Source organism: Sciurus vulgaris, assembly GCF_902686455.1.
Source record: "Sciurus vulgaris genome assembly, chromosome: 19".
Lineage (NCBI taxonomy): Eukaryota > Metazoa > Chordata > Mammalia > Rodentia > Sciuridae > Sciurus > Sciurus vulgaris.
In genome coordinates this window covers 10856795-12010227 of record NC_136480.1, presented here as the reverse complement: position 1 = coordinate 12010227, position 1153433 = coordinate 10856795, and the positions used below count along the sequence as shown (strand labels likewise).

At 38.5% G+C, this 1153433-nt stretch overlaps 2 protein-coding genes and 2 pseudogenes across 10 annotated transcripts; 3 read left to right on the top strand and 1 right to left on the bottom strand.

Annotated features, from left to right (window-relative positions):
* The first annotated feature begins 105036 nt into the window (after window positions 1-105036).
* Window positions 105037-105935, top strand: LOC306650496 (proteasome subunit beta type-5-like; annotated as a pseudogene). Its single transcript has one exon. The product of its transcript is annotated as a proteasome subunit beta type-5-like (transcript).
* Window positions 105936-217461: 111526 nt separating this feature from the next.
* On the top strand, window positions 217462-1108538 carry GRM7 (glutamate metabotropic receptor 7). 7 transcript variants are annotated; one of them, XR_013760830.1, is made up of 11 exons: window positions 217462-218284; window positions 501792-502008; window positions 670011-670152; window positions 678045-678199; window positions 792820-792960; window positions 831169-831369; window positions 840484-840623; window positions 946851-947786; window positions 1045839-1046085; window positions 1055574-1055669; window positions 1057377-1057441. XR_013760830.1 is itself a non-coding variant. In XM_079122076.1 (11 exons), exons 1-10 carry the CDS (start codon window positions 217766-217768, stop codon window positions 1051027-1051029), a joined length of 2769 nt encoding a protein of 922 aa, XP_078978202.1. In that variant the 5' UTR covers window positions 217462-217765; the 3' UTR covers window positions 1051030-1051050; window positions 1098076-1099189. The 7 variants fall into 7 exon arrangements, 5 of the variants coding, with proteins under 5 accessions (XP_078978202.1, XP_078978204.1, XP_078978203.1 ...); XR_013760831.1 differs by having other exon boundaries at window positions 1055534-1055669; XM_079122076.1 differs by lacking the exons at window positions 1055574-1055669; window positions 1057377-1057441 and adding exons at window positions 1050959-1051050; window positions 1098076-1099189.
* Window positions 575133-577813, top strand: LOC306650239 (syntaxin-3-like). The gene has a single exon (XM_079122092.1). The coding sequence runs from the start codon at window positions 575270-575272 to the stop codon at window positions 576107-576109; it is 840 nt and encodes a 279-aa protein (XP_078978218.1). The 5' UTR covers window positions 575133-575269; the 3' UTR covers window positions 576110-577813.
* LOC306650436 (small ribosomal subunit protein eS6-like) lies at window positions 914442-915186 on the bottom strand (annotated as a pseudogene). The gene has a single exon. The product of its transcript is annotated as a small ribosomal subunit protein eS6-like (transcript).
* Window positions 1108539-1153433: the final 44895 nt, after the last annotated feature.

The following is a 1153433-nucleotide window of genomic DNA, read 5'->3' as shown; positions in this document are numbered from 1 at the left end:
CCAGGAGAGATAAGTAGAAAAATTAGTTCCCAAGATATCCTTGTTTTAATCCCTGGAATCTATGAATATGTTCTCTTACGTGGCAGAAGGAGCTTTGTTATGTTTGGTTAAGTTTAGGATCTTTAGACGGGGAGAATTTGTTATGTTTGGTTAAGTTTAGGATCTTTAGACGGGAGAGAATGTCCTCCTGCCTTATACAGGTGGACCCAGTGCAATTGCCCAAGGTATTTTTAAGGGAAAGAGAGGGCAGTGAATGGAAATAGTGAGTGGAGCAATGCAATTACTGTCAGGATTCCCCAAGCCAAGGCATGTAGGCAGCTTCTAACAGCTAGAAAAAGCAAGAAAACAGATTCTCTTAAAGCCTCTGCAATGGCATGCGCATTATGCCTTCACTGTGACTTCAGTGGATTGCAGCTTATTTTGGACAGCTGACCTTTGGAATGTACTTCTTTTGTTTTTAAGTCACTAAGTATGTGGTCAGTATTATAGCTACAACAGGTAGCAAATGTAATAGGGAATATATATATATATATATATAAATATATATATATATATTTTGTATTATTCCTTTCCACTTTATGTAAATCTACAGTTATATTAGTAATTTTTTCAATTAAAATGTATGAATCTGGTCCATGATAGAAGCAATGCTAAATGATGTTGACTTGAAGCATGAAACAGAAAGGGAGAAGCAGTGAAAGAGGAGAAAAGAAGTAACTTTCCTTTTGGTCAATGAAATTGACGATAATTATATAACTGAGAGAATTATTTATCACTGACCTTTTTATACTCCTTTTCTGCAACACTTCCTACTTTTCTCCTTCTATACACTAGTGAAATATGAGACCTAGGATTATAATGTCTTGATCCATACTCTGACATTACTGGGGAGGGATGTGAATCATTGAGCAGATTCCTGAATCTTCTGTTGTAAATTACAGATAAGAATGAATCAAACAACATTACTCTATGTAAATTTATGATTACACAAATGGTATGCCTTTACGCCATGTACAAACAGAGAAACAACATGTATCCCATTTGTTTATAATAAAAAAAAAAAAAAAAAAAAAAAAGAATGTCTCTTTCAAGGCCAATTGTACACAGTTAATTTTAGGAATGTGGGTAAAGTATCTTGGACCTAGGTTTTCATAGTTTCCTACTGTCTCCACCAATACCCCTCAACCGCTCATTTTCTTCCTTCTCCAAACTTTATCTATCACCATAGCATATAGTTTTTGAAATGGTTTCCAGTGATTCATGCCTCCATGTTCTGCACTAGAGCATGGACCAAGCTAATGACTTACTTTTAATGAATATGATATGGTAAAAATGATGGAATGTCACTTCCAGCATTGGATTATAAAACAAAGCAAAAACAAAAACAAAAAAATACAGTGATTCAATTCTTAGGAGTTCTCTGATTCTTGCTTGCTCTGATAAATTAAGTTGCCATCACATTTATAGAAAAGGCAGAGCATATAGAACTAAGGATGATCTCTAGCTATCTGAAGGTCTCAGTTCACAAGACTTCAAGGACCTGAATCCTGCTAAAATCCTGTAATGGAACTTAGATGGAGATATTTTCCCACTGGAAACTTGACATGATACCATAGTCCTGTTGAACTCCTTGACTGTACCCCTGTTAGAGAATTTGGGCTAGGAGCCCTTGCTAGATCACATTCAGATTTCAGACCTAGAGATAATACATGTCGTTGGTTTAGGTCATTACATTTTGGGATAATTTGTTATGCAACAATAGATAACTAATACAATCCCATTTTTGTATTATCCAGTAGGCATTAAAAAACAAGTCATGGCAAAACACATCAATTATTTCTTTCATACAGTAGGTAGAGGAAAAGTCCTCTGAATCAATTTCATTTTGTCCTCTCTAGAAGTTGGCATCTAGAGAGTATTTATGGCAGGTGGCATGAATCTTTGAATAAATGCCTAATAAATCTGCCAGAAATGTCTTTATAAGATTAATATGTCTTTAGTGAAGCTTCATTCAGAGTAACAAAATAAAATGATATATTTTAAGCAAAGTTGATGGAAAGAGATTTGGGAAGTAAATAGGAAAAGTGCTACAATGTTAGCAGATCTACCTGGGTAAACCTTTTAAGTAAGCTGTCTTCATATTCCTTCCTGGTTTTTGGTTTTGGTTTTGGTTAAGTTCTGAAATCACATCTTCTTCCAGACTATAAATTATTTGACCTTGTATCACTCCTAAGACTATAAAACCCTGAGTGCTTCTCCTTGAATGGTATGTGTGTGTCTGGTTTCTGTGTTGGTGTGTAAGCATGAAAAGTTACTGAGGCAAAAACAATAGCTACTGTATTAGTCAGGGTTCTCTAGAGGAACAGAATCAACAGGCTGTATGATTATAAAAGGGGATTTATTAGACTGGCTTACATGACCAGACGCTGGATAGTCCACAATATGACTATCTGCTGCTGGAGAGCTAGAAGAACCAGCAGCTGCACAGTCCAAGATGCAGAAGGCCCGACCATAAAAACAGAGATGGAGATTTTGAAGCAGGCTTCAATGCTAATCATAATGTGGATCTATGCTAAGGGGAATATTCATGTAATCAAAGGAAACCATTTGGCTATCCTCTTCCCTCACCTATTCTGTGTATTTCTCTATCACTCAAGCAAATACTCAATCTGTCTCATTTCTTATATGTTTTTGCAGTGCACATGTGGGCTTATATCACAGGATGCCATCATAAATTTTTGTGACTGAAAAATGTCTAAGAGGAGACATTAGCATTTTTAAGACTACCCAAAGGAGATATTGCACAACAGTATGAAACAGAAGATTGGGCAGTTGCTAAGTGAGTTTAGTAATAAAAACTCAATCCATCAAAGATCTCTTGGAGCTGAGTCTTGGAACTGTTATCTGTGTTTGGTTCAAGTGAATCAGGGGTGGCATCCTACCCAAACACTGGATCTGGAGAAGAGAAACTAGAACCTGTTTTTTTCTCCATGTGTGATGGTTGGGTTTATGGGAGTCTGAAGTATTTGTATAATTGTGTATATTCACTGCCTGCTTTCAGGAACTGTAGGAAAAGAAAAAATTGACAGTAGCATCCAAAATGACATTTGAAATTACCTACCAATTTTATTTATATCGTGTCATAGATTAGAATATTTCTTCAAATTCTCAAATCTGGTAGCAGCCTACAAGTGCAGAGAAAAATTTCTAAGTTGCCTTATTTATTTTCAGTGCAGTCTATACACAGGAGAATGTGAGGCCTAGTTTAAACAGCATTTTCATGAAAGGTGTTGTATCACACAAATAAAAATAGTGTAGGTTAATGGCATTATGAAATTCACTTCAACTTATATCCAGTTAAATTTGTGTAGGCATTTTGTTAATAAAATTAAACTAATGAAAATGAAACAAGATAAAATAGAAGTTGATTGAAAATTGTTTTAAAAACAGTTCATGTTAGTTTCCTCCAAATTAGTGTTACTGTTTTCATCATGTTCATCTAAATGGCACTGTTGTATGTAAATTGTTTGCAGAATACTGCAGTCTTAGCAATATATATTAAGAGGCAGTAGAAGTATTCCTCCACTGGTCTGGTGACTCATTTCCAAATTCATAGTCTCTATAAAATATTTTATAAATTGACTTTTTTATCACATCTCAATACTCTATTACTGTATTAACCCCATGCACCATATTCATACATAATGTGTGAAAGAGAATCTGTCACTAATGCAAATGCATAGCTTCATCTTAGAACGATCCAATTGCTCTCATTTCAACCAGTCGGAGTACACACTGATCCCTTTCAGATAACAATGAATAAAAACAAAAAACAAACAAACACAAAAACACCATTCCTGTCATCAAGGCAGGAAGAAGAAGAAAGAAATCTTATCCAATATCTTTCTCAATTCTTTCTACAACCAGCCTCATTTTGTAAACTTGAACGAAAGTCACCACTGCATCCTTGGGCTGGAGAGTTATGCAAAGCTTGTTATTCCAAGTTGCTTTCTGTGTTTCCAAAGGCATGGATCTTCTTTTTCCCATACATTTTTCTCACACTCTCCTTCAGACATAAAATACCCATCCAAATGTTAAAGTTTATCTGTCTGTTATTAAAAGCAAAGCCACCTACAACCACTTCCCTAGGTGGGCATAGCTGCCTTTTAAGTTTCTGTGTGCGCTTTCTATTGGTTAAATTTTGTAGAAATAATGCTGCAGAGCAAACCTCTTAATAACCAGCTAATTAGAACAAAAGTTTATTATTGCTTATGTGTGTACAAGTTGGCTGGGTTTCATCTGGTCCACATAATTGCTATGGTTTGGATATTCGTTGTCCCCTAAAAACTCATACGTGAGACACTGCAAGAAGGCTTAGAGGTGAAATGATTGGGTTATGAGAACCTTAACTTAATCAGTGTATTAATCCACTGATGGATTAACTGGGTGGCAACTGTATGTGCATAGGGTGTGGCTGTAGGTGTGGGTCATTGGGGGCATGCCTTTGGGGTATATATTTTACCTAGCAGTGGAATCTCTCTTCTCTGTGTGCTTCCTGGTGCTATGTTCCCAGATACTTTCTTCAGCCACACACTTCTGCCATGATACTCTACTTCACCTTGAGCTCCAAGGAATGGAGCCAGTTGTCTATAAACTGAGATCTCTGAAACCATGAGCCCCCAAATAAACTTTTTTCCTCCTCCAAAATTGTTCTCTTCAGATCTTTTACTCACAGCTGCAAAAAAGATGAGTAAAACAACAACACTAGTCTTGCTGCAGGTCCACAGGTCGGCCAATGTGGCTCTTCTTCCCCTACTAAGATTAGTGGATTAATTAATCACATGTACTTCTCATAATGATGACTGAGGTACAAAAGGGCAAACAGAATCACAGAAGACCTCCTAAGGTCTGTTATTAGAATTTGCACACTGTAATTTCTGTCCATAAACCTCTGGCCAAAGCAAATTGCAAGCTACATGCAAAGTCAAGAGCCCTAAAATGCAAGATGGGATGATGCTATTGATTCGGGAACAAGTGAAGTTTAGGGGCCAGTAGTAGAGTACAATCTACCATTTGCCTCTAAGTGTTAACTTGTATGATTGTTATCTGGAGGCCAGTTTTCCTCTGCTCTGTTAATATATATTTGTGTTGAGTATTGTATGTGAACATTGCCTTTGAAGTGGGAGGCACTAATCACTGGAGAGAGATGCACACACCCTGACTTTAATCCCTGTACGCGTTGCTAATTACATATAAACTTGTACGACCTGTTCTCTCTGTAAAGGTAGTCACGGACGACATGCCTAGTGTTGTTCTTCTATTCCACTTCACTCCTGAGAATCATCCAGCAGAATTAAAATGAAGGCAAGCCCATGTAAATATTTATCCTCTGAATTAATGAATTCACAGCCCGGGGCTTCTGAATTTCTCCTTATTAAAACTTTCAACTTAGTTATGGCCAGTGCCCTCCTATTACATATACTTCAAATTAGTCCCTGAATGTTCATGAATTTTGGTGACAAAGAGCAACAGAACACCTGCCACCCTAAACTCCTTACCTGAACCAGTAATGACCATTCTGACTTGATTCTCATTGAGGCTCACCAGCCCGCTTACAAAGATGAAAATGACTATTCCACTCACCAACACCTGCCTTTTGCTCTTTCTCCCTTGAGAGGCTAGTTGTCCATAGTAATTGGTAATTTCTTACATGGCTAAGTACAACAATGCTTGGGTGAAATCTCTGCTCACAGAAGTTGTAATTAGTCTTCTAGGTACTCTTCCAATAAAACAGGAAAAATAGTATTTTTGGATCCTGCAGTCAGTATTTTTCTTATTTTTCTCCAGAAGAACCCAACATTTTATTTCACTTGCCTGATATTTTAGGTTATACACAATTAGAACCGTTCATAAGTTTTGGTGACAATACTTGTGTATTGGGAAGCTTTAAAATAAGCAAGGAATTTGAAAAACATTAAGTTTTTAGGATTAAACAATTATTTCCTTCTGTGTTACATGATTTGAGATGATTGTATCATTTTTAATCATTCTTTTTTTATTTTATAAAAATCATAAATTTACATAGGGCAATATTGTTTGATTCATTCTGTTATTTTTTTCCCTTCCCCCCCACCCCTCCCACCCCTCTTTTCCCTCTATACATTCCTTCCTTCCTCCATTCTTACCACCTTCCTTATCCCTAACCCTAAACCTAACCCTAACTCTAATGCTAACCCCTCCTACCCCCCCTTATATGTCCTCATCCGCTTATCAGCAAGATCATTTGTCCTTTGGTTTTTTGAGATTGGCTTATCTCACTTAGCATGATATCCTCCAATTTCATCCATTTGCCTGCAAATGCCATAATTTTATCATTCTTCATGGCGGAGTAATATTCCATTGTATATATATGCCACAGTTTCTTTATCCATTCATCAATTGAAGAACATCTAGGTTGGTTCCACAATCTGGCTATGGTGAATTGAGCAACTATGAACATTGATGTGGCTGTATCTCTGAAGTATGCTGATTTTAAGTCCTTTGGGTATAGGCCAAGGAGTGGGATAGCTGGGTCAAATGGTGATTCCATTATAAGCTTTCTGAGCAATCTCCATACTGCTTTCCAGAGTGGCTGCACTAATTTGCAACCCCACCAGCAATGTATGAGTGTACCTTTTTCCCCACATCCTCGCCAACACCTATTGTTGCTTGTGTTCTTGATAATCGCCATTCTAATTGGGGTGAGATGGAATCTTAGGGTAGTTTTGATTTGCATTTCTCTTATTACTAGAGATGTTGAACATTTTTTCATATATCTGTTGATTGCTTGTACATCTTCTGTGAAGTGTCTGTTCATTTCCTTAGCCCATTTGTTGATTGGATTATTTGTATTCTTGGTGCAGAGTTTTTTGAGTTCTTTATAGATTCTGGAGATTAGCACTCTATCTGAAGTATGAGTGGCAAAGATATTCTCCCACTCTGTAGGCTCTCTCTTCACATTACTGATAGTTTCCTTTGCTGAGAAAAAGCTTTTTAGTTTGAATCTATCCCAGTTGTTGATTCTTGCTTTTATTTCTTGTGCTATGGGAGTCCTGTTAAGGAAATCTGCTCCTAAGCCAACAAGTTGAAGATTTGGACCTACTTTTTCTTCTATAACATGCAGGGTCTCTGGTCCGATTCCGAGGTCCTTGATCCATTGTGAGTTGAGTTTTGTGCAGGGTGAGAGATAGGGGTTTAGTTTCATTCTGTTGCATATGTTTTTCCAGTTTTCCCAGCACCATTTGTTGAAGAGGCTATCTTTTCTCCATTGCATATTTTTGGCACCTTTGTCTAGTATGAGAAAATTGTATTTATTTGGGTTTGTGTCTGTGTCCTCTATTCTGTACCATTGATTTACCTGTCTATTTTGGTACCAATACCATGCCATTTTTGTTACTATTACTTTGTAGTAGAGTTGAAGATCTGGTATTGTGATACCCCCTGTTTCGCTCTTTCTACTGAGGATTGCTTTAGCTATTCTGGGTTTTTTATTCTTCCAGATGAATTTCGTAATTGCTTGCTCTATTTCTGTAAGGTACATCATTGGGATTTTAGTTGGAATTGCATTGAATCTGTATAGCACTTTTGGTAGTATGACCATTTTGACAATATTAATTCTGCCTATCCAAGAACATGGGAGATCTTTCCATCTTCTAAGGTGTTTAATTTCTTTCTTTAGTGTTCTGTAGTTCTCATTGTAGAGGTCTTTCACCTCTTTTGTGAGATTGATTCCCAAGTATTTTATTTTTTTTGTTGCTATTGTGAATGGGGTAGTTTTCCTAATTTCTCTTTCTGAAGATTCATCACTTATGTATAAAAATGCATTGGATTTATGAGCATTGATCTTGTAACCTGCTACTTTACTGAATTCATTTATGAGTTCTAAGAGTTTTCTGGTGGAATTTCCAGGTTCCTCTAAATATATAATCATGTCATCAGTGAACAGGGATAGTTTGAGTTCTTCTTTTCCAATTCAAATCCCTTTAATTTCTTTGGTTTGTCTAATTGCTCTGGCTAGAGTCTCAAGAATGATGTTGAATAGAAGTGGTGAAAGAGGGCATCCCTGTCTTGTTCCAGTTTTTAGGGGGAATGCTTTCAGTTTTTCACCATTTAGAATGATATTGGCCATGGGCTTAGTGTAGATGGCCTTTACAATGTTAAGGAATTTTCTCACTACCCCAATTTTTTCTAGTGTTTTGAGCATGGAGGGGTGCTGTATTTTATCAAATGCTTTTTCTGCATCTATTGAAATAATCATGTGATTCTTAACTTTTAGTATGTTGATATGGTGTATGACATTTATTGATTTCCGGATGTTGAACCAACCTTGCATCCCTGGGATAAAACCCACTTGATCGTGGTGCACTATCTTTTTTATATGTTTTTGTATGTGTTTGCTAAAACGAGAACAAAGACACATCATATCAAAATCTCTGGGACACTATGAAAGCAGTACTTAGAGGAAGATTTATTTCATGGGGCACATTCAACAAAAGAAGTAGAAATCAACAAATAAACGACTTAACACTACAGCCCAAAGCCCTAGAAAAAGAAGAGCAGACCAACACCAAAAGTAGTAGAAGACAGGAAATAGTTAAAATCAGAGCCGAAATCAATGAAATTGAAACAAAAGAAACAATCAGAAAAATTAACAAAATAAATAGTTGGTTCTTTGAAAAAATAAACAAAATTGATAAACCCTTAAGCCACACTAACAAAGAGGGAGAAAACTCAAATTACTAAAATTCAGAATGAACAAGGAAATATCACAACAGACACGAGTGAAATACAAAACATAATTAGAAGCTATTTTGAAAATCTATACTCCAACAAAATAGAAAACCTCGAAGACATCAACAAGTTTCTAGAGACATATGAATTACCTAAACTGAATGAAGAGGACATACACAACTTAAATAAATCAATTTCAAGCAATGAAATAGAAGAGGTCATCAAAAGCCTACCAACAAAGAAAAGTTCTGGACCAGATGGGTTCTCAGCCGAGTTCTACAAAACCTTTAAAGAAGCGCTCATTCCCAAACTCCTCAAAGTATTCCATGAAATAGAAGAGGAGGGAACCCTCCCGAACTCATTCTATGAAGCCAATATCACCCTGATACCTAAACCAGACAGAGACACATCGAGGAAAGAAAATTTCAGAGCAATATCCTTAATGAACAATGACGCAAAAATTCTCAACAAATTTTTAGCAAATCGCAATGTATCATTTTTAAATTAATAGACATTATTAAAAATTAACTTCTGTCAGGAAAGGGGTTGGTAGTTTAATGGCCAAACAACATAGGTTTTACATAACTAAATCATCAACATTGGAGACTATACCTAGTTTTGAATTTTAATTCTGCTTTTTAAAAATTTTAGGGCCATAGGGATCTTTCAATTCAAAATAGATGTCAAGTACTTGAGCAACTTAACGGATTGCACGGTTGTTTAAATTCTTTCTTATTTCTCCCCTATAATCCTACTTCAGAAAACATATTACTGTTTCCTAAACTGCCATAAGATCAGACCTAGTATCATGAAGAAAAATTTAAAAATAATTAAAAAAAAAGAAAAGAAAAAGAACTGTGATGCCATGCAAAAAAAAGTGCTCAAATAATTACACTACACCATATAATAAAAAAATCCATAACAATAAAAAAGAAAAGCAGTTTGTTGGATTGAAGTGAACTTTTTAGAAATTGCAGTTGTAGTCCTTCAAATTGAGGAACCTCTGTCAACAAATGCTGTACCTAGAACGCAAGATAATAAATGAAAAATTTTCATCTTATTTTTCTTTCTTCCAAATCAAAAGCATCGAGATATATATCCTCAATATTTTCAGACCAGAAGAATAAATACAGTAAAGGTTGGCTTGCTGGGAAATATAATGTTCCCAAATAGAGTTTTGTACTATCTTTGAGCAATCTTGTTTCTTTGGAAATTTGTTGTGGTATGATACTTTTGATAAAACAAACAGGTGTAAATTGTCTATTTGGTTTTCAGACCCACAATTTTACAACAGAATTTCTCTCTCTAAACCTTTGTTACTTCAGTGGCAGGGGCTGTACCTTGCCCATCTTTATATTTAAGACATTTCACATTTGTTACTTAAAGGAACCTAAGTAACATGAGTCTAAAGGTCAAGTCCAATGATGTCTTTTCATTTTCCAACTTACTTGACTCCTAAGTATCATTTGAACCCAACTGGCCATTTTAGAAAAATTCTCATTTTCTTCCTGAAAGCTTCCCTTGTCCCCAACTTGTTTTTTGGCAGAATCTGAATTTGGTTCATTCTTGCTCATGTGCCAGGGAAAGATGGTAGATTGCATTAGTTTATGTGAAGCATAGGTAGTCTGTTCTTCTTATCATTGATTGATTTGGCAATAGAAATTTAATGATGAAACATCAGAGACAGTGGAAGGATATTATCTAAGAAAAGTTTTCTATGATGGGAAAAAGGATAACAAGTTCCTTCTTTTTTTTTTGCTAAGCCTTGTCACACCTGGATGTTACACCAAGACCTTGGGCAGTTAAACACACTCTCCCACATGCTGAAGATGTCAGGGTGGAAATTTTGCAGAATTTGTCTGTTTTGTCATTTTTAAGACATTGAAGCAGTCACAAAGATGGTCCATTTGTAAATTCTATAAAACTTTGTGTGATTTACTCTATTTAAGGTTGAGTTTCCTCTTTCTTGTAGACTGATATTCACTCATACCAACTCTTCATTTTTCAGGCTTGTACAACCCTGGGCTGCCCTGATTCTTCCAACTCTTGAGTGACAGCTTCCTTCTGTGCACCTAATGGTTCTTTCCCCGTGGTTTTCTTGATCCCCTTCTTCTCTGCTTGTTCTGTTGGTGATTTCATTCATCTCACAACTCTGCTTCCCAATTCTCTTTTGATATCTTCTAAGCCTTTTCTAAAGTTTTGGCTTCTTACTTTAATTCCACTTCAACTTTTTACTCTTTTGTAAGATTTTTTGTTTGTTGTTTGTTTGCAATGGTGGGGATTAAACCCAAGGCATTGCACATGCTAGGCAAGCACTGTACCACTGAGCTATATCCACAGCCACATAAGGCACTATTTTTTTCTGCACATGTTTTATTGGTGCATTATAGTTGTACATAATGGTGGAATTTTTTTGTTAATTGTATGAATATTAGTACATGCACATGATATAACAATAATTTGGCCAATAGCATTCCATAATATTTCCCCTTCCCTCTCCTGCCTCTCCCTGATCCCTTTCCTCTACTCCACTGATCTCCATTTGATTTTCAGGAGACCCACTCCGACCTTTCATTTTCTTTCTCCTCTCTATTTTCCGCATATGAAAGAAAACAGTTTGAGTTACTTCACTTAACACAAAATGGTGTCAAATCCCATCCATTTTCCTACAAATGACATAATTTCATTATTCCTTATGGCTGAATAAAACTCCATTGTGTGTATATACCACATTTTCTTTATTCATTTATTTATTCATGGACATCTAGACTGGTTCAGCCATTAAATCGTGCTACCACAAACATGGGTGTGTACGTATCACTAAGGTATGATGACGTTAGCTCTTTAGCATAAATACCAAGGAGTGGAATAGCTGGGTCATAAGGTAGTTCCATGCCTAGTCTTATAAAGCACTTTTGCTTGGAGTTTCATAGATTTCCTCAAACTCATAAGTTTATGCAAAAATTTAGTCTTCCCAACTCCTCCCTGTCTCTTCTTCTTCTAGAGAACAACATTCTTAGTATATTCATTCAAAAATTCATAGTCATCTTGATTCCTTCCCCTTTCTCTACTCCCTCCAGATAATGAACCACCAAATCCTGATGTTTTTACCTCTTAACTGTTTTCTTTGAGTATGTATGAGTGTTTTGGGGGAGGGTAAGGTTACCAGGGATTGAACCCAGGGGCACTCAACCACTGAGCCACTATTTTATATTTGATTTAGAGACAGGGTCTCACTGAATTGCTTAACACCTCACCATTGCTGAGACTGGCTTTGAACTTGAGATCCTCCTGTCTCAGCCTCTTGAACTGCTGGCGCGCACACTGTGCCTGACTGGACTGTTTTCTTATTAGGTTTTTTCACTTTCCTTGAAGTAAATGGCCATTACAGATTTACAAAGTCTGTGAAGAAGTGTAATAGTGACTAAGATGAATGTAACTCTCTCACCTTTGAAATTTATCCAGGTATTATTCTTAAATTTTATTTTAAGATCCATGAGATATTCTAAAATTTTTATGTAATATTCTAGGATTTGAATTACATTTTGTTTTCTAGACTCAGAATCAGTCATATATCCTGAATCATAGAATATATATCTTACATTAATTCCACATTATTCTTAACATTTGCTTTTCGAATTTTGCCTTACCTTCATTCTTTGTAAGATATATATATACACACACACACATATATATGTGTGTGTGTAAAATAGCATATTTTGAATGTATGAATTATAAAGCTGCAACTAATCTATATATATAATATTACATATATTACATATAATTATATATTATATTGTATTATATACATATAGTGTTATGGTTCCTCAGATATTGATATATAGAGTAGAAAACGTATCAAGTGTTATATAATATGCATGTTATACAATATTGTTATACAATATATGTTATACATATATTGTATAATTTATACATTTTGCACTTTTACACATATATTGTATAATTATTACATTTTACACATTTTAATATAACACTTAATACATGTTTTCTTTTCTACATAGCAATATCTGAGGACCCACTTAACATTATTTTTATAATTGCATTTTATTTATCCAAAGTGAATATATTAAAACCTACCACAAATGGAAATGTGGTATCAAGAGCCTAAATAACAATAACCATCCTAGGTACTGTTGTGAACATTTACATATATTAAAACATTTTATCCTTATAACAATTCTCTGCCCCACTAGTATTATCATATCTATTTTACAAATAAAGGAAATGAAGCAGAAACAGGAGAAATAGCTTATCTGTCATCGTGCAGCCAGTAAGTAATAGAGTAAGAAATAAGAAACAGGTTTTGGAGTTACTTATTCTTAATCATGGCACTCGGTGGTCTTACATTGGACTATTCCATGTGTTTTTCTTTCAGGGTTCTCAGATGCGTCATTATAAACTAAAAGAAATAATCTAACACTAGAATTCAGTGATATTCACTTCAAACATATAAATAGAATGCTATCAGCTATCAGCTTTGAAGAGAGATAGGTTCAATAAAAAAAAAAAAACTTAAGTGTACCTCTAAAATGAAAAACCAAAATACCTCTACTTAATGCATATTTTTGTCTTTGATGATGTTTTGCAAACATCAAATAATGCATATTTTTGTCTTTGATGTTTTTGTGCTGTGGTGTTATAAGCACCCAAGAACACAGAAAAACAAATGCAGACTAGCTCCCAGTTACATGATGCAATTCAATCAAATATGTAACACATTTAGTAGATAAATGACATTTAAATTTAAAATGCAAGCATCACAGTGCAGCACAATGTAAGTGTGTTTTTAAATTTATTAAAAGCCATGGGCATCAGTGAATTTGTTAAGAGATGTTTACATGATCCTACATCCTTCTCTGAAAATGGAAAACCATTTTACTCCATGGAGAATGGAAGTCTCTGTTGACCTTTTTAGAATTTTTAGAAGATCGGGCACTTCACCTTCTCCCATTCACAGTAAGAGAGGTGGTAAACTGACAGAAACAATTTCTTTTTATTTACTGGCCATTACAGTTGTAAAATACAGCAGACATGAGCCTCACATAAATCAGTTCCCTTCCCATAAATGTGCCCGAAGAGAGACTTTCTGCCAAGGTTTCCTCACCTCAGCCCTATCTCTCTAGAGTACTCTTGCTCTGTCTTTGGCAGCCCTTTGGAATTTATTTTGTTTTTAATTCTGAATAATCCTCCATCAGAAGACATAAATAGAGGTTCAGAGCTTTAGAGACAGAAGGTACTTTGGAGGTTATATCAGTTGTGTCATTTGTATCAGGATTCTTTCTGCTGTAAGCAACAGAAAACTGCTGGAGTTCACTTAAGCAAGAGAGGAATTAATGGTCTCTGTAAACAAATAGTCTAAGTACATGTCAAGCTTCAGGTAAGGCTTGATCAAGTGGTTCAAAAATGTCCCAAGGGTATCATCACTTTTGATTACTTTACAGTCCTGTTTCCAATACATGCTTCCTTCACGAGTTCTTTATGGTCCCCACCGCTGTAAGAATGTATGCCTGGATTTATTTTACTCCATCAGAGTCCGCTCCTTTATTTGAGATTACAGATAACACTACTCAAATTATGACTTCCCTACAGATAGAAATACAGTTCTGAAAGAAGAGGAAAACTGGGTCCCGGGAAAGAAGCCAAAAGATATCCATATCTTCTACCCCTTTTTGTACAGAAAGAAACAAATATAAGAAAAACAGCTGTTGACAGAAAAAGAATGTTATTCCACAACTACATTTACGTGCGTAGAAAGACATGTTAATTTTATTAAGCTGGTGAGAGATCAAGGTATGTCCCTAACAGTGGGGAAGTGGAGAGTTTGCCCATCTCATCTGCTTTCCAGTGGTCATTTTGAGTTTCAGTCATGTTTGAACACAGCCCTCATATCTGGCTCTTAGAGAACTCACACTTTGACTCTTCATGTCTTTGGCTTTTAGTTTCCTAATAATTGGAGATTTTTGGTCAGCAAGGTAGACACAGTGAGGAATGTGTACAATAATGAGAGAAATCATTGTACTGGTCAATTAGCACATGCAGAGAGCAAGTCAAAGTCACATCACTACTTACCTAGGTGTTGAGGTAGTACAGGTTGATTTTATTAATTTATTTATTTTAATGGGGCCTCAGTGGAATGACACTCCCTTTGAGACAGTGAGCTCACCCTCACAGGAGATGTTCAAGTACCATTTGAAGGGGTCAGCCCTGTCATTTGCAACTGATATATTCAACAGTATGTACTGAGATCCTACTATGTGTCAGATCATCTTCTGTGAGATGGAGATATGTTCTAATAGAATGGATGGAAATTCTTTCCATCATATTTATTTGACACTGGCACCAAAAGAAAATGAACAAATATAAAACATGGAATTTGTCCAATGGTGTGCATGCTCTGAAGGCAAGGTAGAAGAGGCATGAGATGGAATTTAGCTCCAGCTCAGGGTCTAAGTGTAATGCATTTTCAGATTGACATCTGTTTCAGTGTGCTGTTCTGTAATTCTTTGTGTGCCTTGTAGTGGGAATTTAGGCTCATGAAATTAGACCTTAGGATTCCTTTTTTTTGGTTTTTTTTTGGGGTACTGGGGATCGAACTCAGGGCCTTGTGCTTACAAGGCAAGCACTCTACCAGCTGAGCTATCTCCCCAGCCCCGAAATTAGACCTTAAGTGTAGGACTATCTCTAGGTAACCTCACTGTTCTTAAAGGATTTCTTCATGGCTTCCTTTCTCTTTCCAAATCTTTGTTCGATGTCACTATCTCATGCTGACTGATAGATTTGCAGTGGGAACATCTGCCCTCAAACTCCACCCTCCCCCCTGCTCCCCATGTATTTATTTTTAAAATATTTTTAATGATGATTTTTATTCTTTTAAGTTACAATCACAGTAGAATATATTTCGAGATCTGATATATACATGGAGTGTAACTTCCCATTTCTGAGTGATATGGAGTTATGTATTCATATATAAACAGAAAAGTTATGTCTGATTCATTCTAATGTCTTTCCCTTCTCCATCCCCCACCTTCCCACAACTCCACCCTGCCCAAGCTGGTGATATTCCCCTTCTCCCTCAACCCCTACTCCCCACCTATTGTGAACCAGCAACCACATATTAGAGAGACAATTCTGCCTTTGGTTTGTTGATATTGGCTTATTTCAGTTAGCATGATAGTCTCCAGTTCCATCCATTTACTGGCAAATACCATAATTTCAGTCTTCTTCATGGCTTAGTAATATTCCATTGTGTATATATACCTCATTTTCTTTTTTTTTTGGATATGTGTGTGTCTTACATATATTTTACATTACTTTCCAATATGTATTTTTCTTTTATTATTATTATTTTTTTTGATTCATTGTGCACAAATGGGGCACAACTCATTTCTCTGGTTGTACACAAAGTAGAGTCACACCATTTGTGTAATCATACATGTACATAGGATAATGATGTTTGTCTTATTCCATTGCCTTTCCTTCCCCCTGCCTCCTCCCCACCCCTTATTTCTCTTTACACAATTCATTCTTCCTCCATTCTTCCCTTATCCTCTCTGCCCTCATTATGTATCATCATCCACTTATCAGAGAAAACATTTGGCCTTTGATTTCTTGGGATTGGCTTATCTCACTTAGGATGATATTCTCCAACTCCATCCATTTACCTGAAAATGCCATAATTTTATTCTTCTTTATGGCTGAATAATATTCATTGTGTATATACCACAGTTTGAAGGGCATCTAGCTTGCTTCCACAATCTAACTATTATGAATTGAACTGCTATAAACATTGATGTGACTGTGTCACTGTAGTATGCTGATATTAAGTCCTTTGGGTGTTGACGGAGGAATGGGATAGCTGGGTCAAATGGTGGTTCCATTCCAAGTTTTCTTAATAATCTCCATCTTGCTTTCCAAAGTGTTTGCACCAATCTGCAGTCCCACCAACATTGTATAAGTCTACCTTTTTCCCCACATCCTCACCAATACTTATTATTGCTTGTATTTTTGATAATTGCATTCTGACTGGAGTAAGATGAACTCTTAGAGCAGTTTTGATTTGCATTTCTTTAATTGCAAGAGATGATAAACATTTTTCATATGTTTATTGATCGAATGCATTTCTTCTTCTGTGAAGTATCTGTTCAGTTTCTTAGCCCATTTATTGATTGGGTTATTGGTTTTTTGGTGTTAAGTTTTTTGAGTTCTTCATATATCTTGGAGATTAGTGCTCTATCTGAGGTTCATCTGGTAAAGATTTTTTCCTATTCTGAAGGTTCTCTCTTCAAATTGTTGATTGTTTCCTTTGCTGAGGAGAAGTTTTTAGTTTGAATCCATCCCATTTATTGATTCTTAATTTTACTTCTTGCACTTTAGGAGTCTCGTTGAGGAAGTCAGGTAATAAACTGACATGATGAAGATTTGGGCCTACTTTTTCTTCTGTTAGGTGCAGAGTCTGTTTTAGTGCATATGTCTTTTATCTACTTTGAGTTGATTTTTGTGCAGGGCAAGAGATAGAGGTTTAATTTAATTTTGTTACATATGGATTTCCAGTTTTCTCGCACCATTTTTTTAAGAGGCTCTCTTTTCTCCAATGTATATTTTTGACACCTTTGTCTAGTATGAGATAACAGTATTTATGTGGGTTGACTCTGTATTTTCTATTTTGTACCATTGGTCTACATGTCTGTTTTGGTGCCAATACCATGCTGTTTTTGTTACTGTTGCTCTGTAGTGTAATTTAAAGTCTGGTTGTGTGATGCCTCCTGATTCACTCCTGTAGCTAATAACTTTGGCTATTCTGGGTCTCTTATTTTTCCAAAATTTCATGATTGCTTTTTCTATTTCTATGAAGAATGTCATTGGGATTTTAATAGGAATTGCATTGAATCTGTATAACACTTTTGGTAGTATGGCCATTTTGACAATATTAATTCTGCCTGTCCAAGAGCATGAGAGATTTTTTTCATCATCTAAGGTCTTCTTCAGTTTCTTTCTTTAGTGTTCTATAGTTTTCATTGAAATTTTGTTTTCCAAAGTCATCCAACATTGTCTTTTACTTCCCTAGAATTTAATCTTTTCACACCTAAAACAGTTCACAAGTTTGGGTGTCTATCTATACTCATGTATTGGGAAGCTTTAAAATAAACAAGGAAGTAGATGTAACATTAAGTTTTAAGGAGAAAACAGTTTCTTCAGCACAAGATGATTTGAGGTATAGTTGTATTTTTAAATTAATAGGAAGAGATTCAAAATTAATTTTAGTGAGAAAAGTGTTTGGTATGTATTTTCAGAAGTTTATGAAACAATTTATCTTAAAAGTAAGTATATCTCTGGTACCTTAAAAAAAAAAAAGGCTATACTTTTTAAGGTAAAGTTTTAGGAAACACTACTCTGGAATACTAATTAGTGTTTGTTTAAACATGGTCCCAGTGAGATATACTTTACCCTGTTGTGAAACAACACAATTTTGAGGGTTTCTTTCCCCTCCTCTAAATTAAAAAGAATGTATGGAAAAGATTTTCTCCCACTCTGAAGGCTCTCACTTCATATTCTTGATTGTATCCTTTGCTGAGAAAAAACTTTTTAGTTGGAGTCCATCCCATTTATTGATTCTTGCTTTGATTTCTTGTGCTTTGGTAGTCTTGTTGAGGAAGTCTGATCCTAAGCCAAGGTGATGAAGATTCGAATGAGACAAACATCATTATCCTACGTTACATGTATGATTACACGAATGGTACGAATCTACATCATGTACAACCATGGAAACGAAATGATGTAGCCCATTTGTGTACAATGAATCAAAATGTAGTCTGTAAAAAATTTAAAAATAAATAAATAATTTCTAAAAAGAAAAAAAAATATGATACCTGTCTATCTTAGGCTAAAGATCTAGGCTGTTATAGCTTAGTAATCTCTCTTTTCAAAGAGGTATAAATTGATTATGTCCTTGAATTTTATATTATAGTTATATATTTTCTTAGTAAAAGGTTCATAAATGCAAAAAAAAAAGAATGTATTTCTAATCCCTGTGAAATTATGCAAAGAGTTTGAAAAGCAAACCTACCTGGTGTGCTAAGAGGTAATCTTTCATCCTGAGGCAGTTTGACACTTACAGCCCTCCTGGAAAGCTAGAGAGAGCACAAGAACGGAAAGCTGTTGTCTTTTCTTTTGGTTTCCTGTGCTTGGCACAGCTCAGCCTTGGGGCTAAACACATCTCAGTCAACTCAGAACTGTTGGCTCTAGCCTTGGTGTCTTCTGAAATTCAGAGTCCAAAGAGTCTCACAGGACATCATATAAGTTACAAACTTTATCAAGGGTATGCCAGCCCAGAATTGTTTTTTTTTTTTTTTTTTTTTTGGATACCAGGGATTAAACCCAGGGGCACTTAGCCACTGAACCACATCTTCAGTCGTTTTCTTTTTATTTTGAGACAGGGTCTCACTATGCTTCTTAGAACCTTGCTAAGTTGCTGAGGCTGGCTTTGAACTCACAATCCTTCTACCTGACACTCTGGATTACAGGCATACACTACCATGTGTTGGTTTTTGTTTCTTTTTAAAAGAATTTTCTTCCTTTCCTTTTCTTTTTCCTTCCTTCCTTCCTTCCCGCCTGCCTGCCTTCCTAACTTCCAGCCTTCTTGTCTATATATAATTGATTTTAAGATGTGTTATCACTCAGTGAGAGGAAACAAAAGGGGCCATTCAGCCTCCTGAGAAGCAGGAAAGAGATAATTTATTGACAGAACAAGTAGCTGTGAGTAGAAATAAATGGATATTGCAAATTTTTTTCACAGAGGAGAATGGGACAAAATACAAGAAACAGGCATTAAATTCCCAAGGGGGAAAAATAAAGAGGTAGAACTTCTAAAAGATGGTTGAAGGTGATCCAGGTGATGAGGAATGTGGAAGCAGGGTGGCCTGTAGTGGGATTACAAAAGGAAAAGAGGTCTTCTAATTGACAGAAGAGTCTGTGAGACGAGATCTGGCTAACATTTAGAAGAAAAACAAAATGCCAGAGAGGCAAAGGAAGAAAATCTAATCATCGTCATTGTGTGCAAAGGATTTAACAGTGATAAAGAAACTCGATGCCAACTTGGACACTGGCACATACACCAGGAGATTATTGAGCTGTGGAGTGCCAACAATAGCCCCAGACTGTATGTCCAGAGTTGTTATGACAGGCCCACCATCTGTTTTTCCAGTGGTAGGGATTCATTTGGACATTCTAGTTGATACAAATACCACACAGATTCTTGTGTGCATAACCCAAGACAAGTTATACATGAATTCAGAGCAGACCCGGGGCATTTGCACTGACCCAGCTCACCCATAAGAAATAAAGGGTTTAGCAAATAAGCACAACTGATGGGGCTTGGACCATAAAGCCACTGTCTTAGAAATGCTGATAAGTGTCCATGAAGAAAACTAGAACCAGAGACTTAATTATCTTATTTACTGCACGTGTATTTAGAACAATGGTTTTTCAGCTGATGAAAAACTCAGTGAAATATCTTTTCTCCAGAGAGGGTATTTGGCAATATATAGAAAGATTCTAGATATCTTGGAAGAGGGCTGGAGGCTATTATTAGTGCATAGTAGGTAAAGGGCAAGTGATGCTTCTAATAGTTCTACCGTGCACATGATGAGCCCTCAACAAAGAATGATATAGTTCAAATATCAATAGTGTCGAGGTTGAGGACTCTGGTTTAGACAAATATTTTCATTTGTCTGAAAATCTTTTCACTATCTGCTTTTAGAAGGATGATTTCTTACAGGAATGATGTAAAGAATTAATGAAATGATTCACATAGAAGTGCCTGAGTTTGGAATATGACTGTTCCAACTGAGCTAGTCAGTAAAAGAGTGATTCTGAAGCTTACAAAGTAGATTTGAATGGGGTGCTGTTGTTTCGTGCTGCTGTGGACTGAACCCAGAACCTAGCCCAGGCTGGAAAGTGTTCTGCCACTGAGCTCTGTCCTCAGCCCTAATTATTTTTATATATGTTGGTTGTTGTTGTTGTTTTAGTTTTGAGACAGGGTCTTGCTAAATTACCGAAGTTGGTCTTGAACTTGCCATCCTCATTCTTCTGCCTCGTTCTCCTGAGTAGTTGGAATTATGGGCATGATCCTGGCTTCAAATAGGCTTTTCTTTTCTTTTTCTTTTGTATTTCTTGGCATGAACAACAGACATTGATTTGGAATAGAGTTTTGAGTATAAAAATAGGTTTCATTGATGACACTGGATTGTATCATGAAAGAAAAGAGTAGACTTTATTTACTTATTTATTTATTCATTCATTCGTTTGTTTTTTAGATATTGAGGATTGAAGCCAGGGGTGCTTTACTACTGAGGCTACATCCCTAACCCTTTTTAGGGTCTCACTAAGTTGGTTAGGCCCTGGTAAAGTTGCTGAGGCTGAACTTCTTGGGATCCTCCTGCCTCAGCCTCCAGAGTTGCTGGGATCACAAGTGTGTACCACCATGTCTACACCCTTTTTTACATATGTACTAATTATTTCCCTACACTGTGCCACAGACTAGAGCTTTTCTTTAGAGTGTCCTATCACCCCCATAATGTTCCCCAAAAACTGTGTGTATAATTTAAACTAAATCAGTTTACATTATTTTAGGAAATCACTTTATCTTTAATAGGTTCATAAGTGTGTAGATGTTGGAAATAATATGAAGTATTTTCTAAAAGCTCTTGGACCAAAGCAACCATTTTTCAATATATTTCTTAACATATTACATTAAATAACTTATTCAAACATAATTTGGGACATGCCGAGGTAAAGGAAGAAGGAAGGAGAGAAGAAAAGAAAAAAAAACATATGTATTTGTATCACTACCCAAGCAGTTAGAATAATCTAGAGCAAATGAAATGCTGTAACAGTCATTGTTGAGTCAGAAACACATGTCATCAAGCAGAGGGAGCCACCACCTGGAATCGGAAATAGCAACAAGAAAGTCAGAAGTTTGAATGTGCAGACCTGAGGTAGGGGTGGCACTTCACCTTGCCCTCTCCTTGACTGTGCTGAGCTAATTAAGGGAAACATGGTCCTGAGAATTGGATTTGGAGACACAGGGGGAAATTACTCATCACAGCTCTGATACTATTTTTTGATGACTCATGTGCACATTCAGCAAGCTGCTCTTTCTAGTCATTCTGAAATCGTTCTCAAACCATTGAGTCAGAGAAATCTGGGAAAATTGGAGTAGAAGAACTATTTTGCTCTGCTTTGTGGTTCTCAAATTTGGCTGTTTATTGCTATGAACTAAATATTTATGTCCCCCCTAAAGTTCATACGTTCAGACTAATCCCCAACGTGATGGTATTTGGGGGTGTGCCCTTCAGAAGGTCATTAGGTCATGAGGGTGACACCCCTGTAAATGGGATTAGTGCCCCAGTAAAGGTGATGTGGAAGATCTTGCTTTCCTCTCTGCTGTCTATCATGTGAGCACAGGATAAGAAGACAAACCAGGCAGAAGCCCTCACCAAGCGGTTGGATTATCTGACACCTTGATCTGACACTTCTCAGACTCTACAACAGTGTAAAATAAATGTTGCTTAAGCCATCCAGTCTGTAGTCTATTTGCTACAGCAGCCTGAATTGACTAAGACAACATGAAATCACTTGGAGAGCTTTAAATGCTACTGAAGCTCTTTCTTCTACCCTTACCACCACCATCAAATATTCTAATTTAATGACTCTTGGGGTTAGACTGGGTATCATAATGTTATATATCCCCAAATGATCCTTTGGGGAACTAAATAGTTCATGCTTACCCTAGAAATCAAAGTTTAAAAAGCAGGAGGAAAGTCTTTTTTTTCTCACTTCTTTCTTTTTTTTTTTTTTTTTTTCCTTTTGAGACATGTTAAGAAGCTATTGGGACATTCAAATAGAAAAGTGACTAACGTTTAGTAATTACCTGCTCCTTTTCAGCACTTTAATTGGGGTTCACCTTCATTAATCCGTTTAATTTACCCAATAACTCTGAAGCAGGTATTGTGATATTCAATGGAAAGATGCACTACAGGATAATAAACAACTTCACCTATTCTACATGTATACTGACTTGAACACTCATGCAGTTTAATGATAGGCAAGGAGCCAGGTTTCTCACTGTTGGAATAGGTGATTATGGACAGTTCAAAGAGGAGAAGCTAGAATGAATCCAGTGGTGATGGATTTAAGTTGACCACATCAGAAGAGATTCATGTTATTTTAATGCAGATATGTATACATTCACTGGTTGATAGCACACACACACACACACTACGAACAATTTTTGCAATTTTGTCTATTGAGAAGACCTGAATCAACAACCTCTAGAAGCAAAAAGCATGTCCAATAGTATTAGTGGTTTTAACGGTTTCTAATACCATTCTCCAATAAAGGGAACTAGGGCTGCTTGGAGAAATAGCTGCTTTCTAAGGAAGGCTAGGGCAGGAAGTACACAAAGACGAGTTTAAAGCTCAAAAATCAATACCATAATTTATATAAGAGCCAACTAGAGGATTCTCATGTCCAAAACATGAACAGTTGCAAAGTGAATAAATATCATCCTATTTGAATTATAACCCAGAGTAAATGTAATATCCACCATCAATATTGGTATATCAAAGATGATTCTGAAAAAAAGGTGTGGGAAAAATAAATGAATCTCAAAGCAAAAGAATTCCAGATAATTTATACAGATATTCTCCCTTCACAGAAGTGGAACATGAGTCCCTTCCCTTCCCAAATGCAGTGTGAACTGCATTTGATGATTTCCTTCTGAACAGAGAAGTATGAAAAGGGAAAAGAAAATGTAATTTTACAGTGGTCAAGGTCAACACCAACAATAGTGTCATGTTGGTAGCATGTAGGATTGAAATGATGTGATGAGAACAGTACCTAACCTATGTGGTCTTTCTCCAAAAACCCTAACCTCAGTCTAGTCTTGAGGGAAAAACAGACAAATACAAACAGAGGGACATTCTCCTTGTACCTGACTAGTCCTTTTCAAGCTGCCAGGCCACTCAAAAGCAATAAAATTGGAGAAACTGTCATAGCCAAGAGGAACCTAAAGGAATATGACAAGGTGGTGAGAGCCTAGAACAGTTAAAAAAAAAAAGTGAAAACTAAATTTGAATTAAGCATGGACTTTAGTTAGAAATCATGTGCTATTTTTATTAAATAATTATATCAAGTATATCTTTAATATTAGATGATAATAATAGGGTGTTTGGGTCAACTTCTTCATCACTATGAACAAAAGAGCAGACAAGAACAACATAAAGGAAGAAGAGTTTATTTTGTCTCATGGTTTCAGAGGTCTCAGTCCATAGATGACCAACTCCATAGCCCTGGGCCTGAGGTGAGGCAGAACATCATGGTGGAAATGCATGGTTAAGGAAAGCAACTCAGCACATGATCACCAGGAAACAGAAAACTCTGCTCACAGGGACAAAGTATAAACCCCAAGGTCACATACCCAGGGCCTACTTCCTTAGTCAAACTACCTGCTAAGGCACCCTTAATCCATCAATACCCAGGGACCTACTTCCTAAGTTACAACTCCCATAACCATTTCACCTCTGAACCTTCCTGCATTGTCTCACACATGAGCTTTTGGGGGACACTTCATATCGAAATCATCACATTGGTGAAAGTTTCTCTGAATTATCTTTTTGTAAATGTGCAAGTATTCTATAATTAACACATGTAACAAACAAAATATTTATTTTCTTGAACACATCCAGAATCACTTATTTAATATGGAGTGAGACTTGAATGTTTTAAAAGAGTCCAGGGAATTAAGGATTAAAGTCGATTGAGGAAGACAATCCAATGGCATGACTTTTCCTTTCTGCCAGGTCCAAAAACATCCCTTTTCAGGTCACAGATATGTATTATTCCTACAGGTTATGGTGACAAACATTCAGCAAAGCCATTGCCAATTTGAACAAAGTTTGAGAGTATCTGAGCCAGAGTGCTTTGAGAAAACTTTTGTGAAACATTAGAACTGTATCAAAATATCCTGATATCAATTAACACTTAAATAATAATGCAATCCTTTAAATAATAAAAATCCTTCAGTTATTATCAGAAATTATATCCCAGAAGGATACTTCAGTCCCCAATATTAGGATGCTTCAAAAGAAGCAAATGAAATAAAAATGATTTCCCATTTTCTTATATGTTACCTGTGCAAACTTTGTTCTTCCTGTGCAGAAATTTTGTTCTGATTTCATAGCAGATACATATTATAGGCAAATTAGAGGAAGAGAGTCATAAACCTCTGATATTATACATTCTAGTCATTCTTCTGTGTGTCTCATATTTCTTGGGAGGTTTCCTTGGTATTCAGAGAAATGTAGACAGGAATGAGTTCCTTAACCACTTCTATTTTAGTAAATTTTTTCAATGCTGTGACCAAAAGACCTGACAAGAACAATGTAGAGGAGGAAAACTTCATTTTGGCTCATGGTTTCAGAGTTTCAGTCCATGGTTGGCTGATTCCACAGTTCTAGGCCCTAGGCAAGGCAGAACATCAAGGCAGGAGGCATATCAGAGAAAAGCAGCTCAGGATATAGCAATCAGGAAGCAGATAACTCTGTTTAACACAGGAATATAAACCACAAAGTCACATCCCCAGTGACCTCCTTTCTCCAGACATACCCTTTCTGACTATGGTTTCCACCTAGTTAAGCCATAGCGGTAGATTAATCCACTGATTTGGTTATAGCTCTCATAATCTAATCTTTTCACCTCTGCAAAAGCTTGTGGGGATACCCCATGTCTAAACCATAACAATGTCATGCTTAAAGTGTTAAGCCACCAAACTAGACCAAGTTCCTCAATTTTCTGATGAAGTATCCAAGACCCCCAAAATCATGCATGGGTACACTCTTTTGATACCTGGCTCTGCATCTTACATTCATGTGATGAGACCTAATCTTGATCTCAACATGAGTCTCAACAACATCTTCAAATCCAAACTTTTCAAGATCTTACATCTCTATAAAATGGGTAGGTATGCTCAGTTTATGAGCTCAAAACTATTCAAATGCTAGCACGAACTTCTGTTATGTATGTGCTTCTCCCTTCCTCTTTGGGTATCAGATCCTGTACCTGGGGATTCATTTAAGTGTACATTGTGATTTCTTTTTATCTTCTGCTGTGGGTGGTTGTTTCAACTGAATGTTGAGCCCCATTCAAATAAGACATACCTTCACAGGAACCCTGTGGATCAGATTGTGCTGATTCCCACAGCAAGATGTGCATTGAAGTCTTCATGACAGTGCTTGGGGATGGGTAGGGTTGGCTCAGAATGAGTTACATTCTTCTTTATAAAGGGAAGTCTTTTAACACTCATCTTCTTTAAGATACCAAATCAGGCATAAGTCAGTTGGTTTTCTCTTTGAGGTAGCAAAAATATGAGAATATATTACAGATTTTATACCTATGTATATTGTAGAAAAATAACCTATTAATACAAGAAAGTCTAAAGCAAATCAACTCCCTTGAGTTGAGTCAGCTCCTGTATTCAAGGGCCCTGGTAGTGACAAATAATTTCAGCACACAATGAATTTTGACCCATCAGGTGATTATTTCAAAAAGCTCTAGTTCCTAGGAAACTGAAAACTGCACAAACAAATACATGCTTTTATCATGACTAGTTTTGAATATGGCTAATGAGAGGAAATGTCCCTCTATTTACTTTTAAAAGCCTATAATAAGTTGGAATGAGCAGATAGGCTATGGCCCTGAGTGACTTAACCATGTGACATTCTGAGAATGTTAGCCTTTGACTCAGCATTTTACAAACTAATACCGCAACATCTTCTTAGACTATATTCAAAACCCTTGAGAGAACTATAATTGTGTTTTTTGAAATTTTTTGAAAAGAATTTTAAATGCCTGGGAAGAAAAATACTAGGTACTGTAAGTACATTTTGTTAAAAATCTTATTAAATGTTATTCAACATGAGTGGAATATTAACTTAGAAGTAAAAATTAGGGAGAAAGTAGAGTGAGGCAGCAATGTTTCATTGATTAGGGAAAGAATGCACACATATATGAATTTTCTTGAGAATCAAATCTTACACCATATGCATGAGGTTTTTTATCATCCAAATACTTTCGTAAGGATGTATGTGTACTTTCCTGCGCTGAAATTAGTAACTATAAAAACGTCATTAAGATGAACATCGATTCATTTGTTGAGGGGAGCCTTCCTTGTACAATGTTGGGATTCAAGTTCTAATTGTAACTCACTAAGTCTGTGACCTTGGGCAAGACTATTCTGAGCTTCTGTGTCCTTGTATATAGGAAGGAAATAATGAGTTTGCTGTGAGAATTTGATATTTAAAATCCATACAAATCATTTGGTTCCCAGTATCTAGCATAAAAAAAGCACTTAGGAAATATTAAATGTTATTGTTGTTGCTGTTTTTAAGGTGATGATTTAATACACAACCCCATGGGATCTTTTCCTGTTGTCACATGCCAACCATTACTTTTCTTGCATTTTCCAACATCCCCTGTCTCACGTTGCTTCCCAAATCCTTCTGTTCCCTACTTCTAATCCAACATGCATTGGAAAACTAGGGAAGGCTGAGGAGTTAATAATCTCTAAGTAGAAAAGAAGCTTTTGGCTTTAACATAAAGAGTTCAGACCAAGTCTTTTGGCTCAGAGTCTATTTTTATTTCAGGGTTTGGGAATTTGTTATTTATGGGAGTTGCTGGAAATTTGATTTGTTTTAAAGGTGATGGCATTAAACATATACAATGTAGCCCCACATTCTTTCCTGTTACACACAGCTGTATATATATTTTTTAGAAATAGAAAACCAGGTTCCTCATTTCCTTTCTATATAGTAATTAATTATAGTTCTAAGACAACTGCAATATACAGAATCATGATATTTATATTTTTGAGTAATATGACAAACAGAATTCATTTTTCTTACCAAATCAATATGCCAACAACTTTTAAAGGGTTTGAACAAAAGAGAAAACAACTTCTTACTAATTTTTCATTCTAATACATGACTTATTTCCAGTTTGTGCATTCCCTGCTAACTCTTATGCATAAACACACAAACCCTTATATCATTGTGATCAAAGAACACAAATTTCTAATGGGTTAGAACATCATGTTTTTCTTGCCATGAGTTTGAAATACTTGAGATATTATGGATATGAAAATAATGGATTCTTTTCAACTATGAACTCAACATTAGTCAACAAGAAAGCAAAATATGTTCTCTTTCCAATAGATTTATTAGTAGTTTCAAAGAAAAAAAGTAAGACGTATTAATTGACAGATGGGGATGATAAATATTTCAAATTAAAACCTTCCTAGAACCTTCTCCCCAATCATTCTCCTCCTTATTTATGCATACTTTAATCAGATACTGACATCTATTATCTGATTAAAGACCAGAACACCATTTTCCTTAAGCTTATCAGCATCATACACTATTCAAACAGTAAAATTAATTAAGGTTCTAGAAAATTATTATCATCACACCCACACACACATTTGAATGCTAAAAATTTAAATTATGTCAAGAATATTCTAATCCTAAGGGATTTTCTTATGACCTGCTAGAGTTTGTTGTTGTTGTTTTCAATATTCTTATTTTATTTGTCTTTATTTATCATAATTTATTTCCATTGAGTCAGGAAATAGACTTGACTTGAGTACTTGTGATTAATAATGTTTTTCTGAACTACTCTAGACTGACAGAATCCTGAGGTAGGAGTTCTCACATACATAGACAATGGAAAGAGACTGGTGTATATTACACTCTTAGAGTTGTAGGGATATAACACAGGGATGGAAGAAGATTAATTTAACTTCAAATCCTGTGGTTTGCGTAAGTCATTCTTTGTTACTAAATGGAAGAGGAATAAAATCACTCAATATGAAAACCTACTCATGATTTAGGAGGGCTTTTAACAATAAGGTGCATCATATTATAATCAGCCCTGTCTAAAAACCAAACCAAAAGTTTAAAAACCCTGAAAATTTTTACAAATTGTATAATCTGTATAAATCATATCATCTGTTTGAAATCTCATTTGTCTTGATTTAAATGCATAAGGGTAGCATTAGCCATGTTTGTGTGGCTGATTGAAATCATCCATATGATCTGTAATTTGACAAACTGCAGATATCTTTACCATTCAAGTTCAAGAGTTCAGGTGGACCACTTGTCTACCCTGACCATTAGTGACCATGCCTGCTTATGGGCTAGGGAGTCTGGGAGGCAGTTTTCCACTGGCCTTCCCACTAGGTGTTTTCATCCCCTCCATTCCTCTTGACCTCTGTCTTTTTGACGCTGGCCTGGCTACATGATCTTGACCATCCTGATTCCTGACTGGGTCTCTATTTGGTAGCTTCATGATTCTGACCATGATTCCAAGTCACCCAGTCGTCTGTTCACAGAGCTATGCTGCAACCCTCCCCTCTAGTCAATTTCTTCTTTCAACTGACCATAAATCTATTTTCTTCATTGGATGATAAATGACTTAAAATTCACTCGTATCCCAGAATTGAGAGATGCTATACAGTCTGCAAAGGAAATGCCTAGTATTTGATAGCATTTATTCTTTTGAGCTTTGACCATACAGACTCCATTAAGCTTCATATTTGGCTTGGTGCTTTCAAAGACTAATTTGACTCTTTGGTCCAGGTCCCTGTGCATCATCTCATGTCAATCTTGACTTGAGGTTTACTGAAACACTCAAACCACAGACTCTTCTTCCCCTCTATTTTATTGTGGAATTAGTGGTTGGCAGTAGGGATATCAGTCCAACTGGCACATGATTTACATCCCTCCTTGGGACTTTCTTATGCAGATTCTACTGAATTTTCCTTTGTTGCCACTATATAATCATTGTTTTTATTTTTCCTTTAAGTTCTCTGCTTCCTACCTGCCATCTTTTTTCATGATAAGATCAATTTATAATCATTTATTGCACATATAGTATTACTAGTGACAGGATAGAGAACCATCTGATGATAAAAGGGAAACAAAAGACATGACTAAAACCCAGAGAATAAATGAAATCACTATTGGAGAATACATTTGGACTGAGTTCATTCAGCCTTCATGATCGAGTGGGTATGAGGAACACAGGGTAGAATTCAGTGGGAAATAATCAGATAAAAAACTAACATCACAAGTGTGTAAGTGGTAAGAAGAACACTGGAATCTGGGTTTGGAGCATAGACTTGAATTTAAATTGAGTCATGATGACTTTGCAGGAGGAACTGGTCTCTTGGGGCTTAGTGTTGAAATAAGATTTCAGTCAAGAAATAAAATAAGAAATGTCATGTGGAAGATTGATTGTGAAGATAGCCATGGTTGTTTCTGTTTCCCTCTATCCATGCTGTCTTCACTGTGACTCCAATTCTGCCATCATGAAGTGGAGTCAGTTCCCCACCTCTTAGATCTGGACTTGCCTTCTAACTTGTTTTTGTGAATAAAATATGATGAATGTGACAACGGGATTCTTCCAAGTCTGAACATCAGAAGACCTTGCCTGTTTCCTCCTGAGCTCTTGGAACCCAGCCTGCTCTCAGGTGAACAAGCTCAGTGTAACTTTCTGGGCCTGATAACTCATTACAAATAGGAAGTAGTAGTTTGTATTTCTATTCAACTTATTATTTGAAAGATACTAACTATACTGGGTGGTGGGAATCCAACAGTAATTAAAAAAAATGCATTTATCATTTTGTTTACATTTTCAAGTAATGCTAATTTAACAATTTTTGCTTTGACATAGAGCACATAAAATGTATACATTGTTCAAGAAGGATTTTTAAGTACATGTTAATAAATAAGTTAAATTTATGTGTGTGCATGTTTTATATGCTAAGTGGGTATGTGATCAGTTTGCATGGGAAATTTTGCACTTAACTGGTGCACAAATTCTTTTGATCTAAAAAGCTCCTTTGTGTTACTAAACTAAATTTGTCCTGAGGAGGTCACCCTACCTAGGAACTTATATAACAAACTGCAACATAATTTAGCATGCAAAACTGAAAGGCTAACTAAAGAGTATACTCTTAACAATAGCTAAGTGTCAACCTATCATAACAACTAAGCTTTAGTCAATCACAGGTAGTCAGTTGTTTAAACTATGTTAAACTAAGACAAACATCAAGTCATTAACCAGTTGGGTTATCTATATCCATTTCTATATTCTGTCAATAAATGTTTTCCAGTTACATGGGAGATTGAATTTTCTCTGAACCTGTTCTGGTTGTGAGGGCTATTCAGACTGAAAACCAGCAAATCCTTCTTTGCTAATTAAACTCTGCTAAATTTATCTAAAATTTTCTTTTTTAACAGTGCTTTCGCAGGATTTTTGAAGCATGGTTCTTAATAAATGTGGCTTTAAAAACTAATGCCAGAAAATATTTTTCTTTCTTATTTGTCAAGTAGACAAAAAACAAAAACAAACAAACAAAAAATAGCAGGGTTATGGGAAAGAGGATGGGAAGGAAGATTTGCTGAAATTGTACAAGTGAACATAATTCAAGGAAAACTAACTTGAAGTTTTACCAGTTTCTTATTGCTGCAGTAACAAATCATCACAAAAAGAATAGCTTAAAATAAGAGAAATTTATTCCCTTATAGTTCTGGAATTAAGAAGGTATAAAATCAGATTGTCAGCAGGGCTTTGTTCCTTCTGTAGGCTCTGAGGGTTGTAGGGGGACCATTTCTTTGCCTTTCCAGCTTCTTGAGGGCCTCCTCCTGCATGCCTCAGCTCTTGGCCTTTTCCTCACATCACCCCAGTCTCTGACTTTGTGGTCATATCTCTTCCTCCAACTCTCCTCTTATGAGGACTCTTGTGGTTATGTCACACTCACCCAGGTAATCCAGGATAATCTCTCCACCTAATGATCTTCCTCTTAATTACATGTGCACAGCCCCTTTTATCATGTAAGTTAGCAAGCATAGGTTCTGGGAGCTTGGATATAGATACCTTTGGGAGCTAATTATTAAACTTAGCACAGATTAATGCATCCAATGAAATATTCAGGTTCCGAATTGCATATTTTATTTTACTTTTTGTGTGGTACAAGTTTATAGAGGTTGTAGATGCCACTTCTGGTGACTTAGACACATTAAACATTGTAAAGGCCTTCTTCAAGTAACCCTTTCCTTGCTCTGCTGCAGATGACCTTGACATCTGGAATACTTTTTCTTTTGTTTCATTCTGAGCAGGAAGATCACAGTATTCATCATTTAAAATCAACAGATTCATGGAACATCTTTATACTTGCCACTAGGAATCTCTCTCTTTTTTTTAAATAAATGTATACATTACATTTTTTTTTCCTTAAAAATCTTTTCTAAGTAGGGAGGAATGAGCACCCAGTCACCTATGTCCAGAATAAAATCTTGCTCTTCTGCTCAAAATGAAAAACAATATTCTCTAAGTAGCCCTTTTCCAGTAGTGTTTTCAAATGAAATTTGTTAGGTTGCTTGGATATGGTCATCTTTTAAAATCAATCAAAACTGCCAGCAAAATAGGAATTAGTTGCAGTATATTTTATATCACATTAAACTTGTTAAACAAGTTCATGTGCTTTTTGTCTTTTGTCTGAATTTATTGCCTCACTTGTTTGGGAGAATAAAATGCACACAGAGTTACATAGTTGACAAAGTTAAACTGCTTTTTGTAAAGCATTTTAAAATTCTTCATTGTGGATTTAATTATATGAGTGCCTCTTTGTCTTGACAACCCCAAAATATGATGGAATTGAGTGGAAAAAGATGAGGCTGTGTGACTTCCCCTACCCAATTTACATGTCACATTACTGACATTGAATTCAATACTCAGAAGAAGTTTCAGACTCAAGAAAGTATTTTTGAAAAAACATTTTATGGACTTTAGATTAGGACAAGGTAGTGTGAACTCATTCATTTTTACTCTTCCCTTAAATTAAAAAAAAATAGTTCAACCAAATATAATCTATAAACTCAGAAAATAGCACAAAAGTAGGTCTTACTCCATTGAGGCTATTATACAAAAAGACCAAAGACTGAGTATCTTATGAGCTTAATATATTTATTTTTTAACTGTTCTGGAGGAAATGAAATCCAAGATGAAGAACCTGGCAAAATTGGTGCCTAGTGGAGCCCACATTCCAGTTTGTAAATAGGTGTCTTCTCCCTGTGAACTTACATGGCGAAGGGGTAGAGAACTTTCCAGGACCTCTTTAATAAGGGCTCTAATTCCATTCATGAGATCTGCCACCCAAAAGACACCACTTCATAATATTATCTCTTTGGGAATTAGATTTAAACAAATTTGGGGGGAACACATTCAGACCATACATCTAGGCAATTGGGGAAATTTCAGAAAGTAAGATGGTGAACTGGTTAGGGATCTCAGGAGTGGAGAAACAGTGCAGCTCAAGAGTATTTTGTGAACTTTGTCCAAAAGATGCCCAGGGTAGCAACAATAAAGAGACTGGGTTGGCCCATGTTTCTTCTAGATGGAATCAAAGCCCCACAGGAAACACAAAACTGGCAGACCTGGTGAGGAAATCAATTTGGAGACCGCAAATAATAGTCAACCAGGGAAAGATTCTCTTTTCCAATGGACTTAAGACTTCCTCATCCACAGGAAGATACCAAAGCTGATGGTGACACTAGCAAGAGAGAGATCACAGGAAGAATGGTTTGAGAAGCCTTCTTGACACCATGGTCCTCAGACTCACCCTTTCAGGGACACTAGTGTATAAAAGGGCACAAATGTAGGTAGGGCTCCCATCACCACAAGTGACTGGTCCCAGAAGCACTCTCCAAGTCTCCTGAAAAAAAAAAAAAAAAAAAAAAAAAAAGGATCCTGCCACAGGATACTTTTGACTGGAATGACTAGCAGACTTGAGACTTCATGCTTACATTAGGAACCCCAGTGTGCCAGGCAGAACTGGTAGCAGGAACCCAGACATGAAAGGCTGACTGAGAAACCCTTCCAATCCTTATTGGTTTGAGAATTCCTTCCTCCATCTAGAATAGACATACTGTGACAGCTGGAGGTGGGGGATATTAATAAGGGGGTTCAATCATAAAGGAGCACCTAGAAGAAAATCCTTCTCCTTGCCAGTGCTCCATGGGAAACATCTGGAATTTCAGGGGCATTAGACCCTGAAGACAGACCAAACAGACCACAGTTACGCTATAGGCTCTGACAAACTATCAATAATCCCTAGCTCACAAAACAGACCAGAGCTAGCCTTTCATCTAAAAAGGGTGACTTCCTGCTAAAGTAAAATATTTAAATTTAAACAGAATCCGAGGCCTCCTGGTATAACAGACAGGATAAACAGAATCCAAGGCCTCCTGGTATAACAGACAGGATGTCCAGGATACAACTGAAAATCACTCATCACACCAAGAATGAAAAAATGTACAACTTGAATGAGAAAACACAATTGATTGACTGTCATCATTAACAAGTTGAAGTAGATGTTGAAATTTTCTGATGAGGATTTTAAATCAGCTATCATGAAAATCCTCAATAATAAACTATAAATTTTCTGGAAACAAATAGAAAGAAGGAAAGAAGAAGAGAAAATATTACCTTAAATATAGATGCTTCAAAAGAACCAAATGGATGTTACAATGAAAGTACAATATTAGAAATTTTTAAAAAATAATCACTACTTAGGTTCAAAATTAGAATACAGATGACAGAGACTAGAATAAGGGAACGTGGGAACAAATCAATGTAATTCATCTAACTTAAAAAACAAAGTGGACTAAAAGTAGAAGTGGAGGAAAATGAGAACAGACACTAAGAGACTGGTAGAAACATAATCAAAGTTTCAATATCGATATTGTCAAAGTCCTAGGAGGGGAGAAAAAGAATGACTAAAAGATAATTGAAAACTTCCCACTTCCCAACTTTGGCAAAAGATACAAACCTTCAAGAAAGAAATACCTAAGATGTCAAATGTATGGAAATTCATATTTTATGAAGACTAAAGGCAAAAGAAAGACCCTGAAAGCAAGTGGAGAGAAACGAACCATTATCTGCAGAGGAATATTAATGCTACTATCAATGGATTTCCCATCAGCAATCAAGGAAGCCAGGAAGAAGTAGTACAATATTTTTCAAATACAAAATGAAAAGTATTTTCAATCATGAGTTAGAACTTTGACCGTTTACTTTTAAATAACATTATCTAGTATAAGATGGTGTTATTTTTGTTTAATTATCAAATATAATGTATAAAATTTGTAAGTAAAATATTTTATTGCACGTGTCTACCTTTATGCTCTTTCTTGTTTTAATGTTTTTATTTTAGTTATAGATGGACAATTACTTTATTTTATTTATTTTTACGTGGTGCTAAGTGCCTCACACGTGCAAGGCAAGGACTCTATCACTGAACTACAACTCCAGTCCTACCTTTATGCTTTATCTTGACCCTCTTTTCTTCCCAAGGCTCTAAGATTCTTTGTTTTATCGTTTCTGATTGAAGAAGTTTTTTAAGATGATTTTTATAGCAGTAGGTATGTTGCAAAGAATTATTTTAGTTTTAGTCAAAGAGGAAGTTTAAGCAAAAAATTTAAAATATGCATATAATTAAGTGAAAACAAACATACAACATTTCAAAGTATGTAGGATGCTGCCGAAAGCATTTTAAGACAAATCTTAAAACTAAATGCTTATACTAAAAATGAAGAAAGATTTCAAATCAGTAATCAGAGCCTCTCCTTCAAGAAATAGTAAATGAAGAGCAAAATAAATTCAAAGCAAGCAGAAGAAAAGAGCAGATTTTTAAAAATTTTTTAAATGATAGAGAAAAATCAATAAAAAAGACTCCTAGAAAATTAATAAAGTTGATAGACCTATTGCCAATTGAATAAAATAAAGAAAGGAGAATGAATTTATAATACCAGAATGAAAGTAAGCATATCACTACAGATCCCATAGCAACTAAAAAAATATAAAAGGAATATTACCAATAACTTTAGCTCATAAACTTAGAAGAAATGGATTGATCACTGAAAAACTATAATCTGTCCAAACTCAACCAAGATGAAACAGATAATCTAAACAGTCCTTTGACTATTTAAAGATTAAATATGTTACTAGAATGCTACTAAAAAGATATATTCAGGTCCAGACGGTTAAGCTAGAAAATTCAACCAAAAGTTAAAAGGAGGGAAAAAAAATCATTCTACATAATCATTCAGAACATAGAAGAGAAGGAAACATGTTCCACTCACTGAATGAGACCACCTGAATAAGATTGGTAGATTGCTTCAAAATTAATATTGATATTGATTCATTTTAGTTATTATCATTGGAAACCCAGGAGAGATAAGTAGAAAAATTAGTTCCCAAGATATCCTTGTTTTAATCCCTGGAATCTATGAATATGTTCTCTTACGTGGCAGAAGGAGCTTTGTTATGTTTGGTTAAGTTTAGGATCTTTAGACGGGGAGAATTTGTTATGTTTGGTTAAGTTTAGGATCTTTAGACGGGAGAGAATGTCCTCCTGCCTTATACAGGTGGACCCAGTGCAATTGCCCAAGGTATTTTTAAGGGAAAGAGAGGGCAGTGAATGGAAATAGTGAGTGGAGCAATGCAATTACTGTCAGGATTCCCCAAGCCAAGGCATGTAGGCAGCTTCTAACAGCTAGAAAAAGCAAGAAAACAGATTCTCTTAAAGCCTCTGCAATGGCATGCGCATTATGCCTTCACTGTGACTTCAGTGGATTGCAACTTATTTTGGACAGCTGACCTTTGGAATGTACTTCTTTTGTTTTTAAGTCACTAAGTATGTGGTCAGTATTATAGCTACAAATGTAAAAGGGAATATATATATATATAAATATATATATATATTTGTATTATTCCTTTCCACTTTATGTAAATCTACAGTTATATTAGTAATTTTTTCAATTAAAATGTATGAATCTGGTCCATGATAGAAGCAATGCTAAATGATGTTGACTTGAAGCATGAAACAGAAAGGGAGAAGCAGTGAAAGAGGAGAAAAGAAGTAACTTTCCTTTTGGTCAATGAAATTGACGATAATTATATAACTGAGAGAATTATTTATCACTGACCTTTTTATACTCCTTTTCTGCAACACTTCCTACTTTTCTCCTTCTATACACTAGTGAAATATGAGACCTAGGATTATAATGTCTTGATCCATACTCTGACATTACTGGGGAGGGATGTGAATCATTGAGCAGATTCCTGTTGTAAATTACAGATAAGAATGAATCAAACAACATTACTCTATGTAAATTTATGATTACACAAATGGTATGCCTTTACGCCATGTACAAACAGAGAAACAACATGTATCCCATTTGTTTATAATAAAAAAAAAAAAAAAAAAAAAAAAGAATGTCTCTTTCAAGGCCAATTGTACACAGTTAATTTTGGAATGTGGGTAAAGTATCTTGGACCTAGGTTTTCATAGTTTCCTACTGTCTCCACCAATACCCCTCAACCGCTCATTTTCTTCCTTCTCCAAACTTTATCTATCACCATAGCATATAGTTTTTGAAATGGTTTCCAGTGATTCATGCCTCCATGTTCTGCACTAGAGCATGGACCAAGCTAATGACTTACTTTTAATGAATATGATATGGTAAAAATGATGGAATGTCACTTCCAGCATTGGATTATAAAACAAAGCAAAAAAAAACAAAAAAATACAGTGATTCAATTCTTAGGAGTTCTCTGATTCTTGCTTGCTCTGATAAATTAAGTTGCCATCACATTTATAGAAAAGGCAGAGCATATAGAACTAAGGATGATCTCTAGCTATCTGAAGGTCTCAGTTCACAAGACTTCAAGGACCTGAATCCTGCTAAAATCCTGTAATGGAACTTAGATGGAGATATTTTCCCACTGGAAACTTGACATGATACCTCCTGTTGAACTCCTTGACTGTACCCCTGTTAGAGAATTTGGGCTAGGAGCCCTTGCTAGATCACATTCAGATTTCAGACTAGAGATAATACATGTCGTTGGTTTAGGTCATTACATTTTGGGATAATTTGTTATGCAACAATAGATAACTAATACAATCCTATTTTTGTATTATCCAGTAGGCATTAAAAAACAAGTCATGGCAAAACACATCAATTATTTCTTTCATACAGTAGGTAGAGGAAAAGTCCTCTGAATCAATTTCATTTTGTCCTCTCTAGAAGTTGGCATCTAGAGAGTATTTATGGCAGGTGGCATGAATCTTTGAATAAATGCCTAATAAATCTGCCAGAAATGTCTTTATAAGATTAATATGTCTTTAGTGAAGCTTCATTCAGAGTAACAAAATAAAATATATTTTAAGCAAAGTTGATGGAAAGAGATTTGGGAAGTAAATAGGAAAAGTGCTACAATGTTAGCAGCTCTACCTGGGTAAACCTTTAAGTAAGCTGTCTTCATATTCCTTCCTGGTTTTTGGTTTTGGTTTTGGTTAAGTTCTGAAATCACATCTTCTTCCAGGACTATAAATTAGTTTGACCTTGTAATCACTCCTAAGACTATAAAACCCTGAGTGCTTCTCCTTGAATGGTATGTGTGTGTCTCGGTTTCTGTGTTGGTGTGTAAGCATGAAAAGTTACTGGAGGCAAAAACAATGCTACTGTATTAGTCAGGGTTCTCTAGAGGACAGAATCAACAGGCTGTATGATTATAAAAGGGGATTTATTAGACTGGCTTACTATGACCAGCAGCTTGGATAGTCCACAATATGACTATCTGCTGCTGGAGAGCTAGAAGAACCAGCAGCTGCACAGTCCAAGATGCAGAAGGCCCGAACCATAAAAACAGAGATGGAGATTTTGAAGCAGGCTTCAATGCTATCATAATGTGGATCTATGCTAAGGGGAATATTCATGTAATCAAAGGAAACCATTTGGCCTATCCTCTCCCTCACCTATTCTGTGTATTTCTCTATCACTACAAGCAAATACTCAATCTGTCTCATTTCTTATATGTTGTTTTGCAGTGCACATGGTGGGCTTATATCACAGGATGCCATCATAAATTTTTGTGACTGAAAAATGTCTAAGAGGAAGACATTAGCATTTTTAAGACTACCCAAAGGAGATATGTGCACAACAGTATGAAACAGAAGATTGGGCAGTTGCTAAGTGAGTTTAGTAATAAAAACTCAATCCATCAAAGATCTCTTGGAGCTGAGTCTTGGAACTGTTATCTGTGTTTGGTTCAAGTGAAATCAGGGGTGGCATCCTACCCAACACTGGATCTGGAGAAGAGAAACTAGAACCTGTTTTTTTCTCCATGTGTGATGGTTGGGTTTATGGGAGTCTGAAGTATTTGTATAATTGTGTATATTCACTGCCATGCTTTCAGGAACTGTAGGAAAAGAAAAAATTGACAGTAGCATCCAAAATGAATTTGAAATTACCTACCAATTTTATTTATATCGTGTCTAGATTAGAATATTTCTTCAAATTCTCAAATCTGGTAGCAGCCTACAAGTGCAGAGAAAATGTCTAAGTTGCCTTATTTATTTTCAGTGCAGTCTATACACAGGAGAATGTGAGGCCCTAGTTTAAACAGCATTTTCATGAAAGGTGTTGTAGTCACACAATAAAAATAGTGTAGGTTAATGGCATTATGAAATTCACTTCAACTTATATCCAGTTAAATTTGTGTAGTGCATTTGTGTAATAAAATAAACTAATGAAAATGAAACAAGATAAAATAGAAGTTGATTGAAAATTGTTTTAAAAACAGTTCATGTTAGTTTCCTCCAAAATTAGTGTTACTGTTTTCATCATGTTCATCTAAATGGCACTGTTGTATGTAAATTGTTTGCAGAATACTGCAGTCTTAGCAATATATATTAAAGAGCAGTAGAAGTATTCTCCACTGGGGTCTGGTGACTCATTCCAAATTCATAGTCTCTATAAAATATTTTATACATTGTGACTTTTTATCACATCTCAATACTCTATTACTGTATTAACCCCATGCACCATAGTCATACATAATGTGTGAAAGAGGAATCTGTCACTAATGCAAATGCATAGCTTCATCTTAGAACGATCCAATTGCTCTCATTTCAACCAGTCGGAGTACACACTGATCCCTTTCAGATAACAATGAATAAAACAAAAAACAAACAAACACAAAAACACCATTCCTGTCATCAAGGCAGGAAGAAGAAGAAAGAAATCTTATCCAATATCTTTCTCAATTCTTTCTACAAACCAGCCTCATTTTGTAAACTTGAACAGAAGTCACCACTGCATCCTTGGCTGGAGAGTTATGCAAAGCTTGTTATTCCAAGTTGCTTTCTGTGTTTCCAAAGGCATGGATCTTCTTTTTTCCCATACATTTTCTCACACTCTCCTTCAGACATAAAATACCCATCCAAATGTTAAAGTTTACTGTCTGTTATTAAAAGCAAAGCCACCTACAACCACTTCCCTAGTGGGCATAGCTGCCTTTTAAGTATTCTGTGTGCGCTTTCTATTGGTTAAATTTTGTAGAAATAATGCTGCAGAGCAAAACCTCTTAATACCAGCTAATTAGAACAAAAGTTTATTATTGCTTATTGTGTACAAGTTGGCTGGGTTTCATCTGGTCCACATAATTGCTATGGTTTGGATATTCGTTGTCCCCTAAAACTCATACGTGAGACACTGCAAGAAGCTTAGAGGTGAAAATGATTGGGTTATGAGAACCTTAAACTTAATCAGTGTATTAATCCACCTGATGGATAACTGGGTGGCAACTGTATGTGCATAGGGTGTGCTGTAGGTGTGGGTCATTGGGGGCATGCCTTTGGGGTATATATTTTACGCTAGCAGTGGAATCTCTCTTCTCTGTGTGCTTCCATGGTGCTATGTTCCCAGATACTTTCTTCGCAGCCACACAGCTTCTGCCATGATACTCTACGTTCACCTTGAGCTCCAAGGAATGGAGCCAGTTGTCTATAAACTGAGATCTCTGAAACCATGAGCCGCCAAATAAACTTTTTTCCTCCTCCAAAATTGTTCTCTTCAGATCTTTTACTCACAGCTGCAAAAAAAGATGAGTAAAAACAACAACACTAGTCTTGCTGCAGGTCCACAGGTCGGCCAATGTGGCTCTTCGTCCCCTACTAAGATTAGGTGGATTAATTAATCACATGTACTTCTCATAATGATGAATGAGGTACAAAAGGGCAAACAGAATCACAGAAGACCTCCTAAGGTCTGTTATTAGAATTTGCACACTGTAATTTCTGTCCATAAACCTCTGGCCAAAGCAAATTGCAAGCTACATGCAAAGTCAAGAGCCCTAAAATGCAAGATGGATGATTGCTATTGATTCGGGAAACAGTGAAGTTTAGGGGCCAGTAGTAGAGTACAATCTACCATTTGCCTCTAAGTGTTAACTTGTATGATTGTTATCTGGAGGCCAGTTTTCCTCTGCTCTGTTAATATATATTTGTGTTGAGTATTGTATGTGAACATGTGGCCTTTGAAGTGGGAGGCACTAATCACTGGAGAGAGATGCACACACCCTGACTTTAATCCCTGTACGCGTTGCTAATTACATATAAACTTGTACGACCTGTTCTCTCTGTAAAGGTAGTCACGGACGACATGCCTAGTGTTGTTCTTCTATTCCACTTCACTCCTGAGAATCATCCAGCAGAATTAAAATGAAGGCAAGCCCATGTAAATATTTATCCTCTGAATTAATGAATTCACAGCCCGGGGCTTCTGAATTTCTCCTTATTAAAACTTTCAACTTAGTTATGGCCAGTGCCCTCCTATTACATATACTTCAAATTAGTCCCTGAATGTTCATGAATTTTGGTGACAAAGAGCAACAGAACACCTGCCACCCTAAACTCCTTACCTGAACCAGTAATGACCATTCTGACTTGATTCTCATTGAGGCTCACCAGCCCGCTTACAAAGATGAAAATGACTATTCCACTCACTAACACCTGCCTTTTGCTCTTTCTCCCTTGAGAGGCTAGTTGTCCATAGTAATTGGTAATTTCTTACATGGCTAAGTACAACAATGCTTGGGTGAAATCTCTGCTCACAGAAGTTGTAATTAGTCTTCTAGGTACTCTTCCAATAAAACAGGAAAAATAGTATTTTTGGATCTGCAGTCAGTATTTTTCTTATTTTTCTCCAGAAGAACCCAACATTGATTTCACTTGCCTGATATTTTAGGTTATACACAATTAGAACCGTTCATAAGTTTTGGTGACAATACTTGTGTATTGGGAAGCTTTAAAATAAGCAAGGAATTTGAAAAGCATTAAGTTTTTAGGATTAAACAATCATTTCCTTCTGTGTTACATGATTTGAGATGATTGTATCATTTTTAATCATTTTTTTTATTTTATAAAAATCATAAATTTACATAGGGCAATATTGTTTGATTCATTCTGTTATTTTTTTCCCTTCCCCCCCACCCCTCCCACCCCTCTTTTCCCTCTATACATTCCTTCCTTCCTCCATTCTTACCACCTTCCTTATCCCTAACCCTAAACCTAACCCTAACCTAATGCTAACCCCTCCTACCCCCCCTTATATGTCCTCATCCGCTTATCAGCAAGATCATTCTTTGGTTTTTTGAGATTGGCTTATCCACTTAGCATGATATCCTCCAATTTCATCCATTTGCCTGCAAATGCCATAATTTTATCATTCTTCATTGGCGGAGTAATATTCCATTGTATATATATGCCACAGTTTCTTTATCCATTCATCAATTGAAGAACATCTAGGTTGGTTCCACAATCTGGCTATGGTGAATTGAGCAGCTATGAACATTGATGTGGCTGTATCTCTGTAGTATGCTGATTTTAAGTCCTTTGGGTATAGGCCAAGGAGTGGGATAGCTGGGTCAAATGGTGATTCCATTACAAGCTTTCTGAGCAATCTCCATACTGCTTTCCAGAGTGGCTGCACTAATTTGCAACCCCACCAGCAATGTGAGTGTACCTTTTTCCCCACATCCTCGCCAACACCTATTGTTGCTTGTGTTCTTGATAATCGCCATTCTAATTGGGGTGAGATGGAATCTTAGGGTAGTTTTGATTTGCATTTCTCTTATTACTAGAGATGTTGAACATTTTTTCATATATCTGTTGATTGCTTGTATATCTTCTTCTGTGAAGTGTCTGTTCATTTCCTTAGCCCATTTGTTGATTGGATTATTTGTATTCTTGGTGTAGAGTTTTTTGAGTTCTTTATAGATTCTGGAGATTAGCGCTCTATCTGAAGTATGAGTGGCAAAGATATTCTCCCACTCTGTAGGCTCTCTCTTCACATTACTGATAGTTTCCTTTGCTGAGAAAAAGCTTTTTAGTTTGAATCTATCCCAGTTGTTGATTCTTGCTTTTATTTCTTGGCTATGGGAGTCTGTTAAGGAAGTCTGTCCTAAGCCAACAAGTTGAAGGTTTGGACCTACTTTTTCTTCTATAACATGCAGGGTCTCTGGTCCGATTCCGAGGTCCTTGATCCATTGTGAGTTGAGTTTTGTGCAGGGTGAGAGATAGGGGTTTAGTTTCATTCTGTTGCATGTGGATTTCCAGTTTTCCCAGCACCATTTGTTGAAGAGGCTATCTTTTCTCCATTGCATATTTTTGGCACCTTTGTCTAGTATGAGAAAATTGTATTTATTTGGGTTTGTGTCTGTGTCCTCTATTCTGAACCATTGATTGACCTGTCTATTTTGGTGCCAATACCATGCTGTTTTTGTTACTATTGCTTTGTAGAGTTGAAGATCTGGTATTGTGATACCCCCTGCTTCGCTCTTTCTACTGAGGATTGCTTTAGCTATTCTGGGTTTTTTATTCTTCCAGATGAATTTGTAATTGCTTGCTCTATTTCTGTAAGGTACATCATTGGGATTTTAATTGGAATTGCATTGAATCTGTATAGCACTTTTGGTAGTATGACCATTTTGACAATATTAATTCTGCCTATCCAAGAACATGGGAGATCTATCCATCTTCTAAGGTTTTCTTTAGTTTCTTTCTTTAGTGTTCAGTAGTTCTCATTGTAGAAGTCTTTCACCTCTTTTGTGAGATTGATTCCCAAGTATTTTATTTTTTTGTTGCTCTTGTGAATGGGGTAGTTTTCCTAATTTCTCTTTCTGAAGATTCATTACTTATGTATAAAAAGGCATTATTTATGAGCATTGATTTTAACCTGCTACTTTACTGAATTCACTTATGAGTTCTAAGAGTTTTCTGGTGGAATTTCCAGGTTCCTCTAAATATATAATCATGTCATCAGCGAACAGGGATAGTTGAGTTCTTCTTTTCCAATTCGAATCCCTTTAATTTCTTTGGTTTGTCTAATTGCTCTGGCTAGAGTCTCAAGAATGATGTTGAATAGAAGTGGTGAAAGAGGGCATCCCTGCCTTGTTCCAGTTTTTAGGGGGAATGCTTTCAGTTTTTCACCATTTAGAATGATATTGGCCATGGGCTTAGCGTAGATGGCCTTTACAATGTTAAGGAATTTTCTCACTACCCCAATTTTTTCTAGTGTTTTGAGCATGAAGGGGTGCTGTATTTTATCAAATGCTTTTTCTGCATCTATTGAAATAATCATGTGATTCTTAACTTTTAGTATGTTGATATGGTGTATGACATTTATTGATTTCCGGATGTTGAACCAACCTTGCATCCCTGGGATAAAACCCACTTGATCGTGGTGCACTATCTTTTTTATATGTTTTTGTATGTGTTTGCTAAAACGAGAACAAAGACACATCATATCAAAATCTCTGGGACACTATGAAAGCAGTACTTAGAGGAAGATTTATTTCATGGGGCACATTCAACAAAAGAAGTAGAAATCAACAAATAAACGACTTAACACTACAGCTCAAAGCCCTAGAAAAAGAAGAGCAGACCAACACCAAAAGTAGTAGAAGACAGGAAATAGTTAAAATCAGAGCCGAAATCAATGAAATTGAAACAAAAGAAACAATCAGAAAAATTAACAAAATAAATAGTTGGTTCTTTGAAAAAATAAACAAAATTGATAAACCCTTAAGCCACACTAACAAAGAGGGAGAAAACTCAAATTACTAAAATTCAGAATGAACAAGGAAATATCACAACAGACACGAGTGAAATACAAAACATAATTAGAAGCTATTTTGAAAATCTATACTCCAACAAAATAGAAAACCTCGAAGACATCAACAAGTTTCTAGAGACATATGAATTACCTAAACTGAACGAGGAACATACACAACTTAAATAAATCAATTTCAAGCAATGAAATAGAAGAGGTCATCAAAAGCCTACCAACAAAGAAAAGTCCGGGACCAGATGGGTTCTCAGCCGAATTCTACAAAATCTTTAAAGAAGAGCTCATTCCAATAATACTCCTCAAAGTATTCCATGAAATAGAAGAGGAGGGAACCCTCCCGAACTCATTCTATGAATCCAATATCAACCGGATACCTAAACAAGACAGAGACACATCGAGGAAAAAAAATTTCAGACCAATATCTTTAATGAACATTGACGCAAAAATTCTCAACAAATTTTTAGCAAATCGCATGTATCATTTTTAAATTAATAGACCATTATTAAAAATTAACTTCTGTCAGGAAAGGGGTTGGTAGTTTAATGGCCAAACAACATAGGTTTTACATAACTAAATCATCAACATTGAGACTATACCTAGTTTTGAATTTTATTCTGCTTTTTAAAAATTTTAGGGCCATAGGGATCTTTCAATTCAAAATAGATGTCAGATACTTGAGCAACTTAACGGATTGCACGGTTGTTTAAATTCTTTCTTATTTCTCCCCTATATCCTACTTCAGAAAACATATTACTGTTTCCTAAACGGCCATAAGATCAGACCTAGTATCATGAAGAAAAATTTAAAAATAATTAAAAAAAAAGAAAAGAAAAAGAACTGTGATGCCATGCAAAAAAAAGTGCTCAAATAATTACACTACCACCATATAATAAAAAATCCATAACAATAAAAAAGAAAAGCATTTGTTGATTGAAGTGAACTTTTTAGAATTGCAGTTGTAGTCCTTCAAATTGAGGAACCTCTGTCAACAAATGCTTACCTAGAACGCAAGATAATAATGAAAATTTTCATCTTATTTTTCTTTCTTCTTCAAATCAAAAGCATCGAGATATATATCCTCATAGTTTTCAGACCAGAAGAATAAATACAGTAAAGGTTGGGCTTGCTGGGGAAAATATAATTGTCCCAAATAGAGTTTTGTACTATCTTGAGCAATCTTGTTTCTTTGGAAATTTGTTGTGGTATGATACTTTTGATAAAACAAACAGGTGTAAATTGTCTATTTGGTTTTCAGACCCACAAATTTTACAACAGAAGTTCTCTCTCTAACCTTTGTTACTTCAGTGGCAGGGCTGTACCTTGCCCATCTTTATATTTAGACATTTCACATTTGTTACTTAAAGGAACCTAAGTAACATGGAGTTCCTAAAGGTCAAGTCCAATGATGTCTTTTCATTTTCCAACTTACTTGACTCCTAGTATCATTTGAACCCAACTGGCCATTTTAGAAAAATTCTCATTTTCTTCCTGAAAGCTTCCCTTGTCCCCAACTTGTTTTTGGCAGAATCTGAATTTGGTTCATTCTGTGCTCATGTGCCAGGGAAAGATGGTAGATTGCATTAGTTTGATGTGAAGCATAGGTAGTCTGTTCTTCTTATCATTGATTGATTTGGCAATAGAAATTTAATGATGAACATCAGAGACAGTGGAAGGATATTATCTAAGAAAAGTTTTCTATGATGGAAAAAGGATACAGTTCCTTCTTTTTTTTTTGCTAAGCCTTGTCACACCCTGGATGTTACCCAAGACCTTGGGCAGTTAAACACCCTCTCCCACATGCTGAGATGTCAGGGTGGAAAATTTTGCAGAATTTGTCTGTTTTGGTCATTTTTAAGACATTGAAGCAGTCACAAAGATGGTCCATTTGAAATTCTATAAAAACTTTGTGTGATTTACCTCTTTAAGGTTGAGTTTCCCTCTTTCTTGTAGACTGATATTCACTCAATACCAACTCTTCATTTTCAGGCTGTACAACCCTGGGCTGCCCTGATTCTTCCAACTCTTGAGTGACAGCTTCCTTCTGTGGCACCTAATGGTTCTTTCCCCGTGGTTTTCTTTGATCCCATTCTTCTCTGCTTGTTCTGTTGGTGATTTTCATTCATCTCACAACTCTGCTTCCAATTCTCTTTGATATCTTCTAAGTACCTTTTCTAAAGTTTTGGCTTCTTACTTTAATTCCACTTCAACTTTTTACCTTTTGTAAGATTTTTTGTTTGTTGTTGTTTGCAATGGTGGGGATTAAACCCAAGGCATTGCACATGCTAGGCAAGCACTGTACCACTGAGCTATATCCACATCCACATAAGGCACTATTTTTTTCTTTGCACATGTTTTTATTGGTGCATTATAGTTGTACATAATGGTGGAATTTTTTTGTTAATTGTATGAATATTAGTACATGCACATGATATAACAATAATTTGGCCAAGAGCATTCCATAATATTTCCCCTTCCCTCTCCTGCCTCTCCCTGATCCCTTTCCTCTACTCCACTGATCTCCATTTGATTTTCAGGAGACCCACTCCGACCTTTCTTTTCTTTCTCCTCTCTATTTTCCGCATATGAAAGAAAACAGTTTGAGTTACTTCACTTAACACAAAATGGTGTCAAATCCCATCCATTTTCCTACAAATGACATAATTTCAATTATTCCTTATGGCCTGAATAAAACTACCATTGTGTGTATATACCACATTTCTTTATTCATTTATTTATTCATGGACATCTAGACTGGTTCAGCCATTAAAATCGTGCTACCACAAACATGGGTGTGTACGTATCACTAAGGTATGATGACGTTAGCTCTTTAGCATAAATACCAAGGAGTGAATAGCTGGGTCATAAGGTAGTTCCATGCCTAGTCTTATAAAGCACTTTTGCTTGGAGTTTCATAGATTTCCTCAAACTCATAAGTTTATGCAAAAATTTAGTCTTCCCAACTCCTCCCTGTCTCTTTCTTCTTCTAGAGAACAACATTCTTAGTATATTCATTCAAAAATTCATAGTCATCTTGATTCCTTCCCCTTCTCTACTCCCTCCAGATATGAACCACCAAATCCCTGATGTTTTTTACCTCTTAACTGTTTCTTTGAGGATGTATGAGTGTTTTTGGGGAGGGTAAGGTTACCAGGGATTGAACCCAGGGGCACTCACCACTGAGCCACTATTTTATATTTGATTTAGAGACAGGGTCTCACTGAATTGCTTACACCTCACCATTGCTTGAGACTGGCTTTGAACTTGAGATCCTCCTGTCTCAGCCTCTTGAACTGCTGGCGCGCACACTGTGCCTGACTGGACTGGTTTCTTATTAGGTTTTTTCACTTTCCTTGAAGTAAATGGGCCATTACAGATTTACAAAGTCTGTGAAGAAGTGTAATAGTGACTAAGATGAATGTAACTCTCTCACCTTTGAAATTTATCCAGGTATTATTCTTAAATTTATTTAAGATCCATGAGATATTCTAAAATTTTTATGTAATATTCTAGGATTTGAATTACATTTTGTTTTCTAGACTCAGAATCAGTCATATATCCTGAATCATAGATAATATATCTTACATTAATTCCACATTATTCTTAACATTTGCTTTTCGAATTTGCCTTACCTTCATTCTTTGTAAGATATATATATACACACACACACATATATATGTGTGTGTGTAAAATAGCATATTTTGAATGTATGAATTATAAAGCTGCAACTAATCTATATATATAAATATTACATATATTACATATAATTATATATTATATTGTATTATATACATATAGTGTTATGGTTCCTCAGATATTGATATATAGAGTAGAAAAACGTATCAAAGTGTTATATAATATGCATGTTATACAATATTGTTACAATATATGTTATACATATATTGTATAATTTATACATTTTTGCACTTTTACACATATATTGTATAATTATTACATTTTACACATTTTAATATAACACTTAATACATGTTTTCTTTTCTACATAGCAATATCTGAGGACCCACTTAACATTATTTTTATAATTGCATTTTATTTATCCAAAGTGAATATATTAAAACCTACCACAAATGGAAATGTGGTATCAAGAGCCTAAATAACAATAACCATCCTAGGTACTGTTGTGAACATTTACATATATTAAAACATTTTATCCTTATAACAATTCTCTGCCCCACTAGTATTATCATATCTATTTTACAAATAAAGGAAATGAAGCAGAAACAGGAGAAATAGCTTATCTGTCATCGTGCAGCCAGTAAGTAATAGAGTAAGAAATAAGAAACAGGTTTTGGAGTTACTTATTCTTAATCATGGCACTCGGGTGGTCTTACATTGGACTATTCCATGTGTTTTTCTTTCAGGGTTCTCAGATGCGTCATTATAAACTAAAAGAAATAATCTAACACTAGAATTCAGTGATATTCACTTCAAACATATAATAGAATGCTATCAGCTATCAGCTTTGAGAGAGATAGGTTCATAATAAAAAAAAAAAACTTAAGTGTACCTCTAAAATGAAAAACCAAAATACCTCTACTTAATGCATATTTTTGTCTTTGATGATGTTTTGCAAACATCAAATAATGCATATTTTTGTCTTTGATGTTTTTGTGCTGTGGTGTTATAAGCACCCAAGAACACAGAAAAACAAATGCAGACTAGCTCCAGTTACATGATGCAATTCAATCAAATATGTAACACATTTAGTAGATAAATGACATTTAAATTTAAATGCAAGCATCACAGTGCAGCACAATGTAAGTGTGTTTTTAAATTTATTAAAGCCATGGGCATCAGTGAATTTGTTAAGAGATGTTTACATGATCCTACATCCTTCTCTGAAAATGGAAAACCATTTTACTCCATGGAGAATGGAAGTCTCTGTTGACCTTTTTAGAATTTTTAGAAGATCGGGGCACTTCACCTTCTCCCATTCACAGTAAGAGAGGTGGTAAACTGACAGAAACAATTTCTTTTTATTTACTGCCATTACAGTTGTAAAATACAGCAGACATGAGCCTCACATAAATCAGTTCCCTTCCCATAAATGTGCCCGAAGAGAGACTTTCTGCCAAGGGTTTCCTCACCTCAGCCCTATCTCTCTAGAGTACTCTTGCTCGTCTTTGGCAGCCCTTTGAATTTATTTTTGTTTTTAATTCTGAATAATCCTCCATCAGAAGACATAAATAGAGGTTCAGAGCTTTAGAGACAGAAGGTACTTTGGAGGGGGGGGGGGGGGGGGGGGGGTGGATTATTCAGTTGTGTCATTTGTATCAGGATTCTTTCTGCTGTAAGCAACAGAAAACTGCTGGAGTTCCACTTAGCAGAGAGGAATTAATGGTCTCTGTAAACAAATAGTCTAAGTACATGTCAAGCTTCAGGTAAGGCTTGATCAAGTGGTTCAAAAATGTCCCAAGGGTATCATCACTTTTGATACTTTACAGTCCTGTTTCCAATACATGCTTCCTTCACGAAGTTCTTATGGTCCCCACCGCTGTAAGAAAGTATGCCTGGATTTATTTTACTCCATCAGAGTCCGCTCCTTTATTTGAGATTACAGATAACACTACTCAAATTATGACTTCCTACAGATAGAAATACAGTTCTGAAAGAAGAGGAAAACTGGGGTCCCGGGAAAGACGCCAAAAGATTATCCATATCTTCTACCCCTTTTTGTACAGAAAGAAACCAAATATAAGAAAAACAGCTGTTGACAGAAAAAGAATGTTATTCCACAACTACATTTACGTGCGTAGAAAGACATGTTAATTTTATTAAGCTGGTGAGAGATCAAGGTATGTCCCTAACAGTGGGGAAGTGGAGAGTTTGCCCATCTCATCTGCTTTCCAGTGGTCATTTTGAGTTTCAGTCATGTTTGAACACAGCCCTCATATCTGGCTCTTAGAGAACTCACACTTTGACTCTTCATGTCTTGGCTTTTAGTTTCCTAATAATTGGAGATTTTTGGTCAGCAAGGTAGACACAGTGAGGAATGTGTACAATAATGAGAGAAATCATTGTACTGGTCAATTAGCACATGCAGAGAGCAAGTCAAAGTCACATCACTACTTACCTAGGTGTTGAGGTAGTACAGGTTGATTTTATTAATTTATTTATTTTAATGGGGCCTCAGTGGAATGACACTCCCTTTGAGACAGTGAGCTCACCCTCACAGGAGATGTTCAAGTACCATTTGAAGGGGTCAGCCCTGTCATTTGCAACTGATATATTCAACAGTATGTACTGAGATCCTACTATGTGTCAGATCATCTTCTGTGAGATGGAGATATGTTCTAATAGAATGGATGGAAATTCTTTCCATCATATTTATTTGACACTGGCACCAAAAGAAAATGAACAAATATAAAACATGGAATTTGTCCAATGGTGGTGCATGCTCTGAAGGCAAGGTAGAAGAGGCATGAGATGGAATTTAGCTCCAGCTCAGGGTCTAAGTGTAATGCATTTTCAGATTGACATCTGTTTCAGTGTGCTGTTCTGTAATTCTTTGTGTGCCTTGTAGTGGGAATTTAGGCTCATGAAATTAGACCTTAGGATTCCTTTTTTTTTGGTTTTTTTTGGGGTACTTGGGATCGAACTCAGGGCCTTGTGCTTACAAGGCAAGCACTCTACCAGCTGAGCTATCTCCCCAGCCCCGAAATTAGACCTTAAGTGTAGGACTATCTCTAGGTAACCTCACTGTTCTTAAAGGATTTCTTCATGGCTTCCTTTCTCTTTCCAAATCTTTGTTCGATGTCACTATCTCATGCTGACTGATAGATTTGCAGTGGGAACATCTGCCCTCAAACTCCACCCTCCCCCCTGCTCCCCATGTATTTATTTTTAAAATATTTTTAATGATGATTTTTATTCTTTTAAGTTACAATCACAGTAGAATATATTTCGAGATCTGATATATACATGGAGTGTAACTTCCCATTTCTGAGTGATATGGAGTTATGTATTCATATATAAACAGAAAAGTTATGTCTGATTCATTCTAATGTCTTTCCCTTCTCCATCCCCCACCTTCCCACAACTCCACCCTGCCCAAGCTGGTGATATTCCCCTTTCTCCCTCAACCCCTACTCCCCACCTATTGTGAACCAGCAACCACATATTAGAGAGACAATTCTGCCTTTGGTTTGTTGATATTGGCTTATTTCAGTTAGCATGATAGTCTCCAGTTCCATCCATTTACTGGCAATACCATAATTTCAGTCTTCTTCATGGCTTAGTAATATTCCATTGTGTATATATACCTCATTTTCTTTTTTTTTGGATATGTGTGTGTCTTACATATATTTTACATTACTTTCCAATATGTATTTTTCTTTTATTATTATTATTTTTTTGATTCATTGTGCACAAATGGGGCACAACTCATTTCTCTGGTTGTACACAAAGTAGAGTCACACCATTTGTGTAATCATACATGTACATAGGATAATGATGTTTGTCTTATTCCATTGCCTTTCCTTCCCCCTGCCTCCTCCCCACCCCTTATTTCTCTTTACACAATTCATTCTTCCTCCATTCTTCCCTTATCCTCTCTGCCCTCATTATGTATCATCATCCACTTATCAGAGAAAACATTTGGCCTTTGATTTCTTGGGATTGGCTTATCTCACTTAGGATGATATTCTCCAACTCCATCCATTTACCTGAAAATGCCATAATTTTATTCTTCTTTATGGCTGAATAATATTCATTGTGTATATATACCACAGTTTGAAGGGCATCTAGCTTGCTTCCACAATCTAACTATTATGAATTGAACTGCTATAAACATTGATGTGACTGTGTCACTGTAGTATGCTGATATTAAGTCCTTTGGGTGTTGACGGAGGAATGGGATAGCTGGGTCAAATGGTGGTTCCATTCCAAGTTTTCTTAATAATCTCCATCTTGCTTTCCAAAGTGTTTGCACCAATCTGCAGTCCCACCAACATTGTATAAGTCTACCTTTTTCCCCACATCCTCACCAATACTTATTATTGCTTGTATTTTTGATAATTGCATTCTGACTGGAGTAAGATGAACTCTTAGAGCAGTTTTGATTTGCATTTCTTTAATTGCAAGAGATGATAAACATTTTTCATATGTTTATTGATCGAATGCATTTCTTCTTCTGTGAAGTATCTGTTCAGTTTCTTAGCCCATTTATTGATTGGGTTATTGGTTTTTTGGTGTTAAGTTTTTTGAGTTCTTCATATATCTTGGAGATTAGTGCTCTATCTGAGGTTCATCTGGTAAAGATTTTTTCCTATTCTGAAGGTTCTCTCTTCAAATTGTTGATTGTTTCCTTTGCTGAGGAGAAGTTTTTTAGTTTGAATCCATCCCATTTATTGATTCTTAATTTTACTTCTTGCACTTTAGGAGTCTCGTTGAGGAAGTCAGGTAATAAACTGACATGATGAAGATTTGGGCCTACTTTTTCTTCTGTTAGGTGCAGAGTCTGTTTTAGTGCATATGTCTTTTATCTACTTTGAGTTGATTTTTGTGCAGGGCAAGAGATAGAGGTTTAATTTAATTTTGTTACATATGGATTTCCAGTTTTTCTCGCACCATTTTTTTAAGAGGCTCTCTTTTCTCCAATGTATATTTTTGACACCTTTGTCTAGTATGAGATAACAGTATTTATGTGGGTTTGACTCTGTATTTTCTATTTTGTACCATTGGTCTACATGTCTGTTTTGGTGCCAATACCATGCTGTTTTTGTTACTGTTGCTCTGTAGTGTAATTTAAAGTCTGGTTGTGTGATGCCTCCTGATTCACTCCTGTAGCTAATAACTTTGGCTATTCTGGGTCTCTTATTTTTCCAAAATTTCATGATTGCTTTTTCTATTTCTATGAAGAATGTCATTGGGATTTTAATAGGAATTGCATTGAATCTGTATAACACTTTTGGTAGTATGGCCATTTTGACAATATTAATTCTGCCTGTCCAAGAGCATGAGAGATTTTTTTCATCATCTAAGGTCTTCTTCAGTTTCTTTCTTTAGTGTTCTATAGTTTTCATTGAAATTTTGTTTTCCAAAGTCATCCAACATTGTCTTTTACTTCCCTAGAATTTAATCTTTTCACACCTAAAACAGTTCACAAGTTTGGGTGTCTATCTATACTCATGTATTGGGAAGCTTTAAAATAAACAAGGAAGTAGATGTAACATTAAGTTTTAAGGAGAAAACAGTTTCTTCAGCACAAGATGATTTGAGGTATAGTTGTATTTTTAAATTAATAGGAAGAGATTCAAAATTAATTTTAGTGAGAAAAGTGTTTGGTATGTATTTTCAGAAGTTTATGAAACAATTTATCTTAAAAGTAAGTATATCTCTGGTACCTTAAAAAAAAAAAGGCTATACTTTTTAAGGTAAAGTTTTAGGAAACACTACTCTGGAATACTAATTAGTGTTTGTTTAAACATGGTCCCAGTGAGATATACTTTACCCTGTTGTGAAACAACACAATTTTGAGGGTTTCTTTCCCCTCCTCTAAATTAAAAAGAATGTATGGAAAAGATTTTCTCCCACTCTGAAGGCTCTCACTTCATATTCTTGATTGTATCCTTTGCTGAGAAAAAACTTTTTAGTTGGAGTCCATCCCATTTATTGATTCTTGCTTTGATTTCTTGTGCTTTGGTAGTCTTGTTGAGGAAGTCTGATCCTAAGCCAAGGTGATGAAGATTCGAATGAGACAAACATCATTATCCTACGTACATGTATGATTACACGAATGGTACGAATCTACATCATGTACAACCATGGAAACGAAATGATGTAGCCCATTTGTGTACAATGAATCAAAATGTAGTCTGTAAAAAATTTAAAAATAAATAAATAATTTCTAAAAAGAAAAAAAAAATATGATACCTGTCTATCTTAGGCTAAAGATCTAGGCTGTTATAGCTTAGTAATCTCTCTTTTCAAAGAGGTATAAATTGATTATGTCCTTGAAATTTTATATTATAGTTATATATTTTCTTAGTAAAAGGTTCATAAATGCAAAAAAAAAAAAGAATGTATTTCTAATCCCTGTGAAATTATGCAAAGAGTTTGAAAAGCAAACCTACCTGGTGTGCTAAGAGGTAATCTTTCATCCTGAGGCAGTTTGACACTTACAGCCCTCCTGGAAAGCTAGAGAGAGCACAAGAACGGAAAGCTGTTGTCTTTTCTTTTGGTTTCCTGTGCTTGGCACAGCTCAGCCTTGGGGCTAAACACATCTCAGTCAACTCAGAACTGTTGGCTCTAGCCTTGGTGTCTTCTGAAATTCAGAGTCCAAAGAGTCTCACAGGACATCATATAAGTTACAAACTTTATCAAGGGTATGCCAGCCCAGAATTGTTTTTTTTTTTTTTTTTTTTTTTGGATACCAGGGATTAAACCCAGGGGCACTTAGCCACTGAACCACATCTTCAGTCGTTTTCTTTTTTATTTTGAGACAGGGTCTCACTATGCTTCTTAGAACCTTGCTAAGTTGCTGAGGCTGGCTTTGAACTCACAATCCTTCTACCTGACACTCTGGATTACAGGCATACACTACCATGTGTTGGTTTTTGTTTCTTTTTAAAAGAATTTTCTTCCTTTCCTTTTCTTTTTCCTTCCTTCCTTCCTTCCCGCCTGCCTGCCTTCCTAACTTCCAGCCTTCTTGTCTATATATAATTGATTTTAAGATGTGTTATCACTCAGTGAGAGGAAACAAAAGGGGCCATTCAGCCTCCTGAGAAGCAGGAAAGAGATAATTTATTGACAGAACAAGTAGCTGTGAGTAGAAATAAATGGATATTGCAAATTTTTTCACAGAGGAGAATGGGACAAAATACAAGAAACAGGCATTAAATTCCCAAGGGGGAAAAATAAAGAGGTAGAACTTCTAAAAGATGGTTGAAGGTGATCCAGGTGATGAGGAATGTGGAAGCAGGGTGGCCTGTAGTGGGATTACAAAAGGAAAAGAGGTCTTCTAATTGACAGAAGAGTCTGTGAGACGAGATCTGGCTAACATTTAGAAGAAAACAAAATGCCAGAGAGGCAAAGGAAGAAAATCTAATCATCGTCATTGTGTGCAAAGGATTTAACAGTGATAAAGAAACTCGATGCCAACTTGGACACTGGCACATACACCAGGAGATTATTGAGCTGTGGAGTGCCAACAATAGCCCCAGACTGTATGTCCAGAGTTGTTATGACAGGCCCACCATCTGTTTTTCCAGTGGTAGGGATTCATTTGGACATTCTAGTTGATACAAATACCACACAGATTCTTGTGTGCATAACCCAAGACAAGTTATACATGAATTCAGAGCAGACCCGGGGCATTTGCACTGACCCAGCTCACCCATAAGAAATAAAGGGTTTAGCAAATAAGCACAACTGATGGGGCTTGGACCATAAAGCCACTGTCTTAGAAATGCTGATAAGTGTCCATGAAGAAAACTAGAACCAGAGACTTAATTATCTTATTTACTGCACGTGTATTTAGAACAATGGTTTTTCAGCTGATGAAAAACTCAGTGAAATATCTTTTCTCCAGAGAGGGTATTTGGCAATATATAGAAAGATTCTAGATATCTTGGAAGAGGGCTGGAGGCTATTATTAGTGCATAGTAGGTAAAGGGCAAGTGATGCTTCTAATAGTTCTACCGTGCACATGATGAGCCCTCAACAAAGAATGATATAGTTCAAAATATCAATAGTGTCGAGGTTGAGGACTCTGGTTTAGACAAATATTTTCATTTGTCTGAAAATCTTTTCACTATCTGCTTTTAGAAGGATGATTTCTTACAGGAATGATGTAAAGAATTAATGAAATGATTCACATAGAAGTGCCTGAGTTTGGAATATGACTGTTCCAACTGAGCTAGTCAGTAAAAGAGTGATTCTGAAGCTTACAAAGTAGATTTGAATGGGGTGCTGTTGTTTCGTGCTGCTGTGGACTGAACCCAGAACCTAGCCCAGGCTGGAAAAGTGTTCTGCCACTGAGCTCTGTCCTCAGCCCTAATTATTTTTATATATGTTGGTTGTTGTTGTTGTTTTAGTTTTGAGACAGGGTCTTGCTAAATTACCGAAGTTGGTCTTGAACTTGCCATCCTCATTCTTCTGCCTCGTTCTCCTGAGTAGTTGGAATTATGGGCATGATCCTGGCTTCAAATAGGCTTTTCTTTTCTTTTTCTTTTGTATTTCTTGGCATGAACAACAGACATTGATTTGGAATAGAGTTTTGAGTATAAAAATAGGTTTCATTGATGACACTGGATTGTATCATGAAAGAAAAGAGTAGACTTTATTTACTTATTTATTTATTCATTCATTCGTTTGTTTTTTAGATATTGAGGATTGAAGCCAGGGGTGCTTTACTACTGAGGCTACATCCCTAACCCTTTTTAGGGTCTCACTAAGTTGGTTAGGCCCTGGTAAAGTTGCTGAGGCTGAACTTCTTGGGATCCTCCTGCCTCAGCCTCCAGAGTTGCTGGGATCACAAGTGTGTACCACCATGTCTACACCCTTTTTTACATATGTACTAATTATTTCCCTACACTGTGCCACAGACTAGAGCTTTTCTTTAGAGTGTCCTATCACCCCCATAATGTTCCCCAAAAACTGTGTGTATAATTTAAACTAAATCAGTTTACATTATTTTAGGAAATCACTTTATCTTTAATAGGTTCATAAGTGTTGTAGATGTTGGAAATAATATGAAGTATTTTCTAAAAAGCTCTTGGACCAAAGCAACCATTTTTCAATATATTTCTTAACATATTACATTAAAATAACTTATTCAAACATAATTTGGGACATGCCGAGGTAAAGGAAGAAGGAAGGAGAGAAGAAAAGAAAAAAAAAACATATGTATTTGTATCACTACCCAAGCAGTTAGAATAATCTAGAGCAAATGAAATGCTGTAACAGTCATTGTTGAGTCAGAAACACATGTCATCAAAGCAGAGGGAGCCACCACCTGGAATCGGAAATAGCAACAAGAAAGTCAGAAGTTTGAATGTGCAGACCTGAGGTAGGGGTGGCACTTCACCTTGCCCTCTCCTTGACTGTGCTGAGCTAATTAAGGGAAACATGGTCCTGAGAATTGGATTTGGAGACACAGGGGAAATTACTCATCACAGCTCTGATACTATTTTTTGATGACTCATGTGCACATTCAGCCAAGCTGCTCTTTCTAGTCATTCTGAAATCGTTCTCAAACCATTGAGTCAGAGAAATCTGGGAAAATTGGAGTAGAAGAACTATTTTGCTCTGCTTTGTGGTTCTCAAATTTGGCTGTTTATTTGCTATGAACTAAATATTTATGTCCCCCTAAAGTTCATACGTTCAGACTAATCCCCAACGTGATGGTATTTGGGGGTGTGCCCTTCAGAAGGTCATTAGGTCATGAGGGTGAAACCCCTGTAAATGGGATTAGTGCCCCAGTAAAAGGTGATGTGGAAGATCTTGCTTTCCTCTCTGCTGTCTATCATGTGAGCACAGGATAAGAAGACAAACCAGGCAGAAGCCCTCACCAAGCGTTGGATTATCTGACACCTTGATCTGACACTTCTCAGACTCTACAACAGTGTAAAATAAATGTTGCTTAAGCCATCCAGTCTGTAGTCTATTTGCTACAGCAGCCTGAATTGACTAAGACAACATGAAATCACTTGGAGAGCTTTAAATGCTACTGAAGCTCTTTCTTCTACCCTTACCACCACCATCAAATATTCTAATTTAATGACTCTTGGGGTAGACTGGGTATCATAATGTTATATATCCCCAAATGATCCTTTGGGGAAACTAAATAGTTCATGCTTACCCTAGAAATCAAAGTTAAAAAGCAGGAGGAAATGTCTTTTTTTCTCACTTCTTTCTTTTTTTTTTTTTTTTTTCCTTTTGAGACATGTTAAGAAGCTATTGGGACATCAAATAGAAAAGTGACTAACGTTTAGTAATTACCTGCTCCTTTTCAGCACTTTAATTGGGGTTCACCTTCATTAATCCGTTTAATTTACCCAATAACTCTGAAGCAGGTATTGTGATATTCAATGGAAAGATGCACTACAGGAATAAACAACTTCACCTATTCTACCTGTATACTGGACTTGAACACTCATGCAGTTAAATGATAGGCAAGGAGCCAGGTTTCTCACTGTTGGAATAGGTGATTATGGACAGTCAAAGAGGAGAAGCTAGAATGATCCATGTGGTGATGGATTTAAGTTGACCACATCAGAAGAGATTCATGTTATTTTAATGCAGATATGTATACATTCACTGGTTGATAGCACACACACACACACACACGAACAAATTTTTGCAATTTTGTCTATTGAGAAGACCTGAATCAACAACACTCTAGAAGCAAAAAGCATGTCCAATAGTATTAGTGGTTTTAACGGTTTCTAATACCATTCTCCAATAAAGGGAACTAGGGCTGCTTGGAGAAATAGCTGCTTCTAAGGAAGGCTAGGGCAGGAAGTACACAAGAAGAGTTTAAAGCTCAAAAATCAATACCATAATTTATATAAGAGCCAACTAGAAGGATTCTCAATGTCCAAAACAGGAACAGTTTGCAAAGTGAAATAAATATCATCCTATTGAATTATAACCCAGAGTATAATGTAATATCCACCAGTCAATATTGGTATAAACAGATGATTCTGAAAAAAAAGGTGTGGGAAAAATAAATGAATCTCACAAGCAAAAGAATTCCAGATAATTTATACAGATATTCTCCCTTCACAGAAGTGGAACATGAGTCCCTTCCCTTCCCAAATGCAGTGTGAACTGCATTTGATGATTTCCTTCTGAACAGAGAAGTATGAAAAGGGAAAAGAAAATGTAATTTTACAGTGGTCAAGGTCAACACCAACAATAGTGTCATGTTGGTAGCATGTAGGATTGAAATGATGTGATGAGAACAGTACCTAACCTATGTGGTCTTTCTCCAAAAACCCTAACCTCAGTCTAGTCTTGAGGGAAAAACAGACAAATACAAACAGAGGGACATTCTCCTTGTACCTGACTAGTCCTTTTCAAGCTGCCAGGCCACTCAAAAGCAATAAAATTGGAGAAACTGTCATAGCCAAGAGGAACCTAAAGGAATATGACAAGGTGGTGAGAGCCTAGAACAGTTAAAAAAAAAAAAAGTGAAAACTAAATTTGAATTAAGCATGGACTTTAGTTAGAAATCATGTGCTATTTTTATTCAATAATTATATCAAGTATATCTTTAATATTAGATGATAATAATAGGGTGTTTGGGTCAACTTCTTCATCACTATGAACAAAAGAGCAGACAAGAACAACATAAAGGAAGAAGAGTTTATTTTGTCTCATGGTTTCAGAGGTCTCAGTCCATAGATGACCAACTCCATAGCCCTGGGCCTGAGGTGAGGCAGAACATCATGGTGGAAATGCATGGTTAAGGAAAGCAACTCAGCACATGATCACCAGGAAACAGAAAACTCTGCTCACCAGGGACAAAGTATAAACCCCAAGGTCACATACCCAGGGACCTACTTCCTCTAGTCATACCTTACCTGCCTACAGTTGGCACCCATTAATCCATCATTGGATTAATCTACTGGTTAAGTTACAACTCCCATAACCATTTCACCTCTGAACCTTCCTGCATTGTCTCACACATGAGCTTTTGGGGGACACTTCATATCGAAATCATCACATTGGTGAAAGTTTCTCTGAATTATCTTTTTGTAAATGTGCAAGTATTCTATAATTAACACATGTAACAAACAAAATATTTATTTTCTTGAACACATCCAGAATCACTTATTTAATATGGAGTGAGACTTGAATGTTTTAAAAGAGTCCAGGGAATTAAGGATTAAAGTCGATTGAGGAAGACAATCCAATGGCATGACTTTTCCTTTCTGCCAGGTCCAAAAACATCCCTTTTCAGGTCACAGATATGTATTATTTCCTACAGGTTATGGTGACAAACATTCAGCAAAGCCATTGCCAATTTGAACAAAGTTTGAGAGTATCTGAGCCAGAGTGCTTTGAGAAAACTTTTGTGAAACATTAGAACTGTATCAAAATATCCTGATATCAATTAACACTTAAATAATAATGCAATCCTTTAAATAATAAAAATCCTTCAGTTATTATCAGAAATTATATCCCAGAAGGATACTTCAGTCCCCAATATTAGGATGCTTCAAAAGAAGCAAATGAAATAAAAATGATTTCCCATTTTCTTATATGTTACCTGTGCAAACTTTGTTCTTCCTGTGCAGAAATTTTGTTCTGATTTCATAGCAGATACATATTATAGGCAAATTAGAGGAAGAGAGTCATAAACCTCTGATATTATACATTCTAGTCATTCTTCTGTGTGTCTCATATTTCTTGGGAGGTTTCCTTGGTATTCAGAGAAATGTAGACAGGAATGAGTTCCTTAACCACTTCTATTTTAGTAAATTTTTTCAATGCTGTGACCAAAAGACCTGACAAGAACAATGTAGAGGAGGAAAACTTCATTTTGGCTCATGGTTTCAGAGTTTCAGTCCATGGTTGGCTGATTCCACAGTTCTAGGCCCTAGGCAAGGCAGAACATCAAGGCAGGAGGCATATCAGAGAAAAGCAGCTCAGGATATAGCAATCAGGAAGCAGATAACTCTGTTTAACACAGGAATATAAACCACAAAGTCACATCCCCAGTGACCTCCTTTCTCCAGACATACCCTTTCTGACTATGGTTTCCACCTAGTTAAGCCATAGCGGTAGATTAATCCACTGATTTGGTTATAGCTCTCATAATCTAATCTTTTCACCTCTGCAAAAGCTTGTGGGGATACCCCATGTCTAAACCATAACAATGTCATGCTTAAAGTGTTAAGCCACCAAACTAGACCAAGTTCCTCAATTTTCTGATGAAGTATCCAAGACCCCCAAAATCATGCATGGGTACACTCTTTTGATACCTGGCTCTGCATCTTACATTCATGTGATGAGACCTAATCTTGATCTCAACATGAGTCTCAACAACATCTTCAAATCCAAACTTTTCAAGATCTTACATCTCTATAAAATGGGTAGGTATGCTCAGTTTATGAGCTCAAAACTATTCAAATGCTAGCACGAACTTCTGTTATGTATGTGCTTCTCCCTTCCTCTTTGGGTATCAGATCCTGTACCTGGGGATTCATTTAAGTGTACATTGTGATTTCTTTTTATCTTCTGCTGTGGGTGGTTGTTTCAACTGAATGTTGAGCCCCATTCAAATAAGACATACCTTCACAGGAACCCTGTGGATCAGATTGTGCTGATTCCCACAGCAAGATGTGCATTGAAGTCTTCATGACAGTGCTTGGGGATGGGTAGGGTTGGCTCAGAATGAGTTACATTCTTCTTTATAAAGGGAAGTCTTTTAACTACTCATCTTCTTTAAGATACCAAATCAGGCATAAGTCAGTTGGTTTTCTCTTTGAGGTAGCAAAAATATGAGAATATATTACAGATTTTATACCTATGTATATTGTAGAAAAATAACCTATTAATACAAGAAAGTCTAAAGCAAATCAACTCCCTTGAGTTGAGTCAGCTCCTGTATTCAAGGGCCCTGGTAGTGACAAATAATTTCAGCACACAATGAATTTTGACCCATCAGGTGATTATTTCAAAAAGCTCTAGTTCCTAGGAAACTGAAAACTGCACAAACAAATACATGCTTTTATCATGACTAGTTTCTGAATATGGCTAATGAGAGGAAATGTCCCTCTATTTACTTTTAAAAGCCTATAATAAGTTGGAATGAGCAGATAGGCTATGGCCCTGAGTGACTTAACCATGTGACATTCTGAGAATGTTAGCCTTTGACTCAGCATTTTACAAACTAATACCGCAACATCTTCTTAGACTATATTCAAAACCCTTGAGAGAACTATAATTGTGTTTTTTGAAATTTTTTGAAAAGAATTTTAAATGCCTGGGAAGAAAAATACTAGGTACTGTAAGTACATTTTGTTAAAAATCTTATTAAATGTTATTCAACATGAGTGGAATATTAACTTAGAAGTAAAAATTAGGGAGAAAGTAGAGTGAGGCAGCAATGTTTCATTGATTAGGGAAAGAATGCACACATATATGAATTTTCTTGAGAATCAAATCTTACACCATATGCATGAGGTTTTTTATCATCCAAATACTTTCGTAAGGATGTATGTGTACTTTCCTGCGCTGAAATTAGTAACTATAAAAACGTCATTAAGATGAACATCGATTCATTTGTTGAGGGGAGCCTTCCTTGTACAATGTTGGGATTCAAGTTCTAATTGTAACTCACTAAGTCTGTGACCTTGGGCAAGACTATTCTGAGCTTCTGTGTCCTTGTATATAGGAAGGAAATAATGAGTTTGCTGTGAGAATTTGATATTTAAAATCCATACAAATCATTTGGTTCCCAGTATCTAGCATAAAAAAAGCACTTAGGAAATATTAAATGTTATTGTTGTTGCTGTTTTTAAGGTGATGATTTAATACACAACCCCATGGGATCTTTTCCTGTTGTCACATGCCAACCATTACTTTTCTTGCATTTTCCAACATCCCCTGTCTCACGTTGCTTCCCCAAATCCTTCTGTTCCCTACTTCTAATCCAACATGCATTGGAAAACTAGGGAAGGCTGAGGAGTTAATAATCTCTAAGTAGAAAAGAAGCTTTTGGCTTTAACATAAAGAGTTCAGACCAAGTCTTTTGGCTCAGAGTCTATTTTTATTTCAGGGTTTGGGAATTTGTTATTTATGGGAGTTGCTGGAAATTTGATTTGTTTTAAAGGTGATGGCATTAAACATATACAATGTAGCCCCACATTCTTTCCTGTTACACACAGCTGTATATATATTTTTTTAGAAATAGAAAACCAGGTTCCTCATTTCCTTTCAATATATAGTAATTAATTATAGTTCTAAGACAACTGCAATATACAGAATCATGATATTTATATTTTTGAGTAATATGACAAACAGAATTCATTTTTCTTACCAAATCAATATGCCAACAACTTTTAAAGGGTTTGAACAAAAGAGAAAACAACTTCTTACTAATTTTTCATTCTAATACATGACTTATTTCCAGTTTTGTGCATTCCCTGCTAACTCTTATGCATAAACACACAAACCCTTATATCATTGTGATCAAAGAACACAAATTTCTAATGGGTTAGAACATCATGTTTTTCTTGCCATGAGTTTGAAATACTTGAGATATTATGGATATGAAAATAATGGATTCTTTTCAACTATGAACTCAACATTAGTCAACAAGAAAGCAAAATATGTTCTCTTTCCAATAGATTTATTAGTAGTTTCAAAGAAAAAAAGTAAGACGTATTAATTGACAGATGGGGATGATAAATATTTCAAATTAAAACCTTCCTAGAACCTTCTCCCCAATCATTCTCCTCCTTATTTATGCATACTTTAATCAGATACTGACATCTATTATCTGATTAAAGACCAGAACACCATTTTCCTTAAGCTTATCAGCATCATACACTATTCAAACAGTAAAATTAATTAAGGTTCTAGAAAATTATTATCATCACACCACACACACACATTTGAATGCTAAAAATTTAAATTATGTCAAGAATATTCTAATCCTAAGGGATTTTCTTATGACCTGCTAGAGTTTGTTGTTGTTGTTTTCAATATTCTTATTTTATTTGTCTTTATTTATCATAATTTATTTCCATTGAGTCAGGAAATAGACTTGACTTGAGTACTTGTGATTAATAATGTTTTTCTGAACTACTCTAGACTGACAGAATCCTGAGGTAGGAGTTCTCACATACATAGACAATGGAAAGAGACTGGTGTATATTACACTCTTAGAGTTGTAGGGATATAACACAGGGATGGAAGAAGATTAATTTAACTTCAAATCCTGTGGTTTGCGTAAGTCATTCTTTGTTACTAAATGGAAGAGGAATAAAATCACTCAATATGAAAACCTACTCATGATTTAGGAGGGCTTTTAACAATAAGGTGCATCATATTATAATCAGCCCTGTCTAAAAACCAAACCAAAAGTTTAAAAACCCTGAAAATTTTTACAAATTGTATAATCTGTATAAATCATATCATCTGTTTGAAATCTCATTTGTCTTGATTTAAATGCATAAGGGTAGCATTAGCCATGTTTGTGTGGCTGATTGAAATCATCCATATGATCTGTAATTTGACAAACTGCAGATATCTTTACCATTCAAGTTCAAGAGTTCAGGTGGACCACTTGTCTACCCTGACCATTAGTGACCATGCCTGCTTATGGGCTAGGGAGTCTGGGAGGCAGTTTTCCACTGGCCTTCCCACTAGGTGTTTTCATCCCCTCCATTCCTCTTGACCTCTGTCTTTTTGACGCTGGCCTGGCTACATGATCTTGACCATCCTGATTCCTGACTGGGTCTCTATTTGGTAGCTTCATGATTCTGACCATGATTCCAAGTCACCCAGTCGTCTGTTCACAGAGCTATGCTGCAACCCTCCCCTCTAGTCAATTTCTTCTTTCAACTGACCATAAATCTATTTTCTTCATTGGATGATAAATGACTTAAAATTCACTCGTATCCCAGAATTGAGAGATGCTATACAGTCTGCAAAGGAAATGCCTAGTATTTGATAGCATTTATTCTTTTGAGCTTTGACCATACAGACTCCATTAAGCTTCATATTTGGCTTGGTGCTTTCAAAGACTAATTTGACTCTTTGGTCCAGGTCCCTGTGCATCATCTCATGTCAATCTTGACTTGAGGTTTACTGAAACACTCAAACCACAGACTCTTCTTCCCCTCATATTTTATTGTGGAATTAGTGGTTGGCAGTAGGGATATCAGTCCAACTGGCACATGATTTACATCCCTCCTTGGGACTTTCTTATGCAGATTCTACTGAATTTTCCTTTGTTGCCACTATATAATCATTGTTTTTATTTTTCCTTTAAGTTCTCTGCTTCCTACCTGCCATCTTTTTTCATGATAAGATCAATTTATAATCATTTATTGCACATATAGTATTACTAGTGACAGGATAGAGAACCATCTGATGATAAAAAGGGAAACAAAAGACATGACTAAAACCCAGAGAATAAATGAAATCACTATTGGAGAATACATTTGGACTGAGTTCATTCAGCCTTCATGATCGAGTGGGTATGAGGAACACAGGGTAGAATTCAGTGGGAAATAATCAGATAAAAAACTAACATCACAAGTGTGTAAGTGGTAAGAAGAACACTGGAATCTGGGTTTGGAGCATAGACTTGAATTTAAATTGAGTCATGATGACTTTGCAGGAGGAACTGGTCTCTTGGGGCTTAGTGTTGAAATAAGATTTCAGTCAAGAAATAAAATAAGAAATGTCATGTGGAAGATTGATTGTGAAGATAGCCATGGTTGTTTCTGTTTCCCTCTATCCATGCTGTCTTCACTGTGACTCCAATTCTGCCATCATGAAGTGGAGTCAGTTCCCCACCTCTTAGATCTGGACTTGCCTTCTAACTTGTTTTTGTGAATAAAATATGATGAATGTGACAACGGGATTCTTCCAAGTCTGAACATCAGAAGACCTTGCCTGTTTCCTCCTGAGCTCTTGGAACCCAGCCTGCTCTCAGGTGAACAAGCTCAGTGTAACTTTCTGGGGGTGAAACACAGGTAGAACATGGGTAGTTGCATTTACTGAAGCCATCCAGTCAGTCCTTAGCTGATCTAGAAGTTAATCACATATACATGAGTTAATCTAACCCAGACCAGAAGAACAACATGATCCAAATTGCTAAACTGCAGAATCATATCCTTACTGAATGACACTGACCTCAGCCACTGTGTGGAGAAAGTTAACTATGCCTCAGTAGCTAATTGTACAATTCCATTTACTGAAATCATAGGTTGGAACATAGATTCTGTGCTAATGACAAGATCCTAATCTCTGGATGAAGAACTTATTCATTATCACCTACGACACTAAACTAATATTCACCAATCAAGATACTACTCCAGGAGTTCATTTCTCTTTCTAGAGGATCAGACTAATCCAGGCATTTAGAATGAGCTAAATCATCATCATTCTAGGCTCTAGAGTGTGGAAGAAATCATGAAGATTTTTACTGGAAGAAATATTTGAAGAGGGGGTTTTCAAGATGGCGGCCTAGAGGGTGGCTGCATTACGTGTTGCTCCAGAACTCAGGATTCAAGAGAGGAGATATTGAGACGCTTGGGACCAACTCAAAGTAGCCGGGTGACTCTCACCCCCTGGGGGGGCATCCCGGATGGGACGGGGGTCCCGGAACGCAGGAAACTTTGTGAAGTAGAACTGCCGGCGAGACGCCCCTCCCCCCGCTGGAGCGCCATAGAGGAGGCCGCTGGGCACAGCGCTGGGACTCGGAGCAGCCACTGGGGCTCCGGCGGCTGCCCGGGGGAGGAGTGGCGGGGAGAACTGTGTGGACTCAGGACACCGGGGCCTGCCCTGAGGAGGAGGAGAGGAGCGTGGCCACTTGGATTCGGAGAGACTGCGCCAGAGCTGCAGGCGGTTGCCAGAGGAGAAGCCGCGCGGCGAGCTGTTTGGAATCAGAACGACGCTTCTGAACGCCGGGGCCTGCCCTGAGGACGAGGAGGAAGAGGAGCAGCCGCTTGGATTCGGGTGACTATACGGGAACTACAGGCGGTTGCCAGAGAAGGGGCTGCGTGGCGAGCTGTTTGGACCCTGACCACTTCTGAACCCCGGGGCCTGCCCGGAGGAGTAGGAGAAGGAGGAGAAGGAGCGCGGCGGGTCCTTTGGACTCGCAGTGACTGCATTAGCGCTCCAGGCGGCTGCTCAGAGGAGAAGGCGAGTGGTGAGTTGTTTGGTCTTAAAGTGACAGCTCCTGAACACAGGGGGGCTGCCTGGAGGAGAAGCGTGGTGGGACGCTTGGTCTTGAGGGACCACACCAGAGCTCCGGGCGGTTGCCCAGAGGACCCGTGCAGCGGGTCACGTGGATTCAGAGCCACTCAGAGGGACTGCTCCTGAACACCCGGGGGGTTATCTGGAGAAGGAGGAGGAACGGGCAGGGTCACTTCGACTCGGAGTGATTGATTGCCCCGGGCTACGGGTGGTTGGTGGGAGGAGGAGGCACGAAGTGAGTTTCTTGGACTCCTAGTGACCGCACCGGCATACTGGGCGGCTGTCTGGAGGAAGAGACCTGTGGCGGGTCTCTGGGACTCAGAGCGATTGTTCGGGGCCACAGGTGGCTGCTCAGAGGAGGGGCCACGCAGCCAGGCGATTAGGTGCAGAACAGGGTCCCAGGATCTAGGAGGCTTCTGGGTGGAAGAGCCGCACAGAGACAGGCTTAGGGCGGAGCGAAGGTTCCAGGCCTATGGGCAAATTCTCTGAGGAGGGGCAGCCTAAGGAGATTCATCTGCGAAGGGTGAGGCTCCCAGGCCCAGGAGGTAGGGCCGGGCCCCTGGAAACTTTGCAGAGGAAGGCAGCCCAGCCCAGGCAGTAGCTGTAAATTGAGGGGAACCTCTAGGAGGAAACTGACCAGCGAGACCTCCCCACCGGGCGAGTCTTCCCTGCTGGGTGAGGTTTCCCACAAGGACGGTAAAACCAGAGGCTCGGGCCCAAACAGGCCTTGCCTCAGCCCACAGCCTAGGTCCCCTTTGGATGACCATAGGTCAACAAGTGGAGGCACCTCTGCCCACTAGCAGGGAATATACCCCACCTGAAGGCCACCACTCCTAGAGAGGCAGCTTCCTTGTGGAACACCGCATTATCAACCTCCTCCAAGACTTCAGCCTACTGAAGGCTAAGAGGGGATATATATAGAAATCTTCAGGGTCATTGTAAATCAACAGAGGAAATCTGCAATATCTCAGCGGTCCACTGATATCTGAACAACATGAGAAAACAAGGAAAGAAAATGCTGCAAACAAATCTAGATGTTACATCAATAAAACCCAATGACAGCATGGCAGAAGAAATGACAGAAAAGGAGTTCAGAATGTACATAATTAAAATGATCAGAGAAGCAAACGAGGAGATGAAAGAGCAAATGCAAGCATTGAATGATGAGATGAAAGAGCAAATGCAAGCATTGATTGATCGCACCAATCGACAGTTAGAAGAGCAAATACAGGAAGCAAAAGATCATTTCAATAAAGAGTTAGAGATATTGAAAAAAAACCAAACAGAAATCCTTGACATGAAGGAAACAATAAACCAAATTAAGAACTCCATAGAAAGCATATCCAATAGGATAGAACACCTGGAAGACAGAACCTCAGACATTGAAGACAAAATATTTAACCTTGAAAACAAAGCTGAACAAACAGAGAAGATGGTAAGAAATCATGAACAGAATCTACAAGAACTATGGGATATCATGAAAAGGCCAAATTTAAGAATTATTGGGATTGAGGAAGGCCTAGAGAAACAAGCCAAAGGAATGAACAACCTATTCAATGAAATAATATCAGAAAATTTCCCAAATCTGAAGAATGAAATGGAAAATCAAGTTCAAGAGGCTTACAGGACTCCAAATACACAAAATTACAACAGACCCACACCAAGGCACATTATAATGAAAATACCTAACATAAAAAATAAAGACAGAATTTTAAAGGCTGTGAGAGAAAAGAACCAAATTACATTCAGGGGGAAACCAATACGCATATCAGCAGATTTTTCAATCCAGACCCTAAAAGCTAGAAGGTCCTGGAACAACATTTTTCAAGCCCTGAAAGAAAATGGATGCCAACCAAGAATCTTATACCCAGCAAAACTTACCTTCAAATTTGACGATGAAATAAAATCCTTCCATGATAAACAAAAGCTAAAAGAATTTACAAAAAGAAAGCCAGCATTACAGAACATTCTCAACAAAATATTCCATGAGGAAGAGATGAAAAACAAAGAAGCAAATCAGCAAAGGGAGGAACTATCCTAAAGGAATTGTCAAATAAAGGAGGAAACAAGTTGTGTCAAACAAATAAATAAACAAAATTTTAAAAATGAACCAAATGACCGGGAAACCAAATCATTTCTCTATAATAACCCTGAACGTTAATGGCCTGAATTCATCAATCAAAAGACATAGACTGGCAGACTGGATTAAAAAGAAAGATCCAACAATATGTTGCCTGCAAGAGACTCACCTCATAGAAAAAGATACCCATAGATTAAAGGTGAAAGGATGGGGAAAAACATACCATGCACATGGACTCAGCAAAAAAGCTGGAGTATCCATCCTCATTTCCGATAATGTGGACTTCAAGCCAAAGTTAGTCAGAAGGGATAAAGAAGGTCATTTCATACTGCTTAAGGGAAGCATAAATCAGCAAGATATAACAATCATAAACATCTATGCCCCAAACAGTGGCTCATCTATGTATGTCAAACAAATCCTTCTCAATTTCAGAAACCAAATAGACCACAACACAATAATACTAGGTGATTTTAACACGCCGCTCTCACCACTGGACAGATCTTCCAGACAAAAATTGAGCAAAGAAACCATAGATCTCAACAACACAATCAATAATTTAGACTTAACGGACATTTATAGAATATTCCATCCAACCAAGAGTGAATACACTTTCTTCTCAGCAGCACATGGATCCTTCTCTAAAATAGACCATATATTATGCCACAAAGCTAATGTTAGCAAATACAAGAAGATAGAGACACTAGCATGTATTCTATCAGATCATAATGGATTGAAGTTAGAAATAAATGAAAGAGTAAAACACAGAAACTATTCCAACATCTGGAGATTAAACAATATGCTATTATATGATGAATGGATAACAGAAGATATTAGGAAGGAAATTAAAAAATTCTTAGAGGTAAATGAGAACAAAAAAACATCATATCAAAACCTCTGGGACACTATGAAAGCAGTACTTAGAGGGAAATTTATTTCATGGAGCGCATTTAATAAAAGAAGTAAAACTCAACAAATAAACAACCTAACACTACAGCTCAAAGCCTTAGAAAAAGAAGAACAGAACAGCACCAAAAGTAGTAGAAGACAGGAAATTGTTAAACTCAGAGCTGAAATCAATGAAATTGAAACAAAAGAAACAATACAAAAAATTGACAAAATAAATAGTTGGTTCTTCGAAAAAATAAACAAAATTGATAAACCTTTAGCCACACTAACAAAGAGAAGACGAGAGAAAACCCAAATCACTAAAATTCGGAATGAACAAGGAAATATCACTACAGACAGGATGGAAATACAAAACATAATTAGAAGCTATTTTGAAAATCTATACTCCAACAAAATAGAAAATTTCGAAGACATCAACAGGTTTCTAGAGACATATGAATTGCCTAAACTGAATGAGGAGGACATAAACAATTTAAATAGACCAATTTCAAGTACTGAAATAGAAGAAGTCGTCAAAAGCCTACCAACAAAGAAAAGTCCGGGACCAGATGGGTTCTCAGCCGAGTTCTACAAAACCTTTAAGGAAGAGCTCATTCCAATACTTCTCAAAGTATTCCATAAAATAGAAGAGGAGGGAACCCTCCCAAACTCATTCTATGAAGCCAATATCACACTGATACCTAAACCACACAGAGACTCATCAAGGAAAGAAAATTTCAGACCAATATCCTTAATGAACATCGACGCAAAAATTCTCAACAAAATTTTAGCAAATCGCATACAAAAACATATTAAAAAGATACTGCACCATGATCAAGTGGGTTTCATCCCAGGGATGCAAGGTTGGTTCAACATCAGGAAATCAATAAACGTAATTCACCATATTAATAGACTTAAAGTCAAGAATCACATGATTATTTCAATAGATGCAGAAAAAGCATTTGATAAAATACAGCACCCCTTCATGCTCAAAACACTAGAAAAAATAGGGATAGTGGGAACATTCCTTAATATTGTAAAGGCCATTTATGCTAAGCCCATGGCTAATATCATTCTAAATGGTGAAAAACTGAAAGCATTCCCCCTAAAAACTGGAACAAGGCAGGGATGCCCTCTTTCACCACTTCTATTCAACATCGTTCTTGAGACTCTGGCCAGAGCAATTAGACAAACCAAAGAAATTAAAGGGATACGAATTGGAAAAGAAGAACTCAAACTATCCCTGTTCGCTGATGACATGATTATATATTTAGAGGAACCTGGAAATTCCACCAGAAAACTCTTAGAACTCATAAGTGATTTCAGTAAAGTAGCAGGTTACAAGATCAATGCCCATAAATCCAACGCATTTTTATACATAAGTGATGAATCTTCAGAAAGAGAAATTAGGAAAACTACCCCATTCACAATAGCCTCGAAAAAAATAAAATACTTGGGAATCAATCTCACAAAAGAGGTGAAAGACCTCTACAATGAGAACTATACAACACTAAAGAAAGAAATTAAAGAACACCTTAGAAGATGGAAAGATCTTCCATGTTCTTGGATAGGAAGAATTAATATTGTCAAAATGGCCATACTACCTAAAGTGCTATACAAATTCAATGCAATTCCAATTAAAATCCCAATGACGTACCTTACAGAAATAGAGCAGGCAATTATGAAATTCATCTGGAAGAATAAGAAACCCAGAATAGCTAAAGCAATCCTTAGCAGGAAGAGTGAAACAGGGGGTATTGCAATACCAGATCTTCAACTCTACTACAAAGCAATAGTAACAAAAACGGCATGGTATTGGTACCAAAATAGAAAGGTAGATCAATGGTACAGAATAGAGGACACGGACACAAACCCAAATAAATACAATTTTCTCATACTAGACAAAGGGGCCAAAAATATGCAATGGAGAAAAGATAGCCTCTTCAACAAATGGTGCTGGGAGAATTGGAAATCCATATGCAACAGAATGAAACTAAACCCATATCTCTCACCATGCACGAAACTAAACTCAAAATGGATTAAGGACCTCGGAATCAGACCAGAGACCCTGCAGATTGTAGAAGAAAAAGTAGGTCCAAATCTTCATCTTGTTGGTCTAGGACCAGACTTCCTTAACAGGACTCCCATAGCACAAGAAATAAAAGCTAGAATCAACCACTGGGATAGATTCAAACTAAAAAGCTTTCTCTCAGCAAAGGAAACTATCAGCAACGCGAAGAAAGAGCCTACAGAGTGGGAGAATATCTTTGCCAATCATACTTCAGATAGAGCACTAATCTCCAGAATCTATAAAGAACTCAAAAAACTCTACTCCAAGAATTCAAACAGTCCAGTCAACAAATGGGCTAAGGAAATGAATAGACACTTCACAGAAGAAGAACTACAAGCAATCAACAAACATATGGAAAAATGTTCAACATCTCTAGTAATAAGAGAAATGCAAATCAAAACCACCCTAAGGTTCCATCTCACCCCAATTAGAATGGCGATTATCAAGAATACGAGCAACAACAGGTGTTGGCGAGGATGTGGGGAGAAAGGTACACTCATACACTGCTGGTGGGGCTGCAAATTAGTGCAGCCGCTATGGAAAGCAGTGTGGAGATTCCTTAGAAAACTTGGAATGGAACCACCATTTGACCCAGCTATCCCACTCCTTGGCCTATACCCAAAGGACTTAAAATCTGCATACTACAGAAATACAGCCACATCAATGTTCATAGCTGCTCAATTCACAATAGCCAGACTGTGGAACCAACCTAGATGCCCTTCAATTGATGAGTGGATAAAGAAACTGTGGTATATATATACTATGGAATATTACTCAGCCATAAAGAATGATAAAATTATGACATTTGCAGGCAAATGGATGAAATTGGAGAATATCATGCTAAGTGAGATAAGCCAATCTCAAAAAGCCAAAGGACGAATGATATCGCTAATAAGTGGAGGTTGACACACAATGGGGGGGAGGGAAGGGTTAGAGTTAGGGTTAGGGAGGGGGGCAAGTATGGAGGAAGAAAGTACTGTATAGAGGGTAAAGAGGGGTGGGAGGGGTGGGGGGAAGGGAAAAAAATAACAGAATGAATCAAACAACATTGCTCTATGTAAATTTATGATTACACAAATGGTATGCCTTTACGCCATGTACAAACAGAGAAACAACATGTATCCCATTTGTTTACAATAAAAAAAAAAAAAAGAAAATAAAAAATAAATAAATAAATAAAACAATGAAATTTTAGGAAAAGAAAAAAAAAAAGAAATATTTGAAGAAATCGAGTTAATTATACTACCTTCACTATGTAGTAATGAGGGAAAGTGGTCCACAAGAAGCCTAATGGTAGAACACTTTCCTTCAAAATTACTAATTAAGGATTGAGTATTCTAGTAAAACAAAAGGTAAAAAGTGTTAGTGGATAAGTTAGAACTCCTTGACACTTTTAGTAGGAATACAAAATGGTGTAGCTTCCATGAAGAATTTATGGCAACTCCGCAAAATATCAACAATAGTACTGCTATAAAATCCAGCAAAACCTCTTCTGGATATATATTCAAGAAATATCTAGACTAGATATCTTTATTTCTTATATTCACTGCAGCATTATTCACAATAGACAAAATGTGGAAACTACTAAAATGCCCATTAATGGATGAATGGATCAAGAAAATGTATTACATTTTTGCAATTGAATATAATCCAGCCTTTAAAACAATAATGAATCCTGCCATATGCAACATGGATGAAACTGGACAACTCAGTGCTAAGGAAAGTAAGCCAAGCACAGAAAGAAATACTATATGATTTCACTTATATGAGAAATATAAAATGGTAGAAATCATAGGGGCTAGAGGGAGGAGAAATGATAAGATTCTGTTCAATAGGCACAGGGCTTAAATTATGCAAGATGGGTAAATTCTAGTGATCTTCCATGTCTTGTGCCAATAGTTAACAAAGCTGCATTGTATACTTAAACATTTGCAAGAAGGTTTATTGCATGTAAGATGATACCACAATTAAAAAATTGTAAAACATGATTAGCATGAATACATATGATTTTCAGTTATTTTTTCCCACAGTGGCAAAGATAAATGAAATTTAACACTTGGACTTATTTCACTATAAAATTTCAAAAGAGAAAGAATTATGGAAGAGATTATGTAGCACATGTCTGTCCTTCGTAAATGTTAAAAAAGGTTCTAGTGAGGTGCTATGCATAGTAAATGCAGATCTTGTTCTAACATTCACTTGTTTCTTTTCATCTGTTGCTTTACCTGTGTAATCTAATGAGTTCTTTCAAAAGTTAAATTAGTAGAAAATATTTAATCCAGGTCAAAATAATAATTTTGCAAAAACCATTTATATTAGAATTTCTTCCCATTCTTCCTCAGGCACTGTAATCATTGCTATTCTAGTAGCATATTTCATTTCTAACACATTTTCCCCCCATGATATTTTCAAAAGCATCATGATCTATTTTCTACTAATTGGTAAGTAAGCTACAACTTAGATCAGTCTTGAGAAGAAAGAATTAAGAAGAAAAATCATTAGAAGTTTTATTTTCAACCTAAAGAAAGGTTGATGATTAACTTAATGGAAAAAAATTTCTAATATTCCTGCAGATCATGAAAAATTTAACTGGGTATGGTGGTATACACACCTGTAATCCCAGTGGCTCAGGAGGCTGAGGCAGGGGATTGAGAGTTCAGTCAGCCTCAGCAACTCACTGAGACCCTGTCTCTAAATAAAATACAAAATAGGATTGGGGATGTGGCACAGTGGTCAAGTGCCCTTGAGTTCAATCCCCAGTATCCCCCAACAAAAAAGAAGACAAATTTAGACCCTAGCAATGGGTCCCAGGCCCCAAAAGAAAGAATCAGTATAAAACTTGCTCTGTACTTTCTGGTTCCTTGTCAATCAATTAGTTATGGAAGAAAGACTTGAGCCCAGGGGAAAACAGGAATGTGATATAACCAGATTTATACATGAGACAGTTTAAAATGCTTTTGTACAAAAAAAAAAGTGCAGCAAGATTTCAGAAAACATGAGATTGATAACATTTAGAGTGACTTCAGAAGTTCTTTCAGAAAAAAGTAGAATTTGAGCTCTAAGAATGGATAGGAATTAGAAAGTAAGGAACAGAATCCTTTCCAGGATATGGGGAAAAAAATCATATGCAAAAGTTTGGTCTCTTACTGCTAAATATTGAGATAGTAGGGAGACATACTTGATTTGAAATTGAATGCATAGAAATAAAATTAAATTAGCAATGATAGGCAAGATGTGGGACTATGTCTATGCCAGCTATGAAAACTTTAGCATAAGCAAACTTAACCTGACCCAATAGACTCTGTAAATCAGAATAGTACAGTTATTATAATTAAACAATGTCCCACCACCTCTAACAGATCACTACATTTACTGGTATTTCATCCATTAACTGTGAAAGGTGGTGGTAGTTTTTCACTACTCTTATCAAACCTAATTAGCCTAGTATACTTCTGGTTTGGATCTTGATAATCCCCCAATGACTTATGTGTTAAAGCCTTAGTCTTTTGCCAGAGTTGCACTTTTACAAGGTAGAGGAAACCTTAAGGGGTGAGGTTTAGTGGGAGGTCTTTACATCATTGGTGGTGTGTTACTGAAGGGAACTGTACTTTCCTTTCTCTTTCACTTCTCAGCCATGAGGTAAGCAGCTTTACTCCTGCACATGTTCCTCACTGTGCCACAGGCCCAAAAGCAATAGGGCCAACTGATAATAGACTCAAACCTCCAAAACAGTGAATCAAAATAATTTGTTTTTGTATAAGTTGATTATCTCAGGTATCTTGTTATAGCAATGGAAAGCTGATTAACATACTAACCCAGTCAGAAAACTGTGACTCCATAGGTAACTGGCATATAACATGTATAGTCTAGCCGTAGTGACTCCCAACATGGACCATGCTACTTTCCCTCTGTTTCTAAAAGGCCCTTAGTAAAATCCCTTTAATTTGGCTAAATCCACATCTTTGATGACCTAGGAAGGCAGAAATTTTTTTGTAGACTTTCCAGATATTTCATTGGCATTTCCGAATATTTCATTGAACAGGTCAATTATTTGAACTTTGGTAGTTAGTGTTGCTTGTGCTGAAAAGGAGAGATTAACTCAATTGTTGAATAATGAATGAATAAATAAATTAGTTCTATAAGGAGTAGCATTGGGTTAGATGTAAACTTGATATGGGAAAGGCATTGATTATTACCTCTGTGTTGTCCAGATACTTAATACATTCAAACACGGATAGTAGGAACTGACCTTATCCTTATCTAATTGAATGTGTGCAGTAACTATGGAATGCTGACTTGGAAGGAAAATAAAATTCTGACCTTTTCTTAATGAGCTTGTAAATAATATTATATACTGGAGAATCAGTATATGCTTATCTGAGAAAATTCTTATTGTTAGGTTAGTATTGAAAAAAATTACCTGGATTTTGCTGGTATTTATCCTGTAAAAATGTTTGTGTTGCTGGGTACAGTGCAACACACCTGTAATCCCAGCGGCTAAGGAGGCTGAAGCAGGAGAATCACAAGTTCAAAGTCAGCCCCAGCAACTTATTGAGGTCCTAAGCAACTTAGCTAGACCCTGTCTTTAAATTTTAAAAAAGGACAGGGGAGGGGCTACTGGGGATGGAGCTCAGTGGTTAAGGTTCTACTGCCAAAATAAAAAAAAAAATCTTTGTCTGAACTCTTGGAGACTTTCTGCATTAGTTTATAATATCCTAGGACCAACTTACTGTAGAAATGCAGCATTCATTGTGGTAAAGCAAAGTCTGGAGAGTATTCAAATGACACAAACAAGGCATTCTCCAAAGGCCCTGTGTGGCTACTGTACTGATGATGTGATTATCACAACTGCATACTTCCTGTTGGACTTTCTTAAGGCCATATTACAACTGTGGTCACACCTGATATCTACACAGAATTGGTTCTAGGACCCAGTGTGGGTGCCACAATCTGATGAAGCTCAAATCCCTTATGACATAATTTTGCATATAATCTATGCTCATCTTCCCTTTGTACATTCAATAGAGATGCAATTTTCCCCCAATTTTCTGCCTCTGTTTGGTAGCACCTGAAATGTGGAAGACGGATTGATTTTATACTAGGGGAGGCAGGTAAGGTAAAAATGGTGGCTCAACAGACAGTCCAAAATATACAAGTTTGTGATGTTGGATGAGTTGTTTAAACTGTCAAATTCTTCATCTCAGTACTAATACCAATAAAGTATTAATACCAGTACTAATACCAATAAAGAGGATATTGTAAAGACTCAATAAAGTGTTTAGTATACATTAAGAACTCAGCCAGTGCTGTTTTTATAATCTAATCCTAATTAGAATTAATGTCAGAGAGACCCAAGTTTGAATCTGGTTGTTACTTTTGAGCTTTATGACCAATATTTTTGCACTGATCAGGAAAGGCAAAGGTACCAATTCAGGCTGATTGGCATAATGTTCCCAACTCTGAATTAGAGATGCATGCATCACATGATGTCAGTAGGGTGAATGTTTTAGTTAGGCCACTGGGTATGCAAATGGTGAATATTTTTACTCAGCATCTGTTCAGGCTGGTCACTGCCTGTGACTTACAGAATATGTAATACTTTAAAAATATCATGCCAGACTATTAATGACAAATAATTTTTGTTGCTATTGTTGATCTATGGTTTGAAACAGAGACATTCAAGATATTTTAAAGAAAGAAAAAAATATATCATGAAGTTCAAAAAATGGTGGTAATTCCAGAAACCAAATTTTTCCTGCACTCTCTATGCCGAGCACAGGGATCCTTTGCAGGGAGTTTCTATACCTTTGTGACCACTACCTACTTAGCACAGCTGCTCCAAAAATGTTCAGTCTTCTTCTTTTTTCCTTCTTTTTGGCCAGGATAATTTTCTGTTCTTTCTCTCTTCTTCTTTTATGCTCTTTCCTTACTATTAATTGTGTCAGTTTCTCTGTTTTTTCATGTTCCAGAGATGATGCTCAAATCAGCCAGCCTCTTTTTTTTTTTTTTTTTTTTAGAGCTGCTGTTCTATAGAGCTTGTCTTTTGTTAACTATTCACTTCAGCTCTGTAGCACACACCAAGAAATGACTGAATTACAAGGTATACAACATACTCCTGCCTCAAGTCATGAGGAGGGGCAGACCATTTCCCTTAAGGTGTGTGTGGCTAGGACAAGAATAATGACCTCTTTAGGTAAGTGATCAAGTCCAAGTATGCCTTGACCCACTTTTGTTTTTTCAATGTTTCAATAGCTTACTTATTGAATCAAGTCTGGTGGAGATTTTGATGGTTGATTATCACTGATGCTTGGATATTGAAATGCAGAAAATGAGTTGGGTACTGTATAAATAGACCAGTCCAAGGAAACATCAATTTTGGCTGCTTCATTTAAAATAGTTATATTTAATTAAAAGAAAGCATTGATCTAAGAATGTATACAAGATCAAAGACCAAACACATAAATAAATATTTGGATATACAAGTAGATGCCACCATTCTGACCGGCATGCATATATTTCCTGATAATCAAAGAGCACGTGCAACTGACCAGATGATTTAGCTGTAGTTTTTTAACCTATCAAGAAGATGATTTTTCTTTGGCCACAGAAAAAAAGTGCTGCTACAGTCATTCTAAAAAGCATAAAAAAAAAATAGTTTGAAGTACTTAATAATGGACACTAACAAATGTTTAAACCACAGAAGGTTTGAGAATCAGTTATTCCATTCCTTTGCAGTTCCTTGGGCAAGGCATACTAATTTGTTCATAGTTCATCTCTTTATCTCTCTAAGCTTTAAATAAATCAGAGTTACCAAGTAGTGCTGGGGAGCCCTGCAATGTATTGAACTTCCCTGTTTGACGTCCCAGATTTCATCAGTGCACCAAGACAGCCTCATGCTGTGAAGTTAATAAATGTATAACTCCATGTTTTTCAAATCGGCAAAATTATCAACATGTAGATTTTGTGAATGTTTTAAAAACTATAAAGCTTAATGCCTCCAAAGAGAATGGAAAAAAATAATAGGCTTCCATTTACTGAGTCAGATTCCTAGGTCTTGACCACTATCAGTCCTGCTGTGATGACTTTTTATGACTTCTTATATGATTTAATTTTCCATATTCTAATTATAGGACCCCATACTATCAGCATTTAAAATGAGCTTCTCTACCATCCAGAACTGATTTGCGTTCTATCAGCCTCCACAAACCTTGAGAACCATTTCCCTCTCTAGAACGCAGTGACTGTAGTTAACACCCATTTTTTAGTAGTGTCTGGGTTCCACGCAGTTACCAACAAAAACAAGATTTTTAAAATACTTATTAGTTGAGAAAAAATTAAAATTAAAACCAAAGTAACTTCAAACTGTCATTTTTTTATATGTTTTAAAAATAATGTTTTTATATACATCATAAATCACTTGCCTTATTCATATAGACTTGGAGTTCTGTTTTGTTTTATTTGAATTTTTGGAATGCTATTTAAATTTTTTCCACAAACAAAAAATAATATGTAAATTATTCTTAGCTTATGCATTTACTGGTTCAAATGATATATTTAAGTTGTTTAAGTGATTTTAAAATACTTTGAGTAAAGAAAATGCAGGGCTTGTGCCTTGAGGATTGCCTGAGATCACTGTATGGTGATAGTACCAGGGAGAAGTGAATGCAGGGTTTAGTGGAGTTAGCAAGGATTGAAAGTATAGTCCAGAGGGTTTTCTCAGACATGATCTGTTGGACATCAGAATTAAAGTGAGGCCTATAAATGGTTTAAAAAAAGAAAAAAAGGGGGTGATCCAAGATGGCAGACTAGAGGGTGACTGCATCTCCTGTCGCTCCAGAACCCAGGATTCAAGAAGGGGAGGCATTGAGAGACTCGGACTAAAATAGAGCCACAAGGTGAGTCTCCCCCACTGGGTGAAGCTCGGCCCAGGTGGCAGGCCCGGACAGGGGCAGCATCTCAGAGCAGGGCAGGGCACCTAGAGTCTTCCCCAGGTAGCCCTGCTCCCTCCGGCAGCGGGCTCCTTCCTCATGGCCACCTTCTCAGAGCAGGCCCCCCAGTGAGAGCCTTTATGCACAGAACCAGCAGCTCCAAGTCCCGGAGCCAGCGGCAAGCTCCAGCCTGCAGGCAGCTTCAGGGACCAGGACAGGGCAGCCAGGGACTTCCCCAAGCAGCCCTGCTCCCTCTGGTGCCAGGCTGCTTTCACAGCCACCTTTTCAAAGCAGACCGCCCAGTGAGAGCCTTTCCACACACAGCCAGCTCCAAGCCCTGGAACCAGTAGCAGGCTAGGGGCAGCTTTCTTTGGAAGCACTGCATTATCAATTTCATCCAAGACTTCAGGCTACTGAAGGCTGGGAGGTGATATACTGGAAATCTACAGGGACACTATAAGCAAATAGAGGAAATCTGCAATATCTCAGAGGCCCACTGACATCTGACCAATATGAGAAAACAAGGGAAGAAAATGTCCCAAACAAACCTAGATACTATATCAATAAAACCAAATGACACCACAGCAGAAGAAATGTCAGAAAGGGAGTTCAGAATGTACATAATTAAAATAATCAGGGAAGCAAACGAGGAGATGAAAGAGCAAATGCAGGCATTGAAAGAGGAGATGAAACAGCAAATGCAGGCATTAAATGATCGCACCAATCAACAGTTAAAAGAGCAAATACGGGAAGCAAGAGATCATTTCAATAAAGAGTTAGAGATACTGAAAAAAAAAACAAATAGAAATCCTTGAAATGAAGGAAACAATAAACCAAGTTAAAAACTCCAAAGAAAGCATAACCAATAGGATAGAACACCTGGAAGACAGAACCTCAGATATTGAAGACAACATATTTAATCTTGAAAACAAAGTTGAACAAACAGAGAAGATTGTAAGAAATCATGAACAGAATCTACAAGAATTATGGGATATCATGAAAAGGCCAAATTTAAGAATTATTGGGATTGAAGAAGGCTTAGAGAAACAAACCAAAGGAATGAACAATCTATTCAATGAAATAATATCAGAAAATTTCCCAAATCTGAAGAATGAAATGGAAAACCAAGTACATTTATACTTGTTATAGTATAGGATAGGACTTATTTATACTTGTTGTAGTATAGGATAGGACTCCGAATATACAAAATTACAACAGACTCATACCAAGGCACATTATTATGAAAATACCTAACATACAAAATAAAGACAGAATTTTAAAGGCCACGAGAGAAAAGAATCAAATTACATTCAGGGGGAAACCAATAAGAGTATCAGCAGATTATTAAATCCAGACCCTAAAAGCTAGAAGGGCCTGGAACAACATTTATCAAGCCCTGAAAGAAAACAGATGCCAACCAAGAATCTTATACCCAGCAAAACTTACTTTCAGATTTGACAACGAAATAAGATCCTTCCATGATACACAAAAGTAAAAGAATTTACAAAAAAGAAAGCCGGCATTGCAGAACATTCACAGCAAAATATTCCATGAGGAAGAGATGAAAAACAATGATGCAAATCAGCAATGGGAGGAACTACCCTAAAGGAATAGACAAATAAAGGAGAAACCAAATCATGTCAAAAATCAAAAATGAGTCAAATGACTGGGAATACAAATCATATCACAATAATAACCCTGAATGTTACTGGCCTGAACTCATCAATCAAAAGACATAGACAGGCAGAATGGATTAAAAAGAAAAATCCAACAATATGCTGCTTGCAAGAGACTCATCAAATAGAAAGAGATACCAACAGACTAAAGGTAAAAGGATGGGAAAAAACATACCATGCACATGGACACAGCAAAAAAGCTGGAGTATCCATCCTCATTTCAGATAATGTGGACTTCAAGCCAAAACTAGTCAGAAGGGATAAAGAAGGACATTACATACTGCTTAAGGGAAGCATAAATCAGCAAGACATAACAATCATAAACATCTATGCCCCAAACATTGGCTCATCCATGTATGTCAAACAGATCCTTCTCAATTCCAGAAATCAAATAGAGCACAACACAATAATACTAGGCGATTTTAACACACCTCTCTCACCACTGGATAGATCCTGCAAACAAAAATTGAATGAAGAAACCATAGATCTCAATAACACAATCAACAATTTAGACTTAACCGACTTATATAGAATACACCATCCAACAAAGAACGAATACACTTTCTTCTCAGCAGCAATGGATCTTTCTGTAAAACAGACCATGTTTTATGCCACAAAGCTACTGTTAGCAATTACAAAAAGATAGAGATACTACCTTGTACTCTATCAGATCATAATGGATTGAAATTAGAAATAAATGACAGAATAAAAAACAGAAACTTCTCCAATACCTGGAGATTAAATAACACGCTATTATATGATGAATGGATAACAGAAGACATCAGGAGGGAAATAAAAAAATTCTTAGAAGTAAACGAGAACAAAGACACATCATATCAAAATCTCTGGGACACTATGAAAGCAGTACTTAGAGGAAGTTTTATTTCATGGGGTGCATTCAACAAAAGAAGTAGAAATCAACAAATAAATGACTTAATACTACAGCTCAAAGCCCTAGAAAAAGAAGAGCAGACCAACATCAAAAGTAGTAGGAGACAGGAAATAGTTAAAATCAGAGCCAAAATCAATGAAATTAAAGCAAAAGAAACAATCAGAAAAATTAACAAAATAAATAGTTGGTTCTTTGAAAAAATAAACAAAATTGTTAAACCCTTAGCCACACTAACAGAGAGAAAGAGGGAGAAAACTCAAAATACTAAAATTCAGAATGAACAAGGAAATATCACAACAAACACGAGTGAAATACAAAACATAATTAGAAGCTATTTTGAAAATCTATACTCCAACAAAACAGAAAACCTCAGACATCAACAAGTTTCTAGAGACATATGAATTACCTAAACTGAAAGAGGAGGACATACACAACTTAAATAAATTAATTTCAAGCAATGAAATAGAAGAGGCCATCAAAAGCCAAACAACAAAGAAAAGTCCAGGACCAGATGGGTTCTCAGCCGAGTTCTACAAAACCTTTAAAGAAGAGCTCATTCCAATACTCCTCAAAGTGTTCCATGAAAAAGAAGAGGAGGGAACCTTCCCGAACTCATTCTATGAAGCCAATATCACCCTGATACCTAAACCAGACAGAGACACATCGAGGAAAGAAAATTTCAGACCAATATCCTTAATGAACATCGACGCAAAAATTCTCAACAAAATTTCAGCAAATCGCATACAAAAATATATTAAAAAGATAGTGCACCATGATCAAGTGGGTTTTATCCCAGGGATGCAAGATTGGTTCAACATCCGGAAATCAATAAATGTCATTCACCATATCAACAGACTTAAAGTTAAGAATCACATGATTATTTTGATAGATGCAGAAAAAACATTCGATAAAATAGAGCATCCCTTCATGTTCAAAACACTAGAAAAAATTGGGGTAGTGGGAACATTCCTTAACATTGTAAAGGCCATCTATGCTAAGCCCATGGCGAATACCATTCTAAGTGGTGAAAAACTGAAAGCATTCTCCCTAAAAACTGCAACAAGGCAGGGTGCCCTCTTTCACCACTTCGATTCAACATTGTTCTTGAGACTCTAGCCAGAGCAATTAGACAAACCAAAGAAATTAAACAGATATGAATTGGAAAAGAAGAACTCAAACTATCCCTGTTCACTGATGACATGATTATATATTTAGAGGAACCTGGAAATTCCACCAGAAAACTCTTAGAACTCATAAGTGAATTCAGTAAAGTAGCAAATTACAAGATCAATGCTCATAAATCCAATGCATTTTTATACATAAGTGATGAATCTTCAGAAAGAGAAGTTAGGAATACTACCCCATTCACAATAGCATCGAAAAAAATAAAACACTTGGGAATCAATCTCACAAAAGAGGTGAAAGACCTCTACAATGAGAACTACAGAACACTAAAGAAAGAAATTAAAGAAAACCTTAGAAGATGGAAAGATCTCCCATGTTTTTGGATAGGCAGAATTAATATTGTCAAAATGGCCATACTACCTAAAGTGCTATACAGATTCAATGCAATTCCAATTAAAATCCCAATGATGTACCTTACAGAAATAGAGCAAGCAATTACGAAATTCATCTGGAAGAATAAAAAACCCAGAATAGCTAAAGCAATCCTCAGTAGAAAGAGCGAAGCAGAGGGTATCGCAATACCAGTTCTTCAACTCTATTACAAAGCAATAGTAACAAAAACGGCATGGTATTGGTACCAAAATAGACAGGTAGATGAATGGTACAGAATAGAGGACATGGACACAAACCCAAATAAATACAATTTTCTCATACTAGACAAAGGTGCCAAAAATATGCAATGGAGAAAAGATAGCCTCTTCAACAAATGGTGCTGGGAAAACTGGAAAAACCATATGCAACAGAATGAAATTAAACCCCTATCTCTCACCCTGCACAAAACTCAACTCAAAATGGATCAAGGACCTTGGAATCAGACCAGAGACCCTGCATGTTATAGAAGAAAAAGTAGGTCCAAATCTTCAACTTGTTGGATTAGTATCAGACTTCCTTAACAGGACTCCCATAGCTCAAGAAATAAAAGCAAGAATCAACAACTAGGATAGATTCAAAGTAAAAAGCTTTCTCTCAGCAAAGGAAACCATCAGTAATGTGAAGAGAGAGCCTACAGAGTGGGAGAATATCTTTGCCACTCATACTTCAGATAGAGCGCTAATTTCCAGAATCTATAAAGAACTCAAAAAACTCTACACCAGGAATACAAATAATCCAATCAACAAATGGGCTAAGGAAATGAATAGACACTTCACAGAAGAAGATGTACAAGTAATCAACAGATATATGAAAAAATGTTCAACATCTCTAGTAATAAGAGAAATGCAAATCAAAACTACCCTAAGATTCCATCTCACCCCAATTAAAATGGCGATTATCAAGAACACAAGCAACAAGAGGTGTTGGCGAGGATGTGGGGAAAAAGGTACACTTATACATTGCTGGTGGGGTTGCAAATTAGTGCAGCCACTCTGGAAAGCAGTATGGAGATTGCTCAGAAAGCTTGGAATGGAAACATCATTTGACCCAGCTATCCCACTCCTTGGCCTATACCCAAAGGACTTAAAATCAGCATACTACAGAGATACAGCCACATCAATGTTCATAGCTGCTCAATTCACCATAGCCAGATTGTGGAACCAACCTAGATGTTCTTCAATTGATGAATGGATAAAGAAACTGTGGCATATATGTATACAATGGAGTATTACTCCACCATAAAGAATGATAAAATTATGGCATTTCCAGGCAAATGGATGAAATTGGAGAATGTCATGCTAAGTGAGATAAGCCAATCTCAAAAAACTAAAGAATGAATGATCTCGCTGATATGCGGATGAGGACATATAATGGGGGGGTGGTAGGAGTTAGTGTTAGGGTTAGGTTTTGGGTTAGGGTTAAGGAGGGTGACAAGAATGGAGGAAGGAAGGAATGTATAGAGGGAAAAGAGGGGTGGGTCGGGTGTGAGGAAGGAAAAAAAATAACAGAATGAATCAAACAACATTACCCTATGTAAATTTATGATTACACAAATGGTATGCCTTGACTCCATGTACAAACAGAGAAACGACATGTATCCCATTTGTTTACAACAAAAAAGAGTAAAAAAGAAAAAAAGAAAAAAAATGAGGATTCTAAGGGTCTGTGTACCAAATTTAGCATAACTTTTTATGGCTTGGATAGTGTGCCAAAAGACAGATAAAGATTGAAGATATTTCCAAGATTCCAGCTTTCAAGGAGCTCAAGCAATACCCTTTAAGGATTCAATCCTACGTGTGTGTATGTGTGTGTGTGTGTGTGTGTGTGTGTGTGTGTGTGTGTGTGTTATATGATATGACAAATGATTAAAAATACCATTCTAGACATATGCATATTTTGTTTTATCTGGAATCCAGTGATTGGAGATGAAAGGAGAATGCAGTGCCTTGAGCTTGCCTTTGAAGTCAATAGGGTATGTGAAGTGTAGCACAGGCACTGTGAAGGAGTGAGTCACAGTGCACCCAAGCAGTCACACTTGTGTGTGATCCCTTCCCTACAGTATGGGCAGAACCCATGCATTACTTCAACCCATAGAATAGGGCAGCCATCATGGGATGCCACTCTGTTGAGATGTAGATACATAGCCTAAGTACTAATGCAGCAGGTGGAGATTTAAATTGAGTTGATATACATCCTCTGCATGTTTATGAATGTAGGTTCTATTGGGTGTCTTCCAAAGAACCTGGTTTCATGACAATGGGAGACTTACTTTCGATGATAACCTTTATCAACTTCTTTTTTTTTTTTGTATGTATATATATTTATTTATTATTATTATTTTTTTAATTTATTTTTATTGTAAACAAATGGGATACATGTTGTTTCTCTGGTTGTACGTGGAGTAAAGGCATACCATTTGTGTAATCATACATTTACTTAGGGTAATGATGTTTGATTCATTCTGTTATTTTTTCCTCCCGCCACCCCTCCCACCCCTCTTTTCCCTCTATACAGTCCCTCCTTCCTCCATTCTTGCCCCCCGTCCCACCTCCCATTGTGTGTCATCATCTGCTTATCAGCGAGATCATTCGTCCTTTGGATTTTTGAGATTGGCTTATCTCACTTAGCATGATATTCTCCAATTTCATCCCTTTGCCTTTATCAACTTCTTAATCAACTTCTTGAAGGATGCCAGAAATGGGGCAGCACCTTCTTCATTGGCAGATGCAGCCTCCCAAAGTGATTTTTATTTTTCAGTTCAAACCTTTTCCTAAATCTATGTAACCATCCTGTACCTGCTGTCAAGGGCTTGGCATTGCTGATTTCGTGGTATCCATTGCTGAAGTCTTCCTGTGTTTCTGGCACAATATGTCAACATCATTCAGAACATTTTTTCTGTTCATGTGGGTACAAATTAACTTTTGTCATTGTGATTAAGAAATTATCATACACTGTGATCACAAATTTTGCAGTTGAAGGTGCAACAGCAAAGCTGGCGTACATTTCTTTTTCCTTCACAATCACACAGATAGAACAGTTTTTTTCTTACTGTATATTTTAGCAGCCTCAGCATGTAATTTTCCCCCCTTTAATTAGGAACTTTCACCTTTTCACTTATAAGAAATCCTTTATTATTATCCAAATTGCCAGTATCACTACTCTTGTGCTTCGGGGACCTTATTAAGTAAAATATGGGTTAATTGAACAGAAGCACTGTGATAGTGCACAGTTGATCTGATAACTGGGATCGCTATTGAGTGACTAATGCGTGTGTAGTGTATAGAGTGTGGATATGCTGTATGAAGGGGTTGCAGGACAGGGTGCGTTGGCACAGGAGTTGATCACACCACTCTGAATGGTGCTCAGTTAAAGCTTACAAATAGTGTATTTCTAAACATTTCCATTTAATATATTTGGATCCCAGTTGACCACAGGTAACAAATCACAGAAATCAAAACTGCAGATAAGGAGATACTATTATGGATATAGGTACATATACAGAGGATATAGATACATGATTTTAACAGACTGCAGTGAGATGAGGGGTGCTGCGTTGCTGGCTCTGCACAGCCAGTGAGTTACCATGTCATTAGTTGACCTGTGAAGGGGCCTTTTAGTAGAGGATTGCAAAGACCTGTAGGAGCTCAGAGTAGCCCCAGCTGACAGCAGCAGGAAAACAGAGATATCAGTTCTGCTGCGAAGCACTGAATCGCTGAATTTTACCAACAGCCATGTGAGCTTGAGAAAGGAGCCTGATCCCCAGAAAGGAATGCTGCCGAGTCGAGCTTTAGTATAGCCTTGTAGAGACCCTGAGCAGAGAACTGGAGCCGTGATAGGACTTCTGAACCATGGGAACTGTGAAGTGATAGATAGGCATTGTTTAAAACCCCTTCATTTATGGTAATTTGTTAGGTAGCAGGAGAAAATAATACTGATGGCCAGAGAAAAAGATGAGGGTATTCTAGATATTCTAAATGTGTGAAACCACATGAACCAAGGGGTGGAGGTCAATATGAACTCACATATTTGCATTGGTCCATGTATTGATCGAGTATTTCCTGACTGTGCTCTATATTCCAGAGCAGACCAGGAAACCAATGGGAAACTGAAATTAAGCGAGATTAAGAGCTTAAGGTATTTGCCCAAGGTTGCAGAGAATACAGGATTTTTTTTTTTTTTTTTTTTTGTTCTGGGGATTGAGCCCAGGGGTACTCAACCAGTGAGCCACATCCCCAGCCCTTTTTTATATTTTATTTAGAAACAGGATCTTGCCAAGTTACTTAGGGCCTCATTAAGTTTCTGAGGCTGACCTCAACCTTGTGATCCTCCTGCCTCAGCCTCCTCAATCACTGGGATTACAGGCATGCATCCCCATGCCCTACTAGAATATGGGAATTCAAAGGGAGCCAGGTTTATGTGAGATCTCAATTAGTAGGGTCTCTGAGTAACTAATGTATATCTTTTGATAAATCTTCTTTTATTTCCTTTGTTCTTGTGTAAAATAAGCCTGAAACTACTCTTTTTCTAGTGTCCAGGGATGCATTCAAATAATTTGGGAGTAAATAATTGGGATCATCACTATGAAATATGTGAAGTTTTCTAAAACAAACATGCTAGTCTTGCTTTTCTACTGTGTCTCCCAGTGTAGAAAAGAACAATAAAGGTTGAAAAAAGAAAGATTATTCCTGAAGAAAAATAGAAACAGAAGCTTGATCACCAGTTTGTTCTTAGAAAAGTCTTAAATCCGTAAAGTACTAAAAAGTTTGAACTTTGGTCTTACTAAATCTGCAATTGTTAAATCTTGCTTTACTATGAATTCTTAGAAACCTCTGTAGTTTTGTTCAAATGTGATTTTGCCTCCCCACCCCCCAAACATAGTGCTAGAACAGAAAAAGACATTTGTTCAGTTCAGTGTTTTACAAATGGAGCGTTTGCAAATTCATTCTAATCAGATCCTGTTTGGAGAGGTTGCCTTTGATGCTTTGCCCCCATCTCCTCCAGTCTTCTTTTTTTTCTCCAGGGCGCTTCCTTCTCCTGATTTGTGTTGAGTGTAGCTGCTGGTTTGCACCTGCATTTCCCTTGGGAATCCTGCCCTCTGGGTCCTGGAATCCCCTTACCCACCTGCTGCAGAGTTCCTGGAGTTTACTTCCTCCTGTGCCCAACCCCTTCCTCCAGCAGAAGTTCTCAGTCAACCAATAACTGAGTACAAACACCTTGCTTGAAGTTGGACATCTCTGAGGTTAATATATGCCCTTGAACTGCTCTGCAGGGTCAGACAAGTGGACTCTGGAGAGAAATTCCAGAAATCATGCCCTACTTGGGTTCCCTCCTTTCCTGCCCTGCCTCCCTTTCTCCTTAGTCCTTCCTGAGGCATTCCTGTAATAAATCTCTTGCATCCAAATCCTAATCTCACATTTTACTTCCAAGGCACCAACCTAAGATAGACAGCTTCTTTCCTGCCCATGAAACATAAACTTTGACATTAATTCAGAAAAGCCAAAGTAATAGGTACAGAGAGAGATATTTTAAAATGTCTAATTGCCCTATATTTTTGCGTTTTAATTGTAATTTTCTGGATAATAAGCATAGCCTGTATTAAAGGATTGATGGATTATTGATTGGTACTGGGGGTTGAACCCAGGGGTGCTTTACCATGAACCACATCCTCAGCCCTTTTTATTTTTTATTTTGATACAGGGTCTCACTAAGTTGCTTTGGGCCTCAATAAGTTGCTGAGACTGGCTTTGGATTTGAGATCCTTCTGCCTTAGCTTCCTGAGACACTGGGATTATAGGCATGTGCCACCATACCCAGCAGTTGATGGATTTAGGGAATACACAAATGAAACAAAGTAAATTACCTAAAGCCTCTTACTGTATTTTGGTAACTTTTCCCTAAAATTACCCCTAGTCCTACTCCTAAACAAAACCAAATCTTTGTATATTAACAGTTTTTTAATTAAAATTGTTTTTTTATTTTTACAGACTGAATTTTGATTCATTGTACACAAATGGGGTCCAACTTTTCATGTCTATGGTTGTAAACAACGTAGATTTATACCATTCATGTAATGTACATATACACAGGGTAATTCTGTCTGTTTCATTTTACTATCTTTCTGTCCCCACCCCCCACCCCATTTTCCTCTATACCATCCAAAGTTCCTTCATTCTTCTCTTCCCCCCCGCCACCCCACTCGTTATATATCATCATCCACTTATAGAGAAAACATTTAGCCTTTGGTTTTTTGGGCTTGGCCTATTTCATTTTGCATGATATTTTCCAACTTCATCTATTTACCGGCAAATGCCATAATTTTATTCTTCTTTATGGCTGAGTAATATTCCATTGTGTATAAATACCATAATTTCTTTATTCATTCATCACCTAAAGGGCATCTCAATTGATTCCACAACCTAGCTATTGTGAATTGAGGTGCTATGAACATTGATGTGGCTGCATCACTGTAGTATGCTGATTATAAGTCCTTTGGGTATAAATTGAGGAGTGGGATAGCTGGGTCAAATGGTGGGTTCATTCCAAGTTTTCTGAGGAATCTCCATACTGCTTTCCGGAGTGGCTGCACCGCACCAATTTGCAACTCCACCAGCAATATATGGGTGTGCCTTTTTCCCCACATCTATGCCAACACTTAAAATTAGGCCCAAATCTCTATCATGTTGGCTTAGGAACAGACTTCCTTAACAAGACCCACATAGCACAAGAAATAAAAGCAATAATCAATAAATGGGATATATCCAAACTAAAAAGCTTTTTCTCAGTAAAGGAAACAATAATGTGAAAAGAGAGCCTACAGAATGGGAGAAAATCTTTTCCACACACAACTCAGACAGAGCACTAATCTCCAAAGTTTATAAAGAACTTTAAAAACTTTACACCAAAAATACAAAGAACCCAATCAATAAATGGGCTAAGGAACTGGACAGATACTTCACAGAAGAAGATATACGGTGATCAACAAATATATGAAAAAGTGGTCATCATCCCTAGTAATTAGAGATATGCAAATTAAAACCACCCTAAGATTTCATCTAACGCCAAAGAGAATAGGTATTACCAAGAACATAAACAATAACAAGTGTTGGCATGGATGTGGGAAAAAGGAACACTCATATAAACAAATTTTTTACTAATTAAAATTGTGATTATAATCAATAAACAGAATTACATCCTGCTGTTGTACAAAGATGGTTTACTTTTAAAATAAGTAGTAATCACTTCTATATTTTAAATTATTTTTTTAAATATAAACAAAGGAAAGGAGTTAGGATTAAAGTAGAAATATCTCCTTTTCATTTTCACTCTCACAATAAAACCACTACTAAACGTTTGGTATAAATCATTCTAGGTTTTATATGCACATACACATATGCACATACAAATACTTTTAAATATGTACATATATAATATAGTTTTAAACTCTCATTTTTAATGAAACTTGCTTATACTACACATATCTTTTTATAATTAACATCTTTTAATCTAGTAACATGCTACTAAACTCCACATGAGAGTGGAGGTTTCTCTCAATTTTCATAAGTAATAGGTGAATGTTATTTTTTCCTATTAAACAATTCTTTACCTCATGTCCTTTACGCATCTCTGTATGCATGGAAAGTGATATTTGTTCCATATGCTGAAGTCCTAGAGTTACTAAGAAATGTTTAAATCAATACATAACCCAGTGCATTTAGAAAAATTTAGCTATAGATAAACAAATCCCTAGTTTCTTACATATATCCCCTCCCAAATATCTCTGTTTCTCTCTCAAAATATTGTCTTTGTATAAACAGGTATGGAGTAGCTTCTGCATTCTTGACTAACCCCATTAATAGTTACTACCAAATTACCCTATATTAGTGAGACAGAATAGATTAAAGATCCTTGTTTCAGCTCCCACCTACCTCAAGCAGCAGAGCTGCTGTGAGCCTACGGTCCTTCCGTTCAGCCTGCCCATTGCTGTTATCAGAGGAGCTAACTTCCACGAAGTATAAACAAGATATTGTTTTTCAGGAGATTGACAACCACCCCGGGGAGCATGCACAGAGAACCCCCAATCCCAAAGTTTGACCTATAGTAACCTAAGAAGGGAAATCCCCTGTTTAAGGCCTCATACGAATTCCTTGCATCTCATACATGTGATTTAAAATCTTGGAATGAGCCTTTGGTGTATGTATAATAAACGTTATGGGCAAGGCAAGAAAATCTGTCAATCACCTTTCACTTATCACTCCTAGCTAAAATCCTACCAAAGGCAAGAAAAGAACTCAGGAGCAAGACCCCACTGCGAGTCTGAAAGAGAAGGCTTTGACCTATTCCTGCTGCACCCTTATCCTCCAGTAAACGCTCTAACTGCTTCTCTTTGTAGTGGTGAATTCTTCCCACTACCTGCACACTGGCCGTCACCTAGGTCCCACAACAATTAGTATACGTTGTAGTAACAGATAGTCCAACTAACAGTGTATGAATTTTTATATTTATAAGGAATTTGCCAATTTATCTTTAAGTTGTTTATGATGCTATTTGCCCATATGAACTGAATTTTTTCATTAAAAAATTCTCGTATTCAATACCTCTATCACTTATGACTTACGTTTATTCTTGAAAAGTATGCTTTCTCTAAAGACTATAGCTTTTCACATAATATTTTAACTTTCGTTTTCTTTCTTCTGATCATGTGAGTTTTGGGAATTCATGTGTGTCAGGTGAATACATGTGTGTGAGGGAGAACCTTCAAGGGAGAAATCTAAAATTTTATTTCCTATACAATGGTGATCTCTTGTAGATACCAACTCTACTGAATCGTTCTATGATGTCTGAATACCTACCTATTGATTTTGAATTTAATTTTTTCCCATAGAAAATGCGTACTGTCTTATACTGTTAAGCCATGGGTATGAGGAGTACATGGATATCTATCTGTATCTTTCTACCTATCCATGTCCTTCCCTGATTTGTCACTTCCACTTGATTACCATGCTGATATAATTGCTGTATCTTCATGGCATGTTTCCATAGGCAGGAGGGCAAGATCTCATCATTATTCTGCACTTTCAAGATTGTGAAAACCAATCTTGTACATTCATCTTTCCTTCCTGCATCTGTTGCTTTCTGAGGTTCTAGACCTCTTGAAAAAAATCCACAGTTCCCAGCTTGATAATATGATTCTCAAACCAAAATGCATCTGGAAATCATTGAAATTTTAACTGTAGGATCTCTCATGTAATTCTTACCCAGGTATAAAAGAGAAAAATGTCACTTTCATACATTGTCTTAACTATTTACCTCCTATAACCTTATGTGCAGGTTATTTAATAAAAAGCATGATATCTAGTCCAGGACTCTTTCAAATTGTTTATATCAATATATTTCTCTACTCTTTCTTAGTCTGTTCTACCCCAAACATCCCATCTTCTCCTCTAATTATGTATCTGGGGAGAAGTGGAAGCAGTTTTTGCTTCTTCTTGCCATTCCTTTCTTACCCTGGTCTTCAGAGCAATGTACTTTGTCCATGTTGGTGCTGTTAACCCTTCTGGCAGCCAGCGCTCAAGTTTGCATCTTTTATCTGAGTATGGTCAGAGCCAAAAATACCCTGTGTCTGCCTCAGCATCCCTGGAGCTCTTGCTGATGCCATCCACCCTGATTGTCTGATTACAAGTGATTCCCACTTCTGCAGCCCTTGGAGCTGAATGCCAAAGGTGAGCTCCTGGGTCCAACATCCTAGTCAAATATTCACTTGCTCTGAATAAGTCTTTGCCTCATAAGACCAAATGGCAACCAGGAAACTTAACCTCCCCCAGACCTCAGCTTCAATGTGACTGCCTTCATGTGAATGTGGATGCAGCCTCCAAGGCAGCTCCCTCCAGACAAATCAATGGGTGACCAAGTGCGAATCCATCCAGGATTTCCTAAACTATGAAAGGTGCTTTGCCAACTGGGTCACCTACTTAGATTCTTTTCATGTGCTTCTCTTCCCTGGCCCTCTCTCATTTGTATTACCTTTAGTACCTTAATAGGCAACTAAAAGTACTTGTTCTCTCTTTTTTTTCCCTTCCATCATACCTCCTCCTACTTCAACCCAACCATGTTTAATGGGAGACAGAAATACCTCCTGGCATATTATCCAGATTGTGTTTTACATGAATAGATTCCTTGGAGAAAACCATTGAAGGCCAACGTTCATTGTACAGTCAGGAAACTTTGATCTGTTCTACACAATGGCACCTTTTACAGTGGGTCCAACTGGTTCAGTGCTGTGAAGTTAAAATAAGTTAGCAAATCTCCTATAAGAACAGCAGCCTGGTGTTTGTGACTTTTGTCCTATTGAATTCCAAATGTCGGTACAGGGTGTCTTCTTCATAGTGTCTTTTTCTATAGTAAATTCTGTCAGGCAAACAAGTACATAGAAAAGACCAGAGTAAGATGAAAACCAAGTACTGTAAAATGTGTTAAGATGAAAAATAAGGGTTTTGTTGTTGTTGTTGTTGTTTTTTTTTTTTTTTTTGGTACTAGGGGCTGAAACCAGGGGTCCTCTACCACTGAGCCATGTTCCCCAACCCTTTTTTTATTATTTATTTTGAGACATGGTCTCTCATTAAGTGATTTAGGGCCTCACTAGTTTGCAGAGGCTGGCCTCAAACTTGTGATCCTCTGTCATGAGCCTCTCAAGTGGCTGGTATTATATGCATGCATACCTGGCTCCTTCTCCCTGTTTTGCATTTCATCTCAGAGACAGATTTTAGCCACAAAGAAAGATAATAATCATCCACTTAAGATCAATTCATATTTCTACTCTCACTAGAGCTTAAGGAGTGGCAAGGAAATAGGAAGTAAATTTTCTTGAAAGTTGTGGAACAACAGACATTGTACTTACAAATCCCCGTATTTTAACTTAGTTAATCTTCACAAGAAAGCTGAAGCATTTCATAGATGAGGAGACTGAGACTCAGAAGAGTCTGGAAGTTATTCCAGGTCATGAACTAGCAAGCAGCAAAGACAGAGTCAAAATGCTCTGTCATGATGAATGTCATGATGAAGTACAGAGCTATTCCTTCTTCTAAAGGAACTGTACGCCATCAAGAAAGTGGACTTTGAAAAAAATAAAAAGGTCCTTACTTGTGAAAAGGTGATGTGTAGTAGTCAGAGGTGTGTGCAGGATAAATGACATGCTGCTCTGTGGTTCAATATCAGTATGCTTCTGCCAATTTGCATTCCTGTGAGCTTTGCATGATCAGCTAAGGCTGTGTTAAGAGTAAGTTGCACTGTGTTTTACAGGAATAAATTTCTGCTGGTTTCTTCTCTCTCTCTCTCTCTCTCTCTCTCTCTCTCTCTCTCTCTCTCTCTCTCTCTCTCCTCTCTCTCTCTCTGTCTCTGTCTCTTTGTACTGGGGCTTGAACTCAGGGGTACTTAACTACTGAGCCACCTCCTCAGTTCTTTTATTCTTTATTTTGAGGCAGCATCTCACCAAGTTGCTTAGGGTCTTACTAAGTTTCTGAGACTGACCTTGAACTTGGGATCTTCCTGCCTGCCTCAACCTTGGGAGCTGCTGGGTAACAGGTGTATACCATTGCACCTGGATTTCTGCTGGTTTCTTAACTGTATTTTACTCCTGCCTGATACCATACCCCCTCCTCATTTTCCTGTCATGTATTCACAATGGTCTTATTGAAATTCCATGATATCCATGTTCTCATTTTTTTTTTTTTTTAATTTAACCTTGGCCAAGATCTTGGTTACTTCTAGGAAACAAATGTGACCTGCTTTTTAGGAATACCTAGATTTATTTAGGGATGATGTATTACATGTTCAACCTCATTTAATATTCAGCTTTCCTTGAGATTTAATTCTCTCGTCACTGCCAAATACTTTGGGTGACTAGGACTAGGCAATTTTTGTGTTCATTTCCCATTTTATATCACTCCCCCTGACCTTATGTATCATACTTCATGTTTTTATTACAACTTATCAGTCCTGATCCTATCGTAGGATGCTTCATTTTCTCCTATAACTAAGATTTACTGTGCCCAATGGTTCTCAAGTTTTAGAGCCTATTTCATTTTAATTTTGTGTCATTTTTTGAAATGAGTGCTGTAATATATTTGTACCTTTGACTTGCCTCAAATTCAAGTTTGTCATTAATTTCCTTTTGAAACTGTGCCCAGCTTATCTGACACCAGGTAAATGGTTGCTTGAACAGTGAATTAGAATATTTTATTTGTGTCCTAAAAGCAAAATCTCTGTTGTCAAAGGGAAAGATAAATTTCAGGTGCCAGCTCCATTATAGTTTGATGTTAGCTGGGGGTCACTTTTCTCAAATGTAGTAGAAATTTGATTTTTTTTAAAAAATTCTTAAGTTTTGAGAGGTTTGTTTGTTTGGTTTTGTTTGTTTTGTAGGACAAACTTTCTCCTGGCTTCTCAGAACAGTGACTGCTGCAATGTGCAGAAGACACTGAAATGGGACTATTTATAGATTTAATGGATATATTTATAGATATACTTTTAAGTCCCTAGTGGAAATGATTGCCAGGGAAGATGCTGCTTTTTAACTAGCATAAAGAGTCATATGAGTCACCTACTTTATAAACAGCAATGGATTTTAAAAATAGAGAGATCTGGGGGAAATATGCATGACAAGCCTTTTCCTCTTTGACCTCAAAATCCTCTTTCTAGGGATTTAACCAAAGGGAATAATGACAGACACACTCAAAGGTATATTAATAAGTAAATTTATTGTGTTCTTATTTATATAGCAAACAAATTGGAAGCAACCAAAATATCCAGAACAGGAATCTGATAAAACATAGATTTGCCATAGTAAGCTCTTTAGTCCTGAAAAATTAGGAGTTTGATGATAGGAAATGATGTGTGAATAGGTGCTAATTTAGTAGCATTTATTAAACAACTAAGTGCCTGGTTCTTCAAGACATCTTGAAAAGATTATTTTTAACTGTATGTGTTGCATTAAGTGAATTTGAAGTATTTAAGCAAAGTGTGCACAATAATTTAAAAATTGTGTTTGATTGACATAATATGTGTAAAGCTATATGCTGTTCATTGTTAATATCATTTTTTGTATCCAAACTACCATCTGTCTCCTGTTCCTTCCACACCCTTTATTGGAAGTCACTGTCCATCATTGGCAAGTGTACCTGGTTCTCTATTTCAAACCCAAACTCTTGTTCTTCCCTTCTTTTGGGGCCAGGGGACTGGTATTATCCAGCCCCTGCTTCATCTCTTGGTGCCATAGATCTACCCTCCTCAGCATTTAATTAAGGATTTCTGCAGCTGGCTCTCAGGATCTTCTTCCCTCTTTTTTCCAGCACAGATTTTATCACCTTTTAGAATAAAGGTTTTTTCTTTTTGTCTTTTTTTTTTTTTGTTTGTGTATACAAGCCATTTTTTTCTCTTTCTCTATACAGTTTGGCTAGCAGTATTTGAACCATTTGTAACATCTAAATTGCTTCCTACTTTGTTTCTACATCTGACCAGTAAATGTGGCTGCATAGTTAACTGAAAGATGCCATTTATAGTGATACCTATTGACTGGGTCAACTGGGTCCTTTGTCTTGTTATCTCTTTCTGATGGCTTCCTGCTTCCTGAGATGAATTTATAGCTTCTCTCTTCACCTTCTCTGACTCATAGCAATAAAGAAATAGTCATCCCAACCTCTGCATCTCTTCCTCCTGTTCTTCCTTTACCAAATATGCTGTAGTGTCCAAAGTAAAATTACCAAAATGACAAGTGTTCCATCATACTGACAATTTATAGATGGAAATTTTTACATCTCAACTTTATGATTTCTGCAATCTATTTCCTTGTTGTTGAAATTGTTTAATTTTGAGTTTTAATAGAGCTTCATTTTGTAGAAGCTATATAGTACAAGTTAAGATTATTTTTACATTTTATTTTTGTTGTCGTAATTGTACAAAATAGTGAGATTCATTGTGACATGACATACATGCACATGACACATTTAAATTTTACCCAGATTAAATGATTTTATAAACCAAGAGATGTTCCTTCAACACATGGTTGCATATATGGCCTTCAGATTTAGTGTTTTGATGTTTAGTATTTTTATTTTTCTCTAAATCCTGTGAATATATTTTAAGTATTTTGATGAGTATTAGTATATAATTTACTACTTCAGGTGTTTTGTCATGAGCTTTTTCTGCTCCTCCTATGTGTGTCTCTCTCTCTCTCTCTCTCTCTCTCTCTCTCTTTTGGCAGCCAGGCTTAGAACACAGATAGCTTGGGTAGTTTAAGCTATAGCTTATGTATGTGGATTCCTATAGTCATTCCACACAAATTCACTGTGTTTACTAAATGATGGCCATGTATGGCCTTTATCCATACTTTATGCATCTACAGTATTCCGTCTTTATCCACAATCTTGAACTATGAAATTCAGTTATCCCCAGTTAACCTTGGTCCAAAAATATTAAAAGGAACATTCCAGAAATGAGCATGAGTTTGAAACTGTCATTTTGAGTAACGTGATGACATCTCATGCCATCCCACTGTTCAGACCAAGCATAAATTATTCCTTTTGCCGTTATATCCACCATATACTCTGTTCACCCATTAATCACTGAGTAGCCATGAATTATCTCTTTGACCAGAATATTCAAAGTGTTTATATAACCCACCAATCACTGAGTACCTTGAAATCATTCCTTTGGCCAGCATATCCATCTTATATGCTCTATCTGCCTGTTAGCCCTCTAGATTATCAGATCAACTATTGTGGTGTCACAATTTTTGTGTCCATGTGACTCTTAGTAGCCTAATGTTACATCACAAAACCTACATCATTCACCTCACTTCACTTCATGGTGAGGCACTGTGTCATCTCACATCATCACAGAAATATGAGTATTGAAGCAATATCCAGAAGCTGTGTGTATAATGTGTGTGTGTAATACTTATTCTGATAGTTTATTCCCCTGTTGCTTTTGATATTTCATTCTGACGTTCATGTTCACATGGATGGTTGTCCACCAGTTTCTAATCTTAATTTAAGATGACTCCATTTATGAGTATATAACAAATGTATAAATACATTTTTATTTATAATAGCTAAGGTTATGAGGTTTTAGTAACACTTTTATTACATTATTTATGGTTTCTTTTCAACATCTATAATCCATAGCCTAAGTTTTGACAAGAAACCTGACTGTAGAGCTAATTTAACTTGGTTGCAATTTAAGTGTGTAATATTGGAAACTTATGCATGAGTTCCACTTACAGCTATTCTCTCCTCTTGTGTATTATCATGAAAGCTTTTTATAGCTGTGCCTTATTCCAGTTGATTGTAATTATTATTTACCTATTTTTTTGCCTTGCTATCATTTGGAGAGTGAAAGCACTTTTGAAGTTCCTTATTGGTTCTTCAACCACTATTTCCTTACATTTTTAAAGTTACCTTTATTTGATGATCACTAATTTGACTTGTGAATTTTCCTGTGTCCTCAAAAATTCTCCAGAGCTCACTTGCTCTTATTGGTTGCTAATATACAGATTTTGGTCTCAGTATTCTCAGTATGTTCACTGAATTCTTTCCTATAAGCCCTGGGGGTAGACCTAGGTAATACAAAGATTTTTAACAAATTAAATGCCAGAATATAAAAGCACCTGCTGATGCTTTTAATTTTTTTGAACTTTTATGACTTATTTTATCTATTTCCCTTATTCTGAGCAGATTCTCTTTTTTATTATATATAATCTATTTCTCTTTTCTATTATATATAATCTGTTTATGCTCCACATTGTCATGTATATTATGCCACATAAAATCATATAAGTATTATACTGTTAAATATATAAGTATTGTATATTTATGTTAAATATACAGGTATTATACTGTTAATTAAAATTATAGAAACAATAATTTTCTACAACACTGACTTTTGCTTTTGTTAGGTGAATTAGTCACTAATAACTATCATATTCTGTAGTTCAGAAAAAAATACATTTATATAAGTCCTTAAGTGGAGTACACATGGGAATAATCTTCTAAATAAACTAGTCTTTTAAACATCTTATCTGTCCTAATGAATAGAATTTAATTTTATAATATATATAGCTGAATGATTCACTTTAAGCTGTTGAGAAAAGAAGTCAGTGATTTCAGGTATATGGTAAAAACAGTGCCTCCAGTGTTCATAGTAATGTAAATTAAATTGGTCAAATATTTTTTATAAACTATTAGAGATGTATCAGATCCTCAAAACTCATAAGTGCTTTGGTTTAAGAATTTCACTTCTGGCAAAATAAAATATAATTTTATTTTCATGTAAAAATAAAATTAAGCAGCATGTTCTCCTTCCTTCTTGTGTCTATGAGGAACTGTAATTATAACATGCCATCTCCTGGCCTCAGGAGTCGATCCAGGGTTTTGCCAGTCAGAAACCTTCACCCCTCTAGATTTGCCTGTTGGTCTAGAGGAGGAGCCCATGACTCAGAACAAAGGCCAAAAGTATTTTTCATAGTGGAATAAGAGCAGTTTATTTCTGCTCTTTGCAGTGAGCTATTTAGATGGGAAACTACAGTTTTTGCCACATGGGAATTAAAAGACAGCAAGAAGTAGAGAGAAAGCGAGTAGGCTGGGGATGGAGACATAATAAAACACAGAGAGAAAAGCATAATTGTGTTTCTCTCTGAATGTGGTTTCATTTCTTCTTTCTCCAGTGCTTTATATTGTCCCAGAAGTTCTTATTTTTACAAAAGAGCTGAGTTGATTTTCTTTTTCTTGAAACTTGGCTATTCTGACTCATGCAAGCTCTACAAGGACCAATCTTATAATATTAAATCTATGCATAATAGAACAGAGCCAGAAAAGCAAACAGAGACCAGACATTAGAAAAATGTCACAGATGAGAAAAAGGATGGCAAATATTGTGACCTTATGCATTGCCATGCACTCAAATAATTTAAAGAAACAAATCTAAATTTAAAAGAAATAAGAGTTTATTGTATAAATGTGAGTTTAGTGAAGAAATTATTACTGTTTTTACAGAAATCTATGAAACTAAGTTGACAGAGTTCAGGGGAAAAAAATGGAAGAGAAAAGCCAAATCATAATGCACATATATAGTGTTTAAAAAAAAGCAAAAGAGTCAAAGCACACAGAAACGGGTTGGGGTTGTGGCTCAGCAGAAGAGCACAGAAACAAATAACTTCAGGAATGTTTAGAGCACAGTTTAAATATGGAAGACAGATTGAAGAGATTGAAAACATATACTTGAAACTAATAATGAGTTAAATAGATTTAGTAAACAAAATGAAGAGATCCTGAACACTGAAAAAAAATGTTAATTTGTATCCTTGGACAGTTTAAAAAAAGTACCCAAAAAACCTCTACCAAAATGAAAACTGAAAACATATCCTAAAATTATATTCAAGAAAACATCCTAGGTGTAAAAAAAATTGTAAGTACATCATGTCTTAAGGAGAGTCTATAAGGTATGGCTAAAACCTTACCGAAACACAACCCAGTCAACTTATGAATTTTAAAGATAAGAATATAAGTTTTTATACATCCAGGCAAAAAGATCAAATAACTTACAAGAGAGAAATATCAGGCCAGCCTCAGAGTTCACAGTAATGCACATCATTAGAAAACAGCAAAGGGATAAATGTACAATCCTCCAGGAAATAAAGCAAGAGCAAAATGTTATAGCTGGAAAAATTGTGGAAAGAGGCAACAGCAAGCATTTCTGATCATGTGAGAAATAGCACAATGTATTTCCTACAAAACTACCTTGAAGAAAATGTAGAAAGATACACCTCAGTTGAACACGAGTTGAATAGAGATGGTGCAGCAAAGAGTTCAACCTAAAATCCAATGAACTTTTAACAGTTAAAGAGAAACAACTGTTAGAATCACATTTCAGTATATAATGTGGATGGAATGACAATGAAGAAGCAATGTAGATAAGAAGAGGTGGGAAAAAATTTAGAGAGTTGTGTAAGAATAGTCATTCTTTCATATTTTATAATCAGAAACCTGAAAGTCTTGCTTACAGCTGATCATTCAATCAGGTGAGTTTTGGGTATATTTTAAGGTGTGGAGTATCAGGACTAATGATTATAACAGTAAGTCCTTGGGGATATAACAATCTCCTTGGATTAGTATCTATGAAATGAGATTATGTATGCTAAATTATTTTACATATGTTAAATTAAACAGTATGATGACCCATAGCAGGAAAAAAAATTCTAATGCATAGTAAGGCAATACATTACTAACACATCATACAACGAAGCATAACACAGGAAAAAATACAGCAGTAAAAGAGAAAGCAGCATGTAATATGATGCTAGAATGAATATAAACCATAAATTTTAAAATATAAATCACATAGTGCTCACTTATCAGCAGAGGATACATTCCAAAATCCCCAGTGGGTACCTGAAATCACAGACACTGATCCTTACATATTCTTTGACTTTTCCTACACATTCAAACTATGGTAACTTTTAATTTATAAATTAGACATAGTAAGAGAATCACAACTAATAATAAAAAAGTTATAACAATATACAGTAATAAAATTATGTGAATGCCATCTCTCTCAACGTTTTGTGTCATACATGCTAATGGGTGGGTAGCTTATACAGTGTGGATATACTGGACAAAGACATGATTTATGTCCTCAGTAGAATCTAGCAAGGTCAGTGTGAGATTTTTACCATGCTAATCAGTATAGCACATAATTTAAAACTTGTGATTCATTATTTCTGGGATTTTCTATTTAACATTTTCAGAGTTGTCGACAGCTAACAGAACTACAGAATGTGAAATTGCAGACAAGATGGGACTGCTATACAACTGAAATAAAAGCATTTCAGATGTAGATCATATTTATTACAAAGTGAAAGCCAAGTGTTTCTGTATTTATGTGATAAATCCAAAGCAAAAATATTAAAATCAGAAGGATTTTAAAAAAGCATACTAAGCTCACACGTAAAAATTAAGGTTTGTGCTCTTAATGTAGACAAACAGGGCAAAAAGTATTGAAGGTGATAAATGAGCTGTGGATTGAACTATGTCCCCCAAGGACATACCTCCCAGTCCTAACCCCTGAACTTGTGAAATGACCTTATTTGGAAATAGTCTTACAAGATAGAATCAAGTTGAAATGAATTTGTGCTAGATTGGGGAGGACTCCAATACAAATATTAACATTCTTATAAGAGAAATTTGGACACAGTCACACACAGAAGAGAAAACAGATACATGAAGGAGAGACTGAAGTTACTATGCTGTTACACGAGAATACCAAGGGTGGCTGGCATCTGCCAGCAGATAGGAAGAGGTAGGAAAACAACATGGTCTCCAGAGTCTTCAGAGAAAAGCTTTTGTCTACAGTTTGGCACTGAATTCCCAGTTTCCAGAACTGACAGATAATAAATTCCAGTGGTGCTTAATAGCCAAGTGTGTGACCCTTTCTTGTGGCAGCTCTAAGATATTAATACAGAAGAGAAACAAATAGCAATTAATATTTTATTTAATATTTACATTTAATTAAAAATTAATGAAAATTAATATTTTTAAAATACATTTTTATTTAATTCCTATTCATTGAATATTCATTAACTTCATATTAATTAGATCGGAATTCATGTTTGCTCATAAACAAAAGAGTACAGTAAGCCAATTGAAAATTAGACACAAGACACTGACCATGGGAGGCATTCATTTATCTATCTCAGGCCATGGAAGATGTAGTGTACAGAAGACAAGCACACAGAAGACTACATGGCAAACAAATGAGTGGTTCTGAGTTAAGCTGTTCAACAATTATATTTGGGAAGAGAATATACATAACTTTCCTATGCCAGTGCAATATTTATTTAAAAGTGAATTTCATGATGTATAAATATTACAAACAATAGTATCTAATCCCAGTGTAGTAAAACAAAAAAAAAAATTAATGTCAAAAATCTGAAATCATGCCTTACCATCAGGAAAAATGAGCACACTTTGTAAATTTTAAGTCAGTAAATAAATAAATAAATTTCACGATATATTAAAAAATGAAAAAAATATTATGTAATGAAACTTAAGAGATACAACTTAAAGACAGTTCAGCGGAAAAATAAGCCTTATTTAGAGTGTAAGCAATAATAATGTGTTCAGGACACATGGCTCTGGCCAGTGTGTTGGAGAGGCTGCTACCAGTGAATTGGCATGGATTTTTCAGATTTGGGAGTCCTGCAGATTTTCTGGACCTGGGACCAGGGAGTTCCAGTGATGGGCTGAGCCTAGCCGTGCCCGGCCGGGGTGTCCCAGAAGAGGGGCATATTGAAATGCTTCATGGAACCATTCAGGCCTTCAAGTTTCAACATGAAGTCATTGTTGCCGCTGACTCTCAGGCCACAGTGGCTGCCTACATTGCCTCGTAGACAGTGAAGAAGGTGATAGAGACCAACCCCTACCATCTGGGACCCATGGCTTGGGGTGCAGCGAATTGCAACTTCTGGGAGCATCTATTGTCTTGGCAGTGTTGAATCTATGAGCTTCAAAATCAGGAACGCATCTCTGTAGCTACTGTCTCCAAGCTGCTTGCCAACAAGGTGTGTCAGTACAGAGGTGTGGTGCTGTCCATGAGCACCATGATCTGTGACTGGGATAAGAGGGGCCCTGGCCTCTACATGTGGACAGTGAAAGGAATCAGATCTCTGGGGCCATCTTCTCTGTAGGTTCTGGCTCAGTGTATGCTTATGGGCTCATGGATCAAGGCTACTCCTATAACCTGGACATGAAGCAGGCCTGTTATCATTCCCATTAAGCCATCTATCAAGACATCTACAGAGATGCCTATTCAGGAGGTGCCATCCACCTGTACCACGTTCTGGAGGGTGGTTGGATCCATGTCTCCAGTGACAGCATAGCTGATCTACATGACAAGTACAGTGATCTACCCACCGAAGGAGGATGGATGGGGCTGCTTGCATTTCTTGGGGTGACTGTCATTGTTAATGATACAGTACCCCATCATATAATGAAGGAGTCTTCAGTTCGTATCAGTACTTTTTTTTGAAGCTCTGGAACATTGACCTTTATGTGTTACTAGACGTTAATGAGCTGCAGCAGAGGGGACTACTTGTTTTACTCTTTTGGATGTTAACATTACACTACTCACTACTTGGGAAAAAAATGTATTTAGTCAATGATTTGAATCCTCAGTTCAAGAGGCAGAAAACTAACACGTGGGTTTAAAAGAGTGGATTTTCCCAAAGCTTATCTTTGGTCTGATGTAAAAATATTAAAACTTTCTATTGAAGTTAGGGAGAAAGCAAGAATATCTGTTATCATAAATGTAGTATAAAAATTGGAAAAAGAGGACAATTCTCTCATTATTTATACAAAGGTAGCATACCTGAAAAATGCAAGAAAATCTGCTGTGAATTTATCATACCAAATAAAAGAGTGCATCGAGATAACTGGGGATATAAACATTACACAAAATTCAACAACAGTGCTATATATGAATAACTATATTTACAAGTGTCAGAAAAGATTCCATTTCTAATAGAAATATGAAGATTAAATATCTATGAATAAACTAAAAAGATACTGAAGACACATTTATTGAATAAACTGTAAGAGGTTATCAAGACCCCTGAGAAGGCATTCAAATAGAGGAAAAGTCACACTGATCCTGGATAGGTGGACTCTATGCATTGAAGATTTCAATTTTCCCTAAATTAGCCTATGAATATATTTCAATTCCAATAAAAATGTCAATAGGAGATGTTTCTCTCTGAAATTGGAGAATAAGATTTTGAAGCTCATATGGTAAACTAGCCATGTGATAATAACCGGAAGAATATTCTTAAAGAAGTGTGAGAAGAGAACCAGGTCTTTAAATTGTACTTCAGGTAGTATCTAACTAAGGTACTGCCACTAAGTAGCAAATTATACCACAGCTGGTATCTAATTGAGGTACTTCAACTAAGTGCCAAATCATACTACAAGTGGTATTTAACTGAGGTACTTCCACTAAATGGCAAATCATACCTCAGGTAGTATATAACTAAGGTGATGCCAGTTAGTGTCAAATGCAGCATTGGAGCAGAACAGAGTCCAGAAATAGACCCTGATGCATAAGGGATTTTATATATATAAAATGGGAACTTGTATCAAGGCAGAGAATATAGATTATTGAATAAATGCCATGGAGAAAACTGGATATTTAAAAGATACAAATGAAAATACAAATATACTTGTTGAAAACGTGGCCGCATTTTATTATTTTGAAATGAGACAGAACTTTGTTAGTATCACTATAATAATAGAAGCCATAGCAAAAATAATTGTGGAAAAAAATACTATAAGCAATGTCCAAAAGACAGCAGAACCAACTAGATACTAAGAAATACTATAATTATGACTACTATTCATTTTTACTACATTAATATCTGTTTATGTATCAGAAAATGAACTGGTGGGGGAAAATAGGCATAGGATAAACGAAGTTTACAGAAAAATAAAAATAATCTAAATTTATCTTTTAAATAGTTGTAAGATGCTTAGCTCTACTTATGAAATATTTATGCATATATGTAGGAGAGATAAATTTTACATTTATAATTAAGAACAATATAAAAATCGTTTTCTTTCATTTTTATGACAGTTAATTGCAAATTGCAAAACTTCTGCAGAGATCAGCTGGATGAATTTGCCAGTGCGTGTCAGGTTTTTTTTTTTTATTATTATTGTAAACAAATGGGGTACATCTTGTTTCTCTGTTTGTATATGAAGTAGAGGCATACCATTTGTGTAATCATACATTTACATAAGGTAATAGTGTTTGCTTCATTCTGTTATTTTTTCCTTCCCCCCACCCCTCCCACTCCTCTTTTCCCTCTATACAGTTCCTCCTTCCTCCATTCTTGACCCACTCCCACCACCCATTATGTGTCATCCACTTATCAGCGAGATCATTCATCCTTTGGTTTTTGAGATTGGCTTATCTCACTTAGCATGACATTCTCCAGTTTCATCCATTTGCCTGTGAATGCCATAATTTTATTATTCTTTATGACTGAGTAACATTCCATTGTGTGTGTGTGTGTGTGTGTGTGTGTGTATATATATATATCACAGTTTCTTTATCCATTCATCAATTGAAGGGCATGTAGGTTGGTTCCTCAATCTGGCTATTGTGAATTGAGCAGCTATGAACATTGATGTGGCTGTATCTCTGTAGTATGCTGATTTTAAGTCCTTTGGGTATAGGCCAATGGTGGGATAGATGGGTCAAATGGTGGTTTCATTCCAAGTGTTCTAAGGAATCTCCACACTGTTTTCCAGAATGACTGCACTAATTTGCAACCCCACCTGCAATTTAGGAGTGTACCTTTTTCCCCACATCCTCTCCAACACCTATTGTTGCTTGTATTCTTGATAATCACCATTCTAATTGGGGTGAGATGGAATCTTAGGGTAGTTTTGATTTACATTTCTCTTATTATAGAGATGTTGAACATTTTTTCATATATCTGTTGATTGCTTGTACATCTTCTTCTGTGAAGTGTCTATTCATTTCTTTAGCCCATTTGTTGATTGGATTATTTGTATTCTTGGTGTAGAGTTTTTTGAGTTCTTTATAGATTCTGGAGATTAGTGCTGTAACTGAAGTATGAGTGGCAAAGATTTTCTCCCACTCTGTAGGCTCTCTCTTCACATTACTGATAGTTTCCTTTGCTGAGAGAAAGCTTTTTAGTTTGAATCTATCCCAGTTATTGATTCTTGCTTTTGTGTCTTGTGCTATGGGAGTCCTGTTAAGGAAGTCTGATCCTAAGCCGACATGTTGAAGATTTGGACTTGCTTTTTCTTCTGTAAGATGAAGGGTCTCTGGTCTGATTCCAAGGTCCTTGATCCATTTTGAGTTGAGTTTTGTGCAGGGTGAGAGATAGGGGTTTAATTTCATTCTGTTGCATATGGATTTCCAGTTTTCCCAGCACCATTTGTTGAAGAGAGGCTATCTTTTCTCCATTGCATATTTTTGACACCTTTGTCTAGTATGAGAAAATTGTATTTATTTGGGTTTGTGTCCATGTCCTCTATTCTGTACCATTGATCTACCTGTCTATTTTGGTACCAATACCATGCCATTTTTGTTACTATTGCTTTGTAGTATAGTTGAAGTTCTGGTATTGCGATACCCCCTGCTTCACTCATCCTGCTAAGGATTGCTTTAGCTATTCTGGGTTTCTTATTCTTCCAGATGAATTTCATGATTGCTTGCTCTATTTCTGTAAGGTACATCATTGGAATTTTAATTGGAATTGCATTGAATCTGTATAATACTTTTGGCAGTATAGCCATTTTGACAATATTAATTCTGCCTATCCAAGAACATGGGAGATCTTTCCATCTTCTAAGGTTTTCTTTAATTTCTTTCTTTAGTGTTCTGTAGTTCTCATTGTAGAGGTCTTTCACCTCTTTTGTGAGATTGATTCCCAAGTGTTTTATGTTTTTTGAGGCTATTGTGAATGGGGTAATTTTTCTAACTTCTCTTTCTGAAGATTCATGAGTTATGTATAAAAATGCATTAGATTTATGAGCATTGATCTTATATCCTGCTACATTACTGAATTCACTTAGGAGTTCTAAAAGTTTTCTGGTAGAATTTCCTGGTTTCTCTAAATATATAATCATATCACCGGCTAATAGGGATAGTTTGAGTTCTTCTTTTCCTATTTGTATCCCTTTAATATCTTTGGTCTGTCTAATTGCTCTGGCTAGAGTTTCAAGGACAGTGTTGAAGAGAAGTGGTGAAAGAGGGCATCCCTGCCTTTTTCCAGTTTTTAGGGGGAATGCTTTCAGTTTTTCACCATTTAAGATGATATTGGCCATGGGCTCAGCATAGATGGCCTTTACAATGTTAAGGAATGTTCCTACTATCCCTATTTTTTCTAGTGCTTTGAGCATGAAGGGATGCTGTATTTTATCAAATGTTTCCTCTGCATCTATCAAAATAATCATGTGATTCTTGACTTTAAATCTGTTGATACGGTGAATTACATTTATTGACTTCTGGATGTTGAACCAACCTTGCATACCTGGGATAAAACCCACTTGATCGTGGTGCACTATCTGTGTTAGGTTTTAAAAGCTGGTTGCATTTTCTGTTTGCAATTTTACTTCTAGGTATTTTCTGTCTTCATACATTCTGAGTTTAAAGGCTTACCCAAAGACAAATGTATGAGAATAGATACTGAAACGTTGGTTGCAATACTTAGAAATACTCTAAATGTTCATCAACAGAAAACTGAATATACTATTATGAACTAGCTTAGTTATGTCACCCTTTGTGAGCTGCTGTAGGTTTAGATGGTATCTGGAAGAATCCAGACAAAAATAGTATTAGGTCTTGCTTATAGAGAGAAATAGGAAAACAATCATGGGGAAGTTGAATTCCTGTGTGTGCATCAATAACTGGGTGGTGCACATATTACCCTTTTTAAAAATAGACAAAATGTCAATGTAGGTGAAAAGATTGGAGTAGGCAGTTCATGGATGCAGTTTAACCTAACAAACTTAGTAGAAAATTTTAGTTAAAAAACTTTGATTTCCCACATTAGAATGTTTTATTTAATTCTTTAGAGGTGAATATATGAATGTAATTGTTTGTCTATGCACAAACTTCCATAGTATTTTGTTAGAAAGTAATCAATTGTCCCACCATGAACTTGGTGGCCTGATGATGCTGATAATAAGATGAGGTCAAAATGAACTTTTTCTAACCACTGTTATCAAATCACCACTTCCTGAAGGCTTATCTATTTATATTTGAAGTGTAACTGTTGAACTCTTTCCATTTGCATAGGTCAGTTCATAAATCCTTCAGATGTTTAGTTTATACCCATAATGTTTCTCACCTAGAGGCTCTGATCTATATTGTTAATCTGATATAATATTTCTTTATTTTAGAACTATCTTAATGTTAACTACATAGATTGTTAAGTTTCCTTTAAAATTTAAGGGATATTTTCATTCATTCAGTGAATATTGACTTAAGTTCTCATGTTTGTGAGGCTGCAATATTTGTACAGAGAGAGTGGAAGAGGGAATTACCATAAATATCATGTTCTGTAGTGCCTTGTAAGGTCAGTATTTTTATACAATGCCAAATATATGTTTACATTCAAATTCACCTTAGATTTATTAAATGACCCACATCAGTAGGGAAAATAATTGGGTTATAATCACTGAGTCTAGCAAATTACAGGGATATATGAAGAATTAATTGTGTAGAGAGAAATATGAAGAATTAATTGGATATAGAGATATACAAAGAATCAAAATATAGAAAAATTTGAAGAATTAATATAGCACAGTGCCACTTACAAAGACTTACATGCTCAAAGAGTAAAGAACATATAACACATCTGGCCAGTGGAAGCAGCTTGCTGGAGATGGTGACTCTGGATCTGAAGAGATAGGTTGAACTTTAACCAGAACAAGTATAGAAAATGTGACACAGTGGGGTGCACTAACTTTAAATCTCAGAACTGAAACTTACTGGCTGTGTGACCACAGGCAAGTCACTTAACCTCCCTGGTAATAATAATAGTCCATACTTGTAAGATTGATTGAGAACAATCAATAAGTGAAATATTTAGAACAGTACTTGGAGTCTGGTAAGTACAGTACACATTTACGGTGTTATTATTTTTATTGTTAATTGGGAAGAGGGAAAGGGGAGGAAAAGAACCTTCCAGACAAGAGAGGGACATGGCAAGAGGACATAGACACAGGAGAGACAGCCCAGGACAGGACATGGTTCAGGATGGCAAGAGTTGAAGCTGAAGAGGTAGGTAGGGCCTAGGCCATGGTGTCCTTAAATGTCATCTTTAGGGTCTCGGCAGTCCTTCTGATGTGGGGATATTCTCTTCAGGGGGAATAGCAGGATCAGACTCAGCTTTCAGAACTATTATTTTGGGAGTCTGTGGCAGATAAAACTGGAGTTGCAAAATTGTGGACTGATTTAGGCAAGAAATTATGAAGGTCTGAGCTAGAGGAGTGTTACCAGAGGACAGAGAGGAAGGAAGAAATTCAGTCTAATAGGCAATATTTCCAAGTCAAAGTGGGCAATTTGTTGTATATTGTGGAGAGAAAATGGGAAGCCATGGGTCACATGGGCTCCAGCTTCAAATGGGATTTTTTTATGGTTATCAGCAAAGAAGAGAATGAACAGTCCCAATAACATTATTCATGACCCCACTCCCAATTTTTGGAGCTCCAGGCCCCTTCTTTAAACAGCTTTCAACTTGCTAAAATATCAGCCTGGTTGAACATTATGGAGAATAAGAAAGCATAAGAGTCTCTCTTGACAAATAATGCCTCTTCTCTGTCAATGTAAATGCTGCCTTAAATCACCCTCCAATTTCTCCTCTATTCCCGAGGAACTGGTTGGGAGCTGAAGCAGGCTGTAATAATTTAATCTCTACATAAATTCATAAAATGGAAGTGACAGGATGGAGTTTCACCCCACTATATTCTGAATGTTCACATCTCATTTCTGGATGCCATTGAACCTTTAGCCATTGAAAGAACATCAGATTCTTTAAAAATTTAGTCGTTTTCTCCTTATTTGATTTGCTGTGGCATTCTGAAGAGATTTGGGACATTTTCCATTCCTGCTTTTACACATTTGTATTCCATATAGACACTTTCAAGGTCTTAGTTGCTGAATCTGCATTGTTGAGATGAAATCATGAGCCTTTGATTTAATGTAAGAGCTTCATTATTCTCAGCTGTGTCGTTTGGTGCCTGTATCTCTGCTGCCTGAAAATGCCATCAGGATTCATCAAAATAAACAAAACTCTCTTAAAATTTACTTTCTGTCTGAGAACAATAGGAAAAGTATCTGGAAGGGTAAAAAGAGATGCAAAGAGAATGCACAATATAAGCTGGGTGAATAGAATGAGAACAGAGAAGGAAGTATCCACTTTTCTTCTAAAAACTTTCTCTCATGCCAACATTTAGGAAATTTCTAATAAATTCAGCAAACAAATCCCTATTTCCTCCCAATAGAAGTGTAGTTCATAAGTTAGTGTGTTTCGCAAAGTTGAAATGAGTGCTTATTCTTACAATATTTGTATCTTCATTTTCATCGACTCACTACAGATAGATCAAATTTAGTATGTTAAAGAAGGCGGACAAGCATTGTGTACAACTATACCAGAGAAACCAGACTTTGAAATAGAAAAATGTTAGCAGTCCTACATTCCCATAATATGATCTTATCTATTAAAACGTCTCAATGTAATACGATTTTTTAAAAACAGAAAAGAAGGTGGTGGTTTGGAAAGTGTATTAGTACATTTTCCATTATTATAATGAAATGCATGATGGTAGGTACTTTATAAAGTGAAAAGGTTTATTTAGCTCACAGTTATGGATGACAGGAAGCTGGGAGGGGACTATTTTACATATAACAACCCTCCCTGGGGCACTAATTTAGGGTCCCACAAATCCTACCTTAATCCCTTCTAGGTGTTGCTCCCAATGACCTAACCTCAGTCTAGGCTCCACCTCTTAAAAGTCCCACCACCTCTTAATCTGGCCACACTGGGGGTCAAAATTCCAACTTATGAGCCTTCAAGGGAAAAACCACATCCAAATCAGAGCAGAAGGTTAGCTAAGACATTTCCCAGAGCCACTAGTGATGAATTACGACTTTGAGTTTAATACAAAGGAGGAATTAAGTCATATGGAAACACACAGTAAGGGAAGTCTTTCTGTACTCACTGTCTTACTGTGATGCTGTGTTCAGTGAGGTGGGCTTGGTAGTTTGAAGTTGGCCAAGGAGGGAAGATTGACATCTCAGAATTTAGAGCTTGAGGTGAGTCCCTCTGTACTCTTTGGGGAGCTGTTCACCATTGGCCTTACATCACAGTTCACAGGGACGGTCTCGGTTTGGTCAGACTCTGTTGGTCTCCTGCATGTCTGTCATTCACACTAACTTCTGTTTTAACCATCAGACCTGGGGCTCCAAGCCTTCCCTGTGAGGCAGATCCCATAATTTTTCTTTCCTTGCCTTCATTTTTAGTGTTCTCTTTAATTTATGCCAGGTGTATCAGTTTTGCTTTTACATTGTTGATATGATGTTTTCTTTGAATATGTTTATTTAAATCAATTCAATAAAAAGGATCATCTCATTTAAAATTATAATACAAATAGTACATAAATAAAGCAAAAATGAAGAAAATGGTTTTGAGAAATCTAAAGATGGGGGTCGACTGTGCTGGGCAATTACAATATTTATTATTCTGAGGTGAATAAGTCTTAGTTCTCAGCCACAATTTCTTCACTGGCAAACCAGCCTGGGGAGTAAGTCCACAGTATCAAAAAATATTCTCGCGTTCTCTGTGTGTGATCTTTCATTCTCTCTTTTTTCCTTTACCCCAGTACAAGTTCATATGAAAACTAAAATGGGATTTCTCTGTGGCTGAGGCTGCCCTCTCATAAATGGTTCTGTGGTGATTGTGTAGTTGTCTACCTGAAATAAGAAACTCTCTACCTGTTTCCTTTGCTGTGTCTCTTGCTCCTGGGACTCATGTTGTGAAGGGTTGGGAGAAGCTGTGGGCAGAGGGGGCAGGGGAAAAATGTGAGAAACTATAACTTTGAAGCTGGGATTTTTTTTGCATTTTATTAGTTAAATTTAGTTATATATAACATTAGAGTTTGTTTTGACATAATTATAGAAGCATGGAATATAATTTGTTCCAATTCTCTCCCCAGTACTTCCCCTTTCCCTCTCCTCCTGCCTTTCCTCTGTTCCCCTTCCTCAACTGATCTTTATTCTATTTATTTGTAGTTTTTTTTTTAAAAATAGTGCCTTGTGGATTCACCTTGGGAACTTTTTGATGTGGTTGATTTTCTTGCATGGTTTTATGGGAAGGCAAGCAGATAGTATCAGGCTGGAGATGAGACCGTGGTGAGTACATTAGCCATCTGATGTTGAAATCACTTGCCTCCTTCTGACCATTTTATTAATATCTAAAATCTAGAACAAGAACACATCTTTCCCACAACTCACACCAACCACTGGTTTACCATGCTGTTGGTCTCCTACCTGAGCATCTATCATCCAAAAAAAATGTGGTGTTTAATTTCTTTCTGCCTGGTGTTATCTTCAAAGATATTATACCTGCATAAAAATGTGAAAGTGAAGATGGGGGAGGCAGGGACAGAGTTTTGAAATTTGCCAGTGTTCAATATTTATAAGTCAGGAATTAGTGACTCCTCCTTTCTGAAGACTTTTTTCCTTCCTCACTCTGGCTTCTAGACAGACCTAGACTGGGGACGTAACATAATTTCAGAATCTTTGAAATAGAGGATAAGATAAAACCATTGTTTGAATGATTTTTAGAAAGCAATAAGTTTTACTCAAATATTTCATCTTGGTTTCCATTCGTTCTTCATATAAAAATAAATCTAGATGACAGGAGCTGAGTCACCACTCAGGTGGGAGATGTTGCACTGTCTTTCAAATACTGTCGCTATTTCAGCGAAAATTACACATGTAGAAAATGCCTGTATTGCTGTTTGCTCTTGTTTAGCAGCTGACTGTGGTGCTTGTGAATGCAAGTTTATGTGTACCCTGCATGTATGCATTACAGCAATATAACAGGCATTTACTTTTCTATATCCTGCTTCCTACATCTTCTGTCTTTAAGGGGAAATACTAAGATTTCAAAATAAATATTTTATCATAAAATTTTTTAAAAACATGATTATAGAGAAATCCCTTGTAGTTGTACTTGTCAGCTCTGTAATACTTCTTCTCAGGTGATACTCCAAATTCATAAACTTGGAGGACTTTATTTAGGAAAGTAGGAATGGAATCGAAGAAGGAAAATAAATAAGAATAATAAATTCTGTGTGTTTATGGGATCATTCATCTGATTTGATTTCATACTTTTTGTCATGAGTAATAATATATTGCTGGAAAAGTGTTAAAAATTCATCAGTTTTTTTTAAAAACTGGGACTCCAAATAGGAAGTGACACAGGCTCACAAACTCATAGTTCTGTGTGTGTGTGTGTGTGTGTGTGTGTGTGTGTGTGATTGATGGGATTTCTTGACCACTGAGCCACATCCCCACCCCTTTTGATTTTTCATTTTGACACAGGGTCTTGCTAAGTTGCTCAGGCTGGTCTCAAACTTGCAATGTTCTTTATATACATTGGACAAGAGTCCAGTTTTCCCATATCCTTCTCCTGTGAGCCTTTTGATACTCTTATATGCAAAACAAAAATACAATGTGGCCATAACAAACTTCCTGTTATGTGTGTAACAATCATCAGTAAAACATAACCACTGTGAATATTGATTTACTAAGGGGGGATATTTATTCTATTTTGCCTTGCAAATTTTTGCACAGATGAATGCAAAATTAGAACATACATTGAAAGCTTCTGGTAAAGACTCAGACATATGTTAGATGCTCAAATGAATCCATATGCTAGGGTTGTTGGTTGACCTGCTAATTCATAGATGTTGTAATGAGGATGCACTTGAAGGGGCATATCCAGATTTTGTGGGGATTGAGTCCAATATTCCTTATCAGGGCATTTTTGAGAAATACTGAAGATGAGGAGGTCTGGACAGGATCTTTACCCAGCCCATGCAGCACTTCCTCAGCCTCATGGGTAATTACCTTGTAACATGTACTGGGACCAAATCAACAATTTCAGGCAGGCTTGACCCTTCCTTGTGTTTCCTTAGCATCCTATGCCAAAATCTGATGTGTTACATTGAACTAGACTATCAGTACCTCTGGGATGCTCTCTCTTGTATCTACATTTGTAGATACAAGACAAAGTTCCACCAATGTTGGTGAAATGACTATACTTTAACAACTCTTCCCCACATAAAACTTCCCTGCTGTCATTTTGTCATCAGCAAAGAGTGACACATGTACATTCTAGCTGGAGTGTAACACATCTACTTTTAAATTCAACAGTATAACCCTTGGCTGCCTAAGATCCAAATCATTGCTTGGAAAATGAAGGTATGCTTATACCTAGTCATATGGGTTTGAAGGAAAAATTCTAAGATAATAAGAGATCCACCTTTTGGCCACAAAAGAATCAGTTTTATCATCCAGGTCAGTGGTTTATTCTCTCAGAGCCTCAGTGGTGCTTTCCCATGTAAAATAGGACACTTCCATCATTTCCCTCATGGCATTGGGACATTGAGACATTGCCAGAACTCCCTGAGGAGAAAAGTCATTGCCATTAAAAGCTACCCATGTAACCTCTATAACTACAAAACATCATTTCCAAGAGGAATCCATACCGGGGCAAATTATTCCAGTGTTCATTTTGGAAAATACTTTTACTGTAACTCAGTGATTCTCAGTATTTTACTAATAGCAGTTGGCATGCACAGAGCTCTTAGCTATGTGCCAGTCACTGTCTAGTTTATTTATAGGGATTATCTTATTTGGTTGTCACCACAACCATATTCACAAGTTAAATTCGGCCATGAATCAAACCCAAGATGAATCTGATTTTGAATCCAGTCTGATGCTTCTAAACTGCTGTTCCATAGTTTACCCTCAAGATAAATAACATGCAAATACCTTGAAATATGCCATAATGATAGTGCAGAAATAGGTACATGGACTGAATCTTAAGTTAAAAAAGAGCTGACTTGGAGAAATTCAGAGAAATTGAGGAAATACATTCTTCCCACATTCAGAGTTACATGCACAGGGCTGGGTTTGGGAAGGTGAGGTAGGCTAACTAAGTTGGAATCACATTCCGGGCTCTTGCCTTGTTTTAGTGCAGGTGAGTTTCTCAATCTGGATTTCCAATCCCAAGTCCTGTTTTTTCCCACTCTCTCCATATCCACCACCTTCTTTAATCTGGTCAGAAATATTCTGGTCTTTAAAGGTTCATCTCAAATACTACCTCCCCTTGATTTCCTCTTTTCTGGAATTGCTTCCTTATGGATTAGTCACTTCTTTTCTGCTTCCAGAACTTCTTTTTCTTCTGTTTTTGTATTTCTTCACTTTGGTATTCTTGACATTTGGGAAAAGATACTTCTTTGTGTTTGGAGTCTGCACTGTGCATTGCAAGATGTTTAGCATCATTTTTAGTCTCTTCTTGGATGCAGTAGCCCTTGCTCCCCATAGTCACGACAATCAAAAATATCTTGAGACATTGCCAGAACTCCCTGAGGAGAAAAACCATTGCCATTGAAAGCTACCCATGTAACCTCTATAACTACAAAACATCATTTCCAAGAGGAGTCCTTACCTGAGCAAATTATTCTAGTGTTCACTTTGGAAAATATTTTTTACTATAACTCAGTGATTCTCAAACTTTTATGACTATTAGAGATACCCAGGGAGCTTATTAAAAGACAGCTTTCTGGTCCTTTCACTACTTTTTCCCAGACCTCTGATTTGGAGAGTCTGGGTTGCGGCCCAAGACTTCACCTTTCTAACATACTTCTTTTAAAATTTCAAGTGATAGTGATGCTCCTAGTCTGGAGATTTGTTGTCAATAGCAGTGTTGGGCAGTTCTGCCTCAGCTTTGTTGGTTAGAGGTCTGGAACAATTGTACTTTGTTGTTTCCCATACCCTTAGCTCTGTGCTTCACATAGTGTGCTACTGTTGAGATGAACAAATAAATCAAATAAACCACATGCAAGTATTTTGCAAGGGCTAAAGAGATTTACAGATACAGGACTGGGAATGTAGTTCGGTGACAGAGCACATGCCTAGCATGCACCAGGCCTTGAGTTCAATCTCCAGCACTGCAGAAAGAGAATTACAGATATAAAATGCCATTGGTAAGAAATGGGATTTGCAAAAATAGGGAGACTATGTTGAAACAGTTCTGTTTCCAGAAGCAATTTGAAAAGAGCACTAAATGAAATGCCTCCAGTACATCTCAAATTCATGTGATTCAAACAGAGAGCTGCTGTAAATTATTTTGTTGTCATGGCATATCAAGGAAGTTGATGGATAAAGGGACATACTAATGAGAGTCTAAGTGACAATGTGAAATGAAATCAACAGTCTCTAAGCAACTTCTTTAGCAGGGTGTGGAGAAGGCATTTCTTCTCATCACTGCTGATTATCAAGATCACTAAGCATTTTAGGGCCCACATTAACTTTACAAATCCTGCTTTTCCAGGCCATATGTAACTGATATCTTAAAGAAAAGTGTTGAGAGAATTTTGGGTACAAATTAAGAAGATTTTTCTTTTTCTTTTTTTTTTTTTTTAATACCAGGGGTTGAACCCAGGGATATTTAACCACTGAGCCATATCCCCAGCCCTTTTTACTTTGAGACAGGGTCTCACTAAGTTGCTGAGGCTGACTTTGAACTCGTGATCCTCCTGTCTCAGCCTCCTGAGCCTCTGGAATCATACCGAGCCCCACTGTGCCTGGTTTCTTCCTCTACTTCTAAGAACAGGTTCTGTGCTCTTCAGAACTTTGCTCACATGTCATCTCCAAAGGACATTTCTGATCCATACCCAGCTCTCTTAAATAGATCACTCCACCACACCCAGCCTTCTTAAATAGGTCACTCTGTCCATTTAATTCATGGAGCCAAACTCATTCTGCTATTCACTTGCATATTTTTCTTGATGTACTCTTAGTCTTGTACTTAATGTCAATGCCTCAAGGGTAGGGGCAGCATCTGGCCTTATCTACCCTCAAATTGATAGCATCTTAGCACAACACTTCAGTATAACAGGTAGTTGGTGCATCTTGGTTGGTTAAATGAATTCATCTTGCTTTCGTTGAGTTCCTGTTCATGGGCCAAGCACTAGTAAGAATATTTAAACACAGTTTTACTTCAGAGAAACTAATCCTTGAAAATGTGAGCAGAAGGTGGGACCAATCTTTATTTTTCTTTTGCTTGGTCCTAAATAAATAATTGTGCAACAACTGTAGAGATTTCAATAACTAATACAATCAATTAATTTAATAAGAGGCAGTATAGCATAATGAATGATAGAATGAACTAAGGAGTTAGACGAATTCATTTCCTGACTTTGTCACTTATTACCTGTATGGCTGTGGGTTAGCAACTTAACTTCTCTGAGCCTTAGTTTCCTCATCTGAAAATGCAGAGATCATCTATTCTGATGATTTAACAATACACATAAAATGCTTAAAATAGTATTCATGTATGTTGAGCACAGGATAAATATAACTAACAATTTTTACATAATGTCATAAGTAAGACTCAAAATCAAATTCCATATAAATCAGGTTGCTGAAATTCAGGAGAGCCCACAAAAACATCAGTTATCATCATTGAGAAATACAAGGGATGCAGACTGAAAATGTTTTAGATATAGGAATTTTAAACTGCTATGCTGTACCTTTATCTTACTCCCAAACCCATTTAGTTAAACATTGAGGGAATATTTCAATTTTAAGATAATCAGACTGAAAGTAGGGAAGTGATAGCTTCAATATGACATCACCTAAGAAAGTGCTAAACCACCTTTGGTCACCTGTACTGGAAAGGGTGAACTATGATTCCCTTCCTGTCAAACATACCTTCATATAAATGGTCTCAGATTTTTTTGGCACAACTCCAACAGCAAACGGGACTGAGGAGCCACATCCAAAAGGTTATAGGCATATTGTAAGTAGTACCTTAGCAGCTACCACATTTGGCTGAAAGGATTATATGAGAATCACCCAGTGTCACAGTTATACACAGATGAAATCAAGGTATAAACTCAGCATCTGAGCTTGAAGTCACTGGAAAGTTTAAAGACACTGTACAGCATCAAGACTGCTTAAGACAAACCACGAAGAACTCTTTGTACTCAAGAAACAGTTCTATACCACCATCAAAAAAAAAAAAAAAAAAAAAAAAAAAAAAAAAAAGAAAGAAAGAAAGAAAGAAAGGAAAAAGAAAAAAAAAAACAAGCAAAACTGAAGCAGCCTGGAATATAGATAACACTGGTAATAATAATTTACATTATAAAATGAAATAACATTGCATTTGAAATGCATATTTCCCGGTAACCAGAAAATAAGCTTTCTAACCTTAGTTTTGCACATACACTCTCTGTCTTTAAGTGATCCTCTCAAAACCTTTCCCAGATTGTTGTAGAAGTCATCACATGGCAGCTACTAGCTGTTCCTATTGTCTCATTTCCAGACCTTCCCCAGTTATTGCCAGAAAGCAAATCCATTTGACTGCTTGTGGCAATACTGAGACTTATTCCTTTATTATGCAGCTCCAGTTCATTCTCACTCTTGGGGAATCCAAACTGTTCATCTTCATCTTGTAGGGTGTCTGGTAACCTGCCGATGACATTGTTGACTGAGCGCCACCTAGACTTCAACACCTACCTATTCAGATTCCCAACTCTCATCTTCTCTGACCCACTGAAGATCCTACTCTGCTATAATGTCATCTAAAAATGTTAATTAGGAGATTCTTATTAATTAAGAGACTTTGGTATTTCTTCACATAGTTTTCAAATGCAAATTCTGAAATTTTAAATTCTTGGTATAGAAAGATACCATAGACCTCGTGTTCACTGAAAACAAAAAAGGCCACAAACTACTAAAACAATTGTGGGGAAATATGATCTGATTTTTATTAAAATTAAGTGGTAGAATATAATGCACAGGAAAAACACTAACAATATATCTATCTATTCACTGATTATCTCTTAGGCCCTAGGTTTTAGGGAATCTTTTGTTTTGTTTTGTTTTGTTTTGTTTGTTTGTTTGTTTGTTTTTTCCCATGCCAGGGATTGAACCCAGAAGTTGTTTAACCACTGAGTCACATCCCCAGCCCTTTTTATTTTTTATTTTGAGGCAGGGTCTCATGAAGTTGCTTAGGGCCTTACTTAGTTGCTGAGGCTGGTCTTGAACTTATGATCCTTTTGCCTTAGCCTCCTGAGCCACTGGGATTACAGGCATGTACCATAGCTTCTGGCTTCGGGAATCTTCAAGTTTTATGTATTTTATTTTTATGCCATATATTTTCCAGTGTGCATTTGGCTTTAGAAAAACAAAAACAGGGACTTGTTTTAAAACAAAAACTCTATTTATTGAAAGAAAAGAGATAATTTTGAGATATGTTATATGAATTTAATGGTTGCAAATATTTAGTACAGATTATGCATAAGAAAGAAGAGTAGAAGAACAGAAACGAGAGATAGGATTCAACTTTTAAGGTGCTTGGCATTAACCTAGACAATGAATCAAAATGACATGAACCCTATTTTACTTATGCAAAAAATATGAGAAGGCTTGATACTCAGTAAGAGGAACTCTTCTTGGCAAAGATTTGTCCTTCAAATCATCAGATTCTTCTAAGGAACAAATCTTGCAAATGAAATTACTCTCCATATCCAGCAATAATAGGTTTTATGGAAGAACCTAGAGCAGGGAGAGAGACGAGGCTGAGCAGTGCTGTCTCTGTTAGGGCATTAATAGGAGGCTTCTCTGAGACACACCCACATACCTACAGCCCTGATCCTTGACAAAGGTGCCAGAAATATGTGTTGGAGAAAATACAGTCTTTTTAAACAAATGATACTAAGAAAACTGGATATCCATATGTAGAAGAATGAAACTAGATCCCTCTCACCACACACTTGAAATGGATTAAAGACTTAGGAATTAGACCAGAAATTTTGCAACTGTTAGAAGAAAACATAGGGTCAACACTCTGTCCTTTTTGTGCAGGCACCAACTTCTTTAACAAGACCCTCAAAGCTCAAGAAACAAAACCATGAGTCTAAGTGGGATGCTATCAAATTAAGAAGATTTTGCATAGTAAAGGAAACTATTAATGAAGAAAGAACCTATAGAATGGGAGAAAAATATTTTCCAGTTGCTCCTCTGACAGGGGATTAAAATCCAGAATATATAAAGAACTCAAAAAACTTAATGCCAAAAAACAAATAGCTCGATCAATAACTAAGCAAAAGAACTAAAAAGAAACTTCTCAAAAGAAGAAACACAAATAGCCAACAAATATAGGAAGAAATGTTCAGCATCTCTAGCAATTAGGGAAATTCAAATCAAAACTAGGGAAGAATAGAATTACTTTATATTAGGTAGAGGGAAGTGAAGGGAGGGGAAGGGGTATGGGGCCAGGAAAGATAGTAGAGTGAAACAGACATCATGACCTCATGTACATGTATGACTCCATGACCCATGTGATCCCGCAATATGTGCAATCAGAAAAATAAGAGATTACACTTCATTTATGTATGATATATCAAAATGTATAAATTATTCTGCTGTCATGTACAAATTAGAACAAATTAAAATTTTTAAGAAATACACTGAGATTTCGTCTCTAGTCACAATGGCAATTATCAAGAATATAATGATATTAAGTGATAGGATATGGGAGGAAAGGTGCCCTCATACATTATTGATGGGGCTACTGCAAATTAGTACAACCACTCTGGAAAACAGTATGGAGAGTCCTCAAAAAACCTTAACAAGGGATTATTGAGTGCCTGATGTTGTCAGAAAGAGGTGATAAGACTAAGTCAAGACTTAAATGTACACCTTTCTAACTGCACACATGTGTTCAGCAGTACATTACAGTGGTGGTTCTCAGCCTGAGTACCAACACAGCGGTTGGTACTTTTTGCTAATTATGCACCTTGTAGTACAGGTTGGCCAGGTTCATGCTTGTGACTGACAGGTTCATTGCAGTCTTTAACTCAGCCTGTGTCTCAACTCCTTCAAGAGGGTATTGTTGTCTTGGGTGATTGATTCTACTGGCATCCAGAGGAAGAAGCTGGTAGATATCCAACAGTGCACAGGCCAGACCAAGAACAAAGGATCATCCAGCAATAAATATCAGTAGTGCAGCGATAGAGAACATGCTGAATTATACCAACCTAATTTCATAGACCTGGACAAAGAGTCAGAGCCCCAACTTGTAAACAAGTAATAGATGCCAGTCAGTCATTAAAGTAAAAAGAAATGCATAAGCTCATCTCAGTGTCTAAATAAGGAAGCAGTCACAAGAATTTTAATATGGATATATTTTCTCTTGTGTAAAAAAATCTAAAAATCGACAAAGCAAAGGACATTGGGAGCCAGAAAAAATAATAGTTTGGGCTAATTTTACATCAGTTGGCTTTCACAGAGCAAATACCATTTCAGCATTGCCTATAAAAATAATGTGTGTATGCATATATGTCTATGCAAAATATCTCTTAGGCATGAGATATTAAGGAAATATTTATATGCAGCTTCTCTCTTGGAAATAGGGCTTTTCAGGGTAGTCTAAAACTGCTGATAGGATCAACATAAAAATATATATATTATATACACACATACATATATACATGCAGATATATACACAAAATGTGTATGTGTGTGTGTATGTGAAATACATGCAGCATTTTATTTTTTAATTCATTTGATCTTTTTTTGTTGTTGAGATGGACAGTATACCTTTGTTTTATTAGCTTTATTTTTATATGGTGCTATGGATTGAACCTGTGCCTCACACATTGTTAGGCAGGCACTCTGCCACTAAGCTATAGCCCCAGCCTTGAATTCATTTTAAAGTTGAAAAATACCTAGATCTAAAAAATGGTTGAACTAGAGTAGAATATTGAGCCAGACCCTGGAGCTCTGTGCCCTATCACTCTATCCTAGAGTAATTATGAAGAATGTAAATGAGTGACTGGGTTGGTTAGAAGTCTCCACATTTTAAGAGTTGGTGCTGATAATGCCTTCACTATGGATTACTTTGGTTCCTCTGAATACCACCATTTTCTTCCATATTTTTGGCACATTATGCTAGGCACCTCTTGAACACAGATGCACTGTTTTATCAAAACAAATAGTAGCAACAAAAAATGAGAAACAAAAAAACCCAGCACTTTCCTTTGTTTTGACATATAAGGACCATATCATCTGCATTACATATGAATAATAATACCCTGTGGTTTGAGATATGGTGCTAAAAGGTGGGGAAAGTAATATTATGCTGATGGAATTTCCTTTCTTGTGAATCAAAGAGATGTTGTACCACATGCAGAATACAGAGTGGCAATTACTCTCATTTCCATTTGCAGATATCAAGTCAGTTAACAAACAGCTTCACATTGAATCTTTTGCTTTTATAGAGATATGCATATTATTGACTGAATCGATGCTTTAAGAATTTCACAAAAACATCATTTTCTGCAGAAATAGTCTCCCTGAAGTGTTCCACAATTGTACTTTTCAGAACAATAAACAGCGGTGTTGTCGTTTCTTGTTGGAGTGTTTGTATAGTATTTCCACAGTAGAGGAAACTTGGTAGTCATTAATACAGAAGTTCTCTAGGACTTTCCTAGAGAACACAGGGCCATGTGATAAAAATCAATATCAAACAGCGAGGGAAATATTTTGTTCATTTCTTTCTGGGTACATTTCCCTTGTTACATTAGATGCTTAATTCCCTTGCCTGGGTCTTATTGGATGTTGTACAATTAAATCTTTCCATTTTGGAGAAGAAAGAAAAAGAAATGAAGACCAGCAGGCTTAACAAAGGGCCAAAAATGGTCAGAAGACAGTTCTATCCACTTTTGGGCATGGGGATTGAACCCAGAGACTCTCAACCACTGAGCCACATCGCCAGACCTTTCTATATTTTTATTTAGAGACAGGATCTCACTAAGTTGCTTAGGGCCTCCCTAAGTTGCTGAGGATGGCTTTCAACTCATAATCCCCTGCCTCAGCCTTCTTAGCCCCTGGAATTACAGGTGTGAGTCACTGCACCCAGCTACTATTCACCTTTATTTATTGAGATAGAGACTGGATCTATGGTGATGATATAGTCATGATAGCTAAGATTTGTTGAGCACTCTGTGCTATGCATTTCTCTTCACTGAGTCCCTAAATAGTTGGTAGTGTGTTTCCCATCTTATAGGTAAGTGAACAGAAACACATGAGGTTGAGTATCTTTATCAGCCTGTAAATGGCAGAGCTAGGTTTCAATCCCAAGTAGTTTGTTTCCATTCCAAGTAGTTTAACTCCAGATTGGAAGATCTCAATGAGAAAAGTTGCAAATGAGCCTGTTCTTTGTCTGCTACACCTCTCACTGAAGGTTATACAGTGACTTTAATAAATAACTGGGCAAAATTATACCTATAATATAAATTATATTATATTAAATGTTCAGTAGACTGGACTAGAGTCCATGGGATTAGAAATTTGGGTGGAGCATAATTAGGCTGCCCTTTTGGGGCTGTAAGATTGAATTCAGGACTAGATTAGGTCATCTCTAAAAGTTCTTCCTCACCACCTCAGAAGTATTCCAGAGGACAGTGTCATGTTTGATCATTCTTCATATATGTTCTGAGTAAACAGACCTAAAGCTATTCTTTAATACAAGAATATAGAAATATAAAGTATAAAGAATTCCTCTTAGCCAGGCACATTGGCACCTGCCTGTAATCCTAGGGAGTCCCAGCTACTTGGGAGGCTGAAGCAGGAAGATCACAAGTTCAAAGCCAGCCTTAGCAACTTAGTGAGACCCTAAGCAACTTATCAACACCATGTCTCAAAATAAAACATAAAATGGGCTACAGATGTGACTTAGAGGTTGAGCACCCTGGGTTCAATCCCCAGTACTGGAAAATATTTAGAAAGTTGCTTTTCTAGATGGGTTCCTGTTCTGTGCTGTGCATTTAGAAGCAGAGGAATAAAACTAGGTGTCTGAGTCTCAGATGATTGACCTGATGCCAGATGGATAAATGAAATATGACTTCATAGATGGGGCGTCATTAAGTATTATTCTATAATAAAACATTTCTACTCCTTCATAAGGTGCACAAGGAGACAGGTGTCACAGAAACTGAGTGAGGATATCTATAGGGAAAATTCAATTTCCCCTGTGAGAAAAACTTTCATGGGCTGGGTACCACAATCTCAGTTATAGGGCCAGTCATATTTTTATAAATTGTACAATGCAAAATTGAAAAGTGATTTAAGTAGATCAAAATGCCTTCACTGTACATATAATATTTAAATACAGAAAAACCTCTCGAGAAAAAAAAATAAAGTCTTATCATTTGCAAACTGGTGGGCCAAATCTATTGGAAATTGTCTTTCCCCTAATGTGATATAGCTACTTTAGCTGGTAAAAAGAAATGCCCAGCAAAACTATGGAAAAATCAAAGTGATCGATGTTTGTCAAGGGTTGCTGGGAGTGAGAACATGGAACACAGAATTTTTAAGGCAGTAAAAATATTCCGTATGGTATTATACTGATAGATATAAGCTTTTATACTTTTGCACAAATCTAATTTTTCTGTGTACCTAAAATTACTCTTAAATATAGTCTTAAAAAACATGCATCTTGCTTTCTTCTGATTATTAGTCTTGACTTACCTGAAATTGTCCTAACCATATCCCTCTTACATAAAGTGATAGTCATGTATCTCATTTAACTATTACCCTTTCTGGGTCTAGTCTTTCCTTTACTTCCTTCCTTCCTTTTTTCCTCCCTCTCTCCTTCCCTTTTGTCCTCCATTTCTTCTTCAGAACTGCATTTGAACCCCCAGCCTTGCACAAGCTAGACAAACACTTTACCACTAGGCTACATCCTCAGCCCTTCCTTATTATTTTATCTTGAGACAGGGTCTTCCTAAATTTTCCAGGCTGGCCTCAAACTCGCAATCCTCTTGCATGAGCCTCCTGAGCAGTTGGGATTATGGGCATGTGCCACTATGCTCACTGCTTGTAATTTCTTTCTTTCTTTTTTTTTTTTGGAGGTTTCTGTAAGAATTTGTTTATCTTAGGGCTGGGGAGATAGCTCAGTTGGTAGAGTGCCTGCCCTGCAAGCACAAGGCCCTGGGTTCAATCCCCAGCACTGCAAAAAAAAAAAAGAAAGAAAAAAAAAGAAAAAAAGAACTTGTTTATCTTAAAAGCCAAAATCATACAGGTGAAAACTTAACTATAATATGGATTACTTTTTTAGGTATAGTGGTGAATAAGCATGCTTAAAAATCACATAAAAGAGTTTGGTAAGAAGATTCTTACACAGTTCAATCCGTATGGAATTATTCTTTGCAAGATGTGTGTTTATCCAAGTCTGTATGCTCCTATAAAAACTACATTGGCCTTTAAATATAACTAATTAAAAAGAAAGAGCTTTAACTTGCTATTTTTCAATACTACTAACATCAAAAAAATCATTCAGAATGCTCATAAAAATTGCTTTCCATGTTTCTTATGACTAAAAACAGTTTGGGGGAAATTGGATTAATCCTCATTCCCTGACACATTTGCCAGTACTCTGAGATGAAAAGAAAAAACATATTTATGCACCCTTCCTGAAAGAGCAGTAGAGGCAAGTTCTGAATCCAGAATTATTCATTTCTGCTTCAAATCCTTCTTGAAACCTTGCCCATGGCTGCAAAGTGCAAGAAATAGCTGGAGAATTTTTATCTCCACCCCCTCAAGCAACACAAATCATCTGTTCCCCACTTTTACAAATAGGAAAGAGGGAAACTGGTCATGATGATTTGTGCAGAGTAGGTGTGTGCGATCTGCTATTTCCACGGTCAGTTTGGAAGCTGATGTCACGATTCTTCCTACACAGCAATATGGGAAACCACATGAGCAGCAGGAATCCCAGTTGGCAGAATTTCTGGTTGTACCTGTTAAATAGACAGCTATTTGGGGAAGCGATCCTCAGGACACCTTAGAGGAGTCAGCCAGTATTCTCTTTGGAAATTAGAAGCTCCTTAAATGTGGGAGGATATGTTTCAAAGTCTTGAAGAAGTAGAATGTGCTACAAAAATCAATTATTAGTATTCCGTTTATCATTGTTTTTACATTATCCTGGCTGTATGCAGGTGTTTCAACAGACACAGAAATGTTGGTCAGAAAGCAAGGGCTTTGGTGACCAGGAACGAACATGAATATATAAAGTATTAAGTTAAATCAAGTTTTTCAGAAGTTGTCAAGAGGGAATTTGGGTAGGAAATGATGCCTGGAAGATGAGGCTCAGATTCTAAGGGGATCTGAGATGCTTATGAATATAGCTTTGGCAGAGGGTGATTTTAGCATTATAGTATTAAAATGGAAATGTCCATAATTGCTGCTAATGTGTACTCAGAAGTATTGGTGTTAGTGGGACCACAGCAGGATTCTTGAACAACTCCAAGGCTCACTGGCATTTATTCAGGCATTTATTCCACATAATGGTATGGAACACGAGGTACTAAGCAGAAGTGGCAATTTGAAAAGACCGTCTTGAGAGTGTCTTTATAAAGTCTCAGGGAATGCATTGAGATGGGTATTTTTTGGTCCTTTTTCTTGTATCAATTCTGTATAGAGGGGGTTTTTCAAGATGGCGGCCTAGAGGGTGGCTGCATTACGTGTTGCTCCAGAACTCAGGATTCAAGAGAGGAGATATTGAGACGCTTGGGACCAACTCAAAGTAGCCGGGTGACTCTCACCCCCTGGGGGGGCATCCCGGATGGGACGGGGGTCCCGGAACGCAGGAAACTTTGTGAAGTAGAACTGCCGGCGAGACGCCCCTCCCCCCGCTGGAGCGCCATAGAGGAGGCCGGTCGGCACAGCGCTGGGACTCGGAGCAGCCACTGGGGCTCCGGCGGCTGCCCGGGGGAGGAGAGGCGGGGAGAACTGTGTGGACTCAGGATACCAGGGCCTGCCCTGAGGAGGAGGAGAGGAGCGTGGCCACTTGGATTCGGAGAGACTGCGCCAGAGCTGCAGGCGGTTGCCAGAGGAGAAGCCGCACGGCGAGCTGTTTGGAATCAGAACGACGCTTCTGAACCCCGGGGCCTGCCCTGAGGACGAGGAGGAAGAGGAGCGGCCGCTTGGATTCGGGCGACTATACGGGAACTACAGGCGGTTGCCAGAGAAGGGGCTGCGTGGCGAGCTGTTTGGACCCTGACCACTTCTGAACCCCGGGGCCTGCCTGGAGGAGTAGGAGAAGGAGGAGAAGGAGCGCGGCGGGTCCTTTGGACTCGCAGTGACTGCATTAGCGCTCCAGGCGGCTGCTCAGAGGAGAAGGCGAGTGGTGAGTTATTTGGTCTTAAAGTGACAGCTCCTGAACACAGGGGGGCTGCCTGGAGGAGAAGCATGGTGGGACGCTTGGTCTTGAAGGACCACACCAGAGCTCCGGGCGGTGGCCCAGAGGACCCGTGCAGCGGGTCACGTGGATTCAGAGCCACTCAGAGGGACTGCTCCTGAACACCCGGGGGGTTATCTGGAGAAGGAGGAGGAACGGGCAGGGTCACTTCGACTCGGAGTGATTGATTGCCCCGGGCTACGGGTGGTTGGTGGGAGGAGGAGGCACGAAGTGAGTTTCTTGGACTCCTAGTGACCGCACCGGCATACTGGGCAGCTGTCTGGAGGAAGAGGCCTGTGGCGGGTCTCTGGGACTCAGAGCGATTGTTCGGGGCCACAGGTGGCTGCTCAGAGGAGGGGCCACGCAGCCAGGCGATTAGGTGCAGAACAGGGTCCCAGGATCTAGGAGGCTTCTGGGTGGAAGAGCCGCACAGAGACAGGCTTAGGGCGGAGCGAAGGTTCCAGGCCTATGGGCAAATTCTCTGAGGAGGGGCAGCCTAAGGAGATTCATCTGCGAAGGGTGAGGCTCCCAGGCCCAGGAGGTAGGGCCGGGCCCCTGGAAACTTTGCAGAGGAAGGCAGCCCAGCCCAGGCAGTAGATGTAAATTGAGGGGAACCTCTAGGAGGAAACTGACCAGCGAGACCTCCCCACCGGGTGAGTCTTCCCTGCTGGGTGAGGTTTCCCACAAGGACAGTAAAACCAGAGGCTCAGGCCCAAACAGGCCTTGCCTCAGCCCACAGCCTAGGTCCCCTTTGGATGACCATTGGTCAACAAGTGGAGGCACCTCTGCCCACTAGCAGGGAATATACCCCACCTGAAGGCCACCACTCCTAGAGAGGCAGCTTCCTTGTGGAGCACCGCATTATCAACCTCCTCCAAGACTTCAGCCTACTGAAGGCTAAGAGGGGATATATATAGAAATCTTCAGGGTCATTGTAAATCAACAGAGGAAATCTGCAATATCTCAGCGGTCCACTGATATCTGAACAACATGAGAAAACAAGGAAAGAAAATGCTGCAAACAAATCTAGATGTTACATCAATAAAACCCAATGACAGCATGGCAGAAGAAATGACAGAAAAGGAGTTCAGAATGTACATAATTAAAATGATCAGAGAAGCAAACGAGGAGATGAAAGAGCAAATGCAAGCATTGAATGATGAGATGAAAGAGCAAATGCAAGCATTGATTGATCGCACCAATCGACAGTTAAAAGAGCAAATACAGGAAGCAAAAGATCATTTCAATAAAGAGTTAGAGATATTGAAAAAAAACCAAACAGAAATCCTTGACATGAAGGAAACAATAAACCAAATTAAGAACTCCATAGAAAGCATATCCAATAGGATAGAACACCTGGAAGACAGAACCTCAGACATTGAAGACAAAATATTTAACCTTGAAAACAAAGCTGAACAAACAGAGAAGATGGTAAGAAATCATGAACAGAATCTACAAGAGCTATGGGATATCATGAAAAGGCCAAATTTAAGAATTATTGGGATTGAGGAAGGCCTAGAGAAACAAGCCAAAGGAATGAACAACCTATTCAATGAAATAATATCAGAAAATTTCCCAAATCTGAAGAATGAAATGGAAAATCAAGTTCAAGAGGCTTACAGGACTCCAAATACACAAAATTACAACAGACCCACACCAAGGCACATTATAATGAAAATACCTAACATACAAAATAAAGACAGAATTTTAAAGGCTGTGAGAGAAAAGAACCAAATTACATTCAGGGGGAAACCAATACGCATATCAGCAGATTTTTCAATCCAGACCCTAAAAGCTAGAAGGTCCTGGAACAACATTTTTCAAGCCCTAAAAGAAAATGGATGCCAACCAAGAATCTTATACCCAGCAAAACTTACCTTCAAATTTGACGATGAAATAAAATCCTTCCATGATAAACAAAAGCTAAAAGAATTTACAAAAAGAAAGCCAGCATTACAGAACATTCTCAACAAAATATTCCATGAGGAAGAGATGAAAAACAAAGAAGCAAATCAGCAAAGGGAGGAATTATCCTAAAGGAATTGTCAAATAAAGGAGGAAACAAGTTGTGTCAAACAAATAAATAAACAAAATTTTAAAAATGAACCAAATGACCGGGAAACCAAATCATTTCTCTATAATAACCCTGAACGTTAATGGCCTGAATTCATCAATCAAAAGACATAGACTGGCAGACTGGATTAAAAAGAAAGATCCAACAATATGTTGCCTGCAAGAGACTCACCTCATAGAAAAAGATACCCATAGATTAAAGGTGAAAGGATGGGGAAAAACATACCATGCACATGGACTCAGCAAAAAAGCTGGAGTATCCATCCTCATTTCCGATAATGTGGACTTCAAGCCAAAGTTAGTCAGAAGGGATAAAGAAGGTTATTTCATACTGCTTAAGGGAAGCATAAATCAGCAAGATATAACAATCATAAACATCTATGCCCCAAACAGTGGCTCATCTATGTATGTCAAACAAATCCTTCTCAATTTCAGAAACCAAATAGACCACAACACAATAATACTAGGTGATTTTAACACGCCGCTCTCACCACTGGACAGATCTTCCAGACAAAAATTGAGCAAAGAAACCATAGATCTCAACAACACAATCAATAATTTAGACTTAACGGACATTTATAGAATATTCCATCCAACCAAGAGTGAATACACTTTCTTCTCAGCAGCACATGGATCCTTCTCTAAAATAGACCATATATTATGCCACAAAGCTAATGTTAGCAAATACAAGAAGATAGAGACACTAGCATGTATTCTATCAGATCATAATGGATTGAAGTTAGAAATAAATGAAAGAGTAAAACACAGAAACTATTCCAACATCTGGAGGTTAAACAATATGCTATTATATGATGAATGGATAACAGAAGATATTAAGAAGGAAATTAAAAAATTCTTAGAGGTAAATGAGAACAAAGAAACATCATATCAAAACCTCTGGGACACTATGAAAGCAGTACTTAGAGGGAAATTTATTTCATGGAGCGCATTTAATAAAAGAAGTAAAACTCAACAAATAAATGACCTAACACTACAGCTCAAAGCCTTAGAAAAAGAAGAACAGAACAGCACCAAAAGTAGTAGAAGACAGGAAATTGTTAAACTCAGAGCTGAAATCAATGAAATTGAAACAAAAGAAACAATACAAAAAATTGACAAAATAAATAGTTGGTTCTTCGAAAAAATAAACAAAATTGATAACCTTTAGCCACACTAACAAAGAGAAGACGAGAGAAAACCCAAATCACTAAAATTCGGAATGAACAAGGAAATATCACTACAGACAGGATGGAAATACAAAACATAATTAGAAGCTATTTTGAAAATCTATACTCCAACAAAATAGAAAATTTCGAAGACATCAACAGGTTTCTAGAGACATATGAATTGCCTAAACTGAATGAGGAGGACATAAACAATTTAAATAGACCAATTTCAAGTACTGAAATAGAAGAAGTCATCAAAAGCCTACCAACAAAGAAAAGTCCGGGACCAGATGGGTTCTCAGCCGAGTTCTACAAAACCTTTAAGGAAGAGCTCATTCCAATACTTCTCAAAGTATTCCATAAAACAGAAGAGGAGGGAACCCTCCCAAACTCATTCTATGAAGCCAATATCACACTGATACCTAAACCAGACAGAGACTCATCAAGGAAAGAAAATTTCAGACCAATATCCTTAATGAACATCGACGCAAAAATTCTCAACAAAATTTTAGCAAATCGCATACAAAAACATATTAAAAAGATAGTGCACCATGATCAAGTGGGTTTCATCCCAGGGATGCAAGGTTGGTTCAACATCAGGAAATCAATAAACGTAATTCACCATATTAATAGACTTAAAGTCAAGAATCACATGATTATTTCAATAGACGCAGAAAAAGCATTTGATAAAATACAGCACCCCTTCATGCTCAAAACACTAGAACAAATAGGGATAGTGGGAACATTCCTTAATATTGTAAAGGCCATTTATGCTAAGCCCATGGCTAATATCATTCTAAATGGTGAAAAGCTGAAAGCATTCCCCCTAAAAACTGGAACAAGGCAGGGATGCCCTCTTTCACCACTTCTATTCAACATCGTTCTTGAGACTCTGGCCAGAGCAATTAGACAAACCAAAGAAATTAAAGGGATACGAATTGGAAAAGAAGAACTCAAACTATCCCTGTTCGCTGATGACATGATTATATATTTAGAGGAACCTGGAAATTCCACCAGAAAACTCTTAGAACTCATAAGTGATTTCAGTAAAGTAGCAGGTTACAAGATCAATGCCCATAAATCCAACGCATTTTTATACATAAGTGATGAATCTTCAGAAAGAGAAATTAGGAAAACTACCCCATTCACAATAGCCTCGAAAAAAATAAAATACTTGGGAATCAATCTCACAAAAGAGGTGAAAGACCTCTACAATGAGAACTATACAACACTAAAGAAAGAAATTAAAGAACACCTTAGAAGATGGAAAGATCTTCCATGTTCTTGGATAGGAAGAATTAATATTGTCAAAATGGCCATACTACCTAAAGTGCTATACAAATTCAATGCAATTCCAATTAAAATCCCAATGACGTACCTTACAGAAATAGAGCAGGCAATTATGAAATTCATCTGGAAGAATAAGAAACCCAGAATAGCTAAAGCAATCCTTAGCAGGAAGAGTGAAACAGGGGGTATTGCAATACCAGATCTTCAACTCTACTACAAAGCAATAGTAACAAAAACGGCATGGTATTGGTACCAAAATAGAAAGGTAGATCAATGGTACAGAATAGAGGACACGGACACAAACCCAAATAAATACAATTTTCTCATACTAGACAAAGGGGCCAAAAATATGCAATGGAGAAAAGATAGCCTCTTCAACAAATGGTGCTGGGAGAATTGGAAATCCATATGCAACAGAATGAAACTAAACCCATATCTCTCACCATGCACGAAACTAAACTCAAAATGGATTAAGGACCTCGGAATCAGACCAGAGACCCTGCAGATTATAGAAGAAAAAGTAGGTCCAAATCTTCATCTTGTTGGTCTAGGACCAGACTTCCTTAACAGGACTCCCATAGCACAAGAAATAAAAGCTAGAATCAACCACTGGGATAGATTCAAACTAAAAAGCTTTCTCTCAGCAAAGGAAACTATCAGCAATGCGAAGAAAGAGCCTACAGAGTGGGAGAATATCTTTGCCAATCATACTTCAGATAGAGCACTAATCTCCAGAATCTATAAAGAACTCAAAAAACTCTACTCCAAGAATTCAAACAGTCCAGTCAACAAATGGGCTAAGGAAATGAATAGACACTTCACAGAAGAAGATCTACAAGCAATCAACAAACATATGGAAAAATGTTCAACATCTCTAGTAATAAGAGAAATGCAAATCAAAACCACCCTAAGGTTCCATCTCACCCCAATTAGAATGGCGATTATCAAGAATACGAGCAACAACAGGTGTTGGCGAGGATGTGGGGAGAAAGGTACACTCATACACTGCTGGTGGGGCTGCAAATTAGTGCAGCCACTCTGGAAAGCAGTGTGGAGATTCCTTAGAAAACTTGGAATGGAACCACCATTTGACCCAGCTATCCCACTCCTTGGCCTATACCCAAAGGACTTAAAATCGGCATACTACAGAGATACAGCCACATCAATGTTCATAGCTGCTCAATTCACAATAGCCAGACTGTGGAACCAACCTAGATGCCCTTCAATTGATGAGTGGATAAAGAAACTGTGGTATATATATACTATGGAATATTACTCAGCCATAAAGAATGATAAAATTATGACATTTGCAGGCAAATGGATGAAATTGGAGAATATCATGCTAAGTGAGATAAGCCAATCTCAAAAAGCCAAAGGACGAATGATATCGCTAATAAGTGGAGGTTGACACATAATGGGGGGGAGGGAAGGGTTAGAGTTAGGGTTAGGGAGGGGGGCAAGTATAGAGGAAGGAACTACTGTATAGAGGGTAAAGAGGGGTGGGAGGGGTGGGGGGAAGGGAAAAAAATAACAGAATGAATCAAACAACATTGCTCTATGTAAATTTATGATTACACAAATGGTATGCCTTTACGCCATGTACAAAAAGAGAAACAACATGTATCCCATTTGTTTACAATAAAAAAAAAAAAAAAAAATTCTGTATAGATATGTTTTCTCCCTTCTTCTACCTTAGGATATCAAAATGGATCTGCCAAGATACCAGGCTCCTCCTACCCTATGGATGTGGGTTGTGTCTTCTGAGAAGTTGGCAGGTTATTCTGCTCCAGCTGGTTTATCTGTTCTAACAGTAAGTTCCCATTCAAGTCATTTCCAGGTTATCATTTACATGATGAAAATCCTGCCATATTCTATTGAAGACTTTCTCTAGAACTGAGCATAACCTGAACTTGAGAGCTACCCAAGTTCCAAAGGTTGTGGTTTTCAAACTTCATCTTGATTGAACATTCCTTTGTTCCAAGACACACTTACAAAGATATGTAGTGTGCTCAGTGGTAGAGCACTCGCTTATCACATATGAATCACTGGATTCAATCCTCAGCACCGCATAAAAACAAATAAATAAAATAAAGTTATTGTGTCCATCTATAACTTAAAAAAAAAAAAAAAACAACAGAAGAATTGTTGATGCAGAGCTTTGGAGCCTTGCCTGCTAATAACTATCCACAAGTACCTGTTGTCTCTGCTTACTCCACCACAGTCACTGTGGGAAGACTCTCTAGGGCTCTGCTTTGCCATACCCAGAGTTGGAAACACTACCTAAACTCCACTTGAATGTCCTTAATTGAATTTCTGGAAATCTATTATCAATGTAACTTAGAAATGTTCCCTTCTCTACTCTAACTCATATTCTACAACTAGCACAGCGTTATTGATCTGAGCCTGTAGAAATGTATTATTCTGGAATAGTAGAAAATCCAACTCAATCTGACCTCAAGGTGTTCTGTTGGTTATAGTTTAAAGGCTTGGTGGTAGCCCTGAGTTAAGCACAAATGACATCCTGGGGACTGATAAGTGCAAAATTCCATCTCTTTTTCTCTCTCTTCCTGCCATTCATCTCTATCTGATTTTGACTTTATTTATGAACAGGCTTTCTGTATGCCTTCATGTGCTAGATCCATGGGAATCTCTACTATGATTTTCTTTCAAAGTAATTTAAAGAGGATGTTATAGATAAGCCTATAAGTAGAATTCATTGTGATATATTTATACATACACATAGCATGATTTGGTCCATTTCATTCTGCAGTTTATCCCCTTTCTTATCACTTCACTTTTCCTCTCAGTCACTTTCCACTATTCCACTGTTCTTCCTTCTATTTTCATGGAATTCCCCACTTAAAAAAAATTCCATATATCTCTCTAGCTTACAGACATGAGAAAAAAACATTTTGAATTTTGCCTTTCTGAGTCTGGCTTATTTCACTTAGCAGGATGTTCTCAAGTGCTAGCCATTTACCAGGAAATGACAGAGTTTCATTCTTCTTTATGTTTAAGTAAAACTTCATTGTGTATATATATAAACCACATTTTCTTTATCTATTCCTCTTTTTTTTTCTTTATCCACATGGAATGGTTCCATAACTTGACTATTGTGAATTGCACTGCTATAAACATTGATATGTACTAATTTGCAGTTCCACTAACAATGCATGAGTGTGTCTTGTTCCCCATATTCTTGCCAGCATTGACTATTATTTGTATTTTGACAACTGTCATTCTAGCTGGATTACATAAAATCTTAATGTAGTTTTGGTTTGTATCTCCCTGATTGCTAGGGATATTGAACTTTTTTCACATATTCATCAGCCATTTGTGTTTCTTCTTTTGAGAAATGTCTGTTTAGTTAATTTGCCTGTTCACTGATTATGTTTGCTGTTGTTTGATATTAAGTTTTATGAGTTCTCTATATATTCTGGATATTAATCCCTTGTCAGAAAAGTAACTGGTAAGTAGAGCTGCCGGCGAGACGCCCCTCCCCCCGCTGGAGCAGTGAACACGGACAGCTGGGAGCTAGGCACAGCGCTGGGACTCGGAGCAACCACTGGGGCTCCGGCGGCTGCCCAGGGGAGGAGTGGCGAGGAGAGCTGTGTGGACTGAGGACACCGGGGCCTGCCCTGAGGAGGAGGAGGAGGAGGAACGTGGCCGCTTGGATTTGGAGTGACTGCACCAGAGCTACAGGCAGTTGCCAGAGGAGAAGCCGCGCGGCGAGCTGTTTGGACTCTGAACGACGCTTCTGAACCCCGGGGCCTGCCCTGAGGACGAGGAGGAAGAAGAGGAGCGCGGCCGCTTGGATTCAGAGTGACTACACCAGAGCTACAGGCGGTTGCCAGAGGAGGGGCTGCATGGCGAGCTGTTTGGACTCAGACCACTTCTGAACCCCGGGGCCTGCCCGGAGGACTAGGAGGAGGAGGAGGAGGAGCGCGGCGGGTCGTGTGGACTCGCAGTGACTGCATTAGCGCTCCAGGCGGCTGCTCAGAGGAGAGGGCGAGTGGTGAGTTGTTGGGGCTTAAAGTGACAGCGCCTGAACACAGGGGGGCTGCCTGGAGGAGAAGCGTGGTGGGTCGCTTGGTCTTGAGTGGCCGCACCAGAGCTCCGGGCGGTTGCCCAGAGGACCCGTGCAGCGGGTCACGTGGATTCAGAGCCACTCAGAGCGACCGCTCCTGAACACCCGGGGGGTTATCTAGAGAAGGAGGAGGAACAGGGAGGGTCACTTCGACTCTGAGTGATTGATTGCCCAGGGCTACGGGTGGTTGGTGGGAGGTGGAGGCACACAGTGAGTTTATTGGACTCCTAGTGACCGCACCGGAATACTGGGCGGCTGTCTGGAGGAAGAGGCGTGTGGCGGGTCTCTGGGACTCAGAGCGATTGTATGGGGCCCCAGGTGGCTGCTCAGAGGAGGGGCCGCATAGCCAGGCGATTAGATGCAGAGCAGGGTCCCAGGATCTAGGAGGCTTCTTGGTGGAAGAGCCGAACAGAGACAGGCTTAGGGCGGTGCGAAGGTTCCAGGCCTGCGGGCAGATTCTCTGAGGAGGGGCAGCCTAAGGAGACTTGTCTGCGAAGGGTGAGGCTACCAGGCCCAGGAGGTAGGGCTGGGCCCCTGGGAACTTTGCAGAGGAAGGCAGCCCAGCCCAGGCGGTAGCTATAAATTGAGGGGAACCTCTAGGAGGGAACTGACCAGCGAGACCTCCCACCGGGTGAGTCTTCCCTGCCGGGTGAGGTTTCCCCACAAGGACGGTAAAACCAGAGACTCAGGCCCAAACAGGCCTTGCCTCAGCCCGCAGCCTAGTTCCCCTTTGGATGACCATTGGTCAACAAGTGGAGGCACCTCTGCCCACTAGCAGGGATTATACCCCACCTGAAGGCCACCACTCCTAGAGAAGCAGCTTCCTTGTGGAGCACCGCATTATCGACTTCCTCCAAGACTTCAGCCTACTGAAGGCTAAGGGGGGATATATATAGAAATCGTCAGGGACATTGTAAGTCAATAGAGGAAATCTGCAATATCTCAGCGGTCCACTGATACCTGAACAATATGAGAAAACAAGGAAAGAAAATGCTGCAAACAAATCTAGATGTTACATCAATAAAACCCAATGACAGCATGGCAGAAGAAATGACAGAAAAGGAGTTCAGAATGTACATAATTAAAATGATCAGAGAAGCAAACGATGAGATGAAAGAGCAAATGCAAGCATTGAATGATCGCACCAATCGACAGTTAAAAGAGCAAATACAGGAAGCAAAAGATCATTTCAATAAAGAGTTAGAGATATTGAAAAAAAACCAAACAGAAATCCTTGACATGAAGGAAACAATAAACCAAATTAAGAACTCCATAGAAAGCATATCCAATAGGATAGAACACCTGGAAGACAGAACCTCAGACATTGAAGACAAAATATTTAACCTTGAAAACAAAGTTGAACAAACAGAGAAGATGGTAAGAAATCATGAACAGAATCTACAAGAACTATGGGATATCATGAAAAGGCCAAATTTAAGAATTATTGGGATTGAGGAAGGCCTAGAGAAACAAGCCAAAGGAATGGACAATTTATTCAATGAAATAATATCAGAAAATTTCCCAAATCTGAAGAATGAAATGGAAAATCAAGTTCAAGAGGCTTATAGGACTCCAGATACACAAAATTACAACAGACCCACACCAAGGCACATTATAATAAAAATACCTCACATACAAAATAAAGACAGAATTTTAAAGGTTGCAAGAGAAAAGAACCAAATTACATTCAGGGGGAAACCAATACGGATATCAGCAGATTTTTCAATCCAGACCCTAAAAGCTAGAAGGGCCTGGAACAACATTTTTCAAGCCCTGAAAGAAAATGGATGCCAACCAAGAATCTTATACCCAGCAAAACTTACCTTCAAATTTGATGATGAAATAAAATCCTTCCATGATAAACAAAAGCTGAAAGAATTTACAAAAAGAAAGCCAGCATTACAGAACATTCTCAGCAAAATATTCCATGAGGAAGAGATGAAAAACAAAGAGCAAATCAGCAAAGGGAGGAATTACCCTAAGGAATTGTCAAATAAAGGAGGAAACAAGTTGTGTCAAACAAATAAATAAATAAAATTTAAAAAATGAACCAAATGACCAGGAAACCAAATCATATCTCTATAATAACCCTGAATGTTAATGGCCTGAATTCATCAATCAAAAGACATAGACTGGCAGATTGGATTAAAAAGAAAGATCCAACAATATGTTGCCTGCAAGAGACTCACCTCATAGAAAAATATACCCATAGACTAAAGGTGAAAGGATGGGGAAAAACATACCATGTACATGGACTCAGCAAAAAAGCTGGAGTATCCATCCTCATTTCCGATAATGTGGACTTCAAGCCAAAGTTAGTCAGAAGGGATAAAGAAGGTCATTTCATACTGCTTAAGGGAAGCATAAATCAGCAAGATATAACAATCATAAACATCTATGCCCCAAACAGTGGCTCATCCATGTATGTCAAACAAATCCTTCTCAATTTCAGAAACCAAATAGACCATAACACAATAATACTAGGTGATTTTAACATGCCTCTCTCACCACTGGACAGATCTTCCAGACAAAAATTGAACAAAGATACCATAGATCTCAATAACACAATCAATAATTTAGACTTAACGGACATTTATAGAATATACCATCCAACCAAGAGTGAATACACTTTCTTCTCAGCAGCACATGGATCCTTCTCTAAAATAGACCATATATTATGTCACGAAGCTAATGTTAGCAAATACAAGAAGATAGAGACACTAGCATGTATTCTATCAGATCATAATGGATTGAAGTTAGAAATAAATGAAAGAGTAAAACACAGAAACTATTCCAACATCTGGAGATTAAACAATATGCTATTATATGATGAATGGATAACAGAAGATATTAGGAAGGAAATTAAAAAATTCTTAGAGGTAAATGAGAACAAAGAAACATCATATCAAAATCTCTGGGACAATATGAAAGCAGTACTTAGAGGGAAATTTATTTCATGGAGCGCATTTAATAAAAGAAGTAAAACTCAACAAATAAACGACCTAACACTACAGCTCAAAGCCCTAGAAAAAGAAGAACAGAACAGCACCAAAAGTAGTAGAAGACAGGAAATAGTTAAACTCAGAGCTGAAATCAATGAAATTGAAACAAAAGAAACAATACAAAAAATTGACAAAATAAATAGTTGGTTCTTTGAAAAAATAAACAAAATTGATAAACCTTTAGCCACACTAACAAAGAGAAGACGAGAGAAAACCCAAATCACTAAAATTCGGAATGAACAAGGAAATATCACAACAGACAGGATTGAAATACAAAACATAATTAGAAGCTATTTTGAAAGTCTATACTCCAACAAAACAGAAGACCTCGAAGACATCAACAGGTTTCTAGAGACATATGAATTGCCTAAACTGAACAAGGAGGACATACACAATTTAAATAGACCAATTTCAAGTACTGAAATTGAAGAAGTCATCAAAAGCCTACCAACAAAGAAAAGTCCGGGACCAGATGGGTTCTCAGCCGAGTTCTACAAAACCTTTAAAGAAGAGCTCATTCCAATACTTCTCAAAGTATTCCATAAAATAGAAGAGGAGGGAACCCTCCCAAACTCATTCGATGAAGCCAATATCACACTGATACCTAAACCACACAGAGACTCATCAAGGAAAGAAAATTTCAGACCAATATCCTCAATGAACATCGACGCAAAAATTCTCAACAAAATTTTAGCAAATCGCATACAAAAACATATTAAAAAGATAGTGCACCATGATCAAGTGGGTTTCATCCCAGGGATGCAAGGGTGGTTCAACATCAGGAAATCAATAAACGTAATTCACCATATCAATAGACTTAAAGTCAAGAATCACATGATTATTTCAATAGATGCAGAAAAAGCATTTGATAAAATACAGCACCCCTTCATGCTCAAAACACTAGAAAAAATAGGGATAGTGGGAACATTTCTTAACATTGTAAAGGCCATTTATGCTAAGCCCATGGCTAATATCATTCGAAATGGTGAAAAACTGAAAGCATTCCCCCTAAAAACTGGAACAAGGCAGGGATGCCCTCTTTCACCACTTCTATTCAACATCGTTCTTGAGACTCTGACCAGAGCAATTAGACAAACCAAAGAAATTAAAGGGATACGAATTGGAAAAGAAGAACTCAAACTATCCCTGTTCGCTGACGATATGATTATATATTTAGAGGAACCTGGAAATTCCACCAGAGAACTCTTAGAACTCATAAGTGACTTCAGTAAAGTAGTAGGTTACAAGATCAATGCCATAAATCCAACGCATTTTTATACATAAGTGATGAATCTTCAGAAAGAGAAATTAGGAAAACTACCCCATTCACAATAGCCTCGAAAAAAATAGAATACTTGGGAATCAATCTCACAAAAGAGGTGAAAGACCTCTACAATGAGAACTATACAGCACTAAAGAAAGAAATTAAAGAACACCTTAGAAGATGGAAAGATCTTCCATGTTCTTGGATAGGAAGAATTAATATTGTCAAAATGGACATACTACCTAAAGTGCTATACAAATTCAATGCAATTCCAATTAAAATCCCAATGACGTACCTTACAGAAATAGAGCAAGCAATTATGAAATTCATCTGGAAGAATAAGAAACCCAGAATAGCTAAAGCAATCCTTAGCAGGAAGAGTGAAACGGGGGTTATTGCAATACCAGATCTTCAACTCTACTACAAAGCAATAGTAACAAAAACGGCATGGTATTGGTACCAAAATAGACAGGTAGATCACTGGTACAGAATAGAGGACACGGACACAAACCCAAAGAAATACAATTTTCTCATACTAGACAAACGTGCCAAATATATGCAATGGAGAAAAGATAGCCTCTTCAACAAATGGTGCTGGGAGAATTGGAAATCCATATGCAACAGAATGAAATTAAACCCATATCTCTCACCATGCACAAAACTCAACTCAAAATGGATTAAGGACCTCGGAATCAGACCAGAGACCCTGCAGATTATAGAAGAAAAAGTAGGTCCAAATCTTCACCTTGTTGGTCTAGGATCAGACTTCCTTAACAGGACTCCCAAAGCACAAGAAATAAAAGCTAGAATCAACCACTGGGATAGATTCAAACTAAAAAGCTTTCTCTCAGCAAAGGAAACTATCAGCAATGCGAAGAAAGAGCCTACAGAGTGGGAGAATATCTTTGCCAATCATACTTCAGATAGAGCGCTAATCTCCAGAATCTATAAAGAACTCAAAAAACTCTACTCCAAGAATTCAAATAATCCAGTCCACAAATGGGCTAAGGAAATGAATAGACACTTCACAGAAGATCTACAAGCAATCAACAAACATATGGAAAAATGTTCAACATCTCTAGTAATAAGAGAAATGCAAATCAAAACTACCCTAAGATTCCATCTCACCCCAATTAGAATGGTGATTATTAAGAATACAAGCAACAGTAGGTGTGGAGAGGATGTGGGGAAAAAGGTACACTCATAAATTGCTGGTGGGGTTGCAAATTAGTGCAGTCATTCTGGAAAACAGTGTGGAGATTCCTTAGAAAACTTGGAATGAAACCACCATTTGACCCAGCTATCCCACTCCTTGGCCTATACCCAAAGGACTTAAAATCAGAATACTACAGAGATACAGCCACATCAATGTTCATAGCTGCTCAATTCACAATAGGCAGACTGTGGAACCAACCTAGATGCCCTTCAATTGATGAGTGGATAAAGAAACCGTGGTATATATATACAATGGAATATTACTCAGCCATAAAGAATGATAAAATAATGGCATTTGCAGGCAAATGGATGAAATTGGAGAATATCATGCTAAGTGAGATAAGCCAATCTCAAAAAGCCAAAGGAAGAATGATATCGCTAATAAGTGGAGGATGACACATAATGGGGGGATGGGAAGGGTTAGTGTTAGGGTTAGAGTTAGGGTTAGGAAGGGGGGCAAGTATGGAGGAAGGAAGTACTGTATAGAGAGTAAAGAGGGGTGGGAGGGGTGGGGGGAAGGGAAAAAATAACAGAATGAATCAAACAACATTACTCTATGTAAATTTATGATTACACAAATGGTATGCCTTTACGCCATGTACAGAGAAACAACATGTATCCCATTTGTTTACAATGAAAAAAAAAAAAAAGAAAAAAGAAAAGTAACTGGTAAAAGTTCTCCTATTCAGTAGGCCGTCTCTTCACACTCTCAATTGTTTCCTTTACTCTGCAGAATACTTTAAATTTGATGCAGAATCCTTTAATTTGATTCCTGGTTTTATTTCTTGAGCTTTAGGGTTCTTTTTTGGGGAAATTGGTACCTGGGCCAACATATTGAAGAATTGACCCTGTTTTCTTCTAGTAGTTAATTCCTAGGTCTTTAATTCACTTTGAGTTGTCTTATGTGCAAGGCGAGACTTTTTTTTTTTTTTGCAGTGTACTTTTAAGTTCACATAAAAATTGAACAAAAATACAGAGACCCCATATTAGTCTCTTCCCTTTAAGACAGTTGCCCCTATTAACATCTTGCATTAATGTAGTATATTTATTATAATTGGTGAACTAGTAATGATAAAAATTTATTAACTCAGTTCCATAACTTAACTCAGGGACTGTTCTCTATGTTATAGAGTCATATGATCTTCAGAAATGCATAATGTCATATATGGGTCATTACATTGCCGTAGCTTCCCTATCCTAAAAATCCTGTATGCCATCTACTCATGCTTCCACCCTTCCTGTCAAACCCCTGCCAGTTATGTTTGTAGTCTTCTCAGCTTTGTTTCTTTCCAAAATGTTACACAGTTGGAATAAAACTGTGTATAAAGCCTCTTCCAATTGTCTTCTTTCACTTAGCAATAGGCATTAAAAATTCTTCTTCATTGCTTAATAGCTCATTTCTTTCTGTCACTGAATAATGTGCTGCTGTATGGATATACCACTGTTTGTTTGTCCACTCATTTGTTGAAGAACATCTTGCAACTTGAATGCTTCCAACTTTGGGCAACTATGAAATGTTAGCATAAACATTTTTGTTCAGGTTCATGTACACTTACATTTTCAGATCCTATGGATAAATTCCAAGAATCCTATATCCAGACAGTGTTTAGCTTTCTGAGAACAGCAAAAATGTCTTCAGAAGTGGCTATGCCATTTTCATTCCCACCAAAATCAACAGGCTCCTATTGTTCCACATTCTGGCCAGCATTTGTTGTTGACATTATATAGGATTTTAGGTATTCCCTTAAATGGGGAGTACCATCTCCTTGTTTTAATTTGTAATATCCTAATGAAGTTAGTCTACTTTTAACTTGTGTCCACCCTTGAATCAATCTCTGTATTCAAGGGATGGACTATGTTGGTTCATCATCTACATCCCAGGCCTTTGTCTCAAGCAGGGACCACAAGAATTGTCAGATACTTGCAGATACTCAATTCACAGATGAAAACATATTTGCAGTTATATTATAAAGAGAAATGGAGGCCATAATGCCCGACACATCAATTAGCTACAAAATATGTAAACAAACCTCCTGATGAAATATAGTAATAAACATTAGAAGGAAACTTCATATTTAAATCATTCTCAGGTCAAAAGCTTGCAGTATATTTTAAGGATCAAGGAAAGAGATGGTGCACATATGGGGTGGAGGCTGGAGTAAGCAGCAATGGGAATACCAGTCTTAGTTGAAACTATGTGAAGACATGGAATAAAATACATCAATTTTCAATATAGATTCTTTATTGTCCACATGATTCATGAGTATCTGTAACTCCTTTCTGTGTGAAAAATATCACACAAAGGAAATGAAATAAATAATCCACTAGAGTTCTTTTACAATTTAAATTAAGCTATTATTCAATGTAATTACTAGTCTGAATGTTGTAAAGTTTCTCTAAATAAGAACTATGGAGGTTGTTTATTCTACAAGATGGTTCATTGCACAATTATGAATAATCAGCAAATGACTCTGGGTTGATGATCAGAGCATATATTTTAGTTGAGAACATTTTTTGGCGATGAATATACAATGCCCATTAATTCAATCAAAGAATTTTTTACATGCATTGATTCAATAAATGTTCTTTGAAAATGAATACATTGGCTAAGTAATAGGATGCTTCTTAAAATACATTGATGTGTTTGAATCTGCCAGTAGGGAAGAATAAGTACTGGTTAAAAGCTTATACTATTGGCACAAATTAGTGATGTAATGTGGGGCATATTAATGCAAATATTTCACAGTTGTGTAGTGATATTTGTGCAATGATTGATTTAATCTAGGATTGATCATTAGCAAAAGTTTAAACCATATGGTAACTGACATTTATGTATGTGTTTCACCAATGTTATCCACTGAAGAAAAGAATTTAAAGAATCAACACTTTGTAAGTTCTTGATGCAATAGTCTAAAGATTTTATTCAGCAATAAATATAGTGGTAGAAAGATTCTATGTAAAATCTTTATAAAATCATGGAAGAATAGTATCAAAAGAATTTAAACTAATGATAGATTGCATTTATCCAATTAAAAGCATGTGTTTGTTTTATCCAGAGTTCTCATATCATCAGTGGTTGGCATTTTCTGGAAATGTACTGAAAATTTTTGCATACATGGTATGCAAAAACACAATATGTATACAAATTTCATTAGTGTCTTTTTTTTTTTAATTTATTGAAATGACAGGATTTCGGATGGAAGGTAACTGATTAAGCTCCCCATCAACTAAACATGTTGTTTGTGTATTTGAAAAAGAGACAAGTTGTTTTTCCTTCTGTTAAGGGCAGGTGAAAGACAAAGGGCCATACATTCTGACCACAAATTGAGGAATGTAGTTGATGTAACTCATTCATTCAGGTGACTTAGGATATCACTTAACTATGATCAAATCTATCAGTTACCTCCAAGCTTTTAATAACATTATGGGTTAGATGGCACTGTGATTTTGTTATGGCTGTTGCTGAAGTCCTTGTCATTGATATCATCAACATTTCATTACCATGCTGCCTAAAAATAGCCAAGTGGCACACTACTCAAGAGCATCAAATCAAACATGGTGCCATATTTTGGTCCAAAAATGCTTTGGGTTCTGAATTTACAGGGAGAGATAAAAGTAGGATCTGGATTTAAATGAATGGTCTTAAATGCAGAACTTATTAGATACTAAACTACCAAGTTAATTTGGATCACAGCGTTTTATGATAGTTGGAACACTTGATTGAGGGTAAAAACGCATATCTCAGTTGTTAATTTTCCCAAATCCTCCTGATCCTTCTGCTTTCTATTTCTTCAGCTACAAAACAGAGAACAAAGTAGAGGTTGAAGTCAACACAAATACCAAGCTTTATGGAACTGCTATCTTTCAAAACATAATTAAACTGTCTTAGTGGAATGTGACTTCACATCCTGGTATCTTTTATACTATTCCAGTTTATAAAGCAGAAGCTACCAATACTCTAATAAACTCTCTTCACTTTATTTTGGTTTTTATAACTCCTGGCTTTTGATTCTCTGTCTAGTATGAGATCAAAATTCTTCTGGGCTACTGTAGCAGATTCCAGCTATGGAAAAAGATAAACAAATATGAAAAGATTTCATAGAGATTGTTTGAATTTGTTTAAAGTCTCCAAGAATAATGTTTCTAGAAAAGAGTAATTTGCCATTGGTATTTGCCCAAATTTGTCCATTCAGTTTGGTCCAGAAAAAAGGGAGGTTGTTATTCTAGGTGCAGATATAGGACTCAATATTTCATTTATTCAGAAGGGGGCACACTTGTGCTTTTAATAGCAGAGGTATTCAGATTAGCTAGTATGTGAAATTTATACATAAACTTTTAGCAGATGACAGAACTGTTCCTCATTATCAAGCTTTCTTAAAATACCAATATATACCAATTTAATATTTCTTAAATATGGAGAAAGCCAAACTTCAACATCAGATTTCTTTTTAGAGAAGGACTTCTTTTTAATTTTTTTCCAAAGTCCAGAACTCTGTTATTCTGAAAACTTGAAATTTGCTTTCATATTTATTCAAAGTGATTAGCTATGCTGTTCATAAGGACTTCTGTGACCATGGAAATAGCATGTTTTTGGCAACCTCTGATAAATTTTCAATTCATCTCCAATTTTGACAACCTGAAAATGTTAAAAATGTTTTCCCCAATGTTGTTCATTAAAAATGTGCCATTATTCATGTACCAAGATCCTGACCCACTTTGGGGAAGAAGCCTTAGGTCATGAGATATCAATATTTCTATCAGTGAGTTTAGGTCCTGACTCATAATCATCTTTCTTAGAAGTACAAGACTGATTCAACATGAGATTTGGAAAAGAGTAGAAGTTTATCCTAAAGCTTTTGAAAAATCATAGCTCCACCCAGAACATTGACTCAGTGTTGGTATGCTCAACCTCATTCAAGTATTTGGTCAAGAATGATAATATCCAAGGACTTTAAATCACACAGAAATACCTTAGATACAGAGGACACAGAAGATAGAATATAATTAATATTTAAAATGAGCTTTTGTTTAAATTTTTGAGAAAGTTGCAATCTATATAACTTTGTTTATACATATATAAATATACATGTTGTTTATATGTGTATATATGCATGTATATACACACATGCACATCCATATGTGCATACACATATGTGACAAAGGGAAATATCTTTGATATATAAAGTACTTTTACAAATATTTAAAATAGTCCAGGAGAAAACTGTACAAAGGTAAAAGATGGTCATGTGATGCAACTCACAATTAGGATGACTAGGTATTCAGTGCTTATTGAAGAAGAGAATTAGTCTTTCTCATAATCTAAATAAAATGCATGTTAAACAATGAGTTCGAGAGACCTATGCATGCAGTCCTGATTAGCATGAGCCTACATGTGCAGGCTCTCTCTGCTCTTCTTTTCCATGGCCTAGTTGCTTATTCACCTGCCTCCTTTCTTCAGCATATTCTGAGTCTTGTGCATTTCCATTCTTTTCTTCCTAAGATGGACTGTGTTGGTGCAGATATAAGTTGGTACAATAATATGACATGGTAATGTGATCACCAATTTCAATATCTATGACATTTCACTAGAGATACTCAACCTCTTTCTGGCAGAAATAATCTAGTCAATAACTGCAAGAAGATATTTTTTGCCATCATGCTTAAATCAGTGAGAAGTTGGTAACCAAATCAGTGTCTGTCAAGGAGAAATAGTTTAGGAGTGGTGGTAAAATGCTTCAAATGAATACTTCATAACAATACTGTGAAAAGAAGCTACAAATATTGATTTAAAAGACGTCCAAGTGTGTTGGTAAACAAAAAAAGGAAGCACATTGTGGAGTGAAACCTGTTATACAAGAACAAATATGCAATTAAGTACTTACAAAATAAATACCTGAATTGATTCCTCCAATTTACCCCAAAGAGTGATCGTCTTATCATTATGGGCTTATGTGAGTCCTTTGTAATCTATCTTATGACATCTAAGATTTTAAAATCATGTCTTTAACATATATTCAGAAAACATAACAAATTATTGTTGTTAAAACACTAGTTTTGAAATCAAATTGCTTGAAGTTTCATGGAGAGCAAACCAGACCAGAAAAGTTAAGTTTGTAATAGGAGATGTTACAGAAATAACAGTAAGAGAGGGGAGGGGAAAGCAAATAAGAATTTAAAATCATAGATATTAGGTATTTCTCTTCTAACATATCCCAGTTTCCTCTCAAATTCTTAAAAATGATCATGCTGGACTATATAATACCTTGGTTCCTGTTTTAGTCAGGAACTAATTGTGAATAAAAGTCCTGACAAGAACAGTGTAGAGAAGGAAAAGTTTATTTTGGCTTACAGTTTCAGAGGTTCAGTTCATAGATAGCCAACTCCATTGCTCTGGGCCCAAGATGAGGAGGAGGCACATCACAACAGAAGGGCATGGTGAAGGAAAGCAGCTCAGGACAGGACAGCCACTTTCATACTTTAATTGTTTTAACTCTGACCATTCTTGCATAGTCTCATACTTGAGCTTTTGGAGGACACCGCATAGCCAAACCTTAAGAGCTCCCTTCCTACTCTGACTTTCAATGATTCCATTGATAAGAGTTAGTCTAGCTTTTGCATCTAGACTGTAATGTGAAATTAATCTGTGAGAGCAGTAGCTGAAGATTTTGAGGAGAGCGTTGATATTTCCCACAGCCATAAAATAGAAGATCTGCATCACAATCATTTAAATTTCTTTATTAAGCCATGAGAGGTTTCATGTCTTTTCTCATTTCCTACATGAAGGCTCTGGCAACTGCCTCAGCTGAGGTTAATAAGAATTAGAAGAACTAACCAAAGGTGACATGATAGTAGTCTTCCAAGGTACTTTCTGAGGAGTCTGCCCATTAACTGGCAGGGAATTGAAAGTCTGAAGGTTGCAGCATGGGTTCAATATCTGATCTCAATCAAAGATTTTGATTATCTGCCTGCTTTACCTTTTCCAGGAAGGCCACCAACTACCTTCCTGGAAAGGTGTAATGGTGTAATGTGTGATGTGATGGTGTAATGTGTGTTATGCCAGGTCTTTCCCTCAGCCTCTAGCTCTTAGTACTTGGTGGACAAAGGAGATAACTGCTCAGCAAGGAAATAAAAAAGTGAATGATTGAATGAATAAGTGAGCAAATTATTGGATGAAGAGTCAGATGGGTAAGGACATGCAATAAATACATCTAGTCATTACATGTGACATGAAGCACTTGTACAGGACAAGGCCAAGTCCCTTTCTCCTCCTGAGCCTCAGCTTCTTCACCTGCAACATTAAGAGTCGAACTCCATATATTCTAAGTCTCCATCAGTCCTACTGTGACCAAATTCTATGCATTCATCTATCAGACACTTTTTCTGATTTATTTTCTCTCATCCTTTTCAATCAGTCCACTAGCTACTTTTATCTATAAATTGGATCTAAAGCTTTCTGATCACTGTCACTATCCAAGTCTGTGCCATCATCATCTTTGACCTAAACCTCAGCAGCTCACCTAATTGGTTTCTCTGCATGGTTGTGTTTGCCCCCATGTAGTCCATTCTTCTCATACAGAGCACACAGCATGGTAGGTTTGAGAAAATTTCTTAGATACTGTTACTCCAGGGCTTATTACCTTCCAGTCACTGTCCATGATGATTTGAATGAACTGTAGTTTCTTACACTGTTCTTTAAGGTTCTCTGTGATCTGGTTCCTCTCTACCTTCATCTTCCTATATCCCTCTTTCTGTTGCTGATCATGGCTCTTTCTGACCTCTGGTATAGCACAGTAACTTTCACCTTAGGTTTCTGTCACTGCTCTTTCTTTTGTCTGGAAGATGGCTGTCTTAGACCTGCGTATACCTTCTCTTACTAGAGAATCACAATGATTGACTCCTACTCACAAAGTCTTTTCCTGGTCATTCTAGATGTAGTATCTCCAGAACATCCCCATTCCCTTTATGTCCCATGTTTATATATATGTTCCCTTCGTAAGCCATGTTTTATATTCTTCATAGTCCCATTTCTGGACCTGAGTTATATTGTTTGCTATTTAATTTCTTAGAGTTATGGTCTTTCTCTACCCTCACTTGTGTATGAGCTGTTGTTTATTTCTCTGTCCCTATTGAGGAGAGCAGTAGTAGACACAAAGTAGGTGACAGATCCATAGTAGGTGCTCCAAAAAGATTGGTAGCACATTAATAAAGATTTTTCTGTCCAGACATAACGGGCCTTAACTGAGAGTTTTTGACCTGTGTAGTGATTTGTATTCCTTTCTGTGGATCTGTGTAATGCCGTAATGAAATGCTGCTGAGTGTGATAATATCTGCCTCAGTGGGTGTTGCAAGGATTAAAGAAGATAATGTATATTAAAGGTACTTTGTTAGAAGGAAAAATGGTGTTTATCATCCTGATCCTGATTCTACAGATGAGGAATCTGGTACTCCAGTGCTCGCCCCGTAGCTACTGAAGGTTACAGAGGTGGGCTCTGGTAATTGCTTCACAGAGGATCAAAAAAGTTCTTTTACATAGTTTTCCCACTTTTGGGGTTGAACATCCCTCACTAAGAGGTCATAAGGATCACATGGACATCTCCTGATATTTGGGGATGGGAACAAGGTTCGCTGTTTTATCAGAAAGTTTATAAAGAACACTTAAAAGAGCCAACAGGAATATAGGAATGAAAAATTCAAGGCAGAATTTGGCCCACTGGCCCAGATGGTAAGGGACTAAACTACTTGTGATGTTTAATGTGTGGCTATAGGAAAGTTAATAGGTTTGTGAATAAATGTATCACACTCTCAGCTCAGGATATGATTTCCCAGTTCAAAAAACTTTCCTACCCTGAAGGCAACAATTTTTACTCAGCTTTTGTCCAAAGAAATGCCACTATTTTATTTTTTTCTTTTTTTCCTTTTTCCTTAGTGAAATGTGTTCAGTATTACTTGGTGGAATTCTGCCTTATTATTTGATATTAAGACATTTTTTTTGTCAGTTGCAGCCACTGGGGATAACCAGAGCAGCAGATGACCTGAAAGATGTATTGGAATATTGAGTTGCGTGGCATATTTTTATATAATTCAAATGACGACCTATTTAAAACAAATTTGTCTCCTACAAATTTCATTTGTAATACACTTAAGCCGTAGTCCATTTTGAAATTTAGTATTTGCTCATTAAAACACACATTAACAATGAGTCACACACTGGGGGGAAAATTTTAAAATCATATGGAATAATCTTTGAACGAACTTAATGAGCAGAATGATCAGAGAGGGTTAATGATTTGGCAAGGTCTTCACAGCTTTCTACCAGTTGGGGTAAGAATGATGGCTTTCCTCATGTTGGTCCACAAAATCTGCATAATATAATATTTGCTTCATTATATTTAGACTGAAACTTTTGGGAACAACTGAAAGTATGTAAAATTGTTTTTCAAGCAGTAGTAAATACTGGAAAATGGAAATGAGAAAGGAAAATTTTGCACTGTAGTTTTATTAAAGTCAAATGTAATTTTATTTATTTATCTTTTGATGTAATGGGGAATCCATTGTAGAGCCTCATGCATGCTGGGCCAGCAGTCTACCACTGAGCTGCATCTCCAGCCCTGAATGCAATTTTAGAGCTGAAAGCACCCCATGCTTAGCAACTACACAGGTCTAGAGAAATATTAAGACTTGCCCAAGGTTATGCAGAACTAGAATCTACAATCTCAACCATATCTCCCTTAGTTTAGATTTCTTCACATCCTATTATTTCTTTTTTTAAAAAATGGACACAATACCTTTATTTTATTTCTTTACTTTTATGTGGTGCAAGGATGGAACCCAGTGCCTCACACATGCTAGGCAAGTGCTGTACCACTGAGCCATAACCCCAGCACCCCCATCCTATTATTTCTATTTTATTTCCTGGTTCATTAGTTTTTCCAGTGTGATTCACAGACAACTACAGTAGCACTAATAATATTCAAGTTAGGGATTTATCCTAGACCTTCATGATGCACCTGCAATATGAAAACTCTGTAAAGAACTTTTTAAAGTAATTTGGCTTTATCCTCACCACCAGCAACAAAGAACATAACCATAGGTATTAGCCACATTTGAAGAAGAAGGACATTTCTATTCATAGACATGTGCCCCCCATAGAAATAGGGGACTGGGTTGTGAATCTCATACCCATGTCTCAAGAACTTGAAAGCTGGGTGAGGTTTGTAGCTCAGTGGTAGAGTGTTTGACTAGTGTGTATGAGGCTCTGGGTTCAATTCTCAGCCCCACATGTAAATAAATAAAATGAAGGCATTTTGTCCATTTACAACAAAAATATTTTTTTTAAAAAAAGAGAACTTGAAAATTTAGTCTCTTGATGGTTCATGATGGTTAACCATTTCTTCTGTCTTGGAATCACAATTTGGGTCCTTTATTTTGTATGCTTTCTTAGAATTTACCTTTTCACTTGAGTAATAGCCTCCATAAGTGACCCCTGATCTCTTCTTCTCCATTTATTTTTTCAGTATATTGGTGTAGTGTTGTCCATGCAGGAGTAGAATCCCTCTGTGGACTGTTTCATCTAGAGTAGTCTTGTGACTTGCTTTGCTAGTATAATACAATAGCCTCAAGGCTACCCAGCTACTCATCCAGACCACATGGCCGCATAAATAAGATGGGTTCAGTAAAGGAGGAGCAGAGGCATAGGCCAATCATGTCCTAGCTGACAGTCGGTCAGCCCCAGAGGTAGAACCACACTGCTGATGAGTGGCTTACTACAGACATTTAAGAATACCTGCTCAAAACCAAAAAGCACCCCGCTGAGATCAGCACGATTGCTGACCCAGAGAATTCAGCTGAAAACTGGATGTGGATTTTGGGTAACTGTTTTAGTCAACTTTTTCTAGCTGTGACCAAAAGACCTGAAAAGAACAATTAGAGGAGGAATAGTTTATTTGGGCTCATGTTATCAGACGCCTCAGTCCATAGCTGGCTGACCCAATGCTTTGGTCCTGAGGTAAGACAGAACATCATGGCAGAAGGATGTGAATGAGGAAAGCAGTTCAGCGCATTATATCAGCAAGCAGAGAGAGCTCCACTCACCAAGGACGAATTATAAATCCCAAAGTCACTCCTGCTGTGATCTATCGCCTCCAAATACACCCTACTAGCCTCCACTTATGACCCAATTAATTCACATCAGTGGCTTAATCCACTGATTATGTTAGAACTTTCATAATCTAATCACTTCACTCTGAATCTTCTTGCCTTATCTCACATATAAAATTTGGGGGACATTTCATATCTAAACCATAACAATAGTAATAGAGAACTGACATAACTCATATTATTTTTTTTTAAGGAAGAGGAAATTGAGGCACTTAGAGTTGATCTTCCTTGACTCAAGTTCATATAACTAGGAAGAGGAGGAACTGGAAGTGGAGAAACTTCCAGATTCTTTTATAAGAGGTCAAAAATTATTTTTGCAACTATATTATCAATTCTATACTCAAGTGGGTATATGAGTGCATTTTGAAGTTGTATACTCTGTACTCTGATTTACCATGATGTTGTAGTGCACCCACAGGTAGATATATATTTTCTACTGGTTGTAATTAACCTCACGCTGGTCAATTTCAGAGGAAGCTGTTCAGAGCTGCATTTGCCATCTGTATGTCCACTAAGGCAGGAGGGATGAGAGTAGGTAGCTAGACTTTGCATTTGATATTTTTTCCCTATACAGACTAGGCTTCTAGTTAAAGAGGTCTCATGTAGATTCCTGGGAAAATTTGCTTTCTATACTCTAAATACAAAGGTTCAAATGACTTCATTCCATTCTAAAGTTTGCATGTGAAAGTACAAGAAGTACCTTGAAATTGGAAGTGACGAGGTCACTCCATCTGCAGAGTAGACCTACAGAGTAAAAAGCACAGACTTTAGAGGAGGCAAATGTGTTTTCAAAAAAGGAAATCTTCATTATAGCTTCTTAAATGCCATTCATTCAGAGAAGGCGAATCAACAGGAATAAAAGACCTTGAACGGGACTCTTCCATGTCTATTTAAATGTGAATTTTATTCAATTTGTGCTACTTTTAAAACAGTTTAAAATTTATAGTGGTACATCCTGTAACCAAATATGTGAAAATGTTTTTTATATAATTTATTATGGTTTCAATGAAGTAGCTCTGAAAATGTTAACACTTTCTATCTAATACTTTCCCCTAAAATACAGATGTGTATCTATTTATTCAATCTTAAATAAATATAATGTTAAAATAATCCTTAACAAATAAAATGTTAAAATGTCTTGGATATTATGTTAAAATAATATCAAGCCTATCATCCAGAAATTTAGCACATAATTTTTCAGTCTTCAGTAATTCTAATTGTATGGAAGTTTAAAATATTACATTGCAACTTTTTTTTTAAGATTGTGGATTACAAAAACATAAAAATTCCCTGTTGAATAATTCAATTGATATTGATTGGCACACTCCATCTCCAAGTTCTGGTCACTTGATTCCAAGCCTCCATTAAACCTATGGTTCTTTAGAAGAAAATTTTAGGAAACTGAGATTTAAATATATGTCATGGTTCTGTGATTTAATCAACACAGAGTATTATAAATGTGCATTGCAGGATTTTCTTATTTGAACTGGGGGGTTGGTTAGAGAGAGTTGCCAAGGATTCGAAGGAAGGTGATTTTTGACAGATTAGTAGAACTCAGCTAAATACTAGAGAAGAACATTTCCATCACAGTGAGTGTGATGTTAAAGGCAAAGATGATTTAGCATTTCTTAAAGAAGAGAAGTCCAGTGTGACTAGCAGTTAGTGTTCTTGGAAAGACAAAGCAGAAACTAGGTATAATAAGTAAGATCGATGTAGGAAGCTGGACTTGCATCATGGAAATCCCTTTTCATCATGATAAAGAATTTGACCTTCCTTCTAAGAGGACTGGAATTCTGTAAGGAAGCAAGCTGGTCAGGTTTGGATTTAGAAAAATCATTTTGACATGAAGAGATGCTCATGCATAGATGAGAGAGGGAAAAAGAGGCTGAGGGACCCATTTGGAACCTACTCTTGATTCTAGGTGAGAGATGCTGTTGGCCTCAACTAGAGTGTCATTAAGTGGGGGTGAAGAGAAGCAGGTGGTATCATCTGATTTTTTAGAACGTTAATTTGAGTGGAATTTCAGGTTGTTAGGATGTGGAAGAGTGTGAAGATGAAGGATACAAGAAGCTAATTAGATTTCTAGAACCAGCAACAGTGTTAGGTATTTCCACAGTCAAAGGTAGGAAACATAAGAAGTTTGCAAGTGAAGATAGTGAGATTATGTCAGGGATAATAAGTTTCATATCTACATAAGACTCCAAATGAGATGACTAGAAGAAACTTGGATTTCTAGAATTTGAAGCTCCTTAATAAGGTCTGAGATAAGTATTTAATCTTTGTATTTGTCAGTGGGAACAGTGTACTTCAAGAGAGGAGTAAGTGACATTACCCAGGGAAGACATGTGAAAGAGTGATTCTGAATCTTTGGGCTCAGATCAATTATCCAGGAAACCAGGTATGATTTAGAATCCTGGGAACCAAATCCAGAGTGTCTCATGGGATAGCTTAAGAACATAGCTTGCACGTCTGCATTTTTGGCAAGTAGAACCCTTTCTCATGGTCTGGATGGAGACAATACTCTGATCCCACTTTGAACCAAAAGAAGATGATCTTGCATAGAAGCCTGGCCAGTATCCATTACATAAGAGAGGGACAGAGAAAGAGGAACCCAGAAAGCAGACTGCAAATAAGTAATGAGACATGGAAGAAAACCCAGTAGAGTAGTAGTTTCTATGGAAATAAAGTTGGTGCAAGAGAAGGGGCAGTCCAGAGTCCAAGTGATGAGAGGTAAAGATGAAGGTTGAAAGACAACCGCTGTCTAGAACAGAAAAGGAGGTCAGAACAAAGTTAGCAAGCACAGTTCAGTAGAAAGACGTGGGCTGCAGCCAGATTGCAGTTGGTTGAGGTTTGACTATGTGATGAGGGTGAAGAGACAGGAAGCAGAGACAAATTCTTTTAATGGAAGTTAGGACGAGAAGGGAAGGAGGTTGCTGTGGTGTAATGTGGAGTGGAGGCTGAATTTTGTAGGATGTTCTCTATCCCTAATTTTATTTTAAATCTGTGTTTTTAACAGATTCATTGAAACCTAACTTACATATTATAAATTTAGTCACTTAAAGTATGCATACAATTCAGTGGATTTTTCATAAAATTACAAAGAGGTACAACCATCACCACAATCCAGTATGCAACCATTTCCATTGCTTCCGGGATACTCCTTACACCTAATTACAGTTAACCCCTAGTCTCATTCATGCTTACCTCTACACAAATGCATTTCTCCCCCTAGAGACTCACATGTTCTAGACATGTTGTATAAATCACACAAATGTGGTCTTTTGAGTCTGGTGGCTTTTGTTGTTCTTTAGTATATAATTGGTAAAGTTCATCCTTGTAGTATGTGTTGATACCCCATTCCTTTTTCATTGTTGATTCCTTTTTGTGGGTATACCAGATTTTGTGTATTCATTCATCAGCTAATGGACATTAAAATCATGTTAATCTTTTTAAATAGCACTCATCAGTGATGTTGCTATGAACATTCATGTGAAAATCTTTATGATAACATATGTTTTCGTTTCTCTAGGATAGTTGTCTAGTGGGGGTGGGATTACTGGATTGTCAGGTCAGCTCATGTTGAACTTTCTAAGGGAGTGCCAAAGTCCTTTCCAAAATGACTGTGACATTTTTATATTCACACTCCCCACATCCCTACCCTAATAAAGTTGTATGTATTTATCCACCTTTATAATTGCATTCATTTATCTTGAAGGTAATGGAACTGTGCTCCTTTGAATAGTGAAGATCAAATTAGAGTGCTCCTTGTGCTTTTGTGTATTGTGGTAAGGTCAAGAATGCCTGAAACTTGACGGAGCATCAGCTTGCCCTACAGAGTTGGCATATATTGTTGTATGGTCAACCTAGATTCAGGGGACCAAACTCTGGAGTAAACTTTTCTATTCTGTCCTTCATATACCCTGCCACTCCATCTCTATCCTTTCTTTCAGAGACCTAACAGAAGACAGATGGTTTAAATATGCCCACACTAATTTAGAAGATTTTAGGGAGGTCCAGTGGGAGAGGAATATCGACATCCCCAGGTTCCACCATCATGTCCATAGAGGCAGGGGTATTTATTATCACATGCTTAATTAAGCATTGCCAGTCAGGGGACTTGAGGAAAGTTATTGAACTCCCTCTAAGCTCAGTTTCCCCAACATTACAATGAAGAATATGGTAACGCAGATCTTAAAGGGACAGTGCAGTGACTAAGTGAGATTTGATATACAAGTCACAGTTCGATCCAGATTGCATTCAATAAATAGTATATGTTAACATTTTATAATGTAAAATACAACCAAGAGTGTCATAAAATAAAACAGTGCAGTTTTATTTGTGGAATTTGTGTATCTTCTCTGTCTTTCTTGCTTATATCTCGTGCTTATTTTCTGCATTTTAAATTGAAGCCTCTTGAAGTTTAGAACCACGCATTTTATTTCATACTGATAAAAATCACAATGATAGCACTACCTTCCTCCATTATCTTAGAGTAACAGTATATTAGGGAATTTACTAATATCATCTGTATACAAGATTTAATGTTGAGCCTGGCATGGTGGCACACATCTGTAATCCCACTGGCTTGGGAGACTAAGACAGGCGGATAGGGATTTCAAGATCAAACCTCAGCGATTTAATGAGACCATGTCTTAAAATAAAAAAGTAAAGGAGCTAGGGATGTGACTTAGTGGTTAAGCCCCCTTGGGTTCAATCCCCAGCACAAAAAAACCTCCTCACCTTCTTGCAAGGTTGTTGCTCTGTCCAAGAGAAGAGGCAAGATCAAAAATGGCCTAACTGTATTAGTACATTGAGCTAGTCTGCAATTCCCAATAGTTACTTTCTCCTTCCCAACCCAGCCAACACATGCTTACTTCCTGCTTTCACTTTAATACCTGAATGTTGCCCTGACATAGCCAAAGCTTACTTGAAAATGTTATTCCTATAGATTAAATACAAAGACTTTCTTCTCCATAGCCCCCACCCCTTATGCAGCTGTTTGGAATTCATTGTCTAATAGCAATCATTAAGTTGTATATTTTAATGAAGGTATTTTATAACTTTAAAAGGAAACTGCCCCCAGAACAGAGAATTCACCTCTAACATGGAAATCAGGTGTTCAGGGGGAAACTGTCTTATAAACCACTCTGGACAACTCTTCATAGAGTTCACATACACAGTTCTGGCAGATAATAAAGACACCTCTTTTTGGCCAAATGTGATAGGCACCTTCCAGGTTCCCAACTTCCCTCCTGCTGGTGACATGGGTTTTCTTTAGTATCCAATTATTTTGTCAGGGAGATTGTAAATTGAAGTTCCAATAGTCACGTTCACATGTATGTTAAGCAGCAGAATAGTTTGCACAGATGCAGTGTTACATTTTCAGCTCAGGGTCCATATGTGAAAAATGTTTCTACAATTTCCTTCAATGTCATCAATTTTTAAGGCCTTCCTAGTTCTTCTAATTTTGCAACTGAAAATATATACTAGTGTCTGAAAAGAAAATCTAACTGGTATTTCCTGCCAGAGGCTGGAACTAGTTTGATATGTCAGCAAAACTAGTCTTCAGTTTACATGCATTAAATGCTTGATGATAGACTGGTAAATCCACACATAATTTAACCTATAATTCTTAAATGAGCAGAGGCCAATGTGCAGATAGGCTTATCTATCTCATAGTTAGTGTGTGTGTGTGTGTATGTGTGTGTGTGTGTGAGTTTGTGTGTATGAGCAAGCATCTAATGTCAGGAGATTTCACATAAATATCTTCAACTTGGGAGTTTAGCTTGGAGTGTTTCACAGGTGTGAGACCCTGACTTCACACTGTCACACACACATACACACAATCTTCATTTGGGTTAAATGCTTTTTTTCGGTACCGGATATTAAACCCAGGGGTGTTTTACTACTGAGTTACATTCCCTATTCTTTTTATTTTTCATTTTGTGTCAGGGTTTTATGAAGTTGCTTAGGTCCTCACAAATTTGCTGAGGCTGAGTTATGCTCCTTCTGCCTCAGCCTCCTTACTTGCTGGGATTACAGGTATGTGCCACTGCACCTGGCTGAAATACTTTTCTTAGAGTAGGACAATAGAACAGTAATGTGTATTTTATACTGTACTTCCTGTTTGCCTGATTCCTCATAGACAGTCTTGGTTTTTGCTTGAGATCACTGGGTATTTCATATAGTGGAATATTTTAATCCACCATTTTTTTTCACTATAGAAAATTTAACCTAAATTTATCAGCACCTTTTAAATTCAATCTAGCCCAAACAGATAATTCAGTTTAGAGGTATTTTGGGGAAAACTTGTAAGTATAAAGGTAGTATGGCAAATATTTATTTAATTTCCTATGCTACATAGAAATGATAATAGCTAATTCATGTTACATATTTGGTTTCAAGCCCTGGGTTTATGCAGCATATTATCTCATGTGATTCTTATAACAGGCCATAAACTAGGTGCTAAATGCTGGTATTGGTTTAATAATAACAGTAAAAATCAAACTCTGAAACTTAGAGAGGTGATGTGCATTACCCAGGGTCACAAAGCTTGCAAGGGCAGAAGTGCAAAAATGCTTTTTCTAAACACCCATTTTCTTATCGTGTGCATGCAACAACAAATCCCACTATTACATATAATTATAATGTGACAATAAAAATATGGAAAAATTAATAAAACCCACATCCTTTACTACTCACTGTCTTCCTTTGATTTACCCTGGGATTATATTTTAAACTATTTTAAAAGTATCCTTAAATGTTTAAATATTTTAGATATGGATACTTAGAAACATAAATCAATATAAAATGTATATTTATATAAACCAGTGTTTGTCCTCATACTTGATAAAATGCTCCAGATACTCTCTGTCCCCCATTCCGTCTTTTAGGAAATAAAGAATTCTCTATGAATGGCCCATGCAAGGGGTCAGGGTTGAGTAGCATTCTTCTCAGTATTTTTTTTTTTTTTTTGCTATTGTAGATGAATTATGTATGCGCCCTGAAGTAATTAGCAAAGACGTTGTTGTTCAGCTGAATTTTAAACTAATTAATCTGACCTAATTCCTGTCAAAAATAATTAGGATAAAATATGTCCTCCCCAAGCAACTCTTTCAAGCCAAGATGCTAACACACAGTATCTCCTGGGGATGCACTATGCTAAAATGGAGAGGATCATTTTCTTAATAGTTTTAGAGAAATTGCTAAAATGTTACCTGGTGAATTGCCACCTAAGCATTATAACCTCCTCTTCTGAATAAAGACAAGAAACTGAATTAATAGTGGAGGTCTGATATAAGTGGAAAATCAGATCCTTTAATGTAATATGTTTTGCAATTAAAAACTAGTCCCTCCTCTTCCAAAAGGCTTTGGGAAGCCCATTCATTTTTGCTACTATAAGATTAATCAAAGGACCATCTGATTTTCATCTCCATAGCTGCCTAAGGTAGTCTTTTAAAAATATCCTTATTTTTAAAGATAGAAAGGGACTGGTGAACTGGCTCATGTGATAATTGAGTCCTAGGCTACATGTTTCTAGAAGATAATTAAGGAAAAGCAAATAATCAGGCTTTACTTGCAGAAGAGTTTGTCAACAAGTTGTAATGATCTGGAGTTGCAAAACTATAGGGTTTGAATGGGGATGGTATGTGCTGTGATTGCCTGAAGCCTGAACCTCTGCCCAGTTGTTCTGTAGCAGCCTCTGCTCTGTGCCCTCCGACCTTGCCCTCTGATAGAAAAAGGAGCTCCTGGGATAGGAGAGCACTGCAGGGCATATATGTCATATTCCTAAGCAGTTCAGAGTTAATAATTTCCTTATTAAACCTATGAACCCTTCATGTTTTTGAGTCCTCCCTTCCCCACCCGCTTGTAAGTTAGTTTCTAGGCAACCAATAAGCACTGAATTACATTAAGCTCTTTATTTCGAGTCTGTGGCTCAGGATTTTGCTGCATATTTGTTGGCTCATTTATAGAGACTACAGCATAAAATTCATTAATTCTGTTTAATCTTCAGGACTTCAGTGATTTGGTTCTAAACCACATTACCTGTCCCTATTTTTCATGTTTAAATTGCCCGGTGCTGTGATGCTGTTTTATATGTGGATTATGCCAAAGGTGCTGGGAGCTCTAATTTGGAATCACAGAAGCAAAATTCTATAATTTCCAGTTCTTGGTGATCATGCAGCACTTTGGAACAGCCTATTAGGATGCTGAAATTTTCAAGATCTTCTTTCCTGAATGGTCACTGTCTCTGCAGCTGACTTTAAATAAGATGGTACAGACAAGATATTTCAGGAATAGTCTGAAAATGCAGTCCCCATTTAATGATTACTTTCACAAATTAAGATTTCGATATGAAAAAGAGGGTCTCGGAAATATTCCTTTGTTGATGCATATGAAAGGAATCAAAAGTTGCGATTTCAAATTTCCACCCAGAATTGTGTGAGAATGACGATTCGTCTTCCAGCAGAGCTGCTTTTTGTTTTGAATGTTGAATGTTTTAAGACATTGTCTCAAAAACTCTGAGCAAGTGTTTCTCTCTCTCTCTCTTTCACCCTGTGTGTGTGTGTGTGTGTGTGTGTGTGTTTCATAAAGGGCTTTAGTAAATCTTTCCTAGTATACCATGCATTTAATTCCTCACAGCTGAGCAAAAAAACAAAAAAATGTTTGTTCATTCTCTAATTTCTTAAAACAATAAGCAACAACCTACAGTGATCACACTAAAGAGAATGGTTTGCAGGAGAGAAGTAAACTCTCTTCAAAGCTCAAACTCCAATCTAATCTCTTTTCTTTCACCTGTTTACCATCTTGCTGGCGGGAGTGGGGAGAGGTGCGAAGAGGGTATATGAATAAATAAGTTGAATGGTCTCCCAGTGGACGGAACCCCCTGTCCACCACAGTTTCATGGGAGACAAATCTTCTAGAAGGTCCTGATGCTACAAAGGAGGTCCCCAGGTCAGATAAGGACTAGATTGCTCAACACCCCCATCTGAGATGCCATAGTAACATGGGCAGAAGTGAGGTGTGCCATTCCCAGGCCTGACCTACACAATATTCCTGAGTGATTCTTCCTGTGTGACCTTTTTTGTCTCTCTGCCAATTGGATATCAGTGATATCTTTACCTGGGGAAAAAAGTGATGAATGGCAGAATCTTCATTGTTATCAACCACATGGAACACAACTTCTCCAGATCCCTGCTGCCAAAGCATGTCAATGACAATTTGAGTGTAATTCCAACAACCAATAGCACCCTAAATTATGAAGGTCATGCATGGGTCATTATGATAGTATGGCCGCAGTTGGTAGGACCATGACCACTCTCAACTGCCTACTGTGTGCCATATACTGTGTATGGCAAGGGGTCGTTGGTAGCCATGGTAAGAACAGACTTGTTAGACTTGTAGGAAAACAGACTTCATTCAAACTGTTGCAATTAGTGCATATGCTATATTCATAGAAAGAAGGGCAAAATAGAAATTCAGTTACTATGGAGTATGTCATATAGGAGGATTTAAACTGCTCTATGGTGGGCAAATTTTTTTATTTATTAATTAGTATTTTTTCCAAATTTTGTTTGGATGAATTTCATGTTAAACCCACAGAGGTTTAACTGAGTCCAGAGTAGACTAGTAGACTTAATAGTTAAACTTATTCTTAAAATATTTGTAGTCTTTCACCCTTTGAGTTATAAAAGGGCTTTTAGAAAAAAATTCATTTAGTTCTCCTGTTTATATATGAGGATGTCTTTTCAAAGGTAATAATATCCTCCTTTTCAATATGTGAAATATGTGGTATGGGCCAAAAATTATGCTAGTGCAAATTTTTTAACCATTTTTAATTATGAAATTTAATATTCATCTATACATCCCTGATAAAAGATATATAGATTAGTAGTTTATAACACACATACACACACACACACACACACACACACACACACACGGGGGCGGGGGAGAGAGAGAGAGAGAGAGAGAGAGAGAGAGAAACATACTTGTAATGCTACCCAGGTCAAGAAACTAGTAATTACTTGCTTCCTAAAATAGCTAACCAGCAGAGTCTGATGCCAGCTTTCTGTCCCACCTTCCTGCTGCTCTTCTTCTTATGGACATGGTTATCTCACTTTTCCTTATAGTTTTGCTACATTAGCATGCATCCAAACTTGCTGGATTTTAGTCTATTTTTTTAAGTTAAAATATGTTGACTCATAGCACTATAAATTCTTCTATATCTATCTTTCTTCACTCAACTCTTCATTTATAGTGTTCATTCATGTTCTTGTTTGTAGCATGCCTTGGGCCTGTGTGTGTGTGTGTGTGTGTGTGTGTATTGTGCTGGGTATTAAACCCAGGACCTCTTGAATGCTAGATAAGTGCTCTACCACTGAGCTACATTCTCAGCCCTGGTGACTTGGACCTTTCTCATATTATATAAATATGTCACAATTTATTTGTCTTATGACTATGAATCATTTTGTTCATTTTAGTAATATTACCAAGCAAAGCCCACCATAGTGCTGAGACAGTTACAACCGTTCTCAGGTACTAGTTCTTGTAATCACACTGGAACGATTTCAGACATGTTGCTCAGAGTAGAAAGCATGAGTCTATAAGAAGTGAGAGTGAAGGGGAAATGGGGACACACTCAAGGGAGACAGTAGGTCCTCTCAGAGAATAATCAGTGGGTCCCTCCTGCCCTGCAGTTTTACTGGGGGTCCTGAGAAGTTTTCAGAGTCCAGCCCAGGTCCACCTCTTGACTTTATAGCAGAATGACATCAGACTTTCAAGTCCCCATTACACTTGGTCTTAACCCATTTAGCGGAGATTTCTTTTTTTAAGTCCAAGGCAACTTTGGGTCACTTTGACCCATGTTGACTGGTTCTAATCAGAACTTATTCTTACAGATTTTTTTGGTGGGGGGCTTTGCTTCTGATTATCCTGTCTCCCTGAGTTCTGGAATCTGGTCTGTGTAAAGGTCACAGAAGTGCCCCCTTAACCTTAAGGGTAGCTTGTGTTTTTTATTGGCAGGGAGGAGTCTTTTGGACCTGTATTTTTGCTGTCTTTTGGACCTGTTTACTGAGAAATGTAACATTCTATTGACTTAAACCAGGCAGGGTTGCAGAAAATTCCTTTTAAAAAGAAAGCATTAGGGGTGGTCAGCACAGTGGGGGTCAAATCTATAGAATTATCCCCTTGGATTTATGCTCCCACTACTCACTTTTGTTTGTTAACTATCAGTATGAATGGCATTTGGTCATGAATACCATGTTGCTAAATAGTTTTATATCTGTGTCTTGGCCCATATATACCTGCATTTCCATTTCCTAATTCATATGTTTCAACATAGTTTTATATGTCAGATAACTATGCTTCTTTAGAATTATTTAAAAATATTTTCTTCTGAAAAATCATTGGAAAGGGTGGACTGGGATAACATAATAGAACCAGATATACTGCATTGATTACCTGATTACAGTCTTGTTGATGTTTAGTTGATAGTTAATGGGTTAAGCTGATTCCATCCTGTATCATTGATATGCAATGTATACAAATGTATACAGAAAGCACACCATTGCTATCCTCTTCGGAGCACCCTTATTCCTGCTTCATTTGTTTAACCATTGGTAACATGGGTGAAACACAGGTCATTATTCCTGCTCTCATATTGGCTTTGACTTTTTTTTCCCACATTCTTTCTGCCTTTTTATCAAGCCAGGTTTTCTGGACATCATTGTATATGCTGTTCCCTTTGTTTGAAATGTTCTTTTGAAGCCTTACACATATGGTTCACTTCTTATGATAGTTTTAGCTCAACTTAGAAGTCTCCTCTGACCATCCTACCTGCCACGCCCTTCATTACATTACTATTAGAGAAAGTACCACTATAAGTAAGTATACTGTTTATGCCTCATTCTTTTGAAAAAAATATTTTTGGGCCCATTCTTTCTGATTTTCCTGAAATGTAATAACCAGGAATCATCTCTCTCTCTTTTTAAAAGCTATTCCCAGTGTCTCAACATAACTAGTTCAGAAAAGTGGCTCAATCTATGTCTAACAAAAATAGAAGAAACAAAGGGAGGGAGGAAGAAGAGAGGGAGAAACTGAGGTAGGGAGGAAGAAAGGAAACAAGGCAGCAGAGTGTACAGACTATGCACATGATAGAAGAAATTTATAACAGTGCATGACAGGTAAAAATGTAAAAAGATTTTTATACTCAGATCTTATAAGAAGAATGCAAGCAATCCAAAATGCACCATTAAAGGTTAGAAATGAACAGGAAGCCCAGTGTTTCTTTCCGTTCATTGATGCAGACTGAAAGCAATCAGGGAAACCAAAGATCCCAGAGAGTGTATGACCATCATTCCAATTTTCTATATATCTCTGTGCCAAGCTGTATATACATGCATTCTAACTGTCTGACTAATATGCAACTCAAAGAAACAATCTGAGTCAAAAGCGACCTCAGGGTTACTAGCCATGGAAACAGACAGGGAGAGTGTGGTCATTAGATCCTGTTGTCAAAGAACAAAGGAGGGACAAAAAACAAAAACAAAAGCAGAAGGAGAAGGAGAAGAAATCCAGCAGGCAGTTGTTCAGTATTCTTTCATATTCATTTGGTAGAAACTGGATAACATCCAAAGTTTAATGTGAGTGAACAAGGTGATTGGATAACCCTGGGAGAATGAGTCATCTTGGAAGACTCTTCCAAACTGCTTGTTTACCACTATTGCATGACAGACAGAAAATGTCAATATTTACAAGAGTCCATAAAGATATGTAGTCAGATAAGACTAAGAGTAGTCCCAGGGAGTCACAAAGCAGAAAGTGTCATAAGTATAAATTCCAGGAGTGGACTAAAGTGTGAGTAATAACATAAATGTATATTTTATGCATAAAATTCAGTAGGAATGCAATCTAATACTTGTGGTTATGGACAGGGAAAATGTTTAAATATCTAAAGTCTTCAAATTCATTCTGTAACAATAGCAATTTCGATATATCACATCAATAACTGTTTCTATTTATTAAGGCTGTTTCTTTTCTCCAAAAGAAGAAAACTTTAATTTTATCATGTTGGGTAGTAAGGGAAATGACTCATTGTATGGATGACTTCGTGGGAATATAAAGTAAGAAAAGGAGGGCATGAACTGAGTCCTGCAGACACTAAATCCCTTCTCTAAAGTCATTGCTGGGGAAAGAGTAAAATAGAACAACCCAGGAAGTCCAGAAAAATTATAATGGAGAGTAGTCAGTAGATTGCAAAGGGGAGAAAATATGAGCGCTCCTGAGCACACACACAAAAGTGACTTTGATGTGATGACATCTAAATGGAGCAGAGAAACTGGGGCAGAGAGCTGCCTCTCATTTGTGAGAGAGAGCTCAGAGGAAAGGGTTGCGCTGAGTAATTTTGCTTGGCAATGAACTTCATACCTCCCTCCTTTTTCCTCCATTAAAAAAAAAAGTGCAAAATTAGACAGGGTAGCAGAGCTAGATCATTGTCCTCCTGTAGTTGACTCAGCATTCCTCTGTATATATGTATCGTATTCCAAGGACTAGGGTATAACTAGTAGGGTTCATTTTGCTATCTTGCAAAAGGACTTTCAGCTTCCTGTTTCTCTTACCTTGTGATTCACATGAAGAGGAGGTCATGGATGTGTTATCTCTGAGGGCCAGAAGGACCCAAAAGAGGGATTTTGGCATCCCAACCCTGCTCTGCATCTGCACTGACCACAAACTGCCATGCTCTTTGGACCTGGTACATCCTCATTATTGTTGTTGAAACTTAGAAGCTAAAAAAATACCTCCTAGCATGAAATGGTATCAAGGTTCTACAAGTGTGTTGAGATTATTCTCTGAGGTTCTGGTCCTTGTTTCCTTGGCTTTCTCTCTGGGTTTATGGGGCTTTTTGAATACAAAGTTTTTACCTTGGGTTAGAACTGCACATACAGTTTGTGGGGAAGCAGCAAGTTCACAACAATCCTAGACTCACCGCCACTGTGTTCTGGCAAGTGGTGGTGACCTTCATGAGGAAATGGCAGTTCTTCCTAATTCACAGAAAGGCATTATTTCATGTGGAAGTGGGACTTTCTGAAGTTTGTTTTTTCTCACCCACTAACTCAAACAAAATGGACTTAGGACAGCATTGCATTTATTGCAATATGTAATATAAGTACAAATACGTAACATTTTTCTACCTTCCACCCTAGGCTGTAGGTGCATTGAGATCTGGGCTGCATTGATTATCTATTTTTGATAAGAACCCCCTCTAAAACATAGTGACTAAAAACATAATAACCTGAATCTAAAAGTGAGGATCTTCTCTACCTCATACTTCAGGCTAGTGCATCTTGACTGGGTGCTGGGAATACACTTTCAAGATGCTCATTGGCATAGATGATGACTTGGTAGTATTGTCTCTTAGTAGTGAACTCAGTCAAAACTGGAGGTCTCATTTCCTGCTAGCATCTTATTTGGGCTTCTTATAGCATGGTGGCCTCAGGGCATGCAGACTACCTAATTAATAGCTTTTGACTCCTGAAAGAGTATCCCAAAAGACCAAGCAGGAACTATGAATTTTTGATCTAACTACATAGCATCAACCCTGTCATAGTTATAAATACATTTATAGTCAATAGAAAAGAATGTGGGCCATCATCTCCCTATAGATTAAATGTCAAAATGATGTTATGAGAAGAGCATAGCTGGTTGTGACCATTTTTGAAAAAATAATTTCCAAAAATGCCATTTCTCCTTTGCCCACCTATCTAGCATAATGTCCAATACAATCTTGCTACTTAATAAATACTTGCTCATTGAATGAATAAATTCATTGGATGAAAACAGACAAATTGGCATCATTACCCTAATGTCTGCCCTTCTTGACTGGCACTGATTTTTGGTATGGAACTTGTCTCTTGGCTTGAACTTGTACCCTTTCATCTGGGCATTTGCTTTTGTATGCCCACAGTTGGTATTGTAGTCTTAATCTCCTTTGGAGACTAAGGAAATGATCACACAACAGTTGGTCCTGCCCTTGAGAGTAGCAATTTGAAGAAATGAGCTAGGATTTGATTGTAAAGATTTATCAAGTCATCAAAGAATATTATAAGAGAGGGAAATAATTCTGAAAGAGGAAAATAATTGACGATGAACCAATATAGCAGGGATGAAGGAAATAATAGGGTAACAGCTTCTGGGGGGAACAGCAGCCAAAAGAAACATCAGCAGAACCATGTTTAATTAATGAACAGTAGCAGAAGAGGTGCTCTAAAAAGATTAGAGATAGCAATTGAGGCTGTGCCTCCTGGGAGATATTGGATGACTGAAGTACTTCTGCGTGTGATGTGATTAAAATAATCAACGAGAATGTTGAACATCGAATCATGAATTTGAAAGATTCAGTGTTCTTATCTAACACTGTAGCAAGAATCAAACTGTAATTTCTGATTCAGTTCACGGTATGGGAAAGACCACCAATATGACGTCTGATTTCAGAAGTCATTGTCTTTCTTCTTTGCCTATTACAATCTGATACGTTATTGCCCATCATGATTTTAGCTGTGTGCCCTTAATATCATAAAAAAGGTTCAGAGAAAAATTATGACTTGAACTTCATGACTTAGGATCAATTACAGATTGTAAATTTCTGTATTATCAATAATTATTTTTATTTTTAAGGGTAATGAAGAAAACAGTTGGTCCAATCTAGTTAGTATGTGAAAACTTATATCAAAGTTCAGAATAGAAACAAAATAGACTACTTACTCTTGACTCTTTCACTGATAGCAGGTATGTCTTGGATTCTTCTAGAGTGCAAGATATTTACCCAACTATGGTTTCAGTTAGAAGAAAATAAATTTTCCTACTCTGTTACTTTCTTACCATCATTTCCTAAGTTTTTTGTTAAAGAAAGTAGGGTCACATACACAGGGATTGAGCTCTTAGGCTTCTGAGTGCCAAAAATGACCACAAGGGTAATGTCATTCCCGGGTCATCTGACTGAACCCACCTACCTACTGTCTTGATGGGAATGATTAATAACTACACATCTCCCCTTAGCTCACTGGCTATAATAATTAAATAATAAGCAAAATGGGTTTGTGGTAAAATATACTTTTAGATTATGATGAAATTTACTCTTACTTGATTATTAATGATCTAGGATTGGGAAATAGTAGTGTTATCACTGCCTTTACAAATACTTAGAATATTCTTGATTTAGCTTCAGATTCTCTTTATAGAGATACAGAGATATAGGGTCTCAAATCTAACATCTGAATTCAGAATCTTAGCATTTAATGACCATGTGCATATGAAATCATTTTCAAATGAATTTTGCTTTATCGATAGTTAATTTGTTTTGTTATTTACAACTAGATTCAAATTAAAAAGTAAATATGTGATTTAATTGGCATCATTCTGACCCTCAGATTAAGATACCTGAAGCAGGCTGGACACAAGATTTTCAATATTGATGCAAGCGTTTGCAGATATAGCAAGCCCTTATAGTAGACCAACAGTATGACATAATAATGTACTCTTCAAAATGAATACTAGCTTGATGGTAATGACCAATAATTGTGTTGTTGCTATATGAAGGTGACTATATAAAAGCAAACCAAACAAACAAACAAACAAAAATTTCAGATAGAGCTGTGGCTACAATTGAAAGATTGAGCCAGGAAATTCAAGTAGTGTTTCCTCATTCTCACTACCATCTTTTCACAGTTCTAATCAGCACCTATAATTTGATTTTTCTGTTGTATATCCATACTTAGGTATGGAGCTCCTTGATGGAAAAACCATCAAGTAATTTGCTTTCTACTCTGAATCCTGCTCTGGCTATAGTCATTGGAGTTTAATTCAGGATTTCTTTTGCTCTTTATATTTTCTTGGTACATATCTCTGTCTTCTTCATTTTCCTTCACCAGCTATTCTTGGTGCATACTGTAAAACCCTCAAGAGAGTCTTTAATCATCTGGTAGAAACATATGACGACAATCTGGCAAAAATATAATAAAATCTAGAAAACTATCTTATATTTCAGTTGGTGGCCTGTCCCTCTAGGGTAAAGAATAAACATTTTGCCAGACTAGGTTGTCAGTCAAAAAGAAGAAAAATCACTTTCTGTTCACTTAATGTTTCTGTCTTTAGAGGCTTCTGACTAAGGAATACTACCTGCACCATTACTTGACTTGTGAGTTTTTTTTTTCATTCCCCTGTGTATGTACAACAGCATCTGGAATGGCAGTTTGCTTAGGAAAATAGCTTGGACACATTCACTCTATTTAATCATTTGGAGCCAAGGGACAGGAGAAGTAGAGAAGAAAAGGAATAACAGATTTGAAATGTTCCACTGTCTCACTTTTTGGATTTAGTGCTGGTAATAGCACTTATGAGCTGTGTAATCTTGGTCATGTTGCTTGAACTCTCAATATCTTTAGTTCCTTCAATTGATGTAACAATGCTATTGTGTTTGCTGAAGTGATATGGTTTTTGCAGAGCTCTTGGAAAAGTATTCATTAGTACATGAGCATATAGACAGACCCTCCCACAAACAATAAATGAATACTTGTTAACAAATGCAAAATGGAATTTAACCTATCAAAATAATCACCTAAGCCCTCACAAACTGCCCAAACCTACAGAATCATAGTCCACTAACCTTGTCCTTAACTTTAGCATAAAAAATAGATCATGAGTTGGTGGACACAATGGTGCCTGCCTGTAATTGCAGTGCTTTGGGAGGCTGAGGCATGAGGATCACAAGTTCAAAGCCAGTCTCAACAATTTAGCCAGGTGCTAAGTTTCAAGACCCTGTCTTAAAATCAAAAATTAAAATAAAATAAAAATGAGCAATGGCGCTCAGAGGTTAAGCACCTCTGGGTTCAATTGTTGGCACAAAAACAAAAATAGATCATGTCTGATCTATACAAAGCCACTGAAAGATTGCCAATAATATTGAGGGAAAGGTCCAAATCAGATCCCCTTGTTTCCCATAACATGGTCTTACTTATCCTAAGCAGCATTTGCCAGAAAGACACTAGCATATTTGGTACCTCACAGGGTGCTTTAAAAATATCTTTTTTGCAATATCCATAACACAAGGGAAGATGTGACTCTCACAAGCTTAACAGGAGAGATAGACCAGAAACTTTTTTTTCCCCTAAATAAAGAACTTATTTTCATGGTGCCTGGTCTCTCTGACCTAAATTGCAGTAATTCAGTATGTGTGAAATTACCTTTTCTAGGACAAGAAGATCGTAGCAAAAAAGGAGAAAAACAATGACGACAGAGAGGAGAAAAGAAAATACAGAATAGGTAAGAGTTCAGGCTACCTAAAAAAGAACCTATGACTAATAAGAAATTAAATAGTTATGCCAGTGAACTCAGAAGGAGAAACTACTAATAGGAAGGATTCACAATTATCTGCAGTGGGCAGCCATGTTTAGGAAGGTCAGAAGGTCTTTTAAGAACTAAAATAAAATGGTTTTGAGGACAAAGAAGTGGCATGTAATTGAGTTCTTCATTTCTAGGACTTTATTTTATTAAAGTTTTTTATCACTTTCAAGTTCATGGTGATGGCCTAGCAGATTTATTTCTATAATTAAATGGATTGTTATTTACCAGCAGAAATAAAGCTGGCATAAAAAGATACATGATCAGTAACATAGTTCAGACTTTATGAATTATTAGTAAGGGCTGATGAATGGGATCGTTATTTCTTTCTGTACAGGTTCACCAGTTATGTCTTGGGCCTGAATACTGGCATCAGATCAGAAAAAGCTTGTTCTTTATGACCATCTGTAGTTCTTTTTGTTCTACTCTTCCTTGGCTTCAGGATCCGACATTAAAATATCACAGAATACAGGCTTTTCATAGTGCTGGGGTCAGCCCTTGATCAATGTAAGCTCAGTCATAATATTATCACTGGCAGGTGTTACAGGGTGGGTTGGATTTTGTAAACTGGGATTTGATGTGTGGGAGCATCTAGCTTGGAGTTGGAGTTCCACATGTTCAGGGTAGGTGGTGTACACACAGGCAGGTTCTCCATGAGTCAGCCTGATATACACTTGGCATTTGAAGATGGTGAGGAAACTTTTGGAAGATAATCAAGCCAACTCTGAGACTGAGGGACCTTGGGATTATTAGATCTAGAAGGATCTCTACTTGGAATGAAAAATACTATAAAGAGGTTCTGCAGCCTTTTTGGCAGGAAAAGGAGATCAAAACACGATTGCTGGGTTGAGCATCCACAGTAAATCTCTGCTGAGCTTTTTCAAACGTGATACACCTTTTGAGTTTGTATGTTTAAATAATGCTGCTCATAAAGTTTACCAAAGTCAGTCAAATTCAGTTTGAGAATGAAAGATAAAAGAGCATATACTTTTCAGTTTAAGATGCTTGATAAATCTCTAACAAACTATAGACATTTGATCTTACAGAATTCAATATTTAATTTATTTATTTTTTCTTGCATTCTTCTTTTGTAATCACCATAGAGTAGTGGGAGTCAACCTTTTGAGCTTTACATATAAAGAAAAGATCAGAATAGTCTTATTGGTAATATAGTCAATTTGCTAATATAGCTTCTGTATCAGTCAGGATGGGTATGGTTCTGCTGTATTTAAAAAAAGAAAAGGTCTTCAACTCTCAGTGGCTCAAACTAACAAATGTCTTTCTCATGCTCTATGTCCATCTTGGGTTAGCAGGAATGCTTGCTTCCCATTACCAGGGACATAGGTTGATGGATGCTCTTTTCTTTTGAATATAATTATCACCTTGGCACACATAAGGAAAATTGAATTGTGATCCAGCTTATAAAGATACTTTTTTAAAAGTTTTCTTAGTTGTTGATGAACCTTTCTTTTATTTATTTATATGTGGTGCTGAGAATGAACCCAGTGCCTTACACATGATAGGCAAACACTCTACCACTGAGCCACAATCTCAGACCCATAAAGATTCTTGCTTGCATGTTATATATAGGTCTAAGCATGTCATTTGCAGGTACAAGATTCAAGGTAAGAATGAGTCTTAAAATATTATAAGAGCAATTTAGACTGAAGGTCCAAAATGACTAAAACTCGGAATACAGCCATAATGACTAACTCAGCCTAAGACCTATCTTTCCTTGATTAATAGTGTTCCTCCAAAAATATGCATTTTACTGGTGCACATGCCCCCAACCCTCACCTTTTTTTAACCACTTGCTGTTTAAAATTACCCAACAGATATCACTGAATTGAATGAAGGCTATCATTTCTAAAAATAGACTTTTGATGCTAGAGAGATCATAGAGAATATTTGGTCCACCCTTTTACTTGACAGATAAAAGAGATGAAGAAAATTTGACCTAGATAGGTTGCATTACTTACCTAAATGCACAAATAGAGTTAAGGTCAAAGATGAGATCTCATTCAGAATCTTTTCTGCTAAATTGCATGGCTACTATAGCAATAGTGGCAGTTTTTGAAGAATAATTTCTACACGGAGGCAAATTATTTTCAATTTTCATTTTTGGTGCCATGTTAAATATGTTTATATTCTAACACTTACAAACCCTTTTTGATGTAAGTTCACGGGAGTGGGATTTTCAGATTTTATTAATGATTATGTTCCCAATAGCAATAATATCTGGCACCCTGAAGGTGTTGAAGTAATATTTGTTAGATTTATCTATTTATTTGTTTGGTTTTTGCAAATCCATTTAGCCTGCTAGCTGGTGAGTTCAAGACAATTCTATTTTATTCATTCATGTAGACACAGAGCTTTAATAAAATGCCTGGCCAATAATACTTGGTTAAATATTTTGATGAATTAATAAATAAAGAATAGTGAAATATTATTAATTGAGCTAGTTATATTGCTGTGGACTGATTTGCTGGAAAGCTAAACTACATTTTATTTTTCAGAGAAATCTGACTTGATTGAAGCTCATATAAATGATAACAAAGCTAACAAGGTCAGTCAAAATATTCTTTTTCTTAAAATGTATAGCTTGCATGCAAAATTTACCTGTCCAGTTTTAAATAGAGTAAAGTTATCACTGGTTTTCAAATCTTTCTTATGCTTTATTAGTGCATTAGAGTTATACATAACAATTGGGTTCATTTTGACATAATCACATATGCATGGAATTTAAGTAAATCTGTTTATCCTGAAAAAATGCCATCATTCCCATTTTAGATGTGTTTAAATGAATTCTTAACTACATTTACTTTTGTCTAGCAAATATGCAAGTGGACTTGACTTGAATTTATTGTAATTATTTATATTTCAGCTGCTCTATGCATGCTTAAATGTAGTATTCTTAAATATTTATTACAATTCTCTTTTTAGTATAAGTCTGATTTTCAAAGTGTACCAACTGTTCATTCCTTTTTCAGAAAAGTATTCAGAGAGCTCAAATGTTGGGTTGACCCATACACAAAAGATTAAAATAGAGTATAATTGCAAAGCCCAATGCATGTTCGCCCTTTGGATGAGTTCCGTTCAACCCCCCACCTTGTTTTCCTTAGTGTTCCTTTCATATCCAGCAAATTTGATTTGGAACTTCTGCTTGTTTTCTCTGAGCAGCATCGCCCCTGAAGGGATGCTTTGGTTTAGTATTATGGTGTGTTGAAATTTGAGTGTATGTCGGTGGGGCTGGGGGAGGAAGATTATTTAATACTTTTTATTTCCCAGTTGAAGTGAGTTAAAAAGCAGAAGAACTGATATAAAAGGTAGAATGAGCTTGGCTTCCATGGGACTGCCTGGAGCAAATAGCACTGTTAGCTTCTACAACCAAGATGACAAACTCCTCTTTTTCCCTGTCGGAGAAACTAACTCCACATTCTATTAAAGAGAAATCGGTATTTCACTGACTAATTCATGGAGAGCTACTACATAAGACAGTCTCCCTAAGATAGCACATGACCAAACTTCATTCAACCCTCTACTTCTTTATTCCACTTCCACTAGCTTCACTTGCCTCCCCAGCAGTTCTGTTCTTTTCTTTTTTTTCTTTCTTTGCAACCTTTGCAGTGTGTCAAGCTGATTTTAGCTTTCTTTGCCCTCCCATTTCTCTTCTTCTCCAACACAGACATACACAGAGTCTGTTCCTCTCTCAACAGAAGTATCTCTCAGGGTTACTTCAGTAAGGGTTCTTGTCTTGACTGCATCCAGAAGTGAAAAATATATGTCCTTTTACAAAGCAAAAGAGACTGTTTGTTCCAGAAAAAGACTTTTTCCACTTTTACTCCCATTGGGATAGGTGCCTTGTTTGTTATGTGTTGAACTTTGTCCCATATTTGCGTGAACATATTCATTGATTTAGACAACAAATGTTTATTGAGTGACTACAATGTGCTGGACGTTTTCCAAAAAATAAACCTAATATTTAGTAATGGCTTTCACGTTGATAGTTTGTTTGACCAGAAACTGTTCATCTTATTCTCAGTAAATATTACTGCATGGCCACGGCCACAAGGGTTATCACTGTTGATATTGGAGGAGGAGCTACTGAAGTTGCTAAGAAAAGATGCCAGCTCCTCTGGACCTGTGTTGTTGATAGAAAGAAACCACCATAATAAAAACGAGGCTAAAGGGCCATGCCATTGGATACTTATTTCTAGCTTGAAAGTAAAATTGTAAAGATTCAAGGGTGTCCTAACTGTAAAGGAGCGAAAACATCAGACTCAAGAGGTTCAAGTTGGAATAGATCTCTAATTTATGACATACAGTCTTCATTTCATACATGAAAGAACTAAAGAACACAGAGAGAAAAAATATTGTCCTCCCCCAATCTTGGTAGGTCTCTTCAGTTTTGGAACATTTAATTATGGCAGTTTGTTGGTATAAGGAGTTGGCATTGAGGGTGAGGGCTTGGTGGATCAGGTATGGCATTTGAACACAGTCAAAGGATTTATCTAGAGTTGCACACTGCAACTCAAAATAGTAAAATGATGGTGGGAATATAAAAAAAAGTGGAATTAATGAACCAAAAATAGGGTAATTCTGTCCCATGCTTTATTAACATACAGAAAGATGTTTTTTATTCCTTTTAAATTGTCTAACCAAACTACTCTCTGAGGTGCCATGGGGGTGGGGGAATCAAAGCAGAATCTAGAAAATTGTAAGGTTAACCAGACTTTCTGACATCTCTCTTAAATTAATGTTACATTATTTGTTAATCAGATTTGAAAACTGCTTTCATCCAAACTATATAAATAATGAGGAAAGAGGTGAATTTTCCTAGCCCACATTATCTAAATGATCTACATGGATTAGATCCATCAGATAAAAAACAGTCCTGGACTTCCCTTTGTCTTAGTAGATATGGCCCCAGATAATCAAAATGAACACTTGCATATGAATGCCCCTCAGTGCAGAAGAACATGTTTATGTGTGGGGTTATTATTAGATCAGCTGGGGTAAATGAAGGATGAATTAAAGGCTAATAGCTGCACTGGATCATTTCAGAATTCCAATTGGGAATCAAGTTTCACAATATTAAATATCTTTGGCACATGTTTCAGTTTTCCCCAGGAGGCTGTTTGGCATGAGTGGCATTTCCTACTGGGGAACCTATCCTGTGTCTTGGTACATATTGGTTTACCTCCTTCAAGGGGAAATGTACATCCAGATCCCTCCTCTTGGAATTTGAGTTTTATATCTAAAAACTTTAACTCCTTTATTGCAGGGGGCAAGGTGTCAGTATTGAATTTACAAAATAAACACATAATCACATACATATATCCATGTACATGGATTTATATCCATGAATATATATATATATATATATATATATATATTCAGATATATATCAGAGTAATTTTGATGATGAACATGGTTTTTTAGAGTATGCAGTGGAAGCCAGGGGAGATGGTTTTAAAATTTTAAAATAGCCTTAGTTTGCCTTTTTCTACCACCTTGTCTTTAATTTAAGTATCAAAGGAAGTCAGAAAGAATGAGGGGTATGGCCAAACTGTAAAAGTAGCAACTTGAAAATCTACTAATAAAATTATCAATCTTCTTTCTCACAGAGGTATCCATTTTCTTTTTCTTTAAAGGTTTCCCTGATATTTCTCCATGCTCAAAAAGCATTTTTAGTATAATGGTACTTCAACTGTCCTACTAATGTATCATATCATATCATCTCATATCAATTACATCACCCAGAAAACACAAACATGTTGTCCTGGTTGGATTCATTCTTTTAAGCTGCCAAGTACTGAACACTTTATATCCTATGTATGGAAGAGTTATTGTTTTATCCTTATAACTACCTTTTAAAAAAAATTTTTTTTAGTTGTTGATTAACCTTTATTTTATTTATTATATATGGTCCTGAGAATCAAACCCAGTGCCTCACACATGCTAGGCAAGTGCTCCACCACTAAGCCACAACCCCAGACCCCTTATAACTACCTTTTGATGTGGGTGTTTGCATCTCTATTTTACAGATGAAGAAGCTGTTAGAACTGGTCCCCCAATAAGATCACTTAGTAAGAGGAATTATCTGTACCAAAACTCAAGTTCTTCTCACACCAGCATCTCTCTGCTTCATCAAAATCTGTATTATTTATTCAGTAGCTAGTAAATGACCAAACATTAATAGTTCATTTATATATACATACACATGCATGTATGGTTTGACTGTACACATACTTAAAATTAAGTGTATATAATTAGCTTCTCATATATTTATGTGGGAAGATAGTTTATTTGTATAAATGCCTCATATTAATTTGTTTTGTCTTTGCTCCTGCACTTGAGCTCCAAACAGGAAATAGGATGGATCTTTTCGTTTTTGTGGACATCCAGCATCCAATCTCCTTCCTAGACTTAGGGAAACTCCCTGCCTTCTGAGATAGAGACTTCCTGCTACCATCATAGTTAAAATGTCCAGATGTAAGGTTTCCCAGCTTACATGTCAACCAGGCGGGTGGTGAGCATCCTGACTTTGAGTGTCATTTCTAGTTTTATAGTCCCTGGCCCAATTGCCAACATATTAGAAGCTCTAGAAGACTACTAATGTGCTCTTAATAAATCATGCTCCACTTATATTAACCATAAAAAGTGTCTGTGGCATGGGTTTCAGAATCTAAGGTCCATGGTAGACTGGAAAGATCATGGACATTGGTGACAGATGTCATTTTGCTTCCCTGTATCTCTGTTTTATTAAGTATGGAAATGGGGATAATGATTATTCCTACACAAAGTTGTGGAGAGAATTGAGAGTGTGGTGCCTGAAATTTGAAGAGATGGTTCTGATGATCAAAATAGAATTGCATAGTGTGTGTATGCGTGTGTGTGTGTGTGTGTGTGTGTGTGTGTGTGTGTGTGTGTTTCTTTTTGGTAAAAAGGATTGAACCCAGGGGCACTTAACCACTGAGTCACATCCCCAGACCTTTTTTATATTTTTTTAGAGACAGAGTCTTGCTGAGTTGTTTAGTGCCTCACTAAGTTGCTGAGGCTGGGTTTGAACTCATGATCCTCGGCCTCAGTCTCCCTACTTGCTGGGATTATAGGCATGAACCAATGTGCCCAGCAGAGTTGCATGGTCTCTTAACACCTAATGCATTTTTCAGAAGAAACTGGAAGTCTAAGAGAATTCTACATAAATTTTCAGAGAAAAATAAAAACTAAAAAACAATTTCATTTCACAAGCAATGGGTTATAGCTCTACCTTCTCTTCTGCTCTACTTTCCACCTCCAAGGTTTCTCTACTCCTGGAATATTATTTGTTTGTCAAGAGCATCCCAGGGTAGAAATTGGAACTAAGAGTTTCTGAACATGAGCTCTGTTACTAGAAAATTAACACATGCTATTTCAAACAGTTTGTAAACCTAGCGTAAACTTGATTAAAACCCCCTCTTTATTAAGTGAGGAAAACAGAGGCTCAAGGAATTGTCTTGCTGAAATTTGTGAACCTAGCAAGTAAAGGTGTTTGCAGTCCTAACTTGTAAGTCCAAAGTATCCTCAGGCTTGGCATAGTTCCTCCCTTTACTGTAATGAAATAGACATTTCCTCCCTACCTTCTTCTGCTGTGAGATGTGAAGAGAACAGCCTTGTAGAATTCCTGATAAGTTAGAAATCATTTAGGATTGTCATGGTATCATCATTGTTATGAATATCATTTTACTCATCTTTGAAAGATGTTATATATTTATCAGTTTGCTGTTCTAATTTAGAAGTAAACTCGATATAAGTCAAAGAAGGAAAGGTTATTCCCTTTCCTTATTATAATACATAATCATGTATTATGTAATTGTATATGTATATGTGCATTTGTCCACATATGTATATTACATGTATTTATTTATCTAGGCCAGATGGATATCATACAAAGATACAAAGGGATCCCCCACACAGTGAAATAACCTGTAGAGGGTTTACATGGCATCCTTCTACGATCCACAATAAGTTAATAAGTTATCCTTCTGGCTTCATAATGATGACTTTGGCCATTTGTCTCTCAGAATGCAGTCACAGTCTGTAGCTCATCTGAAGCAATTGAGTCTTGTTAACGAACAGATTTCTAGACCCCAGTCAGATCTACTGACTTGGATTCACAGGGCATGATTATTAGAAATTTGCAGTTTTCATTAAAACTCAGTGATTGTTATGCACATTTAAGTTTGAAGTCTAAAGATTGCTTTCCCTTGTTCTTGTTCTGCCAGGTGTCTTGGATAAATCACATAGTTTTTCTGGGTCGTATGATTTGATGAAAAACACCTTTAGTCTTAAAGAGGAGACTTGCAGTCTGAATCTGAATCTGCCGTTTGCTAGTGGTATATGCCTATGACTAGAGCACATGTAGCTTTGTTTGCATCAAAGTAAAAAAGACATTCTATCACCTGTTCAGCTTCACACACAGGTGTCATAAAGATAAACTTAGTTAATAGAAGTGAGTAAAATTTGTAAACTTTAAGGGAAATGGAAATGAGAACATTTTTATCTTCTGTAAAATGAAAGGTAAGAATTTTGCAGGTGTGATATGAGGGCAAATAAGATCATTTAGAAAAGGTTTTGAATTTTTTCAAAGTCAGGTATTTCTAAAAGGAGAACACAACTTATAATCCTTTTAGGTTTTATTATTTTACATCTGAAAATAGTTATTTAAGTGGTTCCAACTTCTTGAATGAAGAATATTATAAATATTCCTATATATTTTCCTTATAATTGTATTGATAATTGATCAATGCCTAATAGAAAATATGATCTTAATATTTTAATGTAATCATCTGTTAGTGGTACTACACTTTTTGTTCAGACTAAAAGGAGGGACAACCTAATATTATGGTAATCAGTGATAGGCTGTGCCAATTAGATGATGAATCTCTGCACATATCATTCTTGCTAGAACCAGACACAGAGCTGAAGGATTGTGGGTTCATTTATCAGAATGAGGTCCAGCCCAGCAACTAATTCTAAGGTTCTCTAGAATTACAAAGATTTTCCATGTTAATACACTGGTGGTGATACCTGATTTTTAGATAAGCATTCTCTATGTGTGTCATTTATACCAAAAAGTCTTCTCTCTCAAAGTAGTCCATGCAACAGAATCCTAGAGATGTTTTAGGGAAGCTCACAGAATACAAAGCCCATATCTGCTGCTTTGACATATCTGCTGGGTCTTGAATCTCAAACCCATTGCTGTTGCAAATGGTGAAGGATCTCAGGGAATAAGCAAAACCAGGGCAAGGAAATCTCAGGTCATAATTCAGAATCCATTCCAGATGCCAGTGTGGTTGGAGAGCTAAATGGCAAAGGGAACCTGAAAGTTTTTAGCACTTCCATTTTCACTTGCTTTGTCCTCAAAAAAATATTTTTTGGTTGTGTTCTTTTATTCCCTTCCTCCAACCATCCCTACCCTATACTTTATTTCTATTTCTATTTATTTTTCTGGCTGTATTGAGGTATAATTAACAAATAAAAATTGTATATGTTCTAGGTGTACAGCATACGCATTGTGAAATGGTTACTGTAATCAAATTGATTAGCACATTCGTCACTATACTTAGTTACCGTGTGTGTGTGTGTGTGTGTGTGTGTGTGCAGCAAGAAGATTTAAGAGATATTCTTAGTCAAGTAAAAGTCATTATTTCATTTTTACACTCTGTTCCTTCTTTTCAATGTGCTATACTCTGTTCAGTAGGAGAAAAATTCATTTCTTCTCCTTCTCCTTTGTAATAAGGATTGAACATAGGGGTGCTTTTACCACTGAGCCACATACCCAGCCATTTTCATTTTTTTTATTTTGAGACAGGGTTCTCCCTAAGTTCCTTAGGCTGAGGATGGCCTTGAATTTGCAGTCGTCCTGCCTCATCCTCCCTAGTTGCTGGGATTACAGGCATATGCCACCATGCCAGCCTCTTCTTACAATCTTGTTACAAACTTATCTTCCCTTTGGAACCACAGTGACTGCTAGGAAATCCTTTTCAGAGGGAAGAACTCTCAGGGTATTTAGAAGGGGAAGGGGCATTAAAAAGTAATTAGGAAGGTGACAGGAAAAAATAAATCTTCCAGGCCCCTTTCCTGAAAACAGAGAATTTCTTTTGAAGGTTATATGTGGGTAATTGTGAGGTCTCCAACTCAAATGTACTTGGATTTGTATCTTTTGATCCACTGTTGTCATTGCCTTTGGCTCACCCTATGCAGAAGTTCCTATGATATTGTTCAAATTCGTTTATCTTATAAAAAATTTAGTATGTCTGCTCATTTCTGGTGAATAGTGAATATGCTAGCTCCTAATAAGAAACTACCCACAGAGAATTGGCTGCTACTCTTGAACAAATGAAAGGAAACACACTCATTTCTTAGCTCATCCCAAGATACATGATAGCACCACAAATCAAAGATGAGAATTTTTGCTTCATTCAGCCACCAAATGTCAATCTATTCTCAGTGTTATATAGCCATGACACCTGGATCTTTGCCCATCCGAACTCCAGCCAAGAGATAATTGCTCATCCTCAAGCCTAGGCATGCAGTTCACATTGGCTTCCTGCTGGGAACCCTAAGCAGAGAACAAGTTAATCTCTGGGCTTTGAGGTAGTTTTTTTTTTTTTTTTTTTTTTCTTTCAAGTTTTTCAATTGACACTGATAATTCCTCATTCCTTGTCATTTTTAGAATCAAAATTTGTCAGATAATTTATCAGAATCCATCTGTACAGACTCCTATAGACTGTGGGGCAGATAGACCAGTGCCCAATGCTGTGGTTCAGTATGCTGCTCACTCTATTTTAATTTCCATCACTGGAAATTTCAAAGTATGCTGTTCTTTGCATATCTACAATAAAATTACCATGACTGGACTCACTATAAGGAAAAATTTTAAAAACTTTACCTTATTTTGGAAAATAACATGAACCAAGCACTTGAAGGAAAATAGGGGAGAAAGAATATCTCTGAAAACTAAATGTCTTTTATTAACAGAAGTTACAACTACTTGACTTATTGTTTAGAATGCTGTAATCTGACCTTGCAAAATGGAAAATAAGCAGTCTATTGAGAGGTTACTAAGCTCAAGTGGTTATTAAATGTAAATGCAGTTAGTGGATACAAAGGACTTTCTAAGCACATTATGTTTTAAAATTGTTGATAATGGCAATAAAATAAATTCTTGGATGGTTGAACTTTTGTTAATTATAAGAGTTTATATAGTGCTTGGAGTTATTGCATTGTTCTTATTTTTCTCATGAATAGGTTAAAATATCTAATTTATTTCAATAAATGTCAAATTTTACAATAGGAGCTATAAACTGATCCTAGTCAACCCCCAACAAAATATCATGTTTCTTCTGAAATGAAATCCATGTAAAATTTTCTGATTATTAACATTATTATTTATGATTATTCTTGGATATAATTTAACTGTGCTTTAGAGAAGTGAGATTTGGAGAGAGAAAAGGGGGAAATTACTAATAGAATATAAAATAGAGCTTTGTGGAATGGTGGTGCATGCCTGTAATCCCAGCGGCTTTGGAGGAGGCTGAGGCAGGATGATTGTAAATTCAAGGCCAGCCTCAGCAACTTAGTAAGGCCCTAAGCAACTGAGAGAAACCTTGTCTCAAAAAAAGGATAGGGGATGTGGTTCAGTGGTTAAGCACCCCTGGGTTCAATATAAAATAGATAACAGGTTTCCTCATTTACCCACAAGTGGAAGGAAGATTGGACTATGACTTGAAGTTTATATCGAGTAAGGAAGGTAAATAGAGAAGCTACCATTACAATTACAGGGTAAAACACAATTGTTAAAACCCATGGCCGGTTGCTATTAAGGACCACAATTAGGAGAAGAGGAGAGTAGATCTGGTTAGCCAGGTATGTGTCCCAAAGTAGCTCTGTTGAACTGTGTGCTCTGTGTGCTCAGATGCTTGTGTCTCAGAATGTTCTTGATTCTGCAGGAGAAAAGAATAACATTAGCTAGAAAACAAAAAGATACACTGCAGTGTGCATTCAATGGGTATTCTTGCATTATGGTGAGGTTGATGGTAGGGATGGCATCAGAGGCAGACATAGGGAGTGGAGATGTGTCTGTGACAGGGAATGGAATTTTGTTACCATGAAAGATCAGGGAATAAAATGCAATTTGGGAAGAAAAATCAAACTTCACCTTGAGAATGTTGCATGTACTATTGTCTAGAAAGATGGATAAAGAAATGAAAGAAACAATTGAAAAAACTGACAAAACAATTCCTTGAAAAAATAAATAAACTTGAAAAATCCCTAGCCATGCTAACAAAGAGAAAAAGAGAGAAAAATCAAATTACGACAATACATGACGAAAAAGGAAATATCACAATGGGCACAATGAACAGAAGATAACCAAAAACTATTTTGAAAATGTATACTCAAAATAGAAAACCTTGAAAACATCAACAAATTTCTAGAGAATATGCCCTACCCAAAATGAATCAGGAGGACATACATGATTTAAACAGATCAATTACAAGTATTGAAATAGAAAACTTCATCAAAAGTTTCCCAAACAAGAAAAGCCCAGGACCAGATGGATTCTCAGCCAAGTTCTACAAGCCCTTCAAAGAAAAATTAACACCAATATTCTTCAAAGTATTCCAGGAAATAGAAAAGGAGGGAACCCTTCCAAACTCATTCTATGAGGCTAATATCACCCTGATACCAAAACCAGACAAAGACACATCAAAGAAAGAAAACACCAGACCATTATCCTTGATGAACATAGATGCAAAAATTCTCAATAAATTTCTGGCAAATCACATACAAAAACATATTAAAAAGATAGTACACCACAAACAAGTAGGGTTCATCCCATGGATGCAAGGTTGGTTCCATGGAAATCAATAAATGTAATTCATCACATCAATAGACTTCAAAACAAGAATCATCTGATCATCTCAATAGATGCAGAAAAAGTGTTTAACAAAATACAGCACTCCTTCATGTTCAAAACACTGGAAAAACTAGGGATAGTATGAACACACTGAACATCATAAAATCTACTTACACTAAACTCAAGGCCAACATCATTCTAAATGGAGAAAAATTGAAAACATTCCCTCCAAACCTGGAATAAGGATGCCCTCTTTCACCTTTTCTATTCAACATTGTCCTTGAAACTCTAGCCAGAGCAATTTGAGAGGAGAAAGAAATTAAAGGGATATGAATAGGAAAAGAAGAACTCAAACTATCACTTTTTGCTGATGACATGATTCTATATTTAGAAGAGCCAAAAAATTCCACCAGAAAACTTCTAGAACTCATAAATGAATTAGCAGATTATAAAATCATCACCCATAAATCAAACATGTTCCTATACATCAGTGACAAATCTATTGAAAGAGAAATTAGGAAAGCTACCCCATTCACAAGAACTTCAATAACATAACAATAAAAGACTTGGGGATCAATCTAACAAAAGAGGTAAAAGACCTCTTCAATGAAAATTAAAGAACACTAAAGGAAGAAATTGAAGAAGACCCTAGAAGATGGAAAGACCTCCCATGCTCCTAGATAGGCAAAATTAATATTGTCAAAATAGCCACACTACCAAAAGTGTTATACAGATTCAATGCAATTCCAATTAAAATTCCAACAACATTCTTCATAGAACTAGAAAAAGCAATCATAAAATTCATTTGGAAAAATAAAAAACCCAGAATAGCCAAAGCAATCCTAAACAAGAAGAGTAAAACATCACAATACCAGACTTTAAACTATACTACAAAGCAATAGTAACAAAAACAATGTGGTATTGGCACCAAAAAAGATACGTAGACCAATGATACAAAATAGAAGACACAGAGAGAAACCCACATACATACAGTTATTTCATGAGAGACAAAGATGCCAAACACATTCACAGGAGAAAAGAGAGCTTATTCAATAAATGGTGCTGGGAAAATTGGAAATCCACAGGTAACAAAATGAAATTAAAGGTCTATCTCTCACCCTGCATGAAACTCAACTCAAAGTGGATCAAAGACTTAGGTGCTAGACCAGAGACCTTGCGTCTAATAGAAGAAAAAGTAGACCCAAAATTTCGCATGTCAGCTTAGGATCTGACTTCCTTAAGATGACTCTTAAAGTGCAAGAAGTAAAATCAGGAATCAATAAATGGAATGAATTCAGACTATAAAGCTTCTCAGCCAAGGAAACCACCAATAACATGAAGAGAGAGCCTACAGAATGGGAGGAAATCTTTACCATATGCACCTCAGATAGAGCACTAATCTCCAGCATATATAAAGAACTCAAAAAACTTAACATCAGGGGTTGGGGTTGTGGCTTAGTAGTAGAGTACTTGCTTCGCATGTGTGAGGCACTGGGTTTGATTCTCAGCACCACATAAAAACAAATAAAAATAAAGATTCATCAACAACTAAAAAAATATTTTTAAAAAACCAACAACACCAAAAAAAAAAAAAACAAAAAAAAACAAATAGCCCAATCAATAAATGGGCTAAGGAACTGAACAAACACTTCACAGAAGAAGAAATATAATTGATCAACAAATCTATGAAAAAATGTTCAACATCTTTAGTAATTAGAGAAATGCAAATCAAAACTAAGATTTCATCTCACTCCAGTCATAATGGCAATTATCAAGAATACAAACAACAATAAATGTTGGTGAGGATGTGGGAGAAAACATACACTCATACATTGCTGGTGGAACTGTAAATTGGTGCAACCACTATGGAAAGCAGTATGGAGATTCCACAGAAAACTTGGAATGGAAACACCATTTGACCCAGCTATTCCACTTGTGGGTTTATATACAAAGGACATAAAAATCAGCATGTTACAGTGATGCAGTCACATCAATGTTTATAGCAGTTCAATTCAAAACAGCAAAATTATGAACCAACCTAGGTACCCTTCAGCAGATGAATGGATAAAAAAATGTGAAAAAAAAATATATATATATATATGGTGGAATATTACTCTGTCTTAAAGAAGAATGAAATTATGACATTTGCCAGTAAATGGGTTGAGCTGGAAAATATCATGCTAAGCTACATAAGCCAATCCCAAAAACCCAAAAACTGAATATTTTCTCTGATATATGGGTCCTAATTCACAATGGGGAGCACTAGGGAAGAACAGTTACTTTAGGTAGAGGTGACTGAAGGGAGGAGGGTGATATGTGGGTAAGAAGGATAGTAGAATGAATCAGACATTATTACCCCATGTACATATATAACTATATGACTGGTAGGATTCTGCATCACATATAACCAGAAGAATGAAAAATTATATTCCATTATATATGATATATCAAAGTGCATCCTTCTGACATGTTTAACTAATTAAAAAAAATTCTTTTAGCAAACTTTAAGGACTCTGTTAGAAGAACTTTACCTCCTGTGGATTTTTCTGGAATTAATATGTAATTTTCATTTATTCCATGTAATATATAACTGAGTCAGGGTTGCACATCATCTAGAAAATACTCAAGCACTCTTAAAATGACAGTTATGAGGAGAAACTGATTACAGCTAAGATGTTTGTCCTAAAAATAAAAAAAGAGAGAGAGAGAGAGTACCTGTAGATCTTCATCATTTCTAAATTGGATCCAACTCCACTGCTACATTTCTCTGATTGTATCATATGGGAGGTTTTTAAAATATATACATATATTTTTTTTAAGAAAAAAATAAAGATTGAAAGCATGAACATGAAAGATTCTATATATCACCAAAATATACAAATAGGATTTGCTCTGATAACATGTCATTGTAGTCAAATCATAATGACAGAATGTGTAATAAAGAAAAATAAATAAATTTGGGGGGAAGATCAAATTGATAACAGTTTAATGATAGAGCTCTTGATTTGCTAAAATATGTTCATTCATGCTCTCAGAAAGATGGAGTCTGATTTATTAGTAGCATGCTATATATGTTTAATCAAAACTAGAACTTTTCAATAAAATGCCTCCCTGTAACATTGTAACATGGCATTACTCTTATTATTGGTCTGATTCATTAAGCCATGAGCTTTAAAAAAAAATGAGAAAATGAGACAAAAATTAATCTTTTATACCAAGTAATTCTACAACTGTAGTATTGCCATTTGTTTTTATGCTATTGATATTTACATATATCAGAATAATTGATTTGGAGACATGAATTCTTAAGACTGTATGAAAAAACTTAGAAAAGTTTCTACTTTTCATAACTGCCTATGAATCTATTTAACAGGTGAAACAAAGACAAGAGGTATATATTTTCATTTATCATAATTGACATAGAACTGGAACAAATATGATTCTCTCTGTGAAAACATTAGATATGGGATTCCCCTCAGATTTTTTTCATTACTTTCCTATTCTTAGGTCAGATACTTTCATTACTTTCCTGTTCTTAGGGTTGTGTGTGTGTGTGTGTGTTTGTCTGTATATGTGTAAAAAAATAATGTATGCACTATCACTCAAATGTGGGAAGAATAAAATATGGATAACTTATTTCTTCTTAAGTGACCTTCAGAAAAACTCAAATTCCTTAAATGAAAGTAATTCCTTTAGTAATTCCTTAAGTGTTTAGTCAGATCAGAATTCATACCTACTGTCCAAAGATACTCATCTATCTCCATGGATGTGGGGAAAGTGTCCCTGGTCTCCATGCTCTCTCTTTCTAACCTCAGACAAATTCCAGACAACCCGTTACTCCTCTCAAATGAACTGTGAGTCATAGTTTTGAATCTTGTTCTAATTGCTTCTGAGTCTTGAGGCTCATGGGCTTATAGTTCAGAAACTGTTCAGGAACTCTTCCCTTTCCCATTAACTTGGCTTTACTGGTAGGTCAAATCTACTGTGTCTGAGAAGTGCCCACATTTCATGTTCTGGGGAAGACCATCCATACCAAGGTATCCATCCAGAACTACCTATTCTTTACTGTGGTGGCTCCAGCCTCTTGGCAAGCTTACCCCTCTGTGTTCAATCTTCCCTCCAGGGACGTACCAGAACTTCTGTATCCCTCTCCCACTCTGGATGGACTTGACTGTCTCTCATGACTCATACCAGTCTGTTCTCTCTCCTTTCTCAACTGCAAATGACTCAGTAAATCATTTTCAGAGGGAAGAAATTATATGGTGTTTATCAGGTAAAGCCCCATCGGAAACATGATTTTACATGGTACACCTCAGCACTAACACAGACAGTATTTCCTAGGTACCTTGTTTTGCAAGAACAGAACTTTTAAAAGCTTTATCCATAGGTGATGGTTGAAACCACTAATTAAGAAATGCATAGTTCATTATTTTTTGATCCCACACCAACTTTTAACTCATTAAACAAAAGATCCTTTGGAATACTGAGATTCTAATATCACTTTGAAGATAGAATATGAAGATTATTTTTCCCCCTGAGAAGTTCAAGATTTGAAGCTAAACAGGGACTGCAAATTCTGGGTTGAATTTGCCCTAATTTTACCCAAGATAACAAATCTCATGGCCAAGTCATAATGATACAGTGGGTACCAAGAAAGAAACTGACTTTCTAGGAATAAGTGGTACCTACAGAAATGTCTGTGAAATATACTTCTGGTATCACATATTGTACTTAGTTGGTTTAATTGGTCAATTAATGAGAAGAATCATTTAAGGGGAGAAATGATTTTTTAAAAATGTTTTACCTGTCATTCATTTTTTCAATAGTTTAAAGTAGGACTGCATTTATTTTCTTTTTTGTTTGGTTTTAGTTTTTAGCTCTTTGCTTGAAGACCTGTGTTGCTTTTTCTTCTATTAGCTATAACCATAATCTATTGTCTTTTATTTCTAAGTTGTTAATTTTTTAAGTGAACTGAGAGTTCATACATATTTTCGAGACAGTTCAAGACTGTTCAGTTATTTACATTTCCCCCTCCAATCTTTTTAATTTTTGTTCTTCTGCAGATAATTGAAGAGGATTCTTTTTGCAACTTGCCTTTATTACTGTTTTGAAACCAATAAATATAATTTTCATAGGAACAGATCTCTTCCAGGCTCATATTCCATTAGATTGTATGAATAATGAAAGAAGTAATAAAAAGTATATCTTAAAAAAAAAATAACAGCAGATTTAGGAAGAAGCACAAATGATTCCTGGTAAGCATACAACTTATCTAGTGGCAACAAAAGTGTTACAATACTAGACCATAATTAAGCAACCTTGAACAGTCCTTAGGTGATACATATAACTTACAAGTTTTATAATAGAAATTGTGATTCTCAGTTAATCTTATAAGTTAGTTAAGTGGAGGTCAGTAAAAAGAGATTCTATTGTATTTACACACTATTTTTGTTATTTGCTAATATCATCCATGCATATATTGCATAGTTCCCTCCCTTTTCTTTTAAACTTACTTGAATTCAATAGCCTTCTGCAGACCCTTCTCATGGGCACATGATTTGCTGAATATTAACATTATCCAGTTGAAGAAAGGCTTGTTTCTGAATGAAATAAGGATTTAAAAAATGGTATGAATCTACACAGTGCACAACCACTGAAGTGAAAAGTTGTACCCCATATGTGTACAATGAATCAAACTGCAGTCTATAAAAATAAAAATAATAAATTAAAAAAAGGAAATACCAATCACTCATCCATATTTTTAAATTTCATCACCCCCAAAAATAATAGTAATGATACTATATGATTTCAACTGGCTCCTCCTCATTTATTTTCATGCTAGCTTCTCTTCCAATGTTTTAAGTAATATATTGCTGCATAATTTCAAATGCATTTGAAAAATATTGTAAAAAGGTAGATAATAGTGTATGCCTTTATTATTATCAATCTACATTAGCTATTTATTTCCTTTTATGTCTTCAGTGGGAAGAAGGTTAAGTTTAAATCTCAGGCTTCTGAAGCCTCTGATTCATATATGTGGCTAGCACACCCTGAAGAATAATAGCCAAGTATCAGCCAATGCTTTTGCAGATAGTTTTTACTCATAAGTTGCTATGGGTCATATTCCCTATTTGTGACCTCTCAAGTAGCTCTGACAATGAATAAACAGTATTTGATCTTCTAGCATTTCTGGCCAGCTGGAAGCCCATATTATTTTTCTTTCATACTTCCCTTCATCTTTTCAAAATTTATGGAAAACAGAAAATGAAATAATCATTAAATGGTTAAAATGGATCTAATATTTATTAAGACTGTTTTCTAAATCCTTGCAGCTAACAACACTTTTATTGTAAGTTTCAAAATGAGGAAGAGATTTTACCGTTTTGCATTTCTTTGGTGCTTTCATTAATAGAGAATTTATGATGTTTTAGATCGCTTTCCAAGCTCTTTTTAGTTTCCTTTAAGATTCAGTGAAGGACTAAGGATTCAGCTTAGAGGTAGAGCATTTGCTTGATATGTGTGAAGCCCTGAGTTAAATTCTCAGTACTGCCAAAAAAAAAAAAAAAGATTTGATAGAGAAAATAAAGATAAAATAAAGATACATATATATCTATATATATGTAATTCATAAATTTTATATACATAAATAGACATGCATACAAATAATATATATTATATACAAATGATGTATTTTTTTTTAATTCATACATAGAACATATAAGACTTTAAATTAAAATGTAAATCACCTTCTTTAGAATTCTTTCTGTTTATCCTTAGCATGTTTTATTCATCTTAAAGTTTTTATCCCAATGTCTGGCACATAGTTAACACTCAAAAAAGATTTTTAAATGAAGGCATTTGAACTGATTAGCATAGATTAATTAACTCCCTTACCCTTTTTGTTTTGTTTTGTTTTAAAAGTTTTTTTTAAAAAACATGTTTTTCCATTTTTAAAGACAGAATATAAATTTTAAAATGATAGACTATCAATAAGGACCATAGCAAAATTATCTAGTCCACCTTCTTCAGTTTTTAGATAAAACTGACAACTGAAGAAATTGATTTACCAATGGCAAGATAACTCACTTCAAACTCTTAGATGTACTACTAATCTATGTAGTTTATTGGGTTCAAATATTTGATTTAACTAATATGTATTAGTAACATATAATAACAAAAACACTGTAATAAGGACTGGGCTTTAAAATAAAATGAATAAAAAAAAAATTTACCTGCAAGAAGTTCAGGAACTCTGGAGCGATATATGACAAACACTAGAATTTGTTTCTCAAGCTTAAGACCAGAGTCTGAGCTGGAGACAGGACTGGCTTGGACACTTATTGATTTGAAGGTCATTAGCATCCATTCATTACAACTGGAGACATGTAATACATGTGATCAGCCAAGAAAAAGAATAACACAAAAGAAATAGTAATTTACTGTGGTATATTTATATAGGCACATAACATAATACATTTCTTCCCCTCTTCCCATACCTTCTCCCTCTTCCCCAATTTCCTTCTACTGCACTGATTTTTTCCTCTATCTTTTTGATACAACCCTCCCATACTTTTCCCCCTTACTTTGCTTTAGCTTCTGCATATGAGATAAAACATTTGATCTAATGAGTGGAAGGTAGACAGCAGTCCAGAAAGGGGAAAGGAGAAGGGGAAGGAAGGTAGGGGCACTGGGCTTCAAATGGAGTAAATTAAATTCCATGTGTGTATAAGTATGTCAAAATGAACCCAAAATGTTCAACTATAATGCACAAATACAAGAAAAAATAATAATAAAGAAATAGTAGAACTAAAGATGAAATCTTGGTGGAAATTTATGCCTTGCTAAATCATGTAACATGAAAATTGAGAGATAATAGCACCTTGAAAATCAAGAGACACAGGAGAATCAAGTAGGAAGTGATGAGTGGTTTTATATATACAAATTCACAGTGAGGGTAAAACAACAATAACAACAACAACAACAACAACATTGAAATCAGAAATTCAGAATCAGTGGAGATTCTTGTAAAAGTACATTTGCTACCAAGGGAGGTGTGTATTATGGGGTCACAATGCAGATTGAGAAAGATTTTGAAAAAAAGACAAGTGGTAATATTTGAAACTGTAAAGTCCCCCCAAAAGTCAAGCATCAAAGGCTTGATTCGCATTGCAGCAGTGTTCAGAGGTAGGGCCTCAGAGGTGATTGGATCATAAGGACTCTAACTTCATCTGTGGATGGGTCCAATGCTGGATTCATAGCTAAATGGGCTAATGGGAATTAATGGAAACTTTAGAAGGGGGGCCTAGTTGGGGAAAACAGGTCACTGATCATGTGTACTTCTACCCCTGGATAAGTTTGATTGGATTTGAAGAATACATATCTTAGCTGTAATCAGTTTCTCCTTATAACTTTTTTCAGGATAGTGGAAACAAGTCTTTTTCTTCTGCTCTTCAAGTTGAGGTCTTTTATGAAAAACAGATTAATAAGCAAAACATACCAATTTATTTAGTGTAAGTTTTATGTGATGTGAGCACCTCTGTAAGGAAATGAAGAGCCAAAGAAGTTGACTAAACCTGAGTGTTTTGTTACAACTGTTTTGACAAAGAGTATAAAGTCATGGAAGACATGTTAGGAAGATGGAAAGCCCCTGAGCCTAGAGTGGTAAATTGGAGGAAACCTAGCAGGGTCTTTTCACTCAGCACTTCACGGCCACCCTCATCTTTGGACATGAGGATGCCTTTTCCTCTGGAAATAGAAAGGAAACTTCTCATGTGAGTTTCTCATGACTTGCTTCAAGAGAAGTTCAACAAGGCCTTCTTAGACCTGCCATTTCTCAATTCCTTCAGTTTTTTTTTTTCTTTTTTTAAATTTTTTTTATTGTAAACAAATGGGATACATGTTGTTTCTCTGTTTGTACATGGCACAAAGGCATACCATTTGTGTAATCATAAATTTACATAGAGTAATGTTGTTTGATTCATTCTGTTATTTTTTCCCTTCCCCCCACCCCTCCCACCCCTCTTTAACCTCTATACAGTCCTTCCTTCCTCCATACTTGCCCCCCTCCCTAACCCTAACTCTAACCCTAACACTAACCCTTCCCTCCCCCCCATTATGTGTCATCCTCCACTTATTAGCAATATCATTCGTCCTTTGGCTTTTTGAGATTGGCTTATCTCACTTAGCATGATATTCTCCAATTTCATCCATTTGCCTGCAAATGCCATTATTTTATCATTCTTTATGGCTGAGTAATATTCCATTGTATATATATACCACAGTTTCTTTATCCACTCATCAATTGAAGGGCATCTAGGTTGGTTCCACAGTCTGGCTATTGTGAATTGAGCAGCTATGAACATTGATGTGGCTGTATCTCTGTAGTATGCTGATTTTAAGTCCTTTGGGTATAGGCCAAGGAGTGGGATAGCTGGGTCAAATGGTGGTTCCATTCCAAGTTTTCTAAGGAATCTCCACACTGCTTTCCAGAGTGGCTGCACTAATTTGCAGCCCCACCAGCAATGTATGAGTGTACCTTTCTCCCCACATCCTCGCCAACACCTGTTGTTGCTCGTATTCTTGATAATCGCCATTCTACTTGGGGTGAGATGGAATCTTAGGGTAGTTTTGATTTGCATTTCTCTTATTACTAGAGATGTTGAACATTTTTCCATATGTTTGTTGATTGCCTGTAGATCTCCTTCTGTGAAGTGTCTATTCATTTCCTTAGCCCATTTGTTGATTGGGTTATTTGTATTCTTCGTGTAGAGTTTTTTGAGTTCTTTATAGATTCTGGAGATTAGTGCTCTATCTGAAGTATGATTGGCAAAGATATTCTCCCACTCTGTAGGCTCTTTCTTCGCATTGCTGATAGTTTCCTTTGCTGAGAGAAAGCTTTTTAGTTTGAATCTATCCCAGTGGTTGATTCTAGCTTTTATTTCTTGTGCTATGGGAGTCCTGTTAAGGAAGTCTGATCCTAGACCAACAAGGTGAAGATTTGGACCTACTTTTTCTTCTATAATCTGCAGGGTCTCTGGTCTGATTCCGAGGTCCTTAATCCATTTTGAGTTTAGTTTCGTGCATGGTGAGAGATATGGGTTTAGTTTCATTCTGTTGCATATGGATTTCCAATTCTCCCAGCACCATTTGTTGATGGAGAAAATTCCTTCAGTTTTAAAATACTCATTTTGAATCAAGGCATCAGATTTGGGGGTAGTGTGTTCTGAACTTGGTTATTCCCCCATTTGAAACTTTCTCCAAGAGGTTTCATTATGGAAAAACTGAGTTGTCATGTTGTCCCTAATCCCTTTGGACCAGTCTGTCTTGAGAATAGGTCAGTTTGAGATAGGGATTTAGAATAAAGAGAGAAATAGTGAATCCTAAAGGCAAAGTATGCAAGATGTTGAGATGCAGAAAGCCCAGTTGTAACTCTTAAGCAACAGGCCTTTGTCCCATGTCATTGTAAATTGAGGGAAATACAGAAGTGTAGGGAAAATAGGCACAAAATTGTGTGACTCCACCCTTGTTCCTCCTTCAGTCTGGCCCCTGACACAGCCATTCTATAAATATTGGACCCATAGCCATAGAGGGGACTTCTCACTCTTGAGATAGTCTACATTCTCCCTTGAATGTGTATCTACCTTCCTAAATAAACCTCTGTCTATGCCTTTGTCCAACTTGTGATGAAATTCTTTTCCATCGGTAGGCCAAGAACCCCACTGGTCCTGAGATGAATTCCCTCTCCCCTCTGGGAACTCTTGGGACCCTTCTCTGGAGACATCTCTTTTTCCCGTGACTTAAATATGTGTGTCTTATTTCTGGAACCAGTGGTGTAAGTGACAGTAGGGTGCCCACCTAAGTTAGGACTCTGTATGGTAAGAGAATAAGGCAGTTAAAAATAGGTATTTCCATGGGAACAAGAGAATCAAAAGTTTATTGGTCAGAGAAAACCCTTAACTCTACTTTCAAATGCAGAGTGTAGACCAAAAGATTTCTAGAAGGTGAGCTTGAAGTATCCTTAGATGGGGGAGTTTGAACAGCAATGACCCAGCAGTGAATTTCCTGGTTTGCCTCTAGTGATGTCACGGTTACAGAGTATGGCAGTGCCCAGCATTAGCTTGCAGGGCTTCTTGAGACATTTCTTTAAGGATTTGGGCAGTCAGATTGTAGCTCTCAATGGTGCCAAATCAGAAGAAGGAAATAGTAATGTAAATGTTCATTTTATTAACTAGATTTTGGAGATAGGAAGTAGGTGAATGAACTGAGCAGGACCCAGTCTCATTTAGAAGTGCATAACAAAACTTCAAATACAATGAACCAGGGAAATAGAAGCAATGGACCCACAGGGCATGCTATGATTTTCCCTAGAAACCTAAGTTTTCTCCCTCCAGTCACCCCATTTCTATCAAGTATAATCAAAGTAGGACTTATTTGCAAAGTAAGTCTAGCTTCACTCATTAAACTTGGCCTCCTTATTTACGTATGCACACTAGGGATGGTAATTGATCGCCTAGTCTCACTCTTTAGTTTGCTTTGTTGGAATTTATCTTAAGAAATTTCAGATAGGACTTTTAAGAGCCCTTGGAAGCTAGAAAACCGAGCTAGGAATGTGACAGTAGACTTTTCCTACAACACTTAGAGATTTAGGTAAATTCTTTTCAAAGTCTGCAACATACAAGAAAGTTGTTGAGCCTGTTGGGAAGTACCCTTACTCAGCTATAAGATTGGGGGATCTGTAAACCAGGTCATGGACCAATTGAAAGAAAGCAATGTTTTATTCAAAGAAGCCTCAAAAATCATAATTCTTCATTAGTTCCCTCAGGCTGGTGGAATTTATTTTCATTCCAATTGATCTTGAATTAGTAGTTCCATAAACTGATCAAATTCTCAGAGTTCTGGAAATTTCTGTAGGTGATTGAAAACACTTTCAGAGAATTATAGTAAAACAACAAAAGTCTTAAAAGTAGTCCTGGTTAAAGAGTTGATAATTCATTATATTTGGCATGCAACATTTTAAGATAACTGGAATTATAAGGGACCATAGGGACAAATTACAAGAGCAAGTGTATAGGAATTTCAGACAATTTCTGAACTACATATGGGTGACATATATCCTTACAAATATAACATAAAGGTTTATTATCACTACTTGTTTGATAATGCTTTCCAAGTAGTTTAACATATCAAAAATTTAGTTTAATATCTCTTTTTACAAGGTAGAAAAGAATTCTTTTGCAATTTTTCTAAGGGCCCTCAGGAAAATCTCAGTTAGTTTGAGTTTGGAAAAACTATTTGATTTGGGAAGTTTGTAAAACAATTAAAAGGTTTGAACACTTGATTAAATAGAATCACAACTGTTTATTTAACAATAATCATCTTTTAACCAAAGGGACAATTAAGTATTTTAAAGGCAAACAGAAAATAATTACATAGTCACAAAAACAAAACAAAAAATTTAGCCCTTTCAATATGGAAAAGATTGTGTTTTTCTTCCGTCATCAAAGATCTGATAAAGAGAACATGAAGGGCCAGGAAATACTCTGATACAACACAGAATCTTTGCTTCCTTGTAAATTATTTAATGGTAAATACAAAATCTTTGAAAATAGTAAAACCAAACTTGATCCTTTTAACAGAGAAACAAAATTAAGTTCTAGTTTTGTGCAGGTACACTATTGATATTAAAACTCATTTTAAAACTTTACAATAAATCCATTTATATTCTTAGCCAGTTAAACTACCTGAGATAAGATCTCTTTCTTGGCAAATCTTGTAGAACTTTGTATGCAAGATTTGTCCTTATTCTCATTCTAGAATAACTAATCATCCTACTTGAGGATAAAATTACTCTTGTTCCCCCTCTCCCTCTTAACAGAAATCTAATTTTTAGGTCTTGTTTATTTTTCCTTATCAAAAATACAGGTTATGAGTCTCACATACTTTGTATGCAGTTTTTCCCTTTACTCTTTAGTAGTTGTATTCCATATATTGATAACAATGTTTAACCCTGTTTAACCCTTAGTAACCTTTCTTTCACAGAGAAAATGAGGAAGGAGACAATTGTGAATTGTTGGCCATGTACCAGCATTCCATAGCAAAAGAGCAAATTTTATGAAGATGTTATCTCACATTTCTTACAGGCATATGCCTTCTTAGTGTATAATTTTTCCTGTTTATTAACAGAGCCAAATATATTTAGCTTCTCTATGCTGTATAAAAATAAGATGGCAAAAATATATAAACACATGCTTAGCAATTAATGTTCCAGTAGAACTTTAGAAATGACCCCAATATTTAGTGATTATCAATTTCTTAATTTCATGTAACTTCATTATTATTTATTTATTTTGGTACTGGGGATTGAACCCAGGGGAACTTTACTACTGAGCCATATCCCCAGTACTTTATTTTTTATTTTGAGACAGTATCTCACTAAGTTGCTTAGCATCTCACTAAATTGCTGAGTATGGCCTTGAACTTGTTGTGATCCTCCTGCCTTAACCTCCAAGTGGCTGAGATTGCCATGCTGCGCTCCCCCCAGCCCCGCCCCCACCAATAAGTAAATTTAGGAAGGTCGTGAATTGATTTTTTTGTGAAAGACCCCCTTCGAAATATAAAGAAGCAATTTGCTTCCCCAAACCCTCCTTTTTCTCCTCTTTGTTAGGAGACAAAGAAATTATCTCCTGCAAAGTTTGCATTTCAAAGAAGTGGTAAGCTTTACATCTACAAGTAAGAGACAGAGAATGTAAGTTTTCTCTCAAAGGAATTCAGGAAAATATTTGCTTATTACCAGACATATGGGATAATTATTATTTAACTTTTCCTTTTCTATAAGTATAGTGAATCTATAAGTCCAGTGAATCTTTTTGACTTGAGTCAATTCATCTGTAAAGTACCTTGCAAGTGAATGCCTAGAGCCTAAGGGGTTTGATTATAGTCTAAAGAAGTGAATTTTATAAGGGACATTAAAACGGTCTTCTGGGTGTTCCTGAAGCCATTGTCAAATAGTCCAGGAGTGCCTGGTGTGGTGGTGCATGCCTGTAATCCCAGAGGCTCAGGAGGCTAAAGTAGGAGGATCACAAGTTCAAGACTAGCCTCAGCAACTTAGTGAGACCCTGTCTCAAACTTTAAAAATAAAATAAAATAAATGAAAAAGACCTGGGGATGTGACTTGGTGTTAAAGCACCTCTAGGTTAAATCCCTGGTATCAAAACAAACAACTAATAATAATAACTCATGAATATTCCAAACCAAATTCACAAGTCACAACCCAAGGACTAAATTCTTACAAGTTTTCTTTTTCTCCTGCTAATCTAAATTTGGGAACAAAAGCGATAGACTTTTACCATTGGATCAGACCCTGTAGATAGAAACCCAAGAGGCTGATTTTGGTAAGAAAGTTCACCTCTGCAAAATGCCTCAGATTTCAGCTACAGCTTCAGGACTGAGCAAGATGTCTCCTGACCTAAGGAATCCCATTCTTGTCATTAGAAACTCTAGGGAGGAAAAAAATTGTCTTCCTTCCATCCCTCTAGATCATAACTGGTGCCTGAACAAAGGATAGAGTAAGAAGAAAAAAGCATGCAAATTTACTTAGCATCAGTTTTGTGTGAATGGGCACCTTCAAAAGGAAATGAAGCCTCAAGGAAATGGTTAACCCTGAATTAAAATCAGCCCGAGAAAGAGTAGAAAGTCAAGGGAAGATATAGTAGGACCAAGGGTTTTGAGTAGTAAAACTGGGAGAATCTTAGCAAGGCTTGTTCCTTTAGCTACCTCTTGGCCATCCTCCATCTTCAGACAAAGGTGCTCCTTTCCTCTGGTGTAGAAAGGACATCTCTCCCATTGTGACACAGGGTCCTATAAGTGCTGAAGAGTTCTTGTCCTGCACACCCAAAGAATGAATTACCCAAACAATGGAGAGTGAGAATCCAGTAGCAGATTTATTAGAAGCAGGTAAGGAAAGTTCCCACAGCATGGGAGGGGTCCCAAAGAGGGTGCCATTGATGGCTCTCTGTCTAGGGGTGTTCATAATGTTTTGATGAGGAACAAACCTCTTTCATTGGAGAGTCTTTCTTGATTGTTCTACTTTTCTGACTCAATTGAAAATGTACAATTTTAATTTCTTATTTCCATAATGGGATGGTGTAATGCATTTGTTAACCTGAGTTTGTCTTGTACTTGTTCCTTAAAATAAAAGAATTGCATGGATTCAAAACAACTCTCTGAGTTTGACTAATGCTTGGGGTAGTCAAGGAAACCTGGGGCAACAAGAGAATATATGGGCATCTGAGAATGAGTGGGGCCTTCCAGTCAGGCAGCCAAAACCGAACAAAACAGACTCTAGCCTAGGTTTTAATCTGGGGTGGTAGTCCTGCCTCAGCATGAAGTTCTCATGACAACTTCAGGGGAGGGTCTTTTCCTGCACCTGCAATTTTTCAAATTCATTCAACTTGAGTCAATACGACAAGGCTCCATATTCTAGAGGTATCATGTTTTAAACCCCATCAATTTTAAAGTTTGGATATAAATAAAGCATTTCTGAAGTCCAGCATATATACTCAAATCCTGCCAGAGCCAAGTCAGAGAATCTTCATTCATTTTTACTTTCCACACAAAGACATGGAAGCAGATGCTACAAAGGGAAAATATAATAGCTCTTAAACCAAGTATAGATGGAAAGGCTGATAGAGAAGAGGAAATTCGGAGGGCAAAAAATAAACTTAGGATTTTCTTTGGTTTTATATTCTTGCTCAGTTTCTGGCATTCCAAATTCTTATTTAAAGGTTCTAGCAAAAATATTGTTAGGGGGCTCCTAGGAAAATTCTGTTTTGTAGTTTTTGAACTGTTTTAAAATTTTAGAATTCAGAAGGGGTTTTTGTTTTGTTTTGTTTTGTTTTGTTTTGTCTTAATTTGCAATACATGTTTCTTCTTGCATCAAGGAAGAAACATGATATTCCATCACTTGTCCCTGTCTCAGGAACATGGGTTTCTCTGTGGCTTAGAATATTAGAGCTACCTCTTTTAAAAAAGTCTTAAATAAGTCATCTTCCCTATAATTTGCAAAAGCAAAATGTTACCCTTGATAGAGAATAGCCAGGCATGAAGGGTGGAAACATGGTTTAAGGGAATAATTCTGTAAAATGGGCTCTGCATTTTTTCCCTTTTAAAAAGTAATTTTCCTGCAACCCTTCCTAGCTTCAGTGGACAGGGTATGTTACATTCCACAGCAAATTATCTGTTATCTGCAGGGAAAATGCAGTCCCCGAAATGTCAATAAGAATACAAGTTACCCTGAAGGGGGTTGGGGGGATTTGGTAATACTCATACAGACCAGATCCCAGAACTCATAGACATAAGGATCATTCTCCATAACTATAAACTAGGCTCCAATTAGAATCGGTCAGCATGGACCAAAGCGACCTAGAGTTGTCACGTGCAGTGGGAACTTCAAAATCCTGCCATCAGTCAAAAATCAAGAGGTGGACCTGGGACTCTCTGGAAAGTTCCTTGGGACTCCCAATAAAACTAGAGGCTAGGAGAGATGTGCAATTCCTCTCTTTCCTGAGGTAACCCACTTTCTCCCTTGAAAGTGTCCCCTTTCCCCTTTCCTATCCCTTTTTAGTAAACTTATACCTATAACTCTGAGTGACATATTTGAAATCTTCCTGGCATGCTTACAAGAATTGCAATGTGAAGGGGGCCTTTTTGCTGCCTCAGTTTCTCAGATGGTCCCATCCCCGTAACACCCTCACCTAAAATGTCAGTTGCCCTACATTGCCATAGTGCTAGAGATAGTAGCTCCTAAAATGACTGCCAAAGAGGCCCCTGTGTGCTTTGTTAGAAATGTTTCCATATGTAGAAAAAAAACCACATATGTATTTGGATTTTTTACTAGTTCAGATTTCTTATTAAAGAACAAAATATTATAAAAACTGGACAAAGAATAGATAATGTTTTATTCATCTAACATGAAAACTGGAGGAGAAAACAGGTCATTGAGTTCAGCAATTATAAAAATGAATTTAGAAGAATCCCTTTCTTTGGGGCCATTTTGAAAAAAGGCACAAGATGAATCAGTAGAGTCCCTGGTTCTTCAATTTTCTTCTCGTGTAGAGCTTCCGCGTGTTTCTTTTTACATTCTGGTCTTCTTTATTACATGAAAAATAATAACAATGATTTAATCTAAATACTTCATATTCCACAGATAGAAAATGAGTTTCTATGGGAATAAAAGATCTTTCCAAATCATAACTCCAGGAAAAGACTTAAATGAAAGTCAAATTAGTGTTTCTTGAGTTTGAGTAAACAGTGCTTTTTATTTTCCATGTCGTTTGTGTTGCAGGTCTAAGAACCCAATTAGAAATGCCATCAGAGGACAGGAAGGATTGAAAAAAAAATAGAAAAAATGAAAGAAAAGGGGTATAGAAAGAACGAAATCATTATTAGATATCCCTGTATTGAATTTTGCCTTTAGATAATTCTCCACCCTTTTGAGTACATTGTGGATATTAGAGTGATAATGTAATTCTTTTTCCAGAATCTTTGAGGTTATTAATTTAGATTGGTGTTTCTCAAACTAAGCATTATAGAAATTCTGGGCTGAATCATTTTGGGTTGTTATTGTCCTGGGCACTGTAGAATGTTTAACAGAATCCTGGGCCTCAGCACACTAAATACGAGGAGAGATTCCCCGACTCATGACAATCAAGAACATCTCCAGACAATGCCCAGTATCCACTGGAGAGCACCACTGATGTAGGCGATGTGGAATCTGGATCAGAATTGAGAAACCTACAGGAAGATATCATACCATTGTTAGTTTTTGTGAACAGACAATTTTTACTAGGCTTTAGGTAAAATAATGAGATACTTGAGACATTCTAAGGAAAATAATTGGGACTGTAAGACATGAGGCAGGTGTGAGAGTCAAGGCTTAATGCAGAGAGATGAAACAATCTGCATGTGAGTTGGCAACCTGCCTTGTGAGTCAACAAGAATACTATTATAATTTAATGTAATTCAACACTTTGCTAACTTCTCTATGTGGCCCTAGAAATATTGGGCAGAAAATAATTAAATCTCTGTTCTTGACTTTTGGACAAAGCAGTCAATCTCTTTGATCTGAGCATGGTGATGATGATGGTAGCCTTCCTTTCATCTTAAAACTTTGATGCCCAAATACGTTTTATGGTGCGGGGTGGAAAATGTCATGATAAAGTGACTACTTTGAAGAATGAACCGCACCGTTCTATGTAACTTGTCTTGGACCCATTACTTTACTACTCAAAACCAGCGGGATATGTAAATTATCTCCCCATAGTTACCATAAAAGGAAGGTACTTGTTGGTTTATCCCATTATTATTGGATTTTTTTAATTTTTTTTATTTTTTATTTTTTTTTTACTTTATATTGAGTGCCTGTTATTTCCAAAATAGAATTATTTCTCCATCAGCTATATAGTTCTGGTGAGTCTATCAACTCACAGTGGCTATCACTTTCTGGAAGAAATAATGATGTAATTTTTCCCAGTCAGATTACTTTTGTGATTTATAAAAGTTGTGTTCTCTATATATTAGCATAGAGATTTCTATTATATTTGGATTTTGCCCTTTATAGATTCTGCATGGCAAATGATACTGTACTTGGCTATCTTGCTTGTCAGTGCCAAGAGTCTGGTCATAACAGGAGAAAATGAATCCAAGAAGTAGAAAATTGCAAAATCAAGTGGGTCCTGAAAGACAGGGTTTCATGACTTCTTTAAGCACCTGGATCCAGCCCTCTCTGAAGCTAGCTTGTTTCCCTTGGACATCCAACAACATGTGTCAGTAAAATAACAGCTTTGCTTCATCTAATTTGCGTTAGGTTTCTGTTATTCACAGTTGAATAGATCTGGTTAAAGAGAATATCTAATTGAGCAAAGGTGAGTAAGGAATTGAAGATGCAAATAGATTATAGAGTGGTAAAGAAACAGAGAGATAAAAACCCAATGGTTGTAAAAAGGAGTATAATGTCCCTTGAACCTTAATGCAGAAATAATGAGCATATGAGTTTTCTTGTGAGCCTCTTACCCAAGGACGAGTGAGGCACCAGAGAAAAATGACCTCACAGCAGATTGAAATAGAGACGATAATGGAGGAAGAAAATGTCCAGAATCTAAACCAAAGACTTTGTCCTTCTGTTCACCTACTATTTCCACTTTCTAATGATGACAGACCAATTATTCAACATGATTGTATAAAAGCTAATTTTTTTCAGTGAATATTTATAAATCATCACTCAAGAGTGAGAAATTCTAACTTGATAAAGATACATTTTCTGGACTTGAATAGACTCCATCCAATCTGGGGAGGAAAGAAACAGTTCAAGATTTTATGCTTGGTATGATAGATATTGAAATGTAGGAAATGCAGGAAAGAATGGGTAATTCACTCTATTACTCCATGGTTTCTTTAGTTGCAAGTGACAAGGCAAAAAAAAAAAAAAAATTCAAGTTAACTTCAGTTAAAAATAAATTAAAAACACTGTGTGGGAGCTGCATTCAGGCATGGTTAGATCTAGGGGTTTAAATTTAACACAACAATGTATCTGCCTCTCATCTTTCTATTTTATTTGGTTCTGCTTTGCCTTCCTTCTCAGGGTATCTCTCGGTGCAATGGGAAAGAAAAATATTGGCAACTGTTTCTGCCATTAGAGGTCTTGAATTAAGTGACAAGAGCTATTTCTCCTCCCCAAATGACTCTGATGAACTCTGCTCTACTTAGTCCTGTCCTGATCTTTGTCTCTAAGAGGCTGTGTTTCAGCTTGGTCCACATGCCACATCTGCAGCTGGGTGCTAGGGCTGTGAGATTGACCCGTGCACCAAGATCAGGAGAAGTAAGAGAGAGAAGGTTACCCAAAACAAAAGGGGGTTTGTAGTCAGTATCAATCATTATTACACATTATTAATTATTGTCTTCATTATCATTATTGTGAAGATGTTTTGTTCTTCTACATCTGGGGGAGACATGAACGTTGTTAGGTGGTGACAACTACATGTGGCAGTAAATGTGAAGAAGTGCTCACATACCACCATTGGGTTCAGAGGAAGTTCCAAAGGACACGGTAGTATAAGGGAAACCATGTGAGCACTAGGGAAAACTCTGCTAAGGTCTACATAGGGCATACATTTTATATCCACCACTCATCGAGTATTCCCTATAGTCTAGGCATTGTACTGAATAAACACTTTAATTCGGTTAACTTATGTAATCCTCCCAAACTTTGTAAGGTTCATGTGATTATCTTTCCCAAATTGCAAATACTGTTTCATGAAGTTAACTGGGCAATGGCTGAGATCGGACTGAAGCACCAGAAGTGTGAAACCAGTACTTGAATATTTAATATGTGGTTTACTTAGAGTGTCCATACATCATAGTTTAGGCCTCTTGTCCTAAGATGATCATTAATAACATCCCCTTCTACTCTAAAAAATGTCTAGTTCAGATCATAAATCATAGGATAACTTTAACATTGCCTTCCCCATACAAGTGTGAGTGTATGTATGTAGCACGTGTAGATAAAATGAACTTCCATATATTTTAGAGTCTTTTATAAATGACAAATATTTTTATTTATAGTTTTTTTTAAATTAGTGCATGATGAATATACATAAAGGTGAAATTCACTTTGGTGTATTCACGTGTGTACATAGGATGATTTGGCCACATCATTCCACCTTTCCTTCCTTTTCCTGTTCTTCCCCATGCCCCGTCAATGCACTTCCTCTATGCCACTGATTGATCCATGTGTCTGTTTTTATGCTATTACCATGCTGGTTTGGTTATGATGGTTGTGTCCTGGGTCTTGAAATCAGGTTTGTGATGCTTCCAGCTTTGCCACTTTTGCTCACAATTGCTTTAGCTATTTGGGGTCTTTCATTCCCACATAAATTTTAAGATTGCTTTTCTAGTTCTGTGGGAAATGTTATTAGTATTTTGATGGGGATTGCAATTAAAGTTCTAGATTGCTTTTGATAGTGTGGCCTGTTAATATTGTTAATTCTTTCAATCCATGAACATGGGAGATATTTTTCATCCTTTGCTTTTTGTCTTCAATTTCTTTCATCAGCATTTTGTAATTTTCATTGTAGAAATATTTCACTTCTTTAGATAAATATTTCACTTCTTTCTTATCTAAAGAAGTGAAATATTCTTTCTTTTCTTGTGGCTTTTGTGAATGGAAATGCTTTCATGATTTTTTTTTTCTTAGCAAATTCATTATATAGAAAAGGTATGTTCTTTGTATAGAAAAGCTACCAATTTCTGCATGTTGATTCTGTGTCCTGCTAGTTTGTTGAATTTATTAGTTCTGATCATCATTTTTTGGTGGAATTTTTAGCTTTTCTATGTATAGAATTATACCATCTGCAAACAAGGATAATTTGACTTCCTTCTTTCCTGTTTGAATGCCTTTTCTTTTCTTTCGCCTAATTGTTCTAGCTAAACTTTCTAGTACTATAATGAATAACAGAAGTGAGAATGAACTCCTCTTAATCCTAATAATAAGAAAATGCTTTGAGTTTTTCTCCCACGTAATTATATACATGTCTTTCATTTAAAGTAGTTTCAATAAACTTTTTTATTTTAAGGGAAAGGGATTAAGATTTATAGATAAGCCAGGCAGAAGAGCACATACCATTTAATCCCAAGACTTGGGAGGCTGAGGCAGGAGGACCGCAGGTTGGAGGCCAGTCTCAAACCTGAGGGTTAATGAAATCTGTCTCAAAATAAAAATTAAATAGGGTTAGGGATTTAGCTCAGTGGTAAACCACCCCTGGGTTTAATCCCCATTACCAAGAAAAAAAAATTATGCAGAACTCCCAAAGATAATACCAAGTTCCAGTATACCCTACATCCAGTTTTTCTTATTATAAACATCATATATGTATTTTTCAAACTTAAGGAACCAATATTCATACCTTGTCATTAAAGTATAGACTTTATTCATATGTTTCATTTTTCCCTAATTCCCTTTCTCTGATCCAGGGTCCCATCTGGAACCATGTTCTATGCAGTTGTCATGTCTCCTTGGGCTCATCTGGTCTGTGATAGTTCCTCAGCCTCCTGTTTTTGCTGACATTGACACTTTTAAGCTGTACTGATCAGGTATTTGGCAGAATATCCTTCAACTGGGATTTCTCTGATAGTGTTTCATAATTAAAATGAGGTTATGTGTTTTTGGAGGAAGACCACAGAAATAAAGTGCCAGTTGATTTTTTTCTGCAGTGGTGGAATTGAATGCAGGGCTTCCTTCATACATGGTAGGCAAGCACTGAGCTATACCTTTTTATGTATTTATTTTTATTTTGATAAAGGGTCTCTCTAAATTGCCAAGCCTGGCCTCAAACTTGTGATCCTTCTGCCTCACCCTCTGAAGTAGTAAAGTGTCAGTATCATCACATCACAAGGTATGTACCGTTTACCTGGCTTTTCACTGTTGATGCTAACCTTGGTCACTTGATGTGAGGTAATATTTGGCATGTTTGTCCACTGTAAAGTTACTCCCCTAAAAAGATTATTAATTTATTTGAGGTATAGTTCATACAAAGAAAAATGCACACACTTCAAACATGTGAAGCCATTACTTTTGACAGACAAAGCCACTTCCCCCGTCAAAATGTGGAACTCTTCTATCAGACTTCTAAAGTTGATAGAATCTTTAACTTAACTCAGTCTTTTTACTTTGTGAAGACCTACAGAAGCATCCCAGTTATTACAGGGTTAGAAGTGCTGCCAGCTATCTCAGGCACAAAAGTTAAGTTGCTCTGGAAATAAGCAGCTGGTTGATTCTACACGGTGCCTTTTACAAACTGGACAGACTAGGAAATGAACTTTAACATGACTTGAAACCTTGTCCCATACATAGAGACATGAGAATGAACAAAAGTTTAATGATCTACTCTCAGAAGAGATTTACAAAGGAAAAAAAAAATGAGAAAAGAAAGGAAAAAAAAAAGATATAAAATCCAGAGGAAGAAGAGACCTCCTTCATAACTGCTTAATGTGTGAGAATGGAGGGAGGAAGCAGCCTGACATGACTCTAGGGCCTCTAGCATGGAAGACTATTTGGGGTAAAATCAGGGGATATTTTCTTCTGAAGAGCAAGAATGAGAGGCAAGAGAATCAAATGGTAGTTTATATTCAAGGCTTTCTAAGTTCACTTTTTCGTCAGGTATAGAAGTAGATGTAAGATGGATATGATGCCATCTTCCTAAGTGAGACTTGATCAGCAGCAGTTTCTAAATCAGTTTTTACTAGTGTCTTGTGGAAAGCATCAGTTTCAACATTCATCACTGTTAGATTTATGGGAAAATAATGCTATTAACCAGAAGCAACACAAATATAAGTGTAAAAGTCGATGAAGAGATGTTATCCAAGTTTATATTTTTATCAATAGTTATAAGAACTGTGACATGTAATTAGAACTGAAAGAAATTTTAAAACTTAAGGGGGAAAAATATCCCTTCTTTTTATAGATGAGATAGATATATAAGAAAAAGTTCAATAATTTACCAAGATCATATGATATTATATTTAACCCTTTATATCATCTTTATTGAGATATAATTTTGATAAAAATGCACAAAGGATAAATACACAGGTGATGTTATAAATATATAAACCAAGCATAAAACTTTTTATAATAGCTTTACCTCATTCAAAATATGCAACATTTCCATCACCCCAAAAAAGTACCTTGTTACCTCTATTTAGTCAGTCCATCCACTATCCTCAGTCCTAGGCTGAGGAGTTATTGTTGTACATTGAGGCTTTTCTGGTTTCTCAAATGAAAGATATCATTTGGCACATAATCTTTTTTTTTTCTGTCTACTTTTACTTGCAATAACATGTTTTAGATTTGTGTGTGCTATATATGTGGTTTCTTCCTGTTCATAAATGGAAATTGTTCCTCTGTATGACTGTATCATGATGTGTTTACACTGTTGATAGACATTTGAGTTGCTTCTACTATATGGGCATTTGCAGCAACACTGCTATGAGCATTTACACAGAAATCTCCATAGACATATATTTTATTTCTCTGAGTAGAGGTAAAACTGTTAGTTTGCCTGGCAGATATATGCTTAACATTATAAGAAACTGATCAAGAGTTGTCTAAAGTGGTTGTACCATTTTACCTTCTGACCAGCAGTGTACTGGCTTCTCCCCATCCTTGCTGGTACTTGGAATGGTAGTTTCTTCATTAGAGATTCTAATAGGTAGTGACATTTCGTTGTGATTTTGATTATCCCTGATAACTAACAATGTTTAGCATTTTTTACATATCCATTGCCTTCTGTACATATTCTTTAGTGGACATTTAAATTCTTTATTCTTAATGCGTATGCATGTGAGCATGATAACCTGATTTATAAAATAAGTTCTTACCAAATTACATGTTTTATATATTTAATTACATGTTTCTCCCTTCCTGTTTGCCTCTCTTTTATTTTTTGAGTCTGTGAAAGACTGATTTTTTTTTCCTTAATTGTTTCAATAAATTCATCTAAATCTGAATTTTTCCTAATGGGAAGAATTTTAAATATATATATTATCTACATAATATATATATTATTTCATAGACCTTATTTTAAACAGCTTATTGAGAAACATTTTACTTATGAAATCCATCCATTTTGAGGGTGTAATTTAATAGCCTTTATTAACTTCTCCAATTTGTGCAACTGTCACCTTAAATCAGTTTTAGAACATTTCAACACCTCTAATAAGAACTCTCTTTATAGTTAAATCTCATTTCCAGCACAACTGTGGCCTAGGCAACAATAGGAAGGTTTATAAACAAAAAGTCAATTTAAGAGATTTTATACCTCTTCAGATTTTCTGTTTCCTTTTGAGTCAGTTTTGGTAAATTACATCTTTTAGTGAACCTGTTTCCTTTCATTATTATTTATTTTTTGAGCATAAATTTTTCATACCATTTATTTCCTTCTTCTTTTAATAAGTCAAGGGTCCAGAGTGATGTTCTCTCATACTGGTTGCTTCTCTCTTCCCTTTTTCTTTCATCTGTCCAGTGAAAGACAATTTTAGTTAACTTTTCAAAGAACAGCTTTTGGTATTATTGATTTTTCTCTATTTTTACTCTTTTTCTATTTCACTGAGTTCTGTTCTTTATTCTTTTTTCTTTCTACTTAGAGTTAACTTATTTTTAACTTATGGAGAGTTTTTTTTTTTTTTTTTTCTAATGTAAAAATTTAAGGTATCAATGTCTTCCTAACACCAGTGTTGGCCACACTCCACAAATGTACACAGGTTGCTTTTGTTATCAGTCATTTAAAATTATTTTCTTTTTTTTTTTCTGTGAATTTTTCTTTGTCTGCTTGAGTTATGGGTTATTTGGGCTTATGTTGTTTAATTTTCAAATATTTGAGGATTTTGAAGACACCATTTTGTTATTGACATTTAATTTAATGCCATTGTTATCAGAATGAATTCCATGATTTAATATGTATTAAGACCTGATTTAGGGAGCAACTAGGGTCTATTTTGATTAATGTTCCATGTGTCTTCAATTTCATTGATCATTTCTTTGCAGTGTGCAACTGCTGCTTCAGGCATTGAATTTCATATATTGAATTTCCTCTATTGTATTTTTCATTTCTAGACAATCCATTTGGTTCTTTTAAAAAAATATTTTCTAGTTCTTTCCTAATTATGTGTATTTCTTTCTCAAATTCTTCAACATTTTTACAGTGTCTGTTTGTATTATTTTTCTGTTGTCATGTCACAAGTTACCATTTATGGTGAGAAGTCTGGGCAGGTTCTACTGGGTTCTCTCCTGAGCCCTCAGGAGATGGAAATCAAGGTGTCAGGCTGAGATCTTATCTGGAGGCTCTGGGAAGAGTCCACTGCTACCTTCTCTGAGGTTATTAATAGAAATTGGCTCCTTGCAGAGATGGAGCTGATGTCCCTGCCTTCCTACTGGCTGTCTTCCAGGGGTCAACTGGTTACTAAGGCCACTCTTAGGTCTTTCCATGTGTTCTTCCTCTTAACAAAAGAGAATGTCCTTTGTTTCACATCCTCATCTTACCTCACATCTCCATTTTCCTATTTTGCAACCACACAAAGCAAAGTCATTGTGTTTGAAGAACTCTCTGCTATCAGATGGACTCCCTAGATAATCTCTTTACCTTTAGGCCAATTGATTGATTACCTCATTTACATCCACACGAGCACTTTTCCATGTAATGTAATAGACCATGTGGGTAATTCCAGTATTCTGTCTACCTTGCTGTTTGTGTTTAGGGGCTAATTCCAAAATCTTTCATTCCAGATTCTATTTTTATCAGTACTCTTTCTCCAGTATTTTCCATGCCTTATTTTCACTGGATTCTATACAATGTAAATGTAACATAGTTATGTGTCTTCATTTTATTGTCACCCTTTGAAAACAGTCCAATTTTGTTTTAGTAGGGATGAAGGTACTTGCAGATCAAAATGATCTTTTCCAGGCTTATTCTAAGCCTTATTTCTAAGATTGTTCTGGGTGAGTGTTTTAACTGTAACTTCCATTCAACTGTAACTTTTTGGGGCTCTCTTTTAAATGTTCCTGTCCTGAACAGGACAGAATCCAAAAGCTGATCTGTAAGTAACTTAATTTTAGCTTTAAAACCGTGCGATCTTTGTCTCTAAAACCCCATTCTCCTCCTATCACTCCTGGCTCTAGAACAATGACTGGCCCATTTCTACATGAACCAGTCTTACACAGAAATTTGCAATTCATATTCTCAAAAAAAGAAACAAAATGGATCCACCATGTCATCTATGAAGGGCCAGATTCTGTGTGCCCTGACTAACTGTGTAAAGATGAATGAAATATTGTAGGTACTCAATGTGTGATGATTTTTTGTTGTTGTTGTTGTCGTTGTTTTTCGTTGTTTTTTTTTTTTTTTTTTTTTTTTTTTTTTTTTGCATTGGTGCATTTGCAGGGGTGTTTAACCATTGAGCCACAACTCCAGCCCTTTTTAATATTTTTTTAGATACAGGGTCTTGCTGAGTTTCTTAGGGTCTCACTAAATTGCTAAGACTGGTTTTGAACTTACAATCCTCCTGCCTCAGTCTCCGAAGCTGCTGGGATTACAGATGTGTACTACCATGCCCAGTATGTGTGATGATTTTCCAAACTCAGTACTACTTTCTGGCTTCTCTAGTAACAGAACTTGCTTTCTTATACTTTTTTTTTTTTTTCCCAGTACTGGGATAGAACTCAAGGGTGCTCTACCACTGAGCTACACACCTTATTTTGAGACAGGGTCTGGCTAGGTTTCCCAGGTTGGCCTCAAACTTGCAATGCTTCTGCTTCAGCCTCCTGAACTGCTGGAATTACAGGCATGTGCCACACACTGGGATAGATTTCTCTTCCTAGGTAGACCAGGTGTGCATAGTTCCTGGGTATAAAAAGAAGATTGTGCTTGTAACCTCCTTAAGCAGCCTATGACAGTGGCCACAGTTAATGAACCAGGACTGAGCACTTGACTCCAGAAAGTTCTATTAAAGTTTTCATAAAAGGTTTATCAAGTTCCTTAAGGGTACTACATTTTAGGTTTACAAACTATTTTGAAAACAAAATCATTTCAACCAGGTGTGATGGCATGCACCTGTAATCCCAGCAACTCAGGAGACTGAGGAAGGAGGATTGCAAGTTGGAGGTCAGCCTCAGCAATTAAGGGAGGCCCTAAGTAACTTACTGAGAGTGTGTCTCAAAATTTAAAAAAAAAAAAAATTCACTTCAAAGTACACTAATTATCCTTTAAGTTCCAGAAATTGTGTATGACTAAAATTACTAAATGGTAGCAATTTATCTACCAGAGTTCCTGCTCTACCCAAATTAGGTTTCAGTTACTGTCAGGTAAAGGTGGTGTGGAGCGACAAAACCAGTTCTGATTCATTCAACACATGAGTGCATCTTAGGCACCAACACCATTCACAGCATTGTCCTGGATGTAAAGATAAATAATCCCCAGCCCTTATCCTTAAGGATCTTACAACTTGGCAGGGGAAATAAGACATGCACACAAATGGCTGCACTACAAGGAAGATAACGATGGCTGCCAGATGTTTGGGGAGAATGCACAGAGCAAAAGGGAACGCAGAATAAGGCAGGGTTCCACAGTCAGCCAGGAGATGTGCATTCAGCAATCACGGGATGCGAAATGAAAATGAAGGAGGACAGCACTACCAGGGACATGTGCAGATGGAAACTCAGGTGGCACTATTTGTTACTTACCTTTCTGTTTTTTGTTGTTTTGTTTTGTTTTGTTTTGTTTTGTTTTGGGCACTGGGTTCTAATAAATAGCCTGAAATTAAAAATTAAAAATGGATGTAGTCTTGGTCAAAGACTGCCTGAGGTGCTGGTGCTTAAAAACTAGCACTTGAGTGCCCAAATATGCCTATCTGGCTTCCTTTGCTTCTTGTGTCCTTTCCAAATTAGTTTGTGCTATCTTCACGAGATATCCATTTCCGGAAATTCCACCATTTTTCTTTGGTGTATGGAGATAGAAGAACTAGAAGGGGATCTTTGGGGCTTCGAACAACAGAAAGAAAATCCTATATAATTGAAAGAGTCCAGAGGCATTCCTTCAAACAGGCCTGGCTCCAGGAACACAAATGTTTTAATGAAGCTCCATTCTTTCTCACTCTTTCATTTGATGTGTCTGTGTTGCCTAACTGTCTCTGTCTCTATTTCTTTCTCTTATTTTGGGATTCAACTGTCTCCCTGTTCATGTGGAAACTGCTGGCACAAAATGTGACAGGGTTATATGCTCACAGCTGGGGGAATGAGAGGGAGAAGTAGGTGTCATCATTGCACACCGTTGTGCAAAGTGTGCATTGACATAGGAAGTCATCAAATGAAGGGTGATTGATAGTTACACTGTGTACCAGGGTGGGTTTATGTATGAATTATAGCATGGTTTTATGGGAGATCACAGTAAAACATCTTGTTCTTACAGAATCAGAATTGCATAACCATTTCCCAAAAGAGAATCATAAAGCATGTTGAGGAAGGGGACCGTTTTTATCTGATTTGAACAGAAATATGTCTGTGTAGTAGTTGGTAGCCCTGAGTCTCCACTCTCACTCCATCTGAGACTTAACTCTGAATGGCTCTGGTTGGTTTCTCTGCTCATCCTTGAACTCAGCACTTGGGCCAGAAGGATCTGATGCTCTGATTAGCCAGGCCTAGACTGCAGGAAATGGAGTGGATTCTCGAACCATAAGCATTGAAATGAGCAGGGGTCTGTCCAAAAAGAAATTGATGGACTGTTACACAGAAGGAGGAAAATGAATATTGAACAGAAGAAAACAAAACAAAAATCCTATACACCAGAAAATGTTGCTAATGATCTTCAGCTAGCTTTGTGCTGGTTTTCTACAAATAAAGGAACAGAGAACATTGGCCTAAAAAGAGCACCATGGCCAAAGGGACATGGCCTATTTTAACAGAGGATTTGAGAGTTAAAAGATAACTTGGAGAGCATCCAATTCAATCTCATCATTTTCCAGATGGGGAAACTAAAACCCAAGCAGGGGAATAGAAATGCCAAGGGCACACAGGTAGTTGGTGGCAGAGACAATATACTACCCATCTTTTGTCCCTCCCAACTCCTCTTAAATACAGTAATACCTTGCCATCATCAACAACAGACAGGCAGTCTGTGTCTGGTTTGCTTTCTGCCCTCAAATCTGTGTAATACGGTTTTGGTGTGCTCCAACAGAAAGCCTCAACAAGGGTTGAGTTAATCTCCTTGAGTCTACTCTGGTTCCTAAGGACAAAAATATTAAATGTCCTTACATAGGAATGAGAGTCACTTGTTGCTTTAATGGACCAACTTTTGCAGGAGGCAACACCTTTGATAAAGAGCTCCATAATTGCAGTTGCAACCTACTTTGGCATCCTGACTTTGCTCCCAAGATCCCCAGCAGAGAAAGAGAAAGGCATTCCTAATCAATGGGGAGACTTCCCTGTGTTCCTTTCTCCTACCAGCATCTCTTCCCTGCTGTTTCCCAACGGCTTAAGCCTGTCACCAGCCCATAAACGTCTCTGGAAATAGGTAAGAGGGAGCCTTACACCTGTCAGAGCTAGAGAAGAAAGTGTGCTCTGCAGAGTTCTCAGTTGTTCCATCTCTTGCGACAAAAGAAAGAAAAGCAATGAGTCCGAGGTTTTTCACACAGAGGTGCTGGAGACTGCGTTCACTTTAGCCAGCTGTGGCCCTAATAACCCCTGAAGACCAAAGATGCAATGCTATCTCTAACGTTTCCTCTTGACTTCTACTTCCCTACAGGCTAGTCCAGAGCCTAGCCCTATAGATGCCTCTAGGTAAATGTTCTTTAAACCATGAATCAGACTCCGTGGGTTATAGGTTTTTCTTGGTAAAAACTAGCACATGGGTGGATCAGGAGTAAAGACTAGGGTCTCCCAGTGCCACTCCTTCACTGGCTTCTCCTCCTCCTCCTCACCCCCTCGCATTCTCCCAGAGGGAAGAGCCAAGGCTCCGGACCTAGGGGCTGGGAGCAGTCGGCACCAGTCATCCTAGCCTCATCCGAAGACTGCTGCCACCGGTACCCAGAATGTGGGTGTGGGTGTAGGCAGGCAAGAGGCTTCCACGGTGAGTTGGGGGCAAGAGCTCAGCTTTCGCCTGCGACCTGAAATCCCTAGATTCCCCGGGGACCATGAAACTCCCATCTCGAGGCAACCTCCCTTCCTCCCCAGCCGCCCACCCATTCCCCCCTTACCTCAGCACGCAGCCCCTCCCTGCGTGATGATGCAAACCAGTGGGGAGGGCGGGCGCTGGAAGGGTGGGGAGAAAAGGAGAGCAGGCGAGGGAGGGAGGGAGAGAGTGGGAGGAGGAGGAGAGGGAGCCGAACGACCATTTAAAGCGATAGCAATCCCTGCCCTCTCCCCAGTGCTGGGCTGTTCGAGAGCACGAGCTGCAAGCCCGGGCGCGAGCGCGGCGCACTGGCTGGCGAACCCAAGAGCGCTAGGCGCCCCAGGCTGGCGGGCGCCCTGGGACCCCTCACCCTGTCTGGCTGCCCATCCTCGGGCGCCCCCACCTTCCGTGCCTGCAGAAGTCCCTGGGCTTCCCCAGAGGAGCTCACCTCTAGGGGCCCGGACCTTCCGGAGCCCACCACCATCCCCTCCAGCGCCGCCGCCGCCACCGCAGCAGCCCGAGCAGCATGGTCCAGCTGGGGAAGCTGCTCCGCGTCCTGACTTTGATGAAGTTCCCCTGCTGCGTGCTGGAGGTGCTCCTGTGCGCGCTGGCGGCGGCGGCGCGCGGCCAGGAGATGTACGCCCCGCACTCGATCCGGATTGAGGGGGACGTCACCCTCGGGGGGCTGTTCCCGGTGCACGCCAAGGGTCCCAGCGGAGTGCCCTGCGGCGACATCAAGAGGGAGAACGGGATCCACAGGCTGGAAGCTATGCTTTACGCCCTGGACCAGATCAACAGCGATCCCAACCTGCTGCCCAACGTGACGCTGGGCGCGCGGATCCTGGACACTTGTTCCAGGGACACTTATGCGCTCGAACAGTCACTCACTTTCGTCCAGGCGCTCATCCAGAAGGACACCTCCGACGTGCGCTGCACCAACGGCGAGCCCCCGGTTTTCGTCAAGCCAGAGAAAGTAGTTGGAGTGATTGGGGCTTCGGGGAGTTCGGTCTCCATCATGGTAGCCAACATCCTGAGGCTTTTTCAGGTAGGGGGGCGCTCCCTCGGGCTGGAGCGTGCTCCGGCTGCCGGCGCTCTTAGGCTTAATAGCTGGCTTGGACTCCAGGGTTGCGGGGTCAGGTCTGCATTCCCGCATTACCACTCTGGAAATCCCGCCGAATCCCTCCTTCTCCATCCTAGGAGGTACCTTCCCTGCTTGCGTTATTTCCCTTCCATCTCTCCCCTGTCCACGCTCCACTCCATCCGACTTGACATTCTGGATTTATGGCCCCATTTACAAGAAGCAATCTGCGAAAAACAAGGCGATGATTTAAATAGGTTTGCATTAGAATGAAATATGGTCCGAAAACAGGCTTGTAAAAGTGCCGGGCTCCTAGGAAAGGAGGTTAGGCGCATGGATATGAAAGATGAAAAGATGCCTCGAAACCCGGCATTTCCTAACTCCCTAGCGTCCCAGCCCGGAGCCACCCAGGAAACCGCAACTTCTTTGGAAATTTTTGAGACGACCTTAAGGAGGCATTTTTTTAAACTAAGGGCTCAGCTTTAACCTAGATGTGGATGTTAATAACCCTTTTCTCTGTGGCTGAATTTCCGACCTGTAGTCAGTCTTCATCAGAGCCTGGGGCAGGAGACGTGGGGTAACCTCCTCAAGTGAGGAGATGCCACCTGCAGACGTGAACCCCCAGTTGATTACCTCCGGGCATTTTTTTTTTTTTTTTTTTTGCACCTTCTAAATTACATTTGCAGTTCCGCCACTGGCAGGAGCTGGACGATCAGCTTTCTACTCTTGCCACTTAAGACCTCAGCCCAGAGATGAGCTCATGCTAACTGCGAAACAAAATCGCTTTCGCTGCCTACTCCCTCCGCCCCCTCGCTCTCTACCTCCCTAATTCAGACCCCAACTCCAATCCTGGACTCTGATCTCAAAGGAGGATTCTCAGAGCGAGGCAAGAATGCTCCTGGGGCGGTGGGGTGCGCGGAGCAGGGACCCGAGGTTCTCCTACTCTGGGTTCCGGAGAACCATGGCAAAAATAGGAGGAAGGCGGATGCTGAACTGATGAGCGGTGGGTTCTACCGCAGTGCTCTCTAGCCTCCTGTTCCCGCAGCCTCTGCCCCGTGGCTCCTGTGCTGCATTGGGTAAAAATGAATAGCTTTGAGGTTCAGAAAATGAGTTTCAGGGTCTCCGTGACAGAGGGTTCCATTCTCCGTGTTTCTTCCTGTATATGTATCTATCTCTGTCTCCTTGCTCTGTTTTTCCCTCCTTATTGTTTTTTCTTCTCTTCAACCTCCGCTTCCTTTCTCAAGAATTCTTTCTCTCTCCTAAGTTCTTGGTGCATCTTCGTCTTGAGATGGCCCTTTCTTAATGCAAGGCTCTTTTAATGGTACCCAAGCCCTGTTAATCCCTTCCCCAGTTGTGCCTGATGTTCCCTGCACCGTTAGCTGTCCAAATTTGAGGAATTATCTCTTAATTCTTTTCTCTAAGGGTGTGGGTTTCAGGAGGGGACTCCTTATCCGATTCAGCATGTCACTGCTCACCTCCAGGGGTGCAAAGTTTGTTTTCAAGAAGGAGGGGCATTCATCCAAAGGGGCAGAGTGGCATGGACCCTCTGATCCTTAGACCATCCCTGATGCCTCTTGAGTGTAACAGTATGGACAGTCTCTAGATGTTTAGAACCTTAAGTTCTTTGAGGGTAGATTAACTCTGGGTTGCTTGCTTTGGGGAATAACCTGGGGTTTTGTAATCAAAACCCAGAAGTACTTCTCTTCTCCTGAGCTCAATACTGGACAACTTGAGAGGGCAGTGCTGCATAAAGGAGAAGATCAGAGATGCACCTGAGGACCATGGGCAGGAACATGGGGGGTGGGTGATTATAGCATTTTCCTCTCATTTCTGGGGCTTGAAAGTACATTTTGTGTTTAGCATTTTCAAATGATTTTGCTGCCTGTTTCTGCCTTCACTCAGAGCATGGGCATTACTGCAGATAGGCCTGTGGGTCTAGAAAAAAGGGAAACATGTTGAAGTCAAGAAAACCTTTGCAGGTTGAGCTCAGAACTGTTTGCTGGAAAAGATTTCAGCAGGACTCAATTCTCATCTTAGTGTTGGAACCTGAAGCAACTTAGGGAAACAAACAACAGATTTTACAACGTTTCCCCATTTGATGAGCCAGAGAGGAGAGGAACTGAATGCCAGTGTGAGCAGTGTGGGTTGGGACTAAAACCATTCAGAGAAAACACTGTCATTTTCCTCTAATTTGCAAATTGCAGCTATTCATGTTGGATTGAACAGCTGAGGGGAAAAGAGCCCCCCATTTTCACCTGCATTTTATTGAGAAGAGGTTGTACCAACTTGTAGCTTGTGTTGCAAGCTAGATATAGCCATTGGTTAGCCATTGCCCAAGTTGATGTGTGTGATTGTGTGTGTGTGTGTTACTTTCCCAGTGGCTTTTTTTTTTTTTTTTTTTTTTTTTTTTGCATGTGATTTCAGAAGCTCCTGGCATGCAAGTCCAGCCCCTAGTTTTCCAGCTTCTGTCAGTCTGCAAAATGAGTAAGAAGAATAATGGTGCACAGACCCCTTTGTTTACAGACACAATCAGAGGAAAAGGAAAAAGAGAACAAGTGAATCTTCTCTGGGATTCCAGGGTTCAGCTCAATTAAAATTGTCCTTGTGGAAAATAAATTCCTCCAAATGATTGAATTCTTTACAGTGATTCTTTACAGTCTTTTTCCCTCTGGTGCCTTCAGGTTGCCAGGGTGGAGGTGATGCAAAGCTTATCAATTGAGGTATAAATTTATGGTGAGCAAGTCTTTAGCCTGGGAGAGGAAATTCTCAGAGACTAAACTGGGGGTGTTGGTGGGCAGGAGGGAGTAATGAGAAAGCAAAACATGTAACAGATGCTGTTGCTGCTGCCACTGGCAAAGCCTTGGGATGAAGTTCTTTGCTGAAAGTGAGGACCTGGTTGGGAATGACTACTCAGATGTAAATAGTGGCTTTGACTTGTAATTCTCATTTGCCTGTTCCTGCTCCTGGCCAAAGATAGGAGCTGAGCAACTGCCCTGTCTCTCTCTCTGTAGCCACACTGAATAGGTTAGTAAATGACGAGGCTGAGAACAGGAATCATGTCCAGTGGGTCTTCCAAATCCAGGAATTTGAGGCTAATGAAATTAGTGTGTGGCCAGGGCTCTGCCAAGTAGAATTAAATCAGTATGACTGCCTTGCAATGCATTTTCAGCCTTGAAGCATCAGGGAGGAATTTCTGGAGATTTGTTTTTGAGCCTGTGCAAAATAATACTCTCTTAATGCTAAGAAAGATTAAACATAAATTAATATTGACTATGAGTAACATATTTTGAGAAAATAATCACAGAGCAGGGATGGCTTAAAGTCAAGAGGTTATATAATTTGGTGACCAAAGAATAAATCTCCTCTGACCACTGTTTTATGGGCTATAAGTAAAATATATTATAGTGGGAAGTAATGGGAACATTTTTATTCAAGGCTTCTGTTAGTGTCTTGAGAGCAAAAACACTATGAGAGTATAAATAACTTTTGCTACATCCAGTTTTGGATGAACAGTATTTTACATGTAGTGACATGGATCAGGCTATAGACTTGGAGTTGAGTAGCATCTCTTCCACTTGTTACCCCCCACTCCCAGCTGCCCCAAACTAACTAGATGGAAATAATGGTCAACTCTACTCTTATTGGAGCATATGCCAGTGTAAGACTGTACCAAAAATGAAGTACATTTGAAAATGTGTTAATATTTTTCCATCTACTCATTGAAACTTGAATACAATGTCAAGACAGTATTTTATGCATAAGTGCTTATATTTTCCCTTCCTTTCTACCTGCCCCCCTGCCTCTTCTCTCTCCCACCCTGTTCTCTCTTTTACGTAATAGAACAGAACTCAGCTCTTAGGGTAATGTGATATTACTACAGTGGGGAAATGTTTTTTTTTTTTTTTTTTGAAAGGCAACTCTTTCCTACTCTTTTTTTTTTTTTTTTTAATTGCATAAATATAGGTGTCACTGCCATTTGGAATAATCTCTATAACAATCTCTGACTCCACATTTATGGTGTTTTAGGAAATTTACCTAACAGATGGTGAGTGGGAACTTTTTAAAGGGACAGTTTTTAAAAGAGCAGAGAAGGAAGGAATGAAGACATGCATCTTCTATATTTGTAGAGGCTTCCCTATGTGTTTTATGTATACACAACCCATATAATTAAGATGCCTTTGGGCATTTTTCTCCTTGGGAATAATTGAAGGAATGACCAAGTTTACCTCAGTTTCATAAACGTTTGAAGTTTTAACACATGACAACTACTCTATTTTGTACCTATATGCAGCTTATGTCTTCTTAGAATTAAAACACCATAGGTAGGTTATAGAGTGTTCTGTAATCTTTATTAATCCTGCCATCAACTGGCTAAGTTACCCTCAATAAGTCAATTACTCTACACCTCATTTACTTCATTTGACTTTTCTCTTTAAAAAATGTAGTTTCTAGGAGTGTCTCCTCTTTTTCTTTAGATTGGAGGAAACCTGCTCTTATCAAAACCTTATAACACATCCTTCCATTTCCCCCTTTGAACTTTCAGAGAATTTGGGAGAATTTTAAAGGGTATTTTCACACAGCTGCCTTGGTCATTATTCACTAATTTCCCATATTGAGACTTTTTTTTAATTCTTTTATCAGTCTGCTCCTCCATCATATAGATCAAGGGTGGTGGTAGAGAAAGTGACCTTGTGGGAGCTGACTGTGTGGTCAAGGTAGGGTGAAAGAACTTTGCAGTTTACAGTTTCTTCTATCCAGTGTCCCGTCCATCTCATCTCATCTTACAGTAGTACTAGGCTGCTCTTTGGGAAAACTACTAAATAATGACAGTCTGCCTGTGTTCCTGTCCTCAGGGATCAGTCTCTTGTCCCGGGCCACGCAAATCTGTTGATTGGTTCAGTTGTAGGTTTCTGACTGTCCAGACCAATCAGAATCCTCCCCAAGATGTATCTGTCAAAGAAAAGTGGGAAAATTATTTCTTCTCTCAGGAATTTCCAAACTGGGTTGATGGGATGCTGGGGTGGCCATTGACCATCCAACGCAGGAAAACACTTTCTGTAGGTTGATTCACAATGAAGTAAATGGGGCTCAATGGTAAAGAGAAAGCCGGAGCCCTGCTAACCTGGAACTTCTAAGTCCAATTAGCACTGAATCTAGATTAACCTCTGAATTCCTAGTATGTGTCTTTAAATTAAAAAAAAAAAAAAAAATCCTCTCACTATTTGAGCTTAATTTTTGACACATGCAATTGAAAACAACTGATTTCCTACATTAATGTAACTCTTCACTGACAGGCATTCAGCAAGTGAAGAATAACATACATTTTCTATACTTTAAACATAATCCTTCTAGCCCTGGTTTGGGATCTTCAAAAGTCTGCATCCTTTCTAACTCTTCCCAACATTTATTGTAATTGCTTTAAAGCATTCATTAATACATCCTTCCCATCTTGATGCAGTTCAGAGAGAGGGCAGATACGTTTGATGTAAACTGTAGCCTATGGGCCTCCTGTCTAGAAGCTTTGGAACTGTATTTCGTTCCTTTCATTAAAGCAAATCTTTTGTTGATATCCCCAGGGCACAGAAACATTTTCATGGCATAATGGAATACAAAGTATATTAAACTTGTGGGTCCCTATACAGTAGGCAACAAGGCTGACTCTACCCTGTCCCCCTTTTACTTTAAATAGGCAACTAAAAACAGTTGCAAACACATTTTCCCAATAACTAAATTGTATATATGGTTACTATCTAAGAGGACATTTATGCAATATATAGCCAGACTAATTAATTAATGGACGTTTTTTTAAGTGGTACAGTAAATATAAATGTTATATGCATATAAAAGAAAGCACTTTTTATAGAAAAATATGTATCTGCAAAGACTATCATAATTCTTAATATTATGACATGTTCATGTTTAAAAACTAGCCTCCTTTCAATTATGTTTACTACTAAATGTTTTCTGAATCAAGTTCTCAGATTATAGGATCAAAAATAAAATCTATAAAATTACAACAGTCTAGGCTACATATCAGATTTTATGCAAATAGGAGTTCTAATTTCTTTTTGATAATAGTAGTAGTGACCACAATGACAATTTGAGTCTTTAGTCCAAAGTGAGGCACTGTGCCATGTACTAAAAATAATTTCCTCCCATTTAGTTCTCACAATAGTCTTACAAATGTACATATTGTCATCTTCATTGTCCAGCTCAGGGAAAGTGATTTTTATAGCCCAAAGTCACCTACCTGGTGAGGAGCAAAGTCTGGGTTCCAACATTTTTTTTTCTGACAACACTCAGGCTGTTAAAGACTATGCATACTGCTCAGTCATTGCACAAATGCAGAAATGATTAACATAATTATAGATTTGCCTACCCTGAAAACATAGTGGTTAGAAGACTTCAAAGTTCCCAATTGCTACTATATCTATTTACGGAAGTATTGCATTTCACTTCTAAGACAAGATGAATTATGTAGACCCATAGAAACTTGAACCCACAAACTCATACCTCTAAACAAAAGATGCCTCTTCTCTTCTAGTCAACAAATAGCCCATTATGCGGACTCAAATCTACAGTAGAATTTTTATTCAAATAAATTGGAAAAAAAAATGTTTCTTACTGTCCTGATTCAGTGCTCATCATCATGGATGTTGATGGCTCTTCCTAAACTTTATTTCATTCACTCCACCCTTCTACAGACCTCAAGTGGGGAAATCCATCATTCAGCTACATATGCAAAAGTGAGAGGAATAGATTAGTACAATTGCTGAAAGTCAAGTTGACAGAGCACAGGAAGTACCTCCTAACAAATGAAGCACTAATGTTTGTGTGGGCCGTGGAGAAGGGTAGGAGAATTTTCATTTTAATGGATTATTTTGCCTCTTGCTATAAAAGTGCTGCAGCTTAATAGTTTTATAATTGGCCATTTACAAAAGTCTCCATCTCTGGGTATTGTGCGTTCTCCATTTCTAGCTGCTGACTCTTCCTCCGTATCTCGGTGGAAGGTAGCAACTCAGCTCACTCTTTCTGCATAATCATTTAGATGGAAATATTTCTGTTAAAGTAGTATTTAAACATTTTTATCACGTTTGAAATTTGAGTATGTTCTGAAGTTATCCAGTCAGGCAAACATCACCAGGGCCATGGCCCGTGAGAAAACATAGTATCAAAGGAATTATCAGAATTTCCTATAGGGGTTAACAGTAAAATTCTGGAATTAGACAGACCTGGATTGAAATCCCTAATCTCTACTTAATACGTATCTGACCTTGATGAAACAGATATCTCACATTTCATCAATTTCTTCATCTTTACAATGGGGACAATAAAAATATGCTTGTCTGACAGAGTAACTGTAGGAATTGAATGGAATATGCATGGGAATATTTTAGCACTGAAGTTAGCATAGTGTTCTGTAAATCTCAAAACTATTATTTTATTATTATGGTACTATCATTGAATGTCACTATTGCTTAAATAATCACTATTGCTAAATTTGCTGTAAAATGACCCTATCATCTATACTGGATTTCACTCTTTCCTGTTTTTTCTTTGAATGGAATGTCGGGTGCAGGGGCAGTGAGAGAAACACTTTACTGATGTTGTTCAATGAAATGAGAATTTTCATGCCCTGATTTAAACAAATCACAAATTCTGTGAATTTAAGGTAGCAGAGAAGCTAAGAGCAGTGGAAGTCAGCCAGACTCAAGTTTGGATTCCTTTGAAACACTTTAGCCGCAGAGTTTCTGGAAAATTCCTTAAACATTTTTTTCTCACTTCACTCCTATTTTCCTCATCTACAACTTTCCCCAGAAATATTTATTAAGCCCCTACCATGTACACTTCCATGGATACATCAATAAAAAGCACACGCTTTCTTTCTCTGTCTCTCTCCTCTTTTCTCTCTCTCAGCTTACACTGGCATGTGTGAAAACAGATGGGTGTTATAAATAAATCCTATGATATGTTGGAAATTGAGCATTGTGAGATAAAGGGAAGGAGAGAACGTGGAACGTGCTGAAGACTGCTGGGTCAGCCCTACTGCAGGGGTGTATGTGTAGCTCCAGTTTTAAATAGGGTGGTCAGGATGGCCTTGATAAGGGGACATGCACACAAAGACTTGAGGTCAGGGTTAGCAGAGTGGATTTAGAACATCACTCCCTGGGAGCAGGAACAACTGGTGTTGAAACTCTAAGGCTAAAGTGGACCTGGAAAGTTGGAGGAATATCCAGGAAGCCACTGTAACTGTGCAGTCAATGGAGAGGGAGAGGAAAAAAGAGGACAGAGGTCTCAGGCATGATGGATACAGGCCTTGGAGGTCATCACAAGCACTTTGTTTTTTACTGTAATGTAGTCAACCGGAGATAGGATCCAGATGTTTGACATGATCTCTTTTGTTTTAAAAGACTAACACTGTCTTCAGTATTGAGGATAAGGAGGAAAGGGTGGAATCAGGGAGAAAGAGAGCAGCTACTTCTAAGTGTTTCTGTGATAGATGGTGGTTTGGTGAGCTGGGATGTTGGCAGAAGACATTCCAAGCAGTGACTTAGTTGAGGTAGGATTCCCTGGTGAATTGAATGTAGGATGTGAAAGAAAGAAAGCCAGAAAGGGTAAATACAAGATTCATAACTTGGTTATCTGGAGCAATGCCAATACTCTCCTTTGAAATGCAAAAGGCTCTGGGTGGGGCAAGCTTAGGAGTTTAAAGATCAATTTTGAAGATAGAAGATTCTAGGTGGCTTCCTGACATTTGGTAGAGATGTCAGCTAGACAGTTGGGTATGCAATTGTGGAAGGAAGGTCTACACAAGACATGCATTTGAATAAAATGGAGATATAAAGGGCTGGGGTATATAGCTCAGTGGTAGAGCCCTTGCCTAGTATGTGTGAGGTCCTGGGTTCGATCCCCAGCAGCACCTCCACACACAAAAATAATAATCACATGAAAAGGAGTGAAAAAGATATGCAATTAGCACTGTGTTCTGAAAAATCCATATTAGCTAAAAATAATTATCACAAATGAAAAAGAAAGTGTGTAGTTTATTTTCACAGTACACAGAACACAATGGCTTCTCATTATTCTAGTAATATTTAATACGCAATTATTTTAGTCAGATGCCATTAGGACAAACATTTAGAAGAAGCATTTCAATTTCCTGCTTTCCCCCCTGAAATTGTAATTGTGAACATATTTTATAAGGTTTAAGTTAGTTGTGATTGGGTACTTCTTTAATGAGAAGCAATTTAGAACTTTTTAGTTGGTGCTCTAATATCTGTTATTATTATTTTTATTATCATTGTATGCCTAATTAAACTTGGTTGAGAATTAGTCATCTCTGATATATTTGCTAAAGTTTAGGCAATTACCCAGGTATTCAAGAAGAAAAGATGTGCCTGTTTTAATACTCCTTTGGATACTTAGAACAGTTCATACAACTCACAATTTTCATGAATTTCTTATTTTTTAAAAAAATTACTTATCTTTTGGTGCTAGGGATTGAACCCAGGGTGTGGTACCTGATAAGTTTGTACTCTACCACTGAACCATGCCTCTAACTCTTCATTCACCTTTTAAATGAAAACTGGAAAGGGAAATTTTATCTCCCCAATTTAAATTCCCTTTAGTTATTCATATACCCTTAAATAGCCTCTTTGACTTCACCAAAATTCTGTTCTTTAATTCATTTGGTTACCAGATATTGGTTTAAATATGTAGCTATATTCAGAATGCCTGACCATGTTGTCTCTACACATCTATAATTTTATTTTAACACTATCATTATGTAAGCTATATTTTAATTGTAATTATAACACATTTTATATCAACACACATCCATTTCTAGTGTTTAGGAGGAGAGCAGCATGTAGTAAATTTTATGAAAATATAGCATCTGAAGAACAGAACAGAGGGTAATTGTGTAATTCTGTATTCACTATAATTAAGTTCAGTGGAATTGGCATAATAGAATTAAGATTAAAAAAAAACCCCACATTGAGGCACCATGGCTCCCTCTCAGCCACCCTTTATATTCCTCATCACATAGACTTAGCATCTTTTTATATAGAAATAGTGAAACAGGCCAGTAGATGAATGATTGGCATAAGAGTGGTACTAGGAAAATGAAATGCTGCTTTTGGATTTGGAAGGAGCATAGTTACTAGTTTCTGTGCCTACTGGGACCACCATTTCTGGAAGAGTTAAACTCAATGCCAAATATACTGTCTTGCCATCCTCCTGAAATGGACATATTTATATTCTAAGCTTTGCTTCCTGTTTTTTGATAATTGATTGAGGAGATCATCACAAGACTGCATCACATAAGGCTGGTTACATGGTTATGAAATGACAGACACCAGGCATTCACTCACCTTCCATTCTTCAATCCACAACCCACCCCTCTCTGTTGTGGACTTGAATTTCGATTTTGGACAGCAAGAATGACTTCTGGGAAAAGTTTATTGCACTTTTTATATCTCAGGGTGCCAATATAGCTACGGTTAAGTGTATAGGTGGTTACACATATGGCTCAAATCTCTGTTTTCACTTGCTAACTGATTGGGTAGTTAAACTGATTCCATGGGCCTCACTATTCCCACCTGCAAAATGATGATAATAACAGTTCTATCCTCCTAGGACTGTTTCAGGCTTAAATAAGTTTATCCATGTCAAGTGCTTAATATAACACCTACAGTCCAGGGGGGTCCATTGCTTATTTATTAGTAGCGTTATTGTGAGTCTTTTCAGGTGTGATCAGTCTTACGCCTTTTTCCATTACCCCCTAACCCACATCCCTGTCGTGTCCCTGTGCAAGGGCAGGGTTGTCAGCATTTGCTTCCCCTGATATCTGACCCCTAGTCTTCACTCATCTTGGACCAGTCCACAGCATCTGTTGCTGCTCATTGAAACAGTCTTTTGTTTGAGAAGGCAAATTGGGTCTTAGGGTAAGTCAGAGTCAAGGAGAAAGACTTTTCTCTCCTTATCACCCAGAGAACCCCCAAGGAAAATATTCAAGCAAAAGGAGCATCAAGCAAAGGGAAAAAGACTTAATTATATAGTTTTGTAATCGAGGCCAAGTCAGACAGACAAAAGTTGAACTCATTTCCATCACGTACTAACAGTGGGTTTTTGGTACCTCATGTAATATCTGTAAGCCTGAGTCTATATCTAAAAGAAAAGAACGGTGATATTAGGACCTACTGCATGCTGTTATTGTGAAGAATAAAAGAATAGATCTTTGGAAAGCACTGGGTACTTGGGTTGAGCTCAATCAATGTTGGCTGCTGTGACTGCTTCCATGGCTAACATTATTGCCCAGTAAGTCCTTCCCTGTCTTGAATTGCATATGATCACTAGGGTAACCAACTTAGCATTTATTAAGCATTACTTACAAGTAATGCCTCAGGAACCTGCAAATCCTTCAGTTGTGCCCCAGTCAGGGTCAGCTCTGTGTGCAGTTCACATCAGTGCCACCACTTGCACATCACAGTTGTTACCATTGTCACCACATTGACCACACTAAGCACCTGCTGTATGTCAGACCTCAGGCTTGACCCTGTATATGCTTTATATCCTTCATTTTCACATGGGTAGGAGAAATCCTTTTTACAGGTAAAGACAATAAGGCATTGGAAGGTCATACATGACACACAGTACAAGAGATGGACCAGGATATTCAAACTCCTGTCTCTCTGACCTCAGTAATGCTCAAAATGTAGTTTTTCTACATCCTAGTGAGAAGATCCTCTTTCAGCCACTGCTGTAAAAGTAGAGAACATTTTTGATGCCCATTTCTGAAGAGCCCCTATGCCACCCTAGCCTCAGAGTTGACAGGTGGAGAAAAGGGGGGTCTCTTCAAAACCCAAAGGGAACGTTCTTCCTTCAGCCTTTCCTTCAACAACTAACTAACATTTTATTTCCTTCTTAAGAATCCCCACATGTTCATTTGGGGACTTACCTTGACCTTTCAGTATTTTTACATCCTGCTCATGACTCATCCACTCTATTTAAAGTTAATTTATTTGAGGTCAAGTGTGGGGTCTTACTCATCCTGGAGTACAATTATCTCCTGTAGCATCTAATTCTGTACTTTTCATCTTGTAGGACTTCTGCAAATATTTATTTAAGCTTTGCTGAATTGTGTTCAATTGTACGTTAAAAGTTAATATAGAAATTTTTTTCTTAGAAGAGCAGTATTCAAAACATATTTATAACCGTTTTACAGAAATATTATACAACTCATTGTTTTGCGGACTTTTTTTTCTATTTAGATTGAATTAAGGTTGAATTAAGGTTGAATATCCTTAATTCTAAAACCTGAAATCTAAAATGCTCCAAAGTCTGAAATTTTTTAAATACCATTATAGCACCACAAGTGGAAAATTCCACATGGCCTCATGAGACTAGTCATTGTCAAAACACAGACACGCTATAATATTATATAAATTTACCTTCAGGCTATGTGAATGGCTGTACATAAAGCATAAATAAATTTTGTGCTTAGACTTGGCTTCCATGCTCAGGGTATTTTCATCATATATATGTATATGCAAATATTCCAAAATTTGAAAACCAATCTCAAATTAAAATCCAAGCTAGTTCTTTCAAGCTACTTATTTTCAGAGAAGGCATACTCTACCTGTAATTCATATTACTTTATTTTAATATATACTGATAAACCATAAATTTTCTCTATCAACTTTATGAATTTTCAACCACTTTTAAGGTAACTTGTTTCTTGTGTTGTTGATTTATCCATTGAGGATGCCATCATTCGATCATGGCAGAGTTGCAACAGAGTGGGGAGGTGCATCTTAGATCCAGAAATTGGTTTTCTGAAGAAATAACATAAAGAACAAGAGTCCTTTTATATTTCTGCAGAACATCAATTTTTCATATATAATTCTGCTCACTTAGGAATATAAAACTGTCTAAAGAAGGTTTATTCTAATTTGTTCATCTTCCTTTCTCCAGTCTTAACAGTAAGAGATTAGGCTGAATGGAAGACTGTCATTATGGCAGATCAGGGACCGCTGGATATGAGTCAGTGTCTGGGTGTGTTTTCTTGTTTATTTGTTTCTACCCTATGAAGATCAGTTAATGCCCTAAGTACTTTCTGGGTGCAAGGAACTTTGCTGACCTCTGCAACTGGATTGTGTCATTTCATCCTCAGATAGTCATACAGTAAAAAAAAAAAAGATAGATGATCCTCACAGTGCACACATGGAAGCCTCAGAAACAGTTAAATGCTCACGTTGATCAATGGTGGAGGTGGATCTTGAACTCAGTCTGTGTGACTGACAACACAGAGGTTCTTACCACTGAATTAAAGTTGTGTGAATCTCTGAAGGTGGATTCATTTCTATAATTCTCTTCACTCTTTTTATAATTATATCTGTGTGGTTGCAAGTTCATATGGGGTAGGAGGAATTCTAGCCTATTCAATAGTTACTTTCCTTAGATAAAGATGAGGGTTATTTGATGACACCAATTCATTCGTTCATTCAAAATGTATTGAATACCTACATGTGCAAGGTCATGCATAATGGTAGTAAGCTCCCTTTCCTCAGATTATCCCTTAGGCGACCCAAAAGTCTTGAACTGGTTCACCTGAGGTACACAGGTTTTGTTGCTAAAAGCCTGGTGAGGGGATGTATCATACTAACAAAACCAAGACCGTTGCTGTTGTACCCCAACAGCACACTTGCCTTACTATTTTTGCCTGGGATCAATGATAAAATGGATTCAAATTTGAACATGGAACATGCATACCTTTATGGGTTGATGGTCCTACATGTTTATGGACATGATGTAACATCAACTGGCAACTACCTGCCATCCACCATGAGTACTTTCTACAACCCAGGCATGCTACTTTCTTATTTCTTCAAGTGAAGAGCACCTGAAAATGACACAGGGGTCCAGTATCCTAGTGAACAAACGTGTCATGTCTAAAATGATGAATTTTCAAACATGAACCTATGACCTGTATGAGGTAGACTGACATTATATTTTAAAGGTAGAAAACAAAATTCCTTTACAATTCATGGAGGAAAAAAATAGGCTACTTCATAATTTCCTGAGTTTAAAAATTTCATATGTATATATGAACAACTTAAAATTAGTTAACATATATATAATGTATATGTGTGTATTTGTCTCTGCTAGCAAGTAGTAAATGAAATTTTTAGCATCTATATACACACAGGAAAATAGCTGATTTGATTTAATTTAATGACTTGCTTTTTTGTAGATGTGTGGCTATGATTTTACATCTGAATAAAATATTTCTTCTACTTTCCACCATGAAATTACATTCAAGACCAATATAGCCTGTCCCAAATGTCTTAGTACAGTTTAAATTTTTAATAGCTTTCAGAAGGATGGGATTACAAACATAACCCCAAAAATCATTTGAAAGTTAATTATTGAAATTTTCTTTATACTTATTTACATTTGTGAATTTTGAAAAGTAAATATTAAATTGTATTTACTTGTTTCTGTCCTGATTGAAGATGGCAAACATTGAAAGACAAAAAATTAAAATTAAATATATGTATTATTCAAAATTATCAAAACTCAATAAATGCCAAACAGATTTAAGTAATTAAACTTTCAAAGGGCACTTTCTCATGAGTGTAGTATTTATTCCTCTGGAGGAATTCGCCCTGAAGCTCTGCTGAGACTTTTGGGACACCCAGTTTAATGAGCAACTACTCTTTGTGTGGGACAAAGAGCACTTAGAGGTTCCAGAGATGGACATAAAATGATAACGATATAAATAGCAAGAACAACAAATCCTGTCAAAGAGTAAACAGCAATAAACCATGCATTAGAAATAGCAGAGATGCTCAAGTGTTGATGTGCCAAAAAATCACATGGCAAGCACCCTTCCACAGGTGCACGGTCTTGGAGACTATTTTTGCTGAACATCCTCAGGAGGTTCTCAGACAGATGTCTCAGTTCACAGTTGCCCTCAAATCTACATGGAAGTCTTGTTCAAAAAAATATATCTGGGCTGTATCCTCAGGGCTTCCAGATCCCCAGGTTTGCACCTCTGAGCAGTTCCCAGGTATGGCTGGTGTTTCTGGTCCAGTGATCACAAATGGAGAACCACTTGTTTATGGAGAACATCTTCAGTGTGGGATTCAGTGTGCCATGAGTGTTGTTTACAGAGAGCCTTAGGAAGGCAAAGTGGCCATACCCTAAATTGGCCATTGATAACAATACCAGATAGAATTTGTTGATTCAAGCAAGATTATAGGAAATTTACCCGTATTAACCTTTAATTTTTTAAATTAAGCATGGAGATATTCCTCATTTTCCTACTTTATAGTGGAATTTCATTAATTTGTTTGAGTCATACAACTGGTAAGTAGTAGATTAAAAAGTTGAATCTCGGGAGTCTGATCCGGAGCTCACACTCTTTAAATAAAATTATTTTTAATTGACGAATCATGGTTGTATTACATTCATAGAGCACAATGTGGTTGATATATATCACCATCTCCTCGAAGATGCTGGGAGTTCTGCACATCAGGAGTGTGAGAGCAAGGATTAAGGAAAAAGTGGAATAAGTCTGCACAGGTTTCCTGCACAATCACTCTGAAGGATACTACCATCTCTATTTTATTTCATATATTTTGCTTTGAAGAGTAGAAGGGAAACATTCCTTATCTGTAAATAACCTCTTAGAAAGGGTACAATCATGTAATTATACAATCCCCTAGAGAGCCTTGTTCTTCTAAAACTCTTTGAAAAATGTTCAAGGTTAAGGACATTTTGCTCTTAATTTAGCAACTTGCAGTTGATTATCCTGGGATGACATTCTCTCCTTCTGCGGATGTTCTGTAGGGCTTTGGAAAGTTCTGGAAAAAGTGGACAGAGGATTTTTTTTTTTATTTTAATGGTTCACAACTAAACATTAAATCTTTTGTTAGTAAAATCCACTTAGGGACCAAGAGGCACTTCATGTCATTGTCTCCTCTCTACATTTTCATAAATTTTTCTTTCCCAAATGCCTTTGAACGAATCATCTCTATAGGACCCAGCCATTTCTCTAGTCAGACTTCATCATTAGTAAGAATCCTTCAGCATTCCATCTCTTGTTCTCCTTTGTCAGAAGCACTTCTGTGGGTCATCGCTGTCTCCTTTTCTCCATTATTTGGACTCATCTCACAAACTAAAGAAGCAGTCTGCTGTGGTTTCCCTGGAATCATGAAGAATGTCCCTCTGTGAGAAAGAGAGGACTATTGATGAACTTAAAATGTAAGCAAACATGGAGTGTGTCTGAGAATTTAAAAATAGGAAAAGTACAAAGAGTGGAAGATACTAGAAATGATTTCATCTAAGTGCATCATTTACAAATGAGCAACTTAGGCCTAAAAACAAAAATGCAGTAGTTAAGAAAGAGTAAGAGATGTGCCTGAAACATCTGTGAAGTGACACATTGCAAATTTATTTCTCATCCACTCGGTAGTTTAGTAAAGGCTTAGGTGGTTCGGAGGTGAGTTTTCTGCAAAATGGTTCAGGAGCCTCCCGTCTTCATCTTGTGCCTCTAGGTTTGTCTCAGAAGGGAAAGGAGAGAGAAAATTCCAAGCTCAATTGTGGACTCTTCATGTCCAATATAAATTCTGAACACATTTTTTTGGACTGGTGAACAGTGACATGGTCACACTCAGATGGAAGTGAGATGGAGAATACTGCGCCCGCTCTGTTGTTAGGATTGGGTCTCCAAACTCCAAGGAGTATAAACGTGCAGTCAACAGTTGGTCATTTCAGCCACAATTCACGATTAGCCTGTCAATGAGAGAAAGAGCAAGGGAGAGAGAAGAATGCATATAGTATAAATAGACATTTGGACATTTGGAAATAGACATTCAACTTTATCGAAAGTATAGATCTGCTTGACTCTTGTTTTTCTCCTACATCAAGATAATTACTGTTTTCCTTCATCTGCCACCTCACACCTACCTTAGTACCACTATGAGGAAAACTTTGAAAGAAATTACTCCAAATCTCCCATGCTTTGAAAGGTATAGCATAACCAAACCCTAACACTTTTTGTATGTACAGATTTTACCAACTTAAGTGATTAGTGGAAAATACATTTTACTTAATGCAGAAAAATGGCTGATTTTTCTTTCACACAAATACCCTCAGCTGTAGTGCAAAATAATTGGAAAATCAGAGAAATCTAAATCTGGATGACAATTAAAATGTTTTCACTTACCAAAGTAAAACAAACTAAAAAGATGCACTCATACATTGTTGGTTGGACTACAAGTTAGTGCAACCACTCTGGAAGGCAGTGTGGAGATTCCTCAAAAGACCAGAAATGGAACCACCACATGACCCAGCTAGCCTACTCCTAGGTATGTATCTAAAAGATGTAAAATCAGCATACTAAAGTGACACAGCCACATCAGTGTTGATAGCAGTACAATTCACAGCAGCCAAGCTATGGAATCTGCCTAGGTGCCCTTCAATAGATGAATGAACAAAGAAAATGTGGTATATATACACAATGGAGTTTTACTCCGTCAAAGGAAAAATGAAATTGTGGCATTTGCTATTAGTTGAATGAAACTGGAGAATACCATGCTAAGTGAAAAGAGGCAAACTGAGAAAGGCAAAAGTTGAATATTTTCTCTGATCTATGAAGCTAGTCCAAAATAAGGAGGAATGGTGGGGGGAGAAAATGAGAAGGAGGAGAAGAAATGAGACAGACTTTTATGAAAAAAGAAAAAAAAAAAAGATCAGTGGGATAGAGGAAGGGGATTGAGAGGGAGGGAGGAGGGATGGGATAGAGAAAGACAGTGGAATGAATCTGACCTAACATTCCTAAGTACATATATGACTAGACCACAGTGAATCTCACCATCATGTCCATCCACAAGACACTTAATTAAAAAAAAAAAAAAAAAAGACCATAAGTAAATAGCAGAAAAATCGGTGGAGTGGAGGGCAGGGAACAGGGGGAGGGAGGAAGAGAAGGAAAGGGGAAGTACTGTCCTGAGGACTGAGTTAGAGGAAATTATATTCCATACTTTTATAATTTTGTCAAAATGAATCCTAATGTTATATATAACTAAAAAGAACCAATTAAAAAATTGCAGAAAGCAAACTCATTGTGGAAACTTTAAAATTAAGTATGTATAAAGAAAAAAAATAAAAATAACTCAAAATACCACTTCCAGTAAATGACCTCTGTAATTTTTGAGATTTTTTAGTTGGGGTGGGGGGTGAACACAAACACAATGCACACACAATATCTTTAATTGCTGGCTCAAACTATAAAACTATTTTTGCAACTTACATATTTTACCCACTACTATTATATTACAACTGTGATTCTGTGTCATTTAATAAAACTCTATATCATAATTTGTAATGATTGAATGGCACTCCAATATTTGTTTAACCAATTGCCTACTGCTCAAAACTTGGGTTGCCTTCTCCTCCTGCAAAGAATGAGAGAAATATTCATAAGTCTTTGAGCATTTATTCATTTATTTACTTAGAATGAGGTTTTAGAAGTAGAGTAGCTGTTTGTCAGTTTTGACATATATTGACACGTGTTCCTGGAAGGTTACACTACCTCACTTTTCCCCCAGCAACTTAGCATCACCTGTGGCTTCTAACATTCTTTTTAGTACCAGTATTAGCCATTTGTTTCATCAATATCCCTCTGATAAATAAAACAAGACATCTGAATGATTTTACTTATATTTCTCTTTTTTTTTCTGTTCGTGTACATCTATTTTATTTCTTTTTTTAATCACTTTTTTTATTTTTACAGACTGCATTTTGATTCATTGTACACAAATGGGGTACATCTTTTCATTTATATGGTTGTGCATGATGTAGATTCATACCATTCGGGTAATCACATATGTACATAGGGTAATGATGTCTGTCTCATTCCACCATTTTTCATACCCCCTACTCCTAGATAAGAAGAGTGAGGTTGAATATATTTTCATATATTTTTGCTTTTCCTCTTTTGTGATTTTATGAACTTTACTTTTTTCCATATTTATTTGTAATAACTTTTTATATATTAGAGTATTCACTATATCGTCACATTGTTACCAATACAGTTTGCCTGCTTTCTTTTATCAATTACAATTTTATGCCTATAGAAGTTCTTTGATATTGTTCAGCGTACTAAAAAGCCCTTTATTGAATCTAGATCTGGGGAAAATCATTAGTCATTTATTATATTATTATGACTGTCTTATATATTATAATTTATTTCCTTTTGGGCATTATGGGACTTTAACTCTTTTTTCATGTTATAAATCATCTATCTGCTCTGAAAGGGATCATAAACCCCATGATTCAATAAAACAAGACTTTATGGGTTAGATGTGGTCTATATTTTTAAAAGGAGGAGGCTAGAGCAAAGTTCAGCACTGGAATATGTGCTTAGCACACACAAGAGCTGGGTTTGAGCCCCAGCACAACACACACAGAGACTTATATCACTGTGGTGGTGATTGCCTGATTTATAAAGATGACATTTATACTTGTTATAAATATAATTTTTTTGTATGAAATCATATTAGCAAGAATTGCATAGGATAGGCATAGCATCAAGAATAGAGCAGGTGCATATCCTCTGTCCTCCATCAAAACATCCAGGACTTTTAACTCTGGGGCAATTGTTCAAGGGCTCTCCATCCAATCACGTGTTGTCAGTTTGGGTGAGCAGATTGAAAAGTCCACGCAGTTATCCTTGGTCCCCTCTGGAAAGGAGCACATGTCACTCTGTAGAGCAGAGGTGGTAAATCCGTGGATTGGTGACATGGAGCTTCCCTATGACCCTTCAAGTCAATGAGTGACAAAATGCCAATATAAAATGTGTTGATGACAGTGTCAGTGAAGTGCCAGTCCTTTCAGTAACCCAGCACACGTTTTTCAGTACACCCATTGGCCAATTGGCAAAGCCATCTGACAGATCTATTTGATACAATGAATGAATCTGACACTCTCATTTTGAAAAACTGAAATTGTATCCATTTGTCAACACCAGCTGCCTGCTTGTGCTGTTCATTCCTGCAGGTAAAACTGGATGATGCTGCAGGCAGTAAGGTGTTATCACATTTGACCTCTGGAGTCAATAGGGAAGGAGTGGCTTGATCAGGTAGCTAGCTCCTTGCCACAAAATATTAAGTAGCAAATTAAAGATCCTAGGTATCATTTCCGCAATCTTGTGTACATTATGACATCTAGGCTGCAATAAAGAAATCCTGACAATATGTTAGGATAATTTTGACTTTTTAATTTTGTTAGCCATAATCTAATTATAACAACTATCACATTAAACTATTCCCTTATTGTCTCTTGTAGTCAAGCTGTGTGGTATTGAGTAAGTCATGAACCTGCCTCAGACAATTTTCTTTACATGAGATAGAAATAATGTGTGCTTTTAAAGACTACAGGAAGATGAATGGTGAAGTCTGGAGTCTTCCAATGCTCCGCTTGCATACCTTGCTTCTATCAGTAATGGAATAAAATGTTATTGATATAAGGAGTCTAAGTAGATGAGAATATAAATGAAAGTTTAATACATACCCAGAAAAACTGACAGGCACCCATGCCCAATGCAAATGCAGGAAAGATGTTATTTTGACACTCTAAAGGAGGTGGTGTGAAGGCCACCCACTAGAGGAGTTTTTGGATTGGAAGTTGAGAGATCTCATTCTCTCTTCTCTTTACGTCCCAAGTGCTGACAGGGGCTTTGAAGTTCTGTAGCAGGAACCTCCGCCTCAAACTTTTGCATTTAGAAATAAGTTACACCAAAAACATACATGGAATCACAGAATGATGTAGCTACAAGGGACCCCAGGTATCTTGTGTTTCATGGAATATTTATAGGCTTGATCTGTGTTTTAGAAAAGGACCCCATGGTAAAATATAATTCAGAAATGGTGGGCCAAAGTTAAGGAGGACATTATACAACTAATATGCAACTAATAGACAGTAATAGTTAAAATAAATACTACTTATTTAATTTTCCCAACCCATTAAGTATTTTATTATTATACCTGATTGACAGGCATTATATTGTGTTGTTTGAAGGTTATTTAGACGTTTTGCAAGTCAGTTTCATATTGGAGGAGCACATCATTACAGTTCTAGCTTTTCTGAAGTTTACATGACAAAATTGTTTATATTCAAGATTTACAGCATGATTATACAGTATGGAATGATTAACACAATTAAATTAATTAGCATATCCATCAGCACACAGTTATCATTGTGGTGTGTGTGTGTGTGTGTGTGTGTGTGTGTGTGTGTGTGTGTGTGTTGACACTCAGGATCTTCTCTCCTAAAACATTTCAAGCAAGCAATATGATACTACTAACTATAATCTCCATGGTATGCATTTGATGTGAGGGCTACTATTATCATTATGGCTAAGACTAGTTTCTCTAGCCAAATCGTCCTTGACTGGAATCTCCTCTCCATTACATTTTAACTGAGCAATTCGGGTCTGTTGTTTATGCTTCCTATTCCCCAATTTAAAAAAATGTGCTAATGGATTATTGTATGATATGTGGATTAATTATTGAATCGGCAAATGTTCAGCTAAGATAATTAATATACTTAGCATGGTATTAATATTTATCTTTACTCTCCCTGTTGATTCTTTCAATTATTTTAGTAGTCAGTAACAATAAAAATAATAAGAAGAATTTAACAAAATGCTTAGAATGTACCAGTACTACATATATCATCTCATTTAATCAGTACTACATTACTCTGTAGGTATTATCTTCCATATTATTTTCCTTTGAAGGAAATCAAATAGTTTGCTCATGATATGAACTTAGGTCTGGAACACCCAAGCATGTGTTTTTAACTTTAAGATGTTCATAATTCTACTTTTGAATTTGCTTGTTATTATTTTTTTGAACCTCCAAGAATCTGATTTGAAATTTCTTTATTTATTTGGGAAATTATTCACTTTACCATTCATTCACAAAACAAGTTGAAAATGTCAGATACATTCTTTACTGTCTGTTTCAGAGCTGGCCAATGGCATCCTGTCCTAGGCTTTGAAGTAGAAATGATGATATGAGGATGAAAGAATGCAGAGAAGAATCCTTTCATGGGGTAACCATGTAGCTGCAGTATGTGAATCAGTTTCCCATGTCCACTTTCCACTGGGTCAGCAGGGCATACTGGGACATTTGACTTCACTTTATCATGATTCTGTATCAGTAGTATAGCCTTGGCTTCTGGTTCTTTAGTCTGTTTCTAGTTTCTGAGACCTATAATCTTTTTTAAAAGAATCCTTTTCTGTCGAAGCCAGCCATATCTGGTTCGTGTTGTTTGCAAATAAGAACTTCCCTGATGTACTCAGGGACCTACATATCCAGGAAGGTGTAACATTTTAGGGGGCAAGAGCAGGAACACTTTGGGAGCATCTGTTAAGTGGAGAGAAGGAAAAACTGAAGCCTGTTCTTTTTGTGTTAGAATTCTCCCCGCAGCTTTCTTTGCTTGGCAGACCATGTGCTAAGGAGGCTGTCCCTTCCCCCAGTGATAGTAGGGGAGGTAAACTCAGGGCTGACAACTCAGAGGTCCTCTGTGCTGTGCCTCAGGCATCCCCAGGCATGAAGGACTTCACTGAATGCCTTTATCACTTGACACTACATTGCTCCTCTCCCTGGGGAGCGGCTTTTTCTGCATGTGACAGGAATACACTGAACTAAGACCTAAAGTGGACAGGAGTGAAAGATGCCAAAATTAGCTACATAAAAAGCAGAAAGGCTTACATTTTTCTGTCACTCCACAGTTTTAGGATCTGACATACAATGTGAATTCTTGAAGGAAAAGGGTATGTCTGGCCCAGGGAATGTTGGGCTTTCAGGTGCTGATGTTATCTGTATTGATGATGATCTTGATGATAGATATACCTACCTGAAGGGCACAAACCTCAATCACCTTTTATCTTGTCTACCACCCTCTGAGGTAGGCACTGTTATTATCCCCTTGTCCTCAAGGTTCAAAATTTTAGGTATTTTCCCTGGATCACAGATGGGTAGCAGAACAGCAGTTCTACCTGAATACCATTGCATGTCATGGAACCACTGAATTGTAGGCAGCGAAATGAACACGAACCTACTTCACACAAATTTTAGTTCAATCTCTGGGATCACTAAAAAGCAGTCAAGTGTGGTTGAATTACGATGTCTTTATAAATAATAAATACATTAAAGGAAATTGTTCTAAAATATGTAGGCTTGACTGAGCATGATGGCTCTTTTCTGTAATCCTATGAACTCTGGAGGCTGAGGCAGGAGGATTGCAAGTTTGAGACCAGCCTCAGCAACTTAACGAGACCCTGTCTCAAAATCAAAAATAAAAAAGGATGGGGACATAGCTCAGTGGTAGAATACCCCTGGGTTTAATTCCCAGTACCAAAAAATAGAATAAAATAAAATAAATATAGAGACTTATTGCATAACTCTCTGGTATCTGTGAATGGTGCTAGTGGTAACTGTTGTGTAACTCACAACATGAATCTTTATGTGATCTCTGATTCATTTCTTATATAACATTTGACCTAACTGAGGCAGTAATCTTTGTTCTTTCCCACTGTTACAAACTTAACATCCAAAACATCCCCACCATGTTGAAAATATGTGCCCTCGGTTGTACAGGGGCCAAGAGTGAGAGAAATAGGTCCCTTAGTATATGAAATATAGTCATCTTTCATACTCTCTCACCTTTTATATCAATCCCATTTAGCATTTAACACTCAGCAATTTGCATTACTTTAAATACAAGAATTTCTTTCCCAAGACAGTTTCATATATGGTTGTTATTTATATTCTTGTTTTTCTAACAATAATTATAGACAGTTGAACAAGTTATTCTGTACATTTTCATTAAAATTATGAAAATATGGAAGGACAAAAGGTGGAGGGGGAAATCTACACATAGCTTTCTGTGGGTCGGGTGAGGTACTCCCCTTACGTCTCTTGCTAAGCATTTCTTATTTCGTTGTGAATTCATTCTGAGATCATATGAGTGACTTTCATTAAGGTAGGTGACAATCTTGAGGTCAAACCTAGAAAAGGAAAGATGGAAAATTTTTAGTTAATGGTAAATCAAGTTGCATTTTTTTTTTTTTTTGGCAATGAAAAATGTTCTTGTAAAATTCAACCACTATAAATTCCATGGTGAAAAATCTTTCTATATACAGGTGTAACTTCCCCCTGTATTTGAGGAAATATTAGTAAAGTATCATTGAATATACTTATTTCATTTCTCTCTGCTTTCCCTCACCCCTGCTTGCTGTATGGAGATTAAAGTCTGTGGTGGCATCATATATTATGCAGTGTAGGAGAAATTGACATGAAATTTGATCTGAATCTTGCAGGTAAATTTCAGATGCAATGAAATTCACATAAGAAAAAAATCCTGCAATATTCTTATTTTATCAAATGCACTGTAATAATGAAAGCAAATCTTATTTCTACCTAATAAAATATAATTCCTTAGGTGATGTTATATTATGGCAAAAAGTACATTTAGATGATTGGCTCTTTTTATCCTAAAAATACTAGGGAGTCGGAACAAATGAACTGAATGGATTGTTTTGAATGAAAGTTGTAGTTTTTAATAGTGTGTTTTTCAAAGCTAATGTATTTTATTTGCCATCATAATAGTACTAAATATGCTATTGTGTAGACTTTTTAAAAATACTATATATACATATTACTTTAAAAATGGTTTTGTATTAATGTAATTATTCATATTTCCATCATAGTAGATAATTATATGCCCTAAACAAATAAAAATACATTATGTACTATGTTCTTTTATGACTTAAAAAGGAGGCTATATGTTCAAGCTCATTCAAGTATTCATTAGGTATCTACTGAGAGCCAGGTGCTACACAAGGCTTAAGTAGAGATTTTACATTAGAGATGGAAAATGTTCTTGCCTTCTGGAGCTGGTGTGTATGTACATGTCTCAAATACTAGATGAAGCAAAGACCAACTACTTCCTTGGCTACAGAGCCTATTGAATAGTCATAGTGAATTATGAGTCTCCAAGAAGGAAATGTGATAAGCATCAGGTCTTAGATTTGTTTGACAGTTAATTCTGTTCTTCATGCATTGTCTCCTGGGACTCATGATCCAGAGGACATGTGGATTAAGAAATATTACTTTTTCTATAACAAATACTTTTTGTTAAGTAACTAGATACTAAATATCTGACATTTTTCTGGACATTCTGTAAGATGTAGTGATGTACACGAGCACTGTGACTAACAGGAAATCAAGAAGAAAAGCTGTGTAGCTATAATTTAATGTGCCAAAGGAAAAAAACACACAAACCTGTATGTGTATGTAAAATATAATTTTTATAGTATGTATGTACACACACACCTATATACACATGTGTATATGCATATATAAGTGAGGTTGTTGTTTCTTTTTCTCTCTTTTTTGTTTTTTTTTGCAGTACTGGGGATCGAACTCAGGGCCTTGTGCTTGCAAGGCAAGCACTCTACCAGCTGAGCTATCTCCCTAGCCCGTGAGGTTGTTTTTTAACATGAGCACTCAGAGGTTTTTCAGAGAAGATAGGATGGTAGTCTGGGTAGCCTTTCAACAAATTTGCTTGGTTCTTCTGAATTTGGAATAATGTTTTAGTCAAGTTTTAATTGCTGTGACCAAAATACCTGACAAAAACAACATAGAGGAGGAAAAGTTTATTTGACAAGCACAATATCTAAAGTTCAGTTCATGGTCAGTCAACTTCATAACTCTGGGCCTGAGGTGAGGGATAACATCATGGAAGAATGGTGTGGTGAAGGAAAGTTGCTCAGGACTTGGCACCAGGAAATAGAGATCTTCACTAACCAGGGATAAAATATAAACCCCAAAGACATGCCCCCAGTGACCTGCCTCTTCCAGCTACTCCCCACCTGCCTACAATTACCACCCAGTTAATCCATCAATGGATTAAAGCACTGATTGAATTAAAACTTATAATCTAATAATTCCACATTTGAACCTTCTTGCATTGTCTTACCATGAGCTTTTAGGGAATACCTGGTATATAAACCATAACAGATAAAATCAGACATTTCAATTGGTCAGTCAGTCTAGCCCTGAGGGAACACTATTCTATCTGGAATGAAGAATATATGGATATGCCCAGATTGTTATATTCTGGTGCCTGCAGAGCATTGAAACATTTGCTTTCTCTTCTATCTTTCATCTATGAAAAGGTATCTCACATGAAATATAAGTATAAATATACTTACTAATGAAACAGGAACAAGACAAGGATGCCCTCTTTCACCACTTCTACTCAACATTGTCCTTGAAACTCTAGCCAGAGCAATAAAATGGGAGAAAGAAATTAAAGGGAAGGGATATGAATGGGAAAAGAAGAATTCAAACTATCACTATTTGCCGATGACATGATTCTATATTTAGAAGAGTCAAAAAATTCCACCAGAAAACTTCTAAAGCTCTTAAATGAATTTGGCAAAGTATCAGGTTATAAAATCAACACCTATAAATCAAAAGCATTCTATACATCAATGATTAATCTACTTGCTGAAAGAAAAATTAGGAAAACTATCCCATTCACAATAGATTAAAAAAAAAAAAAGGCTTGGTAATCAATCTAACAAAAGAGGTAAAAGATCTCTACAATGAAATTTATAGAACACTAAAGAAAGAAATTGAAGAAGAACTTAGAAGATGGAAAGATCACCCATGCTCCTGGATAGGCAGAATTAATATTGCCAAAATGGCCATACTACCAAAAGTGTTACACACTTGTAATGCAATTCCAATTAAAATCCCAACAACATTCTTCATAGAACCAGAAAAAGCAATCATGAAATTCTTTTGGAAAAATAAAAAATCCCAGAGTAGCCAAAGCAATCCTTAGCAAGAATGAAGCAGGAGGCATCACAATATCAGACCTTAAACTATACTACAGAGCAACAGTAACAAAACAGCATGGTATTGTCACCAAAACAGAAATGTAGACCAATGGGACAAAATAGAAGACAGAGACAAACCCACATATGTACGGTTATCTCATAAGAGACAAAGACGCCAAAAACATTCACTGGAGAAAAGATAGCCTATTCATTAAATGGTGCTGGGAAAATTGAAAATCCACATGTAACAAAATGAAATTAAAGGTCTACCTCTCACCCTGCATGAAACTCAACTCAAAGAGGGCCAAAGACTTAGTCAATAGACCTAAAATGCTGCACCTAATAGAAGAAAAAGTAGACCCAAATCTTCACCATGTCAGCTTAGGATCTGACTTCCTTAAGATGACTCCTAAAGTGCAAGAAGTAAAATCAAGGATCAATAAATGGGATAGATTCAGCCAAGGAGACAATCAAGAAGGTGAAGAGAAAGCCTAAAGAATGGGAGAAAATCTTTACCACATGCACCTCAGATAGAGCACTAATCTCCAGGATATAAAAAGAACTCAAAAAACTTAACACCAAAACCACAAATAACCCATTCAATAAATGGGCTAAGGCATTCAACGGACACTTCACAGAAGATATATTATCGATGAACAAATCTATGAAAAAATGTTCAACATCTCTAGCAATTAGAGAAATGAAAATCAAAACTAAGATTTCACCTCACCCCAGTCGAATGACAATTATCAAGAATACAAACAACAATAAATGTTGATGAGAATATGGGGGAAAACGTACACTCATACATTGCTGGTGGAACTGCAAATTGGTGCAACCACTATGGAAAGCAGTATGGAGATTCCTCAGAAAACTTCAAATGGAACCACCATTTGACCTAGCTATCCCACTTATTGGTTTATATGCAAAGGACTTAAAATCAGCATACTTCAGTGATGCAGCCACATCAATGTTTATAGTAGCACAGTTCACAATAGTTAAACTGTGTAATCAACACAGTTTTATCCTTCAACAGATGAATGGATAAAAAAAGTGATTATATATATATATGTATATATATGATGGAATATTTCTCAGCCTTAAGGAAGAATGAAATTATGGCATTTGTCAGTAAATGGATGGAGCTGGAGAATATTATGCTACGCTAAATAAGCCAATCCCAGAAAACCAAAAGCCGAATGCTCTCTCTGATATATGGATGTTAATTCACAATGGGGGGATTGCCTAGGGAAGAATACAGTTACTTTAGATTAGATAGAGGTGAGTGAAGGGATAGTAAGGGGTGTGGGGGTAGGAAGGATAGTAGAATGAATCAGACATTACCCTATGCAAATATATAACTATACAACTGGTGGGATTCTACATCATGTATAACCAGAGGAATGAGAAACTATACTCCATTATATGTGCTGTATCAAAGTGTATTCTACAGTCATGTATAACTAATAAAAACAAATAATTTTTTTTAAAAAATAGTAAATATAGGTATAAATATGTAGAAGTAAGTTTTCTCTTCTTTATGCATTGTTTTTGTCCTACCACAACTTATATTCTCATAGTCTTTATCCAAAAGATTGTCTTTATCCAAAAGGATTCTTATCAATAGGAATGGGAGAGAAAAGTCTCTCATCCAGAAGGTTCCAACAGACCATCAGGTACCTACAGGTTCCAATAGGCCACTGGTACCTACAAGAAGCAGTATTAAGACTCTAGAGAAAAGTAAATAGAGGCACAAAGAGGAACTTCAAAGATAGCCTTCAAATCATATATATATATATATATATATATATATATATATATATGTAACATATTTATAAGAACCTATAGTGACATATCCAAGTAATGTTGTAGGGCTCCTTCCCCAAAATGCCAGTGTGTTTGCCAGTATGTGGTAGAACCTTAGAGATGAAATTGGAAATAAGGTGAAAAAAAATTGCCTTAAAATTCTAGTTCCTTGAATAGGACACATGCAAAGGATTTTCAGTACTCTTAGTAACCACATTCATCATGTCATAATAGATTGCTACCTTCGTTTTTTTAAATTTGAACTTACAATTTGGGTGCTATTATTATTTCCATTTTATGAATTCAGAAAGTAATATTTAGAGATGCTAAATCCCTGGGTCAAGTTAGTAAGAGATAATCCTGAATCTTTCAATTGGGTCCCAAAGACCACAATTTAAGTCTTGGAAAATATCCCCCAGAGCATTTGAAGGGATTGAAAAATAAGTCCTCATGTCCAGACTGAGCAGGGCATTCTATGAGGTTCATATAGCAGGGAAATGCCATAATAATGGTTGGATAGTTAATATAAGAATTTATTACCTGCATATGAGCTATCCAAGGAATAATGTTTAGCTGAGAGCTTCATGATTACAACCACCAAATGGAAATGGTGTTTGGAATTATATCATGTGTTCAGCAAACTGTATTTTTTATTCCAAGACCAATATGACACTAGAAGCAGATGGCATGAAGGTGCCATCTGATAGTACCCCTGTGTAGTTTATCATGTCAACCCAGTCAATAATTTAAAACTGTCTTGAGCCTATAATGTATGCAGCCATAAAGCATATTACAAATCAATGCAAATAATATTTTGCTATGCTAAAGCTGGAGTTAAATCATAGCATGCAACCTAAGATTAATGGGCCATTTTTTTTTTTTTCATCACTTTGTTAAATTACTTAGTTTAGAAATCATTCATGAGACTGTGAGTTGAGCTGTGCTGAGCAGTTAGAATGAGATTCTGCTTTTGATGAAAATACTTTCACCCCTTCTCCCTACATCTAGGTTCTTGGGAAAGAAAGTTACTTCTAAAAAAAAGCCACATGTTTACAGCTGGCTGTTAAACTAAGAAGAAAGGAATATGCATCTTCCAAATGAAGCCTGTCTTGGCATAGAAAATAGTTTGATCCTCCTACTTCATAAAATGAGCATTTATTCTGAGATGACGTCTGATGCTTTTGGAGTCCTGGTTCACTTTCATGAATATATTTTGCTTGGGATTAAGTCTGAATTCAGTATATTTTCCATAATACAGTCTATCTAGTCACTGGATATTCTCTAAAATGCAAACTCTTTGAGAGCAGGCCCTGGACCTGCATTTCCAGTGTGGTCTTGACGTTGAGCCCAGTGTCTAAGCACTTAGGAAAAATTCAGTAAATATTTGTAGCAATTATGTGTGCAAACCAGTGAGCAAAGATTGGCCCATGTTGTATAGAGAATGGTAAAATATCCATTTACTCTTGTTTTCTACAAATATTGAATGCCAGAACTTGCTAAGTTGTTCTCTAGTTCCTTTTGTACACATGCTGAAAAGGCATGTTCTTCCCTTAGAATGTCCATGTCTTCTTGTTTCCCTGGAGGAAACTCCTCTTCCTTGAACACTTAGTCTCATTATTTGGTCTTCAATATAGAATTTATTGTCTTTGCACCAACATAATTATTTTGCCATATTACAGTAGTTTTATCATATCAGTTATTTGTTTACTTAAGTATTAGCATAATCAGAATGAATTCTTGAGTGTATCTCCCTTATGACATCTATCATCAGAAAATTACTCCAACATCTAATTGGTGCTTAGAGAATGTTGGCTGAATTGGATCATATCTGATTGCCACTTTATATACAGTAATATCCCTGTGTTCTTCTGACTTCCAAGTAGACAGTCAGATGGAGAGTCCTGCCATTTTGTAGTCTACACTATTGAACAAAGTGTATGAGAAGCAGTATTACATAAACTAGTGGTTTTTCACTTGTGGTGCCCAGACTAGCATATTAGCATCACTGGGTAATTTTTTAGAGATCCAAATGCATGGGTCTTGCTTCACACCTACAAAATCATATTCTCTGGAATTAGGCCCGAGGGTTTGTGTTTTAACAAGTCCTTGGGTGCTTTTGATGCACGCCCCAGTTAAGAACCCCTGACTTAGACCTAAAGAGTAAAGGTTAGATTTTGGACAGATCTGACTCCTAAGCTCCACTCAGCTACTAGAGTGAACTTGGTTAAGTTACTTCTAGGAACTTCTTACCATGTTTCTGCTTTACTTGGCTGATAATGATAATAATTACATTAGATTAACACATTCATCATACTCTGGAGAATGAAACAATACCAGTTCAACAAATGCTGGCTGTTACCATCATCATCTTTCAGAGTTTATTGACCTATCTCAAAGGCATGCTTCTAATAAATGTAATAATGTGTTTTATAAAATCAGCAGCTTAGAGGAAACATATTGAGAAGCTCACCAGGCAGGGTTCGAGCAGGAAATCAGTGGCACCCTATAAAGGGTATTTGGAACAATGGGTAGAGAAATGAGATGATGTCACATGATGGTAAAACTTTGACTACTTTTATCACTCTAGGTCTAGGAGAGGAAGGTGAAGGACAATATTAGGGAATGGAGGAACATTGCTTCAGAAGCTCTGACCTGAAGGCGAGAAAGGCAGCCAGGCTGTAGCAGCATTCTGGAAGAGACCACAGGAGGAGACATCCTGTCTAACTCTTTTGCCTTTCCAACAATCTCCCAAGGGGACTCTCCACTGGTTAACTCCAGGAGAAGCCAGAGGCCAAGGGTGCAATTTTATGTAGGACATCTAAGACACCATGGGCACAGGGAGAAATGATCTGGACAGGAAAAGCAGATATTTTTGCCATACTTGGTGAACAAGCTATAAAACCATTTTCCATTGTAATGTCACTACCACTGTAGACACGTACAGAAACAAGTGCTTAATTTTGACTTGAAAGATCCCAGTGGGTTTCAAGGGGAACTGGAATTTGATTTGGGCTTTAAAGGAAGTTTTGCATTTTAATGGAGAGTATGGACTAGAGATGGAGTAGAGAAGTTGAAAGTAAAGATCAAGTTGGTATTTAAATGACACCAGAGATTTCCACCTCTACTCTTTTCATCAAGGCTGGGAAGTAAAAGTGAATTTGACTTGGGGAGCTTGAATAACGTGTAAAGAAAAGTGTAGAAAATGTAGTAACATGGGGGGAAGCCAGCTAAGCAATGTGTTGGTATTATCACTACAAAGCACAGGCAAGTGGTTGTAGAAAAGTTCAGTCTGAGTTCTTGACTGTGACTTCAGATGAATCACTCGAACCCTCAAGAGGTCATTATCCCCATCTGTAAAATGGAGACAAAGTGCAGCTTCCTCGAGGGTTGTTTGGAAGACCCATTGAGTAATGGAGATAGAGTTAAATTCAGCAATAAGGTCTTAATTTGAAAACAACAATGATACTATCTATCGATAGGTAAAAATGCCTTTTTTAGTGCATTATAATTAGATACAATAGTGAGGTTCACTATGATATATCCATACATGCATGTAATTTAATTTGCTCCTTTTCAGTCCCCAGTGCTTCCTCTTTCCCTCCCTTCCACCTTCTCCATGTTCTCCTTCTGCTCTACTGGTCTACTTTCCATTTATTTATTGTTTCTTTTTAATTAATGTTTTGTAGATATACATGAAGACAGAATTCACTGTGCTATATTTACACATGTACATACCACAATTTTGTCAAATTGTTTCCACATCTCCTCTCTTCCTCATCCCTCCTCCTTCCCTCTCAATCTCTTCTTCTCCATTAATTTTCCCTCGATTTTTTTGAGCTCCAACCCCCACCCTCTTTCTTGCCTTACTTTTCTCTAGCTTCCTCCCCAAATGAGAGTCTGGCTTATTTGACTCGGCATTATTATTGAACACTTTTGATGTGCCTGATATGATCTCAATCAGTTTATGTCTTTTCTCACTTTGCTTTATCTGTGTCTGTCACCAACACAATTGATGATATAGTTGAGAGGAAAATATCAAAGAAAAATATATCAGAAAATTAATTCCTAATCAACTCATCAGCTGTATAACACACAGGACATGTGAAATATCTGACAGGGGAGCATTAAATATGCAGTTGGATACCTGTGGGTGAAATATTAATTGAATAAGTAGGCAGAGCGGGTCAGGATTTGGGGAGAATGTATGGTCATATTGATATTAATGTCATGTCTTTTTAAAATTCTAAGGTCCTTAGAAAGAAAAATAAACTATTTGGAAAGGATAAGAAGTTTCTGTGACAGTTATGGGAGAAGGCAATTTGATAAGACTAGAGGGCATATCGTAGGCATTCAAGTATAGACCTATGATAAATATTTACTGTGATTAGATTCCATTAAAAAAGAACAGTGGCTTCATAGATTATTATTATTTTTGTTTTTTAGCAAACTGGCTAGTGATATAAATAAGGACAATATGTAGACTTTGAGCTTCTCATTGGCAAAACTGTGATTAAAAACCTAAACACCAAGCTGTTCATATTTTTAATGAGCTCTCTTTGGAGGTGAGCAAAAAGAGACCTTCTGTAAATTTCAGGTTTTATTGGGAGTCATATCATTCATTAGTGGTGAATGCAGGGCATAAACCCATTCCTAAAATTCTCAGGTTAGTATACTTTCCAAAGTTCAGTATTTGCTTGTCAAAAAATATCATGAAGTTATTTCAGGAAAAAAATATAAAACAAAATAATTTGGGTAATAAAGGATACTGACAGCAGAATTTAAGAATTTTTAAAAAGAGGTAAAAATAAAGCAATTATTGTTGAAGAGTATGTATAAATTCAGCTACAAGGGGGATATGGTTAGAGATGGCAATTTGGAAACAATTCAAACATAGATCAAAATGAAAAAAAAGTAGAAGTTCAAATGAGAAGAAGTTTGAGGATCTTCAAGAGAGAGTTTATACCTTGAAAGGCAATAGTTTAAGAATAAAATATGTGGAGGAAAAAAGAGAATAAGATATGTGTGGAGAGCAGCCTAGATCAGAATGTTACAGAAAAGCTACACCAGTCTAAACTGATGTTTCTGAATATTTGAATTGATTGGAAGGCAGGATGGCAGTTGTTTTAAAAACACATGAGCTAATTCAATCAACTGGTACATAATAATTTTGCAAGATTGTAATTGATGTACATAGATGTCCCTTAAAACTAAAATTTAGGAAAAAATCCATAATCCCAATACTATTATAAAGAATGGGAGAAAAGTACCTTTTTCCTTAGTAGACAGAATAAAAAATGAGGGCATAGTAATTTAGAAAGAGTGCATCCTTGAAAAAATTATGCTAACATTTCTTAGCTACTACAGTTTTGAAATGTGATGATACAAAGAAAGAAATAAACTATTGATTTTTAAAAGGTGATGTGTTGGCCAAAAGAGAAGAGAATGTTGTGGAGCCCTGAAGTGTTCTTTTACAGATGTATCTGAATGTCATTTCAAAAAATAAACACATTTCCCATAACAATGCAGCAAGGTTAATGGAATAATGCAGGTGAAAGCTTTTTAGCTCAAAGAAGTTCCATCAGGACGAGGTATTATATTGTTTAACACACCATGACCCAGAGCTGGAAGTGCCGGGACTGTGGCTATTTTTACAGGATCCAAGGAAACATTCACAGTGTTCCTGGCACCAGAACCCAGCAAGGGTGGTTGTGTTTTTGCCTTAGTGATGCCTACTCTTCTCACATAGAATAATACTACATCTCTTAAACTGGAAAGTAGTTTTCTTCTTTCACTAAAACTAAAGTTTATTCTCCATACTTAGCATTCTTAACTATTAGAGTTCTGAAGTTAATGTTATAAAGCTTAGTATATTTGCATTTTTATTTAGATGTTGGCTAAAGATAAATTAGGTAATTAAATCTGAGCTAATGACAGATGCACCAATCAAACAAATTTTCCTTTTTTTTTTTTTTTTTTTTGGATAGTGGGGATTTAACCCAGGAGTCCTAAACACTGAACTATATTCCAAACCCTTTTTATTTTGAGACAGGGTCTCCCTAACTTGCTGAGGCAAGCCTTAAATTTGCAATCCACCTGCCTTAGCCTCCTAAATTGTTGTGATTACAGATGTGTGCCACCACAACTAAGTCGAACATGTTTCTTTTAAAATTTTATGCATATATATGTATATATATTTTAACAGAATCCATCTCAGAATTAAAACTATGAATAGGTATAATTCAGTTTTATTAAGAGAATCTTTCTTCCTACCAGATTAGCAATAAGCAGATGTAAGTAGAACGGTTTGAAAACATTTTGTTTTTGTGAGACTTTTGAAATAGTTTGTGTGATCTTTGGTCGTACACCAAAATTAATGGTGTTTTTAACTTTGTATTGACTAGTATTTTTGTTGTTCTTAATTTTTTCCTCCAGCTTTAATCTTACTGCCTCCTCTTGTCGATTCATTTAGAAATAATTGATTTTTCTTAATATTACAATCTCAGTGAATGCAGGGCATATACCCATTCCTAAAAATCTTTAAATTTCTATTGATTGGACTAAGCCTTAGACTAATTATAAGTTTTTGGACAATTCTAATTTTCTACACATTTGATAAGAACTTTTCTGTAATATGGAGAATATGTAAAGAACTCAAAACCTTATCACCAAAACAAACAAACAAAAAAATCAATAAATGGGCAAAAGAAGTAAACAGACATGTCTTAAAAGAAGAAATACAAATGACCAACAAATAAATGAAAAACTGTTCAACATCCCTAGCAATCAGGGAAATGCAAATCAAATTGCATTTAGATTTCATCTCCCTTCAGTCAGAATGACAGTAATCAAGAATACAAACAATAATAAATTCTGGAAAGGATGTGGAGAAAAATCAACACTTTTACGCTGTTGATGGGATTTTAAATTAGTGTAACCACTATGGAAATCAATGTGAAGGTTCCTGAAAAGACTAGGAATGGAATCACCATATAACTCAACTATACCACTCCTCATTATTTATCCTAAAAACTTATATACTACAGTTATATACATACATACCCATGTTTATAGCCGCACAATTCATAACATCTAAACTCTGGAGCCAGCCTGGGTGTCCATCAATGATGAGTGGATAAAAAAATGTGGTTTCTATACACAATGGAGTTTTACTCAGCCATAAAGAATGAAATTATGCCATTTGCTGGTGAAAGAATGGAATTGGAGAACATCATGCTGAGTCAAATAAGCCTGACTCAAAAGTTAAAAGTCAAATATTTTCTCTCATGTGGAAGCTAGAGAGAAATAAGGAATTTTTGAAAGAGAGGGGGATGGGAATCCCATTAAAATAGAAGGGAGGTCAGTGAATAGAGAAAGGAGCTTAAGGAGGCAGAAGGCTGGATGGGAAAATCAAGGAACTGATATTGACTCAATTCTACTACATGCATAGTTGAATTACTACAGTGAAAAGCTATAAAACAACAATTAAAAAACAATAAGTAAATCAATGAAAGACCAATGCAATATAGACAAGGGACAGAGTACTACAGATCAGGAGGGAAAGAAGTATTGGGGACTGAAATGAAACAAATTATATTCCATGTATGTATGATTATGTCAAAATGAACCCCACTAGATATAGCTATACTGCACTATATATTCATACATGGAAGCAAGATTTATGGGGATTTCCTTGGAGTTAAACTGGAAATAAAAACTAATTTTTATATGAAAAGGCAAAGATTTTCTTGCAAAGTGAATTAACATTATGCATGTTTGAAGTGGTTTATGTCCTTCAGTGAGGCCACCCTTCCTTCACTTCCAGATCCGTGCCTACCACAAACCACAGCTTCCAATACATGGAATTGCCTTATATTACTGTAAGTTCAGGGGAAATCGTTTCTTCTCTTGGTAAAAGACAGTAGCTTTTGCACAAATTTCTTCGGTGGCAACTATCCAAGAAAGAAAGCTGAGAAATTGTGCATGAATACAGAAGTGAAATCTTTTTTAAGGCCAATCTCAATGTCTTGGCTAAATCTGAGGTCATTTAGAGAGAAAGTTTAGACCCCAAAGCCCCAATTCATAAGTTTTTAGTGTTATCATTGCATATATGTCTGGTTTATAGATAAAATTTAGAACTGTAGAAAATTGTATAAAATCCAACCTAAATTAGTTCAATGATGAAAACCAGAATTTCAGTACATGAAGTACTCAGGCAATCTTGTTCTGTAAACTCCTGGCTTGCTCTTGTGGTATCTGTTCTAAAATACTGCTAAGAGTTATACTTTCAGTATATCTACTAGGAAGATAAAATATATCAAGTTTAAAGTGAAACCATGATTGTCTCAACAGACTTGTAGGCTGCCTAACAGTTTGCAGTGGCAACCAAGTGGTCCCTACCTGCTTACCACTGACCCTCAGTTCAACTCACTCTGGAACTATCAGAAGGTAGTAAGGTGCGTGGTATGCACTTGAGTCTATTGAACACACACACACACACACACACACACACACACACACACCATTACTCTGGAATCTAGAACTTACAGAGTTAAGCTTTATGTACTTTTGGATAAAAGTGGACCATTTTTAAAATTTCTTTCCTAATTTTTATTTGTGCATTACAGTTATACAGTTATAATGGAATATTTTGTTACGTATTCCTACATGCACACAATATAAGAGTATAATTTGGCCAGTGTCACTCCCAGCTCTCTCCTCCTTCCTCCCATTCATCCTTCCTTTCCCTGGTCCCTTTCCTAATCTGATCTCCTTTTGATTTTCATGTGATACCCCCCCACACACACACATTTCTTTTCCTTTTTCTGCTCTAGCTTCTATATAAAAGAGGAAACATACAACTATTAATCTGAGTTTGACTTAGTTCACTTAAAATAATGATCTTAAGTTCCATCCATTTTCCTGCAAATGTCATAATTTCATCCTTGTTTATGTCTGAATAAAACTTTATCATGTATATAGACCACATTTTCTTTATCCACTCATCCATTGACGGATACCTAGGCTGGTTCCATAGTTTGGCTATTATGAATTGTGCTGCTATATATAGGGGTATGTATGTATCACTATAGTACAATGACTTTAATTCTTTAGGATAAATAATGAGGAGTGGTATAGCTGAGTCATATAGTGGTTCCACGACTAGTCTTTTAAGGAACCGAACCTCCTTTGATTTCCATAGTGTTTGTACTAATTTATAATTCCACTGACAGTATAAAAGTTTTCATTTTTCTCTATATCCTCTCCAAAATTTATTATTGCTTGTATTTTTTATAACTACCATTCTGATATGTGAGAGAAAATCTCAGTGTTGTTTTGACTTGCATTTCCCTAATTGCTAATGATGTAAAGTGGACCATGTTAAAGTGGACCAAGTGAACATGGCATGATAACTGATAATTCTAAAACAATTAAATACCAGCTTCTTGAAATCATGTCCTAAGGAAATGATGTGACATCTTACCCTGAAGGTAGTCTACTGTGACTTTGAAAATTGACTTTTATCCTTTTGCAGATATGAACACTTCGGTGTTTGTGGTTTATCTCTCGTTGTAAATTTTCTACCTTAAAAACTGATTCTATTTGCTTCCTTTGCATAGGGAACAAGAATCAAGATAACAGGCATACCCAGCAGTTGCCAAAGTTTCCTTGATTTATTTTATAATCAATACTAATGAGAAGTGGACTAAACATGCTAACTCCTCATGATTTTTAAAATTAAAATATACTAAATTCTTGAAAAAATATACAGACAATGCAAGAAGGAAAAATTTCATCATCTCTACCTCCCGCTCTCACAAAGGAAGCTTTGTGGGATATGGGTCAATAGTAGAGTGTTTAGTGTGTGCAAGGCCCTGGGTTCAATCCCTAGTACTGCCAAAGGTAAATATATAAATGCTTATAAAGTGAAAATTGTTATGGAAAGCTCTGGGGACATTAGATCTCTGAAGGTTTATGTTGATAAGTAGCAGTTTGATCTCCAGTCCAAAAATAATAATTTTCAATGAGGAGTAACACTCTGACAATGTGGTCTCGCCCATCAAAGAACCATAGCTAGAACTAAAGAAATTGTTGGGTCCAATTTGACATTTTTCTTATGAGGAACCTGGAAATAATGAGTGGTTGAATGATCTTTAATTACTTATAAGTAATTCCAGAATGTTGTTTTCCCCTCATTTGACTATGATAGAGTGGCATTAGAGATAGGAATGAGTAGGAATAAGCCCATTTTGGTTTTAAGGAATCATGGAGAGAAAAATATTATTCCTTTGTCATTTCCTGGTAGAAATGGTCTCTCTTAGACCAAGTTTCTCATTAAAGCGGAGAAATACAGGGCATGATCCAGGAACCATAGAATCTTCTTCCAAGCTACTCTCTTTAGGGCAAGCACATTCTTTAATTTGTTTATGCACATACTAGACTATGAAATTACTTGGTGTTTTAGTCAACTTTCCATTGTTGTGACCAAAACACTTGACAAGAACTGTTTTAAAGGAGGATAGTTTATTTGGAGCTCACAGTTTCAGAGTTCTTGGTCCATAGGCAGCCAACTCCATTGCTCAGTCCAAGAGAACTAGAACATCATGGCACAAAGGCATGGAGGAGGAAAACTCACAACATGGCAATGACACAGAGAGAGAGAGAGAGAGAGAGAGAGAGACAGAGAGACAGAGGGAGACAGAGAGAGAGAAACTGCAGATGGGGGACAAAATATTAACCCCAAAGGCATGCCCCCAATGATCCACCTTCTCCAACTACACCCTCCAGTTACCACCTAGTTATGCCATTCAACTGGATTAGTGTACTGATTAGGTCAAGGCTCTCATGTCCCAATTGTTTCACCTCTAAACTTTTTTACATTGTCTCTCACATGAGTTTTTGGGGGGCACTTCATATCTAGACTATAATACTCTGGTTTTGTGGGTTTGTTCTTATTTCTGTCTTCTCTATTCCCTCCTTATTAGTGAACTGGAAACGTTTTATACATAACCGTTATATATATATATATCTTACCTGCATAATACTATGCACCCAGAAAACTCCAAAATACAACTAATATATCCTTAACAAAGATAATAACTAAGATAGTATTATAGTGGTAGAATCTCAAAAGAGTGGAAAGATCTTGATCTTTTCTCTCTCAAAATAGGTTCGTAAAGCATATTCGACCCTGGCAGCCCTCTTCTAATGCAGGTTGAGCTTCTGTTTTGTTTCCAAGAGAACAGTCAGCTTACACAATTCTTTTACAAGGTTATCTTTACCTTTGGAAATTAATAATAACGAAAATATAATGTACGTAGATGATGTCTTTTCTTGATTTTTTTCCCCCCATGGGCTCAATGTACTTCATCTGTCAGCCTTCATCTGTTTAATCCTCCAATAATCCTGAGAGGGAGAAAAGGGGCAGAAACTCTTCCCCTCATTTCACAGATGACAAAACTGAGGTTCAGGGAGGCTAAATGTCTCATTCAAGGCTATCCTTTGAAGTGATGCCAGCACCAGGAATAACACCCTGTCTGCTCACCCTCCCTCATGAGATTCTTGTTCACTGGTCCACTCTGACTGCTGAAATGCACTGTCCCTGTTTTTACACAGAATCCCTTAAATTTCCTTTGATTAGGATGCTCAGGCAATGACAGACAAAAAGAATGCTCTATAAAAGGATGAATCTTTCTGGTTAACTTTATCCCACAAAATTTGACAACCTCACACTATGAGAAACATGAGACATCTGTTACGATCATGTTCCCGTTCAAGCTAGCTAGAAGTAGGTTTTGCAGAAATTAAAGATACATCTTGTGGCCTGACTGCTCCAATGAGCACCCTGGGAGTTGGAGGTGCATTGCTGTGCATTAATTCAAGAACACTTTTTGCCAGTTGTCCCCCACCGCCCTGCAATTCTTAGAGACTTAAAATTCAGGATCAACACCGGTATTATAATTGAGTGCTATTCATCATTTGTCTTGCACATATTTGCAGGAAAGAAAGGTGCTCAAGTCATTAAGTCCTCCTCTGATTCAAGTCTTATGACCTTAGGTGGCAGCAAAGCAGGTGGCTTTCCAGGTGTAGTAAATCATCCCCATTGTGGACTCATAAGAACATGGCCTCTGACTTTCCAAGTTGTCTCTTCATGAAAAAGAAATGGAACTGATCAGTTAGAGAAAATTCTGAAGGCCCCAGTCTCCTGTAGTCATCTAGTGAAGCACTAATACCTAGAGTCTGCCCTTTTTTATTGGTGTTTACTCCTAAATCAATGATAATTTAAAAAACTGTCCAGAACTTCAGAGATAATTCTGTCTTTTCTTCCTATCCCTGAAGTGCACAATAAAGCAAACTGTCCCTTTGGTCCTCTTGTTATCTTGTGTCAATTACTATTTAGGGGTAAGTTGAGTCTTCCCCTAGGAGGTCCTGCAGGACACATCTGGGACCATGTTTTTCTCTGCTTTTCTAGAAAGTACATTCCTTGGTCCCAATTAAGTAGTTGAACATATTCATTAGAAGGGTATATGGATTGTTAGCATCTTGCCACCACTTGAATAACTAGTACTGATTTTTTTTTTCACTTTGTATAACAAATTGAGTTAGGTCAGGGATATAAATTTTTGGCATATATGCCACTGCTGTTCTTCCCACGTTCATTTCAGTGATTACTAATTTATCATGACATTCTTTCCCTCTGGGTCCAGACATGACCTTAGGATTCTTCTGCTCAGTATAAACCATCCATTACTCTCTGATTTGAGCTGGGATGCAAGAAAAGTTCTATTTTTTCATCTAAGACATAGACATTGGGAATAGTAAACAATTTTTATGTAACAATGTATATTTATACAATAAAGAAAGTAGCTTTTGAGAAGTGACCTGATAAGGAAGAAAATGTATATCTAATTGATTTTAGAAATTTTGTTAGTCATCCACCTTCCTCCTTCAAAAGTCATATTATTTTTATTTCAAACTCACAAATAAGTCTAAGATGTAAATCAACACAGGCTATGAATCCTGCAGAACAGCCTTTTAGCCATGATCTCTTTATGGCCCGTCTTCCAGGATTTTGTCTATCTAATGGACAATGTCCATTTTCTTATTGGGAAGTTGGACTGAAGGAAGAGAAAGATAAGTATGAAGGATAATATGGACAGAGTTAGTCATCAAGAAATCATATTTGAAAATTTCTAGTACGAAGAGTAAATGAACAATGAAAAATGGAGAGAGTTGATATTGAGGAGATGCATTACCAGTCTGTGATTATCACTAGTGTGGCAGTTAACAATGAATCAATCAGAGTGGTCACTGCTAGATGCTATAACAAGTACTCCTTAAATCCAAGTGGTATGACTCCATTAATGTTTATTAGATCCCAGTATGAATAAGATAATGGTTTCTTAGCAGATTGCCTCTAAGTGGTAAATCAGAACCCATATCCTTTCCTTCCTAGAATGCTGTTGTCTTACAAAAACATATGGCTTCTAAAATTTTGGTAGATGGGAACATGAACAGTAATGTATAAGTTCTCCAACTAGACCTGAAAGTGGTAGTAGACCCCTATCCTTTTGGCCATAATGCAAAATATGACTACCATCTAACTGCAGGGGAGCCTGTGTATGGATTGTTCTGTGTCTAGGAGGAGGAAAATATCATGCAATTCACCATCTGGACACTATTGAAGTTGATTAAACTGTGGCAGAGAAAGGCATTGTCCCATCTAAGTGAATTTCATGTTGAAATAAATTAAAGCATCACTTAAAACCATCAACCTAGTATGTGTGCTAGAGAGCAAGAAGTATAGTAATTTAATTTATTTAATAATTCAACAAATACTTGTATCTACCAAGCACTGTGCTAGCAATAGCAGCTTACCATTATTTTCTTCTGTGGCCCTGTTTCATTTCTAGTATTTTACATTGGGGGGGGGGGGTGGGATTGAATTGATGAGGACACCCACCCTCTCAAGGGACCATCTCATCATCCTTGACCAAAAATAAAATGAAAGGAGTCAGATGTATTACTCTACATTATCAGAATTGCCTCTTAAAATCTGGCATTTGTTTTTCTACGTTTGAATAATTTCTTCTTTCTCCATATTTCTTGGCCTGTGATCAAATTCTTCTGCACTCTGGACAAAGCATATAACCACACTTTTTTGGCCTCTCTCTTAAAAAGGTAACTTCTTTGTTGTTTTTGTTTGTTTGCTTGTTTTTTGTAATATCCATTTGGGTTACATATTCAAAAATCACATTGTATGAAAAGATAAACAATAAGTTCTTTATGGGATTTTTCTTCTGTCACCCAACCAGTTGTAAGAGCCTTGACAACTTAATAGCTGTTACTGATTCTCACTTGTCTATCTGAAGTTTTTTTGTGAATATATGCAAGTGTGCATGTATGTTTCAAAGGTTATCATATCATGAAATTATAGAAGAAGGAAACTGGAATAAGTTATTTAAGTAAATGTTTGCACTCCAATACAAGTGATAATCATCAGAGAAAGTAACATAATAACTAATCTTTGCTATTTATTTTTCAAATCAGATTTAAGAAGAGATTTTTCATCACTAATAAAAACTTCATTTTTACTTTACCTCTTGATAATTTCTAGTAATTTGCTTTGTAAACTTTCTGTTTAGATTTAAAAATTAATTTTAGTTTTATTTAGGACTAAATTTTCAAAAGTTAAGAAAAATGTCACTTAAAGTGAGTTTGTTCAAACTTAGTGAAACAGGTATGAAACTAGAAATATGTGACAGTTGTACTTATCTGAAATGACTGGCATCATGTCAGCTGATTCGAGTCCATCAGACATAAGCAAAACAATCTGATAATTAAAACAATTTTAAGCTGGGAGCAGTGGTGCATGCCTGTATCCCAGCAACTTGGGAGACTGAGGCAGGAGGATCTCATATTCAAGGCCAGCCTCAATTTAGTGAGACCCTGAGCAACTTAACAGGACCCTGTCTCAAAGTAAAAAATTAAAAGGGCTAAGGATATACCTTAGTGGTAAACAACCCCTGGGTGGGTTCAATCTCCAGTTCCAATAGAAAAAAAAAATCAAATTTGCAGTTCAGTAGCACTAGATTGTTAATACAGTCTTGGTTTAAAATCAGATTCCCTTTCCCCCAAATATGTTCCAAGAATAATCATTTCATGGTCATTCTAATTAGACATTGTCTGATTGTTTACTGCCTCACCTTTAACATTATTAAATATTTTGAACATATCACTTGCATTTCCATGGGACATCATTGATGTTAAGTAAAAAGGGGAAAAAATGAAGAATTTTGCATTTAAAAATGTATTCAGGCAGTGCTAGATTAGATAAAATTAAATGTTTCTTGACTTCTGGGCTTCTGGGATATAGAAAGAGCTATAATGGGCCCTGTGAACTTTCACATTAAGTAGGTTTAATTAGACTGTCTATCCTTCCTTGGTGGAACATTTTAAAGGGTTCTTGTTTCTAGCAACACTGGGAAATTCTGTTTGAGTCTCAGTTGTGTAGCTGAAATTTTGGCAGTTGGAGGGTGGCCCACAAATAAGCTCATCCATTTTCCAATACAGAAATCTCCATAATATCTGTTCTATAGGCTCATTTGACTGCAAATTAGTGCAATGATAGCACATGTTCAATGCCTTATGAATCAGCTGATTTTACAGTTGAAACATTCTCCCAAAAAGTTTAAACCTGAATTTTTTTTATAGTTAGGAAGTTTTCACTTTTGAAGTTTGCCTATTGGACCTAGATCTGCTCTCCAGATATGGATTAAGGAAAATGCTACACAGGTCAAATAATTCTTTTTATTCTAGGACAATTTGAATCCCAAGGAAAAAATATTTCTAAAATTAGTAATCAATCAAAGGTTAATTTAAATTTATGATGAAATCCATTGCTATTAAATAAATAAAACCTGCAAATCTTATCTTATGTCTGGTAAAAAAATAGGGTGAATTGTAATTTTGCATAATTGCTAGTATGAAAATAGAATTACATATTATCTTCAGTGATTATCCCAACAAAATTGGGTTACAGAACAGAACATGTCCTTCACCTAATAGTCAACATTAGCAGCTCAAATCAAACATAATAATTCTGACCAAAATAAATTCAAGGAGTTTATTAATTTTCCTAAGACCTTCTCTTAGTTATTTAATACCCAAATAAATTCCTTTTGTAGCCTCTATTTTGTCTCTTTATAAAGTTTTTGTTTACTATATATCTTTGCTATATCCTTACTTGGCAATAGCTTTACATGTTTTACCTACCTGTTCCTGATATCCTATCTGTGCAATTTAAGGTTTTGTTTTAAAATTGATTTGTATTTTATTTCTATTGTATAGTACATTCTTTAAGTTATGCAGTCATCAGTGAGTAATTGGCTTAACATGAGACAGATAAGTTATCATCTTGGAAGGACTGATTTTTTTATTATTTTTTTTTTTTTAGTTGTAGATGAACACAATACATTTTTATTTTATTTATTTGATTTTTATGTGGTGCTAAGAATTGAACCCAGTGTCTCACACATGCTAGGTGAATGCTCTACCACTGAGCCTCAACCCCAGCCCAGGACTGGATTTTTTGAGGCTGTGGATAACAAATATGTGAATGGCAAGAAACCCATTATGTGAATGTATATATGAGTCTATATATGAGTTGGACCCCACAAACTTCTTGTACTCTATTCTCATTTTTTCCCATCACTTAGTTACAGAATCCAGAAATTTATTTCATTTGACATTTAGAGTTTTAGTAGCATGAGTTGATATGGTTTGTCCTTGGCTATGTATAGTCTTCCACCTAATCCTACTTCTGATCAACTTCATGCAGTAGAAAGACAGAGAACCAAACTGAATGATAAAGTTCATAACTTTACTAGCAATTTGACTCTCAACCACGGCAGCCATTCTTCATCTGAGAAGAAGCCTGCTAGTGAAATTCCCAGTTGCTAAGCTTGGTATTCAAGGTCAATCTTTCCTTCCTCTCTCTATTCTGCAATGCATTCCTTCCTTCCTTCCTTTCATTAGAGCATTTATAATTATACATAGTGTCAGGGTTCATTTTAACAAAATCATGCATACCAGAAATTTTATTTCAACCACCCTCCTCCTCCCCTTTTGGGACCTTTATATATGCATATAAAATTCATTCCATTTATATTCCCCTTTTCCTTCCTTCCTCCCTCCCTCTTGTTCTCCTTCTACTCCACTGACCTTCCCTATGCCTTTATGATATCCACCCCCCACACTTTTTTTCCCTTATTTTACTCTAGCTTCCACATATGAGAGACAGCATTCAACCCTTGATTTTCTGAGTTTGGTTTATTTCACTTAACATGATTCTCTCCAGTTCCATTCATTTGTCAGCAAATGCCATTGTTTATTTATGACTGAGTAGAACTCCATTGTGTATAGATACCACATTTTCTTAATCCATTCATCTATTGATGGGCATTTGGGTCGATTCCATTATTTGGCTATTGTGAATTTTGCTGCTCTAAACATTGATGTGCCTATATCACTATAATGTGCTGATTTTATTTCTTCAGGATAAATATCGAGGAGTGGGATAGCTGAGTCATATGGTGATTCCATTCCTAATTTTTTGAGAAATCTCCTTACTGTTTTTTAGAGTGATTGCAGTTATTTGTTGTCCCACCAACAATTATGAGTGTACATTTCTCTCCGTATTCTTGCCGGCATTTATTATTATTTGTGTTCTTGACAATTGCCATTCTGCCTGGGAGACTGCACACTCTCATCTTCGAACATGTCCAGTCTTATTCTCTACTTCTTTTCTTTGTATACTGAACATTCATTCACTTGACTGCCCTCTGCTACCTGAAGAATAAGTGACTTTTCCTCTCTTGTATTCCAATGTATCTCTATTTCCTTTCCTTAGAAAGTTTCTTCAAATTATTCATAGGTCTAAATTCTACTTTTTTTTCCTGTTGTTTTTTGTTTTGTTTTGTTTTGTTTTCAGCAAAGGGGACTGAACCCAGGGCCTTGTACTTGTGAGGCAAGCACTCTACAAACTGAGCTACATCCCCAGGCCCTATTTGGTTTGTAAAGACTTCAAAAAATGCTATCCTTTGCAGGATCAACAAATCCTTTAATAAATAAACCACTAATAGGCTCATTTATTGTGTCAACAAAATTCTCTCCTCCACTCCTAACAAACTTGCCATTCTTCCCCAATTTTGCTTATGTTGCTTTCATAGTAACATATTGTAACTCAACCATTTGACTCAGTGCTACCTAAAATGATTAAAATGTTCTTTAGTATATTAGTTATTTTATTTGTTTTGATATTTCTAGAACTGTATCTGTTACTTGTAACTATTAAGCATAAATTGTTAGTTTTTTTTCGATCTTCTGGTATATTGCATTATTGATCATGTAGTAGGTGTTCAATAAATTTGCCCTTATTTTTTATTCCTATTTTCTTATCAATGCATTATAATTACACTTATAGTGGGATTTTTTGCTACATTCTCATACATGCCCAGTATGATTTCGTCAATTTTGTTCCCCAGTAACATTTGGAGAATGAAGGAAATGTCATCCAGTGTTCATCTCTATTAAAGACCAATGGGGATGCTATTTTTTTTGTGTGCAATATACTTTGATTATAGCAGCAGGGCAGATGTGTATGACAGGAATCCAAGAGGATAGAAACACTCTACATGTTTTCAGGCTGAAGCCAATGTGTGATTCCATACAGTCCTTCATTTCACATCATAAAGATATTCTTAAACATATGCATTGAACAGTTGCACCTTGATGATTTTGTGAATGAATCACATACAGCAAAGTCATCAGTATTTAAAAATATTCTTCAGAGTGCAATTCTTTTGAAAGTTTTATTTTTTATAACTCTGAATATAATTATTTCACAACTAAGGAGGTTAAATAGAACAGTTGGGGTTTTCCATTGTTACTGCTGTGTTTTGTTTGTTTCATGCTGTATTGCGCCCCAGAGAGAGCAGGCAACTTGTTCTAATATTCCATTGCAACATGTATACACAGTTTTTTAAGCATTATGTATGAAAATTGATTTTTATAGTCACCTGGATGGCAAATATGAAGAAATGTGATTCATTAAAATATTTCTAATTTCCCAATTTTAAAATTGGAAGCAATTTCTCAGTACAGGCATCAAGTTTTCAACTTTAACAATAGTCATTTGATTTGATGCATTCCAGTGAAACTGAGTGCTACATTTATAAGTTTATGCTAATATTTTTCTCTGCAAAATTTGGTAAATTTCTTTCTTTGCTTCAATTGATATTTCACTAGTCATTGACGTGGTATAAATGCTTGACTGAGCTTTTCCTATAGGCATTCAAATTCAAGGGAAAAGATGTGGAAACTGGACAAAGGCCTGATAATCCTATTTCAACTTTTACCCAAGCATATTAAAAATGTTTTACCCAGGGCTGTATTCTGTATATAGTTCAGTCATTGAAGAATTTTTCTTGATGCACTCTTTCTTTCAACTTAGATCAGAGTCAGAGCTTCATTGTTTATTGTCTGCACCAATTGGTGGTATAGACAGCACATTGGAACCCAGTTTAAGAAGATTTACTCTTACTCAGGGGTAGAACCTGAGTAATTTTTAACATGGCACTGTTGCTTATGTTACACTCAACCAAAATCATTTGGAAAGCAGAGTAGTTTTAGACATACCCATAGGAAAAGGGGGTTTGGATATTCAATAGTCATACCAATATATATGAAAAGCACAATAAATATGAAATGCTAAATAAGTAAGTCAAAGGAGGCCCAATGTCGTTAGGAATCTACGAAGGACTTCCCTACATACTATTTGAACTGAAGTGGGAGAAATGTATTACCTAAGCAAATGACATGATGTGGGTGGGGATCAGAGAAATGAGCAATGTAAGCAGTTTGTCTTAATTTTTTCTTGCTGCTAAGCAAAATACCTTTGCCCCGATAATTTGTAAATAACAAAAATTTACTTTTTATGGTTCTAGAGGCTTAGAAAGTCCAAGATCAAGGTACCAAAAGAATCAGTATCTGCAATGTAAATAGTGCCTACCATGTGTCCTACCACCTGTTAGTACTATTGCACTGAGTATGAATCTCCAAGATATCGGTGTTGGAGGGGACACAAAAGTTCAGACCATAACAAAGGTGGGATTTATTGTATTTATGTATTTTTCATTCAGAACTTACTACATATCTACGCTTTTCTCTGACCTGAGATGTAAGAAAAAAAGAAGACAGGGAAAAAAAAAAAAGAATGTTCTCGCATTGAAGTGAGGCTGGTAGGGACAGACAGGGATTATTGCAAGATGACACTGGTTCAAACTAATTATTCTAAGTCACCCTCAGTTGTTCACAAATTCAGATGCAGATGTCTTCCTTTTATTGGGTGCAGAGAGGGACTGCATTGCAGATTCCAAAGAATCTCAACCACACCAGTCACTAGTGTAGGGACTTCAGCAAGTCACTCAAGCTTGCTGTGCATCCGTGTTCTCATCTGTCCAGTGATCATATTAATAATACCTACTTTCTAGGATTTAGTGCAGATTTGATGAGACCCTAACCTTGTGCCCAGCATTTAGTCTCTATATAAATTTTAGATGTCATATAGCAGTCATATAGCATTTTTGCACATAGTTTGCTAAATTAGAAGTAGATTAAGGAAAATAAATCTGGTTTTAAAATGGTGAGTCCTGAAAAAAAGATTTGTTTGAAATAAATTGTTATTGATAAATGGAACTTTTTTATACAAGGTCACAATTCAGAAAGGGGGAGAAAATTGTTGAAAAAGGCAAAACATTATGATGTGAACTGATTTAAAATATGCATTATGCAATGACACCTAGGAAAACTGGAAATCAATGAAGTTTTGTTAATTGCTATTTTTTTTGGAAAGGGAAGATGAATGTTTGTAATAAACTTAAATGAAAGATTTTTAAAAATGGTTCCCTTGGAACACAGAGGCACAAACAAATGCTCATAATTTTGTGGTTTGGGCTGAAGTATTTCTCAAATGTCCTTGAAAAGTTCCCAAAGACAATCTTTCCTCAGGAAAGTATTTCTCCTGTGAGTAAATAATGTTCTTGCCTAGAAATGAAATGCAGTAATATATTACATTGCAACTCAACTGATAGCAAGACTGGCAGCAGAAGTTCAGAAAAAGAATGTCACATTGCAATCTAGGGCTGAAGTCTCTGTGTCTAAATTTCCATAACTTCTTAAGGGATGCCCTCCATATTAAATCAAAATTATTCAAAAGAGGTTTTGACTACTCTTTACTTATCCTTGGAGAGATTTATTTGAAATTATTATTGCACCAAGAATGTCCTGCCTTAAATTTTATATGATTTAGCTGCACAATTGATAAGCTAAGGTTTCTTTTACCATAAATAAGTCCCTCTTAAGAAGTCCTACGGTAATGACATTTAAAATATTTGCTTGCTTTTGAAGAGAGCTTTGTTTTGTTTTCCAAAGAGCTTTGTACGTACATCTCTATGAGGCAGGTAAAGCAAGACCTGCCAATAGTATTTTACAGAAAAGGAAATGGAAGCAGGATAGGTTAGCTGCTTGGTCAAGGTCATTCTCTGAATTAGACAAGGATTTCATCAGAGAGATGACTCAAAGTTAAATGTGAAAGCCAGCAGAGAGAACCCAAGCCTTCAGTTCATCTTTTCATAAGAAGTTTTACCATCAACTTGTTGGATGCATAGGAAATGAAGTGTATTAGTTACCTAGTACCTCCTTTTTGTTACTTAGGGACTGGTGAGGGATTTAGTCTGGGCATATCCCGCACTGATACAGATAACACTAACTATCTTGGTGGTTTTTCACATGCACTTTAAAATTTGAATTCTGACTCCTATCAGTTTCTACTTTCGTATACCTTCGGAGAAAGTTATTTAACCTCTCATAACCTATTTCTCTTTCCATTAAGTGTCAGTTTTAATAGTCCTTTATGTTTATTCACTTATTCATTAAAAAAATATTTGTTATGCATCTATTACATACTAAGCATTCCACTGAAAATGACCAAATTTCCTAGGAAGCCAGAAGGGTTTTCTGAATGGCTAGCAGAAGTCAGGAAAGATTAGAGGTAAGATGTGAACTGATCTAACTATAGAAGAAGGTGAAAGACTCAGATAAGAGAAAAAGAAAGACTCTCATATAGTTCCAAAGGCGTGGAGATTTAGATCCCCAATATGTATGGTTTGGGATGTACTATACGCCTAGTCTGTTTCCAAATCTGGAGGATGCAAGTAATGATCTGTGTTCATTTGGTAAGGATTAAAAGAGGGGTGTGCATAATGCAGCTTAGGAAGTTTTGGCAAATTATTACATAAGACTGTTTATAAATAAAGTTGACCGCCATGACCCCTCTCCATAGCAAGTTATCACGCACCCTATGATTTTCTAGCTGAGCCTAGACATAGACTTCTAATTGGGTTCACTATTTCCATTGGTGGAAAATTCTTGCCTTCCTGGTCTAATGAAATTTACTTTTGGTTCTTTAGGTATATCTGCCTAAATGAGGGAACTCTTAAAAGATTTTTAAACATTTCAAATTCAAAACGAAGGAAAGCATTATTTTGTTTTTTTGTCATTTTATCTTTGGATGTGCTCTGTAGTCAACAAAAGAGAGTGTAAAGGAGGCACCATAAAAATTTGATTCCAGATATAAGATAATGGGTGTGTGTCCCTGCTTAAGTTGGGTTTATGCTAATCATTGATTTTAGGGGGAGGTAATAGGGATAAAGATAATTGTTAGAAGATTCCCAAATAATATAATTCCTGATATTGTATTGAGCCATGATAGAAAACTAGGTTTGGAGTAAGATAGCCTTTCTTTGTTTTTTGGATTTTTTTTTTCTTTCTTATACCTTAATTTGTTTATATGTAACATATACCTTTTCCTCCTTGAGTTTCTCAACAGGTTAAGTTGCTAAACCCAAGAGTGAAGCTTACTTTTATGCTCAGTCAACTAAATGAGAGGGTGATTACTCAGCAAATACTTACAATGCTCCTTTTATAGAGTGGAGTATAACATATTGTTAAGAATCAGACACAGAAGTATTATATTCCTTGGTACTACCTATTAGGGAATATATATCATCTATCACCACTAAAAGCAATAAATATGATTTAAATATAACACATGGTTTTCTTATTTTTAAATGTATTTCTATCCCTCATTATTTCACATGTTTTGAGACTACTAAGCTGAAACCAAGAATAAAATATTTATCAATTCCTAAACCAAGAAAAATGGAGATTGATGACTTTTCTTGCAAATTCTTAAGGATAATATCTCTGCAGATCTAACCAAACTAGTTTGTTATAGCTTTCAAGGATCATCGGTTCTATGTTCAACATACTTTCATTTATTCAGTACTCACGTTATCATCGTTTGGGGTTGGCCCTACCTCTCCCTTCAGATTTTCAGCCTTAGTTGGGTTGGGTTTCCTATGCTGTTGATATATGAAAACTGGGTATCTGAGAAGTTATTTCTATATGAACTTATTATACTTGCAGGTATCATTTCATTTTGCTTGAGTGGACCCAAACATATTCTCAGAATCATATATTCCCCAAAATAGCATCAGCATATTCTAGCCAACAGGAAGAATATGATCTAAAGGTACTTCTTAGATGATGGAAACGTTAGGAAAGCCTAAAGAGATGATTTTAAAATAGCAGCAAATAACTCAAGCCTGGATGATATTCTCATGTGAACCTGTATGGAAGTTAATTCTAAAGGCATTTATCACATTGGCCTAGAGGCATCTGTTCCTGCAATAAATTTATGAGTACAAGTCCCATCCACATTTTGCTTATCTCTGTGATTTGGTTCTAGCCCCCAGCAGGAACAAAGACTGCTGAAAGGCAACTAGTTTGACTCAGGAGCATAACCAGTGTGAAAAGTTTGCAGGCAGAATCAGAAAGAACAGCTGCAGGAGGAGAGTTGGGGGTAGATGACAGCTAATGATTCAGAAAGCAATTTGCATGAAAGCCGTCTGCTGAACAGGAGGCAGCAGTGCCTGGGTGATGGCTTACCATCCACTGCCAGGCTGGTTTCAATACCCAAGTCCTTCAGTCAGTACCTGTGTCTCAAGGGAATGCCCAGCCAACAGCTTCTACCTACCTGAAATAGCACAGGGTGCTATTTAGAATTTCAAATAGCTTTGCGTCTATTAGAACACATGGATCTATTTTATGAAAAGGCCCAGGATGCCTAATATTATATAGACTAGTTTAGTTACAAAAGTACAGATAGAATTCCAAAACCATTCAGTTAATATTCCTTGAGAACTTACTATATACATATACCTAATTCTGCACTGTGTACTTTACATACTATGTCTTATATAATAACAGACCTCTGAAGTGCTTGTTGAAAGTTCCTACCATGGGCTGTGGATACAAGGAACAATAGCCAGAATACCAAATATTATCAAAATATGATATATTGATAGTGAGCTGGCCCCTGTCCTGCCATTTTGGAATTATGCATGAGGTCCTACACCCTCTCTATCTTTCTCTCTCTCCATCCCCCACGTCACATATAACTAGATCACAAGACAAGTCTAAACTCTCATGACTAATGCAAAACCTTGTGATACATTTGTCACCTTCCAGAGAAATAACTTCACTCACTGCCCCTTTCTAGTCATTGGCCACTAATATTAGCAAATACTTTCCTAGTAGCAGGATGGAGGGCAATGAGCTTGAATCTCTAATTCCTTCCCAAACATGTGAAGGCAGGAGCATGAGTCCAACACATTGTATCCCCTGTTTTATAGATATGCAAAGGTAGGAGAAGCTGAATTGAACACACCCATGTCACCTACCCCTGACTTTTATCCTCTATATTTACTACATGTCCTTCCTCACCTGCCGATTTGCTTTTATCCTAAAGTCAGAGAAACTGAATGCTGATCCGGATAGAAATAAACTATTATAAATAATCTTGAAACGCATTTATATTTCCATTACTTAAAAATGTTGCTTGTGTCTTTTCAATGAAAACTTTTACCTTTTTAATGGCCATGAGGAACTAATGATGTGTTTCAGTTGATTAAAATAGCTAAGAATTCTCTTAGTATACTATTCCATAGAAGAATCTTATATTACTTTAAGCCTCATGTATGGTCTGGAGTTTGGGTTCTAAGGCAAATTGTTTCCTGCTTTTCATAAAATAAATAAATACAAGACTTAATTGTATACATTTATCAACTCTTTGTTTTTCTTGCTATGAGCAGTTACTATTGTTGGATGGTTGGTCATGGTAGATACAAGCATGTCCACCAGCAAATCACAAATTTTAGGAACTCTAACATGTATGTAGCACAGAAATCATGAAGAGACCAGGGGAAAACTCACTTGCTATAAAATATATTATAAATCATGTTGAAATTTAACTGAATACATCATAATTCATTGGAATGAAGTTCAGTTTAGGATTGTCAGTTATTCCATGTTCTGTTCAAAAACTATGGAAGCACTGGTGGACTCTAGTATTTTGACTATCATGGGAATGTTCCAATGGAATGTTCTGATTTCAAATACCAGCACATTGGTGGTGCTTAAATAGATAAAGAATACTGAATGATTAAGTGATGAGGAAGCAGGAGGTCTGCATGCTAACCTTGCTTTGACCACTGACAGGAATCATGTTGATTTTTAGTCTATAATTCGATCATTTATTAATTCAGTTTTCTCACCTGTAAAATGAGTGACACTGGTTCTCTAATAAACCTTGATAATCTTTACTTGTAGGATTCTAGAAGCATCTGGATTTAATTTGGGCATGGACTCAAGTACAAAAAAAAAAAAAAAAAACGTTATTTGTGAAACAGCCTGGAGATTGGATTAACATCACAAATGAATTTTTTTGAGAAAAGAATCACCAATTTGAAATTCATCTCCACTGATGGTTTTTACTATTTGTTTAACTTTTACCAGATCTATAATAGTTTTATTTTTTCCCCCTGCACCTGGACTGGCAGACGGAAAGTTTGGAGAAACACATCAACACTTATTTTAGATACTTTGTTATCAGAGCCAACTCTGTGATCTTTGCTCTGTCTATGAATTATTTATTTCATCTGATGTGCTTTTTCCCTGGATTCATAAAATTTCCTTTTGTCATGATGTTTCTTCCCATTTATGGGACTGTAAATACAGCTGACTAAACCTTACTCATGGCCAACACACATTGAGTCTTGTGTAAAGGATTCCAGCGTTCTTTCTGTTCATAGGCTATTCTGTTTTTATTCATGTGCTTTTCTTTTGTTTACCCATGACAAAGTACCAGCAATGTAAATAAAAGAATGACACTTGAAACTTCTAAAAGTTGGAGAAAGGTGACTTGAGCGTCCTCTTTTTAAAAAATTTACTAGCTTCATGTCAAAGTGTACTTTGCTTATTTTCTCCGAATCTCAGTTACTTGTCTATACAATGGAAATAATTATGCCTACCACACAATGTCCTTAGGATGATAAACAAAAGAAATTCTACCCATCTGCTGCCATGTTGGAGAGCAATGATAGAATTGACTTCCAACAAATTTGGCGGTTCACTGTGCTCTGTTTGAAAATAGTGACTGGAGGGTGCACTGTGGGAACCCTCTAAGGTACCTCAAAGAGATAGACACATTCTCTAAGTCCATCAAAACTAGGATAAAATGAGAAACAGTCTGACTTCCCCTCAGGGCAGAGAATCAATGATGCCTTTGGTTCTTATCTTTGGCTATGAAATGAAATCTCTTGAGGAATTTTTTAAAGTCTTAAAACCCAGGCTGTAACTTACACCAATTAAGTTGGACCACTATATTTGTGTAGTTTGAGGCTTTCAGATGATTCCAATATGCAATGAAGATTGAGAACTACTAAATGTGATAAGGTAACTCTGACTAAAGTATCACAAAAGTGGATGCCATGTCAAGGTGGCTCTGCTTTGTACATGGAACTCAATGAGGATGAGTAGCAATTGTGTATATGTTGACTTTTTAATTGGTGACCAGTCATATATGAAAAACAAAGTCTGGGGGGCTATAGGACACTAATTAAACACACACTGATAGCATGAAAAACTCATGTTATCAGAGTGTATTTATTAATTCATAATATAATTTCCTGAGCTATGGGAATCCTATTGAGGAAGTTCTTGCCTGTGCTGTATGTTTCAAATTACAATGTTGACCCTGTCATTTTTTTCTAGCAATTTCAATGTTACTGGTGTAAATCCTAGATCTTTGATCCACCTTTCAGTTGCCTTTTGTATGGGATGAGAGAATGGGATCTAATTTTGTTACATATGGATATCCAGTTTCTCAAGCACCATTTATGAGTCTGTCTTTTCTCTAGTACATGTTTTTGGCACCTTTATCAGATGACTGTATCTATGTGGGTTTCTCTGTGTCTTCTATTCTGTTCCTTGGGTCTGTGAGTCTGTTTCAAGCCAGTGCCATGCTGATTTTATTATTATATCTCTGTAATATAATTTGAAATTAGGGATGGTCATACCTCCAGCATTACTGTTTTTGTTCATAATTGCTTTGGCTATTCTGGGTCTGTTGTTCTTCCATATTAATTTTAGAACTGTTTTTTCCAAGTTTTATGAAGCACATCCTTGGTGTTTTGATGGGGAGTACACTGGATCTGTAGATTGCTTTTGGTAATATGACTATTTTAATGATATTAATTTTGCCTATCCATGAACAAGGGAGGTCTTTCCACCTTCTATTGTCTTCTTCTATTTCTATTTTCAGGGTCCTGTAATTTTCCTTGTACACAAACTTTTGAGAAAATAAATACTATATTTTCTATTTTTTAATTTTCCCATTTTATATACATGTTCATATGCACAAATATATTTACTTGTACTCATATTTTCCCATTTTGTATGCATGTCCACATACACAAATACATTTACATATACTCATATTTTATACATGCATTTTTCAATAGCATTAGGATGCGCTATTTAGATACTTTTATCTATATCACATTCTCACCCAACATACACATGACCATAAGAGCTAACATTCTTCATCAGCCAACCTCCAAGATGCTTTCTATTCCAAAAATGGGATCACTTTTTAAATAATATCCTATTGTTGAACAACTAAGTTGTCTTGAAGTTTTTCCTTTTACAAATTGTCCAATCAATGCCACTGTGCACAGATTTCTTTGGCTTTTTCTAGTTACACACTTAGAAAGAATTTCTAAATATGTGGTCATCACTAGGTCTCATATTTGATTTGTACCTCATATCGACAATTTTTTAAAAATTTTAATTCAGAACTTCACCTCTACAACTGTTTCAATTATATTCCTTTATTTTTCTCCTTTGTCTCAATCAATAGGATCAATGAGAGATGAGTTTATATATACATACACACACACACACACACACATACCCATATATATATGAATATATATATATATATATATATATATATATATAATCTCATCTCTCATTGATCTTATTTCTTCACATCCCTTCCTTCCCCAAGTACTTGCACAATTTTGCAATTAGCTGGGCATTTTGTCAAAATGTCCCTAAGAATTCCTTCAAAAATAGCTCAGTATTGCTTCCATGTCCAGGTACTAAAAATGCAGCTGTAATGATTTGTTAATGTATAGATCCAATTAAGCTCTACAATTTTCCCATGAGAACTGTATTTGGGGCTAAATTCACAGGAATATCCCAAGGTTACTTGCACAGTGAAATTGCATTGATATTCCATATGTGCATCATGGCATATGAGGAAGAAAAATCTGTGAAAGGACTTAAATGCAAAAATAATTATGCAAATGATAAAATATTATTTATTATTAAGTGTAATTAGTAGCTGTCAAACAAATCTTTTTCTGACAGTCAAAGTGCCACATACCTTTCAAAATGATTGCTTATAATTAATAATATTTAGGTATGGAAAAATGAGTTTTTCTCAACTTTTTCATCATAACCCAGATATTTCCAGGCAAACAACTTGATAGAATCAATAGAAGCTTAGTTAAGCAGGTGATAATCTTCTCTTGCCCTTCAATTTATCATTCAAAGCTTTTCCATGGATTTCAATCATTGAAAGTTTGTAATTGTAGCTTTCTGGCTATATTTACTGTTAGAAAATTTCCTTTCAAATGGAGCTTGCAGTGCTAATAAGTAGTGGTTTTGTGAACACTTGTTTATAGCTCACAATGATTAGGTTCCCCTCTATTGGAACTGGCTCATAGTATGCAATTTTAGTATTTTAAGGTAATTTTTCACATCTGCTTTTCTGGTTAGATGCCTTGGGTAGGTACTCAGTTAAGGTCTTGTACCACTTGGTCTCTGTTGACAAATGAGAGAACTGCAGTCCCCACCGACAGCCTGCTCAGGAAGTTGAGAAAAATTGGAAAAGGACAGTGATATCTCTCGGACTATCAATCTGTTCCATTCAGTGTGATATTATTATAGCACATGCCATGTTGGTGATAAAACTCAGAGTCAAAGCAGTTCAGGGAGGTGAGAGAAAGACATCATTTAGGTTTCATAAAGATGGTGTATCTTGTTGGCAAGAGGGCCTATATTCATCTTTAATAATGAGCAGTGTCCATTCCCCTTCCTTCTCCCCATTATCAGTTAGTACTCCATGCTCCCTGTCCACCTCCCCCATCCTCCCAGCTGCCTATTTCAGGACCTGCTTTGGAATATCTACCAGATGAAGCTCTGAGAGTACAGGACCCATTTTCTGCAAAGATGAATCAGTCTTTTATGAGCTGCACAATATAACACGAGAATCAGGAAACTAATGAAAGGGAATATGAGCTAAAATTGAATAGTTATACAACAGTAGCCTATTTAGGAAGATGAAGCAGTAGATTACCTGCTGTATATCACCCAGTAGGTGTGCTTTCTTTCCTTTTTACTTTGTTCTTTTGCCCAGGGAAATGAGAGTGGATTTCATTCTATTCCTGCTTTGAACTAAAAGTGTATGTTGTTCATGATTGTGAGATAAAAGTGGGGAAGAGGATATACATGGAGTCTTGGCTATCGGTGAAGTTGTTGGGCCCTACATCTGGCTGTATTTATAAGGAGAGAATTGTTAACATAAGCATATGTCAGAAAATTAAAAGTTGATTAGAGTCATAAATGGCTTGAGGGTGTGCGGGGAAAGTGGAAGGTGCCAATCACACATTGCTCAGATGTTGTCAGAGGGATTTGGGAAGCTGTGAGAGTATATGAGCCCTGTCCCAAATCTTTTCAGTATCAGATGGGAATGGCTCTTTTTCTTATACACATCACCCCCTCTTATACTTTCTACAAGGGATGCCCCTATAAATGTGGTATCTACAGTGATCATCTGATTTCCCCCCACCCATATATTGTTGAGGGATACAATTAAGTTAATGTGCAGGCAGAGAAATGATAGGCGCTCTGGGGTGAGGTTGCCTGTGTTAGAATCCCAACCCTATCATTGACCTAGTTATGCAAATTGGAAAAGTTCTTTAAATTCTCTAACCTGCAGTTGCTTTGTTTATAAGGTAGCAATAGGGTCAGTCCTTCCTGGGTTATTGTGAGCATTAGAAATAATACATGTAAAAAGACCAGAACATTACTGACAAAAAAGACATTCAAAATGGTAGCTATTGCAAAAACTTGGGGAAAAAATTCTATCCATTATAGACCCTCCTAAAGTGAAACAATATAATAAAAACTTACCAGAAAATAAAAGAGTCAGCAAAGATTCATCTGGTCGTGTGACTTTATCCTGTGGATAGGTCTTAATGCATCCATTTACATCCAGAGAGATTCTCAGTATGTAGTGTATGTAACACATTTCTAACACATCATAAGAACTAAAGCTTTGAATTCTTTAATTTCTCACTATTTGATTTTTCAATCTTAATAATTCATTAGAGTGCATTTGAGTTTAGCCTTTAAATTACCAATACTGGCATTTTATGTCTAAAATGCATGGTTTGCCCAATGCAGGTGAGGTAAAGATTTAGAACTGGTTGACCATGGTTTCTCATCTGTGCTTCTAGTCTCAGTCCATAGACTAAAAGGTAGAATTAGCACAACTGGTAGGCTAATCATTTTGAGGCTGCTTGGATTAAATTAAGATGCTGATCTCCAATAGCTATATGCACTTTGGGATGGTCATCTTGTTCAAGTGTAAGGATACGTCTTACTCAAGTAAAATCCACAAAGTTGTTAAAGAGTGCTTAATACTTCCCATTTGGTCATTTTTCTTTCATTCAGGAATCTGAAATGCAAACTTCCTGGAGTTAGTGAGCTACCCCATCACTTTTCACCATTATTAGTTTCATTTCTACCATCTTTATAATCACTCTGACCAACTCAGTGCCTGTAATGAGCCAGGCTTCATATCCACTTACACTGTGCACTGCTGTGTGTGTGTGTGTGTGTGTGTGTGTGTGCGCGCGCGCGCGCGCATGCATGCTAAATTTGTGTTAGCTCTTGTCTCACTCAAACAGGTATCAATCTTTCATTCATTAGGTAAATATGACATTAACTACTTAGGGAAGGGCAAGATGGTATCATCCCAAGTGCCCTTTTTTGAATAATTTGTATTGGCTGCCAGAAGCACACTTACTGACAGAAGAGTTAAGAAAAATCTCAAGACTCTGTCTAGCTTCAGTGGAGAAGAATGTCATGATTGATAAGCAATGACTTCCTTAAGTGAAAGAAGACAGAATAGATTTAAGAAGAATGGCCTAGAGGACCCAAAGGACAGCAATGAGTCTCCCTTAATGTCCTTGGTCTGTATGACCTACTTGAAGACTGGGATAATGTCCCTAGCTTTTACCATGCTCCTATACAGTTCATTTCCAGACTATTGCGTGCATGGTCTTTGCTTCACTCTTCCCTTAGTTGCTACAGAATCTTCCTGACTGATTATCTCCATGTACTCTCTTCCCTTTGCCTGGATGCTTGGCTGGGCATCCCATCTTCCAAAGTGATCTCTACAAGGAAGCCCTGTTTACCTCAGAAATTGCTTCTGGTTGTTGTACATTGCATTTCCCTCCTCTTTTTTGCTATCAAAGTTGTATGAATTTGTAATTATTCCTTGTAGGTTTTCTTTTTCTTTTTGATACTAATAATTCAACCCAGGGTTGCTTAACCACTGAGTCACATCTCCATCCCTTTCTATTTTTTAATTTGAGACAAGGCCTTATTAAGTTGTTTAAGACCTTCCTAAATTGCTGAGGCTGACCTTGAACTTGTGGTCTTTCTGCCTCAGCCTCCTGAGCTGTTGGGATTATAGGCATGTGTTAGGTACAGTAGGTTTACTTTTATACCTACTATTCTCAAGGAGCTTCAGAACCTTCTCTTTCTTTTCAGTCAACTACATTGTACCCAGTACCTACACCCAGGGAGAGAGTAGATATTTGATACATATTCATGGGAAAAATGAATACATTAAACCTTGGAGATTCTAATAATGAAGCAGATTTCCTGGCTTCACAGAACTCATATTCCAGTGAAGGAGAAAGTTCATTACGTTAAAGGTTATGAGACAGTGGGGTAAAAGCAGTACAGGTGTGAGGGAATACTGCTGCTTGAATCAAGAGATAGGTATTGGGACAGCATGACAGGCGTGCTGGTCAGATTGAGTTTTAAGAATAAGTAAAAGTAGACTACAATAAAATTGCTTCTTAAAAAAAAATCAAACACTGCAACTTCTCTATTTGAATGTTGTTTCATCATTAGTTTTTCTTATTTCAAATCAAATCACATTACCCAGGTAAATTAATAGATATCTACAGTATTATCATAAAAGCATTTTTAAAGAACTTTAATGGATATTTTTGCCTCTGGACAGTGAATTAGGCTTTCACTTTGAGGCTTTTTTTTTTTTTTTTGGTACTGAGGATTGAACTCGGAGATGCTTTACCACTGAGCCACATCCCTAGCCCTTTTTATATTTTATATAGACATAGGGTCTTATAACCTTGCTAAGTTGCTGAGACTGGCTTTGAACTTGCAATCCTCCTGCCTTAGCCTCTTGAGCTGCTGAGATTACGGGTGTGCACCACCATGCCCACTGAGGCTATTCTTTGTTTGTTTCTTTGTTTTGGATTTTTTTGTTTGTCAATGGCCACTCTTTTTATTTGTTCTAATTAGTTATACATGACAGTAGAATGCATTTTGACATATCATACATAAATGGAGTACAACTCCTTGTTCTTCTGGTCATACATGATGCAGATTCATTCTACTGGCCTTCCTACCTCCATACCTGCTTCCCTCCATTCACGTCCCTCTGTCTAATCCAAAATATCTCTATTCTTCCCAACCCTCCCCCCACTTATTGTGAATTAGCATCTGCATATCAGAGAAAACATTCCACCTTTGGTTTTTTGGGACTGGTTTATTTCACTTAGCATGATATTCTACCATCCATTTACTGGCAAATGCCATAATTTTAAGGCTGAGTGATAGTCCATGGTGTGTAGGTACCATATTTTCTTTCCCTTCATACATCTTTTTGCTTGATACTTCCTCTAATTGTTCAGATCCAGGAGCATGAATGGGGTCTCTGGGTCCATTTGTCAAGGTCAATGGGGATTATGGAAACATAGATCTAGTATTTTAAGCAGAAAATGTAACAAACATCTCCTACAGTTTTGGGACACGAAATTATAGTGGAATACTTAAGAGGAGTAAAGTTATATATGTCTTTTCGATTTGAATATAAAACTTAGAGGTAAAGAATCATCATACTACAGTGATATATGCACACCCATGTTTACAACATATGATATGATAGAGTCTAGGTGAATGAACATGGGTCTTGGAAAATATGAGGGCCTATACCACATCTCTCTCAAGTGCAATAATATAAAGGTTTTTTGTTGTTGTTGTTGTTGTTGTTTTCCTTTTCAGTAACTACTGTCTTTCAGCCTGAAAAAAAAAAAAAAAAAAAACCCTGTTCATTCACCTTGCCTCTATCATATGCAAAAAAGAGAGTTTGTTCATTAGGTGGTAAAACAGGATTATATCCACATTTTCATTGTCCCCAACCTGAATGCACTCATGTGTGACCCTGCTAGTCAGTACAGATAGAAGCAGTAACCATGTTTAAGTTCTCTGGATACTGCTTACTTTAAGGCATCTGATGGATTTTCATGTCATCTTCCACCCTGTTTTGTTTGGAATATAGGAGGCCATTGATACAAAATGCATCTTATAGCCTGCTTAAAATCTATGATAGAAGCCAAGGTTATGGCAAACCATGGCTTGCAAGACCAAACTAGAAGATTTTTTTTTAATTTAGCCAATGTAAATGGCAGAAAATATTGACTTACTGTTTTTTTCAACCAAGTAGTTATATAGCCAGTAGCATTAGAATGAAAAGTGAAATGTGTAGTGTTCACATTGTCCTCGTGTTTATGCTTCATGCTGCAATTAAATGAGAAGTAAAATTTGTTGAATGAATATTAAATTTATTGTGTAGCTGATATCTATTTCCTTATTACTTCTTCATTGTCCATCATAATTAATAATTCTGTTTATTAAATTTTCCAATCTGAAGATATGTGATTTTTCTCTTGTTGGATCCAAAATAAGTAATAAATCCTCTAACCTAATATTTGTGTGATTATTATTGTTTTTGTTATTAAAAGAATCTTGGACCCTTTTTCATTAATGTCTTATGAGTTTCTACATCATTACTTTAATGGTCGCATAGTAGTTTATAAAAGTAATAGATCATCTTTTTTTCCTCCCATTTCTTATTAGACATACATTGTTTCATTTTTTATTATTAAAAATATACTGCCTTTATATTGCAGAAAGGACTTTGGTGAACAGCCTTGAACATAAAACCTCACTCACATATGTAATGCTTGCCCTCAATTAATGCTTAGTCATTGGACCTTTTAGTCAGAGGCAAATGATGCACGCAGCACATAAAATGCTTTATGTAATTCCAGGGGAATTTTGAACGTATTATTGAGTGGTTTAATAAGATGTCAGAACAAATATATAAGAAGAAAGAGAATCATGATGTTTATTGCCTCCTGCAAAACTTTCATAGCAAGAATTTGAAAAGTGTCTCATGCAACCCAAGAACTAAAGCAAGATTTGAGACTGAACCATTAAATATCAATTATCATAAGCCACTTCTATCTACTTCTTTGATTAAATGTTTTCCTCATGTTTTACATTTAGGGAATGCACCTCATCAAAAGAATGGTAAATGCAAAATGATTAAATGATTCAGAATAACTTGGTAGGTCTTGCAAGGGTGTTTTTTGAATAAGAAGCTGAATTGTTAACCTGAACATTTTAAACAAATGGAGTTTGGCTGATTTCCTGGGCTTACAGAAAAGACCCCTATAGGTGCAGCTGGAATCCTTCATCCACTGGCCCAGTTGCTTTCTTGACACAACTGCTTTCCAGGCATAGAAAATGCTGGATGTAGAGCTGAACATACCTGAACTGCTGGAGATCTTTCCATTTAATTTGAACCAATCAGGAAATGATACTGATTGAAAGCCACTGAAAATTCTCTCCCACCAGGATGGACATGAGGACAATCCCTTCTGGAACAGACTTGCTTCAGAGACTGCCTCTGAAAGCAGTCATCTTCATGCAATATTTATATTTCTAATTTGCTTATAGTTGTTTTCCAAATGAGATGGTGCATTTCTGAATACAAGCCATTTGGAAGTTTGCAAGAGGTGCTGTTGCTAGCCTCAGGATAGGGAGTTGTGACATATATTATGTATTGTCACAGTGTAATCATAAAAGTATCCAGGAATGTGGCATTGTTGTTGTGGTCATGATCATTAGCACCACTTACCACACACTGTCACTTATTGAGCACCTACTGTATAAACAACTGCGCCTCTTATTTGTGAATTAATTTAGTTAATCCCCACAAATTTCTCTATAAGTAAGTACTCCCCCCCCAAAGTTAAGTACCAGTAACATCCCCATTTTATATAAAATGATATTGAGGAGAAAAATATACAGAATTTGGCTATGATCACAGTTAACTACATATTTTGCCGGTGCAAAAATCAAACTGTCTCCAAAGGCAGCAGCCTGAGCACTATACTGACTTCCACATATACAAAAGCAAAAGGAAACAATCATGATGAGCTTTAGAAGTCTCTTCACCTTCATTCAACCTCATCCAGGCTTTATTTCAATGGAGTTACTAAGGAACAAAGGATCATGGATTATTTCAAATAATTGCATTACTCCCCACAATTGACCATTTTGAACTGAACTGCTTTTATTTATCAGATATCTTATACTGTTATGTGGTCTAGCATAGCTGTTATCAACCCCTTTTCCAGCATCACCATACTTAACAAATGAAATCCACATGTATGACATCCTATCATGTGCTTACCCATAAGTAATACACAAAGTCCAAGTCTGTGGTTTTCTGCAGTTTCTTCCAGGCCAGCTATCACTGTACTCCTGTGCCTCCTAATGATCCTACAGACTGCATGAGGACTTACAGTCTAGTAAAATTGAGAAGGTGTGCTGGCTTGACAAATCTTTCCTGAGCGCTTCCATCGTCAGAGGGCTAGATCACTGTGGTAGGTTTGAAGGGGATTTAAAAATAATAAGACTCCCCAGTACCGAAAAAAAAAATAATAATAATAATAATAAGACAGACTACAGGAGACAGGCATTGACACTATTGACAGCATCACCTTAATCACTAGGCAGGGAAGAAATGGGGGTAGTGGGCAGAGGGGCTCAAAATGGGGAAAGCTCTATGTGGCCCGTTCCCAAGCCAGATAATTGGAATTTTGTTCCCCAAAGGTGGGCACAGGAAATTCTGTACCGTGAAGGTTTTACTCAGTGTTTAAAAAGTCATACCAAAAACATGAAAGGGACTGAAGTTAATAGAATATCATAAAGTTGTATCTCATAAATAAGAAAATGTCACTCCTACCTCCTACTCCCAAAACTTAGGATATCTATTGATATATTGTGTATTATAGATTCTCTATTGGAACTTGCCTTTATTCATTAGTAGGCAACATGGTGTAAAATCATTGAAACTTGGTGTATAAAATAACCCTTCTCTAGTCCTTGTTTGAATGTGTAGTTAAACTACTGCTGAGATTCATGCTATTTTATTTCTTTTCTGCACAAGTGATACAGATCCCCAAATCACAAGGTGTTTAAGGGCACTCAATAAATATTTAATGCTAACCCTTTTGTAGACATGAGGAAACTCCAGCACCGTTAAGTGAGTTGATCCATACATGCCTAACCAGAAAGCTATCAAGGAATTGTAATCAGACATATCCACTCAGGCTAACTCCAAATTTTTTGATGCTTTCGTCTCGCCACCAAACAATAAAGTTGGTTCTTCAAATGCAGAATACTGTGACTTGACTCCATAGGATAATACCATAAAAAGAGAAAAAAAATGTGGGTTAAAGAAAAAATAATAACAAAAGTAGATCTGGGATTTAAAAAAAAAAAAAACAGTTATTCACTGTCATTTTGGGCTCAGAGCAATAGCTTGTTACTACATTAAAATGAGAACTCTACTCCATTTTAATAAATCTTTGGATTCTGCATGTGTCATAAAAAATGTAAGTAAGTTTTAGAACAGTGAGATGTATGAAATTAATTTCTACTCTGTGCCAAAAAACTCCATGGAAGACAATTAATGTATAATTGTTGCCCTAGTGTCTACATTGCCAGAGGAAACCACAGATCGCAAATCCCATTGTTATCCTGGTATTTATTGTTTGTGGGTCAGGGAAGATATAGTCTTATATTGAATATGAACCTCATCAGCAGGCTGAGGGTGTCTTCTGGCTTATGCCCCCTTCCAATCTGGAGCAAAGTATCTAGTTTTGAATATTGATGTTATTCCTGTACCAGGTCACTACTGATTGCTGTTTTCACTTCTCAGCATATTTAGAAAATGATATAATTTATACAACCACACTTTCAGTCTTAAACTAAAAGACATGTAAATGGAGCTTGATGAAAATGGTTTCATATTTTTTATATTAAACAACTGAAGTAAAAGTAAAGTATAAGGTATTGGGGAAAATCTTAAGTATTTAGTTTCTATAAAATTCTCAAAAAATATTTTAATTTTTTAATGAGAAATTTGTTCCTGTTTCTATCATATCATATGCTAAATTTGTATCCACAGTTATGCTTTAGAAAATGTTAACGATTTTTGCAGTTGGATGCAATAAGAAATTTCGAAATATTTTTACACATATTCAGAAATTTACAAAGTTCAAAGAATCTATGGTTTCTTATTTCTTTTTTGCATACTCAAGAAATTGAAATATCTTCTGATAATGTGCATAAAATTAAATGCAATCCAAGTTTGTTGTTTTTATGAGCATGTTACAAAAATGAACAGGCGTCCCTTGTTCACAGTGAGCAGGGGCATACATTGCAGTTGGCAGTGACAGAAGTTGATATCCAGGCAACTGAACATTGAGCCCATTGTGGTCGACCCATGGGTGTGAATGCTGCTTTTTGTGCTCACCATCTGTGATCATCTCAACTCCGTATCAGTCTCTGCCTGTCCTGGGTCACCTTCCTGGGACACGCTGGAGATGCTGCTTGTGACTACATATGATGATCTCCAGGATTCTAAGTAAGCTAGGCTCCACTGGGAGTCCCAAAGTTTGGGGGATCATTGTCTCACGTCCCACTTTTTATGTGTCACTTTCACAAATGCATATCTCTGTAGACTGGTTGGGATCATTTAAGCAAAGTCAGGATGGAGGCATGCTTAACTAATTAAGAAACTGCCCAACTTTTCCAAAGTGGTTGTACAATTTTACATTCCTAACAGCATCGAAGGAATTCCTTTATATCCCCACCAAACTAGATAATCAGCCTTTTAGAGTTTAGCCATTCTATATGCATGGAGTGATACCTCATTGTGTTTGGATTTGAATTTCCCTAATGATGAATTATTTTGATTATATCTTTGGATTTTTTTCCATGTATCTCTTAGATAAAGTGTTCAAATCCTTCCCAAATTTTTGGTTTCCTTATTGTTGAATTTTGAGAATACTGCATATATTTTAGAGACAGATATATGCTTTGCATTTTTTCATGCTGTCTTTTTATTAACTTATGGTCTTTCTAAAATAAGTTTTTAGTTTTGATAAAGTCTAATTTATATACTTTATGGATCATGTTTTTGGTGTGGTATTTAAGAAATCTTTGCCTAACCTGAAGCTTTTCTCCTGTTTTAGACTAGATGTTTTATAAATTTACAATTAGGTCTATGTTTACAATTACAATCTATGTTTTATAAATTTATAATTAGTCTGTTTTGCACATCTTTTATACATGGTGTATGTTATACAGTTCATTGTTTTGCATTTGGAAATTTTATTTTTCCAGTACCATTCTTGAAACAACTTTTCTCTCTCCATTTAATCATCTTAGATAAACATCTATTGCTAGTGTATGTGTGAGTCAATTTATAGGCTCTATTCTTCTTCATTTGTACTTCAGTTTCCCAGTACAACAATTCCACATCGATCAGTTACTATAGTTTTATAATAAATATTGAAGTCAGGTAATATAAATCGTCTAACTTTGTTCTTTAAGATTATTTTACCTCTTCTGGATATTTCACATGTCCTCCTGAATTTTAGAATCAATTTTTTATAAGTCATCTGCTGGCCTCTGTTTGGAATTGCCTTCAGTTTATTGATCCATTTGAGCAAAATTGTCTTTCTTTTTCCTAATATTGACCTACTAATGCATGCAAAAGACAATCTCTCTCTATTTAGGTCTTTTCAGATTTCCTCAACAATGTTTTATGGCCTTCAGCACATAGAGCTTGTGTATCTTTTTGTCACTTTAACCCCTAAATACTTCAAAATGTTAATGCTATAGGAAATGATATTTTAAAAAATATTTTTAATTTTAATGTTTTTTTTCCATTATGTGGAAATATATGATTTTGTGTATTGATTTCATATATTGCACTCTTCATTATCTCACTTTTTAGATTTATCAGCTTTTTGGCAGGTTCCATCCAGTTTTCTGTATATATGATCATGACACCTGTATATTAAGACAAATTAGTCTCTTGATTTTCTAGTTGAATGCTCCTTATTTCTTCTGCTTGTCACTGGAGAGAATTTCTTATCTTTTTCCTGATCTTAGGGGGAAAATATCTTTAATCTTTTATCTTTATGCATGATGATCTATCTCTAAGTTTTTCATAGATGTTCATTTTCAGGTTGCAGAAGTTATTTTCTATTGTTAATATTATAAGAATTTTTATGTGGATAAAAATATTCAGATAAAAAATATCAGATAAAAATATCCATATGTTGGTTTTCTTAACTGATTTTTCTGCATCTGTGGATGTGATCACAAGGTTTTCCTTTTTAGTTTATTATTACATTAGATATTATCAATTTCTTTTTGAATATTAAATCAGCTTTGCATTTGTAGGATAAACCCACTTAGTCATAATATAAGTACCCTTTTTATATATCATTGGATTTGATTTCCCAAATTTTGTCTAGAATTTTTTGAATCTATATTCATGAGAGATTGATCTGCAGTTTTCTTGTCTCATAATGCTTTTTTTCTTTTAAATTTGTTAACAGAATAATGTTGGTCTCATAGATCGAGCTGGGAAATTTTCCTTCCTCTTGACTTCTCTGAATCTTCTGTAGAATTGGTATTAATTATGTCTTAAACATTGAGTAGAAACTACTAGTGAAGACATCTGGTCTGAATTTTTTAAATTGTGATATTTTCCATTAGAGATTTGACTTTTTTTATTTCCTCATTTTTTTTATTGGTGAATTATGGTTGTAGATGTTGACGGGATTTGTTGTTACATATGCATACGTGAATATAACAGTATAATTTGACCAATATCACTCCCCAGCACTTCCCCCCTCCCTCCCTCTCTCCCACCCCTTGTATCTTCTTTTTTCTGCTATTTTGTGTTATTTTTTAATTAGTTGTACATGACAATACATTTATACATTTTGATAGATCATAAATGAAGAGTAATCTCTTATTTTTCTGATTATACATATTGCAGGATCACATCAGTCATGCAGGTCATACATGTACATGAGATAATTAATAGATAGAAGTATATTCCAGTTTCTGGTTTTTTGTTTTTTTTTTTTTTTTTTTTTGAGCTTTGGATATTTGTGTTTTTCATCTAAGCTATTAATTTAGTGGCACAAAATATTTTCAATATTCTTTTTTAAATAGCTGTACAATCTGTAGCTATGTCACATCTCATTTCTGATATTGGTAATTTATGTCTTCTTTCTTTCTGATCAATCTGTCTAAAAATTTGTCAATTTTTGGAAGAATCCACTTTTTGTCTGATTGATTTTTCTGGGCTTTTCTCTCTTTATTGTTGATTTTTTGGACTGACCTTTATTACTTTCTTTGAGAATGATTTTTGCTTCTTTTTTAGTCTTTTATTGTGAAAACTGAGGTTGTTGATGTAAAATTTTTCTTCTTTTTCTAATAATTGCATGTTATGGTTTAGGTGTGAGGTATTCGCCAAAAGCTTATGTGTGAGACAATGCAAGCATTTTAGAGGTGATATGATTAGATTATGAAGTATGTCCTAATCAGTGGATTAATCCACTGATATGAATTAAGTGGGTGGTAACATTAGGCAGATAGGGTGTGGCTGAGGGAGGTAGGTCCTGGGTTTATAGTTTGTCTGAGGTGAAAAGAGCTCTCTCTGCTTTCTGTTTGCCATGTCCTGAGCTACTTTCCTCTACCATACCCTTCTACAGTGATGTGCTTTCTGCCCTGGGTCCAGAGCTATGGAATCAGCAAGTCATGGACTGAACCTATGAAACCATAAGCCAAAATAAACTTTTCCTCCTCTATGTCATTCCCATCAGTTCTTTTGGTCACAGTGACAAAAAACTGATTAAAACAATGCATTTAGCACTGTATATTTCCCCTTTAAGTACTACTTTGGTGGCATTTCATAAATACTGATACATTTTGTTTTCGATAACACTTAGGTTATAATAGTTTTTAATTTCCCTCATGATTTCATCTTGGCCTCATGGGCTACTTAGAAATGTCTTACTTAGTTTAAAAATATTTGTTTTTTTTCGTAAGAGATTTTTCTGTTATGGTTTTCCAATTTCCAAACTTTCATCTCAAGTGGATGGACTTGTTTCATGGCTTAGAATATGTACTATCTTAGAAAATGTTCCAGATATAATTCCAAAAACAAAATATATGCGTTTCTCTATTGCTGGGTGAAGGCTTCTACAAATGTTCACTAGGTCAAGTTAATGGTATCGTAAAAGTCCAGCATGTCTTCTTATTGTATCCATTATTATGCTTCATGAATTTTATAGTTCTGTCATTTCTTTACATAGACATTTAAAACTATCATGTTCTCTTGATAAATTGACCCCTTTATCATTCCAAAAACATTTTTTCCCATGGCAATATTTTGTTCCAAAATCCACTTTGTCTGGTTTTAGTGTTACCACCCAGTTCTTATTTTACCAGTGATTATTGATATTGTCAGATTTATTATCTTGCTGTCTGTTTTCTACTTGTTCAGTCCATTTTATGTCTGAGATTGCACATATTTCTCAACTTTTTTCTGGCAGGCTGTGACGTTACTTAGAAACAGTTCTATTCTTTCTAAATTTGCTTATAAGAGTTGTTAGGAAGGACCAGAGTCAGAGTTAATCTGAGGCTTATCGCCACTCACAACTGAGGCCACAGTCCTCTTCCTAATATCTCAGGGATCATGAGGTTTTCCAGTCTGGGTAGAAGGAATAGGCACTTTCCCAGGACCTGTGGGCACCTGACTTTGTCACCTCAAAACCTTTTGAACTGTTCTTTTTCTGCTTTCTGGTGGTTTATCCCCATGCCTATACCTATCTCTACTCCGCTGGGTGCCTGAGAAAGCCCCTCTGTGGATCCCTGGAGCTCCACGTGCAGCTCTTCGTTTTCTGATATTCTGTTCTGTGAAGACTACTATCTTAGTTTCTCCAGTTCTCAGCTGTGACTCCTCCACTCAAGCAGTCTGAAGGGCTCTGCCTTATTTCTCCTCTCTGCCCTTGGCCTGAAAACTCCACATGTGCACTAAGGTGGGACAATCATGAAGGTCACATTTGTCTTCCATCTCTCAGTGGAAAATTGACCTTTATTGCTTAATTTCTTAAAATTTACTTATTATGCTTTTCTTTTCTTTTCCTTTTTTTTTTTTTTCAGTGTATCAAGAAAGAGGGTAAAGCCATAACTTATTATTCCATCTTACTTGGAGTGGGAAGTGTGTGAGCATGCAAAATTGAATTAATGGCACCATATGACTTTAGCTCTCATATTACTTTGTTACCAACATCCTCATGGTTAAAATGAAGTTTCATTTTTCCCTGTGGATTTCCCTAATGTAGTCATGATGTGAAATTCCAATGACAATGGATAATTGACTGCACAGTGCAACATCTGTTCTTAATGAAATCAAGAAGATTTTCATTTCTGCATTATATTAGCGAGGGTAATCTGAGCTAGTGGAGTGACAATTCTCTATATCTTAGTGACTTAACATGAAAAAACATAATAATCAAACATGTTGTTGCTAACTTGCTGTAGGCTTTTCTCTATGAAGTGACTCAGACTCCCAGGCTTCTTCCCTCTCCTGGTTCTGTCATTTCCTAAGGCTTCACAGGTTTTGCTTTTTGTTGTTTGTCTGTTTGGTTGGTTGTTTTTAATATAGCTGGAAGACAGAAGAGAAGAGGGTATAGAAGTCACACCATTCTTTACTCAACCCTGAAGGGATATTCATTTCCTCAGCTCACACATCCCATTGTCTAGATCTGGATGCGGGGGGTCTGGGAAATAAAGCCCAAGTCAACATCTGCCAACAGCTTTGCACAGAGGAAGGAAACACACTTTTCTGAATTACTCATCATCTTCTGAGCAGCAAAGTACTTTTCGATCTTTTAATCTTTTCTAAGACGATGCTTCAACTTTTATTTTCCATCCCTTCAACTCTGATTATGGACAGCAATCTGAAGGTTGCTTGGTGTTTCATTCACTCATGCTGTCAATGGATCCCACTTCTCTTGTACAACAAACAGAACTCACTGGGTTTCTTGTTACTGCTTGTTTCCTGCACTTGGATCAAAACCATGTCTTACATCCCACTAGGTGATTACTGAATCATCCTAAAACTGTGGCATCCTTACAAAAAGAAGAGATTGTTATCTTGGAAGGCATTTGTAGGACAGAACTGCTCAGCCTCCTTTTGAACCAAGTAGAATAGTACCTGTGGGAGTTCTTTGGGATTTCTGAACTGCTCTTTTGAAATGAAGAGTTCATCAATTGAATAGCGTGGTTGTGAGAATTAAGTGAGAGTTTGCGTAAGGTGCCAGCATCATCCCAGGCACATGTAGAAAGCAATACAAAATTGAAGGTCTTATGCCTAGTTATGGGTGGGATATTAAACAAAAACTGAAGTGTCCTTTCTGTGGAAGATGTTAATATATTAAAGAAATTTAAAGTTGGTTTGTTTTCTGCAGTTAAATTATATTAGGCCTGTACTGTGTGCTAGATGTCTGGTTCTTGAGAATGGATTTTCCTCCTTACTTATTATGTACATACCACATGAATAAGAAATGAACACTAGTAACTGAGTGGATTTCCCTACCCTGTTAGAGATAGCAAAACATACTAATAAAGAACTTTGTTTTTAAACTTTGAGTTCAAATCCTTGTCCCATTACCCATTTTCTGTATGAACCTGACCACCAGTATTTCCAACCTGTGAAGTTTAGCCAGAGATAGTGCTTCCTAAGGACATGTTTTGGTCAGTTTTTCATTGTTATGACCAATAGACCCAACCAGAATAATGTAGAAGATGAAAAGTTTATTTGTTATTCATGGTTTCAAAAAGTTCAATTGGTAGATGGCAAACTCCTTTGCTCTGGGCCCCAGATGAGGCAGAACATCATGGTGGAAGGTCGTGGGAGAGAAAGGCAGATCGTGGCATGATGACCAGGAAACAGAGAACTCTACTCTCCAGGGACAAAATATGGATTCAAACTAAAAAGCTTCTTTTTAGCAAAGGAAACAATCAATAACATGGAGAGCCTACAGATTGGAAGAAAATCTTTACCACCTCAGACAGAGCACTAATCTCCAGGTTATGTAAAGAACTCAAAAAACTTGGGACTGGGGTTGTAGCTCAGTGGTACAGCACTTGCATAGCACATGTGAGGCACTGGGTTCAATCCTCAGCACTACATAAAAATAAATAAAATAAAAGTATATGTCCATCTACAACTAAAAAATAATTTTAAAAGAAAGAACTCAAAAAACAACACCAAAAAACAAATAACCCAATCAATTAATGAGCTAAGGAATTGAACAGACACTTCACAGAAGAAGAAATGCAATCAACAAACATATGAAAAAATGTTCATCATCTCTTGCAATTAGAGAAATGCAAATCGAAACTATTCTAAGATTTCATCTCACTCCAATCAGAATAGCAATTATCAAGAATACAAGCAATAATAAGTGTTGGCAAGGATGTAGGGGAAAAGGTACACTCATACATTGCTGGTGGGACTGCAAATTGGTGCAACCACTCTGGAAAGCAGTATGGAGATTAGAAAACTTGGAATGGAACCACCTTGACCCAGCTATCCCACTTTTTGGTCTATACCCAAAGGACTTAAAATCAGCATATTACAGTGATGCAGCCACATCAGTGTTTATAGCAACTCAATTCACAATAGCTAAACTGTGTAACCAATCTAGATGCTCTTCAATAGATGAATGGATAAAGAAACTATGGTACATATACACAATGGAATATTACTCAGCCTTAAAGAAGAATGAAATTATGGCATTTGCAGGTAAATGGATGGAACCGGAGAATATCATGCTAAGTGAAATAAGCTGAATGTTTTCTCTGATAAGCAGAAGCTGATCCATAGTAGTGGGTGGGTAGGGAAGAATGAAAGAACTTTGGATTATGCAGAGGGGAGTGAGGGAAGGAGTGGGCATGGGGAAAAATAAATAAATAATTTTTTTTTCTTCTTTCTTTTTTTTTTTTCTTTGCAGTGTTGGGGATTGAACTCAGGGCCTTGGGTTTGCAAGGCAAGCGCTCTACCAACTAAGCTATATCCCCAGCCCTAACTAATTAATTTTAAAAAATTCATATGCAAAAAAAAGAAACCCTAAGGTACTCAGTGACCTATTTATGCTAACCACACTCTACCTGCCTACAGTTACTACCTAGTTAATTCCTATCAGTGGATTAATTCACTAATTAAGTTGCAACCCTCATAATCTAATCATTTCACTTATGAACATTGTTGCATCATCTCACATATGTGCTTTTGGGAGACACCTCATATCTAAACCAAACAGGATGCTGTGATGTGGGTGTGATAACATATATAAAGAACTTAACAGAGACCATATAAGATAGTGAGGTATTATAATCAGTAGCATGGCAACAAAGAAGAGACTGCAGAAGTATGGTGACTCAAACTCAGAGTCATGTGCATGTTTTGTTGCTTTTACTTGATTGTCAGTCTCCTAATCCATCAAAAGGGGCTATTGAGACCCTTCTTCCAGGATGGATACAGTAATCCTATTATAAGGTATAGAACCTTACCTAGAACTTATAAAATGCTAAATGCATGTGAAAGTTCCTTCTTTTATTTATAATTTTCTGTGGCTCTAGGCAACACACAAACTATGCCTTCTACTTTTAAATAAATTGAAATAAAACAAAGGTTTAATCAACTATAAAAAATACTAATATATATAACATCATTATGTAAGAATAGGATGACACTCTTTCCCTGAAGGATTTGACTTTTGAAATTACAAAGGAAAACTATTCCTGAATTTCTGTGATTATATTTCTGCAACACATGGAATAGCATGGATAGCTTTAATCAACACAAAAGAAACATTAATAATGTATGATCTTCTAAGCCCTACCTCAGGTTAAAGTTAAGATCATTATTAAAGACAGATTCAATTTGGAAATGTAGTACCTACCAGAGGTTCTCACAGTAGAAAAGTTAGAAAAGGCATAAAAGTAAATCAAAAGTGAACAAAAACGAACCTGTGCCATAGAGCACCAGGCGATTTAAAAAAAGAAAAAGAAAAGAAAATGACCCTTGAAGGCAGGGTGGCAAATAGGTTGTGCTTTATGGGCCAATTCTTATGCACTGCATTGTGTTAGGAAAGATTCTGAGGCCAAATCTGAGATCAACAATGAAAAGGGATTTTCATCTGTAAATAATGCCTACAGTGGGTCTTAATGAGAAGTAGAAATGCCTCTCCTGTTAACTTCCCTATACTCTAAAATAATTTCTCATTCAGATTAGAGGATTTTATTACTGCAGAGAAATCCTGCTGCTCTCAGATATCTCCCTCTAAAACTTTGGATAAACTTGGATACCAGAAGATTTTAAATTTCTTAATATTTTAAATTCTTTAACATTTTTGTATCAGGGGGAATTGTGAGAGATTTCTGTCGCATCTCTGATGTTGTGCTGTGTGGATTCCTCTCCCCTATCTTCTCTCACTTCCTCAATCCTGAGCATCCTTCAAGGGGTGCTTCTGTGCACATGTACCTGCTCAGTCCTGCTCTCGTGAATGTCTTTCTTCTCTGAATACCTGAAAAGTTTTTCAGCTGAACACCTGAAAAAAAAAATGTTCATTTCTCTCAGTTATGTGTTCAATTGCAGAAGGTTTTTCATAGTATTTTAATAGGTTACTATGTCTTGTTCAAGTAGCACAGAGGCCAGGGAATCAGTGCAATTTGAAGGGAGAGGCTAATCCTTGAAGGCACAGACATTGATTGTGTCTTAAATTTCCATTTGCAACTGCATGGTCATGGGCACATAGTCTAAAAAAGCATAAATTCAATTAAAACATCATGCAGTGATGCTTTACCAAAATTCTCCTGAGCAGAACATCAAGTTTGCATCTAACTAAACATCTAAAAATAGGTAGATAACTATAACTTTCTGTTTTATGTGGCTATGCAGTGTAAGAACTTGCTTCTTAGAATTTTATTTTCCACAGTAGGTCCCTTGAGTACCTTAAGAGACCCTAGGAACACTTTTTAAGATTACCTTTGGACCGTATTGTTAATTTTGGTATAGTTACTAAGTGCAATCCCAAAACATTTCAAAAAGACTTGCTCATGCTTTTATTGTCATGAGCTATTTCCATTAAGTTAAAATTAATCTCTCTCCTGCAGGAATTTCTCCCAGGACTCAGAGCTTTCCAGCCTCTATTAAGGTGTCTAATCTTCCAGCTTGCTGAGGGCATTGAGCTCAGAGTGTAGCTCAGTGGCAGCAACTCAGTGTGAGGAGTGATATCACTTCCTTCCAGAAAGAGTGTCCCCAGAGAGCTACCTCTAACATACATACACAAGTCTTCCTCTGTATGTCATTTCCATCAGTGATACAGAAATATTAGCCTTGTTCTTGTCCTATAGGCAGCACTTCTACATAAGAATTTTTAAATTATATTGCACTTCCATGTAAAGTTTTTGTTTTGTTAGTGTTTTATGGTTAGAACTGAGGATTGAAAGCAGGACCTTGTACGTGCTAGGTTGAGCATACACTAACACTGAGCTAAACCCCAGCCCCTACCACTTACAAGTTTTTAGCACTACTTGCATTTGTCTTACGTTAATACATTGTTGCAGACATATCTGATGCCTGCTCCTGCTTAGGCTTCCTTCTCTTTTGATACCCTGGCACACTAGTGGACAACTTGCCCAGTACCACCTAGTGATCTTTCCCCTACTGCCCTGTCCTCAGATGACCTGACTTGACAAGAAAGGAGATTCATTCTCACTTATTTACCAGTCCAGTGAAATCTTCAATATTTCATCCATGTATTTAGTGTGCTAATTGTTGAGGCAACACAGGGAACAAGAGGAACATAATCCCTGTTCACTTGGAGTCAAAAATAAGGGGGAAGGAAACATACACAAACAGGTTTGCTACTAATTATAAAACAGAGCTATACGTATCTTATAAAGATAAAGCATAGGCTGTTATGAGATGACATAAGATGAGTAGCAAGAACTCACCTGATTTGGAAGCAGGAAATCAGGGGATAACAGAAGTAATTTTTATAACTCTATTGAGGTAAAATTTACATACATTAAGCATATTTAAAATGTACATTTGATGGTTTTTTCATATGTACATAACCACAAAATTATCTCCATGATCCAAATATCAAGTATATTGTCACCCCCAAGGTTTTCTGGTGCCCCTATGCCATCCCTCCTACTTTCTATCTAGATATGTGAATTCTAGAAAATGTATGCATGCATGTTTTCTAGAAATTTATAAAAATATCATCCCACTTTGTTGCTGTTGTTTCTGAGGAGGGGGGAAGGTCTAGCTTGTTTTACTCAGGATAATGATTTTGGGATCTTCCCACATTATCATATATCGATAGTTTTCTTCTTTGATTGATTGATCACTTATTTATTTATTGCTGAATAGTGGTCCTCTGTGAGAGTATTCCACAACCTATCTGTTCACCTGCTGATGGGCATTTGGATTGCTTTTAAAGTTGGATACATTAAATTAAGCAGCCACAAACCTTTGTCTACAAGTCTTCAGGTGGGCATTATACTTTCATTTCCCAGGGGTAAGTATCTAGGAGTGAAATCATGAGCCCATAATTTCATTGCCTGAGACACTGGGTCATTGAATAAGTGGCAGGGACTGTCATCTGGGCCTTACATAACAGATGCCTGACACAGTTTGAGAAGTGAATCTGACTTAAACTACATTCAAGAAAGCTTTCTCAATAACCAATAGGGATGTCACCAATTTCATACTCTAAATCCATGACCTTGTTCATGAAAGAGTCCCTCAGGCTCTCATTCAAAGTCTATTTTATACTCACTTTATATAGTTCTAGTAAATCCAGGTGCCGAGTTTCCTTATATCACAGCATATCAGCGATAGTTGCTCCAGTTATTGAAGAGAATGAATGTAGATATGTGAGAACACACTCTACAACAAAAAGGGACAATGTTGAAATACACAAGACTATAATTCGAAACCTCAGTCATGTAGGGCCACTATGTCCAGAGGCCTAGGACCCTGATGGCATCATTTGATGAAAGTTGGAGAAATTTTTGATGGCATTAATTAAAATGCTGATCTGGTAAGGCTGCTGATTATAGCTCTCTGTGACTGGGTATTATGTACCAGAATTGAGGCCAAACTTTCTCTCTGTATTGTCTCATTTAATTCACATGATAAGCCTATATATTTTAAAGAGGAAGAAAGTAAACCTCAGGAAAGTTAAATATCTTGGTCTTACAGATATTGGTTTTGCAGCTCTTGGTCATCATGATCCTAGCCTGTCAAGTCACCAAGAAAAGTCTATCATACTATTTTAATTCGTGTAAGAAAACAATACATTTTGAAAGAATTCTATCAATTCTTTTTCTTCAAATTTTCTACTCTCTAGGGAGATAGTTAAAGTATCTAAAATAAGAGTTAAGGTAGAAACATTTATTTCCCAATCATGCCAAATAAATGAAGTGTTTCTCTAAATGCTTTCTGATGATTAAATTACCCTTTGTGATTATCTGAGAGACTATGAAAAGATCCTATCAAACCATGCATCCTAAAAAGTAGCAGCATAGTGCTAATACCAGACAATGTATTGCTCCATGTGGGCTCATTAAGGGGCCTGATTCTCATCTTTAATTGCAAAGAACATATATCCCTCAAATGAGTTCATAGTCTTTTTAAATAGGAAGTACTCAACGTATAAATAAGAACTATCACCAGATCTATTCAGAATCCATTTTTCTTTATAGCTACATTTGTTATACATCATCAGCCCATGATCACCCAGATCCCATCTGTACTCATCTTCCTTATGTTGAGTTTAAAATGTGGTGTCTCTACTGGGAGATTAATTTTCTTGTCGAACTTATGAGTGGTAGACTGCTGCAAACGACACATCCCTTGCTTGCAGTAATTAATTCCAGTGTTATATTGAACAAACATTGATTCCTCAGACCTCTCTTTTAAGGACTGCTCCCAGTCCCCATCTGTACCTCAGACTATATGACTCAGGTGAGGTGCCCCCAGGCCCATCCTCTGCTTTCCCTAACCTCTTCATCACTATTCTGAATTAATTTAAGAAAAGTCCAAAGAATTTTCCATAGTCCTGGTAAGAATTTCCTCTTCTTCATTTTGGAAGCCCACAGGCATTATGTAAAATACTCCTCACCAATCCAAAGCAGCGTCTCTCCGCACATCCTCTGCTTTCACTACTAATTCATCTTCCACCAGAACATCCCTTGAATGGATCCCATCCTGCCTTTTTTCTCCTTTTGCTCTGGAACCACCCAAAGTCCAAGCAACTCAAGGTCTTTACTCCAAATTTGTCCTCATAGCATCATGAATCTTTTCATCTGATATATACTTTCATCTCTTTTCAGTACCTCACCCTTCAAAAAATTTTCAATGTATCTTTTAGAACTTACAGTCTGTCCTTACCAAAATGCTCAATCTTCAGTATTTTTTCATACCGTTTCTGTCCTTTTTTATTCACAATGAATTAAAAACCGGCTTCCCCTGATGCCCTAGCTTCCTTTACTTCCCCTGAGAGGAACACTGCTGCATTGGGGACCAAGCTTTCAACACAAGAGTCTTGGGGGTACGTTCCATAGCCAAACTATCACAACAACCCACAGACAATAGGATAACTGGGAGTCAAGGAAAATGACATTGTGGTGTTGTCAAATACCAAGAAGTTGAGGACGAGCTGATAAGAAAAAACCAGACTGAGTTTGGTTTTGAGTGTAAGTGAAAGCAGGAATGACATGTGCAAACGGCTAAAATGACATCAGTCCCACATCAGAGAAGAACCGGACCTAAAACCCTGCAACAATTTCACCCCCTCTCTGCTTTCTCAACCTGTAAAAGCCACTTTTTGAATTTTAAAGATGCAAATAGGCTTGCTTTAAAAGTCTCAATATCTTTCTGGTTGCCAGAAACCTTTAAAGAAGTTTTGAGACAAATGTATGAAACCACTGTCATACTCTGCATTTGTAGTCATCTGGAGTTTTGCTTTCAGTCACTAGCTAGATTTTAATGTCATTTCAGCTGAATCTCATTTAATTCATTTTTACAATGGGCTTAATGAACACTACCTTGCCTGTTTTGTAAGACTGATGTAAATATCCCTTCAGTTAATGTATGTGAAATGTTAATCCGATTTCTAATTTAACTTTTTCCTTAACTCAGTGTCCTGTCCTTTGAGAATTGTGAGAGGGAAAGCTTAGTGTTCATTCTGGCACCTGCTCTGCAAAACCCACATGAAAGCAAATGATGTCTATGTATTGTCCTTTAATTAGCATCCCTCCCAATGATTGTAACCTTCTGTCCTCTTCTAGTTTCCAAAAAATTTTCCCATTTCTCTTGACCCTTGGTCTCATGAATACCCCAACTTAATTATGAACTAACTCTATCGAGATGGCATTTAATGAAGTAAGCTGATAAATTAATTCATAGCAAATGTCAGCAGGTGGCTGTCATCTTGATTCCCAAGAGATATATGCCCATGAATATTTATTTTTTATTTAAATTCAATATATTAAATGGTATGAATGATAAATTATATATGCCCAAATTTAAAAAATAGGGACATTTTTAATTATTGCATAGTGCTCCACTGCACAGATTAAATCCCATTTTATTAAACATGCTTGTCTAAAAAGGGAGGAAATTTTATTGCTGCATAATATTCCATTAGTTGAATAATTTAAAAATTCCATTTTTAAAATGTAAGAGTTCAAAGAAAATAAATTGGCTAAATTAATTGTTCATAATGGAATACTATTCCATTGTTACAAATGATAACAGCTCTATACTAACTTGGAAAGATATTTTTGAATATAATTTAATTCATAAAATATATAATTATATATGTGTGTCTGTGTATGTGTTTATTCAAAGAAGTATGCACAAATATTAATAATCATTTAAAGTGATCAAATGATTTTTAATTGTCATTCTTATTTCCTCTAGATTTTTAGATTTTCTTGAAATACTTTTTTATAAGATGTGTTTCTATGTTACTTTCATTGACATAATAATTTTACTTATTTACAGAGTACAGAGTACATACAATTATTTGCATAATGCATGTATACAATGTATAATGATCAAATTAAAGTAATTTGCATTTCAAGCTCCTTAAACATTTATCATTTCTTTGTGCTGGGAACCTCTTTTAGTGCCTTATAAAATTGATTACGTGTTGTCACATAACCATGCCAGGGATCAGGAGAACTTATTCATCCCATCTAACTACTTTCTGGTGTACCTATTGTTCAACCTCCATTCTCTCTCCTAACCTCCAGGGACAACTCAATTAAAGTCATAATGTTTAAATTAAACAAAATGTCATGGATCATGAGAAAGCATGCTCCTCTGAAGTGGGAGATGGCATGTGTTATGACAGTTTTAGAGAAACTACCTATTTTAACATACCCAACTGGTGTTTGAGTGCCTGCTATGGGCTGGGTCCTGGCTAGGAATTGGGGAAAAACTGATGGTAAACACACACTGTTCCTACTCTTGCATATCCATTGTTTGATGGAAGAGGCTGATGTAATCACAAACTGTACATGCTGTAAGGAAAATGTAAAAGAGCTTCTGTTTATAGCTCTAAAATATAGGAGACAGAAGCATGTGTTCAAAAAGGCTTCATTGACAAGTGGACATTTTTGCTGAAATCAAAGGGATGATGGAATTTGACTGGTGAAGAGATAGAATAACATCCCTAGAAATGTTAGAGATTCTAGGTAGGTTTGGGAGCAGGTTCCAGTGCCACTTGAGAGGAACGAATTGAAAACCAATTTGAGTTGGACATAATGGCACACACCTGTAATCCCAGCTGCTCAGGAGGCTGAGGCAGGAGGATCTAAAGTTCAAGGTCAGTCTCAGCAATATAGTGAGGCCCTAAGCAATTGGTGAGACCCTTTCTAGGAAGACAGAGAGGGAGAGGGAGAGGGAGAGGGAGGGAGAGACAGAGAGAGAGAGAGAGAGAGAGAGAGAGAGAGAGAGAGAGAGAGAGAGAGAGAGAGAGATGGGGCTATAGGGTTTTCCTTTTAAAATAAAAATGTTAGATTACTCTTAGTTGTCCCCAACTCAATTCTGCCTGTAACCAACCCCTTGCCAGTGCTTTCTGGGGAATAAAAGAGCAGAAGAGTGTGCTCAAGTCAGTCTGAGGGTGCTGTGCTATGAAGGGGTCTGCCAATTATTGATGTGCAAATAAGGAGGAGAAAGAAGGTATCCCCAGTGCTTACCCAGACAAGTCACACTTAAGAAACACAGCCACACTGATAAGAAGTAGTCTTTTGATTATCCCCTTTGGCCCATCCTATCATTTGCACCAAGGGATTCTGAGTGATTATCAAACCTGGGGTGCAGAATTATTTTGCAGGGAATGTCTGCAAATATCATCAGTGATTGTAATAAAAGGTCCTTTGGGTTCTTTTCCTATCTTCACTCTTGTGTTGTTAGTGAGAATTCACAGTGACTTCCCTCGAACTAGCTAGATTCAGGGAGTTTTTGTGTAGTCGTACAATTTGTTTTATATTTGGATGGCATCATTTAATCTCCTTCTCTATCAGACCACATAATTAGAGTAGGCAGGAGGTACAAGAGTTGTGACAATGTAATTCTCCTTCACATTTGATTGTTCTCCTTTGTAGATCACAATAGAAAAACTTGAGGAGAAAGACATAAGGATACAAGGTTGGACCAATAACACTGAGACCTTCTGACCTGGGGATTTTCTGGGGGCTTTTGCCAGAAAATGAAAGTGACTGTATTTCTGCCATTTGCATTTATTGCCATGGATATTCTTAGAGCATAGAGACAGATTTTCATCTCTTGGTGCATTTTCCAAGACTGTTCTGATAAACAATCTGCTCTGATGCAGACATGAATTTTATACCCATTTCTTTTTCTTCTATTTCTGCCCCTGCCCAGACACTTTTAAAAATGGAAACCCCTATCTAGATCCAATACAGATGATAAAATCAGCACATTTGTTGAAATTTTTTAAACTTTGCCCTGATAGAAAATGGGACAAGAAGGGCAACTTTAAGTCAGATATGGAAAGTGATGACAGTAACTGATCAGTAATATGAGAGAGTTTCTGTAATTGTCAATAAATCAAATGGATGGGGATGTATGTGGTGGTGAAAGCCAAGTGTTTTGTAGTAGAGCTGGGGCGATACAACTTTAACTCCTACCATTTATAATTTATGTGACCATTGGCCAAGAGGCTTAACCAGTATTTGATCCAAAAAGAGAAATAACAGTGATATTTTACAAAATTCTTATGAGCATTAGAGTTGGTTAAATGTTGAGTGTCGGTATGATGTAACACAATGCCTGGAACAATCTTTTGGCTTCCAATACTAGTGATCACTGTCAGCATTGCTCTGTGTTCTGTGCTCTAAAGAGACCTTAGTAATCCTCTCTTGATTGTCCTAATAGTGACTCTGTTGTTTCATGGACATGTCTTCTATCTTCTTCAACGTACATTGTAAGTGACCATGTTTTTCAGTCTTCATGGAGGGGATACAGTGTTTGGGGGGTATTTTAAATACATGATCAAAAGGGATAGAGTATTTTATATATTGGTATAGAACAAATGTAAAAGAAAAGCTCTCTTTCTCCTGTGTGAAATGAAGAATGTCAGAGCATTATCTCAATGTAGTTTGATGACAGGCACACCCAGGTTGGAATCCCCTTCCTGCCAATTCAAACCCAGCTGCATATCAGAAATCCAGGGGGTGTCCCAACCTAGGACCAGCTAAAGCACCCTCTGGATGGGAAAAGGAGGACAAGGGAAGAAAACAAGGGGATCTAGTTATGAGTATTTGTTAAAAAAGCAAAAAGGAAATAAACTTGTGGCAACCAAATTGAGAATTTAATAGAAGAGATAGTGTCATTCATTTATCCTCTCTGAAACTTAGTGTGTCCATTTCCTAGCGTTGCTGTAATAAAGAACTATAAACTGCGGTGACTTAGAACAAGAAAAATGTATTGTCTTATATTCCGGAAGCCACACATTAGAAATCAAGGGGCCACTAGGGGCAATATCTCTTTGACAGGTCTGGGGACCTATCCTATGTCTATCTCCTAGCCTCTGGTAGTTTCATGTGTGGTTTTGGCTTTTAGATGACTACCCCTTCCTCCTTTGTCTCTTCTCCATCTTCACCATCTCTTCTCTGTATATGTTCTCTGTGTCCATATTTCCCCTTTCTATAAGGACACCAGTCATATTGGATTAAGGCTTACCCTTACGAACTATTCTATTTTTATTTCCTTGAAAACACCTTATTTCTAAGTAAGGTTGCATTCTGAGGTACCGGAGGTATTATGGTTTATGTCCCCCAAAAGCTCGTGTTCAGAGTTGAAATGTTAGATTAGGAGAGTTGTAACCTAGTCGGTGGATTTGTCCACTGATATGAATTAAGTGGGCAGTAATTGTAGGCAAATAGGATTTGGCAGGACGAGGTAGGTCGTTGGTGGTGTGCCATTGGGGTTTCTATTTTGTCCTGAGTGCTTCCTGATTGCCATATCCTGAGCTGCTTTCTTTTGAAGCACCTTTCTACCATGACATTTTGCCTCACCTTGGGCCCAAAACTATGGAGATGGAAGAATGTGGACTGAACCTCTGAAGGCAAAATAAACTTTTCCTCCTTTTAAGTTATTCTTGTTAGCTCTTTTGGTCATCACAACTAAAAACTGACTAAAGCAGGGGGCTAGGACTTTAAATATCTCTTTGGAAGAACAGTTCAACCCATGACATGTAGTATGTCCATCTGGCTAGTGGAGTAATAATGATAGCCACTTCATTGTTGAGGGAATGAAGTGGGAAATTTAACTAAGAATGCTATTGCAATACTTAACCAGAAATAATAAATTTTAATATTAGCTATGTATCAGGATCACTTGTAAGAGAAATAGCCAAGACTTTTGTACTCCATTGACTCAGGGGAGGTTTTTATTTTAGAGCCAAGAAGTGGAGGGAGACCCAAGACAGTTTCCCTCTCTATCTTTTGAAGTTTTATGAACAGTATCTTCAAGCAGAAAACCTAATCTTTCCTATATATTCTACACATTCACCAGAAGACACTTGCTGTTATGTGGAATATGGGCCTCACATTGCCAAATTTCCTAATTCTTTACACCAAAAATTCAATTTTTATGTGAAATCTATTCAAAGCTAAATGTTCATACATCTCCATTTTGGTTTGCTTGATGGTTTTCAATGTCTGAAATTTGTAGTTTTAAAAGTTTATCCCATCAGGGCAAGATAAGCATTAGAACTTAATAATGTCATAAATGTTCAATATTTATGCCTGACTACTGTAGTTCATTACATATAAATAAGGTCCTTTGCAGTTCAGAGGTATGTTTTTAGCTATGTTATCTATTTTTCACCTTCAAATAGCTGTGCTAGGTAGTTGCCATTATCCCTAACGTGTAAATGAAGACACTAACTATTCACTAATTAAACTTTCTGAAGTCATATAGTGAAAAGTTATTGAATTAGTGAATTTGGACCACAGACTTGAATCCAGGTCTCCCAACTCTCAGTCCATGGTTCCTTCCCTCCATGGCCCATTTTATCTTTAGGGCATGTTAAAGAGCTCTGGGAACGTTATAGACTGTGGAATCTATGTTTACTAAACTAGCAGAGTAGGTTCTTTGTGAATAAAGAATGAGGGGGTCAGTATAACAAATCCTTCAGGTCTTGATATCTAAACAGCTATCTCTCTACCTTCACCCCATGGTTTTAAACTGACTTTTCTAGTCATGGAAGTTGACAATTCCACCCATATGCTATACTGAGCTCCTTAGTAATGGTGGTTTGATATTTTAGTAAGTTTTTTTGTGACTGTGACCTAAAGATCCAACAAGAACAAAATAGGAGAGTAAAAGTTATTTTGGCTCATGGTTTCAGAGGTTTCAGTTCATAGATGGCTGACTCCATTGCATTGGGCCAGAGGTGAGGGAGAACATTATGGTGGAAGGATGTGGAGGAGGAAACCGGTTCAGGACATGGTAACTGGGAAGCAGAGAGAACTCTGCTTACCAGAGAGAAAATATAAACCTCAAATCTACATCCCCAGTGACCCATGTCCTCCAGCTTAACCTTACCTGCCAATAGTTACTTCCCAATTACTTCATATCAGTGATTATAGTTCTCATAATTGGATCCTTTCACTTCTGAACATTCATGCATTGTCTCACACATGAGCTTTTGGTGGATACCTCATGGTAAACCATAACAGTTGGTTAGGGGCACAGGTGGATCCCCAGTCCCAGATGGAGTTGTCACACTATGTTTTCCTGGTTCACAAGGGAGTTATAGAAAAAGCAGAACACTATGTATAACTGGAATTGTCACTTGTTTTTCCTCACTGCCACCTTCAGAACTTGAAAAGCAGAGATCCAAGTGTTCTTTGCTAGAGTTAGAAGCATTTTTCTCATGCCTGAGGTGTGATGGAGGAAGATAAACACTTCCCTTTCATGTATCCCATGCCTGCTCCTTGTACTAAGTGGACTAGACCAGAGTATACCATTTTTTTTTTTTGGTACAATTATATTTCTCAATATATCTTTCTAAAGAGGAATATACTCAGGTCTACTTGGTTCCTAGTCAATGAGGATTCAGGACATCTTCAACTAAGAAATTCAGCCACTCTTCAAAAACATGTTCCAACACTTCCCCTTCTGATCCCCCGATTAGAACTAGTGTCTAAGTGACTACCGTATAATTAGGGTCTATTAACCTATCAAACCAAAGCATGCTAGGCCTCCCAGCTGAATCACTGTGTTCAAACTTACTATTTTATCTTCAAAGCTAATTGCTGTGTTTAAAACAAACATCAAAAATAACAATAAAACACTTGCTAATTGATACTAATAGGCTGCACGTTAAATAACCAGTTAGATTAAAAACCTTACATATCAACAAAAGAAAAGTCAATACTTCAGTAGATTTTTCTATCATCATTATCATTTTTATTATTTTGGAAAAAATTACACCCTTTCAGATAAATCGTAGACATACTCAGATGTTGCTTCTTAGAGTGGTTAAGTTCTGAAATTTATGTCAATTCACAATCTTATTGTGTGAACATCATAAAGTATACTTTTGCAAACTAAGATGGCAGCCAGGCAATCATGGATGATGCAGTCTTACTTGAGCAGCATCCTACATGTGGTACATTGTTGATCAATGCATCATTAGGATTGTATGACTGTGTAGTGCAAAGAACTCTTCTTCCTGAGCCATTTAAGAATGAATTGCCTACCTGGTGCTCATCACTCCCACACCTTGAATATTCTAGGGTACTATTCTTACAAACAAGGACATTCCTCCTGAAAACCTCAGAATAACCATAAAAATCAGGAGATGGGCATTGCTAGATGCCTACTATCTACATGTTAGACCCAATTCAGTCTTTGCCATTGATCTGAATCTCTCCTTTGCAATAAAAGTATCCAGTTTAGATCAGGAACTACTTCCTGGTTGACTAAACACTTTAGCCAGAGGAATGCCAGATGCTGTTCATGTTCACATGTGTGTAGATTCTTCATTCCCCCCGCTTCTACACATTTTATCATATCATTGTTCAATTCACTTTTTGAGGTAGAGATAATGTGCATTAAGAAAGACTTTACAAACTGGGTGCCATGGCACATGCCTGTAATCCCAGCAGCTCAGGAGGCAAGTTCAAGCCAGCATCAGCAATTAAGCAAGGCCCTAGGCAACTTAGAGAGACCCTGTCTCAAAATTAAAAATAAAAAGGGATTGGTATGTTCCTCAGTGATAGAGTGCCCCTTGGTTCAATTCCCAGAATCAAAAACACAAAAACAAAGGAAGACTTAGAAGTAAATATGTTTGTTTGTTTTTTTTAGTAAATATGATTTTTAAAGGTGATTTTTATTCCATTTCTTTTAGCATTGAAATAATTAATCAAATGATTGCAAGCAATATTGAGTGTTGCAATAAGCTCTTTATCATGTGTTATCTCATTTAATTCTCTTGCAGTCTAACAGGTAGGCCTTATTATGTCATTTCTACTTACAGTTGAGATGTCTGAGTGCCTGACTGCAGTTAATCTCAGCTAAATATATAAAATGGGAATGTGCATTATTATCACAGATTTCTGAGAGATACATGAGTTGTATGAAGTGGCACTTCTCACTTGAGTGATGTCAGAACATGTAGTAGCATTACCTTTAGATATGTGTCTGGCATTCAATTTATGCAAAGGGCTGTGACTTTTCTCTGAATTAGATTTTGAACACAGAAGTCCTTCCTTGAACCTTTGCAGGACGGGGATTTGCTATGTTCAGAGAGTTCTGATTTTCTACATTTCTAGGTTTCAGGTAGAAAGAAGGTGAAATTGAAGAAGTAAATAACTCCCCCATCAGTGTTGGCCAGAAATACATTACAAAGTACATGTAGGGAGGCCCCTTAGCTTCCCTTGGTTTTCATCCATTGTCACTCTTGATGTGCCTTGGGTGTCACCAGTCACTGGTTTGAGTTGTCTGGGAAGGGAAAGCTGAAATAAAGATAGTAATGCAAAAAGTTTACTGGAGAATAAACTGTCAAATGAAAAAAGGAGGATGCAGGAATAGGCCATAGGGGATATAAAACTTTAGCAAGATCTTAGAAAGTTTGCAAGACCAATGGAGAAGTCTAGGACAAAGACTATCCCTTAGAATCATCTTATGTCAGGCAGAAACTGCCTACCCTATCCCCTATTCCATCACTGGCCCCCTGAATAGATTGAACTCAACGCAAGAGCTGAGAGGGATCCTGTGAGAATGAAGAGCTGAGACTATCAATAAACCTCAAGTCATACAGCAGGACAATGTCATTTCTTGAGGGGAGTCTTAGGGGCACATTGATGTGTCCACCAGAAGATGCTAAACTTGTAGAACTTTTCAGGAGGAAACTGGAACTGGAATTAGAGTCAAATAAAATGAATGTCAGTTTTGGTTTCCTGGTTCAACATTGGTAGCCCTTAGGGCAATTTGAGCTTTACTTTCCTCCTCTGCAAAATGGGAACATAGGCTATATCAACCATGAAGACTCGTGGGAAGATAAAAAATGATGTGATGTATGTGCAGATGCTATTGTAGGATATACAGATGCTTTGAAACCTTTGGTAGTTGTTTTATTATCATCATCATCATTATTATTATGCCCAAACAGTACTCATTTATTCAAGCTTTTATTGAACAACTCTCAATTGAACACCTGCTATGTATCATGTTCCTTTTTACTACTGAGATTTCAGAAGTGAAACAATCAGTACCTATTCATGGGGAGCTTGTAAACCAATGGGATAAAATAATATAAATATACATACTTATAAAATGTAACAATTATATTTAAATACATAATATATATACCAGCAATTAATAAATATATAATATATCAGATACATGGTAATTAGTGCCTGGGAGAGAAAAGAAAGGCAGACAAGACAGCCAAAATAAAGGTTTTATGTTATATATAGTCATCAAGGCAGATCTTACTGCTGCGGTAATAACTGCACCAAATAGGAAGAGAGCAAGAACTGTCATGGAATATTGAAAAGGAACCATTAGACAGAGAGAATAGCAGGTCTAAATATCCTGAGTGGGAAGATGCCTAGAATGTTCAAGGAGCAGCAAGAGTTGACTGTGGTTGGAGTGAGTAAGCAAAGGGACCATGAGAGGTGAAAGTCAAGAGCTACAATGAAGGTGCCAATCATACAGAGTCTCAGCAACCATGGTAAAGACTTGGGTTTGATTGATAAGAGGGGAAGCCATTGCAGGAATCTGAGCAGGGTTGGACATGATCCAGGAGGCTGCTGTGTTACGAATAGATTATATGGGGTGGGGCACGCTGAGCAGAGTCACAGCGCCTATAGTAATCCGGAAGAGAGATGATGAAATCTCAACTGAAAGTGACTGGATTCTGGATATGAGTTTAATGCAAAGGTAACAGTATTTACCAGGGAAGAGGGTGTGGAATGTGAACTAAAGAGCAAGGATCATTCCATGAAATTTTGAGCTTGAACAACAGGAAGGACAGCTGTTTGCTGAGACAGGAAGGGGATGATATTTATAGCATGTTTGGGAGAATATTGAGGGTAGCATCTGGGAAAAGATCAGGATTTCAGTTTGGGAGGAAAAAAATTGTTCTGTCCTATTTGTGATTCTAATAGAGACTTGAATAGACAGTTGAGAGAAAGGGCTCTGTGAGTCCAATGGAGGATCCCACTTAGGGAGCTCTGAGCCTAAAGAAGGAATTGAACATCTAGAGAATGAGAGTATTGAACTTATTGAACAAATGAGTCTGGAATGGAAATAAATATATAGGAACTGAGTTCAGTAGTGCATCATTTAGCATTCTGTAGAATGAGAGGCTAACACCAAAGGCTACTGAGAAAGATCCTCTTGTGAGAACAAGAGGAAGTAGTGTCCTAGAGTCCAGGTGAGACATGAGCTCATGGCCTCAGATGTTCCAGATCATGATCAATTAGCCACATTGCTTTTGGGCCTGTAGCAAAGCAGCCCATCATGGTAGGGAGCTGCTTACTCATGATGGCCAGAAAGCAAAGGGGGAGGGGGGGAGTTCCACAATCCACTTACAGTGCACACCCCCAGTGACCTAAACACCTCCCACTAGGCCCCACCTGTTAGACTTTACCACCTCCCAATAGTGCCAAGCTGAAGACTAAGCCTTTAACACAGTCTTTGGAGAACATTCCAAATGTAAACTATAACACACAGTCATGCTCTGATTTTAGTTCCTTTTCAAAATAAGGATATATAAGAGATTTTTTAACAAGAGAAGTTCTAATTCTTCCTTTTTTTTTTTTTTTGGCTATGTAGATTTTGGAAAATCATTTCACCTATGTCTCCGTGTGCTTGTCTATAACTGTAGGATTAGACCAAGAATTCATTTGACCCTGATTCTCCTTAAGATATTTTACACTGCAACCCAATAAGCGTACATGCTGATCTACATAGACGTATATATTTGCAAATCCAAAATTTAAGGAACAATGCCTCCTTTTTTTTTTTTTTTTTTTTTTCTTTTTGTAGTGGGGATTGAACCCAGGGGCACTTAGTCACTGAGTCACATTCCAGCCCAGCCTTTTTTTTTTTTTTTTTGAGAGAAGTTCTTGCTAAGTTGCTGAGTTTCTTGCTAAGTTGATGAAGCTGGCCTTGGACTTGCCATCCTCCTGCCTCAGCCTCCCAAGTTGCTGGAATTACAGGTGTACAACACTGTGCCCTGCACAATGCTTACTTTTAATGTGCAAATAATCCCTAATATTTTCTTTTTATCGCCAATCTAATGTATTTTAGTTTCATTTTTACTTTGCTATTGGTGTGTGTGTGTGTGTGTGTGTGTGTGTGTGTATTTTAAGTCTGGCTAACTAGTTGTGAAGTAGGTACACAACCCCAATGAATCATGATCCAGAGTTTAAAAAGACACTCTCCTAACTGCCTCTCAGTCTTTAATTACACAGCTCGAGAGCTCTTCCATAGAAGATAAAGGGCCCATCTGAGCATATGCTCAGAAACTGATCAAAGACTGATTTTATTTTACTTTTTTTCCCATCTTCTATGTATTTTATTTATTTGTTTTTAAATTATTTATTTATTTTTTTATTTTTTACAGATGGTATTTTGATTCATTATACACAAACTGCATATATCATTTCGTTTCTATGGTCGTGCATGATGTAGGTTCATACCATTCATGTAATCATACATGTACATAGGGTAATGATGTGTTATGTAGAGGGAAATTAGAGGGAGGGGGTATGAAAAATGGTGAAATGAGACAGACATCATTACCCTACTTTTTTTTTTTTTTTAATGAGTGAGTTACCAAGATTTTAAAACAGAATGACACTAACCATTTGAATTTCTGCTGGCTACAGAGAAATCAGAATTTGTACACCTGACCTGGTCTCAACTTGAATTCTCCAGGCTATTTTCTTTCTTTTCTCTTGGCTACAACATTCCTTTAGGGCACCAGCTCTGCCCCTTGTATAGTTCAATATCAACTGAGATGTCTCCTTAAATACAACCTCAGCTATAGTAAGCATAATAACCAACTAAGTATGTTCTTAAATAAATATCAGTAAGTAAAAGCAGCACTGAAAAAAAACCTAACAATTTTACTAGAAGTGATAGAGAAATTTTAAGTTTATTCCTTCATGGAAATTAAAATCCACTTAAAATATTTTAATAGATTTCTTACAAATGATCAAGAAATCAGAGACCCACCTGAAAGTTGGATGTCAGAATCAAACTTGATTGTCAATGGGAGATCACAGGCCTCAATTTTCTGGAGACTTTCCCAGTGTACCTGCTGTTCAAAGATAGGGATAGCAGCACATCTTTCACTTTTACAAGTCCTGATTTCGACAACAATTTATGTGTTTCCCATATCTACAGATTAATTTATCTATTTATTTATTTTCTTTTTTGTGCACCAACTCTAAAATTAGTGGTCATGGGTTTGGTGTCTCTGTTGGACAGTTGGCCAAAGGAAATTCTCTCATTCTTTCTATTCATTTTCCAATTGTTGCCTGACTGCAAAAAATCTTGAGGTCCTTCTTTTATTTTTTCCAGCATTGTAGTCTTCATGTCCCATGGATTCATTTTCCTCTTACAAGTGCTCTGAAATGAAATCTGCTTGTCCCATTGCCATGTACTTTTAAGTAAGATGAGATATCAACAATATTCTAAAGGATATTGATGAGAGCAGTAATCAAGTCTAGTCTCAGAGTGGCAGGTCCTCTCCTTTTAACTCCTATTTTCTCCCCATTGTCACTTACAAAGGTGGATAATCCAACCCTTAGAATTACAGCCACGAGAGGCTGGGCAGAACCAGGGGCTGTGATATGAAGTGACTGGAATTTATTATGGTCACTGACTGGGCAACAGCTGCTCAGATTGACTCCTGGCTATTTATTCATTCATCTATCCAAGAAATACCATACATTTCCTCCTCCAGTTGTTGGCCTGCCAGGAAGGAGGGCTTATTATGGCTTAATATGAAGCTAAGAGGTAGACTAAGGGTTAAGTGCTACCATTTGCTGATTTAATTAACATCACAAACCAGCAAAGGAGACAAGAAGTTAACTCCACCAAAAACAAGAGTGGTTTTAGTTGGCATTTCATCCTTATTCTTTAATTTACACTACCCTTCTATCCCTAATGGCAGCTTCTAAGCTGCTGACTGTATTCAAGTGTTGTTTTGTATGAGATAAATTATTAAAATCGGTGTTTAAGTTTACTTTGTTCCCCAGTGAATTACTAGATTATCCTAGTCTGTCCTCATCTTAAGTGGGATCACAATATGGCGGTTATAGTAGATCCTATATTATTATATTGCATTAATAGGTTCAGCAATACCAACTAGCCATTAAATAAAGGGATCCTACCACACTCACTTATGAAAACACAACCTGTGCCTGGAGAAGCATGCCTGTAATCCCAGCAATTTGGGATGGTGAGGCAGAAAGAGTATGAGTTCAAAGTCAGCCTAGCAACTTAGTGAGGTCCTAAGCAATTTAATGAGACCTGTTTTAAAATGAAAAGTGTAAAGTGGCTCACTTTTTAAGTGCCCCTGGATTTAATCCCTGATTTAATTTTTTTTTTTTTTAAAGCACAAACAAGCAAGCCAACAAATCATCCACATATATTATTTAAAAGCAAGTTCTATTCATTCCATTGTGGAGGAGTACCCAAAGTGTACTTGGTAGATTTTACTAGAACGGGTTAAAATGTAGACTAATAGAGGAGATTTTAACAGCAGTGAACTATGTGGGCATTGCCAAATATTAGGCCTAAACACTCCTGTGAGTCAAGGAAATTTTGTAAATGCTTGAAAAGTGTGTTTTAAAGTAAGTCCTGCTATAAGTATTTTGGCCAATGGTGGAGTGACTGTGTTATGGTTTGAATGTGAGGTGTCCCCCAAAGCTCATGTGTGAGACAATGCAGGAAGGTTCAGAGGAGAAATTATTGGGTTTTAAGAGTCTTAACCCAATCAGTGACTAATCCCCTGGATTAATTAATTAATTAAGTTAATTGAGTGGTAACTGAAGTGGTGGGGTATGGCTGGAGGAGGTGGGAATTGTGGCGTGACTTTGGGTATATATTTGTATCTGGTGAGTGGACTCTCTCTATGTTTCCTGATCATGATGTGAGGTGCTTCTCTCTGCCACACTCTTTTGCCATGATGTCCTGCCTCACCTCAAGCCCCAAGGAATGGAGCTGGCCTATGGATGAAGACCTCTGAAACCATGAGCCCTCAAATAAACTTTTTCTCCTTTGAAATTGTTCTGGGCTGGGGTTGTGACTCAGTGGTAGAGCTCTTGCCTAGCACATGTGAGGCCCTGGGTTAAATCCTCAGAACCATATTAAAATATAAATATATAATATAAAGGTATTGTGTCCATCTACAACAAGAAGTATTTTTTTTTTTTTTAATTTCTGGTCAGATCCTATAGTCACAGCAGTGAAAAAGCTGACTAAAACAGACTCTGAGAAGATAAAACATATTTCTCTAAAAATGAACTGGAAAATAAGATTCTTGTCTCACCCTGTATTAGAAATATATTAGATTTTGTTTTAAAGGCCCCAGGCAAGCAAGAGTAGTGGCTTGATTGGCAGTCCCCTGAAAGAAACGTCCACGTTCTGACTTCTAGAGCCTGTGAATATGCACCTACTTGGAAAATTTGGGTCCTTGCAGAAATATATAAGGCTCTTAGGATGAGATCATCATAGATTATCTATGTGGATCCTAATTCCAATGACTGGTGTCCTGTTGAGAAAAAGGAGGAGAGAGATTTGACGAGGACAGCAGTAGAGACAAGACAAGGAAGGTCATGTGAAGACCAAGGCAGAGATGGAGTGATGCAGAAGCAACCCAAGAAACCCTTGGAGCCACGAGCGGCTCCAAGTGGAAGAAGGATCTCCCTTGGAAATTTGGGAGGGAGTGATGCTCTGGCAACAGCTTGATTTTGGACTTCCAGCCTTTAGAACTGTGAGATAATAAATTTCTGTTGTTCTAAAACACTGACTTTGTGTGTGGTTTTTGTTGTTATTGTTGTTTTAATGGTTGTAATACTAGGAACTTAATTCAGCAAGGGTATGGGAGATTAAAGGGATGGAGAATGAATGTTTCAGTACTTCCCTCCCGCGCATCCAAAAATTGCTTTGGGCACTGATTGAACACCAATCTTCTTTCTTTTCCAGAATGATTTCTATCAATGGAGAAGTTATTTGGTCAAATGAATGCTGGGTTAGGCAAAATTACACCAAAATATGAGAATTTTTTTTTCTTACCACTTTCCATTATGGGACTGCATAGGGGAAAGTACAACTTATCTGCAGTAGCTCCATTACAGAACCACATAGAGGCATGACAGGAAATTAAAAGATCTCTTAGAACACTTTTTTATTAAAAAATAATGGGAAAGACTTTGTTAACAAGTGGAAACAATAACCCGGGGTTCATGTGTCTGTTATGCATTCACTTAGTATTATTCTTCCAAGGTGGGAAGGCAGACTTCCAAACACTTCCAAAATAATCATTCATTCTTGTTAGTGACTTAAAACAAAGGAGGCCCTAGAAAGAAGTGGTATGGACATTTACACAATTCTTTTTACTCTACCTGAGTTACTATGGGAAGAATTCTCTGGAATAGTGTATTCACGTTTCAGAGCAGTCACTCGGTCAAATGATGAATAAGGAGATAAAAGAGAAACTCAGACCTTTTCAACATATTTATTGCATTCCTGAAAATTGCCTTTAGTTGATTAGCAATACTAAAATATCTCCATGTAAAATCAATCAAAATGGCCCAAGATTTAAGATTTTCTAACACATACCTCTAATCACAGCAACTCAGGAGGCTGAGACAGGAGGATTACAAGTTTGAGGCCAGTCATTGCAATTTAGTGAGGCTCTAAGCAACCAAACAAGACTTTGTCTGAAAACAAAAATAAATAAGTAAATAAAAAGTGGTTACAGTGGTCAAGTACTCCTGGATTAACCCTCAGAACAACAACAACAACAAATCATAACATAACCTAACTCACCCTTTTTATGTAACAAGGAGATAAATCTAAACTCAGCAAGGGAGTAATTTCTGCAGCAGGATGTTTCAGTAGTGATAATGTTAAGTCACACTATTTTTAGGGAAGAAGAATTGACCAGATCACCTTGTCAACCAAAACCTGTATCTCAATAGCTAAAAAAGGTCATTGGTATCTCGGATGTTCAGTGTGATCCTTACAAACTAGGCATAACTGTGGGTCAGCTTTCTGTCCCAGTGACCAAGTACATGCTATGAATCAATATAAATTAGGAAATATTTATTTTGTCTAATGGTTTCAAAAGGGTTTTCAACCCTTGATCTCTTTTCTCCATTGCTTTGGGCCTGTAGTGATGTAGAGCATCATGGCTGAGAGGTCATGGAAGAGTAAAGCTGCTCACCTCATGGCAGTTAGGAGGCAAAAGGAGAGAAGGGAGGGTCCAAGGTTCCAATTACCCCTTCAAGGACACGTCCCCAAAGACCTAACTACCTTCCCCTGGGCCCCAGCCCCTCAAGTTGCTACCACCTCCCCATAGCACAACAGGCTGGAAACCAAGCCTGTAACACAAGACTTAGGGAACACTCCAGATCCAAACTAAGACAACAACATACCTACAAGCATGCACTTTTTAGACTTTCTAACCCAATAACCACATTTCTAGGACTAACAACAATCACAGTAATGCACACAGAGTTATCTATAAGGATATTCTTTTAGGTGACATTTATTAATAGCTAAAAAAAAAACAACTAGACATCTCAAAATAGAAATTAGCTGAGGCCAGGTGCAGAGGCACATGCTTATAATCCCAGTGGCTTGGGAGACTGAGGTAGGAGGATCACCAGTTCAAAGCCAACCTGAGCAACTTAGCGAGGCCCTAAGCAACTCAGTGAGACCCTGTCTCTAAATAAAATATAAAAATGGGCAGTGGGCGGATGTGGCTCAGGGGTTGAGTGCCCCTGGATTCAAGCCCCAGGCGCCCCAGCCCCCCCCCCCAAAAAAGAAGAAGAAATTAGCTAAAAGAGTGCCCATGGAGATCACAGAATATCTGTGATTGAAACAACAACTGAACAGATTGAAACAACAACAACAATTGAAAGGATTACAAAGATCTATACTTACTGAAATATTGAAAGGGCAGACTGCAAATCATTATTTACCACATTATCTCATTTTAGTGAAATATTTATATGCAGAGAAAATAGACTAGAAAGTTACATACTAAGTTTTTATCTGTGATTACCACTCTGACCAGCTTTGAATGATTGGCACTCTTTTGTGCAATATATGTGTATGATTCTGTGAGAGGTACCACTCTGCACTCCATAAAGGTATAGGATAAAATTTGTGATTGTCAATTCTTAAACAACTCTGAATCTCAACGAGGATTTGTTTATTATCCAGCTACTAGTATTTCCATGTTAACACTCTTTGAGTTAAATATTAAAAAGGTGTGAATTTTTCTAACCACAGATTCATAATTCCCTTTCCTTCCCTCTCATACTTCCTTCCTTTACCATATCTTTTTCCCTCCCCCCCTTTCTCTCTCTCTGTTCTAAGTATAATAGAAGACTTGGGGTAGGGGAAGAAAATTAAACTTTTAAACTAAATAATCAGAGCATAGTATTAATGGTTAATTCAATTATACTTAATATTTTTGAGGCTACAGACCCTTACAGAATTTGATGAAAAAATGTGATATTCTCTCCAGATAATGCACATAGAAACAACTTGATATATTTGGGGGAGAAGGGTAGTGTTCATGGACTATCTGGGGCACGTCACACATCAATTTCAGGTTAGGACCTCCTGAATGAAATTATCTTTATATTCTCTGTAGCTGAATTCTTCTAGGCCAAGGGAAGGGTCAATGTTGTATTCCTATCACTTTCTTGCACTAAAAAAATTCTCCGTCTTAAAACAAATTCTTATAAATGAATGAAAATGTTGAAGGGCAATCTACTTATCTATTGCACCCAGGAAGGCTGGATCTGTACCCCTATATCTGTGGGGCCCAATTATCATGTTTATAAAGAGTTTACTTCTCTACATTTAAGAATGTCTATTGCTTGACAAAAGATTAATGTTTTGAATTCATTGTATATATGTATACATGATCAAATACTTTAAATATCTTATGTGGCAAGCAAATGTATATCCAGTATATAAGCAATATGATGTTCAAATTTTTCTTAGCCACTTCTGAGTGAGTTTCAATTAAACCTTATTCACTAGAACCTGAGTGAACTTCTCTGCTGGAAAAACAAAACAAGAACTTGCTTATTACCCCAAAAAGGAAATGAGAAAAGCTGGAGAGAAAAAATGAGATAAACAAACGATCTAGATTGGAAGAGATGTCCCCTCCCTAGGGGACAACCATGTAAACTGGTGAAATTATTTGAGTTACAAAATGCTAAAATGGGAGTATTTTTTTTCCCCATTGCAAAACCTTTTAAAAAACTAAACTTTGTTTTTAGGCTGCCTGGAAGGCAAATTAAGTTTGGGGGATGGATGCAGAGGTAAAAACGGTGGTTCCAGCAAGAATTTTAACAACTCTATGGATGGCCATGGAATGGAGTTCGGACAACATTGAACCAAAACTCTAAAGAATGTTGGGACTTACATTTTTCTGGATTCCATATTTCTGATATTTAAATTATAAATGTTTGATTCATTTATAATTCAGATGTGTTCTTTTAAAGAAAAAATCTTGGTTTTAAGAATTCTAATACATTTATCTTCATGGTCTAAATTTAGGCATATTATATAATTCACCACAACTTCTGGGCTTTCTTTGCTGTGAATGTTTTTCTGCAGAAGTTGAAGGTGAACAAGAAACTTAGAATAGTGGAATCTCTCCATTCCTGCTCAAAATTATTGAAATGATGCTCCAGAAATGTCTTTGGTTCTTTCATAAATAATTGTCTGTGTCCAGAGGCTGCTGTTGGCCTGGACTGTCCACCTTGTCCAGCTTCCATGGCAGGATAACCATTTAGAATCTCACCTTCACTTCTTTGGAGGAATTTCCTTTCCCTCATAGGAGATTTACTGGCTACCTGGTCACTATCAAGGTGATTAACTGATTCTCAGTTCACAGGACTGCTTGGTTTTTGGTGAAACAGTATTTTAATCTGTTAGAATGGATGTTACAAGGAAATTTGTGGGGAAAATATAGAAAATAAAGGTCAATTATGAAACACCTAGATTTTTTGCTCTAATTTTGCTTTTTCAATTGTCTTTGATGTACAATTCTATGACTGTTCTCATGTGGATAGATCCTGAGAAAACACCACCATAATCAGAATAGAGAGGAGTTCCATCAACTTCCAAAAAAAAAAAAAAAAAAAAATCCCTTATATTAAAACTTTATGGTGAGATTCTTTCCCACCAGATAACTTCTGGCAACCACTGATCTGCTCTCCATTACTGCAGCCTTGGCCTTTTGAGATCATCATGCAAATGAAACCAGACCTTTGCAAACTGACTATCTTTACTCAGCATATTGCCTTTGAGATTTACCCAAGCTGGAGGAACAAACATCTCATTCTTTATTTATTATTTAATAGTATTCCATTGTTACTTTATATCATTTTTATAAATTCAACCCAGCAAAGGCATTTAGATTTTTCCCCCGTTTTGGATGTTACACATAAAATCAACAGGAGCACTCATAAAGGATTTTGTATAAACATAAATTCCTATTTCTCTAGCAAACACACCAGGCATGGACTTACTCACATTGGTTTTCAGAGAAAAACAAAAAGGAACAGGTAATGGTACTCTCAGATTATTTAAAAACATCAAATTCTTTCCCCTTTTCCTTTAGAAATTCTACTTTTATTGATGTAGATCTTTGTAATTAGTATGGAAAAATGAAGGATTGCAAAAACAAGATGGGCTGGGAAACAGAACCACAAGCCACTAAGAAGCCACACACATCTTTGACTATCAAAGAATATTTAGCATGAAAATTGCCAGGTTAATTCCTACAGGGAATACTAAGTAAAAATAGAACAATGGTAATGGATAATTTTCATATAAAGGAAGAAATTAGATGTGATATTTCTGGCATGGATGTAGAGCTGACAGCTGGAACTATCATAAATCCATTGAGGAAAATTTTCAGAGTTTATATGTAGAAACCTTGAGGGATTGGGTATAGGAAGGGTTACTTTCCTTAATAGTTTCAGAAACATGATTTTTTTAAGGATCAAGAAGAGACACCTTGTTGACACTGAATTAGATGTTTACTGTGGATCTAGTTATTGTTCATCATGATTCTTGTACATAAAATGACCTCAAGTTTTATTAAAACAATATAAAGTTTCCCATTTTGTCAGAGCACCACAAAATTGTAAATTATCTTGGGGTATTTTCATTTTCTGGTTTGACATTGAAAAATGCAGTTCATCCTCAAATTAAACTTTATAGAAGAACCCTACTTTTACCAAATACCTATTTATAGACTTAAATGCATTAAGTGTTTTCTACCATCCTGCCCTTAGATGACCCTTCCTTTGAATTTTTTTCTTTCAGTTTTTAGTCTTCTGAGTGGTAATAAACTTGATAGATCTCACTAAAGAGTCCATCCTAATTTAATCCATTAAACAACCAACAAAATCCTTGCCTGGTTTAATTTTAGTCAACATTGCTTTACTGTAACCAAAAGACCTGAGAAGAACAACGTAGAGGAGTAAAAGTCTGTTTTGGTTCATGGTTTCAGACGTTCAGTTCATGGTCAGCTGATTCCACTGCTCTGGGCCCAAAGAAAAGCAGAATATCATGCAGAAGGACATAATGGAGGAAAGCAGCTCAGGACATGGCAACAAGGAAGCAGAGAGACCTCCCCTCACTAGGGGTAAAATATAAACCCCAGAGGCATGTAGCCAATGACCTCCTTCCTCCAGCCATACCCTGGCTACCTACAGTTAACACCCACTTAATCTTTATTAGTGGCTAAGCTATGTTAATCTAATCATTTTACCTCTGATCATTCTTGCCTTGTCTCACACATGAGCTTTTGGGGGATACCACATATGTAAAACTTAACATTTGCTTTCCTCTTTTATCATAAAACAAGGAGCTTATACCAGACGTAGAACAATGACAGGTGACCACATCCATGGAATAACATTATAGACAAATCAAAACTCATTACTCAAAATGTTTCTTCCACTTCCCTACTATATTTGATATTTGAGGACTTTTAGGCATTCTTTGAATAAAGATATTACCCGCACCCCCGTTTTGTCCCTAGTCCCTATTGAAATATTGAAACATATATATGTTTATTAGTACAGCTTCTTTGATGAAATAGTTAAAAGGTTAGCTCTAAAGTCACGGGTGCAGCAAATAAAATGTATTATTTTTATCCTTATTGCTTTACTAGTTAGTATACAATCATAAGGAAAAGCAGTTCACAAAAGAGTTAGGGACAAGGAATACTATATAGTCAGTACAATTAAAGTATCTTTAATTGATAATTTGCTATCTAATATGTATGCTTCAAATCTTTTGAAAGCTGATGCATTACTGTGACAACCTTTAGTAGCAATTACATAGAATTCATTCCATTAGTGTTTATGGACATCATGAATAATTAATGATTGATTGATAGGTGCTTAAAAGTAATCATGGCAACAGGTGCTATAGTTTTGATACAGAAATAAAATTTTTCCATAAGTCTTTTTTTTTCTACCCCATGAATATTATAAAAGAGTTTATCTTAACAAAACTTACATGTAAGAATGTCTTTTGGTGGAGCAAATTTTCTGGATATTGTAGTCACTATGCATGTCTACTTTAGCCTCTATGGGTTAAAGACATTTTGAGGCATTGAAGGAGCAGAGGGAAGGTGAGAAGAGGAATTTGAGGTAAAGTTTGAGAGCTAGTCTAGGTTAAATCTTACTAGTTACTCACAGGCTGCTATCTTTTAAGTGTAGTGGGAAGCTAGTAGAAATTTTGACAGGAAAATGGTGTGATCAGATTACCATATATAAAGCTGACAGTAACTGTTATATAGTGGAATATTAAGGCCCAGGATTGCTAGAGCAATAATACCAAGGAGCAGGCTATGCATGTGTCCCAGCAAAGGCTTGATAGCAGTCTGGGCCAGGATGGTAGCAATGAGGTGGAAATCATCTCTTTCATATGTTATTCTCATTCCAGAAGAGCCATAAATCCTTAAAGGAGAAACTGAGACTCTCCCGCTACATGAGCTGTCTCTCAGAATTAGTCTCAGATCTGGGGAAGCTCATCACCTATAGCTTTCATTGCTCCTTATGGACCACTCTTTTAGGACTTAGGAACTGGACTTTGGATGACCATCAAAAGTTCTATCAAGTACTACATAGGTCCATGTTCTTCAAGAATGCCTTTCAGTCCTGAATGAATTATTTTGTTTACGATCCTCTATTTATTTTCCTACTGACTGAGTCTCATAGTGCCAGGACTTAATGTTGTTCTTATCATTTCTTATGCTGAACATTTAGCAAATCTGTGCTTTTCAACTGAAGCTCAGGTATTCACTATGAAATATGCTTAGTGGTGGTTTTTGTTGTTTTCCTTTATACCAAAGTGTCATGATATTTCATATCACCTTTTTTCCCATTTCTCTTGATGGCAGTGGAGATTGAGGTCTTAAAATTTAATTTTCATTTGCAAATCTTTCAAAGAACATGTATTTTGCTAAAATTTTCATTTGGAACATAAGTTCCAAGTCATTTATATTTTATGTTTTTGAATCACAAACTGTCATCAAAGCTGGATATTTCTTCTTTCTATACACACAAAAAATAGAATTACTTATAGGCCATTACATAAACCAATGTTTCCCAAAGGGTCAATTTGATTCTTGAGGTAGTAAGAGATATTATTGCAAAGAAAAAAATAAAAGTTCCTGATTTCCTATTAGTTTTTAAATGAAAGGTATAAAAAATTAGTATTCTTTAGGATAGTATTTCTTAAATCCTACAGGATGAAAATGTGCTATGAGGCTCTTCAAGTGAGAGGGATTGGTGAAATCTACTACATTTCTCACAATAAATTGAGAGGAGAACCCCTTTGCACAAACCATTTACAAGTAGTGGTCGTTAAGGAAATTTCACTGGAAGGTATTTCTGTATTCAAATATCAGTCTGGAAAGTCATTGTTTGGCCCAAAATAAAGAAGGTACTGTTTCTTGCATATACTTCACATTCTTAGATAACCTGGCTAATGCTACAGGGCAAGACAGGGCAACAAAGAATATCAGATTCATGAAATTTGGAATTTTTTGGGATCTGACTTTCTGATGAGAAAACTCAAGAGTAAAGTCAGGTGAATTGCCTAAGGTCATACAACTGGGGTGGAAGGTAGAAGTGTAGTATTGAAATTCTTTCTTTTTAACTGTAGTGATCATGTCTACTCTCTGTGAGCCGAGAATCTATTTTTATCCCACCTCTCTGCTTCCCTTATACCTCCCTTTCTTTTTCCAAATTTTTACTCTAGACCATATAATTGCACTCCATCATGATGATAAATATATAAGACATTTGAATCTGTATTCAAAGAGTATTGTGAGAGAAACTGATCAAGCCCAGAAAGCCAAGACTGAATGTAGATACAGGAGGAAAAATCCAAACTTGGATGCAAAAAAGAAAAAGAAAAATACGCAAGAATTGGTGTTCCTTGATCAGTGTTAGAAGGAAGTGGTGTCTTCATTCATCACCCACTCAGTATCCATCATCAGTGTCACATTGCTATGAGAAGAGCTAAGGTCATCTTGGGATCCATAAAGGGCAATATCATATCCAGAGAAAGAGAAAGCAGCCTGTTTCTACCATGTGCTAATGAACCTTCTGGAACATTGGCTGAACATTCAGAAATGTGGACAGCAATTACATCCCCTTTTCTGCATGGCTCCTCTTCCCTCTGTTGTTCTGATTTGTGACTTCCAGTTACACAGAATGCTAGCTGGCTCACCATTTCCTGTCTCAATGACCTCCTCTCCTCCATTCCTGGAGGGCAGTGTCTAATGAAGATACTTACTCTTTACGCTACCTTGGGTTTCCTCTTGACTTGATGTTTGAGGCAGGAAGCCTTCCTGACTTCCCCCTTTTATCTTGAATTAAAATAAAAACTGAACAAATGTGGTGGGATTCTAAGTCTAATAGCTATTTTCCCAAATCTCTGAAAGATGTTGGTTCTCTCATCATGAATTTTAATCTATTGTTACCTTAATATTTGAAAGTGCTGTAGGAAAAAAACTTAAAACATTAAGAGTAAGCAAAAAAAGCAATTCTACTACTTCATGGACACTTTCAGGGTGATTAGGTTTTTATTTTTAAGCTTCCCAAGATGAATTCATACTGAATTGGAAGACTGTAATTATGAAATACATACAAATATAAAAATACAACTTTTTGTTCAGTTTTATTTTTCCTTAGTGAAACTCCAGTCACCCAGGCTTTTCAAGGTACTAACTATTATCAATATTATCCATGTTTTAAAAGTTGCTAGTTGGATCTAGAGATAGTGGCAAATGCCTACAATCTCAGTGACTTGGGAGGCTGAGGCAGGAGGATCGCAAGTTCAAGGCCAGCCTTAGCAAATTACTGAGGCCCTCAGCAACTTTGTGAGAACCTGTCAAAATAAAAAATAAAAAGGACTGGGGATATAGCTCAATGGTAAAACACCCCTTGATTCAATCTGCAGCACCAAAAAATTAAAAAAATAAAAAGTTGCTAGTTAGGAACATAGAAATATTAACGAACACTTGATTTCTACAATATTGCTACTTAAAGGAAAACTGAAGAGAAAGCTTCAGCAAGAATGAAATAAAGAGAACATTATAGTAACAGAAAGGTACAAGTGAGAAAACAGGGATGCAGCCATTGATTGAGGGGTGCAGCAGTTTCAAAGATAGGCCTTTGTTCAGGAAAATTGCTCTTAGTGTTCTTCATTGGCCCTACCTATTGTGCTTCATGCTCTTTGACATAATTTATTGCTATTTAATACACTCAATCGCACAAGCATTTTTTGAGTCTCTGTGTGAGGCTATGTACTTTGATTTTCTGGAGTCTTCAAAAATAAATATTTAACCTGAAATCACTTATAGTCAAGTAGAAGAGCTAATATGCACTTACAAATAACTGAAATGCAATGCAGAGTTGGACATAAGTTACAAATACAGGAGCAGATTGCCTTTGGGGACTGCTAAGTGGGTCATGTCACCCCTTCCTATCAACAAGGTTGTCAGCAGGGAACAGAATCCAATTCAGGTGGTTCTAAAAACTTTAATGAAAGAACTATTTACAGAGGTGTAGCTAGGTTCAGGGGAACTCACAAGGGATATTGAAGTTGCAAAGACTAGCAGCCACAGGAAGCTGTTAGAACTTTGGCCCTTAAGAGGCCAGGGGAGGAAATCATGTTATAGAAGCCCAATAAGGGTTGGAGGAGTGCAGGAGTTGTAACCACAGTTACAGCAAAGTAGCCACTGCCAGGAAAAAAAAAAAAAAAATAGGAAGGCAGGGGGCTGGAACACAGAATGAGAAATCAGTGCTTTCCACTTTTTTCCTGGTTTCTGATTTCTTGATGTAATGTTCCACTGGCCAAGACCAATAAAGTCCACTGATGTGGGAGGCTGAATAATGCAGTCAATAAGAAAATGTGGCTGCCTAGGACACTGATCCAGGTAGACAAGGACAGAAGAGGTCTGAAGATGAGAGAGGTTCTTGTTATAGGTATTAGGAGTATATCACACAGTGATACAAACCTTGGAGCCCAATAGCATGGCTAATATCAGGGGAGAACATTCCCAGGTGTGTGAACAGATGGGAACAAAGCAAAGGAGTGGAAAATGAAAGACATGAACTCAGAGTGGCTGAAAGATATGATGTGTGTCAGAGAAGTGGTCTTATCATGAAATGGGAAAAGGCATTAGGTACTCACCCAGGAGGCTTGTCCTGTGGGGGGTAGTCTAATGGTCTTGACTTAGAGAGCATGATGGAACAATCCACCTAGTGTCAGAAAGGATAGCTTGGAGGCACCAGAGACTCTTTTCAGAGAAACCAGGCAGGAGAGTAGTGTAGTCATTGAAATAAGTAAAGATGTTGGTCTGAAAGGAGTGGGTAGACCATAGGAAACCATGGTTCTACAACCAACGGGAAATTAGCAGTGGATTAGATATAGAAGATATAAGAATAGAGGTTTTGAACCTGGATGATCTATGTCATTGGATAGCACAGGGAAAGAAGTCAGCAAGAAGTGGAACGGAGCGAGGCAGAGATGAATTTATTTCAGTTACTTATGTTGGGAGGCGGAGGTTTGGGAGTGGACCATAGCCTAATTTGGGGAGGACTTAACTGCATAGAGATGGTAGTAGTTTCCTTAAAGTAAAGAGAGTTTCCAAAAATAGGAAATAATAATGGATTTATTAGAGGCAATTTGGCAAATCACATCTTAGTAATGTGATTATATAAAGGTGTCAATACAAGATGTAGAAAAGGGATATTTTGGGGTAGGAAAAGAAAAGAAGAAAATACCAGGCCATTAGAGGCCATGAAAGAGGTATTTTCAAGGTAAAACATTTCTAAAAAGAACCAGGACTGAGAAAGACTGTTGGAGTGGGCAATTATGTAAATTACTCTTTCAGAGACTTTGATGGGGAAGAAACTGTGTGAGGACAGACCATGTGCAGGGAGGTGGCAGGGAAGAAATGGGGCTTTGTTTCTGTGAGAGAGGAGACCCAACCACGTTAGCAGGGAGTGGGAAAGCAGTTCTCTTATTCTATTTTCTGCCTATTTTTGTGTAACTGAAATGTTATTAGTTGTCCTAAAAAAAAATTAATAACAATACACTAAGAGTCCACAGGAGGGAGACACTACTTTCTAAAGTGACCTGATGAATAATTAAATTACCATAATATTTCAATGCTTAAATTAGTAACTGAAGCTTTTACATATTTATTTTTCCTGTTGTAAATATTGAAGAAACATTTTTAAAACTTTACTTGGACATTTATCATGGATACGATGATTCTTCCCTTAACCTAGTATAGCTTTTTTGTTGTTGTTAAGAGAACTGCTTCTTAAGCATGAATTTTACTTTTATAGTCCTTGACTAGTGTTAAAAATATAAGTTCTCTTCCACTGTCTTCTTAGAAATTATATCCCATGTGCATGTGATAAGCGTTTAAAATTGTGTATGTGTGTGTGTGTGTGTGTGTATGTGTGTATTGTGTGTGAGTTTCTGAAGTCCTTCAAGGTGAAAATGAGCATTCAAATAGCTGGATTAAGTTGGTATTTCTGTGCTGAAAATGAGATTTTAATTAAGGATGTGATGTTACCATTTCTGGTTCAACATAGGCTACCCTTCCCCACCATCTTGGAATGAGTGAGTCACATGACTTGCTTTGCATAATTAAGAGTATGAAGGAGGGATGCATTTAAAGACAGAACACACCAAGCTTTCTTCTGCTCCATGGTGAGTCTCTCAGTTGGCATTGTGAAAAAGTAAACATTCATTCATACAAGACCACCTAGTGACTGCAAGCACATAGTCTGTCACAGCCAAACTGTGTGCATCATGAGATACAAGTAATAAATAAACTTTGTTCACATAAGCAGAGGCACCCAAACTTTTTCTTTAGAAGACATTATGGTATTTTAGGCTTCAGAGTTAACATCATCTGCATCACAACTCTTCAAATCTGCCATTGTAGCTATTTTAGTGCAAAAGCTAGCATAGATTAAAAAGTAAATAAGCAGGTATTACTAATTCCAATAAAACTTTCTTTGTGAAAATAGAGAACTGACAGATTCAGTCTATGGAATATAGTTTATTGAAATCTTCTTTAAGGCCCTGAGTTGTTGAGTTTCCTAAAGCAGCATAACACAGACCATACTGTCTGATATAACTACTACTACACTTTATCAGGGGGATTGCTTAAGAAGTGAAGAGATGCAATGGTAATTTTGCATTTCTCTGTGAGAGTATTCATTAAAATAGGACCATGTAAAAGTGACTTGTATTTAGATATTTAACTGAGTCACAGCTGGAATCAATGAAATAGCATCATAAACATCTACTTGGAATAGTTACTTAAGAAAAGGTGGGTCACCTAGAAATTTTCTTAAATATTGAACACACACACACACACACACACACACACATCTCTATATACATATACACACCAAAGAAATTCTCTCTGAAAAGTTGTAGCAATGGCCAGGAAAGTAGTAACTGGAGGACAAGTTATATCTAAGCAGAGGCTCATGGAAAGACATCTGATATTTTCCATACCATTTAAACCCTAACACAAATAGTAATTGGATTCAAATTATAATTACAGAGGTTTAGAAAGAGGTCAAAGGGGGGATTTAGGGATTCTAGTAATTTTCCACTTCTCAAATTTTGGGGTTGGTTGCATAGGTATGTTAGCTTTATAAAAATGTTTTCAGCTGTGTACCTGGGCATAGGGATTCTTTTCTGTAAAGATGTTATACTTCAAATAAAAAAGGCTTTCAAATATAGTCATTTAAAGAATTAGAGTAAAAGAAATCATTTCTGAAATGTTATATAATCAAAGCACATTTCAGGTTAAAGAGTGATTTGGAAAGTGTGATTGTTGGGTCAATAAATTTCAGCTTGCTGTAGTGTAGTCAATGACTCTCTAGGCAATGCTGTATTGGGACTTTGCTCCCACATTGCCTATTTCCTAAACAATGCTTCTTTGGGGGCTAAACTTCACAGTGTGTAGATATCTCTTTGATGAGAAAATGCCCTCATTTCGCTTCCGATCAGCAACAAGGGCCCTATCAGACAAACTTCTTATGTCCATCAGATTTTCTGAAAGCAAAGGTATCTTCCTTGCCCATAGCTTTTATTTCTTATCTCCCTTCTGTCATCCATGTTGCTGATTTCTTGCTTCATGCAATGGAAACCTAAGCCAGGATTTCTTAGGGGAACTGAGAGGATCTTATTCCCCAGAAGCAAAATCCCTGGCAAATCTTTGCATCTCTACCAAAAGGGGGTGACAGCGGGGGGGGGGGGGGGGGGGGCGGGAACAGAAGAAGAAAAGAAGAGGGGAAATTGGCAAGTGCAAGAGAGGTAATCTGTCAGGGAAATATCTATCCAATTCTCTGACCTACAAACAGACTGAATCCAGATGAAACACTGCAGAACAGAGAATTATCAGGTTCCTACAGTATTATTATTTTTTTTCACTGTGAAGGAGAGTTAAGATTTAATCTAGATATACTTAATTCATTATTTCAGAGCACTTTTGCCCTATTTATTTATTCATTCATTTATTTTTTTAAACTGATTTTCTTGACTGGAGAAACATGTTTAAGTAGCCCTAAGATGGCAGCTGGCATTGTGCCAAGAGGTGGTGCATGATTAGTGTTAACACTGCGTGATCTACCTTTTGCCTGATTGGTTAATGTCTCCTCTGCGCTAGTGGTCAACAGATGTTCCTATTCTTTATTGGTACCGTGGCACATGCTCCAACCGTGCTACTTAATCCTAAGATGATTGGCTGCCTTAGTGTATATAAGACATTCTCTTCACCTGGGAGAAGACCGCAGATCGCAGGACGGAGGACTAAAGCCACACCTCTAGGTCGTAGGTTGCAGGACGCAGGCTGTACGCCATACCCCACACCTCCAAGAAGCGACCCACCTCTAAGAAGCAGTAGACCTCTGAAAGCATAGCCTCTCTGAAAGCATAGCCTCTCTGAAAGCATAGCCTCTCTGAAACCGTAGCACCTCTAAAATTAAGCAAAGCCTCTCTTCCTCTAAGCAAAGCCTCTCTTCCTCTCAAAGCCTCTCTTCCTCTAAGTGAAGCCTCTCTTCCTCTAAGCAAGCCTTTCTTTCTCTATAAACTAGTGAATAAGTAAGCAAACAAGAAAGCAACCCACTACAATAGAAGTAGGTTCATTCCCAGTCCGTCTCCGATTCCTTGTTGCTGTGGGCGGAAACACTTGACCATAATGACAATTATGTTTTTTTGGGCAGGTTCCTTTACTGAGACTAACTTCCTAATGGGATAGTTGATTTTATCTCCTTTCAATAGAAATTTTGGCTTAAAATTTTAATAGTTTAAGAGAAGATGATTATATTTAAAATAAGAGGCATATTATTTTCTTATTAAACTTCAGAATATAATATGTATTTTTAATAACAAATTATGGACAATATGAACATAGCACAGGGGCTTATATAATATTTTTTAAATTTTTTTAATTAATTTATTTTTTATTGTAAACAAATGGGATACATGTTGTTTCTCTGTTTGTACATGGCATAAAGGCATACCATTTGTGTAATCAGAAAATTTACATAGAGTAATGTTGTTTGATTCATTCTGTTATTTTTTCTCTTCTCCCACCCCTCCCACCCCTCTTTTCCCTCCATACAGTCCTTCCTTCCTCCATTCTTGGCCCCCTCCCTAACCCTAACTCTAACCCAAACACTAACCCTTCCCTCCCCCCATTATGTGTCATCATCCACTTATTAGCAATATCATTTGTCCTTTGGCTTATTGAGATTGGCTTATCTCACTTAGCATGATATTCTCCAATTTCATCCATTTACCTGCAAATGCTATAATTTTATCATTCTTTATGGCTGAGTAATATTCCATTGTATATATACAAAAGGCTATCTTTTCTCCATTACATATTTTTGTCCCCTTTGTCTAGTATGAGAAAATTGTATTTATTTGAGTTTGTGTCCATGTCCTCTATTCTGTACCAGTGATCTACCTTTCTATTTTGGTACCAATACCATGCCGTTTTTGTTACTATTGCTTTGTAGTAGAGTTGAAGATCTGGTACTGCAATACCCCCTGTTTCACTCTTCCTGCTAAGGATTGCTTTAGCTATTCTGGGTTTCTTATTCTTCCAGATGAATTTCATAATTGCTTGCTCTATTTCTGTAAGGTACATCATTGGGATTTTAATTGGAATTGCATTGAATTTGTATAGCACTTTAGGTAGTATGGCCATTTTGACAATATTAATTCTTCCTATCCAAGAACATGGAAGATCTTTCCATCTTCTAAGGTGTTCTTTAATTTCTTTCTTTAGTGCTGTATAGTTCTCATTGTAGAGGTCTTTCACCTCTTTTGTGAGATTGATTCCCAAGTATTTTATTTTTTTCGAGGCTATTGTGAATGGGGTAGTTTTCCTAATTTCTCTTTCTGAAGATTCATCACTTATGTATAAAAATGCGTTGGATTTATGGGCATTGATCTTATAACCTGCTACTTTACTGAAGTCACTTATGAGTCATAAGAGTTTTCTGGTGGAATTTCCAGGTTCCTCTAATATATAATCATGTCATCAGCGAACAGGGATAGTTTGAGTTCTTCTTTTCCAATTCACATCCCTTTAATTTCTTTGGTTTGTCTAATTGCTCTGGCTAGAATCTCAAGAACAATGTTGACTAGAAGTGGTGAAAGAGGGCATCCCTGCCTTGTTCCAGTTTTTAGGGGGAATGCTTTCAGTTTTTCACCATTTAGAATGATATTAGCCATGGCTTAGCATAAATGGCCTTTACAATGTTAAGGAATGTTCCCACTATCCCTATTTTTTTTAGTGTTTTGAGCATGAAGGGGTGCTGTATTTTATCAAATGCTTTTTCTGCATCTATTGAAATAATCATGTGATTCTTGACTTTAAGTCTATTGATATGGTGAATTACGTTTATTGATTTCCAGATGTTGAACCAACCTTGCATCCCTGGGATGAAACCCACTTGATCATGGTGCACTATCTTTTTAATATGTTTTTGTATGCGATTTGCTAAACTTTTGTTGAGAATTTTTGCGTCGATGTTCATTAAGGATATTGGTCTGAAATTTTCTCTCCTTGATTAGTCTCTGTCTGGTTTCGGTATTAGGGTGATATTGGCTTCATAGAATGAGTTTGGGAGGGTTCCCTCCTCTTCTATTTCATGGAATACTTTGAGAAGTATTGGAATGAGCTCTTCTTTAAAGGTTTTGTAGAACTCGGCTGAGAACCCTTCTGGTCCCGGACTTTTCTTTGTTGGTAGGCTTTTGATGACTTCTTCTATTTCAGTACTTGAAATTGGTCTATTTAAATTGTGTATGTCCTCCTCGTTCAGTTTAGGCAATTCATATGTCTCTAGAAACCTGTTGATGTCTTCAAAATTTTCTATTTTGTTGGAGTATAGATTTTCAAAATAGCTTCTAATTATGTTTTGTATTTCAATCCTGTCTGTTGTGATATTTCCTTGTTCATTCCGAATTTTAGTGATTTGGGTTTTCTCTCGTCTTCTCTTTGTTAGTGTGGCTAAAGGTTTATCAATTTTGTTTATTTTTTCGAAGAACCAACTATTTATTTTGTCAATTTTTTGTATTGTTTCTTTTGTTTCAATTTCATTGATTTCAACTCTGAGTTTAACTATTTCCTGTCTTCTACTACTTTTAGTGTTGGTCTGCTCTTCTTTTTCTAGGGCTTTGAGCTGTAGTGTTAGGTCGTTTATTTGTTGAGTTTTACTTCTCTTATTAAATGCGCTCCATGAAATAAATTTCCCTCTAAGTACTGCTTTCATAGTGTCCCAGAGATTTTGATATGATGTTTCTTTGTTCTCATTTACCTCTAAGAATTTTTTAGTTTCCTTCCTAATATCTTTTGTTATCCATTCATCATATAACAGCATATTGTTTAATCTCCAGATGTTGGAATAGTTTCTGTTTTTTATTCTTTCATTTATTTCTAACTTCAATCCATTATGATCTGATAGAATACAAGGTAGTGTCTCTATCTTCTTGTATTTGCTAACATTAGCTTCGTGACATAATATATGGTCTATTTTAGAGAAGGATCCATGTGCTGCTGAGAAGAAAGTGTATTCGCTCTTGGTTGGATAGTATATTCTATAAATGTCCGTTAAGTCTAAATTATTGATTGTGTTATTGAGATCAATGGTTTCTTTGTTCAATTTTTGTCTGGAAGATCTGTCCAGTGGTGAGAGAGGCGTGTTAAAATCACCTAGTATTATTGTGTTATGGTCTATTTGGTTTCTGAAATTGAGAAGGATTTGTTTGACATACATGGATGAGCCACTGTTTGGGGCATAGATGTTTATGATTGTTATATCTTGCTGATTTATGCTTCCCTTAAGCAGTATGAAATGACCTTCTTTATCCCTTCTGACTAACTTTGGCTTGAAGTCCACATTATCGGAAATGAGGATGGATACTCCAGCTTTTTTGCTGAGTCCATGTACATGGTATGTTTTTCCCCATCCTTTCACCTTTAGTCTATGAGTATCTTTTTCTATGAGGTGAGTCTCTTGCAGGCAACATATTGTTGGATCTTTCTTTTTAATCCAATCTGCCAGTCTATGTCTTTTGATTGATGAATTCAGGCTGTTAACATTCAGGGTTATTATTGAGATATGATTTGGTTTCCTAGTCATTTGGTTCATTTTTTAAATTTTATTTATTTATTTATTTATTTGACATGACTTGGTTCCTCCTTTATTTGACAATTCCTTTAGGATAATTCCTCCCTTTGCTGATTTGCTCTTTGTTTTTCATCTCTTCCTTATGGAATATTTTGCTGAGAATGTTCTGTAGTGCTGGCTTTCTTTTTGTAAATTCTTTTAGCTTTTGTTTATCATGGAAGGATTTTATTTCATCGTCAAATTTGAAGGTAAGTTTTGGTGGGTATAAGATTCTTGGTTGGCATCCATTTTCTTTCAGGGCTTGAAAAATGTTGTTCCAGGCCCTTCTAGCTTTTAGGGTCTGGATTGAAAAATCTGCTGATATCCGTATTGGTTTCCCCCTGAATGTAATTTGGTTCTTTTCTCTCATAGCCTTTAAAATTCTGTCTTTATTTTGTATGTTAGGTATTTTCATTATAATGTGCCTTGGTGTGGGTCTGTTGTAATTTTGTGTATTTGGAGTCCTATAAGCCTCTTGAACTTGATTTTCCATTTCATTCTGCAGATTTGGGAAATTTTCTGATATTATTTCATTGAATAGATTGTTCATTCCTTTGGTTTGTTTCTCTAAGCCTTCCTCAATCCCAATAATTCTTAAATTTGGCCTTTTCATGATATCCCATAGTTCTTGTAGATTCTGTTCATGATTTCTTACCATCTTCTCTGTTTGTTCAGCTTTGTTTTCAAGGTTAAATATTTTGTCTTCAATGTCTGAGGTTCTGTCTTCCAGGTGTTCTATCCTACTGGATATGCTTTCTATGGAGTTCTTAATTTGGTTTATTGTTTCCTTCATGTCAAGGATTTCTGTTTGTTTTTTTTTTTTCAATATCTCTAACTCTTTATTGAAATGATCTTTTGCTTCCTGTATTTGCTCTTTTAACTGTCGATTGGTGCGATCATTCAATGCCTGCATTTGCTCTTTCATCTCATCATTCAGTGCGTGCATTTGCTCTTTCATCTCATCATTTGCTTCTCTGATCATTTTAATTATGTACATTCTGAACTCCTTTTCTGTCATTTCTTCTGCCATGCTGTCATTGGGTTTTATTGATGTAACATCTAGATTTGTTTGCAGCATTTTCTTTCCTTGTTTTCTCATATTGTTCAGGTATCAGAGGACCGCTGAGATATTGCAGATTTTCTCTATTGACTTACAATGTCCCTGAAGATTTCTATATATCCCCTCTTAGCCTTCAGTAGGCTGAAGTCTTGGAGGAAGTTGATAATGTGGTGCTCCACAAGGAAGCTGCCTCTCTAGGAGTGGTGGCCTTCAGGTGGGGTATGTTCCCTGCTAGTGGGCAGAGGTGCCTCCACTTGTTGACCAATGGTCATCCAAAGGGGATCTAGGCTGCGGGCTGAGGCAAGGCCTGTTTGGGCCTGTGTCTCTGGTTTTATCGTCCTTGTGGGGAAACCTCACCCGGCAGGGAAGATTCACCCGGTGGGGATGTCTCGCTGGTCAGTTCCCCTCCTAGAGGTTCCACTCAATTTACAGCTACTGCCTGGGCTGGGCTGCCTTCCTCTGCAAAGTTCCCAGGGGCCCGGCCCTACCTCCTGGGCCTGGGAGCCTCACCCTTCGCAGATGAATCTCCTTAGGCTGCCCTTTCTCAGAGAATCTGCCCGCAGTCCTGGAGCCTTCACTCTGCCCCTAAGTGTGTCTCTGTGCGGCTCTTCAACCAAGAAGCCTCCTAGGTCCTGGGACCCTGCTGTGCACCTAATCGCCTGGCTATAAAGCCCCTCCTCTGAGCAGCCACCTGGGGCCCCGTCAGTCGTTCCGAGTCCCAGAGACCTGCTGCACGCCTCTTCCTCCAGAGATCCGCCCGGTATTCCAGTGCGGTCACTAGGAGTCCAAGCAACTCACTGCGTGCCTCCTCCTCCCACCAATCACCTGTAGCCCTGGGCAGTCACTCCGAGTCCACGTGACCCACCCCGTTCCTCCTCCTCCTCCAGGTAGCCCCCTGGGTGTTCAGGAGCGGTCGCTCTGAGTCACTCTGAATCCAGGTGACCCACTGCACACCTCCTCCGGGCAGCCGCCCAGAGCTCTGGTGTGGCCACTCGAGACCAAGCGACCCACTGCACTTCTCCTCCAGTCAGCCCCCCTGTGTTCCGGAGCGGTCACTTTGAGCTCCTCCTCTGGCAACCGCCTGTAGCTCTGGTATAGTCACTCCGAATCCAAGCGGCCGCGTTCCTCCTCCTCCTCCTCCTTCTCAGGGCAGGCCCCGGTGTTCAGAAGTGGTCGCTCTGAGTCCAAACAGCTCGCCACACAGCTCCTCTTCTGGCAACCGCCTGCAGCTCTGGTATAGTCACTCCAAATCCAAGTGGCCACACTCCTCCTCCCCTTCCTCCGGGCAGGTCCCCGGTGTTCAGGAGTGTTCGCTCTGAGTCCAAACAGCTTTCCTCGCCGCTCCTCCTCTGGGCAGCCAGCCGGAGCCCCAGTGGTTGCTCCGAGTCCCAGCGCTGTGCTGAGCAGCCTCCTCTATGATGCTCCCAGTTGTCCGAGTTCACTGCTCCAGTGGGGGAGGGGTGTCTCGCCGGGCAGCTCTACTTCACAAAGTTCCCTGCATTCTGGGACTACCGCCCCATCCAGGATGCCTCCCCAACGGGAGAGACTCACCCAGCTGCTTTGAGTTGGTCCCAAGTCTCTCAATATCTCCTCTTTTGAATCCTGAGTCCTGGAGCAACATGAAATGCAGCCACCCTCTAGGCCGCCATCTTGAAACCCTCCTTTTTAAATGTTTTAAATCAAGTATTTTAAATCAAGAAATGCAACCACCATAGTAATGATATCAGGCTTGACATTTTAATGAGCAGTTTCAAAGTGTAAGAGAAAATTTTAGACTATAAGTAGGGTCCATTAGAATTGTTTAAGTTTGATCTCTACCACTTGTTTGCTTTGTGATGTGAACATTTTCTCTGTTTTTTTTTTTTTTTTTTTTTTTTTTTAATTTTTTTTCCTGGTAGTGGGGAGCAAACCCAGGGGCACTAAACCACTGAGTCACATTTGCAGCCCTTTTTTATTTTTCATTTTGAGACTGGGTCTCACTAGGTTGCTAAGTCTGACCTTGAACTTGCGATCCTCCTGCCTGAGCCTTCTGAGCTGCTGGGATTACAGAAGTACACCACCATGCCCAGAAAGCAATTTATTTTCTGTGAGCCTCAATTGCCTTATCTGTATCACAAGCATACAAATTCCTGCCTCACGTAGATTATTATCTAGATTAAATCAGACAATAGACAATCAATAAATGATAATTTCTCTTCTCTTTGGAAAGTGTCTAATTTAAATTGCACAGTCTATAAAAGATGACTGTATTTGTCAACTGCTTTAAGGAACAATCCTTGGATCCTAGGGACTTACAACCACAAGCTGCTGCCAAATATGTCAGTCATGTGGACTGACCTATGCAGTTCAGTGTTTTTTCTCTTTCTGGGACTTAGGCCCAAGGTGTGGCTACTACTTTAGACAGACATTGGAGAGGAGAGGGACGAACAAGACAAACTTCAGCATAAATGTGGCTTATGTAACATTTGCTCACATTCCTTTGACTAGAGTGAGTCACATGATGGAGACTGACAATAGCGCCCCACTGGTACCCTGCAGGGACCCTCTACAAGGTATGCATTCATGTAGGAAAAGGAAAACAAAGAAATGGGGGGAAATATAATATACTTCAATGATATTGCCCATCAGCGCATTACTCAGTGAAGTAATGGCATTTTGCCTGAGAATCTTAAAAAATGGTGATAATTTATACCCATTCATCGACATAAACCAAAAAGAAGAAAGAAAGCGATATGAGAATTTAAAGTTGTGCAAAGCCTTTGTAAAGGCTACATTTGTGTGCATGTGCATGCAGTGTAGTTAAAGAAACAGCTTTACATGTGTGTAATTTACAGATGAGCTGCTTAATTATGAACTTATTTCTGGACCTGTTAAGAGCAAATGAAAAATACACCTATTTGTAAACTGGTAAATAGGCTCTTCCCACATATGAGAAACAGCTTGTTTCAGAGTTCAAAATATAATACAATTAACTTTTAATTTGAGTTGGGAAAAAAAGAGTAAGTTGCCCATAAATTGAGTTACAAGAGTGGTTTCACTTTTAAAAACTGAATTAAGGGTTTTGAAATTAATTTAGTTTTGAACAGAATGTGCTTAGTGTAATTTTGTTTATTAGCTTGTCTTTGGACTAGCTCTTTTGAACAAAACACAAGGCCGTTCTACAATTTGAATGGCTCCTTATCTATGTATTGTTTTACTTTTGTAAAATTAGGAAGTAGGGAAAAGATAGATAATTCTCTTTAAAGAATGAATCATTAAGAATTTCAAAAGGAGGCTAGTACCTTAAAGGTATAATGCTTAGGAACCCAGCTTCTGAATCAAACAGCTGTTTCATTTCTAATCTTGCCCCATAACTGTTCAGATTTGTTTTGGGGAAATTTAGCACAGTCTTTACTACATTCAGATTCCTCCTCTGAAAAAACTAGAATAATCATAAGGTTGCTCAGATTATTAAATAAGAACCATATGCCCAGCAGATACTGTTACTTACTAAAGCACAGGTTTTTTTTTTTTTTACTATTCCCCATGTTTTAGAATATGTAATAAAAAATATGAATTACTGATAATCACTGATAAACACATGTGAGATATTTAAAAATAGTTTACATACATAAATGAAATGATATTATTAATATATGCTTTATCCTGAGCTTGTGGCTAGATATTTGGGATATGGAGATATGCAAAAACAGGGTGATACTTAGCCTAATGGTAGATGTACTAAGATTATAATGTGCAATGAGCACATGCAATAGACAATTGCAGTACAACCATTTAACATTTTTGGATGGTTCTCAGAGGATCCTACCATAGAAAACTCTGAGATGTTACTGGTCTACACATAAGTCTTTTGCTTACTCTGAGAATGATGAGTGGAAATGAGTCACTGAGATAGTAAGTGGGCCTATGTCTGTGTTAAGCATATGCTTCAATTTTGTTTGATTTTGCACTTTTAACTAAGAGCATGGTGACTGCTGCTACAGTTAGTAATTAATGCAGTGTTGTTCTGTAATAGTTATACCATCCAATGGTGCAGGTACCTGTTCCTGTGGAACAAGATCTCCTTAAATATAGTAGCTTAAAGCAACAGTAAACATTTATTTCATTGTTTCTGTGAGTTAGGGATAATTTGAGTAGTTTAATTCACTCAGTACCTCAAGAGGTTTTGGTCTATTTGCCAGAGCTGAAGTATCTTGAAGACTTGACAGGAACCAGAGGACCTAATTCCTAGATTGTGTTTGCATGTGCCCAGCAAGTTAGCTCTGGTTGTAGAAGTGGGACCTCTCTTCCTTGGCATGTGGACCTCTGATGTTATAGGGGAGGGCATGAGCTTGGGCATGGTGGTGCATGCCTATAACGGCAGCCACTCTGGGGCTAAGGCAGGAGGATCACAAGTTCAAGGCCAGCCTGGGCAACTTAGTGAGATCCTGTCTCAAAATAAAAAAAAAATTTTAAAAGCACTAGGGTCTGGGCATGGTGGCGCATGCCTGTAATCCCAGTGGCCCGTGATGGCAGGAGGATGGTGAGTTCAAAGCCAGCCTCAGCAAAAGCCAGGTGCTGAGCAACTCAGTGAGACCCTGTCTCTAAATAAAATACAAAATAGGACTAGGGATGTGATTCACTGGTCCAGTGCCCCTGAGTTCAATTCCTAGTACTCCCCAACCCAGAAAAAAAAAAAGTGCTAGAGGTGAGCTCAGTGGTAGGATGCCCTGGGTTCAATCCCCATTACCAAAATGAAAGAGAGAGAGAGAGAGAGAGAGAGAGAGAGAGAAAGAGAGAGAGGAAGGAAGGAAGGAAGGAAGGAAGGAAGGAAGGAAGGAAGGAAGGAAGGAAGGAAGGAAGGAAGGAAGGAAGGAAGGAAGGAAGGAAAAGAAAGAAAAAGTCAAAAAAGATTGTTAGCTCTTGGGAAGGTGATTGAATGGCTTCATGTCATGGCAACTGGCAAGATAAGTGATCTCAGCGGGCTCACAGAAGAAATCACATAGTGTTTTTTTTTTTTTTTTAACATTCATGTTTTAGTTGTTGATGGACCTTTTTTTATTATTAATTGATTTATAAGCAGTGCTGAGAAACAAACTCAGTGCCTTATACATGCTAGGCAAATGCTCTACCACAGAGCTTCAACCCCAGCCCCATATGGTCTTTTCTGACACAATCTCAGAAGTCATACTCCTTTATTTATGCAGTATCTCATGGTTAAACAGGTCAGTCATATACAATGTAAGAAGAAATAAATACAAAACTCAGGAACAGGAAGTGAGAACAATCTGGATCCATTTTAGGGACTGGGTAACATAGTAAAAAAATAAGAATTGCATGTATATATATGTACTATATGCATGTATATATATGTATATATATGTACTCAATTAAATAAAGGATTTGGAATTATACAATGATACTTAGTGAAAAATATCACTCTTATTTTTAGAAAAGAATATATAACTTTGAAATTGCATAACATATTAAGACAGATATGAAATATTTAGCTCGATAAAACTTTTAAATAAAATCTTTTTAGGCCATTAGTGAAAAATTTGTACTATCTGTTGAGCACAAAACTATTTTTCAGAATTCATTCTCTGCTAGGTTACATGAAATTCTTGATCAAGACTTTTACATGAGTCTCTTCAAATTCTTGATAAATATCTTCAGCATAAAACTTCATTTAAGTCCATAGATATTAAGATAATCAAAATCATTTTATAGCCATTTAAAATTTATATCAAATTCTATTTAAAATTATAACAGCTCTTTCTTTTCAACTTATTATGAAAATGTGAATAGATTTAAAACGCAATCAATTTTTTTCTTCTCAAGTATTTCAAACTAATGATAAAAGTATAATTTACAAAATGTGCTACCTTTTTGAATTAGGGACCCTACAATGAGTTTGGATGCCTCCAAAATAGCATATGAGACAAACACAAAAAAAATATATATCAGACATTGAACAGAAAAATCAATATATGAGAAGATTCAGATTTCAGACTCCTTGCTGGAATTGGACCTATCAGGAGGCCCTGCTTAGCATCTCCCTGCACAGACCCTTTTGCCATTTGTACTTTGGCTCTGTGAGAATTTGACAGTGTACCTTCTCTGTAACGGTAAAGACCAGAGTCTGCAACTGGTTCTTGAGATAGTTGGACATATATTAGTTCATGTCCTTGACCAAGTCAGCACATCAGGGTGTAACAGCAGATGTTGGATATTGTTTATTCTTTTTACTGCCAGTTAGGTCCATAGGCCTACTTAGTGGTTTCTCTCAGGGCTACCTTCTATGGAAGCCTGAAGACTCTACACACATTTTAGCACTGGGGACTCTGGGCAACTAGGCAATAGTTTGCCTTACTTCTACCCACAAGTGCACTGGTCCATATGTCTTGCAAACCTATAACTCATAGGCTACAGTAACAACAGTAGTCTGTTGCAAAGCAATTTTTCAAAGATAAACCCCACAGACCATGGCAGTTCCATAGTCTTATAATGGAGCTATAAAATTCCTGTTGCTGAGTGATGTGGCCCTGATTAACTCACAGCATAACTCATTACTCATGTGATTATGTGATACTGGAATACACCGTACTGTGCTGTTAGTTGTATTAAAGTACAGCACATACAATTTTATGCAAAACATAGCACCTGATAACGGTTATAAATGACTGTTATTAGTTTATATATTTACTGTACTTTTTAATTTTTTAAAATATTTTTAGTTATAGATGGACATAATATCTTTATTTTATTTATTTATTTTTATGTGGTACTGAGGAGTACCTCATACATCTAGTCAAGCACTCTATTACTGAGCCACAAGCCCAGCCCTACTGTACTTTACTTTTTATTGTTATTTCAGAGTGTATTCCTTGTATTTACGTGGAAAAAAAAAAAGTTGAGTATATATCTGGATACCATTTACCTTGGCAACAGTCTCATGCATTTCAAGTTTATCTGGTATCTTGACTGCATCAAAATGCTATGTAGAGTGACTAACCTGTCCATCTAGTTTATGTAAGTGCACTCTGTAATACTGAAACAAAGACAAAAATAAATTAATGATTCATTTATCAGAATATACCCATTTTTTTAGTGACACATGATTTTATTTTATTTTGAATCTGATGAAATTTCATCTCATAATCCTGGACTCTTTATAGTTCTGAAAGTATTTCAAAGTTTTCAGTAAAATTTATTATATTTTATGAATGAACATATGTTCATTATTTGGTATATGTCATTTTGGGTATTTGCAGATATATTTAAGCTGTATTTTATGAGAATATTACATGCAGTATTTTTCTAACTTGACTGATTATTGACCTCATTGGGGAAGGTTTATTAGAATGATTTTAAAATATTGATAATCAGATATTGTTCATTATGACTCTTGAGACAGGTGTTATCAATATTCTAATTTAAGCACAAGTAGGATTACTTCAGATACAAGAGAATCCAGAAGCAGCAAATATAACATCAAGTTATTTTCTAGTGCCCTGCATTTCTCTTGTGGCCTTTGTTTATAAGCAGACTCAGACTTACTTCCTACTCCACACGATATTTAGCTTGGTAAGGATAGCTCTTTCCTAATAAGCTCCTACACAGGCTCAATATTGAGTCTTATTGCCCTGTTCAAAGCATGGGTAATGAGTTGTGCTCTGAGTTAACTAGGGCTATGTCATTCAGCAACAGGAATTTTTCAGCTCCTTTATAATGCTATGGAACTTCCATGGTCTGTGGGGTCTACCTTTCAAACATCACTATGCAACATGTGGCTGATATTACTCTGGACTATGAGTCATAGTTTTGCAAGACATATGGATGCAGTGCACTTTATGGGTCGAAGTAAAGCAAACCATTGTCTACTTGTCCGGAGGCCCCAGTGGTCAAATGTATTCCGAGTTTTCAGGTTGCCCTGGAAGGTAGGTTGCCCTTAGAGAACTCAGGAGAGCCAAGCATGGTGGTCAGTGACAAGGGAGGTTCTGACTGGCCTGTGCCCTGTAACTGCTCATTCATTGAAGGGGATAGAACCAATCCCATACAAACCATGTGACTAAGATGTAGGAAAAGCATGATCCTCAAAGGAAATGACAAGCTATAATCAGAAAGATACTAGCCCTCCGTTTTCTCTCATCTCCAAATCCATTCTCTCTGCTCATGTTAATTTCAAATGAGCAAAGATTTGGATATATATATATTGAAAGAATTCCCCAGGAAATGAGAAAGTACTTGTCCAATATATATCATAGCCTTTATCATTTCTAAATAGATATGATAATGGATAGGAAACTAATTGGATCATAAATGCACATCGAATCTCTGTTAACATCCCAAGCTTCAAAGTTGGATGTGGATGTGGCTCAGTGGTTGAGTGCCCCTGAGTTCAATCCCTGGTACCCACCTCAGCAGAAAAAATCAAACTAATAATAAAATAATAATATTGGGAAGAAAAGTTAGAAATTTTTCATTAAATTAATTCTCATATTAGAAAAATAATTCTTATAAATATGGTAACATTATATATAGTCATGTGTGTGTTGTACATACGTAAATAGTAGATATAATATATGTGTATATATACATGTATATATACATGGCATGTATGTATATATACCCATGCATACATGGTAAAAGAATATTAATTTGTTTATAATTTTAAAGTATTTCTAATGAACTAAGTTAAAATGAACTTTTGCTGTGAGCACCTATTCTGTGTTAGGATCTGAAGGAACTGTAAGGATTAAAATATGACCCTACTTTGAAGGATTGACAAATAATGATGATAATTAAGACACAGTTGAGTGACTTCAAATGATACAGAGTATCTCAAGGAGTACAGATAGAAGAGAGTCTCTTTTTCTTATTCTTTATATTTTCTTTTTTCTTTTTTTCCATTTTTTTATTAAAAATCATAAATTTACATAGGGCAATGTTGTTTGATTCATTCTGTTATTTTTTCCCTTCCCCCCACCCCTCCCACCCCTCTTTTCCCTCTATACAGTCCTTCCTTCCTCCATTCTTACCACCTTCCTTATCCCTAACCCTAAACCTAACCCTAGCCCTAACAATAACCCCTCCTACCCCCCATTATTTGTCCTCATTCGCTTTTCAGCAAGATCATTTGTCCTTTAGTTTTTTGAGATTGGCTTATCTCACTTAGCATGATATCCTCCAATTTCATCCATTTGCCTGCAAATGCCATATTTTATCATTCTTCATGGCGGAGTAATATTCCATTGTATATATATGCCACAGTTTCTTTATCCATTCATCAACTGAAGGGCATCTAGGTTGGTTCCACAGTCTGGCTATTGTGAATTGAGCAGCTATGAACATTGATGTGGCTGTATCTCTGTAGTATGCTGATTTTAAGTCCTTTGGGTATAGGCCAAGGAGTGGGATAGCTGGGTCAAATGGAGGGTCCATTCCAGGTTTTCTAAGGAATCTCCACACTGCTTTCCAGAGTGGCTGCACTAATTTGCAGCCCCACCAGCAATGTATGAGTGTACCTTTTTCCCCACATCCTCACCAACACCTATTGTTGCTTATGTTCTTGATAATCGCCATTCTAATTGGGGTGAGACGGAATCTTAGGGTAGTTTTGATTTGCATTTCTCTTATTACTAGAGATGTTGAACATTTTTCCATGTGTTTGTTGATTGCTTGTAGATCTTCTTCTGTGAAGTGTCTGTTCATTTCCTTAGCCCATTTGTTGATTGGGTTATTTGTATTCTTGGTGTAGAGTTTTTTGAGTTCTTTATAGATTCTGGAAATTAGTGCTCTATCTGAAGTATGAGGGGCAAAGATATTCTCCCACTCTGTAGGCTCTCTCTTCACATTGCTGATAGTTTCCTTTGCTGAGAGAAAGCTTTTTAGTTTGAATCTATCCCAGTTGTTGATTCTTGCTTTTATTTCTTGTGCTATGGGAGTCCTGTTAAGGAAGCCTGATCCTAAGCCAACAAGTTGAAGGTTTGGACCTACTTTTTCTTCTATAAGATGCAGGGTCTCTGGTCTGATTCCAAGGTCCTTGATCCATTGTGAGTTGAGTTTTGTGCAGGGTGAGAGATAGGGGTTTAATTTCATTCTGTTGCATATGGTTTTCCAGTTTTCCCAGCACCATTTGTTGAAGAGGCTATCTTTTCTCCATTGCATATTTTTGGCACCTTTGTCTAGTATGAGAAAATTTTATTTATTTGGGTTTGTGTCCGTGTCCTCTATTCTGTACCATTGATCTACCTTTCTATTTTGGTACCAATACCATGCCGTTTTTGTTACTATTGCTTTGTAGTAGAGTTGAAGATCTGGTATTGCAATACCCCCTGCTTCTCTCTTCATACTGAGGATTGTTTTAGCTATTCTGGTTTTCTTATTCTTCCAGATGAATTTCATAATTGCTTGCTCTATTTCTGTAAGGTACATCATTGGGATTTTAATTGGAATTGCATTGAATCTATATAGCACTTTAGGTAGTATGGCCATTTTGACAATATTAATTCTTCCTATCCATGAACATGGGAGATCTTTCCATCTTCTAAGATTTTCTTTAATTTCTTTCTTTAGTGTTCTGTAGTTCTCATGGTAGAGGTCTTTCACCTCTTTTGTGAGATTGAAAAGTTAAGAATCACATGATTATTTCAATAGATGCAGAAAAAGCATTCGATAAAATACAGCATCCCTTCATGCTCAAAACACTAGAAAAAATTGGGGTAGTGGGATCATTCCTTAACATTGTAAAGGCCATCTACGCTAAGCCCATGGCCAATATCATTCTAAGTGGTGAAAAACTGAAAGCATTCCCCCTAAAAACTGGAACAAGGCAGGGATGCCCTCTTTTACCACTTCTAGTCAACATTGTTCTTGAGACTCTAGCCAGAGCAATTAGACAAACCAAAGAAATTAAAGGGATACGAATTGGAAAAGAGGAACTCAAACTATCCCTGTTCACTGATGACATGATTATATATTTAGAGGAACCTGGAAATTCCACCAGAAAACTCTTAGAACTCATAAGTGAATTCAGTAAAGTAGCAGGTTACAAGATCAATGCTCATAAATCCAATGCATTTTTATACGTAAGTGATGAATCTTCAGAAAGAGAAATTAGGAAAACTACCCCATTCACAATAGCATCAAAAAAAATAAAATACTTGGGAATCAATTTTCTTTTTCTTTTTTTTAATTTAAATTTTTGTTATTTTTACAGACTGCATTTTGATTCATTGTACACAAACGTGGTACAACTGTTCATTTCTATGGTCTACACAATGTAGATTCACACCATTCATGTAATCATACATATACATAGAGTAATACTGTCTGTGTCATTCTACTATATTTCCTTCCCCCACCCCCTCTTGCCCCGTTTATCTCTATACCATGCAAAGTTTCTTCATTCTTCTCTTCCCTCTGTCCCCCACCACCTCCCCTCATTATGTATCATCATCCACTTAGAGAAAACATTCGGCCTTTGGTTTCCTGGGCTTGGCCTATTTCACTTAGCATGATTAATTTCCAACTTCATTCATTTACCAGCAAATGCCATAACTTTATTCTTCTTTATGGATGAGTAATATTCCATTGTGTGTATATACCACAGTTATTTTATCCATTCATCAATCGAAGGACATCTAGATTGGTTCCCAAATCTAGTTCTCATGAATTGAGGTGCTATGAACAGTGATGTGACTGCATCGCTGTAGTATGCTGATTTTAAATCCTTTGGGTATAAACTGGGGAGTGTGAAAGCTAGGTCAAATGGTGGGTCCATTCCAAGTTTTCTGAGGAATCTCCATACTGCTTTCCAGAGTGGCTGCACCAATTTGCAACTCTACCAGCAACGTAGGAGAGTGCCTTTTTCCCCACATCCATGCCAACACTTAGTATTGCTTGTGTTCTTGATAATAGCCATTCTAGTTGGAGTAAGATGAAATCTTAGGGTGGTTTTAATTTGCATTTAAGGGAGTCTCTTTGTTAGAGGAAAACAACAAAACTTGATAGACAACTTAGGAGAGATAATTTAATAATTATTTCTAGATAGACTGCATATACTGGCTGGAAGTATTTCTACATGGATTTCCAGCTTAACCTAGATTTCTCAAATCACTAGTGACAGTGTGGGTAATGAGGACCTGAGGCAGGTGACCTGCTTCTGATTTTTGACTCTGCTGTTTAATAGTGACTTTGTGTCCCTCAGCATGTCCCTTCAGCCCTTGAATCTTCTATTTCCCAATCTTTAAAAGGAGACAATGGCACTACCTACCTTGTAGGACTATTGTAAAGATTAGCTGGAAAAGTTTACACAGAACAATATAACCATCAATAGAAGCCCAGCTATTGATAGGCTTGGGGGTTAGAGATGTTCCCTATAATCTTAACTCTTCTGTAGCAGATATTATATCCCCAAAGCAGAGATTGCATTGGTTACCTTATTAACTCAGAGATACAGAGAAGTCTCTGAGCATATATATCTCAGTATTTGAAATAGTTTAACATCTCTGAGCACAGATTGTCTCACACTCCCTTTTTTAATTCCCAGCCACTGCACCTGTGCTGGAAATATTCTCACGGTGTTAAAAGGAGAAGTTCTGAATTACCACCCGTCTCTGAGTTTGCTCTGCCCTGGAAAATCTAGCTTGTATTTTCTTCTTAATATAAAATTAGATACTATTAATGAAAGTGTTTTTAATAATCCAACCCCCACAAAATGTTCCACATTATCCATAGGTTGTTTCTTGAGCAAGAAAACACTAAGTTGGGATGGGGTTGTGGCTCAGTGGTATGTGTGAGGTACTGGGTTCGATTCTCAGCACCACTTAAAAAACAAATAAATAAAATAAAGGTATTGTGTCCATCTACAGCTAAAAAAAATTTTTTTAAAGAAAAAAATAAATACTAAGTATGGGACATAGAGTAGTTGGAGTAACTTCAACTTAAATCCAAACTCCGAAACTGTGTGAAGAACTAACAGGTTTCAGCATTAGAAAATTGATTGGTCCTTGACCCAATTGTGCCTGCAGAATTAGAAGCATGGGAATGTTCAAAATGCTCCTATCTAATCTGAAATTAAGGCAAATCATAATCTTTTCTAAGCCCAAAGTCCTAACATTTAACAAGGAGATAAAAGAGGGTCCATGGTACAGAATGGCAGCAGTGTACATTTGGATAATGTCTGCAAATCACAATGAACGTGCACATTTAAAAAAATATAAGTGTACTCATCTGCAATTGCCTTTGGAGTTTTGTTGTTGTTGGTGGTGGAGTTTTTCGTTTTTGTTTTTGTACGGTGGATTGAACCCAGGGGCGATTAACCACAGAGCCACATCCCCAGCTCTTTTTTTAAATTTTGAGACAGAGTCTCACTGAGTTGCTTAGGGCCTCCCTAAGTTGCTGAGGCTGGCCTCGAACTTATGATTCTCCTGTCCCAGCCTCCTGAGCCTCTGGGATTGCAGGCATGCACTACCATACTGGGCTTTAGGTCTTTTTAACTGGATCACTTACAGTGGATGGATTTTCTCACTCTGACAAGGTACCTCTCTGACCCAAAAGGAGGTATAGAGCCAAGTGGCTCTGAGCATCTCTGCAACAGCTTGGTGCATCAGCTGAAGTTGTATTTCCAATTGTCTATTACCTTTGTCAGGAGTGGCCTACTCAGACTGTTCTTGAAGATTCAATTTTCCTCCTTTGTTTGGGGCCTGAAAATCATTTGGTATTCTAAGCAAACACTCCTAACTAATGGGAACCTCTGATGACAGCTCACATCATCACCAGAGACCTTTAGGTACTTACTCTGCTGATTGGCCAAATGTGTTTACATTTAATTAAGAGAAGTCTCCTTAACCAGGAGAAAGTTGCTGAATGGGAAACTCAATTGTTTGGAAATTTGCATGTCCTTCTGCAGACAAATGGAAACTAAATTAAATGCCATCTTGTTAAAGGAAAATGGTTTACAAAGAATGAAGAACATGGCTGAAAGATGATTTCATATCTACTCTTAAATACAAGTTTATCATTGTGGATGAGATAGTTGTTTTTCTTAACTAGGATTAGCAGTGACTAGAATTTGATAGACTTAGCCCCCAGTCTCCTGTGAATTTTTTCCTCCATTACTCCCCTCTGCCTTTACTTTCTTCTTTTTTCCTTGGAATAAGCTTAGAGCCTATTAATAGGACTCCAATTCTCTCTGTGCTGTAATTAATAGCACAGATTTAACCAAAACACTTTACTGCTCTCAAACTGGGTTTTCTTATCTGAAAAATGCAGGTGATAATAAAGACTATCTCATAAAATTTATGTGAGGATTAGATAAAATAATGAGTGTGAAAAGACTTTCTCCAAACCTGTAAGTCTTTATTATTAGGAGCTAGTGACTTCTTTAAAGACATCATTTCAAAATTATTCATTCTTGCCTTCATGGAGGCCTTTGTTTATCTCACAACAAATAGACTCAGCTTTATTCATTTAAAGCCAGTTTCCCACTATTCTGTCCTCAGATACAAAATTGGTGCCTAAACTTTTTTCATTCTATCTTTGGTTTTATTAAGGGGGTTTTATTTTTCATGTAACAGGGATGGTATAATGTTTTTATCCCTATATCTTTACCATTTTGATAACACCTACTGACTATTTCCTGGGCACTAAGCATTGAACTATTTAATGTAATTAACTTGCCCAACAGCTATCATGTAGGAACTATAAATACACCCACTTTAGAAATGAAGAAGCTGGAGTTTGTATAAGAACTTGCCCAAGGTCACACAGCCGGTAAGTGGCAGAACTTCTGTCCACACCCAGCTCTGTCCAATCCTGTAAACACTGGGTCCCTTTAATTGTTAGAAATGATGTTTGTCACCTTGTGGACACTGTAAGTTTATTCCCAAGAAAATATCCTTGGGATTGGTTTTGGGAATCTATGAAATCCCTAAAATTAAGCACTGTAGGTTGTGGTAGGTGAAATTTTTTTTTTTTTTTTACAGAATCTCAAATTAGAAATGTTAAGAACCCTAGACTGCATCTTGAAACTTTGATCTTCATCAAAGACAACCCTTTTCCTAGACTCAGCATTAATGATTGGCTTTCTAGTCATACGTGCAAACCCAGACCTGTGGTGAAAAAAATATTTTTCATTGGTACTTGTCATAGGAACAATAATATTCAGCACCACTGTGACAGCTGTAGGGATCCCTGCAGTGGGATTTTCAGGAGGGGAGAGAATGGGCCCAACTCCAGTTACAGTAAGGGAACATGGGAATTTATACCCAGAGAGCAGTGGATAAAAAGTCACTAAAAGGAAACATCAGGGGCTGGGGAGATAGCTCAGTTGGTAGAGTGCTTGCCTTGCAAGCACAAGGCCCTGGGTTCGATACCCAGCACCCCCCCCCAAAAAAAAAAGGAAACATCAAGAAAGAGTGTTACAGGGCTGGAGCTTTCTGGGAAACTGAGGCAGTATGAAGGCTTCCCTTCAAACCCTGATTCTTGTAATCAAGACAGGAAGATTTAGGATATGTCATTCAGAGTAACAGGCAGGAATTTATTAGAAGGGATGGGAAAGGGGAAAGAGGACACTCTCAAGAGAGAGGGTAAGTCCTTTCAGAGATGAAAGGGATGGCATGTCTCTCCTGCCCTCCATTTTTACTGGGAGTCCAAAGGAACTCCCACCAGAGAGTCCCACCCAGGTCCACCTCGTGACTTTTGACTGACAGCAGGATGACCTCAGACTTTACAAGTTCCCAATGCTCTGGCAGCCTTAGGTCATTTTGACCCATATTGACCAGTTCTAATTAGAACCTGTTCTAACAGATTTTATGATTAGGGGGAATTATCTTTATCTCCCTGAGTTCCAGGATCTGGTCTGTGTAAGGGTCACAAAAGTGCCCTTCCTCAGGGTAACTTATATTCCTCTTATCAGTATTATTTCAGGCCTACATTTCTCCTACAGATAACAGGTAGTTTGCTAAGGAATGTTACATATCCTGTGGACTTAAACCAAGTAGGGCGGCAAGTAAATTGCTTTTTAAAAGTGAAGGCATGTGGACATCATCACAGAGGGCTCATTTTATAGAATTATTCCCTTAAACTCATGTTCTCACCATTCATGTCTGTTAGTCCCCTATGAAGATGTCCAGACTAAACTGGCCTAATGGGATTCTTGCTGAAAGTAGATCCAAGGTCATCAGACCCATGATGGAGGATGGGGAACCCAATTAGATATTGTGTTCATGTTTCTGAAAGCTCTTTCAATCTAATAATGAAGACAAGGTTTTGAGAAATAGGACAAAGAAGTTTTATTACTTTGCCAGTGAAGGAGAAACACAGGGGACTCCTGTCAGAATCTATGATTCTGCCCCTCAAGAGGAACACAGTGTTCCTAAAAAGGTGATTCAAAGGCTGCATTCCAGATATGCCCTGTTAGGGGTTATCATTCACTTGTTGATTTGAGAGACTTCTTAGATCTTCTGGAAACAACCCTGAAATCTGAATTATTTATTATTTCATTCTTGTGGTGGGTGTGTGCTCAAGGACAGAGGACTTGGCCTAGGATGGGGAAGAAAGATAATCCTGTTCTACCCCCAGAATAGGGAGGGAAGATTAGGAAAGGGAGATCAGAGAGCTGGAGAGATTAGGAAGGAGGAGGGGAAGAAAGAGAAATAATTGTCATTTTAAAAGTAAGTCTCAGTGGCAGAGCTGCAAGGGCTATATATTCAAAGCATGAAATGGACACTGTTTCATTCAGTTGCCAAGGATGGGGGATTCTTGCAGAGCTGACTTATTAGCAGAAATCTTGCTTAACCTGAGCAGTGCAGAGGCAAATAGGGAAGTCCAAAAGTTAGGATTTTCCTGAGAATTCAGAAGAAATTGGTTAGAGATTGTTGAAGGAGAGAATGTGGGGTGGGGAACAGGGGCAGCACCATCCTTCAAAGCTCAGTTCCCTGAGTAGAGAACCTTCTGGTGAGACCATGGAACTGCCAGGAAACGCACAGGCACATGCTCAAAATGGTTTTCCCCTGTGTCACTCACCAGTCAGGATAATGATTACAGAAGCAGTCGTGACAAGGAGAAAGATCTTCCAGATCCTTCAAATCTTGTGAGTTGGTACCTAGCTTAAGAAAAACTGTGCGGTGGGCAGTATGACACTGGGGTCAGGATACTTAACTTTGTGTCTGGCTTTCCTCCTGCCTTAATGTAAAACTTATGAAGGGTCATTATGCCAGACTCTTGCTTCTTTTACCTGACAAAAAGTTGAAGAGGGGCTTAAAATTGTAACTAATTTATGGAATTGTTACGTGAATTAAACAAGGTAATCCACACCTAGAGAAAAGTACCTGTGTTGCCGAAAGCTCGGTCCTTGTCCCCAGTGCCAATCCAATAATGAGGACATGGTTTTGAGAATAAGGAAAAAGAAGGTTTATTGCTTTGTTAGCAAAGGAGAAGCACAGGAGACTCCTGTCCCAAAGGCTATGATTCTGCCCATCCGCAGGAACAGGGGGCTTTTAAAGAAGTGACTCAAAGGCTCATGCCACATGTTCTCTGTCTGGCCTTGTAATTCACTTATTAATTTGGGAGATAGTCATTTCTGAGATCTTCTGGTACCATCCCCAAAGTCTGGATGACTTGGTTCCTCTGGTGGATATGTACTCTGGGACAGATAACTCTGCCTAGGATGGGGAAGAAAGGTAACCCTGTTTCCTCTGAGGTTAGGGAGTGGTAGAGATTAGGGAGGAGCAGGAGTGAGAGGAAGAGGAAAAAAATTCCATTTAAAAATCAGTTGCAATGGCAGAGCAGCCAGGGCTGTATTCAGAGCATAAAGTGGAGCACTGATACACCTGGCACATATACTAATGTTACTACCACTACTACTACTACTAATAATAATAATAAACAATAATAAGGTGGACATAATTTAAACTCAACATATAAAGGAACTTTCCATAAATGAAAGAGCCTGTATAACCGTTAGTTAATTGATAAATTTCTACCGTGATGTTCTTAGAGCCAAATTTTCTTTTTTAAAGCATTCATTAATTTGGTATGTTCATGTTCCACTAAATACATTAACTTTTAAATGAGCATTTTATGTCTCTGGTGGAATTTGAGCACTCTGGTGGAATTTGAGGTGCATTTTTGGTCATTTTAGTCATTGCATTCTTTTTTAACCCAGTTTAGTGCAGAGAACAGGGCCAGGGTAATTATCTCTATTTTTCATTTACGTAGATATCACTCAATGCCAGTAGTTTTAGCAGCGCAAAGTCTGTTTTATCTAAAATGGAATCCATTTAATAACACCAAGAACTGATTCCTTTAATTGACTAACAATTGAAGCAAACCTAGTAACAGAAAAAGACTGAGTTACCTTACTGAGACCATGTGCGTGATAATGGGCGTCTCTTTTCTTCAGTCCTCAGGATTAAAAAGAGATTTTAGAATGTTAAGTGAATTTCTAATAGAAACAGTGGGAAAGGTATCATTTTACATTTGAGCTTCCACAAAAGCCTTAGGAAATGGCAAATCAGCCATTTAGGTGTACTGGGCTCATTTTTATTCTGTCCTTTGTTTTGCAAATATGGGTTCTTTGGAACGGAGCTTTACTGTAAAATAAAACTTTTGAATTAACCTCAGAAGGAGGTTCAGCTGCTAAATCAGATTTCCCTTGTCTCTGAGTTCTTCTCCGACTGCATTTTCTTTTCCCACCACTAGAATCTTGAAGCCAGACTCTTCGTTTCCTCATTGGTGCTTCAGAGAGGCCTTGCTTCCCTGGAGATCACTGGCCTTCAGTTCTCTGCCAGATGATGTGCAGGAAGGAAACCTGTCAAGTAAGGACAAGAGGAAGCAGTAAGGACCAGGGTCCACTTAAGAAAGTACATTTTAGCTGGTGGTGCACACCTGTAATCCCAGTGCCTCAGGAGGCTGAAGCAAGAGGATCACAAGTTTGAGGCCAGCCTTAGCAACTTAGTGGGGCCCTAAACAACTTAGAGAGACCCTATCTCAAAAATAAATAAAAAATAAAAAGGGTTGATGTGGCTCAGTGTAAGCCCCCCTGGTTTCAATCCCCAGTACCAAACAACAACAACAACACAACATGTTTTATCTTAAACAGTCTCAGCTGTCAGTTCAATCCCCTTGTGTCTGTTGCTTGGATTTTTAAGCTGGAAATGTCCCTTAAAAATCTGAAAATGTCCCTTTCAATTATGTGCAATCTCCTAACTAAAGAAACAAAACAAAACAAAACAAAAAAGAACCTGTTTCTTAGAATTTCAAATAGATGATAAAGCAGAATAATAATAATTAATGAACCTCCAGGTACGCAAGATAGGGTTTAGGACACATACTACCCCCAAATCTTGTCACTTTGGCATATTGAGTATTTTAAGTTGAAGGCATTTAAGAAACTGGTAGATGCAGATCGTTCTCTGCCTTCCCCCTCTCCTTCCCTCCTGAAGAAGGTTCAAAAGCTGGGGAAGGATTTTGACTCCCTCTGAAGCAGGCCATATGGGATGCTCCTGTGAGAGATGGCCTCCTACATCCCAAGGAAAGATACATCACTACCTGTGATAATGCAGGCACACAGAAGAACCTGAACAGATTGGCCTCGCAGTCTCCCCATCATTTCTGTCCATCACACCTTTTGTGATATTCATATCACATACTTTTCCTAATTCTCCAGCACTACCTGCTCTTCATCAAACCTATTATTAATTTTTTTTTAAAAACTTAGAAAAAGAAACACTCAGAAATAGAAAATGTTTCCATTTCTTAGACTGTTCATTTCCCCAAATGTGTCCTGTCAAATAAGCATGTGTGGTTTTCTCTTGTTAATTTGTATTTTATTATAGGGACCTCAGTCATGAATCTAAAATAGGTTTAAAAACAAAACAAAACAAAAACCCAAAAAACTACATTTTCTTTCCTTCACTCATCATTCTTCTTCAAAACTTGTTAACTCATAGTTTTACTTGTCTCTCTTCTTCCTCTGCCTTTGTTATTTTGAAGCAAACTCTAGATTGTATACTATTTCATCTGTAATAATTTGAGTAGATTTCTCTAAATATCAAGGACTTTTAAAAGATAATCAAAATACAATCCCTAAAAATCAAAAAATTTATAGTTAATCTTCACAATTTTCTAATACTTTCATAACTTGTTTTAATATATATCTATTTCCCCCTTTTATCATTTTTTTCTGTTTGTTTAAATTAAAATCCAAATAAAAGCAAGGACTTTCAACTGTTTATATGTCCTTTAAGACATTTATTTTTAATCTATAATGCGCCCTTTCTTTTCTCATTTCATTTAATTTATTAAAGAAACAACATCATTTTTTTCTGTGTATTTTTGAACAATTTGTTTCTTATCATGTGTCTGACATATTTGTTCCTCCCTTGACTTTTCAGTGTATTGACAATTAGATAGAAAGGCTAATCTATTCTGATGGGTTTGGGGTTTTTGTTCATTTGTTTGTTTTTGAAACAAAATGCCTACAACATTTGTGATTTTGTGTACTTTCATCTGAATATCTATGATGTATGAATATCTTTTAGTGATGTTATATCTATTGATGATCAATTGCTTAAATCTATCAATTTACTAGGGGATAAAACAAAAACCTCTGGACAGCATCATCACAAGGTCATGACTCTGTCCTGGACTTCCTTCCTTGCATTGAAGGAAGCAGGCAGTTTGGTTGATGGGATTAAATAAGCATCTCAGGGAGGGGAATAACTGCCCAAGCAGAGTGGCTGCAGGGCAATAGGGGTGGAACTGCAAGGATTTATGCAGTAGATGCCCTACTCACCAGATAGTGCAGATTCTGTAGAAGTTAATCGTGTTGCTTAAAAATGAGTTCTGTGAATATAAACTTTGTGGGAATGTGTTATTTCTTTATTGTATGACTCCTTATGATTTTTTAAAGAATATGTTTTTTAGAGCAATTTTAGGTTCACACCAAAATTGAGAGGAAAGTGTAGAGAGGTCCCATATACTCCTTGGTCCCACATGTGTGCAAAAGCCCCTATTATCAATAGCCTGCGCCAGAGTGGTACATTTATTATAAGGGATGAACCAACAGTGATATGTCATTATCTCTTGAGGGTTCATTCTTGGTGTTGTGCATTCTATGGGAATAGATGAGTGTATGTTGACACATAGCCACCATTATAGCATCGTATGGTTTCATTGCCGTAACAATCCTGTGTGTATTACCTATTTATCTCTCCTTCTCCCTAAGCCTTGACAACCACTGGTCCTTTTATTGTCTCCATAGTTTGGCATTCTTCACAGTATCATGCAGTTGGAATCATATAGCAGACAGCTTTTTCAGATTGACTTCTTTCACTTAATAACATGCATTTTGGTTCCAACTTTTAATATATAATACCAGAGTGAACTGTAATACTTAAAAGAGTGAACTATAACACACAACAATGAAAATGTTTATTCATCCAAGGAATACCTGCAGTGAAATGTATCTTGTGGAGCTTGTCTATCATGCATCAGAATTTTGAAAGAGATGCAGGATATCATCACTATTCAATATATACCCATGACCAACAGCCTCAGCATCAGAATGCAGAATCCCAGACCAATACCAGATTCACAGAATGAGAAGCTGTATTTTAACAGGATCTACAGTGATGTATATGCATGTTAAAGTTTCCAAAGCACTGTATTGCAAGATGATTTATTCAATTAAATTGTTCCTTTATGATGCTCTGGTGATCTCTATAAAATGGCAAAATAGATGTAGCTCTAAATATAAAATAGATATATTTTAAAATAAAATATAAAATGTAGCAAGCTGCATACATTTAAATATATGTAATATATATGTAAATAAATATGTAAAATAATATATATGTAAATTCATGTAAACTACATAAATCTAAAGAGTGAATCCTAACCAGGATTTTCAATAATCTGCACCATGGGAAAGCCTACTATTTGGAGCAGTGTTTCTCAGATTGTTTATCAGGTACCGAACTTCATCATTCAAAGCAGATAGATTCCTGGAGCTCAGTCCATATTACCGGCATTATAATTTCTTAAGAGTCTGGGAGTCTGGATTTTATATAAGATGACGACACAATTGCTATACCTAACAAAATTTAAGAACCGCAGTATAAAGAAATATAATTGTGAAATCTATTGTATAAAGACTTCTTAGTGTGAATGTAACACTATAAATATCACCTCAATGAACTTGTATATAAATTTCTAAACTTTTTAATTTACTTTAAATTTTCGTGGTACTGGGGATTGAACTCCTGGTCACTTTTTGATTGAACTACATCCCCACCTAATCCCCCGTTTTTGAGACAGGGTCTTGGTAAATTACCCAGGCTGTCCTTGAACTTGTGATCTTCAGCCTCAGTCTCCTGATTTGCTAGGGTTATAAGCCAACACTACCACTCCCACCTAATTTTTAACTTTCCAGATTTATTCCTGGTTCATTAATGCATTTGTTTATCTGTCTAATCTCTTCTGAGTGCTGGTTATGTGCAAGACTCTGCTAAGGTACTTGGCAATTCATGATAAAATAAGATACTCTCACTTGTCTAAGATCTTTCAATTTGGTTGACAGAATGTAGATTATAATTGATACAGTTGAGATAGCTTGATGATGTCAATTTACATAATATAAAATACTTTCTGAGAGCCAAGAGGAGGGTATCCCTAGGGAGACCAGATCATTTAAATGACATAGGAAGCAATTAGATCACATCACCTTAACAAACTCTGCCAGATTGTTTTTCGGGACACTTAAAAAAAATGATCTGTCAATAGTTTGGTCGTTATTTTTTAAGCTATTAAAATACTTTATCTCTTTTCTTGCATAAATGATTGGCCCTTAGGTTGAGTAATCCTCTTTTCCTTGAATATTCCCTGTGGATTTCAAGTATGTACATAAATGCCTACATTGTCCAAATAGCTCATGAATATATTTCTATCAAATGCAGTTTATTATATTATACACTTTCATCTTAATGGAACATAAAACGTCAATATAAATGGATGTCCCCCACCCCTGGGTGGAAGATAGATACTACTTGATGGTTATGGTTATGGGTATGTGGTAACCCCAAAAACTCATGTGTGAGACAATGTAAGAAAGTTTAGAGGTGAAATGATTGGGTTTTGAGCACTTTAACCTAATCTGTGAATTATTTGCCTGATAGGGATTAACTGGGTGGTGATTGTAGGCAGCTAGGGTGTGGATTGAGATGGTGGGTCACTGAAGGCATGCTTCTGGAGTATATATGTTGTCCCTGGTGAGCAGAGCTCTCTCTCTGCTTTTTGGTGTTATGTCTTGAGCTGCCTTCCTCCACAACACCCGTCCACCATGATATTCAGCCTTACCTTGAGCCCTGAGGAATGGAGCTTGCTATCTATAGACTGAGACCTCTGAAACCATAAGCCCCAAAATGAACTTTTTCTCCTCTAATTGTTCTTATTGGGTCTTTTGGTTACAGAAATGGAAAAGCTAACTGAAATATTGCTCATGATTATCTACTCAATACATCAGAAGAAGGTTAAGTGAATGGAAGTCTCATCTACTGGACTTTGAATGGGGAAAGTTCTTTCCTCGCCTTAAAGTGTCACTTATGGCTAGTTGCTAAAGAATGGAGAAGTGGAACATCTATCTGCTTAATTGGGTGCAGGTCTTTCTTGCCAGGGATAATAGCTTTCTGATTAATGAAATAAGCAAACTTGCCCAGAATCCCTTAGAGTAAATATTGGCTTAAAGAATTTTAAAACAAAGCATGTTCTAATCTTATGGTTTCCTTTTTCATGTGGTTGGTTAATATTTGTTGAATGTCTACAATATACCACTTATTTCTATAGCACTCAGCATAGCTTGGCACTTGGTGTATCAGTATAGCCTGATGCATTAGTATATTAAGGGGCTTTTTCACACAGAACAAAAAAATCACACACAATACTAATCTCATAGACAACCAAATATATTAGTATCAAAGAAAACTGTAAAACAGACATATAAAAATAAGTATGGAAATATCATTGACTACTGGTCACAACTTAGAGAACTTCTGTCTTTCTACTTCTGCTGCAGCAGGATCAATTGACAGACTGGAGACAGGCAGGACCCTGTGAATAAACCCCAAAATTTCTAGGTGCCCAAGAAAATATTTTACTTTATTCTAAAATAAGAGGGGGGAAAAAATTGAACTTTGAAGGTGAAAAATGTGTTTGAATATGTAATATGAACACATTCATCTTTATATCAATGAAGGTGTGAATATTCTGCAAATGCATTTTGTAAAATGTACATTTTGCTTTTTTTTTTTTTTTTTTTTTTTTTGTTGGTTTTTGCAGGGCTGGGGATCAAACCCAGTGCCTCATGCATGCCAAAGAAGCTCTCTACCACTGAGCCACATCCCCAGCCCAATTATTAACTTTTTTTTTTTTTTTTTTGCCAAGGAAGTAGCACATGAAAGCAAAAGCGCCTTGCACCCATGTAGTAGGTCCCAGTGCAGCTATGATAACAGAAACAGGGACCCAAGTTAGGATCTTGGGGCCTCCTCTTCTTTTCTTAGCTAATAGGCTTCCTTCTGAGGCACTGCATATTAGGTTCCCAGGGTTGCTCTCACCAAGCACTACAAACTGGGTACAGTAAAACTATAGATGTTTATTCTCTTACAGTTCTAGGGATTAGAAGTCCAAAATAAAGGCATCAACAGTGTTGCCTTCTTCTAAGGGAGAATCAGATTCCGGCCAGAGATCCTTGGTGTTCCTGTAGCTGTGTCACTTCACTCTCTGACTCTTTCATCACATGGCCTTTTTCCTATGTGTCTTTGTCCAAACTTCCCTCTTCCTATAAGGACCAGACATATATTGGATTAGGGCACCATCCACTCAAGACCTCATCTCAAGTTGATATCCTCCATAAAGATGCTCATTCCCCAACAAAGTAATGATAACATTTCTTGGGGATTAGGATTTCATCTATTCTTGTTATTATTATTATTATCATTACTATTGGAGGGGACGTAATACAACCGTAGCAGAGTGTTAGCATGGGGTCATCAGAAGGGGATCAAAGGCCACAGTGGCCGAGATAGTATCATTCCTGGGGGCAGACACCCAGTGGTGCTCAAGTGATCTGCCGAGGAGTTGATGGTGATGGGGGCCCAAACTTCTTGCAGAAAGGCTATGGGACCTTCCAGCAATAAACACAGAAATCAGGGTAGCAGGTTCACTCCATTTTGGGATAACTTTTCAAGTGACTCTGGTAATTTATCCCTTCCTGTCTTTTCAATTCTAGAAAATTCTTACCTGCCCCTGATTTCATTCAGGGGTGGTCTCTCCTTAAATCCTCCTTTTGTCTTATTTAACACAGACCTATTTAACTCAAAGACTGGATCTTTAGTAATGGGAAAACTAGCATCCTCTTATCTAGGTCAGAGAAGTCTTAATGCTTAAACCTTCCCCAGGAGGGAGGGGTGATAAATGCTATCCTGCTGAGCAGCAAAGGAAGTCATACCAAACCAAACCAAATCAACCAACCAAATCTAACACAATCTCTGTTTCCAGAGTAAAGAAAACTGATCATGTATACCCAAACCTCAGCTTCATGCTGTAGAGGAGAGAAAACTTAATTTTTTCCTAAATGAAAGATGGTGAACATAAAAGGAAATGGTGTTTGAACTAGAATTTCAAGGACACATAAATGATTACTGGGCCCAAGGAGTTTTTCTATTGGAGCAGAGCATTCCAGGCAAAGATTTGACCATGAACAGAGATGCAGAGACATGTTCACAAAATCATAGTCTAGTGTGGCAATGAAAATAGTGTGTGGAACTGTAAGATAAGAGTTGAGCTTAGAAAAATCTGTCTGTTAGAGGTCAGTTTCCAGAACTTTAGAAGAGGGGTTATTAAAGATCATTCCCTAGAACTACCTCTGCTCCAGGAAACTCACTGCATGAAAATGACACTGTATTGCAGATGATTGTGGGGAGACAGGAGTGTGTTAGTTTTCTCTGTCTGCTGTAACAAATTACCACAACCTTAGGAGCTTAAAACAGTATAAATTTATTGACCTCCAGGTGACCTCATTAGCAACCTCAATTCCACCTATAAACTTAATTCACCCTTGCCAAGTAGTGGTGAATTCATAGATTCCGGGAATTAGTGTGTACACTTCACTGGAGAGGGGTGTTCTTACCATGAGGAGATAGTAAAATAGAGACAGTCCACATGTCTCTGCCATGTGAAGAAGTTAAGGAGTAGTTCATTACAGGATTTAATAGATAGCATGGGTGGATAACTACAAAAGTTCTCTGTTTATATATAGTTAGGGGAAGAAGTTGAGGTATATCTTCAGTGTTGGACATTCTAACCTCCCAGGTCCCTTATCAGTAATCTCTGTAAATGTTGGGACAACAAGTCCCCGAGTCATGCATATGGGCACGCACAGATATTTTCAAATTGAATTGTTGGTCACGCCTCTGCCCTGTCTTTTCCTCTATGTCTTCCCTGTATTTTCTCTTGATGGACTTCCTATATGTACATTTTGCTGTGCCTATATCTTATTTGAACATTGACTTCCTGCATTCTTTTAGAAGCCTCATTACCCAAACTTGTAGTTAGAGGGGTTTAGCTAGTGACCATATCTCCATGACTCAGAGAATGGCATTTGCTGCATCATCTACTTTTAAAAGGCAAATTCCACTGTACCCAGATATCTACCATTTAGTTAACAAGTAGTAGGAGTCTGCGGTATCAGAAGTAATGTGCTGATGTATTTATATCCTTTATATCTCATGACACCTACCTTACAAAGCCTTACATGGTTAAGAGAATGTAGCTAGGTGACTACTTGTGACTGTTTATCATCCCATACACCCCCTGACAATGACTAAATTGCAGCTTCTCAAAGCTGATTACCTGTTTCATACCCTAACAAAAGGGGGAGGAGGGAGAAAGCTCGGATTTTGTCAGTGTCCTGTCAGTCATATCAGAGAGCATGATGGGACCTGACATAACCCAGTGATTTGGGGACCATGACTCATGTAGCCTTGCTTTCTGAGAAGCACCATTGACAGCAGCTAAAATTGCTATCAATTCCAGCTATAAGTTGCTCTGTGTATTGCAGCCAGAAGTGATACTGAAAGTTTGGTCCTTGTCCCTAGTGCTGATCCAGTAATGAGGACAAAGTTTTGAGAAAAAGGATGAAGTTTTGTTTTGCTAGCAAAGGAGAAAGGCATGGATTCACATCATAGAGGCTGCTATTCTAATTGTTAGGGGGAGCAGAGCACTTTAAAAAGGGGGATACAAAGGTTCTTTTCCAACCATCATTATCAGTAAATCTAATTAAAGTTGAACTTGTATCTGAAACAACCTGTTTTTCCAGTTTCCAGGTACAGAGTGTCTTTACTCTTGTGGACAGTGAGTTGAAGGGCAGATAACTCAGTTTGGGACAGGAAGAATGTTAATCTGCTTCCCTTGCAATTTGAGAAGGAAACAGGGAGGGGAGAAAAGGTTAAAAAAAAAAAAAAGAAAAAAGTCAGTTTTAAAATGAACAACCAGTGATCAGTGATCAGGCATCAAGGTTTACAAGGTTGATATTCAAAGCAGAAAGTGGACCCCTGTTTCAGTAGGACCAGTTATAATGACTCTGCTCAGATGAATCCATGCTATTTACAGGGAATCCCATCATATGAATAACTTTAGTCATTACATGCAAAGGTGGATAACTGAATCCTGAATAAAATGCTTCTTTCAGGTCCCTGTTACCTACTCCTGCTTATAAATGCTCCTGGGACCAAAGAACTGCGGCGTTCACAATTCAAGGGCTTTTCTAACCCTGAGAGATTTTAAGAAGCAGATTAAATTGGCCTTTAATAAAGTACTTTGGAGGATTTATCATCCTGGCACCTGTATGAAAGAGAAGCATCCTCCTGGCACTCAGGAAAGGAGGTGAAATGCACACACATGAAGATGCATGCCCAGACTTGGCACCCACATTAGAATCATCACTGAAGATACTAACTCAATTTTTCTCCAATAAGTTGTCATTTGTCCTTCCCTCTGCTAGTGCATACACCTAGTGTAATGGCCAGTAATAAAGAATAATTATTAAGCCAAATCTCCCTGACTCTATCACACCAGAAAATATAAGGTTCATTGCAGTAATTCTAGATTGAATTCCAAAGCTACCCAAATTAATGCATTTGGTCCCAGTCTGCCTCTTCAGTTTGATTTACTTCTCTCTCACCACATTTCTGATGCTGGCCAATCCCAACTCATCTTTCCTCAACATTTCTTGAGTTTTCAAAATGCATTGCCTTAGCTCATATCATTCTTTCCCCTAAAATGCCCTCCCCAGTAAATTCATTCTCTATAGATCAGTACAAATTCCATCTCTTCCTTGAGGCTATTCCTATTTTAGTCAACACTGCATCACTGTGACCAGTATATCATACAAGAACAACTTAGAGGAGGAAAAGTTTATTTCAACTCATGGTTTCAGATGTTACTTCCATGATTGGAGACCCCATAGCTCTAGGCCTGAGATGAGGAAGAACATCATGGAGGAAAGATGTGGCAGAGGAAAGCAGCTCAGAACATCGCAACCAGGGAGTAGAGAGAGAGCTCTGCTTAGCAGGGACAAAGTGTAAACCCCGAAGGCATTCTCCTAGATTTCTCCAGCTGCACCCTACCTGCCTACAGTTAACACCCAGTTAATCCATACCAATGTATTCCAATTAATCTTAATGTGTTCATTTCACCTCTAAACGTTCTTGCATTGTCTCACACATGAGCTTTTGGGGGATGCCATGTTATCAACCCATAACAATTTCTAGCCCTCATTTTCTTATGAGAAGTTTTTTATCTGTGGAGGTCACAATACATAACATTCCATCTATCTTTTTCTTCCTGCCTTTTGTCTCTTAGGTATTTTTGTGCACTGATACTACAGACCACAATGTGTTGGCCTACACTGTTAGTATATCTCCTAGATGTTTTTCAGCATCACATATAGTATTTTAAAAAATTAGGCTATTTAAAAAATTTGGATGTCTGGATCTTTGAAAGATTATAATACTGCTAGCAGCATCGTGCCTGTATTTAAATTTGTAATAATTGACTAGAATTTGGGGACACCAATGCTTTTCATTATATCCAGCCACTTTTAACTCTCTCATGTTATTTCATTATTGCTTCTCAAGGGACACTGTGATAGCCTATAAATAAGCTTTTACCCTTTTTTCTGTTTTTCTTATGCTTATTAGTTTAGCCTCTCTACTACTCACTCTTTATATAGAAGGTAGGCCAATCTTTCAAAAGAAAAAAAACAAAGGTGATAGTCTATCAGAGATTATCACCACTCCATTGGTTCATGTTCTGATACCTCCCCTCACCTGAGACCCTCTCCCAGTTACTCATGGTGTTTGCATCAATCTCCTTTTTCTTCTGCTTTGAACATGCCAAGTTGTTCATTCCTTAGACATTTGTTTGTCTTAGCTATTTGTTTTACTTCCAGATTTTTATATGACTGGTACTTTCTATAGTTAGATCTGAAGATTTACTACATCTCCCTATATAAATTTACCCCATTCTTAGTCTCAAATCATTGTTTGCTCCTAAGTTATTTTCTCCTACTGCTTATGTAACATGATCCTATTACTGTATTTCAGTAGCACTATTTCCTTTTTTCTTGTAGTAGGCTCTAAGTGCCCAGTCAGCAGGAACCATGTCCATCTTTTTACTGCTGTTTCTCCAGAGCCTAGTAGAGTACAGAACAAATGTAGTGAATAACCACTACAAAATGAGCTTACTGACTCACCTGCCTGGTTCCTGGCTTAGAATGTCATACAATATAACAGATACATGTGCTTTCTCTACCCAGCAGACTAAGTGGACACTTGGCTTTGCACATTAAAAAAAGAAAGAAAAACAAGCAAAACAAAAACAAATCCACTAAGAGGACAAATCAGTGGGCTTTTTAGAGATGCTTCACATAGATTTGATAATGTTTGCAGAATGACTGAAAAATGCATTTAAAAGTCCATTATGAAGGAATCTATTAGTTACATTGGTTTTGGGACTATTAGATAATAATGTTGTTGGCTCAGTTGTCATCAGGGAAGTGCTAATTGCAACCACCATGAACTATTACTACACACCTGTCAGAATCACCAAAATGAAAAAGACTGACCATGTCAAGTGTCTACATTGATGCAAAGAAATAGGAAGTCCTAGTGGAAACCCATAGTCATGCAACCACTTTAGAAAACAGTGTGACAGTTTCTTAAAATGTTAGACATGGCGCTGGGGTTGTGGCTCAGTGGTAGAGTACTTGCCTAGCATGTGTGAGGCACTGGGTTTGATTCTCAGCACCACATATAAATAAATAAATAAAAGTAAAAATTTATCCACAACTAGGGGGTGGAGTTGTAGCTCCAGTGGTAGAGTGCTCGCCTAGCATATGTGAGGCACTGGGTTAGATTCTCAGTACCACACACAAATAAGTTAATAAAGTAAAGGTCAATCAACAATTAAAAATTTTTTTAAAAGGTTTATTCATAACTAAATACACACACACGTGTGCGTGTGTGTGTGTGTGTGTGTGTGTGTGTGTGTATAAATGTTAGACATTTAGGAGAAATCACTGCACTGGTGGCAGGGCTATAAAATGGTGTAGCTGCTATGCAAAACTATGGAAACTTCTTTGAAACCCAAAATTACTGCATGATTTAGCAGTTCCACTCGTGGGTATATATCAAAAAGACGAAAAATTCAGGTTCAAAAGTATTTTTACATAATGATGATAACAGTAGTATTCACATGAGTCCAATTGTGCAAGCAACCCAAATGTCTACTTATGGATGAGTAAACAAAATGTGGTATACATTTACAATGGGATATTAGTTAATCTTAAAAAGGAGTACAATTCTAACATATGCTAAAACTTGAAGCACTTAGTAAATTAAAATATGCCAAACACAAAAGGACAAATATTTTATGAATACCATTTTTACTGTACTAATTAGATGTGACAAATGCAGAGTGACATAAAGTGGAAAAACAGTTACCAGGGGCTGGGGGTTGGGAGAGAGGAATGGGGAATACTTTACTCAGCTTTTTTATTGCTGTGACCAAATACCTGACAAGAACAAGAGGAGGAAAAGTTTAGTTTAGCTCATGGTTTCAGAAGTTCAGTCCATGGTCAGCCAACACCATAGCTCTGGGCCCAAGTGAGGTAGAATATCATGGTGGAAGGTCATGGCACTGGAAAGCAGCTCAGGCAACAGGAAGCAGGACAAGTGATATACCAAAGACACACTTCCAGTATCCTACCTCCTCTAGCCACTCCCTACTTGTCCATAGTTACAGCCCTGTTAATTTATATCTGTGGATTAAGACACTATTAGTTTACACCTCTCAAACTCTGGTGATTTCACCTCTGAACATTCTTGCATTATCTCATGCATGAGATTTTGGGGGACAAGTCATCTCTAAACCACAACAAGGAATTGTTTTTCATAAGTACAGAGGTTTAGGTTGTGAAAATGAGAAAGTTCTGGAGATGATTGGTGGTGATGGTTGCATAGCAGTGTTGAACATACCTAATACCACTAAAACTGTACACTTAAAAAATGGTTAAAAAGATAACTTCATATTATGAATATTTTGCTACAATAAAAAAGTTAGGCATTTACATACTATAATATCTAGCCATTTCACTCCTAATCTTTTATCCAAAAGAAAATAAAGGATGCATTTATACAAAAACTCACACATAAATATTCATAGCAGTTTTACTTGTAATGATTAAATACGGGGGGCAATGGAAATATCCACCAATAAGCAAATAAGTGAACAAATTGTGGTATAGTTGTACAAAAAATAATGCTCATGGATGAAAAAGAATAAATTACTAGATACACCTCAACATTGAAGGATACTAAAATGTTCATTATTCTAAATGAATGAAGAGCAGTGAAAACAGAGTCCTTTCTATGATAACTTTTATGTAAAGCTTTAGAGAATGCAACCTAATCTTCAGCAGCAAAAAGCATATCAGTGGTGGCCTACACATTAGCATGTGCCTGTCAGGGTATTGGAAGGGGAGGTGGCAGCAACAGGTTGGGGCGGAAGTATCCCAAGGGGCCACAGAGAAACTTATGAAATACTGGATGTGTTTATCATCCTGATTTTGCTGATTTTATCACCAAATTTATGTCATGATTCATCAAACTGAACACTTTAAATATGTGAAGTTTACTGTATTATAAACCTCAATAAAAATGTTAACAAATAGTAATTCAATACTAACCCAACACCAATATCTACATACATCAGATGACCTCCTGATCTAAAGTCATTGTTACTTATGAAGGACATATGCCAAGACTTAGCTCATATTCATAGTAATTTGTTAAAATGGATCCTGGAAATCATGACTTTCGGAGATAGAATGTATGTGATGTCCAGGCATCTTAATGAAAATTAATGATAATGATTTGGAATTTAATGGATTTCTTACAGTCCTATTGAAACTTAATAGAAAATGATATAGTATAATATGAAATCAATTTAAATTATCCAAATGAATAATTAATATGTCAGTCATAAAATTGTCCAACATCTATTATTTAGAACCAAATGATTCAGAATCGGGTTTACTCAAAGCTCTGACTTTATGGGAGAACAATATGAAAGCACCCTCCTCCCATGGTTGTCTTTGGAAAATTCTTGGAAAAGAAGTAAAAAATAGACTCTATTCTGTATTTGTTGAAAAAATGTTTGCAGCAAGAAATAAATTATTTCGTTTGACATTTCTATAAGGCGCACACTCATAAACACTAATACATTATTCTTTAGGTAGAAAGAGTGTGAAATAAACACCACCGAGCCCATCTTACAGTTGTAAACATTGTACTGTTTTCCAATTAAACTTAGAATAAAATCAGGTTCCTTCATCCTATATCTCTGTCCTTCTTGCTTTACTGATATGTGTCTCTTCTTTAGCTTCCATTGAAACACCAATTTCCTTCTGACACAATATTTATTTTATTTTATTTTATTTTTCATACCAGAAATTGTTTGAGACAGATTCTTGCTAAGCTGTTGTAGGCATTGCAAGATTACTAAGGCTGTCCTCAAACTTGCTGTCCTCCTGCCTCAGCCTCCAGGGTTGCCAGGATTACAGGCACACGCCACTGTGCCTGACTCAATATTTCTTTTAAATGTTTCTTTTTCTGCCTAGAATGCATTTTCCTTGATTTAGTTTGGATATCACCATCACATCCTCACAGTGACCTTCCTTAAATCCCATAAAAATCTTGACTTTAAAGAGCATTTTATAAGGTTACTGTAATACTTCCCCTTTATTAGCACTTTGTTATTATTGAGTGTTGAGTTAATAGTAAGATGATGTATAGGAACATAAAATACATGATTTTATTTGTTTAATTTCTATCTCCCTCAGGTACCCTGTCCTGTGATTCCATTTTCTTTATTAATTTGTTCCTAGTAAGTAGCACAGAGCCTGGTGCAAACATGTATCTGGTGAATATATGTTGAAAATTAACCAAACTAAGAGAATTTGGTGTCATACACATCTAGTAAATATAAGATGAAAATGAGCCAGTCACACTCAGAATTTGGTGATATAGCCAAAGAAACTTGACTTAGAAAGCTAACACAGTCTTCTGACCTGTGTGCCCTCTCCATTCACCTACCTGTCCTCTGATATTGACCAGGCTTTAAGGGAAATGATAATCAATACTTCTATGTCTAAGGGAAGGATTTGTAATTGAGTATTACATTTGATGTGCCTGTTCTCCTCAAATATGTAAAAGATGTTTCACAGAGATGTTAGCAGCTCCTGTAGCTAATTTGGTAAGCCAGCTTGTGGAACAATATGTTCCCATGCTGTAAATGATGATTTTGCTGTCTAAACTGCACACAGGCCTTCTGCTAGAGAGGAGTATAGAATCTATACTTCATTCCCAAACACATCCCTGATTGAGTAGCTGTGGGGAAATGTGGCTTTCAGTCCAAGCTGTCAGTTTGTGCTCTAAAATTGATCCTATGAGTTATTTAGTTAGCTGTGAGGAGGACAGGTGGACACTCTATTTCACTGCAATTCCACAAGGTTGTGAGAAGATTAAAGGAGACAATAGATTAAAAGTACTTAGGAGGATAGCACCTACTAAGTGTTGATTAGTATTAATTATTAATAATAATAATTAATTATTATTATTACTCTTGTAGGGAAAATTTACCCCCTGCCCATTGAAGGATCATTGGAATAAATTGGCAAAGATTAAATAAGAGAAAAAGGCAGAAACTGATTTAATATGTAAATGGAGAAATATTTCCAGGGATAACCACAGGAGTATGATTACCTAAGAGTTATCATTGTTTAGAAACGTATATGCCCCTTTTTCTGTAATGGTGGGGAAGAATGGGGACTGGTAAATGATTTCTAGGGGAACGCAGGGGCTTAGAGAACACACAGTGACCTAGGACAGAGTCTTTTGGGCCTGAAGAACAGTTTTTCTAAATGATTCTCTTGGGGATGGAAGTAGAAGATAATAGTGTGTGATAAATGTCTGTCCGGGAAGGTTGACAGACTTCCCTCTTTTTTCCTGCAATTTGAGTATAGCTAATGAAAGCTCAGGAAAGGGATGGGAGTTACCGGCTTCTTCCTTGACAGGACCAGACTTTAGGCATATAAGGGAATTTTGTTGAAAGTTTCTCCCAGCACTGAGAAGGGAGAAAAAAGTGAAGATCAGAAGGACTTGCTTCTGGGCCTGTTTTAATGACCTTTTAATTTCAGTGTGATCTAATTTCTCAGAATACCAAATAATGCCAAATTTGGGAGTAATTATCCTCTGATCCCCCATTTAGGATCTTAGAAGATATTCAAACATATACTTGGGACAGGTATCTCTCCTCCATATCAAGTGTGAATTATTTTTAAAACCATGTTTTGGATGAAATTCTCCACGGTTTTTTTTTTTTTTTTTTTTTTAAATAGTGGTAATATACCATTAGGATCTCAAAGTATTTGCTTAAAGATACTATTGCTTAAGCTGTTAGTAGAAAGTGACTTTTAAAACCATATGCATGATAATAATACAGAATAGTTTTAAAGTTTCACTCATATTCTACTCATAGACCAAGGGGGCAGGGAGGGAATCTTTTGAACAACTTCTTGTTCTAGTTCATTCTGTCATTTTGCAGATGAGGAAGTTAGAACCCAGTAAGTAACACATTCAAAGAATCAGAGGCATAAGTTGGATTAAACTTTAGACTTATGCTTTTATCCAGAGGTCTATCCCACGTGTTTTAACTTACTGGCTTCTAGGGTGTATTAGTTTTGAAGGAGCACCACAGCACATCACCACTAAATGGTTGGAGCTATATTCCCTCACAGTTCTGGAGGCAAGAAGGTTGACATCAAGGTGTCAATAGGAGTACATCCTTTCAAAAGCCACAAAGGACAATCTGTCCCAGGCCTTGCTCCTACCTTTGCAAGGGTGAGCCCACACGCCGAGGATTGCTGATTGCTGGTAATTCTTGACTAGTGGATTTATCACTTCAGTCTCAGTCTTTATCTTCATATGGACTTCTCTCACATGTCTGTCTCTGTATTTCCTCCTTTTTTGGATGGGAGGTACTGTTGAACTCAGGGGTATTTGACCACTGAGCCACATCCCCATCCCTATTTTGTATTTTATTTGAGACAGGGTCTCACTGAGTTGCTTAGCCTCCTCGCTTTTGCTGAGGCTGGTTTTGAACTTGTGATGCTCCTGCCTCAGCCTCCTGAGCCACTGGGATTATCGGCATGCACCACTGCATCTGGCTTTGTATCTTTCCTCTTATGTCAGCCAGTAGACTTAAGGTCATCCCTGATCTAGTATGATCTCTTTTTAACTAATTATATTTCCAAAGACCCTACTTCCAAATAATTTCACATTCAGAGGTTCCAGGCGGGAATGAATGTAGGGGAATGATAATTCAATTTACAACATATGACAAAATTATTCTGAATTGTTCTGACATAAAATGAAGACTATAAAATCAGGTTTTCTCTGCTTTGTGTTGTTACTTAGGGACAAACATCAAAAGTCATTAATGTTCTTTGTTTTTGGTAAAGGGTCTTGCTATGTTTCTGAGGCTGGCTTTAAAGGCCTGGGCTCGAGCAATCCTTTCTTATCATCCTGAGGAGCAGGGAATCTAGGCATCAACCCCTATGCCTGACCTAAAAGTAACAAAAGTTATAAAATCACTTTCAAAATATAACTAAAATTGCATTCCCTCTCATGCTAGACACATATTCTTTCTTTCTTTCTTTCTTTCTTTCTTTCTTTCTTTCTTTCTTTCTTTCTTTCTTTCTTTCTTTCTTTCTTTCTTTCTTACTAGGGATTGAATACAGGAGTACTCTACCTCTGAACCACATCCCCATTCCTTTTTATTTTTTTTTACTTTGATACAGGGTCTTGCTAAGTTGCTTAGGGCCTCACTGATTTGCTGAGGCTGGCTTCAAATTTGCAATCCTCCTACCTCAGCCTTCTGAATTGCTGGGATTACAGGTATTTGCTACCATGCTTAACTGGCCACGTACATTCTTAATTTTGTTCTTTCTTGAAATCTTGCTTCCTTCCCAGACTAAGCCATATACAAAATATTTCTGAAAGACATTTTTTCCCCCAAAACTGTAGGTGCCCTTTCTTCTCATGGTCACCCTTACCCTTTTGTTACTCTTCCAAGCCTCTTCATTTCCTTTCTTTATGCCTAAGAAAAACAAGAGGAATAGCATGACCACGATCCCAGTTTGGCCAGAATGTCTCCAATTTAGCATTAGAAGCCTCCCATACCGGCAAACTCCTCCACCTCAGGCAAACTGGGACCGTTGGTCACCTTAGCAGAAGGTATCAAGGGAAGGTTACTCTAGAAGGTGGGAGTGATAAGGAGGACTGAGTAGTAATCATTTGCTAATTTATTATATTTCTAAAGTGTTACCCTTCTGGAAATTGACTTACTTTGTAGGTACTATAGAGCATTGATTAAAAACAAATGGCAATTATCTGCACTTTGCATAGGCACCATTTTCACATGGATTTGATTACACATACCTGTTCTCCCCTAAGCAGAAGAACCATACGTTTAAGGTATAGGCTCTGGTCAAGGTAGACTGGAGGAAAAATTTTCCTCTGGGTAAGACTATAGCAGATTCTTTGAATGATCTCATTGTTTGTTTCTAAATTGGTCTCATTACCCAAATCACTTGGGAATATTTGGGGGGAAATTGAATTTCTGATCCCATCTCTATATGCCTGATATGTCCCTGGTGAGACTAGAAATCCAAAGTTACTCTAGGTGTGATTCTGATGATCACCCAACTTTGGGAAAAACAAGTTTAAACTATTGAAATATTTGGCCTCCATTCTAATTATCTGAAAAGCCACCCCCAAAACATTGATCAGGTAAGTGGCTCCTATCAACAAGTGTTACATCTTGGTTTAACATTACCCTAGAATAAAACAACTTCACACATACAGATCTACATATAGACATGTCAATGTTTTCAAAATTATTACTTTCTTATAGTTTAAGAACTCTCTGTGTTACAAATCTTAATATAACTATATCTCACTCTTGTCATGTAAGAACTCAGGAGCCAAAAACATGTTTATGATGAAAATCAATTAAAAAAAAAGTCAGGTGAATTATTATGTGAAGTAGCCAGAACTGGAAGAAATTGAAAGTTGATTGGCTGCGTCCATTTCAGGTGGGAACAGTTGGAGATCACTTGGATATCCAGCCCTCCCGGGCTCCTGTAGCTCAGGAGGGGACATGACATGATGGTGGTTCAGCTACCCTATGGCAATGTGGAGAGAGGTCTTTCAGACTTTCAGAAAGGATAAGACCTTGGAGAAAAGAGGAGCCAGAGGATGAAGTTCTGGGTGAGTCAGGCTTGTGCAGAGGTGGTGGCTTCATGGGGGTTGACCTTCACTGGACTTTGGGGAGGCTTCTGGATGAGGAATGGGCTGAGCCTGGAGAACAGGGGAGGAATGTGTCTTATTGCTGGCTGTCTTTTTAGGATTGAGTGGCTACACCCTCTCCAGGATTGTGGGTGAGCCCTTGGTAGGACTAGGAGGGCAGGTTGTTGACAGAGGATTCCTCTTTGAGATCAGAGTTTAGCTTACTGAAATGGCCACAGCAGAAATGCAGGCAGAAAAACCAGGCAAGACTTTCTTCCTGCTCAATTAGAGAAAACTGCATTTCAGGCAATTTAGGCAGTACCGTAGGATGGCTATTGGAATAAAATATCTCCTGACAGTAGGGAAAGCATGAAAGGAACACACAGAAATATAGACTAGAAAAAGCTATTTCCAGGCCCATATGAAGAACTGCATAAGGAGGGAGATCTCTCGAAGAAACAACTCGAAGGACATAGTTCCTTTCAGTAGTTCCTTTTAGATGTAGCTTAATAGGAGGTACCAGACGATAGCCATGATCTGTTCCCTGAGAGCTTACACATATAAAATGAGGACATGTCAAGGATTTGGAGCATTCTAAACAAGACCCTGAGCCACATTGTCACCACGGCTTCAAAAAATACTCACAGGCTCTTGGTACCCAGCTAAGGTACAAATGCAGATTGTTTGAATGGTGTTTTCTGTTTACAGATATTTACTGAGCATATACTAAGTTGTGCTAAAGTGATGATATGTATCATTTTGTTCTTCCTGACAAATTTTGTTAGTTTTGTTATGCTATTTTATATATGAGGTGACTTGGTCTGAGAGAGAGGAAGTGTCTTGTTCAAGGTGAGAGAGTTAGAGAAGAACAGGGCTGGGACTTACATCCAGGCATGCCAAGCTCCAAATCAAGTGTTCTCATATCCCAGCCTTTGGAGGTTATTGCATTATGATCTATGAATTGGATCATAAATGTCTTTGAAAAGGGGAGATAAAGAAGAAGCCGATAACTGAATTGTGGCCAATGGTTTGGAACAGTGTTGAAGAGAAAAAGAAGAAATAAGAAACATACTCCAACACAATGAAATGGAAATGTAATTTCCACAACTTGCTTTCCATATGGGAGTTAATGTACTTGCTTTGCGGGGTGAGGACGTACCTCATGTCACCTAACTATAACATGAGTGATTTTGAAAATGGGAAAGGATCTTGAGGTCATCTTGTTCAAAATAGTATGTTCACAATCAGGATGTTAGATGGTTCTAGAATCTTGAACTCTCACATCTAATTCATGTAAAATACCATCTGGGAGGGGAGGGGATAGAATACAATCCAATTATAATTCAATGAAGAGCTAATTGAACGATAAAATAGACAGTTTACTTGAGTTTTTTTATATAATCTTATATACTTTAATTTCACTGGATGAATAGAGAGGGTTCCCAATTTAATTCAGAAATTATATAAAACTTCATTTTCATTATTAGTGCCCCACAGTTTTGCAGTGTTAAATCAACATTGTTTTAAAGACATGAGAAAGTCTTTATTACTTTTTATTACACTAAATAGCAGTTACAAACTCAGTCACAAACTTTGAATAAGATTCAGGAAAATAAGGAACTACTCTGTATTTCAAATTGCTCTGTCTGCAAAATGGGTTTGGGAACTGCAGTGGTCGTTGAAATTTATGAAATAAAGAGGGTGTGACAAAATAAGTGATGGATAAATGGGTGGTCTGTCATAACTTCCTAATTTGACATCTATGAAATAATCTGACATTGTGTCTTATTTCTGAAATAAGATTGACATGCCAGGAGATGTAATCAGTCAGTGACTTTCTTAGGGCATAGAAATGTTTATTTAATATTGGAAGTGATGCTTCACCAAGGTCTTAGGGATAAATTTGGCCTTGGATAAATCTTTAGAAATATTTAGACAGTCATATGTTTCTCAAGGTTTTGCTTGTAGTTGACCCAACTGCTAATGTTGTTGTTGTTTTTTTTTTTAACCTTCATTTAGAATTAGAGGCATGCTTACTATGTTAGAAGAAACATACTCTGTACATTACAAAGTTAAGGAAAGGATTAGAAGTCTACATTGCAGAGGCTCATGACCTAGCTTGGTCATTCATGAGTGCTGTTATCTTTGGACAAATTATTTAATCTGCTTGTGTCCCCTCATCTTAAAAATGGGATTAATGATATTGCATTCTGGGATGGTTTTAGGGATTCAGTTCATGTAAGCAAACGATTTAGAATAGTGCCTGGCACATCGTCATGCTTGGTAAGTCTTTCAGTCAGCTTTTTTCACCACTGTGATCAAAAGACTTGACAAGAATATTTTAATAGGAGGAAACTTTATTTGGGGGCTCAGATTTTCAGAAGTCTCAGTCCGTAGATGGCCGACTCCATTGATTTGTTCCACAGGAGATGCAGAGCATCATGGTGGAAGGGTGTGGCAGAGGAAAGCAGCTCAGGGTGTAGTAATTAGGAAGCAGAGAGAGCCAGCTCTTCTCACCAGGGACAAAATATAAACCCCAGATGCCGTCCCCAGTGACATACTTCCTCCAGTCACACCCACCCTGCCTACAGACACCACCTAGTTAATTCAGATAAGTCGATTAATGCACCGTTTACATTAAGGCTCTCGTAACCCAATCATTTCACCTCTGAAAATTCTTGCATCATCTCACACATGGGCTTTTGGGGGACATGCTGAATTCATACCATAACAATAAGCATTACTTATTATTTTTCTCACTTTAATTGGAACTAAGTTAATTTCCTACAGACACAAAATATTTTTCCAAACCTCTTGAGGAACTGAAAAGAACATTACACCTACCATGTCTGATTGAAGAAAGGAAACAACAGGCTGCCATGGATTTGATAGTTTGCTAAATGCCTGTAGGAACAGGGAAAATATATTTGGTACAAATATTTTAATTTCCTCAAGAAATAGAACCTGTTACTGCAGCAACAGCCACATAGCTGACTAAAATGTGTTCATAAAATAAAAGGGAGAGTAGTCATAGAAACCACAAAGGGGAAATTATACTCGGAGCAGATTTCCAAGTTTCTAGTTATTAAATAATAAACAGAGACCTCATAAACATGGAAATATATTCTAAGCATAAAGTACTCAAGCCCCACTATACTAATTTAAATAAAATCTAATTGCTTTCCATATTAAAGAGGCAACCACTTTTTCTTCTTGTGAATTATAACAAATAACATCATTTCAGTCAATAAAAAAAAGACACTAAAACTAATAAAAGTTTTCTCTTCGTGTGTAGACCCATCTCAGTTGACTAAAGATGAGTTGATTCGTGGCAGACACACCAAAGCTGCAATCTCGGCTAGAAAGCAGGCTGATGCACAGTGCCTGCACAATATGGTTGAGGATATTCTTTTTTAAAATTGGAGACTCTCTTGTATCACATTTAAGAAGGATCACTGTTCAGGCAGCTTCCACTCTGTAGTCAAGAAGGGAGGCTCCAAGGTATTCATTAACACACAGCCCTACAGTTGAGGCTCCTTAAGAATCTGGATCCTTCCTCTACACTCTAAATCCATACTCTCCTACAAACTTTCATTAGGTTCTCCCAATTCTCCTCTCCCTTTCCCTCGGCACTGAACTCAAATTTTATCAACAGATGAGAGACAGGAAAAACAAAACTCATTGACTTAGTTTTCTGCTGAAGAAGCTCCTTAGCTTCAGAATCAGAGCTCACAGGTAGGAAGGGGGAACTTTATAGATTGAGGAACTAGGAAATTGCTTGGTTCTGTGATCCTATCTGGGTATGGTGGTGCATGTCTGTAATCTCAGTGGCTTGGGAGGCTGAGGCAGGAGGATCTTGAGTTTGAGGCCAGCCTCAGCAGTTTAGTGAGGCTCTAAGCAACTTTCGGGAGACCCTGTCTTAATATAAGAAACAAAAAGGGCTAAGGATGTAGTGTAGTGGTTAAGTACCCCTGGGTTCAAATCCTGGTACCAAAAACAACCATATGATCCCTTTCCCAAAGGTTATCTTCCTACATGATTCTATCACTGTAACTACTTATCATGATCATGTGCTAGTTAGTGTTTCTGTGCCTATAACCTACTATGCAGTGAGTTTGTTACAAGCTTTGTTCTCATTCTCTCAATAGTAAAAAAAAAAAAGAAAAAAAAAAAAGCAATTATTATTTTGTCATAGTAGAGAATGTTGAGAATATTGAAGCTTAGAAATTTTTAATTTGCTCAAGGAAATTTTAGACAATATATAAGGTAGTGAATAAGGACCCTGTCTTAATGAATTTGGGTTGCTTTAACAAAATATCAGAGACAGATATTTTATAAAGAAAAGAGGTTTGGCTCACAGTTTTTGAGGCTGAAACTCCCACATCTCTTTGGCCTCTGTTAAGGGCCTTCTGACTGTGTCACAATGTGGCAGATGGCAGGGAGAGTCCCAATCAATCAGTTCACACACAAAGACCAAACATTTGAACCTTTGTATAACCCCACACTCAAGTTACTAATCTAGTCCTTCAGGAAAAAATCCTCTCCTGAGAAAAAGGCATTAACCCTCTGAATTAGGTTCCCATGACCTAATTCCTTTCTCTACTAGGCTCCACCTCTTAAAATTCTACCACCTGAGCACCCCCAAACCTCTAGCACTTGAACTTTTGGTGGGATAAACCACATCCAAATCTTGGTAAACCCCAACCCCAAATACTTTTTAAAAAATCTGCTTTGTTCATCCTAACAGGCATGTGGGTTTTTCAAAGTGCCCAAGGGCAGTGACATCATTCTCTCTTAGGAATTGGAAATGCATTCTCTCTTAGGAATTGGAAATGTGAAGCACACTTGGGCTTGGCTCAGAGGAGAACACCCACCTACTATGCCTGAGGCCTTGGATTCCATTCCCAGCAGGAGAGAGAAAAATAAATCTTTATTATTCCAGACATTGAATTTTAAAATCCAGGGTGGGCCCCAGCCATCTTTGGTTCAGTAGGTTTTCCAGGTCATTCTGCTCCATGGTAGAGTTTGAGGGCTACTGATTTATGCTACACTGTCTCTCACATGTGTGCATGTGCATCTGTGTGCGTGTGCATGTGTGTTTCACCTTAAAATATTCAAAAAGAAGCTCGTAAACCCAGCTAAGATTTCTGAGCTTATTATAAGCCTTTGATTATAAAGTTTGCATGGTACCTTTAACGAAAGAACAGGTTGTCAAGAAAAACTTGGAGAAAACCCAAGGCTTCTGAAATGCTGTCACATATAGTGAGAAACTTCCACTCCTAACCATACAGGAAGGTAGGTGACATGGAGAAAATTAGCTTAGTTTTAAATGAAAATGTGAGTTTTTTTTTATGTTTTGTGACATGTATTACATGGATTAAGAAATTCTATTTATGTCTTCATTTCTCTAATGAAGTGCACTGAGATAAAAAGTAACCTTCCTTTTCCTGAGTGTTTGTGACAGCTCAATCCCTTTCAAGGGATTAAAGCAATGTGTATGCTAATAAACTGAAAGTGGCATCATTCTGTTGTGAAGATGACAATGCAGCAAATACAAGCTGCATATATAATATCGGATGTGTCATGACAAGAGAAAGTGAAAGATACATAATTCCCACCTAGGAAGTTGTCAATCAGTACAAAATTGTAATTTGATTCTGATGAAATGTCGATCCTGTGATAATCTGGTGTAATCTGGGTTAGTCAGCTTTGCATCCCTGTGACAAAATACCTGAGCAAAATAAATTGGCAAGCAGAAAGGTTTATGCTGGTTCATGGTTTCAAGGTTTCTGTACAAGGTTGCTTACCATACTGCTTGAGCCTGTGGCAATGGCATGGTGAGGAGAATGTGGTGGATCAGTGCTACTCCCCTCATGGCAACCAGGAAACAGAAGGGTACATCTGCAGTGACCTCACTTCCTTTTGCTACTCTCCACCTCCTAAAGGTAGCACCCGCTCCCAATAGCCCCTTAAGCTAGCAACAAAGTCTTTAGCACTTGGACTTAGGGGGATATGTATCTGAAACAGAATCTAAAAGAAATGTCTAAAAATTCCTAGATAAACGAGACTCTGTTCTACAGACTGGATTTGGTCTGTGGTTGCTGATCTGTCTTTCATAACCACATGGCTCTTGTGAAGATATAGAATGGTTATTTCCTGTTTCATTCGATGTTTTGGAAGGTTTTGAAGAGAAGCACATACCTGGTTCTCTTGGTGATTTAAAAACAATGGCAATTTTAAATGATGGTTTGGCCAAGTTCAGAACTTTTTATCTTATAACAAGTACAGAGCAATTGCTTCGTAACATTTAGTGATAGATGGTTGATGCTTCCTTCATGAGCTAGGTCATTCCCTAACTCACTGCTCTTGCCTTGTTCTCACGGGAGCAGTACACTTTTGCAGGCCACATTCCAAGATTGCCAGTTTATAAAATGCATTGGCTTGAAATTTAAGTTTAATGAATTATCAAATTTTTGCATTGGAAGGATACCTGAAATATTCAATTCCCAACCTCTCTACAACACAGCTGAAAACGAATGGCTCTAAGTACTTCTTGTCGCAGAAAATTCACTCTTCCATGGTGAGGTATAGTTCTGTCTCCCTAAAATCTTGAACCATCACTTTGTTCTGTTGTCTCAGGTCCCAAGTATGAATCTGGTCCCTTGCTACTTAAAAAACAAACAAACAAACAACAACAACAAAAAAACTGTCTTGGGACCAGGCGCATGTGTCTCACTGGGTTGCATGTGGTTGAGTGTTAGAAGTGCAGGCACTCAGACCCCAATCCAAATTCCTGACTGGGGGTCATCATTTTTTAAAAGCCACTCCCCTCTTACCAAACATTTTCAAACTGCTTTATGTAACACACATAAAATTAGGTACACATAATATAAAGCAAAACATTTTATAAATATTTGTTGTTTCTTGAGTGCATAAATAGCAGTATAATCAAGATAATGAGCATATCATCACTGCCAAAATGTTCTTTGTAACTCTTTATAATTACTTCCTCTGATCCTTTCCACTCCTCGACCCCAGTCACTGGTCTCTTATCCCTCACCGAATTAATTTTCACTTTCTATAAAATAAGTGGACTCATACAACATACACTTTTGAAAAAATATTTCAATTCTTGACTCCTGAGAGTTCTCCTTGTTGTTGCATGTATGAATTGTTAATTCCTTGTTATTGTTCAGTAGTATTCCTTTGTATGAATATACCATGCTTTCAACTCTTGATGGACACTTTTATTGTTTCCATATTTCTACTGCTACAAATGAAGTTTCTATGAATATTTATGTGCAAGACCTCATAAAGACATGTGCTTTCCTTTCTTATGAGTAAATATCTGAAGTGAGATACCCAGGTCATATGGTGATTGCAGTTTCCTTAGAAACCGCCAGATCTTTGTCCTATACTTCACTGATTCTGTTTCTTACATACCCCCTCTCCAAACCCAGTTCTTCCCCGCCCCCCCTGCCCCTTTGGTGTGTGTGTTTCATTCTTTTATTTGGTTTGGATAGTTTCTCTAGTTATATCTTCATGTTCAAGTGTTTCCAGTATTCTCCTCTACACTGTGTAACCTTCTAATTCTATTCAAAATATTTTTTTCATCTTGGACATTTTGATTTTCATTTCTGTAAATTTGCATCTGTTCCCTTAATTTTACAAGTCTCTATTAAACATGTGCAGTTTTTCTTCTAGCTTCTTGATCATTTGAAATGCAGTTTTAATAACTGTTTTAATGTTTTTATCTACTAAATTCTATCATGTGATTCCTGGATTGACTCCAGTGATTGAGTTTTCCTACTCTATATTGGTCAAATTCTTCTTCTCTTTGCATGACTAGTATTTTTTTATTCAAACATTGTGAATTTTATATTGTTGAATGCTGAATATTTTCATATTTTTATAAATATTCTTGAGCCTTATTGTATGATGTATTAGGTTGCTTGAAGATAGTTTTGTCTTTTTTGACCTTTCTTTTAAGCTTGGACAGGTGATATCAGATTATCATTAATGAAAGAGATAATTTGTGTTCCACTATGGAGGAATATACTATTTGGAGTCCTCTCTCTGATGCTCTGTGAATTATGAGGTTTTCCCCCTTGGCTAGTAGGGACAGGAACTAGTTCCAGTTTTATGAGAACTAATGCTATTCTCTCAATATTTCAAGTGGCTTTTTCTAGGCCTCAGGCAGCTGGTCCCCTATCAGAGCTGAGCAGTACTTGGCTGTACATGGAGGCAGGGAGAATCCGAGGATAAATGCATGGGTCTCTCCCAAAGCTTCTCTTTTCAGTTTCCTTTGTTTCCCTGAACTCTTAGCAGTGTCTCCTCAGGTCAGTGCATCTTCTGGATTTCCCTTTTGTGTCACAGCCTGGAAACTCTTTCCATCTAGTAAACAGGGGTAATCATAAACTCATTTTATTCTCCATTGTGAGAGTTCAGAGGCCTTCATTGCCTGCAGTCTAAATCTTTAAGGAAGTTTTCTAACATATTTTTTTTCCAGCTTCTAATCATTTCCAGTGAAAGCAGAACTTGGATAACCTAGCTTCTTCTACTCTATCTTGGTCAGATATCTATCTGACCTACTCTATCTTGAAGCAGATCTCATGCATATTAAATTTTGAGAAGCATTGTTCTTCTATATGACATCTCTCATGACTTCTCTGAACCTTTTCATTTTGAGGCTGGACATCCTCAGGTAATGTCTGGCATGAGTCCTCTGCCTATCCACATCCACTTTTCTCTCTCTCTCTCTCTCTCTCTCTTTTTTTTTTTTTTTTTTTTCCTTTTCATTTCCTTTCTTTTAGAAGGTGTCTTGTTATGTTGCTCAGACTGGTCTGATACTGATAAGCTAAAGTATCCTCCTGCCTCATCCTCCTCAGTGATCAGCTTGGACTCCAGGGATACACCATACATGACTTATCCATTTTCTTTCTTTTTCTTTTCTTTTTTTTTTTTAATGTTTTTGTTTTAGTTGTAGTTGGACACAATACCTTTATTTTATTTTTATGTGATTCTGAGTATTGAACCCAGGGCCTCAGGCATGCTAGGCAAGTGCTCTACCACTGAACCACAACCCCAGCCCTATCCATTTTCTTAAATGCACAATTTCCTATCCACATAACCTCTTTCAGTAGGCCTCCAGTTGTTTTTAGGAATCTGAGCAAAAGTCTTTGCATTTCACATGTCGATTAACTGCCATCTCCTTTGCTTTCGACAATCACTCAAAGTAGTCAATACACGTTGGAAAAATATGCCATCGTCTTATTTCCAAAATTATTTCCAGCTCCATATTGTCTAAAAATATAAGTTGCCAATTCATATCATCATCCAAGTAAATAATAAAAATAATGACCTGAATAGTTCAGGAGACATCTCTAAGTTCTTCCAGATTCACATTGATCTGTTAACCAATATTTTTTATATACCAAATTAACCAAATCTAAAATTTACCTACTGATTACCTTTCAACTTATGTTTGTTTACAGAGGTATCTTAAGTTTTTACCAAAATCTGTACAGACACTAAGATGGGCTCTGTGTTTTTAATGTATAAATACATAGGGTGAATGAAAATGTTGATGGTGATTATCTCTTGGTGGTGGTGGGATTTACTTTTTTTTTTTGTACCAGGGATTGAATTCAGAGCCACATCCTGAGCCCTTTTTGTATTTTATTTAGAGACAGGGTCTCACTGAGTTGCTTAGGGCCTTGCTAAATTGGTGATGCTGGTTTTTAACTAGCGATCCTCCTGCCTCAGCCTCCAGAGCCGCTGGGATTACAGGCATGTGCCATCATGCTTGGCTTACTTTTTGTTGTTGTTGTTGTTGTTGTTTTGCTTTTGTTTTCATTTTAAGAAAAAGGAAAAAGAAGCTTTATTGCTTTGCTAGCAAAGGAGAAGCACAGGAAACTCCTGTCCCAAAGGCTGTGATTCTGCCTATTAGCAGGAACAGGGGTGTTTTAAAGAGGTGACTCAAAGGCTGCATTCCACACGTTCTCTGTCTGGAGTTGTAATTCACTTGTTAATTTGGGAGATAGTCTTTTCTGAGATCTTCTGGAACCATCCCCAAAGTCTGGATGACTTGGTTCCTCTGGTGGATGTGTACTCAGGAACAAATAACTCTGCCTAGGATGGGGAAGAACAGTAATCCTGTTTCCCCTGAGATTAGGGAGTGATAGAGATTAGGGAGGAGCAGGGGAAGAGGAAGAGAAAGAAACATGTCCATTTTAAAAATCAGTTGCAGTGGCAGAGCAGCAAGGGCTATATGCAAAGTGTAAGGTGAACCACTGTTACATTTCCCCACTGTTGATTTCTACATTCCATTTCTATGGAAAAATGAGTGACAACCTCTCCAAACTGCTTCTTGCTGAAAGGGGGCCATTTTGGGGGAAGTAATCCAAAGTCCTTGTTCTCTATCAGGTGGGGCATAGACAGTTAAGGGCATTCATCATCAGAGCAGTGTGGAGGTCCACAGTGGCAGATGGCAGGTGATGGACAAGACATGCATAGGGCAGGGTTCATGCTAAGACAGCAATAAAGACATCAAAGCATTACTTTTTTGTAATTAATGATCACAAATACAATTAGTATTTCAGCTAGGGTCTGAAAACCATGAGGACACTAACTCATAATGTTATCAGTGTAAAACAGATCAAGTTCATCAATATAGGAGATTAGGAAGATTTCTAGGTCTGTGAAATCAGACTTAACTCGGAACAAATTTGTGACTCTTGTGGTAATTAGTATTAGGCACTCTCACACAGGAACCCTTCCTTTGTAGCCTCCAGCTTTATAACTTTTGGTAGGGCTGACACAAGTGTACATTTTAAGGTACAGCAAAAACAACATTATTTTTCCTTTTAAAAGTCCATGTAGGACTATGCTTTTATGCTGTACTCTCCTACCAGGTGTTTAAGACTAAGTTGATCAAAACTGAGCTTCTTCCTATCTACTCTTAAGAGTCAGCTGAGATTCCTCAGACAGCACTCTTGGGAACATGTGCAAAGGCTCCTGACTCCTTTAGCTTTCCTCTACCAGTGGTTCCACTTGCCAGGATGGGTCAGGGTCTGGCTGACCATATGTGGCTTCTCTTGGAATCATCAGGGACATTTCCTTCTCCAATGGTTCTCCTCTTTGCAGAATGTGCACTGGTTGGCTTCCTGTTCTCCAGGATCCTCTTGAACTCCCTGATAAGCAACTTGGGTGACTGACCAGAGTTGCAGGGTTCAGAGAGGGGTCACATTGTTCTCTGAGTCCTGGCTGACCATAGAGGTCAAGGGTCAAAATGTTGACTGCTTTTTCTTTGGCTCTTTTACTTCCTTAACTTTGGTCTTCAGGTTTTGTGTTTTAAACACCCAGCAAGCCAGTTTCACCAGTCTTAAAGAGGGAGTAAAATGTTATAACTTCAGTATCTATAATTTTACAGATACCCCTTTCATTTAATTGGTGTTAGTTTTAGTACTGGAAGTCAGCATTATACACTATCTGTCCTATAGATTATGATTTATTATCTCAAATTAACCCCAGTTGATTCCTTTCTTAGAAGCAGTACCTCTGAAAAACACTAACAGGCAACAGTTATAAAGTTTATAAGGAAAATACAAAATGAAATTAACAGAGCAAAAACATATTCAGTTTGTGTAATAGTTATGAATCAAGAAAAATGACTTTTTTTTCCTTTTTTTATTGTAAACAAATGGGATACATGTTATTTCTCTGTTTGTACATGGTGTAAAGGCATACCATTTGTGCAATCATAAATTTACATAGGGTAATGTTGTTTGATTCATTCTGTTATTTTTCCCTTCCCCCCACCCTTCCCACCCCTCTTTTCCCTCTATACAGTCCTTCCTTCCTCCATTCTTGCCCCCCTGCCTAACCCTAACTCTAACCCTAACACTAACCCCTCGCACCCCCCATTATGTGTCATCATCCACTTATTAGCAAGATCATTCGTCCTTTGGTTTTTTGAGACTGGCCCATCCCACTTAGCATGATATTCTCCAATTTCATCCATTTGCCTGCAGATGCCATAATTTTATCATTCTTTATGGCTGAGTAATATTCCATTATATATATATACCACAGTTTCTTTATCCATTCATCAATTGAAGGACATCCAGGTTGGTTCTACAATCTGGCTATTGTGAATTGAACAGCTATGAACATTGATGTGGCTGTATCTCTGTAATATGCTGATTTTAAGTCCTTTGAGTATAGGCCAAGGAGTGGGATAGCTGGATCAAATGGAGGGTTCCATTCCAAGTTTTCTAAGGAATCTCCACACTGCTTTCCAGAGTGGCTGCACTAATTTGCAGCCCCACCAGCAATGTATGAGAGTACCTTTCTCCCCACATCCTTGCCAACACCTGTTGTTGCTTGTATTCTTGATAATCACCATTCTAATCGGGGTGAGATGGAATCTTAGGGTGGTTTTGATTTGCATTTCTCTTATTACTAGAGATGTTGAACATGTTTTCCATATGTTTGTTGATTGCTTGTAGATCTTCTTCTGTGAAGTGTCTGTTCATTTCCTTAGCCCATTTCACGATTGAATTATTTGCATTCTTGGTGTAAAGTTTTTTGAGTTCTTTATAAACTCTGGAGATTAGTGCTCTATCTGAAATATGATTGGCAAAGATTTTCTCTCACTCTGTAAGCTCTTTCTTCGCATTGCTGATAGTTTCCTTTGCTGAGAGAAAACTTTTTAGTTGGAATCTATCCCAGTTATTGATTCTTGCTTTTATTTCTTGTGCTATGGAGTCCTGTTGAGGAAGTCTGGTCCTAAACCGACATGTTGAAGATCTGGACCTACTTTTTCTTCTATAATCTGCAGGGTCTCCGGTCTGATTCCGAGGTCCTTTAATCCATTTTGAGTTTAGTTTCGTGCATGGTGAGAGATATGGGTTTAGTTTCATTCTGTTGCATATGGATTTCCAGTTTTCCCAGCACCATTTGTTGAAGAGGCTATCTTTTCTCCATTGCATATTTTTGGCACCTTTGTCTAGTTTGAGAAAATTGTATTTATTTTGGTTTGTGTCCGTGTCCTCTATTCTGTACCATTGATCTACCTTTCTATTTTGGTACCAATACCATGCTGTTTTTGTTACTATTGCTTTATAGTAGAGTTGAAGATCTGGTATTGCGATACCCCCTGTTTCACGCTTCCTGCTAAGGATTGCTTAGCTATTCTGGGTTTCTTATTCTTCCAGATGAATTTCACGATTGCTTGCTCTATTTCTGTAAGGTACGTCATTGGGATTTTAATTGGAATTGCATTGAATCTGTATAGCACTTTAGGTAGTATGGCCATTTTGACAATATTAATTCTTCCTATCCAAGAACATGGGAGATCTTTCCATATTCTAAGGTTTTCTTCAATTTCTTTCTTTAGTGTTCTGTAGTTCTCATTGTAGAGGTCTTTCACCTCTTTTGTGAGATTGATTCCCAAGTATTTTATTTATTTTTTTTTTGAGGCTATTGTGAATGGGGTAGTTTTCCTAATTATTCTTTCCAAAGATTCATCACTTATGTATAAAAATGCATTAGACTTATGTGCATTGATCTTGTAACCTGCTACCTTACTGAATTCACTTATGAGTTCTAAAAGTTTTCTGGTGGAATTTCCTGGTTCCTCTAAGTATATAATCATATCATCAGCAAATAGGGTTGTTTGAGTTCTTCTTTTCCTATTTGTATCCCTTTAATATCTTTGGTTTGTCTAATTTCTCTGGCTAGAGTCTCAAGAACGATGTTGAATAGAAGTGGTGAAAGAGGGTATCCCTGCCTTGTTCCAGTTTTTAGGGGGAATGCTTTCAGTTTTTCACCATTTTGAATGATATTAGCCATGGGCTTAGCATAAATGGCCTTTAAAATGTTAAGGAATGTTCCCACTATCCCTATTTTTTCTAGTGTTTTGATCATGAAGGGGTGGTGTATTTTATCAAATGCTTTAAGAAAAATGACTTTTATAATCATGAACCTTTACTTTGTTATATATTATATCCCCAATAATATATAAGATCACAATAATCTTTCCAACACAATCAATTTTTGAATACAACTTTAAATGAGCTAAAGTCTACCCTAGTTTGGAGCCATTTTAACATGGAATAAGGTGGGAGGCAGAACCTTATCTCAAGTAAAGCAGGGATATCCACAAATAACACACTACAACATTACATCTGAAACATGAATCAAAGCTAGGCGACGGGAACTTTTAACTCTCTTTTTGTGGGAAAAAAATGGCTGAATGCTTCCATGTTTTACAGTGTTGCCTTTAAACAGATCAGGATCTCTTAATTATTTTCCAAAAATGCATTTAAATTCCAATTTCAGTGTGAAGAGTAACACAAAATTGTATATGTAACTTATTGACATCATATGATATGAAAAAAACAATTTTGTTATTTCCATACAAATCTAAGACTTTTGCTACAGAAAATTTTAGTTTGGATAACACCAACTTGGCAAAGTGCTATCCTAAGCCTTACATTTAACTAAGTTTAACTTAAAGTACAATTTAGAATCCAGAGTGTATGGTAACAATAATCACAGGTCTGTATTGGTTAACAAAAATCAAAGGATAAATTTAAATCTCTTATATATTTAGGAAACAATGTTAATGATCAGGTATTGACTTAGTTTGACACAAATAGATATAAGACAGGTCTTCAAATGGTAGTATGTCAGATAGAATGTATAAAAGAGAGCACTTACTGGTTATCTTGCTGTAAACTTACATAAACTTTCATTTTATAATACTTAGAAAAGGCTTAGGCAGATATAGTTCTCAGATGCATTCATGTACGTAGTCACATATATTTTGGGTGTCAACAATATTGTTAAAACCTAAATAACTGTTGAACCAGTTACAAAGTAATCATCTAAGACTTTAAAACAGGTACCAATCCTAATTTGCTTAAGTCTTAGTTCCCCCAAGTAATAATTTTCCTGTATTTGTTAGGTTTTATCTCAATAGATAAGAGCAAATCAGTGTTTCAGATTTTGCTTCATATCAGTTAATTAAAGTTCAAATAACTTTAACTGCCAGGCAATGATGGCACAACTCAGGAAGGTCGCGAGTTCAATGCCAGCTTTAGCAATTTAGTGAGGTGCTAAGCAACTCATCAAGACCCTGTCTCTAATAAAATATAAAAAAAGGATAGTGGGGCTGGAGTTGTGGCTCAGTGGTAAAGCACTCACCTAGCACATGTGAGGCATTGAGTTCAATCCTCAGTATCACATAAAAATAAATAAAGATATTGTGTCCACCTATAACTAAAATTTTAAAAAGGGGGGTGGGTTGGTGATGTGGTTAAGTCCCCTGGGTTTATTCCCTGGTATCAAAAAATAAAAAATAACTTTGTACTAATTATAGCCGATTTAATCACAAGCACAAACTTTTTGAGTTTTACCTTCCACAAACCTACTGTGACTTAAACATTCACAAATTTATATCCTTAGTTTTGTCCTTTTTCATCTTGAACTTAGGCCCAAGAATATTACTTTACCAGAGAAAATACTTTCTTATACAGAAACATTTCTTTTACCTTCCAATTTTATGCACTAAAATATATTTCCATACCTATAACTCTTTTATCTTTTCTAGTTTTGGATTCTTTCTTAAATTAACGTTTGGAAACAGTCCTTATGAATTTTATCTATGCATTTAATATACACAAAAAATTTCATCCCAGAAGAGGGTCGGAAAGTCCAGCATATACAAAAACTATGCCTTCATCTTTTATCTTCCAGGTTGCATTCAAGGGTTTGGAGCCTGACCTTTCTCTGTTGTTATTATCACAATGCCATCAACTTTAAGAGAGTTCTCCACTGTCAATTGTACCCAGAGACTCCTTTTGGGTCTCTTTCTGATACTAGGTATGTTGATATACAATGGAGGAGGCCCATTCTATCCTTTTCTTTAGGTTTCTCTGAGATCCCTTTGCAGAGGCTGCCTACAAAACACAGGTTGGCCTTGGTTTCTGTCTTTTTCTTTTCTGGGGGCAGTTATTTATTCTTGCATTCTCCCTAGGCATTTAGTTGGATGGGATACTATTATAGCAAGAGTTTCTTTGCCCCAGTGATGAATATCCCCTGGCCAAATGGGGTCTCCTGTCAGATCTTAAAAGGGGAGACTATTCCTATCCCCAGATCACAAACTGACAGTGCTGGAACCTACTGCCACCTTCTTTGTGGCCAGCAGCCTCCATCCTCCATGGGCAAAAGGGGCTGGAAGGCAAGGCAGAGGCCAGGTTCTCTTTGGCCATTTTTCTACAGCCCAGGCAGCTTTTCTGGGATTTTCTCCTCTACTCCCACCCAAGTTTAGGACTGGGGTCCTTGACCACAGTGAGATGATCTGCAGCTACCTGGGGCTAGGCTGAGAAAGTAGAAGTGCCCCACTGGGTTTAAAAGACTTAAATCTGTTTAACCCTTTCTTATGGTGTCCTGCTATCATTGCACACTAGAGGCACTTCCTTCTGGCACCTAGAACTTAGTTCCTGATGGTTCAGATCCATTATCTTGAAACTGCATAAATGCCTGTACATACAGAATCTCTTTCATATACTTCACTCTGACAGACTAACTTCAATGTCAAGATTGTATAATAATCCAGAAAAACCATTTAAAGTGCAAATGGTGTTTTAATAAACTATTTTTTTCTTAGGCTTATCCCTATAGATGGCCCATGCAGCCAATATCTCTCTGCTGAAGAGACTTCTGGTAAGATCAATGCAGCATGGCCCATGTCAGTAATGGACCAAAAAAAAAAAAGACAAGAGAGGATCACAGAATCAGGGCTGACAGACAGGAACCTTTAAAACAGACAGACCTGAATGTACAAATTTCTTATACTTACTTTACCTTTGACAGACCAACCCCAACTGCAAGATTGTACAATAACCTAGAAAGCTATTTAAAAGCCAGATCTTTCCAGTAAAACATTATCTTAGACAGACTCATAGGTGGCCTTTTCTTCAACTCACTTTACCTCTGACAGACCAACTCCAATTTCAAGATTGTACAAAAAAGAAACAGAGACAACCAGAGAGGAGTCCCAAAATCATGGCCGAGAGATAGGAACCCTTAAATTGACCAGCCAAGATCTTTCCCAAGAGATTACCTATGGGATCAATGCAATATTGACCATGTCTTAAAAGGGACAGTAACAGATACAAATAAAACAGACAACCAGAGGGAATTCCCAAGCCCATGACCAACAAACAGTTGAGAACCTAAAACAGATCAGAAGTGGATACATATCCCTAGGTTCTCAAGTCCTGCTGAACTACAAATCCTACACCAGTGGCACCACAGATGTCCCCAGAAAGAGGGACCAGATATTCCCACAAAGAGGAACCAGGTGTGTGGAATCAAGGGTTAGGTTACCGCATGCACACCTGGGGACTTACCGAATGGCCTGAGTTCAGTTTCCTTTTCTCAAAGTGAACCATGATGGAGCAACCTGTTCTGTTCAGAGAAGGCAGGAGTTCCCCAAAGCAAAAGGTGCTTCAACAGCTGCTGGGATGATCCCTCAGTCCCTGCATTGACTCACAGGAACAGCTCCTCTGTTCCAACCTGAGGCCGCCTCACCTGTCTGCTAATTCTCTTGCAGCTGGTTCTCAACAAGTTCTCCAGCACCATGAATCCTCAGCATGGAAGTGGGGTCCCCTGGAGAGCCAGGTCTGCCCAAGAAAGCTGGAGTGGGAGCTGCTCTCAGGTCCCATCTGGGTGACCAAATTTGTTGCTGAAAGCCAATCCAATAATGAGGACATGGTTTTGAGAAAAAGGAAAAAGGTGGTTTATTATTTTGCTGGCAAAGGAGAAACACACGGGACTCCTATCCCAAAGTCTGTGATTCTCCCAGTTTACTTTTAAAAAAATAATTTTTTTATTGGGGTATTCTTTATGTTGTAATATATTTTTATGAGAAAACAAATTTTGAAAGTTGCTTTCTCTATTTTTAGCATTCTTCAATTATCAGTGGGGTGACTCAGAATAATAGAAAATAAAGTCTGCAGTGATTTTTTTATTAATTAATCCTTATTTGTTCCAAATGATCATATTTTCAATTTAAAAGGCTTACAATCTGTATCTTTAATCATCCATTTTAGAATGTTTGCCACAGATGTTTTTCTCCTTGAAAATGTGAGACAGTATTGCTCTCTCATCTCCCTGTTCAGTAGAATTTCTTACATTGCCCTGAGACTGACCAATTTCAGTTGGGAGTTTTCAAAAATTCCCAGAGCAACTTTATCTGATGGAAGTCATTCAAACAGATCCTGATTTCTTCCCATCTCTTTATAGAATTCCAACTGATGTTTATTTTACCTATCCTAATTTGCAGGTTTTTTTTTTTTAAAGAAAACTATTAACAGAAACTTTCAAGATGAAATTAAAGAATTCTATTTCCATTCTGATAATATTTACTGTTGAATGATTGACACCAAGGCCTATTTGTCTTACTCTTTCTTACTTTCAGCATAAAAGTCATCAGCATGAAGCTAGATAAAGTTTCCTGAAAGTGTAGTTGGGACCACAAATTGTGTGTGTTGGTGTGGGAAGAGGTGGTATGCTTTTGATCTGTAGCCTGATCTCATTTATGACCATAGCATGTTATTAGGTTGAATTTCATAAGTTGATTGCCAGGGTTATTAATATCAACTCTTACAAATTGCAAAATATCTGCCTGGTACAAAACCAGGGTATGCATTGCAACCAGATGTTTTATAGCCAGTCAGTCATGTGAGGTGCCTTCCATCTTGTGGCATGGTTATCTTATACGACCTCTTGCTGAATCCTCCGCATTTGTCTGGACAATAAGCTAAGAGAATCAAATTTCATAGTGCCATCTTGAGTGGAAGTGTCTTGTACTCCTTTTGTTAAGGGCACAAAGACAAAAAAGGGACCCATGAACAGAATCATTCACTGCAAGGGGATCTTTTTGATTGCCTTTACTGTTGTGTGTAAAATGCAGCATGCCAGTGAATTTATTCATCATGCAGTAAGGTTCCAGGATAGATGAGAATTAATAAAAGTCAAAGTCAAGCAGGTTTAACCAAATAATTAGAGGCATATTAGAAACTCTTGAAAACTTCTTCAGGGAGAGAAATGTGCCAAGAGACTTGTCATTTATTTCTTAGGATACAAAGAATCCTGGTAGCTCAGCCAAATTAACCCAAGTGATGGAAGAATGACGAAAAGGGTCGGGTAAATCCCTTTGTCCTTTTCTGCCGCCTCTTAAGAGTGACAGTGCTACAGGAGAGGTACCCATTAGAATTTGAGAGGATAGCCCTTTGCACAGCTATAAATATTTCTTTAATTTTTTCAGTTTTATTGAGGTATAATTAACAAATGTGAATTGTGCAAATTTAAGGTGGACAACTTATGTTCTGATTTATGTATATACTGTGAAATGAGCACCACAGACTAATTAGCATATGCATTACTTCACAGTGTTACTCTCTTTTTTCCTCTTTCTTTACGTATGAGTGGTAAGAACATTTAGGATTTACCCTCTTAGCATATTTATTTTCTTATCTCTCTTTGGTGCTGGGGATTGAACCAAAACTTTTTGAAAGCTAAGCATACACTAAAATACACCACCAGCCCCTTTGTTACCAAAATTCCAGTACACAGTATGGTATTGTCACTGGAGTATTAATGCTGTACATTAGACCTTCAGAGAGATGGATCTTGCAAAGCTGAAGCTTTGCACCCCTTGATCAGTGTCTGCCAATTCTCAGCCCCAGTATACAACAGGCACCACTCTATTCCGCTTCTATGAGTTTGACAATTTTAGATTTCACACGTGTGATTTTGTTTCTGACTTAATTCACTTAACATAATGTTCTCAGATTTATCCATGTTGTCACAAATGGCAGGATCTCCTTTTTTAAAGGTGAATAATATTCTAACATACGTACCACCTATTCTTTAGCTGCTCCATTATTGGTGAATTTTTAGGTTGTCTCCACAACTCTCTTATGAATAAGAGAGTTGCACCGGCCATGGTATCGTGGATATCTCCTTGAAATCCAGATTTTGCTTCCTATGAATATATAAAAAGTAGAATTGCTGGATCGATACGTTAGTTCTATTTTTTATTTTATTTTATTTTTTTAGGAACTTCACTGTTTTCCACAGTGGTTGTACCAATTTACATCCTCAACGACAATGTGCAAGGATTTACCCTACTTTATATCCTCACTGACTCTTACATTGAATTGATAATAGCCATCTAAAAGGTGTAAAGTAGTAAACACCTCATTGTGGTATTACTTGCATTTTCTTGTCAGTCAGTGATATTAGGTATCTTTTCTCATATCGATGGCATTTATATACCTTCTTTTGAAAAATATCCATTCAGGACATTTGTCCATTGTTTTTGAATCAGGTTATTTGTTTAATTTTTATTTTTATTTTTTATTTTTTACTGTTGAGTTCCATGTAAATTTCTTAGTAGGACTCTGGGGTGTAAAGGAGTAAGTGTGAGTGACAAGGAGTTAGGAGTTTGGTGAGATGGAGCTAGTTACCTTTGAACAGTCATCTTTGTTTTGTTTCTTTGTTCTGTGTGTGTGTGTGTGTGTGTGTGTAGCAATGGGGATCAAACTCGGGGGCACTGCAGCACTAAATTACATCCTTACATTCCCTAGTCCTTTTTTATTTATTTTTTAAAATTTTGAGACAGAGTCTTACTAAGTTGCAGAGGGTCTCACAAAGTTGCTGAGGCTGGCCTCCAATTTGCAATCCTCCTGCCTCAGCCTTCTGTGTTGCTGGCATTGTAGGCAATCACCACCAGGCTGGACTTTGGTTGCATTTTCTGATTTGAGTTTCTGTTATTCCCAGACTCTTCATACAAAGCTAGTGTTTCTCTCTCTCTCTCTCTCTCTTTATATATATATATATATATATATATATATATATATATATATAGTTAGGTTAGACAAGACAATAAGGCTAGAATTAGACACTTAATTGATGGCTTTGAGAAAAAATAATTTTCAAGGTTCTGGATGCAAAACCTGTCCTGACTGAAAACTTTAGTTTTTAGAAAAGAGAATCTGCCATGAAATCCTTCTTTTTTTACCGTTCCCAGATATTTCCAGAAATTTTTTTTTTTCCCCACAAACTGTGTGTTAAATAAATTCTGAGGAGTTGAAGCTATGGGCTCAGAGGAGCAGGTCTTGTTCAGAGAAAAGGTAGGGTAGTAGATGAATAAAGAATAATGAAGAAAAAGGAAGCACACTCAGACGACAGGGCATTTTTAATTAAATGTATCTGGGCTACATCCATAAGACTAGGGATACTTTGGGAATGTTTTTTATTCCAAATCTATAGTGATATTTACTGTGGTATACACTAGGGCATGGCAAAGCCCAGTCTATGGGTCAAATCTGGCTTCTCTCTGATTTTGTTTCAAGGCAATTTATTTTTTGTCTTAGGGATGACTTTTTTGCTCTGCAATGACAGAACTGAGTAGTTGTGACACACAGATCTGAATGGCCTCTAAAGCTGAAAATATGTATTTACAGTCTGATCATTCACAGAAAACCTTTGTCAACACTTGCTGTACGCCGCATCTGAGAACTGGAAAGGTTGTATTACCCAAATCCGCAGTGAAAGGATAGACTGCGAGATAAATGTGTGTCTGATTTTTAAACCAAGCTCCAGGGTCACTGGAGTCATCCAGTCCTACTTTCATCTCTCCCCATCAATAGGAAATCAAGAGCCAGAGAGGGAAAGTCACCTGTCTGGAGTCGCACAAAAAATTAATGCCCACATCAGAATATGCCTCCAGGCCTCTGCAGTTCTAGCCAGAACTACATAAGTTGATTAAACTTCCATTATGAATGGATAAGTGATCCTTTTATCTAGTATTTCCAAGAATTCCTCACGTTTGGGGTATCTGCTTCATAGTGGAACAGTATGTTTACATCTTTTGGATTGTACCCCCAAATAGTTAAGTCCCTGGTAGTAGCAAAAAGATCCTAATACAATATGGAGTCATTGTTTAACAGAGATCCTGGCAGGGACCTTTGCATTATCATAAAGTTGAGTGAGCTTTCAAAAAGGATCTTGATTGATTCCAAGGATGGTTTTGCCCTCAATTTTGAAAATGATTATGAGATCTCGACTTCTGAATCCTACCAGTGTCATTGAGGCCCTTTATTTCACCTCTGCTTAGCAGCACTCTCTTGTAATAAGTATTGGCAGTGTGAAGATTTTGATGTAAGTAATTTCCTCTGACATGAACATAATTAATCATCCTTATTCTGAGTCTAACATGGGGATGAAATAGAACACAGCTAAATCTGTGCATCAAGTTCTTAGAATACTAAAAGTCCTCCAGAGAAGTTTGATTTCCTATACTTTTAATTATTTCCGCCTTACATTGTCAAGCATGAGATAAGCAAAGTAACAGATTGCATTCAGAGTTTTCTCCCTCTTGATCAAGCATCACTGAGTCATTGTCTTTTTGTACATTGGAGCCCATAACTCAGAGTCCAGTTAGCATCTGACATTGGAATATTGAACATTGAGATTTTTCATTTTTATGATTTTTGTCTAGATGGAGGCATACACCTAAAATTAATGCTTTGTTATTAAAATAAACGTCTGAAGTGTTCATGTTAAATTAAAATGTATGCATAATTGACGCTTGTGTGTTTTATTGTCTAAGGCAGGTGTAGGTTTTGGTTTTTAAAGGGAGGGAAAAGTAGTAAGGAGATGTAATAACTTCACTAGAAGTAAATGAGTTTTATAGGCTTAGAAGACAAGCTTTCCTATCCCCATGTTTTGAAAATTAGTTTGTTTTTAATTAATGAAAATTGCACATATTTATCATGTATAGTGTAATACTCAGAAACATGTGCCTTGTGGAATGGCTTAATTGAGCTAATTAACATATGCATTCCTGTCTTACCTCATATACTTATTGTTCCTGGTAAAAACACTTAAATTGTACTCTTTTGGCAATTTTCAAAATTACAATATATTGTTATTATAAGCACATGATGTACAGATATCAAGGCGGGAGGGAGGCAGGAAGCAGACCTCGGATCAGTAAGCTAAGCTCTTCTTTATTCTGCAGCGAAGTCAATCAATCAGGCGAGGGAGGACTCATTTTCTGGTATGGAAATGGCTCCCGGGTTACAGGACTCTGGGTTTTATAGTTTACAATGAGGGTAAATTAATCATTGGAGACTGCAGACATGCAGTATGGACAGTCGGGGACCTAGTTGTGCAGGTTAAAATTTTAACTTGGGAAGGCAATTGTAAAAAGTTTGAAACTCACTGTCACTGGGAAAAGCTCAGAATTTGGTGTTCACTGCTTATCTTCTTCCTCTGGGCCCCATTGTTACCTAGAGCTTCACTATTTGCTCTTCTCCTTCCAGGCTTATCTGCAGTGGGGAAGGGTAAAAGTCCGGGGCCCATCTTTTCAGTATTTGCTGCCTCTCTTCAGGATCCATTGTAGTTAGGAAGGGGTGAATGTTTGCTTTTGGTGGAGATGCTGGGGATGAACCCAGGAAGGGATGAAAGGTTGCTTTTACCCTCAGGGCCCATTGTTATTGGGAAAGGAGGTCCTGGGAGAGGTTCATGTTTGGCTAATTTTCCTCCCTTCTCCTGAGGCACACTGCCCCTCCATTTTTCTCTAGGTGCTGTCTTATAGGAATATTATTTTCCATAACCCTTCAGTTATTAGCTTCAGTTACCATGTTGTATAATAGACATTGATTTTCTTTTTTTTTTCTTTTTTTTGTGCCTGGGTGAGCTACATGCCCTGCCTTTTTAATTTTTTTTACATTTTGAAACAGGGTCTCCCTAAATTGCTGAGTGAAAGCACCCAGAAACCACTCTGGACGCGGGAACTCACCCAAGAGATTTTATTAAGCGGACAGGCAGTGTCTCCCTGCAGGGGGAGAGAGAGAGAGAGAGAGAGAGAGAGAGAGAGAGAGAGAGAGAGAGAGAGAGAGAAAATGAGAGAGAGCAAGTGAGAGCCAGGGAGAGAGAGCGTGAAAGTGAGGAGGAGTGAGAGAGAATGTCGGGGGAGCTATTCTTAAGTAGTGGAATTTCGCAGGCTAATAACAACAGAGCAATGGCTGGTGAGGAGGTTCTTGGGCTAGCAATTGATCAATTACTGGCTAGGAAGTTTGCAGAATAACAATCTGGGTTGTAGAGTGGTGGGGCAAGGGAGAATAACGGTGGCAGCAAAATAGCAGATCTGATGCCAATAATGAGGCTAACCTTCAACTTGTGATCCTCTTGCCTCAGCTTCCCAAGTTGGTGGGATTACAGGTGTGTACACAATGTTTAGCTAATTCACTTATTGAATTTCTCCTATAGATTGAAATTTTTCAAATCATTTGACCAACATCTTTCCAGTCTTTGGAAACCACAATTCTATTTTGTGCATATATGAGTCCTGCTTCTACTTCCCCCATATTTTACACCATTTCTCCCCCTTAGGATTCTGCTCTTTGGTTACATGGAATGTATATTTCTAGAAATTAAATAAGGAGATGATCACAGTGTTATTACCCAGAAATTCAATAAATATTGAAATTTTGAGGTCAGACATTTCAGTAATGTCCATTTTTTTCTGCTCGTACTTGCTCATTAAACAAGTGTCTTTTGAGAGTTCACTACAATTCTGGCCTCTGCTTGAAATAAATGCTGAGGAAACCATATGCCTTCATTGTTCTCCTGTTGCATGTGGTACATGTACTGAGGGAGGCAGCCATTAAAGTAATCCTACATAAAGGTGGAATTATACCCTAGGAAAGTGTTATGGGGGAAGGAATCATTGTTCTAGAATTCTGTGAAAAATTACGCAAAGCAAACCTGACATCGAATAGGGGTTCAGTGTCAATTCCTGTTTTCAGAATGCCTTTGAGCAGAGAGCTTAGAGATGAACAGCAAAGCAATAACAAAGGATGGGTGGAGTAGAGGGTGGGAGCATGCTTACAGCAAAGTGGATTAGCTTCCTTACAAAAGTCGTATCTTAAAGGCTAGCTTAAAGAACCCAGGCCAACTCAAAGAACTGGAAGATCAATAGTTCAATGTAAGTGGAAGATGACAGTGAAAGTAGAGACACACCATACTGAGTGCGGCCTGGGAGCAGAAGACCACCTTTGAAGAGCATGAATTTGGAAAGGATCAAGAATTTGAAAATAACCTGTCCTGTAGCAAGGGCGGTAGTGAATTGGAACAGTGTTGAGAATGGAAGCCCAGGGCCTGGGAGGAGGCCTCTGGTAAGTGCTCCATGCAGTGGACTGGCTCTTCATGTGCTACTTTTCCATAACTGGGACTTCCCATGGACCTCACTCACATTAATTTGGCGAATTAAAAGACACCTCAATGCAATGAAGGAAGACGAAAATAGACGAAAATAACTAATAAAAGCTTCTGTTCTGACACAAAAGCTTTGCAAACATCAAATTGTTCAACATCAAGTTCATAAATACATAAAAGAATACTATTTACAGATGAAGAAATTGGGCATTGCAAAACCTCCATGAATCTCCTATAGCTTCCCAGCACAAAAACACAATTTAACTCCATGAATTTCACTTCTAAACCCATGTTTTATCCTTTTTTTTTTTTTTTGGTGGGTGGGGGTTACCTGGGTTTGAACTCAGGGGCACTGGACCACTAAGCCACATCCCCAGCCCTATTTTGTATTTTATGTAAAGACAGGGTCTCACTGAGGTGCTTAGCACCTAACTTTTGCTGAGGCTGGCTTTGAACTCTCAATCCTCTTGCCTCAGTCTCCCGCCTAGCCTCTGGGATTACAGGTGTGCGCCACTATGCTGACTCGGAATCCTCTCTTAATGTAAACATTTTAATAGGGATCAATAAATAAATAGATTATTAAATAAAATCTAAGGAACTGCTACAAAAATTAATTCAGGAGTTTCTTTTTAAGAGGTAATTGCTAAAAATCTCAGAGGCAAGTTAAATCACAACCCACACAAATACAAAAGGAAAATCACAAGAGTCCACTCCTATTCACTATTCTGGTTATTTTTACAGGAATGATTTTGTATTGAATGTTGCTATATAATGTGACCATCAGTTAGAATCTAGAAATTCTGAGAAGTACCCATGATGTCTCATTGTAATAGGAGGATAAACCTTCTAAGCCTTTTCCTTTCCCCATAGAATTTGATTTGATTATCAGCAATTAGATGCCAATTGAGTGACAATTTCTATTGTCTTGAAATCACAGCTCTATTTTTTTATATCTGGTTAAATCTGTTCACGTTGTGTAAGCTCTATAGGAATGTGGTAAAAGGATTTGAATTTTATTTTGTCCATTTATAATTTCCATTTAAAATATTCATTGTTCTATATTTATATATAATACACACACACACACACACACACACACACAACTGTTTTTTGGAGTTTAGAGACCTGCTTTAATTAAAGGTAAAAAAATCAGGATTTGTAACTGAGGAACAGGGTTTATAATACATGATATGCAGAATCAAAGGCATAAAGTTTTTTTCTTGTAAAGTTTCTTGCAAGTAGTACTTTAATTTTATAAAAATGCTCAAACTCCCTTTTTTTCATTTGATCCTCACCCCAACTTTATGAGATTGATTAGTTACTGAAAAATCATGGTTGGTCTGAACCAGAGGGTAGTTTGTATCCAATGAAGAGAAGAAATTCCTGCTCCACTGGACAGAACAGCAAAGTTCCTAACAAACTGTCAGAATAAATCATCTGGAAAACCAAATCCAAAAGGAAATCTATAGGAACCTTCTCTTCTGCCTTTATATGCCTCAGGTAGCATTTCTCCAGGCCTAAGGGTCCAGCTAAGGAAAGTAATTTAGCAACTGGGTCTTGAATAACATTTTTTTTAAGTGGAAATTATTGGTGAAGGAATCCTTAGAAAATGTTGATCCAATTTCATTTGATTACAAAGTGTCCAATGGAGTTAGGTCACCAGAAAACTCCCTCCTTTTCCCTACCTTTTCCAACCGTAATGTAAAAGATTGGTTTCCACTTCCTAAATGAAGTCAGTAGTTTGAAATGCCTTTTAAAGTGTGTGGGCATTTCTTGTACTCTGCAGTACTTCCTATTGATTTCACCCAGAGCAATATTTTTCGAAGGATTCCAAATAGATAATGAAAACAGGAACAGAGGAGGAGGTGGTAGATCAACCTGTAAACTCTTCATCAGTGGACAACTGTACTTAATAACTTAGAAACAACATAAATCTAATTAACTCTTTTATCCAGAGAAGATATTTATGTGAATTAATTTGTAATCTTCCATGCCAGGAGACAAGATGATACCCCCCACCCTTCACAGAACTACAGAGACTTAATCTAATAAAATAATAAATCATATTAGAGAAAACTCATGTCATTGCTTTAGAAATTCTCTTTTTTCTTATACTTTGCTCCAAGGGTTTAATTTTGGAGTTTCCAAATTACAGAGCAGAAACACTTGCTATTTTGACTGAAAGTATATTTATGAATGAAAGCTTATTTGCCTTTTAGCTTGATGGTCTTTATTTTTGAGCTGGGTATTTTGTTACTGACACATGCCTTTGCTGGTTAGAATCATTTACTCATTCTATTCTGTTCTCTGCCTCATAGTAGCACTAAAACAATACAGCAAATTATTCATTGGATTCTGGGAGAATTATCTAAAATAAAGCATTTAAGAACAATTAACTTTAAAGCATTAAATTTTTTTTTGTTTTTATTAGTTTAATTGAGGAATAATTTACAAACAACATTCTCTAATTTAAGCACACAAGTCTGTTTTGAAAATCTAAATAATCACTAAAAATCAATAAATAGAATTCTTCCATCATCCCCCAATTTTATTTGTGTTGTACTCTTTTGAATGTAATCTTAACCACTACGTGCACCCACATGCGCACACACACACACACACACACACACACACACACACATTCACACACATCTTTGAAATCACTGGGCAACCTTCTGTAGGTATGGTTTTGTCTTCTCTCTTTTGATAACATGAATTAAAGACTATGTAATTTTCACACATGGAGTTTTTGTTTTCTCTATTCAGTGTGTTGCTTTGCCACGCCACCTTATTGCAATATCAGTAGATTGTTTCTTCCTAGGGTGGCATAGTAGCACTTTATTTGGATACACCACCACAGTTTATGTGTTCCCTGGTTGGTGGACATTTGAGTTCTTTTCTAGTTTTGGGGTATTAAGAGTAAAGCTGTTACAAATACTTGTGAGTGAGTCTTCCAGTGACATATGTCTTAAATTCTCTTGAGTAAATACTTACTAGTGTATTGTGGGGTTTTGGTTCCCTGTATGTTTAACTTCATAAGAAACTGCTAAACTGATTTCCAGAGGGGCTGTTTTGTATTTCACCCCGCATCATCTAAGAGTACCAATTGGTCCAGATGTTCAGTGACGCTTGGCATTTTGTCTGTGTTAATTTTAGTCTTTCTAGTTGGTGTGTGTTGATATTTCATATTTCATTGTGGTGTTAGTTTATATTTTTTCTAAACTATAATGATGGTGAGAATCTTCTCATGCACTTACACACCATGTATGTATCTTCTGCAGTAAAATGTCTATTCAAATCTTTTACCCATTTGTTTAATTTAGCTGTTTCACTATTAGGGAATTATAAGAGAGTATTCTTATTATATCATTTATTGGAGAGATATATAATGAATATTTTCTTCCTGGGTATAGCTCTAAATTTTTATGTTTTCTTTTTGATATTTTTCTTTATACTTTTTAGTTAGATGTAGCATCATGATACATTTCGATACAATCACAAAAGCATGGAATGTAATTTGCTCTAATTCAGTTCCCAGCACTTCCCCCTCCCCTTCCGTCTACTCTACTGATCTTTCTGCAATTTATTTATAGTTTTTTTTTAAAAAGCATCTTTTTAAAATTAGTCTTTTGTGAATATACTTGATGCTGAGATGCACTGTGGTACATTCGTGCATGTATGTATATGAAAGTTTATATGAATTCAACTAAACAATATTGAATGTTACATTTAATTTCTTTAATTTTAACAGTTTTATAATCTACAATGTAGTACACACACACACAAATATATTCAACATATACTTATTTTATATTTTCTATTATTAACTGGTATTTTTATTTTATTTTGACTTTTAATTGCTGGCATATAAAAATACAATGAATTTTTTATACATTTGATCAAATATCTTGTAATGTAAATAAACTTATCTAATGTATTTTTTAAAGATTTTCTTAAAAGTTTTCCTAATTAGATGGTCTGCAAATCAAGATATTTTTATCTTGATATTTATGCCTTTTTTCCCTTGTCTTATTGTAATCAGTACATATCTAGTACTACAATATTAAGTAGAAATGGTGAGAGCAATCATTCTTGCCTTGGTCCCAATCCTATTAGGAAGAAAGGATTCATTCAGTCCTTTATCATTAACTAAAATTTTTGGTTAAAAACCCTAAGATTAATGAAATTCACTTCTATTCTTAGTTTCTAGAAAGTTTTTATTTTTAATCTTTATTGTGTATTTTGTGTATTTGATTTTTTTATCAAAAGTTTACATATAGTTAAGTGGTCAACTCTTTTATTATTATTATCCCTACCCTCTCTGCATCTCTCTTTTATCTTCAGTGTGGTAAATCACATTGATTGATGTCCATTTGTTACTTTCTCAGATAAATTTCCTTGATATACTGTCTTATTGCTAAAAACAAATATTTATAAAATATTATTAAATATCTTTGTGTTGATGATCATAAGGGATATTAGGCTGGAGTTATCTTTCCTCATATTAGTTTTTGATTTTAGTATCAGTATAGTACTAACCTCATAGTAGAAGACTAGATTTGTTTACTCCTTATCCACCTTTTGGAGGTTGAGGAGAAAAGGAAACTTTTGTGCACTGTTAGTGGATATGTCAATTGGTATAGCCATTTAAGAAAACACTGTGGAGGTGCTCAGTAAGTTACAAGTAGGACCATGTGATCCAGTAACCCCAATAACAGGGATACACACAAGCCTCTGAGGTCAGTATGTCAAAGAGTTATCTGTCCTTTAGTGCCTGAAGAAACATCCATCAATGGATGAATGCATAAAGAATATGCCATGTATATATAGCACTGTAATACAATTTAACTTTAAAAAGAGAAGATAATCCTAATATCTGCATAACATGGATAAACCTGGAGGATATCATGTTGAGATTAATAATTCAGAATCACAAACACAATTGTCTTATGATTTCACTTATATGTGACATATAAAACAAACTTCAGAGAGTAAAGCTATAGTCACCTGAGGCTGGAGGGGGAGAAGATTGGAGAGAAGTTGGTGAAAGGACATAAAATTTCAGTTACACAAAAGAAATGATTTACAGGATCTGTTGTAGGACATACTGACCACAGTTAATAGCAATATGTTATATATTTGAAAATTGCTGAAAGTAGACTTTTAAATTTTCTCATTGCAAAAAATTGAGATTTATATGGTAATGCATTATAAAATAGCTTGACTTAGCCATTAGACAATGTATATATTTATCATCATTGGCAGGTAAATTTGTAGTATTTCTTTTGATGAGGTAATATTTTCTTCTGTTGTTTAGTCACTTAGAAGCAGTTTGATTTCTTTTGAGATTTACTTTTAATCTTTGTTATGTCAGGTCCTGTGTAGCCTTTATTCCTGAACTCATCAGACTATGGCTCTAAGGCAGTACCTTTCTCTGGTTGCTTCTTCATGACCTATACATGTAGGAACAGAGATTGTCCTCAGTCCTTTGTCTTCAGTCATTGTGCCTCTTTCCACAGTCTTGCTGGTTTCACCACACACATGCCCAGATCATTAAAGTCTCAAATAGATGCTGTAATTTTCAGTATTGGTCTTCTCTTCTCTTCTCTTCTCTTCTCTTCTCTTCTCTTCTCTTCTCTTCTCTTCTCTTCTCTTCTCTTCTTTCTCTCTTTCCCTCTCTCTCCTCCCCCCCCCCCCTCTCTTCTTCTCTTACTTCAGCTCTCTCCTTTCCCAGAAATATCTTTCCTTATAATGCTAGGCATCTTGGGTCCCTCAACCTCAAATTCTGACTCTTCAATTCAGTAAGGTACAAGGTTCTACTCAGGATCTTCCTCCTATAATATGTCCTGTAATCTCTCTCCAAACAGTGGATTGGGCGGACTGTATTGCTCATGTAATTTGATTCCCTGGAACATATGTATTACAGTTTTCCTGTTATTTAAGGTGGATATATAAATCTGATCTCTTTATTCCCATCATGTCTTCATAGCAACTACTTAATTACTGATGTGTACAAAAACACAATTTTCCTCGACCCTTTTAAATTTGAACTTGAGACAGATGGCTATAACAAAAGACAGAATAACAAGAGAAAAATAAATTTATTAACCCATGCAGTACACATTGTGTGGGAGAATAGCAACTTGAGGAGATGACTTAGGGTCCTGACATGAGCCTACTGTGAAACTTAAGCACTGCCAAAGTCTGTCTTCACCCCAATTTTTGTAATCCATCTAGAAAGATTTCAGATATGTTGCTCAGAATAACAGGCACAAGTTTACTAGAATGAATAGGAAAGGGATTCTCTCAAGGGAGAGAGTGGGTCCTCTCAGTGGAGAGAGGGGGACAGTATGACCCTCCTTTTTTCCAGTTTTATGGGAAGTCCCAGGGAGTTTCCAGAGTCTGCCCAAGTCCATCTCTTGACTTTTGACTGAGAGCCTAGGAATTGCATAGGCCGCCTCCAATAAAGGGTGGTGTGGTGTTCACAGAGTTGTTGGTGTGTTTTTAGGAAATGGAGTTCCCTTATTTTTACCTGGATTTCCTACCCCCTTAGTCAGGTCATTACCCTTGGAATAAGCCCCATCAAGTTTTCTTCCTGAGGTCTTAATGATTTTGCTATCACATTGATGGGGGGTGTCATAGTTTGGGTGATAAAGGAAGGTCCTGGAGATTTGGTTACAAGAGATATTGATAAACATGTTCCCTGAGCAGTAGTTTTTCTTAATTACAGCAGGGGGAAGTTTTGACATACCAGGCCCCCATCTTCCAAGTGCTTGTTATTAGACAAGGCTCCCTGTGACTTTTAGTCACCCTTATTATCTTTTCCTAGTCCACCCTCTCATGGCTGAGTAGCTGCCTAACAGTATATCCTATAATCTCTCTCCATGCACTGGGTTGGACAGGTTGTAGGGTTTATCTAGTATGATTCCCTGATTCTGTGTGTGTTTGTATGTATGTGTGTGCATAAAATATATATTCCAGTTTTCCTTTTATTTAATGTGGGTGTATAAATCTGATCATTTTGTTCCCACCATAACTCCATAGTAGATGTTTAGTTACTGAAGGGCACAAAAACACAATTTTCCTCAACCCTTTTAAATTTGTAGCTGAGAAAGATGACTGTAACAAAAGAAAATAGCAAGAGAAAAACAGGTTTATCAACCCATGCAGTGCAAATCATATGGGGGAACAGCAACTCGAGGAGATGGCTTAGGGGACTGGCTTAAATATTATTTTAACAAAGAACAATATATTTTAGAGAAGTGACAGGACAAAAGAAAAGCAGTCCTAGGCTTCAGAGGTGGGAAAACTATAAAAAGGTAAATTAATGGGAAAAAAGTCTGCTCACAGATTCCGCTAGCCCTGTCACCTCTGAGCTGATAAGCAAGTATTGTGAAAAGATTTCTCTAGGTGGGAAAATGGGAGAGGAGGGTAAAAATTTTAGACCTATACTCTATAGATCTACATCCTATTTGGAAGCAAATGGAAAGAAGACAGAGGTTCCCCTGCATTTCCGTTATCTTCAGTTTAATAATAATTTATATTTTGGAAGAAATTTTTGATTTCTGTCAATATCAACCTTTTTAAAACACACACACACACATATAGATATATATAATATATATATATATATATATATATATATTTTTTTTTTTTTTTTGGCTAAGATCAAGTAAAAACATGTTGTCTTTAGGGAACATCTGAACTCACTCTTGCGGCTTCTATTTAATGTATCCAGAACTACTGCCCTTGGTTTCTGCTCCCCTCTCCTCCCTTCTCTTGTTACTTCATTTTTCTTCTCCCTTCCTCCCCTCAAGATGGAGAAGACTGTTTCTTGTCATTAGCTGTTTTGTTCAAGACCACTTTTGATGATAGTAACTACTCTTGAGTTTTCAAACATTCTGAGTGAGGAGAAGCAGGGGCAGGCTTTTTCCAATTTTTTGACTTTTAACTGACCACATAGGAACTGCATGGACCACCTCCAAGAGAGGATGCTGTGCTCACAGAGTTGAAGAGAGGCCCATTTTATTGAATACAAATTAACAATTCCCCTCTTGTGCATTCAGATCAAGAACTGAACTATTGTGTACAGTCTGCCTGCACAAGGATGTGTGGCCTTCCAGTGCTGATTGGGGCAATCACTAAACTTTTTAGAATACAGCCCCATCGAATAACTTCTTATTCAAGTGAGATGCAGCACAGAGGTTGATAGATTTACAGCTTCTCTGAAGGATGACTAATTTTTTTCCCCCCTTTTAGTTCTTTTCACCCTTCCACTCAAGATATTTGAATGGTCTCTAACAAAGTTTTGGGTAGGGTGACACATTATTGTAATTACTAGTAACAATATCCAATTTTGGTTAAACTCTTATTTCCATTTTCTAATAGTGGAATAACAGAAAAATCTCAAGGATTTTCCTCCTAAAAAATAGTATAGTATCATATTATTAACTTGAATACTTGTGTTAATGTTATAATTCGGTGCTTGATTTTGCTGTAGGTCTCATAGATGTCCTTATTAGTTTTAAGGGTTTTAAACTATCATTTTCTTTTTTAATTTAATGTCTGAATCATTCTGCAGTACAATTAAACATGCTAATTTGAACTTTGTCAGGGATATGTATATGTGTGTTGGGAATTAATGAAAATATTAAAAGAAATTCATTTAGGTTCATTTCAAGACCATTTGGTATGAAAAGTTATGCTAACAAAGTTAAGTGTCGTCTATGATAGATTCCTAGGAAACTTCTTGGGAATAGTAGATCAGATCAGAATGCCTTTCAATTAACATGTGGGTTGTTTCTATGCAAATAAATGTTTCTTAGGAGCTTAAATTCATTTAATTATAATAGTTGTATTACCTCTGAAATGTTTACTCCTGTATTTATACATATCTTTTGTTTTATAGATGATCCTTCATTTCAAGTAAACTTTTCTCAATTAGCAGAGTACAAAGTAACACAGGGGTTGTCTCTAGGTAGTTGGAATATGAGTGGCCAGAATTTTCTTGTCCATGTGTTATTTTACTACTATTATCCATTTAAGAACCTTCTCCCTAATGAAATGATTTTCATCCATATTACAGATAAAAATTCCAAGAACTGCCTTTCCATCCAATCCAATGATTTTGCTTTTATTTTTCCTTTGAAAAAAGTTGTGGTAAATCCCTGTATTTTGTAAGGAAAGAAAAATGATATTTCTGAATGATGAATAATCTACAGTATATCTACTTCATGTACCTTGAATTTGAGTTCAGTGAACTGATATCTAAGATATTTTCAAATTTGAATTTTCCAAGATTGGGGAATGGATGTCATAGTTTATAATCTTGTGATATGTCACTCTTCATGTATCAGTGTCACAGGAGAGTTGGGGGAAGTGAAACTCCAAACCTTGGTTCTTTTATTCAGATGAAAGAAAATTTAAAGTCAGACACAAGAAACCATGCACGAGAACCTTATTATAGGTGACACTCAAGTGAAAGTAAAGTGAGGCTCAAGCAAAGAGCACTCTCAGGAGAGCAAGTAGTTCATCTTCAAGCAAAGAATGACAGACAAAATAACGCTGCCTCCAAATTTATTATTGCTTGATGTTTGTCAGGAGAACTGGGAACCACCTTTTGCACTCTTTACCAATTAGGTATTCAACTCCTCCTTCCCATTGGGTAGTGGAGTTTTTGACTGTAATTGGCTCTTTCAGGAACTGTCATGGTGGCCATCCTAATCAGGTGTTAATGTGGGTGTTGGGGTAAGTGGTCCTCAGAAGTTACCTTACTGTGCCTGTGCTACTAAAGGAATCTTCCTTCCCAGACAAATGGAGACCTTTATAGCTGTAATTCCTAACTTCACATCCACCTCAATGAACCCTGTCAAGTGGGAGGCCTATTAACCATTCTTTTTTGGATATTTTCCCATTCAGTTCCTCTAGCTACTCTTTGCTTACTCTCAAGGTCTGGGTACTTATGTTTTTTCACAGGTTATCTGCTACGAGTTATTTACTCATCTGCCTTGGCAGTAACTTAAGGAAAACTCTAAGAGTATCTTTAAGTAAGTCCGGGACCTGCTATTCTACTGCTCATTACTAACTACTACCTTCCATCAGGATGACCTCATTTTCTTATATACACTCTATCTCTATTGCTTGATTTCTTATTAGTTGATTTATCTGCTTAGGTGGATAATACACAGTGAGACTATGAATTCTTCAAGTGTCTTGATAGGACAAGTTGGTTGTGTGGTTTTACTTCTTAGATACTCAGTTTCCGCTTTTCACTCTATGACCTAATTAAATTTCCTGGAGATATTTGATGACCTTGTAACAAGTGGTCCACCTCATGCTTTGAATATAGTCCTTGCTGCTCTGCCACTGAGACTTATTTTTGAACATTTTATTTTCCTCTTCTCCCTCTTCCCTCCCTAACCTTGGGGTGGTAGGAATGGGATTACCCTTCTTCTCCATCCTAGGAGGAAATATCTGTCCTCCAGCACACGCCCACCACAGGAAGGAAGTAATTCAGATTTAGGGAATGTGGCCAGAAATCTAAGAAATGGCTGTCTCCCAATTTAACAAGCGAATTCCCATTCTGTCAGGGCCCAACTGGAATGTAGCCTTTAAATCACCTTTTAAAAACCTTCTGTTCCCCCCGATGGGAGAATCACAATCACAGCCTATAGGACAGGAGTCCCCTGTGTTTCTCCCTTGCTAGTAAAGCTAGGAAGTTTTACAACTTCCTTGTCCTCAAAACTGTATTTTTGGATTAGCATGGGACAAGGACCCAGCTTTCAATGACAGCCTGGTATGAATTACAGTGAATTGCTCAGACCTTAACTTCCACATATGTAAGTTCATACTGTATTTATCCTTTTGGAAATTCAGATGCTTTTTAATCAAAGTGAAGATCATAGGCCTTTTGATCTTATTAAATTTTCTTTCTTTTAGCTACAGATAGTATTGGAAAACTAACTATATAAAGTTCTATTAACTAACTGGAAAAACTGAACCAAATGATTTTCTGTCTGTAGAATGGCATTTTGCAATTGCCAGTTTTGAAACAAACATACCAAATCTTTGTCTGCCTTGTTAATTGGCTATTAAAGACTATTAATTAATATATAATGTTTAGGTTTGGAAAGAGTAATTTCAATTTTGTTTCATGGAATGGAACAAATAAAATTTAAAAGTTTCTTCCATTTGCTATGATTCTTAAACTTGTATTTCCCCCTGCCACCTCCAAAATTCATGTGCTGAGTTCCTAACCATGTATCTAAAATACTTGAGATGATGGTTTTAGGAGGTGGGAACTTGGGGATGAGATTAGGTCAAGATGGGGCTCTCATGAGTGACTTTTTTAGAGGTCTTATAAAACAGACCCCTGAGTGCTAACAATCCCCTTTTGCCACGTGAGAACTCAGCAAAGAGTTGCCTTCTGTGAACCAGGAAATTAATCTTCACCAGATTCCTCATCTGCTACTGTCTTGGCCTTGGCCTTGCCCTTGCCCTTCCCAATCTCCAGAACTGGAAGAGATATGTTTCTGTTGTTTTTAAGCCACCTAGTCTATGGTATTTTCTTACAGCATCCTGGATAGAGTGACACCATCTTGAATGGGGGTAGAGTGTATGTATTCTACAAGGTCTAGCCCCAGTTTCCTCCCTGTATTCTATAATGATTTGGGGTTAGGGGGAGGACAAAAGAAGTTGGATCAAAGTTTCCCAGGAGGCCCCTTCTACTTGGACATTGTTCCTGTCCCTCAGAATTAATACATTTAAGCAACTGACAAGGCTCTTAGGTTCAGGCTGTAAGTATCTAAGTATCTCTTTCAATATAACTAGCTTATATAAATAAGAAAGAGCCCAAGATCCATGTTCCATTAGCAATGGTTTGGTGTAAAAGTACTGGACATGTCTTTCCAACAGAATATTAGATTTGTGGTTCCACTGCCACCACCTCCTTACTTTTGGGTGGGACTATGCAACTAATTTTCCCCAACTGGGTAGAAGCAGAACTATCATTATAGGGACAAGATGTTGAGAAAGAGACATGCCTTTTCTCTCCTTCTCTGTTCCCTTTATTTGCTCTGTTGAGTCTGCACAATAGTAGGAATTGCTTTGGGGAAGGGAGCTGCCCATGAATCAGGAACACACTAAATCAACTGCTACAAGAATGATAAATATGTGTTGGTTATGTTAAGCCACTCCACCTTGTGTATTTATTTGACATGCTGACTCAAATTGCTTTTTGGATTAATCATGCCTAATAAAAATAATATGCTTATTCCTTTTACTGCCTACATACATTTTCTTGTGCCTAGAAATGAAGAAAATAGCCTTATTTATGTTGAGAAAACTAAGAAAAAAATTATTATGGGAAAAGATAAAAACAGTGCCTTTGAAGCATATGTTGATATTTATATGGCACATCATTTTTTATCTCTGGAGCAATTTTCCCACCTCACATGAGATGAATCATCCCCTTTCATAGTGCCTACTGTCATACTGGATAACTGATTTATAAAACCCACTGCCTTGAATCCATGGCTTTTTCTCAAACTATTTCTGTGATTGTAATTTAATGCCCTCTTAACTTTATTTGGAATTCACTATCATGTTAGTATAGGTATTTTGTGATGTAATTTCATAAATCTATTGAGATTTACAAGTGGGCAAATTCCTGAAGAATGCAATTCTCAGGATTTAGGGTATGTAATAAATCTCAATAAGGCAGTGTATGAAAATTCAACATAATATTGAATGTATTCCTTTTATGATGGTGAATTGTTCTTAGGTAGTTGCAAAGTAGCTATTGGTTACAAACTTAGCTATAATAACACTATTAATGGTAATAGAGACTTTACTATAAGTCAGATAATGTCAAAAGTTCAGACTTCATTCCATCTCCATAGAAAACATGAGGTAGTATATGAACGTTACTTCCATTTGCAGATGAGTAAAAGAGGGACAGATAAGTAATATGCCTAATTTTCCACAGATAGCAAGCTGGTGTTCAAATCTGGAATTGACTCTAGTTAGCCATTACCCTACTGTGCTTCTGAATTAAGAAATTGTGATAGGAAAGAATTTCTTGGTAATTGTGATAGGAAAGAATTTATGTCTTGGCCTTCCTTAATTAAAATAACCAAGCCTACAAAAGAAATACACACCATAGCAAATAAAATGATAAAACAGAAACATAATGATAAATGCTCGTGGTTGCTGACTTATGACAATGCAAATTTTGAAGTTTTTGACTCGATAATGGTGTAAAAGTGATATGCATTCCATAGAAACCATACTGATGTTTTGAATTTTGTGTGCATTTGTGTGTGTGTGTGTGTGTGTGTGTGTGTGTGTGTGTGTATGTGTATGCATGCATGCATGTGTTTTGGGGATTGTACCCAGTGCTGTGTACATGTTAAGCATGTGCTCTACATCTGAACTTCACCCCCTATCTTTCTTAGGGCAGCAGTGTGCTGTAAAACAGCCTGTCATGGTGCTGGGCAGTGTCACTGAGCTGCAGCTTCTAGTTAGTTACTTGATCATAAGAATAAATAAGTGATATTCTACAGGGCGTTGTGACATTAAACTATGATCTTTGGTAGATTGAACATATTAAATGTATTTTCAACTTACGATATTTTAAACCTAGAGTGGGGTTATTGGAATGTAACCCCATTATAAGTCAAGGAACATCTGTAGTGATATTCAATCAGGGTACCAGAATAGATGAACAAGAACTCACAGAATGAGAAGAACAGGAACTACCCTATTGGTTACTTTGCATATACAACCTCATTTAAGTCCCCCTAAAAAGCAACCAATACAATAGTTTTTATCATTGAGGTTTAAAGCACAATAGATAAAGCACAAGGACATTAAGGAACTTTCTTAGAGCAAATGTAAGAGCTGGGATTTGAACCAGACCTTTTTAGTGCAAAATAGCAGAATTTACCCCCTCATTATCCATCTGGTATGCTCATCGAGGAGACAGAATAGCATGGAAACAACTGTAGAAAGTAATATGGTAAGAATCAACCATCTTGGATTGTTTAGAATACAGAGCTCTTAGAAGGTGAAAGAGGTCTGGCAATCATGAGGTGGGTTGTTCATGGAAGATGTAAAACATTATACAAAGGAATTTGATTCTGTTCAAAAGACAGTATGGAGATGCTGGACTATTTTAGAGGGTGGGACTAACAAACTTGGGAGCATCCTCCTGCAAATGAAGGAGAAAACAAGATATCAATGCAGAAGGGGAGTTTCATTCTAAGAAGAGAGAATCAGAATAAATTAAGAAATATGGTACCTATTATATGTTTACTATTAAGCCAAGAGTTAATAATAAATGCAAAGAGATATGAGATGTGTTCTCTGCAGTTTAGTACCTTTGATTAAGCTAGTCTACTTCAGAAGTTCAGAATTTTGGAGACCTACAGCATCACTGGATACTAATATTGAGCATCAGAAAACTCCATGTTAAAAGCTGACTTTTAGCATATCTGTCTCATTTTCTCCTACCACATCTAAACTCTACTACATTGCTAATCTGTGCAAAAGTGAAGACAACCCATAGCAACATTAGATGGTTGTCATCTACAAATTAAGACTCTGGATGATTTGGATAAAAAAAAATAACACATAGGATATTGAATTGCACAAAGTATTTGTCTTTGCTGTGCTTCTTCATAGTGATATAACCCTGTTACAGTAGGTTATTCTGGGTTATGTTCCTAAAAAAAAAAAAAAAAAAAAAAAAGTTACACTAAAACTTCCCCTTGAAAGAAATAATGATGGTTCAAGGTATCATCTTATTTCTACTGGAATTCTGGGGAGCCATGGAAGACACTGGAAAGTCACTTTGAGTATAAAAGCACTTAACAGCATTTATCTCCCAACTCTCCTTCCCTAAGCAGCACAAACATAAGTTCAGTCGAAGTGACTGCCTTTTAGTTCTGAACATTCCCACTGCTGCCTGTATTAAAGACACTCCCTGATATGTGGTTATGGATCTTGTGACCCAGGCTTCTCCAGCCAAGAGCAGTTGGTTTAAAGGAGAACACTTTAGTAATCCAAGGACAACCAAGATGCAATAAGGCTTGGCATACAAGGTTCCATTTAATCAGAGGTTATCTTAATTTTATCACATGCATTCATTTTTTTTTTTTTCTTGAACTTGAAAACAGAAATCGCTATTCCATGATAGTGATTATTGGGTGGGTGGTTCTGTGGGAGCATGAGCCTGGAGAGTGAGCAGATGAAGCTTGTAGTTAGAGAGACAAATGGCTGAACATGCAGAAAAAGCAGATACAAGAAACTAGCTACACCTCAGATGCAGTAGGTTTCTCAGTGGCTGACAGATCCTAATTTCTTTGCAAAACGTTCTTGCTGTTGCTCATGAATTCGATAAAAATCTATGTAGCTTAAAATAGTCTCTTTCATTGCATAAAATGCTTTGAGTAGGTTTATGATCCTTGAAGCCAAAAGTATCTTGGCTAAAGCACATATCAGCTGGGCAGGGGGGCAAAAAAAACTAGTTGGCAAGTAGGTGAAACTCAACATTGGGACAGATTCCAGATTATTCCCTATTGCATGTGGGTGCTGTTTTAACCTTCAAAGCAACACAAGAATAAACATAAACATAACCTTTATTTAGGTCTTCAATTTTTGAAATTAGAATCCACGTACTGCCCAACAGAAACTGTCCATGTTAGTTAAAGTAACACAAGCTGCTTTAATAGGTAAATCTGGAGATCTCTGTAGTTTAACACAAAAGAAATGTATTTCTAAGCCATGTAGAATAAAACTTGGGAGGCATGCAGAGTGGGACCCTGTGAACCACATAGTCATTCAGGGACCTAAGCTATCAGAGGATCTGCCATTTTTCATACATGACTCTGAATGTTGGTGGACAGGCAAGAGGAAGAGAGAAGTTGGAAACTAGAGAGAAGACTCTGGGAGTTAAATGTGAAAAGGCCATGCATCATTTGTGTCTAAAGTCTGGTGACAATATTTCAGTTGTAAGACCATGCATGCCTATAAGTAAGCCTGGGGAATAAGTCTTGCTGTGTCCCTAGCATGAATGGAAATTGTAAAGAATAACCAACTAGTTTGTACTGTGATGCCACTCAACTTCTAGTAGCATCTTACCTTAAAATGCCCTCCCTCATTGTTAAACTGCAATGTGATACTGAACACATATTATGCTTATATTATTATATATTATGCTTATATTATCTTTTACTATAAAAAAGACAAACACTGACTCCCCATTTCAGTGAACTATTCAAAACAACTATTCAGAGCAAGTGCCATCATAAGATGTAGTTATTATAAGAAATGGGAGATCATTTTAGATCATTCATGGTGTATCAAGATACTGCATCAACGATGCTGAGACAAGGAGTCTTCGTGACAAACCATCTGAGACCGGGAGATTGCATGGAAATGAAAAAGAGATTGAAATGTGTTTTTAGAATACTTAGAAGTAATTACTGATAGAATAAATGCAAGATGCATCCCTGTCAAATCCCCAGTGGAACAACTGAACAAAGGAAAAACCATAGCTATGTAGGACTGAGTCTATTCTGGCGCAGCACATGCTTCTACAGTGTGAATTAACTCATTTGTTACTTGCAAATGGGATAATGATGTCAGCATAATGTGGAAGTCTCACTGATGTATACACTCCCCGCCAGCCTGTTAAGGTTCTGTGCCGTCACGTAACATAGTTAAACACAAAGTACACTTCATGGCTGATTGCAAAGATAGTTATTCCTCTGTCCACAATGCCTATGCACAACATGATCTTCTACAAGAACCTGTTTGATCACAAGCTCTACCTTTACTGTGTTGTGTACAACATTTCTTACTGTGGCTAATTTATACTGGAAATGTCTCTTTTTTTGTTGGACCAAGACAATATTATATTAGGATTATTTTCACTAGTGGGTGAGATCCAGAGTTGTAGTTGTGTAGGTTTTGGATGGTCTGCCATCAATCCTATTTTTCTCATAAATCATATTATTTTTATTGATGTTGCAGAATTTGAAGTTCTCAGCACTGCATATATTTCATTACAGAAGCGGTGCCTTTGTTTGCAGTTCCAAGTGTCAAAAGCCCAATCCGAACTCCTCTGAAGAAAATGAAAATATATTAAATCATCTGACCAGAATGCCTAGGGATTTCATTGGCTTCAGGCATAGCATAGTCATGACTGAAAAAGAGTTTTGGGGGGTAACTACCTTTTTTTTTTTTCCTTTTAGCTGCATTTTTCTCAATGGACTTTAGATTAAATGTGTGGTTTCTCTACCAGGAGGATAAAATGGGTATTATCAGACTAAGGCTTGTTTTCATGGTGTTATGAAATGTATCAATCTGAAATGCTTGTAGGAAAGAAATTACACAGTTAAAAGGGATGATTAAGGAGCCTATAATATTGAAATTATTTCCAAGTTCAGGCAGATTGAGAGGAGGGAAGGGAAGGTACTGGAAGCTAGCAGAGAGGAAACCATATGTATTGGGGCTGAAGGAATAAGGGAAGTACTGGTTCCCCAGATCAGTGAATGAGTACTGCAGTGGAAATAAAGGACCATTAAACTAAGCTGCAACCTGTAGGAGAAAACACAGCCACTTTCAACCTGCAGCCCAGCAGAGAAAGAACTAACCGAACTTAAGAGATGGCAGTTGATGTACTCCATGGAGCACAAGGATACAGAGCAAGGTGAACTAGGTGTCTAGAGGAATGGAGAGTATCCTACAAGCCAGTTCATCCATTTGGGAAAACAGAGTCCTTTTTCTTCCAGTAGCCTCATGAGTTTTAGAGAAAGGTCTCCTTGGTCCCCCTAGGATCTTATATGTGCATATCATGAGGCCAGGGAAATTTGGTGATTGGGTTGTATAACCCTGGCTGTGTTGATGTCTGATAGTGTGATTAACAACCTGACCAAGAGCTCATGAATTGGGGAGGACTTTTCAAATAATAACTTTAATAGATTCATGAAACTGACAAGATCTGAAAGCAGAACCATGTATCCTGGGTGTGATTTTTAAGACACTAACTTTCCCCTATTGGTGACTTATTCCAGTAGATTCCAAGTACATTATACTCAAACCAAATAAATGAATCACTTTCCACAGAGGAGGAGGAATTATCAATACTGAGTGTTAAATACCGTATGTTTAATACAGTGTTTTCTTCAGAAAGAAGCTATCCTTTTCTAATATAAATACATAACAAATTGGGTTTTTATTTTTTGCATTGAGATCTGTTCCTTTGGTTTGATGGACACTGTCATAAGACAAATTTTTTTTTTTTTTAAACAAAGTCATTCTGGGACTATAATGGATGCCAAGTTGATTCATCTTCTATACCTTTCCATACCATTTTCACTCCCTTAAAAATGTTTATATCCTCAAAGTCTAACACGAAATTTGGGAAAAAGAGCTAGTTAATACATGCTTCAAAAAGTGGTCAATTATCAGAGCAAGAGTTTCCACACTGCATTTTGTGTAAAATCTCCCAGTTAGCTGAGGAAAATAGAGAATAACCTACCTTTGAGGGTGTAGTATTGTGGTCTATATGCTTGGGAGTTTTCTCCTGATGGAATAATTTACATTAATTCCAAATGAAAACTAAGAATGAAAATGATTTGCTCTTAATTTATTATTATTTTAAAAGTCTTTGCTACATAAAAATGTAGCAATACTAATACTAATTAGTTTACTAATACTTTTCCAATGTGAGTACAAACAAATTATTTTTTACATAGCATCTGTTCTTTTGGTTTGATGGATATAGCCATTTGACAAAAGCAGTTTTTTTAAAAGTCACCCTGGGAGGATGATAAATGTCAAGCTGATTCCTCTCTCTGCCCCTTCTTTTTCCCACAGAAATTTTTACCTCCAGTCAGGTGCTCCTGACTTTTTTTTCCCTCACTCAGTCTCATGAGAATACAAGTTGGAACGATTTAGGGTGGAAAAACTGAGAATTATAGACAGAGTGAAGATAAATTTTGCATATCAAATGGATTTAAAGAAAATACACATATTTCTGAGTCCTTCTGTACCGGCTGACAGAGGGATGGTCAACTGGTTCAGCTTGACTGAAAAGAGTTTTTTCAACTTTAATTTGCTTTTTAAAATGTTATCTCAGTCTTTTCAAGAGTGCTGAGGGGTTTCTATTTTAAATTCTCTGAGACAGAGTGTTCATTCTCCATGAAAGAAAAGAGTCACCATGTGCTCCTTTGAGAAGTCCAAGCCTCTTTCAGAGGTGGGCAAAAGCTTGTCTGCTGGAGTCCAGCTTGTCAGGGGATGGTGGCTTTCTTTTGCTTGGTTTTTACCTAAACTCATTTGTCTGGCAAGGGTTGTTATTTTTGAGTTGTTTTCCACTTTGAAGTAGAGAATTTTAGTCATAGAAAATACTTGGATACAGTTAATAGGAATGAGATAAATGGCAATTCTCTCTGGTAGAATAACTTTTGACCTCTCTCAAAAGAATCAAGTCTTAGGGATGTAACTAGTTCCATTTGAGCAGAACTTTCCAGGAGGAAAAATACTGTAGCCCTTTGCTATGGTTTGAATATGGTTAGTTCCCACAGGTCCCCCAATGTATGCATATTGAAATGTGGAGCCTTTAAGAGGTGGAGCCTAGAGAGAAGTGATCCAGTAACAAAGGGGTTAAAGCTGGTCTCCTGGAGTGGGTTAGGTCTTGCATTAGTAGATCTGTTCCATGAGAGTGGGCTGCTATAAGAGAGCAAACTGAACCCTCCTTTTCTCTTGCTTCTTCTCTTCTACCTGTGCCTCTTGATTATCTGTCACATGCCCCAGTCATCTGCCATGGTGTGACATAGCCAGGAGTTCCTCACCAAGAAACGGATGGGGCTTCTTTTTTATTTATTTATTTTTATTGTAAACAAATGGGATACATGTTGTTTCTCTGTTTGTACATGGAGTAAAGGCGTACCATTTGTGTAATCATAAATTTACACAGGGTAATGATGTATGATTCACTGTTATTTTTTCCCTTCTCCCCACCCCTCCCACCCCTCTTTTCCCTCTATACAGTCCTTGCTCCATTCTTGCCCCACTCCCTAACCCTAACTCTAACCCTAACACTAACCCTAACCCCCCATTATGTGTCATCATCCACTTATCAGTGAGATCATTCGTCCTTTGGTTTTTTGAGATTGGCTTATCTCACTTAGCATGATATTCTCCAATTTCATCCATTTGCTTGCAAATGCCATAATTTTGTCATTCTTTATGGCTGAGTAATATTCCATTGTATATATATACCAGTTTCTTTATTCATTCATCAACTGAAGGGCATCTAGGTTGGTTCCACAGTCTGGCTATTGTGAATTGAGCAGCTATGAACATTGATGTGGCTGTATCTCTGTAGTATGCTGATTTTAAGTCCTTTGGGTATAGGCCAAGATAGCTGGGTCAATGGTGGTTCCATTCCAAGTTTTCTAAGGAATCTCCACACTGCTTTCCAGAGTGGCTGCACTAATTTGCAGCCCCACCAGCAATGTATGAGTGTACCTTTCTCCCCACATCCTCACCAACACCTGTTGCTGCTTGTATTCTTGATAATTGCCATTCTAATCGGGGTAAGATGGAACCTTAGGGTGGTTTTGATTTGCATTTCTCTTATTACTAGAGATGTTGAACATTTTTCCATGTGTTTGTTGATTGCTTGTAGATCTTCTTCTGTGAAGTGTCTGTTCATTTCCTTAGTCCATTTGTCGATTGGGTTATTTGCATTCTTGGTGTAGAGTTTTTTGAGTTCTTTATAGATTCTGGAGATTAGCGCTCTATCTGAAGTATGAGTGGCAAAGATTTTTTTCCCACTTAGTAGGCTCTTTCTTTGCATTGCTGATAGTTTCCTTTGCTGAGAGAAAGCTATTTAGTTTGAATCTGTCCCAGTTATTGATTCTTGCTTTTATTTCTTGTGCTATGGGAGTCCTGTTGATGAAGTCTGGTCCTAAGCTGACATGTTGAAGATCAGGACCTACTTTTTCTTCTATAATCTGCAGGGTCTCTGGTCTGATTCTGAGGTTCTTAATCCATTTTGAGTTTAGTTTTGTGCATGGTGAGAGATATGGGTTTAGTTTCATTCTGTTGCATATGGATTTCCAGTTTTCCCAGCACCATTTGTTGAACAGGCTATCTTGTCTCCATTACATATTTTTGGCCCCTTTGTCTAGTATGAGAAAATTGTATTTATTTGGGTTTGTGTCCATGTCCTCTATTCTGTACCATTGATCTACCTGTCTCTTTCAGTACCAATACCATGCCGTTTTTGTTACTATTGCTTTGTAGTAGAGTTGAAGACCTGGTATTGCAATACCCCCTGCTTCGCTCTTTCTGCTAAGGATTGCTTTAGCTATTCTGGATTTCTTATTCTTCCAGATGAATTTCATAATTGCTTGCTCTATTACTGTAAGGTACGTCATTGGGATTTTAATTGGAATTGCATTGAATCTGAATAGCACTTTTGGTAGTATGGCCATTTTGACAATATTAGTTCTTCCTATCCAAGAACATGGGAGATTTTTCCATTTTCTAAGGTTTTCTTTAATTTCTTTCTTTAGTGTTCTGTAGTTCTCATTGTAGAGGTCTTTCACCTCTTTTGTGAGATTGATTCCCAAGTATTTTATTTTTTTCGAGGCTATTGTGAATGGGGTAGTTTTCCTAACTTCTCTTTCTGAAGATTCATCACTTACATATAAAAATGCATTGGATTTATGAGCATTGATCTTGTAACCTGCTACCTTACTGAATTCACTTATGAGTTCTAAAAGTTTTCTGGTGGAATTTCCTGGTTCCTCTAAATATATAATCATGTCATCAGCAAATAGGGATAGTTTGAGTTCTTCTTTTCCTATTCGTATCCCTTTAATTTCTTTGGTCTGTCTAATTACTCTGGCTAGAGTTTCAAGGACAATATTGAATAGAAGTGGTGAAAGAGGACATCCCTGTCTTGTTCCAGTTTTTAGGGGAAATGCTTTCAGTTTTTCACCATTTAGAATGATATTAGCCATGGGCTTAGCATAGATGGCCTTTACAATGTTAAGGAATGTTCCAGATGGGGCTTCTTGATATTGGACTTTCAGCCTCCTAAATGGTGAGCTAAGTAGACCTCTTTTCTTTATAAAAGTACCCAGTCTCAAATATTTTGTTCAAGCAACAAAATGACCTAAGATGCCATTCTAGAGTTGAAGAAAGGCATTTGCTGCTTTCTAAACATTCCTACCCGGCTTTCTTGCTATTTTACCTTCAGTCATTGGTATACTCCAAGGACTTACAGTCTTTGTATTAGAATCAGCTATGTCTCCAGAATAGATTAACAACCACTGTGCCCCACATTGAGGATAGAAAGAAGTGTTATGAAAGGAACCATAAAATAAGAAAGAATCTTTTAGTGATGCTACTTTTTTTGGAGAAAGCATGTAAAATATTTATTGATGCATACTCACACCAAACTTACTGTCTTGACAACTGTATTTCTCTGTATTCATCAGTGTTTAAGAAGATGCCTCATGATAAGTTGATTAGTAAAAGGACTGTTCAAATACTGTGGGAATGAACACCATTTAGTCCTATTAAACCTGCAGTACTATTACCAGTAATGAATAATAATAAAAACTTACTCAGTATTTATTAATCTTGAACAACTGTCTACCAAAAAAAAAAAAAAAAAAGATGTTGAATAAAATAAAATGTTAAATTCAGTTCCACTGTTACCATGACAACTGCAAAGAAGGGAAGAAGTCTGTGTTCACTTTTCATGGATGAATTCACATTATGTCTTAGTCTTGCTCCCCTGGTAGTCCTGGATCACCCAAGGTGACAGCAGTATGCCTGGTTCTATCAGGAGAGATTGTTCTTTGGGAACACCCTGAAGCATCTCCTGCAGATGGGTATTGGGTAGGTTTCTAATACCTTCCCACAATTCCCATTAGCTTTGTGAACTTTCATAGGGAGCAGAAGGGACATGTGTCACAGGTGGGGGGTCCCATGAGTTTTGGAGCCCTTAAATACTTTCATTAAGTTTGAAAAGTTATTTTTAGTATGTTCATTTATCTGCTGCATATGTCATATCTAAAATCCTCACTAAAATCGTGAAATATCCCCAATTCTTTATGCCTGTGAAAGGATATTGTTGGAAAGCATTTTGATGCTTGCTTCAGATTTTCTAGTATACTTCTTTGCTTAAGAGACTGTTTCATGGAATCATACCACCTTAGCTAAAGTCTGACTAAATTTAAATTAGGCTATTGAATACCCCTCAATGCATTTGTTGTCCTGGTAGCTTTTATGTATGACATGTAGGAAGAATTTATGGATTCAAAAGTGGAAATTGATAGAAGCTCTATCAGGTAAACTTTACAGTAATTAAAAACAAAAGAGATAAATTTTCAAAGGATACTAAGGATTGTTGACATTTTTTATCATTTTATGTTTCATTATTTTCCTAGAACAAATAAAGAAGTAGTAATATTTTTATCTTAAGAACAGTTATATAAAATGCATGACCGATATGCTAGCTAAGGATCCTTTCAGATGGATATGCTGATAAAATAGTCAAATACAAAGAAAACGCCTCAAATATCTTACATCTCTAAATAATTCCTCCTTGTGTGACACCTGCTGCCCTATGAAATGGATATTGATGAGCTTGTGTCAGTACAGCTTGAAAATAATAGTTCATACACTCCATGAAATCCCTGGAGCTGGGAGGAATTCATAGAGTCTGACTGATTCCCTTCATTCAATGCAGCATTGAACCTCGGTATTGCAGGCAGGTAGACTGTCATCTTTTTTATTGGAAGGGCAGAAGAGTCATAATCTCTCCTTAATAGTTGATTGTCAAGTCAGATTTCAAGAATTCTTTGAATCTCAAATGACTATTGGAGCTAAGGGTTCAAACAAGTCCATATTAATCTAACAAAGAAACCCTGGTGCTATGGAAGAGTGATGTCAAACCTACATGCTGGTGGATCGCATATGCTACAATTTCCAGGTTTGCCTTATACAGGGAAATTACTTCAGCAAATATTTGTTGCACTCTGTGTGTAATATATTTGGTATTTCTGATTCAGATGAAGACTATAACTTTCATGTTATACTTGTCCTCACAAATAAAGGACTGAAGAAATAGATAATGTGTTCTAATGTAGAGGTATCTATGTGGCATGAGGTTAGGCGGAAGAAAATAACATGAAGATTAAGCATTCCAAAAACATTCCCTTAATTACTGGATTTTTAAAAATATCACAGAGATTTAAATCAGAAAACAAATTATGGAGTTTAAAGGAAAAGATCACTGGATAGTGTTGACATGCAGCATGGTACTGAAAGGCAATTAGCAATACACACACACACACACCCACACACACTTTACATAGGTATATATACATACACACATAGAAAGAGATAATACAGAGGATGTGAATAATCCTTGTTTTCACTGTTATATTGATTAATAAAAGTAACAACAAATACCCAAGTATTTCCAATGCATTAATATGCTTAGTACTAAGCGTTTTACATGCATTGTCTTAAGTACAATTGTCTCATGTCTGAATACAATCGAGTTGGCTTGTAACTATTTCAATTTTGGAATCAAGAAAATCGAGGCTTAGACATTGAAGCTCTTGTCTCAAATTGCATTTGGGGTGAGTGGTAGAGCTCAGATTTTGATCCAGTAAATCCTGTGAGCATCAATTTAGAGTTCAGTTACCAATAAAAACTAAGAATGAAAACAGTCTTTGTGAACTGTGGTGTGTAAACTCTGCCCTCAAAACCTGTCTCATTCAAAGTAGGGACCATGGATTTCTGTCAGTCTGAGAATTCTTTCTGTTCCAATTCTGGCACACCCTGCATGCAGCATTTAAGAGTCCATGCCCCAAAACTTGGATAGCAATTTTGTATTCTGTTGAATCTAAGAACAACAAATAAGGATTATCGTGCACGATTTTCTTTTACTGTTTCTAGCATTATATTTTTGTCATTTTGGTCATTTCATTCTATAGTGATCATTGACCAATTTGGAAAATGTAAAGCTAAACCAAAATCTAGTGTTTTCCACCAGATAATTTAAGAAGATCAAAGTAAAATGAAGGCCACTCTGGTTCAATTTTGTTTCTATTTGTGTTAGTCAGCTTTTCATGGCTATAATCAAAACACCTTACAATTACAACTAAGAGGAAGAAAGATTTACTTTAGTTAATGGTTTCCACTGATGGTTGACTGATTCCAGGCAGAGATGTCATAGTGGAAGGGCAGACGGCGAAAAAAATCCTGTTCATGACAGCCAGGGGACAGACAGAGAGAGGGAAAGGGACTGTGGAGAAGTTTAAACCCTTCAGAGCATACCCCTGGTGACCTGCTTCTTCCACCTAGGTCTCTCCTCCAACTGGTTCATTTGTCTTCAGTGGCTTCACCTACCAATAAGGTCAGAACCCTTACAATTGAATCACTTTCCAAAAGTTCCACCTCTGAGCACATAAGACTTTGGAGGACATTCCAGATCCAAACCACATACTATTGTTTCTTCAGTGGGTTTAATATCTACCTATTAGGATGGCTGCCAAGTTTTTTAAACAGGAATGTTTTAGTCAGATTTTAGTCACTGTGACCAAAAGACCTGACAAGGGAAATGTAGAAAGTTTATTTTGATTCACAGTTTTGGATGTTCAGTCCATGGTTGGCTGACTCCACAGCTCTGGGGATGAGGCCAGGCAGAACATCATGGCAGAAGGGCATGGTCGGGGGAAGAAGTTTAGAACATCACAGGGAGTAAGAAGAGAGAGAGCTCTGCTCACAAGGGACAAAATATAAACCCTGAAGGCACAGTCCCAGTGCCCCCCTCCTTCAGCCACATCCTACCTGCCTACAGTTACCACCCAGTTAATCCAGTCAAGTGAATTAATACACTGGTTAGGTGGCACCACTCACATTTAATCACTTCACCTGTGAACATTCTTGCCTTTTCCCACACATAAGCTTCTGGGGGCACCACCCATCCAACCCATAACAAGAAACATGTCAGCTATCATCTTGCACTATGCTTGAGAGCATGGTAGATTTTCAATCAAAGATAGCAGAACATGTTACCATAAAATAAAAATCAAGCGGTATAGCAGCTGTGTCACTGCATCTTACTCCAGCGAACATTTTAGTCCAAGGAACGATATTGAAGTCAGACCTCCTTTTCTATCAGAGCCTCTTTCAGCCTGTTTTTGTAACTCGCTTCTAAGAATAAACTAAGTAAGTTAGATGAAAAAGCCCAATGTCAGGGGATCTATGCAAAAAAAAAAAAAAAAAAAAAAAAGAATTTGTAGAGAAGTTCTTGGCGTCTGTATGAACTGAGATCCATTTCTGCAGTAATGGAAAGTGAAAATGAACACTTCAGAGTGATGTCTCCAGTACGCATGTAGAGGAAGGGCTCAGTACCCAGGATTTCCCTGCTGAAGGCAGCCAGGGGAGGATTTTGAGCAGCTCAGCGCAGCATCAACTGCTGCCTTGGGGGATCTCAACTTGATATGCTGTTTTGCTGGCCTGTTCTTTGAGGCATTCCCTGGTTCTCTATAGTTTTCATACCTCCAAGGCTCCTTCAACTCTGCATGGACAGGTTCCTCTTGATCTTTTCTCACTATACAAAACTGAATTTTCATCCATTTTTCACAGAATATTTCTAGAAGGCATCTTTCATAGAATATTCTGGCTCAAATGCCAACCTATTTCAGCAATCCCTGGTGCCACATGCTTAGGAGTTAGAATTTTTTCTACCTTGTTTTCCAGATAACATTTTTTCCTTACTATATTCCTCTGTCCCAAATTCTAAAATGTTAGTAAAAGTTATCTTACCTATGTTTTTAAAGGAAAAAAGAAAAGGAAAAATAATATTTTACTAAGTTAGTACTTCGTAAAGATTTACTGTGCACCCACTATGTACAAGGCTCTCTACACCTGGGAAAAACACAAATATGGGTTATTTATTCATTTGATATTTATCGGGAAGGTCACTGTCATATCCATTATTAAGAATAATCCTAAAATATATACAAACACACTACTTTAATCAGAATAACCTAAAAAACATGAATCAAAGTTCCATTTTCTTGTTCCCAAATGGACCACATTGAATACTCCACAGGTAAGTGCACCCCACTCTAAAGACTACAGTTCCAAGTCAAGAGCATGAGGATATTAGGCTAATATAAATAGAAATTGTGTGTCATAAAACTTGTGAAATGATGTGCAGTGCTAGAAGAAAGTATCACTTTTTTTTTTTTTTTTTTTTTCCTCTTTTGGGACCAAGGATTCAACCCAGGGGCACTTAGCCACTGAGCCACATCCCCAGACTTTTTAATATTTTATTTAGAGACAGGATCTCACTGAGTTGCTTAGGGCCTTGCTAAGTTGCTGAGGCTTGCTTTGAACTCATGATCCTTCTGCCTCAGCCTCCCGAGCTGCTGGGATGACAGGTATGCACCACTGCACCTGGCTGATTTATCACTTTAAACTAATGGAGTCTAAGTGTTTGTTTCCCAGCACTGAATGCATAGCTTTGGAAATTAAAACAAATAAATTAATGTGATGATATTGCACAGTGATTAAGAGCAGAAGTTGGCAACCTTCTCTTGAAAAGGCTCAGGTGGTTAATATTTGAGGATTTGCAGGCCATGTTGAATGAATGCCATAGAGGCAATACATAAAGGAGCAGACCAGCTGTTGTTCAGTACTACCTCTAGGCCACAGCTTCCTGGACCCTAATGAAGACTCCTGGCTTCGGAATTAAACCTGGTGACACATTCTGGTATGAACAGTAGCTGTGTCTTATGTCCTTGTGATACAAACTCTCCCAGCCTACTTCCTCAGTGAGAGCCCAAGATAGACCAGGTGCACTTTGTGGTCTATACATTGTCATCACCCAGGAACTTCTTAGAAATGCAGGATCACAGACCCTGCCCAAGGCCTCACTGATTCCAGAATCTGCGTTTCAACAAGTTCTTTGGGGTATTTGCACATTTGAGTTGAAAAAGTGCCAGGTAGCTACTGATGGTGGTGAAAGAACCTAGTAGACAGAATTGTTGAGTTGTGTGGTTAGTGGAAATGATGCCCTAAAGCACTGTGCATAGTGGAGCTAAAGAGATCACTCTCTCATTTTTTTTTCTCCCCCCATTCCTGTGTTCCTAATACCAAAATCCTATTCTTTAGAAAACTCAGAATCTAGAGGAAGCTACAAAGATATTGTATACAATTGTCTTGGAATGATGAATCAGATTTGGTCATGGAGTGATCTGGATAAAGCATCTGAGAGTTGCTGCAGATTGTGTAGTGAACCACTTCCATTCTGTGATTAATGCCTCATTAAGTGGGTTTATCAAATCAAGTAGAAAGTGAAATATTGGCTTACCTCCTGCTGGTATTTTCTTCATCTTCTTTGAACTCTGAGATTATTTTTCATTGTTTGGCTGTGGTAAGTAGAGTTAATAGATGCTATTAGAATGGGGGTAACCACTATCTTTGAAGTGAAGAAAGCATAGAGATATAATATCATGTTGGAGAAAATTTTGTTTTAAAGACTTAATTCCCCAAAAAAATGTTCTTAGCTAGTCAGAAATTTACACATGAATGCTGCATTTTTTTCATGTTTGTTGCAGGATGTGTAAATAGAAATAATATACTGAATTATGTTATTTTTTATGTTAACTGAAGCTTCTGTAAAATAATGACCCAGTCACTAGGTTTGGAGATGTAACCACAATTTTAATACCTCCTTTTTCTAAAAAGTGTACATTCCATAAAGAATTTCACAGTGTAAGGTCACTGCTAACAAGAATATCAAAGGAACATCATCTCACAGAGTCTGAACCCCTCTGTGACTGTTTTGTCAGCTGTTAAATGAGAATAAAGCCTGTTCTTCTATGGACATTGTGAGACAGATGATAAAGGTCACTGTGCTCTTGGAAAGAAGGATACTGTATAAATCCCACTGTCTTATTTCAACCTTTTAAACAGGTAGCAAGGACTGTCAGGAGCAAAAATAGAGACTTGGAGAAATGCCTGGCAGATTTGAAACAGTTCACAATTAATTCTTTAAAACAATAATGCAAGTTGATTCCAGGGTATTCTCCAGCCATGGTGGGTGATCACATACTCTAGCTAGAGGGCATTTTGTCAATGAATGACCAGAGGACCAAGGAAAAGGGGAGGAGTAGGCAGGAGAAGGACTTAGTGGATATAGAGATCTGGATTAGGATGAGTCAGCCCGTGATTGTGGGACATTTAGTAGAGGTGATAGAACAGGAGTTTGGAGATGTATGTTGAACAGAGATTCTGGAAATTTCCAGAAATTTAATTTCCAGAAAAGTAATCTCAGTTATGTTGCTTGATGTTTTTGATAACTTCACACAGGCTGGTGTGTTGTGGGAATCCCAGGTGGTCATGCCCATGAAAGAACCCTGTGTAAGGGAGCTGCTGTTTAAAACTCTTTATTCACTCATTCTTCTATCCAGAAAGTCTGATGCCAGAGTCCATTCGATGTATGGCACATACAAGAAACAAAGACCTAATGGATCTCCTTAATACACTAATGCTAGTTCATTACACACATTGTGGGTCAGTAACTACCCTAAGGGTCTTTTTAACGCCTGTTTTACAGTGGCTCTGTGTCTTCCCTTTCCATTCACTCAATAAACCCCTCCAAAAATGTGATCCCTAACCCCATTAGCATTTTTATAGCCAATGGACGTTTTATGTAGTACTAATCTTGATGAGTTACTCAACAATGCAGGCACCACTGAGTGTTTTTCTCTTTATGAAACACTTTTTCTTTGGACTCTTACAATACCAGAGTTTCCCATGGCCATATTTGGTCCTGTCTCCTTCCTAGATATGCCTGACTTGGGAAGGTACCATTCATAGTCAGGTCATTATGAACCAATTCTCCTATGACCAGTCCAAAACGTGGACCTCCACATTTTCATTCTGAGCTTGAGACTGATAGGGAATGTGTCGTACTTGGTATATTTTCTTAGACATTTGATAAGTAACCAAGCCCAAACTAAATTCTTGAACTTAGCTCAATGTGCTTTTTAAAAGTTTTATGCTATACTCTGCTGGGACTAGTATATTCCCCCTTAATTTTATTTTATCTTATAATATTATATATATGTATATATATGTATTATATTTAATACATAAATATATGTGTATATAATCTTGCTGCAATTAAACACTAACATGCATTTGTGTGTATATACATGTATACATATAGCAAGTGTATATGTGTATATTTAAACACATACATTTATGTATATATATGTATGTTTATATGTGCATAAATATATGTATATGAGTGTTGTACATAACAATTATATTGTCTTTCTCCTCTACTGGGTTATTATTATTATTACTATTTATTTATTTATTGGTATCAGGGATTGAATCCAGGGGCACTTAACCACTGAGCCACAACCCCATCCTTTTTTTTTTTTTTTTTTTCATTCTTTATTTTGAGACAGAGTGTCACTAAATTGCTTAGGCCTTGCTAAGTTACTAAGACTGGCCTCAAACTTATGATCCTTCTACCTCAGCCTCCTGAGTTAGTGGGAGTACAGGCATATGCCACTGGGCTGACTTCTCTGCTGGATTATAAATGGATTCTTCTTTTTTGTTATTATTCTAGTGTGTCCTATACTTACATAATGCCTAACACTTAAAATATTCAGCAGAGGAATTAATCTAGTTTAATTAATTCATTGCATGATAGACTGAAAAGAACCTAGGCTTAAGCCACATAGTGACACAGACTTGACTTGAATCCCTAGGCATCTGCTGTTATTAAGGTGATTGTGTGATTTCTCTGAGTCCCCCTCTTGTCATCATGGTATCCCTTATGAAATTAGCTCCAGCACAGAGTCCTTGGCAGGATAGAAATATGACCATGTATTTGGTGTCTAGCACTTTTCCTGATTCAGAAGCACAGTAGACACTCCAAGTTAATCCATTGCCCCTTCTCTAATCCTATATTCATTTATTTTCCCATTGATTGGTCAATAGTGTATAATTAGGAACTGTGTGTGGGATATTGCTCTAGGTGCTGGGGATCCAGAGAGGAACAAACAGGGCCAAGTCTCTGCTCTTCTGACTACTTACATGTTCATAGAGAGAGGCAGACAAGAAGTAGGCAAATACATCTACTAAACTTGAAACATGTTCTCTGTGAGTGCTAAGAGAAAGATAGTCTTTTCTAATAAGATGTGCCTCAAACATGCAGTGGGAACACATCATACCAAAATGCAGAGGGTGAGTATTGAGGTGAAGCTGAGCAGCATCCAGATGGGAATGTGTTTGAATGTCCATGAAACATTCTCCAATGAATTTGGAGAGAAAAAGAATGACTTTCAATAGGCAACAGAAGTTGATACTGTGCAGTCTTTTTGGTCACTGTGGAGATTTTAGTTCTTTCTGGGTAAGATGGGAGTCATGGGAGGCAAGCATATCTGAGAAGAGGAGCAATATTATTTGACTTAGGCTTAAAATAAACTTTTTTTGGGGTGGTGCACATCTGTAATCCCAAAGAGTTGAGAGGCTATTGCAGAAGGATCCCAAGTTCAAAGCCAGCCTCAGAAACTTAGTGAGACCCTAAGCAAATTAGCAAAACATTTTCTCAAAATAAAAAAAATAAAAAGGGCTGGAGATGTGGCTCAGGGGTTAAGCATCTCTGGGTTCAATCCCCATTACCAAAACAAACAAACAAACAAGTCACATGGGCTACTCTGGGTTCAATCCCCATTACCAAAACAAACAAACAAACAAGTCACATGGGCAAACTTCAGAGAGAAGGCTGAAAATGGGAAGCCGAAAGAAGTCTACAAATTAGTAGGGGAAAGAGGAAATGGTGACTTACTACAGTATTGTGGTTCTCAAGGGTGTGTCCTCAAGCAACAATGTCAGTATCACCTGGGCTCTACCCCAGACCCTCTGCATCAGAGGTGGTAGTGTGAATAGGGACCAGGAGCATGAGTTGTAACAAGTCTTCCAGGGAATTCTGATGTTCACCAAAGTTCAACAACCACTGGGCTCAACTTTAATGACTTTCACATTAATAAAAAGTGGTCATATTATTGATGTATGTTGAGGCTGGAGCTAATTGGATTGATAGTTATGTGCAAGATATGTATGAGAAAAAGATAGCAGTGAGGTTTCTGAATGAACTAACTAGTTGAATCCACTAGTGCTGAGAGAAGATCCTGGAAGAGCAGTTGGAATGAGTTTAGTTCTAGGCATATTCATTTCAATGAGTCTGTTAGGCCTACAGGTGGAGTTGCTGACTAGTTAGTTGGATATTCAAATCTGAAGTCTCTCTTTAATAAATCTGCTTAAGTCCTTGTACATATGCTAATAACAGTACTATTCTGGATTTCTGGGTTGAAGAAATGAAATTAGAAGAGGACCTGTAGAGATTAAAGAACTATCTAGGGCAGCTTTTTAAAAATTAGCTCAAGAAGAGATGTATATTCTGAAATTTTTCCCAAGACTAATTCCTTCAACTTGTCATATGCTGTGGATCACCTAATAGAATCTCCTAAATGACTTAGTGTGTTTTAATGAGCCCAGAAATTAAAATCATTCCCTTATTACTTTGAAAGACAAAGCTGTTGTGAGCATTTCATATCCTCAGGTAGCACTCTATATCTGATTTAATAGCTTGCTGAGGGACCAGCTTGCTTTAGAATACCATAGAGTGACATTTTTATGGAGACAGTACCAAGGATCCTAATAAGCTGTGAAATCTGTTTCACATCAAACCTTGTCAGAATTGGCTCAGTCTAATTCATACCAATCAATTTAATTTTGAGCAGCCAGCTCAGAATTATATTGGCTGCTGATACATAACTTCTTCTTTTATGAAATTGAGATACCTGAATTATAGATCATATTACTGCTTTTCTTCTTTGGTTGAAATGCAGCATATCTTTTCTATTTCAAGAATTTAAATGTTCTTTATTTTCCAACCATGTAGAAAATGCTGGAATGTATAAGGGATAAGTAGTTTTACTTAGACTTGTTATAAAATTATGAATATAAGTAAGAACATTGTTCTCTACTTAAACATAAACAGCAGTAGTTGCTTAGTTCAGTCCTGCATTGTGGTTTTGCTATTTTTTCATGATCAATAGTAGCAAACCATGAAAGAGTTGGAAACTAGAATAACTTTAGTTTTGATTACTGTACATATTTTGGGAACGGAACAGTGATGGGTTTGACTTACTTTTTTGCTCGGCGCCTGAGATGGAGTTCATTTTGGCATTTTAGGTAACAGTGAAGTTCAGTGTACTTGGAGTGCTTCAGTGTCTCTTGTAAGCCTCCTGTGGAGTAGATGCGAAGCCAGATAAAATATCTCTCTTCTCATGAAGATGTGGAACCTACCCAATCTCTGGAACATGCCTCTGTTGCTTATAGTCTTTGAAGGTTATTTAAACGGAATAGAAATGTTAGCGTATTTGTTAAAATTTTTATTGGTTCTTTTTAGTTATACATGACAGTAGAATCCATTTTGACATAATTATATAAGCATGAATATATTTTGTTCTAATTCAGACCCCAGTACCTCTCCTTCTCCTTCTTTCCCTCTATAGATCTTTCTGCCATTTACCTAGTTATTTTTTTACATGAGTAGTTGTAATTTTTATTTTATTTTTTAATTTTTTATTTGTTTTAATTAGTTATACTTTGATACATCATATATAATGGAGTATAATTTCTCATTCTTGTTATACATGATGTTGAATAGTTTTATGTATATATATGGTAATAATGTCTGATTCATTCTACCGTCCTTCTTATCCACATACCCCCTCCCCTCCCTTCAATCCCCTCTATCTTAAATAACTCTATTCTTTCCTATGCCCCTCTTCTCACATTGTGAATTTGTATCCACATATCAGAGAAAACATTTGGCCTTTGTTTTTTGGGGATTGGCTTATTTCAGTTAACATGATATTCTCCAGCTCCACCCATTTACAGGCAAATGCCATAATTTCATTTGTCTTTAAGGCTGAGTAATATTTCATTGTGTATATGTATATGTGTGTATATGTGATATACACATCATATTTTTTTAGCCATTAATCTGTTGAAGAGCACCATGGTTGCTTCCACAGTTTAGCTATTATGAATTGAGCTACAAGAAACATTAATGTGGCTGCATCACTATAATATGCTGATCTTAAGTCCTTTGGGTATAAACAGAGAAGTGGGATAACTGGGTCAAATGGGAAAAAGTTTTCTGTGGAATCTCCATATTGCTTTCCATAGTGGTTGCACTAATCTGCAGTCCCATCCAGCAATGTACCAGTGTACCTTTTCCCCACATCCTTGCCAACACTTATTGTTGTTTGTATCCTTGATAATTGCCATTCTGACTGGGGTGAGATGAAATCTTAGAGTAGTTTTAACTTGCATTTCTATAATTGCTAAAGATGTTGAAGAATTTTTCAAAGATTTGATGATTGATTATATTTCTTCTGTGAAGTGCCTGTTCAGTTCCTTAGCCCATTTATTGATTGGGTTATTTGTTTGGTGTTAAGTTTTTTGAGTTCTTTATATTTCCTGGAGATTAATGCTCTATCTGGGGTGCATGTGGTAAAGATTTTCTCCCATTCTATAGGTTCTCTCTTCATGTTCTTGATTGTTTTCTTTGCTGAGAAGAAGCTTTCAGTTTGAATCCGTCCCATTTATTGATTCTTGATTTTACTTCTTGTAGTTTAGGCATCTCTTTAAGGAAGTCAGATCCTAAGCTGACATGGTAAGATTTGGACCTACTTTTTCTTCTTTAAGGCACAGGGTCTCTGGTCTAGTACCTAAGTCATTGATCCATTTTGAGTTGAGTTTTGTGCAGGGTTAAGAGATAGGGGTTTACTGTTATTTTGTTACATTGGATTTCCAATTTTCCCAGCACCATTTATTGAATAGATTATCTTTTCTCCACTGAATGTTTTTGGTGCCTTTGTTTAGTATGAGATAACTGTATGTATGTGGGTTTGTCTCTGTGTCTTCTATTTTGTATCATTGGTCTACTTGTCTGTTTGATGCCAATACCGTGCCATTTTTGTTACTTGTGGCTCTGTAGGATAGTTTAAGGTCTGGTATTGTGATGCCTCCTGCTTCATTCTCCTTGCTAAGGATTTCTTTGGCTATTCTGAGTTTATTTTTCCAAATGAATTTCATGACTACTTTTTCTAGTGCTATGAGGAATGTCATTGGGATTTTAATTAATTCTGTATAACACTTTTGGTACTAGGGCCATTTTGACAATATTAATTCTGCCTATCCAGGAGCATAGGAGATCTTTACATCTTCTAAGGTCTTCTTCAGTTTCTTTCTTTGGTGTTCTGTGATCTTCATTGTAGAGGTCTTTTACCTCTTTTGTTAGATAGATACCCAAGATTTTTTTTTTTTAAACTCTTGTGAATGGGGTAGTTTTCCTAATTTCTCTTTCAGTAGATTCGCCACTGATGTATATAGTAACACGCTTGATTTATGAGTGTTGATTTTATAACCTGTTATTTTGCTAAATTCATTTATGAGTTTTAGAAGTTATCTTGTGGAATTTTTGGCTCTTCTATATATAGAATCATGTCCTCAGCAAATAGTGATAGTTTGAGTTCTTCTTTTCCTATTCATATCCCTTAAAATTCTTTCTCCTAATTACTTTGGCTAGGTTTTCAAGGACAATAGAAAGAATAGAAGTGGTAAAAGAGGGTATCCTTGTCTTGTTCCATTTTTTTAGAGGGAATGCTTTCAAATTTTCTCCATTTAGAATGATATTGGCCTTGGGTTTAGCATATACAGCTTTTACTATGTTGAGGTATGTTCCTACTATCCTTAGTTTTTCTCATTTTTTGAACATGAAGAGGTACTATATTTCATCAAATGCTTTTTCTGCATCTATTGAGATGATTTTTTTTTTTTTTTTTTTTTTTTTTTTTTTTTTTTGCGGTGCTGGGGATTGAACCCAGGGCCTTGTGCTTGCAAGGCAAGCACTCTACAAACTGAGCTATATCCCCAGCCCTATTGAGATGATTTTTTAAATTAATTTTTGATGTACACAGTGTTGAGATTCACTGTGGTGTATTCATATATGAACATAGGAAAAGTTATGTCAAATTCATTCCACTGTCTTTCCTTTTCTCATTCTTCCTCCCTTCCCTTCATTCCCCTTTGTCTACTCCAATGAACTTCTAATACCCTCCCCACACTTACTGTGCAGTATCTTCCACATGTTGGAGAAAACAGAAGTAAAAGTTTATGAATCAGATATAAAACAATTGCAATATGTAATTAATAAAACAGTCGTGACAAACTTTGAGCTTTAATGAGTTGCCTTTGAGTTGATAAGGAGGGTGAAGTTCTTTCCAAGTTAAAATTGTCTAAAGTTGAAGGAAGATTCAGTGATACTAATGTTCCTATTGATTTGAAACTCTGGGCACACCTGTCCTTGGTCATTCTCAGGTGGTCTGCAACCATGTTTCATGGTGCCCTGTGACATGACCATTTGTACTCAGCTTGGTGCTGAGTGGCTGCAACTTGACATTCTTTGTTCACACATGCAGCTGACTCTGGTTCATGTATGTCAGCAGAGAGCACTTCCTATTGCTTATCTGTCTCTGTTAAACAACCCTGTCTGTCATTTAATATTCCATAGTCTCAGAAGTGATGTTTGTGAACACGCTTCATGTGATGAATGTACTTTGGAAATCTCTCCCATGGCCTCTTCTGCTTCTATGAATATGCATAAGGCTGGTTTCAATTTCAGGATAAGGTGGGAATCTTTTTGTTTCAGAAGTGGGATGTCAAGATATTAACTTGCAGATCAAGCGAGGTGGTGCTCACTTGTAATTCCAGAAATTCTGGAGGCTGAGGCAGGAGGATGACAAGTTCAAGGCCAACCAGAGCAACTTAGTGAGGCCCTAAGCAATTTACTGAGACCCTGTCTCAAGATAAAAAATAAAGTGGTTGGGGTTGTAGTTTAATGGTAGAGCACTTGCCAAGCACATATGAGGCACTGGGTTCAATCCTCAGTGCCACATAAAAATAAATAAAATAAATGTATTGTGTCCATCTAGCACTAATAGTATTTTTTAAAAAGATAAAAATAAAAGGGATAGAAATGTGGCTAAATGGTTAAGTGCCCCATGGGTTCAATCCCAAGAGCAAAACTTAAAAAAAAAAAAAAAAAAGATGTTAACTTGTATATTGTAGCTGGGCATGGAAAGATGTGGTCTCTGACATAGAAACCACATGGTGGAAAGTTCCTGCTGTTTTGTATAAATCCTAACACCAAAATGTCAGTTGAGTTTTTATAATATTAACAAAAATAAGTATAGTAATTCATCAAGAAAGAAGGCAATAACTTTTACTAGATTCCTCACAAATCTTCCATAATATGAAGCTTTCTCTTAATGCATATTAAACGAATAAAACACTGTTGCAGAAATACACTGTAACCTGAAATTATGAGTCACTGCTCATTTTGAGTGCTTATGGAAGTTATATAATAAGAACAAAGAAAAGTTGGGAAGAAAAATCAGTGTAGATTTGATGTCTTCTCATGAAAATAAGACCTCACAGTTATAGGTATTTTGAGTCCGAAGCATGTCATCACATTTACTTACAAAGTAGCATACAGTTATCTTGCAGCAACCATGATCATGCATTTATGGAGTAATTATTAAACTGGAATATTTGAGTACAGTGGAATTCTGCATCTCAGCTTAGAATAAGTTTTTCAGAAATAACATTAAACTTAGATTGAATAAAGGTATCTTGGCAACATGGAGAAAGAGGATTTACTTCAGCAAAATATATGACAACAGAATCCATTGGAAATGAGGTTGATGTTGAAGACACAAGGAGATAGTTAAAATAATTTCATGAGTCTTGGACACAGATGGAATATGTGTCCACAGAAATCTGTATCATCACATATGTAATGGAAATATAATATATATACATGTATTTCTATTATATATATTTTAAATATGCAACCTTACTTGAGTGTCATATATAGAAGTCTGTTTCATATATGTTTACTGCATATATGTGCATGTATATATGTCTGTATGTGTAGTATAAGTAGTTGAAGGGATGGCTGAAATTTTTTTTCTTTTTTGTACCAGGGACTGAACCCAGGGTGCTCAACCACTGAACCACATCCCCAGCCCTTTATATTTTCCATTTTAAGACAGGTCTCACTAAGTTGCTTAGGCCCTCACCAAGTAACTGAGGTTGACTTTGAACTTGGGATCCTCCTACCTCAACCTTCTGAGCTGCTGGGATTACAGGTGTATGCCACCATGCCTGGCTTGAATTTTTTTTTATTATTTTATTAAACTTGACCTCATGAGAAAAAAACATCAGTTTGAAATGTGGGTGCTGTGCCTCTGGCACAGATGGTATTTCCTTACTACTGTATATTTTTTTCTGTCCATAAGTGTAGTGTTCATAATAGTGTTTTCTCTTTAAACATACATGTGCCCCTTAGGAGGACAGATATAGACTAGATTATCCCTACAAGCAATGTGTTTTCTTTCTAGCATCTGCTTCAGCAGCAAATATGTTAGTTTTTGCAGGGCACAGTAGTAAGGGGATGCCTGATAACCGGGGAGATATAAGAGGAATTGAAACTGCGTAGTAGCATGGTTGCTATTTTATAGTTTGGATCAGTCACTATTGCTTTATAAACTCTTGAAATGTTAAGCTATTAGGGAAAAAAATGGATGCACACATCATAGAGTCTTAGAATTGTATGAAACCCTACCATTGAGGTCAACCCCTCCAAACCTTCGCGTATCAGTATTCTTGATACATGGTTGGCTAGAACTCTTCATTATTGTTTCCCATGATAGGGAAATCTACCTCCTAAACATCTCATTTATTAGACAGACCTCTGTATTGAGTCAGTGTATCCTTGTTTTGAACCTCCCATAACTTCTAGGCACGCTTATGGAAGCCATAGTGTGTCTATAGAATCAATGTCTAACATTTTGACATTATCTAGCATGACCATCCCAAGTGATACTTTACCACAATATGTAAATGGTAAGTGTGTGTGTGTGTGTGTGTGTGTGTGTGTGTGTGTGTGTATGAATCTGTATGTATGTACTAGTCAGCTTTCCATTAGTATAACAAAATGCCTCAGATAATTTTTAAAGAGAAAAGATTTATTTTGGCTCATAATTTTAAAGTTTCTGATACCTGCTTGAGTGGACACATTTGCTTTGGGCCTGTAATGAGGCAGCATATCATGGTGTGGACACATTTAATGACCTAATAACTTTCTACTAGGCCCCACCTCTTAGGGTTTCACCACCTCCTAATAGAATCACCCTGGAGACCAAGTGTCCAACGCAGATCCATGGGATATATTCAAGATCCACTCCACAGCAATGTGTGTATAAATATACATGTTGACATTTTTTTAAGAGCCCTACAACAACTCATTTGTTTTCATTTTAAGCACACTTTATTTATTTTTTAAATCAGAGGGCATTCAAGCTTGGAGGGATTTGAGAAGTCAGGAGTACTGCTAGATTGAAGGAGGTTAAGAGAACATTGGGTTTTCAGGAATGTAAAGAACTATATAGAGGAAGGACAATAGTTGTAAAGAAATACTTCATATTCTTTGTGATATTTGCCTCGGATCCTGGTGACTTCTTTGCTGATACAGTTGATATGAGGGTCTATGGAATGGCCACTGAGTGTCATTGTCCCACTGGATGCTTGGTTTATTGTTCCCCAAGGAGAAGCTCCCAAAGAATGTAACCAGGTGCAGTACAAAGATGCAAGACTTTAGCATGTGTTCTGGAACTGAAGGAAATAAAGGCATAGTCTTACTTTGTGTCCTTTCTTGTTGCATTTGCTTAAGAAAAGGAAAAATTTATATTTAAAAGTATTTTAAAATATTGAGAAGAAAATTTAAATATATAAAATGCAAAAATATAAAACAACAAACAAATAATAAAAGAAATTTTTAGAAAAGAGCAGAAAGAGAAAAACTCCAGTCTCAAGACTCAGAAGTAGACATGTAGGCTCATTTGGAAGCCATCCTCTGGTTACTGGATGTGGTCAAATGGAGAAATGAGTTCTGCTATTGCTGTGGCTGATCAGGATCTGAGTTTATATAACTACCATTCTGGTTCTTCCTTCCAATAATAATGACATCCAAGGAGGCTATGGGTGCTAAACAAAAGAATATATTATTGGAATCTAAAGGGAAAATTAAAAAAGAAAATGAAAAGGTCACTTTTTTTGTTTAGGCATCATGTTAAAAATAACTCCTAAATGTCTGGTTGATAAATATGACTTTTCTTATGGTTAGTAATTCATTTAATGGTTAAGAGATTTGGTTTATCAAGAGTGTTTGTTATTCTTGGTTTGCTAGATTAAAGAATTTTCTTGTGATGTTAAACTTTGTGGGGTATAGTGCTCCCTCCCTGTGAGGAAATGGTTCTCTTAATTAAATTACTAAGTTTTGGTACGTGACTATAATGATTATATCAGGCTTGGGTTAAGCTCTCTGCTAAGCTATCGTACATCGTCTATGCTGGAATATATTCCATTTTCTCACCCTAAATGAAAAGTTAATGTATAACACTCATGACCTTTTTCCCAGATAACTAGAAAAAGTGTTTGTTTACAGCAAAGAGAAGAAAACTTTCAGGATCTAGGAACTTAAGAGAGACAGCTGAAGGAAAAGAAAGGTAGACAGACTTTATTTATCTTTATTCCCTATTGGTCCATAGAATAAAATTTTCAGATACCATCGTAAGTGAATATTCTAAGTACAAAACCCTGAATACAGAGATGAAAGACAGAAAGTAAGAGAACTGTCCTAAAAAATGAATGTTCTGTAGGACAGGGGTCCTTGGACGTCTCTCTAAGAGCTCTGCAGCATTAGGATTTATAGAAACAACTCTTTAATCCCTAAATTACAAATGATACATTGCCTACCTGTTCAAAGGTGGTGAGCTGGACCTCATGCCTGTAATCCCAGAAAGTCAGGAGGCTGAGGCAGGAAGAAGTCAAATTTGAGGCCAGCCTGAGCAACTTAGGGAGGCCCTAAGCAACTTATCGAAATCCTATCTGAAAATAAAAAATGAAAAGAGGGGAGGGGAGAAGGAGGGGCATGTGGCCCAGTGGTTAAGTGCTCTTGGGTTCAATCCTTGGTACCAAAAATAAATTAATTAATTAAATAAATAAAATAAATAAATAAATATATGTGGTAAGAACTAAGTGATTATGAATATAAGAAATAACTGTTAATATTAAAATGAAAACTTTCTATCAGTTAGTCAATACTGACTAATGTATATAAGAGAGAAAATATTATTTCCTGGGCAAAAGTGTGACATAAACAAGTTTTGCAAACAGATTCACCTGTGTTCTCATCTGCTTGTGACTGTGGATCCTTGGACCAAGCTGTCAATGTTTCCAAACCTAAAAATGAATATCCCTAGTTAACACTCAAGTTAGGAGGATTAATATGGAGTATTTAGCAATGAATCTGTGGCTAATCCACATGTGTTTACTACATTTGCCAGTCTCCAGGCTTCAGCCCTTTTTCCCCTCTGCTATGACTTAGAGAGTTAGGCTATACCAAAGAGGGGACTCCTCCTGGAAGAAAACATCAGCCCTTCCGTTCTTCCTGGTTGTCCAACTCAGGGAAGTTATGTAGATTGGATTGTCAAGATGGACAGTTGACTCAAGTATGATTCGAAGGAGAACCTAAGAGAATTTTCAAAGCAAGACATCTGTGGAAAGGAATCTAAATTGTATGAGAAATTCAAGAATATGAAATTTAAGTGGAATTTTAAAATGACATTAAGGGTACTTTGATGATAAATGGCTGCTTAGGTAGAATAAGTGCCTGAGCCATTATGGCAGCATAGTGGCTACATATGCTGGAGCCACTATAACATAAACATATAAACACATGGTCTCAGAAAACACTTGGTTGCAATTTTTCCATTTAAATGATAAATAGGGATTGTCGAATGAACGCTTTCATTCATTCTGGTGTATAAACAGAATCCATTCAAGGCTTTTCTGGAGGATTTCCCTCAGTGCTTTGGCAAACTTGACATCCTACCAGGCTATATTTGGGCAGGCTCCTGCCTTAAAAGCAAAGACTTCACCAGGCACAGTGGTGCACGCCTGTAATCCCAGTGACTCGGGAGGTTGAGGTAGGAAGATCATGAGTTCAAACCCAGGCTCACCAACTGAGTAAGTCCCTGAGAAGCTCAGCAAAACCCTGTGTCTAATAAAATATATAAAAGGGCCACGGATGTGGCTCGGTGGTTAAAATTCCCTGGGTTCCCTAGTACCCAAAAAAACAAAAAATGAAAAACAAAGACTTTCTTTGTTACCAGCTTGTTGTTGTTATAGCTCAGAAAAGAAAGGCCAGCTTCTCCCTACCAGAAGCAAGAGTCAGTTAGTAAAATTGTTTGTGACCTTTTTAGTACTGTAGGTTTTTCCTGTTTTCTAATGATTTTGGTAAAACTTTATCTTTTGAGAAATCCCAATTTCATTTGGCAGTTATTTTATTTTAAACAGTATGCAGCCAGTATCTTTCAGAATTCAGTTGTATCAGGGATAGCATAAAATCTAAAGGGGAGAGAACAGGATAAATAAAATATCAAGTCATAAAATCAATGAGAATGGTATAAAAGTATCAATTTCTCAAATTATGTGATTTACTCACATTGCAGCAGGTTTCATAGAATGGTCTGCTTTTTGTATATCCAGTTTCTTTTAAGGTTGTTTGTGTTTCTTCCATAATTCTCCAAACATACTGTAGAGATTTTCTTTCTCATCTAATTGTATTCATTCAATCAAAGTGCTGACTAGGAGATGTGAGAGAATCAGGACAATTGCATATCTTCTCTCTGCTCTTTGTGCAGAGATTTCAGAGAACTTATTCCCAGGAAAGTCAGAACTGAAGGCAGAACTCGACAGAGTGCTGATAGTTGATATAATCATCTCAAGAGATGGACATCATAGAAGAGGTCTGTTTCTGATTGTCTCAAAGATTCATTCAAGAGTTTAAAAACTACGGTCCATCTTTGAAGATCTTGCATTTGTGTTGTCAGGGAAAGAGGAAGAAACCAATGAAATAAGAGTGGGTAGTTGGGAAATAATGATAATTCCAGAGACATTGTAAAATAGGTCTGATGAGAATAAGGGTGGAGGCAAAGCTAAACACTGAAATTAGTAATGAATTAAAAGTAGATGATTGAGTTAGGCATGGTGGTACACACTGCTTATCCCAGTGGCTCAGGAGGCTGAGGCAGGAGGATCAAAAGTTCAAGGCCAGCCTTATTGGTTTGGTTGATTTTTAGTTTCTTTTATTTGGTTTTGTATTTTATTTTGTCAATGGTGGAAAGTGAGCTACTGAGAAAGATGAGTTTGAAAATGTGGAAAGATTACTCTGGAAATGCAGAACTGTTAGGAAATTAAAAGAATGGGATCTTGACTTGAATGAGGGGCCTTGAGAGTAGGTATTTTAATATAGAAGACTTTCTAGAACAGTGTCATTCAAAATGTAAAAGTATTCCAAATGCTGCCACCAGAAGAGACCTCCAACCCCCTCTTCCAAAAGTGAAAACCATGACCAACTGACCCTCAGCTCTAATACCTGCCTAATTCATTGGTATCACCGAAGTTCCCATAGTGGCAGTGGACAGATGTTCTACTTGGTGTGGCACAGAGGGGTGACACTGTTCTCAAGTCAAGGATGCAGGATTTGATCTCACAATTCTCTATGCAGAAAACCCTTACTTTTGGTCTTTAATGTCTTCAAGGACTCAGACTATAAACCAATGACCATTAATAAAGTTAAAAAAAAAAAAAAAAAGCAAGATTCCAGGATTTAGAAAGTGATTCTGTCTCATACATTGGTTGCTAATGCAAAGCCAGCAGTGGATCTTTGAAATGCTTCAGGGATGAATTTAGCTTCTTAACAAGAATATCTTAAACTATTAGGGAATCCTATTCCAAAACTTTTCCAAACAATTGCTTAAGAAAATTATTCGAAGAGTAAGAAATACAGAAGACACACCGAGATGAACATTAAACATCTAATTTTGAATTATTAACATATTGAATGTTTCTGTAATGGTTTATTTGTCCCAAGATACTGATACTGCATGTTCCCTATTTTGGAACATTCTTTGGAATTTGTTATGTACAGATTAATTCATGTCAAAATTTCAGCTTAGAGCTAGAGGAATTTTACAGGTTAATAGTTGCCAAAAGGATTTATTTGTGGACTTACCATGATATATAAAAGCAAAAACATAAAAACAACCCCCCAAAACAACAATAATTTATGATAGAGTAACCAATAGACTTCTTAAATGCTGATAACTTTGCATGGAACTTAAACATTCTCTAGGTTTCTCCAGTGACATAGCAGAACCATGAGACATTATTTCAGCCATTTGATATAAGATGTTTATTATTTTCATCAAACACATCACATAAAATACCTTGTAAATGACTGCAAAGAACGTTACAAAGTGCCTCCTGGTGTGTTCACACTGGTCCATTTTGAACATTTCCCTTTGCTACAGGCATCAAGAAATGACCTTTTTTGGCAGCGTCTGCTCCCTTTTGAATTTGTGCATCCTTCCAAAGTCCCATTATCTCATTAAATCATTTATGTGCAGGAGGGGAGATATTGTAGTACATAACAAAATCTCACAATTTGTTTTTGATATAGTCCACCTTTTCAACAAATACATTTGGAGTAAAAATCTATATAAATAACTTAATTAAAGCCAGACATTTAATGTCAGGAATAAATGTTTCTGACAGTGTGGTACAGACTGAGTTTAAAAATAGACTAATTTTAGGAGCTGTGAATGCCACTTAGCTACTTTGTGTTATTTCCTGTGAAGGTATTGTCTTGGCATAGTATCAGAAAGCTCTTTTCTAACTGGTGTTGCAGTTGTCAAACTTAGTAATTACGTGGCATAACTTTTCTGCTTACTGTAAGCTCAGTTTTCTCATGTATCCAATGGAAGGATTTGTGAATTTTTATTTTTAAAGTTTCTTTTAAGACATAAAATTAAGGAATTCATGATATGTCATATCAGAATCTATTATAAGCCCTCAAATTTACCTTGCCCAGGACTAATTAGCTAACTTCAGGGTAAAACATCCAAAAAGTAATTATTTAATATATGATCTGAAATTTGGCACATGGTTGTTCTACCTGTAATGTTCAGAAGATTTGCTTACCAGCCTCTTGGTTTAATACTTAGCTTATTGTTTATTGTTTGATGTTTTCAGTTGTAATCTTCTTCAAATGTGGGTGTTCATTAGGATCATAAGTCTCTTGGGATCCTGGAAGACCCAAGAAGACTCAGTAAGCTGTTGGGTTCAAGTTAGAACCCTTAGAATTTGTGAGACAGGGTAGAGTAGTTAGGTTTATAAAAACCCAATTGGCAATGGACTTAGCCATCTATGAGCTGAGAACTCTGAGACTGTGAGTCAAACAGCAAACTTATCCTCCTCTAAGATTTTCTTGTTGGGTCTTTTCCCCACAATGGCTAAAAAGCTGAATAAAATATACAGCATCTATAGGCAATATAACTATTACCACAGGCTACAGAATTTATATTTTAGATCCTCTACCTCTTAGCTGTGCAGCTAATTTAGGCCAAAATAATTAAACTTGCTGTACCTCCATTTCCTAATTTACAAAATGGGAATAATAACATGTATTCAATAATTATAATTTTGGAAATGAAATAAGTTAATGCATGCAAGTCACTTAGCATATAGCCACATATAAAGTAAATGCTAGAAAGTTATTAGATCTTAATTCAACTAAGGATGCTTTATTAATATATTAGTGTTTTTAGTACAGACGGGATATTTATTCGTGTTTTATGAAACAGATTTTAAAAAGTGGCAGTTCCACTTTTTAATCAAAGGAGGCTGGAAACCTTTCCCTATTGATTTAATTTCTTGTTCATTCATGATTATATGTTCTTGGAGTTACTGTAGTTGAATCTCTTGGTCTCTGGTGTTGATTTACAGTAATACCTGACCAAGTAAATGTAAGAAACAGACCAGCTGAAAAGAAACAGTTTTGCTTTCAACATACTGTAGGAAATTAACAAATCTTTCCTAAACGTTTCAGAAGAAGGAAAATAGCTTTAATTATCTGACAGATGGAGAAATGGAAGCAATGAGTCCCTAGATTCCACTCTTTTGCTCACATTTCTAAGTGGCTCAACTTCATCTCTAAACTCATTAACTTCCCACTTTCTTTTCAAAGCATTCCTCTCTGAAATGACTTAGTGAGGGATTCGTCAACAAACTGATGCCCTTTCTTTAAGGAATGATTGAGTTTAGTGTCTGTCCTTTTGCTTTTCCTTCCATTGCTCTAAATATTTATTTTGCACAATAAGGACTATTGATAGTAAAATGACACATTTTGGTGAGACTGTGACTTTGGAGATGAAAACAAGATTCATTCCCCATTAATTGCTTTAAAAAAATAGGTTGAGGGCTGAGGTTGTGGTTCAGTGGTAAAGCTCTTGCTTAGCATGTGTGAGGCAATGGGTTCAATTCTCAGCACTACATATGAATAAATGAATAAAATAAAGGTCTATCAAAATCTAAAAAGTATTTTAAAAATAGGTTAATATTTTGTTTATCAGAGATAGACATTTTCATATTTTATTTTGGGGTAGAGTATTCTATGTTATCTTAATGTAATACAGATAAAATACAAAAGGTCAAAAAGATAGGGTCACCATTCTGTTCTCAAAGGACATCTCTTTTGTGTCTACTTTGCCATGTTTCTTCTTGGCTACTCAATATATTTCTCTATCGGTCCTTATTTTAATCCTTTAAGATGGTCCATTTCTCAAGGAAAAGTAGCATCTTTGTTGAAAAACCAAATAACTAATGACTCAAGTCTTTTACAAAAAGAGTACACATGCTTTATACACATATCTAGATCCATATGCATAATATACATTTGATACCTACAGCTTTTATGTATGTAGCGCATGTTTACATAAACTTATGCATACACACTTTATTACTTGAAACAAAATCTTGAAGCTACTGTATTATCTTTACAGTTAGAAGAATCACTTGCCTTTTATACATCTATTTCAAGTATTTTCTCTAAAAATTTATATGTTGCCTACAAAAATATGCTATTCTTCCTAATCTTTAACTTACCTCACTCAGGTGGTTCCTAAAAATTCCATTCTGTACCAGTGCCAGGGGTCTGACACACATAGTGAATACAGCAATACAGTTCTGATGCTAACCACCTGAGTTAGCAGAGGCCCACACCTCAAAGACTCAGTCACCCACACAGCTGCCTTACTTCACACACCAACCATATTTTGATGGTCCCCAAGTCACTCATCCTTCTGATGAAATGAGTTTAGAGATTCTCATAATTTCAATAGGCTCAATCATTTCCTTGAATAATTCACATAACTCATAAAAGTACTGAATCTATGATTATAGTTTTAGTATAAAGGATTCACTTATGTCGAAGTCCAGGAGGGAGCAAGCAGCTTCTTTGTGTTCTCCTCCTGTAGTCTGGGCACATCAGTGTGTTCACCAACCAGGAACTGCTCTGAGCCCTGGGGTTCGGAGTTTTTCTTGGAGTTTCACTACACAGGCATGATGAATGAAAGCATCAGACACATGGTTGCACTCAAACTCCAACCCCATCACCTCCCAGGAGGTCAGGATGGCTCAGTGATCCATGCTTTAATGACAATAGTTGACCTTTCTTTTGACCAACCTCTAGTTGAAGGTAATTAGGGCCAACCACAGTTACCTCATTAGGATAACAGAGACATTCCTATCAGCCTGGAAATTCCAAGGATTTTGGAAGCACTGAGCTAGATACCAGGGATTTGTCCAGATATTTTATACTACAGATATTCTTTGTCAAAATCATTTATAGTTGAGAAATGAAGGCAAGAAGTAATGGTGAATAGTGAAGTTAGAGTACCAGTGTTGTTCCCCTTCTTCTATGAGGTATAACTCATCAGAAATGAACACAAAAGGCCAAAATATGGAGACAATAGCGTTACAATCTGGATCTAGTGCTCAACTTCTACTACAAGCTACCCATGCATTCAGGGCAAAGCCAAATTGATCATTTATCAATAAGAAGATAGGGGTGGATTTGACTTACCCAGAGAGGGAGCCCAACCCTCATCACCACTTAGTTTGATAGCCAAGGTGAGCATTGTGCCTACAGATTGGCATGTCTAAGAGGATAGAAGAAAATCAGGATACACCTCATGCTGTGTGTGCAGTAACTATATACCCAGGGAAGACATATCAGTCATTAGATGCTAGTATGTTGTGCCAATCCAATCAGATTAGGTTCTTCTATACCTTAGCCTGAAAGAAGTAGTCTATGGAGAACCAAGAAAAATCCCCAAATCATTCCCTTTTCCTATGGAGTAGAGTGTATGAAAACTTGAAGACAGCATCAAACTTATCTACTAATGAGTAGAGTGATACAGAATACAAAATAATTAGGATTGCTAAAATAAGTACCGCAATAAAGAATCTTTCATTCACTTTATAAGGTATTATGCATATCATAAATGGACTGAATATTGTCCACTGCCTAAGTTCTTCGAGCTCCCTTGCTGGTTTGGTCTCCATATACTTAACACTACTGAAAATTGTGATGTCACCAGACTCGAACTTCTCAATGGTCACATTCCATGGCCTGATCTAGCATGTTGAAATTCTGGATTCCTGTGCTCATTTAACAAGGGCAACCACTCCATTATAACTGCAGATTTTTTTATCTTTTACTTATTGTCTGTGGTTGTGGAAGCAATAAAGCATCATTAAACCTCCTGTAGATGGGTAACTGGTGAAAGTCCAACATACAATAACTGTGTAATCTCAGCTATTGCATCCTGATGACAAACATCAAAACGGCAAAGAGAAAAAGTAAAATAAATACTGAAGTGTATGGATTTTGTGTTTGCAAAGCAGCTGTTAATTTCCAGAATGTGAACAAATTACCCAGAATGATTCTGAAGTTTTTTAACAGAGTTCCCTTATTTCCTCAGAACAGCTGTTTCCTTTTTCTAGTGATTCAACTTTATGTCATGAATGTTGAAGGTTGGAATGATACGCCAAGAAATGTTAATTCCGAGCCTGTTGAATAACTTGATAAATGAATTAACAATTCCAAATCTAGTGGATTGTTATTCGTTGGGTCTCTGCATGTTGAAGTGCTTATATTAAAACCTATGTCCAGCAATCCGGAAATATGAATCAGGCTAGCTTGAAAATATAATTCACCTACAATGACATAACACATTTCCATGAATCAAGTAGTAGTTTCTAGATTCGATTTTGAGCTATCAAACAAATGAAGAAGGTGTCATTAGGAAATGTCCACCAACCCTGAAATTTTGAATGGGATATGAGATTTTTTTTCTCATCTGTGAATTAATTTCACAAAGTACTTGTCCCAGATATCTATGTCATCTACCAAATAGCAAAGAAGATATTATCTAAAGAACTCCAAGGTGAAAATATATGTCCTTAGTTCTTGATTTTTCTCTTCAGTAAGACTATAATTATAGCTATAGTAGAGAAATCTGTTAGGAAGTACTTTTAGGTGCCATTTATAAAAAGGACATCTAAGATGGGTAGCTCCATACGATGAACTCCATTTGTAAAGAGCTATCACAATTTATCTGACTCCTTAGGATGCTGGGTTATGTATATTGTTAATTTTCTGCTTAAGGAAGAGATGAGACTTGGAGTGTATGCATGTAGTTAGATAAATAATGCTTTGCTTCCTTCATTGAGAAATACTATAAATAATGTATAATGTATTATATCATATAAACATATGTATAATATATTTATTTATATGATATATATTATATGTACATATGGTAATACATGGAATGTATATAAGATATATGCGATATATATTATATCATATGCTAATATATGTATATATGATATCTTTATGGATGCAGAAGCATACCTAAATGGCCATTAAATACCTTCTCTGATGCTAAGGGTCTTTCTTAATTCTAGCACTTACCGTGAAGTTTTAGCTTTATCTTTGTAATTATCTATAGCCGCTGTTAGACTAAGCTTCTTAAAGCCAGGACCTATATCTCATTTGTGCTTAATCTTATTTCAGCACTAATCTGAAACTCAAGTAACTTTTATGATTGAATGAATGACTAAATGAATATACAGGGAATGGAGAAAAACATTAGGCCTGGAGCAGTTTATGGCTTTAGTTGCACATACAGCTTTTCTTTATTTGACCCACCAAAGGTGACAGGCATAGATTTGCCTCTTAAATCTTCACTGTAGATATAAAAGTGCAGTAGAAAAATGGGACAGAACTAGAAAGCCCAAACTTTTATAATATGCTGACTTCATAAACTTTTGTAATTTTTGTGTACTTCTCATTACTTTTAGATGACTGTTGAAATACATGCTTTATGAAACAATGTGGTATCTGCATACTTGGTATTATGGGACTATCGCTCTGGGAACTCTACTCAGGCACTTCCTGAGACTATGTAAATTGGCATCCCTGCAGTTTTAAAGAGCTCCTTGCAGCTTCCCAAGGGGCTCACTTCCTTTTCTTCCCCAGAAAGCAAATTGTACAAAGGGAAGATATTGCTATTAGAAAAACAAAAATAGGGTAGTTTTTCATAGATAAAAATTTCAACATAGATCATAAGCTAAAATTCCTGTGACAGTTTAATGTTAATGAATGTAGTGTGGAATAGTGGAAAAGTTATAGGATTTGAAATTAAATGAACCTGAAAACTGCAACTCTAGTATTATTTAGAAACGTGTTTATTTTAATTAAAGAAAAATTTACACACAGTAAAATTCTCAGACCGTAAAAGAACGGTTAAGAGAGCTTTGGTAAATGTATACCCTCAGGTAGCCCTTACTTCATCAATGTATAGAATGTTTCCATCAACCCAGGGCTTCCTTGTGTCCCCTCTGACCAACCCTTCCACATGTAAAAGCAAAACATATTCTGATTTTCATCATAACATGTTGGTTTGATTGTTCTTGAACGCCTGGGGAAGGGAAGTAAACACGATGTAATCTTTTGTATCTGGCTTATTTTGCTTAAAATATATTCTTGAGATTCATCTCTCTGGGTGATTAGTAGTTTGTCTCTTCCTGTTTCTGAATTATATTTTGTCTTACGAATACACCAGGATTTGTTTATCTGTTTTCTAGCTGATGGACATTTGTGTGATTTTCAGTTTGTTTATTGTGAAAAATCCGTTATGAACTGGTTTGTACAAGTCTTTGAAACATCTATTTCCTGTTTTCTTGGAAATTTCTCAGTAATACAATTGTTGGGCCATAGGGAAGCTTTATGTCTAACTATGTTAAAATCTTCTAAAATGTTAGCCGAGATAGTTTCTCCATTTTCATTCCCACAAACAATGAGACGTATAGTTGCTTCATGGTGTCTCCAAATTTGGATTTTGCTAGTCTTTTTAGTTTCAGCCTTTCTAATAGGTATATATTCATATTTCACTTTGGATTTAGCTTGGAAGTTTGAAGACTTGTTGAATATTAGTATATTCCTACCAGTTTTCTTATGCGCACTCTTTGCAGGGTGTATCTTTTTCCATTTTTTTAAATATTTTTTTTAGTTGTCGATGGACCTTTATTTATATGTGGTGCTGAGGATTGAATCCAGTGCCTCAGACATGCTAGGCAAGCACTCTACCACTGAGCTACAACCCCAGTCCTTTTTCCATTTTCTAATTGTGTCTTTATACTTAAAGCATATGTCATGTAGGTAGCATTTAATGTCTTCATTTTGTCCTCAGTTCATTTGAGTGCTTAGAAGATTTCTGTGTAATACAACCATGTTTAGGTCTGCCATTTTCCTCTTAGTGTATTCTTTTTGATTTCTTAAAGTCCTGCTTTTCTCCTTTTATGTCTTCTATTTATCCATAAAATATTTATTAGATTAATTCAATGTCTGTTGACTAATTTGTTTTCACGGCTTTTGGTTATATCTTTTTTAGATTCTTTTAGAGCTATTTATCTATACCTTAATGTATCACAGTCCACTCTAAGATTACAACTTACTACTTCACATAAAATTTAAGAGAATTGCAAAGGTATAAATTCATTTTAACTTATCCCTATGCTAAGTGATTTTGTCAACCGATTTTGTTACATCGTGGTATATCATACATCTCATAATGCTAAATTTTCTCATTCAGCAGTTTCCTTTAATGGTAACTAAGAAAGCATAGTTTATTTACCCAGTTATTTGTTATTTAAAATTCTATTTACTCCTTAAGTGGTCTGGAACCTGAAAAATTTTGTGTTAGCATTTCTTGCTTGCAGTTCTGCTGCCAAACAAAGGTGTAAGTTTTCATTTGTCTGATAATGGTTTATTTATTTACTGTGGTTTTGTTTTGTTTTGAGTTTGTCTTCATATGGATCCCCACCTCCTCCAAATGCAGAATTCAAGTTAAAATTTATACTCTCAGTACTTTCACAATGCTATTGTATCGTACCCCTGACTGCCATTGTTTCTGAAGAACAGTTATTGCAACTTTGTGTTCATTAGTTATAAAGTGCTGGGTTTTTCCCACCGCTTTCAAGAGTTTCTGATCATTTGGTTTTCTGAAGTGGGACTGTGATGTGCCTTCATATGGTTTGCTTTGTATTTATCCTGTTTAGAATTTATTGAGCTTCTTGTATCTATAAGTTGAGATGTTTTCCATGAATTGGGGAATATTTATCTTTTTTCTCTTTCCATATATTTTTATATGCCATTGTTTCTTCTGAGACTTCGTTTAGTTGCATATTTGATTATTTAAGATTGTTCCATAGGTCACGAAAGCTCTGTTCATTTTATTTTTTCAATCTTATGGTCTCCCTTTCATATTGAATGGAATCTATTTATGTTCTCTATAGTTTGGTAACTCTTTCTTAAAGGCTGTAGTATTTTATTAGGCCAGCAAATTTTCATTTCATAAAAATAACTGCTTCACAACTCTAGAATTTCTATGTGATATATGTGGGGTTTTTTTGTTTTGTTTTGTTTTTTGTACCAAGGATTGAACCCAGATGTGCTTAACCATTGAGCCAAATGACAGAGACTCACCAAGTTGCATAAGACCTTTCTAAGTTTCTGAGGTTGGCTTTTTACTTGAAATCCTCCTGCCTCAGCCTCCCCAGTCAATGGCATCACAAGTAGTGCCCTCACACCCAGCTTATGTGATGCTTTTCATAGTTTGCTTTGCTCTTCTAGGGTTCTCTGTCAATTCCCTCATTTACTCATCTTTTCCTGTAAGTGTCCAATATACTTACAATATATACTTTAAAGATTCTTCTCATTAATTCTAACAACTTGGTAATTGGGAACCTGTTTCTTTTGATTTTCTTGAATATAAAAATATTTTCATGTTTTAAAAGAATTTTACATTCAAAAATAAGAATAATATCCAATTAGGAACTCTAGATTCTATTATCTTTCTTTAAAAAAATTATTTTCATGGTTTTCATATGATGTTTAAAATCCTGGGTGATTGACTTGAATTTTGGAGACTCTTTCACACAAAATTTCAGTTTTGTTTGTCATCTGAGAATAAGCCTTAGCCTTCACTACTGCAGTGTGATTTTGAAGTGTTTGCTAAGCCTTTAAAATGTGACAGGATTCAAATCCTGAATTCTACTTCCTTATAGTGAGCAAAAACTGAAATCTTGGTTCAGATTTTATAAATGTGCAGGCATTGTTTCTTCTAGAAGCTTTGGACTTTTCCTGCATGAATTTAGCTCAGGAGTCAGCAAGGCTTTGAACTTGGCCAGTGATTCTAGGACACCCTGACTTTCATCTCTGTAGTCTGACTGCTGCAGGATTTTGAGTTCCAACATTGATTCTTTTCGTTGTCTGCCGTCCCCTTATCTTTTCTCTATCTGCATTCCCATAATCAGATACACACTGACATTTAGTTGCATGGCCTCTTTAAAATTTCCTTTCTACTGATCCTTAGTCTTTGAACTTTTCTTTTGTTTTTTTCTTTTCTGAGATCAGACTATCATTACAGTTGGGTCTGGAGATCAAGAATTCACTAAATAAAGATGGTTGTTGTTCAGTTTTTGCAGTATGCCCAACATTACTGTTTGTTGCTATAGGGTTTGAACTCCAGCATTGGGTTTTTACTTTGTCTAACTTTTCAAGTTCTATCTCCATACCGTGAGCTGAATTGTGCAGCACCCACTCCAAGATTCATATGCAGGAAGCCCTGACTCCTGATCTGCAGGTGTTTGAGAGGTGTAGATGAGGTCATAAGGGTAGCGTAATCTTAAAGGATTAGTGCCCTAATAAGAAGACATTCCTGAGAGCTTGTCTCTTTTCTCTCTCTCTCTCTCCCTCCATACTCCCCTGCTATTTATTCCCCTGCAATGATATTTCCTCTGTTATTTCCCAGTGATGGCACACTAAGAAGGTGACTGTCTTTTAGTTTAGATATGAGATGTCCCCCAAAAGCTCTTGTGTGAAACAATGGAAGAATGTTTAGAGTGAAATGATCGGGTTATGGGAGCCTTAGACTAATTGGTGGATTAATCCACTGATATGGATTAATTGGGTGGTGACCGTAGGCAGATTGAGTGTAATTGGAGGAAGTATGTTACTGAAGGTGTGCCTTTGGGGTTTGTATTTTGTCTGTGGTTCCTTCTCTTCTCTCTGTGCTTCCAGGCCACTGTGAACTGAGCAGATTTCCTCTAGCATACCCTTCCACCTTCATGTTCTGCCTTATCTCAGGAACAGAGCTATGAAGTTGGCTGACTATGGGCTGAGACCTCTGAAGCCATGAGCCAAAATAAACTTTTTTCTCTTCTAAGTTGTTCTTGTCAGGTCTTTTGGTCAGAACAACAAAAGCTGACTATAACACACTGCAATCTTGGAAAGGCAACCTCACCAGAATCTGACCATACTAACACAAAAATCACAATCTTTCAGCTTCCAAAATATGAGAAAAATATATTTCTGATGCATAAGCCATTGATTCAGTGATGTTTTATTATGCAGACCAAACCGGTGAGTAAACTCCACTTCCACAATCTGGTTTCTTATCATTTTTTTTCTGTTTATAAAATGTTATTCTTATCAGTCACTTTCCATTATCAGCACTGCAGAAACAACTCTCAAATCTTTGTAATTTCACATCACAGGACTGTATGATTTATTTCTCATCCACCCAATGTAGGCAAGTGGGATAGAGAAGTTTCTAGAAAGGAGGACAAAAGAAAGAAATGTTTATTATACCTCAGTTCTCACAGGATTTCCTGCCAAACATTAAGTAAATGATGTTCTTTCTGATGATTAATTATGCCGACATTCCATCCTAGATAATGTGAAATACAATAAGAGTATGTGAAACACACATATATATGACAAATATTTAACCCCAGGCTGTAGACTGCAAAGCCTGCTATTCTCTCAGTCATCACACTGATTCACTTAATACTTGCTTACACGATTATTACTAATCTTTTAAAATTTTTGTGCCAAGTAATACATGCTAGAATTTTTTTTCTAAACATTTTTCGCATATGTGTTTTGTATTATGTCTGCACTCGTCCAGCACCAACCCCCTTGAATTTTGTCTTTAAAATCAGTTATCGGCCCTTTGAAAAACATTAATTCATGTAGTTTTCCAGCAACACTACAGGTTAGGAACTGACATTATTCCTGTTATACAGGGAGCATCTCAGGTTCACAAAATGCAGAAACTTTTACAAAGTTAAATAGGGGAAATTGGCATATTTAAGATTCAAAGTTACGCCTATCTGTCCAAAGTCCAGAATGTTAACCAAGATTACTACAACATAATACAATATTAACTTGGGCGCCATTGTGTTTCACATACTATTATAAATGCTGAGCATATTGCCATTTAATATTTTAAGGTTCAATGGTTTGATCCCAAAGTGTGAAAGTATTCTTATTCTCCCTGACTAGTGCATGCAAGTGATTGTCAATGAATGCTTCCATATTCCATTTTGCCTAGGCCCAAATTTTTTAAATATCTAGATTTTGGATAGACAATTTTAACATATTGTCTAAATTCAGCCTGGATATTCTTCATCCTAATGCAGTAATACATGATTTTTTTAGAGTGTTTGTATAGGATCCTAGATTATTATGGCCAAGAAATGAACTGTTGACCTAGAACAGTTCGGCAAATTTGTTCCTGAGCTTTCATTATTCAAAGTGAATGAATGGCTAATTTTAGCCATCTACCCAGGGATCTGGCTGCAATCTTGCCAGACCTTGTGGAAATGGTGCCCACTCTGAGGTCTAGCTACTAGTTCTTAGCTCTCTTCTATATCTTGCGCAGGAACTAGGGGGTATGTTGGCAAGTTCTCTTAAGTCCCTCCTGGTGGGGTTTTTGTCTAGAGAGGATAGATCTCCTTCTGGTCCTCCTGCCTTCATTAAGAGACTAAGTTGATGAGACCTGCAGTAGTCAGTTGTTTCTCTCTGAAGTCTTTCTATGATTTATATTATGTAAATTATTCTGTTCCTTGGTTTTAAAGATTACTTGGCAGGATCTTGGAAATTTTAATGATTTTTCATTCCTTGATTTTTGCAAACAATCACATCTATTGTACCTTCGTTTTTTGTTTGCTTCTAATCCCTTCAAGTGGTTTGTAACATGGATAAATTTATAAAGTTAGGGCAAAAAATTAGAATCAGGGTTGGGTGTATAGCTCAATTATAGAGCTGCTGCTCAGCATATATGAGGGCCTGTCACCACATACACAAAATAATTAGAATCAAATGGTAAGTGGGAGATAAATTTGAATGATATCATATATATATATATATATATATATGATTTGAGATTACTCAACTGAAATTTTGGCTTATTACTGAATATATGCACAAAATATGTAAAATATGGAATTGAACCCAGGGATAATAACCAGTGAGTCACATCCCCAGTTCTTTTTATTTTTTATTTTTTTATTTTGAGACAGGGTCTCACTAAGTTGCTTACAGCCTCACTAAGTTGCTGAGGCTGGTCTTGAACTTGTGATCCACCTGCGTCTCTCAAGACATTGGTATTACAGGCATGCACTACTACCGAAAACCGCTGCTTGCCACGGGGGCTGCTCCAAACAGCTCTGCTTATGGAAAACCGCGGCTTCTTTGCCTGGCTTGCTCCAAGCAGCTCGGCGCCACTTCTTGCGCTTACGGCCCGACCAGCGGGACAGAAGACACGTTCACTTCAGAGATTCATGAAGCAGCTTCCCGTTTATTCAAATAACACCCTCAATATATAAGCAGTCTCATGCATAAGCAATTGTAACCAGATATGTCCTTCCAATCCTGTTAAAGGTCAAGCAGTCACTCGCTGGAGCATACATGTAAAGTATATCTGTCCACGCGCTAGGCGGCTGAACTGATTATCGTACAGCCAATGGTAAACGCTTTCTGCCCTTCTCCAGGCATAATCAGGACGCCCTTTACTCTCTGCCAGTCGCCATCTTTAGAAGCACATGGCGTAACCCTGGGCCCTGGGTTTTGCCCGCCACACACTACAATGCCTGGCTAAATGTTATTACCGCTTAATGTTACATTTCCTTTGTATTTAAATTAAAATTACTTTTAACTGATGCACAAAAATACATAAAATTTTTACATATCTCCAGGGTATCATATGATGTTTTGATCCATGCATTCATTGAATAATGTTTAAAAATTAGGATAAACCATTCTTCCTCTTCCTCTTCCTCCTCCTCTTGCTCTCTTCTGTAACCACCCTTCTACTCTCAATTTCAATGTCAACTTTCTTATGTTCTACATATGAAAGAGACCCTGGGCCTGGCCTATTTCATTTAACATAATGATCTCCAGCTACATCCATGATATCACAAATTACAGGATTTCATTCTTTTTTTTTTTTAAATCTGGAGAGTATTCCATTGTGTATACATACCACTTTTTCTTTATCCAGTCATCTGTTGATGGGCACTTAAGTTATTTCCATTTTTTGGCTATTATGAATTATGCCATAATAAACATAGGTGTACAAAAGATTTTTCAACATACCAATTTCCTTTTCTTTGGATATATATAACCAGTACTGAGATTGCTAGATCACATGAGGAACCTACATACTGTTTTCCAAAATGCCTGTACTACTTCACATTCCTGCCAACAGCATGAAAGTGTTTCCTTTTCTCCACATCTTCCATGCTCTTTATCTTTTGTCTTTTTAATAATGGTCACTCTTAATGAAGCAAATTTGTATCTCATTGTGGTTTTGATTTTCAAAAACTATAAACCACAGAAGAAAAATTAAAAAGGATGCAAAAAAAAAAGGAAAGACATCTTATATTCATGAATTTAAAGAATCAAGATTGTTAAAATGTTCATATTACCCAGTTTAATCAACAGATTCAGTGCAATCCCTACCAAAATACCAAAGACTTTATCTGCAGAATTAGAAAAGGCAAACCTAAAACATACCACAAATCCCTCAATCAGTCTAAGCCATTTTGAGCAAAAAGAAGAAATCAGGATGCATTATGCCTGCTCATGAAATACGCTACAGAGCTGCAGTAATCAAAATAGCAGAGTATTGGTTTAAAAATAGATACCAAGAATAGTGGAACAAAACAGAGAGCCTGCAAGTAAATCTACACATCTATAGTGCACTGATTTTTGGCAGAGAATATTTGATATAGAAAAAACAGTCTCTTCAATACATAGTGCTAGAAATACTATAATAAATAGCACAAAAACAAAAATGGACAAATGAGATTACAAGAAACATGCGGAAGAATGAAACTGGACCCCTATTACTCACCAGTTACTAATATCAATTCAAAATGACTTAAAGATTTTTCTTTCCACATTTTTTATTGGTGCATTGTAGTTGTACATAATTTTGGGATTTGTTATTGCATATTTGGACATGTACATGATGTAACAATATAATTTGGCCAATATCACTCCTCACCATGAATTAAAAGCTTCTTCACAGCAAAAGAAACAATCAAGAGGGTGAAAAGAACATACAGAATGGGAGAAAAATCTTTGCCACCTACAACTTAGGGCATTAATTTCCAGGATACACAAAGAACTCAAAATACTCAACACCAAAAACCAAATAACCCAATCAATAAATGGGCAAAGGAACTGAACAGACCATTTTCAAAAGAAGAAACACAAATGATCAACAAATACATGAAAAAATGTTCAGCACCTCTAGCAGTTAGAAATGCAAATTAAAACTACACTCCAGTCAGAATGGAAACTATCAAGAATACAGGTAACAGTAAGTGTTGGTAAGGATGTGGGGAAAAAGGTACTCATACATTGCTGGTGGGACTGCAAATTGGTGCAACCACTATGGAAAGCAATATGGAGATTCCTCAGAGAACCTGGAATGGAACCACCATTTGACCCAGGTATCCTATTCCTCAGCTTATATTCAAAGGACTTAAAATCAACATACTACAGTGATGCAGCCACATCAATGTTTGTAGCAACACAATTTATAATAACTAAACTATGGAACCAACTAGGTGCCCTTCGACAGATGAATGGATAAACAAATTGTGTTGTATATGCACAATGGAATATTACTCAGCCATAAAGAAGAATTACTTCATGACATTTTCCAGTAAATGGATGGCTCTGGAGAATATCGTGCTAAGTGAAATAAGCCAATCCCCCCAAAAAACCAAAGGTTAAATGTTTTTGCTGATAGGTAGAAACTAAACCACAATGAAGGCGAAGAAGAGAAGTTCAGTAGATGAGACAAAGGGGAATAAAAGGAAGGGCAGATAGGAATAGGAAAGACAGTAGAGAGGATAAATCTAACATAATTTTCCTATGTACACATATGAAAATACCTAAGTGAATCCCACCATCTTGCCGACCCACAAGAATGGAGTCTTAATGAGAATAAGGTATGGAATATCCCATGCTTGCATAATTTAATCAAAATGGATTCTACTGTCATGTATAACTAAGAAGAACCAATAAAACAAAAAATGTAAAAAAAAGATTTAAATGTAAGACCAGAAACTGAAATGAAGCAAAAGCATCAGAAACAAAAACAAAAATGGACAAATGAGATTACAAGAAACAAGAGTGAATGACAACCTATGGAAAAGGAGAAAATATTTTGAACAGTACATCTGACATGGGTTAATATCCAGAATATATAAGGAACTCCAAAATTCCAATAGCAAAAAGAACGAAAAAGTCAATAAGCTGAAAAATGGCCAATAGACCTAAATAGACATTTCTTCAAGAAGACATACAAATGGTCAACAGGTATAAGAAAAAATATTCAACATAAATAGTCACCAGGGAAATAAATATTTTCTATTCACTAACAATGTTGGGAATTTGGTAATTAAATTTGTTTTGAAATGACCTCATTTGAAATTTATGTTGATATTTATATAGTACTTTTCTTCCTAATATAAATTGTACAGTACAGTCTTACCTCCAAAATCATTAACTTCTTAAAAACTGTTTGGAAAATGTACACAGGCTTCATGTTGTCCTTTCAGCTAATTCTCTGTCAATGCCATCCTTTTGCTTCTTTGTTTCTTCACTTGCTCAGCTAATGTTCACAAAGTAGTGTGTTTTTTAATAAATAGAATATCAATTTGTATCTAAAATAAAAATAGTAGGTGCTGTCTTCAAAATGGGAATTTCTGAAAAAATCAAATTAGGAGAGAAATTGGAGGTCAATAACAGCTTTGAGAAAGCAATTAAGAATGTTTTCTTCTTGATCTTTCATGGAACCATTCTGTTCCAATTCTTTTTCCATCAAATGCCTGCGTTTTCAAACTTCTTGGACATTGCTATGTTAGGCAGTTACCAAAAAAATTGTGAATGATAATTTTCAAGAAAACAAAGCTCTAATGAATGGGATGGCCATCCACTTGTGAGAGGGGGGCAGCAATCAACACAGGAATAAAGACCACAGCTGAGCTGGAATGAGCACGGGATGATGCAGCTGAAAGAAGGCCACGGTCGATTCATTTGGCAGTTGGTCCGTTTTAGTTATGGCATTCGGGCCACATTTTCATGGCATTTCGACTACATTTTCATTTCTGCTAGTGACCTAGTTCCACCTGCTACTTCCAGACACTTGACAAACTAGCTATGGGATAAACTTAGAATGATGATCTTGTCTAAAGCAAATGCATGTTGTGTTTTCTATTTCACAATCGCTATGAGGAGACAGATTGTGTGTTTGATAGGTGAGAAAGTCCTGCTCAGTATTGCATGACCAGGACACCATCAGCAAATGATGAGAAAAGAATGCCATATGCCGAGCAAATATATTGAATGCCGGGTGGGACCCTGAGGAAGTAATGATGATGGACACAAACCCCTGTTAAACAACTGAGTTAGAAAGGAACTACCCTTTTAAACCTACATGATACCCTTGGGCCTGTGCCACAGACAGAAGATGGCCTGAGTTGGGACAGGCACAGAGGGCCAGGCTCATATCACAGAACATTTGTTATTTTTATTCAACAATTGATCATTCATTAGAATAGAGCTACTCTCAGGCACGAGGAGTGGTGGACTTGTATTGTTCCAGTTCACTCCTGGAGGATACAGTCTACTTACTTGCCAGTTAGGTGAGTATGCGCTGCCTACTAGGAGCTTGACAAGTGTTTGTTGAGTGGATATCAGGTAGATTCTACATCATGACCACCCAAGATTTCTCAAGTCACCCTGTCCCATAAATCCATTCTTTAAAGGGGGCCTTCTTTAAAAAACAAACAAAGTTGTATTTTTATACCTTTTTTTATTATTATTCTTTTTAGTTATACATGACAGTAGAATGTATTTTGGTAGATCATACATACATAGAGTATAACTTATTCTATTTAAGATCCCACTCTTGTGGACATACATGATGTGGAGTTACCCTGGTTGTGTATTCATATACAAGGCTAGGAGGGTTATGACTGATTAATTCTACGATCATTCCTATTCCCCTTCCCCTCCCTGCCCTTCATTGCCCTCTCTCTAATTCAGATGTTTAGGAGTGAAAACGAGTGGAAGAGAGAAGAGTTTTGCATGTAGGTCTAAAAAAGGGAAGCATGTGGTCCTCTGTGGTGTAGTGATTTTCTCATCATCATTCAATGTACCAGGCAGCAGAGTTGCTTGAGGGAGTGGCGCCATTTTTAGTGGAAACTGTGTGTGCTAAAATTGGAACTGATTAAACTCTGTAAGTCAGTGCTACTTGATAGAGTCCTCTACATTCTATATTCCAGAGTCACAGTGAACTGTCAGCATCCATGTAAGGGAGCTGGGATGGGGCTCTGACTCTAAGCAGGGATCTGTGTGGGTGGTCTTAGGCAGTACAGAGGAGCAAGGTGTCTCCACACATGTGTGGAAAGTTTCCATGGAGAAATGGAGCATTATTGATTAGTTATTGAACATGGATCTACTCCCAGGATTCTAAAGAATCTGTGATCTTATATTCCCTTAGAAGCGGTTTTATCTTACTCCATTTTCTTTTGCTATAACTGAATTATTCATAAAGAAGGCTGAGTAATTTATAAAGAAAAGTTACTAAAGATGATGGTTTTGGAAGTCCAAGAGCATGGTGCCAGCATCTGTGCCATCTGCTGAGGGCCTCGTGCTGGGTCATGTCATGGTAGAAGGCATCACATGCATGGTAAGAAAGAACAAGCAAGTCAGTGCTCCCTTTTATAACAAAGCCACTCCAAAAATAACCCTTTAATCCACTAATCCATTAATCCATGAATGGATTAAGCCATTCATGAGGGCAAAGTCTTCTTGACCCAGTTACCACTTAAGAGTCCTACTTGGTCAGACCTCTTATAACTCACAATAGGGATTAAATTCCAACATGAGTTTTGGTGGGGACATTCAAATGACGGGAAGGTGTTTGCTCCCACTATGATTTTTACCATACCTTCTACTCTTACATTCCTATTTTATGCTTTTCTCTTTGTTTCTTGCCATCTTGAAATCTGTACTTCTCTGTAATTGTGTTTTCTTCTCTGTGATTCATGGTCAAACCAGGCAAAGAGGAAAGATTGGCACAGTCAGTCCACACCCATTATGGACCATCTCATTTAATTTCTTAATCCAAACCAGATTAGGGTTCTGATAGTTACTTCAGACAAATAAGTAACCTCTTGGTTTAATCCATAATGGCCAAAATGGCCAACCACATAACACCCCCGCAAAAGGTCATTTATGTAGAAGGAACAGCTGGTGTAGGGGAGCAGGGGTCTTCAGAAGAAGGAGGCAGTCAGATTAGGCACTTGATGTCAATGCAGATAAAGCTCCCCAAGTTTCTCCATCATGATAGGATTTGACATAGTAGCAGGATTCATAAGGAGATTTATCCCAGAGATTTGCAACTGGAGATATTATACTGTCCCCCCCGCTCCAGAATATAATAAGCATTAGATGTTGTTTTGATTTAGATAATTCTCTGAGGGACCAAGTGACAAAGGTCTAAGTACACCAAACACTCAGGAAAGCTTCGATAGCCAAGCACTGAGCACAAGAGACGCTGAGATGGAGTAAGGAGGCTACACTCTTCTTTTTCTTCTCTTGGTTAGTTTTTCTTTTTGCAAAGGTATAGTTTTGTGAAATTATTGTTGATCAGAATGTGTAATTCGAATAAGTACTCAGCAGAAAGATTGAGTTCAAAGAAGCAGATATTGTGAAATTTAATATAATATCAAATAATTATTTTTTTGTTTTGGCTTCATACAGCTTCTATTATTTTAATATGGCTATAAGGCCATTTATTGCTTTTACCAAACTCAGTGCAAACTCTCAACAAGTTAAGTTCTGCTGTTGGGTGTGGCAGCACATGCCTGTAATCTCAGCAACTCAGGAGGCTGAGGCAGGAGGATTGCAAGTTTGAGACCAGCCTCATCAATTTAGCAAGGCCCTAAGCAACTTAGTGAGAACCTGTCTCAAAACAAAAACCATTGTCTGCAACCTGAGTTTAAATTACATTTCACTTGTTACTATGTCTAACTAGTTTTTAGCTCTGTTGTGTTGGGACATGCAATACCTGTGGGAGTAATCATTGCTTATAGACTTACTGCCCAGGACTGGGCCAACAGTGGCCCTAGTATCTAACAAGGGGTTGTCATCTATTCTCCTTCACTATTCACATGCAGCCTGGAGGAGGTTGGATTCTATTCCATTTCTTCTGCTATGTTCAGCTGCTTATACAAAATGTGAAAGATACCGTCAAATGAATCAATTTACTTGCCACTGGAAGGTAACTTCCATCTGTTTGTTTCTTTGTTGTTGTTTTGTTGTTTCAATTGTATGCAGGTAATGCCAATTTAGAGAAAAGCAATACCATGGTGAGCAATTATTACATGTTTCCCATTCCACCCACCATCATGAAGAGCATGTCTGTGAGTCCATTATAAACACAATCTTCTCATCCAGAATTGATTTTTCTTTTTGATGTTTTTATCTTGCACTTCTAAATTAAATCTGCTTAGCTTCCCTTAAATTAGATGAAGAAAAATCAAAGCCAAACCTTTCTCTCTATAAATGTACTTGAGTACTTTCCTCACTGTAAATAGCAATATTTTAAAAATGATATGGGACATGAGGTTTTTCCAGCTCAGAGTCTAAATCTTATTACTTACTTCTAAATAATGAAGCTATAAAATTTCAGTCCATTGTGGAAAATCATTTAGTAGCCAAGTAATTTAACATACCACCTAAATCTCTAACAGGTGTTGATCACTGTGAAAACTTTTCAAATCATATAATGCTAGATGTTCAACCCACTTACATGAGTATTGATAATATATCATTCCTTATAGGAACTAATAGTATAAAATATAATGCTGATTTTTAGAAATGAATAGGAAACATGCCCAAAATCTCACAAATACATGAAATGCATTTAATTATATTCACTTACTTAGCCTCAGGTTAAACACTGTGATGAAGTTCTTGCTAGAGGGGCCCTCCTATTCCAGCAAGTCCTTTGTCTTTAATTGCCATATATAAAATATTAATAGAGCACCTAGTAAGTGCTGGATGCTCACAGTTCAGAGAGCCAGAATAAAGAGCACATAGAGAAGTATTTGAGGAATAGACTGGCAGGAGAAATTAATGTGTCAATGAACAACAAGGAGCTCTAAGAGGAAGTGTATACATGAAGGGAACACTCGTGTGATCAACCCAGTGTGTGTGGAGAGAGTTCAGGAAAGATTCTTCCTGAAGATGATGCTGAGATTCAGGTTGAAGTATAAGTGTTGAGCCAAAAGAAGAAAGGGTGGGAGCCTGGAGAGGTGGCATGTGACTGGGGAAAGAACTGTCTTTCAAGCCAATAGAGCTGGGACAGAGGGAGGGGAGGGAGCAGGGGCTTAGTGTGCTGTTGGTCACAGGTGTCACTCTGGGAGTAGGCTGCAATGGCTGATTGCGCATGTACCTGTTCAGTGCTCAGAGAATGGGTCACAAAAACAGGGTTTTGCACAGGGAAGTCGCATACATTTGAACTAGTTACTTTAAATTATATGGTGATAAGTGGATTGAAAGTAGGCAATAGTAGAGACCAGAGTTGCTCTAAATTATATTATATTGCAGAGGTCCCAGCAAGTCGCTCTGTTAGGGGACCACGTCGAAAGGTGTTTAGAAAGTGACACCCGTGGGCCTTGGCATTCAGTCCAAGATACAAGGGGCAAGGAAGAATGGAAGCGTGTCAGGAACCTATTTCCAACATGAGTTGCTAAGAGTTGATTTTGCTTCTAGTTGACAGATTTGGAGGAACAGAAATTCAGTTTAAAGATTCACTCTAAATGTGACTATATGATTAATACATAGAGTAGTCAGATAAGCTTATTATTGAATTATTGCAATTTGTTCTTACCCTACATTTTTTCTTTAGAATAATTGAAGTCCTTTTTTTTTTTTTTAATTTTAAGTTAATTATACCATGTATGCAGTAAAATATGAGTACCATAGCTTTTCAGTTATCACTTTGGGAAAAAATTATTGACCTGTAAACTTATGATTTGTACACAGCTCCATTTTTTTTTCCCAGTGAGCATACCTATGTAACCACCTTCTGGATCAAGAAGTAGAATATATTGTCAGCTCCCCTGCCCCCTAGAAAGCCCATTTCAGTGCCTTTTAAAGTTAAGCCTGAGATTGACTTTCTGTAAAAATTATATTCCTCAAGCTGCCCACTATTTTTGTCAAGGGGCAAAAATTGATGAAATTGAAATTTAAGTTGGCAGCAGTGCAAAAGGCAAGAGATTTATCGAAGCTGTTAATACAGCATGTGGCAAAGATCATATCTCAAAGAAAGCAAAGGTTATAGAGTTAGCCCATGAACTGATAACAGAAGGGACGTGGTTCACCATTTTTATGGAAGAGGGTATGTTTCTTCTTAATAGTTGGGCAATTGAGATTCTATATTTTATCATTTTTAAAATGCTTTTTTCACATTTTTATATCTTTGACATTGAGACTAGTCTCGCTATGGACACTGAATTGCAGCCACTATCAGCCAGCGGGTGGCAGCTCTTGCTCAGGTGTCTTTGCCCTGACTTGGCTTGCACTTGGCCATGACTTAGCACTTTGGTCATGTTTGGCTGGTGCTGCAGGTGTGGGTCCCTATGGAGTGCACCAAAGGCAGGGAAATTGCCCGGAAGGGTATGTCAAAGCCTCCTGTGACTGACTCAGCAGGACTTGGTGACACATCAAACATGGGAATACACAGCTTCCTGTGGACTCTGAAGGGGAAGGCTCCTTCATTTCTTCTCCCCTTCTGACTTGCGACTCCATAAAGACACAAAGCTGACAGTATTCAGGTGAGGAGAGCACTCACTTCAAAACTTGCAGAATGAGCACAGATGAAAATTCTGCAGAAAATAATGAATGGTTATGAAGCGGGAAAGTGAGAAGATTCAGAGGTTGAATGTACTGAACTTTTGGGAATACCTTAATGACTTTTTTTTTTTTAAATACTATAAAGAACACAAAAAGAATTCACATGTAATTGAATTGTGTCTTTCAATAATGTAAAATAATTTAATTCTTTAAAGAAAGTTAGTGATAAAGTGATGAGAGCACATGGTGCTATAGTTTAATGATGGTGGCTTTATTTCGTTTTCTTGTTGTTGTTTTTTTTATTTTCCCTGAAAATGTGTGTTATATTTTTAGAGCATTTTTAGGTTCACACAAAATTGAGCAGAATATACAGAGATTTCCCAAATACGCCTTGCCCTGACAGGCTCCCATGTTATTGACATCTCCACCCAAGTGGTACCTTTGTCACAGTGTATGAATCTACATGGCATATCATTATTACATAAAGTCTGTAGTTTTGGGGTTCACTCTTGGCATTGTGGAAGCAGTGAGTTTGGACTCATTCATATTTGTAGTGTTTTTTTTTTTTTTCTTGTGTCATTATTGCTGTTCTTGGTGGCATATTAAATAGTGGTACATCTTATGTGCTTAGTGTCAGATGTGAGGAAAAATAGTGTCTCCTCCACTTCTGACTAATCCCATCACCCAAATTCTGTGCATGCTCCCAACAGAACATGATCCATGACTATGGATACAGACAAAAGAGTGTGGATAGTTGAGTACTTATTATGCATGTGCTATTCTGATAATTTATAGGAATATCAGCATTAAAAGTAATACACATAAATAATTTATCTTATTTTTTCATTTTATAAGTGTAGTGATCTTCCAAAGATTACAAAGGTCTTCAGTAACAAAGTTGAATTTGGAACCCACGTCTGATTCCAAATTCCTGAATAGAGTTGCTATACATATTGCCTCTTAGAAAGAGACCAGATTTTTTGTTGTTTAATTATTTATTTTTTACATCAGTTGTGTCATGGTAAATATAACTGCCCAACTTAATAGAAAGGAAATATTCAGATTTGGGGGGAAAAACTCTGAAGTTTGATGAATTTTATGTTATTTGAGTGACTTTTACATTACTGTCGTGTAGACAGGATCATTAGCGCGTGCTCCCTAGAAGTAGAACTCCTGTCCAGCAGCATCACATTTTTTTTTATTGTAAACAAATGGGATACATGTTGCTTGTCTGTTTGTACATGGGTTAAAGGCATACCATTTGTATAATCATAAATTTACATATTTTAATGTTGTTTGATTTATTCTATTATTTTTTCCCTTCCCCCCCACCCCTCTTTTCCCTCTATACAGTCCTTCCTTCCTCCATTCTTGTCCCCCTCCCTAACCCTAACCCTAACCCTAACACTAACCCCTCCCACCCCCCCTCCTTATGTGTCATCAGCGAGATCATTCATCCTTTAGTTTTTTGAGACTGGCTTATCTCACTTAGCATGATATTCTCCAATTTCATCCATTTGCCTGCAAATGCCATAATTTTATCATTCTTTATGGCAGAGTAATATTCCATTGTATATATATACCACAGTTTCTTTATCCACTCATCAATTGAAGGGCATCTAGGTTGGTTCCACAATCTGGCTATTGTGAATTGAGCAGCTATGAACATTGAGCAGCATCACATTTTAATGGTTTAGTGAGCATCAAGGTTCTTACAGAAATGCAACCTGATCTGGAGATGCTACACATGTGTATACAGCTTACTCCAAAGCCCACTTTATTAAAGAAAATAATAAGAAAAAAGACGATATCCTATGGTGCTAGCTCTTCTTCAGGTCTTTAACTCTGGTTTATATATTTGCATATGGTGACCCCCTAATAAACTTAGGGGCTTTATTCTAAAAGTCACAGGAATAAAATTTTTCAAAATATAAAATTTACTAAGGCTCTAATATGCACTTAGAAATGCAGTTACCTTCTGCAAGGAGAAGTTTATTTCTTCTCTTTCTTCTGTTGGGACCACAAAAAAAAAAAAAAAAAAAAATCAGTCAAACTAATTAACTGTAGTTCTTGCTTGGGTACTAACAAATAGAGCCCTTAGGTACAACTTTTTCCCTCTACCTTCCTGTTTCTGCTGGAATCACCACACAGCTTGTCTTTCTTGGCTTTGTTTAAACTCTGTATTTTAGAAAGCTTGGACTGTGTCACTAGTGAGCATCCGTTTTGAGTACAAGATGGTGGGTTTGGGGGAAAAGAACCAGGCATGGACCAAGTTTTATCATTTTCTCATGCTGATCCCAAGGAAATTTCTTTTCATGGCTGATATTAAGCCCAAATACAGATTGTCACTGACAGTCTCCCCATTGTGTGCCCTGTTTTAGTGGCCTTTGTTCATGTACGAGTGGTTATTTATGAAGAGATGAATCAGGTGGTAAAAGCCATCATTTGGTGATCACTTGCTATATGTCAAGGATGGAATAGAGGTGATTTGATTCATCACCATCTTTGCTATTGGGATTGTTCCACAACTGTGAATTCCAAGTCACCGAGAAGTTTTATCTGAGATTATGTAGCTAGCTCATTGCCCTGGGTGTGACTTGAGTCTAACTTTTTCGAACTGCAGAACACATGATCTTAACCACAGTGCTGTATTTTAAAGTATGGGTTTTAGGATAGGTAAGTCTTGGTTCAGGGTCTGTTCAGCTTCTTATGAGGCTTCTGTATGCAATTTCATTAGCTGCCCAGTGCTGTGATTTCCAGATCTTCATCGATAGTTTTATAACTAGCAATAACAGACTTACTGAAGTTGTATGAGGAAGGTACAAAACAACATGTGCCAAGTAACTGAATCAACATCTGAAAAGTCCTAGGTGCTCAGGACAAGCTCATTCATCACCCAAATTCCTCGATTTCTGTGTAGTTCTCAGCAGAAACTTGTCCTTAGAGCCAAGACAAATTTGCCCCTCATGCCAATCATGTGCCTACAGATTAGATGAGTGGTCAAGAATATTTACAAGAGCCTTTCCCTCATGTTAAGGTCTATAAATATCCAAAGCATGATAACCCCATTTCTGTCTGCCAAGCCAAGGAAGAGGCTAATTTGTTACAAATTTTTAGTTTTTCTTGGAGTCTACTCCTGGAAGCCATTCAGAACAGGTGGCTGTAGCAGCATGACACAGATCACCTTATTAAACAATACCCACCCTCACACTCATGGAGAGAACCCAGAAGAAAATGCAAAACATCTATCCTGTTCCAGAATCATTCCTGGCTATTCTGAAATGGAATATTTGGTAAGACAGAACATGAATCAATAAGCGTGTGTATGCTAAAGGAGCTAAATGAATCTTTCAAACTCCTAGAACAGGCTAGCCCTTGCAAATTAACAGTCTGACATTATTTTATTTGAGACCAGGAAGTAATTTTGTTCAAATATTGTCTTTTAAATGTTTCACCCTGACCACTCTGTTGGGATTCTTCCAGAAGACTATTATGTAGGGCTCTTAACAATAAAACTGTAAATTTTGTAGGTAAATTCAGTCATGAGGTTTGTTCTCCTGGACTCACTGTCAGGATATTTCGAGGGCGTGGGCTGGTTGTGTTAGATGGAGGCACTCCACTGCTGTTTCAACAAAGCGTGTTGATGGTGGCAAAAATAACTCCTCCCTTTTAAATTGGAAGCTGTCCCCTTGGTGACCATAGGAACAATTTTCTAATTGGGCACTTCTCTGTAGGGGTTGCCAGTTTTACTGCAGATTTAAAATTATGAACCATTGCGTCAACTGAAGTGCAGCAACTATATATATGGATTATAAGCTGGGCATCTTTGGTTTGTATTTGGTTATAGATTATGTTCAAGAATTTGTTGTCATACTCTTAAGCAGATAAAGAAACTGAGGCCAAGATTGAGAGATGCAGCAGAAAAGTAGAATGTCTGCATGCAGGTCTGGCTCCAGAGCCCAAGCCCCTTACTGTGGTCTCTCACTGTCTATTTCTATGTATGCTTTTATTTTTAAAAGTGTTGTCATTCTATTGGTAAAGCAGTGATAGGGTTACTTTACTATTATGACCCAGCAATAACTTCAGGAGCAAATAGAAAAGGAATGAGTTGGAATGGTGCCAAGAAAAACATAATTCTCCCACAGTATTGTTTTGCAGGTTTTGATCACTGTGAGCAAAATATAACCCTTCTCTTTTCAGCTGAAATTCTGTTTTAATTATCCCTTTTTTAAAAAATCAAGGTTTAACTGGGTACAGTGGAGAATATCTGTAATCCCATCAGCTCTGGAGGCTGAGACAGGAGGATCACAAGTTCAAAGCAAGCCTCAGACACTAAGTGAAGCAAATAAGCAACTAAGCAACTAAGGAAGACCCTGTCTCAAAAATAAAAAATAATTACTGAGCTCCAGCTCATTTATGTTTTAAGTACACCTGGGTTCAATCCCTGGTACCTAAATAAATTAAAATAAAATAATAAAAGTCAAACTTTATTTTGCTATAAAATAAATGCATCATAATATCATACTCATACTTTTGTAACTTTTGAAAAAAAGGTACTAATACCCTCTGAGTGTTCAAAATTTCAATTGCTTGGGATTATGGAAATGGATCACCTACTTCACCCAGCAGTAGTTGACCACTTATAGGGTTTGCATAAAATTATAGCTTGAACCAAATTTGCAGAATAAAACTTTGACTCAGGCAATTTCTTCTTTTTGCTGTTGAGGTAAAACTGGATGAAGGGATTAGGAAAAGGTGGGTTGACCACTGATTTTGTTACCTGCCAGGGGTCCTGGTTAGCCCCGGAGACAGGATACATCCCAATCTTCAGAATATGGAGGAATACCCCCATGGTACAGCAGAGGAAATAACGATGGTGCTTATTTCAGTGCCTGGCCAGTTCACTGTTTGGGGCTCCACCATCATGTGACTTGGATTTTGAAGGCTCAAGTTCAAGTCAAAAAGTTCATCTTCTTCCTTTCCCTTTCTTTTAGCATCTAAAAAGAGGAAATAACAAAACTGGTCTTGCTTCAGTAGACCCTTGGGTTCCATAAAATCCTGAGCTAAGCTTTTCATCTTCTGCTCTTTTCTTTGGATCCATGTAATAATCTGCTCATATCTCAAAGGCCATGGACCACTTAGGAAAACACCCTTTCCTTGTAGAACTTGTTGTTCAGTTGGAGAGTGACATTAGCCTGTGCCATTGAGTGGTCTAAGCTGTACTCCAGCTCTGGGAAGTTAGTAATAATTCCTGTCCTTTTATTCACAAAATTAAACCCCCAGTTTCCTGCCATCTAAAAACATAAATTACAATTTTAATTCACTTTCAATCAAGTCCCAGTTGCCTGAGTTTTGTAAAATCACTTATGAGTACAGGAGACACAACTTCTTAGATATTGTGGATTGCAAAAATGCGGGGGAAGATTCTGTTAAAGGGAAAGAGATTTTCCTTAAGCATGATTGTACATAAAAACCCACAAGAAAATTTCTCACAAAATTAAACCTATTTTAGTTAAGGAATAAAATCTAGAATATCTTTTAGCCCTGTTTTTCTAAAACTATTACATGCTTTTCTATTCATGCTTTTTTATATAGCATGAAGTGGCATTATATGTGATCAATTTGGATTTTGGACCAGTTCGATCCTTCCAATCTTTTGAAAGAGCGAGAGAGAGAAGAAAAAAAAAAAAAAAAAAAAAAAAAAAAAACAATTCCTCCTTTCTAATTGCGAGCTAAAATCACCCCTGTGCATGTGGTTTCCGTGATAGCCTGCCTGAAGATAATGGGCTAGTGTCTTTTGAAATTACCTATAATAGTTTCTGCCTTTTTTAAATCTTAAAATACTGTTATGGTTTAGATAAGAGGTTCCCCCCAACCAAAAAAAAAAGCTCCTGTGTTAATGCAGGAATATTCTAAGGTGCAATAATTGGATTGTTAGGGTCATAACGTAATCAGTCCATTCTAGTTTGAATCGACTGACTGGGTGGTAACTCTAGGTAGGGTGGGGTCTAAGTGGGGTCTGGATGGAGGAGGTGAGTCACTGGAGGTGTGCTTTGGAAGAATTCATTTTCCCTAAGACCCTTTCCGCTTTTTCTCTCTGCGTTCTGGCTGCCATGAGTAGAGTGGTATCCCTCTGCCATGCCCTTTTGCCATGATGCTCTGCTTCATCTTGGGCTCAGTCCACCATGAACTGAAAACTTAGAAACCTTCAGCAAAAATAAACTTTTCCTCCTCTAAATTGTTCCTTTTAGGTATTTTGGTCATAGCAATGCAAAATGACTAATGGAAGCACCAAGAATAAAAAAACTAAATGAGTTTATTATTATTTTTTAAATACATCCTGCCTCCCCAAATCTTTCCACATTTACATTGCATCCTACCTGGAAGGTTACATTTTTATCTTGGAGTGTGAATTTTTTTTTTATCATATTTTGGTTTGCTTTAAATAATAATTAGGCTTTTTTCCCTCTCAATTTTGATTAACTAGGAACATTCTAATTATTGGCTTTACACCCTAGGAACAACTTTTTACACAATTCTCATTTTTTACAACTCAGCTAAATTTCCCAGTTCTTCTCTGTCCTTTTTACCTTTTAATTCCTCAAGAAAAAGTATACACCTGTGACCATCGGGCAGTCCAGAAACATGTTTGCTTTTGCATAACATCTGCTGTATTTTCTTAGAAATTCCCCGGTATTTTTTCCCATATGATATAGTCACATTTTTTATAAGATTAATTTTGGTCCATATTTTTTCATTTCCCTAAACCTTTTAAGACAGATCCTTTGGGAAAAGAAAATGATTTTTACCAATCATGCTTTACTGAAATTGTGTAATTCCTGGGTATCTTTAAGCTCTTCTTGCCTGGTGATTGTGGTGCACAGTGCCTCCTTGAGATTTCACATAGAGGATTAGACTGGTGGTTCATTTATTCTGGAAGCCTCACAAAATACTATTAGGAATTTTTGCCAAAGGAAAAACAATTAAGTTTTCAAATACACACTTGACAGATTTTACCAATATTAGGTCTTTGCGCTCTAAGGTGAGTGTTTTGACTGTATGACTTGAAGTGTGCTCTGACATCTGTAATCTGGGACAGGGTAATTCCCTACAGTCACTCATGTTATGCCAAATCCTGTATATTAAAGGATTAGCCTAATTGTTTCTGTGAGCTTCTCTGTTCCAGTTAGAATCAGGATTTAAATGTCTGTCCACAAGCACAGTGTCATCATTTTAGGGACGAATTCACAACTAATTCACAGCAAAATCAGGTCAATATCTTTGAAGATGACTTCAGCTCACATTTCCAAAATGATGGGTGCTTCGGATTTACACAGCTCATTTCCTCCCATTATAAAATGTGTTTGCATGACATTTGTCTCGCTTTGATTTAATATGGTTTTTTCCTTGTAAGATTTCTAGAGAAGATAATCTTTCATTAAGGTAGCAGATGATGACTCCCCGCCCCACCCCACCCCTGCTGTAGTCCTACAAATAAATCTCAGGAGATTGAGAGATATAAACAAGCACAAAAAGTCTCTGATAATATTAAAAAGTCTGTAAACATTTGAGATATTTGGCTTCAGGAGAAAAATTAGAACAAAGAGGTAACCGCTATTGATACAAAAAGTTAATTTACACAAGGACTGAAATATTCATGTACTAGAAAGCCTAAAATAAAAACAAGATGAATTAAGTACTGAAAAATGAAATTTTGTGTAGGAGGCTGAAGTTTTGCATATCTAAATCTTAGCTTTCTAAATCCACATTTGTACCATATGCAGTTGTGAAACTGCCTTAATTAGCATAATATTCAGGTATTTAGAAGCTGGAAATACTTGGAGTACACACTCTTTATCATAGTAATAATAAATGGTTATATTTTCTAGAAGATTGAACAAACTATTTGTTTTTACAAAGGTGACTGATATCCTTAAGTAGTAAATGGTTTCAGGCACTTAATAGTCTTTGTGTGTGTGTGTGTGTGTGTGTGTGTGTGTGTGTGTGTGTGTGTGAATCTGATCATATCTATGTAATAATTCATTGAACAAATCAGACAAGATTATACCAGGATTCTACTGGATATCTTTAGATATATTCCTAAAAACATATCCATATTAAAAATGCAATCGTTTTAAACAGGTATGGGCCAAAGCATATACTCCATCTCTAAAAGAATCAAAATCTCAGATCCATGAATTGCTTGGATCAAAAGTGTTTGATTTGGTCAGCATACTACAGAGATACAGCCACATCAATGTTCATAGCTGCTCAATTCACTATAGCCAGATTGTGGAACCAACCTAGATGCCCTTCAGTTGATGACTGGATAAAGAGACTGTAGCATATATATACAATGGAATATTACTCCGCCATGAAGAATGATAAAATTATGGCATTTGCAGGCAAATGGATGAAATTGGAGGATATCATGCTAAGTGAGATAAGCCAATCTCAAAAAACTAAACGACGAATGATCTTGCTGATAAGCGGATGAGGACATATAAAGGGGGGTATGAGGGGTTAGCGTCACAGTTAGGGTTAGGTTTAGGGTTAGGGATAAGGAGGGTGGTAAGAATGGAGGAAAGAAGGACTGTATAGAGGGGAAAGAGGGGTGGGAGGGGTTGGGGGGAAGGGAAAAAAATAACAGAATGAATCAAACAACATTGCCCTCTGTAAATTTATGATTTTTAATTAAAATAAATAAATAATAAAAAGGGTTTGATTTGGAATTTTAAAAAATAACTAATTCTATATATCATGCTAATTTTACATGTGGGTCATAATAAAGTTATGTTTATGATTTTCTAGAAAATAGTTTTTCTTTGCTAGAATAGTTAGAATTATAAAACTCAGGTAGAAGGGAATTCTAATTTTTTACCAGGCTTAGTCTTACTCTCTGCCTTGCCCCTGTTAGCATACTACATTTACCTAAATCACAACATTCAATAATATTATTGTGGCTTTTTCCCTCTTCTTTTCTCTCTAAATTCAGAGGTTAAGTCCTTTCCCTGAATAGTGCTCCCCGTGGCCTGGTAGGAGTCCTGATACATACAGATCTCAGTAAATATTTATTGAGTTGAATTCCATATGAAAGAGTAATACTGTGAAGTTTCCTGTTTCCAAATGAGCAGTAACACTTACTTGTACATGGTTCAAGAACTCCATGCATCTTCCAATGACAGACTACATTTAAAGGAAGCTACTAATTGACCTTAAGGACCAGCTGCGCTTAGAGGAAACAGGACCATTTGCCCCTTGCTGTGGTACTAGATTCTCTGTGCTTTTTTTATTCATATGTCCATCCAATCGTTTTAAGGCATTGTGTCTGAGTATTTTGACTACCACATGGCATTGTTAGAGAATGTATAAAAATGCTTTCTTGAAGTCTTTATGAGTTACCTATGCTTTACCATGAACTCCTGCCTGATGCCAATGTATTTAAGTACCAAATTCAAGTTTGAATTCAGTTACCTGGAGAGCCTTATAATCAAGACTCCAACAAGACTTCTGTTTCCTCCTACTCTGATTCCTTTCCATCTTCCCACCCAGTCTCACTAAAAGGATAACTCATTCTCAAGGAGTGACTGAACATCCTTTAAGAATCTGGGGACACAAGGTCTCCTAGAGTTACTGTAGTGCAAAGATCAATTGGGCAACAGAAGTAAGAGTTTCTGGGGTAAAGCTGAAAACAAGAACAGCACACAGTGACCAAATTTTGCCAATAACATATTTCTTTCTCATGACAAAAGGGGCAAAAGCCATATGGAACATGTTATATAAACTTTAGTGACTAAGTAATGGTTTAAAAATGTGCTGAAAATTGTTTATAATAAATACATAGATAATTGAAGCACTCCTAATTCTGAAAGATAAAATGACTATAACATATACTAATGATTGCTCATCAAAATAGTTGTCCACACATGGACTCTTCTTGGTAGTTCTATTCATGATAGCCCTAAGTAGGAGAAATCCACACCTGTGCATTAACAGGTGAATGGATAAACAGGTTGCTATATATGCATGAGAGATACTACTCAACAATATAAAGAAACAGCACCAGTGATGCTCAAAATGCTATACTAAGAGGAAGAATGTATATTATCATTATCAAACTATTAGAAAGGCAATTCTAATCTGGAATAGTACCAGATAACTGGCTTCTAGGCCAAAGTGGGATAGGAGGAGAAAAGATGACTGAATAATGAAAGAAATGTCCTTGTGGGGGTGGTTACACAATGCGTACATTTGTCAAAAGTTACTAAGCCATTGTTGTGGTTGGGATGTGAGGTGTCCCCAAAAGCTCCTGTTAATTCAGATGTGAAATAATTACATTGTGAGAGCTGTAACCTAATAGATTCACCCTAGTTTGAATGGATTAATGCAGTGGCAACTGTGGGCAGGTGGGGCATGGCTGAAGGAGGTTAGTCACTGGGGTGTGTGCCCTAAAGGGTACATCTTCCCTGCCACCCCACCACTCTTTCTCTGCTTCCTGACCCCACAGCTGACCAGCTTTTCCACCACTGAAACTTTCTGCCATGATGTTCTGCTTTACCTTGGGTCCAGAGCAGTGGAGTTGGCCACCCCTGAAACTTTAAGCCCCAAATAAATATTTCCTATTCTAAGTTATCTTCATCAGGTGCTTTGGTCACAGCAACAAAAAAGGTCACTAAAACAACCATATTTTTTTTTCTAAATGCAAATTGCAATGTTTTAAATTATACCTCAGTGAAGTTATTTGAAAAATTTTTAAAAAGTCAGAATATTTTCTGTGTTTTAATAGGATTGGCTCTTCAAATAATATAAACAAATTTTGTACAATGACATATTTTACCAGAATGATTTCATTTTTGCAGAAAGTGGTGGTAAAATGGTCTGAAAAAAAGTGACTGACTTACCTACATGGTAATTACCTAACTTTTCTTCTACTTTAAAAATCCTTGTTAGCAAAAGTTATTCATGTGCTAACATTTTAAAATGTAGAAAATAGCAAGAGAACATTTTCTGCATCTAGCACAAATTATTTAGCAAACATCTGTCAGGGTAGATACCTGCCATTAGATAAAAATTACTTTTCAAAAATAATAGTTAGCTTTTAAGTCTAAGGTAAATCAAATAGGCAAAGTAACTAATAAGGTCTTAGCCAGCATTTTATCATGGGGAAGGACATGTGTTTAACCTTGAATATCAGGGCAAAACAGCCTAGTTGCTATGAAAATAAGCTTTCCTGAGAATTTGTGAAAAGATGCCCTTTTCCCTTATTGAGACACATATGGAAATTATGCACCATTGCTCACAGTGCATTTGTAAATTAGAATTACTATAATCAGAAGCATCTCATCTTTGAACATGTCAGTGGTAAGTGCATGATGCACACAAATGGTTTAGCATCCTCTGCTCCTTTCATCTCTTCCCTCCTCCTCTATTAAAATTCGCATGTGTATCATCACCGTGATGGGTTCAGAGATTATATGAAAGTGTTCTGCTGTTCTCTTTTGAAGGTGTTTGGATGAGGTGGGCTGGTGACTTGTGGAGATCCATGTGCAGTGATGGCAGCGGTCTCATCCTTTAGGCTGCTGTGAATTCTGCTTCCGGGAGTATTCTGAAACACACTGCATCAGAGGGCATCTTCCTGATGTTCTCCAGAGACACACACAGGGACCCAAAGATCCTTAAAAGCAAGACTCAAGATTCAGACTGGGGGTGTAGCTCAGTGGTGGAGTATTTGCCTAGCAAGCACAAGGCCCAGGGTTCTATTCCCAAAAATTTTGGGGGGCATCCTCCCCAAAAAAATCTCCAACTTGATTCTCCTTTCTCCTTCTTAAGTTCCTTTCCATCTCACCCAGTCTTTCTGCACAGATAACTCATCTGCTCTTTCCACAGTGGGACTCTGTCATGGCTCCATAATGACTTTCATCATCAGCCTTGTAGGGCAGCACTTCCTGGATTCGACCATGGTTCTGAAAGAACAACATATATACCCTCATGTTTAGACCTCCCTTTGCCCTCTTGATGAAACCTTTCTTCATCTTTTAACCCTTCTCCTTTGGTGTAGGCATCAAATCCTGCAGAAGAGTCTTTCATCCTCCTTTCCACTTCTGAGTCATGGGTCTCTATTTTACTCAATCATTTTTCAAGTATATTCTGGTTCTCCAAAATTAGATTCTCTCTTGGGCCTAATTCTCTTTCCTGACCATCCTGCCTGCCTTTTGACCTATTGCCTGTTTGAATCCAGCAATCTCATATCTTTCTCTCCTGTTTATCTACATTCCTTATCCTGCATATACCCTGGTGATAAACATAATCATCTTCAATGGAGCTGTCATGGTAACAATTCTTTTTCAGATAATTGTAAAATTATTCTAAAATTGCATAGTTAAAGCAAAACATTTTATTAAATCAGAGGTTATAAATGCTGACCAATAACAGTGTTCCCTGGCTCTGGCAGCATCTTGCTTGAAGAAGCATTCCAATTTCAGGGAAATTGAACTATGGAGCATAGACTACTTAGGGTTAAAGATATGTGGCAGAGTCAGGTCTTTTATCACTTAAGAGGAGAGCTATAGATAATCCAGAATGATAGACAAAAATAAACACTTAGGGGATGGGAGTGGTTGAAAACAATATTAGGAACCTATTGATCCAGAATTTTTATTACATTTACCTACTTATTGAGAAAATATTTATTACTTTGCCAGGATAAACACTAGTAAAATTTAGCTTTTTTCCCCCCAATTTCTCTGATTATAACAACGGTATTTTTCCTTAATACCAGGGAAGTGGTTCAGTCGTTTATTAATAGTGTCACTTCTCTTTGAGTTCTTTCCTCTTAAAATGAGCAACTTCAAAGATGAAAAAAAAAATCTAAGAAAGAGATAATAATCTTTCAGACAACAATGATATATACCCTTGTTATAGTCATGCACAGCTTCCTTTTGTCTAAAGAATAAGTATGCTGGTCCAAGATAACTACTTTTTTATGGATAATTTTTTTTTTTTTTTTTTTTTTTTTTTTGGCACCGGGGATTAAACCCAGGGGTGCTTAACCACCTAGCCACATCCCCAGCCCTTTTTATTTTTTATTTTGAAACAGGGTCCTGCAAAGTTTCTTCTGGCCTTAGTAAGTTGCTGAGGCTGGATTTGAACTTGTGATCCTTCTGCCTCAGTCTCCTCAACCACTGGGATTACAGGTATGTGCCACCATACCTGGCACATTTTCTTTAGATTAGTCTCATCTTGCTCCCATCACATGGGTCACTTAGAATGTGCATAACATAAAGATTGCCAATTGTGGGAAAAATTAATCTGGGATTTAAAAAAAATTCTCTTTGGATAATAGAGTGTATAGCTTGCATCCAAATGACTAATCATAAGATGGTTAAAACATATTCTTAATCCATTCTGAGCTAAAGTCTCACACTGAGTCTGAGCTGTATAAATATTCCCTCTCAACCAGCATATATGCTTATTTTCTGCTTTTTGCACACTTACACTCATTTATCTCAGAGTGCCCTGTTGGTTGCATTTGATATGCTGACATGCTGCTACTGGTTGGCATTATGAGGGATATTTTGCACAATTTCTATTGCAACATCATTCCAAACTGCTGTTAGAAAATTGTTGGCCATGGACATATGTACAGTGAGAGGATTCTCTTTTTGTTCACATTTTCTATTGTGGTAGTTGCCTACGTCTATGTGCTTGCTTTCCTCCTCAGTGCAATGAACCAGCTAACTACAGCATCTCTTGCTTCTCTATTTTGAGAGTGAGAGGCTTGCCTACATTGTGTTGATAAAAATGAGATTTATCCATGAAAACTGATAACTGAATCGACAACTTCTCCTCAGGTGGTTTCCTAATTATAATTTGTTCTGTGCAGTGTCAGAGGAGATAGAACAGAGAAAGAGAATCTATTATACTACTGCAAAGCAAGCAGGATCCGGATATCCTGGGAGCCAAGGAAAATCACACTGGAAAGAGCTCAAAGACTCTAGTCAGTTTTGAAGATGCAGTATTTGAGAAGGTTACTCAAGTGGTTCAAACTGCCTCTAGCCTTAAGTGAACTTGACTAATGATGGGCCTGGTGATTTCTATCCAAAAAAATTGCCTTTCTGAAAGTGCCATCTATTACTATAACTCTGCACTAAAGTTGCCATTTGTAGGTAGTCAATGGAGGTCAAATATGTGACTCAGACATAGAGCAAGCAATGAATTGGAATTCACCCCTCATGTCTTAATTGCTGTGCTCTGGGACACAGAGCTGGGGGGAACTCTATCACATGTGTAGTCCTGAAGGTTTGTTAACTTTAACAGAAGTACGGCCCTGTGGTTGGAAAAACAGTGAAAGTTAGACATACCTAGACATTTTGCTTGTCGATTGCTGTTTCATGTGTATCTTTCACTGTTTCCAGGATTTTATAGGGGAAGGAGAAGGGCTGAGTTAATTACTATGAGCATCATGGGGAACTTAAAAAGATCCTTGATGAAGGAAAAATTAAACCAAAAAGTTAAAATCCCTAAGGTAAAAGATGGTGTTGTCATAGAAACCATTCGGCAATCCCGTGCCTTCTCCCTCTTCAATCCTTCTCTTTCCATCTGTCTTCTTCTTGGTCTCCTGCTAATCTATTCGCTTTCTACTGTAGTATATTTCTGAATCTCTGTCTCTCATTGCTTGCACTTTCTTCCATTTTTTTTTTTTTTTTTTTTTTTTTTTTTTACTCATGGCTCATGAACAAACTCTGTTAAGAAATGCATTTGGGCACCATCTCTCTCTGACAGTGTGATCAAGATATATATGGGTCTATTTTAACAGGTCAGTAAACCTCAATTACCCAAATGCTCCACTTCAGAGAAGTTATACCAAAGGGCCTCGTCCAGAACCATGAGCTCCTGACTAGTTGCTTACAGCTACCCCAAACTGTCATGATGCCCATTTTAAAAGAGCTCACCACCTCCCTAAAAAGGGATGTTACTTCTGAAATTTTCTAGTATTCACCTTCTGCAAAGGGAGATACTCAGGGAGATATTTTTGCTTTGGTGGCTAGCAGCCACATTTACTACACATTTGCAAAGTTGCACCTCTTCCTCCTTCCACTAAGCACCTGAAGAAAAGTGATCACAACTCTTTGTGCCTCTACATCTTCTACAATATGGCTCTGATGAGGTGTTCAGGGAACCTAGTGAACACAGAGAGGATGAGACTATTTCTTATGGGTAGATTTACCATCACTACAAAGAAAATAGTTGACAGCATCTAATGCCAGTAATAGTGATATCTGCATGAGAATAGACAAAGCAGTGCCAGTCTCCCCACAGAAGCTAGAGTTCATATTTCAGCGCCCATTTTCCTTATCAATAGCATGTGTTAAGATCAAGGTGGCTGTTTTCTACTCCAGCATTAGTATTCTTGAGAAAAGCTTCTTGTTAGAATATTTGTTAGGATGAATAAAGGTTTTTAGTCTGATTTTATGTAATGCTAAATGGGAAGTCATATTCCTTAAACTATACTTAACGCACAATATTTATGATTAATGATATATAGTGTAACAACAGAAAATCTTGTTTAAAACACACACAAGTATACACAATAAGTACAGATATTTTATTTGAAACCTAAGAGAAACTATGTTGGAATCTTTTAACATTTTCCTTACTTTCAGTACTATATACCTCACTGGAATGAAAGATCTTCAAATCTGGAAAGTCTTACATGAATTCTCTATCAGGTGTACAACAGTCCAGCCTCCTTAATTTGTTCATTGATTTTTCTGTGGCCGTAGATTGACAGCCAAATAAAGAGTGAATCCTTTTCTCAAGTATCATTGTGCCAACCTGGGCAAAATGGATTATTTCAAGTTGGAAGCACGCGTAGTATAATTTTAGAGAAAAAAAGTAAAAGATGGCCAAGGAATGACTAGAAGAATTCAAGTTTACCTATGGGGAATTATTTTTTTAAAAAACAAACAGCTTGTAGTCATGAAAGAAAATGACAGTTACTGGTGAGAAATCAGAAAATGTGTTTTAATTGGCATAGCTGTTCTTCAAATTTCTTTAAAGATTCTTAAAGTGGGTTTGGGATTGTATGTGGTTCAGTGGTAGAGCACTTGCCTAGCATGTGTGGGGCCCTGGGTTCAATCCTTAGCACCACATAAAGATAAATAAGTAAAATAAATATATTGTGTCCATGTACAACTAAAACAGATACTTAAAGTGTTGATCTTCCAAATCCACTTAAAATTCGATTGTGACACTTTCTCTTTTCAGAGTCAATCTATTCAGTGCAAGAAATGAAACATGTCTTCTTTGTTTTGTTTTCCATTTTAGCTGGAAAAGTATCTTTTATTTTTATATTTTATCCTCTGCATGGATATAAACATAATTCCTGTCTGACATTTTACCCCCATAGCTCGTTGCCCTAGATGCATGGTCTGACCATGAATACTCAGAGTCTCCTGGGTTCTTCATCTGGAGTGATAGTTTATAGATAGCTATAGGTATTTTCCTGCCCTTGGTAGTGAACAAATCAAGAATCATGACTTCTTAATTGTGCAAAGTGGTTTAGATTAAGGCAGCTGGGTTTTTCCAACCCACGGAGGAACATTATGATAGAAAAGAATACAGGAACCTCAATAAACCATGGCAAAGTTGCCTTTCAGCTGAAGTCGGGAGTTAATGTTGTTTTCTGAATGAATCTTAAACTTTCACATATTAAAACACTTAGAGTCTTCCACAGGAGAAAACTGAGTGTGCTTAATGAATGTTTACGATGTTCATAGCAGAAGAACTGTGAGTGGTAAAGGCCATGCCATCAGAAGCACACCAGTTTCGTGCCTGGAACGTTTTCATGGAAATAGGAGGTCATTACAAGATGATCCTAATGGAATCAACATCATTTATTGCTTGCGGTCAACATGCAATTAGTATCCTACTAGGAAATGATTTCCTGATGACTTTGGCTTCTTTGAGGTAAACACAATTACTTTGAAGATTGTCTTAGCCACACCCAATCATCAGCCCTATCTACTCTCAAGTTCCCTAGCCTGTAGCTGTACATGGCCGAGTCTTACCCACCCTTTATGATTGTGGCTTATGATGCCCCGCTTGATGCTGCTTCATTAATAGTAGTCCTCGGTTTTTTTTTTTTTTTTTTTTATTGGGGGGGCGATTGACAATATATACGACTAAAACGTTAGATTTTTCAGAAATCTGCCCTTGTAACCAAGTGTGACCTGAGATTATTTTGGACAATGATATGCAGATGGAAGTGTCATGTGGGAAGGGGACGTTATCCTAGAAGGACTTCACCCTACTGGAAAATGTATTATTTTGTCTTTTTCCTTATCTCCTTTCTCACTGCCTAGAATATGCCCCAGATTATTGATGCTTCAACAGAAATTTGGGACTGTGTATAACACTGAAGATAGAATCGATAGGGAAGGATGTCAGAGCTGAAACACCAGGAGCATGGGTTTCTGGCCTGGACCACTGAATCATCTCTGAACTATTTACCTATCAACTTATTCTATAGGAGAGAGGAATAAACATATTGTTAAGTTTCTGTTATTTTGAAGTTTCTGTTTTTGCAACCAATTAAATTGCTGTAAAATTGATAATACTCAAAATGAGCCCTTTTAAAATTTTTGAAATCTAATATACTAAGGGACAAAATACTTTGACATGATGGCTTAAATTTTTGGAAACAAGTATAGCACCAAAAATGTGGTGGTAGTTTTTCTCAGTAACTCTATAGTATTGTGACTTTGGGGGAATTTCTTTTCCTCCCTAAGTATCACATCCTTCTGGAAAAGTGGAGATTGGACTTCATTGTCAGTAACATCCCCTCCTTGATAATTTGTGACACCTTGTTCTGATAAAAATGTCCCCTATAACCTGAGGTCTGAAGGACAAGATCAAGAAGAGGACAAAATGCCCGTGTCTAGCCAAGTCTTACATTTAATAAATCCATGCACTATGGAGAGGATTATCAACTCTTTCTCAAAATCTTCCCTGAAGCATACTTGTTAAAACACGGTCCACAGTCCTACAGTAGCAGGCTGTCTCCCCAAGTCTCCATAGGAAGCAGTCAACCTGAAATGCAATTACATGCAAAAAAGATGCAATCATTGTAATTGGAAGATGATATGGTGGCAGGTGGTATGATAGCTGAAGTTGAAATTGCTGGTTTTAGGGAAAGAATATTGAAAATGTTAAAATATAGAACGAATCAATAATTCCAATAATGTGCAGTGATGACATCCCACCAGGCTACTCCAGACTGGAAAACTATCTTGGAAATCTTACAGTTAGAATTTACACACACACACACACACACACACACACACACACACACACACACACACACACACAGTTTTATCAGAATCTATTAACCCTAGCAAAGTTAGAACTCTGCTAACACTGTAACACTGTTGATCTATGGTTAAGACTCTCCCTCTCCAAAAAACTTTATTGTTTTTTGTTTCTTTTTTTTTTTTTTTTTTTATGCTTATATACCCATTCAGGGTACACATGAATGAGGAAGACGAACAGAGAGAAGAAATTAATGAGTGCTCAGTTTTGCTTCTACAGTCTGTAGGCAGGAAAGATCTTTATTACAGAAGTGAGCAAATTCCTTATTCCCTCTCACAGCCAGGAATGGCCTACTTCAGACACCAAATGGAACAATGAAAACCTTCTGTCATACAGAGCTTGTTGAAGAATCAATGGCACTTTCTCTACTTGAATCCTTGTTGAGAGGTGCTGGTATCTGAATGAAGGAGCCGCTTAGTTATCACACTGGAGGTATTTGGGGCTTAGTAGCTCTTGAGATTTCTATTTGTGTATTTTCTATCTATTCTACATGTGAAATAATATGCATTAGAAAGATTTTATACAGTTTATTAGTCTGGAAGAGTAATTATTATAATAGAAGAAACAATTAATTTAGAGAAGTATTAATTCTGTTTATTTCATCTTCTTGCTGCATCCTTTTCTCTGGATGTAAATCAAGTAGAATTATAGATTCTACCCTGAAGCCAGACAAGCTTCTCTGGTTTCTTCAAAGGAACCCCACTTCTTCATTACTGTTCACTGGGAAACATTTTCCTTTGCTCTCTGGCTGGAGGAAATCTGCCTCCTCTCTCAGTGTTAGCTTAAATAACAGCTCTTAGTTATATCTTTTGTAAACTTTTGGCAATCAATAGTCGTTCTCTTCTCGGTAACCTTTCAGCAGTTTATTTAGAACAAGGTGCTTTCTAAAGAACAGCAATTATATGATATTAAGATAAATATTTTGAGGGAAAAAGGAGTTATGGTTCATATGTCCTGTGCAAAAGTTCCATAATATATTCTCTGGCGAGTATGCATGCGTACACTTGAGGAGTTCTCTGTGCATGCTTTAAATAATTCCTGGGTGCCCACAAGAATGTATAAAGTCAGTTCATTCCTTTATCTATGATTCATAAAATTCATGGATTAAAAAACAACTAAAAACTGAGTTACCCACTATTGATGTGGTATTGTGTTATCTGAATTAAATGATAAGGAATTATTTAGCAAAAGAACATCATATGCATCATCCTTTTTGCATTAGCAATTAGACATTAAAGTATACTTAGAGTTTGAGGCAGATAAAAGCTAAAAACAAAAGAACCTAGTTTACCTTCTTTTTATAAGGAACCAAAGAGTAAATAAGGAATTTTGTTAAGTCAGTTTGTTTCTGGGAATCAAAGGATCCATGCAGATTTAACCTCACTTTCTGGAACATTTACATCTGTAGCCTTATACAATGAGAACAAATGTGCCCAAGGCTCTGCCTGACCCTGACAGTGGCCTCTGAATCATTAAGTAAAGTTTGCATCAGGTTCAGTAGCATGTCTGTGAACTAGAATTCACATAGATCACACCAGGCAGTTGACTAGAATGTTCAATTAACTCTATCACTCTATGTCCTGAATAATCAAGACTTTTTAATTTTTATCACTGAAATTTTTATTTTTGCAGTCAACTTTTATAAGTTTAATCATTTTTGTTAATAGATTGATGTATATATCCTAAGGGAAACCCTTTGCTTTGCAGAGTTTCGTTTCTTCCTATAGAGATGTCTATTGGATGAATAATAAGTTGTGACCAATTGGTAGACAGTTAAGATTAGGAAGGACCCTGAAGTCATAAATATCATTTTTTCTCTTTTTTCTTCTCTCCACTCCTCTAGGAAATTGCTTGCATACCTATGATGTGCATGTCACCAGGGTAAGAGGGAAGGCCTCCATTGTACTGAATTTTGTTGTTGAATATTGTAAATATGTGGGAGACCACATCTCTACAGTCTACCCCAGAGACCGTTCAGGCACTATTCAAGTACATGGACCCTCCCAAACTTATAACCAGGAAACCTATCCAAGCAAACAGCACAGACAAAACATGTGGTGTGTTGGTGAGGCATGTAAAGTACAGGGCTATATCCAGTGGTATCTCTTGGGATGATATGATCAATCCTGTTTTATGGATAGGGAGATCGTGGAGAGTTGATCTAGCTTGGTTGAGCCATATGTGTTGTTACTATTTAACTTCTATTAACCACCTTTTCCTTTATTTTCTATGTTCCTTAAGAAATGGCATGAGATGGGGCTGGGGTGGTGGCTCAGCGGTAGAGCCCTTGCCTAGCACGTGTGAGGCACTGGCTTTGATTCTCAGCACCACGTATAAATAAGTGAATAAAATAAAGGTCTATCAACATCTAAAAATATATTTAAAAAAAGAAGAAGCGGCATTAGATGAGTTTTAAAGTGATATTTTTTCTCTATTTCTCGTATTTGCCAACTCTGACGTATATAAGATAATAAGTTTTCTTCACTTTCCCCTGGAAAAGTTTTCTCCTCCCCTCTTCCCCCCTCTCCCTTCTCTTCCTCCTCCTCTTCTTTATCCCTGTCCTTCTCTTCTCCTCCCCTTCCTTCCTCCTCCTCCTCTCCTCCTCCTCTTCTTATTCATCTGCTTCTTCTTCATCAGTAACATAGCCTTGCATCCTTTGTTCTCAGACATTTTAGTAAACACAAGGCTCTCTCTTCTCCGCATCCTTTCCTTACCTTGCCGTTGCATCTCACTTGTGTACACAGGTCTGGATCAGGCCACACGAATCCTCTTGAGCCAATCCCCTGGCTGAAGGAATTTTATGTTCTGGTTAGTCAGTGTCTATCCCCAGTGCCATCATCTAGTTCCTGAAAAGTCATCTGTGTCTAAACTACAGACATCAGGGATGAGGAGAAGGTTCCTCAAGGCAAATAAGGGAGTCCTAGCCATAAGAATGACCAGTTTTTGCTGGATGAGCAAAAAGGTGAATGTGACACTAATATTTGTGCCTGTTATAAATATTGGTTGTTGAAAAAATTCACTGGGCTTGGGGGTGCACACCTGTAATCACAGTGGCTTGGGAGGCTAGGACAGGAGGATCACAAGTTCAAAGCCAGTCACTGAGATAGTGAGTGAGCCTACGTCTGTGTTAAGCATATGCTTCGATTTTGTTTGATTTTGCGCTTTTACCTAAGAGGAGGGTGACTGCTGCTATAGTTACTGATTAATGCTGTGTTGTTCTGTAATAGTGATACCATCCAATGGTGCAGGCACCTGTTCCTATGGAACAAGATCTCCTTAAATATAGTAGCTTAAAGCAACAATAAACATGTATTTCCTAGTTTCTGTGAGTCAGGGATAGTTTGAGTAGTTTAATTGACTCAGTATCTCGAGAGGTTTTGGTCTATTTGCCAGTTAGAGCTGAAGTATCTTGAAGACTTGACAGGAACCGGAGGACCTAATAATAGTGTTTGCATGTGCCTAGCAAGTTAGCTCAAGTTGTAGAAGTGGGACCTCTGTTCCTTGGCACGTGAACCTCCCATGTTGTAGGGCCGGGCATGAGCTTGGATAGGGTGGGGCATGCCTATAATGGCAGCCATTCTGGGGGCTAAGGCAGGAGGATCACAAGTTCAAGGCCAGCCTTTAGTGAGATCCTGTCTCAAAATAAAAAATTTTTAAAAGTGCGAGAGTTCAGGCACGGTGGCACACACCTATAATCCTAGTGGCTCGTGAAGCTGAGGCAGGAGAATGGTGAATAGCCAGGTGCTAAGCACCTCAGTGAGACCCTGTCTCTAAATAAAATACAAAATAGGGCTGGGGATGTGGTTCAGTGTTCAAGTGCCCCTGAATTCAATCCCTGGTACCAAATAAAAAAGAAGTCATGAGAATATATATGTAATGTTCTTCACATTGCAATGCCTAGTACATAAAGACACAATAAACAATAATAATACAAACAGTAACAGCTAGCATTCTTGTAAACATGTACTATCACAAATATGACTCACAGCCAGGTGTGGTGGTACACACTTGTAACCTCAGGTGACTTGTGACTCAGGAGAGTCACAAGTTTGAGAATAGCCTTAGCAACTTAGTGAGACCCTGTCTCAAAATTTAAAAGAACATGTTGGGGTGAGGCTGGGGACGTGGCTCATTGGTTAAGCACCTCTGGGTTCGATCCCCAGTACCAAAAAAGGTCTTAAAATTCACACTCAAAAAATGACTTGAATCACAAGAAATGATTACATACCATCCATGGAATATTGAAGGTGATTTACATGCAATTAAAGAAGTGAATGATGTGGGAAAAGAGTTATAATTATTAAAGATAATCCCTGTCACGAGTAATGTAAAGTTGAATAAAACTACAGATTTCTAATAATTCAAAAGTTTTAGTGTTTCATTAGTACTTAGGAATAGATACTACTACCCCAAATTAGAATTACTGTCCAATTGTCCTAGTATGAGCAGAGAGGGTATCAGTGGAGGATATAATTATAAACTGGGGAGAGTGATGCTTCAAAGAATGAGTCTGAAAGGATTATTCACCCTATTTTCTCTTTTGGGGGATCCATATCAATAAAGCTTAATAAGAACTAAAAGTGAAATTACTGCAAACTGTGAACTTAATAATGCCCCACTGGGAGTTCATTAATATCGCTACAGGTACACGGAAGCATTATCTTAATTGTGCATTATACTTCCAAAAATTGTCTTTCACAAACTTTGTGGAAGCTGCCCTCCAGTACAAGTGTTAGTACATTTTGTATCACCTTTCCTAGCTGTGCAAATTCCCCAGGAACAAAGGGACCTTATTCCACTTTCCAAAAATAAGATGTTCTGCAGACGCCTGACCTTGTCATGAATACCACCCTTATATCATATACAGAAAAGTTGTGATATAAAGAGGAAAAAGAACCAAATCCAAATACTTACACTTTTTTTCTCCTTAGTCTGATTTTTTTACAAATTTTTTTTTTTTTTATTTTTACAGACACATTTTGATTCATTGTACACAATTGGGGTACAACTTTACATTTCTATGGTTGTATACAATGTATACTCACACCATTCATGTATTCATACATATAGATAGGGTAATACTGTTTCATTCTACTGTTTTTCCATTCCTACCCCCTTGCACCTCCTTTTCCTCTACACCCTCCAAAGTTCCTTCATTCTTCTCTTCCCCCCGCTACTCCCCATCATTATATATTGTCATGCACTTATCAGAGAAAACAATCAGCCTTTGGTTTTTTGGGCTTGGCTTATTTCACTATCATGATATTTTCTAACTTCATCCATTTACCAGCAAATGCCATAATTTTATTCTTCTTTATGGCTGAGTAATGTTCCATTGTGTATATATACCACAGTTTCTTTATCCATTCATCAATTGAAGGGCATCTAGGTTGGTTCCACAATCTAGCTATTGCGAATTGAGCTGCTATGAACATTGATGTGGCTGCATCACTGTAGTATGCTGATTTTAAGTCCTTTGGGTATAAACCAAGGAGTGGGATAGCTGGGTCAAATGGTGGTTCCATTCCAAGCTTTCTGAGGAATTTCCATACTGCTTTCCAGAGTGGCTGTACCAATTTGCAACTCCACCAGCAATGTATGAGTGTGCCTTTTTCCCCACATCCATGCCAATGCTTATTATTGCTTGTGTTCTTGATAATAGCCATTCTAACTGGAGTTAGATTAAATCTTAGGGTGGTTTTAATTTGCATTTCTCTAATTACCAGGGATGCTGAGCACTTTTTCATATATTTGTTGATCACCGGTATATCTTCTTCTGTGAAGTGTCTGCCCATTTCCTTAGCCCATTTATTGATTGGGTTCTTTGAGTTTTGGGTGTAAGGCTTTTTAAGTTCTTTATAAACTTTGGAGATGAGTGCTCTGTCTGAAGTGTGTGCGGAAAAGATTTTCTCCCACTCTGTATGCTCTCTTTTCACATTGTTGATTGTTTCCTGTGCTGAGAAAAAAACTTTTTAGTTTGAATCTATCCTATTTATTGATTCTTGCTTTTATTTCTTGCACTATGGGGGTCTTGTTAAGGAAGTCTGGTCCTAAGCCAACATGATGGAGATTCGGGCCTACTTTTTCTTCTATTTGGTGAATGGTCTCAGGTCAAATTCCTAGATCGTTGATCCATTCTGAGTTGAGTTTTGTACAGGGTGAGAGATAGGGGTGTACTTTCATTTTACTGCATATAGATTTCCAGTTTTCCCAGCACCATTTGTTGAAGAGGCTATCTTTTCTCCATTGTAAGTTTTTGGCACCTAAATTTTTTAAATAAATGAGGGCTGGTGTCATGGCTGAGTGGTAGAGCACTTGCCTGGCATGTGTGAGGTCCTGGGTTTGATCTGTAGCACCACATAAAAATAAATAACGGTCCATCAACAACCAAAACAAATATATATTTAAAAAATTAAAAATTTAAAAAATAAAGGAACTGTCCTTCACTTAAATAAATACTCTTGAATATATTTCGATGAGAATGAGTTTCTGCTGGAGTGGTTGTGGCAATCTGGATTTTTAAGACATTTGCATTAACGTGATTGAGAACACATCTGGACGTGGGTCTTTGGTTATTTTTAACAGATGTTGACAATAAGATGATGCCTAAGGGACTGTGTCTCCAAGCCTAGGAGATCTCTTTCCAAGTAGCAGTTGACTATGTAGTAATTATGGGATATAATTTAATTTAGAAGGGCTCAATCTGTCAAAACTTAGAATGTGAAAGTGTATTACACACTCGTATTGTTTGATTTTTGTATTTTGTATGTAGTAGAAATGACAAAAGTATTTTCTCTAGGTCTCTGAGTATATTTCTTCTTTTGTTTGTTGTTGTTGTAATCATGTACTTTCCTGTTTTGACTTGATGGTAGCAATATCAAAATAAGGTTAACTGCTGACCAGGACCCCAAGCCTGTGACTTCTCTGCCTGTGACTGACAACCTGGTTCCTGAGGGAAGAGAAGAAGCCCAGGAGATGGTAGGGCAGGACCAAGCTGTTTGAAATGACTGATCCCACAAGGCATCAGACTGGCCCCTGAAGCACTGTAGTATATATGCAAGAACGGTCAGGACAGAGACCTGAGAGAAAAAACAGAGTGGGCAGCTCCTAAATGCCACATGTGATCCCTTTACTTTTTCACGTCCATCCAGATGGAAATCAGTTTCCCTATATTCCCGTGAGACCTACCCAGGCCGACCCTCCCAAGTGCTGCAGGTCTCTCTGGCCACACCAGAGGACTCTGTTGTCTTCAGATTATGGCATTTGTTCATTTACTGGCTTACTCCAAAATCTGTCCCTAGTAGAGAGCTGTCCAGTGCTGAAGAAATGATGAACAAGGTCCTTGCCCTCCCTGAGGTTAAATACTCTCAAGGAAAGGAGAGAATAATAAGCACATAATTATGCAGGTAATTGTTTAATTAGAGTTGTGAAGCTTGTTACCAAATAAAGCTGCCATATCCCAGAAGAACTCATCAATTGACCTTTCTGTACACTCCTTGAGTTCTAGGGCAAATATTGAAGACTTCGTGCCTAGAGTGTCCCCACGTGGTTAGTGCGTGCCACTAATTGGGTGTAATTTAATTTTTCTTTATTCTCTTAGTTCACTAAAATAATTCAAGTATCCCAATCACTGGTATTGGTGAAATTTTAATATTCATCTCTCAAAAGTATTTACAAAATAGTATGTGACATTAGATATCCATTTTAATTATGTTTGAAGTTGGTTTCCCCCTAACTTTATCTCTTAGGTTTAAGAATTCTTAGAACAACAAATTTTTGTGAACATTTTGAAGATTAAATTAGAAACTAAGAGAATTTGTCTTTTTTTTTTTTTCTGTCTTCAGAGTAAGATATGAGTTTGAGGAATGTAATATCTAATGACTCAAAATGATCATTTTTATCACAGTTTTTATTCTGTTTGCTTTTTGATTAATTTAAAGTGGTCATAAAAGTTGACTTCATATATTTTTAATGTTTAGCCAGAGACATGAGAATTGCTCTGTCTTAAAATTTGGTACTTGAAGGTAGTTTTCCATATTGTCATCAGTGTACCCTCAGATTGGCAGAAGTAACTAGAGAAATGGAAATTTTCTTTGAGAAAGAGAGTTATCTACTGAGATATCCCCAAATCAGGGCTGGCTTCCTCTTAAGAGCCCAAATGTTCATGGCAGCGCTGCCTAGTCATGACACACCAATCACATCTCTGCCCATCTCCCAGCGGCTCAGTCAACTACAGGTGTAAAGATGGACAAACATACTTCTTCAACTCTTTGAAGACTCTGACAGAATAGTGAAATCAGTCCCTGAACTATCTCAGAAGGAAGAAAAGCAAGCAGGGCCATGAGGATGCTGGTGTTGGCTGCCTAAGTATGGGAGTGGGGGTCCCAAGGGGAGGTTAAGGTACTGTGTTCATTCACTTTCTACAGGAAATGGGTCTGTGTGAGGAGTTTCTATCCCTTCTAATTCCATAGTTTTATCACTTGACTATAATTAACATCCTAAGGAATTTTGAAAGCTTCAGAGTATATTTGGTAATGGCTGATGAGTGGAAAGATTATGGAAAAGTAAACCAACCCCAGTGTCTAAAGCTATACAGTTAATCCTCCAAGAGCTGTTAGATTAACTGTCCAACTTCTATGATAAAATATGGCTTGATATAAGGCCAAAATCCAATATAAGCCAGCTTCATATAAATTAGGAAATACATTGAAGATCTAGTGTTCTATAGAGGGAAGGGTTAAAGGAGAAAAATTCACATGAGGTCTACTTCTCACTTGAACCTCATTAAAAGGAAATGTGAATGCCATTTAGGCTCCTCAGAAACAAATAAGTTATTTTATCCAGGAAGTCAAATATTGTCATTTAATGAAAAGTAAAAAATAACATATTCACTCACTTGAAGATAATACACTAGAAAAAGATTGAACTTCTTTTGAAAAGGAAACAGGCAACTAAAACTATTGTGTATATAGAAATCACATTTTCTTTGTCCATTTGTCTGTTGATGGGCACCTAGTTCCATAACTTGGCTGTTGTGGATTGTACTGTAACACTGATGTGCCTCTATCACTGTAGTATGCAGATTTTAGTTCTTTTGGATAAATACTGAAGAGTGAGATAATGGGGTCAGATGGTGGTTCCATTCCTATTAGTTGAGAAATCTCCATACTCCTTTCAAGATTGGTTGCACCAATTTTCATTCTCACCAACAATGTATGAGCGCACCTTTCCCCCCACATCCTTACCAACATTTGTTATTATTTGTATTCTTGATAATTTCCATTTTGACCAGAGTGATACAATATCACAATTTATTTTATTTTATTTTTTTTTACTTAGATGAACACAATACCTTTATTTATTTATTTATTTTTATGTGGTGCCGAGGATTGATTGAACCCAGAGCCTCAAACTTGCTTGTGAAGCTCTCTACCACTGAACCACAACTCCAGCCCCACAACGTAGTTTTGATTTGCATTTCCCTGATTACTACAGATGTTGAACTTTTTTTTATATATTAGTTGGCTATTTGTATTTCTTCTTTTGAGATGTGTCTCTTTAGTTCTTTGCCCATGAATGTTAATTGGGTTACTTGGGGGTTTATTGGTGTCCTTAATATACTCTGGATATTGATCCTTTATCTGAGGAGCAGGTGGCAAAGATTTTCTCCCATTATGTAGGTTCTCTTTATACTCTTAATTGTTTCTTTTGCTGTGCAGAAACTTTTTAATTTGATTTCATTCCACTTATTGATTCTTTGTTTTATTTTTTGCAAATTAGGAGTCTTGTTAAGGAAGTCAATACCTGTGACAACATGTTGTAATGTTGCACCTACATTTCCTTTTAGCAGTTGCAGAGTCTTTGGTCTAATTCCTAATTCTTTGATCCACTTGGAGTTGACTTTTGTGCAGGGTGAGAGATAGGGATGTAGTCTCATTCTTCTACACATGGATATCCTATTTTCCCAGCACGATCTTTAAAGGGCTATCTTTTTTCCAGTGTTGTTTTTTGTACCTTTGTCAACTATCAAATGACTTTATCTATGTGGATTTTTCTCTGTGTCTCCTATTCCATTGGTCTTCATGTCTTTTTGGTTTCAGTACCATGCTGTTTTTTTTACTATAACTCTGTAGTATGATTTGGGGTGCAGTATTTTGATACCTCCAGCATTGCTCTTAAATGGATAAAACTGAAGAACATCATGCTAAGTGAAATAAGCCAAACTCAGAAAAGGGAGGGTTGAATATGTTTTCTCATACGTGGAAGCTAGAGAAAACTAAGGAAAAAATAAGTAGAGGATATGAATCCCATGAAAACAAAAGAGAGATGAGTGGAGTAGAGAAAAGGGTTTGAGGAAAAGAGGAGGGATAGGAAAAGGGAGGAATGGTAGAATGAATCTGACCAAACTTTCCATGTATATCTGTGAATATATAGCAGTGAATTAAATGCACTAATTAAATGCACTAATTAAAAAAAACTATAAATTAATAGAATGAAGACCAGTACAGTATTGAAAGGGGAATAGGGGAGAGAAAAGGACAGGAAAAGAAGAAGTCTAGGGAGTAAATTAGAGTAAATTATATTTTATGCTTGTATAGTTATGTCAAAATGAGCCACAATATTATGTATAAATATAAGGAACTAATACAAAAGGAAATCATTTATATATGAACAGAGAATTTTGTAAGCCACCCAAGATGAGACATTCATTTACTTCTCGCAGTGTTTGAATACAATTTTATTTAAAAATGTGTGACAGTGATAATGTGCAAGTGTATTCTTTTATTTTTAACACACTGGCTATTTATTTGCCTATCCAATAGAAGAAAAAAAAAATATTGAGGTCCTGGCCTATGAGATATAAAAAATAGTTCCTTTGTGCATTAAAGTATAAAGGCTAAAAATCAATTATACAAATGTATTGTCATGAATTCTAGGTGATAGCATACACAGTTAATAGAAGATCCTTCTTACCCCTGAAAATCTAGAAGCAGAAAAGTAATATATAAAATAGATCCCAAGTTTGTATACATACAATGAATAGTATAAATAATTACACATTCCTCTTTCATCTTTAAATATATAAAGTCATTTTAGAGGGATAATGATTTTTTGAATATCAAGTTTTTTAAGCAAGGAATCATAAGAGGTTGAAAATGTTAAGTAAATAACAAATTAGTTGCTATGAATAGATGGTAGTGTTTATTAATGTAGTGCAGGATATGGAAAAAAGAGGCACATATGCAAATGTCTAAAGATTGAAAATTCAAAGTTTACTTTTCCTTTCTCACAATTTCTTTAAATTATCAAGATAAAAATAATTCAGATAGGATGATGTACATATGTACACTGTACATATGTTTGCCATAGGCTTATATGATAGGCGTCCATGCATGAGAATGGGGACCAATGGAGACATTTATTAAACTCAATGACGGGATCATGAGAAATATGGAAAGGAAGAAATTCATTCCTGAGGTGTATTTCATGCTTCTGACACATTTGAAATTATCTTCCTGTTATGACCTCAAAAGAAATTAAAGGGAAACTGAAGAAGAGTTACTATTGTTAAGTCTGACCAAAATTTCACCTCTATTGCATTTGTAGAGGGGTAGAGTTGGCCCCACCGTGATGTTAGATGGATCTCAGTGTCCAGAAGTGGTGGTACACAGCTCTCATTAGTTGTAAATTAACCTGAAGGATCAATATTAAAATGACAAGTTTGGCTTAATTAGTGCTTCAAGTTATGTAATATAATAGAAATAAAAATAGTATGTACTGGTTTGAGAAGGGGAAAAAAGAACTCCCTAGAGAAAAATAAAATTGATTTCTGCAGAAGAGGAAACTTGGATGTAAGAAAATTAATTGCAGAGAGGAGAGTATAAATTCAATCATAGGAACTCTGAATCCATAGAATATTGTATGTATGTGATATCTCTCCAAGGAAATAAATCTGTTTTCTTCTCTAAATGAGATTCTAGAACTATATGTACTCTACAGCAAATCGGTGACATAACTAAATTTTGTAAAGATACTTTCACAGATAATGTATTAATGATTTTTTTTTTTTTTTTAATCTAACACCAAAGATTCAGGCTTTAAAAACAGAAACAACAATAACAAAAAATGGGCGATAACAAAAGAAACAATGAACAAATTAGAGAGCTCATGGAGTGGGAGGACATATTTGCAGACCGTGTATCTGATAGGTGTTCACACAACTCAATAGCACCAAGTCAAATAGCCCGATTGAAAAGTAATCAGTGAACCTTGTTGTGGTTTATATATGTGGCATCTTCCAAAAACTCAAGTGTGAGACAGTACAAGAATGTTCAGAGTTGAAACGAGTATAGACGTATGACCTAATCAGCATGGTAATCCACGATATGAATTAGTGTGTAGTAACTACAGGCAGGTGGGAGGAGTTAGGTCATTAGTGACATGCCTTAGAAATTTATATTCTGTCCTTGGTGAGAGCTTTCTCTGCTTCCTGATTGCTATGTCCTGAGCAGCTTTCCTCTGCCATGCCCTTCCACCATAGAGTTCTTCCTTGCCTAGGACCCAGAGCTATGGAGTAAGCCAGCTGAGGACAGAACCTCTGAAACCGTCAATCAAAATTAACTTTTTTCCACCACTAAGTTGTTCTTGTCAGATCTTTTGGCCACAGCAATTCAAAACTAATTAAAACAGACCTGAATAAATATTTGGCTCCAAAGAAAACATATAAATGGCCAATTGGTATATAAAAATGTGTTCATCATCCCTCATCAGCAGAGAATACAAATCAAAACCACAATAAAATATCACCTTATACCTGTTGAGTATTATCAAACAAACAAACAAAAATAAAGACAAAAGACAACAAGTGGCAAGGTCCTTCTTAAATTGGTGGAAAAAAATCTGAGGTACCTGTCTTAAGAGAAAATGAAAATTTGTAAGATTAAAAGTGTGCAGTATGTCAGAAAGAACATAAAATGATAAAGTATTCTGACTGCAGAGAGAAAAAATGCTTCTTCACTGGTATCAGATATTGTAGGGAGAATAATATACAGGAAAAAAACAGTGGCAAACTGTGCTGCTTTCTAACCACCGTAATAATCTCTTGTTTTTGTGTTTTGTTTTATTTATTTTAATTTTTTGGTGTTGGAGGGGAGTCATGCTGGTGATTGAATTCACAGCTTCACAAATGCTAGGCAGCACTCAGCTATTGAGCTATACCTCAGACATTATCATTTCTCTTAAAGAAGAATTTTAGCTGCCAGGTAGAATGGCTCATGCTTGTAATCTCAGTAATACTGGAGGCTGAGGCAGGAGGATCCCAAGTTAGAGGACAGCCTCAGAAACTTAGTGAGACCCTAAGCAACTCAAAATTTCAAAATCGAGATAGGTTGGGGGTGTGGCTCAGGGGTAGATCACCACTGGGTTCAATCCCCAGTACTGATGATGATGACAATAATCATGAAGAATTAGAGCAAGTACTTAGGAATAAAGACTTTAGAGAAGGACTTGAGGTGCATTTCAGATCTGCCACTCACACATGACCTTAGCACTGGTTTTTGATCTTTCTCTTCCATACTTTCTAACATCAGAAAAACTGAAATTAGTTTGATTTTTGTGAGGATCAGAATAAGATTATTCACTACCATACTTAGTATAATCCCTCATGAGAAAAAGTCAGGTGATGCTTTATATTATCATAACTGTTATTTACAGGATAGCCTTACCTAGATTTCCTGGAGAAGTGCCATTCTATATCCCACATAGAATAAGAATGCTCTACATTGACAGCAAGCGTAAAGGAAGGGTTTTACAGAGTGTGGTGGGAAATGATGATAGAGATTGTGCAAGTGTCCCCAGAGCATTGAAGAGAGAGACAGCCAGGCATGGTGGCACACACCTGTAATCCCAGCAGTTCAGGAGGCTGAGGCAGGAGGATTACAAGTTCAGAAGACAGCCTTGGCAACTTAGTGAGGCCCTAAGCAACATAGCAAGACCCTGTCTCAAAATATAAACAAGGCTAGGAAGGTGGCTCTGTGGTTAAGCACCCCTGGTATAAAAAAAAGGGAAGGAGAGACAGAGAGAGAGAGAAGAGAAGAGAAAGACATTTGTATTTTGTATATAAAGAGATACTTTGGGTCAGCTGATCTAGAATTTTTTTTTATTTTTTCATTTCTGAAAATCTCAATCTAAAGAAATATGCAGTTTTAAGCTTTCTTCACTGACAAAATTTTAAATGGTAAACTTAATTCTTCTCTTGACTATACAACTTTTTGATATAAGAGGATAAATTCTAATTGCTTTTGAAATGCTCACTGTTTGAGAAACAGGAAAGGGAAAAGCAATTTTCCTACCATCTCTCATTCTCAAAATTCTCACACACAAAAAAATTCTACCTGATGTAATTCGTAAATAAAACCAAATGAATACTATGACTTACATGGAAATCCCAAAAAGTGTGCAAAAACTTTCATGCCAGCAAGATAGATTTAAAAAACTAGCAATATTATCTCATTGCAAAATGCAGTGAAGATTATAATTATTTAGAACTGAATTTAATAAGTAATGTGTAATACCTACATGGAGACAATTATAAGATTTTACTAATAGAAAAGAATAAACAAATGAATGAATGAAAGGAGTTATTTCCCCTTGAGGGAAAACAAAATATTGTAAATGTATCAATCCTGCCCAAATTAATTTATGGCTATAATATCATTCTCACCAAAAATCGTAATAGAATTTTGTGAACTTGAAAAAATTATTCTAAAATTTATTTGGAAAACTAGAAATACTCTATGCTTATAAGAACTAAAATAGTAAAATGCTGGCCCAAGATTTAGAACACAGAAAAGAGGAATGGTGAAAGATACATCCCAAAGACCCACCAATGTTTGAGAATTTAATATATAAATAGAAGAGACACTCATTCTCAACAATAAAGAATGAATAATTACTTAATAAACGGTGCTGGGACAAGTAGCTAGCCATTTGAGAGGACATATACTGCTCTTCTACTTTATATGACAACCCTAAGTAATTTCCATGGAGAGAAAGATTTCAATGAGGGTCGGAGATATTTCTGTCACTTGGAAGGGCAGTGTCTTGAACATGTCCAAGGAAGGGTGCATGCATATGTACAAGGACTTGATTAGTTCTGAGGATTTTGTTTTGACTTCTAATGATAGTGAAACTTGAAAAGGGTGTTAAGTATTCAACCAGGGTATTATGCAACCAGAAATAGAAGTAGTAGAAAAAGACAGTAGGGAAGAAGAGACCAAGATTCAAATTTTCATAATTAATAATATATGTGTACATACCAAAATACACAAACAAGGACAATAAAAAGACATAATAAATGTTAAAAGGGATGTGGGCATTAATATTAACTGATTTTCTTGGCTTTGATTCTCTGTATTTTTCATAAGTAATATATATTATATATATTGCTAATTTTCTAAGAAAAAAACATGTAGAGTAAGCTATTGATACTTCCAGTCTGTTGGAGACTCAATCATTAACAAAACCATTCTTGTGTGATATGCAAATTTTTTTTTTTTTTTTTTTTTTTTTTGTGGTGCTGGGGATCGAACTCAGGGCCTTGTGCACACAAGGCAAGCACTCTACCAACTGAGCTATCTCCCCAGCCCCACAAATTTTTATGAAATAAATAAAAAGAAAAAATAATATGACATTCTATGTGTATGATAAATATAAAAAGTATTCACGTTTTCTAAATTGAACAAAGAAGGCTCATGTCTATTATCTATGGCTGAAAAATCATTACACTGAATTGTTGGTATTAAAAGATCAGTTCTTGACTTTGACAGAAGAATGGCATGAAGGGAGGGTTTTAATAGTAGGAAGAGAAAATATAGCTAGGTATCAAGGAGGGAGCAGAAGTTAATCACTATAGTTGACTAATAATCATTTGGCCAGTTGTATATACCCACCTCCATAATGATGATGCAGACTTAACATTATCTTGGAAACAAGTGTCTAAAATACAAAGCATGATGGCTGAATATTTTATATTTCCTAGATTACATAAATCCTTCCAGAACTTCATCTCTCTTACTGAAAGGGATATCTTTATAAATTCGTATTTTTATCTTAGAGATGAAATCCATTTATTCTTTCATTCCTTATTCTAGCATCTTTATATAAATAGTATAGAAGCAAGTAGCATCAAATGGAGAAACTGTGCATGATCCTAAAGGGAAACACAGGGCTTAAGCCAGTAGAGATTGCTTATAGGGACAGACCATAGAAAGCAGTCTTCTTCTAAGTCCACGTAGTAATGAGGAAGGAAATCTGTTTCACTGGAATTTGCATTATGAAAATTTGGGGCACAGTTTAGAAAATTCATTTGCATTGAGACTCTTCCCAATTATGATGTTTTGCAGCAGCTACATTAATGCAAATTCAAATAGAATGTTGGGTATATCTTTATTAGCACTGTTTCCAAGGTAGAAGGGGTTTTGGCAGAAACGGAATCTGTGCAAAAGCATGAAGCTTTGCATTCCCATAAGTTGAAATTGATGGAAATGGATTGGCATGCTTGACTACTTCCTTTTTACTTTTTGTGAGGAGAAGCCTCTCTTCCTCCCTCCCTCCCTTTTCCTCACAAAGTCTTTATTCATTAGATTTCCTTGCCTAAACCTCTGAACTATAGACAATGCTTAAGTGACTCATTCTATAAAAATATTTGTATGCATTTCTATGAAGGCACTTAAATAAAATTCTGAGCAGAATCTTAAGAATGACCAACAAAATAACCTTTAATGACTATGCTGTCAGAGCTGTGGGCAGAAATCAGCCTGGAATCCTATAATCTATTGGCCTTCCTCGTGTTCTGCTTATTATTAAAGCATTGTAGTAACAGTTTAGCAAAATAAAGAGTTTAGACATTAGCATATTTGAGAAGGGATCTCTATTTTACGGCTTTGTGACTTAGGGCAGGTTCAAATTCTGCTTTTAATTCTCCACTTCTTTTGTCAAAACAAGTTAACAATACAATAGTATGATATAGTGTAGAAATGGAATAATATGATATAGTATTGTGTAGCAATTGAATAGTATGAGATAGTATAGTCTTGATATAGCACAGTGATAGAATAAAATGAAATAGTTTAGTAATACAATAGTATGATGTAACATACTGTAGTAATAGAATGCGATAGTATAGTATAGTAATAGAATAGTACAATACAGGGCTGGGGTTGTGACACAATGGTAGAGTGCTTGCCTAGTATGTGTAAGGCACTGGGTTCAATCCTCAGCACCACATACAAATAAATACATAAAAAAAGCTTCATCAACAACTAATAAAAATATTTTTAAAAGAGTATGATGTAATATAGTAATAAAATAGTCTGATATGGTTTAGTAGAGTAATAGAATAGTATGGTATAGTGTTGATACAGTACAGTGTACTGATAGAATAGTTGCTCAGGTGAAGATTCATCCAGAGACACTGAGGCCTCCTCATTCTGCATTCACTTTGAATCAGTGGCAGAGAGCCTGCCCCCTACTGGTCATACAGTAGAACTGTCACATGGTTCTGCTACAAGGAAGATGGTGGGCTGTGTGACTTGACTTTGATGATGAACTAGAAAGGTCAGTGAAGAAATGATCTTTACAGAAGTGATAATCAGTCTTAATCACTGCCACGTGGATACCCTTCAGCCAAAAGATAAAAAAAGAACAGACAAAAGGTTAATATTGAAAAGAATTTTCAAGACTCAAAGAGACAACTTGACTTTAGCTTTGGCATGTTGGGGCCAAACTAGATGGACTATAGGACACAACCTGAACACAGAATATAACTGGATTTTAGATATCTGAGAAACCCATTATGATAAAACAGGGCTAAGTCATGGAAGAGTTTTCAAGCAAAATTTTGTTAGAGTTGATTATTCTTACATAAAAATCACACTAATAATACTACTTGCTGGAGTTAAGAGAAAGAATGGTGTGTGTGTGTGTGTGTGTGTGTATTTAGTGTATTACAGAAGTAACTAGCACAGGGGTCCTGGCATTAGGTTCCACACAAGGTTCCTCATCCATGCCTATTTCGGAGATGCCTTAGGTTATTTGAAAATGCAGGCAAGTCTTTTTAATGCAATTTCTCTATTTACATAATTTGGTTTGGCAAAAATCAATGTTTCAAGACTACTCAGGTAATCATATCACATATAATCCTAGGAAAAAGATACTACATAGGCTAAGAGAAGCAATTTCATTGTTATTCAGTGTCCCTTCTGTTACAGGGAATGGGCTCACCACATAGTTGACGGTGTCACAGAGATCCCCTCTTTAAACTTTGATTTTTGCAATCAGGCCAAAAAGATTTTAGACAGTTGCTCAGAGTAACAGGCATGAGTTTATTAGAAAGAATAGGAAAAGGGGAAAGAAGACATTCTCAAGGGAGAAGAGTGAGACCTCTCAGAGAAGAGAGACAGTGTATCTCTCTTACCCTCCAGTCTTATTGGGGATCCCAGAGAATTTTCCAGAGAATCTCTTCTAGGTCCATCTCTTATCTTTTGACTGACAGCACAATAATATCATTTTCCACTGCTGTGACCACTTTAGATCTTTTTGGTCCAAGATGACTGGTTCTAATTGGAGTCTTTTCTTAAAGATTTTATGGTTAGTGGTGATTATCCTTATTATCCTAAGTTCCAGGATCTGGTCTGTATAAGGTCACAAGTTACCTACTTCAGGGTAACTTGTGTTTTTCTTTTTGGCATTTTGAGTGTACATTTCTCCTGCAGGTAGCCAATTGCTGAGGAATGTAACATATCCTGTGGACTTAAGCCAGGCAGGGCTGCAGGTAAATGGCTTCTTCTGAGCAAGAAATGCCCTTGCATGGGGCAGAGGATTTCACTGAACTACTTTACACCATTCTTGTGCAGCCTAAATTAGACAATGTGTGTGGCTGACTTGAATATTTCTTTACAGGTCTCTCGGACTTAATCAGTAGAAAACAACTAATGATATTCCTGAGTATTCACAAGCTGTATCAACTAAACTAAGCTCTGTATACAGTCTAGTTAGGGTGTCATGCTTTTATTTCTATTTGTTTTTAAGAAGTAAAGCATGACAGAATATACAATATTGGGTAGAATGGTCATGCATGCTTTTCTACTAACTGACCGTGACCCTGACCTTATAATTTCCATGCTATCATCAACCTTCCCTTCTAATAGGGAAAAATGTAAGGGCAAGACTCCAACAACACTTTTGTACTGCAAAGTAGTCACATTTAGGTGGTCTAAGATGACATGATGGTATTATGACCAAATACACATCCCCTTTGCTGCTCCTGCCCTATAATTTGAGTAACCTGTCATAAATATTAATGAGTCTCTCCTGTCCTGACCATGTGCTCTCTTGTGATGCTTTCTTTTTTTCAGATCCCTCAGATTAGTTATGCTTCCACAGCACCAGAGCTCAGTGATGACCGGCGCTATGATTTCTTCTCCCGTGTGGTCCCACCTGATTCCTTCCAAGCCCAGGCCATGGTAGACATTGTAAAAGCCCTTGGCTGGAACTACGTGTCTACTCTCGCATCTGAAGGAAGTTATGGAGAAAAAGGTGTTGAATCCTTCACGCAGATTTCCAAAGAGGCAGGTAGGAAGCGATTGTGGTCACCAAGTTAACCTCTTCAAATGGCTCATAGGGTTTCCTTCAGACATTATTGAGTGAACACTACAGAAAGTCACACTGTGCCACACTCACATTATTCCAATCCAGCCAAGCACATCTGTAACATCTTTATTTATAACATGTTGCTATTTTCAGAGAGATTTTCAAAGGTGTGAAACCAAGGTCCCCTAAGTACCAGTAGAAATGAGAAGAAGAAAATATGTACTAAAATTGATATCTTGCTTCTTTCAAATGATAGATTCCAGTATATGTAGAAACCTGATAATTTGTGGATGTGCCTCTGAATGGGTGCATTTCTTCTCAGTCCCTCTCCAAAATGGGCAGAATGATTTCAAATTAGGTGAATCCAATCACAGTGCCACTTTGATTTGAAGACTAACAGTGATGCCGCTGAATGACTGAGACAAAATAAAATAAATTATCCAGGCAGTACAATGTATTTAGCCTTTTAGGCTTTTGATTATTTTAAGGAAGACAGTTTTATTTAGTGATACTTAAGATTCTTTAATGTTTGTTTATTCAACTCAAATTGCAAATAATAGGTTCAAATATTAGCCATTGCCAGATTCTGAAAAATGAGACAAAATTCTCACTTTAGGAATCTTGACAATAAATATTCAGGTTTCCACATATTGAAATATTGGATATAGTAAGTGTGTGTGTGTATGCATGGTTGGAAATTTCTGTACAGTTCTTATGCTCAAATAAGTTTAAGCTCAGCTTTCTAAAAATTCTATCCAGTTGAAACTATTCTTGGCTAGTGTGGTTAATGGACTATAAATGTGAACAAATTAACAGAACAATAGAAACAGAGGTCCAAGATGGGCATGGTGGTGTACACCTGTAATCCCCTGAGGCAGGGGATCACAAGTTTGAGGCTGACTTGAGCAACTTACCAAAACCATCTCCAAATTTTAAATATTGTTCAAAGGGCTAGTGATAGAACTTAGTGGTAGAGCACCCTTGCATTAATTCCCAGTACTGCAAAAGTAATTAATTAACTAATTGATCATAAAGTAAGAAGTCTATTGATGAGGAAATTTGTCATAAGTTTTGAAGACAGGATTTTGAGTATTTGACTCCCAGACAACAGGTATACTGAGGTATGTAATTTGTTTTTATAAATATGGCTGATGCATGTGCATGTGGCTGCTGGAAGAAGGGGGCCAGGGTTTAGTTGTAAATTATCGTAATCTCTTATTTCAAAATTTGCTGCAGATTTGGGTCATTCTTTTCTTCTTCCTTCTCACTGAAATACTCTTGTGTTCATGGAGTAGATGGCTCCTGATCACTGACCAGGGTCATCCTGAACATCGTTTCTAGGTTTGACTACACATATTCACCCACTGTCCTTGGTCCTGTTGGCTTGGTCTTAATGTGTCTAGCGTCTTCCCCCACAGCTTTTATCTTGTGTTAGTATAATTTCTTCTTGGTTTTGCCCTTACTTTGTCCCTCAGACTCTAACAGGAGTCTCCGTCTGTCTCATTCACTACTGTGACATCAACTTCTGTGTTCCTAAGGGAGAAATATTGAGTGCAATTTTGTTTAAAAAAAAAAAAAAAAAAAAATCTGGTTAGTATAGAAATCTTAACCCTGGCCTTCTGCCATACAGTGATTTATAGGATTCATTAAAAATTGACTTCACAAGTCCCCAAAGAGATACCTAATCATTTAAGATGACTGTTTTTATTTCTTTGTCTCTTTGAATCCTGCTTCATCATAAGACTGGAGGCTGACATAGAGAAATACCTAAAATGTCAGGATAGAAGAAAATAGAAAAGATCAAGAGGAAATATGGGTAAAATAATAAGCTAGAGCTCTGTGATGAAGTTCAGATACTAATTTGCACTGCTTAATTACTACAAGGAATCTCAAATTTAATATTGAACTTTGTATTGGCTAAAGCAAAGAGAATGGTAACCACTGTACCAAACTTTATAGTGTTTATAATGTCTAAGTCATGCTGATTGCCCAGGTATGGTGGTGTCCTCCTAATTCCCCAGTGGCTCAGGAGGCTGAGGCAGGAGGATCAAGAGTTCAAAACCAGATTCAGCAATGGCAAGGCACTAAGCAACTAAGTGTCTCTAAATAAAATACAAAATAGGGCTGGGGATATGGCTCAGTGGTTAAGTGCCCCTGAGTTCAAGCCCCTGTACTCCCTCCAAAAGAAAAATCATGCTGATTGTTCCGTAAAGGATGGTTTTCCTTCCTTTAGGACTAATATAGATCTTTGTTCTGAGTCTTCATAAAAGTATGTATTCTAAAGTCAGGTCAGTGATGGGGTTCATATAGTTGTATTTTCCTGGTGTCATTTCATGGAAATTTAAGATACAATATCAGGATTTCTAGACAATAACTTTGCAAAAATGAGCAGCCCTTGTAATATGATGTGAACTCCCTCAGAATGTATTTTTTTATTCAATAATTCATTGAAATGCCCCAGTCGAAAAATAAAAAGTGTATCTTAGGGCATCATTTTGGATGAAATCCTTCAATCTGAGACATTTTCTTTTAGGGATGAGCATGAATTAAAAGCTACCTAGTACTGTAGAAATTTGAGAGAGCAATGCAGTTTCAGGGGATGTCCTGAACATTAGTTCCTCTTAGTATAATGGTATTTGGAGATATTCATAATAAAATTCATTGGAACTATATCATATGAGCAATTAATCTGAATGAATTCACTTATATACTTCTCTAATAACAAAGGAATGGCTGGGAAAGAAGGAGGGAAGGGGAGATTATAATTTAGATCATGCTCCATGTGAGTATGGTCTCAAGGAAGGGTGAGGTTCATTTGCTTTCATTCTGTGGACCTCTTTCAGTGTGAGGATCTGGTGACTCCAAAGGTGACTCTGGTATTTGAAGATATGCATTTATATCCCATGACTTCTAAAAAAAAATCCAATTATGTCCAGTCAAAGAAGCAGTAATATATTCTAGTTGTTCCATTGGAATTTCCTGTAAGTATTCTTATAGGTTAGGGATATTTTATACTGGGAACTAAGCCAGGGGTGCTCTTACCTCCTAGTTACATCTCTGGTCTTTCCATCTGTCTGTCTGTTTGTTTATTTATTTATGGAAAGGATCTTGCTAAGTTGCTCAAGCTGACCTTGAACTTGTGATCCTACTACCTCGGCCTCCTGAGTCACTGGGATTGCAGGCTCGTACTATCACACCCAGCTGGTTTGGATAATATTGAATGTTCACTTTTTTCCTCATCTGCTGACTCTTGAACTTGACCTTCAAGGACTCAAATTCACCATGTGTGTGTGCAGGTAAAGTGATGTGGTGAAAAATGATTAAGCATACTCGTTCTGGTGCCAGAAAGACCTATATTTGACTATTAGACTCTAATACGTTTGTATTATAAACCTTTTGATACAAGACTTAATTTTGCAAATCCTGGCTTCTTCATAGAATGAGATTCATGGTGCCTGCTTCCTCAGACTAGTAAATTACATAAGATGATGCACGGCAAAAGCATTTAAATATCCAGCAATATCTGACCATTGGTGGATCACACTGGATAAGGACAGTTACTGTTTGAATTTGAATAGTTGGAAAACAATCTGAGCTATAGATGATATCTGCTTCTAGTTGTAATTACAGGATTCTTTATTTCATAAGCTGATTACTATTCTTATTAATTTGCTTTCTCCAAATAAGAAGTAGAAGAAGTGGAGGAAGTGAGATATTCATGATGTCCCATGAGTGTATTGTGTGTGTGTGTGTGTGTGTGTGTGTGTGTGTGTGTGTGTGTGTGTGTAAGAGAGACAGCAAGTAAGCACAGGCTCAATCCTGTTTTTTCTGTATGCTGATAGCAGGCTGAAGGAACTCCCATCCTTTCTAAACAGAGTGACTTGGAAGATTGTAATTCTCATGTATAAATTTCTTTTCCCTTTTATAATGCTCTGGTTCCAAAATTTCCTTCTGACTTAAATCCTCAGGCAACAGCTACTTAGAACCTAGAGTGGAGCTATCTCTGCCCTGCACCTAGTAGCAGAGCATGGTGAGCTCTCTCATATCATTCTGGGTTAGAGCAAAACAAGATAATCACATCAGAGAAAAGAAACTGAGCTTTAACAGAACTCATATAATTTGATTGGAACTTAGATGCCCATTCACAATTTCTCTAAGACATCCAAGAGAGCCTCAATAATTGTTCTCTCATGGATGGTCCTGGAAGATTTAAATAAGCACAGAAGTTGCTTCATGTTGAACTTTCAAAGAGGACTGTAACACGATTTTCTCGGATGATGAGATTTTGTAGAACAGTTGTATTTGCATAAATTGCCCTGTAATGGATACACATGCAATGTCAACAAAAGCAATTTATTGCTTAATATTGCAGGGAATGAGAGAAAATTCACTCCCAGTATGCTCTAAAATTCAGGTCCACATAATAACCTAAGTGGCCTCATGTGGACATAAAGACTCCTTTTTCTAAATAAAGGTCAAAGCAAATGTTGATGATAACATGGGTAGTAATGAAGTCTAGATCCTCTGAATCAAATTCAATTCAAGTATTTTAAAAGTACCAAGTACATATATGACTCTCACAGTCTGTGAGACAATTTCCAGGAGTATCCAGGGCCGCTGCTTGACGGTGCCTCACAATAGTAATTATTTGCCACTGACACGGTGTTATCATACATGCCAACTTTTCAAAACCTGACAGAACATTCAAACTCTCCTTTTGATATTCCATGGCAATCACTTTATATAATTATTTCATTTGGTTTTATAAATTAATTTATTGGTTTTCAGAGGAACTGTGGAACACCTTTGGAATTAATGTTTTACCTTGACTTAGGGTATTTTTTTCCTGGAGTTGAGGACTCCATGACTAGTATTCGCTATAATTTAGCCTTCAGTTTTTCTGATCTTAGGATCCAGTTGGATTTGCTTTTTGTGGGAATTTTTTGTTTTAGTTTTGTTTTTGTTTTTATTTTTGTATTTTGTTTTTGTTTTGGTATTGGGAATTAAAACCAGGGGTGCTTAGCCATTGAGCCACATCCCCAACCCTTTTTATTTTTTATTTTTGAGGCAGGGTCTTGCCAAGTTGCTTAGGTCATCACTAAGTTACTGAGGCTGGCTTTGAAATTGTGATCCTCTTGCCTCAGTCTCTCAAGTCAATGGGATTACGCCACCATGCTCTGCTCTTGTGGGATTTTATAGCATTGTATGTCTCTCTTCTTCATAGATATAATGTTCTATGTTGTTGTATGCTTTGCTGATTGTCATTCTTATAAGGGCAAAGAGAAGCCTTGTGTCCCTCGCATCCGGCATCATTCCTGGCACATAGAAAACAGTCATTACTTCTTAAGAGAAAGAGAAGAAGAAGGAAGAATTATATTTTTCCACTTTGCCTTTAAAAATAGGTAAAGGAAGCACTTACAATATGTAATTTTATATCTGCTTACTTTGATTTATTACAGGTGCCCTCAACCTGTGTCCATACCATTATTTCTTCTTGCCATTTCCTTATAAAATTCATAGTGATATGGTGCACAGCTTTAATTCCCAATACCATCATCTATGTTGAATTCAATTTTCAGGATTTTTCTTTGCTTTTCCTTTTTTTTTTTTTTTTCCCCCTTTCCATGTTGAATATAGAAAGGTGAACCAATTTTATTATCTAAATTGATTACTTCCCTTATCAGGTATTGAGTGTCCCAGCTTAAATATAGATATTAGACATTTAAGGATAATTTAAAGATTCATCACAAAAACTCTTACACTATCATTTATCTTTAGGAATATTTGGAACTGAGCTGTCAGTTCCTCAGGAAGAGACTGCATTTGATTTGGGTTTGGGTCCTCAGCAGTCAGCACATTTTAGATTTTAACCCATGCTCAGTTTGCTAGCACCTCTTGAGTATGTTCCCTTCTGCCCATTATCATTACAATTGCCTTAGTTGGGGACTCATTTCATTCACCTTGATTTATAGGTGCAGTGATCTTGTCCTTTCAGAATAACTGTTCCAACATAGCATCCATTCAGCTGTGTAGCTCATCTTTCTAAAACAGTTATTTTAGTATCTTTGTTTTCAGTCCCTGGCTTCCTATTCCACAGAGGATTAAGTAAAGATGTTTAGCATGGATTGAAAGGAACTTTATGACCTGGTAGCTGCTTTAATCTCCAGTCTCATTCCTATACTTAACCTTCTCTAATCCCCACCTTGAGTCCTATTGGTATATCTGAAATCAACCACATTCAATCTTCTTGTAGATACCAGAATATTCTGAACCTTTGCAAATGCTCTGCTTTCTGCCACAACTGCTAGCTAACTCCAATTTATTTTTTCAAAACATAATGCCTAGAGAGAGCCAGCTCTTACTCAGTCTTCCTTCATGGTTACATTTTGGATTATGATGTATACATTGTCTTTGTAACAACACAACCTGTTTCAATGTATCTCTGTGAATATATTTTTAGGCAATAACTAGTTGCAGAAATTCTGATCAAAGAATAAGCCTGTGTATCACGGTAGAGCCACAAAGACCAGCAAGTCCTATCCTTAGCCTCTCTTCACTAGTCACAGTAACTGCCATGAATGAACCAAGCTCTATGAAAACAAAGAAATGAGGGCAATGGAGAACCTGATTTGTCACAACAGGAGCAATAGTATCAATTTTCCAGGGGGTAGATATATGGTACTTAGTATCAGTTGGTTATAGTAGTATAGCCTCCAGTTTCCCATTTTTTAGGAGAAACCAAAACAGTATCAAATCAGCTTTGTTTCTATTTGTTTGTGACTTGAATTCCAACAGCCTCACCTCTCTTCATTTCTATTAATATGGTGATTTTGGATCCCTGGCTTCTGCAGGGTTTCTGTGCATTATCTAACATAAGTAAATTATTTTTCAGCTCAGTCTGGACATATTTGAATTTTTGGTTTGCCTGCAATCTTCATTAATACAATTAGGGATGTTTTCTAGGAGTTTCATGATATACTGTATATAATTCTGAAATAGTATTCATTGAATTTCATCATGATGATCTGCCTGTCTGGTCCAATCAGAAAGGAATTCTCTTGAGGACAGACTGCGTGTTGTATTTGACCTTTAACACTCCATACCCAGTACAGTGACCAATACAGACTGGGTTCAATAAATGCAAATGATATTTCAAAATAATATGTTCATGAGATGAGTGGTGATGAGCCTGAGGCTATAATTGGTTCAGTGGAACTATTGAAAGGTTTTCCAATTCTGATTTTCTAAAGTAATTGTTAATCTGCTATAATAAACTGACTTCATAGGAGGAAAACCCTGGAACAGGAAATCTGGTCATATAGCTTTGCTTATGCAATGTATATCTAAATACCTTCTTTTAGGCAAGTACTCTTTTAGAATCATTATATTAAGTAATAATTACAGTAGTGACAATCACAAGACAAAAAAGAAGAAAAAAACAACTACTTTGGTTTCAGAAAGCAAACATACAGAAGTAGAACAGTGAACACAGCCTGAGGCATGCTGCAAGGGAGAACTCTGGAAGAAGGTAGACTCTTAACAAGCCCCAAAGGTAGGAGGAGCTGTCAAAAAAAGCTGCCCTAAAGAGGGTTGTGGATGACATTCTAGGAAGAGAGAAGCATGTTAAAAACCCCAAATCATGTATTTGCATTCTTAAATGTTATAAGAGAAATACCATTGTTTTGAAAAATGTTATAACTCTTGAATTACAATGTTGCAAAATTATTTTCCAAGTAACATGGTAACCTTTCCTGAAAATTACTTGGCTTTTGAACCAGGAGCTTGAGGTTCTGGCCTTGATTTTTTAGGTAACTTACTGGGAACCAGCATGTTTCTTCTCTGGATTGCAAAGTTATTCCGTATATATTGAGAAAACTGGTCTGTCTATTCTAATTGTAAATGATGGGTTCCTCCCAGGTAATAAGACTGTGGTCATCGCCATAGATCTAGAAATAAATGGAGACCGATTGTTTTTACTGCATAAAGAAGTAAACATAGAAGAGCATATTTCACCCATTCCTTCTTTTCTCTTCCACCTACTTTCATTGCACCTTATAAATATGGGGGACTTGAAAAGATCTGAAAGGGAAGTGAGTCTCTATTTGCCTTCTTGACTTTAAGTGCCATCTGATGCATGTGCTAAGGAGAGGAAGACCATGAGACTCAAGCATGGAGGTGAAAAATGCAATTTAAAGGAATATAAGAAATTCTATTGAACAATACAGATTCTCCCTTGGTTGGGTAGGGAGGGAAGAGCACCATTGCCCTGTGATGGCTTACTTTTGGAAGTAGCTAGGCTTTTCTAATAATAGCTTCATAACCAATAAGCTTTAGAAGCAGAAACTTTCCTGGTTAATGAGGCTACATACAGCTTTCAGGGTGAAACTTTCTTTTCCAAGTCTTTACAAAAAAAAAAAAAAAAAAAAATGTTCATAGGAAGAGAGTCCCAGTTTTGATAGATAGTAGCAAAAAGATAAATTTTAGTAGAAAAAAATACATTGGGCTAAATGTATTGGCACATGCCTGTGATCCCAGCCTCTCCGGAGGTTGAGGCAGGAGAATCGCAAGTTCAAAGCCAGCCTTAGCAACTTACTAAGACCCTAAGCAACTTGGTGAAACCTCTAACAACTTGGCGAGATCCTTTTATTTCTAATAAAATATTTTTTGAAAGGCTGGGAATGTGGCTCAGTGGTTAAGTGCCCCTGGGTTTGATGCCCAGTAGTTAAGTGTCTAGTTGTCATTACTAAAGTCTAGAACAACCAATGCGTCCTCCAGTTGCGCTCAAAGGTCAGTGTCTCATCTGAGAACAGGAATTAGTTACAATGGCATTTGCCAATATTTGGTTTGTGGGAAAGTAGGAGCCCTTTATTCTTAGTCCCTCAAAGGCTACACACAATCAGGAAGAGAAGATATTTTCTAATGTAACTCTAATTGAAATTCGTGTACTTATGCTGCAAAAAACACCACTTTTTTTGATTCATTGTACACAAATGGGGTACAAATTTTCACTTCTGTGGTTATACAAAATATAGAGTCACACTGTGTAATCATGCATGTACGTAGGGTAATGATGTTTGTCTCCTTCCATTATCTTTCCTTTCCTCCCCCCTTCCCTAGCCCTCAGATTCCTCTACACAATCCAACATTCCTCCATTCTTCCCTTACACCCTCACCCACCCAACCCCATTACTTTTCATCATCCACTTATCAGAGAAAATATTTGACCTTTGGTTTTTTGAACACCACTTTTTTTTATTGTGTTTCCTAGAAGCTTCCCATTTTTCCACCCCATTGGAACAAGTAAAATAGAGAGTTGAACTGTGGCTGCAGAGAAGAATGCAGAATTTCTTAAAACAGGCAAGAAAGTGGGCACCAGAATTAGTCAAATGGATATTTTTAAAGAATAGACAGATACTCCAGTTCAATTACATTAAGTTAATAATTGGTTGCCTACAGAATGTCTATTTATGGATGCCAACCCTTCCTAAATTATTTTGTATTTTCAACAACTTGATACCTATAAATGTAGCTTCTTAGAGATTCACACAAAGGGATCTGTTTTCCTTGAATTTGCCAAATGGATTCCTGCTGTTAAATCTTTCAAGAGATTATAGGAAATTCTATAAAGCCCCACATCAATTGCATTAGCACTCCCAGGCAAACAGATGGGCAGCAGAGGATCTAGATTTCTGGGAGTAACAGTAGCCATCCTAATCACAGATCTCGTCCGAGGACTTTGAGAGACCTTGACCTCAGGTAGCTCCGACTCTTTACTATTTCCAATTATGCACATTGCTTGTTACTTCTTTTGGCTGGATGACTTCAACGGCAACTAGTGACAGCCAGTAATCCTTGGACGGTGTCATTCCCTTGCAGCAGTATTTCAGAGGTGACATGAGTTGTCAAGCTAGCTACTGCTAGGAGGGTGTTACTCAGCACTACCCGCTCCAGGCAACGGTACTAGGACGTACCTTTGAGAAACGTGTCCCGCTTACAATGTAGGCATTTACATACAAAGGAAAATATTAGAGTCAACATCATTGGAATAAAGTTTGTTTTAAGTAGCTTTTTCGCTGCTGTGACTTAAACACCTGACCAGAACAACTGTAGAGGAGGAAAGGTTTATTGAGAGGTTCATGGTTTCAGAGGTCTCAATTCATAGAGAGCAGCCTCCATCCTCAGGGCTCATGGCAGAAGAGTATTGCAGAGGGCAGCAGCTCACATGTTGATCAGAAAGCAGAGAGAGACACTCCACTGGCCAGATACAAATATATACCCCAAAGCCACGCCCCAATTCCCACCTCCTCCAGCCACACCTACCACTTCAGTTAATTCCATCAGGGATTAAATTACTGATTGCCTTGAAACTCTCACAACCCAATCATTTCTTCTCTGAATCTTTTTACATTGTCTCACACATGAGCTTTTGAGGGACACCTCACATCCAACCCATAACAAAGTTATTGTTTAATAGTAAAATTAGATGTATATATTAGAAACCCCCCAAATAAAATAATGATTATTAAAAAGATTGATGTATACAAAATGTTTATTTTCCCCACCATGTCAGTGATCCTTATGGATTTAACTAAATTTTCAAAATTGGGGCTAGGATTTGGCTCAGTAAGAGAGCACTTCCCTAACAAGCAGGAGACCCTGGGTTCAATCCTGAGCATCACAAAAACAACATCGACACACACAGCAAATGCATTTCTTATCACAAGGAAAAGGTAAAGTGGTGAGAATTTTGACTACAGGAATTCTGATGAGTGGTCACTGATCAGAACTGTTTTCAAAGTCTGAGCGGACACAGAAGTTGTTGATGCTTCTGATTTTTTTTTTTTAGCGAAAATGTAGTCATACTTAGTTCCATATCAGAAACATGAGTGCTATTTTCCATAGACCTGATGTATGGTGATGGATTTAGCATTCATTACACTCTTCACACTTTTGAATGATTAAGTTTTATGGTAAGTCTGTTTTAATTGGTGCTTTGTTCAACATTTATCAGTAAGTAAATGAGATAGGAAACAAACAAAATGGCTTACAGTGAACTCGTAGCTTGCATGTAGTTTTAGGATTTGCATCAATTTTTTTTTTCTTTTTTTTTTGTACCAGGGATTAGTTGGTTTGTTTTTAAGACAGGGTCTTCTTCTACTAAGCTTAAAGTTTAGAGGATTCACCCATGTCATTGCATGCGCCTTCCTTTTTATTGTGGAATAGTATTCCATTATTTGGACAAACCACATTTGTGTATCTATTCACTTGTTGATTGTCATTCTCAGCTTCCAGTTGGGGGGGTATTATGAAAAAAGTTATTAACTTTCTGTGCAAGTCTATTTTCATTTCTCTTGGGCAAAAACCTAGGAGTAAAATTTTTGGATTGTATGATAAATAAATGTTTAACTTCACAAGAAAAAAAAAAAAAGACAGGGTCTTACTAAGTTGCTTAGGGCCTCACTAAGTTGACAGGGCTGGCACTGAACTTGTGATTCTCCTGCCTCCACCCCCCACCCCACCCCAGCTATTGGGAATATAGGTGTGTACCACCAACTGGCCAGCTTCACTTTTTCTGGTTTCAATTGAGACGGGGGTGGGGGAGGTGGCTCTTCATGGTGAAACATAAAACATCATTGGGGTAAGTTCAGGATCATAGGTGGCTGGGGACTGATGGATAAGCCATGGGGCAGAGTATATCAGAATATGGCCTGTGCTAATGGGCTTCTTTACAACTTTTTTTAGATTACAATATTTTCCAACATGCTTATTTAATGTTACTAGACAAAATACAGTTTCTATTTTTTCATATGTTGTAGGTAGGATGTGGATGGAGCTTATTTTCTCTGAATAAATTCATGCTGCCTTAGATTACTACATTCATATTAAAGTAATGGCTTGGGTGGTAACCAGATCAATAGCAAATTCTGCTTCTCCTGAGCTGTCTGATTTCCAGTTTGACTGGTTCTTGACTGATAATTATTATTTGCTACTTGGCTTGTGTCCACTCCCTTTACATGGAGAACTGATCCCAGTATCTATTATGTGAAATCATAAAATCTTGTTTACAGCTGAGCATGTACAAAGAAAATGGTTCAACCTTGAAGTCATCCTCCTGAGTATTAAATGCATGAATCAGTTCACAGTGGAATAATGAGTTCATGCACCTTTACATCATGACCTTGTGGGATGCTCTAGAAGGGTAGGGTTTGTACCATGCATCTTGACAACAGGATTTCCAGTGGTTTTCAAATTTGTTTTCATTCATGCATTTTGTTTTGTCTTTATTGGCAGCTTATATCAGTTCTTTTAAAAATTGCTAAAAACAAACAAACCAAAAATTGCAAGCGACATAAACCAACTGTGGATGCTTAAGCAAATTTTTTTAAAAAATAGAATTTTTGAAAAGTTATGAAGTAACTCAAGAAATTAGAAGAAAGAATTGAAGACTCAAGCTTGGAAGTGACAACAGAACAGACTACAAAAGATGATGAATTGTGTCTTCAATGACAGCGGACAGACAGAAGAAGCAGAATAAGCAGAATATAAGCAGTGGGAACAAGAGGTTAAGGGAATAATTCTATAAACTGAACACACTGTGCTGACCCCTGCATGTTTTCTTTTTTAAAAAGGCAATGTACCTGCAGCCCTACCTGGCTTAAGTTGACAGGATACATTACTTTCCTTACCAAACAACCTGCTCCTATGAGGACCCACTCTCTCCCCTGAAAATGTCCCCTTTTCCCCTTTCCGATCCCATCTAATAAACTCGTGCCTGTTACTCTGAGCAACACGTGTGAAATCTTTCTGACATGATTGTAAGAACCAGGGTTTGAAAAAGGGGTTCTCCATGCTGCCTCAGCTTTGTGGTGGGCCTATACCCTGCAACATTCAGGGCACCACCAGACAGCTCCAATTTCATTTAACCCTTGAGTTCTATATGCTCCAAACTCAGATTCTGGTAACGTGATTGTCTTTGGCCACAGGAATATGGGGCCATGAATGGAAATTCCATAAGACAATTTTTTGGAACTGTTGTGGACACTCCAAGGGTAAACAAATACTGGATCTTGATACCTGAAGGGTAACTGGTAGGGAAAAAATAATAAATGTGCAGGACAAAATTGGATAAAAATAGATTTTCTTTTCTGTCCCCATAATGCAAATTTGGAGGAAAACGAAGAATTAATAGTATAAAATTTTCTAGGTGAAGCAGTTCTGTTGATTTTTTTTTTCAAATAAATGTTGTATTTTTCCTTTAACCAGAGGCTCAAAAGAAACCATTGTAACTTAAAGACTTATGGATTTCCCAAACCACTAGCTTTCTAAAGAGATAGGAAATATAATTTTCCCAGCTGTGCATCTGTGATGGGGTTCATTAAGAGCCAGATTTTAACCAGGTGATCCAATTAGCTCTACCCTACCCCAAGATTTGAAATGTAAGGAATGAACAGGGGGACAATCTGTCATCTTCACTGGAAATTTCTGTGGTATCTGAATACTCATTCTAATATTACTGGGTCAAGAAGAGCATTTTTACATAAGAATGACTTGGGCTCCTTTGTGCTGAACAGGGTGAGGAAAAGAAATGCTATTTTTTTTTTTTTTTTAAGCAATCCTAGAATTCCTCCAAGCAAATATCTATGGCTATGTGTTTTTGATAATGGAAATAAACAAACTTTCTTTGAAATGTAGAAGTGCCAGAAGACAAAGCTTGCTCCTGTGTCTTTCACTGCAGGGGCAGGGATTTAATCAGGTAGCTGGATGTTCTGTGTGGAAGCCCAGGAGAAAGAAACCTCCTGGAGAAAGAAAATAACAGGGGTGCTTTTCATGCTGGGGTAGAGATGAGAATCTGCTGGTGGTGGTGTTCGCTGTACAGTGTAGTAAACATTTTCAAAAACCATGTGGGAGACAGTTTCAGAAAGAAAAGTTTCTAGCAAAACTATCTTTATAAAGCCTGTCATTCATTGTTCAGTTGGGAAAATGCTAACTCTAGGAAAGAGGAATTTTTAACACATATACCCACTTTTCCAGGATGCAAAGGATAGCTGCAAGGATGTAAAGTTTAGAAACAAAATGTGTGTTTAGGCATGGGTTAATATTCTGTTATAAAACAAAGTTCAGTGAGAAGGTGAACACACAGGGGAAGAATGGAAGACCCATCATTCTGCTTTAAATCTTTCTCCCTTTCTCAGCTTCATTTTAACCTGTTAGTTACTTTCCTTTGTCCTTTTTTCCCTCCATTGGACAAGACAATCTCCAAACACCAAATACTTCACTCCTCTGGGAATTTACCGACTCACCCTCCTTTGCAGGAACATCCCCTCCCAAGCTCAGTTGCCTGGAAAACTTTGTTTGAAGTTTGTCCGGTATATTGCCTTCTCCCAGATAAAGAGGACTAAATCCCTGCCACTGATACATATATCCATGGCAACACATTTAATCTTGTCACTGTTATGACATGAAAGATTATGAACTCCCTCAGGGTAGCTACAGGTATTAAAAATGGCAAAGGTGAACTAAAAATTATTGGGCTTCTTTCACAGTCCAGATGCTGACTTATAACACAGCCTATGGAAATATTAATTACTACTAAATCAGCATTTGTTTATATAGTAAAATTTAAGCATGTAAAAATTCATGAATCTTTTAATTCAAATTTTGCTATAATTCTCACCTCTCCATTCTAGTTTAATGGAGGAAGATGGTGATCAGCACCAAGGAGGTGGGCAAATGGTCAATATCTACCATTCACTGCTCCTGTCTGCCCTCTTTTCCTGCCATTTTCATCCTCTCTGCACACATCGATAGAATACCTGAATATGTGGCTATTTCTTGATATTAAAGAGCATAACTGGAGGTAAAATTACCCTAATTTTAAATCCTACCTCTACCCATGTTAGAAATATGTTAATCTCTTATCCTTATCAAATTTTCACATTCCTATTTATAAAACATAAAAAGTACTAACTCCTTCATTAAAAGACCTTCTTTTGATGTGAGATATTGAATGCATACAAATACTTAGCATGATGCCCATCACAGAATAAATCTTCTATAAGCATTAGTTATGTAATGGTTATTATAATGCTGAATAATGGCAATGCTTGGACTAATAATTATGCCAGAATGAACCCCAATATTATGTATGACTACAATGAACTAATCAAAAAGTAAAAATTCTTATTTTCTTATAATCCATATTATTTTTATTAATCATTGAGTGCCTACTGGTGTTAAGCCCTACTCTGAATGTCTGGAGTGAAGATAGACCCAGACCTTTTCTGTACATTCTAGTGAGATGAACAGAGTAGACAGATAACTGTATAGTATTGGGGATGTATCAGTGAACCACAAATTCTTTTTATTTGTGAAGCTTGCATTATAGTGAGTACTGCAGATAACTCAGAAAGGTCAATAAGGCTGAGATGGCAACAAGAACTTGATGGTATTTTCAAGATAGGATCAATAAAACTTGCTAATTATTTGGATACACAGTTTGAGGGAAATTCAACGATGACCTGTTTCTTTTTTGTTATGAAGAACTAATTGAATGGCAATGATTGTTACTAAATGACTCAAGAGTAGGTATGGGAAATGGTATAGGAGTTACAATCCCTAAAAATTTAGACTTGTGAATCTTGAATTGTCTATAGTATAGGTGCAGTACCTGAACATATATTTAGAGCTGACAATGGAAATATAATTTGAGACTTGTGAGTATATAAATGGTGTAAAATTCTGTGAGATGGGATGCAATCACTTCAGCAGAGAAGATGCCTAGGGACTTAACCAGCAAAATAATTCAAAGTCTAGAGTTGGTGATAGATCCATCAATCTGAAAAGGTAGAGAGAGAGAAAAAAAAAAAAAAAAGTCCACAAATTATGGTGTCTCAGATCAAGTAAAAAGAGTTTCAAGAAGCTAAAGAAGCAGGGATGGTAAAACTGAAGGTCCAAAAAGACTAGGCCTGAGAGCTGATGATTGTATTTTACAACATGGTGGTCGTTAATGACTTGGAAGGAGAAGCTTGGGTGCAATGGTGAGCCAAAACCTGAATAGAGTAGGTTCAAGAAAGAATGGGAGGTAGAAAGTTGAACAAAGTGATTGGATGACATCATAAGAGAAGCGGAGCTCTCAGGGGTCTGAGAGGTCTGGGAAGGCAATGATATGGGGACATTTGCACTTCTACCTCCCGTTCAATTACTCCAAGTTTCCAAGTTTTCAACTCACTCTTCTATTCATTTTATTCCTTTTATCCGTATTCTTCCTCCTCCTCCTCATTTTTTCTCCCTCCAAACAGTTGCTACTATGAGCCATATTGAACTGAAATGACCCAGGCCTATCTTTCAAAGAGCACCTTGTCTACAGCCAGACCACATGGCTGGTACCACAGGGTCCTCTGTGTGAGGACAGGTGATAGGAGAGGTACTAGACAATTTCCACCAAATTGCAGCCAGGGTGTTTGTCTCAATTAATTTTACAAAACATTTTCTTCCTCATCCTTACTAAATGGAAAAGTAAACAAATCTTTCCCAGAAGGTGTAAGCAAAAGCTCCATTTTTCTCTTGAAGAAAACATGTGCACACTCTGCTCATCTCTGTTGGAGGTTTGAGTGATCACTGATGAAGTTTCTATCTTCTTGGAGTTTACACTGGAGAACAATAAACAGATGAAGCTGATTAAAGAGTGGCAGTAGAAGGGGTGTCTGTCAGATGTTATTTTAGACAGAGTGATTGGAACCCTCATTGGGGAGGGGCTGTTGGAACGGGGGGGATGAACGAAGGGAGGAACTGAGCCATATGAAGATATGCAAGAAATTACTCCTGGCAAAAGGAATAGCGATGTTCAAAGAGCTTGATGTAGGAATGTCTGGCTAACTTCAAAGAAAGAATCTCATTATATGGAATGATTTAGTTGCGGTCATGCTTATGTCATCCTTTAAAAAGGAAAAAAGCTCCCTTGATCATTTTATAGCATGTTTAACAAAATAGTAATTCCTGAGGTACAGTCTAACTGTGTTCTGGTACTCATCCTGGAATCTTCCCTATTAGGAGGCTTCCCTGCAGCCGCCATGAGAAGCACACAGGGACCATCTCTTAATGTATCCCATTTCATTGTTTCAGTGTTTGTCAAAAACTAGAATCTCAGGACTGGGATGTGGTTCAGTTGTAGAAGAATTGCCTGGCACGTGTGAGGCACTGGGTTTGATCCTTAGCACTACATAAATAAAATAAAGGTATTGTGTCCATCTACAACTAAATATATATATATACATATATATATATATTAAAAAAAAAAAAAAACTAGCATCTCATCCACATGTGGGTGGTACATACCTGTGATTCCAAAGACTGGGGAGGCTGAGGCAGGAAAATTGTAAGTTCAAAGACAGCATCAGCAACTTAGCAAGGCCCTAAGTAATTTGTCTCAAAATAAAAAATAAAAGAGGCCAGAGATGTTGCATAGTGGTTAAGCACCTGTGGGTCTAATTCCTGACCTGAAAACAAAACAAAAGTTATAATTTCACCCAAGTATCACAATTAACCTCTATATAACTCTGGACACTTGTGGTGGTAAAGGAGCAAAGGATGCCAAGACTTCTTCTCAGAGCTGCATTTCTACAAAGTTATCATCCCTACCCCAAGCCATCTGTCCTTTATAACATCCCTAGTCTGACTCCATCATCTCCATTAACCAGTCCCACTTTTACCTCCCCTTTCAAGTCCAGTTATTTGCTAGACTATATCCTCTTTTCTTCTTTCCATTGGTGTTGACACAAAAATCAGATACTTTTTTTTTTTTTTTTTTTTTTGTGGTGCTGGGGATTGAACCCAGGGCCTTGTGCTTGCGAGGCAATCACTTTACCAACTGAGCTATCTCCCCAACCCTCAGATACATTTTTGATGGCAAGCAACAGAAACCATATTTAAGGATATTTAAGTATATATTTAAGTATAGAGAAATATACTGATATCAGCAGGAGTGAAATGGTTGATACTCAGGTGGCTCCTGAAAGTTTTAGGAAGATTCACCCACTTCTTACTGACTCTGCCATTGAAATGAATAATTCAAGCATTTCTATAGTCTTTGTCTTGCTTGAAACAAAGGCCAAGTCTAGAAAAGAGGTTACTGGATCCTGTGCCCATTCCCTGATGATGGCAGTGTAATATATGAGTAAGCTGGGAAAGGACAGGAAAGAAAAAGGAGATTCCAGGAGTTCGTGTGGCTTTGTAGTGGCAAGATGGGCATCTGCATTTGTTGCTCCATCTTACTACACATTTCTCCATACAGATAGCAGGATGCTATGAGAGATGGGAGTGAATTCAAGAAGGCACATGTAAATAATTCGGGAAGGCACATATAACTGCTACCCAGTTTAGACTTTTATCATCCTTTACTCAAGATATTATGGTAGGGCTGGGGATGTAGCTCAGTTGGTAGAGTGCCTGCCTTGCGTGCACAAGGCCCTGGGTTCAATCCCCAGCACCAAAAAAAAAAAAAAAAAAAAAAAGATATTGTGGCACCATTTTCCAGGCTTTCTGTTTCCATTCTTCCCAACTTCTTCACCACCCGATTCTACATCCCCATGAAGCAGACTTACTGCCCCATGGCACATCCTAGCAACTATTTCTTGTTCTTGCTTAGATACCTTCAGTATTTCTTGCGTTAAACGTACTGTTTCAGTTAGCTTTTCATTGCTGTGACCAAAATGCCTGACAAGAACAATGTAGAGGAGAAAAAATTTATTTGGAGCTCCTGGTTTTAGAGGTCTTAGTCCATAGACAGCAGATTCCATTTCTGTGGGCCCAAGGTGATCATGGTAGAAAAACCCAGCAAAGGAAAACTGCTTAGCTCATGGTGGGGTAAGTAAGGAAGCAAACAGAGAAGAAAGAAGAAGGGGCCAGAGGGAAGATGCACCCTACTAGGACACACCCCCAGTGACCCACCACATCCAGTCACACCCCACTTTCCTCGTTACCTCCCAGTCAAATCATTCCAACATGGAAGGACTAATTATGGAACAGCTCTCATAATTCAATGGTTTTATCTCTGAACATTCTTGCTTTAATACAGAGGTTTTGGGGAACACCTCCTATCCAAACCATAGCATATATTGCACAGAGCAATCATAGATCTTTTTCACAGAAGATTTTTTTCAGGAATGGTAATATATATGATAAAGGGAAGAAGAAAGATTTTAAACATCAATTATCTAATTTAGAATTAAATGCTTTATACTGTTTAGGACTATGACATCCCTAGTCTGACTCCATCATCTCCAATAACCATATATATTTTCTGTATATTTTTAGTTGGATCAGGTATATTTAAAATCTGTTTAAAGTTCTAGGCAGTTGTTTACAATGATGGACTCATGATAGAGGAAAAGAAAATACTAAGAAAACAACATTGGAGCCTAACTCAGTGGTTCACACCTATAATTCCATATATTCAGGAGACTGAGGCAGGAGTATTGCAATTTCAAGGTCAGCCTCAGCAACTAAAAACACCCTGTCTCGAAATAAAAACTAAAAATGACTAGGGATATAGCTCAGTGGTAGAATGATTACATAGTATGTGTGAGGCCCAGAGTTTGATCCTCAGTATGCTCCCAACCTCAGAAACAGCAGTGGAATTGAAGTATATTCAATCAAGTGTGCTTGGCAAACTTATTGTCTACACATGTTGTAGAAATTCTAGGATACCAATACTTGGCTATGATATTAGGGGAAAAAAATATTGGTTACCATAAGTCTCTTTAGGAATTTTTTTAAATTTAATTTATTATTCTAATTTGTTATACACAGCAATAGAATGCATTTATACATTTTGATGGATCATACATAAATGGAATATAATCTCTCATTTTACTGATTATACATGTTGTAGGATCATATCAGTCATGCAGTCATATATGTACATGAGTTACTTTATATTAGGAAATTTTTTCTTAAAAACATTTGCCACTTAGCCAACATCTAATAAGGATACTCTTTTTAAAGTTCTATTTAAATATTTAAAACTTCACTTGCACCATCTGGCTTTCCAAATTCATTTTTTAACACCAAAACATGCATTCTCTATCCGGTATTGCCAATTTATTCTTTATTTTTACTGAAATTTCTTAGTAATTGTAAATTAAATTTTGCTTGTTTAGTTTTAAATTCTCAAGTATTTGGAAATATATTCATACTTTAATTTCAAAGAAAGGAAAATAATATATACATCTTGTTTATCTTCCTATTATTTGCAATATGTTATCCTGAGAGTTCATTGATTTGGGCAAAGGTTATCACCAATTTCAGATAGGAAACTGGGACACAGAGATTTATATAATCTTATAATTAATAGTCTTTCCATCCTGAGAGCAAAGTACTTGAGCTGGTTTTTAAATGTGAACTTCCTTTAAGACAAGAACTATCCCTGAGTTTAAATAGAGAAACTTTAAAAAATTATAATAGCAGCATATGTGAATTATTTGTCCTAATCCTATGCCTACACCTATATCCCTGCCATTTTTTTTCTAGGACAAAAGAATTATGACCAAATTTAGCCAATAGCCTAAACAAGCATTTTGGATAATAGCTGTTGATGTGTTTCATATACATCTTAGAATTACGCATCCACAAATTAGCTAATGAGGGAAATTCAATAATTAGCAGAATTCTCTCTTTAGTATGCCAAATTGGTGTGAACTTCCCCTTGCCCCCTTTAGCCACTGCCTCTACCCAAATTGAGAGGTTGATTTGGTGTCATACAAACTGAGTTCCATTCCAAGACAGCCTGAAGAGTCAGCAACAGGCCTGGGACTCTGGCCCAGAATGTGGACTCTCGGCTGCCATTCTAACCACTAGACCATGTACACCAAATCTCTGTATTTTCTAAGCCAATTCCAGGGCAGCTGCTTATTAACGAACAGATGTCACTTGATGGCACTGACATCCATCAGAGGAAATGATTCTGTTTGAATCAGTCCCTGGGCATTGCAGAAATCACCACTGTAAGCATTGTCTCAGGATTCCTGCTTACAGCTTTATTAATAATAAAAGTTCATGTTGCCCTGGCATTTATCTGGCTTTAGGAAATGAATAAAATTTGACTATTTGTGTTTAAATGGAATGTCTTGTATATCATGACAACCTCTGTATTTTATTACATTTCAGTTATTATGAAATAAGGTAAGCTTTGCCCAGCTGAATAGGATGGAGGCTCATTATACCTGGAATGAAATGATAAAAGAGAATGGTATTTTAATTACACAGACAGCATGGCTCTTTGCAGTTTAATATTCACTGTCGTACTGGCAATAGAATGTTAAGAAAGTGAGTTTATTTTCAGCCCATCAAACATTTACTCATCAGCTCTCTGAGCAAAACTACCATAGCATCCACTCACTTTTATTATTGATAAGAAACAATATCTCCCTCTACATAATCTAGGGAAATGAGATGGAGAGGGTATGAAAAATGTACATATATGATTACACAAATGGTATGAATCTACATCGTGTACAACCATAGAAAGGAAATGATGTACCCCATTTGTGTACAGTGAATCAAAATGAGGTCTGTAAAAATAAAAAAAATAATTAAAAGAAACAATATCCCCAATAAGTGTACTGTACATTGGCCACACAGAGTAAGCATAGTTTTGAAACTTGTTAGATGCTTGTGCGTCCTGTGACACCCTGTTCTAATAGTCCTACTTTAATGGGAAGATCAACATGGCTCTTTACACATCCCTGGGTGCGCCTTTGCACACATTGTTCCAGTTAAGAGTTCATTGGTTGCAAATAACAGCAATTGATTCTTGCTAGCCAAAGGGAAATGTCGAATTTATTTAAACACTCTCCTGTGTCACAGTGTTCAGGGCAGACTAGAATCAGTACATCTCTGAAAAGTCGAGCTCAGAGCACATCAAGACCTTTACTGGTGGATCCTCATAAATCTTTCTATCATCTCAGGGATGACAAATGTCCATTTTTCTCATTAAACAAAAGAGAACAAAACAGAAATCTGAATTCCTGAAAGTGGCATATATAAATTGTCCTAATCCTGTGCTTGTAACAATATCATTTTTTTTTTTAGGACAGAAGAATTATATATAAAATTTAACCAATAACCTAAACCAGCCTTTGGGATAATAGTTGTTGACAGATCTCATATACATCTTAGAATCGCATACCTACATACTAGCTGATGAGGGAAATTCAGTAATTAGCAGGATGCTGTCTTTAGTATGCCAAAGTGGTGTGAACTGCCCCTACCCCCCTTAGCGGCTACCTCCACCCAAATTGGGAGGTTGTTCTGGTGTCATATAAACTGAGTTCCATTCCAAGACATCTGAAGAGTCAATGATAAGCCTGGGACTCTTAGTTGGACAAGTCCAACTAAAGTTGGATTCTCACTGTCAGATGATCATTAAAGTGGCAGTTCTGAGAGAATGGGGCTATCTGTACTGAGTAGTTGCCTCCTGTATTCTGCCTCTTTAATTTCTCCCAATTGACAAGCACTACCTTTTTATGTAAATCATTTAGCAGAGTCCCTGGTGATTCATAAAGGCACAATTAAGCCTTCACTATTGTTTTGATGATTGCTATATTATTTCTATTTTCAAGGTTATCTGTTTCCTGTGAACTAAATTATGTCCCTCCCAAATTGATATAGAAGGCCTTGTCCCCATTTGTGATGGCATTTAGAGGTGGGGCCTTTGGAAGATGGTTTGATTTAGAGGGGAGATCATAAGAGTGAGCCCTTTATGATGGGATTAATGGAAAAGGCAGGAGAGAGCTCTGGCTCTCTGCCATGTGAGATACCACAAGAAGGCAGCCATCTGCAAACCAGGAAGACTGCTTTCACCAGATGTTGAATCTGCTAGAACCTTGACTTTAGACTTTCCAGCCTCCAGAACTGTGAGAAATGAGTATTTGTTGTTCAAGCCACTCAATATGGGGTATTTTGTTGTAGCAGCCTGGGTTAACTAAGACAAGTTTATTCATATACATGCTTGTTAATATGTTCCTAATATCCCACATAATGCTAAAAATTTATCTGCTGCTTTTCAGGATCAAAAAGCACATAGTTGTACCCAGAGACTTTATGTTATCGATTAACTACCAAGTCTAGGTCCTGAGGTAATGACCAACTGCTCCGTAATAGGATATCATCCTGGCTGACAATTCATCATATAATGGATACATCTCCAGTTTAAGCACCTCTACATTACTCAAATAAAACAAGAGGATAAAATAATGAGAAATAGCCCAAAAAAGCAAGCATTTGTATGAATATGCACACGATTTTGTCAAGATGTAGACGTGCATTCAGAGGCTTTAAAAACTGTTCATAAAGCCATAGAACCAAACTTACATTCAGCACCCCCTTCCCCAGGACACACCATGTGTTCCTTTGTGTTTGATTAACATTGCAGCTGGCTTGATACCTTTGCCCAGAGTTGAACAAAACCACAGCTCCTCTTCTAGAAGGAGTCCTCCACTGTACAGCAGTGGAGGTGAAGGGGGTTTTCTGTTTTGTGTCCAGAATCCTATCATCTTTCTGGAAATAAGAGTGTAGCAATACCAATGGTTTTCTCCTGGCTTTAGTCCTCTATCACAAGGCATCTATGTTGTAAAAATACCTTTCTCTCCCTTTGTTAATAAAGGTTACTCATTCACTCAGCATGATGGCTCCCAGTATGAGCACCCCATCCCCTAGTGCTGTGAGGAGCAGGGTGGCCAAGTGGCACTCATCCTCATTCTGGAGTGGTGTTGTGGGGTGGCCTAGTGAGAGCATCCCCCACACAAACACACCTCAAGACCTGCCAGAGAACACATCCATCAGATGGATGTGGGATAGTAGGAGGTGCAGTAGAAATCGTAATGTTGAATGGAATGAATGGAGAATTTCATCTGGGCTTTGAAAGTGCCTGACAGAGTGGTAACAGAGAGTGACAAAGTTGGTAGAGTCCCAGTTAAGATTATAAGTTGGTTATTTTCATCTTACATTCTTTGGGGAGTGGACCTATCTGTTAATCATCTCCTATGATACCAACTGTTAGACAAGGCTAACTGTGGGGCAGTGGTTAGTCCATTTTAACCAAGAAACTAGGAGAAGAGAGAGACTCTTTTGCCAGTAATTCCACACTTGTGCCAGTCTCATTTCAATGCCAAGTCTCTAAATATAAATAAGACATAGTAGTTCCCCTAAAGAACTCAGAGTCTGGAAGGGAAACAATTTTAACATCTGTTAAAATATGAACAACAGAGGTATATATAGGACAGTGGTTCTCAAACTTTAATCTGTATCAGATTAACCTTATTAATCTTATTAAAATACAGATCAGGGGCTGGGGTTGTAGTTCAGTGGTAGAGTCCTTGCCTAGCACATGTGAAGCCCTGGGTTTGATCCTCAGCACCACCAATAAATGAAATAAAGATATTGTGTCCATCCACAACTAAAAATATTTTTTTAAAAAATTACAGATCACTGAACCCATTACCTGGAGTTTATGATTCAGTGGGGTGGGTCTAGGGAAGAGGCTGAGATTTATATTTCTAATCATTCTCTGGTGGTATTAATGCTGAAGTCCTGGAGACCACACTTTGAGAACCTCTGTTACAGGGACCTGTGAAGATAGAGAACTGCTGTATCTACTTGTGGGATGATCAGGAAAGTCAGCAATTATTATGGTCCTTAGTATCAAAAGCAAGGTTTAGCTATCTCAATGGGTGTTTAAAGTAGATATTGGGTGGTTCGTGGGGGAAATCATGGAGGCCAGTTTTGTAGGAATAAAACACCCAGTCCCACCATGCAAGTGGCCTGACAAGTAAATAAATGGTCACCAAGAGCTAAGCAAAGATTGCTGTATATGTTTCAGGGCTGCCAGGAACTTTGCTTTTGATTTTATTTTAATTGTGCCAACATCAGTGTCACTTCTTAAAAAGACTATTCCCTGAGTGCCAGATTGTCTTTCCCACTTTTGGATTTTGAATGGAGACTTCTTCCTCAGATTGCTGAATTTTGAAGCGGATCATCACAAGGGTAGAATCTGATGGGTGGATCCTTGTCCCTTAATTAGATGTGAAGGAACCAAGGGAAGGGATACTAACAGAGCTTGGCTTGTCCTAATCCATAGCATGATTATTCAAAAGGGACTGAGCATAAGAAAAATACGTCCACTGCAGAAAGGCTTTCAGTTATTTGGATGCTTCTGTTCAGAAGAAAAGAATACGGGTAGACTGTTTGGGAGAATATAATGAGAAAAAAGACTGAGCTACAAAGAAAATCCTTGATGAGAACTACAGGACCTCTTACACTCTGGCTTTAGTATCCCTTTCCAGTCTGAGCTTGCCTTTCATTTTTCTCCTGCCCATTCTGTTCATCCTTGAGAACATGAATACGTGCTTAATATACATAGACAGATAGATATCCTATACATATACCGTTCCGCGTGCCTGAGAATTTATCTTCTCTTTTTTGTCCTAGTTAATGCTGAGTTCACCACTCAATTGTCACCACCCTTTGGACACCTTCCCTGAGTTCCCTCACTGGTACAACCAAGTACTGCAACTGCGTTGCTTAGACCATAGGAATTAATTGGCTCAGTTTTGGAGCCTAGAAGTGTGTGTGTGTGGGGGGGGGGGGTTGGTTCCTTCTGAGGATCATGAGTTGAGAATTTGTTCCATGTGTCTCTTTGGCTCCAGATGACCATCTATCATTTCAAATCATCTCCCCTCTCTGTGTATCTGTGTCTGTATCCCAAAGGCCCCCTTTGATCACAATTCCCTTAATATTGAATTGGGCCCACCTTAATCTCACTTTAACTTCATTACCTCTGTACAGACCCTGTTTCCTGCCAAGGTCACATTCTGATGTACTAGGGGGTGAGAATTCCATCTTGATCTTTTTGGGGGACCACAATTCTACCCACAGGAATAGATTTTATAGCACCATACATTTCAACTTTCACTGATATTTATGCAGGACTGTGGTTGTCTGTCTCCCCCAGAATAAGACACTCCCTAAGATGGCAAGATTAGCATCTTATGAGTGCCACTGAGTATATATTTAGTAAACCAAAGGCATGAGCTCTGTGTAATGGGCTAAGCTCTTCAGGCATAGTCATGTGAACCATGAGACACAGGGTGTGACTTGATGAGAATTCTGATTTAGAAAATGGGAACATCACCTCCTGCCTGAACATCAGCACCAAAGAAATGCTGAGTGCATCCCACATTTTGGGGCGAGGTTATATGCAACCAGGCAAATTCACAGTTTAAAGCATTCTCCCCACAGCTTCCTTTAGGAACATGATACCTTAGCACTGAAATGAAAACAGCATGAAGTTTCCTAGTGTGCTTACTCTCTGGATGCAGAAGTAGGTTTATTATACATTCTCATTGAAGAGATACGTGTGTGTCTTTCAGCATGTGTGTTGGGGAAAGGGATTCTAGGCTGGGGTTTGAATTTGTCAGCGGGTTTCATTTCCATGTACATTCTTTCAGCACAGATTTTTAAAAACAACAATGTGTCAGTAAGGCTTGAGTTGTTAGACACTCAAAGGATTTGCCAAAGGAATATGTTATGCCCTCTAGGATTTTAAATGGCAGGTGTGTGTGTGTGTGTGTGTGTGTGTGTGTGTGTGTGTGTGTGTTTTAAGTAACAAATTTGAGAGCTAAATACAGGGTAGGTGAGATGAGGGGGGTTAGTAAGATCATTGGTTAGACACTTAAAATTCTTACATAAATACATGGATCTATATTCTCTTAGCTTTCAAAGCTACAGTCCTTCTAAAGGTAAGGAAATAAATGAGGTGATTTTCCAGTCATACATCTCTGACATTTTGGCTCTAATTTAGCAATTTCAATCATCTTGTTTGTTTTCAAGAGCTAGGCTAGTCTATTTCTTCTCACTGGAAGCTTTCAGACAATGCTCACATCTTTTTTTTTTTTTTGTTCCAAATCCCCAGGACATCTGTGGAAGTGAATGTTAGTCTTCCACAAAACATTATGTAATATAACATAACATATTTGCCCCCAAATAGCATCACTGGGCATTGTGTCAGTGGCTATAAACTTAATTTCTGATGTTATATTTTGGGAAAGAACAAGCTCTGGTGTTTGGTGAGTGAATAATAACCTGACTTCTATTTGAAAACTGATACTTGCTTTGAAGGATTGCATCCAGTGGTACCATGAGACTAAATTTTTATAAAATGATGAGTGATGTTTATAGTAAAGTGTAGATTCTGAATAAGCATATATTGAATCTCTAGTTTATGTAAATACAGTGCTCTGGTAGATGTAAATATAGCCCTTAAGAAAATAATTGTTTACTCACTGGGCACAGTGGCAGACCTATAATCTCAGGGGCTTGGGAGGCTGAGGCAAGAGGATCACGAGTTCAAAGCCATCCTCAACAATTTTTTAAAAAATACTTGTAGTTGTAGATGAACACAATACCTTTATTTTATTCATTCATTTGTATGTGGTGCTGAGGATGGAACCCAGTACCTCATACGTGTGAGGCAAACGCTCTACCACTGAGCTACAACTGCAGCCTCCAGCTTCAGCAATTTAGTGGGACACTAAGCAACTCAGCAAGACTCTATCTCTAAATAAAATATAAAAAAGGGTGGGGATGTGGCTCAGTGATTAAGTGCCCCTGGATTCAATCCCTAGTACCAAGAAAATAAAAAAAAGAGAGAGAAAGAAAATAATTATTTACTAAGGAGAGGATAAAAATATACATATATATTTTGATATATAATATATATTAATATATTTTCTATGATAAAATATATAATATATATTAATATATTTTCTATCATAATAACAGCAAATGCACAATGTGTTAAATATGTACACATGTATACATAATTTATCAAGTATATATGTGTGATTTATCCTCAGAACAGTCTTATGAAGGAGAAACCTAATTTTCTATTTCCCCATCTTCTAGCTAAGGACACTGAGGTTCAGGACCTTATCCCTGGTCACTGAACCACAAAGTGACAGAGCCCGTACTTGAATGCTGGCACTTAGTTTCACTTCACAGCTCATGTCTTAATCACTGTGTCCCTCCAAAGCATTACTAAGCTCCTTAGCAATGAAGTCAAGCACATTCCAATTAATCACCAAGCTCTCCTGTCCTTATTCCTCACAAGTTTCTTAGATTGAACCACCTTTTCTCCATTTCTGCTTCTATGCCCAGGTCCAGGCCAGTGTAAGGTCTCACCTATACCACAGCAAAAGCTTGCCAGATGCTCCTTTCTGCCCCTCTTCCTCCCACTGATCCTCCTTACAATGGACATAATGACTATATAAAATGCATTTCATACCTTATGCTTTCTTAGCCTGTTCACCCATTTATCATTTCCCATGGAGTGAAAGTCAAAATCCTTCCCATATTTAGAAGACTCTAAATGACCTGCCCCTTCTCAACTGACCATAACTTCTTATATCCACTCCAAGATGTATATCTTGATCTCAACTTTACTGTCTTCTGTTGTTCAAATATACCTTAATTCTGTAGATCAGTGGTTCAAACATACCCAGTTCCTTCTGCCCAAAATCCTCTCTCCAGCTTTCTTCAGGCCCATCCCCCATTCTTTAACCAATTTAACTTCTACCCATCTCTCAGGTGTTGACTCAAAGGTCACTACCTCATGAAAGCCAGATGTCCTCCTCCACAAACAGGCACTCTCCTCTTCAATAGATTATCTTAGCACCCTTTATTTTTTTGAGTCCCTTAACCTAATTTCATTAAGCCATTATTTATTTCGCTTTTGATTGCTTCTCTCTTCTAAAATGCAAGCTCATGAGAATAGATTTTTTTCTCATTTCCTGAATAAAATCATGCATGCTTGAATTGCTACCTCTCTGTTGAATGACCAGAGTAAGATAAGTATTTTTATTGAGTCAGACAGGAAGGCAACATTGAGAAGGTAGCCTTACTCTTTATTTTGAAGCATGGCTCTAAATAAGACTAGTTTTGGGAGTGGGAATGAGGTCTTTCTAGGTAGCAGAAAAATTTCATGTCCATATGAGTGATGGACAAACACAATGTTTATTGCTGATGTTGAGTGTAGGTTTGTTTGAATACTGAGTAGGAGAGTGAGGGTAGCAAAAAATAATTTTGAAAATTAGGATCAAGTAAATTTGGGAAGCTGGAAGTCATACTTTTATTTTATGAGGAAAAAAATTTAAAAACTATAAGGATGGGAATGACATCAGTGATTTAACAAGCATTATTTTCATTAGTAGTAGGAGGAGGAGTAGAAGTAGTGGTAGTACCAGAAATTGAACCCAGGGGTGCTTAACCACTGAGCAACATCCCAAGCCGATTTTTTTTTTTGTATTTTATTTAGAGACAGATTCATGCTGAATTTCTTGGGACCTCACTAAGTTGCTAAGGCTGGCTTTGAGCTTTTGGTATTCCTGCTTCAGCTTCCTGAGTCACTGGGATTACAGGTGTATGCCACTGCCAGGCCTAGCAGGCAATATTTGACGGGATGTACTTAAAATTGAGTATTTTATGTTTCAATTCCAGTTCTTATTTTTGCTTGCTGATTGACCTTGAAAATTTCATTTATGTCCTTTATTATTTAGTGCATTTGGTAACAAAAAATTCTAATGCTTCAGTGGCTTAAAAGTTTTTTTCTGGCTACTTTCTAATAAGGGAGTCCTTGGTCTTTATTTCTTGTGTCTCCTGGTTCTGCAATTCCCGTAAAGTGTCAAAAGTCTGCTGTGTTTGATAAACAGGGAAGGAGGTAGGAGAGATGCCTTTCCTGTTCTCAAAAGCTCTGGCTCCACCTTCCATGTGTGAAAACAGGTCACATGGACTTGGTTAGATGCAGAGAATGCTGGAAAACTAATAGGCTCTTTAGCTGCCTTTCAGGTCAACTTAGCACTATGGAAAGAGGATTTTGAAAATTTGATAGGCAGGCAAATGATACTGCATCATAACTCTAAGTCACAAATTAGTTTTCAGAAGAATGAGGAAGAAAATGACAGCCAGCATATAGGTATATAATGAAGAATACAGTAATGAGGAAATACACAAAATGTCCCAGTGAAGAGTCCAGAACATAAGTGATCACTTTGTGGAAGCAGAGATCAAGGCCCAGATGCCACAGAAGGCAGAAAAAAAGGATAAAAATGGAGAACCAAGAAAAGTGTGTGTTATACTTGGTTCCAAATTGATGTTTTCATTTTTGCTTTTGAAACATGTATTTAAATTCTTGAGGACTTGAATGGAAATGATAACTTTCCTATATTGAGCTAGAGACAACTTTGCAATGCAGCCAGCAGCTGCTACCAGCACTGGTATAGAAGTCCTCCCTCCATCCACTTAGCCCTGTAGCTCTCAGAACTTGCCCTGATTTCATCATCTCTAACAATTTTACATTCCGAGTTGTTAATTCATTTTGTAAGATTGTCTGACCCTGTTGTGATGTCTCCATGGAACAAAGAGATAATGTTGGATGTGGCCCATAATGGAGAAGTCATGATTACATCACTTCTTAATTTGCAGCTTCGTGCACAGTGTCTAAAACAACTATGAAAGCAATTTAATGATGAAAGCAACTTGAATCAACTGGAAATTACCCTTTATCAATAAGCATTGTCAAAAGTAAAACAAAAGATCTGCCAGACTTGGAGTCAACTCAAAGCCACCAAAAGGTGAAATGATTTCTTCATGGTTGACTGGTGTGGGTGTGTGTGTGTGTGTGTGTGTGTGTGTGTACCTGTGAACATTTCAAAGACCTAATACCTGCATCATTAGATCCAGCAGTTCCATGTGATTTCTGATTTTGACATTGGCATGGCTAAGATAATACTGTGACACAGAAATTTTAAAGATGCATTTCTGTTTGTAGATTAGGCCAAAAAGTAATAATAAATAAATCCCAACATGTGACACTTTGTATTATGATTTGCCAAGTTAATCCTTTCATCTTCACTGTCAGAGGAAAAAATATATGCAGTCGATCAGTTCAATTTGTCTACAAAGAAGGAATAATCTATTGTTCTTCTAAAGAGTTGGTATATATTAATTACTGAATGAGGACCATAAAAATAAGGGGTTGAAAATGACCCTCTTAGGCACTTATACTGGAGACTTTGCTGCCATGTTCCCTCCCGTGTCTTGTCCTTGTCTCTTAGAACTATTCTGTTGGCTGAGGCTTCCAGTTAATTATATCTTGGTTCTGTTCCACCATTCTATCCTCAGTCTTGATCTTCAGTCTTCAACTCAGTTATTAATAGCTAATTATCTTCACCAGTCTTCTATCTTATACCTGTGAGTTGATGTTACCCAAAGTTCTATGACTCAGAATTATCTAACGGTCAACAAAAGCTAAATTTCTGGTGAAGGAGGTTGAAAAACCCTAAGATTTTAATCATTAGAATCCTCCTCTGCTCCCTGAGTTTTCAATTAGTGCCCTACAATACAAACCAAGGTCCAGCCACAGTGATTTTACAACTCTTCTGACATGGACCCCAATTTTTTCTGGATCTTTCTTTTTGTTTACTTAGTTCCCTTCTTCCTTTACTCCTATATCTCTACAGATTCTTCAAGTATCACGGATCAGGATTGAGAAATAATATGAATATTTAAGTTAAACTGCCAAAATTCTGATCTAAGATGTTTTTATTTTTTATGGTTTTATTTGGTTTTGTTTTATATTTTGATATTATTGTTTTAGCAGAATATTGAGCACGTTATTTAAGCTTCTGAAGACAGCCTTTTCTTTGTTAAAATAGGCCCCCAAATGCAGGTGAAAACAGCAAAGTGGAAGTAATGTTTTCCCCCTGCACAACCATGGCACTTTTGCAGCTTCTCTAGAATGATAGGTAGCGCTTTCTACTTGTTCTGCATAGGTGGTATTTCTACTTCCTGCGTATGAGTTCCTCGAGGGTATAGTAATTATGTCTAAGCATTCTGATATCCCTTTTGCTTCCACATTCTATGACAGGAAGAATAGCACTTGATTCATCTAGGTACCTTTGATTTTTTGGACTTACAAGCTAAAATAAAGTAAGGAAGAAAGGAAAGACGGGAGGGAAGGAGAAGGACAGGCATGGAGGGAAGAAATAATTTCTTTTAATCTTGAGAATGGGAGCACATAATGTGTTTTGAGTGCTACTAGTTATTGATCATTTGTTGTAATATTTGCTCTGAGGACTCAAGAATGATGCTTTCTTATCATTACCTATAATTAATTATTACTTAAGATCTCAAGTTTGACTTAAATCCCATCACAAATGAAAATATTTTTAGCATAAAACTTTTCATTCCAATAGTACTGTTTTCTGCTTTCCAGAGATATCTCCTATTATATCTTGTTCAAAATCCCTAGTCCTATGTGAGATTAATCAGTTCACCTATTTGCTTAAATTTTTTTATTAGCTTTTGTTCAGATTTTCTTTCTGATTGACTATCTTATTAACAAATGAGTCTTTAGTGAATTTAATACTTTAAGCATATCTGTCAGCTTATATGAAAGCAAGTCTTCTTAAAGAACAATTTGTGTTTTATTGAGGCCAAAGTTATATTATGGCATCTAAGAATGTTTGTGTGCTAATTGGAGTTACTCTGATATATTGGGCAAAGAAAAAGATAAAAGTTTACTTAAGAACCTTCTTTTGTTCTTCAAAGTCTTGTTTATGCCATTCTCTTCTGACTTATTACTCATTATTTGATTTACATTACATGGTCAGAATTCACCTACTCTTTTGCAGTTTTCATTTTGAAGGATCCAGTGACCTTACTGTTTTCTTAAACACCTGGTGTCCTTTTAGATCCTTGTCAAAGCTTTGTAGTTATCATAGATCCGTGCTGAGCCCGTGTGCATCTGAGGCTTTTTCTGCTTCCTCTCTGCTAAGATCTCAGGTTGGTATGGGTTTATATACTCATGGGGAGGGTTAGATTCAGGAGTCAGCTCATGAAGGCAGAAATTGCATCTCATCAAAATTTCCCTTGAGAAGTTTGTAGGAAAAGCGGAGTTGCAGATAGACATTTCTATCAAATCACCTCACCCAGTTAACTGTTTAATCAGTTGAGGACCAGAAAAATGTGCTATGGTTTCTTTTAAGGATGTTATAGGAAAAATCTGGTGACTTGATATTCTAAACTCAATTCTGGTTCAGAGCAGCCTTGGTATCTTCAAGGTTCTTGGTATCTTCAGAGTATGGACAGAATGTCAAGTTCATGCTTCACCAACCCTTGAAACTCCAACCCCACCACCACAAAACCCTCACTATGGGTCATGGGCCAGGGGAAGCATCAGAAAAGCATATTCTTTCCCCTCCCAAATCCTTCTAAGAGAAAAACTAACTTATATAAGTGACTCTGCTGCACATCTATGAAGTAAAGAGAGAACCAAGCTTGCTATTTATCTGGGCATTCTTTGATTAATTTTCTTCAATAGTTTTCCCTTTAGATGACAAAAATAATTACTGATTCATTCTTCTAACCAGAATTCTAGAACTGAAATTGTCACACTTACATTGAAGGAACACTGTCTTTTTAACCCAGGGACAGGATTTCAGAATGGTAGATACCTGGAGAGGGAGAGACCCTTAAATATTGGAAAGATAAAATCTACATGGAGGGAGATAAATCTAATTGGAAGTCTTCTAAAATAACCCTGAGAAAGCAGCTTGGAGACACTACATGGTAAATGAAGGGGGACAACATGTCCTGACATTCTAGAGGCCACCAGGTATGGCAAGAAGAGAAGGTTAAGAGTGTAGGAGCTTCATGGTAATTGTCACAGAAAGAACCAGAAGTAACATTTAAGATCTACTCTATCTGACCATATGCTAATTTTATATTTCTTTTCAAAAAGTATTAAATAGAACAAAGAAAGAAAATCTAAACTCTGTTCTTCTATTTCTAAAACGGGGAATATCTCCCCCCAGCCCAGGCTTCGTTGATACTTTCAAAACATTATTGAGATGAAAGAGCAAATGCAGGCATTGAATGATCGCACCAATCGACAGTTAAAAGAGCAAATACAGGAAGTGAAAGATCATTTCAATAAAGAGTTAGAGATAATGAAAAAAAAAAAAAAAAACAGAAATCCTTGACATGAAGGAAACAATAAACCAAATTAAGAACTCCATAGAAAGCATATCCAGTAGGATAGAACACCTGGAAGACAGAACCTCAGACATTGAAGACAAAATATTTAACCTTGAAAACAAAGTTGAACAAACAGAGAAGATGGTAAGAAATCATGAACAGAATCTACAAGAACTATGGGATATCATGAAAAGGCCAAATTTAAGAATTATTGGGATTGAGGAAGGCCTAGAGAAACAAGCCAAAGGAATGAACAATCTATTCAATGAAATAATATCAGAAAATTTCCCAAATCTGCAGAATGAAATGGAAAATCAAGTTCAAGAGGCTTATAGGACTCCAAATACACAAAATTACAACAGACCCACACCAAGGCACATTATAATGAAAATGCCTAACATACAAAATAAAGACAGAATTTTAAAGGCTGTGAGAGAAAAGAACCAAAGTACATTCAGGGGGAAACCAATACAGATATCAGCAGATTTTTCAATCCAGACCCTAAAAGCCAGAAGGGCCTGGAACAACATTTTTCAAGCCCTGAAAGAAAATGGATGCCAACCAAGAATCTTACACCCAGCAAAACTTACCTTCAAATTTGACGATGAAATAAAATCCTTCCATGATAAACAAAAGCTAAAAGAATTTACAAAAAGAAAGCCACCATTACAGAACATTCTCAGCAAAATATTCCATGAGGAAGAGATGAAAAACAAAGAAGCAAATCAGCAAAGGGAGGAATTATCCTAAAGGAATTGTCAAATAAAGGAGGAAACAAGTTGTGTCAAACAAATAAGCAAAATTTAAAAAATGAACCAAATGACTGGGAAACCAAATCATATCTCAATAATAACCCTGAATGTTAATGGCCTGAATTCATCAATCAAAAGACATAGACTGGCAGATTGGATTAAAAAGAAAGATCCAACAATATGTTGCCTGCAAGAGACGCACCTCATAGAAAAATATACCCATAGACTAAAGGTGAAAGGATGGGGAAAAACATACCATGCACATGGACTCAGCAAAAAAGCTGGAGTATCTATCCTCATTTCCGATAATGTGGACTTCAAGCCAAAGTTAGTCAAAAGGGATAAAGAAGGTCATTTCATACTGCTTAAGGGAAGCATAAATCAACAAGATATAACAATCATAAACATCTATGCCCCAAACAGTGGCTCATCCATGTATGTCAAACAAATCCTTCTCAATTTCAGAAACCAAATAGATCATAACACAATAATACTAGGTGATTTTAACACGCCTCTCTCACCACTGGACAGATCTTCCAGACAAAAATTGAACAAAGAAACCATAGATCTCAATAACACAATCAATAATTTAGACTTAATGGACATTTATAGAATATACCATCCATCCAAGAGCGAATACACTTTCTTCTCAGCAGCACATGGATCCTTCTCTAAAATAGACCATATATTATGCCACAAAGCTAATGTTAGCAAATACAAGAAGATAGAGACACTGCCTTGTATTCTATCAGATCATAATGAATTGAAGTTAGAAATAAATGAAAGAGTAAAACACAGAAACTATTCCAACATCTGGAGATTAAACAATATGCTATTATATGATGAATGCATAACAGAAGATATTAGGAAGGAAATTAAAAAATTCTTAGAGGTAAATGAGAACAAAGAAACATCATATCAAAATCTCTGGGACACTATGAAAGCAGTACTTAGAGGGAAATTTATTTCATGGAGCGCATTTAATAAAAGAAGTAAAACTCAACAAATAAACGACCTAACACTACAGCTCAAAGCCCTAGAAAAAGAAGAACAGAACAGCACCAAAAGTAGTAGAAGACAGGAAATAGTTAAACTCAGAGCTGAAATCAATGAAATTGAAACAAAAGAAACAATACAAAAAATTGACAAAATAAATAGTTGGTTCTTCGAAAAAATAAACAAAATTGATAAACCTTTAGCCACACTAACAAAGAGAAGACGAGAGAAAACCCAAATCACTAAAATTCGGAATGAACAAGGAAATATCACAACAGACAGGATTGAAATACAAAACATAATTACAAGCTATTTTGAAAATCTGTACTCCAGCAAAACAGAAAACCTCGAGGACATCAACAGGTTTCTAGAGACATATGAATTGCCTAAACTGAACGAGGAGGACATACACAATTTAAATAGACCAATTTTAAGTACTGAAATAGAAGAAGTCATCAAAAGCCTACCAACAAAGAAAAGTCCAGGACCAGATGGGTTCTCAGCGGAGTTCTACAAAACCTTTAAAGAAGAGCTCATTCCAATACTTCTCAAAGTATTTCATAAAATAGAAGAGGAGGGAACCCTCCCAAACTCATTCTATGAAGCCAATATCACACTGATACCTAAACCAGACAGAGACTCATCAAGGAAAGAAAATTTCAGACCAATATCCTTAATGAACATCGACGCAAAAATTCTCAACAAAATTTTAGCAAATCACATACAAAAAAATATTAAAAAGATAGTGCACCATGATCAAGTGGGTTTCATCCCAGGGATGCAAGGTTGGTTCAACATCAGGAAATCAATAAATGTCATTCACCATATCAATAGACTTAAAGTCAAGAATCACATGATTATTTCAATAGATGCAGAAAAAGCATTTGATAAAATACAGCACCCCTTCATGCTCAAAACACTAGAAAAAATAGGGATAGTGGGAACATTCCTTAACATTGTAAAGGCCATTTATGCTAAGCCCACAGCTAATATTATTCGAAATGGTGAAAAACTGAAAGCATTCCCCCTAAAAACTGGAACAAGGCAGGGATGCCCTCTTTCACCACTTCTATTCAACATCGTTCTTGAGACTCTGGCCAGAGCAATTAGACAAACCAAAGACATTAAAGGGATACGAATTGGAAAAGAAGAACTCAAACTATCCCTGTTCGCTGATGACATGATTATATATTTAAAGGAACCTGGAAATTCCACCAGAAAACTCTTAGAACTCATAAGTGAATTCAGTAAAGTAGCAGGTTACAAGATCAATGCCCATAAATCCAACGCATTTTTATACATAAGTGATGAATCTTCAGAAAGAGAAATTAGGAAAACTACCCCATTCACAATAGCCTCGAAAAAAATAAAATACTTGGGAATCAATCTCACAAAAGAGGTGAAAGACCTCTACAATGAGAACTATACAGCACTAAAGAAAGAAATTAAAGAACACCTTAGAAGATGGAAAGATCTTCCATGTTCTTGGATAGGAAGAATTAATATTGTCAAAATGGCCCTACTACCTAAAGTGCTATACAAATTCAATGCAATTCCAATTAAAATCCCAATGACGTACCTTACAGAAATAGAGCAAGCAATTATGAAATTCATCTGGTAGAATAAGAAACCGAGAATAGCTAAAGCCATCCTTAGCAGCAAGAGTGAAACAGGGGGTATTGCAATACCAGATCTTCAACTCTACTACAAAGCAATAGTAACAAAAATAGCATGGTATTGGTACCAAAATAGAAAGGTAGATCAATGGTACAGAATAGAGGACACGGACACAAACCCAAATAAATACAATTTTCTCATACTAGACAAAGGGGCCAAAAATATGCAATGGAGAAAAGATAGCCTCTTCAACAAATGGTGCTGGGAGAATTGGAAATCCATATGCAACAGAATGAAACTAAACCCATATCTCTCACCATGCACAAAACTCAACTCAAAATGGATTAAGGACCTCAGAATCAGACCAGAGACCCTGCAGATTATAGAAGAAAAAGTAGGTCCAGATCTTCAACATGTCGGCTTAGGACCAGACTTCCTTAACAGGACTCCCATAGCACAAGAAATAAAAGCAAGAATCAATAACTGGGATAGATTCAAACTAAAAAGCTTTCTCTCAGCAAAGGAAACTATCAGCAATGCGAAGAAAGAGCCTACAGAGTGGGAGAATATCTTTGCCAATCATACTTCAGATAGAGCACTAATCTCCAGAATCTATAAAGAACTCAAAAAACTCTACTCCAAGAATTCAAATAATCCAGACGACAAATGGGCTAAGGAAATGAATAGACACTTCACAGAAGAAGATCTACAAGCAATCAACAAACATATGGAAAAATGTTCAACATTTCTAGTAATAAGAGAAATGCAAATCAAAACCACCCTAAGATTCCATCTCACCCCAATTAGAATGGCGATTATCAAGAATACGAGCAACAACAGGTGTTGGCGAGGATGTGGGGAGAAAGGTACATTCATACATTGCTGGTGGGGCTGCAAATTAGTGCAGCCACTCTGGAAAGCAGTGTGGAGATTCCTTAGAAAACTTGGAATGGACCCTTCATTTGACCCAGCTATCCCACTCCTTGGCCTATACCCAAAGGCCTTAAAATCAGCATACTACAGAGATACAGCCACATGAATGTTCATAGCTGCTCAATTCACAATAGCCAGACTGTGGAACCAACCTAGATGCCCTTCAATTGATGAGTGGATAAAGAAGCTGTGGTATATATATACAATGGAATATTACTGAGCCATAAAGAATGATAAAATTATGGCATTTGCAGGCAAATGGATGAAATTGGAGAATATCATGCTAAGTGAGATAAGCCAATCTCAAAAAGCCAGAGGAAGAATGATATCGCTAATAAGTGGATGATGACACATAATGGGGGGGAGGGAAGGGTTAGTGTTAGGGTTAGAGTTAGGGTTAGGGATAAGGAGGGGGGCAAGAATGGAGGAAGGAAGCACTGTATAGAGGGAAAAGAGGGGTGGGAGGGGTGGGGGGAAGGGAAAAAATAACAGAATGAATCAAACAACATTACTCTATGTAAATTTATGATGACACAAATGGTATGCCTTTACGCCATGTACAGAGAAGCAACATGTATCCCATTTGTTTACAATAAAATAAAATTTAAAAAAAAAACATTATTGAAATCATATTAAATTGTGTAAAACTTAACAAAAGACATAGGCTTTTAGCCTAACACAAATAAGTGTATGTAAATTCAATTATCAGTGGCCTTGATACAAGGTCAATCTGTTCATGTCGTTTCCACATTCATGGAGGAAGAGTAGTACAAGCCAAAAATAGTGTGTTCTTGCTCCTCTTATAACTGTATTCTATGCTTCTCCTTTTTTTCCAGTTAGTACATTGTCTTTGTTCTTAGACACCTTCTGCACTGAAATTCAGTGAATTATGTAGGTAATAAAAAAAAGACCTCTGTCAGAATTTACTGATGATGCAAAATATAACCATTTAAATAAAAGAGCATCCTAACATCTTTTAACCTTGTGATAGCCTCAAGCTTTGAACTCTTTAATGTGCCACTATCCGAGTATTTTATAATATCAACTGCCCCATAATTAGCCAGTTTGAAGAGTTTGCGAATTTCCTTCCCTCTGGTATCTTTTGGATGTTTAAAAAACATATTGCTTCAATAGCAATCTTTTGGATAGAATTGCTTTTGTTTTGTTTTCTTACTGTTTGTTCCCTGGTCAAAAAGGAAGAAGCAACTTGGATTTTTTTGTTTTTCTTTTGTTTTTGTTTTTGTTTTTTTTTGTTTTGTTTTTTTTTTTTTTAAGATGGTGTTACAACCCAATAAATCTACTTAGTAGTTTATGTTTCTACATAAACTACTTTTAATATCAGATTCGGAAATGGTACCAAGTTCTTCAGAGTGTATGCTTTGTATGCTTGATTTCTTCCCCCAAGTCCTTGTGTAGGAAAGAATCAGTTAATTGTAACAAGAATTTCTTCTGAAGAAAAACATTCACCTAACCTCACCAAGAGTAGGGAACAAAGTTGAGGGTAAACCAATTCTCCTTGGGGAGTCCTCATTTGATAATTTCTCCTGTTCCTGAAGTCCACAGAAGAACTAGACTATTTTACAAATTTGTACACAATTTTGCAGAGCAGATTTTGTTGTGACCCTACTATGTGCTTAGATTAGGGCAAGGGGAAGATGCTAAAGAAATGAATGACCCAGCAGCTTAAAGCAAAGTACACAGTGGAGTTTATCAGAGCATGGTAAGAACAGGCAGAAGAATAAAGTGGAGTTGACTTACAGTCTGGGCATCAGAGTGAATTGTGAATCTGCCCTGGTTCAGGTAAATATCCCTTGAAGTCCCCATGTTGAAGGCTTGGTCCCTAGCGCATGGTGAGAGGTGGCAGAAAATTTAGGAGACAGCACTGAGTGGAAGGAAGCTCTGTCATTTGGGACATGCCCTTGAAAGGGATCGTGGGACCCTTGCCCATCCCCTTCCCCTTCCTTAATCTTTATTTCTTCATTGCCATGAAGTGAATGGATTGTCACACCTTGCTCTTCCCCATCATGATGGCTGCCTCTCCATGGACTGAAACCCTCAAAACTTTGAACCAGGTCAAACCTTTCCTCTTTTTTTTTTTTTTTTTTTTTTTCTTTGTGGTGCTGGGGATTGAACCCAGGGCCTTGTGCTTGCAAGGCAAGCACTCTACCAACTGAGCTATATCCCCAGCCCCCTTTCCTGTTTTTAAGTTGATTAATCCCAGGTATTTGTGATAGCAACAGAAAGTTCACAAACACAAAACCTTTTTAAATTATATATTCTTGTTCTTGCCTTGTTCCAAGAGACTCAGACTCTTTAATTCTAGGCTATGGCTAAGCATCTCTATTTTTTAAAGTTTCTCATATGTTTTAGTCAGCTTTTTTGATGATATGACCAAAAAGCCTGACAAGAACAATTTTAAAGGACGAAAAGTTTATTTGGGGGCTCATGGTTTCAGAAATCTCAGTATAGACAAATGATTCCATTACTTTGGGCCCAAGGTGAAAGAAGAACATCATGGCATAATGGAGTTGAAGAGGAAAGCAGTTTAGGACATCACACCAGGTGCCCCAAATGACCCACCTCCTCCAGTCCCACTATCTGCCTATGGTCCCCACCCAGTTAATCCATTCAAGTGAATTAATGCATTGATTGGGTTAAGGTTCTTATAATCCAATCATTTCACCTCTAAACTTACTTGTCCCCTAGGACACCTCCCACCTAAACCATAATACAATGTGTATTTAAAGTACTTTAATAGATTCCATGGCCATTAACATCAAAGACTCCATATTAAGAAAGAATTTGAGTTGTAATTATTGTTCATCTTAGGTGTTTGAAGTATACATAGAATTCTTTATGACTTGAATAGTTGGAGCCTTATATTCCATGGGAATAAGAAGAATGATGGTACATGTATAGTTCTTGTCACGGGCCTGACATGAAGTGGACACTCAGTAAATGCTAACTTGTATCTGTAACTCTGCTCTCCTTATGGTTGCTGTTGGTGCTGTAAAGAAAGTACATTGTCATAAATACTATACTAGATGTGCAGGCACGTGTGCACACAGTAAAATCCAAAGAAATGAAACAATTCAGGGCAAAGACAGTGAGGAAGTCTTTTGAGAAGAAGAGAGATGTAAGTTGGAACATAAGCAAATGCATTAGGAATTCGACAGGTACAAAGATGATAACGATGAAGACAAAGTATCACTCATCTTGATGTGGGCCCTGTCAGAAGATGCCTCTTCCAAAAAGTGACAACAGCAGAGTGCCGTGGTGCACCCTTGTGATCCCACCACCTTTGGAAGCTTTGATAGAAGGACAGCAAGTTCAAGGCCAGCCTCAACAACTTATTGAGACCCTAAGCAACTTAGTGAGACCCTATTTCAAAATTTAAAAATTTTAAAAAGAACTGGAGTTGTAGCTCAGTGGATAAGCACCCCCGGATTCAATCTCCACTACCTCCCAAAAAGTGTCATCAAATGTGTGTTTGGGATGATTAGTCTTGTGATAGTGGGAAGATGACTAAAGGGGATACGTAGAAGATAGGAATGGGGGAAAGAGAGAGAAAATGAGAGAAACTAAAAACAAAACCATTTTATGAAGTACATAGTGTACATGTAGCATTCCTTTGTAGGAAAAAATGCAGCCCACATGGGAGATAGGAAGTTTCTTTCTCTGAAAAAGTTAAAAGTTTGTGAGTACAGTCTCCATTTATCCTTTCCTAGACAATTGCTCTCTGCTGTGACCTCTGTTTTTTTTTAAATATAGTTCCTTGTGTTAGATGAATTAATCTAATTTATGTATGAATTTTCAAACTAGAACTAGTTTTTTAATTTTTCTAAATAAAAGCCAACACATTACAATTGTTATATATATATGCATATTACTGTGTATCAATCATATATACATATATATGTAAAGCAGAAATTATATGCAAGAAAATAAAATATGCTAATTATTTTTTTCAGTGCTCAATTCTATAAACATTGCAATATATAGATCCTTTCAGATATAATTCTTTTCTGTTCTCTCCCCACAGATCTGCATCTTTTTTGTTTTGTTTTGTTTTATAAACTGATTTCTTTTCCCCAAAAATGCATCCTGACATCTTTCCATATAAACAACTTAGAACTACATCATCATTGTTAATGACCGTATGGTATTCTATCACACAAAGTCTAATATACTTAAGCAATCAGCTTATGATGACTATTTATATATTCAGATAGTTTCTGCTTTCGAGAGCTGTGCTGTGGTGTGTAACTCCTACGTTATTCATTTGGTAGCCCTATGCTGCCTTGACATCTCTATTGTTGAAAGATTTCCCCTGCATACTTGCATTCCTATTTATTGTGGCTCTCTGCTCACATAGTGACAATGATAGTAATGATAATCAGAAGAGAACAAAAATATTAATAAGTGACTAACTTTTAACATTTATTGTATATTAATCATATACTGATTTTTTTTTTTTTTTTTTTTGTACCAGTGATTGAGCTTAGGGGTACTTAAACAGTGAGCCACATCCCCAGTCCTTTATTATTTTCTTATTTAGAGATAGGGTTTTGCTAAGTTGCTTAGGGCCTTGCTAAATTGCTGAGTCTGGCTTTGAAATCTTAAACTTTCTGCCTCTGCCTTCTGAGCCATGGTGCCCATCAATACTGAATATTTTCATACATTAGTTTCATTCCTTAAAAGTCACATGAGTTAAGTGGCACTGCCAGCATTGTACAGGTAAGGGAACAGAGGTTAGGAAAGTCAGAATGGCTTGCCAAATGTAATATATTTGGAAGTTCTGAAGCCAAAATTTAAACCCTGATCTCTATGAATAAAAACACCATACCTTAATTATCGCATCATCTTATATAAGGACAAAGAAGCTTTTACTTTCATATCTTGATATTCATATCTGAGATAGACCTTGACACATTCACAGAGAATTTGAAAGAACTAATTGTTAACCTTGGTTCTGCTGCCAGTGGGTGTCGATGGCTTTCTGTGGCCTTGGTTGTAGCATTTATTGTTACATATGTCATATTGTTCATATGTCATGTGAATCTTAGTGAATTAAAAACCTCACAGAATAACTAAGTCAAATCTTTGTTCAAACCAAACTGATCATTTTGGTCAGCTTTTCTCAAATTTCAAATATACCCTACTATATAACTCTATTTAGGCATTGTAATTAGATTTCTATGGTTGTTTTGCAGTTAGTGATAGCAAGCTCCTTGAAGAGTAATGTTCAAAATGCAATAGTGTACCATGATTAAAGTAACTGTCAAGGTATGTCTCCAGAGAATGAGCATCACCTGAGGTCCTGTGAGAAATGCAAATACTTGGTCCTTTTTATATCACACCCAATAACTGAGTAACTCTGGAAATGGACCCAGCAACCTGTTTTAACAAATTCCCAAGGAGCTTCAGCCACATAGCAACACATGAGAATCAGTTCCTTGTAGTCTACATAGCCACCTGGGAATATCTGCCCTTCAAAGCCTGAAAACTGTGCCTGGACTTAAATATCTAGGACAAGATCCAAATACTTTACCTGAAAAAAATTGGCAAATAGTGTTTATGAGGTCACTTTTCTCCCTGTCCTCTCTAATGCATCTGGAAATGGAGAAGTTACGACCTTCTATTAAAACAAAAATACAATGTGAGAGCTTTAATGTTTCCTAGCAAAATGTCAGCTTCACCGTGGGCAAGTCTGGCTGCTCTAGTGCAGATATGTGTTGCATAGTAAAATATAAAGACTGCCGTCCTGTCCTTCCACAGTGAGCCAACTCCCCAAGCAATGGCAGCTCAGCTCCTACCAAAACCCTTCTTATATTCATTGACGTTTAAGAAAAGGAGTGTAATGCACGACGTAAACACCCATATGTCCAAGTTGTGTTTTGTTTTGTTTTGTTTTGTTTTCCTGGCTCTAACCTTGTGCCAGTTTAAATCAATAAAAAGTTGAATGTTTGCTTCACGTGCCTAGTGCCTTTTTTCCATTGTACTTTCAGACATGGAAGCATACACTGTTTTTCTATAGTTGCTTAAAAAGTTGTTACACATGAACATTTCATTTGGTCTCGCATAATCATCAAGGCAAGATATTTGGTTTCAAGTTCAGTGCCAGGAAAAAATCTTGTTTGTACTAATCCTCCCAGTGTCTATCCTGGTTATTTATTAAAACCGGTGAGGCCAGGACACAGTTATTTGTAACAATAATAACTCCTCACATAATTCAATTTGCTGGTTAGTGGTTTCCCTTTATTGTATCAGACAATTATATATATGTATCTATTAATCTTTATTGGATATTTTCATGTTGATTATTGGGTTACTGAGAGATACATTGTAACAACTACCAAATGCTCATATTTATGGTATAATTATCATCTCCTTTGTACTATTTTAGTTTTCCATTTTTATTTTAATGATTCTGGTATTAATTAACTAGTCTTCTATTGTTAGCAATTTCAAACTTCTCTTGGGACTAGTATAATTATAAATGTTTTCTTTTTTTCTAGTTCGCTTGAGTATCTAGACATTGACTTTCATACATGTAGGTTGCAATTAACAAATGATTTGATTTAAATTCTATATCTGTATCAACTGAATGTATTTTTTAAATAGCCCATCCCACTGCCAGAGGGGAGAACACACAAGTATGTACACACACACACACACACACACACACAAATACCCTATGTATCCAGCTAATAACAAGATGTGCCTTCAAAAACAAAATCAAAAATGTCTGCAGAATACAATAGTCCACCCACCAATATCCAAAGGGGATACTTTTTTGCAGAGATTCCAAGTGAATGCCTGAAACCATGGTTGAAACCAAGTCTTATATGTACTACCTTTTCTCCTAATCATTCATAACTATGATTAAGTTTAATATAAACCAGGCATAATAAGGAAATACCAATAATAATCTGTAAGAAAATAAACAATGGCCAGGTGTGGTAGTACATTCCTATAATCCCAGTTACTTGGGAGGCTGAAGCAGGAGATTAATAAGTTCAAAGCTAACCTGGGCAATTTAGGCAGATCCATTCTCAAAATAAAATGTTAAAAAGAGCTGAGACTCTAGCCTAATGGTAAAATGCTTGCCTAGCATGCACAAAGGCCCTGGGTTCAGTACATAGCACTGCCCCGCCCATCCCCACCCCCAAAAGAAAAAAAGAAATGACTAAAAGAAAACAGTTATAACAATGTACTGAAGGAAAAGTTTCACTCTTTGGGGCCATTATTGAGGAAAATAGGGGCTACTTGATCACAAACTCTGCAATCTGAGAAGCAAGATATTTACCAAGTGTCTAACAGAGGGACAGCATACACCCCATGGAAATGCTAGACAAAGGAATGGTTCTTGTCTCCCTTGGGACCAAAAAGGATGGTATAAGATTTCATCATGCTCCGCAGAACAGTGTGCAATTTAAAATTAATGAATTGTTTATCAATTTTCTTGGACAGCTATGACTGCAGGTAACTGAAACCAAGGAAAGTGAAATTATGATCAGTAGTACTACTATATACTCTGCATGCTTTTCATTGCACACTCTGATTCCCAGTGACAGCACTTATAACTTGTGTCATTGTCTGTTTGCTTTCTAGTCCTTCATATGTCTGTGGAGGTCGAGGGACATGGCATGGGCACTGTAATAGTCTCAATACTGAATGTTATCACCGAGAATTGATACCCAGGAACACCAGTAAGTGCTAGTAAATGGAATTAAAGAGTCTCTTTTTAAGAGGTCAGATGAAAGGTGAACCTGGAAGGATCAGGGATTCCTGGTGAAGTTTTATTGAGGGGGAAAGAAGTGAAATGGGTGTTGGTTCAGTGGGCTTGTACTTCTTCTTGGACGTGGGCAGGAGGATTAAGGAGGTCATGCAGAGATGAGATGCATGAGACAGGCAAGTGTGAGGTAGGGAAGGAACAGATGGATTTATTTTACAGAATAAGTGGTAGCAAGATGAGAACTAAGCATTACCAACCTGCAAAAGAGCCAAAACTTTAAGCGAAGAGCTTTTATAGCTAATAAATTAGAAAATATAGATTCACAGATCTCTGTGAGTGAATATGTGATATACTATAGTTTGTACTAAACAATTTTCATCCAATTACAATATTTTCTTGGTCGAGGGTTGGCAAACTATAGTCCGCAAGTCAAATCCAGCTCATACCCTGTGTTCGGATCACACCCAACAAAATTTCTTTATTTTTAAAGTTTTATTTAAAACAGAGAGTAGAATAAACAACAGAGGTCTTTTGGGGACCCTCAGAGCCTAAAATATTTACCGTCTGGCCATTTGCAGAAAATGTTTCCTGATCCCTGTAGGCGTAAGAAATGGGGAATAATGAGTACAGATGGAAATAAGCAAGGTACTTGTGTGCAGAAGGCTGGAGAACAGAATGGTGATAAACTGGTCCCCCACTTTCAACAGTATAGCACGGGAGATGGTTTCCAATGAATGCAAAAGTTCACCTGTTTTTCTTGGTGGACGGCTCTTTGCCATGTGGTGGCTTGGGGACCTGTACTCCTGTCCTCGTATTGTTGTCCTGACATTCCACAGCATGCCTCATTGTTGACTCCCCGCTGACTCACCTGCTTTTGAACAGCCTTGGTGTTAAAGTGAGATATGTCTCTTCTGTTCATTTTCTATCTGCACCAGCTGGCTGTTTGGTCTTACCTAGAAATCAGAGGCTGGGACTTCTCCTTCCTGGCTGAGTGATCCTTTCTCAGTCACACCTCTGTGTAATGGTCTCTACCTCTGTGCTATCCATTTCTAACATAGAGAGGTGACAGTTGACCCAGCCAGGAAGTGATTACTTCCCCTAGCAGTGAAATCAGAAGCCATATAGTGATTATCAGAGACATATATGTGTTATGGTTTAGTTGTGAAATGTCTCCCAAAAGCTCATGTGTGAGACAATGCAAGAAAGTTTAGAGGTGAAATGATTGGTTTATAAGAGCATTAACTGGATTAATCCACTGATATAGATTAACTGGGCTGTAAATGCAGGTAGAGCTAGGGTGTGACTGAAGGAGGTGGATCACTGGGGGTATGACTTTGGGGTTTATAGTTTGTTCCTGGTGAGCAGAGATGACTCTCTCTGCTTCCTGATTGCCATATCCTGAATCGTTTTCCTTTGCCACTCCCTTCCACCCTGATGTCCTGCCTCACCTCAGCCCTGAGCTATGGAGTCAGTCTTCTATGGATTGAACCTCTGAAACTGTAAGCCCTAGATAAACTTCCTCTCCTCTGTGTTGTTCTTGTCAGGTCTTTTGGTCACAGTGACCAAAAAAAGAAAAAAGAAAAAAAAAAAACTAATATAAAACAAGATATATATTGTTTTAGTCGGTTTTTTTGCATATGTTAAATATAATACATATATTATACTATATATATATCTGTGTTTTTATATATATATCTCCAGTGTATATATACTTTTACACACATAAATCTACTTTTTGATGTATTTTATTAGTGCATTATAATTGTACATAATACTGGAATTTGTTATTACATATTTATATATGCACACAATCTAACAATATAATTTGGTCAATTGCATTCTACACTAATATACATAAATATATTCTGTGAACACTTTCATCATATACAAGTTGTTCTTTTCTGTAAGGTTTTGCACATTCGTGAATCCTCTTATCTGTATTGGTTATATCCTATGTGCTACTCCCGGAGTCATGGTCATGGTGGTCATTATACTCTAGTCAAATAATGTGTCCACTGATACTGATGGCAGATGCCCTCTCTCTGTTCTTTCTCCGTGTTTAGTGTTCCCAGTTTTAGAGCATACTGAGCTGAGTAAGGGGATTGGCATTCATTTCACATTAGTCAGCCTACTTCTTCCTTCACAAACTTAAGGCTATTCATTAGCTATTCTCAGCACACCATGTTTCTCCTGGTAATGTGCCCAAATGGATGTTGTCTTAGTCAAAAATAAAGACTAGGAAGCAGATTTCAAAACAGATGTGGTTGATTTTAGATAAATTGGCTTCCTGGGTCCTTTTCCTATTTTTAAAATCAAGGGAGAATCTAAAGTCTCCTGTTTGATCCGGTTTGGAATTGAGATCAGACAGTTCCGGATGCCTTCCTTGCACTTCCTAGACAACTTTGCTTTATTCTCTGAAGTTCGTGGAAAACTCAACTCCTACTAACAAAGTGTTCAGGTTTTGACAGTTCCAGTTTCTGGTTTGGGGCAAAGCTTGTGGACTATCATTTTGAGACTAGTTTGTGGCTGCCCTTCCTGCAAGCAGTTTACTGGGTCTCCAGGCACAGAACAACCAGTGTAATGGCTTCCTCAATTAACACCCACCACCGAGTTGTTAGATTTGGAGAACAGTTGCCACTACTGGTTCTCCCTAGACAGAGGTGAGGAAGGCATCATACAAAGCTGTACCAGGGATGAGAAATGGATTTCCTACTGTTCCAGAACCATACTTTTACAACACAACACAGATTCGAATGTACTGGATCTCATTTGCTACAGTATTAACAACTTCATTTCTAACCTCTTGCCCTTTGGCTCCACCATACATACATACACATAATTCTTCCTTTATTTCTTCACCAGGCATTTACTGACAGCATACTGTATACTAATCTTTGGATACAGTGCTGAACAAAAATATCCATGAAAGCTAGTGTTTGGGGATTTTGTCTTATTTTTGGTTCTGATTTTGCTTGATTTCAGATGGGTCATTGCATTGGAGTTCACTATAGAATTAACAATGAAAGAATTTTAGCAATCAGGGAAGAATTTCACTAAATGTAGAGGGGAATTTTGCTGGGGCATGAAACTGCTCTAACTATGGGGTGGTATGTTCTAAACTTCAGTGACTGATCAATCCTTCCTCTGGGAACCCCTTCTCTTCCCTGTCCTTCAGTGTGGATATGACCATTTCTCCTAGTTCATGTTGAAACCCTCTCTGCATCCTATTCAACTTCATGATAATTCTCTAGAAATGATAATTTAACCTAGACAGTTAAAACTGTATGCATGAACAGTGACTGTTCAATAACTATTCATTAATTAAGAAACTGTCTTTTGTAGAAATCCCACTCGTGGTTATTTATGCCAAGAAAAGAAGACACATTAAAAACAAGAATCTGTACACAGATGTTCATTCAAGCCATTGGATGAGAGTTAAAACCAGAAACAACTTATATGCCCTTCAACGGGAAAACAGAAAAACAAACTTGTAATACAACTTGAAATAAAACGAACAAAATATTGAGAAAAGAAAGAAATGATTGATAAAAGCAGCAACTTCAGTGTCTGAGGAAGAGGTGCACCTTATGTGCAAAGCTTCCTTGTCTCTGCTTCTGTGCTCCTGATCTGAGTGCCGATTGACTTCTGCTTTCTCCTTCCTGCATTTCCAGGGTCTCCCTCTAGACGGGCGTCTTCCACTCAGTCTGTAAATGTGCTCCTCTCGTACCATCAACTCTCCTCTGACTCAGACTGTTCTGTTGCTCATTCTTTCTGTTTGTCTTCTTAGCCAGATGCCTGAAGTACATGGCATCAGATGACACTTATTGCTTAGTACCTACCCTTCACTTATCAACCCAAGGTCTTTACCTCTATTCCTTTACTTAGGTGCCACTGGTCACCTGCCACTAGCCTCTTGGGTACCAGTTCTCTGAAATTACTCTGCCTTCTGACTTGATCTTACTAAGCCCTTCTTTCTTATTTAAAGACATAGCTTTTTGTTCTTCTAATTTTCTGATGACTCCGTATAAATTTCCATCCTTGGCTCATGTTACTTTTCCTTCAATGCCTGTGTTCTCCTTGGGTCTATCCTTGGTGTTCTCCTTGCATTTATCCTCAATGCTGGCTTTTTTCTGTAGGAAATCTTTCCCATGCCTAAGACTTCAACCACCATCTGTAGGCATATGATTTTAATAATTATACCTCTGGTGTTGGGTACAGTGGCAGACCCACGTAATCCTAGTGATTTGAGGACAGGCTGAGAGGCAGGAGGATCGCAACTTAGGCCCTAAAACAACTTAGTGAGACCCTGTCTCAAAATACAAATTAAAAAGAGTTGGAGAGGTGACTCAGTGGTTAAGAACCCCTGGGTTCAATCCCCAGTGCCTCTGAAAATAATAATAATAATAATTATATCTCTGGTTAGGGTCATCCTCCTTGATTAAAATCATGGGCACACAATAAATGCTTGCTTTAAGGACTAATTAGCAGGTACATAGATGATCAACAACCGAATAAATTGATTTGAACTAGTGAAATACCATAGAACAAGGGAAAAGGTCATAGACATCTTATTGTATGGATTTGTTTATAAGTAGAGATGACTATTAAATTTCTGTTCACTCTCATACATCCTTTCCTCTTCTACCCAGCATTTAGCAGTAATCAGAATACTGAGTTTTACTTAGCTTAGAAGTTCCACAATGGAACATGAAAGCTTATGGACCATTTTGTGCAGACCTAGGATTTGGTCCACTTCTTGCTCCCTCTGTTCTTCGCAAAGACCTGAATTCTATTGTGAAAATCCAAAAGCAAAGCTCAAAACTAATGTGATAATAAATAGTAATCATCAATACATCTTAAGTACCCATGATTTAAGGTATTTGTAATACACGTTCTCCACATCCCTGCTTTTGCTAGAAGTTTTTCAAAGTTTGTTGTGTAGTTGGGATTCCCCAGAGGAATGGAACCCATAGGATATGTATATATAAAGATAGATGTATAGATGTATCTATCTCTATCTCAAGAGAGATCTTGGCTGAAGTATTAAGGAGATTGACAAATCTAAAACCTTTAGGATGGACCACCAACCACAGATCCAGGAAATGGTGGGTGTTCCAGTTTGAGTCTGAAGGCTGTCTTCTGGAAGAATTCCCTCTTACTCCAGAGATGTCTGTCTTTTGTGTTACTGAAGTCTTCAGTGGATTAGATAAGGCCCACCCACATTATGAGAGGAAGTTTACTCAAAGCACCTATATAAATGTTAGTATCAGTTCAAAACACCCTCAAATAAATAGCCAGAGTAATGTTTGATCACATATCTGGGCACAATGACCTCACAAAGTGGACACATAAAATTGGCCATCACATTAGGCATGTTTGACTACTGCAATCTGTCAACCTCATCTTGGACCACTCATCTGCTTTAAACACATGGGCCTTCTACAGTTCCTCATGACCACAAATGTCTTGTCTGTGCTTGGGGCCTTCACAGATGCTGCTCACTGTACCTAGGATGATTTCCCACCCACTCACAGCCTGGAAAATTCCTTCTCATTTTCCAGTCTCAGCTTACATGACATTTCCTTAGTGGAGATGTTCCTAATCTCCGGTGTCAGTCAGGCCTTCTTATTGACATCTTGATGTCAAACCTCGTTGTTTTTTGTTTTTGTTTTTCATATTATTTTCACAATTATATGTAATTACCAATGTGTTTTCTATGTTCATTACTTTAATCTATTTCCCTTTTAATTTCAATGCTCCATGAGTTTAGGGACCTGACTCGTGTCTATTTGATGTCATTATATATGCTAGCTACCAAATGAAAAAGTACGTGAATGAATGGAGCTTAAGATGATCCAAAAGACATTTCCATATTGAACTTAGAAACTAAATGCTCTCTTTTTAATTAGGGATAAATTTGAAACATTTTAATAGATCATATTCCTTGACTGGTGGACATTTCTTTGCTTAAGAAGTCTTGGAACCATGACTAGGCACTTGCTTAAAAATGTATATTCTTGGCCACCATGTCCCAAGTGATTCAGTAGGTTAGGAAGTGGAACTGGAGGATTTTGCTTTTAACAAGTGTTCTGCTAATTATGATGCTTCTGGCTAGTAAACCAATAGCTGGAAACCACTTATATTCAACCAACATTCAGTGGAAACCCAGACTCCAGTGCTAAGGAGTTCATTGGCTACTGATGCTATTTGGGCCACTTTGACACCTGTAGATTAGATCCAGTTCTAGACTAAGGGAGAGACACAAATAACATTGTTTCCAGTATTTGAAACGCATCTTTCATGTCTTCCTTTATGTTCAAAATTAAAATTTCACATTGTTTCAGTGATAGTTACTCCTTTCTGAAACTTCAGTATTTTCTGATGTGTTTACTTCTTTAATGCATGGTCCCTACAAAACTGTGATGACCAGACTCTGGTAACACTCTTTATTCTGACAGATTCCTACTGTAGAAGGATGGGTAATTCTTCAGGACAATGTAATCACACTTATGCAGTCTTCTGTTAAAATGTTTTTCTCTATCCCCTCAATCTTGTTCTTAATCCAGTTATGTTTTTGAGATACCAATTTGGTGATGTATTTTGAGAATTCCTGCTCCTAACTGAGGTAACATCTAAAGGGAAAAAAAAAAAAATTTTTTTTTTTCACCTCAAATTTTTTTTCCAGTTTAGCCAAAAACAACTTCAACTTTCTGGTGTTAGGTGGTCTCTTATAAACTAGTTAATACCGTGTATGGTTTGACTGAAGACTCATGATTAAAAGCCCAGCCAACTCATGTGAGCAAGGAAAAACAAAAGCAAAAACCAGGCCCCTGGGAGGAGTGCTAGTTTTTCTACCCCAGGGTTCCAGTGAAGCTAAATGAAAATATGGTGGAGATTAAAGTAAGACCAAGTGAAACCCAGGTGGGTTTTCTCTTTCATGAGTAGCACAAGATTTGAAAAGACAGATTGATTTCATATTGTGGAGGCTGCACATTTGGATTTTGTTTTGGAAATAGAAGAGAACCAAGAGTTAGTGATGAGTTTTAATCAGAAGAGCTATAGCATCAACTTTTAAAGGAGATCAGTGGAGTTGCAGAATAAGAAAGTGGGGGAAATGACAGATGATAGCTATACTAGTTAAGGGGAAGTGTAAAAGGCCAGGCTCTGTATGAAATAGTAAAGATAGATCTCCCAGTTGTGACACTGAACAAAAGAAACCAACCCAAAGGCTAATATTCCATGATTCCATTTATGTGAAATTGGAAGGCGGGAAAAAGTGATTTATGGTGATGGAAAGCAATGGAGTTACATTGGGAGGGAGGTAATGAATAGGAGGCTTCTGGGTAATGATCACCTTTTATATCCTGATTCAGGATGTAAAATCTCATCTCTTTGTGCAGTTAGTTATGTATATTTTATAGTGATGTGTTATCACTCAAATTTACTCCAAAAAATGGGGTAGTTTGTCAGGGTCTTAAGCCCCCTTTGCTTTTCTCGACCAGCGACAAGGGAAGGGGACACTCCCCAACAAGGTTGGACCGGGATAGGTAGGGCCGACTGACTGCCCGCTCCCAGCCCTCGGGGAGGAGGACAATCAGACACCAACAGGAACTTGTTTATTGAGGAAATCACACAGCTTTTATGCAGGGTTGGGCGGGAACCAATCAGCTTAAAGATCAGCAAGGCATGGGAGGTTCATCAGGTGAGAGTCCCATATATGGCAAGCACGAGCTGATCACGTTTGCGGAACTATTGTTAACCAATCCCGGACGGTGGTCCGATTCATCGTCACCAACCCTTAAAACTGCCTTTGAGGCCCTGATCCTGCTCACCCACCAGGAAGTAAGTAGTCCAGCCTGAGTTAGTTAACATGTCATTAGTCCCAACAGTAGTTAAAATTGGAGTGATAGAAATTAGATAGCCAGAAAAAATATTTCCATAATGCATATTTCAAAAAAAAAGCCTAGTGGGATATATAAACATTGTATTACTGTTTTTCTTACTTTTATGACTATTTCTCTTATTACCATGTACAAGGTTTAATGTGGCAGTTTCCAAGATGGCCGCCACCCATATCTCCTCTTCTATAAGTGGCTGGACTCTCTTTTCCCCCTCCTTACATCTGGGCTGCGCTTGGGCTTGCTTGATGCATAGAATGTGGTTACCAGGATGGTTCCAAGTGTAGCCTTTAAGAAGCCTGGATGTTTCTACATTCTCTTGGGAATCTATCAAACCTGCTGCATAAAAGCTTAGGCTGGACTGAGGAATGCTGACCTCATACTGTGGCCATAGAGAGCTCTGAGTGACCACATGTGTGAGTGAGAGAGGTTGCCCAGGATCTCCAGCCCAATGGAATGGAGAGAGTTTTATGGACTGACACCACCTATAGCAGAACCATTTGAGCCAACTTCCCCTGAATCCCTAACCCATGGGAAAACCCACATGGTAGTGTTTCCAGCTGCTAAGTTTTGGCATGGTGGCTTACACAGCAGTCTATAATCAGTTTTCTTCTAGAACAGTGACTTTCTATAGGAGATAAGGAAATTGTGCCTTAACAGAGAATTTTTGTCAAAGTCTGGAGACAGTTTAAATTGTGAAAACTGGTGAGGTTTCTCTTGTTATGTAGTGGGGAGAGGCCAAAGGGGTAGGTAAATACCCTCGACTTCACAGAGACACCGCCCCCAACAGAGAGTTTCCACACCAAAATGTTAACAGAGCAATGTTTCATAACTTAAGGGGCCATTTTTCATAAACCTTTCTGAGAATCTTCATCACCTGGGATTCAGGTTATACATTTAATACTTTGAAATCATAATGAGACTTTTCATGGAAGTTATATTTTTACTTTCATGGAAGGTTTCAAAGTACCGCTCTAGCCAAGGGTTTCTGACTGTAATGCATGTAGAAATTATCTGGACAGCTTGTTAAAGTGTAGAATCTGTTTCACTGGGACCAGGGCTTTGCTCCTTGGGCCATGCTTTGCATAGCAAGTATCTAAATCAGGAGTGTTCAATATTAAGCATGCGCCACAATTTCCTGGAAGGCACAGACATCGGCCTTCCCCTGAGAGTTTGATTCTGCAGGTCTTAAGCATGGCCTGGGAATATTTTTACCCAACAAGTTTCCAGGTAAGGCTGATGTTTCTTGTCCAGGGACCACACTTTGAGAACTACTGCCCTAGATTATCATTTCCTACCTCTATATGTACATGAGAACTATCTCAGGTGACTGAAAAAATTGCAGGTTCTCAATATTGTCTCAGCCTCCACCATATTTCTTCATTCTGGGTGGGGAATGTAGCAATTTGCATTTTAATAAATTGTTTCTCTTGGAGCGATTCATATATCTGTGGTCCATGATGGCACTTTATCAAATACTGTTCTAGGGAAGCATGTTAGAATTCTTGATGTGGAAAGATGAGCTTGTATAGATTGGGAAAACACATTTAATGTTATAATTCATTTAAGTGACTCAATTTTCATCTTGAAGTCATTTTGAAAGACCAACATGCAAAGAGCGAAGGAGAGTTTTATGCTCATCAAAGGTAGTCATGGGCTATATGCCACCCACAGAAGTTTTATTTTAAAAAGTGTTTTTTTGTTTTTTTTTTTTCCTGAGTCAGTCCTTTAGTTCTTTGTGGTTTTGGGTAATCACATTCTCTATTGGAGCTACAAGTTGATGCTTCTACCAGTTTAGAGAAAAGACATTAGTAATGTAGTAATGGCCACAGCTAAACCTTCTTGAATTTTTGCTATGTACCAGGCATCTTGTAAATAGCTTTCCAGTGCTATCTTGTGAAATACACCTGGAAGTTTCTTCAGAAGCAGGTATTAGTTATTAGCCCCAATGCGTGCCCTGAAAAATGAAGCTTACTAAGTTAAAGATACTTGCCCAAGATTGTGCAGCTAATTCATATCTGAGTCACAATTTTCACGCTGTCTGATCTAATGTCTGACTATATCGCAGGGATGGAATGTGGGCATCTCTATTTAAGTATGTTTTTCAAAAAAATTGTAGTTAATGCAATAGTTCAAATGGAATGACCTCATTCTATAAGGAAATATAGGAAATATTTTAAAATGAGATTTAATTGTTTGCCTTGATAGGATGTGGCTATGACCAACAGTTCTTTCTGTTTGTCTATGACTAATTACATTACCAGGTATTTTTTTAACTTTATGAAAATTTGACACATTCTTCTTATCTTTATCTTAGTATCTAGGGCTCTTGGTGCTGTGCATTATCTAGTAGTGGTGTTTGATTAGCTAGAATGTCTACAGTCACCTCATTTCCAGTCAGAGGTAATTTTGAGGGTCACCTCATTTTCTGATGTATATGGAGGATACAGGTTTTCCTGTCATCTGTTACTTCTCTCATTAATACTGAATTTAGGTAAAGTTTCAGCCAGTCTTTTGTTATTGCCATTCCTTAATTTCCAACTCCCAAATCCAAGCAAAATATACTTTAAAAAATAATATGCAGACACAGTGTCTTTTTCTGCTTTTAAATAAAGTATTATCCCTTATTTTTTACATTATCTGAGCTACAATGACCAATTCAGAAGGTCCATACACTGAATCTTATGAGTCACAGCCTCCAGGGAAGAGGTTTAGAAAACTGTCTTTTTACCTTGGTGGAAATCCGAGTTCTGTATTAACCTCGACTTTCACCATCTAGACTTATTTAGAAACCCACTGGCATTTTCAAAACTGATTTGCGTTGGCATCTCTCAAAATATGTATGTGTATGTATGTGTATTTGAGTCTTGAGTTTAAAAAAAATGAACCTTCTGAATATGTTACATATAATATGATATACACTTTTTTTTTTTTTTTTTTTTTTTGAAAGGAATCCAGAGGCACTTAACCACCGAGCCTACATTCCCAACCTTTCTAGTTTTTATTTTGAGACAAGTTCACACCAAGAGGCTTAGGGCCTCACCGAGTTAGGCTGGTCTCAGAATTGCCGTCTTCCTGTCTCTGCCTACTACCTCACTGGGATTACAGATGTGCACCACTGCGCCCAGCACATGGTATACATTTTTTAACTCAGATACACAGGAAAAAAATGCTTCTGTGTGTTCATAATCTTATCACATTAAATTCAGATATTGAATATTAAATTGACTCCCGATCAAGCGTGAATGATCTGTGCAGAAACATGCTTGGGAGGGGACCAGCACCTTAATGTCTAGAGGAGGCTGAGATGTAATGTTCGTAATTGGAGACTGTTTCAAAGTGCTTTGGATTATTATTAATAGGAAATAAAAATCAAACGCACGTAAGTAATATAGGAAGTGCATTGTTTTAGTGTAAAGACATAAGAAGCATCAGGTGTTCTTGGGTCACATCTCTACCATGGGGCAGCGTTATCCTCAGCCAGGTGGACAGTGGTCATGACAAGTATAAGGCTTCCTTCAGTTCAGAGAAAGAGAGGTAAAGTTTTCCAAGGGTTCTCTCTTAGGACCAAGAAAGTTTTTTGTTTGTTTGTTTTATTTTGTTGTTTTGTTTTAGTTTGTTTTTGTACCCAAAGTCAAGTTCTAGTAAGTTTTATTAGCCAATATTAGGTTTCCTGCCAAATGTTTAACCAGTCCCTTTAGTCAAGAAAATCTCTTAAAACTGACCTAATTCCTGCATTCCTGAGGCCCACCCTCTGCAAAAGGGTAAAGATGCACTTGACCTAATCAAGTCCAGAGGTTAGGTCAGCTGTCCTTGAACCACACAGGCTACCTTGTGGGGAAGGATGGACAAAGATGAGAACATAGAAGTGGGTGCTGGGCTGGTGAATAACCACCCCAGAAAGAGTACTTGGTGAGTGTTAAGAGAAATTCTCCACCAACTGGCACACTCTGGTTTTCCCATCTGGACTGACAGACCACTGTTTTTTTAAAAGTTATTATTCGCTCATTATATAGAATGGTGTGTTTCGTTGTGACATAGTCATACATGTGCTCAATATACTCTGACCTGTTTCACTCCCTGTATCTCTCCTTTCCCTCCCCTTCTCCTTCCTACTGATTTTCTTCTACCATACTGCTCTCCCTTCTCTTTTCATGAGATCACTTTTTTTCCTCTTCTTCTCTCTAGCTTCCACATGTGAGGGAAAACATATCTTTGACTTTCTGAATTTGACTTATTTTGCTTAATATAATAATCTCTAGTTCCATCCATTTTCCTGCAAATGATATAACCTCATTCTTCTTTATGGCTGAATAAAATTCCATTGTGTATATATACCACATTTTCTTTATCTATTTATCCTTTGATGAACACCTAGGCTGATTCCACGTAACTTGGCTATTGTGAATTGTGCTGCTCTAAACATGCATGGTAAGCATGAGACTGTTGCTTTTTAACAGAAATGGAAAAATACTGGACCCAGTACTGCATTAATTGTAGAGCAAGTTTGTTTTAATCTATGCATTCGTGATTGCTCAAATTAAAAATAGCTTTGTAAGAGGAAAAAGATGTGAAACTTATGTTCTAGGTCAGTGTGCTTAGGTTTTCTGAGCTGTTTTCCATTTGTAAATAAGTAATTCAGTGAAAACTCAAAATGCTTGCCTCCAGATAAGTGAATAATTAATAAGCATCTTGCTTTACAGATGATTTATTATCAGCTCTAAAAATAAGTACAGAAGGGAAAGAGTAACTGTCCTGAATACCCAGAGAGAAGCATAAGAATGAGAAGAGTAGGTAGGGTTTCAGACTCCCGACAATGTCAGTTTCTCTCTGTTCTTTCACAGTGTAAGATTGTTGCTCCCAAACATCACATATCTTTAGAAGGTAACATCAGTGTTCATATGCACTGAATGAACTGGCCATGATTTTCAGGAACTTTTGGAAAAGAAAACTAACAGTTTCAAAGAAGAACAATCTGGGGGCCCTTGGATTATGCACAGGACCCTGGATTTAGTGTCATACTTCTGTGTGTACCTTATAATTTTGCATGGATAACATAAGGAAAATCTTCAGATGGGACCATAAAACATTGACCCCCAACTCCATAGCTCAGTAAAGCAAGAAACATGTACCTCTGGTGGCACTGGGAAATAGGGAGTCTGCCTTCAAGAACTGATATTGGGTTTAGAGGCCACATAATTCATCTGGAGCCATACCCCAAGTGTCATAATGAAGATGTGTCATTTTTATTTAATACTCTTACATCACAGTATCGCTTTCCAATACTTACTCATTGACTTCAATATTTCTCTGAGATGTCACATCTTTCAGAATATGCTTGCACCATGTGAAAATATCAAAGTCATTCAGTGTAGTGTCTGGTTAGTTACGTGAGTATGGTGGCCCCTTGCGAGAAGGAAGGAAAGACAAAAGCAAGATATGAGCACAGAGGAATGGCAGAAATATTCTACGTGTTTTTAAGTCACTCTTAAAATTTCTTCCTGGTTCCATTGTTTATTAGGCATGATTTTCTTTGTTCATGACATTGTGTCAGGAGCCCGGTTTTAACTCATGTTACCCAAAAGTCTACTTTTAAAAAAAAATAAAATCATTATTGCGAGGACCCTGAGAAGAGGAATGGAATCCAAATTTTGTTCTCTATTCCTTCCTCCTTTTGATCCCTTTTCCCCCTTTTCATGACCTCCTCCTGGCTGACTCCTGGACTACTAGATCTTTTATTAGAAGGCGGAGAGGGAAATCAAAAGGGAATGAGATTTAAATACACTACTTTTGTAACCTGTTAGCAGCTCCATTTAAATGTTTAATGGGAGACAAAGTTTTTACTATTGGAAAAAAGTGAAGCTGAGCTCTCATCTATGTGGAATATATTTATCTGTTACCACTTTATTAGTAATTGATAACTAAGCAAAGCAAACCAGTTTATTGCCAAACTGAATTATGTCAGATGTGCCTTTCCTTTGCCAGTGGTTAAAAAATTTGACAGAAAGGAAATCAAGTATTATATGTTTAATAACCCTTAAATTTAATAAAGCTAGGTCCATGACCTCACAAAGCCAACATCCTTTATTTTCTAGGACATATGACAAAGCTAACAATGGCTACACTGAAGTCATCATGGACCAGGAAAAAAAAATAATAATAACCCTGTTGTTTCTAAGGTGCAAGACAGGAGAGTCTACCTTTATATGTGCTAAACCTTTGCAAGATGAGAGATGGCATCTGAGAAAATTCAGCAGTGTTGGTAGCTTTCAGGGCCCACCTCGTGATCGTTCTGTGACTATAATTGGTTTAAAGAACAAGGTGATGGAAAGGAAATGGGAAGTCATTTCTCCTTCCTCTCTTTCTCTGACATGTGCTAATGGATACTTGCTCCTAAACAGCTGGCTTTGTGTTGTGAAGCAGAAGTTTTGGCTAAAGATAACTTGCCAAGGGGCTCTTTGGTTGGAAATAAGTAATGATGATAAAGAAAACTAGCATGATAAATTAAACCTAACAAGAAAGAGAAATTGAAGAAAACACAAGAGAAAATAAGCAAACATTCCCTAAGGGACATGCAAGAAGTAACAGGATATGTCCATCACTGCCTGTCGAGCTGTTGTGGCCCTACTTTCTAACAGCTGTCCCTATTAGAGAGGGGAACAGTGGTTCTCAACATTGACTGAATTCCAGAAACAGCTGGGCAGGTTGAAAATAGGCTCTTGCCTGAGTTCTCCACTCCTAGGGATTCTGAGTTACCTGGGCTAGTGCCGGGCTTGTGCATCCCAAGTTTTCTGAGTGGCCCCATGTGATTTTACTTATAGCCACTCTTGCCAATTAACTCTGGAATCTGAAGATTCCAATCAAATCCCTAATGAATCAAGACCTCTGTACTGAGTTGAGCATTCCCTCACCTTGACTTGGGCTTTGGACACTACCTATAGAATGTGAAGCTCTGTAATGGGAAATAATAGACATATAGTAAGTAGATATTTAAAACTTTTAAGATGCCAGTAGCATACATATTGGAATGTGTTGCTATCTTTCTGAATCATTCTGGCCTTGCTGCATCTGCTCAAAAATATAATGAAAATGACCCATGTTATCTTTCTAATGCTTCAGTAGTTAACAACCTATGAAAACAGAACATATTCATTCACATGTTTATTTTGGGGGGAGGGCAATTGGGGATTGAACCCAGTGGTACTTAACCACTGAGCAACACCCCAGCCCTTTTTATTTTGAAACAAGGTCTCACTTAGATGTAGGGCCTCTCTGAGCTGCTGAGGCTGGCCTCAAACTTGAGATCCTCCTGTCTCAGCCTCCAGAGCCACTGGGATTAAAGGCATGTGCCACCACACCTGGATCAAACATGTTTCTTTTTAAAAGAAAAGTCTGTAGAACAAAGGAAAAGTGTTATTAAGTAGGTCATTTTGGTATACTGGGCCTTCTATTTTTAGTACAACTGCCTTAAAATGAAATGTGGCAAGGTGAATTAACAGGGCACTTAGTACTCTTCCCTGTGGTATCGCAGCCATTAGTGCTTCTCAGGATCAGAGAGGATAAACAACTCAGCCCCCATATGATGCCTCTCCAAAAGTTCATTCATTCGTTCATCTATCAATCCATCTATCCATTTGTTCATATATTTAAACCATCTTTTAGTGGAAGTCATTCTGAAAGAGAGAAAGTGGATGTGGCTGGGTTCCACCTCTTCTGAGTTGATGACTACCAGAAGAATGTGCCCAGAAGGTGAGTTCAGTACAGTGAGCCAGAAGCTGCATGGTCGAGAGTTATAATTCCCAGGTTATGTTGCTGGTCTTCTGCTCACTGCTGTGTGACATGGGCCAAGTTCTTTAGTTTCTCTCAGCCTCAGTTTTCTCATCTATGGTACCGATGTACCAAGCAAATAGCCTGAGCACCGTCTGCATATCAGGCAGTGTGCTGGGTGGTGGAAGTACAAAAGGGGATGAGGCTGAAAGGAGTTTGCTCACAAGGCATCTTTTGATGCAGCACTGGTTGCAATCAGTTCTAGCTGTCACCATTTTATTATCATGAGGCTATATTGGGTTCTGGGGTATTCAGAGCTTCAGGGATGATTGATGATACATCTGATTGTATTTCATAAAACAAATTCGCTTATTTAATGAAATTGTGATATCACTCCATACTGCGCTGTAATGTGCCTTGGGATCTGGGAATATGGGTATAGGAGTAAAGGTGACAGATGCTTAACGTGAACCTGGACAGAATTTTTTCTGCAGAGTGGGACAGATGAGAAATCAAGTGATCTGAGAGTGAGACGAGTACATGTTTGAATGTACCTTCTCTATGCACAGGAAGTTGCTGCTGTAAAACACTAAGAAGTCAGGTCACATTAGAATAAATAAATGATAAGGCAAAGGACCAGAAAGAGAAGAGGAGGTCCATGGATAAGAAAAACCACAGGGGTTAAAAATTCACACTGTGCTCCTAATGCAAGAACTCATTGCCAGAAGGTCAGTCATTTGGAAGTTTTAAAAGGATGCCACCATTTAGATGACATCAGAAGCCAGCTACAGATTCCACTGTAGCAGGTGCAGCCAATATGGAATGTACAGGAAAAACGTGCAACTAAAGAGCCTTCTGTTGCCAACATAGTTCAGAGGCACATGAAAGTCATGCCAAAGTGAGGGCTTATGATTAAAGAGGCAGCTTGGGTGGTGGCATGCACCTCTAGTCCCAGCTATGTGTGAGACTGGGGCAGGAGAATTGCTTGAGTCCAGAGTTTGGGGCCAGCCTGGGTAACATAGTAAGACCCTGCTCAAAACTAACTAACTAAATAAAAAGATTGAAGAGGGAGAGCATGAATCAGATCAAGGTATTCAATGAATGGAGAACTGACCTGGAGACTAGCCAAGAGCTATACATAAATCAGAGGCAGGACGTAGGTGGGTAAAAGTAGAAAGTATAGCTGATCTGCATGAGTGACAGTGGATGATTTTTAGTTTTGTTTTTTACATGACAATAGTGGGTCAATCACTTGAACTTGACAGAATCAGTTAGATCTCACCTCTCAGGTGAGAGGAGTAGTGAAGAGAAGAAGAAGAAAGATGGAGAGAGCAAAGCTCCTATGCCTTTATTCTGACAGCATGACCTCACTCACTGCTGTCCTTGCAGAGACCATACTGTTGAATCATTTAGATACATGTAGAAAAGTTTCCTTTCATTCTGTCCAGGAGCCTGATCATCAGCTCTTCACAATCCATCATATAAAATATCTCTTGCATTCAGCTATTGCTGTGTCCTTCAAGATAATTGGTAATAGCTAGGGTGCAGAGTAAAGGAATCCCAGCTAAGGAACTTCCCATGGAGTCTTTGCTGCACAGAACTGGGAAAGGTATTATCAGCTTAAACAAATGGAGGGTTTACTGACTTCCCATCTATTAGTGGCAGCGGCTTCACAGCCATTAGAAATGTAGCCTAAGAAGCTTTCCTACCACTCTCATATAAAACCTCAGCATTCCATTCAGCATAGCAATAAGGCTGGAGGTATCTTTGGAAGATTTGTTTTTCTTAAAGCAGAGCCTTAATATTATTTTCAAAAAAGTGATAAACTCCAGGGCTTGCAAGGATATGGAAGCATTAGACCAGGTGTTGGAGGGATGTGTTTTTAAGAATCAAGTCAAGAACAGAAATGCTGGAAGCACCACAGATGGCATTTTAATGGAAGTTTCCTTTTCATTTAAGATCCTGCTCTCTCCAAAAATAAAGGCAATGTTCAAGATATGTTGAATAAAAGGGAGTTTCTGAATATCTCAGCTTCGAAGGTGAAACTGAGGACAGTTCTAGCCATGAAAGCCTTCCATGGCCTGTTCTTGCAGTCACTGGGCCCCCATGAGACAAGACAAAAAGATATCACAGTAAATATAGTGATGCAGGGCTGGGAATATGGCTCAGTTGGTAGAGGGCCTGCCTCGCAAGCACAAAGCCCTGGGTTCAATCCCCAGCACCGCAAAAAAAAAAAATACAGTGATGCACATGTGTGTATTGGCTTTCTGAGGAATTATGATGTTCTGTTTTGAGCTACAAGGCCTAATATTCCTTCCCATCAGTTTAAACTGATGGTACTTTTGGTGGCACAATGAATAATTCATACCAGAAGGCCTACCCAATATTAGAAATGGAAATCGCTTAGTGAATGAAGAGGCGTCTACCCTAGTGGTGTTGCTCCATGGAAACAAATATTATTTACCAGTTCAATTCCCAACAGAAAAGTCAACTTCATAAATAAATAAATAACACACCAAGTAGGTATTTATTGTTGTGTTTATCCCTGAAGTGTTCAGTCCTTTTGACAGTATGATATTTAGTATAAATAAAAACAGTAGATTTTTCCTTCTTCACCTTCAACCAAAATGCTTTGCTTTTGATTAAAATACGTGTATGATTTAACCAAGTCTTCTAAATACCAATTGCAAAAAGAGATGAATTCTGTATAAACTCCCAGCGAATTCTGGAAACTACTGAGTGGTATGCATCTGGAATGCTTGAGCTGCTTGTCAAATCTATAGATTCTCCTATTGGACTCTCAAATCCGTTTCTGTAGAGGTGAAGCACCAAAATTTGTACTTTTAACAAGCACACTCTAGGATTCTCATGCTGGTAGGAAGAAAGCCAGTGAGGAAAAAATGGATTTGATGATGTGTCTTCCACGGTTCCTGAGTGGGAATGTTGTAGCTTCGAAACACCAATCAGGAAAGCTTTATTCTGGTCTTCACCAGCAAGATTTAAGCAAGACTGTTACCTGTGGAATATCAGCAGGTAGGATCTATTATGAAGGACTGGATTTTATATAAACCTATTAAAAATGAACAAAAAAATTCTCAACATTCAATATTAGCTTTTTGTACTCCCGGAAATAAAAATCAACAAGAAATAACTGTAAAAGGCAAGTACAAGCAGAAATTCATTTTGCATTTCAGGCTGCATATTGGCTTTAATAGCAAAGATCATTAATGAGGAATGTAAGGGAGCCGGCTGTTTTTCCCAACCCCTCTGCTGCATTTGACACTACTAATGGTGGCCACCTTAATTAAAACCTTCTCTTGACTTCCCGGACTTGCTGTTTTTAGACTCCCTGGATCTGAGACCATATTTTTGGTGGACACCTCTTTCCCTATTTACCAATGCATTCTCCACAGGTTGGGTATTTTAAAAATATATAGAATCAATCCAGGTAGAGTGGCACATGCCTGTAATCTCAACAACTCGGGAGTCTAAGACGGGAGGATTGCCAGTTTAAAGCCAACCTCAGCAATTTAGTGAGGCCCTAAGCAACTTAACCAGATCCTGTCTCAAAATAGAAAAATTTTTAAAAAGGGCTGGGAATGTGGCTCAGTGGTAAAGTGCCATTGGGTTCAATCCCCAGTACAAAAAAAAAAAAAAAAAAAAAATAGACTTCTTGGTCTTCTCTAATCAGACCATATTTTATTACTCAAATCCAAATGTTTTTCTTTGGTGAAGTGATCTTTTGTGACACACATTAACTCAGTCTGTGCTTTTTTGGGTGTCTACCCATCTCTCTGTATATTACCTTAGCTCAGAAAGGTCCAGGAGACTCCTAAGTGGCAAAATGAAAGGAGCAACAGCTACAGAGACAGATTTAGATCCCTAGTCCCAGGGCTCAGTCCTAGACATTGAACACCATGGAGGTGACTCATTCCTCTTAGTTTCTGTCATCTCTAAAGCAGAAGAAAATAAAATTTGCCAAGTAATTGTTCATCTTAGGTGTATCAGAGAACTGGGTCTGGCACAGGAGCATGACCCAGTGAATCATGGTTGGGGATAAGAGGGTTGTTCATAGGTTTCTGGTAGCTGCAAGATCTGCTGCATGTGGCTTTGCTCTTAGAAAACTTGGTTCAAGAGGGGTGTGGTAGCGCACACCTGTAATCCCAGCGGCTCGGGATACTCAGGCAGGAGGATTGCATGTTCAAAATCAGTCTCAGCAACTTAGTGAGCCCCTAAGTAACTCAATGAGACCCTGTCTCTAAATAAAATACAAAAAAAGGGCTGGGGATGCTGCTCAGTGGTTAAGTGCCCCTAAGTTCAATCTCCTCACACCTACTTGGAGGACTTTTCAGATTTTTACCGTCCCAATTCTGTTGCGCTTTTGTTTCCTTCGCCATGCTACCATTGAGCTCCAAATAAAACACCTAGAGCTACATCTGTCAATCCCTGCTCAAGGCAATGGAGACTCCTCTAGATGATAGTAGCTCAACCAGCCATGAACAAAATATTCTTAGACAGTTTTCTCCTGGAAGGCAAAGAAATTTGGTATTGTTGTAATCATCTTGATGAGAATATTGAATTTGAATAGTATTATCCAAACATTATGCTTCAAGATTAGTAATAATTTGACTTTTCTAAGCTAAGAAACTGATCACTCACGGCTGTCTTCATAGCATTACTGTACAATTACATGGAATCGTACAATTTTACAGGCAATAAGGCCCTTGGAGATCACCCACTTTTGTCTCTTAATTTTACAATAAAAATGAAGCCCAGAAATGTTAAGTTGGTCATAGTCATGCAAATACCTGTACAGGCCTTAATGGGGTGTCTGAATTTGGTTTCTCTAGGAATAGGCTATGAGGCAGAGTTGTGTGTGAAGGAAGTCTTTTTGGGGGGGACTCTGGAGAACACCTTTGAGGGAGTAGAAGTCACAGGAGGGCAGAGAGGAGTGGTTGTCCTTCTATGTATCTGCAAGGTCTTAAAATGATCCCACAGTGGATTCTGTCCCACTTTGAGACATACGGATTAGACAATGGAGGTGGGCTGCCTGTGGGGAGGAACCATGACTTGGACAGGGAAATTCTTGGAAAGCCACCACTTTCCAGTGGTCCTTGCAGGTGAGAGAATGAGGGTACCATGCCATAGTCCTCTGACAGTTCAGGACTGGGGTAAGGACTGTTTCATTAAAAGTACCTCCCAGTATGGAGGAGCCAAAGCATTCTCTGTGCTAAGTATTTCATTAGTGGATGTTGTCTTAGTAATTATTTTAAGAAAAAGGGAGTTATTAAGATGTAACTACCTGAGAAATCAAATTCGGTGTTGGTTTTGGATGCCCAGGGCTCATCAGAACTAACCAGTAAGCAGGAGCTGAAGAAAACATGGTGAAGATTCTTGGGGAGAGGCCTCAAGATTAAAGCATCTTTTACTGTGTCTTTGGAAAGTCACCTACAAGGTGATGCTATGAATGCATAGGTCACAAATACCTGCCTACAAGGCAATGCAATGAAGGCAGAGGTCACAAATGCCTAGAAGGCAGTACAATGAATGTAGAGGTCATAAATATCCATCTACAAAAAAGTGAGAAAGTGGTCATTCAAGTAATAGACTGAAAATTGGATTCAAAACCCTTGGCGCTCAGTACTAAATTCCATCCATGTTTATTGAGTCCCTTGTTTGTATCACAGCAATGTTCTTGTAGTTGAAGGTTTAGCAGCAATCAGAATAAGGTCCCTGGATGTTTTAGTCAGCTTTTGTGATGCTGTGACCAAAAGACCTGGCAAGAAAAATTTTAGAGGAGAAAAGGTTTTTTGTAGATCAGTTTCAGAGGTCTCAGTCCATAGATCACCAAATCCATTCCTCAGGGCCCAAGGTGAGGCAGAACATCATGGAGGAAGAGACTGGTAGAGGAAAGTGGCTCAGAATACAGCCACCAGTAAACAGAAAGGAAGAGAAATAGAGAGCTTCCCTTACCACCCACAAAATATAAACCCCAAGGGCACACCCCAGTGACCACCTCCTCTAGTCAGACCCTCCCTGCCTACAGTTATGACCCCATTAATCCATCACAATGCACTGATTAGGTTTCAGCTCTCATAATCCAATTATTTTATCCCTGACCATTCTCATATTATCTCACACATGACCTTTTGGGGACACCACATATCTAAACTAAAACACTGCCCCTAAGACCTGACCTCCGAGAGGTTATTCTCTTGAATTTCTCTCATCTTTTCCCCTATATGAAAGGCTCTGGATGATGGAGCTATGTTTTGTTTTTCTTTGTCTCTAGTGCCTGGTTAAAGGACAGGTACAAGAAAAAAGTTGCAAATTCTTCTACACGTGGAAAAAATTACTCGAGCTTCCACCATTACATCTCTAAGTAATTAATTGTTGAACAAATATTTCTTCTCCAGCCAAATTTCAGAGATCTGATAAATCTTCCTGAGGTCGACCATAAAGGACAGGAAATCTTGCCCAGTTTGAAAAGAATATGATTTGCTAGTCACTGGAAGAAATCATCCTGGCTCTGATTTATTTATTTTTATATTTTGTTGTTCTCATTTTCTTGGTACATCTATTCGGACATCTACATATTTTTCCTAAGAAGGTTGTAGATTTTGTTTCTTTGGGTTCTTTATACCCACCAGGATTTCTCTAAGATAAGTATTCAAAAACACCTAAGAGCTTCCTTTGCAAATGACATGTCCCTCTTTATAACTCTTTCCCTTTTTTTAAAGAATTTTTTTGTTTTGCTTTGCTTTGTTTTTGATTCATTATACACAAATGGGGTACAACTCTCATTTCTCTGGTTGTACACAAAGTAGAGTCACACTATTTGTGTAATCATACATGAACATAGAGTACTAATGTTTGTCTCATCCTATTATTTTAGCATCCCCCCACCCCTAACCCTCATTTTCCTCAATACAATCCATCCTTCCTCCATTCTTGCCCCCTCTCTCATCCCCCATTATGTATCATCATCCTCTTATCACAGAAATCATTTGGCTTTTGGTTTTGGGGGATTGGCTTATTTCACTTAGCATGATATTCTCCAACTCCATCCATTTACCTGCAAATGCCATAATTTTATTCTTTATGGCTGAATAGTATTCCATTGTGTATATATACCACAGTTTCTTTATTCATTCATCTATTGAAGAACATCTAGGTTGGTTCCACAATCTAGCTATCATGAATGGAGCTGCTATAAACATTGATATAGCTGCATCACTGTAGTGTGCTGATTTTAAGTCCTTTGGGTATAGGCTAAGGAATGCAGTAGCTGGATCAAATAGTGGTTCCATTCCAAGTTTACTAAGAAATCTCCATACTGCTTTCCAGAGTGTCTGCACCAATTTGCAATCCCACCAGCAATGTATGAATGTACCTTTTTCCCCACATCCTCACGAACATCTATTGTTGCTTGTATTCTTGATAATAGACATTCTAATTGGGGTGAGATGAGATCTTAGGGTAGTTTTGATTTGCAGTTCTCTTATGACTAGAGATGTCAAACATTTTTTTCATCTATCGGTTGACTGTATATTTTCTTCTGTGAACTGTCTGCTCAACTTCTTAGCCCATTTATTGATTCGGTTATTTGTATTCTTGGTATGAAGTTTTTTGAGTTCTTTATACATTCTGGAGATTAGTGCTCTATCTGAAGTGCATGTGGCAAAGATTTTCTCCCGCTCTGTAAGCTCTCTCTTCACATTGTTGATTGTTTTCTTCGCTGAGAAAAAGCTTTAAAGTTTGAATTAGTCCCATTTATTGATTCCTGCTTTATTTTTTGTGCTTTGGGAGTCATGTTAAGGAAGTCTGGTCCTAAACCAACATGATTAGGATTTGGAACTACTTTTTCTTCTATTTGGTACAGGGTCTCTGATCTAATTCTTAGGTCCTTGATCCATTTTGAGTTGAGTTTTGTGCAGGGTGAGAGATAGGGGTTTAGTTTCATTTTGCTGCATATGGATTTCCAGTTTTCCCAGCACCATTTATTGAAGAGGCTATCTATCATTGCTCCATTGTATGTTTTTCGCACCTTTGTCTAGTATGAGAAAACTGCATTTTTTGTGGGTTTGTCTCTGTGTATTCTATTCTGTACCATTGGTCTACCTGTTTATTTTGGTGCCAATACCATGCCATTCATGTTACTATTGCTCTGTAGTATAGTTGAAGTTCTAGTATTGTAATACCACCTGCTTCACTCTTCCTGCTAAGGATTGCTTTAGCTATTCTGGGTCTCTTATTCTTTCAAATGAACTTCATGATTGCTTTCTCTATTTCTATGAGCAACATGATTGGTATTTTAATTGGAATGGCATTGACTTTGTATAGTGCTTTTGATAGTATGGCCATTTTGACAATATTAATTCTGCCTATCCAAGAACATGGAAAATCTTTCCATCTTCTAAGGTTTTCTTTAATTTCCTTCTTTAGTGTTCTGTAGTTCTCATGATAGAAGTCTTTCACCTCTTTTGTTAGATTGATTCCCAAGTTTTTTTTTTTTTTTTTTTTTTTTTTTAGGCTATTGTGAATGGGATAGTTTTCCTAATTTCTCTTTCAGAGGGTTCATCACTTATGAATAAAAATGCATTAGATTTATGAGTGTTGACTTTATATCCTGCTACTTTGCTGAATTCATTTGAGTTCTAGAAGTTTTCTGGTGGAATTTTTTGGTTTCTGTAAATATTGAATCATGTCATTGGCAAATAGTGATAGTTTGAGTTCTTCATTTCCTATTTGTATCCCTTTGATTTCTTTGGTCTGTCTAATTGCTCTCGTTAGAGTTTCAAGGATGATGTTGAATAGAAGTGGTGAAAGAGGGCATCTTTGCTTTGTTCCAGGTTTTAGAGGGAATGCTTTCAGTTTTTCTCCATTTAGAATGATGTTGGCCTTTACAATGTTGAGGTATGTTCCTACTATCCCTATTTTTCCTAGTGTTTTGAGCATGAAGGGGTGCTGTATTATATCAAATGCTTTTTCTGTATCTATTGAAATAATCATATAATTCTTATCCTTAAGTTTGTTGATGTGGTGAATTACATTTATTGATTTCCAGATGTTGAACCAATCTTGCATCCCTGGGATGAAACCCACTTGATCATGGAGCACTATCTCTATATATGTCTGTTAAGTCCAAATTATTGATTGTGTTATTGAGTTCTACAGTTTCTTTGTTCAACTTTTGTTTGGAAGATCTGTCCAATGGTGAGAGAAGTGTGTTAAAGTCACCTAGTATTACTGTGTTGTGGTCTGTTTGGTTCCTGAAATTGAGAAGAATTTGTTTAGCATACACGGATGCACCATTGTTTGGGCATAAATATTTATGATTGTTATGTCTTGCTGATCTTTCTGATCTATGGTTCCCTTAAGCAGTATGAAATGTCCTTCTTTATCCCTTCTGACTAACTTTGTCTTAAAGTCCGATATGAGGATAGAGATCCCTGCTTTTTTACTGAGTCTGTGTGAATGGTACGTTTTTTCCCATCCTTTCACATTTAGTGTGTGAATATCTTTTTCTATGAGATGAGTCTCCCATAAGGTAAGGTAGCATATTGTTTGTGTCCTTTTATGAAATCCAATCTGCCAGTCTATGTCTTTTGATTGATGAGTTTAGGTCATTAACATTCAGGGTTCTTATTGAGATATGATTTGTAATCCCAGTCATTTTGGCTTATTTTTGGTTTTTAACTTAACTTGGTTTCTCCTTTAATTGGCCTTTACTTTATAGTTGTTCCTCCCTTTGCTGACTTACATTGTTGTTTCTTACTTCTCCCCCATGGAATATTTTGCTGAGAATGTTCTTTAATGCTGGCTTTCTGTTTGTAAATTCTTTTAGCTTTTGCTTATCATGGAATGATTATATTTTGTTGTCAAATCTGAAGGTAAGTTTTGTTGGGTATAAGATTCTTGGTTGGCATCCCTTTTCTTTCAGAGGGATGCAAACTCATCAATCAAAAGACATAGACTGGCAGATTGGATTTCAAAAAGATGTTGTTCTAGGCCCTTCCAACTTTTAGGGTTTGGCCTGAGAAATCTCCTGATATGCATATTGGCTTATGCTTCTCTCTTGCAGTCTTTAAAATTTTATCTTTATTTTGTATGTTAGGTATTTTCATTATAATATGCCTTGGTGTAGATCTGTTGTAATTTTGTACATTTGGTGTTCTGTAAGCCTCTTGTAGTTGATTTTCCATTTAATTTTCAGATTTGGGAAATTTTCTGATATTATTTCATTCAGTAGGTTATTCATTCCTTTGGTTTATATCTCAGTATCTTCCTCAATCCCAATAATTCTTAAATTTGGTCTTTTCATGATATCCCATAATTCTTGATTTCTTACCATCTTCTCTGTTTGGTCAACTTTGTTTTCAAGATTAAATATTTTGTCTTCATTGTCTGAGATTCTGTCTTCCAAGTGATCTGGTCTGTTGGTGATGCTTTCCATTGAGTTTTTAATTTGATTTATTGTTTCCTTCATTTCAAGGATTTATGTTTTTTTTTTTTCAGAGTCTCTCTCTATTGAAATGATCTTTTGCTTCCAGCATTTGCTCTTTTAACTGTTTATTGGTGCAATCATTCATTGCCTGCATTTGCTCTCTTATCTCATCATTGACTTCTTGAATCATTTTAATCAATGTACATTCTGAAGTCCCTTTCTAACATTTTTTCTGCCCAGCTGACATTGGATTCTATTGATAGAGCATCTAGGTTTCTTTGGAACACTTTCTTCCCTTGTTTTCTCATGTTATTCTTGTATCTTAGCAATATGAATCTGAGGTATTGCAGTTTCCCCCCTTTAGACTTATAGTGTTCCTGCAGGTTTCCAATACCTCACCTTGAAGTGAGAGATCAATATTAGCAGCACACCATACAAACGATATGCATCCTTTACCCAAATAGTCCCCATTAAGATTTTAACTGTATTAAATAGAGATGATGAATTTGATTATTTTCTACAGCGTAATCAATAGGTTTGCAATAAGGACCATAATTTCTACTGGTGGATAAAAAGGATGGGGAAGGGTGTAGGATATAATGTTAATGAGATAAGAAGTGAGTCTATAGTGGTACTATGTCATAGGAATTGTGAAAGCGGAATTAAAAGAAATTGGTTGTTAGCATGAGAAAAGGGAGAGTCTCCAAGGAAACAGATAAGAGGAAAATAGAGTGAGAAAAATATTAATAAAAGAAAAGAAAAATAGGAATAATAGTAGGTATAATAGGAATAATCATAATAACACTACTAATAAAAAATTATACAAGGGAGGGGGCGGCGCGGCGCAGCCTCGGTGGCCTGGGACGCTCGTCCTGCGAGGGCCACCGCCCGCCTCCGCCTGCGCCTGGAGCTCCCTCGCCCGGCAGGGACAGGTCGCCACGTCCAGCCGTTCCGCTGGGACGCGCTCACCTGGGACGCACTCCTCGCCTGCGGGCACCTGGGCTCCAGGATGAAGGACCGGCTGGAGCAGCTGAAGGCGAAGCAGCTGACACAGGATGATGATGCTGACGAGGTGGAGATCGCTATTGACAACACAGCTTTCATGGACGAATTCTTTTCTGAGATCGAGGAGACTCGGCTCAACATTGACAAGATCTCAGAGCATGTGGAGGAAGCAAAGAAACTCTACAGTATCATTCTCTCTGCACCAATTCCAGAGCCAAAAACCAAGCATGACCTTGAACAGCTCACAACTGAGATCAAGAAAAGGGCCAACAATGTCCGGAATAAACTGAAGAGCATGGGGAGGCATATTGAAGAAGATGAGGTCCGGTCGTCAGCAGACCTTCGGATTCGGAAATCTCAGCACTCCGTCCTCTGTCGGAAGTTTGTGGAGGTGATGACCAAGTACAATGAGGCTCAGGTGGACTTTCGTGAACGCAGCAAAGGGCGAATCCAGCGGCAGCTTGAAATTACTGGCAAAAAGACAACAGATGAGGAGCTGGAGGAGATGCTAGAGAGCGGCAACCCTGCCATCTTCACCTCTGGGATCATTGACTCCCAGATTTCCAAGCAAGCCCTCAGTGAGATCGAGGGTTGGCATAAGGACATTGTGAGGCTGGAGAGCAGCATTAAAGAACGTCATGACATGTTTATGGACATCGCCATGCTGGTGGAGAATCAGGGTGAGATGTTAGATAACATAGAGTTGAATGTCATGCACACAGTGGACCACGTGGAAAAGGCACGAGATGAAACTAAAAGAGCTGTGAACTATCAGGGTCAGGCCCGAAAGAACCTGATCTCCCTCCAGCCTGGCGTGACCACCTTTATCATCAGATGGGAATGAAGTCTGAATGACCTTCCTGAGAGCAAAGGGGACCCGTTCCTTTGTTTCCTTGTGACCACCCTTGGACCTGACTCAGCAATCAATCTAGCCCTGGAGGAATCCAGCCTATCTGATGCAACCCCAAGTTCTCCTCAAAGCCACTCCTGCCCCAGCAACCGAAGTACCTTCCCTCCTGGACCATATGAACTGACCCAGCTTTTCCCCTCTGTGATGTGTCAAATTATGCCTTGCACCTTGGAAAGGCCATGTGAGACCATCCCAAGGTGCTGTATCTTCTACCTCATGCTGTATTTTCCCAGAATGCAGTGCATTTTTCTAGGGGAGTATCTTTAACAAAGCAGAGGGATTCTTCTAAGTTTGGCAACAGTAGGGCTTGGATGGGAGACTCCTGCATGGCAGGGTGCCAGTCCTATTTGTCCTGAAAACACGAGTGACTGGCAGATGCCATTTTGGTCCAAAAAGTTGACTTGCTTGAAATTCAACCTCAAATTCAGCTTTTAGTAAGGTCAATCTGGGGGCCAATTTGGTCTTTCTTGAGGTTGTATACTCTCATGTTTATTCAAAGAGGGACCAGAATGATAGTCATCTGAGGTTGCCATTTGCAAAGACTGAGGGTTTGGAATATTAGTTTCCCTTCGAGTCTTGGACACTGGCTTTTCACCTTTGGAGTGATTCTTTGTGAAGCCATCGCCCTGAGGCCAAAAATAACTAGGGATTTGAAATTGGGCTGGGGACAAGGTGCTAGAGTCTCAGACTCTGAAAAGGTTTCATGAGGCTGTAGTCACTCATATGTTCAGGTGTATTTTTATAAGTTTGTATGTGAGATGCATTTACCTATATGTGTCTGTTTCTCAAGAAATAGGAAACTAGAAAAGGCAGATACTATGACCTCAAAAATTTTAAAAAAAATTTTTTTGAGCTGGATTAAAAACTAGGTAAGGTGCATTTGTTTACCTGCAAATGAATCATTGTAGAAATATGATCTCATGTCATCAAGAAACTTGTTTTCTAGATGAGAACTGGGAGAATCAAATGAGATACTTGGATTGAGGACTGAGTTGATTCACATTAAGTTTCTGTATAGCAGATATAGAAGGTGTAATGTTTTGACACCTTTCCCTATCTGCTGCCTCCACTAGGCTTTTCCTGAGAACGTCCCGCAGCAATCCGATGTTATCCATATGATCTATGGGATGTCCTGTCTTGGATTGAGTTAGTTGGGAGAGACTAGAGACTACCTGCTACTGGGTGAATGAGCTTGACAGGTTCTTTGTTTTCCCCAGTTGTCACAGAGGAAGCAACAGCCAGGAAATTTTCATGTAGTGACTGCTAAGCCATAGTTAGTCCCTTAGATCTCTGCCAGGCTCCTGGATTTTGGGTACCAGCTGTACTTCAGCTTTGACTGTAATGCTTTCCAAGGTAGAGTGAGCACCCTGATCCAGGCACTGCCCATTAGTTTCCAGTGCAAAGGTGTCTCATTCCTCGTCATCACCCAGCACTCAGACAGAGCCACAGGGATGCCCTTCTCCCCGTGGCTGTGATGTTGGACAGGAGACAAGCTCTAATCTCAGGCCTTTACTGTCCTCTGAGACTGAGGCCTATAGCTTAAAGTTTGGAATGCAACAGAGGAAGGGTTTTTGTATTTTTTTAAATGTGAATTTGATTATTTTATTGCTAATTAAAAATAAATGACTTTATAATGATTGCAAAAAAAAAATTATACAATAAAATTGTACTGTACTGTTCAAACCTCCCAGTCTTCAGTAACCTGATGCCTGAGAGGAACTTGATAATGTGGTGTCCCAAGAAAGATGCTGCCCCACTAGGGATGGTGGCCTCCAGGTTGGGAATAATCCATGCTAGCGGGCAGAGGCACCTCATGAGTTGATAGATGGTCAGCTGCAGTGCAGGTGCTAGGCTGCAGACTGGGACACAGTTTTGGAGACAGCAGGTGCTGGGCCAGGTGTCTGGGCCTGGTCTCAGCAGAGGAGATGTGCACAGGTGTTGAGCAGGGTTCTTACACCCCTTTCAAAGTGAGAAAATAGATTTTCTTTCTATGTTTCATGAAATTGTATATGCATTATGTATTTTTAAAAGTGACTTCTAAAAATGTTGGTGAATAGTATAACAAGGTAGAAACAGAATTAGTTGCATACAAAGATGCACACACATACATACATACATACATACATTCCCAAAAAATGTCCCCTGAAACTCTGATTTAGAAAATCTGGGACAAGATCCAGTAATGCCGCATTTTCAATCATTCAAAATGACTTTATACATTGGAAAGAACAGAGATTTCAGAGTCAAAAGTTCAGTTTCCATCCTGATTATGGCCTTTTCTTCATGACACTGGATAAATCCTATAGCTTATGTGTACCTCTGTTTGCTCATGTATTTGAAGTGATTTTAGAATGAATTTCCTTTCTACCCTGAGTGAGTTGTTTATTTTTAAAGGGAGTAAGAATGTCTTAAAAGTGATAAAAGCTAGAAAGATTCCCTTGTGAATGAAAATTTTAAGAATTAAACATTATATCCCTGTATAAGTCACTGCTCCTAACAGTTTTTTCAAAAATTTGACTAAATTCAACTTTCCCATCAACTGAATATTTGATATCAAATACTCAGGGATTCCCATTCAGCTGTTGCTCTTTGGAAAAAATCTTCCGGAAAAAGATATCCCACGTCAGGAGACAGGAATAAGAATTTCCAGTTACACATCATTTAAGTAATGAGAATATTCTATCTCTACATAAAGGTTTTTAAGCTTTAAGAACTTTTTAAAATAATGAGGTAGATATATTTCACAACTCTGATGCTATTTTATTACCTAGTGGTTTCACAAATGCTTTTGAAATTTATCTCCTGCTTTCCTGTCACTTCGTTAGGAACTCCATGTCTGATCAAACAGGTGGATTTATGCCTGTGGTTTCAGAATTTGGTAGCTGGGTGTTATAATTTGGATATGAGGTATCCCCTCAAAGCTCCTGTTAATGCAGGAATATTCAGAAATAAAATTATATTATGAGACCTGTAACCTAATTAGTCCATCCTAATTTAAATGGACTAACTGAGTGCTGACTATAGGCAGATGGGTCATGGCTGGAGGAGGTTGATCATTAGGGGCATACACTGAAGGGTGAATCTTCTCCTGTGACCCTTTCCCCTTTTCCCCTGCTTTCTGGTCACCAGGAGATAAACAGTTTTCTTCCACTATGCCCGTCTACTGTGATGCCCTGCCTCGCCTTGGACCTGCTGTAATGGAACTAGCTGTCCATAGATTGAACCTCTAAAACTGTGAGCCTCAGATCAACTTTCCTCCTTTTGTTTTTGTAATGTATTTTGGTCACAGCTTTTGATGCAAAAGCTGACTAAATCACTGGGAAAAGCAAAGGAGGTGAATTTTTTCAAAGAAAATATGTCTTTATGGGATCATCATGTTCTATAAATAGTGAACATACTCTCCTGTTAATTGATCCAAGAAAGGAGTATGAGCCTTTGAGTGCATGTGCAAGTATTGGTGTGTATGTGTTTGTGACTGATATTTGAACATATTTTGCATCTTTTATTTCCTCAAAATAAACAAAGGAATATAGACCCAAACTGATAATAGAGTATTTAACGGTGCTTTGTCATCAAGAAAAGAGATGACAGTGTCTCTGAGAACCTGAGATAGCTTCAGAAATATCTTTTGTGATCATATCCTCAAACATGAAGGGCACTGTAACACCACTACCTCACTCTCTATAAATGCCCCAAATAAACTGTTTTCCATTATTACCTGAATTTGTTAACAAATGTTCCTGTTACTCAAATTGACAGGTGTTTTGTGCACATTCAAAACCTGTTTAGGGTTTTGGTTTTCGTTTCGTTTTAATGATTTTGTCCTCTATTTTAGTGTTCCTTAGGAACATAATTGACCAAATTATTGTTTGTTCACAATGTTACATATGCCTGTGTCACTCTGCATCAAGACTGAAGGTGCTGTTGTTGTAAGTGCAAACATTCATCTTTGACAGAGGAGATTCAGGTACTCTCATAACCAGCTAAGTGGAAAGGTCTCTGGTACTTTATGTATTCACATTATTTCTTTTTTTTTTTTTTTTTTTTTTTTGTGGTGCTGGGGATTGAACCCAGGGCCTATACATGCAAGGCAAGCATGCTACTAACTGAGCTATATCCCCAACCCCGTTTTCCCATTTTTTTTTAATTTTTATTTTTACAGACTGCATTTTGATTCATTGTACACAAATAGGTTACAACCATTCATTTCTATGGTTGTGCAAGATGTGCACTCACACCACTCATGTAATCATACATGTACATAAGGCAATGATGTCTGTCTCAGTCTACTATCTTTCCTTCCCCCACCCCCTCCTGTCCCATTTCCCTCTATACAACCCAAACTTCCTCCATTCTTCACCTTATTTTTTTATGGCATTCTGAGAAAACATTTTTCTTTGTTGTTTGGGTGAAGCTAGCCTACCTTAAAGGTCATTTGTCTGCTTAACTGTTGCTGAAATTAAAAGAAAGGGAAAATCAACAAAAAGAACAAAGGCTTTTATTAACAAAAGGGAGCTAATTCGAAAGAGAAGTGAGAAGTGACCCTGACTGAGAAAGGAAGGGATGAGACAAGATAGAACATCACAGTGGGCCACCTTTGAGTCTCTTCAAGCAAATTGTAACGTTGCTCCAAGTGGTGGACTGACTGAAGGGCATGTCACCTGACCTAATTCCCATTCAGCGGGCGGAGGACAGAGTTGCTCTTCTGTCCCTGTGGCTTCCTGGCCAACCTCTTTAGTTTTATTCCTGCTATTGATTTTTCATTTGGATTCTAACTACAGACTTTTAAAATGGAAATGATTACCCAAACCTAAAATCTCCAGGAAAAGAACATAAAACACCAATGCAGTTACACTTTCTTGTTCACTAAAAATGCATTTCAATAATAATAAGGAAAACTGACTTACAGTCCTTTATTTACATTTTATTATGTTTTTCATCTCCTCCATACACATAGCAAATATAATATATATGCATTATGAAAACTTTTACATCTGTATAAAAAAAGCATCTACATGAATAACAATAAAATATTTAAGAATCATATATTTTTATAATATATATTTTAAAATCCCTAAACTGGGATAACCATTGTTTATTCTGCATATTGATATAGACATAGACATAGATATGCTGTAGATATATGAATGCATATACAGATATATACATATATATTATATATACATATATTCCTTATTAAAAATAAAACAACACAGTGGTGTATACCTGTAATCCCAGTGATTGGGGAGGCTGAGGCAGGAGGATCACAAGTTCAAAGCTAGACTCAGCAACTTAGTTCCTGTCTCTAAATAGAATATTTAAAAGGGTTGGGGACGTGGCTCAGTGGTTGAGTGCACCCCTGGGTTCAATCCCTGGTACCACAATAAATAGATAGGTAGGTAAAATTTATCCCTATTCTCCAAAAATAACTTAACTATACTAACATTTGATTTTTTATACATTTGTTGGAATAAAGTGATGTGCCACTTTTAATGCATTTGCCTGGTTAATTGAGGTTGAACATCTTTTCAGATTTTTATTGACTCTTTGAATTTGTTCTTCTGTTGTCTATTCCTGTAATCTAACTACCTTTCTCTTGTCTTTTCATATTTTTAGTTTTAATGTCATGGATATTGATTTTTGAAGTGCTGTAGAAATTTTAGTTCTTTCAAAAGTATGAAATGCCTATTGATAATGTATTTGTTATTTTGGCCACTAAAAGAAATTAATGGTGTTTATGCTATTGATTATATGGCGTTTTGCCATTCGTGGTATGAGTTGTTTCATTTTGATCATGAAGCAGTAGGTACAGGACACATAGATTTCTTGTTTCCCATTTGGTGTTCAATCTTTCTGAAGTTAATTACTGCAAATATTATGAAGAAAAACTATGATTTTCTAGCTATTGAGTTTTCTACCTCAGTTGAAAGGTCTTCTTAAATCCACATTAGTCATATAACATCCTTTGGGTTTCTTTTGTTTGTTCAAATTCTACTATTCCTCTTTCACTCCTTATTCATTTATGTATTCACTTATTGAATACTATAACTTGTAGATTTTCTCCAATCAGAATATTACGAAGTTGACATAATGGCTGCCTATGGAAAAAATTTCTTCAGTGAGTCATCTATTGATGGTTAAATTCCCCTAGTATCTTTACTCTTAATCATCTCTACAGTAAATGCATTTGTACCTGTAACTTTGTACATGTAAGAATCCATCTGTGTAGGTAAAATTGTTGGGTGTATCTTTGTAATTAAAAGATATTGCCCTCACTTTTAGAATGCTGGATTATGGATCAGTTATGGGAGGAGGCTCTGGGATCTACATGGTAATGGATTGGAGTGGATGACATTTGTAGCTAATGATGGTTACTTACAGAAGAATTTATGGATTCTTGTATGTGTACCGGTTAGTGTATACATATTTTCTTGCTCTATTGGTGTTCATTGAAAGGGTCCAGAAATGACTACGCCCCCAGTGCCAACAAGCACATCTGGTACCGAAGTCTTAGTTTCTCCTAACACTATCCAATAAATGGTCACTGATATAAGCCTTTGGGACTTATATTTTGTCCTTATAGAGCAGAGCCCTCTCTCTGCTTACTGTTTGCTGTGTCCTGAGTGGCTATTCTCTGCCACACCCTTCTGCTATAATGTTCTGTCTTATCTTGGGGCCAGAGCAATGGAGTTGGCCAGCTTTGGGCTGAAACCTCTGAAACCATGAGCCCCAATAAGTTTTTCCTCCTCTAAAATTGTTCTTCTTAGGTTTTTTAGTCACAGTAGCAAAAAAGCTGACTAAAACAGTATCTTTGAGCCTCTACTGATATAAATGAATGATAGTAAATCAAAAATAAACTGGAGAGACTAGACAAATCTCCCATACAAAAGAATTCCAAAAACTTTACATATACATATGTTCTTTTTCTTTTTTTGGAGGGGTTGGGTACTGGGGCTAAACCCAGCGGACCTAACCAATGAGCCACATCCCCAGCTGTTTTTAAATATTTTATTAGAGACAGAGTCTCACTGAGTTTCTTAGAGTTTTGTGAAGTTGGTGAGGCTGGCTTTGAACTTGCAATTCTCCTCCTGGGCCACTGGGATTGCAGACCTGTGCCACTACACCCAGCGCATATATATATTCTTTATATATGTGTTCTACCCTCAAGGAGTTAATACATCACAATCCATTCCTCAAGTGTGGGTCATGTATAGTGCATTCCTTTTCCAAAAGTACAGTACAGAAAACAGGGGTGGAGGTGTAATTTTACTGTCATAATGGCTGAGAAGCACTCTCCAACAGGTAGCTGAGGTTCAAGTAGCAGTGAGAAGTCATGTTGATAATAAATGATCTTGATATGGTGTGCAGGGGAATGTTATTTACACTTATGTTCTTCTGCAAAACACCCATCCAGATTACTCAGGAGAAATACAAGAGAAAAATTCCAGTGGGTGATCATCATACAAAATTCCTGGTTGTCCTCCTCAAAACTACCAAAGTCATCAAAAAGTTTGCAATACTTCTACAGGCAATAGGAATCTCAGGAGAAATGACCACTAGCTATAAAACCGTTACCTGAATGACCCTGGAACAGCAAAAGTAGGACATTGGTTTTCTTTTAAATGAAACATTGCTAGCACTTGGACTCAGTTAATAATGTATAAATATTGTTTCACTAATCAAGACAAATGCACAATACGAATATTAGATTTTAATAATGGGAAGCTAGATGTGATGTTTCTATAGTTGTCATTACAATCTTTATATAATCCCAAAGCTGATGTACACTTGTTTTTATGAAGTTATTTCCAAATAATCCTGCACTGAGGTTATATGAATCTCTACTTCCATCAGTTCTTTAGCAAATATTTTCTTTTTAAATTATTATCAAATATTTTGTATTTTACTACTCTAATAGGTTAAAAATAGAATCTTAGTATGATTTTGAGATTTATTTTTCTTCTGATGAGCAAAGTTGAACAGCTGTTCAGATATTTTAAACATATTTGTGTGTGTTTCTATCAACTCTCTCCTCATATCCTTTGCTTATTTTTTGGGTTGATTTTCTTTGATTTGTAGGAACCATGTGGCAAACAGTTTACTACTCAATGTCTTTGATTTTGCTGTTTCTTAACCATAGAAATATTTGCTTTTTAGTCAACTTAGTCTCCATAGATTCTGCATTTTATATCATGAGGATTTCTAAATATGAAATTAGTTAAATAAACCTTCATGTTTTCATCTAATATTTTTATAGTTTTTTTTTTGCACTTTATTTTAGTTATTGGCTTACTGATATAATTATTAATTTTTACATTTCCCTAATTTTTTGGGATGTTTCCTCCCTTTTATGTTTTATTTTGCTTTTTTTTTGTTTTGTTTAGTTTTGTTTTGGGTACCAGGGATTGAACCCAAGGGTGCTCAACTATTGAGCCACACCTCCAGCAATTATTATTTTTTATTTTGAGACAGGGTCTCACTAAGTTACTTAGGCCCTTAGAAGTTTCTAAAGCAGACTTTGAACTTGTGATCCTCCTGCCTCAGCCTTCAAAGTGGCTGGAATCCAGGTGTGCATTACCATGCCCCACTTCTATTCTTTGCTTTATATCATTTGCTATGTGGTTGTTTTCATTTTTATTATTATACTTATTAATATGCATTAGTAGTACAAATTATTGGATTTTGCTATAGCATTTCCATACAGGCATTTCAAGATTAGATCAGGTCCACTCTTTGTCCTGTCCCTTCTCCCTCCTTGTCCTAACCCTGCTCCAAGTTCTCCTGATAGAGCCTCTTCTACTTTTAAGTCATCTTTTTCTTTTTCTTTTTTTTTTTTTTAACTTTCCATGTACAAGAGAAACTATTCAAAGCTCATTTTTCTGTGTCTGGTTTACTTTGCTAACCAGGATGTCTTCTAGTCTCATTCATATTCTAGCAAATGACAGGATTTTTTTCTTCTTTTATGGCTAAATAATGTTCCATTGTGTGTGTGTGTGTGTGTGTGTTTCTTTATCCATTTGTGCTAGAGAGTTATTCATCACTGTGGCAAAGAACCTGAGAAAGACAACTTACAGGAGGAAACATTTATTTTGGCTTACATTTTCAGAGGTTTCAGTTAATGGTTGACTGGCACCATTATTTTTGGATCTTTGGTGAGACAGTTTATCATGATGGAAGGGTGCGGTGGACCAAAGGTGCTCACCTCATTCAGCTAGGAAGCAGAGAGAGAAAAAGAGAGCTGGGACAAGATATAGACCCCAAGCAGACCTACTCCCTCCAACTAGGTTCTACCTCCTACAGTTTCCACTCCCAATAGTTCATTTAGCTTTGAATACCTTCAATGGATTAATTCATTGATGATGTCAGAGACTTCGTGATCCAATCTCTTCTCAAAACGTGCACCTCTGAACATGGCTGCATTAGGGACCAAGCCTTTAACACGTAAGTCATTGGGAACACTTCATATCCAAACCATTCATCTGTTGATAGATACCTAGACTGATTCCATGTCTTGGCTGCCATGAATAGTACCACAATAAACATGGATATGTATGGATATCTCTTTTGTACACTGACTTCATTTCCTTCAGATATATACTCAGCAGTAGGACAACTGGATCATATGGTAGTTTGGGGGGTTTTTGAGTAAACTCTATATTGTTTCCCTTAGTGACTATACTAATTACATTCCCACCAATAGTGTGTGAGGATTCCTTTTTCTTCATAATCTCATATTTATTATTTTGTGTTTTTTGTTTTTGATAGTAATTTTTATAACAGTTGTTTTTCTGCTTATCTTGAATGATTTGGAAGTAATACATTCTCTTTCTAAATTTCTTAATAATTACCTTCAAATCCTGAGAAACATCTTCCTTGAAGGTCTGTCTGTGAATCATCATGGCCAATCTCCTAACAGCATGTCCAGTTGCCTTCTTTGCCAGGTCTAATAGGCAGTGTTCTCAAGATATCTCCCCAAGATTCATTGACTCAAACATCAGTCTAGATAGTGCTATGAAGAAAACTTGAATGCCATCAATAATAGAAAAATAATTCCTGACTGGTGGATAGTGGCACTTCCAACAAATGAGGACACTAGGGTGGGAGGATCACTTGAACCCAGAAGTTTGAGGCCAGCATGGGAAAGGTGGTGAGACCCCATCTCCAAAACAAACAAACAAACAAACAAAATGTTACTAATTGATCGGGGTAGCCCCGTATTTTTAAAGAGCCCTTTTATGTAGAAGACAGAGAAGTTAAAGAGATAAGATTGGAAGTAAGCAACAGAGGAGAGATGAGACAGAAGGGATATCAGAGATATTTGAAAGGTAAGAACTCAACACACCTTATTGGCTTTAAAGATGGAGAATGGGGTCCATGAGCCAAGGGATGCTTAGTTCCAGAAGCTGAGAATATCCCCTGGCTGGTGCAGAGAAACAGAAGCTCAGTCCTGCAGTCATGAACTGTGCCAACACCCTGAACAAACATAAAAGCAGATACGTCTCCAGATCTCCACACAGGAACTTGCTGATGCCATCACCTTGCTTTGGGTCTGGTGAGATTCTTCCGCTGAGAAACCAGCTGAACCCACCTGCTTTCTGACCTGCAGACCTATGGGAGCGTAAGTTGTTTTAAGCTGCTCAGTTTTTATATGATTTTTGCATCAGCAATGAGAACATGAATTCAGTAAGCATTAAATTAGCTCTTTCTCAGTTTCCCTTCACACCATCCTAGATTTGTTGGTACGATCTTGAGATTTGTATTACATGTCACATGTTAATTTGGGATAATTTCATCTTCAAATTATTTCTTTATTCAATGCCAGTCTTTTCAGTAATTCTATCCAGTTTGTTTCTTAGCACTTGAATTTGTAAGAATATTTATCTCTTGCCATCGACGTAAATGACACATATCTGAATAATGAGTTTTGATATCACGCATCCTTGTTCTCATAATTTAATTCACTCATTACTAAACTAATGCTGTTAAGGAACAACATATTCTTTTTCCTTTTGATAATCCTGTTTTTCTGTTTAGATATTTGTTCTTGAAATTTATGCATTGACTGAATTAAATATGGATTTTTTCCCTATTAATCTACCAGTTAATTGGTACAAACTGCATCAACACTCAGAAAACATTCTTACATTAGACTTCAAGTTTTGTTTGGTTTCCTTCCATTCTAGTCTTTGAGGATTACTAATTATATTAGTTTTTGTTTTGTCTTATTAATCATTCTACAATTTAATAAATCTTATTTTATGGATATTTATCTCTCCTGCTTGTCCCAAATACTAGAAAAGTTCTTAATCTTCCATTCCTTCCCTCCCATAATAACATGATATATTTTTTTAACTTTTCTTCACTGTTTCTGGGAATTCTTTCATTTCACATTCTGCTTTACATTTAAGTTTATTGAAATCACCTGGCACAATTTCTCTACTACTGATTTTTCCTAAATAAATCTTTTTGAAAGGCAAGTTCCTCTTCTTAAATTATACACTCTCCTTTCTCCTTTTTTATAGAAAAGTTACATGTATTTTGTATTTTGTGTTTATTCATCTGTATGTGAAAACGGCTACTCTGCAGAATAAAAACATAAAAAGGGCTCAAGACTGATCTTATCTACAAATATAACAAGAAGTCCATCTGCTGTATCATTGTTACAAGGATACACCTGGAAATGACTAGTTAAGTCTTTCTTCCCTCCTTCTCCTCCTCCTTTTGATACTGAGGATAGAACCCAGGGATGCTCTACCACTGAGCTACACTCGAGACCTTCTTATGTTTTTATTTTGAAACAAGGTCTCACTCAATTTCTTAGGGACTCAGTAAGTTGCTGAAGCTGGCCTCAAGTTTTCAATCCTCCTGCTTCAGCCTCCAGAACTGCCAGAATTATGGGCATGTGCCACCACAACTAGTCAGTTTGTCAAGTCTTAACCTGGAGAGCAGCATGATTAAAATACGTAGGGCCAGTCGAGGAATTTTCCATGTGAAAGACTGAGGAGATAGCTGCAGGTTGCTATGCCAAGGATTTTGACCTCATCATAGTTTCTTCTTCACATTGGTTAAGCTAATTACCTTTCAGCTAATCAACTCATTTTCCTTTCAATTTGTTCTCTGTTCTGGCACACAGGATACTTTTAACTGTAGACTGAACAGTTATTTCAAATAATTATTGGCTGTCTCTTTGATATCTTTCTCAGGCTTTATCATTCCATAGAAACACAGTAGTTCCACAGTAGGAGTCCCTGTAGATCTCACTGCTAACCCTGATGTAACTTTTTATTTTCTAATTAGTAAGTATAAGATGGGAGAGGGATCTAAAGGAAGGTATTAACTGAGAAACTTCTATTTCTTCAATTTGGTTCTCCAAACAACCACTTCTTGCAAAACGTCTCAAACTCTGGGGATAGTAATGACATACACTTTTATTTCAAATAATTATAGAAGATCTTTTATCCCTTTTTATTTCTTTGATCATGTTTCTAAAATTTTTACAGATGGTGGATATGTTTGATGGGCCATGTGTAAAGGCAGAAGGAATAAGATCATAGGAAGAGTTGAGGCTTATCCCTAAGTCACATCTATTCCCCAAATATGAAACATTTCCTCAATCCCATTTTCAGTAGTGTTGCTTATTTTGTGTTTACCTTTCTGTTGTGCTCTGTGTATTTCATATTATACGCTAAAAATTGTTAATACTTTTCTTTAGTTTGGATCATTGTAATTTTATGACTACTTAATATAATAATTCACTTAGTTTGTCCCTCTAAACCTGCTAAACTATCTGCTCTCTGGCACACATTTTTGTTGTTTACTGTTTTTGCTGTTACTGTGTTTACTGAAATATTAGAATGCGTATCTGAATCTCAATGTTTCTCTTGACTCTTTTACCCATACCTGTACCTAGAAGGAGAGGATGACTGTATTATAGAATATGAACTTTATCTTCATAATTCATACTTTTCAAATTGCTGTTCTAAAGATTCATACCAGTTTATAACATTTTCAACAGTATGTGACTGTATCATTCTCACCTCAAACTTAGCAGTGCTGAGTGTAATTTCCTTCATATATTAAATGAATTCATTAATCTGAGTTACCAAGGTGATTATTTTTATAGGGTGTTATACAAGAGGCAGATGTAGAACAGTTGTAAAGAACGCATACATTTACAAGTTAGTCAAATCACACAAACTATTCCAGAGTAGATTCTGAATCTCTAAATCTCAAATCCTCATCTGCAATGGAACATCATCCTCATCAGATAATCCTCTTGTAATGACTTTTTATCTGACTGTCTTCAAGAACAACAATCTGTTGTGAGCTGTTTAAAAGGTTTCTATCTTGCCCTCTGCCTTTAATGACCTTTTTTGAAATAAATGCCATTGGTCATTTATATTAGCAAGATAGTATTCTTAATTCTGGTTTTAAAAAATTACTTTCATTTATTTCATTGATAAATATTTACTGTGTGCCTATTACATGATGTGACCTGAGACCCGTCAAATGTATTTAAGACCATGAATTTCAGAGTAGAAGGTGTAAGAGCTTTCTGTTGCTGTGTAACAAACACCAAAAATTTGGCAACTAAGAACAACGGGCATTTACTATCTCATAGTTATCATGTGTTTTAGTCACTATTTTTGCTACTGTGAACAAAAGACCTCATAAGAACAATTTTAGAGGAGGCTCAGTGTTTCTGAGGTCTCAGTTCATAGATAGCCTACTCCATTGCTCTGGGCCTGAGGTGAGGCAGAACATCATGGCAGATGGACATGGTCGGATAAAGAATCTTAGGACGTGATAATTAGGAAGCAAAGAAATTAAGTTCAGCTAACCAGGGACAAAATATGAACCCCAAAGCATGCCCCCAGTGACCCACCTCTCCAGCACACCCCATCTCCTTCAGTTACCGCTCAGTTAATCCTTATCAGTGGATTAATGCACTGATTAGGTTAACGCTCTCATAACCCAATTGTTTCACCTCTAAACTTCCTTGTACTGTCTCACACATGAGCTTTAGGGAAACTCTTTATATTCAGATCATAAGGTCATGGTTCAGAAGTCCAGGCAAAGCTGCACATCTGTGATCTTCATGCCAGCCCTGGCAGAGGTCTCATCTGGGATTTATCTGGAGAAGACTGCTTGCATGCCCATTCAGATTGCTGGCAAAATTAATTTCCTTGTGATTTTACGGCTATGGTTTCTTACTGGTTGTTGGTTAGAGCCATCTTAGGACCTAGAGGTCATGCCAGTTCTCTGCCCTGTTTCCTTCTCCATGATTGTTGCTTCTTCAAGACCAGCAAAAGAGTCCTCCCATTCCATTCTGCTCAGAGGAAGCCCTATATGATATGATCTTAGAAATGACATCCATGAACTTTGCTATCTTGAAATTCACAAGATCTACCTGCACTGGAGGGGAAGTATGGTGGGACTCACTGGGTCATTTTAGAGTGTGACCAACACAGGAGGGAAACCACATAAGTCTGAATGTCCTATTTGATGTCGTATCAAACGAGCTTCCTTCCCTACTTGTTTTATTTAGTGACTTCCTGCATTTATCTACTTCATTATTGTGAAAGTTCTCATGCCGTTTTGTACTCTATAGTCTGCTCTTGGAGAATTTGCATGATAATAAAACTATTTTAAGGGTTTGTATTATTTCATCATACACATTTGTTTCAGAATCAAACCCTACAAAGCCTAAGAGTGACATTTCTATAATTTGGTCCCGTAAATAAATTCACTTACCAAGAAGTATTTGAATATTTGCCCATATTCAAAGGGTATTCTCAAGGGTGTTTGAGTTAGCTAAGACTTTCTAGAGGGTAAGAAATTACCTAGAAATTAGAAGAAAATAGATTTCAACTGATATTTCTGCTTATAATTTTTATTTAAATATTATGATATGAATCAATGTATCTCTACCACAGTATTCACCAGTTTAAATGTAGAAGTCTTTCTTTAATGTCATATTAATTGTTTTATTACACTAGATATAATTTCTTCTCAGTTACCTTTGGCTAAATGCAATTCCATGATTTATATGAATCCATGGTAAATTACAAAGGATTCATGGTTCAGGAATTTAGAAAATGAAGAGCAATACATTTATTCTAGAATAATTTGACATCTGGGTACAACATTGTTATAAGGATTTTAAAGAGTGTGTGACTATCCTTTCTGGAATGCCAGCAAGTGATATGCTAATTCATTCACCATATTGTCCTATTAGAAGATGTGATTAGTTCAGAGAATTAGGATTTTTTTCTATGCTCACCTCTTTCCTTTTTTTTTCACAAAAATTTGTGGGATTTAATTCACTTTTAACACTTTAATTGATGAATTTTTTACACATTTCATTAAGATTTAAAATTACCATTCTGGATATAATATAAACAGTTTAAATCAGAATAAGTCCTATGATATATAGATTTATAATAGGTACAGTTTTCAAATCGGTCTTTTATTTTTTTATTTTTGCTATTTTTTTTTATTGTGAACAAATGGGATATATGTTGTTTCTCTATTTGTACATGGAGTCAAGGCATACCATTTGTGTAATCATAAATTTACATAGGGTAATGTTGTTTGATTCATTGTTATTTTTTCCCTTCCCCCCAACCCCTCCCACCCCTCTTTTCCCTCTATACAGTCCTTCCTTCCTCCATTCTTACCACCCTCCTTATCCCTAACCCTAAACCTAACCCTAACCCTAATGCTAACCCCTCCCACCCCCCATTATATGTCCTCATCCGCTTATCAGCGAGATCATTCGTCCTTTAGTTTTTTGAGATTGGCTTATCTCACTTAGCATGATAGTCTCCAATTTCATCCATTTGCCTGCAAATACCATAATTTTATCATTCTTCATGGCAGAGTAATATTCCATTGTATATATATGCCACAGTTTCTTTATCCATTCATCAATTGAAGAACATCCAGGTTGGTTCCACAATCTGGCTATGGTGAATTGAGCAGCTATGAACATTGATGTGGCTGTATCTGTGTAGTATGCTGATTTTAAGTCCTTTGGGTATAGGCCAAGGAGTGGGATAGCTGGGTCAAATGGAGGGTTCCATTCCAAGCTTTCTGAGGAATCTCCATACTGCTTTCCAGAGTGGCTGCACTAATCTGCAACCCCACCAGCAATGTATGAGTATAACTTTTTCCCCACATCCTTGCCAACACCTATTGTTGCTTGTGTTCTTGATAATCGCAATTCTAATTGGGGTGAGATGGAATCTTAAGGTAGTTTTGATTTGCATTTCTCTTATTACTAGAGATGTTGAACATTTTTTCATATATCTGTTGATTGCTTATAGATCTTCTTCTGTGAAGTGTCTGTTCATTTCCTTAGCCCATTTGTTGACTGGATTATTTGTATTCCTGGTGTAGAGTTTTTTGAGTTCTTTATATATTCTGGAAATTAGCACTCTATCTGAAGTATGAGTGGCAAAGATATTCTCCCACTCTATAGGCTTTCTCTTCACATTACTGATAGTTTCCTTTGCTGAGAGAAACCTTTTTAGTTTGAATCTATCCTACTTGTTGATTCTTGCTTTTATTTCTTGTGCTATGTGAGTCCTGTTAAGGAAGTCTGATCCTAAGCCAACAAGTTGAAGATTTGGACCTACTTTTTCTTCTGTAAGATGCAGGGTCTCTGGTCTGATTCTGAGGTCCTTGATCCATTTTGAGTTGAGTTTTGTGCAGGGTGAGAGATAGGGGTTTATTTTCATTCTGTTGCATATGGTTTTCCAGTTTTCCCAGCACCATTTGTTGAAGAGGCTATCTTTTCTCCATTGCATATTTTTGTCCCCTTTGTCTAGTATGAGAAAATTGTATTTATTTGGGTTTGTGTCCATTTCCTCTATTCTGTACCATTGATCTACCTGTCTATTTTGGTACCAATACCATGCCGTTTTTGTTACTATTGCTTTGTAATAGTGTTGAAGATCTGGTATTGCAATACCCCCTGTTTCACTCTTCCTGCTAAGGATTGCTTTAGCTATTCTGGGTTTTTTATTCTTCCAGATGAATTTCATAATTGCTTGCTCTATTTCTGTAAGGTACATCATTGGGATTTTAATTGGAATTGCATTGAATCTGTATAGCACTTTAGGTAGTATGGCCATTTTGACAATTAATTCTACCTATCCAAGAACATGGGAGATCTTTCCATCTTCTAAGGTTTTCTTTAATTTCTTTCTTTAGTGTTCTGTAGTTCTCATCGTAGAGGTCTTTCACCTCTTTTGTGAGAGTGATTCCCAAGTATTTTATTTTTTTTGATGCTATTGTGAATGGGGTAGTTTTCCTAATTTCTCTTTCTGAAGATTCATCACTTATGTATAAAAATGCATTGGATTTATGATATACTCATCTCTTTCAATACAACTTTGCATGAAATACTTATCCTTCCTCTCTTTTCATTTTTTTATCTGAAAAAAAAATGGAAATAATAACATTACTTGCCTCACCTGGCTATTATTGTTTTCTTAAAATGAAATAGAAAACATAAAATTCTTATGACCATTTTTTGAAAAAGCATGTAGTGAGATCTCAACAAATGGCAGTTTTGTTTTTTTTTTAATTACAGAGTACAAAGGGGCAACATTATCCCCATATGTTGATTAGTTCTACAAACAGATTAGAAGAAGAATTTTTATGACTTATTATATTGAACAAGACTTTTGGTTGCAAGCCACAGTACTATAATTCATGAAAGAAGACAGGGAGAAAGGCAACATAATGGTTTAGATCATTCAAAAATCTAGGAATAGTTCCTAACTTTAGGAATTCTTGGATCCTTGGGCTTAAACACTTTGCCAGACTCAGCTCTCTTCTGTTGCCTCACATCTATTTTAATGGGAATATTCTTCATTCAGGTAGTCACTCTCCTCTCTCAAAATGACCAGAAAGCTATTCTTTCCTATTATGTTCCAATAAATACTTCTTATTATTTCTGGTTGTCAAGTAGTGTTATCTACATGTCACTGAGCCTACACCTGTGAGGGGAATTCAGTGCTAGGATGGCCTAACACTAGAACCTGCAGGTGAGGTCTGGGTAAACTGAGGCACATGGAGTGAGAATCGATGACAGAAAATGCTGGTATCATAAGCGGGGTGGGCAATGCTAGGCATTACATCACTGCATGAAACATCAGATCATCAGTACAGTGATGTGTACACAAGTGCTCACTTTTGTACTGGTTATAGGTTATATAACCAGTACTGATTATATACTGATAGTAAGAAAAACAGATCCATTCTCATGAATATTAACAGAAATGAAGTTTATTGGAAACAAAATCTGAAAGACACAGAGAAACAGGATTTGAGAATTTTAGGACACAACTTCAGGAATTCAAGAACGCAAGATCCTTGGACCCTCACTCAAACAAAAAACAAAGACAAAAACAAAAAAAAACCTTCTGAAAATGTGCCCAGAATCCTATATTGTTCAAATGAAGAATCATGTTCTAGGGAAGAGTGAATAGTTAGCCTGTCTTGGGTCATGCCTCTATCCTTCATCCAGGGAGAAGCATAAAGGTATCTTGTGCCACAATCTTACTAAGAATGCATCCAGTAGGATAAAGGTAGTTTTCAAATCAAAATCAGCGCAGCTGTTAACAAAAAAGTGGGAATAAATGTTGGAAGGCAAGAATAGCAGAGGGATCTGTAGCCATGTTCTCTGTTGTCACAGTAGAGTCTCTTTCACAGGAGATTTGTAAGATTCAGAATCAAGTGTTCTGGATTTGAATCAAGGTGCTACTATCAGGCAAGTGGTTTGGTACATTACATAGTCCTACCTGTTGGCTTTATCCACGTGGATAACACTTACTACCTTTTAGGTGTCTAGAATGGCAAAGGATAGTAGCTTCGATAATGCTGAGATGTAGATGTCATCTGCCAACCAATTAACGGGGTGACAGATCAGTGGTTTTTAAAGATGATTTGAGAAATACTGGCACAATAATGAATGCATAGTTTTGCACAAAAGGAAATTAAGATAAACCTTTTCTTTCAAGACTTCATAGCATCATGCAGTGGGTAGAATCATGGATCAAAGTCAGTTTGGTCCAGGTCACTGGCTTCCCTGGCATCCATCATGATTGCCGATATGAACTCTCAGAAAAGGCAACTGCATCTTCTTGGCCGATGCTAAAGTGAAGAGGTGAGGCAGGAGTAATTAATAGATTAAATTTGCATGTTGTTGACATTCATGACAACAGAACAGAGAGACAAAATAGTCACTCCACATTGCTCTGCATTAGGTGACTTTGGCATCTTTCCAGTACAACATAAGGCAATTGAATCACTTCCCACAATTCACTTAATCCTCACAACGACCCTGTGAGGTAGGCTCTTTTATTATTTCCTTCTTGTAGCTGAAGAAACTGAGCCACAGAGAGCTAAGTAACTGATGCAATTCCTTACCTAGAAGTGGCAGAGCTGGAATTCAAACCTAAGCATTGTACAAGTATTACCTTTAATAACCTCTCATCATAGGCAGATACTATCCATTCACCTATCCATTTCTGTATTCCTTAGACTCGATGGGAGTTTTGAAAATGTGTAGATGGTTTGAATATTCTGCAAGAGTATTGAAGAGTAGATAGATTTTAGTGGTAAATACTCTCAGGAGAAGAAAAGCAATAGTGGGAGGGAAAGCAAATGAGCTGCTTTCCTCCTCCAACACTGCTCACTCTACACACATTTCCTTTCAGTAGACAGATGTCTAATGCTTTCTTATGTTTATAGACTTTATGGATCAGCAATCTCTCATCTTCTACTTGAACTCTTTTGTAGGAAAGAAATTGCCTACTCAAATTGATTAATCATTGAGTAAATAAATAGATGTTCACAATCATTCTGCAACAGAAACAAACAAAATTTCTTCCCCAACAGTTGGAAGAAGTTGAAAACTAAAATAGAATAGGAATTATGGAGATTTTTACTGTTTTGTAGGAATATGTATCTTAAGAGCAAACAAAGTCACATAATCCTGTGTGACCTTTTCTTATCACCCATCAAAGGTCAAGAGATAGCTATGAGGTAGAAAATTGAATTCTAGGCCCCTGATTAAGAATGCACCAGCAAACAGTTAGTTCCTTAGTGTCTCGCTCTGATTGAGGGTTCAGTTTTTTAGGAGGAGAGAGGCATTTCACATAGTTTTGATGCTACTCTTGCAAATGTCCAAGATTCCTCTGAAATCAGAGAGCTGCGTGAAACATACAGACAAACTCAGATGTAAATAACAAGTTGGTTATGGGCCAATGGTTTGAAGAAGCTTTTGAAGAGATTTTGTTCCTATACGAATGGATTATTTTTCTGTATCACATTTATGAATTGACAATGATCTGGAAAGACTTAAAATCTGATGTGTTAAGACATTTTTTGCAAATAGCATTAAGCATGCCTCAGGGAAGAAATAATGGAGCGAGCCAGGGTTGTGAATGTAGGAGTAAGTCTGGGAAGCAATTATTAAATAAAACCCTTTTGGTATATTTAAGACTCTGGAAGAGAGGGAAGAATAGTGATATAGGCCATTCCCAGCACAACTTCACCATAAGAAACAGCATTCACACCCATCCATCCATCCACTTATTCATAGGAGCACTGAAAAACCACCCATACAATATGTTTAAACTTGGACCTTAAATTGTGTGTTTTTCGTGGGGGAGGGACTGGGGAATAGGAAGACAGCTGGAGAGGACAACCATACCTTGAAGCACTGTCACAGGGAAAAATGTTTAAGTGTCACCCCTCCTATGGAAGCCTCTGACAGTAAGCCCTGGTAACTGATTTAGGCACTTGGCATGTAATCCTTCCAAAGAACATGTACCCTGCAAAGATTATTGGAGTAAACTCAACACCCAATTAGAGAATATCTTTGATAGTGATACGTAAGCATTTGTCTTGGTTTGTTTTTTGTTCTTATAACAGAATACTCAAGACTAGGTATTTTAAAAAGAAAAGAGGTCTGTGCAGCTTTTGGTTCAACAGGCTGGGAAGTCCAAGATCAGGCTACTGCATAGAGTAAGGCTCATATTCTGCTTCATAGCATGGTGGAAGCTGGAGGAGGCAAGCAAGCTGTGCAGAAGAGGGAAAAAATCCAGAGAGAGCTTAGCTTTATAAAAACCCACTCTTGCAGTAACTAACCCAGTCCCTTGAAAGGACTGGGTTACTGTCACTGCCAAGAGAATTAACCCAGTTTTACAAGAAAGGACTTAATCCCTCATAAGTAATAACCACCTCTTAAAGGCCTCACCTCCCAGCACCTCACAATGACAAATTTTAATGTGTGCTTTAGTGGGAACAAGTCATATTGAAACTAAAGCAGCATTTAAGTATGTAGAATTCCATCAGATCTGCCATCCCCAATATAGGAATAGATGGCATTCTCACATATTTTATCTGAAATCATTTTTTAAAAATTTGAAGTGTGTGCATGTACACACATACACAAATAAATATGATGTCTGTATGTATGTGTATATATATACATACGTGTGTGTGTGTGTGTGTGTATACATACATTCATTCCAAAAACTTTTTTATACCAAGGCTAACCAGTTGGGTGGTCTACAATGTAGCTTATTGGTAGTGTCCTTGCCCAACATGCTCAAAGCCCTGGGTTGGATTCCCAACACCACAAAAGAAAGAAATTAATAATAATAAGGTTAACCAATAAAAGCGTCTCTGGAACGTCCATGCACTATGACTTGACGGTTGTATAGAAGCCAATCACTTAAACAATAATAACAACAACCATAAGAAAAGAGAGCATAGGGGCTGGGGAGATAGCTCAGTCGGTAGAGTGCTTGCCTTGCATGCACAAGGCCCTGGGTTCGATCTCCAGCACCGCAAAAAAAAAAAAAAAAGAGAGAGCATATACCAACTTACTATGATGTAAGAACTTCACATGCTCTGATTTATTTAATACTTAAAACATTCCTGCAGGATAAATAAAATTGCTCATTAATTTACAAACAAGGAAACTAAGGCAGGTAGTGCTTAATTGCCCAGGGGCCTCAAATTGGGAAGAGTTGCAGCTGGATTTAACCCAGGTAGCCCAGCTCTAAACCTGGCCTTTAATTACTGCCCTCCAGTTGGTCGTTATTTCAGTTCAACATTTAAGAAGACCTGGTGTAAGTGGGGTTCGTCGATGCCCTTGATCAGCCCATTTAGCCCATGGAAACTGCTGAGGGAGAAAGATGTGAATATAAAATTACATTAGTGCACTGAGCAGAAGAACATAGAAATAAGTGATGGTCTCCTGGTGAAGTAGGAAAGGAAAGATTCTTTGAGGTACCTTTTGATGCATAAGTAGGAGTTTTGACAAATGTTTGGAAGTCACATAACAGGCATGCATACCCCAGGGCATGAAATTGCTGCTGGTCTTCGGTGTATGGGTGAACTCTCTTCCAACATTTGTTTCTCACTCAGATCTTACACAAATGTTGAATTTTCAGTGCTGGCTCTGGATTGAATCAGTGTTTTCAAATTTGGACTGAGATTTTAATTGTGGGAAGTGGAACATGATGATAAAAAAAGTAGAATCGATTTTGAACGTTTATCTTTCCTTTTGTGCCTGAAAAATTTCCTTCTGCTCCAGGTAAGGAAAGCCCAGATGGAAGTGGGTAAAAATGGGTGAAGGATCTGAAGGTAAGAGAAATGTAGGGCTGGGGTTGTGGCTCAGTGGTGGAGTGCTTGCCTGGCATGTGTGAGGCACTAGGTTTGATTCTCAGCACTGCATATAAATAAATCAATAAAATAAAGGTCCATCAACAACTAAAATATATATCTATAAAAATATGTGTGTAAATATAAAATATAAATATAATAAAATTATAAGTTGTATATTATAAAAATATTAAAATATATAATAAAAGTATATATATAAGAAAAATACATATTATATATATATATATATATAAAAAGAAGAGAGATTTTAAAATGGGTCAAATGTTTCCTAAGGTCAGTTTGTATGAAAGGGCTGTAAGTCAATCAACACCTTTTTTTCTTTTTTTTAAACTTCTTACCATTCCCAAGAGAGGAAGAGATCTTGCAGTATGTGATCAAAGACTAATATTTGGGGCATTACCACATGCAAAGCACTGTTTTGCAATGCTTAATTTGAATTATTCATTTAGCAACTTGATTCCATTAGCTACTTTCATTAGCAATATTTTGCAGATGATAGTTAGACGACTAGTTAGCAGCAGAGCTAAGATTCTAGCCCAGGCTCAGTTGAGATGGGCCCGTTTTAGGGTTGCTTAAGATGAACTTTTTAGGCCACCTAACTTGACATATTCACCATCTCTTCCAGATAGATGACTTCCTTCTGTGAATCTTCAGTTGAAACTGAATGAGCACCCTAAAAGGAATATTTAGATGATAGATTCCCTATCTGAATACAGATACTTCTCTATTTGCACAACTACATGAAAAGGAATATTAAAATCATTCTTTGTGTTGAATAAATTTAAAGCCATTACCAAATTTAGGTTTGGACGATTATATCAAAGGAGTTTTCTTTTTTTTTTTTTAAACTTTGAAATCTGATTATATGTTCTTAAAATAGAGAATAGAATATCTATGTCCTAGTTTAGAATTCTGGGAAACTTTGCAACTCAAGTTACAGAATTACATTTTAAAAGAGAAAGCCCAATTTATTTAATCTGCTTATTACAGCTTTCCAAGATAAGATTTGTCACAAGGCTAAAAAGTCTTGATCAGTTGCAAGTTCCTCTGAATGGGCATTTGGATTAATTATGATCCTTTCACTGATTAAATATCAGTGACTAATCCTTGGATATAGTGGGAAGAAACCATGAATATAATTGTTGAAAAATGCAGGGATATGGATGCAGACACTTCTTTTAATCATATTAGAGTTACGATGATGATATCAGATTGTACCAGCTATTGTAACTTCAAGTTTTCTTAAGCCTTGAAGCTTATTTAATCTGAGCAGGGAGAACAAAAATCTTTAAGAGCTATTTTGAAAGACGATATGGTCTGTTTTGTAATTGTACCGGGTATGAGTAACAGAGCAATCAGCATTTATCGAATATTCACTCTGTGTAAGACACCATGTTTGGAAGGAGAAAATGACTTGTGAACTACTCTATTTAGTTTGCAGAGTCTGACTTCTGAATAGGTAAGTCTTTCTTTCACTAAATGAGTCAAAATTGCAATGAGTAACCCAGTTGTTGGAGTCTATGGAATCTCCAAAGTAGGAGGGGGGCCATTTAATCTCTCCCCTTCTAGCCTTGTTATCTGCAGCATTCCTACTGAAGGACTGCTTAGTCTTCTTGAATACTTCCTGCAGTGAGTCATTTACTATATGCCAAACCTGCTTATAGCATTTTTCTGTTTATTTTATTTTTTTCATTACTGGAATTGAACCTCTAAACGACATTGCCAGTCTTTTTCATTTTTTGAGCTAGGGTTTCACTAAGTTGCCCAAACTGGCCTCTAACTTGTGATCCTCCTGCCTCAACCTGCCAGGTAGCTGGGGATTACAGTGTGTGCCTCCATGCCTGACTAACATTTCCAAAGAGTTTGAAACACTAAAAATGTTATTCTTGCAACTTCTACTCATTGGTCCTAATTTTATTGCCCCACCTTTAATATATAAAATACAGATTTGCATGTATTAAACCTTTGAAACAGTCAAAGAAAAGAAATTCTTGAGTAATTATAATAGTATTTAAGAAAACCAAATGTTTCCTATTCCCTTAGAAATAGTGTTTTAATGAATTACTAAAAAAAAGAAAAAAATGTAACTTTCAAAAATCAAAAACAAAATTTGTGCTTTTAATCTGGATTTGAGGGTCATTAAAAAATGTGTATGTGCCTGTTTAGCATTGGTGATTAACTTTGATTATGCAAAGGAGAATCATTAATCCACAGATGAGGATTCCAACTGCACAGTTGGCATTTCATTTATTTCCACTACTTACTTGGTGAACTCCTTGCCTCTTCTATTTCTTAACCAGTAATAGTGATACCTGCCTCATAGAATTGTGTGGTTGTGATAATATTTATGAATTTCTTAGCAAATGATCCAATCTATAAACAATCCTCAATACAACCTCCATTCAACAAATATCTACCGGTAACGCATCAGGTATCTTATCTAAGAGTGATTCAAGAGATCGCACTGTGGAAATAGATTGTCTGAGAAATCAATATTTTATGTTTTTTTCCACATGTTTTTCTGGCAAAAACCCAAAGAAAATAGTTGTCTCATGCTTTGGGGAGAGTGGTCATTAATTTACAAACACTCTTTATTTGTAAAACACCATAACTTGGGAATAATTTGTTAATGTAACAGTTAAGATAATGAGAAGATCCATGATATGTTTTTTTCTTAACAAACTGTTCATTAGAGATATTTTACTTTACTACTTAATATTCTTGAAAGATGCCAGATCAAAGAGTACTTTATTAAACTCATCAAAGTTTTTCCTTCGACCGAATTTTAGGACAAGCCTCTGTAGTATGATGTTCATCTATCTTTTTGTTGCCTATAATGAAACTTAACTCTTCAATACATTTATGTATGTCACCTCTCTGTAGATTCATTTTGATACATAATTATTATCTAAGCACCTCCCTTATTAGAATAAAAAGTAAAGTTTCTACCTTTTTTTTTTTTTGTACCAGGGAGAATTGAACCCAGGGGCACTTAACCACTGAGCTGCATCCCCAGCCTTTTTTATATTATATTTTGAGACAGGATCTCACTAAGTTGCTTAGGAACTCATTAAGTTGCTGAGGCTGACCTAGAACCTATAATCCTCCTGTCTCTACCTTCTGAGTCACTGGTATTACAGGCATGTACCACAGTGCCTGGCAGTTTCTACTCTTGAGTTAAAAAACAAATATTAGACCATTTCCCATTAAACCTGAATTACCTTACTAGTCATTACTAATCCATCAGATAGTAAACATGAGGATTCGCCAGTGCTTCTCTTGTTTGGTTTTATATTGAATATCCTCAGTATTTGTATGCAGTCCTTCAACCATCATGGCTCTGACATTTTCTACTGGGGTAAATACCATTTTTCAGCTCTTGGTACTTGGGTAAGTAATTCATTATATTTGATACAGTATTTTCCATACATGAATGGGTACAGAGTCTTGCTTTTTAAGCATCTCTGAATACATCGATTTATCCTAATGACTGACCACTACCAATACAGATTTTTTTTTATGGTAGTGATACCATTGTTTAACGGTGAGGAGTTCTGCTCCTTCTAATGTTGAAGATTGAACACTAGAGAAGCACGCCAAGGCAAGCATATTAAGCAGGTTTTATTTAAAGGTAATAATGCAGACTTCTCCCAGGAGGAAGAAGGGGGCCATGGCTGATGTTCTAAAGTCCCAAGAAGTGTGCTCACCCATCTTTTGTAAATTAAAGTCTCTTTTGTTCTTCAGTTCTCTCCCCCCTTCTCTCTCCTTCCTGCCTAGTGACTAGGCCTGGTTTTGCATTAAGTGAGAAGCCATGGGCAGGGGGAGGGCCAAGGTGATTCAGGCAGGTAAGGGCCCAGGGGGCATTAATTACCTGCTCCATTCTTGCAGTCCTTGATAAAGGCAGGTAAATTTGGTTATCAATGGGCTCTGCAGGTCCTTGATATTCCATTCTCCCAGCGCAGTCTCCAACTTCCAGAGGCAGATGGCTTCATGGCTTCATTTCCTCCATTTGACCCAATCCCCTATTTCTACACTACTTGTCCTTAATTCTGGCTTCAGTAATAATATATGCCCCTAGGGTCCCCATTATACCCAAATGTTGCCTGTTTTGTCTCCAACTCTCAAAGATGAAGCTGTGATGGAACATAGTTACAGAAAGAACTCCAGCCAGTTTGACCTAAGCCACCAAGCAGATCCTTCCCAGATAGTGACAGCTCATCCCTCATCATGCATTTCAGTCTTGCTCCTGGATTTAACACAACACAGAAAACATGCAAATGCATTCAACTCACAGTGGAAACACATCCAACTTTTCACTGCCTTCTCAGTTATTTATCATTTCTCAACTTGATGTGAAGAATATAGCATGCATCTAATTTGATCCTTACTCAGAATTAAGTCTTTCTGGAGTTCATTTAATAATTCAATCTGTGAAGAAAATGAAAAATGATATATACTTTAATGATAGTATATAAATTAACTCGATAGAGGCACTGTCTTAGTTTGCTCCTGGTACTGCCACAGAAATGCCTTTGACTGGGTAATTTGGAAACACAGAAATTTATTCTTCACAGTTCTGGAGGCTGGGGAGCCCAAGATGTGTTGTACCCAGTGGCTCAAGACCCCACAAAGACCACCAGAGACCACGATCAATGCAAGCAACAAAGAGTCATTTATTAGCAAGCTCGAGCCTGGTCCTCCGGGCACTAGGTGAAGCTAAGAGGCCCCGAGCCCATGTTTAGCAGGGTTTTTATAATGAAAGGCAAGCAGTTTTACAGTGCTCTTTTTGATTGGCTAACATATAAAATTGTATACAAAGCATGTTATTTTAAGTTCTGGGTCACCCTGACCTCCGAGAGGAGGGTCGTCATTATCTTTAAGTTTGCTTTTGTGCCAGCAAAGTTTGCTTTTGGGTCAGGCACCTAGCCTTTACAGATAAGAGACGAAAATTCTTTGCAGCTTTTATGAGGGGTTGAGGGCAATTTGGGAAGAGCCTTGTATTTACACAGGTGCGGGCTCTTTCTATCTTTACAGATGAAGGGGCTGGCAGATTTGGTGTCCAATGAGGGCTGCTTTCAGCTTCTAACACAATGTCATCTTGCTGCATCCTCACATGATGGAAGGACAGAAGAGCAACAGAGGACTAACAGACTCTGTCAAGTCCATTCATAAGGGCACGAATCACTGCCTAAATGTCCCAACTCATATAATACTATTGTATTACTTTTGCATTAGATATGGTTGTTTTGGCATAAATTTTGAACGCACACATAGATTTAAAGCACAGCAGGCACTAATGTTCATGGGTAACAAAGAGTATCCTAGATATTTAAATACTTTGTCTGATAATCTTTATCTCAAACCTGAAAAAAAATGTAATTTTTATCTCCTTTTTTTTGGTTTTGTTTTGTTTTTTAAGAGGTAATGATTGTGGTTCCAATTTATTAGGCCTTCCTATATACATGCTGAATGCAATGGTACTTGATTGCTCCTTCTGTCAAATGATGGGAGTTGTCCACCATTACTTGTGTGTGGGCTGGCCTTATGACTTACCAGGCCAGTAGAATGTGATGCAAGTAGATAGAGTGGCTATTTCCAGTCTAGCTGTCAGGAGACCTTGCCTCCTTTTTACTTCATGTCATTGAACCCTGTCCAGTAGCAATAATAAGCTCAGACTAGCCTTGTAGATAAGAAGAGACCCATGACCCATCTAATACCACCAGGACAGCCAAGAGCCAACCAAACATAAGACATGATTACTGTCTTTCCTAGGACACCCACCCTCCACCTCTGAACCAGCTGACCACAGACTTGTGATTAAGCCCTAATAAATCATCTAAGCCTGTCCCAGGTCAGCAGAACCACCCACAGATTTCTGAGCAACAATAAATGCATACTGCTCACCGAAGAGTTTTGGGGATATTTGTTATGCAGCAGTAGCTCTTGGATACAGAAAACTCTCTTACTTACCCCTCCTTGCTCAGTTACCTAAGACACTGATGAGAAAAGGAAAGAAAATATTAAGTGCTTCCTTATGTACAGTCCTTTATGTACCCATTTTGTCTTTAAAGAATTTCAGGGGGACAGCTTTTATCTCCATTCACATATGAGAAAACTGAAATTCCAAAGAAGTGTCTTCTCCCAATCACTCTGACATTAAATGGCAGTGCCAGAATCTGAGCACAAATTGAAAGCCTGTGTTCCTTCCCTTTGTCCCCATTTTAATGCCCCCATTCTTTTTTTTTTTTTTTTTCAACTTTTAGTTGTAGATACCTTTATTTTATTTATTTATGTGGTGCTGAGGATCAAACCCAGTGCCTCATACTTGAGAGGTAAGTGCTCTACCACTGAGCCACAACCCCAGGGCCCCCATCCTTTTTGATATTGATGTTCAGCAGTTGCCTCAAAAAATCCCTCAATTTTAAGCAACCCTTACTATTTGTAGTTCAGGGGAATCCCATAGATTATCTAATGAAGAATCTTCCTTTTTTCTATCTATTCCATTTGGATCCATCCTAAGTAATAGGAAGAATAACAAGCCCTGTGTCTGCCCTTCAAAACCAAAGCCCACTTCATTAAGGGATGTGTTCCACGTGCTACAAGATTGGAGCAAAATGATAGTAGCATCAGTACTGTTCATGTTGTGTGACCAGCTTTGTCACTGCAGTTCTCTTGCTGTCCACCCTAATGTCCACGCTCTCTATAAATGCAAAACAAGGGATGCAGAGAAACCGTTTATCCATTAGCAACCTGGGCACCTACCATAGGGGCTCATTTTCCGGATGCAAAAATAGCCATCAGTTACAGAGAGGATTTTAGTTTTATAGGGTACAAAGAGGGTGGTATAATCATTGGAAACTGTGGATGCACAGTTTGGACCTTCAGGGGCTAGAAGTTGGGGGTTAAAACTTTAACTTGGAAGGTAGTTGTAAAAAGGTTAAAACTCACTTTTATCTGGGAGATAGGAGTTCAAATCCCTAGGGATGAGTACTCAAATCCTGACCATTGCCTTTCTTTCTCTGGGTTCCATTGTTTCCCAGAGTTTGATACTTGCTGTGCCTCCATTTAGGACTAATTTGCAATGGGGGGAAGTCAAAGTCCAGAGCCCAGCATTCAGTATCTGCCCCTTTCCTTCATGACCCTTGTTATTGAGAAAAAGAGACGCGCAGTTATGGTTCATCTCTAGCTCCCAGAAATGCTCCACAGATACAGGGCTCATACAAGGAACCATTTATTTGCGCAGACGAATTCACGTCTGCACGGGGGAAGGGGGAAAGGCCAGAAGGAAGATGGCTTATGGTTCATCTCAGACATAGGAATTTCGCCAGCTGAGAGGAACCAATCGCGGAGGAGAATTCTTACAGACTGACCGATGGGCCAATGACATAGTGGGACGTAATGCTGGAGGCAGGAAGCAACGTAAGCCGGAAATTCCTGTAACGTGAGAGGCGGGCTAACACAGATTGACAGGTGGTGGGGGAAGCCGGGAATTCCTTACAACCCTGTTATTAGGAAAGGATTTACTGGGAGGTTAATGCTTGGCTGGTTTCCCTCTCCCTTCTCCCAAGCTGCAAGTGTCTCTGCTCTTCTTCAGGGGCTATCTTGTAGGAATATTGTTTTCCATAACCCTTCACTGACTCCTCATCCCCTTGTTACGCCCTGCCTGCGCTGACTTTCTTGCTGTCCTTTAGTTGTTGCACCATTGACTCATCACATCCACTATTCCCCTGCATGGAATTTTCTTCTCCCAGATCCAGGAAGGGCAGATGAGAAAGGTCAAAGTTTAGCCCTCCTTCTCAGAGGGGCCTTCAAAAGTCACTCCCCACCACTGTGACCTATTTTATTTTCTTCATTTTACTTATTGCCATCTAACATCACTAGATATTTTCTAATGACCTTTTTCAGTTATTATTTTTTTCTTCTACCTCCAACATATAAACTCCATCATTACAAACAGCTTTCCTTCATAGTTTACTGCTTTACCCTAGGGCTTCATATATATAAAAAATAATAAGTATTTGTTAAAGGAATTGCCTCTAGTATTTTACACTCAGTGACAAGTTAGGACTTTGCCTATCATTACTCACACTCACCTCCTCCCTGATGCTCTACAACATACAACCACAAGTCCAACTCAGAATCATAATGGTAGGTCATGAAAACACCCTGGGCTTGGAGACAGATGTACCTGGTCCTGTTGCCCCTAGAAGGCTCTGGTAAGTTTCTCTCCTTGATGCCATAGTTTGTTCAGCTATAGAATATGACTGAATCCTCCCTGTTACGCTAGTGTGTGAAATGGAGATGATAATGGTACTCAGCTGCAATGTGCAATTTTGTGTCAACTTGTCTGGCCACAGACATTGCTTCTGGGTGTGTTTGTGAGGGTATTTTCAGGTGAGATTGGCATTTGAATCCATACTCCCCAATACCAGTGGGAAGCAGCCAGTCTGCTTAAATAACAAAAGGTAGAGGAAGGTAGGAACTCACTTTTTGCTTCTTGCCAGACTTCTAGAGTGGAGTAATCTCATCTCCTCTTTGACCCTTGCCTGAGACTCTCAGGCTTCTCTGGTGCAGAAATACAATAATGGATTTCCTAAGTCTTCAGCAAATAATAGAGCATGGAATTTAGCCTTTAAAATCACATGATCAAATGCCTTATAGTAAATCTACTTTGATATATACATGTATGCATGTATATATACATATATACACACAAGCATACACATATATACACACACATATATATATATATATATATATATATATATATATAGCTTAGGCTTGTTTTGAACTTGCAATTCTCCTTCATCATCTAGAACCAATGCTAAGAGTTCTCATTGTGCAGAGCTGGAATAATTTGAGGAAGAAAGTATGTAAAGTTTTATTGGAATTTCTTTCTTTTTTGTACTGGGGATTGAACCCAGGGGCTCTTAACCACTGAACCACATCCCCATCCCTTTTTAGTTTTTATTTTTGAGACAGGGTCTCCCTAAGTTATCCAGGGTCTAACTAAGTTGCTGCCTCAAACCTGTGATCCTCCTGCCTCAGCATCCTGAGCCACTGGGATTACAGGTGTGCATCGCCCATCAGGCAGTTTGCTAAATGTTTACCTGAAGCACCATGCAACCTCTGTCACACCTTCAACTTTGCTGTCTTAAAGCAAAAGTGACCAGGGCCTATACCTGAAACAGTGGGTATGACTGTTCTAATAAAACTTTATTTATATAAAATAAGCAAATGGCCTATGAGCCATCATTTACTGAATTCCTTCTCTAAAGTGACTTTGTCACTGTTCCCTTATTTCGGTTTTCCTGTGTTGTAGCTCTTTTCTGCTTTGACCTCATTCTTAAATTTCATTAGGCTCAAGCCAAGACTGGGCCTTCCTCCGTTTCAGCCTTCTGTTTCAACTCTGGTAGTCTCTCTCTCTCCCTTCCACTTGGAGTTCCCACAGATACCTCTGAACTATCCCTAAATCACCAGCACTCATTTCTAGGATCATGCTTCTAGGGGCCAGGCTCTATAAATAAGGAGACACATTTTTGCTTTGGAAAAATATTCTGAGAACTCTCAAAAATTACTTATTGTTCAACTGGGTTTCTGCAAGCAGAGGTCTGGAAGCAAGAGACGCAGGGGTTAAGGCTTTGTGCTCCTTTTTCAGGGTCTCCTAAGGCTTTCGTTCACACATTAGTTCTGCCTTTCTCCTGAAATCAGAGCATTGCACACTGTACCATGTGGTCTGGCTGTAACTTTTGATCATATTTTCAATTTCTTTTGGCTGCAAGCTTTCCCCTGGATCTTAACAAGCATTGCAGGAGCAAAAGCACTCTATCATTTTATCATTTAATTCTCCATATCCTACTGGAGATAATGTTCAACAATAGCAGATATCCACTCTCCCCAGTGGGTTCTCATCAGCAATGCATGCGTAAGGAGTAGCAGCAATCTTTTAGCACGTATGCCTTTTGGTTTTTTGTTTTTTGTTTTTGTTGTTGTTGTTGTTGCTGTTTTCTCATAGTCTGATTTCATTCTGATTTGGCAATATGTTACAGAAAGCAGTGACATACATAGGTGGGAAGGAATTGAAACATATAATCTGGTGGTAAGATCTCTTAAAAAAAAAAATTAAAAGATGAAGTTAGTTACTGGGCCTTGCAACCAGGTGTGCTAGGGATTAAGCTTCATTGTCTTTGCAGTGCCTCACAGCCCTGTGGGACCTGTTAGGAATCTATCTGTGTAGGGCAGAAGTCACACACCCTGTGCCTGGAGGGTCTGAGCAAGTAATTAGAGAAAGTGAAGTGAGCTACACACATGCACATTCATGGGGGATGAGAGGGAACTTGAACCTGCCAAGAAAACCTAAAGAGAACAGCTGCTATAATTCCCCAGCTAACTGTGGTCACGCAGAAAGGAGAGCCCTGCATTGACACAGCTTGCAACTTCTTAAACCTTCAGACATATGGAGTTTTCTTTTTCTTTTAATTTGAAAGCTCCTAACTTTTTTTAAAAAATGCATCAAACTTTTTTTTATTGTAAACAAATGGAATACATGTTGTTTCTGTTTGTACATGGAGTAAAGGCATACCATTTGTGTAATCATACATTTACACAGGGTAATGTTGTTTGATTCATTCTGTTATTTTTCCCCTTCCCCCCACCCCTCTTTTCCCTCTATACAGTCCTTTCTTCCTCCATTCCTGCCCCCCCACCCCCCCCATTGTATGTCATCATCCTCTTATCAGCGACATCATTCGTTCTTTGGTTTTTTGAGATTGGCTTATCTCACTTAGCATTATATTCTCCAATTTCATCCATTTGCCTGCAAATGCCCTAATTTTATCATTCTTCATGGCGGAGTAATATTCCATTATATATATGCCACAGTTTCTTTATCCATTCATCAATTGAAGGACATCTAGGTTGGTTCCACAATCTGGCTATAGTGAATTAAGCAGCTATGAACATTGATGTGGCTATATCTCTGTAGTATGCTGATTTTAAGTCCTTTGGGTATAGGCCAAGGAGTGGGATAGCTGGGTCAAATGGTGGTTCCATTTCAAGCTTTCTGAGGAATCTCCATACTGCTTTCCAGAGTGGCTGCACTAATTTGCAACCCCACCAGCAATGTATGAGTGTACCTTTTTCCCCACATCCTCGCCAACACCTATTGTTGCTTGTGTTCTTGATGATCGCCATTCTAATTGGGGTGAGATGGAATCTTAGGGTAGTTTTGATTTGCATTTCTCTTATTACTAGAGATGTTGAACATTTTGTCATATATCTGTTGATTGCTTGTAGATCTTCTGTGAAGTGTCTGTCATCAAACATTTTTGTTGGGAGCAAATTTGATGACTTATACCTTGGGGCTTCTAAGAGAGTTTTTAAGTTCGAAAGATGTACAGAGTAGTCTAAAATAGGAATGAATGAATCTTATAACCGTTAAGATATGGTTAAATATTGGTCTGTGGTGATGGGCTGGTTTGTCAGAAGACCAGTGAAACTCACTCAGCCCTCAAACCTGAAATACCTTTCAGCAATCTCAGTCCTGCACTTTTAACAGTGTTATATGATTGAAAAACCTGTTTCTGTTTTCTCTTTCTTCTAATGTAGATTCTAGTTGCTCTCCTCTGTACGTATTCCTTCATTAACTCACTCTTCCACATGAAGGTAGCCTGTTTCTTAGCACAGTGCCTGCCACATGAGTAAGCTATCCATATATTTCCTTTTAATTAATTATGTAAATAAAGTTTAAAGGCACGATGGTGCACCTGTAATTCCAGCTACTGGGGAGGCTGAGGTAGGAGGATTGCAAGTTCAAGACCGTCTGGGTAAATTAGTGAGACTCTGATACACAATAAAATAAAAAGGGCTGGGAGCTCAGTGGTAAAGTGTCTCTGGATTCAATCCCCAGGTACTGATACCACTGTTCCCCGGTGAGGAGTCCCGCTTCCTTAGATATTGAAATATAACACCAGAGAAGCACACGGAGGCAAGCGCAGACTAGAAACTAAGCTTTATTAAAGAAAAGTAAACGCAGACTTCTCCCGGGTGGAAGGGGACCCAAAGGCAGAATCCATAGGATGAGCAAATCTAGTCCTTTTTATAAGTTTTATTCTCCAATTCTTTCCCCCTTATCTCTTTCCTTCCCGCCTAAGGGATTAGGCCTGGTTTTGCAGGTGAGATGTAAAAAGTGAGAAGTGGATGGGGCGGGGGAGGGCCAAAGTGATTCAGCCAGGTAAGGGCCCAGGGGGCATTAATTAGCATCTCCTTGCGTGTAGTCCCTGACAAGGGCAGGTGAATCTGGTTATCAATAGGCTCTGACATTCCATTCTCCCAGGGACAGTCTCCAACTTCCAGAGGCAGATGGCTTTTATGGCTTTCGATTTGACCGGATCCTCTATTTCTACACTAACTGCCTGTCCTTAATTCTGGCTTCAGTACCATGATTTTTATTTTATATTGTATTATATTAGTTTTGTGTTATTATTATTTTTGTACATATGTGTTTGTTTCAACACCTATTTTTTGAAGTGTGATGGTTAAATATGCTAGAGCAATCAGTCTTCTTTTCTATAATAATTATAATTGCTGACATTCAGTGGGATCTCCATGTATGCCCCAAACAGTTTTTTTTTTTTTTTCTGTTAGTTGTTGATGTACCTTTATTTTATTCATTTATTTATATCTGGTGCTGAGAATCAAACCCAGTGTCTCAAACATGGGAGACAAGCGCTCTACCATTGAGCCATAACACCAGCCACCAAATAGTTTTATAGGCTTTATGTATATGAACATGGTGCATCTAAAAAGGGAGAATGATTTTTACAACCACAGTAGTACTAATTGTGGAAATGTACTAGCCCAAGTTGTATGTGGCCATTTTAAACATCATATTTTATTTATGATTCTACTTTTTATAATAAATTGGAAGCAAATTTCCACAAGGATTTGGGGATGCCAGGCAACATGTCTTAGTTCATTTCATGTTGTTGTGACAGAAGACTACAGAGTGACAAATTTGTAAGGAGAGGAAATTTATTTCTCTCATTTCTGAAAGCTGAAAGTTCAATATCAAGATACCAGCATTTGGTGAGGGCCTCGTTGCCTTGTCTCAACATGGCAGAGGACACTACAGAGAGACAGATGAGATCAAGAGAAAGCCTGGGAAACTGAACTCAGCCTTAGAAAAACCAGTCTGGAGATTACTAACCTACTCCTACCAAAGCACCATTAATCCATTCATGAAGTTAGAGCCTTCATAACCTAAATCACCTCTCAGAGGTCTCACCTCCCAATATCAGCAGAGTGGCCATTAAATTTCAACATCACATTTAAAGGAACCATTCAAACCACAGCAGCATCCCGTTATAAATATTGTATATAGCCTGGCGTGGTGGTGCATGCCTATAATCCCAGCATCCCAGGAGGCTGAGGCAGGAGGATTGCAAGTTCAAAACTAGCCTCATCAGTGAGGCCCCAAGCAACTCATCAAAATCCTGTCTCTAAATAAAATTAAAAAGAGAGCTGGGGTACTTGGTAATTAAGCCTCCCTGGGTTCAATCCCCAGTACCCCAAAAAAAAAAAAAAAAAACATATATATATATATATATATATATATATATATATATATATATATATATGTATCTATCTATATATTTTTTTTTTCTTTTGGTTTTTTCCTTGTGTGGTCAAAATGGCCTTTGCATAAAATTGATCTGGATTAAAATTCTAGTTTCTAGTAATGGGGGGAGAATGTGTATCAGACTAATTTACCTACCAAAAACTATTATTAATCCTGGAAATTTTTTTTTTTTAATTTAAAAGTACTGATAATTGACCAAAAGCAGGAAAAACTTGGAGAGGACTTGATCCCTGGAAGAAGAAACACAGACCAAATGAGATCCATATTTAACTGGCTTTTTTCTGTAGGTACTCCCAAATATTTTTGATACAAAGTGGAATAAAGCTCAACAACAAAACAGCAACCCAGAGTAAAGGCAGAATAAAGCCTTCTCAAATATCAAAGTTGGGAAAATTAATCCTGACAACCCAGCACTAGAAGAAATGACAAATGATTAGTATAAGAGTCATATTACCTAACTAAGATTTGGATCTTTGGAAGAAAACAGAGAACACTAGAAATGTAAATATGTGGGCAAATAGAAATCACTGTTTGTTTGTTTGTTTTTTTCTATTTCTACATTCTTTAAATTATAATTAACTATTCAAAACAAAAAAACATAGCAATGTACTTTGGGTTTTAACATAGTCTATTAGTCCAGTTAGCATTACTATAACAAAATACCTTAAGTTGGTTCCTTATAAAGAAAAATGGTTTATCTTGATTCATGGTTCTGGACCAAGTCAAGACATCACATCTGGTGATAGCTTTCTTGCTGGCAGAGTCCCAGGGTGGTGCAGGGCGTCACTTGGCAAGAGACAGGGTACACTCAGATATATATGTGTGTATCTGTCTTCAAGTCTCTCCCTTCTCTCCTTTTTTTTAAAATGACCAATATTCTTTGCTCATGAAGGTTCCACCTGGTGACCTTACCTAATCTGAACACTTCTCAGGGACCCCACATCTAAACACCATACACAGAATCAGTTTCCACCCTTAAAATATCTCATAATGCAGATTAAATCTTCACATAGGAGCCCTTGCGGGACACACTCACACCACATCCAAGCCATAGCAAACATGAAAGAATAAAAATCATTGGTGTGGTAGTTTAAATCATTCATTGATAAAATTCTTAAATTGCAAATGCCCATCTGAAATAGAACCAAAACAATAAAATATTCAGTAATAAATTGAAGAAAGTATGTACATGACCATTACCTGCAAAATTACAAAACATTGCTAGGAGAAATTCAAGAAAATACAATAGTGGGAGAAACAGAAACTGTTCATAGTTTGAAAGGTGTAATATTACTAACTGTGTCTTTGAGTGCATCTTTAATAAAATCCTTTCTCCTCCTGCATGAGAAACTGGACTGGATGTTAAACCAGAGTATGGCATCTGACTATGACTTCATTAGAAGTCAAAAATTATTAGATTTCCAGTTGCTTTTTAGTTCTGTTCCCCTGGAAATGTGGCAGGGGAAGATATATCAGTTGTACAGTCAATGTGACTCAAGATTTGCATATTGCATCTCTGGGAAGTCCTATATGTGCCTGTGGGCATTCTTAACTTTGGGCCTCCCTTAGGAAGAGAACTCCATACATGGACATATCTGTTGCAGAAGCCCAGGAAACAATGTTTGTGAAATTTTTACAGGAATATTGGCCTTTGCACATAGGGGCTTCTCAGGAGAGTGAACCTCACATCCAGAATAGGAACTTTTCTCCTTTCTGCTCAGCTATTATCACTGGTTAGATCAAAGATAATAATCCTTTGGGATTCAAGTAGCATTTGTTATTTATTCTGCTTTGAGCAAGAATACCTGATTTTGCCCAGCTGCCAAGTCCTTGCCTGATCTAAATCCTTCTGCATATACTGGTACCAGTTGTGTTTGAATGAGACATTATTAGCCCTAAGAAGGCTCCCTGTTAGACACTGCTGTACTTATTCTTCCCAAATTGTTCTTCAAGTTTAATGCAATCACTAAGCGCCGGAGAGAGTTTTCTAGTGTAGTGCAAGGATTATAAATCTGATTCTAAAATTTATATGGAAACACATATGATTTAGAATAGCCAGTAGCCAAAACAATCTTGAAAAAGAATAAAAATTTTGTGGGATTTACAATATCAGATTTCAAGACTGATTATAAACCTATAGTAATCAAGAAAGTATTGTTCTCCCATAAGGATAGGAAAATGGATCGATGCAAAAGAATGGAGTGTGCAGACATGGACCCACACATGTACCACACATATGAATTGATTTTCTACAAAGGCTTCAAGGTAACTCAATAGGGTTAGATCAGTCTTTTCAACTAATATTGCTTGGGCATCTAAACATCCGTATTTTAAAAACTGAACTTATACCCTTACATCCTAACATACACAAAAATTAATCAGAATCAGAAATATAAGCATACTTGCTTCTCTACTATGTCTTTAGGGAAAATACTTTAGTATATATTCATAACCTAAAGATATGTAAAGATATCTCAGGACACAAATAGCACTACAGTGACATGCTGTGTAACTCACAGTTCAGTTAGTGACAAACTACATGTACCAAGGTGGCTGTATCATATTCCCAGAGGGGTAGTAGGTTATATCTTCTAGGTTGTTCTAAATAAACTTTGTGATGTTCATGTAATGATGAAATAGCCTAACAATGTATTTTTCAGAATATATCCCAGTTTTTAAGCAACACATGACCACACTAATAAATATAAAAGTGTGGCTGGATCTTAAAAAACATGTCAAATACAGGAAGCCAGACTCTCCCTCTCTATCTCTCTCTTTTTTTTTTTTTTTTTTTTTTTTTTGTTCCAGGGATTGAACCCAGGGGTGCTTAACCACCAAGTCACATCCCCAGCCCTTTTTATTTATTTTTTTATTTTGAGGCAGTGTCTCGCTAAGTTGCTTAAGGCCTCACTAAGGCCTCGCTAATTTGCTGAGGCTGTCCTCAAACTTGTGATCCTCCTGCCTCAGCCTCCCAAGCTGCTGGGATTACAGATATGCACAACTATGCCTGTCTTCTGTGACATTCTTAAACAGCCAAACTTAACACATGTAGATAAAAATCTCCACCATGCTTGGAGGGGTTGGATTATCTAAAGAGAGAAATTCTGGAGGGAGATGGAAATATTCCTAGTCTTATTTTGATGGTTATATATGTTTCAAAGGTTATGGAGACTTTTTCTTTTTTTCTTTAATTTTTAATTTAATCTTCAAAGTGAGTGCTAGGCAAGCACTGTACCTCTGAACTACATCCCTAGTCCTTGAATCTTGTTCTTGAAATTTGTTATTTTATGATATGTAAATTATTCCTTAATTAAAAAAAAAAACAGATTTAGTATCAAATCTTGAGTCTGTCACTCTCTATAAGGGCCTTTATCCAGTGATTAAATTCTTTATGCTTCAGATATGCCATCTATAAATCACCTATATAAAAGGCTCATTTTGAAGATTAAATGGTACCAAAAGTACTTAGTACCTGAGGCAGAGTAAATATTCAATATAGGTAACTGCTGCTGTGATTTTTATTTATTATCATCTTTATCATCATTCATACATGTGTTCAGGTAGAGAACACAGTAGTTTACTAAACACTAAACGTATTTTTAAAAATTCAGAAGAAAATAGATTTAAATACCTTGTCAGAGTTATAGATACAGGTATTTATTCAAATCTAGTTCTTGTTCTTTTTTATCACACAATTCAGAAAATGTTATTTAAATATTATTACTCCAGACAAATACAGGCTCCCAAAAACCTCTCACTTCTTTCTTTGTTTTCTTTTTTTTTGGGGGGGGGGGCGGGGGCGGGAGTTGTCAGGAAATGAACTCAGGATCACTGAGCCACATCCCCAGTCCTATTTTGTATTTTATTTAGAAACAGAGTCTCACTGAGTTGCTTAGCACCTGGCTTTTGCTGAGGCTGGCTTTGAAATTGAGATCCTTCTGCCTCAGCCTCCCAAGTTGCTGGGATTACAGGTGTGCACCATCGTACCCAGTTCTTTCTATTTTTTATTGGTGCATAATAATTGTACAATGGTGGGATTTGTTGTTACATATGTATAAAATGATATAATTTGGCCAATATCATTCCCCAGTATTCCCCTTTCCCTCTCCTCCCCCTTCCTCTTTGTCCATTTCCTCTATTCTATTGATCTCCCTTCAATTTTCATGAGATTCCTCCGATCCCCATTTTCTCTTCCTTTTCCTCTCTAGCTTCACATGTGAGAGCAAAGTTACAACCCTTAACCTGAGTTTGACTTATTTTGCTTAATAATGTTCTCGCGTTCCATTCTTTTTCCTGCAAATGGCATAATTCCATTCTTCCTTATGGCTGACTAAAACTTCATTTTGTACATATACCATATTTTTTTAATCCATTCATTCTTTGATGGATACCTCGAACTTCTCACTTTTCAATATGCTATCATCTTGGGCTTCTACCAGATCCCTCTCAGTCCATCTCAGTTCATCCTTCTTTTTTCACATCTGCTGTTACCCTCCTCTCCTCTTCTGTTGGAGTCTTTTGGTAACCATAGCACTTGGCTCAGTAGGCCTCTCTGAGGAACAGTGTGTTGTAGTGCCTGATTTTGATGAACAAGGTGCTGGTAATGGCAGCATCATCTTTTCCCCAACCTGCATCAGAAGTGCAATATCAAGTCTAAGTTTTTATTGTGGGATGTATACCTACTCTGCTCACTGAGTTCATGATCTGTCTCCTCAATGAGTGACCTCATTTAATTGTATGCTAAGCATATATGTATATTTATAAGTGCATCACTTGGAATAAAACTTCTGTAGTTTTCTTGAAATCATCACAGTGGTTTTGTGACCTCTCCCATAAGATTAATTACTCCTCTTCTGGAATAATTTTCCACAGGGAATTTTTATCCCAGGTGGTTGCCCAGTTTTAAAAAAACAAAACCAAAAGGACTCTAGATCATGTTTATAAATGTGAATACACTATCTGTAGTACTATTTGCATTTTTTCATTGTCCTTTTTAAGCTTTTTAAAATTTCTTTATAATTTCTTGTATCGAAGGTAAATGAGAAAGGAGAACCTTGTCAACATTATTTTTTGCAGAATAATTCCATGTGTTATCAGCCACATACCGTCAGATAATTAAAGAACATGGGTAGGAAATATTTTGAGTGCTTTTCTTTAAAATTACATTGTTACATTAAAAAAATAAAATATGTGTTAGTAACATAGAAATGGACTCTTACAAGGGAAATGAAAATGGATGTAGAGGTTAAAAAAAAAAAAAAGAACATTATTTTAAAAATTCTTTAATCACCAAAATGGAAAATGCTGACATAGACAAATTGCCACATTAGGATCACATTGCTCCCTGACTTTGCCACTTGAAAAATCTGTGGAAATTAACAAGGAATTAGCCATCTGCATGTGTTACAATGTAGATATCGTTGCATGTGATAAACCAAAAGTAGCACAATTATCAAGAGAGCGTTTAATATCTGTCTCACTAATGTCTGAGAGGGTCTGTCTGAAAATCCTCAGGGCCCTGTGGTGGCACACCACCACATCTGCCTTCCAACCAGAGGGAGAAAGTGGGAAGGAAAGAGAATTTTTTTTTTTTTTTTTTAAGGACCTAGCCTTATATACAGAGGTTATAGACATCCTTGTGCTCACATCTCTTGGTCAGAAGGAATTTACATGGGTTCCCAAATGAGGCTAGGAAATGTAGTTTTCATTCTTTTTGATTAAATGCTTAGCTAAATTTTCTGCAAAACAAGGGGAGTGTGGATATTGTAGAAACAACATATTTGAAACTAAATACCCCTGAAAAATTAAACCTGTAAAGAGGAGGGGAAAAAAAAAAACACTAAACAAACATAAATGCATGCAAATAAAAAAAAAAAACAGACAAAAATCTCAGAAGATTCTTTGTCCTATATGCAATTTCATTCAAAGAATTGTCATTCTTTGTAATTTAATGCCCATGATTTGGATACTGGTGTTACAATTTTTCTTTTCTACTTTGAAAAGATGTACTTATAAGTAGTTAAAAGAAAGTAAAATATTAATAATATTTAACTGTAGACATACTTTGCTTTAATAATTTTTTGTGTAAAAACTATCCATTTACCTACGTATATTTTTTAAGTTGCAAACTGGTATGAAATTTTAAAGTCCTTGCATGGGAACTTGAGAGTGATTCTAGTTCATGTATGAGCTGATTTCATAATGTACTTGATTAGAAGTCAGAAGAGCCAATTAGGGAAAAATAAAGGAAGAATGGAGAGATGATCAGGATGACTCAAAGGAAATACAAAGTGAAAGGTGGAAGATTCTAACAGGGAGAGGTTGACTTGGATTAGACTATAAAGTACCATCTAAACCTTGATAAGGATTTTGAATATTATTCTGTAGGCACTGGGAGACAAGAAGTAAATTTTATGTTACTCGGATAGACTGAAAGGGATGTGACCAGGACAGACCAGGGAGAATTTTAATAATTTTAATGCAGAATAAAAGGAGTGGTTCATTTATTGAGAAAAGTGTACTGAGCTAGAAGTCAAGATAAGTTACTCTCTCAAATGCTCTTTTTTTAATAGAGATATCATGGGAATATCATGAAAACACATGGAAAGATACTAAATGCCATTCAAATTGTATATATACTCGTCATTTAAATCAGTGCTATGCGATCATTATGATAAAGTAAGTAGTAGTTACATTAGAGGTCTGTGTTGGGCTGTTACGGTACTTGTATTTTTATGGTGATACTTGTTAGTGTACTGTTATAGACCACTGACTATTTGGTTCATGTTCAGAAACACTGGCCAAAAACATTGGCCACCATTTGGTTCTGTTCCCAGGTATTCAATCTACCCAGTGAATCCCATCTGTGTGCCTAACCCTGGATTTAATTCTACAAATATAATGACTCCCCAAAAATATCCCCTGTCAACTGGGATTTATGGTCTTTATATCTATTGTATACACTAAAAATCATAGAGGTAATCTGCTATAGAGAGCAAATTATCAAACATGATTGTCACCAGTCTGTTTTTGTAGCTGGGTATGAGCCCCAAAATGGATAAATCAACTTCATTAACCAGAGACCAAAGTCTTTATTGTTTTATTTAATTATTAGAAGTAATGTAAATAGGGGGTTGAGAGACAGGGAATTTAATGCCTGTTTTCCAATATCCTACCTCTCAAAAAAAAAAAAAAAAAAAAAAAAAAAAACCATTCATCCATCCATCCATCCATTCATCTATCCATCTATCCCAGGGAGATGACAGATGTGTGACTTGCATTCACATTAGATTCTAACTCTATCCCGCGCGTGGCTTTTGATTGTAAAGGATGATGATGAAAATCCAGAAGGGCAAAAAGAAAATGTGTTATAGAGAGGCAACTGCTTTAACTCTGAGCTTCCCAGGGCTTTAAGACTAGTTTGAGATGGTTCTGGTGTTCTCATGTGGAAGGTGTTCCTCGAGAAGGACAAGGTTTGCCTGTTCTCTCCACTACCCTTGAGTCCTTCCACATGCAGAGCCACACAACTCCCCAAAGAACTTCCAACAAAGACTGGTCTGCAGATGGTCTGGGCTGTGTTCCTGGTCTATTGATGCTCTACTGTGATTCTCACCCTCTCTGGGCTCATACTCCCATGAGACTCGGATACAGAGCAAAGCTCTTTTAAAATGTTTGAGTAGAGGATAAGTTCAGTATTGTTTGACAGGCCCAGTGTGTGTATGTATGTGTGTATTAACACATTGCATTTTGATTCATTGTACACAAATGGGGTACATCATTTTTTTTACTATGGTTGTGCATGATGTAGATTCATACCATTTGTGTAGTCATACATGTACATAGATGGGGTACTGACGTCTGTCTCATTCCACCATTTTTCATACCCCCTTCCCTCTCATTTCTCTCTTCATAATCTAAAGTTCCTCCATTCTCCTCTCATCCCCCACCCCCACCCCCATTATATATCATCATCCACTTATCAGGGAAAACATTCAGCCTTTGGTTTTTTGGGTAAATGAAGTTGAACTCATTGTTAAAATTGAGAATATAGGAATTTTCTTATAAAAGAAATTTTATGCTTCTGGGAAAAAGGAAGAGTTAGCTCTACTGGAGCAGTCCTGGGAATAAAAGCAACTGGCTGGATTTGAGGGGTAGATGGTCCTTAGGATAAGCCCTACATTTCTCATTTCATATATTTCTCCTTACTTTCTTTTTTAAAATATCAACCTCCTTCGTTTGCATTAACCTTGCTTAAGTTACATCAGCCTTAGTAAATAGTATAGGATCTCCAACTTGTATCTCCCTCCATAGGAAATAATCAAATAATAACAATGGTGATATTCAAGTTTCTGTAGCATGTAGCAGTTGCCAGATACTATTCTAAGCATTTTACACATTTAAATTGAATTACTGTGGCATCTTTACAAGGTAGTTACCATTCCTGTTCTCACTTTACAGCTGGAGAAATGGAGGCACAGAGAAGTTATTTGTCCAAGCTCACAGCGCTAGTCTGTGTTGGATTCCAGTGCAGACATTTAGACTGCAAAGTTGGGGCATTCACTCCTTCCTGAATACTCTCATGCATCTATCTGTGGCCTTTGTTCACCATCTCAGGGCACACTGATGAGACACACCCTTTCCCAGGACCTGGCAAAGTTTTCTTGGACCCTGTGTACAAGGTCTCTCAAAATTTGCTTCGAACCAGATATGTTGGCACAGGCCTATTATCCCAGTGGCCCAGGAGGCTGAGACAAGTTCAAGGCCAACCTTGGCAACTTAGCAACATAAAATAAAATAAAAAAGGCTGGGGTATGGCTCAGTGATTGAGCTCCTCTGGGTTCAATCCCCAGTACCCCTGCAAAAAGAAAAAAGAAAAAAATATTGCTTGGAATGCTTACTTGTTCATTCTGAAATAGAAATTGGGAAGCTAAGAATTGAGTTGTTACATATTTCCTTTGCATGACAAGTGATAAAATCAGAATGTGAGAACTGAAATTGCCCAGTATTCCTGTAGTCCAATGATGCTGGCTCCTACATATTGCCTGGAAATGATGGCTGTGACCCAGTGAGCTGCCGGGGGACGCGATGCAGGCAGATGAGCTCACTGCCCTCTCTCTTCAGCCCTGAGGTCACTGGGACTGGAAGTTCAAGGGTAGGAAGAACATTCCTTCCTTGTGTACCAAGACAGCCTCTGGGGTCTCTTGGCCTTCCTTTTTCACAGCCTGTCAGCAAGGCTACATCAGGAACAGGGCCAGCTTCATAGATGTGTGACCTGCACAGTCCTGCAGGACCCCGTGAATGAAGAAGGCCTTCTGCCTGGCTGAATGTTCTGCTACTGCTTCCTTCAAAGTCTTAATTTTTTTTTAAAAGTCCTCCATTTACATTTTGCACTTTGCCTTACACCTTTTATAACTAGTCAGATAGGGAGGCAGCATCTTTTAAGACTTTGCTCCAAAAGTTCAGCAGATTTACCTGTTCTGCTTACTGAACACCCAGTGAAAGAATGGACATTTTCTTTAAGTTGTCTATTTTATCTCAACTCCCTAAGGTCTCCCTCCCAGTGCTAGGAACAAAGCCCTTAAAGCTGTTCCAGGAAACAGCCCCAAACAGAGAGTAAAAGAGTAATTGGAGCAAGATAGTATTCAGGCAGTTAAGACACCAGAATCTACGCCCTGTTGTAAAACATTGTGAAACATGTTGTATGTTATCAGCAAACCCAGACCCCCTTTGAAATTTCCCGGCAGCTTTGTTCCCCTTTTCCCGTTCATGTGCGACCCCTCCCGATGTGTGGTCTCTGGCTTTATAAACCTACAAGATTTTTTGCTCGGGACTTGACTCCTGAACTCCTGCATGAGTCACGAGTTGGGTCCCAGTGCACTGGAATAAACACCTCTTGCGGTTTGCATCAAGTGACACCTCCTGCGGTTGATTGGGGTTGCCGTGGATCCATGGGACGGAGTTGGGGTTTCCTTTTGGGGGGCCTTACACCAGCACAGCACTACCCAGGCTGTATGTGCTTAGTAAGCTTTAGTTAAAGGGTGTTCAGGATACAGGCTCTACACGAGCAAATGCTTTCTATGAAGGATCATGTTGTAGTCTGTTTTCAGTTACCATAACAAAATACTTGAGACTGTATAATTTATAAAGAATAGAAGTTTATGTGGTTCACAGTTTTAGAGACTGGGAAGAGCATCTGGCAAGGAACTTTACTTGCTCCATCATAATATCATGGGGGAATCATCTGGCAAGACAGAGCAAGCATGATAACTTGGGTCTCTCTTCCTCTATTTTTAAAGCCACTTCTACACTTATGGGATCCCCACCATTATGACCTCATCTAATCTTAATAGCCTCTCTAAGATGTGAATTCCAAATACCATTGCCATATTAACTTGGTCAGTAAATTCCCAGCACAGGAACCTTTGAAGGATACATTCAAACCATAGCAGGCCAATAGATTTCTTTTTTTTTTTTTCAATCATATTATTCAATTCTGCCACTGTGCCTCAAAAGCATCTATGGCAACAAAGTAAAGAGCGAGTTGTAAGGGCTGGGGTTGTAGCTTAGTGGCAGAGCAAAGAGTGAGTATAGTTGTATTTCAATAAAACTTCATCTACATAGATAAGTAGCAGCCTGGATTTGGCTGACAGGTTGTAGTTTGCTGATCTCTCATGTAAAGTCAGACTTCTTAGATTCAACCTGACTTCATCATTTACTCTGTGACTCTGGACAAATTGCCTAACCTCTCTGTGCTTCTGTTTATTTTTCTGGAAATCTAAGATAATGGGAGCGCTTCCCTCCACAGTGAACTAAATGAGATAATACATAAAACAGGATAACTTAACACATGGCCTTGAAGTACTGGAATTGTTACTTCAATAATTATTACAAGCAACTTCCTGATTTCAGAGCTCTGTGCATTCTGCAGATAATAAATATATAGACAGTGCTTTTGTCAAAGACTTTGCTGGATCAGTCTTGAGTCTTTTAAATACCCCAAGTTTGCTGGGCATAGTGGTGCATGCCTGTAATTCCTGTAACTTGGGAGGATGAGGCAGGAGCACCACAAGCTCCAGGTCAGTTTCCATAATTTACAGAGGCCCCAGGTAACTTAGCGAGACCTGTCTCAGAATAAAATATAAGAAGGGCTGGGAATGCGGTTCAGTGGCTAAGCACACCTGGGTTCAATCCCTAATACCAATAAATAAATACCCCAAGGAGATGAACTCTTCCCACCTTCCTTTGCAAATATGTCACAGTAAGAAGGTTTTAGTCTTAATAGAGAACGCATATTCAGTGGAATTAGTCAACAAAAAGGCAAACTATCCAGTATATGCACTTTTAAAAATATGTCAACTTTGAACTTCAGTTTTTGATCTGTAAAATGATGAAAAAAGGATGAGGGGCTGCACTAGAATCACTCCCGGGGCCCCTTCTGAACTGGAGAAGCTGTGTGGTGCAAACGTTGAGCCCTAGGCGGTGGCTACTGAGGCTTTAATTCTCATTGCTAAATTCTTCTTCGCTTGGTGGTGCCCCATCAAGGCACAGAGGAACCACGCCTTTCCAGCTCTTAGAGTAAGAGGTCATGCCATGTCCCCTTTGGTTGTTGGATCCTGCATGCATCAAATAAGAAATCAACACGTTGCCTTGATGATCTGACCCAAACATGCTTTTGAGTTAAAACTGACATAGTGTGAAGAAGAGTGCTCAAAAATTTTCCCATTTCAATCATATTCTCCGGCAACACCATTGGTCTGCTTCAAAATTCTCAGATAAAAGCAACAACAACAGAAACGTGGCCTGAACAAAAGTCATTCTGCTCATTCAAGATATTTAGACCACAAATCTGTTTATAGAAGGCCTGATAGACAAAAGTCAGTTGGGTGCGATTTCCAGCAGAACATCACTGTTTCTCCCTCGAAGACAATATTGAGAAGTATGTAATTTCCTCATGATTAACACGGGTGCTATCTGGATCCCACAAAGCACCCCAAGCAGCAGTGAATGGCACCCCCACTGGATCAGCGTAACAGCGCCCTCAGGGTTTCTGTTTACTGCCGTTGGGTATCTTCCACAGTGTGTTTCTGCACAGAGCTGTATAAACCATCTTGCCAGTCTACACATCAAAAGCGTGACATTCCCCTGTTTAAATCGCTGCATCGGCAGTCAGATAAAATGCACACCTCTGCTCAGGTGACTGTTCTGAGGCACACATTTCTATCTGATCCCTGAAGGACTCTCTTATCTACCTGTCCTTTAGGGCAATGACCTTTTCCCCCATGAGTCCTCTTGTCTCAGCAAGCCACACTCCTGTTTCCTGTTTCAAACCACCAGAGCTTCATATGTTGTTGCCATCTTATTTATTCTTCAGCACTGAGCTCAACTATCATATAAGACTTATTTCCCTAGGAATTTCTCTATTTAATTCCATCATTTATATTCCCCAGCTACAAAGAGATTACTATGAAATAGGGATTATCTAGTTCAGCCCAGCCCCTAAAACATGGCCTGATGTATGTTAGGTGTTCAATAATGTTTATTGAATGAGTAAACAAATGAACAGGATGATTTCTTTTTGCCATTTGTTGAAACATTTAAACAGCCTAGCATGCCAGTTCACGATTTTACCACATAAGTATCAAAGAAAAAGCTGGATGTCTACCAGAGTATACATATGGTTTTCTGTCATTTTGATGTGTTTAGAAACTCCCAGGACGTCATGGTGCAGAAGTCATCGAAGGAACATGATAACTGCTTTATCTGTGAAACTACAGATTCCCCAGTCACATACCCACTAAGTGAAATCAAGTTCCCTAATGAAAATTGTTCAAGACACTACTTAACATGTCCTGAGGAATATTCTAGGCCCTGGAGATGCAAAGAAGTTTATGTATGATGTTCATTTTGGAGGAATTCATCTTCTAGAAGAATCGAGGTTGTTCCATGAACAAACTGCAATCTGATAAATTTTCTTGTTCAAAATTACTAAGAGAACATAAAATAGAGGGACTGAGTTTCTCAGGAATATTTAAGAAATGTTGAGTGGGTAGCTAAGTCTCAAAAGGCAAGTAGCATTTGACAGGCAGAAAAGAAGAGAAAACCTGGTACAGTTTAGACATGAGGTGTCCCCCCACCAAAAGCTCAGATGTTAAATAATGGAAGAAAATTCAGAGGCGAATGATTGGGTTAAGAGAGGCTTACCCAAATTAATGCTTCATTCAGTTGAATAGATTAACTGGGTGGTAACTATAGGCAAGAGTGTGCCTGCAGGAACTGGGTCACTGGGGGCATGCCTTTGGGGCTTATATTTTGTCCCTGGTGAGTGGAGCTCTCTCTGCTTCCTGGTTGCCATGTCCTGACTTCCTTCTCCACTGTGCCCTTCTGCCATGATGTTCTGCTTACCCTGGAACCCAGTGCAATGGAATCGACCTCAACCAACCTTGGGCTGAATCTCTGAAACTGTGAGCCAAAATACACTTCTCTTCCTCTATGCTGTCCTTCACAGGTGTTTTGGTCACAGTGACCCAAAAAAGCTGATTAAAACAAAGCCCTTTCAGACAATGATTTTCTTCAGCAAAGATTTAGATGTATGAATTAAATTATGGCATTGTCTTTCCCATTTCTCATCTCTAACTACAATATTCAGGCTATAGAGTCAGGCAGAGAAACTCTCAGTGAATCCACAGAGTTTCACTTTTCTGGAGAGCCCTAAACCAGGGGGATTTTCCAGTAAGGTGAACTTAGGTGAGAGACGAATAAGAATAATCTTCTCTATGGAAGTCATCTTGGCTAACAGGAGTGTGTGCAATCCTAGAAGGCAATATCCCTTTGGTTGCTTCATTGTCTGCATATTGACAATTGTATTACATCCCCTAACAACATCCATAAAGGAATTCTACGGGGATGCCGTGACCACTCAAGATCAGAAGAACTTTTTTGATAAAAAGCAACCTGAGATTTTAAGAAGCAGAGCTAATCTCTCCAAAAAGCCTTTTGAACCTTCTTATTCCTTACAAATAACTCGGGAAGCTCAATACCTCCCAAGGATGACATTCTTCATAGAGAGAATCTGCTTTTGCTCTAATTTAGTTTCTGCTCTTTTTCTCTTTCTCCCACAAGTATTTTGAAAGGTCTGAGCCAGGAGTAAAAATTGTTCACATCTATCATATGAAGCAATTTATTCATGTCCAACTGACCTTGAATAGAAACCTAGCTATACGAAGCAAATTTTATTCCTAATTTATAACTGACAAAAGTAATGACTGTTCTTGCTGAACCATTTCTGGGAGTGTGAACCAGGTCTTCAGCATCTCAGTTGTCCACCTCTAGCCCCTTCCACAAGTTCTATCACAATCCCATGAACTTTTGATTTAAATTTCACTCATTTACCTTATAAGAGATTCCCACACTGAATGGTTGTGTTAGTCAGCTTTGTGTCACTGTGACCACTATGCCCAAAAAGAACAACTTAGAGGAGGAATGTTTATTTAGGTTTGTGATTCATGGTTGGCCAGCTCCATTTCTCTGAGCCCAAGGTGAGGCACACATCATGGTAGAACAGTGTGGCAGACGAAGTCTGCTCAGTTTATGATAGCCAAGAGGTAGCGAGAGCTCCACTCACCAGAGACAAAATATGAACCCCAAAGGCGTGTTCCCTGTGATGGACTTCCTCCAGTCACACCCTACCTGCTTGTGGTCATCACCCATTATCCTTTCAAACTATTAATCCAACAAGTGGGTTAATCCACTGATGAGGTTACTGATCTCATAATCTAATCATCACCTCTGACCATGCCCACATTGTTTCACATGTGAGCTTTTGGGGCATACCTCATATGCAAACCATGCAACTATGCTTAAGGTTTGTAAAATTTTTATTCTTTGTTTTTCCTTCTTTTCCCAACTGGGTGACTGGCCTTAAGAGATTGCGAAGGGTATCTTCCAGTCTCTTTCGTGCTTCTCCTTTACACTCAGCAGTTCTAAGTGATTGAAACATGCATACCTGGAGCACCATGCTAGACTCTTGATTTAATTCTTATGCCCCAGACTTAAAAGCAAGGTAGTATTTGCATCATTTTTTTTTTTTTTTTTTTTTTAAGTTATGGCTGTCCAGGCCTAGAGTAGATAATAGTTTGTAAATCACACCCAGTAGTGATATAGTCTGATTCCAAAGTCCAAGATTTAACACCTCTATTTGTTTTAGTCAGCTTTTTCACTGCTGTGACCAAAAGACCTGACAAGAATAATTTAGAAGAGGAAAAGTTTATTTGGCACTCATGTTTTTTGATGTCTCAGTCCATAGATGGCCAACTTCCTTGCTCTGGGCCCAAGGTGAGGCAGAACATCATGGTGGAAGAGTGTGGTGGAGGAAAGCAGAAAGAGAGATCTGGTCACCAGGGACAGAGTATCAACACCAAAGTTACCGCCCCCCAGTTACCTATCTTCTTCAGCCATACCTTGTTTGCCTGTAATTACCACCCAGTAAAATCAATACCAGTGGATTAGTGCACTGATTGGGTTACAACTCTGATCATCTAACCTTATTTTCTCTCTATCTTTTCCTCTGACCTATCATTGTCCTATTTCTTGGCTAGCAAAACTGGAAATCTCAATTTATATGAGACATTTCCAAGTTTTAAATGACAACCACTAATTAAAAAAATTTAAAAAGCATAAACAAATGATTCCTGCCAGTTGAGTTTGAACTGTGGGCCACATGTTCACCCTTTGTTTAAACAGTAGGGCTAGGAATGTTTTCAAAGCCTATGATCTCCTTCCAGTTGGTTTCAAGGAAATCTATGCTATAAACTCTGAGTGCATCACTGCCACTGTAAGAATGAAGAATCAGAAGGAAGCATGAAACTGGAGTCTGGGGATGAAACTAGATCCCTATTTTTGCTGGTGGCTGGGGTTTGTGCAGGCTGCAGGCCTCTGCAGAGGAGCAAGCCTCTTTCAGTTTTTGCAGCTAATCACAGCAGGTGATGCATGTTGGGGACAGTACCAGGGCCAGAGCCTGCAAAAGTGGATTCCTTCCTGCTGGTATGGAACGCAGAGCAGCCTGTAGCACGTTGCAGCACTTAGGGTCACAGCAAAGCCCAGGAACTCACGCCAGTTTCCTTCTGGGTTCTTGTCTCGCAAATTTGAAGAATAAAATCCACAGACAATAATCACAGGCAAAGAGTAGGATTTATGTATGCGAGAATGTTACCAAAAGTTTGATCATTGTCCCCAATGCCAATTCAACATCAAGGACATGGTTTAAAAAAATAAAAATAAAAAAATAAAAAAAGAAGAAGAAGAAGAGGAGGAGGAGAAAGAAGTTTTATTGCTTTGCAAGGAAAGGAGAAACATGGGTCGTCCCTGTCCCAGAGGCTGTGATTCGGCCCATCATGGGCAACAGGAGATTTTGAAAGAGATGAATCAAAGGCTACATTCCGCATGTTGTGTTCCCTGTCCAAAGTTGGAATTCTCTTATTAATTTGGGAGACAGTAATTTCTGAGATCTGGTGCAGGTGTGTGCTCAAGGACAGATAACTCTGCCTAGGATGGGGAAGAAGGGTAATCCCATTTTCCCCTGAGATTAGAGAGAGGGAAAGATGAGAAAGGAGCAGAGAAAGGAACACAGCAAAACTCAGTTGCAGTGGCAGAGCAGCAAGAACTATATTCAAAGCATAAAGTGGACCTCTGTTACAAGAAGAGTCTGAACTCCTGAGATGGTTAAGGGGCACTTTTAGCAGTATACCATCTTGGTGCACTAGCTTAGGGATTTATTTGGTTTTGGGGTATGCCCATGGCCTCAAATCTATGTTAAACAGTCTTTGATGGCTGCTGGCTGTGTTCTTTAGCCTTTGAGTTTTAATCTTTTCTGTAACTCCTGTAAGCGCAAAGGGAAGGCAAGCAGACCTCAATGGTTCAGAGAAGCCTTTATTCCTTCGCACACTCTGGCGCTGTTGGGGCCCATTTTCCAGATGGGGAAAATGGCCATCAACTACAGAGGGGATTTTGGTTTTATAGGGTACAATGATGTAATCATTGGGAGCTGTGTATGTGCAGTTGACAGTCAGGGACTAGTTGAACAGGTTAAAACTTTAATTTAGGAAGATAGTTGTAAAAAGGTTGAAACTCATTGCTGTCCAGGGAGATAAGAGTCCAGTTCCCAGGGATGAGTACTCAAATCTTACCCATTGGTATTTGCTGTGCTTCCATTTAGGACTAATTAGCCATGGTGGAAAGTCATGGTTTAGGGCTCAGGATTCAGTATCCACCCCTTTCCCCCAGGGTCCATTGTTCCTTGGCTAGTTTCCCTTCTGTCCTCTCTCCATTTTTCTTTGGGGGCTATGTTGCAGGGATATTATTTTCCATACCCTTCAACTCCCATTCGGGTTCACCCCTACCTTCCATTTCCCTGCCCCCCTGGAACAAAGGGGTTGGCTGGATGTTCCCAAGGGTTAGCTTCTTAGAGTAGTCTTTACAATTTGAAAAAGGCCTTGATGGGGCCCATTACCCTGACTGCCTGACATTTCACTATCTATTCTTATTCAGCAAGATGACAAACAGTTGGTTGAGGGAGGGTGGGGGTCAGAAGCATGTGTCAGGGCTGCAGGAGCAGAAAGGAAAGCATGTGTCCATGTGGCCACTTGAGGTAAGGGTAGAAAACCCCATTTTCCCCCCATGTTTAGTAGTTCAATAAACTAATTAAGAGACAGGAATTATAAAATACTTAATGTCCTTAAAGCTTTACATAGACTAACTCTAATCCTCACCACAGTCAATGAGAAAGTCACTATTGCAATCTCCATTTTACAGAAAAGAAAGATGGAGGACGGAAGTTAAGTACCTTGTATGCAGTCACACAGTGAGTGTTAGAGCTACAATTTCAACCCATATAAATCCAGTCCCAGACTCAGTAATTATAACTACATACTTGGTTACTTTTCCATGCTGTAAGGTTGATATTCAAAAGGTACTTAAAACTTAAGTGCCTATTCCAAAAATATGTTCGGAGAGATCAAATTAGTGTTTTAGACTCATCTAAGGTTTTCTTATTCTTACTGCAAATATGAATTTACTTCACTATGCTAGCAGGAGTGTAAGATCTATTTTGAGGGTTTGTTTTTTTTTTTCCCCAAAAGTGCTGAATGCACACTGATTTATAGAGCTTTATCTGATTGTCTGGACAAGCAACCACATTAATTTGTACAAAGTGGAAAAAAACAAAGCTGCTGCTGATCAACCAGTAGATTCCAGAATTTAAAGACAAATATCTAACTCCAGTTTGAATCCTGTTTTTTTTGTTTTGTTTTTTTTGTTTGTTTGTTTTTTGTTTCCTAGAGTATTTCACCAGCAAACCAAACAGTGGTTGTGGATAAATTTTACAGTTTTTAAAAGAACATTATTTAGTTTGAGAAACAGGGGCTCCAACACATTCAAACTGTAAGGGGAAAAATGCAGCTCAACTTGGGCCGCGGCCCACTGCGCGCTCGCGAGATGTAAGGCAGCCACCACTGCGGGATCCCGCTAAACTGCTGCTGGCTCGCTTGGCTCAGTTGTGGCTCGCCAACAGCTCCCAAAAAAATTCTCCACAGACACGAGGAGGTCTCACGCAAGAGACTTTATTTATGCGGATGATTAGCACGACCACTCAGGGCGAAAAGAAGGGGCAAAAGAGAAAGATGGCGTGTGGCTTCTCCCAGATATTGGAATCTGGGGGGGGGGGGGGGGGCTGGGAGGAACCAATAGCGGAGGAGAATTCTTGCAAGCTGACTGATGAACCAGTAGCATGTTAGTACGTAACATGGGAAGTAGGAAAATGGTGGCAGCGTAAGCCGGAAATTCCTGTAACATAAGAGGCGGGCAGAGCGCAGATTGACAGGTGATGGGGAGGCTGGAAATTCCTGTAATGGGAGAGGCGGGCGGCTTTATACATTACACAAACTATAGGGAGGAACAGTAGACTTCACAGGATGGTTAAAACCAAATTGGTCTCCTCAGATGGGGTGGCGGTGCTCCACAGCACTGCCCCAGCACCACTCCAAGTAGGAGAGCTTCTGGTTAGTCATTTTGGTTTCTAAAAGTCACAGAAAGCTGGCCCCCTACCCCCACACATGAGGTCCCTGCAGGTCCCTTCACTTGGTTTTGTTGATAAAGAGCTGGACTAGAAAAGGCTCCCGTCTTTCTGTGTAAAGCAAGTTAAAAGCAACTATTGAAATCTGGTTTCTTGCATCCTTTTGTCTGTGGTTCAGTGTAAAATATCCAGAGCTTGAGAGTCTCAGAGACTTAACATTTGGACTCTACCAGTTATTAGTTAAGTGGCCTCTTGGAGTTAGGGTAAGCTTCTCTGTAAGCCAAAAAGTGCTATGAAGACCGAGTGAATGAGTGAAAAGCACTTCATATAAGGTACATGTCTGACTTACTAAGCTGACTCCCTTCTTTCAGCTCTGTTTCACCATCTGTAAAGTGCAGGTGAATGGCTGGGCAGATGTGTTTATGACTGCCACAGAGCTGATACTCCATTAATGTGTCATTGTTAGGTAACTTAATAAGATTACTTGGATATATGCATCTTTCTCATCGAGGATTGTGTTTAGAGATCACCATCTCTAAACAATGTTCAAATTTGCATTTCAGATCACTTGCATTCCTCTTAGCAGGCACATTTTCCACAGGAGCAGTCAGCTTGGTATTTGTAAATGTCCCCCTAAGGGGTAGGGTAATGTTTGGACTCATCCTACATTAGCAAAGTGTCAAAAATGATATGGCCCAGCAACCTCCCTACTTGATTGTAACATCCTGGCTATCTTCGAATGGAAATTTTGTCAGTCCAGACTTTTGATGTGCCTTGACTTTTAAGAGTAGAAATCTGAAGAAAGTTTCTCTTTGTGCAGTTTGCCTACTAAAAAACAAACATATGTGTACATATACCAGGCTCTTTTGTAAGAGCTTCAGCAATTGTACTTATAGCAATTATATCAGTTGCATATTATTATCATCCACATCTTACTCATGAGCATCAATGGGAAAGAAAGGTTAAATACCTTTGTTTTTCTGCCCTAGAGGAAAGCAAATGGATTCCATGAGAGTGGGCTGTAAGATTAGGATTTCCCCCACTTAGATATTTCCCCCACAGAGATATTTGGTCCCCAGAGAATGGAGTGATGCTTAACTTAAAAGTTACATCTAGGGCTGGGGCTGTAGTTCAGTGGTGAGTACTAGCATAGCATGTGTGAGGTCCTGGGTTCCAGCACCACATAAAGATAAATAAATGAAATAAAGGTATAGTGTCCATCTACAACTAAAAAAAAAAACTTTAAAAAAAGTGTTACATCCACACTATGCAAATAATAGCAATAGAGAGACAGAACATTCTGAATTGCACATTTTACCCAGTCTGTGTTGTGCAAAATGCTCTCTGGGTGTGTGGGGGTTGGGCAGAGCTCAAGGGGGGCTCAGGGGACCTGTGCTGTGTGGCTGTCCTGGTACAGCTGCACTGTGCTTCCCTCAGTACAGAACATGCAGAGCTGCTTCTCTTTCTTCCTGAGTAGCCTTAACTCTTCTTGTTTTCTGAAAATGGCCCTGCTGAGAGGGTGCATGCCTTTTGATGGCATTATCCTCTTAATCCTCCTGCAGGCCCTGGGAGGCCAAGAAAGATTTCAAGGAAGGGTATCCAGTCATCTAATGCTTCTTTGGGGAGACTCAGCAAGACAATGGTCAGTGCTGGGCCTGGGGTGACTTAATCCCTACTCCAGGGGAGCTCCTGAGCCTGTAAGTGCATCTCCACAATAATGAAGTTGCAAAGTGGTTTAAAAAAAGGGGAGTGGGAATACTGATATTCCTCACCATAATGAAATGACCAAATAAAGATATAATAGATATAATACCATAGTAGGAAAAAAAAATGAGTCCATTGTTCAAGGAGAAATATCCTAAATAGAGATTTAAGCCAGGGCTATTAAAATCCACTTCTTCTGGTTAGAAATTGAAGGATTCAGCATGGCAAAGTGTTACTTTTCAAAAGAAAGCATTTCGTTTGAATACAGCACACTCAACAATCACCTAAATGATTGCATGCAATTACAAGAGCTGGTCCTGAAAAATAAAATCATGTCATGGAACGGGGAGTTTCTCAGTGTAGGTAGAGGTTGCTGGAAATTGCTTTTTGCAAGGCAGCCCAACTGACATCAGAAAGGATTGTTTGTGTGTGACCAGGGTTTTACCTAGAAATTACATGCAACAAACAAATCTCCTTGAATTAGCAATGCCTGAACACTATTATTACTCACCCTTGAAGATCTTATATAGGGAAAACAAAGTACCCACTCTTTTTTATTTAAAATGAGCAAAACATTTTCTATTTTATTTTTCAACTCAGCAAAAGCATTGAGCTCAAGATTTTGGGTATCAATTTAATATAACCCAGGAAAAAGTTTATTTTAATTCCAATCCAAACAGAAACTGGGTATCGTATCACGTTTCAAGTTGGTGGACATACTTGAACCTGAATTCAGAGAAATCACATTCACTTCTGAAATTGAGATAATTCATATTTTTCAACAGCCTCTGGGCTTTCTTCTAAGCATTCTAAGCATTCTCAAACAAGTTTTATTCTGCATTTAAATGTAATTTTATGTAATGTCCACTGCCCTAGCCCTTTCACTTTTAGAGTTGAGAGGAGACCCTTCAAAGTTTTAACGGGCCATTTATTTTATTTGGTAACAGCATTGGCCATTTTTCATACAGAGTGGAAGCTCTCTGGTGTTTTTGTATGTTGTTTCAAAGAACCTCAAGTTAACTACTATTGTGCATTTGGAATTTGTGGTTAAAGGTCTTTAAATTTTTTTTTTTTTTTGTATCGAAGAAAAACAAAGGAAAGTGGACATTGCTTTTTTTGTGGAAAATTGAAACTCGCAGATTGATACTGATTACAGGAACGCAAAGGCTCCATGTGGGAAAGTTTGCTGTCCTTAGAATATGATTTGTCCCCTCTGAAAGCCCAGGCTGGAGTTTAAGACCCATTGCGAGGCATTAAGCAGGTGAAAACTCAATGGGATATTGGTGTTGAGGGCTGGAGTTTTAGGATTAGATAAAAAGCAGTAGGGTGGAGCCACCATGATTGAATCCTTTATAAGAAAAGGGCTGGAAAATTGGCTCACTGGTGAAGCACTCCCTCAGTGTGTGCGAGACCCTGAGTTCTGTCCTGGCACCAAAAAAAAAAAAAAAAGACAAGGGGAGATATACACAGTGTACTTCCTGCCCCTCACCTGCCCCTGTGCCATTTGGGGACTCTGTCAGGAAGAAAGTGATCACCAGAGGCCAGTCCTTGACCTGGGACTCACAAAACCATAAGCCAAAATAATCTTTTCTTAATTTATCAAGTCTTTGTTGTGTTCTTAATAACAGAAAATAGAGAGGAGTCAAAGACAAAAGTGTTAGATGTTTTGGCAATTATTGATTAGGCTGAACTTAATCATCTTTGGTTGGCAGAAGCTAAAGAAATGTGGACTGAATATCTCCAATAACAAAAAAACTAAGGAGAGTTTTCTGTTGCCACTAATGAAACTGATACCGCCTTTTACCACTGACGAGTTCTGCTTCCTCAGGTGTTGAAGTGTAACATCAGAGAAGCACGCCAAGGCAAGCATATGAAGCAGGTTTTATTTAAAGGTAATAATACAGACTTCTCTGGGGAGTGAGAAGGGAGCCATGGCTGATGTTCTAGAATCCCAATAAGTGAGCACACCCTACATCTTTTATAGGTTAGGGTCTCTTGTTCTCCAGTTCTTCCCCCCCTTATCTCTCTCCTTCCTGCCTATGTGACTAGGCCCAAGACCAGGAGATGCCGGTGACATAGCAAAGGCAAGAAGCAGATGGCAGGGGAAGGGCCATAGGGAGGATTCCGGCAGATAGGGGCCCAGGGGGCATTAATGAGCAATCCCCTGCCCACAGCTTTTTGGTAGGGGCAGTTAGGCAGGTAACCTTGGTGATCAAAAGGACTCCGGAGACACTGACATTCCAGTCTCCCAGGGGCAGTCTCCAACTTCCCAGATTCTGATGGCCTCCATGGTCTCCATTTCCTCAATTTGACCCAAAACCCTCTTTCTACACTAACAACCTGTGCCCAGTTCTGGCTTCAAAACCAAGATGTTGCTACTACAGAAGCTTCTTGGAGCTAGTTGTTTTCGGGGATGGATTAGTGAGAAACTTGCACCCACTGGTATTCTGAAAAGGAGTTGCAAGTTAGGGGCTTGGAATTGTACTTTTATGATTGCTTACTTTGGTAAAACCAGGAAAAGAATGGTGTGGAGGGCCCTGGGTGCTTTTCACTATGCATAGCGCAACTATGAAGCTTTCAGGTCTCTCAGGTCCTCATCACTGTTGAGAAAGGGGTGCCATCCGTGCAGCGGTGCCTCGAGGGCCAATAAAGGGTCAAATGGGATGTGCTGGGCCCCGGGCTTATGAAGGCTGTCCAGAGATATCTACCTGAGGAATGTGCAGCTGTCCCGAGACCCCATCTATCAAGGACAGGGGAACCTAGCCCTGACCCCTCTCCCTCATAATTCACTCCTTCCCTCCTCCCTGCTCCCTCCAGGACAGTTCAGTTTTGGCGGGACCCAATAAGATTCAAATAAAGTGGAGGGACCAAACCAAAAGAGGACAAGTATTTAGCTGTGTGAATTTTAACCAATAATGTACAGGTCCTTGTGTGTGAATGCTGGAAAAAGCTCTTAAATAGAGCGCTTTCTCGCCACTCGGGGCTGCTCCCTCCCCTCAGCTGCGGTCCAGGCTCCAGCTTGCTTTAATAAAACCTCGTTGTGGGATTTGCATTACTGTGTTTTCACTTTGACTCTCCGGGGATTAGTGGGAATGGGACCCTAACAATCACTAAAGGTTAGATTAAAATATAATTTATTTATTTATTTTTTGGTACTGGGATTGAGCCCAGGAGTGCTTAACTACTGAGCTACATCTCCAGCCCTTTTTATTTATTTATTTTTTTTTTGCAGTGCTGGAGGTCAAACCCAGGGCCTTGTGCTTGCAAGGCAAGCACTCTACCGACTGAGCTATCTCCCCAGCCCCTATTTATTTTTTTGAGACAGGGTCTTGTTAGGTTGCTGAAGCTGGTTTCTGATTTGCAATCCTTCTGCCTCAGAGTCCCGAGTTGCTGGGATTATAGCCATGCAGTACTGCGCCTGACTAAAACACAGGATTTTAGAAGAAAAGGTAAAATCATGACTCTCATTCAGCTGTGAAATTAGCAATTAGGCACAGTGGAACACGCCTATAATCCCAGCAACTCTAGACACTGAGGCAGGAGGGTTGCAAATTGGAAACCAGTTTCAGCCATTTAACAAGACCCTGTCTCAAAAATTAAGGAGGGGCTGGGGATATAGCTCAGTTGGTAGAGTGCTGGCCTTGCAAGCACAAGGCCCTGGGTCAATTCCCAGCACTGAAAAAAAAAAAAAAGAAAAAAAAAGTGTAGGGATGTAGCACAGTGGTAAAGCTTCCCCAGGTTGAATTCCTAGTGCCAAATTTTTTTTTTTTTTAATTTGAGATCTTCAATTTTTTTATTTTATTTTTTTACAGGCTGCATTTTGATTCATTGTACACAAATGGGGTACAACTTTTTGTTTCTATGGTTGTGCACAATGTAGATTCACACCATTTGTGTAATCATACATGTACATGGGGTAATGATGTCTGTCTCAGTCCACCATCTTTCATACCCCTGCCCCTCTTCCTTCTCATTTCCCTCTATGTAATCTAATAATTATTAATGAAGAAACTGGAGAGAGCTTACAAAAGGTTCAGAGGAAAATCCAAAGAGTGTGCCTGTGTAGCAGATCAGGAATATTGAAATGAACTTTCTGTAGAAAATTGGCTTGGGCAGGTGGGAGGTAGTCCTCTGACCCTCTACCAGATAGTTTATTTGCATGTTGTTAGACAAGAATTTTTTTTCTTGATGTCAGTTATCTACAACTTACAGATTTGTAAAATAGCTCAAAAGTAATGAATCAGCCCCCATAGAGTGAGATAAACTGCAGGGCTGTGCCCTCAACCAGAGACGTTCCCTATGGGAGACATAACCTGATAGTATTGCATGTTGGGGTCCATAAGGCATTCTGCCCATGAAAATGAACATAAAATCTAATAGAAAATTTTCTCAACATCAAAGATTTAAACAAGAGAGCCAAAATGGACATTCTCATGTTCTTTCCTATCTTGAACCTGTAATGTAATATAAAGCTGCTCCCCTGCCCTTTACGTTGTAGTCATTTTCCCCACCTCCCAACTACTTGTCAGTCTGTGAACATCCTAGCTAGCTATTGGTTCATCAGTCAGCTTGCAAGTATCCTTCTCTGATATTGGTCCCTTGTTAGCCCTGCGGAATTCAACTGCTTAAGGATAGCTTCCCCGCCATCTTTTCTCATACTTTCTCCTACTCACTTTCATCCTCGCTTTTCACACTCTCTCTTGCGTGCACTCTTTCTCTTTTCCTTTCATTTTCTCTCTTACCTTGCAGGGAGACACTCTGTTTGCTTAATAAACCCTCTTATGTCAATTCCTGTGTCCAGCATGGTTTTCTGGGTTCTTACAGAACCTTCATCAGAAATTCTACCAGACCAAGACCTGATGTGTCCTGCTTTTCAAGCTGAGGGGTGCCCAAGGAGTTCTTTGGTGCACATTAGAATCACCTAGAGAGTTTTACAAAACAAACACTATTGATGAGTCCCATCCCTGGAGTTCTTGTTTAATTGTTCCAAGTTTGCCTACTGTATCTTTTTTTTTTTTTTTTTTAAAGAGATCCCAGATGATTCCAATGTGCAGCCATGGCTGAGAACTTTTGCTCTAAAGGACTAAATATTACTCCAACCAACACTGATTTAGCAAGGGTTGAAAAAGCAAAGGTCTTTGGGGGCCAAGCTGGTGATGTAAATGCATGGTGATCTTACTCCTTCTACTTGTTAAAATCAAAGCTGATTTTTCTGCTGGCTAAGGAAGACAGGTCTATGAGCAGATTCTGTCTCTGGCTTGACATTTGGCTACTCTTAATTTTGAAAACTGAAGGATTATTTTCTTCTCATGTCTGTTTCACTCTGACTCTCAGGTCTTTTGCAGCTCTACCTGTCCCTTCTGGGGGTCTCTGCTCTTGACGTTTTCTGAAGTAGGAACGTCTTTTCACCTGTCTCATCATAACACCATGTTTTAGTCAGCATTTCTGCCTCTACGACCAAAAGACCTGACAAGAACAATTAAAGGAAGGAAGGTTTATTTGGGATTTCAGAGGTCTCAGCCCATAGATAGCTGACACCATTCATCAGGGTCAGAAATTGTCACAGAAGGGTCCGGGGAGAGGGGGAACTTGATTCAGGACCAGCAGGGTTTTTGGCATACGTGATGGAAAAGAATTTTAGCATAAGCTAGGCAAAGGCCTAGACAGAGGTTTATTTGGGAAGGTAGATACACATTCAAGGGAGACTAGCTACCTCAAGGGTGAGAAGCAGCCTTGACTTGAGCTGGGCTTCACTGTTTTCTGAAGGGCCAGGCAGGAGGTGGGTCCAGGGTGGAGCTGCATAATTTCATCCCAGTTTTCCCTCCCCTTGTGTATTTCCCTCATTTTACAAGGGCAGCAGGGGTCAAGGTCATGGGCCAAGGGCATATTGTTCAAGATTTAAAACTATGCTTTCTTTGTCTCAATGGCTGGCAGGTGTTTCCTTTAAGATTCAGTATTTCTTTCTTTGATCTAAATCCCTATGTCAAAATGAGGCAGGTCATCATAGCAGAAGTGTGTGGTGGACAAAAGTAGCTGGGGACAGGGTACCAGGAAGCAGAGAGAGCCTAGGTTCAGCTCAAGGAGAGCAAAATATAAACCTAAATGCACACCCCCAGGGATCCACCTCCCTACAGTTGCACCCAGGTTAATCTCTGAGGAATTAATGCACTATTTGGATTAAACCTCTTGTAACCCAATCATTTTACCTTTAAACTTTCTTGCATTGTCTCACACTTGAGCTTTGGAGGTACATCTCGTTTTTTGTTTTTTGTTTTTTGTTTTTTGCGGTACTGGGGATCCAACTCAGGGCCTTATGTTTGTGAGGTAATCACTCTACCAGCTGAGCTATCTCCCCAGCCCTGGAGGTACATCTCATTTTTAAACCATAATACCCTGCCTCTCCCCAAAGTGCTAACATATTAAATCCAACACATCCTTTAGATTACTATTTCTCAAACTTTAGCATGTGTCAGAATCATGTGGCAAGTTAGTGAATGTAATGTATAAAGTTGCTCCCCCGCCCATCAGGTGCAGTCATTTTCCCTGCCTCCCAACCACTTGTCAATCTGTAGACATCCTAACTAGCTATTGGTTCATCAGTCAGCTTGCAAGTATCCTTCTCCGTTATTGGTCCCTGTTAGCCGGGGAGAATTCAACTATTTACTGTAGCTTCCCTGCCATCTTTTCCATTCTTCTGTCTCTCCTCCTCACTTTTCTTTATCCTCCTGGCTTTCACACTCTCTCTAGCTCACGCCCTTTCTCATTCTCTTTCTTTTCCTCTCATTTTCTTTCTTACCCTGCAGGGAGACACTCTGTTTGCCTAATAAACTCCCTTATGTGATTTCCCGTGTCCAGCGTGGTTCCATGGGATTTCCTTACAGTGAATTCACTTATTGCTGTGCCTCCCCTATCCCAAAGTTTCTGACTCCATGGATGTGGGGAAAAGCCAGAGGATTTATGGAACTTACATTGCCTTTTTGTTTTTCAACACTGGGAATTGAACCCAGGGTTTAGCATGTACTGAGGAAGCACATGACCACGACATCCCAAGTCTTTCATTTGATTTTGAAACAGGATCTCACTAAGTTGCCCAGGCTGGTCTCAGACTCGAACTTCTTACTTCAGCCTCCAGAATCGCTGGGATTACAAATGTGCACCACTGCTCCTGGTGAGAATTTATTTTTCTATCAAATTCCCACCTGGTACTGCTCATCTGGAGAACCAAGCTTGCAGAACCACTGCTTTAAATCTGTTTACTGCTGTTTCCACAATGGAAGGTGTCTGAGGTCTCCTTAAGGTTTTTATAGCATCTCTAATCTATGCCCTTTTTCCTGTGGCTATTCATGTTGATGGTTTTGGTACCTGTTTACTAGAGTCTTGCTAGACTGTCACCTCACTGAGGACAAAGACTCTTTTTTGCACACCACAGTGGTCCTTGTCCCCAATGCCAATTCAATAACCAGGACACAGTTTGGAGAAAAAGAAAAAAGAAGTTTTATTGCTCTGCTAGCAAAGGAGAAGCACAGGGAACTCCTGTCCCAGAGGCTGTGATTCTCCCCATTAGGAGGAACAGTGGGCTTTTAAAGGAGCTCTTCAAAGGCTACATTCCAGGTGTGCCCTGACAGGGGATCCCAGGGTGCCCTGATGTAACATTCACTTGTTAATTTGGGAGATAATCACCTCCTAGATCCTCTGGCAGTTATCTCCTTCAGTGAAGCTCAGATAACTCAAGGTAATTTTGTTACCTGCCCCCAGGCTAGGGAGGGTGCAGGAAGGAGAAGAGGAAAAGGAAATCATGTCCCTTTTAAAAATAAGCCTCAGAGCCATATTCAAAAGGAGAAGTGGACCCCTGTTACTTGATCACTATGGACTCTTACCAGCACATGGGTGTTGACAGCTGATAACTGCGAGAGCCTACTTCAGAGAGGAGTGCTTCTGTTTCAACAGGGTCTTTCTAAGCCCCATCGAAACAAATTAAGAAAGCAGTCATCTTAAATATTAGGACAGATGAATGGAAAGGAAAGACCTATCTAGAAGCTGTAAATCATACCTGCATTTTATTGAAGCAATCCATTTCTGTGCAGTTAAGATGCAATCATTCTTACGCTCCATCTCCCTCTTGTTTTCCAGTTGATCTCCTCAGGCCCTTCTATTTCCCATTGCTCCTTCCTCCCATGCCCCTTTTCCTGTTTCCTTTCAGATAGTTGACATTTTTGGAGCATTAGCGCACACCTTCTCTCAACTGCTCTATGATGCAGACCAAAGAACATGCATGGTCATTTTTACGTGAGTAACCGAGGCTAGACTGAACCAGACTTCCAATACCCAATCCAGTGCTCTCTCCTTTATAGTGAGTTTGATCTCACCTTCCAATGAGAACTGAACATGTGTCACAAGTTAGGGCTGTCCAATAGTGCATGTTCTAGGTGACTGCAGATTACCCACTACTGTACCAGGTAAAAAATACTTATCATGTAGCTATTACCTCTTATAATAGGATTTATTTTTGGAATAGTTTTAAGTTCACAGTAACATTGAGTGGAAGCTATAGAGATTTCCCATATATTCCCTGCCTCTGCACATGCTTACCCTTCCCCATGGTTGATACCCCCACCAGAGTGGGACATTTATTACCAATCAATGACCCTTTGTTAGTGAATTGCATTTACTTAACGTTCATAGTTTATATCAGGATTCTTAAAATTATACATTTTATGGGTTTGGACAAATGTATCAATATGGATCCACTGCTATACCACATGGAATAGTTCACTGTCCTGAAAACCCTTTGTGCTCTGCCTATTTATCTTTCCCTCTTCCCGGTCCCTAGAACCACTGGTCTTTGTTGTCTCCATAGATTTCCCTTTTCCTGAGTGTCATCTAGTTGGAATCACATTGTGTAACCTCTTCAACTTGGCTTCTTGTACTTGGTAACATGCATCGTGGATTTCCTCCATGTTTCTTCTTGGCTTGATAGCTCATTTTTAGTGCTCAGTAATACTTCATCCTCTGGAGTTAACACATTTGCTGAAGGACATTTTGGTTGCTTCCAAGTTTGGGCAATTATGAATAAAGTTGCCATAAATAACTGTACACAGGTTTTTGTGTGGAAATAAGTTTTCCGCAAGTTTGGGTAAATACAAGGAATGCAATTACTGAATGTTAGGATAGTAGAGTGTTTTGTTTTGTGAGAAACTGCGACATTGTCTTCCACAGGAGCTGTGTTATTTTTCATTCCCAACAGCAGTGAAGGCAAGTTGGTGCTAGCATTTCATGTTAGCAGCATTATGATTCTGGTCATTTTAAGAGATGTGTAGAAGCAACTCACTGTTCAAATTTGCATTTCTCCAATGTATGATGTGAATCATCTCTTATGTTTATTTGCCATCTGTATATATTTTCTTTAATAAGGTATCCATTTTGGGGATTTTCTTAAAATGGATTGGGTTGTTGTGAGTTTTTTTTTTTTGTACTATGCATTGAACCCAGGAGACACTAAATAACTGAGCCACCTCTCCGGCCCTTATTTTTAATTTGAGACAAGGCATCCATAAGTTGCTTAAGACCTCAACTACGTTGCTGAGGCTGGTATAGAAATTGTGATCCTCCTGCCTCAGCCTCCGGAGTCACTGGGATTTCAACATACATCACTATGCCCAGAGTTATTATTGAATTTTAAGAGATCTTTGCTTGATATGGACAATGGTTCTTTATCAGACACAACTTTTGCAAATATTTACTTCCACTCTCTGGTTTGTCTTTTTATTCTCTTGACTGTGTCCTTTGCTGAGGTAAAACTATCGAAGTCCAGCTAATCTATTCTTTCTTTCATGGATCATGCCTTTGGTGCTCTATCTAAAAAGTTAATGTCAAATGCAAGGTTATCTAGATCTCGGCCTATGTTTTCTTGGAGTTTTGTAATTCTGCATTTCCCATGAGTCTGTGATCTGCTTTTAATTATGTGAAGGGGGAAAGTTAGATGTGTAGATTCAAATTTTTTTGCATGTGCATGTCCATTTGTTCCAGTTTCATTTGTTGAAAAGATTATCTTTTGTGCATTGAATTGTCTTTGCTCTGGTGAAAGATTGGTTGACTATATATTGGTGTGTTTTGGGTTTTCTTCTGTTCCAATGATCTAAATGTCTATTCTTTTACTAATACTACACATTCCTTTACTGTAACTTTATGGTAAGTTTTAACGTCAGATAGTAAGAGTCTTGGTTCTTCTTTCATACTGTTTTAGCTATTCTAGATCTTTAGCTTGTCCATATAAACTTTAGAATCAGATTTTCAATGAACACAAAGTAACTTGTCAAGATTTTTATTGGGATTGTATTGAATCCATAGATCAAGTAGAAAGAGCTGACATCTTGACATTATTCTATTTTTAAAAAGAGTATCTCTCCATTTATTTGGTTATTTTAAAATTTTTTCTCTTATCAGAGATTTGTAATTTTCCTCATCTGCATCCTGTACACATTTTGTTAGGTTTATTCTTAAGTTTTCATTTTGGGGAGTATCAGCTTAAATGATGCTTTGCTTTTAATTTAAATTTTCACTTGCTTATTGCTGGTATGTAGGAAAGTGATTATCTGGTGTCTAGGAAAGTGATTAGTTTTTATAGTAACCTTGTATTCTGCATCTTTGCTAGAATCACTTATTGATTCCAATAGTTTTTTTAATGTCAGTTCTTTTCTATTTTCTGCATAGATAATCATGGCATCTATGAAGAAACACAGTTTTATTTCTTCCTTCTGAATCTGTAAACCTGTTATTTCCTTTTCTTGATCTGTTGTATTGGCTAGGACTTCCAGTACAATGTTCAAATTTGTTAGCTGTAGGTTTTTTTGCAGGTGTTCTTTATCAGTGAGTAAATTCCTGTGTATTGCTACTTTGTTGAGTTTTTTTGTGTTTATTTATTTGGTGCCAGAGATTGAACCAAGGGGTGCTCTACCACTGAGCTATATTACCGGCCATTTTTATTTTTTATTTTGAGAGTGGGTCTTGCTCAGTCAGTTGCTGAGTCTGATCTCAAACTTGTGAACCTCCTGCCTGAGCCTCCCAAACTGCAGGAATTACAGGCATTGGTCACCATGCCTGAACTGAGTGTGTTTTTTTAAATCATAAATGGGTGGTAGATTTTATCCAAGATAAAATTTTTCTATATTTTCTATATCCACTAATAACCATGTGAGTTTTCTTCCTAAGCCTGTTGTTGTGATGGATTACATTAAATTGGTTATCAAATATTGAACCAGCCTTGCACAATTCCTGTAGGTCATGCTGGATAATTTATTTCACACATTGTTAGATTTGATTTGCTAACATTGTATTTTGTGGGGGAGTTTTGCTTCTGTGCTCATCAGAAGTACTGGTCTGCCACTGACTTTTCATGCAATGTCTGTCTGATTTTGGTATTAGGCTAATATAGCCCTCATAAAATTAAGGAATGTTCCCTTTGCTTTCTTCCAAAATGTAGAGAATTCATCTAATTTTTTCCTTGAATGTTTGACAGAATTCAGCAAACTAATTTAGGTCTAATGTTTTCTGTTTGGAAGGTTACTAATTTTTACTTAGTTCTTATTTTTGAGGACAAGGTCTCACTATGTTGTCCAGGCTAGTCTTGAACTTTTAAGCCCAAGTGATTCCACCTTCCACATCCCACTTCATACTGGTATTATAAGCAAGTTTAACTTTAAGCATGGTTAAACTTGCTTAACTATGCCCAGCCAGAAAGTTATTAATTATTATTGTAATTTCCTTAGTAATACCTATTTAAGTTGTCTATTTCTTAGAATTTTGACAAATTATATCTTTCAAAGAATTGGTCCATTCTTAAAACTTTGTAGGCATAGATTTGTTCCTAGTATCATTAAAAGGCTCTTGTGATCTACATTTGGATACCTTCTTTCATTTCTGACACTAGCATTTGTGTCCTGTGTCTTTTTTTCTTAGCCTGGTAGAGGTTGCCCCCTCACTCCCTTGTTGTATAGTAAGAGCCACATGCATGATATCATTTGTGGAAAAATGCTCTGCTGATGTTCATGACATATCATACATGTTCCACAACATATTTTCATGATTGTTCCTGTCATTATGCTAACAACAATAGGTTTGTTGTGAAAGTCCAGTAGTTTCCTAACTTATAATCAAGAACTGTTATGTTTTGGTTGATTTAAACTTGAACCAATTAAAGGTAATATTGTAACTGGTAGTTAGTCCAAAGCATGCATGCTGTCTATCACATGACCAAAGTATTGCACATAAGCCTGGTTGAAGTTGTTTCTGAGTTGAAGAACATGAAGATACTTGACAGCTCCTCACTGGGACTTCATTATAATCACTTAACATGGAATTCAGTTTTAGCAAGTTCAGATTGTCCCTCTCTCATGGACTTCATTCCTCCATACTTTACTTTGCCAGCAATTTCTTTCTTGTTTGTTTATTTTGGTACCACGATTGAACCCAGGGGTACTTAAACTGAGTAACATCCCCAGCCCTTTTTGTTTTTTATTTTGAGATCCTCAGTAGGTTGCTTATAGCCTCACTAAGTTGCTGAGGTTGGCTTTGAAATTGTAATCTTCCTACCTCAGCCTCCCGAGCACTGGGATTATAGGCATGTGCTACTGTGCCTCGCCCTGTGCCAGCAGTTTTTGAATTGTTGATATTTCAGAATGTTTCCTAAGAAAACAAAAAAAATGTGAGCTGACATAAGATTGATAAGGCTATATTTTTTTTTCAAGTAATGTAACTCTTGAAAAAATTTAATATTCTCAGTATTTCATAAAGAGGACTAGCTCTAATTGGTTTACCTTGATTGAAATGGTTATCCCCAACCAATTACAGTGGCCTGGGATATGAATCTCATTGTCTGGAGCCACATCTCTGCCTTAAGAACAAACAGTGGGTCCTCTACATTTTGAATATTTTAATCATGTCACCTATATTCTTAAAAGTTTTTACCAATTGAAAAAATAGTTATAAAGGAAGAAAATAGAGAATAAGATAAACACAACTGAAAACTAGTGTACTGCAAGCATGTTTTAAATTGGTCATACTTAGTTGGTATTAGGTAAGAAAGATGGTGGTAATACCTATTTTATTTCAAATCCATTTCTCAGGCCAATAGGGTACCAAGTGATAAGTGATTTTTTTTTTTTTTTTTAATGTTAAGAGTTCTGAAGTCATCTATTATTGCTGAGAGCAAATACTTCCTACTTTGTTATGTTGTCTCTTCAATATTTGCTGGTGAATTGCTATTGAATAACATACTAATTTTAAGTCTACAGTAGTATTTCTACATTATAGAGTTAATTAATTAGTTAACATTTAGTTAACATAAGATATTCTGGAAAAAATTGCTGAGCAGTGATAAAATGCATGAGCACTATATTCAACATACATTCATTAAACATTCATATGGGCCTCTTATTTTATTTCTTCCTCAAATTTAATTCTATCATGAATAAAATAAAATCAACCTAAAATAAAATTTAACTTTATCATTTTATACCTTTTTCAAGGTTAATTCATCTTCGTTAGCTAAGAGCAAAGAACATCTTATTTCCTTTCTTGTACCTTCTTTCTGTTCATTGGTTACTTAATTTGTAGAGATTTTTGCTAACTCATTTATCAGATGATCCAACAAATGTTTATTGAACACCTATTTGTAGTAGGTGTTTACTGTGCGTTAGGGACATAATGATGGATAGATAAGGTGTGATTCTTGGTGCTTACCTGGTATAGTACAACAAGTCCATGAGCAAAAAGAACTAACACTGAGAACTAACACTGTGCTTACAAGGCAGGGGATTCTCAGGTTTTCAGTGGGCTACAGAGAAACTAAGTAATTTGCAAGCAAAGAAGAATGATAGGACACAGTCATCCTTTAGCTTTCTGATAGACTGGAGATTATAAATTTCAGTGTTACTGTAATGTTATTGCTTTGGTCTCAGAAGAGAGACAATGTCAGGTCCAATATAGATGATTTCTGTAGTTCCTTTTCAACCCTGAGAATTTATGATTCTAATATCTACTTTGGGATGCATATTAAGCAAAGCATAGGATACTGCTATAGTTTTTCAATATAGATGAGAAAGTGGTATTACAGATTCACTCACAACTGAGTTGATAAAAAGGTGTTGAGGTTCACCAAATATTGAAATAATTTGTCACATAAAGGTATACAATCCTATTCTCTGAGAACTTTAAAATCTAAGAAAATGTCCATTGATTTTTAATAACGAAGGTGTGACATACCCAGATGTATTTCAAGATGGTGAGAGAAGGATGATTTGGGCATGCTTCTCACCAAGGTCCTGGTCCACACTACAGGAAATCTGGATGACAATATCTATTGCAAAAGATATACCACCTTCTCCTTTCTGCACATCAATTGCAAAGAGTGGACATTTGACAAGCCCACCTGGAGCAGACCTGAAAGACTGAGCCAGTTAACAGTCGTGTTGACTTTGATTTTGGCACCACAGCCACCAGTTGATGTGAGCATGCTGCATTTATGAGGGGTCAGGAACCATGAATAAGCAAAGGCAATTCTCTGTGGAAAGGAGAACACTACAGATATGCTTATGGTAGGCGGAGGTAAGAGACCTTCATGGTTTCTCAGCTTTCCTTCTGTAAGTTCCAACTGCATCCCATTTTTATGCTGTGCTGAAATGCCAGTTCAGTTGTGGTTAAGAGTTCTCATGCTGGATACCAGCTTTACCAAAGCATGTGGTCCTATTTGGACAGCTCATGCTTCTGAACACAATAACTGGTACCCTCCTCTGTAAAACCCTGGCAGGTGGGCTGAATGTCAGGAAAGGAGATTCATGACCAAAGGGGGACCTCTCCAGCCTGTTACTTCCAAAATTGCACACATCCCAATCAGAAATGAACATGTCTGCTTCCCTAAAATATTGTTTAATTGGAAAGGTTAAAAAACATTTAGCATTTAATATTCTCAGTTATAAAAAGAGCTTGCTCTTTTATTCTTCTGGAAAAAGTTGAATCCACCTACATTGGAAAAATGCAGTGAGAGGAAAGCCACTTGCTTCCCCTATACTCTTCCACCATGATATTCTGTTTCACCTGAGCCCTGAGGAATGGAGTCGATCATCTATGAACTGAAGTCACTGAAACCACAAGCTCTGCAATAATCTTTTCCTCCTCTAATTGTTCTTGTTTAGTCATGGCAGTGAAAAAATTGACGGAATAGCCAGGTATTTGTTTAACAAATATTTGTTGCATATCTACAACAGGCAAAGCACTGTGGATTGGGGGCAACAAGAAGAAACTGAAGAAATTGAATACCATTAAAAAAAAAAAAAAAAAGAATTTGTCATGGTTGTTACAGTGAGTTCTGGAACCAGAGTTCTGGATTCAAATCCTGGATTCTCTATTTATTAACTGCTTGACTGTGAGAAACATACAGTGCATGTGGTCACTCTGTGCTTCAGGTTGTACATCAGCAAAACTGAAATAAGTGTAGTACCAGCTTCCTAGGCTGTAATAAGAAATAAATACCATTAAACATATTAAACAGCTGATACAAGGACCAGTGCCTGGCACATAGTATGAGCTCAGGAGTGTGCAATTCATTATTATATGTGCTTTGCAAATTCTATAGCCTCGCACACATGATCATGTTTAAACAAAGATTTCTCGAGGCACAGATGATGTATTTGAGTTAATCCTCAGAGTGTCTACAATTGATTACTGGCTGTAATTTCTATCTCCTTATATAAAGACCAGATAAGTAGAAATGGTTGAGAAATACACTCTCCCTTGGGACTGAGCAGCCATATGAAAAAAGCTTTTATCACCATTTCCAGACTTGCAGGTCAGGAGCCTGTGTATATTTCTAGGGATTTTCTCTTGGCACCTTTCATGGTCATTAAATTTACTTTGAAAAGAAAAAATAAGGATCTGTTCTTTTTGTTCTGGCAGAGGTAGTAGGGAATGGTTCTCTTTGGCACTCTTAAATTTACTTAAGCTCTTTTCCCTTCTCCAGGCAGGTAAGATAATTGATGAGGCTTTCTCCTTTCATACACTCAGGTATTTCTAAAGCAAGTATGAAACATTGGAAATGAAATTGGTTTTAAAATATCATTTGAAAAAGAGAACAAGGCAGAAATCTCTCTATTCTTTTTTTATTTTTTTTAACTTTATCATTGTATTCTATGTAAATCTAATTCTTTTGGTTGTACCAAAACTGGTATTTTATGGGACTTTGTGATCAAATTGAGAATATTACATAAAGCTTTCTTTTGTGTTACATGTTTCTTGGCTTATTAGTGAGGCAGATTGTATCTAATTTTTTAGAGATACAAGACCTCAATCAACTGTGATTTCTCCTTCCATCCCCTTTTCCTTTTTTTGGCCACAAATTCTGATTGATGGGGCAATATTTAATAATCTCTTTCTCTGGTTATTTATCTGTAGTCAACCATTTTCTTTTTGTAACTTCATGGAATTTGTTTTAATGATGTGTTTCTAAGAATTCAGGCATTTATTTCCCCCCGAGGTATTTTTTAAACTTTGCTGTGCTAAAAGTAAACAGCTGTATCGGCATTACCTGTGAGCTTGTTATAAAGATAGAATTTCAGGCCCTTACCCAAACCCATTGTATCAGAATTTGCCCTTTTAAAACGTATCTAGAACTAGGCACAGGGTGCACACCTGTAATCCCAGCAGTTCAGGAGGCTGAAGCAGAATGATCCAGAGTTCAAAGCCAGCCTCAGCAATTTAACGAGGCCCTAAGCAACTCAGCGGGACCCTGTCTCTAAATAAAATATTTAAAAAGGGCTGAGAATGTGGCTGAGTGGTAAAGCACCCCTGTGTTCAATCCCTGGTACCAAAAAATATAAATAAATAAATAAATAAATGAATGAATAAATAAATAAATAAATAAATAATAAATAAATAAACCAACCTACCTACATAGCCCATGTGCTTATACCTACAAGTGCTGTTCAAACGTCAGAATTTTATTCTCTTCAAGTTTCCAATATACATCCTTCAAGCCAAGATGATGAATCAGATCAGGATTTGCAAAATTAAATTTGTTAAAAACTGTTACAAAAAAATGGTGTATTCATTTTCTATTTGTAGCTATCTATAGCATATTACCTTAAATTTCATGGTTTTAAAGAATACAAATAATTTATTTTGAAATGCTAGAGGTCAAAATTCAAAATAGGTGTTAGTGGTTTAAAATCAAAGGATCTGGGGGGACTACATTTTTCTTCCCCCTAGATTCTAAACTCTGCCACCATGCCTGGCTTTTTTTGAAGCCAGAAGTATACTTTCTTAGATCTCGCTTGCTCTGACTCCCGGGTTCCCTCTCTCACATTTAATGGCCTATCTGCTACTGGGATCTCCCCTTAGCAAGGTCATTTGATTAGCAGCCATAATTACATTTGCAATCTTAACTTGTCTGTTAGGTAACGTAGCGACAGGTCTGGGGAGTAAGACTTGGGCACCATTGGGATGCCATTATTCTGCCTATTTCGAATAGGATATGTGTGTTAGTACATTTAGGCCATGTTGATGAAATGCAATTAAGAATGTCCCTTTTCTACAGGGTGTTTCAAAATCTTTGTTATGGGGGGCTGGGGAGATAGCTCAGTTGGTAAAGTGCTTGCCTTACAAGCACAGGGCCCTGGGTTTGATCCCCAGCACCAAAAAAAAAAAAAAAAAAAAAAAAAAGCAAAAAACTTTGTTATGTTATGTTAAAGTCTCATTATGAGATAACAGATAGTAAGAGACTGTGAGATTTTCCCCAAATGTTCTGAACCTAGTTTCCTGTCATTAACATTTCCTAGAAGAGGGAACTCATTTGGACAACAGGCATTAGAAGAATTTACATTCTTCGTTTGCATTCTCTGAGGTTTAGTCAACCCGCAATGGAGCCCTGGGCTTCTGTATTTAGGACTAGGTTTTATCAGAGATCTTAATCTCACATCATTCTAATTGCAGGCAGATTGCTTCACTCTTGTATTCCAATTCTATTTGGTTTATTTGGAAACTTTTATTTACCTGAACCTACCATTTGTGTTAGGGCTTAGATATGAGGTGTCCCCCAGAAGCTCATGTGTGGGACAGGACAAGGATCTTTAGAGGTGAAGTTATTAGATTATGATAGGTGGAACCTAATTAGTGGATTAATCCACTGATGGATTAAGTGGGTTGTAACCGTGTACAGACAGTGTATGAATGAATGAAGTAGGTCGCTGGCAGTGTTACTTCAGGGTTTATATTTTGTCTCTGGTGAGAGGAGCTCTCTCCAAACTGCCTGGTTGCCATGTCCAGAGCTATTTTCCTCCACCACACCCTTCTGCCATGTTTGGCGCCTCCTAGGCCCCAGAGCTATGGAGCTGACCAACCATGGACTAAACCAGAAACAACCAAACTAAACTTTTCCTCCTGTATACTGTTCTTGGCAGGTCTTTTGGACCTAGCTATGAAAAAGCTGACTAAAGCAACTTGCTGGTTTTAGGGCCTTGAATTTAATCTCTCTAAACATTAGTTTCTTGGTACTAAGTTGTAAGGAGTTTTTGAACATTGATCCTAGAGTCAGAGTTCGAATGCTTGGTAATGGCTGCTTCATAGTCATGTAGCCCAGAAGGAAAAAAAAAGTGACTTAAACCTCTTTCAGTTTGGTTTGTACACGGGAAGGCAGGAGTACTTTATACATCACAACATTTTTGTGAATTTAGATAATGCATATAGAGAAATTTATGCAAAGTCTGGAACACTAATTTTCAATGCAAGTTTTGATGAGGTTTTTTGTTGTTAGGAATTTAAAAATATGACTAAATATCAAAACCCTATGTAACAAATGATAAACAAGGATAAACCCATTTCTTACGGGGGTATTGATTTAATGAATATGAAAGAATGTTTTTGACTCTGAAAATTGAAAGAATTATAAATTAAAATTTGCCATTAAATACAAACCAAGGAAGAGAGTTTGGATGGGGGCATTTGGTCAGATAAAGAAAAATTGATTTTAGAGACTTTGGGGCATTATATAGGAGAAATACTTTTATCAAAACTATCATTTCAGATGAATAGCTACATAAACATAGCCTGAGCTCAATCACTGAGAGATTCTCTAAAGCTCTATGCATGGATTTTTACTGGCAGTTGAAAAGTTTACAAAGAAGAATAATTGACAAACATAAAACACTTCAGCGGTTTTTCAAAAGAAAACGAGTGAAGTTCCTGACCTGATTTTTTTTTGAAATTCTAATAAATCCAATTTTATATGAAAGTTGATTCAAACAATATATTAATCAAACCAATTCAGAAGATTAGATCTTTTAATTAAAAGTGCTGTCTGTACCTTTGTAAAGTGACAGTTCAAATATAACTGGAACTGCAGTGTCAATATCTTTCCTGAGAGGGGAAAACATAATCGGGAATCTTAATTTGTCTCTATTGCAGTCTAATAACTCAATTAAGTTGTGATAGAAAAATGAGCTTTGAAGGAAATTGAGAGAAACACAATAATTTCCACAGGTTTAATTAGCTAAGTAGAAATCACAATATTCATAATCACGGATATACATAGTTATCAAATGCTGATTACCAAGGGAGCAGAGTGCTCAGTTTTAGGAGCGAGGCTTTGGGGGTAGGGGGCTGGTGTGAGCATGCGCATACTTGAGTGCTCTGCTTTCCGCATGCAGTACCCAGGGTCATGCTCCAAGTCAAAATGAACCATTCATTTCTAAAATCATGAAAATAGCATAATTAATAAGATGAAATATTTCATCACTTAGGATGGGGAGGTCTAATTAAGAAAATGCTAGAACAGATGAATTTCCAAATTGTGATCCCCTCTGTCTTCTTATTACATTCTAAATTTAGTCCACTCTCAGTAGAGCCCTGGCCAGGAAACCTAGGGCTGGAATTTTCTTCTCTTACTGTAGTTTCCACCAAGTCATGGCTATAGTTATATTCTGTTTATCATGAGGAAATGAAGTATTTGTTATATAATTAAACCTAGTTTGGGAATCAGGCTTAATTTTCTTACTGGTTGGTTTTGGGTAGATCACGTTTCACCTTCCTATACCCGTATATTAAACAGAAGTACTGGTGAGCTCAGGGATAGTCTATGGACTCAAAGTAAAAATTTTTATTGGCACCTAATAATTATACATAATAGTGATCTTTCTGCTTCAGCCTAAGAAGTTGCTGGGATTCCAGGCATGTGCCACCAGGCCCAGCAAAGTACATTGTCTTTCTTAAAGGGGAGAAAATTTTTATCTATATATAGATAGTTTGACCTGTTGTAATAATAATAAAATCATAGATTCTGACTGGAGGTTTTCACTTCTGCAGATTTGTCAATTATTTTGTTTTAAAAATTTAATATTCTTTACATATGTATGTTCAATTAATAGCCTAACCATTTTAGCCAATCTATTTATTCAAAGGTGGTCAAAGAATAGTTTTTATTAATTTTATTTCAAAAAGTAGTTTTCCCCAGATATACAAATAGGAACTTTCTTTTAATTTTTTTTAAATTTTTAAAAAATTTTTATGGTGCTGAGGCTCAAACCCAGTACCTCACACGTGCCAGGTGAGTATTCTGCCACTGAGCCAAAACCCCAGCCCCAAAAAGAAACTCTTGAGGATGAGCACAAGTTTGGGTAAAATTCATGAAATTCCTTTTCCATAGTAAATTCCAGAAATTTCCATCCAACCCTATTTTTATTTATTTTGGGGATTGATTTTTTTCATCTGTGCTCATAGCTGGTCAATTTCTCCTAAAACACGTTTTGTGGAAAAAAACACATCATAAATTTGTTTTATTTTATAATAGCTTCTGAAGTTTTGCCTATAAAATTAGAGAAAATGACAACTGACACCAAACATGTACATTCATTTAGTACTTTAAAATGGCCACACTAAAGTATTTCATGTTATGATTCTCCTTTAAAAATCACTGGGCTGTCATTGATTGAAATATAATATTTAAATGTGAGAATACACAGTTTTATGGCAGGAACTGATGTGAGCTTGAACAGTTCTTGTTATGAACTTTTTTTTTGGTGCATTATAGTTGTACATATTGATGGGATTTGTGGTTACACATTCATACATGTACACAATATAACAAAGTAATCTGGCCAGTATCACTCCCCACCACTTCCCTTCTCCCTCCTTGCCGCCAGCCCTTGGATCCTTTCCTCTACTGATCTCGCTTTGATTTTTTTTTTTTTTTTTTTTTTTTTGAGATCCACCCCCACCTTTGTTTTCCATTTTCCTCTCTAGTTTCCGTATGTAAGAGAAAATAATGAACCCTTAACCTTCTGAGTTTGACTCATTTTGCTTAAATTGATGGTCTCTAGTTCCATTTTCTGAAACTGCCATATTTTCATTTTTCTTTATGACTGAATAAAACTTCATTGTGTATATATACCACATTTTCTTGATGGACACCAAGGTTGGTTGCATAGTTGGGCTGTTGTGGATTATGCTGCTATAAGCATGGGTATCATGTATCACTGTAGTAACATGACTAATTCTTTAGGGTAAATACTGAGACTTGGTATAGCTGGGTCATATGAGAGTTCCATTTCTACTCTTTTGAGTAACCTCCATACTGATTTTCTTAGCAACTGTACTAATGTACGGTCCCACCAACAATGTAAAAGTGATGAATTTAGTCTTGAACTTGTATAATGGAATCTGCATGAGTCAGAGGCCAACTGCATGATTGAGAGTCCTCTGAGTTCACATGCATGTTGTTTGTATTTATTCAGGATAAGCAATACAAATGGTGCAGATTTAAAGCCTATACATGTATTTCTAAAACTCCTCAACTGCAACAATTGTTTAGAACTTAGGCAAGAGGCCAGTAATCTTGGTCCTGCAGGGCAAATTCACCCAGCTGCCTATTTTGTAAATTTGCTTTTGGAAATGACCATTTGTTTAGGTGCTGTCAAGGGCAGTTCACTGGGAAGTAGGACAGAGTGGAGTAGTCGCAACAGAGACTGTGTGGCCTACGTGTCTAAAATTTTTACTATCTGGCCCTTTTCAGAAAACATTTCCTGACTCCTGCCTTAAGTCTATAAAAGATTTTTGGAAGAACAGTATTTGTTTCCCTGGTTGATTAGAATTACTATCATATGGCTGTTGACTTCTAGAGTTTTTTTTTTTTTTTTTTTTTTTAATTCCCTATAGGTAGCCTCTCTTATTGCCTGATCTTTCTACAGTCTCCATCTCTGTATGTCTCTCACAAAGGCTGTGGCATTGTTGTGTGATTCGATTAAATGAAGATCATATTTACATACCAAATAGGGCCTAATTCATAACCATAATTTATCAGGGGGTGGTGGTAGAGGAACTCTAAAAGGGGGGTAAAATGTCTTATGGAACAGTGTGCAGATACTAGCAACTGCGTGGCACATAAACTCCTATACCCCAGAAGTACAGGTCAGACTGTGCTTGCTAAGTTCTGCTGAAACAGAAGCTTCTACTTTCCAAATGGTGCTTTGCCAATTCCATTGCAATGTGATGTCATTCTGCTATTTATAAGATAACTCTCCTGTTGGCCAGAAAGGAAGGGTTCTTGATTCTTTGTGTTTTCCCACCCTTTTACTTAGCATATTTATTTATGGAATTTTCTTCTTCCCATTTATGTCTTGTAGTCATTCATGAGGTCCCAGGTGATTTTAGCATGGCTTTGACTTCCAGAGCTTAAGCCCAAGGGTAGCATAGGTAGAATCCATGTGACAAGAAGAATATAGCAAATGTCTTTAGATGAGGATGATTGTATGCATGCCTTTGAATAAACTTACAACATTGTCAAAGTATACCAATAAGGATATGATCCTAGTCTCTAATTAAGGTATTTGAATGAGAAGTAACAAGTATTGTTCCCTCACAGGAAGGAGACTTTCCAGGGCTGGCTCAGAACTTTTAAAGTTAAAGTGTTTCCTTGGTTTAACCTACAGTCAAGCCCTACTCATTGTTACAGGGTTACATACATTTTCCTTAATATTTTGCATTAAACATTTAACATCAGTTGATTAGATGTGTTTTGTGTGAATACATTTCAAGATATAATTCAGCATTTGTCAGATCAATCGATAAACCTGAGGTTCTCGTAATTTCTGACTCACTATACTCTGGACAGAATTTGTGTGATGTCTATTAATATTCATTTCCTCACACTGTCTCCTTATGGGTGTTGATGTGATACTATCCTGGAACTCTGCCTATCAGAGGCAATTGATTTGCAGTCCCAGCTGCTTCAGAAGCTTTGGCTTCATCTTTATGCATGGAACATAGCCACCTCTTTAACTTTTCATTTACTAAGTTTCAATAACCCTTGGAATATAAAATAACAAAAGTGAAAAATAATACCTTATTGTCTCCTTCTTTAAAAACAGTTTTTTTGTTACCCAAAATAAAACACTTTATACACTAGCTACACTTTATTTAATACCTCATGTCTCTTTCTAGGGGCTTGAGGATGTGTGTGTGCCTGCTTCCATTTTTCTTTCAAGACTTGCAAATGGTTGATCCAATTTATATTGAGGTGATTATAGGTGTGCTTTTCCTTCTCCTTTGAATAAACTATGAAAATGAAAAATCTTTCTATTATAGAAACACAATAAAAATGAGTAAGTCTCAAAGACAAGTATATTTGCAAATGCCATGAGGAAAAAAAATGCCCTTTTGGTTTAATACTGACAGCACCTTTCTAGAATGGTCTTTAGCTTTAGCAGGTACAGCTTTGGCTAAGTCACTTGGGAGGTGTTTGAAACTGAATTTGAGTCCTGATTCCTAAGCAGAGAACTTGTTTTCCCTCTAGAGCAGCATTGCTAATCATTGGAAGGAGTTACTGAATAAGGCTGATTTTTTCCAGATTAATCCTGCCGGTAAGCCCACATGTATTTTACAAATCAGTACAACCTCCTTTGCAGACGTGGCTGCAGGAAGTCCTTCAGACTCTCAGGTATGACCTGAGCCACTTTGTATTGAATTCCCAAATTTGATGGCCACTTTCATGGTTTGAAATTCCTGTGGGGATCTTCTAAAGAAAAAAAAAAAAAAAAAAAAAAAGATGAGCAAGGCTTTTCCAAGGACTGACCAGTAAATTGGAAGATGGAGGAATGTGCTCCAAATGTTTTGTTCCAATCCATACACATGAAAACACAATGAACTCTTTGCCCTTCACTGTCAACAAATCAATGGATCTTCTGGAACTTGGGAAACATTCATGCAGAATCGTCTGTTTTCACAGTTGAAAACTGTGGTGTTGACTAGCGTCTGCATCTACCTATTGGGCTTGAAAAAGCATCAGCTCATACAAAGTCTTTATCATTACACCCTTCACTGAGGAAGGGCAGAAATTCTCTCCAGGCTTTATGAAAAATGGTGAGAATGTCACATTTTTAAAGCCATGAAATGTGGGATTTATTTGTTTCCACTTCTTTGGTTCAGGATATAACACACTGATGAATAGCAAGATTTCTTTTACAATGACAAATGCTCCAATTCTTCTAAAAATGGCTCTTATTGATATGTGTACTCTTTTAAGTCTTAAGGAACAGTTTTGCTGTGGTACTGATTTATCTTAGCAGAGAGACTAATATCATGGAAAGAAATAAGAGAGCTGTAGAAAAAGATGCTGAAAGATATCAAAATTCTTACAGCTCATTTTAATTTATCTTTTAGCATGCAGCAGTCACTAATTTAATGACCGCTAATCATTGTGTAACTGATTTTGATAATTCAGCAAACTGTTATCCAAACTATGCTGTAATTGCATGAAAGTAATGATTTCTTTACCGCACAGAACAAAACTTAAGATCTTAGTAGAAATTATTCCCAATCCTGTTGAGAGGACAAAGATTCATTTTCTCCTTTAAAGATATAAGAAAGATGGACCAGGTATGGTGGCCTGTGCCTGTAATTGCAGCAACTAAGGTGACTGAGGCAGGAGGATTGCAAGTTTGAGGCCAGCCTCAGCAATTTAGTGAGGCTGTGTCTGAAAAGGGCTGTAATGTGGTAGAGTGCCCCTGGGTTTAATCTCTAGTACCAAAACAAAACAAAAAACAGAACAAAAAAACAAACGAAAAACAAATAAAAAAAAAAAAGAAAGAAAGAAAAGAAAAATAAGATACACAAAGGGAGATGTATGTCTTTGGAGGGGTTGAGTTAAAACATCTGGCACTGATTCATTGAATGTAAAGGCACTATTATAAAGAAGTTAACAAAAACTCACCAGTCAGAAGAGTTTGATATTCTGTATGACTGTACTGCAATGGAGTAAAGAATGAGGAGCAGAGTGGTCAGTGAGGGAAATCTCAACTAAATTCTTAAGCTACATAAGAAAATAGCTCTGAAGTAAGAGTCAAGAGTTCTTGATCACTGTCTTAGCACTGCTGTTAACTATATAGTGTCAGACAAATCAACTTGATTTCCAAGGCCCCTTCACCTCATCTGTAAAATGGTCCAGCACCCCACTTCTGCCAAACTCTTATGGTACTTGATGGTGTTCAAGTAAGAATGGAGATGGGACTGGGGATAGAACTCAGGGATGGAGCATGTGCTCAGCATACACACCCTGGGTTCAATCCCCAGCACCACAAAATCAATAAAAAAATAAACAAAATTTTGGCTGTAGTAAAAGTACTTATTTTGGGGGGAGACATTACGCTAGTGAAAGAACCAATAAAAAATTGACCTCTTTTTTTTATCGTCCAGGGTAGATAGTGGGGCACCCTTGGGGAGGAACTATCTAGAGATAAATGACAATTGGTTTTGACTGTTGTGGGTACTCAAGCCACAGGGAAAACCAGTGACTGTAAAAAATCAGCCAATTTCTTCCTTCTTGTTCAGGGAAAGGAGCAGCTTGCCTTCCAAAGGCTTCCTGCATCTGAGCACATTCTTGATTAACCCACTCACGACCTGCCAAGATACCAGCTGTTGAGAAGAACTTGATGTTCCCCGCTGGGATTTTTGGTTGTAAGCTAAGCTTGGAGCATTCACTGTCTGGGAAAGAGAATTAAAAAAGGGAAGTTATTTTATTGGTATGTTTTCCTGTGCAAGCAAGTGGGATGGTTGTCTTTTGTGCTGGTTTCTCTATTCCAGGCAGCTGAGTGCCTGAAACATGGTAGTTGCTTAGTAAATATAGTTTTTTAATGAATGGATGAATATATGAATATGAAAACAGCAAAGAGAGTAACTCACAGCGTATAATCACAAAATGAGAGTATTCAACCAGGAATCCCAAAAAGTTTTGTTTTTTTTGTTTTTTTTTTTTTTTTTTGGTACCAGGTATTGAACCCAGGGGTGCTTAACCCCTGAGCCACATCCCCAACCCTTTTATGTGTTTTATTTAGAGATAGGGTCTCATTAGGTCCTCACTAAATTGCTGAGGTCATCTTTGCCCTCACAATCCTCCCGCCTCAGCCTCCTGAGTCACTGTGATTATAGGTGTGCATCACTGTTTCTGGCCCCAAAACTTAATTTCACCCTGGGCTTGGAGGCTGACTTGGCTACTTCCTCTTTCTGGACTAGTTTCATCATCTGATTAGGGAGACTTGTGCTGAGCCGCCTTTTCTTTTTGTAGAGTCAAAAGTCCAGTCACCTAGAACATATATGCTTTTGTCCAAGATAGCTTGAAGCTTCCACGTGTTCAAAGTATAATGCAAATACTTGCCAGGCCAAATGATGTGATTGAATTTCCTGAACACATTTAACTGAGACTTACCATCTGAAATTTCTTGGTTGGAATATATGGTGGACTAACTCCTTAATAGCATGTGTAGATAGTGCCTGAGTTATAGTCTGAATGAACTCTATGGTCCTCCAAAGTAAAGAGTTTCTTTTACTTTCTGTGTGTGTGTGTGTGTGTGTGTGTGTGTGTGTGTGGTCTAGGAATTGAACCAAGGACACTCTACCACTGAGTTACACACCCTTGTTTTTTTTTTGTTTGTTTGTTTTTTGTTTTTTCTGGGTATAGAATATGGCTAAATTGCCCAGTCTGGTCTTGAATTTGTTATCGTCCTTCCTCGGCCTCCTGAGCTGGGATTATAGGTGTGCACTACCATGCCCGGCTCAAGTACATGGTTTCTCTCAGCATCCTGGGCAATCCAATACCAATCCCACATAACCACTGGGCTGCATTATACTTTCCTGCAGCCAAACTCATCTCCCCATGTTCCTCGAAATTCTCCTTACATTCCGGCTGCTGATCATTCTCTTGGAACGTTTGTCTGTCATTTCCTTTATTCCTTCTTCCATTTTAATTCAGACAGGAGTATGACTGTCTCAGAGATTATGCAGAGTGAGCAACTAAGGAAGATCAAGAACCCTGAACCCTGCAAAAACTTTCAGATGTGCAACAAGTACACCTATGTCACCAAAATCTTCGCTCAGCCTTCTCACAACCCCAAATACTGTTTCTAATTTCCATGTGATGATTTACCACCTTCCAGTCTGTCTCCTTCTCTTACCATTGGTCTTGGCCACAAATCATGTAGGTGCCAGTTGCTCTCTTTAGTCAGCATTTCCTTTGCAATTAATGCTTCTTTGGGTCTGTCTGTGGCTTTTAATTTTGGACTTCTGTAATACAGTCAGACATTTTCTCACCCCTCTATACTAGGCTGGGAGTTCTTTGATGATAAACATCATTTAGGACTATGTTTAATTGCAAAGAACAGAAAACAGACTGCAGATAGCTGACACAAAAAGGTGTTTGCTTTTTCTCCCGTATCAGGAAATAGGTGGTTGCTGACACCATTTCTTTTGCTCAATGATTCATGAAGTCAGGGACTCTGATTCTAACCATTTTTCTGGTTTACCAGTTTTAAGGAGTTTTCATCATTTTGCTTATAGCCTAGTGGTGTCAAGAGGACAGTAATAGCTCCAGACATCATAATATACACAAGACTGCAGGAAAAGCCATACCAATGTCTCTCTCTTCCCCCTACACTCTCTCCACGGGAGCAGAGGTTTTCCCAGAACGATTTCTTACAAACTTCTACCTGCTCCTTGGGTCATGGGGTCATTCCTACTTGAAAAGAGACTGAAAGAGGAAAAGATCTGGCCCCTTTGTCTTGATTCGGTAATAAACTGTTGCTTGGAACTGTGTACATGGTCACCCTAAGCAAATCCAGCAGTCAATTAGCAATCACCCAAAGGGAAAAAGCAGTCAGTCTCACCTGAAATGACCTTGAGCATTTGACCTTGCTGTTTCTTCCAAATATTCTTCCTTCCCCAGATAGGAAACATCTCATCTGGAATTGAATTTCTTCCACAAAGTCTTTTATTCCTCTTATAAGGAAGTATGTCCATTTATCCTCCCCTCTTGGTTTGTAAAGTGTAGAAGGACAAGAACAATGTTTCATCATTTACCTTGAAGTACTGGAAGATGGAATTTCTTGCACTACTCTGCAATTAAGTTCATGTTTGGGGTGAGTGACTTCAGAATGCCTGTTTCCTCGCTGAGTGGGATGACTCTCAAATGTGTTGGTAGATATAAAGCACTTAGAATGATATGTGACATGTAAACTAAACTGGGTGAGAGTCAGTCCTTCCTCTGTGATTGGTGTCACTGTTCAACTGTCTGGATTTCAATGTCTTAGTTATTCTAATAGTTATCTCTATTTCTTAGCTTTTCTGCTTATATATGTTGTTCCTTTTAGAGCAAATCCTACAGAAGGACTGGAGAAGGAGCTTATTGGCAGAGTGCCTGAATAGCATGGGTTCAACCCCCAGCAACACACACAGTCTTGTAGAAGCTTGCACATCCTGGTCTCAATATTTAGAGAACTGAATTGGCATATCCAAATCTATTAACCTAATCATCAGTAGAAGAATTTTGTACAGAAGCTCTTGCAGGACTGAGTTGCAAACTTTAAATTGCTTCTACTTTTTAGATGGAGAAGATTACGTAATCACTTGAGAGAGCGATTTTATTGGAAACAATCTGTGCTATGATTCCTAAGTTTTCACTGGCTCAAACAGATTGCTCCCGACCATGGGCAGACAGGAAACTGACCAGTTTTAACCTCTATATCAAGAAGCAGATTGATTTTGGGGGACTCAGATTCTTTCCATTATCTCAAAGGCTTGCATCTTCTCCAGCCACTGAAAATGGATTTTCTCAGCCAAAGCTGAGACACCATGAATGGAGTTGTCCTGTCCATGACATGACACTCGTTTGAAGCATTTATGTTGAGACTGTTACGTTCCATGTGACTGTACCCCACAGAAGTGTGAATTATGGGCAATAGCAAAACCAACAGAAATAGTGAAACTCCAAGTACATTTCACAGGCAAATGAAATGCCCTCAAAAGGTAGATTCATTAAATGTTGTTGTTGAAAAAAAAATATTTTCTCAAATATAGCTTGCTAACATACTGTGGTGATCAAATAGCATCAGAATTGTCACAGAGGGCTAGCCAAATTCACTTTGAGATATTGAACTGGAATAGAGAATTAATTTGTATTCAAAAGAATAACAGCTTGGTATGCAATATGATTATATGTGCTGAATTATTATTAAAATATTGGTTTTTGAGAACTAATATATGAATATCATTATTCAGAACTGATTCATAAGCATCAAGGTACGTGTTTTTATATGGTGTGTATCAGTCCATTCCTTGTGGCAGACACACACATTTTCTCACAATGACATATTTCTGGCATTGCATAATTGGTCAGAAATGAATGCCCCAGTTGAAGTCATCTACATACAATATAAGTGAATTTTTAAATTTGCCATCATCTCTTGTGAGTCTGATGCAAATGAGGTGATTATCTTTGCAGCAGGTACAACCCAAGCCTTCCAAGAGCAAAAAATCAAAACAGCATGTTTATCTCTCTTCCTGTTTTCCAATCTTCCTTTTGTGTTTTAGCTTTACGAACATGTTCATTCCCATTACTGCGTTAATAGCCCATTTCCCCCTTCTGTAGAGCTGGTTGATTTTGCTCACCTGTGGGCAGTTCTCTGTAAGACAGGCAGAGCATCTCAATTCTACAATCATGGAACACCACGCTTCGGTTCCCATGGTGAGCTCTCTATCCCAGAGTGCAGACCGCCCCTCCACTAATCACATCTCCAAATGGAGTTTGCTCTCATTTGCTTAATCACTCAGCTGTAATTGAATCCTGATGGGAAGTTGGGTTTCCATCCAGAATGATTCCCCTTCTGCTAAGAAGATGGTGAAGTAGCCATTTCTCCTCACCAGCATCCCTAGGACAGTATGCAGATGGTGTCATTCCTCCCTATTACATAATGCCATTCAGACTTGGAGGAACAATGGCATGGAAGCAGTAGTGGCCATTTCCCAGAGAAACCTTCCCTGTTGCCATCTCTCTACATTGCGGTGTGCTTTATAGCAAAGCATATGATCCATCTCCTTCCTTCCATTTCAGCATCCTAAGAGCTCTCTAAAACTGTCTGGCTAAAATATTCACGCACAAATACTACCACCAGGGCTGGTTCCAGCTTACATGGAGCCATCTAGGCCAATATTTCTAAAAATCAACGCCCATCCCTGGCCACCTTAGCAGTTTTACCTAGTCCAGGAGTTCTCAAAGTGAAGTTGCCCAGACCAGCAGCATCAGCATCCCATTGGGGATTAAGTTACAACGTAGGTTATCTGGAGAGAACATCAATTCAAACCATAGCACCTGCACTCAAGGGTCAAGGAGTTAACCTCCACCTCTCCAAAGATGTTATTGGTGTATGTTTAAAAGCACCAGAGTGATTCATAGATTTGAGGGGAGATTATTGTAGGTATATTCATATTCCTCAGTAGACCTTGCCAGCAGCCATTATTACTACAATGGTCTGATGATGGTAATCTATGTCCATTATTTTTTCCACATATATTATTTGGAATTGTTTTGTAAGGAACCATCATTCTTTATTTACTAGTGCTGGCATTTTTCTTGGTATGGCTTCAGAAACATGTGTTTTATTCTTTGCCTAATGATTCAGTGTCATTACTGTTGTTCACAGTGAGTTAGCATTGCCCTTAGCAACCTCTTTCAGGTGGGCCCCTGTGTCCTGGTGTGGACCTAGCATCCGCTCTGTCTCCTTTCTTATATATGTATTATTTTGTGATTAATCATCCAGGCTCATTTTGTGCGTGCCTTGCACTAGTATTTGAATCAGTCTTTCTTTCAAGATGTGACTTATTTTGTTGAAAAATGTTATTACAAACCAAGAACTGGACATTTAGTCTTCTTGCTGTGATGGGATGTCATAGCATCTAGGCCTCTTGGAATGTTTTTGGATGTATATGGATGTATGGTAATGCTATGCAAATTTGTTTCTAAAATTCAAGTTTATACTGGTTTTTAGACTCTTAATTGAGCACCACATGGCTCATTCTAGCTTTATCCCTGTACTTAATGTCTAAACTTATGTGGACAACTGGTAAACTTGGTGTCTTTTATGTCAGTGAGTTGAACGACTTCTGAATTGGCTAGGACAGGCCACCCCTCCAGTCCAAGGATTTTCTGCGCTAAGGCTGTTCATAATATTTCTCAGCTTTTTCCATCCTGTGTGGTAATCCCACAAGCAGCTTATCTCTAATTTTGTCCCTTTTCCTTGTTTAATGTGCCCCATTTTTTTAGGGGGGTTTGGGTTTTTTTAATTTATATGTATATTCTGCAAGTCTAATATCAGATATGTAATTTTTATCCTTGTCTGTCTCATGTTTTATTAATACTTTCTTTTTAATATATATATGTGTGTGTGTGTGTGTGTGTGTGTGTGTGTGTGTGTGTGTATATATATATATATATATATATATTTAGTTGTAGATAGACACAATACTTTTATTTTTATGTGGTGCTGAGGACCAAACTCAGAACTTCTCACATGCTAGGCAAGTGTTCTACCACTGAGCTACAACCCCGGCCCTTAAAATTGTCTTTTGAAGAAAAAAATGTTTTAAATTTTCATAAAATCCAATGTGTCCTTTTTCTTTCTTTCTTTTTTTTTTTTTTTTTGTCCTTTTTCTTTATAGATTGTACTTCTGATGTCAGATACAAAACCTGGTCATATAGATTCCCCATTTGTTTTCTTCTAAGTTCTATCTTTGTTTTACACTTGGGTATATCATCTATGTAGAGTTAATTCTTGTATAGATTATTAGATATTTGTCAAGATTAATTATTTCTGCATATGAATATAGATTTCAGCATTATTTGATGAACAGTCTTTTTTTTCTTTTGATTTTCTTTGCCCCTTTCCTCACAGTCAGCTGATGGTAGTTGTTCTGGTCTATTTCTGAGTCTGTTTCTTCCCATTCACCTAAGTCTCTATAATTTTATCAATCCTGTACTGTCTTGAATATTGAAGGTTTATATTAAGTCTTGGACTCGGGTTTTGTGAGACTCCAATTTATTCTTTTTATTTATTTTGTAGTACCGAGTATTGAATCCAGGGTGCTAAGCTATAATCCCTAGTTACTTTATTTTTTATTTTGAGACAGGGTCTTATTAAATCGCATAGGTTGGCCTCAAACATGTAATCCTCCTGCCTCAGCTCCTGAGTTGCTGGGATTCCAGGCATGTAGGACCATGTGGTTTCCAATTTTGTTCTTTTTGAGATCTTTTTCTGCTAGTCTAGTTCTTTTGCCTTTTAATATAAATGTAGAATTAGCTGTTGAAATCAGCAAAGATATTGAAAGTTCATTGAGATTTTGACTATAGTTGTGTTGTTCCTTTATTAGGGAGAATTTATTGAGATTTTAAGAACCTTAGCCATATTTTATAGTTTTCAGCATACAAATTCTCTACACTTTCACATGTAAGGTCTCCATGATTTTGATGGTGGTGTTTGGGAATGGCATTGTACTTAATTTATAATTTAAACTGATCCTTGCTAATGTACAGGTACCTGATTGACTTTGTATGTTGAGTTCATATCCTGCCACCTGCTGAATTCTTATTTCAATGTAGGGTTTTTTGACACATCTGCAAATGAAAACAACTTTATATTTTCTTCTGTAAACTATGCACCTTCTCTTTTTGTTTTCCTTGTCCAGTGTAATGAAGAAGAAAGGATAACCTTACATAACTAACCTTTTATGATCTCTTTCTATTAATTATGATTCTACCTGTAGGCGTTTTATAGATGCCTTAAAAGTTCACTTTTAATCTTAGTTTATGGTTTTTACCTTGAACAAGTACTAAATTTTGTTCAATGCTTTTTCTGCATGTATTGAGAAGATTATGTGGGTTTTCTTAGTCTGACAACATGTGAGTTATAATGATTGATTTTTCAAATCATGAATCAGCCTTGTCTTTCTTGGATGAAATACACTCAGTCATAATGTATTACAATTTCTTTGTATATTACCGACTTTTTAAAAATTTTCAAGGACTTTTGCACATAAGCATGAATAAAATTGATCTGAATTTTTCTTTATTAAAAAAATTAAATTGGTTTTGTTTCAACAAATTGCATAATTTTTGAGTTTATGCATTTTTGTTTTAGAACATTTGGAATGTACAAAGAATTTTATAAGTCAACAAACTTTGCTGAAATATAGAATCTGAAGATAAATTTAAAAAATAATCATTTCCTGAAAATCACTTTATTCGCTATTATTCTGGCCAATTCAGGATATCACCATGTCTCACATATTCACCAAAATATGTTCACTTTTATTTTTTGCCTCATGCTAGTTATTGGCGTAATAAAACAGATCAACTACTTTAATATTCCTGAAAATTTCTTTTTGTTTTATTCTTTTGTTTTTGAAAAATAGTTGTAACTTCAGATCTTTCCCAGTTCATACTGGTTTACATAACAGGGTATCAATTACTTGAACAAAGTCATACCTTTTATATCTCTAAAAATAAGGGAAATGTATTAGATGCAGGTCTTTACCCTTTTTTATAAGATAAACTTATATAAACTTTGTCTCTTTTCTGTATACCAGTTGTGCAAATTATGAAATGAATCAACTATTTGAATAAAGTTATATCCCTTCTTATGCATAATAAAGGACATGGAGTTCAGGTTTTTCACATATTAGAGTAAACCTTACCAAGCCTATCCGTTTGTGTTAATTTACTTTCCATATTTAATGGTCATATATTTCTTTGTAATTTAACAGATATTCTTATTTAGAATTTCACAAACATCTAAAAAACTAAAATTAATTTAGAGTCACACACATTTTGATGAGAAAAAAGTCATCAAAATATTCAGGGAGCTCTTCACAATTTAAGATATCTCCTCTAGAGGTGGGAAACAGGACCTGGTGATGGGTCTGAGCCAGACCTTCAGTGGCAGGATCCAGGTTGATATTGGCAGTAAAGCTTCTCCAGTTCCTGCTGGTGCATCTGCTCCATCTTTCTCTTGGGGCATAATGTCTAGGGACACTGTTTTCCCTTCTTGTATTCTGGGGGCCTAGTTCCTTGTGTGCTGAAGGCAGGCCTTAGGTTCTCTTTTTCTCAAGATGATCACACTGTAACTGCTAGTGCTCATCTGTGGATCCTCCATGATGTTGAATAGCAGGTGTGAATCCAAGTTTGGAGGCTGTTATAATATTGGTTCAAGTCACCTAGCAGGTCACAGATCTTCAACCTGTCCTGGCCACTGGTTATTTTTTGGTCTATTTTAGGTATTACATAATTCTGAACTCATGGAATGAGTTATGTTCTCCCTTCTAGTTCCTGAAAGAGATTCTGTTGATTATTTCTTCCTTCATTGTTTGTTGGACTTCATGAGTGGACCCATTTGAGTCTAAATCTTTTTTTTGAAAGATTTTTTTTAACTGTGAATTTGGTATTTTTAATTTATACAGGATTATACATACAGATTTATTCTTCATCCAGTTATGATAATTTGTGTATTCCAAAGAGTTCTTCTATTTAATTTTATGTAGCTGAATTCATTGGCATAAAGTCATTTGTAATACCCTCTTATTAGCTTTTAATATCCATGGATAAGGTCTACAGAGTTCTGTTTCATTCCTACTACAGTCATTTGATATCCCTCCCTTTTTGATCAGCTTGTCAAAAGATTTGTAAATTTTTATTATTCCTTACAAAAAGGTAACTTTTGATTTCATTGTTTTTCTTTTATTTTTCTGTTTTAAAATTCATTGACTTTTGTTTAAATTCTTATTATGTCTTTCTGACTTTTTTTTGGATGTTTAATCACCCTTTGTTTTACTGTAGAAGTTCAGGTTGCTGATTTTAGCTATTTTCTAATATCAGCATATAATGGTGATTTCCTTCTGAACACTGCTTTAGCTACAATCTATGAATTTGATATGCTGTGGTTTCATGTTCAGTTAGTTCACAGTGTTTTTAAATTTCCTTGGACACTTTCTTTTGGACTCAGGAGTCATTTAGAATTATGTTGTTTAATTTCCAAGTATTTGGATTTTCCTTTTATATTTGTTATTGATTTCTTCTGTGATCCTGTTATGGTCTGAGAACACACTTTGTATAATTTTGTGTTTTCTAATTTTTGGGTTCCTCACCCCCCACCAGAATGGCCCTTATATAGTCTGTCACAGTGAACGTTCCATTTGTACTTGAAAAGAGGGTGGGCATTTCTGTGGTTGTGTGGATTGCTCTAGAGATGTCAGGTCAAGTTGTTTAACAGCTTTATTAGCTGTATTTTGAAACAGGGCCACAGGTGATTCCATGAACCCTAAAGGTTGAGGGCCACTTAGACAGAGCTTACACTAATTGACAATAAAGCATAGTAGAGGCTCAATTTAGAGTTCAAGTTTATATTTCCTGTGCTTATGGAAACTAGTAACATCCAACCAATTATGCAAAGTGTAAACTTGATAATTATGAATGTCCATAGAGTGAGGCATTTTTCTTTTCCCTACCTCTAAGTCTTCTACCCCTCAAATAACGTTTTAGTTTTTCCTACAAATATACTCTCTACATCTTTCACCTACATGTATCTTTTTTAAAGTGTGTTTTACAAAATATTACACTCTGGAACGATCATTAAGCCGGAGGTGTAATAGGAAGAACTTTACCAATTGCTTAGTAACCTCCTGCATGTTTTTCCCCTTCAAATTCATAATGTCACTTAAAATCATAATTACTCTGAAGTATGGGGTAAAAAAAATCCTTATAGTACTCCTTTTCCAGAAGATAAAATGTGTAATACTAAGTACCTTAAAAGATTTTTAAGAGGATAAAATGAACATCATAAGGTAAACACTAATGGTGTGGGCACACTGTTATGTAGTAGTTAATGTTCTTGTTTTTCTTTTAGATTTATTTCATTGGAACTGAGCTATGAAAATTGATATTGATATGAAAGAAAAAAAAATTTACTGAGAATCCCCAAACTGGAAAATTCAGAAAAACATGAGGTTTAGGTGTTCGATATTTTTTTTATTGTTTTAATATAACATATCACATTCATTTTAAGGCACTTCTCCCTCTTGCCCACTTTGTCTGACACTGTATGCCTACCTCCTCAGAATTAACATCACTGTCATTCCTACACATAATTAGACATTCACAGGATCATTGCAGTGAGAGGGAGGTTGTGCAGCCCTATGTGAAGTGCATGAACTGTGAGCAATAGACAACATGATGTCTTACGCCTTCCCAAGCTACCAACGTCACCAAGGAAGTGCTGTGCATTTAGAATTCCCTCCTCCCCACCTACCTTCCCTGGTTCCTTTCATATCTTTGTGGGAACTTTATTGATACTCTGCTTTCTTTTCTTGAACAGGTGGGCTCTGCATTGCCCAGTCCGTGAGAATCCCCCAAGAGCGCAAAGACAGGACCATTGACTTTGATAGGATTATCAAACAGCTCCTGGACACCCCCAACTCCAGGGCCGTCGTGATTTTTGCCAACGATGAGGATATAAAGTAAGGATTATTGGTGAAATGTGTTCATATGCATGTTGCAGCTCTAGGAGACAGAAAGACCAGGATGCTGACAGAGAAAGAGAAAAGATAGCATAGGATCAAAGTGGTGACATCTGTGTGCACTTTCTGCTTCCTCACAGGGAGCTGCACTCATCCGTGGATAAAGCAGCATGTTGATGCTCTGTCTTTTCTATTAGAAATTAAATGTATTCAGTTATTGTTAATAAGAAGAAAAAACACTAGACTTTTTAAAGCATATCCAAATATAGCAGGTTTATTTCCAAAGTATGGCTCCTGTTACTATTAGAAAAGTTTCATGGTCTAGTTTGTTGACAATGCCTTAAAGTCTTATGTTCAGAACAAAACTTGTCCTACCTGTGGTTTCCTGAATCCACTTTTTCTTTCTTTAGTCCTCCTTCTCCCTCATTCTAAAAAAAGCTACCTATAATCTTCCCTTTATTCCTAGTGCCTTGGATTTGTAGCCAGTCTCTATAGAACATAATGTCCCTTGATTCCTTTTCTAACCACTCCCAACCTGATTCAGGATTTTTATTTTTATCTTTATAGAATAAATGGTAATTATATCTAATTCAAAAGTAAAATAACTCTGTAAGTATTCATGCTAAAAAGTAAAATGCAATCTATCTTGTCTCCTAGCTCATTAGTAGCCTCTTATTAGATCATTCTAGAGACACTGTGTATGAGCTTATGTTTCTCTTTTTAAATATACTACATGTACTGTATGTACCTATTCTGTACCTTGGAGGTCTTTATTTAGGCTTTTATCACTGAGGTTCTCAGTACCTGATAGATGTATTCATTTATTTTAAATATTTTTTTAGATGTTGACAGACCTTTATTTTATTCATTTATCATATGTGGTGCTGAGAATTGAACCCAGTGCCTCACACATGCTTGGCAAACGCTCTACCACTGAGCCACAACCCCAGCCTGTATTCATTCTTTTGAATAGCCGAGCAGAATTTTATTTTAGATATATAATTCAATTTATCAAAATGCCCCCTTCCTGGTTGACATTTAAGTTTGATTATGGACTTTTACAATTACAAAGGTGGAATAAACAACCTTTTTCACAATCTGTATGCACAAAATAAATATATAATTATGTAATATTATACTATGTATTGATATGTAAACATTGGTGTAGTACAAATATACATTGTACAGATATATGATATATAATACTAAAATATTTTATATTTATCTTATAAAATGTCAGGTGCAGTGGTGCATGATTATGATCCCAGCAGCTTGGGGGTGCTGAGGCAGTAGAATGACAAGTTCAATGCCAGCTTTAGCAACTTAGGCCCTAAGCAACTTAGCAAGACCTTGTCTCTAAATAAAAATATTGAAGAGGACTGGGGAATCGGCTCAGTAGTTAAGCACCCCTGGGTTTAATCCCTTGTACCAAATAATTGTCATCATCACTATCATAATAATAATAATTCATAAGATAAATTCCTTGAAATGAAAGTACTAGGATAAAGATGTGTCCCTGAAAATACTGTCTCCGAGAGACATGCCAGTTTACGCTTCACTGATGTGAAAGAGCTGTGTTTTAAATCATTTTCTATCTTGTAGTTCAAAATTATATATCATTAAAGTTGAAGGCAAATAGCTTTTGTTGAGTAAAGTTGTAGCGCTCAAGGCCTGGGGATGTAGCTCAGTGGTAGATTGCTTATCGTGCATGTGTAATACTCTTTGATCCCCAGGAAATCTAAAAATAAAAAAATAAGAAGAAAAAAAAAGGTCAGGCCATGATTACAATTTATTTGGATCTTTGCACACTCAGTAACCAGCCTTCCACACTTTCATCTGCCCCTACTCTGCAGTCTATATCCATCCTGGTACAAACCTCTGATTGCAGGAGAGCAACAGGACTGAGACATTGAAAAGTATTGAACTTGAACCTGAGAATATTTTGCTATTGCAGTGGGCACTCTCTTGCCTTGGGCAAGTTCTCCCAGTGACTCCAAACTTCTTGAGTCCTCAGTTTTCCCATCAACACAAAGAAAATCCTTTGAAGGGGCCACTTGCATTTCCTTCCTCCCAGGTCTTTACCTTCTCTTCCACCTATCTAGAATACATGTCCTATCCTCCTTCATCCCTAGTGCCAGCTCTAGTGTTGCTTTGTCATGGAGATTTCAAAGAACAGAGTAGCTTTGGAAAATTTGTTATAATAGTTCAATTTCTTAGTTTATGCCAATAGCGCAGTATTCTATTTTTGGGTGGCTAAATTAGTGGCAGTATTCTCTAGTAACATGTAAGCATCATTAGCATAGAGATAAAGCTTCTCTCTACTGATTTTTGAATCTTTAATACCTGTCTTAGTACGTGGGCTATAGTTTACTCTCAATGAATGGCATTGGATGAATGAAAGAAATATCTAGTTTGATGCCAGGACTTCATGATTAAAGTACAAACTTTTCTTTCTGAACTTCACTATTATTTGAAATGTCGCACTTTGACATTTTAGAACTCACACCCAATTCCCCGTCTCAGATTCATCTCCATTATGGCATTTGTTCATAGTGTCTTTTCTTTCTCTCTGAGGAATCCATATCTGCTCTTCAAGGTCTATTTCATACGTGCTAGGGAAATGTTTCTGATTACACTTAAATATATTCTCTCTCCTTAGAAAATGCTGGTTGTGGTGGTCTTTGGATATTTTCTTCTTCACTTTGTGTTTTGCTTGTTTTTGAGATTCTGTGTTTGTAATACTACACTTGTCTTTGTGCTCTGCTTTTTTCCATGCCTAATAACCTCCTTAATTATCTCATAAATCCTTCCCATACCTACTTCACAAATTCGTTAAACTTGCATCACATTGGTAAGGAATGGTCTCATATTTATTTTAAATGCACTCAGCACATACAAGATGCACTACAGATAACTGTCAACTGATGGATTCTAATGCTTTTGACCTGTAGGCGGGGTGTGAGTTTATTTTGGATGTAGAATGAATGTCGTCTACCCATTGTGTTCATTCTTTCAGTGTTCGAGTCTGTGCCTTGAGTATTACTGGATATTGTGATTCATCCTAGTGACTGCAAACATAGTTTTTGAGCATGGTAATAAAAGTGAAGTACATATATATTTCTTCCAAAATGTGATCTTAGAAAGCACGGGTGTCTGAAGAGTACAGATCACCTACAATGTTTGTTATTTCTTGTTTTGGAAGCTTTACACTACAGATGGGAGATTTTGAGATTTCTTGGAACATTAACTTCAAATACTTGGTCTGAGAATAGCAGTGAGAAGACATTAGTATCTGGAGTATGAAGCTAAGTGCTAAATCATTCAGAGTATTGATCATTTGGATTTTAGGCAACAGTGAAATCTTTTACTGAAATATTGTTCTGATTATAAAAGTAATATTCCCATTGGAAAATAATATATATACATATACATATATATTTTTTTGGGGGGGGGGTACCTGGGATTGAACCCAGGGGAGCTTAACCACTGAGCCACATCCCCAGCCCATTTTACTTTTTGAGACAGGGTCAAAATTGCTTAGGACTTCTCTAAGTTGCTGAACCTGGCCTCAAACTTTGATCCTTCCGCCTCAGCCTCCCAAGTTTCTGGAATTACATGTACATACCACTATGCCTGGTCTATTTTAATTCTTAAGCTCTTTTTTCTGCTCTTATCTGCATAATGAACTGATTATTAATTTTAAATATTGTATATTAGTTCCTATTCTGTTAGGCAGGACTGAGGTCACTTAGATCTCTCCTAACCTACCAATATATTCTATCAGATATTCATTTCATAAAAATCAGTGTTTATTATATGATTATGTAAATATCATACACTATAGCATCGTCTTTTTTCTATTTTGTGATTTTAGAAAATATTTTTTTTTCCTTAAGCTAATATGACAATGTTTTTTATTTTTGTAACTACTTTAATATTTTTCTGGTGATCTCATAAGTCTACTACTTTTTGCCATATGTTCATATATAAAAAAAATCTGAGTTCCATTATTTTGCCCCCTGAAATCTCCATCATTCTTTTAATTTGGACCAGTTACTGTCATAGTAAGAGTTTCCAACTTTCATACCCTTTCTCTTGCTTGTTCTTTCACTCATGTGTATCCACTCTTTCATTCTTTTTCCTGGCTCTGCAGTGATTTTTTTTTTTTAAATACTTTTTAGTTATCAACGGATCTTTTATTTACTTATTTATATGCAGTGCTGAGGATCAAACCCAGGGCCTCACCCATGGCAGGCAAGCACCCTGCCATGGAGCCACAACTCCAGCCCCTGTTGTGATTTTTATTCTTGGTTTATTTTTCTCATATCCCTGGAACACATCCTCTAATAACTTTTTCAAGAGTAAATTGAAACATCTTTATGTGTTTAATGCCTGAACATGTTTTTGTACTGACTACACTTAATTAGTAATTGGGGTGTTCAGGTGTTGTCTCATATATTTTTCTTAAATACACCATATCTGACCCATAAATGATTTACAGCAAATATCTATAGCTGTGTATGGAGAAGTTCATACTTGTAGAGATTGTGACATTCCACTTTAGCATGGAAAAACCTACAAGACCCACCAGGCGTACAAGCAAATTCTCTTTGCATTGGGATTTTTTGTTTTTTAATTTTAGAGTTTTAGATTAAACAACAAATTTTGCCCCCAAAATTGGAATTAATACATCATTGCTGTATCATTCTTCATTTTTTTCTTTTTTACCCTTGAGCAATTGATCTTTTTATTGCTCTGCACATGTTCTTTCTTTCAGACGTCTTGCACTTTTGTAATATGCTTTATTTTCCCCATTTTTACACTAATTGATCTTTCTTATTTTGGAAAATTCCATGCCTTTCATTTTCTTGGATTTTTCTTCCTTTTAAAAAATGTTAAAATTAAAAAGTTTAGGGCTGGGGAGATAGCTCAGTCGGTAAAGTGCTTGCCTTGCAAGCACAAGGCCATGGGTTTGATTCCCAACACCCAAAAATAAAAAAAATTAAAAAAATAAATTAAAAAATTTAAATTATTTAAATTAAAATTAGTAAAAAATTAAAATTAAAAATATTTTCTCCACACATTTCTTCTGCAAACGTTACTTGGATATAGGCTTTCCTATATCTGCTCTTCAATATTTTTTTTCTTTCTTTCTTTTTTTTTTTTTTTTTAAACTTTTGGTTGTTTTAATTTCTACAGTGTTTTCTAAACTTTTTCCTTTATCTCTTCAAACATAATTCTGATTTCATATTTTTACTAAGAGCTATTTCATAGTATTAGTTTCATCTTGCTGTTGGTTACACATGTGTAAATTTTTGGTTAAATGTACATGTTATTTTGTTCTTTTCATATATTCTGTCTTTCCCATACCACACCGATGTCTTTTTCCCTATTCATTTTTCTTTTTCTGTAGGAGGTTTTCTGTAATTATGGGAACTTCAGGCCATTCACATTTCATTTAGGCCCTATAATCCTCCACTGAGTACCTGGGCTACACTTAGCTAAGGGTTCCCAGCGGGCTGGTCAGGCATCATATTAGTCATTCTGTTGAGGGATTTCCTCTAACTCAATCTCTCAGATCTTTCCTCTGAGATGGTTCAGAACTTTCCAGAAAAACTTTTTCTCCTGGTTTATAATGCTCTATAAGCAGAAGTTGAATATTCCCTAGTGTGTCTTACCATTTCAATACTTAGTATTACTTAATATACTGATATACTGACTTACAGACATTTCCCATCCTTACCTCAATGGAGTTTTTTTGTTGTTGTTCTTCAGTTTTTTTGTGCATAATATTATTTGCTGCTTTTTAATTTTCTTAGTGCATTTTAGTTATCCATAATACTTGCATTCGTTTTGACAAAATCGTCCACGCAGGGAATTTGATTTACTTTATTTCAGTTCAGGGACACCCAAACCTTTTCTCTCCCATTCTCCTTCCCCTTGTTCTCTTTACCTTACTGGTTTTCCTTTCACTCATTTATTTTTTTGAATTGGTGCTTTATAGATATACCTAAAGGTGGAATTCATCGTGGTATACTTATAAATGTACATGGTGTGATTTTGATAAATTCATTCTTTTACATTTTCTCCCCTTTCCTGGTCTTCCTTCCTCTCTCTCCGTCTCCTCATTTTACTCCACTGATCTTCGGTACAGCTTTATGAAATTCTCTTCCCCTGCCCTTCTTCCCCTTATTTTGCCCTTTCTTCCACATATGAGAAAAAACATTCAATTCTTGATTTTTCTGTGCCTTCCTTATTTCACTTCTCATGATATTCTCCAGTTCCATCCTTTTACTGGGAAATGCAATAATTTCATCCTTCCTTATGAGTAAACTTTATCATGAATATAAGCAACAATTTTCTTTATCCTTTCATCTATTGACAGCCTTCTGGGTTGATTCCATGATTTGACTATTGTGAATTGTTCTGCAATTAATGTTGATATGACTGTATCACTATAGTATGCAGATTTCAGTTCTTTTGCATAAATACAAGGAGTGGGGGTAATATGGTGCTTTATTTTCAGTTTTCAAAGGAATCTCCACACTATTCTAGTCATGTTTCATGTAACTCTTATCTTTTAATGTTTGAGTGTTCACAATGTCAGAACCTATTGCTTACATTTCTTTTTAAGAAAATTACCATTTCTTTTCCTGCATAGAAGAAAGAAGGAATAAACTGGCTTTTTCTCATTCCACATACAAGCTTTCAGTCAGTCCTTTTGTATTTAGTTCTGTACCTCTGGTAACTTCAAGTCCTGTGAAGCCAACAAGTCATTTTTTCTAAAGGAACTTTAGTTGTACTTTTGTGTTCTGAAAACACAATTATTTCTCACCCCTCCCCTCTTCTTCAAAATGTACTACTGTAATGACTTTCCATTAATAGTTTTCTTTTTTCTTTCATTTACTCTTATTGTCTTTGCTATTTATAAAGCAGTTTAATCCATAAACATAGACAATAAATTTTTCATGTTTAATATGGAAATCTTTTTTAAAAATGTTTAATTTTATTTATTTTTATTTTTAAAGACTACATTTTGATTCATTATACACAAATGGGGTACAACTTTTTGTTTCTAAGGTTGTACACAATGTAGATTCATACCATTGGTGTAAACATACATGTACATAGGGTAATGATGTCTGTCTCATTCCACCATCTTTCATACCCCCGCTCCCTCCCCACCGCCCCGCATTTCCCTCTACACAATCCAACATTCCTCCGTTCTTCCCTTACCCTCCCCCACTCCATTATGTATCATCATCCACTTATCAGAGAAAACACATCACCTTTAGTTTGGGGGGATTGGCTTATTTTTTTACCACCATATTCCCCAATTCCATCCATTTACCTACAAATGCCATAGTTTTATTCTTCTTTATGACTGAATAATGTGAATTCTGTTTAGTTTAATAAATACTGTAAGAACTTTGACTTATGTGGACATATTGCTTTCATGAAATGACATTTACCACCAACTGTGATTGGACATTCTCAGTTCTTCAGCCCCAAGTGCAAACTCAAAAAAAAAAAAAAAAAAAAATTGGTCCATATAGGAAATGAATTTGGTATCTTGTTCTAATTTATTTTTCATTATGATATATGTGAATATGTATCTCCTGCTTATTGGGCATTTATAGTTCTTTATCATTTGATTTTTTTTAAATGTCCTTTGCCTGTTTTACTTCAGATGCTTTGACATTTTTATTATTGGTTTGCAAAATCTCTTTATATATTAGGCATGTAAATCCTTTGACATGCTTTTTTTTCCCCATCAATTATTTGCTTTTTGAGAAGGAGTAGCTTGCTTTCCTTCTACTTGATTTTGAATATGCTGATGTTCAGCTTCTGTTATTTATCATTAATATTCCTTTTTATATTCCTTTCCACAGGCAAATACTTGCAGCAGCCAAAAGAGCTGACCAAGTGGGCCATTTTCTTTGGGTGGGATCAGACAGCTGGGGATCCAAAATAAACCCTCTACACCAGCATGAAGATATTGCAGAAGGGGCCATCACCATCCAGCCCAAGCGAGCCACAGTCGAAGGTAGGTGTTATATCAGCGGTAGGATACCTGAGAGTGTGGTCGATGCTGCATTCTACTGCCCAAGCATGCATGTCTTTGAGGGCTTGGTGTTTGAACATAATTTATGCAGGCTGGTTTCCAACTTGTCACCATGAAATGCAAATGAACCCACACACCTGATCCGTTCTTTGAGTTGACATTCCTCTTTTGTAGTGATCATATTGTTTTCATAATATTGCAATTTGCATATATTCTTTTTTATGGGACAAGAGCTTTCTGAGAGGAGAGCATTAACATTAACAAGAATTGAAATAATCATGCATCCAAGTGTGCATTAATTGTGCCACATTTTCAGAGAACATTTTTCCTGCATAATTTATCCTTTACTCCCTTAGTGAAATAACTACAGGAGTCATTTTCCCCTTTACCTTTGCAGGTCCCTTGCAGAGCCAGGAGCTCTGATTAGCAGCACACTGCTCTTAGCAGGCGTTGGTGTCACTCGCTTTCCTAGGTCTCTATTATTTTCACTCTTTGTCTTTTTCTTGCTTTCCTGAATTTCTTCCCCTTCCTTTTACTCTATCTTCCTTGCTACCACAAAGATTTTTGGAGAGATACAAGTGTTAGATAGTGGCAATGCGCAGTGAAATGTGAACTAACGACATAACAGTGACAAGGGTTTCTTTGAATTGCTTTTAATGATCAAGTAACTTGTAAAACAACAGGTGTACACAACCCCTGAGAACAAACAGGGAGAAACAAAAGGAGCCAATTAGGAAATACATCAATAAAAAAAAGATCAATGAGACTAACTTCTGACAGGATCTGCTGAGGGCATTGTAAAGTCAGGATTTATGGTCATAGGTTTCTCAATGTATTTCAGAAGGGAAAGTTCTTCAGTTGCACAGGCTTATTAAGATGAAGTCTGAAAAAAAAAAAATGAAGTCTGCCACATCATTGACCCCAACACCCATGAGAACACAGGATTGACTTGTAGATGAAGCCCCCTGAATATCTTGGTTGCCATGACAGTTTCAGACAGTTTCAGATAGGACCAACTAGGGTCAAAAACTTCCTATCCAATGTGAAGGAGGAGGTAACATCTGATTGGTAAAGACTGCAGAAGGTGGAACCCAGTTCTCCTGCAAAACATCAAAAAGCAACAAATTAGAAAATAGCATGGCTTCCTTTGTCATTTTCTGCTCAGATGACACAGTCTTGAGAGGGCTCTTTGGTTAAGCCTTACTTTACTTCCACTGTGATTAAATTCTCTTGCTTGACTTTCTGCATTACACTTTAAATTTTCTTTCATTGGAACTCAAGAACTGAGGTGCTTCCGCTCAACATGATCTTGTGAGGCCATCAACAAAGGGTGTTTATTGGCATCCTTCTGACCTAAGGTAACATTCTGATTACAATTTATGTTTCATTTAATTTTAAAAGGAAAGTTATTTCTAAGAAAAGACACTATGTCAAGAGAAAGGAACTCCTCTGCTGATATTCTGCTTTGTATCTCTTTTCTAAAGGTGCAGGTCCCCAAAGATTTCATAAAACATGCTTTGTACAATGATTGAACTCCATCCTCTTGCTCAAAGGAAATCCAATATTTGCATTCTTTTCTATTCTTTCTCCACTCCAATCTAATTAAGTATTCTCCCTAGAAGTTTTCATGCTCTGTGAAGGCTTTTTAAAACAAATCACTCTTCCCTTTGTATGTTATCAGGAGGAGATAAAGACCCCATGAGTCATTCATGTTTTCATTGGGAGGTTTTGAATCAATTCCATTCTCTGATACATGTCCAGTGCAGATTGCCTGTCTTACAATGCAGATCAGTGCATTTGTGTGGATAGGTTACAAGACTAAAAGATGAAGTTTTTAACCGTCTCTTCTCCTTTTTACTCAAATACATTTCTATTATGTTCCTTGCTCTTGCTAGGACGCAAGGAAACAAGTGATGGAGACCCCCTCAAAGCACACAGAATTGAAGGGAGGTGTCGGAAAAGTCAGTGACTGTAGAACATGGGAGTATCTGTAAGTGCAGAATGATGATAGGAGTGAAGACTCGCTAGAGGATTATAGTACACGAAATGAAGACTGGGAGTCCATCTGGCAGACAATGAGAGGAAGACTGCAGCCAAGCAGGGAGAGGGGATTGAAGGGGAAGACGTAATAGGGGAGCTGTCAATCATTCATCCTGCACCATAGTCCTACATTGCAACCATCTTGAAATAATTTTAGTTTTTAAAAATGTTCCTGTTTATAAGACATTAGAAAGGCTCCTCTTTACTGGATGACTAGTCTTGACTGTATTATCTGGCTGATTGATTACTCTATATCCTTGAGTCTTTGCTTAGATCTTAGTTTTGCATGGAAACCATGTATGTTACTCAGATTTTTGTCATTGTAACAAAATAACTGAGATAATCACCTTATAGAGAGAAAAGTATTATTTTGGTTCACAGTTTTAAAGGTTTCAGTTCATGGTTGATTGGCACCATTGCTTTGGGCCTTGAATGAGGCAGCACATCATGGCTCGAGCACAAGGGAGAATAAACACACTCTCTTTTTGATCAGGAAGCCAGAAAGAGAGGAGGGGCCGGGGTCCCATAACCTTCTTCAAGATACCCACAGGGCCTGAAGACCTCCCATTAGGTCTACCTCTTAAAGTTTTCCACCCTGAGGAACAAGCCACTAATATAGAGCCTTTGAGAGACATTCAAGATCCAAAACTGTAGTACCATCTGTGGTCATCACACTCCTCTCCAGTCTGCGCTGGTAGCTCCTTCTGCATTTCCAGCATCCCACAAGTCCCCCACGGCTGTAATTACCTCATTATTTATTTCTCTTTCTCTCCGAAAATAAGTCTGTTATGTACCATTGTACCACTAGCATTCGGTACTTTACCTGGATATTGCAATACTCAATCAAAATTTGTAGGTGGTTGTATGTCTGGATGGATCAGGAATCACACATCGCATAAGTGCCTGACACAAATTAGAGCTTTTAAGTAGGCCGGAGTTGCATAGTGAAGGGTTCTGAAAACCACAATGAGTTTGACTACATTCTGAAAGTCTGGGGAGTATCACCTGAGCAAGTATGTGAGATGTCACCTGAGGGTCTTTCAAGGCTCACTCAGATGACTCTAAAGACAGGTGAATGGTAAGGATTTGATATGAGTTGAGACAAACCAACAAATTATAGGGTCTCAGCTGAGATCCCCTCTTCCTAAGCTCTAGATACCACATAATGATGTCCATATTCCATGGTTACCAACCCAGGTGCACGCTATGTTAGGAAATTACTAGTTATATGAAAGGTCTCATAAATACTTAAAAGAAAATGCTATTTTCATGCATATGGGGATATGTAAGTTTACAAAATCAGACGCAAAATACCATCATGAATTGATAAGAAGGAAAGGAAAAAAATGACCATAGACAACAAAATGGAGGAGAAGTGTTGCCATTATTATAAGTATTATTGAGATGTGTGGAACAGTAACCATTTCATGCAAAACTTTCCTACCCAGAGAACAATGAATATTTTCATGTGACTATATAAAAAAGACCATGGCTTCTAGCTAGCCATACTGTCAATACGCATTATTATGAAGAGAACCAAGCTTCTTCAAATTTCTTAACAGAATTAGAACATTAAGATTGAAGCTGTGCCTTTACAGTGTCACTCCTAAGAAAATGGAGAAAGAAAAGCATTTCAGTTAAGCTGAGGCTTCTGACCAAAGCTGTGGAACATCTAAAATTAAACTCTAAGTGGAGCATATTCTATAAGGACAAGTAAGTTTTTCTACCCTGCTTTGAGTTATTTTTTTTCTTCCCCTTCATTTTTTCTGTCTTGTGGATGTTCTGTATTGGGTCGGGAATGAACTGGTATATCCTACAGCATTCAGAGTACATCTTCTGTCTTTGACTGAGCTAAACCCTTCATTGTCAAAAAGGTAAAGAGATAATTAATAATTCACATTATTACTCTTTAGATTCATATTTTGAACATGTTCATCCAACATCTGGATTTTTGGCTGGCATTTTCTATGTGTGCATAAACATCACAAATTGTTTTTGGCTGAATTGTGAGCAAGTACACTGTTTCTGTGAAAGTAGCTTTTTATTTCCTTTTATCTTCTGTGTTCATTTTTCATCCATAGAAAATGAGGCATCAGTGTTTTTCTTAGCCAAAGGTGTTGTTTCTCAGTTTAATGATGACTGAAGCCAAGCCCTGGATGGTCAGCTGTAGTTCCACTGTCTGCCCAATACTTATGGCGGATCTAGGGAATATCTGCAGAACTTGGCAGCTCTCCTCTAGCTCCTAGGCCAAAGCTCATGTGTAATTTTTAGTTTCTCTGCATTTTCTGATGAGCCAAGGAATCCCTGGCATTTTCCCTACTCATATGTTGCCCATTAACTAGAACACACAGTAATCCTCTCCAGTCCTCATGTCTTCAGAGCAAATATGTCCAAGTCACCTTCAACTCTTCACCATCCAAAATGCTTTGCTTCTCTGAGAGTAGGTGGTCCTAGGTGTCCTTTGCTTAGAGCCAGCAGAGGTCCTGGGCCAGCAAATTTTCATCAATGCCATGATCATGAATGTTAGGAAGTTAGGGTAATGAAGGGTGGATTCTCAAAGCTAACTCGAATGGCTCTCACAATTGGTGGTGGTTTTCCAGTGGGCCTGTAAAACAGCTTGCTTACTGAATTTAGTCTGCAATATGTGAAGCAATAGACAAAAACAACAAAAACCAAAACTCTACCCAGCATTAAAAAAAAAAAAAATCAGCTTTATAGAAGAGGATTTCATGATTTTACTCAACATCTCAAGATCAAATACTTTATTTTTCATAAAACCAGAAAGCTCAAAGCTGTGAAGATCTGAATTAAAATAGTTCTGGCTCCAATTTAGCTATGCTGTACTGTATCCTTCCTTAATTACCTGGAATATACCACATGTGTCAGAGTTTATTAGGTGACTAGGAGAAAATACCAAGAAAAAAATTACTGCCTTGACCCACAATGCTGTTTCAAAGCAGGATGTTTCTTTGGGGCCTAGAAGCTTGTTTAATAAGGGTGCACTGAGGTGCACTGTATGTTCATTGTCATGACAGTTTTTTAAATCTGCCTATAGAAGTTCATGTTATAAGCTCCAGCAGTATCTCAAGCATATGTGTGTTTATCTACTGAGATGCAGCAGATTACAAAACAATATCAGGTCTAGACTAGGTCTGGCATCTAATAGGCAGAAGATAGATGATAATAAAGAATATAGATAAGAAAATACCTTAATAGAATAATTAACATAAAGCACCTTTTCTTAAGGGCTAGAATGCAAATATCAGAGCTAGAAAGGAGAACAGTCAGGAAGCCAGGATACATTTGGGGTCACCATAAATATTTGAAGGATGTGAATGTAGGTTAGTAGCTCAAGCATCTCCAGATTTTATAATTTTTAGACAGATTAAGCCTTTTTACTGCCTGAAAGCCACCATTATCACTCATTTCCCTTTTTCTTATTGACATGGAAAATGTTTTTTTCTCAAAAGCAAATCATCATTCGTTCGTTCATTCATTCATATTGTGCTGATGTGGGTCAAACCCAGAGCCTCATGCATGCTAGCCAAGTGCTCCATCACTGAGTCACATCCCCAGTTCTCATGGATGATAGTTTAAGACTACTTTGCTTTTCCTAGAAAGTCTTTGTCTACACTGTCCCTCCCAAAGCGAATTCAAGGCACCATGGGTCAAAAACATGCTGTGGACCCACTTTACAGCAAACACTAACTATCCTCATTTATACACTCGCGCAGTGCTCACAACTAGGATCTGAACCCCTTCCAGGGCAGTGCCAACAGTTCTTCAGTTCCTTGACACGCTGTCTTTATCCATGAATTCCTGGTTTTTTACAGAAGGAAGTGTAAAAAATATGTAGAGGTTGACCCAGCTATCCCACTCCTCGGTTTATACCCAAAGGATTTAAAATCAACATACTAGAGTGATGCAGCCACATCAATGTTTATAGCAGCTCTATTCAAAATAGCTAGATTGTGGAACCAACCTACAAGCCCTTCAATTAATGAATGGATAAAGAAACTGTGGTACATATACACAATGAAATACTATTCAGCCATAAAGAAAAATAAAATTATGGCATTTGTAGGTAAATGGATGGAGTTGGAGAATATCATGCTAAGCAAAATAAGCCAATCTGCCAAAACCAAAAGCCCAATGTTTTCTCTGATAAGTGAGTAATGATACACTATTGGGGAGGTTGGGGGAGTTGGAGGAGTAAGAGTAAAATGGAGGAACTTTGGATGATGTAGAGGGAAATGGGGCCGGAGGAGGTGGGGGAAGGAACGATAGTGGATTTAGACATCATTACCCTATGCACGTGTATGATTATACAAATGATATGAATCTACATTGTGTACAACTGTAGAAATGAAAAGTTGTACCTCACTTGTGTACAATGAATCAAAGTGCAGTCTATAAAAAAATTAAAAAGAAAAAATTAAACTGTTAAAAAAAAAAAAAGAATACACAAAGGGATACTTATGTGTATAAAGTTGAAGTATTTTTTTTTTTTGATGGGGAAAATATTCATCCTAAAAGTTTTTTCTCATTTGGAGGAGCTTCCTGTGCAAAGTCTAGGTGATGGCTCAACTGTAGTTTGTTGAGATTTTAAAAGCATTCATGGGAAGGCTGTGCTCTGACTCCAGGAAGTAGAACGTACAGAGGCGGCTGTCTGTCTGTCTTAGACATCCCTGTGGGAACTTCTTTCCAGGCTGCGCTGCTTCTCCTAACAGACTGGTCTGAGAAAGAACCGGTGAGAAGAATATCTCCGTGGAGGTGATGCCACCTTATTTCTAATCTTGTGATGGTTAGAGATTTTTTGGACTTGAGCAAGTGTTAAGGAATGCGGAGAAACTTGCAACCTAGATAAATAAAGAGACTTGAGAATAATTGTTTCCTTTTATATGTATGCATGCCCACGTGTATATATGTATGTGTCTATTTATATACACACCTCTCTCCCAGATTTTGAGACATGCGGTCTCCTATTAAATAATACAATAGACGTTCTCTTCACCAACTTCTTTTAACTGGCCAGTGGTCATTTTTGAACTAGTAAATATGTAAACCAAAAAGAAGCTGCTTTTTTTTGTGTGCTCTACTATCTGATACCCTAATGCACTGAACACTCAGAGTTCATTGATTGATTAGTATTTCCTACCAGCAGGATCGTTGACTTCCAAGAATTTGCTGTATTTATTATTTGCAAATCAGTTTATTCTAATAATATGTGTTACTGTAATTATTTAATATACTTAAAATTATATTAAATGAGTGGAGGAAGAGAAAAAGAGGATGCTATTTCAGAGAAAAATGTTTAAAAACATTTGGTAAGTTTGTCACTGTTAATCATGGACAAGACTCTGGTAAAATATTGGAGAGAAATCTTGAATACTAGAAAATGTGTTGCAAGTAGGTTGCTGTGCAACTGCTTTCCAGTTTTCATTTCACATTAAAGAGAATAAAACTGAATTTGATTACAGTTGATTTTTCTCCCCCCTGATAACAGAGAGGCCAGTCAATGAAACATGTTCACAGAAGGAACTTGATCCCACATCAAGATCGTCAAGTCTGTCCTCATTGTCATCCTCTTTCTCCTCCTCCCCACCCTTTGTGTGTGTGTGTGTGTGTGTGTGTGTGTGTGTGTGTGTGTGTGTAACTTGAGTAAAAACATTTCTGTATTTATTACTTTTCAATGTTTCATTCTCAAGATAGAAATTTTGGATTAAACAATTGTGTATTCCAATCTTATTTTGGGGCTTCCAATGTATTAATTTACTTTCTCTTGGGCTTTCCCTTTGTGGGTTTTAATTTTCTCAATTGTAATATAAAGAGTTTCGACTCGGTTACCTATAAGGTCCCTTGTAGAGGAGCATTCCAAGTCAGGATCCTATGGTGACCAACTATTATTTTGTGTTCACCCAGCATCTATTCCCTTTCTAGTCACGGTCTCCACCTTGTCACCCATAGTACCCGAAGGGCCACTATAGCCTGCATTGTTCAAGTGGGAGTGGTTCATTCCCTTGACCCCAGGAGCAGGCACAGAGCCCCTGTCACTCATAGTCACCAGGAAGATTCAAAGCTGGCCAAGCTCTGAAGGATGACGGTGGTTTTGTCATCTAATCCCTCAATGTGATCTCAGCTGCTGGAATCTACCTTTGTAAAGAGAAGGAAGGCTGCTTGAAAATGTTTTCTAGATGAATACTGGAGAAGACGCCAAATTCCATAAAGCTATTCTGTGCCTGGAGTTTGAATCTGGACTTTTTTTTTTTTTAATATTTTGTTTTAGTTGTAGGTGGACACAATAACTTTATTTTATTTTTATGTGGTGCTGAGGATTGAACCCAGGGCCTCATGCATGCCAGGCGAGCACTCTACCACTGAGCCACAACCCCAGCCTCTGGACTTCTCTTTTATTTATTTATTTATTTATTTTAAATAAACTTAGAGACTCCCACTAATCAAATCAGATACTTTGGAGTGAGATTTTGTCCCTTGAAACACAAATGACTGGACATATGTGGTTGGACATTATGATGGCCTCCTTCCAGGCACTTGTCCCACCATTTACTGTCTGAGTTACATCCTTTCTAAGCATAATGTACCCCACAGGGATGCCCCTTGTTCCCTTTTCTCCATCCATACCTCTTTCCCATGAAATCTGTGCGTGGTTCAGGACCCACCATGAGTTTCATCTACATTTATTTTCTTTCCTCTGTTGTCTTCCCCTTCTCTCTAATTTCATTCTCTCAGGCATTCTGTTTTGCTTATGAAGCATTTGTCACAGATAAGCAGCTATTCTACATGCATATCGGGAGTGGTAACTAGGACTAAATGACAGATTCATATAACCTTGAAAAAGGCAGATGAACTATCTGGTTACCCTCTAGAATTTGAATCGAGAACTGAGCAGACTTTGGAGGGAGAATTTCTTAATAACGGAATGAGGATAACCCAGGAAGAACATCTTAGTCAGCAAAAGGAGGGGACTGTCTCCCCTCTTCCAAGGCCAGCACATGTGGGATTCAGACATGAATTGCATAGGGTACTGAGAGACTGAACTTAAAGATGCATCTTTGAGCCTTGGGATGTAGCTTAGTGGAAGAGAGTTTACCTAGCATGCTTGAAGTCCTGGGTTTTCTCCCCAGCATTACAAAAAAAAAAAAAAAAAAGTCTCAACAGGCAAAACTATACTACCATTACAAACTCACCCATGTAAAATCTAAGTGAGCAAACAAAATCTTTCTCACCCATGAGAAGTTTGCTGTGGTTTCATAAAACTTCCTAGGGGTTTACAGACAGAAGGGTAGATCAAGAACCATTGTTATATTTGGTTAATGTTGGTGAAAGTGGTTGGGGTGGGCTTCATAGAGAATGAAGGGAGTATGCTCTATGATTCCATAAACTCTCACCAATTTTCCCCTAACTTTCATATGTTCATACTAAAGCCTCTATGGAGGAGTACTATACTCTGTTGGATCTTTTGAATATCTTCAAAGATTATGCCACTTCAAATGGCAAAGTGGCCTGAATGTGAAGTCCTATGCTTTGCAATTGTCAGACTTATTTTGCAACCCGATGTCCTGTCAGGATAAGAGAAAAATTTAGTCACCATCAACTGCATTTGAGACAGTGAATTGGGTATGGTATTAACCCACATCAGTTCCAGAACTGTACTAACTGTGCTATTAACTAAGTAGGTTGTTTAGTAGGCATAGGAATGTATTTTTTCCTCTGCTCATATTTTTTCCTGTTTTTCATATTAAAAATGGATAAGATTAAATAATTACTAAGAATATTTACATCCCTAGTAGTCTCTGATCATCTATTAGAAAATTAAAAAGTGGGTGTGTATGCATCATGTGCCTTGTTTGGACAAAAAGAACTTTAAGCACTTATTCCAAGAGCTAGTGAGGGAATAGAGAGGAGAGAAAAATCACAAGAGTGGTGAAGTTCTGGGGAGAGGAATAAAATACATTAAATAAAAAATGATTTGACAGCTGGGTATGGTGGCACATGCCTATAATCCCAGCAACTCAGGAGGCTGAGGCAGGAGAAGCACAAGTTCAAAGCCATCCTCAGCAACTTAGCAATACCTTGTCAACAAGCACCCCTGGGTTCAGTCTCCAGTGTGTGCAAAAAAAATAAAAGATTTGACGATGCTCATCTTGGTTCTATCCAGTAAAGGTTGGATAGGAAACAATGACATTATTAGAAAAGAAGTTAAAGAATAAGAAAAGAAGGGAACAGGGCCAGGTAAAATCTAAAATCTGAAACTATTTTTTTTTTTTTTAAATGTACAAATGAGTGACAGGAAGGACATCCCAGACATCCAAATCACACCTATGACCAAAGAAAAACTGTCCTGAGACTGTCCAAAACCTGATTTTCTTTCTCATCCGGGACATTAGTTATGTACTCCCTTCATCAGCCAGCGCAGGGAAACAGTTTCTGTCTGTCTTCACTATATAAGACTGTGCTGACTTGGTTTCCCTTTTTTGCAAGCAGTGTGCCATCCCAGAAGCCTCTGGGCTGCAAAGAAGGATACCTAGGGCAGGAAAGTGTGTGATTAGTTTGGATCAAATGTGAGAAATAAGACAGGAAGTGCTTGGAACTATTAAATTCAAGGCTGAGGATGAACATAAACCAGTAGTGAGAATTTAAAGGACCATTAAGTTAGCCAAATGGATGGCTGGAGGAAAAGTCATTTATATAAATTGGGGGGGTGAAAGGGCTTCTGTAATGTTCCTTCACAAAAATTAGATGCTTTTTAATATGTCCTCATTTGGAAAACGGGAGGAAAAACTTCAAAGTAAGAGATGAGTATATTTCAGGCCCAGTATATTCATATTAGGTGTGTGCTGTAGGTTAATTGGAATTTTAAAGTTAAAATGACCTTCTAAATTATACATTAAAACTTTTTTTTTTCCTGCACAATGTTTCCAAAGACCAAGTCTACTGTGCCATTTGTAATTTGGCTTAGAAAATTACTTCCTAACCTTGTAGTACTTCAACCTTTTTAATATTGCTAAGAGTAGGCTGTTTTTTTTTCTTTGAGTTCACATGTCGGTCAAAAACACCAGTTTGTCATGTTGAAATTTAGAAAGTTTTGGCAAAAAGACATAAGAGTAGTCCTATCCTGTATGAGGTTATTTTTTAAATTTTTTGATTCATTATGCACAATGGGGTACAGCTTTCATTTCTCTGGTTGTACACAAAGTAGAGTCACATTGTTTGTGTAATCATACATGTACAAAGGGTAATGATGTGCATTACCTCCATTCTTGCCATACCCCTTCCCCTCCTGCCCCTCCACCCCCGTTATGTATCATCATCCACTTATTAGAGAAGTCATTTGGTTTTGGTTTTTTGAGATTGGCTTATCTCATTTAGCATGATATTCTCCAACTCCATCTCTTTACCAGCAAATGCCATAATTTTATTTTTCTTTAAGGCTGAGTAGTATTTCATTGTGTGTGTGTGTGTGTGTGTGTGTGTGTGTGTGTGTGTGTCTTTATCCATTCATCTGTTGAAGGACATCTAGGTTGGTTCCACAATCTAGCTATTGTGAATGGAACTCCTATAAACATTGATGTGGCTGCATCACTCTAGTATGCTGATTTTAAGTCCTTTGGGTGTAGGCCAAGGAATGCCGTAGCTGGGTCAAATAGTGATTCCATTCCAAGTTTACTAAGGAATCTCCATACTGCTTTCCAGTGTGGCTGCACCAATTTGCAACCCCACCAGCAATGTATGAGTGTGCCTTTTCCCCCACATTATCACCAACATCTGTTGTTGCTTGTATTCTTGATAGACATTCTAATTGGGGCGAGATGAAATTTTAGGGTAGTTTTGATTTGCAATTTTCTTATGACTAGAGATGTTGAACATTTTTTCATCTATCTGTTGATTGCTTGTAGATTTTCTTCTGTGAACTGTCTGCTCAACTTCTTAGCCCATTTGTTGATTGGGTTATTTGTATTCTTGGTGTAAAGTTTTTTGAGTTCTTTATACATTCTGGAGATTAGTGCTCTATCTGAAGGGTACGTGGCAAAGATTTTCTCTGTGTAGGTTCTCTCTTCCCATTGTAAATTGTTTCCTTTGCTGAGAAAAAGTTTTTAGTTTGAATTAGTCCCATTTATTGATTCCTGCTTTTATTTCTTGTGCTTTGGGAGTCATGTTAAGGAAGTCTGGTCCTAAGCCAACATGATGAAGATTTGGACCTACCTTTTTTCTATTAGGTGCAGGGTCTCTGGTCTAATTCTTAGGTACTTGATCCATTTGGAGTTGAGTTTCATGCAGAGTGAGAGATAGGAGTTTAATTTTATTTTACTGCATATGGATTTCCAATTTTTCCAGCAACATTTGTTGAAGAGGTTATCTTTTCTCCATTGTATGTTTTTAGCACCTCTGTCTAGTATGAGATAACTGCATTTTATGTGGGGTTTGTCTCTGTGTCCTCTGTTCTATACCATTGGTCTACCTGTTTTATTTGGTTCTAATACCATGCCGTTTAGGTTGCTAGTACTCTGTAGTACAGTCGAAGGTCTAGTATTGTGATACTTCCTGCTTTGCTCTTCCTGCTAAGGATGGCTTTGGCTATTCTGGTCTCCTTATTCTTCCAAATGAATTTCATGATTGCTTTCTCTATTTCTATGAGTGTGTCATTGGGATTTTTTAAAATTTTAATTAAAAATCATAAATTTACATAGGGCACAATGTTGTTTGATTCATTCTGTTATTTTTTCCCCTTTCCCCCCACCCCTCCCACCCCTCTTTTCCCTCTATACAGTCCTTCCTTCCTCCATTCTTACCACCCTCCTTATCCCTAACCCTAAACTTAACCCTAACACTAACCCCTCCTATACCCCCCTTATATGTCCTCATCCGCTTATCAGCGAGATCATTCGTCCTTTAGTTTTTTGAGATTGGCTTATCTCACTTAGCATGATATCCTCCAATTTCATCCATTTGCCTGCAAATACCATGATTTTGTCATTCTTCATGGCGGAGTAATATTCCATTGTATATATATACCACAGTTTCTTTATCTGTTCATCAACTGAAGTGCATCTAGGTTGGTTCCACAATCTGGCTATAGTGAATTGAGCAGCAATGAACATTGATGTGGCTATATCTGTGTAGTATGCTGATTTTAAGTCCTTTGGGTATAGGCCAAGGAGTGGGATAGCTGGGTCAAATAGTGGTTACATTCCAAGTTTTCTGAGGAATCTCCACACTGCTTTCCAGAGTGGCTGCACTAATTTGCAACCCCACCAGCAATGTATGAGTGTACCTTTTCCCCACATCCTCGCCAACACCTGTTGTTGCTTGTGTTCTTGATAATCACCATTCTAACTGGAGTGAGATGAAATCTTAGGGTAGTTTTGATTTGCATTTCTCTTATTACTAGAGATGTTGAACATTTTTTCATATATCTGTTGATTGCTTGTACATCTTCTTCTGTGAAGTGTCTGTTCATTTCCGTAGCCCATTTATTGATTGGATTATTTGTATTCTTGGTGTAGAGTTTTTTGAGTTCTTTATAGATTCTGGAAATTAGCGCTCTATCTGAAGTATGAGTGGCAAAGATATTCTCCCACTCTGTAGGCTCTCTCTTCACATTACTGATAGTTTCCTTTGTTGAGAGAAAGCTTTTTAGTTTGAATCTATCCCAGTTGTTGATTCTAGCTTTTATTTCTTGTGCTATGGGAGTCTGTTAAGGAAGTCTGATCCTAAGCCAACAAATTGAGGATTTGGACCTACTTTTTCTTCTATAAGACGCAGGGTCTCTGGTCTGATTCTGAGGTCCTTGATCCATTTTGAGTTGAGTTTTGTGCAGGGTGAGAGATAGGGAGTTAGTTTCATTCTGTTGCATATGGATTTCCAGTTTTCCCAGCACCATTTGTTGAAGAGGCTCTCTTTTCTCCATTGCATATTTTTGGAACCTTTGTCTAGTATGAGAAAATTGTATTTATTTGGGTTTGTGTCCATGTCCTCTATTCTGTACCATTGATCTACCTGTCTATTTTGGTACCAGTACCATGCCATTTTTGTTACTATTGCTTTGTAATAGAGTTGAAGATCTGGTATTGCGATACCCCCTGCTTCGCTCTTTCTACTGAGGATTGCTTTAGCCATTCTGGGTTTCGTATTTTTCCAGATGAATTTCATAATTGCTTGCTCTATTTCTGTAAGGTACATCATTGGGATTTTAATTGGAATTGCATTGAATCTGTATAGCACTTTTGGTAGTATGGCCATTTTGACAATATTAATTCTTCCTATCCAAGAACATGGGAAATCTTTCCATCCTCTAAGGTGTTCTTTAATTTCTTTCTTTAGTGTTGTATAGTTCTCATTGTAGAGGTCTTTCACCTCCTTTGTGAGATTGATTCCCAAGTATTTTATTTTTTTCGAGGCTATTGTGAATGGGGTAGTTTTCCTAACTTCTCTTTCTGAAGATTCATCACTTATATATAAAAATGCATTGGATTTATGAGCATTGATCTTCTAACCTGCTACTTTACTGAATTCACTTATGAGTTCTAAGAGTTTTCTGGTGGAATTTCCAGGTTCCTCTAAATATATGATCATGTCATCAGCGAACAGGGATATTTGAGTTCTTCTTTTCCAATTCGTATCCCTTTAATTTCTTTGGTTTGTCTAATTGCTCTGGCTAGATTCTCAAGAACGATATTGAATAGAAGTGGTGAAAGAGGGCATCCCTGTCTTGTTCCAGTTTTTAGGGGAAATGCTTTCAGTTTTTCACCATTTAGAATGATATTGGCCATGGGCTTAGCGTAGATGGCCTTCACAATGTTAAGGAATGTTCCCACTACCCCAATTTTCTCTAGTGTTTTGAACATGAAGGGGTGCGGCATTTTATCAAATGCTTTCTCTGCATCTATTGAAATAATCATGTGATTCTTAACTTTTAGTCTGTTGATATGGTGAATGACATTTATTGATTTCCGGATGTTAACCAACCTTGCATCCCTGGGATGAAACCCACTTGATTATGGTGCACTATCTTTTTAATATATTTTTGTATGCGATTTGCTAAAATTTTGTTGAGAATTTTTGCGTCGATGTTCATTAAGGATATTGGTCTGAAATTTTCTTTCCTCGGTGTGTCTCTGTCTGGTTTAGCTATCAGGGTGATATTGGCTTCATAGAATGAGTTTGAGAGGGCTCCCTCCTCTTCTATTTCATGGAATACTTTGAGAAGTATTGGAATGAGCTCTTCTTTAACGGTTTTGTAGAACTCGGCTGAGAACCCATCTGGTCCCGGACTTTTCTTTGTTGGTAGGCTTTTGATGACCTCTTCTATTTCATTGCTTGAAATTGATTTATTTAAGTTGTGTATGTCCTCCTCGTTCAGTTTAGGTAATTCATATGTCTCTAGAAACTTGTTGATGTCTTCGAGGTTTTCTGTTTTGTTGGAGTATAGATTTTCAAAATAGCTGCTAATTATGTTTTGTATTTCACTCGTGTCTGTTGTGATATTTCCTTGTTCATTCCGAATTTTAGTAATTTGAGTTTTCTCCCTCTTTCTCTTTGTTAGTGTGGCTAAGGGTCTATCAATTTTGTTTATTTTTTCAAAGAAACAACTATTTATTTTGTTAATTTTTCCAATTGTTTCTTTTGTTTCAATTTCGTTGATTTCGGCTCTGATTTTAACTATTTCCTGTCTTCTACTACTTTTGGTGTTGGTCTGCTCTTCTTTTTCAGGGCTTTGAGCTGTAGTGTTAAGTCGTTTATTTGTTGATTTCTACTTCTTTTGTTGAATGCACCCCATGAAATAAATCTTCCTCTAAGTACTGCTTTCATAGTGTCCCAGAGATTCTGATATGATGTGCCTTTGTTCTCGTTTACTTCTAAGAATTTTTTTATTCCCCTCCTGATGTCTTCTATTATCCATTCATCATATAATAGTGTATTATTTAATCTCCAGGTATTGGAGAAGTTTCTGTTTTTTATTCTGTCATTTATTTCTAATTTCAATCCATTATGATCTGATAGAGTACAAGATAGTATCTCTATCTTCTTGTATTTGCTAACAGTAGCTTTGTGGCATAAGACATGGTCTATTTTAGAGAAGGATCCATGTGCTGCTGAGAAGAAAGTGTATTCGTTTTTTGTTGGATGGTATATTCTATATAAGTCGTTTAAGTCTAAATTGTTGATTGTGTTATTGAGATCTATGGTTTCTTTATTCAATTTTTGTTTGGACGATCTATCCAGTGGTGAGAGAGGCATGTTAAAATCGCCTAGTATTATTGTGTTGTGGTCTATTTGATTTCTGGAATTGAGAAGGATTTGTTTGATGTACATGGATGAGCCAAAGTTTGGGACATAGATGTTTATGATTGTTATATCTTGCTGATTTATGCTTCCCTTAAGCAGTATGTAATGTCCTTCTTTATCCCTTCTGACTAGTTTTGGCTTGAAGTCCACATTATCTGAAATGAGGATGGATACTCCAGCTTTTTTGCTGTGTCCGTGTGCATGGTATGTTTTTTCCCATCCTTTCACCTTTAGGCTATGGGTATCTCTTTCTATGAGATGAGTCTCTTGCAGGCAGCAAATTGTTAGATTTTTCTTTTTAATCCATTCTGCCAGTCTATGTCTTTTGATTGATGAGTTCAGGCCATTAACATTCAGGGTTATTATTGAGATATGATTTGTATTCCTGGTCATTTCGCTCATTTTTTTTTTACACGCCTTGGTTTCTCCTTTTTTGGCTATTCCTTTAGGCTAGTTCCTCCCGTTGCTGATTTGCATAATTGTTTTTCATCTCTTCCTCTTGGAATATTTTGCTGAGAATGTTCTGCAATGCCAGCTTTCTTTTTGTAAATTCCTTTAGCTTTTGTTTATCATGGAAGGATCTTATTTCATCGTGAAATCTGAAAGTAAGTTTTGCTGGGTATAAGATTCTTGGTTGGCATCCATTTTCTTTCAGGGCTTGGTAAATGTTGTTCCAGGCCCTTCTAGCTTTTAGGGTCTGGATTTAAAAACCTGCTGATATTCTTATTGGTTTCCCCCTGAATGTAATTTGATTCTTTTCTCTTGCGGCCTTTAAAATTCTATCTTTATTTTGAATGTTAGCTATTTTCATTATAATGTGCCTTGGTGTGGGTCTGTTGTAATTTTGTATATTTGGAGTCCTATAAGCCTCTTGTACTTGGTTTTCCATTTCATTCTTCAGATTTGGGAAATTTTCTGATATTATTTCATTGAATAGATTGTTCATTCCTTTGGTTTGTTTCTCTAAACCCCCTCAATCCCAATAATTCTTAAATTTGGCCTTTTCATGATATCCCATAATTCTTGTAGATTCTGTTCATGATTTCTTACCATCTTTTCTGTTTGTTCAACTTTGTTTTCAAGATTAAGTATTTTGTCTTCAATATCTGAGGTTCTGTCTTCCAGGTGTTCTATCCTATTGGTTATGCTTTCTATGGAGTTTTTAACTTGGTTTATTGTTTCCCTCATTTCAAGGATTTCTGTTTGGTTTTTTTTTCAATATCTCTAACTCTTTATTGAAATGATCTCTTGCTTCCCATATTTGCGCCTTTAACTGTTGATTGGTGCGATCATTTAATGCCTGCATTTGCTCTTTCATCTCCTCGCTTGCTTCCCTGATTGTTTTAATTATGTACATTCTGAACTCCCTTTCTGACATTTCTTCTGCTGTGCTGTCATTGGGTTTTATTGATATAGTATCTAGTTTTGTCTGGAACATTTTCTTCCCTTGTTTTCTCATATTGGTCAGATGTCAGTGGGACTTTGTGATATTTCAGAATTCTTCTATTGGCTTATAGTGTCCCTGTAGATTTCCAGTGTATCACCTTCCTGTGTTCAGTAGCCTGACATCTTGGAGTAACTTGATAATGCAGTGCTTCCAAGGGAAGCTGCCCCTGGTCCTCTACTGGTTCCAGGACTTGGAGCTGGATCTGTGTGGAAAGGCTCTCACTGGGGGGTCTGCTCTGAGAAGCTAGCCTGGAAAGGCGCTTCCCGCCAGAGGGGGCCGGGCTGCAGGCTGCTTGGGGAAGTCCCTGGCTTCCTGTCCTGGTCAGGGAAGCAACCTGCGGGCAGGAACTCGCTGCCCTGGTTCAGGGAACTGAAGCTTGGTTCTGCGCAGAAAGGCTCTCATCGGGGGGCCTGCTCTGAGATGCTGGAGAATCTGGCCCTGTGGGAGGAGCCCACCGCCAGAGTGCACAGGGCCACCTGGGGAGGACTCTAGCTGCTCTGCCTTACTCTAATAAGCCATCCTAATGCAGGCCTGCCGCCCAGGCAGCACTTCACCACTTCACCGGGTGGGGGCGACTCGCCCCGTGGCTCTATTTTAGTCCGAGTCTCTCAATGCCTCCCCTTCTTGAATCCTGGGTTCTGGAGTGACTGGAGATGCAGTCATCCTCTAGTCCGCCATTTTGAATCGCCCCGTGGAAAAAGCCTCATTGGGATTTTAATTGGAATTGCATTGAATTTGTATAGTGCTTTTTACGATACTAATTCTACCTATCCAAGAACATGGGAGATCTTTCCATCTTCTAAGATTTTCTTTAATTTCTTTCTTTAGTGTTCTGTAGTTTTCATTGTAGAGGTCTTTCACCTCCTCTGTTAGATTGAATCCCAAATATTATTTTTTGAGGCTATTGTGAATGGGGTAGTTTTCCTAATTTCTTTTCAGAGGATTCATCATTTAATAGAAATTCATTAGATTTATGAATCTTGATTTTATATCCTGCTACTTTGCTGAATTCATTTATGAATTCTAGAAGTTTTCTGGTGGAATTTCTTGCATCCTGTAAATATAGAATCATGTCATTGGCACATCATAGTTTAAGTTCTTCTTTTCCTATTCATATCCCTTTAATTTCTTTGGTCTGTCTAATTGCTCTGGCTAGAGTTTCAAGCATGATGTTGAAAAGAAGTGGTGAAAGAGGGCATGCCTGTCTTGTTCCTTTTTAGAGGGAATGTTTTCAGTTTTTCTCCATTCATAATGATGTTGGTTGTGGGCTTTGAATGGATAGCCTTTACAATGTTGGGGTATATTCCTACTAGCCCTATTTTTTTTCTGGTGTTTTGAGCAGGAAATGGTACTGTGTTTTATCAAATGCTTTTCCTATATCTATTGAAATAATTGTATGATTCTTAACTTTAAGTCTGTTGATGTGGTGAATTACATTGATTGATTTCTGGATGTTGAACCAACCTTGCATCCCTAGGATGAAATCCACTTGATCATGGTGCACTATCTTTTTAATATTTTTTATGTGATTTGTTAGAATTTTGTTAAGAAGTTTTGCATCTGTGTTCATTAGGGATATTGGTCTGAAGTTTTCTTTGCTTGATGTGTCTTTGTCTGGTTTTGGTATCAGGGTGATACTAGCTTCATAGAATTGAGTTTGGAAGAGTTCCCTCCTTTTCTATTTCCTGGAATATTTTGAGGAGTATTGGAATCAGTTTTCCTTTGAAGGTCTTGTAGAACTCGCCTGAGAATCCATCTAGTCCTGGACTTTTCTTGGTTGGTAGGATTTTGGTGGCTTCTTCTATTTCATTGCTTGAAATTGATCTGTTTAAATTGTGTATGTCTTCCGGATTCAGTTTGGGTGGATCATATGTCTCTAGAAACCTGTTGATGTGTTGGAGATTTTCTATTTTGTTGGAGTATAGATTTTGAACATAGCCTCTAATTATGTTTTGTATTTCAATAGTGTCTGTTGTGATATTTCCTTTTTCATCATGAATTTTAGTAATTTGAGTTTTTTCTCTCTCTTCATTAGGGTGGCTAAGGGTTTATCAGTTTTTTTTTTTTTCAAGGAACCAAATTTTTCTTTTGTCAGTTTTTTGAATTGTTTTTTTTGTGTGTGTGTGTCAATTTTATTGTTTTCATCTCTGATTTTAATTATTTTCTGTCTTCTATTACTCTTGGTATTGATCTGTTCTTTTTCTCGGACTTTGAACTATAATGTTAGGTTGTTTATTTTCTTTTATTGAATGTGCTCCATGCAATGAATTTTCCTCCTCATACTGCTTTCATAGCATCCCAGAAATTTTGATATATTGTATCATTGTTCTCATTTAACTGTAAGAATTTTTTTATCTCCTCCTTGATGTCTTCTGCTATCTATACATCATACAGTAGCATATTATTTAATCTCCAGGCATTGGAGTAGTTTGTTTTTTATTTTATCATTGATTTATAATTTCATTCATGATGTGATAGAATACAAGGTAGTATCTCTCTCTCTTTTTTTTAATTTTCTAAGGCTAGCTTTGTGGCATAACATATGGTCTATTTTAGAAAAGGATCTATGTGCTGCTGAGAAGAAAGTATATTTGCTCCTTGATGGATGGAATATTCTATTTATGTCTGTTAAGTCTAAATTATTGATTGTATTATTGAGTTCTGTGGTTTCTTTTTTCAATTTTTGTATGGACGATTAATACAGTGGTGAGAGAGGTGTGTTAAAGTTACCTATGAATTGTGTTGTGGTCTCTTTGATTCCTGGAATTGAGAAGGATTTGTTTAATATACATGGATGCACCATTGTTTGGGGCATAAATATTAAGAATCATTATGTCTTGCTGATTTATGCTTCCCTTAAGCAGTATGAAATGTCCTTCTTTATCCCTTCTGACTAACTTTGGCTTGAAATCTGCTTTATCTAATATGAGTTTGGAAACCCTGGCTTTTTAACCAAATTCATGTGCATGGTATTTTTCCCCATCCTTTCCCCTTCAGTCTGTGGGTATCTTTTTCTATGAGATTAGTTTCTTGAAAGCAGCATGTTTTTGGGTCCTTTCTCTTTAATTCAATCTGTCAGTCTATGTTTTTGATTGATAAGTTTAGGTCATTAACACTCAGGGTTATTATTGAGATGTGATTTGTATTCCCAGTCATTTGGCTTATTTTTGGTTTCAACTTGACTTGGTTTCTCCTTAATTGGCTTTTCTTTAGAGTAGTTCCTCCCTTTGCTGACTTACATTGTGGTTTTTCATTTCTTCCTCATGGAATAATTTGGTGAGAATATTCTATAGTGCAGGCTTTCTATTTGTAAATTCTTTTAACTTTTGTTTATCATGGAAGAATTTTATTTCATCATCAAATCTGAAGGTTAGTTTTGCTGGGTGTAAAATTCTTGGTTGGCATCCATTTGCTTTCAGAACTTGAAATATGTTGTTCCAGGTCCTTCTAGCTTTTAGGGTTTGGGCTGAGAAATCTGCTGATATCCATATTGGTTTCCTCCTGTATATAATCTGATGCTTTTATATTGTAGCCTTTAAAATTCTATCTTTATTTTTTATGTTAGGCATTTTCATTATAATGTGACTTGGTGTGGATCTGTTGTAATTTTGTGCATTTGGTGTCCTATAAACCTCTTGTATTTGATTTTCCATTTCATTCTTCAGATTTGGGAAGTTTTCTGATATTATTTCATTGAACAGATTTTTCATTCCTTTAGTTTGTATCTCTGTGCCTTCCTCAATCCAAATAATTATTAAATTTGGTCTTTTCATGATATCCCATAATTCTTGGACATTCCATTCATGATTTCTTACCATTTTCTGTATTTGGTCAAGTTTGCTTTCAAGATTAACTATTTTGTCTTCATTGTCGTAGGTTCTGTCTTTCAAGTGATCTAATCTGTTGGTTATGCTTTGTATTTAGTTTTTAATTTGGTTTATTGTTTCCTTCATTTCAAGGATTTCTGTTTGTTTTTTCCCCCCAGAATCTCTCTTTATTGAAATAATCTTTTGCTTTCAACATTTGCTCTTTTAACTGTTTATTGGTGTGATAATTCATTGACTGCATTTGCTCTCTTAACTCATTGTTAGCATCTCAGATCATTTCAATTATGTACATTCTTTTTTTTTCTTTTATTTTAATTAAAAATCATAAATTTACATAGGGCAATGTTGTTGGTTCTTTGAAAAAATAAACAAAATTGATAAACCCTTAGCCACACTAACAAAGAGAAGACGAGAGAAAACCCAAATCACTAAAATTCGGAATGAACAAGGAAATATCACAACAGACAGGACTGAAATACAAAACATAATTAGAAGCTATTTTGAAAATCTATACTCCAACAAAATAGAAAATTTCGAAGACATCAACAGGTTTCTAGAGACATATGAATTGCCTAAACTGAACGAGGAGGACATACACAATTTAAATAGACCAATTTCAAGTACCGAAATAGAAGAGGTCATCAAAAGCCTACCAACAAAGAAAAGTCCGGGACCAGAAGGGTTCTCAGCCGAGGTCTACAAAACCTTTAAAGAAGAGCTCGTTCCAATACTTCTCAAAGTATTCCATAAAATAGAAGAGGAGGGAACCCTCCCAAACTCATTCTATGAAGCCAATATCACCCTGATAACTAAACCAGACAGAGACACATCGAGGAAAGAAAATTTCAGACCAATATCCTTAATGAATGTTGACTCATTGCCCTATGTAAATAGGGACTCAGTGATATTGTAGATTTCCTCTATTGGCTTATAGTGTCCCTGTAGATTTCCAGTGTATCACCTACCAGCCTTCAGTAGCCTGAAGTCTTGGATTAACTTGATAATGCAGTGCTTCCGAAGAACGTTGCCCCTAGCCTGCTACTGGTTCCAGGGAAAGAGACCTGGAGAGGTCTCTTGCTGCCTAGCCCTGGTCCCAGAGGCTGCTTGCAGGTCGGAGGTCTCCACTGGCTTGGGGACTTGTGGCTGGCTCTGTGTAGACAGGCTCTCACTGGGCGATCTGCCTCGAGAAGGTAGCCTAGAGAGGCGCTTCCTGCCAGAGTGGGCTGGGCTGCTTGGGGAAGTCCCTGGTGCCCTGTGCTGGTCTCTGAAGCAACCTGCAGGTGGGCTGGAGCTGGCAGCGGGGCGGGCTGGAGCTGGCCGCGCTGCTTCTGTGCAGAAAGGCTCTCACTGGGGGGCCTGCTCCGCAAGGCTGGAGAATCTGTCCCTGTGGGAGGAGCCCACTGCCAGAGTGCACAGAGCTGCCTGGGGGAGACTCTATCTGCCCTCTCCTACTCTAATAAGCCGCTCGAATCCGGGCCTGCCACCCAGCTGAGCTTCACTGGGTGGGGGAGACTCACCCCATGGTTCTATTTTAGTCCGAGTCTCTCAATGTCTCCCCTTCAATGATGTACATTCTAAACTCCTTTTCTGACATTTCTTCTACATGCTGTCATTGGATTCTATTGATATATCATCTAGGTTTGTTTGGGACCCTTTATTCCCTTGTTTTTTCATGTTGTTCATGTATCTTCCCCTCTAGTAGTGCGGATCTGAGGAATTGTGATTTCTCCCCTGTAGGCTTAGAGTGTCCCTGCAGGTTCCCACACCTCACCCTAAAGTGGGAGATCAACATTAGAAGCACACCATACAAACAATATGCAACCTTAACCCAGATAGTCCCTATGAAGATATTAACAGTATTGTCTTAATAGACAGAGATGATAAGTTCAATTATTATCTAGAGCATAAATAATAGGTTTGCAGTAAGGTTCACAATTTCTAAATGTGGACAAAGGGGATGGAGAGGAGTGTAGGATGTAATATTAATGAGATAAGAAGTGAGTCATGGATCAAGGACCTCGAAATCAGACCAGAGACCCTGCATCTTATAGAAGAAAAAGTAGGTCCAAATCTTCACCTTGTTGGCTTACATCAGACTTCCTTAACAGGACTCCCATAGCACAAGAAATAAAAGCAAGAATCAACAACTGGGATAGATTCAAACTAAAAAGCTTTCTCTCAGCAAAGGAAACTATCAGCAATGTGAAGAGAGAGCCTACAGAGTGGGAGAATATCTTTGCCACTCATACTTCAGATAGAGCACTAATCTCCAGAATATATAAAGAACTCAAAAAACTCTACACCAAGAAGACAAATAACCCAATCAACAAATGGGCTGAGGATATGAACAGATGCTTCACAGAAGAAGATCTACAAGCAATCAATAAACATAAGAAAAATGTTCACCATCTTTAGTAATAAGAGAAATGCGAATCAAAACTACCCTAAGATTCCATCTTACCCCAATTAGAATGGTGATTATCAAGAATACAAGCAACAATAGGTGTTGGCAAGGATGTGGGGAAAAAGGTACACTCATACATTGCTGGTGGGGCTGCAAATTAGTGTAGCCACTCTGGAAAGCAGTGTGGAGATTCCTTAGAAAACTTGGAATGGACCCACCATGTGACCCAGCTATCCCACTCCTCAGCCTATACCCAAAGGACTTAAAATCAGCATACTACAGAGATACAGCCACAACAATGTTCATAGCTGCTCAATTCACAATAGCCAGCCTATGGAACCAACCTCGATGTCCTTCAATTGATGAATGGATAAAGAAACAGTGGTGTATATATTCAATGGAATATTACTCAGCTATAAAGAATAATAAAATTATGGCATTTGCAGGCAAATGGATGAAATTGGAAAATATCATGCTAAGTGAGATAAGCCAATCTCAAAAATCCAAAAGGCAAATGATCTCACTGATAAGCAGATGATGACACATAATGGGGAGTGGGAGAGGGGCAAGAATGGAGGAAGGAGGGACTGTATAGAGGGAAAAGAGGGGTGGGAGGGGTAGGGGGGGAAGGAAAAAATAACAGAATGAATCAAACATCATTACCCTATGTAAATGTATGATTACGCAAATGGTATGCTGTTACTCCATGTACAAACAGAAACAACATGTATCCCATTTGTTTACAATAAAAATAAAATAAAATTTAAAAAAAAGTGAGTGTATAGGGGTACTATATCGTAGGAAGAGTGAAAGCAGAATCAAAAAAAATTGGTTGTTAGCATGAAAAAAGATTCTCTAAGGAAACAGATAGATAAGAGGAAGATAGAGGGAGAAAAGTAATAAAAAAGTAGAGAAGTAGGAATAATAGTAATAATACTACTAATGAAAAAGTATTCTGGGTGCTGGAGTTGTGGCTCAGTGGTAATGCACTTGCGTAGCACACATGAGGCCCAAGACCTGATCCTCAGCACTACATAAAAATAAAGAATTAATGGTATTGTGTCCACCTACAACTAAAATATATATAAATGTATGAAAGGTTATTTTTTAAAAATTTTGTCATAAAACTATAATATACTATTCAAACTTCCTGGTCCTCAGTAGCCTGATGCATGAGAACTACTTGATAATGCAGTGTCCCAGGAAGGGAGCTGCCTGGACTAAGGCTGGCGGCATCTAGGTCTGGACTAATCCATGATAGCAGGTAGAGGTGACCCCACCTGTTGGTAGGTGGGCAGCTGCAGTGTAGTGCAGAGGGGTTGCCGTGCAGAGACCGCAGGCTTGGCCTGGGCGGTGCTGGAGATCTCCGGCTGGGCCTGGGCATCGCTAGAGATGCACGCGGGTGGTGGCTGGGCCTCCTGTGAGAGTTTTCACCTCCCTTCATTGAACATTTCTTAAACTTCAGTTGAGTACTACCTAGAAATGTCGATAGGTGCTCTGTATAAAAAAAATGATATTGTTCCTGTATTAAAGAACCTCATGATGTATCTGTAGAATCGGATGATATCAGACTATCACAGTGTTATTGAAGAATCATACTAATAAAGCTAAGCCTAGGGTTTGTGTGGGTAGGTAAAGGGTGTTAGCTTGAAAAAATTAGGCCACACCAGAGTTCAACCCTAAAGAACAGAGAGTGGTAGCCTCAGGAAGTAAAGGTGGCATAGGGGACATAGAATTTACAAAAGTACAAGTATAGAAAGTCAACAGGCTAGAACAAGCTAGAAGTGTGAAGGAGTTTGGATGAATGGTGGAGAGGTCAGAGTGAAAGAAAAATAATGAAAAACCATGCACATACTTTTAGGAAGAACTGTATCAAAATAGAAGCAGCTGAGCCTCTGGAGTGTTTAATTTGGGCTGTGATCCCACCCAAGAGGTGAGACTGGTCTTTCTTAGATATCTGACAAACTGTAGGATATATTCAGGAGAATCAGAATGTTTCTCACACAGCCCAAGGGTCCAGAATTGACTTGCTACTTGGCTGTATTTAGTGAGGTCCAGCTTGTCTGAGGCTGCTAATACATTTTAAATAAAACCCAACAAGTCCCTTGACTTTCATGGCCAAAAGAAAAACAAAAACAAAACAAAGTCCCACAAAACCAACAATAAAATCCCCCCAAAAACTGACATAATACAGCGTTACCATTTTTTCACTTTTCTTTATTTTCTAATTTAAAAACCATGTATGTTTGTGTCCTATTGCCATTTGGATCCTGTCATTATTAGACGTTTTTTTACTCGAAGGATAGTTTGCATAAACTAGGATATGCAAATCTTTAATACACTACTGAATGAGTTTTTACATAGGTGTATATGAACTTGACCACTGCACTAATTAACAGAAAAAATTTCTATCATACCAGGTATGGTTCCTTGACTATGTTTCCTGTCAATAATTCTGCCATCCCCAGAAGTTAATGGCATTTTTTTGTTTTTTTATCCTGCTTCATTTAGACAGAATAATTTGTCCCCAGTAGATAAATTTTGCCTCTTCTTAAACCTCATAGAATCATCTTATTGAATGGAATCCAATTGTATGTGTGTGTGTGTGTGTGTGTGTGTGTGTGTGTGTGTGTGCACGCGCTTGATTGTATGCTATAGGGAGGGAAAGATTTCTTTCCCCCACCCATAACTAGGCTCATGGGTGAGGTGCCTAAAACAAGAGAGAAGTATACACACTTTTGTAGTATAAGGTGTACATGAGTTGGGAGCCTTCAGAAATGGAGACCCAAAGAAACAGGGAAGCAAGGGTGTTTATGCTGTCTGATGAAGTGGATGCTCATGAATACAAAAAAGTGGATCTGATATAATAGTAATAAACTGGAGTCTTAGTAGGGTCTTTTTGTTCAGATTCTTCCTTGTGTCCCTGTAAGAGATAAGGACAACCATGTTCTCTAGCTATGAGGAGAGTACTTCTTGAATGAGAGTCTTATGACCTGCTTCAAAAGTAGTTGTGGGAGAAGCTCAGAGTAATTTTACTACCTGATCAAATGCCAAGAGACCATATTTCATGTTCTCACCTCTTAAACTACATGTCTGTGTGTGCGGTCTCTTTCACTCAACATAATGTTTTAGAAATGGATCTTTCATGTTGCATTTAATGGTAATTTATTCTTTTATTTCTGTGTAATATTCTATCCCACAAATGTACCATGTGTTGCTATCTTGATAAATCATAAATATATATATATATATATATTTTTTTTTTTTTGAGAGTGTCCTGCAGATCTAATGCTGGTATTTCCTCCTTCAAGGTGAAAGATCATATTTAAACACAAATATTCCTGTTGTTCTTATTGCTTTCTGAAGCACATGTCTTCCTTGGTAAATTTGTATTCTTGAACAATTTTTTAGCTAATGTACCGTTTGACAAAGTATGGCAGTGCTTTTCTTCATCTTCATTCTCATAGAGACTCCTTGAGAATTTTTTAAGAATTCATTTGAGGCAATCATAAAACAAAGTCAGAAAGAAAAATAATAAGTATGGATGAAGGGCAATGGGGAAGTCAGATAATGCAGCACGATACAGCTAAATAGCCAGGTGTGGTCACACATGCCTGTAATCTCAGCAAATCTGGAGGCTGAGGCAGGAAGACTGCAAGATGAGGTCAGCCTCAGCACTTTGGCAAGGCCCTAAAAACTGAATGAGACCCCATCTCAAAAGAATAAAAAGGCCTGGGCATGTGACTCAGTGTTTAAGTGCCCCTGGGTTCAAATACCTATTCTCCCTCCTCCCCCCAAAAAAGATATAATTAAATAATATAGAAAATATTAGAAAAGGATTATTTATAAGTTGTCATACTACTGTTAAAAATGAGGTTCTGCCATAAATGATGATACAAAAATATTCAAGTAAATGGGATTTCTACTTATAGTTCTACCTATAAACTCAATTGCCTCCTGACAATATACACTAAGTTGGGAGTTCAGTTATTTGATGAGTTTAGTGAATTAGTGAATATAGAAACCAACTTCTGACTTAGTGTCAGAAAAGGCATTAATCACATACTTTTTCTCCTTAGGAAACAAATATTTTTAAATTTTTTATGATCTTTCTGCTATTTATTTTTCTTTGCAAAACAAATCATAGTGGGATAAAAGTTCTCTTTTTCTATTTTAGTGCAGAGTGTAACACTCTTGGGTTTGTGGCAGTTTTTGTTTTTGTTTTTATTTTTTTAATCAAATGAGTGTGTCAAGCTAATCCCTCTGACACTGACATTCGGAGCATTAATTTATTCTAACCTCAGGTAATTTGCTTTTTAGGAATAAAATGAGCTTTAAAATTTTCTGTCTGGCGTTTTCTTAAAAGAATTAGGGAATTTCTTATATACAAGCCAAGGGAAGCAGAACACAGTGGCACCTTTTGGGTAGCGTTGGATTTAAAAAAAAAAATTATTGTCTTGAATTATTTATTTCAATTATCAGCTTCATCCATGCAGGTGCTGGTGTCTTTTGTGGTAGTGGGTTTCATCTGGCCTCCGTATGTCAATGCCAAAGTAAATGTCCTCTAGCAAATTAGAGTTCAATTCCAAGAAAAACCCAAAGATGATAAGAACATAGTCAAGAGCAAAAGAACAAGGTTCCCTTGTAATTATCTGTGTAAATATTTTTTTTTAAAAGGGAATATATGAAGTCTTAAATTTTTTCCTTGATGGATAGTGATTAGGTAATTATATGGAGCTGTTTCCATAGCAATAGTGATGATGGTAATAATGACATTCGTAGTGAACTTCTGTTAGACGGTGAGAACGTGCCAAGTGTCGTGAAATGCAATCTTGGAAGTCAGAACTATTTTTATGCACAGTTTAAAGGTGGGGGAAAAAAAATAGATTCTTGAGTTAGATAACTTGACCAGAGTTACATAAGATAAGACCTGCTGAAACTGGGATTTTAATTTTGTTACAAAAGCCACCTGATTCCTTTTTCTTTATTACTACTTTTTAGTCTATTTAGGAGAAGGGAGATTTGAACGTTGGTCTACAAAATTTTTTGTGAGCCTTTTGAAAACTGGAGCTTGGAGAATTATCTAACGAAGCCTTAGATTGTTAGGAATGTACCCATTTTAATGGCATTTATTTCTCAGACTGAGAAATATGTTTTCCTTTTAATTTTTTAATTAAAGTTGTATAGTTATGCATGATAGTTGGATTCATCCTGCCAAACTCAAACATGCATGAAATTCTATTTTAGTTAATCCCCCCTTTTCTCCCTTTTTCTTCCTGTCCTCCCTCCTTTTTCCCATTTTCCTTCCTTTACTAGACTTTCCTTCCATCATCTATTTGCAATTGATTCTTTCTACCTGTGTATAAAGGTGAAGTCCCCTGTCATTTATTTGTATATGCACATAACATGATTTTTTAAGAATTCATTCTTCACTGCTTCCCCTGACTTGTCCCTCTACTCTGTCTCTCCATCTCCTTCTACATTCCTGTCTTCCCTATGTATTTTTGTTATCCTATCCTTTCCTTCATTTTACTCTACCTTCCACATTTAAGAGAAAACAATCCACCTTTGAGTTTCTGAGTCTGGCTTATTTCACTTAGCATAATGTTCTCCATTTCCATCCATTTACCAGCAAATGCCATCATTTCATTCTTCCTTATGACTGATAGAACTGTATTGTATGTATATACCACCATTTCTTAACCCGTTCTTCTATTGATGGGTTGATTCCATAATTTAGCGATTGTGAATTGTTCCTCAATAAACATTGTGGTGGCCATGTCACTGTAGTATGCCAATTTTAGATCTTTTAGGGAAATACCAAGGAGTGGGAGAGCTGGGCCATGGGGAAAAGGAAATGAGCAAAACAGAATAGGGCATGGGAAGATGCTAAATAAGCAAACGGTTGCTGTTGGGCTCTACCTTCAGCCTGAATACACGGAAAAGAATTGGTACTGCTGAAAAGCAAGAGGGATGAACGTTCCAGTGTCAGTCAGTCATCAGCTGCAGGCTGCTGAGGATGAGGTATAAATGACTTCAGACACAGCTCCTGATCAGTCAGGGGAGAGGGGATAAATGTGAATAACTAGCAGTCTATCGTGCATCATACCTCCTTGGGAATGAGGTACAATGATGTTACTATCAGGGTTAGTGTTGACAGGTCCCAGGCTACCACCCCCAACCGAAGAACTTCACTGACCTATCAGGATCCCAAATCTCTGTACTGTGCATTCCCATCATCTGGTACACATCTGTCTTACAGAGGCATCTGTGGAACTTGCCACTTACTGCTCAACATGTCTCATTAACATCATATCATCCCTATGATGATCCTAGATTATTTTCTGTGGAATATCCACAGTGTTGAAATATTCTGTCAGCAGGAAAATTGGAGCAATGCTACTGCATACTTTTGTCCTTTCCTGTGAAAGCAAGTTACCTTTGATACTTCTTCCTTTTGCATATTGGAAGGGAGGAAAAAAAACTAGTTTGGCAGATCAAAAATGCCATATGCCTTATGTCCCACATATTGGTTTTGTTAATCTGCTCTATAAAAAATGTCACCTCAGAGTCAGTGGCTGGAATTTGAGCTACAGTTTGGTTTAGTTTGCAAGAGTTAACATCTGCCATGATTAGGTTGTTTTCTGGAGGATAAAACTATTAAAATTAGTATGAATATGAATTTGCATCCTTCAAATTTTAAGAGTGACACCATCTCACGCCTATGCACAAAGGTGCAATGTAGTTCATTTCAGTTCTATATCAGGAACCAGGGAAATCTGTGTGCGTCTATGGACCACTTGATGGACAAATCTGGGTCAGGACTTGATGGGTTTCCTGGTCCATAGCTCCTATTTTCATGTGTGAGTATATTAGGAGAGTGAGATACTCATGATGGTACTTTTCATCAGTGGATAAAAGACTCCCTGAAATCAAGATCTTGTCACGGTTCTTTACTTTATACATAGTTTTCAATGGCATAGTTTTGTTTGAGGACAAAATGAGGGAACTGCTTCTCTATTTACTTATAACTTTGCAAGCCCTTACTTCATGGGGAACTTCAGTCAATGAGTTCTGAATCTGGAAGTGGGCAAATAATTGTGGCTTTCTATTGGCACAGTTGACTTCTATCCAGATCCATGACAGAATCTTCTACCATCAGTAACAGTGTACAAAGAGCAGACTTCACTGACCTCAGCGTGCCTGGATTCCTCTTGGCTGACTTTTCCTAATCACTAGAGTAAAACATGCCTTCCAGGTCACTTCAATGAACGTTCCCTTCACTGGGTTTTCCTGTTTTGTAGAGTAGATATATTCCAGTACTTTATTTTTCCTGTTGATATTTTAATCTCCTCTTCCATTCTCTGCTGTACAATTTTGGCCCTTCTTTATTTAAAACCATTGTTTTTTTTTTTTTTTTTTTCCCTTATTTTCAGAGCTGTCCCACCACTGTGGAGGGATGGGACCCTATAATTTTTGCTGATGTCGACTATACAGTGATAGACACATGGCCCATATCAACACATTTTTTTATATCCAGCTATGTATTCTGGTCCCTTCCCCCTTGACCCAGCACCCTGAGGATTCATTTTCAAACATACTCTCCTAGTTGCTCATAGTTTGTATCAGTTAGCTCCTTGAGCTTTCCTAGTTCATAGTTCCTCTCCTCCCTTCGCAGGCCAGCACTTCCAGAGTTGGACCACAATGAAAACTGAACCTAGTGATTTTTCCAGCATTTAGGATGGGAAAGGGGGCTGAGCACTGCCTTGGAAGCCACTTGTCTCATTCTAAGCATTTTTAGCATGATCTAGCAAGAGCCCCTAGTATTGTCTAAATACGGAAATGGGCTAGAGATTGCAGGATAATCTGAACATTGAAGGTCTCAAACATATCTGCAAAAATACCACTGTGCCATGTTGTAGCAGTGAGAGGAGAGGGAGGTGGTTACTTCCTTTGCTAGGTCCCATTTTATCTAAAGAGAATTCTGCTGGACCAAAAGCACTTGTTTTAACCAAAGGGAATTCTCTGGAGCAATGTTTTCCAGACTTTAGCATTTACCACCTGGAGGGCTTATCACACAGATTGCTGGCTCTCTATCCAGAGTTCTGATTAGTTAACTCTGGGTTCAGTACTAGTTTTGCATTTCAGGGTCATCAGGATGTTGACTCAGTGGTTCAGGGACCAGGAGAACCACTGATCTGGAGAAAGAGGGTCAGCTTTGAGTCACTGGCAGCTAACACACTTAGGGGTAGATATACCAGCTTGGTAAAGAAAATCTGGGGAGCACCAACTCTCCCAGTACAGTTAGTGCTACGTTTGCCTAAATGGTGTTGAGATAAGCATTCTGAAATGATGGGCCTCTATAATCCTTGTCATTCTGAGCAAATGGGATTTTTTTTAATAACAGCATTTCTCCTGGAAACTCTACATGTTGAGTCTCTTGAACATTTGTAGCACTCAACAAAATTAATATGGATACTTTTATTCTCCTAAATGATATAACAATGAAAACTTCAGTTTATGGGCACCCCCACCCCACTTTATTAGTTTACTAGTTTACATCTTTTTTTTTTTTTTTTTTTTTTTTTGTTCTCCTGGCAATGAAGAAATACTTGCCTAAATTGGATCATGTGTAAGGCAAACCTGAACTGTGTCTGAGTGCTCCATCCTAATGAACCATTAGTTAAGGGACCATCTATTGTAAAAAAAATTAAACCAACCTCTCTGGAAAATAAAGGATGAGTGCTTCCTTATTCTTGAGGAAGAATGAAAGAGCATTGAAGTTAGAAGTAAGTGACAACCCTAGCTATTAAAGACACTGATGTATGTTGAACAACAGTAGGCAACAACAACAACAACAACAACTCACTGTTTTTGAGAGAAAAATAAATGCCCAGTCATGTAGCTTCATACAAGGAGAAGGCTACTTGAAAGTTCAGTGGTAACTACTGGATTGGCGTCTCATGTCTATTAGTGTTGGGCTAATTTCATCTTGAGCTTATCACATAGAAATGCAGGTGAGTTACTGTCACTCTCTTTTTAACTGCAGATGGTGGCACATCAGGGTGAGTGACGATAGCAGTATTCCCTGAGAGAGCTCAAAGTTAAAGGTATTTCCAGGCAATATTTTCATTAGTTAATGGCCGTATCATTAGTTAGTGAGGTTTAATTAAGCACTCAGAATCAAGAGAGGAAGGTGAGAGACATTAAGGAGAAAGAAAGAACAATTAGAGGGAGGTATTGGGGCTGAGGTCTGGGAGTTAGGGAAACTGAGGGAGGTTGAGAGAGCGGGACAAGGGAACCAGAGATTGGAGGTGGGACTGTGGGGACAGCTAGTGAAGGGGAGATAGAGGGGGACTGAGAAAGAGAGGAGTGTAATGAGGATGAGCCTGACAGAGAAGCATTAGCGACAGACAGATGGACAAAGCTAGATCAACTCCAGGGGTAGCAGCAGGGAAAAAGTGGAATAGGGACTGGTGTGTGTGTGTGTGTGTGTGTGTGTGTGTGTGTGTGTGTGTGTCCTTTGAAAGGATAGGGAAACTTTTTCTAGGTGAATGTGCATTATAACTTCAGTCACCAAGCAGCATGAGGTTTATCCTTACCATTAAATGTTGACTGTACTATGTCCTGGATGACATGAGACTTGGCTTGGGACTGAGATCCTGTGAATCTCCTCTCCCCATGTTACCTACCGCATAGTACTCTGTTTGGCTTTCTCTTGCTGCTTCATGTTGATCTTCAGGGATTATGCAGAGAGATGGGGTTTTTTTTCCAGGAAGCTTTGGGGAAAATGGTACTGTGATCATTTCTTTTTAAAAGAAAGAAGGGATTTGGGAAGTTTTAGGTTAGCAATTTTTCTCATCTATGGTAATAATCCACTTCATATAACTTTTTGCTTTATTACCAGTTATATGCATTTTTATATGTGTAAAATAATTAGAGCCTAGTACATACTAAACACTCAAATTTTTTTCTTTTGCACATTTCATTTGTGTGTGTGTGTGTGTATGTGTGTGTGTGTGTGTGTAGTATCAGCAACACAATTAATTACTGCACCATTTTATCTCTGCAGCCACCTACCTACCCATCCACTCATGGATCAATCCACGCCTCTAACCGTCTTCATTGCTGAGTATGCACATCTTTCCTTTGTTTCTTTTCTCTGACCATCTGGTCAGCTTTCTATCATGTATGCATTAGCACACATTTAACCTATAGCATTTGAAATAAACTTTAAACACTCAGTATTGTGAAATATTGGCTTTTTTTCCTCCAAAGGGGAAATGCAGGTTTTTTGTTTATTTTTCTTCTACAATTTGTGTGTCATTCAATCCAGGCTATGGAAGTCACTGCAAAGAGAGAAACCTAAGACTCTGGCCTCTTCTCACCTGAGACCTTCAAATACTCTGCATGTTTTAACCTGCTTCCTCTCGACCCCAACTATGACTCCTCTCTCTAGTCTTTGGGATATTAAACTCCAGTTGCACTGACCCTTCCTGTTTCTTCTTGTTTCAAGAGACCACATCTTCATCTTTAGACAGTGTTTTGGTATTTACTTATTCCCTTTGCCTGAAATGTTTCTCCCAGTTCTTCTGTCCACAACCCCTTACCACTGTAACTTCTCAAATATATCCATAATATTTTTTCTTTACCACAATTGCTATGATCATATCAAAATACCTATTTACATAAATATTTACTTAACATCTGCCTTTGTCACTAGAATTTAAGTTTCAGGAAAACATCTCTCTTCATCACTAGCATGGTGCCTGACATAGAACAGGTGCTTGGAGACACTATTAAAGAAGTAATTCAGTTAAGTAATTAAAGTGCTATTCTGTACCAGCCAATATGTCTGGGCCTAAAACTAATACTGAGTGTGACCATAATGATATTGTTCATTGTGTAAATTACATTTTATTGAATCTGGATAAACTCATTGAGGAAAACTATTCTTTTCTTGAGTACTTTAAAGATGGACTCAGATAAATATTTATGAATTCCTTCATTTATTGCCAGATTTCAGAGTATATATTTCTCTAATTTAAAATACTGGTGACTTCCCTTTTTTTTCTCTTAAAGGTGGGTAGAAACATCATGTACAACCACAAGACTTGAATCCTAATTAGAATATGTAGTCCATGTTTGTATAAATATGTCAAAATATACTCATCGTATGTAACTAAAAAGAATAAATAAAAAAAGAATTTATTTTTCCTGACACACATGCTCTAAAGTTTCATGTATCTAAATACTTTGATGGTTATGAGATTATAGGTTTACTTTGTAAGTTGGTATGATACAAATGTTGCTGCCTCCCGGCCCAGAAAAAAAAGGTGGGTGGAGAGGAAGGAGAGAGAGAGGACCAGGGTTATTGGAATTTCCCCTCAATTTTAAAATAATTCAACGATGTAAAATTCAATTCAGTCCTATAAAGTGCTGACTTTAAACTATAAGATAACATATTCATATATATTAATTTGTATGTCAAAAATCTCGACCTACAATATTATCTAGGTGCAAAATTTGCCTTGTACACTTAACTCCAAAAACCCATATTGACCCTCCCTTGTAGCAAGTCTTTCTACCATGAAAAGGCAATTTAATCTCTTGAATTATCATCATTTTTGTGTCAAACTATACACTTCAATCTCCAGTAAAGTTTATTCAAAAACCAAGATTCCTGAGCCTTATCCCCTAAGTCCTGATTGACCCAATGTAAAGGATGACACAATATTTGCTTTTTTAACAATCCCTGTGTGACCCTGATGTGGAACCAGTGCTTATGTTAAACTCATTTCCAATGCAATTATTGATTAAGCATCTACTCTGAGTGGGACAGCATCTAAAAAAGTGTATAAGAACATTACACCCTATAAGAAAAGTATGAAAATATAAGTGGAGGTCCTCTGTTAGAAAAATAAAGAAAATGAGGCTTTGGGAGGTTGTGATTTTGGTCAAGGCTACAGCTACTAAGTCCCAAAGAGAGAACTCGAACCCAGGGCTAATCCATTGCTGACACTTATACTTTGTCTGTCACACTCTAGAACTACCTGCTAAACTTCAGTGGCTATGGTTTATCTAAACTTTAGAATTAAAAAAGAATTTCCTGTGAAAACAGAAAATGTATGTGGCTAACTTACTGAGGATAATGGACTGAGAGGTATTTTCTAACTCACTACCATGCCTTTTGTGTCTTGTACCATTTGCCAAAAAAATTTTTTTGACATTGCATACTCTAATAACGGGACCTAGTTCAGAAGTTTTTAAAGAAGGATCCGGTGTAATAAATTGTGGATTTGTATGTTCCCAAACTGTTTCTAATTTCTGACTGCTACCTCATTTCCACATTGGGATATAAGTGCCCATGCTACTTAGAGGTGACAGTGTTTTGGTCCATGAGATATTAACAACAGTGCAAATCTGATCATCACTGTGTGCCTTGTAGGTGAGTGTGCTGCCTGGAACATCCTTTGTCTGAGAGCCAATACATCAGCATGACAGACAGCAGTACAGAAATTCAGAACTCACCTGCGTCTTAGATGTTTGCACCTCAGCACTGGAACTAGACTTTCTGCTTTCAGAATACTTGCAGGGAAAGAAAATGCACCCCCTACCAGTTTAAGAGTCCATGAGTCATTAATGCTGTTCTTTCTAACTAAATATATTCCTGTGATGTGAATTTTGCTAGATAAAGCAAGTTGCATGGTGAGCCCCCTCCCAGGATTAACATTTTTTCCTACCATACTTAAAACTGAGCCTTGCAGATAAGGAGAACATGGACATGATTTTGCAGGGATGAGTATGCAATTCATGTTTCAGTATATCCAACTACGCTTCATGGGACCCATTAGTCTCTTCACAGGTACTCTTCCTTGTGAATATAAATTAAAGTTCTCTGAGAGAGAGATTTGATAACAACATAAAATAAAAGCAGTTCCCAGATCACCTTATATTTACAACCCGACCTGTGTTAGGGATGTTACTCTGTAACATTAGTATTAATCATAACCTGCTTTCTGCCATGAAAGACATCATCAGAGTATTCGAACCAAGGCCACGATGTCACTAGAGGAACATTCTGATGACAGATGTGCTCCTCAGCTTCGTTACTCTGCTGCTACTTCCAGGAGGAGAAAGATGGGTTCCCAAGGTACTCATTTGAAGTAGGACAGCTAGACTGGAAACTACTCCATCCATCATTCAGCAGCTGAGTTCCTACAGCCAAGCCTCCCATACATTGCCATACCCTACTACCCATTCACACAGCACCCAGAGAAGCCACTTCATCCACAGTGAGCAAGACTGAATCACCTGTAATTGATAAGCTGCAGCCTGATTTATCATTTCTGGGTGTGCATGTGTACCCACCACTGATGGGCAGCTCTTCTCCTCACCCTACTTTGATGGGCGGAGACTCAGATTTTCCAGAATAAAGCAGGTGAATGGATTAGACCAATGACGTGGGCTTTCTTAGGTGTTCATTACTGAATACTAAAAAACATTTAATAGTCATTTTTACATGGGCACAAAATATAAATACATTTAGCATGTTATATTATCTAGTAGTGTTGTATATGAATATGTGTGTGTTTATTTAAGTATATATTTACATATTTAGTATGTGCATTTATGTGTATATATGTACATACATTTATATATTTCCCTTGGAAGTATACTTATCTGAGTGAATAGTGTTTTGTTTTAGAAAAATATCAAATATCCAATTCTATAGACTGTACATAGATTTAGCCAAATTTTCGAAGGTGGTACTTGAATAACTAGTGTTTGGAAAAAACTCAGTATTAAACCATTTGCTAGACTCTAAGAATGATACTTGGGAGGAAGAAATATAATTAACAGAGAAGAAAATGTCAACATCAGATAATCACAGAGCTTGAGACCTGAAGTAACTACTTCAGACAGACAGAATCTTGCCTAAATGAACTGCACAACCAGCTCCTCAAATGCATATTAAATCGAATGCAATGCTTGTGTCAGGCATTGAGTTAGTGGTAGAAAAAGGCACCAACAGGTCTATGGTCCATTGATGTTTTGCTAGATCATATGAGGATATAAGAAATGTTTCCATGGAGCTCTCCAGTGACTTCCTGCTCCATCTTTAAGAAAACCCATCTCTGTGCTGTTCTGATAGGGTTGCAACCTGAGCTCCATTTTCATCTCCCAGCCCTCTGCCATCTGCCATGTTTTCAGCCTCCCTGGTATCCTTTTCTGTTCTTCATTGCTCAGTGTTGGTTCCCACTTTGGGACCTAGAATCCAGATGCTTTTCATACCTGGAATCTTCTTTCCCATGTTTCCATAGTACTGATTCCTCTCTATCATTTCTGTCTTAGTTATCTTAATTTTTGTGGCCCATCTGAAGAATCTCCTCCTTTCTGCCCATGCAAAAACTTATTATCTAGTTTATTTCTCTGATTGCCTTTACAGAACTTACTCTAAGAGAGGCCATAAACTATCTTCACTGTATCAAAGTAGCATACATAAGCTTTGAAATCACGGAATCCTGTCTTTGCTTAATTCCCCTCTAGGTTATATAGGAATCAATAACAGAATCAGAAACAATGAAATCTGTTTTTAAAGCATACTTTTAGTTGTAGATGAACACAATACCTTTATTTCATTTATTTATTTTATGTCGTGCTAAGGATTGAACCCAGTGCCTCACACATGCCAGGCAAGTGCTCTACCATTGAGCCACAACCCCAGCCCAACAATGAAGTTTTCAAAGGTCTTTTCTTTTAAAGACATGATGCCCTGACATGAATGTTTAAGTGAGGTAAATGCCTGTGGCTGGTCCTTGGGGCATCAGAACATCATTTCATGACCACCTGGAGAACATTTGCTCTTTGAATTTCACTCCCTTGGATGCTCTATGAAAATGTTTATATTGCCTGGAATCACTGGTCCAACAATACTGAACCTAGGAAATTATCTCCATTTGATATCATAATTGCAGAAATAAAGGTAGATGATTATTTCCAGAACAAGCCTATAAAGTTGGGATTTACTGGTGTTGAAACCAACAAGTTCTCTCCATTTGGTTTTATGACTGTAGAAATAAATTTAAGCCTATAAACTTGGCCTTCTACCAGTTAAACGCTGCATTTTCTGTAATTTCATAGAGAAAGACTCCACTCCAGGCCAAAAAAAACCTCCTACTGAGAATTATCACTGTAGAGTACCATCTTTTGTACTTCTATTTCTTCAGGAAAAACATCAGAATTTATAAAATAATCTTTTAAAAACTAAAACTTTTCAAGACACAAAGAATTACATTGAGCATTAATCTGATCAAACAAATTGGATTATAAGGATCACATCTCAAATGTGTGCTAGGCAGGAATGTGGTTATATATTTGCAATATCTCTGAAGAAAAGTTTTGGAGAAATCCTTTCCACTTTTTATAAATTGGCAAAGTAGCTGTGACTGTTGACAGATTGCCCATATTGTATGTAGACTTTTAAAGGGTTGGAAAGTCACCAAAAGGACAAATATCAAGGAGGTTAGTGAGTGCCAACTCCCATAGTCCATCTCTAACTTGCTATCCTTCCCCTTTCTTAAGCAGGCACTTGTTATATGGGAGATGCATCTGCTTTCTAAGTACAGGAGGGGCCACAGGGTTTAAAGGTTCAGCTGAAATGGATCCTCCATGTAAATTGATATCTTACACACATTTACTGGTCTCTGATAGAAACTGAAACATCTGTTGAGTTACAAGAATGTTCAGTTTCCATAGGGTCTTGTCAAAATTCCATGAAGGTCTCCTTGGGCTCTACCAGCCCTGGGCCTCTTATAGTCAGCTTGGAGCATAGTGAAGCAGATGTTGGAAGACCAGAACACCTGATGTGCAGGTTCCATATATTAAGGAAATTGGTTCAAAGGGAAAATAGGCTTCTTCATAGAAGGGAACATGTCAATCATACCTCAGTAAAGATGAGAGTGGTGAATTGGAGGGCTTTGCTTAATGCTCTCTCAGACCTATGAGCTATAGGACCATTTGTCCTAACTAACTGGGCACCAAATTCATTCAGCTACCTTGGCATGTTCTGCCAAGTATGATATAATGACTCCAGGGACTGCCATTTGTGTCCATTTGTATAGCAGAAGAGGAAAAGTAGAAGCCAGGGAACAATGTATTCTTAGTTCTGAAGATCTTATCCAGGTCTCTGAATCCTTGTGAAGGATCCAGAGAAATAAAATTATTAAGAAATAACTTTCCAGAACAATTTTAAATATTCAGGGTAATATAACTTGCTTATGTTTCTTCTAACACTCAAACATTCAAGGAACTTTGCACAATGAATATATGGTCTTACTGTCACTAGGATGGTTTTTGATCTTTCTATGAAATAATGATTTTTCTGGGCAAGAGTGATATCATATTCATTTTTTCCAAATACCTAAAAATGTGAGGGTATCCAAGAATATGTTTTCTATAAACATCTGTTATTGCCTTTCGATGATATTTGCTCCTGGTTAGAAGTTGGTCATCCCCAGAAGTGAGAGCTTTGGATAATCATTTTGGCCATTTTATTCTGCAGAAGGGAAAACTCAGTATCCATTATGGGCAAGAAAATTAGTAGCTGACAATCTATGACCAGTGGTCTTAAATGATCAAGTTGGATTTGTCACAAAGCCAACCTGAATTATCAGTCAACTGTGCTTCTGTGTCAAGCCTTGAACTGGTAGTTAGCTCCAACAAATGTTGCTTCCCTTGCCTGCACCTGGCACTAGCAGAGAGGCAGCCTCCATCTCCCACAGCTTTCTGTAACTCAGAGGAAACATGAAACATGACTAAGGGGTGGAAATGAAGAAAAATCCTATAGCCAGATGCTTCTCTTTGTTCCTCAGTAATGTTAATTTTGGCACATTTTCTGGCATGGGGAAGAGTGTTAGAGAAGAATCCTTTACTAAAAAGATGTAAAATATTTCTTAGTGAAAGCCAAAGGCCATAATCAACTGTTGCTATAGGAGGATTTAAGAAAGCATTGCCTCAAATCTGAGAGACTTCTGGAGATTGCATGTGGGGGGGAATCCAACACATAACTTTGAGTAACAACAGGAGACTATCAGTTAAAGGGGATTGTGTGTATGTGTTAGGTTGTGGAGATAATATTACCAAGAATGGTGAATTTCAAGTCATGTTTTTTATTTAACAAACATTTATTCAACACTATGAATCATGTCTTATGCTGGGATTGCAAAGGATCATGAAATATTGCTGTGCTTTTTCAAAGATTTGCAATATTGTAGATGGAACTATACTGTTATAGATGTAAGTAACATATTCATTAATTTTATCAACATGAAGTACTTGTGTTAGTGAGTTTTTTGTAATTGTGACAAAATCCCGGAGATAAACAAGTTAAAAGGGAAAAATATTTATTTTGGCTCATGGTTTCAGAGGTTTAGTCCAGGGTCAGTTTGTTTCATTGTGTTTTGGCTTGTGGTGAGGTTGAACATCATAGGGAGAAGCTCATGATGAAACAAAGTTGCTCACCTCAAGGTTGCTGGGAAGCAAAATAAGAGACTGGAGGAGCGAGGGCCTTTCTGTCTCCTTCAAGGGTACATACTCAGTGACCTAACTTTCTTCCACAAGACCCTACCTCCTCAAAGTTGCACCTCATCCCAGTAGTGCCACAGACTGAAGATCAAACCTTCAACATATGGCCTTCAGGGGAAAATTGAACACCCAAACCATAACAAGTACTTTTGCTTAAATTTTTGATTTTAAACTACTCCAATCAGGGAACACCTGATAGAGTACTGTGTATTCATATAGACTGCAAGGCTATATAATTTGTCTCATTAATGAACTCATTATGTAATGTAAAGGGCTAGTATTTATTGAGGGTTTAGTATGTATTTTACTTGTGTCTAACCTTTGCCAAACCTTTTGGATAGGACCTATCCTGAGGAAATTAAAACTTAGAAGTATAATAGCATGCTCAAATTTCTGTAATAAGTTAAGAGAAAAGCTGGGATTTGAACTCATTCTGAGTCCAAAACCAGTGCTCCGAATCATTAATCTGTTGCCTCTGTCATTTAAAGCTTTATCCAGATTTTGCAAGTTAGCATTATACATCATATAGAGAGTAGAATCATATAGGAAAGGAAGCTAAACCAGATACCAACTTCTCATAAATAATAAATATTCATGAGTGCATGATATGACGGAGATGGCAACATCATGCCCAAATCTCTTGTATTTGTTGTCCCTAAATGAATTCCTTACTGGGTCTGTGTCCTATCTCATTTTTGGAACCAGTTATTTGCTTTAAGTGACATTCTATTGACTTGATTATACAAAGATGTTGTCCCTGGCTCCCTTGCATGGCAATTTTCAATAACAACTAAATTTTATTCAGTCTGGCTTCCATTGCCTTTCTTATGTGGCTTCTCACCTCAATTCAGATCTCAAAACTTGCCTACAAATATCCAAAGTGTCTGAGTTATAGATTCTGTAATGTCTACAAGGTGAAATGCAGCCATCTGTCCATCCACCCTTAGGAGGCCATGCTGGACATCAGAAATCAATTATGGTATTGTTTCCTGTTGGATCCAGATCTGCCTCAAAAGGCCTCTCAATACAATTTTTTTACCATTGCCATGAGAGATGGAAATATATATATATATATAATTATTTTATACATATAAAATTATCTCAAGGGCTTACTGGAGGCAGAATCTGCTCTTCTGCCCTATTCAAGTTTCAGCCCTAGATGAGTGATTTTCAACATTTGGCCTGTCTCAAAATTACCTGCAAGTATTTTGTTAAAGCAGGATCCTGAATTTGTTAAAGTCAGGATCCTGGCTTTGTTAAATCCAGAGTACCTGACTCAACATGTCTGAGCTCGGGCTACGGAATTTGTTTCAAGATGATGCTGTAGTCCAGGGCCAGGTTTCAGACTTTGAGAACCACCATTGTTTAATAAATAATACTACAGTTGAGATCATGGGATTAAGAGATTGCCTGAAGGGACTGGGGTTGTGGTTCAGTGGTAGTGCGCTTGCCTGGCATGTGTGAGGCCCTGGGTTCGATCCTCAGTACCACATATAAATAAATAAAATAAAGGTCCATTGACAACTAAAAAAATATTAAAAAAAAAAAATGCCTGTATAAATGTGAACTCCACCACCTGGTAGCGCTGTGACTTTGGGAAAGCTTTTAAACTTCTGGGTACCTGCAATCCTTCATCTTTTATGTAAAATGTGGTGTGGTGAACCTCTTAAAGTCCGTGTCAGAAATAAGTGAATTTTTATATGTTAAGTACTTACAAAAGGACCTGGAAATAAAAGGTTTACCAAAAACATTAACTAATACTATTTATTTATTGTGACTGTTGAGTTAGTTCAGAGCTCTGTACATGGAAATTACCCAAATGATCAGTGTGTTGTAATTCAGTATGCAGATAGTGGCATATCTGGCCTGTAGCTCTATTAAGCAATGGAAGGTAGTGAGATATAGGAGATCATATGAGTTTACAGCTCTTTTAGGAGGAATTTTTTGTTTTTGAAACATTTATTCATAAACTATAGTATGAGAACATGAACTTTAGATTATCAAATTGATGCACAAACAGGCAGATTATTGTCAAGTTGCTGAAAGACTAAACTGCTAAAACATCTTTAGCACTACTTCTTTAATGGTACAGGAAACTGTTCCTCTTTTTATCTATGGAAAATTTTTGAAATAATTGTGCTGTCACCAGGTGTGGCTTGGTTTGATGATAGGCATTTCTCCTTTCGATGATTGAAATCTGTCATCTGAATTATCTTGCTCCTTTCATCATTCCTTCATGTGTCCACCATTGTGCTTTGGCTCTGAGATTCCTCCTGAGCCCCTGAGCTAGCAATTGCATATGGTAGTTAAGAAATTACATTTTCAGCAGTCTTGTGTCGCTGGCTCTTTGCAGTTCCAAAATCCGTGGATATTTGTCACCGCCTGCAGCAACAACTTGCATGGGTCTTATGGGTGGTGGAGTGGAAACTGAGGCACTTCTATCTTTCTCTTTAGTGCACTGTTTTCTTGCTTGTTTGTTTATAGAGGATAGAGGAAATGAGGTTTCCTTGCTTTGAGAAGAGAGAGAGAGAGAGACTTTGCTTAAGAGAGAAACTTTGAGAGACAGACAGGCTTTGCTTAGAGCTTAGAGGCCACCCTGTGCCCTAGTGATGCGGCTCAGTTCTCCGTTCCGCGATCTGCCTTCCGCCGCTGCCTGCCAGCTGCTGTGCCGTTTTTCCCTACTAGCTGCCCTCACGCGCTTCCTAGCTGTTTTCGTGTTTGAGTCTTCTTCTACTACTTTTCTGCTAATGGCTGCTGCATCTGTCTCGCTTCGCTTATATCACCTCCAGGAGGCAGAGAGCAGGGCCACGCCTCTTACGCAAAGATTAGGCGAGCCGCTCGGAGCAGGCAATTAGTGCTGGAGAACACATGCACATACATTGTGTGCGGGGACGAGAAAATCACCTGAGTGTGCTTATGTCAATCAACCTCCCCGCTGCCGATGTGATCAGGCGCCATCCCGGCGCCGCCAGCATGGCACAGCCCCCAACAGTCTTGTGCACCATCATAAAGATTCTCACTACAGGTTTGGCTTTTGATCTGAACTTAAAATCAGAACTCTGAACTCAGTAGAGTTCTCAATCCTGACTTGTGAAGTTAGCCTTAAGTTATTAGTTGTCAACTTTCTTTCACTGTAATAAAATACCTGACATAGGCTACTTACTATGGCTTATTGTTTTGGAGGTTCAATTTCCAAGACTGAGTTGGCCTACAGGATGGGCCTCTGGTGATGCTGGCACATCATGGTGGGATCGTGTCAGAGTGAACTGTTGCATTTCAAGTCAGGAAGCAGATAGAAAGGACTGATAAGATCCCACTGTCCCATTCTAGGGTACACTTCCAGTGACTTAAGAAGCTCCCATTAAGCTCCACCTTTCCACCTCTTTCCAATACTGTGATTCTGTGAATCAAACTTCTACATAGGGACCTTCAATGTTAATTCATCCAAATCATAATCATAGGATATTTATCAAATTCTATTTTGAAAATAAGAAAAATCCATAATGTGTGATTGTTGTAGAAGGAAACTTACCTACTTAAAAAAAATTTTGTTCTAATTAGTTATACCCGACAGCAGAATGTATTTTGACTCATTGTACACAAATGGAGTACAACTTTTCATTTCTCTGGTTGTACACGATGCAGAGTCACACCATTCATGCCATCATACATGTACATAGGGTAATGATGTCTGTCTCATTCCACTGTCTTCCCACCTTGTACCCCTTTCCTTCCCACCCTCTCTTCTGCCCAATTCAGAGTTCCTTCATTCTTCCCTTGCTGCCCGCCCCATGGTGGGTCAGCATCCACTCATCATCAAAAACATTTGGCCTTTGTTTTTTTTTTTTAATTGGATTACTTCACTTAGCATGATATTCTCCAGCTCCATTCATTTACCTGCAAATGCCATAATTCATTCTTCTTTAAGGTTGAATGATATTCCATTGTGTATGTATACCACATTTTCTTTATCCATTCATCTGTTGAAGGGCATCTAGGTTGGTTCCATAGTTTAACTATTGTGAATTGAGCTGCTATAAACATCGATGTGGCTGTGTTACTGTAGTGTGCTGATTTTAAGTCCTTTGAGTATAGACTGAGGAATGGGATAGCTGGGTAAAAATGGTGGTTCCATTCCAGAAACTTACCTCCTATTAAGAATGGTTTCTGAATTTCCTATCGCAAATGTCCCAGTCTGAAGTGGTATGATATGGCGTGGCCTATGAATTGAGAGTGATTTCCGCTTATGACTTGCAAACTACATCTCAGGTCTCATCGGTTGTCCTGACTTCCAGATGACTGGCAGAACATCTTTGGCAGCCTGTTAGGCAAAGTGTCTACATATAACATATTCAAATATATGTCGACTCTGATTATAGTGTATGGCTAGTCTCTCCAGTGGGCAAAGATATCCCCTGCTTTCATGTGCTTCTCATCTTCCACCCCTGAACCTCTTGGATGGAGGTGAATCCTGCAGGCATCCGAGATACAGAGACTCTCAAAAAGTATACCAAGGTCAACCCAGAAGATGTTTTAAAACTTAAAAATGTTGCAGTATTAACATAAAGTATAGTTGGAAATCTTAAGATGTAAAGACTTTATTACTTCTCATTACAGAGAGGTAATTCCATGCTGTAAATCAAACCATATTTCTCTCCCCCAAATATATTGACCACAAATAGCAGAATAAATAAATGAGTAGATAGCCACTAATATAGCTGTTTATGCACCTAGCAGACTTGTGGCAAAGACTTGCATTGCATTTTAGTTGAATTAAGTGATGCTGACCAGAGCTGAGGGAGAAAATCTTACAGTATGTTTTCATCAATCTTCATCCCATCTGTGCGCCAGGTGATTTCCATGCCATGCAAGCCTTGAGCTCAGGCTTTAACAACATGCTTATCTGCAAGTTTCCCACATCCTATCAGTTCTGATGTGTTCCAGCAGGATGACAGCACCTCTAATGACTGGGTTTTTAAAATGTTTTGTGAATTTTATGAGCCATCACAAGGTCTCTGTTTTGGTCTGTGTGGAATGTGCATGACATGACTTTGTCCCTCTCCATTACTGCACCTCCTTTTTTGTTGAATCAGTGCATCTCAATTATGCAGAGGGTGGGTTTCACTGTGGCATATTCACACAGACATGAAAACATAACCTGATTCGTTTTACACCCCACTATACTCTCTTTCCCTGCTCCCTTCCCTCTAATGGTGACCCCTCTACATTCATGGCATCCCCGTATTTTCTCACTTAGGTTCTACATATGAAGAAAACTATTCGATACTTTTCTATGAATCTGACTTATTTCACCCAAAATTATGATATCCAATTCCAGTTGTTTTCATGCAAATAACATAATTTTGCTCATTATGATTGAATAAAATTCCTTTGTGTATATCTGTTGAGGGACACCTAGGCTGATTCTATAACTTGGCTCTTGTGAATTGTGCTGCTATAAACATGGGTATGCATGTATCTCTGAAGTATGCTGACTTTAATTCCTTCAAGTATATACCAAGAATTGGTATAGCTCTGTCATGTGGTAGTTCTACTTTTAATGTTTTGAAGAACCTCCATACTGATTTCCATTGTGGCTGTACTAATAGACATCCCCGCCAACAGTGTATAAGAATGCATCCCCCCATATCCACACAAGCATTAAGTGTTATTTGTATTTTGATGATTGATTCTAACTGGAGTGAGATGACACCTCATGTACTTTTGATTTACATTTCCTGATGGCTAAAGATGTAGAACAGTTTTTCATAGTTAATGTCCATTTGTATTTCTTTGGAGAAGTGTTTGAGTTCATTTGTCCATATTGTGATCAGGTTATTTGCTTTTTAATGTTGAGTTTTTTAGTTCTTCATACAATCTGAATGTTAATTCTCTCTCAGAAGGGTAGCTGGCAAAGGTTTTCTCCCATTCTATTGTCTTTTCACTGTTACTTCCTTTGCAGTGCAGAAGTTTTTTAATTTGATGTCATCCCATTTATTAATACTTCATCTTATTTCTTGAGCTATAGCTTTATTACATACCAATAATGAATCAACTGGAATAGAAATCAGGAAAACAATTCTATTTATAATAGTTCCAAAATAAAGTAAGTTTCTAGAAATAAATATTAGCATGAGACAAAAGAGCTTTACAATAAAAATTATAAGGTACTGAAGAAAGAAATTGAAGAAGACACTAGAAGATGTAAACTCCTCCTATGTTCATGGATGCACAGAATTAATGTTGTTAAAATGGACCTTTGACTAATAAGCAATCCGTTTCATTGCGAACACCCTCAAAATACCATGATATTCTTTATAGAACTAGAAAAAATAATCCTCAAATTCATATAGATGAACAAAGACTCATAATAACCAAAGCAATCCTGAGCAGAGAGAGCAATGCTGGAGGCCTCACAAAGACCTCTTTTCAAGTTACACTCTGTATACTTTTCAAGTTATACAGAGCCATTCTAACAAAAATAGCGGGGCCTTGGTTTTAAGGCAGACAGGTAGACCAGTGGAACAGAATAGAAAATGCAGAAACAAACCCACATCACTGCAGTCATCTGATTCTTGACAAAGATACCAAAAACATACCTTAGAGAAGACAACCTCTTCAACAAGTGGTAGATGGAAAACTGAATATCCTTAAAATCAGCATACTACAGAGATACAGCCACATCAATGTTCATAGCTGCTCAATTCACCATAGCCAGATTGTGGAACCAACCTAGATGCCCTTCAGTTGATGAATGGATAAAGAAACTGTGGCATATATATTCAATGGAATATTACTCTGCCATGAAGAATGATAAAATTATGGCATTTGCAGGCAAATGGATGAAATTGGAGGATATCATGCTAAGTGAGATAAGCCAATCTCAAAAAACTAAAGGACGAATGATCTCACTGATAAGCGGATGAGGACATATAATGGGGGGTGGGAGGGGTTGGCATTAGGGTTAGGGTTAGGTTTAGGGTTAGGGATAAGGAGGGTGGTAAGAATGGAGGAAGGAAGGACTGTATAGAGGGAAAAGAGGGGTGGGAGGGGTGGGGGGAAGGGAAAAAAATAACAGAATGAATCAAACAACATTGCCCTATGTAAATTTATGATTTTTAATTTAAAAAAATGCTAAAAATGAGAAAGAAAAAAAAGAATGAAACTAGATCCCTGTCTCTCACCCTGTACAAAAGTTAACTCAAAATGGTCAAGAACCTAAATCCAAGATCAGAAAGCATGCAAATGTTAGGGGGAATAAATAGAAAGACACTTCAAAATGTAGGTGCAGGCAAAGACTTCCTGAATAGAACCCTATAGTTCAGAAAATAGGAAGAAGAAACCCTCCACCTCTTAAGCTAAGGAGTGAAGCATGGAGGAAAACCCAATGAAATTCACTGGGATTGCTTGTTAATTTCACCAGTGAATCATTACCTTGTGAGAAGTATCATATTCTATGGAGATGTGACCCGAACAGTTACTCCCAGGAATGTTAGGATATAACTGCAATGGTGGTGTGAGAAAAGAGAGAACCATGTTTTCATTTATTTCTTTGCTGAAAATGGAAACTTAGAAAATTCGTATCTTCTTTTTTAAAAATATCTTTTCAATGTCATCACTTAGTTCGCATCCATTCTGCTTACTCTGGTGTTTTCTAATAAGATGAGACTCTAGGTGAGCTCTATCCCCAAAAAAGACCATAAGTCTAGAACATGAAATCTTGAACCTGTAAGACATCCTCTAACACCAACACCCACTTTGGGGCTTTGAAGTGAGTTCAGATCCAGGGAGATCTTGCACTATACCTGAACTCCCTAAAAGAAACCAAACAGATAAAATGGTAAATCAGATTGGTTATGGAGGGAGAACACTATTCAAAATAAATGGAACATCCACCAGGGAAAAATGGCCTTGAACTTTCTGTGTTTTAAGCTTCTCCAAGTTTTCAATCAATCGTGGTCACTTAGTGAAATTGATAAAATGTCATTGCAGTTCCAAAGAGGCCTTCAAGTGTATGTAGAGGGAAGAAAGACTCTGAAGTTTAAGTGGAGAGTTGCTGCTGCTGTGCAATCATAACATGTTTAAAAATATTTCAAGGCTGCTCCTTACAACATCTGAGAGTTTAAGACAACATGCTTAGACTGCTGAGAGACTTGACATTTACTTGCGTAAATGGATATATGGAGCCTACTGGATAGCCATAAGTCACCTCCAGAGGCTCATTTTTTTCTGATCTCTCTTGGATCACTTATGGCATTTGTAATATGCCAGTTACATTTGGTTAGAAATGAATTGTTTTAACTTGGAAGGTATTTTCTTTAGTGCTGCAAATTGAGTTTGTAGTAATATCAGGAGCTATCTAGATTTTCAAATCATGAGTTCTTCCAGAGAACTATGTCAGCCATAACATGTCTTTTCTCCCCTAATGGTTGGACATCTGTAGTATCCAAATATCCCAACATTCCATTTTCTTCAAAGTCTTCCTTGAATCTACTTTGACCAAATGTAAAGCAAACATAGAGGGATTACAAAAGGAACAAAAATGACATTGTCTTATGTCAGTCTTCCAGTCTGCACCATTTCTATCTTCTATTCCACTTTTTTCATCCATCCTAAATTAGAATATTGATTTGAGCTCATTTGTCCTTTCTGTAGTACATAACAGATTCCTTAAAGTGCTTCTTTGAGAATTTTTTTCTGAACTTATTCTCTCCTCTTCATTCTTCCAATTCTGGTCTTATAGCCATTGGGAGTTCACAACAGAGCATGATGTGAATGCTTCCCATGCATGCTTGCATGTAAGCCTTAGAATAACCCTGGAAGACCGTTTTTTCCTATTTATAGGAAAGGAAACTAAGTTTCTAATTGATTGAATGATCAGTTCCAAGATCTGCCTGAAAATCTGAATGATTCTGAGTGACAGCATTAGGCCCTAAAATGATCTCTGAACTTCTGTCCTCAGCCAACTAGCATTCTTTTAAGTAGTGATTTTTATCAGCTTGGATCATCTCATGTAGGAACTTCCTGTCAAATTAAGCATTCTGCTGAATCTGGTGTTTCATAGCACGAAGTCATAGACTCTTCTATATCTTGAGACTTAGGTCCCCAGTGTTTGCTAATGCAAATCCTTTTCTCCATCCGATTCTGTCTCCTTATTGACATGTCCCAACTGCACTGGGATCCCCAGTTCCCCTCCCTCATCTAATTCACTCCTTTTTACCTCTTCTACTTATTCATTGCTTTTATTTGTTCTTTACTCTCCAGGAGCATCTCTTCTGTACTTCCCTCAAGTCCCTGTTAAATGCTCATACCATTTTGAAACATTCTTTATTCATTTTTGTCTGCCTGTTAGCAAATACATTTTGAGTCTGTAGCAAATAGACCCCCAAATATATAAAGTTGTAAATACAGTGGAAGCATCCCATTACAATCAGCCGGTGGCATTCATCCACACGGTGGTTCCTCTGATCACATGGTGTCCGCATCCCTCAAAGAGTGGTCTTCAGACCAGCAATATTAGCTTCAACTAGGAACTTATTTGAGATGGAGTTGATGAGGCTGCATCCCAGATCTGTGGAAGCAGAAATTGTGGCAACGGTGCCCAGTATCTCTGCTTGCCAATGTCATTCTGAGATTCTGATGCACACTAAAGTTTGGGGATCACTCTTCTGTAGCTTCCTCATCATCCCCATCCCGCCTGTGGAAATTTCATGAGAAAGTGGGTAACATGCATGTGTTTCTTTAAGCCTTGTCCCAGAAAGGGTGCCCATCACTTCCACCTGTATCTTATTGTTAGCATTAATTAAATGGTCATGGCTTAATGCAAGAGGGAGGGTGATATAAAATGGGATTCCTGTGGTCCCCATCTTGGTAATACATAAACATGTGCAAACGCAAGTGTTATCTGCTTAAGAAACTGTCTTCCATTCCTGATTGTTGTTATGTGTTCTTTCAAATGCAGTCTGACAGGCTCTTACAGTGTATTTCTGTGTTTCTGCCAGCTTAGTTCCTTGCAATGAACATTCTTATTATTTTTTCCTCCATGCAGTAGTTTGATTTTCTCCATCATTTTACTTGGTTACAGTTTCACATAAATTCCTTTCTCTATTCATTAAGAGAGTGGCCGTTGCCAACTCTGGGTGTCTGGTAGCTAACATGTCAGCTTATTTTCTATTAGCATAAAGTGGCCCAGCTGATAGATTGGTCATTCAGAATTCAGGACATCGTGGCTAGCTGTTCCTTGAGCACAGTATGAATGTTTCTAATTTGGAATTTGTTATCTCCACATGTGTTCTGCACTGATATTCATTGGTGCTCAAGTCCTGAAGGTATCCATGGATAGGGAATGTTATATTTTGGCTTATGGTCTTAAAGAGGATGAAGTGCAAAAGCCCTGTGTAATTTAATAAATCAGCATCATTACCGTGACCAGGTCCAGCCCCGGGGAGTATTCTGTAGCATACAGCATGGCCACATCATTATAGAACCCAGTATATTATGTATCCCCTAATGGAAGAGTTTTCCATTTTCCCTGTTAAGAGTTAGGGAGAAAAGTTTTTATTTGGGTAATCAAATATGTAACAGCTAAGGGTACAGATTAAAAATTAAACATCTATTTATAATCTTTAAATGATTTTTTCCTATAAACATATTTGACTTGTATATGGGATGATAGTTTGGATTGATCCCTCTTTTCCTTTTAAGAAGTCATTATATTCACAAGCTTGTTATGTATCTTTAAACCCAACTCCTTTTTTCTTTTTCTTTTTCTTTCTTTTTTTTTTTTTTTGGTACCAGGGATGGAACTCTGGGGCACTCAACCCCTGAGCCACATCCCTAAACCTTTTTTTTTTTTTTTTTTTTTTCTTTAGAAACAGGGTCTTGCTGAGTTGCTGAGGCTGGCTTTGAACTCACAATCCTTCTGTCTCAGCCTCCTGAGTGATGGAATTACAGGCGTGTGCCACAGCGCCCAGCTTCCTTTGTCATTTTTAACACCACACTTTGAACCATCTCATTCTCTAGCTAATATCTACTTGCCTTCTGCCTACACTGTTTAAAATACAGGTGTATTCAATCTGTGCATGAAGCTATTGTTAGAATGATTGCCCCTGTGTAAGTTCCTGATCAGGAGACTTAAAGACAGTGTTGGATTTTTTGTTTGAAGTTGTACTTCAACTTTTGGTATGTGTGTTGCTTTTCATAATGGATCATTTTCTAAAATTACTTAGGTGATTCTTGGACTTTCTAAGATTTGTAACACTTGGGCCATGCCACCAAGAGCCATTCAGAACTGTGTTACATTTCTTTGGTTTTCTGTTGTCTTTCAACAGAACTTAGTAATACCCCCAAATTAGCCTTGTTTGGGTCATTTTCCCTAATGGTGCTCTGATATTACAAACAAAATAAGCTAGAGAATGACCAGTCATATCAATAATTTAAAATGGATTAAATGATGTGCAAACTCTCTTTGTTGCAAACTCCCTTTGTTGCAAAGTACAAAAGAGTATGTGATCAGATGATAAACTGGAGAGGTCATCTGAGGTCTGTAGGAGTCAGGATCATTTCTCATCTTTGAAGCTATGTGACCTAATCTATCCTTATATCAATGCTGTGCAAAGGAGATTTGTCTTCATGTTTGTCCTGAGGATCTCTGAAACTTCTGTGATTTCCCCAGAGTTCCCAGTAAAGGATGGAGCCAACACTCAGTCCCAGGTTGATGTTACTCATGCTGTTTGTCTCTTCTTACGGAAAGGAAGCATTAATGCTAGCAGGCTCCTTTTTGTCATCAGAGAATAGTGAGTGATGTTTCCTCCAGCTGCCACTGCATATCTGAGCAGGTAGAAGACGTTCATCTCGTGTCCCAGGAAACACATGGACCACACACTGCTGCTGTCTCTCCACCTGCAACTCTTCTCCCAACAGTCACCTGCCTTTTACCTAGAGGTGACAAACTGACACAAAGTTGACCCAACCCCCTCCACCGTCAAAAAAATTAAATCTTCATAATCTTGCAAACCTATGTTTTAAAAAATATCTTTTAGCTGATGCTTCAAAATGTAAAAGTTATACTTATTAATGGGGTACCACGTGTTTTGATATATGTATACATTGGGTAATATTTAAGCAGGTTAAACATATCTATCAGTCCCTTGAATGTTTATCATTTCCTTACAGTGAAAATATTCAAAACCCTTTTTTCCTAGCTTTTGAAAAGTGTAGTACAGTTTTGTTATCTAAAGTCACCCTCATGTGTAATAGCACACCAGAACTTCTTACTCCTGACTGTAGTTTTGTTTCATTGATTAACCTTTTTCTATTCTTCCTCGCCACCCCTGCCCCCAGCTTCTGGTAACCACCATCCTACTCTCAAGTTCCATGAGAACAACTTTTTTAGGTTCCACATGTGAGTGAGATCACGTTGTCTTTTTATGCCTAAGTTATTTCACTTAACATAATGATCTCCATTCCATTTGTGTTGTCACAAATGACAGAATACCATTCTTTTTTATGGCTGAATAGTACTCCATTTTGTATATATACCACATTCTATTTATCCACCTGGCAGTTGATGGATAGTTAGGTTGTTTGCATTTCTTGACTCTTGTGTGAATAGTGCTGCATTAAGCGTGTAAATACAGATATCTCTTGACATACTGATATTTATTTCCTTTGTTTATATTTCTTGGAGTAGGATAGCTGAATCCTATGATAATCCTATTTTTAATTTTTTGAGGCATGCTCATTCTATTTTTCATAATGACTGTGCTAATTTACATTCCCACCAACAGTGTCCAAGTGTTTTCTTTTCTCCATATTCTTGCTAGCTCTTGTTATCTTTAGTCTTTTTGATAATACCTCTTTTAACTAGGATGGGGTGATACCTTGTTATAGTTTCAGTTTGCATTTCCCTAATCATAAGGGATGTGGGACATTTTTTCATATATTTATTGGCCATTTGTTTATCTTCTCTAAGTTTGTGGTCCATTTTAATTTTTTTTTTTTTTTTTTTTTTGCTAGTGTGACCACATCAAAGCTGTAATTCACATTGTCCTACAGGAGGAAAAAGGAGTTGCAAAGAATTCTTAAATTTTTTTAAAAATATATTTTTTAGTTATTTATAAATGGACACAATACCTTCATTTTATTTATTTATTTTTATGTGGTGCTGAGGATTGCACCCAGCGTCTCACATGTGCTAGGCAAGTGCTCTACCACTGAGCTACAGCTACAGCCCCTTTTTATTTATTTTGGTTGCTCCAGTTTCTAAAGGACATTGAAGGAAATATAGTTTATCCGGCTCTGTGACACTATACTTTCTCCAATCTACCCAGTTTCCTTTCACCCCAAGCAATTCAGAATTTCATTACAAAACTTTTCCAAGTACCATAGCACTTTCATTTCTCCTCTCCTCCCCGCCAGTGAGCACATGTGAAGTCTGAAACTTAGTCACACTAGACTGAGTTCTTTACCAGGTTGTTACCAAAATACTGACACAACATTTAAAAGTCAGAAATGTTCCATAAAATCTGAGTAGCTGAGATATTTTAAAATAAAAGCAGAATGTCTCTTCCAAGGCTAGTGACAGTGGAGCTGAGCAGCTGCCTGCCACGGGGAATGCCGTCTCTGGCCTGGACGCTCACATCCCAGTTTCTCGTACGTCTGTGCTTCATGGCCTCTCTGAGGCTCAGACTGCCATATCGCCATGTGACATCTGCATTCTTGTTTTTTCCTATAATAAGACAATCTGTTTCTGTGCTCGTGCTTTTATCAAAAGTAGGAAATGAGAAGAAGATTATGGGTCAAAAGAAGCAGTTATTGCAAGCTATGAAAATTATTGCACTTCAGCTCCAGTAGGCCCAAACTCAGAACTGAACTGAATCATGTTACCTTCCTCGTTCCTGTAGGCATGTGAAATTATGGCCTCAAAAACAGATGGACATAATGTTCTGCTACCTCCTTGTCCTTTGCTGAAGTCTCCCTCCAATTCATTCTAAGACTGTACATGACAAGCAACTCTTCTCAGGGGTTGGAAGTCGAAAATCAGATTAGCAATTTCAGGATGCCACATAGAGAGCAAGAGGAAGGAAGAAAATCTATAAAAATCCCAGAAGTAAAAACAACAGACCTTTAGTATTCGGGGTATACATTATAGAGACCAAATTATAAAAACACAATGAAGAACAGACTTCAGGTTATTACTAGAAATCTAATTCATTGGGTCTTAAAAATAACAGCATGTGGAAGCTGGGTACAGTGGTGCATGCATATAATCCCTGCAGCTTGGGAGACTGAGGCAGGAGGATCACAAGTTTATAGCCAGCAGTGGCAATTAGCAAGGTCCTAGGTAACTTAGTAAGACCCTGTCTCAAGATAAAAAATAAAAAGTGCTGGTAATGTGGCTCATTGGTTAAGAACCCCTGGGTTCCATCCCTGGTGCCAAAAATAAATAAATAAACAAAAACCTTATGGCTTAGTTCCCAGGAGCTCAACACCTATAGTCCCCTTAGTCATTTGATTAATAACAAATATTTGTAAAAACTGAGGAATTCAAGGATCACATGAATAGGATATCCCTAAGTATGTTACATAGAACACAAATGTTCAAATGCTTTGTACTCAAAGGATCACACGGTCAAATGAATTTTGAAAATATTTTATCACGTTTCTGCAAGAGGCATAATATATTTTAATATCATAAAGGTTCTGAGAAATTCCTGTAACTATAAATCAATTTAACTTTAGCCTAGTGCTTCCAAAATTTACTTAACCACTGAACACATCTTTACAAATAACAGTGTTTACCTCCCTGTGGGAAGAATATTTTATCAAAATGCCTTTTGTGCTAAGCTTCTCTATTGAATACAGATTTTTTTATAGACGACTGTCCCTTTGTATAATTTACATCTGACCTCATCCCTCACTATATTGGGCAAGTACTTTATAAGCCTGAACTTGGAGAATTTAAAAATTTTAAAATTTGCTTTTACCATTTTTTATTGAGTATTACTGCACATTTATTAGATACATCACAAAAAATATGTGAATTGTCTTCCCTTTGAGAGATTATCCAAGGCATATCCTTTTCTGTTCCCACTTTTTTGTAACATGGTTTTGTTAAGTGGATTTTGTATTATTGTACAGCACGTGCACATGACTGGTGTGAAGAAAACATTTGTGGAATTATATTGTGCAAAGTTTAAACCTCATGATAAGACACATACTCCTGTGCCTCTTGGCATATTTCCCATACAACATTTCTTGTTAAGAATTGGGTCTCAAACAGATTCTACTTGAGGTTTCATCTAACCACCTAAAAGTTTGTTCCTTAATCACTGAACAAGTATAGACTTTATCAATTTATTGTGTTTTTTAGCAAACACAGTGTACTGAGTGTTTCAGTCATCTTTCTCACCACTATAACCAAAAGACTTGATCCAAAAAAAATTAAGAGGAGGAAAAGTTTATTTGGGGCTCATGGTTTCAGAGGTTCAGTCCGTGGTCAGCCAGTTTCATAGCTCTGAATGTGAGATGAGGCAGAAGAGCATGGCAAAAGGGCAGAGGAAAGTAGCCTAGGGAGCAGAGAGAGCTCACTCACCAGGGAGAATATATAAACCCCCATGGAACACCCCTAGTGACCCAGTTCCTCTAGCTACACACTACCTGCCTACAACTACTATCCAGTTAATCCATTCAAGTGGATTAATCCACTGATGAGGTTAAGACTTTCACAGCCCAATCATTTAACCTCTAAACTTTCTTGCATTTCCTCATGCATCAGATTTGGGGTGATACCTCATATTGAAACCATAACATTGTCTGAAGTCAGGCTGTTGATAGAAAACTGTTTAATCATGATTAATGTCCACTCTTGATGTTACAAATGGCACCCTTTTTTTGGTCCCCAAATCTCCAATTTGTCGTGTTTGACAAACTTGGGGATCCCTTCATATTTTTATGTGTGTATGTGACTGTGTAACAAAAGAATAGATTATTAATGAAATATGTCTTTGGGTAAATCTGAATGTGTTTATTCACAATATTCTTTTTTTTGTTCAGGCAAGAGAGTAATATGAGCATATATTCAGAAAATAAAGCCTGAACTCTATCAAAGAATATATTCATTTGCATTTTTGTGTGGAAAAAATATAATTAACATTAGCTAGCAAAAAGTCATAAAAATATACAGACATGTTCTCTAAGGAAATGAAATGTGATGAAGAGTGGGCCTTTTGGACCATAACATATCAAGTGAAAAACGTTTGGGTTATCATTACTGTTAAAATTATGTGAACTGTTGCCAGAGTGCTATAAAATAATATTTTTCATCATAAATATTTTTCCAGCATAGCTCCCAATAATACCTTTAATTTTCAATTTTTAAGGAATTCCACTTCATCTTTCCTCCCCCCAGCCCGCCCCCTTCACTTCTTCTTTGACCACTAATATTTTGCCCAAGTAAGTGTGGTTTGCTTAACCGTTTACATGCATAAATGGGTAAGGTTGTAACTGTAATGCAGGATGATGTAATGCATGGATTGTTGAATTGAGCTTTATTCATTTGTGAATTATTCTTTTGGGACACAATGTCATGATCACTTTCTTGGCTAAAAGGATATAGCCCGAGTATGGGAGATTGAAGCATGGTGCACCAGGCTACAAAGAATTGCCCTTCTCTGCTTTCTTCCTGTCTTCTTCTGTTTCTCTCTTCCCTCCCTACCTTTCATCTTCCTTTAAGAGCCTCTGTTTTAAAAGAGAGATTTTCTGCATTTCTTTTAAGATACAGTGCCATGCTAGGCATGATTTTTCAGTGGTTTGGAAATTCTCCTCCTAACCTGTTATTCTTGTAATTATGCCTAACTCCAAATTCCTACTCTAAAAAAAATCCCTTTTGATGTAAGTCAAAATTTCCAAGTGCCACGACCTAACTACTGTTACTGGTTATTTACTTTTTTGCTTGCTCATTTATTTCATTCTTCTGACCCAAGCACTGAGTTGACATTCCAAAAACTCTATTCAAACTTAAAAAGAATATATATGTGTGTGTATATATATATATATATTTTAATAGTACTATATATTAATTTGAGAAGTAGTTTTCAGGATTTTATCAGTAGCCACTTCTAACCTATATATTTATATTATCCTGAATTTTCAGCTCAAAAAGTTCAAGCCAACTTTAAAACGTCAAGGTAACATCATACCAAGTAAAATAAGCCAGACTCAAAAAGTCAAAGGTCAAATGTTTTCTCTCACATGTGTAGAAGTTTGACCAAAATAAGGAAAAGGAAATAGTGTGTATGGGGAATCCCATGAAAACAGGGAGATCAGTAAGTAGAGCAGGGGGAGGGGGGAAGAATGGTGGAATAAAGTTGACCAAACTTGCTGTGTACACATATGAATGTACCATAGTGAATTGCACCTTTATGTATATTTATAAAGCACTAATTAAAAAAAAATTATGAATAAATAGAAGGAAGACCAGAGGAGTAGAAGAAGGGGAACAGAGAGAGGGTGGAGGGGAGGGGCAGAGGTAGCACTGGGGACTGAAATTGAACAAATTATATTCCATGCTGGAGTGATTATGTCAAAATCAACTCTGATAATATGTATAACTATGACACTAATAATGATAAATAAATATAAAAAGAGTCAAGTCTGGACCCAAGGTCACTTGGACATTTTTGCTTTATTTTAGAACCATGACCTATTTGCAGGCTAGTTTCCTCTTGGCCTCTACTGCCTCTTTCCTATGCATGGTTTTATTCCTGTTCTCTGTACTTAATTTTACTCTTTGTTTATTTTTTGAGTTTTCTAAACAGTTCTGGGTAAGTCTCACAACGCAGGGTCCCACTTCCCATGGATTGTTGAATTGAGCTCCTTTAGGCTACCTGTCCTTTTCCTGGAACTTGGAAAGCCACTGCCAGTACTGCCCTATCATTCAAGATTCTTTGGCTGCAAACAACAGAAACTCATGTGTGCTAATTTAAGAAAAAAAAAAATTATGTGAGGCTGGGGATATAGCTCATTGGGGAAGTCATGCATGCTAGACAAGCAAGTTCTGGGTTCAATTCCAAGTAATGAAAAGCAGGGAGGGAGAAAAATACCTGGAAAGTATATGGCTCATAGAATTGGGAGGGAAAATAATCCCTTCAAAAAGATCGAAAGTGGAGTAGGTCATCCATCTAGAAACATACCTGCTTTCTTCCAGCTACTGATACATATCTGGCCCCTTCTGTTCAAAGAAGGAGAAAGGATTTGGATAGATGTTACTTAGGTCGTGTCCCAAAGATCCAGAATCAATTCAGGATTAACAACCACAGAACTGAAGGATCTCTAGAGAGGATTTCTCCTGATTCTGGGGGCCATCAAAGGTCTCTTTGATGTTTACTTATCAGACACATTTCAGACCAGGATTTAATAAATAGATTATTCTACAGGGTGGGCCTAGTCCGTAATGCCACATCGCAACAATTTTATTCCTCAAACTGAGCAGGGAAATGAAATTTTAAAGCTAGAATTGGAAAGTTACAGCACACCATCATATTTGAAATACTCTTACAATAGCAATTTTTTCAAGCCATTTGGAACAGTGTGATAAATGTGCATGGGGACATGGATGAATGAAAGTTGAAACTGTGTATTATCAAATACCCCAGTAGGAGGCAAGAAACAGAACAATCATGATTATTTTGAATGTAATGTAAACACATCATAGCAGGTTCCTATCATTAAAGATATATTCTAGTTTCAAAAAGTCTATTGTCAGATATTAAGTGTGTGAATATTAAGTGTGTGATATTAAGGATCTATATCATACACAATATATACAATATGTATCATATATAACACATATAATATGTATCTTATTGTGTATAAAATGTATCAAATATCATAATATGGCATGCTATATATTATATAATATACTTTAAGATATATATACACATGTCTATATATACACACATATATCTGTCAAAAAGCAAAACAAGATAAAATGACCATGTTTGGAAATAATTACGCTTTAATCATTATTTCAGAAGAATCTAAGATACAAAATTTAAGGTATAATCCTCACTTGGACTGCGTCCTATGCCAGCTTATGTATCCAGTTTACTTGATAAGTACTGGTGACATCCATTGCCACAGATCTATCATAACTGCCCATTAGTTGAACAACTCATTAAAAAAAATACTTCCTCAGTTTTTCTTTTGAGACTCTCTGGTGTGTAAAATGCATCACACCCTACTCTGATTCTCCCAAGTTAATGCATGGGGTAGAGAAAGATGCGTTTGTACACTTGAACAATATTGGGTCCATTTGAGGTTGTTTTTTATACTTAAAGTAGGGACAGTAATAAAATATAACTTGCAAAGTTCTTGTGACATTTAAATAGGAGCCTGCACAAAACAAGAGCCATGACTGCTGTTACCTCAATTCTGTGACTCATCCCCCAGGAAGCTTTGAGGAGGTCTTGCCATCATAAGGTGTTCCCAGGCAGTAGGTAATCTAGAGATCAAGATTAAGACAACTGTTGGGCACAGTGGCACACACCTGTAATCCCAGCTGCTCAGGAGGGCTGAGGCAGGAGGATTGGCGAGTTGAAAGCCAACCTCAACAACTTAGCAAAGTCCTAAGCAACTCAGTGAGACCCTGTCTCTAAATAAAATTTTTAAAAAGGGCTGGGGATGTGACTCAGAGGTTAAGTGCCCTGAGTTCAATCCCTGGTACCACCCGCACCGCCCCCTGAAAAAAAAAAAAATAAAGGTAGAGAAAAGCAGAAAAGCTATTACTTGGCACTTGAACCAGCCCAGCCAAAGGAGAAAGCTATTGCAGCATAGTGTGCAGCAGTATTTAAGAACCAAAATCATGGACCTTAGGAAACCTAGTCACCTCCAGATTCCTCCTTATCCATGCTTCAGTCTTTCTCCATAGCCCTCCAAACCTGAGCACCAACAACTCTTACCATAAACTCACAGGGCATAGTTTTCCCTACATAAAATTAACATGCATGTAATGAACATCTGTCTCCCTTTACTCCAAAAAATCTACTCCCCCCTTTTCAGTAACACCTCCCTTTTTATTTGGAGAGACATTTCCCAAAAGTAACCAATGGCATTGGCAATGCCTGACCTGCACCGCTGTATCTTTACTGATCAGCATATGGCAAAATATTACATGGTTTTAAAACTTATGTACACTCTGTTAAAACTCATACACGGCTTGTTTTTCTCACCCACCATTGCTTGTCAGGGGGACATGATTAATTCATCTTGATTCATTTATTTCCAGTTATTGGTTTTAATTAAACTAGACTTTATCCATGCCCTTACTGGAAGGAAACTGAGTATCTTCTTCAGTTTTTTTCTCTTACCAGTTAAAAAGATGATGCACATCGTTGTGCACACAGGCGGGAGCTTCTCTAGACTAATTTTCACAGGGCTGGGGGTGTGGCTCAGTGGTGGAGTTTTTGCCTGGTATGAATGAGGCCCTAGGTTCAATCCCTAGTACTAGAAAAAAACGTAATTCACACCAAAAGGACATTTCTAAGTGTCACCCAGTACACCTAACACTATCAACTTAATTAGCCATCAACTTAATGGATACTGACTAACATTTCACCCTGCCAGTAGCCAGCAAAAGGTCATCCTTACCAACACTTGATGTTATTAGATTTTTATATGCTTGCCATTTTGATGGGTAAAGTCACGACTAATTTCTTTGGAATTGTCCTGACCATTAGTACAGTGATCATGTTTATTTGTCCTTCCAATTTCTTCTTCTGTGAAGTGAATATACATAGTTTTTTTCTGTTGGTGGATTAGCTACTCATGATTAAAAAGAGTGTTCTCTAAATGTAAGAAGTTGTCCTGTATATATATTACAGATAAAGTTTGTTAAATGTGCCACTCAAACCTTGCCTCTCAGAAAGCACTCTGTTTAATTTTGAGAGTGTGTTAAAATGTTGTACCATGATTATATGTGATTTCTGTTTTATTTCTCCCTATAATCCTGTCATGTTTTGTGAAAGTGAATTTTTCTTGTTAGACGATAAAAGGTTCAGAATTGATCTCTTTCTGGTGCATTTCCCCTTTTATAATATCTTATTAAACTTCTTTTGCCCATTATGGATTTTTGCCTAAAATTCTGTTTTCATATATAAGCTCTCTGTTTTTGTTTGATGCATTTTTTTTCAAGATTTTCAATTGCTATAAAATTTATAGTGTGTGCCCTATGTGTATGATCAATGTGAACTCTTAAAAATCCATTTGAGATTGTCTCTCCTTTCAGTAGTTCAATTGCATTCTTTTTTATTATTATTATTGATGTATTCAGAGGAAGAAGTGAAAAGGCAAATGGAAATCATAAAATATAGAAAATACAAAAAAATGAAATTCAACTGACTGATTACATGATAATTAATTTCCTTCAATTTTTTTTTTTTTTTTTTTTGCATCTACTCGCTCATTTGGTTTTCTCTTTTTTCTTCTGAAAGTATTGTTTTTAGCATTCGTTACAATAAAAGTGTAGAACTGGCCATCATTGTCTAAAATTGCCCCCTTTTGTCCTTACATTTAATTAGCAGTGTAGTAAAGCATAGAAATCTATATTGAAAGCTACCAGTTTTTGCCTTTTCACATCTTGATTCATTTATTCATCTTGATTCATTTATTTCGAGTTATTGGTTTTAATTATACTAGACTTTATCCAGCTTTCTGAAATATATTACCAATAATTGCTTTGCTACCAGTCAAATTCTTTTTCTTGTCTATTTTGAAGGCACTCCCTACCCAACTTTATTTCCTTGTCTGTGATTTCTCTATGATAAATACTAGGTAGTTCATAAGTGTGCCTGATGGTTTTCTTTCTTTCTTTTTTTTTTTTTTTTTTTTGTTCTTTATATTCTTTTTTTTTAAGTTGAAATTGATATATGAATTCAATATAAGTCTCAGCTATTTTCTTTTTGAATCTTACAATACTTTTCTCTGTTCTTCTGAGAGTACTTCACAGATTCTCAATCCCTATGCCTGGTGAAACAACATTCATTTTCTTCTCTGTTCATCTCTTTTTGCTAAATCTTAAGACATGTTGGACATATAGCTCAGAGATTAGATTACTGGTCTTGTAAATTCTATCAAGTTTTCTCAAACTGTCTTCCAGTTCACTGATTATCTCTTTATCTATATCTAATCTGATTTTTAACCCTATTTATAGGTTCCTCATTCATAGATTAGTTTTGTTTTTTTATAATTATCATTGCAGGTAAGCAGTTTTCTTTTATTCTTTCTTAGTCCCCATATTATTCTGATTTTTAAATTGTCTCTATATTTTCTTTTATCTTTTTAACAATATAAACCCAATATTTTATAGCCTCTTTCACCTGGCTTTATTACCTGATCATTGCAGACAAATTTATCTGTTTTCTCTCTCCACTGACACTTACTCTAACTTATGCTATTGAAATATTTTTTAAAATTTTTCTTCAGTAAGTATTGCACTTTCTTTTTAGGGTCTACATGGCCTGCTCTGTGAAAATGTGGCTATAGAGGAGATTAATATTTGATTTTACAGGAGACTATGAGTTTCACCAGTCTGGGAATTTTATGTTAAATTTTCATTATGTGTCTCATTAAACTGGTAGAGTCATTTAGACTAGTACACAGTATATGTTGCTAGCTTGAGATGTTTTCCTCTTGTTACTTTTCTGACCAAGGAATCAAATTATTGCATTTTACTGTAATAGAGGGAACTCTTTTTTCTTGAGTTGTAACTTTGCAAGGGTCCCTATGCCTCCTATGCACCCAAAGTCCTACCTTTCATCCTCAAAAGCACGTGATAGCCATCCCCATCTTGTTATTACAGCCTGTGACTGGATACTCAAATTCTTTATCACCCTCCTCTTCTTCTGGGTCACCAAGACCTTTAGTTGATTTTCTTCTTCATTTTTGACATCCAGGCACTTTGCATTCACAGACATTCCTTGTAGATCTTTTTGTGAGCTCAGTTCCAGACCACCATAATAAAACAAATAAGCAATAAAGTGAGTTGCCCACTCGGGCTTCCTAATGCATATGAAACTTAGGCTTACACTATCCTTTAGCCTATTAAGCATAAAATAGCATTATGACTGAAAAACAGAGTACATGCTTTAATTAAAAACTACTTTATTTGCTAAAAGATGCTAATGATTATCTGAACCTTCAGTGAGTCATACTCTTTTTGCTAGTGGAGATTCTTTCTTACGTGTTGATGACTACCGATTAATCAAGGTGCCAGTTGCTGAAGGTGGGACAGCTGTAGCAATTTTTTAAACTAATTTAACAGTAAAATTTGATGCATCAATTGATTTTCCCTTTCACAAAAGATTTCATTGAAGCATGCAATGCTGTTTGATAGTGTAACTTGTTTTTAAAATTGATGTCAATTTTCTCAAACTCTGCTACACTTACATCCTTTGTTGTCATTACAACAATGTTACAGCATCTTTACCAGTAGTAGATGCCATCTCTTCAGGCCTTTTTTTTTTTAATAGTGCTGAGTCGCAAACTTAAGGCCTATGCATACTAGACAAGCACTCTTCCAGTAGACGCCATCTCAAGAAACCACTTTCTTAATTCATGCATAAGAAGAAATACCTCATCCACTGGAGTTTTATAAAATGGTAGCAATTCAGTCATAGCTTCAGGCTCAGCTTCTAATTCTAATTCTCTTACAATTTCTACCACATGAGCAATTTATTCTTGAACCCCTCGGAGTGACCAATGAAAGTTGGAAACAACTTCTTCCAAACTTCCTTTTAATGTTGGAGATTGAGCCCAGGGGCACGTTACCACTGAGCTACATCCTCAGGCCTTTTTGTTTTATTTTTTATTTTTATTTTTATTTTTAGAAGTGTCTTGCTAATTTGCTGAGTCTGTCCTTCAACTTGTGATCTGCCTGCCTCAGCTTCCCACGTCCGTCTGATTGCAGGTGTGCACCATGGTGCCCAGAGACATTGATATTTTCACTTCCTCCCATGAAACATGAGTGTCCTCATCGGCTTCCATCTACAATGATAAGTCTTTTCCAGAAGATTTTCAATTTACTCGGCCCAGATCCACCAGAGTATTAACCATCTCTGGCCGTTATAGAATTGCAAATTGTATTTCTTAAATAATAAATCTTGGAAGTTGAAATGACTCCTTTGTTGATGGGCTGAACAATGGTGCTTGTGTTAGCAGGCATGAAAACAGTATTCATCTCAGGGATATCTCCACTAGAACCTTTGGGTGACCAAGTGCAAGGTTGGTGAAAAGCCATATTTTGAAATAATTTTTTTTTTTCTGAGGAATAGGTCTCAACAGTGGGCTTAAATATTTAGCAAGCCAAGTTATAAATAGATGTGCTGCTATCCCAGGCTTTGTTGTTTTATTTACAGAGTGGAGGCTGTGTAGATTCAGTGAAGTTCTTAGGGGGTGCTGAGATTTTCAGAATAGTAAGAGAACATTGGCTTCAACTTGAGCTCTCCAGCTCTGTTAGCCCCTGCCAAGAAAGTCAGCACACCTCTGAAGCCTTAAACCAGGCATTGACTTTTCCTCTTCATCTCTGAAAGTCCTACGTAGCACCTTCTTCCAGTAAGTGTTTCAACTACACTAAAAATTTGTTGTTCGATAGCAAGACGCTAATCAACTTAGTGAGACAGTGTCTCAAAAGAAAAAGGACTGAGGATGTGGCCTAGTGATTAAGAACCCCTGGGTTCAACCTCTGAACCAGAAAAAAGAAATTGTTATTTGGTCTAGCTACTTCCATTAATTTTAGCTGCGGTTTCTGGATAATTTGCTGAAACTTCTGGATCAGCATATGCCTCACCTTGAACATTTTGATTATGCACCTGGCTTCTTTCCTTAAACCTCATGTGCCAACCACTGCCAGCTTCCAACTTTTCTTCTGCTGCTTCTTTGCCTTTCTCAACCTTCATAAAATCGAAGAGTTTGAGTCTGTGAACGATACTTCGGCTTGAGAGAATCCTGTGACTGGTTCAATCTTCTCTCCTGACCTCTGAAAGCTCTTCTATGTCAGAAACAAAACTGTACCACTTTCTTATGTTGTAACTTGTCCACATCATGCTAGAGGCCTACCTTTCAGTCATGGTTTAGATGTGTCTCCCAAAAGCTTATATATGAGAAAATTCAAGAAGAATTGGAAGTAAAATGATTGAGTTATGAAGGCCTAAGCCCCAATCAGTTTATTAATCCTCTGATAGGGAAAAAAAAAGAGTGGTAACTATAGGCTGGTAGGGTGTATCTGGAGGAGGTGGGTCCTTGAGGGACTTGCCTTGGGGTTTATATTTTGTCCTTGCTGAGCAGAACTCTCTCCCTCTGCTTCCTGGTGCCGTGCTCCTAGCTTCTTTCCTCTACCACTCTTCCGCCATGATGTTCTGCCTCACTTGGGCCCCCCAAAATGGAACCAGTTGTCTGTGGACTAAGACCTCTGAAACCATGAGCCCTAGATTAAAATTTTCCTCCTCTAATGTTTCTTTCTTTTTTTTTTTTTTCAAAGAGTCAATATTGTAGAATTTTTTTTTCTTTTTTCAGTTGTCAGTGCACTTTTATTTATTTATTTTTAGGCAGTGCTAAGGATCAAACCCAGGGTCTCACACACACCAGGCAAGCACTTTACCACTGAGCCACAACCCCAGTCCCCTCTAATGTTTCTTGTCAGGTCTTTTGGTCACAGCAATGAAAAAGCTGACTGAAATAGGTATATTTTCCTCACTGACCATAATAACTCCTAGCTTCTGATTTAAGGTAATAGAAGTGCAGTTCTTCTTTCCAATAGGACTTTTAGAAGTCGTTGTAGGACTATTAATTAGCTTAATTTCAATATTGTGTCTCAGGGAATAGGGAGGCCCAATGAGAGGGAGAGAAGACAGGAGAGGCTGGTCCACAGAGGAGTTAGGACACATAATGTTTATCCATTAAACTTGCTGTCTTGCGTGGGGTGAAGTCTGTGGTGCCTCAGTGACAGTAGTACTATCACAGATTACTGAATGCAGCTCACCACAGCAGATATTATAATGAGAAAGAAAAGAAATAGTGAAAGTATTACCAAAATGTGACACAGAGACCATGAGTGAACACTTGCTATTGTCAAAAAATGCCAATAGGCTGACTGGATACAGACCTTTAATTTGAAGACACAGTATCTATGAAACACCATAAAGCAAAGCCCAACAAACGAGACGTGACTGAACTCTATCAACTTGATCTGTGTATTGGGAGACTGTTACATTTCATGTCATGCACATTTTCTAAGTGTCCTTTGTGTAAAAAAAAAAAAAAAAAATTCATTTGAATATTTACATACTTCAGTCCTTACTGCTGGAATAAAAGAACAGTTATTTTCAATGTCCTTATACTTTTTGAGTGAAGGACATCTTTAATTAAGATCTAAGTAACGAATTTTGGAATGGAATTTTCTTATTAACTTCTTATGCTAACTGCGCTTGGAAAGTATTAAATTTTTAAAAAATTTTTCTATAGCCACATATCATATGACAACCTCATATATTTCTCTGGTATTGACAACCTTTACATTGTCCCAGCTATAGCATTTGCAACTTTGTTTCTCTTCCTATAAAAAAGGGAGAGAAACTGGGTGCCAGGGCACATGCCTATAATCCGAGAAGCTCGGAGGCTGAGGCAGGAGGATCGTGAGTTGAAAGCCAGCTCCAGCAAAAGCAGGGTGCTAAGCAACTCAGCAAGACCCTGTCTCTAAACAAAATACAAAATAGGGCTGGGAATGTGGCTCAGTTGTTGAGTACCCCTGAGTTCCATCTCTGGTACTACCCTGCCTGTCCCCCTGTCCCTCCCCTGCAAAAAAAAAAGAAGATTGAAAAGGCCACATGAGAGCTGGCTGCATAGGCTCTGACTCACAGTTACTAGAATTTGTATAACATGACACATCCCTCTCCTTCCTTATCATTTGAGTTCTTTTTAAAGTAATATATTAGCAAAAGCCATGGGTCATTGAGATTTCTATTTAATCAAAATAAATTTAATGAGACCTGGTTAGATAAATTATAATAGTTATGTTATACTTTTTAACGAGTAATTTTAATGGATCTTAAAATAATCTCAACAATGTGTTTTCTTATTCTTGCTATAAATCACTCTAAGTATGCTTGTAGGGCTATAATGAAGTTATATTCCCAGTGACTTACAGTTCATCTCCACAGTTAAGACACTTAGGTGTTTTTTTTTTTTAACAGCATATGGGTTTCTTTACACTTTGCTTCCATCTGATTTCTGCATGATAATACTAAAACCTTCTTGGAAAAGGTCAGGAATATAGTGTGTGGTTCTCCTTCCCCTTCATAACAGTCTTGTTTTTACAACCTGTTTATTCTGCATGTACAATTTCATTGCTATATTTCTAAAGATGTTCGTTGTTCATAATTTCTGTTGAAAATGGATTTTGAAATCTCTGGGTTCTTTTTGGAGGATATTTTGTTTGTAAGAATGATATTGATGTCAAACCTGAATAAACCAGACATGAATCAATGTCTTTTATATTCCAACTCTCTTGCTAAAATGTAATAGGAATTCCTGAAATGACACTTGTAAAGATATTTTTAGGTTTTGAGTAGAATATGAATATTATTTATGCTTATTTCATCTTTTTCTCTTGAATTTTCTTCATACCAAGTTGAACTGCTGTTGGACAACAGGGATAGACGGGGGTGAGAACCCTACCCAATAATCATATTTGACCTTCCTCCAAAATCTTCCTAATATCTTATCAAGAAACAATTACATTTTAACAGTGGAGTTTGGGATGGTATTTCTGAGAGAGATTGGGGGAAAAAGAAAATGCAGTACTCATGGTTGAAAACCTCCTCAGAAGATTCAAATAGTAAAATCTCCTGATTTTTTTTTTTTTTTTTTTTTTTTTTTTTTTTTTTTTTTGTGAGTCATGTAGATTGTGCCCCATGGACAGCTGATCCAAGTTTTCATTTGAAACTGCACATTCTGTCCTTTGCAATAATTCCTCAAACCTAGCTGTTAAGGGAAAAAGAATGTGAGACCTCATAAATGGAATTTTAAGAAGGCTTAAGAGATTCCAAGAAATCATGTCCATTTGTCCAGAACAAGTACAACAGAAGCACCTACAGTTTGAGAGCATCAGCAACATGGTTAAGAAAATATTTCACCTGTCTTAATTTCTCATCTTTTCTAGAGATGGGCTTGCAGATATTGAGAAGGCATTTCTCAGAATTTTGTTGCCTGGGACACAGTGGTGAGGTTGTCAAACTAGAGCCAATAATCATGCCACAAATTAAGCATGGAAATGATTTGCAAAACTAGAGAGATACATGATTATCTTTCTCTACATATCACACAATGAGCCAGAATTTTCCTTTAAACACCGTTAAATATCAAGCTTCATTTTAGTAAAATTTTTTCTCCCAGTAGTTAAATTCTTAGAGATTATGATTTGGCAACAGGTAAAACTGGGACCCATATAATAGTTTTGTTGGTAAGAATGGATAATTTACTTTATGTAACTTTTAGGTTCTATTTGAAATGTTAACTCATGCCTTTTGGTCACTTTAGCATTTAGTGTTGAAAATGGGGATTATCTGTTTCCTTCTTTGATGGTGTTCCTCAAGTTGCTGCAAGACTTCGTTAAGAGAGAATGGGCTTGCACAGCAGACAAGCCAGATTTACATCAGAGTGCTTAAAACTTCTCTGACCCTTGGTCTCCTCATTTGTAAATGTGTCATTTACAATGAGCTTCATAGTTTGGGGATAGCACATATTGGAGGGACAGTACATGGAACAGAACTGTTCTTAGTGTAGAAGTCCTTTAATTTCTAGTCTCATGTTGTCAGAGACTATCTATTCTTGATTTCTATTTTATCTCTATCACTGAACATAGTACTCAGCACCTAAGGAATGACCTTTTAAAAAGGTGTTGAATCAACAAATTAATAATAATAATCAATGTTTTCCTTGAACTCTGTGAATCCACCTTTCTAATTCAATTGTTTTTCAAAAAATTCGACAAGTTCCAATCATCTTTCATTCTCATTTAGCTTTTCTGTCCTGTTCTTCTCCCTTCATATTGTAGAATACAATCTGAGACATTTTTCTAAAGAACAATCATAGCCATGTTACACATTGATGTTAAGGTAAGAGTCTAGTGACCTTAGGCTGGGGTTGTAACTCAGTGGTAGAGCACTTGCCTAGCATGTGTGAGGCACTGGGTTTGATCCTCAGCATTACATATAAATAAATAAATAAAATAAAGGTATTGTGTTCATCTACAACTGAAAAAAATATTAAAGAAAAAAAATAAGAGTCTAAATTTCTTACATAGATTCAGGGTCCATATGGCCCAGTTCCTACTTCATTCACTAATCTCCTATTTTATCACAAACATTTTCATTGTTCTATTATGCTGCCCATACCCAGAAACTGGTGAGGTCTGCCAAGATATACTGTATTAGTCAAGGTATATGCTAAGCTGCTGTAACAAAGAGGCCCCAGAATACGGTGACTTAAACAAATAAGCATTTATTCCCCTTATGTGACTGGACAGAGGTGAATGAGCTGTGGCTGGGGGATGACTATTCACCATGTGTCTTTAGTGTCTGGGAAATTCTTATGCTCAGGAAGGAGGAAAAATATCCTGACAGGATAAGGAGGGGCATGCCCATTTCTTCCTAGAAAAGTGAATGTCAATTGTTATATTCCTTTGGTCAAAACTTGGCCAAGTGGCCTCAAGGGAATTACAAGGGAAACTGGGAAATATAATTTTAAGCTGGATTATCCAGATCTGTAGCTAAAATGTCAGAGTTCTATTATTCAAGGAGGGGGGGGTGGTTAAGAATACAAGTAACCATTATTGCCCTGTGAATTCTCATATTTCTTTCCCACATCACTGTTTTCCCTGTAAAGATGTTGTCAATTCATTTAATTTTTCTCAGTAGAGAATTTGAAGACAGAAAATGTGTTTTGTTTATCATTGTGTCACTAATGATGTTCATAGTCCCTGGCACATACCTAGGTGCTTAGTTAATAATGGTTAAATGCAAAAAAAAAAAAAAAAAAATTGCTAAATGTATGAACAACCCCAGAACCTGTGTAAAATTACTGGGAAATGTGTGGTAAAATCACATATGATTAATATATAACCGTGTTCTGGTTTACAGTTTCTTTTCTCCAATTTTCTTTATCTTTATTCTAAACTAACCAAGGATTCTATAGGTGAAAGAAATAGCTGAGATGTTAGCAATCTCTTAAAAGAAATTTCTTGGAAAAAGCAATAGTGAGCCAAGTTAAATTGTGGCTCCTCTGCCCAGCACAGACAGGTGTGAGTGCATCATGTGGACAATGACTTCTCAGAAGTCCATACTCTCTGGGTTAAAAAATAAGTGTCTGGGGGCTGGGGAGATAGCTCAGTCGGTAGAGTGCTTGCCTTGTAAGCACAAAGCCCTGGGTTCGATCCCCAGCACCCCCCCAAAAAAAATTAAAAAAAAAAAAAAAGTGTATGATTAAGTGTCTCAGAACTAAAAGTGTTTTTGGTATCTCAAGCTGGCACTTAAATAGCTGATACTGAGTTTGGTTTGTTTTCCCTCAAACTAGTTCATTGAGTCCTTCAATGAGTTTCGTTAGGATCTGTGGAATGTTGATGTTATGTCTGCCTATACCCATGCCTTGTGTCCACATACCCAGAGTCTTGTATGCTGTGACTTCAGATTGGAGCAAACAAAAGGACCAAAAGATGTTTGCAGAAATATCCAGAAGCTGATGGGTCAAAAAAGAAAATCTTGAAATGGGATCAGAAATGAAACTTCTCCTTCTTGAACTTTTTTTTTTTTTTTTTTGGGTGGGGGGGTGCTGGGGATTGAACCCAGGGCCTTGTGCTTACAAGGCAAGCACTCTACTGACTGAGCTATCTCCCCAGCCCCCTTCTTGAAGTTCTTACTTCATTTTTCCTTCTAGGAGACAACATGCTCATCAGCAGTAGGGCTGGCACTTCTGCAGGGTGGTATTAGAGAAATTAAAAACCGGAGTTCTCATTTCTTCTTCAATTGTTCAGTTTGAAGTGAAACTGAAACAGAGTAGAGGATGTTCTGAAATTCAATTTTTAATTTTTTTTTTCTGTAGTTATAGATGGACAAAATGCCTTTATTTTATTTATTTTTATGCATTGCTAAGAATTGAACCCAGTGCCTCATGCATGCTAGGCAAGTGCTCTGCCATTGAGCTATAGCACCAGCCCTCTGAAATTCATTTTTTTAAAAGTTTCTGCAATTTTTAAAAGTTAGGCTGTATAGCGCATGCCTGTTATCCTAGCAACTCAGGAGGCTGAGGCAAGAGAATTGCAAATTTGGGGCAAGCCTTGGCAATTTCACAAGGCCCTAAGCAACTTAGCAAAACCCTGTCTCAAAATAGAAAATAAAAAGGGCTGGGGATGTGGCCCAGTGGTAAAGCACCCCTGGGTTTAATCACTAGTACCCTCCAAAATGTGAAATTCAGGACTCAATCTATGTTTTAATTTCTTCAAGTTTTTTTTTTTTTTTTTTATTGTAAACAAATGGGATACATGTTGTTTGTCTGTTTGTACATGGGTTAAAGGCATACCATTTGTATAATCATAAATTTACATAGAGTAATGTTGTTTGATTCATTCTATTATTTTTTCCCTTCCCGCCCCACCCCTCCCACCCTTCTTTTCCCTCTAAACAGTCCTTTCTTCCTCTATTATTGTCCCCCTCCCTAACTCTAACCCTAACCCTAACCCTAACACTAACTCCCCCCACCCTCCCCCTTATGTGTCATCATCCACTTATCAGCGAGATCATTCGTCCTTTAATTTTTTGAGATTGGCTTATCTCACTTAGCATGATGGTCTCCAATTTCATCCATTTGCCTGTAAATGCCATAATTTTATCGTTCTTTATGGCAGAGTAATATTCCATTGTATATATATACACCACAGTTTCTTTATCCACTCATCAATTGAAGGACATCTAGGTTGGTTCCCTTCAGAGACCTGATTTATAGATTATCCGTGATGTTGCTAACTTGAACAAGTATAGGAGTTCCCAATAAACACAATTTTGAGCATTTTTTTCTTTGTTCTGAGCCCATTCCATATTCAGTTAACATCTACAGTAGATCTGAACCTGGATTACACATTCTAGATCAGTGTAACTCAAAATCTGTATGAAAGACATTATTTCCCAATTAATCTATTACCAACAAAATGGAATTAAGACATAGCCATAGCACTTGCTGTGGAAACTTCTAATAACTGCTGCAAATTCTCTAGTTATCTTGCTGTGACAGCCAATACACAGGGTTCCTAGAAAGACCATACTTAGTATTGACCTAGGAGATATAAAAAGAAAAAAAAAATGGTATTTCTACAATCAAATAGCTTCCAGCATGATGAAAGTCTTAGGCATAAGGAATCTGTAACTAGAATAGACGATGGTTGTAACCGATGGTTTACAACACACTGAAAGAAGGCAGTGTAATGGAGATTGATTAAGCTAAGTGTTAGCAGTAGAAATCACCATTCTTAAAGATGTGCTAGAAGTTATACTAGGTGCTTTTTGTATGTATTCCATAATTTAATTCTCAGCAATATGCAATGATGTACATAATCTTGGTGACCTGGTGGTATAGAGGTGAAATAATTAACTACCTTGCTCAGAATCTGTCTTTTCTCTATCTCTGTCTTCTGCACTCTCCTTCCCCAGTCTAAAAGTTGACTAGGCAATGGTAGAGCTAGAAGTTGAACTTGGGTCTCTTGTACTCAAATAGCCTAATGAACTTAACCTCTTTCTTAGCTATGATGCTTTGAAGGAAAAATGCAATTTTGAAATGAGAAGACTATTTTGATAGACTGAGCAAATGAATGAGCTGAAATGTGACTCAGTGAGTGGGTTTAGTGGGTATAGAACAGTGTTCTAGAACAGGGGACACAAGGATGCTGTGGGAGATAATATGGGAGAAATGGGTGAAGTACAGAAGTTAGAGGGCAATTATATCTACTGGAGGAGAGTATGAAGGGAGAGAGACCCCATCAGGTGAATTGTCACTCTAGGTAAGGGTTTGGCCATCAGTTTGGGTGGAAAAGGTGGGCGGGAATATGGGCACTGTGAGAAGAAGCTGCTGCTAAGCAGTTAAGGGTCACCAGGTAAGGAGGAGTGGTCTGGGGCAAAAGATGGTCTCACATTGGGATTATTGGGATTTCACAATGCAAACAAGTAAAGATGTATCCACGAACATGCTCAAGCCCTTCGTGTCTGAAGCTGCTGAGTACCACAAGATCCATTGTGTGTCCTCAGGTGGCACGTGATTTAATCATGTCCATCAAATACTGTGAAATCCATGTGGCATTGAGAGCGAAGTCTTGTCTTTAAGAGAAACAGCAGTTTAGCCCCAGAATTGTGGAAAGCATTCTGCATGCATAAAATCATCTTCCAATTTTGCACGCATAAATCTTCTTCCAATTGGAGCTAGAAGCAAAAGAACACTTGGTAGCCTGAAATTGCACCTTTCACTTTGGACACAGTTTAGGCTGTGACATTTCAACATGGAATCATCCTTCTAATATGTAACAGAAGGACTCAGAATTAAGGTCCCTAGAGGTATCAGGTGTTTCAGAATTGGGCATTTTGGTCCAAAACAGATAACAGATTGATATTTGTCATCTTGTCCAAGGACATGGAGGACATTATCATTTTATACCTGGACACAACAATTTTGACCCACATTAAATTTTATATGTAGTATATATGAGAAGGATATGTCAAGAGAGGGGGAGGAGGTGGTCAGAAAATTAAACAGCAGAAAGATTTTTTTATAAAAATATTTCATGAGAAATTTGTCCTTGGCAGTGAAGAATAGTTATATGATATTTTACTTTATTTAATATGTTTTTCTTGGGGAAAAAAATCCTTATATGATTTATCTTTAAGCCAACATAATACAAATTACCATTTTGAAAGCATAATTGAATAGCATATTTGAACTCTTTCTGAAATTTGGAATTATGATCCAGCTACTGACAAACTCCAAAGGCACTCAGGTTTTCTTATTCTCTCTCAAGGACACTCTGCAGGAAGTTCCATAGTTCAAAGGAAAGCTGCTACTATCTGCTTAAAGCCGTAATTATTTGTGGTACCTAATCTTGGTTACCACTGACACCCGGTTTTCTAAATCCTATTTATCCACTTTTCCTTTCAAGTCACAACTTGCATTTATGATGGGTACCCAGTAGTTGGGTCATTAATTTTTCAGAAACATTTAATTTGATTAGTTCAAGTTTATTTGTGATATTATCCCAAATGATTTTCATCTTGGCCAGTTTTATTTCATTTATTTCTGAACATGTGAACATATAAATAAATCAGATTATGCAGATTCTTAGACTTAGCTTTAATTTCCCTCATGAGGTTTGTTAGGTAGAATTTCTTTATCAGTCTTCCTTAGTTAATCTCCAGTTTCCATTAAACCATTGATAAGCATAGTGCTAGGAAGCCAGTCTTTTACCAGGAAAGTTCAGAGCTTCTTTGCTTAAGCTTTTCTCCATTGCTCACATCAGCCTTTCCCCTGGTTTTAAGATGGACATTAAGGTGGAAGTTAAAGACTTAGCATTCTAAGTTTGTCTTATATTCACAAATGGATCTGTACTAGTTACTGAGGGATGGAGGAAAAGAAAATAAAATGACAGCTGATACCTTTTTATCCCCAGGCTTGTGACATTAAAAACTCTGCTCCAGATTTTCCCCTTCAGTAATTTTGGAATGTGACAGACGTCTTTGGGATTTAAGATGCTGAAGTGACCATAGCATTCATAGGTTTCTTCGGACTGATGGATGGTGTGCATCTGTGCTACATGGTGGGGTAGCGACTAGCCACGTGTAATGAGATATGGCTTATAAGTGGAAGATCTGCATTTTGTGTTTTATTTTTATTTTGCTTAGTAGAAATTGAATTAGGCAAATATTAGTGGCCACCATATTGAGAAACGTAGTTCTGGGGAGCAGTCATCTCCACGTTGGGTCCTTTGGGAGAGGGCAGCAGAGCATTGGGGAAATCCATCCTTTTTTGCTATTATCTCTAGGCCCTTGGGCATGTTACATGTTATAGAAGTCTCTCAACCTCTGAATTGAATTAAAAATATATACACACAAATACACCTATGAATACATATGCATACAAACATAGAAAAAGGACTTAAGGTAACCTGAGCTTCCATGTTTGAGAAAGTGAACTGATGACTTCAGGTTCCCCATGTTGGAACTTTACTGACAGGATGGAGATGATACCTCCTGCCCTACTTATTGAAGGGTACTTCTAAGCTCAGAGACTCTTGTCTCCTGCATAGTTCCTGAGTCTGTCTTCTTTTCTCCTCCTACAACCAATGTCTCCTCTCTCATGTGGAGCACACAGCAACTTTCTCATGGCCTTATCACCTCCACTCTTCTCCTCAAATGTGGGCTTTGTACCATGACTTGAGTTTTCACGTTGGATCTGTGTTCTCCATTACCTAAAGGATCAAGTCCATGCCCCTCAAGCAAACCATGTCCCAGCTTCACTTACACAACCATCTCCACTTAGGTTTCCTTCTCCGAATTCAACCTCACTTCTCCATGAAGCCCCTGTCACATATTTGTGCCCTTGTGTTCTTCAGATCTGTGGCTTCACCATCTCTGTGCCTACCGTGTCCTGTTTCCATCTCTATCCCTCCTTGTTGCCAGATCAGCTCATTCTTCATATGTTCTCCTCTTTTCTCAACTCCACTCCCCACCTCTAATTCTAGATTAACTCCTCATCACTCCGTCATTCAACTCAAGCAAGACAATCTCAAGGAAGTATCCCTGGCCATGCCTTCCCTCTGGCCTCAACCACAAACCACACTGTGTCCCCAGCTTCTTCTAAGTTCAGATCTTTCAATTAATACAAGTTGGTATTCTTTATCCTATCTTTGTTTTTCCCCCTAGACCAAGAGAAGCTCAAATCTCATGCATCATTGTTACCCCAATATCTTTTAGCTATAACTCAGAGACTTCTTGACTAGGTGAGGTTGTCCCCGGGAGCTCACAAAATCACATAGGTGAAAGTATTTTAAAGTGGCCAAGTGCTCCAAATATATTAGGTAGTATCATTTTAATTAAATTTTCCTGCTGACTTGGTGTCTGCATCATGCTGATCATAAGCTCTAAGAAGCAAAGAGCTCATGCCCAATGGTTCTAGCTATCTGGATATTTCTCATCATGTGGGTCAGGCAGCTCCCTTTCAGACAGGGTGATTTCCCTTCCCTTGGACTCTCATTTGCTAGTTTATGCTCTGTGGCTGTAAGTGCTGTGCTTGCTGTCCACTCAAAAATGTTATTCTCAGGCCAGGTTATTTTCAAAAATCCTGGGCATGAGCCAGACATGAGGATGAGGATGAGGCAAGAAGATTGCAAATTTGAGCTCAACCCTAGCAACTGTGCAACTTTTGACTCTGTCTCAAAATAAAAAGATGAATAGTTCTGGGCATATAGCTCAGTGGTAGAGCACATTTTGTTCAATGTCCAATATTCCAATCAATCAATCAATTGATAAAATTTTTTAAAAACACCAAATGTATATTTCCTCCTCCTATGCAAAATGTCTTTGAGTTCTTTAAGAGAAGCACAGTGAGGACTTCAAAAGAGTTAGGGTCCCTTCATCCCCTGAGAGCAGATGGTTGCTTACATGAAAATGGAATTATCCTGAGAATGTTTGTAATAGAGCCTCTGCCATCTTTGGGCTGAGCTTAGGCAGTTTGGGAGAATACTCTAGACCAAGGGTTGACAGTGTATCACTCTAGGACAAATTCAACTCCCTTCCCTTTAGACCTATAAGCAAGTCCTGCCTCTTTGTTTATGTGTTGTCTCTGGATGCATTCACCCTATGAAAGCTGAGTTGACTCATTGTGCCAGACACCATGTGGCCTGCACAGCCTAAAATACTGTGTGTCACTGTTATGATTTAGATATGTTGTTTCCCCAAAAGCTCATGAGTGAGACAATGCAACAACATTCAGAAGTTAAATGATTAGACTATGAAAACTGTAAATTAATCTACTGATGTGGATTAACTATAGGCTGTCAAGGAGTGGCTAGAGCAAAGAGGACATTGGAGTATGTCTTTAGGGCTTATATTTCACCCCTGCTGAGCAAAGTGTTCTCTGCTTCTTGATTGCCATGTCCTGAGCTGCTTTCCTCTACTATGACCTTCTACCATGATGTTCTGCCTCACCTCGGGCCAGAAACTACAGCCTTGGTCAGCCATAGACTAAGACCTCTAAAACAATAAGCCCCAAATTGGCTTTTCCCCCTCTACATTATTCTTGGCTGGTCTTTTGGTCATAGTGACAAAAAGCTGACTAAAACAATGGATCTTTACAGAAAAACAAAATTGTTTACTTCTGCTCTAAAGGAGATTTTCTACGTTCAGAACTACTGCATTTGTTGCAGGAGGATTCTTTGAGATGGGGACATCCACTATAATGTGGAATACTTAGTAGCATCTCCCAGCCTCTACCCATTAGTTGCCAATAGTGACATCCCCTCCTTTTATGACAGGCAAAATTGTCCTCAGACATTGCCAAATATTTCTTGGGGGACAAAATCACTGTCAGTTGAGAACAACTTGATTGAGACAAAATAGACTCAAATCCATTTTAGAAAAAATCAAGAACAAATCAGTTCTAGAAAAATGCGAAGTCATCAGAGGTATCAACTTCTTACTTTCTTTTCCAAACTCATTGTACAAATGCCACTTTGCTGAGGGCTACTGTTTTATCTGCATGGTTGGGAGGGAGAAATATTGAGATTCTTCTGATCTGGTTCCTGTTATTTTCCTTCAACAAGAAGTTCAAGTCAAGCAGGGTGTGGATTGGAGGCAGGGTCATGGGGAGGTTGAGCAACACACCCAGTAGCACCAGTAAGAGCTGAGTTTATATCTGAGCCTGTCAACTAGTGCTATAAATTTGGGCACATTATTTTGTCTCTTTGATCCTGTGTTTCCTCTTTGGTCAAATGTTGTCAGGACTAAGCGAGGCCCTGTTCATATAAAGAATGAGACCCTGGCACCCAGTGAGTGCTTATGGTATCAATGGTGTGAATGGTGGTGGTAGAGGGAGAAGGGAAGAGGAAGAAGAGGACAGTGGAGGGGAGGAAGGAAATGAACTTGGTATTCAGAAGCAACCTGTTGAATGACAGAAGGATGTATAAAGTTCACGATGTGTTTGTGTTGAAAGAACATGAAAGTGGCTCAGATGTTGGCCTCCCTGCTATACTTCCATGGCTGATGACAGGGCTTATGTCCCATGTAAGATGGTCCAGTTCTTCAGGCTGCAAATGCAAGAGGCCAAATATAGATACTTACATAACAAGAAATTATGTAAGAAGAGTTAAAAATACTAAATACCAGTGTGCTAATAGAACATTAACAGTCTCGACGTCAGCCAGGCATAGAGGCACATGCCTGCAATCCCAGTGACTCAGGAGGCTGAGGCAGGAAGATCACAACTTCAAGGCCAGCCTTAGTAAGTTAGTAAGACTCTCACCAATGTGAAAAGACCCTGACTTATGATAAAACATGAAAGTGACTGGGTACATAGCTCAGTGGAAAAGCAGCCCTGGGTTTAGTCCCCAATTCCAAAAATAAATTTTAAAAAATGTCTTAAAGTCTTTAATGTTGCTACTGAGTTAACTAAATAGTGCTTATATTTCTTTACCAAACAAAAACAAAGTCTCCACTGCATTTATCATGGAGGCTGTAATAGTCTCAGTTATATTTAATGACTGTTGGTTTCATTTGCCAGAATCTAATTGTTAGCCTCTGTCTTCTTTGAGAAGTGCCCCTTTCCCTACCCCACTTTCATCCATATCCTTGTAGTAGAGATGACTCCAGTATCAATTCTGAGCAAAAATCCAGGGCTTTAAGATTAAGCTTCCTTGCCCAAGCTTATGGTGGTTGGGGGCAGAACTGCAGCCCCACTCAGGGAGAGCCAGTAGGCCCTTAACGTTTCTGATAAAGGGACTCTCTTCAGTCCTAAAACATGAGGGGTTGTAGAGGTTGGAGTGGTCCCTGTCATCTTGATGCACGTGAAGTCTGAATATGAAAATCCCTAGTAAAATTCAAGAGATGAAAAAATTGAGAGTGAGCCTTTATAATATTTTATGTCACAAACCCACCAAGCTTGGAAGTGATTAGACACATGGGCATGCTCCCTTACATGAAATAAAAACTTTTCTAGTTACTCAAACCAGAATTAAAAGAAGACCTAAGGATTATAGCAGTCTTGGGACTCAAGGGTTCTCTCTGCCACCCAGATATGTCAACTACTTAGATGAGCCCTTTATATCCTCTATTTCCTTTATAGAAAATGCCAAGGTTGAGTTCATGCTGTTAGAAACCAGTTTGTGACAAGAAGGGTGTTTCATATTTCAGAAACTTCTAAAGATTATTGTATATTTGGATGATATTGCATTAATTAAATTGACTATCATTATAATGTACCTTAATATCCGTTTTAGTCAGCTATTTCCCTGCTGTGACTAACTGATCTGACCAGCACAATTATAAAGGAGGAAAGGTTTATTTGAGGGCTCAAGGTTTCAGAGGCCTTAGTCCATAGAAGGCTGGCTCCATTTCTTGGGGCTGGAGGTGAGGCTAAACATCATGGTGGAGGTGTGTGGCAGAGGGAAGCAGCTTACATGAGATCAGGAAGCAGAGAGAGAGTCTCCACTCTCCAGACACAAAATATATACCCTATAGCCACTCCCCCAATGAACCACTCCCTCCAGTTACCACTGTTAATCCCATCAGGGATCAATTCACTGATGATGATAAGACTCTCACAACCCAATCATTTCTCTTCTGAACCTTCTTGCATTGTCTCACATGTGAGCTTTTGGGGGACACTTCACATCCAAGCCATACAATATCTAAACTTTTAATTTTTACTATAATAAATGTGTACACAGTCAAAAGTAGACAGAGTGATATAAACTGCAATGTATACATCACCTGCCTTAAACAGTTACTGGGATGTTGTCCCATGTGACTTATCAAGCTTTTATTTCTTTTAACTTAAGGACTTCAATAAAACCTATCCACTAAGCTTTTTTTCACCCCCAAATGTCTCATGTTTTTCTAGGAATTTTCTTCAACATGGCTGCAATGCCATTGTCACATCTAACAGAGACTCATCATTCTTGCATCAAATTCCCTTAATTAGCTGAACAATAGCTTCGTAACATCAGTTTTAAATAAGTCATATGTATCGAACTCATTACGTGCTAGACATCTTCTGGTTATTCACATGCAGTATCACAGCAACATCTAAAGATTAGAGATGCCTGATGACTTGCCTAAGAGCTATCCAAGTTGCTATCCTAAACCCTGGACTACTAATAATATCATCTATCTTCTTAAACCTCTATTAGTAAACAGTCTAATTTGTTAAAAAGTCTTGTAACACTGGGGTTACTCCATTTCTCTTGCATATTTGTACAAGGCTTTTTGATGTGAAATTGATCAAATGTTTTACAAATCTGTAAAGAATGCAAGAATGTTAATTTTCAGGAGGAAAAAAAAAAAATGCACCCTCGGTGGAGATTTTATATTTAAAGCAAACCAGTTTCGGCAACACATTTTACATATGTTCCTTCTGTATCTGGGAACTTTACATTGCCCTAAATCCTTGTTTGGCACCTCCTGGTTGCCTGCTTTCTCTGTATTTTTAGTTGTACAGGGAGCTGTATTCCCTAGAGCCTGGAGCAGATTTTCTTCCTACCTGCTTCCTAAGTCCAACCTTAAATTTTGCCCTCCCTCCTGTTATCTCCCTGGTCCCCATTCTCCAAACCCGTTTCCTGCCGTTGTCTCTTTTCCACCAGCAGATGACACCATACAAAGATAGTTTGTACCTCTTATTTTATTCTACTCTACCTCTTCCTGCAAAACCAATAGAAGCCACTGGAGAAGCAAAGGAGACTGACATGGCTTGAAATGGGAGAGGTCCATATTCACTAGTGAAAAAATAAATACTCGTTAACATTTCAAGAGAAATCATTTTTCAGAGAATTTTTTAATAAGTTCCATACAAGTGCAAGAAATGATTGGAATGACCTAGTTTGGATGCAGCCTGAAGCTTTTTTAACATTCTACTTTGGAACTGCTGTGTTACAAAGGCTAAGAGGTCCCTTTGGAAGAATGGTAAAAGAAAGACTTTGTACCTTGGACCTTGTCATCACTTCATATTCCGTTCAGAAGGTAATTCATAATAAATAGATCCTAACCAGAGTTGAAACACTGCATTTTCTGATGGGGCTGAATGAGTGCATCAGCAAATGGACTCTGATTCAGCACATTTCTTCTCTTGCCATCTTCTCCCCCTGGTTTCAGTGCAGCACACATTCACAGATAGACAACTGCTTTGTCAGTTAGTGAAATAACTGACTTGCTGACATTGCTTCCAAATGAGCAAGAAGGAGGTGGTGAGGGGCCTGGCCCCTTTTAGTCTACTTACCTGGTAAAATCCAGCCTTTCAAGGTTTCTTCAGTTTTTAACATAATAACTTAAGTACCAAAGCTGAGCTCAACTAAAGGAATGTGTTCTGTGTACTGTTCCAGCTTCCAAGGTTCAGGGCAAGAAGGAAGGTGCAGATTTCCAACATCCCATTGGAACTGCTCCGGCAGAGGCACGCCCGCTCCTTCTGTGTACGCCATCCTTTCCAAGTACATACCCCCAGGGAAACTGGTATTTTTCCATTGTAACATCCAAGTCTCTGAAAAAAAAAAAATTGTTCAGCAAGGCTATATGTTTAGAAGTCATAAGACAAGGTGAGCAAAAATGGGGGATTATGGCAGGAGAGGCATTGTGTGATGGAGAAAGTCAAATTTAAAGGCAGAGGTAATTAATCATTGCTCTCTGTTAGCTTTGGCTAGTGCAAGACTCAGAGCCAATTTTATTTTCCCCAACATACATTTCTGTGCTCCATCTATCTACTTCCCTGCCTTCATTCTTTTATTTAGTAGATTTCTTTCTGATGCACCACTTTATTACTTTTAAAATAATGCATTTTTCCATTTTTGTTTTATCACTTTGTTGACAGGGTGAAGGGCTTGAGGTCAGGCAGAGATGGACAGGGATCTGGGCTTTCCTAGTCAAAAGCTGTGCAATTTCGTACAGGTCCATTCATAATTCATTCTTTCACATATTCATTAATTTATGCTGCCAATGTTTATTGAATGATAAAACCAAGTCCTACATCATGTGCAAATAGTGGGTTTACATTGGTGAATGAAACTCATTAAAGTCTGTTTATGGAATTTATGACTCATCGAGAAAGGCAAGTATTCATCGAACAGTTATGCCAAGGTATATTATAAATATAATCTAAGTTCTCTAGAAGAAAAAGGAGAAAATGATGAATCATTTGCTTCTTTGAGAAGATGCATCCAAAGAGCCTGACTATATTGGAGGACAGGATTACTTAATCTCTGAGCCTTCATTTCTTCATCCACAAAGTAAAAATAATGCTGGTGACTACAATCATTTAAATATAAACTGTCCCCCAAACATTCATGTGTGAGACATTGAAAGAATCTTCTGAAGTGAAATGATTAATTTTGAGAGTTGTGGACTAATCAGTGGATTAATCCACTTGAAAGACCTAGGTGGGTGGAAACTGTAGGCAGGTAGCATGTGGCTGGAGGACGCAGTTACTGGAGGCGTGCCTTTGGGGCTTATATTTTGTCCTGGTGAGCAGAGTTCTCTTTCTACCTCCTTCTTGCATGTCCTGAGCTACGTTCTTCCACCATGCCCTTCTGCATGATGTTCTGCCTCCTCTCAGACCCAGAGCTGTGGAGTCGGCCCACCATGGATCAAATCTCTGAAACCATGAACCAAAATAACCTGTTCCTTCTCTAAGACATTTTTGTCAGGTCTTTTTGGTCATAGTGATGAAAAGCTGACTAAAGCACCAAAACACTGACCCTAAAAGAAATACCTTTTCTCTTCATGTGTTTCCATAGAACGTGACTTAAATGTTTCACTTAGACTTACTAAAAAGTCGGAAGCTAATGACTGCTGGTCCAGGTCCTGACACCTAAGAGGTGCTCCAGATGTTGAACAGATGGCCATGTTTCATCTTCTGTCTTTTTAGTTCATCTGTACAACTTGTCGCTGAGAGGACTTGGTGGAAGTGTGGATGAATATGAAGATGGTTTATGGAGGGGAAGAAACTGAAATCTTTGTGATCTAAATAGATTAAAAAAAAAAGAATGAACTTTTAGACTGTTCCCATGTTATTAGAAAATAAAACCTTGTATACTTAACCATACAAAAATATACACCATTGATGCTTACATACATACTTCTCCATTAAACTATAGTCATATTTATGTATCAAGTAAAATCTGAAGATGAATAAAGTTTAGCAGATAATTTTGAGATATACTATCAAGAAGGAGTTCATTGTGAAATGTCATGGATTACCCCAAAAGACCCCTTAAACTCATCTTTTGCTTTCCCCACTACATTGAAAGGCAAATATAAAAACAGAAACATCTACATTTAAGTCATTCAAATATTAACCTAATGAAATGTGCATAAGTACATCCATACCTCACTGGAATAGATGAAATCTGCCTCAAGGTTTATTTTAATTAACCTTGATGTTTAACTATTTAAGTGGGACTCTATTTCCCTACTCTAGTTAGCTTTGTGAAGTTTACTTTTTGTATCTAAGTGTATTAATAATTCTAAGAATAAACAAGCCACCTAGACCTTACTGTATGTGTAAAACTGAAATTATCATAATATGAAAGGCCAAATAAATTTTATGTTCCTTTGTGAAGTAGCATAAAATAAATATCTGGATCATTTAAAGAAATCCATATACTTTCTGGAATATTTGATTTTATTTATGTTGATACCAATACTGTCCAACAGAAATATAATGCACCTGGGCACAGTGGCTCACACCTGTGATCCCAACAGTGCAGGAGCTGAGGCAGGAGGATCACAAGTTCAAAGCCAGCTTTGGCAACTTAGTGAGGCTCTAAGCAACTTAGCAAGACCTTGTCTCAAAAAATAAAAAGGGCTGCGAAAGTGGCTCAGGGGTTAAGTGTTCCTGGGTTCAATGTTCAGTGCCAAAAAAGAAATATAATGCAAACATTTATGAAATTTTATATTTTCTACTGGTCACACTTAAACAAAAGGTAAATATTGTTTAATTTTTCACAATGTTTTACACAACTCAATATATACAAAATACTATTGGGACACATAGGCATTATGAGAATTATTAATGACATATATGACATTGTTTTTGACACAAAGTTTTCAAAATCCTGAGTGTCTTTTATATTCAGGGCACATCTCAGTTCTTCTAGCAGCGTTTCAGTTGCTCAGCAGCCACTGTGCGGCTGGTGATCACTAAGTTCACAGAACAGCTTAACTTTTCCTGCCCCCAAAGAGTATCAGAACATTCTGAAGGGATCTGTCACCTTTTCCTGTTCAAAACCTTTTATTGCCCACGGAAATAAAAGATGTATGCTTTGGAAATCAAATTCCCCACAATTTAAATAGATGTAATTTATTTAAGTAGATGTAATAGTGAAGGGGGGAAATGATATGTTGCTTTCTGAGGGAGTTTGAATTTGAAATGTTCCCCAAGACTCATGTGTTGAAGGCTTTGTCCCCAGTGCAGCAGTGTTCCAAGGTGGGGTTTTTGGAGAAAGATTGGATCATGAGGGCTCTGATACCATTAATGGATTAATCTGTTGATGGATTCATAATTGAATGACCTACTGTAGGAAACAGGGCCTAGCTGGAAGTGGTCATTGGAGGCATGTCCTGGGAGGGCATGTGTTGTCTCTGACCTGGCCTTTTCCTCACTTACTCTCTTTGCTTCCTGGCTACCATGAGGTGATAGCTTCTTTCATGCTTTCCTGCTGCCATGATACTCTTCTTCACCTCAGGTCCAAAGTAACGGAGCCAGCTGACCTTGGACTGAAACCTTGAGCAGAAACAAATCTGTTCTCATTTAAGTTGACTTTTTTAGGTATTTTGTCACAGTGATGAAAAACTGACTAACACACCTTCCTTAGAAAGCCTCCCTTAAATGGAAACCATTTAATCTGAAAAGCTTCCAAACAATATTCAGCATTTATATTTTCCCTTAGGGCCAAAGAAAGAAATTGAACCTCTCTTTAAAATATGCAAACAATACCTTGGAAAACCTTTCTCATCAAAATGAGGGAATAATGCATTTTCATGAAATTAAATTATGTGATATTTGACTATATAGAATGAGACTCATTTCTTTTCAAGTAATTTGAGTTTTTTAAGGGAATGCGTTAGGTATACAAATTGATTTTTTTTTTAAGAAAAGCTCTTATTTATGGGTAAGATATATTCCAGAATCTTAATTCAGACACAATAGGCCCAATTATTACCATAAATTTTTGAAATGTACAGTATATCCATATATTGAAACACCACACAGTACCACATTTGTGTACAATTTTCGTGTTGTTATATATCAGCTTAAAAAAATCAAAAGGAAGGCCATATTTGGCCTATAGGTTGTGGTTCACTGACCTCTTCTTTTAATTTATCCAAAATATATCCACTGTTGAAGGCTCAAGTAAATCAAATAAAAACACTAATATATTGAAGGGAATGAATGTATTTCTTGAATCCTATCTCTTCTTTTAATTTTTAAATGCAGAAGAGTGAAAATCATGTATGAACTTAGAATTAAATTATATGTATTTGGTGATGGGAAATAAAAATAGTTTAAATAGTAACTTTACGTTTTGCATGAAGACTGTTCCATGGATACACAATGTATCTTAAGACCTGAACTAAAACATACATAGCATCTTTCTTGGAAAAAAAATCAAAACTTTATTAGCAACTTAATTATACATTAATGATATAATAAATAAAGACACAGGTGAGTCTTTATTGTGCACACCAACAACAATGAAAATGAAAGACCTCTCGTGAAGTATCTTCATAGGAGTGACTATTCATATTGAACCAAAATCCTGACCAAAAGATGGAAAGCACAAAGCATGTACAGTGTTATTCCACTTACATTAACTTCAAAAATAATCAACTAAACTTGTTAATAGTGTGTGCAATGTATTCATGATACAGAAGTATGGAACAGATGATCAGAAAATCCTGGATAATGATTGAGGTAGGGATTTGATGGTAAAGAGATAGCTCCTGGGGGGAAAATCCATTTTTTCACCTGGACTTGGTTTGCATTGATACTTGCTTTTATAATCATTCATTAATTGATCAACTAATTCATATGTCATTTTGATCTGCATTCTACTTCACAGTTAAGATGGATTAGCGTGTATGCACACCTCTTTCCTTTAGTTTCACCTTTTGCTTCATTCAGGTGTCTCCTGCAACTCAGCTTTCTTCCAAATTATGAATTGTGTAGGAATTTGACAGACATATTAACTGAAGTCTGCATTCAGTAAGATGTTAATTCAAATCTTGACCTACACTGGGACCTATGGATCTCTAGAGACCTGGAGACATAATCACCATGTTGTAGAACCCCATAACATTATGGTCATGGTGGTAGCATCAATAGTAGTAGTTAGAGAAATAATCAGCTGTTACGATTTTTCTCAACTTAGGAAAACTATAATTCATCATATAGTTTTATATAATCTTTATCCTAGCATTATTGTGTTATCATTATAATGATTTTCTAAGCCATTATCATTCTACCCATCTTACAGGTAAAGCTAAAAAATTTAATTAATATACTGAAGATCATGCAGTGATGGAAGAAAAAAGAACCTGAATGTGAATTCAAAAACATCTGATTCCAAAACCTGTGTTCCTTCTTCTCTTCAATCCTGCCTTCTTACTCTCGTCATTCAGTAGGTCATTCCAGTCTGGTCAGCTGTACTTCACCTCTCGCGTGTCTCAGCGGGTAGATTCACACAGCATTCTGGGTGCTGATTTACAATGAGTCGTAAAAGATCATAATGAAGTAAATATCCAGAGAAGACAGGTGAATGCTCTAGACCTCTTGTTGGACCATCTAGCCCGATCCCTGAAGAAGTAACTTTGCCACCTTGTTTTTGTAGAGGCACGTTAACTCTCTTGGCTATTCTGATAATCTCGTCCATGTTTTTCTTTATAAATTTAATCGACCTCACATACCAGTAGCAATATTGGTGTGATATTTTTGAACAGTGTAACTGGAATCTTACCTTGTATGTATTGTGTTTGGCGTCTTTTGGTCAACGTTTTGTTTCATTATGAAGAATCATTCCTACAAAGGATTTCCATTACAGTTCATTCATTTTCATTGCTAGTATTTTGCAAGAGATGAAAATACCAATTTTCTTTACCCATTATTGTATTAATGGATAATTAGGTGCTGCTACTGCTTGGATTCTTCTCTGGCATTTTTGTTGGACTCTTGCAACGCATTTGTGTGCACATGGAAGAGAGCTCATGTAAAGTACTACTCACGTAAAGTTCTCACCATTGGTTATGAATGAGATTACATGGGAATTTTCCAAAGAATGATATTAAGATTTTTTTTCCATATTTCATCTTTCTTTGCCCTCCCCCGTTTAAAATAGGAAAAACACTTTTCTGTCTGGCATCTTACAAAAGCACTCTAATTCTTAGGATATTGGCTGATTTTCTGACTACTTTCATTCAGTCTACTAAACATGTGCATAGTATAAATGGTCTGAACTTGAATTTGAACTCATTAAAAAATATCGTTTTCAAAATCTTCATGATCACAATATGGGGTTTAACATAATCTGTATATATAAACTCTAATAAGACTGCAACCAAACAAGAATGGTAATTCTTTGAAATAGTGAAAAAGGTATCACTTCAACTTCCTTGCTGTTCTTATTTTTACTTTCTTTTAAAAACATATTTTTCAAACTGAAAGAAGAAAAAGCTATAAATCCTCACCATTAGCCTATTCCCAAATTCATCCAATTCTCAGCATTTGCATTTTGAATTAACATACACTGGAGATACTCTGATTTAACTGCATTTCATATTTTTATTTATGTTATTTTAGAATGAATGCCCTGCAGGAAACTTTGGGATATACACAAATAGTGTCTCATGTATTATTATTATTTTTTTTTGGTATCATTGGGACCCGAAATTAGCACTTGTTTAAGGAATGTGTTTTGGATAGATGGTTATGTCTATGCAGGAAGTGAACTCCGTTCAGTGTCTTTCTCATGAGAAACACAAGTCTGTTTGGGCAGATTTTCTAATGCCAATGACAGCACTTCTCTTCTTCCTTAGGAACCACTGTGTTTTGGTTTGTCTACTTCATTTTGAAACACTTCCTCTCTAACTTACTGTACCTGTCTGTTTTTCCCATGTGTATATCAAATAGTTTTGTGTCATAAAGAAGAAGGACTTCCCGGAATCTAATATTCTTCCCATTTCCTATAAGCTATAGGATATGGGTTTTTGAGAAACAAAGGGAGAGAACAGTATCCCGGGGCCTGCCTTATGCATCTTCCTCCACTGTCTGTACCACAGGCTCCATTTCCTTACCTCCCACATGTTAATTATGGATTTCACAATGCAAACACCAACTTTCTCTGATTATAAAAAGTATTCATTTTCATTGTTAACAATGGATAAAGAGCTTGGAAAGTTGTATAAGTAACTAAATTTAAAAAGAGGTGTAAAGAGGAAAACCCATTCCCCAGCAAAATTTATGATATTGAGATTTTGGCGACTCATGTCCCTGACATCTTAGTATTTATACACAACTTATGGAACAGTGTCTTGCACATAACTAACTTTTGTTAATTTTTAAAATATGTTTTGTTGGTGGGTAATACGTATATATAATACAGGTACAAGTATATCATCGTGATATATTCATGCATGCATGTAACATAACTTGGTCAATTTCATTTCCCACTACCTCCATGCTTCCCTCTCCAAGAGTCCCTTTTTTCTACCCCAATAGTCTCCCTTCTATTTTCATGATATCAGTCTTTTCCCTTTTTTTCTGTAACTTCCACATATGAGAAGACATATGACCCTTGACTTTCTGAGTCTAGCTCATTTCATTTAATGTGATCTCCAGTTCCATACATTTTCCTGCAAACGACATTATTTCCTTGTTCTTAATGGCTAAGACCCCGTTGTATGTACACATATGTATGTGTGTATACATGCACACACCCACCCCCACACACCACACACCTAGGCTGACTCCATAATTTTGCTCCTCTGAATTTCACTGTTATAAACATGAGTGTGCATGTATCACTATTGTTTTACATTAATTAAAAAAAATTTAGATATTGATGGACCTTTATTTTCTTCACTTATTTATTTGAGGTGCTGAGAATCAAACCCAGTGCTTCACACATTCTAGACAAGTGCTCTACCAACAAGCCACCACCCTAGCCCCTTTACATTCATTTTTAAACATGATTTTGAAAAGTATTATTATTCAGGGAAACAAATACTGTCTGTCTACTTAAAGCCCTCATATAGAGTTGCTCCACTTGATGTCACTAGATCTCACTTGAGGGTGCTGTTTGTCCCTCTGAAAATACTCTGCAGTGTTTGGAGATTTTCCTTGTTTTTGTTTGTTTATTTATTTATTGTTTATTATTTTATTGTTTATTTATTGATTTATTGTGTGTATGAGTGTGAGAGAGAGTGTGAGCGTGTTCAAGGCGGGGGGGGTGAGAGGGAGGCAGACACACATGCTTGGGATAGAACCCAGGACCTCGCTTATGGAAATTTTCAAATTGAAAGAAAAACAGGGAAAAAGGGGGAAGATCCGTGTAGGTATTACACAAGTCTTCTGACACTTTTCAGGGTTACCATGTGGGACTGACTTTAAAATTAAAGTAACTATATATTTAGAATTTTTAAATTGGGGGACTTGGCCCCTATACATATTCCTTTTTTTTTTTTTTTTTTTGTGGTGCTGGGTATCGAACCCAGGGCCTTGTGCTTGCAAGACAAGCACTCTACCGACTGAGCTATCTCCCCAGACCAACATATTCTTTATTTTATATATTTTTTGGTACCCGTGATTGGACCCAGGGGTACTTAACCACTGAGCTGTAACTCCAGCCTATTTTATTTTGAGACTGTGTCTCACTAAGTTGCTTAGGACCTCGCTAAGTTGCTGAGGCTGGCCTTGAACTTGTGATCCTCCTGCCTCAGCCTCCTGAGTCACTGGGATTAAAGGTGTACACTACCACACCTGTCTTTCATATGATGGAAGTTTTGAAATCAGGCAAATTCTGCAAGTTATATTTAATGTGACATCACAGTTACTCTTTACGAGTAAGACCAGAAAAAAATGCATACAAATTAGAAATATTAGCTTACTATAGGAAACCCTTCCCCAGATTATATCTGTTTGAGAATATAATGAGCTACCCATAAGATTCGGCAACTTCCTGGTGGCAGATATGTGCAGCCAGAACTGCGGTGCCTGTGACTGGGAAAACAATCTTGACATTAAGAAATTAGAAATGGGAACTACTGAGACCTTGCCAGAATCGGCTGGGTGTGTGTGTAGAGGAACTGATGAAAGAGCAAAATTACCAGGACCTTTGTTTAAACGCTCTAAGCTTCAAGATGGTGACATGGGCATTTAACCCAAGTGTAGCACTTTTGTGAAGTTGGGACCCTTTGTGAGGACTCAGGTATAATGCCCATGATGCCCACCCTGGATGTTTCTGTCTTGGGATTCTGCAGTCCTGTGCATCCCACGTCCCCTTGCTACTTCTCTGAAATTATCCCTCTATTCCGTTGATGGCCCCTTTTTTCTCTGTAGCATTCTTAAATGTGGACACTTCTCATGACTTATCTCTTCATGTGTCATTCTTTTTTTAATACTCTTTCCCCTGAAGGTTTCATGTGTGTGTGTGTGTGTGTGTGTGTGTGTGTGTGTGTGTACATATACATATATTTAACTCCAAGCATCACTAGCATTATTTGCTTGGCTTCCAAGTTCACAAGTTCACACTTGAGAGCATTGTCCTTCATGGTTCAACATCACCTCAAGATCAGTGATTTAGAAATCGTACCATCTTCCTATTTATTAAAAAGGGGACTAGATCCCCTCAGTCTTTCTTGAGTCCGCCCTCTACCTTTTCCCTCAAACACTAGATCTAATCATCACATCTTATTATTCTTTCCTCTATCACAGTCCCTGTTTTGAGTCTGTCCTTGCAAAACATTCTACTAGACTCTAGTAACTGAGAGGCTCATCAGGACCGTGAGTACAGGCTCTGGAGCTGGAAGATGTGAACAGAATCTCATCTGCTCCAGTCCTAGACAAATGATCCATGCTATCTCTGCCTCCTTTTCTCATCTGTAAAATAATGTACTATCTATCTCTCAGGTTTAAATAACCTATTGCAGGCAAATCACTTCAAACGTAGAAATAGGAAAAGATCTGTAAATGTTAGCTGTTACTGTTTTTATTATAGCTTTGCAATAACTGTTAAGAGTGTGGGTTTTGAAGTAAACAGATCAGGACTGATATATTTGCCTCTATTTTCTGTCTGATCAACTTAGGAGAAACATCTTACATGATAGAACCTTGGTTCAATCATATACGTAAGGGCATCGTAGTTTCTATATCTCAGGATGTTGTGAGGGTTATAGCAAACCACATACTCGAATGTTTCCATGATAGTGTCACCTAACAAATGTGGGCTTTGCATCCAGTTCTGCCACTGCATTCTTCAAGTGTGGCTTCTAATCCTAAGGAGCAGCCCTCAGAGACTTTATGTGAGATAATATACGAAACTCTTCATGCTCAAGGGCCCTGACTCTCTGCTTTCATTATACCTTATGTAAAGTTTTCCTCTCCATCAAACATCCATTGTAGTCACATTAATGTGCTCCTCTCCCAGAAACAGGTGTGATGCCCCCATCTTAGCCTTATGCTGCCTTTCTCAGGTCTCCCCAGTCCTTCCTGTTTGTATGAACTCAGCATTTTCTAGGCTGAACTCAGACCACAGCTCTCCCATGACATAAATGCCTAGCCCTCCCCAAGTCTAGTATTCTTCATCTCCTGAAATCCTATCACATAAGTGGACTTTCTGTGAGATTCTTGCATGGCTTTGCTCTCTTATTTCTTCTTTCATTGTGTTTAAAACCTTACCCTTTGGGACAGGTGAACTGCGTTCAGATCCCACATATGAGCTATAAACCTTTGGTCCAAATATTTACCCTATGTAAGTTTCAGTTGACCTCATTCACCAAATAGGGTCAATAAGCATGACTGATTCCTAGGTAGTATGTGAAGATTGAAATATTATATTTAATAACAAGTGTCATCACTTTAAAAGTTTTCAATAAACATTGTTCCAAACTATGGTTATTGTTCTTGGTATTTTCTTTTCTTCCACCAAACACTAAAATGTCCCTGGGGCAGGGACTGTGCATTATATGCTTTCAGAATCTCTCCACATAATGCCTCTTGATTTAATTAATTTCTGCTGTAATTAATTGCTCTATCTTGCCATTTTCTGATTATATCCAAGACACACTTGAAATTTGTATGACAAAGAAGCAATCCCTGCCAACTAAAATGGGACTGTATTTCCTCTGGACATTTGACCCAGGTAGCCAGCACAAGGCCTGCCAGTAACTGTCACAAAACTCTGACCTGGCTATCAGTGTGCTGCCTATGCCTTAAAAGAATAGAAAATTGTCACTGGGATAATAGCACAAACAGTGCTGACCCCATTCATGTTGAAAAATCATGTCCATGTCCAAAACAAGACCATATTTATAAAGCATTTATAAGTGAACACCAAATCCAAGTCCAGCCACTGCTCCCAGTCACACTGGACCTCTGCAACCAGCAGCATTCCACACTGAGAGAAAACCAAGGATTTTTGTGTCTCAATCAAGTAGCAGTAGGCTGAAGTTACTCTCCTGCCACACCAGTCATGGAGAAGGAGAAGGAGAAGAAAAGAAATTATCGGTCAAAGTTCCAGAGATTTTCAAATACCATCAAAAGCCACTGTTGCAACAAACTCTTTGACCCACCTTGTTCAGATTTAGGAATGTTGTCTTCTTCCTATGAAAACTTTTATCCTGTTATCCCTGTAACTTCTGCATTTCTGTCCCCTGTATTAAAATTATGGATATATCTGATTCCTTGAACAGTATCCATGTCTGACCTGTCCCCATATCAGTTACCACCGTTGTAGTTACCAGTACCAGACATTGGGATTTGTCAGAGGTAAAAGGGAGGGGTTGAATTTTGTAAGCATAAACAGATATCTTATAGAACTCAAGGGCAAGGAATACATCTGGGCCTGAGAAACAGGTTGGAACCAGGTGCTTGAGCACTGTAGAAAATGCAGAATCCTTTTTTACCCTCCATGTCTCCTTTCTGGGTTTCTAATTGACTCATTCTCTCCTGAAGCAAACTGACATTTTCCTCTTCTGAGTCTACATGGTTGCTATCAAAAACTCCTGAGTTTATATCTCACTATATAAGTGAGCAGTTCTGGTTGACTTGAATTTTGTTATTTCCAATTTCAGGTTATCATGGAAGGAAAATTGATTGGCTCAGACAGGGTTAGGAACTCACCCCTCACCCAGTGCATCAGTTCTATATGAATGTGTAAGATTCCTAGAAAACAGTTGTATAAAAGTGTATGAGTTTAGGGGTCAGAACAATTAACTTTCCTTTCATAGCACCTAATGAAGATATCTTCACCTTAAAAATATATTTAGTAACCCAGAGAGGAAAAGAATGAAATGATCTGATTTTTTTTTCTTGAATTTGCTCTTTACATGAGAATTTTTATTTCCATGGGCATCTCTTTGCAGCTTGTCTTAGCATTCCTGAATATACATCTTAATATGCCAAAAATATCCTGAAAAATAACGTACATCAAAATAGCATGTTTTAGGAGTTGCTGGAATAGGAAATAAAAAGAATGGTATACCCTTCTGCTCAAATCTGAAAATACCTCTGAAGTGAAAGAGACCTTTGTCACGAAAATTTTTAAAATCAGTTAACGTTTTGCTGGATGTCTGGAAAACAACTTCTTTTGATATATTTTTCAATTGAAATTCATATATTAAATAGTACTTTTGTTATTTTCTTGATACTGGTATTGTTTTGTGAGGTTGCAAGTTTTATTTTTTTCCTCCACTTAGGTATGCATCTAAAAGTACTTAAAATTTTAGGTTTTCTTCCTGCCCCTCAATCTTTGGGCCATGGCTGAATCCTTGATTAGGGAGAATATGAAATATTATTTTGGTTAAATTCTTTTTGGGTTGTTATAGATGTTTGATTACATAAGTTTAGATTTTTGAGTTCTCAGAAAACTTTAGCTGGCTGAGACTATTTTAGATCAGAGGACAAAATGAAGATTGTAACCAGGCAACATGTTTCTTGTACAGTTATTAAAAATAAATCATGAAGCTTCTACAGTGCAGAATAATTCTCTGGCAAGTTTGCCTGGTTTCCACTGTGACATGGCCTGGAAGAAGAGACGGGTTCTGCTTTATCAATAATTTCTCTGGTTAAAACTCATTATTTTGTAATATTATGATTATTGGAGAGTTATAAATCATTATGAATATAATTATGCTAATTTAATATGACCCCTTAAAAACCTTCCATAAATATTTCTGTACAAAGATCACACAGTACAAATGTTCACACAGTCTACTGTGAAAACATGACTTTGACCCCAGAGTCATTAAGATGACCTCAAGCTTGAATAGATATATGTATATACTTTGTATACAGAAGAGCATTACCAAATAAAACTTGAATTCTTTCATGTAATGAAAAACAGTTTTCAAAGAATGACACCAGATGCAGTCAAACATGGTCAATATACTCCATTCAATATTTGATGTTTTGGTGGATATTTGAGCATGTGATATTGTTTGAGTAATTGTGATATATCATAGGTTCAGTGAAGGGGATTTTTTTTTTTTTTTTTTTTTGCCAGTGCTGGGGATTGAACCGAGGGCCTTGTGCTTGTGAGGCAAGTACTCTACCAACTGAGCTATACCCCCAGCCCTGGAGGGGATATTGATCTTCCAGGGCTGTGTGTGCAATGAACAAATGAGTGATCAAATTACAAAATAGTCCCTGGTGCGTTTTGTATATCCTGATTGTACATCTGAATCACATAGAAACCTACAGATGCTGGTGTTTAGGCCTACCAACTGCAGGTCTGATTAGTTGGTCTGGTTTGGAGTTCAGGCATAGGTACTATTTACCCCCATATGGTATTCTTGTTTGGAGCCAGCCAGGGACATGAACTACTGTTCTAAACACAGGTATTCTGCAAACACCTCACTTAGATTAGGAGATGAATGAGTTTCTGCAAAGGGTCTCTCTTATGAGTCAGGACTGGTGGGTTGTTAAAGTATAGTCTTAAAAATGCATTTGTAGGCATCAAGTCTTGTCAAATACCCCTCTTATTATCTAAAGGCCATCGTTTATGGAAGGCAGATCTCATCTGAGAAGTTCCCCGACAGATTCTCGGTGATTGTTTTTGATTGCTCATCTTCTTCTCCAGCTAGTTAATTGGGCCAACAGCCTGTCTTGGATTTGTACTGTCAGGTTTTTTCATGGATGTTGAGCAAGTAATAGAAGCTGATAAGGGGTCTTAGAGTTCGGGGGATAGAGAAAAGAAACTCCGGTATATGATGCCTTCTTTAAAGACTGACTTTAATAAAGAGAAGTTAACAATAAACCACTCTGGAATCTGCTCATCTTAAGGAAGGCTTGCAGCCCTTGGTGGCAACAGGGATGCGGGACTAGGAGGCATGCCCTACGGAATTGCACATAAGGAAATACCAAGGGTGAGTTCTACTTAGACCCTTTTTCAGTTCTTGTTTCTCTCCCATCAGGAATCCTATTGGAAATCATGAAATCTCAACTCTTTTGAGTCCTCTGGGAAGGAAAAAAAAAATCTTTATAATGTTAACAAGGTTAAGACAAAGATACTGACTAATCCATCAACAACAGTGCAACACATTGTGCTGTTCTGGGTTTTCTGTGAGGACATCACCACCACTTAAGCACATTTCTTTCATAAAGGTACTGAACAGATTATAATAAGTGAGAGCACCATATGTTTTAACATAGAATGTTCCAAGAGATATTACTAGACTGAGAGCTCTCTGAGAACAGAGGGCAGGGAATTTGTGTATTACTTATAAAAATCCATGCAAAGTGTAGACCAAAGTTCTGGGCCTTAATTGTTGCCCATTAAGTTTGATATGGTGGTATTGTTAATTTGTTTAAATATTCATATCTGGGTGTAGTATGAATATAGTAAATTTCTAAGAACTTCTTGGAAGTATACATTCTTCTCAAGTATAGTACATCTGCTTTAACTCGGAATCATATCAACATGAGCTTACTAAAGCCCTAAGCCGCGAAGGAGCCGGATGGTTAAGACTGATTTTCATGATTGATTGTCCACTGATGTCCACTTTGGAGTAGATGTAGGGGGTGGTTAGATAAGTGGACTTACTGTACCTACTACGGATAATGTCATGGACGATAGATTCATAGGTTATTTTTGTGAACATTAGGTTTGCATGGAAACAAGTATTCATTTATTTTGGAGGGTAACCATTGTACAAAGTTTTACTACTTGCAGGAGCCTGAATGCTATATGGAAAGGGCAGATACTTTGGTACATACACGTATATACATATACACATAACTATATAGCTATATATAGCTAAATATATAACTTTTATTTAATATATATAATATATATACATACTATGTATAACCATATAACTATGCATTTTTTATATGCATATCTTTATTATGTGTGCTTTGCCATACACACACACACACACACACACACACACACGCACATGTGTTTTTTTAAGAATGAGTATACATGAATGAGCTAATAGTAAGAAAAATGAAATCCTGTCATCCATGACAGCATGTATGAAACTAGAGGTCATTATATTAAGTAAAACAAGCCAGGAACAGAAAGACAAATACCACATGATCTAAACCACATGTAGAATTTTAAAATAATTGACCTCATAGCAGATGAGAGAAGAATAGTGCCTACCAGAAGCCAAGGAGGGCAGGGGGTGGCAAAGATGTGGAGAGGCTGATCAGTAGGCACTAAATTACAGTTAGGAGCAAGAAGTTCTGGTGCGTTGCTGCACAGTAGGGGGACAAGGGAATACAGTAATTTACACAAGTTCCATAAAACTAGAGGAAAAGATTTTGAATGTTTTCACCATAAAGAAATGATAAATGTTTGAGAAGGTAGATATGTCTAACCTGATATAAGCATAATACAAGATGTACATGTATTGATATATCACATTGGTGCCCCATGAATATGTGCAAATGTTATGTGTCATTTAGAAGTAAATAAATGTCATTCACTGTCAGCAAAAGTACAGTACTGATAGATATTTGATCTGATGAATATTGTGTGTGCATTTATATGCATGTAATATATATGTTATAAAAAGTATTTAAAATTTTAAATATAATATTAATATGTATTCCTGATTCCTGGGACAGCATTTTAAAAATTATGCTTTTCTATCTCTCAAATTTTGATGACTGCTTACTATTTTAATGCATAGATATTTAATCATGTGTTTTGGACATCATTGCAGTGGTTCTTGGTTTTTCTCATAATAAACAGTGCTCAAATGAAGATCTTCAAAATTAAGTTTTAAATACTCTATTATAGAAATTATCTAACATACATAAAAGTAAATAGAATCAGATAATAAACCCCCATAAACCAAGATCCCAGTTTCAAACATCATCAATAATTTGCTAATTGTATTTTAAGTATCTTTGCTGAAATTTTATTGTGAAAGCAAGTTTCAGATCCAATCTTAAACATTATGTGTTTTCACTTAAAGTGTTTCAGAAGTTATCACTAATCAATAGAACCTATTATTTACATGATTACCGTAATATTATCACATCCTATAAAACTAAATTTCCTCGATATCCTCTGGTGCTCTACAAATATTTTTAAATGCATGTACATCTTTCATGAGGATAAATACCTCCAAATAAAATTGCTTCGTGACATGTTTGCACGGTTTTTATGACTTCTGATGCTTATGAGCAGATGTCAGTATGTATTGCAGCTAAGATGGCAGAAATCTTATATTCAGCTCTTATATTCATTATTGCTGAGGGAAAAAGAAAAGTAGTGAAATACGAGATGCCCTGAAAATGACCTAGCGTACAAGGAGAAAATGGAGGAAGGCAGAAGGGTATGAAAACAAGAAAGTGCAGCAACATCAGTAAAAACCCAGGTCAGAAGGAAATGCCGTAAGCCGTATGAGTATGGCCCTATTCCTAGGCTGTCTGCAGAAGAGCAAGAGTGTCCCACCATACCGTGATCCATTGCCCATTCCGCAGCTGGTGGCCTCCAGGTAGAAGTCTCTTAAGAAGTCTTACCTCCAAAAGCATCCACTCAAGGGACACTCATTTTATTTTTCATGTCTACAGACCTTGGACAAGTTGAACAGCTCCCAAACAACACATATTATGGCTATGAAGTTCACACATGAGTATTCATGTTACAGGGAACTGGTGAGGGACTTTCACGGGGGTGGCTTTTTTTTTTTTTTTTTTTGGTAGATGGGCACAATACCTTTATTTTATTTATTTATTTTTATGTGGTGCTGAGGATCAAACCCAGTGCCTCTCACATGCTAGGTGAGTATTCTACCACTGAGCCACAAGCCCAACCCAGTGGTGGCTCTTCTTAATGTCAGGAACTGCTGATACTGAAACTACTGATGTCCACCAGAGGAAAGGAAAATGGCATTTACCAAAAATATCAGATTGCTAGTTGGTTTAACTTAAAATTTGAAATTTTCAAAACCATCTCTAGGGTATGTACTACTCTCTTCATTTTCTTTAGGCGAGGAAACTTATGTATCTTTTTAAGTCCTCTCTGGAATAGGTGAAGGAATGAGTGAATAAAACAGAATAAGCAAAAAAAAAAAAAAGTTCAACACCAAAATAAAATCATCAGAAAACTTTGTGATTGACTTAGTATAACGTAATTGAAATAAAATAGGATCCAAACTGATGCATGTAACTCCAAAGCCAGTGTCTCGATAACTGAGTATTTCCTAGTCTTTGGTGTTAAAAGCCCACTTTTTTTTTTTTATACATTTTTCTTCTTGTTCTTCCCTCTTTTTTACCTCATATGTGTGTCTGTGCTAATTTTTTTTTTTTACTACATCAGGCATTGTTATAAACTTTGCATGTTTTGAATATTCAGCAATCCCAACAATCCAATGGAGTAAATGTTATCATCATTCCCATTTTGATGAGATTAAGAAATTTAGTCTGGTTAGCCTGCTTGTTCACATTCCTCTAGGAATGGGACCCTATATTTCTAGCTTTTTTGTCTGCTTTTAAGCATTAAACTATCAACTTAGTATGTATTTTTTATAACCCATTTTTATTCCCATATAAGTGTATTCAGATTACATAAATGCCCCCCATTCCCTAGGTACTTTAAAGGAATTGAAAATGGAAGGCATTCTGCATTATATAATATGCAACAGCCCTTTAGAAGCATTTTGCAGGATAATAGTGTAGACATTATTCCCTCTACCTCATCCATAAACACTTCCCATGGGATTGTTTGTTCTTTGTGGAATAATTTCCACTGCAATAATTCTTATTTGTTTTCTCAAAAATGATGGCTGGTTTCCACCACTCATCACCAAACACAGCCAGAGTTTTTGGGTATGTCTGAAAGCCTGAATTGGTCCCACTAGATCAGTAATTATCTTCCTGCCAAATTGATTTATGTGTCTTTAGCTTCCTTTTACTTCAGTAAATGTTTATAGGAACTCAAATGGGGAAAGTGGAGGTGAATGGGAAGTAGTCTTTGACCTTTAGGACCCCAGGTTGCTAGAGACAGACAAGAAACTGGGCACCCTCAGCTCTGTGGACCTGCAGATAGGACCATGAATAACAATAGAACTTCAAGAAGCACAGGCCTCAAGGGTGCTGGGCCACGACTTCCTACAGCAATGTGAAGTTGCATCATGAGACAGAGAACCTCAATTCACTTGCTTCAGGTTGGATCCACACAAGGTCTCCTAATATATTTTGTGAGTTCATATAATGTTAAATTTCTATTATCCCATTGGATCATTTCCCTATTATTCAATCAGTTGCGCGCTTTTTTTTTTAAATTTATTTTTATTGTAAACAAATGGGATACATCTTCTTTCTCTGTTTGTACATGAAGTAGAGGCATACCATTTGTGTAATCATACATTTACCTAGGGTAATAGTTTTTGATTCATTCTGTTAATTTTTTTCCTTCTGCCCCACCCCTCCCACCCCTCTTTTCCCTCTATACAGTCTCTCCTTCCTCCATTCTTACCCCCAGCCTACCCCCCAGTAGGTGTCATCATCCACTTATCAGCAAGATCATTTGTCCTTTGGATTTTTGAGATTGGCTTATCTCACTTAGCATGTTTATCTCCAATTTCATCCATTTGCCTGCAAATGCCATAATTTTATCATTCTTCATGGCAGAGTAATATTCCATTGTATATATATGCCACAGTTTCTTTATCCATTCATCAACTGAAGGGCATCTAGGTTGGTTCCACAATCTGGCTATTGTGAATTGAGCAGCTATGAACACTGATATGGCTGTATCTCTGTAGTATGCTGATTTTAAGTCCTTTGGATATAGGCCAAGGAGTGGGATAGCTGGGTCAAATGGTGGGTCCATTCCAAGTTTTCTAAGGAATCTCCACACTGCTTTCCAGAGTGGCTGCATTAATTTGCAACCCCACCAGCAATGTATGAGTGTACCTTTCTCCCCACATCCTCTCCAACACCTATTGTTGCTTGTATTCTTGATAATCACCAAGAGAAGATTACAAGAGAAGTTGAACATTTTTTCATATATCTGTTGATTGCTTGTACATCTTCTTCTGTGAAGTGTCTGTTCATTTCCTTAGCCCATTTGTTGATTAGGTTATTTGTATTCTTGGTGTAGAGTTTTTTGAGTTATTTATATATTCTGGAAATTAGTGCTCTATCTGAACTATGAGTGGCAAAGATTTTCTCCCACTCTGTAGGTTCTCTCTTCACATTACTGATAGTTTCCTTTGCTGAGAGAAAGCAAAGTTTTAGTTTGAATCTATCCCAGTTATTGATTCTTGCTTTTATTTCTTGTGCTATGGGATCCTCTTAAGGAAGTCTGATCCTACACCGACATGTTGAAGATTTGGACCTACTTTTTCTTCTATAAGATGCAGGGTCTCTGGTCTGATTCCGAGGTCCTTGATCCATTTTGAGTTGAGTTTTGTGCAGGGTGAGAGATAGGGGTTTAGTTTCATTCTGTTGCATATTGTTTTCCAGTTTTCCCAGCACCATTTGTTGAAGAGGCTATCTTTTCTCCATTGCATATTTTTGGCCCCTTTGTCTAGTAAGAGAAAATTGTATTTATTTGGGTTTGTGTCCATGTCCTCTATTCTGTACCATTGATCTACCTGTCTCTTTGGTGCCAATACCATGCCGTTTTTGTTACTGTTGCTTTGTAGTATAGTTGAAGTTCTGGTATTGTGATACCTCCTGTTTCATTCTTCCTGCTAAGGATTGCTTTAGCTATTCTGGGTTTCTTATTCTTCCAGATGAATTTCATGATTGCTTGATCTATTTCTGTGAGATATGTCACTGGGATTTTAATTGGAATTGCATTGAATCTGTATAGCACTTTTGGTAGTATGGCCATTTTGACAATATTAATTCTGCCTATCCAAGAACGTGGGAGATGTTTCCATCTTCTAAGGTTTTCTTTAATTTCTTTCTTTAGTGTTCTGTAGTTTGCATTGTAGAGGTCTTTCACCTCTTTGGTTAGATCAATGCCCAAGTATTTTATTTTTTTCAAGGCTATTGTGAATGGGGTAGTTTTCCTAACTTCTCTTTCTGAAGATTCATCACTTACATATAAAAATGCATTAGATTTATGAGCATTGATCTTAGATCCTGCTACTTTACTGAATTCACTTATGAGTTGTAGAAGTATTCTGGTGGAATTTCCCAGTTCCTCTAAATATATAATCATGTCATCAGCAAATAGGGATAGTTTGAGTTCTTCTTTTCCTATTCATTTCCCTTTAATTTCCTTGTTCTGTCTAATTGCTCTGGCTAGAGTTTCAAGGACAATGATGAATAGAAGTGGTGGAAGAGGGCATCCCTGCCTTGTTCCAGTTTTTAGGGGAAATGCTTTCAGTTTTTCACCATTTAGAATGATATTGGCCATGGGCTTAGCGTAGATGTCCTTTACAATGTTAAGAAATGTTCCCACTATCCCTATTTTCTCTAGTGTTTTGAGCATGAAGGGATGATGTATTTTATCGAATGCTTTTTCTGCATCTTTCAAAATAATCATGTGATTCTTAACTTTTAGTCTGTTGATATGGTGAATGACATTTATTGATTTCTGGATGTTGAACAAAACTTGCATCCTTGGGATAAAACCCCCTTGATCGTGGTGCACTATCTTTTTAATGTATTTTTGTATGTGATTTGCTAAGATTTTTTTGAGAATTTTTGCATAAATGTTCATTAAGGATATTGGTCTGAAATTTTCTTTCCTCGATGTGTCTCTGTCTGATTTAGGTATCAGAGTGATATTGGCTTCATAGAATGAGTTTGGGAGGGTTCCCTCCTCTTCTGTTTCATGAAATACTTTAAGAAGTATTGGAATGAGCTCTTCTTTAAAGGTTTTGTAGAATTTGGTTGAGAACTCATCTGGTCCCAGACTTTTCTTTTTTGGTAGGCTTTTGATGACTTCTTCAATTTCATTACTTGAAATTGATCTATTTAAATTGTGTATGTCCTCCTGCTTCAGTTTAGGTAATTCATATGTCTCTAGAAACCTGTTGATGTCTTCTAGATTTTCTATTTTGTTGGAGTATAGATTTTCAAAATAGCTTCTAATTTGTTTTATATTTCACTCGTGTCTGTTGTGATATTTCCTTGTTCATTCCAAAATTTAGTAATTTGAGTTTTTCTCTCATTCTGTCTGTTAGTGTGAGTAAGGGTTTATCAATTTTTTTTTCAAAGAAACAACTATTTATTTTGTCAATTTTTTCTACTGTTTCTTTTGTTTCAATTTTGTTGATTTCAACTCTGAACTATTTCGTGTCTTCTACTACTTTTGGTGTTGCTCTGTTCTTCTTTTTCTAGGGCTTTCAGCTGTAGGGTTGTGTTGTTTATTTGTTGAATTTTTCTTCTTTGAATGCACTCCATGAAATACATTTTCCTCTAAGTACTGCTTTCATAGTGTCCCAGGATATGATGTATGTTTGTTCTCATTTACCTCTAAGAAGTTTTAAATTTCCTCCTGATGTCTTCCATTATCTATTCATCATACAATAGCATATTATTTAATCTCCACGTGTTGGAGTAGTTTCTGTTTTTTATTCTGTCATTTATTTCTAATTTCAATCCATTAAGATCTGATAGAATACAATGTAGTATCTCTATCTTCTTGTATTTGCTAACATTCGCTTTGTGGCATAAAATATGGTCTATTTTAGAGAAGGATCCACGTCCTGCTGAGAAGAAAGCGTATTCACTCTTTGTTGGATGGTTTATTCTATATATGTCTGTTAAGTCTAAATTATTGATTGTGTTATTGAGATGTGGTTTTTTTTGTTCAATTTTTGTTTGGAAGATCTGTCCAGTGGTGAGAGAGGTGCATTAAAATCACCTAGTATTATTGTGTTGTGGTCTATTTGATGTCTGGAGTTGAGAAGGATTTGTTTGACATACATGCGTGAGTCACTGTTTGGGGCATAGATGTTTATGATTGTTATATCTTGCTGATTTATGCTTCCCTTAAGCAGTATGAAATGTCCTTTTTTATCCCTTCTGACTACCTTTGGCTTGAAGTCCACATTATCTGAAATGAGGATGGATACTCCGGCTTTTTTGCTGAGTCCATGTGCATGGTATGTTTTTTCCCATCCTTTCACATTTAGTCTATGGGTATCTGTTTCTATGAGATGAGTCTCTTGCAGGCAGCAAATTGTTGGATTTTTCTTTTTAGTCCAATCTGCCAGTCTATGTCTTTTGATTGATGAGTTCAGGCCATTAACATTCAGGGTTATTATTGAGATATGATTTGTATTCCTGGTCATTTCGCTCATTTTTTTTTTTTACACGATTTGGTTTCTCCTTTTTTGGCTATTCCTTTAGGGTAGTTCTTCCCTTTGCTGATTTACATGGTTGTTTTTCATCCCTTCCTCATGGAATATTTTGCTGAGAGTGTTCTGTAATGCTGGCTTTCTTTTTGTAAATTCTTTTAGCTTTTGTTTATCATGGAAGGATTTTATTTCATCATCAAATCTGAAGGTAAGTTTTGCTGGGTATAAGATTCTTGGTTGGCATCCATTTTCTTTCAGAGCTTGAAAAATGTTGTTCCAGGCCTTTGTAGCTTTTAGGGTCTGGGTTGAAATATCTGCTGATATCCGTATTGGTTTCCCCCTGAATGTAATTTGATTCTTTTCTCTCACAGCCTTTAAAATTCTGTCTTTATTTTGTATGTTAGGTATTTTTTTAATAATGTGCCTTGGTGTGGGTCTGTTGTAATTTTGTATATTTGGAGTCCTATAAGCCTCTCGTATTTGATTTTCCATTTTGTTCTTCGGATGTGGGAAGTTTTCTGACATGTCATTGAATAGATTGTTCATTCCTTTGGTTTGTTTCTCTGTGTCTTCATCTATCCCAATAATTCTTAGATTTGTCCTTTTCATGATATCCCATAATTCTTGTAGATTCTGTTCATCTTTCTTACCATCATCTCTGTTTCGTCAACTTTGTTTTCAAGGTTAAATATTTTGTCTTCAATATCTGAGGTTCTGTCTTCCAGGTGTTCTATCCTATTCATTATGCTTTCTATGGAGTTTTTAATTTGGTTTATTGTTTCCTTCATTTCAAGGATTTCTGTTTGTTTCTTTGTTTTTCAGTATCTCTAACTCTTTATTGAAATGATCTTCTGCTTCCCACATTTGCTCTTTTAACTGTTGAGTGGTGTGATCATTTAAAGCCTGTATTTGCTCTTTCAACTCATCATTTACTTCTCTGATAATTTTAATTATGTATATTCTGAACTCCCTTTCTGACATTTCTTCTGCTATGCTGTCATTGGATTTTATTGGTATACCATCTAGGTTTGTTTGGGAGGTTTTCTTCCCTTGTTTTCTCATATCGGTCAGGTATCTACCCTCTAGTATTGAAACTCTGAGATATTGCAGATCTCCTTTATTGAGTAATATTGTCTCTGTAGATTTCCAATAACTCACCTCTTAGCCTTCAGTAGCCTGAAGTCTTGGAGGAACTCGATAATGCAGTTGTCCACTAGGAAGTTGCCTCTCTAGGGGTGGTGACTTTCAGGTGGGGTATATTCCCTGTCAGTGGGCAGAGGCGCCTCCACTTGTTGATTGATGGTCAGTCAAAGGGGAACTAGATTGTGGACTGGGGTATGTCTGATCTGGGCCTGTGTCTCTGGTTCTACGGTCCTGGTGGGAAAGCCTTGCCCAGCGGGGAAGAGTCACCCAGTGGGGAAGTTTCTCTGGGCAGCTCTCCTCTGAGAAGTTCCCAGGGGTCCTGACTTACCACCTGGGCTGGGGAGCCTGGTCCTGCGAGGAATTCTCTTGCTGAGTGTCCTTCCTCTGCTATGTTCCCTGGGGACCAGAGCTACCGCCTGGGCCTCGGACCCTCACTCTGTGTGGAAGCCTCTCACTATGCGGCCCTCCTCTGCAATGCTCCTGGTTGACTAGGTACTTGGCTTCAGCAGGGAAGTCTCACTGGGCCACTCTTCTCCATGAAGTTCCCTGCGTTTTGGTACTACTTCCCCATCTGGGGAGCCTGACCAGTGGGAGAGACTCACCCGGTGGTTCTGAGTTGGTCCCAAGTCTCTCAATACCTCTTCTTCTTGACTCCTGGGTCTTGTCGAAGGTCCTCTAGCCTCCTGTAGGTGTCTCAGGAAGGGAGCTGCCCTTCCAATGATGATGGCCACACCCTCAGGAATAACTCAAAACGCCTGCATCATTCTATAAAGAAGCCGCTGGCTAGTTCCACGATGCAGGCAGGCTGGCTCGTCTGCCGGCTTGCTCCACGATGGCGACAGACCTTGGCGTGGTGGTCAGGCGGGGGTCACTCAATGATGGCTTCTGTCTTCGGCCTGGTGCTTGGGCGGGTTGGCTGCCGGCCTCCTAGCTCTACAAGGCAGGCGGGTTGGGTGCCCGCCGACTACCTCTGCGATGCAGGCAGCTTGACTCACCCGCCAGTTCGCTCCGCAACTGCCAACCAGTTGCTCTTTGATAGATGATGATTAAAAGAGCCTCATTTCCCTAGTAATTTGAAACATTACCTGTTTTAGTCAGTTTTTCATTGCTGTGATCAAAAGACTGAAGAAGTACAATTTTAGAAGAGGAAAAGTTTTTGGGGGGCACACAGTTTCAGAGGTCTCCGTTTGTAGATGGCTGACTCCACTGATCTGAACCCAAGGTGATTCAGAACATCATGGCAGAAGAGTCTGGAAGGAGAATGGTGTGGTAGAAGAAAGCAACTCAGGACATGGCCACCATCAAACAGAGAGAATAAGCTCAGCTCAACACTTATATACCCCAAAGGCACCCACCCAGTGACCCATCTCCAGCCACACCTACCCACAGTAACTACCCAATTAGTCACTGTTAGTAGATCAATGCACTGAGTATGTTAAGGCTCGGATAACACAATCATTTCACCTCTGAGCTGTCTTGCATTATCTAACCAATGAGCTGTTAGCTCACATCTAAACCATCACAAAATCTTTATTCTATTATGTCAGCTTCCCATGACCATTTCTGGACTTTCTGTAATGATCTAAAGTCTGTTGATCCCTTATTTGTGCTCATTCCAGTACTACTCCATTTCAATCACACAGAATTAATTTACAATTTATGGTTACTAAATTGTACTGTCCCTTCACCAGCCGCTATCAACACTCATCCCCTCTTGATCTTCTTTTCCAGTTATCTTGATTCTTGTATGTTTTTCCATACAAGCTATGGGTCTAGATCTAGGGGGAAGAAGTTAATATTTTTATCCAAATCAGAGGCCATTTACAAATTAACTTAGAGGATACTGACTGAAGGAAACTGCAAACCCATCTTGAAGGATTGAACTTGGTCCCATTTAGTGGAAAGATACTACTGTACTTGGAGAGGTAGGTTGGTGTTTGTTAGCTCTTTAACTGTGATTGTCTCTTCCATTATATTTTTTAAGCCGTATTATTTGAGTAGATATGTATGGATGATTTCTCTCTGTTAATTCACTTCCGTATATTTAGAAGCTTCTTTAAGGACATATTCTGAGGGAGTCTCATATAGTATTTCTCATTTCAGTGGAGTTTAAGTATGGCTCAAGTAGTAGCCAAGGTGTATTCAGTTAAGAGATGCACTTCTCAGATGGGTTTGGTGGTGTTTGCCTGTAATTCCAGCAACTCAGGAGGTTGCAAGAGGAGGACTGCAAGTTGAAGGCCAGTCTCACCAATTGCATGTAGCCCTAAAGCAACTTAAGGGAGACCCTGTCTCAAAATTTAAGAAAAGGGCAGAGGGTGCTGCAGATGTAGCTCGGTGGTTAAGCACCCCTGGGTTAAATTCCCAGTACCCCCCCATACCTAAAAGACACACACACACACGCACACACACACACACACACACACACACACACAGAGGCACTTCTTAACAGTGGAAAGTTCATTGTCAACTCTGAAAATCATACACATGGTACAAACGGGGAAAGAGGAGGCCCAGGCTGGTAACCATCAGGGGGGGTAGCAGACAGCAGTGTGAGCTACAGAAGTTAGGGCCACTCGCTGGCAGAGGGGTCTGAGCACCTGCCCCTTGCTGCCACAGGGAATGGGTCGATGTTACAAGTTCTTCTAACTTCGTAAGCAAAACCAGGAATATAGACTTCGGAATGCAATCTGCTGGTTTTTACATTGGTCGCAAAATTATTCTGGTGCAACATGGTAAAGGACAAGACCAGTCTACAGGCTAGACACATTCCAGAGGCCTCCAGTTTGTGATATTCGACGAAACAAATGTTATTTAAACCAAAGAGAAGTTATCAAGTTATACTACGATGACATTTTAATTGCTGTGGATGTGTTGGTTTCCTTGGGTTGCCATAGAAAATGACCACAATTGCGATGACTTAAAATGAGTTTTTGTTGTTGTTGTTGTTGTTTGTCTCATATGGTCCCAGAGGTCCCAGATCCCCAGTCAAGGTTGTGGCAAGACATGTTCTTCAGAAGACTAGGGGAGAATTCTTTTTTCCCTTTAGCAGCTTCTGGTCTTCCCAGGGAATCAATGGCTTACGGTTTCCTCTCTTCAGTCTCTGCTACCTTTTCCTTTTTGGTACTGAGGGTTGAATTCAGAAGCACTTTACCACTGAGCCACATCCCCAGCCCCTTTTAGTGTTTTTGTTTTGTTTTGTTTTTGGTAGTTGTAGGTGGGCAGTATGTCTTTGTCTATTTTTATTAGTGGTGCTAAGGATCAAACCCAGTTTGGTAGGCAAGTGTTCTGCCACTGAGCTACAGCCCCAGCCCTGCTTTTTAGTTTTTGAGACAGGGTCTCACTGAGTTGCTTAGGGTCTTGCTGAGTTGCAGAGCCTGGCCTTGAACTTGTGATCTTCCTGCCTCAATCTCCTGAATCCCTGGGATTACAGGTGTGCGCCACCCCACCTGGTTCTTCCTCTACCTTCACATGACCTTCTTCCCTTCTCCCTGTGTCTCTCCTCTGTGTGTCTTTTGTAAGGACCCTTAGATTGGATTTAGGACCCACATGAAAAACTCAGAATACTTTCATCTCTAGATCCTCAATTGATTTATATTTGTAATGTAATTTGTTGCTATGCAACCTCCCTATATTTTCAAGAGAGGTCCTATTCAGAAGTTTGGGATATTGGAACATGAAAATATCTTTTTTGAATGACATTATTCAACCCATTCTAGTGAGTTATAGAAATAGAGCATGAAACAAATGCATACCACTTGTAAATAATTTTGAAGTCATCAGCAAAGTCAAAACATTAGCAGCAAGACCAATACCCCTCCACCCTGGCTTCCCTCCATCATGGTTTGCCTTCTCTCTTTTTCCTTCGGAAATAATGTATTTTCTGGAATTCCCTATTTCAGCCAGAACACTTCCATTGCTCTTCTTTGGAGTTGGACCATGTCTGTCTGCCTCCTTCCTCAAATCTTGTGGCTTATTTCTGCCTAATTTTAGACTTTGTATGACATAAGTAATACTGAATAGATTTTTCTGCTCTTTGTTTGCTCATTTGTTCTTGTGAGGTTCATGCACGAGTCTGTGAACTGTTTTCTTTGCTGTGTAGGACAGAATGTACGCATCCCATAATTCATGGGCATTTGAGATATTCAAATTTTTATTTGAATAACATCTCCCAACATTCTTGACCATATACCCCAGTGCACATGAGTAAAGCTTTCTCTAGTGAATGTACCCAGAGTAGAATGGCTGGATCTTTAGAGTAGGCACGTTAGCGATATTAATAGGTAGCACTCACCGGGTCTGCGAAGTGGCTTACAGATTAACCCTCTCGGCAGTAGGGAAGTGAGCTTCTCATCTGCAACAGTGTTTCCCTCTCCCCTCCCCTCTTCTCATTCCCCTTCTCTCTCTCTTGTTAGTCTTTTCTGCTTTTTATACATCATGTCCTTCATTTATTCCACTGGTGTCGTGTCCATCACAAGCGGTATCTCTCTCAATCATGAGCACACCTTCCCTAAGTTGGAAGCCGAGTAGGAAATGCCAAGAGCCTTGGCCAGGGTCCTGGGAGCTGACAGGGAAGTTCTCATCTGCAGTGCCTGACTGGCCTGAGAAGGCTGTGATGGGTACTGGTCGCTTTCTGATACCACATAAAGCCCCATTAGTATCTGTCAACCTCCTCCTGCCCTGGCAGAGCAGGCAGCTGACCCTGCTCTTGACTTTCTGATAGCTTTCCTTTCATATCACACACTGGTGAGAGATTTCCCACCCCCCTTTCAGCTGCAAAGGTCACCTCCCAAACATACCACCTGGGATGAATTATGTCTCTATTGATTTACACGCTCTTGTCTCAGCCACAAATTTCAGGGACTGTTTGAGGGCAGCACCCCATTTAAAAAGAGGAAAAAAATCAGGTATTTACAGTCAAAAAGCCAGCTAAAGCCCTATTCCTTTTCCCTATGTTGTTCTAAGTTTAGTTCCAAGATTTTAGCAGTGTTGCTCACCACGTACCCAATGGGACATTGGTTTCAGAATAGCATAGAGATTAATTTCTGAAATGAAATTCATCAGTCCAGTAAGAGAAAAAATTTATACTCAGAATTCCATCTGCTCAATATAAAAGATTGATCTTTCCCCTTTGTTGTAACTCTGATTCTGTTTCCTTTGAACTAAAATCCTGGTCTTAGTGCCTAAGGTTATATGCTTAAAACTCTGGTAATTTAATAGTAATGAGAGATGTGTCCAGATCATTTTTCTTCTGAGATCTAGTAAGATGGGGGAAAGCTTCAATTCAGTAGGAAATAAGGAACACAATTACATTATTAGAGTTATTCTAATTTCTATGTCTAGCCCTGACTCTGCTGCACATTGGGGTCTGCACATCTTGTACTGAATATCCTGTTTCTGAAACAAGATAGGCAAAATCTTCAGGCTGCAGAGTGAGGGCTTAGTGAAGGTTTAGTGTCTTCAGGCAAGGGGAAGGCATTAATCCAGCCTTTATCAGAATCTCCATACCTCTTAGTAAAGAAGAGCTGCCCAGAGATGCTGAGTATATTCAAGGCATTGTTAATGCATGGCTACAATAAGATCTATTTTAAAAACTCAAAGATGTGGGACTGGGGCTGTAGCTCAGTGATAGACCCCTTGCCTAACATGGGAGGCACTGGGTTCAATTCTCAGCACCTCATAAAGATATTGTGTTCATATCACAACTTAAAAAAAAAAAACAAAAAAACTTGAAGATCTCATGCTCATGGACAGTACATTGTTTTTTTTTTGTTTTTTTTGTTTTTTTTGTTTTTTTTGATTGAACCCAGGGGCACTTAACTACTGAGACACATCCCTGGCCCATTTTATTTTTTATTATGAGACGGGATCTCACTAAGTTACTGGGCTATCTTTGAACTTGCAATCCTCCTGCCTCAGCCTCCCCAGTCACTGGGATTAGAGGTGTGAGCCACCACACCCAGTTGATGGTAACATTCTTTAAGAATGAAAATGAGTAGAAGCCACTCGAGAAAATTGATTTAATATTTTTGCCATAACTCTGGGAAAGAGAAATCAATAGATTGTTAGGCCCCAAAAGAAATCTGCTTCTGCTAAGCAGAGGTATATCAGGAAGAACTAACTAAATGGTATAATATTCACCTGACCTTTACGTCTGCCTCTTTGAATAATCTGAGAGGAATCCTGTTTTCCAAAACTGGCCTTTGCCCCAGCACTGTCAGACCATGAAGCCCGTTGAGCCTTTTGGGTGATTTGCCCATTTCAACATCTGACCTCATAATTGATTTACTCTTCTACCTACTAAACAACTGAGAAAATGTCTATAAATTCTTCTTATGTTTTAATGTATCCATTGATGCAATTTTTTCATGGTCTTAAAGTTAAGGGAAAATGTTGAAAAAGTTAAGTATGTGAAAACAAGTTTATCTTCTTCCCTGGCTCTTGACCTTCAACTCTAAGTTTTCAGAGGAAGGAGGTGGTACCACTTTCATATTTACAGATGGATATAAAGAAGACAATGACATAGCGAGATTAGTGGAGCTGAGATTGAAGTCCAGGCTTTGCAACCCCGAATCCAATCTTTTTTTTTTCTTGACTCTGATTCTCACAAGACCTTACAGCACCATCAAGATATTTAAAGTTGCATTATCTTAAAAAGGCAGAAGTTCTGGGGATCTGGTTGCTTAGGTCTTTTCTTTTTTGGATGGTCTTTATGAATAGCACTGAACTTTACGTTGGGCTTATTTCATCCATGGCCTCTTAAAAAATCTTTTATTTTCATTTTGACTAAAAAGTCAACTGTAGGATAGGATCATCCTAAATGAAAGAATTCTTAAAAGGATATTCCTAGGTCGGTTGCTGAATTGGTCAGCATTGTTGATGGCGGTGTAAAGGTTGATCTTGGACTTGTTATTTTTTCTAAGCTGGTCTTCTCATCTGCAAATGGGAGTTATAACAGTAACTACCACATAGATTTTGAAATGAATAAAAGAAAGCATCTATGGAAAACAATCTGGTCTATAATTCTAGTGCTTACATTGAAATTGGCAGTTATTAACTATTTTTTGGTGGAGGGGTACCAGGAATTGAATCCAGAGGTACTTAACCACTGAGCCACATCCCCAGCCCTTTTTAGTTTTTATTTTGAGACAGGTTCACACTAAGTTGCTAAGGCTGGCCTTGAACTTATGATCCTCCTGCTTCAGCCTCCTGAGCTGCTGAGGTTACAGGTGTGTGCCTGTGCACCCAGCTGACCATTATTATTTTATGATGATGCTGGGAATGTTTTGACCCTGATTTAGCTCACCAGAAATGCAGAGTGTGTTGTCATCATGTCATTCCTAGGGTCTCTCTGCAGATTTCACTGTGCAAATGTTATTTCTATGCCACAAATCTGCCTGGCCGATTCATTTATGACCTTGGAATGTATTTTTGCTTCTTCCATGGATGATGGTTTTTACTTTTGATTGACATAAAAAGCACCTCATCTACTAAAACGAAGAAAAACCACCGCTGGTGTTTTTATTTCTAGATGTGCCCACAGTGCCCCATAAGCACTGACCTTTTCCTTCAACTCTGTTTAGGATTCGATGCCTACTTCACGTCTCGCACGCTTGAAAACAACAGAAGAAATGTGTGGTTTGCCGAATACTGGGAGGAGAACTTCAACTGCAAGTTGACGATTAGTGGGTCAAAAAAGGAAGACACAGATCGCAAATGCACAGGTAATTTCATTCTTGTCGTCCTTCTCCTGTGACTTGACGTGGCCAGCATTGAAATGTCTGCATAGTTGACAGAAGGAAGCTTGGCTGGAGACAAATTGAAAAAGTAAATTGAATTTTACTAGATTGTTCAGAAAATAGAACAGGAGCATAAGTCTTGCAGGACAAGAGAAGTACAGACAAGACTATATTCTTTTCTGCCTGTCCATGGAGCAGTAATTGACATTTTCACTGATTCTCTAAATTCGGAATGAGTCGCGTCACGTTGCTTTGAATGCTGTCATTGATGAGTATTAGTTCATCTTCTAGCCAGGGGTAGGAAGTCATTTTCACATACACCAAAAACTCTGACAAATCCCATAACAGTGCCAGGTTTAACTATTACCAGGAACAGTATATTTGATTAAGGAAACAAAGTGCTATGAGTTTCTAATAATGAAAATTTCAAATGATTTGCATGATATTTCACTTAAAAAGTCAATTGCTGGTTAAAATATGCTGAAGCATATTTAATCTTCCTTATATGTATACTCACATGATGAATCAAAATAAGAACATGTATGTCTAATTAGAATAAGATATACTCCATGTTTTTATAAATATATCAAAATATACTTTTACGTCATGTATATCTAAAAAAGAACAAATAAAGTTTTACAAAGAACGTGTACACAAGTAGTCAAAAGGAAAAACCACACGTTCATTCATGTATCCATTCATTCATAAATATTATTAAAGACTCCTTTCTGCACTTGTGGTCCCAGGATGAGTGAACCAGGTATGGCTCTGCTTTCCTGTTGCTTAGAGCCCAGTGGGGGAGACTTAACATGATTCCAGTGATCTCTCTAACATCCATAATTATGAACTGCTACACATATCCTGAGGGTTATGAAGACCTGTAATTGAGGAATTTGACTCATGTAAGGTGGAAGCTTTCTCAAATGGAGGGAATTTTTTGTTAAAATCTGAAAAATGAGTAGGAAAGGAGAAAAATGGGTTGGAGAGTTTGTTACAGAAGAATAACAGGGCAAAGATGTGTCCCAAGACAGATTACTGTAATTCTGAGGATCTGAAGGACAGAGGAAGGTTTGAATGAGGTTGTGTGAACTGAGGCTGCAGGAACCAACAGATAGCAAATACTCTTTGGTTGGGATGTACCTAGAATTTATCCTGGGTTCTGGACAACCATGGAAGGATATTATACAAGGTTATGATGGTGCATACCCTGTGAACAGTAGTACTGCTAACTACTCTGTGTTCCAGTTGCCTTCAACATTTTCAATGGTGACCTTGAAAAATGCTAAAATATCTTCATTATGACCAAGGAGGGGACATTCAGGTTGGACACAGTTCCAGCATTGAGTTTATCTTTGCAATGTCGCTCTTTGAATTTTGGTTTCCTCGGTGTTGTAGTTGAAGCCACTGTGAACCAGGTGGAATGCAGGTAATGCGTGGTACTAAGAATACAATGAAGGGGTGAGGGTGCCCAGGTAGGGCTTAATTCTCAAGGTGCTTTCTGTGGAAAAAAGGATAGAAGATAGGAACAGAGACATGAATAGAAACAGTGGTATGAAATGAATAGGATGTATGTATGGAAGACAGAACAGTGAACTGTAATGTCATATTAACCACATTCTCCAGACCCCATGTTATGTAGCAATAAAGTGTTTTTAGAAATACAGCTTTGTAAGGATGGGGGAAAGGGAATAAAACTTATTCAATGGTGACTAGACCTAGGTGACACAAAGCTTTCAAGTGGAAACCCAAAAAATTAGTTTGACGTCTGGATAATTTGTCTCTAAGACAGAGAACATTCAAGTGTACCAAAAGTATGCAGATGATTGATGGAAGTTTCCTGAGTTTTCCTAACACTGGATGCTCTATGGGATATCTGGAGGTGGAATGGATTGTCTGAAGGGCATTAGGATTATTCTTGTCTCAGGAACAATCTTCTTATATGTTCCAACCTGTCTATGTGATCCAACCCAGGTGTTTTATTGGTGGCCACATTTTAGTGTTGGCTAAAATTGAGAATTTGGGTTTATAAAAACATGGTTATTCCCCAAAGCATCACCTTACAAAAATGGAAACTGAGCTGTCACCCTGTCGTACTCCTTGCATACGAATATTCCATGATCAGGTTTACTAAATTACCTGTGGCCCCAGATTGTATCTTGATCTTTCTTCCCTCTTTTCTTTCTCCCCAGTTCCTCTGCGATAAGATGCACCATTTTGAGTGATGGCAAATCCTGTTGCCGTCATTCTTATTCTTCCATGGGTGAGAATACATGGCTTCCTTCCTTGTCCTTTATTTTTCCAAATCCTACTAAACTCATATATCACTTTAGTAGTATTTTTAAAATACTGCTTAAAATATCTGGACATTTAAATATACCTCAACTTGGAGAATTGTGAGAAAAGTCAGACTGACCATGGTTAGTCTATAGGCAAAAGGAGTCATGATGAACAGAAGAGACAGTTCCATTGCCGTGATGAATTCTTGAATGTATAGTGACAATCTGAGTCTTAAGTTTGGGGAGGAATGGATGGGAGAAAGAAGCACTTATGGATTTATGGATGTGGAAGATGTAAGGAAAGTTATCTTAGTAACCAAATTTTGCAACCTTAAAAGACTGTGTGCATTAGGAAGAAATCAGAAGATGAGGTGGTCTCTGGATGAGTAGTCTGGTTTTACAGACTAGTAATACAATAAATGTTTATCTTAGTATAGAAACAGTGGATATTTACATTTGAGGGTTATGGAAAAGAATTCCCTTCATAAATTTCAGTGACTGCTTCAGCTGAAGAATAACGGTATAATACTCACTCTATGTTTGTGAGCACAAATTAAAATGTGAACATTTTAACATGCTCATTAGCCATAATGAGCTATTTCTTATATATCAGCTCCAAATAGACCAACATTGAATCTGTCATCTGTCAAGTCAGGCTTCAGAAATGAGGAGTGAGATACTAATATTTGAAGAGACCAAATTCCCGGAGTCATGGTTTAATGGTGAGTTCTAAAATTCCATGACAAGGGCTGGGTTTGTGGCTCAGTGGCTTGCCTGGCATGTGTGAGGCACTGGGTTTGATTCTCAGCACCATGTATAAATAAATGAATAAAATAAAGGTCTATCAACATTTAAAAATATTTTTTAAAAAATGAAATTCAATGACAGTAGAAGATCTTGAGAGGAAGAATAGATGTTGAAAAATTTATATGAAGAAATATGGAATAAACTGTGCATACTTATAATCTAACTTGCAGGTCGACACATTCATACAGATTATAGCTATGTAATCTTCACTTCTATAAATTATCCCTATTCAGTTAATGTTTCCTTCAAGCAAGGGATGCTACACATTCTCTAATATTTTAAGAACTTCCCACTTTTCCTTGATACCTAGATCAAACTATCTTCCTCCTATTTTCCTTAGCAGTGGCCTAATTTTTACCAAGAAAGATGAGACATTGGCATGACCAATCCAGCTCATGGGCCAGCAGCTCTCAAGCTTGAGGGCTTCCACCCTTTAAGACATGCAGTTGAATCAAAGGAGCTAGGGATACCCATGACTATACCTGTGAAAGTTTGAACAGCATTATCATACCTCTCAAAAATATTATTATTTTCTTTTTTGGCACTGGGGATTGAATCCAGGGGTGCTGCACCACTGAGCCATATCCCCAGCCCTTTTTATTTTTTAATTTTCAGACAGGATCTCACTAAGTTGCTTAGAGCCTCGCTAAGTTGCTGAGGCTGGCCTTGAACTTGTGCTCCTCTTGCCTCAGCCTCCTGAGTTACCGTGATTACAGGTGTATGCCATCGCAAACATCTTCTTTCCTTATTTTAAAAATGAGGATAGAAACTACTTCCTAAGTTGTTGTTGGGATTAAAGTAGATAATTCAACTAGAGAACCTGAAATGACACTGGCACAATTACCTGCTATCCTGGGCCCAATACTGTTGTCTCTGAGGAATTTGTGAAGATTCCATTGCCTGTGTCAGTCTTGAGGAAAATACATCAGACGGCCAAGGGAAGATAAAGGCAGAGGTTCGACTCAGCACGTATTTATAGAAAGGAGCTCTTCCCTGGGGTACATGTTACTGGATGAGCGATGGAGGTGCCAGAAGGTTTGCAGACAGGTGTCCCACGATGGAATGTTACGAGTGGAATAAGAGGGTCCAGGCCCAACAGATTTCAGTATGGTGATGCAGATTCTGTGTCCAGGGACCATAGGGCTTGGACTCGCCCTTGGACTTACACTCCAAATTTACCAAATCCTGTCCATTTTACTGTGATGAGCTGTATCCTCGTGTGGCTGGTAGCATCCTCAAGTTCTCAGCTCCCAAATGCACTCTTCAAACAGAGGAGGTTCTGAGAATCTGAAGGTGCCTGTGGCCGCCATGAAGATTATCACTCCGTCATATCTTACGGCTCACACAGGGCATTTGTCTAACAAACATCCCTCTTCTGCCAAATGCCATTTGGCGGATTCTGATTCATCAGTGTTACTTCTTTGCTGAAAAGAAGGAACCAGCAGTTAGGAATCCATCATCCTATGAAGGTGCAATTTGACTTTCAGAGATATGCTTTCCTTTTGTGATGACAGACGATAAATGAATTGGCAACATCTTTTTTTACCAACCCCCTATTTCATTGCTTGTTTTTCCAAGTCACAGGACAATCAGATTTCTGTTTTGATTTGTGTGCTTCTGAACCAGTGTTCACTGTGGAAAGATACTGGGGTTAAAGAGTGAACTGGTAAATTCCACATTTTGTAAGGTCAGAACTCTTAATCTGTGTTTTTCTTCGCTCTCAAAGCTAGTAGTTTAAGTAAAGTTCTCTTTTTTACTGGATCTAAAAAGTCAGTTCCTAAATACTGTTAATGGATGCACTGTGTGTTTCTCAAGTCTTTCCTTTTTCCTGGAACTCGGGGCCATCAGAGCTTCCACAATTTGTTAACAAAACTCTACGACAAAATAATTACACTTAAGAAAGTCAAGTCCTTTGGGAATATGTGGGTAGAAAGAATTTGACTCTACTAATTCGTTTTCCCTGTCATTCTTTTACTCTGTTCTGAATTGACCTTTGTTTATGACATAGATGCTGTATTGTGCCACCTAATTTATGTAGCATGATTGTAGAATTCAGATCAAAATGTGGCAAATACTATCTGGCCCTTGATGCTTGCAGACATTTGAAGTCCTTTGACTGGCAAGCCACGCAAGGTGCATTTTTACATCTCTTTGCTATCTCAAACCAAGGCTGGACACACATCAGTTATGATTTAATCTCCATGAACATGTATCATAGGACTGAGTGTTCATATGGTTCTTTGTTAAATTTTCTGTTCTCTGACTCATCTCTAAATGTCAATCTTGGTTGACATTTCTGTTCCCCCCACTGTGCTAAGTCTTCCCCTACTTACCTCCTAAATGACTCCTTTCTATTTTTGTGGTAACTGGAAACATGTCAAATCATTAAGAATTTTTTTTATTAATTCATTTATTTAAAGACAAACATTAAATATTAAATATCTCTGAATCATCCCAGAAAGGCTAAAGTATATAACTGTGGATTTGGTAAGATCTGGGCTAATTTGCTAATAGAATTTAGATAGATAAGATGTCATTTAGTGTAGGATTCCCCAAAGTAATATGATCTGAGTGTCACATCAGAAATCTTCGTTAATCCTGGAAAACCTCTAGAAACCTTTCTTGAAATATGAAGTATCAAATATAAATCATATGACTCTAAAAGATGATTATTTCTAGACTTTGGGTTCCCATATATTATAAATAGTCAAAAATAGATGTTAGTGTCTTATTTAATCAAAAGGAATGCCATGTAAATTCTGTGGTTTTGTTTTTAATTCACTTGGATGTGAAATTTATTTTCTTCTATTATTAAGGGGAATTTAAAAACTAAAATATCAACTCTTTTCAATGGCAACATATTACTGTGTCAATTGTCAAAAATGATTCCACTGGATGAATTTGAGAAAAGATAAGCAAATGATTAGACAATGCTTGATTCTGACAGAAGTAATTAGCAGGTCCTTTCCTATGGTTGTACATGGTAACAGATAGAAATCTCAATCAACAAAACCACCAGTGTGAAAAATAGAATTTGTGATCATTTTCGGCTGCTTCACTTGGTTTTGCAAATCTCCATTCCTGTGTTTTGTAGAAAATTAACCAGCCTTTTTACATTCCCTTTTCCTTCCTGGTCTGTGGGACTGACCTTCAGTTACAAAGGGCTGTTTCTAGTCCAAGTTGTAGTTCCTTGTAGGGGACCTTGGCTCTGGTCATGGGCTCCTTGGCTACTCCTATCCACAGATTCATCTCCAGAAATGTGCCTTGTCTGTTCCTGCCCTTCCTGGCGGAGCTGTGAAGGGTACCATCTCGTGCATTCTTGGTGCTGGCCTCTGTGTGTCTCCAGGTTCAATTGTCATTTTGATGACTTCTAGGACCCTCCGGTCCCCAAGGTTCAGGGAGGTTGCAGAGTCTCGGACCTTTTCTGTGACTTAAACCAGCACTTAACCTTCATAGTCCCCTCAGCCACTCCTTTCTCTTCTTCCATTCCTGAATGTCTTTATGGAGATGGGAAGGGGACTAACTCAGACCTTGTCTTCCACATCTATTGCATATGGCGTATACTTTATATCCGGAATCCTGCAGGGATCCATCTTTTGAAGCTTGGAGTCTCATATAGACCATATTACTTTGATTTTTAAAAAATTATTATCTTTAAAATATTGTTGTAGTTGTAAGTGGACATAATACCTTTAATTATTCATTTTTATTTGGTGCTGAGGATTGAACCCAGTGCCTCACACATGCCAGGCAAATACTCTACCTCTGAGCCACAACCCCAGCCTATAACATTGATTTTTAAAACTCAAAAGTTGATCCTTCCTTCTGCCCTTCCCTTCAATTCCTTCCCTTCCTCCCCCTCTTTTTTTCTTTTTTCCTGTCTTCTCCCCATTCCTCACCTCTCTCTTCTGCCATTGTCCTCTGTTCTATGACAACCATTTTTCCTCAAAGCAACGAAGAAGAATTTGGAACCTAGACAAAAAGTTGGGAGGAGAAATGAGAGGCACATTGATTAATGTAACATTAACATGTTAGAATATCATCGTATAACACCAAAGTACAAAAATCAGGGCACGCCAGACCCTTGTCTTTGCAGAAATAATGCAGTCATAGCACTGAAATCATAAACCTTTTCCCCAAATCTTGACCAGATGCCTCGGGTGGGGGCTAGTTACCTTCAGATTTATGAATTAGCTCTTTGTAGATGGACCCTGCAGTGGGTGATTTCTTCCTTCTGCTACCAGCCCTAAGAAGCCTGGAAAGGGGTCTTTACTGTCCACCCTTTTAAGTCATGTCCCATAGCACATCAAGGCACCCACAGGAACTGTGCTCAATTCTGTGCAGAATCAAACCAAGCAGAAGGATACCAACTTGAAAACTTAGCAATACCCATGTAAAATGTTTGCCTCAATGCTACAAGCTGCAGTTATTTGAGCTGTTTGTCATTTATTTCTCATTAATACCAGCATGCAATGGCTTTAAAAATGGGAATTATAACCTTTCTGTATTCCAAAAGAATGTCAGACAAGGACACTCATGAAAAGGAATTCCTAAACTAGGTGAGTTAATGAGCATATATCTTTTTAGCAATGGCTCTGGTAAAGTGTCTCATATAAGCAATGTAAGTAGTATAAAGTAGATGCTTAGAGTCACTTTAGGAGGGATAAAGAAGGGTGGTCGAATGACTTAGCAAGTGTCTTCAAGAAAATCAGAATGGAGTGTAACTTCCCATGGAGTCTTTGGAATTAGAGGTTTCCAATCCTCTCTCCACTCCCAAAGAGAAATATGGACACTAAAAGCATTTTAGGATTTTACAGTCCGTGCAATGTCATAATCATCTCAATAGAGGATAAAAAAAAGTTCAGAAGATAAATATCAACTACCTATAAAAAGCCACATGAAAACTTCCCAGAGCTCCTTCTCATTTTGTTTCCCTGGGTCCAATAAAGGAGACCCCAAATGGGTGGGCACTTGGGGAGGCTTCTAATTTTCTCATCCTCAAATAATATTTATTGTTTACCTGCCTAGGCACAGCAAGCTCTGTGCTAGTTTTAAACACAGTCTGTTCTGTACAGACGTGGAGTTCCAGCTGCAGGCTGAAACCTCATCATTCTGCTCATAAGACAGGTGAAGATTTGAGGCATCAAATTGCCCGAGTTTAATGCCAGCTCTTTCTATTACTCTGACCCTGTGGGTGTTTTAGTCAGTGCTTTTTTCCTTTTTTTTGGCATTCATGGGTTCAGAGGTCTCAGTCCATAGATGGCCAATTCCATGGCTCTGAGCCTGAGGTAAGGCAGTACATCATGGAGAAGGGCCCAGTGGAGGAAGAAAGCTCCTCAGGACATGACCATCAGGAAGCAGAGAGAGCTGCCCTCGCCAAAAACAAACTATCAACCCCAAAGTCACGCCCCCCCAATGACCCTGCCTGCGGTTACCACCCAGTTAGTCCTTCAGAGGATTAACGCACTCATTAGGTTAAAGCTCTCCCAATCCAATCATTTCACCTTGAGTTTTTTACATTGTCTTACACATGAGCTTTTGGGGTCACTTCATGTCAACCATAACAACGGGCAAGTTACTTAAACGTTCTTATCCTGCCCTGTCTCCTCATCTGTATGATGTTGTCATTGCGGTTGTCCCTGCTGTGTGGGCTCTTCCACAGCAATGCAACAGAACAACACTGGTGCAGATGCTTAGTGTTCACTGATGGTGGTGACTGATACAAACCTTGCTGTTCACATGAAAAAGGAGAACCTTCCATGATTTATATTGCCAGTTCTTCTTTTATTTCCATACCAGTCTTTATTCTTCCTTTACTTGCAACATCCTTTACCTTATGAATTTTTCTGTACACTTATCAGTACCATCTGTATGTTCATATCATTCAGGTGGATCATTCAGGTGGATCCCCCCATCATCCTAGTGAGCTAGACAGGGCAGGTACATCCCTCTTTTACAGATTAAAACAAAACTCAACCTTCAAAAACTTCATGCTTTATCTGGGGGCATGGCCACTCATGAGAAGTGCGTGTGTGTATCAGCAGCTGATGGTGTGCATCCATTTTCTCATGCATTCTGTCACTCATTTAATTGCTCAGCAAACGGATACTGAGCAGTGGCACAGGACAAGCGAATGTGCTGGGCAGGAGATGACAGATGTGGCCTTGGCTTTTAGTTTATATTCCCATACGGGAGGCAGAAGAAAAACCCTTAAGTAGTTTTGTGAAATAATTACAAGTTGTATTTAGTGCTGTGGAAGCAAAAAGTAAGAGTTTGAGCTAGAAACTCCCGTAAGCAGTTGTTCCAGGAGTGCATCGTCAGCAGGGTGATCACAGCCGCGAGGGCTGTCTGCAAGAGATCGTTCCCATTACGCAGATGGTGAAATCGCTGCTCAGATGCACTAATGGAAAGGTAAATGCAGCTCATTTCTCCTAGTGCTTTTTCTCTGCTGATGTCTGCCTTCCAAGACCCGTACGGAATATCAATAGATGCTTTCTAATTGTTTTGTTGATAAACAGTCCCTTGGCTTTATGACACCTAGGCCAACAGAGCTCCAATGGGACAAGCTTGATGATGATCCTCAATTGATTACTTTCAGTCACCACTAATAAACAGCTTAGTGGAGAAGGGAGTGATTCCCTTTCTTATTTCCTGAACTCCGAGTAGGGTAATCTTTTTCCAGTTTATGTTCAGGTTTTATTATATTGATGAAAACTCATAAGTGGTGTGCAGGAAGGCAGAAGACAGGGGACTCAAACGCCTATCTCACAGGAAGCTTAATTATGCAGTGGGGAATTATAACTCTGTGTACAGAATTCTCTCTGGAGGTTTCTCCTTTCCCTGGGCCCCACTGTCCCTTCTGGGCTGGGCAGGCAGCCCTGTAAACTTGCCCAAGCAGAATGTGGACACTGAAGTGGTGAGAAGCCAGGGAAGTCCTACCAGTATCAGAGAAGCAGATATAAATCGAGTTTCCAAAGCAGTCCAGGTCTCTGGAAGAAGTGGGCAATTGACTGTGGAAGGAAAGTGTTGAATTATAAGATGTAGTTTCTTTATTATTTGAGAAAAACTCAACCATCATGTGCAAGTTTTGGACAACTTGTAACAAATGGCTGCACTTTAGAATCCAATTTTTTAAAATACAAAAGACAAAAAGAAAAAGATGTCAGTAGCCAAGCTGAAGCAGCTCCCCTCTGTGCACACAAAATATCACTAGAAAGGCTAGTTATTAGACTTACAATGTCTGCCAGCCTGACTATTAATGTGACTATATAAATCACACCTCCAGCACTAAGTGTATATCAGTAGATTCTTTTCCTGAACTTGCTTTGAGATTGCAGAAGTATTTTTGAATTTTAAACACTCATAATTTTAATTTTATTTTTATCTTGCAAAATAAATTCCTGTTACTCCCAATATTTAGGACATTTCAATGGCCACCCATTGTTCATTGGAACAAGGCTGAGATCCTCAGCATGATCTCTAGGCTCCCAGAGGCCAGGCTCTATCTTATGCTCCTGTGCTCTGATCCTCTTTCAATTCTGTGAGGCGATCTGCATTCTCCCTACCACAGGCCCTTTGCACATGCTGTTCTGTCTACAATTCATTTTCCTCACTACATTTTTTAATGGAATGTATATATAAGTTTATTTTGTTCCATAGTTCAAGTTTGAGTGTTTTTTTTTCAGACTGTATTTTGATTCATTGTATACAAATGGGGGTACAATCTCTCATTTCATTGGTTGTACACAATGTAAATTCACACCATTTGTGTAACCATACATGTACATAGAGTAATAATGTCTGTCTCAGTCTACTATCTTTCCTTCCCCCACCCCCTCCTGCCCCATTTCCCTCTACACAATCCAAAGTGACTCCATTCTTCTTTTACTTCCTGCCACCCCTGCTCTTGTGTATCATCATCCACTTATCAGAGAAAACATTCAGCCTTTGGTTTTATGGGATTGGCTTATTTCACTTAGCATGATATTCTCCAACTCCATCCATTTACCAGCAAATGCCATAATTTTATTCTACTTTATGACTAATATTCTATTGTGTGTTATATACATATATGTGTGTGTGTGTGTGTGTGTGTGTGTGTGTGTGTATAGACAGTATCTTTATCCATTCATCAATTGAATGGCATCTAGGTTGGTTCCACATTCTAGCTATTGCGAATTGAGTAGCTATGAACAATGATGTGGTTGTGTTACTGTAGTATTCTACTTTTAAATCCTTTGGGTATAAACCGAGGAGTGGGATAACTGGGTCAAATGGTAGGTCCATTCCAAGTTTTCTGAGGAATCTCCACACTGCTTTCCAGAGTGGCTGCACCAATTTGCAACTCTACCAGCAATGTATGAGTGTGCCTTTTTCCCCACATCCACACCACCACTTATTATTGCTTGTGTTCTTGATAATAGCCATTCTAATTAGAGTGAAATGAAATCTTAGGGTGGTTTTGATTTGCATTTCTCTAATTACTAGAGATGATGAGCACTTTTTCATGTATTTGTTGATCACTGGTACGTCTTCTTCTGTAAAGTGTCTGCCCAGTTCCTTAACCCATTTGTTGATTGGAGTCTTTGTATTTTTGGTGTAAAGATTTTTAAGTTCTTTATAAATTTTAGAGATGAGTGCTCTGTCTGAAATGTGTGCAGAAAAGATTTTCTCCCACTCTATAGGCTCTCTTTTCATATTATCGATTATTTCCTTTGCTGAGAAAAAGCTTTTTAGTTTGAATCCATCTCATTTATTGATTCTTGCTTTTATTTCTTGTGCTATTGGGGTTCTTGTTAAGGATGTCTGGTCCTAAGCCAATGTGATGGAGATCCAGGCCTACTTTTTCTTCTATTTGGTGCAGGGTCTCAGATCTAATTCCTAGATCCTTGATCCATTTTGAGTGGAGTTTTGTACAGGGTAAGAGATAGGGATTCAATTTCATTTTACTGCATATGTTTTTCTAGTTTTTCCAGCACCATTTGTTGAACAGGCTATCTTTTCTCCATTTTATGTTTTTGGCACATTTGTCCAGTATGAGGTAACCGTATTTACATGGGTATGTCTCTGTGTCTTATCTGCCCGTCTATTTTGCTACCAATACCATGCCCTTTTTGTTACTGTTGGTCTATAGTACAGTTGAAGGTATTGTGATACCTCCTGCATCACTCTTCCTGCCCAGGATTGCTTTGGCTCTTCTGGGTCTTTTGTTTTTCCAGATGAATTCCATGATTCCTTTCTCTATTTCTATGAGGAATGTCATTGGGATTTTAATTGGAATTGTGTTAAATCTGAATAGCGCCTTTGGAAGTATGGCCATTTTGATAATATTAGCTCTGTCTATCCAAGAACAGTTTTTGACTAGTTAACACTCACCTGCTCGTCACTTCTCGTGGTGCCACCTCTTCATAGCAGCCTCCACTAAAGTCCCACAATGTTCTAGGGTTTACTGTCTACTTTCCTGCTTTTGCCTGTCTTTCCTTCTGAGAGGTACATGTCCAATTTGTGATGACGCGCTCTCCCTTGGAGTATGTGGGGATTTTCTTTCTCCCGTACTAAGCTTCAGGCTTTGTGAAACCCAGCACTCGCCTCTCTGTTTCTGCCTAGGTTCATTCACATCTTCAGCCCTAGCTCATTGTTGGAGTAGGAGTTTACTAAGTAATCATTAAGGAATTAATTTTACTTTCCGTGCTTACAAGCATCCGCTTTGCATGAACCAGTTCAATGCAATTGATCAGGTGAGAAAAGGAAGGGCAGGTGGTACACACCTGCATTTTCCTGAAGTTGCCCAGCTTGCTCCACTTCAGGCACAATAGCAGCGTCTCTCAACTGGAGGTTCAGCCCAGGCAAATGGATTCAATCAGGGGCTTTGTAGGATTTATTGGTCTATATGTGTTCAAATGTTTTCTAAGCCCATTATGTTGTTTCGTAAAAGACACAAAAAGAAAATACCAAGATCTGCATTTATTTGATTTGACAAGTGTTCCATTTAAAGGAAAAATGCGAGAATCCTCAAATCCAATAAACTGTAATATCTTAGCTATTCCTCACATTAAAAAAAAAAAATAGGAACAGAGGACTGAAAAAAATGGATCAGTATCTCAGTGTGGACCACATCCTTCTCTTGATTCGTTGTTATTTTCATCACTGAAGAATAGCTGCATTTTATGTGCAACAAGGAAAAACTGAGATACAGGGTTAAAACCATCATACTAAAAATATCAAAATAGCCAATGTAATTAGATACTTTCTTAAATGGCAATGTCTTCCAAAAACACACACAAGTGAATCACAAATCTGAATGAAGAAGAATTATTTGTTTTCACAAGCTTTACACTGAAGATTTTAATTTGGGGCATCTTTTTAAAAATAATCACAATAAGCAATATTTATTGAACACTTGCAACGTGCCAGTCATTAGCCCCAGCAGTTTTCACAGATGATAATCATTCTCCAAATGGGTATTACAGTTCTATGCTCACTTTTTAGTTGAGAAAAATGAAACCCAATTTAAACTTTTTTTTTTTCCTACTCTCAGAAGCTCTGAGACAGTGGTATTTTTGCTGTGTAGTAAGTGAGGAAACGGGAACTCAGGCAGGCACAGCAGCTTGCCCAAGTTCACATGGCACCTTCTGACTGAGGCAGCTGAGTTATACCCCATGACCGTGGTTCCTCCTTTAGAAAAATGGCCAGGGCAGAATCCCCACCCCAGGTCTGCGCCACCCAAAGCCCCGCATTTCTACTTGTTTCCTCTGCTCTGAGTGGTGCTCCTGGGTTGAGACACCTCACAGTGACAATGTGCAGTGCTGTGTCCAGGACATTTCACTCTTCCTATCTAACACCTGGGAAGAGAAACTGAGTGACGCCTGTAAGCACAGCCTTCTGCTGCTGGCTTTTTTGTTTGTTTTTCTTGTTGTTGGTGTTGTTTTTTAACATCTGCCTAAATCTTGAGTGGGACAGGAGCCCTGTGTTAGAGACTTACTGGCTATTAAGTTGCCTGAGCTGTGTGGGGTGTCTGCCATTTGGTCACTGAGTAGGGAGGGTTTGGCCAAAAGAAAGTGACTTTTCTTGAGAGATCTCACTGCTCTGAAGGAGATGGTTGCATGGGCCCCAAGCCCAGGACACGCTCCACTACCTCACTGCTCCTGGGACAAGCTGCTAGGTGATTTGTTAAGTCTCTCTGCTTTTAATCCCCCGTGTGTGCTCTTTGATTAGAATAGTAGGTGCTTTCCTACTCATGCGCACTCCTGGAGACTGAGGCTTTCTCAGGACATCCCTGGGGTTTGTGATCTGCCCGTGGTTCATAGGCAGGAGGTATTTGCACTGTACTTTAGAATCCTATAGGAAACTTTCAGGGCTGGCACGGACCAAACCAAAAATCACAGTGATTCTATGGGCCTAATATAAGGATAATAAGAAACTCAAGGCGAGAAAGTGTAGAGGTGAAATGATTTGCATTATGAGAGTGTCAGTATGATCAATATATTAGTCCACTTGAATGGAGTACCTGGTGGTAACTGTAGGCAGGTGAGTTGTGACTGGAGGAGGTGGGTCACTATGGGTGTGTCTTTGGGTATATATGTTTAGTCCTGGTGAGCAGAGCTCACTCTGCTTCCTGATCGTGGTGTCCTGAGCTGTTCCCTCCACCACACCTTTCCCCCATGATGCTCTGCTTCACCTGTGGCCCAGAGCTATGGAGCTGGCTATCTATGATCTGAGACCTTTGAAACCACGAGCTAAATAAACTTTTCCTCTGCTTGTTCTTGTCAGGTCTTTTGGTCATGGGGACAAAAGCTGGCTGACCCAGGTTGATCAGCTTGGATATTTTTATGATGGTAGACCATTGCTACCTCTTTGCTATACATGGAAACTATATTTCCATAGTTTGCAGGTTTATACAAAGCATATTAGGAAATATCGGAAGATCTCGTTTTTTCCTGATTTTGACTTGCTTCCTTAGCATACATTTCTAGAAATTGTGTAATAGAGTAGCAAAGAATGAGGACCTCAAAGCCCAGTCACTTTAAGTCAGTTTCATTTCCTGCCTCTTACTAGCACTGAAACCAGACAGCAATGACTGAGTGCCTCTATGCACGTTCCCTAATTTATGAACAGTGATGGTGACATAATTGCCTGTTTTGTTTTGCGTTTGAGGAGAAGCCCTGAGTTAATTCATGGGAAGTGCTCAGTACAATGCCTGGCACTTAGGAAACCCTGGTAAGTGTGCTAAAATGCACATTACGGGTTTGTTTGTTTGTTTGTCATTACTGATTCAAAGAGTCTGAGTTTTTTTTTTTTTGGACAATGGAAATATATTGACAAGTAACTCTCTGAAAGCACCATACTAATTTATTCAGCCACTGGCAAAGCCACTGAAATGTTACCTCTGTTTCAAATGTGTTTCTTAGAAAACTTGCAAGATTGAATATTTTTTTCCATATGTTGGAGGAATGATTTACCTGTTTTATGAGATGCACTTTAGAGTCTTTAAATTGTTTTAATATCCCTTATGTCATCTGATCACCCTACCACTTGGCGGAGTCGGTAGAGCTGCTGATATTTACAGCCGACTGAGGAGAAACATGAAAGCAGAGTTCTAGGTTTCTTTAAGTGACTCACTCCAGGCCACCAGCATCTGGCAGAGCTCGGAGTTCAACCAAAGTGTTTCCCTTTTTTGTCTGGTAAACAAATGATTCACAGAAGTGTCATCTTTCTGACATTCAGGGTTAATATCAAATATGTATATATATTGTTTTTTTTTTTAAACAAAACATGAATAATACTTAACTTTCACCCATATAAATTTAAGCCTGTGGGAGAATACCATTTCAAAATCTCCTAAGCTTTGACTCATAGCTCATTTGGAAACCACAAAAGAAACCTTATATTTTAAATATGTCATTTAAAAGATTTATTAAATGCTAAAGCATTAGGTACACTTGACTTGGAGGAAGTTGTTAGCTTGTATGGTATAATTTACTGGTTGTAGCCAATATAAAAATTTTTATTTTTTTATTTCTTATGTTTTGGTCCTTTTATATTCAGTATAATGATTTATAAATAATGTATTTTGCCATCATTCAGGCATTAAGGTGTCCTTTCTTGGAGTAGGTGGTCCTCCTAGTAGAAAATTTGCATGACTTGAGGTGTTTTCTTCAAAGGTGTTCGGAAGGGGGGCTATTAGTTGAACACAATTGTCCAGTAGGCACTTGAAAAAAATTCCCATCACCATGATTCACCAGAGAAATGCTAATTAATCTACAATGAGATTGTGTTAATCATGGATAAAATGAAGACGATCAATAGCATCAAACATGGGAGCAGATGTAGAGAATTCAGCAATCTTTTAAATGCTGTTGTTAAAATGTGAAAATTGGGGATGCTGTTGCCCTCTTGAAAAGTTAAACATCCTGGCTGGGCACAGTGGCACACACCTGTACTCCCAGCTGCTTGGGAGGCTGAGACAGGAGGATGACGAGTTCAAAGCCAGCCTCAGCAATGGCAAGGTGCTAAGCAACTTAGTGAGACCCTGTCTCTAAATAAAATACATAATAGGGCTGGGAATGTGGCTCAGTGGTTGAGTGTCCCTGAGTTCAATCCCCAGTACCAAAAAAAAAAAAAAAAAAAAAAAAAAAAAAAAATTAAACATCCTGGAGCCTATAATGCACAAGTCTACTCCTAAGCATTTGTCTAGGATAAATGAAGATGCATGTCCCCAAATATTCACAGCCATTTAATTAGTAGTCAGCCCTCCAGAGGCCAATTCTCTCTGGTTTGCTTGTTTCTGCTTACCTTGGAAGTAGAGTCCCTGATAAATCTCTTCAAGATGTTTTTATGTAGACAGTGATCTTGGAGGACACATGTGGTAGGCTCCTATAGAAAATAGGGAGGATTTGTAACCGGTCATCATAATAAGAATAATACACCCCTCTGGAGTCAAAGTCAGGTGTAATGAAAGTCCTGTGTAAAAGATTCACGGTTGAAGCTCAGAACTGATAGCTGTCACATAAGCCCATTGCATATGCAGAGTCCACCTGGACAACTCTGCTTCACCTCCATTGGACTTGTGGGGACCCAGTGTAGACAAAATTGTGCTGCTTCCTCTGCCTGGCTCTAAGACACGGGTCCAGCGTCTTCAACCAGCATCCATGAAACTGTGGAAGGCAAACCTGTTACATGTGGGGGTTTTAATTTTTATTTAGAGACAGTGGCTTGCTGAGTTGCTTAGGGCCTTGCTAAGTTTCTGAGGCTGGCTTTGAACTTGTGATCCTCCTGTCTCACCCTCCTGAGCCACTGGGATTACAGGTGTGTGTGCACTACCATGTCCAGCCCCTCAACAAGCCCCAAACTAGAAATAGCCCAGACATCATATAGAAAATAAGCAAATTTTATATCCTTTCAGTGGAATAATAATGATAAAATGAATTATTGATGCATGTAAAAAATTGATAAAAGTTGATAGTGTTATGTAGATCAAGAGAACCTAGACAAAAGATTGTATGATTCTATATACAAGTATTCAAGTATTTGAAATACTTGAATAAACATAAGTATAGTCCTGGATTTCATACCAACAAATATTTCTTAGTGAGAAGCATTAATGATGAATAACACCCCCCCCCCAAAAAAATTCTGTGATTAAAAACAAGTTCTGTGCATGGAAATTTGTTAAAATTGAATGGTTCGCTCATGACTTCGCTTTCAATGTATGCAGAATATGCCTCCATCAAAAATATTCACACACTGGATTGGGAGTCTTATGTAGAGTCAGCTCCTTGACTAGCCACTTGTTATCTGTGTAACATTATGTAAGTTATTAAACTAAACCTCGGTTTCTATCTACAAAATGTCAGTAATCATAATAGCATTTGTCACATAGGGTGATTATGAGAATTAAATGAGATGATGCATGTTAAGGGCTTGGAATAACTTTTGGAGTATAGAAAAATATTGCATGAATGTTGGCTGTTACTGTAGTTCGTCATTGTGCTGTCTATGAATAACAGACAACTTGAACTTGGTGCTTAGGTGAGAAAGACAGATGTATTTAGACCAGTGTAGAAATGAGCCCATTATTATAGAGAAAGCAGTGTGCATTCAAATGCAAACAATATTTTAAGTTTGGACACAATGCTTTTATTCTCTAGCACTAGGAAACTTCAGAAACCATGACCGGGGTGAGAGGAGCAGCTTTGATCTGAGCCGGGTGGCTTCCCCTCTGAGCAAGCCTCTGAGAGGCTAAACCTGAGACATGCATTGAGCCAGAAGTGCTGTAAGGGCATTACAAGAATGCCAGGTGGGTTGTCTCTTCTGGCTTCTAGAAGACAGCATTTTGCAAGAAAGAGTACACCCCGTAGGCCATCAAATGTCTCACTTTCCTCATAAATGTCTTTATACAGTTGATTTGTTCACATCACTATCCAAACACGGTTCATCTACCACATTTGTGAGTTATGTTCCTCAAGTAAATTTTTTGCAACCTGAAAATGTTCTCCATTGCTGCTGTAGAATTTCACACTTTAGGATTTTGCACCCTGGCTTACGTGTTATCTGTCTTCTCTATTTCCTATAAATTCATCAATAGACACATGATTAGGTTCATGTGTTGCCCTCCCCCCTCTCCATCTGCCTCTCTCTTTTCCTACCCGCCCTTTCTTCTCTCTTTTCTTTCTTGGAATATTTACCAAGTGGTGTTATATATGACTATTGCGTCACATTAGAAGAAACTCTGTTTACGCTGGTGTGTTTAGATCAGAAGAGAAAGCAGTTATATTTGGGAGGCAGAACATTCTGGGAGCAGAAAATTTAAGGCAACATTTTCCTTTTCAACGGAGAATTTATGTTGTAGTAAAACCGCGTTACTTGCACATACACAAACATGCATGCAATGCTGTTTTCCAAGTTTAACAAATCTTGCTAATATCTAGAAAGGGGAGGAGGAGGAACGAGAGTAGAAGAGGAAAGGAGGGGGAAAAAGATGAAGTTGTGGTTCCAGTGTCTTCCGCCTGCTGACATCATCTATTCTATCCTTCCTTCTGGGAACTGAGCAACCTAGAGGTGCTCTATCACTGACCTACATCCCCAGCCCTTTTTTATTTTGAGACAGGGCCTCCCTAAATTGCTAAGGCTGGCTTCAAACTTGTGATCCTCCTGTCTCAGCCTCCCAAGTCTGGGATTATAGGCGTCACCACCACACCCATTTTCCATCATCCTTTCCGCCTGTGTTTTTAGCAGCCATTGTAAAGATTTCACAGCCTCTTATCTGGTGACTCAGTGCATTTTTAAATGAATGGATTCATGAGTGTTTTGATGGTTGACGCTTCATACAATTCCTGGAGTGACATATGTAGGATTTCTATGGGGCAGAACTGGTGGTGGGCTGAGAGGCTCCAGACCTGTAGGGATGGATTTCTTTACTCAGTTCTGGAATGAACCCTTCACCAGTGATTCTGTGGGTTATATAAAGAGAGCACTCAAACTGTGTAAGCAGACATTTGACGTAAGAACGTAGAAGAAAAAAGATCTATATGAGAAACTAAAAGAATTTATGTATTCCATAACTTTTTGTTTAGTAGCAAGGAATATTACCTCCTTTGTATTAGTTTTAATAGCAAATGTCATGATTAGCTTAGCTGAATTAGTTGGCATTGTCCTTGTTTTAGTCAGCTGTAACATCACTATGACAGAAATACCTGATAAGAACAGCTTAGAGGAGGAAAAGTTTGAGGCTCATGGCCTCCAACTTCTTAGTCTATAAATAGCTGACTCCATAGCCCTGGGCCCAAGGTGAGGCAGAACATCGTGACAGAAAGGCTTGGTGGAAGAATGCTGTTCCTCCATTCATGATATCTGGGAGGCAGAGGGAAGGGGAAAGGGGCTACAGGGGAGATACACCCTTCCAGGGCACCCCCAGTGACCCATCTCCTCCCGCCACACCCCACCTGCCTACAGTTACCACCCAGTCTTCCATTCAAATTAGGATGGACCCATGAGGTTATAGCTCTCATAACCCAGTCATTTTACCTCTGAATATTGCTATGTTGCTTTGGGCGACACCTAATATCTGAACAACTGATATCAAACAACTCCCAAAATACCACTCTTGGCAATACAGAAGTTCCTTGGTTGAGGCTCTCTGGAGACCTTCCACATGTTTGGGGCCTTGAACACGGAAGTGGAAACATCCCCCCTTTTAATCGCTTGCTCTGTGTACATTGTACCTAAACTGCACCCACCACCCTGTTCACCCTGGGTGATTTACTGCCTGCATTTTTACATACACTTACCTGGAAATTGAAAATGGAACTACCCAAGTAAATGTAATTTTAAGTGAAAATTGAAGAGCCCTCCAGGAAGCATCCTGGAAAAAAAAATGGGAAGAAATGGAGTGTTTTGACTAGATACTGTTTCTTCCTTGCTGGAATTCTTTTAAAATCTTTAATAATGCACATCTGTAATCCCAGTGACTGAGGAGGCTGAGGCAGGAGGATCCCAAGTTCAAAGCCAGCCTTAGCAACTTAGTGAGGCCCTAAGCAACATAGCAAGGTCCTGTCTCTTAAAAAAAAAAAAAAAAAACCGCTGGGGATGTGGCTCAGTGATTAAGCACCCCAGGTTCAATCCTGGTACCAACAAACAAACAAACAAAAACCACTTCTAATAAACTCCTCATTGTTTCAGCCACAGAACATTGGTCCTGTTTCAATTAATTCTTGGCCATCTAAGTTGGGAGGTATTGGCATCAGATCTGCTATTTTGCTGCCGCCATTATTCTCCCTCCCCCACACCACTTTACAACCCAGATTGTTAGCCTGAGAACGTCCTCACCAGCCATTGGTCCAGATTGTTAGCCCGAGAACCTCCCCACCAGCCATTGGTCCAGATTGTTAGCCCAAGAACCTCCTCACCAGCCATTGGTCCAGATTGTTAGCCCGAGAACGTCCTCACCAGCCATTGGTCCAGATTGTTAGCCTGAGAACGTCCTCACCAGCCATTGGTCCAGATTGTTAGCCTGAGAACGTCCTCACCAGCCATTGGTCCAGATTGTTAGCCTGAGAACCTCCTTACCAGTCATTGGTCCAGATTGTTAGCCTGAGAACCTCCTCATCAGTCATTGGTCCAGATTGTTAGCCCGAGAACCTCCTCACCAGCCATTGGTCCAGATTGTTAGCTTGAGAACCACCTCACCAGCCATTGGTCCAGATTGTTAGCCCGAGAACCTCCTCACCAGCCATTGGTCCAGATTGTTAGCCCGAGAACCTCCTCGCCAGCCATTGGTCCAGATTGTTAGCCTGAGAACCTCCTCGCCAGCCATTGGTCCGTTGTTATTAGCTGAGAAATTCCACTACTTATAAACAGCTCCCCCGCCATTTTCTCTCTCTCAGCTTCACTTTCACTCTTTCTTTGCCTTGCGCTCTCTCTCTCTTTCTCTCATTTTCTCTCTCACCCGGCAGGCAGATACACTGCCTGTAAGATTAATAAAATCTCTTGGGCGAGTTCCCACATCCGGGTGGTTTCTGGGTGCTTTCATTGGTGCCGGGACTTGAATGAGCTCTTCTACCGCCGCGTAGGCAAATGGAATCCCATCTGCTGCCCCACCCCAGACGCTGGTCTCACCTTCCATTCTCCTGGACGCTCTCCTCGACATTGAGATACCAGCCTCATTGGGTAAGTGGCTTCTCCCTGGCTTTTGGTTACCTGGGAAGTGACCGTTGAGCCTCCAGCACCCCTGAGGCTCTCTGCGGGTCCTGGGAACCCGCAGCCACCGGTCTTGCAACTACAGCTGAATCCCTATACTGACTGCGGGGTGGACGGCTCCGGGCTGACGGGGGACTCTTTCCTGAGAGGTGAGAAAGCCCCAGACTGACAGGGATTCTTTCCTAAGAGGACTGCCTCTTGCAGACCTACTTGGGTCCTGGGTTCTCTCTATGACATTTTGTCTCTATGAAAGCCCCAGCCCCGGGCACCCAGGTGCCCCTACATGCTTAGCCTCCACCCTTATCTAGGGGTAGTGACACTCCCTGGAGAACTTGTTCTTTGCTCCGGTGATTCCCTGGGGGCCGAGAGATGACTTGCCTCTGTGTTCACCAATTCCTCTCTCACAATGGGCAGCTCCCTCTCAATTCCCACCCATACCCCCTGGGTTGCCTCTTGGTTAATTTAAGAGTCCCTCTGCCTCACCCCGGACCTCAAACAAAACAGCTCTTTGGATCCCAACATTGTTAGGGATATGTTTAATTTCTGAAAGCACTCAGGGAAATGGAAAGAGATTTCCCCACATTCAAGTTTTCTCTTTTTTTTATTTTTTAAATTTATTTTTATTGTAAACAAATGAGATACATCTTGTTTCTTTGTACATGAAGTAGAGGCATATCATTTGTGTAATTATACATTTACATAGGGTAATAGTTTTTGATTCATTCTGTTATTTTTTCCTTCCCCCCACCCCTCCCAACCCTCTTTCCCTCTATACAGTCCCTCCTTCCTCCATTCTTGCCCCCATCTCACCCCTCAATATGTGTCATCATTCAATTATCAGTGAGATCATTCGTCCTTTGGTTTTTTGAGGTTAGATTATTTCAATGATATTCTCCAATTTCATCCATTTGCCTGCAAATGCCATAATTTTATTATTCTTCATGGCTGAGTAATATCCCATTGTATATATATACCACAGTTTCTTTATCCATTCATCAATTGAGGGGCATCTAGGTTGGTTCCACAATCTGGCTATGGTGAATTGAGCAGCTATGAACATTGATGTGGCTGTATCTCTGTAGTATGCTGATTTTAAGTCCTTTGGGTATAGGCCAGTGGTGGGATAGATGGGTCAAATGGTGATTCCATTACAAGCTTTCTGAGGAATCTCCACACTGCTTTCCAGAGTGGCTGCACTAATTTGCAACCCCACCAGCAATGTATGAGTGTACCTTTTTCCCCCACATCCTCACCAACACCTGTTGTTGCTTGTATTCTTGATAATCGCCATTCTAATTGGGGTGAGATGGAATCTTTGGGTAGTTTTGATTTGCATTTCTCTTATTACTAGAGATGTTGAACATTTTTTCATATATCTGTTGATTGCTTGTAGATCATCTTCTGTGAAGTGTCTGTTCATTTCCTTAGCCCATTTGTTGACTGGCTTATTTGTATTCTTGGTGTAGAGTTTTTTGAGTTCTTTATATATTCTGGAAATTAGTGCTCTATCTGAAGTATGAGTGGCAAAGATTTTCTCCCACTCTGTAGGTTCTTTCTTCACATTGCTGATAGTTTCCTTTGCTGAGAGAAAGCTTTTTAGTTTGAATCTATCTCAGTTATTGATTCTTGCTTTTATTTCTTGTGCTATGGGAGTCCTCTTAAGGAAGTCTGATCCTACACTGACATGTTGAAGATTTGAAGCTAATTTTTCTTCTGTAAGATGTAGGGTATCTGGTCTGATTCCAAGGTCGATATCCATTTTGAGTTGAGTTTTGCGCAGGGTGAGAGATAGGGGTTTAGTTACATTCTGCTGCATATGGATTTCCAGTTTTCCAAGCACCATTTGTTGAAGAGGCTATATTTTCTCCATTGCAAATTTTTGGCACCTTTGTCTAGTATGAGAAAATTGTATTTATTTGGGTTTGTGTCCATGTCCTCTATTCTGTACCATTGATCTACCTGTCTATTTTGGTGCCAATACCATGCCGTTTTTGTTACTATTGCTTTGTAGTATAGTTGAAGTTCTGGTATTGTGATACCCCCTGTTTCATTCTTCCTGCTAAGGATTTCTTTAGCTATTCTGGGTTTCTTATTCTTCCAGATGAATTTCATGATTGCTTGCTCTATTTCTGTGAGATACATCATTGGGATTTTAATTGGAATTGCATTGAATCTGTATAGCACTTTTGGTAGTATGGCCATTTTGACAATGTTAATTCTGCCTATCCAAGAACATGGGAGATATTTCCATCTTCTAAGGTTTTCCTTAATTTCTTTCTTCAATGTTTTGTAGTTTTCATTGTAGAGATCTTTTACCTTTTTGGTTAGATTGATGCCCAAGTATTTTATTTTTTTGAGGCTATTGCAAATGGAGTTATTTTCCTCATTTCCCTTTCAACTGTTTCATCGCTTGCATATAAAAATGCTGTAGATTTATGAGCATTGATCTTATATCCTGCTACTTTACTGAATTCACTTATGAGTTGTAAAAGTGTTCTGGTGGAATTTCCCGGTTCCTCTAAATATATAATCATGTCATCAGCAAATAGGAATAGTTTGAGTTCTTCTTTTCCTATTCATTTCCCTTTAATTTCCTTGGTTTGTCTAATTGCTCTGGTTAGAGTTTCAAGGACAGTGTTGAATAGAAGTGGTGAAAGAGGGCATCCCTGTCTTGTTCCAGTTTTTAGGGGGAATGCTTTCAGTTTTTCACCATTTAGAATGATATTGGCCATGGGCTTAGCATAGATGGCTTTTACAATGTTAAGGAATGTTCCCACTATCCCCATTTTTTATAGTGTTTTGAGCACGAAGGGATGCTGTATTTTATCAAATGCTTTTTCTGCATCTATCGCAGTAATCGTGATTTTTGACTTTAAGTCTGTTGATATGGTGAATGACATTTATTGATTTTCAGATGTTGAACCAACCTTGCATCCCTGGGATGAAACCCACTTGATCATGGTTCACTATCTTTTTAATATATTTTTGTATGTAATTTGCTAAGATTTTTTGAGAGTTTTTGTGTCAATGTTCATTAAGGATATTGGTCTGAAATTTTCTTTCCTCCATGTGTCTCTGTCTGGTTTAGGTATCAGGGTGATATTGGCTTCATAGAATGAGTTTGGGAGGGCTCCCTCCTCTTCTATTTCATGGAATACTTTGAGAAGTATTGGACTGAGCTCTTCTTTAAAGGTTTTGTAGAACTCGGCTGAGAACCCATCTGGTCCCCAACTTTTCTTTGTTGATAGGCTTTTGATGACTTCTTCTATTTCTTTACTTGAAATTGATCTATTTAAGTTGTGTATGTCCTCCTGGTTCAGTTTAGGTAATATGTCTCTAGAAACCTGTTGATGTCTTCTAGATTTTCTATTTTGTTGGAATATAGATTTTCAAAATAGCTTCTAATTTGTTTTGTATTTCATTTGTGTCTGTCATGATATTTCCTGTTCATTCCAAATTTTAGTCATTTGAGTTTTCTCTCTCCTTCTCTTTGTTAGTGTGGCTAATGGTTTATCAATTTTGTTTATTTTTTCAAAGAACTAACTATTTATTTTGTCAATTTATTCTATTGTTTCTTTTGTTTCAATTTCATTGATTTCAGCTCTGATTTTAACTATTTCATGTCTTCTACTACTTTTGGTATTGCTCTGTTCATCTTTTTCTAGGGCTTTGAGCTGTAGTGTTAGGTCTTTTATTTGTTGATATTTTCTTCTTTATTGAATGCACTGCATGAAATAAATTTTCCTCTAAGTACTGCTTTCATAGTGTCCCAGAGATTTTGATATGATGTATCTTTGTTCTCGTTTGCCTCTGAGGATTTTTTTATATCCCTCTGATGTCTTCTGTTGTCCATTCATCATACAATAGCATATTATTTAATCTCCGAGTGTTGGAGTAGTTTCTGTTTTTTATTGTGTCATTTATTTCTAATTTCAATCCATTATGATCTGATAGAATACAAGGTAGTGTCTGTATCTTCTTGTATTTGCTAACATTAGCTTTGTAGTATAGAATATGTTCTATTTTAGAGAAGGATCCATGTGCTGCTGAGAAGAAAGTGTATTCACTCTTTGTTGATGGTATATTCAATATATGTCTGTTAAGTCTAAATTATTGATTGTGTTATTGACATCTGTGGTTTCTTTGTTCAGTTTTTGTTTGGAAGATTTATCCAGTGGTGAGAAAGGTGTGTTATAATCACCTAGTATTATTGTTTGTGATCTCTTTTATTTCTGGAATTGAGAAGGATTTGTTTGACATACGTGGATGAGCCACTCTGGGGGCATAGATATTTATGATTGTTATGTCTTGCTGATTTATGCTTCCCTTAAGCAGTATGAAATGTCCTTCTTTATTCCTTCTGTCTACCTTTGGCTTGAAGTCCACATTATCTGATATGAGAATGGATACTCTGGCTTTTTTGCTGAGTCCATATGGATGGTATGTTTTTCCCCATTCTTTCACATTTAGTCTGTGTGTATCTCTTTCTGTGAGATGAGTGTCTTGCAGGCAGCAAATTGTTGGTTCTCTCTTTTTAATCCAATCTCCCAGTCTATGTCTTTTGATTGATGAGTTCAGGCCATTAATATTCAGGGTTATTTTTGACATATGATTTGTATTCCTGGTCATTTGGCTCTTTTTTTTTTTTTTTTTTGGCTCTTTTTTCTTGATATGACTTGGTTTCTCCTTTATTTGGATATTCCTTTACGGTAGTTCCTCCCTTTGCTGATTTACGTGGTTGTTTTTCATCTCTTCCTCATGGAATATTTTCTGAGAATGTTCTGTAGTGCCAGCTTTCTTTTTGTAAATTCTTTTAGCTTTTGTTTATCATGGAAGGATTTTATTTCGTCATCAAATAAGAAGGTAAGTTTTGCTGGGTATAAGATTCTTGGTTGGCATCTGTTTTCTTTCAGAGCTTGAAAAATGTTGTTCCAGGCCCTTGTATCTTTTAGGGCCTGGGTTGAAATATCTGCTGATATCTGTATTGGTTTCCCCCTGAATGTAATTTGATTCTTTTCTCTCATGGCCTTTAAAATTCTGTCCTTATTTTGTATGTTGGGTATTTTCATTATAATGTGCCTTGATGTGGGTCTACTATAATTTTGTATATTTGGAGTCCTATAAGCCTCTTGTATTTGATTTTCCATTTCATTCTTCTGATGTGGGAAATTTTCTGATATTATGTCATTAAATAGATTGTTCTTTCCTTTGGTTTGTTTTTCTGTGCCTGCCTCAATCCCAATAATTCTTAGTTTGGCCTTTTCATGATATCCCATAATTCTCGTAGATTCTGTTCATGGTTTCTTACCATCTTCTCTGTTTGGTCAACTTTGTTTTCAAGGTTAAATATTTTGTCTTCAATGTCTGAGGTTCTGTCTTCCAGGTGTTCTATCCTATTGGTTATGCTTTCTATGGAGTTTTTAATTTGGTTTATTCTTTCCTTCATTTCAAGGATTTCTGTTTGTTTTTTTTTTCAGTATCTCTAACTCTTTATTGAAATGATCTCTTGCTTCCCGCATTTGCTTTTTTAACTGTTGAGTGGTGTGATCATTCAAAGCCTGCATTTGCTCTTTCATCTCATAGTTTGCTTCTCTGATCATTTTAATTATGTACATTCAGAACTCCCTTTCTGACATTTCTTCTTCCATGCTGTCATTGGATTTTATTGATGTAGCATCTAGGTTTGTTTGGGACTTTTTCTTCCCTTGCTTTCTCATATTGCTCAGGTATCTATCCCTCTAGAAGTGAAACTCTGGGATATTGCAGATTTCCTCTATTGACTAATAGTGTCCCTGAAGATTTCCAATAACTCACCCCTAGTCTTCAGTAGCCTGAAGTCTTGGAGGAACTTGATAATGCAGTGCTCCACAAGAAGCTGCCCCTCTAGCGGTGGTGGCTTTCAGGTGGGGTATATTCCCTGTCAGTGGGCAGAGTCACCTCCACTCGTTGACTGATGGTCAGCCAACGGGGGTCTAGACTGTGGACTGGGGCACATCTGATCTGGTCCTGTGTCTCTAGTTCTACTGCCCAGGTGGGAAAGCCTTGCCCAGTGGGGAAGACTCACTGGATGGGAAAGTTTTGCTGGGCAGCTCTCCTCCAAGAAGTTTCCTTCGGTCCAGAACTACCGCCTGGACTGGGCAGCCGTCCTCTGCGATGTTCCCATGGATCTGCATCTACCACTTGGGCTGTGGAGCCTGGCCCTGTGAGGGACTCTCTCGCTGAGCAGCCCTCCTCTGCTGCATTCCCTGGGGACTGGAGCTACTGCCTGGGCCAGGGATCCTCGCCCTGTGCTGAAGCTTCTGGCTGTGTGCCCCTTCACCAAGAAGCTGCTTGTGGTCCAGTCCTGCTGCCCAGGCCTGGGATCCTCACTCTGCATCTAAGCGTCTCGCTGTGCGGCCCTCCTCTGCAGTTCTCCTGGTTGACCGGGTTCACAGCTCCAGCGTGGGAGTCTCACTGGGTCACTCTATTCCAGGAAGTTCCCTGCATTCCGGGACTACTGCCCCATCCGGGGAGCCTGCCCAGTGGGAGAGATTCACCCAGTGGCTTTGAGTTGGTCCCAAGTCTCTCAATACCTCCTCTTCTTGACCATGAGTCCTGTCAAAGTTCCTCCAGTCTCCTGTAGGTGTCCCAGGAAGGGAGCCGCCCTTCCGATGATGATGGCCACGCCCTGAGGAATAATTCAAAATGCCTGCAACAGCCTCCAAAGTAGCTGGGGAGCCCCAGTGAGCGTGTGATGAGCACAGAGGCAAGAGCTGTGTCCCTCAGGAGTAGCAGGGGTCAGGCAGGCAGGCTCAGTAATGGCATCCAACCTCAATCTGGGGGTCAGGCGGGCTGGCTCGCCCACTGGCTTGCCTCTTGATGGCGACCAACCTCGGCGTGGAGGTTCTGAGCCAAGGGAGGGGAGGGGAAGGAGGGAGAGCCTGGCTTCAGACCCTCCCAGATTCTAGCATGTGTGGGTCTTAACCCCCCTATCAGGACTTTGACTCCAATTCTGGTTTCAGCCAGCTGGGAGAGGTCAGCCTTGGATCTACCCCGGCCGAGGCTGGGAATGGGTCCCGGAGGTGACTCCGCTGGTTTGCTGCCCAAGTTTTCTCTTCCTTACGATCTTTGCTTTTCCTGCAAACGTGAACTTTCTCTCTCTCTCTCTCTTTTCTTCTCCCTCCCTGTCTCTGCCTTTCTCATTCTCTCATGCTATAATTAATGGCCATTATCATTCTTTTCTTCTAGGACTCTTGTTTTGTCTTGTTTTTCCTTAAATGCTATATTTTTTGAACTTACAATTTTGATCCTACATACTTAGGATAATTTTTTTTTAATCAATTACATTTTTGTTCAAATCTAGAGTTACTTTTGAACATCTGTTACATTGCAATAGAAAGTCACCTATAAAAGGCTACGAGGCCTTTCTTTTGTGTTATGTGTATATCGTGTTGTCTATGTATGTACATGATAACAAAATAGCAAGAGCTCATAAAATTAAAATTTAAAAAATGGATCCAGATACTTTAATTCACGTGATTCAAAATGTTCTATTTAAATTGGGTAAGCAAATGAAAGTAAAATATTTTTGAAATTACTTACCTCACAAGTCTCTAGGTGGCCAAATTAATAAAATGTTGATATCTATAAAATTTCTAATATCAATTGTTTCTAGGACTCTTCTTCCACAGGAAAGAGATGGTAGATACTGTTCAATACACTTGTATGATATCTTGGTTTTTAAACTAAAATCAGTAGTTTTGACATGTATGGGGTTACTCAAATTGTTTGTTAGAGACATCTGATTAGCTCCGCCTTACCTGAGATAAGGCTCTGCCTCCCACCCTGCTGCATGTCAGAATGCTCCAAAATAAGCCAGACTTCAGCTTATTTAAAGTAATATTCAAAAGATTGTTTTTTGTTGTATAGGACAGATAAGATAATATTGACCCCAATTGCAGAAGTACTACTTCAGGAACAAACAACCTAAATTAATTTGAGATAATAAGCCATCACCTATCTCAAACAGGGAATATAATGTATAGCTCAACCAAAATTCAAGATAGCTATTACAGGAACTAAATGTTTTACTGTGTTAATTCCATTTTGTATTTTCCCAATAAACTCTATAACTGTTGCCTGATTAATGTTTTAAATAAAAGGGGGTAAATGACTGTAAAGTCATAAACATTAAAGTTAAAGCCCAGTACTCTTACTTTATGACTGGTGAGACTGGCTTGCTGGATGTTTAAGATCAAACTTAGAGATTGAGATTAAAATACAGGGAACAAGAAAACCAATATTTGGTTGTTGCCCTCTGAGTCAGCCTGAACCCAGGGAATGGGAGAACTTCTCTAAGGAGCTTTGCAACTCTGGGCCACATGATCTCCCAATCAGGGAGATTAATGAGACCACTAGAGGATGAAAAGCCCATCAGTGCCCCTGCTGCAAAGAGGAGGGTCATTGTAAAAGGGAGACATCCCTGATGCTTCCAAAAGATGTCACCTCATCACGGAGACCCTACCTAGCGAATGGCACTAGAGGAGCTAAGAAGCTGCTCTGAAGTTCTCCATGAGTGACCTCTGTGGTAACTCAGCTATCCCTTAACAACAGATAAGAACAAGGTCAGTTTGACCAGCTTGATCTTGAACACCTAGCAAAACAGTTAAAACCAAAACCTAGCCATTCCTGGGCATTTAAAAGAAGAAACAATAGTTAAATGTAACTTAACATGTACACTTATGTTAACCCCAAGAATAAGTAAGACTGGAGGCTACTAAAGAGATTCTTAGGCAGGAGTGCCTGATAACCATCAAGAGAAAATGTCGGAATCAGAAATTTTGGGTCATTTTAAGGTCTACCTAAACAGGACCATCCCTGCTAAAGAAAAGTGTCATTAGACATGGAGCCAGCGTTCATGTGAATAGCCATGTAATGCTCAGTGAAAAGTCTTTCTTACTCATAGAATGGTCCTCTCAGGTAACAACCTATTGGGGGTACATGCTTACTTGTATGTCTATCTTAAATAATATGTGCTTGAGATTTTATTGGACAATAAACTTTAATCAAAATAATGTCATGGTTAAAGACCAGATGCTGATTTCTTTAATAATTTATTAACTCTTATGTTGCTAAAATTCTTTTATTTTAATGTGGTTTGGTTTTTCCACCAACCTTTGGTAATTGTTGTGAGTCCTAACTTTTTTACTCAAGGAAAGGCCAAGGAATGCTGCAACAGTGGTCACCATAACCTTCCATTTCCTCCTGTAGGAACTCCAGTGAAACTTCCAGTGAGGATAAGAAAACTTAAATAAGAATCATGGCTTGCATGAACTTGAATATTATTTATGATTCAAAACTAAAGGTGAAAAGGAAAAGATTTAATAGGGAAAACCTCAAGCTCATCACTTTCCCCTGTTTAGCTGGGGAGGAAATCATGTGGTTCACTGTCTATAGTGTGCGGTAGAGTAACAGAAGGAAATCAGTGAGAAAATGAGAGTGTCTGCTCCAGAGGGTGTCGTGAGAGCTAAACGTCAAACTGTGAAAAGTGCTTCCGATGGGACGTGGCCCATAAAAAGTCTACAAATAAACACATGGTACCCATGATGCTGAGACCCACTGGGACCCCATCATCCTCTTCTCAACTCGCTTATCCCATTCAGTTCTCACTCATCCTCACCTTAGAGGCACAATTCTATTCCTGACTTGATGCAGACCTTCTGATTTTCCTTCTGTTGATAATATTTTTTGCAAAGTCATGGATTTTTTTTTACTCTAAATGGGGTCACTATAGAAGATGCCACTAAAGTAAACATTTGTAAGCACCAAATCTTATTTTTCCATTAGTCTTCATTTTCTAAAGGGAAATGCATACTTGCAAGGGGATAAAATACCGAGTCAACAATTATTTATTTTTCTAAGTTATAGACAGGATAGCAGTAGTATCTTAATAAGCCATGCTGGGTAACTATTTCCATGTTGTATTTTCAAAATTTTGCAACTTCTCCAAACACTTCAGGATCTTCCCACCCTGCCGTCCCTGTATCCTCCATATTCAAAATCTAGCAGTTTCCTGGTAACCAAAGTATACCCTCTCTTTTAAAAAATCCTATAACATTTTTTCCTCTTTATTAGGGTATTTATTATTTTTCATATATCCAAACATCAGTTAATTATATACCTCACTACTCAGGACTTCCACCTCAAGAAGTAATTGAGTGTTGATGCATAATAGAATTAATTTGCTTAATGCAAGGTTTATGAGCGGTACCAGGTGCCTCTCAGTATAACAGGCAGCTTGGTCTCTTAAAAAGGGTCCTCAGCACCAAATGGGCATTGTTTCAGAGAGGGTGTCCCAGTACAAATTACTTGAATTGATATTTGAAATCTGAATAAAAATTGCAATTTTTTCACTCCCTTAGAAGCATGGGGGACGCAGTGGCCAGTTGGTTCGATGTCCTGGATCTTCCTGGTAACTGTATCTCAGTGCCGTAGCAGACATTTTTATTGGTTTCCAGGCCCACCCAGCATCCTGTCCTGTCTCTCCTCTCTCTCTTAGATTTCCCTTCAAACAGCATTATTTATATTAATAATTTCATGTCTCTCCCCTAACAATTTGCAGATGCTTCTTTACTGAGGCACATATTCTGAGAAGCGGTTTGTTTGAATGGGCAAGTTAAGCAGGTACTCCAAAGAAATGTCCTCGCTAGCAGTACAAACATTAGAATTTCTGATAGCAAAAGCCTTTATGGATTATTCTTGTGTAGGGCAATCCACAATTTATTCAAGAGAGGGTTAAAAGAGTGTGCAGTTTGAAGATAAATACTGGACTCCAGGTAAAAGTAACAATGGGAGCAGAGAATCAGGAGACTTGGAAAGCTGAGCCTCTTTGCATGCTGTGGGAGTGGAAGATAATGCCCCAGAGTTCTTACTTCCTCCAAATCCCGAGACTCTCTCCTGGGAAACATGACAAAAAGGATGAAGTGCCTTTACCAAGAAAGTAAAAGGGTAAAGAAACAAAACAGCATCTCATTTAATCAGAAAGGTTGAAAGAAGGAGCCATTAATGGAGAATTAACTAGAAATGCTTTTTAAAAAATTCTGTTTCCAGCTGTGCTGCTGAAAATATTTAGTGCCGCATTCCAATGTGTGTGTATTGTGTGCTTAATGGTAGTCCTTTAAAATGTTGTAAAGTGGTGCATAAATAGTGTTTAAGCCAGCCTGGAAGTTATTGAGTATCAAACTTTAGTAAGTGGCAAAACCACTTAATATATTCCATTATAAAAACAAATGTAGGAGCTGGCTGCGGTGTCCGTGGTGCAATCCCAGTAGCTCAGGAGGCTGAGGGAGGAGGATCACAAGTTCAAGGCCAGTCTCAATAACTTCTTGAAATAAAAAATTAAAAAGGACTGGGGATGTGGCTCGGTGGTTGAGTGCCCCTGGAATAAATCTCCAGTACCAAAAATAACCAAAAAACGTAGGGTGATTTTTTTGTTTCTTAGGCTTTTAACACTCAGCTCAGGTGTATTTTCTTGTCCCTGCCACATATTCATTGTGGGTATATACTGTGTATTTTCTTCAGGCCTATTCAATAAATAAAGTAATTACGGAGTGTATGGGGAAAGAGTTTTTTGATGTCATCAACTAATCTCATGGTAAGAGCAAATAACGTTCTTAGAAGTTTCCCTGGAGCTCTTTTCTTATTTCTCATGATTAGAACTGTGTTCCTTGACTTTTCTTATACCAGGCCCTCCAGAGGTAATGGCATGGACGATGTCAAGTCAGGATGAGTCTCAGGAGAGATCCACCAACTGCTCCCCTTCTATGGGTGGCCACCAATATTTGAACAGAATAAGGTTTCAGTTAGGAGAAGAGGTGCAGGGGACGGTAGAAACTAGCCAGAAACTAGCCAGAAACTGTGGGGTTGGTAAAGAATTGTGTCTGCTCTATTAGCAAAAGTAAAGTTTTAAGTGTTTTTTTTATTCTTTGCATGAACTTGCCGCTTCTGATTTTCTTGACATAAGGATACATTTGTCCAGTTCTGTTAGCTTGACACATTTAACCCTCGAGTCTTCTCAGATTCTTGAATACATTAATATGCCTGGTGATCCTCCAAGACAGGGATAGAACCTGCAGTATTTCTCAAATAATAAAATATTTTGTTATTGTAAATAGTTCAGTTATTTTCAAACAACTGACCTTCTGGGACAAATGTCTTTATGAATACAGTTTAGAAACTGTATTTTATTACAGTAGTATATATATGGCCATAATGCCTCCAATAGTACACTTTGTAAGTACTATAAAAATGAGAGAAATTTATAAAGTATCAAGTTACAAAGTCAATATTTAAAACGGTTAGCCTGGGGCTGAGGTTGGGGCTTAGTGGTAAAGCACTTGCCTAGAATATGTGAGGCACTGGGTTCACTTCTCAGCACCACATATAAATAAATGAATAAAATAAAGTCCATCAACATCTAAAAAAGTTAAATTAAATAAAATGGTTAACCTTATAAGTTCAATGGTAATGTTAGAAAAATAAATACCACAGTATAGCAAAATGATATTGTTAGAATTTGGTTAGAGGGCTCACTGTGAATTTCTTTCAACCTTGCTTTATGATTTTTATATTTTTGTAATAGAAGTTTGAAATATAACCAAATAGTCATATAATAAATATAACGAAACAAAGCATAACGTTCATGTACACAAAACCAGTGAGAAGATAAGCGGAAAAGTAAACTATATATATGGGGAGGGGAGGTAGAAAGAAAGGTGTCAAAAACAAGATATAGTAGTCCAAGGCTATACCTTGGACATAAATGTGTATGTATACATATGTGCATATGCCTATTTATAGATATGTGACTATGTTTGTTTACATTTCTATTTATATATATAAACACATATATATATATATAATATACAAGTAAATGAAATACTGACTGAACTTTTCAAGCAACATTTTATAATCTATGTGAGAAACATTTTAAAACACTATTGGGGAAGCCAAGTAAATGTGGATAAATTAAAAGACATGCAGGAAGACTTAGATTCATTAAGATGTCTATTTCTAGGTAGATTTATTAGTAAACGTGAGACAAATTCAGTAAACATATCATCAAGTTTTTTGTTTGATTTATTTTTTTTTTTGGAAGCTAAATAACTGTTAGTAAAGGCTATTTCCAAAAAAATAAGCAAAAACATCTAGGAAGATTGGAAAAAAAAAAAAAAAAAACAAACCAAAAACAACAAAACAAACAACAACAAAAATCAAATAAAATATTCAAAAAATTATTTTTGGATAATTGGATGGAAGAATACATTCCAAGTGAATCCAATGTTGATCTGTATATTAGAGAGTTACTAGGAGAAAATATAAAATATAAATGGAACCTGGAGTGGTACATTTTTGTTCTGGACATGATTGAGAATCCAGATGTAATGAGGGAAAAATCAATAAATTTTATTAGAAAATTTTTAATCAAACAAAATTGTATTTGAAAAAGAATAAAGAAACAACCAAGGAAAACATTTGTAACTGAATCTCTAAGAATTAAGTTAATACACTTTTTAAAAATAGAAAATTTTAAAAGTTAAAATTACCTCAATAATAAACAATTTGCACAAAAAGAAACCATTTGCATCTTTCTGTGTGCAAAGATGTTACAACTCCCACATAAGAAAAAAACGCAAATAAAAATGCACTCACTGTGGTGGCTTTTCTTACATATGTGATAGATGCAAATTCTAGATTTACATTATACTTGGTCTGAAATGAGCATCTCATCTATCGTAAAAAAGCAAAATGGCAAAACCCCTTCAGAGGAGTTGACTGATACATGGCAAAATTCAGGTGAAATTTACCTCTTAACAAAGTAATCTCTCTTTCCAGCATCTATCCCCAAACACACAAAAATTTAAAAAAATAAAATAAAAAACAAAGTATATATACAAGGCTGTATATTACACTGTGTTGTTTAGATTACTTATTAGATATGGTTGTTCTAAGAACATCATTTGCATAGTATGAGAATAAAGTAACTGAGTAATCATGACACTGTCTCTAAGAACCAGCATTTTCCTTTTAAGAGAAAGTGGTCAAAAAATACCAAGATTAAATAAAATCCCAGCAGTCTTGAATTTTATTTGAAAGTAGCAATATGAATGTACAATAAAGCCCTAGTTTCTGTGACATGCAGGCAGCATCAGGTTGGTATGTAAATGAGCTTCACAGGGAACAAAAAGTGTCTGAGAGATTAATGTGTACTCTCAATAAGAGAAATACAAATTTCTTATTTGTATTTTTCTTGAATTTCTCTTATGCATATTATGCTTCACATTTTAATAAATGCTCTGAAAATAATCTTTCAGCAAAGAAGCCAACACATTTTAAAAAATTTTAGTTGTAGGTGGACACAATACCTTTTATTTATGATTTTTATTTATTTATTGGTTTTATGTTATGCTGAGAATCAAACCCAGTGCTTTGCACATGCTAGACAAGTGCTCTACCACTGAACCACAACCCCAGCCCTACACATGGTTTTAACTCAGTGGGTATCAAGAGTCCCCTGTATCTGGGAGCACTGGCACATGCCTGTGATTCCAGCTAGTAGGGAGGCTGAGGCAGGAGGATCTCAAGTTCCAGGCCTGCCTGAGCAACTTAGTGAGACCTTGTTTCAAAATTAAAAAAAAAAAAAAAAAATCCTGCCTGTGTTTTTCAGGGAAAGGGTTTGGGGTATGGAATTCCTACTGCTCTTTACTACACAAATGTGCCATAGAAGATGATTTTGGAAAGTATCATTGAGAGTGAAACTCAATCTGTGGCTATTCATTTTTCACAGAGGACAAGAGATCTAAAGAGAATAAATAGTATTTATTATGTACTTCATGCATAATTTAATACAAGTTGTGTAGGACTGGTGATGGAAGAGAAAATGAAAGAAGAAAATGTCTACGACCATTAAAACACATCTATCTTTAACGTTCGGCCAGAAGTTTGAAATGTTCTATGGAAATCTTTAATTAGAATTGAAGGGCAATGTGTAGGAGACCTTTAGGTTGTGTTTTGGAGAAAGAATAGTGGGTAAAAAGAAAGAGGTAGGGTATCTAGCAAACCAAAGAGCAAAACCATACTAACAGAAAGATTAGTCATCTGTATTTAGAAGGGGAAAAATATGTAGGAAATGGTGGGGCAGGTGAAATGAACATGGGTTTTGAGTTCTGGGGAGCCTAAGTCTTTGTGATTGTTCTACCTGTAAATGATCATGGGAAGGTAATTTGGCCTCTGGAAGCCTCAGCTTTGCCTTGAATAGAATAAGAACAAATAACATGAAACTCACGAAGTGTGGATGAGATAATAATTTTAAAAATGCATTGTTTCCAAAACAGCATGGGGACTTAATCAGTGTCAGTCTGTTATTAGGCAGCTAAGGGCAAAGGAGAGAATACTCTTTGTTGTCAGGGTAACAGATTTGGTTTTTATTTTGTAGTTAGTGGAGAGCCAAGAAGGATTCTGAGCATGGAATTGTGGTGGTCAGCTCTGTAGTTTGCAAAGGTGAATAAGGAGAAATGAATAATTGCAGGTAGATAGTAAGCACTGTACCCAAACTAATAATAGTAAGGCATCAGTAGAGTGCCCAGAACTGTTCAGTGTTTCAGAGGTAGAATTCAGAGGACCGGCCATTCATTAGACCAATATATGTGAAAGTGAGGAGTGAGAGAATAAAAAATGGTCACCAGGGTTTCTAGCCTGAGCACCTCAGTCTCCCATAATACCAACAGTTCAGATAGGCAGCATGGTAGGGGGAGTAGGTATATAAAAGTTAATGAGTTCAGGTGTGAAATTTAGAATGTTTTCTATCATTTTCCTGATGGCCTGTCCAGAGCAAATATACTTTAAAGATTTGAATTCAAATTTGGGAACTCCGTTTCTACTCCCCAGACCCTTGATATGGGACCATTATATATTGGATAGTGTATTGATTTATTGCAAAAGCTGCCATTGTGACCCTTTGAAGTACTGCTTCTAAAGTTTATCTAATAAGCTGGGCAAAGGGGGGCACACCTGAAATCCTGGTGACTCAGGAGGCTGAAGCAGGAGGATTGTAAATTTGAGGACATCCTCAGCAACTTAGTGAGACCTTGTCTCAAAAAATAAAAAGTGCTGAGGATGTGGCTCAGTGATAAAGCATTCCTAGGTTCAATCCCCAGCACCACAAAAATAAAGTTTATTTGATAAATCAGGGTGTTCCAAAGCAAATTACCACAAACTCTTAAAATCACCTGAGATGCAAGCCAGATGTGAATGTGTGGCTTGCATTACTGCATTCCTTAAAACTTTCATTTCTTAATGCTCATTTGAAAGTCAATGCAAATTTAGACCTTCTACTCAACACCAATCTTGGTGCATGTGTGTTTCTTGTTTTAATGTGCAGGACAGGAGAGAATTGGAAAAGATTCCAACTATGAGCAGGAAGGTAAAGTTCAGTTCGTGATCGATGCTGTGTATGCCATGGCGCATGCTCTTCACCACATGAACAAGGATCTCTGTGCTGATTACCGGGGTGTCTGCCCAGAGATGGAGCAAGCTGGTGGCAAGAAGTTGTTGAAGTATATCCGCAATGTTAACTTCAATGGTGAGTCCCTACCCTCTGAGCTTTCTGGAACCCAAAAATGGTTGGCATGTTTCATAAATTAAATAGCTGCATCATTATTTACTCTTGAGCTTGTGTCAAAACCTGGTGGATTATATAATTTCAAATGATTGAGTCGGTGCATGAATGAGTGATGGAATGAAAGTGAATGAATGAATTGATATTTGGGGGTTGTAGTTCATTCTTACGTTGAAGTAGAGAAATTTTTGCACAGGATCGAATTCTTCCTTGAGAAATGTAGGTGGGTAAGAGAGGAGAGAAGAGGAAGGAAAAGGAACAATATGGAGACTTAAACTCCAAGCATCACATCCACAGTCCAGTCAGAAAAAAGAGGAGTGGGTGGAAGTTACACACCCTTCACATGAACACAATTGGTACCCAAGGTAATAGAAGTAGTAATTGTAATTTGCCACACTAATCACATCTCACAATACAAACTTATTTTTCAAAGTGCAGAATGCAGAAGACTGTAGTGTGTGTGTGTGTGGCGGGGGGAGATTACCATTTCTTTCATGGTACCTTTGTATTGTCTTGATTCTTAAAACATTTTAATGTTTCATGTCCCCCAACTAAACAAATAAGTCAAATAAACCTGAATGTAGAACACAAGATTCAACATATTTGTAACAAATATTCCTAACTATATCATAAGTTAATAATATAACCACATTAAAGGGAAAAAAGAAGAAAAAAATGCAAAGAAATTTTGAGAAATAGAATTAATTATATAATGTATGACTAGAGAAAAAAATAACATGGATATTATATAGTCGCTAGTAAATATGTGGGATTTTTCTCAATTTTGAAGCTAATTTATGTGTATTATGGGACTAAGAAAATAATTAAGAAAATATTGTGGATAAGAGCCAGGTTTCTCTTTGGTGAAGATAGAGATTACCAATAAATGAAAGGTAGAGTGAACTGTGTTGTGTCAGATTAGATTTGCAGATATCTTCATTTCTTCATATACATGCAAATGAGTAGTTATAGGAACAGATATGCAGATATGCATATGAATGTGTCTAGTTCCCTGTACCACCTAGGTATGTCCACTGAGAGGTCCTAGGAATAGTGGTACCCCAGGAAAAAATAGTGTGTGGCTCTTGGATCTTATTTAGAATTACCATTCTTCAGGAAAAAGAACTAGAGTTCCTTAGAGAAGGGAATCCAGGGCCAGTGCAGAGAAATTACAGGATGCACTTGAAATATTTTGTGCTAGAAAATAAGAAAGAATTCTAGTAGTAGAAGGGTTGCAAAAACTGCCTTCCACAAAGGAAGAGAGCACTCAGAAGTTAATGGGGTTGTATGAAAGGACTTAGAGACAACTTGGAAGAGATCCCACTGGCCAATTCTGGGACCACAGTGGATTATAATTCATAAAGGAAAATAAATATTCCATACTAGTATGAATAAATAATTGGACTGAATAAACAAATGCGAGAAAACGAGGGGCATGATAGAATGACAGAGAGATGGAAATGAAAAATCACCATTTGCAAAGACCTCAGTTGTTTCTGGCAAGAATCATTGATGGGTGCTTAAGTTATTGGGTTAAAGTATAATGAGAATCAAGGTGTTTTCATAGTCTCAAAAGTATGTTCAATCAAGAAACATATTAATTTACAAGGTGAAAATAGTAACATTGAAATGGAGGAAACTTGAGACAGCTCCTTGAACAAATGATCAAGGTGAAGGAAACCAGTAATGACTTATTGTCATTTGTGTCTTGATACTGTGTATAGGCACTGTTACAGCATTACGTCTGAGGTCTTATTGCAAAAAATAAATTGCATGCATAAATAATAATATGGGAAATGTAGCATAATATATAAGGAAACATTAGGCAAATCCAAATTTTTAATTTTTTAAAAAATATTTTTAGATGGACAGAATGCCTTTATTTTATTTGTTTATTTTTATGCCATGCTAAGAATGGAACCCAATGCCTCACACATGCTAGGCAAGTGCTCTTTCACTTAGCTACAGCTCCAGCCCAGGCAAATCCACACTTAAGGTTATTTAAGAAAATCATTGACTAGTACTCTTCAAAAGTATCCAGTTTAAGCCAGGTGCTGTGGCATATGTCTATACTTGCAGCTATTAGGGAGGTTCAGGCAGGAGCATTGCTGAAGTCCAGGAGTTGGAGGTCACAGCAAAACTATGTCTTGAAAAGAAAATGTGTCCAGGTCATGAGAAAAAAGCATTGCTATTAAAGGTGATGTTGGAATATTGGTTGATCTTATACCAGAAAAGGACATTCATGGGACAGTGAAGGAATTATAAAATTTGTTTCATAGTTTTAATACATCAGCATCAATTTCCTGGTTTAGTTAGTTATATTATGGTTAACACAAGACAGTAGCAACTCTTTTTGCTTCTCTAACTGGAATTAAAAATCCATTTAGACCCACAATATTGTGTCCATCTTTCAGGAGTTACCTAATATCCAGATGAAGAGATCCAATTTGGGGAGGAAGTTTCCTAGTTAAGTTGGAGACATAAATAACCATATATAAATCCAGAATATACTTCAACTACAAGTCATCTTCTTTTCATATTTTTTTCTGATCTTACAGAATCTCTTACTATATACAACCAATTTTCCCAGAACAAAACAATTGTGAATTTTATTACCTATAAAGCAGTAAATAAAATAAGCTGAGATCAGTTCTGATCTTTGTATTCTGGTCCATGTAAATGAGTGACCATTCTTACACTAGTGATAAAAATGTTTTTTTTTTTTTATCAAGTTTTCTTAATTATATGCTCCCCTGATTTTTCTTCCAATTATTATGGACTATAGACTCATTTTGTTCAGACTGTCTTATCTGCTGGTGAACTAGTGTTACTGATTTTTAGAACAGGGGATGGAGACATCGATACTTATCTATATCTATCACAGTGATTACCGTGTGCTAGAAACTCTGCTAAGAACTTTGAATATTTTGGCTCATTTACTCCTCAAAACTACATGATGTTTTGATTCTATTTTTTTTTTTTTTCTTTTTCATGGATACTCTGATTCACAGAGATGTTAAGAATCATGATGGACAGAGTTTGTACACCTGGGTAGAACCTAGGAACACAGAGCACCTGAATCCACAATATGCCCCCTTGACTACTATTTTCAGATCTGAGAGTCTTGTTCCATTATTCCTGCTGGTCCATTTTAGATCTCAGGTTATTGGGGATTTCACTGCAAAGGTCAATTTCCCCCTTTGAGCCACCAGTGTAAACATGCTCTGTGGACCACATAGTATCTGAGGAACATTTTTTTTTTTTTTTTGATCCAGACAGTCAGGAGACCTTTTATAGCTTCTGGAACATTGCAACATTGATTGATGGCAGAGCTCAAAAGTGTTTGTAAAGCAAAGAAGCTGTACACAACTTAATCAATGGAGCCCACGTTGCTTTAAGAGTGGAAAGAAACTTGACATGTTTTATTTGTTCAATTTCTTGATTTGTAGGGAAAGAAATCAAATACTGGGACATGAGAAAATGTTTTTTCTGAGACTTCACAGTGAGCAAATGATAGAGACCTAGGGCTCACATCTCTTTCCAGGTCATTATAGAGAATTTAGTCTTCCTTTCATATGTGTAGGATTTTGATTGTTCTTCATCCCCTGTTACTTTGTTGTGCTCCTGATACTTTAGTAAGAAATTCCATTCACCCCTTAGGAATTTTGTTTCAGATCAGTAGAGTACAATTTAATACCTCTGACCTTCAATTTAGGAAATGATCATAGAGTATCCATAAAATATTACTACAACTTCACCCAATACTTTGCCTTCTCTCATGAATGGAGGGGTAAAATGACTCTTCATTCCAAGCCATCTTTTCCTGCATCCCAAATGAATGCAAAATCCTGAGTCAAAATCCATTTTAGTTATTGGTATATTGACCCATTCAACCAGATAGCAGTACTTGGAAATGTAATGAATTTGGTGTCTGGATATAATATCTTACTATAATAATGTGTTTAAAATATGTCTTGATCTATGTTTACTCATTTCAGGAGAAACTGAGGCAGGAGATATTTTGTGAAGATGTCATATCTCACATGCTCTTCTTGGAGCATGATGTTAGCTTTCCTTCATCAAGAGTTGAGGTCTGTGTTCCTTCTCTTTGAATCTGAGTGAAGCTGTGACTAATTTGGAAGTGACATTATGTGACTTCTCATGCACAAAAAGTAATAGGACTCTCCATGTTCTCTTGGAATATTTGTACTATAAACACAACTATTATGCTAAAAAAAAATGTCACCCTCACAGGCCACATGTGGCTTCTCTGGCCACAGCCCCAGCTGAGATCCCACCTTACAGCCCATGTCAGTTTTCCCACATGTGAGCTTCTTCCATTGATGTACATGGTCTAGAGATGCGCTGTCTCTGTTGGGTCCTGCCTACTTGCCAAATCCATGTTTTCATTGCCTTAAGCACTGAGATTTCAGGTGATTTGCTGAGCAGAAAAAGGTAACGGGAACCCATATCAGCGCAGCATTTCTGGACTCTGCCCAGGGTGGTAAAATGAGAACAGAAAACCTATCAGGCAGTTCACTTGAGGCAGGGGACCTTTCGTCATTGGGGCAGTCTGACTCCCCAGTCCTTCTTTATTCAGGAAGAAAGCGACTTTGTTCACATCCTCTCACCTGTAGAGTTCAGGCATGGGTTCACTCTCCTCTCTGCCACCCCATACCCCATCTTCTCAAGTAGCCCTATTTCTTTTGCCCAAGGATACCCGTATTCTGGTCACAACACCTTGTAGAAATCTCTGCAGGTGATCACCTCCTCTTTGATTTCTTCTCTCAGGACTTCTTTGATTTTCTTTTTAAATATAGAGTTAAAAGAACTATAGCAAAAAAAAAATTAGAAATAATAACCCAGTTGCAATATAGAATCCATCCAGAAGGTCAAGACTACACAATATGCTATTACAAGTCATCACTTAGATAAAGTATCCAGCTCTTCTGCTTGGATTTTTTTAAACACAAACTTTAATGAGAATGGAAAGGGCAGGACAAGACTCATTTCTCCTAATAAGATTGTGAGGAAGAAGATTTAGGCAACCTGTCCCATTCCAATGAATATTTAGCCCATGTTCTTGAGTCTCTTTGGAACCCTAGGCTCCTATACAGTGAAAGTTTCACTTATATTATTGAATGAATAGAAGCTGTAGAATTTCTAGTAATGTAGAATAAAGCCTAATATCCAATGTAAAAAAAAAATGAATATCTGCATGTTATTACTGCAAAATGACAGGATTCTTGTTTCTTGCTGATAATGTGAAATCCAGATTTCATTTCTTCTACTTGTAGACTTAGAAGACTTGCTGAAAGCAGGAAGACAATATTGAAACCTTTCTTTTTGTTGTTATTGATGTAGCTTTTGTTTTCTCCCTACTCTGGGTAGGTTTGTGTTGATTCGTACATGGAGCTTACAAGATCTCTGTTATGATAAAGTGGTTGCTTTTGTACTCTGCAGGGATAGTGTCTCAGTAATACAGAGGAGAAAGAAATTAAAAGAGTGCCTTTGGCTGCATAGAGATTAAACCAGTGACACTAATTGGTGGGACCAAATCAGTGTTGTTCACAGGAGATTAGTTCCCACTCCCAAACTGGGCTCTAGCCTGTTACCTGGGGGGATAAAAGTTTATAGCAGTGGAGATATTTAAATTAAATACCAGTTAACAGGGGCAACATTGGTACCCTGGAAAAGACTGACGTGTGGCAAACTTAAGGTATGTGTTCTGTCCGGTTTTGAAATATCAGCAAATCAACAATAACAAGAAATGGTATTTAAAAATTGTTATCTGTTAAGCATTTACTGTGTAAAAGGCACAGACCCAAGTCCATCATCAACATGATTACATTTAATTCTCCCTCTATGAGAAACATAAGTGCCTGGAAAGTGAGACTTTAACAGAGGCCAAACTTCAATTAAGTGGTAAACTTGGAATTTGAACCCATTCGAGAAGATTCCAAAACCAGTTATCAAGCGATATTCTAGTGTAATTAGCTGGATGTCAAGGACAAGTGACTTCCCTTTTGTAGACTCGGTATGCTTCCTCGCCTATAAAATTAGAAAGTTGGGTGCTCTGTCTCCCAACTTTCATTGGCTACTCCTACCACAAGAAACTCATGGTAAACTTGATGGCGTAAACAATGCACATCCTTTATCTTACAGTTCTGCTATCTGCAAGTTCAGTACAGATTCCCCTTAACTTGAAGTTGAGGTGAAGACAGGGCTGGTTCCTTCAGGAGACTCTTGGGGAAAGTCTGTCCTCTAGCCTTTTGTGGCTCCTGGAGGCCACTCAGCTCGTGACCCAAGTCTCATATCCCTCCAGCCTCCTGTTTCCATCATCATATCTTCTTCCACCTTTGACTCCTCCTACTGTTGTGATTGCACTGGGCCTTTCCAGATTATCCAGAACAATCTCCTATATCACGGTCCTTAATTAATCTTTTCAGAAAAGACCCTGTTGCTACAGAAAGTAGCATTTTCAGGTCTGTGAATTAGGACATGAACATATTGGGACCATTATTCAGCCTACTACAAGCTGATTTTTAAAAGCTTTTCTTTAATATCCAGTGTTGTCATAAAATCCTGCAACCAGTAATTGTAGGATGGTATGCATCTGCTTAGCTGTTCCTCTGTGCTGCCTGTACTGCTGAGCCCCTACTTCCTGGAGGGTCACTGTCAGTATGAGTTTCCAACTTGGTGTGGTTGGCCTCTTATAACCGCATGTATTGCCCTCTCTGGCTCTCATTTTAACTTCGTCCTTGTGTTGAGCGATCATTTGTATGGGACCATTTCTGACATTATGCTTGTTTCTTCAAGTACTATCTTTCTCTTTTTCTTTTTTATGACTATTTTAAACATACTCCCTCCTGTCTGTTAACATACTGTGATAGCTTTCTTATAGGAATGCAGCCTCTACATCATCTTGTTACCCTGTCCAGTCTTCTCATCCTTGACTTATGTGTTTTGAAGCAGTCTTCACCCAGTACCTATTTTCATGTTCTAGAGAGAAAATGCCTTGTTGTGGTTTAGATATGTGGTATCCCCTAAAAACTCATGTGTGAGTGACAATGCTAGAAGGTTCAAAGGTAAAATGATTGGTAAATAATTATGAGAGCCTTCACCTAATCAGTGCATTAATTCACTTATAGGGATTAGGTGGGCAGTAACTGTAGGCAGGTAGGGTGTGACTGGAGGAGGTGCGTCACTGGGGGCATGCTTTTAGGTTTTATATTTTGCCCCAGTGAATGGAGCTCTCTCTCTCCTGGTTACTATGTCCTAGGCAGCTTTCTTCCTCCACACTCTGGCCTTGTCGTTCTGCTCACCTTGGGCCCAAAGCAGTGAATTCAGTCACTTATGGACCAAGACCTCTGAAACCATGAGCACCAAATAAACTTCCTCCTCTCAGATTGTTCTTATTAGGTCTTTTGAATACAGTGAATAAAGCTGACTAAACAGGCTTCTGCCCTGTACTGCTTGAACGTCTTTCTCTGGTTCATGCCTGATGAGCCCACTAATGTAATCCACATGTCCCCAGGTTCGTGCACTCTGAACATTAAGGATCCCATTGGGTCACAGGAAATCCACGTAGGTTAACAGCATAGGCTTTGACCCTCAGGCTCCTCCCAATCTCTCTTCCTCCCCACCGGCTGGGTAAGCACTTACTCTAGACTGTTCCACACCCATTCATCCCATTAGCCCTGTCGTGAGGCTGGCTGCCTGTTTGTCTCTGGGATCTGGAGTAATAAACATCACCTTTCCACCACTGAGTCTGAGTCCCTCACTGCTGACCCTTCCTCAGTTTCCTCCCTTAACAAATTACCACATGGTATTTTTTCATCCATGTCATTAATGCAAGTATTCTGAATTCTGCAGAAGTTGAAAACTTGGCTAACTAGATGCAGAACTCTGTCACTGTTAATATTTTACATTTAATAATGAGAAAATTATCAAAAGTTCTTCATGGTCATTGCCTAACACTTCTTCATACCTGTTCCACCCCCGAAATAAAACGTAGTAGAGTGGACTTCTCAGTGATCCTGTTCTGGCTTGTAAATTACCCATGAATTTACTTATTAATGACAGGAAGTAGACCATTGTTTTCTGGTAGGAATATTGAGCTAGTATATTATAAATCTATAGGCAAATATCAGACATTTGCCATAAGGTCAGTGATATTTCTCCTCATTTAAGGAATCATGGAAAAAACACAAGTTACTGAACATTTTTTTTATTCTTTTGTTAGTGTTGCTTAAAGTAATCAAATCTTGTGTCTTGTCTTCTTTGTGTATGGTTTGACAAGTGTTCCATGTAGTTAATGTTAAGGGTCTTTGATTCATTCAAACTTATGCACTTACATATTGTGTGTGTATAGACTCAATAAATGTATTAGTCTTTTTAAAGTGACTTCAATGTCACATTGATTGCATCTTAAGGACATTCTAAGAAGATGCAAATAGGGGATTGAGAAAGAAACTTATGTTTATGGAACATCTTCTAGACCCACTGCTAAGCATTTTAAACTGGTTACCAAATAAATTGCAAATAATCAGCCAAAAAATATTTTAAATGTAATCAGTAGACAAGTACATATTTAAGCAAATTTGTGTACTTAATTTCTTGCTTGTTTTTAATTACATACTCTTTTAAAATTTTATTATTTTTGAAACTGTTCTTTGTTGGTCAAAATTTAGCATTCGATATAAACTAAAATAATAATAACCATTATGGTGATCATAATCATGTTCAGCAACAGTAGCATTATGCCAAAACTTACATCATCTCTGGAAAATAATAGAATTTTTATTCCTCTGAAGAGGAAAGAATTTAGAATAAAATTTTAAGAAACTGAACTGGAATTCTTCAAAAGAAGAGGTGGGTTGTCTTCCCACTTCCTTCTATAATTAGCATTTACAGGCCTGGAGATGACCTGCCTCTGAATAGCACAAACCACTTGGGGAAGGCATTGGTGTTATTTCCCAACTTTCTCCTCCACAGGTCTGCAGACTCACCCACAGCCCAAGAGACAGAAGGAATCTGGTTTCACTCTAAAATCTGTGTTTTCCTTGCCTTCTTCAGGTAGCGCCGGCACCCCAGTGATGTTTAACAAGAATGGGGATGCGCCTGGGCGGTATGACATATTTCAGTACCAGACGACAAACACCACCAATCCTGGTTATCGTCTGATTGGGCAGTGGACAGATGAACTTCAGCTTAATGTGAGTTCTACTTGCTCCTCCTCTTCCCTTGTACAATGAATGAGCAGAATTTTAATCTGCTCAGTTAGACGAATGTTTCTCAGTTTTGGGCGCTGAGATTAAACCCAGGGTATCGCAGGTGCTAGGTAAGCACTTAGCATCGAGCTACACTCCAGCTCTGCCAAGAGATGCTTCTTGTTTTCATGTTTGCATGCAATACAAGTGAAGTTGCAGTTTGTTACAGGCAACAAGAACTGATTAATAATACCAGTAAGGGTGATGATCATGGTCATGGATTAGGAAATGTGTGTTGAATTTTTTGCATTATAGTTACCACCTCTGTGAAGTCTCATTTAATCCAAAGCTTATATTGTTTAACAAGTTATCTGCTGTCACTTTTATAGGATCCTTCTCTTAGACTTACCTTTGTCCTTTCTTTTCTTTCTTCTTCAGTGATAATGTGATTTTCTTATTTCTTTGGATGATTTTAGTGAGTCATTTTGGTTTAAACTAACACTATCTAATTAATTGCAGTACTAGCACTTTCCAAAACTTCTACCTTTTTCCGTAGAATGTGATCTCAAGTAAACAGACACTGCTTTGCATAAGATTAAGTCTACCTGCGGATGTTCTAGCTCAGGGAGAGTCAGGTACAGAGAGACAGAGTGAACATTTTCTCTCATTCAGCTTTTTGTTGTTGTTGTTCAATTTAGTCCTTGGATAGGTTGGATGAGACACACACATTTGGGAAGTCTGTCTGCTTGACTCAGTCTACTGATGAAAATGTTCATCTTCTCCAGAAATACCCACTCAGGCACACCTAGAATAACAAGAGACCATGTATCTGGGTACCCTTTGGCCTAGTCCAATAGACAAATAAAATTAATCATCATAGTTCCTTTCCCGGAAAATTCTGTCTCTTCTGAAGCTGGAAATGATGTCACCAGCCTTTATCAGTCTGTACCTTTGGATGCACTTTGGGAATTTTTGAGAGTGAGGGTGGGTTGGGGATTTGTTTCATGGTTTCTGGAAAAGGGAACAGTGAAATGGCCACAAGCCAGTTACCTTATTTGCCCATTCCCGAGGCCTGACTTTGCTTATACCTGTCCCTTTTCCTTTCCTGAGTTTCACTAGCCAAATGAACTGACACCAAGCCTGAGTCTAAAGGATTATAATATGGCATCCAAGAATGAATGGAACCAGATCGCAGGTGCCAGTCCTAGCTGAGATGAATGCTCAGGGCCACAGCCAGCAAGCAGCTAAAAATTATTCTAAATGCAAGGTGCCCTAATCTTGTATGCAAAAAGCAATAAAAATTAAATCAGACAACTAAAAAGAAAATTCCAAGGAATAGTGATAAAAAGCAGAATCAAAGTGTGATATAATCTGATGGATTTACTTAACGTGAGCTTTATTTGGTATTGCTTGTGTGATAGAAGATGGATTGGCCAAGACTAAAAGAAGAGTCAAAGTCTGTGGCATGTGTGAAAAGCACACAGATTATTAGAAAACTGAGAACTTTAATCTTCTCCACCTATGTTAAATTTTTGGCATGTGTGATTTGCATATATAAGATTTTGTCATCTGGCATTTACCAGCTTCATATGTAATCTGGAATTCCTTAAACACAACCAGCAACAATACTAACTTTATTTTTCTTTGCTGAGTATGTATTTTATCCCTTGTGAGAATCATATCTGATAGACCATTCAACAAGTTTGGTGGTGGTTCTATTTTTACAATACCTGTCTTGGGATATACTCTGTGAGAGGCAGTGGGTAGGTCCCTATTGGGGAAGGAAACAAGATACTTGTTCTCATGCAATTGACCACGTGGGATGGTGTACAGGTAGAGAGATGTGTATGTGGTCACTCTAGAGGGTTACAAGAGAGATGGTTGGAAAAAGAATGATAGAAATGGAGATGGAGGGTCCAAGGGATGAGCATTCAGCTGATAAGAAGGCTGATGTGGCCCTGGTGTTGTCAGTGAGGGTGAGGAACTGGGGAGATGCCAGAGCAGAAGCTAAAAGTCTTATTTATGAGGTTCCTTGTACACAGTGGTGAAAAGCATTACTTTGATTATGAATGCATTTAAAAGCCACTAAGAGGTAATAAGGAAGTGACTGCTTCAAGTTAAGGAATAAAAATTACTTTGCTGGGAAGATAATGAATTGAAAGGGACAGAAGGGCAGCAGAAAGACTGATAAAGAGTCTATTGCAGGGACTGGGGTTCAGCTTAGTGGTAGAGCACTTGCCTAGCATGTGTTAGGCACTGGGTTCGATCCTCAGTACCACTTAAAAATAAAGGTGTAAAAAACAGCTTTTACAAAAAAAAAAAAAAGAGTCTATTGCAGATGTTAGGCTACAACAGGGGGCTTAATGAAGTGATTTGCAAACTTCAGTATGTACCAGAACCATCTGGTGGCTTGTAAAAACCTGAACCATGGGGCCTCATCCCCAGGGTTTGATTCAGAACGCCTGAGATTAAGAGAGACCTGAATGTTTGTCTTTCTAAGAAGCCCCTGGGTAATGCTGATGGTCTTTAAGAACCACTGGCTTAGAGATGTTTAATGATCATGGAGACGAAGCCAAATGAGAGGTGTATATGTATTACTTAAGGGGCTATGTGGGTGCTGGCAGCCCTTCAGATGAGAAAGAATAGGAGGGAGTAGGAGGAATAAAATCAAGATTGCCAGTTCTTAACTTGGGTTTTTAAATATGTGGGACTTCTTAAATATTCAAAAGCCAAATGAAATGGATATAAGCCTGAAATGCAAACAAGAGTTTTAAGCTATAATTTTTTTGAAAAGTAAGTTATCAAGCTATAAATGGACTTGAAGAAGAGAGAAAGGAGAATAGCAGAGAACTTCTGGCCTTCCAGACCTCTTAGAAAATCATACGATTTCAGTCCAACTACTCCAAATAGCACCCAGTATAAAATATTCAATTTGGCTTGAAAGTTGGGCCCACTATATACTTGGAATTTTCTTTTGGTTTTATGGAAGCTAGATCTGAGGTGTACGTTTGGGGACACCTTTGATTCTACTTTGTCATGCTGAGGTGAGTGTGTTATGAAGAGCTGATGGTTTCCCTGAGTCCTCAGGTGGATGCAGTTGTTTATGCTTGGTATTGCGTGCAGGCTCAAATGAGAAATGAACAGTCATTTTTGAAGGGTGAGAGTCTGGGTTAGTCCAACTAGAGTGACCACTTAGATAGCAGGTTGTGAGGGAGATCACCTGTGGACCCCTTTTTTTATTAAGTTGAAATTGAGTCAATCTGGGGAAAAAAGAGAAGAAAAGTACAGTCTCTAGAGTACACCTCATCCCTCTTACCTGGAGACACACAGCCATGGCCCAGGTGTCTTATCCAGTGATTGGCATCCTGTCCAACAACATTCTACCCATGTTCTTTCTTCTGCTGTATTTATTGGGATTCAGTTTAACACCCTGTGAGAGTGGAATTGGAGCAAGCATTATTTTCTAAGTTTGCTTTCCTCTTAGCAACAGAAGAAAACAAAGCATTTCAAGTAGTGGATGTTCTTTTCTTCATTTGCAAAGACTCAGGGGTACCCTTGTGATCCCCAGTCATATCTTCTCTAGCAAATGAAAATTTCAGGAGAGCTTTCTCTGAGGTCAGTAATTGCAGACAAGTTTCTGAGCCAAGAAAGTTGCAGGTTGTCTGGATCCCAGTGCTGTAGAGCAGAGTCGTGTGCCTTTTCTATGTGCAATGGGCTGTAACTGAGGTACCTAGCAGTACATCTTCTGTTAATGGAGCATTCCATGTACTGTTACTGCCAGCATGGTGTCCCTGAGCCCTGACTCCTCTGTGTTCTAAGAGATGACTACATGGCTCTGAACCAGAATATTTCTGTACTAATGAGAAATTTGCAAAAGGGAATTTTAGAATCAGCAAAGGCATTTCACTCTCCCAATTGCAACTCCTAAGTAATTAACCTTGACTTAATTTTCTAGATTTCTATTCTACTAGCAAGAGATTTCACAAAACATACTTCCTGAGAGAAAGCAAAAGGGACACAAGCAACAAATACGTATTGCTTCTCTGCAATGTGTTGGGCAATATGAAGCCTACGGCGACTCTAGGGTTGAAACAACAGGCCCCTACGTTCTGAGTCCACAGACTTCAATAGGAATGTATAGATTACATTGTCGACTACACGTAGGCATTGATTTAGGGGATATCCGGTATATTTGAACTGACTCTTGAAATATAAGTAGTAATTCCAAGAAAGTCGCTGGGTGTGGTGGTGCACACCTGTAATCCCAGGGGGTCAGGAGTATGAGGCAGGAGGATCATGAGTTCGAAGCCACCTTCAGCAACTTAACAAGGTGTTAAGCAACTCAGCAAGACCCTGACTCTGAAAAAAAAGTATATAAAAAAGGGCTGGGGGTGTGACTCAGTGGTTAAGTGCCCCCTGGGTTCAATCCCCGGTACAAAAAAAAAAAAAAAAAAGGAAAGGAATGGAATGTGGATGCTTTCGAAAATTCTACAAATATTTCATAAACTGTACTGATACTATGATGATCAAAATAAAGGTAATTTGGGAGGATATTATCTTAAAGTGAAAAAAGTAGAAAATTCAGATATGCACAAAATGTTACCCAAATAACTAAAATTTTCTAAAATAGTGAAATGTTAACATTCTATTGTTAACTTTTTTTTGTTTTGTTTTGTTTTTGTTACAAAGGGAGCTATTCTTAAAAGGTAGCTTCCTGGAGTGGTTGACATTCTTTTTTCAATAACAAATGGGGTGAATATTGCTTTTTTTCTGAATTACTTGAGCTCTCATAAACCTCGCTGATCTGTCATTCTATAGCTGTGGTATGGAGTTTGTTAGCTTTTTCTGTGATTTCTTCCCTATTGAACTTACAAGTCACACCTAGAGATTAGAAAGCTCTTTGGAGGTAGAATCCAAGTTTTAGTCATTGCTTTGAATCACTACTTAGAGTAAGAGTCCTTTTAAAAAGTGTACCATGTATAATGAACTTGTAGTCTTCTTAACGGTGGGTGTTATTGGCAGTTATCTGCCATCTTCTTCCCTTTGGGAACAGAGCACCCAAGTTTCCTTCTCTAGCCATGTGGTTTGCCTTAGATGTTTCCAAGTCCAAGGACGGCGGCTGCTTTAGTCTAAGCCAGTCCCTGTGACCATAGTGATAAAGATGGGCACACAGACTAAGCCTGTCCAGTTGGGATGAGCCACTGAATGTCTACTGGACTGTATGGGATACCAAAAATGTCTCTTGGAAATGGGTGAGTCTGTGGGGGCCATGGGATGGGGTTCTGGAAAAGAGAAGTCAAAACTTTGAAAGAGAAACTAGGTCTAGGTCATATTGTTTGAACTCTCAGAAACTTTTTTGAAAGTAATTTTTAATACTCTCTGGATCATTCAGTTATGGATAAATGAAAGCAATTTAGGTAAGATTCTGTTCACTTGTAATCTCTTCCACCACAGTAATCAAAAATTTAAAAAGTAAATTGTTTTTTGTATTTGCCTAATATGGAGAAGAAAAATAAGAGTAAGTCTCTCCTCTTACCAGGCAGATTTTTTTTTTTTTTATTTCACTAAACTGACTAAAAATTAATTTCAGCTAGGCCTGGTGGTGCATGCCTGCAAAACCACTGGCTTAGAAGGCTGTGGCAGAAGGATCCTGAGTTCAAAGCCAGCCTTAGCCATGGTGAGGCACTAAGAAACTCAGTGAGACCCTATCTAAATAAAATACCAAATAGGACTAAGGATGTGGCTTAGTGGTCGAGAGCCCCTGAGTTCAGTCCCTGATACTCCCCCCAAAAAATTAACTTCAAAAATCTGTGACTTTTTTCAAATAGTGAATCTTTTCACACTACTTAGAATTTTGGTTGACATGAACATATAAAGACATAAGAAAAGTTGATTGCTAAAATCACTTTAATAAAATCAAATATCCCCAAATCAATAATTACTTACACTTATCTCTATAAAACTACTAATCACTCTATTGTATCATACTTTCAACAGTAAAAATATTTTAAAAATTTAATCACACTCATGATTTATAACATGACAGGTGGGATATGGGGTAATAGACATAATCAGCAGTGTTGACAAAAGGAAAAATATGTAAGTTGTCAAAACTCAGTACTTCCTCAGCTGCAATTTGAAGGCTTCTTTTAGGTTGCCCATTATAATTAATATCTCATAATTTGTAGTTTTATTTTTAGTAATTAGGTGTGCAGGCTTTGAAGGTGAACTGATCAAATAAATCTGAGTCTCAGTTCTATTGAAACTAGCTTCAACCAGGATTACAACATTACCTGTTTCCTAATTTTATTGTTTAAATTACATATATGCAGCTGACTTAGAACAGTGCCTTGTGCATAGTGAACATTCAGTTTTTTAGCTACAACCTCACAAACAACAGTAGTTGCACGAACTTGGTTTGTCACATAATCTATAAAAATCCTTAATGTCAATTTCTAGCGCTATCTGGATTATTTTTCATTATACCTGGCACTTAGCATAATGCTTAGCATATAAAAATGGCTTGTTCAATATTAGTTGGATGGGGAGGTGGGCAATTAAATTAGATAACTTACTTAAGGACAGGACTATATCATTTTTTGAACTAGCAGTCCCAATGCTGGATGGAAGAATGAATAGATTGATCCAGAATCAGACCCTAATCAGCAATTCTGCATGACTCCATTAGACCGTTTACAAACTTGGTCTACCAGAAGGGTTCCTTGAGTCTTCTCTAAGTGGCCTATGGACTTGTTCTCATTGCAAAGATAAGCCTTTGAATGATGAGGCAGTTCAGAAGAAAAGAAGGAAAAGGGATAAAATAATAGACTTTACTTTTGTTCAAATTGATTTTTATTTTTGGAAACCTTTCAGTGGCTATTTGAGGACATGAGGTGGAATTACTTGATCTCTCAAGCAATGAAAGATCAAGTGGAACAGTCTTGGCTACTTTTGCTTTGGTTAAAATGAACTAATAACCTGATGATTGAGGATGGTTTCATCTGCTACCTTCCTTGCTGCCCTTGAAGTAAAGCTAAAAACAGGAAAGGATTTAGGATCAGATGGATCTGGTCTCTAATCACAGCTCTGTCCCACTGCTAGATTTTTTAACCTACGCAAGGAAAAGGTCTCTCTGAAAAGATGACAGTTAACCTGCCACCATAATGACAAGAGTTATTTTAGTCTGTCAGCATCTCTGAATCTGTGAATTTTTACAAAGGACATTTATAAATCCAAAACAGTGTGTATTGCTCCACATCTGTTAGTTAACCCAAGATGAGACATCCCAAACTGAAAATAGCGGGTATGTTTAGACAACTCATTGCTTGCCAATGTTTTATAAATCTGGAAATTCCACAATACCTGTATTTTTAGGTTCTCTTTCAAATATTGGGTCTGACAAAAATATGTCCTTATTCCCTTTATCAAGAGATAGTTGGATTAAAGTAGCAGCCTCCTACTTTAAACATGATAAGAGCTCTCTAGTTACCACAGACCCCACCACTCCTTACTGTCTGACACCCAGTTAACTCCACTCATTTAAACATAACCCCCCTGACTCCCAGGGGCATTTTAATATATATAAACTAGACTTAGAGTAGATTCTGAGTTACTTCCACTAATTTGATTTGAGCATATGCTTGACTTTTAATTTATAAAATTAGGAAATTGGTTTTTCGAGTCAGTAATAATAGATCAATAAAACTAATGACCCTAAACACATATCAGTACATAATAATAATATCTATTAAGGGTCAATAAATACAGCCTGCAATAAAATGCTACCTTAATTAAAGACAGTGTTTTTTTTCCTTCGGAGACACGAGTTAGTACCTATTCTTAAACATGTTGGAAATGAAAGACACAGAAATTTTCTTTGTTTTGTCAGCATCTCTTCTAGTAATCAATAGTGTATAACACTGTTCTTTCTGTGAATGTCCGAAACATTAATAGTATTTATAATTACCAATATGTGTCCACAAACATATACATTAGAGAAGCTTAAATCCCCATAGATTCTTGTTTACATTGTAGGCACTCAAGCAAACCACTTTGTATTTATCAATATATTCCCCATTCTGTGAGGGAAATTGTTGAATTTCATTACTATTTGCGTTTTAGGTTCAGGTTACACACACACACATACACACACACACACATACACATATAAACATATATATGGATATACATACATATAAAATGTGTGTATGTATGTATATGTGTGTGTGTATATATATATGTGTGTGTGTGTATATATATATATATATTCTATACATACAGATGAGTTTAGAGATCTCAGTTATTTTAACACAAGTTATTACCAATCCAGAATTATAAGAGGAAAGAAGATGAATTTATGTACCATCTGCCTAACTTTTTTGCCCTGGGAAGACAAAAATTCTAGAATGACCTCATTATGTTAAGAATAAAATATGGGAATTATGTTTGAAGTGTTTGCAAATAACTAAGAGATAGTCTAATAAAGTGGAACCCCATTAAAAGGCCCCAATTTGAGTCCTGTCTTTTCTGCCTATTGCTTAAGAAAATAACTTAACATCCCTGTGTTAGTCACTGTAATAAAATATTGAGTTAGTCAATTTAATAACAGAAAGGTTTATTTGGCTTGGCGTTTGAAGGTTTCAGTCCATGATCCGTAGGACACATGGCTTGTGGGCCTGTTGCATAGTGGAATATCAGGCAGCAGATGCATGATAGAGCAAGCCACTGACCTCATGGTTACTGGGATGCAGAGAAATAGAGGAAGAAGAGAAGTTGGGGTCCCAATATCCCCTTTCCAACATCCCCTTTGAGAAATACCTCCAATGACCTAAAACCTCCTGCTGCTCCCCACCTCTTAAAGGTTCTTCTACCTTTCAACAGCGTCACTGTCTGAGAACCAAACCTTAACACTCGGACCTTTGGAGGAATTGAATATTCAAAGTATTAATGATCCCTGAACATAGTCCCCTTATGTATTTAAAATAAGGTCAAATCAAGCAAAATATTTATGACAGAAGGACACTTTGAGAATGAATTGTGATTACCTGATATAAAAATGCCAATGACATTCATGGTCACGTGTCACTTTTAAAAAATGTGTTTATTAGTACATTATAGTTACACATGATAGTGGGTTCATTTTGACATAATCATACATACATGGTATTTAATTTGCTGCATTTCAGTACCCAGGACCCCTCTTTCCTCCTCTCCTCCCTCTCTCTGTGAAACTAGTCTTTTTAAAAAATGTATCTGTTTTTGATTGATGCTTTATACAGACACATAAGTTCTCTGTGGTATATTTATGTATGCACATAGCATAATTTTGTTAAATTAATTCTGCATTTCCTCCCCTTTCCATGCCTTCTCCTTCACCCTTAATTATCTTCTCTACTCCACTGATCTTCCTTCTATCCACAGGACATTCTGCATTCCCACTTCCCCCCCTACTTTGCCATAGCTTCTACATATGAGAAAAAACATTTGACTTTTGATTTTTTGAGTCTGGCTTATTTCAGTTAGCATGATGTTCTCCAGTTCCATCCATTAACCAGCAGATGCCATAATTCCTTTCTTCTTTATAGCAGAGTAAAACTTTGTTGGATACATATACTGTATTTTCTTAATCCACTGATCTGTTTATAGGCACCTGGGCTGGTTCTATAATGTGGCTATTGTAAATTTCACTATAAACATTGATGTGCCTATATCATCATAGTATGATTTCAGTTATTTTGAATAAATACCTAAAAGTGGGATAGCTGGGTCTTATGGGGGTTCCATTAATGTTCTTTTGAGCAATCTCCATGCTGCTTTCCAAAGTGGTTGTCCTGGGTCTGGAGTTGTGGCCCAGTGGTAGAGCGCTTGCCTGGCATGTGTGAGATCTTGGGTTTCGATCCTCAGCACCGCATATTAGATAAATAAATAAAATAAAATATCCATTGACAACTAAAAAATATTAAAAACAAACAAACAAAAAAAAGTGGTTGTACTAATCCACAGTTCCATCAACAATGTATGAGTATACTTTTTCCCCTGCATCTTTTCCAGCATTTGTTGTTATTTGTATTCTTGTTGATTGCCATTCTTACTAGAGTTAAAGGGAATCTCAATGGAGTTTTGATTTGTATTTCCCTGATTGCTTAGGGATGCTGATCATCTTTTCATATATTTATTGGACATTTGTATTTCTTCTTTTGAGAAATCTCATTTATTTTACCCATTTATTGATTGAGTTATTTGTTTTTTGGAGTTTTTTGTTTGTTTGTTTGTTTTGTGTGTTTGTGTTAAGCTTTTTGAGTTCTTTTATGGCCACTTGTTTTATTTTCCTATGGCTGCTATAAAAACCTATCATAAACTTATTGATTTAAAACTACCCAAATTTATTATCTTACAGTTCTTTAGGTTACAAATCTGACATGGGTCTCACTGGGTTAGAATCAAAATGTCACCAGTACTGTGTCTTCCTTGGACTTCCAATTGAATCTATGTCCTTATTTAATTTCTTGGAAAAAATCGAGTTCTTTGTGGTTTTAGGACTGAAGTCCTTGTTTCTCTACTGCCAGGTGAGGGCGGATCCCAGATTCTGAAGGCAGCCCTGACACCTTGGTCTGTGAATCTCCATTCTCCACCTAGAAAGCCAGCAGTGGCAGCCCCAGTTCCTCTGAGCCCCCAGACTCTCTTTCTGCCTGCACATTTCCCTCTCTAACTCTTTCTCTTCAACTTCCTCTTTGAAAGGCTCTCCCAAATGATCCAGGATAATCTATCTTAAGTTCTGTAACCTCATTCCATCTGCAGAGTTCCTCTTGCCCTGTAATATAACATATTTACCAGTTCCAGAAATTAGAAATCTTTGTGGTGGGGAAGTAGGAGAAATGGGTTATCTTTCCTCCTGCCATTCTTCACTGTATTTAATAACATTGTTTTCTTAGGAAGTCTATCTATAGATTATCTATACTAAATTCCCATTATCCTCAAATAGAGAGTTAATGTAGTTGTTACACAGTTAAGAATTTTATGAAGTTTGGTATAAATACCTTTGGTATCTCATTGAGCTAATCTGTTTGGTGGATAATTGTTCTACTTCCTTTCTTGGAAAGCCTGGGAAAGAAGCCTGAATTAAGTGAAGCAGCTAGAATTCACCTTGAGTGAGGGCACAGGGATAGAGATTGACTGGAACATAAATTTATGCCAGTATCATGGGAGAGTTAGATGAGCTCCAGAAGAGAGTTCTGTAGACACCCAACTCTCTCAGGCTATTTGCAGCTGACATGGCCCAAGCTACAGAACCTTAGTGGAGCTTCTAACACAGTAGTGGGAGAAGATACTGCAGAATCAAAGGCCTGTTCAACATGGAGAAGAGAGTGACACTTTCCTCTTCTCTCTCCACAACCTCACCTATAGGGACCCAATTTCTTCTTTCATTTTAGTCGGTTATTTTGATCATGCTAACTAATGTTTCCCAATTCCTCTTCCCCCAATTAACATCTTTTATTCTTATTTTAGTCCCATAATTCCTGAATAATTTGCTTTCATGGCATTTGATCTTTTCCAAATATAAAGCAGAAATAGAAAATAGATTAGGCAATTCCTGAGAGAGCTAAACATGAAGTTACTATATGAACCAGCAAACCCAAATATCCCAGGTATATTATAAGCTATAACATTCTTTGGCTTGTAAAGGCCATAAAACAGAAGAACACAGTAGTCAATAGCTTGGCATTTGGAGTGCTGACTGCCACATCACTGAAAAAGCTACCAGAATAGCCTGTTGATAAAGCAAAGTCATGTTCATTGAGTACTGCAGAGGAAAGTCAAAGGCAATGATTTTTAGGATTTGGGGATTAGGATGAAGGTACTTGTTTTAATGTAGATCGTTGATAAGAATTGGAAAATCATGTGATATTTTAGTTTTGCATTGGCTGGCATAGCAAGGAGGGTTTTGAAACAAGTCTTTTGAGTAAATAGTCATTTGATGGGAAAGCTTTGCCCAGTTAAGTAATGGGATGTCCAAAAAAAAAAAAAAAAAAAGGGACTATTTACATTCATGGCAACTAATTTTCCTGAGAATAGAGTGACTTCTTATTCAAATAGACTGTTAATCAAGAAGTTCTTAAATTCATAAAATTATTTGTAATGTTATCTTCCTGGTGAAAATTTGTGGAATAGTAAAGCCCTAATAGAGCAAACAATTTTAGTTTCTTGGGTCCTGTTAAGCTGGGTGGTTGCAGGCTACTTGTTCTGAGGAGGGTGGACGGTGTTAGGATTTTTTAGCCTCTGATATCTCCACTGCATACAGTGTCATCTTCTATAGAATTCTGTGACACCTTGTGGGGCGCTGTGTAGGGGCATCACTTCTGACCATGTTCAGGGGTAACAAGTACTTTTACTTTTATGTCATGAGCCTCTTCCACTGTCCCTTAACTTTCAGAACCAGCGAAGCACAACCACTGAGCTATGTCATCCTAATCTATCCCTAATAATTAATTAAGCCAGCTCCATGATTGCTTCCACCAAAGCTCTCCTGCTTAAATTACAGTGTCTATGTCTTTAGTGTGGGCTTTGGTCTTAGAGAGTCCATTGTTCTTCCTCTACCTGGTGTCCACCCTACCCCTGTCCTCTCAGGTAGGCACTGTTTATTCCTAGGAATGTTTGCTCAGGCCTAACGTTTTCTGTGCATTATGTGTACAAATAGCTTCTCAAAAGAAATCTATTAAGAGAAGTGGGTGCCCCCTTTCCAAACAAAAAGTCTGAATGAGCCAAGTCCCCCTTCAGCTCCCAAGTTGTACACATTTATAAAAGCTTCCCATTCCTGGAAGCAAGTTCTGGCTGATCTTTTAACAGCTGTGTAGCTAATTTCCCATTGTTAAGGATGAAAGTGGTTTCAGTGAGTTTTCTATGCTAAATCTTACATGCTCCCGTTAGCCTGATTGTGATGCCCAGACAGAAACCTCCATCCTGTCGAGAAAATGGGATGGAAGAGTGGGGGATGGAGGGTCCTCCAGCTATACCAGTATGTCTTATGCCTCAAAGGTAATTGCACAGCTCTCCAGCCAATAGGTGTATGTTCCTTACAACTTCCTCAATAAATATGAGACTATTTACATGTAGAGGGCGTTTTCAATTGCTCCACTATACCATCTTCCCCAGGATGACAGTGAAAAAGAAATAACAAATTCAGAACAAGGAAGACAGGAAGGACATGGTGGGGAAATACAAAGAAGTCTGAATTTCTCATAAATAACAAATGTGTTCTTGATTTATTGTGTGCTGATACTGTAAAGGAGCCTTCACAATGACTGAATAGGGATATGAGGCCTTTATCTTAGCGGGGAACACAATGCTTGCCATTTGAAATCACACTCTGAAAGCAAGTTTTAACACATTGATGGATATGCACTGGAAAGGTAAGTGGCTTTTTGAAATGGCACTGAAATCGTTTATGCTTCAATATGAAGCTAGCATCGGAGTTGGTAAATAGTCAGTTTCATGATTTGTGTGCATATTTCCCGATAGTTAATTTTTTTCCATTAATAGTATAGATCACCTTGGCAATAAATGCCAGTTGGCAGGATTCAATCAAGAATGCCCCATTACCATGTCAGGAGTGTGGCGAGAAGGGGCGGAACCAACGATGTCTTCCCTTTCTCATCACTGTTATTGTTACACAAATGAGTGTCATTGCCACTTGAGGTGGCTGTCTATAATGAAAGGAGATGTGAGTGGAAGATTCGCTGATGGGATTCCTCATCATTACCTGACAACATTGTGGCAAAACGATTGAAGATTTTCTGGCTGTCTTGCAGATTTCCCTTTCCAGAATCGTATGAAGCATACATAGTAATTTGAGCATTCTTATAATGGGGTGTTCAGGATTTAGGGACTCCTGTTGAAATGCCACATTCTGCTGATCTCTGCTCTGTACTTAAATTTGCTTTTGGAAATATCTGGAGCGATAATAGCCAGTAGAATTGTTTTCAAACAGAAAATGCTGTCAGTTCTTCAGTGTGAACTTCCATCAAATTTGCTTCTTCTGCCTTTATTTTCCTGTCTGAAAAATGGGGAGGTGTTTGTAGCTCAATATTAACATGTATGTGCTCTTCATTTGCAAAGAAGTGATAGGATAACCTTGGACTTTGGAGGTGGGATGCTTGGATATGGTTTCTGTCATTTACCTCTTAGTGGCTTTACCACTTAATTTGCTTCACCTCTCTGTGCCTCACTTTCCCCTTCTATAAAACAGGACTAATAATGCTGCATACCCCCATGGGATTACTGTAAGAGATAATTACCTAAAAAGTGCTTAGGACATCAGTTAATATAATAAATATTTGCTAGAAAGATGCTTATTATTGTACTTGCTTTCCAGAAACCCAAAGACCATGCTGTTTCCATTGGTAAAACTTCTCACCACCGTCTCCTTCCTGCAGGATGAGGGTGGGCACGAGTCCCAGCTCCTGCCGCCCGTTCCTACCTCACATCCTTGTTCTGTTGCTCACATTGATGTTTCTGCCTCACAGAACAATCTGAGGGTCTGGAATCTGTCACATTCACGCTGATATTTTGTGATCATTCTGCCTCAATCTCCCGAGTTATTGGTATTACAGGCGTGTACCATCACATCCAGCTGACACCTCTGTATCTTGTACACACCTAAAAATGCCATTCTGCCTCTGAACCAAACCCTCGCTCCTGAACACATTTCAACTTGATTCCAAAGACTGATTTAAAACATTTCTTTTCCTTAACCTCCCTTGCCAAACTCTACCTCTTCTGTTGTCAGTGTGACTTCTTTAACTACTTCCATGAACTTCTCCCTGAAACTGTAATTTGCAGGGCCTACCAGAGTGTTAGGCACTAAATTAATGCTTGAGAATGAAAACGTAGAGTGTTATAAACTTAGGTCTCTTCTCTAGCATGAATTTTCTTTGCCCAGAGAGCTCTGCACCTGCAGTTTAGGGATAAGGATTTTGATTGGAGTTGCCAAATGCAACTCTGACTTAAATTCAAAAAAATGCAGACAGCAGAGCTGTATCCTCCCGCCCCTCCTCCTCCTTCCTCCACTTGGTCCCTTTTCTCTTCTCTACTGATATTCCTTTGATTTCTATGAGATCTGCCCCACCTTTATTTTTCTTTTTCCTCTCTAGCTTCTACATTTGAAAGAAAACACATCCCTTGACTTTCTGAGTTTCACTTATTTCACTTAACATAATGTTCTCAAGTTCCATCCATTTTCTTGCAAGTGCCATAATTTTATTTTTCTTTAAAGCTAAATAAAACCCCATTGTGTATGTATCCCATGTTTTCTTAATCCATTCATCCATGATGGACACCTAGGCTGCTTCCATTGTTTGGCTATTGTGAATTTTTCTGCTGTAAACATGGTATTCATGTATCACTATAGTATGAGGACTTTAATTCTGTAGGATAAATACTGAACCAAGATATTATTTTCATAAAGGTATCCACAGGTCTGAGGCCAGAAGTAACAGAGTTAACGATATCAGGTAACTTATTTAAGAACAAACCCTCCACCAAGTTCTTAGCTTTTGGGCAATTACTTGCCTGCCTCTTAGTTTATTTCTTTTTGAAATTAATTGTGTGCTCTCTTTTTCTCTCTCTCTCTCTTCTGTGATTATCACAAACAAAAATCATCATATGTTCCTTTACAAGACGTGCCTTTTGAGGCCCAATTTGAGTATTTTCAGATTCCTTTTCTAGTCATTTCTCATGGGATTGCTGAATTTCCCTCTCTCCCTAGGAAACCAGAATCTTCCAATTAAAAAATCAAAAATCATGTACAAATAGATTCAGAATATTTTGGTCCGAATCAATTTCTAATCTAGATCATGGTAAATGACCAAGGCTTTGGTGACCAGTTAAGTCACACAGTATTTGTGCTTCATTGTGGCTTCATGCTCCTTCCCTCCCTGAAGTGCCAGAAAAGATAATTTTTTCAGTATGAAAAGTGCCACTCTCCACCCTGGTGCATCAACTTGGCATTCCATGTTTATCTGCTGTGCTGTGCCTCCCTTGCAGTCATTTTCCTTTGTTCAGCTTTCTGAACCTCATACTGACAGCACTTTTCAATAATAATGAATTTGCCAGCTTAGTTTTTCCCTTGCCAACTAGAGCAAAATCTGGAGAACTACTGACCTGTAAAAAGATCATATGTTTCTTGCCATCTTGGTAGAAGTCTTCCTTCCAAGCAGTGGGCTTCGGTTTTGTTAGCGCTTATCCTATGGTAAAGGTAGCAACTGAGTAACTGTTCACTGTATTAAAAAATTTACTTTGGCCAATGCATAAAGGAGACATTTGTTTTTCAGCAGAGAGATGAATGGAGCATTTTGAAAAGGAAGGGAGGAAAGAAAGCCTGGGACTTAAACACTAAATATCTTTGCTAGTGCTCTTCTTTTTGCAAAGAGGATTAGATGCCAAATATTTAATAACCAGTAAGGTCTGGGACCAATTAGTGAATAAGTCATCAGCTCTTGCTGGCACAGGGTCCTGAATCCCCCCCCCCCACACACACACACTGAATTAACCTGTATGTTCCTGGAGCATAGGCAGACTCCAGGGACTCCAGAGGAAATGTGGGAATATGGAAGCAGGGGTCCCTGAGGCGGGAGGGAGAGTCCTACTCAGTACCCAGTGTGAAGGCATTTTAATCCTGACAACGAGTAAGGCCATTGTTCTCCATATAACTAATGATTAGTCATGTGCCTGGTTCTACCAGGCATGGAGTTACCTACACATCTTTGAAGTGGCAGCTCTTATTACACCAACTCTGTGAAACCTCGCTTAATTTCCAACTGGCCCCTACTCAGTGTCCCCAGAGCATTGCAAATGTGACTTTATGGCACTCAAGAGCATACACTAAGGATTGGAACACAGCACAGAGGCAGAAGGTACAGCCTTTGGAGTCCACTAAACTCTCTGGACGTTAATATACCCATGTATAAGGTGGGAACATCAGTACTGTCTGCCATGCCTCCCGAAGCAGAGTCTGAGACCAGGATTTGGCAGATGATCCCAGCAAACATGTAAGAGTGTAGGTGAGTGAGAAAAAAGAGAAAAGGTCAGTAGAGCTGTGTGTGCAATTGAGCTGGCACCCTGGGCACCAGGAGCCAAGTCCTGCTAGGGACTCAGGGTGTCCAGAGCAGTCTCATAACTGTGGCAAGAAGCTGGGGGACTGATCTACAACCCTCATGCCTCAGAGTTTGCGGGCTTCTCCTTGGTCATTATCTCCTCAGCACTTACCTAACATGGCCAGAGAACACACTTAAGCAGACAGTCAGGTACCATGTTAGCTTGTATACTGGGGAATGTGTCAACGTGTACAGAATGTGCCTGCCAGGCAGCCACAGAAGTGGGCCAAGGAGACGTGAACAGGGCACAGACAACACCTGCCTCCAGAGATCCCACGATGACATATGCAAAAGAGCTAATTAAGTGTTGAACTCACAGGCCTTCTGAAGGCGTGTGAACTCATAATAAGTAACATTTTAATCACCTACTGTATGCCAGCTCCTGTACTACCTGCTAATTCGTTTAACCCTCATACCAAACTTATTAGTAGATGCTATTTACATTCTCATTTTACAGATGTAGAACCTAATGTCTCCAATAGTTCAATTGGTGATGCTTTATAGAAAATAAGTACGAATGCTAAATAAGACCATGTACTCTGCTTCTAGAGCCCACATTTATAACCACTCTGTATGTTGCCTTTCTACAAGTAAAGGAGAAAAAGTTGGGTCAAAGATGTTTATGTTCATGCAAATGTTTTCACCTTGTCACTTGGGCAACTTAGGTGACCCGGGAACAGACCTTAGAAATAAACAACTTGACATTTTTCTTAATTTAGACCCTTCCCCATAATTTGCAGTACACAATGGTTACTGTGCTTCTCGGAACCAGGTGCAATCATCAGTCAAGTGCAGTGACTCGAGGTCTCCTGTGTGCACAGCTTTGTTCTCAGAGCTGTTGGAGGTCTCGGAGGGAGTGGAGGAGACAGTTCCATCCATCAGAGCATCCACCCAGGCAGTGCAGATGCTCAGAATCACCTACCAAATTGGCAGAAATTAAAACTGTGCATGCCCAACTCAGCCAGGCCCCTCAGGGTTGGCTTCTTCCTCCTCTTCTGTCATATGCTTTCACGTTCTAGCTGGTGGAAAGGCAGATTTAGAGCAATACCATAGGAAAGAGGAGTCACAAGGGAAGTGGTATACAGGAAAAAGGAAGGGACCATTCTCCCCACTTATGGAAGGGGAAATGGGTTATATTTAAACAAACCTCTAAATCAATTAGGATAAATGAATAGAAGGAAGACCACCAATAGGGTAGAAGAGGTGGGGGGACCAAAGGGGAGGAAAGAAGGAAGGGAAAGGAGAAGAGTTGGGGAAAGAAATTGACCAAATTATATTAGGTGCATGTGTGAATATAACAATATTCCAATTTTATACACAACTGTAAGGCATCAATTAATAAAGAAATGAAAGACCAATACAGAAGAGGAAGAGGAATCAGGGGAGGGAGGAGAGGACGCAAAGAGGAAGCACTGGAGATGGAAGTGGAGCAAACCATGTTGTATGAATTTATGAATACATCAAAATAAACTGCACTATTACATATGATTTTAATTCACTAATAAAAGCACAGTTGAAATAAAATTGAGTTTAGAGCTGTGTTAATAAGGGCTTAACCACATTTACCTTGGAAGTATGAAATTGCCCCATAACATCCTCCTAACTGATGTGTTATAAGTTTAAAAAGGAAATAAGTGAAACGGTGGTCCATAGATACTACTTATCTTTCTTTGCTTTCTCTTGGTGAATAATTCTTTGTGAGTTGCATAGTTACTGCTATTTTTGTAAGTAGAGGTTAAAGCTGGGAGTTTAGGACTTGTTGTATGTTTACATCACTAGCATGCATGTAGAAAGGGAGATTATCAAAGCCTACCACCAACAAAAGTCTGATTCAGTTAAAACAGTATTGTTTAGGGCCAGAAATGATGCTGGCCCACAGTCTATATTTACCAAGGAACCCAGAATTGACTACATAATGCTAATACAATGCTCAAATAAGCACTTGCCCATGGAAATACAAAGGACACAAGAAAGGAGACTCACTTAGAAATGAGAGTACATTAGTCCCAGCGTGGTTGCCTACAGGAAAGCATAGTTTCAATAGGTGTGCCTACATGGCCAAGGCTATTGGCCTACACGATGAGACCATAAAGTAAGAATCTTTGCACATCAGTCTTCATATTTTCTAAAGCAAATTCAAATATATCTTTTAATTTGATGCAAATAGTGTGCAGCAAGTAACATAAACTTAGAGTTAAATTTTTCATATTTGTTAATGAATGGCTAACAGGCCTTAAGCAAATTATGTGACTCTGCTGCACATCAGTTTTCTCAGTTGAGAAAACAGGGATGGTACTTGGCCAGAGGGTTATTTTAAGGATAATGATCCTTTTATCGCTATGTGTGGTTGAGTCACCAGTATATTTTGTAATGATTTGGTGGGAGGAACCCATATCAGAAAAGGAAAAGGACTCATGTTGGTTAATGTAGACATTGAATATGCATGATGCCGCTGCAGGGTTCACAGGGAATTCCCAGTAAGTACTAAGTTTCAGAGTTTCTCAGTGTAGCCCTTGGCCATGCTGTGAGCTTCAGAAATCACGGGAGATATGAATGCATTCCAGAGGTCAAAGCATTTTGCTAATTAGAAATTAGTATTTCACAGCATGGTATTCATGGCAGGTAGCCTAACTTAGCTACAGACTCTTTAAGTTTGATTAAATGTGTCTCGGTCTCATATATGCACCCACTCTGCTCTGGACAAAGAACCTATCTTCCACTTTATTTCTTCCATGTAAACTCCCATGACCTGAAGAAATGCAGCTCCCTTAGTTTAAGTGCAAAAGGGAGGAAAAGTTAGTCTGTGGGTAACTAGTTCCATTTAGTTGCCAGCAGTTTAACTCTGTCATGGGAAACTGAGAAAGGTAAGTAACAAGTCAGTGTGTGAGTTGAGTCCTGAAGGGAGACGGTGACCCATGGGACCAACGTGTGCATGTAGTCATCATGGGGCACCTCTTAACCTGGGAGAAAAGCAGTACTTTAACAGGGTGGAGGAGATGGTACGAGCAGTCCACTCTGGAGCGCAGCTGTGAAGTCGACTCACCTTAGGGCGGCTGAGTTCCCTTCTGGAGGCAGGTTGACCTGGGGATAGAGGCATCCCTGGAGGAATATGATGTGAGGAAATTGGGGGGAATGAGGAGGGTAAGCAAGCAGCTTTCAGAAATCCTTTGATTCTGAGAATCCATGTGTGGGTATCGTTTGATGAGTGTTTTCGTAAGTTTTTTTAGTTGTCAATGGACCTTTATTTTATTTGTTTGTATGCGATGCTGAGAATTGAGCCCAGTGCCTCACACATGGTAGGCCAAGCATTCTACCACTGAGCCACCACCCCAGCCCCCTGATGAGCTTTTAAATAAGTAACATTAAAGGAATTACACGTTCCTTGGAGAGAGAATGGAAAGAACACACATTTGCCTTGTACTTCTTACATGTCAGTCTTCCTACCTGAAAGTTACTTACATCATCCATTCAGTATTCCTGGCATCCTTACAGAGCAGGCTGAATTCTTTTTGCAGCATATCCACTACTCATCCCACCAATGTTTATAAATGCCTGTGGGTGCCAGGAGTATTGTAAACACTGCGGATACCACTCTGAACACGAGGAAGAAGGTTTTTCCTGATATGGAGGATAATATGTGAGTGAAATAAATCAGTAAGTAAATAAATAGGTTATACCATAGGTGCTGTGAGGAAAATAAAATGGGGTGACGTGATACAGACAAAACTTTGGGTTGGAAAGCAGGGGTTACTTATGGGCATGATAGTTGAGCAACATGCCAGGACGAGAAGTCAGGAGTGCCACTCTGAGTACAAATGGAATCAGTAGAAAAAAAAAAGCAAGAGACAAAGAAGCATCGAGGAGGGAGGAACCCTGGCGTGTTCTAGGAACCGAGGGGAGACACTGTGGTGGTAGAAGCTGAATGATTATTCTTGTAGAATAGGTAGACCACGACCAGTGGGAGAAATTTGGGTTTTCTTCAAAGAGCAATGGAAGGTCATATAAAGAGTTTGAAATGGAATAGAACCAAAGTAATGTCATTTTGTTCTGAGCTGCCTCCATTGTACACTTGCTTATAATGTTTTCTTTTCAGCCTCCTGACAGTTGAATCTAGGTTGACAGCACGGTAGGACCTTCCCACGTCCCTGACTGTGACCCTGATGTATAACAATATGACTCTAAACTGTATAATCAAAACAATTCTCTCAGGTAATCAAGATATCTGTCTTAACAGGGTCTTTGTGACCTACACGTGTCTCAATTGTTCTTGTGGTTTTTGCCTTTATAAACTCTACACTTCCAAAATTCAGGTGCCGGGAGTTCTTTGAGGTGTTAGCCTGCTTGCCTGCCATGCTCATTAAAGAACCCTTTTTTGTCCTTCAATTAGACTCAATATGTTTGTGAGTTTATAATTCTCACAGACTCCATAACAATTTTAATTATGGACATGATATTATCCGAGTTATAGCTATGATTTCAGAACTGAAGTTGAATTGTAGAATGTGAGAGAAACAGCAGGAAAGGCATTTAGACTAGTTTTATTATTCCAGGTGAGAGGACTTGGGGCTTATAAAGTATTTGATTTGGAAATCTTAAAGATTAGATGTGTCTTCTAAAATTCTGAATTTATTTCTATGGGTACATGATATGGATATAGATATCTATATCTATGTTATGTGTATACGTGTTAGTCAGTTTTCCATCAGTTTTTGTCACTATGACAAAATACCAGAGGCAGTGAATTAAATAAAGGAAAACGTTTATTTTGGCTCATGGTTTCACAGGTTTCAGCCCATGCTTGCTTGGCTCTACAGCTGTGGGCCAATGGTGGCAAAGTATATCACAGTAGTAGCACGACATTAGAGCAGGCCTATTTGTCTCATGGGAACTAGGAAGGAGAGAGAGAGGACTAGTCAGGCTTTCCATATCCCCTTCAGATACACAGTAAAAATGACCTAAATTCTTTCATCTAGGCCACACTTTCTTTTTTTCCCACTGTAAAAAATTTTTAAAAAAATTTTACTTTATCTAATTGGTTATACATGACAGTAGAGTGCAAATTGACAAATTGTACACAAATGGAGCATAACTTCTCATTCTTCTGTGCATGGTGCAGAGTCACACTGGTCTTGTAATCATACATGTATATAGGGCAATAATGTCTGTCACATTCTAATATCCTTCCCATCCCTATCGCCCCCACTCCTCCTGTCACTCCCCTCTATACAATCCAAAGTTCCTTCATTCTTCCCTACTCCCTGACCCCCAATATAGATCAGCATGTGCTTATCAGAGAAAACATCCACATTTGGTTTTCTGGGATTTGTTTATTTCACTTAGCATGATATTCTGTAGTTCCATCCATTTACTTGCAGATGACATCATTTCATTCTTCTTTAAGGCTGAGTAATATTCCACATTGTGTATCTTTACCATACTTTCTTTATCCATTCATCTGTTGAAGGTCATATAGGTTGGTTCCATAGTTTAACTACTTTGAATTGAGCTGCTCTAAACATTGATGTGGGATACTATCGTATGTTGATTTTAAGTCCTTTGAGTATACACTGAGGAGTGGAATAGCTGGGTCAAATGGTGGTTTCATTTCAGGTTTTCTGATGAATCTCCATAGTGCTTTCCATAGTAGTTGCAGGAATCTGTAGTCCCATCAGCAATGTATGAGTGTATCTTTTTCCCCACATCCTCACCAACACTTACTGTTGCTTGTGTTCTTGATAATTGCCATTCTGACTGGAATGAGATGAAATCATAGTTTTGATTTGCATTTCTCTAAGTGCAAGAGATGATGATCATTTTTTTCATGTTTGTTGAGCAATTGTATTTCTTCTGTGAAGTGTATGTTTTTGGCATCTTTGTCTAGTATGAGGTAACCATACTTATGTGGGTTTGTCGCTGTGTTTCCTATTTTGTACCTTTGGTCTACATGTCTGTTTTGGTGCCAGTACTGTGCTGTTTTTGTTACTATTGCTCTGTAGTATAGTTTAATTCTGGTATTGTGATGCCTCCTGCTTCACTCTTCTTGCTAAAGATTCATTTGGCTATTTTGGGTCTCTTATATTTCCAAATAAATTTCATAATTGCTTTTTCTATTTCTATGAAGAATGCCTTTGAGATTTTTAATAGGAATTGCATTAAATCTGTATAACGCTTTTGGTAGTATGGCCAATTTGACAATACTATTTCTGCCTATCCAAGAGCATGGGAGGTCTTCCCATCTTCTAAGGTCTTCTTCAATTTCTTTCTTTAGAGTTCTGTAGTTTTTCATCGCAAAGAGCTCTCACCTCTTTTTTAAGATTGATTCCCAAGTGCTTTATTTTTGTTGAGACTTTTTGTGTATGTGTAGTTTTGGGGATTGAACCCAACACCTGTGCATGCTAGGCAAGTTCTTCATCCCTGAGGAACATCCCCAGACCCCTGACTCAGAGACTGACATCTTAAATATAGCCATAGAAGAGAAATTGTAAATCAGAGGACCAAGTTAAGTTGTGTCCACATTTCTAATTCACAGAAATTGTGAGAACACCAAAGCTTTTGTAAGTCATTAAGGGTTGGGATAATTTGTTACTCAGCAGTAAATAGCTAACACACTGCATTTTCCTCAGCCTTAATATTTTTAAATAATTTTAATGCGTTCACTCTCATGAGAGTTAGAAGTTATCAGTGAAACGTTCCTTTAATAAGTCTCTCAATTCATCTACAGTGTGCCCTGGGTTATCAATTAAATACATCTAATTGGAAAAACACGTAGTAGGAGCAGAATGAGTGCCTCAATTCTAAGGTCATTAGTCCCTAAGTTTGTGGGAGTTAGTTCATGAGAGAGTCATTATGTCTTTTAATTTGTACATACCTTTTCTTATTTGAACAATATGTAAAAATAATTTCAGGAAATTTAAACATAGGAGGTTTAAATTTTAACTCAAAGGCAAGATGAAAATGAAATCATCCTTGTGTATATCAACAAGGCTGTGATGCTAAATAGAATAAGATAAATTCCATGCTTGTATAAATATACCAAAATTGGGTCTACTGTCATGTATAACTAAAAAGAATTAAAAAAAAAAAAAAAAAAGAAACAAAAAAGAAGCCATCCCAAAGTATCAGAAAATAGTTTAGCAAATCCAGGAATTTTGCTGGCTTTTTAAATCCTAGGTAGTGGTGCCTCTTTCCCAAAAGAGCCTTTTTTGCTTTATCAGAGATTATAGAATGCATATAATTTTTTTTTAGCAGTCATTTCTCGTTGCTAGTCCACTGTCACAATGTCATTCTTTGGTGCCACCAAAGTTAATGGTGCAGGTCGTTAACTCATGCTTGCAAATCTGTGCACATGTAAGAGAAGCTGAAAAATGGAAGCACATAAGTATTTGTTTTTCTGTAGAAATTCAAAGTGGGTTGGTAGAAGCTGTAACTTGAGGTTCCTTTAATATATTAAGACATAAATGAACATGGAAGTAAGTGCACATGCATAAACAGATGTGACATTTGATCAGATTCTCCTGAGAGAGAGGTGCTGAGTCTTTTAGAATTTAAATTACACTTAAAGTTTTGAAGAGTCAAACAACAAGGCAAGAATCTAGATTTTCAGTACTGCTTCTAGAACTGACTGATCTAAGAATGTGTTTCTTTTTTTTTTTTTTTTTTTTTTTTTGTCCAAGAGTAAGGAAGAATAAATAGAACATCTTGCCATTTTTCAGAAGCCTATATTTGTTTGATGACTTTTGTTTTGGGAGGCCCCACCAATGTCATTTGAATTTAAGTATTCTTGCTTTTCAAACAATAATGATGGTCTTGATGGGGATTATAATGGTGAGACAATGTAGGAACACATTTGTTTCCAAGTCCTTGTCAGAGGAAGAAGTTAGTTGTCTTTACTTTAGACTGCTCCCTGCCTTTTGTGATTTTCTGTACTCTGGAAACCACTGATCTAGAAAAGTCTTTAGGTTTTCTTTGGGTAGAGAGTACTACATGGTGGAAAATGGAATTAGTGTGTATCAGGTAACACCTTCTCCCATAGCAGGTGACCCTGCCAGATACCATTGACTCTAAAATATCCTTAACTGGTAATAACCAGCGGTTCGCCTTACTGCTTATCCTGTGCAGGTGTTGCTTCAAGAACTTTCCTTGCCCAAACTCAGTAAACAACTACTCCAGGAAGGAGGGACCAATACAGTCCTCACAGTATTAAAGTGTCTGCATGGACTCATATTTAAAAACTCACTTGAATATGGTCCAGAACACTTCACACTTCACAACACAGCCCAAACCCACCACCCATACACAATGGAAGAGAAGCATTTTCTGTTCTTTTGCATTTGTTTTAAGACACTGGTTGTGAACTAGTCCCTGTTATCCTCTCCCTCCCTTTCCTTTTCCTCCCCCATCCACCACTGCTGTCCCCATCTGCTGAAATTCTATTATAAGCCACTTCATATAATTCAACTTAGTATCCACAGCCACCTTGTAATGGAACTGTTGTTATTGCCATTTTACAAAGAAAGCTGAGAGAGCTATTTAAACCATATGCTAGCACTTATCTGCTAATATAAATCAGAGTCAGGAGTTGAGCCAGATCTGTCAGTTTCAAAACGCTGGCTTTCCCCATCCTGCTGTGCAAAGCCATGGCAATCATGACACCTGTCTCTAAGTTTCATACTTCAGGTGACAAGGTAGCTTGCTGTGTCTTGTTCCTGTGATTGAGCCAGATTCTTTAGGTAAAGTGGAGAGGTGCGTAGGAGACCAACCAAAACATTGTGTATGCTATTGTCTACAGTATATAATAAATAGTTATATATTAGACATATTATGAATATATGCTCTTTATATTCATTTATTGTTTTCTTGGACTTAATTCCACTTAAAAATAAAGTTGTTGCACCCAACTTTAGAACTAAATATAGACTGCACCTAAGAGCACATTACAAACAATATTTAAAATGTAAAGTTAGGTCATATTATATACTTCATTAAACACACATGCTATACTCGTAATTGGGAAAATGAAATAATTGCACTGAAATCCACCCCCAGTCAGATTTCCAATTTTCCTGGGGGCAGTGGCACACACCTGTAATCCTATTGGCTCAGGAGGCTGAGGCAGGAGGATCTTGAGTTCAAAGCCAGCCTCAGCAAAAGTGAGTCACTAAGCAACTCAGACCCTATCTTTAAATAAAATACAAAATAGGGCTGGGGATGTTGTTCAGTTGTTGAGAGCTCCTGAGTTCAATCCCTGGTGCCCCATCCCTCCAAAAACTCCCAACTGTAACAGAAAAAGATACCCATTTAACAACAGCAATGTAAGCAAGTTCATATAATTAGTAAACACATTTTGAAGTTCTGTATATGAAGATATACAAAAAAAAGTAATGATTTTTAAAAAATTCATTCTTTGTCTTTTTTGAACCATTTTCCTTCCCAATATTACCTTTGGGGTCACACTTATTTTGCACATAAACTTCACTTTAGAAAAAGGATAAGTGCAAAAAAATACAGGCTTTAGGGAAAAGTACAGATTATACACCAGAATACTCTGAAACCTCTGGAAGTTGATTAAATAATTAAAGAGTCTTGGAAGATCTGTCTCTTTATACTTTCCACTGGACATTGGACATAACTGAGCAGAGCAACCTTTTGAATTCACCTAAATGTGGCCTGCACTTAGATATTCTCTATGTGATCCTAACTAGAAAAATGGCTTACTGAAACCAGACCTCTATCTCTCACCCTGCACAAAGCTCAACTCAAAATGAATCAAGGACTTAGGAATTAGACTAGAGACCCTGCACCAAATAGAAGACAAAGTAGGCCAGAATCTGCATCATGTTGGCTTAGGTCCAGACTTCCTTAACAAGACTCCTAAAGCACAAGAAATCAAAGCAAGAATCAGTAAATGGAATGGACTCAAACTTAAAATCTTTTTCTCAGCAAAGGATACAATCAATAATGTGTAAAGAGAGTCTACAGAGTGGGAGAAAATCTTTTCCTCACACACTTCAGATAGAGCACTTATCTCCAAAATTTATAAAGAACTTACAAAACTTTATGACAAAAATACAAAGAACCCAATTAATAAATGGGCCAAGGAACTGGACAGACACTTTACAGAAGAAGACATACAGGCAATTAATAAATACATGAAAAAGTGTTCAACATCTCTAGTAATTAGAGAAATGCAAATTAAAACAACTCTAAGGTTTCATCTTATTCCAATTAGAATGCCTATTATCAAGAACACAATAATAGATGCTGGCATGGATGTGGGGGGAAAAGGCACACTTTTACATTGCTGCTGGAGTTGCAAATTAGTATAGCCACTCTGGAAAGCAGTGTGGAGAATCCTCAGAAAACTTGGAATGGACCCACCTTTTGACCCAATTATCCCAGTCCTTGGTTTATACCCGCAGGACTTAAAATCAGCAAACTACAGTAACACAGCCACATCAATATTTATAGCAGCTCAATTCACAATAGCTATATTGTGGAACCAAACTAGATGCCCTTCAACAGATGAATGGATAAAAAAAACTGTGGTATATATATTCAATGGAATATTATTCAGCGCATAAAGAAGAATAATATTCTGGCATTTGCAGATAAATGAATGGAATTAGAGCATATCATGCTAAGTAAAATAAGCCAATCCCAAAACACTTTTATGGGTTTATTCACTGGGGATTAGTTGTGATTCTTGAAAATCAGTAAGTCTTTCATCAAATTGGGGAAGTATTTAGCCATTAGTTTTTTTTTTAAATTAATTAATTGATTTTTATGCGATGCTGAGGATCAAACCCAGTGTTTCACACATGCTTGACAAGCGCTGTTCCACCAGGTCCACAACCCCAGCCCCTAGCCATTATTATTATTATTATGTTTTTAATACTCTTTAAACTATCTCTTTTCCCTTTTTCTAGCACTCTGATAATACAAATATTGTTTCTTTTGCTATTATCACTTAGATGGCTGTGACTAGAGCTCTACTTTGTTCAATCTACATTCTATTATTCAAATTAGGTAAATAATGCTAATGTGTTTTTGAGTTTACTGATTCTATCCAGTCATCTCCAGCATCTCCAGTCTTCTCTTGAGTCCATCCAGTATGTGTTATTCTTTTAATTATAATTTTAAGTTCTGTAATTTGCATTTGGTTCTCTTTCTTTAACATTTTCCTTGATGAGAATTTTTATGAGATTTTGTTTTGCTATTTTGTATTTTTTATTGTAATTAGTTATACATGACAGTAGAATGCATTTTGACACATTGTATACAAATGGAGGATAACTTCTCATTCCTCTGGCTGTGCATGGTGCAGAATTGCACCAGTAGTGTAATCATACATGTATATAGGGCAATAATGTCTCATTCTACCATACTTTCTACCCCTTCCACCCCACCTCTCCCCTTGCTCCCCTCTGCACAATCCAAAGTTCCTTCATTCTTCCTTACTCCCCCACCCCTAATATGGATCAACATCTGCTTATCAGAGAAAACATTCGGCCTTTGGTTTTTGGGATTGACTTATTTCACTTAGCATGATATTCTCGAGTTCCATTCATTTACCTGCAAATGTCATCATTTCATTCTTCTTTAAGACTAAGTAATATTCGATATGTATCTTTACCACATTTTCTTTGTCCATTCATCTGTTGAAGGGCATCTAGATTGGTTCCATAGTTTATCTATTGTGATTTGAGCTGCTATAAACATTGATGTGGTTGTATCACTGTAGAATGCTGATTTTAAGTCCTTTGAGTATACATTGAGGAGTGGAATAGCTGGGTCAAATGGTGGTTCCATTCCAGGTTCTCTGAGGAATCTCCATAGTGCTTTCCATAGTGGTTGCACCAATCTGCAGTCCCACCCGTGCCTTTTTTCCACATCCTCCAACACTTATTATTGCTTGTGTTCTTGATAATTGCCACTCTGACTGGAGTGAGATTAAATCTTAGAGTAGTTTTGATTTGCATTTCTCTAATTGCAAGAGATGATGAACATTTTTTCATATGTTTGTTGATCAATTGTACTTCTTCAGTTCTTTAGCCCATTTATTGTTTGGGTTATTTGTTTTTTGGTTTTGAGTTTTTTGAGTTCTTTATACATCCTGGAGATTAATGCTCTGAGGCACATGTGGTAAGGATTTTCTACCATTCTGTAGGCTATCTATTCACTTTATTGATTGTTTCCTTTGCTGAGAAGAAACTTTTTAGTTTGAATCCATGCTTTATGGGATTTTTAAATTCACATGTTTCAAGGAAATCCGTAATTGATTATTGAATCATTTTTATGATGATTGCTTTAAAATATTTGTCAAATAAATCCAACATGTGATTCATCTCAACATAGACATCATTTGGTTGCCTTTTCTCCTTCTGGTTGTGATTTAATTTGTTCTTAATGTGATAGGTAATTTTCACTTGAATCTAAGAAATTTTGTTTATGGATTCAGAAGACACTGGGTCCCACATGAGTCTTTTATTTTAGTAGCAAGTAGTCACTGTTTAAGTTTGGCATGTGGGTGTGGCCACTCTGTGGAATGCCATTTCAGTGGCATTTTAGTTTGAAGAATCTTTGGAGTATTGTTCTCATTGACTTCATTTGTCAGTTGCTGCTCGGTCTCCCCTGTGTCTTTGATGGTGCTACTGGAGAGGGCTGAAGGACAGTTTCCCATACTAGACTACCAGGTATCTTGATGAAAGAGGAATGTGATGAGATTGTCCTTTTGCTCCTCCATCCACAGTTTTTCTTAATGGAAGATCAAGGAAGTAGGAAAATCTTGGGTCTGCAGAAACAAAGAATCTCCTTGAGAGGCTGCTTGATCTTACTGAGTTCCTTCCTTGCCTGCCCCAACATGTCTCTGATGGAGCAGAAGAGGTTTTGGCCTATGGGAACAAAGAGACTTCCCAGGCCAAACCTTTGCTGCAGCTGGGTGCCTCTTGCAGGTTTGGCCTTCCATGCTGATGACAGTATGTCTAAACAGGAAAGAGGAATCTTAATTCCAGCAAGAAAAGTGACTGCTTCCTCTAACTGGTTACTTCTTCGGGGACTTCCAGTAGATCCCCAGATGTGAGGCTCACTTGATTTTGTCAGAAGGACTCCTACTTGAGAGAAGCACAAACCTACTTGGGATGTCTTCTATTGCTAGGTCATGAAATGAAAAGCCCTGGACCTGGGTCACCTTCTGTTGGATAGGGGTGAATCATATGCCTGTTCCTGGTGTTATTCCTCTAGTTCTTGATCACAAATCAAACCAGGTTCTTCTTACCATGTTTCAGAATTCTTCTTTGATTGTCTCTTGCACCAATCACATGGTTTATAGTTGTGCTTAAATGGGGAGATCTGGGAAAAGTGAATCTATGTCAGCCTGAATAAAGAGGAAGTATAAAATTCATTTTTATATTGTTATTTTATTACCATCTCAAACAATGACCATGTTTTAATTTGTGAAACTCATATTCCATCCCGCTTATCATTATGAGTGTGTGGAAGCTTCTAGAAAGAAACATGAAGGTGGGGGAAAGGTGGAGGAGTAGCTCTTAATCATGAACTCAAAACATAGCACTATTCCATTTTCCCCCAGAATCACTTACTCATTGCAAGATAAAACTATTTTCTACCTAGTGGATAACCTCAGCAACATCTGGACTCCATAATCATCACTGATATCAATGAAGACAGCTGGACACCATGAGCCTGTAGACCAGGTACACAGAAAAACTGGGGTAGAATTCCCGGCAGGAATGCCTAACCATCATCGTATCCTGAGGAAACATAAGAAGCAGAGGAAAGACCTCTATTTTTTTTTTGAATGATCATAATAGCTTTATTCATAACAGCCAAAACTGGATCTATTTTTTTTTTTAAAGTGAGACATATTCTTTATAAAGTGATGATACCATGGAAAACAAAATCAGGAACTTTTCCAGAATAAAAGAAACTAAAGGGATGTGATATCTGTGAAGGTTTAGATGTGAGGTGTCCCCCAAAGCTCCTGTATGAGACACTGCAAGAAAGTACAGAGGTGAAATGATTGAGTTTTGAGCACCTTAACCTATTCACTGCATTAATCCCCTGATAGAGAACAACTGGGTGATTACTGTAGGCAGGTAGGTGTGGCTGTAGGTCCCTGGTGCATGTCTCTAGGGTATATATTTTGTCCCTGGTCAGCAGATCACTCTCTCTGCTTTCTGTTGGCCATGCCCTGACCTGCTTTCTCCTCAACATTCTTTCACCGTGGTATTCTGCCTCAGCTATGGCAGAGAGCAATGGAGCCAGCCTACCATGGACTGAACCTCTGAAACCATCAGTGCCAAATATACTTTTCCTCCCTGAGTTGTTCTTGTCACTGGTCACAGTGTTGAAAAGGCTGCTATATCCCCAGCCCTAAAACAGCTTCAGATTGGATGTCATAAAGCAAACAAAAATGCTCAGGTGGACGCTGTCACACATGTGGCACAATGAGATATTTGTAACATTCTAACATAGTCTATCACTGCTGAAGTTTCTGGTTTGGTTCATTTTATTGTAGTATGTAGGAGAATGTTTTTATTTTTAGGGAACATCCACTGAAGTATAAAGGGGGTAAGCAGAGGCAACTAAATTCAAATGATTCAGAAACAAATTATTACAGATAGAGATATGTATATTGTGTGCTTACACACACACACACACACACACACACACACACACACACACACACATGGCAGGGGAGAATGTGACCAGAAAAATTGGTAAAATTTTAAAAATTAGAGGGTGTATGAAATTTTTTGTGTCATTCTTGCAGCTCTTACAGTAAGTTTGAAAATATTGCAAAAAAATATGTAAAGATGAAACATCTGGTAAGTTCTCCAGTTCACATCTAGCCTCATAGGCACTATAGAAGAATCTAGGAATTCTGACTCTTGCTTTGGCTGCTTAACATTTAGCAGTCACTAGGGGCAGTCTCTTTCATGGTCATGAAGTGATTCCTATGGTCACAGCCTGGCTCTCATGGTCAGGGCAGTGTTGGTGAGGCTAAGTGTGCTGGACAGTGGTGTGAGTCATTTTTCAATTTATGTTGCCTCTGTAAATAAACACTGGGGTGCTGCTGAGGTGTGTAGGCGTAGGAAGTCACTGCTCTCCCATGAGGCTGTAAGTAGTTACAGAAGGCAAGGTTTCCCATGGTGGGGGGACACCATATAAAGTTCTATCATGGAACATGATCTCACCCTTAGGATCTGTTATGCTCCGTGGGCCTCCTCCTTCCCTCTTGGTTTGAATCCACATTTTCTCCCCACATAGTGACTGTCTCTACCAACATTGCACATTTCGCTGCTGGGTTCAATTTGTCTTTTCCTCTCAGACGCCTTTTTGTTTCAGATTACACAGTGGCACCTTGAGTGTGCACAGGAAGCCTCTGTGTTCCATCTCATGTCATTTCCTTTGTGCCTTTTTAAAGAAGAGATGGGAGACTTGGATGTTGGGTATATACATGGACCTCCTCTGTATCTGTGAACCGAGAAGACTCGCCTCTGGTGTCTCTAAGGAAAGTGCACAGATTGTTGAATTCTGTAATTAAATTCTGCCTCCTCCTCCTATCAGCTCTGTCACCTGGGCGAGTCTTTGATCTTCTTGAGACTCAGTGTCCTCATGTGCCTACTCCAGATGCTAATAGGCACATCCCAGGGTGATTTTAAAAATTAAATATGAAATATTTGAAATCATGGGACACAGTGGGGACGTAACAGGGAGTAGTACTAAAAATAAATCAATTATTATTGATTATTCTTCCAGAAAAGTCAATCCTCTCAAAAGAATCAATGAGGAAGTGTAAGGACCTCTTCTAATTCAGTTAGTCCCAGATTTTCCTGTTCTCTTCCTGATTGTCTCTGAACACACACAAAAACAGCCCAATTAGGTTCTATACCTTTCTCAGAGAAAAATTTCCCTGACATTTCCCACCAGTAAACCTTGTCTGTCTTTTTATTATCCAGGTCCCTGTAGGTAATTGCCAGAAAAATTAATGTGTGAAATTGACTTAATGACTTCTCTCCCAAGTGGTGGTAGCCTAGGATGACTTTACCCTAAAGAGCATGGAGCTGGGAACAGTGAAGTACACTGGGCCATGTTTTAAAAGCCAGTTGGGTCATGCATCTGTCACTCAGCTTACAAATAGACCTGGCCTTCACTGACAACTGTCCTTAAAATGAATGAGCATTCTCTCTTATTAAGTGAGATAGCTGAGTTTAGCTTGGGTTCTAATGAGGCATGCGGCCTATGGTCAGACTGCCTGGGTTCAAACCCCGACTCTGTGGTTTCACACTTGGTAGACCTTGGGCTGGTGGGACGTGAAGATGGTTTCATGACTGGGTGGACGTGAAGGCTTCATGTAGTACATGTGGCTTTCAATACATATTCAAGTGTCATCATTTAACACGTACACTGTTTACGAAGCTGTGGATCTCAAAATCATTTGCAACATCAGGTAGTCAGTGGTCTTCAAACTTCTCCTTTGGAAATTCTGTTAGCCCTTTTATTTCTTTCCAAATAAGAAGTGTATAAAAATTTCAATCTGTGAAAGAGAGGTCTTATGATTGACAGAGAATGAGGCCGGAGCCCCACCCTTTCTGCCCATCTTATTTCTGTCCTCCCACAGGGGTGCTTCAGGGACACCTGTGCAGAGTTACTGCAGTCTGGTTATCTGTTAATGTATATCAAAGCTTGGAAAAAGAGACAAAAGGCAATAGATTTTGCCCTGAATCTGAAGGTTGATGAGGTTCAGCTGGACCCACATTCTGCTATACCATTGCTGTTGGGTGGCAGCTGGGCCTGGGAGATCCTAAAGGCTTCCTTGTTCCATGTGTGGGTCTGGGATGGGAGATATAGGGTGTCCCAGGCATCTGTCACTCACTGTGGGGTCTTGGCCTATTTTTCCACTTGGTGGTCTTACAATCTCTGAGCCTCTTACATGGCACGTGAAGGCTTGCAGAGAGAATGTCCTACTGGAAACCAGTAGAAGCTGCATAACTTTTCTGTGGTAGCCTCTGGAGTCAACTGGAGCTTCCACAATGTTCTGTTCCTCCAGGCAGTCACAAAGACTTGCCTGGTTTCAAAGAATATACTACCTTCTGATGGTCAATGAATGTGCAAAACCATGAAACCCCACGGAGTAGATCCATTGATAAATTATAGTGCTGCTAATATCAATAGAAACTAATGTTCCATGATGGATTATTCCGATGAGCACCATTTTGAATACTTTACATATTAACTCTTAAAAAATCCTTTAAGAATAAGCACTTCTTTGCTGGTGGGGAAATTGAGACAGAGAGTGCCCAGATTACAAAGAATAAGGACAGAGTTAGTATCTGAAGCTTAGTTTCTGACCACTCTCAAGATAAAACTGCAGAGGATGAAAAAACTGTGATTCAGTAAAAATTCAACAGTTTCATTGTTCAACTGGGCTGGTACACCATTATTTCAGATTTCCTACACTGAGCATCTCAAACTCTCACATTATTCCTTAAGCTGTTTTTGCAAATCTGTTTTGACAAACCAGGTTGAGTTGTCCCCTGGAATTCATTATGAGGCTCCTATGAGCTGTTGTCTTTGATAAAGTCTCCTTTTGGTCTTCTGTATATAAAATATTCTATTGCATCAAAATCTCAGTATTCATATATCAGCCATAATTGGATTTGGAAGGGAATCATTTTTCACCAGAGGTATATTGAAGATGGCATCCCCTTCAATCGTAATGAGTTTGGAGTTGGCATTTGCTTCACTGTGCTAAGCTCCCTAAAATCTAGCTTTCTTGATATGGAATTCCAGGTTTGGTTTTGCTGCCAGAGGGTCAGGTTTCTTCAACTTGTTTTGCAGGAAAAGATCTTGAGGGAGAATTGAGCCTGCTCTTATCCAGTTACCCACATTCCCAGGGTTTAGTGGTCCAGAGGCCTGGAGGGAATTTTGCTTGATAGTGAATGGCATTGATCAATCCACCCAGTTTATGAATAGTTGGACTCCAGTGATGGTGTGTTCAGTTATCATTTATCCAAATCTCATGCCCGTCCCTTTAAACAAGTATGCTTGATTTCCATGCTGTAGAATTTACTTTGATCATTGGACTGTTAGCAAGCATGACATAGTTCAGCTTATGTTTATAACGAGACAGTCAGTCACAGGATGGAGGGGCACAAGGAGGATGAGAAATTCATGGAACAAATCTGGGCACAGTGGTACAAACCTATAATCCCAGCAATTTGGGAGGCCGAGGCAGGAGGATCACATGTTTGAGACCAGTCGACAATTTAGCAAGTCCCTGAGCAACTTGGTGAGACCCTGTCTGAAAATAAAAAAGTAAAAACGACTGGGGATGTGACTCAGTACCAAAACAAAAAAAAAAAAAAAAAGTAACAAAACCAACACAAAACCGAAGAAATACAACATGGAACAGACTTGGGTCTAAGCTGCAGTCAGCTTAGACTGGAAAGAGAAGTGCCTAGCTAACCCTAGCTACCTCAGCCACATCACTCAGTCAACCTGCAGATCTGTGAGAGGGTAAAAGAAATGTTTGTCCTTGTAAACCACTGAAGATTTTTTACTTTTGTTTCACAGCATGAAATCAAAGACAACAAATGTAACAATAGCATTTTATCAACTACCCAGAATAGACTATTTTTAGATTATTGTTATTATGTATCTACAATGTGGTAAGCACTTTACATGCATTATCTCTTTTCATTCTAAAACAAGCCTACAAAGAAAATAATACCATTATCCCCATTTTATAACCTTTAAGAAGCTTTTGCCTTTGAAGAACATGATTAGAATATTTCATAAAGACTTACTCTATTGAAAGAAGTACCAGAGTGGAACTTGAATGTTCTTATTAAGATCAAAAAAAGCAGGTGCTTCTAAGATTCTTGGGGAACATGACAGTTTCTGTGTATTAGGATTTGATTATGCCAATCCCATGCTGGAAACCACTATTTTAGATATAGCAGATAAGATCTAATTAAGACTGCCATGGACTGTTAAGTCAGACTGTTTTGATTGTATCATTTAATGCACAATAGTCATCTGAGTTTTACACTAGTTTTATCTCCTTATTTTGAAGAGAATCAGCTAAAGTTCAGAGAGGCTAGGCAACTTGCTTAAGTTTACACAGCTTGGATGTGGCTGATCTAGAATTCAGACATAGGATTTGACCTCTTATCTGCCCCATGAGCTACTTACTTCTTTGTTGCCTGATTTACCACAATTCTTACACCTTGCTCACAATTTTCATTGTTAGGGAAGATGCATTTCTATTTACGTTATCTTAACAGTTTTTGCAATTACTCACTGAACATGTATTGATTCAGAATACAATATGTCTAAGATATAATGGAAATGGACAACTGGGAAAAGTTTGGGACTGAGTATCAGAAAACCTGAGTTCTATTGCTATATGGTCGTAGAGCACAAGAGTAGCAGAGGCCTTATTCTGGAACTTCCAGTTGATCTTTCTATTCCATGTAGGCACTAAGTGTCTAATTTGATGGTAAATACAGCCATACATGTTGGTAAGGAGTGTTTTGTTTTGAATTCAAACAAAATCAGACATAAATTTTGGCTCTCCTGCCTGCTGCATTTAACTTCAGCAAGCTACATCATACTGCTAAGCCTCACTCTCCTTATTTATAAAATCACCAAAACTGAAAAGCCTTAAAGACCTTAGCTCAATAACTACGTCAATACTCAGTCCAGAAAATCCCTCCTTCGCAGTATCTGTGAGCTATGAGAAAGCATGCTCAGCCCCTCAATGTCTCTATCATTCTCATTTGGATACATTTCCGTTTGAAGATGTTACTCTTGAAAAGAGCACCTTTACGTTGGGTGTGGTGGCTCATGCCCGTAATCCAGGGACTTGGGGCACTGAGGTAGAAGTGTGAGGTCAGTCTTAGCAATTTAGAAAGACTGTCACAAATGTCAGAAGGGCTATGGAGGCCTGGGGGGTGTGGCTTAGTGACAGGGCACCTGCCTAGCCTGTGTGAGGCCCTGGGTTTGATCCTCACTATCACATAAAAAGAACGACTAAGTAAAATAAAGTTATTAGATCCATCTACACCTAAAAATATATTTCTGAAAGTGGGGGGGGGTGCTATGGAGATAGTTCAGTGGTCGTATTCCCAGGGTTTGATTTCAGCGGCCACAAAAACCAAATTAAAAAAACTTGAAAAATATCACCCTTATAATGGAATACCTTTTTCTAGTTTACTAATTAAGTTCTTTCATCTTCCTGGGCCTCAGTTTCCCTAATATTAAGTTGAAGCATTTGAATTGGATCAAATTTTTGACTTGTGATCCTCATTTAAAAAAGTGTATCCCCTCTTTCTTGCCCATACAATAGACTTATTAAAGATTAGTACATGTCATTTGTTCTATTTGGGGGCAGGGTACTGGGGATTGAACCCAGGGGCACTTAACCACTGAACCACATCCCCAGCCCTTTTTAATTTTTGAGAAAGGGTCTCGCTAAGTTCCTTATGGTCTCACTAAGTTGCTGAGGCTGGCCTCAAACTTTCTGTCCTCCTGCCTCAGCCTCCCAAGTTGCTGGGATTACATGCATGCACCACCTCCCAAGTTGCTGGGATTACATGTCTAGGACATTTCTTGATTACCATTATATGAATTATCTAGAAAACAGGACAGGGAAAACCATATTATATGATTGCTTCCCCAATGACAAGTAAACTCCCATATTGTTTATTTTTTTTAAACAAAATCATATATCCTAGAGAATTTTAAAAAATTCATTATCAAAAGAAAAATTCCCAAGAAAGTATAGTGCCCAGGCTTTATTTTGGCCGTCATGTCTCTCTGATGTAGGCTCTCAAAGCCATAAGAACACGAGTTCATACAGGGTATGTTCCCAGATAAAGAGGACTTTGTCCCCAAAGTTATAAAAAACAGTTTCCCAGAATTTGACTTAGATCTCCCAGCATATAACAAGTGCAACATATTTCAGCTCTTTTGACTTCTAGGATCATTCGGGACAGATCACATACTGATTCCTTGGTACATTTCTAGCAATTAGTCCTTTTTTAAAATTCATCAGTTGTGCAGTACACATTGTCTTTTAGTAATGCCCACTATAGAGTAGATTCCCCACTGGGTAGGATGCTGCATGTGTTCTCCATATGTGGGTCTCCTCTGGTGTATTAACAGTGATTATTTCTGTGCATCAGGGGGACTGGAAACACAGTATGTTTGCCATTGTTTGCTAAGGCCTCTGAAGTCAATTGCTAATTATAAGAACTAGTAACTTTAGGGACTTAGCTGATTAATTCAATTGAACTATCAGCTTTTTTCAGACTGTCCTGGATATATATAAAGAATCTCTAACCTAATTGCTTTAATTAATGAATGTAGAGATAAAGTAACCTTTAGAGTTATACAGTGTTAGTACCACACACTGTACCAGACTAAGGATAGCCATTCCCAATGGCTGGATGCTTGGAGACACCTACCATGTACCTAATACGTGGGAACGTAAAGAAAGCATCTGGCCTGTCCCCAGTCTGCAAGGGTTTAAAGTTTTCTTTGAAAACAAGTCTCATATATATGATAGAATTTGAAAATCAGTAAATTATGGGACAGAATAATTCTCTAAAATTTTGAGAAACTTTTGGAGTAGGGTTGTATCATATTGATTTTATACTCACTGGTGACTGGGTAGTGTATAGGCAGCTAAAGAAAGATCGTGAGTCACTTTGAGTCACTTTAGAGGTTATACACACACAAACACACACACTTTTTAAAATTATTATTATTATTATTAGTTTGGTACTGGGGCTTGAGCCCAGGGGTGCTTTACCACTGAACCATATCCCCAACTCTTTTTATTTTTTTGAGACAGGATCTTACTAAGTTGCTTAGGGCCTTACTAAGTTGCTGAGGCTGACTTTGAACCTGCAGTCCTCCTGCCTCAGCCTCCCAAGCCCCTGGGTTTACAGGCATGTGCCACCGTGCCTAGTGATGTCAGATGGTTGAACCACTTTCTTTGAAGTCATCAAATTCTTTCCTGTGTCTTTGTCCTTGCTTTTCCCTCTGTTTAGGGTATTTTTGGGGAGATTGGCAGCAGTGTTAGTGCTAAGTGAAATAAGCCAAACTCAGGGTCTCATGCATGCTAAGCAGGTGCTGTACCACTGAGCTATATCCTTGGTGCTCTGGTAGAATATTCTCACCCTGGCTTTTCTGACTGGTGCTTCCTTTCCTCTCGTTAGGTCTGAGCTCTGAGGTTATAACCACCTCCCAGAATCATCCGTCCATCACCATATCCGAAGGGCTCTCTGGTCCTTCTACACCCACTGTATTCCATCAGATGGTCCTCATCACTATTTTTGTAATCTCTCTGCTAGGACATGAGCAGAGACATTCCAGTTGCCCATAACTGGTCACAAATGCACAAGAGCTCATAGGCATTTTTAAAAAGGCTCATAGTTAAATAAATTATTTGGCAATAGGGATGCTTTACTCTAAGTAGCAGACATCAGCTCTGGTTAGTTTCAGCACAGGGGATAAAATGGCATTTCCTTTTAGGGATCAGGAGAACCAGGCAGGAAACAATCCAGTCTAGAGAATTTGGAAACAGCAGTCACGAGAGTGGGCTCATAGCACCGGACATCTGGTCAAGACACAGCTGCTTGGACATGTAAACACCAACCATCTTTTGTCTTTGTACGTTTATAGAATTACTTCCACAAAGAGAACTGTGAGCAGATGGGAAACAAACTGGGTCCTGAGGAAGAGAGATACTTCAGCCTTCTGTATCTGTCTTACAGGGAAAGCTGCTGTTGGAAAAACATACTCAGTACTCCAAAGGTTTATCAGATTAAAGAGAATCTTATGGTTCTGATAAGGTTTGCAAGCTAATTGAAGTCAATTAACCTATTAGCAGATAAAAACCAAGGCCAAGTCCTGTCTGAATGTGTAGTCTTACTTGAGAACTTATCCAGTTCCACAGCGCATTTATTAACTGATAGTTAATTATCAAGAAAACATTGCATTATTCTAGGTGCTTTGACATTTTCTATATTGCTTATTTTCATAGCCCAGTGTAGTCAATTTCTCTTTTAAAGAATCCATCCATGCTAAGTGAAATAAACCAATCCCCAAACACCAAAGGTGGGAATGTTTTCCATGATAAGTAGATGATGATACATAATGGGGGTGGGGTTTGCGGGAGTAAGAGAGTAAGAGAATGGAGGAACTTTAGATTATGTAGAGGGAAATGAGAGAGGGGGGAGGCGGCAGGGGTAAGAAAGATGGTGGACTGAGACAGACATCATTACCCTATGTACATGTATGATTACTTGAATGGTATGAATCTACATCATTTATAACCACAGAAACACAATGTTGTGCCCCATTTGTGTACAATGAATCAAAATGCAGTCTGTAAATTTTTTTTTTTTAATTTTAGAAAAGAATCCATACTGTGTATTGTAAGGATCAGTTTTATTTTGAAAAAAAAAAATGAGAATTTCTGCAGTATTTATGTCATAATCCAGGTCCCCCAAAAATGTCTGATTCCTATTTATCCTTTGCTTGTTTAACACCTTTGTTTTCTGGTAAGCACACTTAGCTTCTCTCATCTAGAGGATTAAAAACTAAATCAATGTTTTAGAAGTCCAGATGCTGGAAACTCCAGTAAGAATTTTTCCTTTTCAGGCACTCGTCAAATAATTAAGTTTTGTTCTCTTAGGTAATTGGAGGTGGTGAGGGCTATGGTTGTAGTGAGAGGTCACGCCCACAGCCCGTTTGGGCCAGGCCCACGGGCTAGGTTGCAGATAGGCCATGAAGGTTCCCCGAGATGGTGTGTGAGACAAGGGACTTATTGGGGACACTTACAGGAGATCAGAACTTGCTACAAGAAGAGTTCAGTGGCAAAAGCCTGAGTAGATAGCACCTCCTTCACTCCAGGTGCTTTGCAGAGCTGTGCCTCCTCTCCCCTGTGGAGTGACAGCTGACTGAATGGGTGACATACATCCTTTCCACAGTGCCCTCAGCTCCATGCCACTGACCACCAAGAGGGGTTTGTATATTGGGATGCAGGAACATTAATGTCATCAGTATTCGTTCTTTTACTTTACTTGAATCATCAGCCTCTCCAGGAGCAACTGTCCTGGCACACATGCAGGAACGTAGCTTTCTATTGGTAATACTAACTTGTCCTAGTTCCTAGTGCATCAGAAAAAGCCAGCATTCTTCAAGAGAATATGTATCTGGGTGTTCTGGCCCAGGTCTGCGCTCACTGTTCCTTTAACTTGGAAAGGTTTGGGGGAATAGGGAAGGGGCATTCAGATGCATGGTATTTTACTGTCCCCACATTTTTAAGGATGATACAGGGTGCTAGCCTTCCAGTAATAAAATAGCATTGGAAATGGAAATTACATTTATAATTAGTTCTGTGGACAAAATAGAAATGAAGATTAAACTAAAAGGTGGTAAATAACAGGTGAGATTTTTGGAGAGAAGGCATCCATCCAGCTGTGCACTGAAGTAGAGTTTGCTTCAATTGATGCTTTGCTTTTGTATTTGCATATGAATGCAAAGAATTTACAATCGGTTTATAACTAACAAATATTGATACATCTTTATGCCCATACACACATGTAGAAAGAGATAATAATGGGAAAAGAGGTTGATGGGTGATTAGTCAGATGAATCTCATAAATGATTTTCTTATAACTCTTTACTACTTCATTAATGAGCCACATCATGGGGAGCCTAGAATATACTACTAAGAGCTTTTCAGCCATCCTTGTTTGGCCAGTTTTCATTTTAATGAGTGTAAAAGTTGTTTTGGAAAAAAAAAAAAAAAAGGTTCATATGACATTTCCTACAAGAGAGTTAAAGAAGAGAAAATAAGAGGTTCAGAATTTACATAAGTTAGGGAAGACATCAGTGTCACACAATTGAGTCATCTGAGAATATTTTCATTTGCTTCTCATGCATTTCTAGAGTTCTTGCTGCCAGTCTGACACCATATCCACCTAAAAGTACATGCATTAGAGCCCTGGAATTTGCATTTATTTGCATTATAGCACTAGAAGAGGCAGAATGTTGGGGTTCTCTGTTTCATTTTAGTAGTGATATCCAATCTGTGTTCTGATAAGCCCTTTTCTAATGGATTTTGATTATAACTCCTCTGGGAAGAGGTACATTCATCCAAGTTAATTAAGTCCAGAAAATGACAATGTTAAGGTCAATCTAATAGCAATCTTTCTTTAGAAGCCCTTCAGAAAGGCTTGGTTGTGAAGGAGTCACAATTCATTTCCTGAGCACATAACAAGAGGGGGCAGGCTTACATTCCCTGCTGGAGAGATTTTCTTTAATATTAAGAATGATCTCTCCAATATCAAGGGATGGAAAAAGAACAGGGGAGAGGGAGGATGTGGGATCACCACTAAGAACTTGAAAAGCTAGAACTAATGTAATGCGTTTAGTTACAGGTCATCTTGAAAGAAGAGAGCTAAACTAAAGGCCTATTTTAGTCCAGATTACTTCTATATCTGGAAAACTAGGAAAGTCAGCTAGCATCCTTTGTAATAATTGAGAGTATGTTGCTTTAACCAACAACAATGAAGAAAGGTTTTGAACCAAGTACATCTTGTTTACGTTGGTTTTTGAGATTCGAATAGCATAGTCCTCTTCCTTCTCTCTAAACTAGAACTTTAAATATTCTGTGGGTAGCCCTTATATTCTTACCACCCTAGACATTTCAACTATCTAAAAGCTGAAATGTCCTGCTCCTTTTTTATATCATTTGGTCACCCCATCATTGTTTCATTGTTATCTTGGACTTTCTTTCATTGTTATCTTGGATTTTCTTACTTTTTTCTTTATGTAGTACAGGTCTTTTTTTTTTTTTTTTTTTTTTTTTTTTTTTTCTTTTTCATTTGAAAAAAATGTTTTGTTATTGTTTAGCTACGTGGTGTCCCCGACCCCCTCCTATGTGAGACAATGCAAGAATGTCCAGGGTGAAACCATTGGATTATGAAAATTCTGGCCTAATCAGTGGATTCATTAACATGGACTAACTAGGTGGTAACTCCAGGCAGGTGGGGTGTGCTTGGAGGAGGTAGGTCTCTGAAGATGTGCCTTTGGGATTTATATTCTGTCCTTAGTGAGCAGAGGTCTTTCTACTAGCTGGCTATCATGTCCTGAGCTGTTTTCCTCTGCCACACCCTTGGGCCATGATGTTCTGCCTCATCTGATGCACAGAGAATTGAGTTTGCTGTCTATAGACAGAACCTCTGAAGCTGTGATCCAAGATAAACTATTCCTCCTGTACCTGTTCTTTGTTATGTCTTTTAGTCACAGTGACTAAAAAACAAACAAACAAACAAACAAAAAACGACTAAAACACTTTATAATTTTATTTTTTAATCAGGGTGCCCACAAAGCTCTTTTAAAAGATTTTTATTGCTGCATAATTATATATAACAGTGAGTTTCATTGTGACTTATTTGTCCATGCACATAATTTGATCAGTTTCATTCCCCAGTACCTCCCCTCTACCCTCTCCCATCCCCTTCGTCTAACCTACTGATCTGTCTTGTATTTTTCCTTTTTTCTGTCTAGCTTCCACTTTTGAGGAAAAAAGTATAACCTTTAACTTTCTGAGTCTGGCTTATTCACTTAATATGATGTTCTCCAATTCCATCCATTTTCCTGCAAATTCCTTAGGTTCATTCTTCTTTATGGCTGAATGAAACTCCCTTGTGTATGTATACCACATTTTATTTTTCCATTCATCTGTTAATGCTCACCTCGGCTGGATCCATGACTGGGCTATGGCGAATGCACTGCTCTAAACCTGGGCATGCATACAGCATGTATTTTAAATATCCACGTTCCCCAGAGAACATCCTGTGTAGCATTCATTGATTCTTTAAATACTCTTCTTTGTTTCTCATCAGTACTGCCTGTGCTTGTTGTATAGAAAGCTCCCTCAGGAAGGCAGCACGGTGTTGGCCTAAATTATAGCTGTATTCTCAGTGCCTGTTACAGTCTCCAGAGCATGAAAGGTGCTCCATGCAGTTTGAATGCATGAATGAACAAGTAAGAAGCTCAGCAATGTTGGAGAACCTTGCAGGCAATTTCCTTTGGATACAGATTTCATTGCACATTATAGTCTGTCTTCTTTGGTGGCAGGCAACAGATATTGGCTCAGGCAACAGATACTGGCTCCAGTTAAGTTAGGCAAAACAAAGGAAGTTATTGGAAGGAAATGGTTTAGCTCGATTATATAGCTCAGGGCTTTGGTCAAATCTGTCCAGCTGCCTATTTTTGTATAGCTGACATTCTAAGAACAGTTTTTATACTTACACGTTGTGAAAAATCAGAATGAGAAAAGTATGTCAAGACACATGAAAATTACTTACATGAAATTCAAATTCAAGTTGTTCATATATAGGGTTTTAATGAAGTACAGCCTCACTCATTTATATCCATATTTTCTATGGCTATGTTTTTACTATAACAGTGTGGTGGTCTTTTAGTCAGCTTTTTTTTGTTGCCTTGACCAAAAGATGGGACAAAAACAATTTCAGAGGAGGAAAAATTTATTTGGAGTTCACAGTTTCAAAGGTCTTAGACCATATATGGCTGACTTCATTGCTTAGGCCAAAGGAGAGGCAGAACATCATGGTGGAAGGGTGTGGTGGCAAGACACAGGTCAGGACATGGCAACCAGGAAGCAGAGAGAAAACTCTGCTTACCAGAAACAAAAGATAAGCCCCCAAAGATTGCCTCCTGTAACCTTTGTCCAGACACACCCTGGTTACCACCCAGTAAATCCATATGAGTGGATCAATGAACTGATTAGATTGTATTTCTCCCAATTGTTTCACCTCTAGACTTTCTTGCATTGTTTTACACATGAGCTTTTTGGGGATACCACTATGTGGCCAGAAAAGCCTCAAGTATTTACCAAGTCCTTTTCAGGAAAAGCTTGTCAATCCTGAAGTTAGCTCATGGGATCCAGTTGGCAAGCAGATCTCAGTGAACTTGGAAATAAGGGTAATGTTGGAAATGTAGGTAGCAGAAGTTATTGTCATTTGGCCTGTCACCATCACAGAGATGTGCTCCCTTCAATCCTTACAGTTGCCTTTTTATAAAATTCTAGACAGAGTCTGAGTACTCTGAGGTAGGTTTTATACCTGTGCCTTGGCTATAGGGATCAAGCCAGAGGGAATCTTGATTAATGTCCCTATCATAGAGAAGTTTAGCAAAGGGACCAGATGTCCACTACAGTACTTGAATAGTGATGCCAGGATGAAATCATAACAGAGCTCAGTCCCCTCTCTCAAAGATCAACAGAAGCTGTTTGCTACCTGGTCACATTCAAAGGTTACCGAGCAGTGGTGGGTGCACAGCTTACACTGTGACCTCTTGTCATTAAGATTGAGTGGACTCCCCATTACAGGCTGTGCTATCATTCATCAGAGGTATCATCTCTCATCACTGCAGCTACATCACATCTGATAGGATCATACCCAACACTTACTGCCCCGTGCCACTGTGACGGAGCACCCAGGGAAGCCCAGGGAAGGTTTTAGAGATCTGCTGTGATTTAAGCCATTCAGCCTGAGAACTGCAGTCAATTCTGTTAGTAAATTTATACTGGAGATTTCTGAATGAGACTCTGAGGGCGTTAATGCTTTTCTCAAGAAGGGAAAGAAGGTGAACTGGAAAGAAAGAGAGCTCTCCCATTTATCTGCAGAGTGTATCCAGTGTTTACCCCTAGGAGGTATTGCCTGACATAAAAAAAATAAATAAATAAAAATTTAAAAAAGACCCTTTCATGACCATGGAAAGACCCAGGAATACCAGTTTTCAGTACCAAGCCTGGTTGACTTTGTTCTTGTCGGAGATCTATATTACAAGGAAATAGGAGATATAGGTAATTTCTAAGCCTGAAAAAGGCAAAAACATTGTATTACTAAAAAATAATAAGTATGATATAGAGATAAGAGGTTGGTTAGTTACCTTCTATGGTAAGAGTCAAAGATTCTCTGTAATAAATGCAGCTCTTGCAAAGTCCACGCACAGTGGGCATGGAGACTGAGTGTGGATATATGTGTGTAAGGACAATATAGTATTTGTTCTCTTTATTTCAGTTTTCAGGGAAAAGGAAATATTTGAAGCATCTTTTGGTTGAGCAGTGGATGTGTGCGGATCTCACTTTCTGTTTCTGATTTTGTTTTTTGAATGGAGAAGAGTCTTTTGGAATATGGGTCCTGATACCAGAGTATCTGTGGGTGTTCGTTTTTTGAGTTAAACATGTGACTTAAAGTGGATTTCTCTTGGAAAACTCTGAGTTGGTGCCAAGGAAAACACTTTTGACCAATCTGGGGCACCTTTGATGAGGGACCCAGCAGCTGCTTCTTTGAGAAGAAAGTAAGACAGACATTCTGGGGGAGGATGGAGAAGAGGGGGGAGGCATGTGACATGGCCAGTCTGGACTCTGATGATGTCCTTCTTCACAGGTACTTGTTGCCATGTTTTAAACAAATTCATCAATGTGGTAAAAGCAGAAATACTAATTAAGTGTTTTTCACATAATAGAAAATCAATTTTAATTGTCCCAAATGGAACTGTTGTTTACAGTTACAGATGGCTGCCAGGCAGTACCTGGAGAAAATAAATGAGTCCAGGGAGTAGGGAATTGCTTTCGATTCCTCAGAGTATTGCAAGGAAGGCATTGGAGAATTCTGCCTAAGAAGGCTGTTACACAGAAAATAGATTACCTGTAAAGGCTACAAAATGGTGTTTTCCTTTAGGACTCTGCTGTGAGCGGTATCATTAATTTCCACCTTCTCAACCCTCCTCCTGGTGTTCCTAGAAGAGGGCTGGGCACTCCTAATAGCTGTTGCTGCATAGGTTAAAACCACCAGCCCCCACCTCCTGCCTGATCCCTTTCCTAAGTATTTTCTTTTGCGTCTCTGAACTTTAGTTGCAAGGAAAGTCTTCCTTTCGCTGCACTTGTCTCTTCCTGTCTGTAGTTATTTGCAATCTCCCTTATTTTCCTACTACTCAAAAGCATTCTCAGTATTTCATTTTAGCAGAACTCAGCCCAACTCTTCACTGTGTGTCCTGAGTGAGTGACATGATCTGTTTGTCCAGCTGCAGGGTGGAGGTAATGACAAGCATCCACTGTGGCGAGTATTAATGAGCTGATAAACATGAAGCTTCTAGCAAAAGCTCTGGTGGGTGGTTTGAACCCAAAGATATCAGCTGCTAATATCTTTCTTCATTTTCTTCTTGTTTCTTTTTTTATGCAGTAGCTGAAACACATACATCTTGGACAAAAGTATATAATTCTATTGAAAAATCCCAAGGAGAGATGAAAATAAGCTGAAGATGGGTGCTCACTCTATATAACTCTCCTTAAGGCAGAAAGTATAAGAACCCCTTGCAACAGAACTACTGGGTGCTTATCAAAATGGCAGATTCCTGTTGAATCAGAATTTCTAGAATAAGACCCCCAGATACCTACATCTTTAATCTGTTTCCGAGATGATTCTGGTGTGAGCTAAATTTTGAGAAGTTCTGTCAAAGGAAAGTGATCAGCCCTGTATTTATTAATTGGGCATACACAGATGTAGACTCTGATATGCCAATGTGTGGCATTTCACGTGTGTCATCAAAGGGGATTTGGTTGGCATAGCTGTGGCCAGCTGGGAGCCTTTTTCCTGTAGGAAGAATAATTGATTTTTCGAACAGTCTGTTGAAGCTATTAGGTACTGCTTTCAGGGCTCTCCTGTAAGAACTGTAGGACTACCTCATTTGCAGAACTGAATAATTAACATGAACCATTGCACAGTATAATATAAATCTAGAGTTGAACCTGACTTTGCTCTAAGTGCACACTATGGTTGAAGGTTCCCTTGTGAATCTTCACCCACTCTGGAGCTCACTGGAATCCTTTCTGTAAAACACAATCACTTGATCTTATTCTCTAGACTCTTATTCAGTGAAACTTGACTCAGATGTCAATATCCACAAAATGGTGGCTGAGCGAAGCTGGAATTCCCCCACAACCCTGTTAATCCTAGTTAGGATTCTCTCTTAAGTCACAAAGAAGGTCTGGGAGTCTAAACATATCTGAGTTTAATTTTGGGTTTTGTGTGACCCTGGGTAAGTTATTCAACCTTTCCTACCCTTAGTTTCCCTAAGTATAAAATAGAAGTACTGGTAAGTATCATAAACAATGTACAAGAATTAAAAATATACTCAAAAGCACTTGGTAGACATACAGAATACTCCAGACATGCTGGTTTTCTGTTTCTTAAAAACCCAATGCAGTGTTAGAGAAGGAAAATAAAGACACAACACATTTTCTCTCGACTGAGGATTATTCATCTTCAGGCAGGTAATTCTTTGTGGGTTGGGGTTGGGGCTTGCTCTATGCATTATAACAGGTTTAATTTAAAAACATCTTTGTGCTGTACCACTAGATACCAGTAGCACCTCCTCCCTGTGACAATCAAAAGTGTCACTAAATCTTCTCAGTTGTCCCCTGAAGAACAAAAGTGACCCCATTGATTACAGACCTGTAATGTTAAGGTATACAGTGGCAAACAAAAACATCAAAACTTGCCAATGCTTTACCAAACTAACTGCAAAAAGGAAACTGAAGTGTAATCTAGCTGGGGTTGTGAAGGTTATTCTTCTGAAAGGTGCCCTGCCTTAGAAGGGGAAGTCTCATAGGCACAGGAAGGTAAGGCAAAGGAAGGCCAGTCTGCTACCTTCCAGGTAACCTATGACTTAGCCACAGCAAAGGGCTAGATACTCAGCCTTTATAAGGCTATGACCTCAATTGATTTTTCCAATAGTCTGCTTATGACTGAGATTTTACTGTGCTAGGGATATATGGCTCTTGCTGCATAAACTCGGGGATAGTGCCTCAGGAGGCTGACATAAAAACTACATGGCTGATTCATGAATTCTTAAAGAGAAATGGAACTGTCAAGGGTACACACATTCAAGTTCATATGAAAAGCATTGTTAATTCCCAACCCACTGCAAAGGAAACCAGTTTACCAGAGATATTTAATAAGTGTGTGGTGAGAACCAAGGGTATGAGCTGAAGCCCAGCAGCGCTAGAGAGTATTCAGTTATCAAAGTCTGACCTGTGCATCCTGTGGAAGGAACATGTACCAGGGAACTCCCGTTCTTAGGACAGGTGTCCAATGTTGACCTTAAGGTGACTCTTTCTGCACTTGCCTTGATAACCATGCCTTTTCTGCACCCACACAGCATTTCAACATTTTCTCACTCAAGTTTAATCAGGTCCTATTAGAATTAACACCTTGGCTATATGCCTTTGAGATGACTTGGGGAATCACTATGGTAGTCCAACTATTGGTGGTTTTCATCTAGGGTCCAGAGAGGCACCTCTTTGCAGACCCTGCCCACTGTCCACCCCCTGGAGGGTCAGTCTTTCTGTTACTAGCCTCACTTCAGCACACTGGATCCTCTCAGATACGCATTTCACACTCAGCATCTCTGTTGGCATCACGGGAACTGTGTAACCAGTAGGAGGGAGTGAATAAGCCAGGGCTGCAAAAGTTACACTGACACCCCCATTGCACTGTTTCTTTTCCTGTTGAAATAATTGCACAGAGCATTGTGTTTTGTATCGTATTTTGTTTTTCACAGAAGAGGCTTTGGCCCTGCTTTATACACAATTTGTATTTAACAAACACTTGCTACATGCAGAATAAATGGTATTTGTATCAATAAGTAAATGCTCGAGATTATTGTAATAATAAATGGTAGTTGTTATTTTTTATACAACCTGATGATTATTTTTTACAGCTTATATAGTCTAGCCATGAACAGTATGGGGATTATCCTAGTTTATCTTTATCATGGTTTAATAAAGTCTGATATATTTCCCAATTTTTATTGGAACATATTAATTACATAGAATAGCAGGTTTCATTGAGGCATATCTGTATATGCATGTAACTTAATTTGATCAATTCTTCCTAATGGTTCCACAGCTAAACTGTGGCAGAGATGGCATCCACACTGTTTGCTAAAGTGCATATTGATAGTGTTCATGATCTCCTCCAGCAAGCCCCAAAATAGTGCAGCTGTGGTGTGACCTGTTCTTCAACCAGAGACCTCCTCTGTGTTTTCTGTTAGGAACAATGTTATAGTAGGATCCAGAGAGTCAGGGAATTCTGGGTGTGTGTGTGTGTGTGTGTGTGTGTGCGCGCGCGCGTGTGCGTGTGTGTGTGTGTACCAGGAGTTGAACCAAGGGTTGTTGAAGCACTGAACCACATCCCCAGCCCTTTTATTTTTTTTTTTTTATTTTGAGACAAGTTCTAGCTAAGTTGCTTAGGGCCTTGCTAAGTTACTGAGGCTGGCTTTGGACTTGTGATCCTCCTGCCTCAGCCTCCAGAACCACTGTGATTACAGACATGCACCATGGCACCAGGCAGAGTCCAGGAACTCTAACCATGGTAATGAAGCTCTGCACAGTCCAGCCCAGGATGAAGGTAGCTCCAAGTTAGTGGCACCACATGTCTCCTGTGCAAAGCACATCTATCTGCAAAACATCAGGGAAGTTTCCCATTGTGTGTGACATGGCTGGGCTGCTTACGTTGCCTTACTTAATTCAGGAATGACAAATTTAAACCAGGGTATCAAAAAGTTTTCTTTCTTCCTTGAGAAAACATTCTACTTCCAAGGTTCCTCTGGTTTTTACCTTACTTCTGATACTCAGACGCTAATTCATTGATATTAAAGTGCTACAAGAAATAACTTATGAACTGGCCGGATTTTTAAAATGTGAAGATTATAGTACCACAGGTATCAACTCTGGTTTCCTGTAGCTTCTGTTTTGGGTAAAAGCCAGTCAAACTTAAAATCACCCAAATAGAAATAAGAAAGATGGTTACCAATAAATGGAAAGTAAGTTTCATGTAATACTGGTAAATATAGGTTAATGAAATAAGTCCTTAATTTTCCTTCAGGAAAATGTAGACGTATGATTAATGTTAAGTTTTAGCCTACTATATTTAGGCACCTGTCCTTTTTGAAAAAAGAAAGAAACTGTCATTCAGAATTTCACATGTAATGATTTTGAGCCCTTTTCCATCCATTAACCCATTTAATTAATCTTCACAAGAGCTGTGCTAAGGAGGTAGATTTGTTAACCCAGTTTTGCATTTGAGGAAACTGAGATCTGAAGAAGTTAAATTACTTGCACAGCTAGAAAATTATAGCATAGAAATTACAGTCCACTTTCTTCTCCCCACTATAAATGTGCTGCTCTTTTAGCTCATTTAAGCCACTTCTCAGTAGAATTTAAAAGCATTTGTTTCCACTATAAATGGTATTTAGTCATGATATTATCCTTCCTTCTGAAAATCTGCATCTTCATCTGCAGTGTAGGATTGGTCTGCATCCTTTGTTGTTACTAGGGGACCTCTCAGTTAACTTTAGTAATCAATTCAGATAATGGATCCATTTATTTGCAATTATCAGGAGCAGATGTAACAGGGGTCAGAAAGGTCATAGATAAATCCACATTCCCAATGAAGTACAATAAGAGTCATATCTTGATTTTTCTAGGAATGAATTTATCATTTTCTGCTTGAGGAAAGTCAGGGGTCTGAGATCAGTAACAGTTACCTGTAGCAGAAGAAAAAAAAATCTTCCTTGGAACTTAATAGCCCAAGAGAATACAAATTTACTCTCATGAATCTGTCATTTAGAGGGGATTCAGTAGAGATAGGTCATTTTTACTTGCTTGATACCGTGCCAGGTGAAACAGTGGAAACACTGAGCCCAAGAATCATCTGGAACTTCAGTCACTTGTTTGCTGTGGATTGATGCTGGCTGTTGAGCCTGTCCATGTTAGTGGGCTAGTTCCTACTTTCTCACAGCATGGATGGTGGTTGCTAAGGACAAACATCAAGAGCAAGGATTCAGCCTTGAAAACAACATGGCATTTCCAACATATTGTTAGCTGGAATAATCCTACCCGCCACCCAGATTCAGGAAGACTGAACATAAATCTCACCTCTCAAAGGGGAAGTTGTCAGATGTTTCATAAGAAAAGCATTTGGGTGTGTTGTTATGGTGTTTTGTTATCCAAAAGCTCCTGTCAATGAAGGAATGTTTAGCTGTGAAGTGATTGGATTATGAGAGCTGGGGTCTAATCAGTCCATTCTAGCTTGAATGGATAACTAGTGGTAAGTGTAGGCAGGCAGGTAGGCATTGCTGGAGGAGATGTGTCACTGGGGTGTGCCCTGGAAAAGTTTATCGTCCCCATGGCCCTTTCTTCCACCCTCTCTCTGCTTCCTGACCCCTCTATGAGACAAGCAGCTTTCCTCTGCCATTCCTTTCTTCCACGATGCTCCACCTCATCTTGGGCTAAAGCAATGGAGTCAGCTGTCTATGGACTGAGCCTCTGTACTTTGAGCCAGAATAAGCTTTTCCTCTTATTGTTCTTGTTGGGTATTTTGGTCACAGTGACACAAAAGCTAAGATCTAGACTATCTGTGGGACACATCTTCCAAGAAGGATCTGTTAATCTACATATGGTTTGGATGTGAGGCGTCCCACAAAAGCTCACATGTGAGACAATGCAAGAAGGTTTAGAAATGATTGTGTTGTAAGAGTCTTAACCCAAATCAGTGAAATAATCTCCTGATGTGGATTAACTGAGTGGTAAATGAAGCGGTGGGGTGTGACTGAAGGAGGTGGAAATTGGGGGCATGGCTTTGGGGTATTTATTTGAAGAACTTTCTCTCTGCTTCCTGACTATGATATTAGTTGCTTCCCTTTACCACAAACTCCCGCCATGATGTTCAGCCTCACCTGGAGCCCCAAGGAATGGAGCCAGCCTTCTATGGAGTAAGACCTCTGAAACTGTGAGCCCTCATAAATCTTTTTTCCTCTACAATTGTGCTGGTCAGGTCTTTTAGTCACAGCAGTGAAAGAGCTGAGTAAAACAAGCTGATTATCCATGCTTGTTAGAACACTGAAGGAAAAGCAAGAAATAAACAGGAGGCCGGCGAGTTTCTGTTGAACTCAGGTGTTAGACACTTTTGTGGTCAGTCACTGTGAGAATTGACTAATCCTCCTAACTTCTGGTCTTTATCACCTCATCTAGTGCTCCTAAGTTCTGTCCTCTTCATGTCCCAAATTCAAATGACTCTCTGGATGTAGTAAAAATATCATCACAGACCTCTTACCATCAAGAGCAAATACATCTAAAGCCCAGAATTAACTGAGATTCTCTTTGATACAAATTCACATTCTGTAGGTTGTTTCCCTTGTATTTCTTTAGGGAGATCAGGGTGTGGCAGACACATTTCCTGGAGCCCAATTCATATCCTTCCCTAAGACTTATAATGCTGTTACATAAACTTTGAGCTATAATTATAGTATTCAGATTTCCATTTAAAATAGATTTTATTTCCCTGGGGGCCGTCATCCAAATGACCTACTTTCTTGAGTGGTGCATGCTCCATTCAGCTCACAGTATTACACTTAATCGTGAAGGTAAGTCTAGTGTTCACAGATCTTGTACACATTCCTTCGGTGTATTTAAAGCTTGGGGTTTCCCTTTCTAACATATTCCACTTTCTCTTTATTTTCCTTTGGCACGTGTCACTCCTCCACATTCTGAGTTGCAGGCAGGTTGTGAGCAAGTGGAGTGAGGAGTAGGGGAGTCAAACTAATGACAAACTGAGCATCCAGCTGGAGTGGGCCCACCGGGCAAAAATTCAGGGACACGAACAATTAGTTTTGAGTTAATGAACATAGAATTTGAGCCCCGTGCTACATGGGGTGGTGGAACTTGACCTCAGGTGCACCAGAGACTCCCTGTTCTCCATCTTTTCCTAGGTTTCCAGTGGCCTAGATCATTCTACATCATTAGTGAATGATCAGGTGAAACCACAGTCTTTGGTCCTTGCTTGAATCTGAATGGTCTGAGCATTTGTGTCCCCTCAAAATTCATATATTTAAATTATAACACCTTGGGTAATAGTATAAGAGACGGGGCCTTAGGGACATGATTAGGTCACAACAGCAAAGTTTTCATGATTAAAATTAAAACCCCTATAAAAGAGGCCTGAGGGAGTTTACTTTTTCTATGAGAATAACCAAGATGACACCCTCTAAACCAAAAAGTGGGGTTCTCACCAGATACCCGTCTGTTAGTGTATTGAGTGCAGACTTCTCTGCCTACAGACTTAGGATAAATATTTTATTACAGCAGCTCTAATGGACTAAGATATTTAGCATCCATTCACATGGAATCCTAGAGCTGTCAATACCTCTTCCTATTTGTGGGCTCATGTCTTATGAGCGTCAGCAATGAATAATCTCAGGTGCAACCTCTCAACTACTAATATGCCCTTTAGAGATCAGAGAGCTACAGGGTTACCCTACTCAACTACTTAGGGTGAACAGGAACTCACTGAGAACAGGTCTTTCACCACTTTCCTGCATGCAAAATCAATCATGGCTCCCCACTTTCCAACCTGGATGGAAGGGAGCTAGGTGAAACCCTCAGCATCACCTGCCTCCGAGTGACATGCAGGTGTTTCTATTCCACCATTCCTTCTCTGTTCTGGATTGTAGAACGCAAGATCTCACTCCTGCCTTGGCTTTGCCCTGGGAAGTAACTCGCATCGGGTCCGTCTGTCCTTTCTCTTCTGCTCATTTTGGTGATCCACATACCTCTTCAGGTTTGTTGTATACTACAGCCTCTGGAATCTTCACTTGGCAGGAACAGAAGTGGATCAGTGTGGGTTGGACCTGGCTCTTTCTAGTCATTATAATATGACCAGATGTTGGCTTTCAAAGCTCAAAGATTTGACTCCTATATCCTATTTTATCAATTCCTCCCTAAGTAAGTGTAAATGCTGTCATTTGGGGGGGGTGGGGGAGAACTGGGGTCTAGAAGCACTAGAAACAGGCCATGATAGCAAGTGGGCGCTCTTGCTGCTGTTTTCTGTTTGCCGATTCTCCCAGAATCCCAAGGTGTCCCTGGCTTTGTGCTTCCATATGCACCATCTTTGCCATTTCTGTCTCCAATTATAAACCCATTATCACTGCTTTGTACGGCTATAAATCCTACCTTTCTAGCCACCTCAAAAGCTGATTTCTGGACTTTTCCTCCCCACACCTTCCTCACCTACCCATGCATATTTGGTAGCCAGGTCTTTGTCTCCTCTATCATGCTGTACTCAGGAGATACTATTCCAAACATTTCTGGGTTTTCATTACATCTGTGGCTACATCTCCAAACTTCCTGAACTCTTTTTCTTCCTCTCAATGTCTTTTCTCTGGGTTTTTAGGTAAAGACTCAAAATATTTTGACATGTCAAAGTCACAAAGTGTAGATGGCAGAATGACCTCTGAAACTCATGGTTATACCCTTCTGAAGTCTGTATGTTCAAACCCTCACCCCCATGTGATGGTATCTGGAGATCAGTATTTGGGAGATAATTAAGTTTATATGAGGTCATAAGGGTGGGGTTGTAGTATTTTGTTATGGCAACCTGGACTGACTTATACACATCTTTCTTTCTTTCTTTCTTTCTTTCTTTCTTTCTTTCTTTCTTTCTTTCTTTCTTTCTTTCTTTCTTTCTTTCTTTCTTTCTTTCTTTCTTTCTTTTCTTTCTTTCTTTCTTTCTTTCTTTCTTTCTTTCTTTCTTTCTTTCTTTCTTTCTTTCTTTCTTTCTTTCTTTCTTTCTTTCTTTCTTTCTCTTTCTTTCTTTCTAAAATGAGCTCATCACAATTTCTTCCCATTTCCTCCCTGACTCCCTAACAAGGTATTTGTTATCAATTGATTCCCCTTGAGCCTTTCAACACAGAGGTAGATAAAAGAAGGAGGAGGAGCCATTGACACATTGTTTTTTTCCTGTGTTCAATTGTCTAACTCCCTTCTCTTCTTTGTATCCCAAATTAAACCTTGAACTAAATTTCTAGGTTGTCTGTAACAGATGGAGCCGATGAGAATGTGGAAGTGTTTTGCTGGTAATGCAGTTTTCTGTTTTGCTGGGCTGCACTCTACAGTGCAGCATCTCTGAGCGGGTATCAGGATGGGCTCCTACTCCTCTCTGTCCTGTAATGGAAGGCTGGAAGCTAACATTATTTAAGTAATAACAGATGTGCCATTTTACTGTGTGCATCATTAAAATCTGACAGAAATGAGTGAATATGGAAATTCATTAAGAGGGGTGCTTTCCTAACCATGGCACAGTCAGAAAAAGATCTTGGGGACGGGAGGAAGTCTTCAAGATCTCAACCAGGGGCAGTGTTAGGCTTGTCATCAAATGCATGCATGCCTGCCGTGGTTACTGTCACATAAGCAGATGAGTGATTGGGAGGTATTTGGGACTAAGGACTCAATGGAAATGTGATCATGGGAAGATAAAGGATTTTAAAAGAGATAGGCCTTTGAGAAAAATAGAGGATCTATAAAATTCCAGAACTTTGGCAGAAATAAAAGATGACTGTAGTAGTATCTCAGCATAGTTTTGGGGGTTACTATGGATGCTTTTCCAAGGTAATAGGTTCCACTCTGGGAAAGCCCTTCTTTTTCCCACAGAGGTCAAGGAGACTATGAGGGGGCTGTTAGTGTGGGATTCTAAGTGAATTCAGGTGATGCTTTGAATCTCTACTCAATTGTTGTTAAAGGAAGGCTATGGGCCAAGTGTGTCAGAATCCTCTGATGTTAAGTATCATGTTATGGTACCAGTAAGTGAACTAAATCCAGATCTTTGGAAATGTAGTTTGTGAACCCATAAACCCTTGAAGCTGGGTGTGGTGGTGCGGACCTGTAATCCCAGTGGCTGGGGAGGCTGAGGCAGGAGGATCGTGAGTTCAAAGTAGGCCTCAGCAACTTAGTGAGGCCTAAGCTCTACAGCAAGACCTAGTCTCTAAGTAAAATATAAAAAGGGCCTGGGGACATGACTCAGTAGTTGAGAGCCCCTGGGTTCAATTAAAAAAAAAAAAGAAGAAGAAGAAGAAAAGAAAAAGAAAGAAAGAAAGAAAGAAAAAAAAAGCCCTGAAAATTTCTTATTTCTGAAGTCTGAGTCCTGTATTCAGGATATCCCAGTGTCCAGCTCTTAAAAGTCACAGAATAATTATTCCGATCAATAAAGAGGCCTCCAGTGTATAGCCTCATCCCGACAGGTTGGTTTTAGTTAGCGTTTGTGGAATAGATGTTTCAGATTGCTCCTCTATGATAGGCAGTTCTGAATGAAAGGATATGTCTACGCCAGCCAAATCTTCACATACCTTTCCAACTGTTGGGATTTGGCACAGCAGAGAGGTGCCAGTAACATGAGTAACTGGAGAGGAAGGATCTAATTTATAAGAACAGAAGCAAAAGATGGGAAGAAATGACATGAAAACTATATCTTTACTGGGGCCCTACAAGTCAAGTGCATGCAACTCAGGGCTACCCGTGCATCCACAGAATTTGTACATAAATCTATACTTGGCATTAGGTGCAGGTGTGTAGGTGGGGGAGTGCTAGAGCTGCCAGGTGGGGCTGGTTTGCAGTGATATCAAGGACATGGGGCAGAGAGGAAGTCCACCCAGAGTACTCCTGGCATAGATGGGGAGGATCAAGCAGCGGCAGGAGGTCTTCCTCCATCAAAGCTTGTCTGGCCACCCCGTTACCCACCTTCCCAAGGGGGTCTCCACAACTTGTAACATGCTACAGCAGTTTCTAGCGTAAGGGCTACAGAGAAGTGGGCAGGCCAGTGGCAGCAAATGAGGTAAAGAAAACCCTCAACATCATTGGGTACTGCATTAACTCCTTCCGCCAGTGCTGATCAGGAGGTGGAATTCAATTGAAGAGCTGTTATAACACTGAGAGTAGAATTTATAGAATTATTACTACAAATATATAGCTGAGAATAATAATTCTACATTTCCCCCAATACATCCCCCCCATTGTAATTATAATACATGCTGTTCTGAGAAATTTAAAAAAGAAGCCATTACAAATAATCTCTGATCTCACCTCCATGTGTATTTCGGCATCTTCCTGAGTCTGCTTGCTGTGTGTAAGCATCCTGTGTGGCTCTTGCTACTCTGAGTGTGTGGTTCCATGTTCTGTCAGTTCTCCTTTATTTAACTTCAAATTCTAATTTGCCGTTACAAGTTTATGATACATTATATATTGAAGAGGTTCAGAGTGAGGACAGGGAACTAGAAGTATCTGGAGTGGAATATAGGATACACTCACTGTTTATATGATCATGGGTTTACTTTTTTACCCTCTCTAGCCTCAGTTTCCTCTTCTTTAAAATGACACTAAATAGTCCCTACCAGTGAGTGGTGGCAAGGCTTAAATGAGATCCTGTGGATAAAGCTGTTACATGGTGACTGACATGTGATATATGCTCAAAAATGTTTTTAATAACAAAGAATATTAGTGGCAGCATTATATTTTATCTTAAAATAACCCAAAAGTCTGCCCCTAGATAGATCCTGAGGCAGAGTATATTTTGTGCTTAGAACTTTATTATGCACTTAATGTATTTTTAGGCATTTAAGGTATTATGCATTTAATGTGTGGTTACTATAAATGAAGGGCATTTCCCTCAAAGCACCTTGAGCCAATAGAACAGATTTACTTATTTTTTTAAATAAAGTCAGGTTTTTTTCCCCCAAATATTTTTGTAGTTGTCAATGGACCTTTATTTTATTTATTTATATGCAGTGCTGAGAATCGAACCCAATACCTCACACATGCTAGGCAAGCGCTCTACCACTGAGCTACAACCCTAGCCCTAGAGGCAGATTTATTGACTGGTAAAATGAAACTGGGAAGCATAGAGGTGGGACTTTCCTCAAAATACTGGAATCTGAAACTCCATCATCTGGAAGCTATTGCTTTCTCTTCATGTCCAGTCTCTCTTTTCATTTTCTAGACCAGCTTTTCTGAGTCCAGGGACCTGGTCACTAGGAACTGCACAGTGACTGACAGCCTTATGGAAGACCTTTCCCTACATAGCTCCATATTGGGGGAAAGGCAAAGGGAACCTCTGTCTTGGTGTGAGTCACATGACCACTCTGTGCTCTCTGGGTATAGACAGGAAATGGATTACCATGACTGGTTTGGCATATGGTATGGACCCACCACCTGATGGGGTGAAGGGAAGTTGTGATTGGTCACTTGCCATGACTGACAGAGCGTAACCTGGCCTCAGGACCCAGAAGAATAGAATCATCAGATATAAGTCCTTAACCTTGAAAAGATTGGTAATATCTACATATTGCCAAATATCTTGCTCCAGGACATTTTTTCAGACTCTGCTTGGGTTTGCATATCTTGTCTCCTAGCCCACTGCCTATGGCACACCGAGGACCTTAGAACACCTTAGCATGTTGTTCAAGGTTGACCCTGTCTGCCTTAACACCTTGTTCTCCACTCTCCACCTTCAGTAGCTAACCAGACTTTTGATCCTGTTCCTGTGATCCAGCCCTGTTCTATGGATGTTCAATCCTGGCATGGAAAAAAAAATTTTATATATATATATATATAGCCCCACCATAGGAAGTAGGCTGCTTTTATAAAAGCAGGAGACCATTAAACATTGGTTCCTAGAGGACAGCTGTGATGTCTCCTTCATCTCTTGCTCCTGGTCCCAAGGAGCAAACCAGACTCTCTTGCAAGTCATGCATCCTCACGAATGGCGGTGACGGTCCAGAGGAAGCCCCAGTACCATGGAAGAGCAAACTTTCTTGATATTTACCCAGTGTCTGCTTAGTGATTGACTGTCATCCTCCATTCTGCCTTGTTGAAATCAATAGGAGACCTAATGAAGTGGAAATGAAATCAATATTTAATTCCCACCGGTAAGAGAAAATGCCAGGGCCTATGTTAAACTGCCACCTTCCCCCACTTCCAAAGGGTAATAAGGGCTATGCCATCTCCCCCACATAGCTAAGACTTAGGGTTGTGATTTCTCCCTCAGTGAATTACTATATTCCTACCATGTGCCTGGTGTTAATGTTGTACATATTTATTCCATCCACACAGTAAATCCCGCCGTGATTCATTAACCACGTATTAAAAGGGGCAAAGTGCTTAGTAGTTGAAATTTGCCATCTCACTTAAGCCTCACAACTACTTTATCAGACACGTATTATTGCTTTATTCTACCGATGAGGAAACTGAAACACAAAAAGGGAAGAAACTTGCTTTGTTAGAATATTGCGGTCAGAATTTGAACCCAAGTCTGGCTAATTTCGCATCTTGTTTTTCTTTCTTCTTCTTTTTTAAAGTATTTTGTTTTAGTTGTAGATGGACACAATGCCTTTATTTTATTTTTATGTGGTGCTGAGGGTCAAACCCAGGCCCTCGTGCATACCAGGCAAGCACTCTACCACTGAGCCACAAACCCAGCCCCCACATTTTGTTTTTCTTTTCCCCACATGATTTTATTGCTGCATTATGGTTGTTCATAATGATGGGATTTATTGTTGCATATTCGTGCACACAATGTAACAATACAATTTGGTCACTAGCATTCCCAGCACTTCTCCTTTCCTTTTCTTCCTCCTAACCCATAGTCCCTCCTTTCCTCTACTGATTTCCTTTAGATTTTCATGAGATCCCTCTCTCACCTTTTATTCCCCCTTTTTTCCTCTCTAGCTTCCACAAATGAGAGAAAACCTGTGACCCTTAACTGTCTGAGTTTGGCTTATTTTGCTTAAGATAATGGTCTTCAATTCCATCCATTTTCCTGCAAATGACATAATTTCATTCTTCTTTATGGCTGAGTAAAACTCCCTTGTGTATTTGTACCACATTTTCTTCATCCATTTATGCATTGATGGACATCTAGGCTGGTTCCATAGTTTGGCTACTGTGAATCGTGCTGCTATAAACATGGGCATGCTTGTCACTGTAGTATGCATATCTTGGGTTTTTAACCACTGTGCTTTATCACTTCCCAATTCACAGATGAGGAAACTAAGGCTTAGAAATGACATTCCCAAGGTCACATGCAGCACAGACAGGTAATAAATGGATCCAAGGGCTTCAGTTGACCTTCAGAAGTTTCTTTGAAGTACGACTTGGATTTCAGGGCTCTCATGTGTCCCATTGAGGAACCACAGTGCCCACAACACAGTACTGGGTCCCATAGGGAACGCATATCAGACAAAATCCTTGTTCTTACAGAGTTAATGGCCTAGGTTTTGGAAATATAACATGTAGAAATAAAATATAGTATGTGGGGACCCAGTTATGGCTTCAATGGCAATCCATTAAGACTACTTTGGCTCCAGCAACGGGAAACCATGTCTCTGAGCTGGACCACGAGGAAATGCATTTTCTTCTATAATGCGAGGACTGTGGGCAGGGTAGTCTGGGACTGGCTCTTAATCAGATTTAAAACATATAAGGAGGCATCTGTAGGTTGTAGCCCTTGTGTTTCCATGTGTCCCCAGGCTAAGCTCTCTCATTGTCACAGGAGGTTTGTGGGAGTATTTGTGTCACATCTAGCAAAGATCATTCACTAAAGGACAATGCTATTTCTTCTCATGTCTTTTTTTTTTTTTTTTAATTGAGGAAACCATAACCAGATATTCTTTATAGACTCAAGGGAGTCTTTAGTCAGAATCCATAGTGTGAATCCTCCAAAGTAGTATTGACTCAGGAAAGGGACAACGATGAATGACTTAGAGAGTGCACAGGCTGGACCGAGGCACCTACATGGGGATGAATGCCTGGAAAAAATAAGGGTTCTTGGAAAAAGGTAGGGGACATTTAAAGAACACTAGGAAGATAACCAAGAGCATTGCTTCCATTATAAATCCGAGAGAGTCAAAAAGTAGATCTAGGAGCTGCCTGAGACCACCACTACTGAGTGTGGTGATGACTCAGTAGCCACAGCATAGGAAGTACCTCCATTACCTAGTCTCCTCGATACCTGTAATGGAAACATCCCCCATTTACTGTCTGTGTAGTCTTGGGTACATGTTAACTTCCATGTGCTCTAGTTTTCTTGCTTGCATGGTAGGATTCTGTCAGGCATTGAAGTTTGGCCCAAGAACCAACAATAAACATTGCTGGAACCATCCAAGAGTGAAGGAGATATTTATTTAAAAATATTTTTCTCTAAGATACTATATAAGGTTGACCAAACTCCAACCCAGTCATGTTTCAACCCAGCTCATGTTTTACTCACCAAGCCATGCACCTTGGCAAATGCATGTGTCTACCCTGAGGAAAGCATTATCCCACAAGGACGTTGTGTTTTTGTCAAGCCCACCAATCTTGGGGTTTGTATTGCCATAGAATGGGAGGTGCCTTTTAAAAATCTACACAAAGCATCATGTGGTTTAGCAGAAGCCCTACTCTTCAAGAGTCCCAAGGTGATGAACTGGTGCTTCTCTTGTGGAACTTCTTGCACGACAGTGTACAAGAATAGTATACACTTGATTCTTGTTCTTGTTTGCAGCCTAGGCATAGCATGCACACGTGCACATGCATGCACACACACACACATGCTGGCTCAGAATGTGGCTCTGGAGTCAGAATGTAAGGACTTGTTTCCTAGAATCTGTTTCTTAGTTTGGACTTTTAACCAAGAGTTTGAAATCAGGTAGCTGTATGGTAGATGATCCCAGGAAGCATGGTAGGTAATAAAGAAAATGAAGAAAAGTCAATAATAGTTACTACATTCAGCAGCTTGAAGTTCATTCTACCATGATCCATCCAATGGGCTTTGGACATACCTTGAAATTGTCTTACCAAGGGGAAAAAATGGAAGTATTTAATCCAGCGACTCCTACTTCTCAGTGGATGAGGATTAATCCTGACGTTACCTGACCAGCCTACAAGACAACCACCAATAATACCTGCCCCTCCAATATCTGGTATTTATACCCTTGTGTAATCCATTTACCTCAGTGTATCAGGATTGGTGTTTATAGCCAAAAGTGTACGGCAGAACTGATGGTGTGTCACTACCGAAGTCACATTATAGAAGATAGTGTGACTCCTATTTTGATTCTCTCAGATCATTAGCTGGGGGGAAGCCAGCTGCCATTCAGGAAGCCAAGTTCAAAAGCTCATGAGGTCATATTTGTCCTCTGACCACAGACATGTGGCTCAGTTTTAGAAGTGGATCTTAGAAGTGGATCCTCCAGTCCCACACAGACACTCAAATTGTTGCCTCTCTGGCCAGCACCTCGATGTGGTCTCAGGAGAGAATGCAAGATAGAACTGTTAGTCAGTTTTCTGTTATTATAACAAATATCTGAGATAGATAAACTTATAAAGAGAAAAAAGTTTATTTTGGCTCAGTTTTAGAGGTTCTAGCCCATGATCTGATGCTTTGGGGCCTGTAGCAAGGCAGCATATCATAGCAGGGAGCACAAGATAAAACAGCTTTTCACTATATGGCAGGGAAGCTAAAGAGACAGAAAGGAAGACCCAGGGTCTCACTGTCCCTTCAAGGGTACTCAGTCCCTCAGTGACCTGAATACCTTTATGCAAAATCCCATCCCTTAAAGGTCTTGCAACTCACTATAACACCATGCCAGGGACCAAATCTTCACACATGGCCCTTTGGGGGACATTTCAGATCCAAATTATAGCACTGTCCAAATAAATTTCTCCCAGATTTCTGATCCTCAGTGGTTGTGATAATAAATACATGTTGTCTTAAGTTTTCAGTTCTGGATATTTTTACATGATACCTGACAAATCCAGCATGGCGTATACATTCCAACATTTCTCTACTGTGTCTTGCATGGAGCAGGCAAAACTCCTGTGGTCAGAGAAAGTCCTCAGCCAGAGGGGCACAGGTGCTGGGCGGGAGATGGTAGAGCACACACTGGAACTGCTCATCAGAGCGCAGGTGACCGCAGGAGGTGACGCAAAGGCAGGACACAGCCCTCAAAGCTATGCAAACTAGAGCATGACAGCTCACTCCTCTGAACCTGAGTTTCTCTCCTGTTATTTCCTGTTCCTCCTCTCGGCTTCCCAGCTTCACTCTCTTCATCCTTCTGCTTAGGGACTGAAGGATTGAGTGAGTTTTGAGGACATCTACCTTCTTGCCTGAGATGCGGGTTCTCAAGTTGACTCAGCCCAGGCTGAAGGGCTGCATGAGGAAATAATGAATCTAGGTCTAACAAGAAGTGGCCTGAGAAACTGAGTGTGTCTTATTATGCACATTGAGGCCACAGCAGGGTCCATCAAAGTATGTCCAAGGAACTTTATCAACAAAAGACCTGGGAGTAGATTTCATTTCTGCTCCTGTGTCTGTGCAGAAATCCCCTTGCTTTTCATGCTGCATTTATGAAAGGAATTGTCACATGGCTCAGACTTCTGATCAGCACCATCAAATGTATCGGCTATGCCAGGCACTGTGTGTGGAGGCAGAGTCCTCAAAGAAGAATTGCACACTTCCTTCCCTCGGGAACTCAGGCTTCCAGGGAAGACTCCCGGGCACTGATCATGGGAGCGCAAAGGTCTCAGCTCGGTGTGCAGGTGCATATCTTTATGGGAGAGAGGCTGTTGCTTTCCACTTATTCTTAGAAGCCTCAGAAAGCATAAGAACCACTGATCTAGGACAAGGATCATCTGCATTTAGGATCTACAAAGCAAAAAATAGAGTTTGAGCTGAGTTTCTCTCCCCCACCATCCCTGGAATAGTTTTGGCAAGTAGGACCTAGAAGGAATGTGCCCAACAGCAGTATCCAAATTCAACAGAATTTAAAGCTTATCATCTATTTGTTTATGCTGACACCATGACTGGAAAGGGACTTTCTGCTCATGTCATTAATTCATTTTAATATATGGGACTTCATTTGAGACCCACTTGGTCATACTAATGGGGTTCATTTTTAATTAGAAATGTTCAGGGTCAGGTACAGTGGAGCATGCCCGTAATCCCAGTAACTGGGGAGGTTGGGGATGGAGGATCTGAAATTTGAGGCAGGCCTCTGCAACCTAGTGAGATCCTGTAACAAAATAAAAATTAAAATATTAAAGAAAAAGAATAAAAAAATAATTAGAAATGTTCAAATAAGGCTCAAATCATTTTCTTTTCTCTCAGTCTTAGCCATTGTCCTGGTAACCTGTTCTTTAAGTTGTTTTCTCTATCCTGGCTTCCTGTAGATAATCATCTCATGCTAAGAATGGAGAGTGAAAGTATCCCCAAAGCCTTGGTCTTGACACCAGAGGAACCAACCAAAACCAGAATTGTTACATTTTTTGGTTCACACAACTTAGCCGAATCTGTGCGTATTTCTTTTTCTTTTTTCATTCTTCCTAATTAATTGCATTGTGAATTGAACCTAGGTGCATTCTTCTACCAAGCTACATCACCAGCCTTTTTTATTTTTTTTTATTTTTGAGACAGGGTCTTGTTAATAGGTTCTTAGGACCTTGCTGAGTTGCCCCAGATGGCCTCTCGCTTGTGATCCTCCTGCCTGGCTTTCTGAGCATTTGAGATCACAGGTGTGTACAACCATGCCCAACTCTGGTTCTTATTTTACAGGAAACTTGGTTGGAAAGGTACATTGGAAAGATATCAGTTTGGTGATCCCAAAGTGGTTTGTGGTGGACTGGTCAGTCTCCAGGTCCTTAGACGGATGTGGTCTTCATTCTTAGCACAGGAAAGCCCTCTAAATCACAGGTTTCTCAAAATAGCACGTCTCTTTACAGAATCAGTTTGTTGCGGGGTTCATTGACAATGCACAGGTAGATTTATAGATTTTATGGGACTCTGGGCGTAATAGGACTAGAAGAGAGACTGACTTAGGGAGTGACAGACCCAGGAAGGTATCCAGAGCTTCCGAATTAAAATCTTAATGCCTCGTCCCTGGTTTTAGTCAACTTTTCCATCACTATGACCAAAGGACCCAACAAAAACAATTTTAGAGATGGAAAAGTCTATTCAGGCCTCATAGTTTCAGAGGTCAGTCCATAGACAGCCGACTCCATTGCTCTAGGCCTGAGGTGAGGCAGGACATCATGGCAGAAGGGCACAGTGAAGGCAAGCAGCTCAGGACATGGCAACAGGACGCAGAGAAAGGGACAAAATGTAAACCTCAAAGGCACATCCCTAATGACACCTCCTCCGGCCACACCCCACCTGCCTACAGTTACCACCCATTCCCATTAATCCATTCCCATGGATTAATGTACTGATCGGGTTAAGACTCTCATAAATCGTTTCACCTCTGAACCTTCTTGCTTTGTCTCTCGGATGAGCTTTTGGGGGATACCTCATGTCTAAACCATGGCATTCTTCCTTTGTGTCTCCTTTCTACCTGTTTCTTATTCCTTCTATCCTACCTCATTCCCAGTTTGGGTCAAATTGCAGTTAGATTTATTTTTCTTTTTATATAATTTTCCTCTTATCCCTGATGCCAGTAGGTGACTGAATCTAGTTGTTTGGCACCCCAGACTGACCTGGGCTCCTGTAAAGTTGCTACCCCTGGGTAGGAGTGGCCGGACACACCACTGGGGAACCATATCAGCAAACACTGTCTCCTTTCACAAGACTAAGAAACATGAGGGTTTCATTTCATCAGCTCTCATACTTAATAAAAGCATAGACACATCCTGGCAATTTTTAATCATTAGTAAAATTGTATTCGAATCAGGAAGTACTGCATGGTGCCTCCTGGTTGTTAGGTTCTGGCCTGATATTGCACCAGCATATCAGATGCCACAGCAACCCAAAAAAATGTGGGATAAAAAACATACACATTGAAACACAGCTTACTTTGGTTTTGATGATTCAGAAGGACACACTGACTCTTTGGAGCATGTCCCTTATTGTGAATCTTGTTGTTCTTCTTTTTTGTTCTTTCTGTAACAAAATCAAATGAGTGAATACTAGGTGACCCTCGGTTACTAAGCAGGTTATCAAAACGGGCTTGGCAGAGAGGATGTGATTTTATACTTGACTGCAACTAGAAAAAGCAAAACGCATTTCTATTGCAGTGTGTGGTTCTGTTTCTGAGAAGGACTTTCAGCAGCTTCTATCCCCAAATTAACTGTCTCTTTGCCAAATCATATAACATTCAGTTCCCCTTCATGGACTTCTGAAATCAACTTTCGGATGGTTGATTCTTAAAGATGAGATCTGGGATTCTAAACACCCAGAGGCCCTAGACCATATCTGTGGAGGTGATTTATTGTGCCTAGATCAGCAAAGGACTGGGGGAAGCAATGGCTGGGTAGATCACTGTACTTTCTAGAATCCCACATGGTGACACTTATTGCCCAGTGTCTGGCAGGGTTTTCTTCAAGTTTTTGGGAAAATGCCCCTAGAACAGTGCAAATTCCATGGAAACAGAAAACTGGAATTTTTGCCTCTGAATCAGGAAGTTCTTCTCAATGTTTTGGTGAAATTATTCCTGTTTCTTCAAAACCAATGATTTATCAATTGCATACAACCCAGTAAAAGCAGACCAGTGGACTTGGAAGCAGGGGGTTAAATGCTTTAATCACTAGGGTTCTTTCAGCTTTAAAAGTTCATTAGAATTGTAAATGACATTGACACTGAATTGAATTTCAAAGGTGGCTTGTCTTACTGAGACATTAAAGTATCTTGTGCATCTCAGTGGCACACTAAGAAATGCTTTGTACTTTCTTTCCTTACTTTTATCTGTATGACAAAACGACCAATTTAGAAAGCACTCTTATTTCTATTACCATATTTGTTTCTCTTAGTAACTTTCAAAATAGTGTTTCTTATTATAATTCCCTTTTTTAAATGAAGAAATATCTATAATCAAAAGGCAAAGTCATGCTGACAAGGATATGGGAAAATTGGAGCCCACATGCACTGTTGGTGGGAATGTTAACAAAACCAGCTGTGGTAAAAACAGTTTGGCATTTTCTCAAAAGGATAAACATGGCGTTGCCAGATGACCCAACACCTCTACCCCTAGGTATCTACTCAAGAGAATGGAAAGCATATATTCATGCAAAATGTGTGCACGAATGTGCAGAGCACTATTATTAACTGCCACAAATAGAAAGAAATAACCCAAATGTCCATCGACTGGTGAGTCAGAAGATGAGCAAAATGTGATGTAGTCATGCAGCGAAACATCATTTGACAATAGCAAATGAATGCAGTAATGACCTATAATAGATGTGAAACCTGAAAACAAGCTAAGTGACCCTTGCCACTTGGGAGGCTGAGGCAGGAGGATTGAAGGTTTGAGATCAGCTTTAGCAACTTAGACCCTAAGCAACTTAGCAGGACCCTGTCTCAAAATGGAAGAAAAAGCAGGGGAGGGGCCTGGGGATGTGACTCAGTGGTAAAGTACAACTGAGTTCAGTCTCCAGTAGAAGGAGGGGGAGGGGGAGGAGTGGGAGGAAAGAAGAGGAGGAGGAGGAGGAGGAAGAAGAAGACATGCTAAGTGAAAGCAGCTAGACACACAAAAAATACGTATGACATAATGTCATCCATGAGAAATGTATAGAATCAGCAAAACCATACTGTTGAAACTAGATGAGTGGCTGCCCAGATGAAGGCAAAAGGAGAGTGCACACACAAATGAGGTGCAGTTTTCTCTGGAATGATGAAATGTTCTAGAATTAGGAAGTAGTGATGCTGTATAGTTTTTTGAAGATAATAGAAGCCACTAAATTTTACTTTAAAATGATAAATTTGCTGGAATATGAATTATATGTCCATTACTAAAATATATATATATTAGAGTAAGGAAAAAGAATTATCTACAATTTATAGCATATTCTTATACTGGAGTATTATACAGCAGAGAAAAAGGGAAGGACTACAGTATAGGCAAGGACATGGCTAAATCTTAGAAATAATAGGTTTAAAAAGCAAGTTGAAGAAACACGTGTAGGTTTGTCAATAGTTTTGTAAAACTTGAAAACAAATGGTCATATATGTTTATATGAAAAACATTTTTATTTAAAATAAAATCAAGAGTTAGTGATGATAATGATATGGGGTTGGGTGAACCATAGACTAACAATACTCCATTTTTTAAAAATTAGGTACAAGTATGCTAGAGTTCCACATTTATTATGCTTCCTTTCATATTATCCCTAACCTTTTTTTTTTTTTGGTGCTGGGGGTTGAACTCAGGGCCTTGTGCATGTGAGGCCAACAGTCTACCAACTGAGCTATATCCCCGGCCCTATCCCTAAACTTTTATGTGCAAATATTATACATTATTAGGTTAAACCATAAAATTGCCAAATTTTATGTTTTATTTCCTTGACCCAGGGGCACTTAACCACTGAACCTCATCCTCAGCCCTTTTCATTTTTGTTTTGAGACAGAGTCTCGTTAAGTTGCTGAGGCTGGCTTTGAACGTGTGATCTTCCTGCCCTTAGCCTCCTAAGCTGCTGGGATTACAGGTGTGAGCCACTATGTCTGGCCACATATGTTTCTTCTAAAGTGTGTAGAAGGATGAGGCTTTGGATCCAATTTGAAACTAAATTCAATGCAGAGAAACTTTTTTTTGAGGGTCACATTTTATGCCAGGTCTTGTTACATTCCGGAGGGAGGGAGGATAAAATAATAGTAAATGTAACATCAGTCAGGGTTCCTGATTTTTACTAGGTCTTCCTTATGCCTCGGTCATTGTATACATATTCCCAGCAAGTCTGCAAATCATATTTTACAAATGAAATCTGAGGTTTAAAAAAACTTACCTAAAGCAACTGTGGGTGATTGATTAATGATGTGGTTCTTGTGTTTTTTCCTATTATATGCGGAAAAATTCTCTCTGATATAAAACAACCCTGGTCAGTCCTTGCTCTCCATTTCCACTCTATGCACACTTGCATTCTTTTTTCTCTTGGCTGATATCAGCCTCCAGGGTGCCCTGCCTGCCTCTCTGGCCTGCCTTCAGTAACTCAGGTATCAGTCTCCATTCCTTATTGCCACCTACAGCGTATCAGAGTTTGCTGGTGTATTCATAACAGAGGCCCACAAATCGGGGGCCTGAGAACAATAGAAATGAATTCTGTCACACTTCTGGAGACTGGAAGTCCCAAATCAAGTTGTCACACAGCCACGTTCCCTCTCAGACTCTGGGTTTTCTCCCATCCTGCCTGCTTTAGCTCTGGTGGTGGCTGGCAGGCCTGGTGGGCCTCCCCGTGTGGCTGTCCGCTTCAGTGGCCTGCATGCACGCCCTTCTTGCTCTCCTTTTCCACATGGCTGTGTCCATGTGCAGCTACATGGCTGTCTTCCTTTCTTGTAAGGACGCTGGTCATATTGGACTAAACGCTACCTGATCAACTGTGACCTCATTCTGACTTGATTATCTTGGGAAATATCCATTTTCCAAATGAGGTCCCCTTGTGAAGTCCTGGGGATTAGGACTCCAGGTTACCTTCCTGGGGGACACAATTCAACCTCTAGCACTTGTCTTTCAAGACCTTCCTCGCTCTCTATCAAACACTGCGCGTCTTCCCCTATATTACCGTATTGACCTGTTGTTACAGTTTTGATGTGAGGTGCCCCCCAAAAGCTCACGTGTGAGACAGCGCAAGAAGGTTCAGAGGTGAAATGAATGGGTTATGAGAGCCTTAAGCTGATACATGGATTAATCCACACATTTGGATTAACTGGGTGGCTGCTGTCGGCAGGTGGGGTGTGGCTGGAGGAGGTGGGTCACCGGGGGCGGGCCTTGGTGGGGGAGTCCCACTGTCTCTCTGCTCTTGGTGCCACCTCCTGACTGCCTTCCGCCACCATGCTCTCCCTCACTTCAGGCGCGTGTAGTGGAGTCAGTGGTCTATGGACTGAGGCCTCTGAAACCGTGAGCCACAGATAATTTTCCTCTTCCGATTGCTCTTGGAAGGTCCTTTTCACGGCAGCGTAAGAGCTTTCCACTTGATCTTTGCTCTTTGCCTGGAACATACTCCCTGGGCTTTGCTGCACCTGCTTCTCCATTTTTAGGTCTTGGTTAAAATAAGATGCAAAGGTACAATTGAATTATAAATGAAAATAACCAGTGACCATTTGATTCCTTACTTGCCCGTTATGTCCTCCCTGTCCTTCCCCCCATCTCACCCACATGTACAAACGCTGGGAAAGGCCGGGATCCTGATGCTCGGTTCCTGGTCACAGCATGTGCTTGTCCATGACAGTTTGGGTTTGGATGGATAAGTGAAGGAACAAATGAGCAAACCGGAAGTACGTGTGGTGAGTGTTGTCCAAAACAGCATCTCTCTCAGGGAGTCAGTTTTACATAAGGTTCAGAGCCGAGAGGTTAATATGAAGTTGACCTTTTACTTCCCATGACTTACTGTCTGACCCTTGACAAGGCACTTGACTTCTTTGAGTCTCTATTATACTGTCTATAAAACAGGGCTGATTCTAGGACCTACTTGGCTCAATAAATTAGGCGGAGGTAGAATGAAAACAAAGGAAAGGAATTTATCAAAAAACAAAGATGTAAGTTGGGACTGGCAAAGAAGATTCCCAAAGGACGCATCCTCTCCCCCTGAGGTCTCACAACTGCTCTGAAAACCTGCAGGACAGCATTATTTGAAGGCCACTTCGTGTGTGCTTTCATTTTTCTGCCGCACATTCAGCTAATTGCTTTGGCACCAGTGTGCCACCGGGCTGCAGGCCTGGGAACCTGTCCATTACAGAAAACAGTCCAAATCCTTGAAGTAAGAGGACAGCAGTTCAGGAATTAGGGAAGATCCAGCTTCTGATTTCATCATGGAAAATTGAGCAAGAGACAGTGAAGGAAGAATTAGCCAGAATGTAAGAGATGATAATTCTACGGGTATACCTTCAGGAAGCAATAAATCAACCCAGAAACCTATAGCCATGGTGATCACTTGCCTCAGGGACAGAAGATGAACACAGGTCCAGGATGGCCCTACACTTCAGTTAGCTTTAAATGAGAGGCATAGATTCATCCCTGGGCTTGTACTGACCCCGTAAAAGCAGAGTCTGAGAATAATGTTTGGGCAAAGAGAGATTTTTCTTAAACTGGAGTCTTTCACCATTAAAAGCCAATTGTATGAATGCTACACTTATATCAGGAAATCTAGACCCAAAGCTCTGTTGATTTATAGCCCCTGAGATTGCTGGATCATTGTTTGGTGTCCAAAGACTGGCAGGAGATAGAATCTCAGTTCTAGAGAGAACATAGCCCACTTTCACTGGCATTAGGGCATGGGAAGGGGCCCTGGGTTTGTAGTCAGATCTGCCTGTGACTTCCAGGGTGGGGCAGTTTGGATACTGACCAAGCCCCGTGTTCCATGTGTAAATCAAAGATGGTGGCACTCCACAAATCACTTCTGGGTGCAACCTTGTGGACTTGTTCAAGTCTTAGTGTAACACAGATTCATAGCCACCTGTTCTCCTTGGTCCTGTACCTCTCCTTTTCTAATATTCTTGATTTACTGACCTTCCCTTCTGGACCATTTTTCTCAACATTTTTTTCCCTTATTGTTTCTTTAAGGAGGATTTTTGAGATTTCCCCCCTCATTGTTCTCCCATTTCTCTATGATTTTAATAGTACAGGTATTTATTTTGTATTGATTTCTGCAACTCAATTCTTTGGAAAGCCATAAAGCAGGGTTAAGCTCTAAGATATTTTGGGCTTCACTAGAACTAGTTTTACTCCAGTGGGGGTAATATCTTGTCATATTGAAAAATCATGTTTTATACAGAAACTTAGATGTTAGCACTAAATATGTCTGGTTTGGTACAGTGTGCTGACCACATAGCACTTAAAAAATGTGAGGTTATATTTCAGGTGTGCTTCAGTGATTAATCACCTGATGGGTAAGGATTCAAAGAATCATGTAAAAAAAATTGTCCATTTTTTCTACAAATAGGAAATATGTATTTGTTCCCATTCCTGAAAGTCCATATAAAACTTCCAGTAGCATCGACCAAAATCATTTCAGATCTTTTATCGCTGTGTCCATCACCTGATGTTGGCACAGTAAGGGTTCATGTCATCTGCCTCTGCTCTGTTATCACCTACTATGTCTGTTACCTATTTAACGAAAGAATAAATGAAAGGAGGATTAAAACGGAGAACCCAGGTTGGAACAGTTCTGACCGACTGGATTAGTGATCTCTCCATTGGTCAAGGGGGCAGGACGCCTTTGCTCACAAGCATCCTTTCTGTCTCTTGAAGGGATTTCTTCTGTCACCTGGAAGCCCTCTGGTGGCGGAAGAGAAAGCAGCCTCACACATTAAAACAGCAGCTGCATCAACTCATTTTTTAACCAGAAAGTCTTTGGGATGAGAAAGCGTTTCCATTGCAAACGTAATCTTCACCCTGGGAGTGTGCACATAGTAAGAACGAGGACAAGCAAATGGAACTTGTGCTGTTAGAAGTATGGGGAGGGGTGATGGGGAGGGACCTGGAAACCGAGGGTTCTGGAAAGGCTCTGTTCTCACATCTAGGTGCTGATTGTACGGGTGGGTTCATCTTGTCATAATTCACAAGTCACATAGTGACAATTTGTGTGCTTTTCTGGATGTATATTATACTTCAATTAAAAGGAAGAAGAATGAAATTGAGGAGTAGAGGCCGAGTCTCCCGATGATCAGTTGCCTAGGCACACCCCTTTACTCCTCAGGGCCTCATCCTCCCCACACCCCCCACTTTTTTTTGGAGGTCTGATCTTATTTGTTACTTTTAAAAATTCTTATTTTTGACCGGACTCAGACTTAGCGTAGAAACTCTCAGAGAGAACAGCCTGTGTGTGTCTCTTGGCAGTCTGCTCCTGGCGTTTTTCTTTGGCTTCTTTCATTCTCTTGGCCAAAAGTTTGGCATATTCTGCAGACTCTTCCTTATTTTTCTTAGTACGCTGTTTTTTCATAGCAGTACGCAGGCACTGATGTTGCAGGACACGTGGAGTAACAAGACACTGAATCTTGGCTGCTTTGGTCCTGGGTTTGTACCTCCTTGTTTAAGGGCTTTCTGACAATATATTGGCAGACATCATCTTCCTCAGAGAGATTCAGAAGTTCGCAGATTCTACTAGTTCTTTTGGGCCCCAGTCTACAAGGTACAGTGGTATCCGTAAGTCCAGGAATATCCTTCTCTCCTTTTTTAAACAATAACCATGTTGAGAATGCTCAGATTAGCATGCACAGCACAACCTGGAACAGATTTGAGCTTTCTCTCTCCAGTTCGCCTTGGTCTGTAACAAGAGTGCCCCTTCCTCAGTACCAGGTGAACACGGCCATGGGTCAACACACCCTGCTTTATGGGGAAACGTTGTTTGTCGTTCCAGCCACCAATTCAGACCACATAACCCATTCTTCACCCAGAGCATCAGCAGCAACTTCTGTGGCTGTATGCTTCTTATAAAAAGCATGAAGTTTGCGTTCATCATCTACTTCAATGAGTCTGGCAGCCATGACTGGGAAGGAGATGTTCAGCTTCATCTTGGAGCAGCTGATTGCCCACCCAGATTCCCCCTTTGTAAAACAGATAATAATAGCCTCTACTTCATAGTTTCATTGTGAGAATTGAAAAAAATATGGCATGGAAATCTCTTAGATCAGTGCCATATAAATTGATGATTAGTTAATGTTGATTAGCTGTTTTTATTCATCATCATTAATTTAGCCCACGTTTATTGAGATCATACTAATGGTATCAATCACTGTAACTCCATTTGTAAAGAGGGTCTAAATTCAGAGCAAGCTAAGGTGAGAACTTTTCCCCAGTCCCCCGGCATTTCAGCATGAATGCCTTGCACACAGAAAAGCTAGAAGCACGGTATGGTGAGCTCTGACAGATTTACCACCTGAATTCTATACAGTTTGTGCTGGATTTGCTGTGTTGGGTGCCCTTCTCTCAGACCTTGTTTAGTAGTTTTTAATAGGGGCTTGACCTTGACCTTGAGGTGGACACAATTAAGGAAACTTAGTAAGGAAAACAGCAATGCTTCTTTCAGGAGAGTGTGGCAGCTGAGCTTCCCTGAATGGAGCACTGTCTGTTGAATCATCAGGTCTTCAGGTTCCTCCCTCCCAGCAGCCCATGAACCAAAGAACTTGCTGTGGGAAACTGAGTGACCCAGCTTCAAGGCTGCTGTGTCCTACAGGGAAGCAAATGAAATACAGAGTAGCCTTCTCTTGACCTTGGCTTGGCCAGGTTCAGAAGCTGCAGATGTAAATTCTTCTCAAGAGTTTTTGAAATAGCGAATTAACGCTGACCTTGAATTAGTCATATTTTCCGCTAAATAGATACAGAAAAGCCTGGAGTTAATCTCTCTCTCTCTCTCTCTCTCTCTCTCTCTCTCTCTCTCTCTCTCTCTCTCTCTCTGTCTCAGGGATATGCTGAGTTTCTGCAGTGTAATTTTCCTCTAACCACTATGTATCATTTGTACAATAAGAGCATTTGTTTTGGTTCTTGCTTTAATAAATTGTGGTTCTGCTTTAATGAACAAAACCAAATAATTTGTAATTGGTCCATTAATTATTTGCATGTAAATGCCTCTGTTAGAGTAACTTAATAAGCCATTGAAAAACATTCTCCTTTGCCATCTGAGTTGCGCTCTATTTAGTAAATGACTCTTAGGACAGGAGGAGGGGAAGGGGGGTATCTTGTTTTGTTTTGAAGCAAGGAGACCCTCCCTGAGAAACTGAATGGGACTGCAGTCTGAATTTCCAGGAAACGCAGAGTCCTAAGGCAGAAGGGGAGAGCTCAGTGGAAATTCAGTGTGTTTAAGTGTTAATGAACAGGCTTGTCCTATAAGTAGACCCATAAGAAAGTTGGTCAGAGGGTGCCCTTCCTTATCACAGCCTCCAGTAGGGACTTTTCAATAACTAGGACAGTGTTTGCAACTTTGCTGCACAGAAAAATCACTAGGGTCACTTCAGAAAGTCCCAGTGCCCAGTCCCATACCTATCAATTAAATCAGAAGGGGCAGAGAGGACACCAGGCATCTGTATGTTTTGTAAAGAACCCCGCTCCCCAGATGATTCCAGGGTATAGCAGTTTGGCAAGTGCTGAAATGCTAGCTTAGGAAATTATCCTTCTACACATTCCACTCTCTTGAGCTCAAAATAAAACATAACCAAGGACAATAACAAAAAAAAAAAAAATGGAAGTATAAACTCAGCCCTAACCTACATACCAGTGTAAAAAGTGTCATTTCTTTGGCTTCTTAAAAAAATCTTTTAGAAAAAAAAAAAAAATTACATAAAACTAGTCTAACAACAACAACAAAAAAATCTTTTAGCCAATACATAAAAATTATACAGTGTGACTCAATTGTACCACCAGCTGTAAATCTGGGTACCACAAGATGTTTCGATACATCGTGCAATGTCAAGTTAGGGTAAATTAGGACTTAGGGTCATTTATTCCAACATTTATGGTTTCTGTTTTGGCAAAAAATTCAAGATCTTCTAATCTAATTTGCTTTCATTTTTGTTTTCATTTTCATTTTTAAGTATACAGTACATTATCTTTACCTATAGTCACCCTACTGTGGAATAGCACCCAGAACTTCTTGCTCATGTCTAAGTGTAACTTAGTACCCCAGAATAAACCTTTTCCCATCCCACCCTACTTCTGCTCTCCTGGGCTGGTGGTAACTACTCTGCTACTCTCAACTTCTATGAAAGCAACTTTTTTAGATCTGCATGGACTCAGATGATATGGTAATTATCTTTCTATGCCTGTCTTGTTTCACTCACCATAATAAAACAACAGAGCAGGAGCCACTGCATTATAGAACACACTTCAAAGGTATCAACATTAGAACAGCACTGTATTGTTAAAAGGGGGTGGGGGAACCAGACACTTAGGCCCATGCCACAGAATTGAAAGCCTTTGACTTTTTGAAATACAGTTGACTGGATACCAAGGGAAACATTTGGTTAACAGGATGTCTTTTTGTGAAGAGCTAGTTTGGAAAAGAGGAAGATCAATTTATGGCTAATGAAAAGGGAAGGCAGAATTATGGCCATCAAGGAGGAAGAGCGTGGGGACAAGACAGTTTTGGATCCTAAAGAATCTCAGGCAGCCCTGGCAGTCCTTCGATCCAGACTGGAGACATGAATCTCAGGGAAAATCCAGACTGTGAGTTGGTGGAAATTCTGAAGCAAAAAAGCTTCTGTACAGATAGGAAAGGTGTGTTCTCTGGGGAGAGGGAGAAGTCAGTCCATCACATCACAAAAATATTTGTTTCTCATTCTAGTCGTGATGACTTGGAATGATCTTTCATTTACCCAAAGCAGTAGAGGGTGAGTGTTCAGAAAATAGGTCAGGGTCTGACTTGGGTTCTAGCTCAGAGTGTGCCCCCTTTTAGGACCTGCACCCCATTTCAACATGGGAAACACCTGTGCAAAGTGAATGTGAAGCTTAAATGGAATCATGCCGCAGGGCACTTTTCACAAGCCTTGCAGGGCTTGTTACATTTGTTACAGCATCATCATTATGAAACCAGTCTTGAAAATCTGGATCTGGTACCTATTCCCCTGGGGTTGAAGATTAAACTCCTGAGAAACACCAAGTTGAGTGCGAAAATGATAATGATACATGTTAAGAACCAGAACAGAGAGAGGGAGCGAGAGGAAAAGACACTCCTCAAGAGAGGCGGGGTTCCAGAGCTGGTGCCCAAGGGAGCTGGAATGTCTTGCCCCTATTATAGATTTCAGGTTTCCTTTCTTCTCATGCCCCTCCCACCACTCTGTGTGACCGAAAGTGACCAAAAGGGCAGAAAGAGAGACTTCCAGGGGGTGATTGTTGTGTTGGAAAGTATGAACATTCCTCTCCCCAGGAGACTGTTAGCAACTGGGCAGACAGGAATGCTATCTACCCATTTCCTTTTCTTTGATAATCAGCTACCTGTCCTTTTGCCTGGTCTCAGTTATGTGCAGTTTTTGGGGGTCCTTCTGACAAAATCATACATGTATGGACTTGGACTTCAATCCCTGTTCCCCACCACTTTCCCTCCCTTTCTGCCTCTCCCTATTCTACTGATCTCCTTTTATTCCATTTTCATTTCATTTTTGATTGGTATGTTCTACATAGACATAAGGGTGAACTTTCCTGTGGTACATTTATACACGCATAGAACTTAATGTTGCTACATCTGTTTCTTGATTCCCGTCCTTTCCCTTCCTCCCTTCCTCTCATTCTCCTACATCTACTCCACTGATCTTCCCTATATCTTTAGGATATCCAATCCCTTCCCTCACTGCTGCCTTTCCCTTATTTTCACTAACTTCCACATGAGAGAAAACATTCCACCTTGATTATCTGAGTCTGGCTTATTTCACTTAACATGATGTCCTCCACTTCCATCCATTTACCAGCAAATGACATAATTTTAGCCTTCTTTATGACTCAGTAGAACGCCATTGTGAATGTACACCACATTTTCTTGTTCCATTCATCTGTTGATGGACACCTGGGTTGATTCCATCATTTGGCAGCTGTGAATTATGCTGCTATACATTATGGTGATTGTTGTAACCCAGACTCCCTGTCTTACTCCGTTTCTCCAAAGTCAGCTTTGTAAGCAGAGGGTTGAGAGAGCATCCATCCTTAGGGACAACTTTGAGGGCTGGCAGTGGCATGCTGGGCCTGGCTCATGAGAACTGACTGTTAGGTTTTTAGGAATTTCTCGGGTCTGTTTGAAAAGACAATTTTATTAAATTTGTGAAATTTAATGAAATGAATAGCCAAAGCAGTAAGTTTTCAAAACTCAGTCCTTCCAGATGATTTTAATACATTTTACTATCATGTCTGCTCTTGAGATTATTTACACATATCAAATCTGAGCGGTGGAAATATTATATAATTGTATGCTGTGCTACCTCAGGACACTACACTGGCAACTTGAAGTTACGGTGAGTGTTCTTCGCATGGGAATTAACCAGTGTTCTGGATTATAGTATCATCCCTAAAATAGCAGGTTATACACCTTTACGAACATCTGGGGCAGGGCACGTGTGCAGGGAGAGAGGGGAAGTTCTGCAGCATGGATATGTTCCCCAGTAAACCTGTGAGTTGGAAACTTAATGCCCAGAGTCATAGGTTAAGGGTATTTGGAGGCAGGGTCTTTGCAAGGTGATTAGGATTAGATGAGATCACAAGGTTAAGCCTTCCCTGAGGGCATTAGTGGCTTTATAAGAAAAAGAGAGACCAGAACTAGCTCACTTGCTGTTTCACCTCATGTTGCCTTTCACCATATTATCATACACCAAGAAGTTCCTTGCCGGATGCCAGTGCTGTGCTTTTGGCCTTCCCAGCCTCCAGAACTGTAAGCCAGTACACTTCTGAGGATCAACCCTGGGGTGTTTTACCACTGAGCTACCTCCCTCATCTTTTTATTTTGTATTTTGAGACAGGGTCTCACCAAGTTTCCCAGGCAGGCCTAGAATTTGCGATCCTCCTTCCTTGGCCTCCTGAGTCACCAGGATTACGGGCGTGTGCCACAGTACCTGGCTTTAGACTTCTGTTCTTTATGTATTACCTAGTGTCAGGCATTTTGTTACAGAAACGGAACACAGATTAGGACAGAAGGAATGGGTGCTGTTGAAGCAACTTGGTGATCATGAGGAAAGATGGGTTGTAACTTGGGGAAAGATTTTCCCAAAAGTTGCTTAGAAAACCAAGTGGTCAGTGTCTTATTCAAAATAGGCAAGATACTGTGAAAGGAAATCCAGCAACTAGCTGGAATCCATGTTCTACTTTCTAATGGCTAAATCAATTCTGTTTTCACAACTGACAAGGATGCCAGAAGATTTTGAAGTTGCCTCATGAAACCCAAGACAACAAACTTGCCTAGTCCTGAAGGCTGATCTTGTAGAAAAATCTTGATCGTTATTTTTTAGTTTTTATATTTTTACATTTCATTTCAAAGGAACTGTATCAAAATAGTCCAAGCAGGAAGTGTAGAAAATTATGAAATGACCATGTCTGCCATGTTTTGAATATACCACATTGCCAGTTTCTTTACTGCTCTTTTAAAATAGTCTTCTAGTTTCTCCTAGCATACCCAGATAAATATAAATCTGGATTTTCAGCATCCTCCTCCTCCTCCTCTTTATGCCAAGTATATGTTCAGTGTTCCACACTTTTTCTTCTCCACCCTTGATAACAGGTTTAGTTATCTTCCCGTATGAATACATAGAGTCCTTTTTTTAAAAAAAAAAATCTGTTCAATTATACATATATCCAAAAATTTATTTAATGGCTCACTTAATTCCTGTATGCCTAGTTGTGTCCAGTTTTTTGCTATTACATAAGGCTGAGATAAATAACTTTCACAATGTAACAACATAAGGACCACCAGCATTCTCACATCCCGGAAACTGAAACATGGTCAAATTTTGGATTTTTCCAGTGTAATGGGTGAGCAACAGTGTCTACATCTCTCTTCAAGTGACACTCATCTTAATTCTTATGGTCATAGCCATTCCCATTTCTCTTTCACTTTCTTCCCCTACAACCCCTCTTTTATTAAAAATGAGTGCTCTGTGAGTTTTCTGTTCATATCCTTTGCTCATTTTCCTGAATAATTTTTTAAAATCTTTTGAAAGCCTGCAGACATCAACCCACAAGCTTCTTGATATATAGTGCATGTATTCCTACAACTGGTGAGACCTCTTTTTGGTTGCCATCCCATAAAACTAGGCTTGCAAGTAGCTGGAGTAATCAGGTGAGCTCATCTGGAGAGGTGAGGTAGATCCATCCACAGGATGTCTGCTCATGAAACACTCTACCTCAAATTCCACTTGAGTACATCCCAGAGCCCAGGATAAAAATCAACCACACAACTCAGCTTGGACCACTCCCTCTGCCTCCCTGCCCCATGTGTGTATATGTGTGTGTGTGTGTGTGTGTGTGTGTGTGTGTGTGTGCACATACATTTGCACAAACCTCCTATCACAGGCCTTCCTTGAGCTGGTTGTTCTTCCTGCTCTCTGCACACCTGTGCTTTGCCTGGAATGTTCAGGGCACCCAGCAAGCTCACAGATACTGATAGTCTTATTAGTAGCTTTGTTGTGTTGGCAGGAGCACAGATCTGTAGTCAAACGATGTGGACTCAGTCTTGGCCCCTTCACTTCTAGGCCCTTTCAGCCTTCATTGACTCGATCTTTAAATCCCTGAGCTCTGGTAACCTGCTCAGTAAAATCTGGGAGCAGAATTTGCTCAGTGGCCAGGAGTGTGGGCTTTAGAGCAAGAGACACCAGGGTTGGATCCTTGTTCTTGTCCCTGTGAGTGAGTGCACTGGGAAAATTACTTAAAATTACTTAATGATTCTGAACCTCATTATCACATTTGTAAAGTGGAAACAATTCTCTGTGGACCTCTCTCAGTTCTGCCTGTCTTCCAAACAAAGAAATCCAGCTTCTGTTCCAGACTATCCTTTTAAGGATATTTATATAGCAAACATCAGGGAAAATAGAGGTAAAGCTGTTCCTGTGGAGCTGAGGGCAATTTGTTTTCCATTCAGTGTAATAAAAGTGATGTCCAAGGTTGAAGATGAGGCAGGTTTTCATGCAGGCCTCTCTAAAATATTGGGGTTTTCTAAACTTAGAATTCTTCACTTATAAAACAACCCACAACATGTCTAACATACATTGTCCATTGGAGGTTGGGAAACCAGCACAGATGGTTTGACTCCAGATGTAAGTGTACTTCTGTGTCTCTGCTCCTGCAGTCTCCTGTTTTCTTTCAGCATCCGTGAGACTGTTTGGGGTAACTCAGGGCTCACAAATTCAGGAACATTGCAGTTTGTTCTTATTTCTTGACTCTTCCCTTTATAGGCACATGACAGTGATTTTTGCTTGGACCATAGTAGTTACACAATATGAGGGAGCTGGAATCACCTGTTTTCCTACTTTTATTTTGCTACCTGGGTTGGAAGACCTCCTGGAGATTAATAAGTGTATAAGTACGAGTTCCCGACACAGCGTAGGCTCTCCAGAGGGAGATTCTTCCTTCACATTCATTGATCTTGTCATCTTGGGGAAGCTGTGAGAGAAGGAAGGGACACAGGACTCCTGTGAAGGTAGTTAAGTTCTCAGTTGGCTTTCTAGAAGTTGGTCAAATGGGGAAGCCTACAGGGAGAGGCGTGGGCTCAGGTCTCCACATGGCTTCTTCGATCCAGTCACCCCAACCCATATCCAAGGCCATGATGAATCCAGCCAGCAGGGTGGAATGTTGCCAAGGCTAGAGACATCGTTTGTGTTGCATTCTAATTCCATACAAGTACATATCTTGGGGAAGGGTAGATGCAGTCCTTGAGCCTAAAGCATTCCTTGAAGATTGTGCTTGTAGGCACTGGAACTCCAAACAGCCATATCTCTCCAAGGAGGAAGTCCTTTGTGACCAGATATCCCCAAATCTTTTTTTTAATTTGCATGCTCCATAGCAACCCAGCCTTCACTGACAATATCTCCATGTTTTAGCTGCAGGCTGGGCTCTTGCTTGTCCCCGGGGTGGTGCTGTTGGGAGGTGCAGGAACCTTTAGGAGGTGGGGGCCAGGGGAGGTCCTCAGGTCACTGAGGTGTGCCCTTGAAGGTCCTATGGGACCTCAGCCTTTTGCCTCTCTCAGTTGCACCTTTACTTACTATGTAGGTAGCTTGTTCCATCACATGCTTCCACCACTGCCATGTGACATCCTCTTCAGAGGCCCAAAGCATTAGGTCCAACCAATCTTTAACTGGAGTCCCTAAATTCATGAGCCAAAATAAACCTTTTCCCTCCATAAGTTAACCCATTCAGGTATTTTGTTATGGCTAGGAGGAGCTGACTAACACAGCACTCCACTTCTCAGTTTTGCAGCTTATTTCTCACTCATGCTGCATGGTCCAGTGTGGACACGATAGTGAGTTCTGGGGCTGCCACAGTGATAAGAGTACCTTGGCTCCATTCAGTCCTCCAAGAACTCAGACTGCTTTCCATTAGTTAGTGCTGCCTTTTGAAGGGCCCCCTCCCTTATCCACATGAATTCAGCAGGCAGATGATGCAGAGGCAGGACATTCATGCTAAAGCATCTATGGCTCAGACATGGAAACATGGTCCAGCCAGGTGCATAAAGGAGTCCCTTGTTGCTTTTTGCGCCACAGGAAAGGAGCAGAGAACAGGGAGGATGCCAACTTAGGATGGCCAGGAGAGGCCTCTCCCCAGAGATCAGGAGTGGAGATCCTAGAGTCACACTACCTGCATTTCCTCCTGCCTCTGCTGCTCCCAGATGGGGACCTTGGATTTAGGTGCCCAGACTCTCTGTGCCACGTTCTCCTCACTTATAAAATGTGCATAATGGCAGTAAAGCAGTTTTATTTTTTTTCCAATGTGAAAAGCTAAATTTATTTATATAGAAAAGTTCATGTGGTTTTCTACTTCCTAATTTGCCTTAATGATACATGAAAGCAATTTCAAACTAGAATAATTTTTTTAAACCTTACAAAATCTGATTTATCACCTATGGTTAAAAAGGTTAAGAAATCATATGAACCAGGGTAACTTTCCATCTTGGCATTGTGTCCATCCTGGGATTTCAAGAAGAAACTATTCTTTTGCCAGTTTGGATAAATCAAATGATTGGTGCAGTCCATCAGCAGCACTTAGTACAGGACCTGATGGGTTTGTTCTGAGCATGTCGTTACTATTCAGTGAGGATTGGGGCTGCCACTTGCAACAGTGAGGAAAGTACTGAAGGAGTGAGAATCTTAAACTAGTGGGGCACAAGCCCTGTGGTGTAGCTCCTTGATATCATTGTTCCCAGGTCCATCTCACTGTGAAATTTCATCTTGTTCTCCGCTACCATCTCTTCTCTTTACCATTATCAGGTTTATTACATGCCGGTCTCCTAACCCTGAGGCTGATTGGGGTAGATGCCTGGTTCTAATTTTAACTCAAATTTTACAAATAGCAGTATTACTTTTCTCTTTCGTGAAATGATGTGTTCAACTAAGCTTTTCTCCTAAAGTTCACTTTTGGTCCTAAGTAGCTACCTTTTAGTGGAACATAGAAACATTATGACTTCCTGGATTCTAGATCTTGCACTTGGCAGTTGGAATCTTGACTTGGCAAGTATTTTTACTTGCCAACATTTAAATGTTCAAGGCAGATGCTTATAATTAAGGAACAAAATCATTACTTATAACAGTGGAACATCTAGCGGCACCTCAAGTCATTACTCTGCTTACTTTCTCTTTTGTGTGCGTCTGAAATCTGTGCAGCCACCTCAGCATGAGCCAGACACCATCCTGTCCACATATTTAAGACACTCCATATGAAGGACCAGAGGCATTGTTAATGTTAGGAAAATGTGTTTTAATTGAAATGCCAAAAAGGGAACTAGCATTTTGTGTGATTAATGTACATTAACCTGTCTTAGTTCATTTGGGCTGCTTTAACAAAATACCATAAGTTGGGTAGCTGAAAGAACCAAAAATTTTTTTCTCATAGTAATGTAGACTAGGGAGCCCAAAATGAAGATGCTGGCAGATACTGTGTCTGGTGAGGACCTGGATCAGACATCCGGCCTTCTCCCTGCATCCTCACTTGGCAGAAAAGACAAGAGGCTTTCTGGGGCCTCCTTTTGAAGGGCATTAGGCCATCAATGAGGGCTTCACCCTCTGGGTCAGTCACCTTCTAATGTCATCATGTTGGTGATTAGGATTCAGCACACAGATTTTGGCAGAATATGCATATTTAGCATCCTCTCATGTTTTAATTACGTCCTCCTCTGTAAAGGGAGTTTGTCACAGGCCCATTCCTGTGACACAGACCCAATGCAGCGCTGTATGCATACTGTCTAAGAAAAGACATAGTGTGTGGTAAACTGAGTCACCGTCCCTCCTGCTATCAATAATCATCATTCTGATATTTATGTAATGCATATTTACTGATTGATTGTTTTATGCCAGGCATTGCCCTAGGTAATGAGGACTTAATTGGTGAATTCAAACATTGTCCCTGCCCTCGACTTACCAGCTGGTAGGGGGGACAGGTGTTAATCTAATACTCTTTCTCACATCCAATGTGCAACTACACAGTGAAGGAAGCTGTGAGTCCCTCACAAGGGAATTTTATCTAAGTGGAAGAAACAGAGTTACTATCCAATTGCAGAGGTGACCCAGGAGCTGAAGGATGTAGGAGTTGACCTGGACAAGGGGAAGGACAGCAGTCCATCCATCAGAGGGAGCAGAATATTCCAACAGCTAGACGTCAGCCTTTGAAGAAAGCCAAGAGGATTGTGGCATATGGTCTAAGGCAGAAATCCAAAACAAAGGAGGTCTTATAGGCCACACTAGAGATTATGAGTTTTACTCATTTTTTTCTTGTTAGTGATCTTTTTGGGGGGTACCAGGAGTTAACCCAGTGGTGCTTAACCACTGAGCCTCATCCTCAGTCTCTTTTTCTTTTGAGACAGGGTCTCACTACGTTGCAGAGGCCTGTCTTGAACTTGTGATCCTCCTTTGTCAGTCTCCTGAGTCACTGGGATTACAGGCATGTGCCACCATGCCAGGCTGGAATTACGGGTTTTGACCTGGAAGCAATGAAAAGCCATTTAAGGAATTTTAAGCAGGGAAGGGTGGGGTTTTTGTGACTAGGTCAGGTTGGCCTTTTTTGAAAACATCATTCTGTCTAGAGGGTGGAATTGAGAGGATGTGGGTGAACCAGAGTGGAGATTTTTCTAAAAGTCTAGAAGGGTCTTCTGAGAGAAATGAAAGGACACAGTTGGAAGAGGACACATGCAGTCAGCTATTATAGGCACTTAAAGAACTTGGGTTAGATGCAGAAGATGGGGAGGAGGGAATGTTGAGGCTCAGAAGGGTCCCGTTTCCTAACCTGCACTTGCACTCTTCATAGAGATAGTGCTGAGCCTGAGAAGAACCATCATGAAGTAGTTTTGTAGTTTAATTCTATTCCCAAATTAATATTAATTTAAAATCGTAATTGGAATATCAGTATGTGCCAAATAAAAAAATACATTGAAGAAGAAAGAACAATCAAAAAAATCATTATGTATTCATTACCTCTTCTGTTTGGAGTGCTTTAATTTATCTTGGTTCATCTTTCGGGTAAACTCTTATGGCAGGCATTGCCCTTGGGGACAGATTCTGAAAGATTTAGTGACTGGCCTAAGGGTACATAATGATTTAAAAAATACGTGTTTGGTCATAGGTTTGAGAAAAAGCAAAATTTGCAGTACATGTCCAGCATAGAATACTTCCTTGGTGTACCTACTGTGTGTTGGCATTATGAGGGGCAGAGTAGGATTCCTGTCCTCAGGGAATTGACAGCAATCCCTTAGGAAGATGCTGGTAATTGGGTCAGAGAATGAGGCCCACTTCAGCCAAGGGTAAGGATGTGCAAAGGGGCAGATGAGGCCTCCATGGGATGGGCAGACACATCTAAAGGAGATGAAGGGTGGGAGATAGAGCGGAGGAAGCTGAGTGAAGACCTGCCAGGGCTCCCAGGATGCTTTGCTGTCTTTAGAAACCTGTTTGCCCATGAAAATAGTAACCAAAAACCAAATTAAATGTACCTCGCAATAGTGAAAAAATCCTAAGCTCATTAACCATCCTTAAATAACTTATAATTAGTATTATTAAAAATAATTCTGAAGAGTGGCATGAATATGTAAATCTCCTTTTTGTTCCCTCACACCAACTATTTCTAAATCAGGCTGCTCTTTTTATATCTGAGCTTAACCTCAGAGGGCCATAAAGTTGACGGATGACAGGGTGATCCTTAGAAATAGGAGGATCAATATTTAATGATTAATGTTTTAAACCTCATGGGATTTTTTTATTATTATTATTCCTTTTTGCTGTTGTTTTTGTCCTCCTTTCTGTCCTCTGGGGAGTAGGTGGAGCAGGCAGCATTAAAATTAGCATAAGCTTGTAGTTAGTAAAGATGTTTTCACAGATGCATTAAAACATGCAGAAGGAACTGGCCACAGTAATTGTCCTCAGAGAACCTGACTGCAAAGATGGAAGGGATTTAACTTTCCGTGGTGCACAGTTATGCACCTCCTGAAATTTTAAACGTGTCACCAAATACATTTTTTAAAGTACATTGTTTTTGTGGTCCGAAAGTCACCATTAAAGACAGATTACAGACTTAAGACACTTAATACCCAAGTCTGAGTTTCTCATTCATACAGTTCCAGGGATATTTCTTACCTTGTAGAGTTCTTAATGAGGATTACAGATAGAATATATTTAATACCTGGCATAAAGTGAATGTTCAATAATAACTATTACTGGAAGATAAAAGCTTTTTTTTTCTGATAGACTATGATGAAATAAAACTTTCTGGATAAGTTAGAACTGAAGAAGTGTTGCAAGTGAAAATACTGACCCCATGTTCAAAGCTCAAGCTCATTAACCCATTAACCAAATTTAAATAATACATAATTAATGTTATAAAAAATAATATAGAGCAAGGACATGAAGAATAGCTTCCAGTATTGATACACTACTTCTAGGCTATAGGAGAATTTTGCCAATGTAGCAGATCTTTCCTTGTGGAAGAGAAGGGAACAGATATTAGTGGTAGTGGTGATAATGGCCCACTACTATGCCCAGAAAGTTTAGTTTTCTGACCTGGGCCCACACTAATTTCCTCCTAGTTAGGTGTGCTTAATAATAGAATTAGGGGTACCACTGTCGTGTGTTTTCTTTAACTTGTGGACACAGACTTACAGATAAGTGCAGAAAATAAATCCGCCTTTGCAACCCAATACTTATTGTTCAGTATAAGTTTGGATACGTGTAAGAAGGAATATTATCACTAACACATTTTAAAAAGATGAGGGTGTCAATGATCATTAAGGTTGGTTTAAGACTAAAGAGTTGATGATTGAAAAGCACAGTTCATGAGCGAAATCTCAGCTCTGTTGGTTCTGTATTCCAGTTTTCATGTTTTAATACATAAAGATGGCCTTTAAAAAAATCACAGAGGAAGGGTATCACATATTTGAGCAGATTGTATTGCCTAAATGTTATTGACATGGGCTAGGCATTAAGCTATTATCATTCTCAAGCTCTGGATTAAGAAACTAATTACAAGGCTTTAATAGTTAAATCCTAGCTGCCAAGTCTCATGAATATTATTGTGCTATCTATAAGGCTGAATAATTTTTGAACTGTTGACATGGTAACTGTTTTGTAAAAACAATATATAAAATCGTAGTCAATCTTCGGAGCAGTTCTCAAGGATTGTGTTCAGATATGGCTGTTGAAATCGGGGAAGGTTGTCATTAGAAGCATGACCGGTAAAGTGGCTAATTTTGCTGAGAAGATGTCAATTAACCCTAATAGAATTATTGTGCTGATTTTATTTAATCAAACATCACAAAATAATTGAGCTCTGAACAAATGGCTTATTATAGAAATGTGCAGGTAGGCAGTAAAGCTTGGAGAGTGCATTTCAGTAATGCACAGATACCAGCAGTTACTTCTTTTCATTAAAATGGTCAATTCCCAAGGCATCAGTGCTGAGGGCGTCAATAGAATGCGTGGCCCTTACAGGGCTGCTTGCTTCTCATCTGAGTTAAAGGCAGGAGTATTGAAGTGTGAGCATTTTAAAGATTGAAGGGGAGAAATAATGCTTCTCATTTATCACCTATCAGGGTCTAAGAAAGGACAGCAGCCAAGTTGTGCACTTTGCATATATTTACAACCTTATCATTTACTGTAACCGCCTCCAGTGCCTCCAGAAGCATCTTTAAAAGTACGATTTTGGTCAGGGGCAGTGGCGCATGCCTGTGATCCCAGGGGCTCAGGAGGCTGAGGAAGGAGGATTATGAGTTAAAAGTCAGCCTCAGCAAAAGTGAGTTTCTAAGCAATTCAGTGAGACCCTGTCTCTAAATAAAATAAAAAATAGGGCTGGGATGTGGCTCAGGGGTTGAATGTCTCTGAGTTCAACCCCCCCCCCCCCAAAAAAAAGAAGTATGATTTCACCTGCTTTTTCTCATCTCTGTGTGCACATAAAGCTTTGTAAACATACTGGTGTGCCAGCCCTTTCCTGACCAATTGAATCAGTACCCTTCTCGGGGGACCTGAGCATGAGTATATCCAGAGTTTCTCAACATGTTCTTGTGCATATTCTGAGCACAGGCCCTCTCCTTTAAGCCAGCATTTGCTCCACAGAATTCTTTCTCAATTCCTCTGCAAAGGTGAGTGAACACAGAGGATTAGGTTGTTAAATCTAATTTGCACAACTCGCTGATCTTATCCTGCATATTGGTGCGCTAGGGCTGTCAGAGCAGGAAGGCACAGGCTGGGTGACTTAGGCAGCAGAGGTTTCTCTTCTTACAGTTCTAGAGGCTAAATATTCAAGATTGAGGAGCCACTCAGGGTGGTGGTTTCTGGGGAGGACTCTCAGTTTCCATGTCCTTGTTGTGTCCTTAGCTGGCCTTTGCCCTGTGCACATGCATCCTGGTGCCTCTTCCTCATCTTATAAAGGACACCAATCCTATTGTACTCGGCCCACTCTTATGACATCACTTAACCATTTTTTTTTTTTTTTTTAAATCTCCTTAAAAGCCCTGTCTCCAAATAAGATCACATTGGATGGTAGGGCTTCATTGTGGCCTGAGGGAGGACATGGTTTAGTCTATAACCCCCTTTGTCAGGCTGGGCCTTTGATTCCAGAGCTAAAACCACTGTGAGACACAGGTGAGGTAAGCAGAGGTATGAAAAGTACCAGTCTCACTCCCAGGTCTTTGCTTGATTTCTTGCCTCAGGCCACACTTTAATCCAAGATGGTAAGATAGATCTGTGAGTCCTGTGTGTGTCCATGTAGATATATGTCAGACAATGAAGTCTGACCAAGAAAACTGGATTCTTTCTTTTTAGAAGATACTCTCACATACCCCCTCTATATCCCACAATGTTATAGGGCTGGGATCTGGTGGGAAACCGAGGTAGCACAGAGACCTCAGTCTCAAACCCCAATTCTTAAAATCAAGTCAGGAAGATTTCAGACATGTTGCTCAGAGAAACAGGCATGAGTTTATTGGAAGAGATGGAAAAGGGGAAAGGGGGGTACTCAAGGGAGAGAGTGGGTCCTCTTAGCAGAGGGACAGTGTCTTTCCTGCTCTCTAGTTTTATTGGGGGTCCTGGGGAAGTTTTCAAGGAGTCCCTTCCAGGGCCCCCTCTTGACTTTTGATTGACAGTAGGATGGCATTAGACATTGGAGTCCCCACTGCTATGACAACTGTAGGTCACTTTGGCCCATGCTGCCTAGGTGGGATTGGAACCTGTTCAGATAGATTTTATGGTTATAAGGAATAATCCTTTTCTTCCTGAGTTCTGGGATCAGGTCTCTGTAAGGGTCACAAAAGCCCCCACTTCCGGGTGACTTGTATTCTTATTGACATTTCAGGGCCTGCATTTCTCCTGCAGATAACAGGTAGTTTGCTGAGAAATGTTACATATCCTGTTGACTTTAGCAGGTCAGGGCTGAGGGTGAATTATATAAAAAAGAAAAGCACCTGGCAGTCGGCACAGTGGGCCTAGTTCATAGCATTATTTCCCCGACTCCCTTCTGTCTGCCCCATCAAGGAGAATGAACTCTAGGTCTGTAAAGACGCTGTCCTCCCAGGGCTGTCCTCATCTGATCTGCTCACTCCTCTCCACTGTCATGCACCGTGTTGTCCCCCTCACTACTAACCTCTGGACACACTGTCGGACTTTTGATCCCCTAAAACTTTCCTGTTAAAGTTTGGTCCCCACATCAGCAAAATCATCTGCTCTTTTAGTCAGATTTTTTCTTGCCATGACCAAAAGACCTGACAAGAACAATTTTAAGGAGGAAAAATATTTGGGGGTACATAGACATCAGTCCATAAACAATTGACTCCATTTCTTGGTGCCTGAGGCGTGGCAGAACATCATGGTTGGAAGAGCGTGGCAGAAGAAAGCAGCTGGGAACGTGCACCAGGAACCAGAATTCTCCTCTCCCTGTGGACAGAATATAAACCCCAAGGCCCGCCTCCCGGTGACCCACCTCCTCCAGCCACGCCCTACCTGCCTGGTTACCACCCAGTTAATCACAGATCGCGTTAAAGGCCCTCATAACCCCATCATTTCACCTCTAAACCTTCTTGAACATCTCACACATGAGCTTTTGGGGCTCAGCTCATCTCTGAACCAAAAGACCTGGATAAGGCAGAATTTGAAGCCCATTCCAGGCCAACTGACCCGGCATCTGCATCTCAGCAGATTTGTTTGTGAAGAACTGCCCAAATCACCAACCTCGCCCTTGCCGTAGAGCCTTTGCACTGCTCCAGCTCCTTCTTGTGCCTACGCCTTCACCTTTCAGGTCACAGCATACAAATCACTTTTTCTGCCTCTGTCCTCTTCTATCAAAAGTAATTACTTTCATGTTATACTTTCTAAGTAATTACAATATTACTAGAATTACTTTCATGTTATACTTTCTAAGTAATTAGAATACTACTTATTTCCTGCTTACCCCTTGTTCCAACCCATGTTTGTTTGTTTGTTTTTCCTCCAGTTGATGGTCCACAATTTTGCTTTTTGTAGCTGCAATGACCTGAGGTCAGCCTCAATCAGAAAATATTAATGTTTGACTCGACTCTTTCAGGAGAGAGAGAACATGCTCACCTAACATATTATAGCACATTGTTATAGCTGGACCATTTTATTAATATTGTTACATTCTGTTATTGTTGATTTCTTACTGTCCCTAGTTTATAAATCTATAATCCCTTGCTGCACCTAATTTACAAGGTTATAAATTAAACTTCATCATAGGACTGTGTGTATTGGAAAATCAGTGTGTCCTGTGTTCAGTCCTATCTGCCTTTGAGGCATCTGCTGGGTGTCTTGGGATCGGCCCCTTGCAGGTGCCTGGCTGTCTCCCCAGCTCTAAGCTCCTTGAGGTCAGGCAGCATATCCACTTGTCCAGTAATTGTACCTTGGCCAGCGTCACATAGCACATACTGCATGGCTAGAAAGTAGCCACTGAATGAATGAGAAGCGAATGGTTTTCTGTATCTTTTACTCCCTGTAATTGGGTCTCCAACGTTCATTTGTTCTTTCATTTGCTTGTTCGTTCCTTCGTTCCTTCCCTCCTTCCCTGTACTTTCCATGTCAGCTCAGCTGAAACTACTCATTGACCTTCCTCCTCCCACATCCTGAACCTGGGGCTTTCATACCCTTTAGCACTTGCTCAGGCTACTCCCTCTTCTTGAGGGACTTTTTCCATCTCAAGGTCCTCAGAGACTCTTGTCCAATTTTCTAGACAAGGAAACATGAAAACCACTTAGGTTGCACTTAACATGTTGAATTACACTAAAATTTGTGAGAGGCACCTGCAAATTTCCACCATGACACTGAAATCCTAGCGAGAGACAGGAAACAGGTGTTTCTCATATCTGCATTTCCGTTGTTTAATATCATGCATGGAATTCAGAACTGCTCAGTGAATGGCCTTTGAATTAGGAGACAGGAGAAATACAAGGTGGTGTGAGAAGGATGGTAGAAAGGCTGCGAGTGTGTACTTCAAAATTTTGGCATGAAAGGTCCTTCCAGGACATCAAAGTCACCATAGCCCTCTATGCAGTTTTCTTGATGGAAATGTAATTTTCAGGTGTGTCTGTTTCATCCTCCACTTCTGGAGTGATAATCTGAATCAAATAAAACTTCATTTGTCTCACTTTCTCAAGCTGACCTAAGTCCTCAATGCAAAAATAAGCAAAAGTACACCTTTGGTTCTCCCTGGCTTTTGTGGGCAGATACATATGTGTGAATGTAGACTGTTTCTAAACAAGAAGAAAATCTAAGAAAAGGTTTTTATATTCACAGGTGGAAGTGGACAACACGCACGCGCGCGTGCACACACACACACACACACACACACACACACACACACATATACCCCAATGACCTCCTGCAAAGCTCCTCAAGTCATAGGGCAGGATTCAGGTGGTTGGGAGCTACTTGCTCAGGTGTGGTATGAGAATACCAGAAGGCCTTTTACCCCAAAATGTCATTTTTGCATCCTCTGAGTTAGAAACTGAGTCTGAAATTTCAATTATTTTAGCTGTTTTCTGGCATTTTCTGTTAGAGAACTGACCGTCCATTATGGTACATGCTTTAAAAGTATGTCTGATGTATGCTCAGTTTATAGGGAGTACTAACAGAACTCCCTATAAGATGCAAGCTGACTTCTAGCCTGGCCAGGTGGTCACCAGGAAGAAACACTTGGCCCAGTTTTGCTAACCTGAGTCGGGGAGAGGGTGTATCTGTCTCTAACTGCAGGAACACAGGCGTGCTGACAATAAGAAAAAGCTAAAACTCATGAAACAATAGCTTTTCTTCCTCATTCAGCAATATGAAGTAGAGGAAAGAAATAAAAATACCAATGTTAATTGAGTATTGCTGTTTTTAAGACATCCTTATATATGCAGTTATATTTGATTCTCATATACACATATATGCAATATATCTGGCTTTCTTTTATATATGCAATTCTATTTGATTTTACTGGTGAGGAAATGAACCTCATAGAAGTTAATTGACTTGCTTGAATGATCCAGCTAGTATTGAGAGTGAACAACCCAGTTCATGTCCTCTAATTGTTCTGTTCTGTTCTCTTCCATGACACCAACCCCCGAAAACTAGGTCGTCCCAGCCCCCCAAATGGAAAAGAACTGAAAAGTGATGCTAGAATCCAATAGCTGTAAAAACTGTCAGTTTTCTGCAGTGTTATTAGAAGGATCTGGATTTAGCAGGACGTTAAAATAATATTACAGGAAGGGAAAGAATGACTTGTTCTATCCTCAAATGAATTAGCACTGGATGAAATCAGGGAGGTATAGTCTTTCCTTAATAACAAAACATCTCAAGGCTTTTAATGAGCTAACATGTATCAGGGCTCCCCTGATGTGTCTGTGTCTGTGTTGTGTAGGGTGGGTTCTCTTCTCTGGAGGGATTCTGCTGCAGGGCTGGCATTCATCACAGCGACATGTGAAATAACTACCTTAAATAATCTGTGCAAAACAATATCTACTCCCTAGTTTAAAAAAGGGAAGGCAGAGTTTCAGAGGCTTAGGAACACAGAAAGGAGAGAGAAACAGAATCCAAAGCTCTCCCATCTCAGGTGGAAAAGTGGCTGATTAGCATTCTCCTCCACTCACCTGGCAGAGAGCATGACTCACCCCAGGTGAGTGGGTGAAAAGCAATTTGCAAGTTGTTTTCAATGTGAAAACCTAAGAGGGATGTCTGAGCTGGTTAGAAAAGAAGATTTAGCATCAGCAGTGTGAGGACTTCTATTGTTCTTGCTTGTATAGTTTGTCATATTTAGAGCAAGTCAGGTTCTGAAGGCTCAAACAAAAAGGAATGTTCAAGGGCGTAAAAAAAGGCATTTTATTTCCTCCTAAGGATTTATGCCTTTGTGTACTAATCCTGAAAGTTCTTCAGTGTGATAGAATCTGCCCCAAGCTCCATATCACATTTAAGCTCTGTAGAGGATTAGAAGGAAACAGATAGTGGCCCCATTTTTAAGGTATAAGTAGAGGAAGGAGGAAAGGAGCAGATAAAATGCTAAGAAATTTCCAAGAAGGGAGAGGCCATTTCTAGTTTGGAGATGCCAGGGAAGAGTAGGGACATTTAAGCTGGTCGCTGAAGAATTAAGGAAAAGAATGACAACTGAAAGGATAGGGTAGGTAAAATAAGGCAGTTGGGGACTTTTCCTTTTGATAAAGGGCTTGGGCCTTCCAGGAAACTGAGGCAGCATGAAGACTCTCCTTCAAACCCTGATTCTTCTGACAACGTCAGAAAGATTCCAAACATGTCACTCAGAGTAATGGGCATGAGTTTATTAGAAGAGATAGGAAAAGGGAAAGGGGACGCTCTCACGGGAGAGAGAAGGTCCTCTCAAAGAGCAGAGGAATGGCGTGCCTCCCCTGCACTCCAGTTTTATTGGGTATACCAGGGAAGTTTCTAGAATCCCACCCAGGTCCGTCTCTTGACTTTTTTTTTTTTTTTTTTTTTAAGTTATAGACAGACACAATACCTTTATTTTTTCATTTTATGTGGTGCTGAGGATCGAACCCAGTGACTCCCACATGCGAGGCAAGCGCTCTACCACTGAGCCACAACCCCAGCCTACCTCTTGACCTCTGACTGACAGCAAGGTGACATCGGACTTTCAAGTCCCCACTGCAATGAGCACTCTAGGTCACTTGGCCCATGATGGTTCTAATTGGATTCTTCACTATAAATTCTTAAAGATTTTATGGTTAGGAGGAATTATCCTATCTCCTTGAGTTCCTGGATCTGGTGTATGAAAAGGGTCACAAAAGTCTCCTCTTTCTGGGCAACTTGGGTTCCTCTGATTGACATTATTTTGGGACTGCATTTCTTCTGCGGATAACAGGTAGTTTGCTGAGGAATGTGACATCGTGTTGACTTTAGCCAAGCAGGGTTGCAGGTAAATGGCTTCTTGGAAAAGAGCATGTGGGGGTCAGCACAGTGGACCCAATTTATAGAATTATTCCCTTAATCTTATGTTCTCACCACTCATGTCTTTCTGTCCTGTCACTTTCTTGAAACAGAAGCTCAAATAATGTTCTCTGATACCAGATTCATGGTAGATGGAGGATGGTGTAGAGGATCAAGGTCGGCTTTGGAGTAACTAGAATATTCCAATGCAATGTCTACACTGGCTGTGTCTCAGGCAGTGGAAACTTATTCAAGATTGTAGCCCGAGTGCAGTAGAATTCACACCTGCCTTCCAAGAAGTCTCTCCGGCAACTTGAGACACAGTCAATGTGAGCCATTGTTCTCAGACATAGGAGGAACCATACAACATAAATGTGGTTTCTGCTGTCATGAGCTTGCTTTTGAGTGGAAGGAGATGAACAAAGAAGTAATAGCCACAGATTTCATTTCAGATAGTCCTTGCTCTGAAGATGAGTACTGAGTGCAAAACAAAGGGGGAGACCTAAAATCAGACAGAAGTTGAAAAGACGAGGTGATGATGACCTTAGTAGACTAGCATCACTGGGGCAAAGAGGAAGGGGATTTATAGAGAAGGCAGGAATGAGTTTACAATGATTATGTTTTGAGGGTAGCTACCAAGGTGTGTGTGTGGGTCAAAGATGACTGCATTGTCAATAAAGATTTCAGTAGACAGAACTCTTTACTGTGTTAGGTAATGTGAGAAAATGTTATTTTCTCAATAAATCTGGGAGGCAATTATCACCATATCTCTATCATAGATGAAAAGAATGATTTTCAGAGAGCTGAAATAATTTCCCCAAGATCACTCAGGTAGAATGTGACTCGTATGCATCTGTTCCCAGCACTGAGCTCTTCAGCCTAATGAGACAGGTTGGAAGGTATGTGGAAAGATCTAGAAAAAGGGAAGAAAGATGACACATTCAGTTTAGATCTGCAGACATTTTCTACCATGACATTTACTACTGTTGATATTTGGCTGGAAGAATTGGATCTCAAGGGGGAGAGAGAGAGGAGGACTGGAAAGTCCATCATAAAGTTCATTACATGGGTTAAATGGTCAGTGGAACCATCAGGGGTTTTAATAAGATGTAGTTTTTATTTAGGTTGCTCCTGTATCTCAGGCTCCATGATGGCACCTTAAGCCTTTGTAACAAGTTCAGAATGCTGAGACATCACTGTGTGCCTGTGGTCCTGCTGTCTAGAGGTGATGGAGCTTGTCTCCAAACATAGGAGAGTGACTTCCAGCTCATGCTCTTTTTATTTTGAGTTGTACCTAAGTTTATCAAAGGAGAAAGAGTGTTCAGAGAACAGTCAGGGACATTTTGAAGTCAAGTTCTGTCCTTGGCTGCAGATCGCACGGCTTGTTTTTTCCTGCTCCATGGTGTGCTAATTGTGTTCATTTTCTCTCTACCTAGCAATTGAGTGCTCCCTATTTAATTTCCTTTCCTTCCAAAAGAAAATGTCAAGGACTTTTCAACTGCAAACATTCATGGTATAGATAGATATGTAGCAAATGACCAGAAAACAGATTTCATAATTGTTGAGCCTTTCATCATTTAGAAAAATGATCAAATATATTTTAACTGGTACATAAAACATAAAACTTGTGCATATTAACGGGATAATATGTAAAATTTCAATAGATATATGTATTGTGTTAACACATTGTGTTAGTGAGCTTTTTATCTCTGTGAACAAAATACCTGTCAAGAACATCTTAGAGGAGGAAAAGTTTATTTTGGCTTGGGTTTCAGAGGTTTGGTCTATGGTCAGTCAAGCCCATAGCTCTGGGCCCAAACTGAGGGAGAACACCATGGCAGAGGAAAACTGCTACTCTCATGGCAGCTGGAAGCAGAGAGGCAACGGGAGGGACCCCAGGTAACATGTACTCTTCCAAGGCATGCCCCAGTGACCCACCTCCTCCAGCCACACCCACCTGCCTACACTTAACCATCCAGTTAGTCCATTCAACTCAGATATAGTTCTTATAATCTAATCACTTCACTTTTGAATATTCCTGCATTTACTTAGGAGCTTCTGGGGGACACTTTATATCCAAACCAAAATACATATATATATATCTTAACATTTACCATTTCCTTTGATAAAAACTCTCACAATCCTTACTTCTAGCTTTTTCAAATGTATAGAACATTTCTGTTATTTATAGTCACCATATGGTACCATAGCACATCAGAGATTCTTGCTACTATCAGATTGCATTTTAGTACCGCTTGATCAAACTTTCTCTGTCCTTTCCTCCCCACTCCTTTCTCCAGCTTCTGACAATCACATTTCTACTCTCAACTTAAGATTTTGACTGCAGAAAAGTTACTTCTCAAGGAGCGGTCAGTCTGTTCTCTTCCTCATAGCATCCTTTATCCAGGGGCTGCAGCGATGCTGTGGATGCCCTTTCCAGATGTTGCGTTTCCATGGTGGGTAAGTGATGAAGGCTGCGATCTCACAGAGCTTACACATTGGCCCAGGAGCTTGACTTAAATCAAGTCGCATATTTGCATAATGAGAAGTTGGATTAAGTGGTGTGAAGAGGGATCTCTGCAAGTTTATAAAAGTGAGACCCAATCTCGTGGGTCTGAGGACTTCCTGAGTAGCAATCTGATGAGCTGAGGAGATATGGACTTCTAGAAGCTTCACAGAACTCAGACAGATTTAGGCAGGTGATGCTGGTTCTTGGTTATCCCTGCCCGATTATGCAGGACCATCTAGTAGCTTTAAGAGCAATACAAATCATTGAAGAGGTTAAGAAGACAGGGTGACATGGTTATATAGGCACATTGAAAAGATCATTCTGGCTCTTGGGCTTAGGAGGTGGTCAGCAGGGGTGAGAGGTGAGGAAACTCTGTAAAAAACTTTTGCAAATGAAGCTTCAGATCTCAAATGCACTCATTTTATGTCTGTAACTAAAGCAGGGTCCACTACACAATAGTTTTTGGATGGAATAATGTAAGTGGGTGCATGAAATAAAACTGACAAGAAATGTTGGCCATTTAGATCTGGGGAGGCTAATGGAACAGGAGGTGTTAAAATGCACCTAACTATGGATCATGGGTGGATAAGGCTGTGGTGCACTAGGAATCTGGATTTTTTTTTTTTTTTTTTCATTTGATTCAAGTCAGCTGATTTTTTTGTTTCTGTGAAGGTCCAGGTAGTAAATATTTTAGGCTTTTCAGGTTGTGTATTCCCAATTGCTTAATTCTAGTATTGTTAGCACAAATGTAGCCTTAGACAATATGGAGCTTAAAATTTTGTCCAGAACTGGAAGTGGGCCGAATCTAATCCATAGACTATAGTTTCCCAGTCCCTGTGTGAACCACAAATCCAATTTTGAACAAGTTGAATTTCATGTATTTTTGTGAATTATATTTACATGATTACATTATCTTTAAATTCAGTATTTTAAAAAACCTTATTTTCAGTGATATTTAGTAATTATATCATTGAAACATGATTCAGTTGAACATGATTCAATATCCATCTTTGATTGGTAAGCCTCTTTTAAGGAACTGTGTCCCCAGAAAAGGAAGAACTAAGAAATCAAGGGTAGTCAGCATGTAAATTGTTTATAGAGATGGCTCCTCTCAGCAGTTTCGTCTTACCCAAAGCTGACTGGTAGTAGGTACGCTCTCTTGGCATTGGTTTAATCCATATTCTGAGTTAATGATACAATTCTACAGCTTGGAGAAGCTATTAAGGAAGGTTTATTTTGCCTCATGGTTCTGGTCTCAGGTCAAGGAGCTGCTTGTGGTGATGACCTTGCTGGCAGAGTCACAAGGCAGCCTTGAGCATTATGACATGACGAGAGACAGGGAGGAACTCACCAGAGATGGAACCAAACCTACTGGGTTTCACAGGAGATGTCCTGCTACCCCTCTGATCCTTGACAATGTGACCCATTGATCCCATAGATGAATTAATCCATTTGTAGTAGAAGAGGCCAAATCACTCCGTAAGGGTCCCACCCGTGCACATTTCTTAATGTCCTACATTGGGGATTAAATTTCACCAAGAGTTTTGGAGGGAGCAAACCATATTTAAGCCACAGCACCATAAAGGTTATAAAAAGTCTAGAGATGGCACGTAAGACTGTCCCGATTCTTCTGAAAAGAAAAAGATGTGTAAAGGAAGTTGTGAAACCAAGTAAAGTTGGCACCTTTTATTTTGGGGTGTAGAAAGCTGTCATAGAAGATCTACAGTGATTTGTGGGGCCCACTGCTCAGTTAATCTGGGAGCTTTGAATTCTGCAAATTTAAAATCAGCATGCACCCCATTGCTCCTTATTATTGAGGAGATGGCCAACATGGAGACAGTAATTGCTTATGTTTTCTTGATGTATAATTTAATAGGCCTGTATTTCTTTTACCTTGAATGTTTTAGGTGGAAGCAGTGGTTCCTGCCCCTGCCCACTTCATTTGTTTACTTCCTGTGCCCAGTTTCTGAAGGCATTTGAAGTTGTTTGACCAATGACGATAATGAAACTTAGATCCAGACATGTTCCTGACTACGCCGATGTATAATTCCTCTATTGTTCTATGTTTCCACAAAACTGTTATTGGAGTATAAAGAAGTATTTTAGGTCGCCCATTCTGACTTCCAATGAGAGAGGGTAATCACAAGATCCAAAAACGAGGATCAGATATGTACTTTTGTAGTCACTGAGTTCCTAGAACAGCACAAAGATTTCCTTCTGCCTGCCAGCCTGAAGGACAGCTTAGTTCAGTGGTTCACAAATTTGATTTGCAATCACCTGGGGAAAAGAAAAAACACAGCTGTACCTATTTCACACCCCCCCCTCCCCATTGTTATTTTACCGGATTGGGTGTGGTCCAGAGTTTGGAAGTTTTAGAAGATCCTGATTGATTCAAATATACAAGCAAGGTAGAAGCCCCTGGCTTCATTCAGAGTGGAGACTCAATTGCATCACCAAATACCCATCTCAGACCCTGTGTGTGTGTTGGGGTTGCAGACAGATGAAGTTCTAAATCCCCCCTTCAGTACTGCACATTATTGTATACACTATTTTCTTCCTACGGTATATTGGGGAAAAAAGGAGGGGGATGATGGCTATAATTACATATTTTGAATGAGCATAGTCTCAGTGAGTGAAGTCTCCTGGTGTAATCAGTAAGTCCTAAGCTGCCTGATGTTTAAGAAGCAGGGCTGAGGGCCAGGCTGTAGCGCAAAGGTAAAGCACTTGTCCAGCAGGGGCCAGGCTCTGGGTTCCACCCCCAGAACCACCACAATTTTAAAAATTAAAAAAATGAAGCTACAGACTGGGTTAAAAAGACATAGTTGCTTCAGAATTTCTATGAAGCTTTTGTAGGTCGGATGCAGGTGGCCACAAGAGTCAGACCAAAAGCAGCTGCAGCTGAACGAGGCTTTTTGAGGTTTGGTCCTGGGCAAGATTCACCGTCCTCCTGGGTGAAAGGCCAGGGTAGAGGGCTGGGGAATTCGTGCAGGGCTCTGGCTGCCCGGGGCCTTTATAGTTCAGAATTGGCCGGGGGTCCTGCTGAGTGACAGGTGGATGCAAGGCGCCATCAGGGTTCATCTGTCAGCATGATTGGTTGGTTGGCGCGCACTTGGGCTGCCTGATGTTCCGCCACGCATGCGCAAGTTTGTCTGCTGCCCCACTCCCTCGCATCCGTCTGCCTGAATCCAACCTAACAGCTTTTGATAGCTCTTCCGACTTACCCAGTCCTCATCAGAATTGAAACTGGTTCTTTCCTAATGTTGAAAATGCTACATTGCTATGCGTTTTTTAATAAAAAGCTTCCCCTCCCCATAAAATGGATATGATACATGTATTTTAATGAACAAATGGCATTTTAATAAGATTTCTCTTTTTATAAATTAACTCATTCCATTAAAGATCTAATAAGTAAAAATAATATTGCAGAGAATTGTACAATTCAGTCTCTAGGCAGCTTGGTCTGTGGAGTAATCATTGGAAACATGCAAGTGGAATTTCACCAAGAAAATTATCCTTGGAGTAACACAATATCTATGTGGGAAAAGGAACAGATCTCTTCTAGATAAAAATGGAAGCACCAAAAAGTGATTATAAAAATTCTTTCTCTGTTTGATTTTTGCGTTTGGCACTGTGACAGCAACTAATTTGGTTTTATTTTAAAGTTCTAGCAATTATAAGGTTTTGCACGTTCCCTCTGGAGTAGCTCTTTCTCTATGAGAGCGAGGCTCAATTTTCCCCTCTAACATGTTTGCTAGGGAATTTTTAGCTGACACTTGATTTTTCATTTTTTTCTGCCGGAGCCAGAAACAGTGGACTTGGTGCTGATGCTCTGAGTCCAGTATTTCATTACTGACTTTGCTGGACTTTCTCAAGAGTCAGAGGCAAGTGTTTCTGAGCACATGATATTCTAGTCCTTGCTTTACTTCTATACTTACCCACTATGCATGCAAGAATTTGTCCTTCCCTTCCTTCCTTCCTTCCTTCTTTCCTTCCCTCCCTCCCTCCCTCTTTCTCTCCTTCCCTCTCTCTGTTGAGGATTGACAGAGGGCCTCACACATGGTAGGAAAGCATGAGCAAAATCCCTGGCCCACCATATCTTTCTTTTTTTTTTCTTCTTTGTGCCTCTTTTTTAAGATTGAAGAACACTTTCCCAGGATTCCATAGCTGAATAATTTGCTCTTGCCCAAACTTTGATCTAATCATCCATACAATCTTCATGCCACCCCTTAGGTTAATTGATGTTTCCAGAAGTACAGCTCTTTCCCTTGCAGAACAGTAACATCCCAACAGCCCTTCCCTGTGAGCCAGCCACCCAGCAGATCAGGATCAAAGGACTGTCAACTTTGGTCCCCCATGAGGAGAATATATCCCCATTTAGAGATTTAAGCCTGTATCTCCTAATGAAGATGATAAACATAGTAAGCTTTATTCTGATCTGCCAGAACCTTAAAATTGGCTTTCCAGCTAACTGAAACACAGTCTGGTTGCAGAGTTCAGAGGAGCCTTGAAATTTACATTCCCACCACCTTTCCAGCAAAGTAAATGGACTTTCTATTTGATTTTTTCACAACCCCTAGTGCTCACCCTCCCTGGGATAGCTGCCTGTGGGCACTTGCTGCTAAGTGTTTCTTCTTACAAAAAATGATACTGTATCTGTGAGGATGGGTATGGATGCATACAAATCACAGCACATGGATTTTAAAAAAATGCTCTCTTACTGGAACTTTGAAAGGTTAGATGCTACCTTCATGGAACTCAGATTATACTTTCAATGATGATTTTCATGAGCAAAGTGAATAAATTAGACTTGTTCATTTGAAGCAAGGGGCAACTTTGTTGCTTTAATATGTATAATGAAACTGAGTTGAAATTTACTTTAAATGAAAATTGAAAACAAATCAAGTAATCAGTCAATGTAATGTTTTTGGTTATAGCTCTTGTATATATATTGGGATAAGTTGAAAAGGCAAAAAAAAAAAAAACACTATTCAGCATTGCGAGACATTTTATTTTATTCCAAAAGGGAAAAAATTGTGAGTTGGCAGTGTTTGAAATGGGCTGTAAAATATTTCATGTGATAATTTGTTTTCATATTTGCATAAGACCTGTATTTATTTCCATTGACCCAATTTAATAATATGGTAAATCAGTATCCACAAGTGCAAGGACAAGAAACCTCCAATTTATCTAACAAAATGTATTTATTGGTTTCGTTAGTTAATCTATCCTAGTAACCATGTAGGGTCTTTTAATTTGACACATGAAAACATCTGTATTAATAACAGCAATTTTTAAATGTTCCTACTTCTTGAAATTTGACATTTGTAAAGTTAATGCATATCTTTTTCTCTCTTATTACAAGTTATTTCCTTAATTTTATGGATTTGGGATGGCTGCCAGTGACTTACTGCCTCAAAAAATGATGATGTTGAGAAAGAAATGATTATGCTTTATATTCAGTTAGTTAGATTTATGAGTGCTCACTTGGGTTTTGTGTGCAGGCAAATGAGTTCACATTAGAGCCATCTGTCTTGGGTCTCTGGTTAAAGTTTAAGTTCAGCCATTAGAAGGTCATGATATTTTATGAAGTTTAACCCTTGAGCCACATACACATATACTGTTTTTAGAAACAGCTACTTTTGATTTTAAGTGTAGTTCACATTCAGTTATTAATGAAAGCACTCCTCCCTGTCATGCATCCCGTATGAACACAGCACTGAAATTCCAAGGAGCAATGGATTATTGTTTTATTTTCCCCTTAGTTCTTAAAATTATGCATTTAGAAAGGCATCTAGACTTTCCAGGAGCTTACTATTCTATTTTTGGTTCAATTGTATTAAAATTTCAATTAATGAGATATGGGGGGATCATATTTGTTAATTAGAATTTATTCTGTAAAATAATTTGCTGACCGTGGATATTGAAATTACTTAGTGCATATACTGCTCAGGTGTCTTGGTTTAGGGAACAGAATTAAATTCATAGTGCTTCAACACAGGCAAATTTACTCTTATATCATAGTCTTGGGAAATTCCTGCTTCAGGCATAGCTGTATCCAGGAGTTCAAATAGGTTTACCAGTTACCGCTCTCTCTTTCCTCTGCTCTCCCCTTTTTCTCTGACATATTCTTTCCTTGTTTTATCCATGAACACCAGCTACCTTATGTTCTGAAAACTCCAACTGCACCTAAGGCAAAGACTTCTATCCTGTGTATAATCTCTGTAAAAGTCAACAAATGAAATTCTGCGATCCGGGATATAGTGATATCCTCTACCTAATTCTCTGTCTAGGAGGTTACAACTGAATAATCACCTGGGATCCTGGTAGAGATGTATTCTCAGGCCCCATCCCCAGGCCCAGCAAATCAGAAAACTTGGGAGCAGAGTTCAGCAAGCGGTCGTACCAAGTCCCTCTGTAATCCCGTCGTATGTTCCAGAGAGCAACAGCAGTCCACTAACTGTTCAGGCTGGCTCCTGAGAGCATCCTAGAGTTCAGTGCAATTTCAACTCAACAAAAAGCACACAGCAAAGAAACCTGAGAGACTGATAGCAGGAAAGAGAGAGAGCAGATGGTGTGCTGGCCAAGAGGAGAGATGTCCATGACCATGAGATTTTAGCTCAATAATGGTTCTCCCTTTTGTCTAATGCCATTAGTTCTCAGAACACCGCTGCTTATGAATTCTCCTCTAGAAAACCAACACGCAAATTAAGCAAATACACTTTCATCCTCCTCTAGGATAGAGTGAGTTAGTTTACATTTTCTCTCTAAATAAGTGGATGGCCAATCCTAGAAAGTTTCTGGACCATATTGTTTTCTTCTCAAATGCTTCCTGAACTCTGAGACACACCTAGTACAGTTAATTCTTCAGTCACCAGCCTTATTGCTCCCCTTTGATAAGCAATCGAGTAAGTTCATTGTATTTCTAAGGTTCCCAATTGAAAATGGCAACCAATGATGCCTGTCAGAATTTAGGGACAATGGTCAGCACTGATACATGATCTCAAATAATTTTTAAGTGATTACTTTATGAAAGTATCTAAGAAAGGGAAAAAGTAAAGTCTCACTTTGCTGACATTATTTTTGTTATTTTCGAGTTGAGCTGGGCATTCAAGCCTAGCAGTAGAGCGCCCTCCAGGGTGTCTCAGTTACTGTGCTCCCAAGAATCCTCTGGGCACTTGTTAAAAATCTAGAGCCCAGAGATCTACAAACAGCATCCTATCATGATACAGGTAGAGCGGAGTTTGCAAGAGCCATTTATGGAGCCAGCCCAGGTGCTCATCAACAAATGAGTTGATAAAGAAAATGTGGCACGTAGACACAGTGGAGTTTCACTGCGCCCTAAAGAAGAATGAAAGGATGGGGCTTGCTGGGGAATGGGTGGACTGGAGAGCATCATGCTAAGTGAAATGAGCCAGACCCAATTCAAGGGTCGAATGTTTTATTTCATATGCAGAAGCCAGAGCAAAATAAGGAATAAAACGTGTATGTGTGGGTGTCCCATGAAAAGAAAAGGAGAGGTCGATAGAGTGGAGGGAGGAATTGAGTGAGAATAAAGGAGGGACAGGGGAGAGGAGGGATGGTGGAATGATCTGACCAGACTTTCCTATCTCCATATGTGAATATAGCACAGTGAAACTCGCTTGTATGTGTATCTATAAAGCACCAATTAAAAAACAATAAATAGAAGTAAGACCAGTGGAGTAAAGAAAGGGGAGCAGGGGAGGGACAGAGGAAGCGCTGGGACTGAAATAGAGCCAATTATATTCCATGCTTGCGTGATTATGTCAAAGTGAGCCCCACTATTATGTGAAACTATAATGCACTAATAAAAACATTTTTTAAAAAAATCTAGAGTCCTAAGTTCTTTTTTAGGATATTTTTATTTGAGGGTCAGGGATGGACACACTTGTGTTTTTAGTTTTTCTCTCTTTAAATTCTTAGAATCAAACCGCTCTGGATCAGACTCTATGTCTGGAGGATGCTGGACGCTAATGGCTGTGCCTCTAACTAGCAGGGGACAAGCGGCTTAACTTCATCCCTCCACATTGGCTGCTATTAAAGCTGCTTGTTAATGGTGGGTGTTTTCTTCTCTTTTGACCAACGTGCCTGTTTTGCTTCTCCATTTCTCATGCTGCAGATAGAGGACATGCAGTGGGGCAAGGGTGTCCGGGAAATCCCGCCCTCAGTGTGCACGCTGCCCTGTAAGCCTGGGCAGAGGAAGAAGACCCAGAAGGGGACGCCCTGCTGCTGGACCTGCGAGCCTTGTGACGGATACCAGTACCAGTTTGATGAGATGACATGCCAGCACTGCCCGTACGACCAGCGGCCCAATGAAAATCGAACGGGCTGCCAAAACATCCCCATCATCAAGCTGGAGTGGCACTCCCCCTGGGCTGTCATCCCAGTCTTCCTGGCCATGTTGGGGATCATCGCCACCATCTTTGTCATGGCCACTTTCATCCGCTATAATGACACGCCCATTGTCCGGGCCTCCGGGCGGGAACTCAGCTATGTGCTGCTGACAGGCATCTTCCTCTGCTACATCATCACTTTCCTGATGATAGCTAAACCTGACGTGGCCGTGTGTTCTTTCCGGCGTGTCTTCTTGGGCTTGGGGATGTGCATTAGTTATGCCGCCCTTTTGACAAAAACCAACCGGATTTATCGCATCTTTGAGCAGGGTAAGAAATCAGTGACAGCTCCCAGGCTCATAAGCCCAACGTCACAGCTGGCGATCACTTCCAGTTTGATATCGGTGCAACTTCTGGGTGTTTTCATTTGGTTCGGCGTTGACCCACCCAACATCATCGTAGACTATGATGAACATAAGACCATGAACCCTGAGCAGGCCCGGGGCGTGCTCAAATGTGACATTACAGACCTCCAAATCATTTGCTCCTTGGGATACAGCATCCTCCTCATGGTCACATGTACTGTGTATGCCATCAAGACTCGGGGTGTACCAGAAAATTTTAATGAAGCCAAGCCCATTGGATTCACTATGTATACCACGTGCATAGTTTGGCTCGCCTTCATTCCGATTTTTTTCGGCACCGCACAATCAGCGGAAAAGGTAAGTGGAAACTCGCATCACACCATGCATTTCACAAATGTGTTTGTTTTTGTTAAGCATCAAAAGCAAATAGGTTGTATAAAGTAGGAGGTTTTACACACGCAGAATGTTATTTCCAAGAGAAGAAAAACCTAAATGAATAGGCACACATGCTCCAGGAGGCTAAAATTTGTGGTGAAATGTGCTACATTCAGCCCATTGAAAACTGACCAGAGGTAGCCTTTTCCAGTTAATTGTGTTTACAATAGAATTACTCAATGTCATAGGAAATTATCCAGCGTAAAAAGATCTGATCTATCTAAATTACACCTTTCTGTTCACTCATTCATACACTTCTCTGCTTACACACATGTTTCTTTGGGATAGAAGACGGCCATGGTACCTGCTTTCCAGGTGGGTCTCCCCCACCTCCTCCCCTGGGTGGCTGTCTAGGCCAACGCTACAGATGAAATCCGATATGCAAGCTATGCATTGTGTTGAGCGTTCTAGTTCTATATGCAGAAAATATAGGCAGATGGGTGAATAAAGGAGAGATTTGGTTATTATTTCTCTCTAGACTTGTATGTCCAGATACACATGAATCACAGGAAATGATTTATTGTGAGGCCAGAGAGAATTTTCTAGTAGAGACAGGGTGTGATGAAGCCATGAAAGCGGTGAAAGTTTAGAAAGTGAGCGGGCTCTAACAACTGATACCATTAATGTACATAGCCCCTTATACTCACAGCTTTATAGATCTATAAATTAGCCCTCATGTCTTGTATTTTAATGCAATTAATGCATGTTAGGTGCAGGTTTGACATGTCTTCATCTAGTCATTCCTAAAGTTGACATGATTCTTACACATCTTGACTACTGTGAGCAAATGGCATTTAGCAGGTTATCCACCTGAATAGATGTCTTTTACCAAAATTGTGTGATTCAGAAGCTGTAAGTTGGGACTGTGCTTTATTTTTTAAGTGAGTATTTCATGAAACTACACAGAATTCTAAAACTAAGGAAAGCCTATGGTTCTAGATTATGGTTTCTGTCCTAGAATGTCTTAGAAGTTTTTCTAAAATACATGCTCAATGAGCATAGCAAGTTTCCAACAGTATGTTTCAAACTCATAATGTATATTTATTGTCTGTGAAGCCACCTTGAAATTCATTTTATTTCCTCTATCCCTGGGTCAAGGGAATTACAGGCTATGGATCAGGATAGGGAAATGTAACAGAGAATGAAAAATAACAAGAACAACAACACCACCACACAGGTACACATATGCTGGTAGGTTGATAACCACTGAACTTTCTGGAGGGAGTGATGGCCATCATCAAAGTCTATAGAGATAATTATTTGTTACTAGAACAAAATACACACATAAAACAAGTTAAAGACATTAGTTTCATAGCACACATTAATTCTTCAGGAATATAAAAGTAGGGAATCAGCAGTGGTTTTATAGGTGAGTTTGTAGTGATCATTTGACAATATATGCCTCTTATTTCATTTCTAGATGTGACCATGGATCTTTTCAATAAGGTTACATATATAATTAAAAAAGCAAGAAGATGATAAAAAAACATTCCAGGAATAGTACTCACTAGTTCCAGTTCTTCCAGAAGACATTGGTGCTGATATAACTGAGCTATGGAAAACACAAACCTGTTTTCAAGCAGCATGCTTTTCCCTTCAGAGTTTTAGAAAACACATTTTTTTTTTGTATACTCTCCATAGATTATGTGTTTTATATGGTTGACTGGCACAATTAAAGGTACTGAATTGCCAAATGGGAGCAGTGAATTATTATATGAAAATTCACACACCCTAATGATAGGCATATGGCTAGAGAAGCATGAGCGATCAATTAAAAAATATCACTCTGTGTACATGATACACATTTAAACTGTGGAAACAGGCCAACTGCCAAGTGAAACAAAGAGATTATAGGAAAGGCATTTTTTTTTTTTTTTTTTTGTCAAGTTAGCAATTTACATCCCATTTCAACAGAGAAAATCAAGGTTAGGCAGTGAGTTTGCTCATAACTTTACTGTTTCAGAAGATTGAATTCACTTTGGATATGGTAGGGATAGTTCTCATTGGTTGAGTTCATCAGCACAGCAGAAAGAATGAGCATGGTTCTTATTTCCTTGCTAATTTTCAATCCCCAGGAAGTTTAATTTTGCTATTGCTCAGGAGGATGAAAGAGATCATGGCCACCTTTTATTTTGGTCACTGGTAACCTTTGGCTTCTAGAATGGGGATCTCACAACAGGACCAGAGATGGAAGTGTGAACTTGAGCCTTAGGAGAATGAGACCAATTTTCTGGATCACCTGTAGGTGACTATAGTGATGTAATAAGACACTGAAACTGGTAAAGTAGCATCACAGTGGAAGCTGGCAGATCTGGTGTGTTGTGGCACTGTGCCTTTAGTGTAGCTTGACACTACTGAAGGACTAGGTTGTTTTCTGTGGAAAGCCGAGGCTTGGCTTGTGGGTTTATCCAGATAGCGAGTTATGGAAACTCCCTAGGGAAAAAGTCTGCTTTTTAAGGAGGGCAGTTACAGGCTACCTGGCAGAATCTAAGAAACTACAGATGCTCCATCCACAACTTTTTAGCCAGTTGTCTGGAAAAAATTCTTGATAAGCCCATACAGCCGTGCACCACATAACACTGCAGTCATAAGATCACATCACCTATGACACGGTGGCTGTCTTAGTTTGTGTCAGTTGACTCTGTGATGAGCTTGCATGCTGTGTTTTTTGGGTTGTATCCCTGTCACTAAGAAGCGCAGGACTGTCTATTTCTTCCACCTGGGCAGGAAAGCCAGCTTTGCACAACTTGACCCTGCGGAGGGAATATCACACTTGGCACACAGGGGAGGGGATCAGAGTTTTCAGAGGTCTTCCTGTGGGTGTGCTCTGTGGTTATTTGAATGAGAAGAGGACAAAGAAAACAGCTGAAGCAAAAAAAGGTGGCTGTGATCTGCTGCATCCTCCTGAGCAACAGAGGGTCAGATAAAATTGCTGCAGAACAGTGGCGGGCTCAAGGGAAAAGGGTGTCTCCCAGCACAGCATCCACAGAGCCAGGTGTGCTGCAGACCTTAAAGAGCAGGGTCCTCTGGTTTTCTTTGGAGCATCATTCCATAAAATGATAGAAGTAACACTGTAGTGGCCAATCTCTGAACCAGCGCTGAGTCTTTAACTAGGTGGTTCTCAAAGTGGTGTCCATGAATCCACTGAAGAATTTGTTTAAAAAAAAAAAAAAAATCATTGCATGTGTGCTGCCCCCAAACTGATCCAACAGAGCCAGAATGCAGCATAAAACCCCACATTTTTAAATGACTGTGCTGGAAAAATACCAGTGGAAGCCAAGCATACTTTAAAAAAATCTGTGTAAATAATTTCTTCCCACAGAGGATATCCTATAAATATTTCCTTGATTTCTACTTTGAGAGCCTTTGGGAAAAAATTAATTCCCATCCCAAGAAAATGGGGGCTGCCAAGATTAAGGAAGCAGGAGATCAGAAAGGCACTACCGAGGATCAAAGAGGAAGGCAAGGCTCAGGAGGGCCTTGTGGTGTATCAACCCCATGGTCTGCATCCAAGACCTTAAAAAGCCAGGGCTGGATCTAGGCCTCGGCCCTGGAACCAGAAACAGCAAGATGGCAGGCAGTTTTGGATGTTTCTCAGCGGTATTTCTTGAGAAAACAGGGAAAGAGATCAAGATCTTTTCATTTTCCACATATAAGTGAGAGCGCCCCAAAACGTAAACACAATGTCAACCTGCCTAAGACAAATAGAGGGATCGCACAGATCCAGCAGGTAGGTAAACATCGCTCTGTCCACGTCCATGTCCAGCATGGCTGATCAGTCAAGGTATACCTCCCCAGAACACAGGTGTAGTCTTGAAACACTTCTCATCACAGTCTTAAAACAACCTACTACCAATAAGTCAGAACTGGAAGGAATTTGAAATCCACCTGCCATTTGTGATTTAGTTTGAGTTCCAGCAAATGGCCCTTGAAACCTGTTTGTTGTCACTGTGAGAAAACAAATAACTTTAGTTAAGATTAATCTAAAAGGCCAGGCATGGTGGGGTGGGGTTCACCTGTAATCCAGAGACCAACCGTGTCTCAAAATAAAAAAGGACTGGGGATGTGACTCAGAGGTTAAGCAATCCTGGGTTCAATCCCTGGTACCAAAAAAAAAAAAAAAAAAAAAAAAAAAAATCAAAAGTAAAGAGTAGTTAGGGAAACAGAATATGTTTTACTTTGCCTATATTTTGTCCCTATTTATACCTTTGGTTAAATTGGCCAAATGCCATACAGAAAGGAGCTTTCTCAGGGAGTAATATATTAATTTATTTTTGTACTATTTGATTAAAAATTTTCTCATGATCTTTCAGCACCTGAACTAAAAATCCTAAATCATCCACTCTGCTCCTACTTCTTAGTTCAGGACTGTCGTGCAGGGGTGAAAATTGACAGTTCTTTCTCGTTTGGAACTCATAGGCTAGTGATCAGCGTAGGTTTTAATTAAACATCAAATAGCATCAAACATGCCATACTCATACCACAAAGAGAAAAAGGAAGGGGCTCTCAGAGGAGGAAGTCCCCTTGAAAGCCACAGGAAATGGAACAAGCACACTGAAATCAACAGACAAAGAGGACAACCAAGTAAAAAATTATGTCATATTTGAAAAAGTGACAGGCAGTGTTTGCAACGTGTGGCACATAAAGAAGACAGATGTGCACCCATGTGATTTTTGACTCTTGCAGATGTGAGTGTGTGATAATAGAAATGAATAAGACATCATTTTATGAGCAAGTTTCAAAGCAGCCTGAATTCCAACATTTCATTTCCAAGTTAAACTTCTGGCAAGAGTCACCTTTTTACAGTGTGATGGGCCAGGGTAATTTTAAATAGTACAGCTTGCAGACTGCGATACCTTTACCCTTTCCTGAGCTGAAAGCACCCCTCCTGCACACACTGAATTATGCTGGTCATCCCTGTGTTGCAATTCCACCACCCTCTGGTTTTGGGGGGCTATAATCTACTGCGGAGGCAATGGTGCCATCCAATGTGATTCTCAAAACTGTGGAGAGTGAACAGGAGTTTATAAATAGGGGTAGAATGTTAAGAGTATTTTGGAATGGAAGTTTCAGGGCTGGTCCTTGGGGAGAATTAGGGGAGAAGCAGCTATAGGCAGAAAAACTACGAAATACATGTTGTAATAGAGTGACAAAAAATGACACTACTTTGAGGGAACAGAAAAGGTAAGAGTAGGTTTGAAAGCTATTTTGACCTTCTTGAACATTAGAAGACCATGTGGATACACTGTCCTTCTCTCTCGTTGTGTTTTGTTATTTAGACACATACTTATTGTTTTTTTGTTTTGGATTTTCCAAGTACCATTGTACACACTTTTTTTTTTTTTAGTTGTAGATGGACACAACACCCTTACTTACTTTGTTTTTATGGTGCTGAGGATTAAACCCAGTGCCCCAAACATGCTAGGCATGTGCTCCAGCACTGAGCCACAACCCCACCCCCCACTGCCCACTGTTTGATCTACATTCAGAACATGATGAAGGCCAGTCACAGTTGACATTGATAGATGGTACTCACCATTCTATACAAGTGCACATATTCACATACATGCACTGATATTTTAAATCAAAAATCCTTATTTTCTCGTCTAGAATGCTTAGTAAGAACCTTCTTCTTGCTTCTAAAGACAGTGGTGAGAAAGGCCCCCGTTGTGTGGCTTTTGCTGAGGTCATTTGTGACCCCTTGCTGGGACAGACACACTGGTTGTTGAGGTCTTGTTCCTGCTGTGTGGTTCTGTCTATCCACATTTACACCAGAAGCCTATGAAGCCACCTCCTGTCTGTTGCCTGCTGTGTCCCTGGCCAGCACTGAGCTCCTCTCTAAACAGTCCTCTGGAACCAGCTGAGTGAGAGTCTGCTCTCAGGGAATGGCCAGGAAGGCAAGGAGGCATCAGCTCATCTCAGGGACAGTCACTCCACCATCTTAGTCCATTGTGTAGCTAGACGGCTAGTGCGGCAGGTAAAAGGCAAGCGCCTGTCAGGCCTGAGCTGAGCTGCATTAACAGGAAACACCTCTCTATGTGAAAACAGAGTTCAGCCACCCGGAGTTCGAACTGAGATACTCAGAATGAGGAATCCCTATGAAAAATGAAAACTCAAGCAAAGATCTTGAGTCTGCCCGCTCTTCCACTTGGAGTGCTCCCTACAGACCACTCTTCCCCTTACGTGTCTTTCACCTTAAGAATTTGACGCTGTGACACCCAGCTGCCAGGACCCAGCACCCAGCAGTAACTAGAATCAGGATGATCCAACAGAGCTCTACTTTGTCTTTTCTCAGAACATCAGCAACCACTTCGTATTTTTTCAGGAGGAACTTCTGTCAAAGCACAGGAAATCACAACTATCATGGATTAGATAGGAGGTGCCTCCTAAGGCGCATGTGTGAGATAATGCAGGAAAGTTGGGAGGTGAAAGAACCGGTTATGACAGCCTTAACCTAATCAGTGTGTGGATCCACCTGAATGGACTACCTGGGTGGTAACTGTAGGCAGGCAGGGTGTGGGTCCCTGAGGGCATATGTGTACTGTACTTGTTGAGGGGAGCTCTCTCTGCTTCCTGGAGCCGCTTTTCTCTTCCCTGCTCTTCTGCCATGATGTTCTGCCTTATCTCAGGCACAGAGCAATGGAGCCCGGGATGTAAGGATTGAAACCCCTCCTGGAGGAAATTGCATGTGTAATGAACGTGGAATTGGGCAGATGAGTCTTTGGAGCTTCTCAGACACTCTGACACATCGTATATATAAAGGATGTACGTATAAAGGAGAACTTTATCCTTCCTCCCTGGGTTCCCCTTAACAAAACTGGTATTGGTAGCTCAGTCATGCACTTGGGGGACTGTAAGTAGAAGCTGCAGCATAGATTAGGTGAGTGACAAGAAAACACACTTAAGGGGTGGGTGCCCGTGAAACCCTGGAGGACTCTCTGTGCCCAGTTTTTGACCTCGACTGTGTTGTTTTAGCCAAGGGGAGAGTTGCTTCCCTCTGCAGGGGAGGCTGTGACATTGCTGTATTTAAAAATATTGTTGTTTGCTTTACAAGGAAAGATTGTATGAACTTAACATGTGAAATTTCTCTCTGGTAAGATGGGCATTGGGTACCAGTCTGGTTTCAGTGGGCTTCCCGATGCTCATATTTTTAGATCTGTTTTAGTAAATTACCTGAGGTTGAAGAAGGCTGAGGAAGAATGATGAGAATCTGCTGGAGGAAAAACTGGGTCAGAAGTGACTAGCTGGCCAGCTATGGCTGGCCTCCTGTCTCTCCTTTGACCAAGCGGGGAAGGTCCTCTGCGACTACAGAATGATGAATGGGAACGTGGTGCATGATACTCCTCTTTCCTACTCCATAGGATGATTGGTGGACGCTGGCCCCGGTGTGTACCCTTCTCCCTTAGCGAGAGGCCTTGGGATGAGAGTGTGATGGCATGGCCGTTGATATATGTAATGTGAATTATAGTTATTTTTTAATTTAGTAGACATACTGTCCTTATGCGACTTCCCTCATTTTGGGGTAGTCCCAGTATGTGGCCGTAGCAGTTGTTTCTTCTCAGCATCAAGAGTCTCTGGATTTTTGTCCTCTGATGACTGGCACTTGGGTCTTGAGCATTTATGACATACACCATCTTTTATGGAGTTACACCTTCAGGTGGCCCAGCTTAACCTAAACCTTGGGTCGCTACCCTGTGCTTGCCTCTCCAAGTTGGACTAGGTTTGGCCACAAAGCATCAGGAAGTCAACAGCCTCAAATGTGTTCCATGCTAATGTGCCTAAGGGTATTGAGAAATGGAAGGTGACATAAATAGTCAACAGAGAAATTGTAGGGTAAGATTGAAAGAATTCTGCAGCAAAGACTGTAGAGAACCAGTTAATGCCACAAAATTAGTTCTTGCTGGAAGTTCTCAAGTGTTTCCATACCTGAAGGAGGGCACTCACACCTAATGGGTCATTAGTAGAAATCTATTGGAGGACAACTGAATGATGAGACAGAAAGTCCTATAATGCAGGCTCTGGCAGCTTCACTTTTAAGGTTAATGTGAGCTCACTTTAGGGAATTATTTACAAGGAGCTAATATTGTTTCCAGAGACCTGATTTATGGAAGAGGCAGTTGTTCACACCTGAGAGATTCTGGCTAACAGACCCAAAGCCTTAGATCTCTTTGTAATGACTGGGTTTTAGCATCCAAGACCAGATAAATCTGCCTCCAGTTCTCTCAATCCCATTGTGTTCCCTTGGGTAACCTCTCCAGTGCCCTGTCAAATGAACAGGTTGGGACACCATGGCCAAGTTGCATTCTTGAAAAGGTCAGGGTTGCTGTCTGGTACTAAACCAAATGGCACAAGAATGGAATGATTAGTTTTAACCCAGAAATTAGATCATTATCTCTTTGTTTAGTGTTCCAGCAACTGATGTGTAGAACTATTGTGTATTTTTTAAAGAGACTTCAGATGCAAGGAACCACCAGATGTTTCTAATTTGTGTAGTGAAGTTTGATATTCAGTTCATTTTTTTTCATGTCCCTATTGGGTGGACAGTAATCAGGATCATTGCTTTATTTATTTATTTATTTTTATTGTAAACAAATGGGATACATCTTGTTTCTCTTTGTACATGGAGTAACAGCATACCATTTGCATAATCATACATTCATATAGGGTAATGAGGTTTGATTCATTCTGTTAATTTTTCCTTCCCCCTCCACCCCTCCCACCCCCCTTTTCTCTCTATACAGTCCCTCCTTCCTCCGTTCTTGCCCCCCTCCCACCCCCCATTATGTGTCATCATCCACTTATCAGTGAGATCATTTGCCTTTTGGATTTTTGAGATTGGCTTATCTCACTTAGCATGATATTCTACAATTTCATCCATTTGCCTGCAAATGCCCTAATTTTATTATTCTTCATGGCTGAGTAATATTCCATTGCATGTATGTGTGTGTGTGTGTGTGTGTGTGTGTGTGTGTGTATATACAGTTTCTTTATTCATTCATCAATCAAAGGGCATCTAGGTTGGTTCCACAATCTGCCTATTGTAAATTGAGCAGCTGTGAACATTGATGTGGCTGTATCTCTGTAGTATGCTGATTTTAAGTCCTTTGGGTATAGGCCAAGGAGTGGGATAGCTGGGTCAAATGGTAGGTCCATTCCAAGTTTTCTAAGGAATCTTCACACTGCTTTCCAGAGTGGCTGCACTAATTTGCAACACCACCAGCAAGGTATGAGTGTACCTTTTTCCCCACATCCTCTCCAACACCTATTGTTGCTTGTATTCTTGATAATCACCATTCTAATTGGGGTGAGATGGAATCTTAGTGTAGTTTTGATTTGCATTTCTCTTATTACTAGAGATGGTGAACATTTTTTCATATGTTTGTTGATTGCTTGTAGATCTTCTTCTGTGAAGTGTCCGTTCATTTCCTTAGCCCATTTGTTGATTGGGTTATTTGTATTCTTGGTGTAGAGTTTTTTGAGTTCTTTATAGATTCTGGAAATTAGTGCTCTATCTGAAGTTATGAGTGGCAAAGATTTTCTCCCACTCTGTAGGCTCTCTATTCACATTACTGATAGTTTCCTTTGCTGAGAGAAAGCTATTTAGTTTGAATCTATCCCAGTTATTGATTCTTGCTTTTATTTCTTATGCTATGGGAGTCCTGTTAAGGAAGTCTGATCCTAAGCCGACATGTTGAAGGTTTGGACCTACTTTTTCTTCTATAAGATGCAGGGTCTCTGGTCTGATTCCGAGGTCCTTGATCCATTGTGAGTTGATTTTTGTGCAGGGTGAGAGATAGGGGTTTAGTTTCATTCTGTTGAATATGGATTTCCAGTTTTCCCAGCACCATTTGTTGAAGAGGCTATCTTTTCTCCATTGCATATTTTTGGCACCTTTGTCTAGTATGAGAAAATTGTATTTATTTGAGTTTCTGTCCGTGTCCTCTATTCTGTACCATTGATCTACCTGTCTATTTTGGTGCCAATACCATGCTGTGTTTGTTTCTATTGCTTTGTAGTAGAGTTGAAGTTCTGGTATTGCGATACCCCGTTTCCTTCTTCCTGCTAATGATTGCTTTAGCTATTCTGGGTTTCTTATTCTTCCAGATGAATTCCATGATTGCTTGCTCTATTTCTGTAAGGTATGTCATTGAGATTTTAATTGGAATTGCATTGAATTTGAATAGCACTTTTGGTAGCATGGCCATTTTGACAATATTAATTCTGCCCATCCAAGAACATGGGATATCTTTCCATCTTCTAAGGTCTTCCTCAATTTCTTTCTTCAGTGCTTTGTAGTTTTCATTGTAGAGATCTTTTACCTCTTTGGTAGATTGATTCCCAAGTATTTAATTTTTTTTGAGGCTATTGCAAATGGGGTTGTTTTCCTCATTTCCCTTTCAACTGTTTTGTTGCTTGTGTATAAAAATACTTTAGATTTATGCGTGTTGATTTTATAGCCTGCTATTTTGCTGAATTCATTGATGAGGTCTAGAAGTTTTCTGGAGGAGGTTTTTGGATCCTCTAAATATAGAATCATGTCATCAGCAAATAGGAATAGTTTGAGTTCTTCTTTTCCTATTTGTATCCCTTTAATTTCTTTGGTCTGCCTAATTGCTCTGTCTAGAGTTTCGAGGACAGTGTTGAATAGAAGTGGTGAAAGAGGACATCCCTGTCTTGTTCCCACTTTTAAAGGGAATGGTTTCAGTTTTTCTCCATTAAGAATGATGTTGGCCATGGGCTTAGCATAAATAGCCTTTACAATGTTCAGGTATGTTCCTACTATCCCTATTTTTTCTAGTGCTTTGAGCATGAAGGGGGGTTGTATTTTGTCAAACGCTTTTTCTGCGTCAATTGAAATAACCATATGATTCTTATCCTTAAGTCTATTGACATGATGGATTACATTTATTGATTTACGGATGTTAAACCATCCTTGCATTCCAGGGATGAACCCCACTTGATTGTGGTGCATGATTTTCTTAATATGCTCTTGGAAACGGTTTGCCAGTATTTTGTTAAGGATCTTTGCATCTATATTCATCAAGGATATTGGTCTAAAATTTTCTTTCCTTGATGTATCTTTTCCTGGTTTGGGTATGAGGGTGATATTAACTTCACAGAATAAGTTTGGTAGGGTACCCTCCTTTTCTGTTTCCTGGAATACTTTGAGAAGTATTGGAATGAGTTCTTCTTTGAAGGTCTTGTAGAACTCGGCTGAGAATCTGTCTGGTCCTGGGCTTTTCATGGATGGTAGGTTTTTAATGGCTCCTTCTATTTCATTGCTTGATATTGATCTGTTTAAATTGTGTATGTCCTCCTGGTTCAGTTTGGGTGGAGCATATGTCTCTAGAAATTTGTCAATGTCTTCGGTAGTCTCTATTTTGTTGGAATACAGATTTTCAAAGTAGCTTCTCATTATGTTCTGTATCTCAGTGGTGTCTGTTGTGATATTTCCTTTTGCATCATGTACTTTAGTAATTTGAGTCTTCTCTCTTGTTCTCTTTGTTAGTGTGGCTAAGGGTTTGTCTATTTTGTTTACTTTCTCAAAGAACCACCTTTTGTTTTGTCAATTTTTTGAATAGTTTCTTTTGTTTCAATTTCATTGATTTCAGCTCTGATTTTAATTATTTCCTGTCTTCTACTGCTTTTGCTGTTATTCTGTTCTTCTTTTACTAGGGCTTTGAGCTGTAATGTTAGGTCATTTAGTTGTTGACTTTTCATACTTTTCTGGAATGTACTCCATGCAATGAATTTTCCTCTTAGTACCACTTACATAGTGTCCCAGAGATTTTGATATGTTGTATCATCATTCTCATTGACCTCTAAGAATTTTTTTATCTCCTCCCTGATGTTTTTTTGTTATCCATGTTTCATTCAATAGCATATTATTTAGTCTCCATGTGTTGGAGTAATTTCTGTTTTTATTTTGTCATTGATTTCTATTCTCAGTCCATTATGATCTGATAGAACACAAGGCAGTATCTCTATTTTTTTGCATTTCCTAAGGACTGCTTTCTGGCATAACATATGGTCTATTTTCGAGAGGGTTCCATGTGCTGCTGAGAAGAAAGTGAATCCACTCGTTGATGGATGGAATATTCTATATATGTCTATTAAGTCTAGGTTATTGATTGTTTTATTGAGTTCTGTGATTTCTTTGGTTGGTTTTTGTTTGGAAGATCTATCTAGTGGTGACAGTGGTGCATTAAAGCCACCCAGAATTATTGTGTTGTGGTCTATGTGATTACTGAAATTGAGAAGGATTTGTTTGATGTACAGGGATGCACCATTGTTGGGGGCATAAATATTTACTATCGTTATGTCTTCCTGATTTATGGTTCCCTTAAGCAGTATGAAATGTCCTTCTTTATCCCTTCTGACTAACTTTGGCTTGAAGTCCACTTTATCTGATATAAGGATGGAAACCCCCGCTTTTTTACTGAGTCCATGTGCGTGGTAGGTTTTTTCTCATCCTTTCCCCTTTAGTCTGTGGATGTCTTTTTCTATGAGATGAGTCTCTTGCAGGCAGCATATTTTTGGGTCTTTCTTTTTAATCCATTCTGCCAGTCTATGTGTTTTGATTGATGAGTTTAGGCCATTAACGTTCAGGGTTATTATTGAGAAATGATTTGTATTCCCAGTCATTTGGCTTATTTTTGGTTTTTAAGTCGGCTTGGTTTCTCCTTTGAGTGGTTTTTCTCTAAGGTAGTTCTTCCCTTTGGTGACCTCCGTTGTTGTTTTTCATTTCCTCCTCATAGAATATTTTGTTGAGAACATTCTGTAGTGCAGGCTTTCTATTTGTAAATTCTTTTAACTTTTGTTTATCATGGAAGGATTTTATTTCATCTTCAAATCTGAAGGTTAGTTTTGCTGGGTATAGGATTCTTGGTTGGCAACCATGTTCTTTCAGAGCTTGAAATATGTTGTTCCAGGCCCTTCTAGCTTTTAGAGTCTGGGTTGAGAAGTTGGCTGCTATCCGTATTGGTCTCCCCCTATATGTAATCTCATGCTCTTCTCTCGAGGCCTTCAAAATCCTATCTTTATTTTGAATGTTAGGCATTTTAATTATAATGTGACTTGGTGTGGATCTGTTGTGATTCTGTGCATTTGGTGTTCTGTAAGCCTCTTGATTTTATTTTCCATTTCATTCTTCAGGTTTGGGAAATTTTCTGATATTATTTCATTGAATAGGTTGTTCATTCCTTTGGTTTGTATCTCTGTGCCTTCCTCAATCCCAATAATTCTTAAAGTTGGTCTTTTCATGATGTCCCATAGTTCTTGGAGATTCTGTTCATGATTTCTTACCATCTTCTCTGTTTGGGCAACTTTATTTTCAAGATTAAATATTTTGTCTTCATTGTCTGAGGTTCTGTCTTCCAAGTGGTCTAGTCTGTTGGTGATGCTTTCCATTGAGTTTTTTATTTGGTTTCTTGTTTCCTTCATTTCAAGAATTTCCCTTTTTTTTTTTTTTGAGAATCTCTATCTCTTTGTTGAAATGATCTTTTGCTTCCTGCAGTTGCTCTTTCAGCTTATTGGTATTATCATTCATTGCCTGCATTTGCTCTATTTTCTCATCCTTTGCTTTGTGAATCATCTTAATCATGTATAATCTGAAGTCCTTTTCTGACATTTCTTCTAACATACTGTCATTAGATTCTATTAATATAGAATCTAGATTTGTTTGGATCATTTTCTTCCCTTGTTTTTTCATCTTGTTCATGTATCTTCCCCTCTAGCAGTGCAGATCTGGGGTATTGCAGATTTCCCCCTATAGGCTTATAGTGGCCCTATAGGTTTCCAAAACCCTTTCTTTAAGGGGAGATCAATATTAGCAGTGCCCAATTCAGACACTATGCAATCCTAGACTAAATAGCCCCTATGAGGACAATAACAAAATTGTCATAATAAACAGAATGAGTTCAAATATTATCTTCAGTAAAACAAACAGATTTGCAATAAGGTCTGCAGTTTCAAATGGAGGACAAAGAGGATGCAGAGGGATGTAGAATGTGGCTGTTAATGGGATAAGAAAAGAATGTACAGAAGTTCTAGATAATAGAAAGGGTGAGAGTGTAATCAAAAGAAATCGGATGTTAGCATGCAAAAAAGGGAGAAAAAGACTCTGAGGGAACAGGTAAACAAAAGGAAAAGAAAGCAAGAAAAGTAAAGAAATAAAAACAAATTTTTTCAATAAGGAGAAAAAAGAAAACCTACAGTATAACATATAGTAATGAAACTTCCCAGAGTTCAGTAGCCTGATGCATGAGAGGAACCTGACAATGAGCTTCCAGCCTCCAGCAGGCCTCTCAGGATGGGATTTGCCCCACCTAAAGATCGGAGCTACGGCTTCCAGGATTATCCAAGATGGCTGCTCTGGCTTCAAAACGTGTTGGCAAATGGGGAGCTGCTGCTCAGGGTGTGGCCGTGGTCAGGAGGTCCTGGAGGCGGGATGCGGTTGGTCAGGCAGGGGTCCTGGAGGTCGGTTGTGTTTGGTGTGGTTGCGGGATCCTGGAGGCTGGGTGCAATCAGTCAGTCTGGGGTCCCAGTGATAGGGCGCAGGTCTGGGGGTCCTGGCGGCAGGGAGCAGTCAGTTGATGTGAGGGCCCCAGAAGCAGGGAGTGATCGTCGGGCTGAGGGATCCTGGAGATGGGGCTCAGTCAGTCCAGCCAGGGGTCCTACAGGGCCTGGCTGTTGTCTCAAAATGGCGGCAGCCACATGTAATCAAACCTGCAGGTACAGTAACAGTGAACTTCCAGGCAACAGCAGTCAGCTGGTGCTCCACTGGCGGTCGGCGATCAGTTTGCTGACTGTTGTCGGATGATCGGGAGGTGAACCTCCTGCGTTGGGTGATGGATAGGAATAAGGCAGGCGATGGACAGGCGAGAGGCAGGCAAATGGCGGATGATAGGCGCCTGACATGAGCCATCTGCACTCAAAAAAGTCGTCGATATGCTGGCAGATTGCAGGTGATCACAGCAGACAAATGGGGTAAACAGCAGGGGATTGATAAGCAGCAAAAACTGCCTTACCAAGAAACAGATATCCTGTGCTTGAAACCGCAGTTACTGAGCGACAAGGAGTGCAGCCTCCCTCTAGTCCACCATCTTGGATCCCTCCAGGATCATTGCTATATAAACCTTTGGATTGGCTTCTAAGTTGGGACAATACTTTGTTACACTGTAGAAGAGAATAGGTTAGAAACTTGGTGTTCCAGTGATGAAAATATGGCACAAAAATGCTAATAAAGAGCAGAAAGAAACAATCCATTCAGTCTTTGAACTGAAAACTCTAGAACCATCCACAGAAGGAGGGGATTCCCCCTCTTATTCTAGGGCTCAGAGCTGTGTGCATGCTGGGTGAGCAAATGCACTGAATTTCAGGTTCTAATAAAGGGCTTTTGGGAATGGAAAGGGCTATCATTTTATTTTGGTATTGAAATTCAGTTTCCCACGACAGCTGTTAGGAAAAGAAATTGTACAGAAATGAGACCTTAATGGCGGCCCTGGCAATCAGCCTGCCTGGTGCAGACGCACTGGTGTCTGTAACAGGTCCTCTGGTGTCTGAAATTGGAAACAGTCTAAGGTGTTCGTCGTGCTCCCATTCAGCTTTATGTTTTTGTTGATTACTTGGCTGATAACCAACCGTGAGTTTCTGATCTAAGGCCTCCCACTGCAGAGGTCTGAAAAACCCTGGTTGGTAGGTGGCCAGCAACAGCAGATATGAAAGGTTTTTGTTCCCTAATTTGACTGTTTTTCCTCCAGTGCCTCCTACCTCGGGGCAAGATATTCTGAGAGAGTTTTAAAACAGTCTCCTCTTTCAGAATGGCCCATATTATTTAAGAATCTCTTTTTAAGTGCTTGTCACATGCCTTCGGGCCCCAACAACTGGGATCATATCAATTTGTTTTTAATAGCCCTTCAAGTGGCTTCCCAGTGATATTTTTTTCATTGTCACCTCCCTGCCACCATCACAATTGGAACAGCATACAAACTCTTCCTAGAGCCCACAAGGACTGGATCAGGGGTCCAGAACAAAACCCAGTAATACTCAGTGATGATAAGGGGTATGGGACAGTGGATATTCGTAGTCTAAACTGGTAAAATCTTTGAGGAGGAAACTTTCTACCACGTACTAGGACCTATAGGGAGTGGGTAATTTTTGAGCCAGTTTTGCTGGTGCTGTTTCTTTTCATTAGTGTCTGTGTACTCCAGACTTCTTTTATTGTTACACCTATTATCCTGTGAATTCATAGAGCATAGTTTGCAACAGCTCAGGCTCCCTTGCATTGTTGGTTCTCACATAGTTCATCGCGTGTTGTCACAGACTGGTGACAAAGAACCCAGGACCTTGTTTCTCAGCTCCCTTCTGTATCTGATCCTTTCCTTTCCAGAGTGTCAGGACGCTCTCCTGGTTCCTAGCGTGCTTGATCATGCCATCTGCACATTAATTCTCCTGGTGCTTCTCACCTTGCTAGTTTCCAGCAGTGCCAGCGGCCTCTGGTGAACTCGCAGACTTGAGGTTCTCTGGGAATTCCCTTTTAAACACTGCCATTCCCTGGATGGCTGCAATTTCACCTTCCTTATGAATTCACTCAGATGTGGCCAGAGGAGCTGGAGGACACATACTGGTGCCACTCCTCTTTCTGTTGTGCTCATCATTTGGGTGAATTATGGAAAGGTGGCATTTTTTTTTCCAGAAATAAGGGTGTTATTGCATATTTCTAGGTGTTTAGGATAAGGAGGAAATTGGAACCACTCCAAAGATGGAGGTGTCAGAATGTCCTTCAGAAACCAAATGTCCCACCCAAGGGAATGGGTAAGTGCTTTGCAGAACTTCTGTACAATGCGCCACCTGAGCAGATTAAGATGGTGGTGCAAACCACAGCATCCTGGACGCAGTCACTGAGCACTCTGTGTCAATTAGAAGGCGGAACATTGAAACTCCATGTCAAACTCTGAAGAGGGTCTGACATCATACCTATTTAGTTGAGAAAATAGGGGCTCACACACGGTAAAGTGACATTCTTTAAATCCCAGAGCCAGAAAGGGACAAGGAACGTGTTTGATCAGGACCTGTCTCACATATGTACCATGTTGAGACATGGACAGTGACAAGAGGAGTGGCTTTTACCCTGGACAAATTGATTCTGTGCCTCCATTTCCTTATACGTAAAATGAGAAAAACAATAGTGTAGATCATAAGGTCATGAGAAATGGATGTTTTACTTATGTGTGTGTCTGTGTGTGTGTGCCTGTGTGCGTCCCCAACCCCAGGCACTGTTGTAAATGGGGAAGGAGGAGGAAGCAGCAAGAAGCATACAGACCGATTTCCCAGTTTACATTTTGGTGGAGGGAAGACAGCCAGCCTTTAAATAAGTAAATGAACAATACAGAGAATGTCATATGGGGCCAACTGCATAGAAAAAAAGTAAAAAGGAAAGGAAGGGGGACAGCGTTTGCATTTGTGAACAGCTGCTCATAGAGGGCAGGATAAAGGACATGAAGCAGAAGGCATGAGGAAACCTAGGACGAAGCATTCCTGGTAGAGAATCAGCACATGCAAAGGTCCTGAGACAGAAGCACATCTGAAATGTTTGAAAATAACAGGGAGAGCTGCGAGCAATGAGGAAAATAGGAGATGCCTGTGGATGGACTGGTTTATGTGGAATCAAACTGAGTGAAATGGGAATACTTTAGAGGGTTTTGTGTGGAGCACAAAATTATACTTGTTTTGAGAGAATCAATTGAATGTGCATTAACTCCATGTAAATTACTCAAAATAGCATCTGGTATATAGTAAGTATTCAACAAAGATTAGAACTTCATTGTCATCTGTAGGGGTGCCAGGCTAGCTCAGGCGCAGGTAAGGGCTGCGGAGTCAAGACCCCAGACTCCGGGAGTTGGGTAGAAGCAGGCTTGTGGCGAGCAGCCTGCAAACTCGTTTATTGTGGGAGCAGGCGTACATTTCTTGCCCAATCACAATGTGCCATGGGGGATCAGACCACCAGGCTCCTATACCGGTTCCCTTGGTAACACTAGGTCAACTTGGGGCAGTTGTTTACTTTCCAAGTAGAAGTGGAACGCTCCTCCCTGCAAGTTTACACACTTGAGACATTAATTGCTGCCACCCAAGAAGTAGGATTTCTCCCAACAGTCATCTCCTAGCTTGAATATATTTTCCAAAATTTCTTCAGTGATAATGTGTATTTTTAAAAAACAAGACAACCTTAGTCTTCTTTCATTCCCTTACACACCTGTGTACACAACATTTTTTAAGGCAAGAAAAATCAAATTCAGTCAATAGCCCTGCCTGTACCTGGCCTAGGAGCAGTTAAAAGCACAGGAACCCTGAGCAGGCTGGTGACTTCAATTCTAGGACTCAAGACTGGGGTTCCCACATGTGTTTCTACAACAACATAAATACAGTATCTACAAGAGCACAGAGTGCCTCTCAGATACACAGAATAGATGGGGCACTTCTAAACCCATGTGTCTCTGCAGCAATTCACCAGCAACACTACTGAATTTAAAATACCACTTTGATGAGCTCATTGCTCTGGCAACTGCCCCAAAGGAATTTTCCTTTTTTAAAGCAAGATTTAGATAAACAGAAGAGTGAAAGAATTGTTCCATTGTCACAGCCTTATTCCAGTGATTTTGTGGATCTGTCTAGTTCACTATTTGTTGATATTGTCAAAGTAAAAACATTCATTCTTTCATGCATCCCACTATTATTTCTTGAAAGTCAAGTAGGTAGGTAATTTCGAGGTTCCAGGGACAGAATAAGACAATCCCTTGCCTTCATGGACATGGCATTCTGTAGAAGAGAGAGACCGTGTGCAAATAAATCAACAGGAAAGGAGAGGAGGAAATGGGCAGGATAAAAGGAGAGTGGGGGTAAATGGTGCAGGGCATGGTGTTTCACAAAGCCTGCAGGTGTCCCCAGAGGAGGTGGCTTTCGAGTGGAAATGTGCCTACCAGGAGAGAGGAGTAGGGAACAACCAGGGAAAAGGCACCCAGAGGGGCAAATGGCTGAGAAACAAGCGGCCCTGTGCAGTGTGGAGGATGGAGGTGGGAATGGATCCATGGGGAGCCGGGGACTTTGGGATCTTTCCAAGCTAGAGGAGAAATTATAGGGACTAATTTCTGTTGTAGACTGTCCCCTTGGACTACCTGAAGGTGAGAACTGCTGGGGGTGGAGCCAGAGAGGGGTTTCATAACACCTGCACATCTGCTGGAGCTTGTGGAGTTACATCCACGGCACAGTCCACAACAGAAATAAACAAGTCATTCACAGAGTAAGGCGTCACACTCTCCTACCTTCCGGGAACTTCCTCTCTGCTATCAGTTATGTGGCGAGGGTCTGTAACTTCCAGGAAGTTGGCAGATCTTTTTAGTAATGTCCCAGGGGCTTCTGACCTTAATTCTTTCCTCCTCTGTTCTGAAAAGATGTGGCTCTTTCAGGTCTCGTTCACCTGCCTAGTGGCCACCTAAGAGTTTCCAGACAGGAAATGAGTCTCCTAGGCTTCCAGTATCCTCATTCTTTCAGCAAATTTTACTGCACTCCTTGATGTGCCCAGGAGCTATGAATCTGGATCAAAATTTAGGGTGGTACAAGTTGTGTTCTGCAAAATGCCCGGGGACACTGTCGGCAAAGGCCGTCTTGAGAATATAGCTCTGTGGAGTTCTGCAGTGTGCCCCCTGCACCACTGTGCCCTGCAGCCACTAGGAATGGAGGTGACATGGTATTTTCAATTCACCAGGCAGCCAGGTTATAGTGATTACCCTTGTCTTGGCTTTCTAATGAGCTCATTTGTTTACCAACATCCTTTATGCAAATGCAAAACTCTCTGGACTGACAGCAGGGTACATTTCCACAAAAATGCAAAACCTCCAGCCTGACCCCTAGATGGGCCTCCGGCAGTGTTCATTCTGATGGATTTCATCAGAAGCCTTTCAGATCAAAGCAGGTAACAGAGATGAGCTGCAGCCGGGACTGATTTGAGATTCTAGACGCATCCTTGAGCACCATCTGGGCCCCTGCTAGAGCATCTGCCAGCCCTGCTCCAAGCTCAGGGCCCTCACACCGGGAGCAAGACTAGAGAGCCAGTCTCAGAGAAACCAGCAGATGGAGGGTTGCCCGACCCCTCCCAGGGTTAAAAAGTGTCAACTCAACATCATTGTGGAGGGCGGGATAGAGCCACCTTCTGTTCTCTGACCTTCTTCCGTGTGTGTGTGTGTGCGCGCGCCTTTCTGATGTGCTGCACATTTTCCCATCCTATGTCCTCTGGTGCCTACACTGCACAGCAGTGATCTGCCCAGTGCATTGCTGACTGATCGACTGATCCATTCGAGTGTTCAGTCCACTTGTGTTTACACCCATCAACTCTGTGTGTGGCCTTGGGGACAGCGAACGATGACAAGGTTGGCATTCTTTGAATCTCACGTGCTACTGAGAGAAGATGGTTGGAATATCATTTCAGAGAGAGAGATGTGCCCAGAGGGAGACTAAATGGGCCAGCAGGGGTAAAGAACGGCTGGGGAGGGCAGTGTCCCTTTGGATGTGGTGTCCAGGGAAGGCTTGAGTGAGGAGGCGATGTGCAAGCTGAATTAGTGTTGAGAAGGATCCAGAGGCAAGCAGTCTCTTGAACTCATTCCCACGGACCGGCTATCTCCCTCTTCTGTTTCTCCTTCTTCCATCCATTCTTCCTTCTGCATTTTTGTCCAGCTAGTTGAGCACCTACTTTGTGGAATAACAGAGTGCAGAAATCACATTTCTGTTTTCCTGGTTCTCTCACTCTGGTGCAAGAGCCAGTATTAAACAGCACGTGAGCATATGATTTGATATCAGTTGTGTCAACACCAGGGCAGGTGGAGAGGGAGTGGAGGTGGTATTTGTTTGGAGAACAAGCAAGGGAAGGAGTCAAGAGTGTGACTGGGGTAGAGGAGTGTCCAGTGAGAGGTCAGGAAGGCCCAGGGCAGACGCCGGGCAGGGGCAGGAGTGGCAGGGAATGTGAGGAGAGGCGGCAGGGGTCTTCAGGAGGCCACTCAGTGCTGCACACGGGCTGGAGGGAGGGCTCTGCTTGTGTCCTACACGTTGAGGGAAGTGCTGGAGATTCCCGTGATGCAGTGGCAGGATCTTGCCTGTATTTTCAGAAGGCTATTTCAGTTGTGAGAACAGACTCCAGGGGTGAAACTAGGAGTAGGACAAGTAGTCAGGACAGTGTCCCGTAACTCAGGCAGGAAAGGACTGGCTCAGGATTCTGTGGTTGCTTGGTGAGGCTCCGTCTTTTGCTTCCACACGAGTGGGATTTTAAAGTATGTTGTTTGGAAACGTGGATGGCAGTAGAAGTTAGAATTATTTTGTTCAACAGATAGATTCTGTCAGGCTGGCAGGTATGGAAATTAAAGGTTAGGACAGGAAGCATGTAGAGTGTAGTTAACCAGCACATGCAAAGGACCAAAGAGGGACATTTGGGAATGGACAGGAGACTCCGTGTTTTATCCGAAGCTGTGTCTCCCTTTCCCTCTCATCTCCTCCTCCCCTAACAGACAGAGTAAAGGATAGCTTCATTCTGGGGGAGCTAAGAGGATGCATTTCTCCTAACCACAGGATGCAGGTGTGTCTTGGCCAGCCCTGAAATCTGCATGTAACTGGAATCTTCTGAGGATCTCAGGAGTCTGTGCTACAGTCATCAATATGCAACACACAGTGCTGGGGACCAGGAAGGAGGGGACAATGACCACACAGTGTCTGGATAAATGTTACTGTGCAGACCTGAGTGAGCCAGCACAGCTGGGTGTGATCCAGGGAAGAGGTCCCGACCTCCCCGTCACCGGCAGGAGTGGAGTTAGCTGCAGCGGCAGCCCTGCACTCTCCCCAGTGCCGGGGGAGAGGTGAGAAGATGTCTGGCTGTCACTAACAGCTTGTCCTTTATAACAAGGGCGGGTCCAGCTTGCAGATCCCATCCATTTATCCAATGATTGTCCTCTGGAAAGATACGCTGCCTTCAACTGCTGAAAAAGTACAAATTACTTTCTTACTCCCTATTTTTCTATTGGTGCCTTATGGCAGAGCTTGCTGGTGGAATTCACTGTTACACCTGGGCACGTGCAGTGGAGCTTTCCAGTGTTCCCCTTTCCTCTCCTTCAGCTCCTTTCTCCTGCTCTGCAGATCTCCCTTCTGTTTTCATGAAACCCACCACCCCCCTTTCTTTTTTTTTCTTCTCTGACTTCCATCAAAAGTACCCACTTTGAAACATTTTTATCAGTTAGAAGGAAAGGGGTGTCTTACTCATTGGCTAGATTCTTGGAATTGGTTTTAAAAGACATTAAATGAGAATTTTTAAACCTTGGAACAACTGTAAAGTCCATTTAAAAAAATACATTCTGTTGAGGTTCTGAAAATCCTGCCCACGATTCTGCATCTGGCGTGGCACACTTCAAGGTGGGCCAGGTGTAGATATGTCTTGATAGGGTGGAAAGGTTTCTCCGTGATGAGACAATGAGCAGCTGTCAATAGTGAGATAATCAATCATTGTTTGGAGGTGGATTAAGAATGCACCCATGTGATGATTTGAGACCTGAGTCTGTCTTCCAGGAGGACTGCATACCTGGCTATAAAATGAAGCTATCTAGAGTTAGTGAGAGCTAAGGTCAGGGATGCAGGATATAATCCTTTTTGTTAAATCTTCATAAAGGGCATTTCAACCGGAAGGGACAGCGGCTGTAATCCGGTGCAACCTTTGACTTCATGATCTAAGAACAGACTCAGATTTAAGGGGCCCTGCTAGAAGCCATCATCAGTGGCAACATCCAATGTAATTTAATGGCGCATATGCAGATTATGTTTCCCATAATGCCCTGAAAACACATTGATGTCTTTACATGTGGGCTTTTCCATTATTTCTTGAAGTCTTTCTTGAACTTCTCTACTCTAAAATTAATGTCTGCTATGCAAAATTCAGCACTGTGAATTCCAAAAATACTTCAGTGTGTTTCCTTTCATGAAACTAAAATGGATTGATTTCACAGTGGCTATAGTATGTCCTTAAAGAGGTTCAGCTTATCACTTGCACATATATCACCTGCATCCTTTTTAACTTGAGTCCCTGTCTCCTGGATGGGTGATGAGAAAGCCTGATCCTTGAGGGATTAGTACTGAGTGTTTGCATTAATGTCCAGAGTGACTATCTTTGCTCGTTGGCAGAGGCTGACGTAGGGACAGCTTACCCTGCTTCAGTATCCCGAGGAAGATGTTCAGTTCATGGCTAGCTAAGAATTGCATAAAGATACAGTGTTTGGGTGGCCATTGAAGTATTTAATAGCCTTATTGTGAAGGAGGAATTTTCTGAAGGACAAGTAAGTTGAACAGCACAGGATCGTATCTCCTGAAGTTCATCGGGGTGGGCTAGAGACATTGCCTCAAGTGGAGCATTCATTTATCTGCTGTGGTTTCAGAAGCACAGATTGACGGCTGGGCCTTCAGACACTGGATGTGTGTGGTTCTCTAGTGGAGAGCTGAAGGTTATGGGGATAGTCTGACACCTGTTCTCTTTTTGTGAGTAACACTGTGATCGCTTGATGAACTGTCCTATCATCTTAGCAATAATTACACCAAACAGATCACTCAACATCACATATGCAAATAAATGCATTATACACACATGCATTAAAATATCCACAGAGTTGAAACTCTCTTCTAGGAGGCATATATTAAAAAATGCAATACCTACAAAATATCTGGGTGATAGAGGTTTTCACTGAACTGTCCAGAAATGTCATCATAGAGACAGAACTGCTGCCTCCAAGATAGGAATCCATTTTCATAGCTAAATTATACAAAAGGTACACAATGGCATCATGATTTTTATGCCTCTTTTTTTTCTTTCTGAGCAGGTACTTAAAAATCAATTTATTTTTATTCTGGTGTATACCAGGGGTATAGTGTTTGTTGGGATGAAAAAGCAATTTTAATTTAGTGGGAAATGGATTTTCTTTATCACAGAGAAATGTAGAATAGATGAGAGACATACAAAATAAAATTCTCATTCTCGATCCCAAGGGTTGAGGTAGGGAGATGGGGTTGGCAGAGGGACAAGTTTAGATGTTGATAATTCTGTGCGAATTTCTCCTTGGAGCTCCTAGTTGTCAATACAAGTTCCTGGTAAGCAACACAAATGACCTAGTTATGCCTATTCTGTTGAACTGGGTTTTCCAAAGGAACAGAGGATAATGAAATAGTTCAAGCACAAGGGCTCTGGCAGGCTTGCCCCTGTCTACCTGCTCACCCTTGGCAATCTCCTTGTCTCTGGGCGTCGGTTTCCCAACCATACAGTGGATCCTAACCTTGCTTACAGTCTGTGATTTAAGAAGTGAACTTTGAACTTATCTCATAATTTGCCTATCTCATTATAATTGACTATATAGTATCACTGGCAAAATTGTGTTTTACTGAATCTTAGTGAATAGAAGCATGCTTTTCAAAAGCCACATCTACTGTTTTGTTTTTCTTTGGTTTTTTTGGTTTGGTACTTGGGATCAAACCTGGGGCAATTTACAACTGAGTTACATCACCAAGCCCTTTTTGAGACAAGGTCTTGCTAAGTTGTTGAGACTGGTCTCAAACTTGTGATCCTCCTGCCACAGCCTCCCAAGTCACTGATTATAGGATGTGCCACTGCACCCAGAACACATGGACTGTTTCCTGTGCTATGATTTCATTTCTGTTCCATATGATTCATTTACTAGAGTTATTTGCAAGGTTATGGTGAAGGCAGCCAGTGGCTGCAGAGGGAACGTCATTCATGTCCCTTTCTCCCCTCTCACTGATTCAGCAACCCCAGCATCAGTCCCTGATACTTGGGGATGTTTTGTCCCTCATGGAGTCTTTTATCATAGATGAGAGACATCAAGCTGCACACGGTGGAACTATGACCAAGTGTTTTCTATGTTCATCAGTACTTTGGTCATGAAACTTGCTGTCTCGATCTACTGAAGGCATCATAGAAAACCATATATACATGACATCACAATTTCTCCCTTTTTATTGATCTTACAATTGTATATTCACAATGTATCTGCATAATTTCATTTCCCATTACCTTCCCCTTCCCTGGGTTGCTTTTACTCTACCGATCTCCCTTTAATTGTTTATGACATCCCTTTGCACACAGATTTCTTTTCCTTTTTTCCTCTCTAGCTTCCACATATGACAGAAAACATATGGCCCTTGACTTTGTAAGTTTGGCTTCTTTCACTTAACATAATGATGACTAGTTCCATTCATTTTCCTGCAAATGTCATTTCATTTTTCTTTATGGCTGAATAAAACTCCATGGTATACATGCCACATTTTTTTTATAGAGTCATGCATTGATGGACAACTAGGCTGGTTCCATAGTTTGGCTCTTATGAATTGTGCTGCTCTATGACACATGGGTGTGTGCATGTGCACTGTTGTCTGGTGACTTTATTTCTTCAGGATAAATACTAAGGAGTAGGATAGCTGGGTCACATGATGGTTCCATGCCTAGTCTTTTGAGGAATCTCCATACTGATTTCCATAGTGATTGTACTAATTAACAATCTCACCAACAGTGTAAAAGGGTTTTTTTTTTTTTTTTTAACATCCTCTCGAGCTTTTTTTAAACATCCTCTCCAACATTTTTTTATATTCTTAATGACTCCTATTCTGAATGGAGATGAAATCTCAGTGTAGCTTTAAATGTTTTTTTTTTTTTTAGATTTTCACATATTACACATACATGAAATATAACAATCTAATTAGGATCCCATTCTTGTGATGCTACATGATGTAGACTTTAACTGTTAAGTCCAATTCATTCCACTGTCTTTCCTAGTCTTACCCCCTCCCTTCCCTTCATTCCCCTTTGTCTAATCACTGAACTTCTGTTCTTCCACCCCACTCCTCTGTCATGTGTTAGCATCCACTTATCAGAGAGAACATTCAACCTTTGGTTTGGGGGGACTGGCTTATTTCTCTTAGCTTCATAGTCTCCAGATCCATCCATTTATCAGCAAATGCCATCATTTCATTCTTTTTTATGGCTGAGTAATAATACTCCTTTGTGCATATATACCACATTTTCCTTATCCATTCATCTATTGAAGGGCACCTAAATTGGTCCCATAGCTTAGTTGTTGTGAATTGAGCTGCTCTAAACATTGATGAGGCTGTATCACTGTAGTATTCAGATTTTAACTCCTTTGGATACACACCAAGGAGTGGTATCACCAGGTCAGATGGTGACTCCATTCCTAGTTCCTGAAGAATTTCCATACTGTTTTCCAGAGTCATTGCACAAATTTTCAGTCCTACCAGCAATGTATGAATGTACTGTTTTCCCCCACATCTTCACCAGCATATATTGTTGCTTATATTCTTGATACTTGCCATTCTGACTGGAATGAGATGAAATCTCAGTGGAGTTTTAATTTGCATTTTTCTAATTACTAGATATGTTGAACATTTTTTCATATATTTGTTGACCATTCATATTGTCTTCTTCTGTGAAGCACCTGTTCAGTTTCTTTGTCCATTTATTGAGTTATTTGTATTTTTGGTGTTAAGTTTTTTGAGGTCTTTATATATATGAACAGTAATGCTCTGAGGTGCAGGTGGCAGATTTTCTCAGCTCTCTCTTTACACTCATTTCCTTTCCTGTAAATAAGTTTTTAAGTTTGATACCATCCCACTAATTGATTCTTGATTTTACTTATTGTGCTTTAGGAGTCTTGTTGAGGAAGTCAGTTCCTAGGCCAGAACTACAGAGAGCTGGGCCTACATCTTCTAGTAGGTGCAGGGTCTCTGGTCTAATGCCTAGGTCCTCGATCTACTTTGAGTTTAGTTTTTTGCAGGATGAGAGACGGGTTAAATTTCTTTCTGCTGCATATGGATTTGCAGTTTTTCCAGCACCATTTGTTGAAGAGGCTATCTTTTCTCCAATGTACGTTGATGGCATCTTTGTCTAGTATGAGATAACAGTATTTATGTGGGTTTGTCTCCTTATCTTCTGTTCCATAGTTTTTCATGTTTTGATTTGCATTTTCCTAATAGTTAATGATTCCAGACATTTTTTTCACGTTTGTTGACCAGTTGTATTTCTTTTGAGAAGTGTCTATTTTCATTTGCCCTCTAATTTATTGGGTTATTAGGGTTTGTGTGTGTGAAGTTTTTTGAGTTCTTTATGTATTCTGCCTATTAATCCCGTTTGGAGGAGTAGCTAGCAAAGATTTTTCTCCCATTGTGGAAGCTCCCTGCTCACATTCCTACTTGTTTCCTTTGCTGTAGAGAAGCTTTATAATTTGATGTCATCACACTTGTTAACTCTTGGCATTATTTCCTGAGCTTCAGAGGTCCCACTGAGGAAGCTGCTGCCTTTGTCTGTAAGCTGTAGTACTGACCCTGTATTCTTTCCGTGCAGTTGTGAATTTTCTGGTCTTACCTCCCAAGTCTTTGATCTACTCTGAGTTGACTTTTTGTGCAGGGAGAGAGATAGAGATCTAGTTTCATTCCTCTTCCTAGGGTTATTTCATTTTCCGATCACCATTTGCTACAAAGATTCTGTTCTGCAATGTATGTTTGTGGAGCCTTGGTCAAGGGTCATGTGACTCTATCTGTGCAGGTTTGGTGTGTCCCTGTGTCTTCTGTTACCCTATAACACCACAATTTTAAAGCGCATTCGAATAACTATTTTAAATGGCTGGCTGCCTTTACAATTCTGTGTATTTTACTGTAGGAATCTGAGGGCATTATTCTGAGAAGGGGGTCCACAGGGTTCCAAAGGGCATCTGGCTCCAAACACCGCTGTAGACCATAAGTGAGAGTGAAATCTGTCGGAGCCCGCAAAGTTCTTTCACACCTCAGGTACTGAATAAATATGTTGAGTGAATGAATGCAAAGATAGAAGGTTAGAGAACATAACCCTTGCTTCAAAAGTCTGGTAGGTTGGTATAACCTCATGAGGTTTAATGCCTGGAAGAATAGTTGAATGAAACCTTATATTGGTTTAGAATGTATGGGGCGGAAAAGACCAGCATCTTAACTCAAGGTGGCTGGACTACCAAGGAGCTGTGTGCTCTCACGCTTAGGGAGTCCAAAGGTGGCCATGTCTGAGTCTTCAGGGCCTCATATTCTTTGTCTCAGTACTGCTCTCCAGAGTTAGGCTCACAAAGTATTGCAAGTGGCAGCTGGAGATATGTGCTGGTTTCTGTGCAGTATAAAATAGAGACATCCTCACTCCCCGCCATGGGAAATACATTCTCCCCTCAGCCAATGTAGAAGAAAACAGCAGCCAGTCCTTGGACTCTTGGAAGTTGGCAGGGTCGTTCCACGTGTTTATTGGGTAGGGCTAACGAGCATCCATCTCTGTGGCTGAGGCAGGACGGATCAGAAATAAGCCAGCTAGGAATCAGGAAGGGAGAAATGCAGGGTTGGCAGGCAGCGGTGATGCACAGGTCTTTTCAGAAGGTTCATTAGAGGACTTGTGTTAACAGAGGGGGGAAAAGCCATTTTGTCTGTTAAGCACTTATCTTTGGAAAAGGGTGAAGCATGTAATATTTATAAGCAGCCCTGCTTTTGTTGCCTTTGGAAGGGAATTTCACACACAAATAGGGGAAGTAGGAGCTTCCTATTCTTCTGGAAAGAACCCTGATTCCCCACCCCAACCCAGGGTACACTTTATAGATCGTGACAGAAAGGACACAGCATGAACACTCAAATTCAGCAGGTTTTTGTCTGCATTGTCATATTTTTTCCTCCATATTCTCTGATGATCATCGACAGGATGGAGAAGACAGACCCCTGTGGTCATGTAGATTCATGGGTTGCCACCAGCACGCGAGGTGGTGCCTCACACAGGTGACGATTCACAACTCTGGGAGTCCTGTCCCTTGCGGGCACACTTGGCATCAGGGACCACTCATGCATAATTAGGCTTCCATTGATTTACTGAAAATTAAGCTCTTAGAATAGAGATCTTTATGAAGATGTGATTGTAGTTAATTTGCCTGTGACTGTTCAAATAAAGAAAGGTGTTTCAAAAAAAATTACTTTTTATGTTAGAACCCTCTAAGGTAGGGCTGGTCATCAATATGGAATTCTTTGAAGCTTCCAAGCTTTGATGTTTTGTGCATAAAATCAAGAGGCATTAGCATCACTACCACATATTAATAATGATCGTAGGCACATAGTCTATTTCCGGAGACTTGCGGGCATATTGTAGATGGAGTTATTAAGTTAAGCTCTTAAAAGTTGTGAGTTATCTGGTCAGCAAAACACCTACTGGCCAAAGGGGGTGGGGTATCTTGTGAACACTGTATTTTGAGACAAGTACATAGTACTGCAGCCCACTGATTTCATACAAATCTGTGACGTGGACTGTACATAAAAAAATGAGGTCCAGTTAGAGCCACCACTGCCCAGATACATGCTTTTCAATGAAACGGGTACAACAGAGTTCAGATTTCTTTCTAAAAGTACTAGACATGCATGGTAAATCTTATTAAATAAAAAAACGAAAATCTGTCCAGTCGACACGGTAATCCACAGGCTTGAAGTTGCCTTCTGTACCCAATGTGTCCCCAGTTCCCAAATTTCTATCAGTTTATGATATGTATCACAGTGTTAAGAACCAGTGAGAGGCCCAAAACTGCCCTGGGACACACAAGGGTTACTGTTACCTCCCAGAGAAAAATATGTGCAAGTGAATTAAATTTCTAGAACAAGTAGTTCTTACAGGCTGCATCTTATACTCACCTCCAGGACACCAAGATTTTTGAATACATTGTTTGACATATGTGCTTATTTTGTTAATTATTGCTCTCCTTCAGCATAAAGGAATAAGATGGCATCTGTTTCTTCCCTACTATTATTTGTTTTATTCAAGAGGGGATATTCAGGCGACTTTGGTGATATTGTGTGTGGGTGGTGGGGGAAATCCACCTTTGCAAATAAGTAAACAAAGTTAATGGATACATTTTAAAGAATTATATATTTAACCCATTATATAATAAGACGTTACAATCAATGGAAATGTTGAATATGTAAGTAGACATGAAACTGGCCTTTGCCATGAGGTAAGAGCAGAAAAATTAGCTGGATTTCATGGATATATTTGGCAAAATTGATCTATGTACAAGAATTACTTTGCATCACTAAGAGTTAGCAACAGGTTACAGAGCTGTAAAAGAGCTGAAAGGCCAGGTTTAGAAGGAATTGCTCTAAACAACGCATTTCCATTGGAGATGTCAGTAATTATTTTACTTATTACCAATTTCCTGACAGTCTTCCCTCTTTTTGTCTAACCTTTAAAAAAGATTATTTTTAATCATAAAATAAGACTGGTCTCAGTAGGCTTGGCCTGATGATTTAAATATTTAGTATTGCTTAATTGCTTGGATGGAAATTTTTGTAAGGAGTCTGTTAGACTTTTAAAACTTCTGTGATTTTCTATCCTGAGGCCAAACCCATGGAACTCTGCCAAAGTCCCTGCATTATCTCGAAATTTGGGCAATCCTGTCCCTTGTCAAGATTCCCAAAGTACGTCAACATTCAATAGCAATAATATTGTGAGAAATCATGTAAAAATTTACCCCATGTGTCAGTCAGCTTTTTGTGAGCACAAATACCCAATACAACCAAGTGAGAGGAGGATAAGTTTATTTGGAGCTCATGGTTTCAGAGATTGAGTCCATAGCCAGCCAGTTCCATTGCTCTGGACCCAAGGTGAGGTGCAGCATCATGGTGGAAGGGCATGGTAAATGGAAAGAAAGTTGCTCACCTCATGGCAGCCAGGAAGAAGAGAAATGCTAAGGTGCTACATGAAAGACAGACCTTTCCAGGATCTTCCCCCAGTGGCCCACCTCTTTCAGCCACATTTCACCTGCCTGTTCACACTAGGAAGGACTGATGCGGTGATAGCTCTCAAAATCCAATAATTTCACCCCTGAACCCTGCATTAACACAGCTTTTGAGGGACAGCTGACTAGTTTATCCAGACTAGGTAATCCTTTCTTCTTCTATTGGACTTTTTGGTCAAAATCTCATGAAACTGTCTGCTTTTTTATTTAAAAGAATTCTTGAAAATCCTAATATGCTCTGAAATTTTTCCAAGATTCACTCAGTCCTGTTCTTGGTGCTTTGAAAAAGTCTGTATAGACTGTAGAGCCTTTGGGGAAGAGTCAAACAAAAATGATCTGCAGATGACAGAGACACCTAAGGGCTGTGGTTAATTTATTACTGGCAATTTGCAGATGTGAAAGGTCTGATGCGAGTTCACATCAAGAGTAATGCAACTGACAAGGAAATTCAGTTGTGTCTGTGCATGCAAAACAAGATAACAGAGCTAATGAGAATGTTCTTTAGATAAAGCATCTCTACAAATGATGATAATGGCCAGTTTCAAAGAAGAGATGGGATGCTACGTATGATTTATAAAAATGAATGAACATAATTTTTACCGAGGAAGAAATTATGACATGTATACAGAGAATATATACACACCCAGAATATAACAGGTCAAAAGTATATCTCAGGTCAAAAGATTAAGTGGAGCAAGCTGCAGATATCTGCATTTTTATAAAACTCTATTAGTAACAATAGATGTGTATCGCTAACTGAAATCGAGAGGCCAATAAAATGCTGCAAGTGAAGGTGTAGTCAGTTAAATATTTTAAATAGTAATTATGATTGGTAAGTGTACTGGGTGTCAGAAAACCTTTTCTTTAAAAAGCCAATTAGTAAATATTTAAGGTTTGATAGTTTCTAATGTCTGTACCACAACTCTTCTGTGACAGTGCAAAAGCAGCCATAGAGGATATGGCCATCAATAACACAGATGATGGACCATATTTGATCAGCAAAGGTGATATCCTGTTGTTGGCTCACATCATCAGACAAAGTGACACATGCAGGATTCTGACAAATCTCCAGGAATAACCTATAAAGCACACTTATAATATTTCTTCAATATAACTGTGATCTAGGGAAGGTGGGACAGCTCTACTAATAGGAGTTGCATGGGAGAATCACAAAGTTGTATAGCATCACATGAACCTAACTGCTTCCAGATCCTCTTTCTATAAGGTAAATGGACAAATCTGTGTATTTCCAGATGCTCTCTGGAAACTCTCAAATAGAGTTTTAGGTGTGAAATTTTCTTACCTCTTCCTGTGTTACAGTCTGACTTAGAGAAAGCAATGTAAAGATTTCAGAGGTGTTTGTTGTCTTAAGATGTGACATTAAAACACATAAATAAGCCTACAAGGTAATACAATTTTTAAAAAACCATCTGGAAGTGAAAAAACATTGCTTTTTAATAACCAAGGGCATATTAAAGTCAACATAAAATATGGAAGTTACCTGGTAAGAACAGAATCTTTGATATCTAGATAAAATGTACAGAAGAAAAAAAAAGTAATCCTCTATACTGCAGTGAAGGAATTAATCAATAAACAACAAAAATTAAGCCCGTCAAAATTGAAGCAGCTTTGCTAATATTATAACACATTTTTAAGATCTGCAGATTGAGGGATTAAAAAATCCAAGGCAAATAGATTTCACCCTCCATGCTGAGTGCATGATTATGGTCTTTGAGCTTCTGAAAGAAAATGACACTTAATTTTAGGAAAGATCTCAGGGGGTCCACGAGCTTGGAGGAAACTTCAGGCTGTCACTGCGATGTTACTAATGTGTGATGCTTTCATCTTTGCTCATTTCACGTGGGTCAGTCTATAGGCACTGTGAGAAGTGGCTTCGTGTTAATTTCCAATGTGGTTAAATATCTGTAGTTACAACCTAGAAATAAAGTTTCAAAGTCTTCCCTGAGTTTCAAGAGTGCGAAGATGTAAGGTATATGAAGAGGGTACAGTGTCCGAGGAGTATAGGAAAGACCAGTCTACTGCCTTAGGATAAAAACCACTTAAAACAAAAAACACTGAAGTGTGTAGTTGTCCACCCATATCCCTGCTGTGTCTGTTCTATGACCCCTCTTGAATGCTTAAATCCCTTATGTAAAGGGGTATAGTGTTTACATAGCCTGTACCTATTTTCCTATATACTTTATTTTTTTATATAATTTTTTTAGTTGTAGATGGACACAATGCCTTTATTTTGTTTATTTATTGTTATGTGGTGCTGAGGATTAAATCCAGTGCCTCACATGTGCTAGGCAAATGCTGTACCACTAAGCCACATCCCCAGCCCTACCTATATACTTTAAATCACCTCTTGATTACTGTGACACTAATGCCATTTAATACTATTGTAAATTGGTCATCCTGCTGAGGGAACACAGAGGAGCAGAAAGTTTGTAATTGTTCAGTACAGAGGTGATTTTTTTCCCTCAAGTATTTTCCATCCACAGTTGGTTGAATCTGGATGCAGGATATGTAGATATAACTGTATTGTTTTATTTCTCTGAAATGATTGTTTCTAATTAGAATTGCATCCATTTGTATTGATTATAACTTTTAGTTAGGTTTTGCCAAAGCAAAAGGCCACTATTTCACTGAGAAAAACTGGGGTATGGATAACTGAGGCCTGCCTGTCATATATGGAGTTTTCTTCAGACTCCCAAGCATATAAGTTTCTTCACATTCCCTGCAACTCCCCAAAGGAACATGTTTATTTACAGGGTCAAAAAACAGCCTCTAAATTAGAAACACAAGTTTATGGTCAGGTCTTGCTCACAGTTGTTTTTGTGCAAGACTTTGACCATGAACTCTGTGATTCACCTTGTTTGACAGTAGGTTGTAAGGTTCCCAAATCCATAAATCCAAACCTGGAAGGAAGGAATGCTGCAGAGAGAGTCCAAGTGCTTAGTTCACAGTTGTGTGTCAGTTACAAATGATCTAGACGTCCAGAACCACAGAAGCAGGGAAATGACATTTTAGATGGTAAGGAAATTGGGGCCAGTAGGGGAAAACTGATGCTGGGTGCTTCAACAGACAGGGAGGAACTGACGGCACATTACAGAGATGGAGATGCCTGCAACTGTACTGTAGAGCAGGGAAGAGGAGGAGGCCGGAGACCCCAAGTGGAGCACTTGGTGGGAGGATGGAAGGTTTACCCCCATTACCAAGAGGAAAGCAGAGTGCATGGGCCTTCTTGGGGCTCAGAAAATGAGACCCAAAGCAAAGTCCCCAGAGGCCAAGTTTCTTTCTGAGACCCTCCTGCCCTCTTCTCTTATTCATCTGAGTGAGTCCTCAGTAAAGAGAGAGGTATGGTTTCTGGTTCAAAGTTTTGCTGCATCTGTTTTGTGCACAGGGTTTCTTGTCTGCGTGTGTGTCTTGTGTGTGGGGTCTGATTTCCAACCAAAGTTTTTCCCACATCCTTAATGCAGAAAGTAGAATTCTTCTTCTCCTGGGTGGGTCTTAGAAACCAGAATGCCTTTTTCCCAAAGGCAGTTACAAAGTCTAAAAACTCTGTGATCTACCTTGTTGGATAGCAGATCATAAGATTCCCATTCCTTCCACCCCATACCTGGAAGTAAGGACTACTGCAGAGAGAGTCCAAGAAGAAGAATCTGGGCTGACAGGTCTTGCTAGGTCCCCGCCACCCGCCAAGTCTATTAGTAATTAGACCATGTCCTTTCTATACAGTCACATTCCTTTGCTGTCCATACTTCATTGAACCTAAGCATCAAAATGGATAGTTGACCCTGGCTCTTTGTGTCTTCAATCTGAAGGCTCATGTCAGGTAAAACAATGATCAAATAAGTGTATTATTATTTTTCTCCCATTGATCTCCTGCTGGTCTATTTCAGCAGATTCAAATATCAAACCTTCTCAGGGAAACTTTGATCTTCTCTGTAGCACAGGTGGGTAAATGCAGGGCTCTCAATAGGGTATGTACTTTTTACCGATGATTTCTCTTTTGTGAAATATAAAGCAAAGTCATCCAATGTGTAATAAAGGCCAGGGCAGGAAGTGTTGGGCTTTCGAGGACAGTGTATAAAACTGTTACCTACAGAGTGGAAGCAGGAGGACTAGGAATAGAATATGATTTCCCAGTAACCTTAGGAGTCTTTCTATAGTTAGTAATGGTGAATTAGAAGTGAAGGCAGCCAACTCAGGGAATTCATTTTGAGGACCTAAAGGAAAAATAAAACCAGTGCTACTAGGGAAGAAATAAGTTCTGGATATAGCTCTCCCATTTATATTGAGGTGTTATGTTTTAACTATTTTTTTCTTTCTTTCTTGAAAGCGGGTGGTCATTCAGTTAGTATGCTTGAGTGTCTGTCTTATGGAAAGTGGTTTGCACCTAGAGAAATTCTGGGCAAACTGCCTGTGTTAAAAGAGCTTGGTTGTTAACTTTGAAATAGTGTAGAATTTTAATCTTTAGTGGTGGCAGTTTTCTCATGGAGTTATTTCTTTAAAAATGTGCAATTAGTTCATTCTCAAAGTAATTTGGACCCCAACACTTGTTGACATGATAGGCCATTACCAGGCATTTACCGAAACCTTGCTGAAATTGGTCTCAACCTAGTTCAATGAAGTAATTACCCTGCAGTTGAGGCAACCAGACTCTACGTTTTCATCTTTGTGATGTCTTTAGGCATTTTTATTTATGTTCTATTTAAATATGTGGCTATGGACATGGAATCATGATGTAGGGTTAAATTTTTAACTTACTGTGTATTTGAAAGTTTTTAAGTTTTCAGTGGGTAACCAGCCTAGCAAGATGAATAACACTAGAAAAAAGTTAGCCGTGGCCAAGATGGTAACATAGAACAGGTCCACAGTCTATCCAAAAGAAGCATCTTGGGATTTTGTTTCTTATTTTCATGATTCAGGTCATTGTTATTCCATTATCCCTGTAGACGTCCACGTTTTGCTTTTCCTTAGCCTCCAAATAATCCCAGGGCCACATGCTCTTAAAGGTGAAGGGTGTGTGTTCCTTCTGCAGGCATCACCCTAAGCACTGTAGTGGAAGATTGCAACCCACAGCACATGGGTAGCTGAAGCATGATAGGGATGACTGTCTAATGAACAAACAACCAAATGGTGTAACTTTTGGTTCCCAGGCACAGCTGAGCCATTGGAATACTGTGAAGATTTAGATAGGCGTTGTACGCAAAGGTGTCTTAGAGAATATACAGGAAGGACTTAAGCCAGATATGATCCATGAGGTAACGTCTATTGCTACAAATGTATATGAGCATTCCAAAGCCGTGTCCATTATTTAAGTTTGCTGAGCTTCCTATTTCCTGTCTTAAATGGAGATGCTAATAGTATTTATTTTCTTGGAATACTGTGAGGCATTGAATGAAGTTAATCTACATTAATTTCAGGTCATCTTAGTCCCTTGGCACAGTTCCTAGATTACAGTGATTACTAGTGACTGTCGCAAAACTGTCACCTTCTTGGATCTAGGTGCCTATGTGCATGATCTAACAGACAATGGTAGGGTAAGCAAGGTGCTATGGCACAACTGCACGCGCCTGAGGAAGAGTCCAGGCATTAAGGAAGGTAGCATGGCAGGTGTGCAGAAAACCGTTCAGGGAGGAAGAGACGGCCTTCAACTGAGCCTTCCTTGCACCATGTCTCTGTACTCCTTGCTCTCATGGCTGTGCTGCTGCCACCCAGTCTAGATTTCTATCCTTGCTTACCACTCTACCATCTCTGCACTGGCTTGGCCATTTCTATCATCATTCCATCCTCTCTTCTCCATGAGAAAGAGGGATTTTCAATCTAAAGGACACTTCTATTCAATTAAAAGTTTCCAATGGCTTCCCACCGCTCTGAATAAAATGTCTAGAATTTAAAGACTCTAGGGCCCCACGTGACATGGTCTTCCCTGTTTCCAAGCTCATCAGGTGACTGTCACCTCTGCACTCTTCTTTCTTACCTTGGGACACATGCTGCTTTCTTCCCATTAACTTAAACTGCCTCTGTATAAGACTTGGGTCAGTATGGAATACTTTTGACAATACTCCCCACGTTCTGAGCACTCAGGCCACCTCCTCAGAGAAGCCCTCCATGTTTATGGCCTCCCAGGGCACTCTGGATCACATGTCCTGCTTTGTCAGCTCCCAGCGCTCATCCGTGGATGCAGTGCATCTGCTTTTGTAAACTGCGATCATCCAGTTCAGTTACCACCGTTAGGAAAGGACCACTCACAAAGCCAAACTAGAGATGGGTGTATAAAAACCAAAGCTGCAGAGAATTCATTCTGTGTGAGACAGAACTTTTCCTGGAACCAGCCTGTCCATTTCACAGTAACAGATGCATTCTCTCTCCTGTGCCCACGCAAATGACGGTGAGAAGTCACGTGAATGAATACTTAAGGCTTTCCGGTGTGACCTCGTTACCCCTCCTTCCTAGGTCAGGATGCTCTTGGTAGGTGACCTAGACTGGTGCCTGGCTCTTCAGTGGGGCTTTGTCTAAGTTTCTCTGGAAAACCAAGCCGATTCCCACATTTTTCCTTTAGACTTTCATCTTTGCCCTTGTGCACTTGGTTCCTTTCGTCTCTTTACTCTCAAAGAAAACCTCATTAATGTGTTAGCCACTGATTCCAAATTCGTGTTCATTCAGAGCAAGTAAAATGGGCAGAATTTAAGTCAGCTCATGGAAAGTGATTCCCAGGCAAACTCCAAGGATCTATTGGGAGATTGTTTTTAAGGTCTTTGCGTCATGGGCGACTTTGCATATTCTGATCACTCCCACTCTTGTTGACTGAAAGGTCATTTTGGTGTGTAGTAATAACAAAGGACTCTGTACCCAGTGATGATACTGGATAACATGGACTTTGAGCAGCATTTGAGAAGACAGGGGCGATGACTGAACCCATAACTGTTTTGACAGTCGTGGTGGAAAGAGGACAGAATGAGCATCTGCTGACTGTCTATACTGGACTAAAGAGTGTATTCTAGCTTAAAGCATCCTTTCAACCATCTTGTGTAGTAAAGGAATTATTTGCATTTTGTAGGGAGGAGTTACAGAGCAGTGGAACAGGATCCAGAGAGAGGTGTTTGGAAGGCCTTTGCTGATCCTAACATAACTATTATAATCACACCTAACAGTTTGGAAAGTAAGTGAAGGGGGAAAAAAAGAAATTAAAAGAAAGAGGCCAGGAAAGAAGTAAAAGTGCCATAGACTTACTGGGCTGGAAGGGGTATTTGTGCTTAGTGAGGCCAAGCAGCACAAAGAGCTAGAGCAGCTGTGACCTTGCTCATTAAAGGTGAATCATGGACCCAAAGCAGGCGCATCCCCTAGTGATGTACTACACGTGCACAATCCAGGCCCACCCAGGCCTCGTGAATTGGAATGCGCATCGTTACAACATCTCCTGGTGATCTGCATGGAGGTATTAAATGTAGAAATGCATAGCTCTGTCTTGCAAGGAGAAGTCTAAAGATGTGAACCATTGAAGTTAATTCACAGCCTGATTGTGCAGAAATCATAAACCTAAAAAGAATACACGAAAAACCCCTGTGAACAAAACTGGACACATTTCAAATTGCTCATGAAGAGCTTTGTACTAAAAGTCTAGAAATTTAATCCTAACTTCCATTACCCTGTAGTAGTCCTTTGACCTCTCTGATTCCTTTATCTGTGTGACTTTCTCACACCGTTCTGAAGGTCCTGGATGGCACTTCTATAGCCCGGGGCATTAGAAAGGTTACAGATTAGCATAATAGTTAGAATGATGAATGTCAGAGCCAGATTTCAAAGGTCCAGTTCCAGGTCACTTCTGGGTTATGTGCCTTCAGTTACTTTTCATTAACCTTTCTCTGTCTCAGTGTTTTTATCTTTAAGATGGGTGTGACAACAGTAATAGGTACGTCCTTCAGCTGATTTTGGAAATCAAATTGAAATAACACCATTAAACACTTAAAACCATTGGACAATATGCATTTTATAACCACTCCAGGGCTAGGATAGACTGGACCCAAAGATGAGTTTCCCACCTTTGATAGGAACAACTCTGAGCTGAAACCCCTGAGAAATATTGGGATCAGGCTAACACATGTCCATGTGCAAAAAGATCAAGAACATATTAAGCTCTGACTGAGGAGGAGACAAGTATTTTTACTTGCCAGAGACATTATAGCTGTGTTAAAATATACAATAGGCTGGGAGAGTAGGAGACTAGAATTCCCCGTGTGTGTCAAACTGAAGAATGTTTACAGGGATTTTGGATGGGTAACTAGTGAAGATTTGAGGAATGGCCATTCAGATTGGTTAATACTTGGAAAGACGTAGCTTTAGAGGAGAGAGTAATTTATTTGGGGAGTAAGGACGAATGCTTCAAGAGAATTTCAGTGAAATAGCATAAATTGGAATTAGTTTATGGAAGGGACCAATTAGATTTAGTGAAAAATGCACTGCTTATCTTGAAGGAAGCAGGATTTCATTTTTTTTCAAATATGTAAAGTAACTTGAACGAATTACTCTTTCAGAGTAAATTAATGAGCTTCTTTAATGAACAGATAATATGAACATATAATTATTAGTGATATGAATGCATAATTAGTGTTTCCAAGTCTTTTTAAAGATACTTATGTGATGTAAAGACCTTAAAAACAATCTCTCAATTGATCCCTTGCCTTTGCCTGGGAAGTACTTTTCATGAGCTGAATTAAATTCTGCCCTGAAATTTTACTTGGTCTGAATGAACATGGATTTAGAGTCGGTAGCTCCCAGATTAATGAGGTTTTGCTTCTAGAGCTAAAGGCACAGATAGTAGAAGTGTTTGGTTTACTTTATCAATAAAAGATTTGCCTCTACTGCTGTCCTCCAAGAGCCAGATAGGATTTGGTCTATGCATTCAAAATTCCAACCATAACGTATATATGTGAAGCATATTTCAAAAAGATTCAATTATAGCTGACAAAACATTTGTAAAGGCAGCTAGATTTTAGCCCAGATGGTGGCTGAGCTTTTGATGAACACTCTAAATATGTGGTATCATTCATCCCTGACGCTCAGAAAATAAAAATAAGGCACTACTTCTCCTAGAGCAGGGAAGTGTATAAGAAAAGAATGTCCACAACTGCCCCATGTACAGAGTTGCAGAATGACATCAGATGATCTGAATGCTTCTCCATCAGTCCCCTTTCAGATGGGCTACCTGCTGGTTGCTTTTTCTGAACTATTTCATACTATGATGATAAGCCCTAATTTCAGACATCAGGATCTAATATTTTAACTGATCTGCATACTGTATCTTTGGGTCTTGGTATAGGGACATTCATGGAAAATTATATTAGGAGCTCTTATAATGCTGTCTAACCTGTGTCAGATCTTAATTAAAACATTAGCTAGTTGATTAAAAAGTGCCTGAACCATCCGAACCATAGAAGGACTAAGTGAATTTTCAAAAAATAAAAATATCCTGCCATCAGTGATGGCTTTAGGAAGAAAATTGATAGGATAGCATCACGAATTGAGAGGTACGTTTTCTGGGAAGGAGATGGTTAATTCTGAACTAATTTCTAGGTTCCCTGTAGTTCTGATAAAACTTGTAAAGGAATTAGGTAAACTGGTTCTTAAGTTGATCTGGAAGAAGAAAATAATGAAGATAGGTTTGGGAAAATAGTGCTAGTGACGTGGCGTATTATATGGTAAGATGCATTAAAACCCACATAATTAAAATGTTGTGCTAGTATTACAAGGATTCAGACATGGCATAGTAGAACAGAATAGAAGTGGGAATTTTGGTTTACAATAAAAGTGTCATTGCAAATCATGGAGTTAAGATCTTTTTTGCTCAGTGCATAATGTGGGGTAAGCTGGATATCCATTGTGAGAGGGAAAATGACTTCAAGCCATATTTCACACCCTGCACTGAAAGGAGACTTTACACAGATGAACAGCTGAAAAAACTACACATAGAATATAAATTTGAAAAATCCTGGAATAAAGAGAACTTTCTAAGAAAAACAGTAACCTGAAAAGCCATAAAGCAACAGATTGTCAGAATGAGCAAAAATATTGTTAGCAAGTAAAGAAGACAGTATAAACCAAGGAGATGAAGCAGTGAAATGGAACACGACTGTGGGACAGAGTGGACGGGGCTGAGAAGCAGCAAGGTGGTTAGTACTTTCTCAGAGATGGGGAGGAGTCTGGGGGCTTAGAAGGAAGCTCTGTGACAAGAACATTCCAGATGTGACCCTTTATTAAAGAAGGGTTTGTTTTAAGTAAATCTGAGCTTTTCAATTCAGCAATGAACATGTCAGCAGAGTGTGGCAGGGTTCCAGATGTTGCAATTAAGATGGCTAGTCCTGGACTGAGGGCCTGAGTGCAGACATAGACCTGGGGCACATTTTTTTGGTACTGGGGATTGAGTATGCAACCCTTTTTATCATGAGAACAGTTCTCACTAAGTTACTTAGGGCCTGGCTATGTAGTTGAGTCTGGTGTCGAAGGCGCCATCTTCCTGTGTCAGCCTCCTGGGGGCTGGACCACAGGTGTGTGCCACGATGTCCAGCACGTGTTTTCAGTGGTGTCCTGCCTTATTCTGAAATAGGGTGAGTAGAAATACCTACAGCACAGAAGTGAATAAGCTAACAATGGATAAGAGTTCGTTCAGTGGTAAGCAAACACTAGTGCATATTAACTTGGTTCATGTAATTATTACTTTCATTTTTTCTTCATATTTAAACCCGATAATCAAAATCCATCTCTATACAAAGGAGCTACAGGTAGTTTTGGGTAGATTAAATCTGTCAGGCCCCAGTTCCTTTATTTGTAAAATGCGGAAATAATGGAAGGTAGGGTTGATATTAATCAATGAATTAATATTTAGAAAGCACCTTTACCTTTGGAATTGGCATGACATGGAGTAAGTGCCATTTTCAGGTTTGGTAAAAGAAAAATACTGGGTCTAGCTAACCAAACATTTATACCAATTGAGACTGACTCAGATGCCAAAAGTAACATTTAGGAAATGTGACCACTTTAAAAGCAGTCAGAGAAAAAGAAAGGAGAATTTGACTTTTTAAAAAAGTAAATGGTAGTTTTCATTTTCTTTTGTCAATTGTGACTTTAAGAGACAAATCAAACATCACAAATAAAGCAAGGGCAGATGAAACAGAGTCTGGGCGAACATGATTTTCAAGTCTATTCAGACTCCATTCTAGAATCCCTGGCATGACCAGCCCGCACAAAACCACATCTCTTTCCCAGGAAATGTCAAGCACCGGCTCAATCCACTCACTCATGTAGACTATACCGTGAAGGATGCCAATTAGAGGGAACTGGCACTGTCAACAATCACTGCCGATAATGATGCAGAAAAGTCACTGGAAGGTCAGTACTCTGGACCTCACACACCAGTCTGAAGGCTGAAACTGCCCTTTCTAGTCTGTTACAAGAATGCAGCTCTGAGCTGGGCATGGTAGTATGCACCTATAATCCCAGTGACTCAGGAGGAGGGTCACAGGTTCAAGGCCAGCCTCCGCAGTTTAGACCCTGTCTTGAAATTCAAAAGAAAGGTTTGGGGATGAAACTCAGTAGTAAAACATCCATGGGTTCAATCCTTAGTACCAAAAATAAAAATAATGCATAATGTGGTGAGTTGCTTAAAGATCAGAGCTTGAAAAAAAAAATTATTTGGCCTTTAGTTTTTTGGTTTTGGCTTATTTCTCTTAGCATGGCATTCTCCAACTCCATCCATTTGCCAGCAAATGCCATAATTTCATTCTTGTTTAAAGCTGAGTAATATTCCAGCACACACACACACACACACACACACACACACACACACACACACAATATGTACACACATACCATATTTTCTTTATCCATTCCTCTGTTGAAGGGTGTCTCCTTTGGTTCCATAGTTTAGCTATTGTGAGTTGAGCTGACAGGCAGATGCTAATTCACAGTGGCGGGGCGGTGTTAGTAGACAATGGAGTTATTTGAAGTAGAGGGGAGTGAAGGGAGGGGGAGGAGCATGGGGGTAGGAAAGACAGTAGAGTGAAACAGACATTATGGCCTCATGTACATGTGCGACTGCATGACTCGTGATCCTACAACATGTACAATCAGGAGGATGATTATACTCCATTTATGTACGATTTATCAAAATGCATAAATGCATTATAATGTCATGTATAACTAATTGGAACAAATAAAATATTAATTAAAAAAAGATTTTCAGAAAATACTCATGTTCCACTGGAGAATGTGGCATGGATGGTGTTTTCTTTGGGCACAATGCTAGAGAGGACAGAAATACACACGGAGGAATAGAAGAAAGACTGGGCAGTCTAGGAAATGAGATGCACAGGACTTATTTCAGTAGGCCCACTTTGCAAATCTGCATCATGGAGTGCTGTAGTCCTTAATGGAGATGACTGCATGTAATTTGAAGACAAGTTTTTTTCCTCTCGAGTGGTAACACTGGTTCTGCTAACCATTTCAGTTATCAAAATAATGTGAAGGTTAAATTGTCCCTAACTGAGAAACTTGAGGAACTGGGTATCACAGAAATATCAGGTGTCAGTAAAAGGACAGTGCATTGCCTCAAAGTCTGAGAGAAATGGATGGATTTCAGAAAGAAGTTGCCCTTTGCCTAGAAAGACCTGCCTGGTCTCAGGAGATTGAGCCAAGACTCAGATCAAGTCATCTGGGGCCTGTTGATGATGTGACTTCAGAGAGTTGGTTCATTTTGGAATAAAATGCAATTATGTAGAGGTGACTTCAAAAGTTCTGCAAGGATCAGTATGAGTGGCAGTATTTTCCTTATGTCTTGTGAGCAACACTACAGTCAACTGCAAGCCACCCAGAGACTTATTTTCAAGGAAATAAATTCATCTATGGGACATGTGGCTAGTGACATGTGCGTTCTGTAGAGAGGGCTTACTGCAGGAAGATTTAGAAAACGTGGGTTTTTATTAGAAACTCAACCTCAGGGACGAAATGGACTAACAAACTTGTGCTTATCAAAGCTTCCTGTTTTATGAAACAGTCCCTCCTCATTTTGAGATCCACACTGGGTTCACCTTCCTTGGTTTTGGTAGGATCAGACCTTGTTCGTGATGAGTTAGGTAGCTACTGGTCATGTATTTCAGGGGTTCAGTGCCTTTTTTTTTAACTTCTGCCTTTGCCTTATTCTAGAAGTGGCTGCCTGTGAACTGACTTCAGACCACAATGTCCTGATCATTCCTTAGGCTTTCCCTAGCCAGCTCTCACTTCCCAGCCTTTGGAAAGAGCTCAGTATTCACTATTAGCAATAAGAGACATTTAATAACCCATTACAGGGTTTCAGGACTGAGAAAAAAATTATCTACAGAAAAGTTTTACAGAATTCTAGGGTTGTCAAATTTAACAAATAAAAAATGGGTTGTCTAACTATATTTTAAATCAACTATGAATGATTTTATTATATGAACACTAAAAATACATGTTTGTCTGGAATTTAAATGGAATAGTGTGGTGTGAGCTATTTTATCTGGCCAGCTACTTGCTGAGCAAAATACAACTCCTTTTGGAGAAAGGTTATGTTTTAGGATTTTAGATGGATTAAATATTATGTACCTGGGTTGGGAGCATAGTTCAGTGTTAGTACAGAAGGCTGGGTTCAAAACCCAGCATGAGAAAGATAATCGATCATCTCATTGAATCTTTATGCATTAGAATGCTAGTTTCCTTTCAGAAATGGAGGCTCCGGAAGCTAGGAGAAGGGCAGTACTCTCCATTTATACTCAGGGCCTATCAGTGAAGTTGGGACCAGCACCAACATCGTATATGGGGCACACATAACTATACATATGTGTCTTTATTTCCAAAATGACTTTGATATGCTGGTGGAGAAATGCCACACATTACTTTTCTCTTTATTTTTATATCCAGTTATAGAGTACAGAAATTGCTTTAAAATGACTCAAATTGTAGACTACCATTTAGTGCCTCTCTGTTTGGGAGCACTGGACTCCATCTTCTTGCCTGTTAGGTTGTAGCAGCCTTGTCCAGAATTTTAATAGCATATCTCTGTTCTTTCCAATACTGAAGCAAACCCTGGCAGTGACATTACTGGAACTAATATTCTTGCCACAGGGGTGTGGGGAGAAAAACCCATCTTGAGTACAAGGTGGATGATTCATTTCAAGGTTGTCACAGTTTTAACCTAATGTTTTTTTTTTTTTTTTAATCTTCTCCTTTTTTATACTGTAGGAGAAAAAAAAAAAAGGTTGCTTTTCCTGTCCCCACAGTGAATTTGTAGCTATTTTTATGGACTGCAATATCTCCCTAACTGAACATAAACATGAGGGATATGGGATGAGGGGAACTTGGCACACATCAGTGAAATGGCAGACATCTCATAATGACATTCATTTGCAATGAGGAGCTACATCTTAGATTCCAAAGTGACCAAATCCCAATTTAGCAATAACCGTTAACGTATGCTATGGAGGGCTGAGAATTTGACGGGCTCAAAAGTAAGCCATCCTTGTTTTAGGAATTAGGATGGAGCCAGTGGTTTCCATGGCTACCATTTGCTCTAATTGTGATACATTAGTAGCAACAAGAATTGGATGGCTCAAGTCATTTAGTTAATTAAACACAAACTTGGACTCTGCCAAAAGAATTATGGATGAAATTAGCATCCATGGGACTGCACCTGTAACATGGCGAATTGCATCAGTCCTGTAGGGAGCTGGGGAAAGTTGAAATGTTCGTGTATTCCAATTATGTCTCTTTTACCCGTATCCTGTTAGAGGACCAGTTTCTCATTTATTTTTGAAGTGCCATCCTCAGATGAAAACCAATAGCATCGATCAGTGTAACGGTTCTTTTTGGTGCTGTTCAGAGCAGGTTCACGTGGAGGGAGGCTCACAGCAATTATAGAAAACGATGAAACCAGTTTCCACTTATACACTGAGGTCTGGAAATGGCGTCTGTGACGGGACAGGCAGAGTGCACGCCTCTCCATGGCAGCCCAGTTGTACTTTGGTATCACTGAAATCCTGGTGGGCTTTTCATCAGGGTAGCAGAAATGTGGGAGATTGGGTTGGCATCAACTAGAGAGGCGTTGATCATTCTTGCTTATGAGTCTGAGCAAATGCTAAAGTGTCCGTGTCACACTTTGTCTCTCAGGGTTCGCAGGCCCACACAGATGACATTACGGGCTCCATTTTTTCAGATGCGGGAACTAAGGCCTCAGGAGATTTGAACTGGAGATTGATCCTGGGTCATTTCTATCCCAAAGACTTACAAACAGGCAGGCCTCGATTTTAGAAGTGCCCGTCGATTCAGTCAGTCAACATTCATTTGCACCTACTGTAGCGTAAGCAAACAGGAAAAAGAAGTGAGCAGAAATATCACCGTGAATGCCGACCTACTTATACCGTGCACATGCTGCCGTGGCTGTACAGATTTGCTCAGTGCAAACGTCCCCCAAGATCTGCTGGATACACACCCTGTGGGAAGGAAGTAACAGTGAGGGAAACAGATGTGGCCCTTCTTTCTAAGGGACTGTGGTCAGGGAGGCAGCTTTTCTTCATAGAATCCCACCAAGAAATGGGTAATTACATCAGTCACCTGTACCACCAAGGAAAAGGACGTGGTGCAATTGGAACAGGGTGACCTAGTGTCAAAGAGGGATGGAGCTGAAATGGGAAGGAAACTTGGGGTCACAAAGAGAGGCAGAACCAGAGGATGGTCACAAGAGCAGGTTAGGCAGGGTCTCACCAGCTGATGCTGGAACTTCAAGCCCACAGGGAGACAGCCCAGGAGTTTCCAAGAGGGGTAAACAGGGTTGAGCAGGGGCAAACTGGATCCGCCAAGGCCAGTCAGACTTGTGCCAGCTGCCTCTGCCCTTGATCACGTGGGTAGAGCTGAGTGTCTATGCACATCCATGAGTCAAAGAAGCTGAAGGAGGAGCCAGGGAAGGTCAGACAGTCGCGGGCTCAGAGGATGTGTCACTCTGGGCATGCTCGAAGAAGTGGCGTGTGCCTTACTATATTTACCCTCCTGATTTGGCGCAGGGCTCCCTCCGGCAGCTCATGCTGACTGGAAACTTCCACAGGGAAGGCAAATTTGGGCAACATAATTCAGCTTCACTACGGGGACCTCTTAAGTCACTGTATGGGAAGCAGAGGTCGTGACTTGTGCGTGGATCTGGCACAGAGGTTAATGCGTGGCCATGGAGGGAGTGAAGGAGATGGTGTGCAGCCTTCAAGAGGGACACGGTCTCTTTGTTCTCAGAGGTGATTTCTTCTGCCATACTGGGTCTGCTCAGTGACCATCAGGGGCAATGAGCTTATATACATATATATGTGGGTGTGCTTTTTTTGGGGGGGTGGGGTCTGGGGAGGGCTATTCCAAACAAAATCTTCTAGTTTTTTGAAAAATGTTATCTTAGAATTCCTTCAGATTTTTTTAAAATTTATTTTTATTGTAAACAAATGGAATACATCTTGTTTCTCTGTACATGAAGTAGAGGCATACCATTTGTGTAATCATACATTTACCTAGGGTAATAGTGTTTGCTTAATTCTGTTATTTTTTCCCTTGCCCCACCCCTCCCACCCCTCTTTTCCCTCTATACAGTCCCTCATTCCTCCATTCTTGCCCCCTCCCACCCCCCATTATGTGTGATCATCTGCTTATTAGTGAGATCATTCATCCTTTGGTTTTTTGAGATTGACTTATCTCACGTAGCATGATAGTCTCCAATTTCATCCATTTGCCTGCAAATGCCCTAATTTTATTATTCTTCATGGCTGAGTAATATTCCATTGCATGTATGTGTATACATATATATATATCACAGTTTCTTTATTCATTCATCAATCGAAGGGCATCTAGGTTGGTTCCACAATCTGCCTATTGTAAATTGAGCAGCTGTGAACATTGATGTGGCTGTATCTCTGTAGTATGCTGATTTTAAGTCCTTTGGGTATAGGCTGAGGAGTGGGATAGCTGGGTCAAATGATGGGTACATTCGGTTTTCTAAAGAATCTCCACACTGCTTCCAGAGTGGGTGCACTAATTTGCAACACCACCAGCAAGGTATGAGTGTACCTTTTTCCCCACATCCTCTCCAACACCTATTGTTGCTTGTGTTCTTGATAATAACCATTCTAATTGGGGTGAGATGGAATCTTAGGGTAGTTTTGATGTGCATTTCTCTTATTACTAGAGATGTTGAACATTTTTTCATATGTTTGTTGATTGCTTGTAGATCTTCTGCGAAGTGTCTGTTCATTTCCTTAGCCCATTTGTTGATTGGGTTATTTGTATTCTTGGTGTAGAGTTTTTTGAGTTCTTTATAGATTTTGCAAATTAGTGCTCTAACTGAAGTATGAGTGGCAAAGATATTCTCCCACTCTGTAGGCTCTCTCTTCACATTGCTGATAGTTTCCTTTGCCGAAAGAAAGCTTTTTAGTTTGAATCTATCCCAGTTATTGATTCTTGCTTTTATTTCTTGTGCTATGGGAGTCCTGTTGAGGAAGTCTGATCCTAAGCTGACATGTTGAAGGTTTGGACCTACTTTTTCTTCTGTAAGATGAAGGATCTCTGGTCTGATTCCAAGGTCCTTGATCTATTGTGAGTTGAGTTTTGTGCAGGGTGAGAGATAGGGGTTTAGTTTCATTCTGTTGAATATGGATTTCCAGTTTTCCCAGCACCATTTGTTGAAGAGGCTATCTTTTCTCCATTGCATATTTTTGGCACCTTTGTCTAGTATTAGAAAATTGTATTTATTTGGGTTTGTGTCCATGTCCTCTATTCTGTACCATTGATAATACCTGTCTATTTGGTGCCAATACCATGCCATTTTTGTTACTACTGCTTTGTAGTATAGTTGAAGTTCTAGTATTGTGATACCCCTTGTTTCACTCTTCCTGCTAATGATTTCTTTAGCTATTCTGGGTTTCTTATTCTTCCAGATGAATTTCATGATTGCTTGCTCTATTTCTGTAAGGTATATCATTGAGATTTTAATTGGAATTGCATTGAATTTGTATAGCACTTTAGGTAGTATGGCCATTTTGACAATATTAGTTCTTCCCATCCAAGAATGTGGGAGATCTTTCCATCTTCTAAGGTTTTCTTTAATTTCTTTCTTCAGTGTTCTGTAGTTCTCCTTGTAGAGGTCGTTCACCTCTTTTGTTAGATCAATGCGCAAGTATTTTATTATTTTTTTCGAGACTATTATGAATGGGGTAGTATTCCTAACTTCTCTTTCTGAAGATTCATCACTTTATGAGCATTGATCTTATATCCTGCTACCTTACTGAATTCACTTGTGAGTTGTAAAAGTTTTCTGGTGGAATTTCCCGATTCCTCTAAATATATAATCATGTCATCAGCAAATAGGGATAGTTTGAGTTCTTCTTTTCCTATTTGTATCCCTTTAATTTCTTTGGTCTGTCTTATTGCTCTGGCTGGAGTTTCAAGGACAGTGCTGAATAGAAGTGGTGAAAGAGGGCATCCCTGCCTTGTTCCAGTTTTTAGGGGGAATGCTTTCAGTTTTTCACCATTTAGGATGATATTGGCCATGGGCTTAGCATAAATGGCCTTTACAATGTTAAGAAATGTTCCCACTGTCCCTATTTTTTCTAGTGTTTTGAGCATGAAGGGATGCTGTATTTTATCAAATGCTTTTTCTGCATCTTTCAAAATAATCATGTGATTCTTGACTTTAAGTCTGTTGATATGGTGAATGACATTTATTGATTTCCGGATGTTGAACCAACCTTGCATCCCTGGGATGAAACCCACTTGATCATGGTGCACTATCTTTTTAATATATTTTTGTATGTGATTTGCTGAAATTTTGTTGAGAATTTTTGCATCGATGTTCATTAAGGATATTGGTCTGAAATTTTCTTTCCTCGATGTGTCTCTGTCTGCTTTAGGTATCAGGGTGATATTGGCTTCATAGAATGAGTTTGGGAGGGTTCCCTCCTCTTCTATTTCATGCAATACTTTGAGAAATATTGGACTGAGCTCTTCTTTAAAGGTTTTGTAGAACTCGGCTGAGAACCCTTCTGGTCCCGGACTTTTCTATGTTGGTAGGCTTTTGATGACTTCTTCTATTTCATGACTTGAATTGATCTATTTAAATTATGCATGTCCTACTGGTTCAGTTTAGGTAATTCATATGTCTCTGGAAACCTGTTGAGGTCTTCGAGATTTTCTATTTTGTTGGAGTATAGATATTCAAAGTAGTTTCTAATTATGTTTTGTATTTCACTCATGTCTGTTGTGATATTTTCTTGTTCATTCCAAATTTTAGTAATTTGAGTTTTCTCTCTCCTTCTCTTTGTTAGTGTGGCTAAGGGTTTATCAATTTTGTTTATTTTTTCAAAGAACCAACTATTTATTTTGTCAATTTTTCAGTTGTTTCTTTTCTTTCAACTTCATTAATTTCAGCTCTGATTTTTAACTATTTCCTGTCTTCTACTACTTTTGGTGTTGCTCCGTTCTTCTTTTTCTAGGGCTTTGAGCTGTATTGTTAGGTGGTTTATTTGTTGATTTTTCTTCTTTTATTGAATGCGCTCCATGAAAACAATTTTCCTCTAATTTTCTACTGCTTTCAGAGTGTCTCAGAGATTTTGATATGGTGTATCTTTGTTCTCGTTTACCTCTAAGAATTTTTAAATTTCCTTCCTAATGTCTTCTGTTATCCAATCATCATACAATAGTGTATTATTTAATCTCCAGGTGTTGGAGTAGTTTCTGTTTTTTATTCTGTCATTTATTTCTAATTTCAATCCACTATGATCTGATAGAATATAAGGTAGTATTCTCCTTTTATTTGCCAACATTAGCTTTGTGGCATAGAATATGGTCTATTTTAGAGAAGGATCCATGTGCTGCTGAGAAGAAAGTGTATCAATTCTTTGTTGGATGGTATATTCCATAGATGTCTGTTAAGTCTAAATTATTGATTGTGTTATTGATATCTACAATTTGTTTGTTCAATTTTTCTTTGGAGGATCTGTCCTTGTGAGAGAGGTGTGTTAAAATCACCTAGTATTATTGTGTTGTGGTGTATTTGATTTCTGGAGTTGAGAAGGATTTGTTTGACATACATGGATGAGCCACTGTTTGGGGCATAGATGTTTATGATTGTTATATCTTGCTGATTTATGCTTCCCTTAAGCAGTATGAAATGACCTTCTTTATCCCTCTTGACTACCTTTGGCTTGAAGTCCACATTATCTGAAATGAGGATGGATACTCTGGCTTTTTTGCTGAGTCCATGTGCATGGTATGTTTTTTCCCATCCTTTCACGTTTAGTCTGTGTGTATCTCTTTCTATGAGATGAGTCTCTTGCAGGCAGCAAATTGTGGGATTTTTCATTGTAATCCAATCTGCCAGTCTACATCTTTTGATTGATGAGTTCAGGCCATTAACATTCAGGGTTATTATTGAGATATGATATGTATTCCCGGTCATTTGACTCATTTTTGTTTTTTGACATGACTTGGTTTCTCCTTTATTTGGCTATTCCTTTAGGATAATTCCTCCCTTTGCTGATTTACATCATTGTATTTCATCTCTTGCTCATGGAATATTTTGCTGAGAATGTTCTGTAGTGTCGGCTTTCATTTTGTAAATTCTTTTAGCTCTTGTTTATCATGGAAGGATTTTATTTCATCGTCAAATTTGAAGGTAAGTTTTGCTGGGTATAAGATTCTTAGTTGGCATCCATTTTCTTTCAGAACTTGAAAAATATTGTCCAAGGCCCTTGTAGCTTTTAGGGTCTGGGTTGAAAAATATGCTGATATCCGTATTGGTTTCCCCCTGAATGTAATTTGATTCTTTTCTCTCACAGCCTTTAAAATTCTGTCTTTATTTTGTACGTTAGGTATTTTCATTATAATGTGTGTTGGTGTGGGTCTATTGTATTTCTGTATATTTGGAGTCTGATAAGTCTCTTGTACTTGATTTTCCATTTCATTCTTCAGAAGTGGGACATTTTCTGATATTATTTCATTGAATAAATTGTTCATTCCTTTGGTTTGTTTCTCTAAGCCTTCCTCAATCCCAGTAATTCTTGAATTTGGCCTTTTCATGATTTCCCATAATTCTTGTAGAGTCTGTACATGATTTCTTACTGTCTTCTCTATTTGATCAACTTTGCTTTCAAGGTTAAATATTTTGTCTTCAATGTCTGAGGTTCTGTCTTCCAGGTGTTCCATCCTATTGGTTATGCTTTCTATGGAATTTTTAATTTGGCGTATTGTTTCCTTCATTTCAAGGATTTCTTTCTGTTTTTTTTTTCAATATCTCTAACTCTTTATTGAAATGATCTTTTGCTTCCCGCATTTGCTTTTTAATTGTTGATTGGTGCAATCATTCAAAGCCTGCATTTGCTCTTTCATCTCATCGTTTGCTTCTCTGATCATTTTAATTATGTACATTCTGAACTCCCTTTCTGACATTTCTTTTGCCATGCTGTCATTGGATTTTATTGATGTAGTATCTAGGTTTGTTTGGGACATCTTCTTCCCTTGTTTTCTCATATTGGTCTCATATCTACCCCTGTAGTAGTGAAACTCTATCTGTAGATTTCCAATAGCACACCTCCTAGCCTTCAGTAGCCTTTAGTCTTGGAGGAACTTGATAATGCAGTGATACACAAGGAAGCTGCCCCTCTAGGGGTGGTCTTCTTCAGGTGGGGTATATTTCCTCTGATGGGAAGAGGTGCCTCCACTTATTGACTGATGGTCAGTCAAAAGGGGGACTAGACTGCGGGCTGGGACATGGCTGGTCTGGGCCTGTGTCTCTGGTTCTACCACCTTGGTGGGAAAACCTCGCCTGGTGGGGAAGACTTACCCGGTAGGGACGTCTCACTGGGCAGCCCTCCTCTGTTACATTCCCAGGGGAATGGACCTATCACCTGGGTCAGGGAGCCTCGCCCTGTGATTGAGACTCTTGCTGGGCAGCCTTCCTCTGTGACATTCCCTGGGGTCTGGAACTACCACCTCGTCTGTGGGGGTGGGGGGGCTGGCCCTGCAAGGGACTCTCTTTCTGAGCGGCCCTCCTCTATGAAGTTCCCTGGGGACTGGACCTACTGCCCAGGCCAGGGATCCTCGCTCTGCGCCGAAGCCTCTTGCTGTGCATCCCTCCTCTGCAATGCTCCAGGTTGACTGCGTTCTCAGCTCCCGCAGGGGAGTCTCACTGGGCAACTCTACTCCACGAAGTTCCCTGCATTCTGGGACTACTGACCCGTCCAGGGAGCCTTGCTGAGTGGGAGAGACTCACCCGGCTGCTCTGAGCTGGTCCCGAGTCTCTCAATACCTCCTCTTCTTGAATCCTGAGTCCTGTCAAAGGGCCTCCCGTCTCTTGTAGGTGTCCCAGATAGGGAGCTGCCCTTCCCGATGATGATGGCCACGCCCTCGGGAATAATTCAGCATGCCTGCACCAGCCTCCAAAGAAGCTGGGGAGCCCCAGTGAGGGTGCGCTGAGTCAGCACAGAGGCCAGTGCAGTGTCCCTCAGCAGTAGGGGGGCAGGCCGGCAGGCTCAGCGATGGCATCCTACCTCGGCTTGGGGGTTGGGCGGGCCAGCTCTCCTTCAGATTTTTTATAAGGTTTTTATAAGGTTAGGCCGAGGCAAAACTGACACCAAGCAGGATGGGGAGGCTTAGCCCTGCAGGCAGTACTGACTGCCTTGCCGGCATGATCAGGTGTGCACTAGTAAAACCATTAAGCCCTAAGAGGGCTGGCATGCAGATGGGAGGAAAGTCACAAGTCAGATGAAGGTCAGGGTCCTACAAGATGAGGAGAGGTTGATTCATACAGAAAGGAGAAACCGAATTACCTGGAAGAGCAATGCACAAAATATCCCAAATAGGGATGGGCAAGTCTTTTAGAAGGTGGCTTGGCTAGTGCTCTGGGGAACAGAGCATGGTGACTTTGTCCAGACCTTCAATGGTGTTGCAGGCAAGTATCTATGGGCCTCGTTTTTCAGAGTGGGGCAAGCATTTTGGCACAAGTGACTAAAGTCCTTAGATGTTCAGGCATTTACCTCATAGGGTAATTTCTATCAGATGAGGTTGTTGGGAGACTTATACATGCAATGAATCCAACGAAGTCAACTGTCTCTGAGGTTGTGTGCAAATACAAGAACTGTTATGAAGAATAATAAAGGGCCAGGCGCAGTGGCACACGCCTGTAATCCCAGCGGCTCGGGAGGCTGAGACGGGAGGATTGTGAGTTCAAAGCCAGCACCTCAGTGAGACCTGTCTCTAAATAAAATACAAAATAGGGCTGGGGAAGTGGCTCAGTGGTAAAGTGCCCCTGAGTTCAATCCCCGGTACCAAAAAAAAGAATGATAAAGGAAGTTGGGAGGTCAGAGCATGATGGTTGCTGTTGTTGTGGTCCAGGCATATTCCAGAAGAAGCCATGGTAGCCTGGGTGTCAGCATGATGACATCAGGGTGAAGGATTTGAGATAGGATTCTACAGGCTGGGGCTGCAGCTCAGTGGCAGAGTCCTTGCCTGGCATGCATGGGGCCCTGGGTTCATAGAATTACATATGAACGGATGTACTCAAGTATCTGATAACGCAGGGATTTTGGACCTTTCGTACAAAATGCATACACTTCACCCGAGACACTCAGTGCTTCCTACACACTACAAAACTGTAGTGGATGGTATGTGCTAGGACAGCTTCTGGGTTCTACCAGTTTAGTTATTTCTGCCATAACTATGATAAAATCTGCCATTTCTTACTGAGTTTGGAAATTTCATGAGATAATATATGGGACGTATGTTACTCAGGATGGGTGATGTTTTAGAGGCTCAAAGAACCTAAATGCTTCCTAGAAAGCCTACTGTACATGAGCTTGATAGCAATATGCTGCCTTTTGCACTTGTGTATTCCAAGTATAAACCTGCCTTGGCAGGTGAGCTTGAAAGGATTTCAGCTAGAAAAGGCAGCAAACCTTCAAAAAAGGGAGTTTATACATGTCAGAGCTTATACCAGTGTAAGAACAGCGGCTTTTAAGAAACTCTAGTGGCTCTCTGAGGGCAATGTGGTCAGCTCAGAGGTGGTGCCTTTGGAATGTGGCGTCAAAGTGCACGCAGGAGTCCTTTCAAAGAAGTGAACTCCTGTGAGAGGAAGCAAGACTAGGAAGAACCCGCAGAATAAGGGCTAGACAGCAAGAAGAAACGATGGGATTTTAATAAATAAAAGGCAACGAGTACAGGGCACATGAAAATTTTTAAAAATTAGAAATTTGCAGTTCAGCCAACCATCATAGATCATTTTTTTCATTTAATAGGTGGCAAAATTAAGGTTGAGAAGTGGTTTTCTGTGGGTTGCCAACTTCTTGGAGGTTAAGAACCAGGGATCGAAAAATGTCCCTACTTGTGTGACTTCTCTGTGGGCTGGCAGTATAGGTTCAGACTGAAATTCAAATTGAACTGTGCCACTGTACACTTCACACACCAGCAGCTCCAAAGAGAGGTCCAGACGAAAGAGAAGCATTCGCATCAAGTCATTTTGATGAAGATACCAGCCAAGCAAGAATAGGGTGAGACTTAGGGTTAAAAGAGAAGTGGCCCCAAAGTGAACAAAGCCTCTCTTCACAGGTTGTCTTTACAATTGAGAAAAGAGCTGGGTCAAAATCCTGCAAAGCACAAGATAGCCATTTTCTCGGGGGTTGTTTGAGGACAGTACTAAGTCTCAGTACCAAGGCACAGAGAGTAAAAGGAGCCCCTATTTCTTGGGCAGCACTTCCTGATCTGAGGATCCTCTATCCTGGGGACTGGCCTCTTCCTCCCAAGGCTGTCTTTTGACAGTGTGGGTCACTAACGAGTACTTGGTGGAAGTAAGCCACTCTACTTAATAGGAAATAAGCATTGTGGGGTGAGTGGAGGAGCTGGACACTCCAGTATGAACTATGCAAAAGGCAGCTAGACTTGTCGGTCCAGGGCTAGAATGTTCTGTTGAAGCTCAAGTCAGCTAACGGGCAGGCTTCCTGAGTGGGTGGTATTAGCTTGGAATGGTGCTGCAACCATGTGCCACACACACAGGGTGGTATGAAAAACAGGTGGTTCATGTCTAACATCTGGACAGACAGGAAGACCTAAATCCAGGCATCCGGTACGATTCCTTCCGAGGGAGAAGAGAGCCTGTTGTGTGGTTCTCCCAGGCTGAGTCGGCACTCCAACAGTTCTAATGGAAGCACTGCAGCGGTGTCTGCCTTGTCTTATGGACTGTTCCCTTTCTATGTGTGGGAAAAACACACAGAAATGAGAAACATGTCTCAGTTCTAAGGAACTCTAGTTTCTTAGAAAGTTTTCTTTCTTATAAGAGCACTAGCCACACTGCTGTAGAAGTCCACCTGATGTCCATTACAGTTGTACGTGATAGTGGGGATCACTGTGCTCTATATATAATAAGCTCCATTTTATCCTCTGTTTTTTCTTTCCTGTTCTTTTTATTTTTAATTGGTGCAATGTAATTATACATAGAAGTGGGATTCATTGAAGTTTATTTATACATCATGTAGAATAAATGATTTGATTCTGTAGTTCCTTTCCTCCTCTTCCCTTCTGTTTTTGTGAGTTCCCTTTTTTAAAATTCCTTATTTCTCTACAGCTTCTGCTTTCTGAGTCTGGCTTATTTCACTTAGCATTCTCCTTTGCAGCTGAGCAGAACTTGTGTGTGTGTGTGTGTGTGTTTGTCACATTGATTTCTATGTATTCATCTATTCGTGGACACCTAGGATGACTCTGGAGGATGTCACGTATGAACTGTGCTGCTCTAAGCACTGGATGCAGGTACCAGTATGCTGAGTTAAGGTTGTTTGCATAAATACTAAGCTGAGTAACAAGCTGGTTCCATTCCTAGTTTTTTGAGGAACTTTCATACTGCTTTCCACATCCTTGCCAGTATTTATCATTATTTGTGTTGTTGATGATTGCCATTCTAACTGGAAAGAGATGAAATCTTAGTGGTGTTTTGATCTGCATTTCCATGGTTCCTAGAGATGCCAAACGTTTGTCATGTGTTTCTTGGCCATTTGGATTTCTTCTTTTGAGAAGTGTCTGTTTAGTTCTTTTGCCTACTTATTGATTGCATACTTTGGGTTTTGGTGGTAAGTGCTTTGAGTTCTTTATATGTTCTGAGTGCTAATCTGCTATCAGGAGGAGTGGCTGGCAAAGACTTTTCCACTCTCTAAGCTCTCACACATTCTGTTTTCCTTTGCTGTGCAGAAGCCCTTCTGAGTGTTGACCCCATGTTTTCTTTTAGTCGGTGTGAAGTCGCTGGTCTGATCCTAGGTCTAGATCTGCTCTGAGATCACTTTTGTGCAGGGACCTACTTTCATCATTCCACCTTTGGATATCCAGTTTCCCCAACCCCATTTGTTTAAAAGGTAGTCTGTTATCCAGTGGCACTTTTGGTAAGGGTTAGATGACCATATCTGTGTGGGGTTTTCTCTGTCTTCTGTTCTAGTCCATGGGTCTGCATGGCTTTTATTCCACCACCATGCTTGCTGGTTGTATTATTAAAGCTCCAGTACAAGGTCAGGTATTCCAGTTCTTATGTTCCTTATGGTTTGGCTACTCTGCATCTTTTTATTCTTCCATATGAATTTTAAGACTGTGTTTTCTAGTTCTGTGAAGAATGATATTGGGATTCCGATGGGGATGGCATTGAATCTGTAGATTGCTTTTGGTAGTATGGACATTTTGACAGTATTAATTCTACCTGTCCAACATGGGAGGTGTTTCTATCTTCTTCATCTTTTTCCATTTGTTTTTTCAGTGATCTACAGTTTTTATTGTAGAACTGTTTACTTGCTAAGGCTATGGTGGATAGAAAGTTTTTTCTGACTTTTCATTTGGTTCTTTATTGGTATAGAGAAAAGTTAGTCATTTGTTATCAGGTCTATAAGTGTTTTGGGTTTTTTTTTTGTTTTGTTTTGATTTTTTTGAGGGGACAGAGTGTGACATCTTTTCTTCTGTAAATAGAGGTAGCTTCACTACTTCTGTTCCCACTAGCATGCCTTTATTTTGCTTCTCTTTCATGGTTGTTGTGGCTAAATGTTTAAGAACTACAGACATTCTTGTCTTCTTCCTGATCTTAGAGGAAATACTGTACTTGTACCCCTTAGCTATGACGTTGGCTTTGGGGTTGTCATATATACCCTTTATAATGTTAAGTTACTTCTATCCCTAGTTTTTCTGGAGTTTTTAACATGACTGGGTGCTGGATTTTATCAAATGCTTTTCTGCATGAAATATTGAGACAATCATGTTATTGTCTTTAGTGATACCTATCTACCTATATATGGTGAATTACAATTATTGGTTTGCATATATTTAATCAACCTTGCATCCCTGGGATGAAACCCACTAGATCATGGTGTATTATTTTTGTAAGGATTTTTGCATCTTTGTTCATCAGGATACTTGTTTATAGCTTTCTTTCCTGGAGGGTCTGGTTTTTGGTATCACAGTTTTACTAGCATCGTATAATGTATTTGGGTGTGTTCCTTCCCTTGCACGTGCATGGAATGATTTGATTAAGACCAGGGTCAGTTTTGCTTTAAAGGTCTGGTAGAACTCAACTGCAAATCCATATGGTCCTGGGCTTTTTTTGTTGGAAGGCTTTTAATGCTGCTTCGATCTCATTGCTTGAGATCTGCTTAGGTTTTTTTTAATGTCCTGTTGGTTTAATTTGGGTATGTCATGAGTCTAGAAGTTTTGTCAATATGTTCTAGATTTTCTGACCTATTGGAAAATAGATCTTCAAAATACTTCCTAAAGATCCTCTGGATTTCAGGAAAGTTGGTGGCGTTATCTCCTTTTCATCTCTCATTTTCTTGATTCTTTTGGCCAGCGTACCTGGTGGTTATCAGTCTTCGTTGCTGCCTCAGTGCTCCACAGGTTCTAGAATATGGTATTACTAATCACGTTTAAGTCTAAGAATGTTCTAAACTTATCCCCTGATCTCTTCCTCATGCAAAAGCATATTATATAACGCCACAGGTATTAAAAATGATTTCTGCAGTTCTTCTTGATGTTGATTCCTAATCACATCATGGTGAACCAGAATTAGAAAGATTATTCAGTCTTCTCCTTTGTAGTTGCTAAAACCCGAAGTAAGTTTTGAAGAAAGCTGTGTGTACCTTAGAAGGAAGTGAATTTGGTTGTTGATGGATGAAGTATTCTATAGCTGACTATAATGTAGATTTCATTAACAGTAATGTTTAGTTCTAAAGAGTCTTTTCTGACCTAATAGAAAGCGAGGCATGCTGAAATCACTCAGTATTGTTACACTGGGGTCTATCTGAGGCTGTAATTCAAGTAAGGGTTGTTTTGTGCCATTAGGTGTACTGATATTTGGGGCACAAATATTTACAACTGTTTCCTTCACCGGTGTGACATGACTTTCTTGGTTTCTTCTGATTAGTTGAGGTTTGAAGTCTGTTTTGTCCTGACCTCATCTGAACTGATTACAACTCCAGTAACCCTGTTTCTAATTAAGGTCATAATCTGTACTACTGGGAGTTAGGTCTTTAACATATGACATTTGGGAGGATACAATTCAGCGCTTAAGAAAGACTAGTTTGTCTGGTCCTACCATGTATAAGAGCACATGCAAATACTTTCTTTGGGGAATTAAAAGGGCTGACAGGAGAATCACTGGACTGCAGTCCTACCCCACCAGCTAGCAGTCAGTTGAGTAAATCTTTAAACTACAGCTTTCTCATGTGTTTTGGAAAGTTGTAGTTGTAATCCAATAAAATGCCAAAACAGATTAGAAGAGTTTGTGACTTAGAGTTTATAAATACAAGAGGAACAGCTATTTTTTTCTCTTATTGGTCATGTCTGAGATAAAGCCCATGCCCTAGGTGGTAGAGTAGTTAATAGTTTGGCTCTCTGTGGTTTAGAACAGAATTCATGCACCCTGCTTCTCATACTCTAAAGTGAGATGTCTTTACTAGAACATAATGGACCTCCACAGGCAGAGTTAGCGTTTCATGAACACAATGAGAACCTTTCTTTTTGTAGGCTGGGTCATTCAGATATTACCATAGTGATAAAACCATGAACATTCCTAAGTGTTGCAACTTGCTGGAAACCCATCAATGTGCATCTTAAAGCATGCATGCTGTCTTAGAGTGGCTGTGTTCTGTGGTCTCTACCCTGGGCTTACAGATGGCCATCTTAGATTCTTACCAGGATACCAGTCATTAGATATCAGCACACCCTAATGATTTTTTAAAAAATATCTCCAGTTCCTCAGAAAGCTTGGAATGGAACCACCATTTGACCCAGCTATCCCACTCCTTGGCCTATACCCAAAGGACTTAAAATCAGCATACTACAGAGATACAGCCACATCAATGTTCATAGCTGCTCAATTCACTATAGCCAGATTGTGGAACCAACCTAGATGCCCTTCAGTTGATGAATGGATAAAAAAACTATGGCATATATATACAATGGAATATTACTCTGCCATGAAGAATGATAAAATTATGGCATTTGCAGGCAAATGGATGAAATTGGAGGATATCATGCTAAGTAAGATAAGACAATCTCAAAAAACTAAAGGACGAATGATCTCGCTGATAAGCGGATGAGGACATATAAGGGGGTGTAGGAGGGGTTAGTGTTAGGGTTAGGTTTAGGTTAGGGATAAGGAGGGTGGTAAGAATAGAGGAAGGAAGGACTGTATAGAGGGAAAAGAGGTGGTAGGGGTGGGGGGGAAGGGGAAAAATAACAATGAATCAAACAACATTGCCCTATGTAAATTTATGATTTTTAATTAAAATAAATAAAAAAAATTAAATTAAAAAAATATATCTCCAAATGAAAGTCCATTCTGGTGAGATACCACTGCTTAACATATGAATTTGAGCCTGTGGCCTGTAGAATTCATATACTTTATGGTATACGATCATTCTACTTTTGAATCACAAAGCAAAAGTCTCAAGGTTTCTATAAAACTTGATTGTATATATTGAAGAAGAATTGTTTCATCTTTCTTTCTGTTAATTACTTTCTCTTAAATGGGAAGTGCACATAGTTCATATATCACTTAATTGAGTCAACATACTTTTCCGGCGAACCTCCTGTGTGTCCAGGAGCTGCAGCAGTATCCTCAGACAGTACTTGTTATGTTGGTCCCTGCTCAGGTAATGACTTTGACTTGTAAGTAGAGATTCCTGATCTGTATCATATTTTACAGTTCAATAGTTTCATATCACAGAGGCTGGGGCAGTCAAAGGGGTCACTGCAGTGTGCTCCCTGCACCACTCGCCCACAGGAGCGTGCGGGGCCAGTCCATGCTCACAGTGGTGACCTGGCTGTGCTCCACCATGATGCTTTAGTGCAGTGGTCTTCCATTATTTTTGTTCATCTTCTGCAGCTATCCTGTTTGGAGAAGGCATAAGGACATAGTATAGAAATCCTATTCCTAGACCTTGAAAAAAATACAAAAAAGATGGGGTGATTCTAGAAGGCTGACAAATAGTACTTTAAAAGGCTGGTAAGCAAGGAACTTCACTCTTGGGGTTTAGGACAACTGCTGTCATCAATGTGGAATTTGTCAGATGGAAGACCTTGCCCAAGAAACTCCCCCTCAAAGTAAAATGTTACTGTAATCTATATCAGCATGTGATGACAACAAGGAGTGATGTAGAGCTGTGTATTAGTTCAGGAGGTTATAGGGAAGAAGTCGTTGGCTGGCCATGGACATGGATTCTTTTAGTGTTGGAGGCTGAAGGTGCTAAAAAGCTTTGTTTCTAGGGAGAGCTCTTTTCCTGGCTTGAAGACAGCTGCCTTGTCACTGTGACCTTCCCTTCTCTATGTGCTGAGAGAACACAGGGTTTATCCTTCTTAGATGGCTTCCAGCCTATGAGATCAGGGCCTGGCCTTAGGACCTCTTACCCTTAATGGACCCATTTGCTTTGGGGGGCTACAAAGCACAATCTACTCTTTGACAAATCTGTGGTTGCAAGCACTACCATATGCTACGTATCATGTGGACCAGGGAAACAGAGCTTGCCTTCAAAATCTAGCATCGTTTCTTAAAACCCCGGACAATTCCAAGAATATAACCAAGTTGTTTAATTCTTTCAACTCAAAGATGAAAAGGGTACTTTACATTCCAATCTTTTTTTCCTATCTCAGCCTAGTGCCTGTTAAAATAGTTTTAAACCCAGGAAATTAGCACCTTCAATTTATTGCCAGAACAGATAGCTAATAAGTACAGAAAATTAAATTTCAGCAGGCTCACTTTCCTGTTTAGCAACACATACCACTCGGGTTATGGAGTACTTTGATTTGAATTAATCATCAGATTCTCTTCAGAGTTAGAAATGAGGTGATATTTAAAGCAAGTTACATTGTTAGTTTAATCCGACAACTAAAATATAGCTAGAGGCACAGAGCCATACCTAAGTTGGATACTTTGCATATTTAACCAAAACTGGAGATAATTTCACAGTGCAAGTTTAAATATCTTGGAGTAGGGTAGAGACTGACAAAAGCAGCTTTCTTAAGAACAATATGAATGTTCAGCTATCAAACTCAGTAATCAACATGATCAGACAGAAAAAGGGTGACAATGGAATCTCCCCGGGTAACTTTCTCCATCATACAAGCAGAAGGGGGAGTTTCTATGAGGCTGTCATTTCAGACTCCTTTGGATCTCTGCTCTGTCTCCTGGCAGGCCACTGGGTGACAGTAGTACAAACGGCCAAAGGAAATCCTCCTCCTCTCCCCAAAATAGAATGTGTGGATGCAGAGCGAGACAAGACAACGTACAACATTGCAGGCTCACTTCCACGCAGCCATACCTGTACACGAGGTCACAGTGTCTGCCTCACTCTACTATCCTAAAGTAACGTTTCATTCTCCTCTACCTAAATTAACTTGATTCTTCCCTATATAATAATATTTTAATTCTCAGTTTTATTGATAGGCAGTCTTGATTTTTTACAGAATTACCCTGAGACAGAATTGAAATGCTGAATCGAGCACTCATTTACATATGAATGTGGATTGACATGTAAAGGCTAACCACTTGCATACCAGGGGCATTAGAAAACAGTAGTGACCCCAGAGCAGGAATGCATTCCTATCATCAGCCATTTGGGTACAGCAGCACATACTTATGTCTCTGCTAAATCTTTGGACCACATTTTCCATAAAAAATTCCATTGTAATCATGTGATATCACTGGTCTTACATCTGCAGACTTAATGTGGTAGACCTGGCAGATAAAATAGTAGTGTCAAAGAAGCCTGGGGTTCAGCTCAGAACTCAGCAGCTCTTTCCCTACACACTGCTTTCAGGAAGTGCCACAAATCACCTCACCCTTTCCGAGGTCAATAAAAAGACTCTTTGTTAAAACACCAAGAAAAAATTTAAGATGTTTGAAAAAGCATTTTCCGCTGGACCTTAAGAATCTTCACTGCTACTTTGTATAGATTTTCACTACTCTATCCAAAAAAGTCAATAGTTGCAAAAAAATATTTTTATAATATAGCACTTACCAACTCAGGATTGCCCAATATGGCATTCATGACATTGAGTGCTTGGAAGTACAGTGGTCAGAGGTTGCCATCTAAGACACCTAGAGATAGTTGAGAACAAGCAGAAACTGGTAACTCCACTAGCAACAACCAGCAGTGAGTTCCCCAGACTTGGAGATACTTAAAAGTGGATTCAGATAATGCATAGGGTAGATTTAATCCATATTAAGTCAAGCAAAGCCTGCGACAAGTTAAACCCTGTGTCCATTTCCTGAAGAACTTAGAAGCACAGAGCTGTCACGCCAGTCTAACTATAATAAAATGGCATCTTTAATTAACTTTTTGAGATGATATCACTAGTATTTAAGATGAAATTCATTATTTCCCCACTGAAAGCTACAGAGAGCGCAGCTACTTTTGCATGCAGCCTCTTCAGTAGATAATTACTTCAGTCCTTATTGGACGTCGTTCGCACTGATCGAAGGGCCAGAGTTCCTCTATCTCACACCCCCTTGATCCAAAGCTGAACTTATTGCAAATCTTTACACGCTATTCGCTTTGCTCTGAAAAGTACATCTGACTTGCTTATGACTTTGAAAGAGCCTACATTATCACAGCCAGCCAATTAGAGCATCTGCATGCACGTTCATTTTTTGCTTTAGCATCATATCCACTAAGCTAACTTGCATTCATCCTTCAAAACTGACCTTGAGTCTCGATTTCCTTGGACCATCTTTTCTTACCCCAGTTCCCAGACTCTCCCTCAGTCATTGAGACACACAGGTGACTGTTGTCATCTTCCTCCTCCACCAAATGTCACCTGTATAAAGATGAGAACTCTTTCCCATTCAGCTTTGCTGTCCTGAGCATCAGTGGTGCCTGCATACACTATAAATTATTAGTATATGTTCACTCTAAAAGTTATGAAAATAATCGGTAGACAACGTCATAGCTACATTTCCCATCTCAGGTAACAGGCAGCATTCTACTTGTCTGTGTTAGGAAAGCACCGCAAAGAGCGAGCAAGCAGGTCTTAGAAACATGCACTAAGCTCTAGCCATCGAAGACAAATATCTAGATGCTTTGGAGAACCCCTAATCACAAAGACCCTTTTAGTATAGAATCCTTCCCATGAAGGAGGTTTGTGTAGATGGACAAAACCTTGACCTGTCCCTGTTCCCACCATGTCCTAGAAACACGAAGTGTTCTATCTACCACTACAAGTGGACTCCATCAGATGCCATGATCTCTTTAAAAATCTTGAGAGGGTCCTTTCTCTTGGTGACTGAAATAAACCTTAGCATCTCATGGCATGGCAATGCCTGAGATGAACTGAGGCACCTCCAATTCTTAGCCTTTTGATGTCATTTGAAAACATAAATAGTGTTTAGAGGAATGCAGCCAAACTTCATAAGAAACGTATCAGAAGGTGACTACGCACTAGGTCAGCTCCTTCATTAAAAAGCATGTGCTTTTCCTGCATTCAGCTGCAGTTCAGAGAAGGCAGGCACCACCACCTATTAAAATATCAGTCAGACACAAAGGCTCTATGGAGCTGGAGTTCCAAAGGAAACCAGTACAGAATGTGGTTGATGCAAATTTTCTCCAACGTGGCTCTCAGGAACGTACCGTTGCTTGGGTCACGAGGAGACACACCTGTTTGAAACATGACTTGAAGCCATTTGACACACAGGCACTTACCTGGGGATACCCTCCCTGTAGGGACAGGGTCTATCAACCTGAACAGAGATGTTATCCCGTCACTGCCACATGTGAATCTGATACAGAAGCAACAGCAACTGCTGATGCAGTATTAGCAGTGACACTCAAGGGCACAGACAGGCTATGTTCCTCAGCAGTCCCCCATGGGACCGTGTGCTCTCTTGAATCACGGAACCTAATCTGAGGATTCCAACATGGACTTCGTCAGATTCAGAAAGTCGTGCTGCCCCACAGCAGGGAACACGGTAACCAGGTACTGGCATTCCCTGAGCAAAGCTTCAAAAACTTCCCTCTGATATAGCAGGAGAATCGAGATTGCGCTAGAAACAAGGGAAAGAAAACCCTCCTCAAACAGTATTGCTATGATTTCAATTTCTTGTCTTTAAAATTTTTTTAATTGTAGAAGGATACAATACCTTTATTTTTTATTTATTTTTCTGTGGTGCTGAGGATTGAACCCAGTGCCTCATACTGCTCTACCACTGAGCTATAGCCACAGCCCTGAATTCGAGTTTTCCCTCACTCATATCCACACCTCCTCACGCTAATAAATCTACATCATTTGAGAGGGAGGATAAGGTCAAGCTAAGAATCACAAATCGATCATTGCAAGTACGAGTCTACCTTTGCAGTATCTTAGGGACACATTCAGTATAATCTCCACAAAATACAGGGTCTCCAGTTTTAGCATGTGGAATAACAAACGCTCCATCGTACTCCATGGTGTACAGTTTTTAGTGCATTTTGACGCTGATTAGTTGATATTCAGTAACTCTCTAAGACAGACACCATTATCCTTCTGTTCAGAAGGATCTAAAGCTCACACTAAAAGACTGCCTAGGATTTAATTTGAAGATAACAGAGGCAGGATGCCTACTGATAAGATCACCCCCTTTCTTTCTGAGCAATAAATAAATAAATATTTGTTTGGAGGTGTCAATTTTTATGGAATTGTCATGCCATTATCACTGAGCCTGGACAACTCCTGCATTCAAGATGGCAGACCCTCTCAGGGTTTGCAAATTGATGAGCCATGTATATTGCCTTAAAAAGTCTGAAGGCTCAGTCACCATAATGTCAGGAAGGAACATTACAAAGAGAAGACAAGGTGGAAACCAAGATGATACTCTCCCCTAATCACTTACTCATGTCATTATCTACATACAGTTCTGAATTCCTGAAGTCCTTTATTCTCATGTGTTATATAAAACGAATGCCTTTCTTCATCTTTTTGGTCTTACTCCTAACAAATATCCTTTCATGGGCTGAGTGTGCAGCCGTTTTTACTTTCCTCACTCTCAGAGAGTTCCCCACACAGGGTTATATATATATATATTTTATAGTCAACAGGTATTTTTGGAATTAAAATGAACAAGTGATCAGCTCTGTTCTTCAGTTACTTACAGATGGCTTTAGGTGGAACCATGAAATATAAGCAAGGTTTACATCTTTGTGTAAAACTGTATACCACTGGGACAAGTGTTTTACAGAGCCGAGGGGTTCACTGCTAACGATGGGAAGAGGAAGCCCGTGGAATATCTACAGTGCCTTATTATATTCTGTAAAAACTGACAGCAAAGATTCAGTGGCCTGTATGGTAAAATTCTGTTTTGACATGATCACATGCCTGGGGCAGGTTACCGTGCCCTGAAGTTTGTGGAGTATATGACCATAAATTTCAAACTAAAATGTCAAAAATTCTACCTGTTCTTGAACAATAATGGACTCAGATGAAAGTTGAATTCAGTCTAAATACAAGTCAAGTATATGCTAGTAAAGAGTATATTCCGGTTGCCCTTCATCTTTGTGTATGCTGTGAATATAAAGATAGTCTAAGAGACATTACTGAGAACATTAACTAGGTTTCTGGTGTGGTAAACTCATAACTGGACAAATTACAAAAATGCTCCCCACCTCTCTGAGCAGCAGCATCTGTTCCTCTAGGGAAGGGCTGTTACTCTGCCGCCGAGCTGGAGTCAGGACTGTATATTGCTCTGTCGAGACCTCTGACTTTCAACTAAGCCATGACAGTGACAGCCACCAGATGTGTCTGCCTCTGACAGCTCTTTTGCCCATCCCGAGCCGCTCAATAGAGGACTCACAATTACAGAACAACTATTAAAAGTAAAGTTTGAGAGCTGCTAGAGTGACAGAGGAGGAGGTTTCCACTGCTTCTCTACAGTCATTATTTTCAATATTATGGATGAGTATATTTAAGTAGAATAAATTACTTAATCATTAACCAATTTAGTCAGTGAAAGCCTTAAGTTTCCAGTAGTGATGGTTTACAAATGAATCTAAACCCACTTTCTTCTTATTTTTTGAGAGCAGAAGTTTCTAGGACTTTTTATTTCAATGTTGAGAACTTTTTACTTCCATGTTGTTAACTTTCTGACCATTCACTGTTACAGTCATAGGTCTTTGGGAACGTGACCATGAGACCAATTATCTTTTGGAACTACAAGGAAAAGATATAGGAGAAACTGTAGAAAGGACAGACTGTTACTCTAAAATTTCAAATATGTGCTCAATTGAGTCCAAATTCATGTCACCTGACAAACTAAGGAAACAGGGAAAGAATGAAACCATGAAATGCTCAGAAGCACTAACAGCATAATACTGTCCAATCCTGCTACATGCAAAGAATTTCTAGGGTCATATTTCTCAACACCAACTGCACAATGCAATCACCTGGGGAAATTTTGAAAACCTTGGTGCCCAGGTAGGATGCTAGACTAACCCAATCAGCACACCTAGGGAGGGCAAGATGGGGAGAATCCAAGCATCAGGGGCCTTCAGGGGTCCCCAGGTGATTCCCATATGCAACCATGGCTGGGAATTCTTCCTTTTAACGTAAAAGAAAATAAGAAAATACCCAGAGATTTCATAACATATAAACATGGAAGTCCTTGTACTAATCAGATCAAAACAGAAAAATCTTGGCAACACAGGTAATTTAGTTTATAAAATATAAATCTATAGAATTTATAAATATCCATATAAGGAATAAAAAGGGGGGGGGGCAGCTCACAAAAATAGAAGGAAGACCAATAGAGGAGAGGGAGAGAGAAGGGAAAGGAATCAATTCTACCCATAATGCTATGTCCATGTGTGAATGTGCCACAGTGAATTCCATCTATATTCACATATAGTGAAGAAAACGGGGCAATGACAGGGCACACAGAGAACTCGCAAACTTGAGTACTCATGCCTGATTTCAAAGGGCCATTCATTCTCAGTTCTAGAAAATAAGTAGCCAGGCTTTCAGATTTTAAGGAGAAGTTGAAAATTTAAAGTTTTACATGACAACCTTGGACTTTAAAGTGTTAGCAATTCATTGACAATTTCTAAAATACACTGTGCACATTATGCTATAGGTCAGAATCTCTTCACTGACTACCAGATTGTGACTCCATCTAAAAGATTTTCTTTTTTTCCTTCCTGTCAAATGATGGCTAATCACATGCAGGATTTTGTGGCAGGGGTCAGAAATAATGGAAGTGAAAAGCACTTTATAAATCATAACGTAGCAAAGTAAGAGGTTATTAATATCATTAATTGTAATCATAATCATTGCACCATAGTGACTAAATGTTTTACAAGTTGAGGAGAGAAAGGACAATTTTTTTTTAAAGTCCATTTGGCCACTGGCAGCAGAGGCAGTGTGTCCCTTCCCCTCTCATCTCATCCCTTGTGCGTAAAAAGTGAATGAAAGGCCATCCAAGAGACCAGCCTCGCCTGCTCCCTGGTCCTGCATTTCTATATCTCATCTTGAGAAAACAGCCAACTTATATTAACACATGTATATCAATGATGATTCTCATCATAGATCTAAAGTTAAGTATGTGTGGTCGCCAAGAAGTCACAAGAAAGTGAGATGTATGGATGAACTTCTTTCTATGACTACAAACCTGCAGACAGGATAATCTGCACAAAGAGTCTCAGTAGCACACACCCAGTGCAACAGTTATCTGCTGGTCACCATTTGATATATATGATGTCACGGAGTAACATCGTTTCTCTTTATTCCTTCTGTCAAGCTATCTAAATACTTCAGTTCCCTTTCAGACAATTTCCTAGAATATTAAAAGATACAGAAACTGAGGAATGATGCTGTATTCCTCACCACACTGCATACACTCATGGTATCTCACTTTCATCACCTTTGAAAGGCTGGTCATGGGAATGCTACCTGGGGACAGAAATCAACATAGATCATTAGCCTCATAAGTTACCACGGGGGCTTACATCAATCACTGAGCTTTTGGAAAAATGCCTCCAAAATTTTGTTTATCTATACTCAGTACATTTTTTTTTATTTGAAAGAAAAACTGTTTCATTTATTCTAAGGAATTTGCATTCACTGTCCCTTTCTGGGTTGAGTCCAGAGGTTGCCAACATCTGTCTGGTCCTTCCTGCTCTTGCAACCTAACGACTTCCTGCCTGGTTTTCTGTTCAGGCCCATGAAGGATGCCCTCATCGCTATTAACACTAGGAGCACCTCAGACCCAATTTGGTTTGTAGATTCAGTCTGAGCATGGCAGATGAAAACAGAACGAAGCTCCACATCCTCAACCCTCCTTGGCCTCGCTGCCCACCTTCCCCTGATGCACCCTGCACTGCATTATACAAACCCCATCTCTGAAACCACTGACCAGTCCCCTATACCTCACATCTTTCTACACCAAGATCAAAGAGACCAGAGAATCCAGACTCCAAAGAATCCCTATGAAAATCAAATCAAATTAAAAAGCCTGAATCCTCTATCTTCCTAGACCCGTGAAACCCAGTTGACAAGTCAAGCCCTGCAAAGCAGAGTCGGAGGACATGAAATCTTAACTTGGCTCCCAGAGTGTCATGTTGCAAGCAGCAGCTTGGTCCTGTGTACTGCCAGGAGAGAGAACTGGAAATGAGCCCTCACGGACTGGTTTATGACTGACTGACAAGCCTTTGCGTTTAGCCTCTGCAGGTGGTAATCTTTCCCAATCTGACCCTAATTTTCCTTTCACTGTCCAAAATCTCCTGGTACTCAGAAGGACATTGAGGCAGAATTTATTTCAGCCAGTTCCTGCACAAACGGCCTACCTTATTTTGTCAGTGCCTGGGGAGCCTCTGGTTGGTTGTTTTAAATCACAAGAGATTTTTGCTAAGCCCTGACTTACACTTTCAAGACCTATCAGCATATTACATCTCTTTGTTTCCCCCTTTCTCTTGATTTTGAACTTAAATCTAAAGAACAGATCCCCAGCCTCATGCACAAAGAAAAACCTGATGTCAGTTCTGCAGGCCATACACACTGCAGTCACATGGGCTGGTTTCCCCCTCTTCAACTGTGTTTGCTTGGGTGGACTACAGTCAATTTTCCAGCCATCACGGTGCAGTTAGTCCTATCAGAACCAATATCCACCTTCTTGATGGAACCTGTTACTGTCATAAAGTACATGTGATTTGAAAGACATGCTTGTAATTTTTCTGTCAACAGTCTTTGCCAGGTTACCCATGCTCAACAAGGCCAGCAGCATGTACATGTGTGCTGTGTGATGATTTGTTTGTTGAAGAAGTAGCAAGGACATGTGTGCATGCAGCAGAGTTAGACTCTTAGTACAGTGAGTGAGTCCAGGTTGGAACCCTTTTCTGGTCATAAAAGGCCCTTTTCTAATGTGAAGAAGCAATTCCCACCTGGACACTTTAATAAATCAGGATGTCTTTTCCCTGGGGACTTGTATGAACTTTGCATTCTGGAGGTTACTTTCAAGGGCCAAGGGAGGGGTATGTGCTAATAGAGGTGACCAAGGTCAAGAAACAAAGTGCTCTTCACTTACATCTTCCTCCTGTCTTAATGTTCATCTTAGTTTAATGACTATGTACTAAATAAGTAATCGGTGATTACGTGAAGGAAACAAAAAGGACCTAAGGGGGTATGATGAGGTAGATATGGATCCTCACCATAAGAATCAGAGACTCAGAAGGCTGAGGCAGGAGCACCCCAAGTGCAAGACAATGAAAAGAGCTAGGAATGTAACTGAGTTGTAGAGCACCCCTGGGTTCCATCCTCAGGACAGCAGAACAAAAAGAAGATATGGAATATACACAATGGAATCTTATTGAGCCATAAAGAAGGATGATATTATTGTCATTTGCAGGAACATAGATGGGACTGGAGAACATTATGCTAAGTGCAATAAAGCAAACCCTGAAGTCAAGGGTCCTATGCTTTCTCTCATATGTGGAAGCTAGAGAGGAAAGAGGAAAGTCAGGCGTGAGGGAGGTCATGAAAATCAAAGGGAGACCAGCAGACTAGAGGAAAGGGGCCAAGGGGAGGGGACAGAAAAGGGAAATATTGGGGAATGATATGATTTGGCCAATATTATTGTTATGTATTTATGCATGAAGATGTAACTACAAATCCCTCTATAATGTATAATTATAATGCACCAGTAAAAAAGCATGTGTATGTGTGTGTATACACACAATCAGTCCAGAAAAAAACTTCATTTTTTTAAAAACTCCCACTTCCATTCACAGTATCCCAGCCTGATTGTGTCCTTCTGTTTGTCAGTTTCAATCCCACCCTTCTTGCTCTTAGGGAGAATGTGGAGGTACACTTTCCTATTCTTACTTTTTCCCCATTTCTCATAAGGTATCCTTCGTTGCCCTTCAGCTCTCCTTGCCCACTGACACTGTACATTTACCCGAAACAGGAGAAAATACAAGGAGGATGGTAGGGTGCCAGAAAGAGAGATGGTGCCAACAAGGCTGGGGTGAGAATATGCACAGCAACGTAGATGAACCTCATCGTGTGGAACTGAATGCAAACCCCATAGGAAAGCCCATGGCGGAGGGTTAAGCATGCACATTACATCAATTCATTCAGAGCAATAATAAACTACCACCCACTCTGGATGGTAGGCAGTTCAAGATCAATAATGGAAACACTGAGAAGTCTTCTAGCGACAGATATGGTAGTGGTTGACAGTTAAGTGGACAGAACAGATGTGCACTTGGAATCAGTAAACAACACGTGTGCTCCCGATGGGTGTGGGGAAGAAGGATCGGAGAGGTCACCAAAGCCAAGGTTAGGGCTCTAGAGACCTGGGTGAAAAGAAGGATCAAGAGGATCAAGCCAGAGCAGCTTCCTCTAAGATCTGGGATAGAGGAGTGCCATTTTGTGAATATGTGAACATGTCTTGAGATTCGGCTAAGCCAAGCTTTATAGAAAGTCTGCCATATTCCAAGGTGATGGCCTCAGGAGAACTACAAATATGTGTCTCCTAGGGTTTGGCAGAAGCCAGGGTTTGTGTTGTTCCCATCAATAACTGGGTTCAGTTGGGCGGGACTGCTGATACTCCTGCCAGTGACTCCACAATTCAGTTACAATGGCCTGTGACTGCTTACTGGGACAAACCAAAGGAATCGCTCCTCTTCCCATGGAACACATAGCATTAGTTACCTCACCCTGCCAAATTCAATCCCCAAGGAGAACGCCTGCCTAGAAGGAAATTAAAATGCCTTCAATTCAATACCTCTTTCACAGGCCAATATGGCAAAATAAACCTATTTGGTTTTAGTTTCCAAAAGAGATACATTTCTGACCTTGTCGATAGTGGGTGCGTTTGTTTTTGTTTTGTTTTACTTAGCAAGATAACGTAGCAGAGATACATGAGTAAACTAGACACAGAGACACTGCAGCATCACTCAATCCCTTATTTCAGTGAGTTGACAATTTTCATGCTCTCACAATTTTTAATATTGTCTTTGGGAAGGACATTGGCATTTACTTTAAAAAAATTAAAAAGATTTTGGACTGAATCTAGCTCCTTACCATCCTCCTCCCCCAACTATCCCTACTCATAATGTGGCCTATATAATTTTCTACTGAAATTTATTTCTACTACTAGTAATGAGGGGGGAAGATGAAAAGGGGTGTTCCTTTAACAAGGAGAGATGTTCTAAGCCAATATGAATTTAGTAATAATTGTTAATTTCACAGTGGTGATAATAGATTGTTATTTTTATAACAATTATAGCACATCATTATCTAGCCTTCAAATGGAAAATTTGAGTACTTAATTATAGGGTGAGTTATTTGTTTTTATGTTCTTTCCTACATTATTTGGATTTGAATGTTGATGTCTCTATATCCAGCTTATTCAGTAAAGGGAAGAAAACTTCTTTTATTCTCCATAAGGAAAACATGATAATTTTTAAAATGACTTAGTGATACCTAGAGGCCCACGATAGGAAGAGACATGACTAGCTTGCTGTAAGCACGTGAGTCATGGGCGAAGGCATGCCCAGGTACGAACTCTGGCTCTGCCAACCTGCAGCCTGTGACCTTGATGTAATTTCCCTGAGCCTCCTTTCTTCCTCCTTTTTGAATCTGAACTTGGTGATAAAAATGGCCCCCATCTGCTGTGCTGTGTGGGGACAAGTGAGATGCTGTGTAGAACACGCATAGAGATGGCCTCTAGTTACTATGCTCAGAAGGTGGCATGTTTCGTGTCAGGTCCAGCAGAAATGTTTCAACAATTCTTTCTGCTGGCAAAGGATGTATTTCTGTCACCTTGAAAAAGGAAATGTTTTAGTGGCCGAGGCTCTGGCCCTAATTCAGTTTCAGATGTGTAAAATTATTAATTGCAGCAGCACTGTCGGTGAAGTGCAGCATTCATTTCTGTCTGCAGAGGGCAAGCAGAGGTCATTTTCTAAGAACACACTGAGAACATTCAAAGTACATAATAATATCCTCAGAAAACCAAAACAATGTCAGAGGGTCCTTAAGATGTTACAGAGGGCACTCATAAAAATTCATGAATACTCTTTCTTATACCACCCCCAACTAAGCTGTAATTCCTGTTGTTTGAAAGAAAATGGTGTTCGTGTGTGGCAGGGGGGTGAGCTGCTTTCTCATTCACAACATGAAGCTTTAATAGCTGAGTATTTATATAGCTCTAATAAATGACAGGATCCCACAGTTTGGGAACCCAAAAGGTTTCTCCTTTCTTTTTCAAGTTTAGCTTCAGCATCTACAAAACACAGACCTAGACATGGACCTTATGCTGGGAAAATAATGAAAGCCACAGTTTAAATCAGGTGCCAGTAAAGGGGAGGTGGTCTTTTAGTCCTGCTTAAAAATAATGTTGCTTCTTGTATTTCCAAATGCATCATGCAAGATTGGCCCTTCAGTGTTCATCTGAGTTGTCTATGAACTGCCAGTTTGTTTGTTTGCAGCACCAGCCTCTCTGCTATTGCAGAGATGTGAGAATAAGATGATTATTTATAGGCTTCTTAATGCCTGTTTTGCTGGATGGGAGAATGAATTTCTAGAACTCAGGCTAACTGGCAAAGCTCCTGCTCTATAATTGAAGAGGCTGGTGGCAGGGGGAACAGGAATGGGAAGAGCTATTTACATACATCTCATTAGGCCTCCTTGGGAAAGAATTCTCAGTCTCACTTTATCAGACTTGCTTCTTGAGTTCCACTGGTTCAGCCCAGCTCAACATATGGTCCAAAGGAGGGCTCACCACCACATTGCTTACATTATGAACATTTGGGAAGAAACAGCAATTCAGAGAGAAGAGGATGTGGTCCTAGAGAGAAGAGGATGTGGTCCTAGGATTCATGGCAAAAGCCAGTCTTCAGCCAGCAGGAATGAGATGGCGGATGGAATTCCTCCTTTCCCAGGGCCAAGTACCCCTATGTAGCACTTAGCTTAAGCTCTACCCCCTGCCAGTTGGTGAGTACCTTTATACTCATGCATACCTTCTTCCTCCTAAAAGGAAATGGACAAGTTCTAAACAGATCATTTTTATCAACATTTTGGGAGAAAAATAGGTCATACACTCAAAAAAAGCAGTTCATTTATCTGGTGGAAAGGTCTAGTCAATGAATGGCAGTTTGTTCATTCTGAACAGCATGGTAACATTTTATCTAGAATGCCCATGCAGTTATTCTTCTAAGTCAGTATGTATAAGAGAGTGAATGAAGGAATCCAGTAATCAGTTGTGACAAAGTTATAAAAAGGACTACACTGTCAAAAAGACATGTGGTCATCCTAATTAAGTCCCAGGATGTCACTGTTCTAGCCAAGGACCAGGTCACTGAGAGGATAGAAAAAGCATGTATATGCTGAGAAGGAAGGAGATGGCCTCTTTGTACAGGTTTTCAGTGGTACTTGCGGCACCATATTGGATCCATATATGGTTGGTGTCTTCTGAAACGGCTCTAGGCAGGTTGTATGTCAGCTTAGCTGTCACTTCCTGGTGTGCAAGTCTGTATGGCAGCCCCTTATCCTCTTTAAGCCTCCATTTCTTTATTTGTTAAATAAAGAGAACAAACGCCCCCTGCCCCGAGATATCATTTCTCATCAAAAATGTTTTTCCAGCTCGGTGTGGTGGTACATGCCTGTAATCCCAGTGACCCTGGAGGCTGAGGCAGGAGGATCATAAGTTCAAACCCAGCCTCAGCAACTTAGCAAGGCCCTAAGCAACTCAGTGAGACCCTGTCTCTAAATACAAAAAAAAAAAAAAAAAAAAGTTTTGCAGACCCCAGATGGTATTCCTCCCACCCTATGGTTTGTATCCTATGGGTCTTGAGCAGGGATACCTTTTATCAAGGAACAACACTGATAGAATCTACCAGTCATTTTAAGTCACATCAGTGGAAGTAATCAAAATTATTCCAATGATGTCTTAGGAATTACAAAATAACAAAAAGAAATAAATGATCAGTTCTTAATCTCTGTCACTTCCTGGTGTGTAAGTCTGTATGGTAGCCCCTTAACCTCTTGAAACCAAATTGTCCAATTCTCACTGAGCTCTTTCCATGAGACAAGGACCAGGGATCATCCGTCTTCACAACAAGAATGTGTGAGGGAATTCCTCACACACATCAGATGCACTCTTGACTCAGGGCCTTTGACAAACTACCTCTAATTACCAACTTGACTAAAAATGTCATGTCCACATCATGGCTCCAATTTTAATGGGTTCCTACCTTTTTTGAATACTGCAAACTTCTTTGCTCTCAGAGGCTCCTTATGCTATCTTCCATTCTCCTATTTTCCATAGCACTTACCAGCATAGTGTATTATATACTTATTAAATATATGTTTTGCTTTCCATCTGTCTCCCCCACCCTTTTACTACCTAAATAATCCCTTTATTACAGGCACTCAGTAAATCACAGCACTCATGATTATTTTAATTTAACAAATTAAATTCTCTGCTCACCTTCAGAAAATATACAATTCTGACTCAGAGAAATCTTGGTAGCAACAGTACACTCAAAATATGGACCAGGGTCAGATAACTTTGAGCAGCCACAAAATAGCAGATGTCAGGACCCACTGGATTCTTCTGATGAATGTCTATTTTTGAGATCACATCCCCTCACCTACAGCTTTAGGCTGTCACTCCCCAGAACTAATTCTGCATGTGAAACCCTGTCCATCGGATCTCTCCACCCATGGTCAGGGTTGCAAATAGATGAATACGCTCATTTCACATGGCTGGTTAATATCTTTAAGCCAAAGGTTTCCAGAGCACAAGCTCAAATTCCTAAAGCAGCAGGATGTAAAACAAAGTGACTGCTGACTATTAGGTCAACAGTCATGTTCCAAAGAAATAAATTCAAAAAGAAAAAGAATGCCCTGGCCACTCGAATGTGCCGAGAGCTGGGCTTACACAAACTTCAGCTGTGTACAGTGCCACCTTGATTCTGTGCAGCTGGCAGGGCAGGTAGGGTTAAAACCATCAGAGAGACAAAGGAAGAAACAGCATGAAGGACTTCCCTGAAAGATGGGGTCGAAGACCAGTGTGGCTTCCAAATCCTCCTGGCTCCATATACTGTCCTCTCCCTTTCCTTAAATCACCTTTCCCTCTTTCTCTGCCAGAAACACACAACCATGCCCTTACACACGTGGTGTATCCTCGCTTAGGTTCTTCTTCATCCATTCCCTTCTCTCTTTCTCAGTTCATATAACATTATGGTTAGCCCCAGAAAAATACTTTTGAAAAAATCCACTGTGCTAGGACAGAGGACACATGAATAAACTGCAGAGCAACCTGTGCTGTGACAATACCATTGAACCTGGACTTCAGTTGTCCTTCAACAGAGTTGCAGCGCCAAGTAATGACAAAGCAAGGTGCAACTGCCCTCATCCATCACTCCCACATCTGCTGGGTGACACCTTTGGCCCCTTTGCTATCTGTATAATTAAAGCATCACCAACTCCAATTACAATCTCTATCCCACTTTTTCTTTTCCTTATGAATGACTGGCCTTAGGAAAGGAAATTTTTTTCATTACATTAATACAGTATCAAATGGAAGGAGGCAGAAGCTATTTTTACTTGTTACTTACAAAACAGCACAACACTGGTAACTAATCACTTGTATCTTACTAGTTTGGCTCATTTCTAGCCTAATGAAGAGGTGGAGACATGAGCTTTGGGACCCAGAAGCTCTGAGTTTTAATCTTGGCCCCTCACTAACCATTTGCGTGATTTTGTTTTGGTCACCTTGTACATCAATGGGTTTTTATCTCAGGAATCCCCCCAGATATTGTAGAACTAAAATGAGCTACAGTACATAGCACATCATAGAGTAGGCCCCCTTTATCCACAGTGAAGCATGGTCCAAATGTATTAAATGGAAAATTCTATAAATGAATAATTCTAAGGTTTTAAATTGCATGCATTCTGAACAGCATGAAGAAATTTCTCACCACCTCACTCCATCCCACTTGTGATATGATTTAACCCTTAGTCCATGCTCCGTACAATACCCATCAGCCAGGCACTAGGTCACTTAGTTACTGTCAGATCCACTCACTGTAGGGAGATCCCAGGGATGGAACTAAGGTTCCCTTTTATCCCAAAGTGCAAGAGTACTGATGCTCACCATTTTATCACATTACAGTGCCCTACTTTATGAGTCACTGTTGTTAATCTCTTACAGTGCTATAATTCAGCTTCAGCTGGGAAGAATGAGAATGTTACCAGCATCCTCAAATGACCTGAAAATTATTCTTGGGGAGACTGTGTGGACAACTGGTAACAATAGGCATACTGACATTATGTGCATTGTAGCTACATCTGTTTGCTATAATCACATCAAGATAATCACATCTTCCCCAAGGCACAAAATCATTCCCAGAAATTCTGATTAAAAATAAAAGGATTAATTATGTTGGCAAAGACCCCTTATTCCAAGAAAGATTCAGGATGTGTATGTTTTGAGGAGGATACAATTTAATCCACTATTTTGGCCATCCTTAATGGATACCATTAGGTGGGACCTAGAAGTGGCTTTTAGATACTGAAAATTTTGTAACAAGAAAGAGATCATGAATGAACTTGTGTTTTTCCCACTGTATCATATGGCGTCTAACTGTAGAGACGACTTCTCACCCTGAATAGGAATCTGCTTATCCCTGCCCTTTACAGAAATTCTGGACATGTGGAAAAACTAAAAAATAAATGCATCCATTTTCATGGTTTCTTTATAAAGAAACCATGTGTAAGATCTAGGTCCCACCACTTATAAGCTACATGACCATATTCTTGTTACATAAAGAACCTTAATTTATCAACCCATCATGTAAGAATGATCACATTTCCACCCCCAGAGGATTAAAAGAGGTAATGAAAGGCACCTAGCACTCTACTTGACCTATGATAGCAACCTTAAGTCTTATCATTTGGTGGTTCCCCAGTGCATGGGTCCATGTGTTCATTTTAGACGCAATTTTTATCCCATCCATAAATTAAAAGCTCTCTTTTGGAATATATATATAATTTTGGGGGGATATACATAGATATTTCCCAAATTGGCATGGACACATGGGCATGGTATTAAATGTGTATTTTCTAGAATATATAAAATGACATGTACAAAGCATGAAGTGGCGAACAGAAAGAACAAGTAGTGTTTTAGGTACTCCATGCAGAGAGGTTAAACTCCATCTGTGCACATAAGCATTCATTTATTTCTGTATCAAGCTACTTGATGCCTCTGCATGAAAGTATAAATTACCACCAACCTCAGAAATGGCATTTGAAAAGTGAAGCATTGAGGAGGAAAAAAAAAAAAGGTCAAGAACAGGTCCAAGAAAAACAGATGAAATAATTGGGGCTTTCAGACTGTGCATTAAAATAGTAAAGGATATTCCTATCAACTTGAAGGATGAGCTCACCTAAAGTGGGCATCACCACCTAGCAATGGAGCTCGGAAGAGAATTCCCATTCACTGTTGCTGGTAAGTACTGACTTACAGGTATTTTGAAATCGATGCAGTAAGTCTGCAGTGTCTTAAAACAAACTAATGTGACTCACTGCATAACAATGTCAAAAGAATAGCAAGTTCATGCTCGGGAAAGTAAAGCCTATTCCTCATGCATCCTACATGTTTCAGCAGAAAAGATGACCAGAGTGTTTTGTTAATCCAGTCCACAGAAAAAGAAATGTACTAAAGCAGTTGGGGCATGCTTTTGGAAGAGGAAAAAGGGTTTTATGGAATCATAATGACCATTAGGGAAGAGTAGAGTTCAAAAATACTCAAAGAGAAAAACAAGAATCTCCTCTTCTGCTGTTCATGTAAACTTTTATTAAGTGCCCACTATGTTGCTGTTTATTAGTGTGAAACACTAGGCTTTCACAATGTGTAACATACACTTTTGAGACCCTCATATGCCAGTGTACTGGTGGAGGGAAGAGACATAAGCTATTAAATTGTAATAACAGAGGGAAAACTACATGTTGCCTGGAAAATCAAGCAATCTTGATACTTAGCTGATTCTCCTGGGGCAGACCCGACTAATCAGACAGGTACCTTGGTCTCAGACTATCTGCTACAGGAGCCGCTTCTCCAGGGTTCTCTCCAACTGAGTGAGGACTGCAGACACCATTCTGCTCCGAGGCATGCGTCTCCACTCCTGCTACCCACAACATCACAGCATAATTACTGAACCAGGGTAGCTAGGAATAAAAAGCCTATCTAGCATTTGTTGTTCTGTAATTCCCAGCTTCACATGCACCATGCTGCATGAAGGAACAATGGGTCATGTGTGTAAACTCCATATAAACATATTCTAAATTCTAAATGAGTGGTGAAAGCATCAAGCCTTGCTGGATCTCACAGTGAATTTTATAAACCAAGTTCAATAATTTGGAGGACCCAGTGTTAAGATACCCAGTAAGTGCTCACCATATCTTTTGAGTAGAGAATATTCTAAAAAGTTGAGGAGGAGGGAAGACGTTTGTGTAGCTTAAACAATATCATTTTGGGAAAGTGAAGATTGGTTCCACTGTCATTATTTGGTAGCCTTCTGTCTAACTAAAAATCGACAATCATTTTAGCTTGCTTCATCCTATCTTGACAACTCACTCACTGTGTGACACTTAATGAAAGCCAGCTGCAACAAGCATTCCCATCAGCGGAGATGTGTGAAATTCACCCAGTTTTTAGAAAGAGCTTGATGCACAGAGGTAAATAATGCCCTCTGTGAAATATGTCACACACTACACATATTTCACTGCATAATCACTGCAGATTTTATGCCAAGGTTTTGGGGTTGTCTTTGTTTTCTGGGTTTTTTTCCTTGCAAAAAAGTGTGATATGACCATCAAGTGAAGCTTTTTCAAAAAAAGTATGCCGCTATTACTTATTAATTAATAAGCTGCATTTGATGGAGGATTAGGATGCAAGAAATACTTGTAAGTGTACATGAATGTGGTGGCAATCATGTAGTAAAATATGGTAGTTGCTTTAAGGGGACTTTTTTTTTTTGGTGGGGGGAGAAAATTATTCCATAAATAGCAATAACATATCTGAGGAAAATCCATATTCTTGTCTGTAGTGTAGACAACATCAAACAACATAACATCATCAAATAGTTACTATCAAATGACCTATATTCAATTTGAGTCTTTGAGCTCTTTTCATTCATATTTTTGTGGTACATGCATGTCAACTTTTTACCTTTTTTTTTTTTTTTTAAATAAAAACAAGGTTTAAGCATTTCTGGAAGGTAAACACTAACATTTCATATAATACAATGGTGACAGTACTCGCTATCAAAGATTTAATTGCATTTTGAAGATTTCTACAAAGCTAACTTTCAAATGGGGAAAGCAATTCCTGTACCTGAGCTCAATAACCCAATAGTCCTTGGTCTGTTTTGCTCTTCTTTTTTTCTTCCTGTCTTCCTCAAGACCAATGAGGTGAACAGTAGCTGCAGCTTGCTGAATCTTGGCCCTCTTCCCCATGAGCACATAGGAGTATTGCCATTTCCCTATTATTTGCAGTGCATCTGGGTTTTCAGGGATGCAAAGAAATGGGGAAAGCATATATGCTATAGTACTCCCCACCTGAAAGACGGGTAGCTTGTTGTTATTTTGCAGAAATGCGCTTTACCATAACATGGCATGCAGAACTAATTGAAGAAGGCATCCATTTGATTAAGGCAGGGGCACCATGACCATTTTGAGGCATATTTTGTGACTTCAGTAATAGCCAGACTGTTTTAAAGTGATCACATGTAACACCCCACAGCACCAAGACTGACACACAGTAAAATCTCAATAGATAAAGATTCTTCTCACAGCAAATAAATTATGCCCTGTATGGAAAGAAAGCAATCACCTATTGGAAGCCCCATCTGTTAACAGGTAGTATGCTCCATTATGTAAGTGAAACACCTGTTTTTGTTTAATGTTGATTGAGTACCTATAAAACAGATTGCTTCTTAGCTTATAAACCTATAAAACTGATCCAAGCCTATCTGGCTCCATGGTGGTAAGATCTCACCGAGACAGGAACAGAATATAGATTGTCGATACTGAGAGAACTGGTTTTTAGAATGGTGAGGATTTTGTTTTCCTCACTTTAATCCTTTAGGAGCTCACCTCACATGAACTCCTGATAGCAAGACTACAGGCATTGGAGGCCAGGTACCAGGACCAAGCAGATGTCTCCCAGTCACTACAGGGGAGTAAGGGGAAGGGAAGGGATGTAGTGGCCTCTGCTTTCTTCTTACCTCTAGAGAGAACTAGAGTTCTACTTACCAAGATAGTAGAAAAACAAAAAAATATTCCATAAAGCCTTCTGCTTTTACTTTGCAAACTGAGCAAGTATCAGGACAGCATGGCGTTGTGTGCCCCTGATGGGGTGCACAAGGCAACAACAGTACCACCCATGAAGTGCTCCTGAACATAATCAGGAACATGTGACATTTGCATGGGCTCTTCCCAAAAGTCCAGTGTCTTAAAATAGGTGTGTATATGGAAAACTACAGAACACTTGCTGAGAGAAAATCCTTACATAGGAAGAATAAAATCAAGTTCTATAGCAGAGCAGGGTCACTAGAGTTAACAGTTTATTACATATTTACTAAAAGGAGTTCAGAGGTTCTCAAAGAAATGATAAATGTTTAAGGAAATGGTAATTCCACTTCTTCATTATATACTCTGTGTGTGTGTGTGTGTGTGTGTGTGTGTGTGTGTGATTATCACATGGCACCTCACTGTACGTGCAATTACTATTTTTATAAAGTAGACTAAAATGATTATAAAGAGTACCTTGTTGATGAATTGGCAAGTTCAACATTAAGATATCAGTTCTGTCATTCTATAAACTCAACCCAACACTAATCATAATCCCAACACTTGTCTTGTAGAAATAGACAAGCTTATTCTGAAATTCATACAGAAATGCAGAGGTCCCAGTTAAAATAACTCTGGAAGAAAAGTAAAGAAAAACAAAGTTGGAGTTCTGATTTTAAGAATTATTGTAATGCTATTATAATCAAAAGAGAAAAGCATTAGTATAAAGACAAACAGATCAATGGAACCAAATAAAACCAAGAAGTGAACCCACAGACACATGGTCAACTATTGCTGACCAAAATGCAAAGGCAATATCATAGAAAAATGATAGCTTTTTCATGGTGCTGAAACAACATACATGTCCAAAACTAAACTCAGATCCATACCTCCTGTCACACTGATATAAAATTGATCGTAGATCTGAACACAAAATCTAAAACCACAAAATCTCTGGAATAGATAGAGAAAATCCATGATCTTGGGTTAGCAAAGATTTCTTTCTATCCAAAAGCATCATCTACAGAACAGACTGATAATTCAGATTTTATCACAACTAGAAATGTAGCTGTGCTGATCACCTTAACAGCATCTGCATGATCAAACCTCTCAGTCCTGAAGGTAGAATCCCTCTGGATGATGCAGCTCGGTACCCACAACACATTGCCACTGGTGTGTCTTTTATATATCATTAGTAATTTTACAGTATTAATATGTGAACAGTTGTTTATAATGCTTTTCAGATAATTGGTATATAATTGCTTATCAGATTTAAACATTATTGGTATATTGTTTCAAAATTCTAATTTTCTTCCAAACATGACATAACTTTCCTTAATTTGGGGCATGATACAGTATGTTAGGTTTTCATCTCTGTGACCTAAATACCTGACAAAAACAATGTAAAGGAGGAAAAATATATTTGGGGTTCATAGTTTCAGAGGTTCTGTCCATGGCTGGCTGACTCCACTGCTCTGGGCCCCCAGTGAGGGAAAGCATCATGGCAGAGGGGCAGGGCAGAGTAAGGGTGCGCTTCTCTCTGTAGCCAAGAAGCAGAGAGTGAGAGCAAGACAGGCACCAGGGAGATAAAAACCCAAAGCACACCCCCAGCGACCTACTTCCTCTAGCCCCATCCCACCTGCTTAAAGTTAGCACCCAATTTAGTCCATTTAGATTATTAACTCGTCAAATGATTGACCCACTGATCAGATTACAACTCTCATAATCTAGTCATTTCATCCCTGAACATTTTGGGATCAACATAGAACATTTTGGGGGACACTTCACATTCATATCATAACATATGGAGGCCATGGATTTTAATCCAAAAGAAAACAAATACTGGCTTGAGAAAGGAAGGAGATGTTTCTGAGGTTCAATGGCTAGATAAGACAAATTCATGGGTACACGAGAGTTTAGAAATGGCTGTTTCCCAATTTCCACAACAATTATGCGACAAAAACTAGAGTTCAGATTAGTTCAGTGTTTTCATGTTCATGCCACACATGTCTCTGTTAACCCTTAGTCCTAATACAAAGTCAGGTGTCCCCTTTCTGACCATGAAGGCAAAGGAAATTTCTCCCCTAAGCACATCTAATAGACAGGAGGTCTTTGCTACAGCTTAACAGTAGAAGTAGCAATGTACTGTCAATTCTTAAACACCCTGTAACTAGCCAGCCAGGCTTTGCAAAACCCAGAAGGATGTGTAGTATGGTCAGTTCTTGATGCTTACAGATGCATTTCCAGCCCAAACTGAGTGACCTCTCTTCAAATCCTTGACTGGTATGTTTTAGTTTTTTTTTTTTTTTTTCCCAATTTAAGGTCACGTCAAGAATGCCTCTCTTGTTATTACTGGGGAATAAATTCCATTTTTCCCTCTGTCTAATCCCTTTGGTTCACCTTTTCCAGTGTGCCAGATCTTTTTCCACATTCTCTGGCACGGGTATTGCATGATACAATCCATTCTGTGTGTCTGTAAAGGCACCAGAACTTTCTGCTGCAATATTGGGGCTCCTGTCATAGACTCTGCTTTGGAAGTGCTCACTGTCCTCTATTTTATTTATACACACACACACACACACACACACACACACACATATGCATGTGTGAGAACAAGTCTTATCCCACCACACTAAGAAAATAATAAATATACTGGGACACTCAATGTGTACTTGAAAAATCAAAGAATTCCAAGTTATCTCCCTGACGTGGCTTTAATCTTCCCTCTGCACTTTCCACGGTCTGCCCTTCCCTTCCTCTGCTGCATGTCATAAGCAGGTGTGAGCAGGACCATCAGACACCATTACCTGCTCATCTGCACACAGCCTGCATATGCCATCTGTGCATTATTTTTTTATTCCTGTCTTTTTCCTGTCTGTCCATCTTTTGATCATTTGTGATGTGGGCCTGGATGTGAGAGTATAGGCAGTTGGGGGAAAAAAACAGAAATCCTGAATTGCCATGACAAGAAGCCGGCTTTGGCAAGGAAGTGGGACTGAGTTTCAACTGCAGGCAGAAGATGTTTGCTCACATTTCTTAGTGGGGAAAAATGACTGTAAATATAAAAACACACAAATGTGATAAAGAATCAGGATTTTCTGTCCGTTCCCTTTAGAACTACTTAGAGCTGTTTGTTTTTCTAAGCACTGGCAATTAAAGCCTTAGAGAATGAAAAATTAAACAAGTCTATAATCTACTCTTTTATTAAATAGGCTTTTTAGTTGAAAGTGAATATCAGTGTAGCAGAATGAGCTTTAGACTCAAAAAACTTCCACTTTCATCTAAGCTTTGCCAGGGATGACTGTATTCCTTAATGGGTCACAAACACTCTTTGAAAACAGATTTTTGAATTAATATATTCTGAGTGCATTCACTTTAGAAATCAAAATGTACTCCAAATACATTTATATCCCAGAAAGTCAGTTTTACTCATTAGCATGTTCATATGTATACCTTCCTCTGAAATTATTTTTAAAAATTTGTTATCCTTGGTTCATTTGAAAATATTTTTGGAAATTGTTCTTATTGATAGGTGTACTCCTGCCATCAAGAAGTCTCAATTCTAGTAAGAGAGTAGTTGAGATCAATGAATTCATGACTATCATGAAAATTATTCTTTTAATATATACTGCAAATAAAAAGAATAGGCTACCAGAGAGAAAATAACAGGAAAAACTTCAATTTGGTAGAGGAATATGAGGGCATGGAGGTTGAACCTAAAAGATAAGTTAGAAGGAGTTAATGAAGAATTCATGCAAAAAATAAAGTTCTGGGCAGAGAAAACAACGTACATTAAATACCTTTGTTAGGAATGAATGCAGAGCATGCCAGAATGCCAAGTGCACAGTATTTCAGAGACCCTAGCTAGGAAGCTGGCAGTATGGCCAGATCAGATGCTATAAGGCAGTGTGGAGTCTGGGAAGACCCCATGACCTGATCAGATTTGAAGTTTCTACCAAGATTACTCTGGTGACTGTGAAGAACTGGTTGAAGGGAGACAAAAATCAATGAAGTGAGACTAGCTGGGGTTCTTGTACAGTATCCAAGTTCCATGAAGTACTGAAGGAGGAGAGACCTAGAACTTGAGCACTTGTAAGTGAAAGCCACTGTTATTTGTGTTCTAGGGATAGTAACTGGATGGGGGCAGCAAGGAGGGAAGGGAACAGAGTCTAGAGGTATTAGTCAAATAATATTAGCCAACTGCAAAACAGACTGGACATGAAGTATAAAATATGATGGAACCCCACATATTAAAGAACAACCCTTAAAAGTTCCAATCAAAGCAAACAGGAGATGTAACTAATAGTTCCTGAGAAGAAACATTAGTGGAGAGGCATGCTTCAGAGGGAACCCTCCTTAGCAGTCTATGGGGTTGGAGAGGACGGTGATCCATACATTAAAGGTGACAAACTTCTATCTCTGGGGACACAAGGATAACTTCCTCAGGAATTTCTGCAAGCTTGCTAATGGAAGGAGCCTGATGCCACCATAGACATCACTGTGTACAACAGGAAGGGCGTTTTCCCTCCTTTACATTAAAAAACAAAAACAAAAACATGGTGATTCCATAAGCCACAATTGAAGAGAAAATTTTCTTTGAAAATGACTCTAGAAGTCAGGCATGGTGACGCACACCAGGTGATACAACTATAGGTGACGCCTGTAGTCCCTGCAACTCCGGAGGTTAAGGGAGGAGGATTACAAGTTTGAAGCCAGCCTCAACAACTTAGCAGTACCCTAAACAATTTAGTGGGAACCTGTCTCAAAATAAAAAATAAAAAGGACTGGAGAGGTGGCTCAGTGGTAACGTACCTCTGGGTTCAATGCCTGGCACAAAAACACAAAATTATTTAGGTCTCACTCTTCCAAGCAATTTTTTTTTTCTTTTTTTTTAGGATTATAGCAAAGTCTGTTAAAGTTTCATTTCAAGAGGAAAATGAAATGAAACAAAAGATCTTCTTCTAAAACATTATTTTCAGTGTAAGCACTCTACACATGAGCCTAGATATTTTCTGGATTATAGATAGGAATTTACTTCAGATCCATAACATTCCCCCACAAACTCAACAATAAATATGTTACATATTTATAAAAACCTGAAGAGGGATAAGAATGCAAACACAAAATGCATCCAGGGTTCTGGTAAAGTCAATAGTTCTACGTCCAAAAGAAAAACAAAGAAGCCTCAGTGCCTGAAGCAGTTGCTAAACTGACATGGCAACCATTCCCTGTTCCCTTGTGCTGAGATAAGGAGTTCCCAACCTGAGTGTGAGGCCAAGGTTTTTGAAAGATAAGCTCCTGTCCTTCCCTAGAGGGCAGGACTGTTGATTTCCTATGTTGCTCCAGGTGCTATTCGGGGTTATGGATTGTTGTACTTTACTGTTTAATGAATATATCGAAGATGGGTTAGAAAATGTCAGTGGCCACACCCGGTGTCACGTGAGTGAATGCAAAGTCCCTAGGAGACTTAGGCCTTTCCCTTTCTCATTAAGTCCTTCCCAGCTGCTTAAGATAATGCAAGTGATGGAGGCTGAAGACTGCAAAAGAACCCCTGTTGTTGTGTGCCCAGGACTTCCCTCCTTGACGAGATCAGTCTCACTCCTTCTGTTTGCCACCCCCAGTAAAAGACACTAGGGACACAATGGTGAGCTGAGCTAGAGACATGCTTCCTGGTTGGGACAGAGATTCACCTCTTTTTCACATACAGACAAACACAGTGAAATATGGATGGTGATGTTTACTGTTGTGGTTTAGAAGTGAGGTGCCTCCCAAATCTCATGTAAGACAATACAAGAAGGTTTAGAGGTGAAACGATTGGGTTAGGAAAGCCCTCACCTAATCAGTTCATTATTCCACTTGAGTGGATTAATTGGGTGGTGACCTCAGGAAGGTGGGGTGTGGCTAGAGGAGGTGGGTCATTGGGAGTGTGCCTCTGGGGTTTATATTCGGTCCTTGGTGAGCAGAGGTCTCTCCACTTCCTGCTCACCATGTTCTGAGTGGCCCTCCTGCCACATCCTTCTATCCTGATGTGCTGTCTTGTCTCAAGCTTAAAGCATTGGACTGAGGCCTCTGAAACCATAAGCATCATACAACTTTTCCTACTCCTAAAACTGGTCTTCTCAGGTCTTTTGGTCTCAGTGATGGAAAAATTGACTAAAACACCTCTGGCTGCTGTTTCCCTCACTGACTCAAAAAGAATAATATCCTGGTTCTGCTCACACTGTATATTATTACTCACCTCATTTGTTAGCTACTAAATCCCTGACTCAGAAGTGTTAACTGAAAGGCCCAAGAAGGCACAGGTGACACATGCCAGGACCTGCATCCACGTCCCCCACTCCCACTCCAGTCTAGTGCACTGCTCCCTTCTGTCACTGATCTTGGCCACACAGTGTGTTATATCATAGGTTATATTCATTTAGGTAAATATGGGCAGGGCAGCAACTAAGACAGAAGGAACATCCTGAGCAAAGGCCTTAAGAATGGACAGGGCATGGCTCACCTGAGGTACCTGGAGAAAATGAGGAACATTTTAAGAGGGACCCACAGAATCCTCTGGGACAGGTCAGATATTTTCATCTGCATCCACAATGTGATAGGCCATTCAACTACTGCAGAGCAACTGCTGGCAGCACTGGGGAGGGGGATGAACTACCTGTCAGGTCCTGCAAAGAGTCTAGGAAAATTTAGAAGGCAGGCCAGACTGCAGACCCCAAGGCAAGTGTCTGGAAATAGTGCTTTTCAGACCTTGCAAACAAAAAGAAAGGGAAATGAACCTTGGAAAGTAGGATCAAAGCCAGACCGCATAGCCACTGCTGTGTGCCTGAGTTCACTCCTTCTCATTAGGATGGATGTCACTTCTGTGCCCTATCCAAGGGTCCTCACTGTTCCATTTAGAGGCTTGAACTGAACAGCCAATACCTACAGTTTCCAGGGTGGTCTTATTTTAATTATTTGTTCCTTTGGGGCTTAAGCCACTACACACAGCCGAGGACCCTGCTGAGGGATCTGGAACACAGACTCACCTTAGGTAGGCAGTTCAGCAGAGCTAGATTTCATCTGCTAGAGTGCCAGGGGCACCACACAGCCTGTTAACTAATGGGTACCACATAGTGTGGGCAGCAGCTGGGGACCCTGCCTCACATCACCACCCAGGCAGTATCAGACATGCAGGGAAATAAGGGTGCACACAGGAAAGAAGTGAACTCACGCAAGGTGAAGTAATTTGAAGGGAAGAAGGAAGCTATCACCACTCAGCAGCCAGATGGGAGCAACAGCGGAAGAGGAGCAGAGGAAGGCACACAAAAACCACAGCCAGAACCTAAGAGTGAGGACTGGGATAATATGGATGATCTGAACTGCCCAAGTTCATCGGAAACCACTGTCATCAGCCTTGAGAAGTGAGATAAGAGCGCATTTTGCTTTTATGAGAATCTACATTGTCTCCTAGTCAGTAACAGTCCTGTGTCTGATTGTGATAAACACTGAACAATTTTAATTTAAAACACATGGAATATGCCTAATAAGTACTAAGGGCAGTGTTTTTAACCCTTTATTCGACATCAGTATTTTCACTTGATTCTCTTTATGTTCATCTGAACAATGATGGGGACTTGAAGTTGGCAAGGTTTGACAGCTTTTCGGTTATAAAAATGGAATAGTTTGTTGCATCCTTACAAACTGAACCCTTTAAGCTCAGACTTCATTTTCTTAAAACCCACTGGTTGACTTGCAAAGGAACACACAGCATCTTTCTTTCTTACCCAAGACATTCCCCAGTGAGGTTACAAGCCAGAATTTTCACATCACAATTCGGACCCAGATATAATCTCCTGCAAAAAAATTTGTAGGTTCAGTCTGGATGAACGTGGCTGGAGATTTCAAGGGAGCTGATGAAATCTGGCACAAGTGTTTCTCTCCAGGCTGACTATGGGGAAAGTGCTTTGCCATTGTATGGAAAATCACTGCAAAGAAGAGCCCTAACAATTTTTCAGTTCTCAAACCAGCAGGAGTGGTAAATAACCTTTTAGATCATGCAACAGAGCCAACAGTGATAGTATTGGCTAGATAAAAGAACAGAGCTCCTACCTGACAATTGGAAAGGGAAAACATTTTCAAAGTCAAGGCTAAGGGGTCAGAGGACTGATGGGGACAGAAATTCTCTCAATCAGTATATGAGTGTGTGGGTTGTGCTTGGAATCAGAAATGGCTTTTCTGCAAGACTTGGCCATCAAGACAGCCTAAAGTTTGTCCAAGTGGTACGGGGAGGGCAACACTAAGCTTTCCCAAGGATGTGCTCAATTGCAATGACAGCATCTCTCTGATGACGCTATGTGGGAAAAGACACAGCATCAGGTTTCTGGTCAGCAGAGCGAAGTTCTGAGACATAGCTGATTTCGGGCATGAACAAAATCACTTATCTCATGCTCCAGAAACTGATTTGTATTCACCTGGAGTACTTGCCTTACGTCCAAATAAATAATGCAATTGCGTATAGACTTAATATCGTGTCTGCCTGCAGCCATTCAATGAGAAATACAAAACACGTAAAACTAGGTCTTGTTCAGTAATCATCTAGTTTTCTCTGTTGTTTATGATTCAGTGATCAGATGCCTACCCCAGACTATTCGGTGTGTGGTATGCATCTCTGTAACTACATCATCTATCTATCTAACATCTATTTAGTGATTGGAGGTCTACACAGAACAACACTAAGCATTTCTGCAGAATATAAAGCTGTCTAATAATGACACTGGGAATTCCTAACCACCACCATAAGCCAGATACTATACTGACTACTTTGCACACATGATTTCCTTTTATCTTCAAATCTATAGGAAATTCTCCATGGTAGAGGTAAAAAGAGGTAAGATTTTATATCAGGCACTCTGATAGTATTCTGGTTTAAATTTGGACTCACTCATTAGCCAGATCTAGGGTAACTTGCCCTAAATCACTCACCAGTAGTCCAAGGCCAAGAACTGAAGTCAATTCTAATAACAAAAATCTTTGTTTCCTTTAAACTATCCTAATAGAAGATGCAAATTCCTTGACCCCTACAGGATTAAAAAACAAAAAACAGTGTTTTCCCTTTTAACATACTGGATCTTTCTATCATCATGTATTAATTCTCACCTACAAAAAAATCCTGCAGTATGGAGACTTCTTTGGAATCCTGACTCCAAACATTCTGTCCCTTCCCAGCCACATGATACGGTTTATTTTTCAAGAAAAAACATGGCCACTTCAATTAGAAAGCAGAGGTTACAGGTGGAAAAGATAGCAAGTACTGGTCTTAACTGCAGGAACTTTCATTTGGGTTTGGTCACACCAATATTTCAAAGTCAGATAATAACACACCTTCCTCTCTACTGAACATCAGGCATATTTTTCATTTTTATTACAAGACTCTGGGATGTTATGAGAATTATGAAACTTCTCCCATCCCACCTAAAGACTCCATTAAAGCTTTCTTATCCCAATTCTCAACTATCACCTGGGAACATATAAAATTGGTTATTTCTCATGAAATAGTCAATGGCAGATGAAATAGGGGTTTGAGAATACTTTTCAACAAAATAGAACAAACTTAATGAGATTTTCCTCCCTAAAACACACCATTATTCAGTGGATTCTGTAAGAAAGACAATCATTTCAAAATGTATTAAGACTATGAAAAAGAACAGTGTTGATATAAGGTATTTTATGTTACAGTCAATAAATAAATCAGTGATAGTAACATCTTTTATTGAGTGGTTGCTAACATGCTGGGCACTGTCCTGTATATTTTTATGGTGGTCATCTCGTTAGAACTCAACAACAATCTTATAACATAGACGTTATTCTCTCCACTCTGGTAATGAGGAAATAGAGATGCATAAGCAATAGGAAAAATCCTCCTACCAATGAACCATGAATGATAGCTTTTCCTGAAACAACAGTAAATGCCAAAGATGTTTATCAGGCCTGATACTTCTTTCAAGTGTGTAACTTTTTCATTAACCAGAATTTAACATGTACATGGTGTTTATTATCTAGCCAGTTCTACTATAACCTGATGTACATATCCTAGAACAGTCACCATGCCATGTAGAATTATTTCACAAAAGACACAGGATTGATAGGGAAAACTATGCTAGGGATACAATACTAAATAAATACGGAATACAGCAAGCACTTCACCTATAAAAATGGCCTGTCATTTGTGCCTGGAGTGGATCCCAAGAGAACTGCTGGTTGGAACTGACTCTGGAAGGGGGTAGCCAGCAGATGTCTGGAAAGGGCCAAGTGCGGGTCTTGCGTATTGACATGGACTACTGTCTGTGTAGTGTTTCTTGAAGAAATCGTATAGCTGCAGCATGAACTTTATGAGATGCTCAAATCACTTTCTAACGTATCGATCATGTCAGAAGGACATTTCACTGTGAAAGCTTATGCCACCACCAGCCATGCTCTAAGCACACCAGGTGAGTGGTTTTGAGCTCGACTTGGGAAAAGGGGCAAGACTGACCTGGTAGATGAGAAGAGCTTCAAGTACAAGTGCCGAAGCACTGAGCTTCAAATGTAAGCAAGGTGTCCAAGACACCTCGGTATCAAAGGTGATACCAAGAGGAAGGGTAAGTAGGGACCAACAGACGTTGTTTAAAAAAGGATATAAGCAGGAATGCATTATGTAGCAATTGAGCATCTTAGCTATTTATATGTTGTTTTAAACTGACAAATAATCTGGGGGGGGGGGCGGTACTAGTGATTGAAGCCAGGGGTATTTAACCATTAGGCAACCTTCCCATCCCCTTTTTTATTTTTTCATTTGAGACAGGGTCTTACTAAGTTGCCGAGGCTGGCTTTGAACTTGTGATCCTCCGAGTCACTGGATTACAGGCACAACCAGCACAGATAAACATTTTTATTTGCTTGCTTGTAGTGCATGACATGATATTTTCACATGTGCACTGTAAAAAGGTAGAATCAAGCTAATGAACATTTTAGAACCTTCCATGCTTGCCATATCCCCACCCACCACAGAAAGAAAGCTTAAAATGCTCTCCTAGCAATTTGAAAGAACAGAATACATCGTTCTTAACTAAAGCTGCTAGTAGCAACTCTAACAGTCTTTCTACCAGAAAATCAGGAGGTCCTCCACCAGAACACACCAGTGCAGACACTTTGTAGCATCTTTAAAAGGGGACCCCATGAGTGCTAGTGGAAAGGGCGTCTCAGGTACAGTACATCCAGAAAATGCGACTAACAATGGGGTTACCTGTCGTGGCCATGAAGGAAATAACTCATATCAATGGCATGGCACCATCTAGTTGTCCCAGAACTCTTTTATAATTGGATGAATTGAGTTTTTATGTAGATTAAGGAGGTGATTAATGAATATATGGTAGTCTGTTTCTAAAAACATTAGTAATAATGGTTAAGACTATTTTGATAAACTCAAAAACTTCAAATTGGGTTTTTCTAAGTACTTATACACTTTTATCTATCACTATGCCCTGTGATTTTTTAAAATTTTATTTTTCTCTATTTTTTTTAGCATTGACTATACTCTGATTTCCAATATTTAATACCTGCTTTTTCACAATTTGCTTTGAAATCCATAAAGTGGTCTTCAATGAAACCAATTATGAACCACTCACAGAAGAGGTAGCAGCCTTCAGAGATGCCCTACACCCAGAAAGTATTATCTGTCTAGTTAAATAATAATTTCTTCAATTCCTGAAGAGGATAAAAGCTTTGCTTTGAACTACATTTTGGCATGATTAGTTATTAGTGACAGTGCTGTAGTGAAAGACAGAAGTTTCCAAGCTTTTGGAGTTACACAAGGAGAAGTCAACTAACACTAAAGTCTGTACTGACATACAAAGCAACTCAGGCATCTCATGATAAGCATGCACACTTTACCCAACCATGAAGAATGAGTCCAATGTAAGATAAGGCACAGAGCAGAACTCTGCATGACACTGAACTGTTCCCATAACTGCATTCTTTTTTTTTTTTTTAAGTTGTAGATGGACACAACACCTTTATTTATTTTTATGTGGTGTTGAGCAAAAAAACCCAGTGCCTCACACGTCAGGCAAGTGCTCTACCACTGAGCCACAACCGCAGCCCTCGCTGTGCATACTTATACTATGCTTTCTGTCACGTTTCTATGTGCCTCAGCAGGACTAAGACTGGATGTGTAGACACTACAACCTATTTAAACAACAGAAATGTTAAAACATGTCAAGTTGTTACAGATCAAGTCTTATCCTGAGAGCTACATGCTGTCAACCTAACACAGTAAAACATAAATATTGGCAGTCAACATTTCATGGGTACTGATTCCCCAGGTACTCTGCTCAGTAATTTTCAAATATTAGTTTGATATTCACAACAACCATATGAAATGGGAACTATTATCATCATTTTGTGGATGAGGAAGCAAAGATGGAGCGAATAGAGGCATGGATTTCATGCATGAATCTTTACAAGAAAACCATTCTAAAATATTGTGCACAACTGGCTTCTTGTTGGCTCTGAATTTCTTACCTTAATGTGGGTGTTAAAAAAAAAAAAAAAAAAAAAAAACACACATTCAACCCAAAAGCAGAAACTAGATTCTGGAAATTCATTGAGGTTGATAAAAATAAGGTTTAGTTTTCAAAATACATGTTTGATAATTCCGGCGCAGTCTTCCTTCTATCCACAGACCTGAGTCAGTGAGAACCAGCCCTGGTGGTTCTCAGGAAGGGAGGTACTGGGCTCAGAGGACAAGGATTCTTCTCAGTAAAATTGCATGTACCTAGACCCCTGTGTTTGGTGAAAGGAACTCATACAGATCACCAAATCCTCTACACTTAAAAGCAAATCATATGGAAGAGAAAAATAAGATAGCATGAAATATCCAAGATTAAACACAGTAGTGAATTACAAGGAAGAATCAAGTAAAATAAGAACTACCATGACACTAAATATAAATATGTTATGAATTGTTAAAACAATATACTAAAGATAATGCATGATTAAAAAAAAAATGAGGGCTTAACGTTGACTCTTCCTGGAAAGTCAAGGAGTCACCAACTTAGCTCCCCTCCTGGGATTTGGTGGGGTTGAACCCTGTGAACCAACACCTTTGCAGCCTGTTCTCTGTACTTATATTTGTAGATAGTACTTACTACTTGCTGAATCCTATTAAAAACGCTCTACAAATACTAACATTTGATCATCTAAAGAACATTGTGAGATACTAGTATTCCCATTTTACAGATATGAAAACTGAGGATAAATGTCACATGACTAGTAAAAGTTCCCTGAATTCAGCAGTACTATCTCTAGACTCCTCATTCTCCTCCATGATATGTAAGGAGGAACTGCGGGGTGGGGGTGGGGGCAGGGGTAAGAATGTGGTCTGTGATATTTGTCTTAGTTTCTATGTACTTTTGAAGTATTACCAGAGACTACACAATTGAAAAACATTATACAGGTACATGTATGTGTGCATACACACACACACACACACACACACACAATCTGCGTGTGTATATATCTCAAAGCTCCAATAATGTTGTTTAAAATAATTAAATTGTATTTCATAAATGTCATAGTTATAGTTTTAAATTAAGAATTAGTCTTTGATAAGAGAAAGTATTCATTTCTACACACATACACATATAATTTATAATTATGTAATTATAATTATGTATAAATAATGAGTGAATAATTTCAACTGTAAAATTTGCTCATGAGCAGAGAAATGTGAACAGAACCTCAGTTACCATGGATCTGCTTATATCCCTTGCTGCCTTGGATGACACATGAACACAGTGATAAGCTGTGACCATGAAGAAAGCAAGCAGTGTTGTCTAGCTCCACAAAGCTCTGTGCCCGTGATGAGCCTTTTTTCCACAGTGCAGGCTAGCAGTATGGAATGACATTCAAATCTGAAGATATTCCAGCAGGAAAAGATGAGCTTCAAAAAGATGGTCTAATTAAAAACTCAAAGGATCATTAATTCGATATTGTTTTGTCTTTCTGTTTTATATTCATTATGTATCACAGAGTCAGCAGCTGGCAGATCCCTTTCACTGTTCAGAGACATACAAATTCAAATCCTTGTTTGTGAAAAAACTTCATTCCTTCCAGATGAGATGGCAGTCTCTTATAATTTTACAGGGGCCTCAATTTGAAGAATTAACATCAGAAATGTCCAGGCAGTTAACAGATCTGATGAAATTCCTGTTATTTAGAGAAAGACTGTTTGATCACCAAGGCATGGGCAGGGAAAAGGTATCAAACAAATGAGACCATCCATTCTGTTTATCAAAAATCTAATATTTTCCTGCAACACAGATATAACAGTGCACTCCAGAGCAAAGATCTGTCTTCCCAGACCCTAAGGCCTAGTTGCAAACATGCTCAGTCAAATCATCAGGGTAGAGGGTATGTGATTACAAATGAGGCCAAGGATGGAAAGAGAACAGTTCTTTGAGAGTGTGTAAGTTAAGAAGTTAGTTTTGACTTGAAGCTGTGGGCGAGAGCAGCTTGGGATGGATGTACTAGGAAGCAGAGGAGAAACATTCCACACAGAGGAAAAGAAAAATTTTAAAAAAGGTATAAACAAAGATCCTGGCTGAATGAACACAGTACATTCCAGATCTGAAGGACAGCCCCTGGGGATGGAGCCTTGGGAAGATAGGGTTAGGGATGGGGTAGGGTGGTGGGCAATGGTAAAAATTTTGTCTGAAACAATAGTCCAGCACAGACCAACTGGGACCACATGGACTACAGTAAGGATGGGGCATTTCTGTCACTACGACAGCCTAGTTGTAGGACATCACTGGCAATGCAACTCTGCTTTCCACCAACGTAAGAGGCGACGCTTGAATTTAGCCTAGTGTTTAAAAACATGCAAAATGCACACCTGATCATGTAGGGGGTCATGGTAGGGCACACTGTAAACACCACTGGACCAAGGTAAGTTGTCAGTGGCCTTCCCTGTACTAACAGTTCAACCTCCCCCATCCTTCAGCTGTCACCTTTTTTAAACGTATAGCCACAACAATGACTTAACACACCAGACATCAAGTCAGCAGTCGATCCACTGATTTCTCACGGAAACAAAAGGAGACAAGGACAAGCATGAGTTACCATTCATACTACAGATGACACAATGGTAGAATGAGGTTTGTTCCATTAGCAAACAGACAATGTAAAGTGGACAAGCCAGGATCAGCAGGTCTTTGTCCCTTGACCTTTGTGTTTTGTGGTATAAACTTAAGCAGAAGGGAAAACATAACTCACTACTCTGTACAGATGCTGAAGGTGCAGTATTTTTAAAATGATACAAAAAAGGACATTTAAAAAAAAATACTTTTCAAATGAGATCCCAGATTTCTGCATAGGCAAAATTAACAATAACCACTCCTTACTTGAGATTAGAATTCCTATGGTCTTTGTGTCTTTGTAAACACCTACCATTATGAATAAAATTACTTTAAATCTGATGAAAGGGAAATTCCACGTAGAAGACTTCTTCAAGGCAAGCATACACATGGATTTACCCAGTGGTATCCAGTTAAAATACATTAATACTCCCAAGAACGTGCAGTCATTCTAAGGACTCAGAGGTTGCTGTCTTCCCTCCGAGGTCTTGTCATTTTTGATATTGCTTCAAGTGTGCAGACTCCCTCTGCGGTCATTGTATTTGTAATAGTGCCTTGTGTGTTGTGTCTCCTAGCTCTACATACAAACTACCACGCTTACAATCTCCATGAACCTAAGTGCGTCTGTGGCGCTGGGAATGCTGTACATGCCGAAAGTGTACATCATCATTTTCCACCCTGAACTCAATGTCCAGAAACGAAAGCGAAGCTTCAAGGCAGTAGTCACAGCAGCCACCATGTCATCGCGGCTGTCACACAAACCCAGTGACAGACCCAACGGTGAGGCAAAGACAGAACTCTGTGAAAATGTAGACCCAAACAGTAAGTACCTCTTTCCTTTCATGTTTCTATCCTGCCTCAGGAAGCCCTAGAGAGTGTGGTGTGTGTTGGGGAATGCCAACTCTTGCTCTTCTGAGTCTGACTCATTCCTGCCACCATTTTCTCTATACCTCCCACTGGCAAAAAGCCTTTAGAAGTTCTGCTTCAGAAGTGCAAAGCCTCCTCTTTCCCTTGCTTGCTGTCCTTGATTATTGAACCTCAACTGATATAAACACACCTCTCAGGTTGTGCCATTTAGCACCCTTCCAACTGGGGGAAACAACTTCCTGTTAGGCAAACTTCCAAACTTAATGAACTGTAGCAATAGAAATAAAATTAGAATGTTTAAGATCTTAGGAAACCTAACTTCTCTCCACCGCTACGTGCATATGGAGAAAGCTGTTCTTTACCAAGCAAGTGTCCTAGAGACATAAACACACAAAATAATGGATAAAATTGCCAAACTCTCATCCAAGTACATAGGCCCAGACCACCACTATGTAAATTGCATCACTGTGGGGAAAACATGACCCACACCTTTGCACAACAGATTTGTTCTATGAAAGACAAAACCTTACCGGTGGGATTAAGGAACAAATGTGAGATTTGAGATGTGTGTCATATCTGCAATATCCCAGTAGCCTTTAGTCATGCTTGTAGATGATGCCATATAAAATGGGCATATAGACATCACTTTATAAATAACATATCAGCTCAGAGTCAATGCATGAAATTCTTAGTTGCTACTTTTACTAATGATATGATGATAAGAGTGAATTTTACATTAAAACTTTTAGTTCTAGGATTTGTTTTCCTAGAATATTTTGGCCCTTTCCATATAGAATGAAAGATTCCAGTGTTTAGGATATGCCCTGGGTTTAATATAGAATGTGTTTCTGGTGGTCCATGAAGTCATTCACAAAAACTACTTTTCAATTATGAAATGAACTTACTGTTGAAAAATGCTGACTGCCAAGCAGAAAGTTCAAAAGGTCAACTGAGTACCCTACAAAGACCCATGGTCTTGGCTAGTCTTCATTTACAAACAGTTGAACAAATATGGCACAACACTTTGAAAGTAAGTAGACAGCAACAAGGTCAGAGCCAACATTATGGGCTTCACTTTGACCTTTCAGTAGAGTAGAACCTGGGACAAGGCAAGAGAGAGGAAAATAATTTCCCTGAGAGGGGACCAACAGAACAAATGTATAGCTCTGTTGTGTCTCCAGAGCAACTCAGAAGAAGGAAAATGGATGGTCCAGGGCTATGGCACTCCCTGTGTTGTAGGAAGAAGTTTTGGGTATGGACATACCTGGGTTCAAATCCAAGTTCCTCCACTTCTCAGTTACAAGGCTTTGGGGGTCACTAAGCTTTCTAAAATTGAACATCTTTACATATTAAATGGAAGTAATAATATCTAAGTGTATTATAAAAATATGCATCTAGCACATGGTCTACCAAATAAATGCCAATTCCTTCCATTCCTGAAGATGCAAAATATTTTTGCTTAAAAGTACATTTCAGTTTGATTGGTTATGTGGTTATGACCGTGGAGTTAAAGACTTCCTTGTTTAGTCATATATTTTTTGCACATAAAGAACGTGATAATGATGATGTTTAGTGGGAGATTCTTAAGTTAAACGTGTTTTTTGAAATGAATTATTACTTGTATTGTCTACAGACAGGAGTAAACTGAACTCAAAGAAGGCTGCCAAGGTAGAGGCCTCATCTTATTAACTCAAAAATCCAAATATTGCACTATCTATTTCAATCACAACAATGATCCCATTTGGGAATTCATTGGGTGTCTTTCCTTGATAAAGTTTTATTGCTGTTGTTTTTTTATGCTGTTCTGGTGTCTACATTGAGCCAATATCCAACATTCCAAAAGAAAAAGAAAAATCGAGTAGTCTTTGACTCACAACCAGTCTGAAAGATATTTTAAAATTCTTTTAGTACTTTTGGTATTATGTCCCTTAAACACCATAATAACTTTGACTAGATGTTTCTGAACCATAGGAGGAGATTCATGTACCTCCAAACATTGGGGTTTCTGATGACCCAACCCTCTACAGTCCCCAAGAGTAACTCAAAAGATGTTAGTCTCCCAAAGCTGTCCGGGGGCCCCTGCTATAGTGGTGTTAATGTGCTAGAACTCTGGTGTCCAATTTAGTCAGCATTAGCACAGGTGCCTCTTGAGCCCTTGAAACACAGTCACTCACCTGAGTGAGCACATCTCTTATTTTACTTTGTTTTCAATTATTTAAATTTAAGTAGACACCCATGGCTGTGGCTGCTATATTGGAGGACATAGCTCTAGAAACTAGTGTGTCTACCCCTGCAAGGAGTTCATTTTAGGACTCTAAGTCTGAATCCATAATGGAGAAAGCACCCATAACTTGGGCAATGATGCTGATCTGGGACCAATCCCATCTGAAGAAATCAAAAAATAAAAAATTTGAAATGTACCCAAGATGAGTAAGAAAGTTATTTAAAAAGATTCCAAAAGGAGTAACAAATATGGAAAAAGTAGTATCCTAGATGGCAATTACATTTGATAGTGCACAACAATGCAAAAATGTACATACAGAGGTGCATAAAGAGTGCATAAATGAATGATTCAGTTAATATAAACAGGCGAGACTGCTTTGATGCTAGGAATCATTATCGTAATACTCTGTGGATAAAAACTCTAGCTCAAAGTTTCTCCAATATCTAAACTTTGGTAACGGAGACAAAGGAATTATTCGCTGGTTTTTAAAAGCAGAAACACAGACCATGCACTCGAAAAAAGAATCTTCAGCTGGGGAAATTCTGTATTCTATTTTCTGAGAGAGGGTATCTGAGAAGAGAGTTGAGTTGTGTGGTGAGCTATAAAGTAAATAACAGAACAGAAACGCCCTCCTGCCCACTGATGCTCTGAGCACTCGGTCGCAGTGCATTTCAGCCTTGGTGTCTGCATTGCGAACAGCGCTGCTCCATCACTGCAGTTGCCACCTGCTGCATGCAAGCTTTCCTCCACCCATCCAGTCCACACCGCAACTACGTGTCTACACTGCACTGAACCTGCTTGTCGGCTTCACATGGGCAGCCACCAAAACTGCCCTAGGATGGTCTTATTATTTGTCAAGGAGTTAGTTTTCTCTCAAGTTGCTTCTTCAGTCAAAATCCCACGGTTCAATGATGGGGATTGAAATCAAATTCTATGCACGTATGATTTTGTCAAAGTGAACTGAACTAGTATGTGTACTTATAATCTCTAATAAAAAATAGCTTTCGGTATGAAACAAAAAGTAAAATTTAATGTTATCGCTGCACTACTAACATTACATATTCAAAGCAGGGCCACTGGGTACAGCCACTCCATTTAGATGATGAATAGCAAGCTCAGATGGTAGAAGGGTGTAGCTCAGCTACTTATTTAATTTTTATTTAGACAAATAAGATTTCTGTCACAAGGGGTTCAGTAGAGCCTAAACTGATTTGGATATTTTTAGATTTAGCCAAGTTAGTCTCTCTGACATTCCTTGCCAAGAAGTGAACTTCAAGCTATGGATCTTAGGACATTTGTCTCCTTTGGCATCTTAAGTTGCACTTTCCACTACCGACTTACCATCTGTGAGTTGGTGGTGAACTCAACAATGCCAGACACACATGGAAACATGGTTGTGCTTGGGCATGGTGCACTGATGGCCCTATGATCCCTTCTAAGTTGGAAGGAAAATGTCACCAAGAGGGACAGGGAGATGAGGTCTGCTAACTCCTTCGCCTGTCGTGGTCAGAACCACAGGATGCTCTGAGTTCTCCTCTCATCTCATGCCTTCCTTGGTAAAGGATCACAATGCAGAACAATGAGAGGCCTCAAGTTACTTTTGACCTAAGATGCCATTCATTTACTAGGCTAGTGTCCCCTCAGAGCACAGATAAACACCTCCACTACCTGGGCTGGATACAGAGAGCTGACTGCAGATGGTTTACAGTAGCTGGACATGGGAGGCAGGTGGACAGCTTGGGACACATCTCCATCATGGATGTAGAGATGCAGGTTTGATAAATGACCCTGAGACAGAGGCTGGACAGATACTAGATGAAAGACGGTGTCAAGCAGATGAATATGCTGTATAGAGGAGGCATGCTAAGAGTAACCATGTGTCCCTCAAATAAAAATAATATAAAGAGGAGTCTGTATTCTGATGCTGCTTTTCTTTCACTACCATTTCTCCATTTACTATAAGGGGAACACATGAGTGAAACCCTTGTGCTGTTCTTGAAGAAAGCAATTACATAGGACAGTAGAACTGTGGATAGGAGGAGGCGTTTGAGTAAACAGACACACACAAGAAACCTCTTCTGCTGTTGGAAAATGGATGTGGACACCAAACCCTATGCAAACCATGATGCCTAGAAAATTCTGGAATATGCTCCTGTGCTGTTCATTTGTCAGAGTGCTTTGCTTTGTTTTGGCTTCTTCATTTGTTTGGATTCTTAACATTCTCGACATTATGCTACTTGTTTCATCTTTCTGGACTAACAGTGCAGAATGGTCAGTGTGCCTGCTGGGCTGAGACCAGAGGCATGGCAGGAGGAAGCAAATGGTGCTCAGAGCAGATAGATGAGTTATTTGGGAGCTGGTTCCCTCAGCTGTTCCAACTCAAGAAGGTAAACCCCAGAGGCACCACTACTCCCATGTTCAGAGGTACCTGAATTGTGGCAGACTGGTCTACGGAAGGCTACCGAACCCCCTCAAAGAGCGGGCACGATACCTATGGTCTCTATCGCAGCCTCTTCTGCAGAAAGAAAACTAATAGTAATAATGGAAAGAAAGTCAGTGTGCTCATTTATTTTATACATACCTATATATTTACTTTTCCTGTAGACTGTATCCCACCAGTAAGAAAGAGTGTACAAAAGTCTGTCACTTGGTACACTATCCCACCAACAGTATAGCTTTTGACTGCTTTCCATAAGGTAAGAAAACAATCTAATTTGTATTTGTCTATGTGTTCTTGTCTACACTGCGAATTAGACATGTTTCCATGAGAACTGTGCATGACAATCTGTAAGTCTACCTATATGAAGAATATGTGTGTGGAAAGACAGTCTGATCAATCAGCTTCATGCCAGCAGCTGCCATTGGTCACGTGCCTGGTTTATGTTCTGGAGAATATGTTTATGGGTGTGTGCACATTTGTCTTTCCTGAGCAACTAGCCTGTCATTGCAGAGAACGGGTGCTGGTCACTCCAATACATGTTTCACTTTACCAGTGGTGAGAAATCATTTTTCAAATGCATGTTTTCACACTCTGGAAATGTGGAATGCTTACAGGGAAAGAAGGGAGATGTTTGACAAACCTAGGGGGAGAGATGTTTGCTCTGGTTTATTGTTATTAAAAATATTCAAAGTAATATGCACGGTCCCAGAATTGTATGCACTGGAATTACATGAATGGCTGATCCTACCAGCCCAAGCTGTCTTGGTTCCTCTTTTGCAGCAAAGACATAATAGAGAAAGGCTGACTGGCTGGGCTTGATAATTTGTAGCTCATTTTCTGCCTCTGAGACACTGAACCCATTTCAGTCATCTCTCAGAAGCCAGAGAGGGGTCCAAGAAACTACGCAGGTCTAAAGATGAATTTCAAAGCTAGTCAAACCCAGGGATTACCAACTGATGTACCAAGTATATTCAAACTGAGAACTTAGAGAAATGGCAACTTCTGTGACCAGTGAACTGGTCACATCAATCAAATGACATCAGAATGCTCATCAATTTCCCCATTTATGTCTATAAGTTACTTTGGGATCTAACTGGCAAATGTTTGCTCAGGAAGAATAGCATTAGTACTATCCTCATCATCCCCTGATTCCAGCCCAAGCAATGGAAATCAACTCTTGTCTTGGCAAGCATCCTCACCCTGCTGGAGTCAGGACCCTGCAGACTGTGGAAAAGTGAACAGTCAACATCCTGGAGTTCACATATTAAAATGAGGTGGTAGCTGTGAATCCCTCGGAGTCCCTGTAAACTTCCTATTGTGCTTGTTAAAAAAAAAAAACAAAGACCCATCTCTAGTGAGATCCTGGAGGCCACATCACGGGAGGGAATAATACTGCCTAACAACATGGACTGGCTTTCTTCCCCCATGTCGCTATCATGGGACTTGTTATCAGATCATTGCTCCGATTGTTCCCATCTTTGTTTTCATAATGATATTCTGAATACAAATAACATTGTGCTCTTTTAAAAAACTCCATTTAGCACTCTAAGATAGGACAAGAGTACTTCCAAAGAGTAATTACATTTCCTGTTGATTTTAGATGGGTGCCAACAACTCCGTCTTTAATTTCAGATGTATTGTTCACATAGTTATTTCCTTTTTCCACATCAACATGATCTGTCCTAGTTTTTAAATAGGGCATTCTTCTCTACAGTGAATATGTAACTGTATTCCAGTGAGATTTCAAGTTTTTGCAGTATGAGTGCTTGTCAAAACACTGCAGCTCATCATTTTAATAGTCCTTTTACATGAGACTTCCTGAAAACAAATGAGAAGAAATTTTCTTTGGGTGAAAAATAAAATGATTTAATCTCAATCCATTAAAAATTCTCTTTAGCTTCATTGTAAGTTGATGTTTTTTGGTTTAAAGGGAATAAGATGACTATTTTCAAGTCCATCTTTCTGTTAAAAAATGCTTTTAGGATGGTGTTTAGGAATAAACTCAACCTGTTTCCTAGGATTATCCTGCTTCAAAGATTTTGATTAGACAGATTCTGAGAATAAGCAGGGAAATCCAATCTTGGGTGAAGGAAGATATTGCTTAATATCATGGACTGGACTTTCTCTTTGTTTCTGTCAAGGGATTTTACAAGTTCATTATTCTCTTTCTTCCATCTTTTTTTTTTTCTAACAGTATTCTGAATGTAAACAGTGTTTGGTCTCCATTTTTGATCAATTTATAACTGGCTTTACCAATGCACAATAAACATCATATGTGGTTACTTTAAAAAGAATCGGCAATGGAAGACTGTCTAAGTTACATTTATTCAGGAGAGGGTGATTCACCTTACACAGTCAATAATGAAATGGGTCAGCTTAGCAGACCAGGGAGAGAAGGCACCACATGTTGTAGGGTGGATCCATTTCTGGGTGATGGTTTTTGAGAAGATGAAATAGTAAACTCTAAATTTTAGAGAGGAGTTTCTACTACTGTGCTGTTCAACCCTAGTTTCAGCCACTATGCCCCCAACAAATGCTATATACAGAGCAAATCTAAACAGGACAAAACATATTAGAAACTATGTTCCATATAAGGCCTCTCCTTGAAAGCACCCTCCTATGATAAACACTGAGCTGGCATTCACAAAATCCACACTGCCTGCATCTTTCATCTAAATGTTCATAAATTTTACAAGTCTACAAGGAATTATCTAGCTAATGACATTTATTTTAAAATTCAATTGAGAAAGAAAAAAATGATTCATCTGGCATTATCACAGGGCAAGAAATAGGTTGTTTTTTAGGAGCTCAAGTCTCACACCACGAATAAAGGTTTGAATTTAAAAACTTTAAGAGTTTAATATAGCCCTGCAAATGTGGACAGAAGAACCCTGAGTTGTGATTTTTACAAGGTTTTGTACCCATGAGCAACTACACAGAATATCATGTTACTGACAGTTCACTAATTTATGAAATGACATTATAAAAGTTTAATTTCTTATTTCTTGTCATTAAATGATGGTATTATTTAGCACTTGTAAGATTTATGGACTCCTACAATGCAAGTTTTTGGATCACATGTCAACTGTCCCTCTTTAACATTCAACATGGTGTTCTTCTAACTGGAGACTACCTTGACTTAGAGTCCACTTTGACTTACTCTTAAGTAAAGGATGGCAAAGAAATGATCTGACCTTTGACAGTGAATCTCCTAAGAAATAAATGCTGCTATAAATCTCTTCGGTATCTGTGTGGAAGACCTTCACTGCTCTCATCAGGTTTGCTAGCTCATCACACCTTCCAAAACTAAGTGATACCTGTCATCTGTCTTCCACTTAAAGAATGGAATATGAGCATAAGCAGCTAATTCTCCTACTACTTCTTAGCAGAGAAGACATGTGCACATCAGCTGGGCTCAGTGACACACACCTACAATCTCAGTGACTCAGGAGGCTAAGGTGGGAGAATCCCAAGTTTGAGGCCAGCCTCAGCAACTTAGTGAGGTCCTAAGGAACTCAGAGACCCTGTCTCAAAATGGACTGGGGAGGGACTCAGTGGTTAAGCACTTGTAGGTTCAAAACCTAGGAACAACAACAACAACAAAAATAACACAACAAGAAATGTGCACATGAGGCCCAAAAGTCATGGAAACTACAAGCTTTAAGATTCAACATGGCCCTGCACTATCTGGTTAAGAGTTACAAACCTTAAGAATATTGCTCAGTTGGATCAATCTAAGAAATGTTGAACACTCCTCCTGTGAGCCAGCCTTGAACTGACTAGAAATGGGGGGCCACAAGTGGACGGGGCCCTCAGCGAGCTCAGATCTGGTGGCAGACACAGAGGTAAGCAATTACCATTAGGGACAGGGGTCCCTTACTAAAGGGATTGTTTCCTTTTCCTCTGTGCCTTTAATATAAAGGCCTGGCAAATCCCAGACTGGCAACTTTACCTAAAACCTAGTAGGTATCCAGTAAATATTGATGAGTGAAGTATTATTTATAATAAGAAAATACACAGATCTCAGATGATGGAACTGTATTCTTCCAAATCATGTCCAAGGTCACAGAACTTGAAAAGATCTTTGTTTTTCTCTGATATCAAAGGTTTAAAAAGTGTGTTGCACTTCTGTGCACAAAAAATTGTGTTGTACAGTGTGTAAAAGACACATCAATGTTACATCCACATTTAGGTATTTATCTCTTCTGCTGTGCTGAACCCGTATATGAAACCACTTAAGTTTCATGCCTATTTATTTTCTTTTATGGACTACAGATGTGTGGATAATTTTTCTTTCAAAGCACTCACAAACTTGAAAGTTTCCATGGATGCTAAGCACATAACTTCCAACGGTTCTGATTCTAATTTGATTAAAAAATTATGAACCATCTATTTGGCTGTTTTCTGATTTTTCAGTTCATTTTCTTAGAGCCAGTCACTCAGTCCTCAAATATCACTTGCATTTTAAAAGTCTGCATCCTAAACCCAGATCAGTTCACCTCTGAAATCCTTCTTCTCCCAGTTATACATGAGCATCTTCCCAAGAGTCAAGTGACAATGCCTGTCTTTCCTCTTACTAAAGACCTACCTCAACTTTGCAGATTTTTTCTTTTTTTTTTTGCCAGTACAATGAAGCATGGATGCATTTTAAATTAACTTTCTCTAGGAATCAAAGGTAATCACTATTTCTCTTTATGATCACCATGAATATTCTCATTATTTTTCTTTTCAAATTGAAGATGAGTTTTGAATGCCCTCTCCACGTCTGCCCTTTTTCAGAGTGACCTCGGCTTGGGGAGGGGTCTCCGACGTGTTCTTGCCGAGTTGTCCTGAATGCTCAGAGAACCCCACCATGACTCAGCAGCCCCACTAGCAGTAAGTGTTACTTCAAGTCTGGGCCATGACCTTGCATGCTGTCCTTTTCTCTGGGCAATACCAAGAACAAATGGACTGGGAATCCAACCCAAGTTCTGATACTTGGGGTGTCACAAGCTGTGTTCACCTCAGGTTATCTCTGTGAATCAGTCACATTCTGTGCTGTTCTCAGATTCCGCTTTACTATCATCTTGGACAAGACGCCGACACCGTGGAGACTGCGGGGCATCCCACAGGAAAGCCCTTCTTTCCAAGTAGCGGCGTTGGTCCCCACTCATCTCTGCAGGTTTTAGTCGGCTAATTTTGTGGTTATTATTTTACCTACCATTACATCAGCCTTACAAGGGGGTGACATGCAGGTTGCCAATGACAATGGGCAACCTTTTCCTGTATGTACAGCAAGCTCTCTTTTTGAGATGGGTTACTACTAGCCCCAGGCTTGGGGAAACTGACAGAGAGAAAGCTATCGGTCACTCAGCAAGGCTGCAGTGGGGCAGGCAGACTCATGCCATCCGATCTGTGAACCACTCCATGTCATTAACTTGGACAGATCACTCCAGGCCAGCTAGTAAGCTCAGGAACATTTTAAGCACAAATAATAGTTCTGGGTAAGTCCTGAGTGATAGAAGAGCGATAAAGTGGAACATAGTCCCTTATAGGCCGGCCCAGAATAAAACCCTCAGAAATCCCTGTTGATGCTTCTGAGTTTGGTGTTTGTCAAGCTTTTATCAATATTGAACTGCCACGGAGGGCCAGGCTCACTCATCTCAGTCTTCAAATGCCCAGCACGGTGCTTTGCAGCAGTAAAATAATATTAATTATGATGATAATAATTCCACCATATTATCCCCACTGCTATAGGGTTTACCAAGAAGCCAACCCTGCTGGACATAGGAAGTATCTGAGGCTTGGAGCCCTATACCAACTTACACAAATGAGTGGAAGAATAGATGCTTGTGCTCAGTTCTTTGGACAGACACCTCTCCTGAAACTGAATGGAACAGGACCAAATACTATCTGCATTGCCTTTCTAATCAGCATTTACTGTCCAGAGGCCCTCAAATTTCTGAGATGAGATGGACCCTCCAGGGTTTCAAGGTAGAAATATCATCTGACTTCAGCAAGATGTAGTTTTTTTCCTTTATGATACTGTAACTCACAGGACCACTTGATGCAATTTCACTTCTTCTTGCGGTCTTTCAGTGGCCAGTCAGAGCTGGATGCACTCAACTCTGGAGAATTCACTGAAATCCACAAAAGAGCACACACTGAAGCCCACTGGTTATTCTGAGCTGAGAGCATTCTTTGTTAAGTTAAACTCAGGAGTCTTTCTATATTTATGGTTACATTTGGCATGGAAACACAAGTAAAGCCAAAAGAGGATTTGTCGGCATTAAGGAATGGTACTTCCCTGGAATAAAAATGTAAAAACTTCATTTCCACTACAGCTTCTTCATCTGCTCTTTTTCGCTCTGCATATGCCAGAGCAAAGCCAATAAAGCCACTGACCACCAGGATCGTTATCATCAGTATAGCTGAAAATTTGATGAAGCTGGCATCCTTGGGTTATCATGAAAAAATGCTAGATTTTCATTCTAAGAACTTGCTTCCTCTTTCCCTGGTTTTGGTCAGGTTTGCAAATTTCATTTGCATGTTAATTTCCTATGCTCTGCCAAAGTCCAGACTTGAGCTGTTGTTTCTCTTCAGGTAGAAAATGCCACTGCAAGTGACCATCTGCACTGCCGTAGAGTCAAGCAGCTGTCCAAGGCAAGTATCTGTCTGCATCCCTCCAAGTATCTTGAGTGAGCATTGCTACCCAGCCCACCAATGAATTTAATCAATGAAAGGGACCTGGGCCAGATGGCGTGAGCTTAGTCAGGGGCATTTCTATACAGTGTCCTGTCAGTATACCAAAATCATCAGAAAAAATTATACCAAACCAGTTGTGAGACTACCATTGATGCGAAGCAGAAAAGCCTGGCTCTCCAGAAAAGATCATCTGTCTGTGCCTCAGTTTCCTATCTCTAAAATTTTCATCACTCTGTAGTTTAAAGCAAGTAGAATAGTGTTTGGCACAGTAGCTATACAAAAGTTAATTGTTCATTTTGCTATTATGTCACCTTAAAGTGACTGGACTTTTCTGTTTCTACCTCCTCTAGGAAAGAACTTTGGAGATTCCAAGCTGATAGCCTTCTATCTGATCTTTTGTATTTATCCCCTTTCTGTACCATGCACAATAAAGCTCAGAGTATCCAGCAATCTATCTGCATCTCATTTTTGTCTGGAAAACCTGAAGGACTTTTAGATTGAAATATCAAAATGTTTCCTGTCTTGTCTTCAACTTACTTAATATTGATCTATTTTGGAGCTACAGTGCCTCAAAGCCCAAATTCCACTGCACTATCAAATAAGCTATCTGGGAAATCACATTGAAAATACACAGTTTTCATTTAATTTCATAACATACAACATATTTCTTGACTTTAGGATAAACACGTTCAAAAGCATCAGCACTGTGGTGATATATCAATTAGCAGGACCTGTTCGTAACTCGGGTACTATTATTATTCCAGTATTTAAGGCAATATCACGAACTGGTTTTTAAAATACCTATTTATGGCAGATAATTTGCCAGGAAGAAAGCTTGCAAAATAGATTTCTATTTATACTTTTCGGTCTAATTCAAAGCATTTCTTCTTCTAACCTGGTGCTCATCAGAAACTCACCTGTATTTAACAAGTTTCCCCAGTGACTCTGATGCATATCCATGTTTGGAAAACTGCTTTTCTTAATTCTGCCTGATAATCAGAGCTGCACTATGCCATTGATGGTGGCTGTTTACACAGCCAAGTGTTTTCCAGGACATTACAGTGATGTGATTTTGGAAGGCACTTTGGTTATTGCTCCAGTGTCAGGTACCACCTCCTGTCCCCAGGAACCCATCTCTTAACTGTCTGCTAGCACTGTGAGAAGTTATTTCAAGGTCCCCTCTCAAGGGGTTTCCACACTGGTGTTGTAGACTAAATAGAGATGGATCTAATTTCTGCCGTGGGAATACACAGCACAACTGCTTAAAGTTGAATCTCCATGACAACACCCAATAAGAAGCTAGGTCAGCATTTCTTTTCTCCTGCACTCCATGGGCGACAGTGACTTCTGTAGGCAAAGTGAGTTGATGGAGCTTCATGCAATCATTTCAAGTGGCTCACTAGGGCAAGTCTGCATTTATTTGGCCCTGAAGTTCTCAAATGGATTTAATACTTTTGTATCTTCATTTGAGCTCTTCATGTTCTGCCTAGTCAGGTAGTGAAAACGATCAGGGTGGTCTTTAGTCAGCATTGCCAGTAACATTGACCAGGATCTTGCGGAGAGGCAGTACAGTGCCTCGGTGAGACTGAGGCTGCCGGTCTGTGCTGCTGGGATTTGGCGACCAGCTGCCCTACGTCCACACGGTGACAGGAGTATACTGCTTGCTCTCTGCGCATCTGTTTTCTCATCTTCCAAGTGGGAATAGTATGAGTCAGTACTTCATAGGCTTAATGGGATTCGATGACTTAATCCACAGAAAATGCTGAACATAGTACTTGGCATATCATGTTATCCTAAATAATTTGTTATTAATGCCTCTTTGTCCATCTGTTACCAGCTGCACTATACCTGTCAGTCATACAATAGCCACTGGCCACATGTGGTTGTTTAACTTAGCCAGAATGAAAACTAGTTAAATATTTGGCTGCTCAGTTGCACGAGCCCCATTTCAGGGGCTTGGTAGGTGCACGTAGCCAGCAGTTACTATAACGAATGGCAAAGATGCAGAACATTCCTGTAGTCACAAAGGGGTCGGCACTGAGCCACAGATTAGAGAAAGTAAAAACAAAGATAAGAAGTTCCTTTGCAGACGAGCTACAACTTGTTCTCAGCCTTCCCTTTTGCTTATGGAAATGGTATACCAGTTCTCTCTGAAAGCGTGGGGCCTATTTCTTTTGTGATTCTAGTAAAAAGAGCTTTACATTGTATAGAGGGCAATAAATATTGGGAACAACAACAAAAGACTTGTTGGCCAGAAATGGTTTTCTGTCACTTGGGGAAGACTCCCCAGTCCCATTCTGAAGTTGTGTGCAGTGCTGTGCTTATTGCCTGCCCCTGTAGCTGAACCTCCTTCCTGTAGCAGGAAGACTGGTTTGTTTCGATCTCCACCCGAATGGCAGTAATGTGAGGACTCCCTCGCCATGCTGCTGTCTACAAGAGAAAGGCCCAGGATACAAACACAGCCATCGTCTGACCTCAGATAGTTCTCAGTACACTTCAACTGTGATAGGTCAACTGGGGACGGTGGCACTGGCTGGAAAAAAATTTGGTCCTTTTCCGCGAGAGCCAAATTGTCCTGTTGTGCTGGTCCTATGCATGGCTGGTCCCTAGCGTCCTTTTCTGGCAGGTGCTTTGTGACTGAGAATGAAGAAAACATTCAAGCAAAGGGCAGAATGATGGCTGGCATTTTTCAACAATCACGAGTTCTGTGTGAACTCCAGTGGTGGGTAATGCCCCTGGCCAAAGGGGTCCCTGCTATTGGAAAGCTGGGAACAAGAGTAAGAACAAGATATTTACTCCCCAACCAGCTCCAAGAAGCTGGTAGAGTACACTTAGCTAATGAGGACACTGACCTGTCTCCCATGTCACTTAATACGAAACCCAAGCTGCAAAAAGGCCATTGCAGAGAGTAGGACTTACTTTTGTGAAAGTGCACACAAAGCTGTGCGTTTTCCCTTAAAGAAAAGGATTGATAATATCAGTCACTAAATCTTGTCAATAAAACAATATCCACAAGGTTTCAGAAGCACAGAAAAAAATCTATCCAATCTGAACAAGTTCCGTCATTGACCATTAACAGTTATGATCAGCTGGCCCTGGTCCAGCGTTCGGCAGGTTCACTTTCCTACTGCACTCAAGGCATCTCTCGCTTTCAAGGAATATGGCTTGAGTAGGTGGCATCCTCCTCATCTTCCTCATTTATCAAATTACCAACCAAGCTCAGGGAGGTTCAGAAAGTCATCCAAAGAGACAGCGACATCAGAGCTGGGAACTCATTCTGATCCCGTCACACCCAGGCATCTCTTCATTCAAGAGCAGCGGTAGCTTCAAACTGACGAGTTATTTTTAAACCAAGGCAAGAGCAACAGATCCGTCATTATGAAGATCCAGATTCCAGTGCAGTGTTCTCTTCTACCACAGATGATCTCCAGAGAAAAGCACTGCAGGTCACCTGACCGAGGGGAACATGGAGAGCTCCAGCCAGTGCGGGAAAAGATGGATGGCTGGGGAAGGAGGGCAGTTACTCATTCTCGACAGCGGCTTGTGCTCCTTGTGTCCTCCAGGCAATCAGGCGGGCACGGCTGACACGAGTCGCGATATGAAGGGAATGGCAGGCGAGCTATGTGAGGAGGGCCCAGAGTAGGTGACGACAGCTCCGAGAAAGTAGCAAACACAGGAGAGGATGTGCTGGCATGGGGCTTTCCGAGTGCATGCAGTGGTAGCAGCGGCTGTGCTGGGGAGCACACATGCGTACTAAGCACGGCCACCAGCCACAGTTCCAAGCACGTAATGCACACTCACTTAACTGCACAACCTTATGAGACAGACGTCATCCATGCCAGTTTACAGGTGAGGAAAGTGAAGCACAGAGATGTCAAGTAACTTTCCCAAAGTCATAGAGCTGGCACGTAGAGGATTTTGGAGACAAGCACAGGTCACCTGGGCTCACAGGTCATGCTCGTAACCAGAAGACTGCCTCCTGCGGTAGGTGGAAGATCTGCTTGAAGTAGACCCATTTTTCAGTAGCGCTACACAAACAGCTGCCCAGCCCTGGTGCTTCTGACACTTTGGGATGGATAATTCTTTGTCACCAGCAAATTATGCCACAATGTTTAGCAAGAGGCAGGATGTTTAGCAGCATCCCTGGCTTCTACCCACTGGGTACCCACTGGGTACCCTCTACCAGATAATGGTAAGGCTAGTGAATGGCAGGAAAAATGTATTGAAATTCAACTATAAATGGCCTGCAGGAATGTGCTCTACAGTGACCAAGGTGCCACTTGGGGTTCAAGCCCTGAGGAGCATCAGCAAAGATGAGGTGGAGAACCAGACAGGAGGCTCCAAGGGGAGGCAGTGAGTTCTGGATTTTCACCTTAGGAAAAGGTGCTTTCTCAGACTGTAGAGGTCCTAACGCTGAGGACAGCAAGGATCATCATGGGAAAAAAGTTCGGGCACATATTTGACCCAGTGGCCTTGGGAGGAGGTCAGTCCCTGACCTGGAAGTTCAAAACTTGCACTGCAATTTCTGGATCTTGGAAAAAGTGTATCACCCGATTTTCAGAAGCAGCTGCAATGTCAGGATCCCCACCATCATGTCAGAATTTAAAGAGGTCATCACAGCCTGAATATCCACACTTGGTGGCAGTGTAAAACATGGAAGTGCTCTGCCCCATATCTCCATGTGAGCAAGTATTTCAAATCCAGAGGGTAGGTTTTCAGAGCATTTCTCTCAACAGGGGGAAAAAACAACTACTTGCCTTCCAAATATTCTACAGTGAACATGTTACTATTGTAATTCAAAATATGAAATATGGTCAATAATATTTTGTTGGTACTGGTGACTGAACCCAGGAGCATTTTACCACTATTCCTTTTTGAGACAGAGTCTGACTAAGTTGCCAGGCTGGCTTCGAACCTGTGATCCTCCTGTCTCAGCCTCCTGAGTAGCTAAGGATTATAGGTGTGTGCCACCAAGCCCAGCTTAGAATGTTTTTTAGTTCAAATAATGTTCTGATTAAAACAGTAATTCAGAACTGTACCTCAGATGGTTAGTTGACAACACCAATTGAATCATGCAATTCAATCCATTACTTAAAAATCAGTTTTTCTTTTCTACTATGTATTTTAAACACCAAAAAGTTCTTCATGATGGAAAGGATTAATAAGATGTTCCTGGCCCTCTTTAGAAGTCTGCTACAGTCATTTTTAATCTAGTGCAATCCCAAGCTTCTAGCCATTTTATCTTTTGGAAGATGGATTTCCCTTAGAATAATTTCACTGCCAGCAGAATAGCTCAGTGGTCAAGGACTTGCCTAACATGCACAAGACCCTGAGTTGGATTCCCAGCAACACCACAAGATAAAACAAACAAATGAACACAAGGAAACTTGATTGTCTAAGAAAATTTGTATGACCCCCAAGGAGGCAAGCTATGCATCTTTGACTACAGAAACTGCTAAGGGTCAGAGCTGCTTTGAAACGAGATGCCCTGGGATACTTCCCATCTTAGCTACCTCTTCTGCTGACACAGGATCTGTGTCCCCTCTGTCAATAGATTCTTTCAGGGATGGGTCAAACAGTACATAGTTGGTCCCAAGATCAGTCTGATCCATGGTCATGGGATTTAGGGCATTATACGGGACTTTTGGAGAGTCAGACCTACCTCGGAGCCTTATTCTCTGTTCAGATAAGCAGACAACCTGCCTTCAAGAAAGGCACACTTGGTGAACAGCCCTTCCCTACAACCCATCTCACCGTGATCTGAGGGACATCCAGTAGCATCAGGGAGGCCAGAATTATTAGATAATCCCCAAAAGCAGCATCAAGAGCTTGACTTGCATCACTGCAGGAAAAACACACAGCAGAGACCAGTGCCTTCACCAGTTTTGGTTTTAAAAGGATACTCAAATCCCGAGTTTCACTCTAGATCAGGCATGAGGCTAAGGGTTTTAAATTTTAAACAGGTGGATTTTTCTCCCTGCACTTTAGTTTGTCTTCGAAGAAGATAGCTAAGCTTTGAAATTCTTCATAAGTACATTACGTCATAAATGTTCTGTATGTGCTTTTGCTCCTTTTATTCTGAGACAAGTTCAGTTTCTGATTAAACAGGATAATTTCCACCAACTTCCACCACATGGAGTAACAGCCACCAAGAACTACGGTTTCTGTACTGATGAAGGGCATCTAAAGATCCAGTCACACACGCATGCCATGCCCTGTTGGGAAAGAGGACACTGAACACTCTTGCAGCCATTTAAGGACTGCAAACTGGCTTGCATGTAAATATCTCTGAGCATAAGGAAGAATTTCACAGAACTAATTGATCAGCCCTAGCTGATGCCTCCCTTCCCTTTAGAAATGGAAGAATACTTTCCACCTTTCCAACATGGAAGTTAATGGAACAGAAAGAAAACAGGAGGGTACAATGCAGAAAATCTCATACAGGTGGTGGAAGTTAAGATCTGCTTTTCCCCTACCCCCCAGAGAACGAGTGCACACGCTCAGTGCTTGGGATTGCCGATACCAGGGGTGATGTCCTCACACGTGCGTGGGCCTGGGCAACAGAAACTGAGGCATGCTACCCTGCTTTGCTCAGATGTTTTTCTTTCCCAGTACCATAGTTCTCCTGGACCAGTGGAGGCCTGGTTCTGGAAGCTCAGAAAGAAGTTCCATATGGTGGGCTGCCTTGATTTCATTTCATCCCATCTAGCCTCAAAAGTTGGAGGAGTCTGTTAAGCTGGTGGTAGGAGATTCATTTAAAAAACTCTCTTAGCCCAAAGAGTTGGATGGTCAGCTAACAAGGACTCCTAACCAGAGATATTCTGCACTAGAATTATTGGGAAGCCAAACACTCAGTAGAACGGAACTCAGTGCTATTCACGCACAGCGGATCTGTAACTACTCACCACCTTCAGTAAGACCCTTGTGGACATTACGCTCCATGATGGTGGGAACTCACTTTCTTCTCCAGGCCACTGTATCTTGACCATCTAGCACAGTTCTTGGCACACTCCATTTTTTGAGTCGCAGTGTAAAACACAGGGAAGTTGACACGCATATATTTTCAACTAACATCAGCAGAACATGAATTCTACAGGCAGCGGGAGGAGCTGAAGGAAGAGAAAGAAAAGGGGGGAAGAAAATGTTCTTTCTGCTTTCCCTGTTCAACTGAGAACCAGGCCTCCCCTCCAAAGGGGGAAGCAAAGCCTAGACAACAACAAAAATGTAAAGAGCATCCTACTAAGAAATTCTGGACTCTTCCACTACCCAAGTCCCAGGCTTTAGCAGTTAATGAATAATTTAAGGCAATGTTTCTCAAATTTTAATGTTCACACCATCACCCTAGGATCCTATTAAAATGCAGGGATGTAATTTAATAGGTTACTTAGACGCTGCATCTGGAACCAAATCCTGGGCGATTCCCTTGCTGATGGTCTTCAGACTCACTTTGGATACTATAAATGATGGCGAGGGGAAATTTAGATTGTACCCAACATCTAGCATACACACTGACTTTAAACCCTAATCCCCATGGAAGATGTGATTCACTAAATATTAGCACTTAACTAACCTCACAGAGTCACTGTATAATTAAACAGTGAAGGTAAAACCTTGGTATAATTTAATTGGCTGTTGTTATCTGAGGGCATTTCTGTCACTAAGCAGAAATCAATAGGACTAGTCATAATTTCACTTCCAGATTATCTGAAGTTTTTCTTGTACCTACAATTGTTTAAAACACCTAAAGTTTAATAAAAGCATAAACAACAAAATATCCAAACCCTATCTGCAGTGTTGTATATACTGATCTTAATTACAGACTACAGATTTTTATCTAATTGCTAACAGGGAGCTGGCTTTGAATAATTAGGAGGAGGAGGGGATGTAACTTATCATCATTGCAGTAGTCTCAGAGCACAAAAACACTTTTGTGTTTCAAATGTCACTGTGACATTTTAAAAACTATGAAATAAATGGTAACAAAAAGAAAACTAATGCAGAAATTAATCTAACACAGGAATCTAATGGCAAGATGATCACCATACTTGTTAGTATGAATGTTTGGCCTCCAGGTTGTCAGCAAGCACTGCTCCTTTGAACATCTTTTAACACATACCTGTGCCTGGGCAGTGCCACTCAGGAGCCCATGTAATTGCTTTAGGATAAAGCTGCAGACAGCTGGAGTTTCAATGTAACTAATGACAGCCAGGCTTAGAACCATGCTCTAATACAGGACTCTCAACTGTCATCTCAGGACCAGAAGCAACTGTGATGCCTGGGAACTTAAAAATGTACATGACCCCAAGCTAAATTTGTTCTGGTGGTGACAAGAACTTCAGGTGTATCTGATGCATGCTTACTGGAAGTTTATTCCTTTTAAGATTGAGGGTCCTTGTCAGTGTCTCCACCAAGGGATTACATAGGGAATCCGTGGGAGGATGGCACACTAACAGTTTTTGGTGAATGTCCTATAACCTGGGTTATGGTCTTTTTTGTGGACTGGTTCTGCTACCTCCAATCCAAGAGTGTCAGCAGGGGGAGGGATCTCAGGATCATTTAAGGATTTGACTCTCTCACAGGATGTGATTTCCATCAGAAGCCTGGAGGCTTCGGGACATGGGGAGCCTACGACTACCTGGTCAAGTCTTCTCCATCTCACATGCTTCACTAGGTGCAAGCTCTGCACCAAGTGCTCTGCAAAGCAGACAGTGACTCCGGAAATGGATGGCAGGAGGTACATTTGACCCCTGCAGGAAGAGGTTTTGAGTCACAGGGCTTCTTATAAAGTTTAGACTGAGTACTTTGTTTTAAGGCTACATAGAGAACTCATTTTCAGAAATGAGGACACTGGGGAATCTGTGTAAGGCTTGCTGAAAAAAATTAAGAGTTATTTATAACTATGATTTCCAAGTTCAAAAGTTTTAGAGAAGAGACTGAAGAGTGAATTTGTGTCAAATTTCAGAATCTTAATATTTTCAAAACTGTCAATGAAAATGAGGGCCATGAGCAGATGTTTCATATCAACTTCTACACATGAGATTGCTACAAACAAGTTTTTTTTTTTTTTTTTTTTTTTTTATGATTCTCTCTTCAAATTCCTGATAGAGAATACAAATGAAAACCTTAGTATGGGTAGATGATGAAAGTGTATAAGTATGGTTTTTTACAAGACAGAAATGCATGACACTTACATTTATACTTAAAGAACAAAGAAGCTTCTCCTACTGAAAAATGTAATATTAAAATGCCTTGTGAGAATGTGAATGGATTCTGAATCGAATCTAGCCTTTTTTCTCTCAAGTATTTTAATAATGATGATGTTTTAATTTGGCACGTGCATAGGACAATGAGAGCAATTATTATGCAACTAGCCAGGATGCCTCCAAAAGGGTCCATCAGTTACAGATGGAAAGAAGCATGCAATGTGGATGAGAACACCAACAGGTGAACCCAGACCTGCCAGAAGGCCCATCCAGCCATGTTTCCGTGCTAGGTACAACCACCTGGCTGCCTGGGCACATTCATTCCATGGGAGCTCCATGGGCCTCTTGTCCCCATGGGCAGTGGAATACACCACGCTGATCCCCATGTCCAGATGGGTGGAGGAGTCCCTTGATGATGCTGCAGGCAGACTAGCAAGAGCTGGATCTCATTCACGGTGTCCTTTACCTACGAGCACCCTCCAGCTCCTCCTCTGATCATAAATACTTCAAGGAAGTCCCGGGGCCCCCAGACAACAGCTCCTGGTGGACAGACATTACTAGCAATGGTTACCACAAGCCTTGACTAACTGACCCAAAGTCTTGAGGGATCAGAATCTCACAGCAATGCTTAAATGGAGACCAAAATGTCGATAAATTGGCCAGCTGTCCTGCCTGTTCCACCCTTGGATCCCAATGACTATCCTGCAAGGAGTGACTCAGGACACATTCACCAGGAGAGAACACCTGAAAACATCTGCTGATGAAAGTGATGATTCTGGGTGGCTATGTTTATTTTAGGCACCCATCCCAATTGATGATCAATTCCAAAGTGACAGTGGCCAGCACCCTGCCCCACAATCATTATCCAAGTAAAGTCTAGTATGAAGCCCAACTACATCAAAATGCCTTGGGTTCTTGTGAACAGTAAGAGAACCAGAGATCCAAGCACATCCAAGAGTTCCTTCTAGCTTATGACACAGATTACTAACCACTGTGCAGCTGCTCCTGACCAAGGCCTCTGAATTAAGAAATACAAGGAGTCAGGAAACTTAGCAGTAGAGATCTTACAGGCACCAGTAGGCACAAAATAGGTGGGAAGGCCATCTAGGCAAAGTCACGTTACAGTATATGCAAAGACCCTGCTGCAGAAGTACAGCAAGCAGGAAAGGCTGAACAGGCCAGTGTGACTGGAGGGAAAAAAGAGAACCAGGGGAGAGAGAGGCTGAGAAAAGTCTGCAAAAATAATCATCAGGTCATCTAATTTATATGCCAAATTATAAATGTGCTTTGCCTTTATTCTAAGAGAATGGGAAAGTCATGTGAGAGCTTTAAGTAGTGGTGATGAAAAGATAAAGGTTACCATGACTGATTTACATTTTACCAAAAAAGAAAAAAAAAAATTGCTCTACCAGCCATTTGAAGCAATAGCTAGGTGTGAAGAACACAGCTTGGAGAGATTTCATGAAATGAGGTGAGAATGTTGCCTATGACCACATGGGAAGAGGAGGGATGGAGAGGAGCAGGGAGGAGACAGTGTGTCAAGACCAAGACTTGGTGATGAACTGGCATGCCAATCCACCGCTCCGACCAGGACACCCCAGTGAAATGGACTGCAGAGCTGACTACAACCTCAGGTGGACTTCTCTGGCCCCAGGCGTGCAACAACCAAACAGGCTATTGACATCTTTACTGATCTGCATTATCCAGCTTCTGTCGGATTCTTTTTTGACATCCTTTATGTGCATGATGTAGCAGATGGTAATTTCTCCAATGCACGGGGCCCATGATTTTGAGATCCTTGTAAAGGAGTCTCTATACATTATATGGGTGACTCTACACAGAAAGTCAAAAGACGTCCAAGTGTTTGAAGAATCCGGGCTCACCACAAAGTCGAGAAGGAACATTCATGTAAACCATTCCCATTTCTGATACAAACTGCAAATTTGTGAGGGATTCCCCAAACCACCATCTGTTTTTATAATTTAGTTAGGAGTACCCCCCAAAGGCACTGAAAGCTCACTGTAGGGAAAGGATGCAGACTAAAATCAGCCAAGAGAAGTGCATAGGACAGAGTGTAGGACAAAGACAAATGTGGAGTCCTTTCCCCATGCAGGCATGGACATGTGGCTCTCCCAGGATCTGCATGTGACAATACGTAAGTCACACCTGTGAGGGAAGCTCACTGAACCTCAATGTTCCAAGCATCACCTGGAGCTTTATTAGGTCTATATAACTGACTGACTGGTGACCCAGATGACTACTTTGTCTTCTGCTGACTGAAAATGCAGGAGCTGAACCCCCACTGAATCCTCCGTGGTCATTTCTGCATCACCAACCTCTGCCCTAATTCCCACTGCTCCTCTCTGGCTTTCAGGATGCCCCCAGGCAAACAATGATTTTTCTCCCAAGAATAACACCTCTTTGGAGCAAGCTTAAATTATTTATATATAATATGCCAACCACATCAAATATTGACAATTTATGTGACTAGCCATGGAAATGAAGTTAAAATAATATTGCTCTGAATTAGGAATATGATTTGAATGCCACCATTTATAACCACCTAAAATTAATATCTTGCCTGGAACTAGTTTTTGTACCTCTCAGATAGAAAACTCGTAAGAATTTCTCTACCTCTTTTCTCTTTTTGGTATCAAGAAGACTACTTCCTGTGGCCAACTTAGGAAGAAAATGCATTTTTTGAGAGCACTGCTAAAAAGGAATGCTGGGCTACGTTACAACATGTTCATCTTTCTCCAAATTCTGAGATTTGGGGGTTTAGTCACTTCTTCCTCACTGAGCCAGTAGGCCAGATCTCAGGAGAGTCCGCTCTTGTTCCTGAGAAGTAACAGCGGCAGGGTGCCTTCCTGTTTAGCAGGACTACTGCATATCTTTCACCATTCAATAAAACCCAGCAGTTTCCATGGTGATGGACATCTGACATGCTTTACCATCTATATATTTTTTATAATTCAAACAATCCATTTTAGAGGCAAATGAAAATATTATTTTAAAAACACCAACAGATGGCAGAGACTTTAAGGTCAACAGAAATTTCCACAATCACCTTGGGCCAGATGCCTTGGAAACATTCCCATGAACTCACAAGACTCGCCACCTCTGTCACAGAACTCCAAGTTCCCTGTACCATCTATGCCTGTGGGCTCTATCCTGACCAAAGGACTCTGGCAGCTACTTGCCATAAACTCCTGCGCTTCTCCTCCTAGTTTTTCCCATTTGCTGTTTATCTTCATTCCTGGCAGAGTCCAGCCTCTGGCTGCTCAACACAACTATAAAGGGTTTCACTACTCCGGTTTCCCCACGCTCTATAAAGCAAGCTTTTTTACCAACTTCAAATTCAGAAAATTAAGTCTTGAGGTGCTTATAAAATGCGAACTCTGATGAAACACCCATCTTGGTTAATTTCACGTAATTACAGGATTTTACAGCATGTAACAAGTTTCTTTGCTGTCATTTCATTTGCTTTACCAAAGCTGCTATTTAATCCTTCCATTTTCAACCCTGATGATACCTATCTAGGTGTTGCTTTTGTGGGGTACTGTTTAGCTTTCTTGTTGGTATTTATCTGTTTACTTTTTATTTATGTGCTTACTTTGTGCTGCTGACTGAACCTGGGGTGGTTTTACCACTGAGCCGTGTACCAGCCTTTTTTGAGACAGGTCTTGCTAAGTTTCTGAGATTGGCCTTAAACTTGTGATCCTCCTGCCTCAGCTTTCCATGTTACTGGAATTACCAGTGTGCATCACCATGTCCGGCTTTAAAATTTATTTTTAAATGCACACTTTCATGGGTATGAAAAAGTGAGTTGGTTAAATGATGATATGAAGAAAAAATTGGCAAATGTGAGTGAAGGCCTGGTTGTGTGGAGATCACATAGTAATGCAGGGCCAGACAGAAGAAGGGACCTAAATCTGCCTAGGGAGTTGGGGAGGCTTCCTAGAAGTGACATCTGATCAGGGTCTCAAAGGGCAACAAGGGACTAGAGACATGGTCTGTTAGGTTGCCAAGCAGAGAGAAGCTGGGTTGATGTCCCGTTATAGGTCCAAGAGCAAGATGTGAAGGGAGTGTGGAGAGCTGGCCAGGACTGTCACTCACAGTGGCAAAGGAAAACAGCTTGAAGAAAGATGATGGAATTAGTACCAAGATCTGGAGGACAACAGTGAAGGTGGAAACGCACTACTGCAAGAACAGGACATCCCAACAGCCTACGAGTGGACAGCATTCCCCAGCTCACTCAGAAGCCAGCTACCCACTCAAGAAAGGACTTAGGAGAAGAGCAGGAGAGCTTGGGGTTCAGTGGGATTCCTACCTCAGAACAAGGCAGATTATATATAATTTATGAGACCCAAATATAAAAGTGTGTAAATTAAAATTTCAAAAGTTGAGTGTGCACACGTGCATGTAGTTTGCTAGCTGTGGTCTAAATGGCACGGAGTCATCAGGAAGTGAAGGAGCAGGGAAGGGGTGCAGGCTCCTCGCCTCTCTACCAAATGGCAACTTCCCCGTCGTCCATTCTGTCTTTTGGATTCAAAGTAGGAGTCATCTGAGTCAGGGCTTCCCGCCAAGCTGGGAAACGTCTGCTTTCAACAAGTATCTTGGCACTCAAGGAAAAACAGACAATGCCTAAACTCCTTGCACTGGTTTGGAAGTACTTGGGCTGCAGGCAGGAGGCAGAATTCCCTACACCCCGCGATCTCTGGACCATTTTCCTCCGTAACAGGGAGCTGACATCCGCAGAAGACAGTGTACGTGATCACGGAGATGGACCATCTGGCCATCGTGGCTCCTCCCTCAAATTCCCACATTCCAGCCGTGCGATGCAATGCACTCCTGTCCCGAGTTTCACAATTTCCTGTGACCTGAGGGTGCATGGGATGGGACCTCTGAAATCTAAAGGCTCACACACTGCTTGGAATTTTTAGAATAATACATGCGTATGTGTATATTTGCATGCATATAGATATATTTACATAAAGTACATATAGTTCTAGAGTATAAAATACACTACTATAGTATAGTATAAGAATTGCAGTGTTTCTTTCATTCTTGGGTTTACATTTAAGAATTTCAGCATATCTCCTCTGAATGTACTTTAATATAATCAGTCTCATTAATAAGGCAAAAGAATGCATGATATTTACAATCTAAAGTTATTTTCATTATACAAAAAAAAAAGAAAAAGAAAAACTCTCAGGAACCCTCATGGGACCCATTTTTGCTGCAGCCAGCGATTCTGTGCAGAGTGCCGCCCTGTCACTCACAAACCCTGTAACAGCTGGAGCTCACCAGTCATTCTCATTACAGGCTATTTAAGGGTGCCTTGTTTTGCTTTGTCACTGACATTCCTCGGTTCTTGATGATGTGCTACTAAAAGGAATAACTCAGGAAGGCAACCAGAACCCCAAGAGTAGAGGCCACATTTGAGGCAGAACTGAGGCTGCAGGCCACACAGCGTCCACCTGAGCAATGGCAAAGTGCAGGCAAGGGGCACCCAGGTCGTGTCCAGGTAGCTATGCAGACTCCAAGAAGTGAGGTCCTTCCCTTGCCTGTCTCAGGCTTCTACTCCTCTTTGGAATGAGGGCCAAAATCCCAAGAAGATCTTACCCTGGTCTTCTTGCGCCCCAGCTCCCAATGTGACACTCTGTGTCATCCATGGTGAACAGTGTCCATCTCCTCAGGTGCTGCTCCCTCTCCTTCTAGCATCTTCCTTTATCTCATGTGTCTCAACACTCTACTTAGAGCCACCTTTTAAGGGCATTTCTCTCAATTGCTTAAAACTGTAATGTCCTTCCCAAGTACTTCCAAAGCCCAGTGCCCACCTCTCTCATATTTCTGTGCGTGCGTGTGCATGTGTGAGATTCTCCTATTTCAATCATTTGACCCTTCTTTGGTGAGTGTTCCCTAAGTATTGGGCACAGTATATGCATAATAAATTCTTTCGTATGTGCAACTTTTTGTGTTAGTGGAAAAGTAAATAAAGAATATATTTGCAGGAAAACATGGAGGGAGTGTATGCAGACAGAATGTGGCGAGGGGTTGCTGTTTTAGTAAGATGTCCCTGAGGAGATGATGTTTGAGATAGGAAGACACGATAATGAAGAGATGTCTGGGAAGGTATTCAGGGAGGCTAGTGTGCAGTGTGCACACTGCAAATGCAAAGACCCTGAGGCAGGTGTGCATTTAGTGCCCTGTGGAAGGGCTAGAAGGCTGATGCAGAGTGAGCAGAAGGGAATGAGGCTAGTCCCATCAGTAGAAGCCAGGCCACATGCCAGGGGAAGGCCATGGTGAAGAGGGCTGTCTCTCCTCTAAAGATGAGGGGCCGCTATGGCGCCTTACAGTGAACAGTGTTATAAGCTGAGCTACCCCTGACTGTCCATCACAGCCTCTCTGAAAGGTCCAGCTCCAGGAACACAGAGGGCACTGGGAAGCAGTCTGTTATATCAATGAACCAACCACCAACACTGAGTGGCTCCCCTTCTGAGCCACTTCAGCTGCCTCACCTGTGTTACCTGTGCCCTGCTCTTACAGGTACTTCCCAACGTCATTAGAGATTTTTAACATGTGTCATGCAGCAGTCATTCTAACAAGTACCTGAGATATTCAACTTACACAGAAAAACGGTTTATTTCAACTCATGGTTTTGGAGGCAGCAGCCCATGATCCAGTGGCCCCACTGATTTTGTGTCTGTGGCCAGGAAGCACTCAAGTGTGGCACATGTCCCCATGGCCAGGAAGTCAAAGAAACACAGAAGGGGGACAGTTCCCCTCAAGAGCACACCCCGCTGACCTGAAGACTTCCCAGGCCCCTCCTCCTCCAGGGCTCACCACCCCAACAGCACCGTGCTGGGTCTACGCCTACAGCACACTGGCCTTTGGGGGCCACTTAAGATCCAAACAGCAGCAATATGCGACTGAAATGGACAGCACGAAACCAGTCGGCGTATCTCCCGCTCTTTCTACACCAACCTGAGACACGTGACAACTAATAACAAAGCAAGCGCAGGAGAACATTAAGACGTGGGCCACTGAGTACTTCCCAATGAGCCTTCCATTCTAACTAACGTGGCGGAGTCCAAGAGATTGCACTTTCCATGGACACTCCAGGAGAACCTCAGTCTCCCCAGGTGGGCCAGAGCCCAGCTTCCTGAGCTAAGGAATGCGCAGCAAGGGACAGACAGGAGGACTGACCCTGGCTCCTTCCTTTACCAGCTGGGAAGCTTTGGGCAGTGAACATCTCCAGACCTCCCCTTGCTAGAAAGAAGTTAAAATAAAAAACACTTTCTTACAGTGTGTGCGTCAGATGAAATAATACAGAGTGTTCTCACTCCTCACCATTTCCTGCACACACCTTACTAACCTGGGGGAGGTGTAGTCGAGCTGGAGCCACAAACCGTGGCCCTAAGCTGAGCCCAGCCTGAAGGCCACGGTGCTGGATGGCAGCCTCCCCCATCCTGTCTTCCCTTGTTCTTTCTTGGTGGCTCCTGCACTCACTGCACCTTTCTTCCTTTTCCTTCTCCCTCCCTCAAGACAGCAGAACTGGGTATCCTTTCAATTCATAAAAGACCCCGACATCCCATCATTTTCTTAAATTTCATCCTAACTTACTATGGTTTTTGTTTTACTTTTTCTTTCTAAGAAGGACCATTATGGCTAGGTCATCTGAGATAAGATCGACCCTCATAAACTTTTTGTTTTAACTGACACATTCAAAACATAAAAACTGCGCTGGGGATGCGGCTTGTGTACCCGCTTGCTCAGCACGCCTGGGCTCCCACCTAGTACCACAGCAAAAACAAAGCAAACACATACAAATCATACATATGAATGGAGCTTCCATATAATGTTTTGATACAGGTATATATATGTAGTGTTTAAGACTAACTATATTATTCTATTTCTTCAAACCTTTTCATCTCTTTATGGAGAAAACTTTGAAAATCCTGTCTGAAATGCCGGGGGCCTACTCATCTGTCGTCCCTCTCCTGTGCAACAGCACGCCAGAGCTCCATGGCGCCTTATCTAACTGTAACCAAGGACCTGCCATTTGTGACAATGTGGACAGAATCGAGAAATCATTATGTTAAGTGAAATGAACCAGGCGTGGAGAAACAAGAGAGGCAGGCTCTCTCTTACGTGCACAATCTGGACAAGCTGCAGAAGGGCGGTTACAGAGGCCAGAGAGCGTTGGGCAGGAGGAGGCTACAGAGAGGCTGGCTTTTCTGACATGTTAAGCGCCGAATCCTGAACTACAGGAGTTCCTTAGGAACAGCTCACAAAAGCACCACTAACCGGATCTCGTCTGCAGGACTCAAGTCTGGGATCCAGATATCACCAGGGCCTGGTCCATCTGAAGTCTTGGGGAGGATACGCCCTTCTTCTTCCAGATCCTACTAGCCTGGGTGATTCTTGGCCCAACCATTCCAATCGCTGTTCTGTCTTCACCTGGTCCCTCTCCTATGTTGACCCATGTTTGAATTTTCTCCTCTTACAAGCACAAAAATCAACAGATCAGGGCCCATCATAATCTGGGATGATCATCACCTTGACTCAGATATGTTTGCAATATCCTATTTCTAAGTAAGGTCAATTTTCAAATGCTGAGGGACAGGACTGCAGCATGTCTTTTGGGGGGACACAATTCCACCCATAACCTGGGTCCTTTAGAACCTCAAGTACTCTTACAGAGTTCAGACTTCCGCAGCAGATAACAGTGATTCTAGACACAGCTTGAGTTCTAATGAATTCCCTGATTCAACTGGAGTTGTCCATCTATAAACAGGAAAAAGAAAATCTAGCTCATGGAAAAGCTTAGTGATTAATGCCAAATAAATTTCATAGAAGAATGTGTGTTCAGAGGATAGCACTTATTAGAACTGTAAAATAAAGTTAACAGAATGGAGGCACTTCCTCTGCTGTCCTCACAAGAAGGGACAGGGATGTGTTTCCTTAGAACTAGTTTGAGTTTGTCTTGAGCCATGTGCCCACCCACCCGCCTGGCCTCTAGGAGACTGAAGCACATATTCTGTGCAAAAGCTCGTTTGGTCAAAAGGGCACTTCTGGAAACCCCTCCTCAGGGTCTCCTCTGTCCTGTCAGTCTTTGATGCAGACCTGGAAAGCAAAAACCAGTATCAGTTAATCATTCTTTTCCGTTGGTGTGAATCCCATTTCGATAAGTACGTACTGCCAGCGTTATCTAGTGGGGAATCTGGGATGGAAATCAAAACACTATACAGATCTGACTATGCAGAGAGCTTGGAATATCCTTAATGCTTTACTAAACAAATCAGACTGCAGCGGGGAGAAGGTATTTGCACAGACTCTTACTACCATATGTAGTGGAAAAAAAAAAAGAGAGAGAAAAAGCAAAGAAAACTATTTTGTTGTCCTGAACCAAAGACTAAAACCCAGCCTGGGTGTATTTCACTTATCTCTACTTCTCTGACTCACTTTGGTGAAATGCTGATTCTCCTCTGAACTGTCCAACAACTCTAAGAGTGATAAAGAGAACTTGACAGCAGTATACATTTCTAGAAAACATCCCTAATGCATTGCTTCATTCAATGTTGGGTATGAGAGCCAGCAGTAGCACTGGGGGCTGGGTAAAAATGTGTAAGATTCGGCTTCATCCCAGATTAACGGAGGAGTCAGTATCCACAGCCAGCAAGACCCTGGTGATTCATATGCATGTTATGGGAAAAGCGGTCTTCAGCAATAGTCTGTTGGGCCACTCTGCCTCATGCTGACTCTTGTGTGCATAAATATACTCAGTTGCCCAGCGATAGCAGACAAGAACCTCCAACAGTCAGACATGGTGGGTGCGCACACTGTAACCTCAGCAACTCAGGAGGCTAAGGCAGGAGGACTGTGAGTTCAAAGCCAGCCTCAGCAACTTAGTGAGGTCCTAAGCAACTCAGCGAGACCTGTCTTAAAAATAAAAAAATAAAAAGGACTAGGAAAGGACTAGGGATGTGGCTCAGCGGTTAAGCATCATTGGGTCCAATACCTGTACCAAAAAAAAAAAAAAAAAATAGAGGGACCCTCCAACACCTTATTCCTTGTGTGAAGAAATTCAATTTCAGAACAGGTTCAGCCCTCTCAGATTGTAACTAAACTCATGTACTTCTAAGCCCCAAAAGCAAGGACACCATCATACGGGCTCATTGGTGGTGACGATGTTCAGGAACTTCTGAACTGGAACATAGTTTGCTCTTGCCTAGCAAGGGTTTGCAGGTGGAAAAATGCTCAATTCCCTGCCAGGGCCACGGCAACGCAGAGCCATGGTCTGCCGACTCCTCTTTCTAGCCAAAGCAACGGCTGAACCTGGGCTATCCCTGGTCAAGGGCCCTGCAGTCAGAACTTTTACAGGGACCACAAATTTGGGTTTCAATTTGGGGACAGCAGTGGCCCCTTTCTCTCATGCTCTTCCTCTATGGAATGTAAAGGGACTCTCACCTGAACAGTTTGACAGGGAGGTTTGCAATCTTAGCTACCAGTACACCTGAGCCCAGTTTGAACTAATAATTCCTTTTCCTATCATTCAAAGGTCTTCTTATAAAAGTATTGTTTTCCATTGATAAAGCTGCCCCCCTTATTTTCTGTAACAGAACTTTAAACAAACACCCCCACAAACAGAACACCTGGAACTTAAGGGTTAACCCACACCTTCAACATGACTGACCCTTGATTCCTCTTCATGGAGAAAATATGTTCATCTAAACCTGTTTCACTTTGAGTGAATGGATGTTGGGTATTTTCCCCTCAACACACCATACTATTCTTCAAGAATATTACAGTAGACCATATAAGTTCAGTGTCTTAAGTTTTTATAGTTGGCTAGCAGAGGCACCTCTTAGTGAATTAATCCTTTCCCTCCATAGATTACAGCCCCTTCAAACAATGTGTCTGCTTTTTATTTGTCTATGTTATTATTCATATTATAGTTTCTATCCTGCATTTCTTTTCCTGATTTATATAAAAATTTTAAGGAATAGAAAAAGACCAAGGAAGCAATTTTACATTTATTTAAACAGTTCCTTTCAAGCTATAACAGGAACAGGTGCATTTGGGAAAGGGGTGGGGTCTCTATGTAAGGGAAATAGCAAAATACTAGCAGACCTTCTCTTCAGTTGTTCTGAGTATCGATGATCAGCTTCAGCCATGCCACTTACAACCCAGCTACCAAGAACACTGTGTGGCTGGGCGTCCCTTCTGCTAGACCACGAGACATTAGGTGTGGCGATTCCCATTTCCAAGGACGCGTCTCAGGGCTTGGGGGGCCACGCGTTCAGGGTTCGTATTGCTGCACTCAGAGATGGGACAGGTGCCACCCAACTAAGAACACTCTTCTCTGTGGGGACAACAACTTAGTTGACCGTGACTGTGTAGGAATGATTAAAGATGGCTGCAAACTATCAAATCTGAGTCAAGAGAACATTTTCTTCGCCTCTGAATTAAAATGAAGTGATGACTAGGGAGAAAGAAGAATGTGACATGATCGTCATCTGAGCCACCCCCACCAAGGTCCCAAGGGACTGTATCTCATTAATCATGTTTACTTAACAAAACATTAGAGGAGGAAAGTCCCAACTGCCATACTTCCAGAGCACCTGCTCTTTCTAGCAGCTTCTAGACACTCCACACCATGGGCTCATGGCTGCATGGAGCCCCAAGAGTCAATGTGTCTTTCTTGGGGGGCAGACAAGAACCTTGGTACCCTCAGAGAGGTTAAACCCTACAGCTAGATGCTCAGTAATTGTTTCCTACTGAATCTGAATGAGCAGCCATAGAGTTCACCGGTGCCAGCCTCAGGGTCCCTGTGTCTATGGGGAGGGTGCCCCAGAGGTGGACACTGTGGATCCTCAGGACCTAAGAGCCAAGCCAGGTGTGCTGACCTTGCAGACTGAAGCATGGCACGTGCCGCAGACGGGAGTCTGGGTGAAGCACAGCCTGGAAACCAAGCCCATCCCTCAGTAAGCCAGCCTCTCTGGAATCCCTGGGTTCCCGTAAGAGGCTTTACCAGGATCACATGGCACTACTCCTATGACACATGTTAAGCTTGTTTCTGTGCCCTCCCTCCTGCTGCTTTTGACAAAAATAAAGCAACAGAGAGAAAACAATATATGAAACACGTATCTAGGACAGACATAATAACAGTAATGCTTATGACAATGTTTGGTGAGTGCTAGTTTTTACTAAGTACTTCGTTATACACTCCTCAGACCCACTCAGTGAGGAAGTTCTACTGTTTGTTACTCTTACCAAATAAAGAACAGAGAGGCAAACTCATCTGACCAATGTCACACAGCAAGTGGTAGAGCAGTTTCCAGTGCCCACTCTGACTCCAAGTCTCACTTAACAACTCCTTTCCTATATGCTCTGTAAAGACAGACAAAAGCTGTAACTCAGACTGCAGTTTCAGCTTCCTTTCTTTTTAAATCACTCGCTTCTTTCCTATTCCTTCTTCACTTCCCAGTGAGTTCCCTTTCCTAGTCTGTACGCCTATGCCTCCCCTACAGAGGAGCTGCAGGAGTCAGGACGCCCTTCCCTGGTGCCACTCCAGCCCCTCTCATCCTGATTAGCCTCCTCCTGCCCAAGGAACCCCACTTGTTCTGGATACAGGGCTATCTCAGAAAATCCAAGGTCTGACCCACAGGTCTGCAGCACTGGTCACATGGTGGGGGAGTTTCCAAGATCACAGGCAGGGAGTGAGCACCTCTACCCTCCCAGTGGCACCTAAGCTCTGTCCTTTCTATCTAGGGTGAAATGCCCGATGCCTTGGCCAGCAGTTCTCCACGCTCATCCCAAAACTACCGAGGGGCTGGAACACTGCCCTTGTTTCCAAGTCCTTCTGCTTCCAGAGAAACAGTACTTGTCAGAATACATGTCAGAGTCCATAAGGTGACATTCTCCAATGCCATTCCCGCAAAAGCGATACCCGTGCTTAGTGCTTTACAGGTCAGCCTCTTAACGCCCAGGGCATGAACCGAGAGGCGGCAGGGCATCTGCAGGCTATGAAACAAAAGAGATGGTATGGACAGCAGTGCCTGCCGGGTGTGCTGAGGAGGTGGCCCAGAGAACAGAAAGAACAGAGTCAACGGTCCTGCCTGACACACTTCACCCGGACGTCCGCAGCCATGGACGGCATGGTGCTGCTCGTTGATTTTATTTCTGTGGTTGCCTCTGTGACAGAAATTGGTATTTGGGCTGTATTTAAAGGCATCAAAACTGTCCATTGAACTATAAGTGGATTCATCAGACTGAGTCCAGGAAAATTGATTAAATAGTGAGTGAGAGAAATGGGGAGCCTGGGGGTCATAGAATTTTCCAGTTGGCTGGGGGTCACCTGATAACCTCTCTTTGTTCCATTCTTCATGGTTAAAATTCTTGTATTCAAAAATGTATCAATCCCTCCGATCTGTCTGCCTGGGGGAAAGGCCAAGTGTGATCGCCTCTGGCCTGCTCTGGGAGCTCTGAGGACCGGCTCCTCCTCTCACTGGCACTACGGGAGCACGGGGTGGGCAGAAGCCTCTGGGGCTGTGCGTCTTCTGGCCTTGCTGGGATGTTACGAAGCTGGATTGCTCTTTCCCTTTGCCCTCTGCAAAATGGGTGATTCTGACCCATGTTCTTCTTCCCATCTAAAACAGATGAATTACAGATGGACCAATTTCAATTTACATTTTGAAATCACCCCAAAACAGATTGAAAATAGTTCTAAAATTTTCATCTTAAAAAAAAAAATGAAACAAGCCAAATTTCTTTGCCAGGAGATACAGCCACAGCACAACCCTCTTCGGCAATTTTAGAAAAGTAAAATAAGGTGATTGGAAAATTCTACAGAAGGTCTGGGAGCTGCATGTATGTTTCTTTCCTCCCTTTAAAAACTAAAAAAACAATCAGCCAAGTAACTATAGGTCTTCAAATCATGGGAGCATCAATCCATCATATCTCTGAATAGGTCTTTAGAGAGGCAATGACATATTATTCATATGCAGAAAATTAAACAAGCTAAATGGAATCCTGGATTCAAATTGAGGCAGGTAAATAAAATTCCCATGCCATCCAACAGCTAATGCATCCTTACTTCTGAGTAACTGTTGGCAACCTACAGCCAGCCAGGTACGCTGTGCATGAGCAACAGGCAGGGAGTCTCTGCACTGGACAGAGATGAGATGCTCTGTCTCAGTGTAAGCAATTTCAGAGGCGGGGAGGAAGGAGAGAGAGAAAATGCTGTGCATGATGTTTACTATGGGTGGAATTTTGCTCTCTGCTTTTCAAAACAATTTTCATGTTATATCCACTCTCCCTCACTTTGATAAGAGAGGTGTGCGGGAGTTCGCCAGCCTTAAGGATCTCATGTGGCCTCAATCCTTACTCATTTTCTCCACTCTCCTGCTTTATAATATTTGTTTCATAAGATGAAGCCAATGTGCATGGACAACGTCTTCTGTTAAAAAGATTCATAGTAGTTTAGACATGGGCACTGGAGTCTGGTGGCTTGGCTCTCAGAGTTGTGTGACTGTGGAAGTTATACTTAACCTCTCTGTGCCTGCTCCTTCTCGTCTGCTTATGAAAACATTTTCCCAGAGGGCTGATGAGCTGATGGGCCTATGATGCTCAGGACATGGCTGGGCAGAAGCTGCACTCTAAAAATAGGAACCATTACTTAATACTAACTCTTATTAATTGGCTATTTCAGTTAATCCTATCCTTGTTCATTTCTAACAGCCCACGAGGTTTGCCCAGTTTCATCCCATACTTTACTCCTCTGTTCATTTTCTTGTCAATAGACAAAAGAACCTTATAACTACTGACTGATCCTAAGACACTGGGGTGGCGGGGGGCAGTAATAAAAAAGGGAAGCTTGGGAACAGGGCAACATTAGAAAGGACAGAGAATAATTTTTCCAAGTCTGCAAGAAAGGCCATCCCTGAAAACACTGCCGGAAGGACATAGAGCCTGCGAAGAGAGAAAACTGTAAACTTAGAGATGAGGGAGTTGGAGACTAAGAGAACTCACCAAGGACAAAACCAAGGGGGAAGAAAAGCAATACAAATGATCAAAGCCAGAGGTGCAGAGGCAGGGGACAGGACTGTGAAGAGAAGGCTTGTCCGAGGATGCGGGAAACTGGCAGTCCTGGCTCCCTAGGTGGGAAGTGATTGACAGGTAGGTGTCTACATCTGTTTCTGGGAACAGCTCGGTGGACAAGTCCAGTAGGAAAGACTGATCCCAGTTCACAGGGCACTGAAGACAGAAAATTCGACCCAGGATGCTTAGTGCAGATAGCATAGCAGGAAACAAGGGCAGGACTTTGGGATCATCTCTGTGAAGCTGGCCCTCGGCCTGGGCATACTGAGTTGGCGCTTCCACCAGGGTGTGTAGTAATAGCTTACGTGCACCCATCAGTCCTAGAGCTGACCTTGAATGTGGTGCATGGTGATTTTGGAAATATTCATTGATTCATTTACTGTTTTGTTCCTCTCAGTGAGATGGTAACTGTGATGGGAAGGTGAGACTTGCATGACAGTGTAAATCACGGTGAGCTGCAGTACTTCAGGGGACAGCAGCTATTTGGAAGCACATGGCAGAAAAGTACTCTTCTCTTAAGCTGAACAACCACCCAGATGTTCTAAGACAGCCTAGATAGTAACAATATTCTGTGTTGCTTTGAAGAATTTCCTATGTTGCCATCATTAAAAACAGAAATTCCCCTCCCAAGTAAAGTATTGACCCAAATGCTATCAGGTTGAGATAGATGGGTTCTCTTATTCTCTGCTGTGATAAGAAAATCTAACTGTACTTCTGAGTTTCCTCTGCAAAAATATAGACTTCTTACACACTACAGCACAGTCTTAGCTCTTCCCCCACGGCCGAAAGGATTTCATTTGAAGATCAAGTTCGGAGTTGAGACCACTCTATTGCACAATAGCAAACTGGCAATTTCAAATCCCCAAACAATTTCATGTTGAAATGACATCTTGTGAAGCTAGTTCATCCTCTGAAACAGGGGTTGCTGGCTGAGTGTTGACATGATTTGAAATTCTGAATTTCACTGACTTATATAGATGACTTGCTTTTAATGATAATTAGAAAGAGCCATGGTGAAGATAGAGGTTATCATGACAGGTTTGTTTTTGGTTTTTGATGTAACTGGGGATAGACCCCAGGCCCTGTGCATGCAAGGCAAGTGCTCCACCACTGACATGCACCCCCCAGCCCTTTGCATTTTGGGAACAGGTCTTGCTAAGCGGTCCAGGCTGGCCTCCAGCTTGTGAGCCTCCTACCTCAGCCTTCCAAGTAGCTGAGATTACAGGTGTGCACCACTGTGACCGGCAGAAAGTGCGAAAGCCTTCATATTCACCCCCCATCGGTTATTCCAAGCATCACAGGTATTATTGTACTATTTGTAGACAAGTTAAATGCATGGAAACAGAAGCTTAGAGCTCTCTCTCAAAAAAAAAAAAAAAAAAATCAGTTCGCAAGAGCAACGCTGGATGTCAATGCAGGCATTCTGACATAAGCCATGCCACATTAACTTGATGACCACATGCTGCCTGTCAGAGCAGTGTCCAAGGCAATGCCCACGGCTTCTTTTGGGGAGCATAAAGGGTAAAGGTTAGATAATTTGGTTTGATTGTTTTGGGTCAGAACCTTCTCTCTGCATTTGAAAAGTGACCTGTGATGACATTATTTCAAACCTCTTCTCCAAGTCCAAACCTGTGTTTCCTTCTCAAAGTGTCTCCCCTGTCCTGGTTCCCAAGGGGAGAAAAGAAGTGACGCTCAGCAGTGAAGCGAGCTGCCAGGGCGGCCCTGGGTACCGGTGCTTCTCCATCTCCTAGAATCTACGTATCCACACTGCCATCAGCATCTACACCTCCTGAGCATGTCCAAGACCACTGCTTCTGGCAGTGAGCTCATGGAAGTTGGAGAGATGGATTTCAGAGAACAAATCAAGGGGCAAAAGCTGATAAAGATACAAATAAATGAACCACAGAGATGTTCATGACCTCTTGGAGCTTCCAACCAGCCCTGTGTGGCACAGGAGAGAGTTCTCTGGCCCCTGCCATCTAGTCCCCTCTCTTAGCCTTCTCCTGCTTTATCAAACACAGTTTTGGAAAAGGTAAGCATATTTGAATATGCTTCTTCTCTTGGATATGCTTCTGACCTCGCTAAACTTCAGTTCTCCTTTTACAAAATAGAGATAATAATACTGGTGGCCTGACACACAGAGCTTGCTGGAAAGATTAAAAGGGTTTTTGAATATTCAGGGTTTTGCACAGCTTCTAGCACATTCTAAATGCTGAATGAATGCTATGTTTACAGCTCCATTGTTGGCAGTGCAGGAAGCACGTTCCGGGATCCATGCTGAACTCTGTGACAGGACCAATACTTAATGGCTCAACTTCAAGGAAACAAAAACCATTAAGAGAACACTTTTTTTCATGCCACCACAGTGACTGCTTCCAGTGAAATTCACCACCCATCACTGGTCAAATTTAATAAAGGAGACCCCCCTTGGGATGCAGCATACTGTTTTGGATATTGGGTTCAAAAGCTTCCTTGGAAATAGGGACTTCTGAGTGATCACCATTCGGTCTGGTTGACAACCCACATAGGTAAGAGGTACCCGTGTGTGTGCCTGTGTGTACACATGTACACGCCACCGTCACACATGGGTAACTTCAGTGCTCATGTTTTCTAACAATTTGTTGGCAGTTGTCACTGCCTTCACTTTGCTGTATAAATGCAGACACTGGTCAATTCTTGACTGTAAAACTCAGTAGCAAGTGAAGCAGTAACTCACTTCAGCTGATCTAAATGACTTTCTTCTGGCACTGACCAGTAGGCATCTCATTTATTAAGCCAAAATGGATAAAAGCGATATATGAGCAAATGCACATCTCAAGCTCCAGCAACTGATTTTGGAGCTAAGGTGACAATGCCACAGTGAGGTTCCTGAGCAGCAGTGGCCACTGATGATGTGTGCGGTCTTCTCCTGCACCATTCTGGACAGGAACAAACTGTCATTCTGCCATAATAGAAACTGTCAAATCCCTGACCCCCCCTTTGGAACCAGCTGACTAGCAAAATCTCTTAAGCATAAGGTGTCAATATTACATCTGCACAGATAGCACAGTGGCTAACAGTTGCTGTGTGACTGGACGGAAGTGGGAGCACAGTGACAGTGATTTTTCAGTGAATGGATAGACTGTACAAGTTGTTCAGAGATCTCCTTAAGCTTCCTTTAAGACAGTTTCTGGAAACTTAATAGTGTCCAAATCCAAACAGCACAGGTAGTTTTGTTTACAGGCAGGCTGACCAGCTTTGAAAAGACCGCTTTCTGTCAAAGGAAAAGTTTATGTTAACACAATGTGTCAGTGGTGCATGCAAGTGTGTGTGTGTGTGTGTGCGCGTGCGTGCGTGTGTTAGATTCTCCAAATGCATCCAGAGAAGACTAATCATTGGTATGAGGAGTTTTTATCAAACCATGTTCTAAGAGTTCTACCCACAAACTCCTTCAATCCTCTTAACGCTCATGGAAGTTGACACTCTAAATATGTCCACTGTCTAGGTAAGGAAACTGAGGCATGAAGAGACGCTACTTTGCCTAGGATCATACATCTGAATGGCAGCTATCCTTGGCTTTCTATCATCCATCTGTTCCTATTGCTCCACCTTTGAATCTGGTGGCTATTTTGATACTCACCATCAAATTAGGAGTCTCAGGTTTATCAACCCACAAAAACTATCCCACTTCATTTCCATCTTTTATTTGAGATACTCAGAAAAGAATGAGTTGATTAGAACTTCTTAGTATCAAAGATTTTAAGACAAAGGTGGGGATCATTCCTCCACAAAGTGGCAAAGCACAAATTTTACTTTGAAGATGGGGATTCTCAAATTTTCTATCTTGTAACTACTTAAACATTTGGAAAAGTAGAAAGGACAGTAGTGTTGCAATCCACCACCAAGATTTAACAATTATTAACATTCTGCCATATTAGCCTCATCTTAAAGATACACATCAACTAGGTGAGTCCAAGCCACAATGTCCCCAATTTCTCACCCCAGCTCACCAAGTGTGAAACATCCTCAGCCAAAAGCAATGTTAAGTGTTCTCTTCCCTTCTTCCAATAGAAGCTGCTCTCCTAACTCAGGCACTGAAGAGTTTCATTCGATCCCATTTGTGAAAATGTAAAACTTTTCTTTTCCCTTTGACTGGGTAGCTAGAAGAACTGTCCGATAGGTGGGAAGTCAGAGGCCAGTCCATACAAGGAAAGAGAACCAAGGCAGAACTCTCAGGGACCTCTTCTTCCCACCTCTACCTCAGAATGAAGGAGAGAGACTGCAGGACAAAGCATGAATCAAAGGCAGATTCCAAGGAAGGTCAGCTCAGTCATCAGTGTCGACTACTCCCAGACTATGGGCCTGTCTTCTGCCTGTGCAGTTTCCCCAGTCCTCAGTTACTTCCGCTTTGTGTATCAGGCACTCTCACAGGTCCTGTGTATACAATGGTGACCTAAAGTTGACATAACTAGTTTATATTCTAACAGGGAGATAAGAATACAAATTAAAACATAAATAACATAATACTTCAAAGGGTGCTAGTGGTATCTGATGAAAAATAAAGTGTGTAATGAACTAGAAAGCAAGGGGGAGTCAGTTTTATAGGGGTGACTAAGACAGACCTCTCCAAGGAGGAGACATTCCCACTGAAACCTGGGGGTGTAGCTCAGTGGCTCAGCACTTCCCTAACCTGAGTGAGGTCCTGGGTTCCATCCCCAGTACCAGGAAAGAGAAAATGAAAACCATAAGAAAGAGAAGAAGCCACCTTAGGTCTATCTAGGGAAAGGGAGGACCAACATTGCAGAACACTGGCAACCTGGAGTCAGAGGCTCTGCCCCACCCACCTCGCTCCTCTCCTGTGCACAGTTTTTATAGAGGAGTAACTCAGACTACATTACCTCTGGGGCCTGACTTACAATTATTGTCCTGATTCTTCCATTTCTACATTTTCTTAGTCGTTAGCCATGTTCCTTTGAATAAATCAGTTTCTAGGTCACTGCACATGAGTGCGCACACACACACAGAAGGGAAAGACTCCGGTTGGAAAAGACAGGAAAGTAGCAGGCACCAGTTATCCTTCTAACCCAGACCATGGCGTTTGCATTTCTGCCTCTACCTACCATGGCACACCAGTGATGATTCTGTGGGTGAAGGAAGCTGGGATTCTGTAGAGAGGTGTGCCTAGCTGGCTTCCTGCCAGGGACTGAGTGGACCTCATAAAAGATAAAAGGTGCTCAGAGAAGCAAGGCTTAGACCATATTAGCCAACTACCTAGCAAGCACTGCCTACTTCTGACAGACATTACCAATCCATCCCAGCACTCTCTCCCTCTGAGACTTGATCTGATGACTGGCATAGTTTAAAAGTCAAATCCCTAAAACAGTTGAATAGAGGTGTTTAATTTCTAAAGCAATTTCCACCCTCATGTTGAGGGGGAAGGGAGAGTCTTTCATAGGCTTCCAGTGGTGCCATCAACACATGAATGTTTCAGAAAACATTTTAGGGAGTCATTTATCACAGGATGTAGATACATACAATCCACGTAGATAAAAAAGGAAGGTCTCAACAGATTTCTCAGGGCTTTTTTTCAAGTAAGAAGCCTGAAAGAAATGCTTACCCTATAATTCATAATGGGTCAGTACCTATAATGGCACATTTATTCGGTAGTGGGTTGTACTAATAAAATATGAAGGAAAGTAGAGGGAGTAGATTGCATTAGACAGTCCTCACAGAGGCCTCTTCAAGGATTACTTCAGAAGAAGCTACAGACGTCACCAGAGGCTCCCTCTATCCTTGAGAAAGCCTTGAATGAAGGGAAAAGCTGTGGGTGCCCAGGTATGAGAGATGGTCGTGGGCACCTGCCCGTGTCTTGCCAAATGACAAACAACAACAAAAAAGACCTATAAGTTAATTGCAATATAAAAAACAGCAACATTATAGGAAATTTAGCTTAAAAACAGTAAAATGACTATTTAGATTCAATTACCCTGATAAAGCATGAATTTCTACCAAATTTTTATTATCACAAGTTTAAAATCTATATATACATTGAAATGAGGAACACTCCAACTCTTTGTATAAAATCACCATTCATTAATATTTTGCTACATCCCTCCTCTGCAATACACACACACACACACACACACACACACACACCTATATCCATGTATCCATGTCAACATAACTATATGATCATATTACTGATTTGGACTTGAAATGTTCCCCAAGTCCCTATGTGTTAAAAGTTTGATCCCCAGCCTGTGGCACTATTGAGAGGTGGTGGACCCTTCAAGACGTGGGGCTTAGTGAAAGCAAGTTAGGTGACTGGGTGCATGTCCTTGAAGGGGATATTGGGACCTGTCCTTTTTCCGTCCCTTTTCCTCCCAGCTCCAGGAGGTCAGCAGCTCTGTTTTACCACATGCTCTCACCATGATGTGCTGCCTCACCAGCCTCATAGGCAACAGAACCAGGTGACTGTGGATCCACACTTCCAAAACGCTGAACTGAACCATACCTTTCCCCTTTTAAAGATGGTTTTCTTTCAGACTTTTGAAGCAGTTTCAGTCTGGTAGTACTCACGATTCTGTAACCTGTTTGTTTCTACTACAGCTGTGGCATAAGCAGCTTCCATGCTGGCCCACAGTCCTCACCATCAGCTCCAGGGCCTCACACAGGCAGCCAAAGGATCTGCCACTAAGCTACATCCCCAGCCCAAACATTCTGATAGATTTTTAAATGCCTGATCGAAAGAAGGCATTAAAATAGATTCAACGCCAGGCACTGTGGTGCGCACCAATAATCCCAGTGATTCGGGAGGTTGGTGTGGGAACACTGTTAGGTGCCCGGCCAGCCTCAGCAACTCGGCTATGTCCCAGCTCAAACAAAAGACAAGAAGAGCTGGGGTGCAGCTCAGTGGTAATGTGCTACTAGTTTCGATCCCCAGTAACCCCACAAAAGAAGAGATTTAAGAACCTTCCAGTGTTAGACACATTTTAAAAATTCTAAATAATACTGCACATCTCCACAATATCTTTATGCATATGACTTCATTCTTTTTTATTTACAATTTCTTAATGCATACTGTTTCCAATTAAAAGTATTTACCTCAATAACAAAAACACCATGAAGTTCACTGTTGTCTTCAATTTCTTTGTTTATAAAGTTTTTGTGATTAAATGAACTGACAGATTAATATTCAAATATAAGAAGAAAACACTATCACCAATGAGATTCAACTGCTCAGATCAACGTATTATTTCCATGTCTAATTGTGAACTGTTCACATTCACACAAGGTCTGTGTACAAGATGTGACTTTCAAGCTTCACACCTGACACCCACTGAGCCCAGAGCATTCTGGCCTTCTAGACTGTGAGTTCCTTAAGGACGGCGATGTGTCTTATTTCCTGTGTCCCCAGCAACCTATGTTTAAAACTTGTAAGACGTTTCCTTTATATTGGTGGAGTTCTCTCTGACTTCTATTATTGGTACCAGATACCAAACCTTCCATCTTCTAGGGACAGAATCCCAAAAAAGGAAGGAAAGTTGTTTCCTCCACCTCTTTCTAGCCCAGAGGGCTTCTCTGGCATCCCTTACAGCGCTCCCACATGTGCAGTCAAAACAAGGGTCGCCGAAGTCAGTGGCACAAAACTGTAGACCCAGGAATTGAGAGGCTGAGCCAGGAGAAGCACCTGAGTCTAGGAGTTTGAGACCAGTGTGGGCAAAACAGACTAGTTCTCAAAAAGAAGAGGGTGTGTGCGTGTGGGGGGAACGAACGTGAAAAATCTCAACTGCCACCACACACATACCCCTTTCCACATTAGAAGCAAATGAGCAGGTGCAGGGGCACACACCTATAATCCCAGCAGCTCGGGAGGCTGAGGCAGGAGGACTGCGAGTTCAAAGCCAGTCTGAGAGACTCAGAGAGACCCTAAGCAACTCGGCAAGACTGAGTCTCTACATAAAATTTTATAAAGGGTTGGGGATGTGGCTCAGTGGTTAAGCACCCCTGGTAGCAAACAAATGAAAAAATGGCTCAGGGATGCTTCTGTGTGAGAATGACCTCGTTGGCCTAGAGCCCACTGTAATTCCAACCTGGAATCCGTGCATTGCAACAGTCCTCTCTGTTCTATCAACATATGGCTGATCCCCTCTCTGGTAAGTGCCTTGCCAGGTACACCCCCATTTTCAATCCATCCCCCAGGCTATTATTATTGGGAAACTCAAACACTGGTGAAGCTCTCACAGTACATCTTAACACCTCGATGCAGCATAAAATACCCTCAGCCATCTGAGGTGAAAATCCTAGCAGTCTCTCCTCTGGCATTTTTTTTCCCCTTTCTCTTACCACATGAATCTTGTATTCAAACATCAAATTATTTGCAATTTTCTCTAAACCTTAAGCTTTCCCATGGAACATGCCTTTGCCTATGTGGTATTCCCATCTAGGATGTTCTTCCATGTCTTCAACAACTACAGTGGCCTGAAGAATCTCCACAACCCACTGTTCAAGAAGTGGTTCACTGAGCAGATATAGTAGTGCATGCCTATAATCCCAGGGACTTGGGAGGCTGAGGCAGGAGGATCACAAGTTCAAAATCAGCCTCAACAACTGAGCAAGACTGTTTCAAAAATAAGTAAAAAGGGTTGGGGTTGGAGCTCAGTGGTAGAGTGCCTAGTGTACACATGGTCCTGGGTTCAATCCCCAGTACAACAACGATAAAAATAATGGTATAGTTCAATGTTCTCTCCTCTTTGAGACATTTCTGCATTGAGGCAGAAACTTTTTCCCCTTTTGCTTCTTCCTTCATGCATACTGTCTCCTTCTGTTCACTCATGGGTTCCAGTCTCTGGTCTTTCAGCTTCCAGGTCTTGGACCTGCATACACTCTATGAGCCAAGGACTTGCATGGTGTCTCTCTTAACCTCCTCCTCCAAACTCTGCTTACACCTCATCCCCTCTGAGCCTTTACTCTGTCCCTACTCATGGAGAAAATGCATGTGGAAGAGGAGCCTAAAACCATTCTGACACAGAGTAGCTGCTCAGTAAACCAGGACGGAGTACCAGGACAGAGACTATGTTTCTCAGCCTTTATGCCGCTGCTCTATCACCAAGTTCACTAGCACCCTCTGAGCTCTTAATAAATTTGGATAAATATATATAAGGGAATGAAGGAATTGATTGTGAATCTCCTGTGCCCAAATACCAAGGCCTAGAATTCAGCAGAAGCTTTTCTTCCAGCAACACTAGTATTCCTCTGCTACTACTTCATCACGGTTGCCTTATTTGTAACATTAGCCTTAAGACAGACTTTGGTGCACTGCTTCAATCTTGAATGCTTTATTGCACTGCATCCATAATACTCTCCAGAATGCTCACATCTATAATATATTAAAATTGCAAGATGCACAAAGCTTTTCAATGCCCAGGCAAAGTGCATAACAAGAAAAAAGTAGCTTCTCTGATACGGTAATTTACTGCATCTCTTTTTCTTTCGAAAGCAACCCATATACAGCCTCAAATTACTCAGATTTGAACTCAGCGAAGCTTAAAGATATTTGGAGACAGAGAATCTATTGGCTTCAGAAACATCATCTAAGAACTATGTAAACTTCTGGATGCTTTACATCTTAGAGTACAAATGAGATTTTTTTTTTTTTTTTTTTTTAAGAAGCACTAGAATGTTCATTTACTCTTTTGGGAGTGGAATTGACAATTGATTTCTCAATTGTAACCGAACTATTTTGGCCCTACTTGGATGCTAAAAGGGGAAAAAGACATGTTATGGTTTAAAAGTTACAAATGAAATCTGAGCAGTTACTTCATGCTTCCAGTTGCCCCAAGAAGGATACAGAGGAAGTCAGGGGCAATCCGGTCAGGGGAAGGTACCAAACCCCAGAAGTCCTCACACCTCGCACTTTTAGAAGTCATCTCTTCTAAAATCCCCCAGAGGTGACAGTGGCTTTAGAAAGCAAAAGCTCCTCTAGTCATATTTTCCACATATGTTCAGCACAGAACACCACACACTTCCTAAGCAATGAAAGAAAAAACAAACAAACAAAATTTTACCATTCTAACTCTACAGTTCCACTACCCAGGAATCAGGGGTCATTCTCCATGTGTCCAATACAAGGAAGGAAAAGGAGGAAGACCAGGTCTAGAAAACGAATCAGGGAATCCAAGAAGAGAAAAGGTAGAGGAGAGCACTGTAGGGAGGGAATGAACAAGTCTGAGGATCTTTTTGCAACTAAAAGGTTCCCCGTGGTGGCTGAGAACCAGAAAGGACTGTTAGGAGAAGCTCTGACAGGAACCTCAGCCACCAGAGGAACATCGGCTTTCTCACTCCTGTCTTCCCAGTGCCCTGAATTTGGTGTGAAAACAACCATCTATACTGAAGTAACCACCTGGCCCCACCGTCCTTCCGACCTTGAGTTCCAGCACACTGACGCCTCTTCAGTCTCCCAGGTGGAAGTACAGCCTGCTTTTCCAGGGCTCTGCCTCCTCCTTACACCACCCCATGCTTTGGGGTTCAGCCAAACACCTCTTCACTGAGGAGCTCCCCGAGGCTGCGTGCAGGACACCCTTCCAGGCCAGCCACCACCCTTACAGCATGTCTCCAAGCACTTCTCATAGGGTGTGATCATTTTCTGTCCTGTCACACAGGTCCCATCCCATCTTACTCCCTTCTGTGTCCCTGGTTGAAAGCAAGCAAGCGTGTGGCATGGTTTTCTCCCTGAGATTTTCTAAATGGTTTCTTCTCCATCCTCTTGAACTGGATTACTGTTGTCTACAGAGATGGTAAGCTGGTCCTTGCACTCAGCTGCCCCCCAATCCACTGGTCTGCCCGCCTCCTTCAGCACTGCTGAAAGGTGCCAATTTTTGCTTTGAGATTTCTTCTCTCCATTGGGTGTTCTATGATTTATACATATCCCCACCACATTAAGAAGAAAACACAAAGGAAATGTGCACCCCTTGCTGATGGCATGTGACACTCCTACAGAAATGTCTGCTAATAATCTAAGTACATGATGAATGAGACGTGAGCCAACAGCTGTGGGGTACAGTCTGTCTTCTGCCATCTAACAGAATGAATGACACTTAATAGGTATTGAGTGACATTTGCTTCCATGGGTGGTTGCACAGGGTGACAGATATCCAGAATTTGGAGTTTTATGACTGGATTGGAATTCAGGGTGATTTGGAACACTAAGTCCTTTCCCTGACAATGTTCCTGGTGTCATAAGCATAAGGACAAACGGTCCGGAAGAGAGCTGGGGTGTGAAACAGGGAGGAAGGAAATGTGTAGTTCAGAGTTGAACTGGAGTCATCATGAATGCCTTTCTTTCCCCCAGTGCTGGGGATCAAACCCAGGGCCTCGTGCATGCCAAGCAGGCGTCTTGACATGGAGCCGCATTCCATGTCTGCCTCATTTTTTTGGTAATCATGCTGTTCTTTCTTGTTCAGCTTTGTACCTTTCTGACTGAGTAATGTTCTACTCCAAGTAATCAATTAAAAAAAAAGAAAGGATTTAGGGGAAATCATTAGAAAATAAATTGCTTTTTCTTAACAAAATACAGCAAGTTTACTAGTTTTATTATTATTTTTTAATCTTAAGTGAGAATTAACAGTTGAGGGTAATTGTCCCTTTTGCCATTAAGCCACAGGCTAGTGGCAGTTTACAAATGAAATGAGTGGGCAAGAACACAGAAGTCATTCCTAGAAAGTATTCCTTTTACTAACTGCAAACCATAATGTGAAGAGTTCATCTCAGTTGAAATACAAGTAAACAGCGACTGGGAATCATGGTTGGTAAGGAAGCAACAGTGAGAGGACAGGCATGGGGCAGAGAGCCTACGATGGCTTCAGGAGTCACTTCCAACCAACTCTGAGTAGGCAACAAGCCAGTATTCCCACGTTTGTTGAGTTTTAGATCAAATTAACGGCAGACCAAAGTAATAGGTAGGATCAAGATCTGAGAAATATCACCATGCATTTCCAAAACTGTTTTCATGCACTGCCAAGGGATTCACTAAAACAGGCTTGGGGGGGGGGGGGGGGCTGCAGATTCAGACCTGTCTGGGAAACAATGCAGTGAGCACCAGCTGCAAACTCACAGCCTGGAGACTCCAGGTGGCTTTTTGCTTCTGTATTTTTCTTGTTATATGTTTTAATCTGGTTGAAAACCATCTACTAAAAACTGAGGTATTCCTAATATTGAGAGTAGAGCCCAACACAAAACAGTGCTCAAAAAATATTTGTTAGATGGCCAAGTAAAAAACAAACTTTTATATAAAAATACAGAAGTCTGGCTCCTCTTGTGAAAAAATACCATCTGCCTACTGAGGTAGCTTCCCACCGTGCTCACATCTCTGACACGGTCTTCTACTTCACTGGTAGTGTTCTTTAACATCAGAGAATCGATGAGTGTAGATGTCATTATACTGAAAGTTCCGGGAGGTCATACACACGTCCACGTGCACCTGTAAAACACTGCCTCAGGTATAATGAGGACGTGAGATTGCTGAGCAGTGGGATGCTTATCCTCAGATCTTCTAGATCTTTCCACATGGCTTTCCTGCATGATTATTTCAGTCTTCATTCCTACCACTGTGACCCAGGAGTCCCTCTTTTTTACCGTCTCACAATATGATCAATTTACTGATGGCACAGGCACAAAACGCTACTGTACTCTTGTGATTTTCATCTCTCTGATTGAGGATACTGAGCATTTTTCCATTAGTTGTACTTCCTCATCTTCAGGCCACTGCGTTATAGCTTTAACCCATTTTCTAAAACTTAGATTCTGTTACTCATTTGTGAAAATTCAAATATCCATCCTTTGTCATCTAAATATACGGCAATTTTTTTTTTCTCCTGGCTTATACCTCTTATAACATTGCTAGTGATGTTTTCTAGCTGCCTTCTACTTCAGCATTGTTTGTTATGAAAGAAAACTGGAAAGTGAAGTCCAGCAAATTAAAAAAGCCACAGAGATTTTGCCACATTGATATGGGAAACTATACAGTAATGGTTAACTAAATCAATACAAATAAAAAGATGTTATATGAAAAATAATTGTAAATCAATATGCATAGAATAACAATGTTTTATGGTGATCAAAACCCATGCAACAATCCTGCCCACAGTGTATGGGCAACAGTGATACAGTGGCAGCAGCAGTGGTGAAGTGGACAGGGAAGGACTGGAGGAGGACCAGGGAGGTGTAACCACGTGTATTTCCTAACTGGTGGGGGCGGGACGTCTGAGGCAAAAATGTCAATGCATTTGCATGTGGTCTATTCAGAATGTGAAGTTTTTAAATTTTTATATCACTTTATACATATATTTCTACATATATATGCCGGTATACACTTACTTTTCAAAATAACAAAACTGAGTTTTGTTATCTTTTTATCTATCTTTATTCCTGTATCACATTCCTTATCATTTACAAAATAAAGAAATGAAAAGTGGGGTAGGGGACAGAGTCCCATTCATTTTATTTATTCAATGCTTCCCCAGCATGATATCTGTGAGACGTTTTTCTTTTCCATAGTTATTTTTTCCTACACACTTCTTTTAATGTGGGGGACCAATGTTCCACAAAACCCACTTTGAGATATTTTTGTGAGACAAAAGGGTTCACATAAAATTGAAGAAACAAATAACCTGCTGAATTTCATGTCAAACTGAGTGTTGGCTATGACATCAAGAATAAGCTGGGACCTTCCATTGGTCAGCAGATACGCATCAACAGCACTTTCAAAACAGCGTCCTTAGCCTGAGCTCATGGGTGAGCCTCAGTTCTCTACAATGTCTTGCTTTGTGAACTATGAGTGTAAACGAATTTAAAAACTTCAGTAAGGACAATGTCATCGACTCCTATTCTTTCTTAAAATCTTAAACTTTAGCTTTACAAGCAAAAAAAAAAAAAAAAGAAAGAAAAGAAAAGAAAAGAAACCTACGTTAAAACAAAAGTATTTTCTTAACAAGTGTTTTATTGGACAACTATTTAAGCCAGGCCATTTTCTTTCCCGGACCATAAACTATGTAACTATTCACACAAATGCAATTATCAGACACCACAGGCACTTCGTTTATTTACTCATAAGACCAGATGGTTTGAAAACAAACATTATAATACACTGGGCATTGCTGTGAAAAGCACATAATTGCCATTCTAGGAACTACATGAACTTCATTATAATTTTGCTTCAATATTCCTAAGCAATTGTGCAAAGAAAGCAAATGCAGGTTTATCATTTGGCAAAGAAATTTAACTTAAAACACATTTGTACATTATATTCCCCCATGAGAAATAGAAATAATTTAAACATTCTGGTTATCGACAGGATAAAATTTCCTTTCCCAATTTTATAAAGTCTCTGAGAAGTTCCACATTATGGTGCTGTGCTAACCACACCTCAGGTAGGGGAAGGACTTGGGTGGGACCCTAGGGCAGGGGAGTCTAGTGGCAGCCTGGTGTTCCTCCTGGGGACAAAGAGGGAAGTCCTGGTTCTAGAAGACTGTTCTTTCTGACCCCTGGATTCCTCCCAGGTAAAAGAGGACCTCTCTATGCTATCAGAGACTATGACCCAGGCAAAACATCTTGGAATCCTATTCTGTTCTGCAAAACATCATTTCTAAATTTTTAAAAAACAACTCCATATTGATCTTAATCTAAAGCAGTACTCTGGCTTTACAATGCAGGGGCAATATTTTCTTATTTTTTTTCTTTTTGTAAAAACTTTTCCTTAGGGATTGGTGTCTTATAGTAACCTATTTGAGCAAATGCAATTATACTTTTTTTTTTCACTAGACAGTTATGTTTATTCAGCAAACAATCATTTAATCACACAACAGAGGTGGTCTAATATATTGAGGTCAGTACCAGTTACTGAGATTTTTGCTTATTTTCTCTTTGGTCCAAGGATAATCAGCATGTTGGCATTTGACAAGATCTGCTATGACTATCACAAAGTTCAGATGAGATTTTCTTAGTTGTGACAGTGAAAATAAAAATTCCTGTATTTTCCTCCTCATATCCCAAACAAGCACATTGCTGAAGACCATGAATGCTGCTGGGACAACATCAGGGACCTTCTCAGAAGACTTGGGTCTTCCTGAAGCTGAGCCCATATACACATCAAGTGAAGACACATCATGAGTGGAGTATCATGACCAGAGTTTTCAGGAGACCCTGAATTTCAGATAATTCTATTTCTCTTTTTAGTGAATCAATGTGATATAACAGAGAAATGAGTTTTCTAATTGGAATTCCTCAGAGAGAGATTCCTAATCTGAACCCAGAAAATAAGATCAGTTTATACACACACACACGCACACACAGAGTACACATATTTTGGAAGACAAATGTGCGTTACTCAAAGATCAGATCCAAACTGTCTCAATATTTTAATGTTGCTTCCAAGTTCCTCTAAATTCACACACGAACACATGAATTTCTGAGCTACTTATGAGTTCTCAGAAAAAGTCTTGCTACTTCTCTGCTGAAGAACAACTCTTTTAAGAACCTAAGAGCAAGCAAAATAAGTTGTAAGTAAAGGATACATGACAGTTACTTTGCGTTCAGCAGAAGGTGATGTACAACTACTGAGATTAGTGAACCAAGAACATATCTTGCTTACAGTGGTACTGAGAACTAGGACCAGTGAGTGAAAGAAAGTCCTAGAACCACTGTACCACATGGGAAAATAATTCATTCTAAATGTCAATAAAACAAATGGGGTCTGTGCATATTAAGCTACCTGACACATTAAAGTGAACGTCAAACCTTAATGGAAATACTTCTGCACATTACCATTTACAAGCTAGTAATGACAACATTATAAAAGTCACTCTACAGTCAAATGACTGTGTGAATGAGAAAGCACTCTGGGTGACTTCATCTCTAGTCAACTTAAATTAATTTCAGTGACCCAAAACGAACTTCTACCATGCAAAGGACATTTGTTATGAAGGGTCTCGGAGAAGACCACATGATGAAATTTGGTATAACATGGTAGACTCTGCAAGCTTAGGCCTGTAATTAGGAAGTGTTACAACCACCGACAGATACACTAAACTTACAGATTCAACAGGAGGAGGCTGAAGACATCTCAGAGAATACTGCTGAGAAATACCCGTTTTACTGGACAAAGCGAGAGAAGCAGAGAAATCCAAAGCTGTGTATGTTCTCCAAAGCCTCATCCTGACTTGATTTTGTACCACAAACGCCCTCAGTTCTAGTCCCACCTTCTCTTTTGCAAATAAGGTCACTGCCAACACTTACTCTTTCCATTTCTTTTCCAGGCCCTGCTGCAAAAAAGAAGTATGTCAGTTATAATAACCTGGTTATCTAACCTGTTCCATCCCTTGGAACCCTGGAGGAGGAAGAGACCCTCAGTTATTCCGTCACCCAACCTGGCATAGGACTCTCTTGGTCCTGCCCGCTTCCCATCACCGGAGGAACTTCCCCGGCCGGGAGACCAATGTTAGAGGATCCAGTGTCCTAAACAGCTGCTTTCTGAAATATCCTTACTTTATCTTGGCTTAATAAGTCACTGGCATTAGCACTGCCAACTCGGCTTGAACTGTGGACCTTCCCTACCAGAGGGAGAGTTGAGACTCAAGTCCCACCCTGGCTCTCCAGGATGTAACACTGAGGGCCACAGGACCGACTGGGGGCTGGCCTGTCTTCTGCGTATGCACTCCCGGGCTGCAAGGTTTTGAAATTTTTCTGTACAGTTTGTGAGGACTTTTGCACTTTGCCATCTGATGTCGTACCTTGGTTCACTGTTTGTTTCCGAATGCCCTGTTTTCATAGAGCCCCGCCCTCTCAGAGGGTGGAATGTTTGGGGAAATTTTTTAAATGATTAAAATTTTAAAAAGATCTCGGCAGACAAAGACACACAGACACCTGTACATGACTGTATGGTTAGGATTAGAGTACCACTGCAAATCACGTTATTTTTTTTTAAGACAAAAAAGATATTTACAGACCAAAAACTGTGCTGAGGAAGTAAAGCCCACCTATCTGTGGTACGATGTAGGTCACAGGAAGAGCAAGCTTTGGCTAAATGGCATAGAGGTCTTGGTCCTTGGAATGCATGCAAGTGATGTATTTTACAGCACCTGTTGATCATTTATGTTCAATATTTGTATTTCTGTTCTCTTTTGTTATTTTAATTACGGTATATGGATATTTTGCAATAATTTTAATAATTATTATGCGATTTGAAGGAAAGAAATATGGATTTTTCATGTCTTGAGGTTTTGTTCATGCCCCCCTATGATTGACCAGTGTGATAAGGACTTTGAAAAAAGCATGTATGTTTTTTACTGTTTGTAATAAGTACTTTCGTTAATCTTGCTGCTTATGTGCCAATTTAGTGGAAAAAAAAAGGAAAAAAAAAAAAAAACAAAAGCCCTTGCTGAAGAATTCCCTCTTTCCATTCTCTTTCAATTCTGTGGTATTGTCTAAGAATGTATCAATAAAATACTTTGGTTAACTTTTTTATTTTCTGCAATAAATATTTTAGTTGTTTTTCCCCCTTTTAGTTCTAGTTAATTTCAAGTCTTAAGCTAGGTAATGCTAGGGACAACCAGACTGGGTGGTAACACTGATTCACAGCTGCAGTCATATGTGAAGTATGTATTAAAACCCAGAGGTGCTACTTTAGCTCATAAAAAAGGAGCAATTGCAAAGCCCATTTTTTGTTTGTTTGTTTGTTTGTGCTGGGGTTTGGATCCTGGGCCTTGCACATACTAAGCAAACGCTCTGTGTACCAATGAGCTACATCCCCAGTTCTTTATTTTTTTGAGCCAAGAATTTTTCTGAGTTGCCCAGGGAAGCCTAAAATTGCAATCCTCCTGCCTCAGCCTCCTGAGCAGATGGAATTACAAGTGTGTTTCACCATGCCTAGCTGCTTCAAAATTGGAGTTGAGACCTGACAACATTCAAATATTAACTCAGCATGTTTTCTACCAAAAATTTCAAGAATGACAGAGGAAGGAAAAAATAAAGAAGAAATATTAACTTAAATAAACTGCTGTCTGGTGGCAATTTATTGAAAAGACACTCATTTTCACAAAAGCTAACCAAAGGATATGGTTTCTAAGGACAATCAAAATGATGTATACAGTGACCAGGTTGGTCCATGGTGGATCCGTCATTAATCTTCTATCATGAACAATAAAACCAGTCACTGCTTTCCATCATTGGCATCTGTCAAACACTCAAACACTTTCTGCTGTCCCTGGGATCCCTTGGCCAAAAGCAATGTGTTAACAGAGATTAGAAAATTCATTTTGATGGCAGACTAAGGAAAATGAAACAGATTTCCCAGTATAGCCTCTCCTTTAAACACCCTTCAGGAAGAATGCAAATCAAAGCAGAAATAAATTTTGAATTATCCAACTTTTCAAACTGATGCAAAACCTGGCTCCTCTTCCTCCTTACCGTCCTTAGGGAAGTCATATAAACGTTCTTTGGAATTCTCCACTTCCTCAGTCAGAAAATGATTCAACACACAGCTTCCTTCCTAGGCTTAGGAGGCTTGTTTTAGACCCTCTGCTGTGATGGAAGGACCTGACAAGAACCAGGTTGAGGAGGAAAAGTTTATTACGGCTCAGATTCAGAGGCTCAGTCCATGGATGACTGACTTCATAGCTCTGACCCCAGATAAGGCAGAACATCATGGCAAAGGAAGGCAGGTCAGGTCATGGCCACCAGGAAGCAGAGAGAAAGCTCTGACCACCAGGAAAAAACTATAAACCTCAAAGGCACATCCCCAGTGACAGAATTCCTCCAGCTACCTGCTTAAATTACCACCCTGTTAATCCATTAGGTTGTGCTCTCATAATCCCATAATTTCATCTTTGAACATTCTTACCTTGTCTAACACATGAGCTTTTGGGAGACAACTCAGATCTAAACCTTAACAAGGTTTAACAGAAAAAAATGTCTGCAAAGGCCTTAGATCAGGGATGTGCATTTAACTGCCAACACTTGTTAACAATTACAACTACCATTACAGCAAGCACCAGCATCAACAATAAAGAATAAAGGACTCAGTGCTCTTACCATCTAGCTGTGGAAACAGAATATGTACAACAGGACAAGGTGGGGAAGCCAGGCTGCATTCTGGCCATTGGTAGAAGTGACTTTTTCACTAAGATGTTGCATTAGAACCTCTCCCCGTTACTCAAGTGTACAACCAAAATTGTAACAGAAGAGTGAAAGAAATTCCATTCAGAACTGGAAAGAGTCACTTTCAAATATCTTTGCTCTACCTACTGATCCTTAGAGTACTAGTGATATAATCATGATCATGATAATGACAATGATAGAAACAAAAATTTCTATAGGGCTATGTGTAGGAAACTTTTATATACATTACATAGTTTATATCATTTAGGCATATCATGCACATTAAAATGTATGCTTTATTTATACCAATTTGTTCAAAATGCAGTTCTGACCCACTTGTACAACTGTCTGCCACCCAGTAACTGGGATAGGGTGGTCTGGAGCCACAGAGCAGATGTCCTAGAAATCTTTGGCTAATGTAATTAGGCAGCATGATGAACACTCACTCCCCCAGTCTCTCAGTTCTCCTTGCCCCTTATCAACTACACCCATCCTACCCCACTTCAAAAGTCTTGGCATTTTGGTATTCTCTTGAAGAGCATACTCTCCCCTGAAATATCCACATGACGCAAGTTCCTCATTTATTTCTAGTTTCTTCCTAAACATCATCATGCCTGACAGCTTTCCTGACAGTATCTGAAAGGACAATGTTTCACCCAACATCCCAGTGAATCCAGTAACCTGCTCCACGTTTTTTACAATGCTTTTACGATTACCTGACTTGATAGATTTGCTTTCTTGTTTTTGTCCCCTTATAAGTATGATCAGATATTTTTTGTGTTGCTTACTAGTAATATCCTAACAGAACAAGGCTTCAGAGGTTGTAGGGGTTCCATAAATATTTGTAAGTGAGTCAGTGAAAGCAAGAATGAACAGATAAAGCAAATGAGCTGGAAAATACCAAAGGAGAGCCAGAGAAGCCAGTGCCACATGACTGCAGTTGACTCCACATGAAGAGACACCAGAGGTGAGATTATGAGTACAAACAAGATACAGATAATCAAGAGGAAGAGAAGTGTAAACATTTAACTCTCTGCCTTGGCATGTCAACGACATGGGTTTTCTTTTCATCAGAACATGAGCCTGTCTTTGGGGGAAGTGAAGTGGAAACCTGACGCAGACATCCAGAGAGTCTAAATCAGGAACACTTTGTTTGAAGGAGGAAGGGAGGAGATGGAGGTGCCAGAGTAAAACAGTGGCACTGGATTCAGAATCCAAATGCTAGGGTTGAAGCACTGAGCTGCAGCATTTGCTGCTATCAGAGGACAAAGCACAATTTAAAGATCTTAGTTGGCTTTATTTCTTACACTAGAATCAGGCAACACTTCATTCTTTAAAACAGAACTCGTGTTCTAAGGAGCTGAATAGTGGGGGCTGGTTTTATAGACAGAAAAAAAGCTGAGGAAAATAGAATAAAAAGGGGATTGACCATTTCAAAGCTAATTTTCTTATAAAGCAGGAACAGGAGGTAAAGTAATTGAAAAATAATTGATTGGTTAATATCAGTTAGCTTTCCTGTGTAAGGATTAAGGCAGAGGGAACTTCCCTGTCATATCAACTACAAGTTGCCTATTGGGAAATTTGGCTGTAGTCTCTGATTCGCAGGAGGGTCAGATAAACAGCTGATCCAGCTTAAAAACATAGAACTTAAGCATAAGTGACTCTATTTTGATTTTTGGTCTGGTTTATCAGAGCCTAGTGCAGGAGCTTATTCCAAACCCATATTCTCCTGGAATTCTCATTTAATACCAGCTGTACAATCTCAGTCGATCCATTAACTCCTGGGATCCTCCATTTCTTGATCTTTACAAGGTGGACAGGATCTGAATGCAAATAATTTTAATCAAGTGACACTATATAAACTTGTTCCAGGACATGAACTTCACTCCCAGAGTAGACTGACCAAGACGGAACACGGTAATCTAAAGCAGTGCTGGAGGCCTGGTCATGGGAAAGAATCACTCTACTGGTGTCACCACTGATGAAGGAGCCTCAGCATCCAGCACCATTTCTGGCAACCCCCTGACACAAACAAAAGCAATGGGGTTCCAATGGACAAACCCCACAATCCCTCTGCCAGTCGGTGCTGATATTTCCCATTTGACATTTCCTCTATAACTATATGATCCTCCTGTCAAATCTGCTTTAGCTTGCTATCTCCAGTGTCTGCTTAGATCCTGACACTCAAATCTGTTCTCTACCCTTCCACCCTCTGTGCTAGTGATAAGCTCACCTAATCCTCAGACAGAAGACTGGAACATTCTGGAAGATGGTAAGGCATAGAATAGGGCTCTGGAATCTTCTGCCAGAGCCCTAGGACTTTGGTACATTCATCAGCATTAGATGGATATCAACATGGTCATTTCAACATTTAGAATTCCCATGAGACTGCAGGGACAATTAGTCTGTTATTTTCTTCCGTATCTAACAATAGCAAATATACCCAAAAAGGAGGCATCTTTCAAGCCTTGTCAAACCAAAAACTCTCATATCCATGGCATTTGAGTCTCCTTCACAAAAGCGAAGAAGTGAGGTCAGTAATCCTATCACTTAACGAACCTGGAGTGGTTTTCAGCGCTTCCTCTTTTCTATGCACTGGTGGGAAATCTGCCTGACTGTCTTCCCTCAAATCTTGCCAAAGAATTAAAGTAAGTTCACACATTATTTCCCTAGTCTTCCTCCTTTCAAGTTCTAGAGGTTCTGTATGCACCTCTGAATTCTCAGCAGCGTCCGCTCTCCGAGACTCCTCAAGGGGAGACAGTGTTTCCACACCCTCAGGACAGATCCACCCTCATACTTACAAATGAATCGCCAAGGCAGGAGATCACAAATTGGCTGCTGACCCTGAATCTGACCTGCTAGATTTCAGTTACAATTTTGCTGGACCATCTGGTGATCTGAGGAATGACCAGACAGGTATGGGCCAGTCCAGCTCCTAAGTCGCACTGAGTGCCAGGGGGACCAGGTGCTGTCAATCAAATGGACTGCCTGGGCCCTCCTTGCTGTGACCCTGAGCTTGTACTATGTCCTGCACACAGCATTGTTTCTCCTGCCTTCTCCTGTCCCTCATTTTTACTTCTAAGAAAAAGTTCAGTAAATCAATAAAGAGAAGGTGGAGGCAAAAGGCAATCCTGACTTCTTTGCCCTCACACATATCTACACAAATGCTTCTCTAATTTTGAATATGCCTATGAATCACTTGGGGATCTTGTTGAAAAGGCAGATTCTGATGCAGCACAGGGGACCTGGATTCGACATTTCAGATTAAGTTCCCTAGAAAGGATCCCATTCCTGGAAAAGATCATAATCTTGAACTGGAGTTTGATTTTCATGACCCTGAATGTGTATCAAACCCCGCAAGGTCTTCAAAATACCTGAAAGGTCAGACCACACTCCAAGAGCATCCAGGTGTAGTTTGCTGAGATAAAGCCTGCCATGTTCTTCCATGCAAACTTCCCAAATTAGTTTTAATGAGGACATACTTCAATCTAGGGGGTCTCCAACTTCACTGATAATTAAAACTTCCCACAGAGTTTATCAAAACACACAATGCTACCCTACTCTTAAAGTTTGACAAGTCTCTGGTGGGGCTGATAATTTGCACTTCTATTTCCCAGAGGAGATGTAATGCTACTGCTGCTGGTCCGTGGACCGCCCTTTGGTCAAGTCCAAACAAGCAGACTGCTCTTCCTGTCTCTGCACATAAGGAAAGCACATGCAAATGACATTATCTGCTGGCTCTCTCACACGGTGCATACTTCTGCTTGTTTGGGTTTCAGACTTCCTCACACTGCTCCTCTGTGGACTGTGTGCAATGATCTGCATTTGCTCAGGAGATTCTGCTTTCCAGTGAAGCAGCAGAAACCTGACTCCCTGGAAAGTCTCCTAGATACCCACATTTGTCCTTCTTTTTTAATTTTTTGATTCATTATACACAAATGGGGTACAACTTTTCATTCTCTGGTAGTACACAATGTAGACTCACACCATTCTGATAATCATACATGCACATAGGATAATGCTGTTTATCTCATTCCATTATCTTTCCTTCCCTCAGCCCCCTCCCCACCCATCAATTCCCTCTACACAATCCAATGTTCCTCCATTCTTCCCTTACCCAACCACCCTGGTTATGTACCAGCATCCACTTATCAGAGAAAACATTTGGCCTTCGGTTTTTGGAATTTGCTTATTTCACTTAGCATGGTATTTTCCAACTCCATCCATTTACCTGCAAATGCCATAATTTCATTCTTCTTTAAGGCTGAGTAACATTCCACTGTATATATATGCCACAGTTTCTTTATCCATTCATCTGTTGCAGGGCACCTAGGTTGGTTCCACAATCTAGCTATTGTGAATTGAGCTACTATAAACATTGATGTGGCTGTGTTACTGTAGTATGCTGATTTTAAGTCCTTTGGGTATAAACCAACCAGTGGGATAACTGGGTCAAATGGTGGGTCCATTCCAAGCATACTAAGGAATCTCCACACTGCTTTCCAGAGTGACTGCACCAATTTGCAACTCCACCAGCAATGTACAGGTGTGCCTTTTCCCCCACATCCTCACCAATATCTATTGTTGCTTGTGTTCTTGATAATAGCCATTCTAATTGGAGTGAGATAAAATCTTAGGGTGGTCTTAATTTGCATTTCTCTAATTACTAGAGATGATGAACACTTTTTCATATATTTGTTGAAGTGTCTGCCCAGTTCCTGAGCCCATTTTACTGTTTGGGTTCTTCATATTTTTGGTGTAAAGTTTTATAAGTTCTTTATAAATGTGAGATTAGTGCTCTGTATGAAGTATGTGTGGAAAAAGATTTTTCTCCCACTCTGTGGGTTCTCTTATTATTGATTGTTTCCTTTGCTGGGAAAAAGCATTTTAGTTTGACTCTATCCCATTTATTGATTCTTGCTTTCATTTCTTTCACTTTAGGAGTCTTGTTAAGGAAGTCTGGTCCTAAGCCAAGATGATGAAGATTTGGGCCTGATTTTTCTTCTGTTTGGTGCAGGGTCTCTGGTCTAATTCCTAGGTCCTTGATCCATTTTGAGTTGAGTTTTGTGCAGGATGAGAGATAGAGTTTTAATTTCATTTCACTGCATATAGATTTCCAGTTTTCCCAGCACCATTTGCTGAACAGGCTATCTTCCTCCATTGTATGTTTTTGGCACCTCTGTCTAGTATGAGATAACTGTACTTATGTGGGTACATCTCTGTGTCTTCTATTCTGTACTTATGTGGGTACATCTCTGTGTCTTCTATTCTGTAACACTGGTCAACATGTCTATTTTGATGCCAACACCATGCCGTATTTGTTACTATTGCTCTGTAGTATAGTTGAAGGTCTGCTATTGTGATACTTCCTGCTCAGAACTGCTTTGGCTCTTCTGGGACTCTTATTCTTCCAGATGAATTTCATGATTGCTTTCTCTATTTCTGTGAGGTGTGTCACTGGGATTTTAACTGGAACTGCCTTGAATCTGTATAGCACCCCTTTGGTAGAATGGCCATTTTGACAATATTGATTTTGCCTATCCAAGAACACGGGAGAGCTTTCCATCTTCTAAGGTTTTCCTCAATTTATTTCTTTAGTGTTCTGTAGTTATCTTTGTAGAGGTCTTTCACCTCTTTCGTTAGATTGATTCCCAAGTTTTTATTTATTTTTTTTTTTTTTGAGGCTACTGTGCATGGAGTAGTTTTCCTAATTTCTCTTTCAGAGGAGTCATCACTTATGAATAGAAATGCATTAGATTTATGAGTGTTGATTTTATATCCTGCTACTTTGCTGAACTAATTTATGAGTTTTAGAAGTTTTCTGGTGGAGTTTTTTGGATCCTCTAAACACAGAATCATGTTGTCGGCAAATAGTGATAGTTTGAGTTCTTCTTTTCCTATTCGTATCCCTTTAGCTTCTTTGGTCTGTCTCATTGCTCTGGCTAGAACTTCAAGAACGACGCTGAATAGAAGTGGTGAAGGAGGGCATCCCTGCCTTGTTCCAGTTTTCAGAGGGAAAGCGTTCAGTTTTTCTGTTTCGGTCATTTCTGTTCTTCACCCCTAGGGTCAGGACTTACTCCCAAGTGCCTTCACCTGCTCTTGGATTTGTCACATTCCAACTTCTGCTCTCAGGGTCGTGACTATCACTTTACTTGGGGGAGGGAAGGGGAGGGTACTCGGGATTGAACTCAGGGGGCTTAACCACTGAGCCACATCCCAGGCCTTTTTATTTTGTGTTGTGAGACAGGATCTCACTAAGTTACTCAGGCTGGCCTCCATCTTGTGATCCTTTTGCCTCAGCCTCCTGAGTCCCTGGGATTACAAGCATGAGCCACCTTGCCTGGCCTTGCTTTCACCTGCCTGAAATCTTTCTAAAGTTTCATCTGTTCCCATGACTGTGTCCGGATTGCACCCCCTGGCTCAAAAACATGGGGACTTTGGTTCTTTTCTCCAAGATTCTTTCTCACTAGATACTGGTCCAAAGTAGGTCCAGAAAAGCAGTTTTGTTTTGTTTTTACCCCCCCTGGTCCTCTGGGTATTACAATAGACAGTGGGAAGACATTAAATCAATAAATGTTTTGAGCACTTACAATGTATCAGGTTCCATTATAAATGCTTAGAGACATAGGAGGTAAGAAGCCAAGTCCCCTGCCATGAGCTGGCTTCTAGAAGACGTGCCCAGGATTTCAGATGCTCTGCTCCTGTGCAAAGACAACTTCTTCAAGATACACAGGGTCACTCAGAAGTCCAGCCCAGAGGTCCCTCTCCTTGTGGCATTTCTGCCGTTCCTCCACAATCTGCTCCTTTCCACTTGGGAAACTTGGACATGAGTTGTTTTCTTTGTCATTTTCAGCTTTGCTGTCCTGTGGGCTCCAAAAAGACACGGAGACCCAAACAAGCACATCCCAGCTGTCCAGACACCTGGTTCCATAGCTGAGAAACTGCTTTACTACTCAATGGCAGGCAGTTTTCACTATGAGAAAGGGAAGCAAGGTCTTCCCAGGAAGTCCACCAGCCAGCTAGCTTGCGGCAAACAGTATTAGAGTAACTGGCATTTTATTTTGCTTTGTGTTTTAGGCTTTTGGTTTGGTTTTTGATTTTTTGTTTTTTGGTTTTTTTTTTTAACTTTTCCTTCTAACAACCAGAGCTCTCCAGAAAATGCTGCATGTGACTAATGACCTAGACAAAACCAGAGTCCATCTTAGTAACTGCCACCCTGCCAGTCAGCAAATCACACTGGTCCTTGAGTCAAGTGGGCAAAGTTGGTTTGCTGCTGCTCAGACTCCTGGAGCATGGAGACATCACAGAGGTAAGCTCAACCTGCCATGCTGTGGGCAAGCTCTGTCATCACCAGCCACGTGCACCACCCCATCTGAACGCAAATGCAGCCTGCGCAGGCTTACTAATATTAGCTCAGCTTAAAGGAAAGAAAGACCAGCTGATTCCTCTAACGTTGTGCAGCTGATAAACAGCAGAGCTGAAGTCTGAACACCTGTTTCACTGACTGCATATATCAAATAAATTTCTAACCTTAATAAGATTTTCTCAGAAGTGTACATATGAACAGTATATAATTACAATAAGAAAATTAAGCAACATTGAAACAATTAAGAATATTTCTCATTTTCAAATGATTTCAACTTCATAAATGCTTACATGCATGCCAAGAAAAAGCTTGAAAGAAATATACAAAATGAACTATGCAAAGATGAGTTATTAGTTATTTTCCCCCTTTATATCCTACTTTTTTTGCAATGAGGATGTGCTACATTTATACTCAGGGGAAAAGTTAATTTTAAAATCATCCTATGGATTTCTGCTAAGATGGCAAAGAGCACAGGATGCCAGGTTCAGACACAAAAGTATCCCTGGACACAGAGAGCGGCTCTCCTGGACCTGCAGTTGATGGCAGAATGGCCAGGGCTCTGCCAACTCACGCATGCCAGGTTCCACCCCAGAGAGTACGTGGCAGAAACTCTAGAGCAAGAACTAGAAACTGAAATATTTTTATAGTTTTCCCCAGAGCATGCTCTTGAAAGAAATATGGCAACAGGGCCTAAGGTCTGAAAGGACACTGGGCATTAGGAAGAAGAGCCATCCCTGTCCACGTCATCTCTGGGTGCCCCCTGTCCCAGGACTCATTACCAGACAGAGGAGCTCGCCTCCCCAGTGGACCAGATTGAGAACCAGAAATGGAGTTAGTAGGTACATGGCTCTCTGCTGTGGGACAGAAACTTGAGAAAGTACTTATCAACATGAAAAGATTTGGGAATATTTTCTCATATTAAAGACAAAAGCATCAATTCCAGGTGGGTTCTAGACATACATGTCCAAAGAAGAAAATAATGTGTTATAAAAAAAAAAAAGTTGGGGGGCATATACGTCTGACCTTAGAGACAGGGAATGGTTTCTTGGAAGTAGATTGAGAGGGCTAACCAGGCAAGAAACAATTGATAATTGTGACTGTATTAAAATTAAGGCTCTGTACATCAAAATATACATTAAAGAAACAAGTACAACTTGTGAGAAAAACATTTATAATATATACCAATGAAGGACTAATATTAAAAATCTATTAGGAATAAATATGCCTTAATAGAGGAAGTATGTTTCATATTCGTGTATATTGAACGTGTGCATCCTCCTAAAGCCCACGTTAAAGTCTTTCCTTCTGGCATGATGCTGCTAGGAGGTGGAAATCTTGGGACGTGCCTGTGATCACACATCATGATGAGGGAAGAGCCCTCGTGAGTGGGAGTAAGAACTAACTTGCTCTACTCTCCACTATGGGGAACAATTAGAAGTCAGCAAACTGTAATAGGAAGAGAGTCCTCACCATAAATGGATCAAGCTGAAACCTCAATCACACACTTGCCAGCCCAGAATGCTGAGAAATAAATTTCTGTTGTTTCTAAGCCATCCCACCTAAGGAGAGGGGAATACATGCATGCCAGTGTGCGGAGACACAGGGTCCACGCAGCAATGCTCAGAGGTGAAGTGACTGGAGTGTGGGAGCCGTAACCTCCTCATTCCCTCCTGCTTTGAATGGACTGACTGGGTGGTCACAACAGGCAGGTGGGTGTGGCTGCAGGAGGGGGTCACTTGAGGCATGGCCCCTTCTCCCTTCTCTCTCTGCTTCCCAGCCACCATGAATGGAGCAACGCTCCTCTACCATTCCCTTCCGCCCATGATGGTCTGCCTCACCTGAGGCTCAGAGCAGTGGAGTCTGCCCACCGTGGAAAACACTCCAAAACCATGAGCCAAAATAAACTTTTCCTTCTCTAAATTGTCCCTGTTAGCTATTTTGGTCACAGCAACAAAAAGCTGACTAGCACACTAATTCAAAAGTTCACTGTTTCCACCACTGGGCAAACAGCTCCCAGGTGGTGATGGAGTCAACTTGTCACTGCAAACACAGTGAAATGCAAACTGAGATCACGTTGGTAACACATGGTGCTTTGCTGAAAAAAAAAAAAAAAATGTCCACCTTTGCTTCAGAATTTCCTATTAAAATCTTAGGGAAAAAGACCTTCAATTTCCAGTGTGGTGGTTGTGGTTTAGATATGAGGTGCCCTCCACCAAAGGCTCATGTGTGAGACCATGAGACAAGGTTTAAAGGTGAAATGACTGAGCTTTGGGAACCTTAACCTCATCAATGCATTAATCCCCTGACAGAGATTAACGGGGTGGTAACTGTAGGCAGGTAAGGTGTGGTTGGTGGAGGTGGGTCACTCGGGGTGTGCCTTTGAGGGTGTTTCCTGGTACCATGTTCCCAGCTGCTTTCCTCCACCACACCCTCCACCATGATGTTCTGCTTCACAGGAGCCCTGAGGAATGGAGTTGGCCATCTATGGATTGAGACATCTAAAACTGTGAGCCCCAGATAATCTTGCCCTCTTCTAAAATTGTTCCCCTCAGGTTTTTGGTGACGGCCGTGAAAAGCCTGACTAAACAGTGGTGTTTCCCAATCCCACTTGGTATCCCCCAGAAACTTTCTCATTGGAAAGGAACTGTACTCCCCCTGCAGTATTTTTAAAGGTATCACATGATGAAATAGTGCAGCATATGCTGCATGAAGATATTTCCATCAGAGATGGGCTGCATGTACCAGGGGGTCCCATAAGATCACGATGGAGCTGGACAACGCCCGTGACCTAGAGAGGCAGCCACTGCAGGACTCCAGCACCATTCCAGGTGTTGGTGGTCAAGCGGGCTCACGCACACACTGCACCTCCAGTCCCACGGGAGCCCAGCCTGTGCAGTTATGCGCAGTACGTGACACTTGAGAAGACGTGGCTGTTACTGGCTTATGTATTCTCTGTACCTCCCGTGAGTTATTTCAGAAGGTACTCTTTCTACTTGTAAAACATAAGTTTATTTTAGTAGTCCACTGTGTTGTGCCAGTTACACAAGAGACAGCTTGTCTGAACCAAGATGCCATATCAAGTGATAGACCTACCCCAGCTAAGTCCACAGTGATGTTCACACAGTGACACGATCACCTAGTGACTTGGATCACATTGTATCACTGTGGTTGAGCCACACATGGCTGCTTATGCCTCAAGCTCAGGAAACTTAAAAATTGTCCAAGCATTGGAGGGAAAAATAGCATTTGAGGTACATTTGTCAGTGTGGAGATAGGAGGTGGGATGTAGGGGTAAAGTGGGTAAGGGGCTGCTCACAGAAGAGTAAGCACAGGAGAGAAGAATAAATAAAATTTAAAGTCTTCACAAACTATCAATTATGACAGATATCTCAACTAACACATAGGACATTAATTTTCTTTAAAAACAAGGCAGTTTAGGGTGATATCAAGGAAGAATTCAAGAATCTGGATTACTTTTCTTTTGTTCATCTCTCATTGATATATCTTTCATCCTCACATTCACAAAATGGCTGCTGCAATTCCATCATATGCACGTGCCAAGCAATAAAAATGAAAGTGATACAGACCTCTTCCTGAGATACTTTGTTCATGAAGACAGATTCTTCTCTCAAAGTTCTCGTAAGTTTTTGGCTCTTAGCAAGTCACCCAACCTCTTCTGAAAGGCGGCTCTTTCTGAACAGAGGTAGAAATAGGTACTATGAATGCATTTTGGCTGAGAAAACTCTTCATCCAAGGAGATGTCATATATCTCTTCCATGAAGAAGCTGAGAATTAAACAGGAGCATCCCAAATAACCAATGCCAAATCAGAGATGAGACAAATCTAGGCAAATTAGTCATCAAATCCTAGCAAACCTGCCTCAGCTGCTCAACCTGAAGGCAAGGGGAGGAACACGTGTGGAATGGGAGGGAAATCTCCTCACTCAGAATTCCACAGCGTGGAGAGTTTGCAGATCGTTCTCCCCAAAGCTACCTTTGGAAGCCCACCTAAATGGATTCCATCCTTAGAATCACTTAACTAAAACTCAGCCCAGGAAAACATCAGGGCTGGCCAGGACCACTCCGACCCATTCTGCACAGATCATCAAGCAGCTTTGGAAGCCTGTCTGCACTCTGGGTGGCAGCGACTGTCCCTGCTTCCCCGCCCATTCTGGTCTGTATTTTAAGGCAAATTGTCTGTACAGCCTCTGCTGCTAGCACACAAGGAATCACAATGAGACACCCATTTCAGGCAACAATTTCAGTGCCAAACTGTCTTGGAACAGAACTGCCTCTGTTCCTCCCTCATCTCTCATTTTTATACCAAAATTAAAATTACAGTGTCCTTCAGAACTGCAGTACTATTTGTGTCCAAAATGGAGGTGAGGGTTCACCAAAGACACGATCAGGAATATGTGTTTCCGCCCCTTATCGGTCTTCACACGGCTCATCTACTGACTGAAAAGACGTTCGGATTTCTCTGAGGGATGTTGTTCTCTATTCTCTTTTGTTCACTGCCTTGGCGACTTTCTAGCATTTCTTCAAAATCAAAAACAGAAGGCATAGATTGTTTTCCCAGTTCAGCAAACGACTGAATTATCACAAAAATACAAAGGTAGCATGATGCTTATGTACATCCACTGCCTAGGTTAGTGCCCGAGTCCTCATTATCTACCTGCCCACCTTCTACTGCATAAGCTGCATGTTTCATTCCAAAGCCTGAGAAGACATGGTGGGACCCAGGCTGTCACTGATGATGAGCTAACCTGGGACAAGCCACTGCCCTCTTAAGAGTCCAGAGGTGCTGGCCACTGGAGAAGCCTCCCTCAACTACCTTCCATATTTCCAAAGGGACCTGTGGGCGTGGATTGGGGAACCAAATGGCTCACTTCCCAGATGGCTTTGCAGCTTAGCTTCTGATGGCAAACTATTTTTTAAAAGGATTTAAAAGCACCCATGTGTGACATTCAAAGGGAAGCTCAGTGGATAGTATAGTGGTAACTATTTGGGGCTGGGATATAGCTCAGTAGGAGAGCCACTGTGCAGTAAATGTGAACTCCTGGGTTTCTACCCAGCACTGCAAGAAAAAGAAATAAAATTTAGGGGTGCAGTGGTGCACTCCTGTAATCCCAGCAGCTCAGGAGGCTGAGGCAGAAGGACTGCAAGTGCAAAGCCAATGTAGTTCAGTGGCTAAGAGCCCCTGGGTTCCATCCTGAGGGAGGGAGGGAGGGTGGAAGGGAAATTTAAACTTTCTTTAAAAAGTTTCATCCAGAAGGCGGCAAGAAAGGAGAGACTGAAATAAATAAATAAATAAATAAATAAATAAATAAATAAATAAATAAATAAATAAATAAATAAATAAATAAAATGATAAACAAAAGGACAAAGAGAAAACAATGAGTAAGTTGGTTGGTTTAAATACAAGTAAATCAGTGATTTTGATAAATATAAATGAGTTAGACAATATAGCTAAAAGACAAAAATTTCCAGATCATTTGTATTTACAAATAAAAAAAATCATTTAGTTGCTCATGAGAGACACATCTTGAACACTGGACACAGACAGGCTGCAGGTCCAGGAAGGTGTGACAGGCTAGATGGTGGCCCGAAGATGTCAAGCACAAATCCTGGAACCTATAATATCACCTTCCATGGAAAGGGAGGTTGTCTAGGTGTGTGCAAACTAGGGATCATGGGATGGGGAGCCCCTCTTGGATTATCTAGGTGGACACTTAATGCCATCATGTGGATCCTTTAAAAAAAGGTGGCTGAGGGACAGTCAGTACATGGGGACATTTGAGACAAAATGACGACAGAGGCAGAGAGCAGAGTATAACAACCGTAAGCCAATAAACGCCAGCAGCTCAGAGAGGCGACTCTTTCCTGCAGCCTCCTATGGGACCGTGGCCCTGCCAACACCTTGATTTCTCTCCTGGTGATCTCAGACGCCGGAGCCCTAGAGCCGTGAAAAGAGGTGTTTTAAGCCACCCAGTTGATGACGCCTTGACAGTCACGTAAGGTGCTACAGGAAATCAGTACAGAGGAAGAATGATAACCCTTTGCAAACAGTCAAAAGAAAGCTGGTGTAACCCTAAGCCTCCAGGACTGCTTCTCGCCTGAGACGAGGACATTCCACCGTGGTCTCTGGAAAAGACAGTGGCTACGCTGTGCTTGGTCTTTTCTCCTAGAACAAGTCACACATCAGAAACACAAAAGCCTTGGGAGTGAACTGTCCTGGACCTTTCAAGAGAGGTCCCACACAGTCAGGAGAAGATGATAAGCATGCATGCAGAGGAATGGGCTTCCGACCTACGCACCGGCAGGAAAATCTTAGCTGACAAACAGGTCACCTTTTAAAAGCAGCTTCGAAACTAAAACCTACCTTTTAATAACACCTGCTGTTGGTCCCGGCTCTCCCTCTGTACCCAGCCCAAGTTTCATGGAATCCCCTGACCCATGAGCCCCATGAGCCGGCTTCTCCCTGGGCCACACGATTTTCCTTCAACTCTAACTCAGTTCTGTCCCCAACACAGCATGCTCACCACTACATAACCACCACTTGTTACCGTTTCCTTTTCTTTTTGGTGCCAGGGATTGAAGGTAGGGGTGCTTAACCACTGAGCCACACTCCCAGCCTTTTTTTTTTTTATTTTGAGACAGGGCCCAAGTTGCTGAGGCTGGCTTTGAACTTGTGATCCTCCTGCCTCAGCCTCCTAAGCTGCTGAGATTACAGGTGTGTGCCACCACGCTCAGCAAGTTTTTCTCTTTAAGCACAATGATGAGAACTCCAAAAGTAACTGACAGATTCTATAAACTGATCACAGATGACATTTATGTGATTTGACGGGGTGCCGCTGTCACACCCATAAGCAGTTTTAGTGAGCCAAAAGCAGTCTGGACCTATTCCTAGACTTGCTTTTAGGTCTAGACTTAAGAAATTAGATGTGTCCCTCTTAAATTTAACCCTCAATTTGACCCATTATCCAACCAGTTGAAATAATTTCAGGACCCAATTCTGGTATCTAATACTTTGACAGTTCCTTCAAATAATGTCATACATACATTTCCGATTCAAGTCTTCCCTGGTACCCACGACACCGCAGCATGAACCAAAACAGCATTCTTTTAAGTTAAGCATCAGATCTTAGGTAGATGGAAGCACCCGACCTCAATGCTGGCCTCTGGCCTCATGTTTCTGTGAACTAGATCTGAGGGATGCACACCCAGAAGGCTCAGTCTTCTCAGGGCACAGTCAAGTCGCAGACATGACAGTGGCTAAGGCAGTGTGGGAAGGAGCTGAACTTCCCCAGTGATCAGCACAGTCTCGCACAGCAGACTCCAGCAACCACCAAGTGGAGGCTCCACATATCCATTCCCTGTTGTCTGGCAAATTAGCAGGACTGATACAGGAATAAGCCTCCTGTGAGCTCTGACTATCCCTCTCCCGTGAGGACACAAAGTGACCACAATGATTCCCCAAATGGTCTTTCATTCTCCTGACTCAAAAGGCCTGGAGGTTTTGCCCAGTTTGGTTCTGAGCACCCGGAACTTTTATTCAAGGTTCTGCCACAACAATGGTAGCAGCTTAGCAACTGTGTGACACGGAGCATGAAGAATCAAAAGACAGGGACATAACTAGAGAGGGAGAGGAAGCCAGCAGGATATAGCAATCAAGACTCCACATAGAAGGAAAGTTATGGAGTTTAGAAGACAGAGGAGGAACTTGGGGCATGAGGCTAATGAATAGAAAGTGAGAGAAAATTCTAAGAAATAACACTGTGGACAATTTTCCTTCTTCGTGGTAAACCAGAAAAATCAGTGAAGAACTTCATATTGTAAATACATTTTGGTGACTGGGCTTTGTTTCCTTGACCCTTAAAATGGGTCACACATACCCTGGCTTTTATATCTGCCCCCACCCCCATTTGGAAGCCTGCATTTCCACTTCATTCTATGGTAAAAGTACTATGTTCACATCTTTTTTTATTTCTTTTCAACTTGATGAAGAAAACTGCTGAAGCAGCAGCATAAATGGGCTGGATCTCGGAAATTACTGGGTCTTAAACTAATCACTCAAAAGAAAGACTGGAGAGGTTGATGCTGATACATGCAGGGGATCCAAAAGACTCCACACACCAAAATGTTTCCCTATTGGCCGCAATCGTTGCCATTTGAAGTGTGTGTGTGTGTGTGTGTGTGTGTGTGTGTGTGTGTGTGTGTGTGTGTGTGTGTGATATTTACATTATATTTTAATAATATGTATGTATTTTTTTTTGACTGAGACATTAACTCCTAAAAGAATCTTACTGGGGAAATGAGCATTTTCTGGGGGCTGTTACATGCCAGATATTTTATGTGTATGATTTTGTTTCTCTGTCACAACAACCCTGCAGGCATCTTTCCACAGGCTGTGTATTATGATAACTGCAACAAATTGAATTGGGTCCCCAAACTTCGGTATTTCATAATTGGACAGTGTTTGGAAATAAGGTTGTTGCAGATGTAATGAGCTAAGACAAGTCACCCTGGCACAGGGTAGGCCCTTAATTCAGCCTGAATAGTGTTCTTATAAGAAAAGGGAAAGTTAGATACAGACTCAAGAAGATGAACACATGGGGTGGCATGAGAGACTAGAGCGATGTATCTACAAGCCAAAGAACTCGAGGGTCTCATGAAAACACCAGCAGCTGGGAGAAAGGCAAGGAAGGTCCCTCCCTTGCAGGTTCCAGAGGGAACATGTCCTTGCCGCCATCTTGATTTTAGACTTCTGGTCACCAGAACAGTGAGATGATAAATTTCTATTGTATAAAATCCCCAGTTTACTTTAAGGCAGCTCTGCCTCAATCACTCCACAACCAAGCCTCAGGAGTGAGATCCAGAAAGAGCTGGGTTTAATCCTTGTTTACCCTCACTTGGGAAAGCTTGTGTAAATTAATTAACCACAGTAAAGTTCACGTGTCCTCATCTGTAAGAAGCAGATCACAGTATGCTACCACAAAGATTTTTTAAAACTTAGTTAAAAGGAAATCTCTATTCTTTTTACCACAATTCCTTATATCAACCAAGCATTTAATAAATGGTATCTTCTGCTCTAATAATCTTCATGGGTCTTGCTTCTTCCTCCTTTGAATAAATTAACTAGTAAACAGGGTGAAAAACATGCCCAAGGATGTAGCAGAGCTACAATTATGTCTGCAATACCACATACCTGTAATCTCAGCAACTCAGGAGGCAAGTTTCAGAACAGTTTCAGCAACTTAGTGAGACTATTACTTCAAAATAAAAAATAAATAAAAAGGGCTGGGAAGGTAACTCAGTGGTATAGCAACCCTTAGCAATCGCCAATACCAAAAATCAGTCAATCAATCAGTCTGACTGACTCCCAAGATTCAATCAGACTCTTATAGACATTAGAAAACAGGTGACATTTGCTCAAGAACCTGAAGGTATTCTGAGGAGCTGGTTGCCAGAGGTAAAGTCTTGAACTTGAGAGGAGCAGTGGACTTACATACCATATACTGGGTATGAGTGGGATAGGAGTCTCCAGAAAGAAGCTGACAATCAGGAACACTCAGGTTCCACTCCTGACCCTTGTGCTGCTCCCCACCCCCACCCCCACAGCTCATCTTAATACCTCCATTCCTTTCAAGAGATCATGTTCCATTTTTTCAATGGAACCAGGTTCCCTGAAAGCGTCCAACTACACAAAGCCTTCCAGTCACCTGGGAAGGCCAGCGGGCCGGCTTCTGTGTGCACTTGCACACACATGGCCCCTGCCTGTGAGAGCGCCCCAGACAGAATGAGAGGAGAGGTACAGGGCCAAGGAGAATCTGTGCATCTGGCCACTCTCTCCTCATCTGATACAAGTTTTTAAAAACTAGAATTTAATCTCTCCCTTTTACACTTAAAATGCCAGTCAATGCAACATCCAAGGAAATTTTTACATGATATCTCCCATATAACCTCATATGGGGAGGATCAGTAGCAATATTGCACTGAGGCATCCCCAAATTGGGTGAAGGTAGGGTGCCCCACAGATCACAGGACTCCCTGAAATTATATAAAGCTACCAGATGACCAAATTTCCATGTATATTCAAGGACAGCTTAAAAAATGACAGCTTCATAAAAAACAAAAATGTGTTATTTCTATTAAAAAAAAACACCTTCTCAAAGTTGCCCTTTATAGAGGAGGCTTAGAAATCAAATGAGAGTGAAATCTTTCATAGCACAGCAAAGCACAGTTGTCCTCCTCAATTCCAAGAGGACTCACTGACCAATACCTTCTGGCAAAATTTACTCCATTGGTTATTGTTGTTCTTTTCCTCTATTCCTCTCTCTCTTTGACACCTCCTTTTGGTTTACAGAATGTTCCAGGTCATATCCATGGTTTCTCTAAGGAGACCAAGCAGGCCTCTCACATACTTGGCTCTAGCATCCCGATTCGTCAATCATCTCACAGAACCCAACCTGATGCACTAAAGCGTGGAGACCACAGTAAGTGTGGACACCACAGCAAACCAGAAGAGTCTGAAAGCTTCTGTGGGGATGGAGGCGGTGGAATCTGGGCAGGTGATTCCAGGGGTCATGAGGACAGCAGGGGCTGGAAGGCAGGAGTCATCTTTGAACTTTCCACTCGCGTGACTGAGAGAGAGAACAGGAGAAACTTCATTGGGCCCTCTTTTTGGAAAGAGGATAATGTGCACATAATAAAAGTTGAGGCAACATGGACAGCAGAGAGTCACAGACCCAGAAATACCCAGCCAGGATTCAGAGTTCCTGTTTTCCCACCTACACCTTCCCAACTTGTGACCACCTTACTGCATGACTCAGTTCCCCTGTCTAAAACAGAGGAAGTGTTCATACCCATCTCAAGAGCATGGAAGGACTCAATAAAATATCACAAATGAAAAAACAAATACCAGTTTACTCAATGCTAGTCTGCAAGATTCTGATCCCATCAGTTGACTGACAGGGCATTTGGTATTATTGTGTACCACACTGTGGAATAAGGTCTAAGATGGAAATTCAATACTCAGATTACTCTTTCTGTAAATGCAGATGAAAGCACTTTCTTGCTCTTAAAGAATTTGGGGTAGTGGGAAAGAGGGAGATGGAAGAGACAGAATGGGAAGATGAAGCGTCAAGAGTTCATTAAGATGGAATATTCTAGAATAGTTTCCAAGCACATGTTCAAAGAGATGAAGTAAGCATCCACTGCATATAACAGGTTCATCCTGTGAAATGGGGAACAGACAAATATGCCATCATCTCTCTTCTCAGAATATCTACAGATGAGTGGTAGAGACAAATACACATGGGAGTAACACTACGTGACAGAACCAAAAATGGGGCCAAAGGTTCAGGGAAACACAGGGAGCAGCATGCTCCCCCTGCAGGTAGGGAGAACAATAGAACGTGCAGAGGAAGTAAGGTTTGTGCCTGAACTTGAAGGTGAAGTAGAAGGACCCCAGAGAAGACAGAGGAAGGGAGCCTTCAGTGGTAAGCAGAGTAATTCTAACTAACCCAGATGACGAGTCCCTGATGTCCAGAACCTGTGAATGTGCCATCTTACTTGGCAAAAGGGAATCTGCAAATTTAGTAAGGCTTCAAAAAGACTGCCTTGGGTTATCTGGGCCCAACGTAATTAAAACAAACAAACAGAAAACAAAAAACGAAAAAAAAAAACCTTTTGAGAGCAGGGTTTTCTCTAACTGGTGTCTAAGATGTGGGAGAAGAGGAAATGGGATAGTCAAAACCTCAGGGGGACTCAATTGCCATTGCTGGAAGGGGCCATATGGAAAGCATGTGGAGGGATGTGGGGTCTCAAGACTGATCCCATGCTGTCAACCAGCAAGAAAACAGACCTCATATTTAAAATCTCAAAGAAATGAATTTGGCAAAACCTAAGTGATTCACTCAAGAATCTTCCAGAAAGGAATGGTGCTTTCCAACACCTCAGTATTGGACTCTCAACCAAAGAGCAGGTTGTGGCACATACAAAAGGGATTAGAAGAGCAAATCCATGGACTCACAGGAAAGTCTGGAGTGGATCCACGCACAGCAGAGGTCTGCAGAACTACTGGGGATGAAGCAAGGCACAGGAGCAGATGTTTGTAATAATTGTGTAAAGGGTATCCACACTGAGGGCCAAAGGGAGTCTTGGAAGACTTTGGGCAGAGGAATGCCATGTATGACTTGGAAACAGTGACTAGAAGTCAGCAAATTACTAAATTCACCAGAATTCACCAATAGCAAAGGTCTTCTTGTCCTTAAAACAATTACCATAGTTTGCATTTTAATCCAGATGAGGTCTGAATAGCCCAGAAAGCTTTCTTTGGGACCTGATTTGAGGTCCAGTCTCAGAAGTCCAGTAGTTCACATACTGAAACACCAAAGCTCTGGCATTCCCATCACCTCCTAAGACGGTTCCACCTGGCTGAGTGAAGACCTCCCCGTGACTGATTACAAAAGCCGCTCTTTGAAGCTCTGATTTAGTTTCTCAGCTGCATTCATCAATACTCGACAGTCTTCTATTTTCACAATACTCTCTGTTCTGAATTTTCGTGATACTGTAATCTGGTTTTTAGCCTCACTTTCAATTAATCCTTCTCTAATTTATTTTTGATAAAATACATTTTCTTCTACCCAGACAATAAACGTGCGATTTCATCAAAGCCTGGTCAAAGAGTTCCTGCTCTGCTCAAGCTGATATACAACCTATATCCCTTAATTACCATTTCCATTATCATTTTTGCAATTAATTTACAAATTTCTCTCTCTGGTTGAAACCTCTCCACTGAGGTTCAAAATTAATTTATCCAAATGCATAATGCACACTACTTGGATCTCTCAAAAACACCTCAAACTCAACATGTCAAAATCAATATCATCAATGTCATGACCAAACTTGATCTTTACGCAATATTCCACCATCTATAAGCTAGACCCCAGCATCAATCTTGACATCTTCCCGATCCTACAGGTGTAAATCTAGACTTTAACTTCAGCCTGAAGTCCCACCAGTAATGAACTTTAAGTCCTCCTTGCATGCCAGTAAGAGAACAGGTAACATACAGCAAAGAGACTCACAAATTTTCCTAAGTAACAAGTCCCGAGTTATTTTCCCTAGCTTTCACTACCATGGAGTCTAGAAGCAACCACCCCAAGAATTATTAGGGGAGACCATGGATGTAAGATCCATCTGTTACCTCAGTCACTAACTGTCCACTCTGCTGCTTTGGGGGCACTCAAGATGCCAGACCTCGGAGGATTCTAATGATGACATCACATTCGGGTGGTTCCCTAAGAGTCATAGCACAGCAAGCTCTGATTCTCCTCTCAACACCTACATAACGACTTTTTAACTGATTGTAATGAAGCTCTTAGTTAAGTGACATGTCACTGGAATTTCCATTTGTAACCTTTTGTCATCTGTGAGGAATCAGGCGGAAGTTAAGAGGTGAGATCTGTGCTCCTCAACTCACATTCCTTTTAAAGCCAGCAAATAAAAATCAATCCGTTATTTGAGTAAAAACTCATCTTTACAGAAAAAAAGCTACTACCCACCTAATAATTATACAGCTAATTGAACTTGGTTCTTAACATCTGGTTGCTTCTAATCTCAACTCGCCATATAAAACCCACAGTTGCCCATGCTGAGGCATGACTGGATCCTGTCATAAAGGGCATCTGTACACTCAGTGGCCTCATAGCTAAGAGCAGGATGGCACCAACCAGATTGAGCAGATCTCTACACTTTACTATCATTTCTCAGACCTCTGTATTGTTAGTACATTCCACTAAACTCTGGGAACCAGGAAAAAAGTGAGTATGGGAGATTGGCTCAGAGGAAGATAACAGAATGCCTCATGAGGACGTCATATGAAGAACAGCTGATACACGTGGATGTGTTTCTTGTAAAATAGATGAAAGGGTGATTAAAGGATGTAGCTGAAGGGTGAAATTGCACTGAATTCTCTTGTAGGATTTTAAGTACAGTCATATACAGTCAAATGATGCTTTCGTCAACAACAGACCACATTAACAGCAGCGGTCTCATTAGATCACAACAGAGCTGAGAAATTCCCAATGCCTAATGAAACAGAAGCTAAGTTAACACCATACACAATACATTACTCCCAGGTTTGTGGTGACGCTGTGAACAAACCTACTACACCAACCATCATATAAAAGCAGAGCACATACAATTATGTATAGAGCATAATACTTCATAATAAACTGCTACATTACTGATTTGCATCTACTCTACTATATTTTTGGCATAATGTTAGAATGTACTCCCACTTTCAAAAAAAAAAATGCCTTAAAACACATGCCATGTTGTGCTGGGAGCTGCCTCTTATATCTCTCCTCATTTCTGGATTGCATCGAGCAGTCACAGCATGGAACTGACCTGTATGAAGGTCTGTGAGGGCACTCAAGGATGTGTGCATAGTGACAACATACCTGTTAGAACAAACCCTCTTCATTAAGTGTCATGTGACTGTGGTAGAATTAGGATGAATGAATCAAACTCATAGGACAGCAGCAGAGAGAACTACTGATTGGGCTATGAAGAGATGGAGAGGCCTTTCCTGGAAGAGAGCCATTTCTAAATTATTAGCTGTGATCAAGCTTGTCAGAAGGACACTTAATTAATTCAAATGGACACTTGGAAGATAGTTACTGATTGCCTATTATGGCACAGTGAGCACCACTTCTCTACATCAGAGGTATAAAGGTGTAAGAGGGGATTGGGGGCTAGAAGATCCTCAAGGTCCCTTCTATAATTGAGTTCCATAATTCTGCACCTGTATAATTAGGTTCAAATACAAAAATGCAAGCTAAGTTCTTCAGCTTTGTCCAGTGGTAGGCCTGTGGCCTCTCTGAAAGAGTCTTGGACTGGAAGTGTAACTCAGTGGTAGAATGCTTGACTAGTTATGTGCAAGGCAAGGGGTTTGACCCCCAGTACTGCAAAGTTAAAATAAAAGATGTTTGTTGGATGTGCCTTCCACCACCATAGGTACCTGATTCCAAGTGGAAAAAGATGAGATAACACAGATGAAGAGGAGTGTCTGGTGGGAGAAGGAGAGAGGACAAGAGTGGAAGATTTTCACACTCTTGACCAACTCACACCTTTCTCAGTGTTGGGCTATGGTTCAAATGAGTCCCTGAAAGGTCACAAATGGGCAACTTGTCCCCCAATGTAGCAATTTTGAGACATGGCAACTTTGGTGGGGGAAACTAAATCATAAGAACCCTGCCTTCACATATGGATGAGTCAATCTGTGGATTAATTCATTAATGGACACCACAGGAGTGACTTTGTTATAAAAGCAAGCTCTTCCTGGTTCACTTGTACTCTCTTCTGCCATGCCCTCCGCCATGTTGTGATGCATCAAGAAGGCCCTTGCCAAATGCCACCACCTTATGCAGGCTTCTCAGCCTGCATAATCATAACTTAAATAATTTTGTAAACTACCCAGCCTGTGGTATTCAGTTACAATGGAAAATGTACCAAGACAGTTAGAAAGGTAGCATAATACCTCCCAAATACACTGGACCAGAAACATCTAAGACATCTTAATGGGCTTAGAGCCAGATCCTAAAAAAGGAAGCCATCTGCAAAGATGTTCCACTGGAGTGCTTTCACAAAGTTCCTCTCTTTCACACCACTGGTATCTTTTGAGTATACTGGGACCCTCAGTTCAAGTTCATAGGTTTCCCCTCAATCTAGGTGTTCTAGTTACTTCACCTTTACATGGGATGTCTCTAATCTATTCATTCCCCACCCAACCCAGTACCAGGGATTGAACCCAGGGCCTCACACATGCTAGTCCAGCATTCTATCACTCAGCTACAGTCCAAGCAAGTCCCTGGGCTCTTAGAAATAATTCTTCCCAGGCATGTCCTAGTTTGGTTTTCCTCTGAGGAAGACCCTGAGAAAATAACAAGGTGACTAATAGTTGACTGGGGAAGAGAGGCAATGAAACACTGGTGTTGGATGGAGAGGAGAGACAGAAGAAAAGGCACACAACAGAAGGTACATCATCAAGAGAGTTGCCCTTAGGACTAAGTGGAGCGAAATCTTACTAGGGATTTCCACCAGATTTCTCTGGTGATCCCCACCAGAGAGCCAAGGGAGTCCCCACCACTCATTAGTAGGGGGCCAGCCAGGGGGCATTCATTATCCTGTACTCCTATTAGTTGTGCAGAATGGGATGAAGTTGATCATTAGATTCCTCACATGGGAAAGCAGAAGCTGCCAGTTGAAGACTACCAAAATCCACAACAATGGCAGCACATAGAGAATATGAGCAATTTAGGTAGCTTGTGAAAGTTGTCCACAACTTAGCCAGACTGCAAAAATGAATGACAGTGTAATTATATAACTTCCATTACTACAAATAACTTTCTGCTTTATAATATATGTCAAAAATACATCTGGTGAACTACTGTGGCAGAATTACAGAATGGGAAGGCAACAGTCATGAATAGTAAAAATAAAACAAAAAAAAAAAGAAAATGAGAAGTTTTCAAAGATCGAGATTTCTTCAAATTCACCCCTATTATACCTATTCATCGTGGGACTGGTTCAGTTATAAAGTATTAAAATTCACTTTATTCACTTATTTTATTCACATATATGTAAGCCATTTGGACTCTTGATTTTTGTGCTGTGTGTTTATAGGATCAAAGATTTTCAGAGACTCACTTGCTTTGGATTTGTATGAACAAATGGTGGACAGCACTAACAAAAATGCAGGTGGACACCAAAGGATGGCACCACAAATGGTCCTAGGTTTCCTGTGGGTTGCTTGGTAATGGTTCCCACGTCCAGCTTCAAGGGCTAGAGTCCTGCTCAACTTCCTGCATGACTGAAGGCCCTCCAGCAGCCAGACTGGTTTAGTCCCCACACTCCATGCAATACACTTAGCCCAGGTTTCATGATGCTCTGAGGCTTCTGACCCCTAGCACTAACTTAACATCTGGTACCTAAACAAAGGCTGCTGGGAATTCAAGCAATTTGGCTGTATCTGGCCCTGTAACAGAAAAAGAACCAGCAAGGAGCAAGTCCATCACTGCTGGGCAGACATGTAACACATGCACCTGCACTTAGGTCCAGCTGCACAGCTCTAAAAGATGCTGAAGGACCAGAAAAGGCCATGCAAGGTATCAGCCTTCTGCACATAAATCCGACCTATACCAAGTGACTTCTGCTGGTGTTTACTCAGGGGTCATTTCATGTGACAGTGGAAAACAAAATGTCATGAACAAAACCTTAACTGAACCGTAACAGATTAAGAAAAATGACATTAAACTCCAATATCAATTAGAAGGCAGGAGTGTCTCAATGAAGCCGTAGCTCAATCCACTGTTTCAATATCACCATGGAGAAGGAACTAACAGCAAAACAGAATAAACCCAAGTGAAGACGGTTCAACTGGACACCTGTAAGCAATGTAAGATGATTAGGTCTTCACTGTCCTCTGCTGCAAGGAGTGTTAGGTAGGTTAGTTAGCTATGAACAGGTGGGTAGAGGGAAAGGACAGTGAAGGACAGACAGCAGGCCTAAGAACGAAGAAGCATCCAGGAGCCATAAAAGTGAAACTGGGGAATCTTATCTGAACAGGTATTGAGAAATGAGATCTGAAATGCCTAACCTTCCCCAGGCTGAGGAACCATAATCCCTTGAAGAAATTACTAAAATCCTGGGACTCTAACTAAAATACGTAGGTATCAGAAAAGTGCGGCCTGGTACATCAAGACCCCAGCTACAGCTAATTTTAACCCCTCAAGGGGCACTGTGGTTTTGGGTAAGTGCCATCTTTATCTCTGGCAAACAACTATGTCACAACCACCCTGTCAACCAGAATATCCAGGCCCCCACAGAGGAAGTTGCTGGGGGCTATCCAAAGGGTAATAAACCAATTTAGGGGAGACAGGAAATCAAAGCAAGAACGAAGGACGCAGTCTCCTTAAAAAAACGCCAGCCCTGTGGGCACCACCTCACACTCTTTTTGAGGCAGTCTGTGCTGTACATAGCCTCTCCTTTCACTCTATTAAAATTTTTGCTTACTGCTCTGTGAATTTTCTCTGGGGAAGTCACAAGGACCAGCACCCCAAGACTGCCGTGGCTGCCCTGGCTCAAGCCAGAAGGCCCACAGCTCCGTATGTAAGAGGAGTTCTGAGTCATCTGGAGGAACAAGTATGACTGGGTACAGATTGTCCTTGGCCCTCCACCAAAAAAAAAAACAAAACAAAACATAACTATCAGGAGAAATGACCTTGTGCATGGTCACCACAGCAGGGATGGACTGATGAACACATCGGGCATGGTGCTTTCTCCACATCATAATGTCCCACAACTTAATGGGAACACCTTTGCAACTATGTCATTTTTTTACTTAAACAGTTTTCTCAGCAGGTAGCAGGCTGTTCTAAACAAAAACCAGCAACTAGCAGGATAAGACTAGAAAGAACAATTCAAGCACCTGCCACCTACCAATGTCTACTGACCATGGTGTCCCTGCCAGACACTGGACAAGAGGACAACAGAAGCATATTGCTCACCCCTGAGCAGCTCAGGGTGTGTCAGGGTGGAGAGTCTGCCATGCATGGGGAAAAAAGTGAAGGCAGCAAAGATTTACAGAGGGCCTCCTTGGCCGTCCCAAGTTCTTATGCATGATTACATCTTTAATTTTTAGAACTCTGCAGGCAGGCAATAGGAATCACATTTCATCACTGAAAAACCTTGGGCATAGAAAAGCAAAACTTATATCTGGAAGATAAATTTTAACCAAACACAGTAAGCACTCTAACAGATATCATGGAGGTATTTATGTTCAAATAAATGATACTTTCCCTATAGGGAAGTGTGAAAAATTTATTGGAGGAAGAAGTAGGAGCAGAAGTGGTAGGATGAGAAGACATGAATTAGGAGAAGCTGGTTTGCATTTGGGGAAGAGAGAGGCATACTCACAGCCACAGATCCATGGGAAGACAGTGAATTCCAGGAAAAAATAATTCAATGACATTTCAGGCATTTCAGCTGGGGAAACAAGCAGAGGCTAGACTTCAGAAGGGCATGTGTGGGGAGCTAAGGAAACGAGAGGTTTTGCATTCAGTGGGGGCACTGAAGGCTTGCAACCAGGAGTGTGACAAGGTAAAGCAAGCCACCAGGGTACCTGGTGCTTACACAGGACTTATGTGGCAGCATCATCCGAAAGAGGGAGAAATGATCGACCATCTTTGAGTGAAGGAATGATGCCCTCTTGAATTTGAAATGAAAAGCCACACGATGTTATCACTGAGCATCTGTTACTTGCTGGGCTTTGGTGCATATGTAGAGATTTTTTTCTCCTGATGTTACGATCTTATAAAGTCCTAAAGAGACTATACTACAACTTGATAGCAGGTTGAGCTTTTTCAAATTCTCCACTCCTAAGAACAGGAGTGCAGGCTGCAAGAAATGGTTGGAGATATGAGATTAGGGAACTCAAAGGTCTGGGCTGCTATCTTATCTCTGCAGGCATGTCACACCAAATGTCCCCTGAATATGATAGGGGATTTGATCAAGTGACTATTACTAGGTTTAAACTGCACTAATTTAGACCTTTTATGGGATGGTCTGCATAAATTAATAAAAGCAACAAACTGTAAAGACAGTGTTATACTCTCAGAATCAGATTTTGTCAAAATGAGTGCCACAGGATTCTAACCCTAAAGGTCACCTGCAAAATGACAATGAAGACAATAATAAGAATGAGCGTGAAGCTTGCCCTGGTCATCTACGGCTTCATACTCAATTGCCCCCATACCACCTAGCTCAAAATAGCAACTGTAGGTTGAGTGCTGCTTGGGACCAGCACTGTTTCAGAATTTGGATTGTTTGCATATACATAATGAGATATTCTGGGAATGGGAACTGACACAACATTCATTTGCTTTATATATACCTCACAGACTTAAGATGATTTAATACAATATTTTTCATGATTGTGCACATGAAACAACATTTCATGGTGTAGGATTTTCAACTTGTGACATCACATGACTACTTAAAATGTTTTAGATTTTGGAGTATTTTAAATTTTGGATTCAGGATGCTCAATCTGTGTTCTGTATCTTGTGATTGTATATGGTGGTTCAGAAAGGAATTAAAGGGTGACATCAGCGGGTATCTGGGGCTGTCTCTAAGGTCTAAGCTGGTTTCACTGATACACCTGGTACCTGATGGATGGGGATGGCTGAAGGCTAAGAGCAGCTGGGCCACTCTACCTCTCCAAGAACTCCTAAGGGAAATCCCCATGACCTTTCCAGTGAAGTGCTTGGATTTTTATATGGTGACTCAATTCCAGGAAGTCAACATGATACTGCAGCTTCTCAATAGCTAGGTCCCAAACTACCATAGTATCATTCTTCTCATACTCTGCCCAAGAATCTACAGGCCAGCCCCAGTGCAGAGGGTTAGAAAGAGGGGTGCCACATTTTGACAGGAGATTCAGCCACATGTGTAGGAGGGGCAGGGATTATTGATGGCCATGGGAGAGTCAAGTTTCTAGGATGGTGTTGATATGATTGTCTCAGGGTAGCATTCAGTTTGGCCAATTTTTTCAATGAAATACCCCATGGTAAATACTTCAGGCTTTGTTGACCACAGATATTCTTCTGCTGAATATTCTTTTTATACCTGTAACAATCCATTAGATAATAATGTAAAATTATCTTGTTTAGCTCAAAGGCTAAATAGAAACAGACCTATGCTGGATGGGACCCACAAACTATAGTTTCCTGTTTTAGAGAGTTTCATGGTTAGATAAATTTGTAAAGCTATAAACCATTTCCCTTGAGAGCTTCAAAGCATACATTAACATAGCAAAGACTCTAAAAAACCTAAGAAATCTGTTTCATGCCACATCTTACCAAGTTACACTGATTAATTATTTTCCATCTAAAATCTATTTTAACTAGCTTTTTAGAAAGCTTGACTCTCTTGCATATGAAATTAGACTACAACCAAGTAGACTATGTCCTAAAGATTTTGTTTAATTAACAGATCTTAAAAAATAATTTCTATGAAATGTTAATTAGACACAGGCAATAAGTTCCTTCAAATATCTAAAAATATTGTTCCCTTCTCAGTAGGTTAAACCTCCCTTTTAGAGGAATACTTTAAACACATACGCATTTTTTAAATGCTTATGTTCATCAGCTTTTTTCTCAATGTAACCAAAATATCCCAGAATGATGTAGAGGAGAAGTTTATTTTGGCTCACAGTTTCACAGGTCTCACTCCATAGCTCTGTGCCCAAAGTGAGGCAGAACATCATGGTGGAAGGCTGTGGTAAGGAAAGTAGCTCAAGACATGGCCACCACGAAGCAGGGAGAGCCAGTTCTGCTTACCAGGGACAAACAGGGACAAAATATAAACCCAAAGGCACCCCCCCACCCCAGCGTGCTTACCCTACTACCTCCAGCCACACCCTACCTGCCCAAGGTTACTAACCAATGAATCCATCTGAGATCAAATCACTTACTGGGTCAGACCGTCCATAATCTAAATCTTGCCACCTCTGAATGTTCTTGCATTGTCTCACACATGAACTTTTGAGAGATACCTCATATCTAAACCATAACAATGCCTATTGCCCCAGATCACAAAGTTTATTCTAAAAAATGCGTGAAGCCTCACAGATTGGAAGAGAAATTTGAATTTAAAAAGCCAATGGTGGTACATTAGCATAGCACTGCGAAAAGAGGGTAGGACTTTGGGATATGGGTTATGTCAACATATCACTTAAGAGCTAGGGAATTCCAAGTACTTGACTGAGGTTCTCCCACTGTAGGTTCCTTGGGCATGGAGACCTGGAGCTACCTACCTTTCAAGGTGGTTTTAAGGATAAGACTTTATTCATTTTGTGAGTAAACAGGTAACAAAATGCAACAGTCCTTGCAAAGGGAAGTCTCTAGCTCTCTACAGAAATGCCATCATGGATTAAGAATAGACTCTCCATTAGAACTTCCGCCTTATTATACTTTGTGTCCTTTGTGGTCATCAGACGAGGAATTGCCTGGTGTACTGGACTACACTGCCTCTGTTCAAGTCCTGACTTACTGTCTGTGTGACCTTGGGCAAGCTTATTTTCCCAGTTGAGCCTAGAATGTCTCAAATTCAATAATCCTTCCTTATAGTATTTTGGAATATAAAGTGTCTTACTAGCACTCAGTCTCTTACAGGGTAAGTAATCAGCAGATATACCTATAATCATTAGTAAAGTGAAAAATTATTAATTACCCTACAATGGAATATAACTCTAGGTTCTAAGATTGATTTTTCAATTATTCTGATAATGGATGCCAATAAAAATATCACCAGTTAATATTTATAGAGAATTTACTATATCTCTAGTCTAGCAGATCTTGCATATATTAGATTATTTCTTATAAAACACTAAAAACAGCTAAAATCATTATTCCACTGGAGCACAGAAATGCTGAGTGATTTGCCCAAGGATACACAGTGGGTTTGTAGGGACCTTAAACTAACTCTGGAGGTCAATTTCCAAAGGGCAGATTCATAACCACCATTCTGTGTCAATTCTGGAGGAACAGAGATTGAGAAGATAAAGTGAGGGAGTCAGGCCTCCCAAAGAAAAGACACACCGCCAAGTACCATTAGGCAGCAGAGAGAGCTATCCCCAGTGTATGATGTCCTTGTCTAGGACATACCCTGGGATCTCCTTTTCAAGGAATAGGAAGCAATTAGCATAACCTTTGGTCAGAAAATCACTCGCAATATGTCTCCTGGAAATTATACCCCTTTCTAGGATGACTTATCATTCTTGAAATATCTCTGCAACCTCCCAAGAGTTAACAGAAGCTAGTGCAGCAAAGAGGACTTGGGATTAAAAACAAAACTTCTGTGATCCACTTGGGACACGAGGCAGACCTATGTTTTGGCTCTTGTGACAGGACTTTGCACACCTAGGGTGGCCTACTCAGTTTCCCAAGCTGGCATTTCCCAGCAACCCAACACACACATTAGGGTTTTAAAAAACTTCCATTAGAGTACCTATGAGAGTAAATTTAATGTAAGCCTTAGTAAAATAGAATTAGGAAGTTAAATCTGCAAAGGATGCCTATATGAAATGCATTCATTGATTCAATAAATATTTACTGAGTGTCTGCTATCAGCCAGACACTGCTGTGGGCACTAGAGATTCATCAGCAGATAAAACAGAGTCTTCCCATTCAGTGCATTCACATTCTTATGGAGAAAATCAAGTAGAAACAAGATAATTTCAGGTAACTTTAACAAAATAGACTATCTACAAGGTGGTGATATAAGGAGACATGATCTTTGGAAAAAATGGTTGCCTCATTAGCTCTGGCTGCGTAATAATGCTACCCACCAGAAAATGGCTTCAAATAACAAACATCAGTTTGCATGAACTGAAGAACAGCTGAGCAGTTCTGATCTGGGCTAGACATGACTGGTCTTGGCTGGGCTCACTTATGAATCTACAGTCAAGTGAGAAAGGCTATGGCTGGCTTGTGTTCTACCAGCCTCAACTCCCAGGTCTGGAGGTTGGCTGATGGTCAGCTGGGATGCTAAGATGCCAAGACTGTGTCTCATGCCCTTTAACAGGCTGGCCTGGGCTTGTTCATAGGGGGACATGTGGTTCCAAGACAGAGGAAAAAAAAAAAAAAAAAAAAGGTATGTGTGACCTCTCAGCTACTATATGGGTACTTTGGTTGCTTATACTGGTTCCAAGTTTTCACAGCCAGCCCAGTTCAAGGGCAAGGGAAACAAAGCTCATCTCTCGATGAAAGAAGTTGCAAAATTATATTGCAAAAGACAGATACAAGGAAGAGTGAAGATCAGGGACATGTTTGTAGTACGTGGAACACAATAGTCAAGACAGGCCTTTGTTGTGGGGGGGAGGCTGACATTTGAGCTGAGACCTGAATGGTGACAACTGATGCACAAAGAACTTGTCCTTGTCAGAGGAAGATCAAGTTCAAACGTACGAGAACGCTTGTGTTTGACCACCAAGTGCGTGCATACGTGTGTTAGTAATGAGAATTGGCATGCATACAACTTACTGTACATATGAATGGAACATTCTGCTAGCTGAATAGGACTGACTATGCCTCTTTCCCCTACCTTCTCTCTCTAGCACAGAAGGATTCACATATCAACATAGGGATAACCACACCTACGGCAGCCTTATATCCTAGTGTGTAAGAACCACCATTACCACATTTTAAAATGACGGATCCCTGGCTTCCACCTTGAAATTCTCATTGGAAGATCTAGGGTAGAGACCCGAAATCTGCCATTTTTATCAAAAGCTTTTAGTGGTAAGAAGCCAGCTATTCTATATCAAATAAAAGATAACATTTCAGCTTTGCTTGGCCTTTGGATTATTCACACCTTCTCCCTCCCCAGACAAACGCTGCCTGACTTATCTAATTTACAGCTCCAAAATACACTATCCAGTGCTTTTTCATAAAGATAATCAAGTGAATATTGACCTGCTGATAGGAAAATATAGAAGTGAATGAGCAGAGTAAAAAATAAAAACCTCAAATAACATGTGCCATTCTCTGGTTACTCTTTCAAGTAAAAAATTTTAATTTTGCTGTCAGGCTACCATAACCCTGCGGTGCACAACTTCAACATGGCTAAACATATGAATGATCTTTAAAAAAAAAAACAAAGGAAAGACCCGGCTGGCAACAATGGTGCATGCCTGTAATCCCAGCAACTGTGGAGGCTGAGGCAGGACAACCTCAAGTTCAAGGCCAGCCTCAGCAACTAAGTGAAGTCCTAAGCAATTTTAGTGAGACTATCTCAAAATAAAAACAAAAAGGGCTGCAGTGTGACTTGGTGTTAAAGTGCTCCTAGATCCAACCCCAGTACCTCAACAAAAACAAACAGGAAAGAGCCACACAACTGTGCTGCACAATAAGGACTGAGATCTGCTGAGTTAAGGGACAGAACCAGGAACTTTAAAAGCAACATAAAACACACTGCTTTGTGATATATTTGCAGTAATTAGCACCAAGTATAAAGATACTTCTACTTGGCTGAGTCCAAGCCTCAGAGCTCAAATTCCCACTAGCAATCAACTTTTTCTTCACCTGCCCACCAGTCAAGGCTCAGGTGTCACGCAGAAAGCCCATGATAATAAAATCCACTTAGTTGGCAGTATAATAATTTCATTAACTTAGCAACTGCCATAAAACATGACTACTTTTTAAAGTAAATATGCCAGTGTGATGTGATTATCCTGTAGGGACCAGTTCTCTAGATTCCACTTTAAAATGTCACTTTATTTTGTTTAAGGGAGGGAAAACTGTCAACACGTCACAACCCTCTACATTCCTACAGCATGATATAATCCACATAATTAGCTGTGTTTATCGGTCATAGTGAAGTATGTACAGGGAATATGCATTTTGGAGGTTGATGGACTTCAGTTTGACTCTCATCTCCAGGGGGACCATGACTTGGGGGCTCGTTTCTCTTCGAGTCTATGTCACCATTGGTAAAATGCCACCAACATGCAGACACTACAGGTGGTGCCAAGAATAACTCAGAAGGAATCAGAAAAGACTTTTCCCACACATGAACAGACAGTAAGAATCATAGGCTTTATGGGACAGGCGGTCTACACTGTAACCACCTCACTCTGCCACAGTGGCATGAAAAGACTACATAGGATTCCAAAACACCTAAGCATGGCCGTGGCCCAAGAAAGCTTTATGGACCAAAGTGAGACAGAGGCCACTGCTTGCTGACTCCTGACTCAGAGAATATGAGCTTAGAAATTAACATAATCTGGACAAACCATAACCTCAATAAAATTGACAACCACAATGAGCGTAACAGTAGCCTACTGTGATTGTTCCTACTCTTATCATCAGAACTGGGAATCTGGGGACATGGTTTCCTGCTCTCCTCTGACCCCAACTTACTGTGATTTCTGGTGACGTTACTTTCCCTTTTTGGACATGATGCTGAAGGTGCTCTGGATGAAATCCCCTGAGTACCTTCAGCATTTTATCCTGAGTCATGAGCATCTTCTATAAAGTAAAGTTCTGTGAGAAATTCACTAAAATCTGAGGCACTTTCAACTTCAGAACTGGTTTTCCATCTTCCTGTGAGCAATGACAAAGAATGCCTTTTCTCCTTGAAGAAGCCATTGCCAACACATTTGTAGAAAGGAATCTCTCCAGTCCTCTGAAGTTATTTGGAGTTTCATTGCAGCTGTCAAAATGGATACACTCCAACACACAATAGAACTTGATTTTCATCATAGGATTTCATGGCCATTAAAATGGGGTAAAGGCAAAGGAATCTTCCCAAAAAGCTTAGATGAGGTGCACTTGAAGACAATCTGAAACACACTCCACCCACAATCACTCACAAGTTAGACATTAATAGCTGAGTAACAACCAAGTGAGTTCCATTTTTTCGAAATACAAGTGTTGATGCACTGCTCCTAGAAAAAGGTTTTTAACTGAAGTCTAGAACAACACCATTTACGTGAGATAGTGAGTTTTAGATTGTGTACCCTGGATCATCAGCATCAATGGAGGAACTTTTCAGCAATGCAGAATCTCAGGTCCTTGTGTCCAGGGTACTACATTAGAACACAGGACAGAGGCATAGTAGTCAGCTCTCCAGGCTGTGCTGATACCTACTAAAGTTTAGGAACTGCTGGAGTTATTGACAAGATGTTGCTGAACATGTTCTTTATGACTTTATGAGGAGAGTTTTTTAATAGGCAAGTATTGTTTTCCTTGCATATCTCTTCCCTTCTCTGGACAATCTTAACCATGGTTTCCTTTGGATAATCCTCCATTCTCCATTGCATATAATTCTGAAGAGTCTGTCAAAGTCCCCTCTTCATATGGAAAAAGGTGAGCTGAAGTCTCTTCCTCTTAGAACTTGGACTGTGAATGAAGAGGCACAAGGGCACACGAGGGCTGGAGTGGTTTTGTTACAACACCGAGACCCCAGTGAGATGTCCATTCATTCCTGCTTACTAGTACCTGAGAGCTGCCTGAATCCAAGTTCTGATGATTCAGCATTTCCCTCCATCACAGGAGAGATCCAATATACTCCCATAACGGTCTTTCCCTTTCCAGAAATTGCCAGTGTTAATTGCTGTGCTTTAAAACCACAGGATAACTTAAAAATATATCTTAATCATATAAAAGTACCTAAAGTCAAGGCTGCTGCTAAGCTCTTCAACAAGACCAGTGTGCATCCAAACACTGACCAAAATAAACCCAACATCCACAATGCCAGGGCATGGAGGCCAGCATCTAATCTGAGCAGGATAAAGGGTTGGAGGCCAAAGCAGACGGCATGAGAGCTGAGCCCAGAAAGGCACTGTGAAGATTGCGGGAGATGGAGAAGCTGCTGCAAGCTCCCCTGCTACGTGCTGGGTGGGGGATGGGGCTCCCTACTCAGCACTTAGGGAAACTGAGTAATTGTACTTGACCAGTCTGTCTGGGCTTATTATGTTGTCTGTAGCTGAATACCCAGTCCAAACTGACTTAAATAATGAAGCTATTTGTTCACATAAACATAATGACCAGAAGCTGGGCAGAAATCAGGCTGTTCTGAGGTGTCCGATAATTTGGAATCATGGCTCACTCTTCCCTAACACTCTTTTAGAACTTGCTTCCTATCTCAGACTAGGCACCATGGCAGCAAACAATTCCTGAGACTAATCCTTCAACAAGCATGCACAAGGGAAAAAGAAATGTTTCTCTACGATCCCTAACTTTGAACTTCACAAAGGGCCAAAGAACTAATTCCCAAATGAAAAACAATGGAAAAGCAGTGGAGTCCATTACACCTGAAGAAGGAAAAGATGCATGAGTAGCAGGGGTTGGGGTAGCTACTTGCTCCATGCCCACGAGTTGGGGGACTTAACCTTCCTAGGCCTTACATAAAACTGTAGCAAAGAATATGGTGGGCACAACACGAGAGAGGATACTGGAACACTGGTGGCAGTGGTGGTTGGCACTGCTACTGATGATTCCCCAAGCCACACACAGTTGAAGAAACTGAGGAACTGGAGAAGAAGCCAGCAAATATCTTCTGCAAAGAGCCAGAAAGTGTTTCAGGTTTTGCCACCCATATGGACTCTATTCCATCTTGTGGTGGCACAAAAGAAGCCACACACAGTATATAAATGAACAGGGTTGGCTGTGTGACAACAGCATTTAATTTACCAAAACAGGGGATTGCAGTGGATTTGGCTTACTGGATGTAGCTTGCCAGGCTATGAACTGGAACTCCAAACTGCGTTTTGCTACAATGAGTAATGGTGGGTAAGCACAGGAGAAGAGCCCCCCACCCCTTTGGTTTCTTCCCTCATCCTGACCAAGAGTTGCTTGGCACTTTCCCTAACATCTCTTTGCAGAAGACCTATGTTACAAAGGACAGCCTGTTTCTATCTGCTTCAGCATTTGCCATCCTGGAAAAGTCCAGAATTCTCACAACAAAGGTCCTTCCTTATGGATCTGGGTGAGCGTGCCTCACTGTAGTTCCTGGTATATGAGACCAGCACTAAACTTCTGAGAAACGTGGGAAGCCCCACCTGAACTCTTCCTGTCCTTGGCTGTGGTCCTTTGGCCACCATCCTCTTCATCCTCTTTCCAGCTGCTATTCTGAATGGGCACTTTCATTACTTAGCAATTATCATCACCAACTAAACATACCACAAACCAAACTCCTTCATCTTTCTGTCCAATCCTGCACCTGCCTTCCTGTTGTGTTGTGCCCCTCCCCAGTTTCACATCTTTCTGGCTCTTAGCCGCCTTCTCCATGGCCCTTCACTTGTCAATCAGCCATCTGGTCCTGTTGATTTTCCTCATATAACTCCACAAGTAATGACCTCCTTACTTCCTGTCTCATTGCTTCACTCTAATTTGGGCCTATAATTATTTCACACCTAACTGCTATAATTAGTCTTCCCTACTTCCTTCACTTTCAGTTTTCCCTTTCCTAATGATCCTGCCTCTGTTCCACTGGGCACCCTCCCTATTAAAAAGCACTTGTGGGCTGGGGATATAGCTCAGTGGGTAGAGTGCTTGCCTTGCAAGCACAAGGCCCTGGCTTCAATCCCCAGCACCGCAAAAGGAAAAAAAAAAAAAAAAAAAAAAAAAAAAAGCACTTGTGCCATGTTGTCCTCTACCTTACTCACTGAAAGGAATATCTGCCTTGGATTTGGGCTGTAGATTTTTTTTTTTTTTTTTTTTTTTGGGTGCTGGGGATCGAACCCAGGGCCTTTTGCTTACAAGGCAAGCACTCTGCTGACTGAGCTATCTCCCCAGTCCCTGGGCTGTAGATTTGAAGTCTCTATGGTGTAGCCCAATCCCTTTCATCTGATCCTGGACTTTGATAGTCACAGATTTTTGTGGGTCTTTCTCACTTATGGATACTACTCAACTTATGATGTGCTCACATCCCAATCAACTCAAGGTAAGCTGAAAACAATGTGAATCCAAAATTTATTTAATCCACCTAACCTAGTGGCTCAGTAACACAGGACACTGGAGTGCTGGCTGTCTGCCCTCAAGATCTGTGACTGGACTGGAAGCTGTCTCTCTCTACTCCTGTCTATATTCATAAGGGAATATCATTTTGCATACTGTGAGTCTGGGAAAAGATCAAAATTCAAGTAAGATTTCTAGTGAACATGTACTGCCTTCTTACTATTCTTAAGCCCACAGAATTGCAAATCAAACCATCACAAGGCAGGTACCATCTGGAGTGTCCTTGCCATCAACTTCAGACTCTTTCTCAATGAAAATCACATTTTCTTTCATTCTCCTCTGACATTTGGGTCTCAAAAATCCCTCTTCTGCTGTCTAATTCCCATCAATTGCTAGGCCTTAAGTGCCTGTGAAACTTGAAAATCCACACACATATTACTGCTCTGATCCTCCTTGGGTTCCTGCAGTTGCCTCCCAGTTCCTTCTCTGTTCCTGCTCCTGGATCCATTTTCTCACTATAGAGAGCGCGATTCTAAAACAAACATCCAACCAACCCCTGTTACGCCATGCCCTGAATTTCCACTGTCCTTCCACAGTGGTCCTCAATCCTGGATCAAGATTTAGAATGGCAAACATGATCCTCAGCTCCTCTCCACCACCACTGACTCAGAACCTCCAGGGAGAGGACCTGCCTAGGAGATCTTATTCGTATTTCTCCAGATCTGCTTGTCCCAGTGTGTGTGTAGGTTGGATTCTCTTCACTGTGGGCCACGGGTACGATGGTGGTCATTTCTAACACCACAATAGTCCCGACGCCCTTCAGATTGGTAGTTAATGAGGACTGGAGGTTAGGGGTACAGTTACTAGGGGAAATCAGTGCTCTTCATTTCTAGCAAGCACTCTGATCACCAAGGGTGGTGAGACAATGACCGAGTAATCCCTATTTACCTCAAGACCCAGTTTGCTGAGATTCATTCCCATTATACCCTTCCATAAACTTAAAGAAATAACCTATGTATACATGCATACTACTACATAAGCATACATAATATCCAGTATACATACATGTACATGCTGTATACATAGTACATGCCATGTACATTGTATACACATATATACACAGGTGTATATAATAAGCCTCAGTGGCAGAGCAGTAACAGGTATATTCAAAGCACGAGGTGGCACTCCTTTCTCAGCCTCCCTGAATTGCTGGGATTACAGTGTGTGTCACCATGCCTGGCTCTCCTGCTCATGGTCTTTACACACTATTGCACACATTTTCTCCTTACACATGCACACATTTTATAAGCACTATTTATGTCTATCAGTGTGCATGTATATGGTGTGCTGTTTAATATGGGGAAGGAATATACTGGAACTATCAAGTACGCAGTTACAGATCCCTTTCCCTTTTCATATTTTATTACCCAAGCTTGAAAAACTCCGTTCCATAGCTCAACTCCCTCCTTAACAGCATAAATAATTTTCCCTGATTTCACCAGTCATTCTCCTTTCCTTCCTCTTGTGGTTCAAATGGCTGAAAAGAGAGGGGGCTTCAGGCAGATCTTCTGGTAGCCTTATTTAATGGACCTTTTCAAATGCAAGTGGCAGAGGTAGGACCTGAACACATTAAAGTGCCACTATAATACTTAGGTACGGCTTTCCCTGACTTGGACTCTAAATTGGATTTAAAGGATGCATGCATCTCTTGCAAATCCATATTTCCAGAGATTCACTGAACAGAAACTTTTTTAAAATATTTTTTTAGTTGTTGATGGACTTTTATTTTTTTCATTTATTTGTGTGTGGTACTGAGGATCTAACCCGTGCCTCACGCATGCTAGGCAAGCACTCTACCACTGAGCCTCAACCCCAGCACAGAGTAGAATCTTGATATTAAATTTTTTTAAAATTCTCTTCCATTTGGGTATTACTTCCTGTGTGGAATGGAAGGAGGATATGACCAAACATCACTTGGAAGTCTAGAAAAGAAACAGCCTTAGTGTCAATCCACAGGTGTCTCACCCAGTGGAACTAGATTAGGGGCTGAGAATTTGCATTTTAATAAATTTCACCTGATGCAGATGCTGCTGGGCCAGGCAGTTCATGATGAGAACCCTTGCTCTACTCTGATCAGGAAGCCCCCTTTTTTCTCCAACTGACTCCCAAGCACATTGGTAGTATGGTATTAGTCTTATACTGAGCCCCAGAAGATTAGGTGTCATTTAAGAAAGACATATGATGATGACTTTGAATTAAGGAAATTTCCCACTGTACCTCAAATTTTCACCTTCCATTTGGGAGAAAAAACTACATCTTTGGGATGAAAGATGTAGTTTGGGAGAAAACACCAGGTTATTCCTTCCTCATGGCACCAATGTGATGGAGCTGATCCAAATGACTTTTAAGTTGTGATTTTCCTCCTCAGCTTCTATTATGGTTTAGATAAGGTGTCTCCCAAAATGCACAAATTGTGTCACACAAATGCATGAATGCTCAGGTGAAATGATTAGCTATTTAAACTAAAACCTAATCAGTGGATTGATCCACATGAATGGGTGGTAACTGTAAGGAGGTAAGGTGTAAATGGAGGAGGTGGGTCCCAGTAGGGACCTTTGGGGTTATATTTTGTCCCTGGTGATCAGAGCTCTAGACAGCACTCTTTGATTGACAAATCCAGACCTGTTTTCCTCTGCCACACCTTTCCACCATGAGGCCTTGCCTTGGGCCCAGAGCAGTGGAGTCTACCCACTGGAGTCTGCTTTGTCTCTGCATCTGTCTGGATCATGCTGAAATTCTTTTCCTTCATTTTTGCCAGGAATCCTACTTGTCCAGAGTTGAGTTCCCCTCTCCTCTGGGAACTCCATGGACCCTTCTCTGCAGACATCTCTTCTCCTGTGACAGAACAGGTATCAGTTTCTCTTCCAATTGTAATAGAATCAATCGGGGAAGCCATCTGCCCCTTGACATTCATGTGTGTGCACTTTGCTATGCTTTTGGTTTTTGTTTGGTAATTCCTTGGGGCTGTAATCTGGTGGGGAGGAGGTACACCTTCTGGACCTGACTTCCATGAATCCGGTTAGGTTTTCAAGGTGAAAATCCAAGAAAGTTTCCTCTGCCTTCTGATAGAAGAAGGGAAAAAGTGATCATTATATAATCAATGACAAAAGTCTTCCGTAGGGCAGGAAAATTTGGTGGGGGCTTAACTTCTAGAAAGGTATTTCTATTCTACTTAACTCTCTAGTCTCCGCCTCACCTGAAGGAATTAAAAACAAACAAACAAACCAAAAAAAAAACCCTCAGTCCACATAGACCAGGACTTGAGAAAAACGTGTGCAGAGCACTTGGGCAACAGTAGGGAACAGGGGACAGGTTTAAAAAACAACAACACTGGAGAAACATTCATGAAGGTTTCAGGCCAGTAACCCAGATCTACTAGAAGGCTAAGATTAAATCAGAAGGTTCTAGAATGCTCCCCCAACTCACACTCTACCACTCGAACAGGGCAGGTTTAGTAACCATGCATTACAGATGAAAGAGACTCAATAGGCAGACTCTCAGAGGTGGTGAACTTGAGGAAGCTCAAGGTCAAGAGGCAACACAAAAAGATAAAGAGGAATTTGAAACTTCTGACACCTGTAATTACAAAAGTATTAACCGCAGCAGGACTTGTAGCCAGATTAACATAGAACCTGCAAATAAAGACCTGTGCACTTCAATTACTAGTGCTCAATATAGCATATATGACTTTTGGCGGGGGTACTTAGGGGAGGTGGTAGTTGGTATGGAACCAGGGCCATGCGCATACTTAGGTGAGAGCTCTACCACTGAGCTACAGTCAGAGCTCATCAACGTGTCCAACTTCCAAAAAACATTATAGAGCAGGTCAAAACAAAAGCTCAGTCCTTAAGGGTCAAAACAAGCATTGGAATCAGATGTGATACAGATGTTAGAATTATGGACACAGGGAATTATGTGGGATTTTTTTCCCTTATTGTGAATGAATATTGTATTGTTTTCAAGTGTCTTTTCTTATGTATTAATATGATCATGTGTTTTGTCCTTTATTCAATTACTATGGTATGTTACACTTACTGATTTTCAAAAGGTTAGCCTACTGAAATACTGAGATAAATGCATTTGGTCATGGTAAATAATCGTTTTAATATATTGCTAGATTTGATTTGCTAATTTTATTAAGAATTTTTGTAACCTGGGATATTGATTGGTAACTCTGTATCTTACTTACCTGTTTTTCTTCTTCTTCTTTTTGTACTGAGAATTGAACCCAGGGCCTTGCACATGCTAGGCAAGTTCTCTACCACTAGGCTCCATCACCATCCCCTTCTTTTCTTTTAATGTCTGGTTTGGTATCCTGGTAATAACAGCACTATAAAATGAGGTGAGCTGAGAAGTGTTTCCTTGTTCTTGTTTTTCTGAAAATGTTTGTGTAGATTAGTAATATTTCGCCTTCAATGTCTCACAGAATTCACCAGAAACACCATCTGCACATTGACTTATTTGTGAATTTTTTAAATTTCTAATTTCAATTTCTTAATATGGATATGGAAAAGTTTTCTATTTTTTCTTGAGATATTTTTAGTAGTTTATATCTTTCTAGGAATTTGCCTATTTTGTCCAAACTGTCTACTCTGTTGGCAGTAAATATTTCATAATATTTCCTTATAATTTCTATATATTTGGAAGAAATATCCCTGACTGCATTTCTAATTCTGTGATTTTTACCATTTCTTCTTTTCCCCTGAAAGGAAAGTAACTGTCGAAAAATTGCAATAATTCAAGTGAGAAAAAAATGAGATACAGAAGTCAGCCACTGGAGAAGCAATGATGATATAAATATAAGAATGATTTATAGAAAAGAACAGTCATCAATCTCATGGAGAGGTAGAGGGAGGACAGGGTCAAAGGTGTTTCCCAAGGACACTGTGTAGGCCCTCTGGACAGATGCTAATGCTATTTTACCAAACTTTCTACCCTATGAAAGGAAACCTATTTGAAAGCAAAGATCGGTTGTATTTGCAGTCAAAATACAAATACCTGATCAGAGAGAAGAAACAAATCAATGCAAACATGTAGGCTAACCTATGAGTTTTCTTTCAGGGAGAAACTGAACATCAGGAGGTCTTGGAGGAGTTAGCAGGCCTGCTGGACTCACAAGTACTGACAGGGGACAGACAGATTTGAGAAGTGGGAACAAGAGGTTAAGGGAATATTCTATAAAATGAGCCCACTGTGCTGACCCCCACATGCTTTCTCTTTCACCTCCAGCCACAGGATATGTTACATTCCTCAGCAAACTACCTGTTATCTAAGACAAATACAGACTCCTGAAATGCCCAATAAAAAGGTCATAAGTTACCCTGAAACAGGGGAATTTTGTGGCCCTTACACAGACCAGATCCCTATAACTCAGGAAGATAAAGACAATTCCTCCTAACCACAAAATTTTTAAGAACAGGCTCCAATTAGAACCAGTCAGCATGGACCAGCGTGACTAAGAGTGGTCATATCAGTGGGGACTCGAAAGTCTGACATCACCCTGTCAGTCAAAAGTCATGACAGGGACCTAGATCTGACTCTCTGGACTTCCCTGGGACCCCCAATAACACTAGAGGGCAAGAGAGGTGAGTCATCCCTCTCCCAAAAGAACCCCCTCTCTGCCTTGAGAGTAACCCCTTTCCTTTTCCTATCCCTTCTAATAAACTCACGCCTGTTACTCTGAGTGACATGTCTGAACTCTTTCTGGCATGAACACAAGCACATGGATTTGAAGGGGACCTTCATACTGCCTCAGTTTCACTGAAAGCTTCAGCTCTGTAATGGTACAGGGCCTTCATTCACCCCCAGGACCCCTTCCTCTGTCTCCAGTAGGGACTTCCAACTGGTGGCATTTCACACTGATACCACGTAGGATGGCTAATTATGCCCTTCATAGAACAGCACAATGCACTGTACGTGGACCCCTGAGACCACGTCTTATTCAAGGGAATATCACCAGGAGGTGCACCACTGCATGGATCACGTCTGTATGTCCTATGTCTGATACTTTGATACCTTGGGCCTTGCTGAACCAGGAGCAAGTGTCCCTCCCTAGGGCAGACCAATTCCTAGAGAGAGACAAAAACTCACCTGCAAGCAGGCCTTCCATGTGCACTCCTCTGTTCCCCTGATCTGGCTCCTACACTCCAGAGCCCACCCATCCCAATCCTGAGTACGAGCTTACCCGTTCCCACCCACGGGAACCACAAGAACCTCCTGTCCATCCCCCCACTCTCTCCGCCTCTCCTCCAGCTCTGCTGCTTCCCCATGTGACCCTGGGTGGAGCATGGTGCTGCTCCTCCAGGGAATTTGTGAGTAACCAATTGTCTTTTCACGGCACCTTTCTCTTAATTCTTGGCTCTTGCCATTCCAAAGAAGTAACTCCCCTGACATGGTGGGAGCAAGGAAAGTCTGTGACGCCCAGGGGAAGATGCCTGGGCACGCTCAGAGCAAGGTAATTCTTCCCTCTTCCACTAGGTCTCCACCAGGCTGCCTCTTGGAGCTTTAAACAAAACGATCCCTACAGGGGCACAATGATTTAGGAAACTATTTAGGAACTTACTTATTTCTATCAAGTCTCAGGGAGTATTAGGAGTCCGCCTGCGGAAAAGTTAACCTCTTGCTGCATTTACTAGGGTCAGTCTCATCCACCTCTCAAGGTGGGATAAACAGTGTGAACCCAGAAGCAGGAGTTGATATGCCCATGTCAATGTGTTGATCAGCTGCCTTATACAGGTATTATTATTGTTATTATTTCCCCACCTTTTCTTTTCAGTACTGGGATTGAATCCAGGAGCACTTCAACCACTGAGCTATACCCCCAGTTCCTTTTATTTTGAGACAGGATCTTGCTGAGTTTCTGAGGTTGACCTCAAATTTACAATACTCCTGCCTCAGCCTTGCAAGCAGTGTGCACTACAGCACCTGAGTGAGACAGGTAGTACTGAACGGGATCAGAGAGGTCCAGAGGGAGGAGAGGGGAAATGAGATAGGATTGAAGAAATAAAAGACAGGTAGAAGAGCTATTAAATAGAAGAAGGACAAAAAACAATCTGAAAGCCACAAATCCTCAGACCATCAATCCCAAAGACACCTCCAAATTTCTGGGAAATCTACAAATCATCACTCATAGTATTAAAGTTACTGGAAATTCACTGACTTATGAAAATTACCCTGTGTACTATAAATTAATCCACAAGTACATGAAATTTTAGCATAGACTGAGAAAAGGGAGATATGAAACCTATAATATGGGGTACTTTCCCAGGAACCTACAAAAGGGTACTTTCTCAATGATATCTATGGAGCAGATAATGAAAAGCCATTGACCCATGAGTCCTGGGAACTGCCAGACCACCATAAATGGTCCTGTGATCATCAGACTAATGGCACCCCCACGTACCTCCTCATACCCACCCCACAGCAAGGCTCCTTTAAGAGAATAGCTCAAGATCCCAACAGCACCTCTCAGCCTAGAGATGGCCCACACTGTCCCCTGAATGTGTGCTCCTTGCTTTCCTAAATTAATCTCTGTGCTTCAGTATCAGACACAGGCGAAAATTCTCTTCCACAACATACACCAAGTACCCAGTTACTCTGAATTGAGGTTCCCCTCTCCAGGACCTCCTTGGACCCCCACTGATGATAGTCCTATCACAAAGCACACCTGGTACAGGTGCACATGTTGAAGTGTGGGGGAGAGAAGGGCGGGGCATACTGAACATGGCAGGTGATTCCTTCTCGTCCGTTCAATAAAGGTAAATACCCCAGAGATGAGATCAGTATGACCCACTCTGTCTCCCCTATTTCTTGTATTACTCTCATGATACGCATATTAGGAATACAAGGGAAGGGCACTGAAAAATTATGATATGTATTCATCATGCGGAGTCCTGAATCTACTGATCAAGCAAAGAAGTACTCATTAAAAAAGTGGTTAAAAAAAAAAAAAAAAAACAGCTAAAAGTGACTAATTTAGACATAGCACATTAATAGACTATTTTTAAAATTCAACAATGATTTTGACCATCCTAGAACTATGCCTTTCAATAGGCCTAAGTTTCAAGCAAAATCAGACGGCTCTATCTGGGCTTTACCATAGGTAAAAGACTAACTAAGCACTACAGAATATAAGGAATGTAGGAATGTTCCAGATGTGTATCTTCTAAACTTATTTACTTACTCAGGAAGAAGTGTGTACAAATTTTTTTTAAAAAAACTGTCAAATTCTGAAGTTACTGTCAAATGACATGATTGTGTAGTACATGTTATCTCAATTGTACGTTGAAGAACAGATTTCCTACAAAATGCTAAAAGGTAACAGGAATCCTAGAAAAAAGGAATTTCTCCTTTGGAGTATGTATTTCCTATGTCACTTGTAATTAAACAAATAAAGAAACTTGATAGACACATATTCTTAAAAACTTGGGTATCATGGAAGATTATTCTCAAATACATTGGATGTCATCTTGTATTTTGATCCTTTCAGTTTCTTCTCCATCAATCAAAACTCTATCCTTCTCTGAACAAAAAATATAATTATATCTGCAAAACATGAGCCTAGGCGGGAAGTGCAGTGGGGAGGACAATTTGACTGGGACAGCAAGAAGAAAGTCCCGGAAAGTGAGGTCAAAAAGATAAATGGGTGCTTCGCCACCAGAGCGTTTCAACTCAAGCTTAGGAACTCTGGACTACCATAATCTACTCACTGGGAATTGTTACTTGGTTCTGAGCTGGAGACCATCACAGATCAAAGGATGAACCAAAAGCCATTCTTCTAACTCACCTCTCTCATGGTACCTTTTCTCCATCATCCGATTTGATAGAACTTTACAAAGTTTCCGATGGTAGTCAGGAACCTAAAGACACATTTGCTTCTCTCCAAGGGGGCTACTGTCTCAGGACGCATTTAGACTCTTAAGACTTTAAGAAGTACATTAAGATCTGCCACCTTTGCATTCTTGCTCACCTTTATTCTGCAGTATGAAGGATTCCAAGTGGCACTTGAAGATAAGGATGTTTTTCAACTCTAAGTAGGGATTGTGTTCATCCATCAGCTGTGAAAAATCCTATCAGCTTCTTTCTTCTCTGCAGACTCACAGCTTCTGCTTTTCAAAGCAAAAGTGAACAATAAATCCTGTAGGGAAAGGAACAAAATTCCAGAATTCATCCTCTATGATAGCCCCAAAAGTTAAGTGATGGAGAGAAATCCATGGATGTCTACAACAGAGGTTCAACACTGGAATGTCATTAACAAGGGTGTGCAAAGATGACCCTTTCTGAAATGGAACATCCCCCTACTTGATGTTCTTCTCTCTCCCAAATGTTTATTCCAAATGGTTAAAAAAACAGAATAGCAAGTAAAACAGTCCAGAGAAAACTGAACTTAACCAAATGGAAATAAAAAGCAAGTGATAACAGCCAGGGAATGGAGGACATGGGCATTAGAATAGCAGTCACTGACCACCTTGTAACCCATGAGGGCTTTTCACAAGGATGGTTTTCAACATTTCATCATCTGTCACTGCACTATCATTTGTTGATGCGGATTATTTGCTTACAATAACTGAACTGTGGCAAAGCAAATCTCTGTCCTAAAAGTCTGCATACTAGTGGGGGTTAACAGAAGCAAATTCATGACATTCTAGTGAACTCATTTCCAAGCTGAAGAGACCCTGTCTGGAATGTTCCATAACTTGCCTCTAGTCCTACAACTATGAAGAGGCAGAGCTGGTTTCCAAACCAGGATCCTTGGACTCCATGGCTCAGGGTCTCTGTTCCTCAAACCCTATGACTCCTGTTATGTCAGCAGTCTAGAATGGACCACACCAGCCTAACCTAAAGATACTTCGCTGAGATTACTGTTTTCCCTTCCTTTTGGATTGCTGCCCACACAGAATGGGCCTGTGTCTGAAGAAAAGAAAGTGACATTTTGTAGTAGGAACCAGAGTGCAGCTTATCTTCTGAAATACAAAACATTGTCACCAGAGGGCAAGGTGACATATTTTTTTTTTTTTAATTTTTAAAGAAAAGATTACTACATTCTTGAAAACAGCCCTTGAATAAGCCCCTATTTACTACACAATTTTCATTTTGATTAAAACTAGATGCAGAACTGTGTGACAGGTAAGTGGCATCCCAAACATCACATAATAAGTGTCATACAAAGTTTAGACATGGAGCAACAGCATGTAGCCTTCTTCCATCAAAACCACAGCTACATTTGTTCTCCACACTAGATTTTATAATGACTATCAGCTATCATGCATTAAAATTCCTGGAAACTGAATTTTTGTCAATCTCCACCTTCTCTGCCTAAAGTCCCACAAATGCCCACTGTTGTAAGATTCCACTCACTCTCCTCTTCCCAGTCTTTCCTAACTGCCCTTTTCTTGAGGGCTCTCACTTCCTCTTGCAGCTCTGTGCACTGTGGGCAGCTGTCAATCACAGCATCATCAAGAGCTTCACGGTCATTCCCTAGCACCTAGGGGTCACAAGCACTTCTCAACTCTTGACTCATCTTCATGGTCATCCTGACCTGGAAAGACATCACTTCCTCACCTGAAGTGAATGGAAGACCAGAGTGGCTAGGAGGCTGCTGCAGGTCATGGGGCTACTAGCAAGGTCACTGGTAACAGGTGTTTTCAACAGACTGTATGCTCCCTGGGGCAGAGACCATCTTCTCTAGGGCTTAGGGAAGATGCACACTTTGTCAAGTATGTTGTACCCTATAGACTGGTGGAGGATGAAATGACATGACACTTCATGGTTCCATGAAGGTCATACAAGAGACACTTAATAAATGTGTGTTAGTAGCATGTTGATGGTCTTATGACAGCTGTCAGCTGTTAACGTTAAGTTAAAATTCAAATTTCTTGCTTCAGCCCACCTCCCAGGTCACAGAACCTCCTTTCTTACTCAATTGCTCCAAGCTGATCCCTGCCCCTGGATCTTGGTACTTTGGCCTGGAGAACTACTGTCTAGCTCTCTATGGACATCATTTCTCCATGCAGAAGCCCCCCCTGGCTACCCTCCAATACCACCCCCAACCCTCCTGCCTTGTCTCGTCCCCTTGTTTCCCCTTCATCATACCAAGATACCAAGTGCAATTTGATTCTTCACCTACCTGCTTGTTTTGTCTCCTTCAGCTAGAAGGCTCCTAAGAGCCATGACCTTGTCTGCTCACACATACACCGAAGGCTTGGTGACTTGCACCCAGTAGGTACTCAATAAATGTTTTTGATTTAGAAGGATGGATGGGATAGATGAAAAATAGTAATAATCAGAACCAGGTGCTAAAACTGGAGGTCTAGAAGATAAAGGGGACCCTGAGAAAAAGAACGGGTTGCTAGGATGTTGTTGAGAGATGCACATGGGCTTGGGAATGAAGCACACACTGGGTCTGAGCCCAGCTGTGGCATCACAAGACGTCTTCTGCTGTTGTCTTTACACAACAACACACTGGGAAAAGGAAACAACACATTTGTTCACTAGTTCAGAGACTCACTGAACAGGCAACAGAGTTCTATTAAACGAAAACAGTAGGCTTTCTTTCCACCATCAACAGTGACCTCTAGAAGCCTCCATCCTTGGGACTGGGTGTGGACTCAGGCACACTCTACACCCCAGTCTCTACTACACAGGGGTGAACTTGGGCTTCTCCAGTCCCTGGACAAACTCAGCTAAGGCTGTGTGGGCTCCTCTCACAGCTTCACTACAACACCAGACCTGGCAGTTCCCATCCCAGGGGATTTAAAGAGCTCTAGTTCAACACTTAAATGGCTTAGCACTAAGGCCGGTTTCTCATCAAGGCTCTGGGTCCTCATCTTAAATCTTCAATCCACAATATCCAGTAAAGCAAGAGATTGTGTGTGTGTGTGTGTGTGTGTGTGTGTGTGTGTGTGTGTGTGTGTTTACAGAAAGGGGGTAGGGAATGAATCTGAGAACTTGAGAACACAGTGGCTCACACTGTTCTGAGGCCCAGTCCTGAGAATGGCTAGAGAATGTTCTCACCTTCCTGGAATTCAATGGCATAGATCCAGGAGCTCCAGAGTCCAACAGTAGGAGAAAATGGGGGTCTGGCTCAAGATGACAGAGAATGTGCCATCCCTCTGCCTTCTGGTTTTCTCTGGATCCTCAGTGAACTGGATGATGCCTATCCACTCTGCATCTTCTTTACTCAGCCTGCTGATTCAAATGTAGATCTCTTCTAGGAACACTCTCACAGACAGACCTAGACATGATTTTATACCAGAAATTTGGGCCTCCATTGCCCCAGTCAACTTGACATATAACATTAACTATCTCAAATAGACATAGCAATTCCCACTTCATAGAACTGCTGTAAAAATTAGGTAAATGAAAACTCAAATACAAACCCCTTCTGCGGCTTTAAAAAAAGAACTTCTGGCATTGGTATCTCATCCATCTTCTAAATGCTGCCAAAATATCAACCTAAGAGCTCCGAAATATTGTCATGTTCCATGTAAGCAATCAAGTGTTGAAGACTAGGCATCAGTAAAGTTCATAGCTGCCAACATACAGCAAACAAGTACTACTTAGACATAGAAATGGATGGACAGTCAGAAGGAATATGCACTCAAGAACCTCAACTCTCTCAGATTCAAATATGAAACCTGCTCTCTACAAACCACTCTGAATCTTCAAAAGTGAAAAACAGAAGAAAACTATCAAATCTGAAAACATACATATCAATCTTTCAAAGCAAAAGATGCCCATGGGACCTGAAGGTAGGAGGTGCCATTTTTGAACCTGGCCTTTGGACACCTAGTAGTGGTGACAACACGTAGGATTTACTCACTCTGTCACTGTTCCCTGTACTTTACAGAAATCAACTCCTTAACCACTTACAGCTCTATGATACTGATAACATTCTCATCCCTATAGTATAGATGAGGAGAATAAGGCAGAAACTACAACATGATTCCAGAATTCTTGTTCTTAACCACCATCCAATACTGCCTCACTAAAACAGCAAACACAAAATTGTGAGCACCTACCTGGGGCCAGACACCATGCTAAGACCTTCCATAGTTCACCTTCCCGAGGTAAACTATAAAAGGGTACCACCGATCTAACGGGTCTCCGTGATTGGCAAAAACACTTATTTCAATATGCCTTACAGGCTATCGGGTTTCGTACAAATGGCATCACTGTGAAGACATGGAGACACCAAGAAAGAATGGCTGAGTGTCCCATGGACTACTATGAAAGATTTAGAGCACATTTTTCTCAGTTATCCGCTTGTAGCCTTCATCCCACTTCAGCTATGTTATGACTGTACATTACAAATAACAGATACTAATACAAACCAAATCTTATCTAAGGACTTACAAATAAATTCCATCCAATGGTGGTTCAGAGGACTTCCATTTTACACATTCATTTCAACCCTCCTATGTGCCCATATAAATTTGCACTTCTTGGAGTTTTCTCGTGAATCTATTTGAATATCTGTCTGGTTCCCTCATTAATAATAAGTTATTAACACGTGTTCATTTTAACTCTACATAAGAGTCATGATTTCACTTTTTTCATATTTTTATTGCTGCATTATAATTATACATAGCAGTGAGGGGTTTGTTATGATTTCACTTCTTAGTGTGTGAAAATGATCCTTCATCATCATTAATACTACAGAAGGGAAAAAAAATCACTTTTCCTCCAAGTCATTTGCTCTATACACAGGATATCAGTGTCTGATTTCTCTTTACATCAAGTTCATCTCACTGTAGTGGAGTGGATGCCAACCCACGGAATGATGGCCTGATTTACTTTCACAGGCGGGTGATAGGCACTGTATAATATCTAGGAGTTGCTGCATTCTGTGTTTTAAAAAGTGAGTCAACTGCTGAGAGTTGAAAATTTCTGGGAGAATATAGAAACACTAAGTCTAAACAGGCTTTGTCCTACCATTCTGAAGAAAAGAAAACTCAGTATAACTGTTGGCACAAACTCACAAAACAGCATTCAGAGCTATCATCTCAGCAAATCTGTACTGACTGGCTAGAGGTGAAAGAAAAAGAGGCTACGAGAACAAAGACTCCACTCTCCTCCACCCAGCATGGCCAGATGAGATATTGAAAACAAATCCCCTAATAAAATACAGCTTGAAATAGAAGAATAAGGTAAGTGAAATGGATGAGTCCAAAGCTATCAAGAGACAGCTGATAAAACCCAGAGAGAAAAGGGCGAAGTTCTCAAGAGATGTTCCACATCCCCCCCAAAAAAATCAACTTGGAAATGAAAAACAGAATTGAAAACCACAGTGGTAATAATCTAGCCTACAACACATAACAAATATATGGCAAAGAGGAGAAGTACTTGGTTGAAAAGAAAAAGAAACCCAAAACGTTGGCTGTAATGAGATCTCTTTCACTTTCAAGCCCAAAAGTTGGCATAAGATCAAACATATACACATTGTGGGCCCTTCTATAAGATAATTAGCAAGATAAAAGTCAATAAATAAAAAGACAGGAGGACAGTTCAAAGTTAGCAGGAAGTAAAGCAGGGTATTCCATCTTACCTGTGAAGCAGGACCATAAGGGGAACTTCAGAAACACTGATGCCTGGGTTTCACGTCCACAGATTCTAACCCAAATGGCCTGGTGTACACTTGGTATCAGGTCTCCTTGAAACATCCCTGGGTAGTTCTAGTATGCAGCCAAGATGGAGAGCTTTGACTGTGCTAGAGCAGAGGCTCCTGGTCTTCAGCAGCATCAATACCACTGAGGACTCACTCCACAGATACTCCGCAGCATCCTGGGTGTCCAACTCACTAGGTCTGGGTGGGACCTGAGTACCTGCATTTCTAGCAATTTCCCAGATACTACTACTGCTGGTCCAGGACTACATTTGGAAAACACTGGACTAAAGAGACATAACCACCAAATACAATGTATGGCAGCTAAACAAATTCTGATTTTAAAACAAACCATAAAAGATCTGACAGGAACTATTGGGAAATGTGAAGAGAAAATGGAAATTAACTATAATGGGGTTTTAAATTTTCATAGGTTCGACGCTAGTACTCAATCATGGAGATGCATGACCTTCTACTTATGAACTGAATGCAAAAGGAGGCAACTAGAATTTCAAAAATTTTCAACTTTAGACCAGTATTCTGTGAAACTCAACTGGACAACACTATATTGCAATATGACTGAATCCTTCTATTTAACTTGGGGATGTTTGCAATATATGCCCCACAAAAAAACACTAAGTTTCTCAAGTTTTATTTTTTATGATAATGGTGATTTTTTAGTAGTAGAGATCAAACCAAAGGACACTTTATCCCTGAGCTGCATCCGCAGTATTTTTTTTTTTTTTCCTGAGACAGGGTCTCACTAAGTTGCTGAGGCTGGCCTTGAACTTGTGATGCTCCTATCTCAGTATCCCCAAAAGCTGGTATTCCAAGTGTGCCAACATACCTGAATAATATTCTCATTTAGACATGTCTCAAATACATCTTTTTAATTACAAATAACTTTGATCAAAAAACAATACTTAGTGATTGTTCTTCAGTCTCACCTACCCAAGTTCCTTGA

Excerpts from the sequence above, each read along its gene's own strand:
- GRM7 (XM_079122076.1), top strand. The coding sequence starts at position 217,766 with ATGGTCCAGCTGGGGAAGCTGCTCCGCGTCCTGACTTTGATGAAGTTC. Across the intron at positions 792,961-831,168 it reads CACAGATCGCAAATGCACAG|GACAGGAGAGAATTGGAAAA; the intron begins GTAATTTCATTC and ends TTTAATGTGCAG. Across the intron at positions 1,046,086-1,050,958 it reads TGAAAATGTAGACCCAAACA|ACTGTATCCCACCAGTAAGA; the intron begins GTAAGTACCTCT and ends CTTTTCCTGTAG.
- LOC306650239 (XM_079122092.1), top strand. The coding sequence starts at position 575,270 with ATGAAGGACCGGCTGGAGCAGCTGAAGGCGAAGCAGCTGACACAGGAT.